At 43.1% G+C, this 1096175-nt stretch overlaps 2 protein-coding genes and 1 pseudogene across 4 annotated transcripts; 1 reads left to right on the top strand and 2 right to left on the bottom strand.

The window, feature by feature from the left end:
* Window positions 1-45742: 45742 nt before the first annotated feature.
* Window positions 45743-112404, bottom strand: LOC126101062 (interleukin-1 receptor-associated kinase 1-binding protein 1 homolog). Of its 3 annotated transcripts, XM_049911735.1 has the most exons (4): window positions 112055-112404; window positions 111700-111899; window positions 46582-46726; window positions 45743-46233 (listed from the first exon to the last, which is right to left on the bottom strand). In XM_049911735.1, exons 1-4 carry the CDS (start codon window positions 112325-112327, stop codon window positions 46114-46116), a joined length of 738 nt encoding a protein of 245 aa, XP_049767692.1. In that variant the 5' UTR covers window positions 112328-112404; the 3' UTR covers window positions 45743-46113. The 3 variants fall into 3 exon arrangements, with proteins under 3 accessions (XP_049767692.1, XP_049767691.1, XP_049767693.1); XM_049911734.1 differs by lacking the exons at window positions 45743-46233; window positions 46582-46726 and adding an exon at window positions 97836-98397; XM_049911736.1 differs by lacking the exons at window positions 45743-46233; window positions 46582-46726 and adding an exon at window positions 111375-111432.
* Window positions 112405-248343: 135939 nt separating this feature from the next.
* Window positions 248344-930585, top strand: LOC126101282 (uncharacterized). The gene is made up of 10 exons (XM_049911963.1): window positions 248344-248476; window positions 690942-691117; window positions 708875-709022; window positions 772353-772618; window positions 805250-805677; window positions 867579-867708; window positions 867763-867948; window positions 885678-885941; window positions 904901-905107; window positions 924196-930585. Exons 1-10 carry the CDS (start codon window positions 248359-248361, stop codon window positions 924610-924612), a joined length of 2340 nt encoding a protein of 779 aa, XP_049767920.1. The 5' UTR covers window positions 248344-248358; the 3' UTR covers window positions 924613-930585.
* Window positions 547346-547463, bottom strand: LOC126102180 (5S ribosomal RNA; annotated as a pseudogene).
* Window positions 930586-1096175: the final 165590 nt, after the last annotated feature.

Genomic DNA, 1096175 nt, shown 5'->3' with positions numbered 1-1096175 from the left:
GGTGTTGTGTGCTGTCCTTAGGTTAGTTAGGTTTAAGTAGTTCTAAGTTCTAGGGGACTCCAGAATGAGATTTTCACTCTGCAGCGGAGTGTGCGCTGATATGAAACTTCCTGGCAGATTTGGAAGGTAGGAGACGAGATACTCGCAGAAGTGAAGTTGTGAGACCGGGCGTGAGTCGTGCTTCGGTAGCTCAGATGGTAGAGCACTTGCCAGCGAAAGGCAAAGGTCCCGAGTTTGAGTCTCGGTCGGGCACACAGTTTTAATCTGCCAGGAAGTTTCTAGGGGACTGATGACCATAGACGTTAAGTCCCGTAGTGCTCAGAGCCATTTGAACCATTTTTTTGAACTGTATTTCGAAACACAAGCATCTTATTATATATATATATATATATATATATATATATATATATATATATATATATATATGGTGTTACGAAAAGGTACGGCAAAACTTTCAGGAAACATTCCTCGCACACAAAGAAAGAAAATATGTTATCTGGACATGTGTCCGGAAACGCTTACTTTCCATATTAGAGCTCATTTTATTACTTCTCTTCAAATCACATTAATCATGGAATGGAAACACACAGCAACAAAACGTACCAGCGTGACTTCAAACACTTTGTTACAGGAAATGTTCAAAATGTCCTCCATTAGTGAGGATACATGCATCGACCCTCTGTCGCATCGAATCCCGGATGCACTGATGCAGCCCTGGAGATTGGCGTATTGTATCACAGCCGTCCACAGTACCAGCACGAAGAGTCTCTACATTTGGTACCGGGGCTGCGTAGACAAGAGCTTTCAAATGCCCCCATAAATGAAAGTCAAGACGGTTGAGGTCAGGAGAGCGTGGAGGCCATGGAATTGGTCCGCCTCCACCAATCCATCGGTCACTGAATCTGTTGCTGAGAAGCGTATGGACACTTCAACTGAAATGTGCAGGAGCTCCATTGTGCATGAACCACATGTTGTGTCGTACTTGTAAAGGCACATGTTCTAGCAGCACAGGTAGAGTATCCCGTATGAAATCATGATAACGTGCTCCAGTGAGCGTAGGTGGAAGAACATGGGACCCAATCAAGACATCACCAACAATGCCTGCCCAAACGTTCACAGAAAATCTGTGTTGATGATGTGATTGCACCATTGCGTGCGGATTCTCGTCAGCCCACACATGTTGATTGTGAAAATTTACAATTCGATCACGTTTGAACGAAGCCTCATCCGTAAAGAGAACATTTGCACTGAAATGAGGATTTACACATTGCTGGATGAACCATTCGCAGAAGTGTACTGGTGGAGGCCAATCAGCTGGTGATAGTGCCTGCACATGCTGTACATGGTACGGAAACAACTGGTTCTCCCGTAGCACTCTCCATACAGTGACGTGGTCAACGTTACCTTGTACAGCAGCAACTTCTCTGACGCTGACATTAGGGTTATCATCAACTGCATGAAGAATTGCCTCATCCATTGCAGGTGTCCTCGTCATTCTAGGTCTTCCCCAGTCGTAAGTCATAGGCTGGAATGTCCCATGCTCCCTAAGACGCCGATCAGTTGCTTCGAACGTCTCCCTGTCTGGACACCTTCGTTCTGGAAATCTGACTCGATACGAATGTACCGTGCTACGGCTATTTCTCCGTGCTAATCCATACATCAAATGGGCATCTGCCAACTCCACATTTGCACTAACATTGCACTAACTACAAAACCACGTTCGTGATGAACACTAACCTGTTGATGCTACGTACTGATGTGCTTGAGGCTACCTGTTGATGCTAGGGAAACATTCCATGTGGGAAAAATATATCTAAAAACAAAGATTCTGGAACAATAACAAACACACACAAATTTCAAGCTTTCGCAACCCATGTTTGTTTCATCAGGAAAGAGGTAAGGAGAGGGAAAGATGAAAGGATGTGGGTTTTAAGGGAGAGGGTAAGGAGTCATTCCAATCCCGGGAGCGGAAAGACTAACCTTGGGTGGGAAGAGGGACAGGTATACACTCACTCACACACACACACACACACACACACACACACACACACACACACGGAAAGAGGGACAGGTATACACTCACACACACACACACACACACTCACACACACACACACACACACACATCCATCCCCACATAACAGACACAAGCAGACATATTTAAAGGCAAAGAGTTTGGGTAGAGATGTCAGTCAAGGTGGAAGTACAGAGGCAAAGATGTTGTTGAATGACAGGTGAGGTACGAGCTGCGGCAACTTGAAATTAGCGGAGGTTGAGGCCTGGTGGGTAACGGGAAGAGAGGATATATTGAAGGGCAAGTTCCCATCTCCGGAGTTCTGATAGGTTGGTGTCAGTGGGAAGTATCCGGATAACCTGGACGGTGTAACACTGTGCCAAGATGTGCTGGCCGTGCACCAAGGCATGTTTAGCCACAGGGTGATCCTCATTACCAACAAACACTGTCTGCCTATGTCCATTCATGCGAATGGACAGTTTGTTGCTGGTCATTCCCACATAGAAATCTTCACAGTGTAGGCAGGTCAGTTGGTAAATCACGTGGGTGCTGTCACACGTGGCTCTGCCTTTGATCGTGTACACCTTCCGGGTTACAGGACTGGAGTAGGTGGTGGTGGGAGTGTGCATGGGAGAGGTTTTACACCGGGGGCGGTTACAAGGGTAGGAGTCAGAGGGTAGGGAAGGTGGTTTGGGGATTTCTTAGGGATGAACCAAGAGGTTACGAGCACATCCAGGGCCTCGCTGCAATGGAGCACTTCCTTTCACGCCGATCACCTGCCACCCTACCAAAACCTCTTTCATCATTACCTCAGCCAGCTTCATCCTAACTCACAACTTCTTCACTTTCAAAGGTGAGACATACCAACAATTAAAGGGAACAGCCATGGGTACCAGGATGGCCCCCTCGTACGCCAACCTATTTATGGGTCACTTAGAGGAAGCCTTCTTGGTTACCCAGGCCAGCCAACCCAAAGTTTGGTACAGATTTATTGATGACATCTTCATGATCTGGACTCACAGTGAAGAAGAACTTCAGAATTTCCTCTCCAACCTCAACTCCTTTGGTTCCATCAGATTCACCTGGTCCTACTTCAAATCCCATGCCACTTTCCTAGACATTGACCTCCATCTGTCCAATGGCCAGCTTCACACGTCCGTCCACATCAAACCCACCAACAAGCAACAGTACCTCCATTATAACAGCTGCCACCCATTCCACATCAAACGGTCCCTTCCCTACAGCCTAGGTCTTCATGGCAAACGAATCTGCTCCAGTCCCGAATCCCTGAACCATTACACCAACAACCTGAAAACAGCTTTCGCAACCCGCAACTACCCTCCCGACCTGCTACAGAAGCAAATAACCAGAGCCACTTCCTCATCCCCTCAAACCCAGAACCTCCCACAGAAGAACCCCAAAAGTGCCCCACTTGTGACAGGATACTTTCCGGGACTGGATCAGACTCTGAATGTGGCTCTCCAGCAGGGATACGACTTCCTCAAATCCTGCCCTGAAATGAGATCCATCCTTCACGAAATCCTCCCCACTCAACCAAGAGTGTCTTTCCGCTGTCCACCTAACCTTCGTAACCTCTTGGTTCATCCCTATGAAATCCCCAAACCACCTTCCCTACCCTCTGGCTCCTACCCTTGTAACCGCCCCCGGTGTAAAATCTGTCCCATGCACCCTCCGACCACCACCTCCTCCAGTCCTGTAACCCGGAAGGTGTACACGATCAAAGGCAGAGCCACGTGTGAAAGCACCCACGTGATTTACCAACTGACCTGCCTACACTGTGAAGCTTTCTATGTGGGAATGACCAGCAAAAAACTGTCCATTCGCATGAACGGACAGAGGCAGACAGTGTTTGTTGGTAATGAGGATCACCCTGTGGCTAAACATGCCTTGGTGCACCTCCAGCACATCTTGGCACAGTGTTACACCGTCCGGATTATCTGGATACTTCCCACGGACACCAACCTATCAGAACTCCGGAGATAGGAACTTGCCCTTCAGTATATCCTCTCTTCTCGTTACTCGCCAGGCCTCAAACCCTGCTAATTTCAAGTTGCCGCCACTCGTACCTCACCTGTCATTCAACAACATCTTTGCCTCTGTACTCCCGCCTCGACTGACATCTCTGCCAAAAATCTTTGCCTTTACAAATGTCTGCTTGTGTCTGTGTATGTGCGGATGGATATGTGTGTGTGTGCGAGTGTATACCTGTCCTTTTTTCCCCCTAAGGTAAGTCTTTCCGCTCCCGGGATTGGAATGACTCCTTACCCTCTCCCTTAAAACCCACATCCTTTCGTCTTTCCCTCTCCTTCCCTCTTTCCTGATGAAGCAACCGTGGGTTGCGAAAGCTTGAAATTTGTGTGTGTGTTTGTTATTGTTTCTATCAACGTACCAACGCTTTCTTTTGGTAAGTTGCAGAATCTAAGGATATAGTGGTTGCTGGTGATTTTAATGTGGATGTATTAAAAAGCTCTGTCATTCAATTTTTTTCCTGCTGTGAACTTTGCAACTAGGATATGTAAATGCTCTGAGACTGCTATTGATAATATCTTTGTAGACAAATCTAGGGAAAAAAAAGTACAATCACAAAACCAATGGTAAATGGGCTATCTGATCATGACATGCACCATCTTGTGTAAAATATTAAAACTTCTCAGGATAAAAACTCTGTTAAATATGAGTACAGGAGGGTAATAAATTAGTCAAAAATTGAAGTTCAGGAAATTGCTCAAAGACATGAACGGGATAGATGTTTACAAAACTTCTGACTCAAATGGAAAATTCAAAGCATTCATTAACAAGGTTACTTTCCCCTTTGATAATTGTTTTCCCCTAAAAGTAATTCAAATCACACAGAAGTAAAAAAAGAAACTGTGGACTACACAACGAATAAAGATATCATGTGGGACAAAAAGGAGACTGTATCAAGTATCTAGGAACACCTCTGATGGTAAAATTGTAATGCATTACAAAGAATACAGCAAAATATTGAAGCAAGTAATCCAGAAATCGAAGCAGTCTTATTATGAGAAAAAGATAATTACATCAGGCAACAAAATAAAAACTGTATGGGATATAGTAAACACAGAGACAGGTGGGGCCAAAAAGGAAAAGGAACAGATAGCTCTAAAAATAAATTAGACTTTGGTAACAAATGCTTGTAGTGCTGCAAACATCTTAAATAAGTACTTCATTTCTGTTACTGACAGCTTGTTCTTATCTGGTTGAGTGAACAGTGCAATGGAGTATCTGAGATCAGTCTTTAAAAAAAAACTTCAGTAAAATGGAAAAAGACACTCACGTCTTCCCATCAAGTAGAATCCCTCATAAAATCCTTAAAATCTAAGTATTCCAGTGGGTATGATAAGATATCAACAAAGTTAATCAAAGAGCACTCATGCGAGTTGAGTTCTGCCTTAAGTTATTTGTGTAATCAGTCTCTTTTCAGTGGAACATTTCCAGACTGTCTAAAATATGCTGAAGTTAAGCCTCTTTACAAGAAGGGGGATAAAGAGATACCATCAAACTATTGACCAATTTCACTTTTGCCGGCTTACTCAAAAATTTTTGAAAAGGTTGTGTTCAAGTATCTCCTTAAGCATCTGACTGCAAATAACATATTGTCCAAGTCACACAGTTTGGATTTCTTAATGTTCCTGATATAGAGTAAGCTGGAAACCTGTTCAAGGAATTTTGTATTCTAACTACTGCTTTTTGGCATGTTTATTCATTAATGAAATTTGTTGCAAGTAATATATCTCTACTTCCAGTCCATAGTTCAATACATAGTATCAATCCTAGGAATAAAAACAATGTACATAAAGACCTAAAATCACATACAATGGTCTAAAAAGGGGTCCAATATTCAGGAACACAGATTTTCAATAAATTGCCAGTAACCATGAAAATTTTGGTTTCAGATAAAGCGTGGTTTAAACAGAGTTTGAAAGACTTTTTGATGGGCAACTCCTTCTACTCTATAGACGAATATCTTAACGGACTGTTAAGCTAGCTTAAGCAAAAATGCCTGTTAGATTTCAGTTTTGACAGAACTTGGTCACAACAGTAAAGATTAGGTATTTTATGTATGATAAATTTATTAATAGTGCATAATAGTGTTTCATTCTGACAGTGTGTTGATTCTGTAAATATTAGTTGTTCCAGTTTACCACATTGTGTAAGGTACAGTGAAGCGACTCTAACAGCCTCTCCTGTACAAATGTCAACCTCACCTACCCGAGTTGCAGCTAAGGATTGCTGCACGGTACACCCTGTTATTGCTAACGAGGCTCTGACGACCGAGTGTTTCCCGGGATAAGGAAACGCCCCCTATCAAGTGCCAACGGTCTCAAAGAGAGCGGATGAGCGGATAGAGGCAGGGCACTCTCTTGTCCTTGGAGTGAGAAATTGCTCCTAAAGGCGGAAGAACTTCACAGTCAACGGCATAGGATGGAGAAGGCAACGGGAAACCACTCCATTAAAGATCACTCAAGATATCCCAAGAATCAGTAGCGCACCATGCCAGAATCTTCTGTTAAACATAAATCCGGAGTAATAGTCCCCCAATCGGATCTCCGGGTGGGGACAATGGAAGGTCAGGCAAAGTTGAAGAATACACTAAAAATAGCAACATGGAATGTAAGAACACTCCTCCAATGCGGGAAATTAGAGAACCTCAAACTAGAGATGGACAGAATGGGAACGGACATAATAGGAATATCTGAGATGCGATGGCCTGAACCAGGAGACTTCAGATCAGGAAATTATCGTATCATTCATACAGGTACTAACCAAGGAACAACTGGAATCGGTGGAGTTGGAATAATTCTAAAAGGAAAACTCGGGAATCTAGTCACAGGATATGTGCAATTTAACTCTAGGATAATACTAGTCAAAATTGGAACCAAACCAAAGAACACGGTAATAGTACAAGTCTATATGCCGACATCGGCAGAAGAAGACGATGTAATAGAAACAGTGTATGAAGACATCAACAAAGTTATAAATTATGTTAAAGGTGAAGAGAACTTAATTATAATGGGAGATTGGAATGCTAGTGTTGGAGAAGAGAAAGTTGACGGAATTGTAGGGAAATATGGTCTAGGAGATAGAAACGAAAGAGGAAGCCGGCTAATTGAATTTTGTGCCAAAAACAAGTTGGTCATAGCGAACTCCCTTTTCAACCACCATAAAAGAAGAAGGTACACGTGGAAAGCCCCAGGAGATACTAGAAGACACCAAATCGACTATATATTAGTAAAATCGCGTTTTAAAAACCAAATCAAGGACTGCAGAAGCTACCCGTCTGCGGATATTAATAGTGATCACAACCTTGTAATGATGAAATGCTTACTCAAACTCAAGCGATTAGAGAGAAAAACGAACAAAGTATGGAACAGAGATAACCTAAAGTCTGAAGAACTAGTGATCCCTTATGCACGGAAAACTGATGAGATGGCATCAAACATTATTCCCGGGAGTACTAACGAGGAGTGGAAACAAATCAAAGAAGGCATACATAAAGCAGCAGAAGAATTTATTGGGAAAGCCAAACCTGTAAACAGGAAAGAGTGGATAACACCTGAAATAATTTGTCTAATGGAAGAAAGAAGACTATACAAAAATGCCTTTGACGAGCAAAGCGAAAACAAATATAGAAAGCTTAGAAACCAAATAAACAGAGAATCTAGGAAAGCAAAAGAAAATTACCTCAACAGCATTTGTAAAGAGGTGGAGGAAAACATGGTTAAAGGAAAAACTGACTTGGCCTACAGAACAATAAAACAAAACTTTGCTAAACGGAAAGTAAAATCTTCAGGAACTATAAAGAACAAAGAGGGCAAGGTACTATTTGGATATGACACGCTGAAGAGATGGCAAGAATACATTGAAGAGCTATATCAAGGAGACCCTCTAACAGATAATATGATAGAATTAAGCGAAGAAGTAGAGAAAGAAGAACTAGGGGACACAATTCTGAAAGATGAATTTGAAAAAGCACTAAAAGAACTACCAGATAAGAAAGCGGCAGGTGTTGATGATATACCTTCTGAACTAATTAAGAAATCAGGAGACAAAATGAAAGCTACATTACTGCAACTCATACAGAAAATATACAAAACAGGTGAAGTTCCTGAAGACTATCAGAAATGCATCATATTCCCCATACCTAAGAAAGCATCTACTATGGACTGTGAAAACCATCGAACACTCAGTCTTCTTTCACACGCATCAAAAATTCTAATAAGAATAATTTTGAAAAGAGTTGAAAACCAATTGAATAGCACTCTAAGTGAAGACCAATTCGGTTTTAGAAGCGGTGTAGGGACGAGGGAAGCAATCTTATCTTTAAGACTAATAATTGAGAAACAAATTTCCAAAAACAAACAAGTATTTATAGCCTTCGTAGACCTCGAAAAGGCATTTGACAATGTTGTATGGCCAGAAATGTTTAGAATTCTGAAGAAGGCTGGTCTGAAATATAATGATAGAAGGATAATCTTTAAAATATACCAAAATGAAACAGCCTTAGTTAAGAAGGAAAACAAAGAAGAAACAGCAAGAATAAGGAAAGGAGTGAGACAGGGATGCCCACTATCTCCAGTAATTTTCAACGCATATATCCAAGAAGCAATAGACAAAATAAGAGAGAATATTGAAGTAGGAATAAAACTTAACGGAATGAAAATAGATATGTTGCGATATGCAGATGATATCGCCATAATTACAGAAAGGAAAGAAGATTTAGAAGCCGCACTCAATGAAATGGAAAACACCTTAAAAGAACAGTATGGAATGAAAATAAATAAGAAAAAGACTAAAGTGATGGTGAGTGGCGCCCTGAACTACAATGAACCCATACGAATAACAATAAAGGGAGAGAAACTAGGGCAGGTTACAGAATTTAACTACTTAGGTAGCAAAATAACAGCAGATGGAAGGAGCAAAAGTGACATTAAAAACAGAATACAACTTGCCAAAATAGCATTCAATGGAAAAAGAAACTTACTGACGAGTAGAAATGTTAGTTTAGACGTAAGAAAGAGAGTCATGAAAACCTATGTGTGGAGTACAGCCCTTTACGGATGTGAAACTTGGACTTGTGGAAAAGAAGAAAAGAGAAGATTAGAGGCATTCGAAATGTGGTGCTACCGGAGAATGGAAAAAATCAGCTGGCGAGACAAGGCTACAAACGAAGATGTCCTCAGAAGAGTGAAAGAAAACAGATCTCTTTGGCGAAATATACAGAAAAGAAGAATAACCTTCATAGGTCACATTTTACGGCATAACAATTTCATTAAGAGAATATTAGAAGGAATCATTGAAGGAAGAACTCGCCGAGGACGACCTAGATTAAGCTACATTCAACAAGTAATAAATGACATCGGGTGCCAGACCTATGCAGATATGAAGAAGAAAGCTGACAAAAGAACGGAATGGCGTGCTGCTGCCAACCAACCTGTGGGTTGATAACCGAAGAAGAAGAAGATGAGGGTAAGTCAATTATTATCTGCAATTTAGGTATATTTTTGTTTATTTTAGTAGTGCTGTCATTTTATGTTGATGACACATGCTTTGTTTATTTGTCGTTATATCTTTGCAATTTTCAAGCTGCTAGGTTAGTTTTGTTATTGTTGCTGTACTGTTAATCATGGCTGATCCACTGTCTATTTGCACCAAAGAAGAGCAACATTTAGTGATCAGCTTTTTTGTGGTTGGAAGGTGTATCAGGGGCCGAAATTCATCGAAGACTTTCGGTACAGTACAGGAACACTGTTTTGCCACAACGGAGTGTCTACGAATGGATTGAAAAATTCTGAAATGGTCACACAAGTGTTATGTACAATGAAGGAGCTGGACGACCATTTACTGCCACAAGTGAAGAAACCATTCAGCGTTCACATGAAATGATTCTCTTAGACAGACGATTAACAATTGATGAAGTGGCATATCTTCTGCAAATTAGTCACAGTTCTGCCTACGAAATCATTCACAACAGACTTGGGTTTCATAAAGTTTGTGCAAGATGGGTCCCAAAACAACTTGCACAGTTGCATAAACAAACATGCTTGAACATCTGCAAAAAACATCTGGATTGCTATGGTAATCAAGGGGACAAATTCTTAGACAGGATCATTACTGGTGACGAAACATGGATCCATCATTACGAGCTGGAGAGTAAATGGCAGAGTATGGAATGGAAACATCCAAATTCACTGTGCAAGAAAAAGTTCAAGACCCAACCGTCTGCAGGAAAACTGAAGCTTACAGTTTTTTGGGACACATAAGGTCCAATACTGGAACATTATGGGGGCACAACAATATACAGTGCACGTTACAGTGAGTTGCTTACTGCCTGAAATTCAAAGCTAATGCCGAGGAGTGCTGTCAAAAGGTGTTGTGTTGTTGCACGACAATATCTGTCTGCATACTGCTGTCCATACTGCTGAAACGTTCCCGAAACTCAAATTTGAAGTACGGGATCATCCTCCATATAGTCCGGATCTTGGCCCTTTTGACTATCACTTGTTTGGTGCACTCAAATAGGCATTAAAAGGCTGTTGATTTTCCTCAGCTGAAGCAGTGAAAGAAGTGGTGCATTCCTGGCTCGCAGCTCAATCGAGAACCTTCCTTTATGAGGGCATCAGGAAGCTTTGACAATTATGGACCAAGTGAGTTGAAACACAAGGAGACTATGTCGAAAAATGATGTTCTTGTAAGTTTCCTATTTAATTACAATAAAATTTTAAAACTACTTTGCAGATAATAATTGATTTGCCCTCATATTCACCTATTTTGGCAATCTCCTGAAAAATGATCAAGGTAGTAAGTATTATATTCAAATGTTTTACATTTTTATGTTATTCTCTCTGACACATTCACACCCACAAGAATCATCTCATTTTTTGGGTCTATGGAATGAAAACTTAATGTAATCTGTTGCAGTTATCATAAGGTAATTGCTGTTGTACTATGTTCAACTTTAGCATGTTTTCATTTTATTACTGAAAAAAGTGAAAACTGTGGTTGGCAGGTACTCTTTTGCAGGGGGGGGGGGGGGGGGGAGGAGAGAAGAGAGAGAGAGAGAGAGAGAGAGAGAGAGAGAGAGAGAGAGAGAGAAAGAATGTTGTATTCCACAATCTCAAAAGATTTTTGGATGAATAAGTAAATAAGCTGAATATGTAATCAAAAAAGTGACCCATATAACATTTTTGAGACCAAACACTGTATAAATAGTGGATTATATGCAGGAAATAACCTCAGAGTATGATGTGGCACCTGTTAAACTACAAATTAGTTATTTAAAATGTCTACATCAGTGCATATAATCAGAATGTAAAATCGTAGAAGAGCGGTATATCTGCAGATGATCTTTACATGCCAGCTGCTGGTTAGTTTGCCACAGCAGACAGCATTTTCATCTTCAAAACAATCAGAATAGTGCAGTGGTTACAGTGGCGGATACATATGGGGGGCACACGGTGATTGTGTTTTGAAACAGCAGTATTCTGTCATAGTTTTGCACTGGGCATCATGTCATATCATGTCATGTCATGTCACGTCATGTCATGTCATGACATGTCATGTCACATCAAAACTTTCTACAGTGCCTTTCAAATTATGGCATCCATACTGGCTGTCCTGACACATCACATCAGGACACCATCAAGGTTTACTCAGAAGAAAGTTTTGACGGCTGATGTCATCTAACTACTGTTGATCAAGTGACCCTCCTCCCCCCAAACTCATTTTCTCTCAATACATGACCAAGCATATGTCTCTATATATCGTTACATCCTCGTTGATCTCAGTTGTTAATAATTTGCTATAAATTGTTTCATTTTGTTATTTATTTTGTTAAAATTCATAATTTTATAATAAATGACAAAAGATTAATTGAAGCACTGAAGCAGCACTCCGAATTGTATGACATGAGCATACTAAATTACTTGCCATCTACTACATTTCAAAACTGAATTTTTATACACATTGGCACCATACTTAAAATTTTATAATGAGATGGAATGTAATTATGGCTGCAACTTAATGTGAAGGGTGTACTGTGACTAGAATCAGATTGATTAGTAAGTGAAATTTATTTTTATGTTGTAGGCATTTGTAATATTTCATAAAGAAATGAACTGAAACCACTCAGACACTGCAACAGTGACAAAATGCTTTTTTGAGAAGTATACATCAAGTAATGTATGAGAGTTGTTTGTTTAAAGATTGTTTTGTGGCAGACTTATTTATTGTTAAGTCGCTCTCTGGATTGTGTGTGAAACAGTTTTGCAACAATGAGTGGTCAATATTTACGTGGTTTCACTTGCTAACACCAGTACAAATAAGGCTTTTCTACTATTAAAGCCAAATACAAGATGTAAAGAAAGCCTACAAATTTTGAACAGAAGGGTACTCAGGGAGATACGACTATTGAAAAAAAAAAAAAAATTACAATGGGCTGGCAGCTAAACTAACCTTAAACAAATCAGTTTTTCATGGGATGTGGTGGCAGCTCATAATACTGTGTTCCTTTTAGTAATTCTGGGTGCAATTTGACATAATAAATGAAAAAAGCTGGTGCTTTGGCTTTCTAAATCATTTATAAAATTCAGATTCCTCTTCCTCTAGCTTCTAGTATAGATGTGAAATTCCACTTCTCTAGTACGTAATGACATTTTTCAGACCAACATTCTTTTTTTAAATTGTTTTACATTCTGTCTTCCTCCTCTAATATACAAGCTATCCCTGCAAGCTACAAGCACTTTGGATCCAATAAGTGTCAGTTTCGTAGAAACATGGACTCCAGCATCCATGAATATATGCTACTATGTTGTGCATGTGCACTGAAAGTGCAAAAACCTGTTGAGGACAGTCATGCAAGTTGATATCACATGGCTTGAATTAACTTGATGTGCCATGATGTGATGGTCACTGTGAACACACACTGATGTGACAGTGCCATGTCATGATAGTGCCATGACATGATACTGCCGTGATGGTGAATGTGAACTAGTCTTTATCATGTAATCACTGCTATTGTCCTCCACTCGGGTATGATGACAGAGGTCCAGAAGCGCAGGTTGGTCTTGCAGTTCTGGACGATCTTGCTCACTAGGTCCTGGAAGGGCAGTTTGTGGATGAGCAGCTCCACGCTCTTTTGGTAACAGTGAATTTCTCACAGGGCAACAGTTTCCGGCCTGTAGCAGTGGGGCTTCTTGACACTGCTGGTGGTGGGTATGCTCTTCCTCGCCACCTTGGTGGTGCATTGTTTGTGCAGCACATTTTCGACAGTCAACTTACGAGCCATTTGCTTTGTGCAGACCATGAAGTCAGTGATAAAGCAGCAGTGAGACAGAGTGGCACGGAGGTGGGTGTGCTAATTATGTGAGCTGGGGATTCACTACAGAATACCACGGACAATGGCATCACTTTGGTTGCATGTGTGAACCCAGCTTTGTAGTATATGTACTCTGCATAATGTACAACCACAGTCTGAAGCTGTGAATCCACGACATGCGCAGCAGTCCATGGTACTGTTTGCAGCTAAGCATTGCACAGTCAATATGATGTTTGGTGCACAGCTGCCATGGTCGAACATGCCACACAGTGAGCTGAAGCAGAGCAGTCCTTTGTCCAGTGCGGAAGAACTTTCAGAGTGATCTATGCAGAACACAATAAGTGCCTTTAAGCCAGCTTTCCACAGGAAGGAATTTCTTACACCTGCAGCCCCCACCACCTCTCAGTGAGCCATATTACTTGTGGAAACACCGAACTTGCACTCTGTCATGCTAACTCACACATAAGTTGCAAAATTTAAAATGTGTTCTCCTTTTTTTGCATGATGTCACTTTCCCCACCCCCACCTACAAATTTCAGCAGCATCATTAGTTTATACACATGAAAAGTTAGCCTCATGGCAAAATAATGGGCTTAGTCTTCAACTACATATATAAACACTCTCTAAAATAGAAAAATGTTCTTAACAGCTACTCCATATAATCACTTACTTGTAATACAGTACCACACAATCGTTTGAAGTGACGAAATGGATTACAAAGGATTGTAATTGGGATTGCGAACTTGCTGAGGTTAATTTTACTGCAGAACAGTCAACATCATAAAGGTATTTTTTATTTCAGTAAAACCTTACTTTCCATGGTACCTTCAGTCTATTGCACATAACATAAAAATTTAGAAATTGTGCTGTTCAGAATGTGACACTTGTGTTGCAGTGACTCCAGCTGCCAAATATTTCAATAGTTCTCGTAATTTAATGCCAGCTGACACAGAATCTTGCAAGCATGTGTTAGACTTTTGTACAGAGCCAGAAATATGGTTCAAAAAGATTTCAAAATTAATTTTACTAATTTAAAAAGGATTTCTGAATGAAAAGTTGTCCTTGTCAGATAACTCTCTTATTAGGATATTGGGTGCTCCAGAAGAGTTTGTGCAACATTCCCATTTCCACATCCAGCATTCGTGGGTCCATTTCTTCTTCATAAATGTCACTGTTAGATCTCCGGCTAAAAGCAGCGCAGCTTCCGTATGAATAATTTCACTTGCCACCCTATTTAAAGTCATGTAAGCAGCATTTCCCACTGTGGCACATGGAAATGCTAATGTGCATGTAAGAGTAGTGGTGGTGGGGGGGATACACGTGTAAGAAGCCAGCCATATTTTTGAAAGGAATGCAGCTACTTCTTCTCATAATTACTTTGACTGAAGCACCTGGGAGATGCCATAACATATTTTGTCAAGCTCATATTTGGTGTGTTTTATATGAAAACTATATTATAAATTATGTCCTATGAATATATATTCTTTCAAAATACTAGCACATTGGGGATGTCTCAAAATGCAATTTGTTTCAATTGAATGTCAGGTAACATGTTATTAGTGTTTAAAGTTTTCAAGTGCTGTATGACATAGGACTTGTACCTGATCACTGTGGTGTAGTGAGTATAGAGCTGGAGTTATGAACTTGTAAACTCTAGTTCACACTGTAGGGAAGCAGCCTACTCACGCTGTAGTAAATTCACATCAGTTTCCATTGTGTGCCAGCCAGTCTGCTGTAACTAGCTCTGACGTCATAAATGTTGCGCAATACCTTAAAGTTCAAGCAAATGATCTGAAACTTTTCCAGCATGTAAGGAATAATACTAAATTAATGTATATTAAATATCAGTGCGATAACTTCAGCCATTTTTGTAATTTGGACGTTTTTCTAAAAAAATAATTGGCGCAACAGAAAGGAGCTAGAGACTTCAAAATTTATATTTAGACTCATCTTTCATAATGATTTAATAAAAACAGTACTTTGGATTTCACAGGTTAAGACTTTAGTGGAAATTCATGATTTTCTGGTTTTCATCTCAAAACTGAAGGAAGCAAGATAGATTAAGTAGGCTAATGAATAAGGTTAGGATGTTTAGATTTAAATAGGTTGGAGGTCCGCTATGACTATGAAGATGTGAAAAGTTTCTTTTGAATACCTATAAAATTATAGCGATAGCGGATCTCCAAAGGGCCAGTTCAGAGCTCATATGCTGCGTGCAGCGTAACTTAATTATTTCTCTCGCCCAAGATATCTAACTTAGCCACGTCATAATTTTATTATAAATACTTACCTGCGTGCTAAATGCACGATTAAATTAACAGCTTCATAAGCCATCAGCAAAAGAAGCTATAAATTATTATGTAACTTGAAGTGGTGCGTTACTAGCCCAGCGGCCAGTCGTGAGAGCCGAGTTAGAGCCGGCGTTCTCTTAGCCGTCCGCACCGAGGCTATATATATAAGAGCACTGCGCGAGTAAGGAAGGCCCCAGTTCTCTCCAGATGCTGAATAGCACGTCAGCTGTGTCGGGAGTCGCTTCGCTACGGTAGCGCTGCTACAAACTGCCTCGGGTGCCGTATTGAGTTACGATGTATACGCGTAACTGTGAAAACATTTCAAATGAAGGATTATTTTTGGAATGATTTTCATTAACTAGCTTCAGTTTGCGTGTTGTTGTATTTTCACGTGCCGTCGCGGGACAGACATTCTACCAATCATTTTAGCGTGGCGTTTGATGAGATTTTCTCATCAAATTTTGGCGAGCATTCTTTTGACTTTTAATTCGGACCTTTATAGTTGCATTAGCGCATTAGACTCTGAACTGCTCTGGTTGTTAGGTTGTTGGGATAATTGTGATGTTATCAGTGAATTTCAGAATATACTCAACTATTTTGGAAAATTGTTTTTGATTAGAAATCCCGAACAATCTCCTACTTCTTCAGAGCTATAAGCTGCAGCTATAATAATATTCTCAGGTTAAGTGGGCACTAGGAACTCTCATTACAGGCTCCACGTTTCGTTAAATCACTTTCTGGGTGCCAAAAAGCAAAGAGAGAGCCAGTGTTGAGAACGGCGAAAGACAGCATTATACAACATTCCAAAAGCCGGGAAGTGCAGTGTTTTTCCCACGTTTAAATAACAAACTTTATTTCACAAGCAATTTGCTTACTCACTCGCCGCCCCACATATGGTGCATCGGCCGGGAAATCAACTAAGTGAAAGTGATTTTTAACTATTCGGATTCGCGAGTGAAATGCGACACGCAACTGAGTAATGGAACAGTGAAAGTGTGACATGGGCAGGTGGGCAACGCAGTTGAATTAACAACGCATCTAGATTGACGGAGCTGGCACTGAGTCTAGCGGTGCTGCCGGCATCGCGAGAAGCCAGTTTCGCCGTACCGCAGTCGTCCGCCGTAGCAGCCATAGCCGCGCCTGCAATTGCGGGCCACGCAATTGCACCACAGCCGTCGGAGTGCCGTCTGCAGTTCAACGTGCCACGTCGCATCAGGAATCCTGGTACGCCGCGCCGGCAACAACAACGTCGTGCAGAAGGAACTAAGTTAAGTGAAAAACTGTTTAAAATTTTACTAACCTGCACTAAAAGACTGTCGGCGAAGGAACCGCCAAAAGAAACTGAGGTTAAACTTATATCAGAACCTATGTCTGAGGAGGGAACTGTAAATCCAGACAACGGTTCAAGTGTAAATATGCATAAAAGTGGTAATGTTAAAGTAAAATATGAAGTATTATCTCCTGACAGTAGTGTGGGAAGGGGTAATGATTCAATAATAGAGACCCCTGTAGTAAAGCAGAAAGTAGAAATTGTAAATTTATTGGATGATAGTTTCTCTGATGAATTAAAAATGAAACAGTCATCAGAGATGGTAGAGTTTAAGAAGGAGAAGTTAGATAGGACTAATCAATCAGAAGTTTCATTTAATTTTGATGATTCTGGTGTTGGAGCTAGTTTTTCGTCACCTGAGTGTGATAAAAAGCCAGCTAGTGAGCAACCCAAAAATGCTGGGGCTGTTGATCTAAATGTTATATTACAAGCAATCGCTGCCAGTAATGCACAAATGACAGCTGAATTAAAATCTGAAATAACTGAGGTCAAAAATAGTAATGCAAAAATAGCTGCCAGTAATGCTGAATTAAAGTATGAGATTATGGCCAGTCAAACAAATTTTAATAAAAGATTGGAGGTAATGGACGATACCTTCAAGGCTGGTTGCAATAAGTTGAAAGAGGATCTAGACAGTTTGAATTATAAAATTGATTACAACCATGAGGATATTAAGAAAAAGGTTGCTCAACAATTTTCTGAAATGTATAAAACAGTAAAATCTGAAGTTGCTGAGGTTCGCAAAGACTTCCAAATGGAAGATGCGAAACTGGAGCACAAGTTAACAGAAAAGATCGAGGCGGAATCTGAACTGTGCTCAGATAGATTTAAAGATGTTAATATTAAAGTAAACATATGTCAAGCAGACGTAGATGCAATTAAAACTGATACTACTCATATTGTACAAAGAGTAGATAATGTTGAATTGAGAGTAGAAAATATCAGTACTAACATTGCTAACATTGAGAGTAAAGTAGCTTCAGTAACTTCTGGTAATGGTAGTGTACAACAAGTTGTAGCTGCAAACGCCGCATTTATCGGGTGTCGGCAGTTCTTGCGGTTTGATCCAGATAAAAATATCCACCCGCTAGATTTCTGGAACGATTTTGAAGATGTAATTCCACCAAATTGGTCTGAACGAGAGAAAATCTCATTTATTAAAAGCCATTTAGCAGGTGACGCCTTGCGTTGGTCCGCTGATGTTATGTTGAAGTGTAAAACTTTAGCGGAGTTTAAAACAGCTTTCATTAATGAATATTGGTCTAGTAATAAGCAAAATGAAGTGTTAAGAGAATTTTGGAGTGGAAAACGCTTCAGTGCAGGCAAGGAATCAATTAAAGAATTTGCTAGGTCATGGATTTCACGTTTGTCACATTTGGCGGAAAAGCTAAAGCCAGAAATGATTATATTAGGTCTTGAAGCCAAACTGCCATGGTATTGGCAAACCAGAATTATATCGGCCCCTAGAGACAATCTTGATCGTTTCATTGAATATTTGGAACGTGTAGAACGTGTTGCTGCCAATGAGGAGCAGGCACGTAATAACAGAAATGCCACTAACAATAATAGTAATTTTAGGAATGAGCAAAATGGTAATGTAAACATCAGAACAGTAGGTATTCGCCATCCTAAGAGAGGTAGGAATTGGGGAAATAATTATCAGAACCAACAATGGCGTCCAAGAGATAATAATTTTGTTCCGAACAGAAATATGCATGTAAACAACAGTACGGAAAGCAATGCTGTGCCAGTCAATTATAATGAAACTAAAGAAAACAGCAATAGGCCGAGGCAGGAAAACTAGTTCCCGTCTATGAGGACACTGGCGCTCACCAGGCGGTTACTTTTCCTAAGCCAGTAGTTAAGGGAATTGGTAAAACAGATCAGAATACTCAAACTGAACATGTGGATGAAGAGTCGGTAGCATCTAAAGATACAACAGAAATATTAGATCACTCACAGTATTTGATAGATACCGTGTTAGAAACGCTTTCTAAGTGGGAAGAGAAAGAGAAGGCGCAGCAGTGTAACAATAGGGAAGAGCTACAAAATATTGAATTGACAGGTGAAGAAGCAGAAGAAATTCATGCTTATATTTACGATGAGGATGATGTGCTCTTATCTAAAGTGCCTGTGCAGGATGTTGATAATGTACTAATAGACTTAGGACAGGAGATAAGTGAGAATGTAGAGGGTAGGCTGTTGAGGGTCGATGAACCCAGTAGCTGTGACCAGTTGTCACTTGAGAAGGAAACTGACGATAATGGTAAAAGTGGTTTAGCTGTAACTAGTGTTATGCCCGGTCTGGAGACGCAGAATCGCTCAGACTACAGTAATTTGGGTTATGTTCAGCAAACTAAATGTAATGAAGTTGTGCAGTGTTTCGATTTAAAATTAATAGACCGACTGGAAAAGGCAGCTGAAAATGTAATTCAGGAAACCCCTACACACTGTGACCTAAATGTAATGAAGACAGATGTCAATCACTTTAGTTGGAGACAAATCCAAAAGGAACTACTAGATGAATTTGAGGAACCACCTGTACAACCTAGAATAAGCCACCCTATAATAATAGTAAATATGTTAGGTATCAATGTACGTTGTCTCTTAGACAGTGGAAGTGAGGTGAGTGCAATATCTCAGTCCTTCTTTGATGCATTACCTGGTAAAGACAAGCTTACAGTAATGAGGGTATCAGGACTAAGAATAATTGGTGCTACTGGTAAGGTTTCAAAAACGGTAAAGCAAGAAGCTTTACTACCCTTTAACATTAATGGTAATTTAATTGATCATCCATGTTTAATTGTAAACAATCTCAGCATTGAGGTTTTAATTGGCATAGATTTCTTGTCAAAATATCAGAGTGTTGTGGACTTTGAAAGCAGCCAGTTAAAAATGATCTTACCAATAACCGGAGTAATTACAGTCCCTTTTAGTGGTAAACATGTAGTAACTGATCATGAAACTTGGGAGCTGCCTATACGAGTTCTGAAAAATAGGAGATATAGCGACGAAGGTGTTAATTTTAGTAACAGTAAGCTGAACACAGAAGAAGAACAAGAAGAAGCAATTATGGTGGACAAAATAGAAGCTAAATTGCAGGAAATCGATAAGATTTCAGACGATCAAAAGGAAGAACTGAGACAGGTTCTAAAGAGGCATCATAAGGTATTTTCAGATCGAAGTGGCGTGGTCAAAGGCAGCCAATGAATGCTGTAGGGAGGAGGTTGTTCTGTAACCTCTACACAGTGTGGCAGCTGTGCAGTCCCAGCTGTGTGAGATCTTCTTTCCCTTTCAGGTCTCACTCATTCTTCATCTTTCCTATCCACAAAAATTTCGACTTCTTCTTTCATACTAAAAAGTTTCCGTTATGACTATCAAGTCAGCATTCAGCTAATGAATGCTGTAGGGAGGAGGTTGTTCTGTAACCTCTACACAGTGTGGCAGCTGTGCAGTCCCAGCTGTGTGAGATCTTCTTTCCATTTCAGGTCTCACTCATTCTTCATCTTTCCTATCCACCAAAATTTAGATATCTTCTTTCAGACATGAAATTTTTCTGTCATGACTATCAGGCCATGAGTTATGTTACCATTCTATCTACCGATCAGTGAAGAAAGATACCTAATGTGATAAACTGAATAGTGACAAACAATAGAGAAGTATGACGTAATTAAGATACAAATGTATTTGAGTAACAATTATGTGTAGTACCCTGTTAATATAGTAAGTACAAAGTGTTGTTTGGTTGAAAATGGTCCATCAACAGTAATTTAAAAAGATGTATGAATTCGTGTACAAGCAGAATCTGAAGTGGTAATGAAACCTAGTGGATACATTAGAGCTAACTAATAAATAATAAGAAAGAGATTGCTAAGTGTTATGAAAAATATGCAGATAAGTTGTAAGATTAAACTCACTTGGTGTAGCAAGGAAAGGCAGTGTAATAGAATTGAGCAGTGTTTGTGGTTGAGACGTGAAGGACACGTCCCTGAAGTATTTATAAGGTTGGAGCTGGCCATTATTTTAGTGTAGTGTGTGACAGGATACACCTACGCGTATTGAGGTTATGAGTTGGAAGCGTGAATGCGACCATAGGTACCCTTATGTTAGATGAGACAGAGCAGCTCATGGTGTCCTATAGGTTTAAGGAATTTAGCATTACGCTCGTCCATAATTATTTGATGCACTTTAGTGGTAGGTCCGAGAGAGACTACCTGAGGTTTCAGCATCCGATCGAGTGGAAATGGATTGCCACGTGAGCAAACTAATCAGCCGCAATACACTATGAATATGAAATAAATGTGCTATCCTATGCTTTAAATATTAATAGAGTGAGTGGTAAATAAGTACATACACTAGCAATATAAATAAGAAACATAATAGCAGACGTGAAACAGTAATTTTAGCTCAGCATAAATACACTTCAAAGTAAGTAAGACCCTAATTGCAGATGTGGAACTGACAACAGCAGAGGACCAATAAGTGGATTTTGTAGTCAACTAAAAGTAGTGTGTTTTGAACGCTCAGAACGGTACTATTACCAAAAGTTACTCACAGTTACACAGAAGCTGAGAAAACAACCACTAATCATACTCATACTATCTCTAAGAATAAGGTAATCAAAGATGAGTCAGTTAAGTGCCTAAAATACAAATGTGTCAGGAATGTACCGAGCATTGGTTCAGTGTTCCGGCCCAGAAATAATAAATTGACGTTGAATAGGATTCATGATTGTATGCCATGAGCATAGATTTTCTCTAGTACGTGACTAACGGCGTTTTGAGCCATTTGTTTACCGATTTTATGACATTTAAGTAACCGCGAGAGTAATGTTGAAAAAGTTCTGTTAACTTTGTTCCAGTAATATATTGGAAGTTAAAATGTATATATCCCCATTTCATAGTGACCCACCCTTAGATATTAAGTGAACAGAGTCTGAGGCACTCTTTTGTTTGTTCTACAGGACAAACCAGATAATGGCAGCCTGGTAGCTGCGTGAAAGCGTGGAGTGACTTGGACACAACTCACAGTGACCCTCCCCTTTCCCCCATGTAAGTTAGAGAGAACGTGAAGGACGCACACCATAGCAACTTCCCCTCCTCTACCCTTGTGAATGGAAGTGTAGGACGCCAGCCAAAGCGGCTACAACCACGTGTGTAAAAAATTATTTGTGAACTTTCTTTCAGGTTTAGAAAAGACTGCTAAGAGATAATCATCTGTTTATGTATCATGTTATTTTCTTTGAATTTGTGTATGTAAAAGTGTATTTAATGTATTTAATGGGTCTAAGATTTTCATAATTTTTCAATTATTATGTGTTTGTTGGTCTAAGGCAATATGTATGCCGAAATATTTCAGTGACTTCGCTTAAAATTTTGAGTACTGACATTGTTTAAAAGGCAGTGAACATGCCCACAATTTAAATAATTAATGTAGATAATCAGTGTTCTTTAATGTTTCTACATGTTTATATTTCAATTTTGATTTTTATAGGGAGTTAAATTGTACTCTTGCTTCCCTTTTTGTAATTAAATTTTTTTTCTCATTCATTAACATTCATAAACAAAAAAATTTAAGTAGAGGGTGATGTAGGGAAGCAGCCTACTCACGCTGTAGTAAATTCACATCAGTTTCCATTGTGTGCCAGCCAGTCTGCTGTAACTAGCTCTGACGTCATAAATGTTGCGCAATACCTTAAAGTTCAAGCAAATGATCTGAAACTTTTCCAGCATGTAAGGAATAATACTAAATTAATGTATATTAAATATCTGTGCGATAACTTCAGCCATTTTTGTAATTTGGACGTTTTTCTAAAAAAATAATTGGCGCAACAGAAAGGAGCTAGAGACTTCAAAATTTATATTTAGACTCATCTTTCATAATGATTTAATAAAAACAGTACTTTGGATTTCACAGGTTAAGACTTTAGTGGAAATTCATGATTTTCTGGTTTTCATCTCAAAACTGAAGGAAGCAAGATAGATTAAGTAGGCTAATGAATAAGGTTAGGATGTTTAGATTTAAATAGGTTGGAGGTCCGCTATGACTATGAAGATGTGAAAAGTTTCTTTTGAATACCTATAAAATTATAGCGATAGCGGATCTCCAAAGGGCCAGTTCAGAGCTCATATGCTGCGTGCAGCGTAACTTAATTATTTCTCTCGCCCAAGATATCTAACTTAGCCACGTCATAATTTTATTATAAATACTTACCTGCGTGCTAAATGCACGATTAAATTAACAGCTTCATAAGCCATCAGCAAAAGAAGCTATAAATTATTATGTAACTTGAAGTGGTGCGTTACTAGCCCAGCGGCCAGTCGTGAGAGCCGAGTTAGAGCCGGCGTTCTCTTAGCCGTCCGCACCGAGGCTATATATATAAGAGCACTGCGCGAGTAAGGAAGGCCCCAGTTCTCTCCAGATGCTGAATAGCACGTCAGCTGTGTCGGGAGTCGCTTCGCTACGGTAGCGCTGCTACAAACTGCCTCGGGTGCCGTATTGAGTTACGATGTATACGCGTAACTGTGAAAACATTTCAAATGAAGGATTATTTTTGGAATGATTTTCATTAACTAGCTTCAGTTTGCGTGTTGTTGTATTTTCACGTGCCGTCGCGGGACAGACATTCTACCAATCATTTTAGCGTGGCGTTTGATGAGATTTTCTCATCAAATTTTGGCGAGCATTCTTTTGACTTTTAATTCGGACCTTTATAGTTGCATTAGCGCATTAGACTCTGAACTGCTCTGGTTGTTAGGTTGTTGGGATAATTGTGATGTTATCAGTGAATTTCAGAATATACTCAACTATTTTGGAAAATTGTTTTTGATTAGAAATCCCGAACAATCTCCTACTTCTTCAGAGCTATAAGCTGCAGCTATAATAATATTCTCAGGTTAAGTGGGCACTAGGAACTCTCATTACAGGCTCCACGTTTCGTTAAATCACTTTCTGGGTGCCAAAAAGCAAAGAGAGAGCCAGTGTTGAGAACGGCGAAAGACAGCATTATACAACATTCCAAAAGCCGGGAAGTGCAGTGTTTTTCCCACGTTTAAATAACAAACTTTATTTCACAAGCAATTTGCTTACTCACTCGCCGCCCCACAACACGCTGCCATCAGTAAACATTTTATTATTCACCATAACATTTCTGGAAGATTCAAGTACTTTTCTTATTAACTTAATGCAAATATGTTCTACACATTAGACATTATGTACATACAAGAGCACTCTCTCAACAGTAAGCTGCCACGGTCAATAATTTACAAATTAAGGGGCTCCGGAACGCCCTATACTTGCAATGTTAAAATAACGCTTATAAATTACATCTTTCCTCACAAAGTATTTGAGGTAGGAAGTTGAACTTTTTACAGATTATTTATTGGAATATGGGCTACAACTTAACACAGGGATTTTACAAAATTTTAGTTCAGTTATTAAAGATGATTTTTTTTCAATTGTAATGAAAATTCACATTTTTTTGCAATTTTTTATTTATATATTCAAAAATATACAGTTTTTTGGAAAAAAGGCTGTGTTAAATTATGCAGAAGGTACTGTGTAACATTTACTGAAAGTTTGAAACAAATATGTTTGGAAGATCCTTAGAAAACATGTAATTAGTATGAGAAAATAAAAGTTTTGGGAATCGAGCAACAAAGATTGGATTAACTTTTTGGTGCATTCCAGGTCCATAGGATGGATTATCTTCATCCTCTGCAAACTCCACCTCCAGCTTCCTCTTGTTCCTCCTCCTGTTTACTCTTGCTTGTATTTCTTGACACTTTACAGCCCTGTCTGCAGCCCGAAGGCGTTCCTTGGCTAAAGCAAGCATCGCTCGTACCATGTTAGAACCTATCTTCATTGGCATATTTCTAAATACCTTGCACCTTACAATGTTGCCATCATTGAAAGTCGCAACAGCATCATACACACCAAAGTGAAGTGTTTCTATTCCAACAAATACAGTCTTGGGGACTCTCGACCATATAACACTATTTACTCTTTCATTGGGGTTTTGAGTTTTTCCGTGAATACACTTTTTCAACAGTTCAGGTGCTGCTAAGTCTCTGAAAATATACTTTATCTCACATCACTAAAATGTACCTGATGAACACGGACATTAATAATAACACCATTTGACAGCAGTTTAACAGTGCCACAGTGGGTCACGCCCATGTAGAACACATTTCAAAAAAAAAATTAAAAATAGTTGTAGTCTTCGGAATTGAATAAATTATATATCTATTAAAAGGTAATAGTCTGCAGATTCAGAAAACGCAAAAAAGTAAAAAATTGAACTTTTCATGATTTTGAGCCTTTCCGGAGCCCCTTAAGTGTAAAAGTTAAGTGAATATTCATAAAACATTGATTATCCGGTATAAACAAACTACCAATTAGAACAAAAAACACAGAAAAGGTTGATCCATGTGAAAAAGAATTAAAAGGTGACTTAGTCTCACTGTTAGCTACCAATAAATTATAAAAGAAAATTAACTAGAAAGTTATTTTAGCAGACTACTGTTCCAAACAGGGCTAGTTTCATTCTGTTTTGACAAGGGTACGTGTTTAGTTCCAAACAAGGAACAATGTGAATTCCTGAACAATAAAACTGAACTTCGTGCATTTTCCAAACATGTGAATGAAGCATATCGTATGTTGTTTTCCCTAAAAGGAACACAGTCTGAACTGTCAATGGTGACTTCAATGTATGCAGATAAAACACTCTCCATGATTGACAGTAATAAGACTAGTGGCTTTTTATCAGTCAATATTGATACTGGTCTGGTAAGTTTGTCTAAACATGTTGAAAACCTAAGTGTTTGTCATAAAAAACTTTACCATCAGAGCATTATACATTTGAGAGAATTCTTTTCACACAAAGGAGTGGAATTCATTGACAAGTTTGTCACTTGTGAAGAGTGTTTGGCAGGTAAACAACATTGCTTGCCTTTCCCCATCAGTTCATCAAGAGCTAATGCCCCACTTCACTTGGTTCATCCAGACGTCTGTGGACCTATGGAGGCGTATTAACTTGGAGGAGCAGCATATTTTTTGCTTCTGAAAGATGACTACAAAGGTTATTGCAAAGTATTCTTTATGAAACAGAAGGACAAAGTTAAAAGTTTGATAAGGAATTTTATTTCAAAAGCTGAGAGAGAAACTGGTCTGAGAAATAAATTTCTATGGAGAGTTAATGGACTGGAGTTGACGAATACTGACTTAGATACATTTTTGAGCGTAAATGGCATAACCCATCAAAGTAGCACTATATACATACCACAGTAAAATGGAGGAGCTGAACAAGAAATGCACATCCTGGTCGAAGCTGCTCATTCAACGATTTCAGTTATGCCCAAACATTTATGGGCTGAATCAGTTAACACAGTGGCTTATGTGCTAAATTAAACTGGTCTATGTTCTGTCTGCTGTTTCCGAAGCCTTTTATGGCAGGGAATTGCCCTTAGAAAATTTGAAAAATTGTGGTGCTCGTGTATCTGTTCTTGTACCCAAAGAAAAAAGATTGAAATTAGACCCCAAAGACAAGATATGTTTTTTTTTATGGGTTATGATAATGATGTGAAAGGCTATAAAATATTATCATCTTCCACAAAAAAATTGAGGTGCATCAAGGTGTAGTTTTCTTGTCACCAGCAGTATCTGAAATGGAGAAGAAATCTGATGTTCCTGTATCAGAATCAGATACTATTTGTTGTGAGGAAGAGAACATACACAAAATTTCATAGTCAGAGGGGCAGAAAGAAGAAATGAGGATTGAGGTTTTGGAAGAAAAGAGAAGTCAGCTTAGAGAAGAGCAAGGCATCAATGAAGACAGAAAAAAAGTGAAGTGTCTTTTGATGATGATGAGGAAAATGCAGATGATGATGATGATGATGATGATGACATAAAATTTGAGACCCAGGAGGATATTCAACATCCGAATTACTTAAAAAATTATGAGCTGGGCCTGTTGCTGACAACGAATGATGATGACCCTACACCTACACTGAAGTGATGTCTTGTAGTGATGCAGAAAGTTGGAAAGATGCCCTAGCAAGAGAACTGCAAGCCCTGGAAGAAAATTATACTTGGGATTATGTATGTAAGCCAAATAATTGTAATGTTATTGACACAAAGTGGGTTTTTAGGCAAAAAAGAGATGAGAAAGGTAATGTTATTTCTTATAAAGCTCGTCTTGTAGCTAAAGATTTCCAACGAAGATTGACTTATTCAAAAATATACAGTCCAGTAACAAATATGACTTCAGTGAGACTTTTCTGGGTGTTTGTAATGATAACAACTTTCCCATACAACAACTGGATGTTTGTAGTGCTCTCTTGTATGGAGAGAGAGTTGGAGATTATGTTAAGTTACCTACCGGATGTTGCAATAAAATGAATGGTAAAGTTTCTAAATTTAGAAAGGTTCTGTATGCTTCAAAGGACTCACTAATTGGAATGTTAAATTCCACACAACATTGACTATATATAAACACAGACACTAGTCATAAAACATACATACTTGTTTACAGTGATGGTATGCTGGCAGCTTCAACTCCACAGAGTGAAAATGACAATTTATAGCTGTTACTAAGTGTATTAAGAGAGAACTTTAAAATGAAGGATTTGGGTGTGATTGGGAACTATTTGGGAATGAATACATGTCAAAATTTAATTACCCTCCATAACACTATTTGTCAAAGTACCTATCCCGAAAATGTGTTGAGAGTTTTTGATGTGTTTGAATATAATCTATTTCATATCCTACAGCGGAAAATTTGGTCACAGTGTGTTGAAAAGAGAAAAAAATTTAAAATGAAGACATGGAGAAAAGATGTAGAAAATTAATAGGTTCATTGACGTATACCATGTTAGTTACCAGACCAGATATTTGTACAGCAAAAAGTATTACAAGCAGGTACCAGTCATGTGGAATCCTGAATTTACAGAATGCTTTAAGAAGTATATTGCATTATTTATTTATTTAGCAGCTTATGATGTACATCTATGGAGTAAGTCCAAGTACATATTTGCTTTGTCAGTTTTCCAAGAAAATACATTACTTTTACTGATTCTAATTATAGTTTTGCTAAGATAACTAATAAATTTTAGCCACAACATTTCTGGAAATTAAAATCATAGTTAAAAAATTTTAGATACTATAACTGAACAGATTTTATGGGGCATACAGAACCTATGTATCTAAATTACAGAACATTTAATTGCAATAATTTATGCTATGGGTCCATCATTTTACATATACAGTATAATACAGTCACATAGCACGTACATATTCTAGATTCCATTTTGTTTACATTTCTAAAAAAAAATTAACAACAATAATACTGTAGAAAAACAATATCTTTAGATAAAACAATGCTGTTAAGAAGTTACGCATTTCACTTTTTCTTTTTCTCTATACCCGTGTACCTTTTTAGGTGTACTATGTCTGTTTGTTTCAGCTATTTTAGTTTGAAAGAAATTCTCTGCCTGAATATAAAGGGGTTTCTAATAGCAGTTGTTTGAGTGGCTGTTTAAACTTATCCATCTATTTGGCATTAGTGATGTGTGGTGGTAAAGAGTTGTACAACTTTACTGCCATGTAACCACTGCTTCTCTCATATTGAGTTGTGTTATGCTGCGGAATTCTTAATTTCTTGTTGTGGTGTGGTGGTGGTGTACATCTTCATTTTTGTTGAATTTATCTTTATGATCCCAAGCAAGGAACAAAATTTTATATATATACAGGCTGTAGAAGGTTAGAATCTTATATTTTTTGAAAAAGAGGCTTGCAACTATCTCTTGTTCTTTTGTTTCCTGTTATTCTAATTGCTCTCTTTTGTAATTTAAATATTTTAATTGCCTCATGCAAGTGACCCCAGATTTCTATACCATAGCTCATTATAGCATTGAAGTATGAAAAATATAGCATGCGCACATCATCTTCGGTTATTAGTGGCTTAATTTGTCTCAGAGCAAAAACAGCACTGCTACGTTTATTGCTTATATTGGAAATATGATTTTTCCATCCTAAACAACTGTCCACGGTGATCCCTAGAAATTGAGCACTTTCAGCTACTCTTACATCATCAAGCTCTTGCAAATTTGTTAGTTCACTTGTTTTCCTTTTGTTGTTTCTAAATAAGATTGCATTAGTTTTTTCATAACTGAGAATTAACCTATTCACTTCAAGCCACTGGGTGATCATTTCAACTGTTTGATTACTTTTACTTATGGCCTCCTGTAAGCTCGGTCTCACAGTTATGCTTGTTGTGTTATCTGCGAAGAGTATCAATTCACTGTCTATGTCGCAAGGCAAATCATTTACTTATATAAGGTAAAGGAGGAGTCCCAGAATACTACCCTGTGGCACCCCATGTTTTATATCTTGTAGTTCTGATAGCTGTTTCCCTTGATTTTGTGACACTTCCACTGCTTGTTTTCTGTTCTGCAGAAAAGACTTTATGACATCAAGAGCAGTTCCTCTAATTCCATAGTGGTGTAGCTCCATTATCAATATGTGATGACCGACAAGATCAAAAGCTTCAAATAAGTCACAAAAAACACCAACTGGGATTTGGCCATGATCTAGGCCTGCAGAGATTATATTTATAAAGTTCAAATGCAGCTGACACTGTAGATTTTTCCTTCTGGAGCCCAAACTGTCTACCATTTATGATACAGTTTTTATCAAAAAATGCCATTAACCTAACAAATATTATTCTTTCTAGGATCTTTGCCAAAATGGGAAGGAGGCTAACTGGTCTGTAATTATCTGGGTGCATGTGATTAACTTTTTTGAATAGTGGTAGTACTCTGGCAATCTTCATTCTATCTGGGAAGATTCCTTTTTTGAGACATGAGTTGACTAAGTGACAGAGGGGTTTAGCAATTTCCCTAGTAGTTAGCTTCAAAATTTTATTTGACAGGCCATTTATGTCTGTGGATGCTTTATTTTTTTAGTTTCTCTATTATTTTTCTTATCTCTTGTTCAGCTGCTGGATACAGGTAACATGAGTTACTGGGCGACTTTTGTTTATTCTCAACTAGTTTTTGGGCTTGCAGAGAATCATTGTTGTTACCCTGTGTAAGTTATTGGCAGATGCTGGTAAAATATTAGTTGAAAGTGTTGCTAATGATTATTGGATCTTCTGTTACAACATTATTGATTTTTAGGCTTAAGCTTTTATTGTTATTTCCTGATGACTTTCCTGTTTCTCTGTTTATTATCTTCCAAGTGCTTCCGATTTTGTTGGGAGCTGTGCAATAACATTTCCATTATACAGTTTTTTTGCAGCTATTAAAGTTTTATTGTAAAACTTTTTATAGGCTCTATAATATTCAACAAAATGAATAGGCCTATCTGGAGCTTTCCAAATTGTATGAAGAAGTTTCAACTTTTTACAGGATACAAGTAGACCTTTTGTTAGCGATGGCAGATTTCCTTGCTTTTTCTTTATTGGTTCAGTTTTGGTTGGCAAACACCTTTCAATGATTTTTAAATAGATATATAAGATAAGTACATTTCTGGCCACTTTTCATTTTGTAGTTTTATCTTTAGGTCTGTTATGTTAGAACTTCTCATATCTCTGTAAGGGATAAAGCTGAGTGAATCTAATTTCCCTACTTCTTTTATTATTACTGTCTGTGAGTAGTGATCTGATAAATTCATGTCTTCTATAAGGCAATTATATCTGCCAGACTGAATATTTGTAATTATGTAATCAATGGCAGTTTGAGTGTTCATACCTATTCTCGTACAGTTTTGAATTGTGTTATGTAAACCATACATTGTAAGTGAGCTCTCTAGTTCCATTTTATATATTGATTTAGATAGGGTGTCAATATTCAAGTCTCCGCATAAAATTAACTTATTCTTCCAAAATTGTGATGGCAGCCTGTCAAAGTTTTTTATGAACACACTGAAATCATCACTGGGAGCTCTTTATAAAGACATTATTACATAGGTTACATTTTGCAATTCAATTCTTATACCACTACACTTAAAATGTTTTTCAGTTGCATACCTTTCCAATGGAATTGCAGTTACAGGGCAGGAGATGCAATCTCTAACAAATATGTAGCTACCACCATTTTTTAAATTCTTTCTGCAAAAGTATGATACTAATTTATAATTTATACAAGTTATTTTATTGTTTTTTTAGCCAATGTCCAGTTACACAAGGAACAGCAGGTCTTATACCACTGCTTTCTATAGCTGCTTCTAAGTTTAAGAGTTTGTTTCTGATTGATTGAATGTTTTGATGTGTAATTATTAATGTACTGACTGAGGTATTTACTCCTCCTGTACTTAACTGTCTTAAGCTCACAGTTACATTGCCTGTGTATAAAAAAGGTGAAAGAAGCCTCCCAAATAACTACAGACCCATTTCAATAGTGCCAATCATATCCAAGTTAGTAGAAAATTGTGTGCATAAGCAGATATACAGGTATTTTGAGACCAACAAAATTTTAAATGAACAACAGTTTGGCTTCAGGTCACACCTATCAACTGTAAAAGCAGTAGACGCTTTGGTGAGCAATGTTTATGAAAGGTATGAAAAAAGGGTATCAATGTCTGGAACACTTATTGACCTAAGTAAAGCATTTGACTCGGTGTCGCATGACATACTCATCAAAAAGTTAAAATACTATGGCATTGAAGATGGTACACTCCGTCTATTCAAATCTTATCTAAGCAATAGGTTGTTGTTGTTGTTGTTGTGGTCTTCAGTCCTGAGACTGGTTTGATGCAGCTCTCCATGTTACTCTATCCTGTGCAAGCTTCTTCATCTCCCAGTACCCACTGCAACCTACATCCTTCTGAATCTGCTTAGTGTATTCATCTCTTGGTCCCCCCTTTATGATTTTTACCCTCCACGCTGCCCTCCAATGCTAAATTTGTGATCCCTTGATGCCTCAAAACATGTCCTACCAACCGATCCCTTCTTCTAGTCAAGTTGTGCCACAAACTTCTCTTCTCCCCAATCCTATTCAATACCTCCTCATTAGTTACGTGATCTACCCACTTTATCTTCAGCATTCTTCTGTAGCACCACATTTCGAAAGCTTCTATTCTCTTCTTGTCCATACTAGTTATCGTCCATTTTTCACTTCCATACATGGCTACACTCCATACAAATACTTTCAGAAACGACTTCCTGACACTTAAATCTATACTCGATGTTAACAAATTTCTCTTCTTCAGAAACGATTTCCTTGCCATTGCCAGTCTACATTTTATATCCTCTCTACTTCGACCATCATCAGTTATTTTACTCCCTAAATAGCAAAACTCCTTTACTACTTTAAGTGTCTCATTTCCTAATCTAATTCCCTCAGCATCACCCGACTTAATTCGACTACATTCCATTATCCTTGTTTTACTTTTGTTGATGTTCATCTTATATCCTCCTTTCAAGACACTGTCCATTCCATTCAACTGTTCTTCCAAGTCCTTTGCTGTCTCTGACAGAATTACAATGTCATCGGCGAACCTCAAAGTTTTTACTTCTTCTCCATGAATTTTAATACCTACTCCGAATTTTTCTTTTGTTTCCTTTACTGCTTGCTCAATATACAGATTGAATAACATCGGGGATAGGCTACAACCCTGTCTCACTCCTTTCCCAACCACTGCTTCCCTTTCATGCCCCTCGACTCTTATAACTGCCATCTGGTTTCTGTACAAATTGTAAATAGCCTTTCGCTCCCTGTATTTTACCCTTGCCACCTTTAGAATGTGGAAGAGAGTATTCCAGTCAACAAGTTTCAGTACAATACTGAAACAGCAATAGGTTACAACTTGTATATGCAAATAAGCAGAGGTCAGAAATACTCCCTATAGAAAGAGGAATACCCAAGGCTCTGTTCTTGGATCTTTTCTGTTCATTGTCTATGTTAATGACTTCTTGAATTAGATACCATGTAAGAACATACTATATACTGACGATATGACATTAATAAGTACAGGAGAGAACTTACAGAGTGTACTGGACAAAAATAGAGAAATGATGCAAATGGCTAATTACTGGTGTCAGGCTAACCAGCTGTGCATAAATCAAACAAAAACAGAAGAAATAATATTTAATCTCAAAGTAACTAAAAATGAAAACAAAACAGTGAAATTACTTGGACAAATCATAGACCAAATGCTCTCATGGGATGGACACACCAATTATCTACGTAGAAAACTAGCACAAGTACTTTTCTTATTGTATAAATTAAGAAACAGTGTGAGCAAGCAATTGCTACTCCACTCATACTATGCTTTTTTTCACTCCCAACTGCAATATGGAATATTGCTTTGGGGTAACTCCCCAGGGGCTGAATGTATTTTCAGATGGCAGAAGAAAGCAATCAGGTGGATGGAAGGGTTAGCACCCAGAGAGTCCTGCAGAAATTATTTTAAGTCTCTTGGCGTTATGACAGTGCCAAGCATGTACATATATAACTGTTTAATATATGCCAGAGAAAATCTGAAAAAATGAACATGAGATGTGATGTGCATGCACACAGTACCAGAAACAGTCACCTGCTGGACTTGCCTTCCACAAGACATGCTGTAGTCCATAATAACTATAAGTACTTAAGCATAAAAATTTTCAATAAGTTACCATGCTCAGCTTGTACAGTACCACTAAATAAATATAAGAATACATTGCAAACCTGGCTAAAAAACAACAAATTCTATACAACTGAAGAATTCTTACAAACTAATCATCAAAATATATGTTTTACCTAAGTTATGAAGAAAATGTTTTGATATTATATAAGCTAGTTATTTACTGTGATTCTTTTCTTATATGTATATTTAATTATTGCATAAAACATTGTTTTACATAATGCTGAAGAAAAGGTCTTTAGTTTCTTTTCTCCCCTTTCTGTAACTATTTGAATATTGTACTGAAACTAAAACCCTCTGTAAACTTTGACGAAGCCAATTGTATGAAAAATACTGAAAGGCTAATAAAAATATTCTATTCTATTCTATCCTTTTTATGGCACCCATCAGAAAAAAATCACTTAAGTGAGCTGGAGTTACTGCATTCCTCTTCTGTAGCTGAACCATTGTTGTCTCTTTTGATGCTGAGCACTTCACTTCTGTTGAGGCTGTAATCTTCCCTCTCGGCACTGGATCCGCTGTCTTATTCCTCTTCTGTTGTTGCTCATCATTAGATGATGATTTTGCTGTCTTCTTTTTCTCCTGCAGAGGATTATTTGATGTTTTTGATGTCAGATTCACTTCTTCAATGGCATTGGATTGGTTTATATTTTTTGTATTGTTTTCCATTTCTTTTGTGTCCTCTACTGAAGGATGACTTTGTAGTTTTGATTTAAAGTCTGTTGAATTTTTCTGTGTACTTGAATTGAGAGGGTAATGCCAACAAAGAACACAGGATTTTTACTGCCTTTCTGACACAATATTGGCTATTTGTTTGGCTATCGCCTGTTTCCCCAAAAAGTTAAGATGTAGGCCATGCACAGTATGAAATCTTTGACCAATATTGCTAATATTGAGGGAGGGTGTTAGTGGTACAATGTGAGACTCACGACAAGAATCAGGATTAATTTAAGGTAAACACCTGGAAGGGCGTGCCAACTTCATGCATCATTTACCATTCCCAGACAAATATGTTCTGTTAATAACTATTCTATCATAAGCCAACTAAGAGTTTCAAATATTCTTGCCAAATTCATACAAATAGTTAAGGTTTTCAACTAAAGGCATTTTCATTATGTATAAAATTACAAATGGTACTACAAGAACAGTTAAACTGTGCAATCCAATGGTGGCCTGATTACAAACAGTTAATTAATTAAATAAACCTGCAGCAGCAGTCTGTCCATGTGACTAGCATCACAACTGCGGGTTAAACCCACAAGGACTTGAATATAAGTTCAACAAATGTTAAATGAAAGACATTAAAATGCATACATCTCCACTGCAATAGTAAACTCTAGGCCTACTCCAAGGCAAGAAATTAGACACAGGTACATATAATATTGGTATCCAAAGTCCATTAGCCATCTCACCACTAGAAGGCACACAATCACTGTAAATCATCTTTTTACTTTCTTTTTTTTAGATTAGATTAGATTTACTTTCATTCCAATTGATCCGTAGTGAGGAGGTCCTCCAGGATGTGGAACATGTCAGAAAAACAATACATGACAAATATTTACAACTAAAACAAATAAGCTAATGTACCATTCCACAGGTCCCAAGTGGAATGATCATCATTTTTCAATGAACACTAAGAGCCATTTTACAAATATTAATGCACTGAATTTAAAATAAAAAAGTTTTTGATTTATTTATAATGTAATAAACATGTAATACAACTACTGTAATACTTATTTACAATGAACACATTACTGCACTGAAATGGTGCAGAAGTTAGATTATACTTACACACACACACACACACACACACACACACACACACACACACACAAATTTTCAATGAAGACGTTACTGAACTGAAATTGTGCAGAAGTTATGTGGTACTTATATACAAATCAGTTGGTTTTACTAAGAAATTCATCAATGGAGTAGAAGGAGTTGGCCACCAATAAATCCTTTAGGCTTCTCTTAAACTGAATTTCATTGGTTGTTAAGCTTTTTATGGCTGCTGGCAAGTTATTGGAAATGTGTGTTCCTGAATAATGCACATCTTTTTGTACAAGACTAAGTGACTTTAAATCCCTGTGAAGATTATTCTTATTTCTAGTATTGATTCCATGAATTGAGCTTTTGGTTTGAAAAAGTGATATATTTTTAATGACAAATTTCATTAAGGAATAAATATATTGGGAAGCAGTAGTTGGTATCCCTATTTCCCTAAACAGGCAGGATGTTCTTGAGTTCACACCACATATAATTCTTACTGCACGTTTTTGTGCCCGGAAAACTTTAACTTGGCTTGATGAATTACCCCAAAAAATAATCCCATATGACATTATGGAATGAAAGTAAGCATAGTATGCCAGGTTTTTCATTTTTATATCCCCTATGTCTGACAAAATTCGCATTGCAAACAGAGATTTGTTAAGACGCTTCAGCAGTTCTGTGGTGTGCTCCTCCCAGTTGAATTTATTATCAAGCTGTAATCCCAAGAATTTAACACTGTCCACTTCTTCTATCTTCTTGTCATCGTATGTTAGACATATACTCTTGGGACACCCCTTACAAGTTCTGAACTGCATGTAGTGTGTTTTTTCAAAGTTTAGTGATAAAGAATTGGCTAGGAACCAGTGATTAATGTCCACAAATATTTTATTGGCTGATCTTTCTAAGACTACACTTGATTTGCTATTTATTGCAATGTTTGTATCATCGGCAAACAAAACAAACTTCGCATCTGGTAATGTTACTGATGAAAGGTCGTTGATATACACAAGAAAAAGTAAAGGCTCCAAAATGGAACCTTGTGGGACCCCACATGTAATTAGTTCCCAGTTGGATGATGCCTGATAGCTTGATACATGTCTCTTTCCTAATAACACCCTTTGTTTCCTGCCAGAGATATAAGATTTGAACCATTTTGCAGCATTTCCTGTTACACTATAATATTCTAGTTTACTTAAAAGGATATTGCGATTTACACAGTCAAATGCCTTTGACAGATCACAAAATATACCAGTTGCCTGCAATTTTTTGTCTAATGAATTAAGCACATTTTCACTGTAAGTGTAGATAGCCTTCTCAATATCAGAACCTTTTAGAAATCCAAACTGTGACTTTGACAGTATGTTATTTGAGATAAGATGGTTATAAAGACGACTGTACATTACTTTTTCTAAAATTTTTGAGAATGCTGGCAACAGTGAAACTGGACGGAAATTTGATGCTATTTCTTTATCTCCCTTCTTAAACAGTGGCTTAACTTCAGCATATTTCAGCCATTCAGGAAATATTCCACTGATAAACGACTGATTACACAGATAGCTTAATATGTTACTTAGCTCAGAATCACATTCTTTAATTAACTTTGTTGATATTTCATCATACCCACTAGATGTTTTTGATTTTAAAGATTTTATGATGGACATTATTTCTGTTGGGGTAGTGAGGGTCAAATTCATAATATGGGAGTTACTTGAAATGTCTGGTCGAACGTAATCCATAGCAGCATCTACCGAACCTGACAACCCCATCTTTTCAGTAACAGTTATAAAATGTCTGTTAAAAAGTTCTGCAACACTATACACATCTGTCAGCAATGTATCATTTACTCTTAATGCTATTCGTTCCTCTTCATGTCCGGTTCTACCGGTCTCCTCCTTCACTATATCCCATATTGTCTTTATTTTGTTATCTGATATGACTATCTTTTCCTTGTAATATATTTGCTTTGACATCCGTATTACAGTCTTTAATATTTTACAGTATTTCTTATAATGTGCTATAGCATCAACATCGGAAATGTTTCGGATTGACAGATACAGTTTTCTTTTTGTTTTACAAGATACCCCTATTCCTCGAGTAATCCATGGCTTCTTTGTAGACTTTGCTCTACCCTTGGTAAGTTTTGGGGGAAAACAGTGTTCGAATAAGGTAAGCACTTTATTAGCAAAAATGTTATATTTTTCATTCATGCCATGAGCACTGTAAACATCAGTCCAGTGAATGTCTCTGAGGAGTGTCCTAAAATAATCAAATTTTGGCTTACTGATTACCCTCTTGAGCTCAGATTTAACAGATTTTATATCCTGTTCAGTATTAACATTTAACAGAAGGAACTGCATGTCATGGTCTGAGAGGCCATTCACTATTGGTTTTGTAATATAATTTTGTTCATTGGACTTTTCTATAAAGATATTATCAATGGCTGTTTGTGAGCAAGTGGATATCCTAGTGGGGAACTTTACTGTGGGAATTAAGTTGAATGATAGTGTTACTAACTCAAATAAGTTCTTATTGGGAGAGTCTTTAAGGAAATCTACATGGAAATCACCAGCAACCACTATTTCTTTGTTTTTGGTTGTTAAATGGGCCAGTACAGCTTAAAGGTGGTTTACAAACAAATTAAAGTTACCTGCAGGTGCTCGATATACACTTAATATTATGAAGGATATTTTGTGAAAATCCAATTCTGTTGCACATGCTTCCATATGCTGTTCTAGGCAAAATTTATGAATGTCTATGTTCTTAAATTTATGACAGTTCCTGATGAATGTGGCAACTCCTCCTTTCTCCATTTCTGATCTACAAAAGTGAGATGCTAACCTAAACCCTGTAACACTTAAAAGTTCTATGCCAGTGGCCACACGATGTTCAGAGAGGCAGATTATGTCAGCTGGGTTTGAAGACTCTAATTCATTTATGCAGATAGTTAATTCATTAATTTTATTTCTCAGTCCTCGAATATTTTGATGCAATAAAGATAGCTGACATTTCACATTGACTGAGTTAAAATTGGGTGGAGTTAAAATATCTGCTGACAGTTGAAAATTCTTAACCAATGGCTGTTTATGCTGATGTAATAAGCTGGAATTATGTTCTTTGATTTCTTTCTCAAACTGAAGGTTTGTCTCAGTTCTAACCTCTCTTACAATTTGCTTTCTTTCTGTCCTCCCTATCCTACAAAAGGGTCTTTTCTGAATCCTATAACCACTGGTATTTTACCACTCATGACAGTGCCTCCCCCCTTTAACTTTCCTGCTATTTCCCCAGCCAATTTACCCTTCCCCTTCCTGTTGAGGCGAAGGCCATGCCTAGTATAATCCCACCTACTGAGAGAATCAACATGAACCACACCAATGTGTGACCCCGCACCCGACATGAGCAGCCGTTCCAGCTCCAAATTAACTCTCTTGACAGAAGAGTTCAAATGAGGTCGGTCATGGTGCCCAAGAACAGATACAAACTCAACACTAGTATGCTTCGATGCTGATGCAATCTTCGCCAGGTCACACTCTATACTGTACCCAGGATCTCTGTCAATACTGTTACCTGCCCCGCCCACTATAACCACGGTGTCTTCCTTAGTGAAATGTTTGCAAAGTGATCCTAAATCCTCTGTCACCTGCTCCAGACCAGCACTAGGTTTAAAAAAATTGGTGACCTGGTATTCTGATCCTAGTTCATCCTGCAAAAGTTGGCCAACACCTCTTCCATGGGAACTAACTAACAACACCACTTTCTTTCTCTTTACTGATTTCCCTACATTCTTACTTTTCAATTTGCTGCTGAAAGTTTGTTGTTCCCTGTCTATGCCTGCAACTGCTTGAGGCTCACCAGCTTCTAACTGAAGCAACAGGTCAAATCTATTTTCCACATTCACTGTAAAGCTGTCAGACAAAGTTCTAGGCCTGTTCCTCCTGTTGCCTGTTGCCACTTCCCACCTCTCTTTACCCTTCTCCCTCCTTAACCTGTCAAGATCTCCCCTGGCCTTGTCTAACGCAGCCTGAAGGGCGGCAATTTTCCCCTCCTGTTCTAGTATCTTCCTATCTCTACTACAAATCCTACAAATATTAGGGAGTGTAAGACAAATAAGAACAATTTGGTGTCATATGACAATGTTATTCTGCTCCCACATAGACAAGATATGGCCAAGCTGGCAAAACGCTACCCATGTGTAAAAACCAAAGCAAACAGTAACACTTCATTGATTAGCTACAAGGCTGTTACACATTAATCAAGTTAAGTATTAAACACTATTGAAGTTGTAATGAGAATTAAACCCACTTTTTTTTTTTAAGAAACCAAGAAACTCAGTGTTCAGTTTGCCCAAAGGCTTTTGTCACATGCACACAAGGACTTTACAATAATAGAAACACTGAGTTAATTACTTCCCCAAAATCACGAAAGAAAATTCCTAATCCAGTGACATTCCTGCAACAGCGTGATACCAAAATAATGATAATATACTAATGAACTTGAGGCTGGAATGGGAGATCAGCAAAAGTGCATGTGACCTTCCATCACCTAGGCCTCATGCAATGATGGGGAGGCCACCAAAACAGAAGGGAAACACGCCCCTGCCCTGGAACAGCAGAACAGCAATGCATCATCCACTGCTGATAAAAGTCTGTCAACATTGTACCAGACATCAACCATCAAACACATTTGATAGAAATTAACATACAAAACAATAATTAAATGTGCAATTAAAGATTATTTTCAAGGAAACCAACCATTAAAACCTCAGTATATGAGTGGACCCTCATAGTCATTGAAGTTAACCTTCCTAGCAATACCAAGAAACATTGTACATTGTCATTTAAAAGAATAGTCACATAATAATCAAACAAGATTAAATACGACAAGTTAAACCTTAACTGGGGCCTCTTAGGGACTAATAGACACTGTAATTTGGATACACACCAAATGGCAGATGGCCAGTTAAAATGTATGCCTATAATCTGAGGGGCTCAAACACATGACAGGCACATGCATACCTTTAGGCACAGTGCACACAACTTTAGGTGCAGGACAAATCCAATTACTCATCACAGGAAGGGTCATAAGGCCCACAACAAACAAATTGCAATTAGTAGTATTAAATACTCAATGGTAACAAACAATGATACCAGATTAACATTGCAAAATACTAGCTTGGCATTTACAGAAACCTCCAGATTGACACACACAATCCCAAAAGGGGTCACTGAAAGGCATAAAGGAAGCAGATTCCTGGCCAGTTCACACTGGGGCAGAATTAACAATCTTTAATTACAGTACTTACTGAACAGTCTTCTTACATAATTTCAAACAAATGCCGAGGAGACCAATGACTTCAGGTTCCAGATAGGTACTGGACAACACTGTCCTCCTGCTCATAACAGCTAATCAGTTGTTCAATACATCTCAGTATATTTAGCACACCTTAATTGACTGATGCACTACATATCCCATTTGTGCATGATGAGAACTGCTCCTTGCCCGCTAAACTGCCTGGTAGCAATTTTCAATGCTGCAGGAAAATGCAGACCCCCCCCACCACCACAGCCCAACAGTCAAGTGTTTCAAACTGCTGCAATCGCTAGTATGCTGAAGCATTATTGCTCACAAGGGCCTTGGGGGCGGGGGGGGGGGGGGGGGGGGGGGGGGGGGAGCAAACCATGAAAAGATGTTGGTTAGGTGATGGATGGTAATGGAGATTGTAAGCCCTCAGCTAGGGAGCAGCCAAACAAACTGAGAGAACACAATGAGAACAACCAAGATGCAATGGTTGCACATCTTAGTACAGGGAAGGGGTCCTATGAAATCAATGAAGAGTTTATCCATGGGATACTGTTCTCACTTGCACTGCAGGAACCCCGTGTGAGTCAGTGTTCAGTTTACATCTCTGACATGACTTGTTCTCATTAATCAAACTGTGAATATCCCTGTACGACGAAGGCCAGGTGAGGTGAGCACATACTTTCGCCAAGGTTTTGCAAAGGCTTAAATGACCACCCGCCAAAGAGTTATGGAAATAATAAAAAAATGGAATGAAATAACTCAATATGGAGACAAATTCTAGGCTCACCAAGTTCACTTACTTGTTTACACAAAATCCCATCCTTTAATGAATACTTCAGAACACACTCTCTGGACAACAATTGCCTCCAAATGGGTCGCCACAAAGGATCCTGATCCAGCTTGACCTTAAGATTGCCAACAATCATGTTACTTCGGCTAACACACCACACACAATATCATGAGGCCCCCAGCTTCACCTTTGACTCCTGGATCCTCCTACTCAAACTTACGACTAGGCATATCTGCTACCTGATTGTTGGATTCTTTAATATGGCTGATATGTGGACAGCCCATCCTCCAATCCTACCAGTTTTCCTGGGCCCAGCCAGAACCCAACTCACTGCCTGATTGACAGTTTCTAAATCAAATTTCTGTACTCAAGATAAAATTTGAACTTTTCACGGGCGAATATAACAGCTAAGGCTGCACACTCAAACATCAGATACCTACGTTCAGGACCCATCCATCTCTTTGAGGCAAAAGCTAAAGGATGTCTTTCATCCAGACCCTCCTGTAGAGGAACTGTGGCGACCTGAGCAGTCGAAGCATCAGTCTGTCAAAATCAGGCACAGCCAATACCGTAGGACTTTGATGGCTGTATTAACAGCCTCGAAAGCACGTGAAACTGGGAATGAATTTACGACAATAATTAGGCACTCCTATAAACCTGGACACCTCCTTTTTACTCATAGGTGGAGGAAATTTCTTCAGGTCCTTTGTTCATTCATGCTCAATCCTAATAATATCACCTGAAATGAGGTGACCCAAAAAATGAGATCTGGTGCCTGGTGAGGCCACAGCTTAACTTTTAACCCAGCAGAACAAGAACAAAGTTAGACAAGACCTGGCCAAGGTGAGAAAGGTGTTCCTCAAATGAATGGCTATAGACAACCACATTAAGCTAGTTATAAACACACAGAAACTTCAAATCCCCCAAGACACAATCCAATAAACCAGAAAGAACAGTGAACAAGTTGCGAACCCAAATGGCACTCTATTAATCTCGCACACATTCCAGTCTGAGCAAAAGGCAATGACATGCTTAGATCCTTTGGTCAAGGGAATCTGGTAATAGGCTTGATACAAGTTGAGCATGGTGAAGCAATTAGCCCCAGAAAGCGAAGATCAGGCAAGGGGCTTCCAAAATGGCCTTGTTCCCTGTAATCAACTACCAGCCTACAGTCCTGTCCCTGAGCTTTAGACCAACTGCTATTATAGTGTAAATGAATGCCTGGAATAGCTTCATACAAAACAATTATGTACTCTGTGCCAATAGTAATTTTTATCATACTGTTGCTATGATCTAAATAAATAACATGTACAAAAGTGTTAGAATTATTATATGTTATATCTAAATATCAACTGTGTATTCCATGTAAAAAGTCTTTCTAATACATTAATGTAATTAATCAAAGTTGTACATGCTATTTCAAAGCGGTCTGATGTTGTGTAGTCTATTATGCACATTTGTATTGTGTAGAGTATTGTTCACCCTTTATGTGTGTGTGTGTGTGTGTGTGTGTGTGTGTGTGTGTGTGTGTGTGTGTCTATATATGGTGCTTGATCGTCGGGAGTATGTGGCTGAGGGACTGCGTCAGCTTTCAGGCAACACAACATACAAAGTTTGCCAAGGTAATCCCATTCCTGATGTCCAGGCAGAGCTTCAAGGAATCATCAGAAGCTTAGGCCCCCTACAAAACCTTTCACCTGACTCCATCAACCTCCTGACCCCACCGACACCCCACACCCCTACCTTCTACCTTCTTCCTAAAATTCACAAACCCAATCATCCTGGCTGCCCCATTGTAGCTGGTTACCAAGCCCCCACAGAACGTGTCTCTGCCTACGTAGATCAACACCTTCAACCCATTACATGCAGTCTCTCATCCTTCATCAAAGACACCAACCACTTTCTCGAACGCCTGGAATCCTTACCCAATCTGTTACCCCCGGACCATCCTTGTAACCATTTATGCCACTTCCTTATACACAAATATTCCGCACGTCCAGGGCCTCGCTGCGATGGAGCACCTCCTTTCACGCCGATCACCTGCCACCCTACCTAAAACCTCTTTCCTCATTACCTTAGCCAGCTTCATCCTGACCCACAACTTCTTCACTTTCGAAGGCCGGACATATCAACAATTAAAGGGAACGGCCATGGGTACCAGGATGGCCCCCTCGTACGTCAACCTATTTATGGGTCGCTTAGAGGAAGCCTTCTTGGTCACCCAGGCCTGCCAACCTAAAGTTTGGTACAGATTTATTGATGACATCTTCATGATCTGGACTCACAGTGAAGAAGAACTCCAGAATTTCCTCTCCAACCTCAACTCCTTTGGTTCCATCAGATTCACCTGGTCCTACTCCAAATCCCATGCCACTTTCCTTGACGTTGACCTCCATCTGTCCAATGGCCAGCATCACACGTCCGTCCACATCAAACCCACCAACAAGCAACAGTATCTCCATTATGACAGCAGCCACCCACTCCACATCAAACGATCCCTTCCCTACAGCCTAGGTCTTCGTGGCAAACGAATCTGCTCCAGTCCCGAATCCCTGAACCAGTACACCAACAACCTGAAAACAGCTTTCGCATCCCGCAACTACCCTCCCGACCTGGTACAGAAGCAAATAACCAGAGCCACTTCCTCATCCCCTCAAACCCAGAACCTCCCACAGAAGAACCCCAAAAGTGCCCCACTTGTGACAGGATACTTTCCGGGACTGGATCAGACTCTGAATGTGGCTCTCCAGTAGGGATACGACTTCCTCAAGTCCTGCCCTGAAATGAGATCCATCCTTCACGAAATCCTCCCCACCCCACCAAGAGTGTCTTTCCGCCGTCCACGTAACCTTCGTAAACTCTTAGTTCATCCCTATGAAATCCCCAAACCACCTTCCCTACCCTCTGGCTCCTACCCTTGTAACCGCCCCCGGTGGTAAATCTGTCCCATGCGATCAAAGACAGAGCCACGTGTGAAAGCACCCACGTGATTTACCAACTGACCTGCCTACACTGCGAAGCTTTCTATGTGGGAATGACCAGCAACAAACTGTCCATTCGCATGAATGGACATAGGCAGACAGTGTTTGTTGGTAATGAGGATCACCCTGTGGCTAAACATGCCTTGGTGCACGGCCAGCACATCTTGGCACAGTGTTACACCGTCCGGGTTATCTGGATACTTCCCACTGACACCAACCTATCAGAACTCCGGAGATGGGAACTTGCCCTTCAGTATATCCTCTCTTCTCGTTACCCGCCAGGCCTCAAACTCCGCTAATTTCAAGTTGCTGCCGCTCGTACCTCACCTGTCATTCAACAACATCTTTGCCTCTGTACTTTCGCCTCGACTGACATCTCTGCCCAAACTCTTTGCCTTTACAAATGTCTGCTTGTGTATGTGTATGTGCGGATGGATATGTGTGTGTGTGTGTGTGTGCGAGTGTATACCTGTCCATTTTTCCCCCTAAGGTAAGTCTTTCCGCTACCGGGATTGGAATGACCCCTTACCCTCTCCCTTAAAACCCACATCCTTTCGTCTTTCCCTCTCCTTCCCTCTTTCCTGACAAAGCAACTTTGGGTTGCAAAAGCTTGAAATTTGTGTGTGTGTTTTTTATTGTTTTTATTGCCTCTATCAACATACCAACGCTTTCGTTTGGTAAGTTACAGCTTCTTTGTTTTTAGACATATATATATATATATATTTTTGACGAAATCCATGCAATGTACATTGTCTCTGGATGAATAAACTACTACTACTACTACTACTACTACTACTACTATGGTGAAGTGGAAGCCTAATTATCCCATCTTGCAATATAGCACTACTAGTATGGTGAAGTGGAAGCCTAATTATCCCATCTTGCAATATAGCACTGATACTCTGCCTCAAAATTTTCTTTTTAGACGGCAAAAGACGATACGGGTCCTGTCGAACTGGAACATCATCAACTAGACAAGTATTACACTGGTGTCCAAAATTAAAGCAACAAATGGAAATTTTGCAACATCGTGTTTATTTTGACACAGAACAGTATAAACAGTTGATAGTAAAATAGAAACAATATAAAGAATACAGAGCGTAAACAGCTGCAACACGAATAACAGTAGACAAAAATGTTGTGTGTTTGTTACAACTTAACAGATTTGCACACATATTCCAACAACTGGTTAATATGCTCAATATGGGGTGCGAACAACTCTGGCAGCAATACAGATCTAACAATGACAGGGCATGCTGTGAATAAAGTCTTCAATTGTATGTTCAGGCAATAACACCCATTCTTCCTGCAGAGCTGCTCACAAGTTTTGGAGAGTGATTGTTGGATCCTGATGTGATGCAACCTGTCTCCCTAGTGCATCCCATACATGCTCTGTGGGATTCAAATCAGGAGAGCAAGCAGGCCATGCCATGTGTATAACATTTTCAGTTTCCAAGAAAACATCAACCACTCATGCTCTATGAGGTCGAACATTATCATACATCAATTCGAAATCTGGGCCCGCAGCACGTCACAAGAACCGCACTGAGGTCCCAAGGTCTCATCAAGATACCTACAGCAGTTTAACCTTGCCGATTCACCCATTCAATTTCATAAAGAGGTGTTCGAGTGGTCAACATAATACCTGTTCACACTGTTAGGCATCCTCCTCGATATCAGTCTCTTTCCACAATGGTTGGGTCCCGAAATAGTGTCCCACGTGCCCTCCATATGTGAATCCATTGAGAACCTTTAGCCAGACCAAATCAGGACTCATCTGTGAAAAGAACAATGGCGCACTGTTTGACTGTCCAGTTGGCATATTGACGACTCCACTCTAGACGTTCCCTTCTAGGAACATGCATTAGAGGTACACATACAGCAAGTCTCTGACACTGAAGGCCATTCTTCCTCTCTCCCTCTTTTATTTTTTTAAATTTTTTTTAAGCAATGAAGAAACTCAATGCTCAGTTTGGCCAAAGGCTTTCATCATACGCCCACAACCACCTTACAATAATAGAAACACTGAGTAAATTACTTCACCAAAATCACTAAAGCCAAGTCCTAATCAGGCAACACCTCCACCACAGCATGATACCAAAGGAATGACAATAAACGACTCAACCTGAGGCTGGAATGGGAGATCAGCAGAAGCGCCTGTGACACGCCAGCACCTAGGCCTCATGAGATGATGAGAAAGTCGCCAAAGCAGAAGGGAAACTGCCCCAGACTGGCAGAACAGCAATGTGTCAACCACTGTCAATACAAGGCTGTCAACATGTACCAGACAATAAACACATTTGATAAAAATTAACGTACAAAGCAATACTTAAATTGGCAATTCAAGATTATTTTCAAGGAAACCAGCCTTTAAAACTTTAATATAGGAGTGGTCCACTCATAAACATTGTAAGTTAATCTTACTAGCAATAATAAGAAACAATGTATAATGTCATTTAAAAGAATAAGCACACAATAATCAAACAAGATTAAATTAGTCAGGGTATACATTTATTGAGGCCTCTTAAGGACTAATAGATACTGTAATTTGGATATAAACCAACTGGATTGCCGGTTATAATGTAGACCTATAACACGAAGGGCTTCTCATCACACACCAAAGAGAGGGTGCAAATACAAGAATGCACAAACACATGACTGACACTTGTGGATGTTTTGGCTGAGTGCACACAACTTTAGTTATGCATCAACAAATAACTCGCCACAGGAAGGGCCATAGCGTCTACTACAAACAGAAATTTCAATCAGTAGTATCAAATACTCAATGATAACAAACAACGATTCCAAGTACCAGATTAACTTTGCAAAATACTAACCTGGCACTTACAGAAACCTCCAGATTGACACACACAGCCCCAAAAGGGGTCACTGAAGGAAGCAGATTCCCAGCCAGCTCACACAGGGGTAGAATTAACAATTTTTTAAATACAGTACTTACTGAATGGTCTTCATACATAATTTCAAATAAATGCCAAGGAGGCCAATAGCTTCAGGACGCCAGGTAGGCACTGGATAACGCTGCCCTCCTGCTTGAATCTGCTAACAAGTTGTTCAGTACATCTCATTGTATTTAGCACATCACAACTGACTAATGCACCTTGTATCCGGGTTGCACCTGACAAGAGCCACTCCTTGCTCTCTAAACTTGCCAGTAGCAACAGTCAGGAAAAGCACTTGCAACCATATATAAATACGGTCTGAGAGGCAGTGGCACTACACTTCACTTCAAACTCAGTTATAATGCGATCCTTGTCAGTCGAACGATAGCAAACGTGCTGCCTCGGGTGATGTCAAAGCCAGACTGCAACTAAATGTGTCTTCAGTAAGAGTAGAAAGGGAATTCACAAGGACTGTACAACATCCTGTATCATTTAGATTTTTGAAAGGACATCTTTATTTCACAGAGAGCTATCACACGGTCCACGTCAGTCAAACACCAGCTTACGTGCTGCCTCGCCTCAAGGCCTACAAGAAAGAAAAGCTGTGGCGTGTACGTCATGAAGGGCCTGAGCTCACTCGCTCACTCAACTTGGAAGACAAACTGCGTTTCTACACCTGTTAACTCGTAAAAGTTTGGAAGGTAGGAGACGAGGTACTGGCAGAAGTAAAGCTGTGAGTACCGGACGTGAGTCGTGCTTCGGTAGCTCAGTTGGTAGAGCACTTGCCCGCGAAAGGCAAAGGTCCCGAGTTCGAGTCTCGGTTGGGCACACAGTTTTAATCTGCCAGGAAGTTTCATTATTATAATACTTACTACTACTATTATTATTATTATTATTATTATTATTAGAAGTACTACTATAGTAGTAGTATAAGGGTGTTTGTAGGACACTTTAGAAATTAAATTGATATGCGAATTATTTAAATTCATCAATTAATCACCTCCACTCCTGCCGAGTCCCGTCCCTGAACACAACCGCCGCCACCCCTGGATGATGTCACGTGTATTCTCAGCAGCACTTGTACCACAGCCCCCCCTCCCTCTCCCCCTCCCCACTCCCCACTCCCCCACCGACCCTCCACCCAACCAACCCCATTGTTAGGAATTTCAAATTTTGGTGGGAATTTCGAATGTTCGAGGGGAATGTCTTTGTCCCAAGGCTGTGCTTACGTCCCAACCCACCCCCCACCTGGGAACTGGCAGGAAATTAAAATTGGCGGCTCCCTTTCTGGGACTTCAGCCCAGGTCCTCCTGGGCGAAAAGTTCAAGTGTGCCCCCCTAACACAATTAAACCAGCAGAGGTGCTTGGAATTGATGGGAAATTAAAATAGGCGGTTCCCTTTCCGGGACTCAAACCCTGGTCCTCCTGAGCAGAAAGCCCAAGTGCACCCCTCTAACACAATTAAAACAGCAATGGCGCTTGGAATTGACAGAAAATTACAAATAGCTGTGGCGTTTCCGGGACTCGAACCCTGATTCTACTGGGCGAAAAGACCAAGTTACACCCCCTATCACATGGAAACTATCCAATGCGGGAGAGGAAGGTTAGGTTAGTGTACTATATTTATTTTTGGTTGGGAAACTGACAAAAAGATCGATCCTAATTACATAATTAATAACAAAGATCGGGCCTAATTACAGACTCATATGCATAGTGCTACACAAGAATGGCTTAAAATCGTAATACAACTCAAAAACTGATGATTCCATACAACTGGCGTTATCCTGCTGGCAAAATATTTTGCAATACCACTCGAAAATAGCTACAGACACACTCAAACTCTATCCTACACCTACAAGCTGGCAGGAAAAAGGCTGGGGTGTAAGGTATTATCTTTATTCTTTTTGGCGGGAAATACATTCAACTGATGAGATGCTGGTGTTGGACAGAGAGGAGTTTAAAAAGTGTACTACCTGTAAGCACACAGTATCTATCGTTGTTTGTTGTCAGAGTTCGCTACGGATGCCTGCTCAAAAACCATCCTGCAGCCCAGGTAACTGAAGCCAATACACGCTACCACAACTGATGGAAAAAATGTGTCGCAGTTCTAATTACAGTTCAAAATTGTCGTGAAAAAAAAAAAAAAAACAGCACTCGTAATGAACGGGTCATAACGGAGCACATGTACTGGGGAAAATCATTGTCCTAAAATACTGCAGAGGAGGCGGTAGTTGAATGCCCGTACTCCTCGATAGGCGTTCACAAACTGCCGAAAACCGAGGCCCCCTTCCTCCCTCCTTTCCTCCATTCACCTATGCGGGAGGGGACTCATGCTCCTTCAAACCGTCAGCTGCTCCGCCGACCACCTCACGGCCAGGGAGGCCACTTTCTGCCCTATGCTGCCACCCTATGCGGTCGTTCGCCGCACTCGGCTTTCCACCATCTGGTCCAGTCCTAGACAATACATCCAGAGAATGGTCCAGGTGGCTCGCAAAGCATGGCTTTCCACCATCTGGCTGTAGTCTTAAGGTGACGCTCCTATGCCAAGACAGTAGTGTCTATATATAGTGATAGAGCCTCCACATGCTCCCCCCCCCCCCCCCCTCCCCTCCCCTGGACAGAGTGTGGCGGTGTCCAGTGACCACCACCGCAGCATACGCGACGCCCCCGCCCCCTTGGCCTCAGCAGACTGTCGTTTGGTGAAGAAGAACAATTGTATTTGACGTCAATGCATCTATAATCAAGCATCTATTTTTAAAAAAGCAAAACAAATTTGCGACCATAATAAGTGTCCTCTTTCCACAAAAATAGGTAAAGTCCTCGCAAATGATCAGCAGAGACATGCACACCCTACGTAAAATCAGGAAAAAGAAAACTTCGACTATTTTGATGCGAGAACTACCGAACACCACCGAATGCCCTCATTGTTTCGAAACCGTCATCAGAGTAAAGAAAAAGTGAGAACTTAAACTCCAAAGAAAAAAGTCTATATTAAGCAATTTCTTCCAGCTTGTTGAAGAAATTACATAACCTGAGAGCGTCTCTCGCGTTCAGTGTCTGTAAATAAACTGTTATGCACGTGTGTATCACAAACATTTCAGACAATCTTTCATGCCATTGGGACACATGTCGGAAAAAAAAACACACTCATTTTACGTCTGACAACAAGAAGCTATAATTCAAGAGAATGTAGGTGTTTTGTACACTATGACAGGGTTCCTTTTACCAGCGAAATGCTATATCATATTGGCATTTACGAAAGAAATCGTGAGAGCCTGTCTCGCTTTATGTAGATGAGAGATTGAAATTTCGTTAAAAGACATCGGAGGGGGGAAAAAAGAAACGCTTGTCAAGAATCATTCCGCAGTGCCATAGCCACCTCTTCCACCCACCAGGCAGCAAGTCATTGATATCAGTTTGATAGGCTAATTAATTAAATTGATCATGAGAGACACTTTGCACATGGCGAATATTTTTTGTTTCAGCAGTTGGATTACACTCACCAGCAAGGACAACTGTGAATCTGTGGAGGGAACACAATGTTCCTTTTGAGGAATACTATTGAGAAATGACATCTGAAGCTGGGCACAGAGGGATTCTAAAGCCCACAACATACATCTTGCATGAGAACTGCACTATTAAAACACGATCATAATACCTATGTTATCATCACCCTGAATAGAATGCGGTCTTGATTCTACAGGCACACACAGTTGCTGATAGTGACGCTTTCAGGCAGAAATGCTGTCTGCAATTTGGAATCAAGTCAATCCATTCAACCACATATTTGCATTGGATCCTGTAGAGTCGTCTTTTAATGAATACAGCCACTGGTGAATCATATTCGTGCCACTCTTGTATGTCAGAACAAGTAACCCTTTTATTTTTGAACTTATTTGCTAAGGATCCCATACACCAAGAAGTGCAGCACTGCTTTCAGACAGTCCCTCTGCATCTTGTAACATCTCCTTAGTCTGTGCCCCACCCTCCCTGCAGCTTAGTCCATGCAATTGTCGCAATTTAAGTCTGAGCTGCACGGAAGTCGGAGAGCGCTAGATCTAAGACCTGCATCCTGTGGGGAAACAGGATGAGCTGAGTTAATGTGAAAGGAGAGCGTTTTGCCACTCGGTGGAAATGGGAACACATTGTCATAGCTCCACCAACCAAGTACAGTGCGTAAGGTCAGCGACAAACGATGCTTTGCCCTGCAACATGAGGTAGTAGGAGAGATATTACGAGCAGTTACAGTGGTGCTGGGAAAATTAGGAAACCATGTTCTGTGTATGACTTAGAGTACTGTCTACTTGTGATTGTTAACAGCGAATCTCTTGGTCATCAGAGGACTTCCAACCTGTCTCGACACATTCCTCTAGACGAATGAGATTTATGCGAGGCACTCCACCCCCCTGCCGCATCTTGGGCCATAAAATCGAGTCTTCAGTTTCATAACTACGGTGATTCTAAGTAAGCGACAGGTGTTTCTGAGGTACTACAATCCCCAAATTTACATCTGCTTGACAGATGTCCTGTTTACGGAGTTAGTGGCGGCATGACGTGTAATTTCACATGTCAGACACCGCTGCTATGTGTTTGTCTCTTTCCTTGTAAGGATCATTCTCCATTACTAAAGTTCACTTTATATATAACTGATGCGAGCATTATATAACTTCTGAACTGTCATCGGATGTGAATAATGTGTAGCTACACACCTCTGAAAAGCTATATTGTCCTTGTATCACAAGGAATCGATGTTATAAGGAAATAGTTTTTCATATTACAGTTTATCATAAAGAAAACTTCAAGGAGAATGTATTTCATGCACTGGGAATATTTTTCTTACATTGGGAAAGTAACAGTGTCGCATTCCACACAACTAATAGGTTGGAAACCGCAATGATCTAACATTATAGCATGTTTTAAGAGCAGAAAATTCGAAATTCCTGCCAAAATTCGAAATTCCCGCCAATAGGGTAGGATGTGGGGGGGGGGGGGGGGGGGCGAAGTGGGAAGGGCTAGGGGGGGGGGGCGAAGGGGGAAGAGCTAGGGTGAGGAGGGTGCTGGGGAACACGAGCAGCTGATAAAACACATGACATCATCGGGGGGGGCAGGGGTGATTAATTGATCAATTTAATTAATTTGCATATCAATTTGATATCAAAAGTGTCCAACAACCACCCTTATACTACTACTTACTATGTTGTGCATGTGAAAGTTTATCAAATATATCGATCGATTAGAACTCAAAAGTTTCATTTATAATTGTAGTTCCTGATCCTGTTGAGTAAATAGAGAGTAGAAGCATTGCTTTCACTGAACAAAAGAAGAATGTGGACTTGCAGACTGGAAACTACGGTCAGCATGTTCTCCATTGCCTTCTGGCTGACCACAAAAACAGTTTCCAGTCTCTCGTAAAAAGAGAGTGCTGCCGCCCCTTAGGGATCACTGAACCTTAGGAGGGCAAGACTTTGTCCATATCATGTTTTACACCATAAAAAGACACTTGTTTAGCTCCAACAATATCAGTCAATTAGAAATCCCATTAGCACATTAGAATCCGTGACACATGCAAGTAAAGTTGCAGGTTGTTGTTGTGGTCTTCAGTCCTGAGACTGTTTCGATGCAGCTCTCCATGCTACTCTATCCTGTGCAAGCTTCTTCATCTCCCAGTACCTACTGCATCCTACATCCTTCTGAATCTGCTTAGCGTATTCATCTCTTGGTCTCCCCCTACGATTTTTATCCTCCACGCTGCCCTCCAATACTAAATTGGTGCTCCCTTGATGCCTCAGAACATGTCCTACCAACCGATCCCTTCTTCTGGTCAAGTTGTGCCACAAACTTCTCTTCTCCCCAATCCTATTCAATACTTCCTCATTAGTTATGTGATCTACCCATCTAATCTTCAGCATTCTTCTGTAGGACCACATTTCGAAAGCTTCTATTCTCTTCTTGTCTACACTATTTACTGTCCATGTTTCACTTCCATACATGGCTACACTCCATACAAATACTTTCAGAAACGACTTCCTGACATTTAAATCTATACTCGATGTTAACAAATTTCTCTTCTTCAGAAACGCTTTCCTTGCCATTGCCAGTGTACATTTTATATCTTCTCTACTTTGACCATCATCAGTTATTTTGCTCCCCAAATAGCTAAACTCCTTTACTACTTTAAGTGTCTCATTTCCTAATCTAATTCCCTCAACATCACCCGACTTAATTCGACTACATTAAATTATCCTTGTTTTGCTTTTGTTGATGTTCATCTTATATCCTCCCTTCAAGACACCATCCATTCCGTTCAACTGCTCTTCCAAGTCCTTTGCTGTCTCTGACAGAATTACAATGTCATCGGCGAACCTCAAAGTTTTTATTTCTTCTCCATGGATTTTAATACCTACTCCGAACTTTTCTTTCGTTTCCTTTACTGCTTGCTCAGTATACAGACTGAATAGCATCGGGGAGAGGCTATAACCCTGTCTCACACCCTTCCCAACCACTGCTTCCCTTTCATGTCCCTCGACTCTTATAACTGCCATCTGGTTTCTGTACAAATTGTAAATAGCCCTTCGCTCCCTGTATTTTACCCCTGCCACCTTTAGAATTTGAAAGAGAGTATTCCAGTCAACATTGTCAAAAGCTTTCTCTAAGTCTACAAATGCTAGAAATGTAGGTTTGCCTTTCCTTAATCTTTCTTCTAAGATAAGTCGTAAGGTCAGTATTGCCTCACATGTTCTAGTATTTCTACGGAATCCAAACTGATCTTCCCTGAGGTCGGCTTCTACTAGTTTTTCCATTCGTCTGTAAAGAATTCATGTTAGTATTTTGCAGCTGTGGCTTATTAAACTGATTGTTCGGTAATTTTCACATCTGTCAACACCTGCTTTCTTTGGGATTGTAATTCTTATATTCTTCTTGAAGTCTGAGGGTATTTCACCTGTTTCATACATCTTGCTCACCAGATGGTAGAGTTTTGTCAGGACTGGCTCTCCCAAGGCCGTCAGTAGTTCCAATGGAATGTTGTCTACTCTGGGGGCCTTTTTTCGACTCAGGTCTTTCAGTGCTCTGTCAAACTCTTCACGCAGTATCGTATATCCCATTTCATCTTCATCTACATCCTCTTCCATTTCCATAATATTGTCCTCAAATGCATCACCCTTGTATAGACCCTCTATACACTCCTTCCACCTATCTGCTTTCCCTTCTTTGCTTAGAACTGGGTTTCCATCTGAGCTCTTGATATTCATGCAAGTGGTTCTCTTTTCTCCAAAGGTCTCTTTAATTTTCCTGTAGGCAGTATCTATCTTACCCCTAGTGAGATAAGCCTCTACATCCTTACATTTGTCTTCTAGCCATCCCTGCTTAGCCATTTTGCACTTCCTGTCGATCTCATTTTTGAGACGTTTGTATTCCTTTTTGCCTGCTTCATTTACTGCATTTTTATATTTTCTCCTTTCATCAATTAAATTCAATATTTCTTCTGTTACCCAAGGATTTCTACTAGCCCTCGTCTTTGTACCTACTTGATCCTCTGCTGCCTTCACTACTTCATCCCTCAAAGCTACCCATTCTTCTTCTACTGTATTTCTTTCCCCCATTCCTGTCAATTGTTCCCTTATGATCTCCCTGAAACTCTGTACAACCTCTGGTTCTTTCAGTTTATCCAGGTCCCATTTCCTTAAATTCCCGCCTTTTTGCAGTTTCTTCAGTTTTAATCTACAGGTCACAACCAATAGATTGTGGTCAGAGTCCACATCTGCCCCTGGAAATGTCTTACAATTTAAAACCTGGTTCCTAAATCTCTGTCTTACCATTATATAATCTATCTGATACCTTTTAGTATCTCCAGGGTTCTTCCATGTATACAACCTTCTATCATGATTCTTAAACCAAGTGTTAGCTATGATCAAGTTGTGCTCTGTGCAAAATTCTACGAGGCGGTTTCCTCTTTCATTTCTTAGCCACAATCCATATCACCTACTACGTTTCCTTCTCTCCCTTTTCCTACACTCGAATTCCAGTCATCCATGACTATTAAATTTTCGTCTCCCTTCACTATCTGAATAATTTCTTTTATTTCATCATACATTTCTTCAATTTCTTCGTCATCTGCAGAGCTAGTTGGCATATAAACTTGTACTACTGTAGTAGGTGTGGGCTTCGTATCTATGTTGGCCACAATAATGCGTTCACTATGCTGTTTGTAGTAGCTTACCCGCATTCCTATTTTCCTATTCATTATTAAACCTACTCCTGCATTACCCCTATTTGACTTTGTGTTTATAACCCTGTAGTCACCTGACCAGAAGTCTTGTTCCTCCTGCCACCGAACTTCACTAATTCCCACTATATCTAACTTTAACCTATCCATTTCCCTTTTTAAATTTTCTAACCTACCTGCCCGATTAAGGGATCTGACATTCCACGCTCCGATCTGTAGAACGCCAGTTTTCTTTCTCCTGATAACGGCATCCTCTTGAGTAGTCCCCGCCCGGAGATCCGAATGGGGGACTATTTTACCTCCGGAATATTTTACCCAAGAGGACGCCATCATTATTTAATCATACAGTAAAGCTGCATGCCCTCGGGAAAAATTACGGCCGTAGTTTCCCCTTGCTTTCAGCCGTTCGCAGTACCAGCACAGCAAGGCCGTTTTGGTTATTGTTACAAGGCCAGATCAGTTAATCATCCAGATTGTTGCCCTTGCAACTACTGAAAAGGCTGCTGCCCCTCTTCAGGAACCACATGTTTGTCTGGCCTCTCAACAGATACCCCTCCGTTGTGCTTGTACCTACGGTACGGCTATGTGTATCGCTGAGGCACGCAAGCCTCCCCACCAACAGCAAGGCCCATGGTTCATGGGGGGGTAAGCACTAATTAATCTAGGCACCTTAAAATAAAACTGTGTGATGTATGTAATAAGGTACTTGTGGATGACAAAACGAAGAAATCTAAAATTGTAGGTATTTATATATTATTAAATTAGGTAATTAATTGTATTATATAATAAAATATTACAAAATTATTACAGTATTCTTTGATTGTATTTAAGTTTGTGACACTTTGGCATTTGGTTGTAACTTTAGGTCATTAAGTTACTGTAATTTAATAAATAACAAAAATGACTTTAAAGTATTGTTTTTAGGTCTTATTGTCAACATATTTATAATTTCTTCAGAATCTGGTTGACTGCCAGGTCAGGATGAACACTCATTAGAGCAAGACCAGTAAGTCTGTCACCTCCCATTTTTTTCTGATGTAGGTTTTTAGCCTCTTTTAGAGTGGAGAAACATCTTTCTGGTGTTGCAGCAGACACTGGGGGCGTGGCTAAGATGATGAGAAGCTTTTTTTATCAAAGGAAAAACTATTCATTGCACTGATCAATAGCTTCTATTGCCGTGTCAGGCTTTCACTCTACAGTTTTCCGGTGATTGTGCCATATCTCATATTCACCCAGAAATACTGTGCCTGCATTTTCAGCCAGAAACATTTGTGCTATATTTTTAAGACTTTCTTTGTTCTGCAGTCATTACTGGTTTTCTTAATCGAAAGCATCTGAATCCCTTTGATCGTTTCTTCACGTGGTTTAAAACGAGCATCAGTTTCTGTAATCACAGGTTCAACAAAAGTGTAAAATATGTTTGATTGGTAATATACTTGGCAGTTTCTCCTGGTACATTGCTGCACTGGGTTTGCCTTCCAGTCGTTCCTGGAACAACTGTGTCATTTGGACTCATTTGTTTTGCCTTCTCGAAAAGAACTGAGAATTGACTTGCGTTCTGAATGTTTTGCACAGTAGTTTTTATTGTATTCGCATAGCTGAAAGTTTTGGTCAAATCCACATTGATCTTCTACATTGCTTTGTTTAGGTTCGCCGTATATGAAAAACTTTTCTTAGTTTATCTAGCAACACAATAAACTGGCTGTTTTCTAAGGGGATCTGCAGTTGGTATGCGGGAGTGGCGACATCCTTACTAGCAGCGTCTTGAAGTGTCTCAAGTGTTGTGGATACTACTGGAAGCATTTCTACAAATCTTTCGGCAGCCACATTCTTTTTGGTCCACCGCATCTCAGAAGAGGAGATAAGTGTCGAATGAGAAGAGTTAACTTGTTCTATAATTTTCATCAAAAGGTTGTCCCGAAGTGGAGATTGTCGAAAAAAATGTACTACACTTTTTATAGATCTAATAATGTTCCATATCATAGGTATCTCGCATGAATGCGTTGAAACTAATTAAGATAATGAGTAATGGAACAACCTTCGTATGGCTCCACTCTCCATTTTTGCAAAATTTATTCAAGATGGCGGATTCAAGATTTCAGAAATAGATATGGCAACGTCGCAATGACGTCATGGCGAGAAGTTCAAATTTTGGTGGGAAGATAGGTCAATTGGGCTACCTCCACTAACCTAACGACATCCCCTACCCTTCTCCTTCTCCTCTCCTCCCCTCCCCTCCCCTCCACCAGAAAATGGTGAGTAGTTCCCACTCCAGCAGGGCAGCACACCATGACTACCTCCACTAACCTAAGAAAATGGCGAGAGGAAGGGGCACTTTGCTACCTCCACTAACCTAAGTCATCCGACCACCACCTCTTCCTAGGAATTGGCGGGAATAGGGCTCGGTCTGTGCTGGATAGGATGGACATAAGTCTTTATTTTGCAGTCAGTCTTTATTTAAACAATTAGAGACAGTGCGTTCATCACAAGGTCCAGAGTCCAACTGACCTAGTACACAGTACTGCCACCACAGGGCACCGCCGTCCCTCCCTTGATGTAATCCAAGATGGTGGTCTGGAGGGGAAAAATGGCGGGAAAAGGATTCAGCCTGTTCTGGGCTGCTGGAGAGAGGAAGGAGTGTACTTTATTTATTTTGGAACAATTTATTTAGGGATGAATTTAACAAAGTATATTTATTACACTGATACAAAACACACACCCTGATGTGCTCGAGATTGCAGCAAATAGTCTACAGACCTGCAAACTACTTGTAAATAATGCAGTACACTGATGTGCAGAGACGCAAAAAACTCGTAAATTACTGAAATAATGCAGTACACAGCATACAGACATGCAAACTACTCCTAGATCACTTAAATAATGCATGTGTAACGTTATGCAAACTTGCTTACAATGCTTAAACAGTCAAAACTGATGCAGTGCACAAACACTCAGTGCACGTATAAAATGCTGTCAAACTATCATCAACCGCAACTATCAGAGGCTCCAACGCGTGCACACGTCAACGCTGCCGTGAGCCACCGCCGGATAGAGGAATATAGGGCACGAGATATTGCTCTCAGGCTGCTGCTGATGGGAGGTGAAAGTTGAATCTACAGTTAAGAGTTCTTCGAGTGTTATACTGACATCACATGTCTATGTAAATAAGAGGTAAGTCAACGTCTGGGCCGCGCACAAGTGTTTACCGTTGCTGACACAAAACCTCTCTACCTGTGGATACTGACATCGCAGGTCGCTCTATAGAAATCTGTTCCAATGATTCCTAGAATAACATCGACTGCTTTCTCCCTTGCGATCCTAATGGTACACCCTGTCCATTGGAATTGGTAAAGTGTCACAGAAATAGTTAACCGTCACTTTTGTTGTAGCTTTCGTGATGTCTCAGCTTGTCCGAATAGAAATTCTTGTCCTAACAGGACCTGTCAACGAAAATATCACAGAATAACACCGATTGCATTCTTCCTGATGGTCCTAACGAGGCATCACGTGTTACCCTTCCCAGAAATCGTAATATCCTGCTTTCAGCATACATCTCAGAAATGGTAAAATTCTTACCGCCTGCAGACTTCACATGTATCTGCACACTTGCGAAAACACAGTTAATCATTGAAGCATTCTTGTTACTTGGAGAGAGAGAGGGTGGGGGGAGAGGGGGGAGAGAGGGGCGAGATAGAGGGGGGGGAGAGGGGGGAGAGAGGGGAGGTAGGCAGGGGGAGGGTGGGGAGGGGGGAGAGAGGGGGAGGGAGAGAGAGGGGGGAGGGAGAGGGAGGGAGAGAGAGGGGGGAGGGAGAGGGAGGGAGAGAGGGGGAGGGGGAGGGAGAGGGAGAGGGAGAGGGAGGGAGAGAGAGAGAGAGAGAGAGAGAGAGAGACGATGGTCGCATCAAGCCCTTTGAGAAATAGTGACGTTCCATAAAAGCTTCTCATTGGCTGAACATTCAAATGAAGCTCTCTCATTGGTCGCCTCTGTCTATGTATAAACCCACAACCAACCTCCATTGTCCTCAGTCCAGTGCTGTCCATCTTGTTGTGCATTCCATCATCTCTGTGTGTGTACTTGTTCTTCTCTCTCCGCAAGGTGAAGAGAGGTAGCTGCAGCAGCGCTTCAGAGTGTAGTGGCAAGAGGTATAGAGTGCTGGAGACAGGATTACCAAGTGAGTAAATAATTTTTATTTTGAGTTTATACTTCCATGTGAGTATGTTAAATTCACCTTATTAATTCCATCTTCTTGTTACAGAACAACTCCAGGATTTTGTCTTCGAGTGTGAGGAGAAACAGGAGGGGGTTGGACCGTAGCAGACTCTCGAAGTACAGCCTCCTGTGTTGGGTTTACAGCCAGAATTGTCATGTGAGTATAATTTTCATTGTAAGTTGTTCTTGTATAGCAGTGATTCAAAATTTTATTATTTCATACTACTTTTTTTTTTGTTCCTCTAGCTCACTTGATGCAAATGCAAACTGAGCTGGAGGCAGACCTGGGGGACTTAAAACAACTATTTACTGCAGCAGCAGCAGCAATGCTACATGGAACAGCCTCCAGCTGTGGATAACCAACAACACTCATGTAAGTATAGGAAAAAAATCCACGAGTGATCTTTCTGTGTAACTCGAAATTCAAAATAAATAAAATTATGTCTCGGCCTGTTACAGGAACAGCTCTAGAGGAGTTCGATCTGTTTGACAGGCAGCTGGAGGCTGTTCATCAGCAGCTGCAGGAACAGCCTCCAGCAAATAATGAGATGCCCAAGCAGCATACTTGTAAATTTAAAAAAATATATATATACTATACAGGGCTATTACAAATGATTGAAGCGATTTCATAAATTCACTGTAGCTCCATTCATTGACATATGGTCACGACACACTACAGATACGTAGAAAAACTCATAAAGTTTTGTTCGGCTGAAGTCGCACTTCAGGTTTCTGCCGTCAGAGCGCTCGAGAGTGCAGTGAGACAAAATGGCCACAGGAGCCGAGAGAGCGTATGTCGTGCTAGAAATGCACTCACATCAGTCAGTCATAACAGTGCAACGACACTTCAGGACGAAGTTCAACAAAGATCCACCAACTGCTAACTCCATTCGGCGATGGTATGCTCAGTTTAAAGCTTCTGGATGCCTCTGTAAGGGGAAATCAACGGGTCGGCCTGCAGTGAGTGAAGAAACGGTTGAACGCGTGCGGGCAAGTTTCACGCGTAGCCCGCGGAAAATTGGCTCATGCCACAACTGGAGACCGACAGCGCTGACTTCATCTTTCAACAGGATGGTGCTCCACCGCACTTCCATCATGATGTTCGGCATTTCTTAAACAGGAGATTGGAAAACCGATGGATCGGTCATGGTGGAGATCATGATCAGCAATTCATGTCATGGCCTCCACGCTCTCCCGACTTAACCCTATGCGATTTCTTTCTGTGGGGTTATGTGAAAGATTCAGTGTTTAAACCTCCTCTACCAAAAAAAGTACCAGAACTGCGAGCTCGCATCAACGATGCTTTCAAATTCATTGATGGGGACATGCTGCGCCGAGTGTGGGAGGAACTTGATTATCGGCTTGATGTCTGCCGAATCACTAAAGGGGCACATATCGAACATTTGTGAATGCCTAAAAAAACTTTTTGAGTTTTTGTATGTGTGTGCAAAGCGTTTTGAAAATATCTCAAATAATAAAGTTATTGTAGAGCTGTGAAATCGCTTCAATCATTTGTAATAACCCTGTATTTGTACGTGCCTCTAGTAGTAGTGGTAGTGGTATAGGAAGTTTTCTTTTCTGTTCCAAATCGCTTTATATATCTTGTTTGTTGTTATTGTTGTAGGCGAGACAGACCAATTGCCAGATTCTGATGTGGAAAGACAAAGGCGCTCTGATGTGGCCCTAATAGATGACGATGACTTTTTTGAGGGTGCAATGGTGTCGCCTGATCAAGGGTTAATGCCTTGGAGCCAGAGCAAAGAAGGTAATGACTCACTCTGCTTATAACCATGTGATCGCCAGCAACGGCAAGCAACGTACTTAACTATTATTTATTTTATCTCTTCTTCTACAGCAGTCATGTCTCAGCAACCTCAACACAGTGTGGTGCACATACTGGTGGCGGCTAAACCGTCTTCCTCATCAAAGCAGTGCCCGGTAAGGTACGCCTCGCCTACAAGGGTGCCGCTACTCACTGCGCGGGAAGCCGCCACCGCTGCCGCCGCCCCAGCACCCCCACTCTGACGTCCGTGGGCCCAGTAACGAAACGAACCACCACCCCTCAAGTTACTGGGTTGGGTCTACAACAGCATAGGGACCCATCGCCGCAGCCTGACCCAGTAGCACCACAACATCCTCCGCCGTCGTCAAATAGTGACAGTTCTCTCTCCCGTCCTTTTAGTGAAGGACATCAGGTCAGTGATATCATACCACACTTAGAGGAGCGAATCTCATTCACGAGGACTGAGAACCCAGCAGGAGGGTACCGTGACCCTGTTGGTTTTCTAACGGCATGCCTTCCTGTCGTGGAAACGGAGTTCCTCAAGGTAGCCAATGTTCCACTATATCCTGCCATTAAATGCAGTGCGGTACTTTGCATCAAATTATCGGACCGCCCCCCCCCCCCCCCCCCCCCCCCGCCCCTCAAAGTTGAGCCTGGTGCTGAAAAGACAACTCTTTATTATCTTTGGGGGGGGGGGGGGGGATGGCGTGATAACGCAGAGCACATCAATCGCCGAGTGGTTTCGTAATTACACCTTGAGTGCTACATAGCACCAGTTTTCTGAGATGAAATGAGGGGGTCAGCTAAAGCACTCAGCTGAATACTACACCTGGACATCGATACACATGTCTACGATCTGGTAAATGGAGGGTCAAGCTATATCAAGATCCCTAAAGATGTAGTTAAAAGAGAGCATGCATTAATGCAGAAAATAGAAATGATCAGGCTTGTTTTGCATGGTCAATCCTAGCTTGTGAAAGAAAGTACAATCGAAGGGATAATCCTGAGTGTCTACATAGCACCAGTTTTCTGAGATGAAATGAGGGGGTCAGCTAAAGCACTCAGCTGAATACTACACCTGGACATCAATACACATGTCTACGATCTGGTAAATGGAGGGTCAAGCTATATCAAGATCCCTAAAGATGTAGTTAAAAGAGAGCATGCATTAATGCAGAAAATAGAAATGATCAGGCTTGTTTTGCATGGTCAATCCTAGCTTGTGAAAGAAAGTACAATCGAAGGGATAATCCTGAGTGTCTGAGTAGATACCATGTAGGTGGTAATATTCGTGGGTGTTATAACTTTGGTGGTATCGATTTCCCCATCAAGATCCAGGACATATCTAAATTTGAGGTGCAGAATACCGCCATATCATTTCATGTTTATGGCCTGGAAAAGAGAAGCAAGTCAGATGAGCAAGACAAGCATGTTATCATCAGCCCCCTTTATTTCCCAAAATTTGCTGGTGAGCATGAGCTGCCTGTAAACATGCTGTACTTCTCTGAAGCTAATAATTATCACTATGTTTGGATCAAAGACATGTCCCAACTCCTTTCCACCCAACTATCATCTGATCATCATGTAAAAAATGTTTGCATAAGGTGCCTCAATTATTTCTCCTCAGAAAAGTTATTAACAGCACATCTAGTAGACCGTGCTCCCAAGGACCCGGTATGTGTTATTATGCCCTCTGAGGAAAACAAATTCGTGAAGTTCAATAATGCACACCACCAGGAGCGATGCCCGTTTGTATTTTACGCCAACTTTGAATGCCTCCTCACTTCTGGGACCCACTGTGAAGGTGACCCTACAGCCTCACATACCACCTTTACACAAAAACACATACCATATGCGGCAGCATAACAAATTGTATCATCATATGGTTCCAGTCTCGGATAATCCTGCAGTTTGGCTGCCGACTGAGCTCAAAAAATTCCCATGGGATGTTGATAAGCTTTACAGCAACAATGTGCCCATGACCAAATCGAAGGAGAATGAAGGTTTGTATAATAATGCTGTTATAACCTTTAATCACCAATAATTGCATGGATATTCAAACACACTCACTTATAAACAATAGCTGGTTACATGATAACAACTCAGTATCTCTTATTCGACTGCCGTGCTGTGACATGCGGCCGGCGCCGTTCGTAGCTAGGTGGCACTCCCGCACTCAGCCGAGTTGCGGAGCGCCTCTATTGCCGTTTGCGCGTACTGTCGTGGCACTGTCACAACACTTTTCCCCTCTTGAAAAAAAAACACTCACTTCCTTGGAGACATGGACAGTGCGGAGACATCCATGGCCTCTTGTGAGGCCCCGAGAAGATCCCGCAGAGAGACACGAGAGTATGGTCGAAAATGTCCAGGACGGAAGCTCGTACGTGGAACGTGCCTCCTGGATGAGATGATGGGTGAAAACTCTGGAGCAGCATCCATAGGTGTCGTGGACCTGGGGGTGTGCTCCAGCAAGATGGGTCCCGGAGAAGGTGGCGTCGCGACTGGGGCCGGTTCTGGCGTACTCGGAAACGGTAGCGACGGTGGCTGCATCAACACGTACGGTAGATCAGCAGCAGCGACAGGACTGGCTTCTCGGGCTGGTGGAGGCGAAGGAAGGGGCGGTGGCACCGGCGTGGCCACCACTCATGGGTGCATCTGGTCATAATGGCGAACAACCATGCCGTCGTCCGTACATATTTCACAAAGCCGGCGGCCGCGAAGAGCCTTGACCACCCCTGGAATCCATTTAGGGCAAGATCCATACCCTCGTGCCCACACGTCGGCGCCCACCGACTATTTTCCCACACTAGGGGACACAGCACAAGGCCTGACAGGGTGAAGCAGGTGCAGTAGAGTGCGCGGTTGGCGGCCATGCAAGAGTTCAGCAGGGCTTCGATCACCCAGAGGCGTGAAGCGATAAGAACTCAGAAATTGCAGCAGAGCGTCATCTGTGGAAAAATCACTAAGGAATTTTTTCATCTGGCTTTTGAAAGTGTGGACAAGGCGCTCGGCCTCCCCATTCGTTTGGGGTGGAAGAGTGGTGCTGTAACATGATGAATCCCTTGTCCAGTACAAAAATCACGGAAGGCCTGCGAAGAGAACTGAGGGCCATTGTCCGTGACGATCGTGGATGGAAGACCTAGCGCAAAGATTTTGGTCAAAGCCAGCATCGTCGCCGCAGTGGTGGGCGACGGACATTGAACAACAAACGGAAACTTCGAGAAGGCGTCAATCACCAGTAGCCAATAAGTACCGAGGAAGGGGCCGGCAAAGTCAGCGTGCACCCGTTCCCATGGCTGCGCCAGATCAGGCCACGGAGAGGCATTATACGAGGTGCAGCCAGTTGTTGAGCACACTGACCACACGCAGCAACCATGTGGGCGATGTCCGAATCAATACCGGGCCAATAAACGTGCCTGCGGGCCAGGTACTTAGTCTGAGAAATACTCCAATGGCCTTCATGCAACAGTTTGAGAACATCTTTGCGAAGAGAGGCTGGCACCATGACCCGTGGAGATGCGCCATCCATGGCCAGAAGAACAACACCATCACGAACAGACAGATGAAGGCGCAAGGCATGGTAGTTGCGAAGGGGATCCAATGCCCGGCCCTGGGTCCTGTTCGGCCAACCCCGTTGAACAAAACCGATCACCTGACGCAGGACCGGGTCCCGCGCAGTAGCCGACGCGACCTGCGAACCTGTAAGTGGAAAACCCTCGACCGCACGACGTTCTTCCTCATCAATGTGGAAACAGAGTAGTTCATCACGATCGAAAACCGGGTCGGGGCCCATCGGCAATTGCGACAATGCGTCAGCGTTGGCGTGCTGGGCCGTGGGGCGATAGTGAATCTCATAGTGAAAACGAGACAAGTATAAAGCCCAAAGTTGCAGGCGGTGAGCTGCCTTATCCGGAAGCGACACCGATGGGCTGAACAGAGAGACCAGCGGCTTGTGGTCGGTGATGAGGTGAAACTTAGAACCATACAAAAAAACGCTGAACTTTTTTAGAGCTTAAATGATAGCGAGCACCTCCTTTTTGATTTGAGAGTAACGCCGTTGCGCATCGTTGAGGGTCTTGGAAGCATAGGTGATGGGTTGTTCCGACTCATCCTCATACCAATGGGCGAGAACAGCCCCTAGGCCATACTGTGACGTGTCAGTCGCCAGAACCAAGTGCTGACCCGGACGGAATGTGGCAAGACAAGGCGCCAACTGCAAATGAGCCTTCAGGCGGACAAAAGCCTGCTCGCACTCGTCGTACCAACAGAAAGGGACGTTTTTTTGTAACAGCTGATGCAGAGGATGAGCTACCACCGCCACGGATGGAATGAATTTGTGATAATAAGCAATCTTGCCTAGAAACGCCTGAAGTTCTTTGACCGTAGACGGCCGGAGTAGAGCGTTAATGGCCGCAACGTGCTGACGTAGAGGACGTATACCCTCACGGGACAAGTGGAAACCAAGATACACAATGGAGGGTTGGAAGAACTGTGACTTGTCCAGATTGTTGCACCTCAACCCAGCCGAATGCAAAACCTGAAACAGTGAACGCAAATTGCGAAGGTGCTCCTCAGTGGAGGCCCCATCCAGATAGTTGATGCAGCCGGGAACGGAAGCCGTGAGCTGTTCCAAAAACCGCTGAAAAATGGCCGGCACGCTGATACAACCCACAAGGAGTGTTGATGACGGGAAATTCCTTGGAAGAAGCATCCAACGGCAACTGATGGTACGCCTCTGATAAGTCAAGTTTGGAAAAGAACTGGCCCCCAGCAAGCTTGGTAAATACCTCCTCAGGACGGGGAAGAGGATAAGTGTCAATGAGGCTCTGAGCGTTGACAGTGGCTTTAAAATCACCACACAATCGCAGACTCCCGTTGTTTGAGAAAGCACACAGTTAACATCCATGTCCGATGCCTCGCCCTCGTCGACAGGAACTTCAGGGGACTGACACACAGAAGCAATGTGGCCTTTTTTCCTACATGAATTACACGTGGCCCAACATTTTGGACACGCGGCCCTGTCATGCTGTACGAAACAACGTGGACAAGAAGGAAGTGCGGAACGAACCTGCTTCTGTGGTTGCTGTTGTCACTGCGAGTGTTGCGACCCAACGTGATGTTGTTTACGCGAGTGAAGGGCCGCCACATCTTCGTTCTCCTGTGAAACAGGCAAATTGTCCGTGTCGAAAGTTGACTGTACAGCGCCTACACCACACCACACGTCTATTTGCGCGCCAGCACTGTGAGACACTTCAAAGGATTGAGCGATGTTTAGAACTTCCGACAACGACGGGTTTGGCAGTTGTAGGGCACGTTGCCGAACTTCTTTATCAGGAGCAAGCCGTAGAATAGCATCCCTAACCATTGAATCAGCATAAGAGTCATGATGAGTGTCCGTGACAAACTGACACTTCCTACTCAGACCATATAGTGCCGCTGCCCAAGCCCGGTAAGATTGATGGGGCTGTTTACGACACCGGTAGAATGCCACACGGGCGGCAATGACGTGGGTGTTTTTTCGGTAATAGTTAGACAATAAGTCACACATTTCTTGGAAGGACAGAGAGGCAGGTTCCCGCAGAGGGGCTAACTGAGATAGCAGCTGATAGATCCATGGGGAAATCCAAGATAGAAATAACGACTTACACATAGGAGCATCGACAACGCCGAAAGCCAAGAAGTGTTGCCGCAAACGCTTCTCATAATCCTCCCAGTCTTCAGTGGCCTCGTCGTAAGGAGGGAATGGAGGCGGAGAAGAGGAAGACAGACAACGAGTAAGCGACGTCGACAACGCCTGAATAGAAGCCGTCAACTGTGTGTGTTGTTCAATGACCGCTTGCATAAGCTGTTCCACGTCTGCCCCGTCACGAACACACAAATCCACAACGCAGTGAAAATATCTGACCTCGTCGCCAAAAAGTGTTATAACCTTTAATCACCAATAATTGTGTGGATATTCAAACACACTCACTTATAAACAATAGCTGGTTTCATGATAACAACTCAGTATCCCTTATTCGACTGCCGTGCCGTGACATGCGGCCGGCGCCGTTCGTAGCTAGGTGGCGCTCCCGCGCTCAGCCGAGTTGCGGAGCGCCTCTATCGCCGTTTGCGCGTACTGTCGTGGCGGCACTGTTAAATGTCGTGGTACTGTCACAACAAATGCAGTTGATTGTCACATCTGCAGACTGCCATTAGACAGAAAAGCAGAAACTTCTTGTAGGGACCAGTGTCGTCTTACGGGGAAGTTCCATGGTGCAGCTCACAACACATGCAATGTGAAGTACCAGCTACCAAGATACACATCCTTTTTCTTTTAGAATTTAAGTGGGTATGACACTCACTTTGTAGCTGAGGACTTGGGTGATTTCAGCTTGGAGAACAATCAAGTCAATGTCCTACCTGAGAGCGTTGATAAATACATTTCATTCTCCAAATGAATGACACCAAGAATTGCGCTCTGCTTCCTTGATATGCTACATCTTATTCAGGCGCTACTCCAGAAGCCTGTTGAAACTCTACCACAGGAGGATATGTATATCACTCGAGCTGCATTTCCTGATGAGGAAAAGTTACAACTTGTGACTAGGAAGGGGGTTTTCCCATATGAGTATGTGGATAGTACGGCAAAACTCAACAAAACCAGGCTATCCGACATAACTGCATTCTCCAGCAACCCTACAGGTGATGCTATAACGGATGCAGAGTACAAGCATGCCATGAATGTCTAGTGGGAATTCAATATTTCAACTTTAGGAGAGTACGCACAGCTTTACATGGACACAGACATGCACTTGCTTGTGGACGTTTTCGAGAAATTCCAGAGTCTATACATGGCCAAATATTCTCTGGATATTATATGGCAACTGGGTTGTTGTGGGATGCAATGCTCAAGAAAACAAAGTGCAGCATTGAACTACTGACCGATGCTGAATGCTTGTTATCTTTGAGCAAGGGATCCATGGGGGACTTTGCCAACGTGTCCATAGGCACGCATAGGCAAATAGCCCACAGATGGGCGACAGGTTCGAGTTACATAATGTACCTGGACGTAAATAACTTATACGGGCAAGCCATGCAGCAATCACTACCAATTGGTGAGTTTCGATGGGTGCCCAAAGACGAATGCAGGGGATTAGGTGGAAAAATCATGGAGGTTATGGCAGCTGATTCTGATGTAGGGTATGTGGTGGAGGCAGAACTGACATTTTAGTTTGCATGATGCACATGTCAATTTGCTGGTGTGACCAAAGCAACTAGTTCTGCGAGGAGGCTCCACACCAAAACTGATGACAACACTGGGGGTATAAGCGAAGATACATTATTCATTATCATAATCTCCAGCAGTGTCTCAGCTTGGGTATGGAGCTGGCTAGAATCACCCAGGCTATCTCCTTCAAGCAGTCTCCCCGGTTGAAGGAGTATATTGATTTGAATACGAGACAGAGAGCTTCTGCGAGTTGTGACTTTGAGAAAGATTTTTATAAATTAATGAATAATTCAATTTTTGGTAAAACAATAGAGAATTTGAGGGAACAACGTGAAATTTTTATTAGAATTGAATGGGATGGGCATTATGGCGTAAGAAAATGCATTGCAAGACCAAATGGAGCCATGTCGACTCCAGTACTGTGATCAGCTATGCTGAGTTTTTCAACTGAGGCTCCATGATGTGTACACCCTGATCCGTTTTTCAACTGAGGCTTCATGATGTGTACAGCCTGATCCAGGTGGCCTCACAAGGATACATACATACTTGTGTTGGTCTACTGTGCCTTTCAGAATGACGAAATCACCTGGGGAATAACACAAAACATTCCCCAGACCATATTGCTCCCTCCTCCAGCCTGGACCATTTTGAAGAGTGTTGCAGGCTGTTTTCTTTCAGATGTTTTATGCTGTAAATGGCAATGGCCATCTGGTCATCAGAGAATAAAACATGATTCATCTGAAAGGCTACCGGGTGCCACTCAGTGGACTCCTGTAGCAGTATTGGCATGCTGAATTCAGCCTTCTCAGCTGACGAACAGCAGTCAGTATGGGTGCATCAACTACACACCTGTTGCAGAGACCCATATGCAACGTTTGCTGCACTGTCTTTGAGGAGACAATGCTGGTGAAGTATCCTGAACTTTGACCACTTCTTCAAGAAACACATGAGCACTTTGTTCATCCACTGTATTTAAGAACACAATGAATTCAACGCGAATGGTCTTTGTTGACTGTCAAAAACAAGTAACCAATTTCCTAACTATTTTGGAACAGGGAGATAAGTTCACAACTAAACTCAAGTACCTGTAATACCAGTCTTGATTGAGGGACAACAAAAGGAAGGATTTTACAGTCAGAGTTTGGTCCCTATTATTTTACTTATTTATTTACATGTCAATTTCCGTAGGATCAAATTGCGGAGCAAATCTCGAAGGTTGTGAAACATGTCAGTACATGATACTGCAACATAAAAGTAATAACGGATAAAAATAAAATGTTTATGAACCCGAAAAAAGTCAATCCATAAGTTTAAGTAAGAGCAATCAACAACACAACAAGAATCAGCTTAATTTTTCAAGGAACTCCTCGACAGAATAGGAGTGGCCCATGAGGAAACTCTTCAGTTTTGATTTGAAAGCACATGGATTACTGCTAAGGTTTTTGAATTCGAGTGGTAGCTTATTGAAAATGGATGCTGCAGTATACTGCACACCTTTCTGCACAAGAGTTAAGGAAGTCCGATCCAAATGCAGGTTTGATTTCTGTCAAGTATTAACTGAGTGAAAGCTTGTTGGAAATGAATCCAGAGAACTCTTCTTAGCATCACTTGTATGAACAAATGCAATAGTAATCCAACCATTACCAGTTCCTTGTACAGACATTGACAAAGAAAATCTGGCTACAAATCCCATCCATCTGTGCGCTCCTTGAAATAAAGAAGCCTCGGCGGTTGAACTTGGTGAAATGACAGTAAGGAAAAAAAAAAAAAAAAAAAAAAAAAAAAATATATATATATATATATATATATATATATATATATATATATATATATATATATATATATATATATATATATATGTGCCAATGTCAAAATACCCAGACTCGTGTACAGGGGTCGACAAGAGGTTCGTGAACTTACACGACTTACTGCCCGAACCGCCCTTTTCTGAGCCAAAAATATCATTTTAGAATGGGAAAAGTTACCCCAAAATATAATACCATACGACAAAAGCGAATGAAAATAAGCAAAGTAGACTAATTTTTGTGTCGAACGATCACTCACTTCAGATATCATTCGAATAGTAAAAATGGTAGCATTAAATCTTTGAACAAGATCCTGAACGTGGGCTTTCCACGACAGTTAACTATCTATCTGAACGCCTAGAAATCTGAACTGTCCAGTTTCACTAATCATATGCCTATTCTGTGAAATTAAAACGTCAGGTTTTGTTGAATTGTGTGTTAGAAACTGTAAAAACTGAGTCTTACTGTGATTTAGTGTTAGTTTATTTTCTACAAGCCATGAACAACAAAGAGTTGTCTTTAAATATGTCTGCTTGTGTCTGTATATGTGTGGATGGATGGATGTGTGTGTGTGTGTGTGTGTGTGTGTGTGTGTGTGTGTGTGTGTGTGTGTGTGCGCGCGAGTGTATACCCGTCCTTTTTTTCCCCCTAAGGTAAGTCTTTCCGCTCCCGGGACTGGAATGACTCCTTACCCTCTCCCTTAAAACCCACATCCTTTCGTCTTTCCCTCTCCTTCCCTCTTTCCTGATGAGGCAACAGTTTGTTGCGAAAGCTTGAATTTTGTGTGTATGTTTGTGTGTCTGTCGACCTGCCAGCACTTTCATCTGGTAAGTCACATCATCTTTGTTTTTAGGTATATTTTTCCTTCGTGGAATATGAATATAATAGAGGGAAACATTCCACGTGGGAAAAATATATTTAAAAAGAAAGATGATGAGACTTACCAAATGAAAGCGCTGGCAGGTCGATAGACACACAAACAAACACAAACATACACACAAAATTCTAGCTTTCGCAACCAACGGTTGCCTCGTCAGGAAAGAGGGAAGGAGAAGGAAAGACAAAAGGATATGGGTTTTAAGGGAGAGGGTAAGGAGTCATTCCAATCCCGGGAGCGGAAAGACTTACCTTAGGGGGGAAAAAGGACAGGTATACACTCGCACACACACACATATCCATCCGCATATACACAGACACAAGCAGACATTGCTTGCTCTCTCTGACTTATCATTAACAGAAATATTTTTACTACGAACTGACTTTATATCGCCGATCTTATGCTGCTGGCCAGACACTTCCTTCACAACTTACCATATTGTTTTAATATTATCCTCTGAATTAGCTATTCTATTTGCATACCACATGCTCTTTGCCTTCCTAATAACATTTTTAAGCACCTTACAATACTGTTTGTAATGGGCTACTGTAGCTTGTTGTGACTACTTCTAACATTTTGATATAATTCCCGCTTTGTTCTACATGATATACTTATCCCACTAGTCAACTACCCAGGCTACCTATTACTGCTAGCACCCCGTTTAGAACATTCTAATGGAAAGCAACTCTCAAAGAGCATGAGAAATGTGTTAACGAAAGTATTATATTTATCATCTATGTATCTATGTTATTGACACTATAAACATCATGCCACTCTTGTTCCTTGACAAGGTTTAAAAAACTTTATATTGCTGTTGGATTAACTTTCCTGCATAGTTTGTAATTAAATGTGACATTTGTTTGAGTACAAAAGCCTTTCAGTATTAAAATTTGCGCATCATGGTCTGAAAGACCATTCACTCTTTTATTAACAGAATGTCCATCTAGTAATGAAGAATGAGTAAAAATATTGTCTATAGCTGTGCTACTGTTCCCCTGCACCCTACGTGGAAAAAACAGTCTGCATCAGATCATATGAATTTAGGAGGTCTACCAGCATCCTTTTCCTTGTACCATTGTATATAAAATTTATATTGAAGTCACCACATACAACTAATTTCTGGTACTTCCTACAAAGAGAATGGAAATGGAAATGCCGTGTGGCTAGGACCTGCCGTCGGGTATACCATTCGCCTGGTGCAAGTCTGTTGAGTTGAAGCCACTTCGGTAATTTGCGTGTCAATGGGGATGAAATGACGATGCTAAGGACCCCACAACACCCAGTCCCTGAGTTAAGATAATCTCCAACCCAACCGGGAATCGAATCTGGGCCGTTAGGCATGACATTCCGTTGCACTGACCACTCGGCTACCATGGATGGACTTACAAAGTGAATGAAGAACCCTCTCTAGCTTGAGCAGAAATGCTCTGAAGTCAGAGTTAGGTGACCTATTAACTACAACAATTAGAAGTTTAGTTTCACTAAATTCAACTGCCCCTGCACAACACTCAAATATCTGTTCAATGCAGTCCTGTGATATGTCTATGGACTCAAATGGAATACTGTGTTTTATGTACATAGCCACTCTCCCACCCCGCAAGGAACTCCTGGAAAAACTCTACTCTAGTAGTTTGAGTATCAAATGTTTAAGTCCTCACTCTCCTTGAGAGGAGCTCATTGGGACAAACTAACACTTAAGTTATGGTTTTTATGAGTTCACAGTTTTTACAGTCTTGCCAAGTGTATCAGACACAGTTTTTACAGTCTTGCCAAGTGTATCAGACAGGATACCAACAGGCCTGCAAGCAGGTTCCGAGGTCCCTTGGCAGTGAAGGTGGCATGCGGCTGGCGGCACTTGATCCAGAGCAGACTACTTCTCTTGGCCAGCTGTGGCATAACTGCCATGATCATTGCAGACATGGTCCTAAATACCCGCATGGTGGAAGTATACTTCCTACTGACTGGCGGCTTGTGACATTGACAGATGCAGCAAAAGGTTCGTGGCAGGAGCAACCTCTCTTGCTCATGTACACGACCTCTGTGTTTTGGTCTGGGTTAAGCGAAGGACATCTGTAGGTCGCTCTGCAAATGCCAGAGTTGGAATGTCATATAGTTGCAGGGACTGAGCTGGCAACCAATGCAATGGCGGTGTGTTGCCACGTGGTGTCGGCACCTGACGGCTTTTGCAACATGTCAGTTGGTAGCCTCTTTGTTCATCTGGGTGGTCAGTTGATCATCAGTTTCGTGTCTATTCCTCCATACAAGTCACCAGCCCTGTCATCTATAACCCATGGTGCACCATGTTGCCACGCATGGTATACTCTAACCATCGCAGCATACAAACAGTTTACAAACTTGGCCACTTCAGAAATGCTTCCATCACGCTCTCTTGGATATCAGATAAATTGCTGTTTCCACATTATGACAATGACTGCACTTATCCAACCCTCCACTCCCTCTTGACACACTTCATATATCCTCCACTGTTAGTGCCGCCAACCTGTAAGTGGTTATTGCAGGTTGACGTTGAACATAGGTGGCGTCACATTACTGTGACAGGACCATGTAGTATAGATGTAGCATGACACTGCTAAACATTACTTTGTGTCAGTAACTTATCTGGGGGTCTCAGCATTCAACACTATTTGTTATTATAAGTGTCATTATTCTCACTGTATATAACTCAGCAACATAAAACAACCTATGGTTTTAAAAATTATGCTTACCTCAGTTGTAAATGTGTTTATTGCAAATAAACTTTTTAATGTGTTATCTGATTGTCTTTCATTGGCAACCTCAACTGACATATTAAACATATGCTAAAACAATGCTCACTTATGTTAAAGTTCAATAATATCTATCTTCTGATGTGCTTACTACATGTCCCAGTTGCTGTGTTAATTTTCGTTGCTGTCACCGGTCATTCCACCAATCCCAAACATTTAATATGTTGCCAGAATGATTCTGAAATTGAAGACAATAAAGCTGTATTTTCAGTTTGTCCCACAATGATATCAACAGTAGCTTGAATCTCTACAATATCAACTCTGTTAACACAGAGTTCGTTTCTTATGACAAACGCAACTGTATATGTGCATTATCACACAATGAAGGAAACTGTAACAATTGTTGAACCAATAATATTTTATTGTTTATGAATGGTTTCGGTATAATATAATTCCACCTTATGGCACACAATAAGTGTGATAGAACAAAGGTTGCCTTTCACCCTATGTTATCTGTGAAACAAAAGTCTTGTGCCCCACTTTATTAAATATGGCACACAGGACCCTGACAGCAACTGCGGACTTGTTCATCTGAACCTACTAAAAGGAAACCTGTAAACAATTGCAGGGAGAGACCAGTGAGAGTGTGTGCCACACGTACTCCAAATAAAGCTAAATGTAAGAATGTTGTTGTACAGCTGAAGGCCATGGGCTGCCAGTGGATGTGGTACTACAGGCAGCGTCCATTGATGTATTGTGTGGGTACCCCGGAATGGTAATGCAATGGCACTTTGGTGTAGTCATGCAGAGGTGTGGTGTTGCAACACAGGCACTCAGCATAGTCACGTGGCAGTGTGGAGATGAGTTTTGAACACGTCGGCAAGATCCTGTGACAGCTTGAAAAATGTGATTGGGCACCTTGGCATGGTCTGCAAGTTGGTCTTACGTTGAGTGCATGTGGCCACCTTGTGATGACTGCAGCACGGACAGGCAGTGGCACAGCTGTTGCGCCTCTGTTAATCTGTTCCAAACACACACTGACATGTACCTTGCACTGTAATAGCTGTAGCACTATCTCGTGGGCAGTACAGATACACAGCAGCGCTGATGTTGCCCAATACGATATGCGAATGCATTGCTATTGTTGCTGCTGCTGCTTCTGTGCTGTGTATAGCTAAAAGCACCCACACTAAGTATCCATTGTTAATGCCATAAAACATATACTGGAATGCTGGATCCCAGAATACATTTAAATAAATGGATGAGCCAAACCAACTGCAAGGTCACTGGGCTATTTTTCAGTCGAAAAATAAGCAATATGCATTGATTGGACAAGAACACAACTTACAATAATTCTGGTTCAACTATATCTAAGGATCAGTAGTTTACTGCTGTATTTTAGCACATAAAAATTATGCACTGATGTGGTTTAGTGAAATAGTTATATATTTAATCATTTAAAACCTAATTAACAAATGAAATGATGTACCGTATGCCAGAGGTTAATGATGTAGTCTAATGCTCTGGTTTAAATTCATTTTGTAAATTTATTTCAAACAAAAGAATAAGTAACACCTACAAAGAGGTGGCCATACAATTCTAATGGATTTACTGCAAATATTTAAATAAATCAATCAACAGGGCACCCAGTATGTCAGGCCGAGATGCTGGAGTTGGAGGTCATGTGTGCGTGTGAATGATCTCTCTCTCTCTCTCTCTCTCCCCTTACTGGTGAAGGCTTTGGTCAAAAGCTTTATGTCAGTGTCTTAAATGTGCCTGTCTACAACTTGACATGTCTTATTTATGATAAGTAACAATCTGTTTTTCCTATATTGTTGATATTCCTACTTAAGAGTTTTCATCGTTTGACTTAGTAGTTCTACTCACTCGTATGTTACTATGATGCCCCAATGCAGTCACCTTGAGTCATGCCAGGCCTGTAACGCAACTATCCTGAATGAATTAAATGCTTGTGGCTTGGCGACAACTCAGTCTTACCAACCGAAATCATATGGAGAAAAGGCCATGAGACCCCTGTAATTCTTATTTTAGAGCCTGGTCACATGACCGAACAACCAAGTCAAGATTGCTACTGCCCCTGGGCAATCTTACCAAAACAATACACTTTACATTGATCCATATACATTGTACATACTTAATATAATATTCACAACTCTACACATACAGGGTTATTACAAATGATTGAAGCGATTTCACAGCTCTACAATAACTTTATTATTTGAGATATTTTCACAATGCTTTGCACACACATACAAAAACTCAAAAAGTTTTTTTAGGCATTCACAAATGTTCGATATGTGCCCCTTTAGTGATTCTGCAGACATCAAGCCGATAATCAAGTTCCTCCCACACTCGGCGCAGCATGTCCCCATCAATGAGTTCGAAAGCATTGTTGATGCGAGCTCGCAGTTCTGGTACGTTTCTTGGTAGAGGAGGTTTAAACACTGAATCTTTCACATAAACCCACAGAAAGAAATCGCATGGGGTTAAGTCGGGAGAGCGTGGAGGCCATGACATGAATTGCTGATCATGATCTCCACCACGACTGATCCATCGGTTTTCCAATCTCCTGTTTAAGAAATGCCGAACATCATGATGGAAGTGCGGTGGAGCACCATCCTGTTGAAAGATGAAGTCGGCGCTGTCGGTCTCCAGTTGTGGCATGAGCCAATTTTCCAGCATGTCCAGATACACGTGCCCTGTAACATTTTTTTTAGCAGAAGAAAAAGGGGCCGTAAACTTTAAACCGTGAGATTGCACAAAACACGTTAACTTTTGGTGAATTGTGAATTTGCTGCACGAATGCGTGAGGATTCTCTACCGCCCAGATTCGCACATTGTGTCTGTTCACTTCACTATTAACAAAAAATGTTGCTTCATCACTGAAAACAAGTTTCGCACAGAACGAATCCTCTTCCATGAGCTGTTGCAACTGCGCCGAAAATTCAAAGCGTTTGACTTTGTCATTGGGTGTCAGGGCTTGTAGCAATTGTAAACGGTAAGGCTTCCGCTTTAGCCTTTTCCGTAAGATTTTCCAAACCGTCGGCTGTGGTACGCTTAGCTCCCTGATTGCTTTATTCGTCGACTTCCGCGAGCTACGAGTGAAACTTGCCCGCACGCGTTCAACCGTTTCTTTGCTCACTGCAGGCCGACCCGTTGATTTCCCCTTACAGAGGCATCCAGAAGCTTTAAACTGCGCATACCATCGCCGAATGGAGTTAGCAGTTGGTGGATCTTTGTTGAACTTCGTTCTGAAGTGTCGTTGCACTGTTACGACTGACTGATGTGAGTGCATTTCAAGCACGACATACGCTTTCTTGGCTCCTGTCGCCATTTTGTCTCACTGCGCTCTCGAGCGCTCTGGCGGCAGAAACCTGAAGTACGGCTTCAGCCGAACAAAACTTTATGAGTTTTTCTACGTATCAGTAGTGTGTCGTGACCATATGTCAATGAATAGAGCTACAGTGAATTTTTGAAATCGCTTCAATCATTTGTAATAGCCCTGTATTTACATCTTGTCTCATATCTAAATATCTATGCTTCAGCCTTTCAGTTTATTATTTTTGCATTTGTACTGAGAGGAAGCACAAAACAGTCAAGTTCCTATTGGTATCTTACCTGCTGTTGCAGCACTATGTGACCCAAAATACATTTCTCAATTTATACAAACCCAAATTTTATTTGCATACATTATTACATTGCAGTCCCTAATGCATTATTAATGTGAATAAGATAACTGATAATGTGCCTTTGCAGAATTCTTTGTTTTATCACCACTGAATTAAATATCATAAATAATTTGTCTAACAGTTTAGTTTTGTACATATTGTACAAATAAGCTTGCTCATCATGCAGCATAAATTTGTCAGTGTGTCGTACATATTAACATGTCTACAAATGGTTATTACTTTGTTATCAACGTTTTAACTTTAATAACTTCTAACCAAGATGTCATACACATGTGGTGACAGTTTGATTTCTAGGGGTTCCATCGATTTCAAAGATTTCATATTCTCCTTAGCTCAGCTGTAGACATATTTGACTATTTTAATGAATATTCAATGCTTTCAATGTAAGACTGTCACCAGGTCATCTCAGCATTCCCCACCTACTTGCCAGGTTTGCTAGCCTTGGGCTTTTCCCACAGCCCATCTCTGCCTGTACATGTGTGAGCCCTTCGTTACTTCGCTCATGCAACAGAGCCTTCTGACACACCTTGCAAGGCCATGCACAGTAACAAACCAGCTCTCTGCTGCTCCTCTCTACACAGTGCTATGCAGACGAGGCAAGCTGTTAGTTCTGTCGTGAGGTAACTTCCTGTAGACACAAGAAGTTATTTGAACATCATAGTGTGAATACTACCAGCCATCAAACATTGACTTTCTATGCCTATTTCATTCACCAGTGTCTTATCATATAATATTCTAGTGCAAGTCTTAACAGGGGAAGAAAATTATTTCTCAGAACTGTGAAATAAGGACAGTTTTTCATGTCACTTCTAAGCCTCTTGTAAACAGCTCTTTAAATTGCTTGCCACACATTTTTTTTTCTCTGCCAATTTAACACACTTCAGAAGTAACACTACAGGAAGAATTATCTGCCCTATCTTTCACCCCCCCCCCCCCCCACCCCACCCCACCCTTGGTGGTAAACACTGCACACTGCCACCAAAACTGCAAGTATTTCTTAAAAGTGATACCATATACAGAGTGAACATGAACACCTTCAAAAACATTTAAGGTGGTGGTTGTTGTTGTTGTTTTGTTGTTGTTGTTGTTATGGTCTTCAGTCCAGAGACTGGTTTGATGCAGCTCTCCATGCAACTCTATCCTGTGCAAGCTTCTTAATCTCCCAGTACCTACTGCAACCTACATCCTTCTGAATCTGCTTAGTGTATTCATCCCTTGGTCTCCCCCTACGATTTTTATCCTCCACGCTGCCCTCCAATACTAAATTGGTGATCCCTTGTACCTCAGAATGTGTCCTACCAACCGATCCCTCCTTCTAGTCAAGTTGTGTCACAATTTCCTCTTCTCCCCAATTCTACTCAGTACCTCATCATTAGTTACGTGATCTATCCATCTAATCTTCAGTATTCTTTGGTAGCACCACATTTCGAAAGCTTCTATTCTCTTCTTGTCTAAACTATTTATTGTCCATGTTTTACTTCCCTACATGGCTATACTCATACAAATACTTTCAGAAAAGACTTCCTGACACTTAAATCTCTACTCAATGTTAACAAATTTCTCTTCTTCAGAAACACTTTCCTTGCTGTTGCCAGTCTACATTTTATATCCTCTCTACTTCGACCATCATCAGTTATTTTGCTCCCCAAATAGCAAAACACATCTACTACTTTAAGTGTCCCATTTCCTAATCTAATTCCCTCAGCATCACCTGATTTAATGTGACTACATTCCATTATCCTAATTTTGTTTTTGTTGATGTTCATCTTATATCCTCCTTTCAAGACACTGTCCATTCTGTTCAACTGCTCTTCCAGGTCCTTTGCTGTCTCTGACGCAATTCCAATGTAATCGGCAAACCTCAACGTTTTTATTTCATCTCCATGGATTTTAATTCCTACTCCAAAATTGTCTTTTGTTTCCATCACTGCTTACTCAATATACAGATTGAATAAATTGGGAATAGGTTACAACCCTGTCTCACTCCCTTCCCAACCACTGCTTCCCTTTCATGCCCCTCGACTTTTACAACTGCAACCTGGTTTCTGTACAAATTGTAAATAGCCTTTCAATCCCTGTATTTGATCCCTGTCACCTTCAGAATTTGAGAGTTGAGTATTCGAGTCAACATTGTCAAAAGCTATCTCTAAGTCTACAAATGCTACAAAAGTAGGTTTGCCTTTCCTTAATCTATCTTCTAAGATAAGTTGTAGGGTCAGTACTGCCTCGCGTGTTCCAACATTTCTACGGAATCCAAACTGATCTGCCCCGAGGTCAGTTTCTACCAGTTTTTCCATTTGTCTGTACATAATTCGTGCAGCCGTGACTTACTAAACTGATAGTTCGGTAATTTTCACACCTGTCAGCACCTGCTTTCTTTGGGATTGGGATTATTATATTCTTCTTTAAGTCTGAGGGTATTTCGCCTGTTCATACATCTTGCTAACCAGATGGTAGAGTTTTGGCATGGTTGGCTGTCCCAAGCCTATCAGTAGCTCTAATGGAATTTTGTCTACTCCCAGGGCCTTGTTTTGACTTAGATCTTTCAGTACTCTAGTCACATTCTTCACACAGTATCACATCTCCCATTTCATCTTCATCTACATCCTCTTCCATTTCCATAATATTACCCTCAAGTACATCAGCCTTGTATAGACCCTCTATATACTCCTTCCACCTTTCTGCTTTCCCTTCTCTGCTTAGAACTGGTTTTCCACATGAGCTCTTGATATTCATACAGGTAATTCTCTTTTCTCCAAAGGTCTCTCTAATTTTCTTGTAGGCTTATCCATCTATTTTACCCCCTAGTGATACATTCCTCTACATCCTTGCATTTGTCCTCTAGCCATACCTGCTTAGCCATTTTGCACTTCCTGTCGATCTCATCTTTGAGACATTTGTATTCCTTTTTGCCTGCTTCATTTTTATATTTTCTCCTTTTATCAGTTAAATTCAATATCTATTCTGTTACCCAAGGATTTCTACTAGCCCTCGTCTTTTTACCTACTTGACCTGCTGCTGTCTTCACTATTTCATCTCTCAAAACTACCCATTCTTCTTCTACTGAATTTCTTTACTCCATTCGTGTCAATTGTTCCCTAACGCTCTCTCTAAAATTCTCTACAACCTCTGGTTCCTTCAGTTTATCCATGTCCTATCTCCTTCAAATGACATCTTTTTGCAGTGTCTTCAGTTTTAATCTACAGTTCACAACCAGTAAACTGTGGTCCGAGTCCAATTCTGCCCCTGGAAATGTCTTACAATTTAAAACCTGGTTCCTGAATCTCTGTCTCACCATTATATAATCTATCTGAAATCTTCCTGTGTCTACAGGCCTCTTTCACCTATACAACCTTCTTTCATGATTCTTGAACCAAAGGTTACCTATGATTAAGTTATGCTATGTGCAAAATTCTTTCATTCCTTAACCGCAGACCATATTCTCCTACTACTTTCCCATCTCTTCCTTTCCCTACTATCTAATTCCAGTCTCCGTCTCCCTTCACTATCTGAATATTTCTTTTATTGCATCATAGATTTCTTCAATTTCTTCACCACCTGCAGAGCTAGTTGGCATATAAACATTTACTACTGTGGTAGGTGTGGGATTTGTATCTATCTTGGCTACAATAATGCGTTCACTATGCTGTTCATAGTAGCTTATCCACACTCCTGTTTTATTCATTATTAAACCTACTCCTGCATTACCCCTATTTGATTTTGTATTTGTAACCCTGTATTCACCTGACCAAAATTCTTGTTCCTCCTGCCACCGAACTTTCCCATTATATCTAACTTTAACCTATCCATTTCCCTTTTTAAATTTTCTAACCCACCTGCCCAATTAAGGGATCTGACGTTCCACACTCCGATCCACGTTCCGATCCGTATAACGCCACTTTTCTTTCTCCTGATAACAATGTCCTCCTGAGTAGTCCCCACCCGGAGATAAGAATGGGGGACTATTTTACCTCCGGAATATTTTACCCAAGAGGATGCCATCATCATTTAACCATACAGTGAAACTGCATGCTCTCGGGAAAAATTATGGCTGTAGTTTCCCCTTGCTTTCAGCTTTTCACAGTACCAGTACAGCAAGGCTGTTTTTGGTTAATGTTACAAGGCAAGATCAGTCAATTATCCACATTGTTGCCCCTGAAACTTCTGAAAAGGCTGCTGCCCCTCTTCAGGAACCACATGTTTGTCTGGCCTCTCAACAGGTACCCTCCATTGTGGTTGCACCTATAGTATGGCTATCTGTATTGCTGAGTCCCGCAAGCCTTCCCACCAACGGCAAGGTCCGTGGTTCATGGATTATGCAAGATATTTTCTGAGTATTTTCGTATATGGAACCTGTGGCCTCCATTGGCCCATTACAGGGTAACTGCATTTCAGTTCAATACTCAGTCCCAAATACCTTTGTAGCTGTATCTGCACGGTGGTGAAAACAATTTATTTAGTACTGTTCAGTTCTGTCTTAGGTTTGTTTTACTGACAGTTGTAGGTCCATACTTCAAAAGTAGAAATTTACCCAAGACAAGCAAATTTTTGTGCCTGGCCTTTAAGGCTCCACTATCACCCCACCAGTGCCAACTTTCCCTACTCATGTATGTCAACCAAACAAGACTAAAATTACTGACCATTTGAACTACAAAGGCTGACTTTACAGATTTTGACATAAAGAAAGATTAAATACTTATTCAAATTTCTCTCTTGGAAAGAACATTCAAAAGCATTTTGCTTTTACTCTGGCCTTCACCATCCCAAGAGACAGCCAAATCCCACCCAGTTATGGTTTTAATTGTAATAAAGACAAATCTATAACAAAACTCAATACAATAAGGAAAATCATTGCACTTTATTACAATACTGACCTGCTCCTATTCAGCATGAAAATACCGCAAATTAGAAAAAGCTTAGACATGCAACTGTACAGAACCATTTTCAGAGTAATGTAAACAAAATGTTTACAGCGTTTAAATTTTAAATGTAATGTGTAAATCCATCTAGGTTTCTTTGTCAAATAAGGGCATCAAGTCTTGCTATGTTTCTGCTTCTTTGAGAGAGAAAAAGCTTATAACACTTTTTTCCACAAATCAGAAGTTTTCTGCACCTTTTGTTTATCTTTAATTCTCTTGTTCCCTAACTTCATAGCACTCTCCAACATTGGTTGTGCCACACTAAGTCCCACCAAGTCCTTTTTTTATTGCTTCTTTTAAGTACTTGTTTGCATCATATAGTAATACGTCGACAGTCAATCTTATCTTCTTCCCAATTTATTGGTATCAGTGCCTATGCACTGTGTTTAATGTTTACTTTTTCCTTTTTAAACTTCTTCACACTTACTTGCAACGATTTTTTTTCTTTTCCGCAGCTACTCTTCACAGTGCTGCTTGCATGTGACATAGCTGTTGGTGGGTTGGTTTGTGGGATTAAAGGGACCAGACTACTATGGTCATCGGTCCCTTTTTCGAAAATTTCAAACACCCACAAAGAATAAAAACAAACAATGGAAAATATGACAGATGACACAGGACAAGAAAGACAGACAGAGACCAGACAAAAGGAATTAAAATCACACAGAGTGTGACAGTGGTTGGCCGACCATAGAGACAAAAAACGAAAAGCCAACCACTGAGAAACACACTAAAAACTCAGTCTAAATTCGTAGGCCAAAGGCCAGACTCATAACAAAAAAATGAAACACTCAGATTAAGTGATAAAAGCCCCCTTCCCAAAATGCGAAAACTTTGCGGCGTATGACTGCTCGCAAGTCAGTCTGCGGAAGGCCAATGTCCAGAGTTGGTTCATTGGTGGCCTGTTTGGCCAAGCGGTCAACTTGTTCATTGCCTGGTATCCCAACATGGCCTGGGGTCCACACAAAGACCACAGAGCGACCGCAACGGGCAAGAATATGGAGGGACTCTTGAATAGCCATCACCAGACGAGAGTGAGGGATACACTGGTCGATAGCTCGTAGACTGCTCAGGGAGTCGCTACATATAACGAAGGACTGACCTGAGCAGGAGCGGATATACTCTAGGGCACGAAAGATGGCAACCAGCTCAGCAGTGAAAACGCTGCAGCCAGCCGGCAATTAACGTTGTTCGTAATGGTCCCCTAGAGTGAGAGCATAACCGACACGACCAGCTACCATCGAACCGTCAGTGTAAACAACGCCAGAGCCCTGATACGTGGCAAGGATGGAAAGAAAGCGGCGGTGGAAGGCCTCCAGAGGGACTGAGTCCTTCGGGCCCTGTGCCAGTTCGAGCCAAAGGCAAGGGCGGGGCACACACCATGGCGGTGTACGCAGAGGGTCCCAGAAAGGAGTTGGAAGAGGGAAAACCCCAAGACCAGAGAGAAGCTATCTGACGCGAACCGCAATCGTACAACCCGACCAGGGTCGACGTTCTGGGAGATGGACGACCGACTGAGGGAACAGAAGACGATAATTAGGATGCCTGGGCGAGCTACAAACATGTGCAGCATAGGCGGCCAGTAAACGTTGGCACCGTAACCGCATTGGAGGGACACCTGCCTCCACAAGTATGCTGTCCACAGGACTGATCCGGAAAGCTTCAGAGGCAAGTCAGACCCCACTGTGAAGGATTGGGTCCAGCACCCGCAACGCAGAAGGGGATGCTGAACCATAAGCCAAGCTCCCATAATCCAGATGGGACTGGATTAATGCCCGGTAGAGCCGTAAGAGGGTAGATCAGTTGGAGCCCCAACTGGTGTGGCTCAAGCATCGTAGAGCATTAAGATGCCGCCAACACATCTGTTTAGGCTGCGGAATATGTGGGAGCCAAGTCAACCGGGCATCAAAAACCATATCCAGAAACCAATGTGTTTCCACCACAGCAAGAGGTTTGCTGTCAAGATAAAGCTGCGGCTCAGGGTGAACGATGCGTCACCGGCAGAAATGCATAACGCAGATCTTGGCAGCCGAAAACTGGAAGCCATGCGCTACAGCCCAAGACTGCGCCTTGTGGATAGCACCCTGCAGCTGACGTTCAGCAGCTGCAATGCCAATGGAGCTATAGTAGAGGCAGAAGTTGTCAGCATACAAGGAAGCTGAGACAGCCGTTCTCACCAATGCAGCAAGCCCGTTAATTGCTATTAAAAACAGGCAGACACTTAAGACAGACCCCTGCGGTATCCCGTTCTCCTGAACTCTGGGGGGAACTATGGGAGGCCGCGACTTGCACGCGGAAGGTACAATGCGACAGAAAATTTCGTATGAAAATCAGCAGCGGACCCCGAAGACCCCAACCATGAAGCATAGAGAGGATGTGATGGCGCCATGTTGTATCGTACGCCTTCCGCATATCAAAAGAGACAGCGACGAGGTGCTGACGGCGGGCAAAGGCCGTACAGATGGCTGACTCCAGGCTCACCAGATTGTCGGTAGCAGAGCGGCCTTTACGGAACCCACCCTGAGACGGAGCCAGAAGGCCCAGAGACTCCAGTACCCAACTCAACTGCTGGCTCATCATGCGTTCGAGCGCCTTGCAAAGAACATTGGTGAGGCTAATGGGGCGGTAGCTGTCCACATCCAATGCATTCTTGCCAGGTTCCAAAATGGGGATAACAATGCTTTCCCGCCATTGCGAAGGAAACTCACCCTCGACCCAGATACGGTTGTAAAGGTCCAGGAAGCGTCGCTGGCAGTCCATTGAGAGGTGTTTCAGCATCTGACAGTGGATGCGATCTGGACCGGGAGCCGTATCAGGGCAAGCGGCTAGGGAACTGTGGAATTCCCTCTCACTGAATGGAACATTGTAGGATTCAGGATGGCGGGTGTGAAATGAAAGGCTATGACGTTCCAACCGCTCTTTAATGGAGCGGAAGGCCAGTGGGTAATTCACAGAAGCGGAACCGAGAGCAAAATGGTCCGCTAAGCGGTTTGCAATTATGTCCGAGTCAGTACAAACTGTTCCATTCAGTGAGAGGGCAGGGACGCTGACAGGGGCCTGATAGCCATAAAGGCGCCTAATCTTGGCCCAATGGAGAGAAATGGAGGCCAATGGTGGAGACATACCGTTCCCAGCACTCCTGCTTGTGTTGGCGAATGATGCGGCAAGCCCGTGCACGTAGCCGTTTAAAGGCGATGAGGTTTTCTAATGAGGAATGCCGCTTGTGACACTGGAGTGCCCGCCTGCGATCTTTAATCACCTCGGCGATCGCAGGCAACCACCAAGGCACAGTCCTCCGCCGAGGGAACCCAGAAGAACGGGGAACGGCAGACTCTGTGGCAGTAACGATGCCAGTGGTGACCGAGTGAACCACCGCATCAATGGTGGCAGTGACATAGCTGTGTGGGCCAACTAAATAAGTTCCTCAATGATAATTACAAAGTGATCTATCCCCTCAAACACATTCACCACAGCACCCCTTTCAGTCAAATTCATATCCAATGCTCTTTCACAATTTTTTGCATGTCTCCTCCCAAAATGTTCCCCTATTCTCCATCTGCAATGCCATGCAAAAGTGCAAGACAGCCTTCACAGTTTTTTAGGATGCAAAGACAGAATATACCACAAGACAGATTTATCCAACAAAGACTTTTCCAAAATGTATGTACATGTGGCTTGTGTGGACATATACCATCTTTCTTGTGCATTTAACGTCTTAAGATATCCACTTTCTCTAGCGTCAAAATGGCAAGCAATACTTATCACAAAATGCATGCAAACAATGAAGCATCGCTAACGCAAAATTAATTGCTTAATGTTCTGAAGAGGTTTGTGAGCTCATGACAAATTAGATACACTTAAGCATCTCCTTTCAGAAAGAAAGCATTAAATCTTAAACATGTATGAGCATTTGCACAAGCAAATGTAATTTCTGCTTTGTTAGTTTTGTGTTACTAGTTTAACAATATTATTGTATTTAACAGAATTCATTAACTTGCTTTTTATGCTGGGGTTTGAACCGAAGAAAGTGCTTCTTCAACATCTGCTTCTAATGTGAGCCATCTAGAGAAAGAATCTTTCATAAACCAATGGCCAAGAGGGTTAAAATTTTATTGTATTTTTTTAAAATCATATATGTGATCTAAGGCTTTCCCGGCGAATGTGCTGTATCCAAGGTTTTCGGGTGTCCAGCCGGATCCGATCGTCGAAGTTCCACGATATTTCAGCAAATAACCGTTCCGCCATCATCAGGTGGTGTTTATGGAATGATCTGTCTGCGCTGTGTCCATGGTATTTATATCCGCTGGGTCCCGGGTCGTACCCCGGCCGGCAGGGCGCCGCGTGGCGGGAAGGGTGAGGGTAGCTGCAGCCATGCCAGGTGGTAGGCGCAGTTCATCTCCATCTGCCGTGGTGGAAGGATCTTGCGTCCGCTCGCACCGTTGCTCTTTGATGGTGTTTAATAATGGTTTCCAGGTCTTGCTAAGTTGAAACCCGGTGTCCCTGTTGATGAGGTTATCTGTTACGCGAATTTCTATGGCCTCCTTGTAGATTCTGTCCCAGTAGGCACTTGTGGCTGTCAGGATTTTTGCTTCTTCGAATTTTGCTGTGTGTCCGGTTTCAATGCAGTGTCCTGCTAGGGTCAAATGGTTGGGGTGGTGTAAGCGGGTGTGACATTCATGTTCCTTGCATCGGTCCTCGACCTTGCGAACTGTTTGGCCGATGTAGGATTTGCCACAGCCACACGGGATTTTGTATACGCCCGCTTTCTTAAGGCCTATGTCATCTTTTGCCATTCCTAGTAGGTCACGAATCTTTGCTGGTGGTCGGAAGACTGTGTCAATCTTGTGTTGCCTTAACAGTCCCCCTATTTTTGATGACACATTGCCAGCAAATGGCAGAAAGGCCAGAGCTTGCTTCTCTTCTTCGGGTTGTTGTTCAGCTTGGTTCTCGCTGCACTTCTGTTGTCGGAAGGCCCTTTGGATTTGGCGGTTGCCATACCCATTCTTGCGGAACATGGTCTCCAAGTGTTTGAGTTCCGTTGGCAAGTTCTGTTCATCAGAGATCGAGTGTGCTCTATGTACCAAGGTGTTGAGCATTCCATTAAGCTGCGCCGGATGGTGGCATGTAGGCATGTAGGTCAGTGTGTGTAGGCTTGCGGTACACACTGTGACCCAGTGAGCCATCAGACCTACGTTCCACTAGGACATCAAGAAAGGGTAGTTTTCCATCTTTCTCAGTCTCCATGGTGAACCAAATGTTACTGTGGACTGAATTTAGATGTTGTTGTTGTGGTCTTCAGTCCTGAGACTGGTTTGATGCAGCTCTCCATGCTACTCTATCCTGTGCAAGCTTCTTCATCTCCCAGTATCTACTGCAACCTACATCCTTCTGAATCTGCTTAGTGTATTCATCTCTTGGTCTCCCTCTACGATTTTTACCTTCCACACTGCCCTCCAATGCTAAATTTGTGATCCCTTGATGCCTCAAAACATGTCCTACCAACCGATCCCTTCTTCTAGTCAAGTTGTGCCACAAACTTCTCTTCTCCCCAATCCTATTCAATACCTCCTCATTAGTTACGTGATCTACCCACCTTATCTTCAGCATTCTTCTGTAGCACCACATTTCGAAAGCTTCTATTCTCTTCTTGTCCAAACTAGTTATCGTCCATGTTTCACTTCCATACATGGCTACACTCCATACAAATACTTTCAGAAACGACTTCCTGACACTTAAATCTATACTCGATGTTAACAAATTCCTCTTCTTGAGAAACGCTTTCCTTGCCATTGCCAGTCTACATTTTATATCCTCTCTACTTCGACCATCATCGGTTATTTTACTCCCTAAATAGCAAAACTCCTTTACTACTTTAAGTGTCTCATTTCCTAATCTAATTCCCTCAGCATCACCTGACTTAATTTGACTACATTCCATTATCCTCGTTTTGCTTTTGTTGATGTTCATCTTATATCCTCCTTTCAAGACACTGTCCATTCCGTTCAACTGCTCTTCCAAGTCCTTTGCTGTCTCTGACAGAATTACAATGTCATCGGCGAACCTCAAAGTTTTTACTTCTTCTCCATGAATTTTAATACCTACTCCGAATTTTTCTTTTGTTTCCTTTACTGCTTGCTCAATATACAGATTGAATAACATCGGGGAGAGGCTACAACCCTGTCTTACTCCTTTCCCAACCACTGCTTCCCTTTCATGCCCCTCGACTCTTATAACTGCCACCTGGTTTCTGTACAAACTGTAAATAGCCTTTCGCTCCCTGTATTTTACCCCTGCCACCTTCAGAATTTGAAAGAGAGTATTCCAGTTAACATTGTCAAAAGCTTTCTCTAAGTCTACAAATGCTAGAAACGTAGGTTTGCCTTTCCTTAATCTTTCTTCTAAGATAAGTCGTAAGGTCAGTATTGCCTCACGTGTTCCAACATTTCTACGGAATCCAAACTGATCTTCCCCGAGGTTGGCTTCTACCAGTTTTTCCATTCGTCTGTAAAGAATTCGCGTTAGTATTTTGCAGCTGTGACTTATTAAACTGATAGTTCGGTAATTTTCACATCTGTCAACACCTGCTTTCTTTGGGATTGGAATTATTATATTCTTCTTGAAGTCTGAGGGTATTTCGCCTGTCTCATACATCGTGCTCACTAGATGGTAGAGTTTTGTCATGACTGGCTCTCCCGAGGCCATCAGTAGTTCAAATGGAATGTTGTCTACTCCCGGGGCCTTGTTTCGACTCAGGTCTTTCAGTGCTCTGTCAAACTCTTCACGCAGTATCTTATCTCCCATTTCGTCTTCATCTACATCCTCTTCCATTTCCATAATATTGTCCTCAAGTACATCGCCCTTGTATAAACCCTCTATATACTCCTTCCACCTTTCTGCCTTCCCTTCTTTGCTTAGAATTGGGTTGCCATCTGAGCTCTTGATATTCATACAAGTGGTTCTCTTCTCTCCAAAGGTCTCTTTAATTTTCCTGTAGGCAGTATCTATCTTACCCCTAGTGAGACAAGCCTCTACATCCTTACATTTGTCCTCTAGCCATCCCTGCTTAGCCATTTTGCACTTCTTGTCGATATCATTTTTGAGACGTCTGTATTCCTTTTTGCCTGCTTCATTTCCTGCATTTTTGTATTTTCTCCTTTCATCAATTAAATTCAATATTTCTTCTGTTACCCAAGGATTTCTATTAGCCCTCGTCTTTTTACCTACTTGATCCTCTGCTGCCTTCACTACTTCATCCCTCAGAGCTACCCATTCTTCTTCTACTGTATTTCTTTCCCCCATTCCTGTCAATTGTTCCCTTATGCTCTCCCTGAAACTCTCTACAACCTCTGGTTCTTTCAGTTTATCCAGGTCCCATCTCCTTAAGTTCCCACCTTTTTGCAGTTTCTTCAGTTTCAATCTGCAGTTCATAACCAATAGATTGTGGTCAGAATCCACATCTGCCCCAGGAAATGTCTTACAATTTAATACCTGGTTCCTAAATCTCTGTCTTACCATTATATAATCTATCTGATACCTACTAGTATCTCCAGGATTCTTCCAGGTATACAACCTCCTTTTATGATTCTTGAACCAAGTGTTGGCTATGATTAAGTTATGCTCTGTGCAAAATTCTACAAGGCGGCTTCCTCTTTCATTCCTTCCCCCCAATCCATATTCACCTACTATGTTTCCTTCTCTCCCTTTTCCTACTGATGAATTCCAGTCACCCATGACTATTAAATTTTCGTCTCCTTTCACTACCTGAATAATTTCTTTTATCTCGTCATACATTTCATCTATTTCTTCATCATCTGCAGAGGTAGTTGGCATATAAACTTGTACTACTGTAGTAGGCATGGGCTTTGTGTCTATCTTGGCCACAATAATGCGTTCACTATGCTGTTTGTAGTAGCTAACCCGCACTCCTATTTTTTTATTCATTATTAAACCTACTCCTGCATTACCCCTATTTGATTTTGTATTTATAACCCTGTAATCACCTGACCAAAAGTCTTGTTCCTCCTGCCACCGAACTTCACTAATTCCCACTATATCTAACTTTAACCTATCCATTTCCCTTTTTAAATTTTCTAACCTATGAATTTAGATGTTGTAGAAAAATCTGTAGCTGTTCCTGTCCATGTGGCCTGATGACAAACATGTCGTCCACGTAGCGAAAGAAGCATACAGGTTTCAGTTCGGCGGCTTCCAGTGCTTCCTCTTCGAAACAATCAACGAACAGGGTGGCCACCACTGGGGAGAGAGGGCTCCCCATGGCTACTCCGTCGGTCTGCTCGTAGTATTGACCATTGAAGATGAAGTACGTAGATGTTAACACGTGCCTGAACAGTTGTGTCAGTTCAGGCTTGAATTTCTCACTGATTAAATGGAGAGAATCTGCCAGCGGGACACGTGTGAATAATGAGACGACATCGAAGCTGACCATCATGTCGAATTCTTGTACTGTCATCTCCTTCAGGCGGCCAATGAAGTCCGTCGAGTTCCGGATATGGTGCGCACATTTCCCCACATAAGGTCTTAGCACGCCCGCTAAGTGCTGTGCCGAAAGACACGTCGGTGCCCCTATGTTGCTGACTATGGGTCGCATCCCTTCTTTGTGCATTTTTGGGAGACCATATATCCTCGGAGCTATCGCCGACCGTTGGCGAAGTCTTTTGATGTCCTTGTCCTCGAGTGCGCCATTTTATCATCATCTTCCCAACAAGATGTCTGGCCAGTAAAAGATAGGAAGAATGAAAAAAAATAGAAACAAGACCACGTCTGAAGCATTTTCAACAGACTTGCAATCCTTTTTAAATGCATTATGGATAAAGAGTATATTACATGGGTGAATATCAACTGTTTTCTTTCCAACAGGAACAGAGAATCATTTCCAAGATGAATCACAGTTTTGTTAACAATGGATCCATCACACCTTATCCTCAATAGCTTCGAACGCGAAAGCTGGGCATTGTCCAATGACCCATTTAACTAGGAGTGGCTTTACTAATGAAGCAAGTCTGTAGGTGAGTCCATTGAAAAAGTGAACTCTGAAGGAAACTTCCAGGAAAACAAAACCTAAAAGGCATTTTCAAATGCCAGATTGATTATGTCTTTTAAGCAGATTATCGAGCATAATAAAACTGAATTGATGATGTAACTCTAGGAGATGAAATTATGTCATCACTGCTACATCCAGGATGATCTGAAGACAAATTTAGTTTTGAAGAACTCAGTTTCAGTTTACATAGTTCACTGTGCTTCAAAGTAGAAGTACTGAAACCCGAAGAACTAGAAAATTTCTAACTTATCTTGAGATTAGTCAAACGTCTACACTTTTTCCAGTAACTTCGCGTCACTTAGATGAGATTCCCAGTAGGGAGATCGAGAATCAATCTCTGGTACATGAGGATGAAAAAGTTCTCAATCACATTTTCTAATTTTTCCATTTCCCCTGCCACATAAGAGATTACTTTACCAGTCACAAACATTTTTTCACATGTCGATTGTTTAAGGAAAACTTTACAAAGAGTGAAAAATATGCACTAAAATCCACCAATCTAAAAACACTGAATATGATTGACTATTTTCCATCCTTCTTTACTTCGTCCTGTGTAACAGTGAGGCTAATTTCACTAGGTATCAGTATTTAATGTCCAGAACTGTAATCAATGGGCTTATGAGAATCCCATTACAGTCAAGAAAATGGTTACCAGGAAAGGTTTAAGTTGAATGTCTGGGCATAATTGACAGTAAGAACTCTACTGAGCCTCTCATTCCACCTCACCAATTAAATGCTCAATTATTTATAATTTTTGCAAGCATATTTGTCCATACTATTCCAAGACTAGTCTCCATGTATACCAAAGGATGACATTCAAACAATGGTATTTGCTGCATTTCACTCTAGGAGTTAGGTAAGATTTAAGTGTTTGGGTGCAGGTGGGGTTGGCATGGTGGTTCACCAACAGTGGCATTTCATATTGCCCGGTTTATCATCAAATGGACTATTGGGGGAGGTTTTATGAAAGACTGCATCTACCGATACCAATGACTACCTTTTAAGAACTGGTCACAAGAATTCTTGAGGGCGTGACAATATCAGTCATTCCTTAATCCATGTCAACTTTAAAGGGATGATGGAAGCAAGAAGTTTGAGTCTTTTGCTGTAATATATGTGAGCTGAGAAAGAAGGTGATTAGATTTTGATTATTTTCTTTTTCAACATTGTCCTAGTTCACAATTACTGATCTGTTGTACTATTAAGAATATAATTTCATTCACGTTCTATGCACATTATCAAAACTTGGAACTTGTAACCTCTTGAGTTCATTATTAATGGTTTTGCATCTTACAATATCACATTTGACTATCTTGCTACAGTGGTGTTCCTGTGGTACAGATTTCAGCATAGGCAATGCAATAATCAAAGCTTTACCCAGCAAATATAAAAAAAAATTGTGTGTCTAAAATAACCAGCCAAGGAAGGGACCTTCAAGTTTACCAATGTTTTATTGTTCAGCTGAAACTATTATTTGCAGCTAATTAAATTAGCAGCTGTGCTCTTTAGCAGAACAGGTATTAATTGAGGTATACATAATTTAAAAACTAGAGGTATCAGGTGGCGTGGGAGATGGGTGACAGGCCTGATGAAGGGCTTGGGGATGGATGGTCAATAGTTGGGAGGGACAGGCAGCAAGTGCATGTGATAGATATGTGGCCGCATGCAGGTGGGTTCGTGCAGCACACGGTGATGTGGAGGAGCGAATTGAGAGTGAAAGGTAAGACATAGGGAGAGAGATTGACAAGATGTTTGTGAGGGCAGGATCAGTGAAATTAAGGTCATGGTGCAGTAATGGAAGCAAGTGTGGGGCAAGAGCTAGTGGAAACTGAAGCTTCTCCTTCATCTACTTAATATGTAGCAAGAGAAAGGGTGGTGGGGAAGAGGAGTAGGGTGACTGCATTTTAACACAGAGACAATCTTTTTACAAGCAGAAGTTAGTCAGAAAGTCATGTAGGGAAATAATAAAAATAAATAAATAAAGGGATCACACTGATAGATAGCATATAACAGGCCAGTACCACTAACACAATACTGAATGAAACTTGAATGAAACTTCCTGGCAGATTAAAACTGTGTGCCGGACCGAGACTCGCACTCAGGACCTTTGCCTTTAGCGGCAAGTGTTCTACCACCTGAGCTACCCAAGCAAGACTCATGCCCTGTCCTCACAACTTTACTTCTGCCAGTATCTCGTCTCCTACCTTCCAAACTTTACAGAAGCTCTCCTGCGAACCTTGCAGAACTAGAACTCCTGAAAGAAAGGATATTGTGAAAACATGGCATAGCCACAGCCTGGGGGATGTTTCCAGAATGAGATTTTCACTCTGCAGTGGAGTGTGCGGCGCTCTAGGTGAGTTGTGGGCACGAGTTGTGCTTGGATAACTCAGTTGGTAGAGCTCTTGCCCGCAAAAGGCAAAGGTCCCAAGTTCGAGTCTCGGTCCAGCACACAGTTTTAATCTGCCAGGAAGTTTCATATGAGCGCACACTCCGCTGCAGAGTGAAAATCTCATTCTGGAGACAATACTGATTGATGGAAAGTCCAGGATGTAAAATAACAATATTATGAAAAGGATCTATTGCTACTCAACATTTATCCTTCGTTCCCCTGACTCAACCTCTGCAGTCGTCGTCCTCCAAATATCTATAGCCTTCCCTTCTCTCATTCCAGCACTACACAGCCTTCTATTCCACAAACACACCTGCATTTTTCCCCTTCTCTCCTCTCCCACTCCCTTTTCTGCTCCCTGTTCTGCCGGCACAGCCTCTTGATTCTGGCCCTAGCACCCCATCCTGTCCGCACCACATTCCTGCACACTCATAGGCAACATGACGTCTTTCCCCACCTCTATCCTACTATCTCACACAGCCCGTGTGTGTGTGTGTGTGTGTGTGTGTGTGTGTGTGTGTGTGTGTGTGTGTGTGTGTGTGTGTGTGTGTGTGTGTGTAAAACCCGTTCTATAGTTTCATCAGCAAGGATTTACTAAATTGACTACAAATACAAAAACTGCATGGCTAGATTGTAAAACACAGCATACACTTAATGCGAGGAAAAGGGGGAGGGGGGAATATAAATACATTTTCTGCTGTATGTCTGACAATTTCACATGGACTTACAATAATTACAAAGTATATTACATTTCTCAAAATTTACAGTTTTTCTTAAGGCAATAAATATTGCCATGCATTTAAGGCATCATGTTACATGACAAAGCTGAAATTACTGTTCTGGTGGGGGTCACTTGATTCTAGCTACTAGTGATGTCAACAGCCTGTACTTGGGACACTGCAACAGCATATTTTGCCAAGTTTTAACAATGCCATCTGATGAAATGACCACAAGGGTAAGTAACATTTAGTGTCTGACAAACGTAGTGATTCTGTAGTAAAAATTAAAGCTGTATGTTACGATGCCACACTTTCAACCTGATGTGAGGTGGGCTGATAAGTTAAACTAAGAGTGTGCTGATATCCATAAAAAGCATATGGCAAATGTAAATATGTACTCTTAAGTCACTACAACAAAAGAAAATGTGAAAATTTGTGTTTTTTGGGTTAATATATGCTGTGCAGTGATTTAAGTAACATGTCCACTTTATTGTCAAGCACTTTAGTTTATACACCTTTATGTTATCTGCATCTCAAATGGAAACAATGGAATATCAACACATTAAAAAATTATATGTTTTGGGTGATTTACAAGATGTCTGCTACATTTTCAACAACAGAGAAAAAGTTTACTCCAATATGGCTTTAAGATGATCAAAGTAAAGGATATCCCAAAATATCTACAACATAACTAAGAAAATATTTATTAAAAGAGAAAATTTGAGGTATAGGAATGCGGACTATTATATCAGGAGTGTGTTGTAGATGAACAATTAACAATGAAAAAGGGTTGTTTAAGATCAGTAGCTCAGTTTTATTCAACACTGGCCAAGAGCAAATTTGTAACAGCGTGTCAGCATCATTTCAACACATTTAAAAAGAATTCAAATTTGTGTACTGATTTTAGTTTGGGTGAAGCATAAGTTCATCACTTCGCACCAGAAATTAATGCAGTGTGTGGTACTTCGTGACCCCTTTCATTTTCCATTATTTTCTTTCACATCAGCAGATAGTTCAGATTGCTTTTATTGCAGTTGGTGAAGTAGTAACATGTTAACTTTACACAGTAATCCAAGCCCAACGTGTTGAAACTGAAGAGGCCTGGTTTTTTAAAGCCAAAAAACTTATCAGAAAAATTAACTGAAGATTAGAAGTATGAATTACTGGAAAATGGCCCTTTCCACCACATTTGCACACCCTCCAACCTTCATCTCTTTCTATATTCAAGGAATTTCAAGACTGGAAAACTGAGTATCAGGAAGAGGATATGACAGTAAGAAGCAGGTATTTTGCAGACTCAAAACTGCATTTTAAGGAAAAAAGGGCATACTCAAAAACATTGTCCTCTGTAGTTTGATGTGCTGTGTACAATGCTAAAAAAACACATTTTTGGCATAAACAACCAACACTGCTTACCAATACAGCCTGGAGATTCTATCAGTTATTGACATTTCACCAGCAAACAAGCACTGGCAGACAAATCATGTCCACAGCCGGTGGTGTAGCAGTTAGCATCGCTGTCCCTAGAACATGCTGTCCAGGTTTGATTCGGGCCAGACCAAAATTTTTCTTAGCTTGGGGACTGGATGTGTGTTGACCTAATCATTTCATCGACACAAGTCACTGAACTGGCAACAAATACAGATACTTACACCTGGTGATCAACACCTCAAAAAGTTGTCTATAGCAATAATGTCATACAGCAAACCATCAGAGTCCAAATGAGGGAATGAATTTGTGGGCCAAGCATGGCTTACTGTAGCTATTGTGCACATTGATCCTGCTCTCCAAAACCTTGCGATGAGCTGAGAATTTTCCTCCTTGAGATGTTATTGTCTACAAGATATTTATGATCAATCTTGGCCTGAATGAGGAGCGAAATGTCTGCCAATTTTTGTATTGATAAAACTGTGCGTTTGTACTAGATGCTTCAGTATGTTGTTAAAAGATTATACCCTGTCTATATTTACTCACGGGGAAGGAAGGAGCTTTAACTATCAATGTTATGTGTGTCGCTTCACAGTTTGCACTTTAAGCTTGTCTTGATTCGGCCACTATAGGCCACCCATCCTGCCAATACAACAGTAGTTGCATGCACAGCCTGCCAGCCGCACCCACTGTTAGAACTAATTACTTTACACGTCAAAGTGCAAGGCTCTGCTGGCCACGAGTGTATAATTCATTGCATTGTACCTTACCAACCACGTGTGTGGGCAGCTTGAGGAAGGAAAAAAGTGTTCTTGGGGTTAGAACAATAGAAATATTAGTCACAACAACAAGGGATTGAAAAAAAAAAAAAAAAATGCAAGATGCATGCAAGTCTGAAGGGAAGACTTGGGGAAGAAATTGTTTCTTTCCAAAGGAACCATTCAGGCATTCATCATGAGCAATTCAGAGAAACCATAGAAGACCCAAATCTTGTTTGCTGCATAGAGATTCGAACCCCACTCTTCCCAAACAGAAGTCTAATTTTTTCACCATTGCACCACCTCATTCATTGTACCTTAGTAGACGTTCATATGCTGTGTTCTGGGATGTGTTTACAAGACTGTTGATGGGATTGACATGATTCCTTGTTTGCAGTTAATGGTGTTTTGATGTTTTAATGGAAGTATTGAGAGAAGCATGATAACTGTGTTTTAAAGTTATAAGTAACATTAGTACAGTATTAGTTATACCTGTGGACATTTTGTCCACAAAACCTTTTGATACCGTTCTTGGATCTTATTTGGAATGTATTATCTTTATTGATTGTGAAACATGGGAACTGGCAGTTTGAAGAGAGGTGAGGGAATACATGACACTTTATGTAAGATAGCTTTTTTTTTAATTTACAAAAACTTCTGAAGGATTGCAGTGTATACATTAACTCTAATCAGTCTTTTAAACTTTAACGATAAAAATGAACATAATTATGTAAATACAATATCAGTTTTACAATTGGAGTGTAGCACAGGAAATAAAATACATGAAACAATATTAAATGATAACATATCAAGCAATAACAATAGTAAGTGAGTAAAATAAACATTTTTACTACAACCAAAACCCGATTCCTGGTGATTGTAAACTAACACAAAATTCAATTTTTTTGGCATGACTATTGCACTTTCTATACTGTATTGAAATCTACAAAAAAATGATTTCTAACTTTGTGGCTGAGACGGTTTCTCAGGTTTAAACTTCATAAGCTCAAACACAACCTTTACACGGCTAACCACAATACGACTAGAAGAATGCGTTCGCATTGATAAGGCCGATATGAAGTTGTCTTCCAGTTGGGGAGGTGGCTTCTCACTGCTTTCCAGTTCTAGTACAAATAGTGCAGGGCCAAGAGGCTTTTGTAATACGGATGCCAATTCCATTGCCTTACTCCGAGCACATGACATAGCCATACGTAACACTTTCATCCTTTAACAGAAATGTTCAAATGCTTACTAAATTTTGTATGCACTATTAAAGCTGAACCATGAAGTTTTGCATGTATCAAAGAAATTTTAGGCTACATCTATTGAACTGCTGCCAGTGACAACAGCAGTAACAATAATATCTCCACTTACTGACTCATATCCTCTGTCGTGTTTAGAGAGTGCTGCTGGTAAAATAAAAGAAAGACAACATTAGATGGAAGAGAGATTTATGTGGAAGTTCAGTGAAAGCAAAGACCAAAGAAAATCCAATTTCATTTAACTGCCTTTGTTCTAAGATTGTTACGTTTAGGCCACTATACCAGGATGTTTAGTGCCTTTTATTCAGAACTTGGAAATAAAAACAAAACACTTATGATTTTAACAAATAATTAGAATACAGTTATTTCTAACAGTCACGTCAGAGAGAGAGAGAGAGAGAGAGAGAGAGAGAGAGAGAGAGAGAAATAATTTTTGACAATATAATCTACACAAGCTTTCGGAGCCTGTGGTGGCTCCTTCCAGCAGAAGACTGAGGGGAAGGAAGAGGGCTGGAGAGGTCTAGCAAAAGGGGTACAGTTCAGGAAAGTCACCCAGAGCTTGGGGTCTGGCGAGACTTACTGGATAGGTTGAGAAGGGAAGACTGCTGTGGATTGCACTTAACAAGATTTGAAAACCTGAGAGATTAAAGGTGGAAGATAGGATAATATGCAAGACAGGGATTACTGCTAATACATAGTGTACCAGATCATAAGAATGTGAAGCAAAATGCATTGTATGTAACAGAGGGCTGGAGAGGTCTAGCAAAAGGGGTACAGTTCAGGAAAGTCACCCAGAGCTTGGGGTCTGGCGAGACTTACCGGATAGGTTGAGAAGGGAAGACTGCTGTGGATTGCACTTAACAAGATTTGAAAACCTGAGAGCTTAAAGGTGGAAGATAGGATAATATGCACGACAGGGATTACTGCTAATACATAGTGTACCAGATCATAAGAATGAAGCAAAATGCATTGTATGTAACAGAGGTGAGGAGAGGATGGTGAAAAAGAGAAGGGCACAAAATGAAAGATGTAAAAGAAAACTAAAGTGGAGTGAAGAAAGAATGAACATAAATTACGGTCAGTTGGGTTGCAAGAACCAAGGACATGTAGCACTGGTTCCACCTGTGGAGTTGTGAGAAACGTATCTGGGGGAAGAATCAAGATGGCTTGTATGGTGAAACAGGCACCGAGGTCACAACTGTCATGTCATAGAACATGTTTTGCAACAGGATATTGTGTGTTGCCAGTACACACCCTCTGCCCATGGTTATTTGTCCTGATGCAACTGGATGGTAGTCATGCTGATGTAAAAGGCCGAACAGTGATTAGATAACAGGACATGCTGGTATATGACATGTCATTCCATAGGTGGCTCTCCTTTTGATAGTATGTTTTGTTAGTTACAGGGCTGGTGTAGGTGGTGGTATGCGGGTGAATAGAGCAGGCCTTACAGTGGGATGGTCACAGGGGCAGGAGCCATAAGGTAGGGAGATTGCTGCAAGAGAAGCACAGCAGCTTGCAAGGATATTGCAGCAACGGGGATGGCGATGGAAAGATCCTGTATGGTTTTAAGAGATCATGGCCTTGTTGAAGTAGGTGGTCAACACATTCAAGACCAGGACAATACTGAGTGACTAGTGGTGTGCTCTGAAGTTTTTTTCTGGAGCAATTCCTTCTAATCTCACAATATCCTTTTGAGACCCTGTGTTCCTTTGCACCCATCTCCCTACCCTATGCCCCCTACCCCTGTGATCATCCTCACTACAGGACTTGCCCTATGTACCCTCCTACCACCACCTATACCAGCCCTGTAATTGGCAAAGCAGATACTATCAAACAGAGCCACCTGTGAAACACTTCATACACCAGCTGTCATTTAAACACTTTTCGGCCTTTTACATTGGCTGAGAACCACCCAGTCATCAGTTAGGATGAATGGGCATAGGCATAGAGCTCATAATGGCAATACACAATATCCTCTACAACAATTTTTTTTTTTTTTGTGGTTTTAGGGCGCACAACTTCAATGGTCATTAGCGCCCTGACTACTCTAAAAATGCACCGCAAGGCACAAGTTGACAACAACAACTAAAAGGGAAAACACAATAAAAGACAGACGGACAGGCATAGGATTAAAAAACAGCATCATCAAATGTCCTTAGCGAGGTTTGTCAAATTGATAAAACAAAGAACACGAGCAGCTGCTCGTTGGTCATCCGCTAAAATGGCATCGAAAGTATTAGGCAGGTTAAGATCGAGGCGCAGTGTGGTAAGATCTGGACAGGACATTAAAATGTGCCTAACCGTCAGCAAGTGCCCACATGGGCAGAACGGCGCCGGCGCAGCCGTCAGCAGATGGCGATGGCTGAACCGGCAGTGTCCAATTCTTAACCTTGCTAAAACGACCTCCTCCCGCCGAGAAGGGCGTGAGGAGGACGTCCAAGCCACGGGAAGAGGTTTTAAGGCCCGAAGCTTGTTGTCGGTAAGTGCAGCCCAATCGGCATGCCACAGCGACACGACGCGCCGACAAATGACCCTGCTAAAATCGGGCGAAGGGACACAACAAGAAGCTGTCCGAGGCGGGAGGACCGCAGCCTTGGCCGCGGCATCTGCAGCTTCGTTCCCAGGGATACCGACATGGCCAGGAACCCACATAAAGCTAACCGGCGTACCGACGTCCACCAGCTGCTGGAGAGAGCGTTGGATCCGGTGTACGAAAGGGTGAACCAGGTACGGATCACTGAGGCTCTGGATGGCGCTCAGGAAATCTGAGCATATGACATAAGCAGAATGTCGGTGGCGGCAGATGTAAAGAACAGCCTGGTAGAGGGCAAAGAGCTCAGCTGTGAAGACCGAACAATGGCCATGGAGCCGGTATTGGAAACTTTGTGCCCCGACAATAAAGGAACACCCGACCCCGTCATTGGTCTTAGAGCCATCTGTATAAATGAAAGTCATGTTGATGAACTTCGAACGAAGTTCCAGAAAACGGGAGTGGTAGACCGAACCGGGGGTGACCTCTTTTGGGAGCGAGCTGAGGTCGAGGTGAACGCGGACCTGAGCCTGGAGCCAAGGTGGCGTGCGGCTCTCGCCCACTCGAAAGGTTGCAGGGAGTGAAAAATTAAGGTGTTGAAGGAGGCGACGAAAGCGAACTCCAGGGGGTAGCAAGGCAGAGACATACAACCCGTATTGAAGGTCAAGAGAGTCGTCAAAAAAGGAACGATAAGACGGATGGTCGGGCATTGACAGTAGCCGACAGGCATACCGACAAAGCAGTATATCGCGCCGGTAGGTGAGTGGCAATTCGCCAGCGTCAGCATGAAGACTCTCTACGGGACTGGTATAAAATGCTCCGATCGCAAGTCGTAAACCCCGATGTTGTATGGAGTTGAGGCGGCGTAAGATGGATGGCCGTGCAGAGGAGTATACGAAGCTCCCATAATCCAGCTTGGAGCGGACGATCGACCGATATAGACGAAGTAGGACGGTTCGATCCGCTCCCCACGACATACCACTGAGAACACGGAGGACATTTAAAGAACGGGTACAACGGGCGGCCAAATATGACACATGTGGAGACCAGCTAAGTTTCCTGTCAAAGGTAAGGCCTAAAAATTTGGTTGTCTCCACGATTGGGAGAGCAACGGGACCGAGTCGTAAGGACGGTGGGAGAAACTCTTTGTAGCGCCAGAAGTTAATACAGACCGTCTTCTCGGCAGAAAAACGGAAGCCATTGGCGACACTCCAGGAGTAAAGACGGTCAAGAGAACGCTGAAGACAGCGCTCCAGGACACGTGTACACTGCGCGCTGCAATAGATGGTAAAATCGTCCACGAAAAGGGAGCCTGATACATCAGCTGGGAGGCAATCCATTATTGGATTGATCGCGATGGCGAAGAGAGCGACGCTCAAAACTGAGCCCTGTGGCACCCCATTCTCCTGACGAAAGGTGTCGGACAGGACAGAACCCACACGTACCCTGAACTGTCGATCCAATAAAAAGGAACAAATAAAAAGAGGGAGGCGACCGCGAAAGCCCCATGTATGCATGGTGCGGAGAATGCCCGCCCTCCAACAGGTGTCGTAAGCCTTCTCCAAATCAAAGAACACAGCCGCGGTCGGGCGCTTCCGCAAGAAGTTATTCATAATGAAGGTCGACAAGGCAACCAGATGGTCAACAGCAGAGCGGCGCCTTCGAAATCCACATTGTACATTGGTAAGTAGGCGTCGAGACTCGAGCAGCCAAACCAATCGAGAGTTAACCATTCGCTCCATCACTTTACAGACACAGCTGGTAAGCGAGATAGGTCGATAACTGGAAGGCAAGTGCTTGTCCTTGCCCGGCTTAGGAATCGGGACAACAATAGACTCGCGCCAGCATGCGGGAACATGTCCCTCAATCCAGATGCGATTGTATGTACGAAGAAGAAAACCTTTACCCGCAGGAGAAAGGTTCTTCAACATCTGAATATGAATAGAATCAGGCCCTGGAGCGGAGGACCGTGATCGGCCAAGTGCGGTTTCGAGTTCCCGCATGGTGAATGGTGCATTATAACTTTCACAATTCGAGGAGCGGAAGTCAGGTGGCCGAGCCTCCTCTGCCTGTTTGCGGGGGAGGAAGGCAGGGTGGTAATGAGCGGAGCTCGAAACCTCGGCAAAAAAGCGGCCGAAGGCATTGGAGACAGCCTCAGGGGCCACAAGGACTTCATTCGCGACCTTCAAGCCAGAAACTGGGGAGTGGACCTTAGTGCCAGATAGCCGGCGCAGGCTACCCCAGACAACAGCAGAAGGAGTAAAACTGTTGAAGGTGCTTGTGAAAGCAGCCCAGCTGGCTTTCTTGCTTTCTTTAATAATACGACGACACTGAGCACGTAATCGTTTATAATTAATACAATTCGCCACTGTAGGGTGGCGTTTAAAGGTGCGTAAAGCACGTCGACGAGCACGTAAAGCGTCTCTACATGCTGCGGTCCACCAGGGGACCGGTACGCGACGCGGAGAAGAAGTAGGTTGAGGGATGGAATATTCAGCAGCAGCGAGAATGACTTCCGTGAGGTGTGCGACCTGACGATCGCAGCTTGTGAAGGTTTGATCCTGAAAGGTCGCCCTGGAAGAGAAGAGCCCCCAGTCTGCCTTGGAGATGGTCCAACTAGAGGAGCACGGAGAGGGAGTATGCTGCAGGAGATGGATAACACACGGGAAGTGGTCGCTCGAATATGTATCAGCAAGTGCATACCACTCAAACCGGCGTGCAAGTTGGGGAGTACAGATAGAGAGGTCTAAATGGGAATAGGTATGAGATGTGTCCGAAAGAAAAGTAGGGGCGCCAGTATTGAGGCAGACAAGATTGAGCTGGTTGAAAAGGTCTGCTAACAAGGAGCCCCTCGGGCAGGATGCTGGAGAGCCCCAAAGGGGATGGTGGGCATTGAAGTCTCCAGTTAACAAAAATGGTGCAGGTAGCTGAGCAATAAGTTGCATCATGTCTGCCCTGGTAACGGCAGATGACGATGGAGTGTAAACGGTACAAAAGGAAAACGTAAAGGTGGGGAGAGTAATGCGGATGGCAACTGCCTGCAGGCCGGTGTGCAACGTGATGGGATCGTAGTAAATATCATCCCGGACCAGCAACATAACCCCTCCATGAGCTGGGATACCTACCACAGGGGGTAGGTCAAAACGCACAGAGGTGTAGTGTGCCAAGGCAATTTGATCGCATGGGCGTAGCTTCGTTTCCTGGAGGGCTACGACGAGCGGACGATGCAAGCGGAGCAGCAACTTCAAGTCCTCTCGGTTGGAGCGAATGCTGCGAATATTCCAGTTAATAAGTGCCATCGTAAGAAAAGGAAGATGAGAGAAGGGGTCACCTCGAAGGCCGCTTAGGGCCTGGCTTCTAGCGAGCACTGCCGCCGCTATCAGTAGGCGGACAGTCACCGTCCATGGGGTCTATAGGGTCATCGGCCATCTCGGGAGGATGGCCGGGAGGGGGAGCTTCCTCCGCTGGTGAACGGCCAGATGTTCGGCTACCAGCGGTGCGGCCAGGCGAAACGGATGACGGCCTGGGGCGGCAACCGCTGGGTGGCGCAGGAGAAGAAAGGCGCCGTGGCGGAGAAGGAGAACTGTGCTTCCTATGCGCCTTTTTAGAAGGACGTTTGGTGGAAGTACCGGTCGAAGGCTGGGAGGTCGAGGGACGGAGGAAGTCTGCACGGGATGGTTCCTTCTTAAAGGCCCGTGCATCTGACTTCGGGGTCTTCGACTTAGCAGAAGCTGAGGAAGTGGCTGGTGTCTGTGGAGTGATGGGAGGAAGAGGAGACGTCGACCGCGCGATCTTAGCGCTGGCCGAACGGACGACCGTGGTGCTGAAGGTCAGATCGCATGTCTGGGTTGCTACCTCCCTGGTAGTCCGAGGAGAGGCGAGGACAGTGCTGTATTTCCCCGCTGGGAGCAGCGTGGGCTTCCTACTAGCCAATAGCTTGCGAGCAGCCGAGGTGGACACTTTCTCTTTGACCCGGATTTCCTGGATACAGCGTTCTTCCTTATAGACAGGACAGTCGCGGGAGGAGGCGGCATGGTCACCCTGACAGTTCACACAACGAGGAGACGGAGGTGGACAGTCACCCTCATGGGCATCCCTGCCACAAGTGACACATTTAGCCGCATTGGAGCAAGACTGTCGAGTGTGATTGAAACGCTGACACTGGTAGCAGCGCGTAGGTGTCGGGACATAGGGGCGAACAGAAATAACCTCGTAGCCCGCCTTGATGCGCGATGGCAGCTTAACACTATCGAAGGTCAAGAAAAGTGTCCAGGTCGGTACAAGGTCATTGTTGACCTTTTCCATGACCCGATGGACAGCCGTCACGCCCTGCTCAGCGAGGAAAGATTGAAGCTCCTCGTCAGTCAATCTGTCGAGGGAGCTACTATAGACTACACCACGAGACGAATTCAAAGTTCGGTGGGCCTCCACCCGGACAGGGAACGTGTACAAGAGTGTGGCCCGAAGCAGTTTTTGTGCCTGAAAGGCACTCTCAGTTTCGAGTAATAAGGTACCGTTACGCAACCTGGTACAAGATTTGACAGATCCGGCTATGGCATCTACGCCCTTGTGAATAACGAAAGGGTTGACAGAGGAAAAATCCTTTCCGTCCTCAGATCGAGAAACTACGAGGAACTGTGGGGCAGGCGGTAGTACTTTTGTCACTGTTGGCTGGTCACGTTTCCTTTTTTGGGTCGAAGTCGAAAGCAATGGAGTAGAATCCATTGCGGAGGAATCCCCCATGATTGCCAGCGTCTCCGATGGCGCGCTCCTTCCTTGTGGGCACCCTCTCAGAGGGCACTCCCGCCTTAGGTGAATGTTTACACCTCAGGTCACACCTCCCGAGAAACAGACGGAGGGACCAATCGGCATGGTCAGAAGGTATCAGCTCAGGCAATCACCCCTCCCCGGGCCTGGCCTTTACCAGGGGGTACGCGCGTGCCTTACATGTCTACCCAGGGCGGGGACTTACGCGTTACCCCGTCACCGGCTACGCGTGCGAACGCGTGGGTCGGCCTTCAGACACGCACAGGGAGGAAGGAAGAAGAGGAAAAAGAAGAGAGAGGGAGAAAGAGGACAGACCGTCTCAAACGCCGAGGCGGAGACCAGAGAAGGCAAGGAGAAGAAGGCAATGAGAAGGCAAGGAGAAAAAGGCAATGAGAAGGCAAGGAGAAAAAGGCAATGAGAAGGCAAGGAGAAAAAGGCAATGAGAAGGCAAGGAGAAAAAGGCAATGAGAAGGCAAGGAGAAAAAGGCAATGAGAAGGCAAGGAGAAAAAGGCAATGAGAAGGCAAGGAGAAAAAGGCAATGAGAAGGCAAGGAGAAAAAGGCAATGAGAAGGCAAGGAGAAAAAGGCAATGAGAAGGCAAGGAGAAAAAGGCAATGAGAAGGCAAGGAGAAAAAGGCAATGAGAAGGCAAGGAGAAAAAGGCAATGAGAAGGCAAGGAGAAAAAGGCAATGAGAAGGCAAGGAGAAAAAGGCAATGAGAAGGCAAGGAGAAAAAGGCAATGAGAAGGCAAGGAGAAAAAGGCAATGAGAAGGCAAGGAGAAAAAGGCAATGAGAAGGCAAGGAGAAAAAGGCAATGAGAAGGCAAGGAGAAAAAGGCAATGAGAAGGCAAGGAGAAGTCAAGGGAAAGAGTAAGGAAGACAGTGAGGTGGAGAAGAGCAAAGAAAGGAACCAACAAAAGGAAGGAAGAAAGAAACGAGAAGTGAGAAACCAAAAAGACCAAGATTATAGGTCGTGAAACCGTCCGTCTCCGGATGCAGGCGCTAACTACCCCCGTGAGGGGGATGGACTTCTTTTAGTCGCCTCTTACGACAGGCAGGAATACCTCGGGCCTATTCTAATCCCCGGACCCGCAGGGGGGGGGGCTCTACAACAAGAGTGTCATGACCTCAGTGTGTTTCACCTTAATGTATGTTGATTCCTTCTGTCTCAGCATTTCTTCACAGTAACTACTACATTCTTAATTTCACTTTAGCTTTCCACATCTTATTTTCTGAACTGTCTATTTTTCAGCTTCCCTCTCCCACCTTCGTTACATACAATGCACTTAGCTTTTCACTTATGTCGTGCATGATGTTTTATTAGTAATCTGTCTTGCATATTACCCTGTCTTCCATCTTTAAGATCTCAGGTTTTCAAACCTAGACCAGTGCAGTCCCCCAACAATGACTGTGCGCTAAGTCTCCCCTGACCTGGAATTCTGGGTGACTTCCGAACTGCACCCTTTTTCCTACACCTCTAGTCCTTTTCCTTCATCCTTCTTCCTTTCCCTCCAACTTTTCTGCTTGAAGGAGCCACTGGATCTGAAAGCTTGTAAAAGTTAAACATTTTTGTATGCAGGTTCCCTGCTGTCACTTGGTAAGTTTATCTTTCCACTACATTACACTTCATATTATGTTAGCTTTATTATTGTCTAAAATACTGGAGAAGTATGTCGACCAGATGACAGTTATATTTTAATTGTGCTAAAGACAATAAGACAAAATAAGTGACTATGACTTGCAAGGAAATCAACCAGATACGAAGAACAAATTTATACATTCTGCTGATCCCAAAGATCTTTTGGAGTTTAAATAACTTGTCAACAGCAACAAAATGATCTTCTGTGCCATTCATTCTAAAAAAAGAATATGAACATTCACTGGAAGGAAACTTTAGGTAATTTTGTACATTTATTCTGTTTTGTACAGATTGCACTGTGCAAGTTCCACATTATTTCATTAAGATATTGCCTTGATATATCCAGGAGGATTATGAACACAACTACTGCCAGTGCCTGCAATGTGGGAGTCTTTAGGGCAATGTTGCATATATAATCAGTTGCTGACAATGATAGTAAGCCTGCTGCTATGGAAGATGTCTGTTCCTTTTTCTAGAGTTTGATTTGATCTTTCAACCAAAGTTCTATAAGCACTTCAGCAGAAAACCACCCAGATGTGGCTGAAGGGATCACTATCAGATACAGAGAACCATCTCAAAATGAGGGTGCTTGGGATAGGAAATACTGGTATTTGACCTACAGTCTATGGGAAACAAAGCCTTAATCCAAATAGTGAAGAAAAACATACTTCCAAAATATAAGACCAGTGTTTTACCACTGTGCCAATTCACCAGATGCCAAAAGCGAATTTACCATGAAATCTGTGAAGAAAGAAAATAATGCAATCCAGGAGCAACAGACTTTTAGAACACCCATCTAAAACCAGACTACATACACTTAAAATGATTCTGCAGATTCAGAACATTTTATGTCTCAATAGTTTGAAACGGTAAAAAGCAGAGGTACACTGAAGGTCTTAAAAGGTGTACAATATATGCCAATTTAGCTAAACTGGCCATAAATATTTGAAATGAAAATGGTGTTAGTTTGCCTCAGATTACTTTTCATCCTGAAACATATCAACTGTCCATATTTAAAGTGGTTGTGAAAGTTTTGCATATCTGTTTTCACAAACCACTGTTATGTATGAGTTGATTCAATGAAACTTTACCTACTTCATCCAACCACAGAACCCACCATATTTACTCTTTACTATCCACTTTGCCTTTATTTACAGTTACCTCTTCCCTCCAGCTTCATCCCCTGTCAACCCATGCATCATTCATTTTCACTATCTTAGGGTGGCTTTCACAAAATATTTAAAATATCTTATTTGTGGACGAGCTGAAGACAGTCCATACAGCTTACTGAGAGTGCCATGTCTGTCACACCATAAAAATAATTATATCATTAAAACCTGGCTAAGACAATTCCAATCACACTATCAAAACTGAGTTAATTGGTAACACACTCTTTGAGGTACTTCTATGACCATTTTATGATTCAAGGTGTATTTCCAAACTTTTACACAACAGTAACACCCATTTGTAACAGTGGAGACAAGCAAGTGACAGTTGTAGACCCATCTCCTTCCTTCCTGTGTACTCAAACATTTGTGAGAAGGTAGCTTGGTACATAGTTTCTGATGAGTTTGGTATCTATAAAGGTCTTTCTACTGAAAAGGCAGTATATACTGTCTAACTCAATTATAACAAAACAAGGAAACTCAATGTGTTAGCAATTTGCATGACTTTGTTAAGGTCTTTGAGTACATCCTAAAATCAAATTCTAGTGAAGCAAACAGTAGGATGTTACAGCCATTTCTCTAGTACTAATTTGAGAATGATCTTAACAGAAGACAGAGGATCACACTGAAATTATGTAGCAATAATAAAAATTTTGAGTGATAAAACATTACAAGTTGTGTTCCACAAGGTATGGTTTGTTTCATTTGTTCCCCTTTTTGACCTACATAAATTATTTACTTGGTGCATTTAAGAGTTCTTCAGAACTCTTGTTTCTGACAAATACAGTATCAGAAAAATGGCTCAAAAATGTCCATGCCAAACACAGAAGAATGGTGGAACAGTCTTACAACAGGCTCAAGGCAAACAATTTTGAGGTTGACTTTACCATATATTTTACTATGGAAAGGCAAACAAAATGATCTACGGGTACCAGACACACAAATCACTGGAGATAAATTTGACGAGGCTCGATGCTGAAGTTCCTTGGCACCCCGATGGATAATAAACTGAAGTGGTATCATATGTACTAGTTAACCAAAGAAGCTTAGTTCTGCCTGTTTTGCAGTTAGAAATTCTTCATTATGTTGACCTGCAATATGTAAGCAGTCCCTCCAGGAACCAAAGGTGTCTTACATTTATGAACCCATACACATAATACTTAATGATATGTTTCATTCTTAAGAGTGAGTTCAGGATGATATGAAGACTTCATAATCAGAAGACCAGAATTATAAATAATCTGCATATAGACTATTCATCTTCAGAATAGGTTTATTCTGGTGTAACTATCTTTAACAGCTTGCCTGTAGAAATCATGCAGGATATTTAATACTTACAGACTGTAAAATTAAGAAAGAATGCTTCATTCCCCACTCCTAAAATTTATCAGAATATTTCAACTAAAGGATGTAAATACCATTAATTGTATTAAACAGATCTTGACTGCATATAGACAGCTGACAGATCTGTGTAATGTAACTGCTTTGCATTAAATTGGAACAGCAGCCGAGTCGCATGGTGTGAGCAAAGTGAAAGTGGCCTCCATAAAATATTTGCAATATGAATAATGCAGGATTGACCTTTCTTAATGGACATATTGGTCTTTATTCGCTACAGCCTGTTCTGGGCCATTCTGTTACTAAGTTTCACATTGCAGACTTCACTGGAGGCTTTGCCAAAACATTTACAGTTGAACTCTTGCACCAACAGTTCTATACAAGTTTTCTATGAATTTTAATTAATGTAATCCTTGACGAAGAATATGCACCATTTTATTCAGAGTTCCATTTTCTGATCCTCTCTCTCTCTCTCTCTCTCTCTCTCTCTCTCTCTCTCAGGATTGAGCATGCAAGTGTGCAGATGCAGACATGTGACAGCAACCAATTAATACATGGAAACTATAGTATCCAGCATTTTCTATGATTAGCATTTCTGTTCACTAACAAAAAGTTACATTTGTAACCCCCTTGCAATTTTTAATTCAGCACAGACAAACATTACACATCACAACCATCAATTTATTACCACAACCAGGTTTTTCTGCATTCACATTTGTTGGGTTCGCTAATTAACAAGCAAACTGTTACCTTACAACGTAACTTAGACCTCAGGCTGTGTGACTGATCAGTGTCACCATAATCAAGATTTTGGAGAGGGGGCGGGGATGTTTAATATGCAGTTTCAGCCTACTCATGAACAAGGGTCCATTTCATGTCAAGTCTTACAAATATTTTCCTTGTCCATCTTACATCGTTCACCCTATACAAGACATGGGGCAGTGACTTCTTTAAAAGCAGCTACTTTTATCATAATATGTATAAGTTGTTCTAGAAGTCCCAAAATTATTGATGAGTAGATTAGTATTAGACAGAATTCTAACAAGGAGCCTGCGGTGGCTGTTTCTAGTTGTTAATGTATAATTTGACATAATTGCTGGAAGCTTCGTGACTATCAGTGTTTGGGAAGAATGAAAATAGTTCCAAATCCATATTATATTTATACTTCTTTGCAGTTAGTTTCAGGGTACGACCACATTATCAAAACACCCTTTGTTCAGATCAGTCAAGCTGCAATGTGGCATCACTATAAGCAGTAATAGGTTGCGGCTTGACTGATCTAAACATGAGTGAACTGGTTGAGAATGGAACTACAACACCAAAACTATTTAAAAAGCCAAACACAACTAGGCCTACTCCCTTTTGGGTACATTAAATACTTTTCTACACACGAAAGACGTGTCAAAATAAAAGACTGGTACACAAAACAGTTGACAGCATCCCCCCCCCCCCTCAAAAACAAATATGTCAACTATACAAATTCACCATGGTCGTTTACAATACTGTGTCAAGTTATTTTATAGCTGAAATAGTAGCAGCAGCAAGGCAGCTGAGGCTGAAATAGAGGACAAGTGATAAAAGTAACAACTACTGTGCAAAGTTCAACACAAAATAATTAAATAAGAGTATAAAATAACAGCACTTTACATTTCCCTGGCTGACAAAATGTTGAACATACTGCTACTTATCTAAAACATTGGCATAGTTTAATGCAAATTGTTCGGTCCAGTTAAAAATGTATCAACACAATACTGTGCACGACATTCGACAAGGTATTACAACATCAACTGATTTGATAACCATATCAAACAAGTTTACTAACCTCGCGTCCTGCAAACACCTGTGCGTATGATAATGTCTGGGTTCGCTGACGAAGACAGTTCCTCCCAATTTCTCTACAACTATGTTCCTGATTTCTTCATACTTCTGCAATGAGCCACATTTAACAAGTATTTCCGCTGACATAGTATACATGTCGTCCCTCTTATCCAGAAGTTCATGGACGGATATATTCTTTTCGCCCTGCGGATAAAGTGTTTATTATGACGCCAACCCACACAACTATACAATAATGTTCATTTTATTGATAATTTAAGCAATGCTCTAAGAACAGGGTCCATTAATAAGCTGGCTTCATACTTAAAAGTAATGCAAAGTTAAAACTAAACGACACTCACTTGAATCTTAGATTTCACAACCTGCAACAAATAATCAATACGCTTCGAAATACTAGTTTTAACTTCTTCCGCGCTATCCTTAATTGAGTCAGCTCTGAGAAAAAATTCTATAATATCTGGATCAACGAACATGGTCGCATAGCCTTCCGATCGCACCACGTTAGTATTCGCCATGTCGTAATCATCTTGTAAGAAGAACGGAGATTTACCCTGACCTTCAATATCAAGTTCCGCACCGGTCTCACCCATTTCCTTTCGGGGTTCGTTTAGCATGGTCAATAATTGCCCCTTTCAGTTTCTGCGTCTACTGCGACAGCTTTCAAATTTGGCTACGTTGTTTATATCCGATCAAAGAGTTTTAACGTAAAGACTACTCATGTCAGGCATCCAAGGCATGTTAGTCCTAAAGCCGGTTTCACACACGCAACTAATGTGGCGCCACGAATTGTGGCTTTCTGTAGAGGCATCGTGAGCTACCGTTCAATTAGGACGCCACAAATTCTTTGTAGTTGCACAGCTTTCAGAACGGCATCAATTGAAATCATTTGGCGCATGAATGTTATAGCGCAGGCTATGGCACTGGAACTTTGACAAAACTTAAATACAAGGGAGACGAAGCCCAAATGTAAGATCCGAAAATAGATTTCGCGCACGCCTAAATCAGGGACCAAAAAAAATTTAAAAGGAATAATATTCGTAAACGAAGATATTGTATGACCAGCTAAACAACAGGAGGCATGTAAATATCATTTACAGCCATGAATTTAGAGTATTATTACATTCGTTGACACAAGCGTTTCGAATGACTAATTTTTAGTTTAACAGACGCAACATTACACTCGGGAGCTATTGCCTGTAGCCTATACAATGCACAATGTAGACAATGCTTGGTCTCACAAATCACGAAGTTTATACAACTCGCTTCTTTGGCTATACATATTAAGTTTATTTATTTATTCATCCAAAAATTTTTTAAGATTGTGGTATACGACATTAGTTTGCAAATATCCAACCCAATCCATCTACACACACACACACACACACACACACACAGGCGCACGCGATCGCAGTGCTGCAGAATTTCAAACATAGGCTGCTGTTTTTGTAGTTACAGCAGCTGCCAAACTGCTCCTGCCGACCACAGTTTGCACGTTTATCACAAATAAAATGAAGAGACACTGAAATCGAATTGGGTACAGCAGCAAATACTCCACGACAACTGAGACAGCTATCACTGTGGTTCGAAATACTGCCGCCACGGAGTAGTGGTGGAAGGAAAATGCCGCAACAAGGTACAAGCTATTTGAGCTTTTTGTGGGGTGACAAAAATTGCTTCTCTTAAGTTGCGCCACGAAACACTGGGAATCACACATGCAACTGCAGTATGCCACTTATCTGTGGCACCCAACTTTATGAGCACACATAACAATCGCAACACACGTTCTCATTTTTGTTACCGACAGTGATAGCAGCGCCCCAAGCGGCCAATAAGCAGCACTTCTGCTTACGTTATCGGGTGAATGCGAATACCAACGTTCATATTTATTTGTAACATAGTTTTTAGAATATGGTGTGTATGTAGTGCCATAAAAATCGATAATAACGAAAAAATGACGCCACATTTGTCATCATTTAATTTCCTAATGACCCTGGGAGGTACGAAGTGGCATTGTATTTACGATTTTCTTGTAACTGACATTTACTGCAGAGATTTGCTGAATAATGTCGTTTTCATTTCATAACAAAAAAGTGCTAGTAAACATCAGAAGACCTGACCTTTTGCAGAAAGAACTCGTATATCTACCCAACAAAGCAGAGTTTTCAACACTTTCAGACAAATCAGTGAATGTGAAATGTGGGAAACCTGTATGGAATGTAATACCTACATTATTTAACGTACCAAGTAAGCCATCACAACTGTAGCTTAGGGGAAAACCACACAGATGTGATAACAAACAGTCAAAAGCAATAAAACTATTTCTCAACACAGAAGAAGCCAGTTCTATAATGATTGCTAAATGTGAGACACAGACAGCAGGAATCTTCAACACATTCGGTTCTGAAGCAAAAGTCATTGTTTTACAAAATTATTTAAGTATTAGGAAGTCGAGTCAAGTGTAAGACTGTGCGAATCATTAGAGTCCATAAAACATTTTACGTGTGAAGGAAGGACCCTGCGATAATAACAACAGACAACAACAGAAACTTACACTTTCATGCATGAAATAAGTGTTTATATTCCCTTGCTTTCAGCAGAATAAGTTGCAAATATACACATATTTGAAAGGTTTTTTTTTCAGGAATAAGTCGTAGCTAATGTCTTTGAACCACTTTGATTCGGCTTTTTTTTACATGTATTTCACGATAATTCATGACTCTTGGTAATTTACTAATGCATGGAATGCAGGAATATAACTATTCCATTAATTAAACTGAAAGTAATTACAAACTAACATTGTCCTTACGATGCATATGCCTGTCTGCTTTCTTAACACATTTTGCGTTAGAATCACTCCAGCTGGCAAATGGTAACAACTTTCTCACCATAGAGTGTCGTGACTGTATGGTTATGCCTACAACCTGGTCATAGGTGATACAGAGCTTCGTCTACCCTGCTCAGATTTGTTATAGACTGCGATAGTAGCATTCTAAGCGGAGAAAAAGCTACACTTCTAATATAGTATCGGAGGAGTTGGAATACAATCGTGTATGTCTATTTGTAATATAGTTTTTACGATAGGGAACGTATGTAGTGTCATCAAAATCGGCACTTACTAAAAATGGCAGCACATTTGCCTTTGTTTATTTCCCTACAGACCTGAGGACGTGTGAAACAGTACATTACAGGATAGTTTATTTATGACACTCTTGTAGACTGCAGATATTTAATGAAGAAAATCGTTTACTTCAATGAACAAAAAGATGATTAGTAAAAAGTAGGCCTCATCTTTTGCAGAAAGAAGCTGTATGTTGTATATATACTTAACAACATGGTGTTTTCTTCACTACACTTCCAATCAAAACAGTGAATGTATATCATAGGAAACTTGTAGAGAATGCAATAATTACATTGTTTAACGTACCAAATAAGCCAACACAACTATAGCTGAATGGAAAACCACACAGACATGGTGATAAAACATTAAAGCAATAAAACTGTTTATGAATACAGAGAAAACGAGTCCCACAATTCTGCTACATCTAAGCCAAAAATAGCAAGAATCTTCAGCACATTCACTTTTGAAGCAGAAGTATTTACATTTACAAAAATACTCATACTCACATTAGATAGTCGAGGGACGTGTAAGAATGTTCGAATCATTATGCTCTATACAAAATTGTTAACTGTCGAAGAAAGTGCCTATCATAATAAACAGAAGCAACAACAGAAATATATGTTTGTCTTGCAAGAAATATGCAATTATATTGTGCTGCTTTCAGCAGAGTAAGCTGCAGTTACACACATATTCCAGAGTATTTCTTCATGAATAAGTTGTAGCTCATGTAACCGAAACAGGGCCAGTTGTACTATCTTAGCATAAATGCAGGGTTAGCTAACTGAGGAATAACTGTACACTGCTGTTTTATTCTCCAGATAATTATTCCTGAAATAGTATTCATGACCATTTAAGTTGGGAACAAGTGAAGAGCACTCTGGGTATTTTCGCATATGTCACTGCATATTTACTAAGTCGTTGCCTGCAGAAACAGCATATCAAACATGAATGAAGAGCATTCCAGATTGAAAAGGTATACACTCTAGGATACTTTGAGGATGGAATGTACTGTGAGTTCAAAAATGTAATATCAGCCACGAAAACTGCTGGAGTCTCATTCAATGAAAATATTAGTGCAAAATATTTGACTAAATTGGTAGGGAACTTATATTTACAACAACATAAGGATCTATTTTCAAATTAGTTAAATGATCAGGTATTTGTTGTTTGACACATAAGAGATCTTTCTAGATTTCCGAATAATGTGTGAGAAAATTAATGCAAAAGTTTCCATTCAGAACCAACTTCTCATAGATGACAGAGCAGCTAGAACAGATGAATGTTTTTTTTTTTTGTTAAATAAGTAAGCGCATAAATATTATGCCCAGAAAAGGTAGCAGAGGCACAGACTGGTGGTGTCCCAAATGTGAGATGTAAGTTCCAAATTGTTTAGAATGAAATACATGATTAATTGATAAAGTTGTCAGCAGAATGGCGCCACAGTCATTTCGACTGAGATGAAAAATTTGTACACAAGATAGTATTCAATCAGATGGTAGACAGTGAATTGTAAGTAGGCACATAATACAGAAGCAAATGTGAGAAGTGGTCTGCTTTGTGAAATAATTGGTTTTTTTCAGTCTCTCCAACAAACTATGACAACACAGACATCATGAAGACTGATTTGACTGAAAATTATGAGAGTTGTTACTGGCTAGCTTGCTGTTGCATTTATGTCTTAGAATGGTTAATTTACTATGGCAGCATTGGGTGTTCTACAGAAAATACCCTTGCTGAATTATTGAACACTGTTTCTGCATCCACTTTTGCAGATCTTGGACATATGTAAACCATGTTTCTGTGAGGTGTAGATTATTAATTAAATTGAGCATGACTATGAAGAATAAGATGCCAACATTTACAATAAGCAACCATTTTTTTATAATAATGGGATAGAAAAGTACCTATGGCACATATCAAACTGGAGGCTGTTGTTATTGAATCTCACTATAATTGTTTGAGGAACACTAATTATTTCATACATAATCTGGGCTTGTGCAATCATCTCTAATGTGGGGGTTAATGTGAAGTAACTGAAGGAGATATGGATTCATTATGTTCTTCTTTTTCCTACAGTTATTTCATTTTAGAACTGTCTGTTTTGTTTTCAGAATAAAAATGCCTGTTTTCATATGTGGAAGAAAAGCAGAGATGCAGATGGTGCTGCTTCAAAAGTAGCTTGAAGGAACTGGAAAAGGGATGAAGAATATAAATTAAAACAACTGATTTCAGAATAAAAATTTATTAATCCATACACATTTGTTAATTTATTTTCTTTTAGTTAAATCAGAGAACTGAAATAAGTAAAAAAACCATGTCTTGGGCATGTTTTCCAGTCTCATACACAACCTTTTAATAATCCTGCAGACTGTCCCCTGCCAAACTTAACGAAGTCTCCAATGGACAGAAGGAAATCAGCAGAGGCAAAATATTTGAGTGTCTGTAGTAGCTGGATTACTGATGGAACAGAGATTTTTTTAGATTAGATTTACTTTCCTTCCAATTGATCCGTAGTGAGGAGGTCCTCCAGGATGTGGAACATGTCAGAAAAACAACAATACATGACAAATATTTACAACTAAAACAAATAAGCTAATGAACCATTCCACAGGTCCCAAGTGGAATGATCGTCATTTTTTAATGAACACTAAGAGTCATTTTACAAATACTAATGCACTGAATTTAAAATAAATTTTTTTTTATTTATTTATAAGGTAATAAACATGTAATACAACTACTGTAATACTTATTTACAATGAACACATTACTGCACTGAAATGGTGCAGAAGTTAGATTATTCTTACACACACACACACACGCACACACACACACACACACACACACACACACACACACACACACACAAATTTTCAGTGAACACGTTACTGAACTGAAATTGTGCAGAAGTTATGTGGTACTTATATACAAATCAGTTGGTTTTACTAAGAAATTCATCAATGGAGTAGAAGGAGTTGGCCACCAATAAATCCTTTAGGCTTCTCTTAAACTGAATTTCATTGGTTGTTAAGCTTTTTATGGCTGCTGGCAAGTTATTGAAAATGTGTGTTCCTGAATAATGCACACCTTTTTGTACAAGACTAAGTGACTTTAAATCCTTGTGAAGATTATTCTTATTTCTAGTATTGATTCCATGAATTGAGCTGTTGGTTTGAAAAAGTGATATATTTTTAATGACAAATTTCATTAAGGAATAAATATATTGGGAAGCTGTAGTTAGTATCCCTAGTTCCCTAAACAGGCTTCTGCAGGATGTTCTTGAGTTTACACCACATACAATTCTTACTGCACGTTTTTGTGCCCGGAAAACTTTAGCTTGGCTTGATGAATTACCCCAAAAAATAATCCCATATGACATTATGGAATGAAAGTAAGCATAGTATGCCAGGTTTTTCATTTTTATATCCCCTATGTCTGACAATATTCGCATTGCAAACAGAGATTTGTTAAGATGCTTCAGCAGTTCTGTGGTGTGCTCCTCCCAGTTGAATTTATTATCAAGCTGTAATCCCAAGAATTTAACACTGTCCACTTCTTCTATCTTCTTGTCATCATATGTTAGACATATACTCTTGGGACACCCCTTCCAAGTTCTGAACTGCATGTAGAGTGTTTTTTCAAAGTTTAGTGACAAAGAATTGGCTAGGAACCAGTGATTAATGTCCACAAATATTTTATTGGCTGATCTTTCTAAGACTACACTTGATTTGCTATTTATTTCAATGTTTGTATCATTGGCTAACAAAACAAACTTGGCATCTGGTAATGTTACTGATGAAAGGTCATTGATATACACAAGAAAAAGTAAGGGCCCCAAAATGGAACCTTGTGGGACCCCACATGTAATTAGTTCCCAGTTGGATGATGCCTGATAGCTTGATACATGTCTCTTTCCTAATAACACCCTTTGTTTCCTGCCAGAGATATAAGATTTGAACCATTTTGCAGCATTTCCTGTTACGCTATAATATTCTAGTTTACTTAAAAGGATATTGTGATTTACACAGTCAAATGCCTTTGACAGATCACAAAATATACCAGTTGCCTGCAATTTTTTGTCTAATGAATTAAGCACATTTTCACTGTAAGTGTAGATAGCCTTCTCAATATCAGAACCTTTTAGAAATCCAAACTGTGACTTTGACAGTATGTTATTTGAGATAAGATGGTTATAAAGACGACTGTACATTACTTTTTCTAAAATTTTTGAGAATGCTGGCAACAGTGAAATTGGACGGAAATTTGATGCTATTTCTTTATCTCCCTTCTTAAACAGTGGCTTAACTTCAGCATATTTCAGCCATTCAGGAAATATTCCACTGATAAACGACTGGTTACACAGATAGCTTAATATGTTACTTAGCTCAGACTCACATTCTTTAATTAACTTTGTTGATATTTCATCATACCCACTAGATGTTTTTGATTTTAAAGATTTTATGGTGGACATTATTTCTGTTGGGGTAGTGAAGGTCAAATTCATATTATGGAAGTTACTTGAAATGTCTGGTCTAGGGTAATCCATAGCAGCATCTACCGAACCTGACAACCCCATCTTTTCAGTAACAGTTATAAAATGTTTGTTAAAAAGTTCTGCAACACTATACACATCTGTCACCAATGTATCATTTACTCTTAATGCTATTTGTTCCTCTTTATGTCTGGTTCTACCGGTCTCCTCCTTCATTATATCCCATACTGTCTTTATTTTGTTATCTGATATGACTATCTTTTCCTTGTAATATATTTGCTTTGACATCCATATTACAGTCTTTAATATTTTACAGTATTTCTTATAATGTGCTATAGCATCAACATTGGAAATGTTTCGGATTGACAGATACAGTTTTCTTTTTGTTTTACAAGATACCCCTATTCCTCGAGTAATCCATGGCTTCTTTGTAGACTTTGCTCTAACCTTGGTAAGTTTTGGGAGAAAGCAGTGTTCGAATAAGATAAGCACTTTATTAGCAAAAATGTTATATTTTTCATTCATGCCATGAGCACTGTAAACATCAGTCCAGTGAATGTTTCTGAGGAGTGTCCTAAAATAATCAATTTTTGGCTTACTGATTACCCTCTTGAGCTCAGATTTAACAGATTTTATATCCTGTTCAGAATTAACATTTAACAGATGGAACTGCATGTCATGGTCTGAGAGGCCATTGACTATTGGTTTTGTAATATAATTTTGTTCATTGGACTTTTCTATAAAGATATTATCAATGGCTGTTTGTGAGCAAGTGGATATCCTAGTGGGGAACTTTACTGTGGGAATTAAGTTGAATGATAGTGTTACTAACTCAAATAAGTTCTTATTGGGAGAGTCTTTAAGGAAATCTACATTGAAATCACCAGCAACCACTATTTCTTTGTTTTTGGTTGTTAAATGGGCCAGTACAGCTTCAAGGTGGTTTACAAACAGATTAAAGTTAACAGCAGGTGCTCGATATACACTTAATATTATGAAGGATTTTTTGTGAAATTCTAATTCTGTTGCACTTGCTTCCATATGCTGTTCTAGGCAAAATTTATGAATGTCTATGTTCTTAAATTTATGACAGTTCCTGATGAATGTGGCAACTCCTCCTTTCTCCATTTCTGATCTACAAAAGTGAGATGCTAACCTAAACCCTGTAACACTTAAAAGTTCTATACCAGTGGTCACATGATGTTCAGAGAGGCAGATTATGTCAGCTGGGTTTGAAGACTCTAATTCATCTATGCAGATAGTTAATTCATTAATTTTATTTCTCAGTCCTCGAATATTTTGATGCAATAAAGATAGCTGACATTTCACATTGACTGAGTTAAAATTGGGTGGAGTTAAAATATCTGCTGACAGTTGAAAATTCTTAGACAATGGCTGTTTATGCTGATGTAATAAGCTGGAATTATGTTTTTTGATTTCTTTCTCAAACTGAAGGTTTGTATCAGTTCTAACCTCTCTTAAAATTTGCTTTCTTTCTGTCTTCCCTACCCTAAAAAAGGGTCTTTTCTGAATCCTATAACCACTGGTATTTTACCACTCGTGACAGTGCCTCCCCCCTTTAACTTTCCTGCTATTTCCCCAGCCAATTTACCCTTCCCCTTCCTGTTGAGGTGAAGGCCATGCCTAGTATAATCCCACCTACTGAGAGAATCAACATGAACCACACCAATGTGTGACCCCGCACCCAACATGAGCAGCCGTTCCAGCTCCAAATTAACTCTCTTGACAGAAGAGTTCAAATGAGGTCGGTCATGGCGCCCAAGAACAGATACAAACTCAACACTAGTATGCTTCGATGCTGATGCAATCTTTGCCAGGTCACACTCTATACTGTACCCATGATCTCTGTCAATACTGTTACCTGCCCCACCCACTATAACCACGGTGTCTTCCTTAGTGAAATGTTTGCAAAGTGATCCTAAATCCTCTGTCACCTTCTCCAGACCAGCACTAGGTTTAAAAAAATTGGTGACCTGGTATTCTGATCCTAGTTCATCCTGCAAAAGTTGGCCAACACCTCCTCCATGGGAACTACCTAACAACAACACTTTCTTTCTCTTTACTGATTTCCCTACATTCTTACTTTTCAATTTGCTGCTGAAAGTTTGTCGTGCCCTGTCTACACCTGCAACTGCTTGAGGCTCACTAGCTTCTAACTGAAGCAAGAGGTCAAATCTATTTTCCACATTCACCATAAAGCTGTCAGACAAAGTTCTAGGCCTGTTCCTCCTGTTGCCTGTTGCCACTTCCCACCTCTCTTTACCCTTCTCCCTCCTTAACCTGTCAAGATCTCCCCTGGCCTTGTCTAACTCAGCCTGAAGGGCGGTAATTTTCCCCTCCTGTTCCAGTATCTTCCTATCTCTACTACAAATCCTACAAAACCACTGATGAGTCTCATTTACTTCCCCTATTCCCACGCCACATGGAAAAAACTACAGCACCCATCACACCAAAGCCCCGACCTAACAATTCTACGGCAAGTCAAGCACTTTTCACTCATGATAAACGTAATAGTTTATTAAGAATAAGTCAGTTAAATTACAGATTAACATGAAAATATGGTTACACAAATTTGGCCTATTCGCAACTGTGTGTAAACAAAAACAAAAGTGCAAAGTTTCTGAAACAACAAGTTAAACTTTCCGGAAATGCTAGTTAAATAATGAAGAGGTACGCTAAGTTAAATTGCTAGAGAGAGCAAGGAACAACTAAACGAAATTCTATAGATTTGCTGCAGCAGAACGTAAACAGAAAATACGACTGTACGGTCTTTTCGCATTTTCTGCTATATTACGTAAAGAAAAATGAAACCTTTAATGGTACACTTAATAGGCACACTAATACACTTATTTACCACGTAATCAGTACTAATCTATATGTTTTATAATCTAAAATAACTTAACTTTACGAGAACACCAAAACTGGCGCTAGTCGCCTGGCTGCAGGGCTGAAAGAAAGAAAAGAATGATATGATACAGTTTTTTAAGGGAAATCTAAAAACATAACTTGCCAGCCACTTCTTCCACTGTTATAAGTATGTAGATTCAATAACTCAAGATTCTTGTTAGTTGAACAAGTATGTATGTCCTTTTAACACAAAGACAATAGGTACCTTATGATAAATATGAACGAGGTTATGTGGATAATGCTGATAACTGTGGAATACAACAGCTATCAGCCATGGAATTCTAAAAAACGCAGACTTTCCTGTTAATTCTACTGTGCTAAACTTAGTTTGAGTAAAAACAAATAATTCTGGTGTTTATGGGAATAATACTGGATCTCCATGGAATTTCATTGATGTGATGGTTAGTGAAGTTATGAGTAAACGTTTAATGAAGTATCCATTTCTGAACCTGAGGGCCCACACGGGACATCAATGAGAACTTGATAATGACTTGGTATTACAGTCTAGAAAGGCTCGTTCAGTGTGTACCCCATAATAATGCTATAGTGGCAGTGAAAGCAACAATGAAAGACTAAACAATTTTCTAAATGTAAACTTTATACTTTCGAGCATGCCTACACAATATGACTTATTTCATACATTATGTGTAAACAAAGATAACGAGAACACTAATTGGGATCTAAAAAAATAGCTAAAGGGTTTCCAAATATGTCGTTTCTTGAATGATAGTTTCTTGAAAGAGCTCATTACACTAAGCATGGCTTGCACATAAATTATGCAGGAAAGTGAAAGTACATTAACAATAGGAAGAATACATTAGCTATTTAAGTAACAGTAACAATTCACAAATTGTCCTAAAAATGGAAATACAATGGCAGCTAAAAACACTCCCTTCAGAAAGGAGAAAGATGATTTGCCAATTGGCCTACCAGTGGAAAAGCGAGCTCCAACTATAATGCCCTCCTATGAAGTAGTTGCGATCTTACCAATAAATATACCATCACCCAAAGAAGAAGCAACAAGAGAAGCTCCACCAAATGGTTATTTACTTAGGAACAGGAAGACAGCAGTTCCATCTCAGTTAAGTGACTTTCTGCTCAGGAGTCAGGGAAAACAAACAGAAAGACAAGTACAATGGGTATAAGAACCTCATCAGATGCAATTTTAATAACAGATCAGAACAAGCAATCCATAAAAAATAAACTTTAACTCACACCAACTGTTCTGAAGATAACAGAGCATGATATCAGATAAAATAAAATTAAGTGTGTAACTTTAGATAGCTGCAATTTAATGTCAGACTTCTCTAGAAAATTTTAATAATAGTAAGGGATAAATGAACTGCTCATTTACAGCAATTTTCGTGGATAAAATAATAAAAACGGTATGCAATGGTGCAATAATTGAGCTGCAAAACATAACTTATATTGTATAGAACATTAAGTACTGATTTTAATACATTCATACAGATCATGGAAGGGTGATATCATACTTCTGGAAGAATAAACTAATTTTATTTGGGGAGTTAAATATTAATGCCTCTTCATGTACATGATTCAAAGCAGAGATTGGCACTCTACTTACAATATACAGTGTTTCATATTTCATAATATTGTTCAGAGTTTTACCATACTGAGCAAGAACACTCAATCTGTCATTGATTTTATAATCACAAATGTTGAATCCAATAGGTATAAATGCCTAATAAATGAAATGCACCTATCAGATCACAATTCACAGACTATAGTTATAAAAGATGCTATGAAGGTAGAGACTCACTACTTTTGTCCTTACAGAGACATTAGTGTCTCTGACATAGAGCTTATAAAAAAATTGGAAAACGAAAATTAGCCAGAATTGTACCTTGATTGTATGAGGTAGGAAATGAGTACTGATGAAGCTGTGAATGTGGGTCGTGAGTCATACCCAGGTACGAGTTGGTAGAGCACTTGCCCACTAAAGGCAATGGCCCCAGGTTTGAGTCCCAGTATGGCATACAGTTTTAATCTACCACGAATTTCAAATCGGTGCACAATCTGCTGCAGAGAGAAAATTCTCTCTGGAGTGAACAGTGATACTCAGCAAAAGTTATTGGGACCCCTTGCCCATCCAGATATCATTTCTTGTGGATTATGTATCGCAACAAACACTATGGAACAGTTTATTTTTTAGGCAAAGAGTGAGAGTGATTACGCTTCCCTTCCTACCCGTGTGGTAGATCATGTGTATCGAAGTAATGTGAAAAAATGGACGTTATTGATTTTATTGCAGAGTGGAAACAAAATATGCCATTACAGACATTTGTACCTGGATTTGAATCGAATTTTGATGTTAAAGCGCTCTATTATGACCACACCATATATGAATCCAACCATGCTTCCCCACCAGTTCTTGAGCTGAAAAATCTCTTTCTTACTACATGTGGACCCTGACCATCTGGGTCACACATCAAGATTTCCGATCTATCTACAGTGCTTCATGCGATCAGTAGGGTTATGTACAATGTGAGACCATATAACAGACTATGTCTGAGTTGGACAGTGTACGATAAATGTCTGCATTGGGTTTGGCCAAATTAATAATACACATTCAATAACTTATTAATGATGAGATGCAATTATGCAGATGCGATTATTCAACAACATTTGTTTCCAGTTTTCTCATGTAACCACTCACAATCGTTCTGTATCAGTGACGTCTGTGAGGGGAGGTAGTAAAAGGGTAAGTCTTGGTAGATTATTTATACTTTATATTCCTGGATGCAGTAACAGTCAACTGTCCAGAGAACTTTTCAAGTATTCAAAATCCTAACATCTATGGATCAAGCATACAACCCTTCCAAGATTATTTGTGAGCAACATTTAAGTTGAACTCGTGAAATTATCATGATCTAGATTCAATGTCTCTTCTGTTGCTATGCTTTCCATAGATCACAAACTCTACAACTGATCAGTAAAGAGCTCATTGAGGTATAATAAAGGAGTTGCCAAAACATCACCGACTTGAAGCCAACGTCTGCCACGTCACTATGGCCAAACATTAGCTACTGGTGGAAGTATTTTGATAAAGAATGCCACCTTGCATCATTTACATACGTTCTACTCGTTCTGAAAGTAGTCTGAAGTGTGAAGGAACCACATTTCATTGGTAAGTGGTCTCATGCAAGCGACATTTTCTTTTACATACATGAATTTTAGTTGTTCTGGTTATTTTTACTGCAGTGGTTTTATTTCTGTAGTTTGATCTTAGGTTTGCTATAATACAAGTATGAGAGAGCTCTGGTTGAACGCTGTAGGAAGGAAATATTGCAAACCGTCCAGACATAGTAGAATATGCTCTCATCTCAGCGTTTTCAGGAGGAGGATATAGCCGGAATATCAGTTTCATCATTCTGTATTAAGGAAAATATCAAATTATGTAATCAGCTTTTTCAGATCACCTACTTCACAGCTTGATTATCCAAAACGTGTAATAAAAAGAAAGTTACATTAAAGGTCTCAAATGTTTTGTTCTACTGGACAAATATGCCTTTAACACCAGAAAAACATCTGAAAATGCCTTCCTGAGAATGTATTATTGTTGAAAGCACAGTAATTTTACTATTTAAAAGAACTATTGCATGGGCAGAAAAGAAACTAAGAACAAGGAGCAACTGTAAACAGTAGTCTGCTAATGTTTAGGGCCTATTAAGATGGTGGAAACGACTTCGATGCAGTGTACAGTGTAAGTCTATAGTGCGAAAATCCGTTATTATATCTCCATGAGAAACTATCACAGTAATGCCTCTTCTTTAATTTGATGTCAAATTATTTCAAGAAAACTTTATCTTGATTCTGATAATATTTTAGGCTACTCTAAAGTAATATTTCACTATAACTTTCTGTCAAAATATTCCCGCTTCACAAAGATTACTTTGTCTGAGAAAAATTTTCAATGTTTGCAACCATTACTTTTCTAAGATGTTATACTTCATGATATTATTTATCTTCGAAAGCACCACAACACAAGTTAATTCATTCTTTTGAGTTATTTACCAAGCAAACTATACTGCTGGCAAGGTCAATTCAATTACTGTGAAATAAGTTGGCAGTCCATAGTTCACAAATCACACTTATTTCTGTGTGCTTTCGTAATTAGTTGCACACTTGGCATAATACTGTTACTGAAGACCACTTATATCAAACATGCATGTTTATATGCAGTGTTTGTGACTGAATACCAGCAGAGACTGGCCAGTCCTCATACTGAAAAACCAGTTAACGAAATGTTCGAAAAATCAACGTATGGTGCCATTGAATTCCAGGAAGACTCGATAGCTACAGTATACTAGGAGAGAATGTTGAGCCTTGGAACACTTTTCCCTCTTCTACCAGTAGCTAGTACAATAATAGAATATATTTTCTTACTCTATTTCGATTTGATAGCATTAATTTTAAGTGTACTGGAGGTTTTTTTGAAATTAAAAAAAAATACCCTGGAAGAATTAGGTTTTTCGAAATGTGAAATGCTGTTCCAATGTACAACATGGTCATGTACCTAGGAACAAATCTGGAAGTGTTACAACCGAGAAAATCTTGTCAGTGCTTTATTTAACAGTCTGTGTCTTATGTTATTACTGATCTACACACCAATAATCAATATAAAATCAAATAAAGAAGAAGTGTTATCAAAAACCAGTTACAAGTTAAACAATTCTGGAATAGAAGCTATTGACAATCAACAGAAATTTTCATCTTCAAGACAGGGAAAACTGTCAAGATATTAACTCAGTTCATTTGTAAGTATCGCATGGCCTTCTTCCATTTCAGTGGACAAGATGGTGGACAACCAATCAAGTATGATTTAACCACCCACAGGTTATGTAACTAGTTTTAAAAATACACATAATTTTATGTATCATAAAATCCTGTAAGAGAAAAAGTAAATATATCTTCCAAATAGCTTTAACATTTTGTACAGCACTTACATATCTAGAACTGGTAATATCTACAAATTTGACACAAAACACAATCTCATATCCAATTACAAAAACAGTACAAAACAGTGGAAACTGCTTATGATGGTTTCTAGTGTGCATTCTTCCATACGATTCTAAAATCAGGCACCAGATTGAAACACCAACCAGGAACCATCATGTGTTCATGTACACATACCCAGGTACAACACTCTCCTCCACTTCTCACAGAATTCCACAAGCCATAAAAATAGTCACCTGAAACAGTGAAATACTAGACGTAAAAATGTTAACTTATTGAGACTATTGTTAGATCACAACTTTAATTTTAAAATGCTCTGCTTAGATTGAATGAAAGAACTTAATTCAGGGAATCTGTATTAGACAAATTACTACTAGAAGCGATTTAAAGATGAAGAAACTAATTCATACTGCATACTTCCATTCACATATGAGTTATGGAATGTTTTTTGTGAAACTCAACTTACAGGGGCAGTATGTATGTAGTAGAGAAGAGAGTTATAATAATTATTCCTGATGTTAATACTAGAATATTGTGCAGAGATCTATGAAACAGAACTTGGTATTTTGACAATATTTTCACAATATTATATGGTAAATCCATTAATGTCCTTTGACTTTAGCAAAATTTATCTTTTTTCAAAAATTAAAGAAAAGATAAATATGACAATAGAAGCACACACAACCTCCGCAAAGACTTCCCCAGAGGAGACATGTATATGGATACAAATGTACTCAACAACTTATCAGAGTGCATGACATGTCATATAGATAATGTGCTGGAGTTTAAGATTGTATTAATGAGTATTTGTCGGGCAACCCCTTCTACATCATTAAAGAGTACCCGCACAGGAACTATCAAACTTGATTTTTCAGGTTATTGTATATTTACCAATGTAATACAACAATCTTTGTAATATTAAGTCATTTCATTACAAGGAAATGCACATCTCTGAATTTTTTTCCACAACCCAGATATCTGGAATACAACTAGTGTACTGTAATGTATAAAGGAATGGATGCACACTGCACACTGCAGATCACTCACTCATTACTGATTCCAAGCTAGTGACATTACTCTCTTCCACAGGAAGCTATCTGCATTAGAACCAGCATGGTTTCTGAAAAAAGTTTACCTCACTAAATTATGCACATTCTTCTGAGATAATTCATCTATGAAATGATGTGTGTCTTGATTTTTGAAATTTTTTATTGCATAACACAATGTGTAATCTCCCCACTATATTTGATTCTGTATGAAATTTAGCTCAGCTTTACCTCCCAATCTATAAGATCTATGTGTTTAAAAAACTATGTATTCACAAACAAGCAGGCAGTGGCTAAACTAGATTTCTATTTGCAAACACATACTCAAACTGTTGCATGTGGCAATGCATAATTATAAACAGCAGGGCAGAGTGAGTAATTACTCTTATGAAATAATATGTTAAGACAACGATTTTATAATGAAGTATGTATTGAAAAAGACAGAATAAAACTTCACATGATTTTCACACATAACGTTGAATAATACTATGTGTAACAAAGTGAACAAAGACTTAACAAAGGTACCAAGTTAACAGACAATTTCTCTAAAAATCACACAGCTTAATCAGTTAATACGCAAATCCATGACTCAGTGACATGGGGTGGTCATTCTCTCAGCTTTGAATAAGTTAACTAGCTGACAGTAATCATTCCTAGCTGCACAATGCTGCAGTCTTACCACAAACTCCTTCTCTTCAAAAACAATCACATTATTCAAAATTTATATTCCACTCACCTTTCAATGTACCCATAAAACTCATACTTGTGCTCCTTTCTTCATCTAACAGATACAATCACAAGTTCACACAGCATTACTAAATACATCCATCATCTAACACACTTCAACTAAGAATGTATTAGATGTTCAGAGGCAAAGACTGGGCCACAACAAGACCAAAGACAGTTTAACAGTAACATAACTTGCTCTCTCTCTGACATGCAGATCGATGACATATAAAAATCAAAATGACATGACTGCCTTACATATCCTTCACCTTCCCCAGCAGGATTTTGTATGAGGGTCATTTCAAACAGGAATGGCATGAGGACAAGATCATAAAATTTAACAATGTGAGAGTCACTAATATGGAATTCACCACTGGAAGGTTACCAGTTTTTGAAGGTGTCTATGAGAACATTCTGCACTGTGTAATCCTTGACACAGAACTCGTTATAGTCTGAGCTATGATAAGTGAGCGGGATCCCCCTTATGAGAAAGAATTTTCGCATAGATATCGATTGCGTGTACCCGAATGGTGGCATATCAGACTTACATCCACTCTGTAACAACAATGATCTGTCAAGTAAGTATGAAATGCAATCACACGTCAGTATGGATCAAAAGCAAACCAGAAGATGCTACCAATATGACAACAATACGGTCGCTAGCCTAATTAGGCATTAACTGAGTTTCTTCCCTGTACAAGTTGGTATACATTCATGCAAAACAACAAGTTGTAACACTGCATAATATAGTAGAATTTTAGAACCAGAAAATCTATTGAACTGATAGTTTCACGTTCTATACTGATATGGAAAATCATGAATACATAACACTACAGTATAATGTTTACTACAAAACTTTATACTGTCTATTAATCTGGTTAAAATCGGGCATAGGTTACCCTAGAAATTGTACTTTCATGTCACACACAAAATGTTAATTTTGTTAAAGATAAAACACTGATAAATGTTGACCTTTATATTAACTTTAACTTTTGCTGGTCAAACCAATTTAGCACACTTCAGAATTCAAATGAATGAAGGGGGGATCCTGAAACTGTTATGATCGCTGTACTAAAAAAAATGATTACTGAATTTATTATTAATTAAAGATTTCCAGTATATAAGTTACAACTGTTTTCATCTTATTTATTGTTCATTTAAATGCCTTTAAATCTGTCTCGATATAATAAACTTCATTACTGTATCAGTACTAAAGTTATCTTTTGACTTCGTTAGACCTTCGCTATTCATTTACTGGTTCATTAACAAAACATTTCTTTTAACATCATTCTAATATAGCTAGTTCTACAAATAATTATTATTAACACAATTTTTAATTTTCATTTCAGGACACTCGGATTGCACAACATTTGGAAAGGACCCTGTCTAGGTTAGTTGTAAGGATAATTAAATGATGGAAAAGTTCTGGTAAAATTTAGATTATTATTGCACCAAGCAAACAGAGTTTACTCTCTGATCCATATGGATACAGTACTAAAAGTCTCAACCTGCTAGTATCGATGCGGCAGTTGGCAGGCGGCAGGATGGTGAGGCACAGAGCACACATACAACCACAGCTATGGCTCTTGACGTATCGGCACTTTAATTCTTCTTAGCGTCACAATACTTTTCCATTTAGTGCCTATGGAATTTTGCCATGTTGTGTGGGCATTGGAATGGCGTACCAGAGGCTCAGTGAAGCTATGTCTTCCAGGAGAGCCTCCTCACTCCAGAAAGTGTTGCTCAAACCAGTGCCAAACTCCAACTACTACTGTGCCTGTTGTGCCGTGCAGTGCCCGCGCGCATTTTCCCGCGGTCGCCTGCCATCCACCTTTAACCACTCCCTGACAGACCGGGTATTCACCCGAGGTTTTGCATTCTACATATCCTAACGCATTGCCTATGTGTGGACCAGATGCACAGTTACAATTTTAAACATCTTACAACAGTTTCAACATTTGTTACATTTCAACTTACAGTTTTCTTAACATAATGGGATGAAACAAAAAAGAAATGAAATCAGAACATCAATTACATAAGTATATCGTAAAATCAGATGAAAAGAATTACTTATATATACAATAGTACAGAGTTGTTGTTGTTACAACTGAGTTATTTTGAAAGTTTGTGTTACATTTTGTATTGAAGCAGTATTGGTGATCTATTCTGTTTTTGTAGCACACAGGAAGTAGGTTAGAGTGTCTACTCTATATCATACAAGGCCTACAGTTGAGAAGCACAGACACATGATAGAATTAATTTGCATGAAGTGCAGTTCAGAGAACTGGAACGAATTTGAATGAATATTGTGGTGTCACCGCCAGACACCACACTTGCTAGGTGGTAGCTTAAATCGGCCGCGGTCCATTAGTACATGTCGGACCCGCGTGTCGCCGCCATCAGTACTTGCAGACCTAGCGCCACCACATGGCAGGTCTAGAAAGACGGACTAGCACTCGCCCCAGTTGTACGGACGACATTGCTAGCGACTAGACGTACGAAGCCTTCCTCTCATTTGCCGAGAGACAGTTAGAATAGCCTTCAGCTAAGTCCATAGCTACGACCTAGCAAGGCGCAGTTAACCATATCTGGAGAGAGTCTTACTTGTATTCACCATAAACGATGTATACCAAAAGGATGGATTAAAGTTAAGTATTCCCAAAGCAACGTACTTTTCTTATTAGCACTCATTGAGCATCCTGTTTCAGACTTCACGATATTCTGGGTGAGCTGATAGCGTGCCTATTCGGCCCTTCTAAATAACACTGTGTCGGCACTTCTGTCGACACATAACATTGGCGACGAGGAAAAGTGACGCGCCCACGTTGCAGTCCTTTTGACAGTAACTTGCTCTGATTTGATTTGCTTGTGTCATGGCTTCGCCACATTCTCCAGATGTACTGTCCGAATTTTATCGCTTGCAGAATCAGCAGACGCAGGCGTTATTGGATGCCCTGGGACAGCTCGTCCAGGGTCAACGTGCGCTGCAAAACGATGCGGCCGCCGCCGCTTCGCCGCTCCCGCAGCCACAACATGCAGTTGCACCGCCGTTTCGCAACTTTGACGCGGCGCAGGAAACATGGCCGGAGTGGTCACGACAGTTTGGATTCCATCTCGCCGCCTACAGAATTCAAGGTAACGAGCGGCAGCCTCACTTATTGTCTTGTGTCGGCGTGCAAACGTACCGTGTGATACTGAAATTGTTTCCCCGACGCGACGTCGCTACACTGTCCTACGAAGAAATTGTGTCTGCTTTAGATGCTTATTTCAAAGAAACAGTCAATGTAGTTGCTAAAAGGTATACGTTCTTTCGTACCAAACGTACGGCCGGTCAAACTAATAGGGAGTGGGTTGCAACTTTGCAAGGCCTTACTAGGGACTGCGCATTTGAATGTGACTGTGGCCTTCCTTATTCAGATACAATGGTGCGTGATGCAATAGCACAGAACGTTTCTGATGTTCGCATAAGGGAACAGATTTTGAAACTAGTCAATCCCTCCCTTCCACAAGTGATAGACATATTGGATAGGCAAGACACACTTGACTTTGCTCAGGAAGCATTTGAAACTTCGCCAGCTGTGTGTCGCATTAACCGGCCCGCCGGGAGCGCTGCAAGGAACTGTAAACAGCCTTCGCGCACGCCAAGCGCACCATCACGTGCCCCGCGAAAACGAGCGAATGCAGTGCTGAAATCATGCCCGCGGTGTGCAACTAGACATTCGCGTGAACATTGCCCGTCACGCCAAGCTATTTGCTTTTTCTGTAATAAGAAAGGACATGTTCAAAGTGTTTGCCAGAAAAAGCTCCGATCAGACACTACCAACCATTCCAGGCCCTTTGCTTCGCGCCGGAATCGAACCAAGGACACTCAGGCTCGGGAACAATCGCCCATGGACATTCATGTCGTTAATGCCACTCCGCCCAGTGTTCCTCTCTCTAATAGTGACTGTGTTCGTCCCACAAAAAGTGTGCGTCGACGTCGACGGCAATCCCGTCACGTCGCAAGTGATTCTGTACCAGTGTCTGTTCAAGTTGCACAAAACAGTCGCTCTTGTCGTCAGCAAGACAATAAACTTTTTGTAGATTTGGACTTTGCCGGACAAGTGATACCATTCCAGCTCGATACCGGAGCTGCAGTTTCATTGCTCAATCACGCCACGTACAAACAACTGGGCGCACCGCCGTTGCGTGCCGCAAATGTTCAGCTCACTAGTTATTCAGGACAGCATATCCCTGTGTTAGGACAGTGCAGCTTTCTTGCAACATACAAGGGACAAACAAAACTTGTGTCATTTTACGTTCTTCGTTCTTCTGCTGCAGTGAACTTGTTTGGTTTAGATTTATTTCAATTGTTTAACTTGTCTATCGTAAATCAGGTCCTATCAGTGAACCAGACTGTGCCTTCAGCCAGTGTTTCTAGTCTATGTGAGGAATTTGCAGACATTTTTGCACCGGGCCTTGGTTGCGCTAAGAACTATGAAGCACATTTGGAACTCAAAGTCAACGCGCAACCGAAATTTTTCAGAGCGCGCAATGTTCCCCACGCATTGCGTGATGAGGTCGCAAGAACATTACACGATTTAGAATCACAAGGTGTAATTGAACGTGTGCAGGCTTCTCTCTGGGCCTCACCCTTAGTAATTTTGCAAAAACCTTCCGGAAAATTGAGACTTTGCGTGGACTTCAAGGCAACAGTGAATCCACAACTAGTGACTGCTACTTTTCCTTTGCCCCGCCCGGAAGATCTTTTTGACAAACTGTGCCCGGGAAAATATTTTTCGAAGTTGGACCTAGCGGATGCGTACTTGCAAATACCGGTGGACGAAGAATCCCAGCGCGTATTGGTGGTTAACACGCATCTTGGATTGTACCGATTCAAAAGACTGCCATTCGGGTGTGCATCCGCCCCTGCATTGTTTCAGCAATATTTACAAACTATTTGTGCGTCGGTCCCTACTGCAGCAAACTATCTGGACGATATAGTGATCTCCGGAAAGACAGAAGCGGAACATTTACAAAATCTCCGAACATTATTTCAGGTCTTGCGACAGAATGGTCTTCGCTTGAGGAAGGACAAATGTGTGTTTTTTGCTCGTGACTTGCCATATCTGGGACATGTAATCAATGCTCAAGGCATACATCCGAGTCCAGAGCACCTCCGTGCCATACAGGACTTGCCTTCGCCGCAGAATTTGAAGCAGCTACAGAGTGTGTTGGGAAAAATAAATTACTACCATAACTTTATTCCGCATGCCTCTTCCATTTCAGCTCCGCTTCATCGCTTACGCCGTAAGGGTGTTCCGTTCGTCTGGTCGACGGACTGCGAATGCGCCTTTCGCCAATTGAAATCGGCGTTGCTTTCAAATACTTGCCTTACGCCATTCGATCCCCAGAAACCCCTTTTGTTGATGGTAGATGCATCGGATTTCGGGATCGGTGCTGTGCTTGCGCACAAAGATGGTTCGCATGATCGCCCTATTGCCTTTGCGTCCAAATTGCTCTCGTCAGCGCAAAGAAATTATTCCCAGATAGAGAAAGAAGCTTTGGCTCTCGTGTTTGGTGTTACGAAGTTTCACGATTTCTTGTATGGTCGTCACTTTACCATCATTACAGACCACAAACCTTTGACATCGCTTTTTCATCCGAACAAGCCTGTACCTCCACGTACAGCGCAGAAATTCATTCGCTGGTCTCTTTTCCTCTCGCAGTACCGCTACGATATCTTGTACCGGTCCACTGCTAAGCACGGAAACGCAGATGCGTTGTCCCGTTTGCCTGTTGCCGAGGATAAAGCATTCGATTCTTCCGAACTTGCTTGCATGTTCATTGATGCGGACACTGATGACGTGGTCGAATCGTTTCCGATTGATTTTCGTCGTGTAGCTACAGCCACAGCTGCAGACCCTGTCCTTGCTACCGTTTTGCGTTTTGTTACTACGCAATGGCCCTTGTCGAAGTCACGGATCGAGGATCCGATGGTTCGCCGATTTTTTGCTCACAAGGAGAGACTTTTTGTACGACGTGGTGTTTTGTTGTTGCGTTCTGATAATGATCAGTCTAGGGTCGTGGTCCCACGTTCGTTACAGTCATCTGTCTTAAAGCTTCTCCACCAAGGACATTGGGGTATAGTGCGTACGAAACAACTTGCTCGTCAGCACTGTACTTGGTTCGGAATCGATGCTGCGATTACGAATATGTGCTCTTCTTGCATGGCGTGTGCCGAACAACAATCCGCACCGCCGCGGAAATTCTTTGCTTGGCCGAAAGCCGCTTCCCCTTGGCAACGCTTACACATAGATTTTGCTGGTCCATTCTGGAATGCTCGATGGTTGGTTGTTGTCGATTCCTTCAGTAATTTTCCTTTTGTTGTCCGGATGTCTTCCACGACGTCCTCTGCCACCATCCAAGCGTTGTCTGCTATCTTTTGCATTGAAGGTCTTCCGCAGACTATTGTTTCTGACAATGGTCCACAATTCATGTCCGCAGAATTTCAGTCATTCTGCAAGGCCAATGGTATTCAACATCTGACATCCGCGCCGTTTTCGCCTCAGTCAAACGGTGCCGCTGAACGTTTGGTCCGGACTTTCAAGTCACAGATGTTGAAGTTGAAAGAGTCGCATTCTCGGGAGGACGCGTTGTGGCTCTTTTTGTCTTCGTATCGCTCTCAGCCCCGCGATGGTCGCTCGCCGGCTGAGTTGCTTCACGGTCGTCCTCATCGAACCTTGATGTCTTTGCTGCATCCGCCGCATCAGGTTCCTGTGCAGCGGCAGACTCCTGCTTTTGCTCCTGGCGACGCTGTATTATATCGCAACTATCGCGGTTCAAGGCGTTGGCTCGCAGGGCGCATTCTTCGCTGCCTCGGCCGCGCGATGTATTTGGTTATGGGGGCCTCTGGTGAGGTGCGTCGGCATCTCAATCAGCTGCGCCTCTGTCGTCGCCTGGGTTCTGCCGCTCCCCGTCTGCTTTCAGCGACGGAGCCGTCCGGTCAGCGCCCTGGGGACCCATCTACTGGCTCGCCTCATCCCCAGGTGTTACCGACGATGCCTTCCATTCTGCCCCATGGCGTCGCGCCGCCGCAGCCGCCGCTGCAGCCGCCGCCGCTGCCGCCCGCAGAGGACGCTTCGCTGCAGCCGCCAACCGCCTCCCTGGGTCACGCGCCGCCGATCGCTTCCCGTGACCAGCTGTCGTCCGCCCTGGACCTCTGGCCCGCTCCGGACCACATGGCGTCATCGCGTGTCGGATACCCCGACGCAATGGAGGTCGACCCTGTCTCATTCCGGGCGCATACGCCGCATGTTGACGTGCACCCTGGAGTAGGTTTCCAGGCGTTTCCTAGCTCCCCTCGGACCGAATGGCCGGGTGCGGGTGGCACAGCCTCGCCTGTTGTTAGGCTCCCCACCTCATCGCATACGTCAACATGGGGCCCTCCCCACGGCGGGCGGAAGCCTTATAACACGACCGTTCGCCGATTTGCGGGGGAGGAGTGTGGTGTCACCGCCAGACACCACACTTGCTAGGTGGTAGCTTAAATCGGCCGCGGTCCATTAGTACATGTTGGACCCGCGTGTCGCCGCCATCAGTACTTGCAGACCTAGCGCCACCACATGGCAGGTCTAGAAAGACGGACTAGCACTCGCCCCAGTTGTACGGACGACATTGCTAGCGACTAGACGTACGAAGCCTTCCTCTCATTTGCCGAGAGACAGTTAGAATAGCCTTCAGCTAAGTCCATAGCTACGACCTAGCAAGGCGCAGTTAACCATATCTGGAGAGAGTCTTACTTGTATTCACCATAAACGATGTATACCAAAAGGATGGATTAAAGTTAAGTATTCCCAAAGCAACGTACTTTTCTTATTAGCACTCATTGAGCATCCTGTTTCAGACTTCACGATATTCTGGGTGAGCTGATAGCGTGCCTATTCGGCCCTTCTAAATAACACTGTGTCGGCACTTCTGTCGACACATAACAAATATAATGAGAAGTGCTGTGTAGCTAAGAGGGTTTACAGACAGAAGAAAAGAACACTAGAAAAAAATTGGAAGAAATTGAGCAGCTAGGGCATACATGAAATGTGCCAAAAGATCAAAGAAGGGGCTTTGATAGGGGAGAGTAATAAATTGCTTGACATATGAGCAGAAAACTTCCAAGAGTCACTGAACCCAGAAGTAGGTGGATTAGAACAGGAAGAAATGATGGAAGTAACTTATTATGGACCAGAGGTCTTAACACCAGAACCCACACCAGAGGAAGTGATACGAGCCATTAAGATCTTAAACAACAATAAGGCACCTGGAGAAGATCAGATCCAGACAGAGCTTCTCAAATATGGTGGGGAAAGACCATGGAAAGCAATACATAAAGTAATACTGAGCATCTGGTAGGTAAAATATATGGCCCACTATACATTCAAGAAGTTGGGCGCATCTGTACAAATGTGAAATTAAAACGACTTTTGTGAAGAACCTGTCATTGCCACTACCATTAAAATAAGATGGCTGTGGCGGTTAGGACATGTGGTCAGAATGGAGCAAGACAGAACATTTAAGCAGATTTTTTATGGCAAGGCTGGAGGCATACGATAGAAGGGAGGTCTCAGTAAGAGATGGGTGGACAGAATTGAAGAAGACTTGAAAAAGGTGGGTGTCCGAGGATGCAGGCAGAAAGCCATGGTTCAGATAGAATGGGGTGGTATCGTGATGCAGGCCAAGGCCCTTCAAGGGCTGTAGGGCCAAAGAGTAAGTTAAATAGTAAGTAATTTGCATGATGGAAGTAGGTAGAAGTGTGTCTTTGTCTCAAGCACACAAATTTTCTGTAGCCCATTGCAATAATGTCACTGTTGTGGCAAATTATATGGGGTAGACTCAGTGAGACTAAGCACAGTTCTCAGCTGACAACCCTTGAATGCACAAACAATAAAATGTCAGAGTATCTGCTTGAAGCAGACTGTAGCTCCCGTGATAGTTTCAAAGCCATTTTGTAGTATCAAAGAGTTCCTTATGAAAGTCAGTTGCAGCTTTTATCAGTGAAGTATGCCAACATTTGACACAATATTTCAGTATATAATTAGGAGACATATTTCTTCTGCCCTGGCAAGTTTCAATCATTTGTAGTGAATGTTGAATCAGTTACAATTTATTATCCTTACATTATACCATTACCTATATTAAGACAGGAATAATAAGATGTTACATAGTTGTATATATGGAATGCACATGTAGTGTAATGATAACAATAGATATCCATATCTGTATTAAAAAAACTAAGAAAAGAATAGCATCATGGTTTTACAATAATGAATAACAGGAACATCAGACAAGTGAATCATGCGAAACCATGTACAGTAATAGGAATGAGAAAATCTACAGAAAATTTTAAATTTAGTGGAATAAATATGTATGCATAAAATCCATAAAAATACACAGAAGTAAAGGGAGAACCATAGAGACAAGTAAGGATTGTGACCACAGGCGAGAAATAAACATGTAAAGATAGTAGTGACGCACACAGATAAGGAGAACACAAATATACATTTGGGAAAAACATGGTTAGGAAGTAACTAAGGTTCACATTGCATTCTTTATGCAGTCAGTCAGACATCATTCCATGATTATACCTAATATTGTCAGTAATTAGCACGCTATCTAGTTATATTTCATTTTTTAGTTTGTGCCCCTTTTGATCCTTTTACCTACAATTTCATGAAACTTTCAACAAATATAATTGTTTACTGTATTCTTTCCTTCTCTCTGTCTTATGTTACGTACAGTCCCATAAATTCATATTATTTAACTCCATTGCCCAACTAACGATTTGTCATCTTTGCCCTACCTAACCATTTCTCATCTTTGCCCTACCTAATGATTTCTCATAATTCATTTTTATAAACATTTCTTTACTCTTGTAATGTCCCCTTTGGAAAAGTATAAATGACTGTGCTGGTAAACCTCTATGTTATTTTATTTTCAAACAGCTGAGCAAAACTGAACATACGCAGACATTTCTCTCTTTACTTATTCTGATCAACACTATACTGACACAATATTTTTAGCGCAACACAATCCGACTTTCAATAATCCCTACAAAAGAATGGTCCTGACTAACAGTAACCTGTACCTTTCATGAGTCAGTACCTCACAAAAATCTTCGTTACTTGAACTACTGCAATACAGCGAGTGCCAATACTGCCAGCTAAATAAAAGATTCTAACTGCTGAAGGCACTAACTACTGACAGGCATATAGTTAGCAAATGAAAGTTTTTGGTAGAGAGCAAACAATGTATTTACCTTAATAGTGTTCAAAAGTCATAATATATATGTAAAATTTGTGACATCCAGTTTGGCAAATTTCCTTTTTCTGACAGACATACGTACAGCTCATCCAATCATATTAACATCTCAAAGCTCTGGCTTCTCTCTCCCCACATCCACCACTACTGGTGGCTCACCTCCAACTTCACAAAGCTACGCGCTGTTCACATCCCACTGACCAAGACTACAATAGCAAATATTCCAACAATGCCAACCAGCCACAGATTGCACACAGCACAGTCAGTGATTTTCATACAGAGCGCTACGTGGCGTTACCAACATAAAGACCTAAACAGCCTACTTACATAGCCCCCATGCTCCCCACAAAAAAATTTACAAATTATTTTGGGCAGTGCAAAATACAGATTTGAAAAAAAAAAATTCAGAATTACAATAACAAAGATATCAAATGCACACATTTATTGATACACTATTGGTCAAAAGCAAAAATTGTCCTCACAGACCATAAAGACACTCCTGAGCATTCATCACAATAGTAATTGCAGTTTTTTTTCAAAGTCTGAGTAGTAAAAGAAAATGCACATGAAAGTAGTGGATTTCCACGCAGTCTTGAAGAAGAAGTGTTGTCCTTCCAACAGAAAGACAGTGCTGTCTCTTGACATGCAGACAGGTAATGAGCCACAACAGAGCAAAGCACAGCAGAGTCAGCCGAAGTTTTAAAGAATATTGGTAGGTATGTCATCACAGAGATGACGCATGGTAGTCCTGGTAGAGATTATGGTATTGGTGGGCCACCAGAGGTGCAGACCCTAGTCAATACAATAACTTATACCTAAACATGATAAAGCTGAAGCAGAAAGAATATTACATTAAAGAGAGGAAATGTCTAATACCTATGTCAGAAACACTAGAGTGATGCGTCACCTTAACTTACTCTACGAAAAAGTTGCAAAATCGTTGAAAAATTATGTATGCAATACCTGTGACAGGAAATGTCCCATTGTGGCCCCTTTTTTTTTAAAGAAAGTAGATCATAAAATTATTATTTAATGGATCTGTAGGTAGAAAGCTTTTCTATGAGTTCATCTATCAAATTTTATTTTAACCAATGCTGCAGTGCAGCTAGAAACTAGATATAAAACAAAATGAGCAAATATATACATAAAGAAAGGCGTGAAACGTGATTCACTAGCCATATCGCATTTTATAAGGCAGTAAAAAATCTCTCAACTAGCATCATTTCATTAGGCATTTCAGTAAATATCAGAAATTACGAGCTCCAAAGTTTAATAATATGTTTTCAAGTATGAGCGTGTCGTATTTACAGTGCTTTCTACAAAGGAATGTCAATAGCAAGGTTAATGGCTTCTCCTCTTTTTTTGTTGTTCCTCTGAAAGGCACGCCTTTTTTTTTTTCAGGCGACTGTCATGTAGCTGGGCGCCTACAGAGCATTACGTCAAGGTCACTTAACTTCCTTACTGAAATATTTATGCCAGCAGTCTCCACTACAGTTACAGTCTCATATATATATATATATATATATATATATATATATATATATATATATATATATACAGGGTGAGTCACCTAACATTACCGCTGGATATATTTCGTAAACCACATCAAATACTGACGAATCGATTCCACAGACCGAACGTGAGGAGAGAGGCTAGTGTAATTGGTTAATACAAACCATAAAAAAATGCACGGAAGTATGTTTTTTAACACAAACCTACCTTTTTTTTAAAATGGAATCCCCTTAGTTTTGTTAGCACATCTGAACATATAAACAAATATGTAATCAGTGCCGTTTGTTGCATTGTAAAATGTTAATTACATCCGGAGATATTGTAACCTAAAGTTGACGCTTGAGTACCACTCCTCTGCTGTTCGATCGTGTGTATCGGAGAGCACCGAATTACGTAGGGATCCAATGGGAATGGTGATGGACCTTAGGTACAGAAGAGGCTGGAAAACCACATTACGTCCACATGCTAACACCTTTTCATTGGTCTTTTTCACTGACGTACATGTACATTACCATGAGGGGTGAGGTACACGTACACACGTGGTTTCCGTTTTCAATTACGGAGTGGAATAGAGTGTGTCCCAACATGTCAGGCCAATAGATGTTCAATGTGGTGGCCATCATTTGCTGCACATATTTGAAATCTCTGGCGTAATGAATGTCGTACACGCTGCAGTACATCTGGTGTAATGTCGCCGCAGGCTGCCACAATACGTTGTTTCATATCCTCTGGGGTTGTAGGCACATCACGGTACACATTCTCCTTTAACGTACCCCACAGAAAGAAGTGCAGAGGTGTAAGATCAGGAGAAAGGGTCTGGCCAATTTATGCGTCCTCCACGTCCTATGAAACGCCTGTCGAACATCCTGTCAAGGGTCAGCCTAGTGTTAATTTGCAGAATGTGCAGGTGCACCATCATGCTGATACCACATACGTCGACGCGTTTCCAGTGGGACATTTTCGAGCAACGTTGGCAGATCATTCTGTAGAAACGCGATGTATGTTGCAGCTGTTTGGGCCCCTGCAATGAAGTGAGTACCAATGAGGTGCTCGCCAATGATTCCGCACCATACATTTACAGTCCATGGTCGCTGTCGCTCTACCTGTCTGAGCCAGCGAGGATTGTCCACGGACCAGTAATGCATGTTCCGTAGATTCACTGCCCCGTGGTTTGTGAAACCCGCTTCATCGGTAAACAGGTAGAACTGCAACACATTCTCTGTTAATGCCCATTGACAGAATTGCACTCGATGATTAAAGTCATCACCATGTAATTGCTGATGTAGCAACACATGAAACGGGTGAAAGCGGTGACGATGCAGTATGCGCATGACACTACTTTTACTCAGTCCACCGGCTCTCGCAATGTCCCGTGTTTCATATCCATTGCAGGGGCCCAAACAGCTGCAACATACATCGCGTTTCTACAGAATGATCTGCCAACGTTGCTCGAAAATGTCCCACTGGAAACACGTCGACGTATTGTTCCACGAACAATACGAGACTGGAATAGAAGGGAGAACCGATAGAGGTACTCAAGGTACCCTCCGCCACACACCGTCAGGTGGCTTGCGGAGTATGGATGCAGATGTAGATGTACTCATGTGTGGGTTCATGGCAACAGCAGCTAACACACCAACTGCACCCTCTTCTCCTGTGACGGGCCTGTTACGGACCCGTTTGCGTGCTATGACCATACCTGTTGCATACAGTTGGCGGTAGATGTTTTGCAATGTGTGGCACGTTGGATGCTCTCTGTCTGGGTACCGTTCTGCATACACCCTGCAGGCTTCAGCTGCATTTCGTCGACACTCGCCATAGATGAGTATCATCTCCGTCATTTCAGAGTTCGAATACACCATGGTCACAGTTCCTACAACACTACACTATCACAGACATCTGGTAACACAGTGTACTACAGTTGGTCTGCGTGTGGAGACGAATGCAGAATAACAATAGCAGCAAGTGCTACATGCGGACACTGCGACAGCTAGACCAAACCACAACAATGCACTACAGCCACACCTGTAAACACGGTCGTCATCGTAAACATGTCTCTGCAGATGCTGCTCGCCGACTGTGGCCCATGTTTGTTACAACACGCAACTGAACCTCGGAGGTTTCAAGCGTCAACTTTGGGTTACAATATCTCCGGATGTAATTAACATCTTACAATGCAACAAACGGAACTGATTACGTATTTGTTTATATGTTCAGATATGCTAACAAAACTAACGTGGTTCCATTTAAAAAAAACATAGGTTTGTGTTAAAAAACATACTTCTGTGCATTTTTGTATGGTTTGTATTAACCAATTACACTAGCCCCTCTCCTCACGTTCGATCTGTGGAATCGATTCGTCAGTATTTGATGTGGTTTACGAAATATAACCAGCGGTAACGTTAGGTGACTCACCCTGTATATATATATATATATATATATATATATATATATACACAGTAGAAATGTGTAGAAACTAAATCTCATGAATAGCAGTGTTGTGATACTCACATTCATGCATGCACACATGTCATAGTTCTGAAAGTACGATTCTTGGTTTCCAGCACCCTTTTTCACAAACCAGAGTACCTAACTTCTATTCATTATTTATATACACTCCTGGAAATGGAAAAAAGAACACATTGACACCAGTGTGTCAGACCCACCATACTTGCTCCGGACACTGCGAGAGGGCTGTACAAGCAATGATCACACGCACGGCACAGCGGACACACCAGGAATCGCGGTGTTGGCCGTCGAATGGCGCTAGCTGCGCAGCATTTGTGCACCGCCGCCGTCAGTGTCAGCCAGTTTGCCGTTGCATACGGAGCTCCATCGCAGTCTTTAACACTGGTAGCATGCCGCGACAGTGTGGACGTGAACCGTATGTGCAGTTGACGGACTTTGAGCGAGGGCGTATAGTGGGCATGCGGGAGGCCGGGTGGACGTACCGCCGAATTGCTCAACACTTGGGGCGTGAGGTCTCCACAGTACATCGATGTTGTCGCCAGTGGTCGGCGGAAGGTGCACGTGCCCGTCGACCTGGGACCGGACCGCAGCGACGCACGGATGCACGCCAAGACCGTAGGATCCTACGCAGTGCCGTAGGGGACCGCACCGCCACTTCCCAGCAAATTAGGGACACTGTTGCTCCTGGGGTATCGGCGAGGACCATTCGCAACCATCTTCATGAAGCTGGGCTACGGTCCCGCACACCGTTAGGCCGTCTTCCGCTCACGCCCCAACATCGTGCAGCCCGCCTCCAGTGGTGTCGCGACAGGCGTGAATGGAGGGACGAATGGAGACGTGTCGTCTTCAGCGATGAGAGTCGCTTCTGCCTTGGTGCCAATGATGGTCGTATTCGTGTTTGGCGCCGTGCAGGTGAGCGCCACAATCAGGACTGCATACGACCGAGGCACACAGGGCCAACACCCGGCATCATGGTGTGGGGAGCGATCTCCTACACTGGCCGTACACCACTGGTGATCGTCGAGGGGACACTGAATAGTGCACGGTACATCCAAACCGTCATCGAACCCATCGTTCTACCATTCCTAGACCGGCAAGGGAACTTGCTGTTCCAACAGGACAATGCACGTCCGCATATATCCCGTGCCACCCAACGTGCTCTAGAAGGTGTAAGTCAACTACCCTGGCCAGCAAGATCTCCGGATCTGTCCCCCATTGAGCATGTTTGGGACTGGATGAAGCGTCGTCTCACGCGGTCTGCACGTCCAGCACGAACGCTGGTCCAACTGAGGCGCCAGGTGGAAATGGCATGGCAAGCCATTCCACAGGACTACATCCAGCATCTCTACGATCGTCTCCATGGGAGAATAGCAGCGTGCATTGCTGCGAAAGGTGGATATACACTGTACTAGTGCCGACATTGTGCATGCTCTGTTGCCTGTGTCTATGTGCCTGTGGTTCTGTCAGTGTGATCATGTGATGTATCTGACCCCAGCAATGTGTCAATAAAGTTTCCCCTTCCTGGGACAATGAATTCACGGTGTTCTTATTTCAATTTCCAGGAGTGTACATATAAACACGTAATCACATTCCTCATATAGCATCATAAACATACCTCAACAGCATAATACACATCGTCGTCGCAATAATAACATCATAACACCTCATTCAAATCTCAAAAACATCGTAGCTTTCTTCAATTATCTCACTACCTTTTAAAAAAAATGCTCTCTGTTCATTTCAGTAATGTCATCTACCTCAAATGTACTTCAAAGATCATGACCCCATACAAAATACATCATTAAAAGCTCTCATAGTATCACAATGGTTCCAAAACTATATGAACAGTTCACAAAGTACAAACAAAATACAATTTCATAAGTTTGAAGTTATCCAACTGTGTAATTGCGTAAACATATGTCACTGATGGAGTAAAAGAAATTTTTTGTCTCTCTCAGTTAAATGATCAGATAGCTGTGTAATTCTGTGTTAGAGAAATATGGTACCCATATGTAAAGTTGTATAAGCAAATACCATATTAGCTAGGGCTCCTAGCGCTTGCCACATGCTTAGCATGTGCAGGCGTGCAGGCGTGCAGGCGTGCAGGCGTGTAAAGTTGTATAAGCCAATACCATATTAGCTAGGGCTCCTAGCGCTTGCCACATGTTTAGCATGTGCAGGCGTGCAGGCGTGTACCCCCTGAGTATAAATGTAACTATACCCCCAGGTGTTACAAGTTACAGCAATGGTATGAATTGTATTACCGCAAACCTTCTTTGTAATTCAAAAACCTATAAAAAATAAATGTTTTATGTACAAAATTAATCACTCAAATATGTTTATTGTAGTGCTAAACTGTGCATCTTGTTGTAAGATAATCACTGTCATTACTTAAGGGTAAAAATGTGGCAAGTGTCGTAATTATCGTCGTCTGTAAGCAAAGTTCTGTCGTAGTCAATGTACTCACCTCGCGATAAACAAAAGTGAAATGCTATGCGTATAGATATCGTACTTATTACATACATTACCGTGATCAAGAAAGTACTATACTGTAACGTATTGTTGTGCTACGGAAAAGGCTGTCTCATTGTAACTATATCATAAAAGTTACTACTAAAACATGTTTTACTTTCCAGAAGAATTCAGAGATCCAGCACAAAATCAATAATCTAAATTGTGTCATTCATTAGTAGCGTTGTGATATAATCGTGTAGCTGTCAAGTAAACTAACCACTGTGTTATCTGGTATCTCTCAGAAAGTACTTTAAATTAAGAATGTATTTTCAAGTAAACTAAAGTGTTGCATTAAAATCTCATTAGCAGTACCGGTATATGTTTTAAGTATGTAGGCCTTACAGTCGTTATGTAATCGTGCAACGAACAAGGAAGAATGTACACACAATAACATTGTGTCGTCTGTTCACTATAAAAATGCATTCGTAATTACTGTCTAAATAAGTTCCCTAGGTTCTTGCCTGTATAGTTGACTTCAAAATATTGTTGCATGTTAACAGTTTCTAAGTGTGACAAAGCGTACTAGTAATGTGAAGTGAAAGATTTTATGGCAAAGACTAAGTTAAAAAGCAGATTATCTCTCAATAAACGGTTTTAAATATGAAATGTGGTGAAATCCTTTACTCCTCCTAGTATGCAGAGTTTCAACTTCAACGCAATTATCATGCGGTATGCGTCGGTAAAGAATACTGGAATTTTTCTCAAGGTTACCTTATGTTATTTTTCTCATGCCCAGCCGGCGCACGTGGCTGCCAGCAGTGCCAGTCATTGTCTGTTACCTTTGTTGTCGCGCATCGTTATTGGGATTAGGAGACCTAACTTCTACAAATTCACCTTGCCGAGAGGGCCCTGCCCTCTTTGAATCCCACCACTTCTGATGAAATTCAGGTCTGCTGTTAAGATTATATCGACTGTTGTCAAGTCGGTAGTTTCTGTATTTCTTTCTTGTCGGTCACTTGGTGAAGAATTTCTCCCTGAGTCGTAACTGCGTGGTGGACAGTTGCGTCTGAAGTTATTCTGTCTCCCTTGATGATAAAAGTTCTGCTTCCCACATTGTCTGTTTCTCTGATTGTCTCTGTTATATTCATTACTGCGGAGAGGTGATCTTTCCTTGTAATTATTACTACTCTGCCAACGGTTGTCATACGGGTGGTGTTTGTTTTGGTCACGATTTGCGTTGTAAGAATAGCCTTGTCGTGTCCAGTTATTATTTCTGTCATCGCAGAATCGTGACGGACGTTAACTGTAATGATTGTTTTCCTGTTTTTGCATCCTGCGACTGTGTGTGTCAATTTATAGTTCTTGTAAAAGCCCCTGAAAACCTTCGATGTCGTCTTTGCAACGTCCTGCCAAAATAATATGTCGTAAATGTTCAGGCAATTTGATTAAGCAAATGCGAATGAGTTCTGAGGGGCTGTATGGGTTTGACAGGTACTGATTCTTGTGCAACATGTCTTCAAAATATTTGACAAGACTGGAAAATTCAGATTGTTCAAGATTGAGACCAATATGCTGAGAGGAAGGCATGATAAAATTCTCCTTCACTGTGACAATCGTATATGACCGATCGCATTCTTACAGCTGGTTCATTCTCTAAATAGCCACACATAAATTCTAATCTGTGCTCTAATGACCAGTTGTAAGGCGAACAATGAGAGAATTGATGAAGCCACGCTTGTGGATGAATGTCGTTGCCAGAATTATTAAATGTTTCGAATTTATGTGTAGTAATGAACAGCCTATAGTCACAGTCATCGTGTCGGCGAGTCGCATATCGGTCATTGTTACGTCGTGTCGGCGGTTCCATCTCAAAATTCGGTGCACCTTGCCAATTTCTTTCATAATTTCCGAAATGCCCTGTGTTATTATTTTGTGGCTTTTCGGTATTTCTAAGTCCCTCTTCCCGTGTTGGAGCGCAAGTCTCCTCTGAAATATGTAATTCTTGTATTACTTGTGCCAACCGATCTTGTACTTACCAGATTTCTCTTTTATGTTGCGTATTAATTTGATTTTTGTTTAAATGTCTTAATTTGTTCATACTCTTCTGTGTCAGTGAAGGTTACGGGTCTTGTGTCATTCAGATTATCATCTATCTTCATAGATAAATTATTCAGCTGATCCGAAAGTTCTACTACTTTCTCTGATAATGAACTGATTTCCTCCATGTGTCTTTCTGAACCAATTTTCAGAGTATACTGTGTCCTTTAAGTTTTCCTGAGTTTTTGTAAGTAGCGTAACCGAATCGGTTGATGCAACTGAGTCAGTTTTAGCCTGCAAGGAGTCGTGATTTTCATGAACAATGGTTTGCAGTTCTTTTATGGCTGCTTCGTAATTCTGTAATGCATTTTTATGCCGTGAAAAAATAGGTTGAAAATCCACACAAATTTGTGTTTTTACATCATTACAGACTTTTTGACATTTCGATTCGATGTTATGTAACCGTTTGAAGTGTTTCTTTAATTTGTTTCTGATTTTGTTCCATTTGTTTTTGATTTTGTTTCATTTGTTGTATTAATTGCAATAATAATGTATTAGTGTCTGGAATTTGTTCCTCTATGGTTTTCGGCAGTGCATTTGCACAGGCAACATTCGCATTTTGAAAAGCAGAAAATGTGTCTTGACTTAACTGAGAAAAAGATGAGGACGCAAAACCTGAATCTACAGTATTTGCAAGATTACTACCCTGTTCACAAGCTGTTTCACTGTCTACACCATTATTTATTGCCTGGTCCATTCCTCTATGCACAATTACCAAATTACTATGCTGAACAATAGCTAATCCATTACACGGTGGCGCTAATACACTACTCTCGTCTTCCCTCTCATTTCTCAGTTTACTTTGGAGCCTAGTATTACATTTTTCACAAGCCATAATTGTAACAATATTTCACACGATAACACAGAAAAGCACAATTTGAAGAGTAAAATAAGAAAACATATTAAAATAGCACTGAAAATAATATCTAATTAATTATAAGCGCAGCTGTGAAATACTTGGTGCAAATCTACATGCATGCCACAATTGTTTTTCTTTACAACAATGTAAAACTGCAACTACAAAGGAAATTCTCTCAACAATTACATGCTAGCAATGAATAGTAGCTACACTAATTACACAAACTACAAAAAGAAAAAGAAAAAAGAAAATCAGAAGATTCCAGTGAGGTATCCTCAGCTAAGGGTCGACATATGTAACATCCCCTTTGGAAAATTATAAATTACTGTGCTGGTAAACCTCTACGTTATTTGATTTTCAAACAGCTGAGCAAAACTGAATGTACCCAGACTTTTCTCTCTTTACTTATTCTGATCAACACTAAACTGACACACAATATTTTTAGCGCAACACAATCTGACTTTCAATAATCCCTACAAAAGAATGGCCCTAACTAACAGTAAGCTATACCTTTCACGAATCACTTACCTCACAAAAATCTTCGTTATTCGAACTACTGCGATACAGCGAGCGCCAATACTGCCAGCTAAATAAAAGATTCTAACTGCTGAAGGCACTAACTACTGATAGGCATATAGTTAGCAAATGAAAGATTTTGATAGAGAGCAAGTAATTTATTTACCTTAAGAGTGTTCAAAAGTCATAATATATATGTAAAATTTGTGACATCCAGTTTGGCAAATTTCCTTTTTCTGACGGGCATACGTCCAGCTCGTCTGATCATATTAACATCTCAAAACTCTGGCTTCTCTCTCCCCACATCCACCACTGCTGGCGGTTCACCTCCAACTGCAACGCTACGCGCTGTTCACATCCAACTGCCCAACACTACAATAGCAAATATTCCAACAATGCCAACCAGCCACAGATTGTACACAGCACAGTCAGTGATTTTCATACAAAGCGCTACATGGTGTTAGGAACATAAAGACCTAAACAGCCTACTTACACTCTTTCTTACCTTTTTCTCTTCCTTTCCTTTTTACACAGCTTTCATGATTTCTTAAACATCTTTCGTGAGTCCCTTAGACTGTTCAAAGATGTCACTAAACCCACCCAAAGATGTAAATAACAATGCATGAGCAGCTCCTATTAGATGGAAGGGGTCCGACAGCCGAACGGTTCCACTCATTCCACCAGGAAGGAGGTACACAGCTGATGTTGTCTGTAGTTCAACCATGCCTAGACGGTCAATACCGCGGTTCGATCGCGTCCGAATTGTTACTTTGTGCTAGGAAGGGCTGTCAACAAGTGAAGTGTCCAGGTAGCTTGGAGTTAACCAAAGCAATGTTATTCGGACATAAAGGAGATACAGAGAGACAGGAACTGTCGATGACATGCAGCGCTCTGGCCGCCCAAGGGCTACTACTGCTGTGGATGACCGCTACCTACGGATTATGGCTCCGTGGAACCCTGACAGCAACGCCACCATGTTGAATAATGCTTTCTGTGTAGCCTCAGGTCGTCATTTTACGACTCAAACTGTGCCCAATAGGCTGCTTGATGCGCAACTTCACACTCAATGTTTATGACGAGGTCCGTCTTTGCAACCACGACACCACACAGTGTGGTGAAGATGGGCCCAACAACATGCCAAATGGACCGCTCAGGATTGGCATCATGTTCTCTTCACCGATGAGGGTCGCATATGGCTTCAATCAGTCAATCGTCAGAGACGTGTTTGGAGGCAATCTAGCGAGGCTAAACGCCATAGACAAGCTGTACAGCGAGTGTAGCAAGGTGGAGGTTCCCTGCCGTTTTCGGGTGGCATTATGTGGGGCCGACGTATGCCGCTGGTGATCATGGAAGGCGCCGTGATGGCTGTGCAATATGTGAATGCCATCTTCAGACCGATAGTGCAACCATTTCGGCAACATATTGGCGAGGCATTCGTCTTCATGGACGACAATTCGCGCCCTCATCGTACACATCTTGTGAATGACTTCCCTCAGGATAACGACGTCTAGAGTGGCCAGCATGTTCTCCAGACATGAAGCCTATCGAACATTGATTGGAAAGGGCTGTTTATGGGTGACGTCACCCATCAGCGACTCTGAGGGATCTACGTCGAATCGCCGTTGCGTAGTGGAGCAACCTGGGCCAACAGTGCCTTGATGAACTTGTGAACAGTATGCCACGGCAAATACAGGCATGCATCAATGCAACGGGACGTACTACTGGGTGTTACATGTTCCGGTGTGTACAGAAATCTGGACCACCACCTCTGAAGGTCTCGCTGTATGGTGGCACAACATGCAATGTGTGGTTTTCATGAGCAATAAAAAGAGCAGAAATGATGTTGGTGTTGATCTCTATTCCAGTTTTCTGTACAGGTTCCGGAACTCTCGAAACTGAGGTGATGCAAAACTGTTTTTGATGTGTGTATTTATAAATGAATCTTATCTTATACCATGGCAAAAAGAATAAAGCTGAAAAGCAAGAAAAACATCCTCATTAGTATTCCTCATACTTCCTGCATATTGTCTGTCCATGTCACACCTCGCTAGTGATGAATTTAATCTACACTTCTAAAATTTAAAATTTCCCAGTCACCTAAACTGATGGATAATATTATGATTCCATCGTTTCATATGCATGTAAAGTTTATCTGTTAGACAAAGAAAAGGTAGATTAGTTTTACAGAATTCAGTAGAAGATAAATTTTCGCTTGCATGTAGCTATATATAAATCAGAAAAGATGTCATTCATCAGTACAAACAAGAAAATAGACGCTACCACAAAGACAAATCTCAAAAAGTTCAGTAAGGTAGTGGTTGCTGAAAGAGTGTGCCACAGTACAAAGTAGCAGTCAATGCTGAGCCATATCTTAGCCAAACTTTTTTTGTGTACAAATGGGGACAAAAACGTACACTTTTCGAACTATTGTAATGTATATCTGCTGCATGTTGTGTTGCTCCAATGAAATAAAAGACAGTATACGCTTAGTAAAAATATTAAATAATTTGCACGAGATAATTATAAACTCCACAGCAAAGAAATAACTTACCTTCATACACTATTGTCATCCAGCCACATCTTTTCAAAAACTTACCATGTATACCTAGAAACACGAAATTCATCTGTATGGCAAAAAAATTGGCTATAACTGGAAACAGGGTTCCTGCACCACAACCATCACTCACTCACTATTTCTCTTCGTTAATCACCATAGTAATTGTCTCATTCTATTACAGTATGCATCATAAACCTCATAACTATCATCTCATGTATCTCACCAACATAAATCTCATTATCCTATATAACATTAATCATATTAGCCGTCTTCGTCTCAATATACACTTCAAATAATAACTCCCTATTCTGTTTTCGTCCATTTATTTCCACGTTAACAACACTTCATACCTATAATCGTAAATATTACAGCTCAGTAAACACAGCATCACTAACTCACAATAGAGCCTGAGAAACTTCTTATATAAAAATAGATATCATTCTTCATTCCAGGCAACACAGTTACCATTATAACAGCCTCATATCTCATCAAAAGTGGTAGAAAATGTTATATGTCTCTGTTATCATCACTGTGTATAGCTGAAATTACTTCTCAAGTAAGGAATACATTTCTGATAACCTGTGTATCCTCTCGGAACTGATTAAAAAAAACATTATCAATCTTAATTTTATTAGAAGTGATTTAGTCTTATACAGAGTCTAGATGAAATTTCGAAGATCGTAGCAGTTTGTTTAGAGTACACACCGTGGCAGCAAATCGCTCGAGATGTTGCGTAATAAATGAAGTTTGTTGCTTGATGACAGTCGCCTGACTCTTCTCCAAAGTTGCCTGCCGCGCATTGGGAGTCGCCCTAGCATGCGGAGTGTTAACAAGGTCTATTGCTGACAGCTGTTGTGTGCTGTAATGCATGAAAAATGTTGGAAACAGGTGACCTGTCCTATCATCTGGGTAAAACTTAAGCATGCAGTATTATTCTATATGATATTCTATATGATATGCGAAACATGATGAAGTCCCTTGCTCTTGTGTATCCGAATCTTTTCAACTTCCACAGCATTGTCATGTAGAATTCTACGAGTTCTGTAAGGTCCCTTACATACAAGACAGAATTTGTGGCTAAGATACTTGCTTTGTTACTAATATTCTTGCTTTCACAAGATAAAAGGTGAGATTTAACAGAAATTTTCTGTCCAACCTGTAGCTTTTTGATGTTTACTTGTCTTTGCTGGGATTTCTTTCTTCTTTCTGCAGCCTTTTTGATGTTATTTGGCACTGTATCTACTTCTTCCTTATGTCGTAATTTTTTAGAAGCTGGAAATATTATTAACTCCCTGATAAGATCTGTTGGTTGTTCATTTTTGAATACAGGAAACGGAGGTAACAATGTAGAATCGTGTGATAACTCATAGAGAATCTCTTGGAATGTGTGAATGTGTTTATCCCAATTCTGGTGTTGACGATGCCAACATATTCTACTGTGTCTGAAAATTATATTGGCATTCTGTCATTTTAATCTCTATCTGCGTTGGTTGACAAATTTGCCATTTGCATTGTGAGGTCATCAACTTTTTCTTTAACTGTGCTTAACTGTTGTTTTTGGTCTTTAGAATTTAGTGTCAAACTTTCCAGTTGTTCTCTAATTTCTTTTACTGTTGTGTTGAACTGTTTATTCTGTTCTTTTGTCTGTGTAACTACCACACTCGGAACTACGTTGTTCACTTTATCTAAAAATTTGTCCTTGTCGTTACGCTGATATGTATTCAAGGTTTCGTGTTCTGTTTCAAGGTCACCTAATCTAGTTGTAAAACTGCCGATTATTGGTTGAAGGGCATTTTTAATTTCTTTCAGTAGTGATTTACCGTTCTCCTCCTCAGTTTCTTTTCTTCCAGCGATTTGCTATTTTTATCTTGTGTTTCTTTAAGCATCTGGTGAACTGATTCTAGAATATTTGTTGTATTTGCACAGTGTGGCTCTATGTTATTCTTCACTAAAGGTGATGGGTGTTGTGTTCGTTCAAAAGACATTGACTTGAAACCTGATTCTGATGTGTCTGATACCAGTTGTTGCAAACTTTCGCCGACTGACTCTTCAAAATTTTCGTTCCCTTTAACCATTTTTTGTTCTGTTTCATAATTGTACACTAAATTGGTTAATAATCGTGGATCCACGCAATTTCCTGCAATCTCATGTTAATATTGGTATTTGCTAATTGCTCAAGGTGGTTTATCTCTTCCTGTACCCACTCGTTATTTTGAAACTTATGCCCTTTGTTGTCTTGTACTATGACGAATTTTCATTTTATTTTCTGTTGTACCAAACATGATGGAACACCATTTCTTGGGAAAACAAAACTGCTACAATGATCAAGCAAACAAAAACAAAACTTTACTATTGTGCATTCAAATACCCAAAAATGAAAGAAATCCTCACAGAACCTGTTCTTTTATGGCAACTGCTTGTGCAACAAAGTAATCGCTAATCATCACACGACAAAAAATTTTACAAATTAAAAACAGAATTTTAAATGAATTGCCTGATAAAGAAGAACAACGTTAGTAAAATTAGAGCAACGATATTTGTGCTTTTGATAAATCCAACACTATCTATGTATTACCAAAAGAAGCAACGAACTATCATGGCAGAAAGGCTGACATATGTAACTTCCCCATTATATTTGTTTCTGTATGAAATTTAGCCCAATGTTACCTCCCACTCCATAAAATTTACGTACTTTGAAAACTATGTATTCACAAACTGTCATTCAGCTTAACCTTGTATGCTAACTTTTGACTAAACAAAACCCAATCTGAACTGAGCAGTAACTGATCTGAATGCAGCTTGAATTTGTATTAAATGCGCAACGGAATTAAAACAATTACCTGGTCCTAATCCAAATTTCCACTTACCTCACGTCTTGACATAGCGCAATGGAAGAAAAACAATTATCTGGTGCTAATCCAAATTTCCACTTACCTCATATCTTGACAACCTTGTTGCAGATTTCTCGAAGCACAACAGCATATATCAAGCAGGCAGTGGCTAAGCTGGATTTCTATTTCAAAGTACATATTCAAATTGTTGTATGTGGTAATGCTTAGTGATAAACAATGGGATAGGGAGAGTAACTACTCTTATGAAATGATATTCCAAGACAACGATTTTAGAATGAAGTATATATTCAAAAAGACAGACTAAAACTTTGTGTGATCTTCACACTTGACATTGGTCTGAACAATACTATGCTTAACAATGTGAACAATGATTTAAAACAGATACCAAGCTAAAAGAGAATTTTTATAAAAATCACATAACTTAAACAATCCCTATGTATCCATGACTCAGGAAAGTGGGGGTGGCTTTCCCTCAGCTCTGAGAAAGTTAACTAGCTGACAATAATCATTCCTAGCTGTGCAATGCTGCGGCCTTATTTCAAAATTCTTCTCTTCAAAAATAATCTCATTATTCAAAATTTATATTCCTTTCATCTGTCAATGTACCCATCATACTCATCTTTGCTGTCCTTTCTTCATCTAATACAGTCACAAGTCCACACAGCACTACTAAATACGTCCATCATCTACCACACTTTGACACTTCAACCACAGTCTAATGTAACAGTCGCGACACTCACTGCTGTTAAAGTTGTTACAGTTTGGCAGCTGGAGCGACACTAGCGCTCGAACTGGCGAGAAAGGAGAACGTCTGATGCTTGATAATATAATGCTTGTTTTGCACCCCTTTGCTATGTTATTTGAGAAATATTTGAATTATTTTTTTGCCTTCAAGAATTTGTGTAATATCAGAAGGCAGAGATGTTTCTAAAATGTTTCTAAAATAAGTGCAATCATGAATCCAGTGGAAAGCTACAGTACCTTCGCGAAGAAACACTTCTGACATTGGATAGAACTGAAGCTTACCACATTGATATCAACTGAACATAATCATACAGATTCACACATACGAAGCACAGGGGATCTACGCCCCATTTGCCGTTCTGTAGGCCTACAGTGTTTTAGTCATTGTCGACTCTTGCCTCAAGTACGACCTTCATCACTGTATTATTCTAAGTGGGACAAGCAACTGCCAAATAGTGGAAGAAATATGCTGTTCGTGTAAACACAAAGTCCTGAAAGCCAATAACAATATATTGTCACTTATCCCTCATTTTATTTGTATGCCTTCAACATACCCCTGTAATGTAAACACTGATGAAAGCATAAAACATCCTGACAAAACCTGTACACCTGAGTGCTGTAATATGATAAATTTAGAGGAAACACCTTATGTATGTCTTTCCATCTTGCAGCAAGTTTCTCCTTCTGTGACATTCTAATCTGGCTTAACAACAAGTCAAAGGCATCTTTTTTTGAATATCAGGATCCTATAATCTTCCAAATTTGTCTGTCCTTCTTCACTTAATCCTTCTGATACAGTTTCTGTTGGCCGGCCGGAGTGGCCGAGCGGTTAAAGACGCTACAGTCTGGAACCGAACGACCGCTACGGTCGCAGGTTCGAATCCTGCCTCGGGCATGGATGTGTGTGATGTCCTTAGTTTAGTTAGGTTTAAGTAGTTCTAAGTTCTAGGGGACTTTTGACCACAGCAGTTGTGCTAGTGCTCAGAGCCATTTTGAACAGTTTCTGTTGTTATCTGTACTTCAAGTGATAGGCACTTTCCTTGTCCCATAATAGTTTTGCGTGAAGTCTAACGATCTGTACGTTCTGACACTTCACACGCTTTTGCAAGATACTAGAAACTGCACTTAATCTAACCACTTAATCGTCGTCTGTGTTTACGATTCAGATGAATCTGGCACAGATTGTTGAACTATCTGCTTCTGTGCCATAGGACTGTTTTACAGCTTTACACTGACTGTCGAAACTTTGTGGCGGTTTCCTCTTCATCGTCAGCTTATATGGCTTATTTGGGTTGTCAAACATTGTGGATTAATGCATTCCACACGAGTTTATTATTGTCTGCATTCATGAACTGGTTTTGTCTGAAGTGTAGCGAACAAAATTTAACATTATTATGAAGATCTTCTCGTCTACTACTCACTAGCAATTTCATGCTGCTAAAACGAAACATTAATCATTAATACACATGTAGTTTGGAAGCGAATCCTGACGATACAGTTTAGTAACATGATGGTATATACCTCTCAGGGTCCTGAGGAAACATAAAAAAAAGACAGATGAGGTGTCTACTTCTTGTTGTTGCTGCAATTTATTTCGCTACAGACACTCCCGTTTGTAAAAACCATTGAAAAAAAAAAACTACTATTCGCTTTCACGATCGCGCCGAATTCAACAGTTTTACTTACTGACCCACTTGGCGTTGCTGGCGCAGCAAAATCAAGGCGAAGTGTCGCGACAGCCGGCCGTGGTGGCCGAGCGGTTCTAGGCGCTTCAGTCCAGAACCGCGCGACTGTTACGGTAACAGGTTCGGATCCTACCTCGGGCATGGATGTGTGTGATATCCTTATGTTAGTTAGGTTTAAGTAGTTCTAAGTTCTAGGGGACTGATATCCTCAGATGATAAGTCCCATAGTGCTCAAAGCAATTTGAACCATTTTTTGTCGCGACCGTTATGTTAGACTGTGCTTCAACTAAGAATATATCAGACAGTGCAGAGGTAAAAACTGTGCCATTACAAGACCAAAGATTGTTTAACAGTAATGTAGCTTGCTCTGTCTCTGACATTGTCATCGATGATATAAAAAATCTAAAATGACATGATCACCTTGCAAATAAACACAAATTTGTGTGCAAAGACTGGCCAGTTTGTGACAGGGAGTAAAGTATAGCTTCTGAATAATATTCTAGAAAATAATTACACAATAACTTAATTTCTAAAACCAGGTGAACATTATTCCAAAGTCACAGAAAACGTTAGTCAAAAGACCAAATGTTACAGTAAAACTGACAGTATGGTAGCGACTGCTGGAACAAACAGCTGCAATGAAGGGGAACCATACCTGTTTCGAAAAACTGTTAATGAAGTAATAAGAAATGCAGTTCAGATGAAATTAATATTGTGTACTGTCCCATACAAATATGATATTCCAAGCAAAAACCACTCTATTTATACATTAAACAGCCAAATGATGAAAGTAACAGCTAAGCATGCTCATGTTACAGTAACTGACATAAGCACGTTCCTCTCCAGAAAGGATTATACAAGGTATGGCGCGCATATGGTGTCACAAGGAAAAACAGCCTTGTGTAACAGACTGAAAGCAAAGCTGGTAAGTGAGACAGAGGAAAATTCATCATAAAGAGCAAAAAACATATTTATAGAAGTGAAAACAGATACTGAACATTTATCTGACAACAATGAGGTCAACTGTGAGATCCCCATAGCAGAAATGAAGAAACCAGACCGGAATCCAAAATTTGCTGCAGATGAAGAAACATCACTGCAATTTAATCCGCTAGACAAATCCAATGAAGAGTAGCAACAGACAGACAGGCCTAATAAGACAGAGCTGAACGGTAATATATCCTCAACAGAAATAGAGACTGCAAGTAAAAACACAAAAAAGTATATGGTGCTGGAACAAAGCCCAAAAAACAAAACCAAAAAAAGGTGATGAGCAGCGACAAACAGCAGTTGCACAAAAGAAAAAAAAGAGAAGCCATCTGAAACTGTGTCTACGAGAACTTCAGTAAGAAAAAGGATGGCATCTCAATATTTGGCCAGAAATTTTTTGTGATAAAGTCAAGGAAAGAAAAAAAAATGGAAGTTAAATATTGGTGGCAAGAAATATGAACATGATAATCAAATAGAGGCCATGAACTTTATCTTTAAGGAAAAAGAAATAAAGCTCATAATTCTGTATCAAAATATACAGTACATGAGCAATAAAGAAATTAGAAGTATTTACAAGTGAAACATGACTAGACGTACTGTGGATAAGTGAACATGGGTGAACAGAGAATGAAATCCGCAGTTTTGCTACAAAAGATTATGTTCTTGCAAACTATTTCTGCAGACCATAATATAAGGATCCAGGAGTAGCAGTCTTTGTTAAAACAGGCGATAATTATGATAGCCATGTGAGTGATACATACCAAAAATTTATCCAGAAGTAAAGAAAAATATTTTGAAATTGCAGGTATTGTGCACAATGAGTTTAGAATAATCTGTGTGTACCGATCACCAAGTAGTAAAAAATGTCTAATGTACTACAAAAACAAAATGAAAGATTGTGTAATATGTGGAGATTTTAGTATTGATATAGTAAAAGAGACACAAAGAGAGCAAAAATTTGGGGAGATACTAACAAAGTACAACATGAGGGCAACTGTAATGGAACCTACAAGAGTAACTTGGGAAACCGAGTAAATTACTGATAATGTTACATATATCACTAATACAGATAGTGATAAATATACAACAAAGGTTCTACAAGCAGCTATGCGAAGTATATGGAAATCTAAACTCACAAACAGAAAAACAGACCACCTTGAATGATTAGAGGTAGGATGTTCATACTCACAGGACGTGTATATTAGTATGTTCTGCAGAAACAATTAGCGTTGAAACATGTCGGTCTGTGGGTTCAAGATCAACATCGATATCATGGCGCAACATCACTTACCAGTAAAATGTGTCTACAGCTCTCGTTTTCGATGTAAACCTAAGGACCTAAGGGAAAGGATCAGTGTAACTTGAGCTGATCTGCAAGATGCCTCACAGACATATGTATGAACCACACCATAAAATCAGAGAGTTTGAAAGAGGGTGCATTATTGGCGTGAGAGAATGTGAAACATCTATCCAGGAAATTGCTGCTTATGTGTGATGAAGTGTTTGGCAGTGTAAAAGGTATGTGCAGAATAGTTCATGGAAGATTGCAGAACACGACGAGATGCCTCAGGTTACACCTCCCAGACACCCCCCTTCCCCCCCCCCCCCCACCCCTAGGAAGATCGACATCTCATCTGAATGGCATTGCAGGACAGATCTGCGCCCTCCTCAGCTCTGGCGCAACAATGGAACAGAGTAATACATCTTACACTATCAGGGGTGAAAATCCGTCGCCATTCACTATGGTATGGGTTACGTCCGCGTGTTCCACTTCTCCGCCTACCTTTGACAAATGTGCAGAAACGTGAAAGACGGCAGTGGTGTATGAAACGACGTCACTGGGCATAGGAATGACATCAAATAGTGTTTTTGGACGAATCCAGGTTCTATTTGTTTGAAAATGATGGCCGCATTTTGGAACACCACAGGCAAGGTGAGTAGCTTCGCAATGGCTGCATGTGCACAAGACATACAGCGCCAGCTCAAGGTGTTATGGTGTGAGGTGGTATTGAGTACAATCACAACTCACAACTGGTGTGTGTCCAGGGCACTGTGATCAGTGTGATCTACGTGAATGACATCTTGGGACCCGAGGCCATACGCTTTCTGCACAATATCCAAGAAGCCATTTTTTAGAAAACAATGCATGACTATGTGCTGCTGTATGAACATGTGCCTTCTTGGTGTCACAGGACGGCGTTTCACTCTAGCTCACCAAATCACTAGATCTGTTGCCAGTCGAAAATGTGTAGGATGTAGTGAAACAATGAGTGCAGCACTGTGACCCAATGTCAACCACCACAGATGAACTTTAGAACCAGGATGCCATACGCACCTTATACGCATTGATGCCATCACACATAGAACAAGTTATCAGGGCTCATGATGGACCCCATACCTTCTAGGCTACAAGACACGAGCTGAACCGAGGCGACTAAAATGCTAATTATTTCTGCTGTACGTACTAATTTCCATGTCCTGTAAGCATGAGCGTCCTTTCTCTAGTCGTTCAAGGTGTTCTGTTTTTTTTCTGAACATGAGCGTTTCAACAAAACATCAACATATTTAAAGTTGTTGTTGTTGTTGTCTTCAGTCCTGAGACTGGTTTGATGCAGCTCTCCATGCTACTCTATCCTGTGCAAGCTTCTTCATCTCCCAGTACCTACTGCAACCTACATCCTTCTGAATCTGCTTAGTGTATTGATCTCTTGGTCTCCCTCTACGATTTTTACCCTCCACGCTGCCCTCCAATGCTAAATTTGTGATCCCTCGATGCCTCAGAACATGTCCTACCAACCGATCCCTTCTTCTAGTCAAGTTGTGCCACAAACTTCTCTTCTCCCCAATCCTATTCAATACCTCCTCATTAGTTACGTGATCTACCCACCTTATCTTCAGCATTCTTCTGTAGCACCACATTTCGAAAGCTTCTATTCTCTTCTTGTCCAAACTAGTTATCGTCCATGTCTCACTTCCATACATGGCTACACTCCATACAAATACTTTCAGAAACGACTTCCTGACACCTAAATCTATATTCGATGTTAACAAATTTCTCTTCTTGAGAAACGCTTTCCTTGCCATTGCCAGTCTACATTTTATATCCTCTCTACTACGACCATCATCGGTTATTTTACTCCCTAAATAGCAAAACTCCTTTACTACTTTAAGTGTCTCATTTCCTAATCTAATTCCCTCAGCATCACCCGACTTAATTTGACTACATTCCATTATCCTCGTTTTGCTTTTGTTGATGTTCATCTTATATCCTCCTTTCAAGACACTGTCGATTCCGTTCAACTGCTCTTCCAAGTCCTTTGCTGTCTCTGACAGAATTACAATGTCATCGGCGAACCTCAAAGTTTTTACTACTTCTCCATGAATTTTAATACCTACTCCGAATTTTTCTTTTGTTTCCTTTACTGCTTGCTCAATATACAGATTGAATAACATCGGGGAGAGGCTACAACCCTGTCTCACTCCTTTCCCAACCACTGCTTCCCTTTCATGCCCCTCGACTCTTATAACTGCCATCTGGTTTCTGTACAAATTGTAAATAGCCTTTCGCTCCCTGTATTTTACCCCTGCCACCTTCAGAATTTGAAAGAGAGTATTCCAGTCAACATTGTCAAAAGCTTTCTCTAAGTCTACAAATGCTAGAAAAGTAGGCTTGCCTTTTCTTAATCTTTCTTCCAAGATAAGTCGTAAGGTCAGTATTGCCTCACGTGTTCCAATATTTCTACGGAATCCAAACTGATCTTCCCCGAGGTCGGCTTCTACCAGTTTTTCCATTCGTCTGTAAAGAATTCGCGTTAGTATTTTGCAGCTGTGACTTATTAAACTGATAGTTCGGTAACTTTCACATCTGTCAACACCTGCTTTCTTTGGGATTGGAATTATTATATTCTTCTTAAAGTCTGAGGGTATTTCGCCTGTCTCATACATCGTGCTCACCAGATGGTAGAGTTTTGTCATTACTGGCTCTCCTGAGGCCATCAGTAGTTCTAATGGAATGTTGTCTACTCCCGGGGCCTTGTTTTGACTCAGGTCTTTCAGTGCTCTGTCAAACTCTTCACGCAGTATCTTATCTCCCATTTCATCTTCATCTACATCCTCTTCCATTTCCATAATATTGTCCTCAAGTACATCGCCCTTGTATAAACCCTCTATATACTCCTTCCACCTTTCTGCTTTCCCTTCTTTGCTTAGAACTGGGTTGCCATCTGAGCTCTTGATATTCATACAAGTGGTTCTCTTCTCTCCAAAGGTCTCTTTAATTTTCCTGTAGGCAGTATCTATCTTACCCCTAGTGAGACAAGCCTCTACATCCTTACATTTGTCCTCTAGCCATCCCTGCTTAGCCATTTTGCACTTCCTGTCGATTTCATTTTTGAGACGTTTGTATTCCTTTTTGCCTGCTTCATTTACTGCATTTTTATATTTTCTCCTTTCATCAATTAAATTCAATATTTCTTCTGTTACCCAAGGATTTCTATTAGCCCGCGTCTTTTTACCTACTTGATCGTCTGCTACCTTCACCACTTCATCCCTCAGAGCTACCCATTCTTCTTCTACTGTATTTCTTTCCCCCATTCCTGTCAATTGTTCCCTAATGCTCTCCCTGAAACTCTCTACAACCTCTGGTTCTTTCAGTTTATCCAGGTCCCATCTCCTTAAATTCCCACCTTTTTGCAGTTTCTTCAGTTTCAATCTGCAGTTCATAACCAATAGATTGTGGTCAGAATCTACATCTGCCCCAGGAAATGTCTTACAATTTAAAACCTGGTTCCTGAATCTCTGTCTCACCATTATATAATCTATCTGAAACCTGTCAGTATCTCCAGGCTTCTTCCATGTATACAGCCTCCTTTCATGATTCTTGAACCAAGTGTTAGCTATGATTAAGTTATGCTCTGTGCAAAATTCTACAAGGCGGCTTCCTCTTTCATTCCTTCCTCCCAATCCATATTCACCTACTATGTTTCCTTCTCTCCCTTTTCCTACTGACGAATTCCAGTCACCCATCACTATTAAATTTTCGTCTCCCTTCACTACCTGAATTTCTTTTATCTCGTCATACATTTCATCTATTTCTTCATCATCTGCAGAGCTAGTTGGCATATAAACTTGTAATACTGTAGTAGGCATGGGCTTTGTGTCTATCTTGGCCACAATAATGCGTTCACTATGTTGTTTGTAGTAGCTAACCCGCACTCCAATTTTTTTATTCATTATTAAACCTACTCCTGCATTACCCCTATTTGATTTTGTATTTATAACCCTGTAATCACCTGACCAAAAGTCTTGTTCCTCCTGCCACCGAACTTCACTAATTCCCACTATATCTAACTTTAACCTATCCATCTCCCTTTTTAAATTTTCTAACCTACCTGCCCGATTAAGTGATCTGACATTCCACGCTCCGATCCGTAGAACGCCAGTTTTCTTTCTCCTGATAACGACGTCCTCTTGAGTAGTCCCCGCCCGGAGATCCGAATGGGGGTAATGTTGTGAAAAGAACATTGGGCAGGCATTCTTCAAGTGCACGGAACAGATGAGAAATACAGCGCTTTTCCAGAAACCTTAACACATTACTTCAATGTAGCATTTTCAGAAACCAAGAAGAAAAGAAAAATCCTCCAAAACAAGCAGTGGATCGTGAAGGAAATAACAGAATAGAAGGCTACCTTAAGACTGATGAAACAGAAGGAAAGTACTGAAACCAACAAACAGCACCAGAAGAAGTACAGACAGTTGATAAGACAAGAAAAAGTCAAATCAAGTAATGAGATTATTTCAAAACCAACAAATAAGATGAAAAATGCCCAGGACATAATTAACTTTGAGAGGGCAGAAAAAGAAACCACATAAAGCAAATGAAATAGAAAGTATGAAAGTGAATAACAAAACCACTACAGTCAAAACAGAAACTGCCAACCTCTTGAATAATAACTATATAGATACAATTGAAAACTTAAAGTATGCACGCAATAACTAAGGAGCTCATCAGACCAAAGTGAAAGATGAACCAAGACACTCAATGTTCCCGAAATGGTATCTAAAGAGGAAGTGACAAAATTTATGAAAAGGCTTAAGGGGAAAGAAGGCAGCTGAACATGATCAGGTGCCAAACTATCTTATTAAGCAGGTGGCAGCAGAAATAATTATACCACTGTTGTATATTGTCAATTATTCATTCCAAAATGTAATGTTTCCTGATCAAATGGTTCAAATGGCTCTGAGCATTATGGTACTTAACATCTGAGGTCATCAGTCCCCTAGAACTTAAAATTACTTAAACCTAACTAACATAAGGACATCACACACACTCATGTCCGAGGCAGGATTTGAACCTGCGATTGTAGGGGTCGCGCGGTTCCAGACTGTAGCGCCTAGAACGGCTCGGCCACCCCGGCCGGCGTTTCCTGATCAACTTAGATTAATTAAAGTTGTACATGTATACAAAAATGGAAAAGATGATGATTATAATAATTACAAACAAGTCTCCTTAATATCAGACTTCTACAATATATTAGCAATGCTCATGCTCAACAGACTAATTGCTTACCTGGAAAGGTATAATATACTGACTCTTGCACAGCACCAGTACCGGCAATGGAAATCAACAAAAACAGCAATTGAATCATTAACAGAAGTTATTGTACAGGCCTTAGACAACCAGATGGAAGTGTCTGGTTTTTTTTTGGACTTATCCAAAGCCTTTGAAATAAGTAATCATGCAGTTCTAGTGAAGAAACTAGAGAATACTTGTATTTGTGGATAAGCAGCAGACTGGATAACATCATATTTCAGTAACATGAGGCAATATGTAACCCTTAACTGCTTAAACAAATAAGAAGTTAGAAGCATTAATTATGGAGTAACTTAAGGATCCCGGACCTTCACTCATCAATTTATTTTTAAATAATGTTCGACCTGTTGTGCTGCCATTCATGAACAGCACTCCATGGGATGTTTTCCAACAGGATGACTCTCGTTCACGCACCGCTATTGTAACACAACATGTTCTTCAGTGTGTCGACATGTTGCCTTGGCGTTCTCGATCACCAAATCTGTCTCTAATCGAGAACATAAGGAATATAATGGGACGACAGCTTTAGCATCATCGACGAAGAGCATTAATCATCACTCCATCCCACAAGCTGACATTCGGCACCAGTACAACGTAGTGCATCCACGTTTGCACGCTTTCATTCAACATTCTGGCGGTTACACAGATTATTAACGTACCAACATTTGAATTTGATGTCTTATGTCATGCTTACATTAATCTATGACCTTGCAGTGTTAATCATTTACATATGTTACCTAGAAAAATGTATTCCCGAAATTCCGTTACTCTACATTAATTATGTTTTGGTGTTACCTTTTTTCTGTCAGTTTATGTCAAGTCAAAGTGTGCACAGTGGGAAGTTCTCTACTCACAAACTATATACATAAATGTTTTTACACGAACATATTTTGTCATCTTAAGAGAAAGAAGCGTAACATGTTATTCTGAATGAACAACGTGTCATCCCACAGTACCTCATTTCACTGTCTTAGACTCATTGGAAGTCAAGCATCTGCTTTCAGATAGCAGATAGTGCACTCTTCCTCAGCAGAGTGACCAGAGAATGTCAAACTAAATCATCTGCATAAATAATTTCAGTCTCCTATAAACCACGTTTCTAAGTACAAATATGTGAAATGTGGATATGAAAACATCCGCTTAAAATATTACGAGGCGTACCTGTTTTATAACATGTTGTAAAATAATAAAGCCATTGTGGTATGGTCACAAAATATACACAAAATCGGCATAACATCGTCACACATATTTAGAAAGTAATTAGACTAGACCACAGTTCTGGCAGAGTCATACTGTCTCTATGGCTACTGGTCATAACAAACTGCAATACAGTGGCCACAGCGTATGTTTGTGACGTAAGCCTGCTAGATGTCACTACTGGAAAGCTACACATGTTCGTCAATTATAAAAATTGTACAGGATACAGCAAGTGCAGAGTGCAATAGGTAAAATCTACGATGGGCTTGCCAAATGTATAAGTTACTAGAGGGATAAAATGTAATAATTAAAAACACAAATAGAATTGAATTTAAAATTGTTTTCATTATTTTTCGTCGCTTCTTTCCGTAGTTATTCTATCATGTTTGTGTTATTTAATTAGCTCCATAAACCTGTTCTTGTGTATGTTATTATTATCTGAAATGACCACAAACGTGTGTCGAAATCGTGTATCACTTAGTCATTTCCTTTTAAGAATCGTGTTCTAGTTTACATCATATTTTAAATATGTTCGACGATTCTATGCTGATTGTGTGTATATTTTTTTAGGATGCCACTATGGCTTTATTATTTTACAACATGTTATAAAACAGGTACGCCTCGTCATATTTTAAGTACATGTTTTCGTATCCATGAAAGTAACAATTTTTCGTTATGGCATATTTTATTGTTCTAACAAGGAGAGGTCCTTAGTGGTGGGATCGACTTATTGAAACCATCTATACGCCGTGTGGGTTAAGATCCCAAGTAGCACACACTGCAGCCATTGACCCTTGTGGGCCCTCATTTACGAGTAACTGACGAAAAAAAAATTCGGATTTACGTGTGACACCCAATAGCGTTAAACAAGTTGCATTATATTTTATTTGGGTGGTACAGTTTAGAGGTTAATAGCTTCACATGCAGGGGATTGTATATTTAAATCTTGTCAGACACAGTAATTTTTCTTTTTTAATTTTTATATTTTTATCTATATGACCTTGATCCTGTTTCATTCCGTTAATCTATTTAAATGTAACTTTTTATTTCCATTCCTTTGTCACATAATTTTAATCATAAAATCAACTTCTTCATTTGCTCCCGTTTTTCTTCCTGTCATTCTTTCTCCACTTCAACTCTTTTTTCATGTGCTTTTAATTAATTTTATGCATTAATTTCTATATAATTTCTTTTGTTTGTCACCCTGTTTTTTCATTCACATTGTTGCGTTCATTATTATCTATTTCTCATTTTGCTCGAATTTCATTTTACTTATAAACCCTTCTTTCACTTAAATCGTCATCTGCATTGTCGTCTATAGTGCAGTACTTATTTAGGTTGTGTTAAATGTTGGTATGCAGATTACCATGCAAAACATTGGGCATCTGTTACAGAAAAATATATTTTGCACACCATAGCACAGTCCATATAAATAGACTATTCCATATTTAGTTTCTTAACTCATAGATCGGAATTTGCAAATGATTGAATATTTAACAAATAAATATAATTAAATTCATATTCTCAGAAATTCTGATCAAAAAAAGATCGGTGTGAAAAAAAGTACCATTCATACTGTGATTAAAACGATGTGACAACGGAAGATATAGAAAATTGCATTCAATCCAATTAATTGAATAAAAATAATTATCGAAATAATTTCGATAAAGATTTAAGAATTAAAAAAATTACTGCACTTGATGAGATTCAAACGCACAACCTGCAGCATATTTTGTCTATCTTATTTTGTTCGCTATTATTGGTTGCATTTGTACGAGGCGGTCGTCCTGTGACACCCCTTCAAGTTCATCGTTGATCCATTCACTCAGTTCTTTTTTTTATTCCAAAGAATAGCTAACCCTCTGACCGAACACGCTGAAGTACCATGATGGCCCCCATCCATTATACGACGCAACCAGATTATCTAATACAACTTTTTTTTAACACTGTTGAGTATTACATAGAACCCTGAATTTTTTTGTCAGTTACTCGCAAACGAGGGCGCACCAAGGTGAATGGCTGCAGAGCGTGATACCTGGGATCTTAACATACATCACCGTATGTTTGGTTTCAAAAAGTCGAGCCCACCACTGTAATACGTAATGTGTTCACTAGTAGTGCTTCATTTCCCATTTTTACTGAAGATCTGAAAATGGTCATTGGTAACCTAAAACGGTAGTCTAAGGACCAAAGGTTCTGTGATCTCTGGCGGAAATAAAAGAAATTCATTCTAAAATGTTTTTCAGGTTCAAGTTCAGAATAAAGAGTCTGGTGTAAATGCGACTTTAAGGGTAGCCGAATTACTTGCAAAATTTGGCAGACTATTACTGGCAAGGAACTAGTAAAACAACATGCTGTAATTATGGGTAAGGAGATGTGTCCAGATAAAAAAATTGAAGGTATTTGTGTATCTGCCAGAACGTGCTCCAAGCCTATTGAAGATTTGGCCAATAATTTTTTGGGAGGAACTTCAGGAAAAGGCGTAATTACTTGAATGATAACTAAATTGGGAGGCAGCAAATGCCTGTGCGCACAGAGACCATTGAATATTCAAATTAAAAGAACGGCGCAGTCAAACTAAAATATCTGTAATTTGTTAGTGTTCTAGATTTCGTCTATGCCAATGTAAAGGCTAGTATTATTTGGCACAAGTTTATGCTTTGACATTTTAGAGTCTCTATGACTCTTCTGGTAATGCACCGATGATGGCTATGATGCAGTCGAAATGTAGACACAAACAGAGTGGACAAAACAAGGGACTGATGGGTAGAATTAAAACTAAACTGACTGAGATAGGATACGATAACCCATTATTTTTCCGTTGTCTTGTCAACAAAGATGCTGTGAATTTCTTGCACAGAAAGAAGTAATGGACATAGTGATATCCAATATGTTGTTGTTTTCAGTCCTGAGACTGGTTTGATGCAGCTCTCCATGCTACTCTATCCTGTGCAAGCTTCTTCATCTCCCAGTACTTACTGCAACCTACATCCTTCTGAATCTGCTTAGTGTATTCATCTCTTGGTCTCCCCCTACGATTTTTACCCTCCACGCTGCCCTCCAATGCTAAATTTGTGATCCCTTGATGCCTCAGAACATGTCCTACCAACCAGTCCCTTCTTCTTGTCAAGTTGTGCCACAAACTCCTCTTCTCCCCAATTCTATTCAATACCTCCTCATTAGTTATGTGATCTACCCATATCCAATATAAACTTCATAAAAAAAAAACGGTGGCACATCGACAGTTTCGACAGTTTCCATCAGGTATTGATACAGATCACCGAGATGTCCTGTGTTGTTCTGAAGTGAGATGGTTAATTAGAGTTGTAATACTGAAAAGATTTTTTTGACATTGAGAAAGAAATCAACAGATTTATGACAGAAAATGGCAAATGTGTTCTATAACTTGCAGGTCCTCAATGGTTAATTGACCTTGGTTTTAGAAAGATTTAACTACTAAATTAAATAGGCTAAATATGACACTACAAGAAAAAAAACAAATTAATATTTGGTACGCCCACAGACGTAAATGTATTCAATATGACAAGTAGGTTCTTCATAAAGCATACTCACAAGAGAAAGCTGGACCATTTCAGAAACAGTAAAAAAGCCGTCTAGAAAGTTATAATAAATTTTCATTGGAAAATTATATAATGAAATGCACTTTAAAGCAGCTACAAACTCAGTTCAACGAGAGATTTTGTGACTTAGAGAACGTGTCTGGTGAACAGAATATGTTTGGAAATCACTTTTTATGTGAGTAATAAATTACCGAGTAATTTACAAATGACTGTGATAGACCATCAGTCTAATGAAAATCTATAAAATTATGAAGCTGGTGTCAGTACAGATACCATTGGTGATCTTGCAGCTCTAGAGGAATGAAATTATAATGAAATCTAGATCTTTAGCTGCTTACAGGTGTTGACAAATTTCAACAGGGACAGTTGAAAAATGTGTGCCTGGGTTCGAGTCCCGGTCAGGGCACACATTCTTCAACTGTCCCTGTTGATAGTTATCGACGCCTGTAAACAGTTAAAGGTCTAGATTTCACTACAATTTCATCTATAAAATTATTTCTATGGAGTCAATGATCTTGTTAAAGTTTATGACAGTTTTCTGTCTAATATTGAAGAATTAAGAAAAAGGTTTAGTGCCATTCTGCGAATTTATGCAATATAAATGAAAGTAAACATTCCACAAACAGCCAGTCAAACACAGCCTCAAAAATCAAATTAAATTTTGATTCTGCTCGCATGTGTAATCATTTAATTTGTTGGTTTTTCTCATTTCCTCATTTGATTGTTCCTTTTTATTAATAAAATGACTATGAAGAAACGTAAAAGTAAATATTTGTGTTTTTTGCATTTTTAATATCATCGACATAGTTATAGATAAAGGACGTTATTAAGAAATGGGGTGTGCCTTTATTTCATTTTACCACTGTATGGTCCATGCCTCCTAAAAGGTTTCCGATCACAGGTTTTTGAGAGTGGAAGCAGCACCTCTCTCTCTTATGCTTGGTACATAAAGAAGCTTAAGCCATAAGGACGGTTTCAATTACTGATAGGAAATCAAGGAGATTACCACTGCAGCTGTGATGTTACTTACTGGCATATTCAAGACTAGTTTAATAGCTGCAGTACTACAATGTGTAAGACAATGAGAAACCACAATATCAGTTTTCCCAGCAGTTCTTTGACAGAAATGTTGTGATGGCTTTCTTCAGTTAAAATAATTCAATGGCAACTCAGTTCCCCACTCAGATCTTCATGTGAGGACTGCTGGAGAGGAGCTATCAGACAAACAACACTATGTTACTGTGGCTGTATCAAACATTAGAACGCTAGGACAAGGATCATAAAATTTCCTACTTAACAATGATATGTAGAGTTTCATATCCTGTATCACCAGCTCAGTGGTCGATTTTGGTCAGGAGCCAATACTGACATTCTTGGGCCGTGTACGAGGGGGGGGGGGGTGTTGGGGAAAAATAAATGGAGATTTTGTTATTTGGTATTTTTATTGTACTCTGCATTCATAGTATTTTAGTTCCCTTCAAAGTATTGTCCCAATGCTTGTGCCACTGTTGGAAACGGTTCTGGAACTCTCGAGGCAGGATTCTGTTCAAGGCTGGTAGCATATTTTCTTTGGTGTCATTCATATCACTGAATCGCATTCCTTTCAGAGTTTGCTTTATTCCTCCCCTCTCCCCCCCCCCTAAAAAAAAGACGTCGGACGGAACCAGATCAGATGGGTAGGGTGGATGGGGCACTGGGGCACGAGCACCATGTTGTTTTTTGCCGTGAGCTGTCGGACCGTCAGAGCTTTGTGGGCTGGAGCATTGTCGTGGTGGAGCAACCAGTTTCCATTTCTCTACGGTTCTAACCATGCACACTCTCTCGTGATCTTCGTAAGAGATTAGATAAAAATGTTTGTTCATTGTTTGCCATGAAGGAACGAACACCTTGTGGAAAATCCCGAATCAACATTGTTTTCACTTTGGATCGCACTTGCAGCGCTTTCTTGGGCCGTGCTGACGTTTGAGTTTTCTCCTGGGACGACACTTGCCTTGACTCTGGATTGTACCTGTAGCGCCAAATCTCATCCGTAGTCAAAATCGTTTAAGAAAATTTGGATCGTTCTGCACTTCACTCTTCAAGTCGTACAAACATTAACGCGGTTTTCTCTTCGGTCATATGTGAGCAAGGGAATAACAAATTTTGTAGACACCCGTCTCACGTACAAATCTTAGGCTAAAAGTCGCTGGACCATGCTCCATGACACTTTTATTTTCTCAGAAATGTGATCAAAGGTGCTTCGACGATATTCATCAATTACAAGTTTGATTGTGGCAGTATTTTCGTCCGTTATTTCTTCCTGTCGAAGAACGACCGTGGCGTTGAACGTTTTCAGTTGACATGTTGCCAGATTTGAAACAAGAAAACCACTCGTAGACCTGTGATTTCCCCAAATCATCAACATTAAATGTTTGCCGAAGCACCCCGGTAGTTTCGGCTGCAGTTTTCCCTAACAAAAAACAAAATTTCACACAGACTCCTTGCTCCTTCCTGTCTTCCCTGTCATTAAGGGGAGGTTTACTAACTTTCGTGTCAATCGGTTCAGTAGATTTGAAGTTACCGTACCGCGCGATAAAAAAAATCGTCATCTCGAGAAAAACGCGTTTGAAGTTTTGATTACATATCAATGCAATATTATGGAACGTAGTTCAATATGCTATTCCGGGTCCATAAACTAATTCTTCCTCTTCCTCATAGAGGGCGTTCTGCTCGATCTGGGCCATCCTGCGCTGCTCCAGAGCCGCTCGGACGGTCGGTGACAAGCGGTTTTCGGCCGCTCGAACCCTGTGGTCGTCCGGAGGCGAACTGCGTCGAATAGAGTCCCAGAGTAACGTCCATCGTTGTCATGGTCTTCAGAATTGCTGAATACCCTTCGCTGAAGCTGCTCACTGCCAGGAAAGTCACCGTGTCCACAGTCTTCGCACCGGAATGGAAATGCTTGGGGGCTAACTTCAAAAGACACGCGTTCAAACTTTTATTTGAATTTTGTGTGTTTCCTCCCAAGCACCGGTACAATAACTCGTCCCCTGAAACAAAAAATCTGTGCGTGAAAAAAGCCAGTTTCAGGCAGGTGCATTTTTTTTGTTCCACCACAAATAACAATCATTCCCGTTCCGTATTCGGAAAAACCGTTTCGGGGGTGGTTTCTAAACACTTTTATGTATCCAAAAATGCAATGTAAAAAAAAAACCGATTTTTTGAACTAAAAGATAGTAAACCTCCCCTTAATAGAGACTTCCATACTAATACCAGTATTATTAACTGCGAAAACTGCTCTGTTTTTTACGCTTTCACGACTCTACCGCTGAATCGATTCCGATGAAATTTGGTATGGAGGTAGGAGGAAGCGCATGGGCAACTTTAGAAAGTTTATCTTTTAGGGTATTATTACCATTTTAAATAAGATATCCATCAGTGGGATGCAAGCGACACTGGCGAATCTTAGTGTTTGTAGATTGTTCTGTGGCACTGCTAATCCAGTGTTACTGACAAGGGAACCTCCCCATCGCAACCCCCTCAGATTTAGTTATAAGTTGGCACAGTGGATAGGTCTTGAAAAACTGAACACAGATCAATCGAGAAAACAGGAAGAAGTTGTGTGGAACTATGAAAAAACTAAGCAAAATATACAAACTGAGTAGTCCATGCGCGAGATAGACAGCATCAAGGAAAGAATGAGCTCAGGAGCTCCGTGGTCCTGTGGTTAGCGTGAGCAGCTGTGGAACGAGAGGTCCTTGGTTCAAGTCTTCCATTGAGTGAAAAGTTTACTTTCTTTATTTACTTCATTCTTCATTGACGTCTCTGTTCACTGTAATAAGTTTAGTGTCTGTGTTTTGCGACCGCGCCGCAAAACCGTGCGATTGACGTAATTAATGCACTCTCGTCCAAAGTAGCGAACAGTCAACTGCAAGCCAGGAAGCCTCGCTAGCTGGAATACTCTCTCTTCCGTGCGCTGTAGTCGACTGACGTCGTGTTTCGATATTTGTTTAGGTGTAGCGTCACCATACTATGGCCCAGTTACCTCGCTTCGGACGGACGGACGAAATGGTTCAAATGGCTCTGAGCACTATGGGACTTAACTTCTAAGGTCATCAGTCCCCTAGAACTTAGGACTACTTAAACCTAACTAACCGAAGGACATCACAAACATACATGCCCGAGGCAGGATTCGAACCTGCGACCGTAGCGGTCGCGCGGACGGACGGACGGACAGATAATAATTGTCTGAAAATAAAAAAAATTAACTTTTCACTCGAGGGAAGACTTGAGCCAAGGACTTCTCGTTCCGGAGCTGCTCACGCTAACACGGGACCACGGCGCTCCTGAGCTCACACTATCCTTGATCTTGCATATCTTGCGCATGTACTCAGTTTGTATATTTTGCTTATTTTTTTCATAGTTCCACACAACTTCTTCCTGTTTTCTCGATTGATCTGTGTTCAGTTTTTCAAGGCTCATCCACTGTGCCAACTTATAACTAAATCTGAGGGGGGTGCGATGGGGAGGTTCCCTTGTGAGTGTATTACCGAGTGAGTGAATTGAATTGCTACACCATCTGGCATTGCTGGAGAGTTCTGACGGCAAACCCAAGAACCGCAGTTAAAACTATTGTTATAAGCCTCACAAACGAAAGTCTGATTTAGCGCATAGTTCTAAGAGAGGTCAAGCTGCGAAAGTTGCTCGAATCCAACAAACCTCAGAGCAGTCTCATATCCGCCGGAACTTGGATGCAGAACATCCGGCAGCCTTAAGAGTTACAGAAACAGTCAGTCACAAGCCCGTCGCGTTTTAGACGCTGAGGGTCACACTCTTCTTGAAGACTTCAACGGAGACATAGCTTTACATGTGGAACGTTGGCGGCTCTTGGTAAGCCTGCATTTCAATGACATCTATTAACTAACCATATTAATTACAAATTAGACATCTTAGGGGGATGGATGAAAAATGTAGACGCTAAAATTTATTGAAATGGGAGGAAGAAGCGGTTGGTATGTGCTGCTCTGGTGGCAAACTCTCACATCTAGTACTTAGTGACCCAGAGGAACTCCTGCAAACTCTGCTCCTGCACGAATGTAATGAATCGAGGATTTTTTAACATATAATTAAAGAAATATAACACATGCTTCCAGATTCGACACACAGCAAAATAACAGAAACATGTTGCATGGGGGCTTTTTTTTAAATATATAATAAGAATGCAAATATTTTTGGTAGCTGTATGTCCGATTACGCAAGTCTCGTAAACGGCTGGCCCTGACTAGTTTTATTACGCAATCTGACTGCTTAGAATGACAACAAGAATGTAAGAAAATTTCTGTTAGCACAATTAATTAATTAAGTCCCCAGCAACTATAAAACCTACGAAACCAACAAGCACAAGTGTAGCTGTTCTGTATGTGGTAGTATGACTCAACGCACATCTGGCACGGTTCTTCTTCAACAAGACAAGAATTTTTAAATACCAATTATACTGACGTGATAAAAGAAAATTAGAAATACTATAATTGTGCAAGAAAACCAAAATTACACTCTAATACAAGAACACAAGCCAGATGCTTTGTTGACTGAACCTGTAATGATGCATTATTTAGGTCACTGAAATAATGAGAGAGAAAAATAAAAGTAGTTTGTTACCTTAATTTATATTGACGAAATGCACTCTGATCATTACAATGTCTCCATTAGAATAACATCTGCTATCTCTCCCATCAAATAGCTGCATAAAACATGGAACAAACACTCACTACTACCCCATCTCACTCCAACTTCAGCGACAAGCAATGTCCACCACAACTTCTCGGCAAGAACTGCCTGCCACTACTTTTCAATAATCACTGCCAGTGGAGGCGGCGGAACAATACTCTCTGGCGCGATCTTTGGCGCTGTGGCTCAGTGTAGCCACCTTTCATATGCCCTTCCTCCACGGGCTAGAATTTGATGGTATTTTTGCCAGCATTGGTGGTGAAAATACCACCAAATTCGTCAAAAAAAAAATACAGACAAAAATAAAAGATAATATTAATACGTAAGTATCATATAACTAGATAAAATTTTGGCTTTGCACTGACCTTACAATAGCCTAATATATAAAATACAGTAAGGAATACAAATTCTTTCATACATGTGACTTTACATAATAGTTTACACAAGTATTATGTGGTTAAACAGTTCAATCAATAGCGTCAGCAATGACGAATATGTACAGGTAAGAGTCTCATAACTTTTCACAAACAGTAATACACAAAAAATCAGTTTATACAAATATTCACATAAAATGTTTTCACAAGTCGTTGACAGTTCCAGCAGTAGCACCCAGCAATTTTGAGTAGGTGCAGACACCATCAGGTGACATCATTTCAGTAGAAGCAGTCCATCAGTGGCACCCAGCATTGTGGAACAGGTGCAGACTCCAACAGGTGACATCATTTCAGTAGAAGCAGTCCATCAGTGGCACCCAGCATTGTGGAACAGGTGCAGACTCCATCAGGTGACATCATTTCCGTAGAAGCAGTCCATCAGTGGCACCCAGCAATGTTGAGTAGGTGCAGACACCATCAGGTGACATCATTTCAGTAGAAGCAGTTCATCAGTGGCACCCAGCAATGTTGAGTAGGTGCAGACACCATCAGGTGACATCATTTCAATAGAAGCAGTCCATCAGTGGCACCCAGCAATGTTGAGTAGGTGCAGACACCATCAGGTGACATCATTTCAGTAGAAGCAGTTCATCAGTGGCACCCAGCAATGTTGAGTAGGTGCAGACACCATCAGGTGACATCATTTCAATAGAAGCAGTTCATCAGTGGCACCCAGCAATGTCGAGTAGGTGCAGACACCATCAGGTGACATCATTTCAGTAGAAGCAGTCCATCAGTGGCACCCAGCATTGTGGAGTAGGTGCAGATACCATCAGGTGACATCATTTCAGTAGAAGCAGTCCATCAGTGGCACCCAGCAATGTCGAGTAGGTGCAGACACCATCAGGTGACATCATTTCAGTAGAAGCAGTCCATCAGTGGCACCCAGCAATGTTGAGTAGGTGCAGACTCCAACAGGTGACATCATTTCAGTAGAAGCAGTCCATCAGTGGCACCCAGCAATGTTGAGTAGGTGCAGACAGCAGTCCATAATATTCACTATCACTGATCACACAGTTCATCAGCAGAAATTAAACATGTCCTAGTGGCACCAATCATGTAGAAAAAGTACAAGTAACAGTCCATAATATTCACTATCACTGATCACACTGTTCATCAGCAGAAATTAAACATGTCCTAGTGGCACCAATCATGTAGAAAAAGTACAAGTAACAGTCCATAATATTTACTATCACTGATCACACAGTTCATCAGCAGAAATTAAACATTTCTAAGTGTCACACATCATGTTGAAAAGTGCAGGTAACAGTTCATAATATTCACCATCACTACTCAGACAGTTCAAGCATGAACAATAGTTTGAATACACATACAAATGCTTTTACACTAAACATACAAATCATAACAAACACACAAATGATGTCAGATAATTGTCATATTAACTATTACAAGTACACAAACATCAGTAAACCTATAATATTTATGGGTGTCAGTGCAAGCCACTACAAACAAATAAAATAATATTTAGGAGATAGGTGGGGAGGATTAGGAAAGGAAAACACACAAAACACACTCACTCATCTTTCATCCACATTAAGTACTACTGTGTAATTGAATAGTGTTAACTGTGTACATGCACTTCTGTCAAAATTTGATGTTCATCATGTGTATCAAGTGGTAGTGGCAGCAATGTATAACAGTCAATAATAGTTAAGTCAACGTCATAGTCATCATGTCAAGACCAATGTTTGCCAAGCCAGATCAAAATGTACGGTTGCTGAACAACTGTCAGTGTGCCAAGATATGCAATGCTTCCTCTCTCCAAAAAAAGTACATACTGCTTAGTGATTTAACAAAGTGTGTGTAGACAATCTTCCTTCCATTTTAGTGTTCTAGTCTGCTATCTTCATCCTCCTTGTTCCATATAGACCAACAAAAAAAAAAAAAAAAAAATATGCACCTCACTTATTTTACCTCTTATACACCAAAACTCCAATCAACTTCATATAATCTCAATCCTCAATAATACCTCTTCAATACGTCCTCAATAATACCTCTTCAATACGTCGATACATATAAACCTTATTGCCAGTATCATTTCACTTCCATAACAACTCTTTCCTCTAGTCAGTCTCCTCGAACAAGTACAGATAAAATCCTAATGCAAACCTCATCATCCCATACAATCCGAAGACACACTGTCAACACACAACCTCTGTGTAATCCATCTGACCAAAATCTTCTACTCATTATGAATTATAAACAAAGAATGCATACATGACCTCTAACAGACTTAGTTCGAATAACTCTCAGTAATTAAGTACGATTACGGAGTGTGAATGATCCTAATTTTTTACAGTGTGGACACCACTTCAAGAATTATGGCAAACAGAAGCAAACATGTGGAGTATTTCTTGTGTCAAGTGTCACTTCCTATTTCAATTGCTCACGAAAAATGCAGTGTAATAACTGTGTTGGTATGTCATGTCGTTAGCTTCCTTCCTATTGGCGTACATTTATACAGCTTTCATAAAACCTCCAGCTCATGTGACTTCTATGAAGTTTCTTGTACTAATGTCGTTCGTCGAATTATAGCAGTTCATTTTCTTATCTTAAAATATAAAGCACTGAGCGTAAGCAAAACAAGCAATAGCGAGTAAATATACCAGTAGTGAACAGAATGTCAACAAGTGGATGCAGCACAATTCTTACAACGAGGCTCTGCCAAGCGAACAATCTGTAACTAATACCATAGTGTAACCTAAACTCTATGTTCATACACAGTACAACAGAATTTCTATATACCAAATTAAAGAGTAGTTGTGACAACAAACAGAAATGTATAAATATGCAATCCATACGCATAGCAGCAAACATATCTTACGTAATAAACAGGTCATCAGCATCGTATCACCGTAAGCAAATAAATGTTCATATGTAATCTTAATAAATAAACATGAAGGCGCAAGCAGATAAATCACAAAGTATAACTTACATACCTAACCACATCAGCACAATTAATCAGGTGACAATTATAATTTAAATAAATAGGCACAGCAGGCACATAATTAAAAAATATGACATCAGTGAAAAAGCATAGCAGCCAAGCGATGCATAATATACACAAGTTACAACTCAGTTCATTAATAATCATTGTCAAAATCAGTTAACGTACGCAAGCACGTCGCTTCACAAGTAAATTCATAGAACATGAAATTAGTACAAAGTATGAATCACGTAATCGCGAGCAGCAAATTATGTCTAAAGTACGTACCTAAGTGGAAATATGTTACCTGAAAAATAAACTCAATTAATAGTTACCTTTTTTTAGTTTATTAGTTTCTTATTGGAAATTACATTCTTCCTGAAAATTTCTCGATAGCAAGTCGTCTTAACGTCGGACACACACAGAATTTACCTGAAGTTCTTAAATATTTTATAGAACCGTATCCTGAAAAATACTGAATGTTAATAACATAATTCATCAAGTCACTATAGCTTTATACTGATTTTATTCGGAGAAAGACTGTGTATTTGTTTACGGCTGTCAGTGCATTCGCACTGAGCGCTCGATCAGCTGTAGGCGCGTGACGTAGGAAGTGATTGTTTGCTGTCAACGACTGCCCTGTGCGGCGCGCAGACTTGACTGTTGCTTTGAGTATGTGCCGCCGCCAAAACACAGCGCGGTATCCTTGTACTCTCTGCATGTTTACGTAAACTGTTGGTTTCTCGAAAGTATGTCATTCCACAAAAATTTTAACGTTTGATATATGATGTATTCCCTTAGAGCGTCGAGATTTAAGAGTTTCTACTTCGACAGTGAATAATTTTGCGAATTCTATATGGGCCGTTATAAAGCAGAAAAAATTTGCGACACAAGCCTTTTCCTTTGTGAGCCAATCGATGAGACTTAATTAACACTTTCTGACCAACTGACAAAAATTTTTAAACGACCAGGATGTTTAGCTGATTTCTCTCTTCTGGCAGCAGCAGATGCAATATTTTGCAAAGCCAGGTTCACAACTTCAGAATGCCGCAATTTCCGTGAAGGCGGAAAAGGAACGATTTCAGATATGCGATTTGTCGGTGCTTTGTTTTTTAATATCAGTATAGGTGGTAAAGAAGTTGAGTCATTAGGAAGTTCATTCAGAATGTTTTGAAAAATATGAAGATACTGATCCCACGTTCTGTGATTCTGATGACAATAAAGACGACACAATTTATTGATTTCCTTCATCCATCTCTCTGAAGCGTTAGATTGAGGGTGAAAAAGTGAAATGAAGATTGGTTTAATTTTACGACGCTGTAGAGTACGAAGCCAAATTTTAGAACGAAACTGTGATCCATTATCTGATATAACCTTATCAACATGACCCACTTCTTTAAGAAAATGTTTGATGAAAGCGTTAGATACTGAACGAGCTGTTGCTTTGCGTAACGGTGTAAAACACACATATTTTGATGTCAACTCCACTGCTACGAAAATGTATGCAAAACCATTAGTAGATCGAACCACTGGACCGAACAAATCGACTGCAGCCATGTCCTTTAATTTTGCTGGAATGATAGGAAACAACGGTGCTCTATGAGAAATTGTTGGCGGCTTAGCCTTTTGACATAATTTGCATTTGGCAAGAACAGATCGAATACGTTTTTCCATATTACTGAAGTAGCAATTTTCTCGCAATTTATGAAAGCATTTTCTGGGACCAAAGTGTGCATAACTGAAATGCGTATACCAAATCAGCTTATTAACCCACTCATCAGGAATACAAACTAACCAAACAGAGTTGTCGACCGATTTTCGTTTAAAAAGAACTTTCCAGATAGTTCGCAAAAACGAGGTGTGGCCAAATCGTCCAATCTAACAAGGCGTCTAAGAAAATTACAGACACCAAGGAAACTACGAACATCACGTTTTGTGGTAGGAACAGCATAATTACGAATAGCGTCTAGTTTTTCTGGATCAGGTAGGATACCTTCTGTAGAAATAATGTGACCGAGAAATTTCACCTGAGAACGACCAAATTCAGATTTTTCCACGTTTACTGTAATGCCAACTCTTGCAAAGATACGTAACAATGAATCCAAAATTTTGTTGTGCTCACTCCAAGAATGTTTAGCAATAAGAATATCGTCAACATATGAAGTAATATCGTCACGAAGATAAACAGGTAAAAATTTCATTTAAGCTACGAATGAATGCTGCTGAAGATACAGTAAGTCCAAACGGTAATTTCCGAAGTCACTTTTGGGTAAATAGTCATGTCCGGTTATTGTTTACTACTGTCTAGATAGATTGATAGTCGAAGAATTGTTTTGACAGATGCAAAGAATAGTGAAAGAGTAGGCAGCGGTGCAGAAAACTAAAAGAGAAATAGCAACACTACAGCTCGGGGCCCTATGCTCGCTACGGCACATATTCACTTAGAGTAGTGAATCCCCTGAGGACATTAATAGCTGCACATAAATTTCAGTTTGTGACTTAGTGGCAAATTTAGCGGAAGTACGTACGTAAATTGATCTAACCATGAACATGGATGTATCTCATTCTTAGAATTGCGGAAGATCTTAAATTTCCGAACAGACAAAAAGTGTTTATAGTCAAAGTTTTCGCCTCGTGGCGACAAAGACCTACCGCGTCTGTCCCTGTCCGACTGTCGATTATTGTAAAGTTCGCGCGCCTGGCGCTCTCTTGTTGCTTCTCGTAAATGAAATAAATTACTTTCTTCAAACCCTTCTGCTATCTGTGATTCTAAATTTCTTCTGCTATCTTTTCCCACGATTTCGCCTTCAATTTGTTTGACTTGCTTCTTTAATGCCTCAACTTCCCTTTTAACGCGTTCATTAAATTTTCCCTGTTTTTCAACATGCTTATTTATGTTCTGGTACTCTTCGGTTTCTGCAAATGGCAATGGTGCTGTATCATCCGAATCTCTGTCCCCATTTAAACTAAGATTTGTCAATTTATCTGAAATCTCCTCAACTCTTTCCGCTAAATCACCTATCTTTTCTTTCTGTTTATTTGCGTCTTCCGTAAGTGTCGCGACTCGGGTTTCAGTATTGACACATTTGGTAGTTAACTGTTCATATTGTTGTGTTAGATTATTTATTCTGTCATTTGGCACGGATTCCTCGATTCTCTCAAATATTTCTTTCTTATCGTGTGCACGTTGTAAATTTAACTCTGAAAATTTCTGTACTATCACGCAATCTCTTTCCTCCTGTTCTCTATCCTGTTCCCTTTGTCTAATCTCTACTGCAATTAATCTATTATTGTGAGAATTCAAAATCGGTTGTACTTCTTCTCTGATTTCTTTCTTTGATTCATCATTCATGTTTTTGAAACCTGTCCTTATTTGTGAGCTTAACCGTGTTACCATTGCTTCTATCCTGGTTTCTAACCGTGATCCCAAATTTAATATTGCACTCATCAACTGCTCCATTTCTTCTGTCGTTAACCACGTAATCTGTGAATTTTATGATTGAGAAAAATTTTGAACTGTTTCCGGACTATTTTCTTTACTTATTAAATTGTTTTCAACACCATTATTCATGATACTGTTGTCCTGTGTTGGCGAGTTCGCCATGTCAACAATTTCGTCATTCTGACTATCCATCATTATCGCCGTTTTCATCGACCGCGTAATCATTTGCAAAACATACAAAACTCGTCACAATACGAAAATTACACACAATGACTCATTATCTCCAACAATACCCTTTACATGAAAAGTTTCCCTCAAACACGATTAATCGAACAATTGAAATAATTGCACTAAATTGTCAAACCCGTAGACAAGACAACACACAAAAAAAATAAATTTTGAAAAATATCATTAGAAGAATGCCAATTACCAAATCTACACATGCAATATAGACTACAATTACTAAACTACAAATTACTACAACAATACTACTGTCTACTATTTTTGCAATCAGAAGAATTCCAAGGGACGATCCTGGCAGGGTCGCCACGTGCATGGGGGCTTTCTTTAAAATATATAATAAGAATGCAAATATTTTTGGTAGCTGTATGTCCGATTACGCAAGTCTCGTAAACGGCTGGCCCTGACTAGTTTTATTACGCAATCTGACTGCTTAGAATGACAACAAGAATGTAAGAAAATTTCTGTTAGCACAATTAATTAAGTAAGTCCCCAGCAACTATAAAACCTACGAAACCAACAAGCACAAGTGTAGCTGTTCTGTATGTGGTAGTATGACTCAACACACATATGGCACGGTTCTTCTTCAACAAGACAAGAATTTTTAAATACCAATTATACTGACGTGATAAAAGAAAATTAGAAATACTATAATTGTGCAAGAAAACCAAAATTACACTCTAATACAAGAACACAAGCCAGATGCTTTGTTGACTGAACCTGTAATGATGCATTATTTAGGTCACTGAAATAATGAGAGAGAAAAATAAAAGTAGTTTGTTACCTTAATTTATATTGACGAAATGCACTCTGATCATTACAATGTCTCCATTAGAATAACATCTGCTATCTCTCCCATCAAATAGCTGCATGAAACATGGAACAAACACTCACTACTACCCCATCTCACTCCAACTTCAGCGACAAGCAGTGTCCACCACAACTTCTCGGCAAGAACTGCCTGCCGCTACTTTTCAATAATCACTGCCAGTGGAGGCGGCGGAACAATACTCTCTGGCGCGATCTTTGGCGCTGTGGCTCAGTGTAGCCACCTTTCAATGTTTATTATGTACCTGCCTACCAGCACTGCATACATTTTCTATACATGCGTCTCAACACCAGTATATACACGGACATCTCGTGAAATTACTAGCTTGCTTACTCACCATCGCCCACCACAACAAAACTACCGATATGCGAGTGAAGCAGCGCGTGACAGCTAGTATTATTGTAAAATACGGTGAGAACCGCATGCCATGCGGATACTTGATTCGGGCAGCATACACGACCACTGCATTAGACAGGTACACAACCACATTTTTGGGCTGTGCTAGCCAACTATGAAACGTTTCTCTATTTGTCTTCTGACAGCAGATGCTAAGTATACTAATGGTAGCTAAATACACTCCTAGAAATGGAAAAAAGAACACATTGACACCGGTGTGTCAGACCCACCATACTTGCTCCGGACACTGCGAGAGGGCTGTACAAGCAATGATCACACGCACGGCACAGCGGACACACCAGGAACCGCGGTGTTGGCCGTCGAATGGCGCTAGCTGCGCAGCATTTGTGCACCGCCGCCGTCAGTGTCAGCCAGTTTGCCGTGGCATACGGAGCTCCATCGCAGTCTTTAACACTGGTAGCATGCCGCGACAGCGTGGACGTGAACCGTATGTGCAGTTGACGGACTTTGAGCGAGGGCGTATAGTGGGCATGCGGGAGGCCGGGTGGACGTACCGCCGAATTGCTCAACACGTGGGGCGTGAGGTCTCCACAGTACATCGATGTTGTCGCCAGTGGTCGGCGGAAGGTGCACGTGCCCGTCGACCTGGGACCGGACCGCAGCGACGCACGGATGCACGCCAAGACCGTAGGATCCTACGCAGTGCCGTAGGGGACCGCACCGCCACTTCCCAGCAAATTAGGGACACTGTTGCTCCTGGGGTATCGGCGAGGACCATTCGCAACCGTCTCCATGAAGCTGGGCTACGGTCCCGCACACCGTTAGGCCGTCTTCCGCTCACGCCCCAACATCGTGCAGCCCGCCTCCAGTGGTGTCGCGACAGGCGTGAATGGAGGGACGAATGGAGACGTGTCGTCTTCAGCGATGAGAGTCGCTTCTGCCTTGGTGCCAATGATGGTCGTATGCGTGTTTGGCGCCGTGCAGGTGAGCGCCACAATCAGGACTGCATACGACCGAGGCACACAGGGCCAACACCCGGCATCATGGTGTGGGGAGCGATCTCCTACACTGGCCGTACACCACTGGTGATCGTCGAGGGGACACTGAATAGTGCACGGTACATCCAAACCGTCATCGAACCCATCGTTCTACCATTCCTAGACCGGCAAGGGAACTTGCTGTTCCAACAGGACAATGCACGTCCGCATATATCCCGTGCCACCCAACGTGCTCTAGAAGGTGTAAGTCAACTACCCTGGCCAGCAAGATCTCCGGATCTGTCCCCCATTGAGCATGTTTGGGACTGGATGAAGCGTCGTCTCACGCGGTCTGCACGTCCAGCACGAACGCTGGTCCAACTGAGGCGCCAGGTGGAAATGGCATGGCAAGCCGTTCCACAGGACTACATCCAGCATCTCTACGTTCGTCTCCATGGGAGAATAGCAGCCTGCATTGCTGCGAAAGGTGGATATACACTGTACTAGTGCCGACATTGTGCATGCTCTGTTGCCTGTGTCTATGTGCCTGTGGTTCTGTCAGTGTGATCATGTGATGTATCTGACCCCAGGAATGTGTCAATAAAGTTTCCCCTTCCTGGGACAATGAATTCGCGGTGTTCTTATTTCAATTTCCAGGAGTGTATGTACAGTTTCTCTGCCACTGCACTGTTTTGTTATACCAGTGGTGGGGAATAGACATACATGGAGTCAAAAATTCATTCATAAAATATGTCACATTAGGCGTGAACATCTTCGGTACTGTTACTCAAGAGTAATCTGCCGTTTTAATATAGAGATGTAAAATAGAACTGAGGAATATTTCCTGCACAAGTGATAAATGTTGTGGGTATTGTAGGTATATTATGTAGTTCTGACTGAATGATATATTATTGTAGGTAATAGGGAATTTTCTACATACAATTCTGATGTTGAGTTACTTTTAAAGATTCTCAGGAAATACTATCTTTGACAGATTGCCTATCGGCTTTTGTCTCGGGTTCTTCGGCCGACGTTTGTTTGATGACTTTCTGACGTTCCGCCAGCAAGAGTGGCTGGTGTTGTCCAAGCTTCATCTTTCATTGCTGCTGGTGGTGGGCGAAGCTTTGACAACGCCAGCCAACAAATAACTCGTGCTGGCGAAACGTCAGAAAAATCATCAAACAAACGTTGGCCGAAGAACCCGAGAAAGACGTCAACAGGTCATTTGTTAACAAGTGGTCACGAAAGCCTTAACAGTTTTATAATACTATGTTTGTATCCCACATTAAAAGAGGGGTCTTATGATTTTACAGATAGTTCCATGTGTCGTATGCCAAGTCTTAATGATCACGTGGGCTGACTGCAGTATTATATCTTTTAAATTTTGATTCGCTCTCCTTATTTTGTTCATCTACATCTACATCATACTCCTCAATCCACCTAATGGTGTGTGGCGGAGAATACTGTCGGTAGCACTATCCCTCCAACCCTGTTCCACTCGCAAATAGTGCTAAGGAAGAATTATTGTCCTTAAGCCTCTGTATTGGCTCTATTTTCTCGAATTTTCCCCTCGTGGCCAATACACAAGATGTATGTGGGGGGAAGTAATATGTCGTTCGACTCCTGCTGAAAAGTGCTGTCCCGAAATTTCAATAGTAAATCTCTCTGTGATGCAAAACGCCTCTCTTGTAACGTCTGCCAGTGGAGTTTGTTTAACATCTCAAAAATGGTTCAAATGGCTCTAAGCATTATGGGACTTAACATCTGAGGTCATCTGTCCCCTAGACTTAGAATTGATTAAAGCTAACTAACTTAAGGACATCACACACATCCATGCCCGAGGCAGGATTCGAACCTGCGACCGTAGCAGCAGCGCGGTTCCAGACTGAAGCGCCTAGAACCGCTCGGCTACAATGGCCGGCGTTTAGCATCTCCGTAACGCTCTCTCACCAGTTAAACGATCCCGTTACGAAACCTGCCGTTCTTCGTTGGTTCTTCTCTATCTCCTCTATCAGTTCTCTCTGATAGGGATCCCAGATAGATGAACAATACTCAATAATCGGGCGAACAAGCGCCTTATAAGTCACTTCTTTCGTGGATGAGTTACATTTCCTTAAGATTCTTCCCATGAATCTGAGTCTGGTGTTTGTTTTACCCACTACCTGTTTTTTTTTCTTTCGAATAACCCATTTGGAGGGTACGATGAATCAACTTTGGCTACTCTTCATTATATTAGATTTCTTCAGTTTCCAAATTTCCTCCATCCTTTTAGAGTGTTGTTCCCTTTCTTCTTGAGTCCACTTTCGTCTAGTTATTTTCTTTCTCTCCTGAAATTCTGCCTTTTGAACTGCCTTTCTGAAATGTGTTCTGTTTTCTATTGTGTCTATTGTAACTCCAGCATTTTCAATGTCCTTTTCAGTCTCTATGAACCATGCTGGCTTGGATTTGTAGCTATTGAGTAAAGTGAATATCCGCTTGGTTAGTCTGTTGTTATCCATTCTGAATATATGTCCAAAAAACTGTAGTCTCCTCTTCCTCATTACATCAGTTAGTTTCTCCGTTTTCAGATATAGCTCTCTGTTTGGTCTTAACCTGTATTCAGCATTATCGTTTCTTTTAGCTCTCAGTATTTTCCTTAAAATTCTTCTTTCGACCTTCTCTAGTTTCTCAAGATCTCCATTTCTTGTTAGTTTAAGTGTTTCTGCCGCATAGAGAGCTTCAGGTCTGGCCACTGTTTGGTAGTGTCTTAATTTCGTGTTCCAGGACAAGGATTTTTTATTATAAACGTTTTTGGTCATATGAAACACTCTTTCCATTTTGTGCACTCTAGTTTCTATAGCTATCTTTTCTTTGGCATTGTATGTAATCCACTCTCCTAGGTATTAAAGGAATCTGTTTTGTGTATTGTGTTGTTGTCAACTGCAATATTTTGAGGAGCATCACAGATGTTTGTCATAAGCTTTGTTTTTTCATAGGATATTTGTAGTCCTACTTTGGCTGCTTGTTTTTGTAGTTCTCTTATTTGTTCTTGGGCATTGTCTAGTAAATCTGTAATCAATGCCATATCATCTGCTAAGGCTAAACAGTCGACAGTGATCTTGTTTGGATTTCTGCCTAGTTGAATTCCTTCAGTATTGATGGCCTTCCTCCATTCTCGAACTACCTTCTCCAAGACACAATTGAAAAGCAGAGGTGACAGACCATCTCCCTGTCGAACACCTGACTTTATTTCAAACGATTCTGAGAGATCTCCCCTAAATTTTACTTTCGATTTTGTATTTGTCAAAGTACCTTTAATTATTGCAGTTGTTTTAGCATCGAGTCCCAATTCTTTTAAGATATCAAGCAGTGTATTTCTGTCAATTGAATCATAGGCTTTTTTAAAATCCACAAAAGTAATTACATATTTTAAGTTCCTGATTTTCCTCATTTATATTATGTTCTTTAAATTTAGTATTTGTTCTGCACATGACCTTCCCTTCCTAAATCCAGCCTGATACTCTCCTAGCTGTTTGTCAAGTATCTCTTCTGCTCTTTTTAAAAGCGCCTTAGACAAGATCTTATAGGTCACTGGTAAGAGGGAGATTCCCCTATAATTGCTAGGATCTGTTTTCTTCCCTTTTTTATGTAGTGGATGTATTAATGCAGATCTGGTGGTAATCTGTGTGTTGTCCAGATTTCTTTTAGTATTTATGATAGACACTGTATCATGTTGTCACTAGAGTACTTCCATAGTTCAGCAACTATATTATCCTCTCCAGGGGCTTTATTATTTTTAAGCTCTTTTATGATTTCTTTTATTTCTTCTGTGGTTGGCGGCTTGGAGTCTGGTGGTGTTGGGTTTACAATATTGAAGTTAAATTTTTCTTTCGGTGGATAACAGTTATGTAGTTCTTCAAAATATTCAGCAAGTATTCTACAGTTCTCTATGCTATTGTATGCAGTTTTCTGCGTTTTTGGGTCCGTGAAAAATAGACTAGGAGGAGAGTATTTCTTTAAGTTACTTTTGAAAGTTTTGTAAAAGTCCCTAGCATTGTTCTGTTTGAAGTTGGAGTCTATTGATGCTAGTTGGTCTTTTATGTATTGAACTTGGATCTTTTTAAGGCCTTTTGAAGCTTGCTTCCGGGCTTCTTTTAGGGAGTTCCTATTTTTGTCATTTTTGTTGGCATTCCAACTGTTCCAAGTCCGTTGTCTTGTTAGGATTAGTTTTTCACATTCATCATTCCACCAGGCATGTTTCCATTTTTTGGTAAGGAGAATGGTTTCTTCTGCTGTCTGTACTATATGTTTTTGAAGTTGTTCCCATGTTTTAGGTGTTTTCTTTTCCAAAAGTGTCCTGAAATTGTGTTCCTTGGTTAATTTCTGAGTGTCAAACTTTTTAGGTTGATATTCGCTCTTTCTTATATATATTGGTCTAATTTTGAATTTAACGACAGATAGATAGTGATCTGAATCTAAACTTGCACTCTTAGCAACTTTTAAATTGAGTATCTCTGATGCAGACAGTCTGCTTATAGCAACATGGTCAAGTTGTTTCTCCCCACAGACTGGATTCGGGGATACCCATGTAGTTTGTTTTCTAGGGAGTTTTTTGAAATATGTAGACTTTAGAACTATGTCATGTTCTCTGCATAAACTAATAAGTCTTTCTCCATTTGCATTGGTTCTTTTATGTGCAGGGAATTTGCCTACTATGGATTGGTGATGACGTTCTTTGCCGATTTGAGCATTAAAGTCTCCCAACAATATTATTGTGTTTTTGGATGAAATCTGGTCTAAGGTGTTTGACAGTTCCTGCCAAAAAATTTCTGTTTGTTCTTTTTGTGTTCTGTTTTTCTCATTTGTTGGTGCATGTGAGTTTACAATGGTATACAGTTTGTTTACTGATTTGAAGGTTAATGTTGAAAGCCTTTCATTGACAGATTTAAATTCTACTATCGAGTTTAATAATTTTAGTTTACAATGAATCTGTTTTATATGATCAAACCCACTTAAGGTCGCCCTGGATAGTTACGCCTAGATACTTCACGACAGACGCTGTCTCCAGCTGTTTGTCATCAATAGTGTAGCTGTACAGCAGTGGACTTATTTTCTAGTGTATGCGTGATATGTTATATTTATTTACGTTCAGGGTCAACTGCCAGAGCCTGCACCATTCATCAATTCTCTGCAGGTCGTTCTGCAAATTCTTACTATCTTCTGGCGTTGCTTCTTTGGTATAGGCAACCGTGTCATCTGCGAATTGCCTTAAAGAGTATCCGACGCTTTCTACTAGATCATTTGTATACATTGTAAACAGCAAAGGTCCTATCACTCTTCCCTGTGATACTCCGGATATTAACTTTTCATTTGTCGATTAAGTTCCGTTAGGAGGGACGTGATGAGTTCTGTCTGCAAGAAAGTCTTGAAATTAATCGCAAGTCTGCTCCGATACTCCGTAAACTCGTATTTTTTTCATGAAACGGCAATGCGGGACGGTGTCAAATGCCGTACTGAAATCAAGGAACACGGCATCAACCTGAGCGCTGTTGTCCACTGCACTGTGAATCTCATGAAGGAACAGAGCGAGCTGAGTTTCGCAGGACCTCTGTTCGCGGGATCCATGTTGATTTCTGTAGAGGAGATGTTCATTTACCAAAAACGTCATAACTCTTGAGCATAAAACATGTTCTATAATTCTACAACAGATTGACGTCAACGATATAGATCTATAATTGTGTGCATCTGTCTTACGACCTTTCTTAAAAACGGGAATGACCTGCGTTTTTTCCAGTAATTAGGTACCTTTCGTTGCTCAAGCCAGTACTATTAATAACCGAACTACTGCCGCTGTTCAGCAATTTTTCGCCTCCCTGTAGTTTGAATTGTGTTAATAGTTCTACAACGAAAAGTAACGTCCCAGACTGATAATTCCATATAACGTTTTTTACTTCTTGTATTATATCCCGTAAAATGAACATGAAAGTTCACATGTGTTCCGACCGAGGCCCACCAGAAATACAGGCCGCGGCGCGTATGTCATGAAGGTAGTCCTGAACTCGCCCGCTCGCTCAGCTCAGCAGATAAAATGCGTTTCTAAACCTGTTAACTGGCAGCTGTGCGTGTAAGTACTAACGAGAATTGCATCTTCCACTGGAATCTGCTGTTATGAATTCTTACTGATTAACAGTACTACAACAAAATTTAATTTAAGATCAATACTCGATATAAATGGTATAACGGCTTGTTTATAGCATTTAGTCTCTTCTGCTTAACAGTACTCATTACATACAAGAAGTGATGCCTTATGCAACTGATAATAATTGTAGCATGACTTCGTTTTATTGAACGCCACTACAGCCTTAACACATTATAAGTAGGTCTATGAACATCCGATCATTATAGGATCAATAACAGTAAGATTTCATAATAGCGGATTCCAGTAGAAGTTTCACTTTGCGTTTGTACGGACGTGCCTAGTTACGAGTTAACAGGTTCTGAGATGTGGGGTTGATCTGTTATTCTGCACACCGGATTAATCTGAGGTGTACCCTTTTACCCTGTGGCTCCTGCAAGATGCAATTTCGACCCCCACACTACTACAGAAGTCAGACAGACGCTCCTAACGTTCTAAAGAGAAATTCCTGAAAAACTTTCAGCAATAAATATCTTCTGGAGTCTTCCGCTGTAAGGAAATGACACAAAAATTCACAAAATTTCTTACGTAACTAGTGGGATACTTGGATACTGGAGTAGTGCTAGTTAGTGTAAGAAAAACATGAAACTAACGAAAGTTATTATTTATTTTGCAAAAATTCTGAGAAATCACAATGGCACTTTTAGTTATGAATTATATCCTGGTTCTTTTCGGAATGTGAAGTTACCTCTCAAGGATAGGATTCGCTAATGAAATTTCTATACAAAGTTTAAGATGGTTGTTGACTTGGCAGAATGGCTGTGAGGCGCGCCTACTCAACTTGAATAATTATCCTTTAAAATGTTGCTAGGTACGATCGAGGCTGTCACGTGTGAAATGCAGTGAAGTGTACGGTTGTGGAGGAAATATGGGGCTCGCAATAGCTGTAGTGCACAATACGGTAAGCTGCGATGACTGCTGTCTGCGCTGCTCGCTGCTGACAAATAAGATAACTCTCGTTCTATCTGGATTGACCTTCGTCAGTCAAACTCTCCCTCTGCCTTGATGAAGTCAAGGATTCCTATTCGCCCCTAGTCTAACTATTGGCGTGGTACACCATTCAGATAACCAGTCCACTGTGATGCCACTCAAAATTCGCTCGCAGGCGTTTAACTATAACTCTGTCCGTTCACACCGCATAATAAGTGTGTCGGTCAACACAGTGAACAACGCTTAATCGCAAGGACTCAATATAGAGAGTCGCACTTCGATTCGCTCTCGACAGAGGTGGTCTCCCAGTGAAGTACTGAGGAGAGACTTGTTCCTCACTCAAAGAGCGACAACGGAAGGGCGCCTCTCCATGTCAGACGTGAAGGGGTATATCTTTCTGTCTCTTCTATTACTCCTTCAGCTCAAGGCGTCAGAAATATCATCTGCCAATCAGCATTGCTCTTCTAAAACGAGAGAATGACGTTTCTTTTAAGGCGACCAATCCGGAAACCTGTAGTATCGGCGTTTGGCGTTTGCTGTCTCCCTGTGAAAATCTCTGAAACTGCATGCTATGTGTACAAAATGCATAGGCTGACCGCTCCCACACAATGTAGTGGAATTTGAATTTAAGCCGAACACGGGGTCGTTCCCCCCTTTCACTCAGGCCCATGATGTCCGCTACACGGGCGGTCACTGGCCGACATAGGCTGGGTCATCCTCTGAAGGGACCGGCGTCCTGTTGTGCGGTTTCTCTCCCGAACTAAAAGCTTCTGTGACCGTCGTGTCTGGAATGTATGTGTGTACGCCAGCCTCGAGTATTTCAACCACGGTGTGCTTACTTGTTAATTGCATATCGTTTGCATGAATTCATACAACATTGACCTTATCTTATCGAGTTTTGGTTCGAATGAACCGTCTTGATGTGCGGAATATGATTGTGAGGGCGGAATATGTAAGCAATGAAGGTCAGGAGACCACGACGTCTTACAAGGTGTAGAAACGTAGTTTGTCTGCTAACGTGAGTGAGCGAACGAGTGCAGGCCTACCTTCGTGACGCACGCGCCGCGGCCTGTATTTCTCGTAGGCCTCAGTTCAGACGTAACCCTGGCATTCCAGGCGGGAACGGTAGAGCAGAGACGGCTGTGAGACAACGCCAGCCAATAGTAAGCTGACCGACTCCTGTCTAGGACGACATCGAGACAGCAGCGACCTCTAGGCGAAGAGAAAATTAGCGCTGTACACGCCTGGCTGCAGCCCAGTTGAAGACTAGCCGTTTTATGAGCTCTACAGCAGCGGCTTAGGAACTGTACTATTTCACAGTATCATGAACTGTATATACTGAAGAGACTTGCTATTTGTCTGTCACCCATTGATTGTGACACATCTGTTTTTCCCAAAGTTAAGTATTGTAATCATTTCATTTTGTAATAAACTTCATTAATACGATTTGCTTGAATTGTTGTCTAGCGATCCAAGAAAGCAGGTTTCCTAGGCACCCCATATTCGACGCGTAATCAGGACCCAGCAATAAGTATAGTAGAAATGGCTCAGAGTTAGACGAACTTTGACTTTTGTCCCAAACAGAACCCATATTTGAATCAAAATTAAACTTAAATTTACTGATATTTTATTTTTGTTTTTCGGCACCTAGTATTTATTTGAGTACTATCACAAAAATGAAACTGTCCACCCAAAGGCTGGTTAGTGTAGTGCTAATGATCGAACCTTTCTTTTTCATTTGCAGGGGGGTTTTGTAGTCCTGCTCTAACAGTGCCAGGAGAGGAGTGTTCCAAAATGGAGTGTGATAAGGATGCACGTATAAAACAGCGATGTGTGACTGAATTCCTCACTGCTGAAAAAATTGTGCCGACTGAAATCCATCCACGCTTCCTAAAGGTGTACGGAGATGATACAATAGACGTGAGCAATGTGAAGGGATGGGTACGGCGTTTTCGAGATGGTGAATGGAAATGAGCGTTTCTTGTCATTGGCTAAAAGGCCCCTTGCAGGGCAGGTCCTGCCGCCTTGATGCAGGTCTTATTACATTCGACGCCACACTGAGCGACCTGCGCTCCGGATGGGGATGAAATGATAATGAAGACAGCACAACATCCAGTCCCTGAGTGGAGAAAATCGCCGACCCAGCCAGGAATCGAACCCGGGCCCGTAGGACGGCAATTCGTCACACTGACCACTCAGCTATCGGGGCGGACTTCGAGATGGTGAAAAGAGTGTGTATGACAAGCCACGGTCTGGTCGACCCTGCACAGCAGTCATTCCTCACAATGAAGAGCGTCTTGGTCAACTCATCAGCGGATAACGGCAAGAGAATTGTGTGCAAAGCTGAATGTCGACTTTAATGCCTTGGAAACAATGTTGGAACGTGCAAAGCTGAATGTCGGCTTTAATGCCTTGGGAACAATGTTCGAACGTCTTGGTTACCGCAAAGTCTGTGCTAGATGGATGCCACGGGTGCTTACAGAAAAACAAAAAGCTCATCGAATTGGAGCTGCTGGACCAATATGAAGCTGAAGGTGACAATGTTCTGAATAGCACCGTCACTGGAGATGAGACGGGGTGTCACTGCTACAAGCTGGAATCCAAAATACAGTTCATGAATGGAAACATGCGAATTCTCCTCAAAGAAGAAATTCAAGATACAGTCGTTTGCAGGCAAGGCTGGATTGTCTTACCACATCCACCGTACAGTCCCGATTTAGCACCTAGAGACTTCCACCTCACCGCACCAAGTGGCTGCGCGGTTTGAGGCGCCATGTCAAGGACTGCGCGGCCCCTCCCGTCGGAGGTTCGAATCCTCCCTCGGGCATGGGTGTGTGTGTGTGTGTGTGTGTGTGTGTGTGTGTGTGTGTGTTGTTCTTAGCATAAGTTAGTTTAAGTAGTGTGTAAGTCTAGCCACCGATGATCTCAGCAGTTTGGTCCCATAGGAATTCACACGCATCTGAACATTTGAACTTCCACCTCTTTGGGCCTCTGAAAGATGGACTACGTTCCGAACATTTTCAAGACTCTGATGCTGTTGTCAAAACTGCAAGGAAGTGGTAAGCCTCAGATGGTTCCAGTTTTTACAAGTGCGGCATGCAAGGTCTGTTTCTTCACTGGCATAAGTGCATAACGAATGGTGGCGACTATTTGGAAAAATGACAGTCTGTAGCTGAAATACTGCTCTATTTAGCTGTGCTGTTGTGATTTATGTATCTCCCGTAGTTTCCATCAGTAAAAAGAGAAGACATTACTTTCGGAACGACCCTCGTAATTTAATTTTGTCACCGCAACTGCATTAGCAGTCAGCTGTGGGCAGAGTACATATTAATAGGTGTGTTATGTGTAAATACATAATTATTTTGTGTAATCCTTCTATCGGTGTGATTACAGCGGTGAAAAGGCGTGAAACTGTTGCACTGTGCACATCGTTTAAATTTATTACTTCTTTGCTTCTTACTCTATCCGCACCACAGTTTGCAGACGTATCCACATGTGCTGCTGAATGAATATGCGAAACTGTATCATTGTGTGACACATAGATCAGAAGACATTGCGTCATAAACACTGAGATACGTGAAAATCTGTCACAACATACATGACGTTTAAGTTTACTGCAACATATTTCACAGACAGTATCAACATATGCCACTGAATGTATCTACGCAAGTACACTGAAGCGCCAAAAAAATTGGTATTGGCATGCATTTTGAGAGTTGGCAATACTCTCTTAGGATTTAAAGGTTGGCTACAGCGCGCATACACAAACTCTGGAATCTGAGAGATTGTTGTCGCACTTCGCAGCGCATGGATTAACTAGTGGCAGTTAGGAGGCCAGTGTAGGAGCCCGCCTGCTGTGGTGCGCACGTGTGTTGGGCGAGGGGTCGTCGTCGAGCTGCCGTACTGCTCTGTGCGCCACTAATGATTACTGTTGCGTAAGCTTGCAGTTGGTAGTAGAAAGACGAAGCGTATCTAACTGCGACTCATCCAAAAAAAAAAAAAAAAAAAAACGTATCCTGGCAGGGTCGCCAGCTGAAAGTTGCGAGCTCTATATCTTCTTATCTCGTGTTTTCTTCTGAAAATCTCGTGCTTGTACTCTTGTTAACATTACTATTACAGAGATTGCCTAAAATTTATACATATTTTTTTAATTGGTCCTGTGTACAACAAATAACTTACTTAGTCTTTCTGCTGCCACTGCTTGATTTGCTGCATTCCATTATTTAACAAAAACATAAAAAACCTATTATTCATGCTGAGTGCAATGCATGTTCTGTATGGCAGCTCCTGCTGTTGCTGCTGCTGCTGCTTACTACAACTACATATAATTCAAGAGAAAGGGTTTGGTCAAATCTAAACTCTATAAATGATAACTCAAACACGTAATTCATTTTTTTTCAAAACTATATTCTGAAAGCGATTCTTTCTCATTTAATTAACAAAACGCTAGGAGCTCTTTGAATAATTGCTTCGTATGTAAATCTGCCTCCAGTGGCATTAAAGCAATATTACAAATTAATCAAACTCTTGAGACAGACTGAAATACTTCTCAATTAAATACATAGTGAAACAATTCCCTGACAATTACAAAAGAAATCAATGACAAAAATCAGTACTTAATCTAACGATGGTTTCCCTTAAGAATTCAACTCCTATCATTATCAAAATTACCATCTGCTGCTACACACATACACAAACCCTTTTCTTTAAATTAATAAGCGCGCTGTAAATTATAAAATAATATCAACTCACTACCAAATCCTGTGTCGCTGCTGGCGGACACAGCAGTATGGCAGCTCAGCGACGACCCCTCGCCCAACACACGTGCGCACCACAGCAGGCGGGCTCCTACACTGGCCTCCTAACTGCCACTAGTTAATCCATGCGCTGCGAAGCGCGACAACAATATCTTAGATTCCAGAGCTTGTGTATATGCACTGTAGCCAACCATTAAATCCTAAGAGAGTATTGCCAACTCTCAATATTCGAATGCAAATATATGTAAACAGGCAGAATACGCCGCTACGGTAGGCAATGCCTATATACACACATCAAAAAAAGTTTTGCATCAGCCCCGTTCCCAGAACTCCTGAAGATATACGTTGACTGTGGGTGCCGTATCACAACCACAGTCCCTTTGACTGTTCCCTAAACCCGCCCGAAGATGTAAACAACCATGCATGAGCAGCGCCTATTAGACAGAGGGGGCACGGACAGCCAATCAGTTCCAGTCATTCCACCAGGAAGGAGGTATAAGGCTCGTGTTGTCTGTAGTTCAACCATGCCTAAACGGTCAATATGCTGTTCGATCGCGTCCGCATTGTTACTTTGTGCCAGGAAGGGCTGCCAACAAGGGAAGTGTCCGGGCGCCTCGGAGTGCACCAAAGCGATGTTGATCGGACATGGAGGAGATACAGAGAGACAGGAACTGTCGATGACATGCCTCGCTGAGGCCTCCCAAGGGCTACTGCTGCAGTAGATGACCCCTATCTACGGATTATGGCTCGGAGGAACCCTGGAAGCAACGACACCATGTTGAATAATGATTTTCGTGCAGCAACAGGACGTCGTGTTACGACTCAAAGTGTGCGCAACTTCACTCCCGACGTCTATGGTGAGGTCCATATTTGCAACCACCGTGTTACAGATGGACCGAACAACATGTCAAATAGACCGCTCAGGATTGACATCACGTTCTCTTCACTCATGAGTGTAGCATATGCTTTCAACCAGACAATCGTCGGAGACGTGTCTGGAGTCAACCCGGTCAGGCTGAAAGCCTTAGACACACTGTCCAGCGAGTGCAGCAAGGTAGATGTTCCCTCTGGTTTTGGGGTGGCGTTACATGGGGCCGACGTATGCCGCTGGTGGTAATGGAAGGCGACGTAACGGCTGTACGATATGTGAATGCCATCCTCCGACCGATAGTGCAACCATATTGGCAGCATATTAGCGAGGCATTCGTCTTCATGGAAAACAATTAGCGCCTCCATCATGCACATCTTGTGAATGACATCCTTCAGGATAACGACATCGCTGGACTAGACAAGCCAACTTCTCCAGACTTGAACCTTATCGAACATGCCTGGGATAGACTGAAAAGGGCTGATTATGGACAACATGACCCACCAACCATTCTGAGGGCTCTACGCCGAATCACCATTGAGGAGTAGGACAATCTGGACGAACAGTGCCTTTATGAACTTGTGGATAGTATGCCACGACGAACAGTGGCCTGCATCAATGCAAGAGGACGTGCTACTGGGTATTAAGGGTACCGGTGTATACAGTAATCTGGACCAGCACCTTTGAAGGTCTCGCTGTATGGTGGTACAACATGCAATGTGTGGTTTTAATGAGCAGAAAAAGGGCGGGAATGATGTTTATGTCGATCTCTATTCCAATTTTCTGTAGAGGTTCCGGAAATCTCTGAACCGAGGTGATGAAAAACTTTTTTTTGATGTGTGTAAGACAATAAGCGACTGGCGCAGTTGTTAGGTCGATTACTACTGCTATAACGGCAGCAGATTTAAGTGAGCTTGAGTGTGGTGTTAAGTTGGCGCTCGAGCGATGGATTGGACACAACATCTCCGAGGTAGCGATGAAGTGGAGATTTTCCCGTGCCACCATTTCACGATTGTGCCATGAACATCACGAATCAGGTAAAACATCGTATCTCCGACGTCACTGCTGTCAGAAAATGATCCTGGCAGAACGAGACCAACGAGGACTGAAGAGAATCGTTCAGCGTGAAAGATGTGCTACCCTGCCTCAAATTGCAGCAGATTTCCGTGCTGGGCCATCAACAAGTGTCAGCGTGCGAACCACTCAACGAAATATCATCCATATGGACTTTCGGAGCCTAAGGCACACTAGTGTACCCTTAATGACCGCACGACGCAAAGCCTTACACCTCGTCTGGGCCCGTCAGTACCGACAATGAACTGTTGATGACTGGAAACATGACGTCTGGTCGGACGAGTCTCGTTTCAAATTGTATCGAGGGGATGGACACGTACGGGTATGGAGGCAACCCTACGAATCCATGGACTCTGCATGTCAGCAGGAGCCTGCTCAAACTGTTGGAAGCTCTGTAATGGTGTGGGGCGTGTGCAGTTGGAGTGATATGGGGGCCCTGATACGCCTATATACGACTCTGACAGGTGACACATACGCAAGCATCCTGTCTGATCACCTGCATCCATTCTTGTCCAATCTGAATTCCGACGGACTTGGGGAATTCCAGCAGGACAATGTGGCGCTCCACATTTCCAGAATTGCTACAGAGTGGCTCCAGGTACACTTTTCTGAGTTTAAACACTTCCGCTAGCCTCCAAACCCCCTTGACATGATCATTATCGAGCATAATTGGGATGACTTGGAACGTGCTGTTCGGAAGAGATCTCAGCCCCCTAGTATTGTTACCGATTTATGGGCAGCCTTGTAGGATTCATGCCGGCCGGTGTGGTTCGTGCGCTTCTAGGCGCTTCAGTCTGGAGCCGCGTAACCGCTACGGTCGCAGGTTCGAATCCTGCCTCGGGCATGGATGTGTATGATGTCCTTAGGTTAGTTAGGTTTAAGTAGTTCTAGGGGACTGATGATCTCAGATGTTAGGTCCCATAGTGCTTAGACCACAGATGTTAAGTCCCATAGTGCTCAGAGCCATTTTTTGTAGGATTCATGGTCAGTTGCCTCCTGCACTACTTCAGACCTTATGCCTCGTCGTGTTGCGGCACTTCTGCGTGCTCTCGGGGGCCCCACGCAATGTTACGCAGATGTACTAGTTTCTTTGGCTATTCAGTTTATATCGTTGTACGGCACACACTCAAGACATATGACTTTATGAACACTGAGATATGTGAAAAATGCAGCATTATGCACGAAACGTAAAACATATTTCCTTTACTTCTAAGACACTCCTACAGTCGAGTCAACTCAAGGAATCATTGACATCTGACAACCCTCTTGACAGCTTTGAACTGCGGAGCGCGAACGGGAACTGGCGAAACCAATAGCCGTTTTTAGGACTCACTTTACACAGAAAAAGCGCCACGCGGACGTCTGGTGGGGGCGTGGCGCTGTTTCACGCCACCTCCATGTTAACAAATGCAGCAGTTCACACAGGAATGGCGAAGCGGGAATGAGTCATCGGATGTGCCTAAAAAAAGTTGTTTTACGTAGATGAAGCAAGGCCACACGCGACTCTGGAGACAGATTCTCAGTAAATCGTTTGCTTCTCGCTTAAAAAATTAAAAACCACTGTTTTGGGATTTGCGCGTGTTCTCCGCTGTGCATTGTTTCTTATAAGATTTTGGAGAAACTGTTTAGTAAAAAAATTGATTTTTCGACGTCTTGTCTGACTGCACAGGTTGATTGTGAACTGGTTTTATTTTCGTTATTGCCCATAGTTATTGTGAAATGTAAACCGCCGGGTATGTATAGGAAACTTCGCACTGAAGAATGTAGTCGCTGGCCATTTTACGTTCGGTGGGTTTTACGTCACAGGTTACTGCATACAATATGTCGCTAACATATCGAAATTGTTTTTAACGGTACAAGGGGAGAGGTAACTATTTCCAGTCCTGAGTAAATAAGAGATATATTTTAACGTTAGGCCGCGACGGCACTCTACGCTATGGGCGCACGCTATGTGGATTTATGGTTCGTGCTTCTCTTCGTATGCGGTTTATGAAGTCAGTTACAACCACATTTCAAGTTTATATTGCATTAAGAGTTATTTTAAAACTATAGGTAAACAATCGCGAATCCAGTGGCAGTGTTAGCTAAATACTGTATACGTAAATTTTTCTTGTGTACACCAACAATTTTATTCACGAGACATTCAGTAACTATTTCCCTCCTCTTATTGTTGCACAAATGGTGTATTTTCCAGCTAGCAATGAACGAGAAACGGGATTTTGATGTTGAATAATTCTGTGTTCTGAATGTTTTATGATTACCTATTTTACACTTACATATTTGGGCTTTTTTGATGGAGGCAGCTTATATGAGGTAAAACTTTATTTTGCATTTTTTTTAACAATTAATACACAATTAGTTATGTTATCTTTGTAAAAACTGCACTACCTTTTTTTTTTATTTTCCTGGACGAACGACGTTGAATATGTGCCGTTACAACATTGTGCTGCTGAAACGCGCTGGTTTTTCTGTGTAACTTATTGCAGAAATAGAAACCGTATTTGAGAAAGTACAACACAGGTTAAAACACATAATGTTTACTGCAGTACAGATCTGCTCAAGAAGCACGGAAAACTTTAACACTATTCCTGTTGCAGTTGCACTAAATATGCAAAGTCAGCATTATATCCTCAATCAATACGTTTTGCCAGACTGACGCGCAAATCGGCTATTAACTCTGTACTTGCCCACAGAAATTCAGTTTATCAACTGGGATATACTGTCACAAGCGAAGTAAGGCTTTCTTCTTGGCACTTTTTACTGCCAGAATTTTATCACACAAGAAGGGAAAATCGTAATGTTATCTAGCGGCAGATCTCTTTTCCCAGCACCTCTCGGCTTCTTTGCGATGTTTTGACAAATTCACGGTTGCTGGACGTTATAACTATTCCTTCACCTTAGTGTAGTAGGATTGTCGGATTGAACTTGTAGCCAGACATACTCAGTTACTTTGAATGAGCCTCTATTCAGTCCTTGCTGTACTGTGCTCAGATTCCTGGAATCCTGTGATCCACCTCACGCAGAAGGAATTCGTTGTCCTTGGAGTCGGCAATGACTGGAATCCCGTTTTCTGGGTGAAAGGATATTTTGTTCCTCTCTGTAAGAGCAAAATCACATGGTAAGAAATCACATACCCTTTAACGATGAATTTCTGATCTATGGCAGTGAAATGCATGGCGACAATTATTAAACTATACGAAATAAAATCGCCGGAGCTTCTAAACGTTTGCGTTAGGACGTTTAAACTGCACGGGCATGGATGTGTATGATGTCCTTAGGTTAATTAGGTTTACGTAATTGTAAGTTCTATGGGACTGATGACCTCAGATGTTAAGTCCCATAATGCTCAGAGCCATTTGAAGCCAAAACTAGGACAAATCCGGGGAAACTCGGACATGTGGCAGCCCTACCCGGCCGTACCTGGAAGGTATCCAGGTGGGAAGCGGTATCAGTTTTCTTTATCATCTCTTTAACACGAAACTTGAAAACAGCTATTTCGTTTACTAGTTGAGCTGAATCAGTATTCTTATATACTTGGCACGGAAATCTGCTGCACACCTGTCTATGTGACAAAGTTTTCATTTATGGCATTTCCACTGGTCGGATATATGTAAAATTTGTTTCGGTTTCACATATTGTATCAAAAACGGCGAAGTACGCTTGCTCAAACAGTCTCGCCCTACGCCTCAGTCGCCAGAAATTGGAAGCCTTCGGTCTAATAACATGTTTACTTCAACATCAACTCGCTTAACTTTGAGATAGTACAACACCGTAGCAAGGCAACAGCAAAAACTTAGTTGTTGAACATGATCGAGCTGCGTAGATGGTAGCTGTGTGAACCAAATGCACTGTTGTCGCATAAACAATGCCGGCGATAGACGTCTGTTCTGTAATGGTCATTCCTTTATTAGGCTACCTGGATGAAATGACATTGTGGCAACAGCGTGTACTTACCGTAGCAGGCTGAAGGAAAGGCTGCTTACCGTAGGCAGAAGACGATTACACGAGGGGTAGCAGAACTGACACAAAAATGGTTCAAATGGCTCCAAGCACTATGGGACTTAACATCTGAGGCCATCAGTCCCCTAGACTTAGAACAACTTAAACCTAACTAACCTAAGGACATCACACAAATCCATGCCCGAGGCAGGATTCAAACCTGCGACCGTAGCAGCAGCGCGGTTCCGGAGTGAAGCGCCTAGAACCGCTCGGCCACAGCGGCCGGCAGAACTGACACACCTGTCCTTGTTAATTCTTAAATCGTCTTTTTTTCTCGTTTTTGTTTTCAGTCAGTTTTTGAGCCCTCTCTCCCCTCTTGTGCCTGCATCCTTGGCGACAGTTTATCTCGCCACCTTTCGTGTACGATCCTGAACCCGTATACACTGTCCAGTCGGATTAATATGACCGACTGTCAAAAGCCTAAATAACCGCCCTTTGCAGCGCTGATCGCTGCGAGACTTGCAGGAAGGGAGTCGTGAAGGTTCTAGAAGGATGTGGAGCCATACTTATTCCAGTGCTGTTGAGGATCCATGGCGCTAACAGTCCAATCTAGATGGTCCCACAGATTCTTAATTGGGTTTAAATCTGGTGTGTTTGCTGACCATGGGAATATGGTGAACTCATGTTGGTACTCTTCGAACAACGCACGTACACTGCGATCTGTGTAACACGTTGGTTGTCCTATTTGTAGATGCCATGGTGTCTAGGAAAACCAAAGCGCATGTAGGGATGGATGTGGTCCATAAGAATAGTGAAACCTGGTAGTCAAGGAAGGCAGGATTCGGTTTCGATTGTGGACGGGGCCGTGATCAGTTATTATTGGTTCCCTTTTGCAATTACACATATTTATTTTAACACAGTAATTCCAGGTTCAGCGCCGGTCGGTGTGGCCGTGCGGTTCTAGGCGCTTCAGTCTGGAACCGCGTGACCGCTACGGTCGCAGGCTCGAATCCTGCCTCGGGCATGGATGTGTGTGATGTCCTTAGGTTAGTTAGGTTTAAGTAGTTCTAATTTCTAGGAGACTGATGACCACAGATGTTAAGTTCCATAGTGCTCAGAGCCATTTGAACCATTTTTGAACCAGGTTCAGCAATAAATCAAAATATCATATGTTATTAATGAAGGAATAAACAACTGTGTAATTAATAGTGCTTTCAGTGCACTACAATTTACCAAATGAGCGTAAAACACAGACACATCAAATAATGTTTCAAAAACAAGCCAATGTGATCCCAATTAGAATTTTAAGGCAAGTAACCACAGTCACAGCTGAAGGCCTTTAACGCCAAGAACTGAAGTTATAAAAAAATTTAGCAATCATACTGTAAAACAGCAATGCAATAGCAAAAGTTAATTTAAAAAGACAGGCAACTGATCACCAAGTGGGTGAGACAAAATGATGATCAACTTGGTAGCACAAGAATTTAAACCTGCTGTAACGCCAAGAATGGCAATTACATGAAAATAAAATAAAAACATACAGTAAAACAGCAAATACAATAGTAAAGGTTAATTTAAAAGGACAAGCAACTGATCACCAAGCAGGTGATACAAAATGATGGTAAACTTGGTAGCACAATCATTTAAACCTGCTGTAACGCCAAGGATGGCAATTAAATAAAAAAATTTAGAAATATACAATAAAACAGTAAATACAATTTAGCAATCATACTGTAAAACAGCAGTGCAATAGCAAAAGTTAATTTAAAAAGACAGGCAATTGATCACCAAGCGCGTGAGACAAAATGATGATCAACTTGGTAGCACAAGAATTTAAACCTGCTGTAACGCCAAGAATGGCAATTACATGGAAATAAAATAAAAACATACAGTAAAACAGCAAATACAATAGTAAAGGTTAATTTAAAAGGACAAGCAACTGATCACCAAACAGGTGAGACAAAATGATGGTAAACTTGGTAGCACAATCATTTAAACCTGCTGTAACGCCACGGATGGCAATTAAATAAAAAAACTTAGAAACATACAATAAAACAGCAAATACAATAATAAAACACAAGGGCCAGTCACAGACGATGCACCAGGAATCAACTTCTGAGTAGGTCTGGCAAAAAAATAGTTTCGCGAGTGATGAGATACACAGCCAAGAGTTGCATTCACTTCACAAGATGGTAACTCAGACTAGCGGCAGTCTAACGAATGACTAATGATAATCTTGCTGAGGCTATGTGACGTCCAATAAACCAAATACAACGATGTAAAAATACGCCAAAGCCAGAACCGGCGGTCTGGACTGTGTCTGCAGAATACTGTGCTTAGAGCGCCCAGAACGAGAATGGAATCACTACCACCAGAGTAGAAGAATCGCCAACCAACCAACAATCAAGAAAGCTGTCATACCTACGCGCCTCACCGGACAGCAGCGGGAAGGCGAGGAAACGTACACTGTCATTACATACACTAACCCTCAGGGCAGGTAACTGGGGCGTTAGCGGCCACGAGGCAAGAAAAATACCGCTGGTTGAACTTAAAAAATAGTAAAAAACTGAACGCAATAAACAGTAATTAGAAGTCCAGGAAAGCTAATCAGATCCGCCTTCCCCAAGCACTCCACTCACTGCTCTTCGCCTGGGCAACACTACGAGCAGTAACACGAACCCAAGTCACTGGAGAATCGCAAGATCTCGTAATGGTGGAGGTTTCTCTACTTGAATCCAAATGCACTCGACTTAAAGCTTGCAGGATCCGGTTTACGACGAGGTCCTGTTCCCTCTTGACCACAGGCCTTCGATCCGGCAGTCCATGTGCGCCGCCAGAAGTCCCGGCGTGTTCTGGCACTGCGCGGACCTGGCTCCTCCTGAGTTCCCAACCGAACTGCACACCGACTCTACCTGGAAGAACAACGACGTCGCCTTAAAGATAGAGCCACAGTTACTACATATCGATAACCGCCGCTGCTGCCACTAGAGGACAGGCAACGCTTGCAAAACCAAGTGGCGTCAGTCGACACGAGAAGAAAACAAACATCCGCAACCACGTCAGCTAAACGATGCGGTCTGGCGTTCAACAGAGGATGGAAACCTACAAACAGCGCCAATGCGAGCCGCAGCACGGCTCAGATAGAGACATAGCTGTGTTGATCCATTGTGCCTTGCAGAATGACTAGATCACCCAGAGAATGCCACAAATGTTCATAAGACTCCTCGTCTGGCCTGGGCACTTCTGAAGATTGTTGCAGGGCCATACACCCAAACGGCCATCTGTCCGATGGTGTACAAAAAGTGATTCATCTGAAAACAAATCGCCATTCAGTGGCCGTCCGGTTGCGGTACTGTTGTGCAAATTTCATCCTTCACCGCCAAAGAACAGCAGTCATCAGAGGTGCATTAACCAGGCGCCCTCTGCAGAGGCACGTATGCAGCCACATTTGCTGAACGGTCGTTGAGGAGACACTGTTGGTAGCCCCTTAGGTCATCTGGGCGGTCAGTTGCCCAGCAGTTGCCCGTACACATCTCAGCAGCATTCGTTTACTCCTGTCATCTAGGCCTGTGGTGCACCACTAGTGGCCTCGGCGCCAGTTTTAATTAGCGCCTTTTTTGCCATGCACTGTATACTCTAACTACAGCGGCACGCGGACAACTTACAGAGTTAATCGTTTCGGAAATGCTTCCACCCTTGGCCTTGAAGCCAGTGATCATGTCCTTTTGGACGTCGGATAAATCGCTCCATGTTCGCATTACGAAGACGACTACACGATTTTTCCGCGTCCCCTCGACAGGCCTCATATAACCTTCATAGCCAGTGCTGCCACCTACTGCTGTGAGTGGTTATTGCATGTTGACGTCGAACACAGGCAGTGGTCACATTAATGTGACTGGAGCGTCTAGCTTCGGTGCCAGCGCGACTGAATTTCAAATAGACGTTTGTAAGATCTCAGTTGGGTGGACTTGTTTCCCCTCAGCCATATAACGGTTCTCAAAACTTCGACCGTAGGTTCCTTACTTGTCTTTCTGTTTGTCTACCCACCTCATAAAAAGGTAAACTCCGCCGGACGATCCAAGCCAAGGCACACTCCCGACTCCACCTCCTCAAGCTCCTTTGTGACCACACATGGGTTCTGGACCCCTCCACCATCCTCCACACCTATAAATTCCTCATTCACCCTATCCTCTGCTATGCTCATCCCGCCTGGATCTCCGCCCCTCCTACCTTCTACAAATCCCTTCAAATCCTGGAACGCCATGCGCTCCACCTTGCCTATCGCATCCACATCTCCTCCCCCACGTGGACCGTGTATGACCTAATTCTGTTCCCACACCTCCTCCTTTTTTTGAATTGATACGGATCCTGTACACTGCCTGCAAACTTGATCCCCCTCACCCGCTTGTCTCTCCCATCCTTTCCCACCCCCAGCTGCTGCCGTGCCTGTAACCCCACATCCCACCTGTTTTCTACACTCAATACCCTTGCCCAAGGTGGCTTCCACCCCCTCCCTGATGATGCCCTCATCCCCTCCATCTACCCCTGCTACCAACTTTGAGCCTCCCCTTCCTCCAACTGTGTTTTTCCCCCAGGGCACCCACTCTTCCTCCTCTCTTCCTCCCTCCCTCCTCTCGCCCCCAGGCTTCCACTAACTCCCCTACCTTCTCCCCTCCCCCTCCCTTCTCCTCTGCCACTGGCATCAACACCCTCCCCCTCTCCCTTCTACCCACACCTCTTCCCTTTGGCAGGTCCCCGGCTTTGTGCGTGAACAATGAATCTTCGTGCGCCGGAGATCGTCGCCAGAGGTTGTCTGTGTCTTCGCGTTTGTGCTTAAGTGTCTCTCCGTTTGTGCTCCACCGTTCACGTGAGTAATTTCTGTCTTCTCCGTTTGTGTACCAGTGATGAACGTTTTTTATTCGGCCAATGCGCCTGTGAACAGCTACATGTATTTTAATATGTCTGTCTACCGTTTTATCCACCATGTTTGTTTTGTTTTTATGTCTCTCTTTATACTGTCTGTGATATCTGTGGTCGAAGAGCGGCATAGATAGGCCACTGCCGGCCTACCTTTCATGTAAAGGTGTCAAAATACCAATAAAAAACCGAAAGGGCCATTAAGGCCCAACGGTACCGACCGGTCGCCGTGTCATCCTCAGCGCACAAGCAGCACTGGATATGGATACGGATATGGAGGGGAATATGGTCAATACACCGCTCTCCCAACGGAAAGGTCAGTTTAGGAGACCAGGGCCATTACTTCTCAGTCATGTAGCTCCTCAGTTTGCCTCACAAGGGCTGAGTGCACCTCGTTTGCCAACAGCTCTCGGTGCTAGCCCAGCCAAACAGCGCTGAACTTCAGTGGTCTGACGGGAACCGGTGTTATCACTGCGGTCTAATAAATCGATAACTTTTTGGTGATAGCCTGCCAAATTCAAAACCACTGTAATGTGCTCTTGTCAGTGCGTAAAGATGTTTCAGAGGGCAGAGTTTGTGTCGCCCCGAAACGCTCTAGGATGACATTAGTGACCACCTTGACGTAAGTGGCACGCAGACCGCTGGGACTACGGGAAATGTCCAATTATCTTCACCGCAGCGTTCAGCTGGAGGGGACACCAATCAGACAGTCGGCCAGTCAGCGCATGCGCAACACAGCTTCACGTCGCACCGTTGTAGCGAACAGCGTCTCCATTCTGAGGGTGACGACTGCGATGCGATGCCACGTTCAGTACACGTCTGTTTAGGATAATTTATTTACGTCCATCGATACTTAAATATTCCCTTATTTATTTTCATCTAGTCAGTAGTTATAAGCAGTGACGATAGCACAACGAATTCATACAGTGGTTCCCATTATTTCTGAGACCATAACCCATGAACTTATCGTGCAACATTAGGACACATTCTAACTTCAAACGTTACGAGGCATTTGAAACAGAATGACTTCCTTCATTTCATCCGGTACTAATTCCACAAACGTCGGTCAAGCGAAACCCAAGTAGCGCTTGCACGACATCCTGGAAGGCATGGATCAGGTAGACGTAGGGTTTATTAAACCCTAAAAAGCGTTTGACTCAAAATCAGATCAAAGCTTATTAACGACAGTACAAAGATATTGCGTATCGATAAAAATTTGTTATTGGATTGACGATTTCTTGGTGGAAAACGCAGCATGTTATCCTGGGTGCAGAGTCATCGACAGATTGTAACCTTCCACTTCCTAATCGGCCTACTGGACTGCGATATAACTGACCGTGATCGCATATGCCAAACGAAATTTTACACTGAATAAGGCTATCGTTACCGAAGGAAAATAGCTCCGGTTAGTTGGAAGAAAGTGTACAACAGACTTTCTCTCTATTCTAAATTTAAGCTAAATTTAGATGATAATTTTGAAATGGGTGGAAGATAGTGCAATCGCTCACGAACCAAACAGGCCGGAAAAAGGGTACCAAGTAATATTTACTACAAAAATCACTGCTAACACAAAGAAAACACTGATTAGCTAAACAAGGGATAATTAAACGGTTGCCAGCCCGCTAGGGCAACGAATCTCCAGAATCTTGAGAAAGATAATGGCACAGAAATTTAAGCAAGTAATCACTGGCGAGGAAACAGAAAGTAGTCACACTTTTCTACAGCATGACAGTTCACGAGAAAATAAATGAATCAGAAAGCACTGAGTTTGTAGTTACTTATTCTGAAATACTAAATTTTGAAAGTAACGTTAAATGAAATTACTGGTTGAATAAATGACGGGCTTAACTTGAAAAGCACGACTCACGCCCGGTCCTCACAGCTTTACTTCTGCCAGAACCTCGTCTCCTACCTTCCAAACTTTACAGAAGCTCTCCTGCGAACCTTGCAGAACTAGCACTCCTGAAAGAATGGCTGTGGCTAAGCCATGTCTCCGCAGTATCCTTTCTTTCAGAAGTGCTAGTTCTGCAAGGTTCGCAGGAGAGCTTCTGTGAAGTTTGGAAGGTAGGAGACGAGGTACTGGCAGAAGAAAAGCTGTGAGGAGCGGGCGTGAGTCGTGCTTCGGTAGCTCAGATGGTAGAGCACTTGTCCGCGAAAGGCAAAGGTCCCGAGTTCGAGTCTCGGTCGGGCACACAGTTTTAATCTGCCAGGAAGTTTCGTATCAGCGCACACTCCGCTGCAGAGTGAAAATCTCATTCTGGAAACATCCCCCAGGCTGTGGCTAAGCCATGTCTCCGCAGTATCTTTTCTTTCAGGAGTGCTAGTTCTGCATTGTTCGCAGGAGAGCTTCTGTAAAGTTTGGAAGGTAGGAGACGAGGTACTGGCAGAAGTAAAGCTGTGAGGACCGGGCGTGAGTCGTGCTTCGGTAGCTCAGATGGTGGAGCACTTGCCCGCGAAAGGCAAAGGTCCCGAGTTCGAGTCTCGGTCGGGCACACAGTTTTAATCTGCCAGGAAGTTTCATATCAGCGCACACTCCACTGCAGAGTGAAAATCTCATTCTGGAAACATCCCCCAGGCTGTGGCTAAGCCATGTCTCCGCAGTATCCTTTCTTTCAGGAGTGCTAGTTCTGCAGGGTTCGCAGGAGAGCTTCTGTAAAGTTTGGAAGGTAGGAGACGAGGTACTGGCAGATGTAAAGCTGTGAGGACCGGGCGTGAGTCGTGCTTCGGTAGCTCAGATGGTAGAGCACTTGCCCGCGAATGGCAAAGGTTGCGAGTTCGCGTCTCGGTCGGGCACACAGTTTTAATCTGCCAGGAAGTTTCATATCAGCGCACACTCCGCTGCAGAGTGAAAATCTCGTTCTGGAAACATCCCCCAGGCTGTGGCTAAGCCATGTCCCCGCAGTATCCTTTCTTTCAGGAGTGCTAGTTCTGCAAGGTTCGCAGGAGAGCTTCTGTAAAGTTTGGAAGGTAGGAGACGAGGTACTGGCAGAAGTAAAGCTGTGAGGACGGGGCGTGAGTCGTGCTTCGGTAGCTCAGATGGTAGAGCACTTGCCCGCGAAAGGCAAAGGTCCCGAGTTCGAGTCTCGGTCGGGCACACAGTTTTAATCTGCCAGGAATTTTTAAATGAGCAACTGATTTTAGTTTTAAAATAACAAGAATAAAATACATACGAAACCAGCAGAAGTCACTCGCTAAGCTAAATACAGAATAAATGAAGTTGCGCGCACTTACTTCGAGCTTTATCTTCAGTTATTAGTTTTGACAGTGAAATTTTACTTTACTTTAAGTAGCCTCTGTTATGCAATACTAGAATGAACAGTTACCGAGGCAGAAAATTTAGACTGAAACTAGTCAGTACCAAATACGACAAACTGGCAGTAAATATTTAATCAATTTTTATATTATTACGACACTCGATGATTACATGGAAAGGAAAGGGACGCTGCTTGGTAATAACGTCTGAGTACAATGACGACACAGGTGCCCTACAAGTTTTAACTATTGCAAGCTTTTATTCGAGTTATTCATACTCTGTGGAAGATATGCTGCTGGGCAAGCCTCTACATTATTATGTTTGTCAGTTAACAGTCTTACGAAGCTGTAGCTGTGCGGACGACGAAGAACGTAGCCGACGACAATGCTGAACTGCCGTTGCTGTTGTTGCCACTGCTGCTCGATGAGAAGGACCCCGAATCACCTCCAGAGCCACGGATAATTATGGGATAGGCAATAGTTGGACCTGCAGCTTCCTTCACCTGTCCACTCCTACCGTGTTCTCAATACTTCTAGGTTAACGAATCAGGCGCGTCTGCACTGGCGAGAGCATAGCTGTACCCCTCGTCTGCGGGAGCGCTCAGCAAACATTCTGTCGTAACTCAAGCTGCTCTGTTTCCTCTCTGCTCACAACGCGACAGAGACTCTCCACACGCGAAGCTAAACAACGGCACAGGTACTACCATTTCTTCGTTGCTATCGATACATTTAAGTAAAGTTCCTTGGCTATTAGCCGGCCGTGGTCGCCAAGCGGTTAAAGGCGCTACAGTGTGGAACCGCGCGGCCGCTACGGCCGCAGGTTCGAATCCTGCCTCGGGCATGGATGTGTGTGATGTCCTTAGGTTAGTTAGGTTTAAGTAGCTCTAAGTTCTAGGGGGCTGATGACCTTAGCAGTTACGTCCCATAGTGCTCAGAGCCATTTTTTTGAACCTTGGCTATTAACCAGCAATTTACATTATTTTCATTATAATTACCGTCAATTATACCGTCAATTATAAACACTTCGATCACGTGTTAAATATAGATTCTGTAATAGAGCTTGCAACTTCAGAATCAAAAGTACAGTGCAACTTATCAACGGATATCAAACGGCGAAAATTTTGGATGTTGCAGAAGGTATTTCATCTGCATTTTCGGTGTTAGAAGATGTGGAGATAAATTCGAGCATGGCCCAGGAAAGTGTGCTGGGTCCCTTGCTGTTCATGTACACTATGTGATCAACAGTATCCGGACACCCGGCTGAGAATGACTTATAAGTTCGTGGCGCCCTCCATCGGTAATGCTAGAATTCAGTATGGTGTTGACCCACCATTAGCCTTGATGACAGCTTCCACTCTCGCAGGCATACGTTCAAACAGGTGCTGGAAGATTTCTTGGGGAATGGCAGCCCATTCTTCACATAGTGCTGCACTGAGGAAAGGTATCGATGTTGGGCGGTGAGGCCTGGCACCAAGTCGGCGTTCCAAAACATCCCGAAGGTGTCCTATAGGATTCACGTCAGGACGTTGTGCAGGCCAGTCCATTACATGGCTGTTTTGTCGTGTAACCACTCCACCACAGGCCGTGCATTGTGAACAGATGCTCGATCGTGTTGAAAGATGCAATCGCCATCCCCGGATTGTTCTTCAACAGTAGGAAGCAAGAAGGTGCTTAAAACATCAACGTAGCCCTGTCCTGTGATACAGCCACGCGTAACAACATGGGGTGGAAGTCCCCTACACAAAAAACACGACCACAGCATAACAACACGGCCTCCGAGTTTTACTGTTGACACTACACACGGCCGGCCGGAGTGACTGATGACCTCAGATCTTGAGTCCCATAGTGCTCAGAGCTATTTGAACCATTTTTTGAGTCCATGTTTCACTGCCATACTTCATCTACTTTGTGACCATCAATTCTGATGTTAAGTTTCTTGCTATTATCATTTCTGCTACTTCTTATTACTTTGGTCTGTTTTTGATTAACCCTCAGTGCATATTCTTTACTCATTAGACTGTTCATTCCATTCAACATGTCCTGTAATTCTTCTTCACTTTCACTGAGGATAGCAATGTCATAACCTCTAGCGTCCGTAGGTATGATATGTGATACTTCTAGTCTAAAATGATTTTACTCCTTTTTCGACCGCTTTAGCGCATTCTGTTCGTCATTTGTTTAAACTTCTTCACGCCATTAACAGATGGCAGCAGCAGCTGGGAAGTGAGTGTTACGACGGCATGCACCATGTCGGGAATTAAAAAAGGTAAATATTCTTATCTTTTGCAGTTTCACACATTAGAAGCATATTTATATTCGCAAATGGTTCATTATTCCTGTAAATAAATATCTCTACCGAGAAACTACTCTTCATGAACAAAATATTCTACTTAATTGCATGTATCATCCCTTAGAAATAGCGGAACTTTTGGTAGTGGAAGATCCAAATATTTCTGAATTTTAGCTGTCTGAAGAAGAAGATCACCTTGATATAGCTGTCAGATCACAAACTCCAGCAGCTGTTGAGTCATCATCCGAATCAGATGACTATAGGGTACCTTTGAGTGAGATCCTACACAGAGGTGCAAAATGGAGACACACGACAGAGTAAGTAATTGCTAGATACAAATTTGTATGACATATTTAACATGTAGTTTGCTAAGATTTATGTTATTTTACTTTAATTTATAGGTTTAATCCTGAAGTACCAGAATTTGCAACACCTGAAATTCCAACTGTGAAGTCACCATTTGAATATTTCAAGGAATATATAGAGCAAACATTGTTTGGTTACATGTCTTGTTATATAAATTTACGTTATGTTACACTAAAAGGAAAGTCAATGGACTGGAGCAGAATTAAGAAAGTTTTTGGGTATTAGTATGCTGATTGCATTACCGAGGTTCGCTAGAATGAGAATGTGTTGGGAAAGGAGAACACGTTATCCACTGATTGCAGACACAGTTAGCAGGGTCAGGTTTTACAGGAAACCAAACGAAGTGACTGTTATTGGAAGATACGACCACTCCTTGACAGACTAAGAAATGCATTTATAGATCATCCCCGACCAACTAATGCATGTATAGATGAGCAGATGATACTGTATACAGGTCAAGTAATAAAAAGACAGTATGTTAGGGGTAAACGTCACATAGTTGGCTTGAAGAACTTTGTGCTAGCTACATCCAACGGTATACCACTTGACTTTTTGCTATACCAAGGAAAGGGTAAAGATATCACGGCTGGAAAAATTCCAGTACCTGACAACGTTGATATTGGAGGGCGTGTTGTTCTAAGACTTTCAGATTCCTTGCGACCTGGGTCACAAATATACTTTGATAGATACTTCACGTCTGTCCCCTTACTGTTGTTGTTGTTGTGGTCTTCAGCCCTGAGACTGGTTTGATGCAGCTCTCCATGCTACCCTATCCTGTGCAAGCTTCTTCATCTCCCAGTACTTACTGCAACCCACATCCTTCTGAATCTGCTTAGTGTATTCATCTCTTGGTCTCCCCCTACGATTTTTACCCTCCACGCTGCCCTCCAATACTAAGTTGGTGATCCCTTGATGCCTCAGAACATGTCCTACCAATCGATCTCTTCTTCTGGTCAAGTTGTGCCACACACTCCTCTTCTCCCCAGTTCTATTCAATACCTCCTCATTAGTTATGTGATCTACCCATCTAATCTTCAGCATTCTTCTGCAGCACCACATTTCGAAAGCTTCTATTCTCTTCTTGTCCAAACTATTTATCGTCCATGTTTCACTTCCATACATGGCTACACTCCATACAAATACTTTCAGAAACGACTTCCTGACACTTAAATCTATACTCAATGTTAACAAATTTCTCTTCTTCAGAAACACTTTCCTTGCCATTGCCAGCCTACATTTTATATCTTCTCTACTTCGACCATCGTCAGTTACTTTGCTCCCTAAATAGGAAAACTCCTTTACTGCTTTAAGTGCCTCATTTCCTAATCTAATTCCCTCAGCATCACCTGACTTAATTCGACTACATTCCATTATCCTCGTTTTGCTTTTGTTGATGTTCATCTTATACCCTTCTTTCAAGACACTGTCCATTCCGTTCAACTGCTCTTCCAAGTCCTTTGCTGCCTCTGATAGAATTACAATGTCATCGGTGAACCTCAAAGTTTTTATTTCTTCTCCATGGATTTTAATACCTACGAATTTTTCTTTTGTTTCCTTTACTGCTTGCTCAATATATAGATTGAATAACATTGGGGAGAGGCTACAACCTTGTCTCACTCCCTTCCCAACCACTGCTTCCCTTTCATGCCCCTCGACTGCCATCTGGTTTCTGTACAAATTGTAAATAGCCTTTCGCTCCCTGTATTTTACCCCTGCCACCTTCAGAATTTGAAAGAGGGTATTCCAATCAACATTGTCAAAAGCTTTCTCTAAGTCTACAAATGCTAGAAACGTAGGTTTGCCTTTCCTTAATCTTTCATCTTAGATAAGTTGTAAGGTCAGCATTGCCTCACGTGTTCCAACATTTCTACGGAATCCAAACTGATCCTCCCCGACAGTCCTCCTCCTAGATAGTCTCCTAACTCATGGGCGTCTTAGCCACTGGGACTATCATGGCTAATCGTCTTCCAAAAGCTGGAAATTTCAAGAGAGGTTTAGTATTGAAATGGGAGGGCAGAGGTTCTTTTGATAGGGTTGTAAGAAGTGATGAAAAAACAGCTCCAATGAAATGGTATGATAATAAACCTATTTACGTTGCATCGTCTGCTCTTGGTGTTCATCCCACTGTACAGATTCAACGTTGGTCAAAGAAAGATAAGGTTTATGTCCAAATTCCTTGGCCAAATGCAGTTACCAAATATAACAAATATATGGGTGGTGTGGATATCCTGGGTAGGGTAATGGGAAAATACCCAACGAGAAGCAGAACTAACAAATGGACAGTATGCGTGATCCACCACTTCATAGAGTTTGCTGTTGCAGCAGCTTGGCTAGAACACAGGCAAGCAACGCAAAGTAATAAATTTATGAGAAAACACATAATACAATATCAAGCTTTCAAGCTTGATGTTGCACAAAATCTTATTTTAAATGAGCAATGATGAGACTCGAGCAATGATGCTGATGAGGGTGACGATAAAGATCCACCAGCAAACCGGGCAAGAGCACCAAAAGCTTTACCATCTTTGCCATTCAGGGTATCAAATGCTAAGCACTTGCCTCAGATGATGAACAACATACAGAAAAATAGATCAAAATGCAGGTTAGAGGGTATTAGAGGTCTAAAGTTTGTACGATGTAGCACATGTCAAATGTTCCTGTGCTTTACATCTGGAAGAAATGGTTTTCCTCTTTTTCACAAGAAGTGAATTTGAACTTAGGTTACGTTTCTCACACAAAAACAGGATTATTTTATATGTTAAGAATAATTTCGTTGTAACACTCATACGTATTACTTTATATTAACTTAGACCGCAGGTATCACATGTGATACCATCTGAAAAGTATATGTAAAAATGAAAATAAAATTTTTCTCTGTATGTTTTTCTTATTTGTGTCCTTATCGATTATGAATATATTAGTTTCAATAAAATCAGACTTCGGACCAGTCTTCAGGATACTAGAGGATAAGCGAATCTCATTGTTATCCTTTCACTCTGAATTTTAATACCCCTCTTGAACCTTTCTTTTATTTCCATCATTGCTTGTCCCATGTATAGACTGAATAGTACGGGCGAAAGACTACAACTCTGTCTTACGGCTTTTACTTATTTTTCCTTCTCTTCCTTTTCCTACTATCGAATTCTAGTCCCCCATCACAAATAAATTTTCCTCTCCTTTAACTATCTGAATAATTTCTTATATCTCATCGTACATCTTCTCAGTGTCCTCCCCATCTGCGTAGCTAGTTGGCACATAAAGTTGTACTACTGTGGTTGGTGTGAGCATCGTGTCTATCTTGGCTACAATGATGCGTTCACTATGCTGTTGATAGTAGCTGATCTGCGTTCCTGTTTTATTCATGAATGAACCTACTCTTGTATTATCCCTGTTTGATTTTATACTTATAATCCTGTATTCACCTGAGCAGAAGTCCTGTTTCTCCTGCCACCGAACTTCACTAATTCCCACTATATCTAACTTCAACCTATCCATTTCCCTTTTTAAATTTTTTAATCTCCCTGCCAGATTAAGGGATCTGACATTCCACGTTCCGATCCGTAGAACACAAGTTTTGTTTCTCCTGATGACGACGTCCTTCTGAGTAGTTTTCGCCCGGGGACTGTTTTACCTCCGGAGTATTTTACCGAAGAGGATGCTATCATCACTTAACCACACAGTAGTGCTGCATGTCCTCGGGAAAAATTACGTCTGTAGATTTCCCTTGCTTTCACCTGTTCGCAGTATCAGCATAGCACGGCCGTTTTGGTTGATGTTACAAAATCATACCAGTCATCCATCCGGAACTGTTGCCCCTGCAACTATTGAAATGGCCGCTACTGCCGCTCTTAAGGAACCATGCGTTTGTCTTGCATCTCAACAGATATGATTTCGCCCCCTCCCCATCCACCCGTCACCGTTGTGATTGCACCAACGGTACGGATATCTGTATCGTTGCAAGCAGATAGATAATGCTGTCTCACACGGGTTCGCAGAACATCCATGTCCTTCACAGTGATCACCCAACAGCTGGAGCTGTTCACACCACTTACATTCGTCACCACGCTTGGTAACAAATCCAATATATGAACAACAGAAATGCACTCTGTTGGCCGTTGTACTCGTCGCAGCGAATTACAACTTTAATCATGTACATACACAAACCAGCCGATACCGTGTACGCGCACGAAGTTACGCTGACATCTGACCATGTCCTCTGTATGCTTCACTTATTTTATCATGCAGTATAATATTTAATTAATGTTAAAAGAAAAAAAAGACACAAATGATTTTGTTCGTGTTTTGTTAAACCACGACATCAGTTGATACTTATTTCTGACAATCTTTTTCATATTCCATTCGGCTTTGTCATTGTACTCCACTAAGTCATGCTGCAGGTGCGTTCGGCTCCTCGCTTTTCTTTTAATTGCTACCATCCACGAAAATCCAGTTTCACACCAGTAAGTTGTGGTGAATGGTATCAGTATTTTTAAGACTTTTTTCCTGTAATATTGGACGCTCGCCAGCAATCTTCCACCAAAGTGTGGCTAGTTCTTTTGTAATTTTTCTATCTTTTCTAAGTTTAATTTTTTTACTGAAACTACAGTAAAATGAACTGCTATTATTTATAACTCGCGTATCTGCGTCTGTGTTCTGAACAATGCAAGTGGTGTAATTACGAAAATTTTTTTACTGAAACTACAGTAAAATGAACTGCTATTATTTATAACTCGCGTATCTGCGCTGGTGTTCTGAACAATGCAAGTGGTGTAATTACGAAAAAGCTATCTGATGAAATGAGTCGCCAAGACGGTCTGAAGCTGTGTAACTGTATTTTTTATTAACTCTGCCAATGTGATTAGAATCCGTAACCGTATATTAAATAAGCTGTTCTTTGAAATTCTGGTGTGCAGACTGTGAAGTGCAACATTGCAGGACGGCACAATACGTGGCTTGCAGTACCAACACACGAAGTTAACACAATGAAAATGCTACAGAAGATTACTAATTAAATTTTGAAAGAATAAATCACCAAGATGTTTCTCTAAGAGTGCCCTGTGAACTTTCTTTTGCAGTCTGACTGACAAATTTCTAGACACTGAATAACACACACGCAAATGGAACACTCCACTGTGACAAAACGAAACTGTCTGCATATGAAATCTTAACTGAATTTTATGTAAACTGATGTGGTAACGGATTTTTCGAAAATAAAGCTAAGTGTAAATGATTTCACTGTGTTCTGTCTGTAACTTAAAAGCGGCCCTAACAAATTTTTGTATGGCGTACCTATGGCAACGGAAACTTGGCACTGCTTGAAGTGATGAACATGCTGTTAAATATGTTGCGCAGCAGCGAGTAGCCGGCCGGGGTGGCCAAGCGGTTACAGGCGCTTCAGTGTGGAACCGCGCGACCGCTACGGTCGCAGGTTCGAATCCTGCCTCGGGCATGGATGTGTGTGATGTCCTTAGGTTAGTTAGGTTTAAGTAGTTCTAAGTTCTAGGGGACTGATGACCTTAGAAGTTAAGTCCCATAGTGCTCAGAGCCATTTGAACCATTTTTGAGCAGCGAGTAAGCTAAATAAAGGAAAAGCCTTGCGTAAGCGCAGCGCAAGGATTTGCAACTCTCTTGTGTTCCACAGAGTGCAACACGGCCGCACACATTATCAGAAAATACGAAATTCTTTCGCGGAGGGGACGCCGGCGGAATTTGAACTTGCTAAATGGCTGAAAGTAAATGATCTTTAGATAACTTTATTGCAAAAATGAAACTCACTGAAAATTAAAATCATCATTGCAAAATTACGTTTTGTAAAATATATTTCTCTGCCATGAAATTTGTAACTAAAAATGGTAAAGGAGAGGTAAAATCTGTAACGTCTGAGTGCAAGCAACGTTTACAGAAACCTTTACTTATTCTCGTCTGAACAATGAAACCTACTAACTCAAACCATTTAACAGGAATTCCACTAAAACCTTCCGTTTTTCTCAAACACATCACAATTACGCGGAAGCAAGCAAGACAGCAACAACATTACCTCTTAATCTTCATTCACTCAATTATCATTACCAAGTCACGATTCACAGTTTATCTTTCTCTGTATCTTTATCTCAGTGTTCTGCAAGCTATTTTCGTTCACTCAGAAGCGTAGCCAACGTCCGACTGCCTCACTAGCTTAGCTTACTGTAACGACAACACTACTAGCAACCAGAGATGATAGTTGTGCTCAGTACCTCTGTGGTGTAACATATCGAGTATTGAAAACTACTATTTGAAAAATATCCAGCTTACACATGTGAAATGTGACACATCTAATGAAAATAGAGATTACACTACTTTTCTTGAGTACCAAAAATAAGCCAGAAACCTTACACTTTGGGTATGGTGGTTAAGCAGTGTTCAAGAAATTGTACTTTACTTGTCCGCAAATATCCCTTTCATTCACTGAAGAAGATTTTAAAACCAGTGCTTTTACCTGTCGATATGCCAAATGAGGAAAAGAATTCCTGTTAAAATTAATTACTGGTGCTTACTTCATCTGTGATTAAGCATTGCTTGTGTTGCGCATCGTTGTCAGTTCTGTGGGTATCGAAACGTCGTAAGCTTCAGCCGTGCAACGGTAAAGCTCCAATTTGCGACAAAAAAATCAGTTTTGTACTATTGAAATAATAACCGTATCTTCTTGCCTGTGTATCTGCTCAAGAGCATTCACCAAAGAAATAGACGGTACACCAGTTTGTAAATGAATACATTGTTTGTTATTTCGGCTCCGTCGGCGAATGAATAGCTGACTGGAGGGACATTTAAAGACAAACGAGACATTAACTCTGTCGAACCACTCAGCGAGCCGTGCGGAATGCCCCAGTGCTGAAGTCACCACCATTGTAGTCAATCTGAATACTGGAGAGCGAGTAGGTGAGCCTCCGCTCTGGCCACCCAGCTGCGTCACAACGTAAACTTACGGTGTCAAGGAGTTATAAGGGCCCTGCAACGAACTTGTGACTTCACACTAGCCAGCTTGTCCGCCACACTTCGCGAACTCTCGGCGCCGCGCAGGGCCCACGGGAAATCAATACTTTATTGAAAAGGCACCCAGTACAGGTCTTAACTTTGTTGTCTGGTCTCGAGAATTGGGAAGCAATTAATCGCGCAGTCAAGAATCATTAAACTGAAGCTCGTCTGAAACAGTTACTCGCTCGCCGCTGGAGACAGCTGCTGGCACTGGTAAGACCTGCAGTGTCACGTGCTGTGACGTAGGCGCCACGATCTGTCTTCCTCGTGGGCCTCGGTAAACTCACAGTCTGCTTCACAATCTATACCGACTTATCCGCAGTGTGCCTTTTGAATCGGTGGCGTCGCAGTGCGCCGGCACCCTCGGGGAGAGTTTATTTCCCAATAGATGCGTTAACACTACACGGAATACATAGTTTTCAACTAATACAGTTAGCGCAAGAAAAGGATGCGGGTACGCCAAAGTCCAGTTCCTGCTCAGTAAGTGTTGCTTGTTTTTCACTTCACACAGTATAACTGCGCTTACCTTCCGCGGCATCGCACTACGCGTTAATGGTCGTATTTGAAAATTGTAGGGATCTACGTACTAAATGGGGGAAATATGACAGAGCCCATAAAAGTAACAACTGGAGTCCGGCAGGGTTGCATTTTGTCACCAACACTTTTTCTACTCATTCTAGACTCTGTTATGAGAAGAGTCACAGCAGGCAGGAGACGAGGAATCCAGTGGGGGATCCACGAACGTCTGGAGGATTTGGATTTTGCAGACGACATAGTTTTATTAGCTCCAAGGCTGACTGATATGCAAGCTAAATTAAGCTTGCTGAAAGAAGAAGCAGAGACTGCTGGCCTCAAGATAAATACAGGCAAAACAAAGGAAATGAGAGTAAATTCAGGTAACATGGAGATGCCCCTGTTAATAGGTGAGCAGCGAGTGGAGACTGTCAACTCATTCCTGTATCTGGGTAGTATAGTGGCGGAAGATGGTGGAGCTGGAGATGACGTGAAAAACCGCATTAAAAAGGCAAATGCTGCCTTCATACAATTGTATCCAATATGGAAAAATAGAAATATCACATACAAAACAAAAATCCGTATTTTTAATACAAATGTGAAGGCTGTCCTTCTGTACGCCAGTGAAAGCTGGAAAATGGATAAAAAGATAACAACCCAGTTACAAAGCTTCATAAATAGATTCTTCGACGCATCATGAATATCTGGTGGCCAGAAAAAATATGTAATGAGGAGCTCTGGCGAATAACAAACCAGACACCTATAGAAGACCAGATACGAGAGAGAAAGTGGGGCTGGTTGGGGCACACCTTGAGAAAACCAGATGGAGCCATCGAGAAAAAAGCATTGGAATGGAATCCCCAGGGAACAAGGAAGAGAGGAAGACCAAGGGGCACATGGAAGAGGACAGTGGAAGGGGAAGCAAAAAGAGTTGGCAAGACCTGGGCAGAATTGAGGCAAATGGCCAAAGACAGAGACGGATGGCGAGTTCTCCTGGATGCCCTATGCCCCCATAGGGGCCAAAGGAATTAAGTCAAGTAAGTCACGTACTAAATAAATACACAGCCTGAAATAAAAATGAAGCACCTGGGAGACATGGGGGGATGTCAGTATAGCTTCCTACAGGTACACACTATCGCTAGAAATGTACGAGGGCTGCCGAGAAAGTAATCCACTGCATTTTTTTCTTCAACAATTCTTTATTCTACATAATGAGAATTACAGATACGAAAGAATGATGTTTTACCTACACATTCTATTTTTTCACATAATCTCCATCCCGTTCTATGGCCTTCCTCCAGCGCGAAACAAGGGCGTGTATGCCATGTCGGTATTAATCCTTGTCCTGGTGGCGGATCCAGTGCTTCACTGTATGAATCATCCCCTAATCGTCCTCAAAATGTCTTCCACCAATGGTATCCTTTAATGGCGAATGAAAACATCAGCTCGCGGCAGTATGTCAGGTGTGACGGTCGTGAGTGGTCTCCCCGACCGCTGCAAATCTTGGAGCTCAGCCGAACCTCCTTCTGACGACCTCATCCTCCGTGCCCCGCCACCAACTATACTTCTGTCGACAGCAGGTGCTCCGTAGGCTTTGCACAAGCGTTTGTGAATATTCACCACAGTTCCTTTTCCTGCAGTGAGAAATTCAATGACGGTACGTTGCTTCTGACCATGGAGGTAAGAATAGAGGGAGACGCTGTGACGTCACAGCTGTGAAGCTATGTGAAGCCGAGGGTAGCCATCTCAATCCGACCAAAACATTGCTGCTGTAAGCTTGTGTGCATAGGCTTGTCGCTCGCTTTTGGAAGGATTTTGCGCTATTATGGTGACTTGTGTGGTGTTCGGATGTACGAATCGTTCTGATTGTGATGCGAAATCGAAGGGAATAACATTTCATGTGTAAGTTGTCTCGTTAATTGTGATTTTACAACTTCATTGTGAATGAACGTGTGCTACATCGGTACTTGTACTATAGCGTGTTTTTCTCCTGTATGATTTTAGATTTCCTAAAAATGAAAGTCGGAAAGCTCTGTGGGAGAATGCCGTGAGGAGGAAGAATTGGCGTGCGTCTAAATGGAGCACTATATGTTCTCAGCATTTCCGAGAAGAGGACATAGACCGAACTTCCCTTTCAACAGTAAGGCTCCGAGAAATTGCTGTGCCATCAGTTTTCCCTACACACCCAAAACATTTGCAAAAGGTATGTTAATTCAAAGAATTAAATTCTTAGTTTTCAAGTTCACGTTTCAGTATAATACGCACGTATCGTCGATAATCAAAGTGTTGAGTAACTCACTTTGTCTTCATAATGTACCAAATTAAAAGCTAACACTACATTAACTGGCGTAAAGTATAGGCCTAAACAGGACACTGTGTAGATTTGCCATTCAATGTACCGTATTTCAGTAAATATTGGTGGTAATGAACAGTGTTTCCCAGTAGTGTAACGTAACTGAAATGTCCCAGTACGTATTACAAACAAGATGTATTTATGGTGCTTTGGAGGGAGGGTATAGCTAACATAGTTTTCAGTTTCTATTATTTAGTTTGTGATACACGTTTATTACTGAATTAACAAAATTGTATCGTTTACATTGAAGGCTAGCTATTCGTAATATTACATTAAAAACTATTTTTAATCAGAAGAAATGCGGAATTTCGCCTTTACGAGATTTTATTTTAAACAAAAACTTTGAAACAACCAATCTGATGACGTTACATGCGTATATGGTGCAATTAGCGACTGTAATACACACAGCGCTATAGCACACTGGCAATGTTTTGGTCAGAGTGTCATGGCAGCGAGCCACGCCCTCATGGCTTCAAAACGTAGTACGGCTGGGATACGTAGCGCCATCTCCTCTTATTCTTACCTCCATGCTTCTGACGTACATCACTTCGAGACGCCATTTTGAAACTTTCCTGTAGCTACGCTGTCTGTCGGAAGCGACAGAAACTTAGCGCGCTCTCTCAGGAGACTTCAAATAATACATACATAACGTTTCGCATTCGTAACATTTTTTGAAGGTATAGGAAGCTGACCAATGGGGAGCCGAGGCCCACGAGAAAATCAGACCGGGGCGCGTGCGTAACGAAGGTAGGGCTGAACTCGCTCTCTCGCTCAGCTCAGCAGACAAAACGCGTTTCTAGACCCTTTAACTCGCTGCTGGGCGTATACGTACTAACGAGAATTGCATCTTCTGCTGGAATCTGCTGTTACGTACTGATTAACAGTACTGCAACAAAGTTTAAGATCAATACTTGATATAAATGCTAGAACGGCTTGTTTATAGCATTTAGTCTCTCCTGCTTAACAGTCCTCATTTCATACAAGAAGTGGTGCCTTATGTAACCGATAATCATTTTGGCATGATTTTAATTTTATTGTACCCCAGTACAGCCGTAAAAAATTATAAGTAGACCTATGGACTTCAGATCATTGTAGGACTAACAACAGTAAGACTCCTTACAAGGGAACCTCCCCATCGCACCCCCCTCAGATTTAGTTATAAGTTGGCACAGTGGATAGGCCTGGAAAAACTGAACACAGATCAATCGAGAAAAAAATAAGCAAAATATACAAACTGAGTAGTCCATGCGCATCATAGGCAAATCAATGAGAGTCTGAGCTCAGGAGCGCCGTGGTCCCGTGGTTAGCGTGAGCAGCTGCGGATTGGGAGGTCCTTGGTTCAATTCTTCCCTTGAGTAAAAAGTTAAACTTTTTATTTTCAGACAATTATTATCCGTCCGTCCGTCCGTCTGATGCGATTACTTTTTTGGGAGTGATTATCACATCCACAAGAAAACCTAAATCTTTTCACCCATTCGCCAAGTGTACAAGTTAGGCGGGTCGACAACATATTCCCGTCATGTGACGCACATGCCGTCACCAGTGTCGTATAGAATATATCAGACGTGTTTTCCTGTGGAGGAATCGGTTGACCTATGACCTTGCGGTCAAATCTTTTCGGTTCCCATTGGAGAGGCACGTCCTTTCGTCCACTAATCGCACGGTTTTGCGGTGCGGTCGCAAAACACAGACACTAAACTTATCACAGTGAACAGAGACGTCAATGAACTAACGGACGATCATAACTTTGCGAAAATAAAAAATTAAATTTTTTACTCGGTGGAAGACTTGAACCAAGGACCTCCCATTCCGCAAGCTGCTCACGCTAACCACGGAACCACGGCACTTCTGCGCTCATACTCTCCATGATTTGCCTATGTTGCGCATGGACTACTCAGTTTGTATATTTTGCTTATTTTTTTCATAGTTCCACACAACTTCTCCCTGTTTTCTCGATTGATCTGTGTTCAGTTTTTCAAGGCCTATCCACTGTGCCAACTTATAACTAAATCTGAGGGGAGTGCGATGGGGAGGTTCCCTTGTTAGTAGCGGATTCCAGTAGAAGACGCAATTCTCGTTTGTACGTACTCACCGAGTTACGAGTTAACAGATGTAGAAAAGCTGTTTGTCTGCTGAATTGAGCGAGCGAACGAGCGACCGCAGGCCTGATTTTTCAGCATTTGTCGGAGCTGCATTATGGACGCTATGTTGTGAGTAGAGGTTACGTTGTGATGACCGCACTGATGCTACGAACTACGAAGATTACACTGAGATCCCTGCACGCTCGTGCAGCTTGGCGTAATATTTTGTTTGCAGCACTTTCAGGTCTATAGATGTACTTTCAGTCGGGTCCATAATTAGCTTCTGTTGTCCAAAGAGACATATCGTGTTTCATGCTTGCGGTACAGTATCGGTAGTTCAGCTGTCCAACTGTGAGGTTAAACGTTCTGATTTCGTTATATTCCGACTGATTTAACATTGCTCAAAATGTTCCAATGCGTATAGAATTTTATTTTATTCTGATTTCCATATATTCTGGATCTTTATACGAACTGGTTCATCATAGGACAAGTGTAAACTTATTGTTTTGCCATTGCTCATTGATTTGGTTATTAATAAGCAGGAACTTCACTAACGCATCTTTATTTACCTTCACCAGACATTTATAAAGGAAGTACGTGGTTTCAACTGCACACACGCCCTTTGTATATGTGTACTCGAGACTGTACCTGATCTGAATACGAACATTGTAATGAATTCTGCGTTCAGCGAAATTAGTAGTCAAAACGAAAACGACTGCAACCAGCAGAAGTTGTTTGAAATGATGCTGCTGCAGATTTTGTTCGATGGAACAATTATATTTCATGTTCTTTGTTGATAAACGTTAGGCTTTCAGTGTGTGGTTGCACCTGCTCTTAGCATCTAATCTGCCTATAAGGGAGGTGACATATTTCTCAACCATACTGGGAAAATACCCTGTAGAATTTTGATCTTAGATACATTCGAATATTCATTCACGCACTAGTTGACTTTCTTTTGTGAGTGAATGCATCTCCTAGTTTCGAATATATCAACTAAACTGTGGTCAGATAACGTAATTACTGATGTGTCAAAATTTTGTGTAAAACGAGGGACGTTTTCGGGGTAGTTTACTGTAGTCACATATTTCCTGTAATTAGTTCAGTCCAAAGAAAAGGCACTTTCAAGTTTATCCTTTCAAAATTTTAGTTCTGTCTTGGAATATTTCAGCTCTTCATTTGGCAAAGCGAAAAATATCTACAGGAAAAATTATTTAGCTAGTTATTTTCATTGTATATAGTCATTTTGTGACATAATGCTCAATTTCGCACATCGCCGGCTGTTATGCAACATAAATTGTGCACCTACCTCGATCCTGCTGCAGCTCTGCACACGTAACTCCTGACTGCGGCTACTTAAGAGATCTCAGAAAAGCAGTGTTGAAGAAACATAGATTTCATAACTACACGTCGGAGGCCGCAATAAGTACAAAAAGCTGAAAATAGTCTTGTGAACTCTAAAGAATAAATCGCAAATGGGTTGCTGTTCAAATTTATAAGTTCAAAGGTCCTTTTAAACTTGCATTAGAATTTTTTTTATGGCTATTAAGCAAGATCATCAGCCCACATATGTTCAAATAATTAAAGTTCCTGTTCACAGTCCTCGTCACACTCAAACAGTCAGAACTTTTCCTATCCAATTCCGGAATTATTTACGAGAGTAACACAGTCAATAAACTGCTATTTACTTTTGTACTCGGCATTTAGTGGTTGTCTTTAAATAAAGTTTTTGCTTGCCATAAATACTCACTAAAAAAAAAAACTTAGTACCGCCACGCTTTTAGTTCAAAGTTTACACAAGTGATTTTCTCCAGAACAAAATATCTCTCGACTCTTAAAATTTCACAGATAGTTAGTGGTAAACACCAGCTACCTTTATCACTGTACCGAAACGCTGCAGTCACAATATCACTTCATTTTACACATAATGCGTTCGGACACATCCAGCATGACCGGTTCCTTCGAAAGCTAGTCCACCACTGCCTTCTTCTCTCTGCCTTTACAAGCCCCTCTATATCATGCGTTAGGTGGCAAACCGTCTCACTTCTTATTGGCTGTATAGAACTACGGCCAATCAGAACTGACTTTCAGGGCGCGGCTCGCGCCAAAATCTAGCAAGACCCAACCACTGCTCTCAGCTCACTGACGTCATTAAAATAAGCAACTCAAAACTTTCTTGTTAAACAAATAAAATGAAATAAACTTTAAGCTATACTTTAAGTCTGGAATCCAACTATATAGTCACGAACGTCCTGGCTGTCTCTTACATATTCAAACATGCTTGGACATCCGTCATCCACTAGTAGGGGAACCACTGGTGGATTCGTTCCCACGATACAAAACTGGAACACTTGCAATTTCCTATAGAGAATTTCAAACTGAAAATTTAATATTGGTGAATGTCCCACATAGACTCACACAAGTACTCTCTTTCACACTCACCCTAACACAAAACATAAATATCTACTTGAAATTCTTAAAGTTATTACTACAGCAAAATTATGAAAGATTCTCTAAAATGAGAACTTTCCAAATTTGAATCTAAAAACTGAAGGTGTTATCATTTCTTTTCAAATAGTCACAGTTGGTGAACTATTCTTAAGTGTCGGATAATTACGTTTTTTACTGACTTTTTTTTGTAATTTCCAAATTATGACACTTATTGACTTCAGATTTTGACAGATTGTTCCTTTGCACAACAGAAGATTATGTACCTAATATGAAGTTACTCAGGCTATTTCTAGACCAGTTATTAATTTTTATAGTTCCAGCGAATGTAACTACTCTGTAAGCGCCTCTACGCTACTTTCACACTCTCCAGTCACGCCATATGGTCATGACGCACGTCTGCAGGACCCAGCTCGCCCGTTGCAGATCGTATAAGATTCTGACTGCTAACACTGGAGCCCACATACATTCATACAAGAAAGCTTTAATAGACAAATTGGTGATCGCGGCCTAGCTGCGACGCCTCAATTTGAACAACGTTACGTGATTTTTCCTTGTGTCATTTTTATTTTTCGAAAATCTAAGATGTTGCTTGTAAACAACATTGCCAATTTGAGGTACATGTTCTACCCACAAAGCCACAGGAATACAAAGTAGTATTCCAGTCCCCTTACTCATCGTAATACATAAATATTTCGTAATTTCTTCCGGAAAGCTTTAAATTAATTTCGCTTTGCAACAACTGAAAATACATTATATTTGTCGCATGTGACTGTAGAATACCTGATGGACAAAATCTGCACCGCCGTTTAGCTTCATTTTCAGGCCAGTAGTTTACACTGTCATATCTAATGATCTTGGCAGCTTAAGAATCTCCTGTTTTTTTCTTCTTCTCAACATTTTGACATGGCTCCTCTTATGGTCTACCAACCTTCGTTCTCCCTCTGCAATCAAGCAGTTTGTCTCCCTCAGTACTGTGTCCATAATTGCAGAGCCGAGAACTACTTCAAGGGCTAAATAACAGGAGAAGAATCTATTATTGTGTCTCAAGAAATGTTTCTTTTATTTCCTTGTACAGTATGGATGAAATTTCTTCCCCTGGTTCTTAGTTTTGTCGATATACTAGGAAAAGTATCCACCACCGGACGGTTAGTCTCTTCAGAACGAAAAATGTCGCTTTTTGATACTATATCGAATCCTTCTATTACCATGTATGATTTCGCAGAAGGGTACCCTATCTTTAGTTAGGATCATAACCACTGTCATCTGCTAGGATTACAGTCTCCTTCTGGATCACCAACTGACCGATTGGAAGCCTACTGCATACTGCCATTTCGTTATGCCATAAGAGGACTGTGCATCGATTTCTTCCTACAGAACTCACCTTAGATTGGCAATGGTGACCAAGGGCACCGTGCTTCTTATGAGCAATTTCATATACTCCAAACTGTACAGCCGTAAGGTATTCAGTATTATAATGCACCTTTAGAACTTCTGCTAATAAATAAACGAACAGATTGGTGCGTATCCGAAAATATACAGAGTAAAATTAAATATTTTTAATTAACATTTAATTGTGATTGTTCAGACATCCATACAAAGACTGTAACTCGGATGCTTGTCTCTGACCACTTTAATGCGTTTTTATTAGATCGCTTTCTTGCCTGTTTTCTATAAATTTTACAATTGATGTTTAGCTAATTGTCCGATGAGTTAGAGACGTGATAGTTTCAAAATAGCTTAGTACTGGATGACAATGCAATATCAATTCGATTTCGTGTCTAGTTTGTCGCGGAAGGTAATTTGTATTTCTGTCTGTCTGTACGGTACAAATTTTGCAATTGATTTCAAACTAACTTCCTAATCAGCTGAAGACTTGAAAATTTCAACATAGCACAGAACTGGATGACAATCTCATGTTAACTCGTTTTCTTGTCTGGTGTGTGGCGGAGGGTACGTTGTGTACCGCACCTATTTTCCCTTTTTCCTGTCGCAGTCGCGAGTATATCACATAAGAGCGATTACTGGTAAGCCTCCGTGTGCCCTCGAGTCTCTCTAACTTTTACTTTCACGGTCTTTTTGTGATACATTAGTAAGAGAAAGCAATATACTGGTTGACTCAAATGAAGAAAAACTGAAGTAAACCCGAAATATACCGTATGTCTCTGTTTTAATTTCATCAAAACGTTTGAAAACGGTAGAAAAATTTCAGACACAACACTAAAAAGCATAAAATTGTATTGAAATGAAAAACTTTTTAATATGACACGTTTTTAAAACGGACCGAAAATTATATCATACTTGCTCATAGCAGAATACACATTCTTAAGCCCATGCAGACAGTCCCGAAAATTTGTGGTTGTGAAATTTTAACAGCTATGACAAGTAAAATTTTACACGATTAACGTGGGATAGATAGTATTAAGGATTGTAGAAAGTAATTATCGCTGAGAAAAATCATACAGCGGTTCATATCATTTGCAGTGCACTAAATTATTAATGACTTAAATGAACTATTCATGTATCAATTATTTATTGTACCCGCCACGTCTTTCGTTTCAGATTTTAAAGGAATTGTCGTAACTATTAAAAATTCACAAGCACAGATTTAATGGACTATCTGTAGCGGGTAGGGAATATATTGTAACACCCCACCCGTCACTTAGCTGGTTTTGGCGTGTGTTCACCCCAACTAATTGACTAACAGATCAACAGAGAGTGCAAAACTGCCGCAATATCGGATAACGCAAAAAAAGTAATATGGCCCTGTGACTCCTGATTGAACTTCGGTGGCAGTGTTGACATTAATTTATTCAGAATTGATCACTTTTAATTAAAAACGGGTGCACATTGATGTTATATTCAGCTATTGAACACCAGATGCAAATGTTGAACATAAAATTAATTAAGAAAGTGACTTGGGATTTCAACTACTTGATTGAAAACAGATGCAGTCAATTAGCGCATATTTATTTTAGCTCCCGACCTTCAGTCATCACATTACAAGACTCTCCTATCAGGCAGAGGTAATAAATTGCGTTTGCGTGGAGTAAAGCGTGATAACTCAAAAGTAATTCCTACCAACTGGCCCAGGCGTAATGCGAAGTGTGAGAAGAATTCTACAATCCATGAAACCCTCATGGAAACTTTGCCGACGTGATCCAACAAATTAATCAGTGGCTGGAGTGGGCGCAATATCATCGAATACAGCGTGGCGGAGCGGCGTCGATGTGTGGACGTCGGCCGACCTCCAAGTGCTGCAAGGCTGTACTCGTCTATTCACTCCTAGCTATCTTGCTCAGTACATAGCTGAACCTATACTTCCTATCTCCAAGCTCAATTGTTCCCTTTGCAAGTCCTAAACTGCAGAGATGCTCACTCTTTCTCAGGCAAGCTGAGTCAAGAACGCCATGTCTGCACTCTAGGCAAGCTGGGAACGGAAGACCTCTATGGGGACTTCTCACAGTCTGCTCTTCGCCTCAGTTTCCCCTCCAGCAAAATCACTTACGCCAATTGCAGCGCAAGTCGCGTTAATTATGCGTCGCTTCCCAGTGCCGACCATTGCCTGCTCTGGGAAGTGAACAAGTTTCCACAAAATTTCCCTTCCTCTCAACTTCTGTTATTTAGCTCCTCCCATCAAGGTTAGTGTATGCACAACACCAAGTTTTCCGGAATTCTGACTCCCAGGAGAGTACTTGAAATTCCTTGGTCCTACGTTCCCATCGGAGGCCGGCGTATTTCATTCTATCACTTTTCACCTGATTTGCTGCAGACTATGCGGACAATGAATTCAGCGTGAAGTTGCTACAGTCACGAACACGCATATTTTGACCTCTGTTGACTGCTCCACCGTAGCTTTGCGCGGCTTTCTCGCATGTTTCACAGAAAACGGGACGACGGACGTTTATCAACAGGCGTACAAGTTCTCCGTCTGTTTCCTGGTACACCAGCATGGAGTCAGGGTCAACCACCCACTCACTGTCACTCATTTTAAGGCGGCTGTAGTCTGTGCCGCGTTACCGCTTTCTCAGAGCTTGAGCTGCCCTAAGCTGCCTTTTGTCACTTCCCTTCGCCGTTCCCCAGCCGGCCATGGTCACCTCTAAATACTTCCCTGGAGTAAACTAGCGTCCAGTAAATCGACTCGTTTCCACAAAGTTTTCATATCGTGTGAATTTTTTTAAAACCATCACCCGACATTAATTATTCCAATACGTCCATACTATACCCTCTACAAGATGCATTGTGCCTTGTCAGTCATTTTGTTCAGACCTACTGTTCGCTCAACGTGAGTTAGGTGATCTTTAATGACTTCACGCAAGGGGCATAGTTCTTGCCATCTTACATAGCCCCTCTCTTCAAATCAATTTTGGAGTACAGGTGATGACTCTTATGGTGTTACCACCTGTGGTACAAAATTAATATCTCCATAACTGGTGTTTTTAATCCGTTCACGTGAGTAGTTACGGGCGATTGATTACCACTGATGCACAATCCCACTCATTCCTAGGGTACCTGCTTTCAATGACTGGATTTACTGTTAAAGACGTGGCCATTATTTAGTCTAATTTTACTTTAATCTCTGCCGATTCCTGAGATTGGTCAGAGTACTCAAAAGAAAACTACAATTGTATTACAAGGACACACGTTGCAAAGGGCAAATACACATGTTCAAGCACCTCTGTGCTTGTCATTTGAATGGCAAGACCCGCAATTATAACTTAAGGTCCATTAACTCTCAGTTATCCATCCCTACTCGACTTAAATTACTAAAAACATACATGAACAATATTCGTGTATCATTTCGTGAAGCTGACAGTGGTTGCTCTCATTCAATTATATGTGAACGCCCGTTTGACATTTTCTAAATAAAGGTTTTTCTTTTTTTTTTGTCTCACTGTCTCTGGACGTTTATATTGTGCGTGTTGTATGTGTCATCTTTACACAATTCAACAAGGTCTGGCCCACTCCAGTGTCTGGATTGTGTACACATATGGACCTTTTTTCTATATATATATCTATAAAACACAAGCAAAATGACAAGAATCATTGCGTATTGATCAACCACTGTTGTGTATTTGTAACAAGGTATAAGTATGAAATCTTATTCTAACACAAACAGACGTGGCATGACAAATATATGACGTTTTAACAAATGGCATATTTATAAAATCATAACCTTCTTATAACATAATTCATAAACAGGACAAATGAGTCCGTTCGTTGAGGCGCATGTTATTCATTTGAATCCACACTGACACACTCACACACACGGCACAAGTTTCTTGCAGGAACGGAAGTGACATTAGTTCTGACTAGCAAGTTGAGGGATGGCTAACGGCTGAGAAGAGAGCAACCTCGATTGCGGAGATGGTGCCACAGGCGGCCGCATATTCTTGAGGCAGGATGACTCTCACCTAAGAGCTCGTTATTGACATCTTGTCCGACAGGCACAAGGCCACATTGGTGCATCTATGATCGGTGACCTCTCGCGGCTCAGCCACAGGTCATTGCTCCTTCTATAGACGTTTTAGGGCAAGGGAGGGACCGTGATAAGACAAGAGCCTATTTTTTGCTCAGGCCCTCAAAGTTGGTATCATTAGCCACAAAAGGTCAGCTGGGCTGTCGCTCCACCTGAGGTGGCGAGCAATAAATATAGAAACCTTCTTGGACCTCTTAATTGCTGCCCCCGATCCGCACTGTGTACAGAGACCAGGACCGACCTCTTTGTCGTACACAGAGGTGCTGGATCTCACCTCTCCTTGGCTGCTGAGTTGACCACCGGCCCGTCGATTCAGGGCGTGGTCTGAATGCCATCATCATCGTCAGCTGTGTGCTCCCCTCATTGCTGTCGTCCTCGTTCCTTGTCAGCTCGTGTGTGGTGTGCCAGGTGTCTTAGCATCAACTCCCTCTCGCTCAGTTACGCCACCTTAACAAACTGAGATAACTAATTTTAGTACATGGAAAATGCTGATGTTTAACCATCAGTACCATACATTTTTTTAAGACAATGACATTGTCTCATTACAAAAGGAATGATTTTCTTGTTTGTAAATCAACTTCAGGATCAATTAAAATTGAAATGTAACAGAACTTTTTTTTATACATAAACATAAAAAATGTACAAGACAACTTGCTTCACAGTCATTCACACACACACAATCAACGGATAGGGATTCAAGATTATCTGGACAGGATCCCATCACCATTTCTAACTACCAATTCCTACGACTAACACGGTGTTGGCCAACCCGACTACATATTTACTATTTACTACTTTTTATCTCTAATCTTGTTTTTTTCTTCTTCTGAGTTCCCTATGTGGCAGACGTCCCCCTTATTGTGCCTGAGAACATGTATAAAACACAACAAACTTAGACATGTGTCAGTCTCACCAAGATTTTTGTTGGAATTTTGGATAGCGTCCTTTATCGTGTTCTATTGCGACACTTCTTCTCTATTTTCTTCTCCTTTTGTCACGAATGGTTTTATAAGGCCTGTGAACATGTTCCGGATTAGCAATGTCATAATGGCACAACACAAATATAGCTCACTGCTCACATTCGCAGTTGTTACACTATCTTAACCATCCTAGAGGAATCGGATTCCGACCATGGCTAACGATAGGCCTGGCACGCCCACCACGGACGCATCCTTTGGCGGGACCAGCCCCCATTCTACGTCCAATACTTTCCAACCATACCTGCCCACGTTAGGCTAAATTTTTCTGCCTGACTCATGTAGTACTGTCACCGTCAGACGGTGGTACGGGACTACAAGTCCTACCGCCACACCTCCAAAGTGAATTGCAGTGACGCAGTCACTGCCCTGTGGATAAATTTACTGCCTTACCAACACAGTTAGACCGCAATAGACCAGTGACGCTGTATTGTAACATATCACAAAAAAAAATATTGGTGCTGTTCACTTTGTAGATGATTACATCCGGTTCATTTTAACATACACTGGGTGCGCTAATTCACACAACTGCGCATAGCTGTCCACGGCTTACGTATTCAGGCGCATACGAGATGCGTCGGTGCGTCCTCGTAACGATCTACGGGACTGGCCACCTTAAATATGTTCTCCAATGACGGAGATACAATTACGGGAACTTTTCTGTAATTTACAGAGTTCCTAAGCTATCTTTTTCTAGGGGTACGCCCAGAAATACTTGTATTCCATTCTTTAATCATGTGTTTTTACTAAATAATCTAGTGCTTCACTTTCACAACATCGAGAGGCGAGATATCATTATTAATAATAAAACACAAAATATAGACACATATAAACGAGACATTCTACCACTAAGATCAGTATATACACAAACAAACAAGACACTTTAACAAAATCCTTATTCTAAGCCTATATTTACTACGTCCGCGCTCTGGTCTAGTCATTCGTAATCCTGCCCGTTAAGGTGGGATGGACCAGGCTTCGGAGGGCGGACTTCGACCTCTTCCTGGTTGTTATTTTGGTAACCATTATTCCTGCTCCTTCCCGATTGCTGGTTACCGCCCCAAGTCCTTTGTAATTTATTATGTTTCACCGGAGAGTGTCGCTCTTCTTCCGTGTACCTTCTTTTCGAGTTTCCATTACTCTTATCTTGATTGTGGCCGTTGTAGTTCGGCACTGGCCTACAACCCCCTGAGGTCCATTATTGCGACGCTGTCGGCGTTTCTCTCGCGCCTGTTCCTCTTGAAATGCGAATTCCAGTTCGTGCAAAATGCCCTTAAATACCTCAGAATCGCTACCACAACGACCGGCAAGTAATTGTTGATAATAGATGTGAAGTTTCATGTATCATAATCTGATGATTTCCGCACCGCTACATGGGTTGTCTAGGTACTGGTTCCTTTTTGTCATATTTTCAAAAAATTTGACCGGACTCCGGTACCCTGCCCCTTCCATATCTCTGGACATCATAATTTCTTGTTTGATCCTTTCTTGGGTTTCTTTAGACCAATACTTGCCCAAGAAGGCATTTTTGAATTCTTAGAACGAGACGCTCGTCTTCGCTACATTTCTCATGTACTCAGCGATCGCGCCCTCCATATGGGAGCACACAAAATCCAGTGTGGGGGCAAAGATAACTCGAATTGTCCCATAAAAGTTTTTGGATGCAAGCTATTACCTTCGTCCTTGTAGTGATGGAACTTTCGGACTGATACAAAATGCTTGTAGTCAAACCGGTCATCATTCCAGTTATCATTTCGCCCGTTCTTACGACTCGTATGAACTTCGGGACGTGGACTAATTCGTTCCGACACGCTATCGTCATCTCTGCTCTTCTGTATGTTCGACAGTTGTTCGGTACATCTAATCAGCCGACAGCAATTGTGCTCACTGGACAGCTGCGCGCTGTCCGTATTCACCTCGGTCGTTGCCTCAGAGCTGTGAATCAAGGCGTGGCTCCCGTTGCTTATAGTGTCAACTTTGTCACACCGTGAAGCGGTTATCTGTGTTCCGGCAAGTGATAGTTCAGCCGACGCAGTAATTACACCACTCTTCTTTCCTAATGTCTCTGTAATGAGACGTTTTACGTCGTCCTCTAAATTTCTTAAAATATCGCCACCTCCTCTTTCAACATCTCGTTAGGCCCTACGTCCAGTTGCTCTTGTTGCTTTTCTTCGACACGTTTTATCCGGCTTTGTAGCCTTTCCTACTTTTGCCGTGCTTTGCGTGGAGTCCCGAGTTTCTCTCGCTATTTTCCTTGCACCTTTCGCAATTAATTTGGCTTCAATTGCCGTTCGTTTGATGATGGCAATCTCTTTCTCTATTTTGACGCCGAGATTCTTTACCTCCTCTTTTACTTCCCTATGAACTTCTGTGAGCCTATAGTTCAGCTCCGAATTCGCCTTTTTAATTTCGGCATTAAGGTTCTCTTTCAGCTCCGAATTCGTCTTTTTAATTTCTGCATTAAGGTTGGCCCTCTGCTCTAAGTTCACCGTTTGCATCTGTTGCAACAGGTCCGTAATGTTTTTGAGAGTAGCCGCATTTTGATTCTCGTCCTTTTGTGGTTGAAAATGCGACTCTTCTCCTCTGTTCTGAGGAACCCTTCGATATCTAGACAAGTACCGTCTCCGCGCCCCCGTCGGATCACTTGTGAATGAATCGTTTGTTAATGGTCGGACACCGTTTTGTTCCAACACACTCTGGCTTCTTAGGCTGGATCTTCCATACTTATGGATTAATCCTGTACTCCCCGCGTCCCCCGAACCCTCAGTATCACTGCCTGAATCAACGTCCTTGCTATTCAGCGGACTAAACCAGTCGTGCGACGCAGTTTCAGGAAGTTGCAACTCGCGTTCGTCATACTCATCGGTAGAGCTTTCCTTACTATCACCCATGTTCTCCCGAGTAACAGTCTGCTTATATTCTGCCGTTGTCTTGGCTTTTCCCCTCGTTATCATTTGCACTTTTATGTTACACGAAAACTCAAAACCCAGGTACCCCTTACACTCAATAATTAGATAACGCAAAACATATATCAGGACACAAATTGATACACTGGGTGTGAGCAGTGACCCGACAAATAGTTCATGAAGCATTCCCCCAAAGCGGCTAGTACCAATGATTGTGTCCTGTGTTCTCAGCATCGGCTGATTACGGCACTGCACATCATAAGTACTCCACCAAATCACAAATATAATGCATAGGCACCTATAAATGTCAATTTGAAAGGACAGCACGTGAAGAAGACAGTGTTACTTATTGTAAGTAATGCTACCCTTTTTTTTTAATTGAAAATGGGTAAGCAATGGATCACGTGGAAAAATTTCCTTTTTAAAGACTACTTCCTAGCAGATCCCGAAGTATCGTATCCTGGCATGGGTCAGCCACACGTAACACCCCAGCCGTTACTTAGCTGGTTTTGGCGTGTGTTCACCCCAACTAATTGACTAACAGATCAACATAGAGTGCAAAACTGCCGCAATATCGGATAACGCAAAAAAAGTAATATGGCCCTGTGACTCCTGATTGAACTGCGGTGGCAGTGTTGACATTAATTTATTCAGAATTGATCACTTTTAATTAAAAAGGGGTGCACGTTGATGTTATATTCAGCTATTGAACACCAGATGCAAATGTTGAACATAAAATTAATTAAGAAAGTGACTTGGGATTTCAACTACTTGATTCAAAACAGATGTAGTCGATTAGCACAAATTTATTTTAGCTCCCGGCCTTCAATCATCACATTACAAGACTCTCCTATCAGGCAGTGGTTTTGCATGGAGTAAAGCGCGATAACTCAAAAGTAATTCCTACCGACTGACCCAGGCGTAATGCGAAGTGCGAGAAGAATTCTTCAATACACGGCCCATGAAACCCTCGTGGAAACTTTGCTGACGTGATCCAACAAATTAATGCTGGAGCGGGCGCAATATCACCGAATACAGCGTGGCGGAGCGGCGTCGTTGTGTGGATGTCTACATCTACATTTATACTCCGCAAGCCACCCAACGCTGTGTGGTGGAGGGCACTTTACGTGCCACTGTCATTACCTCCCATTTCTGATCCAGTCGCGTATAGTTCGCGGGAAGAACGACTGTCTGAAAGCCTCCGTGCGCACTCGAATCTCTCTAATTTTACATTCGTGATCTCCTCTGGAGGTATAAGTAGGGGGAAGCAATATATTCGATACCTCATCCAGAAACGCACCCTCTCGAAACCTGGACAGCAAGCTACACCGCGATGCAGAGCGCCTCTCTTGCAGAGTCTGCCACTTGAGTTTGCTAAACATCTCCGTTACGCTATCACGGTTACCAGATAACCCTGTGACGAAACGCGCCGCTCTTCTTTGGATCTTCTCTATCTCCTCCGTCAACCCGATCTGGTACGGATCCCACACTAATGAGGAATACTCAAGTATAGGTCGAACGAGTGTTTTGTAAGCCACCTCCTTTGTTGATGGACTACATTTTCTAAGGACTCTCCCAATGAATCTCAACCTGGTACCCGCCTTACCAACAATTAATTTTATATGATCATTCCGCTTCAAATCGTTCCGCTCGCATACTCCCAGATATTTTACAGAAGTAACTGCTACCAGTGTTTGTTCCGCTATCATATAATCACACAATAAAGGATTCTTCTTTCTATGTATTCGCAATACATTACGTTAGTCTATGTTAAGGGTCAGTTGCCACTCCCTGCACCAAGTGCCTATCCACTGCAGATCTTCCTGCATTTCGCTACAATTTTCTAATGCTGCAACTTCTCTGTATACTACAGCATCATCCGCGAAAAGCCGCATGGAACTTCCGACACTATCTACTAGGTCATTTATATATATTGTGGAAAGCAATGGTCCTATAACACTCCCATGTGGCACGCCAGAGGTTACTTTAACGTCTGTAGACGTCTCTCCATTGATAACAACATGCTGTGTTCTGTTTGCTAAAAACTCTTCAATCCAGCCACACAGCTGGTCTGATATTCCGTAGGCTCTTACTTTGTTTATCAGGCGACAGTGCGGAACTGTATCGAACGCCTTTCGGAAGTCAAGGAAAATAGCATCTACCTGGGAGCCTGTATCTAATATTTTCTGGGTCTCATGAACAAATAAAGCGAGTTGGGTCTCACGCGATCGCTGTTTCCGGAATCCATGTTGATTCCTACAGAGTATATTCTGGCTTTCCAAAAACGACATTATACTCGAACAAAAAACATGTTCTAAAATTCTACAACAGATGGACGTCTGAGATATAGGTCTATAGTTTTGCGCATCTGTTCGACGACCCTTCTTGAAGACTGGGACTACCTGTGCTCTTTTCCAATCATTTGGAACCTTCCGTTCCCCTAGATATTTGCGGTACACGGCTGTTAGAAGGGGAGCAAATTATTTCGCGTACTCTGTGTAGAATCGAATTGGTATCCCGTCAGGTCCAGTGGACTTTCCTCTGTTGAGTGATTCCAGTTGCTTTTCTATTCCTTGGACACTTATTTCAATGTCGGCCGACCTCGTGGTGCTGCAAGGCTGCGCTCGTCTATGCACTCCTAGCTACACTCCTGGAAATGAAAAAAAGAACGCATTGACACAGGTGTGTCAGACCCACCATACTTGCTCCGGACACTGCGAGAGGGCTGTACAAGCAATGATCACACGCACGGCACAGCGGACACACCAGGAACCGCGGTGTTGGCCGTCGAATGGCGCTAGCTGCGCAGCATTTGTGCACCGCCGCCGTCAGTGTCAGCCAGTTTGCCGTGGCATACGGAGCTCCATCGCAGTCTTTAACACTGGTAGCATGCCGCGACAGCGTGGACGTGAACCGTATGTGCAGTTGACGGACTTTGAGCGAGGGCGTATAGTGGGCATGCGGGAGGCCGGGTGGACGTACCACCGAATTGCTCAACACGTGGGGCGTGAGGTCTCCACAGTACATCGATGTTGTCGCCAGTGGTTGGCGGAAGGTGCACGTGCCCGTCGACCTGGGACCGGACCGCAGCGACGCACGGATGCACGCCAAGACCGTAGGATCCTACGCAGTGCCGTAGGGGACCGCACCGCCACTTCCCAGCAAATTAGGGACACTGTTGCTCCTGGGGTATCGGCGAGGACCATTCACAACCGTCTCCATGAAGCTGGGCTACGGTCCCGCACACCGTTAGGCCGTCTTCCGCTCACGCCCCAACATCGTGCAGCCCGCCTCCAGTGGTGTCGCGACAGGCGTGAATGGAGGGACGAATGGAGACGTGTCGTCTTCAGCGATGAGAGTCGCTTCTGCCTTGGTGCCAATGATGGTCGTATGCGTGTTTGGCGCCGTGCAGGTGAGCGCCACAATCAGGACTGCATACGACCGAGGCACACAGGGCCAACACCCGGCATCATGGTATGGGGAGCTATCTCCTACACTGGCCGTACACTACTGGTGATCGTCGAGGGGACACTGAATAGTGCACGGTACATCCAAACCGTCATCGAACCCATCGTTCTACCATTCCTAGACCGGCAGGGGAACTTGCTGTTCCAACAGGACAATGCATGTCCACATGTATCCCGTGCCACCCAACGTGCTCTAGAAGGTGTAAGTCAACTACCCTGGCCAGCAAGATCTCCGGATCTGTCCCCCATTGAGCATGTTTGGGACTGGATGAAGCGTCGTCTCACGCGGTCTGCACGTCCAGCACGAATGCTGGTCCAACTGAGGCGCCAGGTGGAAATGGCATGGCAAGCCGTTCCACAGGACTACATCCAGCATCTCCACGATCGTCTCCATGGGAGAAAAGCAGCCTGCATTGCTGCGAAAGGTGGATATACACTGTACTAGTGCCGACATTGTGCATGCTCTGTTGCCTGTGTCTATGTGCCTGTGGTTCTGTCAGTGTGATCATGTGATGTATCTGACCCCAGGAATGTGTCAATAAAGTTTCCCCTTCCTGGGACAATGAATTCACGATGTTCTTATTTCAATTTCCAGGAGCGTATCTTGCTCAGTACATAGCTGAACCAAAACTTCCTATCTCCAAGCCTAATTGTTCCCTTTGCTAAGTCCTGATCTGCAGAGATGCTCACTCTTTCTCAGGGAAGCTGAGTCAAGAACGCCACGTCCACACTCTAGGCAAGCTGGGAATGGAAGACCTCTATGGAGACTTCTCATAGTCCGCTCTTCGCCTCGGTTTCCCCTCCAGCAAAATCACTTACGCCAATTGCAGCGCAAGTCGCATTAATTATGCGTCACTTCCCAGTGCTGACCAATGCCTGCTTTGGGAAGTGAACAAATTCCCACAAAATTTCCCTTCCTCTCAACTTCTGTTATTTAGCTCCTCCCAGGCCACCCATGAAGGTTAGCGTCTGCACAACACCAAGTTTTCCGGAATTCTGACTCCCAGGAGAGTACTTGAAATTCCTTGGTCCTACGTTCCCATCGGAGGCCAGCGTATTTCATTCTGTCGCTCTTCACCTGATTTGCTGCAGACTCTGCGGACCGTGAATTCAGTGTGAAGTTGCTATAGTCACGAACATGCATATTTTGACCTCTGTTGACCACTCCACCGTAGCTTTGCGCTGCTTTCTCGCATGTTTCACAGAAAACAGGACGATGGACATTTATCAACAGGCGTACGAGTTCTCTGTCTATTTCCTGGTACACCAGCATGGAGTCGGGGTCAACCACCCACTCACTGTCACTCATCTTAAGGCGGCTTGAGGCCGCGCCACGTTACTGCTTTCTCAGAGCTTGAGCTGCCCTAAGCTGCCTATTGTCGCTTCCCTTTGCCGTTCCCCAGCCGGCCATGGTCAACTCTAAATACTTCCCTGGGGTAAACTAGCCTCCAGTAAATCGACTCGTTTCCACAAAGTTTTCCTCTCATGTGAATTATTCTAAAACCATCACCCGACATTAATTATCCCAATATGTCCATACTATACCCTCTACAAGATGCATTGTGCCTTGTCAGTCATTTTGTTCAGCCCTACTGTTCGCTCAACGTGAGTTAGGTGATCTTTAATGACTTCATGTAAGGGGCATAGTTCTTGCCATCTTACAATATGTTGGGCAAGGAGAAATATATTTTATACTTTTTAGTCCGTTTTAAGAACGCGTTATATTAAAAATTGCTTTTTAGATTATTACTTCTTTCTATGAGTACTCTCTAGATCATACACAGCAAATATGGCTAGTATGTGTCAACGACAAAGAAAGGGTTGGAGAGTCTACTGATTTCTGTAAACTACACACGATTTCTATGCTGGATAAGAGCAACATTGCCAAGTAAAGGGGTAAACTGTTTTGAGTCAAAAGTAGGTTGCACTCTGTTCAAATGATTCAAATGGCTCTGAGCACTAACATCCTAAATCATCAGTCCCCTAGACGTAGAATTACTTAAACCTAACTAATCTAAGGACATCACACACATCCATGCCTGAGGCATGATTCAAACCTGCGATCGTAGCCGCAGCGCGGTTCCGGACTGAATCGCCTAGAACCGCTCGGCCACAACGGCCGGCTTGCATTCTGTGCACACCTGCGTGCTGAAGAACACTCCGTTACTAGTGTTTCCAAAAATCTCAAAATTTTACATGAAGTACCTAACTGCCGTTTGCTTAACATTTTAGAAGAGAAAGAAGTAATGAGATGCCTTACAACTATTCTCCATGGGCCGTGTCACCGAGCCACAATCGTTCACGATCGATTTGAAAAACATCCTGGACTATTGGAGCGAACCACATTAACCAGCATGAATCCAATCGAACATTTGTGGGACATAATCAAGAGGTCAGCCGGCGCACAACATCATACACTGGTGACAGTTCCGCGATTATAGAAGGTTACAGAGGCGGCATGGCTCAGTATTTCTCCAGGGGACTCACACAACTTGTTGAGTACATGCCGTGTCGAGCTGCTGCACTTACACCGGGAAAAGGGAGGTCCGACACGAAATACACTTTGTGATAAAAGGTATCCGGACAACCTCACACCATACGTTTTTCATATTAGGTGCATTGTGCTTCCACCTACTGCCAGGTACTCCATATCAGCGACCTCAGTAGTCACTAGACATCGTGAGAGAGCAGTATGGGGCACTCGGCGGATCTCACGGACTTCGAACGTGGTCAGGGAATTGTGTGTCACTTGTGTCATACGTCTGTACGCGAGGTTTCCACACTCCTAAACCTCCCTAGGTTTACTGTTTCCGATGTGACAGTGATGTGGAAACGTGAAGGGACACGCACAGCACAAAAGCTCACAGGCCGACCTCTTCTGCTGACTGACAGAGACCACCGACAGCTGAAGAGTGTCATAATGTGTAATAGGCAGACATCTATCCAGACCATTACACAGGAATTCCACACTGCATCAGGATCCACTGCAAGAATAATGAGAGTTAGGCGGGAGGTGGGAAAACTTGGATTTCATGGTCGAGCGGCTGCTCATAAGCCACACATCAAATGGTTCAAATGGCTCTGAGCGCTATGGGACTCAACTGCTGTGGTCATAAGTCTCCTAGAACTTAGAACTACTTAAACCTAACTAACCTAAAGACATCACACACAGCCATGCCCGAGGCATGATTCGAACCTGCGACCGTAGCGGTCGTGCGGTTCCAGACTGTAGCGCCTTTAACCGCTCGGCCACTCCGGCCGGCTAAGCCACACATCACGCCGGTAAATGTCAAACGACGCCTCGCACGGTGTAAGGGGCGTAAACATGGGATGATTGAACAGTGGAAAAACGTTGTATGGAGTGACGAATCACGGTACACAATGCGGCGATCCGATGGCAGTATGTGGGTACGGCGAATACCCGGTGAACGTCGTCTGCCAGCGCTTGTAGTGCCAACAGTAAAATTCGGAGGCGGTGATGTTGTGGTGTCGTCGTGTTTTCCATAGAGAGGGCTTGCACCCCTTGTTGTTTTGTGTGGCACTATCACAGCATAGACCTACACTGATGTTTTAAGCACCTTCTAGCTTCTCCCAGTCGAAGAGCAATTCGGGGATGGCGATTGCACCTTTCAACACGATCGAGCACCTGTTCATAATGCACGGCCTTTGGTGGAGCGGTTACACGACAATAACATCCCTGTAATGGACTGGCGTGCACAGTGTCCTGACTTGAATCCTATAGAACACATTTGGGGTGTTTTGGAACGCCGCCTTTGTGCCAGGCCTCACCGACCGACATCAAAACCTCTCCTCAGTGCAGCACTACGTGAAGAAAGGGCTGCCATTCCCGAAGAAACCTTCCAGCACCTGATTGAACGTATGCCTACGAGAGTGGAAGCTGTCATCAAGTTAAGGTTGGGCCAACAGCATACTGAATTCCATCATTACCGATGGAGGGCGCCACGAACTTGTAGGTCATTTTCAGCCAGGTGTCCCGATACTTTTGATCACGTGTATTAGGTATCCAAAGACTCCTGTCACCTCAGTGTATACTGAAAGTTCCGTGTACCTCACTTGCTAATTAATTTGGTAGTTCCTGTTTGAAGATAGTTCTAATTTTGTATCTTCTTTGGGATCAACATTTTGTTACCTGAAAATGTGACAATAATGTCATTGAACTAACGGTGATTAATAAATTAATCTGACGCGATTTTCATCATTAAAATGTATCATCACAGTTGTGGTTGCCCCTCATTCTGATCTGGTAGAGTAGAGTATTGTTCAGCTACCAGCTGACCATCGCCCCTCTGCAACGAGAGAATCAAAACAATATTAAAGAGAAGAGAGTCATAGGGGAATTTGTGGTACTGTCTCGGCATTTCGCTCATCGGCCAGCTTTACGAGGGAGTGACTTGTTAAGTAATGGAAGTAGCTCCCTGGTAAGTAATAGAACCCAGTACGTTGTCCCCGATGGTGAGTGTCCATCGGAAGTGAGGGTATCATCTGGAGTGCCCCAGGGAAGTGTGGTAGGTCCGCTGTTGTTTTCTATCTACATAAATGATTTTTTGGATAGGGTGGATAGCAATGTGCGGCTGTTTGCTGAAGATGCTGTGGTGTACGGGAAGGTGTCGTCGTTGAGTGACTGTAGGAGGATACAAGGTGACTTGGACAGGATTTGTGATTGGTGTGAAGAATGGCAGCTAACTCTAAATACAGATAAATGTAAATTAATGCAGATGAATAGGTAAAAGAATCCCGTAATGTTTGAATACTCCGTTAGTAGTGTAGCGCTTGACACAGTCACGTCGATTAAATGGGCGTAACATTGCAGAGCGATATGAAGTGGGACAAGCATGTAATGGCAGTTGTGGGGACGGCGGATAGTCGTCTTCGGTTCATTGGTAGAATTTTGGAAAGATGCGGTTCATCTGTAAAGGAGACCGCTTATAAAACACTAATACGACCTATTCTTGAGTACTGCTCGAGAGTTTGGGATCCTGATCAGGTCGGATTGATAGAGGATATAGAAGCAATTCAGAGGCGGGCTGCTAGATTTGTTACTGGTAGATTTGATCATCTCGCGAGTGTTACGGAAATGCTTCTTGAACTCGGGTGGGAGTCTCTAGAGCAGGGGCGGGCAGGAATCCTGCACGTGTGCGGTGCACTTGCAAGCGTGTAGTTAACAGGTGTTCTGCGTGCATCACAGGGGCAAGCTGGCCACCCGCTTATCATTCCACCATACCTTCTGTCCGCTCCTTCCTCTGTAATGCGTTTTGTTTCCTACCTTACTTTATTTAATGAAGGAATCAGGTTAGTAGGAGTGCTAGAAAGAAATCATGGTTTGAAACAGTACCTTTTACCTGCGATACGTTTTATTCGATTATCACAGGTGGAGTTTACAGCACATTTAATATCTGGAACAAAATTTCTGCACACAGAGAAACGCAAACACTTACGTAAATTTTCATGACTGATGTTTGCTCTTAACTGAGACTTATTAATTCAGCAAATGATTTTCCATCTCTCGCTATATTAAGCGCAATCTTATAACTCGCACGTACCGCTGGGCTATTATTGTTGTCGTCCTAAAAAATTGAAAACAGTGCTCCATAAAATGTTAAATCAGTTAGATGAGAGACATGATGAAAGAAAGTCGCAGATCTCTCGCGCAACAGTAACTACGACAGATCATCTAGTATCGTCAGATCGCTCTTCTTAAGCTCAGTCGATTTCCCCATCCACTCAGAATCCGACAATAAATTGTACTCGTCCTTGTGAAATTTATTATAATGGCCTTCAATATTAAACTTCCGCTGACCAGCGAGAATACTGCCACATATTAAACATTTCGAACTTTCACATTTTTGCACAAAGAAAAAATGATTCTCCCATTACTTTTTAAAAGATGGCAAATCTCCACTTCTCCGTTCCTTGTTTCACTCTGCATTTTCCTGTGCTTGAAATACGACGTTCACTACGTAGTGGTCGCTTCGCATCAACGTCCGCAGCTTAGCCTGACACTACACTGCTGCAACCTGCCGGCTGTCGCCACTGCCCCGGTCGACGATTGCACGCGAGCAGCACACGTGTAGTGCTGTCCGCTCATGAGCCGAGTGCAACGTGTGCCCGCCCCCGCTCTAGAGGAAAGGAGGCGTTCTTTTCGTGAATCGCTACTGAGGAAATTTAGAGAACCAGCATTTGAGGCTGATTGCAGTACAATTTTACTGCCGTCAACTTATATATATATATATATATATATATATAGGGTGTTTCAAAAATGACCGGTGTATTTGAAACGGCAATAAAAACTAAACGAGCAGCGATAGAAATACACCGTTTGTTGCAATATGCTTGGGACAACAGTACATTTTCAGGCGGACAAACTTTCGAAATTACAGTAGTTACAATTTTCAACAACAGATGGCGCTGCATGTGATGTGAAAGATATAGAAGACAACGCAGTCTGTGGGTGCGCCATTCTGTACGTCGTCTTTCTGCTGTAAGCGTGTGCTGTTCACAACGTGCAAGTGTGCTGTGGGCAACATGGTTTATTCCTTAGAACAGAGGATTTTTCTGGTGTTGGAATTCCACCGCCTAGAACACAGTGTTGTTGCAACAAGACGAAGTTTTCAACGGAGGTTTAATGTAACCAAAGGACCGAAAAGCGATACAATAAAGGATCTGTTTGAAAAATTTCAACGGACTGGGAACGTGACGGATGAACGTGCTGGAAAGGTAGGGCGACCGCGTATGGCAACCATAGAGGGCAACGCGCAGCTAGTGCAGCAGGTGATCCGACAGCGGCCTCGGGTTTCCGTTCGGCGTGTTGCAGCTGCGGTCCAAGTGACGCCAACGTCCACGTATCGTCTCATGCGCCAGAGTTTACACCTCTATCCATACAAAATTCAAACGCGGCAAACCCTCAGCGCCGCTACCATTGCTGCACGAGAGACATTCGCTAACGATATAGTGCACAGGATTGATGACGGCGATATGCATGTGGGCAGCATTTGGTTTACTGACGAAGCTTATTTTTACCTGGACGGCTTCGTCAATAAACAGAACTGGCGCATATGGGGAACCGAAAAGCCCCATGTTGCAGTCCCATCGTCCCTGCATCCTCAAAAAGTACTGGTCTGGGCCGCCATTTCTTCCAAAGGAATCATTGGCCCATTTTTCAGATCCGAAACGATTACTGCATCACGCTATCTGGACATTCTTCGTGAATTTGTGGCGGTACAAACTGCCTTAGACGACACTGCGAAAACCTCGTGGTTTATGCAAGATGGTGCCCGGCCACATCGCACGGCCGACGTCTTTAATTTCCTGAATGAATATTTCGATGATCGTGTGATTGCTTTGGGCTATCCAAAACATACAGGAGGCGGCGTGGATTGGCCTCCCTATTCGCCAGACATGAACCCCTGTGACTTCTTTCTGTGGGGACACTTGAAAGACCAGGTGTACCGCCAGAATCCAGAAACAATTGAACAGCTGAAGCAGTACATCTCATCTGCATGTGAAGCCATTCCGCCAGACACGTTGTCAAAGGTTTCGGGTAATTTCATTCCGAGACTACGCCATATTATTGCTACGCATGGTGGATATGTGGAAAATATCGTACTATAGAGTTTCCCAGACCGCAGCGCCATCTATTGTTGACAATTGTAACTACTGTAATTTCGAAAGTTTGTCTGCCTGAAAATGTACTGTTGTCCCAAGCATATTGCAACAAACGGTGTATTTGTATCGCTGCTCGTTTAGTTTGTATTGCCGTTTCAAATATACCGGTCATTTTTGAAACACCCTGTATATATATATATATATATATATATATATATATATATAAGACGACAAAGATAAGAGAGATTAGGGGTCGTACAGAGGCATATAGGCAGTCATTTTTCCCTCGTTCTGTTTGGGAGTGGAACAGGGAGAGAAGATGCTAGTTGTGGTACGAGGTACCCTCCGCCGCGCACCGCATGGTGGATTGCGCAGTATGTATGTAGATGTAGATGTAGAGGCCCAGGTGCGTCCAGCGGAGTGTGACCCCCGCGACGTCAGACGTGACCGGCGCGGCCCGGCAGAGGTCGCGGCGCGCAGCTGAGGTCGCGGGGCGCCACTGCCGGCTGGCGGCCGCTCGCGACCCGGACCGGACCAATGGCGCGGCGAGTGTGCGCGCCAGGCCGCAGCGCACGCCGCCAGCACCAGTGCGCCCCTGACCGTCCGGCCGCGACATGCTCTCCGCCGTGTGGCTGGTTGCCGCCCTGCTGGGCGCGCGCATCGAAGCCTCCCCCATGCAGCACGGCGCCTCGGACGCCGACGTCAGGCGCAGCGGCGGAGGATACGTCGCGGGTGAGTGCCTAATGCTACTAGCGCTCTGTGGCTTAGAGAATGGTGCGTCGGACTCTGCGCGCGGAGCAGAAAGGCGCTTCGGAAAAAAAAAAATAAATAAAAATAAAAAAAAAACATGGTTGTGAACAACGAACTGTGTGTGACATATTGTATTAAATACGTGATTTAGAACAAAGCTTTTCAAAATTTAGAGTGGAATTCGCTGTTTGAAGTTTATAAAGTGTGTCGCTACCGTGATCTTCACACGCTACTGTATCCTATTTTCAGATCCTCATCACTGCGTAATTACTGCAACCTACAACCATTTTAACTGGCTTTCTACAATTTTTACCTCTAAAAATTACCTTTGCTACGAAATTGGGAGCTTGTTGATGCCTCAGATTGTGTCCTGCCAACCGATCCCCTCTTTCATTCGAGTTCTGCCATAAATTTCTGATCTCCCTAATTCTGTTCAGTACCTTCACATTACTTACTCGATTTACCCACCTAATCTTCAGCTTTCTTCTATAGCATCAATCTGACGCGTCCTGCCAACCGATCCCCTCTTTTATTCTAGTTGTGCCATAAATTTTTGATCTTTCCAATTCTGTTCAGTACATCCACATTACTTACTCGATCTACCCACCTAGTCTTCAGCTTTCTCCTATAGCAAAACATTCTTTCGTTGTCTGAAATACTTACTGTCCACGTTTCATTCTTGTACAAGGCTACACTACAGACAAATACTTTCAGAAAAAACTTCCTAACATGTAGTATGTAAAATTGAATGTGAATATCTTTTCTTCAGAAATCCATTTCTTGTTATTGCAAGTCCGTATTGAGTACCTCTCCCCCCCCCCCCCCCCCTCTCCAACCGCCTGATTTAATTCCACTACATTCCATCAACCTCATTTTATTTTTGATGATATTGATATTACTACTTCTTCACAACACACTATCCATTCTGTTCAAATCGTCTTTCAAATCTTTTGCCGTCTCTGACGGAATTACATTGTCATCGGCAGACCTTAAAAATTTTATTTTAGGCCCCTGAACTTTAATTTCCTTTCCAAATATCTTCTCATTTTGTTTCACAGCTTGCTCAACGAATAGACTGAATAGCGTTGAGGTTAGGCTTTCTCACTCTGTTCTCAAACACTGCTTCACTTTCACGCCATTTCACTTTTATGGCCGCAATCTAGTTTCCGTACAAGTTGTGCATAACTTTTCGCTCCTTGTACTTTATATTTCCTTCCTTCAGAATTGCAAAGAGTGTATTACATTCGACACTATGAATACTTTCCCCTAAATCTACAAACGCTGTAAATGTAGGTTTGCGTTTCTTCAACGTATTTTATGGTTATTAAATTATCCGAGATAAGATACAGTGTGCGAAAGTTTATTAACAACTTGTACAGAAAACGCACAAGAAATCAGTAGGCAACAATCGATTTGAACAGAGAGTGAGGTAGATAATTACCTACGACTCGTATAGTCACTTGCCGTTATTTCAGAAGATTTCAAAAAAGGCGAACTCACATTTATAGCATTTGTAGATTTAACATTTGTAGTCTTAAGGACAGATTTTGAGAATGTTGCCTGGAATATACACCTTATATTTTTGAACTAAATAGGCATAAAAATAAAGAGAATGGACAGTTTTCCTCAAACTGCACAGAAACTAGACCGAAGTTACAAGAGTCGGAGGACGTGATGTGGAGGCAGTAGCTGAGAAGTGACTGGGACGGGGCTATAGCCTACCCGACGCGTATTAAATCTGTATGTTAAGCAAACAGTAAAAAAGAGATATCAAGTAGAAGTTGCGACAGAGATAAACGTTCGAGGAGACGATACGAAAATTTTAAGGCTTATCAATGATATTGTAATTCCGTTACAGACAGGATAGCACAATGTAGATCATTTAAACGGGACGGATAGTACGTTGAAAACAGGTTATAAGATGAATGTCAACCGGATAAAACAAGAATAACGAAGTGTAGTTGAATTTAGTCAGCAGATGCAAAAATGATTGCTTTAAGAAATGGGACATGGAACGTATAAGACAAGTTTTGCTACTGTGACAACACAATAACTGACGATGACAGAAATGAATAGGGTATACTTGTACAAGAAGGAAAGCTTTTCTGAAACAGAGAAATTTGTTACTATCGAATATAAATTTAAGTGTTAAGAATACTTTTATGGAAGCACATGTTTGATGTGTAGCCTTAAGTGGAAACGAAAAACGGTCGATCAACAATACAGTCGAGAATTGGATAGAAATTTAGGAACTATGATGCTCCAAATAATGCCGAAGATTTAATGTATAGATTGGACAACAGTTAAAGAGATTTGGAATTGAGCTGAGAAGAAAAGAGCTTTATTGCAACTTGACTTAATGAAGTGACAATAGGACACGCCCTGAGTCATCAAGGAAAATTAATTGGGATGTGAAGGGAAATATAGGGAGCCAAAATTTTTCAGGGGTAAAGACTTGGTTATAGCAAACGGGGTCATGTTAATTTAGGATACGATAATTTTGTAGGTATGAAAATACTTACACTGGGTTGGCTGTCGTGAAGAGCTGCATCAAACTAGTCTTCGGATTGGTAACTGCAACAACAACAACCAACTTGTTGCAGAGGAAGTAGTTAACCTCACACATTTCGTCTACGATCAAAGATATTCAGACAAGTGACAGGCAGCGGGGCGAATATTTTGTTGTATTAACGATGCTCGTAGCTTATATAATTATCTGAATATTGCAAGACACATCGTTAATTGAAATGATATCACACTCTTCCAGTAATGATTTCGATAAATGTAACGTGCGTAGCGTTATGACGATTCGTAAAGTTTGCAATGAGAATTTTTGCAAAAATAAGCATCTAAAATGTAACATTTTTAAATTCGGTGGTTAATAATGTTACTATGGTGCATATTTCGTATCTTTATTCGATGTATGTATCGAAAAGTAAGCGAAAGTATGTGTGTGTGTGTGAGTTTTGTCAGAGAGAGAGAGAGAGAGAGAGAGAGAGAGACTGAATGTTGGTTAAAAAGATGTTGCGCCAGTAGCTCGACACATAAAAAGTAGCACTCACTGGTCTTACAGGAAAATACTCAGTCTCTTGAGTACTGAAACTTTCGGAACACGTTGTTTCGATGATTAGAATCTTTTATGAAACATTGGTGTTATCCCAGTCAATATCATGGGTATCAGAAATGTCATAAACGTCTTTTTTCTGACAGCCCAATAAATGGTATCTTTCTGCGACCGGTAAAAATAAATGTAGCTCGAAAGTTGTTAGGAACTTCTCTTACCCTCATAACATTGTATTTCTTTTGTAGGTAGAAGGTAGCATCGAACTACAAATTTACAAGTCAGCAAGATTAAGCGTTCGGAGTCCAATTCAACAAAAATTATTCCGAATGCATGCACAGGTGTATTACGAGTCACATTATTCCAGACATTTACGTACTTATCTGATATGTTAACTCACAGAGATTGAGTCGCGAAGAGTGGATTAAAGACTCGTATTCTCGCCTTCTGCTTGCGAAGCTCTAGCCATGACAAGTTAGGTGCTGAAATCTGGCGCTTAACCTTGGGAGATAAAATACGTATATTAGGAGTTCTAAAAGACTGGGTAATTGATACTCTAACGTTAAAAATGTAAAGGTCGTAAACTTGATTGAAATCCATTATGTGCTGTTACGGTCACTGCACATACAACTGATACCTCAACCATTCCAAGGAACCAGAAGCATATGTGAAATAAATAACAGAAAAGAGAGGTTTATTCTTTTTATGACTGTATTGACTGGCATGTATAAATCTTTTTGAATATCTCATTCCCTTAAACTGGGGGAAGATTGGGCGCTTTTAAAGTTTAATTAACGATATATTGAAGAAACTGACGAGTTTCAGTAATATTTCAGCTGGCATTTCGTCTGCCATTTGACTGTTATATTAGAGAGTTCGAAAGGTATCAATAAATTGAAATTGTAAGGCGCACCAAGTAAAAAAGTTATTCAAGTGCACATAATTACATGACCGCGTGGAAAGAATGTTTTTCTAGTGGGGCCAATTTGCGAATTATTACTAAAGTGAGAAAAGTGTACCTGTCATTCATTCCTTCCTCTTGCTTTAACATTGCGCGCACGTTTCCAATTTTTTTTCAGCATATAACAATTACTGTTGACACAAAACTTGAGATAATGAACAACTCTGAGTATTGTGAAGTACTAAAACACCCGAAAATACTCCAATCAGAGGAAATTATATTTAGTAGAGATCACAGATGAAGTGTCCATAATCTTCATACCCGCGCGGGATTAGCCGAGCGGTCTGAGGCGCTGCAGTCTTGGACTGTGCGGCTGGCTCGGCGGAGGTTCGAGTCCTCCCTCGGGCATGGGTGTGTGTGTTTGTCCTTAGGATAATTTAGGTTAAGTAGTGTGTAAGCTTAGGGACTGATGACCTTAGCAGTTAAATCCCATAAGATTTCACACACATTTGAACTTTTTTGAACATTTTTTTGAACAATCTTCATAACACGGAAAGGATTTGTGCCACCACTCGTTTTGCTTTAGACGTTGAATCCAGTCGTCTGTTGGTGGATTACTGTGATTAACATTACAGGCTCGAGTGGGAAGCGTGTGTCGATATTCTGTCGACGTATTTGTATTTTTCCTTGCTTTATTCTTGTTTGCTCCATTAGAATCAAACCGTTCCCTCTATGGTTTCTTTTTTTCTTTCTTTCCCTCTTTCTTGTTAGTTTCGATTGCACTTGCTTTTCGAATGGGGTTCCAGATGCTCCTTCTGTATCTTCTCTCTGTTTTGGTGAACTTATGTTCTTGCCAAAGGAAACGTATCTTTTGGAGAAATGGAGGTAATTGGTTCTCGGTACAGTTCATCTGCGGACGTCTGTGAAATCTGTCTCTAGAGAGTTCCAGTTTAAACTGTGGCTGCATTATTAACCCTAGCAACATCAATGCGAGATGGTAGGGGGTGGGGTGGGGAGGGGGTGCTTTATGCTCACCTTTTGTAAATATTGTAGTCTAGTCGTGTCCTTTGCATCTTAATGTTTTGAAAAAAATATTTACTTTTAATGAGTTGCTCTACCAAATTCCATCATTGTTTTAATTTTTTATAAACTTAATCCAAAAAGATTAGTGATTCTGGTAACGTCACATTCATCAATTTCAGGTTCTGGACCCTACTACACATCGTTATCTGATAAAACTTTTTGCTAATGAAAGTCAACAATATTAACGAAATCTGTAATTTTTTGGTGGTGGTCATGAAGTACCGGCCGTTGGTAGTGTACAGTATTGAAAACGTGATGGTATTGCTAACACAGTGCTAAAATACTTTTCCAGATTCTGGGCTGTACTTACAAATCAGTCAATATCTATGAAGTATGTTGTCAATAAAAGTAAAAGGACAATTAACGAAATCTGTATTTATTTTAAATCTTTTCTGCCTATCGTAAAGTATATCCCCATTGAAAGTGCACGTTATTGAATACGGGTTGATGTCGTTAGCGTTAAAAATGTCACTCTGGTATAATAGTCGAAGATAGGAAATTTTCGATGAATATGCGACCATCTGTTGGATTGGCGTCACATATCTTGAACAGATTTGTTGCTCTAGTCATTGTGGCCGTACTTTTGCGAGCAGTTCCAAATAACACAGCAATAAATATTGGTCGGATTCTTGAGGATAAGAGTCTTTAAGTCTTGTAAAGGTAGCGATCCAGTGACTACGTTTTGTGGCTGCTGCCTGAAGGAATAATAAACACGTGAACGCTATGATCCTTGAAGCAGAGGTCAGCATTTAGACTTAGCTGTGACGAGTCACTCCAACTGCAAGGCGTACACTTGTCACATACTACGAGACTGAAATTATGTCTCTATAACTACGGAAACGCCGTGTAGAAATATTGATTTGTTAATATATCACAACAAATGGCACTAAGGCGTAGTACACGATGGTTATTGTTGTGGTTTTCATTCCTGAGACTGGTTTGATGCAGCTCTCCAGGCTACTCTATCCTGTGCAAGCCTCTTCATCTCCCAGCACCTACTTCAACCTACATCCTTCTGAATCTGCTTAGTGTATTCATCTCTTGGACTCCCTCTACGATTTTTACCCTCCACGCTTCCCTCCAATACTAAATTGGTGGTCCCTTGGTGTACACGATGGTATAAAGCTAAATACTTCTGACACTGTGAACGTGGATGCGTTCTGTAGTGTTATGAACACAGAATAAAGTTTCAACTGGGAAGATCGCTAAATTCATTTATTCGTATAGATAATCCAGAGGCAGGGTGGTAGATTTGTTACCAGTAGGTTCAATCATTATGCACGCATCGCGGAGATGTTTCGGGAATCCTTGGAGAGAACACGACGTTCTTTTCGAGGAAGACTTTCGAAAAAATTTAGACAACCGGCGTTTGAAGCTGACTGCAGAGCGATTCTACTGCTGTCAACGTACATTTGGCGTAAAGACCACAAAGACAAGAGAAGTTAGGGATCGTAGGGAGGAATATAGATAGTCTTTTTTCCGTCGCTCTGTTTGCGAGTGGAACAGGAAAGGAAAATGACTTGTAGTGGTATAGAGTATTCACCGAAACGCACCGTTCGATGGCTTACGGAGTATGTATGTAGTTGTAAACGTAGATATTGCTACGTCACGTCTTCAACAAATAATGTCTTTTCACTAAGTCATGCAGCTTTCTCTCCAACGTTAACAAAATATTAACAAACGAAAATTGTCTTTCATACTATATATTATACTATTTGTTTTGTATCTCGCCTGGAAGGCGGCGCGTTGGTTTGCTCCTTATAACGGATCTTTTACGTTGGGATAAATTTATTTTATTTTTTGTTTGATGTTTTCGTTAAATAGCTGAATAAATTGTAATTAGGAATAATTTAATTAACCAGAGAAGAGAAGATAAAAAAATGGCTCTGAGCACTATGAGACTTAACTGCTGCGGTCATCAGTCCCCTAGATTTTAGAACTACTTAAACCTAACTAACCTAAGGACATCACACACATCCATGCCCGAGGCAGGATTCGAACCTGCGACCGTAGCGGTCACGCGGTTCCAGACTGTAGCGCCTAGAACCGCTCGGCCACTTCGGCTGACGTACAGAAGATAAAGTCAAAGAGATGTTCATTGGGCGGACATTGTCGTAAGGTAACGTCATTGTGTTGTTCGGTTGTTAAAACAAGTCGTTTGTGTTCCGTCCTGCTGTTCGGTCGTGCACGTATCTGAAAGGAATTAATTCGGGGACTAGAATAAACTTTCCCATAATAGTTATGATTCGATGTTCCGACAAAAGGGATTAACGTCAGTGTTAATGTGAATTGTGGGCGATAGGATACACAGATACGTGAAAACGGACGTAACGAAAGTTGTTCGCATATCATCCTTGAACGTGACTTTTTATTTAATTAACGATAGCGGGCTCATTAAAAGCTATTATCTCATGATTAGGACCAATTCCTCTTTCCTCCTAGATAGTGATCATTCATTAACATTTACGTCATAAGAAAAAGGATTATTAATAAAAGTGATGTTAAATGACAATTACGTGTTATTCCGTTAGTGTGGAACCGACGTAATATCTCTGAAAAGACATTGATATATAATTTGTGTTAAATACTGAACTGAGATAGGAAGTAAATTGAAATTAGTGAACATTTTATACTGAGACTATAGAAGCAGAGGCGCTTAAGGTTTCTCTTCTCTAAAATGGCAAAATAGGTACGAACTTTAACTCAATAGTCGACATTATGTATTGCAAAGACATTAGCATTTCATACTTATTTTGACGACGCGCTGTTAAACAAAAGAACGTTGAGTCTCTGTACGAGTAACAAAATTAAATCTAAAAACATAATTAATAACGGCGAACTCCGCTTTAACAAACTGTATTGCGTGTCGTCATCGGGCAATGACTGCTCAACCCTGGAGACTTGTGTGGTGAAATTAGAAGTCGGGCATGTAAGACAAACTTAAAAATCCATTCAAGCTACAGTGGAGTCGGCACAATACGACGTGGGCAGTTATATCCTGAAAACTGAAGGGTAGGCCGAATGTAGGAAGCTAGAAGGAGCAGGTGAGGTAGAACTCTCGGCACTGCAGTGTGAACTAAAATCACCTTTACTTAACTTCGCGTACAGATGAGCGCCTAGGTGCGAAGCCGTACATCAAGTTTCTAAGTTACAAGTAGTGGTTAGTCCTCTGCGCAATAGAAACAATGTTGCTACGTCGTCTCTTCGGAATCAAATGGGAAGAATCTGCAGCGGCGCTCGTAGAGCTGAACAGCGCCGGCTAGAGGGTGCTGTCGTCGATGTCGGTGTCGTAGTGCCAACCTACGAACTTGCATCTACGCCGTGGCATCGTAGCTATCGATACCCCATTTTGTACATCATTTATATTTAAACAAAACAATGAAAAATATATCACTGAAAAATTAAAAGTACAATTTTGCAAATACATACAAATACTGGAATATTTCCACACACCACTAACAGGTAGCAGTAATATGCCCCGGAAAGTACACTACTGGCCATTAAAATTGCTACACCACGAAGATGACGTGCTACAGTCACGAAATTTAACCGACAGAGAGAAGATGCTGTGATATGCAAATGATTAGCTTTTCGGAGCATTCACACAAGGTTGTAGCCGGTGGCGACACCTACAACGTGCTGACATCACGAAAGTTTCCAACCGATTTCTCATACGCAAAAAGCAGTTGACCGGCGTTGCTTGGTGAAACGTTGTTGTGATGCCTCGTGTAAGGAGGAGTAATGCGTACCATTACGTTTCCGACTTTGATAAAGGTCGAATTGTAGTCTATCGCGATTGAGGTTTATCGTATCGCGACATTGCTGCTCGCGTTGGTTGAGATCCAATGACTGTTAGCAGAATATGGAATCGGTGCGTTCAGGAGGGCAATACGGAACGTCGAGCTGGATCCCAACGGCCTCGTATCACTAGCAGTCGAGAGGACAAGCATCTTACCCGCATGGCTGTAACGGATCGTGCAGCCACGTCTCGATCCCTGAGTCAACAGATGGGGACTTTTGCAAGACAACAACCATCTGCACGAACAGTTCGACGACGTTTGCAGCAGCGTGGACTATGAGCTCGGAGACCATGGCTGCGGTTACCCTTGACGCTGCATCACAGACAGGAACGCCTGGTACTCAACCACGAACCTGGGTGCACGACTGGCAAAACGTAATTTTTTCGGATGAATCCATGTTCTGTTTACAGCATCATGATGGTCACATCCGTGTTTGGCGACATCGCGGTGAACGCACACTCGAAGCGTGTATTCGTCATCGCCATACTGGCGTATCACCCGGCGTGATGGTATGGGGGGCCATTGGTTGCACGTCTCGGTCACCTCTTGTTCGCATTGACGGCACTTTGAACAGTGGACGTTACATTTCAGATGTGTTACGACCCGTGGCTCTACCCTTCATTCGATCCCTGCGAAACCCTACATTTGAGGAGGATAATTCACGACCGCATGTTGCAGGTCCTGTACGGGCCTTTCTGGATACGGAAAATGTTCGACTGCTGCCCTGGCCAGCAAATTCTCCAGATCTCTCACCAACTGAAAACGTCTGATCAATGGTGGCCGAACTACTGGCTCGTCGCAATACACCAGTCACTACTCTTGATGAACTGTGGTATCGTGTTGAAGCTGCATGGACAGCTGTAGCTGTACACGCCATACAAGCTCTGTTTGACTCAATGCCCAGGCTTATCAAGGCCGTTATTACGGCCAGAGGTGGTTGTTCTAGGTACTGATTTCTCAGGATCTATGCACCCAAATTGTGTGAAAATGTAATCATATGCCAGTTCTAGTATAATATATTTGTCCAATGAATACCCGTTTATCATCTGCATTTCTTCTTGGTGTAGCAATTTTAATGGCCAGTAGTGTAGTTTCTTACTATTACAAACAGTTTATGTTGTGTCATACATATGCATAGTGTTAGGTGTATAAGTACAGAGTTTTTGTTGGTGATTGAGGACAGTGTACTGAAAAAAGTTACATCAGTATTTACTTCATTTACAGACTAAATAATTGTGTATTTAGATTGCGCCATAATTAATGGCGTAAACACATTCAGGTGAAAGTACACGATACTAGAAGCAAGAACGTCTGAGTGAACATAGTGTTGAAAATGCAAACCTTAACAGCCACGAGCAATTTTTCGTCCTAGATACAGTGAAACAAATCTCTTCTACTGCAAATTCTTTGCTTTCCATATTTTGGCAAGCGGTAGTACTGACCAAAATAAGACGAAAATGTCCAGCAAACATGTGCTCTAAAACGCATACCTTAAAATTTACGAGCACTTGATCATCAGAAGAGTTGAGTTTCAAAGTAGCAAAGATGAACAAGCGCTCATAGCTCTTAAGGAATGCATTTTAGAGCACATGTTTACTGAACTATTTTTCTTGTGTTGGTCCATACTACCAGTTCCCAAAATATGTAAAGCAAAACACTTGCAGTAGAAGAGATTTGTTTCGCCGTATCGAAGATGAAAAATTGCTCATAGCTCTTAAGGTATTCATTTTCGCCCCTATGTTTAGTGAGACTTTTTTGGTTCTAGTATCGTGTACTTTCAACTGCATGCCGTTTACGCCATTAATTATGATACACCCTGTATGTTTCTAGGTTGGTTGCTACCTCAAGTATATGTGGCAAGACAACTCTTATTTTCACCTTGGCATGAGGTCAGGTATTGAAGTGTGAACGCAAAATGATCAGTGCATACTGAAGTTATAGTCCACTAAGCGTTGCAGTTACGGCTGTGCAGAAAATGGCAGGCAATAAATCGTGTAACGTGAAACTTTCTGGCACATTAAAACTGTGTGCCGGACCGCTACTCGAACTTGGGGCCTTTGCCTTTCGCGGGCAAGAGCTCTACCAACTGAGCTACCAAAGCACGACTCACACACAGTCCTCACAACTTTACTTCTGCCAGTATCTCGTCTCCTACCTTCCAAACTTCACAGAAGCTCTCCTGCGAACCTTGCAGAACTAGCACTCCTGAAAGAAAGGATATTGCGGAGACATGGCTTAGCCACAGCCTGGAGGATGCTTCCAGAATGAGATTTTCACTCTGTAGCGGAGTGTGCGCTGATATGAAACTTTTTGGCAGATTAAAACTGTGTGCCGGACCGAGACTCGAACTGTGGCTAAGCCATGTCTCCGCAATATCCTTTCTTTGAGGAGTGTTAGTTCTGAAAGGTTCGCAGGAGAGCTTCTGTAAAGTTTGGGCGGTAGGAGACGAGATACTGGCAGAAGTAAAGCTGTGAGGACGGGGCGTGAGTCGTGCTTGGGTAGCTCAGCTGGTATGGCACTTGCCCGCGAAAGGCAAAGGTCGCGAGTTCGGGTCTCGTTCCGGCACACAGTTTTACTCTGCCAGAAAGTTTCATATCAGCGCACACTGATGCAGGGTGAAAATCTCATTCTAGAATCATGTGACGTGTTTGCGGGAAGACTGTTTGACGCAGAGGAAACACAACTAAACACACTGAAGTGGGTACATGTTAAGCTACCAATGATCACAGTATCTACACTTACAGCCTGACACCCTATGTATACAGAGTAAGCATTGATAAAACCGACAAACTTAAGGGACGCATTCCTAGCTGGAAATGGAGGAAAAAAGGTCCTACGAACATGTGTCGGGAAATGGAAGGTGTGCGTGCAACGACAACCGGATAGCATCCACGTCACACAACAGATGTTGAAAGTCGTCTCCACGGGGCTTGAAATGTAGTGTGATGTGGTTGGTGTGTGTGAGGGTTCGTGTTTTGGTATAGCCGTGCTGCCTGTCAACCGTTTCCATCTACTTGGCCGTACACAAACACCATCTCTGTTGTGTCTAGACAAGACAGTCTAGACACAAGGCGAGGAAGCCGAAAGGGCACGCGCTTAATTCACGCAGGCTTGCTTAGGTCTGAAACAGGATACGTAATGAATGCTATAAAGAAAAGTACGTAGCTGCTGGAATACTTAACTTTAATCCATCATTTGTATACAGCATTCTTGATGATACAAGTGAGACTCTCTCTAGAAATGGTTAATGGCGCCTTGCTAGGTCGTAGCCATGGACTTAGCTGAAGGCTATTCTAACTATCTCTCGGCAAATGAGAGAAAGGCGCCGTCAGTGTAGTCGCTAGCAAAGTCGTCCGTACAACTGGGGCGAGTGCTAGTAAGTCTCTCAAGACCTGCCGTGTGGTGGCGCTCGGTCTGCAATTACTGACAGTGGCGACACGCGGGTCCGACATGTACTAATGGACCGCGGCCGATTTAAAGCTACCACCTAGCAAGTGTGGTGTCTGGCGGTGACACCACAATCTCGGCTTGTTCCCGACACGAATACCGGACCATTCTGCTGCTTACAGTACGTTGCGTCAATCACACAGCCTGCGGCACACAAGGAACACATGTCATGGAGGAACTGTCGTTCGTCAGCGCCACATACCTTGCCAACGATGCATTCCCGCACACATGTTGATAGAACCTTTTTCCTCCTTTTTCAATCGGGAATCCGTCCTTGCAGTATTTAGGCTTTATTAAGTTACTCCTGTATACGCCTATAAATTTTAATGTAACCGCGACTCTAAAAAGAGGCTTGCGAGGAAATCGGGACGAAAAACAATCATTTATTTACACCTAATACGACGAACGTAAATGGCAACAGCTGCCAGTCCACGCACTCTATGGCAAAGTCCCATCCATGAATCTAGTACTGTGCGCTGCGCTGTATTGACGTAGCTGAAAACATTGGAAGTAAATCAATTTTCTCGTCAGAAACACTGTTCTATTACTAGCTCAAGTGCTAGTAGTCACATAAGCTAAATTAACTCGAGACAGCTTGCACCTACCAAGTTAGCAGAAATCAATGCCATGACCTCTGAGAGAAGGAACTGCATCTCCGTTCTTGGCCGTAGTTTTGCAACTAAGAAATTGTGACTTGAAAATGCTGTGACGCGTGGTTCTGCTGGGACGGAATGCTGCTGTAGCACATCAAGCTTGCGAGAAGTTCATTTCTTCCAGCGTGATTGAATAGTGTCATAGCGCCGACATCTTCTTTGTGTGACGTCAGCAATGAAATTTGGCAGAGAAAAACATTACATTGTCGGCACTCTCCCGAGAACGAAATTTTAAGCACGGATAAATGTTGTCGGTAACATTTTGACACAACTTTGCGATGTATGTAACAATCTAGATGAATGACATAACTTACAGTTGAGTTAGTTTGCATGAATATCTGAAGATTTGAGCAAACGGTCTTGCGGCAGTGGTAACACCGGTTCCCCTCAGATCACGGAATTTAAGCACTGTCGGGCTTGGCTAACGCTCGAATAGTTGACCATCCGGTCTGCCAAGCGCTGTTGGCAAGTGGTGTGAATTCAGCCCTTGTGAGGTAAACTGAGGAGCTACTTGATTAGAAGTAGAGGCTCTGCTTAACAAAACTGACAACAGCCAGAAAAACCGTACGCCGACCTCACGTCCCTGCGTATCCGCATCCAGTGACGCCTGTAGGCGGGGATGACACGGCAGTCGGTACGTACCGTTAGGCTTCCGAGACCTGTTCGGCCGGCGTTTAGTTTTAGTATGTTAAGGTTTATCATATATTGCTTAAAAATTCAATGGCTAGTGTTTTGAGCAAAGGTTGAAAAATTGACATAATGGCCTCGGAGCAAATTCGTAGACAACGGCTGTAAAACAGATTTTTTACTGCCCGACCTAAGCTTTAATTTTCTGAGAAGAAAACTTTAGTTTCAGCATAAAAATCTTCACATTTGTAGATTAAAGAAGAATAAATAATCGACAAATACTCTATGAAATATAACGTTATCATTATATAGTACCATCAAACATCGAATGTACTGTAACGTACCTGATTAACCTGTCCTACTTATTAGCGAAATTTAAATTTACATGCTTCGTCATAGGGTAAAACACTGTTTTGACACACACACACACGCACACACACACACACACACACACACACACACATATATATATATATATATATATATATATATATATATATATATATAAAAAGAACACATTGACACCGGTGTGTCAGACCCACCATACTTGCTCCGGACACTGCGAGAGGGCGGTACAAGCAATGATCACACGCACGGCACAGCGGACACACCAGGAACCGCGGTGTTGGCCGTCGAATGGCGCTAGCTGCGCAGCATTTGTGCACCGCCGCCGTCAGTGTCAGCCAGTTTGCCGTGGCATACGGAGCTCCATCGCAGTCTTTAACACTGGTAGCATGCCGCGACAGCGTGGACGTGAACCGTATGTGCAGTTGACGGACTTTGAGCGAGGGCGTATAGTGGGCATGCGGGAGGCCGGGTGGACGTACCGCCGAATTGCTCAACACGTGGGGCGTGAGGTCTCCACAGTACATCGATGTTGTCGCCAGTGGTCGGCGGAAGGTGCACGTGCCCGTCGACCTGGGACCGGACCGCAGCGACGCACGGATGCTCGCCAAGACCGTAGGATCCTACGCAGTGCCTTAGGGGACCGCACCGCCACTTCCCAGCAAATTAAGCAAATTAGGGACACTGTTGCTCCTGGGGTATCGGCGAGGACCATTCGCAACCGTCTCCATGAAGCTGGGCTACGGTCCCGCACACCGTTAGGCCGTCTTCCGCTCACGCCCCAACATCGTGCAGCCCGCCTCCAGTGGTGTCGCGACAGGCGTGAATGGAGGGACGAATGGAGACGTGTCGTCTTCAGCGATGAGAGTCGCTTCTGCCTTGGTGCCAATGATGGTCGTATGCGTGTTTGGCGCCGTGCAGGTGAGCGCCACAATCAGGACTGCATACGACCGAGGCACACAGGGCCAACACCCGGCATCATGGTGTGGGGAGCGATCTCCTACACTGGCCGTACACCACTGGTGATCGTCGAGGGGGCACTGAATAGTGCACGGTACATCCATACCGTCATCGAACCCATCGTTCTACCATTCCTAGACCGGCAAGGGAACTTGCTGTTCCAACAGGACAGTGCACGTCCGCATGTATCCCGTGCCACCCAACGTGCTCTAGAAGGTGTAAGTCAACTACCCTGGCCAGCAAGATCTCCGGATCTGTCCCCCATTGAGCATGTTTGGGACTGGATGAAGCGTCGTCTCACGCGGTCTGCACGTCCAGCACGAACGCTGGTCCAACTGAGGCGCCAGGTGGAAATGGCATGGCAAGCCGTTCCACAGGACTACATCCAGCATCTCTACGATCGTCTCCATGGGAGAATAGCAGCCTGCATTGCTGCGAAAGGTGGATATACACTGTACTAGTGCCGACATTGTGCATGCTCTGTTGCCTGTGTCTATGTGCCTGTGGTTCTGTCAGTGTGATCATGTGATGTATCTGACCCCAGGAATGTGTCAATAAAGTTTCCCCTTCCTGGGACAATGAATTCACGGTGTTCTTATTTCAATTTCCAGGAATGTATATATATATATGTTGTTGTTGTGGTCTTTAGTCCTGAGACTGGTTTGATGCAACTCTCCATTCTACTCTATCCTGTGCAAGCTTCTTCATCTCCCAGTACCTACTGCAACCTACATCCTTCTCAATCTGCTTAGTGTATTCATCTCTTGGTCTCCCTCTACGATTTTTACCCTCCACGCTGCCCTCCAATACTAAACTGGTGATCCCTTGATGCCTCAGAACATGTCCTACCAACCGATCCCTTCTTCTGGTCAAGTTGTGCCACAAACTTCTCTTCTCCCCAAGCCTATTCAATACTTCCTCATTAGTTATGTGATCTACCCAACTAATCTTCAGCATTCTTCTGTAGCACCACATTTCGAAAGCTTCTATTCTCTTCTTGTCCAAACTATTTATCGTCCATGTTTCACTTCCATACATGGCTACAATCCATACAAATCCTTTCAGAAATGACTTCCTGACACTTAAATCTATACTCGATGTTAACAAATTTCTCTTCTTCAGAAACGCTTTCCTTGCCATTGCCAGTCTACGTTTTCTATCCTCTCTACTTGGACCATCATCAGTTATTTTGCTCCCCAAAATAGCAAAACTGCTTTACTACTTTAAGTGTCACATTTCCTAATCTAATTCCCTCAGCATCACCCGACTTAATTCGACTACATTCCATTATCCTCGTTTTGCTTTTGTTGATGTTCATCTTATATCCTCCTTTCAAGACACTATCCATTCCATTCAACTGCTCTTCCAAGTCCTTTGCTGTCTCTGACAGAATTACAATGTCATCGGCGAACCTCAAAGTTTTTATTTCTTCTCCATGGATTTTAATACCTACTCCGAACTTTTCTTTTGTTTCCTTTACTGCTTGCTCAATATACAGATTGAATAACATCGGGGAGAGGCTACAACCCTGTCTTACTCCCTTCCCAACCACTGCTTCCCTTTCATGTCCCTCAACTCTTATAACTGCCATCTGGTTTCTGTACAAGTTGTAAATAGCCTTTCGCTCCCTGTATTTTACCCCTGCCACCTTTAGAATTTGAAAGAGAGTATTCCAGTCAACATTGTCAAAAGCTTTCTCTAAGTCTACAAATGCTAGAAACGTAGGTTTGCCTTTCCTTAATCTTTCATCTAAGATAAGTCGTAAGGTCAGTATTGCCTCACGTGTTCCAGTGTTTCTACGGAATCCAAACTGATCTTGCCCGAGGTCGGCTTCTACTAGTTTTTCCATTCGTCTGTAAAGAATTCGTGTTAGTATTTTGCAGCTGTGGCTTATTAAACTGATTGTTCGGTAATTTTCACATCTGTCAACACCTGCTTTCTTTGGGATTGGAATTATTATATTCTTCTTGAAGTCTGAGGGTATTTCGCCTGTCTCATACATCTTGCTCACCAGATGGTAGAGTTTTGTTAGGACTGGCTCTCCCAAGGCCGTCAGTAGTTCCAATGGAATGTTGTCTACTCCGGGGGCCTTGTTCCGACTCAGGTCTTTCAGTGCTCTGTCAAACTTTTCACGCAGTATCATATCTCCCATTTCATATTCATCTACATCCTCTTCCATTTCCATAATATCGTCCTCAAGAACATCGCCCCTCTATAGACCCTCTATATACTCCTTCCACCTTTCTGCTTTCCCTTCTTTGCTTAGAACTGGGTTTCCATCTGAGCTCTTGATGTTCATACAAGTGGTTCTCTTATCTCCAAAGGTCTCTTTAATTTTCCTGTAGGCAGTATCTATCTTACCCCTAGTGAGTTAAGCCTCTACATCCTTACATTTTCCACTAGCCATCCTTGCTTAGCCATTTTGCACTTCCTATCGATCTCATTTTTGAGACGTTTGTATTGCTTTTTGCCTGCTTCATTTACTGCATTTTTATATTTTCTCCTTTCATCAATTAGATTCAATATTTCTTCTGTTACCCAAGAATTTCTACTAGCCCTTGTCTTTTTACCTACTTGATCCTCTGTAGTCATGTCCTAGTTCATGAACCACGGGCAACGTACGAGTGGCCAAGTAAGTGGTCCCGACAGTCGGGATACCAGTTACTTTGGAATAAGGCTGGGCATCTCGGACATATTCTGAGTCGTGGTCACCTTTGTGCTCATACGGCAAAGACTACCAAATCCACCGGTTAGTCCCTCAGCCGTTAGGGGTAAAACCCAATGGGACTCGGGGCAAGTAAGGCTAGCAACCTGCTTCCCTGGTACTTTAAATATGATGCTGGCAACAATCAGAGCAAAATGCCTCGGACCTTTGGAGGTGACGGAGTCCCACCTCTAACTGACAAACCAGGGACTCCTAAGATACGACTTGGCAAACAAACGGTAATGAGATGGGGAGCTATCAATATCAATGGGGGCTACTCTGGGAAGAAGGTAGAGCTGGCAGAGGCTGCAAGTAACATGGGGCTGGACGTTTTAACTGTTAGTGACATTCGGGTAAGGGGTGAGAAAGAAGAGGAAGTGGGGGAATACAAGGTCTACCTGTCAGGAGTCAAAGCAGGAATAGCTCAATGGGGTGTAGGGCTTTACATCAGGAAAGAAATGGAACCCAGCGTAGTTGCAATAAGGTATGTAAACGAACGACTGATGTGGATAGATTTGACAGTGTCTAGCAAGAAAATTAGGATTGTGTCAGTATATTCGCATTGTGAAGGGTCAGATCAAGATAAGATGGATAGTTTTTATGAGGCACTCAGTGATGTAGTTGTTAAAGGACAAGGACAGTGTTCTGCTCATTGGTGATTTTAACGCCAGGATTGGAAATCGAACAGAAGGGTATGAAAAGGTTATGGGTAAATTTGGAGAGGATATGGAGGCCAACAGGAACGGGAAACAACTCTTGGACTTCTGTGCCAGTATGGGCTTAGTAATCACAAACTCCTTTTTTAAACATAAGGAAATTCACCGGTATACTTGGGAAGGCAGGGGAACCAGATCTGTCATTGACTATATAATAACAGATCAGGAATTCAGGAAGGCTGTGAGGGACACACGTGTATTCAGGGGATTCGTTGATGACACTGATCATTATTTAATCTGCAGTGAAATTAGGATTGTGAGACCGAAAGTGCAGGAGGTCAGGTCCATATGTAGGAGGATAAGAGTGGAGAAACTTCAGGATAAGGAAATCAGGCACAAGTACATAACAGCGATCTCAGAAAGGTACCAGTTAGTTGAATGTAGTCAATTACAGTCATTGGAAAAGGAATAGACAAGGTACAGGGACACAGTACTAGAAGTGGCTAAAGAATGTCTTGGAACAGTAGTGTGTAAAAGTAGGATGAAGCAAACAGCTTGGTGGAATGACACAGTCAAGGCAGTCTGTAAAAGGAAAAAGAAGGCGTATCAAAAATGGCTACATACCAGAACCCAGGTAGACAGAGAAAGTTATGTTGAAGAAAGAAACAAAGCCAAACAGAAGAAGAAATCGTGGGAAGACTTTGGAAACAGGTTGGAGACTATGGGTCAAGCTGCTGGAAAACCATTCTGGAGTGTAATTAGCAGTCTTCGAAAGGGAGGTAAGAAAGAAATGACAAGTATTTTGGACAGGTCAGGAAAACTGCTGGTGAATCCTGTGGATGCCTTGGGCAGATGGAGGGAATATTTTGAAGAGTTGCTCAATGTAGGTGAAAATGCGATCAGTAATGTTTCAGATTTCGAGGTAGAATGGGATAGGAATGATGATGGAAATAGGATCACATTTGAGGAAGTGGAAAAAATGGTCAATAGATTGCAGTGCAATAAAGCGGCTGGGGTGGATAAAATTAAGTCGGAACTCATCAAATACAGTGGAATGTCAGGTCTTAAATGGCTACACAGGATAATTGAAATGGCCTGGGAGTCGGGACAGGTTCCATCAGACTGGACAAAAGCAATAATCACACCAATCTTTAAACATGGAAACAGAAAAGATTGTAACAACTACAGAGATATCTCTTTAATCAGCGTTGTGGATAAAATCTTCTCAGGTATTGTTGAAAGGAAAGTGCGAGTATTAGTTGAGGAACAATTGGATGAAAATCAGTGTGGGTTTAGGCCTCTTAGAGGTTGTCAGGACCAGATCTTTAGCTTACGGCAAATAATGGAGAAGTGTTATGAGTGGAACAGGGAATTGTATCTATGCTTTATAGATCTAGAAAAGACATATGACCGGGTTCCTAGGAGGAAGTTATTGTCTGTTCTACAAGATTATGGAATAGGAGGCAAACTTTTGCAAGCAATTACAGGTCTTTACATGGATAGTCAGGCAGCAGTTAGAGTTGACGGTAAATTGAGTTCATGGTTCAGAGTAGTTTCAGGGGTAAGACAAGGCTGCAACCTGTCTCCACTGTTGTTCATATTATTTATGGATCATATGTTGAAAACAATAGACTGGCTGGGTGAGATTAAGATATGTAAACACAAAATAAGCAGTCTTGCATATGCGGATGACTTAGTTGTGATGGCAGATTCGATTGAAAGTTTGCAAAGTAATATTTCAGAGCTAGATCAGAAATGTAAGGACTATGGTATGAAGATTAGCATCTCCAAAACGAAAGTAATGTCAGTGGGAAAGAAATATAAACGGATTGAGTGCCAAATAGGAGGAACAAAGTTAGAATAGGTGGACGGTTTTAAGTACTTAGGATGCATATTCTCACAGGATGGCAACATAGTGAAAGAACTGGAAGCGAGGTGTAGCAAAACTAATGCAGTGATCGCTCAGCTACGATCTACTCTCTTCTGCAAGAAGGAAGTCAGTGCCAAGACTAAGTTATCTGTGCACCGTTCAATCTTTCGACCAACTTTGTTGAATGGGAGCGAAAGCTGGGTGGATTGAGGTTACCTTATCAACAAGGTTGAGGTTACAGATATGAAAGTAGCTAGGATGATTGCAGGTACTAGTAGATGGGAACAATGGCAGGAGGATGTCCACAATGAGGAAATCAAAGAAAAACTGGGAATGAACTCTATAGATGTAGCAGTCAGGGCGAACAGGCTTAGATGGTGGGGTCATGTTACATGCATGGGAGAAGCAAGGTTACCCAAGAGACTCATGGATTCAGCAGTAGAGGGTAGGAGGAGTCGGGGCAGACCGAGGAGAAGGTACCTGGATTCGGTTAAGAATGGTTTTGAAGTAATAGGTTTAACATCAGAAGAGGCACCAATGTTAGCACTGAATAGGGGATCATGGAGGAACTATATAAGGGGGGCTATGCTCCAGACTGAACGCTGAAAGGCATAATCAGTCTTAAATGATGATGATGATGATGATGATAATAATGATGATCCTCTGCTGCCTTCACTACTTCATCCCATAAAGCTACCCATTCTTCTTCTACTGTATTTCTTTCCCCCATTCCTGTCAATTGTTCCGTTATGCTCTCCCTGAAACTCTGTACAACCTCTGGTTCTTTCAGTTTATCCAGGTCGCATCTCCTTAAATTCCCACCATTTTGCAGTTTCTTCAGTTTTAATCTACAGGTCATAACCAATACATTGTGGTCAGAGCCTACATCTGCCCCTGGAAATGTCTTACAATTTAAAACCTGGTTCCTAAATCTCTGACTTACCATTATATAATCTATCTGATACCTTTTAGTATCTCCAGGGTTCTTCCATGTATACAACCTTCTTTCATGATTCTTAAACCAAGTGTTAGCTATGATTATGTTGTGCTCTGTGCAAAATTCTACCAGGCGGCTTCCTCTTTCATTTCTTAGCCCCAATCCATATTCACCTACTACGTTTCCTTCTCTCCATTTTCCTACACTCGAATTCCAGTCACCCATGACTATTAAATTTTCGTCTCCCTTCACTATCTGAATAATTTCTTTTATTTCATCATACATTTCTTCAATTTCTTCGTTATCTGCAGGGCTAGTTGGCATATAAACTTGTACTACTGTAGTAGGTGTGGGCTTCGTATCTATCTTGGCCACAACAATGCGTTCGCTGTGCTGTTTGTAGTAGCTTAGCCGCATTCCTATTTTCCTATTCATTATTAAACCTACTCCTGCATTACCCCTATTTGATTTTGTGTTTATAAACCCCCCCCCCCCCCCTCCCGCCCATGAACCATGGATCTTGCCGTTGGTGGGGAGGCTTGCGTGCCTCAGCGATTCAGATAGCCGTACCGTAGGTACAACCACAACGGAGGGGTATCTGTTGAGAGGCCAGACAAACGTGTGGTTCCTGAAGAGGGGCGGCAGCCTTTTCAGTAGTTGCAGGTGCAACAGTCTGGATGATTGACTGATCTGGCCTTGTAACAATAACCAAAACGGCCTTGCTGTGCTGGTACTGCGAACGGCTGAAAGCAAGGGGAAACTACAGCCGTAATTTTTCCCGAGGGCATGCAGCTTTTCTGTATGATTAAATGATGATGGCGTCCTGTTGGGTAAAATATTCCGGAGGTAAAATAGTCCCCCATTCGGATCTCCGGGCGGGGACTACTCAAGAGGATGTCGTTATCAGGAGAAAGAAAACTGGCGTTCTACGGATCGGAGCGTGGAATGTCAGATCCCTTAATCGGGCAGGTAGGTTAGAAAATTTAAAAAGGGAAATGGATAGGTTAAAGTTAGATATAGTGGGAATTAGTGAAGTTCGGTGGCAGGAGGAACAAGACTTCTGGTCAGGTGACCACAGGGTTATATATATCCTGATGTTAGTTTAGGATACTTTGTTTGAGATTTTCTCATGAAAGATTAACAGGCGATGGGCTTCTTTTTGAAGTTCTACATGCCAGAAATGTGTATTTAGACAATACGTAAGTAAAAGGTTATTTCAGCTAGTATACAACACATTTCAATAAAAATATTGTTGTAGCGTAAGTCTGTGAAAATTTCTTGACAGAACGTGGTCACCTAAACTTACTGGCACACAGTGGTAGCAAAAAGATGGTCTGCGTCTCGTATATTGTAATCTAAATTATTCTTTAAATGATAAAAGCGCACCTGATTATTTATCACACTACTGCACTGAAGATGCACCTAAATCAGGTTATCTGTAATACACACATTATTTAATATCATTAATGATACACAAACATCAGTCGGTTCTGCTAAGAAATTCGACAAAGGAATAGGACTTCGCCAACAATAAATCCCTTAGGTTTTTCTTAAAATGGATCTTGTTAGTAGTTAAACTTTTTATGGCTGTTGACAAGTTATTGAAAATATGTGTAGCAGAATTCCAAACTTCTATCTAGTACACAATCAGTGATTTTAAATCTTTGTGAAGATTGTACTTATTTCTAGCATTGGTTCCATGAATAAACCTGATGGTTTGAAAATATATACGTTATTTAAGACGAATTTCATTAGGGAAGAAATATTTTGGGGAGCAGCAGTTAGTATCCTCAGTTCCCTGAATGGTTCTCTGAAGGAAGTTCTTGATTTTCCACCACAAATAATTAGTATTAAGGCGCTCTAGTATTACTTGAAAAACGTTTAACGGAATGGCGGGTAAAATTTGCAGGAGTAAAAGTCAGTAATTTCTTATACTAGGAAGAAACGGAATTTGCACACATATCTGCTGTTATTAATAAAAGCGGTCCATAGACTCAATCCGTAAAATACTCTGAAACTCACTTGGATAAATTCTATACCTTTAAAGAACACATAATGGAAACAATGAATAAATCATTGCGTTAGTTGTACTCTATTCGTTAATAAAGAGGAGATCATCACCAAACAGTGGAAAGTCTCTTACTTCACAGATCACTTGTAAAACCAGTACTAACGTTTATGCACATTAACATATTCCAGACTGTCAAAACTAGATACTGCAGGCCGCGTGGTTTATCGATCCATGTCAAGGATTGTGCGGCCCCTCCCGCCGGAAGTTCGAGACTTCCCTCGGGCAAGGGTGTGTGTATTGTTCTTAGCATAAGTTAGTTTAAGTAGTGTGTAAGACTAGGGACCGATGACCTCAGCAGTTTGGTCCCTTAGGAATTCACACACATCTTAACATCTGAACAGACACTGCAAATGATCTTAAATACTCCACAGCTTGTTAGAAATTCAACAGTCACAACCAGTAATGACCAACACATGCACAAACATCCAGAGCTGCTACTGTTGTCATGTCAGGAGAAACGAAGAAAAAAAAAAGCAAACGCGGGAAATTGTAGAAACAGGTTTTAATCACTTATTCATTTCTGTTGACAAATCGTACAACATTGTAAATAACAATGCGTTTCTTTTTTGTAATAATGAAGCATATTGTCCAATAATTAATTGCTTGAATTTTGGTAGATCCTAATGTTGTCAGCCTGTAGAGATAGATACGAATTAGTCAAATTAAAACACTGAATTGAATTTCGATTTATATAATCATCTGTCCTTTGTCGTAGGGCTTTTATTACCTATATGGTAAATATTTTACCCCTATTGTGTGTATTGAATCGGGGACATAAAAGCGACGGAGAGGCTTCGTCACTGTCGTAGCCCTCAGTGGTTCACAAGCCCACAAATAGCTGCAGCAGTCCACTCCCCCCCCTCTCCCCCCTCCACGCAGCCACGCTGTTAGCGAGAGCGGCGAGGTGCTGAGCTCTTGTTCTGCCGAGTGTTGCCTTAGCAATGCTGGAGAGTTGCTACTGACTGGACCGACTGAGTACGTCGTCGAAACACTTCAAATACACCGAATTCTTGAAGTCACACTGAGACTAAGTATTTCGTCTGGACCTTTCAAGTGATGTACGAGGGTCGTTCCCAAAGTAATGCCTACTTTTTTTACTAACTGAAATTACAGGAGATAGGTAAATGACAACAGAACAGTTAAATAGAGAAATATTTCAGCTACAGATTTTCATTTTTCCGCACAGTCACGACCATTCCTCACGCACTTTTTCCAACGAAGAGCTGGAGCCTGCATGCCGCGCTTGTAAAAGTCGGGACCAGCTGAGGCTAACCACTTCCTTGTAGCTTTGACACCAGCATCCGAGTCTTGAAAATGTTCGCCGAGTAGTCCATCTCTCAGAGGCCCAAAGAGATGGAAATCTCTAGACGCCAAATAGAGGCTGTGCGGTGGATGTGGTAAAACAGTGCAGCCGAATTTTGCAATGAATTGCGTGGTCGCAAAACTGTTGTGAGGCCTGGCGTTATCATGTTGCAGGTGAAAGCCGGTCTTCTTCTCTGGCCTTACTCTGGAAATTCGGGCTTTCAGCTCAGTCAGTGTCGTCTTGTAATGTGATGAATTGACAGTTTCTTCACGATCCAGGACATCCGAAAGAAACACGCCTTGGCTATCCCAGAAGACTGTGCAGTTCACTTTGCCTACAGATGGCTGTGTCTTGAATTTCATCTTTGACGGAGAATTGGGATGTCGCCATTCCATGAACTGTCTTACGGATTCCGGCTCGTATTGTTGACACCACGTTTCATCTCCGGTGACGATCTCACTCAAAAAATTGTTAAAAATTGGTCCATCAGGTCCAATTTATGCGTTTTTCTTTCTTCTGTAAGCATCCGCGGGACCCATCTCGCACAGACTTCTCGATAACCAAGATGTTGCAACATTATTTCCAAGGCATTAAAGCCGAAATTCAGCTTTGCACACAGTTCTCTGGTCGTTATGCGTCTATGAGATGATCAAGACGTTCTTCATTGCGAGGGATTGACAGCTGTGCAGGGTCGACCGGACCGTGCCTTGCCATACGCACTTTTTCCATCAACACGAAAACGCCGTACCCATCGCCTCACATTGCTCGTGTCTATTGTAACGTCTCCATATACCCTTAGCAAGCGTCGATGGATTTCAGTCGTCGCAAATTCTTCAGTAGTGAGGAACTCAGTCACACATCGCTGTTTTATACTCGCGTCCATATCAGACTCCATTTTGGAACACCTTGCAGCTCGCGCCAACTACGCAGAACAACGGAACCACCTGCAAATGAAAGAGGATGGTTGAAGCATTAGCACTACACCAACGGCATCTGGCGCGGACATCCAAAGTCACCAAACAAAAATAGAAGGCATTACTTCGGAACGACCCTCGTATACACAAAGTCTGGGAACACTTTCAATTATTTATTGCACGAGGACCAAACATTGTACAGATATCATACATACGTCATTTTGAAGAGAAACCCTGAAAGTTTTTTTTCATGTATACCGCCACAGCGTAGTTTGGTAATTGGCCGATAGTCAGCGCTAGTCGCAAACACGGCGAGTTCAGGTGCGGAGCCAGATGTTTGATGAAATGGCTTCCCTGATCACCAGATCTCACTCCGTGTGACTTTTGTCTGTGGAGACAGATGAAAGATCTGGTGTACGCACCGCCTCTACCACGTGATATAGCAGAGCTCCGGGAAGCGACTCCCACAGCCGACGATGCCATGCTGGGACGGGTATGGCAACAATTCAGTTACCGTACTGACGTCTGCCGGGTCGCTCATGGTTCGCATATCGAACATTTGTAAAAAAAACTTTCAGAGTTTCTCTTGAAAATGCAATATGTATGACATCTGTACAGTGTTTAGTTCTTGTGCAAGAAATAATTGAAAGTGTCCCCGGACTTTATGTACATCCTGTATTTCAAGTTCTTCCAAAGTGTTCAAACAACATTACTTAGGAGCCTTGTGTGGAATTTCAAGATGTGTTTCTATTGGCAGTACTGAGCGCTTAGTTACAGTTACATGATCTCCAAATGCTTTCTTACTATTTCACAGCGCAGTGAGTTTTTTAATTAGATAGTTTCATGTAATTTACATTTTCACTGTGCACGGCGCAAAATACAATGCTTTGTAATACATGTGTAGTGGTTAGGTATGTTAATAGCAAATATTGTTAGTGTATCTTCATCTACATGATTACTCTGCAGTTCACAATTATGTACCTGCCGCAGCGCTCATCGAATCACCTTCAAGCTATTTATCTTCCTTTCCACTCTCCAACAGCACGCAAGAAAACCGAACACTTAACTCTTTTCATTGGAGCTCGATAATTTCTCCCTATGTAGGTGGGCGCCAATAAAATATTTTCACCCACTGAGGAGAAAGTTGGTGATTGAAATTTTATAGGAAGGTCCTGCCGCAACGAAAAACAGATTGTTTTAATCATTGCCATCTCAGTTCGTGTATTATACCCGTGACACTTTCTCCCCTATTTTGCGATGATACAAAACGAGCTGACCTTCTTTGAACTTCTTGGGTATTCTTCTCCTGTCCTATCTAATGCGGAACCCACAATGCACAGCGGTACTGCAGAAGAGGACGTTGAACGCTGTGTAGACTCTCTCTCTCTCTCTCTCTCTCTAGCAGGCCTGCTGCATCTTCTAAGTGTTCTACGAGTATATCGCAGTCTTTGGTTTGCTTTCCTCCAACTTTGTCTATGTGGTTATTACAATTTAAGTTATTCGGAATGGTTGGTAGTATAGTTATTCGTAATGGGTGGTATGACGAATGACGTAAGTCATTGCTGAAACCGGTAGTTGAAGGGAGGGTAGAAGGAAAGAACAGAGGGTTCAGGCCTAGATACACTACTGGCCATTAAAATTGCTACACCAAGAAGAAATGCAGATGATAAATGGGTATTCATTGGACAAATATATTATACTAGAATTGACATGTGATTACATTTTCACGCAGTTTGGGTGCATAGATCCTGAGAAAGTACCCAGAACAACCACCTCTGGCCGTAATGATGTCCTTGATACGTCTGGGCATTGAGTCAAACAGAGCTTCGATGGCGTGTACAGGTACAACTGCCCATGTAGCTTCAAAACGATACCACAGTTCATCAGGAGTAGTGACTAGCGTATTGTGACGACCCAGTTGCTCGGCCACCGTTAACCAGACGTTTCAATTGGTGAGAGATCTGGAGAATGTACTGGCCAGGGCAGCAGTCGAACATTTTCTGTATCCAGAAAGGCCCGTACAGGACCAGCAACATGCGGTCGTGCATTATCCTGCTGAAATGTAGGGTTTCGCAGGGATCGAACGAAGGGTAGAGCTAGGGGTCGTAACACATCTGAAATGTAACGTCCACTGGTCAAAGTGCCGTCAATGCGAACAAGAGGTGACCGAAACGTGTAACCAATGGCACCCCAGATCATCACGCTGGGTGATACGACAGTATGGCGATGACGAATACACGCTTCCAATTATTTCACCGCGATGTCGCCAAACACGGATGTGGCCATCATGATGCTGTAAACAGAACCTGTATTCATTCGAAGAAATGACGTTTTGCCATTCGTGCACCCAGGTCCGTCGTTGAGTACACCATCGCAGGCGCTCCTGTCTGTGATGTAGCGTCAAGGGTAACCGCAGCCATGTTCTCCGAGCTGATAGTCCATGCTGCTGCAAACGTCGTCGAACTGTTCGTGTAGATGATTGTTGCCTTGCAAACGTCAACATCTATTGACTCAGGGATCGAGACGTGGCTGCACGATCCATTACAGCCATGCGGGTAAGATGCCTGTCATCTCGACTGCTTGGGATACGAGGCCGTTGGGATCGAACACGGCGTTCCGTGTTACCCTCCTGAACCAACCGATTCCATATTCTGCTAACAGTCATTGGATCTCGAGCAGCAATGTCGCGATACGATAAACCGCAATCGCGATAGGCTACAATCCGACCTTTATCAAAGTCGGAATTGTGATGGTACGCATTTCTCCTCCTTACACGAGGCATCACAACAACGTTTCACCAGGCAACGCCGGTCAACTGCTGTTTGTGTATGAGAAATCGGTTGGAAACTTTCCTCATGTCAGCATGTTGTAGGTGTCGCCACTGGAGCCAACCTTGTGTGAATGCTCTGAAAAGCTAATCATTTGCATATCACAGCATCTTCTTCTTGTCAGTTAAATTTCGCGTCTGTAGCACCTCATCTTCGTAGTGTAGCAATTTTAATGGCCAGTAGTGTATTTGAACGTATAAAGCAGGTAGTTCATGCTGTAGGCTGCAGCAGACACTCCGAGGAGAAGAGCGTAGCTGATGCACGATATCAAGGGAGGACTGTATCAACTCAATGTTAAGACAGACGTCCGAAACAGCAACAGCAGCAGCAACAACAACAACAGAAGCGAAACAGTTGGCTGTAGAGTACAGACTGACTATTACAGCATTGTTCCAGAATGTTAATGGCATCATCATACAGCAAAACTGCAGTCAGAAATGCTGTTGCTGTTTACATGTATATTACTGTAGGAATTAACCACCAGCAGGGGAAGGTTATTAATTTACTTCAGTAAAAGCTGATCCTCGAAGGTACAAAAGCAACACTGGCCTACTTCATTATTTAGCCAATTAACCACGTACCTCCCGGTCGTTGAATATCAGCTATCACACGCGAAGCTAATTAGTTTATTAATTACTTGCTGGTTCCAAGTATAGTGTTTACGTTCGCTCTCAATAACGTGAACTTCCGATTAACGAAAATCCTAAAATATTGTCTATGATAATATGGCTACTTTAGTAGCATGTAGGTAATTGGAATATATTTATACTTCAACGGTAATCTACACTGAAGCGCCAAAGAAACTGGTATAGGCATGCGTGTTCAAGTACGGAGATATTAAACATGCAGAATACTGCGATGCGGTCAGCAACCTCTACATAGGACAAGTGTCTGGCGTAGTTGTTAGATCGGTTAATGCTGCTACAATGGAAGGTTATCAAGATTTAAGTGAGTTTGAACGTGCTGTTATAGTCGGGGCACGAGCGATGGGACACAACATCTCTGAGGTAGCGATGAAGTGGGGATTTTCCCGTTCGATAATTTCATGACTGTACCATGAATATCAGGAATCCGGTAAAGCATCAAATCTCCGATATCACTGCGGCCGGAAAAAGATCCTGAGTTTAAACACTTCCGCTCGCTACCAAACTCCCCAGACATGAATATTATTGAGCATATCTGTGATGCCTTGCCAACGGCCTTGCCGCAGTGGTAACACAGGTTCCCGTCAGATCACCGAATTTAAGCGCTGTCGGGCTGGTCTAGCAGTTGGATGGGTGACCATCCGGTCTGTCGAGTACTATTGGCAAGTGGGGTACACTCAGCCCTTGTGAGGCAAACTGAGGAGCTACTTGATTGATCAACGACGACCGAAGAGAATCGTTGAATGTGACAGAAGTGCATTCCTTCCACAGATCGCTGCAGATTTCAATGCTGGGCAATCAACAAGCGTCAGCGTGCGAACCATCCAACGAAACACGATCGACATGGGCTTTCGGAACCGAAGGCCCACTCGTGTACCCTTGATGACTGCATGACACAAAGCTTTACGCCTCGCCTGGGCCCGTCAACACCGACATTGGACTGTTGATGACTGGAAACATGTTGCCTGGTCGGACTAGTCACGTTTCAGATTGTATCGAGCGGATCGACGTGTACGGGTATGGAGACAACCTCATGAATCCATGGACCCTGCGTTTCAGCGGGGGACTGTTCAAGCTGGTGGAGGCTCTGTAATGGTATGGGGCGTGTGCAGTTGGAGTGATACATCTAGAGACGACTCTGACAGGTGACACGTACGTAAGCATGCTGTCTGATCATCTGCGTCCATTCGGACTTAGGCAGCTCCAGCAGGACAACGGACACACCACACGTCCAGAATTGCTACACAGTGGCTCCAGGATCACTCTTATGAGTTTAAACACTTCCGCTGGCTACCAAACTCCCCAGGCATGCATATTATTGAGCATATCTTTGATGCCTTGCCAACGGCCTTGCCGTAGTGGTAACACCGCTTTCCGTCAGATCACCGAAGTTATGCGCTGTCGGGCTGGACTAGCACTTGGATGGGTGACCATCCGGTCTGGAGAGTACTGTTGGCAAGTGGGGTCCACTCAGCCCTTATGAGGCAAACTGAGGAGCTACTTGATTGAGAAGTAGCGGCTCCAGTCTCGGAAACTGACATACAGCCGGGAGAGCGGTGTTCTGACCACATGCCCCTCCATATCCGCATCCAGTGACGCCTGTGGGCTGAGGATGACACGGTACCGTTGGGTCTTCGTGGCCTGTCTGGGAGGAAAATCTGTGATGCCTTGGAACGTGCTGTTCAGAAGAGACCACCCATCGTACTCTTATGGACAGCCCTGCAGGATTCATGGTGTCAATTCCGTCCAGCAATACCTTAGACATTAGTCGAGTCCATGCCACATCGTACTGCGACACTTCTGGGTGCTCGCGGGTGCCCTATACGATATTAGGCAGGTGTACCAGTGTTTTAACTCTTCAGTTTATAATGACCGTTTAACGTACTCGTTATGGCGTGTCCTTATCACTTACCAAGCACGAATAGTTTCGACAAGTTTACAGTTCCTATGAACCCTGGCACTGCCACGTTAGGAGATTCCAGACACAGTGACGTCAAGACATCAGAATAACAGCTAAAGTATGTCAATGAGGAAGGGGTAACATCTACTTTATGTCAAACAAACGATCTGTGACTTGTACTGAATACTTGTATGGTGATACACTGTGGGCTCAAATTGCGTGTTTGACGATGAAGCCAAATACTATGTACTTAGGAAGATCCCATAAAAGTAATACAACAAAATCTTAATGAACGTAACTCCAAGAAAGGTAAACACATGAAAATGTACTATAACAATTCTTACACTAGCATAATCTCAAGAGGGAAACAAATACTAATGTAACTTTAAGCACATCGAAAACAACAATCTTTATGCCAAAAATATTACACTGACAGTGTTATAAAACCACGAAATTCACTGTGCACTGACTACTCTATTGTAGCTGGACAATGTTGTCTATCTGCAGAGTGGCTTCCTCGAATTTAGTCCCCAAGAACACACATGCAATATGTAGCTGACATGGACACGAGGGAATGAGAAAAACTACGCAGATCAACTCCAATCTAAATCAGATCTGAAGTGACTGTACTCTAGTGACTCCCACACTTAGTACCTGAGTAACACGGAACTTACCTTTGTGCAGACTGCGCTGATAAGGGCAGCTGTGGTTGGCTGTGCCTTGCGTCGGCGGCAACGCATCGACGCCTTGCGCACCTGTAGGCCTGACATTTCTGCTCTGGCCTTGTTGGATGTACAGTCGTAAACTGTCCTAAGTTTTCTCGAGGCAAAAAACTATATTTTTCCCTGGATAAATCAACTGGTTGTGTCCAGTCGCTAAGGTTGAGTGACATGTACGCCGTTGCCCCCTCAAATGTTCTGCAGAACTTAACTAACTCAGCTCGTAGCTCGTAATCTCCAATCTGGAGATATTGTAAGATTGTTAACCCAAATATGGGTGATATCAGAGCCTATTGAACACACACAGGTATTCACAACAAGACAGCCACGACAGAGCGGGATGCGCAGTGTCCAGCACACGGTCTTTCTAGGAAGAGCGTAACACGAATTACTCACTCCTAATTACCTAAACTGTTGCAGCCTTCCCCCACCGTACTGTGTCTCCCGCCACAACTAGTGTCGAGCAGTGACAGCTCTTTGACGCAATTTCGTCGTTTCTTTGCCCAGTGGGGTTTCAGAAACGAATTGGGGTGTATGCTAGTTTAACCCCATCCAACGAGCGTTCGCCATTCTTTCATTTAGTAATAAACTCAGCCCGAAGAGGAGATGACCACTTGGACTTCATGTGTTGTTCAGGCCATTGTCACGTGATATTTGCATCCTGGCGACTCATGCTGTTGCGCTCTTGTAAAGATTGAGGCGGTAGGCTGTTTGGGTGTGGATGGGTTCTTTGTCGGGGAATGTGGATAGCAGCAGAGGCGGATCCTGGTAAAAATATGACAACTCTTTATTACTTCTTTACTAAATCATACTGTTCAGACACTCTTCTGATTGTGCTCCATTCTATGGTGCGGTCCGGAGTTCCCTCGTAATATTCTGGAGTTGTAGCTGCAAGATGGTGAGGTATGGTGGGCGGCGTACTACCGTTTGAGACATGCGAGGCGAGCTGAGACGGTCAGGGGCCGCCACCAGGTCTTCTCTAACGTGGAAGGTCGCATCATTCCAGTGGCACAGCGATGGCGGTGCCCCGAGTCGAGGTCTGGACCGACGGTGAGGAGTAGCGGCGGGCGGATGGCGCGGTGTAGCCTGCCCGGGCTGGGCAGACAGCCAGAGGTCCATCCTTCGCGGTCCGGTGGCGGCAGAGTTCACAGCGAGGATTCCCGACTGGCACACAGCAGGCGCCGGCACTGAATTCGCAGAAGGGCTGCGTTTGTGGGCCACGGTGAACCATCTGGAACAGGGCAATGACCAGGGTCTGGAGTTATCGTCGACGACGCGGAAGTCAATGGAGCCGAAGTGGCTTCTCGAAGGCTGGCCCAGGGCATTGATTGGCACCCAGGTCGGTGTAACGGAAGTCTTGCTGACGGTCGCAAGAACGAAGGCCAACTGCGGCCTGTGTCTATGCCTTGTGGTCTGATTTCGGCGCTCGTGGTCCGACACCACGGAAGCCAGTTACGCAGTTCAAGGACCAGCATCTGCTGTCTGGCTTCAGCCTCGTTACAGTTCTGGGCTCTGACTTCTCCTATAACTTTTCTCCTGTTACACTCCTTTCTGCATCCCAAAAGTGGCCTCGCGCTGTATCCCTGAGTGCTTTCTTAACTTAAAAATCTTTCTCAGAGCAGTTGTGGGTCTCGCGCTCTACACCCGTGATTGTCAAGTGAATTTTGTTTACGCCTAGCTGATTTACATCAGTGCAGGTATGAGTCAGAACACTCTCCCAGCAGTGACTCTTTGTCTAGCGGTTATCTCTGCCGAAAATGCCAGGTGCAGACTGCATGTCATGTCCCTAATTGATCACTCGCGGCGACGATTCATTGTCGCTGTGTCCAGGTCAGCTTTCAAGCCCTGCTTACACTTCAGTCCACCGCTAACCAAATGCTACTTGTCATAGATGGCTTCTCCTACTGCCTTGTAGGCACCAGTCAGCCAATAGGAACAGGACTAAGGCCTAATACGTGAGTGGTGTTTACATTTCATAAGACGCACAGATGGTCTGAGAGCACAGTGTGAATACTGAGTACATCTTCTTCATTCCTTTTATCAGTCAATAAAACTGTGAACTGAGATGCCACACAAACACACACGCAGAGGTTCTATTAACTAATTTATTTATGGAAAGTGCAATACAAACAATAAATAGATGAGCAAATGCATCAAAATTAACAGTGAGATGCACTTTGTATTCGATTTGACGATGATGTATTAGTCCTAGCGGATTCTGAGAAGGACATGAACGTAACATAAAATATATTGCTTGATGCCTTGGATGACCACAACCTGAAAGTAACTAGAAACAAGACTAAAATAAAAGCGACAGATCAATGGAACATGCAAGTAATGGCAAACATTAAAATAGGAAATAAAATGGTAATGCAAGTAAATGAATTTTGCTACTTGGATAGTTCAATAACAGATGACAACAGAATATGATGGATATTAAAATAAAAATTGCAGTGCCTGACCAAGCATTCAGAACTAAGAGAAATTTATTAACAAAAAGAAAAGAAATAATTAGAATCAACAGACAAGTGGACATGGAGAAGAACCACAAAAACATCGGGATTAAAAGAAAATTTAATGAAGAAATGCTCAAAGGGGTTAAAGAGGATAGGATTTTGAGTAAAACGAAGCTACACTACAGGCCATTACAATTGCTACACCACGAAGATCACGTGCTACAGACGCGAAATTTAACCGACAGGAAGAAGATGCTGTGATATGCAAATTATTAGCTTTTCAGAGCACTCACACAAGGTTGGCGCCCGTGGCGACACCTACAACGTGCTGACATCAGGAAAGTTTCCACATTGGAAGTGTGTATTCGTCATCGCCATACTGGCGTATCACCCGGCGCGATGGTATGGCGAGCCATTGGTTACACGTCTCGGTCACCTCTTGCTCGCATTGACGGCACTTTGAACAGTGGACGTTACATTTCAGATGTGTTACGACCCGTGGCTCTACCCTTCATTCGATCCCTGCGAAACCCTACATTTCAGCTGGATAATGCACGACCGCATGTTGCAGGTCCTGTACGGGCCTTTCTGGATACAGAAAATGTTCGACTGCAGTCCTGGCCAGCACATTCTCCAGATCTGTCACCAATTGAAAACGTCTGGTCAATGGTGGCCGAGCAACTGGATCGTCACAATACGCCAGTCACTACTCTTGATGAACTGTGGTATCGTGTTGAAGCTGCATGGGCAGCTGTACGTGTACACGCCATCCAAGCTCTGTTTGACTCAATGCCCAGGAGTATCAAGGCCGTTATTACGGCTAGAGGTGGTTGTTCTGGCTACTGATTTTTCAGGATCCATGCACCCAAATTTCGTGAAAATGTAATCACATGTCAGTTCTAATATAATATATTTGTCCAATGAATACCCGTTTATCATCTGTATTTCTTCTTGGTGTAGCAATTTTAGTAGCCAGTAGTGTAAATTAACTAGACACCCATTTCTTTTTTTTTTTTTTTTTTTTTGAGTCATCAGTCTTCTGACTGGCTTGAAGAGGCCCACAACGAATTCCTCTCCTGTGCCAACCTCTTCATCTCAGAGTAGCACTTGCGACCTACGTCCCCAATCATTTGCTGCATGTATTCCAATCTCTGCCTTCCTTTACAGTTTTTGTCCTGTACAGCCCCCTCTAGTACCATGGAAGTCGTTCGCTGATGTCTTAACACATGTCCTAACACCCACACTTCCTTATCAATGTTTTCCATATTATCCTTTCCCCTCCGATTCTGCGCAGAACCTCCCCATTCCTAACCTTATCAGTTTACCAACTGCGACATAATCGCATGTACAAACAGTGATCAAATACTGTAAAATGCTTTTTAATTCCAGTCTATGATCAGAAATGAATTCTTTAGACGATGACCGGTTTCAGTCTGTAATGACCATCCTCAGATGTTTTTTACACCATGTCCTAAAGTGATACGGCGATAATGGCATCGTCAAAACATATAAATATAATCAGCATAGCATCGTCACACTATATTTTAAATCTATGTGACGATGCTATGCTTATTATATTTATATGTTTTGACGATGCCATTACGGCAGTATCACTTTAGCACATGGTGTAAAAAAGATCTGAGTATGGTCATTACAGACTGAAACCGATCATTGTCTAAAGAATTCATTTGTGATCATAGACTGGAATAAAAAAGCATCTTATCAGTTCACTTAATTTTCATCATTCGTCTGTAGCACCACATCTCAAATGCTCCGATTCTCCTCTGTTCCAGTTTTCCCGCAGTTCATGTTTCACTACCACACAATGCAGTGTTCCAAACGTATATTCTCAGAAATTTCCTCCTCAAATTAAAGCCTATGTTTGATAGTAATAAACTACTCTTGGCTAGGAATGCCCTCTTTGCCAGTGCTAGTCTACTTTTGTCCTCCTTGCTCCGTCCGTCATTTGTTATTTTACTGCCTAGGTAGCAGAATTCCTAAACTTCATCTACTTCGTGGCCATCAATCTTCATGTTAAGTTTCTCGCTCTTCTCATTTCTGCTAATTCTCATTACTTTCGTCTTTCTGCTGTTTACTCTCAATCCATGTTCTGTACTCATTGGACTGTGCACTCCATTGAGCAGATTATGTAATTCTTCTTCGATTTCACTCAGAATAACAATGTCATCAGCGAATCGTATCATTGATACCTTTTCACCTTCAATTTTAATTCCACTCCTGAACCTTTCTTTTATTTCCGTCATTGCTTATCCGATATATGGATTGAAAAGTAGGGGCAAAAGACTACATCCATGTCTTACAGCTTTTAATCCGACCATTTCGTTCCTGGCCGTGCAGTCTTATTATTCCCTCTTGGCTCCTGTACATATTCTATGTTACCCGTCTGTCCCTATAGCTTATCCATATTTTCCTCAGAATTTCGAACATATTTCACCATTTGACATTGTCGAACGCTTCTTTCAGGTTGACAAATCCATGAGCGAGTCTTGATTTTTCATTAGTCTTCCTTCCATTATCAACCGCAATGTCAGAATTGCGTCTCTAGTGCCGTCACCTTTTCTAAAGCCAAACTGATCGTCATCTAGCACATCCTCAATTTTCTTTTCCATTCTTCTGTATATTATTCTTGTCAGCAACTTGGATGTTTGAGCTGTCAAGCAGATCGTGCGATAATCCTCTCACTTGTCAGCTCTTGCAGTTTTCGGAATTGTGTGGATGACATTTCTCCGAACGTCAGATGGTATGTCACCAGACTCATACATTCTACACACCAACGTGAACAGTCGTTTTGTTGCCACCTCCCCCAACGATTTTGGAAATTCTGATGCAATGTTATCTACCCCCTTGTGCCTTATTTGATCTCAAGTCCCCCAAAGCTCTCTTAAATTGTAATTCTTGTACTGGATCCCCTATTGCTTTTAAATCGACTCCTGTTTCTTCTTCTGTCATATCAGACAAATCTTACCCTTCATAGAGGCCTTCAGTATACTCTTTCCACCTATCCGCTCTCTCTCCTCTGCATTTAACAGTGGAATTCCCGTCGCACTCTTGATGTTACCATCCTTGCTTTTAATTTCACCGAAGGTTATTTTGACTTTCCTATATGTTGAGTCTGTCTTTCCAACAATCATTTCTTTTTTAATTTCTTCACATTTTTCATGTAGCCATTTCGTCTTAGCTTCCCTGCACTTCCTATTTATTTCATTCGTCAGCGACTTTTTTTATTTCTGTATTCCTAAATTTCCTTGAACATTTTTGTACTTCCTTCTTTCCTGGACACCCGATCCGACATAAAAGTTCAATGAAAAAAACTTAGAAAGAAAAAGTCTTGGAAAATATGAGCAGGTAGGTCCATAACAGCCATATTACAAAGTATTATCAGTGGTACGAACTGCAGCAGCTACACCCAAATGATGGCGATGAACACAGGATTGCTACATCAGTTCCCGCCGGAGGTTCGAGTTCTCCCTCGAGCGTGTGTGTGTGTGTGTGTGTGTGTGTGTGTGTGTGTGTGTGTGTGTTGAAACGTCCCCTTAGAACAATTTATACACGACTGTGCTTAAACTGACACACAATATTTTTAGCGCAACGCAATCTGACTTTCAGAAATCCCTACAAAAGAATGGCCCTGACTAACATTAAACTATACCTTTCAGAAATCATTTACCTAACAAAAATCTTCATTACTCGAACTACTGCAATACAGCGAGCGCCACTACTGCCAGCTAAATAAAAGATTCAAACTACAGAAGGCACTAACTACTGATAGGGATAGTTAGCAAATGAAAGATATTAATAGAGAACAAACAATGTATTTACCTTAATAGTCATAATATATATAGCAGTTCATGACAAATTACAAAACTCCGCCATCTCTCTCCCCACATCCACCACTGCTGGCGGCTCACCTCTAACTGCCAACGCTACGCGCTGTTCACATCCAGCTGCCGTTGCCCAACACTACAATGGCAGACAACAATGCAAACTAGCCACAGACTGCACACAGCACAGCCAGTGATTTTCATACAGAGCGCTACGTAACGTTGCCAATATAAAAATCTAAACAGCCTACTTACATAGCCCCCATGCTCCCCACAAAAAATTTTACAAATTTTTTTGGGCAGTGGCCAATCATGATTTGATAAAATTTTTCATAAATACAATAACAAAGAAATCAAATGCACACACTTATTGATACAATGTTGATCAAAAGCTAAAATTTTCTCACAGTCCATAAAGACAGTCCTGATCATTCATCATAAGAGTAAACCTGCAGTTTGTTTTCTCAAAGTCTGAGCAGTAAAAGACAATGCACACGGAAGTAGTGGATTTCCATGCAGTCGTGAAGAAGTAGTGTTGTCCTTCCAACGGAAAGACTGTGCTGACTCTTGACATGCAGACAGGTAATGGGCCACAACAGAGCAAACCCACAGCAGAGTCATTCGACGTTTTGAAGAATATTGGTAGGTAGGTAGGTCATCACAGAGCAGACCCACTGTAGTCCTGGTAGAGATTACGGTATTGGTGGGCCACCAGAGGCGCAGACCCACTGCAGTCCTTGTAGAAATAGCCAGCAGCCATCTGTTGCGACTGTGCAGGGTCACGATCACCATCGAAGAGTCTTGCGGAGAATATAGCAAGTCCATAAACCACCACTCGTGCACTCACAAAGTTTTTTTTTTCTAATTGCCCTTAGAACCAGCAATGCTGTTAACCAGTCCCTTGCTGAATTATTAACACACGTGCAAATACTATCAGTCCCTACTTCTCACCTATTGTCCATATACTATGACAAACAGAAACGTGTGCAGTGAAATGTAACGTACAAGTTACTTAATTAGATGAACTGGTGTCAATTACAATTTTATAACATAAAAATACAATAACAAAGGTACAAAATACATCATTAAAGAACATAACAATACAGATAACATTTGTAGTACAGGCTTTACAAAAGAATCGAAATAACATATACATCAGTGTTACAGGAATTATGACATAAGTACATACATAAAAGATCAGAATAACTTTGGAAACATCAACTTCACATATGAGCAACAAAACAGAATAAATAATGTCTAAGCATCTTTACAAAGTAAATAACATATTATTAATGCAAATTATATTTGAGGATAACAGTATTCCTCATCATAGTTCATGTAGCTGAGTATTAGAAAAATTCTACAACATAAGTCTTATCAGATAAACATATAAATACAGGAAAAACACAAATACACAAGGGTACACAAACACATAGTGGGCTTTCAGAAATCACTTACCTCACAAAAATCTTCATTACTCGAACTACTGCAATACAGCGAGCGCCACTACTGCCAGCTAAATAAAAGATTCAAACTACAGAAGGCACTAACTACTGATAGGGATAGTTAGCAAATGAAAGATATTAATAGAGAACAAACAATGTATTTACCTTAATAGTCATAATATATATAGCAGTTCATGACAAATTACAGTGTGTGTGTGTGTGTGTTGTTCTCATCATAAGTTAGTTTAAGTAGTGTGTAAGTCTAGGGACCGATGACCTCTGCAGTTCGGTCCCTTAGGAATTCACACACATTTGAACATTTAAGCTACATCGGTTCACAAAAATGGTAAATACCAAGGAGGGAAGGGGAAAACGGAATGAAATTTCACGGCTTAATATCACATGATATTATTTCAGTGCTCACAAAATCGAGTCAAATTTACAAAGAACTCTTCAGTATGGGCCCACTAAAAAAAAAAAAAAAACAGCGTCTGATGATGTGGCTGCAACTCAAGAACCCGGTAACGCCTTAATAATGAAACTGGTTCAAGAAAACAGCTGTTTGCTGAGTTATTGATAAAAACTCTTTTGAGAGTTTCCGTGTTTTCTTATACTAAATTTTTGCAGTATTTTGTATTAAGGATACACTCTTTACATGGAATGATTAGGGAACGTGTTATTGTAGAGGTTTGCTCTTCAGACTACAAGCGCGAGCCTCTTTGTACTCCGGCGTCGCACTAGCCCTGTCTGAAGCTAACGCTGCAGCCTGTGGTTCGTACCGTCCGCTGGATGTCCGATAAATGAAGTGTCATTAAGAACGCTAGGCGAAGCGCCGTAACTGGCCGCACGACAGAGCTACGTCAAGCACCCTAGGGACTCACGGCCACTCGTCGCTTTTACAGCCACCGGATTCAAAGCCTCTCATGCGCAAAACTTTCAACGGGGGCCTTTCGTGATACAGTTCTAAATGCAGCTTGTTCGTAAATTTCTGTTGTAAATTTCTACTGCCTACAAAGGGGACTGTATACACCATATTCTGAATGTGTACCCCTATCCGAAAACCAGTCACTTCTGTTTTACAGCCAGCTTACGTTATGACTTAAAGTCGCGCAGAAGGCCTGTGACCATTGTATGAATACTGAGCACATTTCTTTTTTTGCCGCTAATGACAACAGCGCATTGTTGTCAAAACTTTATTTATTTACGAGTTTCGCGAATAGCCCGTGTTCAGAATTTCGGATAAAAGACTGAATACAGAGTACCGTGCAAAATGATTTCAATTTTAACGTTAGTAGTCAAGTGACACGACACTTTGTCATAAGCTTTTTGTCTGATATTCAGATGATGAGCTATACTCGAAACGCCTAAAAAAAAAAAAAATGCGACGACAAGTGCGCTGTTGCTATTAGCGGCCAGAAAGAAGAAGTACTCAGTTCTACAACCATTTCAAATCACTATTTTTAATTTTTATGTAGAAAAAGAAGATCAATCACAGACAATGTATTTACTCTGGAACAAGTAATAAAGGAAAGAGGAGAGTATAACCTACATACCGACATTACACTTATGCATTTGGTTAAAGTATATGACAATGTGAACAAAAGCAAAATATTTACTGTAAAGGAAAGCATTGGGTATCCCAGCAAATTAGTAAAAACCCTAAGCAACCTACAACGAGATAAAAAAATGTTCTAATAAATACAGACGAAGCAAGAACAGAAGAAAATTTTAAGAAATGAAACATGATAAGTTGCTCAGAATTAGTTATTCTTTTTAAATTTTGCACTAATGACACTTTCCTAAACTGCAGGCAAGACATAAAGAAAGATACTGAAAAATAAAAATGCACCATGTTAAGTGTGATGGCGATGTTGTCTTGATATTCCAAGAAAAAGAAGCCGACTTATAGCTTTGTAAACAATATGGTGTTGAGATACCTAAAACCGGGAGAAAGGTAATGACTTTCTGGGTCGAAGATCCGATTCGCTCCAAAATTGTTGTGATTTTAGAACGACATCCCTCACTTATCTGCGCTGTCAAATTGACCTAGATAGTAATAAAGGTCTAAATGCAAACTTTTTTTGATTTGGAGATATATGCTGCACCGTTCTTAACATACTTAAGAACAAGGCCAGACAAGGAAAATATATTATAAAACTATGCCTTTTTCAGCACTTTCTCATGGGTGTGAATGCTGAGTAATTGCAAAAAGATCATTAGGTAAAATACAAAGTGCAGAAATGAAATTTATGAGAACAAAAGGCTACACAGGAACAGAACACATGCGAATTGAAGCAGTTCGACAAGGACTAAAAATAGATTCAAATTAAAGCAGAATAACCAAATACTACAAGACCTGGTAATAATTCGTACAAAAAATAGACAGTAAACGACTTCCCAACTTAGTACTGTATTGTAAACCGGCACGGAGAAGATACACTATGTGGTGAAAAGTATCCGGGCATAAAGCTGAAAATGACTTACATCGATAATGCTGGAATTCAATATGGTGTTGGTCCACCCTTAGCCTTAATGACAGCTTCCACTCTCGCAGGCATACGTTCAATCAGGTGCTGGAAGGTTTCTTGGGGAATGGCAGCCCGTTCTTCAAAGAGTGCTGTACTGAGGATAGGTATCGATGTCGGTCGGTGGGGCCTGGCACCAAGTCGGCGTTCCAAAACATCCCAAAGGTGTCCTATAGAATTCAGGTCAGGACTCTGTGCAGGCCAGTCCATTACGGGGATGTTATTGTCCTGTAACCACTCAGCCAGAGGCTGTGCTATACGATCGTGGTGAAAGATGCAATCGACATCCCCGAATTGCTCTTCAACAGTGGGAAGGAAGAAGGTGCTTAAAACATCAATGTAGGCCTGTGTTGTGATAGTGCCACGCTAAACAACAAGGGGTGCAAGCCCCCTCCATGAAAAACACGAATACACCATAACATCACCGCCTCCGAATTTTACTGTTTGCACTACACAAGCTGGCAGATGACGTTCAGCGGTCATTCGCCATACCCACACCCTGCCATCGGATCGCCTCGATGTGTTCCGTGATTCGTCACTCCAAACAAGTTCTATGGCCGCACGCCAACGTTGTTGAAGAGCATGTTTTCCCTGCTGGTAAAAGCTCTTGTCTTGTAGACGTAGCCATATTTTTCACTGCATGACTGACACTCTCGTCATCTTCAAAGTGTGTTCCCCGTAGAGAATCTTTAAGTGGCCCGAAGAGATGGAAGTCCGAGGCTGCCAGGTCTGGACTGTAGAGTGGGTAAGCCATTGATTTTCAACCCAATTTGGCGATGAGCTCCCGAGTTCTTAGACTTGTGTATGGGCGTGCATTATCGTGTCGGAGTAAGATTTCTGTTGGATTCTTGTCCGATCGAACACATCGGGAACGGTTATTGAGTTTATTCAGAGTCTTCACATATGCCTCTGAATTGATGGTTGACTCTCTCGGCATCACATCCACGAGAATGACGCCGTCACAATCCCAGTAGACTGTCACCATGACTTTTCGGGCAGAAGGGTTAGTCTTTAATTTCTTCTTTTGTGGTGAATGAGGATGATGCCACTCCATGGACTGCCTTTTTGTTTGCGACGCAAAGTGGTGCACCCATATTTTGTCCGCCGTAACGACCCGTGACAGAAAGGCCTCTCCGTCGGTCTCAAAACGCTCCGACAATTCATATTAAATGGCCTTTCTTTGAATCTTGTGTACCACTTTGAGCATTCGTGGAACCGATCGTGAGCACCTCTTTGAACATCCGAGAGTCTCGATCATTGCAGACGCACTTCCAGTGCTGACCGACAACTGTAGAGCCAAATGTCAAGTTTTGATGCGCCGGTCGGCACGAATTAATGGCATCCGCACGATTCAGCATGTCTGGAGCAGTGGCTGTGACAGGACGTCACGATCGTGGCTGATCATGGAGCTCTGTTTCTGCATTTCCTGAGGCTGTAGCTTTCTTTACCCATTGCCCAACTGTACTTCTATCAACTGCAGCATCGGCATACACTGCACACAAACGCTTATGGATGTTCACCACGATATCTTTCTGCACACAAGAATTCAATAACAGCACACTGCTTGTAACGTGAATCGTATGTGGACGCCATTTTGACGCTGTACTACGACTCTGCCATCTGCCAGAACGGTTCGAAACTTCACCGGCGCAGAGTACAAACATCAAATGTGAAGCACCAACAAGATTTAAAAACCTGCCTTCGTAGCCGAGGCCACTAACGCACGCCTCTGCTACGGCCGGTTCGAAATGTGGTCGAAAATTTTCAATTCTAGTATTTGGCCGGGAAGGGAATGAGAGTTGGTCGCAAAAAGTTTCTGATCACCAATGTCCTGAATTAAATTCCAAATCTTTTCGGAGTATCTCATAAAGTTAGGGCATTTTTGACGGTGATCCGTCTACCGGAGGAGACGTTAAGCTCGGTTGCCCTTTCGGTGCTATTCGAGAGGAGTAGACTATGTATCGGCACCTTGTTTCACCCTCCCCTCCCCCCCCCCCCCTTTCATGTTCGACAACACAACCCCCCCCCCCCCCCAAAAAAAGTACAGATGTGTGTGAAATCTTTTGGGACTTAACTACTAAGGTCATCAATACCTAAGCTTACACACTACTTAACCTAAATTATCCTAAGGACAAACACACACACATGCCGGAGGGAGGACTCGAACCTCCGCCGGGGCCAGCCGCGCAGTCCATCGCTGCAGCGCCTTAGAGCGCTCGGCTAATCCCGCGCGGCACAAACCTAACACTACACTGTACACGCACTCATCTCAACATCTACACCATACAGAAATACACTTCACACTTCATACTTCACAACAGGTCGGAGATAGGCAACAGCAAACCATCCCCACTAGGACCCTGGCAAGAGCGGCGGTGTAGGATTTCTGCATTTGGTCCCCTGCACTGTTTCCGTGAGTATGGGACCACTTTGACTTTTTGAGGCGTAAGAAATTCGCTCGTTACAGCTTAACTAACTTCTTGTCTCGTCGGGGAGCCACTTTGTGTTTATCGAGACGCGGATGACGGCAACCGAAGTCAACAGCCTACAAGTGCGACTACATCTTTCAAGGCGGAGACGCCGATACCGAAGGATGCAATAAGATACGGATTTCCCCGTGACTATGAGCGACCTAGAACTGCGGATGTTAATAAGTGGTTGCTTCAGAAGATAGACTTCAACGACATGGAAGTCGTTGGATTACTTTTTGCGAACACAGTATATTTTAAACTAACTTCGGACTAAATTGGTTTAGGTATTACATCTGAATCCAACGGAGTAACAGATTTGACGATTTCATCAGGTGAAATTAGTAGTGTCTCTTACTCGTGCTTGTTGTTATGGTGATCTTCAGTACGAGGACTGTTCTAATGCAACTCTCCACGCTGATCTGTCCCACGCAATCCTCTTCATTTCTGCGTAACTATTACAACCTACCGATTTGCACCTGCTTATAAGTATTCAAGTCTTTGTCTCCTTTTACAATTTTCACCCTCCACGCGTCCTTCCATAATGAAACTGACGATTCCTTGCTGTCTCTGGCTGTGTCTTTGCAACCAAATACCTCTTGAATTAGGTTGTGCTATAAATTTATTCTAACCCCAATTCGTTTCAGTGCCTTCTCATTGTTTATTCGATCCATCCAGCTAACCTTCAGCATCCTTCTGTGCCACCACATCTGCGAAGCATCTATTATTTTATTGTCTTAACAGTTAATCATTCCGTACAGGGCTGCACTCTCGACAAATACCTTCAGGAAAAACTCTTTTTGATTTATGGTGCGTTTAGTGAGTTTTCTAGGTTGCAAGACAAATGGCAAAACAGCAGTCCCGCAAGAACAAAATAAACACACCTTTTCGTATATTTTGGTTACTGGAAATCGGCTGGAGTTGGTATATTTTTAAAAAAAGACAACTGCTCCAATCTACAGCATGCTAATCCAAAGATATTCAACACATGGTAATTAAATACCACTATGAGAAAAGGTATCGCCTGAGGATTCTAGGTACACCAACGACTCATCGTTACTTGCGTCAGCCAAATTGTTAGATGTGAAACCTCCCCTTAGAAAAATTTATGAATTACTGTGCTGGTAAACCCCTTACGTTATTTGATTTTCAAACAGCTGAGCAAAACTGAACGTACTCAGACATTTCTCTCTTTACCTATCCTGATCATCACTAAACTGACACACATAATTTTTAGCGCAACGCAATCTGATTTTCAAAAATCCCTACAAAAGAATGGCCGTGACTAACAATAACCTATACCTTTCATGAATCACTTACCTCACAAAAATCTTCGTTACTAGAACTACTACAATAAAGCGAGCGCCAATACTGCCAGCTAAATAAAAGATTCTAACTGCTGAAGGCACTAACTACTAATAGGCATACTTAGCAAATGAAAGATTTTGATAGAGAACAAACAATGTATTTACCTTAATATTGTTCAAAAGTCATCATATATATATATATATATATATATATATATATATATATATATATATATATATATATATATATGTACTCAACTATCCCTCTAGACCGCCGGCCGAAGTGGCCGTGCGGTTCTAGGCGCTGCAGTCTGGAACCGCGAGACCGCTACGGTCGCAGGTTCGAATCCTGCCTCGGGCATGGATGTGTGTGATGTCCTTAGGTTAGTTCGGTTTAACTAGTTCTAAGTTCTAGGGGACTAATGACCTCAGAAGTTGAGTCCCATAGCGCTCAGAGCCATTTGAACCATTTATCCCTCTAGACACTAAGGAAGAAGTACGAAATAACTGTTCTGAGATTTTTCGGATCGCTTTATAGAACCTCTAACTATGTCCGCTGTAAAAAAAAGACGTTATTGAAGAAAGAAAACCTCCACTTATACAACCAACCTAGATTCCGCAAATATAAATCTTGCGAAGCTCAGCTGACCTGTTCGTTCATGAGCGCCAGAGGGCCGTGGACAATGTATATATATCAGTCCATGATATCCAATATTACAAATTTATTCTTTCTGATGGAAACACGTCCATATCGTCCGCTCTCAAAATTCTGCCATCTCTCTCCCCACATCCACCACTGCTGGCGGCTCACCTCCAACTGCGCAGCGCTACGCGCTGTTCACATCCAACTGCCCAACACTACAATAGCGAATATTCCAACAATGCAAACCAGCCACAGACTGCACACAGCACAGTCAATGATTTTCATACAGAGCGCTACTTGACGTTACCAACATAAAAATCTAAACAGCCTACTTACAGATGTGACACATAATAGACAAAAAATCGATTTGGAACAGAGCCTTTATTGCGGTGAGTGTTACGTTACAGCTACAGCAGCACATCCAATCTCATCCTAAGAACCAATCCAAATTTGGCAGTGCACTAGAATGAAGATAGCATTCAAAAACAGAACGACACCCTACACCATCGACAGAACGCAAATTCTGCAAATGGATTGGAAATTGTTTCCGACAGCCATGCAAAATAGTTATGCAGCGCTTGCCAGTCATATTGATTATTGTATCCCACCAATAAACTATGTACTCAACTATCCCTATAGACAGACAATCCATCGAGGGAGCGTGTATAAACGACTCCACGCGAGGAATTTAAAGTGCGGTACGCTTCAACCCGGACAGGGAAGGTGTGGAGCAGTGAAATACGCAGCAATTTTTGTGCCTGGAGGGCACTGACTGTTTCTAACAACAAGGTGCCATTCCGTAATCTGGAACAAGACTTTACAGGACCTGCAATTGCGTCGACACCTTTTTGAATAATGAAACGGTTGACCGTGGAGAAGTCGTGACCTTCGTCAGACCGAGAAACAACAAGGAACTGTGGCAACGATGGAAGAACTGTCTGTGGCTGAGACTCAGTGAACTTACGCTTGTGAGCAGACATAGTGGAAGGTGAGGAAACCATTGCGGAAGAATCCCCCATGATTACCGGCGTCTCCGATGGCGCGCTCCTCCCTTGTGGCGGCCTTCTCTGAGGGCACTCCCGCCTTTGGTGATTGTTCACACCTCAGGTCACACCTCCCGACAAACGGACGGAGGGACCAATCGGCATTTTCGGAAGGTATCAGCTCGGGTAATCACCCCTCCATGGGCCTGGCCGTTACCAGGGGGTACGTACGTGTCCTACCTGTCTACCCGGGGCGAGGAATTATGCGTTACCCCGTCACCGGCTACGCACAAAGATGCGTGGGTCGGCCTTCAGACACGCACAGGGAGGAAGAAAGAGAAAGGGAAAGGAAAGAAGAGAGGTCTCAAACGCCGCAGCGGAGAAAAGGGTAAAGAGAAGAGGTAAGGAAAAGAGAAGGACAAAGGAAGGATAAAGACATACAAGCAGAGAAGGCGAAGAATGCGGTACATTTACGAGCGTCCGTCTCCGGACATAGGCACAAATCATACTCCCAGAGGGGGAGAAAGGGAAGGAAAGAGCCAGAGGCGAGGGGAGGAGAGGCGAAGATGGGGGAGAGGGAAGGATGCGGAAAAGGAAGGTATGCAGCCCGGAAAGGAAGGAGGGCCACATTAGCTCGGGGTCCCGTGCTCGCTACGCACGTATCCACAAAAGAGTTGTGGACCCCCTGGGGGGTCCCTCTAGACACTAAGGAAGAAGTACGAAATAACTGTTCTGAGATTTTTCGGATCGCTTTACAGACCCTCTAACTATGTCCGCTGTAAAAAAAGACGTTATTGAAGAAAGAAAACCTCCACTTATACAACCAACCTAGATTCCGCAAATATAAATCTTGCGAAGCTCAGCTGACCTGTTCGTCCATGAGCGCCAGAGGACCGTGGACAATGTCGCCCATGTTGGTGCCATATTGCTTGACTTCAGGAGAAGGCATTTGATAAAGTTTCGCACTATCTTATAGCGAACAAAATGCAAGCTTACCGAGTGTAGGATCAGATTTATGGTTGAATTCAGAATTTCCTTAAAGCTACAGCTCAACACGTCACTCTTAACGGCACAGCATGAGCAGATGTAAAGGTAATAGCATGAGTACGATTATCAAGTGTGATAGGGCCGTTACTGTTTACAGTAAGTCCGCAGCTCGTGGTCGTGCGGTAGTGTTCACGCTTCCCGCGCCCGGGTTCCCGGGTTCGATTCCAGGCGGGGTCAGGGATTTTCTCTGCCTCGTGATGACTTGGTGTTGTGTGCTGTCCTTAGGTTAGTTAGGTTTAAGTAGTTCTAAGTTCTATGGGACTGATGGCCATAGTGCTCAGAGCCACTGTTTACAGTAAACATGTAGGGATAACATAGTGGGCTCTGTTAGAGCATTCGCGTACAATTTGTTGTCTATAGGAATGTTAAAAACCCAGAAGACGGTAGCTAATGCAGAAAGACCTGTAGAGGACCAATGATTGGCAGATGATCATTAACGTATATAAATGTAACGTTTGTAGGTGAAGAGATCCATTACTGTTCGATGACATGGAAACGCGTCAGCCGGATTTTGGCCAGACTCGTTTCACAAGACGAGAAATATTGAACCTCCCATTTGTTTAAATAGAGTAAAATAAGAGTAATAAAGAGAGAAATAACTGTAGTTTGACAGCATATTTATCCCGCTCCGTTCTTGCTACTGACAGTAATTACAGTTATAATATAGCAACTTTCATAATCCTGCCGGTTAGCAAAGGGCATAAACTAGATATCTTTGGCTGTCTGAATAGACAGGAAGATCGCTGGCCAGAGAGGTCAAGTGATTTTAGTTACAGAAGTTGGTGTTGGATCACGTGGCTTGCTAGGACTCGCGTTTTGGCGGCTTGCGAATGTGGGGAACCATGAAAACAGACGGGCGCTCCCTTCTTGGGGCCGCTCGGAGCATGACCGCCCGGGTGCGTTTTCCTGCGGTTCTGCAAGTTATCTTTGGGTTCGGGGCTGTTCGAAAGCTGAGGCTAGTTAGGTGTAATTGATGATTTTCCAGTCTGTTCTGAGTTCAGTTTGTCTGAATAGTTGTTTATGTTATTCCAGCGATATTTCAATTCCTTAAATTAGCTTTTGCTTCTTTGTAATTCTGACCTCGTATGGCACTTGTTATATCTTACGGTTTCAAACGGGTCCTTACAGTGCTTCAATAACGTTTCTCCAGCATTTCCGACAATCTGCGAAAATAATTTTTACAATTAAGCCAACTTCTCTTTGTGACTGATTGCACGTTGTGCTAGACAGTGTTTCACATAGCTCATGGCGTTAAATATAGTAATTTCCCATAGTGTTTCTTTTTAGATACAAAACGTTTCAGTAGCATTTGTTCAACATTTTCCGAAAATTCGTGGATGTAATTTTCATAGCCGGCCGGAGTGGCCGAGCGGTTAAAGGCGCTACAGTCTGGAACCGCACGACCGCTACGGTCGCAGGTTCGAATCCTGCCTCGGGCATGGATGTGTGTGATGTCCTTAGGTTAGTTAGGTTTAAGTAGTTCTAAGTTCTAGGGGACTTATGACCACAGCAGTTGAGTCCCATAGTGCTCAGGGACATTTGAACCATTTTAATTTTCATAACCAAGCCAACTTTTCTTCGTGACTGATTGACGTGATCCCTGACAGTGCTTCGTGTAGCTCATGGTGTTACATAGATCACCAGAGTGTTTTCTTCTTGACTTAAATTGGTTAAATGCTGGTCTGACCTTACTCCCTCAATTTGCGTCTGATTTCTCAGTCTTTATCGAGTATTATGTATCGGTCGACAAACATGATATTAGTTAGAGCACGTGGTACTAGTTACATCTTAGAACGTCGCGTGGCATTTGTGTAGGGTCTCAGTGTGATCCTTTTGTTTCCAACTTTGTTTCAATGGTGCTTTAATGTCACTCTCGGTTTTTCGCATAAAACTGATGCGATTTAACTGGCGTTTCTTTGCGAACCCAGCGACGTGAGGGTAAACTTGCAGATTGTTAGCCAAATTGATTTTTTGATCCTTACGGCAAACCGTTGTTTCCATTATTGTCGTAGTAGAATAAAATCAGTCATTTCTCCGCAAATATGCGTCCTATTGACCCACATACGGATGTGACTAGTTTGCGTTATAGAAAAAAAAGTCGTTTTCTTGTGTTCAGTGAGTATCGGGCTTCAAAATCTCTGAACAAGACTAATGTGTGTGTTATTACAGTGAATAGGTATTGACTTCATTTCACCTCCATTCTTTTAGTTAGTTACAGATAACACAGATATTTTGAACGATTCTTTTAGCTAAATGATGTCACTTTACAGCATATGTATACATGATTAATATTAAAATTAACGAACATATTATTTTTTAGTCTTACTCATGCAACGACATTTAAAAACAAGATCTTTTTATTGAAAGCTTAACGATGACGTTCCCTAGATGAATGACAGGGGTAAAATGCCACAAGCCAAATGAAGGAAAGGGAATATGACCTCTAACAGGACCGTGCCTAGAAAAGTACTAAGTACCAGACCAAGACACGAACCTAGGACCTTTTCTTTTTCAGGCAAGTGCTCTACCGACTGAACTATCCAAGCATGACTCACTGCTTGCATTCATAGTTTATTTTCCAGACTTTGCAGTGCTCTACCGACTAAGCTATGCAATTATTACTCATGACTATGATCACAGTTCTATTTTCACCATTACTTCATCTGTCACCTTCCAAACTTTTTAATGCTTTATCGAATAAGCTAAGCAAATTGTTTCCTGCATATGGGGCAACACAAGGACATTTTGAAGTTTTCCACTTCCGCTGTTTTCACAAGTATTCAGTTTATTATATCTTGCACGATTCGTCGATTTCGCTCTTACGGGCATTTCCAAGTGCAGTATTTGTCGATGTGATGTACAATTATCCTATTAAATGAATGTCGTGTGACTAGGGCCTCCTGTCGGGTAGACCGTTCGCCGGGTGCAGGTCTTTCGATTTGACGGCACTTCGGCGACTTGCGCGTCGATGGGGATCAAATGATTATGATTAGGACAACACAACACCCAGTCCCTAAGCGGAGAAAATCTCCGACCCGGGCCCTTAGGTTGATTTTCTGTCACGCTGACCACTCAGCTACAGGGGGTGGACCATTATCCTAATAATAAACAGCAATATAACCGATACGAAAGCGAGAACATAACGTGAAAGCCACAGAACTAAAACCAGAAAGCTTACTGGTTGCAGTAATATTTATCTTCATAAATAAAGCCACACCAAGCTGACAATCCAACATCTACATCTACACTCCTGGAAATTGAAATAAGAACACCGTGAATTCATTGTCCCAGGAAGGGGAAACTTTATTGACACATTCCTGGGGTCAGATACATCACATGATCACACTGACAGAACCACAGGCACATAGACACAGGCAATAGAGCATTCACAATGTCGGCGCTAGTACAGTGTATATCCACGTTTCGCAGCAATGCAGGCTGCTATTCTCCCATGGAGACGATCGTAGAGATGCTGGATGTAGTCCTGTGGAACGGCTTGCCATGCCATTTCCACCTGGGGCCTCAGTTGGACCAGCGTTCGTGCTGGACGTGCAGACCGCGTGAGACGACGCTTCATCCAGTCCCAAACATGCTCAATGGGGGACAGATCCGGAGATCTTGCTGGCCAGGGTAGTTGACTTACACCTTCTAGAGCACGTTGGGTGGCACGGGATACATGCGGACGTGCATTGTCTTGTTGGAACAGCAAGTTCCCTTGCCGGTCTAGGAATGGTAGAACGATGGGTTCGATGACGGTTTGGATGTACCGTGCACTATTCAGTGTCCCCTCGACGATCACCAGTGGTGTACGGCCAGTGTAGGAGATCGCTCCCCACACCATGATGCCGGGTGTTGGCCCTGTGTGCCTCGGTCGTATGCAGTCCTGATTGTGGCGCTCACCTGCACGGCGCCAAACACGCATACGACCATCATTGGCACCAAGGCAGAAGCGACTCTCATCGCTGAAGACGACACGTCTCCATTCGTCCCTCCATTCACGCCTGTCGCGACACCACTGGAGGCGGGCTGCACGATGTTGGGGCGTGAGCGGAAGACGGCCTAACGGTGTGCGGGACCGTAGCCCAGCTTCATGGAGACGGTTGCGAATGGTCCTCGCCGATACCCCAGGAGCAACAGTGTCCCTAATTTGCTGGGAAGTGGCGGTGCGGTCCCCTACGGCACTGCGTAGGATCCTACGGTCTTGGCGTGCATCCGTGCGTCGCTGCGGTCCGGTCCCAGGTCGACGGGCACGTGCACCTTCCGCCGACCACTGGCGACAACATCGATGCACTGTGGAGACCTCACGCCCCACGTGTTGAGCAATTCGGCGGTACGTCCACCCGGCCTCCCGCATGCCCACTATACGCCCTCGCTCAAAGTCCGTCAACTGCACATACGGTTCACGTCCACGCTGTCGTGGCATGCTACCAGTGTTAAAGACTGCGATGGAGCTCCGTATGCCACGGCAAACTGGCTGACACTGACGGCGGCGGTGCACAAATGCTGCACAGCTAGCGCCATTCGACGGCCAACACCGCGGTTCCTGGTGTGTCCGCTGTGCCGTGCGTGTGATCATTGCTTGTACAGCCCTCTCGCAGTGTCCAGAGCAAGTATGGTGGGTCTGACACACCGGTGTCAATGTGTTCTTTATTCCATTTCCAGGAGTGTATATACATATTCCGCAAGCCACCGTAAGGTGTATGGCGGAAGGTACCGTGTAACACTACTGATCATTTCCGTTACGCTTCCACTTTCAGACTGAGAGAGCAAAAAAATCCTGTGTATATGGCTCCTTATTAGAGCGGCTTTCTTTTACGCCGAATGCCCATTGCTGCAGTAGAACCGCCCTGCACTCAGCTGGAAATGCCTGTTCTCTAAATTTTCTCAATAGTATTTCGCATAAAGAACGCCGTCATCCCTCCAAGGATTCCCATCTTTCATGCAGCACCTCCGTCACACTCGCTTGTTGATCGAACCTAACGGTAACAAATCTAGCAGCACTCCTCTGAGCTGGTGGGGATCTCAGACATTCGAGCAGTACGCAAGAATGGGCAGCACACGTGTGGATGAGCTACACTTTGCTAAAGCTCTCCCAATAAACCGAAGTCGGCCATTAAGTTTTCCTACTAGCTCGTCATAATGCATCCTTGTGTAGTCCTTCAACGATGATACCTTCCCGTATGGTGCCAGTACAATCCTAATGACCCACAAATCTACATATTCCACGGCAAGATCAAGAGGCCAAATGTAGACCCACAACGAGGCCCCTTTCAAACCTCGCCAGGTGCTGATACGGGGCGGACAGCGATCACTCAACATCTGAAGCTGTTCATGTTCCTTATGTACTCTACCGGTTTTGGTAACAACATTAAAAACAAATAACGCTAACGCACTCTGGCGGCCGTTCTACGTGTTACAGAGAATTGCAACTCTAACCGTTTACATACCTGTCGATGTTGCGTACGTGTGCGGAATAACACTGACGTCCGACCATGTCTTCTGGGTTCTCCACCCTTTAACTCAGCCTGTGTCTATCAACCCTGAGAGTAGTTCCATAGAGAGTATCAGCTGAGATAGAATTAGTGTCTTCATATATACACTCCTGGAAATGGAAAAAAGAACACATTGACGCCGGTGTGTCAGACCCACCATACTTGCTCCGGACACTGCGAGAGGGCTGTACAAGCAATGATCACACGCACGGCACAGCGGACACACCAGGAACCGCGGTGTTGGCCGTCGAATGGCGCTAGCTGCGCAGCATTCGTGCACCGCCGCCGTCAGTGTCAGCCAGTTTGCCGTGGCATACGGAGCTCCATCGCAGTCTTTAACACTGGTAGCATGCCGCGACAGCGTGGACGTGAACCGTATGTGCAGTTGACGGACTTTGAGCGAGGGCGTATAGTGGGCATGCGGGAGGCCGGGTGGACGTACCGCCGAATTGCTCAACACGTGGGGCGTGAGGTCTCCACAGTACATCGATGTTGTCGCCAGTGGTCGGCGGAAGGTGCACGTGCCCGTCGACCTGGGACCGGACCGCAGCGACGCACGGATGCACGCCAAGACCGTAGGATCCTACGCAGTGCCGTAGGGGACCGCACCGCCACTTCCCAGCAAATTAGGGACACTGTTGCTCCTGGGGTATCGGAGAGGACCATTCGCAACCGTCTCCATGAAGCTGGGCTACGGTCCCGCACACCGTTAGGCCGTCTTCCGCTCACGCCCCAACATCGTGCAGCCCGCCTCCAGTGGTGTCGCGACAGGCGTGAATGGAGGGACGAATGGAGACGTGTCGTCTTCAGCGATGAGAGTCGCTTCTGCCTTGGTGCCAATGATGGTCGTATGCGTGTTTGGCGCCACGCAGGTGAGCGCCACAATCAGGACTGCATACGACCGAGGCACACAGGGCCAACACCTGGCATAATGGTGCGGGGAGCGATCTCCTACACTGGCCGTACACCACTGGTGATCGTCGAGGGGACACTGAATAGTGCACGGTACATCCAAACCGTCATCGAACCCATCGTTCTACCATTCCTAGACCGGCAAGGGAACTTGCTGTTCCAACAGGACAATGCACGTCCGCATGTATCCCGTGCCACCCAACGTGCTCTAGAAGGTGTAAGTCAACTACCCTGGCCAGCAAGATCTCCGGATCTGTCACCCATTGAGCATGTTTGGGACTGGATGAAGCGTAGTCTCACGCGGTCTGCACGTCCAGCACGAACGCTGGTCCAACTGAGGCGCCAGGTGGAAATGGCATGGCAAGCCATTCCACAGGACTACATTCAGCATCTCTACGATCGTCTCCATGGGAGAATAGCAGCCTGCATTGCTGCGAAAGGTGGATATACACTGTACTAGTGCCGACATTGTGCATGCTCTGTTGCCTGTGTCTATGTGCCTGTGGTTCTGTCAGTGTGATCATGTGATGTATCTGACCCCAGGAATGTGTCAATAAAGTTTCCGCTTCCTGGGACAATGAATTCACGGTGTTCTTATTTCAATTTCCAGGAGTGTATATACAGGGTGATAGTGACTGGGTCAAATATCTCACGAAATAAGCGTCAAACGGAAAACTACAAAGAACGAAACTTGTCTAGCTTGAACGGGGAAACCAGATGGCGCTATGGTTGGCCAGCTAGATGGCGCTGCCGTAGGTCAAACGGATATAAACTGCGTTTTTAAAAATAAGAACCCCGATTTTTTATTACATATTTGTGTAGTACGCAAAGAAATATGAATGTTTTAGTTGGACCACTTTTTTCGCTTTGTGGTAGATGGCGCTCTAATAGTCACAAACATATGGCTCACAATTTTAGATGAACAGTTGGTAACAGGTAGGTTTTTTAAATTAAAGTACAGAACGTAGGTCCGTTTGAACATTTAATTTCGGTTTTCCCAATGTGATACATGTACCTTTGTGAAGTTATCGTTTCTGAGAACGCCTGCTGTTACAGCGTGATTATCTGTAAATACCACATTAATGCAATAAATGCTCAAAATGATGTCCATCAACCTCAACGCATTTGGCAATACGTGTAACGATATTCCTCTCAACAGCGAGTAGTTCGCCTTCCGTAATGCTCGCACATGCATTGACAATGCGCTGACGCATGTTGTCAGGCGTTGTCGGTGGATCACGATAGCAAATATCCTTCAAGTTTCCCCACAGAAAGAAATCAGGGGACGTCAGATCCGGTGAACGTGCGGGCCATGGTATGGTGCTTCGACGACCAATCCACCTGTCATGAAATATGCTATTCAATACCGCTTCAACCGTACGCGAGCTATGTGCCGGACATCCATCATGTTGGAAGTACAGCTCCATTCTGTCACGCAGTGAAACATCTTGTAGTAACATCGATAGAACATTACGTAGGAAATCAGCATACATTGCACCATTTAGATTGCCATCGATAAAATGGGGGCCAATTATCCTTCCTCCCATAATGCCACACCATACATTAACCCGCCAAGGTCACTCATGCCCCACTTGTCGCAGCCATCGTGGATTTTCCGTTGCCCACTAGTGCATATTATGCCGGTTTACGTTACCGCTGTCGGTGAATGACGCTTCCTCGCTAAATAGAACGCGTGCAAAAAATCCGTCATCCAACAACAAAAATTATATTTACATACCTGTTTTTTCGGCATTCGGTTGTGTCGGGTAGAAAGTTTTTCCAATACGTTGTTCAACAGCTGTCTTCAATTTCAGGCCGTACTTTCCCACAAATGAATGCCAATTTCGTGTATGACTCCAGTCAATTGCGAAATCAATTATAGCTTTTGCATCCAACTGTTGAACTCGTTGTCTAAACTCTTCTTCTGTAAATGGTCGTCCCCTTGCTTCCTTTAGCAAATTACCGTATCCTACGTCGTGCTTTTTAGCAATGGCATCTGCTCCACTGCGCGGTGCGTCTATATTTATAGGATTTCCCGGTCTTACGTAATCACTACCAGGTAAAGTATATCCTTTGTTCTGTACAGTCCGCCGCTCGTGGTCTCGCGGTAGCGTTCTCGCTTCCCGAGCACGGGGTCCCGGGGTCGATTCCCGGCGGGGTCAGGGATTTTCACCTTCCTCGAGATGACTGGGTGTTTGTGTTGTCCTCATCATTTCATCATCATCCAGGAAAGTGGCGAAATTGGACTGAGCAAAGGTTGGGAAATTGTACGGGCGCTGATAACCACGCAGTTGAGCGCCCCACAAACCAAACATCATCATCATCATGTTCTGTACACGTTCAACTAGTTTTTTAACGCCGTAAGCAGCACCTGCGGCGGCAGCAGTTGTCGCGCCAGCCGCTATCGCTATCTGCCCTGAACTTGTAACACCAGCTGTGCTAATTGCGGCCCCGTCCGTGACACTTTCAGATAACAAGGGCACTGTTTCGCTAGAGGTTGCTGTATCTGCACTCTGGTGACCTCGACCACGATTTCGTGGTCTATTTGGGCGGCGCCGTCGCACTCCAAGATTACTTTCTTCTGGCCTTGATTCTGGCACCCGTTCAAATTCAACTGTTTCGCCACTCGTATCCAAAGTCGTCGCCATGCAATTCCTGGTGCATAGAAATATGGCACGGGTGCAATCGATGCTGATGTAGCATTCTCAACACCGACGTTTTTGAGATTCCCGATTCTCGCGCAATTTGCCCGCTACTAATGTGCGGATTAGCCGCAGCAGCAGGTAAAACACATACTTGGGCATCATCATTTGTTGCAGGTCGTGGTTGACGTTTCACATGTGGCTGAACACTTCCGTTTCCTTAAATAACGTAACTATCCGGCGAACGGTCCGGACACTTGGATGATGTCGTCCAGGATACCGAGCAGCATACATAGCACACGCCCGTTGGGCATTTTGATCACAATAGCCATACATCAACACGATATCGACCTTTTCCGCAATTGGTAAACGGTCCATTGTAACACGGTTAATGTATCACGAAGCAAATACCGTCCGCACTGGCGGAATGTTACGTGATACCACGTACTTATACGTTTGGGACTATTACAGCGCCATCTATCATAAAGCGAAAAAAGTGGTACAACTAAAACATTCATATTTCTTTACGTACTACACGAAAATGTAATAAATAATGGCGATTCCTATTAGAAAAACACAGTTGATATCCGTTTGACCTACGGCAGCGCCATCTAGCGGGCTAACCATAGCGCCATCTGGTTTTTCCCTTCAAGCTAGATAAGTTTCGTTCTTTGTAGATTTTTTGTTTGACCCTTATTTCGTGAGATATTTGGCCCGGTCACGAGCAATGGACCACCCTGTATACGAGCATATTTTCAAAACATCACGAAATTATCCATTCAGCTTAAAATACACAGAGATAAGGTGCAATAAATGCAACATGAAGAAATTTAACGGACTGCGCAGATTTCAGCTAAGTGACATTTTCAAGTCGTATTATTATCTGACCAACGAAATGACGTTTTTTTGCTGATTCAGAGTTAAAAAATGTTACAGTGAACGGAAGTTATCAGCAGCGAAGCAAGGACAATGATATTAGCGCCATAGCCTCGATGCTGAATTTATGCCACGGTATGATGCGTAATACCGTGTTCGAGAAGGGGTCACGGGGGACACAGAACTCAATAAAGGCAGGAAAGTGATTATATTAAAGGTAGAGCGCAGTATGAGGTGCGCGTGTGTGCGTACGTGTTTGCAGAGGCACTACAACTGTTGAGAGACCGGCACAGCTGAAGTTGATTTGATTGATCCAGAGTCGTCTGCCGCGAGGGGGAGAGCAGTTTTTATTGCTTTTAATTGGCTTTCAAGTTGACTCAATCTGCCAGTCGATTCAGTCAATTCAGTGGCAGCCGGATAGTTTGCCCTGTGAAGGTCGAAGGTCTGCAGCTCTGAGCAAACTAAACTGACCCTTGTTCCGCACGCGAGGGAAAGAACTTCATTTTCTCCGGGACCTAACAGAGGCGCATTGTATGACAGTACTTTGATTCTAACTGCTGCCACAGCCCACAGAAAACCTCAGAATATGTTTGTTTCACAAATTGAGTTGCAAAATTAATTTTGCGGGTTGTTCATTGCGTACCCTCTGTAGGAATAAGTTCTCGACATATCTGTGCTACTGTCACTATTACTTTACAGATGCGAACAAGAATACGAGGGTCACTCCAAAAGAAATGCACACTATTTTTTAAAAAATCCATGTTTTATTCTACATGTTTGAAAGTTTTACAGAGTATAGAGACATCCTTTAGGAACAATATTTTCATTTGTCCACATAATTTCCATCCCTCTCAACTGCCTTACGCCATCTTGGCACCAGCGCCTGTATACCCGCACGGTAAAATTTTGGACCAACCTGTTGGAGCCACTGTTTGGCAGCGTGCACAAGGGAGTCATCATCTCCAAACCTTGTTACACGAAGAGATGATAGTCACATGGAGCAAGGTCAAGCCTGTAAGGCGGGTATTTCAGTGTTGTTCATCGGAGTTTGGTGATCGCTTCCATGGTTTTTTGACTGACTAATGGCCGTGCATTGTCGTGCAACAGTAAAACATTCTACGTTTGCCGATGTGGTCGAACACGACTCAGTCGAGCTTGAAGTTTCTTCAGTGTCACATATGCATCAGAATTTATGGTGGTTCCACTTGGCATGATGTCCACAAGCAAGAGTCCTTCGGAATCGAAAAACACCGTAGCCATAACTTTTCCAGCAGAAGGTGTGGTTTTGAATTATTTTTTTTTCTTGGGTGAATTTGCGTGATGCCACTCCATCGATAGCCTCTTCGTCTCTGGTGAAAAATGATGGAGCCATGTTTCATCACCTGTCACAAGTCTTCCAAGAAATTCATCTCCACCATTCTCGTACTGTTCCAAAAGTTCGCTGCATACCGTTTTTCATGTTTCTTTGTGAGTCACTGTCAACATCCTGGGAACCCACCTGGCACAAACGTTTTTAACGCCAACACTTTCAGTATTCTGCAAACATCTCCTTCCCCTATCCCATCGTAGCGTGACAATTCGTTCATTGTGATGCGTCTGTCAGCAGTCAACAATTCGTTAACTCTCTGCACATTGTCTGGAGTGTGTGCAGAACGAGGCCTGCCACTGCGAGGACAGTCCTCAATATTGCCGTGCCCGCTTTCATCACGTAACCTGCTTGCCCACCGACTAACTGTACTGCGATCGACAGCAGCATCTCCATACACCTTTTTCAACCTCTTGTGGATGTTTCCCACAGCACAGGAATTCTATGACAGCACGTTGCTTCTGACGAACGTCAAGTGTAACAGCCATCTTGAAGACATGCTGTGACGGCGCCACTCACGGGAACAGGTTGAACCAATTTTGAAAACAAGTGAGAAGGATGTATCTACACACTGTAAAACTTTCACACATGCTGCAATGAAAACTGTATTTTTACAAAAATAGTGTGCATTTCTTTTGGAGTGACCCTCGTACAAATATTCGTTTGAACTTCTGGCGGTATGTGGACGAAATGCAATGTCACGTCCACTCGCAGCGAAATGCTACCAACAATTTGGCTAAGTTTGAAACGTCCCCTTTGAAAAATTTATACAACTGTGCTTAAACTGACACACAATATTTTTAGCGCAACGCAATCTGACTTTCAAAAATCCCTACAAAAGAATGGCCCTGGCTAACATTAACCTATACCTTTCACAAATCACTTACCTCGCAGAAATCTTCATTACTCGAACTACAGCAATACAGCGAGCGCCACTACTGCCAGCTAAATAAAAGATTCAAACTACGGAAGGCACTGACTACTGATAGGCATAGTTAGCAAATGAAATATTTTGATAGAGAACAAACAATGTATTTACCTTAATAGTCATCAAAAGTCATAATATATACAGCAGCTCATGACATCCATTTTTACAAATTTCAAAACTCCGCCATTTCTCTCCCCACATCCACCATTGCTGGCGGCTCACCTCCAACTGTGCATCGCTACGCGCTGTTCACATCCAGCTGCCCAACACTACAATGGCAGACAACAATGCAAACTAGCCACAGACCGCACACAGCACAGCCAGTGATTTTCATACAGAGCGCTACGTAACGTTGCCAATAAGAAAACCTAAACAGCCTACTTACAAGTTACATGAATACGTGGTGCCTGTTCTTTCGGACCTGTTCTTTTAGACAATCCCGGAAGAATAAACACCACGCAACGGCGATGAATCGACAATCTTCAGCGCAGAACAGGCTTCTTCCGACCTCCAGCGGGAATCTAAAATTAGAGAGCATGGTGGACATGGAGGAAGACTGCTGATGGGTGGCACTAGGAGGGAATGTGAGCCGGTCGGGGAACGTGCTGAGACAGCCCGCGTGTTTCCGATCAACGCTGTCCGTATGCGGAGTGGTTAACAGAACTGCCTAGTAAGCAAGAGCCCCGGTTTCGAATCCAGCTGATCTCGTAGAAAGTCTTGATGAAGCTGATGTCACTAGTTCCTTCCATTTCCTTTCCTTTCTCCTCTCTCCAGCTTCAATTACAAAATTTGACTAAGGCCGCACAGACGTGGGTGTACCTGGCAAGCTGAAATAACATCTGCGGAGGGCGAAGAGGTTTTCTGACGACGAGTACGTTCACACAGTGTGACCAAGGTGCGGCTTCTTGTCACCGAGGAACTGAACGATTGGTGGGACGTTCCGACCGTTGTTTCCAGAGACTTTGTGGCTTGTTGAAAAATAGGGCGATGTATCTGTGTCACTTTGAAGTAGAGTGCAGCTTTCAGTGAGATTTACGTGAGCTGAAATAACAATATGTAACTTACTTTGTCAAATATTCTCGTATAATAAGACCTGCAGAGGGTCAACGGTCAGTGTAGGAACTGACAGCTGGCTGTCGACATAAGGAAATATTCATATAGAGGCACATAAGGCCAACAAATCACTGGGATAAGCAAAAATTATAAAATATATAGGGGGCGAAGTAAAGTGAAACGACCACATAAAACTACACTGATGGGCAAAATTTTACGACGAGACTAACTTTCCCATAATGTGTCACGGCCAAGTAACATAACCTTATTAAAGTTGAACCATACATAGAAAGAACTGTTACACTGTAGTACAGAATGCAACTGAAAGAAATACACAATGAGATGAACAGAAATGACACATTTATTCAAAGTCAGTAATTACACTGAAGTCACCGCAATTCCTGATGGTCTGCCGGACATTACAAACGATGAAACATCGAGGTGAATATTACACTACTGGCCATTAAAATTGCTACACCAAGAACAAATGCAGATGATAAACGAGTATTCATTGGACAAATATATTATACTAGAACTGACATGTGATTGCATTTTCACGTAATTTGGGTGCATAGATCCCGAGAAATCAGTACACAGAACAACCACCTCTGGCAGTAATAACGGCCTTGATACGCCTGGGCATTGAGTCAAACAGGGCTTGGATAGTATGCACAGGTACAGCTGACCACAGTTCATCAAGAGTAGTGACCGGCGTATTGTGACGAGCCAGTTGATCGGCCACCATTGACCAGTAGTTTTCAATTGATGAGAGATCTGGAGAATGTGCTGGCCAGGGAAGCAGTCGAACATTTTCTGTATCCAGAAAGGCTCATACAGGACCTGCAACATGCGATCGTGCATTATCCTGCTGAAATGTAGGGTTTCGCAGGGATCGAACGAAGGGTAGAGCCACGGGTCGCAACACATCTGAAATGTAACGTCCACTGTTCAAAGTGCCAAAGTGCCGTCAATGCGAACAAGAGGTGACCGAGATGTGTAACCAATGGCATCCCATACCACCATGCCGGGTGATACTCCAGTATCGCGATGACGAATACACGCTTCCAATGTGCGTTCAACGCGATGTCGCCAAACACGGATGTGACCATCATGGTGCTGTAAACAGAACCTAAATTCATCCGAAGAAATGACGTTTTGTCATTCGTGCACCCAGGTTCGTCGTTGAATACACCATCGCAGGCGCTCCTGTCTGTGATGAAGCGTCAAGGTTAACTGCAGCCGTGGTCTCCGAGCTGATAGTCCATGCTGCTGCGAACGTCGTCGAACTGTTCGTGCAGATGGTTGTTGTCTTGCAAACGTCCGCATCTGTTGACTCAGGGATCGAGACGTGGCTGCACGATCCGTTACAGCCATGCGGATAAGATGCCTGTCATCTCTACTGTTAGTGATACGAGGCCGTTGGGATTTAGCACGGCGTTCCGTATTACCCTCCTGAACCCACCAATTCCATATTCTGCTAACAGTCATTGGATCTCGACCAACGCGAGCAGCAATGTCACAATACGATAAACCGCAATCGCGAAAGTCGGAATCGTGATGGTACGCATTTCTCCTCCTTACAGGAGGCATCACAACAACGTTTCACCAGGCAACGCAGGTCAACTGCTGTTTGTGTATGAGAAATCGCTTGGAAACGTTCCTCATGTCAGCACGTTGTAGGTGTCGCCACCGGCGCCAACCTTGTGTGAATGCTCTGAAAAGCTAATCATTTGCATATCACAGCATCTTCTTCCTGTCGTTAAATTTCGCGTCTGTAGGACGTCATCTTCGTGGTGTAGCAATTTTAGTGGCCAGTAGTGTATTTAAACCGACAAACAACGGGAGGTTGTAGGGGACATCAAAACAAATATTTTTCCCCAGAGTCATTTTTTCCTATAATGATTATTTAAACCGGTGGAGGCCGTATTAGAGGGCGTATTACGCTCTCAGTTGTAGGCAACTGCTGTCCACCAGTGTAGTAGTGCATTGTCTCTGTTTACTAATGGAGCGATACACCTGGAGTGAGTACACTGATATGGTTGGTGCGTACTACGTAGCGCACCACAACGGACGAGTTATCCTAATCGCCGTATCCCACATCATACGACCTATGCTGCCGTGTACCAACGTCTGCGTGAGACGGGGTCATTTAACAGGTTACCTGGACAGGGAAGCCGTCGCACGGTAAGAACGCTGCAATTTGAGGAAGCTGTGTTGCAGCATGTGGAGCGGGATCCTTCAATCAGCACTCGTGCAATTGCACGTAACATGGGGACGAATCAGACGGATGTAAGAACAGTCCTTCGAGAGCAATTGTTACGTCCGTTTCACTTACAGCGTGTCCACAACCTGGAACCAGTTGATTATCCACCCAGAGAACAGTTTTCGCAGCGGTACCTGGAACAGTGTAAATGCATCCTACATTTCCATCCTCTGTGTTGTTTACCGATGAAGCAACGTTCGGACATGATGAAGTCTTCAACATGCACAATTCGCATGTTTGGAGTGAGGATAACCCACATGCCACAGTTACTAGCGCTCATCCAGTGCGGTTCTTCGTTAGGGTGTGGGTCGGTGTCGTTGGGGACTGTTTAATTGGGCCGCATCTGCTACCTAGGTCATTAAATGGCAGGCACTATTACAATTTTCTCACCAGAGCATTGCCAGAATTGCTGGAAGACGTTCCGCTCCCAACAAGACAACGCATGTGGTTCCAACATGACGGGGCGCTGTCACATTTCAATCGTCGTGTGCGTCGATTCCTGGACCGACAGTTCCCAGAAACGTGGATTGGCAGAGGTGGTCCTGTACCATGGGCTGCTCGATCCTCAGATATGTCCCCTCTTGACTTTTTTGTGTGGGGAGAGATGCGCAACCTTGTTTACTCAACTCCTGTTACACCAGAAGAGGATCTGGTTGCCCGAATAGTAGCAGCAGCAGGAACAATTCAGGATACTCCTGGAGCTTTTGCCCGTATCAGACAAAACATGATCCGACGGTGTATCCTTTGTTTACCTGTCAATGGAGGCATTTTTGAAAATCTACTGTAATTGAAATTGGGTTGTGTTAATGTATTGTCTTTTGATCGTAAAAAATGGAAAAGTGTTTGTTGGTTTAATTAATTTGCCGCCAGAGAAATCTTCCTCTGCCGGTTTAAATATTCCTCATAGGAAAAATGACACTACGGAAAAATATTTGTTTTGATGTCCCCTACAACCTCCCAGAGTTTGTTGGTTTAAATACTTTTCACCCTGGATGGGCAACAAATCACTGGGATAGGCAAAAATTATAAAATATATAGGGGGCAAAGTAAAGTGAAACGACCATATAAAACTACATTGGTGTGCATAACTTTACGACGAGACTAACTTTCGCATAATGTGTCACGGCCAAGTAACATAGCTCTATGAAAGGTGAACCATACATAGAAAGAACTGTTACACTATAGTACAGAATGTAACTGAAAGAAATACGCAATGAGGTGAACAGGAAAGACACATTTATTCAAAGTCAGTAATTACACTGAAGTCACCTTAACTCCTGACGGTCTGCCGGACGTTACAGACAGTGATACATGGTTCTCAACAGAGTGTGTGGTCACCATAGATGGCAATGCATGCTCTGTTATCTGCTACCGCGCTGGCCACAAGCTGCAAAGGAGTTGTGGTGTAGCGTTCCATTCTTGCACCAGTACGACTGAAAACTGCTGGATGGTCGTTGGTGAAAGTGGACGTGTTTCAATAGATGTTAAGTCTTCCAAAGCTGTTTTAAATTCTGCTTCTAATACTGGATCCCCTATTTCTTCGAAATCGACTCCTGTTTCTTTTCTACCAAGTCATCACACAAGTCTTCCACTCATAGGGTCCTCCAATATGCTCTTTCCACCTATCCGTTCTCTCCTCTTCATTTAACAGTGCAATTCCCGTTGCACTGTTAATCTTACCATCCTTACTTTTCATTTTACCGAATGTTGTCTTGACTTTTCTGTATGCTGTGCCACTCCTTCCGACAGTCACTTCTTTTTCGATTTCTACACATTTCTCATGCAACCACTTGGCTTTAGCTTCCCTGCACTTCCATCTTATTTCATTCCTAAGCGACTTACATTTCTGTATTACTGATTTTCCCTGAACATTTTTTACCTTTCTTCGCTCGTCGATTAACTGCAATATTTCTTCTGTTACCCACGATTTCATCACAGTTACCTTCTTTGTAGCTCTTTTCTTTCAAAACGTCTGTGATGTACATTTTCAGAGATGTACATTTCTCTTCTACAGAACCCCCTACTGAGCTAGTCCTTGCAGCAGTATCTATAGCCTTACAGAACTTCAACCGTATCTCTTCACGTCTTAGTAGTTTCATATTACACTTATTTGCGCTTTGATTCTTCCTGATTAGTCTCCTTAAGTTTCATCCTATTCTTCATTACCTCTGAATTGTGGGCTACTCCTGGGTACACCTATCAATCCAGTATCCTATTTCGGAATTCAGGCAAGACCACGATATAATCCGAACTTATCTCGTATTTGCCGGCCTTTTCCATGTATAGCTCCTCCTCTTGTGTTTCTTGAACAGAGTATTCACTATTACTAGGTGAAATTTATTGCAGTGCAGAATCCAATTAGGCTCTCTCCTCTCTCATTCCTAGTACCAAGCCCATATTCTTCCGAAATCCTTTCTTCTTTTCCTTCCCCTGCAACTACATTCTAATCCCCCATGGCTATTAGATGTTCATCTCCCTTTACCTACTGAATTAACCGTTCAATATCCTTATATACTTTCTTCATCTTTTTATCTTCTGTCTGCGACGTCGGTAGGTACACCTGTAATATTGTAGTCGGTATCCTTCCTGTCGATTTTGATGGGAACAACCCTATCATAAATCTTTTCACGATAACTCGCTCTCTGTCCTACCTTCCTATTGATAGTGAAACGTACTTCCGTTATATCATTTTCTGCTGCTGTTCATACTACTTTACACTCATCTGACCAGAAATACGTGTCTTCTTTTACTTCACTTTATTGAGCCTACTATATCTAGGTCGAGCCTTTGAATTTCCCTTTTCAGATTTTCTAGCTTCCCAACCACGTTCAAACTTCTGACATTCCAAACCCTGATTCGTAGACCATTATCCTTTCGTTGGTTATTTTATCTTTTTCTCATGGTCACCTCCCTCTTTCAGCCCCTTCCCGAATATCCGAATGGGCGACCGGAATATTTTGCCAATGGGCAAGTCATTATGACGCTTTTCCAATTACAGGCCACATGTCCTGTGGATACACGTTTTGTGTCTTTACTGCAGTGGTTTCCATTGCCTTCTGAATCCTCAAGCCGCTGATCATTGCTGGATCTTCCGCCTTAGGGGCAGTTTCCCACCCGCTGAATGAGGGTGACTTCTCATGCCGGAAATCTTCGGCCGCCAATGCTGACGATTTTTATTTAAAATTTAAGCTGTGTCGGGATTCAGTCAACCTATGGAAACCGTATGTGGCCAGAAAAAGTAGTCCTACGAGCATCTTGGGACAAGCAGACGTGCGGGGATACTTCGTGATTCATGTTGAAAGCCCACAGTAGGGAAGTTATGCTAAATTAGTTCGACGACGTGCCGAAAGCAGAGCGCTCAAGAATGCTGTGAAACAAACCGATATTTTCCGGAAATAAGCCGACATTTTGCTATGACACTAGGCGTAGTACGACGCAAGCGAAGAATAGTACTAGCTTTAGCTAGCCGCATATACACATTAAAGAATTAATTTGTAACTACAGGGTGGCCAGAAACAGTCTTAAGAGCTTGGCTCTGAGCACTATGGGACTCAACTGCTGTGGTCATAAGTCCCCTAGAACTTAGAACTACTTAAACCTAACTAACCTAAGGACAGCACACAACACCCAGCCATCACGAGGCAGAGAAAATCCCTGACCCCGCCGGGAATCGAACCCTGGAACCCGGGCGTGGGAAGCGAGAACGCTACCGCACGACCACGAGATGCGGGCCTTAAGAGCTTGTAAGGGTGTTGAGGGATTAGTTGTAACGAGAAACAAGTATTAAGAAAAAAATGCGATATGTTGCACCTTTCTCGAGTTAATTAGCATTGAAGTAAATCAATCAGGCCGTTACTCGTGCGTATTCAAGGGGCCCATCGGAGACGGTGTCGTAAAACGTGTTTTTCGTTTGGTTTCCTCAAACCGAGCAAGAGAGCAATACAAAAATTCGACATGGACGGTAGTAACGATCGAACCCGAGCCAAAGGCTGAACAGACCCGTGCGCCATCGTCTACGCTATTAGCCCAACTGACACTATTGCAGCTAGTGGGCCGCTTGAATTTGGAAACGGTGCAACGTACAGAATTTTTCTGAACTATTACTTTTCAGCAGAGCCTATCCTGTAACACCCTTACAAGCTTTCCACACTGTTTCTGATGCCAAAGGACCCGAGAAAATGCTCCTTGCGACTCTCAGGATAGACATTCGGTATGAATTACTTTGTCAAGACGTTCGCCATGATTTTTAGTTTGTCACATGTGTAGAGACGAACTAGGATGCCGCAGTGAGTGAAAAAATTTACGAGACGTCGAATTTTGTGCAGGAATCTGGAAAATATCAAGTTTATTTTTCTGTTGGTGATAACCTATCCGTGAGGAATGGCAGTATTCTAATTCTTTTCTTTTCCATTCTGTTCATAAATCTGGCACAGGGACTAATGAAATAAAATTCTTATAATGTTCATCCAACCACATAATATAACAAGGTAGAGTTGGGTTGCTTTATGGTGTTACGCTAGCTGACGAGGAGCTGTTTTTGAGGGGTTCGTTTGGGATGCCAAAGACATACAGCCACCGCCGAATGCAACATTGCGATGTGCTTAGTGACGAATTTCTTCAAGTAACTAGGTGATTAGTTGAATCAAATGACACATGGTCTATCTGCATGAAATATTACTTTACTACAGATAGTTTTCTGACCAAACAACGTTTCACCTATTCTGCTCAGTGAAACGAGCCGACATGCTATCACGAAGTTGCTCTGGTAAGTGAATAGCAACATAGCTGTGTCCTAACAGGAGTAGGTATGGATTGAGTCATGCTTTCTTCACGTGGATCCAGGGCTGAATTCTGGAGGGGGTCACAGTTTCTTAGTTTCTGCCTCACCAAAAATAATTTGCTGCACCCTCAACATATCATAGTTGGCTAGAATTTAAGAACAATAAAACATATAAAATGTCATTATACACTCCTGGAAATTGAAATAAGAACACCGTGAATTCATTGTCCCAGGAAGGGGAAACTTTATTGACACATTCCTGGGGTCAGATACATCACATGATCACACTGACAGAACCACAGGCACATAGACACAGGCAACAGAGCATGCACAATGTCGGCACTAGTACAGTGTATATCCACCTTTCGCAGCAATGCAGGCTGCTATTCTCCCATGGAGACGATCGTAGAGATGCTGAATGTAGTCCTGTGGAACGGCTTGCCATGCCATTTCCACCTGGCGCCTCAGTTGGACCAGCGTTCGTGCTGGACGTGCAGACCGCGTGAGACGACGCTTCATCCAGTCCCAAACATGCTCAATGGGGGACAGATCCGGAGATCTTGCTGGCCAGGGTAGTTGACTTACACCTTCTAGAGCACGTTGGGTGGCACGGGATACATGCGGACGTGCATTGTCCTGTTGGAACAGCAAGTTCCCTTGCCGGTCTAGGAATGGTAGAACGATGGGTTCGATGACGGTTTGGATGTACTGTGCACTATTCAGTGTCCCCTCGACGATCACCAGTGGTGTACGGCCAGTGTAGGAGATCACTCCCCACACCATGATGCCGGGTGTTGGCCCTGTGTGCCTCGGTCGTATGCAGTCCTGATTGTGGCGCTCACCTGCACGGCGCCAAACACGCATACGACCATCATTGGCACCAAGGCAGAAGCGACTCTCATTGCTGAAGACGACACGTCTCCATTCGTCCCTCCATTCACGCCTGTCGCGACACCACTGGAGGCGGGCTGCACGATGTTGGGGCGTGAGCGGAAGACGGCCTAACGGTGTGCGGGACCGTAGCCCAGCTTCATGGAGACGGTTGCGAATGGTCCTCGCCGATACCCCAGGAGCAACAGTGTCCCTAATTTGCTGGGAAGTGGCGGTGCGGTCCCCTACGGCACTGCGTAGGATCCTACGGTCTTGGCGTGCATCCGTGCGTCGCTGCGGTCTGGTCCCAGGTCGACGGGCACGTGCACCTTCCGCCGACCACTGGCGAGGCGACAACATCGATGTACTGTGGAGACCTCACGCCCCACGTGTTGAGCAATTCGGCGGTACGTCCACCCGGCCTCCCGCATGCCCACTATACGCCCTCGCTCAAAGTCCGTCAACTGCACATACGGTTCACGTCCACGCTGTCGCGGCGTGCTACCAGTGTTAAAGACTGCGATGGAGCTCCGTATGCCACGGCAAACTGGCTGACACTGACGGCGGCGGTGCACAAATGCTGCGCAGCTAGCGCCATTCGACGGCCAACACCGCGGTTCCTGGTGTGTCCGCTGTGCCGTGCGTGTGATCATTGCTTGTACAGCCCTCTCGCAGTGTCCAGAGCAAGTATGGTGGGTCTGACACACCGGTGTCAATGTGTTCTTTTTTCCATTTCCAGGAGTGTACAATGATAATGATTTTTTCACAATCTTAGTGCATAGCTTTTGCGATGGTTGTGGCGGTCCAGCGGGTAGAGCACTAGCTTCTGGCCCTTTAGATCCTGGGTTCAACCCTGGATAAGAGTGGGGATTTTTCCTCGTTCCAGTCCATCCAGGACAGCCCCAGATCCACTCAGCCTGCTCTCATGTGAGTGTTGGGATCTTCCCTGGGGAGGGAGGGGGGGAAATTGCGAAAATGGGAGGAAGCTGGTGGGCAAAGATGGGTGGCAGGGGGAAGGCGAAGGAGGGGTGTGGGGGAAGGTGGGAGAGGGGGAAGGGGGAAAGTTCAGGTAAAGGAAGAGATAGAGGAGGGAACAAGGTGGAGGGGGTAAGGGGGATACAGGGGCATGGGGGGTGGGAGGTGGGAGGTGGGGGGTGTGAAGGTGGCTAGAGCGACAGAGCCACACTCCTCCCGCCCCACCCCCCTCCTAATGTTTTGGCGGAGAAAGGCTGTACTCTACCTGCAGCCTGGCCATTAGTTTAGTCACAGGCTTGCGCCACAGACTTAACCTCGACATTGTTTCAATATAGCGTTAAAAATGATACTTCAATGGTATAAAATAATGTTTGCAACCACCACTATCAGTGTTTAAGTTTGCACTATGAACTCACGAACCGTGTCCAATTTGTTATTGACAGGAGGTATGGCAAGTCTATGAATGTGTGCCTTTACCATGCAGAATGGTAGCACCCCTCCTCTAACTACTATATTTATGGCGTTGGACTAACTATTGGAGAAGATTACCTGCTTCTAGTTCACACATGCTGCTAATCAATGTTCCTTATTGTGGACCTATCTGCAGCCAAGTGATCTGTCCACTAACTTAATAATTACCTGGAGCTAAGTGTAGTAATCGTAACACGAATTTTACGGATGCATGTGCTACCTAATATGTCCCAAATCGACACACTTAAAAAAGGAATCTTCTGGGTCTCATATCTAGGTTCCCGTCGGTGATAGAAACGAAGGATCCACTGCTTTGGATAGGCCGTGGACTAGGGACCGTGGTATACACAGCAGAAAGATCGTCTTACTGTAACCATCATGCGACAGCAAAGAGAACTTCACTGCAAATTTAAACGCACCCAAAACCTCTCAGACAAACAGAAGCTAAACGATGTCAAAGTTAGCGTAAGGAGGGCTATGCGTGAAGCGTTCAGTGAATTCGAAAGTAAAATTCTATGTACCGACTAGACAGAAAATCCTAGGAAGTTCTGGTCTTACGTTAAATCAGTAAGTGGATCGAAACAGCATATCCAGACACTCTGGGATGATAATGGCATTGAAACAGAAGATGACATGCGTAAAGCTGAAACACTAAACACCTTTTTCCAAAGTTGTTTCACAGAGGAAGAGCGCATTACAGTTCCTTCTTTAAATCCTCGCACGAACGACAAAATGGCTGACATCTAAATAAGTGTCCAAGGAATAGAAAAGCAAATAAAATCACTCAATAGAGGAAAGTCCACTGGACCTGACGGGATACCAGTTCGATTCTACACAGAGTACGCGAAAGAACTTGAAGAACTTGCCCCCCTTCTAACAGCCGTGTGCCGCAAGTCTCTAGGGGAACGGAAGGTTCCAAATGATTGGGAAAGAGCACAGGTAGCCCCAGTTTTCAAGAAGGGTCGTCGAGCAGATGCTCAAAACAATAGGCCTATATCTCTGACATCGATCTGTTGTAGAATTTTAGAACATGTTTTGTGCCCCTTGTATCAGGTCATTTCTGGAAACCCAGAATCTACTCTGTAGGAATCAACAAGGATTCCGGAAATAGCGATCGTGTGAGACCCAACTCGCTTTATTTGTTCATGAGACCCGGGAAATATTAGATACAGGCTCCCAGGTAGATGCCATTTTCCTTGACTTCCGGAAGGCGTTCGATACAGTTCCGCACTGTCGCCTGATAAACAAAGTAAGAGCCTACGGAATATCAGACCAGCTATGTGGCTGGATTGAAGAGTTTTTAGCAAACAGAACACAGCATGTTGTTCTCAATGGAGAGACGTCTACAGACGTTAAAGTAACCTCTGGCGTGCCACAGTGCAGTGTTATGGGACCATTGCTTTCCACAATATATATAAATGACCTTGTAGATAGTGTCGGAAGTTCCATGCGGCTTTTCGCGGATGATGCTGTAGTATACCGAGAAGTTACAGCATTAGAAAATTGCAGCCAAATGCAGGAAGATCTGCAGCGGATAGGCACTTGGTGCAGGGAGTGGCAACTGACACTTAACATACACAAATGTAATGTATTGCGAATTCATAGAAAGAAACATCCTTTATTGTATGAATGTATGATAGCGGAACAAATGCTGGTAGCAGTTACTTCTGTAAAATATCTGGGAGTATGCGTACGGACTTATTTGAAGTGGAATGATCATATAAAATTGATTGTTGGTAAGGCAGGTGCCAGGTTGAGATTCATTGGGAGAGACCTTAGAAAATGTAGTCCATCAACAAAGGAGGTGGCTTACAAAACACACGTTCGACCAATACATGAGTATTGCTCATCATTGTGGGATCCGTACCAGGTCGGGTTGACAGAGGAGATAGACAAGATGCAAAGAAGAGCGGCGCGTTTCGCCACAGGTTTATTTGGTAAGCGTGATAGCGTTACGGAGATGTTTAGCAAACTCAAGTGGCAGACTCAGCAAGAGAGGCGCTCTGCATCGCGGTGTAGCTTGCTCGCCAGGTTTCGAGAGGGTGCGTTTCTGGATGAGGTATCGAGTATATTGTTTCCCCCTACTTATACCTCCTGAGGAGATCACGAATGTAAAATTAGAGAGACTGAACGTGCACAGAGGCTTTCCGGCAGTCGTTCTTCCCGCGAGCCATACGCGACTGGAACAGGAAAGGGAGGTAATGACAGTGGCACGTAAAGTGCCCTCCGCCACATACCGTTGGGTGCCTTGAGGAGTATAAATGTGGATGTAGATGTAGATGTAGATACTGCATACGGTCAAAGTATGACTATTACACACTACCTACTGCTTAGGCAAATCGAGAAAATCGGTTGTTTGTTACTTAGTTTGTTGTGGTATACGACGCGCCTTAAGCGGCTTATGGAGGCACCATTAGTTTACGGGTGGTTTCTTAGAAAACCCCAAAAAGCGTCTTTATACCTGTTACGCGTGCCAAAACCGAGACACGGCAAACGATTGAAATTTTTGCGACAAGGTCCTAAGATCCAGATCTCGAACAAACTTAAAATTTTTCTTGATATCTTTATACTTTTCTGAGATACAGAGGTTCGAATTTACCCTCCTTGGAGTTGTCCAGAAAGTAAGTTCCGATCGGTCGCGAAACGGTAACGACTGGGAAAATCCGGTAAAGCTTTGCACAGGTGTGTTGGGCAGTGTCTCTAGTATGCCCGTCGATCGTGTCGCGTCGCTCGTTTCAGTTTTGAGTGAATAGTGGGCACGTAACGATGCGTAGGGAATAGCATCTCCCGCCAAGTACACTACTGGAAATTAAAAATTCTACACCAAGAACAAATACAGATGATAAACGGGTATTCATTGGAGAAATATATTATGCTAGAACTGACATGTGATTACATTTTCACGCAGTTTGGGTGCATAGATCCCGAGAAATCAGTACCCAGAACAATCAACTCTAGCCGTAATAACCGCCTTGATACGCCTGGGTATTGAGTCAGAGCTTGGATGGCGTGTACAGGTACAGCTGCCCATGCAGCTTCAACACAATACCACAGTTCATCAAGAGTAGTGACTAGCGTTTTGTGACGAGCCATTTGCTCGGCCACCATTGGCCAGACGATTTCAATTGGTGAGAGATCTGGAGAATGTGCTGGCCAACGCAGCAGTCGAACATTTTCTGTATCCAGAAAGGCCGGTACAGGGCCTGCAACAAGCGGTCATGCATTATATTGCTGAAATGTAGGGTTTCGCAGGGATCGAATGAAGGGTAGAGCCACGGGTCGTAACACATCTGAAATGTAACGTCCACTGTTCAAAGTGCCGTCAGTGCGAACAAGAGGTGACCGAGACGTGTAACCAGTGGCAACACATACCATCACGCTGGGTGATATCCCAGTATGGCGATGACGAATACACGCTTCCAATGTGCGTTCACCGCGATGGCACCAAACACGGATGCGACCATCATGATGCTGTAAACAGAACCTGGATTCATCCGAAAAAATGACGTTTTACCATTCGTGCACCCAGGCTCGTCGTTGAGTACACCATCGCAGGCGCTCCTGTCTGTGATGAAGCGTCAAGGATAACCGCAGCCATGGTCTCCGAGCTGATAGTCCATGCTGTTGCAAACGTCGTCGGACTGTTCGTGCAGATGGTTGTTGTCTTGCAAACGCCCCCATCTGTTGACTCAGGGATCGAGACGTGGCTGGAAGATCCGCTACAGCCATGCGGATAAGATGCCTGTCATCTCGACTGCTAGTGATACGAGGCCGTTGGGGATCCAGCACGGCGTTCCGTATTACCCTCCTGAAACCACCGATTTCATATTCTGTTAAGCAGCAATGTCGCGATACGATAAACCGCAATCGCGATAGGCTACAATCCGACCTTTAGAAAAGGCGGAAACGTGGTGGTACGCATTTCTCCTCGTTACACGAGGCATCACAACAACGTTTCACCAGGATACTCCGGTCAACTGCTGTTTGTGTGTGAGAAAACGGTTGGAAACTTTCATGTGAGCACGTCGTAGGTGTCACCACGGGCGCCAACCTTGTGAGAATGCTCTGAAAAGCTAATCATTTGCATATCAGAGCATCTTCTTCCTGTCGGTTAAATTTCGCGTCTGTAGCAATTTTAATGGCCAGTAGTGCATGAGGGGACCGCAGCTCGTGGTCTCGCGGTAGCGTTCTCGCTTCCCGAGCTCGGGGTCCCGGGTTCGATTCCCGGCCGGGTCAGGGATTTTTACTGCCTCGAGATGCCTGGGTGTTGTTGTGTCGTCCTCATCATCATCATTCATCCCCATTACGGTCGGAGGAAGGCAATGGCAAACACCTCCACTAGGACCTTGCCTAGTAAGGCGGCGTGGGTCTCCCGCGTCGCTCCCCTACGCTCTCTAAAGAAGTATGGGACTCATCATCATCAGTGTATGAGGGCCTGGTTAGAGATTTCGCCTGTGTCATGCAGCCCACATAACACAACTGTCGAGCAGTTCGTTCTTCACGCCAGTTCTCTGCCGCATACTGCAGGGGCAATGAAGACGCTCCTACAGCATATCCGATGAGAAATGTTTGATCACCCGCAATACAGTCCGTAATTGGCTCCCCCTGAGTCTCATCTCTGCTCATGAGAACCGCTGGCTATGAAGACACAATTTTTCCACAGACAGTGAGCTGCAGACCAGTGCAGATAACTGGCCGAAAGCACAGGCGCCTGCTTTCTATGACGAAGGTTTTGGAAAGTTGATACAACACTACGACAAAACTCGAAGTTGGTGCGGCGACTATGTAGAAAAGTAGATGGAAGGTGTACCTAGCTGTTGCAAACAAAACGTTTCTCGTTTTCACTGGGATTTCCATTTCGCGACCGATCGGAACTTACTTTCTGGACAACCCTCGAACGCACGTAAAATACGGTGCGATGCGAAAACGTAATTTATAAAGTGGCGCAGGACGGCTGCTGTACAGCGTCTCTGTTATCATGAGAAGGGTTCTGGCAACCTCACGCTGCAGTACCGAAGGAAATGCAAAATGCTTATGCACGTAAAATCCAGGCTCAGGTACGAAATTAATTTTGCGCTATTTCAATTTCACATAAGTAAACAGTCTCTATTTTACTGACGAACACATCTTTTCAGATGAATTAGATGCAGTTACATGCCCTGCTACAAAAGGGAAAAGAAGGGAACCGGTGGAAAAATGCTCCTATTGGAGCTAAAAAAAGGAGAGTACCCTCCTGTCTAAGAGACGGTCTCTGAAAAGTGAGGTATCAGCTGCTTCGTTCTACCTCCCTCAGCACCTTTAAAAAATTTCCCAAAAATTTTGGCATGCGAATATATTCGCGTTTTTTTTATGCTTCAAGAGAAGCAGACAGTGGCAGTGGAAAAGAGAGGGAAAATTAATAAATGGTGGACAATAGTAGACGGTGGTTATGGCATTGAAAGAGCGAAGGAGACAATGGCAGTGTGGGATGAAGTGAAGGACACAGTGACAGTGAAAAGTAGTTGACAGTGACAGAATAGTGCTAGGAAAAGTGTGAAGGAGACAGTGCCAGCGGGAATGGAATAAAGAGAAAGAGAGAGTGGAAGTGGGTGAGAGACAGTGATAATGAGAGACAGAGTCTATGACAATGACGAGGAGGAAGAGAGAGGTAGTGACAGTGAAAGAGACAACAGCAATGGGAAGGAATGCATGAGGTAGTAGTAGTAGTAAAAGAGAGCAATAGGGAGACAGCGACAGTGAGAAGAGATTGTAGTAGTGGGAGAGAACGAAGGACAATGTGGCTGTGAGACTGGAGACAGTTAGGCACAAAGAGATAATGACAATGAGTGGGGCTCAATGAATGAGTGAGAACGGGCAAGTGGGAGCGGATGGCTATGAGCGACTTACAGCGATGTGAGCGAGTTACAGTTAGGGGAGCTTGTGGAGTGAGAGGCGAGCTGCATGTTAAAAAGAGCGCGAGTGTAGTCGCATGCCAAAAGTTTTGGGAAAACTTTGAAATATGCTGAGGGATGTAGAATGAGGCAGCCGGTACTCCACTTTTCTGTGAGAAACTTTCAAACAGGAGAACATTCGCCTTTTTTGTGCAGCGATAGGAGTATTTTTCCGCTGGTCTTTTATGAATGAAAGGCATTTCTCACGAACATTACGTTTATATGCTCTAAACGCAGGTCTGCTGTCACCCATACTACGATGCTCTCGACGTCACGCACCTGGTAACTACTCACCTCATTTGCAACGTACTTGGATTAGTGAGAGAACGATAGATTAAACACTGTTGCCAACACGAAAATGCTGATAATTAACTTCACTTGCGAAATGGCTTCGCTACCGTCGCAGCACACGCTAATACACGTGCATGACACGACTCCCTCCAGACCCGGCTAAAAGCCTCTCCCGCTACCGGCCCATTATATTAGGCAACGTTAGCTACTCCTATTGGCTCCTGCCACTATACACACCGGACTCATAATAGCCCAGTCAACGAACATCTGCGACGGGGAAAAAAAATCGTGTACGCGCCAATATTTGTACAGCGGTACGAGGGAGTGCCACGAACAAAATACTAAAAATCCTGACTGTTGGGGTGTTAGCGTGGGTATGAATGTGGGGGTAGAGGGTTTAAAGATCAATGTTATTCTTGAAACTCGAAATCCATGGCTTCTAGCAAAAATGATTCCCATCACAAAATTAAATAAATTAAAATTTCCCAGCAAAAAGACTTTATTAATTTTTTTCTCCAGGACTAATAATTTCCGCGTTGCAAGGGTTGGAAAAATCGCAGATTATTACATTGGCGATTTAATGATATAAGATTAAAGTCTGTTGTCAAATGACATGGGTTAAGAAGAAATATTAATTCTGTATTCCACATCTAAGTGCAGTAGAACCATATCAGGGGATGAATTCTACTTTGGGGCTGTGACGAGTTGGAGGGAAGGAAAGTAGCGGGTGGAGGTAGACACTTGACAGAAGGCAGTCAGTCGGATTGTGGTCGTGCAGTTCCTTCCTTCGTTGCTCTGCCATACGAATGGCGAACAGACCATTCCTCACAGTCTCTACCCACTACGTCACAAGAAGCAACCACACGGTACTCCCCAAAGTAATACTGATTACTCATTCTTCCGTATCTCGCCTTATGAATCACTGGAGACACAGTGCATGAGGAGCGTTTATTTTCCACAAAGTGCGTTAATACTACTGAATATAGGCATGGGTTACTTGAAATACTAAAGCCTAGTTTACACGACGACATTGGGTTGCGCCAATCGTTGCGTGGAATGAGTTGCACGCAATTGGTTTCTTATTTGACTGTAGACCTGGCGTAACCAGTATACACTTCAGTTTCGTCGTTTTGTGGGTTCCTGAGGCGGGTCTGAAATGAAAGTTTTGGCAGCTGCACGTCGCACGAGTTGTGATGGAGTGAAAGCTTGTTGCTTGGAATCGCTGCATAATAAAACAATAAGAAACGTGTTTCGATTCGCGACTGGATGAAGAAAAGATATCAGCTCGGTTGGTCAGCATCCTTGCTGAAATAATTTGTAATGGAAGACTCAAGAAGTTCTTTTAATTATCTTAGAATGTCACCAGAATTGTTACCATTTCTTCTAAATAGAGTTAATTATGCGATAAGGAATAAAAATATTGTAATGCATGAAGCACTGTCGCCAGAACTGAAATTACACATCACATTGCATGCAATACAATCGAGAACACTAGGTATGCTATAAGATGCGGTTTTAGTTAGCGATGACGCTTTTTAATTATGACCAATAATTAATTATTAACAGTAATAATTATTAACATTAACAGCAGATATTATTCGAAACAGGCTGCATTAATAAGAGAATAGTTTGCGAACTACTCTCTGTACAGTGGCAATATTTCAAAATTCAAACATATGTGAATGGGGAGCACTACTGCGACGTTTTAAATAGATGAATATTGAATAAAAAATGAAGCTTCTTGATTTGTGTAGCCTTCCCTCCTGTCAACAATATTCCTTAAAAAAAAAAAAGAGTCGGTCAACTCGAATGATGGGATTTTAGTCTTGTAGACAAGAGCATTTCTACAGCTAGAATTACATTTGCTTGTATTTTTCTTAATTCAGTTGTATATGGCCGGCCGCGGTGGTCTCGCGGTTCTAGGCGCGCAGTCCGGAACCGCGAGACTGCTACGGTCGCAGGTTCGAATCCTGCCTCGGGCATGGATGTGTGTGATGTCCTTAGGTTGGTTAGGTTTAAGTAGTTCTAAGTTCTAGGGGACTGATGACCACAGATGTTAAGTCCCATAGTGCTCAGAGCCATTTGAACCATTTTCAACCATCAGTTGTATATGTGCTCCTAATTCAATAAATTTTGCCCTGCAGCTCAGATATTGTCGAACTACCTATGTTCTTATCGTACGTGACAGCCTCAGGAGCAGCAATATGTTGCTTATTTTCGTAATCAGCATCACTGAAATCCCACAAACACCTACGCAAAGCAAAGATATCCAAAAAGCAAACATTATTCTCCGTTCCCCATTTCATATTTCAGTTTTTCTACACTCTACGAACACACATAACCTCAAAACACAAGCAACTAGTGTTGCCAAAATTGGAACACACCGAAACTGTTTAGTTTCACCGACGAATTGCGCAAACGCGCGTCGTGTAAACTAGGCTTAACGCAAGAACCGCATATGGACTGAATCTATGGAAATCTCTCTCTACAGTGCTAGAGGGAAAACTGATTTTTAGTCGTCCTGTAGGCCTACAGTTTCTTCCGAGAAAGACGATTTCCCTCTCCGTGAAGGCTGCTCGCTCTTCAATTTACAGACAGACTATACCACCCCAGCATTTCATGTCCCGTTGTCTTATGCGAGTAAACAAAATACCTTCACTGAGCTCTGGTAGTTAATTAAGTCAGTGCTTATTTGCAGTTGTTACAAGAGCTTATTTAGTAAAGTACTATCCTATAAACAGTGGCTGGTAACTGTTTAATTTGCAAGTTTGATGCTGTCAGTGGCCTATGTAGTTCTGGTGGGAAAGGGGTTGGATTGGTAAATGTGGCACCTTGCTGCTGTCTGCCGTTGACAACGTATTGTAAAATCGTGTAACCGTGTTGCAGTGAGTAAGTGATCAATTAATGAGTAACCAGAAAGTTACTGCACTTCTCTCACCATTAATTGCGTTACTGGTAGATTCCATAAATCTCTTCCATTCAGAATTACCTGGCAGTTGTAGAGTGGCCTGTACTGAGTGGCCGGCCGTGGTGGCCGAGCGGTTCTAGGCGCAACAGTCTGGAACTGCGCAACCGCTATGGTCGCAGATTCGAATCCTGCCTCGGGCATGGATGTGTGTGATGTCCTAGATTAGTTAGGTTTAAGTAGTTATAAGTTCTAGGGGACTGATGACCTCAGAAGTTAAGTCCCAACGTGCTCAGAGCGATTTGAACCATTTTTTTTGTACTGAGTGGACCCACTTTCCACACATGCAAAGTATTTCTTATATTAGGAAGTAAATATGTTTGATGGAATGGGACTGATGATGTTCAAAGTCTGGAACAGTAATCTGCTGTAATGCATTGCTTGGTTTATGTTGAATATCTGAACTTCCATAACACCTAGGTGCCCTACTTCTGTTTCAGAGGGAGCCAGTTACTTAAGGAAACAGAAGGTGTTCAGCCACATGTGAAACGTCAACCACGACCTGCAATAAATGGTGATGCCCAAGTAGGTGTTTTAGCTGCTGTCGCGGCTAATCCGCACATCAGTAACAGACAAATTGCGCGAGAATCGTGAATCTCAAAAAAGTCGGTGTTGAGAATGCTACATCAACATCGATTGCAACCGTACCATATTTCTATGCACCAGGAATTGCATGGCGACGACTTTGAACGTCGTGTACAGTTCTGTCACTTTGCACCAGAGAAATTACGGGACGATGACAGATTTTTTGCACGCGTTCTACTTAGCGCCGAAGCGTCATTCACCAACTGCGGTAATGTAAACCGGAATAATATGCACACAGGCTGGCTGCGACAAGTGGAACATCAGCGACCTTGGCGGGTTAATGTATGGTGCGACATTATGGGAGGAAGGATAATTGGCCCCCATTTTATCGATGGCAATCTAAATGGTGCAATGTATGCTGATTTCCTTCGTAATGTTCCACCGATGTTACTACAAGATGTTTCACTGCATGACAGAATGGAGATGTACTACCAACATGATGGATGTCCGGCACATATCTCGCGAGCGGTTGAAGCGGTATTGAATACCATATTCCATGACAGGTGGATTGGTCATCGAAGCACCATACCATGGCCCGCACGTTCACCGGATCTGACGTCCCCTGATTTCTTTCTGTGGGGAAAGTTGGAGGATATTTGCTGTCGTGATCCACCGACAACGCCTGACAACATGCGTCAGCGCATTGTCAATGCAAGTGCGAACATTACGGAAGGCGAACTACTCGCTGTTGAGAGGAATGTCGTTACACGTATTGCCAAATGCATTGAGGTTGATGGACATCATTTTGAGCATTTATTGCATTAATGTGGTATTTACAGGTATCCAAGCAGTAACAGCATGCGATCTCAGAAATCATAAGTTCATAAAGGTACATGTATCACATTGGGAAAACCGAAATTAAATGTTCAAACGGACCTACGTTCTGTATTTTAATTTATAAAACCTACCTATTACCAGTTGTTCGTCTACAATTGTGAGCCATATGTTTGTGACTATTACAGCGCCATCTATCAAAAAGCGAAAAAATTGGTCCAACTAAAACTTTCATATTCCTTTACGTACTACACGAACATGTAATAAAAAATGGTGGTTCCTGTTTAAAAAAACGCAGTTGATATCCGTTTGACCCATGGCAGCGCCATCTAGCGGGCCAACCATAGCACCATCTGGTTTCTCCCTTCAAGCTAGACAAGTTTTGTTCTTTGTAGTTTTTTCGCTTGACGCATATTTCGTGAGATATTTGGCCCGGTCACGATCAATGGACCACCCTGTATATGTGGAAGTTAATATAATTACATTTTGTGAGAAATAACGTTTGATTTGTGTTGCAAATCTGAAATACCAGGGTGTATTGAAATTAATGAGTGATAGTAAAATTCGAGCAGCAGTCTCCAAGCGGAACGTCGTCTTTGTTGGAACAACGCTATAGCTGCCGTACAAAACGACTAAGAATTAACTTCCCCTCTAGCAGTGTAGAACAGTATGGAGCGGTTCACATAGATTCTGCCCATATGCGTTTCTTGCGTTAGTATTATTAGAATCTCATACGCGTATTCAGTGTATTGTTGACGCACTTTGTCGAAAATTAACGCCCTTCATGCATCACGACTACAGTGATTCATAAGGCGAGATGCCGAAGAGTCGATAAAACATTGTGAAACACCGTGCAGTTGCTTCTTCTGACGTAGTGGGGGAGAGTGTGGAGAATCACCTGCTCGTTCTTCATATTGCAGGCCAGTACTTTCTGGGTGTCTGCTTTAGAGGGGGAGGGGGGCAGTCCAGCATATGGCACTTTCCTCTAATAATGTACTCACTTTCAATAAAATGACATGCCCCACCCCCTCTGGAACCGCGCCGAACTCTCTCCACGGTGTACGGTGCTACGTTAACCCAACGTCTCTCTAAACCAGGCGTGTTCAGGAGGCGACTAGGAGAGCACGTGCGCTCACGCTGTGTACGGTGCTACGTTAACCCAACGTCTCTCTAAACCAGGCGTGTTCAGGAGGCGGCTAGGGGAGCACGTGCGCTCACGCTCGCTCCCCGCCTGGCTAGAGTGTGCTCGCGGTAAAATGTGGCTGTCGGACGTCATTATGTAGCGCAGGGGAAGTGCAAATCGTCCGCTCTTTTCAGATGACTGACAATATATCCAGTTCGTCGCCGTTTTAAAAGCAAGGATGTATACTTCACTGCGCAGTGCTTAAAGTGGAGAGCACCTCTTTGAAAATTGATGAAAAGCAGCATTATGGCCGGGGTAGGAACTTAAAAACAAAGGCCAGACACACTTGAATAATTTATAATACGTCAGTGGGGTATGTCTAGCTACAGTTAGGACTTATGGACATGCACTATGACAGGCAGTTGTGAGACAAGTTTCATAATAAAATAAGTCTTGTAGGCGTCGATGTTTTGACTTATATATTTGTGCGAACAATTTTTTTCCGAAATGAGGGGAACGAAATCCACCCACAGAAACACACTGTCAGACTTCAATTTAAAAGCTTATCTACGAATTGCAGTTTTCAGATAGTGATACCAGATGTTGATGTTTTACTGGAGGGCTTCACAACATACGTGCTCGCGGAGCAAGCTGTGAGCAGCAAGGCGCGAGCACGGAGCAGCGCGAGCACGCTACCCCACTACCGGACCAGAGCGGAGAGTGGGGAAAGTCACGTGGGGCACACAACAGTTGCCGCCAGTCAATGTAAATCCGCGGCCACCAGCAGGGATATCACTCACGAATTATTACTGCGACAAATGAAACAAATAAAGGAGAATGTACACATGCCACATAATTTTATTAGCTTAGTGTATGCTTCTACTTTCGCATTAATTTGAGAACTGTTACACTATAAAAGGTGTCACTGAAGTGTGGGATTCTCGGTTATCTTGTACTTCTTGCCCTTTACAATTGCGTCTATGTTCGGAGTAATTGTTCTTGGGCATTGTAGGCGCAGCGTGCAGTTTAAATTTCGATCAGACAATGCGTTTCTCAGGCGCGTCTTATTACATTTCATTGCAGAGAACAGTTGTTCACAAACATACGTGGAACCGAACATTGATATTATTGTAGCCGCCAGTTTGTGCAAACGAGGAAATCTATCCTGTAGAATTCGAAAATGTTTTCCTTGTTCTGAAATTTGTCTCTGTATTCTCTATCACACTGCAGGTCAATAATTTCTTGCTGCAGCTTAGGACGAATTCTTAAATATTCGCTGAATATGGAGAGAACAGATCAAAATCACTGTCTAGTACTGTCAGATCTTGAAAGCGCTGATCAACTAAACTATGTGAATAACGTTCACAGTCTTTGTCAACATCTTGCATGAATGATAATTTAGGAAAATGAGCTAGGTTTCCTGTTTCTAGCTGACTCACCCAAGGTGTCAATTTCATTTTAAAAGCTCGTATTCGATCTATGAAATGAGTAATTAGCAGATCTTAACCTTGTAGTAAAATGTTCAAAGCATTCAGATGGCTAGTTAAATCTGCTAAGAACGCGAGATCACATTCAAACGTGCGCGCGCATTTCCCCTCCCTCCCCTCCCTCCCTACTCCGCGACCTTGCACCTGCTCGCGAGCACGTGCCTGAGCAGACGCGAGTACTCGCGCTCAAAACCGGCCAGTTGTTAAGCCCTGTTTTACTGAGAAGCAAAATAAGTAGTACTGAGTGACATCCAGTGTTCCTATGTCTACTGTGTGTAAAATAGTCACGAAATACAAAAAAAAAAATGATTCAAATGTCTCTGAGCACTATGCGACTTAACGTCTGAGGTCATCAATTGCCTAGAGCTTAGAACTAATTAAACCTAACTAACCTGAGGACATCACACACATCCATGCGCAAGACAGCATTCGAACATGCGACCGTAGCGGTCGCTGGGTTCCAGATTGTAGCGCCCAGAATCGCACGGCCACTCCGGCCGGCCACGAAATACATGTTGATGTCAATTTGCACTTCGTCCGAAAACGACATTAATCATAAGGCTGCATCAATCGTAACAAACATAATGTTTCTTAAATAGCTGCCCCTTGTTCTTTGTCTCGTGAATTAAAAGAAATGTAAATTGCACTTCATTGTAATTTCTCATCAATGCTACAGTCTTAGGAAATAAATTTGCCATGAAAGGCAGTAATTAGTCACTGTGAAGTACTAGCAGCGCTAGAATAGGGGTGCGGCTATAGAAGTGTGGTCTAGGCAGCACTCCGTAATTAAAGAACTGAGTGATGTATTCAATGATGAACTTGATGGGGTCTCATGTGAGACCAAATACCGAGAACAATGACGAATAAAAGGGCTTAGCGTCTTTGACTATTAATCAAAATGTCCTCGGTCTCGGTTCGATCACTCACATGCTTAAATTTTGAATAAAAATCGTCAATAACGCCGGCCAAAGGCTACTGGCGTAAGAACTCACCCTCATTCAGCAAACGGCCTTGAAAACAGGACGAAGGAGTGGCCAGTGGTTCAGGGCATTCTCTTTCCCTTGGGGTGGGAAAGTGTTCCTAAAAGGCAGAAGAGTCACCAATGATCAACGGCATGAGGATGCAGAAGGTAATGAAAACCATTTCACTTGGAAAAGGCCGTGTAATAGGGGAAGTTTTCAGTTAGATTACATCATGGTCAGGCAGAAATGCCGCAGTCAGATACTGAATTGTAAGGCTAATCCCGGAGCGGGTATACAGGGTGGTCGGAAATTCCCGTTACAGACTTCTACGACTTGTAGAAGGGTGTGAGTACATCGTGTTTTGAATAGGAACCCATGTCCGGAAACGTCACCCAACGAGACTACAGAGCATCAAAGTTGATGATCTAGGATGATGGAGAACGATAAATGTATTAATTTGAAGTAAGGATCCCTGTACCGGAAACGAATGAGTCGAAAGTTGTAAACGAAAAGCGTTCTGATACCTCTGACAGTTGAATACATGTACCGGTTCTTGTGTTGTGAAGAGTTAGGGCTGGTAACTTTCAGTGGTTGTAGTTTGGACAAAAACGAGAAAAAATGTGCAATAAACGTGGGCTCTAAATTGCATACCTGAGGAGCTATGACCATTCATTCATCTTTGCTATAGTGAAATACATCTCCTCTCCTGAGCAAGTGTTCATAGCTGTATATGTACATTTACAGACACCCGTGCCTACAACTTTGACGCTCTGTAGTCTCGTTGGATGACGTTTCTGGACATGGGTTCCTATTCAAAATACGATGTACTCACTCCCCTCTACAAGTAGTAGAAGTCTGCAAACGGGAATTTCCGACCACCCTGTAGACTCAGTTTACAATCTAGTAATGATGAAGAGTAGGCTGAAGTTTAAAAGAGTAGTCAAAAACAATCAGTGTACAAAGAAGTGAGTCACAGAAATACTGAGGAATGAAGAGATACGCTTGAAGGTCTCTGAGGCTATAGATACAGCAATAAGAAATAGCTTAGTAGTCCAATTGGAGAGGACCAGACATCTGTAAAAAGAGCACTCACAGAAGTTGGAAAGAAAAACATAGGTACAAGGATGGAATTTGTGGCGATACCTTGGGTGACACAAGAAAGACTTCAGCTCATCGACAAAACGACGAAGTACAAAAATGAGCAGGGAAATTCAGGAATACGAACATAAAAGTCGCTTAGGAATGAAAGAAGTAGGGAGTGCAGAGAAGCTAAGGCGAAATAGGTGCATGAAAAAGTGCGTAAATGGAGTGAGAAATGGCTGTTAAAAAAAAGGACAATCAAAAGCAAAAGCGTTAATATTAAGAGTTCAATGGGTATTCCACGGTCAAATGCAGAGGAGACCAGATAGGTGGAAGGAGTACATTGAAGGCCTCTGTGAGGCGGAAGACTTGTTTGACGACGTCATAGCAGAGGAACCAGGAGTCATAGGTGATAAGAGATCCAGTATTACAATCAGAATGTAAAAGATATTTGGAAGACTTAAGATCAGATAAGGCAGAAAGGATCGATAACTTGCGATTGGAATTTCTAAAACCATTGGGGGCAATGGCAACAAAACGGCTATTCACTTGGTTCTGTAGAATAAATGAGACTGGCGAAATGGCAGACTTCCGGAGAAATATCATTCACACAATTTCGAAGATTGAAAGAGCCTACAAGTGCGAGAATTATCGCACAATCAGCTTAACAGTTCATGCATCCAAGTTGCCGACAAGAATAATGTACAGAAGAATGGAAAAGAAAATTGAGGATATGTTAGATGACGATCAATTTGGCTCTAGGAAAGGTAAAGGCACCAGAGAGGCAGTTTTGACTTTGCAGTCGATATTGGAAGCAATACTGAAGAAAAATTAAGACATTTACATAGAATCTGTCGACATGGAAAAAGCGTTCGACAATGTAAAATGGTGCGAAATGTTCGAAACACCGAGAAAAATATGGGTATGCTATAGGGAAAGACGGGTGATATAAATGTGTACAAGAGCCAAAAGGAAACAATAAGACTGGGTCATCAAGAAAGAAGTGCTCGGACTAAAAAAAAGGCGTAAAACAGGGATGTAGTCTTTCGACCGTACAGTGAAATCTATTAATCGAAGATGCAATGACGGAAATGAAAGAAAGGTTCAAGAGTGGGAATAAAATCCAATGTGAAATGGTATCAATAAGATTCACTGAGTACATTGCTATCTTCAGTGAAAGTGAAAAAGAATTACAACACGTGTTGAATGGAATGAACGGTCTGATGGGTATAGAGTATGGATTGAGAGTAAATCGAAGAAAGACGAAAGTAATGAGAAGTAGCAGAAATGAGAACAGCCGGAAACTTAACATCAGAAATGGGGATCACGAAGTTCTAGGCAGCAAAATAACCCATGACGGGCACAGCAAGGGGAAAATTAAAAGCAGACTTGCACTGGCAAAAAGGAAATTCCTGGCCAAGAGAAGCCTACTAGTATCAAACAAAGGTTGTAATTCGAGGAAGAAACGTCTGAGAACGTACGCCTGGAGCAAAGCATTGTATAGTAGTGAAATATGGATTATGGGAAAAATCGAACAGAAGAGAATGGAAGCATTTGAGACGTGATGCTACAGACGAATGTTGAAATTTAGTTGGACTGGTAAGGCAAGGAATCGGGGAGGAAGGGTTGTTGTTGTTGCTGTGGTCTTCGGTCCTGAGACTGGTTTGATGCAGCTCTCCGTGCTACCGTATCCTGTGCAAGCTTCTTCATCTCCCAGTACTTACTGCAACCTACATCCTTCTGAATCTGCTTAGTGTATTCATCTCTTGGTCTCCCTCTACGATTATTACCCTCCACGCTGCCCTCCAATGCTAAATTTGTGATCCCTTGATGACTCAGAACGTGTCCTACCAACCGGTCCCTTCTTCTTGTCAAGTTTGCCACAAACTCCTCTTCTCCCCTATTCTATTCAATATCTCCTCATTAGTTATATGATCCACCCATCTAATCTTCAGCATTCTTCTGTAGCACCACATTCTGAAAGCTTCTATTCTCTTCTTATCCAAACTATTTATCGTCAATGTTTCACTTCCATACATGGCTACACTCCATACAAATACTTTCAGAAACGACTTCCTGACACTTAAATCAATACTCGCTGTTAACAAATTTCTCTTCTTCAGAAACGATTTCCTTTCCATTGCCAGTCTATATTTTATATCTTCTCTACTTCGACCATCATCAATTATTTTGCTCCCCAAATAGCAAAACTCCTTTACTACTTTAAATGTCTCATTTCCTAATCTAATTCCCTCAGCATCACCCGACTTAATTCGACTACATTCCATTATCCTCGTTTTGCTTTTGTTGATGTTCATCTTATACCCTCCTTTCAAGACACTGTCCATTCCGTTCAATTGCTCTTTCGAGTCCTTTGCTGTCTCTGACAGAATTACAATGTCATCGGCGACCCTCAAAGTTTTTATTTCTTCTCCATGGATTTTAATACCTACTCCGAATTTTTCTTTTGTTTCCTTTACTGCTTGCTCAATATACAGATTGAACAACATCGGGGAGAGGCTACAACCCTGTCTCACTCCCTTCCCAACCACTGCTTCCCTTTCATGCCCCTCGAATCTTATAACTGCCATCTGGATTCTGTACAAACTGTAAATAGCCTTTCACTCCCTGTATTTTACCCCTGCCACCTTTAGAATTTGAAAGAGAGTATTCCAGTCAACATTGTCAAAAGCTTTCTCTAAGTCTACAAATGCTAGAAACGTAGGTTTGCCTTTCCTTAATCTTTCTTCTAAGATAATTCGTAAGGTCAGTATTACCTCACGTGTTCTAATATTTCTACCGAATCCAAACTGATCTTCCCCGAGGTCGGCTTCTACCAGTTTTTCCATTCGTCTGTAAAGAATCCGTGTTAATATTTGGCAGCTGTGATTTATTAAACTGATAGTTCGGTAATTTTCACATCTTTGGGATTGGAATTATTATATTCTTCTTGAAGTCTGAGGGTATTTCGCCTGCCTCATACATCTTTCTCACCAGATGGTAGAGTTTTGTCAGGACTGGCTCTCCCAAGGGCGTCAGTAGTTCTGATGGAATGTTGTCTACTTCCGGGGCCTTGTTTCGACTCAGGTCTTTCAGTGCTTTGTCAAACTCTTCACGCAGTATCGTATCTCCCATTTCATCTTCATCTGCATCCTCTTCCATTTCCATAATATTGTCCTCAAGAACATCGCCCTTGTATAGACCCTCTATATACTCCTTTCACCTTTCTGCTTTCCCTTCTTTGCTTAGAACTGGGTTTCCATCTGAGCTCTTGATATTCATACAAGCGGGTCTCTTTTCTCCAAAGGTCTCTTTAATTTTCCTGTAGGCAGTATCTATCTTACCCCTAGTGAGATAAGCCTCTACATCCTTACATTTGTCCTCTAGCCATCCCTGCTTAGCCATTTTGCACTTCTTGTCGATCTTATTTTTGAGACGTTTGTATTCCTTTTTTGCCTGCTTCATTTACTGCGTTTTTATATTTTCTCCTTTCATCAATTAAATTCAATATTTCTTCTGTTACCCAAGGATTTCTACTAGCCCTCGTCTTTTTACCTACTTGATTCTCTGCTGCCTTCACTACTTCATCCATCAGAGCTACCCATTCTTCTTCTACTGTACTTCTTTCCCCCATTCGTGTCAGTTATTCCCTTATGCTCTCCCTGAAACTCTGCACAACGTCTGGTTTAGTCAATTTATCCAGGTCCCATCTGTTTAAATTCCCACCTTTTTGCAGTTTCTTCAGTTTTAATCTACAGTTCATAAACAATAGATTGTGGTCAGAGTCCACATCTGCCCCTGGAAATGTCTTACAATTTAAAATCTGGTTCTTAAATTTGTGTCTTACCATTATATAATCTATCTGATACCTTCTAGTATCTCCAGGATTCTTCCATGTATACAAGGGGGGAGGAAGGGAATACACGGTAAACACTGACAAGGAGGGACAGTGTGATAGGTGGCTTTCGGATTCCCCACCTCTTTCGCTTCCTGACTCGTCATAACCCAGCTGGTTCCTCACTGCTAAAACGTGAGCGCGGGTCAGCTCACTGGAGCTGATAGGTGAAGAGGCCTGATCTAGACGCACCAGAAGGGCGCGTGTAGGCTCTGTCTCCACGGAGTGGAGGACAAGGTCGCGCGAGCGTCGCAGCCGGGCCCTTGTGCCGCCTCGCCCTGGTGGAGTGCTTGTTCTGAGGTCTCGGTTGGTCCCCGCGGGGCTGCGACTCTGCGGACAAAACACTGGCGCCGCCTCCGGAAGCACTCGTGCCGCTGTGACCGGGGCCCGCATCTCTTATTCACGAGGCTCGCCCCAGCATTGTGCGCCCGGACAGCGCCTCGCGCCACCTCTTGTCCAGGCGGGGAACTTCGCTCTCTGCGCCTCACGCCGCTCCCTGCAGACCAGCGAACACTCCGCCCCCAGCCAAGTGGACAGCGAGAGTGTTCTCCGATAATCTTGCGTCTGCCCCCCCTTCCCCTCCACTCCACAATCCACCCCTACTGCCATTACTTCAGTAGGTACATGAGGCAAGACAGAGAGCTTCGGCGCGCACCTTGACAGTATATATAAAATAAACACTATTCATTCACATTAACGTGACCAGCTGTCAGAAGCCTGAATAACTACCTTTTGCACCGCCGACCGCAGTGAGTAATGCAGGAAGAGAGTCAACGAGGTTCTGGAAGGTACAGACAGGGATGCGGAACTGTGACAATTCCAGTGCAGTGTCCACCTTGATATGTCTGCGTAAGCAAAAGAAACTAACGATCAATGTCCGAAAACAATTTATTTGGACTGTTCAATTAACCAAAACAGTGATCCGTCTTCGAATCACAACTACATACAAGAATAATATAGATAACAACTGAAATAATTTCCTACTAGTCTCCACCAGAGACTTCTCCGATATACCACGCCTAATCCAGAGATCAGCGAGAAGATCCAAGCTGGGCTGCCGGGGCGGCAGATATCCACGTCTGCTGGCGGTTGATGAACTGCCGATGTGCGGCCGAGCGCCGGCCATTATAGCGCTTCGGCGGATGAGTACCTCGGAACTATTTTCCATCACGTGTTTTGACGTGTGAAAATAGTTCCGGGAATTGCAGCGATCTCTTCGTTATGTTCATGTGGGCCGGTAGTGGCCCCTGGTGGACGCTGGTGTCTTTGCTGTGTTGTTGTTGTTGTTGTTGTGGCCTTTCATCAATATTGCCTGTCGGTTGTGTAGTGCTTCGGTGTGCCTGCGATGCGGGCAACCCGTGGCTGCAGGCTGTCAGTTTGGTTGCTGATACTCTAGGCGCCGTGATGTCTGGTGGAGAAGGCCACAGCACACCTGTCCAAGGTTTCTCGTTTGAGGATCCAGGGCGCGTACAGCTCGATCGAGGTGGTTCTCAACTGGGTTTAAATCCGGGGAGTTTATTGGTCAATGGAGTTCCGCAAACTCATTCTGGTCCACTTTGGACTGTGTGATATATTGCATGTTCTGCTGGTAGATGCGCTCGTGCTGAGGAAAGTCAAATTCCATGTAAGGGTGAACATGGCCCCCAGAGATAGATGCATTCTTCCGTTCACCCATAATGACGAGATCACTCAAGATGTGCTCTCTGGTCTTGACGCTTCGGACGACTGTAACAGGATGTTTGCTTTGAGACATTTCACACAGGACACGTTAACAGCCATCTGCCCGATGGAGCACAAAACGTGATTCACCTGAAAAGACCACCTGTCGCCACTCAGCAGGCGTCCAGTTACAGTATTGGCGTGTAAATTCTAGCCTTTACAGCCGATGAACAGCAGTCAGCATTGGTACATGTACTAGGCACTTCCTTCGGAGGCCCACACACAGCAACGTTCGCTGAACAGGTGTTGCTAGCTCTTTGGTTGCTGGGCGGTCAGTTACTCAACAGTTGCACGTACCCATTCGTACACACCTCCGCAGCCATCGCTCATCCCTGTCATCTACAGCCCTTGGTGCATCATAGTTGCCTCGGCACCTATATTGGATACCGCCATTTTGCAATGCATAGTGTACTTTAATCACCTCCGGTGGTGAGCAGTGTAGAGGCTTAGCCGTTTCGATAAACAGTGCTGCCATCTGCCGTCTGTGAGTGGTTATTGCACGTTGAAGTCGAACATAGGCGGTGGTCAGACTAACGTGACTGGACCGTGTACACGCTGGGCATTAAAACTACACCAAAAACGGTAGCAAATGGCAGACTTCATTTGGTACGCATGGAGTGTAGTAGAAAAAATGTACTCGGGTTGCATAAAAATATGAAAACGCCGCGAGAAGTGCATGCTTTTACATAAATACAGATGGTAACGAACCCTGCTGCTGGTGTCGTTGTATTTGACCACGAACGGTACCTGTGAAATGTCCTCAATACGTTGCACGTGTCAGTTGGGGTCAGAACAGGGCTGCCCGCATCTCGTGGTCGTGCGGTAGCGTTCTCGCTTCCCACGCCCGGGTTCCCGGGTTCGATTCCCGGCGGGGTCAGGGATTTTCTCTGCCTCGTGATGGCTGAGTGTTGTGTGCTGTCCTTAGGTTAGTTAGGTTTAAGTAGTTCTAAGTTCTAGGGGACTTATGACCACAGCAGTTGAGTCCCATAGTGCTCAGAGCCATTTTTTAGAACAGGGCTTTGTGTAACTGTAAGCGCATTATGTGGGAGGTATTTGGATACGAACGTGGGCACATTATTGGTGCTCGTGTGGTGAGTGCTTCCATAACCAAGGTAACCAATGTGTTTGGTGTTTCAAGAGGCGCCATTGCGAAGATTTATACTGGCTACAGGAAAAACGGAAAAATGTCATCAGCTAAGTCACAACGCGGCAGAAAATGTCTGTTGAGTAATGGTGACGGACATCATCGGAAAGGATTGTGACGGAAAAAAAGAAGACGACAGCTGCAAAACTGCAGAACGGAATGTCGCACTCGCAAACCCTGTCTGCACCAAAACGACACGAAAGGAACTCTAGAAACAGGAATTTGTTAGACGAGCTGAAATTCAGAAACCAATCATCGGTGACGCAAATGGCTGTAATAGTAAAACATGGTTCCGGAGCCATAAAACCTAGGCTGTGAAGCAATGGAAGAAAGTAATGTAGTCGAATGATTGCTTTTTCACAGTGTTACCAACTTCTGCCCAAGTTAGTCGCAGGAGTGAAATATAGCGAGAATTCTGTAGTGATTTGGGCAGCCATAGCGTGTATTCCACGTATCCCGTTACTGCCGAGGATTCTGTGAAGATTTTATCTGTTCAGATCCATCCCATGGGACAATGTTTGTTCCTCAGGGCCGATGCTGTGTGCCAATACGACAGGGCCCCTTTTCACACCGCTCGCACCGTCTTGGAAGCGTGAACACGTCAGAAATATAACCGCTGCAAAGCAAACGACCAGCTATGCGAAACAGATGTGATTGTGTTGGGTGCTGTACGGCAACCCATACCATCACACAAGGTGGTTGACCTGTGTGATAATAATGAATGCAATCTGGCGACGTTCATTCTCCTCGCATGTCTACAGACGGATGCATCATGATACCGTACATAGAACTGAGACTACTGTTGCCAAGTACAAGTAATGTAATTGGGCACTCCACCGCCGGCGCGCCGCTCTCTTGTCACATAAAGAGAAGCCACAACCATGATAGCCGTCCTGAGAGTCCGTTCTAGACGTCCCTCGCAGTTCACGTTATGGATACCTGGCACACAGCAACAAAGCCCATTTTATGACTCAAGGTACGTGACATGCCTGACCGAGCGAACAGTGCAGGGTGTTCGGAAATTCTCGATACAGACTTCTAGGATAGCGGTTACCAATCCTTCTGAGACCCTTATCCCTGAGTGCCCGTCCTCCCACAACGCTCCTCCATTATCAACATTAGCGTCTATCTAAATTATAGAATAAAAAAGGATCTTAAGACACTTTCATTTTTAAACTGACGAAAGGTAAGTCATATTTAGTGTTTGTGGGTGTTTTATGACATCAAGTACTAAAGAGTCAGTTGACACTGATTGTTTCTAACAACCTGTTTTTATAGAATGGCGAAGCATTTCTCAGTGCAATCTACCTACAACTCCTCCTGGAAGAAGAAAGCTAATATCCACAGTCAGGACAGACATTTGTTTCAAAACGTGCTCCCCCTCACAACTCCTCTCCCTAGCGACACTTGCTTCACCTGCATCCTGTGAATAACGAAGTAATTTACGATCTGTTGCTACAACTTGGAGAAGGAATTTTCGTTAGATATTTCAGCAAACGTGATGCATATGTCTCAACTTTACTCTCATAGAAACGTGGTACAAACTACGAACTATGTGTGTAGTGGATAGGGTAAACGAAAACCAATATTCATACATACGTTTCACAAGCTCTAACCTCCTGACATTGCGTCATGCGTTAACGTTAGTATTCGGAAAAAGTGTAATTATTCGCAGCTTAACTTTCAAAAATAAACTTAATATTGTGACCGAAACACAACTGAACACTTTCGTTTTCATCACTCGGAAAATTACTTATTACGCCTCAGGGGGTAGCTACCCCTAGGCTGGGAATCACTCTTCTAGGACTTGTAGAGGGAAGCCGGTACATTATATTTTGAGCAGGAACCCATGTCCAAAGACATACCGTTTCCGTGCTACGACGGTTTCAATTAAGCCACGGTAATGATGCATGATACCCATACTAAAAAATCCTACCTTGCATGAACTATCGCAGCTAGTAAGCCACTACTGCTACCCATCCCACTGTCGCAGAGGTTTTTTTTCCCACGGCACGAGCCTTGCACTTTTTTCCCTCTGCTCTTCAAATCGCTACCCTCACTCGCGTTTCGTCCACTATCTATCACCTGATGGACCGTGTTAATGCGTAGTCTTACCCAGACGCACGGATAACATAACAGCCCAGCATCCTGTGATGCACTTACTAGATAACTAACATGTTGACGGAAGAGACAGTAGAACTTTTGGTTTGGTCACCACGTTGGTGCAGGCTTGGAGGGGCCCCCATCTCTACTTAAAAAAAAAAAAAAAAAGAAAGAAAACACTTATGTGTAGCGTGTCCACGTCTGTTGAAGGAAAGACAGAAGCAGGATGGCGTGTACTATGTCAGAAGGTCACCTGATAATGTCTGCCTTGCTGCGAGACATACATAATACCTGTACGTCTCCGATACTGTAAACATGGCTCGATACATGTTTTCGGAATACACAGACATGCTTCTTGTGTACGGCGAAGCTCGAGGCTACGGAAGAGTTGGTAGTAGACTGAACCACGAACGTTTTCCCCAACGTAGCACGCCATCGCACAAACTTTTTGCCTAAGTTACGCAGCGGCTCCGAGAAACAGGTAACTTCACCGCGAGGAGGCGGGACTGTGGTGCTCCACGGCAGTGCCACACGCCCACATTTGAAGATGATGGCTTCCTCTTGAAGAGAACCCGTCAACTAGTACTCGAACAATTGTGCGTGGAGTAGGTGTTAGTCACAGTATCGTCTGGGACACTCTGCATGAGCAACACTTATATCCGTATCATTTATAAATGGTACACGCTATGGGACTTTCCCATTTTCCACAACGTGTTGCCCACTTAAACTAAACCCTTAAAATGATTCAGATGGCACTGAGCACTATGGGACTTAACTTCTGAGGTCATCAGTCCCCTAGAAATTAGAACTACTTAAACCTAACTAACCTAAGGACATCACACACACGCATGCCCGAGGCAGGATTCGACCCTGCGACCGTAGCGGTCGCACGGTTCCAGACCGTAGCGCGTAGAACCGCTCGGCCACCCCGGCCGGCACTAAACCCTTATATTACTATGGGAAAGAGAACGTTTCTCCATAACAATTATAGAGAAAGCAAAATATAAATATCTTTTATTATTTTGAACGTTTAATAATGGAAAGCCGTGCGGAGTGGCCGTGCGGTTTGAAGTGCCATGTCACGGATTGCGCGGCCTCTCCCGCCGGGGGTTCGATTCCTCTCTCGGGCATGGGTGTGTGTGTTGTTCTTCGCATAAGTTAGTTTAACGTAGTTTAAGTAGTGTGTAAGTCTAGGGACCGATGACCTCACCAGTTTGGTCCCTAAGGAACTCACACACATTTGAACATTTGAATAATGGAAATTGCTCTTCAAATAAATCTTTTACGTAAAGTGAAAATATCGCGATGTTAGGAATTATTATTCTGAGATCATAAATACACTATGTGATCAAAAGTATCCGGACACCTGGCTGAAAATGACTTACAAGTTCGTACCGCTCTCCATTGGTAATGCTGGAATTCAGTATGGTGTTGGTCTACCCTTAGCCTTGATGACAGCTTCCCCTCTCGCAGGCATACGTTCAATCAGGTGGCGGCAGATGACGTTCACCGGGCATTCGCCATACCCACACCCTGCCATCGGATCGCCACATTGTGTACCGTGGTTCGTAACTCCACACAACGTTTTTCACTGTTTAATCGACCAATGTTTACGCTCCTTACACCAAGCGAGGCGTCGTTTGGCATTTACCGGCGTGATGTGTGGCTTGTGAACAGCCGCTCGACCATGAAATCCACGTTTTCTCACCTCCCGCCTAACTGTCATAATACTTGCAGTGGGACCTGATGCAGTCTGGAATTCGTGTGTGATGGTCTGGATAGATGTCTACCTATTACACATTACGACGCTCTTCAACTGTCGGCGGTCTCCGTCAGTCAACAGACGAGGTCAGCCTGTACGCTTTTGTGCTGCACGTGTCCCTTCACGTTTCCACTTCACTATCACAACGGAAACAGTGGATCTAGGGATGTTTAGGAGTGTGGAAATCTCGCGTACATACGTATGACACAAGTGACACCCAATCACCTGACTACGTTCGTGCGTTCCGCCGAGCGTCCCATTCTGCTCTCTCAAGATGTCTAATGACTACTGGGGTCGCTGATATGGAGTACCTGGCAGTAGGTGGCAGCACAATGCACCAAATGTGGGTAACGTTTGTTTTTGGGGGTGTCCTGATACTTTTGATCACATAGTGTATATTTTACTGGTACGAAAATTTATCTCTGGTACAGATATTAAACATTTTTTTTTCTGATTCGAAATAAATTGAAAATTCTTTTAATTCTGTAATAGTACTTCGTCAGGTTCAAGCCCAAGTTAATGCAAGCATCTGTAAGAGTGGTTTTGCGTAAAGATAAATTTTCAGCAATCAGTGATAACCGTGCCGTGTTAGCTGAAAATCGGGCTTCGTAAATAACTTTAAAAATGCAGACTGTTCAGAATGTAGAGCTCGAAAAATGAAAGAAAACTAACTCTAAGCTACTTTTGGAACTAAATGAACATACCACACGAGTTTCGACGACCACAAAGCACTGGCCACATTGACGTAAATAGTAAGGAGAGGAAAAGGTTCACGTTTCACAGAAAGAACAAATTTTTTAAATTCAGCAATGATAATTATTACTTAACGGTAATTCAACTCACATGAACAGGCAGCAAGTCTCTAGCCATCGAATGGCATACGGAACCACGAACGCAAGACGAGAGCTAATCAACAAGACAAGAAAGATCGAAAGCGACAAGATGGAGCTAACATGGCGTCTTCCCTTTTCATAGTAATTTCTCTGAGAAATCTAAAATGTCAGTACACTACTTGTGATAAATATTCCTTGTTAGGCGAATATCATTGTAATTACTTTTACCACTAATTAGAGACGTCATATACTGCACGTCGTTCCTTCGCCGATGCACCGACACATCTCTCTTTCCACGTCGAGATGAATGTAAGTTTACTAGGGACTGTGTTCTGAATACGTGAAACAGCCGTGACTAGGCAGACGAAAACCCTCGCACCACGCTTGTTCAGGGATGTCATCATCGGTTATGCTCGTATATTAACGTGCGGGTGGGTATTCTCGACGATCATGGGACTGGGCCGACCTCCTTCCACTGAAGCTAACTGGTCCTGTATTCTTGATGTACCTACAAAACGTACTGGACACGTTCTTGGAAGCTGTGCCACTGAATTCCCGTCAGGAAATGTGGTTTCAGCATGACAGTGCATCACCTCACTTCTCATGTGCCGTTCGGAGACATCTCAACAGAAGATATGGTGAAAGATGGACAGACCGAAGTGGTCCAACCGCGTGGCCGCCGCGATCACCGGATTTAAATCCGATGAACTACTTCTTATGCTGTCGTATGCAAAGTTTAATTTACGAGACGCCTATAGAGGCAGAGGAAGATATGCTGGCACGATTTCTATCGGCTGCGCTAGAAATTGACAAGACACCAAGTACGATGGAAAGCGTGTACCAGAACATGCCTCGTAGGTACAATGTCCGTAACAACATTGGTGGTCGCCACGTCGAGCCGCTGTTGTAAATGTATCAGTACTGTTCTATACTTAACAGTATACTGAGTTCCTTTCTGTTCTGGAATAATGTAAACATGTAATGTCTAAGTGTCAATACAAACAAATGTGCTTAAGTGAAAATGGATGTTTCGTTATGTTTCTTTCGAACTGTCACCCAATAATTGTACTGCGTCACGTATAGTTCAATTCCTCGAGCAGAAGTGGATGAGTTAAACATTTGAACTGAAACCGTAGTAGAACGGAAACGGTACATTTCTGGGCGTGGGTTCCCCTATACGAGTCCTTGGAGTCTATAACGGAAATTTCTGAATACCCTGTATGTCTGACCTCATAGGTGCAAGTCGTGTCGGGCCTACAGGTCCTGCAAGGTGTTGGGTATGGTCCTCCTGAATTCATCGATTCCATATTCGCGTGAGAGTCGTAGGAGACGATCTACATGTGAAGCAATATCAGGGAACGATGAACTGTAGTATTGATAGGCAACGACGCTGCTGCTGCAGAATTGTGACATATATTGGCAGACATATGGCATGAACTTATTTCCGGCAATGCATGGTTTCCATGCTAGAGAAGGTTTATTCAGTCATCCATTGTTACAGAGACTATGCTGTATCATGCGGTCACAGTTGCAGTATGTATGGTTTCCCCCACAGGGTGGTAGCGTTCCTCATATGTCCTGCCATAGTAATTGGTATTATTGTGTTCGATTCACTTCTCTTGATGACTCACCTTGTTGTGGGTGTGATACAACGTTGTGCTTAATGATTCTGTATTCAAATCGGGAGCTTTCCGCCATGGTGTTCACTTACGCAAAGGCAAATGGCAACGGGCGGCGAGAACAACCACAGCATTGAATGTTTGCAACAGCGTTTCGCCCTTTGTCTGGGACAGGGTCGTTTCAGGAAGCAGGAAATCATGAATAATGTACCCGAATTGTTCGGACGCCAGACTTGACGAAAAGTCTGGAAGGTGACTGCCGTGTCAGTATCAGACAGTTGGCCCGCCAGTACAGGGTAAGCCAGGCAACCGTGTGGAAAATACTCCATGACAATTGTTACTACCCTTATAACATACAGCGTGTGCAGGGCGACAGACTTTCCACATCTGGAGCAGTTTTGTCACTGGTTTCTTCACCACGAAACCACTATTCCGGGATTTGTGTCATGCATCCTATTGGAAGATGAGGCCACCTTTACGCGAGAGTGCTACCTTCAACTTCCGTAACTGTCATCTGTGGGACAGTATGCAGAACCCCGATTTTGTGGTGACGGCGAAACATCAGCATCGGTGCAGTCGGAATGTTTGGGGTTATTGGCGACTGTATATTGGGACTAGTCTTCCTTTCACGTTGCCTAGCAGGCCGGAACTAACGGCGTTTCTCGCGGGGCGCTCCGCCTCGCCTGCTGGAAGAAGTCCCATTGATGATTCGAGGGGCTATGTGGCTGCTACATACTGGCCACTTGGCCGTTAACGCCCTCACACATCTCAATCGTGTCTTTCCTTGTTGATGGATCGGACGAGAGGGTCCAGTTGCATGACTTCCTCGTTCACCGGATCTCAACGCGTGCGATTTCTGGTTACGGAGCCATCTCGAAAGTATCGTGTATGGAATGACTATTCCAGATGTGGAGACACTGGAGAAACGTATTCATGCTGCCTTGGAGACTGTTCGGATGCAGCCCGGCCGATGTAAACATGTGAGGCAGGACACGCTACAACGCGTACACGCATGTGTTGAGGTACATGGAAACCATTTTCAGTACATACTGTAACTGTGGCTGCATGGTATAGTGCGTATTAGATCGCAGGATCTGTAACAATGTATGACTAAATAAATGGTCTTTAGCTTGGAAACCATGCATTTCGAGTCATAAGTTCATTAGATATTTCTTGTTCCGTATCCTCTCATCGTTCAATCCTTGGAGTTTTGAAACTTCCCCTTAGAAAAATTATGAACGTATGTGCTAGTAAACTTCTATGTTATTTGATACAAAGACAGCTGAACAAAACTGAACGTACTCAGACATTTCTCTCTTTACTTATTCTGATCATCACTAAACTGACACACAATATTTTTAGCGCAACGCAGTCTGACTTTCAATAATCCCTACAAAAAAATGGCCCTGACTAACAATAACCTATACCTTTCATGAATCACTTACCTCACAAAAGTCTTCGTTACTCGAACTACTGCAATACAGCGAGCACCAGTACTGCCAGCTAAATAAAATTTCTAACTACTGAAGGCACTAACTGACTGATAGGCATAGCTAGCCAATGTAAGATTTTGATAGAGAACAAACAATGTATTTACTTTAATAATGTTCAAAAGTCATCATATATATATATATATATATATATATATATATATATATATATATATATATATATATATATATATCAATTCATGACCTCCATCTTTACAAATTTCCTTTTTCTGGCGCATACACGTCCACATCGTCCGCTGATAGTAACCTCTCAAAACTCTGGCATCTCTCTCTCCACATCCACCACTGCTGGCGGCTCACTTCAACTGTACAACGCTATGCGCTGTTCCCATCCAACTGCCCAACACTACAATAGGGAATATTCCAACAATGCCAACCAGCCACAGACTGCACACAGCACAGTCAGTGATTTTCATACAGAGTGCTACGTGGCGTTACCAACATAAAAACCTAAACAGCCTACTTACAGTTTGTACACGGTGGAAAAAGTCACCCTGCATACAGACTGTAGAAGGCGTTAGACCTACCTATTTTCTGCAGCTGTAGTGAAATGCTGTCCATTGGATATGCTAATTTGATGTTCCTTGCTTTCTGGCTTCGTGGTGCTCCATTGTTAATAGGCAGTGTAAAATGGAATGTCTAAATTCTTTATCACAGGTCCACTTTGTAACTAACGTTGCAACGCCTGAAGACTGTAGCGAAATGCAGGAAGCGTGCTTTCCTACGTGTCGTCAGGCGCATTTTCTTAGGTGGTTTAGCAGATATTTGCAACTTAGTTTTTGCACTGTGTAGCTTATACTGCTCATCACGTCTATCGTGCGGCGCTAAGTGTCGACGAAAAGCGTCGGTTTGTTTCCCGTTACAAAGAGAATGATTTTTAAATGGGAATTTTGACTTGCCCATTCGGTAGAGCAGTCCCAGATTAGTCTAATGTGATATTTGTTTTTTCGGTATGACTTGACAGGGACAGTAGAAATCGAAGAATAACCAGTAGTCGAGCAGCGGCAGCACTGCCCTGGCCCTCGCTGACTGCTCCCGACAGCCGCAGTGATACGGAGTCGCTGCTGGACTGCTGTTTGTTTTTCGTGTTTTGCTTTCGCTACTAATAGGTGACGTTGAAACGAATATCGGAGTGCACTAACTTGGGAGCGCTCTGTTGAGAAGGCACGTGAAATTCCGATTTAAAAATAATTTTGTTTGTCATGGGCAACAACAGATGCTTTCCGTTAACAATGGGCGCCGCATGAAAGAGCTCTGTTTGTTTGGGCAAAAACGATATCGCAAATTTTTGTCGAAACACCAGAGAAAACGCGCTTGAAGACTCCTTAGCGTTCGTATATAACATTGCTGTGCCTCTTACACTACTCAGCTGCTATTTTTAGCTAATACTTCAAACAATACGTTGGCAGTCATTTGAACACCTCACCTAAACGAATATTCTGCCACCTGAACATCCATTTGAATGGAGCCAATTACACTACTGGCCATTAAAATTGCTACACCACGAAGACGACGTGTTACAGACGCGATATTTATCCGGCAGGAAGAAGATGATGTGATATGCAAATGATTAGCTTTTCAGAACATTCACACAAGATTGGTGCCGGTGGCCACACCTACAACGTGCTGACATGAGGAAAGTTTCCAACCGATTTCTCATACACAAACAGCAGTTGATCGGCGTTGCCTGGTGAAACGCTGTTGTGATGCCTCGTATAACGAGGAGAAATGCGTAACATCACGTTTCCGACTTTGATAAAGGTCGGATTGTAGCCTGTCGCAATTGCGGTTTATCGTATCGCGACATTGCTGCTCGCGTTGGTCGAGATCCAATGACTGTTAGCAGAATATGGAATCGGTGGGTTCAGGAGGGTAATACGGAACGCCGTGCTGGATCCCAACGGCCTCGTATCACCAGCAGTCGAGATGACAGGCATCTTATCCGCATGGCTGTAACGCATCGTGCAGCCACGTCTCGATCCCTAAGTCAACAAGTGGGGACGTTTGCAAGACAACAACCATCTGCACGAACAGTTCGACGACGTTTGCAGCAGCATGGACTATCAGCTCGGGGACCACGGCTGCGGTTACCCTTGACGCTGCATCACAGACAGGAGCGCCTGCGATGGTGTACTCAACGACGAACCTGGGTGCACGAATGGCAAAACGTCATTTTTTCGGATGAATCTAGGTCCTGTTTACAGCATCATGATGGTCGCATCCGTGTTTGGCACGCACATTGGAAGGGTGTGTTCGTCATCGCCATACTGGCGTATGACCCGGTGTGATGGTATGGGGTGCCATTGGTTACACGTCTCAGTCACCTCTTGTTCGCATTGACGGCCCTTTCAACAGTGGACGCTACATTTCAGATGTGTTACGGCCCATGGCTCTACCCTTCATTCGATCCCTGCGAAACCCTACATTTCAGCTGGATAATGCACGACCGCATGTTGCAGGTCCTGTACGAACCTTTCTGGATATACAAAATGTTCGACTGCTGTACTGACCAGCAAATTCTCCAGATCTCTCACCAATTGAAAACGTTTGGTCAATGGTGGCCGAGCAACTGGTTCGTCACAATACGCCAGTCACTACTCTTGATGAACTGTGGTATCGTGTTGAAGCTGCATGGGCAGCTGTACCTGTAGACGCCATCCAAGCTCTGTTTGACTCAATGCCCAGGCGTATCAAGGCCGTTATTACGGCCATAGGTGGTTGTTGTGGATACAGATTTCTCAGGATATATGCACCCAAATTACGTGAAAATGTAATCACATGTCGGTTCTAGTATAATATAGTTGTCCAATGAATACCCGTTTATCATCTGCATTTCTTCTTGGTGTAGCAATTTTAGTGGCCAGTGGTGTATGTACAGCACGTTGCATCCACCCCTAAAACTTTGAACGTTTCTAACTCCATAATAACGTCGACGGATATTGATTTAAACAAATTGTATAGAGTTGCTTTAAATATGTCACCTATTGACAAACAATACTAGCTGCTCATTCTCAGCAGTTCCTATGGTGGCTTTGATTACTATCACAGGTTCCATGGAAGCCCAGGTGAAGTTCCCCATAGGCATGTGAATGTCCCCATAGCATAATACTGCCACCGCTGGCCTGTTTCTGGGCGCAATGCATGTGTAGAGCACCTGGTCACCTTGATGAATGCTTGTCAGGACACGACCATCGACTTTGAGAGGACTCTGTCAGATCCCTTTCATAGATCTTGCTGCCTTTCTTGACAGTTAATTTGCTTTATCACCTGTTATAGCTCGCGCAGGATACTGTGGCCGAGGTGCAATGACCAGTTTTCGTCCAAAGCGCTGGGCGAGTTCATTCGTTTGTTCGGAAGGGGAGGCCGATAAGTGTTTTCCACATTTCAGCCGGTCAGCGATGGCAGAATCGTAGTGCGCACTCTGCTTTCTTTCTCAATCGATTTTACAGAAACAATTCATTAAAAAAATCATTTTTTCTTTACTTATAGCTATATTGTCAGGTTCTTATGATGTGCCCTTCATTTCGTTAGTTGTAATAGTTATTGAGATATTTCCGTGAAATTGAGACATTGCGCGAAATTAGGAAAAGTGTGCAATGAAAAATAGAGGTCGCTATGATTTTGCATTTGGTGCATATTACACAATATGTTGTTGCGTATGAAATTTAATTAACATATTGAAATTTACTTTAGACATGGATAGAGGTATCTATCTGTCACCAATCTCGAGAAAATTGATCTGATGCAGCACATTTCCGATTGTGCCACGCCAGCGATAAAGCCACAGTGAAATATCCACAACATTCCTGACGTTTCATGAAAAGGTTTCAGATATCGAAGTGAGATTTTGGCAAATCATAGCACGCAAAAAGGAGAGTATTATACCATATCGTTATTATGTAAAATTCATTATCTACCGTGTTATTCTAATAAGTACAGATTTTTTTCGGTGAAAGAATGTAATTTTTAAGGGCCATCGACAGCTCGTGAAACGAGAAATTCTGTAGGTTTTGGAAAGACATAAGTGAAGACATTAGACTTTTTTTGTACGGAGGATGTGCTTTTTCATAAACCACTGACTTTACTTTTCCTGAGTTCCCCACTTAATAAACCACTGTTTCAGAATTCTCTCGGAACTGTGTCTGCACAACAAGTAAGTGATGTGAGACAGTGTAAACTCCGCTGTGTCTAGAGAAGCAAATTTTGACATGGCAACCAGAGAAATGCGTAGGCTTTACTCAAAATTCGCCACTCATGACGCTTCTCTGGAAGTTACAAATAGTTAACAAACGAGGTGGATATAAATCACTGCATTTTCCGCGGAATTCTTTTTATAGGGGGCATTCAAAAAGAAATGAGCTGGAGACATAATTACAGAAACCACTACCTGTATGTTAGAAGTATTGACCCTGGCTGTTGAGACACTTGTCCCACTGTGACACAAGGCGGTGAATGGCTGTCTCATAAAATTCCCCGCGCTGCGATGTTAACCAGTTCCGCACGCACAGCTGGACGTCGTCGTCCGAGGTGAATCGTGTGCCCTTCATAGCCTTTTTAAGGGGACCAAAAATGGCGTAATCACAGGGAGAGAGGTCCGGACTGTATGGAGTGTGGCCGAGAACCTATCACTTGAGTTTCTGCAGGAGCGCCGCGACTGTGTTGGCCGTATGAGGCTTTGCATTGTTGTGGAGCAGAATGACCCCACGGGTGAGATTGCCTGGTCGTTTTCATTTGATCGCCTGGCAAAAGGTGGTCAAGGTTTGTCAGTAACGCTGGAAATTCGCTGTTGTCCCGTGGTGCAGGAAGTGAATCAGACGGGGGCGATGTTGGTCAGAGAAGAACGTCAGCATAACATTTCTGATTCACCTCAGACGATTACGTCCAGTTGTATGTGCGGAACTGGTTAACATTGTTAACCCCGGGAATTTTATGAAACAGCTATCCACCGCCTTGTGTAACAGTGGAACGAGTGTCTCAACAGCCAGGGTCAATACTTCTAACATATAGGTACTGTAATTATGCCTCGGGCTCGTTTCTTTTTGAGTGCCCCTTATAAATACTAACGAAAGCAGAGGTGGCAGTGGATTTCTTTGAACGGTCACCATGTAAGTGTGGACGTGGAGGGGAGTCACTTAATATTTACAAAAAATGTAAGCGTAGGCTTCAGTTTAGAATGGCACTTCCCCTCCAGTGCTCTGAGTGACCCCCCACCACTGCTGCTCCCCCACGCTTCCCCAGGCGGCTGTGCATCTAGCGGCCACTGCATTTTGCGCGCACTATACCTGTTTGCGAAGGTAGCGAAGCGTCTCGGAAGGAAATACGTCATTACGTCATTTAGGTTTTCATGATCGATAAATAATGCTGTGGGTCCACACGCCTTACTCTTTTACCAATCCAGTTAATATCGCAGTTCAGTCCGACAACGGATAACAAAGAGGCAAATTAATGGAGTGAAGGTAGGAAGATGCTGGAGTATGTCTCACTATTGCACTTTGAATAAGACATCCCCCTCCTTCGATGAAACGTCGTTTATGTTTAATTTGCGCCAGTTAATGCAATGCAAGCATAAGCAGATATCAGAGCAAAAGTAATTGGAATCAGACTAGAAGCCAGCGCATTTTACTACCACTTATGTATAGTTAGATGCTCCTCTTGGCATAGCAAGGGAGAAATATGTCACATTTTATTAAAATAATAGTATTTTCCACCTGGTGTAATGACCGCCTGATAGGATTCTCATTCGAGTCGCTGCTTTCTGAGAGACCAGCCTGTTGGTTACTCAGACAATCCAGACTCCTTCCGCGGCATTGTCACGCGGAGCGTGCCTAACCGGTCTTTCATGTGAAGGAGAGAGCCGAAACGCTAAATTTTGGTCTGGAATGCGCTGGAGAAGCCAGCTTTCGGATTAGAGTAAAGCCAACGGGCGACTCGGGGGCGACTACAGCGGTTGCCTGTGCACTGTGTAATCGCGCGTAGTGCGTTAGTCTTGCCAAGATATTTCAAAAATATTCAGAACGGAAGGGGAAGTCACAAGCGCTTCCTCTTGTCTCTTAGGCTAACTCTGATTGGCCGATAATATTATGGCGTGGATTTTTCTAAATGGTTGGTGCAAATGGCTCTGAGCACTATGGGACTCAACTGCTGTGGTCATAAGTCCCCTAGAACTTAGAACTACTTAAACCTAACTAACCTAAGGACATCACACACATCCATGCCTGAGGCAGGATTCGAACCTGCGACCGTAGTGGTCGTGCGGTTCCAGACTGTAGCGCCTTTAACCGCTCGGCCACTCTGGCCGGCGGATTTTTCTCGGAGACATATCAGTTGGGGATAGGAATGGAAAAATTCCTCTTCTCTCATGGGTCACCAAACAGCTACGAGGGTTGGTTGGCTGGCACTCGGTTTTGGCGGACTGTCTTTACGTGGGACGCCGATAAGCTATTCGGGGGTCCTGTTCTGTGGCAGAATAGATTTGGGTCCGTTGTGGTGCAATGAAGAGTGGTAAGTGTTCTTGATTTGTGTTTGAGTTAAACTGAAACTGCTATCGTGTTAATTTTAGGAACGTCACGTTAGGTTAAAGCCGTAGCCGTGATTCTTATTTTAGTTACTTCAATTATTTCGCGATGAGATAGTGGATTCTTATTATTGGGAATCTTGTGTTACCAGGTCTTGCTCGTTACCTTGCCAAGTGCACATATTAGTTACTGTGCATGTCTGAAAAGCGCGTCACTTGTACCATGGTTAAAGCAATTATATCTGCCACATCACTGAAAGTTGATTTTGTCACGATCTCTGGAGGTAACACATCTTTTATATTATATTTTCGAGTACCCTGGAGGCCAGTCATATACGCATTATCTGTTACTAAGGAAGTTTAATGCATTAAGTACATTTGGTCAGTTTTGAAGGTATGTTTTCTCCATGTGTGTAGATTCTTGTGAAATACACAGTAGTCGAACTCGTTTTGCTATTACTTCGGTAGCCAGTTGAGCTATGTCACTCTTTGTTTATGAATTAACTAGAGCCATGGTCATACTTTTATACACTACCGGAAAAAATATTAGAATAACTTTCAAATGTTCAAATATGTGTGAAATCTTATGGGAATTAGCTGCTAAGGTCATCAGTCCCTAAGCTTACACACTACTTAACCTAAATTATCCTAAGGACAAACACACACACCCATGCCCAAGAAAGGACTCGAATCTTCGCCGGGACCAGCCGCACAGTCCATGACTGCAGCACTTAAGACCGCTCGGCTAATCCCGCGCGGTTAGAATAACTCTGTAGAGGTTTTCAGTTCACTCAAGATTTATTGTTGCAACAGTGCACATGGAGTACATGAAATGGTTACATTTACAGATCAATAGCACAAGCGTTACTGAGATACCAGGTATCGACCCACGCCGAAACACCCATATTACTGTGCGGTGTATCTTCCACGGGCGACAATGCAGGCGCTGACTATGGCATCCAGTCGACCATACAGATGGCCAATACTGTCCTCGGATACGTTATGCCACGCTTCCTCGACCTGTTCACGTAGTTCTGTAAGAGTTGTTGGTTGACGAGTCGTACGTGTCACTTCTCACCCCATCATATCCGACGTGTGATCGATTGGAGACACGTTCGGAGATATCTCTGGCCATGGGAGTTTCTTCGTGGCTTGCAGAGCACGTTGAGTCTGACGGGCGAGTATAATCCTGTTGTAACAACACATCGCCTTTCTGTTGTAAGAACAGCAAAAGAACGGGTGTAACAAAATTACGCACGTACCGAGCGCTGGCTAGCGTCAAGTCCAGAAACACCTAAGGTGAACAAGAGTCGTAGCTTTGAAACGTCCCCTTAGAACAATTGTACAAGACTGTGCTTAAACTGACACACAATATTTTTAGCGCAACGCAATCTGACTTTCAAAAATCCCTGCAAAAGAATGGCCCTGACTAACATTAATCTATACCTTTCACAAATCACTTACCTCACCAAAAATCTCCGTTTCAAATTAAGTAACTTGTAAGTTACATTTCACTGCACACGTTTCTGTTGGTCATAGTATATGGACAATATGTGAGAAGTTGGGGCTCTTAGTGTTTACATGTTTGTTAATAATTCAGCAAGGGACTGGATAACAGCATTGCTGGTTCTAAGGACAATTCCAAAAACTTTGTTAGTGCACAAGTGGTGATTATGGACTTGCTATATTAACTGCAAGACTCTTCGATGGTGATTGTGCACCTGCACAGTCGCAACAGATGGCTGCTGGCCATCTCTACAAGGACTACAGTGGGTCTGCATCTCTGATGACCCACCAATACCATTATTTCTACAAGGACTACAGTGGGTCTGCACCTCTGGTGGCCCACCAATACCATACTCTCTACCAGGACTACAGTGGGTCTGCTCTGTGATGACCTACCTACCAATATTCTTCAAAACGTCGAATGACTCTGCTGTGGGTTTGCTCTGTTGTGGCCCATTACCTGTCAGCATGTCAAGAGTCAGCACTGTCTTTCCGTTGGAAGGACAACACTACTTCTTCAAGATGGCATGGAAATCCACTACTTCCGTGTGCATTTTCTTTTACTGCTCAGACTTTGAGAAAAACACTGCAATTTTACAGTGATGAACAATCTGGACTGTCTTTATGGACTGTGAGAAAATTTTAGCTTTTGACCAACATTGTATCAATAAGTGTGTGCATTTGATATCTTTGTTATTGTAATTATGAAAAATTTTATCAAATCATTATTGGCCACTGCCCAAAACAATTTGTAAAATTTTTTGTGGGGAGCATGGGGGCTATGTAAGTAGGCTGTTTATGTTTTCTTTATGTAAGTAGGCTGTTTATGTTTTCTTATTGGCAACGTTACATAGCGCTCTGTATGAAAATCACTGGCTGTGCTGTGTGCAGTCTGTGGCCAGTTTGCATTGTTGTCTGCCATTGTAGTGTTGGGCAGCGGCAGCTGGATGTGAACAGCGCGTAGCGTTGCGCAGTTGGAGGTGAGCCGCCAGAAGTGGTGGATGTGGGAAATGAGATGGCGGATTTTTGAGTACAGAATGGATATTATGAACTGCTATGTATATTATGCTTTTTCAACACTATTAAGGTAAATACATTATTTGTTCTCTATTAAAATCTTTCATTTGCTAACTATGCCTATCAGTAGTTAGTGCCTTCCGTAGTTTGAATCTTCTATTTAGCTGGCAGTAGTGGCGCTCGCTGTATTGCAGTAGTTCGAGTAACGGAGATTTTTGGTGAGGTAAGTGATTTGTGAAAGGTATAGATTAATGTCAGATTGCGTTGCGCTAAAAATATTGTGTGTCAGTTTAAGCACAGTCGTGTACAATTGTTCTATGGGGACGTTTCAGCTTATCGCACCCCAGAGTAGAGCGCGTGTCTTGGAGACGTGCACTCTACGAGTCAGCGCTCACCAGGTCTACGCCGTACGCGCAAACGACCACCACTTGCGTGCAGGCAGAATCTGCTTTCATCACTGAAGACCACGGCGCTGCATTCCATCTTCCACGTGATCCTCTGACGGCACCAGTCAAGCCGTGCACACCAGAATTATTTGGCGTAAACTGATAGGTAATTTAGTCAGACATATGCGGATTAATTCCGACGGACTTTACGTGTTAGTTAAATATCTGTTCATGCGCATCATGTTTTCAAAGTACTACACAGGAATTCAAAAATTCGATTGTTCATAATTTTGCATCATGACAATCTTGAATTGTTTTGGACCAGTAAGCGGACAAGAATGTGTGGTAAAAGATCACTGTGCTCACGTGCAGTCGATCTCACTCTTGTCGCATGATATCCTTCGAGATAACTGCAAATGAACTCCAGTTTGTAGCCAATTGGCCTTGTTCGGGATAAGGGATAGACAGATGTTGTAACCACTGCCTTCAGCGAATATCATTGCTAGCAGCCGGCCGCGGTGGTCTAGCGGTTCTGGCGTTGCAGTCCGGAATCGCGGGACTGCTACGGTCGCAGGTTCGAATCCTGCCTCGGGCATGGGTGTGTGTGATGTCCTTAGGTTAGTTAGGTTTAAGTAGTTCTAAGTTCTAGGGGACTTATGACCTAAGATGTTGAGTCCCATAGTGCTCAGAGCCATTGAACCATTGCTAGCATTGCGAAAAAATTTTAATTTCCTTATTGTGAGAAAATGTTTATAATCAAAACCATTGTTTTCTTGAACGGATGAGTTTTCTCTCATGCAGTAAGTCGCATTCCAGCCATTGTGTCCTGGAAACATACCATGTTCACGAAGGTAGTGATCAGCATTTCCAAAATTAGTGCGTTCATAGTGATTTCCAACGTCAGAATGATTGAACCTACTGGAATCGTTATCGCAACCCATATTTTCTTCGATACTGGCCATCTGTTCCTGTTTCTTTCTCACGTTACGTTTATTTTGCTGATTAATCGTCATCTGCCCTTCCTTAGAACGTTGCAGAGACTGAAATTCTTCGGTATCAGTGAACGAAACCGACTGAGTATCGTCTGAACTTTTATCTGAATCATTGTTCATTGGCGTCACTCTCTCTGATAATTCTTCGAATCCTTTAGCAACAGTCATCACTTGATTTTTTGTCATTGAAACTTCGGTGTTAGTCTGTAACTGTAATGACTCGGACTTTTGTGCTAATTCCTGTATTTTCAATTTCCGTTGTGACGTCTATTGTCTCATCTCAAAAATATCGACAGGCTGTAAATGTTCAAGTCTGGACTCAAGATTATTAATATCTGACTTGAGTTTCTCACGTACCTGAATTTTCAACCGTTCTGACATTTCCTCGAATTTACGATTTAAATTGTCATTAATGTCCTCCAGAAACAATTTGAAGCTCTCTTCCTGTTTGCTACTACATTCGTTGATCTTCTCATTTATCTCGTCACTACTTTTTTTAATCTCACCAAGTTGAGCTAGTGTAAATTATATAACATTGATAGGGAAAGAGGGGAAGGCAAAATTGTTTTGCTTTATAAAAGTAGAAGCAATACCTGAATCTGTCATAACAAAATCGGACTGTGTTACGATATTTTGATTGCCTGAATTGCGTGTAGTTCCCTACTGTTCATCACGCATGATCGGCAAATAATAGTCTATTCTATGATTATTCACAGTATTATTTAAAAGTTCCTTGACTTCATTATCTGAGAAGAATTTTCTACACCATGTCTCAAATTTTCCTAAACTTCATTTGAAGCTACTTCTATTATCACTGACCTCCATTTGCAGTAGGATTTTTGGAGCATATACTGTACTCGAACAATATGAATCATGTTGAAGAAAATGACTTATTGATACATAACCAATACGGATTCAGAAAATATCGTTCTTGTGCAACGCAGCTGGCTCTTTATTCCCATGAAGTAATGAGTGCTGTCGACGAGGCATCTCAGATCGATTCCATATTCCTAGATTTCCAGAAGGCTTTTGATATCGTTCCTCACAAGCGACTATTAATCAAATTGCGTGCAGAATACACTCCTGGAAATTGAAATAAGAACACCGTGAATTCATTGTCCCAGGAAGGGGAAACTTTATTGACACATTCCTGGGGTCAGATACATCACATGATCACACTGACAGAACCAAAGGCACATAGACACAGGCAACAGAGCATGCACAATGTCGGCACTAGTACAGTGTATATCCACCTTTCGCAGCAATGCAGGCTGCTATTCTCCCATGGAGACGATCGTAGAGATGCTGGATGTAGTCCTGTGGAACAGCTTGCCATGCCATTTCCACCTGGCGCCTCAGTTGGACCAGCGTTCGTGCTGGACGTGCAGACCGCGTGAGACGACGCTTCATCCAGTCCCAAACATGCTCAATGGGGGACAGATCCGGAGATCTTGCTGGCCAGGGTAGTTGACTTACACCTTCTAGAGCACGTTGGGTGGCACGGGATACATGCGGACGTGCATTGTCCTGTTGGAACAGCAAGTTCCCTTGCCGGTCTAGGAATGGTAGAACGATGGGTTCGATGACGGTTTGGATGTACCGTGCACTATTCAGTGTCCCCTCGACGATCACCAGTGGTGTACGGCCAGTGTAGGAGATCGCTCCCCACACCATGATGCCGGGTGTTGGCCCTGTGTGCCTCGGTCGTATGCAGTCCTGATTGTGGCGCTCACCTGCACGGCGCCAAACACGCATACGACCATCATTGGCACCAAGGCAGAAGCGACTCTCATCGCTGAAGACGACTCGTCTCCATTCGTCCCTCCATTCACGCCTGTCGCGACACCACTGGAGGCGGGCTGCACGATGTTGGGGCGTGAGCGGAAGACGGCCTAACGGTGTGCGGGACCGTAGCCCAGCTTCATGGAGACGGTTGCGAATGGTCCTCGCCGATACCCCAGGAGCAACAGTGTCCCTAATTTGCTGGGAAGTGGCGGTGCGGTCCCCTACGGCACTGCGTAGGATCCTACGGTCTTGGCGTGCATCCGTGCGTCGCTGCGGTCCGGTCCCAGGTCGACGGGCACGTGCACCTTCCGCCGATCACTGGCGACAACATCGATGTACTGTGGAGACCTCACGCCCCACGTGTTGAGCAATTCGGCGGTACGTCCACCCGGCCTCCCGCATGCCCACTATACGCCCTCGCTCAAAGTCCGTCAACTGCACATACGGTTCACGTCCACGCTGTCGCGGCATGCTACCAGTGTTAAAGACTGCGATGGAGCTCCGTATGCCACGGCAAACTGGCTGACACTGACGGCGGCGGTGCACAAATGCTGCGCAGCTAGCGCCATTCGACGGCCAACACCGCGGTTCCTGGTGTGTCCGCTGTGCCGTGCGTGTGATCATTGCTTGTACAGCCCTCTCGCAGTGTCCGGAGCAAGTATGGTGGGTCTGACACACCGGTGTCAATGTGTTCTTTTTTCCATTTCCAGGAGTGTAGTATCGTCTCAGATGTGTGACTGGATTCGTGATTTCCTCTCAGAGAGTTCACAGTTCGTAATGATAGACGGTAAATCATCGAGTAGAACAGAAGTGATATCTGGGGTTCCGCAAGGTAGTCTCATAGCCCTCTACTGTTTCAGATTTACATAAATGATCTAGGTGATAATCTGAGCAGCCCCCTTAGATTGTTTGTAGATGACGCTGTAATTTACCGTCTAGAAAAATCATCAGACGATCAGGTATAATTACAAAATGTTCTAGAGAGAATTTCCGTATGGTGCGAAAAGTGGGAATTGGCACTAAACAAAGAAAAGTGCGAGGTCATCCACATGGGTACTAAAAGAAATCCGATAAGTTTTGTGTATACGATAAATTGCACCAATCTAAGGGCTGTCAGATCGACTAAATACATAGGGATTACAATTACGAGCAACTTAAAATGGAAAGACCACATAGATAACATTGTGGGGAGGGCGAAACAAAGACTGCGCTTTGTTGGCAGAACACTTAGAAGATGTGACAAACCCACTGAAGAGACACCCTACATTACACTTGTCCGTCCTCTGATGGAATATTGTTGCGCTGTGTGGGATCCCTCCCAGGTAGGATTGACGTAGGACATCGAAAAAGTGCAAAGAAGGGCAGCTCGTTTCGTGCTATCGCGCAATAGGGGTGCGAGTGTTACCGATATGATGTGCGAATTGGGGTGGTAGTCACTGAAACAAAGGTGGTTTTCTTTGCAACGACGTCTATTTACGAAATTTCAATCCCCAACTTTCTCTTCCGAATGCGGAAATATTTTGTTGACACGCACCTACGTAGGGAGAAATGATTATCATAATAAAATAAGGGAAATCGGAGCTCGAACGGAAAGATTTAGGTGCTCCTTTTTCCCACGCGCCATTCGAGAGTGGAATGGTAGAGAAGTTGTATGAAAATGGTTCGATGAACCTTCTACCAGGCACTTAAGTGTGAATTGCAGAGTAACCATGTAGACGTAGATGTAGATCTTGTCCATTCCTTGTGCTCTACTTTTCATTGTCGTTGTAGAAATATCGAAAATAGCACAACAATGCAAAACAATTATCTTAACACGAAACTCATAACTTCACTCTAAGGAAATAAATACTGAAATAGAAAATCGCTGAAATAAAAGTTCTGAACTAACGCAAAGCAATGTGCAAGCAACAAAAAATGCTATGTAACAACTAATGACTAAGTACTATTGCATAAAATTTTGCAAGTGCAAAAGTGAAATCGTCCAACGAAACTAAATCCTGGCCGGCAGGTCGACAGGTGGAACGAGATTGTAATTATTTTGAAAGACGTACGGGAATGTATGAGGTTCCGTCTCTGACAATAATGGAGTCTTGATTGAAAACAAAAGGAAACACAAATTGAAACAGAAAAACTGGGTAAATTATTTTAAGAGATGTACGGAAATGTGTGTGTGTGTGACTTTCCGTCTGTGACAATGTTAGTATTCTGATGGAGGAAAAATGAAAACAGGAATTGAAAGAGAAAAATTAATTACTTCTCCCACAAATTATAAAGAAATCAATTCGTTACCATCTGACAGAGTTTTAAAATATCCTCCAACGTCTCCTAATAACTGTTCTCAATGCTTCTGTACGCTACGGACAACTTACCTCGTCTTGCCGCTGCAACTGCGTGATCAGAAACATGCTAAAATATTTCAAAAAGCAATACTGCGATCCATGCAGAGTACAATGCACGGACTAATTGCAACAATTGCTGTCATACTTTTATACAAAGAAATTGAATGATCGGGAATCGTTTAGTCAACTAACCTTAAACGTTGTAAAGAAAAATGAAAGAAACAAAAAAAAAACTTTTAATTTACTCTATTCAGAAAGTTGATGATTTAAATTCTGACAAACTTTGCACAGAGTTTTAATTATTCCACAAGGTTTATACTCACTAAACGTGTTCCTGCCCACAACAAAGATACGAATATTACTCTGAGAGTATCCATACACAAATCTGACAAAATCCCTGCAGTGCGCAAGCAACCAACAGCTACGTGCAGCGAAAATGAAAATTACCAAAAAATCCTCAATCAATACCAAAGTCCCCTCCGGCGCTACTAGTACGATCACTGCAGGCTGTGACCTCTCATGTCGAACGGCTTCTCTCCACGGCACCCTGCGTCCGAACACTTCTGACACCTCTCGACAACTGCTCGCTCGCTACTACTAGCGTTAATAATATCTCAGACTCAGAGTTTGTGTATGCACACCACAGAACCAAAGGCGTCCAACTTTCACACTCACTGAACGAGGTCATCGGGCGACACTGGCTTCTTTCTCTGGCTGCCTGCATCATGAGCGCATATACATGTTGCTTGAAAGTTCGTGCACCGCCTCCGCACTTTTTCGTTACGCATGACTGTTACGTTATGTGGGCTGCATGAAATCAACTGGAACGCTTGAGCACGAAGATATCGAATGATAGCACGCACTCCACCCACGGCGGTAGACTATATCGTCCTAGATACCTTTACGTGCTCACTGTGTTCTCAGAAGTGCAAAGTGCGACGTGAGCGAGCGACGGGCATACTAGCGACACTGATCGACATCTGCGGAAGCTTCATTGGATTTTCACTGTGGTTTTAATTTCTCGACCGATGGGACTTGTGATTTCCTTTACCACTTCACATACAGGGTATCCAGAAAAGGACTCCCTCATTTCAAAATTAAATATCTCGAAAACAAAGATCGATAGAGGAATGCAGCAAACGGTATGTTTATTGTGAAAGCTGTAAGAAGTTTATACAGCAGTTTGAAATAATAGTTACAAAAGCTGCTAACAGATGGCGCTGTAATCGCCATATTTTTTTTTCTTTATTGTAATTTTAATCGCCTCATACAGGCGGGCTGTCAGCAGCATAGTACGCCGCTCTTCAGCCTTAAGTGGTACAATAATATGACATATAGGTGACACAAACGATACAATAAAAACGGCGGGCAAACAATGTAGATACAAAAAACAATAAACATGAAGCCGTTCACGCTGGACGAAAAAAAAACACTAACACTTGTTGACACGGCGCACATAACACGGACGACTGCGACGGCACACGTGAACAGTGGAGGCGTGACGGCGAAAGAACACTAAACACAGATGAAGGCACACACACGAGACACTGATGGCTATGATCTCCAGCGCGCGATTGTTCACTGAGCGTGTGCCAGTCTGGGGACCTGCCAAGAGAGGAGTAGGAGGAAGGGGAGTGGGAGAGGGAGAGGGGAGAGCAGAGATGCCATGGGCAGGGGTGAGTGGGGGAGGGAGGAAGGGGGAGGGGAAGCCCAGGGGAAGAGGGGCGGAGGAAGGGGGACGGGGGAAAAAGGAAAGAGAAGGAAGGGATGGTGCCTAAAGGAAAGGACACAGGAAGTGGGGGGGGGGGAGGATCAAAGTTGATAGGAGGGGTAGATAATGCCTAGTATAAATAGTGATCCGAAGCCCAGAGCGATCAGTTCCACTATTGAAACGTGAAAGGAGGTTAGCATATCGAAGGAAGAGATTAAAACTATGTACTCCATTGAACAACGGGTTTTTCTGGTGCTAGAGTACCACAGGTTAGAAGAGAGTCCTACGGCAACAAGGCGAAGTTTTCAAGCATGATTTAATGTTCCAAAAGGACCCGATGCGAAAACCATTCCTACGCTCTTCGCAAAATTTCAACGAACAGGCAGCGTAACTGATGATCTAGTGGGGCATGTTGGCCGCAAGCAAACCGCAGTTACGCCTGAAAATATCGCCACAATTTCTCGAATTATTCACCGAAATCCAATGTCTTCCGTCCGTAGAATTGCATCTGAGACTGGTTTGAAGCGTTCCAGCACGCAGAAAATACTGAGAAAGAGCCTACATATGTTTCCATTCAAAATTCTAACGCAACAGGCCATACCCGTACGAGCTGTGCAACAAAGAGTTGCCTTTGCTAATCAGATGCTCACAATGATTGATAGTTAAGGATTTGATGTTGGCTGCATCTGGTTTACAGATGAAGCACAGTTCCACCTGAATGGATACGTGAATAAGCAGAACTGGCGATTTTGGGGTTCCGAAAAGCCATATTGGTGTGAAGCGAAACCCCTGTATTCTAAAGTTACTGTGTGGGCTGCAGTATGCAGCAGAGGCATTATTGGCCCTTTTTTCATTCGAGAAACGGTCACTGGTGCACGTTACTTTGCAATTTTGGAACAATTTGTCGCCACACAGCAAGCGTTAGAGGATCGACCAGGTACTGAATGGTTTATGCAAGATGGAGCCCGACCACATCGGACCGAACAAGTGTTTCGCTTTCTTGAGGAATACTTCGGGAATCGAGTCATTGCTTTAGAATATCCCAAATTTACTGGTGCAGGCATGGATTGGCCTTCATATTCGCCGGATTTGACTCCCTGTGACTTTTTTTTTGTGGGGCACAGTGAAAGACATGGTGTACCCGAAGCGTCCCGCCACGCTGGACGAGCTTGAATCGGCGATCTCTGTGGCATGTGAATCCATTTCGGTTGAGACACTACGAAATGTGATTGCGAATTTCATTCTTCGTTTGCGCCACCTCTGTAGTGCCAATTTGTGAACATTTTGAAAACATTGTGATGTGATTGTTTGCAAAGATTGTTTTCATACGATTATTACACTTATGTACAGTGTGTTAACTGTAAGACGGCAGAGTTGCGAAGGGAGTGCGGGGAGAGGAGGAAGCTAGCATAGGCTGGCGAGGGGTGCGGAGCCGTTGGGGGGGGGGGGGGGGACAAGGCACGCCTACCAGTTGCAGTGCTGGCACTACAAATTGCGCGTCATGCTTACACGAAAGCAGACGAAAGGCTTGGAAGTAAAACTCGCTTTAAATGTTGTTCGTAAACGAAACTGAAATCGTCATGTACATTAAAATCTTTATATATAAAAATGAATGTATGTATGTTTGTCTACTATGCGCTCCCCCATGTAGTGACACCAACGACACTCTCTTCACGTAAGTCACCTTTCCTCTGCCAAAATTTATTAAACGTTATTATCGATCCACGATTCATCGAGATAAAATATTTCTCTGCCTGCTTCCCTGAAGTTCTTCATGTCAACAATGAAACCAGATCGACAGTGCACAATGTCTGGACGTTCTAACAACACATTCCTCTTGTTTTCCACCTTACGCCATAGACAAAAGTACTTTTCTCAACCAGTCAATACTCTACTTCCAGCCTATTTTGTCGTGCAAAACTGGAAGCAGTGCTCGCAGGCTCGGCACAATCTTCCGCACTGAATAAAATTCCGCTATCGTGTCGCGAATGACACGCTGGTTGAAATCATCGATCATTACTTCGATTTCTCCACTTCTTTTCCCAAGTCAAAAGAGAGAGAAAGATTTATAAGAAAATGCCTTCTGCACTGCATGTATTTTTTTGAATTTGGAAATGTACTGTAATATGAATGTGTTTTGAAATAATACAGTAACCAGTGGTTACTGTATTATATATTATAAGGTAATTCGGACGAAATAGGGGGCTCCTTCAAAGTGGTCGCGAACAAAATATCTGAAATGGAAACTCACCTTTTCTTGCCAGGCGTTTGTGGTGATACGCCAGGATGATTCTTGGAAAACTGTTTGAATCTTCCAATGCTACGCATGCTTTGTCCTGTGTATGTAGCATCTCTCACTGAAGATTTGTAAATGGGGTGAAGCAATTTTTTCTGCTCCCTTTCCCTTTCGCAGCATTCAATCACACGCAATATAATTTTGCGAGCATGGCTACGTAATACTGGTTTCCTTCTAACCGTAGGCCTACCGGTAGGGGTTCATGGCGACTCCCGAGATGGGCCAGCAACTGCCTCTTCACTCATTTTGATAATGTTTAGCACAACTGCACAATAAAAACACGCAAAACAGTACAGCGCAAAACAATAACGAAGCAGACGACAATTGCTACCTTGTACAACACTGTCAGCTACTTAATGTTGGCAGCAGTCGAAACTGCGTGCCTACCGAAGCCTCCCGACGTTTACCGACTTCTACCGATTCAGGACTAGGGAGGGGTCTGCCATCTAAAAGTTTACACACTGTATGCTGATATGAGCTGTACAGCGTACAGCGCCATCTGTTAGCAGCTTTTGTAACTATTATTTCAAACTGCTGTATAAACTTCTTACAGCTTTCACAATAAACATACCGTTTACTGCATTCCTCTATCGATCTTTATTTTCGAGATATTTAATTTTGAAATCAGGGAGCCCTTTTCTGGACACCCTGTACCTGCAACATCTATTCGGTATCCATCGCGATGGACAGAGGTAATTATGTTTTTGTTCATCAGTGATGTAATGAATCACGACTGCCGCATGGAAAGGCTGCGAAGGGATCTTCCGAGTGGACGAAGCTGTTGCTAGTGCATAAGTAGCATGGAGCTATATGTATTTATTTGTTAAAATTACTGACATTTTAGCAGCAAGAAGAAAAGCATTGTTATACAAACTGAATAGTTTTCTCATAGCTTTCCCAATGAAGGTGAATGTAACACTGTTTTCCTGGTTTTCAATCATGAACTGTGTCCGCCCCCGGTAGCTGAGTGGTCAGCGCGATAGAATGACGATCCTAAGGGCCCAGATTCGATTCCCGGCTGGATCGGAGAATTTCTCCGCTAAGGGACTGGGTGTTGTGTTGTCCTAATCATCATCATTTCATCCCCATCGACGCGCAAGTCACCGAAGTGGCGTCAAATTGAAAGACTTGCAGCCGGAGAACGGTCTACCCGACGGGAGGCCCTAGTAACACGACATTTATTTTTATCATAAACTGTACAATATCATTTAAATTTCAGCGTATCATTTAATTTTCCCTTTAGTTCGCATATTTAAGTGGTGAGTCAACGATATGTTAATCTATAGTTACTAGTCGTATGTGTGTCGCGAGATTCAAAGAACATATTTGAATGAACCTTCCGCCATTTGACTGTAATAATTTTTATCTTATTGTTGTTGGCCTTAGGCCATTTTCAAGTACAAAAACTTATATGTCAAAAGACATCAGGCTGGAATGAAATACGTACAAGTCCTTGTCGAAAAAGTTTATCTGGTTATAAAGGCCAGATCTCTCAGAAGTAATAGTGAGAACTTCTTTTAAAATGCCTAAATATATTGCAGCCTTTCATTTCTGAACCCCCAGCACAGCTGTTATGTGAAACTGACAACCAATAAACAAGTATGCTTCACACTATTGTATCTGAGTTTTTCCTTGTCGGAAAAGTTTATCTGGTTATAAAGGCCAGATCTCTCAGAAGTAATAGTGAGAACTTCTTTTAAAATGCCTAAATATATTGCAGCCTTTCATTTCTGAACCCCCAGCACAGCTGTTATGTGAAACTGACAACCAATAAACAAGTATGCTTTACACTATTGTATCTGAGTTTTTGTACAGACACCTAGTTTGGTGCATACCTGTTTATTGGTTGGCAGCTTCATATAACAGCTGTTCTACAGCGTCAGGTAATGAAAGTCTTTAGGCGTTTTAGAGATGTTTTCACTTTTACTAATGAAGGATCTGGCCTATACGACCAGATGTACTTTTCCGACGGTCTTGTACGTATTTCATACCAGCCTGAAGCCTTTTGACATATAAATAAGTTTTTGTACTTGAAAATGGCCTGGCCGAAATCTGGTTCGTATAGTAACAAAATAAAAATGATTACAGTCAAATGGCGGCAGCATCATTCAAAAAATTTCCTTTGACTGTGGCTCCAACCAAAACAAAAATTATCAAAATTAAGAATATTAACGTCATTAACATGTAGTCTTCTTACCGTGTTCCTCAATGCACAGACAGTGGTATTCACTTTGGACACACGGAGTTATGCAGATATAGCTCACTGATAAGACGATTGGTTGTATTTATACGAACACTGTAATTTGAACTGAAATATTGTTGTGCCCTATATTATTTAATATATAAATCAAGTTGAAAGGTGGAAAGTGTTTCAACTTTGTATTACTTTACGAAAGTTAACCAAAATGACTGCCAGACGTAATATGAATGACGGCTCGTTAATGTTGGAAGTTTGTGGTAGTCTCTCTCTCTCACCACAGCGAAATAATTACTTAATAACACCGACAGTTTTTTCCGATTTATTTTCTCTTTTGTACATTGTTGTGCCAAGGGTAGTATTTTGTTTTTGCTATACGACAGAATTAGCAATTCAGGACATTTCGAGAACACAAGAATCTAGAAAAGCGATTGAGGTATCAAAAAGATTACGTTTCCTGAACAACAATTAAAAAAAGTTAAAACTGGTAAATGTTTATATGAAGATGGTATCTGTTATTTCGGTCATGTCCGAAAGAGCAGATACACTCGGTGACCATGCAGCTCTCATAGAATGAAATGATAATTAAATAAAGATACTAAGCTGCCGACAGGCGTTGATATACATCAACGGGGACAGTTGAAAATGTGTGCCCCGACCGGGACTCGAGCCCAGGATCTCCTGCTTACATGGCAGACGCTCTATCCATCTGAGCCACCGATGGTATCCGTTCTTTTGGACACGTCCGAAAGAACAGATACCATCTTCATATAGTTAAGGCTAACCGGCCGTTGACCTTCTTCTTCTGTGCTGGATGCACACGAATTGCCCGAACTCTTACGGGACTCGGTAAGATTGTCTGCCGTGAGTAATGAGTGTAATGGGCAGGGGCACTACGAATCTAGTGTGTGGACAGTAAGTTGCACGGGGAGCGTGCAAGGGATAAATCTCTGCAGTCGCACTATCCTTTCTGCCCTCGGTGGCTTAGATGGATAGAGCATCTGCCATGCAAGCAGGAGATCCCGGGTTCGAGTCCCGATCGGGGCACACATTTTCAACTGTCCCCGTTGATGTGTATCAACGCCTGTCGACAGCTTAGGGTCTTGATTTAATTATCATTTCACGATAAATATTTAGTGAAATGATGAGTCGAAAATTAAGAAAAAGTAGGTTAGAGAAACATTTAACGCGTCTCTGAGTGATGCTCGAAATCATGTACAGCAAACCAAATAGGTGTAAAGAAAGGTGCCAAATATATTTCAGTAAAGAATCTTTCCAATTGTAGGAACAATAAATCGCATTTTCAATCGGCACCTCATTTGCTGTACATGAGTTCGAGGATCATTCAAAGGCACGCCAAATGTTTCCCCAATTTATGTCATGTCTTATATTTAGACAAACCATTTCACAAAACGTTTTTGCTTCTTTCAATTTTTTATGTTTTTACTATTTCTTGCCCGTGGAGAGGAACTGTTATGCTTATTAACAGTCTGGTATGTTCAATCACGGAACATATTAATTGCTTAATGTGTACAACGGGTATTACACGGGGCGTTCAATAAGTAATGCAACAATTTTTTTCTGAAAGCAGGATGGTTTTAGTCAGGATTCCTACACAGCATTGTATTCCCCACTCTTTTGGCTGCAAAATACTGTTTTTAAACCTAATTTCCGTTCAATGCGACCTCCTTATGGGATGTTACGGAGAGGGCCTGTATGCATGCATTGTACCACTACTGGTCGACGTCGGAGCCAACGACTTACTGCATCAATAACCTCCCCAACAGCCACGTGATGCTACTGCAGAGCGCATCCTTTATTGGGCCGAACAGATAGAAGTCGGAAGGTTTGAGATCCGGTCTGTAAGGTGGATGAGAAAGTAGAATTCAATGAAGTTTTGTGAGCTCCTCTCGGTTCCCCAGACATGGGTGAGGGAGAAGGAGAAGTTCGCGCTTTTGAGACAACGATCACTCTGAAGTCGTTTGTTCAGTTTTCTGAGGGTAGCACGTCATACTTCAGAGGTGATCGTTGCGTCATGAGGAAAACAGAATAACTCCTTCAGAGTCCCAGGAGACCGTCGCCACAACTTTTACAGCCGAGAGTGCGGCTTTGAACTTTCTCTTCGGAGGAGAGGTCGTGTGGTCCCACTCCATGGATTGTCGTTTTATTTCCGGTTCGAAGTCATGGACACGTGTTTTATTGCCTGTGACGACGTCCGACAAAAATTTTCACGATCAGCCTCGTAACGAGCAACCAATTCCGCAGAGGTGGTCCTTCATTTCTCTTTACGGTCTTCTTTTAGGCGGCGAGGAACGCAGCAGGCTCATACCTTTGAGTACACACAACAACAGGTGCACGAATGTGTCAGCGCTACCGACAGAGGCGTCCAGTTTTTGTTGTGTGTTTGTGAACCGTCGGTCACCTCGAATGAGAGTGTCCGCACGTTCCAGCACTGTAAGAGTCACAGCTGTGTGCGTCCGGACAACATGGGGGGAGATCTGATAACTTTGCACGACCTTGTTACGATGACAGACGCGTCGCCCAACGACTCGCCGATCTTCTGTTCACTGTTACATTTTCGCAGACATTTTGCAAGCTCCTATGAATATCTGTGATGCTCTGGTTTTCCGCAAAAAGAAACTGAGAGCTCTCTGCTTGGAACGCATCTCAGTTATAGACGCCATTTTGAAGGCTACGTACGGCGTCGCTATCTATCGAAAGTACAGTAAACTATAGGGGCTGAAGCGGGATTGTTCCAAGATGTTCCAACTACTAATCCCGCATTTTACCAACCGAAATTGGCCGAAAAAAGTCTTATTACTTATTGAACGCCGCGCGGTATTAGCCTAGCGGTCTGGGCGCTGCAGTTATGAACTGTGCGGCTGGTCCCGGCGGAGGTTTGAGTCTTCCCTCGGCCATGGGTGTGTGTGTTTGTCCTAAGGATAATTTAGGTTAAATACTGTGTAAGCTTAGGGACTGATGACCTTAGCAGTTAAGTCCCGTAAGATTTCACACGCATTTGAACATTTTTTTCTTTAATTGAACACCTCTCGCAATAGCTACTTGGGATACCGTTCATCTGTATTTCTGCCACCGTGTTCTTTTCGCAATGGTTTAATAGGCTCCTAATTTTATGTTTTCTCCTGTTCCTCGGTTACTTCTATATTCATGGAAATGTATTCCGTCTTGCAACTAAACGAAATCCGTTTATTTTGTGCAATACATATTTCGTTTCTGTTACTTGTGAAACATCTTCAGTGGCCTGTAATAAATGTTTGTATTATATATATGGCAACTAAGATGTTACTACATTACAGTTTTGCTTGTTATTATCTTCTTTATTAAATGAGAAACAACTTTTTCAGCCCAAGTTTCGTGAAGATAAATAACCATTTGGCATTACTTACGATATCTGTTATTAATCCATGTGTGTCGTCTTGGAGTCATTTTTAGTTGTTCTACGTACTCCAAATGTCTTACAAAAAGAGAGGGACGGACACAGAACACTCACACGCATAAGAACACGCAGAGACGTAGCAAACAAACGAATATGAAACTACATATAGACACCACAACACAATCAAAACACAAATGATATACAGACATCGATAGTTGTCAACACTACGCACTTTAAACATGCCAAGTCAACACTGTGAAAACTGTAAGTAAGTTGTTTAAATAAATGTGTCCGAGAAAACCACTGAAAATCTACCATTTGGAGTATGCAGATCAAGTCAGTACGATTCCAGGACGCCACAAATGGACTAGTAACATCAGAACTCGTAAGTATCACCAAACGACAACTTAATATCACGAAACTTGTGGTGCAAAAGTGGCTTCTCGCCTGTGCAACAAGATAATAACAAGAAAAAGTGTAATTTAGTAACGTCTTTGTAATTACTATACATCGCAGTTATCATGTATATATAAAACAAACATGCGTTACAGGCCACTGAATATGCTTCACAAATAAAAGAAGCGAAACGCATGTGGTTCCAAACAAACTGCCTGTCATTTTGTATCTACTGTCCTTTAATCTATGTTGTTTACGCGGCACTTTGGTATCCGTCTGTCTTTGCTGGAGGGAACACGGCTCGTCTGACAAGGCTAAACTCGCCCATTAGTAAAGTGTGGTCTCGATACGACCGAGCAAACCACGTCGTTTCCTTTGACACACAGGCGTTGGGAAGGGAGCAGACACTATCGAGCTGCAGCAAGGTCCACTGAGCAGCTGTGACGGAGTGCCGTTTGGTTTGTTTGGAATGTGAGCCGTCCCTCACTCAATCTGTCGGTCGACCCTCACACGCCGTTGTAATTATCGTCCGCGTCTGACGTCAAGCGTGCAACGTACCTGCTTCACGTGTCGGCGAATGCAACGTAATTCTGTCACACATCGTCTAGTGCTGATGAGGATTAACCGTCCATGTGTTTATTGCCTAACGTGCAGGATAGGGCTGGCACCGTACTGTCACAGAGCACAGGCGTCCAGAATTACGTATGTTAGAGAGAAATCCATAATGCCGTTGTACGCTGAATTTTAGACTAATTGAAATATAAATGGTCGTCAGTCCACTAGGGTACACGCTGTTTATACAGTTTTATTATGAGCGTATAGATTTGTTTTCACTGCGCTTTTTTTGAATCATCAATATTCTGACTGGTTTTATGCGGCCCACCATGAATTCCTTTCCTCTTAATCTCCGAGTAGTAATCTGCATCCTATATTATTTGCTGGATGTATTCCAATCTATGCCTTCCTCTAGAGTTTTTACCCTCGACCGGAACCTCTAGTACCATGGGAGTGCCGGCCGGAGTGACCGTGCGGTTCTAGGCGCTACAGTCTGGAACCGCGTGACCGCTGCGGTCGCAGGTTCGAATCCTGCCTCGGGCATGGATGTGTGTGATGTCCTTAGGTTAGTTAGGTTTAAGTAGTTCTAAGTTCTAGGGGACTGATGACCACAGCAGTTAAGTCCCATAGTGCTCAGAGCCATTTGAACCTTTTTTTTTTTTTTTTTTTTTTACCATGGGTGTTATTACCTGATGTCTTAACAGATGTCCTATCATCCTGTTCCTATTTCTTATCAGTGATTTCTAGATATTCCTTTCCTCTCCGATTCTGCGCAGAACCTTCTCATTCCTTACCTTATCAATTCACTTGATTTTCAACATTCGTTTGTAGCACCACGTCTCAAATGCTTCGATTCTCTTCTGTTCCGGTTTTCCCGCAGTCCATGTTTCACTACGACACAATGTTGTACTCTAAACTTACATTCTCAGACATTTCTTCCTCGAATGTTTGATACTAGTAGGCTTCTCTTGGCTAGGAACGCAAGAGCAAGTCTGCTTTTTATTTCCTCCTTGCTCTGTCCCTCATGGGTTATTTTGTTGCCTAGGTAGCAGAATTCTTTAATTTTTACTACTCCGTGATCCACAATTCTGATGTTAAGTTTCTCGCTGTTCTCATTTCTGCTACTTCTAATTACTTTCGTCTTTCTTCGATTTACTCTCAATCCATATTCTGCACTCATTACATTGTTTATTCCATTCGACACATCGTGTACTTCTTCTTCACTTTTACTGAGGATAGCAATGTCATCAGCGAATTGTATCATCGATATCCCTTCACCACGCATTTTAATTCTACTCACGAACCTTTCGTTTATTTTCGTCATTGCTTCTTTGATGTATAGTTTCAAAAGTACCTGCGAAAGACTACATCCCTTTCTTACATCTTTTTTTAATGCGAGAACTTCCTTCTTCAAGATTCAATCTTATTGTTTCTTCTTTGCTCTTGTACACATCGTATATTACCCGTCTTTTCCTATAGCTTACCCCTATTTTTCTCAGGAGTGCTCATAGCTCTTAAGGTATGCATTTTAGACCACATATTTATTGGACATTTTTTCTTTTTTTAATCCATACTACCACTTCCAAAAATACGGACAGCAAAGGGCCTGCAGTAGAAGAGATTTTTTTCACAATATCGACGATCAAGAATTGTTCACAGCTCTTAAAGTATGCGTTTACAGCCCATGCTTACTTGACTTTTTTGTTTCGAATGATCATTCCTGTCACATCCCTGAATATTCACCATAACTTCTGAAACACCCTGTATAATACGATTGAACGTAAAGAATACAAACTTATACAGTACTCAACGTGTTTAATCCATAGTTCTACACTGGAATCAGTCACAAGCCTGTCACATTTTAGCCGCTGAGCATCACGTTTCTCTTATATCTTCTGAGCGGCCTGAAGACTCAAAACAACTGCGAACTTTAAATAATGTATGACAAACAGAGAGATGTTCCTTTCCGAATAGAATGTGAGAGGCTTTTAGTTAGGCTGGTTTTGACTACGATATGCGAGCGCAGCTTCGGATAACTGACACAAACATGAGGGCAGCTCACATTAATAGAATTTGCGCTACACGTGACTACAAATTGTTATCTTTCGTCAGATCAACAGTATTTAATAACTTAAGGAAGTCCACATTTTATTTTAGTGCCGTCGCCATCACTTTTGGTTAGCGTATCTGACCCTTGATCACGGAGTCCTGGGTTCGATTTATCCGTTCGGTATGGGTATATGCATTGTCCTTATTTTATCATTATCAACGCACAAGTCATATAACAAGACTTGCGCCAAGCTGCCCAACACCATCAGCGAGGTCTCCTGGCCAATAAAACCATACGCACATTTCGTTTAATTTTTGATATGCAATCGCAGGCACGGGTAACAACTAGTACATATGTGTAAACAGAAATCATCACATCCTACATGAAAACATGATACAATATTGATTAAAATCTATTGATACGCCAAAAAACGCTTAAAAAGTTAATAAGGCTAATAGCAATAGTCAGTCTATTAAAAAGTGCCATCTGGCTTGTGCATAATCGAACTATTGGGTTTTATGTACGTTGCCAATGTGTCTAGTAGAGAAGCCAAACAAAGATCAAGCAGTGCAGGACGCCAACGGTAACCAAGGAGACAGAAGGCGACTTGTACTGCCATTCTAAGCCTTATATCCCCCTTGCGTGGCACTGCAGTAACATGTCCCACCACATACTCAGCGTAACGCAGTGGCTAATTACTATCTGTATACTTGCGTACGGTGACACGAGTGTCAGATATTGTTTCATATTTCTGCCAGTACTGTGCGGTTATTTTATTGAGAGCGCTGGTCATGTTTGCTTGGGAGGAAAGATATGCATTTTTATTGCTGGGAGGTTGCGCATCCGGTGTGGTCTCTACCTGCTGTTTGTCAGCGGTAGGCAGTCAGTGAGTATCATTGGGAGGGGCAAGCATCCCCACAGAGGCGAGCAGTGATGCAAAAGAGGTGCTGCGGCATGTTGTGTGCTGTAGTTGGTTAGAGTCAGCGTATGTTCCCTGGTGGCAGAGATCTCTGACCCTTCCCATACTGTAACTGAGCGTGACACTTCCGTCTTTTCTGAGTGGAAATTAAAGGATGGAATGCCATGGCACTGCTCGAACAGCGTCAAAACACTGTTGTTTTCGCTCTAAAATTCTTGCGTACCCGATCAAATGAGTCGCCCCCGCCACTGTGCTTGATGTGAAGAGGCTGCCCAATTGGAAAGACAGATGCCAGTACCAACTTTCTGTTTGTTAAGGTGCATTTTGCAGGCCTTGAGTGGGAATTTTCTGCTGTGTTCGCCTGTTTTTACACATTGACATATTCGCAACAGCCCTGAGTTATTCCCTCCGAGTGGGAGTTTTTGAACTAAGTTTCTGGGCTATTAGACTCCTGGGTGCCATCCTACCTGATTTTTGGGGAAACGTGTTGCATTATTCCGAGCAGCTCGTAACTTATTTGTTCTGCCGTACGACTTGTGTCACCTATTTGATCGTACGAGGGCTGTTCGGAAAGTAAGGAACGATAGGTCGCGAAATGGAAACCACAGTGAAAATAAAAACTGTTTTATTTGCAACAGTTAGCTACAACTTTCAACTGCTTATCCCCATAGTAGCCGATCCGACTCAGACGTTTGTTGTAGCGTTGTACCAACTTTACAATACCCTCATTACAGAAGGCAGTCGCCAGCGCTTTCCGCCAATTCTCTACGCTGGCCTACAGCTCGTTGTTTGTGCCAAAATGTTGTCCTCATAGCCAGCGGTTCATGTGAGCATAGATGAAACTCAGAGGGAGACAATTACGGGCTGTATTGTGGGTAATCAAACATTTCCAATTGAAAACGATGCAGGAGCATTTTCATTGCCCCTGCAGAATGCGGCTGAGTATTGTCTTGAAGAAGAAAACGCACGACAGTTATGTAATGTTGGCTGCATAGCTTCAAGCGAAATTTCTCCCCAGGCCCTCGTACTTGGCGGCAGACACTATTGTTCTAGGTATCTTTATGTGCTCCCTGTGTGCTCAGAACTAAGAAGAACGACGTAACGCGATCGACAGGCGTACTAGAGACACTGCCCAACACACCTGTGCGAAACTTCATGGATTTTCATTGTGGTTTCCATTTAATGACCGATCATTCCTTACTTTCCTAATAACCCTCATAAATTTTGGTCACTTTTGTGTCATTAACTTTGAATTCGTGAGCTGCCCATATGATGAAATTTTGCTGCATTTTCTCCATAGTCTACCACATAATTTCGTACACCCCACAGTTTAATATCATTCTGTGTGATTTCTATTGAGATTTTAGAGACTTTTGGTCTATGTAAATTTTATCGGAATTGTGTGCATCATAAAGAGATCTGTTGTCTATAAATTTTAGTAAATTAGTATCTCATTACACAGCCACACTATTATGTCCTCGCACTTGACATTATGGGATTGGTTAAGCCATGGTGCTTTAAGTACGTCATACTTCACATTACAAAAAAATGTTCAAAATGTAAAAACAGAAGAGCGATATGTCAAAACTACAACAGTTCAGCGAATAAGTGAAGCCTAACTGCTCATTTGGTACATTTGGAGTGGAACACTTGTTTCTATTTCTTCTTATTCATCTGATGATAACATTTTTAGAGCATTATAAAATATTTTAAACCGTAATTTATGGTCGCTATTGAGTGTTCACTACTTAAATGTGCTCTCCAGATATGGATTTGGTACCTGCAACTCAAGTGGAATACTCTTCGAAACTAATAAACAAACTGTGGGCATCTATCCTACGTACTGTTTATCGATGTCGTAACATTTAATATTGTAAATACCCGACTGATGAACCTCATTCTGGTGGTTGGCTTAAGTGTGGTTAAGTTTAGTGTGTAAAATATTATTGGTGACACACCTTATGTTGATGTTTTAATGTGTTACTTACGAATTTGGGTGTTCTATACTTCGCAAATTTTACCGGTCTCCATTTTACTTTATTTGGTTGGGTCTAATTCTTCAGTGCTGTAGTCATTGGCTCTCGCAGTTTGTTTCAAAATTATGATTTTCATTTGCAGCAGGTTCCAAAAGTAACTTAAACTTCATACGAACCATAGACGTAAAGGATGCCTTTTTATATTTATAGGGATGGCATGATTTTGCATTAATAACTGGAGCTGTAGTTTTAAACTTCTCTAAGAATGCCGAACTGAAGTCTACTGTTTATAGCTGTCAAGTGCAGGAAATTAATTAACTTGTCTTCGTGTTGCTAGGATGAATAGCGCTTAATATTTGTGCAAAGTTAACGATTTTATGTTAAGTGCTCCTTCAATATGCCATCGCATCATCAAGGTATCTTTTATAGTAACTAGTTTTGGTTATTATTTCCGAGTTTTATTTAATAAAAATTACATTCATTGTAGTCGACGAATATATACGCTCCTCACCCGGTGAGCCAGTCCATCTTTTTAACAATGCGCGTTGTTATTAAAGGAAAAACACTGCAAATTTAACACACCTCAAGAAATGCTAATTCATCGTTATTCATCTTTGTATGTTTCCTTAAAAATATTAGTAATTCTTTTGAGAGGAACGGCAGCATAATGGTTTTTAAGTCTAATGACGTTTGCATCATCTGGAATGGTAATGTTATAGATTACACTGGTCAGTTCGTATAAATAAATAATATATTGCGCTCTGGACTGCTCTTTATTATTAAAAAACTCAAAGTTTTCATTCCTTTTGCAAATTTAACCTTTGTTTCCTTCACGGTTTGCTCAGTGTACGGATTGAATAACAAAGGGAATAGGCTACAACCCTGTCTCACTCCCTTCTCAATTCCTGCTTCCCTTTCATGTCCTGCGCCTCTCATAACTACAGTCACCACTTATTTCCGTATTTTATCCCTGTTATGTACAGATTTTCAAAGAGAATGTTCGAGCCACCATTGTCGAAAGCTTTCTCTAAACGTACGGATTCTACAAACGTAGGTTCGCCTTTCTTCGACTTATTTTCTAAGATTATTCTTAGGATCAGTATTGCCTAGCATGTTTTTGCATTTCTCCTAAACCAAACTGATCTTTCTCTGAAAAGCTAATGTTATTATCGCCACTCTGCATCTGTATTCTCCTCACTATGATTGTTTTGTATTACGACCAGATAGCAGTTGGAATAATTTCCGCTCAAGGCGACGAAAAGCGCATAACGAAGGAGTGTGGTAGGGTTGCGACGTTGCTAGCGTAAGGTAACCTGGGGGAACAGCAGTCGGAGAATCCACAGGAGCCCCAGCTCGGCCCGGCTTGTTGTTGTCCAGGGCTGGAGCTGGAATTAATTAGTGTCGCGCTGGTTTAATCACAAAGCTGCGCTGTAGCGCTCGCGCACCACTAATTGATTTCCGGGGACGAGGGGGAGAGGGCAGAAAGACAGGGCGGCAAATTTAGGCCGCGGCCCCCTTCCGCTCGCCCCCGCACGGCTATTTCTAGACGGCGAAAGGTCGCCCGCTGTGTGTAAGGTCCTCTCCTCATCCGTGTGTTCTCTACATCGACCGCTCTGTCCTCGCAGTCAAGATTTCTCCACTCTCTACCCAACCCATCAATCAGAGCTTACCTTTTTGTGATGAAATAACCAATACGTATATTTCTTTCCAGTTTTCTGTACTAGTGCTGGACTCCTTTAGACTACAGCATTAGATGTTTCACAGTTAGTGAATGCTATAATACAATCCCTTACTTAATCGTTCACATATTACGGAGAACACAAATGTCTATTCTTACGTTGTACGGACTGTCTCATAGTTTAGACAACGTTAAAAGAAGCTTGTAAGAGAAGTTGCATTTTGTTTGCAGATAAATAGTACTTATCTTGCAAAATTGGTCTAAATGTCAGGGTTGCTTCGTTTGTTGCTGTATAACCTACTGAAAAGGGCCTGTCCAGGGTTCATTTAAATGACAATTCACGGGAACATTTTGTTTCTGTTAACCATCTTTTTCTTTTATTTGGACGTTCTTGAACTACATTTTATAATCACGTATTTACACTTTTTCAAATGTACATTGTGCAACTTGCTTGAGACACACAAAGAACATAACCAAGTACTACAGATACTAGTCTCACACTGACGCGCTTGGCACATATATATGTTACAAAACCATCTTCCAGTAACTTCTAAAACGGGAAGTAGTCCAAATTAGTGTTAACTTGACTACCTTAATTGAAACTGTTTTCTAGATTTAATTTATATATTGTTTCTGAGTATAATTATTTAAATGAAGGTTTATAGTTCCATTGGTGAATAACTGAGGTTTCAGATTTTTGACGATATGAAAAACAGAAGCTTCCTTTTGTTTATTAAATAGATTTCATTATCGATAGTAAAATTAGATAAATGAAAACAGAAGTGATGTTCACATGAATATTAAAGCATAACAGTATTACGTTTGATGTAGATTTGTTTTTAGATCATTTAAGATGACAATCGTAATTAATAATTTTAATGGTACAAGATCGATATAATAAAATATATCGATATATATAATAAAAATATATCGACAGAAAATTTTTTTTTGGCGATCGAACATGTTCAGTAATATCTACAGATGAGAAAGGTAGAATTTAAGTAAGAACATTTACTCAAGTCTTGCCAAAATTTATACAGAATTGAACATTTCAGTTGAAACAGCGAAAGTTTCGAGAATGTTAGATTCATTACAGTGCACACATGACTTTTTTTTACTGATTTCATCATTTCTTTTGCACTGTAGAAGGCGAGGCACTTAACTGCCAAATTTATTTTGATCGTTTAAAGATATCCATGTACCGTCTTCACCAAGACAGACGGTCTGAAAGGGTTTATAAAATAATACGCAACAAGTTTTTGTAGCCTCAATAATCACCCCAAACAGAGTTACAAAATCTGTATTGCCCTCGAATCGGCAGTTCTCGCTCATACAGATTCAGTGATGTAATTATTATGCAGCTGCGGCAAGAAATTATACAGTAAAATATATTAAAAATTTGTTCTTGAAGGGTGTGACTGAGGCATCACTAGGAAATATTCAGTGTAAACAACTAATCCTATCACAGAAAATACAATTAACAAATGTAAGGCAAGTCTGACATGATCAGTTGCTCTACACATATACTTTTCCAGCATTGTGTCAATTTAGCAGGCGTAGTTATAAAAATTTTCTCAGCTAAAAAACGCAAAGTTACATAAAATTTTGTGTTATATGTCTGCAGTCCTGGTACACACACACACACACAAGACACACACACACACACACACACACACACACACACACACTCACCCACACACGCATATACACACACACACACACATACACGCCCACCCACCCACCAACCCACACACACACACACACACACACACACACACACACACACACACACACACATATTCCATATTTTGGGAACGGGTAGATGTAACAAGACAAGAAAAGAAAGTCCAGTAAACTTGGGCTGTAAAGTGAATATCTGAAGACCTGTGAGCACTTGTTTATCTTTGCTGCTGTGAGATACGTATCTTCGACTGAACAAGAGCTCACAGCTTTTAAAGTGTACATCATAGAGCCCATGTTTACTGTACAATCTTTCCTATTTTTGTCCCTCTACCTCCTCCCAAAATATGGAAAGCAAAGAGCTTGCAGTAGAAGAGATTTGTTTCACACTATTGAAGATGAACAAGTGCTCATAGCTCTTAAGGTATGCATTTTAGAGCCCATGTTTACTCTTTAGAGCCCATGACTGTGTGTGTGTGTGTATTTTTCACAGCTTCGAAAACGAAGAAGTGTTCATGGCTCTTGAGCAATCCATTTTATGGCCCATGTTTACTGACATATTTTGCTTCGTATGATCGTTCCCCTCATACCCCTGAATACTGCCTATTTCTCCTGGAGCACCATATTCATATCGACGTATGCTTGGGCGCAGACGCCCGCCATATGTGATGTACTATTCGTAGGTTTCTTAGCACATGACAAAGATACTGTTAACGTAGCAGATTATTCAGGGTACTTATTACTTGCAGCGAAGTGAGGGAACTTGCAGTGAGTCTTACCATGTAGCTGAGATAGAAAGATAGATAGATAGGTAGAGAGAGAGAGAAAGAGAGAGTAGATGTTTTGTACTCACTTCAGTGTTACTGATGCTGAGCACTGGGGCAGTGAACCGGCTTGGTGTGCGATTGATACGTTTTGCACACACTATGAATCTGAAGAAATAGCATTAAAATTTTATTCGATTATTTTCGTACTCCATATATAGACTTGTACTAACATTGCAATAAGCAATTGATATCTGAGTTCATTCTCTTCAGTACTTTCGGAAACGTGAAATGTTACCTAAAACCTATAATAACTTCTCTGGTGCTAAAAATATAGAGCTGGGGAGTGTAATGTATTCACTTATAATCTCTTCTGAAACTGTAATTAACAGATCAGTTCATATAAATCGTTTTTCTACATTTTTCGTTGCTTCCGTAATGACCCGAAAATAATCATTCCAAAAGTAATTATTATTTATGATTTGTCGTATGAGTGTTGTGGAAAGAGTGACAGATTGGATGGAGGACATACGTATAGTGTGGATATTTTATTTCATCGAAAACTATGTAAATGTATGCATGTAAAAAATCTTGTGCAATTATGAGTCACGTGAGCAGTTGAGAGCACGAGCTAAGCGGCTGTCCAAATCATCAGCCAATACAAATCAAACACTTCCCGTGCTTACAACGGAAACTCCCCATCGACCCCCTCAGATTTAGTGGTTAGATGGTCCGTTGGCTAGTCCGTCAAAGACTGAACACAGGTCAAGCATGAAAAGGTGTACTGAACTGTGGAGAAAAAAAGCAAAATAGAAACAGTGAACGGCCCAAGTTCAAGATATGGGCCAGAGTTTCCCTTGTTAGTGTAGCGCTTTGTCTGCAGTGTAGTGTCTCGAGCAGTCGCTCGTGAAGTGTCTTACTGTACAGAACATATGGAACCGCGCCACACAAATTTCGGCTACGGCAAAAAGGAAATCATTCATTCTACTGGTTCTTTCATCGTCACTGTAAAGCGACCATAGTTTTACACGCTGCAACGAAAGCGAATTTGTCTGGATGTCATTTATGTGTGAACTTTCTTGTCGTACAATAACTCTACGTAACTGTTTCAAGAATATTCTCGGAATATTATGGCGAGCGCTCCTTTTTAAGAAGACCACTATACCACTTGATGTACTAACTCGCGAATAGCTGTGGGTCTGTAAGTGTTTAGAATGTGGAATTTGTTCTGGTTGGACTCGTAGACGTCTGGCTGCTTTCGTGTGAAGACTTGTACTAATACGGTAGTGAACTTGTTTTCGTACTAAATGCGGACTTGATAGCCATATTAAACATGTTGCAGAGGTAATAAAGCAAAGTTTATTGATATTTGAAACTTCTGCGCAAGTTATTAGAATCCTGAATGCCTGATATTCTCTCACGAGCTTAACAAATGTTACCACCAAGCGTGGCATTTGTTTGGTAGGTATTTATTCGGTGTTCCTTCAACACCGCCTTTCGTAAGCTGAACCAATTAAAAAAAATGTTCAAATGTGTGTGAAATCTTGTGGGACTTAACTGCTAAGGTCATCAGTCCCTAAGCTTACACACAGTCCATGACTGCAGCGCCTTAGACCGCTCGGCGCTCGGCTAATCCCGCGCGGCGAACCAATACCTATCAACACACAGTGAAGGAGGTGGACTTCAAGAAACCTAGCGAACTAGGCAAACTGAAATTCTGCGCGAAAACCCAAATACAGACTTTTAGGTCGAATTGTGATGTGATGTAAGTGTACAAGCGTGACAGAGGTTAGAAGCGCCCTTCACCTAAAGCACTTGCTAATAACAATCACAAAATTATTTCATTATATGACAGTTTTAATCAGTAAATTAATTTTATTTCTCGTTTAACAGCTACTTACGAAGTAAGACACAATGTCATTGTTAAACAATACCCAATATTAATTTGTTGATTTAAACTGTCATATACACTGACGGAAAGAAAATCTGAACACCAAAAAATAATTAATGTACAGTGATGAAATTTCTGGAATGCATTTGTCTAGGTAACATATTTAAGTGATTAACGTAGTAAGATCACAGGTTAATGTAAGTGCGAGACAAGCCATTGCAAAAGTGGAATGCTCGTATATTAATAACCGATGTAACAACCAGAATGTTGAATGTAAGGGTGCAAAAGTGCATGAATTGTGTTGTATAGGTGCCGGTTGTCCGGCTGTGGGATGGAGTTCCATGTCATTTGCATTTCATCAGGCAGTACAGGGACGGGAAATGCTGTTTGTGAACGATGCTGGAGTTGCCGTCCAATGATGTCCCAAGTGTGCTCGACTAGAGATAGGTCTGGTGATCAAGCAGGCCAAGGCAATATGTCAAGACTTTGTGTAGAGTATGCTGGGTTACAATAGCTAACGTTGTTCTGTTGGAAAACACCCCCTGGAATACTGTTGGCAGCACAACAGGTCGAAGCACCAGACTGACGTACAAATTTGCAGTCAGGGTGCGTGGGATAACCATGGCAGTGCTCCTTTTGTCATTCGAAATCGCACCTCACACTATATAGGCAGGTGCAGGTCCAGTGTATTTAGCACGCAGTCAGGTTGGTTGATGGCCTTCAACTGGCCTCTTCCTAACCAACTCTCAGCCATTACTGGTACCGAGGCCGAACCAGCTATCACCAGGAAACACGGCTCACATCCACCCTGCACTTCAATGAGCTCTCGCTTGACACCGCCAAGTCGCGAACAGTGGTGGTGTGGGGTCAATGGAATGCGCCCTATAGGGCGTCTGGCTCGGAGCTGTCCTTGAAGTAACTGATTCGTAACAGTTCTTTGTGTGACTTCAGTGCAAACTGCTTCTAAAATGCCGCTGCAGATGCAGTACAATGCACCAGAGCCATACGCCGACCACGATGATGTTCCCTCTCGTTAATGCCATGTGGCCATTCGGAGTTCGGTGTTCTTCCGACCGTACATTATCGTGACCACTGCTGCCAGCAATCATGTACAGTGGCTACACTCTTGCCAAGTCTATCTGCAATATAACAGCAGGAGCGTTCAGCTTCTCGTGCCCCTATTTCATGACATCGTTCGAAATCAGTGAGGTGTTGATAGTGTCGCCTTCAAGACGTTCTTGACTAACATCAACTCACCACGTCTAATTTCAAAGATACCTAACGCTCACGAACATTGCAATTTGTATTTTAATCAAACCTGATTTGCACCCTCATAGTGGCACTACTAGCGCCACTTCTAATACGACAGGTGCAAAATTTGAATACACGTCACCTTTCAGCTATAGAAACACGCCTACCAATTTTAGTTTATGTCGCACAACTCCTTCTCGTGTTGAAATTTTTTTCTGTCTGTGTAATTAAATAATTCTATGCCTGTTACTGGCAAATGTGTTTGACTTATTCTAAAAAGAAAACAAAGTATAAGATGCTACATATAATGGACATGTGCACCCGGTATTAGTAAAGCAAATAAAAGAAATCTCAATTGGGTACTTTACGTCAGTGGATAGGGTGAACCAAAATTATTGCTCTCGTATGCCACAGCCTGATCCTTGCATACTGTTGTTGTGGTCTTCAGTCCAGAGACTGGTTTGATGCAGCTCTCCATGTTACTATATCCTGTGCAAACCTCTTCGTCTCCGAGTAACTACTGCAACCTACTTCCTTCTGAATCTGCTAAGTGTATCATCCTTTGGTCTCCCTCTACGATTTTTACCCTCCATGCTTCCCTGCAGTACTAAACTGGTGATTCCTTGATGCCTCAGAACGTGTCCTACCAACCGATTCCTTCTTCTAGTCAAGTTGTTCCACAAATTTCTCTTCTCTCCAATTCTATTCATTACCTCCTCATTAGTTACGTGATCAAGCCATCTAATCCTCAGCATTCTTCTGTAATACCACATTTCGAAATCTTCCATTCTCTTCTTGTCTAAACTATTTATCGTCCACGTCTCACTTCCGTACATGGCCACACTCCATACAAATACGTTCAGGAAGGACTTCCTGACAATTAAATCTATACTAGATTTTAATAAATTTCTCTTCTTTAGAAACGCTTTCCTTGCCGTAGCTAGTCCATATTTTATATCCTCTCTACTTCGACCATCATCAGCTATTTTGCTTCCCAGATAGCAAAACCCATCTACTACTTTAAGTGTCTCATTTCCTAATCTAATCCCCTCAGTATCACCTGACATAATTCGACTACATTCCATTGTCCTCGTTTTGCTTTGTTGATGTTCGTCTTATATTCTCCTTTCAAGACACTGTCCACTGAGCTCAACTGCTCTCCCAGGTTCTTTGCGTCTCTGACAGAGTTACAATATCGTCGGCAAACCTTGAAGTTTTCATTTCTTCTCCATGGATTTTAATTCCAACTCCAAATTTTTCTTTTGTTTCCTTTTGTGCTAGCTCAATGTATGGATTGAATAACATCGGGGATAGGCTACAATTCTGTCTCACTCCCATCTCAATCACTGCTTCCCTTTCGTGCCCCTCAACCCTTTTAACTGCCATTTGGTTTCTGTGAATTTGGAAATAGCGTACCGCTCCATGTATTTTACCCCTAACACCAACGGAATTTGAAAGAGAGTATTCCAGTCAACATTGTCAAAAGTTTTCTCTAAGTCTACAAATGCTAGAAATGCAGGTATGCATTTCCTTAACCTATCTTCGAAGATAAGTCGTGGGATCAGTACTGCCACGCGCGTTCCAACATTTCTACGGAATCCAAACTGATCCTCCCCGAGGTCGGCTTCTACCAGTTTTTCCATTCGTCTGTAAAGAATTCGTGTTAGTATTTTGCAACCGCGACTTATTAAACTGATAGTTCGGTAATTTTCGCACCTGTGTACACCTGCTTCCTTTGGGATTGGATTTATTATATTCTTCTTGAAGTCTGAGGGTGTTTCGCGTGTATCACATATCTTGCTCACCAACTGGAAGAGTTAAGAGCTTTGTCGTGGCTGCCTCATCCAAGGCTATCGGTAGTTCAAATGGACCTTGTTTCGAATTAAGTCTTTCAGTGCTTTGTCAAATTTTTCGCACAATATCATGTCTTGCTTCTCATCTGCATCTACGTCCTCTTTCATTTCCATAATATTGCCCTCGAGTACATCTTCCTTGTATAGACCGTCTATATACTCCTTCCGCCTTTCTGTTTACCCTTCTTTGCTTGGGACTGGTTTTCCATCTGTGCTCTTAATATTCATACAGGTGGTCCTCCTTTCTCCAAGGGTATCTTTAATTTTCCTGTAGGTGGTATTTATCTTATCCTTAGTGATATATGCTTCTACGTCCTTACATTTGTCCTCTAGCCATCCCTACTTAGCCATTTTCTGCTTCCTGTCGATCCCATTTTTTAGGCGTTTCTATTCCCTTTCGCCTGCTTCGTTTACTGAATTTTTATATTTTCTTCTTTCATCAATTAAATTCAATCTCTCTTCTCTGGCACAAGGATTTCCATTTTTACCTTCTTGAACCTCTGCTGCCTTCATTATTTTGTCTCTCAAAGGTACCAATTCTTCTTCTATTGTATTACTTTCCCGTGTTCTTGTCAATCGTTCCCTAATGCTCCCTCTGAAACTCTCTAAGACTTCTGGTTCTTTGAGTTTATCCACGTTCCATCTTCTTAAATTCCTACCTTTTTGCAGTTTCTTCAGTTGTAATCTAGAGTTCATAACCAATAAATTGTGGTCAGAGCCCACGTCTGCCTCTGAAAAGTCTTACAATTTAAAAGCTGTTTCCTAAATCTCTGTCTTACCATTATATAATCTATCTGAAACCTACGAGTATCTCCAGTCCTCTTCCACGTATACAATCGTCTTTCGTGATTCTTAAACCAAGTGTCAGCTATGATTAAATTGTGCTCTGTGCAAAATTCTTCCAGGCTGCTTCCTCTTTCAGTCCTTTCCCACAGTCCACATTCAACTACTACTTTCCCTTCTCTTCCTTACATACTAACAGTGCAAAAATCTCTCTAATAAAATTTCGTCCCATGCATACTTTCTATAGAAAACGGACGTCAACGTAAGGCTATTATGGCAACACTGTAACCACATGTACGACGAATACCTTGAGTCAATACTGTGTAGCTTTACTACCCAGTTAGTGCAGTGGGTAGACTTTCATAACGGAGTTCGCCATTTCGATAATGGCTTTGGGTCTGACACCTGCATGAGCTAGATTGCCTAACCATCATAGCTGCAAGTATTAACTTTTATCTTACTGCTGTTGGCTGCGTGAAGGACTTTATATCAAGGTGACAAAAGTCATGGGATAGCGATCTGCACATATACAGATTACAGTAACATCAAGTAATAGGGTATAGCCGTGCGGAGTGGCCCGCGGTTAGAGGCGCCATGTCACGAATCGTGCGACCCTTCCCGCTGGAGGTTCGAGTCCTTCCTCAGGCATGGGTGTGAATGTTGTCCTTAGCATTAAGTTAGTTTAAGTAATGTGTAAGTCTAGGGACCGATGATCTCAGCAGTTTGGTCCCTTAGGAATTCTCATATTTGAACATTTAATAGGGTATAAACAGGCAGTGCGTTTGTGGAGCCGCCATTTGTACTTAGGTGATTAACGTAAAAACGTTTCCGACGTGATTATGGCAGCACGACGGGAACTAACAGACTTCGAACGCGAAATGATAGTTGGAGCTAGACGCACGGAACATTACCTTTCGGAAATCGCCAGGGAATTCAATTTCCTGAGATCGGCAGTGTCAAGAATGTGCATAGGAACGTTAGTTGGAGCTCGACCCATGGAACATTGCCTTTCGGAAATCGTCAGGAAATTCACTACTCTGAGACCCACAGTGTCAAGAGTGTGCCGAGGATACCAAATCTGAGACATTACCACTCACAACGGATAACGCAGTGATCGACGGCTTCACTTAACGACCGAGAGCAGCAACGTTTCCGTAGAGGTGTCCGTACTAACAAACAAGTAAGACTGCGTAAAATAGGCTCAGAAATCAACGTGAGACGAGCGACGAACGTATCCATTAGGACAATGCGGCGAAATTTCGCGTTAATGGGCTGTGGCACAAGACGACCGACGCGAGTGCCTTTGCTAACAGCGCGACGTCACATTCAGCGACTGTCTTGGGTTCGTGACCATATCGGTTGCACGCCGATTTGGCCGAGCTGTTCTAGGCACTGCAGGTCAGTTACGTTTAAGTAGTTCTAAGTGCTAGGCGACTGATGACCTCAGAATTTAAGTCCCATAGTGCTCAGAACCATTTGAACCATTTTCGGAAAACTGTGGCCTGTTCAGATGAGTCCAAATTTTAATTAGTAAGAGCTGATAGTAGGGTTCGAGTGTGGTGCAGATCCCATGAAGCCACGGACCCAAGGCATATGCAACCTGATGGTGTCTCCACAAAGCTGTGGGCTGCGTTTACATGGATTGAATGGGTTCTCTGATCCAACTGAACCGATCATTAACTGTAAATGGTTATGCTCGACTACTTGGAGACTATTTGCAGCCATTCCTGGGCTCCATGTTCCCAAACAACGATGTCATGTCAGCGTGCCACAATCGTTGGTGTTTGGTTTGAAGAACATTCTGGACAATTAGAGCGAATAATTTGGAGGGAAGCGTGGAGGGTACAAATCGTAGATGGAGACCAAGAGATGAATACACTAAACAGATTCAGAAGGATGTAGGTTGCAGTAGGTACTGGGAGATGAAGAAGCTCGCACAGGATAGAGTAGCATGGAGAGCTGCATAAAACCAGTCTCAGGACTGAAGACCACAACTACAACAATTTGGCCATCCAGATCGCCCGATATGAATCCTTCCGAACATTTATGGGGCATAATCGAGAATAAAGTTCGAGCAGAAAATCCTGCACCGGCAAGAGTTTCGCAGTTATGGACGGCTAAAGAGGCAGCGGTTCAGCATTTCCGCAAGGCATTTCCAGCGACTTATTTACGCCATGCCGGGCAGAGCAGGTCCGACAGGATATTAGGAGGTATCCGATGTCTTTTGTCACCTTAGTGTACCTTGGTTGTAAGGATGGAGTTTCTGACATTTACACGTTTCGACTCCCGTAGCTCTCGTTGTAGCATTGTTTCTTGATTTGACGGGGAGATCTGATAATGTGCAGGAATGAGAGATGATATAAAACTGTTTTCAGAAGTTCCTGTACGAAAATGAGAAAGGTTGAGTTGAATCGTTCATTCTGAAATCATGCTCTAAATTTAAAAGGCCGCGTAATAAACTACAGTTTTATCAAATGGTTCAAATGGCTCTGAGCACTATGGGACTTAACATCTATGGTCATCAGTCCCCTAGAACTTAGAACTACTTAAACCTAACTAACCTAAGGACAGCACACAACACCCAGCCATCACGAGGCAGAGAAAATCCCTGACCCCGCCGGGAATCGAACCCGGGAACCCGGGCGTGGGAAGCGAGAACGCTACCGCACGACCACGAGATGCGGGCACAGTTTTATCACACAACAGTTTCCGGGTATCTATAAACATCCAAATTCTAGTTATGTAAATAGGACTTCGATCGAAAATACTGAAAGTAGTGACCATTTAAACATAAAATAATTTTACAGGTCATATAAGTTTGCATGCATTCACAGGTTGCAGGACACTTGTGCACCAAAGCAACGTATAGTACGTAATTTATCGTCGCGGGGTAAGCACGTACTCTCGTGAAACATGGCAAGCAGTAGGAATTCACAGAAACTATTAAGGACAAGAAAACTACTTTGGTAGAAGAAGAAACCAATGAAAATGGTTTATTACTTGTCTGAAGGTCAACATCTATATATTCTGCTTCGTATAAATTAATAAATTATTAAGTTCCCACTGCAAAGCTAAATGCACCAGTTCATGTAATTTTCGGCGGACTTGTATCGCAGCTTCGGCGTGAACCAACGTGCACCGTAATAGTCGACGGCGACCTCTGTAATCAATACACAGCGGCTCGCCGCTGTTGACTCTGACGGCTGTGGCGATTATTTTTAATCGACGCACTCCTGGCAGAGCTCTTCATAAGGTACTTCGTGGAAAGGCCAGGACCTGAACGACCATGAAGATGGAGCCTACCATTTGCCGTGCATCCACGACCTGTCTGCGATGTAATACACTTATATCGAGCGTCTCGCACATCTAGTGCTCGACAGCTGTCGCACTGGCAGCGCGATCAAGTTCTGACGTCATTCCATCCACATGACTCGCCGAACTGTTTCATTCACTGTGGGGACAGGACTGAACTGTCTTTGATACAGTAGGTACTTCTAATTCACGACAGAAGAAAGGACTGATTTGTCTTCGACACAGTAGGTACCTCTGATTCACGAAAGAACGCAGCAGGTTTGCTGACACTACGAGAGACAGCTGTTTCAGCGTGGACACCAAATTTTTCTTATGTTAACAAGAGTCGAGGACAAAGTAGGTCACTTGTAGAAAAGCTAGTTGAACCAAGGCAGCGAATAGAAGGGAAACGACCAAATAAAGCCGGCCGGAGTGGCCGAGCGGTTAAAGGCGCTACAGTCTGGAACCGCACGACCGCTACGGTCGCAGGTTCGAATCCTGCCTCGGGCATGGATGTGTGTGATGTCCTTAGGTTAGTTAGGTTTAAGTAGTTCTAAGTTCTAGGGGACTTATGACCACAGCAGTTGAGTCCCATAGTGCTCAGAGCCATTTGAACCATTTTTGAACCAAATAAAATAGATTTCTTCTTTGTGGAAGAAAATAAAGTGCAGTACCCGCATACAAGAAAGCAGCAAGTGTGCTGGGAATAGTTGCAATTTAAATGGACGCTAGACTCTACAGGAAATCTAAGTAGAGTATCCAGATGGCGAAGACACGTACTGCAGAAACAATGTAGCAAATGGCAAATCCCACACAACTGTGATGGCACTGACATGCGCTCGCATGTTGTGACAGCAAGCTAAAGGCAAATACACTCCTGGAAATTGAAATAAGAACACCATGAATTCATTGTCCCAGGAAGGGGAAACTTTATTGACACATTCCTGGGGTCAGATACATCACATGATCACACTGACAGAACCAAAGGCACATAGACACAGGCAACAGAGCATGCACAATGTCGGCACTAGTACAGTGTATATCCACCTTTCGCAGCAATGCAGGCTGCTATTCTCCCATGGAGACGATCGTAGAGATGCTGGATGTAGTCCTGTGGAACGGCTTGCCATGCCATTTCCACCTGGCGCCTCAGTTGGACCAGCGTTCGTGCTGGACGTGCAGACCGCGTGAGACGACGCTTCATCCAGTCCCAAACATGCTCAATGGGGGACAGATCCGGAGATCTTGCTGGCCAGGGTAGTTGACTTACACCTTCTTGAGCACGTTGGGTGGCACGGGATACATGCGGACGTGCATTGTCCTGTTGGAACAGCAAGTTCCCTTGCCGGTCTAGGAATGGTAGAACGATGGGTTCGATGACGGTTTGGATGTACCGTGCACTATTCAGTGTCCCCTCGACGATCACCAGTGGTGTACGGCCAGTGTAGGAGATCGCTCCCCACACCATGATGCCGGGTGTTGGCCCTGTGTGCCTCGGTCGTATGCAGTCCTCATTGTGGCGCTCACCTGCACGGCGCCAAACACGCATACGACCATCATTGGCACCAAGGCAGAAGCGACTCTGATCGCTGAAGACGACACGTCTCCATTCGTCCCTCCATTCACGCCTGTCGCGACACCACTGGAGGCGGGCTGCACGATGTTGGGGCGTGAGCGGAAGACGGCCTAACGGTGTGCGGGACCGTAGCCCAGCTTCATGGAGACGGTTGCGAATGGTCCTCGCCGATACCCCAGGAGCAACAGTGTCCCTAATTTGCTGGGAAGTGGCGATGCGGTCCCCTACGGCACTGCGTAGGATCCTACGGTCTTGGCGTGCATCCGTACGTCGCTGCGGTCCGGTCCCAGGTCGACGGGCACGTGCACCTTCCGCCGACCACTGGCGACAACATCGATGTACTGTGGAGACCTCACGCCCCACGTGTTGAGCAATTCGGCGGTACGTCCACCCGGCCTCCCGCATGCCCACTATACGCCCTCGCTCAAAGTCCGTCAACTGCACATACGGTTCACGTCCACGCTGTCGCGGCATGCTACCAGTGTTAAAGACTGCGATGGAGCTCCGTATGCCACGGCAAACTGGCTGACACTGACGGCGGCGGTGCACAAATGCTGCGCAGCTAGCGCCATTCGACGGCCAACACCGCGGTTCCTGGTGTGTCCGCTGTGCCGTGCGTGTGATCATTGCTTGTACAGCCCTCTCGCAGTGTCCGGAGCAAGTATGGTGGGTCTGACACACCGGTGTCAATGTGTTCTTTTTTCCATTTCCAGGAGTGTACTTGTGCTAGCTGAGTTTATAAAGTGACTGTCAGAGGGGAGCTGGGGTCTGTGTGTACAGAACTCTTGCTGCTATCCCGTACATGGAAGAGACAATCTCGTTCTGTTCGCTGGGAGCCCGCCTCTCTGCCCCTACGTTCGCTATGAGTATTGTTGAGCCGTGCACGGATCGTGTTCATTTATTGTTTGTCATCTTCTATTACGGTACTGCCGCCTCGATTTCTTATTCCATTTACTGGCGTCACTAACTTCCTACCTTACCTGCCCATGAGTGGCAACAGCAGCGCGTATCGATAGTGCACTGTCGTACCATCTCTGGAGCGACCGATAGTATTTCCAGGTTGTGGTGTCACCGCCAGACACCACACTTGCTAGGTGGTAGCCTTTAAATCGGCCGCGGTCCGTTAGTATACGTCGGACCCGCGTGACGCCACTATCAATGATTGCAGACCGAGCGCCGCCACACGGCAGGTCTAGTCTAGAGAGACTCCCTAGCACTCTTACCAGTTGTATAGCCGATTTTGCTAGCGATGGTTCACTGGCTACATACGTTCTTATTTGCAGAGATGACAGTTTAGCATAGCCTTCAGCTACGTCATTTGCTACGACCTAGCAAGGCGCTATATTCAGTTACTATTGATATTGATATTGTGAATCATGTACCTTCAAGAGCGACTTTCATCATTAATGGATTGAAGTTAAGTATCAAACTGATTACGTCCGCTTTCTGAATTCTAATTCCTTGTCATGTTCCAGACCTCACGTCAGTATAGTTCTTCCCTCCTCACGCCAGCCTGCGTGAGCCAAAACGCGTGCATTTCGGCCTCCTCTAGTAACACGGTGTTGGATCTTCTGCCTACACAAAACAGGTCGTCGTGTGTCTGGAGTTGAGTCGGGATGCAGCAGCAGTGAAGTCGGCGACGGAGTGCCGGTGAAGCGCGGACAGCCAGCGCTCGCCGACTGCTGGCGACACACTTGAACTGTCCGAAGGAAGGAGACTGGAGTGGGAACGACTGTTGGTTGGTCGTTCGGTCGATCGTCTCATCGGCCAACGTGTATTTGGTCCTTTGACCATTTCCGGGCCTAGGCAGTCGGTCGGTTGGGGCAGAGCAGCGAGCCCGCATCTCGTGGTCGTGGGGTAGCGTTCTCGCTTCCCACGCCCGGGTTCCCGGGTTCGATTCCCGGCGGGGTCAGGGGTTTTCTCTGCCTCGTGATGGCTGGGTGTTGTGTGCTGTCCTTAGGTTAGTTAGGTTTAAGTAGTTCTAAGTTCTAGGGGACTGATGACCATAGATGTTAAGTCCCATAGTGCTCAGAGCCATTTTGCAGAGCAGCGAGGAAGTCTCAGTGGCGCGTGGTCAGGATGGAGCCGATGGTGGGGTGTGCGCGCGGTTGGAGTTGTGAGGCGCTTCTTGCGAGGGTTACGAAGTTCTTCGCCCACCGATCCTGGAAACTAGAGTTGAGTGCTCACTTCACCTACTATCAAACCTCAGCTGCTATCACTTATCTTCTTTTAATCCTGGTTGCTGCATTCTGCGAGATTCCCACAAGCAACGTGTGTGCATTGAAGTCGGCTAGAATTGCAGCCGTTTTTTTATGGGGTTTAACTTCATTTAATTCACTTTTTCATTAATGAAGTGCACCAGCGGTATCTTCTGCCTTGTGGCCGTTAACGTTCCGGTTACCCGCCATGGGCGTTGACATAGTTTTTGGCAGTGTATTTTGCTCTTCGTGTTGTTGCTGTGCAGCATGGCGTGTAGTCCGACAACTGAGGTGTGTTGGTAGTTTTGGGCGTTTGTTCTGACTTGGCTGGATTGGACACCAGTATCCAGAATGTTGTGCTATTGACGTCTTGTTGTCGTTTTGCTCGTCGGTTGGAGCAGAGCTGATTTGGTTGGTTGGTGTGTTGGTTGGCCATCGGTTGGGTTGCCTTCCAATTAAGAGGTTGTCGGTCTAGATGCCTGTCTCACCTAAACGTGCGTTAGTGTTTCTTCCTGGGCCGACCCTTGGAACCTTCTGAGCACCGCTCCTTGTGTTTTACATAGTGATTTCCTTTTAGTCTTAAGTACTCTGTGTGGCCTTCAGCTGAGTTTTAGCTTATTAAAATTGTAAGCTTTTTCTCTTTAGGCCTTCAGCCGTAAAATTGTTTTCTCCATGGTGTGTGGCCTTCAGCCGAGTTTTAAACACTCTTAGACTGAAAATTCAAAATCTTGGTCTTGCTCTTAAGTCATAACATTGTTATATTTTTGGGTATGAGGCCTTCAGCCGAGTTTGCATGACATGTTTTAAGCTAAGGCCCTTAGCCTTTTCAAATTGAAAGCCCTTCTTCGTAGGCTTTAAGCCATTAAATTTGTAAGTAGGCTGTTTATGTTTTCTTATTGGCAACGTTACGTAGCGCTCTATATGAAAATCACTGGCTGTGCTGTGTGCAGTCTGTGTCCAGTTTGCATTGTTGTCTGCCATTGTAGTGTTGGGCAGCGGCAGCTGGATGTGAACAGCGTAGCGTTGCGCAGTTGGAGGTGAGCCGCCAGCAGTGGTGGATGTGGGGAGAGAAATGGCGGAGTTTTGAAATTTGTAATGTCATGAACTGCTACATATATTGTGATTATTAAGGTAAATACATTGTTTGTTCTCTATTAAAATCTTTCATTTGCTAACTATGCCTATCAGTAGTTAGTGCCTTCAGTAGTTTGAATCTTTTATTTAGCTGGCAGTAGTGGCGCTCGCTGTATTGCAGTAGCTTGAGTAACGAAGATTTTTGTGAGGTAAGTGATTTGTGAAAGGTACAGGTTAATGTTAGTCAGGGCCATTCCTTTGTAGGGATTTCTGAAAGTCAGATTGCGTTGCGCTAAAAAAATATTGTATGTCAGTTTAAGCACAGTCATGTATAAATTGTTCTAAGGGGACGTTTCAAATTGTTTGGTTGATGTGCGACCTTCAAGCGGGTTTCAGCCTATTTAGAATTAACACTGAAAATCTTTGTTTTTGCCTTAAACCGTAACACTGTTCCTGCTTAATGTGTGGTCTTCAGCCTATTTTTATTCAAGGAAAAAAAGATTTTTTTGAAAGAAGTGAAACTTCCAGAAGAACTTCTGTACCTCAATTCCTTGCTTAGGCCTTGGGCCTTGGATTTTCATATGTGGCTTTCAGCCGATTTAAATCAAATCAAAGGAACTCTTTCGCTAAAACCTTGAGAGTTTTTAATTCTCGTTTATGTTATTATGTGTTTTAACTAATAAAATTTATATGTTGAGTGTAAGTGACAGTAACTTATTTTGTTATTGTTATCTCTCTATTAGTACTTGCGCAAAATAACGTAGCACCGGCACAGAAACGCAATTTAGTCGTGAGCACCGGGCGATTCCACCCCGTTGTTACCAATGGTCAGTAGGCTATCGCTTGCCGACCAGCAAATATCGAGCTTTCTTGTTAATATCTCTTTATCACATGGCATGGCACCGCAGTCTGATCGGATCGTAGCTGCAGAAAAAGAGGCTAAAACCTATTTCCAGAAGGCTTTTGATACCATTCCTCACAAACTGCATGCTTATGCAATGTCGTCTCAGTTGTGCGACTGGATTCGTGATTTCTTGACAGCTGACAGTTCGCAGCAATTGACAGAAAGCCATCGAGTAAATCAGAAGCAATATTAGACATTTCCGCAGGAATTGTTATAGGCCCTCTGCTCTCTTTGATCTATATAAACGATTTAGGAGACGATTTGAGAAGCCATGTTAGCTTTTTCGCAAATGATGCTGTCATTTATCGTCTAGTAAAAGATTACAACCAATTGCAAGTCATCAGAACACTACAAACAATTGCAAAAAGATTTACACAAGACAGATATAGTGCAAAAATTGGCAGTTGACCCTAAATAATGAAAGGTATGAGGTCACCCACATGAGCACTAAAAGGAACCCTTTAAATTTCGGTTCACGATAAATCACACAAGTCCAAAGGCTGTCAGTTTAGCTAAATACCTAGGGATTACAATTACGAACAAAAATCGGAACGTTCACATACACAATTTTGTGGGGAAGACGTTTCATTGTCAGAACACTCATGTGGTGCAACAAATTCGCTAAAGAGCTTGCCTACACTACGCTTGCCGATCCTCTACTGTAGTACTACTGTGTGATCCGGCATCTTTACCAGACAGGTTTGACAGAACACAGAGAAAAAATTTAGAAGAGGGGCAATTGGTTTTGGTTTATCGTGAAATAAAGCAGAGAATATCACGGATATCATACGCGAGTTGGGGTGGTAATCATTCAAACAAAGGCATTTTTCGTAGCGGCGACATCTTTTTACGGAAATGGACTCACCAAATTTCGCCTCCGATTGCGAAAATATTTTGTTGACGCTCGCATACGCAGCGAGAAATGATCATCGTAATAATAAATGAGAAATATTTAACTGTCTGATTTTCCCGCGCGGTGTTCGAGAGTTGAACGATAGAGAAACAGTGTGAAATTCGTTCGAAGAACCCACTGCCAGGCACCTAAATGTGGATGGCAGAGTAGTGCTGTTGCTACAGACTTCCGCTACTTTGGAAAGATGCGGAAGAAGGAGAAGAAAATTTTATTTTTAGGTAACATCACCGAACAGGTTATCAGGAACGTGCACATCACTTCCATGTAACACATAGTTTTTATTTTACCTTGTCAGTATCGTCCATTTTTAGCCCTTTTTTGTTTTATGAGCTTTCCTTCTCCGCATATATGGTGAAGCTTATTTCGCTTTGATCAGTGATTTGTTTATGTAAACATTCCTTTTTCGGTTCTGTAATAAGAAATAAGAGCTGAGTGGTTGCGTGACTGACTGCCATACGTCAGACGCGGGTTCGATTCCTGATATTGCCCGTTGATTTTTGCTTTGGTACGGGGTGCACTTAGCCTCGTGATGCCAACTGAGTACCCACTCGACCGATTAGTAGCGTATCCAACACGAAGAAACCGGACAATGACTGGGAGAGTGGTGGTCTGACCACATGCCCATGCATAGTACGTCTGATGACGTCTATGGCATAGGAGGACACGACGGTCGGTCGGATCCGATTGGCTCACGTAGGGCCAGACTGCGGAACTTTACTTTTACTTCTGTCCAGTAAGAAGCTATCTACTTTAGATTCCGCCATTTGTCAAAATGTTAGTTGTTTGCTTATAACCTCTTAATATTACTGTTTGCAAATTCTGTGAATGTAGCTTACAAGCTGTGACAAATGCTAGTTTGTGCATAGGCATCAGCTGTTGAGCTGACCTCCCTTACTGCCCGGTGGTCGTTCACAATGGAGCCCCCCCCCCCCCCCCCCCCGCTACCCTACTGTTGACCCTTCCCCGATTGCACGGTTTGCACAGCTGCAACCCGAGTTACTTCCTGTAAACTCTGCACAGCATAGCAGCACAATTTCATTCGCAGTTTGTGTGGGGAGAGCTCTTCAATCACAGTAGATGGTGTGAAACATAATTCGTTAAGTTTATACAAAAGAAGGCAAATGAGGGACGTCAGTACCTCTCCTACCGAACAGTGAAGATAACAGTGCAACCCCCACCACTATTGTTGCTGTCTCCCCTGCTCAGCCGTCTGCGCAGCCGAATTATGATAATCTCTATCAACTGATAAGGAAGTAATAGCAGCACATGGCACAGTCGATTTTTGGGGCTATCTTTGCTTCGTATTTCGTAGAGAATACGCAGTCTAAGACAGAAAAGAGTGAAATGTGGAGCATAAATAATTCAGACACTGGAAACATTTCAAATGTAGCGTCACATAAGATTCCCTAAGTCACTTGGGCCTGGAAGACCCCGAGGGACTGTTTACATCACCTATTAGGAAAGACTTTGATTCTCTGCACACATCATCACACTCTTTCACTAAGTGTTCGTGTTGTGTCTTACTCTACCTATAGACACATTAAAAAAAGTTTTGCAACACCTCGGTTCCGAGAGTTCCGGAACCTGTACAGAAAATTGGAACAGAGATGATCATAAACATCATTTGAGCCCTTTTCATTGCTCATGAAAACCACACATTGCATTTTGGACCACCATACAGTGAGACCTTCAGAGGTGGTGGTGGACATGCATTGCTGTGCACACCAGTGCCTCTAATGCTCTGTAGCACGTCCTCTTGCACTGATGCATGCCTGTATTCGTCGTGGCATACTATCCAAAAGTTCATCAAAGCAAGGTTGGTCTAGATTGTCCCACTCCTCAACGGCGATTCGGCGTAGATCCCTGAGAGTGGTTGGTGGGTCACGTCGTCCATAAACAGCTCTTTCCAATCTATCCCAGGCATGTCGATAGGGTTCTTGTCTTGAGAACATGCTGGCCACTATAGTCGAGCGATGTCGTTATCCTAAAGGAAATCATTCACAAGATGTGCACGATAGGGGCGCGAATTGTCGTCCATGAAGACGAATGCCTCGCCAATATGCTGTCGATATGGTTGCACTTTCGGTCGGAGGATGGCATTCACGTATCATACAGCCGTTACGGCGCCTTCCCTTAGCACCAGCAGCGTACGTCAGCCCCACATAATGCCACCCCAAAACAGCAGGGAACATCAACCTTGCTGCACTCGCTGGACAGTGTGTCTAAGGCGTTCAGTCTGACCGGGTTGCCTCCAAACACGTTTCCGACGATTGTCTGGCTGAAGACTTATGCGACACTCATCGGTGAATAAAACGTGATGCCAGTCCTGAGCGGTCCATTCGGCATGTTGTTGGGCCCATCTGTACCGCTCTGCATGATGTCTTGGTTCCAAAGATGGACCTCGCAATGGACGTCGAGAGTGAAGTTGCGCATCATGCAGCGTGTTGCGCGCAGTTTGAGTCGTAACACGACGTCCTGTCTGTGGCTGCACTAAAAGCATTATTCAGCACGGTGGCGTTGATGTAGGGGTTCCTCCGAGCCATAATCCGTAGGTACCGGTCATCCAGTAGTACGCCTTGGGCGGTCTGAGCGAGGCATGTCATCGACAGTTCTTGTCTCTCTGTATCTCCTCCATGTCCGAACAACATTGCTTTGGTTTATTCCGAGACGCCTGGACACTTTCCTTGTTGAGAGCCCTTCCTGGCACAATGTAACAATGAGAACGCGATCAAACCGAGGTATTGACCGTCTAGACATGGTTGAACTACAGACAACACGAGCCGTATACCTCATTCCTGGTGGAATAACTGGAACTGATCGGCTGTCGGAACCCCTCCGCCTAATAGGCGGTGCTCATGCATGGTTGTTTACATCTTTTGGCGGGTTTAGTGACATTTCTGAACAGTCAAAGGGACTGTGTCTGTGATACAATATCCACAGTCAACGTCTCTCTTCAGGAGCTCTGGGAACCGGGGTGATGCAAAACTTTTTTTGATGTGTGTAGTTTTAGTGCTTGCACTAATTCAGTCCCCTACTTTTCTTCTCATCACAGAAGATAGAGTCACGGGGTCGCGTTACAGGCTGGTGAAGCGCAAATAGCAGTGCTGTTCCGCGTGACGGCTCGTTTTGGTTACGGTAAACACTTATTATGAATTTTTAATGTCTGGGCCCACAGCCTCGACGTAATTTTTGATTGATGAAACAAAAATCACCTTAGACTGTCAAATTCTATTACGCAAGTTGATATTTATTATACAGTGCATATATGAGGGGCATTTGAAAAGTCCGTGCAAAAGTAGAAGCTACTAACGTGTTTGGGGTAAACCTTTTTTATTTTTCAACATAGTCTCCTTTTAGACTTATACAATTCGTCCATTGTTGATCCATTCCGAATAATAGGAATTGTCCAAGTCTGCAAAATAGCTATTAGTTGCTACAATAACATCCTTGTTTGAATAAAATCTTTGTCCCGTCAGCCATTTCTTCAAATTGAGGAACAAATAGTAGTCCGAGGGAGCCAAGTCTGGAGAACAGGAGGGATGTGAAACGAATTGGAATCCTATTTCCATTAATTTTGCCACCACAACTGTTGAGGTGCGTGCTGGTGCTTTGTCGTGATGGAAAAGGACTTTTTTGCGGTCCAATCGCCGGCGTTTTCCTTGCAGCTCGGTTTTCAAACGGTCCAGTAACGATGAATAATATGCACCAGTAATAGTTTTACCCTTTTCCAGATAGTCGATGAGGATTATCCCTTGCGAATCCCAAGACAATCACCATAACCTTTCCGGCCGAAGGAATGGTCTTCGCCTTTTTTTGATGCATATTCTCCCTTGGTAACCCATTGTTTGGATTGTTCTTTGGTCTCGGGAGTATAGTAATGTATCCATGTTTCATCCACAGTGACGGAACGACGCTTCAACTCCTGCGGATTCTTCCTTAACAGCTGCAAACCATCCTTGCAACACTTCACACGATTCCGTTTTTGGTCAAGCGTGAGCAATCGCGGAATCCATCTTGCAGATACCTTTCTCATGTCCAAATGTTTATGCAAAATATTATGTACCCGTTCATTCGAAATGCCCACAGCACTAGCAATCTCATGCACCATAACTCTTCTGTCATCCATCACCATATCATGGACTTCATCAATGATTTATGGAGTCGTAAACCCCACAGGGCGTCCAGAACGTTCAGCATCACTTGTGCCCATATGGCCACTCCGAAAATTTTGAAACGACTTATGCACTGTTCTAATCGAAGATGCAGAGTCACTGTAACGTTTATCAAGCCCCCCTTTAGTCTCCTGAGGCGTGTTGCCTTTACGCTGGCCGTTGTGGCCGAGCGGTTCTAGGCGCTTCAGTCTGGAATCACGCGACCGCTACGGTCGCAGGTTCGAATCCTGACTCGGGCATGGATGTGTGTGATCTCCTTAGGTTAGTTAGGTTTAAGGGGTTCTAAGTTATAGGGGACTGATGACCACAGCAGTTAAGTCCCATAGTGCTCAAAGCGATTTGAACCATTTTTTTGAAGTGGTAGTATGGACCAAAATAAGAAAAAATGTCCAGTAAACATGTTCACTAAAATACATACCTTAAAATTATTCAACACTTGTTCTTTAAACGAGTTGTGCTTCAAGGTAGCGATGATGAATAAGTGCTCATAGCTCTTAAGGTATGGATTTTAGAGCACATATTTACTTGATGTTTTTTCTTGTTTTGGTCCATACTACCACTTCCCAAAATACGGAAAGCAAAGAGCCTGCAGTATCGAATATCAAGAATTGCTCACAGGTCTTAAGGTATGTGTTTTGGAGCACATGTTTACTTGACTTATTTGTTTCGAATGATCATTCCTGTCACATCCCTGAATATTGACCATCACTTCTGAAACGCTCTGTTTATCACGATTGAACGTAATGAATACAAAACTTATACAGTACTCAACGCGTTTAATCCACAGTTGTACATTGCAATCAGTCACGGGCCTGTCACATTTTAGCCTCCTAGCATCACGTGTTCTTATTCCTTCTGAGCTTCCTGAAGTCTCAAAACAACGATAAATTTTAAATAGCGATAACAGGCAGAGAGTTGTCGTCACTTTCCGTATAGAATGTCGAAAGTCTTTTAGTTAGGCTGTTTTTGACTACGATATGCGAGCGCAGCTTCGGATAACTGGCAGAAACACGAGAGCAGCTGACATTAATGCACGTACAAATGTCATAAACTTTGCGCTGCACGTAACTACCAATTATTATCTGATGATCTCAGATGTTAGGTCCCGCAGTGCTCAGAGCCATTTTCGTTTTGCCTTTCATAAAGTAATGTTTAATCACCCCACGAAATTCTTTTTCGTCCATTTTTTGACAATCACTCGACTTCCTTGATTTACACGAATGCCAAACACAAAGAAATAGACCAATATGGCTGAAACTTGCTGCGCGTTCTTTCCAAAGATGCTAGTAACTAAACATGACCTCGATACGCGCCTGTGGTGCCATCTCTCGGACTTTGCACGGACTTTTCAAACGCCTTCGTATACTGGATATCCCAGAACTGTTGTGATAAACTTCGACGGGTTGGAGGAACTCGTGATCGGAAGGGCCATCCAACGACTCTACAGGCGTCAGCGCCTGCCACCCCTTCGGCAACAAACATGGCTCGGTACGTTGACGATCCGTCGGCGGAACGCCTCCTAATATTCTTTGTTATTCAGGGATCACGACTGATTGCGACTATCACTAGTAGAGAACATGCAGCTAGCCGCTGCGTAGACAGGTCTTGTCTCCTATGAATGCGATGCTCTACTGCCCTGGTGGATCACGGTTTCTGACACAGGTTTCCGTCCACAGTTTATTGTTCCTGATCTGTATTAACGACATAGGAGAGAATCTGAGTAGCCGTCTTAGATTGTTTGCAGATGATGTTGTCATTTACCGTCTTGTAAAGTCATCAGATGATCAAAACGACTTGCAAAATGATTTAGATAATATATCACTATGGTGCGAAAAGTGACAATTGACCCTGAATAAGGAAAAGTGTGAAGTTATTCGCATGAGTACCAAAAGAAATCAGCTAAATTTCGTTTATGCGATAAGTCGCACAAATCTGAAGGTTGTAAGAACTAAATACTTAGGGATTACAATTACAAATAACCTAAATTGGAACGATCACATAGATAATATTAGGGGTAGAGCAAACTAAAGACTGCGATTCATTGGCAGAACACTTAGAAGGTGCAACACGTCTGCTAAAGAGACTGCCTACACCATGCTTGTCCGCCCTATTCTGGAGTATTGCTGTGCGGTGTGGGATCCGTATCGAGTGGGACTGTCGGATGATAGTGAAAAAGTTCAATGAAGGGCATCTCGTTTTGTATTATCGCGAAATAGGGGAGACAGTGCCACAGACGTGATGCGTGAATTGGAGTGGCAATCATTAAAACAAAGGCGTTTTTCGTTGCGACGGGATGTTCTCATGAAATTTCAATCACCAGTTTTCTCCTTCGATTGCGAAAACATTCTGTTGGCACCCACCTACATAGGGAGAAATGATTTTTCCCCGCGTGCCGTTCGAGAATGGCACGGTAGAGAGACAGCTTGAATGAAGGTGGTCCATTGAACCCTCTGCCAGACACTTTATTGTGAATAGCAGAGTAATCACGTAGATGTAGATGTTCTCCTGGAAATCCTTAAAATCTCCAATGTTGTTCAGTACACAGGAGGAAAAAAAAAACTTCAGATGGAAAACAGCGTCTGAAACCGTCATCCACGAAAAGAAATTCGTCGCTTAGTACGAATTTCTGTTCATGTAGCCAGACTTCAGCATCAAGAATGACGTTTTGATTTATTGCTTCTTTACTACTTACTCTATTTCGAAACACACTTTGCAGGCAATATCCACATATGCGACTGAATGTATCTCCAAAATTATATCATTGTATGACACATAGGCCTAGTTGAGGAGATGTGACGACATACGGATTTGGATGAGTGAGAAACTAGCTTTTCATTAAATAGCGCGCAGTAAAACTTCTGCTAACTCTATTCGCAACGCATCTTGCATTCAGTATTTACGTGAATGACTTAATGTACATGCAAAATTATATCATTGTACAACACATAGTTCAGAAGATGTGATCACATAAATATTGAGATTCATCAAAAACCAGCTTTTTCTTAAAATGGAGCGCAAATTACGCATTTTCTAGTCATCCAGCGCTTCATAATAAGAGCGCTTAGCGATTTCCAACAAACATTAAGAAAAATTGAACCCTTTTCCAAACTTTTTCTTCCTTACGTGCTTAAAGCCAAATATTAAACACGTTAATTACAGGGTGATCAAAAGGTCAGTATAAATTTGAAAACTTAATAAACCACGGAATAATGTAGATAGAGAGGTAAAAATTGACACACATGCTTGGAATGACATGGGGTTTTATTATAACAAGATAAAAAAAAACAAAGTTCATAAAATGTCCGACAGATGGCGCGTGAAAGATCTCTTGCGCGCGTCGTTTGGTGATGATCGTGTGCTCAGCCGCCACTTTCGTCATGTTTGGCCTCCCAGGTCCCCAGACTTCAGTCCGTGCGATTATTGGCTTTGGGGTCACCTGAAGTCGCAAGTGTATCGTGATCGACCGACATCTCTAGGGATGCTGAAAGACAACATCCGACGCCAATGCCTCGCCATAACTCCGGACATGCTTTACAGTGCTGTTCACAACATTATTCCTCGACTACAGGTATTGTTGAGGAATGATGGTGGACATTTCCTGTAAAGAACATCATCTTTGCTTTGTCTTACTTTGTTATGCTAATTATTGCTATTCTGATCAGATGAAGCGCCATCTGTCGGACATTTTTTGATCTTTTGTATTTTTTTGGTTCTAATAAAACCCCATGTCATTCCAAACACGTGTGTCAATTTGTACCTCTCTATCTGCATTATTCCGTGATTTATTCAGTTTTCAAATTTATACTGACTTTTTGATCACCCGGTAATTTACAATCAGAAGTTTGAAGCTGTTTTGTGCAAAGAATTGTGGGTTTACTTGCAACGACGTGAACGGGGTAGGCGGTGACGTTCGTTGGATTAGAGACGAGTGTCGCGCCGGTTTGGTTTGGTTTCCGCGGCGGCGCGTCGTGTCCGGCCACCGGTTGCGGCGCCTCCCCCTCCCCTCCCTCGCCGGGTGCCTCACCCCTCCCCCCACCTCCCCCAGACACGCCCATCCGCCGCCCGGCGCCTGGCGCCGCGGCCGTATCGACCGGCCCTCGTGGACCAGCGAGCGTTACGCGATCCCACCTGCCGACACGGCTCTCGCTCGTGGCCGGAGCGCTGCTGTCTCGCCAGCCACACGCAGAAACATTCGAAAGGACAAGGCGTCTACGAAATCACTTTGACAGACGACGTCTTGTTGGCGCTAAGTGGAAAATGATACGAGCTCATCGATCGAAATTCAGTGGTGTGCAAAACTTAAAGAAAAAAAGAAATTTTGTACGATGTGCGACTGTCAAGGAACGTAGCTCGACGAAACTTGGACCATACAGAGAAACAGGCGAAATACCCTCAGACTTCAAGAAGAATATAATAATTCCAATCCCAAAGAAAGCAGCTGTTGACAGATGTGAAAATTACCGAACTACCAGTTTAATAAGTCACAGCTGCAAAATACTAACGCGAATTCTTTACAGAAGAATGGAAAAACTAGTAGAAGCTGACCTCGGGGAAGATCCGTAGGAATGTTGGGACACGTGAGGCAATACTGACCCTACGACTCATCTTAGAAGCTAGATTAAGGATGGGCAAACCTACGTTTCTAGCACTTGTAGACTTAGAGAAAGCTTTCGACAATGTTGATTGGAATACTCTCTTTCAAATTCTGAAGGTGGCAGGGGTAAAATACAGGGAGCGAACGCTATTTATAATTTGTACAGAAACCAGATGACAGTTATAAGAATCGAGGGGCATGAAAGGGAAGCAGTGGTTGGGGAGGGAGTGAGACAGGGCTGTAGCCTATCCCCGATGTTATTCAATCTGTACATTGAGCAAACAATAAAGGAAACAAAAGAAAAGTTCGGAGTAGGTATTAAAATCCATGGGGAAGAAATAAAAACTTTGAGGTTCGCCGATGACATTGTAATTCTGTCAGAGACAGGAAAGGACTTGGAAGAGCAGTTGAATGGAATGGACAGTGTCTTGAAAGGAGGGTATAAGATGAACATCAACAAAAGCGAAACGAGGATAATGGAATGTAGTCGAATTAAGTCGGGTGACGCTGAGGGAATTAGATTAGGAAATGAGACACTTTAAGTAGTGAAGGAGTTTTGCTATTTGGGTAGCAAAATAACTGATGATGGTCGAAGTAGAGAGGATATAAAATGTAGACTGGCAATGGCAATGTAAGCGTTTCTGAAGAAGAGAAATTTGTTAACATCGAGTATAGATTTAAGTGTCAGGAAGTCGTTTCTGAAAGTATTTGTATGGAGTGTAGCCATGTATGGAAGTGAAACATGGACGATAAATAGTTTGGACAAGAAGAGAATAGAAGCTTTCGAAATGTGGTGCTACAGACGAATGCTGAAGATTAGATGGGTAGATCACATAACTAATGAGGAAGTATTGAATAGGATTGGGGAGAAGAGAAGTTTGTAGCACAAGTTCACTAGAAGAAGGGATCGGTTAGTAGGACATGTTCTGAGGCATCAAGGGATCACCAATTTAGTATTGGAGGGCAGCGTGGAGGGTAAAAATCGTAGAGGGAGACCAAGAGATGAATACACGAAGCAGATTCAGAAGGATGTAAGTGGCGGTAGGTACTGGGAGATGAAGAGGCTTGCGCAGGATACAGTAGCATGGAGAGGTGCATCAAACCAGTCCCAGGACTGAAGACCACAACAACAACAACAGAGAAAGAACTGTTACAGTATAGTACCAAAAGTAACTGAAAAAACTGAAAAGTAACTGAAAGAAGGGTTAGACAACGTAAAATGGTGCAAGACGTTCGAGCTCCTGAGAAAAATAGTGTATGCTATGGGGAAAGACGGGTAATATACAATGTGTACAAGAGCCAAGAGGACACAAGAAGATTAGATCACCAGGAAAGAATTCTCGAATTAAAAAAAGGTGTAATACAGGGGTGTAGACTTCCGCCCTTACTATTGAGTCTATCCATCGGATAAGCAATGGCGGAAATAAAAGTTCAAGAAAGGGATTAGAGCTCAAGGTGAAAGGATATCAGTAAGATTCGCTGATGACATTGCTGTGGTCAGTAAAAGTGAAGAAGAATTACAGGATGTGCTGAACGGTATGAATAGTGTAATGATACGAATTGAGAGTATGTCGAAGAAAGACGAAAGTAATGAGAACTAGCAGAAATGAGAAGAGCGAGAAACTTAACATCATAACTGGGGATGTCGAAGTAGTGGCCGTGTGGTTCTAGGTACTTCAGTCCGGACTGCTACTGTAGCACGTTCGAATCCTGCCTCGGACATGGATGTGTGTGATGTCCTTAGGTTCGTTACGTTTAAATAGTTCTAAGTTCTAGGGGACTGATGACCTCAGATGTTGAGTCCCATAGTGCTCAGAGCCATTTTTGATGTCGAAGTAGAGGAAGAACTTCTGCTACGTATCGAGCAAAGTAAATCGTGACGAACAGAACGAGGAGGACATAAAACAGCAGATTAGCACTAGCTAAGAAAAAAATGGTTCAAATGGCTCTGAGCACTATGGGACTTATCATCTGAGGTCATCAGTCCCCTAGAACTTAGAACTACTTAAACCTAACTAACCTAAGGACACTACACACATCCTTGCCTGAGGCAGGATTCGAACCTGCGACCGTATCGGTCGCCCGGTGCCAGCAGACTGAAACGCCTAGAACCGCACGGCCACTCCGGCCGGTCACTAGCTAAGAGCAGTCTACTAGTATCAAACATAGGCCTTAATTTGAGAAAGAAATTTCTGAGACTGTACGTTTGGAGCAAAGCATGGTAGTGAAACATGGGCTTGGGAAAACCGGAAAAGGTGAATCGACGCTGTTGAGATCTGGTGCTACAGACGAATGTTGAAAATTAGGTGGACTGATAACGTAAGGTTCAAAATGGTTCAAATGGCTCTGAGCACTATGGGACTTAACATCTGTGGTTATCTGTCCCCTAGAACTTAGAACTACTTAAACCTAACTAACCAAAGGACAGCACACAACACCCAGTCATCACGAGGCAGAGAGAACACCTGACCCCGCCGGGAATCGAAACCGGGAACCCAGGCGTGGGAAGCGAGAACGCTACCGCACGACCACGGGCTGCGGACGATAACGTAAGGAATGAGGAAGTTCTCCGGGGAATCGGCGAGGAAAGGAATATGTGAAAAACACTGACAAGCAGAAGGATGTTAAGACATCATGGTACTAGAGGGAGCTGTGTAGGACAAAAACTGTAGAAGAAGAGAGTGGTTGGAATACATCCAGCAAATAACTGACGATGTAGGTTACAAGTACTACTGTGAGATGAAGAGGTTGGCACAGGAGAGGAATTCGTGGTGGACCGCATCAAACCAGTCAGAAGACTGATGACTCAGAAATATGTGAGGCATAAGTAAGATGAGCCATGGCGCTACATTTATCTATCAAACTTGGGGGGAGTAATTGATCTTTGCTCTTTTTCGATAGATGGCACGTTATGTTGATTTCTCCAGGGGCAGGCGGAAGTTGCGTTGATGCAGAGGCCTGCATACGAGGGTAGAGTTTACTGGCGACAGTGCGGTGTGAACGGTAATAAGTAGTAGTTTTTAATCTGCGAGCAGTGTGAGTGCAGCGATCTCGGAAATTCCTGCCAGCCGTGTTTCCGGGTTTGGCATAGTACAGGAGAGGACAATGCAGCGTGGAGTGCAGTTGATAGCCGGCAGCAGGCGACTGGGCTCAGTCACCCGCCAAGAGGCGTGAATTCTTCGAGAGGGTTTGGTAGCCAGAGGCACAGCGGACGGATTTACTACAGTTGTGTGCCTTATGAGGAGCTGGTGCGAGAACGGCAGGGCAGTTGGGCCGGATATTCGAACTTGCACTCGGTATCAAATGGCTCTGAGCACTATTCGACTTAACTTCTGAGGTCATCAGTCACCTAGAACTTAGAACTACTTAAACCTAACTAACCTAACACACATCCACGCCCGAGGCAGGATTCGAACCTGCGACCGTAGCGGTCGCTCGGCTCCAGACTGTAGCGCCTAGAACCGCTCGGCCACAGCGGCCAGCATAAAGGCAACACGCTGCACTCGGTGTCGCTGTGTTTCCTACTATGGTATTCCAACAGCTTACTTCGAGTGGACTGCGTCTGTCTCAGAATAGTGAGCATGTGCCTTTACTAAGTTCTTTCAAAACGCTTTACTCTTCGTTCTAGGGAGACTACCAGTTTATATCATCTTGGTTTCCAGTCTGTCGCATTGCGGCTTATTAAGAGATCACCAAGAGTGCAGCGCAATCTGAACCGTATTTAGAATGAAGTGTAACACCAAGTAATATGTGTTACGGCCCTCCCGGTTAGCCGATCGATCTAACGCACGGCTTTCCGGAGTGGGAAGGCGCGCTTGGTCCCTGGCACGAATCCGCCCGGCGGACTTGTGTCGAGGTCCGGTGAGCCGGCCAGTCTGTGGATGGTTTTCAGGCGGTTTTCCATCTGCCTCGGCGAAAGCTGACTGGTTCCCCTTATTCCGCCTGAGCTACACTATGTCGGCGATTGCTGCGCAAACAAGTTCTCCACGTACGCGTACACCACCATTACTCTAACACGCAAACATAGGGGTTACACTCGTCTGGTGTGAGACGTTCCTTGGGGGAGGAGGGGGAGGGGCACTGGGGCCCGATCCCACAATAACCCTGGGTTCGGTGTGGGGAGACGGAGGGGTGAAGTGGACTGCGGTAGTCGTAGTGGAATTGTGGACCACTGTGGCTGCGCCGGGGAAGGAGCCTCTCCATCCTTTCTACGTCCCCGGTTAACATGCAGTACTTACAATATGTGCTACGCTGCCTTGCACGTAAGAAATGTTGCCATTTATCAGAAGCTGTTAGGTAATTCTGACCCGATTGACGGACGAGTGTTGTTGCGACTAAGCTATTGTGCGGTTAGTCAGTACTTCTTTGTTTCTAACCTGTGAAATTTCCAAAGCCGCTACAAAATTATTTCAAGAAAAATTCTTTAACTTGGTGGCTCCATCAGCTGTGGCCGTTGCGTATCAATTCAAGGATTGTCTTCAAGTTTCAAATACTTTCCGCTTTTGAAATTAGGACGGATTATTTTATTGTATGTTTTTGTCAACTGTGACAGTGATTATATACACTGGTCTCCAAAATTAAAGCAATAAACGGGAATTTTGCAAAGTTGTGTTTATTTTGACACAAAACATTATAAACAGTTGATAGTAAAGTAGAAACAATGTAAAGAACAGAACGTAAACAGGTGCAATATGCATAGCAGAGAACAAAAAGGACGTTCGTTTTTTGCAAATAAACGGATTTGCACACAAAAATGGTTCAAATGGCTCTGAGCACTGTGGGACTTAACATCAGAGATCACCAGTCCCCTAGAACTTAGAAATACTTAAACCTAACTAACCTAAGGACATCAAACACATCCATGCCCGAGGAAGGATTCGAACCTGCGACATTAACGGTCGCGCGGTTCCAGACTGAAGCGCCTAGAACCGCTCGGACACAGCGGCCGGCATTTGAACACATATTCAGAGAACTGGTTACTGTCCTCAATACCGGACGTGACCACCTCTGGCAGCAATACAGGTGTGACGATGACGGGACGCCGGCCGGTGTGGCCGAGCTGTTCTAGGTGCTACAGTCTGGAACCGCGCGACCGCTACGGTCGCAGGTTCGAATCCTGCCTCGGGCATGGATGTATGTGATGTCCTTAGGTTAGTCGGGTTTAAGTAGTTCTAAGTTCTAGGGGGACTGATGACCTCAGAAGTTAAGTCCCATAGTGCTCAGAGCCATTTGAACCATTTGATGACGGGACATGCTGTTATTAATGTCAACAATCTCACATTGAGGCAATAACCTCCATTCTTCCTGTAGAGCTACTCGCAAGTCTTGGAGGGTGATTGTTGGATCCTGACGTGACGCAATCTGCGTTGCTAGTGCGTCCCAGGTACGCTCTATGAGATTCCAATCGGGAGAGCGAGCAGGTCGCGCCATGCGTGTGATATCCTCGGTTTCCAAGAAAACATGAACCACCCGTGCTCTATGGGATGGAGCATTATCTTCCATCGATTCGAAATATGGGCCGACATAACCTCGCAACAACCGTACATGAGGTTCCGAGAACACGTCGCGATACCTAATAGCAGTTTAACTTTGCCGATTCACCCGTACAGTTTCATAAACGAGTGTTAGAGTGGTCAACATAATCCCTCCCCACACTATTTGGGATCCTCCTCAGTATCAGTCTCTTTCCACAATGTTTGGGTCCCGAAATCTTTTTCCACATTCCTCCAGATGCGAATCCGTCGAGAATCAGGTTCCAGATCGGGACTAATCTGTGAAAAGAACATTGAACCACTATTCGACCGTCCAGGTGGCATGTTGACCAATCTAGACGTTCCATTCTGTGAAGACGCACGAGAGGTACACAGACAACAGGTCTCAGACAATAAAGGCCACTTTTCCGAAATCTTCCGTAGACCGTTTCCTTCGATACAGCACATCCAGTGAATGCCACGAGGTCGGACGCCAGTTGCCGTGCAGTATTAGGCGGCACCGTCGTGCACTTACGGCCAAATAACGATCCTCTCTTTCTGATGCCACAAGTGTCCGGAGCTGCTCTGGTCTTTGGGATACAGTTACGCTCCCTATAACCTGTCGCCAGATCCGAGAAACAACAGAACACTCACACTAAGCCATCGAGCCACATCACTTTACGACTGTCCTGCTTCCATTCTTCCTATGGCACTCCACAGAAGAGAGTCTGTAAGCATCTTCTCTGTGCCATACTGCACCCTCTGTGACTATGTACACAGTGATTGAGAATGTGGGACTACTCGGCAAGCAGTTCCCTGTTCGATAGGTGCCCTGACGTCATTGTTGGTGTGGTTGTCCGCTGACCGGAATGCCGTCTACCGTGCAGAACACATTCGTATGGACATCTGTTGCAGTTTGTATTATTATATCGTGAATTAGACACAGGACGGGGAAATAGCGATTTTTTGCTTTAATTTTGTAAACCAGTGTTTGTACACTACTGGCCATTAAAATTGCTACACCAAGAAGAAATTCAGATGATAAACGGGTATTCACTGGACAAAGATATTATACTAGAACTGACATCTGACTACATTTTCACGCAATTTGGGTGCATAGATCCTGAGCAATCACTACCCAGGACAACCACCTCTGGCCGTAATAACGGCCTTGATACGCCTCGGCATTGAGTCAAACAGAGCTTGGATGGCGTGTACAGGTACAGCTGCCCAAACAGCATCAACACGATACCACAGTTCATAAAGAGTAGTGACTGGCGTATTGTGACGAGCCAGTTGCTCGGCCACCATTGACCAGACGTTTTCAATTGGTGAGAGATCTGGAGAATGTTCTGGCCAGGGCAGCACTCGAACATTTTCTGTACCCAGAAGGCCCGTACAGGACCTGCAACATGCGGTCGTGCATTATCAATCTGAAATGTAGGGTTCCGCAGGGATCGAATGAAGGGTAGAGCCACGGGTCGTAACACACCTGAAATGTAACGTCCACAGTACAAAGTGCCGTCAATGTGAACAAGAGGTGACCGAGACGTGTAACCAATGGCACCCCATACCATCACGCTTCCAATCTGCGTTCACCGCCATGTCGCCAAACTCGGATGCGACCATCATGATGCTGTAAACAGAGGCTTGATTCATGCCAAAAAGTTAAGTTTAGCCATTCGTGCACAGAGGTTCGTCGTTGAGTACACCATCGCAGGCGCTCCTGTCTATGATGCAGCGTCAAGGGTAATCGCAGCCATGGTCTCCGAGCTGATAGTCCATGCTGCTGCAAACGTCGTCGAACTGTTCGTGCAGATGTTTCTTGTCTTGCAAACGTCAACTTCTGTTGACTCAGGGATCGAGACGTGGCTGCACGATCCGTTACAGCCATGCGGATAAGATGCCTGTCATCTCGACTACTAGTGATACGAGGTCGTTGGGATCCAGCACGGCGTTCCGTATACATTTCATGTGTTACGGGTAGTTTCCCCCCATGAACCATGGACCTTGCCGTTGGTGGGGAGGCTTGCGTGCCTCAGCGATACAGATGGCCGTACCGTAGGTACAACCACAACGGAGGGGTATCTGTTGAGAGGCCAGACAAACGTGTGGTTCCTGAAGAGGGGCAGCAGCCTTTTCAGTAGTTACAAGGGCAACAGTCTGGATGATTGACTGATCTGGCCTTGTAACAATAACCAAAACGGCATTGCTGTGCTGGTACTGCGAACGGCTGAAAGCAAGGGGAAACTACGGCCGTAATTTTTCCCGAGGGCATGCAGCTTTACTGTATGATTAAATGATGATGGCGTCCTCTTGGGTAAAATATTCCGGAGGTAAAATAGTCCCCCATTCGGATCTCCGGGCGGGGACTACTCAAGAGGATGTCGTTATCAGCAGAAAGAAAACTGGCGTTCTACGGATCGGAGCGTGGAATGTCAGATCCCTTAATCGGGCAGGTAGGTTAGAAAATTTAAAAAGGGAAATGGATAGGTTAAAGTTAGATATAGTGGGAATTAGTGAAGTTCGGTGGCAGGAGGAACAAGACTTCTGGTCAGGTGAATACAGGGTTATAAACACAAAGTCAAATAGGGGTAATGCAGGAGTAGGTTTAATAATGAATAGGAAAATAGGAATGCGGGTAAGCTACTACAAACAGCATAGTGAACGCATTATTGTGGCCAAGATAGATACGAAGCCCACACCTACTACAGTAGTACAAGTTTATATGCCAACTAGCTCTGCAGATGACGAAGAAATTGAAGAAATGTATGATGAAATAAAAGAAATTATTCAGATAGTGAAGGGAGACGAAAATTTAATAGTCATGGGTGACTGGAATTCGAGTGTAGGAAAAGGGAGAGAAGGAAACGTAGTAGGTGAATATGGATTGGGGCTAAGAAATGAAAGAGGAAGCCGCCTGGTAGAATTTTGCACAGAGCACAACTTAATCATAGCTAACACTTGGTTTAAGAATCACGATAGAAGGTTATATACATGGAAGAACCCTGGAGACACTAAAAGGTATCAGATACATTATATAATGGTAAGACAGAGATTTAGGAACCAGGTTTTAAATTGTAAGACATTTCCAGGGGCAGATGTGGACTCTGACCACAATCTATTGGTTATGACCTGTAGATTAAAACTGAAGAAACTGCAAAAAGGTGGGAATTTAAGGAGATGGGACCTGGATAAACTGAAAGAACCAGAGGTTGTACAGAGTTTCAGGGAGAGCATAAGGGAACAATTGACAGGAATGGGGGAAAGAAATACAGTAGAAGGAGAATGGGTAGCTTTGAGGGATGAAGTAGTGAAGGCAGCAGAGGATCAAGTAGGTAAAAAGACGAGGGCTAGTAGAAATCCTTGGGTAACAGAAGAAATATTGAATTTAATTGATGAAAGGAGAAAATATAAAAATGCAGTAAATGAAGCAGGCAAAAAGGAATACAAACGTCTCAAAAATGAGATCGACAGGAAGTGCAAAATGGCTAAGCGGGGATGGCTAGAGGACAAATGTAAGGATGTAGAGGCGTATCTCACTAGGGGTAAGATAGATACTGCCTACAGGAAAATTAAAGAGACTTTTGGAGATAAGAGAATCACTTGTATGAACATCAAGAGCTCAGATGGAAACCCAGTTCTAAGCAAAGAAGGAAAAGCAGAAAGGTGGAAGGAGTATATAGAGGGTCTATACAAGGGCGATGCACTTGAGGACAATATTATGGAAATGGAAGAGGATGTAGATGAAGATGAAATGGGAGATACGATACTGCGTGAAGAGTTTGACAGAGCACTGAAAGACCTGAGTCGAAACAAGGCCCCCGGAGTAGAAAACATTCCATTGGAACTACTGACGGCCTTGGGAGAGCCAGTCCTGACAAAACTCTACCATCTGGTGAGCAAGATGTATGAAACAGGCGAAATACCCTCAGACTTCAAGAAGAATATAAGAATTACAATCCCAAAGAAAGCAGGTGTTGACAGATGTGAAAATTACCGAACAATCAGTTTAATAAGCCACAGCTGCAAAATACTAACACGAATTCTTTACAGACGAATGGAAAAACTAGTAGAAGCCGACCTCGGGGAAGATCAGTTTGGATTCCGTAGAAATGTTGGAACACGTGAGGCAATACTGACCTTACGACTTATCTTAGAAGCTAGATTAAGGAAAGGCAAACCTACGTTTCTAGCATTTGTAGACTTAGAGAAAGCTTTTGACAATGTTGACTGGAATACTCTCTTTCAAATTCTAAAGGTGGCAGGGGTAAAATACAGGGAGCGAAAGGCTATTTACAATTTGTACAGAAACCAGATGGCAGTTATAAGTGTCGAGGGACAGGAAAGGGAAGCAGTGGTTGGGAAGGGAGTGAGACAGGGTTGTAGCCTCTCCCCGATGTTATTCAATCTGTATATTGAGCAAGCAGTAAAGGAAACAAAAGAAAAATTCGGGGTAGGTATTAAGATCCATGGAGAAGAAATAAAAACTTTGAGGTTCGCCGATGACATTGTAATTCTTTCAGAGACAGCAAAGGACTTGGAAGAGCAGTTGAACGGAATGGATGGTGTCTTGAAGGGAGGATATAAGATGAACATCAACAAAAACAAAACGAGAATAATGGAATGTAGTCGAATTAAGTCGGGTGATGTTGAGGGTATTAGATTAGGAAATGAGACACTTAAAGTAGTAAAGGAGTTTTGCTATTTGGGGAGCAAAATAACTGACGATGGTCGAAGTAGAGAGGATATAAAATGTAGACTGGCAATGGCAAGGAAAGCGTAGACTGGCAATGGCAAGGAAAGCGTTTCTGAAGAAGAGAAATTTGTTAACATCGAGTATAGATTTAAGTGTCAGGAAGTCATTACTGAAAGTATTTGTATGGAGTGTAGCCATGTATGGAAGTGAAACATGGACGATAACTAGTTTGGACAAGAAGAGAATAGAAGCTTTCGAAATGTGGTGCTACAGAAGAATGCTGAAGATTAGATGGGTAGATCACATAACTAATGAGGAAGTATTGAATAGGATTGGGGAGAAGAGAAGTTTGTGGCACAACTTGACCAGAAGAAGGGATCGGTTGGTAGGACATGTTCTGAGGCATCAAGGGATCACCAATTTAGTACTGGAGGGCAGCGTGGAGGGTAAAGAGCTGCATCAAACCAGTCTCAGGACTGAAGACCACAACAACAACACGGGTAGTTTATTGCACTGTAACAACCTTGAAATTATAAGCGATTATGTGGTGATCCTTGGGTAACAGAAGAAATATTGAATTTAATTGATGAAAGGAGAAAATATAAAAATGCAGTAAATGAAGCAGGCAAAAAGGAATACAAATGTCTCAAAAATGAGACTGACAGGAGGTGCAAAATGGCTAAGCAGGGATGGCTAGAAGACAAATGTAAGGATGTAGAGACATAACTCACCAGTGTTAAGATAGATACTGCCTACAGGAAAATTAAAGAGACCTTTGGAGAAAAGAGAACCACTTGTATGAATATCAAGAGCTCAGATGGAAACTCAGTTGTAAGCAAAGAAGGGAATGCAGAAAGGTGGAAGGAGTATATAGAGGGTCTATACAAGGGCGATGTACTCGAGGGCAATATTATGGAAAGGGAAGAGGTTGTAGATGAAGATGAAATGGGAGATATAATACTGCGTGAAGAGTTTGACAGAGCATTCCATTAGAACTACTGACAGCCTTGGGAGAATTAGTCCTGACAAAACTCTACCATCTGATGAGGAAGATGTATGAGACAGGCGAAATACCCTCAAACTTGAAGAAGAATATAATAATTCCAATCCCAAAGAAAGCATATGTTGACAGATGTGAATATTACCGAACTATCAGTTTAATAAGTCACAGCTGCAAATAGTAACGTGAATTCTTTACAGACGAATGGAAAAACTAGTAGTAGCCTACCTTGGGGAAGATCAGTTTGGATTCCGTAGAATTATTGGAACACGTGAGGCAATACTGACCCTACGGCTTATCTTAGAAGCTAGATTAAGGAAAGGCAAACCTATGTTTCTAGCATTTGTAGACTTAGAGAAAGCTTTTGACAACGTTGATTGGAATCCTCTCTTTCAAATTCTGAAGGTGGAAGGGGTAAAATACAGGGAGCGAAAAGCTATTTACAATTTGTACAGAAAGCAGATGGCAGTTATAAGAGTCGAAGAGTATGAAAAGGAAGCAGTGGTTAGGAAGGGAGCCTATCCCCGATGTTATTCAATCTGTATATCGAGCAAGCAATAAAGAAACAAAAGAAAAGTTCGGAGTAGGTATTGAAATCCATGGAGAAGAAATAAAAACTTTGAGGTTCGCCGATGACATTGCAATTCTGTCAGAGACAGCAAAGGACTTGGAAGAGCAGTTGAACGGAATGGACAGTGTCTTGAAAGGAGGGTATAAGATGAACATCAACAAAAGAAAAACGTGATTAATGGAACGTAGTCGAATTAAGTCAGGTGACGCTGAGGGAAATAGATTAGGAAATGAGACACTTAAAGTAGTAAACGAGTTTTGCTATTTGGGTAGCAAAATAACTGATGATAGTAGAAGTAGAGAGGATATAAAATGTAGACTGGCAATGGCAAGGAAAGCGTTTCTGAAGAAGAAAAATTTGTTAACATCGAGTAAAGATTTAAATGTCAGGAAGTCGTTTCTGAAAGTATTGTTATGGAGTGCAGCCATGTATGGAAGTGAAACGTGGACGATTAATAGTTTGGACAAGAAGAGAATAGAAGTTTTCGAAATGTGGTGCTACAGAAGAATGCTGAAGATTAGATGGGTAGATCACATAACTAATGAGGAGATATTGAATAGAATTTGGGAGAAGATGAGCTTGTGGGACAGCTTGACTAGATGAAGGGATCGGTTGGTAGGACATGTTCTGAGACATCGAGGGATCACCAGTTTAGTATTGGAGGGCAGCGTGGATGGTAAAAATCGTAGAGGGAGACCAAGAGATGAATACACTAAGCAGATTCAGAAGGATGTAGGTTGAAGTAGTTACTGGGAGATGAAGAAGCTTGCACAGGATAGAGTAACATGGAGGGCTGCATCAAACCAGTCTTCGGACTGAAGACCACAACAACAACAATGTGGTGATCGTGAGGTATACCCTGTTAAAGAGAGGTGGTTCTTTGCGACCCTAAATCGCTTCAGGAAAATGCCGGTAAGGCTCCTTTGAAAGGGACGGCCGATTTCGTTTCCCATCCTTCCCTAATCTGTACTTGGCCTCCTTGTCTAGTGACCTCGTTGTCGACAGCACGTTAAAACACTAATCTGCTGCAACGGGGGCCTTCAGTTTGGTACAGCAGAATTTTCATGGGCGCGACTTCTAGAAATTACTGTTGTAAAATTTGTGTGTATGTTTTTTTGAAGAGCGTCTTTTAAACATTAAAAGCTTATTGTCGTAAAGTTCGTGGATCATCACTGAGTTCTTGTGTCTGAAGGATTTATGTAAATACCTTAAGGTTTTTAAGAGTGAGTTTAATAATATCTTTTGATTGGAATTGTTTTTAATTAAATTCATTTTGATAAGAATCATTATTTCCTATCGTACATGGTGCTCGTATTGTAGTGTAAAAGAAAAAGTGAAATCTGTTTCAACACCGGCTTTTTGTATATTTAAATAAATTTGTTTACAGTATTATTGTTTTTATTAGAGCCCAGCACCTTAAAACTCCACCACCGGGCTTACTACCAATTCATAAATGTTACATTCTTCGATTAACGTTTATTCTGTGAACCTCCAAGTCTATTCTATGTGCCAATACATGTCATAATCCGAATGTCACTATTTTCATAACAGTTACAAGTTAGTGTCAAAAGTTGTTCCAACGTTAACAGTTGAAATAGAAGAGTTACATCTATTCATATGGCGATCTCCTTTGCTGCCAAATAGATCACGTCTATTCGGACAGGCAGTTGACGGCTAGTAGCTATGGTAAACCCTGAAAAATCGCACGGTGGAGAGTTTTCTTAAACTTTTCAATTTGAACAAGAGAAACCATGAACATGTGAATCCAATGCGTTCGTGAAAGCAGAGAACAACGAATGATGCGTTCTGTCGTGACGAGAGGTTTAAGATTATGGCTACAGGCAGGCGCTGGCTGTGACTAATCGATTACCGTTTCGCATATGATTACGAAAAAACAAGCGCAAAATAACACTTGACATATATTGAAAACTTCACATCCACTTGTTACGAATAACAGTAAGGGTTAAAAATCGTATAACACATCGTGGGCAGGTATAAATTTTCTACATAATTTAAGACAAATCTTTTCTCCTTAGTATTAGAAAAGTATTTGATCACCGGATGATGGACAGACTTTTCGATGTGTTTACTGCCAACGGAAGAGCTACTGTTTTCTAGATAAACCACTGTACTGGTGTTTCGTTCCGATGAAAACAAAATGGAAGATCAGTCAGTGGTCGTACGGGCAAATCCTCCTTTCATCGCTACCCCGGAGATGCTGTGTCCCATCGTTCGAGCACCGGCTAAGAAGATTATCAGTATCGGTATTAAGCGCACATGAAAAACTTTTCAAGAACGAAATTACAGGAAACACACCATATCTCGCACAGTGGTTATAAGGTGCTTGGCCATCTCTGCTACAGTCGTGCATTGCATGTCGCGGAGCGCCACCTCGAGACCTCGCATAATGGCTACCACGACTTTGACCTCATAAAAGTCACACAGCTACTCCGCTTTGAGTCCGTGCCTGACCTCGTTCGCTTCCTGTCCCATCAAAGATGCCGTCAGAAGCAGGAAAATGAATGATGGTGATATCTGTTGTCACCAGCGAACCCATTGCTTTTGTATGAGACGGCAGAGAACCGAAACGACAAAGAACACGAATCTGCACCTAGAATTAGAACATAACTATTTTGATGTGCAGAATTCGCTGACAAAAAGAGAACTACTGTCGAACACTGCTCTTTATTACCTACTTTTCCTATTAAAGATTGAAATTTCCTGTACCTGTGCCTGCTAGACTAAGAAAAACAGTTTGAGAATGTATGCTTGTGTCCAAGTGTCAAGATTAATGGAAGGGCTTATTTCAATAGTGGTACAAGTCCATTACCTCCAATTTTCTGCCTATAATGCTTCTGAAATTAATGATCCAAACAAACATAAAGAAAGGTTCATCTCTAGCGAGAAGCCATGTGCTTGAATATTTCTGGTATATCAACTGCAGATTTTTCAGCGCTCATTTAACTTTAGGACTCTGTATCTCAAAATGAACGAAAATGGACTCGTACCACTATTGAAATAAGCCTTTCAATTCGACACAGAGGAAAATGCAGAAGTGAAAGGCGGGAATAGCAATAAATAGCCATCAAAATCTCCAAATGCAGAATTATGCTCTCTCAGTAGAAAAAGAATAGTAAGGGAGAGTTATCTCGATCTAAGGTAAGTGGTCAGTGTATTTATTCTGGAGAAAGATTGTGACTTATGTATTTTTAATGAAATTTTGTTGCCGCGCGGGATTAGCCGAGCGGTCTCGGGCGCTGCAGTCATGGACTGTCCGGCTGGTCCCGGCGGAGCTTCGAGTCCTCATTCCCTCGGGCATGGGTGTGTGTGTTAGGCTAATTTAGGTTAAGTAGTGTGTAAGCTTAGGGACTGATGACCTTAGCAGTTAAGTCCCATAAGATTTCACACACATTTAAACATTTGAAATTTTGTTGGATTCATAATACTACTTCAGTTACTCGAATTTCGGTCGTGCTGTTAGAGAGTGTACAGCTTTTGTGGAAAGGCGTCAATGCGGGCAAAGTGGCCATCTCGGCGATGGCTTCTAGTTACTTTGTGTAGGGCAAAAAATAACAGTAGCAGCCGAAAGGAGGGGTCCGTGGCGTTAATACTTACAGAAATTCCTTATAACAATATCCCAGAAGCGGAAAGTAAAGGAAGAGAAGGAAAAACAGGAAAAACGAAAATCAATCGAAGAGAAGAAAGCCAGTAAAAAGAAGATGAAGCTAAGATACTTCGAATAATTCATGAGTGCTTTGCTTATTCTATCGAGTTACTACCAGACTACAGGCTAAAATAAAAACTGAACCCGCTCCCGTTTAAACAGAGCACTTAAGCTAATGGTTGTCCTTACGGTTCTGTCATTCTATTTAACGCAAAATTTGTTCATGAATTACTGTACTCTGACTTTCGTTCTTCTAATCAAAGCTCATACAGCAAATTTTAAAATTTCTGCTGAATAAAGTATGGTAATCACCAAATAAATGGTCTATCAGTAGTTGTAACGAAGGAGATTGTTAGAAGAATTTATAGTAACCATTAAGAGGGATGTGCCGTCTGCAGTTGTATAGGAATTCTTATGTAGTGGCCAAATTAATACAAATTTCCAGTCAACTGAACTACTTTAGGTTGTCAGATCTCTGTTTAAGAGTTTATTGGTTCCCTCTTTTTTTGCCATCCACATCCTGACGTTAATCCCTTTTCATCTCGCAGGCTCTATTATATTGTTATGTGCTCGGATGATATCAACTGTTTCCTGTGTTCTTGTTATTCTTGAGCTAAAGTTCGGCATGGGTTTTTGGAAAGTAGTTAGCTGGGAATAGTTAACATCAGTGATTATTTTTAATATTTCTTTTTCCCAGTATCATATAATTGGTGCATAGTATTGGGTTATTTCTCACGACGGTTCTTGTAAATGGTCTTGGTGCTGTTTTCAGCAAATCCTGTTCTACTCCTATATGAATGTCAGCATCATAAACTCGTTTTGTCCTGTGAATTACTTAGGAAAGTAAATTTCAACGCCTGTGGTGTAGGACTCCTATTTTTGAGTCATTCGGGGTCCATAATACTGCTACGACGTTCTCTTTCGATCATTCACAGCACCACTCTTTCCCATGTAACTTAATTGGCTGATGCACACACTAAGTGTAGTAGCTCTTGATTCGAAGGTAGGTGGTTCGAATCCTAGAGTGGAAGCAACGTTCAGTGCCAAATACTTCGCCAGCAATGAGAAGAAACGAGAGTTGATGCCATATAATTCAAAATTCCCAGTCTCTGCCCCAAGATCCAGGGCCATCCCATCCTCTCCCCAGTGCCACATGGAGTGAGAGCACGTGACACTGTTGATGGTGACCCATACGTCAGGTTTGGACGTAAAACTTGGCGGCGACCTTGGTGCTTACGAGGAGAATCGGCCAACATACAGGCCACATTTCACCCTCAACCCTTACCACATCCATGACAAAGCAAATGCAACACTGCACTCAACAAAATCCAGTTGAAGACATGCAGATATCCATCTGACTCTTTATAACAGATTGGATGAAGGTGACCGTGTGTCACCTTGTAATGTAGACTTAGAAGCTGTCGAACACTACAACCAGTTTATGCAGACTGAAACGACGAATGAAAATTTGTACGAAGGTGGGGATTCGAACCCATGTCTTCTGCTCACGAGGCAGATGCACTACATTACGATGGCACAGTGGCTTTGCACAACTGCATGGACTACCCTAGCACGCCTCCCTTCTAAACTCAAGCCGGCCGTTGTGGCCGTGCGGTTCTAGGCGCTTCAGTCTGGAACCGCGTGACCGCTACGGTCGCAGGTTCGAATCCTGCCTCGGGCATGGATGTGTGTGATGTCCTTAGGTTAGTTAGGTTTAAGTAGTTCTAAGTTCTAGGGGACTGATGACCACAGATGTTAAGTCCCATAGTGCTCAGAGCCATTTGAACAATTTTCTAAATTCAAATTCGCATTCAACCATTAGCCCACTTGGTATTCCTCCTAAACATGAAGAGCGTAGCAGAGGCTCTCCAACTATATTGGAATAGCACTTTAGCATCGAACGAAATGGCGGATCTTTCCTGAAACCCAGGCATAGGTGCTTTAATCGATCGAAACTATATGATTCTAGACACCGTTTCAAGTCTGAAACATCTATCATGTGCATATGCAGACCGAAGGAACGAATGAAAATTTATACCACAGCTGGGATTCGAACCGATGTCTTCTGCTCACTAGGCAGTTGCATTAACAAATACGCCACACAGGCACAGTGGGTTTGCACACGTACTCTAGCTAGTGGAGTCCGTGCACTGATGCAAAGCGACTGTTCCAAGATGGTGTAGTGTTTAGTGCAGCTGCCTAATGAGCAGGAGACCCAAGTTCGAATCCCAGCCTTGGTACAAAATTTCATTCGCTGCTTCGGTCTGCATATGTACATGATAGATGTTTCAGACTTGAAAACGCCTTGGAACCATATAGTTTCGATCGATTAAAAGCGATTTTCATTTTCAAGTCAGGTAAAATTGTATGACACATAAAGAAACTCATTTCATTTGCAAGTGCCCATGTTCCATACTAAAAGACCTTCTGTTTCATGGTAGAAGATGGTGCACGATCGACGTAGTGTGGCGTGACTGCTTTGGCAGCACAGTCTTCGATAGTGTCTCCATTGCTATCGTTCAGAGAAGGCATTGATTGTGTTTTGCCGCTAGCATACTTTACATACGACCAGAATCTCTTTGGATTTACTGCCAGGTTTCGAGACAAAGTTTGGTTGCGGAAAGTACTATAAGCATCTCACAATGAAGGCCACGCTAAATTTCGAGCTTCTGTAAAAGATCGCCAATCTTGGAGATTTTGCATCTGTTCAAATTTGGCATGTTTGTTTCGTTGTTTCTACAACCTTAAATACATATTGCACAGCACGTAAATGAGTAGAACGAAAAATATATACAGTTGCTACAAAAGATGGGACTTACCTCTAACAACAACAAAAACTGTAGGAAATGACGGAAACTGCTCATGCTATATTGATCCACGTGATTCCAAAGTCGGTCACCGCTGTAAAGTACACTACCCTATACACTATCTTGGCTACTGTACGAGCTACTTTTGACTATAGCTTCAATCGTGATTTTACGTGTGTTACGAATGTGGGCGAGAGATATCAAAGAGACATTTATGGTACCTCAGTACAGAGGTATTGTTGATAATTCACACGTTAGTAATTTTCGTCAATTTTGCGTCTTTCGTTGTAACGGAGCCTTTGGTGCCAAGTCTTCGTACATAAACACACCAGTGAGACGCCATATCAGCAATTCTGGCTGTTATAAGAAGTCCGTGTCTGGCAACCTAACGTATTTCAGCTTGTAAGCCTATTGTCATATCGCTAGCTTGGTTGCGAAGTATCTTTGCGAGCGGCCGCGTTTTGCCGAGTCGAGCACGGGACGCGGAACTGTTTTGTTGTGATGTTGGTAGCTCTACATGTATTACTCTCGCAAAGATAGTTGACACTCCGCGCTGTGGGTGATGGGAGCGACTGTAAATGGGAAATGCCTTTACGGTCGCTCCCAACAGCCACCGTGCTAAGTGTCTGTTTGCGCGTGTAATAAAAGGCATTATTACCCCAGTACCAGGGTTGCTACAAGTGCTATTACAGTGAAGCGATGAAATACAGAAGTGAATTAATAGAAAAGCGCGTAATGAAGTAATTAAATATGAGCAGTGCCGCCGTTAACGTATTTTGTGTATCCGCTCGTTGTGTGTCGCTCCATACAATATTAATCATCTGCGCTGTGTTCGGCTTCCCAGAATGTCAGTCAGCCATATAGCTTATCACAGAAGAGAGGATTCAAGTGCCGGTGTCTTGTAGCGAGCGTGAGAACGTGCATTCGGTCATCACGTTTCCGCATAGTCAACAATCAGCCGCGCCGCGACGGTTACGCGCACGCTCGTACAAGTAAGAACTGAGAATTTAATTTTTATGAACAGTGTTATGTTATTACTAGGACAAGGAGGACTGGTGGCAGATATCTGTGTATGTGTGACGAGCGTAAGAACTCACGTTCGATCATTCGGCTTCCGTATCATCATCAATCACCCGCGTCGCGCCGGTTACGCGTACGCTCGTCCAAGTGATATTGTGGACAGATAATCATCAATATGTTAATTGGCATGAACACATGATTTAGAGTGTAAACAGTGCAACCTGCGATTTTCTTATCGTCTCAGAATATAGTTGTTCATACCAGACGTAGGACAGTGTTGTATTTAATGTCGAGTGGCTCCCCTAAATCCGCTTGCGTATTTAGATACGTAATTTCAGGCAAGCCAGCAACAGTGTGGGGCAGGACAGTACGACCGCCGCGGGATTATCAGGTACGTGGTGTGGACAGGGCACTCGGCCAAGAAACGAGATTCTGGCGTAAGGGACCCTCACTATTAGTGCCCCCGGGCGTGTTACAAGCTGCCTGCTCAAAACTGTGCATATGAGCACAGTTTGGCTATGAAACGTACAGCCATCTGCGCAGTCGGCTGTTTACTTTGAAATCTGAGGTTTTGAATAACCAGCCGGCCGGTGTGGCCGTGCGGTTCTAGGCGCGTCAGTCTGGAACCGTGAGACCGCTACGGTCGCAGGTTCGAATCCTGCCTCGGGCATGGTTGTGTGTGATGTCCTTAGGTTAGTTAGGTTTAAGTCGTTCTAAGTTCTAGGGGACTGATGACCTCAGCTGTTAAGTCCCATAGTGCTCAGAGCCATTTGAACCTTTTTTTTTTTTTTGAATAACCACCACAGCAAGCGCTCTGACTTACTGGGAACAGAATTTATCTTTAGTGAAGAAATACAGTCTCAAACCCACAAGGTCCTAGCGTTTCAGCCAGTTTAATTGTGTGTAACAGGCACTAGAAGGTCGATAAAGACTGCCATTTAGTGGGAGGAGCAGTTAATGATGTGGTTGCTCGCTAGTTGCGGCAATGAGGTCAACCGAAGCTACGATGGTAACTCGTAATTACCATGTCAACGAGACCACCAGAGCCTCTATGCCACGGCTAGTGTAATCAACCATCTCACTCGCCCTCAATTACATGTTTTGTTTCGTAATTTTGTACCCTCCTCTGATTACTTACAGAGGTTGGACGAAAACATGAAAACATAGTAAGATAACCACATTTAAAATAAAGGTAAATCCTACCCAAGCCTGCATTGCGCTGTTGTGTTTGATCACGAATAGCACCTGTGTAATGTCCTCAATATACTGCAAATATCTGTCGTAGCCAGAACAGTGTTCTCTGTAGTTGTGAATGCATTATGTCGGAGATAAGTGAACTCGAACGTGGGCAAATTGTTGATGCTCGTATGGCGAGTGCTTCCGTAACAGTGTTCGGTGTTTGAAGAGGAACAGTACCAAAGGTTTATAACGCATAACCGCATAGACGGAAAGTGGAAAAAAACATCATCCACTAACAAGGGGAGGCCACGACGTTTGGAACGCGGATTTACTGCAAACTTCGTACACTCGTAGTACTCCATGAGGACAACAAAATGTGTAAGCAGTAGCGCGTACTACTCAAGCGGTATTGAGAAATACACAAGACAATTTCGGTCGTGAAATATATACCTATGTGTGGCCATTTTTGCACTGAAGTTCCAGCCGAGTGGTTAGCGTTCAAGCACTGTAATCGCTGTATCGCTGGGTCGAGTCCCGATCGTCAGCTTTTTTTTTTATTTTCAACACAGCCATTTTCTTTACTATTTATATTACAATTGATATAACGGGAAAAATACGTGTAATCGGATGAACTTTTATTAAATTTACAATGTTATTTGGCTGTCTACAAATTTTTACTATCACAAATAATATAACATTCATAACTATTGAGTAGTAGCATAAAGTGATACGGAAAATGTATGTTTGTCCGTGATTTGAGAAATCCGTTATATCTGGAAGGAGCCCGAAACTACCTGTTACCTGCAAGTATTGACCGGCACACACGGCTTTCGAAAGATGTACAATTAATCACCGCTTTTGCCATTACAAGTTGCAGGATGGTATTTTTCGTCAAAACATGGAAAACATAAAGTTATGAGTATTATATTATTTGTGATAATAAAAATCTGTAGACTGCCAAATAACATTGTAAATTTAATAAAAGTTCATCGGATTACACGTATTTTTCCCCATTATATCAATTGTAATATAAATAGTAAAGAAAATGAGCGTGTTGAAAATAAAAAAAAAAGTTGACGATCGGAACTCGACCCAGCAATACAGCGATTACGGTGCTTGGATGCTATTTGTTCGTTTTCGTTCGTTGCATCTGCTCGGAGCGGATGTCACAAGACATCCGTTTCAGTTCGTCGTTGATCCATTAACTCAGTTTTTTTTATTACAGAGGGCAGCTAACCGTCTGACCGTACACGCTGAGTTACCGTGCCGGCATTTTGTTCTATTCTGTTCGTTGTGTATGTTCGGGGCGGACGTCTCATGACACCCGTTCAAGTTGTTCGTTGATCCGTTCACTCAGTTTTTTTACTACAGAGAGTAGCTAACCCTCCGAACATGCTGAGCTACCGTGCCGGCAACCACTCGGCTGCCGCAGCTTCAGTGCAAAAATGGCCACTGTGATAAACCTTTTGCATTTTCTTTATGTTTTCGTCTTCCTTAAAGGCAAAGAGACAAGATGAAGCGGTAGCCCATCATAGAGCCTATGCCTACCGTCATGTATTTTTTGACTTTCAGTTGTTAATAAACAGAGGATTTTTTCTGATACCGGTAGGAGCAAGGAGGGATTCGCGCTCGGCTAGTGAAAGAGTGAGAAGCACGTCAATATTTTAGCGAGTAATTGTAGACCGCCATTTTGGGGTCGCTATGAATAAGTGAGGAGTGTGGATTTTATATGTGCACCGTTCAGAAAAATACAGTATTGTTTTATTAACAGAAAGGTCGTGTGAGTTGTTATTTCAAATAGTGCAATAATTACAACCACTGAAGCCCACCTGTGTACTTTGGAAAATTACGAAGATCCGATAAGCTTAATAGGAACACGGTCAAGACTTCAAAGGTGAACGCGGCGACCAAACATAGTATTATAAAGAATGGTAAGCACAAATCTACAGCGGAGAAAGAAACTACTCCGCCCTGCAAAATAATATGAACTAATACGGACTTATTTCCAGGCACAGCTCAGCTTATTGTGCTTGTCATTCACGCCGAAAAATTAATCTCATTAATTCAATACATTTTAAGAAGCCACGCATATTATTATCATCTATTTCATTATTTTATTATACTATACCACGCGCAGGTATATGTTTGACGACTGAAATTATCTTGCAATTTTCTCAATAACGCTTGAGAAGTACGCGCTACTGCTTACACATTTTGTTGTCGTCATGGAGTATTACAAATGTACGAAGTTTGCAATAAATCCGCGTTCCAAACGTCGTGGCCTTCCCTCGTAACTCACAACGCGGACGATGGTGTGTGTCGAATGATCATGACGGACGTTCATTGAAGAGGATTGTGACGAAAACTAAGAGGACAACAACTGCAAACTCACTGCAGAACTGAATGTCGCAACGGAAACTCTGTCAGCGCTAAAACAACAGGAAAGGAACTTCGTAATCAGGGCTAGCGGGAATTCCAGAACCATTCAGCAGTGAGGCAAATGACCGTAACAGGAATTCATAGTGCCGAAGCTGTAAAATCTGGACTGCGGAGCAGTGGAAGTAAGCCCTTTGGTCGGATGAGTCTTGTTTCACACTGTTTCGAACTCGTGGCCGAGTTTACTTCTGTCGTACTTCGTCCCAAGCCTACGATGCAGACTGCTTGCTTCCAAGAGGGAAACATGGCGTGGATTCGGTGATAATTTAGGAAGCCATAACATGGTATACCATAAGCCCCATGGTTACTCTGCAAGGCCGCATTGCTGCCAAGGTTTATGTGACCACTTCGCCTGATCAAGTCTGTCCCACAATACAATGTTAGTTCTTCAGTGGTGAAACTGTGTTTCAAGACAGCATGGGCCCTGCCCGCACATCTCACATCGCCCAGGACTGATTTTGGGAGCACGTTCACGAATTATTACATCTGCGCTGGCGACTGCAGTCACCAAATCTCAAGGTTATTGAGCCTTTATGTGCTACCTTGGAGAGAAGAGTGAGTGATCGTTAACGACCTCTCTCATCGCTACCTGAATTTGTCATATTTTACAGGAAGAATGGCATAAGATTTCATAGAAAACCATACAGAATTTGTATTTATCCATTCCGAGGTGACGGGAAGCTGTTTTAAATGCCAAGGAGTTGTCTACACCTTATTAGGCTTTCTAATGTGTTTCCATATTTTTGTCAAACCCCTGTATCTCGTGTACAGAAACTTCTCCCACTTGTTTCAGATTCTTCTTGCCTTGTTCAATTGTGTAATCTTTACTAACAACGTATTTGTGGGTCTTTTACAAATATATGCATCTTTGATTGAGTCTGTAGTCGACGCTTATGTAAGTGTAATTGTGCTACCCTCTTCCAATGTTAATTTATCATCACATCAGCTCCATTTCCCTGTGACTGTGAATCCAATGTCGAATCACGCCTGTAGTAGCAAATAAATTTCAGGTGCTGGACGCTGTCAGGGCAGGCAGTAGAGTAGTGGGTGCTCAGTTGAAGACATAAAGTCTGTAAATGAGTCCTCGATCATGCTATGTACTCTATTAATAAAGGTCCGTCTTGATGACATATGTTGCACAATTCGCAATGACCGGTTTTGGCTTACTCCCATCATCAGATCATTAAAAGTACTTTGCATCAGAATGAGTCATTGTGATTTCTATAGTATATGCCATCAAGATGAACATTTATGAATATAGTGAGTGCTTGTTTCCCATTAACACGGCTGAGAAGGCATTTTCATCTTTTCGTAATATTTTTAAGTGTTCCAGTTCTTTCTTTTTGTAGAAAACTCTTTTGACTAGTGTAATTCACATCAGTACATATTTACTGGGTAAGTTTCGTTATGCGTTCTACTCCCAAAATTTCAAAATTTATCCACCTCTTTGACAGAGACTTGTCTAAATTTACACATTCAGCAAATTCATCTCCTGTGTGCTCTATTGTCTTAGTTTATTTCTTATACATTATCGAGTTAGAGCTTCCAATTACCGCAAGTTCATCTCATTAATCACCCGAAACGGTTACTGTTCACTTTTGGCGGCAACAGTTGTGTCATTAGTGGACGGTAGCATGCTGATTTTCCGTCTGTGACAAACAACTCCCACATCGTTCCTTACTTCCCTCGTTGCATCTTCAGTGTACAAAATACGACAGTCATTCTAAGAGTAACGCACGTTTGTCTTCACATCCGTCCTTGGTCACAATTATGAAAGAAAACTTATTTTACAACATATTTTGATATCTTCCATATACGCTTCGCCCAAATTTAAACGTTTGTGGTAGAGGTCCACAAGCTTTTCTAAGCCTATCGCATATTCAGTTTATGCCAAGATGTTGAACCAGACAGTAACGTCATCTTTCAGTTCGTCCACACACACACATTTCGATAGTGCATTCTGTCCACAAAATATTTCGATTTGGGAAAAAAATATGGTAATTACTCGGAACCATTTCCGAGCCAGCGGGAGAATATTCAAAAACTTCCCTCAGTCGAAGCAAACCGGCCGTCAACACAACACAATGCGAGTGAGCACTATCACGAGCAGGCACAATGCCGCTTGTAACGTATTCCACTCGTAGAATACACATCAGTGCCATTTTGTAACTGTGACTACTCGGTCGGCAATTTAATTTACTTGTAGTTTTCTAGTAGCATGTATGAAGTTGCGGTAAAGAAATTATGGGGCAATCCTGTTCCCTCAGAAAACTATTTCAGTTTTCAATGAGTCAATGTATAAGTTACACAAATAATAGAACCACTTAAAAAATCATTGTTACTATTTGAATTTGAGGGTAATTTAAGTTATAACTATGGCACCTTGGGAAATGATATTTTATAGTATTTTAATAAGTATTTCCTACGATCTGCGTTTAAATATATATTATTGTTTGTCGAGCTTTCAGCTCGTAACTACTTCACTACAAGACTTTTTTTCTGATTGCTTGAATATAAAAATGTAATACAACTCATTGTAAAAACAAGAACGATAATTGTTATGTGCAGATGTCAAAGAAGGTAACTGTAAGATCTTGTAGACAAAAATGCTACACAAAAAAAAAGAAAAAATTACTTGGCGTTCGGGTTATAGGACTACGAGTCCTATCCGGTAATTAAACTCTATTTTGATGTAGTAGTGAGGACTTCAGAACAAATTTTACAATAATCCGTAGAAGCTAAGTGTGCCTATAGCTGTGATAGTGGGAAATAAACATTGATTTTTGCCCGCCTGATATTGCTGTTCAAAATGAACGTTGTAATTTATAATCCACCCGAATATGAAATCTGTTCTGCGATATGAGTTTCAGTGGCACAAACTCTCAAAGCTATTATCATTCATAGCAAAATTTACGCTTTTCACGAAACGAATGTGATGTTGTTGTTGTGTGGTCTTCAGTCCTGAGACTGGTTTGATGCAGCTGTCCATGCTACTCTATGCTGTGCAAGCTTCTTCATCTCCCAGTAACTACTGCAGCCTACATCCTTCTGACTCTGCTTAGTGTATTCATCTCTTGCTCTCCCTCTACGATTTTTACCCTCCACGCTGCCCTCCAATACTAAATTGGTGATCCCTCGATGTCTCAGAACATGTCCTACCAACCGATCCCTTCATCTAGTCAAGTTGTCCCACAAGCTCATCTTCTCCCCAATTCTATTCAATACCTCCTCATTAGTCATGTGATCTACCCATCTCATCTTCAGCATTCTTCTGTAGCACCACATTTCAAACGCTTCTATTCTCTTTTTGTCTAAACTATTTATCGTACACGTTTCAATTCCATACATGGCTACACTCCATACAAATACTTTCAGAAACGATTTCCTGACATTTAAATCTATACTCGATGTTAACAAATTTTTCTTCTTCAGAAACGCTTTCCTTGCCATTGCCAGTCTACATTTTATATCCTCTCTACTTCGACCATCGTCAGTTATTTTGCTCCCAAAATAGCAAAACTCCTTTACTACTTTAAGTGTCTCATTTCCTAATCTAATTCCCTCAGCATCACCAGACTTAATTCGACTACATTCCATTATCCTCGTTTTGCTTTTGTTGATGTTCATCTTATACCCTTCTTTCAAGACACTGTCCATTCCGTTCAACTGCTCTTCCAAGTCCTTTCCTGTCTCCGACAGAATTCACAATGTCATCGTCGAACCTCAAAGTTTTTATTTCTTCTCCATGGATTTTAATACCTACTCCGAACTTTTCTTTTGTTTCTTTATTGCTTGCTCAATATACAGATTGCATAACATCGGGGATAGGCTACAACCCCGTCTCACTCCCATCCCAACCACTGCTTCCCTTTCATACCCCTCGACTCTTATAACTGCCATCTGCTTTCTGTACAAATTGTAAATAGCCTTTCGCCCCTGTATTTTACCGCTGCCACCTTCAGAATTTGAAAGAGGGTATTCCAATCAACATTGTCAAAAGCTTTCTCTAAGCCTACAAATTCTAGAAACGTAGGTTTGCCTCTCCTTAATCTTTCTTCTAAGATAAGTCGTAGGGTCAGCATTGCCTCACGTGTTCCAACATTTCTACGGAATCCAAACTGATCTTCCCCGAGGTCGGCTTCTATCAGTTTTTCCATTCGTCTGTAAAGAATTCGCTTTAGTATTTTGCAGCTGTGACTTATTAAACTGATAGTTCGGTAATTTTCACATCTGTCAACACCTGCTTTCTTTGTGATTGGAATTATTATATTCTTCTTGAAGTCTGAGGGTATTGCGCCTGTCTCATAAATCTTGCTCACCAGATGGTATAGTTTTGTCAGGACTGGCTCTCCCAAGGCTGTCAGTAGTTCTAATGGAATGTTGTCTACTCCGGGGGCCTTGTTTCGACTCAGGTCCTTCAGTGCTCTGTCAAACTCTTCACGCAGTATCATATTTCATCTTCAGCTACATCCTCTTCCATTTCCATAATGTTGTCCTCAAGTACATCCCCCTTGTATAGACCCTCTATATACTCTTTCCACCTTTCTGCTATCCCTTCTTTGCTTAGAACAGGGTTTCCATCTGAGCTCTTGATATTCGTACAAGTGGCTCTCTTTTCTCCAAAGGTCTCTTTAATTTTCCTGTAGGCAGTATCTATCTTACGCCTAGTGAGACAAGCCTCTACATCCTTACATTTGTCCTCTAGCCATCCCTGCTTAGCCATTTTGCACTTCCTGTCGATCTCATTTTTGAGACGTTTGTATTCCTTTTTGCCTGCTTAGCTATGATTAAATTATGGTCTGTGCAAAATTCTACCAGACGGCTCCCTCTTTCATTTCTCTCCCCCAATCCATATTCACCCACTACGTTTCCTTCTCTCCCTTTTCCTACTCTCGCATTCCAGTGACCCATGAGTATTAAATTTTCGTATGCCTTCACTATCTGAATATTTTCTTTTATTTCATCATACATTTCATCAATTTCTTCGTCATCTGCAGTGCTAGTTGGCATCTAAACTTGTACTACTGTAGTAGGCGTGGGCTTCGTGTCTATCTTGGCCACAATAATGCGTTCACTATGCTGTTTGTTGTAGCTTACCCGTACTCCTATTTTTTTATTCATTATTAAACCTGCTCCTGCATTACCCTTATTTGATTTTGTATTTATAACCCTGTATTCACCTGACCAAAAGTCTTGTTTCTCCTGCCACCGAACTTCACTAATTACCACTATATCTAACTTTAACCTATCCATTTCCCTTTTTAAATTTTCTAATCTACCTGCCCGATTAAGGGATCTGACATTCCACGCTCCCATCCGTAGAACGCCAGTTTTCTTTCTCTTGATAACGACGTCCTCTTGAGTAGTCCCCGCCCGGAGATCCGAATGGGGGACTATTTTACCTCCGAAATATTTTACCCAAGAGGACGCCATCATCATTTAATCGTACAGTAAAGCTGCATGCCCTCGGGAAAAATTACGGGTGTAGTTTTCAGCCGTTCGCAGTACCAGAACAGCAAGGCCATTTTGGTTAGTGTTACAAGGCCAGATCAGTCAATCATCCAGACTGTTGCCCCTGCAACTACTGGAAAGGCTGCTGCCCCTCTTCAGGAACCACACGTTTGTCTGGCTTCTCAACAGATACCCCTCCGTTGTGGTTGCACCTACGGTAGGGCTATCTGTATCGTTGAGCCACGCAAGCCTCCCCACCAACGGCAAGGTCCACGGTTCATGGGGGGGACGAATGTGATAAGTGAATGTTTTCTGCGTCAGTGGTATAGCCTATAGGTTAAGTATAGGTTGGACGCATCTTCGTGATGACGAAAGTCCGACAGTTTGTGCTTGTAACTATTGCGTCAGATCAAACGGGACACTTTTGAACATCCACAGGGTACACTTGACTCCAAGTAATTCATACATACGAAAAAATGCCTTGGCACCCGATGAAGAACTTCAAGGCGCAGTCACAGACTGGTTACAATCTCAGGCGGCAGAATATTGAGCAGAGCGTATTTTTTAACTCGTTGAGAGGTATGAAAATTGTTTAGATGTGAATAATGGCAATATAGAGAAGTTATACGTAGAATAGCATTTAAGTCTTTTCTAGCAAATTCACCTCTGTAACAGCAGACAGAACAAATACAGACCAAATTTGGTCAGTTTTGACTTGATCTCTTTGTTCACTAAAGTCCCTGTGGAAGATACATCAAAGTTATTAGTAGACGACTCCTTTCCCGAGACAATTAAACTCTTTTCATCATACTTTCACGACCATTTACTTTTTGTATAGAGATAAATTGTAAGAAATCACTGGCAAAGTAGCCTCTCCATTATCTCCGTAAGTGACTGATTTCTATATGGAGCATTTCTAAGAAAAAGCGTTGTATTCAGCATATCTTCGCCCATTTTCCTTCTTTATGACCTGGCTACATGAAATCTAAACTTTCCACTTGTTCATTGATATGAAAATTATGGACCCTGATATCAAGTTCACTGCTGAGATGGAGAGGGATGGGAAAATTACCACTTTTAGATGTACTATTTGAACGACTAGTGCGCCCCGTTTATCGGAAGCTAATACATACTGACATATCTCAGTGCGCAAATCTTTCATCATTCAGCCCACAAGGAAGCAGTTTTAAATACGCTGCTACATAGAGCTAACACTGTGACAAAGAACACCTGGATTCCGCGGTCAGATATCTAAGAAACATATTCCGGAAGAACGGATGCAACGATCAAGAGATCAAGTTTACCATCCCTAAGAAACAAAAACAGATAATCATTAGAAGGTGATCAGCCCATAGCATTCTTTTCTTTCTTGGTTCTACAACAAATAAAACAGGCAGAGCCCTGGGTAGACATAGTTTTCAATCAATTTTCCGACCACTCAGGAAAATTAAAGAGATGCAGCGTCTAGGAAAAGACAGCCTTGGTCTCGGTGTTTCTAGAATTTGTAAAATAATATGTGAAGGTTGTAGCAGTCACGGAATATTTTACGGAGCACAGGACCCACTTGAATGAATGTCGTGTGACTAGGGCCTCCCGTCGGGTAGGCCGTTCGCCGGGTGCAAGTCTTTCGATTTGACGCCACTTCGGCGACTTGCGCGTCGATGGGGATGAGATTCTGATGTTTAGGACAGCACAACATCCAGTCCCTGAGCGGAGAAAATCTCCGACCCAGCCGGGAATCGAACCCGGGCTCTTAGGACTAACATTCTGTCGCGCTGACCACTCAGCTATCGGGGGCGGACAGGTCCCACATTAAATATCGCCATTTCGACCAATCTGCTATTGCTGAATATTAACATCATGTGAATGCTACATGTTATCTGTACTGTTAGATTTTTGCCTCTCTTATCATACAGTTGGGTCGCCATTAAAAGCTGATCGTCGCCATGTGCAAGGTTACTTGCATAACAGACGGATCAAAAGGTTAAATATTTCAGCAATACATGATTGTAATTTAGTACACGGAGGATAAGCGTCTCTCATTAAACGGAAGTGTGCATTCTGTTCTCGAGAAGAAAACCCGTCTCTTCATAGACAAATTTCTTTAAAAAAAACTGAAATTTTACTTAATAAGGAATTAAATAAATAGACCTTCAAGAATTTCGCAATGAAGAAACACCTTGGGATGTATCCTATGAAACAGAGATTGGGATGTTTTGGATAAAAACATTAACAGTGAAATTTAATTTACATTGGATTGAACATTTCTTTTACGTATTCAGGTTAAAAGGAAACATAGCACACTTGCATCAAACATAAAAGCTGCTGGTACCTAGCTTGGACAGTTAAGTAATCACGTAAATTAATTAAGCTTCTCGCCCGATGGCTTTGCAAATCATTGAATATGCGCAGGGAACAAGAATAGCGTATTAAAGGAAACACACACTCACTCTCCCTATCCACAATAACACGACCAGAAAGAAATAAATTAGAAGAATGTAACATTTCCTACAACACGCATAGAGGCGGCAGAAGTTTGTGTGACTGCCTAACGCCACCCTGAACCTGTGGAGTTAAATAAAAGCTACAGTCCGAACTGTAATTCGGGTCGACAACAGAGACTCATTTACTGTACAGGAACACGGATCAAAACGACACTGATCAGGATAGAACCACGTGGCCCAAGCCACACAAAGCCAGACCAAGAAATGTACAAAATTTCGGAATGTCGATTAATTCACGAAAGGAGCTTCATTCGCAAGAACATTATTGTTAAACCATTGGAAGCTGAAGCTGATACAGAGAGCTGAAGGCTCTCGAAACAGTTACTGAACACATGGAACGGAATGAACAAAGGCACACAAAGCTGACGGAAAATACTGAACACAGATAAAAATTCACGAGCGACAGTATAAAAAAAAAAAAAGAAACGCAAAAACACACACATTCACACTGAACTTCTCGAATACTAACTGTAATCCGGCATAGTTCTAACAGCATGCTCCCATACTTCTAGGTTGTGAGTGAATAAAAGCACTATTGATGCAATTGAATTATTACAAAAACTGATGTTCCCTGTGCGGTATAAAATACTCTGCATGATTATTAATGCTTCAGGCTGTGAAAGAAAACGTATAATACTTCATCTAGATCAGGGGCGGGCAAACGTTGCACGCGGCCCATGAGCGCACAGCGCTGCACGTGTGCTGCTCGCGTGCAGGCGTCGACTGGGGCAGTGGCGACAGCCGGCAGGTTGCGGCAGTGTAGTACCAGGCTAAGCTGCGGGCGTCGATGCATAGCGACCACTACGTAGTCAACGTTGTATTTCAAGAACCGGAAAATGCAGAGTGAAACAAGAAAACGGAGAAGTGAAGATTTGCTATCTTTTAAAAAGTAATGGGAGAATCATTTTTTCTTTGTGCAAAAACGTGAAAATTCAAAATGTTTAATATGTGGTAGTATTCTCGCTGGTCAGCGGAATTTTAGTATTGAAGGCCATTATAACAAATTTCACAAGGACGAGTACAATTTATTGTCGGATTCTGAGCGGATGCGGAAATTGACTGAGCTTAAGAAGAGCGATCTGACGATACTAGATGAATCTGTCATAGTTGCTGTGGTCACGAGAGATCTGCGACTTCCTTTCGTCGTGTCTCTCATGTAACTGATTTAACATTTTATGGAGCACCGTTTTCAATTTTTCAGGACGACAACAATAATAGCCCAGCGGTACGAGCTTAATATAGCGAGAGCTGGAAAACCATTTGCTGAATTAGTAAGTGTCGGTTAAGAGCAAACATCAGTGACGAAAATTTAAGTAACTGCTTGCGTTTGTCTCTATGTAGAAATTTTGTTTCACTCCACCTGTGATAATTAAATAAAACGTATCGTAGGTAATAATGGCTCTGAGCACTATGGGACTCAACTGCTGAGGTCATTAGTCCCCTAGAACTTAGAACTAGTTAAACCTAACTAACCTAAGGACATCACACACGTCCATGCCCGAGGCAGGATTCGAACCTGCGACCGTAGCGGTCTCGCGGTTCCAGACTGCAGCGCCAGAACCGCGCGGCCACTTCGGGCGGCTCGTAGGTAATAGGTACTCTTTCAAAACACGACATCTTTCAAGCACTCCTACTAATCTTATTCTTTCATTCAATAAAGCAAGCTAGGAAACAAAACGCATTGCAGAGGAAGGAGCGGACAGAAGGTATGGTGGGGAGGGGAGATAAGCGAGTGACCAGCTTGCCCCTGTGTGCACGCAGAACACCTGTTAACTGCACGCGTGCAAGTGCACCGCACACGTGCAGGATTCCTGCCCGCCCCTGATCTAGATCGAAACTTATACAAATTTAGCTAGCATATTCAGCTACTACAAACCAGCTCCTACGAACAACCTGACTCATCATATTCTCAGAACCGAGTGACCAACGTTCTGACCCAATCGGGGTCCACAAACGGGGAGAGGAAGTTGGTGGAGGATACCCTTATTACACCTTACCAACTTAAGCAAAATAGCGTTTCGATCATACAGGGCGACAATTATTAAACTGTATGAAATACGATCATCATAACTTCTGAGCGGTTTACGTTAGGACTTTCAAACTGCACGGTTGACTGCGGAGCATGATGGGGATTAGTATGCGCTGTATGGTTTAGTTTAGCGACGAAGACCACTTCATTCTAATGGGTTCGTCAATAAGCAAAACTGGCGTATCTGGGTTACTGAGGATCTGCATTTTGCTATCGAGAAGTCTCTTCACCCCCAAAGGGCGACAGCGTGGTGTGCGATGTCCAATCACGGAATAATCGGTGCGATATTCTTGACAGCACGGTGACTACTAGACGGTACGTGAAGGTTTTGAACGATGATTTCATCTCTGTTATCCAAAGTGACTCCGATTTCGAGAAGATGTGGTTCATGCAAGACGGAGCTCTATCCCATCGAAGGACGAGAGTGTTTGATGACTTGGAGGAGCATTTTGGAGACCGCATTCTGGTTCTGGAGTACCCAGAGGTCACTGGCATTGGCCTCGATAGCCCGCCACATCCTCCGTCCGGATATGAGCACATGCGACTCGTTTTTGTGGGGCTATATTAAAGACAAGGTGTACAGCAATAGCCCCAAAAACCATTACTGTGCTGGAAGCAGCCATTCAGGAGGTCATCGACAGCATCTATGTTATCGCACTTCAGTGGGTCATGCAGAATTTCGCTGTTCGTCTGCGCCACATCATCGCCAATGATGGCAGGCATATCGAACATGTCATAACCTAAATATCTGTAGTGACTTTTACATGTTGAATAAAGTGTGAGTCGTATGCGTTCAGATCGGGAGAATATGACGACTAATCGAGGCCCATGCCAGTGGTCCCTCGGTACCCCAGACCCAGAATGCGGTCTCCAAAATGCTCCTCTAAGACATCAAACACTCTCCTCCTTCGATGGGATCGAGCTCCGTCTTGCATGAACCACAAATTGCCGAAATCAGGGTCACTTTGGATAATGAGGATTACATCATCTTCCAAAACCTTGACGTCCGTTCGCTAGTCACCGTGGCACCAACGAATAACGCACCGATATTTCCGTGACTGGAAACTGCACACCACGGGTACCCGTGGAGGATGAACAGACTTCTCGATTGCGAAATGCGGATTCTCAGTCCCCCAAATGCTCCAGTCTTGCTTATTGACGAACCCATCCAACTGAAAGTGGGCTTCGTCGCCAAACCAAACCAATCATGCACATACTAATTCCCGTCATGCCCCGTGGCCAGTCGTGCAGTTTGATCGTCCCAACGCAAACCGTTCAGGAGTTATGACGATTTTATTTCATATAGTTCAGTAACTGTCACCTTGTAAATGAAGTAGCTAAAGGGCTACTGAACTCTCCTGACGAAATTGACAGAAGAAGTAGTCGGAAACTCGAGGCTGAATACATATCTGACGTGGCAAGAACTCTGTGAAGCATTTATTCAAAGTTCATCCCAACATTGAGGAAGCTGTGAAGAAAATGAAGGAGAAATTTGGAAAGAGACTTGAAGTTCGGGGAGAAGAAATTAAAAATTTGATGTTTACCTAATGACTGTAATTCTATAACAGATGCAAAGCAGATGATCAGTTGACGAGAAAGGATGATGTCGTGAAAAAAGGTTATAAGAAGAATATGATAACAAGTAGGCGTGGAAAAGGGGTGGTGGGCTCGGGTGGAAATTGTACACTACTGGCCATTAAAATTGCTACACCACGAAGATGACGTGCTACAGACGCGAAATTTAACCGACAGGAAGAAGATGCTGTGATGTGCAAATGATTAGCTTTTCAGATCATTCACACAACGTTGGCGCCGGTGGCGACACCTACAACATACTGACATGAGGAAAGTTTCCAACCGATTTCTCATACACAAACAGCAGTTTACCGGCGTTGCCAGGTGAAACGTTGTTGTGATGCCTCGTGTAAGGAGGAGAAATGCGTACCATCACGTTTCCGACTTTGATAAAGGTCGGATTGTAGCCTATCGCGATTGCTGTTTATCGTATCGCGACATTGCTGCTCGCGTTGGTCGAGGTCCAGTGACTGTTAGCAGAATATGGAATCGGTGGGTTCAGGAGGGTAATACGGAACGCCGTGCTGGATCCCAACGGCCTCGTATCACTAGCAGTCGAGATGACAGGCATCTTATCCGCATGGTTGTAACGGATCGTGCAGACACGTCTCGATCCCTGAGTCAACACGTGGGGACGTTTGTAAGATAACAACCATCTGCACGAACAATTCGACAACGTTTGCAGCAGCATGGACTATCAGCTCGGAGACCATGGCTGCGGTTACCCTTGACGCTGCATCACAGGCAGGAGCGCCTGCGATGGTGTACTCAACGACGAACCTGGGTGAACGAATGGCAAAACGTCATTTTTTCGGATGAATCCAGGTTCTGTTTACAGCATCATGATGGTCGCATCCGTGTTTGGCGACATCGCGGTGAACGCACATTGGAAGCGTGTATTCGTTATCTTCATACTGGCGTATCACCCGGCGTGATGGTGTGGGGTAGCATTTGTTACACGTATCGGTCACCTTTTGTTCGCATTAACGGCACTTTGAACAGTGGACGTTACATTTCAGATGTGTTACGACCCGTGGCTCTACCCTTCATTCGATCCCTGCGAATTCCTTCATTTCAGCAGGATAATGCTCGATTGCATGTTGCACGTCCTGTACGGTCCTTTCTGGATACAGCAAATGTTCGAGTGCTGCCCTGGCCAGCACATTCTCCAGATCTCCCACCAATTGAAAACGTCTGGTCAATGGTGGTCGAGCAACTGGCTCGTCACAATACGCCAGTCACTACTCTTGATGAACTGTGGTATTGTGTTGAAGCTGCATGGGCAGCTGTACCTGTACACGCCATCCTAGCTCTGTTTGACTCAATGCGCAGGCGTATCAAGGGCGTTATTACGGCCAGAGGTGGTTTTTCTGGTACTGATTTCTCAGGATCTATGCACCCAAATTGCGTGAAAATGTAATCACATGTAGTTATAGTATAATATATTTGTCCAATGAATACCCGTTTATCATCTGCATTTCTTCTTGGTGTAGCAATTTTAGTGGCCAGTAGTGTAGAAGGAGACGAAGGCTACGTTACAGTAAGCAGTTTGAAATGGATGTGGGATAGAATAGTTAAGCAGAAATGAAGAAGTTATTTCAGGATAGTCCAGGATGGAGAACTGGACCATAGCAGCTTTGGGACTGAAGACCACATAACCAGCAAATGCTTTGCTTTAAATATTTCATTATTTTATTTGTAGCCAAATGGGGATTAGTTTCTGGAAAACTCTAGTATTTGTAAATGTAGTGATTCGATTTCATAGCTACGATAACGACATGTATCGCTCCCAGAAGTATTTCCATTATTCATCGTCGCCTCGGCAACGGGAAACCCCGACTCTGGCAGGCGACTGGTGAGGCTTCCTCAGCCCCCACCCCAGCGCGCAGCCTCTGCATTTTTCCCACCGCTCTCCACTCTCCGGCGTGGGCTCTCCAGAGCTCTCGCACTCGCCGCCCGCGCCCGCCGCTGGAACCTCTCCTCTCACCTGCTCTGGGCTGACGTGCGTATCGATTCTCTCGCCGCCGAGCGCGCCTCCCGTACTGCCAAACCCGGCGTGGGCGACGAACCGCCCACGCACGGTCTGACTACAGGTAGCTGACAGCCGCGCACAGGCTACACACTGCACAATGAGCTACCACGCGTTTATTTTGGTGTGATTCTTATTCACGGATAGACTCTTAGGGGCGATCAGGTGTATTTCACTACTATACTGCCACTAAATAATCTAATGAGCTGTTTTATTGATGGTATTTGTAGTATTCACGAAAAAAACCCTGTTGCCTAACATCCAAGGTTGCTGGAAGCGAAGCTCCTATTTCAGAATAATTGTGGCTGTACAAGGTAGCCACAGATGTGCTCATGCGGCGTGATACCTATCTATCTATATCCGGATCCCGCTCCAGCTACTGCCGGGTCTCGGTGCTGACGAGTCCCCTCCATTTGGCTCGGTCCTCCCACCGCTTTTCTTCCTCCACTTGCTGCCAGGTCACACCTCTCCTTTCCACAGATATTCTCACTCCCATTTTCCACCGTGTACTTGGGCGCCCTATAGGCCCATCCATCTTTGGTTCTTCCATAATTTTGAGAAGTCTCTGCCCATGCACCCTCTTAACATGCCCATACCATCTTAATCTCCTTTCTTCAATTTCTTCTCTCATGCTTCCTTGTTTAAGGTCTTTTCTAATCTCTAAATTCCTTACTCTGTCCATACTTGTTTTTCCCTTAACTGCTCTGAGAAATTTCATTTCCCCTGCTTGTAGTCTGCTCCAGTCCCTTTCTGTCATTGTCCATGTTTCTCGACCGTAGGTGACAGTAGGGAAGTAATAATTCTTATACATAAGGAGTTTTGTTTCTCTGAAACTTCCTTATTCCAAATCAGGTGTTTTTTTTGTTTGGTAGAAATTGCCTCTCTTCTGTAACCTTCTATTAATTTCGTTAGTTATTCTTCCATCCCTAAATAAGTGAAACTTTCTACCACTTTGAGGGGTTCTCCATTCAAGGTAATATTTCCGTTGACCCCTTTCTCTCTTCCAAATACCACTGCTTCACTCTTATCATTATTTATTTATTTATTATTTTTAATTAATTTATTTTTAATTTTGATTGTGGCACCATACACAATCATTAACCCGGCTCCAGGGAGGTAGGGTGCCCTTCCCTATTCCTCCACTGGGGTAATTCCTGTCTGGCGCGTCCACGTCGCGGGTGTGGGCATCTTTATGCCGGAGCGCTAGGATGGCTGAGTTCAGGCAGGGACCCAATCCCGTGGGGTATAACACGGAACCCATGCCCAGCGTTACGGCTGAAGACCTTAATGGCAGCGACGGCGGAGAAGGAAGACTTCGGAATGGCGTAGCTGGCAGGTGAGGCAACCCTCCTTTCTGGGGATTAAATGAGAACGGAACCACTGCCTTGTGGTGGAGGAGAAATTCCAAAGGCTAAGGGAGACAACCCCAACGGAAAATCCTTACTTGCGTTAGTCCTAGCAAGCCACTAGGGATGTCTTCATATATTGCTTTCAAAACACAGACGTGATTCCTGAAACAACTAATATACACTGGTATCCGAAATTAAAGTAACAGAGGGAAATTTTGCAAGGCTGAGTTTAATTTGCCACAAAAAAATGACAATAGGTGATAATAAACTAGAAACAAGGTAAAGAACACTGAACGTAAACAACTGCAACATGCATAACAGTAGACAAAAATGTTCTTCGTTTTTTCCAACTTAACGGATTTGTACACACATATTAACAACTGGTTAATGTGCTCAGCATGGGGTGTAACCACGTCTTGCTGCAATACAGGCCTGACAACGAAGGGGCATGATGTCGTCAGTCTCACGTTGAGGCAATAACGCCCACTCTTCCTGCAGAGCTGCTCACAAGTCTTGCAGAGTGGTTGGTGGATGCTGACGTGATGTTACCCGTCTCCCTAGCATATCCCAGACATGCTCTATGGCATTTAAATCGCGAGTGCGAGCAGGCCATGCCATATATGCAGTATCTTCCGTTTGCAAGAAAACATAAACCACCCGTCAATTATGAGGTCGACAACAACCGCACATGAGGACCCGAGATCTCGTCACGATACCTGACAGCAGGTGAACCTTGTCGATTCACCCATTCAGTTTCGTGGAGAGCTCTTCCTGTGGTTAACATAATCCCTGCCCATATCATTAAGGATCCTCCTCGATATCGGTCTCTTTCCACAATGTTTGGATTCCGAAATCGTGTTCTACGTTCCCTCCAGATGCAAATCAGTTAAGAATCACTCTCCAGACCAAATCGGGGCTCATCTCTTCGACCATCCAGGTGGCATGTTGGCGACTTAACTCTAGACGTTCCCTTCTGTGAAGGCGCATTAGAGGTACACATGCAGAAGGTCTCCAATAAAGGCTACTCTACCGAACCCTTCTGTACACCTTGTATCACGATACAACACGTTCAGTGGATGCTGCGAGGTCAGATGCGAGTTGCCCTGCTTTACTAAGGCCGTACGTCGTCCCCTTAAGGCCATATAATGGTCCTTTCTTTTGATATCTCACTTGGTCGGCCCTGCCTCTGTATCAATCTCTATAAATTTCCACCACATTCGAGAAACAACAGAACAATTCACATTAAGCCTTTGTGCCACATCGGCTTGCGGTTGTCCTGCTTCCATTCTTCTTATGGCCCTCCATCGCAGAGAGTCTGGTAGGCGTCTTCTTTGTGCCTTATTACAACGTCTGTGACTGTTTATACAGCGACTGAGGATGTGGGACTATCCGGCAAACACTAACCCTTTTGACAGGTGCCATGAAGTCACCATTGACGTGGTTGTCCATTGACCGGAATGCCACCTTTCGTCCATAAAACGATTTAGGGGCATCTGTTGACATTTTGTATGATTGTACCGTGAATTAGACACAACACGGGAAAATAGCGGTTTGATGCTTTAATTTTGGGCATCAGTGTAGTCAGCAAAGAAAGAAACTATCAATAAAAATTTATTAAAAACATGCATACAGAATCAGTTACTCAAATGTAAACGAGGTACGTTTCTTGTCCTCCCTTCATGATTTTGTACAGGGGCGTGCTAAAAAGCAAAGCCTTCGATCATTTGTATGAAAACTTTAAAAATTTTTGAAACGAAACAAACGTTGTTAACATTCTACATCTTTGTTCTTCGTGTCTACATATTTGTTTCTCAACATAGTCACCCAGGTGACATACACAAGTCTCCCAAAGAGAAACCAGTTTGTTGATATCGTTACTGCAGATTGTTTAACTTTGTTGACGAAGCCACAACCTCACCTTTGGCTGCACCGCTTGATCGCTAGCAACCTGAAGTCCTCGAAGGTGTTCTTTAAGTTTTGGAAACAGATGAAAATCGGATGGGGCGAAGTCGGGATTGTATGGAGATTGATCGATGACAATGACCACAAGGCGTTTGATTGTTGCAGATGTCTCAGCGCTCGTGTGTGATCTGGCATGCTGAAGGAGAGAGTGCTCTTCAAATTCGAAAATCGATCACAGCACGTTATTTCTCAGCCACCGGCACAGTTACGTTACACACCGACATGTTACACGTTACAATTCGGAGACCGAGCTTTTTAGGGCCACAGGGCTGCAAAGATGAGGACATGAAGAATAAACAAGCAGAATGTTAATAACGTTCGTTTTATTTAAAACTCCTTAAGAGTTCTGACATAAAAAATTAGGAGGCATTACTTTCCAGCACGGCCTCTTATAAAGGGTGGAGAAAAACTGCATCACGAAATTTTAATCCTGGATAGCTGATGCCAGTAGGAGCCAAAATTACTAATGTAATTAGTAATCTCCGATTGGTGGAGACAAACAGCAAGATCTATTCGACACGTGTGCGTATCACGTTGGGGCAGTGACGGGGAGAGAGGCGCTTGTATGTGTGAACGACAACCATAGCGCTGCCCGTCAACCGACCAACGGCAGCAGGGCAATCCCACGGCCAATGGAGCGCGTGGCGCCAAGTTTCTGTATTTTAAAAATGGTGCGTTGTCGACCTACACAACATTAGTAATTTTGGTTCGTACTGGCATCAGCTATTCAGGGTTAAAATTTCGTGACACAGATTTTCTCCCCCCAATATGTTTAATGCCCGATTATGGCATGATCTTCTTGCTATTTCTCTCTCCTTTGTTCTGTATTTGCTGATTTCAAACATATGCTAGTACTTGGGAGAAGACTACTAGAGGACGCGTTGCTTTGTTTCATTCTGTACGTGAAAGCAGTAGTGTCTTCCCTGTAGCCATTTTCTGATTCTTCCTTCTTTGCCTGTCTGAGGTGAAAAAATAGACAGTGATGCTCTGCAAGTCCGGTAGAGGCCAGAGAACTTTCTTTTGCCCTAAACTAGCAGCTCCTCCCTTAAAACTCATGCATTTTTGTGTTAGTCTGAGCTCCAAAGATGCTTGGTAAAAACAAGCAGTAGTGAGTAACGGGCTTTCGCGGTTCTTTCTGCCAGTCCAGAAAGAATGGATGCAAGGAATCGTACGCTTACACGGTTTTTCTATTCCTCCCGATACCGCCCCGTTTAGTGGGGGAGCCGCGCAGCAGACCTCGAAGGGCGAGTAGGCTTGGCTGCCTGGTTCAAATGGCTCTGAGCACTATGGGACTTAGCTTCTAAGGTCATCAGTCCCCTAGAACTTAGAACTACTTAAACCTAACCAACCTAAGGACATCACACACATCCATGCCCTAGGCAGGATTCGAACCTGCGACCGTAGCGGTCGCGCGGTTTCAGACTGTAGCGCCTAGAACCGCTCGGCCACCCCGGCCGGCGGCTGCCTGGGAACTCGATGTTACAACGCGTCTCTTGAGCTAGATTTGTTATCAACACGAAAGTATCAGCACTCTGTCTCTGACAATCCGATGGCTGTATCTGGTTTGGTGAATGCCCGGGGAACTTTATCTGCCATCATGTGTAGTCCCAACAATAAAGTACGAAGGTGCTGTAGGATATGAATACTTTTTGCGGCATTGTGTACTGCATACAGTAGAGGAACAGTTCGAAGTCAATTGTTGTTTACACTATGTCGTAAAGCGGGATCTGTGAGGTAGTGATTGGCGGACTGTAACAGTCCTGAAATGCGCTGACCCGCCCACAGTCCTGACCTGAATCCAGTGGAACACTAAAGATGTGACATAAAGTCACGCAGGAGGCTAGCAACCATTCTAGTAAATATGCGTAGATCTGTAGTTAAGATGGCTAGGTCGTATAAAAATCATAGAGCAGGAGAAGAATGACTTTATTGATTGCAAAGTACGCAGGACGCGTTTCTGAATTATTTACATCTTCAGGAATCCAAGTACAAAGATAGCAGGACAGTCATCTTCTTTTATGTGCTCAACTGGTAACGCTCATGTCTTCGTGTTATCTTCGCAGCTGAATGTCTGTTAATGGAAATCATTCCAAGATGTGTCACGCGTACTTTGTGTTCAGTTCGTCATTCTTCACCTGCTGGTATGTCTTTTTATACGAAGTAGACAGCTTAACTACAGATCTACGCATATACCCAATGGAACACCTCTGGCATGATTTTGGAAGTTGACTTCGCTCCTGATCACAGCGTACAACATCACCACCTTCTCTGATTCAGGTACTTAAGGACGAAAGGGCTGTCATTGCTCCACAGACAGCCAGACATCTCATTGAAAGTGCCTCCAGCAGAATTCAAGCCGTCGTGAAGGCGGAAGGTGGACACACCGCCTATTAATGTCCACTAATGCGTGTCCAGATATTATTTATCAAATAGAGTACGTATTAGAAGTTACAGTTTGCTGGAAGAAGATTGATGCAATAATTCGTGTTGCCCCAACCGCCCACCAACTCCAGGTTTCACATCAGGCAGAGACTTTCGATGTAACGGATGCAGCACTTCAGCACTCCAACGTCGATTGTTTTTCCATTTTGTGTACCCAGTTCACTGCAGCCCACCTTATCAAAACAAAACAATCATTTCAGGAACATCTCCATCACGCCGCTGAGCATGTGGTGATTGGAACCTCCCTCCCTGCTAGTCAGTCCCGTGCAAATCTGGAAGCAGTGCTTGTGTCATATGTGAAACACTCTCCATAAGGTGGAGGTAAGAGATTTGTTGCACACATTTCCTCAGAAAGTCGTTCTGTAAATTAACCCAGCAGGTTTCCGTGAGAACAATGTCGGCTTTTTTCCGAAGATTCCAATTTAAGCTCAATTTCGTATAGACTGCACTGATGGGTCACGAACCTGCCAACGTTGGGGCAGCAAACTGCAACCACTATGTACAGAACCTAGCTTCAGTTCCCAGTGATGCTAGCGATTTTTCCTTGGCGGGATGGGGTGCATTCAGCCTCCTGATACCAACTGAGAAGCTTACTTGTCTGAGAAGTAGCGGTTCCAAGACCTTGGAAAATGATCACACCTGGGAGAACGGTGTGGTAACTCCATGTCCCTCTATACCACATCCGGGTGAAACAAGGATGACACAGCAGCTGGTCGGTACTAAAAGGTTCGTCAGGGCCTGTTCACAGATATGACACTCGTAATGGAACCGTTCAGTGACTTATCTTTCACTGCATATGTTTGGTCCTGTCATATTAGTGCGACCACCGCCTCTGTTCGACGTCAACGAGCAGTAACCGCTCACAGACGGTAGGTAGCAGCACTAGCAGTGGAGGGTATATAAGGGTGTTGAGGAGACGTAGAAAACAGTACAGTCGTTGTTGTAAAGTGGAAATGGGGTGATTTATCTGACGTCCAAAAGGGCACAAACGTTCACTTTCGGGCCAAAGGTGGAAGCATTTATGAAGTGAGTTAGTTTGTAAACTGTTTGTATGCCACCTTGGTTAAAGTATACCATTCATCGCAAAATGGGACTATCCAAAGCTGTTGTATGGATGAACAGACGTGCAACTGTTTAGCAACAGACTGACCAGATGGAAATGTCGTGTGACTGGGGCCTCCCGTCGGGTAGACCGTTCGCTGGGTGCAAGTCTTCCGATTTGACGCCACTTCGGCGACTTGCGCGTCGATGGGGGATGAAATGATGATGATTAGGACAACACAACACCCAGTCCCTGAGCGGAGAAAGTCTCCGATCCAGCCCGGAATCGATCCCGGGCCCTTAGGATTGACGTTCTGCCTCGCTGACCACTCAGCTACCGGGGGCGGACTGGCCAGATGAACGAAGGGGTTACCAGCAGTGTCTCTGCAACGAATGTTCAACCGATGTGCTGCATATGGGCTTCCGCTGCCGACACCTGGTTCATGCATCCACAGTGACTGCTGTTATCAGTGATGAAAGCTGAAACCATATTTTATGTTCCATCAGGCAAATGGATGTTAGGGTGTATGGTGTGTAATGACTGAAAACAACTATATGTTACACAAATTATATGAATGCATGGAGTCAGTACTTTCGGACATTCCTGAAAGAACAGGCACCTCCACGATGGGCAATGAATCCACAACCTTCAGCGTGGATGCATATCAACTTTCGACCTCCTTTGAGAACACAAAATTTGCGAGCATGGGGAAAATTGATGGGGACTGTTGATAAGTGGCACTAGGTGCGAATGTGATTCAGCTGGTGAGTGTGCGAGGATAGTTCATGCATTTGCGATAAATACTACGTCCAGATGGCATAGTGGTTAATGCAATTGCATAGTAAGCAGGAGATCCTGGGTCAAGTCCCAGCCCGGCGCACATTTTCACTCATTACTCTTGATTCCGCATGAAGTTCCAATGCCGCAGATATCGTTAGTTCCTTCTCTTTCCTTTCCTTCCTGCCCCATCCACCTTAAAATTACATGAACGCCCTGAAATAATCGTTGGAGGAGACCAGGCCACACAAGGGAACGTTATGGTCAGGGGAATGTTTTTGTGGCATTTCTAGGTTATCTAATCATGATAGGTGGCATGCCACTCTCCCACTTTAATGCCACTGTCAGATCAATATTCATTTTTAGGTCACGATCTTCGTGTTCCCCATTACGACATTTGGTATATGCGGTTTATGAATTTCTACATGAGGAAATTGTGAGCAGAATGTTCATATAACTGCATGCGTATCGTGTAGAATATATTTACCTGAGGGGCTGTAGTAGAGGCGATGAAGAAAAGGGAGAATCAGGGATTGCGGGCCATAAATGCTGTATCCAGCGACCTGGCTGTGCGGGTGATTCTGGGAAGCCCCACTCCGTGGATTGCGCCTGCAGGGGGACGTAGGGCCAGCGTACCTTCCTCTTCCCACTTAGGGTCGGAGCAGGAGGGCGCCAGCTCTCAAAACATTTTGCATGGGCCAGACAACAGGCCATCGCAAAGGTGGTTAGTTGTCAGAAAGTGGGTGGTCGAAGCCATTAAAAAGAGACTGCTGCAATCTGAGGTTTTCTGCAAATGTTGGGACGGTCATTAAGCTGCAAGCATTCTCATATAGACCCTGGGACGAAACGGACAGAGCAGCTGGTGCATGTGATTAGTGGAGGCAAGACTGTAACTCTCCTGACGCCAGGAAAGTGCCATGTTCTTTAGTGAGTGGCAGAAACATATATTTCATGGGCACGACTGTCTGGGAAGCTTAACAGCCTTCTTTCAGAAATTGGAAATGGTCGGCCTGGAAAGATCTCTCTGTGGATGAGGAACTGCCGAAACATGGCCATGCTTACCGTAAGGACGACGCCTCCATAGTCCAAATTCTTCTTTTTTCAGACAAGAGAGATTTTGAGTCTCCGGTTGGCTCCTCTTAGGATATACAAAATAGAGGCTTGCTCCCCCAGCGTGGGAAACTCGGTCTGTATTGGCTACCAGGCCAACAGAAGAGTCAAGAAAGGGGATTCAATGAGCAGAGGATAATTCGATTAGATTACACAACGTGAACGAGTTCTTTTTTTTTGGTAATTCGGTTCCTGTACTGAGGCTTGGTGGAAAGTGATTGCGATTCTCTTATCTTCTTCGCCTTCTGGTCCTCCCCTGGTGGAGGGCTTCAGGTCATTGCCTAGTGGGTGAGACTTGTGGTCTACAACTTGCCGTGGACTAAGAGCCAGTGGCAGTTTCTCAGACATATCGTGGGTCACAAGGGTGATGTTTGACGATTCCAGCACGCACCCTCGTCCCTCTGGTTCCAACTGATTTGGCCAGACCAGCGTAAGGCTGCATCTCACACTGAAATCTGCCGGGATTTCAGGGCTCTGATAGGGAATTTTCTCGCCTTTTAATAATCAGAACGCAAGTCCACGTAGTTTGCAAATTTTCGTGGATGCCACAGAACCATTACAGCTGCCGCCGCGTGCCGCTCCTTGCCCACAGCGAGCCGTTTTCTGCTGCCGCCTGAATCAAGAACGAAGGCTGCACCATTGTAGGGTTGTTAAATGATATTCGCAGCTCCCTGTTCTCCGGTGAACCATAGTTTCTGGTGTACTTGGTCGTAGTTGATTCCATTTGAATAGAATTGGGCCTCACAGTGGATTCATGTAAAAAATATCAGGTTGTGTTGTGAAAGGTATTAATTCAGGGGAGAATTTGCATAGCTTCCTCCCCAATGAATACTTTGCTAACCAAGCATAATCCCTTTTATGATTTTTATTTGTCATTTTTTTGTAAGATATATCTGTTCATTCTAGTTATAAAAAGATGAATAAAAAATTGTCATGATCTTTATAAGCTTAAATGTCTCACTGTTCTCATTCATATTCTTTCAACTATTCACCGTTTTTATTTTCTTTTTTGTAGTAATGAATGGGTACACCAGCAATTCAAGGTTCACTCTTATTAAATTACTTAATTTGATTATTAATTTGAGTTCTGAAAGCGTTCGCAGACCTAGGTAACAAAAGAACCATGAGTAAATTCACTAATTTCATAAATAAAGAAAATTAAGGGTGGATCTCACGATTTGAAGGTTGTTGAGAACATAACACTTTTGTTTATGTAAAGACAATAAAATTTAGCAACACTCAGGGAGATGTTTAGATTAAAGCAAGTGACGGCTTGCATCTATCCATGGAGACCATGTCCACCTCTACCTTTACTTTGTTTTTCCTCGGCACAATGGCACTATCACCAGCACAATGCAAAGTATCACACAGCTTGTAGTGCATGTGCATGGTTCGAAGAGCACCAAGATGAATTTACTATACTCCCCTGGCCATCAAACTCCCTGGATTCGAGCCCAATCGAGAATCTGTGGGACCACCTCGACAAGGCTGTTTGTGTCATGGATCTTCAACCGAGAAACCTGACACAGCTGGACAATCGCACTGTAGTCGGTATGGCTCAGCGTCCCTGTCGGTGCCTTCCAGAACCTCACCGAGTCTCGTCCTGCATACCTCGCGTTGCAAAAGCTGATTATTCGGGCTTTTCACGGATGGTGACATACGACTGGACAGTGTAACACCTGTCAGTGCAGTTAAGGTAGAGATTAGCCCATAACTTTATAAATTTGTCAAACAATACAAAAAAATTCAAAATTATTATTTAACGTTTCGTATAGTTTTATAATATGATGAACACGAGTTTTATTATTTTTCAATTACGTTGATTATTTTTCATATACATGATTTATTTAGAAATTTCATTATACACTAAAGCGCCAAAGAAACTCTTACAGGCATGCGTGTTCAAATACAGAGATATGTAAACAGGCAGAATAAGGCGCTGCGGTCGACAACGCCTATATAAAACAACAAGTGCCTGGCGCAGTTGTTAGATCGGTTACTGCTGCTACACTAGAAGCTTATCAAGATTTAAGTGAGTCTGAGCTTGGTGTTACAGTCGGCGATCTCCGAGGTAGGGATGAAGTGGGGATTTTCACATACGGCCGTTTCATGACTGTACCGTGAATATCAGGAATCCGGTAAAATATCAAATCTCCGACATTACTGCGGCCGAAAAAGATCCTGCAAGAACGGGACCAACGACGACTGATGATAATTGTTCTTTGTGACAGAAGCGCAGCCCTTCCCTTCAGATTTCAATGCTGGGCCAGCAGCAAGGCTCAGCGTGCAAACCATTCAACGAAACATCGTCGATATGGGCTTTCGAGCCGAAGGGCCACTCGTGTACTCTTGATGCCTGCACGACAGAAAGCTTAATGTCTCGCATGGGCTCGTAACAGCGGCCTTTGACAGTTGATGCCGGGAAATACGTTGCCTCGTCGGACGAGTCTCTTTTCAATTTGTATCGAGGGGATAGGCGTGGATGGGTATGTAGACAACCTCATGAATCCATGGATCCTGTATGTCAGCAGAGTACTGTTCAAGCTGGTAGGGGCTCTCTAATGGTGTGGGGCGTATGCATTTGGAGTGATATGGGTCCCAGGATAACGTCTAGATACGTCTCTGACTAGGGAAACGTACGTAACAATCCTGTCTGATCACCTGCATCCATTCGTGTCCATTGTTCATTCCGGCGGACTTGGGCAGTTCCCGCAGGATAATGCAGCACAGCAGACGTTCAGAATCGCCACAGATTGCCTCCATGAACACTCTTCTGAGTTTAAACACGTTTGCTGTTCACCAGACTTCCCAGACATGAACATTATTGACCATATCTGGGATGCCTTGCAACGTGCTCTTACGCATTTATGGACAGCCCTGCAGGATTCATGGTTTCAGTTCCCTCCAGCACTGCTTCTGACATTAATTGTCACGTCGTGTTGCGGCACTTCTCCGTGCTCACGGGGCCCTACACGATATTAGGCAGGTGTACCAGTTTCTTTGGCTCTTCAGTGTATAATGTTATTTCAATTGGAAGTCACTGAGGAAGGCACTTCACTTGGCTTACACGCTTTCTGTCGTTACGGAGAGAAAGGTTTTGTTGTGGTTTTCGAGCTTGAGAGGTATTCTGTTAAAATTAAAGCTAAACCCCCACAGTTGATTACAGAGCGTTAGGATATCTACGAATGTTCGTATTCTCAGAGTTTGCACCGCGCTGTTTCCAAAGTTTTCTTCGAACAAGCTCGACACTGTCTTTAGAATACCCAAATAATGTTGCAGAATATAACCTGCCCATAGTAACAGACAACATACCTTACCTACTGCACAACATTTCAAACTTCACAAAAAATAACACCAACAGCCCAAAGAAAGTGGTATATAGTGTATTCTGTACTAATGAGCGAATAATGGATCGGATATAAAAATTGATATCTCGGGACTGAAGCACAGCTAAAGTATACTCGACTTTCTTCTGTCACTCCAACGTCCGTTCCATAATTTCGTCATTGACTATAGGTGGATGGTTTCCAGTTTTTGTTTTCTTATAAAAGGGGATAAAAGGCTTCTACGCAATAAACATCGCAATATTTTAAGTTCACTCAACCACTTCTTATACTTCACATCACTATTGATACGAAATATCCCCATTAATGACAACCTCACTGTTACATCGTGGTTATACAAAATAGTAGGCACATCTCTCTTGGCTCCTTGAAATACGTATGCCTTCTGGCACCTACCTTTACAATCTCTGTTCGATTCGTTTGCTTGCAATGTGTTAACACATACGTCAAGCAACATACTTTATACAAAAGTGTATCTACACAAGTATTCCCGATTTAGGCAAAGCATCACAAAAAATTGTTAATTTACTTAGAAACACCAATATTAAAATATGATCCTCCACAAACAACAAATCTGGACACCACGTATCTCACATAGTAATCACAAATACCCCACTAACAGAACGTAGTGTACAGAAATTACAATGTAACAGCTGCCACGCACTTTACACAGACAAACCAGAAAAACTCTCTACGCGCGTTACAAAAAACACACTGATGCTTTTAGGCTTAACCGCTTTGAGAACTCCACAATAGCCAACCACTTGTACCTTAACAGACACAGACTAAGTGACTTTCACGACAGTCAAACTGTACTCCCCACAGGAAACCAGTGTAGAAAAAACTTGATCTGATAGAACAATTATAAATAATGTTAGCCAAAGAAAAATCTTCTGAAAACGTGTTGAATAAACAAACAGAGATTAGGACTCATTTTTTAAGTACTTTTAACAGCTTATTATTGTCTACAGAAACAATCATTTGATAACGTACTTCCACATTTGACATGTTCATAAATATTTTTTTTGTAAATTTATATCCTGTATAACTAACAAGGTAATAGCTTTTAATCTTCTTTGAAATAGTGACACCCGTGTATTTAGAGAAATACAGCATCTTTACATTTGAAATTATTTGACTTGTGTTTACCAATGTGCTGTACAATGGGAAGTGTACGTATGTACATAAACATTTTTACTGATGCTCTGCTTCAAAACCATGTATCCACTGCTGGAAACAGTGTATTATTTTTCGATTTTTCGTAGTTTTGTAAGCTTTGTAATACACCATTGTAACATTACTAGTACCAGAAGTAACCTAAATCTGCAAAGAATCGATTTAGACTGTTAAAGCAACTGAAGATGAACCCCAGTGCAGTGTGCACTGATATAAAGTCACGATTGCGACTGAAGGCGGTTGTTCTTTATTTTACGAAAAAATGTTGTATTACATATAATGATATTCTTTATGTCATTGTATATTACGTGGTAATGTAACGCCGGAAATGCATATCCTCCTATTTCCATCTATTGTACTATAGATTTTTCCTTATTTTATTACCTGAAGATATAACATTCTTGTGTCTTTGTATGTTGTAATTGTTTTACTATTTGTATATATGTGCATTTATGTCGATTTATAATTGGTTTGTTTTGTGAATATTATTTGTATTTATACGCTGGGTCTGGCCTAGGGAAAACTATGCTATCGAACGAATACATCGATAGGTCGTGTGGAGAACCAGAGTGTTTAGGATCTTTGGTAGTGTTAACTCTTTCGCGTGGAGCGCGGGCAGAGCAGGGAGAGTCTGGCTGGGGTGGTGCAGTGGAGCAGGTGTGTTGTGTGAAGCTCCCGCGAGTTGCCGCGCTTTCGGGGTTGGGCAGCATGTAATTGCGCTCGACTTGCGATGATAGTTTCTGACATGGTGTCGCGGACGGGAAGCATTAGCTGGCAGACATCAAGAGCCCGTTTCGTCTGGTGACCGTGTCGAGAAGAAGGCGCGCCAACATCCAGCTGCAACAGCGATGGCCGACAACGAGTGACTGTCGCCACCTCCTCGATGGACGGCTTCAAACCTTCAATCAACCAACAAGGAAGACTGGAAGCATGTAAAGTTTTAGAACTGTATGGCAGACCTCAGCTTTTCAAACTTTTAAAATTGTTGCATCACAAAATTACAGCAACTTAGCATGAACGTTTGTTGCTCATTGTCCCAATTGCATTACCAAGCAGGGCCCCTTCCTTTTCCGGAATGAACCTGAGTGTCGTTGAAATTCAAATGCCAGCATCATTCGATTTCACTGATTTAATTTCAAAGTTCAGTTAAGGTATTCATAGCTGGTTACAATATTTAGATTACACAAGCACAAATTAAGAGTGCGAGTTTTGTTACTGTATTTTAGATTACCTGTGACTGTAGCTCAGCTTGGTACGTACTAAATTTTACTACTGTTAATTGTTCAGAATCATTTAATTCAAGTTCAAAGTTAAATCTCTTATTTCTAAATTGCGTAGATTCAAGTAGCTTTTGAAATGATTGTTGATGTAGTCCAAGACTAACCGTATTTTACTGAATTTCGATGTGCTTCAGAAAGAAAGCTCACTATTAACTTCAGTCACTAAATTAACTTTCGTTTTTCCGGTTTTATTAATTCTTTTGCTCAATTAAGTCAGAGTGTAGCGAAATTTATTACTTCTGACAAACTTTCAGTTTTCGCACTACACGTGTCAACCTTCAGTTGCCACGCTTCTAGTGCTAATTTTATGTGTAATAACCTTTCTTTTTCAGTTACTATAGTAATTGTCCTTAGGCCTGGCGACCGTAATTTCCCCCAAATCTCAAATATCTAATTACTGCTAGTTAATTGTTAACGTAATGGCCGCACATTTACTTTCTTTATTAACTTTACCCCTTTTACCACCAGTTTCATTAGCATTTTTCCTTTCATTTAGATGTTACCCTTTCCTCCCTCTTTACCGACAAATAAACTTCGGTGACGATTGCTTTTCCCAAATTTCCATAAGGAACATGCGGTTTAATTTTTCACTGTCATTAAGGTCGATAAGTGAGGGGGAGGTTACAGTAATACTGATGACTAAAAGAGTAATTTTTTTATATGGATTCCTTATTAAAGCTATTAAATTACCTATTTTGATTAACGCTATGTTTGCTAGCTTGGTCGTATTTGAGGATGTATAGCCAACTTTCAAAAAAAGGCCCCGTCTAACCACATTTCATAAACTTCGTAATGAAATAATTTTGGTTCAAGCAAATGATATTTTTGCAATCCAAAATACACTCCTGGAAATGGAAAAAAGAACACATTGACACCGGTGTGTCAGACCCACCATACTTGCTCCGGACACTGCGAGAGGGCTGTACAAGCAATGATCACACGCACGGCACAGCGGACACACCAGGAACCGCGGTGTTGGCCGTCGAATGGCGCTAGCTGCGCAGCATTTGTGCACCGCCGCCGTCAGGGTCAGCCAGTTTGCCGTGGCATACGGAGCTCCATCGCAGTCTTTAACACTGGTAGCATGCCGCGACAGCGTGGACGTGAACCGTATGTGCAGTTGACGGACTTTGAGCGAGGGCGTATAGTGGGCATGCGGGAGGCCGAGTGGACGTACCGCCGAATTGCTCAACACGTGGGGCGTGAGGTCTCCACAGTACATCGATGTTGTCGCCAGTGGTCGGCGGAAGGTGCACGTGCCCGTCGACCTGGGACCGGACCGCAGCGACGCACGGATGCACGCCAAGACCGTAGGATCCTACGCAGTGCCGTAGGGGACCGCACCGCCACTTCCCAGCAAATTAGGGACACTGTTGCTCCTGGGGTATCGGCGAGGACCATTCGCAACCGTCTCCATGAAGCTGGGCTACGGTCCCGCACACCGTTAGGCCGTCTTCCGCTCACGCCCCAACATCGTGCAGCCCGCCTCCAGTGGTGTCGCGACAGGCGTGAATGGAGGGACGAATGGAGACGTGTCGTCTTCAGCGATGAGAGTCGCTTCTGCCTTGGTGCCAATGATGGTCGTATGCGTGTTTGGCGCCGTGCAGGTGAGCGCCACAATCAGGACTGCATACGACCGAGGCACACAGGGCCAACACCCGGCTTCATGGTGTGGGGAGCGATCTCCTACACTGGCCGTACACCACTGGTGATCGTCGAGGGGACACTGAATAGTGCACGGTACATCCAAACCGTCATCGAACCCATCGTTCTACCATTCCTGGACCGGCAAGGGAACTTGCTGTTCCAACAGGACAATGCACGTCCGCATGTATCCCGTGCCACCCAACGTGCTCTAGAAGGTGTAAGTCAACTACCCTGGCCAGCAAGATCTCCGGATCTGTCCCCCATTGAGCATGTTTGGGACTGGATGAAGCGTCATCTCACGCTGTCTGCACGTTCAGCACGAACGCTGGTCCAACTGAGGCGCCAGGTGGAAATGGCATGGCAAGCCGTTCCACAGGACTACATCCAGCATCTCTACGATCGTCTCCATGGGAGAATAGCAGCCTGCATTGCTGCGAAAGGTGGATATACACTGTACTAGTGCCGACATTGTGCATGCTCTGTTGCCTGTGTCTATGTGCCTGTGGTTCTGTCAGTGTGATCATGTGATGTATCTGACCCCAGGAATGTGTCAATAAAGTTTCGCCTTCCTGGGACAATGAATTCACGGTGTTCTTATTTCAATTTCCAGGAGTGTATGTCTGTATTGCGTTACAAGTCAAATTAAAAAAAAAATCAACTTCCGCACATCACAGTTTAACATTCAATGCCCATGAGACTGCTTTCGTTATATTGATAACCCCCAATGATTTTGATAAATAGTGCCTAGCTGAACTTATTATATCTTTATCAATATGATTCTGAAGCAAATATCCATATATATATTAAGTACTGTAAGCCTTACTTAATTAATCAAGATCTCAATTTTACATTTTAAATTTTGCAACTTCAATATAGAAATCTAAACCTTTCCCAAGGTTTATGTGAAACAGGGAAACCCACATAATTCGGCATAACAGATTTTGAATAATTCATCCCGTTTTAAACTGAACTTTAAAAATTGAATTAAACATACAAAGAATGCCCCTAAGTTGACAGATTTTCCAATTACCTGTTAACGCACACAATTTATGGAACTCTAGCCATGGTTTCGCGTGGCCCCGGTTTAGAAAAAGAAAGAGTTAATGCAGATGCCCACATCATATTACAGGCATGATTCTATGGTGCGCTTCTTCGAAATGGTCACAGTTTGAAAGTAATCGTGACGGCAGAGCAGGCTTTAGATGGAGTGTTGAAGAAGCTACAGAGCTACTGTGCTGTTCACCAGGCAGACGTACCTGTTATCCTGTGAGGCTCCGTGTGCAAATAAAACTTCCGACACTGGGCGGTGGGCTACCTGCGTGAACTTCACCAGCTTCTATTACATAGTTCCCATTCAACTTTCTGGTGTACCGGAAACATATTTTCCGTGTGAGTTTAATACGTTTTTGAGGACGAAAGTTTGACAATAAGTGTGGCCTTGGACTGGTTATTACGATTAGATAAATAACTTTCTGCTGTGTAGACCGGATGGTGAATAGTATTAAATTAAACAGGGTATGTCTCTTTGCAAGTTCACAATTATTGTTTTGCTTCAATACACAAACATTTTTCACCACAGGTGTGGCATGCTCAGTGGGATTTTCCCTTTTATTTATCTGAAATACGTACATGCAGATTAATGCTTATAGGCTACTTCCTTGTAAAGACTGTCGACGCCATTCTTAGTAGATCCTATGAAATCTCTCATTTTTGTTACTACTTTAGTATAGCGGGTTGATTATCTCTATACGCAAAATGTTTCCCACGTTGTGGCCTTGCATATATGGCAAGAGTGCTATTTGTTGCACTTCTTCATTATTGTTGCCACTGAACTCTTTCCGTTTTATCTTAACTGTCCCGATCACAGTGGATCTTTGCTTTTGTAGTTCGTTTCTCAGATTGTCGGAATAGCTGGTTCGATGTACTGCCCATTACACTGTCAACGACGTTTTTCTTACAATGAATGTGAAAGGTGTTCCTTCCTAACTTTTGGTTGGTATATTCTAAAATGAAATCGGATTTGGGTATCACGTAAGTTCTTTTCAGCACAATGATCATTACCTATCGAAATCCTTGAGCACTGCATTTTGGTTATTGTTTTATGGAATAAGTAAAATATTCTGCAGATTTAATTGTTGAAAAGTAGTCAAGTATTACCATATGTGACACTCATTTCTGAAATTTACTTCCAGAGAACGATATCAAGATTGTTGGCCATGATTTCAGTGTAAACGAGTGGAGCTTGTTTATAGATTTCAGCAAAAGTTGGATTGAAAGCAATACTTCTTTGCAAAACGGACAAATTTTCTTTACATTCGATTGCTCATGCAGTTATCTGAAGGAGGCAAAGGACAACTTTAAACTGCTACTCCCATTTATCTAGTGTGAGAAATACAAATGGTATTTATATGCAGATCTCAAGGTAACTGCAATTCATCTCGGCACGCAGCCCTGTTACACAAAGCAGTGTTGCTTTTTGTGTGACTTGGGCGGCACAAATAGAAAAGACCATTATTACGGAAAAACATGGCCTGCTGGGAATGAAATATTCCCCCCATAGAAGAGTGCGGTGAATATAACTCTTGTTGACACAAAAAATAGGTAATTACCTCAACTACACATTAAATTGTTTCCAGTCCAAATTTTTGTGAAAGTCATGAACAAAATTTAACGTTGTTTCATGTACTTGTGAGAAAAGTTCCGGATCAGTGATGCAAAAATAAAAAAAAAGGAATATTTGAAGGACCGCAGATTAAGGACTTAATATATGACGGATAATGATGTGATTTTCTTTCCCAGTTTCCTACAAGAGCGTTTTAGGGAACAGTAAGGCAAAGAATCATCGCGATATTACTGTACAATAATTAATGAGATCGTCCCATCTTACGGAATGTATCGCTTCGCTTTAAGTAAACTTCTTGCAATGTCATTTTGACTGCTTCCCATGTAACCCTGGCACCGTTAGTGGCGAACATGGAGAACGGCTCCATCAGGAGATTTCCGACATGGAAAACCGCTATCAAGGCAAATGGTGAACTACAAAGCACTCCGACTACTACCGATGCATACGCAGCGGCGTTCCTGACAAAAATCGCAGAAAAACTGGAAGGAATCATTTTTAGGTGTGGTCCTTTACTTTTCTTTATTCTTACGTTACTCATTTCCTTGATTGTTTTGTGTACTGACAGAGTTTTTGTTGTTTGCATTTGGAAGTCTGGATGAAACAGCGTGTGACATTGGCAGATATACACTGAGGTGGCAAAAGTCATGGTCCAAGATGCTACTCCAGGCGCGTGTAAAATGAATGTGCGCAACGGAGAATAATAAACGGTAAAATGAAGATTTGGCCCTGTTTGACTACCCCCTGAAGCATATCTTAGCATCTCTTAATTCTATAAATTACAATCTAAACATAAATGAATGATGAAGACAACTAATCCTACTAAATGATAAACGTTGTTCCTGGTTATATATTTATTGTAGATAAAAAACCCTTTATATTACAAAGTTTACATTTCCTAAGTAAAATTACAAATCAATTGCCCAACTCTGCCCCTTATTATGACTGCGCGGTCTAACATCAATAACGTGAAATGATTGATATCGTCTAAGTACCAAACACTAGAAGACACTATTTTCAAAGATGATCTACGGTGGTGTGGAGCCCCAGTGGAAATAAACTAACGTTATCACAGCTGTTTAGCTTTTATAGCCCTAATAAGCCGAAGCAATTTGCGATGTCACCTTATGTACTGCGTCCGGTGCGTCGAAGTGACGGTTCTCGTACTCGTCTGCGACGATGGAAGAACTCCAGCCGCAAATAAACTCTTTCAAAGATTAGGGCGTCAGGAGGCGGTCCTCTGACTAATATACTCTAATACTGTCTTCTCCTCTATGTGTTCTACAGACCAAAAACGCGAACTTCCGTCCATAAGGACGGAGTTCAGATAACGTCTCAACGTAAGTATAGACAGAGGAAGTGCTCTCAATTACTGAATGCTGCGTACTCAACGACGACTTCCAACCCGGAGGTGAAGTCCAGAATCGTATAGGTTCTCCCACGTCCGGCCATCCTGATTTAGGTTTTCCGTGATTTCCCTAAATCGCTCCAGGCAAATGCTTGGATGGTTCCTTTGCAAGGGCACGGCCGACATCCTTCCGCGTCCTTCCCTAATCCGATGAGACCGATGACCTCGCTGTCTGGTCTCCTCCCCCAAACAACCCAACCCAACTCGTATAGGTTCGCAACAGTACAGGGCCTAACTGTTCTAACTATAAACTCTCCTGAGAGCAAAGACAGCAAGTCCGTCTGTAGCAACAAAGATGATATCGAGCGGCCGTCACACATGGGCGCTGACAACGGAAGACCTCGTCTCTCCACTGCTGGCTTCCCAGCAAGGCTCAGCTCCCCACCATCGTAATTCCGAAAACGAATCATATTCCCGAAATCACGGAATATTCTCCCTCTCTACATATTTTTCCGAACGCCGACCAACCCTATTTTAGTCTTTTGTCGTCCAGCGCGCAAGGAAAACCCTTTACTTGTACAATGGTACGCTTCTGAGTAAAAATCTTTGGAAATAACCCAGCCTGGGTGGTTTCCGAGGTACCGCTTCTTCGTTCCTCTCACCTGCACCCAAGATTTGCAGAGTTCGGAAGTATTATCAGGTTATCCTTCCGGCCCTATTACAATAGCGACCGGTCGCCTCTGTATTGTGTCTTCGCACTCAGGTGTCCAGACTGTCCATCTCGGCACTTCCTGTGTGGAGCTGAACCATCACACCTGTGTGGGCCTTCCACCCAGGGCTTGAGTTCCGCCTACCGTTTCATTTCCACTGTCGTTCCAACCTCTACTAATATAGGCAATCATTCATTACGCCGTTCTGATAATAAAGACACTCCATCACCTTTCATGCAATAAGCGTTAACAATAATTTACAAGGCGTATATGAAATGTCAGTCTCCTTTATATATTAATATATACGATGTACAAACTATAACACGATACCTAATTGTGTTTGTAGATCACGGCAAAGTGTGTGGATGGGTTCTTGTAAGGTGCGAAATTATGCTTCCTAATATCGTGTCGGACCCCCTTCTGCCCTGCGTAGTGCAGCAACTCAATGTGGCATGAACTCAACAAGTCGCTGGAAGTCAACCACAGAAATATTGAGCCTTGCTGCCTCTATAGTCATCCACAATTGCGAAATTGTTGCCGGTGCAAGGATTTTGTGTATGAAGTGACCTCTGAATTATGTTTCATAAGTTTCCGATGGGTGGCCAAATAATTTGCTCGAACTGTCCAGAATGTTCTTCAAACCAATCACGAACAATTGTTGCCCAATCACCTGGCTCATTATCATCCATAAAAAATCCATCGTTGTTTGGGAACATGACGTCCATGAATGACCGCAAGCGGTTTCCAAGTACCCGAAACTAACCATTTTCAGTCAATGATCGGTTCAGCCTGACCAGAGGACCCATCCATTCCGTGTAAACACCGCCCACATCAGTATGGAGCCACCATCAGCTTGCACAGTGTCTTGTTGACAACTTGAGTCCATGGCTTCACGGGATCTGCGCCACACGCGAACCCTACCACTAGCTCTTACCATCTGAAATCTGGACCCATCTGACCAGGCCACGGTTTCCCAGTCGACGGGGTCCAACCGATATGGTCACCGGCTCAGGAGAAGCACTGCAGCCGATGTCGTGCTGTTAGCAATGGCAGTCGTGTCGGTCGTCTGCAGCCACAGCCCATTAACACCAAATTTCGCCGCACTGTCTTACTTTCGTCGTACGCCCCACATTGATCTCTGCGGTTATTTTACGCAATGTTGCTTGTTTGTTAACAATGACAGCTATATGCTAAAGTCGCTGCTTTTTGTCGTTAAGTGAAGGCCGTCGGCCACTGCGTTGTCCGTGGGGAGAGGTAATGCTTGAAGTCTCGGCACATTTTTGAGACTCTAGATCTTGGAATACCGAATTCCGAAGCGGAATGTCCCATGCGTCTAGCCGAGATTACCATTCCACGTTCAAGGTCTGTTAACTCCCATCGTGCGGCCATAATGACGTCGGAAAACTTTTTACATGAATGACAGTTCCTCCAACGCACTGCCCTGTGTACTTGATGCTACCGCTATCTGTATATGGGCATATCACTGTCGCATGACTTTTGTCACCTCAATGTATGTAAAATATAGGCTACCGTAAGCATTTACAACTGCCACTATTGCAGAAAGCTGAGGCTGGTACAGAAATTCTAAAATTGTATTGGATCCAAGAGCGGTTTATCTTCTAGAAACAGAGTATATTATTATTGTACTGAAATCGTAAAATGCTTCTGGGTGTAACACGGTGGGACAAGAGATTCAGGGATCTGTTAGTTTTTCTGAATTCTCCTTGCTCATGCTTGATGTAAAGTGCCCTGAGGTTTTCTACAGCTACACGTTGTACTGTATTCCCTACGATTCGTGACAGGAATTCGGTGTCAGTTGCGCATCTGCGAAGTGAGATAGGTCGTTTTCTCCATGTTATCAAATGGCGAATTCATTGCTAGCACACACGAACAAGCACTATTCTTTGCCCTTATGCCGCGCGAGATTAGCCGAGCTGTCTAGGGCGCTGCAGTCATGGACTGTGCGGCTGGTCCCGGCGGAGGTTCGAATCCTCCCTCGGGCATGGGTGTGTGTGTTTGTCCTTAGGATAATTTAGGTTAAGTAGTGTGTAAGCTTAAGGACTGTTGACCTTAGCAGTTAAGTCCCATAAGATTTCACACACATTTGAACATTTCGCCCTTATGTACCATAAACGTGTTTGGTCTTTCGAGGGGACAGTGCATGATGCTGCGGTAGAGTGTCTCACGTATAGGATAATACTGGACTAGGAATGTCTTCTTCGATAATATGTAGATGTTTTTTCGATCCTATATATTGCTTGAAGCCATCGATTCTATATCGATATAATGAAAAATAAATCGAAGATTAGAATACATCGATGGTTTTACGTAACAGAGTATTGATGTTGTTTCGATATGCTTGAAACTGAAAGAAAAACAGGTAAATTCATACTGTTCAAAACCTTTTAAGAGAAATGAGAAAGATAATTTTAATAAAAATATGGTTTTTCAAGAAATTCCAGTATTTATTTTCTAGGCTTAGAAAAACATTTTGCTCAACTCTTTTCCCTTCAGTCAAATTCGTGGTTCATTCAAAACTTTCTGACAAGACAGATGTGCTGACCATTGTCAAACACTTAAACGCGATTCTTAAAAATTCTGAAAATTGTATTTTACCCTATGTTCTTTCCAAATCTCCAACAGGCTTTCGTTTAGCTCTTTACGTGAGTTTTTACGTAAGCTGAAAGTTCATAGAACACTATCGTCAGGTTAAATACCCTCCCAATATTGATGTTCTATTTTTAGACGATCAGTCCATAACGAAAGGGTATCTTAATTTTCATATGTCTTCTCAGAGTCGCGTTCACTATCTCTGTTTTGTCACAAATCAGACTTCATGAATTTACCGTACGACCGGAGGACTGGCTGTATGGAATAGGTTCAACTGTCACAATATATCATTAGAACACTTTTTCCTGCACACACATCTCACATACGTGAATCATACGTGAATTATACTGTGTTCGCGACAGTCCTTTTTTCTGTAACTTCTCGATACGAGAATGTCCTTTCGCTTGGTTGCGTGGAAAACATATTGGCTAAACTTTACCGTGAATTACTTCCGTTTTACAAATTATACTGACGGCATTTGCAGAACTATTATTTGTATATCGTTTATGATTTTTACGAATCGCGCATAAATTTTATATAGCGTGTTGCGGTCGCAATCGCTCATGACTGTACACGATGGGGCGCGTTAATTTAAACTTTGGAGTTGCGCGAAACGTAGCACAAAATCACGTAATAGATAGGGAAGGATACGTAGCGTAATGTTCACATCCATATTAAGCTTGCGTTGAAGAGGATGTACCTCATCAACTTCCCAAATCGAATTACTTTGAACTGAACAACAAACTACAAAGTGACCACTCAGCCATTGCAGCACAGTTCATACTTATGAGTGAATATAACGGAATCAGAAGCGAGAGAAAGCAGTACAAAAAATCGCTAGGAATGTATTCTTCTCAATTCTGTGTTATGCTTTTTTTAGGCTTGACACATGAAGATTTAGCCACTGTTTTGATTCAGTTGAAGTGGTTATCACGAGAGTGTGTGTGCTGCGGTGTCTGAGGTGAAAAACTCGAATTAAGACCACAAAAGAAATAAGACAGTAGGTTCGCTCTGTCGATGCATTGAATACTAAAAATAAAATTGTGAATGTAATATATCGGAACGTTAACAATACATCGTATCGGTTCTATCCATAGATACCATACATAGAGTCATCCATCCGTAATCCGAGCTCGACTGCCGAAATTTAAGAAGCTGTCCAGGAATTTGTTCTGAGTATTTTCGTATAAGGTACCTGTGGTCTCCGGTGGCTTGTTACGGGGTAATAATGCACGAGGGACATTCAATAAATAATGCAACTTTTTTTCTCGGCCAGTTTCGGTTTGGAAAATGCGGAATTTATTGTAGAACATTGCTTCGGCCCATATACTTTCAAATTTCCAATAGGTGGCGGCGCTGTATGTAGCCTTAAAAACGTCTTCTGCAACGGAGACGTGTTCCAAGCAGAGAGTTGTCATTGAGTTTCTTTTGAGAGGATCGAGGATATTCATAGACGATTGCAGAAGAGTAGGGAGACCTGGCAATGAACAAAAGCACGGTGAGTCGTTGGGCGAGGCGTCTGTCTTCATCGCAACATGGTAGCGCGGATCTCCCGCGTGCCGACCCGCTGCATACAGCTTTGATTCCTGCAGTGTTGGAACGTGCGGACACTCTCACTCGAGGTGACCGGCAGGATCACACTCTAACACCTCGCTGCTCGACTGGACATCTCTCGTGGTAGTGCTGTCAAACTCGCCCACCAGCTTAACAAAATCATCTGTGCAGAATTGCTTGCACCTCACGAGACTGATCATGACAATTTTTCTGTCGACCACCTTCACAGGCGATGAAACATTATCTTATCACTTCGAAAAGGAAACAAAACGGCAGTCCATGGAATGGCGCCATAGCACCCGCACCCTCAGCTTGTATAGTCATGACGACTGTCTTCTGGGCTCTGAAAGGGTTGTTCTGTTTGATGCCCTCCCTCGTGGTGCAAAACGACTTTAGCATGTTCGTCGTCACGAAAGTGCAAACGAACTTCTCCTTCTCTATGACAACTCAAGGCCTCAACAAGTCTGCGCGCCCGAGAGGAGCTCACAAAACTTCATTGGACTCTTCTCCCTCATCAACCTTACAGTCTGGCTCTCGCAACTTCCGACTTCCATCAGTTTGGTCCAATGAAGAATGCACCCATGGGGAACAGTACGTGGATGATGGGGACATAATTGATGCAGCAAGACCTAGTCTCCGTCCTTGACCAGTAGAGTGGTACCATGCGAGCGCACAGGCCCTGCCAGTAAGGTGGCGTAACACCACCGCATAGACCAAAGATTATGTTGAAAAATAGGATTTTGTAGCCAGAAGAGTATGGAATAATATGTTGTTGTTGTGGTCTTCAGTCCTGAGACTGGTTTGATGCAGCTCTCCATGCTACCGTATCCTGTGCAAGCTTCTTCATCTCCCAGTACCTACTGCAACCTACATCCTTCTGAATCTGCTTAGTGTATTCATCTCTTGGTCTCCCTCTACGATTTTTACCCTCCACGCTGCCCTCCAATGCTAAATTCGTGATCCCTTGATGCCTCAGAACATGTCCTACCAACCCAGCCCTTCTTCTAGTCAAGTTGTGCCACAAACTTCTCCCCAATCCTATTCAATACCTCCTCATTAGTTACGTGATCTACCCACCTTATCTTCAGCATTCTTCTGTAGCACCACATTTCTAAAGCTTCTATTCTCTTCTTGTCCAAACTAGTTATCGTCCATATTTCACTTCCATATATGGCTACACTCCATACAAATACTTTCAGAAATACTTCCTGACATTGAAATCTATACTCGATGTTAACAAATTTCTCTTCTTCAGAAACGCTTTCCTTGCCATTGCCAGTCTACATTTTATATCCTCTCTACTTCGACCATCATCAGTTATTTTACTCCCCAAGTAGCAAAACTCCTTTACTACTTTAAGTGTCTCATTTCCTAATCTAATTCCCTCAGCATCACCCGATTTAATTTGACTACATTCCATTATCCTCGTTTTGCTTTTGTTGATTTTCATCTTATATCCTCCTTTCAAGACACTGTCCATTCCGTTCAACTGCTCTTCCAAGTCCTTTGCTGTCTCTGATAGAATTACAATGTCATCGGCGAACCTCAAAGTTTTTATTTCTTCTCCATGGATTTTAATACCTACTCCGAACTTCTCTTTTGTTTCCTTCACTGCTTGCTCAATATACAGATTGAATAACATCGGGGAGAGGCTACAACCCTGTCTCACTCCTTTCCCAACCACTGCTTCCCTTTCATGCCCCTCGACTCTTATAACTGCCATCTGGTTTCTGTACAAATTGTAAATAGCCTTTCGCTCCCTGTATTTTACCCCTGCCACCTTCAGAATTTGAAAGAGAGTATTCCAGTCAACATTGTCAAAAGCTTTCTCTAAGTCTACAAATGCTAGAAACGTAGGTTTGCCTTTTCTTAATCTTTCTTCTAAGATAAGTCGTAAGGTTAGCATTGCCTCACGTGTTCCAACATTTCTACGGAATCCAAACTGATCTTCCCCGAGGTCCGCTTCTACCTGTTTTTCCATTCGTCTGTAAAGAAATCGCGTTAGTATTTTTCAGCTGTGACTTATTAAACTGATAGTTCGGTAATTTTCACATCTGTCAACACCTGCTTTCTTTGGGATTGGAATTATTATATTCTTCTTGAAGTCTGAGGGTATTTCGCCTGTCTCATACATATTGCTCACCAAATGGTAGAGTTTTGTCAGGACTGGCTCTCCCAAGGCCATCAGTAGTTCTAATGGAATGTTGTCTACTCCCGGGGCCTTGTTTCGACTCAGGTCTTTCAGTGCTCTGTCAAACTCTTCACGCAGTATCTTATCTCCCATTTCGTCTTCTTCTACATCCTCTTCCATTTCCATAATATTGTCCTCAAGTACATCGACCTTGTATAAACCCTCTATATACTCCTACCACCTTTCTGCCTTCCATTCATTGCTTAGAACTGGGTTGCCATCTGAGCTCTTGATATTCATACAAGTGGTTCTCTTCTCTCCAAAGGTCTCTTTAATTTTCCTGTAGGCAGTATCTATCTTACCCTTAGTGAGACAATCCTCTACATCCTTACACTTGTCCTATAGCCATCCCTGCTTAGCCGTAGCCGGCCTAAGTGGCCGTGCGGTTCTAGGCGCTGCAGTCTGGAACCACGAGTCCGCTACGGTCGCAGGTTCGAATCCTGCCTCGGGCATGGATGTGTGTGATGTCCTTAGGTTAGTTAGGTTTAACTAGTTCTAAGTTCTAGGGGACTAATGACCTCAGCAGTTGAGTCCCATAGTGCTCAGAGCCATTTGAACCATTTTGCTTAGCCATTTTGCACTTCCTGTCGATCTCATTTTTGAGACGTTTGTATTCCTTTTTGCCTGCTTCATTTACTGCATTTTTATATTTTCTCCTTTCATCAATTAAATTCAATATTTCTTCTGTTACCCAAGGATTTCTATTAGCCCTCGTCTTTTTACCTACTTGATCGTCTGCTGCCTTCACTACTTCATCCCTCAGAACTACCCATTCTTCTTCTACTGTATTTCTTTCCCCCATTCCTGTCAATTGTTCCCTTATGCTCTCCCTGAAACTCTCTACAACCTCTCGTTCTTTCAGTTTATCCAGGTCTCATCTCCTTAAATTCCCCCCTTTTTGCAGTTTCTTCAGTTTCCATCTGCAGCTCATAACCAATAGATTGTGGTCAGAATCCACATCTGCCCCTGGAAATGTCTTACAATTTAAAACCTGGTTCCTAAATCTCTACCGAGCGAGGTGGCGCAGTGGTTAGCACACTGGACTCGCATTCGGGAGGACGACGGTTCAATCCCGTCTCCGGCCATCCTGATTTAGGTTTTCCGTGATTTCCCTAAATCGCTTCAGGCAAATGCCGGGATGGTTCCTTTGAAAGGGCACGGGCGATTTCCTTCCCCATCCTTCCCTCACCCGAGCTTGCGCTCCGTCTCTAATGACCTCGTTGTCGACGGGACGTTAAACACTAATCTCCTCCTCCTCCTCCTCCTCCTCCTAAATCTCTGTCTTACCATTATATAATTTATCTGATACCTTTTAGTATCTCCAGGATTCTTCCAGGTATACAACCTTCTTTTATGATTCTTGAACCAAGTGTTAGCTATGATTAAGTTATGCTCTGTGCAAAATTCTACAAGGCGGCTTCCTCTTTCATTTCTTCCCCCCCAATCCATATTCACCTACTATGTTTCCTTCTCTTCCTTTTCCTACTGACGAATTCCAGTCACCCATGACTATTAAATTTTCGTCTCCATTCACTACCTGAATAATTTCTTTTATCTCGTCATACATTTCATCAATTTCACCATCATCTGCAGAGCTAGTTGGCATATGGAATAATATAGTGTACTGCAATCCTGAATAAAACGAACCTGCTTTCGGAAGAGAAATATGTTGCAGCCCTTATTGATCGCCATTCGTAATTATGATTTATTCAGATTCTTACCGTAATGACCTTTTTTCCTAGACAATAACTTCATAATAGTGAAAAAAAACTTGTAATATACAAACACTCTAACATGGAAAAAGCCGATTTGTGGAAGACTCCTACCTACAGATGTAAAAGTGCTGTGATGTGGTTGGCGTCGCTGCAGGAACAACTCGGCATAGCTACGTTGTGTCGCTCTTGCAATGATTCAGTTAACCCATGCACGAGGTGCATATCGGCCACCTTTTCATCAATGCACCTATCCATTTTGCTCTGAAGCGCTGTTAACGTGCATCTAACACTACTGGAAAAATAAAGCTGAGACAGAGAAATATGTTGCATTACTTATTGAACTGAGTGCAAGCTTCAGAACAAAGCGTGAAGTGGACCTTACGGTTGTCGACAGCAAATACCGAGAATAGAATAAGTTTGTGTCAACACATGTCACAAAGCGATTACCATTCACATTTACGACAGTGTGCAGTTATTTTCAGTGCCAAACAGATACAAGAATAAAAAGGTTAAGAAATCAAAGGACACAGATATGGTGAAAATCATTGGTATATATGCCTCGACTGGATGTACCGAAATCACGGGTGCCGTATGCCAAAATACTCTGGAAATGCACATTAGCAAAGTCAGAAATTTTATCTGTGGAATTCAGGTCCTCCCAATAAAATGAACGATTATTTTCAGATGAAAATTCCTCTTAATTTTTTTAATCAACGGTTTAGTGAAGAATTAGAGATTTCATTTATAGAAAACCATTAAACCTCTGATTCTTTAATGAAGCGAACTTCCGTATATGAAAACGCTTTAAACGTCTTATTACAATCGAGTTACTGTTTTAAATATTTGCCTGGAAGCATGTAAGCCAGAAAAAGTACAGGAAAGATTTAAGATTATGCTTGAAGTGGTCTCATTATGAACCACTGGATAATTTGCGATAATGGAAGTCGGAAGTTGCGGTATATTTTAAGCAAAATTTAGTTTTTGACTCATCTTAATTTTTATGACGTCGTATCAGCTGAAATGTCTTGTCCAACAGTGTAATTATGCACATACACTTAGTGATATATTTAGTTACTGTCTGGAAAGGCTGTTACGAATAGAATTAGCAGTATAGAAGTAATAAATTACAACGTCAGGCATGATGTTGAAGTCTGACTGCAACAACTGAGTAAATGTAGTAAGCGATAAACTTTTTTCCTTTTATCATTTCGTAAGGATTTGAAATACGTATAAAGCTTGTTAGAAGTCGCGAAGTGCTGTCATTCTCAAATACTGTATGAATGAAGTTTGGGTTTTTGCGCGTCATCAGTTACATTAAGACAGACAAACAGTTTTTATTTGTAGTACTTGTCTTATAGTGTTAAACTTTTAACATAATATTGTTATGAAATGTCCATTACGGGTTTGTTACTCAGATGGTGTTCATAGACTAGTGGACGTTTGAAGTGAGTGAGCTCTCCTGACCGACCTATTACTGCTTCTGTACAAAGTAGTGACAACACAACACTGCCTGCCTCCTTGTGTACTGGCAGATCCATCTCTCGTGACTGTATTTTCGTCATCAGTCTTCTGACTTTTTTAATGCGACCCGCCACGAATTTCTCTCCTGCACTAACCTTCTCATCACAGAGCAGCAGTTGAAACCAACATCCTCCACTATTTGCTGGATATATCCCAATGTCTGTCTTCCTCTGCAGTTTTTACTCTCTACAGCTCCGTCTAATACCAAGGAAGTTATTCGCTGATGACTGAACAGATGTCCTAACATCATGTCACTTCTTCTTGTCAGTGTTTTCCGTATATTCATTTCCTCGTCGATTCTCCGGGGAATATACTCATTCCTTACCTTATCATTCCAACTAATTTTCAACATTCTTGTGTAGCACCACATCTCAAAGGCTTGACTCTGTTCCGGTTACCGCAAAGTCCATATTTCATTACCGTATAATGCTGTGCCGCAAACATACATTCAAAGCAATTTCTTCCTCAAACTAAGGGCTATGTTTGATACTAGCAGCTTGTCTTGCCCAGGAATACCGTTATTGCCAGTGCCAATCTGCTTTATAGGTCCTCCTTGCTTCCTACTCGAGGCGTTATTTTGCTCCCTAGGTACTGCTACTTCGTGATCCCCAATTATGATGTTAAGTTCGTCACTGTTCTCATTTCTGCTACTCTTCGATTTGCTCTCAGTCCATATACTGTACTCATTAGACTGTTCATTTCATACAACTCGTCCTGTAATTCTGCTTCACTTTCACTGAAGATAGCAATGTCATCACTGATATCTAGCGGTTAATTCCGAATAACGTAGGGATATCCAGATACATTTTGTCAGATAATGTATGCAACTGCATGATTCCTGCAACCGTTTTTCCGCAAAAAATAATACTCCGTGAATATTTTCTTAGGAAATGTCGTGAAACACACGAGGCTTTGTAGTGTGTCTTTCTTGCTCTACTGTGGTGTGTGGCTGCTGTCTGTCCCGTATCCTTATGTTATGGGGATTTAATTTTTCCCTTAAATCGAACGTAGCCTCATCACTGTACACTAAACGTAAACAGAAAGTATTGTCATCTATCTTCGCGCCCAGAATGAATTCACAAAACGGTCATCAGCACCCTTACAAAGTCCCAATTTTTACGGAGTCCAACTTTTTTTACACAGTCCATTCTAGCCACTGTCACGAATGATGATGATGATGATGAAATGATGAGGACAACACAAACGCCCAGTTCCCGGGCAGAGAAAATCCCCAACACGATCGGGAATCGAACACGGGACCCCGTGATTCAGAGGCAGCAACGCTAGCCACTAGACCTACGTGTTGTTGTTTACCATGATCATGAAAGACTTGGAACAAAATTCGATATGATCTGAAACACGTGCGTTGCCGGAAAAATCATTGAAAAACATATGAGGACTCCAGAATGAAATTTTCACTCTGCAGCGCAGTGTGTGTTGATACGAAACTGTGTGCCGGACCGAGACTCGAACTCGGGACCTTTGCCTTTCGAGGGTAAGTGCTCTACCAAGTGAGCTACCCAAGCACGACTTACGCCCCGTCCTCACGGCTTTACAATTGATAGAGCACTTGCCCGCGAAACGCAGAGATCCCGAGTTCGAGTCTCGGTCCGGCACACAGTTATAATCTGCCAGAAAGTTTCATATGAGGACTCGCTAAGTAACATCCGGCAGGATGAGCAGACGTCTGTAGACTATGTTACAGCTCTGTTGAATGCGCTGTACGTCTTGAACGAGTCGGGGGGCGACCTGTGGATTTCGTCTTGAAACTGCTGGTGCCTCTGTCTAGTGCCTTAAGTTGTAGGAGGTGGAGTGCCGTACTCTCGACGAAAATCACGCCGCACGGTTCCAGACGAATTGCACCTGTTGAAACAGTGTGTGCAAAGCGCATCTTGTTCTGTTATTGCCCACTCGTCCCTACGCACATTGGGTAATAAACAAGCGAGCTAGCTGCGTCAGAGGGACCCCAAACCAGGGCCTGTATACACTTGTTACTAAACATCTGGCATCAACGTGAACTTTGGATTTCGGTGAGTTGTAACATATAATTTCCAGGCGGCGCCTGTATGTTCGTCCTGTGGCCATTAGGGATGCCGTAGAATGTTTCTGGTATCTGCGGATGTAGACAATGAACCGATCTTTCCATAATCCTCATAAATGGGTTGTGGATGAGACGTAAGAGGCTGCCTCAAGGGTAAGCGATTTTCCCAATGCGGCAGGTCTTTCTCCTGAAGGTCCTGACAGGAAGCAGAAAAAATTCATTGACGGGAGCAGGGAACTGCCAATAGAAATGCCTGAAGGAATGTGTGGGGCTGGTTGCCTGAAGAGGCGCTTCAGGCCGGAACCGCACGACTGCTACGGTCGCAGGTTCGATTCCTGCCTCGGGCATGGATGTGTGTGATGTACTTAGTTAGGCTTAAGCAGTTCTAAGTCTAGGGACTAATGACCTCAGATGTTAAGTCCCATAGTGCTCAGAGCCATTTTGAGTAGACGGCGGGCGGCCACGAGCCAGGTGGCAGCCTGGGCTAGGCAGGAGAGCCTCGAAGCCTCGCCAGGTGATGGTACTGCCAGCTGGAGAGCGGCGGAGGTCACCATGTTGTTGGGCTGTCCAGAACTCGTGGCTCTGTCTGGACCATGGAGAATGTGGCAGATGCTGGCGACCCCGGGAACGGAGTCAGTTTACGGTCTCTGCTTCAAGACCCGGAGACAACAGACGCTGCTGCGTCATAAGTACGGCGATGACTGACACGGGCTGTGTGTCATAGTAGGACCCAGGTGGGCCGGTCACGATTGGCTGGAATTGGGAGTTTAAATACTGCGCTCTAGCGCTAAGTTTCTACATCTACATCTACATCTACATCCATACTCCGCAAGCCACCAGACGGTGTGTGGCGGAGGGTACCTTCAGTACCTTTATCGGTTCTCCCTTCTATTCCAGTCTCGTATTGTTCGTGGAAAGAAGGATTGTCGGTATGCCTCTGTGTGGGCTCTAATCTCTCTGATTTTATCCTCATGGTCTCTTCGCGAGATATACGTAGGAGGGAGCAATATACTGCTTGACTCTTCGGTGAAGGTATGTTCTCGAAACTTTGACAAAAGCCCGTACCGAGCTACTGAGCGTCTCTCCTGCAGAGTCTTCCACTGGAGTTTATCTATCATCTCCGTAACGCTTTCGCGATTACTAAATGATCCTGTAACGAAGCGCGCTGCTCTCCGTTGGATCTTCTCTATATCTTCTATCAACCCTATCTGGTACGGATCCCACACTGCTGAGCAGTATTCAAGCAGTGGGCGAACAAGCGTACTGTAACCTATTTCCTTTGTTTTCGGATTGCATTTCCTTAGGATTCTTCCAATGAATCTCAGTCTGGCATCTGCTTTACCGACAATCAACATTATATGATCATTCCATTTTAAATCACTCCTAATGCGTACTCCCAGATAATTTATGGTATTAACTGCTTCCAGTTGCTGACCTGCTATTTTGTAGCTAAATGATAAAGGATCTATCTTTCTGTGTATCCGCAGCACATTACACTTGTCTACATTGAGATTCAGTTGCCATTCCCTGCACCATGCGTCAATTCGCTGCAGATCCTCCTGCATTTCAGTACAATTTTCCATTGATACAACCTCTCGATACACCACAGCATCATCTGCAAAAAGCCTCAGTGAACTTCCGATGTCATCCACCAGGTCATTTATGTATATTGTGAACAGCAACGGTCCTATGACACTTCCCTGCGGCACACCTGAAATTACTCTTACTTCGGAAGACTTCTCTCCATTGAGAATAACATGCTGCGTCCTGTTATCTAGGAACTCCTCAATCCAATCACACAATTGGTCTGATAGTCCATATGCTCTTACTTTGTTCAATAAACGACTGTGGGGAACTGTATCGAACGCCTTGCGGAAGTCAAGAAACACGGCATCTACCTGTGAACCCGTGTCTATGGCCCTCTGACCCTTGTTTCTGCATCGCCTGGACACTTCTGAAATGGAGACCAAATTGTGGCGTTTGTCATGCGGCAGTCGGTGACACCGCAGAAGCTTCCTGACGGCCATGGGTGTTGGGACCAGGAAAGAGTCCAGCGCGGAAGCGGACGACTTCTGCTGACTTGCGGGGACAGACCGTTGCTGCGACACAATTCAGGTTCTGTGCTGCTTCGCATGTCACTAGAGCTTTAGGCCGCTATAAAATGAAAAATAGTTTTGTGGAAGTTTCTAAGAGTCAGTCGACATCCCTTGCTGATGTAGGGCACTCGTACCTTCTCTGGGGCGGCGATTATAATGTGTATTTCTAAAGCAGAGAGTCAGTGATTCTTAGTGGTCAAGTATATTATATGTCAATGTGGAAATCCTGGAAGAATCCAAAGTGTTTTCCCATATGTGAGCGTGAATTCGGATTCAGAAAGTTTCATTTTAGTGGGCGGCTGTTTTAGGGATGGGAAAACCGATCGGTTAAAACCGATACCTGTGCTTTAGTTCTGAATAACCGGTATTTTTAGGCAGTTGTTTGGTCTCCGTTATAACAATTTTTTTCATCTTTTGCTAATAACCGAGTAAAAACCCGAAATAGTAGCAGTGTTAAAATTTTTCGTTCTCAAATAAATCTTTTTTTAAAAAAGGTATAATTTTTATTCGTAAAATTAGCATTGATTTGAAATATTGCATTATTACAGAAAATAGGGATAAGCGATGAGTGCTATTTTAATAACAGTTCCGATGGAAAGGAGCAAAAAACACATGGCATAAGAATTGGTACACAATTACTGAGATAATAATGTCTCTCTTGCCGTGTGTCGTGGTTTAAGGTATGTGTGTACGTGTAGTGCGCAAGACTCGCTCCCAACTGGTCTATGCAGTAATTTCCGCTGTAGTCGCCCGAAATTCATTGTATTGCAAAATGGCACCGACCCAAGTCTGGAAATATTTTTATGGAGCGACGTAGCGATGAAGTACAATGCTTGATTTGCTTTAAAAGGTTAAACGTTTTTCTGGAATTCTGTAAAATAATAAGAGAGGAACGAAATTACGATAACAATTATAAATTAAAAACTTAACAGCAATTCATTCATAGTATAAAATAAAAACGTAAAGTACTTGGTCTGCTGCCTGCGTTTACATTAAATGTCTTCACGTGCTAGTAACACTTGAAGACAGATAAATTAACTCCAAAAACCTCAGTTTTCATTCTTTAGCACTGACTGTTCGCAGTGCCCAAACAGTGCTATGATCATCGATTGTAAAATGAGCTTCTAGCAGGGTTTCATAAATTACAATCAGTAGCAGAATACTGGTAACTTTTTGTAGTGTTCAACCAGTTATCATTTTTCGATAAAAGCAACACAGGACAGACTAAGTTTTCTTTTATTTTCCTGTTGAATTTAATATTTTGATTCTATGTATCTTGCAACAGGCAGAGTCAGAATTTTTCAATTTTTGTTCAATTTCTACGTTTATTAAAGGAAATAATAGGAATAAAAAAGCGAAAGTCGGTGATTTCAGAAATCGGTTATTTTGAGCGATTTTTAATAGTCAGCTTAAACTGGCGTGAAAAGAAAAACGATATAACTGAAAACCGATTGTTTCAGCGATAGCCGCCATGCCTACCTAGATTGTTCCCTTTTAGTGAGAGTGGACGATAGGAAGAGGGATCGTATATCAGATGTTGGAGCAACTGGCGGGAAATAGGATTTACTGAACGTACCGTACTTGGTAGGTTTTCCTCAAGCAAATAAATTTACTTGCTTTCCTGGAAAAACTGTGTGTACTATTGTTGTGTGTCTTTTGATTATTTCTATAATAATGAGTGAGATCACCCACGAGTTTTATTTTTTTACAGTTGTCAACACTTTTGACCCACATTGACACAGATTCAGGTTCATTTATTTTACGATGATTCTTGGTCTTCAGAACCAAGGGCATTGAAGACAGGTAATATGATTTACCCATGTCTCTATTGTAGACCTATTGTATTGAAATGTCCGATAACAAATGACGTCACAGATGTTAAAACTTTCTAGCCCTGCAACTTTATCGACTTCAGGTCCTCGTACTAGAGCTACGTTGATCCAGCCATTACCGTGCTGACTGGTATAGTTTGGCAGTGCAGAATAATCCAGTTCCGCCAGCAAACGTTTCCGATTAAATCTGGGGAGCAGTAAGGTGCATAATTAGTCTTCAATGCCACAAGTTGCCAAGAGCGCTTGGGTTATGTTTACTTCAAGTTCCCATCTTAATTCATGCGGAAGATATACCCTTCCGAAACCGGATATTTCTTTTTGAAACATCTGGTACTTCTCGATGCGATGCAGGAAAGCAGCTTGTCCAGGAGTGCCACATTCATGTGCAGGCCGTTGTAACACGGCTCTCCAGTAATGTTTATTCAATGATTTGTCCACTGAACGGATTTTCGTCATTGTTCTGAAGGAAGTGTCGTTCAATGACCTTACTAAAATATAACTATTTACTTAGCTGATAGTCCTGAAGTTGGTGTCGTTGTCTTCTTGTCAAGAATATGACTACGGCCACAGGTCTTTATTGTGCAAAGAACATGCACTGATTACAGTGTAGTGAGTAATGGCAGCGATCACTAACTTCGAAATGAAATGTCTTCAGTTTTATCTTTTGTATTTTTAATCTCTTTAAATATAACATTGACAACGTTTAAGATCCAGTCGCTCCCTAGAGCCACTAATTCCAGCTAAACACGTCATCACAGTAAGTGCCTCAGCTCCATTACACCTTATTTCTTACACAAATCAAATAGGAAGGACAAAGACTGTATTTGAGGGAAAGAGGTTTAAATGATCTGAATCGTTGTCGAAGACATTGTTTCGGTTAACTGATACATAATTTTGGAAAATTTAGTACACATGAAATATACAGATTTTTATAATAAAGCTTCAAAATGATCACAGTTACTATAAAATATGAACAAGTATGCATGAAATAATGAATTACTAGTTAAATACAACTTTATACAAACTTTTCTTCTTATAAATGAAACTGCCATTGATATTTGTGTCTTCAGAATGTGTATCAGGCTTGTCTGTTTCACAGCATGTAGGCTGCAGCCTAGAAGCCCATACTACAAAAATTTTAAAATAAAAACGTATGTTTCCCTACTTCGATTCTGACGCCATATTATCGTGAAACGCGCAGAGGTAATTATTTTGTGTGTGATTAATTGGCTGAAATTTTCAATGTACAGCTCTAATAGCCTAAATTATCTTAGCGTTCGAACTTTTAAACGCCCCGCTCCCTGCCATTAAATGCTCGGTGGTGCCTGTTCAGACCCTTGACACTTCTGCTGGGAGATTCGCTAAGGCTGTTGAATGAACAGTTAATGGAGTTCCTGCAGTTTGAAGTGACTTAGACTTTGTGGAAAGCCAGTTTTATTTCATCCAAAGGCAGTACTAATAAAACTGATTACTTTGTGTCCCATGTCGCGGATGCTTGAGCTCCTGAAACTGAGGAATGCCGTTTGCAGAAAAATTCATTCATTAACGAGATAATAAAGGGAAACATGATGTCTTAAGATACATAGATTTCTTAGCAGCTCATGGTGTCATACCAAGGTCACGTGACTACCATGAGGGACTTAAATTGTGATTAGGAAATAAAATAAAGAAATGTGTCAATTACGATATGTCATTTTTAAAATTGAAATAGTGACTTTGCATCGATAGGAGTATAAGATTTTTGTTCTTTTTTAAGAGTATATAGCTGCTCATAGTGATTTTAATAAATTGTATTAAATACCCCAAGAGTATCTGTGCTCTTCATTTTTGAATCTCATCCATTAAATCACATTAATCCATTCTCTACAGAATTAAATAATAAACTATAAATACTGTGTTATAAGTTTTCAATGGGAAAATTCTCTAAAGCGGATTACTTATAGAAAAGGGCCTATTAGAGTCTTGCACCGAAGGTTCAGCCGAGGGGTCAGTAGATAATATATATGAGCCTGCGCGGGAGGACAGCACAGCAGGTTGTGCCCCGTTTGACGGCCCCTTTTGACTGCGCCTGAGGCTGGCCTGATTCTCGCCCACAGGCCCAGTGCCAGCGCTGTGTGTGACCGAGCCAGACGCTATCTACGCTACAGCCCGCTCTTGCGGTGCTACAGAGGCCACGCCAGGGCACGCCGGGTCGCATTGACAGAGCACGTGGCGCACTGCCCCCCCCCACCCCCTCCGCTCCCGCCCGCCTCCCGCCGTCCTGTCTCCCCCCCCCCCCCTTCCAACATGGCCGCCCGGCTGTCCGACACCACGTGTCCACACTTGGCAAACACTGCAGGTGGCGCCTTTTGTTCACACTGCAGAGCGCGATACACACGCACGCTGGCTCTTGACACAGAGCTGTCCACCGAACGCTTTTCCATCTTTCATGAAACAGAACAGGTTCATATAACAGTAGCATGATTCATCCTATATATTTATAGAAAACATTGTATGTATGTCGTACATTGTCCACCCAGAAACTTCCGAGACTTGATTTTACTCTTGGCTCATTAACGATGCCAGTGCAATAACTATGGTAACAGCCTGAACTACATCTATATCTACATCTACTTCTACATACATACTCTGTAAGCCACTGTAGTCATTTCTTTTCCTGTTTCACTCGCAAATAGAGCTAGGGAAATACGACTGTCTACATGCCTCAATTTCTCTTATCTTGTCTTCGCGGTCCTTACCCGAAACATAGGTTGGCGACGTTAGAATCCTTACACAGTCGACTTGAACGCTTGTTCTCTAAATGTTCTCACCACTGTTTCGCAAAAAGAACACCGTCTTTCTTCCATGGATTCCCGTTTGAGTTAACGAAATTTCTCTGTATACTCACATGCTGACCGAACCTACTGGTAACAAAAGTAGAAGCCCGCCCTTGAGCTGCTTTAACCCAACCTGGTGGGTACCTAAAACACTCGAGCAGTATTCAGGCGAACCGCACTTCGCTATAAATTCTTCCAATTGACCGAAGTCGATCTTTCTTCTTCCTCTAATACTATCCTTACATGCTCTTTCCATTGCACATCGCTTTGCAAAGCTACGGCTAGATATCTGATAATCCTGACTGTGTCAGTCAGCTCACTACCAACAACTGTAAGATACAGTTCGACCAGTCAATTGTAAGCAGGCAGTGTTAAGCAGCGGATGTCTGGTCGAAATGTGTTAACGTTGTTCTGCCACAAATTACAGTAGAGCAACACCTCGAAGTCAAATGTTTAGAACATTCTGGAGAACATTTTGAAGAAGAGAAGCTCGTTCGGCATACAGTGACTATAGAACAAAAGCAGCGATGTGTAGACCCCTGCGGGGAATTCACTGAAATGCATCTATGGGGGGGGGGGGGGGGGATGTTTGTGGTAATAAGACACAGATAGCATCCCAGTGTGTACAGTGGGGTTAAAAGGATGACATAAAAATGTAATTCAGGAATACCTGGAGTTTGAACCAAACTTGCTATACGCAGTTATTTGTATAAAACCCTGTGAGAGTAAGGTATCCCTTTTACCCCTAAAGGTGGTATTAATGATGGGGAGAGGTGAGATGTAAAAAAATGATGGAAAAGGAAATGTTACTACGTGGCTTATTTCGATTACTTTAAAAATATGAAGTGCAATCTGTCTCTTAGTCATGTTGTTGAATGCGTCAACAAGGTCGGAAAAATGAGCAATGCAGAGAAACAATATTTTTGTCGGGTGGTTTGGGGCCAAGGATCATGTCACATGGCTGAATCACACGCATACGTTTATCGTCCTCTCTGGAGTTCAACGTGTAAATCAGCATCAAGGAATCAGCGACATAGGGAGGTCATGAACAGCGTGAAAAGCTCGTAAGCGTGTTGCAGCGTCGGTTGTGCTGAGAAATAATTGTTAAGAAAATAATTCAACATTTTGCCCCACTTTCAGTGTAAATTAGCACTGAAATTAGCCAGTCAGGTCGTTGCATGCGCAAATTCAAGCGGTCCACCAGATGCAATTAGTGTAAATTGTTCTCGTAGCGTAGGCGATAGCACACGAGACAGCTATTGTCCCATAGCCACTGTTTGTGTCATTATCTTATTGGGTGTTAGGAAACCAAAGTTAGAACTTGTTAGGCGACACCGACTTTGGCAGGTCATTACAATTTGTGCGTGCAACGGCCTTATTGGTATATTTCGATGCTAATTAACTCGGATATGGCACAATATATGTGGTGTTATCGGTATAAGTGCATATACCTCTATTGATGACTTGGTGAGTGAACAACATTACAGCAGTATTTACTTCATATGCAGACTAATAATTATAGCCATTACATACATTTACAGGCGCCACCACCTCTTACTTTGACACTCTGTAGTGTCGTTGGATGACGCTTCCGGATATGGGTTCCTACGAACACTTGATCTACTAAGTACCCTCTACAACCTCTAGAAGTGTGAAACATCCTGCGTATACAGCTCTCAGTACAGCGCAGGCCGGCCCGTATGCAGTGACGTGCGTGATCCTAACGCCGTGCACGACCAAAACCAATCACTTCCTATCTCTTTATGTTAGACCACGTCACACACTCCCCAGATTGCGGCCTTACTCTTCTTTGATGGTCATCCAGGGTAGTGCAGAACCACAATTCACCGGTGAGCATGATGCGACACCTTTCGTCCAGTCATTACTTCTCAACCACATCACCACTCCATACGCAGCTGCTTTTTTGTGGTGCTAACGTCTGCCTATACAAGGGACGGTAGATTCTGCTACTAGTCTCTGATAAATGGTGCGTGGTAGTGTTGCATGGAGTCCATTACTTGTTATCTGATGCAGATGTGAAGGTATTACGACATGCTTGGTACGTTATAAGGCGATCCTAGCTGCTAGTAGTCAGATATCATCGACCGGAGCTCTGACGGCTAGTATGCCTGCCCACACGTTTCCATGCAGTCGAACATCGAGTCGCTGTCACATCCGAATGCCACAAACGTGGGAAAAAATCAGTGTATCCTTCAACCAGATGGTCCAACAGGGACACTTAATGAGACTCCTTGGAAAAACTGTCAGGTGCTGACGACGGTATCGCACAAGAGTAAGTGGCATCAGTGATCATGCAACATATGACGTTGTTCATGTTCCTTATCTACCCTAAAAGGCCTTGTAAAACACGAACAACACGACTGTACTCTGATGGCTGTTATACCTGTCACAGAGAATTGCAACTCTAGTCATTTACATACTCGCCAATATCTTGTACATGCATAAAACTACATTGACATCAGACCATATTTTTGAGCACATCGCTCGTATTTTGTCAGTCTGTGTAGTATGGGGTTCTGACAACGGTTTATGGGAGGTTTCCCTTTATTATCTAAATCTACATCTACATCTACATACATACTCCGCAATCCACCGTATGGCGCGTAGAGAATGGTAATCTATATCACTGCTACACATTTCCTTTCCTGTTCCACTCGCAAATAGTGCGAGGGAGAAATGACTATTCATGCGAGCCCTAATTTCTCGTACCTTATCTTCGTGGTCCTTACGTGAAACGTTCGTTGATGGAAATAGAATTGTTCTGCAATCAATCTCAAATGCCGGTTCTCTAAATTTTATCAGTAGTGCACCTAGAAAAGAATGTCACCTTCCCTCCAATGAGTCTCTTTCGAGTTCCCGAAGCATCGCTACAATACAGGGCTACACAGAACAACGAGAATGTTTGAGATGAATAGTGGCAGCCATGGGTAGGTGGCAACACTGCGGGTTAGTGACGGTTATCGAGTAAACAGTCCACAACTTCAGTAATCATGGGTCAGTGCAACCGACAACAGCGTGCGTTAACCATAAAAATGTTTTATAAAAACAATGACAGTTTGGTAGCGGCGCAGAGGGAGTTTCGACATTTTTATAATTTTCTACGTCATGATATCGTTCAGTCGAAACTACGTCATGATATCGTTCAGTCGAAACACGCGATAAAATGTTGGATTAATAACGTTGAAGAGACTGGAACTGCCCTCAAGAAGAAACCAACAGGGCCACCAAGAAGTGTGCGTTCTCCAGCGAACATTGATGTTGTACGCGATTCTGTCTTACGGAGCCCAGGCGTTCGATTCGTAAGCAAGCAGCAGTGGTTGGAATGTCCCGGGAGAGTGTTCTCAGAATTTTTCATCTTAATTTAAAATTTCATCCGCACAAACCACAGATGGTGCAATAAGTGAAAGACAACGATTACCGGTTACGTTCAGGATTCTGTCAACAAATGATAACAAAAACGAACTATGACGTTGAATTTCTAAACAAGTTATGGATGTCACATGAGGCACATTTTCATCTCACAGGTCACGTGAATAAACAGAACTTTCGTTATTGGGCAAACACAAATCCTAATGACGTTCATGAGCACCCTTTACACGCTACCAAAGTGACAGTATGATGTGGTGTTTCACCACATAGGATTATCGGATCATATTTTTTCGCGAATGAACAGGGAAACACTATAACTGTCAATGCCGATCGTTACGTGGAGATGTTACGAACTTTCGTTACACCTACATTGAACAACTTTTCAAACGTTCAAGAAACCTGGTCTCAATAGAACGGAGCCACATCGCACACTGCACGGCTATCAATTGCATATGTGCGAGAATTGTTTGGCAATAGTGTGATCTCACGATTCGATAACATTCCCTGGCCCCCTAGATTGCCATATTTATCCGTTTGTGATTTTTTCTTGTGTTGCTACCTCATGAGCAAAGTCTACACGACTCGACCAAGAACCCGGGATGAGTTAAAACAGAGAATTCGGGATGCAGTTCACAGTATCCCAGCTGAGAAGTTGCAGCGGTCAATGAGGAATCTCAACAGCAGATTTCGAATGTATTCGTATAGGAGGACGTCATGTAAAGGACGTTATTTTTAAAAAAAAATGATATGTGCCATCAATGTTTTGTAAATGGCAAAGTTGTAAGGTTTCAACTACTATGAATGCAATTTATTTCCTTCATCACTTCTGGTTTTATTAGATTGTGGAAATGTTCCCGTTTTTCTGTGTTGCCTTGTACTTACGCGTTGTTCGAACATATCACCAACAAATCTAGCAGCCCGCTTCTAAATTACTTCGATGTCTTCCTTTAATCCGACCTGGAGCGGATCCAAAACGCTCGAACAGTACTCAACAATGGATCGCACTAGCGTCCTATACAGGGTGTTACAAAAAGGTACGGCCAAACTTTCAGGAAACATTCCTCACACACAAAGAAAGAAAATATGTTATGTGGACATGTGTCAGGAAACGCTTACTTTCCATGTTAGAGCTCATTTTATTACTTCTCTTCAAATCACATTAATCATGGAATGGAAACACACAGCAACAGAACGTACCAGCGTGACTTCAAACACTTTGTTACAGGAAATGTTCAAAATGTCCTCCGTTAGCGAGGATACATGCATCCACCCTCCGTCGCATGGAATCCCTGATGCGCTGATGCAGCCCTGGAGAATGGCGTATTGCATCACAGCCGTCCACAATACGAGTACGAAGAGTCTCTACATTTGGTACTGGGGTTGCTTAGACAAGAGCTTTCAAATGCCCCCGTAAATGAAAGTCAAGAGGGTTGAGGTCAGGAGAGCGTGGAGGCCATGGAATTGGTCCGCTTCTACCAATCCATCCGTCACAGAATCTGTTGCTGAGAAGCGTACGAACACTTCGACTGAAATGTGCAGGATCTCCATCGTGCATGAACCACATGTTGTGTCGTACTTGTAAAGGCACATGTTCTAGCAACATTACCTTCCTTCAAATGGGCCAACTGGCGGTGAATCGAGGAAACAGTACATACTGATGAAACTAAAATGAGCTCTAGCATGGAAATAAAGCGTTTCCGGACACATGTCCACATAACATCTTTTGTTTATTTGTGTGTGAGGAACGTTCCCTGAAAGTTTGGCCGTACCTTTTTGAACACCCTGTATACAGTCAGTTTTACAGATAAACTACACTTTCCTAACATTGTCTCAAGAAACCGAAGTCGATCATTCGCCTTCTTCACCATAATCCTTAGATGCTCATCTCATTTCATATTGCTTTGTAACGTTATGGCTAGATATTAAATCGACGTGACCGTGTCAAGTAACACAAGGCATTATAAGGCAATTACAGCGGAAAAATGTAAATCGGGACAGCCGGATGGAAACTAGAGCCTCAGTTCTCTTGAGTACGAGGACACACTTTAAAACATCACAACGTCGTTTGGTTTCACCTTAGTTTTGAAAAGAAGTTATTTAATAATGTAAAAGCCAGCTACTGGCTTTACCAGCCATATGGTAAGAAAATACTGGCAACACGACAAGAAGAAAGTAGCATTCAGTTTACTGTAGTTAACGAAGCAAGCAACGACCCTTAACATTTCCTGCGATGTTTGCTTCGTTTGCTAATGCGTTTGCCGAGTTGCGGTTTCCCGGGTCCGGTGCGGGAGCGCGGCTGCGATTTTCCTGGCAGTAAAGGCGCCGGCTTTTTTTCCGCTCCCACTGCGGAGCTGTGGGCGGCCGTGGCAACGCCCACCCACGCGCGGGCTGGCGCGTGGCGTCACCCGGGCGGAGGCTGGCGGCGTTACCATGGCAACGGCCGCCGCCGCCGCCGCTGCCGGTGCATCGATCCAGCCCGGCGTGCGTCGCAGGTTGGCCTAGCTGCGCTACGGCAGGGGCAATGGGAGTGAGACGAGCTGACGGCGCTGGTGTAGGCACACGTGCACACACACACACACACACACACACACACACACCTACACGCACATATATTCTTTCAAGAAAGATGAAAAGTAGTCTTCAGCTCCATAAAAAGTTTATTAGACTCACTTTACTGGTTTCATCATGTTCAACTGTCATCCCGAGAAGTTTGAAATAGGCCCAGATAATAAGTAAGCTAAAGTCAAATAAGGATCGGGCGATAGTTTCCTACAGAGAATCATCTATGTGGGAGAGAGAGAGAATGTTGTCAAATAATTAAGCACGAGAACCACAACGTGTTACCGGATCAATAAGGAGAGTCAAATGACAAAGGAATACATAATATACGCGATGAAAAGCGATCAACAGACCCTCAGATTTAAAAATCATACAGAACGCTACATAGGCGACAAAAGTCAACCAACATGCTGACGACATGAAGAGAAATTATTACGCCTTCATGTAAAGTGGGACCGCTATAGTTTATAGAACCTCAATAAAAGTATGCAGAGTGAGAGCAGTAGTAGCCACTGCACATTATGAAACCATAGATAATGTTTAACATAAGCCTATAAACAGACAGTTAAGCTGCTGTTCAAGTATAAAAATATCATTACATGAAAAGGGAGCCATACGAAGTAGGTAAAAGGTTCTATTTTATTATCAGACGATGGCAGCGCCAACGTCAAATGGGGAACTGGCAATTGGTTGAACTTTTCAATGTCTTGGTAAAGAGGCCGGCCGCCAGATGTATGGTTTTATGATGTTCAATGGATACTACCGCTCCCTCTGAGCAGACTTCTATTAATGTTGTCTGAACACCAGCACCCTCACTTCATGTAAAGGCGTGACAAACGCTCTTGAAGTCATTAGTATATCAGCTGGCATTCGTCACATATAGGCTTATATATGTTTGGCGATTTGACAGTCTGTCGCTTGCTACACACCGCATATTTTATCTATTCTTTTGTGATGTGACTCTGTTTATTGATTCTGTAACAAACGTACGCTGTGGTTCTCATGCTTAACTACTTTACATTTGTGTTAAGAAACCTCTTAAACTTTTCTGTAGTTCAGTCTGTGTACATTTGTTTTGTTACATAGTCTTTTAATCTATGTATTTTTTTGCCGTTTCTTTGCGAGAAACTATCATGCGATCCTTATTTGACTTCGGCTTATTTTTTATTTGAGCCTATCTCAAACTTCTGATGATAATCTGACTGCTAAAAGCGGTAAAGTGAGCCTAGTAAAATTTTTGTGCAACTGACAATATCGAAGGTGAAGATGTACTTACAGCTCTTAAAGTATGTATTTTAGCGCCCACGTTTACTAGGTGGTTTTGCTTCGAATGATCGTTCCTGTCATATCCCGGGATATTGAGCGTTTCTCCTCCTGGGACACTATATTTATGCACTGAAGAGCCAAAGAAACTGGTACACCTGCCTAATATCGTGTGGGGCCCCCGCGAGCATGCAGAAGTGCCGCAACACGACGCGGCATGGACTCGACTAATTTCTGAAATAGTGCTGGAGGTAATTCTCGCCATGAATGCTGCAGGGCTGTCCATAAATCTGTAAGATTATGAGGGGGTGGAGACCTCTTCTGAACAGCTCGTTACAAGGCATCCGAGATATGCTCAATAATGTTCATGCCTGGGGAGGTTGGTGGCCTGCGGAAGTGCTTATACACAGAAGAGGTTTCCTGGAGCCACTCTGTAGCAGTTCTGGACTTGTAAGGTATTGCATTGTCCTGCTGGAATTGTCCAAGTTCGTCTGAATGCACAATAGAAATGAATGGAAGCAGGTGATCAGACAGGATGTTTACGTATGTGTCATCTATCAGAGTCGTATCTACACGTATCACGGGTCCCATATCACTCCAACTGCACACGCCCGACACCGTTACAGAACAGTTCCCTGCTGACATGCAGGGTCCATGGATTCGTGAGGTTGTCTCCATAGCACTACACGTCCGTCCACTACATACAATTCGAAACGAGACTCGCCCGACCAGGCAACATGTTTTCAGTCGTCAACAGTCCAATGTCGGTGTTGAGGGGCCCAGGTGAGGCGTAAAGGTTTGCGTCGTGCAGTCATCAAGGGTACACGAGAAGGCCTTCGGCTCCGAAAGCCCATATCGATGATGTTTTGTTGAATAGTTCGCATGCTGACACTTGTTGATGGCCCAACAATGGAATCTGCAGCAATTTTCGGAAAGGCTGCACTTCTATACACTCTGAACGATTCTCTCGTCGTTGGTCCCGTTCTTGCAGGATCTTTTTCGAGCTGCAGTGATGTAGGAGATTTGATGTTTTACCGGATTGCTGATATTCATGGTGCAGTGGTGAAATGCTGTGCCCAAACGATCGTCTGCCGACTATAACGCTACGCTCAAACGCACTTAAATCTTGATAACGTGCCATTGTAGCAGCAGTAATCGATTTAGCAACTGTGCCAGACACTTGTCGTCTTATGTAGGCGTTGCCGACAGTAGCGCCGTATTCTGCCTGTTTACATATCTCTGTATTTGTGTATCCATACCTATATCAGGTTTGGCACGAACTTTAATAGTGCCAACTATTTATTTACAGCTCGTAAAAAATAGATACGTGTTACAAAGTTTTACTGAGCTTCAAAGTAGTCACCAGCATTGTGTATAATCCGTTGCCAGGAATGTGGGAGTCGTAGGATACTCTTAGCAGTGCCAGTTATGTTGACAGTTCGAGCGGCGCGGTCTATTACCCGACGAATTTGTAGCAGTTCTGAAACGAATGCCGTGAAGTGTTTCCTTCAGTTGTAAATCGATCTGAAGTCACGAGGGCTTAAGTCGGGGGTGCGCAGTAGGTGGTATGGCACTCAGCAGCCCCATCAGTCAGACAAATCAGTAACAGCTTGCACTGTTCGTGCTTGAGCATCGTCCTGCAAAATGATGGTCAGGTCTTGCAGAAAGTGTCATCACCTCTGTTTCTAATCTGGTCGTAAGTTGTGTTCCAAAAATGAACAGCATAGAAGTGATGACTTAGTAGTTCCTATGAAACGGAACTCAGTGAGTCATTGTTAACGGAGAGAAAAACATCTAATGTATAAGTAACTTCGGGTGTACCCGAAGGCAGAGATATAGGACCATTTATTTTCATAATATGTGTAGATGTCCTGGTGCACAAAGCCGGTAACGCAATGAGGGGTTTCACGGATATACAGAGAAGATGCAACGCATCAGATTGTAGTGAAAAGCAGGAACGTTTGCAGAGGATCGGCAATTCGTGCAGGGACTGGCAGTTGACCCTCAATACAAACAAATGCAACGTATTACGAATACATAGACAGAAAGATCCGTTATTGTATGATTACACGGTTGCAGAACATTCACTGGCAGCAGTTTACATCAGTAAAATATTTAGCAGCATGTGTACGGAGCGATTTAAAGTGGAACGACCACATAAAACCAATCGCACGTAACTCAGATGCTCGACTGAGATTGATTGGAAGACTCCTCAGGAAATGTTTTCCACCCACAAACGGGGTAGCTTACAAAACACTCGTTCTACCGAAACTTGAATTTTGCTCGTAAATCTGCGACCTGTACCAGAAAGGGTTGATAGAGGAAATAGAGAAGAAAGAATGAAGTGCGTGATTTGCGTTACACGTTCATTTAGAAAGCGCGAATGCAATGCAGAAATACACTGTCGACTTTAGTGGCAGACATTATAAGTAAGTCGTTCTGCATCAGGGAGTGGTCTACTAGACGAATTACAGAGCGTACTTATCTAGACGAGTCAATCAGTTTACTAATTCCTCCTAAGTGTATCTCTCGAAAAGACCACGAAGGTAAAACTAGAGAGATTCAAGCTTACACAAAGGCAATCGTTTCTTCAGCGCCCCGTTCGGGACTGGAACAGGAAAGGAGAAGTGAGAATGGTACAGAAAGTACGTTCCACCAGACACTGTAACGTGATTTGCAGTCTAAGTGTGACGGTTAGCCTTCTTTTATTTCTTCGTTGATTGTCCTCGGTGTCGACGTACTGGCGTTGTGATACTGGCTGAAAAATGGGGTGTGGAAGTACAACACTGATCACTTTAAATAATGTAGCTGACAAGTGCACAGTTGCGTTTCACAGTAGTTTACTTTCACTGTTCACAACTACCCAATTATACACAGTTATATTTGGCCAGTGCACTATGGTTTTAACTTTCCATAAGCCTCATTAATAGTTTGCAGGCAGACCTTCACATACTGCTACAATAGTTTACAACTGAACATCTGCAAGCAGTAAAAACCTAACCACAAACTCCACATTTCTTGAAGAATAGAAAGGTATGTATGGAGCAGACACTGTCATTGTTTTAAGACACGTCATAATTGTGTAACACTTATTTCACAGTTAAGTTGAAGGATTGTTGTTGTTCTGATCAACACAGCTTTCTCGTCTGAAACTCAGCTGTGGACTGACTGTCTCAGGACCAAAAATCGGGCCCTTATACATCCTCTCAATAATAGGTGCTGAAACTACATATTGTTCGAAGTTTAATTTAATTACAATTAAACCTTAACTCATTCGATTAATTAAATACATCGAACAATTGGTTCTTATTAACAGTTTCTTCTACTACAAGGGTTAAGCCGAATTATTTGTTTAGATCTTGAAATTAACATATATCGTTACGGAAAGAACACTTTTGACAAAACTGGGAATTACTTTGGAATTAATGAAGAGCTGGCTTTGCTAACATGTTTTTGAATAGAGCCAAAGAGATACTTTAAGATGACTAGTATTTTGTCTTACAAATGTTTATAATTAGTACACAATTTATATTTGTTTACAGGTCAACAACAGAATTTAAATTACGAAACAATTACTGATGTCACCCTGTAGCAAAAGATACCAACTAGGGGTAGTCAAAATAAATTAGAAAATCAATTACATACATAAAACTAAGCACGAAATTAGTTCTGGTGTTATATTCTTTAAAACGTAGGGCCAACCTTTCTCTTTTATAAAAATGCAGATTATATTCACTTAAGTTAATGGTAATTAGTCTGACATGAAAACATGAATTTTAAGGAAGCAGATGTCAAAACAAGAGGGGACGTAAAAATACGCCAGCTTGCTTCGTCACATAGGGACGTACATGTAGGTGTAGATCAAGTGCTTTAAAATGAATCCGGGTTTCGTTTTACTGCGTATTTAGTTTTGTTATTGGTTTGACGTTGCCCAGCTATCAAAACGGGGCATTGTATAGGTACCTAGGAAAGCGTAACATGGTTGCAAGTAGTATTTACGGCAAGTTACTAGAAAAAATGGTTCAAATGGCCCTGAGTACTATGGGACTTAACATCTAAGGTCATCAGTCCCCTAGAACTTAGAACTACTTAAACCTAACTAACCCAAGGACATCACACACATCCATGACGGAGGCAGGATTCGAAACTGCGACCGCAGCGCCTAGAACCGCTCGGCCACTCCGGCCGGCGCAAGTTACTAGAATCGTCCCCCTGAGGGGAAATTTTAAAATAACCCGTAAAAATAGCTCTTCAGAGCAATGTTTTCGAATTAAAATTCTATAACGTAACCTTTATTACGCATTTGTGTAAAATTTTACTCTGCAATTTACAAATTAATAAATTGATGAGATTTAACAAGGGAAAAGAATTTAAGTCATGAAAGTACACAACACGACATGTTAAAAGCTCAACAAAAAATTGTATTGTAAAAGATGGGACAAAAATTGAAATTCGAGTTTATGTAAAAATGAGCATTTAAATTTTAAAAATAACATTTTGTAACTATAGATAGATAATTGGTAAGGGAGTGCCAAATAACAAAAGAAATGTAGCAAAAAAGCATATTTTAAAATACATTTAATTCAAATAGCGATCATGCTCAATATCTTAATAAAAACCGTTCCACATCGCAATAAATTTTTGTGATTAATTCTGGGTACCGGTTTCAGTCCATGAGACCATCCTCGGATCACGTCATTATCACACACTAAACTAAGAGAATTAAAATACTCAACTCACGGTTTCTATTTAGAGGGGTGTCATCGTAACTAAAAAGAACAATGCATATTCTATGTACTAAAACATTACAAGAATAAACGATCTATTCACAAATAGTCAGCACGAACTCAGAAAATATCGTCCTTGTGCAGTCCAACTGTTTCTTTATTTCCACAAAGCAATGAGTGCTGTCGACAGGGGAACGCAAGTTGATTCCATAGTTCTCGATTTACAGAAAGCTTGTGATACCGTTTCACACAAGCGGATTATAATCAAATTGTGTACCTATCGAATATTACCATCTTAGTTGGGGGACTCGATTCGTGATTTAATGTCAGAAATGTCATTGTTCGTACTAATTGATGGCAAGTCATCTACTGGAACCGTAGTTACACCTGAAGTTCTCCAAGGAAGTGCTATAGGCCTTGTGCTGTATTTGATTTATACGAACGGTTTAGGAGACCATCTGAGCATGCCTCTCAGATTATCTGTAGATGATACTGTCATATAAGGTCTTGTAAAGCCACCAGAAGATCAAAACGAATTGCAAAATGATTTAGACAAGATATCTGCATGCTTCGAAAAATGGCAACTGACCCTAAACGATAAAGGCTGAGAGATTTCCACACGATTAATAAAGAATCCTTTAGATTTCGGTTGCACGATTAGTCCGACAAATTTAAAGGTTGTTGATACAACCAAATACTTAGAGATTGCAATTACAAACCACTAAAATTGGAGTCATAATACAGAAAATGTTATGGAGAAGACGAACCGAAGAGTGTGTTATATTGGTGGGGCAAATAGAAGATGCAACAAATCCATTAAGACAGTGGGTGCATTACGCTTGTCCGTTCTGTTGTGAAGCCTTGCTGGGCGGTATGGGATCATTGCCACATAGGATTCACGGATGACTCCGAAAAGTTCACAGAAAAGCAGCTCTTTTTGTATTACCACGAAATAGTGGAGATAGTATCGCAGGTATGGTAAGCGAGTTCCTTAGAAACGAAAATCCAGTCACCAACTTTCTCATCTGAAAATCATCATATTTTGTACACTCGTACCTGCATAGGGAGAAATGACCATCGTCATAAAATTAAAAAAAAAGTAAATAAAGAACCAGAGCTCGCACATAAAAATTTAGGTATTCATTTTTCCCACATACCAGTCTAGAGTAGAATGGTTGGGTAATAGTTTGAAAGAGGATCTACACTACTGGCCATTAAAATTGCTACACCAAGAAGAAATGCAGATGATAAACGGGTATTCATTGGACAAATATATTATGCTAGAACTGACATGTGATTACATTTTCACGCAATATGGTTGCATAGATCCTGAGAAATCAGTACCAGAACAACCACCTCTGGCCGTAATAACGGCCTTGATACGAACGGGAATTGAGTCAAACAGAGCTTGGATGGGTTGTACAGGTACAGCTGCCCATGCAGCTTCAACACGATACCACAGTTTATCAAGAGTAGTGACTGGCGTATTGTGACGAGCCAGTTGCTCCGCCAACATTGAACAGACGTTTTCAATTGGTGAGGGATCTGGAGAATGTGCTGGCCAGGGCAGCAGTCGAACATTTTCTGTATCCAGAAAAGCAACATGCGGTCGTGCATTATCCTGCTGAAATGTAGGGTTTCGCAGGGATCGAGTGAAGGGTAGAGCCACGTGTCGTAACACATCTGAAATGTAACGTCCACTGCTCAAAGTGCTGTCAATGAAAACAAGAGGTGACCGAGACGTGTAACCAATGGCACCATCACGCCGGATGATACGCCAGTATGGCGATGACGGATACACGCTTCCAATGTGCGTTCACCGTCGCCAAACACGGATGCGACCATCATGATGCTGTAAACAGAACATGGATTCATCCGAAAAAATGACGTTTTGCCATTCGTGCACCCAGGTTCGTCGTTGAGTACACCATCGCAAGCACTCCTGTCTGTGAAGCAGCGTCAAGGGTAACCGCAGCCAAGGTCTCCGAGCTGGTAGTCCATGCTGCTGCAAACGTCGTCGAACTGTTCGTACAGATGGTTGTTGTCTTGCAAACGTCCCCATCTGTTGACTCAGGGATCGAGACGTGGCTGCTCGATCCGTTACAGCCATGCGGATAAGATGCCTGTCATCTCGACTGCTAGAGATACGAGGCCGTTGGGATCCAGCACGGCGTTCCGTATTACCCTCCTGAACCCACCGATTCCATATTCTGCTAACAGTCATTGGATCTCGACCAACACGAGCAGCAATATGGTAAACCGCAATCGCGATAGGCTACAATCCGACTTTGATAAAAGTGATGGTACGCATTTCTCCTCCTTACACGATGCATCACAACAACGTTTCACCAGGCAACTGGTGTTTGTGTATGAGAAATCGGTTGGAAACTTTCCTCATGTCAGCACGTTGTAGGTGTCGCCACTGGCGCCAACCTTGTGTGAATGCTCTGAAAATCTAATCATTTGCATATCACAGCATCTTCTTCCTGTCGGTTAAATTTCGTGTCTGTAGCACGTCATCTTCGTGGTGTAGCAATTTTAATGGCCAATAGTGTATGAATCATCGGGAAAACACTTTAAGTGTGCATTGCAGAGTAATTATGCAGATGTAGAGTAAGTATCCATAACTATTATAAAAATGGATATACGTATACAGGATGGTTAGGAATGGTCTGAAAAGCTTGTAAAGGTATTTCAGGGTACATTGTGCTGATAAATAATCATTAAGAAAAAAACTCGATACTTCGTTCCAAAGTTCATTAGCTTTGAATTTTGCCAGTCAGGACATTGCGCATGCAAATTCAAGGGCCCGCGAGATACAACCAGTGTCAATTGTTCCCATGGTGTTGACGATAGCGCATGGGAGAGCCGAGCCTTCGTCTCTGGTTCGATAGTTACTACCAAAAATGGTTCAGATGGCTCTGAGCACTATGGCACTTAACTTCTAAGGTCATCAGTCCCCTAGAACGTAGAACTACTTAAACCTAACTAACCTAAGGACATCACACACATCCATGCCCGAGGCAGGATTCGAACCTGCGACCGTAGCGGTCGCGCGGTTCCAGACTGTAGCGCCTAGAACCGCTCGGCCACCCCGGCTGGCATAGTTACTACCGATTCATGTCCAATTGTTGTTCGGTTTCAGTAAACCAAACGAAGAACACGTTCGGCGACATCGTCTCTGGCGGGCCGTTAGAATTTGCTCGCACAACGGCCTGACTGGCTAGCTTCAATGATAATTAACTCTGAAAAGGCGCAACGCATCGAATTTTTTTCTTAAGAGTTTCTTACACGTTTATCAGACTGTTTCAGACCATCCCATATACATACGAGTATCTCTGTATATTCATCTCTGAAACTACAGGACCGATTTTAGTCAGACTTGTTAAGCATATCATTTATTGCCTGGAAAGAATCGCCGAGGGGGTAAGTACCACCTACGTGATAAAGGGGTATGGAGTGGGGGTGAACAAGCAATGTACGTAGCCCACGACCCGCGAATTCCCATACTTATCGGTATTTGAGAATGAGAGCACTTAGTAACTTGGACAAACTTTGTGCATAATTTCATAGCTTCACGAAACGTTTCTCTTTGACGATCCCCAGAGAAAAAAGTTTATGGCTTACTAGGTTTTCGCTATTCATGCAGTAAAACTGCCGCACGAAGCACGACCTTGTAATTTATTACCTCTTCACTACTAATTCTACTCGCAACACAGTTTGCAGACTGCATTCACATATGCCCCTGAATAATCAACATAAGTACTCGTATTTCACTGTACGACACATAGTTCTGGAGATATCATAAACACAGAGATGCTTAAAAATTGCCACATTATGCATGACATTTCAATTTTCACTTTAATTATTTCCTGATATCTTTGTTTACATTTCACAGAAAGAATTCCTACAGAATTTATCATTTTACATCTCATAGTTAAGGAGATACGACATCATAAACATTGACCTGCGTGAAACTGAAGCTGCAAGGCGAAATTCGCTAAATGAAATATGTGTACAAATATATGTGAAATGTGTTAAATACATGTGAAATATATTTGACATGTGCGTTCGCGGGCAAAGTCACGGGTAAAAAGATCGTCGTAAGCCCCTGGCACAATTTCAACAAAATTTTCTCCAAATATTAGTCACGATACGGAAAGAAATACTGCTGAGTAAGAACCAGCAGCCTCTGTTTGGGATGACCGTGATAACGTGGAGAGAGAAGGGGGAAGAAGGAGATGGACAGAGGGCTGGTGAAGAGGAAATGAAGAGAGAGAGGAGAGAGGAAGATATGGCCAGAGAAAGGAAAGAGTAGATAAACAGTGAAAGGAGAGAAAGAGGTTGACAGAGAGAGGTGTACGAAGAATTGCACAAAGAAAGTGGGAAGAGAGAGATGGACGGTGAGAGCGAGGAGGTGAAGATAGGCTAATACAAGACTGGAATAAATACATACATAGCAAACGCCGGGTACTCAACTAGTTGAAAATAAAGAAACAGGTCTGTGCGGCAGCGGTTGCATTTACTGCTAGGTGACAAAAGTCATGGGGTACTTCCTAATATAGCGTCGGACCTCCTTTTACCCAGTCTAGTACAGAGACTCCATGTGCCATGGGCTCAACACGTCTTCGGAAGTCCCCCGCTGAAATATTGAGCCATGCTGCCTCTACAGCCGTTCACAACTGCGAAAGTGTTACGAATGTAGGATTTTGTGCTTGTGTACGAATTGACCTCTCGATTATGTTTTATAAATGTTCAATGGGGTCATGTCAGGCGAAATGGATCGCCAAATCATTTGCTCCAATTATCCGGACTGTTCTTAAACAGCCGCGCGGAATTGCAGGGCGGTTTGAGGCGCCATGTCACGGACTGCACAGCCCCTCCAGCCGGAGGTTCGAGTCCCCCATCAGGCATCGGTGTGTCTGTGTTGTTCTTAGCATAAGGTAGTTTAAGTAGTGCGTAACACTAGGAACCGATGACCTCAGCAGTTTGGTCCCTTAGAAATTCACACACATTTTGTTCTTAAACCAAACGCGAATAATTGTGGCCCAGTGACACGTCGCTTTGTCATCGATGAAGATTCCATCGCTGCTGGGGAGCGTGAAGTCCATGAATGGCAACAAATGGTCTCCAGGTAGCAGAAAATAACCGATTTTAATCAGTGATAGGTTCAGCTCGACCAGAGGATCCAGCCCATTCCATTATGGAGCCACCACTGGTTTGCACAGTGCCTTTTGACAGCTTGGGTCCATGGCAACACTCGAACCCTACCAAAATCTCTTATCTATTGAAATTGGGACTCATCTGATCAGACCACAGTACTCGAATTGTCTAGGATCCAACTGAAATGGTCACGAGCCCAGGAGTGGTGCTGCAGGCTATGTTGCGCTGTTAGTAAATGTTCTAGAGTTGTTCGTCTGCTACCATAGCCCATTATCACCAAATATCGCCGCATTGTGAAAACAACCTTCCACGTGAAGGCTGACGACGGTACGTCCACAGAGCGGCAGATACATGCAGGTGTGCCGCAGGGGTCTGTCCTCGGTCCCTCGCTGTACTCCCTGTACACCGCCGACGCCCCGAAAGTGGCAGGAGTTGAACTTCCGCTGTACGCGGATGATACGGCCCTGTTCAATCGCAGCGTGAACGCCCAAGTGCTGAGAAACCGCCTCCAAAGCGGGTGCGATGCCTTGGGCTCATGGGCAACAAAATGGCGGCTGAAATTCAACGCCACGATGAGCCAGGCAGTTGTCTTCACCCGAAGACTTCTGCCGCCAGGGCTTACACCAGTCGAAATCCTGGGAGAACCTATCCCATGGAGTGGGACGGCGAAATACCTAGGGGTTACCCTAGACCGCAGGCTCACCTGGAAGCATCACATTCGTGATGTGAAAGGGAGCTAAACCCGCAGTCATCATTGCCACCGCAACACGGCATCACGCTATACCTAACACTGGTCCGCCCACTGTTAGATTATGCGGCCGTGGTCTGGGGGGGGGAAGCCGCAGATCTTCACATTGTGACTCTGCAGCGGATACAGAACCGCGCCCTGAAGACTGCTGTGCATCTTCCGAAGCGCTTTTCGACGCGCCAACTCCACGAGGACACCCAGATCCTGCCACTCCGAGACAGGTTTGGTGCCATCGCCAGGAAGTTCTACGAAAAAGCGGGACGTTTCCGCAACCGGCTCATCCGTAAACTGGGCCAACAACCTCATCACAGGCCAACCACGCGTTGGCATGACCTGCTGAGGGATTAAGTTTTTACTAATCCCCCATCAGAGTGTGTCTTTTCTCTTTTTCAGGTTACACCAGCAAGGACAAGCCAACAAGAGTGGTAAGATATTTTCTCTCTCCCACACGAACCGCAGGAATGACAAATTTTGTCCAAACTGCACCATCTCGAGCCAAGGATGGGCTCGTCTTTTCCAGGGTCAGCGTCAGCCGCATCATCCTAACAGATACTTTCGTCGTACGTCGCACATTGATTTTCGCAGTTATTTCACGCAGTGTCCCTTGTCTCTTAGCTCTGACTACTGTGTGTAAATACCGCTGCTCTTGGTCGTTAAGTGAAGACCATTGGCTATTGCATTGTCTTTGTTAGGAGGTAGTGCCTGTAATTTGGTATTCTCGGCACACTCTTGACACGGTGGATCTCTGAATATTGAATTTCCTGATGGTTTATGAAATGAAATGTCCCATGCATCTAGCTCCAACCACAATTCGGCGTTCAAAGTCTGTTAATGCCCGTCGTGCGGCCATAATCACATCGGAAACGTTTTCACTTGAATCAAGTGAATATAAAGGACATCTTCCCAATAAATTATCCTTTTATAGCTTGTGTACGCGACACTAGCGCTATCTACACTCCTGGAAATGGAAAAAAGAACACATTGACACCGGTGTGTCAGACCCACCATACTTGCTCCGGACACTGCGAGAGGGCTGTACAAGCAATGATCACACGCACGGCACAGCGGACACACCAGGAACCGCGGTGTTGGCCGTCGAATGGCGCTAGCTGCGCAGCATTTGTGCACCGCCGCCGTCAGTGTCAGCCAGTTTGCCGTGGCATACGGAGCTCCATCGCAGTCTTTAACACTGGTAGCATGCCGCGACAGCGTGAACGTGAACCGTATGTGCAATTGACGGACTTTGATCGAGGGCGTATAGTGGGCATGCGGGAGGCCGGGTGGACGTACCGCCGAATTGCTCAACACGTGGGGCGTGAGGTCTCCACAGTACATCGATGTTGTCGCCAGTGGTCGGCGGAAGGTGCACGTGCCCGTCGACCTGGGACCGGACCGCAGCGACGCACGGATGCACGCCAAGACCGTAGGATCCTACGCAGTGCCGTAGGGGACCGCACCGCCACTTCCCAGCAAATTAGGGACACTGTTGCTCCTGGGGTATCGGCGAGGACCATTCGCAACCGTCTCCATGAAGCTGGGCTACGGTCCCGCACACCGTTAGGCCGTCTTCCGCTCACGCCGCAACATCGTGCAGCCCGCCTCCAGTGGTGTCGCGACAGGCGTGAATGGAGGGACGAATGGAGACGCGTCGTCTTCAGCGATGAGAGTCGCTTCTGCCTTGGTGCCAATGATGGTCGTATGCGTGTTTGGCGCCGTGCAGGTGAGCGCCACAATCAGGACTGCATACGACCGAGGCACACAGGGCCAACACCCGGCATCATGGTGTGGGGAGCGATCTCCTACACTGGCCGTACACCACTGGTGATCGTCGAGGGGACACTGAATAGTGCACGGTACATCCAAACCGTCATCGAACCCATCGTTCTACCATTCCTAGACCGGCAAGGGAACTTGCTGTTCCAACAGGACAATGCACGTCCGCATGTATCCCGTGCCACCCAACGTGCTCTAGAAGGTGTAAGTCAACTACCCTGGCCAGCAAGATCTCCGGATCTGTCCCCCATTGAGCATGTTTGGGACTGGATGAAGCGTCGTCTCACGCGGTCTGCACGTCCAGCACGAACGCTGGTCCAACTGAGGCGCCAGGTGGAAATGGCATGGCAAGCCGTTCCACAGGACTACATCCAGCATCTCTACGATCGTCTCCATGGGAGAATAGCAGCCTGCATTGCTGCGAAAGGTGGATATACACTGTACTAGTGCCGACATTGTGCATGCTCTGTTGCCTGTGTCTATGTGCCTGTGTTTCTGTCAGTGTGATCATGTGATGTATCTGACCCCAGGAATGTGTCAATAAAGTTTCCCCTTCCTGGGACAATGAATTCACGGTGTTCTTATTTCAATTTCCAGGAGTGTATATGTGTGCATATCGCTACCCCATGATTTCTGTCAACTCAGCGTAAGATGCAACAGGCACCCGTTTACAAGCAGGAGGCCGAAACGGTTGGCGTGGTTTTTAAGGGATCGCCTCCGTAGCTTGCCCCGCGGTGGTACCGCGGCGCGCTCAGACCTTAATGAACGAGTCAGGTGCGCAGAGTTATTTTCTTGTGCGCCGACGGCGACAAGTCTGGGCCCGGCCCAGCGATCCATTTTCCAGTGGAATGGCGATGAGCGCGCTCAGCCGGGCAGTTAATAGGCGCGGGTTTACGGTCCACCGGCGGCGCTCGTAAAGGAGCAGAGGAGCAGGCGGCTTTCTGGTCGCAGCTCCGGCGCCGACGCCAAACCACGTCAGGTACGAGGGCGTACACAGCACAGCCGCAAGCTCCCCTCTCTGTGTTCCGACGTCAAACGTCAGGCGCGAAGGGCGAGCGCCTCCATGGTAGCGTGAATTCCGAAAATATCGGCCGTGCTAAATTCAATACGCGTTTTTCCTCACACGACGTCCTGAAAGCCATGGATCCAGGCATTCAGGTGGAGGCGCAGGTCACACCCACGACCCAGAGAAAAAGCTTTCTACACACATCAAAAACAGGTTTGCATCACCCCAGTTCCCAGGATTCCTGAAGACAGACGTTCACTGTGGATATTGTATCGCAGACACAGTCGCTTTGACTGTTCAGAGATGTCACTAAACCCGCCCAAAGATGTAAAGAACCATGCATGAGCAGCGCCTTTTAGAAGGAGGGGGTCCGACAGTCGATCAGTTCCAGTCATTCCACCAGGAAGGAGGTACACGGCTCGTGTTGTCTGTAGTTCAACCATGCCTAGACGGTCAATACCGCGGTTCGGTCGCGTCCTCATTGTTACCTTGTGACAGGTAGGGCTCTCGACAAGGGAAGTGTTCAGGCGTGTCGGAGTGAACCAAAGCGATGTTGTTCGCACATGGAGGAGATACAAAGAGACAGGAACTGTCCATGACATGCTTCGCTCAGGCTACTACTACAGTGGATGACCGTTGCTTACGGATTATGGCTCGGAGGAACCCTGATAGCAACACCACCATGTTGAATAATGATTTTCGTGCAGCCACAGGACGTCGTATTACGAACAAAACTGTGCGCAATAGGCTGCATGAAGCGCAACTTCACTCCCGACGTCCATGGCGAGGTCCATCATTTCCACCACGACACTACGCAGCGCGGTAAAGATGGGTCCAACAACATGCCCAGTGGACCGCTCAGGATTGGCATCACGTTCTCTTCACCGAAGAGTGTCCCATATGCCTTTAACCAGACAATCGTTGGAGATGTGTTTGGAGGCAACCCAGTCAGGCTGAACGCCTTAGACACACTGTCCAGCGAGTGCACCAAGATGGACGGTTCCTGCTGTTTTGGGGTGGCATTATACGGGACCGACGCACGCCGCTGGTGGTCATGAAAGGCGCCGTAAGGACTGTACGATATGTGGATGCCATCCTCCGACTGACAGTGCAACCATATCGGCAGCATATTGGCGAGGCATTCGTCTTCGCGGACGACAATTGGCGCTCCCATTGTACACATCTTGTGAATGACTTCCTTTAGGATTACGACATCGCTCGAGTAGAATAGCCAGCACGTTCTCCAGACATGAACCCTATCGAACATGCCTGGGATAGTTTGAAAGGGGCTGTTTATGGACGACGTGACCCACAAATTACTCTGAAGGATCTGCGCCGAATGGCCGTTGAGAAGTGTGACAATCTGGACCAACAGTACCTTGATGGGATAGTATGCCACAACGAATGCAGGCATACTTCAATGCAAGAGGACGTGCCACTGGATATTAGAGGCACCGGTGTGCACAGCAATCTGCACCACCACCTCTGTAGGTCTCGCTGTATGGTGGTACAACATGCAATGTGTGGTTTTCATGAGCAATAAAAATGGCGGAAATGATTTTTATGTTGATCTCTATTCCAGTTTTCTGTACAGGTTCCGGAACTCTCGGAAACGAGGTGATGCAAAACCTTTTTTTGATCTGTGTATAATGTAAACTGACTCTCATTCGGTTCTTGGTAGAACAACAACCACTGAGGTGACATAAGTCATTGGATAGCGATATGAACATATACTGAAGACGGCAGTGTCGCGTGCACAAGGTATAAAAGGGCAGTGCATTGGCGGAGCTGCCATTTGCACTCAGGTGATTCACGAGAAAAATTTCCCGATGTGATTATAGCCGCACGACGGGCATTGACAGAGTATGAGAGCCGAATGATAGTTGGCGCTAGAGCCATGAGACAGTCCATTCCGGAAAAGTGTCTGGGAATTCAATATTCCGAGATCCACAGTGTCAAAAATCTGCCGAGAACACGAAATTTCATGCAATACCTCCAACCAAGGGCAACACAGTTGCCGAGGTCCTTCTCTAAACTACCGAGAGCAGCGGCGTTTGCATACAGTTGTTAGTGCTAAGAGACAAGCAACACTGATTTAAATAACCACAGAAATCAGTGTCGGAAGTACTACGAACGTACCCATTAGGACAATGGGCGTTGAGATGATGATGTTTGGTTTGTGGGGCGCTCAACTGCGTGGTTATCAGCGCCCGTACAATTATCCAATCTTTGCTCAGTCCAATTTCGCCACTTTCCTGGATGATGATGAAATGATGAGGACAACACAAACACCCAGTCATCTCGAGGCAGGTGAAAATCCCTGACCCCACCGGGAATCGAACCCGGGACCCCGTGCTCGGGAAGCGAGAACGCTACCGCGAGACCACGAGCGGCGGACACAATGGGCGTTAATGGGCAAGGACTTCCGACGTCCAGCGAGAGTGTACTTGCAAACAGCACGACATCACCTGCGGCGCCTCTTCTGGGCTCATGATCATATAGGTTGGACCCTAGACGACTGCTAAACCTTGGCTCGGTCAGATGAATTTGTAAGAGGTGGTGGTAGAGTTTCAGTGTGGTGCAGACCTCAAGAAGCCTCACTGAGCAACCTGGTGGTGGTTCCATAAAGGTGTGGGATGCTTTAATGTGGAATGGACTGAGTTCTCTGCCCCATCTGAACCGATCATTGACTAGAAATGGTTGTGTTCTGCTACCTGGAGAGCATTTGGAACCATTCACGGACTTCACGTTCCCAAAAAACTATGGAATTTTTATGGATGACATTGCGCCGTGACACTGACTGGTTTGAAGAATTTTCTGGACGTTCCGAGTGAATGATTTGGACCCAGATCGTCCAAAATGAATCCCATGAGACATTATCGAGAGGTCAGTTCGTGCGCAAAATTCTGCACTGACAACACTTTCGCAACTATGATTGGCTACAGAAGCAGCACGGCTCGGTATTTCTGCAGGTGACGTCTAACGACTTGTTGAGTCCATCATGCCACGTCGAGTTGCTGTACCACACTGGGAGGTCCGGCACGATGTTGGGAGGTGTCCTACGACTTTTGTTATCTCAGTGTGTTCCAGTTTACGTTAAATAAACGTAAGGATACATCAAGAGGTATTACACATGAACAGTGGTATAGAAACCAGTGAAAAGAAAGAATTAACAATTGTAACTATGGAATATATAGGGTACATAGGCCATCATAATGAAATAAAAAGAAATCAATAAATACAGGAAAATACAGGAACAGACTGGGAAGTAATGGAAGACCGAGAGGACTATGTCAGGTCGAGAAGAGGGGAAGTATTAAGGTGTGTTAGGTCATTTAAGATTAAATCAGGACAGCGGGCTAGATGTCTACTCAATTCCAGGGCTTCCAGCAGCTTTAGTTTTTGGCCTTGCTAAGTGAAGTACATGGGATTGTGGCGGGTAGCCGTGGCCCTCACTCAGATATGCTTAGCAAACATGGAGTCAGAATTCTGCAACCTCCATCTGTGCTCACGTTCAACCAGTCTAGTTGCTACGTCTGTGTCCGATTGATCGATATAAAACTTATCACGCCTTTAAGGCGACAACGACGCCATTGCCAACATCTGACCCTGAGTTTGAACGAGGTTGTGTAGTACGGTTACGAGAAGCTGGATATTCCTTCTGCAATGTTGCAGAAAGGCTTGGCAAGAATGTTGCCACTGTAGTGACTGCTGGCGAAAGGAAACCGGCCTCTGGACGGCCCCGTGGCACTAGAGAGAGGGGAAGACCATCGTGTTCGGCGTTGGCTCTGGCGCATCGTATTGTGTCTGCAGCAGCAATTTGAGCTGCAGCTGGCATTACAGTAACACAACGAACAGTTACAAATTGGTTTCTTCTCTGCAGCGTGCATTCCAATGACCCCGAACCACCACGATTTTCGATTTCAGTGGTGTCAAGCGAGAGCTCACATGAGGGCAGGATAGAGGTCTTTTAGTGTTTTATGTTGAAAAATAGTTCTGCCTCGGTGCCAGTGATGGCCGCGCGCTGGTTAGAAGGAGGTCAGTTGAGGGTCTACAGCCAACCTGTCTGCGTGCTACACGCTGGACGTACACACCTTTAATTATAGTCTGGGGTGAGATTTCGTGGGATAGCAAGACCACTCTCATGGTTATTCCACGCAACCTGACTGCAAATTTGTACGCCAGTGTGGTGGCTCCACCTGTTGAGCCATTCATGAGCAGCACTCCAGGGCGCGTTTTCCAACAGGATAACGCTCGCGCACATACCGCTGTTGCAACCCAGCATACTCTACGGAGTGTTGACTTGTTGCCCTGGCCTGCTCGAGCTCCAGATCTGCCTCCAAGTTGGCACATATGGGACATCATCGAACGACAACTGCAGCTTCATCCATAACCAACAATAACCGTCCCTGTATTGTCCGACCAAGTGTAACAGGCATGGAACTCCATCCCTCAAACTGACATCCGGCACCAGTACAACACAACGTATGTGCGTTTCCATAATTGCGTCAAATACTATGGCGGTTACACAGCTTATTAATGTACCACCATCGCACATTTGCAATGGCTGATATCGTGCTTATATTAACCTGTGTTCTTGCAGCGTTACCTTGACAAATAGGTTCCGGAAGTTTCTTTACATTAATTATTTTTTAGTGTTACGATTTTTTCCCGTCAATGTATGTTGTAAAAATTAAAAAGCATAAGATGCGATGAAGACAGTATAACTCTGTCGAAACCGTCATCCAAGAAAATGCTTTTCCAGCAATCTTGGCTTCTGACATTTTCTTATCTTTTTTGTTTGTTTCCTATGCAAGTTGTCATCAATTAGGTCAGGCCTGTATCCGTTGGTTGAGGCGATAAATTTTGTTGTATCTGGCACTGCTTTGAAATTTTCTTTGGAGACAATGAAAAATTGAATGGGAGGATATACATTTGTGCGTTACAGGGTGCTGTGAGCAAGAAGGTATTACCGTACCTGTAATTGTAGTTTTTGAATAAATTTTGAAACAATGTGTCTGAATATTGATGTCCTGTGAACACCACCAGTATAGTGTTTTTCGTTTACATTCCTGTGATATTGATGTCTAATTGTTGTGGAATTCGAGAACACATTCTGAGCTCGAAGATAATTTGCTATATCGAACAGAAAGAATTTCACAATGCTTACATGAAGAAGCTTGCACAGGATAGAGTAGCATGGAGAGCTGCATCAAACCAGTCTCAGGACTGAAGACCACCACAACAACAACAACAACAGCAACAATACATTTCGAAAACATCGATCAAACTGGGGCTCTTCTCGTGTGTGCCGGCCGGATTAGCCGAGCGGTTCTAGGCGCTTCAGTCTGGAACCACGCGACCGCTACGGTCGCAGGTTCGAATCCTGCCTCGGGAATGGATGTGTGTGATGTCCTTAGGTTAGTTAGGTTTAAGTAGTTTTAAGTTCTAGGGGACTGATGACCTCAGATGTTAAGTACCATAGTGCTCAGAGCCATTTGAACCATTCGTCTCGTGTGTAATCCTGAATGATATACATTAAAGTGCTGAGGAGGATACGATATTTCTTTGCTTCCGAAAGCCATTTGACCTGTTCCTACTTGAACGTTTATTAACGAAAATACCTTCATAGCAAACAAAATTTTTCGTGGGATGGACGTAGCATACTATTACGAATTCACAGACGTTGAGAGATGTTCCCGAGGAAAGTGTGTTGGAAACGTTGCTGTTCACGTTGCATGTTAGTCACCTGGTAGACAATGCTAACAGTAAACTATGACTGTCTGCAGAGGCAGACGGATGTTAAGTGGTGAACAGAAATATAAAAATGTGCATTTCTGAAAAGGCAGAAAAGTAATATCCTATGACTACAGTAGCAATGAGTCACTCACACAAACGGCTTGGTACAGAAGAGCTCTTTTTTTTTTTTTTTGGTCATCAGTCTTCTGTCTGGTTTCCTGCGGCCTGCCAATAATTCCTCTGCTGCGCCAACCTCTTCATTTGAGAGTAGCATATGAACCTTCGTCCATATTTATTTGTCGGATGTATTTCTTCTACATACTTATGTAGCACCGTCCCTCAAACGATTCGTTTCTCTTCTTTTCAGGTTTTTCCACTGTACATGATTCATTAGATTACAATATTGTGTGCCAAACGTACATTCTCAGTAATTTCTACCTCGCATTAGTTTGTATGGATATGAAATGTAGGCTCTGTCGCAGGTGACGCGGGTGATAGACTTTGGTTTATCGGCAGGATGCTGAAAAAAAAAAAGGTTCACATATGTGTGAACAGCTAAGGCACCAAACTGTAGAGATCATCGGACCCTAGACTTACACACTACTTAAACTAACCTATGCTAAGAACAACACACACAGCCATGCCCGAGAGAGGACTCAAACCTCCGGCGGGAGGGGCCGCGCGATCCGTGACATGGCGCCTCTAACCGCGCAGTCACTCCACGCAACAGGCAGAATGCTGAGAAAATGCAGTCAATCTACATTTATGCGACACATCTGCATCCACATCTACACTCCACAAGCCACCGGTGTGTGGCGGAGAGTGCTTCTGGTACCACCAGCTCCTCCTTTCTCTGTTACATGACGCGTGGGAAGATTGATTGTCGGTTGAACTGTTCCGTCCATCCGGTTTCTTTGAAGCAATAAAAGTTTCCAGAGAGTCAACTGAACTGAGTTAATGAAATCAAGTGATATGTATGAAACAAATGAAAAACAACAAGAAGACAATACATCATTTGACGGTGTAATCGATTCTGTTACCGTACGGGGTCGTGCTTCAGAAAGAAAGTGCTGTGTTCAATACAGAACGCAGAATGTGATTATTAGAATTTTTCTCGTACCACCAACTTTAACAGCGGAGCCTGTGTCTGGTGCTGCAGACGGACAACCTCATTGCTTGAACGCCAATGACTTAATCATTCTCAGCGTAGCTTGCATGAAAAATTACTACAAGACACATTAAATGACCGTCGATGTTTCTCACGGCCGCTTTGTGTTCTGTTCAATGGGAAATTAATGAGTGAACACGGTACGTGTTCGGTCATTCCGTCTCCCATCAATTCCTAGGTGACTACGCTGTTTCAGCTTTTGAATATTCTGAAAAATAGTGAATAAATACATATATACATATCCAGGATCGAGGGAAGCAAATTATTCTTTAAATGATAACAATAAAGTAAATAGCATACTGAACTTTAAACGTAATTAACGCTACGGAAAGTTACATACGCGACAGACACTTACGTAATACGTCTGTTCTGCAGTGCAGATCGAAAACCAGACAGAAGTAATCGACCGCTCGAGAAACAGTGGAGTATTAGCTTTCTTTCTGTTTTTGGCATCGAATACTTGTAACGCATATCGCTGGTATCTTTGACAGAATATCTGCGTTTTTACAATATCGATTTGAATGAACTTTACGATTACTTAATTAAAGAAAGGAGGTGTATATATGCACCAGAGGTAGTCTCTAAGCTTGACATCAATAAGAAAAAAATGTATTTTATAAAGAAACATCTAACAGTAAACCTCCGTATTAGCTCTGATTTTTCGGATTTTCTCGTTGTGATCATTTTGCGAGTTCTTGTACACGATTTTTCCTGGAACGTACAATCTCGGAAATTAAATAGTAAACCTCTCGGTGGCGCACAACGTCTCTTTTGTAGCGTCTGCTAGTGGAGTTCGTTGTTCATCTCCGTAATGCACTATTGCCGACTTAACATGCAACGCGCTCATCTTTTTGGTTTTGTCTACCTCTTCTATTAGTGCAACCTGATAAGAGTCGCAGACTCATAAGTAGTACTCAATAATTGGCAGTACAAGTAGTTTGTAAGCCACCTGTTTCGTGAATGAATCACATTTCCTTAAGATCCTTTGACTCTCAACCTGGAATCTGCTGTTCTCACGGTTTTTGTAGTTATTTAATTTTAGGCCGCTGCGGGCAGTTGCTCCCAAGTATCTTACGAGAGTCACTGTTTGCAATGATTTGTCACCAATAATTGTACTTTAATATATCTGTGTATAAATATTTGTAAACTCATTTGAAGAGCCAGCAGGTCAATTAGCGGATGGTTTGATGCAGCTCTCCATGCTACTCTATCCTGTGCAAGCTTCTTCATCTCCCAGTACCTACTGCAACCTACATCCTTCTGAATCTGCTTAGTGTATTGATCTCTTGGTCTCCCTCTACGATTTTTACCCTCCACGCTGCCCTCCAATGCTAAATTTGTGATCCCTCGATGCCTCAGAACATGTCCTACCAACCGATCCCTTCTTCTAGTCAAGTTGTGCCACAAACTTCTCTTCTCCCCAATCCTATTCAATACTTCCTCATTAGTTACGTGATCTACCCACCTTATCTTCAGCATTCTTCTGTAGCACCACATTTCGAAAGCTTCTATTCTCTTCTTGTCCAAACTAGTTATCGTCCATGTCTCACTTCCATACATGGCTACACTCCATACAAATACTTTCAGAAACGAGTTCCTGACACCTAAATCTATATTCGATGTTAACAAATTTCTCTTCTTGAGAAACGCTTTCCTTGCCATTGCCAGTCTACATTTTATATCCTCTCTACTTCGACCATCATCGGTTATTTTACTCCCTAAATAGCAAAACTCCTTTACTACTTTAAGTGTCTCATTTCCTAATCTAATTCCCTCAGCATCACCCGACTTAATTTGACTACATTCCATTACCCTGGTTTTGCTTTCGTTGATGTTCATCTTATATCCTCCTTTCAAGACACTGTCCATTCCGTTCAACTGCTCTTGCAAGTCCTTTGCTGTCTCTGACAGAATTACAATGTCATCGGCGAACCTCAAAGTTTTTACTTCTTCTCCATGAATTTTAATACCTACTCCGAATTTTTCTTTTGTTTCCTTTACTGCTTGCTCAATGTACAGATTGAATAACATCGGGGAGAGGCTACAACCCTGTCTCACTCCTTTCCCAACCACTGCTTCCCTTTCATGCCCCTCGACTCTTATAACTGCCATCTGGTTTCTGTACAAATTGTAAATAGCCTTTCGCTCCCTGTATTTTACCCCTGCCACCTTCAGAATTTGAAAGAGAGTATTCCAGTCAACATTGTCAAAAGCTTTCTCTAAGTCTACAAATGCTAGAAACGTAGGTTTGCCTTTTCTTAATCTTTCTTCCAAGATAAGTCGTAAGGTCAGTATTGCCTCACGTGTTCCAACATTTCTACGGAATCCAAACTGATCTTCCCCGAGGTCGGCTTCTACCAGTTTTTCCATTCGTCTGTAAAGAATTCGCGTTAGTATTTTGCAACTGTGACTTATTAAACTGATAGTTCGGTAACTTTCACATCTGTCAACACCTGCTTTCTTTGGGATTGGAATTATTATATTCTTCTTAAAGTCTGAGGGTATTTCGCCTGTCTCATACATCGTGCTCACCAGATGGTAGAGTTTTGTCATGACTGGCTCTCCTGAGGTACTGGGAGATGAAGAAGCTTGCACAGGATAGAGTAGCATGGAGAGCTGCATCAAACCAGTCTCAGGACTGAAGACCACAACAACAACAACAACAGTTATTTATTTAATTGATTATTATCCGCGATAGAAAATATCAAAGAGCTAATTAAATTATTTAGGGTTACGATTACGATGCCTTCCCCCGGAAAGAAAGTTGGCTGGCATTAATTATTATAGTCGGTAAGATTATCTCAGAGTTTTGCAACTGACTGGACATCTTACTTAAATTATTATTTTGAATTTTTGTGGAAACAAGTCTTTGCTAATTCTGCTTTACGCTCACAAAAAAATGAAGAGTATGGTTGCAGATGCGACGGCAGTCTCCATGGGTCTCGCGGCTCTGTCCTCTGCAGCTCACGAAATTCACGGTCGCCTGTAAGAAAACTGAGAGAAACAGAGGATCCTGTAGGTAGAGCTACGACAGTTCCGCAAAATATCACTACTATGATCTAGTTGTTAACGTTGATTAGATGCAGATCATCGGTGGAATTCGGCGTCCAGTGACCTAATCGTGTAAGCATGTTTCGTACAGAAATGACTTCAGCAATAAATTATACCATCATATCTACGTAAGCTAACGCATGGAAAAGGAAATAAGGTCCATACGTACATTTAAATAACTCGAAATGTATTCAGAAAATAAAACAGCTGTTTTCTTGAAACGCTTCTTACAATACAGTCTCTTTATATTTAATTAAAATGCTTGAAACTATCATTAATGGCACTAATAATGTCTCTCCCCCTCATATTCCTAAAACATCCGCACTAGTCAAGGTCTCGGTCAGTATGGGCTCTGGTCCATCGCACACGGTAATACAATAGTCAAAGATTTTTTCTTTTTTTGGCTGAATATAATTAACAGTTCATGTAAACATTTGTTCATACAGTAATTTTCCTTTTTCCTTCATGCGCAATAGGTCATGTTTATTCACGTTCAGGACCAACTGCCAGTCCCTTCACCAATCATTAATCATCTGCAGGTCTTCCTGGAGTTCGATAACATTTTCTGGCGTTGCTACCTTCTTAAAGACAACCACATCAACTGCGAGCAGCCTCGTGGTGCTTCCGGCGCCATCCAATAGATCGTTTATACATATTTTAAACAGTGATGGACCTATTACACTTCCTTGAAATTAATTTACACCTGTTGATATCGTTCCATAAGAGCGACGAGTTGACTTCTGTCTGCAGCGAAGCCTTGTATCCATTAATAAATGCAGTGCGATGCACGGTAAGCTCGTATTTAGTCCACTAAACGACAATGCGGAGCTGCATCGAGTGCCTGCGTGAATCCAGCAACACCGAATCAACCTGGGCACCGACGCCCCATTAACGCAATCACCACGCAGTGTGTGTAGGGTGTACTTTAGGCCTCAGGTGATTCTATCACGTTTTGGGGGTGTTTCGCTTACCACAACTTGGACCCACACTCATGCCCATTACCGTAAACATGACTCAGTGTGTTAATTTAAACGTTCTCAGTGACAGGTTGTTTGCCTTTATTCTACATCTTCATGATGGGTATGCTACGAACACGCTCATCTCCAAAATGTCAACATGTGTGGTGTGTTCATTGGGCTACACATGTACGTTTCTGATATTACAGGAACTTCGAAACCCAATTGAAAGTCGACTGAGTCGCTGAATAACTCGATATTAGAGTTGTGAAACTGCCGTAGGCTACCGTACACTGATTAAAGTAAGCGTAGAGTGCGGTAGTTTGAGTAGTAGCTTTGGTCAGTTAAGATCGTACCCGTGTTACCGGTACGTTAGATGTGTTTCATACCTATCGGACGTTGCTTTATAACGATCTCTTTCTTTACGTATGTGAGCAGTGTCTTACTAGATTCCCCTAAAAACCGGAAGTGGTGAACCGTCTAAAAATTGTGTGAGAATGTGTAAAGGTCTGGCTAACCTACGTAACGGTTTTCTTCTACATACTTTCCTCCTGTATAGTACTTAAGAATAAACAGTATTTATAGCAAAACTGAAATTTTGAATGTTTGATTCAGGATTACTCGAAAATTGTTGATTTGTAACGTGAAAGAGACGGATGTTGTTGTAAAAATAAAGAAAATAACATGGTTTTATCATACAGCGCTTGAAAATATAATTTCCACAACAAAAAGTAAAGAAAAAATTAAAAATAAAGGAAAACACGAAACAAAAAGAGGTCAAACATCATTTAAATACAAATGAAGGCTTTCACGACCGGATGTTTCAGCTGCCGAGAATTCTTCTGGGTTGTATGGCCGTGGTCCATGGAACTCTTCTATCCCTGATGTTTCGTCCAAAGCTACGTTGGACATTTTCGGAGGTGCTCCTGGTTGTGCCGAGTCTTGCCGACTGAATCATTTCAATATGTCGCTGAACTTAAATGCAACATGTTTTGTTTTTCATAAACGACTTTCGCATTTATCAATAATAAAAGGAAACTCTTCCCTTTGATTACCCGACCGCTGAAAGCAATGCCTCCGTATTTTTTACGTGAAAACTCTTAAGGCTTTTTAAATAAAACAAACTTTGAAACTTCCTGGCAGATGAAAACTGTGTGCCGGACCGAGACTCGAACTCGGGATCTTTACCTTTCACGGGTAAGTACTCTAACGCCTTTTTTTAATAGTGACTAATAGTTGTATTTGGTCGTTTCGGACGTCACATGACATCCGTTGAAGTTAGTTATTGATGATTTCACTCAGTTTTTTTTTATTACAGAGGCCAACCAGCTCTCTGGCCGAACGCGCTGAGTTACCGTACCGGCAACGCCTGAGCTATCCAAGCACGACCCACGACCCGTGCTCACAGCTTTACTTCCACCAGTACCTCGTCTCCTACCTTCCAAACTTCCAGAAGCTCTCCTGCGAAGGTTCGCAGGAGAGCACTTGCCCGCGAAAGGCTAAGGTTCCGAGTTCGAGTCTCGGTCCGGCATATAGTTTTAATCTGCCAGGAAGTTTCATATCAGCTCACACTCCGCTGCAGAGTGAAATTCCCATTGTGAAAACAAACATTATTAAAATTCTACATCTTTATTCTTGATGTTTACACATTTATTTGTGAATGTACTACGGCTGACGGTCAAAACATTTCTCCCAACGGGAGACCAGTTTAGAATTACATTAATACCTTCAGCTGCTAACGGGCGTTGATATATATCATCGGGGACAAGTGAAAATGTGTGTCCCGACCGGGACTCGAAGCCGGGATCTCGTACTTACATGGTAGACGCTCTATCCATCTGAGCCACTGAAGGCATAGATGACAGAGAGACTGCAGGGACTATCTCGCCCACGCCTCCCGCGAAATCCACATTCTCACCTTGTCTGTCCACGCACTACATTTGTAGTGTCCCACCCCAACACACTCATTACTCGTGGAAGACATTCTTTCCAAGTCCCGTAAAAGTTCGGGGAATATGTGTGTGCATCCAAACAGAAGAAGAAGGTCATGACCAGTGTTGCCAGAACTATATACTTATGTGAACATGGTGGACATGTCCATATCCATGTAAGTATAGAGACCAGTTTGTTGATACCGTCGCTGTAGAATATTTGACTTTGTTTACGCAGTCACAACATCACTTTTGCTTGCATCGCTGCATCGGTATTAGAGCGAAATCCTCGAAGGAGTTCTTTAAGTATTGAAAACAAATGAGAAACGGATGAGGCCAAGTCTGGACTGTGTGGAGGCTGATCGATGACAGTGAACACAAGGTGTCACATTGTTGCAGATGTCGCAGCGCCCGTGTGTGGTCTCGCATTGTCATGCTGAAGGAGAAGGTGCTCCATGTGTGGACGAATTCTTCGAATTCGAAACCCTATTATAGCACGCTGTTTTCACGAACCGACGTAGTTGCGTTACACACCGCCATGCTACGTGCTACAATTCGGAGCCCACTAGCGGCAGAGGACTGCAAATATGTACGATGTGGAGAATAAAGACGTCGAATATTAGTAACGTTTATTTTATTTAAAAAACCTTAAGGATCTTCAAGTAAAAACTTCGGAGGCACTACTTTTCACTACGCTCTCGTATATCAATTCGCTCGGAACTTTATCCGTAGTTCCTTAGCGCATGTTGGAGTTTGTCAACGTCGCTAATCTAGTGAGTTCTGGCTATCAGCTTGCGCAGGGCAGTGTTCTACTGAGCTGGACGGTGGTACAACTCCGTATGCAAATATGTGTTGGTGTGTACCTGTTTCTTGTACATTTCATGATGTAGTTTGTCGCTAGATGTTCTGTACTCTTGTACGCCCAGAAAAGGGATAGCTCCATTATTTTTTACTTATAACGTGAACTATATGTTTTAATTTTTGGTATCTTAGATCCGCCAGTTACGCAAAACACCGTTTTTCTCAGTACCCAAACATGTTTCGGCACCATTGTGCCATCATCAGAGGGGTTTCGTTTTTATTTATTCTTTACATTTGGTGAGCATGAATTTTCTGGACCACTTTTGTGTTAATTATTACAGGTAGATTGTCATGTTTCCGCGTGGCAAGCACTTCCATTCTCTGCATCATGCTGAGATGCTGTGATGCATACGTAGCTATAACAACTATTTTCCGCAAATAACGTAGTAAAACGCTTTTCACTACACCAGAAGACAGCATGATGCAGAGAATGGAAGTGGTTGTCACACGAAAACATGACAATCTACCTGTAATAATTAACACAAAAGTGGTCCAGATAATTCATGCTCACCAAATGTAAACAATAAATAAAAACCTAAACCCTCTGATGATGGCGCAGTGGTGCCGAAACATGTTTGGGTAGTGAGAAAAACGGTGTTTTGTGTAACTGGCGGACCTCAAATCCCAAAAATTTTAACTGCAAACACGGCCAATACAAGAAGCTGCATATCAAAAGATGGATGTATGTTTTAATGTAAGCCTTCGAGATGCTCGTGTAATCTGAGAAATTCTACTTCCCCAGACGCCTGTATGACGAACGTGTTATCCACGTACCTCAGCCAACACTGTGGTCGCAGCGATGCGGAACTGGGCTCCGTCTGTTTGAATGCGTCCATGAATAGGATGAATACAGATGAACGGGAGGTGCCCACTGCTCCTCTGTATGTTTGTTCATAGAATTTGCTCTTCCAGCTAAAACATGTTAATGACAAGCACAATTACGCCAAATTACAGATGTATGGCGATATTTGCTTCCCTGGGATGTTAACGGTTCCAGCTATAGGCACTTTGTAAACAGATTTTATGTCAAAGACTACCATTAGATTCGTAGCAGTGAAAGGGGGCTATATAATTATTTGCAGACCTTTTTTACGCAAGAAATGATCTCATATATTAAATGCTACGGAAAAATAGAGGGAATTCTGTTTACGTTACCACACAGAACAAAGTCTCGCTTGCTGTGGCTCGCCTCGTTAGCAACAGAATCGTCCGCTGCACGTGCCAGAGTCTCACTGAAACCTGAATGGTTAAAGTAAAACTTTTACGCTTTACACTTTTCTAACTGAAATGACTAATAAATAAGTAAACGAATGCTAGGAGAACGCTAAGATCCAGTATGACCATGCAGTGGCGAATTTAATCTCTCTCTATCATTGCGCAATCTCTTTGGTATTGTACAGACACCGTAAGGATACTCGCTGAAGGGATGGGAAATAAAGTAAGCCTCCATGGCGATTAACATGCGTTCATAAGCCTTATCATTATAGAAACTAAGCATTAGATACAACATGACCAGGACACTGATTATCTTATGCTACTTCAGTCCTTTAAACAGGGTGGTCCATTGATAGTGACCGGGCCAAATATCTCACGAAATAAGCATCAAACGAAAAAACTACAAAGAACGGAACGTGTCTAGCTTGAAGGGAGAAAACAGATGGCGCTGTGGTTGGCCCGCTAGATGGCGCTGCCATAGGTAAAACGGATAACAACTGCGTTTTTTTAAATAGGAACCCCGATTTTTTATTACATATTCGTGTAGTAGCTAAAGAAATATGAATGTTTTAGTTGGACCACTTTTTCGCTTTGTGATAGATGGCGCTGTAATAGTCACAAACGTATAAGTACGTGGTATCACGTAACATTCCGCCAATGCGGACGGTATTTGATTCGTGATGCATTACCCGTGTTAAAATGGAACGTTTACCAAATCCGGAAAAGGTAGATATCGTGTTGATGTATCGCTATTGTGATCAAAATGCCCAACAGGCGTGTGGTATGTATGCTGCTCGGTATCCTGGACGACATCATCCAAGTGCCCGGACCGTTCGCCGGATAGTTACGTTACTTAAGGAAACAGAAGGTGTTCAGCCACATGTGAAACGTCAACCACGATCTGCAATAAATGGTGATGCCCATGTAGGTGTTTTAGCTGCTGTCGCGGCTAATCCGCACATCAGTAACAGACAAATTGCGCGAGAATCGTGAAACTCAAAAAAGTCGGTGTTGAGAATGCTACATCAACATCGATTGCAACCGTACCATATTTCTATGCACCAGGAATTGCATGGTGACGACTTTGAACGTCGTGTACAGTTCTGTCACTTTGCACCAGAGAAATTACGGGACGATGACAGATTTTTTGCACGCGTTCTACTTAGCGCCGAAGCTTCATTCACCAACTGCGGTAATGTGAACCGGAATAATATGCACACAGGTTGGCTGCGACAAGTGGAACATCAGCGACCTTGGCGGGTTAATGTATGGTGCGACATTATGGGAAGAAGGATAATTGGCCCCCATTTTATCGATGGCAATCTAAATGGTGCAATGTATGCTGATTTCCTTCGTAATGTTCTACCGATGTTACTACAAGATGTTTCACTGCATGACAGAATGGCGATGTACTACCAACATGATGAATGTCCGGCACATAGCTCGCGTGCGGTTGAAGCGGTATTGAATAGCATATTTCATGACAGGTGGATTGGTCGTTGAAGCACCATACCATGGCCCACACGTTCACCAGATCTGACGTCACCGGATTTCTTTCTGTGGGGAAAGTTGAAAGATATTTGCTATCGTGATCCACTGACAACGCCTGACAACATGCGTCAGCGCATTGTCAATGCATGTTCGAACATTACGGAAGGCGAACTACTCGCTATTGAGAGGAATATCGTTACACGTATTGCCAAATGCACTGAGGTTGACGGACATCATTTTGAGCGTTTATTGCATTAATGTGGTATTTACAAGTAATCACGCTGTAACAGCATGCCTTCTCAGAAATGATATGTTCACAAAGGTACATGTATCACATTGGAACAACCGAAATAAAATGTTCAAATGTACCTATGTTCTGTATTTTAATTTAAAAAAACCTACCTATTACCAACTGTTCGTCTAAAATTGTGAGCCATATGACTATTACAGCGCCATCTATCACAAAGCGAAAAAAGTGGTTGAACTAAACCATTCATATTTCTTTACGTACTACACGAATGCAATATGTAATAAAAAATGGGGGTTCCTATCTAAAGAAACGCAGTTGATATCCGTTTGACCTATGGCAGCGATATCTAGCGGGCCAACAATAGAGCCATTTGGTTTCCCCCTTCAAGCTAGACAAGTTCTGTTCTTTGTAGTTTTTTCGTTAGACGCTTATTTCGTGAGATATTTGGCCCGGTCACGATCAATGTACCACCCCGTATATCAACAGGAGGAATAAACTCTGTGTGAATCCAGAATTAAAAGCTTCCTATTACACACTGGATAATCATCTCATTCGTGACAGGGTTGTCGACATACACAAACAAATAATAAACACATATAGGGCTATTACAAATGATTGAAGCGATTTCATAAATTCACTGTAGCTCCATTCATTGACATATGGTCACGACACACTACAGATACGTAGAAAAACTCATAAAGTTTTGTTTGGCTGAAGCCGCACTTGAGGTTTCTGCCGCCAGAGCGCTCGAGAGCGCAGTGAGACAAAATGGCGACAGGAGCCGAGAAAGTGTATGTTGTCCTTCAAATGCACTCACATCAGTCAGTCATAACAGTGCAACGACACTTCAGGACGAAGTTCAACAAAGATCCACCAACTGCTAACTCCATTCGGCGATGGTATGCGCAGTTTAAAGCTTCTGGATGCCTCTGTAAGGGGAAATCAACGGGTCGGCCTGCAGTGAGCGAAGAAACGGTTGAACGCTTGCGGGCAAGCTTCACGCGTAGCCCGCGGAAGTCGACGAATAAATTGGCTCATGCCACAACTGGAGACAGACAGCGCCGACTTCATCTTTCAAAAGGATGGTGTTCCACCGCACTTCCATCATGATGTTCGGCATTTCTTAATCAGGAGATTGGAAAACCGATGTATCGGTCGTGGTGGAGATCATGATCAGCAATTCATGTCATGGCCTCCACGCTCTAACGACTTAACCCCATGCGATTTCTTTCTGTGGGGTTATGTGAAAGATTCAGTGTTTAAACCTCCTCTACCAAGATACGTGCCAGAACTGCGAGCTCGCATCAACGATGCTTTCGAACTCATTGATGGTGACATGCTGCGTCGAGTGTGGGAGGAACTTGATTGTCGACTTGATGTCTGTAGAATCACTAAAGGGGCACATATCGAACATTTTTGAATGCCTAAAAAAACTTTTTGAGTTTTTGTATGTGTGTGCAAAGCATTGTGAAAATATCTCAAATAATAAAGTTATTGTAGAGCGGTGAAATCGCTTCAATCATTTGTAATAACCCTGTACACTCAGAAATTTGAAAGAGGTAAGGTAAGACACGTCAAGTTCGATATTCTGGCCCTAGAACGGCCAGTCGGCACCCACCGACCGCGGTGCCATGCTCTGCCAACGGTGGTATTGGATACTGTACGGAGGGGTATGTTGTCGTGACACCGCTCTCCTGGCCGCTGTCGGATTTCTTGACCTTGGAGCCGCTACTAACTGGTCGAGTAACTCCTCAGTTGGCCTCACGAGGCTGAGTGCACCCGTGTCCCATACCAGTCCTCCCAGTAAGGAAAAATCCTTGGTAGTACCGAGAATCGAACCGCGGTCCTGAGTAAGGCAGTTAGCTGCGCTGATCACTCAGCTACGGAAGTGGACTAAATAAGGAAAAGGAGTAACCGAAATTCCGCGCCTATGGATTTTAGTGAAGTCGCGAGTTACACATTTATTGCTGTAAGAGAAGGCATTCCTTAAATTCCCGAGTGTGAGGTCGGTCTTAAACTAAACGTGCTACTAATGAAATGGCAGCGGTCTGAGAACACACGACGTCTGATACCACGCTAAAATCAGTCACTGATTCTAATCATCAGTTCTTTCAGGATGTTATTGTTGTTGTGGTCTTCAGTCCAGAGACTGGTTTGATGCAGCTCTCCATGCTACTCTATCCCGTGCAAGCATCTTCATCTCCCAGTACCTACTGCAACCTACATCCTTCTGAATCTGTTTGGCGTAATCATCTCTTGGTCTCCCTCTACGATTTTTACCCTCCACGCTGCCCTCCAATGCTAAATTGGTGATCCCTTGATGCCTCAGAATATGTCCTACCAACAGATTCCTTCTTCTAGCCAAGCTGTGCAACAAATTTCTCTTCTCTCCAATTCTATTCAATACCTCCTCATTAGTTACGTGATCTACCCCTCTAATCTTCAGCATTCCTCTGTAGCACCACATTTCGAAAGCTTCTATTCTCTTCTTGTCCAAACCATTTATCGTCCATGTTTCATTTCAAAAATGGTTCAAATTGCTCTGAGCACTATGGGACTTAACATCTTAGGTCATCAGTCCCCTAGAACTTAGAACTACTTAAACCTAACTACCCTAAGGACATCACACACATCCATGCCCGAGGCAGGATTCGAACCTGCGACCGTAGCAGTCCCGCGGTTCCAGACTGAAGCGCCTAGAACCGCACGGCCACCGTGGCCGGCTGTTTCACTTCCATACGTGGCTACACTCCATACAAATACTTTCAGAAACGACTTCCTGACACTAAAATCTATACGCGATGTTAACAAGATATTGGCAATTAATGTATCGCATTGCTAGCTATGCCTGATACCCTAAAGGAAAGAGTCGGGTCAAGACTCGCCACTGACTCCATAGACCTATCACATGGATGGCTTCAAACTAACGCAATGCCCCAAGTGCAAGATCTTAAACTCCACACGAAAATAGTTAAACAGCACACGCAGTAGTAAAAAACAAATAAAGTAAATCACTCCTTACTCCCAGTGGCGCTTGTACCGTCAGGCTTAAAGGCTAACTATCTTACAAATTTCAGCTCAAGTTAACATTTAAAACCGCGTTCTAGGAGAAGCAAAACTCACATACCTCCTCCGCACGCTTCGTTCAAAGCGAGTTCCTTATGGAAGTGTGGCCTCCGACCAATAGGTTACGCACACTAAAATGCGTGATGCGCTAAGCTATCCAGATAGATATGGTCGTCGGCCGCAGTTCTTTCAGAACTGAGAAAAATTCCGTAAGTACCAGAAGGTTCTACAATAAAAAGACGAGATTTTAAAAATGAGGGGAAGGTGCGCTTCAGCCGTTGAGGCTGACACCTGTCAGCTAGGTTAAAAAAGTCAGCGAATTTTCCCTCCGTTCCAGAGAAAGAAAGGAAGGAACTACTTCTACGTCGCCATGTCCCCATTTCATGCAGGTGGCTGCACAAGAACCTGGAATATGAAAGGGAATGAGGCTGTTGGTCGTAATAATGATAAATAAAATAAAATAAAATGTACAACGGAATTCCTTCCCCACGTGCAAGTGTATTTTAGAAAAAATACATATTTAACAGCCATGTTAAATAAGCTCGTCCTAAATTTAGGGAAAATGAAATTTTGTGGAGGATACAAAATCAACATACCCGCTTTCAGTTTGTACTTGCTGCCCGTATTTTCTGGATGAAATGTGTACAATACTCAATGTAAGCAACCGTGTGGCCATCTAGGAGGCGTAATCGGATATTTCACCAGATGTGTGGCCAAGTTGACAGAACTGACGAGTGCTCTTAAAGGGCGGTCTTCCTTATGAACTTTTTCGACGCCATTTGTTCTCGGAAAAGAAAAATGAGGAGCTGTTGGATGATCATCAGCTTGGATTTAGGAAAGCTAAAGACACCAGAAACGTAGTTCTGACATTGCGGTTTGAACCGTGAATTTACTTTCAAAACTTTTTCTTACGAATTTACTTTATTTACTAGCGAGTCATCAAGAACATTAACACATTTAATCACACTATGTGAGCGTGGAAGTAGTTGCCCGTGGGTAATTGATGAAAACAAATCAAATTTCTTTCAACAAATGGAAATTTTATTCCTAAAAGCCTTTTTCTTTTTTTCTTCTTTTTTTTTCAAGGAACAGGTATAAAACTGCAATCAGAAAGCACCCTCTAAATATCAAGTTAAAATTTATTCAGAGGCAGAAAGAACAATTTTTTGACTGTATGAGCTTTCAGGCTGAGAACCTGGCCGCTGCCTTTTGACACGGCCGTAGTCACGACCGCTCACAACAACCTCTGAAAGACTACACTGGAGCAAATCTGCAACACACCAGATTACTTTAAACTAAAAATTTTATCAACTCACACAAGCACATAAACTATGCACCCCGTAGGAGGGATGGAAATGGTACAAAACACTAACATTAAAAGATTAACTTTCCACCGAAGGTGCAATTTGATTAAAAAAAAAACCCTCATACGGTGGAAGGGTGGCAACTTTATATACTAAAATGACCATTTAAATAAAAACCCATGAAATGCAGTCTTACATAAAATGTACAAGGTTGGCCAAAAATGCTCTGCATTACAGATTTACCGCCTCTCAAGAGGATGGGCAAGATAAAAACAAAAAAAAAAAAAAAAAGATTCAAATAGCTCTGAGCACTATGGGACTTAACTGCTAAGGTCATCAGTCCCCTAGAACTTAGAACTACTTAAACCTAACTAACCTAAGGACATCACACACGTCCATGCACGAGGCAGGATTCGAACCTGCGACCGTAGTGGTCGCGCAGTTCCATACTGTAGCGCCTTGAACCACTCGGCCACTCCGGCCGACCAAGATAAAAACATATTTCAGGAATTCGGCCGTTACCCTTCAAGCCATAAATTCGTTAACACCAAATCCGACAAACATGACAGAGGCAGTTATTAACGTATGGCAGATTGACAGGGAGATTACCGAACAACCTGAACTGCAGGTTGCTCTAACCCGCCCCTAGTCCACAAGGGAAAAACGGACCACCCAATTCATAAATAATCACCTTCCCGCTGGTGGGCAAATGGAGAAGAATGGTGGGACCACCCCAAAACAAAGCGGCTGGTGACTCACCAAGAAAACAAGTAGAATTTAACAAGTAAATGAAACAACATATCTCCAATCACTTAACTTCTAATAAACTGCGATTTTTGGCGAAGACCTGGCGCAGCACGCCCAACGTTCTCCCGAACCGTCCGCTGCCAGACACTTCAACGGACGCAGGAAGGCGCGCCGATCTCCCGTCTCACGGCGTCGCAGCTCGCACCGGCCAGACCGATGTTGTGGGTTGGTTGACTCCCGTTGCTCTCGTGTCGGTCGCGAAGCCACTACCCCTCGCTATACGGCGCGGCCCACTGGACTCACGCGGCTACCTCACATGCGCCGACGCTCAAGGCGGACAAGTCATCTTGTGTCACAGTGCTCGACCGTCCAACCGATCGATCCAGCCGTCAATGACCGTTGCCCGAGCAACTCGAGCAGACTGGCGGCAGAACGCGCAGACTCAGATGCAGGAACTCAGCACGGACCGGGCGACCACTAGCTTAGTTCTGTTACTGGCGGAGTGGCAAGACTCTCATTTTGCCGGCTTTAAAGTTTGATCCAAACGACAGACGTACTAGCACTCCGAACGACAGACAGACACTAACTGCCGCACAAATGCGAATGAGAGACAGACCAGCAACTGGTGACGAGTGACTGACCCAGACTCACTCCGACTGAACAACTGCCCCACTGACGAGCTTATAGCGCCCCTTAAATGCAAGTGAACAGGCAACCTTTCCCCTTTTCCACCAGAGGGAGACACCAAAGCTGCGGTTGTCACAGCGGCGCCACCGCCAGAAACGGAGGGCGACTGCTTCACACAACGCGCTGCGGCGCGCTCTTCAAAACAGCAATTTCTTCCACGGCTCACGGTTGGTAATGGAAGAAAGACTGAACAAAAATCAAGACACAACATAGGAAGGAAAAAGCATTCGACACAGTAAAATGGTGCAAGGTATTCTAAATTCTGACATGTAAGCCGTAGGGAAAGACGGGTAATATACAATATATACAAGAACGAAGAGGGAACGGTAAGACTAGAGGACCAAGATCGATGCGCACGGATTAAAAAGGGTGTAAGACGGAGATCGAGCAGCTCGCTCTATAGTTCAGTCTATATACTGGAAAAGGTTTGACGAAGAAAAAAGAAAGGCTCAAAAGTGGGATTAAAATACAAGGTGAAAGGATATCTATGGAAAGATTCGAAGATGATATTGCTATCCTCAGTGAAACCGAAGAAGAAATACAGAATCTGTTGATAGGAATGAACATTCTAACGAGTACAGAATATGGACTGAGAGAGAATCGAAGAAAAACGCAAGTAATGAGAAGCAGGGGAAACGAGAACAGCGAGAAACTTAACACCGGGTTTAGTGATCAAGTAATAGACGATTTTAAGGAATTCTGCTAGCTAGGCAGCAAAATAACCCATGACGGACGCAGCAAAGTGGACATAATAAGCAGCCTAGTACAGGTAAAAAGGGCATTTCTGTCCAAGAGAAGTCTACTAGTATCAAACATAGGCTTTAATTTGAGGAAGAAATTGATGAGAATGTTCGTTTGAAGCGCAGCATTGTGTGGTAGTGAGACATGGACTACGGGAAGACCAGGGCAGAAGAGAATCGAAGTAACTGAGATGTGGTGCTACAGAAGAACGTAGAAAATTAGGTGGACTGATAGCGTAAGGAATAAGGAGATTCTCAGCAGAATCGGCGAGGAAAGTAAGGTATGGAAAACACTGACAAGAAGAGAGGACAGGGTGGTACGACGTCGATTAAGACACGAGGATGTAACTTCCATGAAACTAGAAGGTGCTGTAGACGGTGAAAACTATAGAGGAAGGCCGAGATGCCAATACATCCAGCAAATAACTGAGGACACGGTTGCATGTGTCAGATGAATAGTTTGTCAGGCCGCATCCATCCAGTCAGAACTGATGACTCAGGAGAGAGAGAAAAAATGTTCTTGGTGGGACTGGAATTTTCAACCTGAAATCCTCGCAGTTTTGTAGCTAATCAAGATCTACACTACTGGCCAATAAAATTGCTACACCACGAAGATGTCGTGCTACAGACGCGAAATTTAACCGACAGGAAGAAGATGCTGTGATATGCAAATGATTAACTTTTCAGAGCATTCACACAAGGTTGGCGCCGGTGGCGATACCTACAACGTGCTGACACGAGGAAAGTTTCCAACCGATTTCTCATACACAAACAGCAGTTGCCGGCGATGCCTGGTGAAACGTTGTTGTGATGCCTCGTGTAAGGAGAAGAAATGCGTACCATCACGTTTCCGACTTTGATGAAGGTCGGATTGTAGCCTATCGCGATTGTGGTTTATCGTATCGCGACATTGCTGCTCGCGTTAATAGAGATCCATTGACTGTTAGCAGCATATGGAATCGGTGGGTTCAGGAGGGTAATACGGAACGCCGTGCTGGATCCCAACGGCCTCGTATCACTAGCAGTCGAGCTGACAGGCATCTTATCCGCATGCCTGTAACGGATCGTGCAACCACGTCTCGATCCCTGAGTCAACAGATGGGGACGTTGCAAGACAACAACCATCTGCCCGAACAATTCGACAACGTTTGCAGCAGCGTGGACTATCAGCTCGGAGACCATGGCTGCGGTTACCCTTGACGCTGTATCACAGACAGGAGCGCTTGCGATGGTGTACTCAACGACGAACCTCTGTGCACAAATGGCTAAACGTCATTTTTTAGCATGAATCCAGCCTCTGTTTACAGCATCATGATGGTCGCATCCGAGTTTGGCGACATGGCGGTGAACGCACATTGAAAGCATGATGGTATGGGGTGCCATTGGTTACACGTCTCGGTCACCTCTTGTTCGCATTGACGGCACTTTGAACAGTGGACGCTACATTTCAGGTGTGTTACGACCCGTGGCTCTACCCTTCAAACGATCCCTGCGAAACCCTACATTTCAGCAGGATAATGTACGACCGCATGTTGCAGGTCCTGTACGGGCCTTTGTGGATACAGAAAATGTTCGACTGCTGCCCTGGCCAGCACATTCTCCAGATCTCTCACCAATTGTAAAAGTCTGGTCAATGGTGGCCGAGCAACTGGCTCGTCACAACACGCCAGTCACTACTCTTGATGAACTGTAGTATCGTGTTGAAGCTGCATGGGCAGCTGTACCTGTACACGCCATCCTAGCTCTGTTTGACTCAATGCCCAGGCGTATTAAGGCCGTTATTACGGCGAGAGGTGGTTGTTCTGGGTACTGATTTCTCAGTATCTATGCACCCAAACTGCGTGAAAATGTAATCACATGACAGTTCCAGTATAATATATTGGTGCAATGGATACCCGTTTATCATCTGCATTTCTTCTTGGTGTAGCAATTTTAATGGCCAGTAGTGTATTTTTGCTATGTACGCTTCCCATCGACCCTCTCCGTCCAAGCTGTGGATTGCCTACTTCCGCAGTCGCCGGTGACAAGTGAGACAAGGACGCGCTGAGGGAGCAGGACTCCCTGGTCCAAGTTGGAGAGCTGTCTCCGTCAAGTGGACCTGCGTGAAGCGGGAACAAGGCAAGTTGCCGCCCGTCCGACGACCCCTTTTACTCCGCGCCCCCTCGTAACTCAGCGGCTCGTAAAATTTTTATGCGGTGGCGCCTCCAACCCCCGCGACACGCCGGCGTCGGCTGACAGCGACGAACCCTTGGGGGTGGCGACCTCCACCACCCCCACCGCGGCCGAGCCACCCCTCCGCGCTTTCGAGGAGCATCCCTTTGCGCGCCTACCCTTCCCATCCCGGAGGACGACACAATTTGCTTTTACGCGGCGGCTCGACACCCTGTGAGAGTAGGAGGGCGGCCTTTATAATAGGTGTAGCCAAGAGCAGGTGTATTGCGGGACCCGAGGTGCACCCCTGCGGTACTCGTGATCACGCCTAATGGCTCCTGTCAGCGCTTACTTCATCTCGCCGCCCCCGCCTGCCGCTTGGGTTGCCGACGGTTCCTGCGTTACTCCGAAAACGAATTTCTAACTCCGTAGGTATCTACGTAGCTGTATCAGGACGTTGAATACGTGAGTGCGTTTGTTTCCTCTCTCTCTGTAGTATCGCACAAAATAGCTGTTGGAAACGGCTATAACTACTTAACGCACAGCGATACATCAATAAGAAAGCCAGAGAACTTCAAATAATGTTTAAAATTTCGATCTTTGCACAAGAGCAGCGAGTCATGCACCAGGGCTTGCGAGATGAAGTGAAAAAAATCCATATCATAATTGAAATTGGCGAATCGCATAAAGAAGGCATTCTTTTTTTCTGCGTTCCTAGTCTTCTGACTTGTTTGATGCACCCAGCGAAGGGTTCCTCCCTTGTGATAGCTCTTCATGACAGAGTAGCATTTTCACCCTAGATTCCCAATTCCTTTTTGGATGTATTCCCACCTCTATCTTCCCCTACGACTTTTATCCTCTATATCTCTCCCTACTACCAAGGAAGTTACTCCCTGACGTCTTAACACATGTCCTATCATCCTGTCCCTTCTTCTTGTCAGTGTTTTCCATATATTCCTTTACTCTCTGATTCTGCGGAGAACCTCTTCATTCTTATCTTATAAACCCACCTAATTTTCAAGTTTCTACTGCAGCACCAAGTGCCAAACGCTTCGATTCTCTTCTTTCTAGGTGTCTCACAGTCCATAATTCACCGTCATAGAACGATATCTCCAAAAGTACTTTTTCGCACGTTTATCCATAAGTTAAGGCCGATATTTTATACTGATAGGCTTTCTTTTCCCACGTGTTAGAGTCAATAACTGTCCTTCTGTGATCAAAGTGACACAATCACACCTGCAAATTCCAATTAAATTCACAGATGCCATCGGCAACCTGAAGAAACAGAATATTCTGCCCGAGCCTTGAAAGAAAGGTGCGTGTTATAAATTGAATGAATTTCTAAAATATTGGACTGAGATATAAAGACTGTTAAATAATAACTTCGCACTGTGAGTTCCGTGTCAAGATACACACTACAACAGCAACAGAAACAAAAAGGAAACCACAGAAAAAAAATTATCGTCGCGTTTAAGTCAAGCCCATTGTTACCCAATTGTCAGAAATAAGGAATGATACTCCTTGCGTCAACCAACATTGATTTCTTTATTATTATTTCATTTCTCGAAAGGGGGGCGGGCTGGCAGTAGCGGAGTAACTGCTCTTCAGGCTTACAGTTTCTTTTTTTATGCAGTGGACTTACAATCAAGACATTAAATCTTGGAAAACATGTAGATGATGTTTCTAAACATATGATGAATATTTTTGTAGGTGAGCGTTCTGAGGCTGAAGTAGGCTGGATCTTATTGCTTCTGCAGACCAGCTATGGGGTAACCAGAGGCGTGGTGATGCTCTGCAAGTAGGACTGAAAGACATCTACTTTACCTAATTCGTTAACTATTTCCTTTGAGGCAAAGGTGGTGGTTATAAGGTCCCTTCTTAGTTGATGTTTAAGAAAGTTACAAATATGAAGACTCATATGCAGCAATTTTTGTAACACATTGCAACGGCACAAGTGTATATCGAAAAAAAAAGTTATTTGCAGTTGGCATCAGTGACTAGGCGTCATCTTGCGTTGATAACCACAATGAAAGTAAAAATTGGTCCACAGCTCTGTTTCTCACATGAATAATGTATTATTTGTTGAATTTTACATACCCAGTTTTTGTTTCCACTTCTTATGATTCAATAGACATAAAGTCTCTAACATTTGCACACCAGGTGCAATCACAGTATATCGCGACGCTGTTTATAACACAGAGTCTCTAGAACTGAAAATCAGCACGGTTGAAATACACTCCTGGAAATTGAAATAAGAACACCGTGAATTCATTGTCCCAGGAAGGGGAAACTTTATTGACACATTCCTGGGGTCAGATACATCACATGATCACACTGACAGAACCACAGGCACATAGACACAGGCAACAGAGCATACACAATGTCGGCACTAGTACAGTGCATATCCACCTTTCGCAGCAATGCAGGCTGCTATTCTCCCATGGAGACGATCGTAGAGATGCTGGATGTAGTCCTGTGGAACGGCTTGCCATGCCATTTCCACCTGGCGCCTCAGTTGGACCAGCGTTCGTGCTGGACGTGCAGACGGCGTGAGACGACGCTTCATCCAGTCCCAAACATGCTCAATGGGGGACAGATCCGGAGATCTTGCTGGCCAGGGTAGTTGGCTTACACCTTCTAGAGCACGTTGGGTGGCACGGGATACACGCGGACGTGCATTGTCCTGTTGGAACAGCAAGTTCCCTTGCCGGTCTAGGAATGGTAGAACGATGGGTTCGATGACGGTTTGGATGTACCGGCACTATTCAGTGTCCCCTCGACGATCACCAGTGGTGTACGGCCAGTGTAGGAGATCGCTCCCCACACCATGATGCCGGGTGTTGGCCCTGTGTGCCTCGGTCGTATGCAGTCCTGATTGTGGCGCTCACCTGCACGGCGCCAAACACGCATACGACCATCATTGGCACCAAGGCAGAAGCGACTCTCATCGTTGAAGACGACCCGTCTCCATTCGTCCCTCCATTCACGCCTGTCGCGACACCACTGGAGGCGGGCTGCACGATGTTGGGGCGTGAGCGGAAGACGGCCTAACGGTGTGCGGGACCGTAGCCCAGCTTCATGGAGACGGTTGCGAATGGTCCTCGCCGATACCCCAGGAGCAACAGTGTCCCTAATTTGCTGGGAAGTGGCGGTGCGGTCCCCTACGGCACTGCGTAGGATCCTACGGTCTTGGCGTGCATCCGTGCGTCGCTGCGGTCCGGTCCCAGGTCGACGGGCACGTGCACCTTCCGCCGACCACTGGCGACAACATCGATGTACTGTGGAGACCTCACGCCCCACGTGTTGAGCAATTCGGCGGTACGTCCACCCGGCCTCCCGCATGCCCACTATACGCCCTCGCTCAAAGTCCGTCAACTGCACATACGGTTCACGTCCACGCTGTCGCGGCATGCTACCAGTGTTAAAGACTGCGATGGAGCTCCGTATGCCACGGCAAAGTGGCTGACACTGACGGCGGCGGTGCACAAATGCTGCGCAGCTAGCGCCATTCGACGGCCAACACCGCGGTTCCTGGTGTGTCCGCTGTGCCGCGCGTGTGATCATTGCTTGTACAGCCCTCTCGCAGTGTCCGGAGCAAGTATGGTGGGTCTGACACACCGGTGTCAATGTGTTCTTTTTTCCATTTCCAGGAGTGTAGTATGTATCAATCAAATGATGCTCCAGAAGAATCCAGAACATTCGGTGAATCAGACTGGTGCTGTATAAACTCCCACTTTTAATCTTTAACACAAATAAAAATTAGTCGGTGTTTTTCACATATGAAATTACCAGTAAATATTATGTAAAACAAAAGATATTAAAGAGCGTGACAAAATTAACTAAATGTGTTCCAGATGCTTTCAGATGTCATGCTTCGCCATAAATTCAACATAATACTGCATAGATTAGAAAAACTAAACAAATATAAGTGGCGTGTCCAATATGTGATGTTATACTGATTTCATAAAAGAGAACTGAGAATAAGGTTATATTTTTTATTTTGTTGTTATATCCGTAAGAAGGCTAATTTTAGTAGGTTAACCGAGTAGCATATAAAATTATCGATGTATACCCGACTAACCTTAAACAATCAAGAACTTGATCAGACTGCAAAACATTGTGTAAATGTCCTGAGACATGAATGTGACATTGTATATCCGAAAACAGTTACAACCATGGCTAACAATAAGGTGGTATAGTAAGTTTCCGCAATTTGACGAAAGTTAGATAAGATCTTGGCTTTTTATAGGGCTTTCGAGCTAGGTCTCGGCCCGAACATACATGAACAGCCAAAAAAACTGGTAAACCTGCCTAATATCATGTAGGGCCCCCGCGAGCACTCAGGAGTGTCTCAACACGACGTGGCATGGACTCGACTAATGTCTGAAGTCATGCTGGAGGGAATTGACACCATGAATTCTGCAAGACTGTCCAAGTTGCAAGGCATCCCAGATATGCTAAATAATGTTCATGTCTGGGGAGTTTGGCGGCCAGCAGAAGAGTTTAAACTCAGAAGAGTGTTCCTGGAGCCACTTTGTAGCAATTGTGGACGTGTGGGGTGTTGCAGGGTCCTGCTGAAACTGGCCAAGTCCGTCGGAATGCACAATGGACATAAATGGAAGCAGATCATCAGACAGGATGCTTACGTACGTGCCACCCGGCGGAGTTGTATCTACACGTATCAGGGTCCCCATATCACTCCAACTGCACGCGCCCCGCACTGTTACAGAGCTCCGCCAGCTTGAGCAGTCCCCTGCTGACATGCATGATCCAAGGCTTCATGAGGTTGTCTCCATACCGGTACACGTCCATCCGCTCGATACAATTTGAAACGAGTCTCGTCCGACCAGGCAACACGTTTCCAGGTATCAACAGTCCCATGTCGGTGTTGATGGGCCCAGGAGAGGTGTAAAGCTTTGTGTCGTGCAGTCATCAAGGGTACACGAGTACGTTGTTTCGTTGAATGATTCGTACACTTGTTGATGGCCCAGCATTGAAATCTGCAGTAATTTGCGGAAGGGTTGCACTTCTGCCACACTGGACGATTCTCTTCAGTTGTCGTTGGTCCCGTTCTTGCAGGATCTTTTCACGGCTGCAGTGATGTCGGAGAGTCAATGTTTTACCGGATTCGTGATATTCACGGCTCCCCACTTCATCGCTACCACGGAGATGCTGTGTCCCATCGCTGTTGCACCGAGCCGGCCGGAGTGGCCGAGCGGTTCTAGGCGCTTCAGTCTGGAACCGCGCGACTGCTACGGTCGCAGGTTCGAATCCTGCATCGGGCATGGCTGTGTGTGATGTCCTTAGGTTAGTTAGATTTAAGTAGTTCTAAGCTCTAGGGGACTGATGGCCACAGCAGTTAAGTCCCATAGTGCTCAGAGCCATTTGAACCATTTGTTGCGCCGACTAGAACACTAAGTTCAACCACTCAAATCTTGATAACCTGTCGTTGTAGCAGCCGTAACGGATCTAAGAACTGCGTCAGACACCTTCTGTCTTATACAGGGTGTTACAAAAAGGTGCGGCCAACCTTTCAGGAAACATTCCTCACACACAAATAAAGAAAAGATGTTATGTGGACATGTGTCCGGAAACGCTTAATTTCCATGTTAGAGCTCATTTTAGTTTCGTACGTATGTACTGTACTTCCTCGATTCACCGCCAGTTGGCCCAATTGAAGGAAGGTAATGTTGACTTCGGTGCTTGTGTTGACATGCGATTCCTCTCTCTACAGTACTAGCATCAAGCACATCAGTACGTAGCATCAACAGGTTAGTGTTCATCACGAACGTGGTTTTGCAGTCAGTGCAATGTTTACAAATGCGGAGTTGGCAGATGCCCATTTGATGTATGGATTAGCACGGGGCAATAGCCGTGGCGCGGTATGTTTGTATCGAGACAGATTTCCAGAACGAAGGTGTCCCGACAGGAAGACGTTCGAAGCAATTGATCGGTGTCTTAGGGAGCACGGAGCATTCCAGCCTATGACTCGCGACTGGGGAAGACCTAGAACGACGAGGACACCTGCAATGGACGAGGCAATTCTTCGTGCAGTTGACCATAACCCTAATGTCAGCGTCAGAGAAGTTGCTGCTGTACAAGGTAACGTTGACCACGTCACTGTATGGAGAGTGCTACGGGAGAACCAGTTGTTTCCGTACCATGTACAACGTGTGCAGGCACTATCAGCAGCTGATTGGCCTCCACGGGTACACTTCTGCGAATGGTTCATCCAACATTGTGTCAGTCCTCATTTCAGTGTAAATGTTCTCTTTACGGATGAGGCTTCATTCCAACGTGATCAAATTGTAAATTTTCAAAATCAACATGTGTGGGCTGACGAGAATCCGTACGCAGTTGTGCAATCACGTCATAAACACAGATTTTCTGTGAACGTTTGAGCAGGCATTGTTGGTGATGTCTTGATTGGGCCCCATGTTCTTCCACCTACGCTCAATGGAGCACGTTATCATGATTTCATACGGGATACTCTACCTGTGCTGCTAGAACATGTGCCTTTACAAGTACGACACAACATGTGGTTCATGTACGATGGAGCTCCTGCACATTTCAGTCGAAGTGTTCGTTCGCTTCTCAAAAACAGATCCGGTGACCGATGGATTGGTAGAGGCGGACCAATTCCATGGCCTCCACGCTCTCCTGACCTCAACCCTCTTGACTTTCATTTACGGGGGCATTTGAAAGCTCTTGTCTACGCAACCCCGGTACCAAATGTAGAGACTCTTCGTGCTCGTATTGTGGACGGCTGTGATACAATACGCCATTCTCCAGGGCTGCATCAGCGCATCAGGGATTCCGTACGACGGAGGGTGGATGCATGTATCCTTGCTAACGGAGGACATTTTGAACATTTCCTGTAACAAAGTGTTTGAAGTCACGCTGGTACGTTTTGTTGCTGTGTGTTTCCATTCCATGATTAATGTGATTTGAAGAGAAGTAATAAAATGAGCTCTGACATGGAAAGTAAGCGTTTCCGGACACATGTCCACATAACGTATTTTCTTTCTTTGTGTGTGAGGATTTTTTCCTGAAAGTCTGGCCGTACCTTTTTGTAATACCCTGTATAGACGTTGCCGACCGCAGCGCCGTATTCTGCTTCTTCACGTATCTCTGTATTTGAATATGCATGCCTGTACCAGTTACTTTGGCGCTTCAGTGTATAATTGTGTAGTTACATTGCTCTGAATATGTCAGTTAGAGCTGACGGGAAGTTGTGTAAAGAGCATTTTATAATGGGCATAGGGGCAGTAGTTTTGTTTCATGATTAATCCTGTTAACTATTGTATCAAACGAGATATAAAGCAAAGTCGTTTTATAGAATAGAACGATATAAATGATTTAAGATAGATAGACGAGGTTTCTGGCGCTTTATCGCGTGCACAGAAAGGCGCAGTTTTGTTTGATGCACAGAAATCTCACCGGTTGTCTCCATGTAAATCCCTCTTTAACCAGTGCGGCAGCTAATTACGAGCTGAGTGGTGTGGACAGTTGTTGGTGAACGTCACTCCACTGTCGTCGCTCCGAGTTGGCAGTTGTGCGATGGCTGACCTGAAAGAGCAGCGTGTTTATCTAAAGTTTTGTATCAAACTTGGGAAAACTATTGTGAAATTGCAATAAATGTTGAAACAAGATTTTGGAGACGACGATTTGGTTGTGACACAATCTTTTACCACTATTATGAGCATTTAAAAAACTGGCTTTCACAGACTGATGATGATGATGAACATTCCGTCGGCCTTCAACGGGCATCACACCAGAAAATCTTCCGAAATTGGGGGACGTAATTCTGCAAGATCGTAGACGAGCCATTCATGACTTCTGCAAGGCTCTGGGAAAAACATTGTGATTATTTATGCTTCGTTTCAGCATCGTTGCCCTAAGTCCAACTTCGCCACCAGTAACAACCTTTGAAAAAATGTGTCTTTAGTCCTGGAGCAGTTGTTTAAGTTCTCGTGATGTTGCTTTGATTGTCTTGAAGCAGTCACGGTATGAACTACGGCACAACCCTTCTCATGTTTATTCTTTGGATAGATTGCGTTCACGTGTACCCTGACTTATTCCCAAATCGTTGCAGAGGTCATTGATGGTTTGCCTACGAGCTTACAGAATCAGGTCCCTCACTTTCGGAATATTTTCTTGGGTGATGCCAGTTGACTGCCAGTCGGAATGGTTATCAACACTCGATGTACGCCAATTTTTTAAATGGTTATATCAGTCGCAAAAGTCTGACGTGATATTTCACAAGGAGATCGTCGATCCCGATGAGACGATCAGTACTTTTATTTCTATCGGAATGTCCTAAGGTGGACATGAGGTGAAGACGTCTGGAGGAGTGGGTACTCCGCCATGACGATGCAAGACCGCATAGTGTCTAAATTAGTCAGGAATTTTTTGACTAAAAACAAGATGACAGTTGTTTCTCACCCGCCAGATTTACCAGACTTCGCTCCTTATGATATTCCCCAAATCATGTTTAAGAGTCCTTTAGCGGACAATGTTCTTACTGACTGAGCTATTTAGGCTCGACATACCACTTCCATCACAGCTTCGTTTGAGAAAAGGGCTAAATACTACAACGACGATAAGAGAAATGCCAACGAAAGGCACAAAGATGTTATATCTATCTGAAGCCTATATGTCGTACTAGGCTGATGAAATTTGAGAACATTTTTTTTTTCTTTCGCACACACTCGCCATATTTGTTGATACATTTTGGAAGCTTGTGTTCCAGTTTTTCCTCTGCCAACGTCGTGGCAATAACATGCTGCTCCCTCATCAGCTGTATCAATCTATTTGTAATCATTTCATTGCAAATATTGCTTGAAATTCGAGGTTTTTTTCTCTTCTGTCAGTGCCGGACATTTCTTTAATCTTGTATTCAGTGCCAACTGCCACGGCATGCTCTCCTCTAGTGGGATTTGGAATCTCCAGAACCTTTGTACAACATTTTTCGAGTATTTTTTTTAAATCAACAAGTTTCTGACTGGTCTGATGTGGTCCGCCACGAATTTCTCTGCCGTAGCATCCTCTCCATCTCAAAATCACACTTCCAACTTACGTCGTCTGTTATTTGCTATATACACTCCTGGAAATTGAAATAAGAACACCGTGAATTCATTGTCCCAGGAAGGGGAAACTTAATTGACACATTCCTGGGGTCAGATACATCACATGATCACACTGACAGAACCACAGGCACATAGACACAGGCAACAGAGCATGCACAATGTCGGCACTAGTACAGTGTATATCCACCTTTCGCAGCAATGCAGGCTGCTATTCTCCCATGGAGACGATCGTAGAGATGCTGGATGTAGTCCTGTGGAACGGCTTGCCATGCCATTTCCACCTGGCGCCTCAGTTGGACCAGCGTTCGTGCTGGACGTGCAGACCGCGTGAGACGACGCTTCATCCAGTCCCAAACATGCTCAATGGGGGACAGATCCGGAGATCTTGCTGGCCAGGGTAGTTGACTTACACCTTCTAGAGCACGTTGGGTGGCACGGGATACATGCGGACGTGCATTGTCCTGTTGGAACAGCAAGTTCCCTTGCCGGTCTAGGAATGGTAGAACGATGGGTTCGATGACGGTTTGGATGTACCATGTACTATTCAGTGTCCCCTCGACGATCACCAGTGGTGTACGGCCAGTGTAGGAGATCGCTCCCCACACCATGATGCCGGGTGTTGGCCCTGTGTGCCTCGGTCGTATGCAGTCCTGATTGTGGCGCTCACCTGCACGGCGCCAAACACGCATAGGACCATCATTGGCACCAAGGCAGAAGCGACTCTCATCGCTGAAGACGACACGTCTCCATTCGTCCCTCCATTCACGCCTGTCGCGACACCACTGGAGGCGGGCTGCACGATGTTGGGGCGTGAGCGGAAGACGGCCTAACGGTGTGCGGGACCGTAGCCCAGCTTCATGGAGACGGTTGCGAATGGTCCTCGCCGATACCCCAGGAGCAACAGTGTCCCTAATTTGCTGGGAAGTGGCGGTGCGGTCCCCTACGGCACTGCGTAGGATCCTACGGTCTTGGCGTGCATCCGTGCGTCGCTGCGGTCCGGTCCCAGGTCGACGGGCACGTGCACCTTCCGCCGACCACTGGCGACATCATCGATGTGCTGTGGAGACCTCACGCCCCACGTGTTGAGCAATTCGGTGGTACGTCCACCCGGCCTCCCGCATGCCCACTATACGCCCTCGCTCAAAGTCCGTCAACTGCACATACGGTTCACGTCCACGCTGTCGCGGCATGCTACCAGTGTTAAAGACTGCGATGGAGCTCCGTATGCCACGGCAAACTGGCTGACACTGGCGGCGGCGGTGCACAAATGCTGCGCAGCTAGCGCCATTCGACGGCCAACACCGCGGTTCCTGGTGTGTCCGCTGTGCCGTGCGTGTGATCATTGCTTGTACAGCCCTCTCGCAGTGTCCGGAGCAAGTATGGTGGGTCTGACACACCGGTGTCAATGTGTTCTTTTTTCCATTTCCAGGAGTGTATAATATACATTCCAATCTCTGTCTTCCTTAACAGTTTTCACGCTCTAGTTTTACCACGAAATTTATTCCCTGGTGTCTTAATACATGTTCTGTCATCTTCTCCCTTCTTCTTGTCAGTGTTTTCCGTATGTTCCTCTCTTCGACAATTCTGCAGACAACCTCTCCATTTTGTACGTTATCAATCAACTTAATTCTCAACATTCTTCTATAGCACCACATCTCAAATATGCTTCGATTGTTTCCACCACTGTTAATTGTTCATTACCATACACTATTGTGCTCCAAAGTACATTCCCAGAATTTTATTCCTCAAATTAAGGCCTATGTTTGATACTAGCACACTTCTATTCACCAGGAATGGCCTTTGCGCCTGTGCTGGTCTGCTTTTCACGCCCTCCTCCTTCGCCTATCATGGGTTATTTTGCTTGCAAGTTACAAGAATTCCTTAACTTCGCCTTTTTCGTGATCACCGATTTGTATTTTAAGTTTCTCGCTATCCTCACTTCTGCTACTTCTCATTACTTTCGTCTTTCTTCTGTTTACTCTCCAATCATATTCTTTAGTCGTTTGACTGTTTATTCCATTCAACAGATAATGTAATTCTTCAATGTCACCGAGAATAGCAATGTCATCATGGAATCTTATCATTCATATCTCTTCAGCCTGAATTTTAAACCAATTCTTGGACCTTTCTTTTATTTCCCTCGATGCTTCTTCGCTGTGTAGACTGAAAAGTAGGGCTAAAAGACTACGTTCCGTACTCCCATTTTAATTCAAGCACTTTGCTCTTGGTATTGCAGTCATATTACTCCCTCTTTGTTCTTGAAGATATTGTGTACTACCCGTCTTTCCCTGTAGCTCACTCCTATTTCTCTCAGAATTTCGAAAATCTTGCACCATTTGTCGAACACTATTTCCATGTCGACAAATCCTATGAATGTGGTTTGTTTTTCGTCGTTCTTGTTTCTGTCATCAAGCACAATGTTACGATTGCCTCTCTCATATATATACCTTTCCTAAAGCCAAAGTGATCGTCCTCTAACAGATCGTCAGTTTTCTTTTCTATTATTCTGTGTATGGGACTCAATAAACATAAGATAGGTAATCAGAATATTACTAACATCACTCCGTTAGGCTGTTTCGCAACACGACGGCGTATGGTCCAGCGGCATCGTATGTAAGGGTGCCTTGCAATATAAATGTCTCTCGGGCAAAGTTGGCGGAAATGTCAGAAGAAGCCAGGTAGCCGCTACCGTATAACATTTTATGGGCTCTTGGTTAGCTTGCTTTGCTGCCTAGAGACTTCCAAGAGCTAGTTTAATTCTTTCGAGGACCTCCATTAGAATGCTACCCACTGCGAGGCAAGGGTGGATGTTCCAGTGGAGCCTCGCAGTTGCTTCGTCCGCGAACGAAAGCGGGGAGAGAATCAGAATCGCTTGAAACGCAATTAACAGAGATGGAAGCGCGCGACCAGGAAAAAGGTACGAGCGCCCACACGGACTGTGTTATGCGAATACAGCGCGGCACTCTCTGGGATTGCGGAAGAGTGAGCAAGGCGCCACAAATTTTGTTGGAGGCATAAATAAACAGCAGGCGGAAGAAGCACATCTTTATCTACTTGCAGATTGCTTTCAGACGAAAATCTCTCTGATGAAATACTACCGCGGCTTCGCCCCGTTTTCATTTCTTATGAAGGTTGTGGCGAACAAGACCAGAAAAGAATGAAAGGGAGTGTGCAACTTTTATGACGGTGAATACTAACCGAACACTGCAGGATGCGAAATAATTCTATTGAACTCGCCGCTCTTTTCACAATTCCGAAATCAATTGCGACAGTTCGACCTGTTACAGAGTGATTGCTTCAGATGGAAACTGCTTTGTAAGCTGTAGCCTAAAATTCTACGTAATGTGTTTTTTTTATGTAGTTCACTACGGAAATTATCCATCCCCTTGTATATAGTTCTTTTTAGTTGATTTACTTCATCAGCTTCCTTCATGTGGCATAATTTTTCAATACTTGGTTTCTCTTTTCGAAATTACCCTCAACTTTACTGACATGTACTGGAAGTCGGAACCGCCTGTTATTCGCAGTGGCGTAAAGGGTTGAACTAATATTGCAAAGCCTGACATGAGAGAAACAGTCTTCGTAATTTTGGCATTTTTTTTTTTTTTAGAAAAGTCTTTTGAAGCAATTGATGTATTTCAGTCAAAGCACGAGTTCAAAATACCTCGATTCTGATAATTAGTTCTTCTTAAAAGACGTTTTTTAAATTGAGGTGTTCTATCAACAACGACTTAACTGAAATATAAATCCAGTTTCAGTTTCGTAATCCTCTGATCAAACAGAATTGTATGACATACTGCTGTCAGCCCAAAACAATTTAGAGACAGGATTAATACAAAGAAGAGAACGCTGCATGTGTTCCAGATATTCCACCCCAGTTTGAGTACAACGCACGGAACGCTCACAGAACTATGTGAAACTGACACAAAAGTCCTTCTTTGGGATGCTATTCGACTCGCGTGTCACGCTGGCTTGAATGTCGTTTATATCGCCGAAGCGGTGTGTGTGTATGTGAGTGTGTGTGTGTGTGTGTGTGTGTGTGTGCTTGGAGCTTACGGGCGTTTGACATCGAGGTCATCAGCGGTCTTACACAAACTAAATGAAACGGATCTGGAGAAAATTACTAAAATTGTTGTCGCACAGTGAAGGCGAAGCGTGTAAAATGACAAGGATTCACTCTCTCCCACCTCACTCGCATGCACTCGCACAGTCACTCATGTTACACGCATTAAGACAACGAAGAAAGAGTGAAAGGTGCGACACATGGGATTAAAGCAGAAGTAAAACCACGAAAAAGCTAAAAACAGGCATAGGGCATTGCGACTAGCGGACCACTTACGAAAAAATTACGTGAGTCAGTCACCCTGTTAACAAATTAAGAAAAAGAATCCCTAAAATGTTAGGAAATAAGTTGATCAGATCACAGAACCTTAAAACTCTCACCACATTCGTTTGAACGTCACTTAAAATAGAGGGCAGATCTATTGGCAAATCTGTCACCGCCCTCAGGTCGGATAATAAAATATGGCGTACAGCACCCTACCATCTGAGCTATCGAGGCACGAGTCACGACCCGCCGCCACAGCTTCAATTCTGCCAGTACCTCGTCTCCTTCCTTCCAATCTTCACAGAAGCTCTCCTTTCTCCCATGAGTGCTAGTCCTGCAAGGCTCGCAGGAGAGCTTCTGTGAAGTTTGGAAGGTACTGGCAGAAATGAAGCTGTGGGGGCGGGTCGTGAGTCGTGCTTGGGTAGCTCAGTTGGTAGAGCACTTGCCCGCGGGAGGCGTAGGTCCCGAGTTCGAGTCTCGTTCCGTCACACAGGTTTAGGCTGCCAGGAAGTTTCATATCAGCGCACACTCCGCTGCAGAGTGAAAATCTCATTATGGCTTACAGTAATCTGCACGGCACAAGTACCACACATTGGAGAGACGTCTAGCCGGAGCAAGAGGTCATGTGTCATAAGGCTATGGCCTATGTGAAGACGATTAAGGATTACCTCGTCGACGTAGCCGGAAGGAGATGTTCGACGGTTGCGTTGTAACCTATAGTAGACGAAACTTATTGCCTGTCAATTCCAATCACTCATCCTCCCATCGGCGCAAGAGCCTACAGCATGCGGTGGGATGGCACACTGAAATAACTGTGGATCACGACACCCCTCCTCGGCTGCCAGATCCGCCCTTTCGTTCCACGTAGTACCCATTTGCCCTGGTATCCAGCAGGAAGACACCTCCTTCCGCAGCCGTTGTAGTTGGAGGAGGGCGTCCTGGATATTCCGGAATAGTTTATCTGCTGGGTACAAGCATAGTAGAGAGTGAAGGGCACTCAGAGAACCGGAACGGACAAGAAATTCAGCATGGGAAGAACGTCTCACCTGCTCCACTGCCCCGCAAGATCCCGTATAATTTTGGGTCGTAGCTAGTAAAATCTCGAGGCAGTCGGACTTTAAGGACACGATAAGGGAAAACAACAGAGTAACCAGCAGAGTCCCCCTGCTTTGTCGACCCACCCGTAAAGACAGCTCAAAATGGTTCAAATGGCTCTGAGCACTATGGGACTTAACTTGTAAGGTCATCAGTCCCCTAGAACTTAGAACTACTTAAACCTAACTAACCTAAGGACATCACACACATCCATGCCCAAGGCAGGATTCGAACCTGCGACCGTAGCGGTCGCGCGGTTCCAAACTGTAGCGCCTAGAACCGCTCGGCCACTCTGGCGTAAAGACAGCAATGGAGTTGTGGTACGCATTTAAAATGTTATAAAATAACGCATTAAAACAGAGGAAGGAGTGCAAGCTCTCCTGTACCAATTAAAATTAAGACCTCCGCAGTAACCAGGGAGGCAGACGGTCAAACCCCTGATTTGGTGTTGTGCTTGTTCCACCCTGAGTGACTGTAGCACATGCTGCACGCGGATCCCAAATGGCCTTGTTGCTCGTGGAAGATTGGAGAATCGTTCACCCTTTTTGTGAACTGATGTCCTCTGTAGTTTTTTGGTAGGTTCGTATTAATAACACCAAGTCTCTTCACCCGTGATGATTTTTTTCCTGAAAAGAACTGTCCGCGTTTTGCCGCGGTAGGCGTCCACGAGACGTTTTTGTTCAGGAGTCTAGGTGTGTGGGACGAAGTCTACACACAGTTTTCTCTGCTTCAGGAAATTCTGGAGAATGCCTTGAGTGTTGCTCTACTGCGATTTATGACAGAACAACGTTGACACACTACAGTCGCACGTCCACTACTGAGCACTCCCTGGTCGAAATTGGCAGACCGAAAGCACAATTATTGTTTGCGGTTGTTACATTAAGCTGCATACGGCAGGAATAAAATCAGTCTCGGAACTTTTTGGACGGATGGTATGCATTACGATAACATTTATTTTGATATTAATTTTGACATTATGCTATTGACTTAAGGTTTTAAATATTTTTAGTCCTTCCTTTCAGCTGAGTCAGTCAGTACAGTATAAACACTATTTGCATGCCAACAGAACCACAGAAATGTGAGGGACTGCCAATGTAATTTGGATGCACTAAATTATTTCTTTAGTTGGTCATCGGCATACCTTAAAATTATATGAAACAAGACAGATCGGAATTTTCAAGTAGAGTTTGTTTGACACAAAGCGAATGACGTCACAAGGCACCAAAATAAAAATAGCAGTTGGGTGGCAGAAGCGGCTGTGTGAGAGGCTTGCCATACTGTTGATGGGTGTAGCAACTAGACGCTTTGACGGCTACAGATGTGCATGTTTATAAGATGACTGTTGTTTTTCCCTAGTGTAGGACGGTAAAACAGATGCAACGCGGTTTAGCACTTGCACTGAACAACAACAAAAATATTCGAAATCTTTTTGTGGTTTGTAAAGCCATGATCATCTCTGGCATAAAATGGGTTCTGGACATGCAAACTCTTAACAACAGACAACAAGAAGATAAGTCTATCCATGGGAGTTCTGGGTTTGGCATTCTATGTTATTAGTGGGGACTCGCATTATTGCCATTTATAGGTACCCTGGGGTAGCAAGAGCAGGTAAAAGCGAGAACCATCGCACAATCAGCTTAACGTTTCATGCATCCAAGCTGCTAACACGGATAATATAGAGAAGAATTGAAAATAAAATTGAGGATCTGTTAAATGACGATTAGTTTGCGTAAGAGTGCAGAGTCTCGCGGCGGTAACATTAAATATTTCGTCGTGACAACTTTGCACTACTACGGGAAAGAATAGACAACAGCAGGCAAGAGCTGGATACAAATGGAGTTACTATTGTGGCCTTGTGTTGTGTACATAGTTCCGCGTAGTCAGCGCGTACACAACTTTGCCACCAGAGCGCGCCCCGCTAAGCACAACAGCGCAGGCGCCGCGCTCGTCCGTCTCCGCTCTACGAGATGTCGCTGCCATAAAGACGGACCAAATTCTGCTTCCGCCGATCCGCGTATTAATATGTAACGCAGCCAATGAGATTGCTGCTGACGTAGAATCTTTTCTCCTCGCGGATCACACTCGCGCAGTGATACCTGAACGCTCGAGTTATTATAACGAGTGTACAGACCTCCGATTAGTCAGTCTGCATTAGTCTGCATTAGTCTGTAGTCAAGTTTCAGTCTGCGCCTAATAAGATTATCATATTCCTGTACATAGGCATGAAGAGAAATGTATAGACACTTTGTCAAGTATCAGAGATATGTGAGAATAAGATTAACGTACCAAGACCAAAGGAACTTCAGATTGTCAATTGTAAATAGCATCCAGAATCAAGTTAAGTAATTTTATGTTGTTATTATTTTAATAAATGTGTGTGAAAATTAATCAAGTTCTGTTTAAAGTTGGTCACCGTCAATCTGCTACTCTAAGCGTGCAAGTGGCATTTCTATCGTCAGACCTAACGGCAGAAGATAAACACGCCACGATAAGACCACGAGACATATTGCTGACACTTGCCTACTTCGTTAGAGCGACAAGTCAAATAATCTGATGGTGTGTGTACCGGAGGTCTTACAATACGCACACCACACCTTGCATCTGCAAATATCGAAGAAGCAAACACCTTTGGACGGGGATTAAGTCGATGCAGCTACGGTTTTCCAACAAAGGTCATCACAGAAACGAACTACAGAGAAGCAGAAAGGAAAGTTAGGCCGCCTATCGCAACAACACAGTGTGCACCACAAATCCTAAGAACTCAACGTCATCAACTTTATGGCGAGAGATAGAGGCACGGATGCAATATCGGTACTTAAGAAATGACTTAATTTCGCACCTTCGTCGTGAGACATTCCTTTGTGTGAGGCACTAAGCCGCATCCAACAGCCAGTCCGCCAGCTCCCTAATGAAACTGCCGATGAAATATGGCTGAAACGAGTCGTATTCTCACGAAAGCAAAGTTACCAGCACACATCGTGACTAGGGCTGAGCGCAATGGCCCGCGAGCACTACACAATGATGAAAGCATTGTGGTCCTACCTGCTGACAAGGGACTATGATACGAAGATATGCTCGCTACCTGACGAAGATACTTAACGGAAACTCCCACGCGACCGAACATAGCGAATAATACAAAGTAAGGAAGCATATGAACTTCTCGTGCGCTGCTCGGTGGAAGACAATGCGGTCAAGAATTTTCTGCCACAGGCACCTAGACCATCTACTGCTTATGCTTTGCCGAATTCCACAAAGACGAGAAGCCATTCCGAATCATCATATCCACCATTGATTCACTTACTACAACTAACTAAACTAAACTCCTCCCGAACAGGCCATGAAGGCCCAAAGGCACCGACCGACCGCCGTGTCATCCTAGGACAACAGGCGTCAATGGATGCGGATATGGAGGGGCATGTGGTCAGCACACCGCTCTCCCGGCCGTATGTCAGTTTCCGAGGCCGCAGCCGCTACTTCTCAATCAAGTAGCTCCTCAGTTTGCCTCACAAGGGCTGAGTGCACCCCGCTTGCCAACAGCGCTCGGTAGACAGGATGGTCGCCCATCCAAATGCTAGCCCAGCCCGACAGCGCTTAACTTCGGTGATCTGACGGGAACCGGTGTTACCACTGCGGCAACGCCGTTGGCTCACTAAGATACAAGCTGGAGGATTACCTGGCCAACCTGCTCGCTCCACATGTGTGATACTGCGAACATCGTATTAAGAACTCAGCATATCAGTCGAATTAACCGTCTTCGACTTAGTGAGGATGACATTATGGTGAGTTTTGATGTGGTAGTGCTGTTTAGGAATTTGTCCATCAAAGACTCTTTGGACCTAGCATCCCAGTTCTTTGTAAGTGACATGGTCGATGTGTTTAGACACGCTCATATTTTCCATAGAACGACAAAGATTACGATCACACGGACGGCGTTACAATGTATAGCCCGTTATCTACAGCTTTTGCAAACCTCTCCGTGAGGAAATTTGAGGACATTGCGTTAGACACGGTGACATTAAAGGCTAGTTTTTTCTTTCGACGCTTTGATGACAGATTCGTCATTTGGCCCCACGGACGAGAGAAACACCGCAACAGAATTAACAGTAACATCCAGTTCACTGTGGAGATAGAAAAAAGCAATGCATTGACCATCCTCGAGGTCCTGGTTCACCGCAAAAGAAATGGATGCCTTGGCCCTAACATATATAGAAAATCCACCCACACCGATCTGTACTTGGACGCTTTCAGCCATCGTAACCCGGCTCAGAAGCGCACTGTTTTACAGACATTGGTGCATCGTGCAAGAATAATCTCAGATGGTTATAACCTGCCCCATGAGCTGAGAAACCTACGCAAGGTCTTCAGGAACTACGGCTATAATGTTCATCAAATAAATGAAGTGATTTCCAGCAAGAATCACATTAAGACCACAGGCGAGGAGCAGGAAAAGGAACTTTCTCTCTTGCCGTTCTGTGGCTCCGTGTCGGACAAGATCGAGATACAAAATCAGATCGATCTTTAAGCCTCAGACAAAATCCGTCAATTATTGAAACTAGTTAAAGACGGAGCAGGTCTCAGAACACCTGGGTTCTACACGGTACCTAGCGAGTGTGGCCTGTCTTACGTCGGACAAACAGTACGCACTGTGTAACAACGCAGGAAGAAACACTAGAGGTTTTATCGCGTACGCTATCCCGAGAAGTCTGCTTTAGCTGAGCATATTTTAGAAAACGGACACAGGATAAAATTTGACGAAATGTCAATCGTGGCTCGCACTACAGGCTTCTGGGATTGCTTAATTAAAGAAGCCACTGAAATAATAATCACAGATAACACCCTAAATAGAGACGCCTGCATCTCAGCACGACGTGGGATCAGCGATCGCGCGGTTGAAGCGAACATATCGAACGACGGGTCAACTTATACCCTTATATGGCGATGCTGCGAACACCCGCTGAGTCACAGCGGGCAGAGAGAGTATATGAGCGGCCAGCAACCGATTGGCAGTCATACCACTTGACAATGGCCAAGAAGTGCTTGGTCGAAACCTCGTGTAATTTTAATCACTTGACGAGGATGGAAACCTGAGAACTTTTTATTCGGCGATTAGATAAGAGCATCAGAGGGGCAGATCTGAAGTTGCTTAAGAACAATTAACACTCTTTCATGTGATTTGTTAACAGAAAATACGATACACATGGTGTTGGAAATTCTGAGAAAAACGGGAGTAAGCTATAGACGAAGATGGATAATATACAATGTGTACAAGAACCAAGAGGCGATAAAATGGACTGAAGGCCAAGAGAAAAGTTCCCCGATTAAAAAGATACGAGACAAGAATGTAGCGTTCCGCTCTAACTGTTTAATCTAGACATCTGAGAAGCAGTATCGTCAATAAATCAAAGTATCTAGGGTGGGATTAAAATCAGGGTGAAAAGATATCGATAAAATTCGTTAGTGACATAGCTACGGTCAGTGAATGTGAAGAAGAATCACATGGCGTGTTGAATGGAATGGTCTGTTGAGTAGGGAATGTAGACTGAGACTAAACCGTAGGAAGGCGAAAGTAACGAAGAGCAGCAGAAATGATATCATCGGTAAATTTAACGTCAAAATTTGGAACCACGAGGAAAACGAAGTTAATGAATTCTGATAGTTTGGGAAAAAAAGATGGGCGTGGAAAATGAGATACGAAAAGCAGTACATTCAAAGAAGACATTCCTTGCCAAGAGAGGACTGTTTGTGCCAAACATCGCACTTAATCTGAGGAAGAAATTTCTGAGAAACACGTCTGGAGTGCAGAATTTGATGGTGGTAGATCATAGAGATGTTCGAAGAGAATGAGACGTGATGGACAGTAGATTGTTGGAAATTTGGTGGACTGATGTAAGAAATGAGGACGTTCTCGCAGAATTGGTGAGGAAAGGAACTTACTGACAACACTGGCAAGAAGAAGGGACAGGATGATGTACCATGTGTTAAGACTTCAGGGAACAACTTTCATGGTACTAGAGGAAGCTGTAGAGGGTACAAACTGCAGGGAAAGGCATCCAACAAATAACTGAGGATGTAAGGTGCAAGCTCTATGGCTAAAAAGATGAGGGTAGATCTCAAGTTCAGTCACTATAGTAGTAGTAGTAGTAGTAGTAGTCGTAGCAGCACATAATCGCAAGTAGAATTGTAAGCTGTATTTACACACGAATTATTGACAGTTTTCAGGAAGATATAAATACTGTCATATTTTATGTGTGATGAAAATTTGTATTTGGTCTTTTAGAATGGAGTGAAATATACAAGGGGCGTCACCACCACGTGATAGAAGGAAAAGAAAACAATTAAAAATTGGTGAAGCAAGCGGATATATTGTGCTGCTTACATAGTTGGCATGTCAAGCACATTATCGCCATATGTATAGTTGCAATTTAAAAGAGAGAGAGAGAGAGAGAGAGGGAGAGACTCATTGAGGACAGTAATACTGTTGGAGGAAAAGTTTCTGAATGAGTGTTTCATCCAGAAACCGTCTCTGACAACTCAGGATGTCTCTTAAGTGTCGGTACATAAAGAAGATAGGCATTATCTATGTCATCTGGTCTCATTACACCTGCTGCATCATCTGTCATAAGACTGAACGTAGTAGATTTTTAAATCGAATATGTCTTGTCTAGTGTTTCAGTACTAAATTTTTAAGTAATAACTTTAATTTAAGTAATTTAAGTAATTTCTGATTTGTCACATATATAATTAAGACTTTCTTAAGCATCCTAATCCTGTTTTACTATTTATTTCAGAGTGTTACTTACGACTTTCTTCCCTCAGATACACACTGCAATATTTGAGTCAAAATATCTCTAGCTATCGATACTGTTGGAATTATTTCAGTATTAGTAATCTGCCATTAAAATATTTGAGATCAACCATCATCGGCAAGTTACCGGTGAAGTTCTTGCTCTATTAGACGGGGATGGAGAAGGTAAATAGCCGTGATTTATCAAAGGAACAATTCGTCACTTCATCTGAAAGTGTTTAGTGAAATTACAACGAACCCAAAGTACGGCGACACAAGAAAACTCCACTAATCCAATATACGAGTCAAGGGGTCGCCCCAGCAGCGCTTCTTTGCTCGAAGACACTAATTATAGTAGTCCTTGGAAAATATTACATTTTTACTGGGGCTGCTGAACTTGATCTGAACAGGCGACTTGATCTATCTACCCGTGGTGAAAGTCTGCCATGCGGCACTCACCACCACTGCATATCCACACATGGTGATAACGCATATGAACAAGTTATGAGAGAACATAGTCTGTCTACTGTGACTGCTACAATTGTTCTGAACAGATGTTGGGAGGTCATGATATGCCTTCAGTGACGATCAATGTGCTTGTGACAATGACTACCACTGCTCCATCACACTTAGTGACAATGAATGTGAGCAAGTCATGGTGCAACAAGGCCATCTGCAATTGCTGCAATCGTCCATAACACCTGTTACAGCATGCGGTTGTGGTCTCCCTTTGGTGATGATAACTTTGTGACATTCGTCACTACTGTGCCGGCGACTGAGGCCGAGCAGTTCTAGGCGCTTCAGTCTGGAACCGCACTGCTCCTGCGGTCACAGGTTCGAATCCTACCTCGGGCATGCATGCGTGTGATGTCCTTAGGTTAGTTAGGTTTAAGTAGTTCTAAGTCTAGGGGACTGATGACGTCAGATGTTAAGTCCCGTAGTGCTCAGAGCCATCTGAACCATCACTACTGTGTAAACAGAACTGGATGAAGTGTGACTGATACACTTGTTCTGAACATATACTGGGTTAGCCATGACATGCTCCGGTGATGATCAGAGAGCTTATGACAGCTACTACGTTGTCGTAGTTGAAGACTCTGAATAGGAACAGGTGTTGTTGTTACACAACCGTTCAGCTAACATTGCTACATCTGTCGCGAACAGCTGTTGTGGTGGCTGTGACCTGTCTTTGAGAGACACTCGTCACCAGTAAGCCACACCTCGTAACACTTAATACTTAATATGAACACGTGGAAACACGACCTGCCCACCGTGTTCTGCTACAGTTGACCCGAACAGACGTTGAGGGACCGCGTCCTGCTTGGTGGCCATTAGACTGTGACATTCATCACTACGACGCCTCCACACTGGGTAGGAACAGCTACCGAGACGATATGACCTGTCGGCTGTGATTGTTACTGTGGTGTCACCGCCAGACACCACACTTGCTAGGTGGTAGCTTTAAATCGGCCGCGGTCCATTAGTACATGTCGGACCCGCGTGTCGCCACTGTCAGTAATTGTAGAGCGAGCGCCACCACACGGCAGGTGTAGAGAGACGTACTAGGAGTCGTCCCCAGTTGTATGACGACTTTGCTAGCGACTACACTGACGAAGCCTTTCTCTCAATTGCCGAGAGATAGTTAGAATAGCCTTCAGCTAAGTCCAAGGCTACGACCTAGCAAGGCGCCATTAACCATTTCTAGAGAGAGTCTCACTTGTATCATCAAGAATGCTGTATACAAATGATGGATTAAAGTTAAGTATTCCAGCAGCTACGTACTTTTCTTATAGCATTCATTACGTATCCTGTTTCAGACATAACGCCAGCCGGCGTGTGTAAACGCGTGCCTTTCGGTTACCCGTCACTGTGGACTGGCTGTCTTGTCAGTCCACAACAGTTACATCTGAACAGATGTTGTGGCTGCTGTGGATAGCCTTCGCTGAAATTCACTGCCTGTGACATTCATCATCACTGTGTCACCAATAGACAGGAATCGTTGTTGAGGCGACCTGACCCGCCTACTGTGACTGCTACACTCGTCCTGGACAGACGCTGGGCTCCCATGACCTGCCCCTCGCGACGGGCCGTGTAGCCATGTCGCCGCTCGCGTCTCCTGACCTCGGCTCATTAGCCGTCGCGGCAGCCATTGTGGTTCCTCTCCAGAGACTCCAGCGTCCGGCAGCGCCCTGCTGTGTCCCGGCCTCGAAATAGACGCCGGTCGATGCCGGCCCACGCGGACGCTGTCAAGGACGCCTTACGTGGCAGATGCGCACAGACCTCACGTTCGTTTTTACTTGCTATCCCACTAACGACCACATCATCATTATCATTATCTTCCTCATGTCCTCCTCCAACATCTCGTTAGAGTTTCCACTAGTACAAAGTACTCGGCAACAGGTATTCTCTCTGACTACGAGCTCTTTTCTTGATGGAATCGGAGAATCAATCAACGGCGGTTTACAGTCGCACAGGCCCCTATTCAGTTCTCAAATGCTAAAGACAGTATCCTTAACGACCAACTCCATTTAAGAAATAGAAAATTTTTTGAAGGTTTCGCGCCTTTACTTTGTTCTTCATACTTGTTAATTTGATGATCTGGGGATTTTCACATGCGTGCGCTGATTGGCGAGCGCAGTTGGTCAAGCTGTTCATCTTCTTTCTTTTTATCCTCATTTTCCTTTTACGACGAAGGTGATTTTAGCCCGTTGAACACCTCACGTTTTATCCCTATATATTTATCACCACGACGTCTTTAGATTACGTCCCCTCAGCCCCCACCCTCCCCCCCCTCCAGACTAACTGCTGGCTTTAGGTATAGTTTTTAAGAGTTCCTCCTGTTGTCATAGGTAGCTTCATATATAAGTTCCTTTACTAGCATAAGCAACCGTGTGCGGTTATTTTTAGGTTTCATCTCCTATTTAGCTCGTCTCTTGTTCAATCCATTCCATTTTTTGATACACGTTGATCCACGGTTGTGAATATATGGGCTATTTAGCCCCGACCCATGTATAAACTTTCTCGTATTCGTATGCACATGCGCATTCAAGTAACTTCCCTTGTCTTGCGTATGTGCATAGGTGGCGCGTCAGGCATGTAAGTGAGCGACCATTTGTAGCTGCAGTTTATGGCGGGTCATGGCCCATCGAACATAGGCCGGTGTGAGTTGGAACGTACACCATTAAGTAGTGGTTAAAATGGCTCTGAGCACTATGCGACTTAACTTCTGAGGTCATCAGTCGCCTAGAACTTAGAACTAATTAAACCTAACTAACATAAGGACATCACAACATCACACACATCCATGCCCGAGGCAGGATTCGAACCTGCTACCGTAGTGGTCTCTCGGCTCCAGACTCTAGCGCCTAGAACCGCTCGGCCACTACGGCCGGCGTTAAGTAGTGGCTTTGACTGTACTGTTTGTGTTTGTGTTTGTGTTTTCATTTTCTTTTTCGTTTATAAATATATAGCTATGGTGTTCTTTTAATCATTGACAAAGGTCTTCTTAGGCACTTGTGGGTTTATTGTTGTTCTGAAGAAGGTGTAGTTATCTACGCCGAAACCTTTTTTCGCAATCGAGGCGAGTTTTTAGTTTTTTAATATATTAACCAACGACTGCTGACGCGCTGCGATGTTGAAGGTTCTTAAATTTTTATATTTATATTGTTTTAGTTCTGTGGGACGTTTGAAGACGATATCTAATAAAAGACTAGGACACATACACATACATAAATATTTTGCTCTCCGCTGATGACCAAGTAATTATTCAGAAGATAGAAAGTAAGCTGCTGTTTGCAAAACTTCGCCTAAGTTAAATGTATAAGAAATACCATCTAAGAATTTCAGTAAAAAAACGAAATAATAGCCTTCAAATCGAAACTCCCAGTTCACTCCAAAATAGTGCTGGTCAAACAATCAATAGAACAATGGTCACAATTTCAGCTGTGGGCTTACGATATTAGCTGCGAACACGAACATTATGTCACTAATAAATTACATCTGTATCTACATCTACATGATTACTCTATAGTTCACAATTAAGTGCGTACCAGGGTTCATCGAAACACCTTCAAACGATCTCTGCGGTTCCAGTCTCGAACAGCATGAGGGAAAAACGAACATATAAATCTTTCTATGCGAGTTCTGATTTCTCTTATATTATTAAAATGATCATTCCTCCCTATGTAGGTGGGCGCCAACAAAGTTTTTCACACTCTGGGGAGGAAGTTGCTGATTGAATTTTCATCAGATGATCCTGTCGCAACGAAACACGCCTGCTCTCTCTCGTATTTCGCGATGGTACAAAACGAGCTTTTTCGATGTCCTCCATCAATCTTATTTCTTGCGGATCCCACATCGCACAGCAGTATCCCGAAGAGGACGTACAAGCATAGTGTAAGCAGTCTCTTTAGTAGATCTGCTTCACTTTCTCTGTTTTCTGCCTATAAATCTTAGTCTTTGCTTTGCTTTACCCAAAATATTATCTATGCGATCGATCCAAATTAAGTTGCTCGTAATTGTAATCCCTAAGTATTTAGCTGAATTTACAGCCTTTAGATTCGTATGACCTACCGTGTAACCAAAACTTAGCGGGTTCCTTTTGGAAGACAAAAAAGAAAGGAAGATTGGTGAAATGATATTTCGTTGGTGGCGGCAGAAATTCATTGCAGGGCCTAGCCCCAGGTGCAGCATCACTTGTGGTTCACAAAATCTACATTTATTTCCTGCAAACGTTTAACATTGTCCTTTACAATGGAAAAAAGCAGCTAACAACAACCAATAATCACAGAGCGGCAAAAGTGCTCAAAAATTTATTTCAGATTTATCTCTTAAAAACTATTACAACTAAATGAACATCAAAAGCTCATTTAAAAAATTTACAACAGGATCAAAACCAATAATCACCAAGAGCCATAAGGTTTAGAAACTGTCTCGAAATTTGTAAGTATTACAGCACGGTTAAGATCAAAACAGAGCCTCAGTAAGTTTAGAAACATTTCCTTAAACAAGTTAGAAAAAACAGAAATAAATTAAGATTTTTACAATTCTTCCAAAACAGTTTAAGAGAGTAAATGCCTACATCAAAACAACTAGGCCACGGTGGTGGCTACCAGGAATACAACAAATATATACACCGAAGAGCCAAAGAAACTGGTGCTCGTGTCTAATATCGTGTAGGGACGCACGAGCAGACAAAAGTGCCGCAACACGACGTGGCACAGACTCGACTAATGTCTGAAGTACTGCAGGGCTGTCCATAAATCCCTAAGAATACTAGGGGGTGGAGATCTTTTCTGAACAGCACGTTGCAAGGCAGCCCAGATATGCTCAATAATGTTCATGGCTGGGGAGTTTGATGTCCAGCGGAAGTGTTTAATTTCAGAAGAGCGTTCTTGGATCACCCTGCAGCAATTTTGGACATGTGGGGGGTCGCATTGTCCTTCTGGAATTGCTCAAGTCCGTCGGAATGCACGATGGATATGAATGGATGCAGATGATCAGACAGGATGCTTACGTACGTATCACCTATTAGAGTCGTATCTAGACGTATCGGGGGTCTCACACCATTCCAGCTGTACACGCCCTACACATTTACAGAGCCTTCCCCAGCTTGAAAAGTCCCCTACTGACATGCACGGTTCATGGATTCATGAGGTTGTCTCCAAACCCGTACACCTCCATGCGCTCAATACAATTTGGTACGAGACTCGTCTGACCAGGCAACATGTTTCCAGGCATCAACAGTCCAGTCTACGGGCTTAGGCGAGGCATAAAGCTTTGTGTCGTGCAGTCATCAAGGGTACACGAGTGAGCCTTCGGCTCCGAAAGCCCATATCGTTGATGTTTCGTTGAATGGCTCGCACGCTGATACTAGCTGATAGCCCAGCACTGAAATCTGCAGGAATTTGTGGAAGTGTTGCACTTCTGTCACGTTGAACGATTCTCTTCAGTCGTCGTTGATGCCGTTCTTGGAGGATGTTTCTCCAGTTGTAGCGATGTCGGAAATTTGATGTTTCACCAGATTCCTGATATTCACGGTACGCTCGTGAAATGGTCGTACAGGAAAATCCCGACTTCTTCGCTACCTGGAAGATGTTGTGCCCCATCGCTCGTGCGCCGACAATAATACCAAGTTCAAACTGACTTAAATCTTGATAACCTGCCATTGTACCAGCAGTAACTGATCTAACAGTTGTCTTGTTGTCTTATACGGGCGTTTCCGACCGCAGCGCTGTATTTACCTGCTTATATGCCTCTTATTTGAATAAGCATGCCTATAGCAGTTTCTTTGTCTCTTCAGTGTGTTTGCTATCAATGGTGTTATGGCAACAACAAAAAGAAATAAAAAGATTACAGAGGGGAAAGGCTTTATTAGCACCTCGACTTAAATTATTAAATTAAGTTCAAATTAAAAAATTGTAAACAATTTTAGAAACTGGTAGAAGAATTAATTAAAAACAATATTTTTTTTCCAAATTTAAAAGTATAAAATATGTTCACCAAAACGTGACTATAATATGTCTCCCTCCCCATCCGCTTGAAAGCTCGACATGGCCTACAACGCCTACTTAACGTAAGTTCCTGTGTTGTTTTCTTCATTCTTATACTGTTTTGAGTCATTTCTCTAATCGAAATTCCGTTGTACATTCAAACAGTAATAGAAATCGCGTATGAAATTAACTGGGTCAGTTACAGTGTGGAGGGAGCAGACGGCGAGGCGGTGTTGGGAGCGGCGGCGGAGGGGAAGCATGAATCGGAAAACAGTTCAGCGATCTAGTAGAGGCAAGAGGGTTATGATTGTCTAGCTCATTTATCAAGTGTATTGCAAAAATATAATTCTGCACTGCTATACGAAATGACGCTAAGTTTTGAAAGGCAACTGGGTGTATGGAAACAGCATCACCGGTTTTTGCGCCCAGAGCAACCCATTCCACCGTCGACATACGCAGAGCTGGCGGCAACTAGCATGATTTCAGCCATGCTCTGCACCCGAACGATCCAAGCGCGCGAATTCCATCCGTAAAAGGGTTCCCTATTATCGAAGTTTGAACCACCTTCATAGAACTTGGCTGGGGATTGACCAGAACAACTTTGCCTTGTGCTAGGGCGAGGGAACGGAGCGTCCCAAGCTCGCACACTTAGCGCAGAACCGGCTAAGGGGTCAGTAGTCATCGCTAGTAGTAAGATATGGGACAGAATCGTTGCATAGTATAATGGATTGTTAGCTCCATTCTAAAGTTGGGGCGGGGTCGGACGTTGGGGGGGGGGGGGGAGGCACTAACGATTGTTGTAATTAATCGTTTATTCAGCCTAATTAAGCTTGATTTGTAGTCGGGAGTGTCATATTCTTGAAGTGATGAACGCCAGTCCATTTGACCGGTGCATTAAATCAACTCAAAGCATGTGCTCGGCTTCCAGTTCTTTGGCGAATGGCGAATGCTGCCTTCTCACTGATTATGCCCAAAGCATCTGCAACTCATGGTCTACTGGTTAGGGTATACGTCTCTAGAACACATGGTCCCAGGTTCGATTCCAGCAGGGTCAGAGATTTTTCTTCGTTTGGGTCCTGATCATTTCATTTCATCTGCATCGACAAGCAAGCCACTGGCATGGCGTCAAAAAAAAAAAAAAAGACTTGCGGCTTGCGGCCGAATATCTCAGATAGGATCTCCCAGCCAATAAAGCGACACCATTATTTTTCCTTCATGATTTTACGTACAGTCTCGTATCGACCCGCTACTACTGCCAAGTGTTAATGGAAATTGGAAATTTGTGGTAAGGTCTTATGGGACCAAACTGCAGAAGTCATCGGTCCCTAAGCCTACACTCTACTTAATCTAACTTAAACTAACTTACACTATGGACAACACATACACACACCCATACCCCAGGAAGGACTCGAACCTCCAACGGGCGGAGCCGCACGGACCGTGACAACACGCTTCCGACCGCGCGGCTACCCCGCGCGACAAGTGTTAATATCTTCAGTTTTCAGGGACTTTTTTTTCGGCTAGTCCGTAGTGTCATAGAGCTCAAAACGAAGTGATGCAGTCTACGGGGAAGTACGTAAGGCGGAATATCTGGTGCAACATTACGTAGAAATCTTCATAGTCGTGCAAAATATTCTACAAAGCATTAAAGATGTGGAGCCACACCGCCATTGTGTTGTGCAGACACTATTGTCTCAGAGGTGTAACTCTGCTCATCGTACGCCCCGGGTCAGAGGAATTAACATTTAACCGTGGAATGATGGGAAAGGTCGTCAAACTGAAGAATCGCAGTACACATTCGTACAAGGCAGTTGAAAGCCAAGACTATATCGAAATCAACACGAGGTGTCGAATGCCTTTTACCATAGTATCGTTCAGACTGATGATGGAGGTATTTTGGGGTGCAGGAAGTTTACGTGGGATGAAATAGCGCTCGTGATACATCTACCGTCATCTCCCAGCAAGTACATCCGTTTGTCCGCGTACAGCTGCGCGTAGACTATCAGTACGTTCACCATCACAATGCAGCTTTCCATAACTTCAGAACTTGGTCAGAATGGTATCAGCAGAACTCAGCGAGCAAGAGTGTGGTGCCAAGTCAGCCTACCTCGCTCGCTCAAAGTACTTCAGTGACACCCATCGATCGACACGTGCGCGCCTCAGACCAATCTGCGTGAGTGGTAGGCAGAGGCTGAGGCGCCGTGAATCCAGATGCCTCGCTATCGGTTTCAGTATCTCGAGATGTTCTTGCCATGACTTAGGTATATGACTCTCATTCCGTTAGGGAAAAGTCTGGAAGTATTTGGAGAGCAGATTGTATCGGACAAGAGCTTTTCTAAATTCTAGCGCTAGTGACAGCGGCTGTCGCTTCATTGGAGTGTGAAGTAACGCGGAACAAGAACACACACACAAGATTTTGTTTCAAAACAACACTGGGTTTTGGAGTGGCAAAATCTGTTACTAGTGAGATTTTCGGTGTACAAACTTAACCCGGAATTGTTGTGTTTTTTCTTGCATGTGAGTAATGTTACATTACATACACGAAATTATTCACAGTAGCGAATACGGTCAACCATCAGCTGTATAACGGAATGACGACAGTAAAAATTTGTACCGGACCGGGACTTGGAACTCGGATATCCCGCTTTAGACGAGCGAATGACTTAACCGCTTTGGCTATCCGTGCACTACTCAGGAGCAGGCCCAAACTTCCACGACGTCGTTCCACTTGAACTCTTACACATTACTTAATTCCCGACTTTACACATTACGTAGTTCCTGTACGGGGGTAGGATATTTTAATTCAAAGTCGCTGTGTGGTATCGTCGAATAATTTGCAGTGCCTCTGTCGTTAAGAAATGCGATGAAGTGATCCATGCATGCATGCATGTCCGAAGCAACATTGCAGCCTACTTCTTTACAACACATGCACTGCAGTATCATAGTATTACATTATTATTGTACCTTTCGATCCAACTGATATTGTTGTCTTTCCCCCAAAATAAAAATAAGTCGTCAGCTGGGCTAAAATTTTATGAATTCACTTTATCGGTTTCAAAAGACAGAAGTTTCATACAGGGTTAAATCACAGGTAATCGATGTCAAAACAGGATCGGACGCAATAGACGTCCTACAAAGAATAAGTAAAATATAAAAGTGCAGTGGTTGATCATTAGAAAAGTGTAGCGAACTTGTTAAAAATAAATGTACAACAGTTGAACGTCAGAAGAAAATTTTCACATTGTAAGAAAATACGTAATACGAGTATATGCGATGAATAGCAACAAACAGATTGTCACATCGTAAATAGTACATAATATAAATGATTTATGCTACGAATAGTAAGCACAGATGATACCATGGACTGACCACACCTGTATATAACGGGTAGTCGAATGGAAACCGAACACGTGCCATTATGGTACCATCAGACGCGTCAAGATATTTATCCCACTGGGAAACGAGACGGTCAATTCCTGTTTCGTAGAAAGCGGTCGGTCTCTAATGGACACACAAGCGCACTCACATTTGCGCTTCCTCGTTCAACCGAAACCGACGTACACGCATGTCTTTCTTGAGGTCTCCAAAGAAGTGAAAATCACACGGTAAAAGATCCGGGCTGCACGGAGGATATTGCAGTGTTTCCCAACCAAATCGCTAATGCGTAGCCTTCGTCCGTTTGGCACAGTAGGGGCAGGAATTATCGTACAACAGCATGATTCCGTTAAATGTCGCTGCGATGGTCACCTATTAGTCCAAAAACTCCGAAAAGTATGGGTCCGTCATTAATATAGTTCGTTTTCGATTATTTTTACACGTTACATCGTTCACATCCCATCTTCACTTACGCTAATACCATATTTCACTTTACGGTAAGTTATTTGTGTACCGAGTTAGATTAAAAATGCTGAGGTCCAGCCTCTAATTCATACAGAACTGTCTAATGAATCTGAATCTTAATACACACATCAAAAAAAGTTTTGCTTCACCTCGGTTCCGAAATTTCCCGGACCTGTACAGAAAACTGGAACAGAGATCAACATAAACATCATTTCCGCCCTTTTTATGGCTCATGAAAACCACAAATTGCATGTTGTACCACCATACAGCGAGACCTTCAGAGGTGGTGCTGCAGATTGCTGTACACACTGGTACCTCTAACACCCAGTAGCACGTACTCTTGTATTGATGTATGCCTGTATTCGTCGTGGCATACTATCCACAAGTTCATCAAGGCACTGTTGGTTCAGACTGTCCCGCTCCTCAACGGCTATTCGCCGTAGATCCCTCAAAGTTATTCGTGGGTCACGTCGTCCATAAACAGCACTTTTCAATCCATTCCAGGCGTGTTCGATAGGGTCTATGTCTAGAGAACATGCTGGCCACTCTAGTCGAGCGATGTAGTTATCCTGAAGGAAGTCATTCACAAGATGTGCACGATGGGTGCGCGAATTGTCGTCCATTAAGACGAATGTCTAGCTAACATACTGCCGATATGATTGCACTATCGGTCGGAGGACGGTATTCACGTACCTTACAGCCGTTACGTCGGCCCCACATAATGATACCCCAAAACAGCAGGGAACCTCCACCTCGCTGCATTCACTGGACAGTGTGTCTAAGGCGTTCAGACTGACCGAGTTGCCTTCAAACACGTCTCCGACCATTGTCTGGTTGAAGGCATATGCGACACTCATCGGTGAAGAGAACGTGATGCCGATCCTGAGCGGTCCATTCGGCATGCTGTTGGGCCCAACAGTACTGCGCTGCATGGTGTCGTGGTTGCAAGGGTGGACCTCGCCAGGGACGTCGTGAGTGAAGTTGCGCATCATGCAGCCCATTGCGCACAGTTTGAGTTGTGGCTGCACTAAAAGCATTATTCAACATGATGGCGTTAGTGTCAGGGTTGCTCCGAGCCGTAAACCGTAGGTAGCGGTCTGAGTGAGGCATGTCATCGACAGTTCCTGTCTTTCTGTATCTCCTCCATGTCCGAACAACATCGCTTTGAATCACTCCGAGATGTCTGGACACTTCCGTTGCTGAAAGTCCTTCCTGACACAAAATAACAATGTGGACGCCATCGAACCGCGGTATTGGCCGTCTAGGCATGGTTGAACTACAGACAACACGAGCCGTGTACCTCCTTCCTGGTGGAATGACTGGAACTGATCGACTGTCAGACCCCTCCATCTAATAGACGCTGCACAAGCGTGGTTGTTTACATCTTTGGGCGGGTTTAGTGACATCTCTGAACAGGCAAAGGGACTGTGACTGTGATACAATATCCACAGTCAACCTCTATCTTCAGGAGTTCTGGGAACCGGGATGACACAAAACTTTTTTTAATTTGTGTATTGTGATGAAGGGGGATGTAAACCATCTGGTGACAAAAATTCAATTATTGGAAATATATCGTAATTCATCCAGAAGGACTTTGAAGAACAGAGGAATGTAATGGATAGAACGTCTGGAAGTAAAATACGGACGATAAGCAAATCAGGCAAAAACAGAATTGAAATGTGGTACTACAGAAGAATGCAGCAGATTAGATGGGTAGAACGAGTAGCTCATGAGGAGGTACTGAATCGAATTAGGGCAAAAAGGAATTTATGGCAGGACTTAGCTAAAAGAGGGGATCTGTTGACACGACACACCCTGAGGCATCAAGGAATTCATTTAATTCCAAATTTTAAAGTAAAAAACTTTTCATATCTGGACTGCATTTTTCCAATCACAATCAAAGTACGATACCTAGTTTTAGTTGCTATCTGAAACCATCTTCAGATCGTTTAAAATGTGAAAAAAGCGGTGCGTATGCATTGTAAAGCATCATTAGTTGTAATCATGCAATAACATGCTTTCGTAAATACCAAGACAATAACAGTTGGTAGCTTAAAAACATCACCGTGAACAAGTTAGGTTGTGGACCATAATCTCTCAGGGTGACAGTAATATAGAAAATTGCACAGTTGCCTGGGTAAAAGTTGCATCAAAAGCTCATTATTTGCAATAGTATAGCAGGCACTATCGTGAGAATAGCATATGCAACAATTCCAAAAATTGTCAGCTGTTCCGTAGTCTCGCTCTCAAAAGAATGATCCTGCATGGCGTATGAAATAATCATCTTGATACTTTTCTTTGGCCTGTGCACGTTTTATAAAGATGACTGTTTCATATGCCAGGTGAGATCATTCAACTGTAAGCCACGCTACGGAACAGCTGACAGTTTTTGGAACCGTTGCGTATACTGTTCTCACTGTAATAAGTGCTATACTATAGCAAATAATGAGCTTCTGACGTAACTTTTACCAATGCAACTGGACAGTTTTCTATATTACCGTCATCCTCCGAGGTTACGGTCCACAACCTGGCTTACTCAAAAAAAAAAAAAAAGGTTCAAATGGCTCTGAGCTCTATGGGACTTAACATGTATGGTCATCAGTCCTCTAGAACTTAGAACTACTTAAACCTATCTAACCTAAGGACAACACACAACACCCAGTCATCACGAGGCAGAGAAAATCCCTGACCCCGCCGGGAATCGAACCCGGGAACCCGGGCGTGGGATGCGAGAACGCTACCGCACGACCACGAGCTGCGGCCATACGCGCTTCCTCACGGTGATGTTTTTAAACTACGTACTGTCATTGCACGTTATTCCATGACTACAGCTAATGTTGCATTTCAGCGCATATGCACCGATTTTTCACATTTCGAACGATCTGAAGATGGTTGCAGATAGCAACCGAAACTAGTTAGCGTGCTTCAATAGTGATAGAAAAATTATGGCCTGGGCATAAAAAGATTTTTACTTTAAATCTTTTATTTAATAAACCACATTAATGTCAGGTTTCATTAGCACCAAGGAATTGTCAAGTGGCTAATAAACGAAAGTGAGAGGGGTAGAAATTGTAGAGGGAGACCAAAGGATGAATACAGTAGGCAGGTTCAAATGGCTGCAGTTTTCAGTAGTTATTTGGAGATGAAGATACTTGCACAGAATGGAGGAATAGAACAGCATGGAGAACCGCGTGTAACCTACTTTATTTGTAGATATTACTGGTATTTATAATGACAAACTTGCTTTACTCTTCGGCATTCGTGTTGTGTTTTATTATATCTTAAAAGCTCTTCCATGTCTTTTGAGAAATATGATTTTACTACCCTCGAATAACGGAAGCAGTACCTCCAGAAGCTGACCTGTAACGTGTATCTATACAAGGAAGGTTTCTTTAAAAGGGACTGTACCGCCATTTTCTGTGCACACATGCATAGAACCATACCACTAATTGTAAATATATGTGTAAAACGTCCGAATTGTATCTTTTAAACCGTAGTCAGAGAAATTTAGAAGAAACTGATACAGTGTCGGTTACCTCCCCATCACCAGCCCCTCCTTAGGAAAAAAAAAACAAAAAAAAAAACAGAAGGATAAATTGTCGGTCTGAGGACAACTGGAAACCGTAAAACATCTAGGAGTCACAGTCTGGAGAAATCTGAAAGTGACCAGTTTTTATACAAGCAAATACGAGGCTGAGATTCATTGGAAGGCTCTTAAGGAACTGTAGTTCATACACGAAAGACATGGCTTCCAAAATAGTGTTTCCGACTCTTCAGCACTGCTTATCGGTCTGGGACCTTTTCCAGCTAAGATTAATAAAAGTCAAATAGAGGATCCAACGAAGAACCTACTCGCTTCATAGCCGCTCTGAGTGGCCGCTCGGTTTTATGCGCCACGTCACGGACTGCGTGGCCCTTCTCGCCGAGGTTCGAGTCCTCCCCCGGGCATGGGTGTGCGTGTTGACCTTAGCATAAGTTAGTTTAAGGAGTGTGTAAGTCTAGGGACCGAAGACCTCGGCAGTTTGGTCCCTTAAGAATTCACAGACATATGAACATTTGACTCGCTTAGTCAATGATGCAATGGTGGCGCTTCGCATCACGGCGACGTTTAACGTTAAAATCCTAAGAGCGTGCGTTCCCAGAAGAGTCAAGCAAAAAAATTACCGCCGCGTGGGATTAGCCGAGCGGTCTCAGGTGCTGCAGTCATGGACTGTGCGGCTGGTCCCGGCGGAGGTTCGAGTCCTCCCTCGGGCATGGGTGTGTGTGTTTGTCCTTAGGATAGTTTAGGTTAAGTAGTGTGTAAGCTTAGGGACTGATGGCCTTAGTAGTTAAGTCACATAAGATTTCACACACATTTGAACATTTTTTTGAAAAAAATTTCCTCCAATTTATATATCGCGAAAATGAGAAACCAGAGGAACTGGAACTTACAAATAGTGTCAGCAAGAGTTGTTCTTTCCACACATCATAATCGATTGGGAGAGCAAAGGAAGAACATGATTGACGTACTCCAGGTACCATTTGGCTTGAAATGCAGCTGTAGATGAAGTTCTATAAAGACAGTGTATTTCGTGACAATGTGAGAAGGCTAAAAAAAAAATGGTTCAATTGGCTCTGAGCACTATGGGACTTAACTTCTGATGTCATCAGTCTCCTAGAACTTAGAACTACTTAAACCTAACTAACCTAAGGACATCACATACACATCCATGCCCGAGGCAGGATTCGAACCTGCGACCGTAGCGGTCGCGCGGTTCCAGACTGAAGCGCCTAGAACCGCTCGGCCACTCTGGCTGGCGAGCAGGCTCAGATTAGTCTAGTGAGATATTCGTTCTATCAAGTTGTATCAACAGGAAAGTAAAACACGAAGAATGGTCAATACTCCAGTGGTGATAGCGCCGCCCCAGCCCGTGCTGACTGCTAACGCCATGCAGCAGCGCTGCTCAATCGCTGCTGGAGTACTGGTCGTTCTTAGTATTTTACTGGCGCTACTGATTCATTTCGATAAAACAAATATCTCACTAGACGAATTTGGATCCGCTCTATTGGATGGACACATAACATTCCGCTTTAGAAATCACGTTGTTTGTAATGGCAAACAGATGGGCGCTATCCGTCGACACTGTGCATTGCATGAAAGATATTTTGGCTGACTGCAGATACACATTGAAAAAGTGAAATTGTGAATATCTGCCGAAACACGAGAGAAATTCTTCTTGACGACGCCCAGTATATTCGCTAGTGAAATGTCACAAATAATCCCTCACGATTTGGGAAATATTATGCTGTTCATACCCATGATACCAGAAGGAAAGATGACCTTTGTTACTCATTATAAAAGTGGTCTATAAGTTATGTTATGTTAACCGGGGACCTAGAAACGACGGAGAGGCTCCGTCCCCGCTGCAGCCGCAGTGGTCCACAACCCCACGACGACTACCTCAGTCCACTTCACTCCTCCTCCGTCCCACACCGAACCCAGGGTTATTGTGCGGTTCGGCCCCCGGTGGACCCCTCAGGGAACGTCTCACACCAGACGAGTGCAACCCCTATGTTTGTGTGGTAGAGTAATGGGGGTGTACGTGTACGTGGAGAACTTGTTTGCGCAGCAATCGCCGACATAGTGTAGCTGAGGCGGAATAAAAGTAACCAGTCCGCATTTGCCGAAGCAGACGGAAAACCGCCTAAAAACCATCCACCGGCTGGCCGGTTCGCCGGACCTCGACACAAATCCGCCGGACGGATTGGTGCCGGGGACCGGCGCTCCTTCCCGCCCGGAAAGCCGTGCGTTAGGCCGCACGGCCAACCAGGCGGGCCAGGTCTATAAGTTAGATACGACTTCAATATGCAGTAACAAAAATGTTTGATCCTTTTCCCAACATAAAATGTGTGACAGGTGGAAATGATGACGATGAAGATCCATACTCCTTCACAGAGCTTAGGGGAACGATGCGGGAGACCCTCACCGCCGTACTAGGCAACGTCCTAGCGGAGGTGGTTCACTATTGCCTTCCTCCGACCGTGACGGGGATGAATAATGATGATGATGACGACGATGACACAACAACACTCAGTCATCTCGAAGGAGGTGAAAGTCCCTGATCCCGCCGGGAATCGAACTCGGGACCCCGTGCTCTGGAAGCGAGAACGCTACCGCTAGACCACGAGCTGCCGATGACAGGGAGAAAAGCAAATTTTCAATCTAACCTAAAATTATTTCTTCTGGACGTCACCTATTCCATAGAGCAATTTTTTTTAAAGTTTTTAAAATGTAGCTGCAGGAGTAGGACAGCAAAATATTGAGTTCATTAATGTTAAAACTATCATATACACACATCCTGTAAACTGACTCTTTTCATCACATCGACAAAAATCGTTCAAATGAGTTGTGGAACGTGAACTAACTAAATGAAGGAGACTAGTTTGTCAATATGTCTGCCGGCTGAGATAGTAGTCTCACTTCGTTAATTCAACATCATGCATTGAAATGACTCGTCACCAAAATATTCTACCAGACTAGAGTTGTAAATCCCAAACCGCTGCAGTGGCTTTCACGACGGTAAAAAAGATTGGCACACAGGAAGCTTCATTGCATCAGATCATCAGGAAAATGTTCACTACAGAATATACTCGACGTCCGTTATTACGCATCAGGCGTTCAACACAATTCCCATTTATGTAATGGTCGTCGAAGCGTTTCGTGAGTTCCGCTGTGAGAGGAAAAGCCGCGATAATAAGTACCTGCTAGGAAACAGTCAGCCATGACTACGCACTGGCCTTATCGCGAATTAATCTTAACGATTACTGTTCGCGGACGGCGGAGAGGCATTTCCGTAGCTGAGTCAACAGTGAGCAATACGTTACACGCAACGCGAAGCGTAAGAGCCAGATCTATTTTCAGGAACTGATCATATTAGATAAGGACAAGGCAAAATTGACTGTATGTTCTGTTAATAGTGACCACGCAGCGCTTGTTTCGCTGCTCCTACTACAGGGCGGGGCAGTTAAAATGGCCCGGAGAACAGAGTTCCAGGGTACAACGAAACACAGCAGAGGAAAGGAAATGCAGTACTAACCTGACTATAGCACATGCTGAAAGTGATCACTATGTATACTATTGGCCATTAAAATTGCTACACCACGAAGATGACGTGCTACAGACGCGAAATTAAACAGTCAGGAAGAAGATGCTGTGATATGCAAGTGATTAGCTTTTCAGAGCATTCACACAAGGTTGGCGCCGGTGGCGACACCTACAACGCGCTGACATGAGGAAAGTTTCCAACCGATTTCTCATACCGTTGACAGGCGTTGCCTAGTGGAACGTTGTTGTGGTGCCTCGTGTAAGGAGGAGAAATGCGGACCATCACATTTACGACTTTGATAAAGGTCGCACTTTAGCAAAAAAATGGTTCAAATGGCTCTGAGCACTATGGGACTCAACATCTCTGGTCGTAAGTCCCCTAGAACTTAGAACTACTTAAACCTAACTAACCTAAGGACATCACACACATCCATGCCCGAGGCAGGATTCGAACCTGCGACCGTAGCGGTCACGCGGTTCCAGACTGTAGCGCCTAGAACCGCACGGCCACACCGGCCGGCCGCACTTTAGCCTATCGTGATTGCGGTTTATCGTATCGCGACATTGCTGCTCGCGTTGGTCGAGATCCAATGACTGTTAGCAGAATACCGAATCTGTGGGTTCAAGAGGGTAATACGGAACGCCGTGCTGGATCCCAACGGCTTCGTATCACTAGCAGTCGAGATGAAAGGCATGCCTGTAACGGATCGTGCAGCCACGTCTCGATTCCTGAGTCAACAGATGGGGACGTTTGCAAGACAACCATCTGCACGAACAGTTCGACGACGTTTGCAGCAGCATGGACTATCAGCTCGGAGACCATAGCTGCGGTTACCCTTGACGCTGCATCACAGACAGGAGCGCCTGCGATGGTGTACTCAACGACGAACCTGGGTGCACGAATGGCAAAACGTCATTTTTTCGGATGAATCCATGTTTTGTTTACAGCATTATAATGGTCGCGTCCGTGTTTGGCGACATCGCGGTGAACGCACTCTGGAAGCGTGTATTCATCATCGCCATACTGGCGTATCACCCGGCGTGATGGTATGGGGTGCCACTGGTTACACGTCTCGGTCACCTCTCGTTCGCATTGACGGCACTTTGAAGAGTGGACATTACATTTCAGATGTGTTGCGACCCGTGGCTCTACCCTTCATTCGATCCCTGCGAAACCCTACATTTCTTGAGGATAATTGACGACCGCATGTTGCAGGTCCTGTACGAGCCTTTCTGGATACAGAAAATGTTCGACTGCTGTCCTGGCCAGCACATTCTCCAGATCTCTCACCAATTGAAAACGTCTGGTCAATGGTGGCCGAACAACTGGCTCGTCACAACACGCCAATCACTACTGTTGATGAACTGTGGTATCGTGTTGAAGCTGCATGGGCAGCTGTACCTGTACATGCCATCCAAGCTCTGTTTGACTCAATGCGGAGGCGTATCAAGGCTGTTATTACGGCGAGAGGTGGTTGTTCTGGGTACTGATTTCTCAGGATCTATGCACCCAAACTGCGTGAAAATGTAATCATGTCAGTTCTAGTATACTATATTTGTCTCATGAATACCCGTTTATCATCTGCATTTCTTCTTTGGGTAACAATTTTAATGGCGAGTAGTGTATATTTAAGTATGAATGGTGAATATTGTGGGAGGTGGTGGTATTAATTTGGAGGTAAAAAATCAGTCTACACAACAAGTGTTCAACTTTTATTGGTTACTGGGATACAACTATATCATGACACTTTTGGACCCTGGTCAGCAACTTGCTGAAGCCGGATCGAAGCTGGACTGCTGGAATGCTGCAGTTTCATCCGAAATGTTCTGCTGCAGTTCTTGAAAACTATGAGGGTTGTTGCGATACACCTTAGACATGAGGGCGTTTCACGCAAAGTAATCGCACTCTCACAGATAAGGTGACCTGGGTGGCCAGCTAGGGCCGCTACCAGACTAACCTGTGCTAACAACTCTGTCAAGCGTGAAGATAGTGTAAATGTGCTCTAAGGTTCGGCTGGCTGTGTGGGCAGTTGCTCCATCCTGTTGCGCGTCAAAGGGTGTGGTTATATGCATTCATTCACGGCGAATCGTATCCACTCGTCCGGGCCACTTTTATGTTCCCCACCCTGTACATGGAATGTTTCAGGAAGAATGGTGAATATTCTGGGAGGTGGTGGTGTGGAGTGATTTGGAGAAAAAAAACAGTCCATACAACAAGGGTCCAGTTTTTACTGGTTACTAGGATACAACTGTTAGAATGTAACCTAAACAAATATAGAAAGTGATAAGCCAGGGACCACCTCCAACTTCAGTGCTCTTTCGAATAGTCTTAGCTACACAGCGTGTAACTCTTCTCAGATCGTATTGGCGTTCTTTTGTAACGATCTTGTTTTTTCTCTGGAAACTTCGCCTTGTTAGCATCCTAAGACGATGGATAAGGTAAGCTTTTCTCTCGATCCATCCCCGGACATTATCCCTTAAGGGTTATGCCTCTGGAATTCTGCTGCGGTTCTTGTAACAGTCTCACAGCGTGAGAACGAAACGGTGTGGCAACTGGAAACTAACCCCAAAGTTGAAGCACGCAGGGCAGTACGATTCTTGTGAGCAACATGTCGAAACGTCACTCAGATTTATGAGAAATTCTGGACAAAATGTAACGTCGCGTTAAACCGTAGTGCAATGGTGCCAGTCATTTGACCCGGGTGGCACAGACGTGAGTGATCATGATCGGTAAGGAAGTCAGTCGACATCAACCACATACAACAAGTCAGTCAATCATGCAAGAACATCTGGGGCAAGGACATTTCCCAATGACGTGGACGTTCACCCAGCAGTCTCGAATGACTGCGTGGTCAAAGAACGGATTTTTACTGTCGAGAAATTTAACAAATTCAATAAATTGACATATCACAATAATGTGTAACTTATGTTTTTGATTTTACCTCGTACTAGACAGCGGACAGGGGAAAGTGAAAATGGTTCAAATGGCTCTGAGCACTATGGGACTTAACATTTGAGGTCATCAGTCCCCTAGAACTTAGAACTACTTAAACCTAACTAACCTAAGGACATCACACACACCCATGCCCGAGGCAGGATTCGAACCTGCGACCATAGAATCGCGTGGTTCCGAACTGAAGCGCCTAGAACCGCTCGGCCACCGCGGCCGGCTGCGGAAAGTGACTGAGCCCACATTTCAACAACGAGTTTAACAAACACGGCGTCGCATCTATCATGTAAATATTCATAGTTCAATTGCCTGACGTATCCTAGTTTCACACACACACACACACACACACACACACACACACACACACACACGCCATCCGTAGTGGAGCAGCAGAATTCCTTCAAGTAGATGGAAAGAGCTTCCTGCTGATGCAATATTTTCAAGTCAGTGAATTTGGTAGCGTGCGAACACTCGCTGGCGACTTGCTGAAACGTTTTGTGACACTGAGCTGAGCCGTGTCTTTATCTCAACAATCATGCCACATGGCGTGTCCAAACCTCTTATTCCCTCTAATGCTCTCTGGGGATTATACCCACCGTATATCTGACAAAAGTGAGTCGAATAGTTGCGCCAATTTTAGAATTTTTATAGCACTGGAATCACGCAGTGAGTATCTCTGCCATTTTCTCCAATTTTAAGTGTTATTATTCCAAGGAAATTTGATTCCTCATTTCCGGCAGATTTTCTCAGAATGCTGGACATGTTATTAATTTTATTCGCGTATTTGTTTTCCCTAACAGTATTAGGGTCTTCCCGTAAATCTGACCAAACAATTGCTCGTAAGTACTCTTTATGAATTACATTGCACTGAAAGTAGGAAGTCAAGTACTAATTCTCCTTCATTCGTCGCTGGTTACTTTGAAACGTCGTCTTTCCCTTCCGGTCGGTGGCTGTCATTATCTACATATTTCTCATCGACCCTATCTCTTTAGGGTCCTCGTCGGTGTTTCCTTTCCTGCTTATTACCGGAGAGCGCAATCGTCTCCTGTTGTGTTACTGCTCCCCTGCATACGTCTGAAGGCATCTCTCTCACGGCATTCTATTTCAGGTCTACGTCAGATGATTTTTGTGTTTCTCATTCATCTACATTGCTATCTTGAGAGACTCAATCCACAGAACTCGTTTTATTTTCAATATTATTCAATCAGTTTTAAAATCTCTTACACGGCCCAGGCCCTTTCTTGGAATTCATCGTTCAAACGCTCTCCATTCTGGTTAATTTGTCTGTCTTCAGAATGGTTTGTTTTCACCTGAAAAAAGAACTGCTTTTCGTGTAGTTACTTAGTTCATCCGTCCGCGGATGATTTATATGATATTTGGTCTGTCAGATTAATACGAAAAGATAAATATTGGCAAAATTTCGACTTTTTCGCAACTGATCTCTTGCGTAGTGCATGTGCGAGATTAAACTAATCTCTGTCATATTATTACTTTTTAATTAATAATACTTGTAATAACAATTAATAATTCCGTGTAACTCAAGAGCCTGCTGCGAAGTTTCAATTAGATGCCTTTTCGGTGACTTGCAGGTCACTAACTTATCCCAGGAATCCTATTGGCTAAAGGGAACCTACAGTTTAACGAGGAGTATGAAACTTGTCTAGTTACTGTGTGATATTCACACATTCAGAGGTGAAGTTAAAATGCCGGCCGCGGTGGTCTAGCGGTTCTGGCGCTGCACTCCGGAACCGCGGGACTGCCACGGTCGCAGGTTCGAATCCTGCCCCGGGCATGGGTGTGTGTGATGTCCTTAGGTTAGTTAGGTTTAAGTAGTTCTAAGTTCTAGGGGACTTATGACCTAAGATGTTGAGTCCCATAGTGCTCAGAGCCATTTGAACCATTTGATTTGAAGTTAAAATCCCACTTAAAATACCGTAGTCTCTCTAGGACTCGATCCCACTAGGATTTGGTTTTCAGGCGCCCGCTTTACTACTAGACCATCAGTTTGTAACGCCGGAAATGCATATCCTCCTATTTCCATCTATTGTACTATACATTTTTTTCCTTATTTTGTTACCTGAAGATATGACGTGTAACTGGTTTGTTTTGTAAATACTATTTGTATTTTTACGCTGGGTCTTGCCTAGGGAAAACTATGCTATCGAACGAATACATCGATGGGTCGTGTGGAGAACCAAAGTGTTTAGGATCTTTGGGAGTGTTAACTCTGTCGCGTGGAGCGCGGGCAGAAGGGAGTCTGGCTGGGGCATGGCGGTGGAGCAGGTGTGTTGTGTGACGCTCCCGCGAGTTGCCGCGCTTTCGGGGTTTGGCAGCATGTAATTGCGCTCGACTTGCTATGATGGTTTCTGACACGGTGTCGCAGACGGGAAGCATTAGCTGGCGCACATCAAGACCCCGTTTCGCCTGGTGACCGTGTCGAGAAGAAGGCGCGCCAACATCCAGCTTCTGCAACAGCGACGGCCGACAATGAGTGACTGTCGCCACCTCCTCGATCGACGGCTTCAAACCTTCAATCAACCAACAAGGAAGACTGGAAGCACGTAAAGTTTTAGAACTGTATGGCAGACCTCAGCTTTTCAAACTGTCCAAATTACAAAATTACAGCAACGTAGCATGAACCGTTGTTGCTCATTGTCCCAATTGCATTACCAAGCAGGGTCCCTTCCTTTTCCGGAACGAACCCGAGTGTCGTTGAAATTCAGACGCCAGCATTAAAGTAATATCATTCCATTTCACTGCTTTAATTTCAAAGTTCAGTTAAGGTATTCATAGCTGGCTACAATATTTAGATTACACAAGCACAAATTAAGAGTGCGAGTTTTGATAGCATATTTTAGCTTACCTGTGACTGCAGCTCAGCTTGGTACGTACTAAATTTTACTATTGTTAATTGTTCAGAATCATTTAATTCAAGTTCAAAGTTAGATCTCTTGTTTCTAAATTGCGTAGATTCAAGTAGCTTTTAAAATGATTGTTGAGGTAGCCCAAGACTAACCTTATTTTACTGAATTTCGTAGTGCTACAGAAACAAATCTCACTATTAATTTCAGTCACTAAATTAACTTTCAATTTTCTGGTTTTATTAATTCTTTTGCTAAATTGGTGGTGGTGGTTAGTGTTTAACGTCCCGTCGACAACGAGGTCATTAGAGACGCAGCGCAAGCTCGGGTTAGGGAAGGATTGGGAAGGAAATCGGCCGTGCCCTTTCCAAGGAACCATCCCGGAATTTGCCTGAAACGATTTAGGGACATCACGGAAAACCTAAATCAGGATGGCTGGAGACGGGATTGAACCGTCGTCCTCCCGAATGCGAGTCCAGTGTGATAACCACTGCGCCACCTCGCTCTGTTTTTGTAAATTAAGTCAGAGTGTAGCGAAATTTATTACTTCTGACAAACTTTCAGTTTTCATACAACACGTGTCAACCTTCAGTTGCCACGCTTTTAGTGCTAATTATATGTGCAATAACCTTTCGTTTTCAGTTATTATAGTAGTTGTCCATAGGACTGGCGACCGTAATTTCCCCCAAATCTCAAATATCTAACTAACGCCAGTTAATTGTTAACGTGACGACCGCACATTTACTTTCTTTATTAATTTTACCCTTTTCTCAAAATTAATTTCCACCAATTTCATTTGCATTTTTCCTTTCATTTAGATGTAACCCTTTCCTCCCTCTTTACCGACAGATTAACTGCGGTGACGATTTCTTTTCCCAAATTCCCATTAGGTACACGCAGTTTAATTTTTCACTCTCATTAAGGTCGATAAGTGAGGGGGAGGTTACAAGTTCCAACAATTCAATAATTATAATAATAAATAGATTACTGAAGTTCGCTCTGATATAGTCAGAAATTATTTCTCATGACACAGCATTGACGTGAAATAAACGTAATGAGCTACAATGATATCCATAAAATAGTAAATGAACAATGAATAAATTGAGAGCAAAGAGAGGCATAGGATGGGGTAGAGAGGTTGAAGGAGGGAGAAAAACGAGAGAGAGAGGGAGAGAGAGATGGATAGAGAGAGGGAGAGAGAGAAGGTAGAGCAATTTAAAAGTTGACTGAAGAAACAAAAATTAAGGTGAGAGAACTGCTGACGGTGTGACTGACCCATCGGTACTCCACATCTAGCATACCGGATCCTTCCACTTTATCAATAACCAAACGTAATCCACGTTAGCATTGCGGGTAACAGTTGATACATTTCCATAATGAATCTTTCAATTTGCTGCAGAATGTGCATCAGGAGATTTCCTAGATAGTTTTATTTGAATGCTTGTGTTTCGTTGTCTACAAATCTCTTAATTCTTGTAGCTTCAAGTTATAAATCATTGTAGGAGGTAATGATAATGTAATGAGCTGTTCCTTACGGATGAACAAATTGGAATGTTTGACAAGTGTTGCTGTAAGTTTAACAATTCTGGGACAGGTCCCAAGTTTAGTGAATAATCTAACACGTCACTGACATCGATAATAGAAATTCAGACTACACCTTAATCAAACGGGAACCTTACCAGGTGTAAATAAACGATCTTGATGAAGCTTGTGGGGTGTGTAGAGGTGTCAAAATAATTCAATAATGCAATAAAAAGCCGGCCGTGGTGGACGAGCGGTTCTAGGCGCTACAGTCTGGAACCGCGCGACCGCTACGGTCGCAGGTTCGAATCCTGCCTCGGGCATGGATGTTTGTGATGTCATTAGGTTAGTTAGGTTTAAGTAGTTCTAGCTTCTAGGGGACTGATGACCTTTGAAGTTAAGTCCCATAGTGCTCAGAGCCATTTTTTTGCAATAAAAATTTAATTACATCCGACTTTATACGAAATACATTTTTTATAGAGGGTGTTACAAAAAGGTACGGCCAAACTTTCAGGAAACATTCCTCTCACACAAAGAAAGAAAATATGTTATGTGGACATGTGTCCGGAAACGCTTACTTTCCATGTTAGAGCTCATTTTATTACTTCTCTTCAAATCACATTAATCATGGAATGGAAACACACAGCAACAGAACGTACCAGCGTGACTTCAAACACTTTGTTACAGGAAATGTTCAAAATGTCCTCTGTTAGCGAGGATACATGCATCCACCCTCCGTCGCATGGAATCCCTGCACTTTGTTACAGGAAATGTTCAAAATGTCCTCCGTTAGCTAGGATACATGCATCCACCCTCCGTCGCATGGAATCCCTGATACGCTGATGCAGCCCTGGAGAATGGAGTATTGTATCGCAGCCGTCCACAATACGAGCACGAAGAGTCTCTACATTTGGTACCGGGGTTGCGTAGACAAGAGCTTTCGAATGCCCTCGTAAATGAAAGTCAAGAGGGTTGAGGTCAGGAGAGCGTGGAGGCCATGGAATTGGTCCGCCTCTACCAATCCACCCGTCACCGAATCTGTTGCTGAGAAGCGTACGAACAGTTCGACTCAAATGTGCAGGAGCTCCATCGTGCATGAACCACATGTTGTGTCGTACTTGTAAAGGCACATGTTCTAGCAGCACAGGTAGAGTATCCCGTATGAAATCATGATAACGTGCTCCATTGAGCGTAGGTGGAAGAACATGGGGCCCAATCAAGACATCATCGACAATGCCTGCCCGAACGTTCACAGAAAATCTGTGTTGACGACGTGATTGCACAATTGCGTGCCGATTCTCGTCAGCCCACACATGTTGATTGTGAAAATTTACAATTTGATCACGTTGGAATGAACATTTACACTGAAATGAGGACTGACACATTGTTGGATGAACCATTCGCAGAAGTGTACCCGTGAAGGCCAATCAGCTGCTGATAGTGCCTGCACACGTTGTACATGGTACGGAAACAACTGGTTCTCCCGTAGCACTCTCCATACAGTGACGTGGTCAACGCTACCTTGTACAGCAGCAACTTCTCTGACGCTGACATGAGGGTTATCGTCAACTGCACGAAGAATTGCCTCGTCCATTGCAGGTGTCCTCGTCGTTCTAGGTCTTCCCCAGTCGCGAGTCATAGGCTGGAATGTTCCGTGCTCCCTAAGACGCCGATCAATTGCTTCGAACGTTTTCCTGTCGGGACACCTTCGTTCTGGAAATCTGTCTCGATACAAACGTACCACGTCACGGCTATTGCCCCGTGCTAATCGAAACATCAAATGGGCATCTGCCAACTCCGCATTTGTAAACATTGCAGTGATTGCAAAACTACGTTTGTCATGAACACTAACATGTTGATGCTACGTACTGATGTGCTTGATGCTAGTACTGTAGAGCAATGTCAACACAAGCACCGAAGTCAACATTACCTTCCTTCAATTGGGCCAACTGGCGGTGAATCGAGGAAGTACAGCACATTCTGACGAAACTAAAATGAGCTCTGACATGGAAATTAAGCGTTTCGGGACACATTTCCACATAACATCTTTTCTTTATTTGTGTTTGAGGAATGTTTCCTGAAAGTTTGGCCGTACCTTTTTGTAACACCCTGTATATCATGATTTTTAAGACGCTCCCGCTGAATCTCATATGCTATTTTACTTTTTGGGAAGCGTTTTACGCCATAAAAGTGAACTTGGGTAGAAACGAAAAAATATTTATTGAATTGCTTTGACCCCGCTACATACCCACCAAGTTTAATCAAGATCGTTTGTTTATAGCTGGAAATGTTTTCTGTCAGAGGCGAAAACCTTTTTGTTAGCATGAAATGCAATGAAGTGCCAAAGAAACTGGTGTAGGCAGGAGTATTCAAATACAGGGACGTGTAAAGAGGCAGAGTAGGCAGCTGCGGTCGGCAACGCCTGTATATGACAACAAGTGCCTGGCCCAGTTGTTAGATCTCTTACTGCTGCTACAATGGCAGGTTATCAAGATGTGAGTTTGAACGTGGTGTTTCAGTCAGCTACATTTATAGTGTGCACGATTAGTAGCACATGTCATTGAAAAATGAAGACATTAGTTTGATCTGTATATTTCCATACATTAATCAGCCGTGGAATCGTGTCTTTGGGTACTCAACTTATTTTGAGAAAATAAAAGCACATCACGAGGATTTTGTGTGGTGTTAGTTCTTGCATATCTTGTAGAGCTTCTGCAAACTGAAACTGTTTCGCGGTTCATTATTGTCCTTCATTGTTAGCAATATTTTTTAAAAAAAGAAAGTACAATGCATGAATATAATAGCAGGAGCACAAACAATCTCTATAAAGACTTCAAGGGTTTAAGATTAGTGCTAGAAGCAGTGAGGTACATGGGTATTAACTGGCACAAAGCCTTACGCCTCGCCTGGGTCCGTCAACTTCGACATTGGACTGTTGATGATGGAAACATGTTGCCTGGCCAGACGAGTCTCGTTTCAAATTGGATCGAGCAGATGGACGAGTACGGGTATGGAGACAACCTCATGAATCCATGGACTCTGCATGTCAGCAGGGGACTGTTCAAGCTGGTGGAGGCTCTGTAAAGGTGTGGTGCGTGTGCAGCTGGAGTGGTATGGGACCCGTGATATGTCTAGAAACGACTCTGACAGGTAATACGTACGTAAGCATCCTGTCTGATCACCTGCATCCATTTATGTCCATTGTGCATTCCGAGGGACTTGGGCAATTCCAGCAGGACAATTCGACACCCCACACGCCCAGAATTGCTAGAGAGTGACTCCAGAAACATTCTTCTAAGTTTAAATACTTCTGCTGGCCCCCAATTTCCCTTGACATGAAAGCTATTGAGCAATCTGGGGTACCTTACAACGTGCTGTTCAGAAGAGATTTCCACCCCTCATACTCTCATGGATTTATGGACAGCCTTGCATAATCATGGTGTCAGTTCCCTCCAGTACTACTTCAGACATGGGTTGAGTCCATGCCATTCGTGTTGTGGCACTTCTGCGTGCTCGCTGGGACCCTACACGGTATCAAGCAGGCATACCAGTTTATCTGGCTCTTGAATATAAAAATGTAGGGAAAAAGTGCATAAAAATGTAGAGAAAATGTGTATAAAGATGTAGGGAAAGGCTAGCTAGTAGGGCTCCAAATGGGTTTAACAAAAATGATTCATTCCTACTGTGTAACAACACAACTTTTAATGCATCAGTATTTCGGACTGTAATTGATCATCAGCAGCACAATACGTTCTCAAATCTCTGTCTCTTGAAGCTCTCCCTGCTGTGGCTTTATGAGGTGCACTCAAGGCCACCAATTTGTTTTCTCCGGACTGGAAAGAGATAGAAACGTGCATTGTTTTAAAATGAGGCCGTGTTCATTGTCAATACGTCCCAGAGATGGCAGCACCGTACGGCAGATGGAATTTTACCGCCAGTGGCGAGAATGAGCACTCTTTTAAATACTTAAAATGGCGACGTTTTCCTTACTTGAACAGCATGCAATGATTCGTTTTCTGAATTTGCGTGGCGTGAAACCAATTGAAATTCATCGACAGTTGAAGGAGACATGTGGTGATGGAGTTATAGATGTGTCGAAAGTGCGTTCATGGGTGTGACAGTTTAATGAAGGCAGAACATCGTGTGATAACAAACCGAAACAACCTCGGGCTCGCACAAGCTGGTCTGACGACATGATCGAGAAAGTGGAGAGAATTGTTTTGGGGGATCGCCGAATGACTGTTGAACAGATCGCCTCCAGAGTTGGCATTTCTGTGGGTTCTGTGCACACAATCTTGCATGACGACCTGAAAACACGAAAAGTGTCATCCAGGTGGGTGCCACGAATGCTAACGGAATACCACATGGCTGCTCGTGTGGCATGTTGCCAAGCAACGTTGACGCGCAACGACAGCATGAATGGGACTTTCTTTTCGTCGGTTGTGACAATGGATGAGACGTGGATGCCATTGTTCAATCCAGAAACAAAGCGCCAGTCAGCTCAATGGAAGCACACAGATTCACCGCCACCAAAAAAATTTCGGGTAACCGCCAGTGCTAAAAAAATGATGGTGTCCATGTTCTGGGACAGCGAGGGCGTAATCCTTACCCATTGCGTTCCAAAGGGCACTACGGTAACAGGTGCATCCTACGAAAATGTTTTGAAGAACAAATTCCTTCCTACACTGCAACAAAAACGGTCGGGAAGGGCTGCGCGTGTGCTGTTTCACCAAGACAATGCACCCGCACATCGAGCTAACGTTATGTAACAGTTTCTTCGTGATAACAACTTTGAAGTGATTCCTCATGCTCCCTACTCACCTGACCTGGCTCCTAGTGACTTTTGGCTTTTTCCAACAATGAAAGACACTCTCTGTGGCCGCACATTCACCAGCCATGCTGCTATTGCCTCAGCGATTTTCCAGTGGTCAAAACAGACTCCTAAAGAATCCTTCGCCGCTGCCATGGAATCATGGCGTCAGCGTTGTGAGAAATGTGCACGTCTGCAGAGCGATTACGTCGAGAAGTAACGCCAGTTTCATCGATTTCGGGTGAGTAGTTAATTAGAAAAAAAATCGGAGGCCTTAGAACTTGAATGCACCTCGTAATTCAGACACCGACCCAACATGAAGATGGCTGTAGAATTATCAAGCAACATATGGAAAGTGACTTGCCCTCATGCACGCTGGAAAGATGATGGACCACCTTTCTTAATTATATACTTGTGGTTTCTGTTCTTTTGGGCATATCCTAAAGAACAGACACAATTTTGATACAGCAGCCACTGTGAATTAAGTTACAAAGGAATTATAGACTTTGTGAAGGAGATAAGTCAAGTAATACTTATTCTTTAAGCAAAAAAATCGTGTTTACTCGTATAAAGAAGTAGAAACGGTTTTGTTCTAGATGTTAGTGTGCCAAATAATACAAAACAAAATGAACTATAATTTCGTCAAATATGTAACAAACAATGGTATTTTGGATGCAGTTTACGGTAAAATTAATAATATTTATCTTCCGCCACTGATTGAATATTTTCGTTGTTGACAAGTTTATACATTTACATCGCCTACTTTTTAAAGCGTGAATACAGATGCAAAGATTTTTACAGAGGTACACCGTAAGGGTTTAGAGGCAGAAGAGCGATAAGCATCGTAAATTCCTTTGCAAAGCTGTTTTCCGTTAAATTGCGTCTCAGACCGGGCTGTCACAAAACTAACAGCTGTCACTAATTTTCCTTTTGTGGTAGGTGGGGTAGTGAAGCAGATGTAAACTGAACGCCCGAGCTCTACACTGACGGAAAAAACCGCAACGCCAAGAAGGACTTGCGCGACGTAATTTGAAGTTGGTAGCCGTGTTTTTACATCTGAAAGATGACATCTATTAAAATTTCGTGCCAGTCGCATAAGAGTGGCGCTAGTTGCGCCACTATGAGGACGCTAATCAGGTTTGCTTTAAATGCAAGTTGTAATGGTCGTGAGCGTTAGTTGCCTCTGAGACTGGACGTGTTGAATTGATGTTAATCAAACATGCTTTAAGGTGACAAAGATACCATTATCAGCACCTCCCCACGTTTGAACGAGGCCTCGTAATAGGGCTGCGGGAACCTGTATGTTCCTTCCGCGATGCTGTAAAAATGATTCAAATGGCTCTGAGCACTATGGGACTTAACATCTAAGGTCATCAGTCCCCTAGAACTTAGAACTGCTTAAACCTAACCAACCTAAGGACATCACACACATCCATGCCCGAGGCAGGATTCGAACCTGCGACCGTAGCAGTCGCGCGGTTCCAGACTGTAGCGCCTAGAACCGCTCAACCACATCGGCCGGCTGCGATGCTGTAGAAAGTCTTGGCAGGAATTTAGCCACTATACATGATTCTGGCAGCGGTGGTCACGAGAATATACGGGCGCAAGAAGATCGGGCTCCGAATGACCACGTGGTGCTATCGAGAGGGAAGACTATCGTGTTCGGTCTACGGCTCTGTTGTATCGTACTGCTTATGAAGCAGAAATCTGATAGCAGCTGGCACCATAGTGACACCACCAACTGTTGCAAATCAGTTACTTCGAGGACAGCTGCGAGCCACTGACACTAAACCACTGCCATTTGCGATTTCAATGGTGTCAAGCGAGAGTTCACTGGATTGCATAGTGGAGGTCAATTGTGTTATCTGATGAAAGCTGGTTATGACCCGATACCAGAGGTAGCCGTATGATAAAAGGAGGTCAGTCGAGAGTCTGCAACCTGAAACTTCTTAATATGATTTTACTTCAACTGCTGAATACTTACTCAATGTTCTCAAACTGCTGACTGAAACTGAACGTACTGTCTCTTTGCTTGTCTTTATCATTTCATTTCTGACCTACAGAATTCTCCCTGACAAATACAGCTCAAATTCATTGTATTCATTTATAACCCACAATATACAACGATGCGCAATCTGACTCTACAAATAATAAACACAAAAGAATGGCCCTGAATTAGGTGAAATCCTAACAATGACCATTACATTTCATAATTCACTTACCCCATAGAAAATCTTCATTATACGAACTACAGCGGTACAGAAATCACCAATACCGCCAGCTAAATAAAAGATTCTAACTACTGTAGGCTCTAACTACTAATAGGCATGTGGTTAGCAAAGGAAAGATTTTGTTGCAGAGCAAACAATGTATTTAGCAAATTTTACATTAATACTGTGACATCCAGTTCAAAAAATTATATAACCGTCCGTGACATCCAGTTCCAAAAATTATATAATCGTCAACAATATTACATCTGCATGACGGACATACGACCAGACCGTCGGCTCGCGCTAACACTTCAGACCTCTAAACTCCATCACTGCTAACTATTAGCATCCAACCTCCGTCACTACTGGCTATTCACCTCCCATTGCGAATCCGGCCTGCCACAGAGTGTCTTACAAAGGGCGCACAGCGCTATCAGTGTTATTAATGCATTCTATCGCTTTGCCAACATACACACTTACCTGCATGCTGTCTGCATGCTAGACACATCTTTGGTGCGTTTTCGTAATAGCAGTAGCACTCTCGTGGCTATCCCACGCACCTTGAATGCAAATTTGTATGTCAATCTGGTGATTTGATCGGTTCTGCTGTCATTCATGAACAGCATACCAGGGCGTGTGGAATAACGCTCGCCCACATTCTGCTGTTGTAACCGAACATGCTCTACAGAATGTCAACATATTGCCTTGGTCTGCTCGATCACCAGATCTGTCTCCAACCGGGCACATATGGGACATCATCGGACGTCAACTCCTGCATCATCCACAAACAGCATTAACCGTCCCTATATTGACAGACCAAGTGAAACAGGCATCCCACAAACTGACATCCGGGACCTATACAATACAAAGCATGCACGTTTGTACGCTTGCATTATATATCCTGGCTGTTACACTGGTTATAATGTACCAGCATCTCGCATTTGTAATGACTTATCTCCTGCTCACTTTAACCTCCGATCTTGCAATGTTAATAATTACCTAGATGATTTGTATTCCCAAAATTTTATTACCCTATATTAATTATCTTTTGATGTTACGATTTTTTCCGTCATGGTATTTCTTGAAAATAAAGATTAAACCTCCGATATGCGTTGGACATACCAGAAATCATAAACTTACAGGTCCGCAGCTCGTGGTCGTGCGGTAGCGTTCTCGCTTCCCGCGCCCGGGTTCCCGGGTTCGATTCCCGGTGGGGTCAGGGATTTTTCTCTGCCTCGTGATGACTGGGTGTTGTGTGATGTCCTTAGGTTAGTTAGGTTTAAGTAGTTCTAAGTTCTAGGGGACTGATGACCATAGATGTTAAGTCCCATAGTGCTCAGAGCCATAAAGTTACAGTGACTGTAGTTTATTATCTCTAAGCACCGTAACGACTGGCCCACAAAAGAAAATGTCGATTAACAATGCAAGTTTGTTTTTATCCTATTTGAACATTGGCCTCCAGTATAATCTTAAGTCTCTGAATACTCAGATACACCATCACAAACTTACAACATTCTATAACATTGACTATAAAGCTATTAGTGCGTTACAGGTTCCATGGGTTGGCAAAACTAGAATTACTTGCGCTGTTAATTCGATCATTTCCAACTACTGTGAAATGAACAATTAATAATCCTTAAGTCGAGTTAATTAAGCTTCGTATGCACGAGGGTGTGCTGAAAAGTAATTCCTCCTATTTTTTATTTCGAAACTATAAAAATTTGAAATAAAACAAATGATATTAACAGTCTAATTCTGTGTTTTTATGTCTACATATTTCTCAACATAGTAACTCTGGCGACGAACCCATTCCTCCCAGTGAGAGACCAGTTTGTTGATACCTAACTATAGAATCTTTGACTTTGTTAACGGAGCCACAACTTCACTTCTGCTTGCTCCGCTTTATCACGATCAATTTCTAAGTTTTAGAAGTTTTTTTTAAATTTTGGAAACAGATGAATATAGGACTGGGCTATGTCGATGATAGTGAACCCAAGGCGTCGGACTGCTGCCGATGTTGCTACGCTCGTGGCTCTGAGCACTATGCGACTTAACTTCTGAGGTCATCAGTCGCCTAGAACACAGAACTAATTAAACCTAACTAACCTAAGGACATCACACACATCCATGTCCGAGGCAGGATTCGAACCTGCGACCGGAGCGGTCGCTCGGTTCCAGACGCAACGCTCGTGTATGGCCTGGCATTAACGGCCGGTGAACCTCAGCACTGACATCCATTGACATCGTAGTAAGAAAAGGATCCAGCCGTCTATGCCCGATGATGGAGTTCTCGTTAGCATTTGGAGACACTTGAAGGCAATGGTAAGTCCACACTAGTGTAATAACATAATACTCAAAGAAATATTGTAGCTTCAACGTTTTTAGCTTTTATTGGTTTGTGCGAATTAAATTTACATAATTTACTCACATATGGCCCAGAATTGCGTTAACTGAGGACTTATAATCGACTCATACTTAAAGCGACTTTAATTCATTTATGTGAATAAGCAGTGCTAAGTGACATGAGAATTAAGATTAATGAGATCTGCCCCCCCTCTTTTCTACCTGTAACTAAAGATCTACAGTCATAAATATTCCGTTGTAGAAAGAAATCTGAATGACCGCTAATCCTTTTATTTCGATGTTAATCCTTGCATCGATCAAGACTCATCCGGGAACGCCTCGGTCATTAAATGCTGAATTCCAGGAATAGCAACAAATCTTTAATGCTACCAAAAATGCACCTCACTTCGCAGAATAGCTGTAGTCTGTTTAATACACTGAAACATCTATGTTGCATTTCTCTTTGCTTGTAGAGACAATGAAGCTGACATCTTCGAAAATCTTCGCAGTTCACATACACTAAAATGTGACGTATTCGGCGAGGCAAATATAAACCATGTATAAGTCTTTAGTGCTGTGCCTACGCACAAGCAATTTCGGAAGCTAACAGATTAACAACTCATGTTGATTCACGGCTTCGCTGTTCGTCATCCCTAGAGGCAAATGCGACGTGTTTCCTTGCTCTGCTGGCGTCGACTAAGCTCACACGGTTTTAAACATGAGTCGTTAATGAGGCAGGCACGCACTGCTGTCATTAGCAACCAGAGTGTAATTGCCGCATTAATTAATCCTGTGTGTATTTGCATGTCCCCTCTCCCTCTTTGTGTGTGTGTGTGTGTGTGTGTGTGTGTAATTAAGGGTTATTTGGAAAGAAGCAGAGATGTAGAGATAGACAGGCAGAGAGCAAGAGAGAGACACAGTGAGAGAGGAACGGGTGGGAGAGAATGAGCAAATTTTGCTGACGGTTTGGGTACTACGAAGTTTATAACCGATGTGAATGGAAAAAACTACCAATAAGATTATTTACAGTTAAGTCCAGTACGATAATATCCCCCGATATGCTGCTATTATAAGCAATTGAGGTGTTAAGTAACTTTACACTCCAATATTATCTGATCCTGCATGGTATACAAAATAAATCACGACACTGTTGCGGAAGCATCGGAAAAACCACGCCAAGTTTCGCGATGTTTTACTGAAGTTCGAAACTTAGTGCGGACTTCAGTGTGAGATGATTTCAATAGTTTCCGCAAAGAATGTCTCGAAATCTAGCAGAAAATCCAGATAGCTTCTAGTCGTACGTAAAGTACGTAAAGTACACAGTCTTCACAGCGTGGCAGCAGTGGTAATGATACTGATTACAGTGACACTAAAGCAGAGTTACTAAGCACGCTTTTCTGAAATTCCTTCACCAAAGATGACGAAGCAAATATTTCAGATTCGAAGCAAGAGTTACTTGGAAGTGGATATTCGCGGTGTAACGAAGTACCTTAAATCACTTAATAAAGGCAACGACTGTACACCAGTTAAGCTCCTTTCAAAGTATGCTGATACAATAGTTCCATACTGAGCAATCATATACAACCACTCGCTCTTCGACAGATCCGTACCTCCAATCTGCAAAAGAGGAAATATGAGTAATCCACTGAATTACAGACCCATATTACTAACGTCGATTTGCGGCAGGATTTTGGAGCACATGCTGTGTTAGAACAGTATGAGTTACCTTAAAGAAAACGATTTATTGATAAAGAGCCAATACGGATTCAGAAATTATAGTTCTTCTGAAACACAACTAGCTCTTTATTCTTATGAAATAAAGAGTGCTGTCGTCAGTGAATTTCAAATTGATTTCATGTTTTCAGATTTCCAGAAGGCTGTTGATACCGTCCCTCAGAAGTCTCAGTGGTACGACTGGATTCGTGATTTCCTGCCCAAATTGTCACAGTTTGCAGTAACTGATGGAAAGTCATAGAGCAAAATAGAAGCGATATCTAGCGTTGCCCAACGAAGTTCATAGGCAATCTGCTGTTCCTGATCTACACAAACGATTTAGGAGACAATTTGAGTAGACCTCTTAGACTCTTTGGAGATGATGTCATTTCCCACCTTGTAAAGTCATCAGATGATCAAAACCAACTGAAAAATGATTTACACAAGATGTCTGTATGGCGAGAAAAATGGTAGTTGACTCTAAATAATGAAAAAGTGTGAAGTCATCCACATGAGTTTGTAAAATCGCACCGGTTAGTGAGTAGTTAAAAAATGGTTTAAATACCTGTGAACATCTTGCCTTCGGTGTCCCTCGACGACTGCAAACATGAGCTAAAATATCCTTGTTAAATAAATACGGGATACCATAATGATGTAGGCCACAACTGAAGTAAAGTAAGTACGTAGATTCATTCACTTTAAAACCTGTTTCTTATGAGCTCATGATCAATCTTCGGTGTAATAAGCCTCGTTGTTACTACTTCAGCTAGCCGATGGTAGCACATACTACAGTGGCGATATTAAATAGTCCAGATGCAGTAATTTGATAGAAATGCGTGTGTGAGGTCCATTGCATTGTTCAACACTAATACTCAACAAAGTACCAATATAAAGTCACATATCATTCTGCCTTTTGCGATATTAAATCAAACTGTTTAACACTCTAAAATAATACATCACTGTGCTATTCTAACATGCTGTTTTAGACAATGTCCAACACACGATTTGCTCTATTGTAAATCCGAACCCGAATTATGCACCAAGAACTTATCTCAACTGTACGCACAGATCTGTCCTCTAGTGGTTCCAACACTCATCTGCCCTAACAATAGTCGGGGCCGAGTATTTATACTCTTCCTACAATGTACTACTGGTTATAATAATGCAAAACATAATTTATAATAAGAAACAGTTTAACATCATTATCAGACACTCTGTAATATTCCCTACTTTGCTAGAACCAGTTTAAGACATTTTCTAAACACATAAAAATCACATCAACACTGAAATTGTAGAAATAAGAATTCTATGCTAAAGGATCAGTTAGATATATTTTGTTAATTAGGCTCGAGATTTAATTTCTACCATTTAAAGATGATGAGAACGAAATATATTATTCTTTTATCTAAACATTTTCCATATATTAATTTCCCGAATCTGAGTTTGATTGTTTATAGTACAAAGGTTATCGTAACTTCTATTCCTTGGTATTGCTATTATCCTTCTAAAAGCCTTTCTCCTATTACCGAAAAGTAATTGAATTTAATTACAGCTGGAGATATAAGAGTATTGATCTAGTAATATATAATGTAGGGGTGGTAACCATAAGCCTGGAATGTTACAAGTTCTAAAAGGAATCCACTAAATTTCATAGGTTTGTTTATAAATAAATAATCCGCTACCAGTCACGATTTTTTCTTTATTTTATTATTCGCACGACGCGTTTCGAGAAATAATTCTCATTTTCAAGTGCGTTTTTTATGTGTGTTAATCCATTTCTTTTGATGTTGTCAGTGTGTGTGAGTCTGCTTCATTTTGTTGGCTTTTACTGTAATACATAAGAAACGCGATTTTTAGTTGGGTATCAATTCTTTCTGTGAGGTTAGTGGCTAAAGAAAGTGGTTAAAGAAAGAATTGATACCCAACTAAAAATCGCGTTTCTTATGTATTACAGTAAAAGTCAACAAAATGAAGCAGACTCACACACACTGACAACATCAAAAGAAATGGATTAACACACATAAAAAACGCACTTGAAAATGAGAATTATTTCTCGAAACGCGTCGTGCGAATAATAAAATAAAGAAAAAATCGTGACTGGTAGCGGATTATTTTTTTATAAACAAACCTATTATATCTACAGTCGCAGGCTTTCAAAAACCATTTATAATGGATCTAATCAGATCACTAAATTTCAGTTGCATGATATCAGACAAATCTAAAGGTAGTCAATTCAACTAAATAGATGAGGATAAACCTATTGAAACTGGAACGATCACATAGATAATCAAGTGGGGAAGGCAAACAAAAGATTGCGTGTTATTGGCAGAACAGAAGATGCAACAGGTCTACTATAGTGACTGTCTACACTATGCTTGTCCGTCTTCTTTTGGAGGACTGGGATCCTTACCAGATAGGACTGACGGAGTACGCCGAGAAGTTCTTTTTAAAAAAAGGCAGCTCATTTTGTGTTATCGTAAAGCAGCGGAGAGTGCGCATGTATATGATACGCCAGTTGTGGCGGCAGTCATTAAAACAGAGGCGTTTGTAGTTGCTGCAAGAACTTCTCATAAAATTTCAAACACCATCTTTCATCTCCAACATGAAAATATTGTGTTGGAACCCCCCTAAATAGGGGAAATTATCATTGTAATCAAATAAGAGAAATCAGAGCTCGCACGGAAAGACTATGTTCGTTTTTCCCGTGCGCTGATCAATAGTGGAACGGTAAAAAATAGTTTGGAGGTGGTTCGATTAACCCTCTACTGGAACTTGATTGTGAACTGTAGAGTAGTCATGTTGATGTAGACGTATTACATTGACGGAAACAGGAAGTATCAAAACATGAATTCCTTACCCGAAAGCTACCAAATGAGTATCCTGTACTTCCATGCCTGTGGGATACGTTGATTGAAACTTCAGCCGATGAGGGCTTACGTTTCGAATATTCAGTACAGAAAAGAGCTATTTCTACAAAAGAGGGAGAATGGTGTACGCACAAGTTTCGTGTTAGCGGTGTTTCACGTCACTGGAACTTTTCAAGTGAGGATCGTAACGCAGCAGGCGCGGAATTGCACGTTCGGCTTGTCACCTTATTTATGACTTGGAGAAAATACCAATCAGTAGCATAAGGGACGAGGGATCTTCATACCGATAAATTTTACAGGCAGCTGGCTGTAATTCTCTGACTGCAGAACGAGTGGTGGACTCAGGAGAACCGTGGAGCTCTGCGTCGTTTAGCACCTGCATGGTGTGCATTGTAACGGGGATACGTGCAGATAGTTCTATTGGTGACAGAGGACGGTATACTGAACAACAGTACATCAGTACTTTTTTCAGACTAATAATTATAGGTATTAGATGTAATATGTTTGTTGGTTAGTTAATACCTCCATAAACCTACATTTTTTTTTAGTGCGAGACTTTTGCGAGGTATCATATTGTGTAAAGTTTCCACACCGACACTTATTTGTGCCACTCAACCTGCGTAATTGCTAGGTAGGATGTGGTTAACTTTGCTCACAATGTGCTCGTGCGTTCCTTGAGTGCATTGCGAGTTGCTCGTCAGTTAGTGCGTGACAGTCCAAACAGTAGGTCGTCAGTGGACGGTGGACTTTATCAATGCAAAATGATCTACATACTCAGAGTGTACGGAGAATCTCGGAGGAATTCAGTGCATTCTTGTGGGTTCTATGTGGCAAGATATCTCGTACGCGTCAGCCATCTCGGTGCTTATTTATGATCTTCAACCACTTACATGAAAGTAGTAGTGTAAAACCTAGACAACGTAACAGAAGGAAACAAGTGACGACAGAAAAGGGGGAAATTAATGTTCTTGATGCTGTTGCAGTTGTTTCGCACGTCAGGTCCCGCGCAATCGCACGACGAAATGGCATGAGTCAGGCAAGTGGACTTCACATTCTCCGTCGACGTAGGTTCCATCCGTATCAAACCTCTCTCCATCAAGAGCTGCATGGAAACGTTTATGAGAATCGTGTTAACTTGTGTAAATGGGCGTTATGATAGGATACTCCGGATGTATCATGTATCTTGTTTTGTGATAAAGCCACATTTACCAGTCGTGACCAGGTAAATTGCCGAATCACGCGCTATTGGTCTGTTGACAATCCCCTCTGGCTTCCACAGATGGAACGTCAGTGTCCATGGAATGTCAGTGTGTGGTGTGGGATAAAGGACCATCAGCTCATAGGCCTGTTTTTCGTAGACAGAACACAGAACGCGCACAAGTATCACAGCTTCCTGACCGACCATCTTTCACGGATGCTAGAAGACGTTCCTTTGCAGACTAGGAGGAACCTGTGGTACCAACATAATGGCTGTCCAGCCAGTAGTGCACGAATTGCACACTACAGCACGTCTTCACGCACTGTTTCCAAATCGTTGGCCGACCCATTCCCCGGATTTGGCACCTGTAGACTTTTTTCTGTGGGGAAAGCTGAAAGACGCTGCCTACAAGGACATACCATCTACACACGATGGTATGTAACGACGTATTACTGCAGTCTGCTCGGACATCTCCTCTGAAATGGTAGCACGCGCGCAGCAGTCATTTCATATCAGGTTGGATGCTTGTATTGCCGCTGCCGGTGGTAATTTTGAACACAACCTGTGATGGTCAGTTGTCTCGTTATTGTTCAGAATCCATATAACTAATGTATGCACTTGTGGTGTTCCTTAGTACGTACTACCATAGGCATTGTACAAGTGTCGGTGTGGGAACTTTTCAAAATACAATATCTCGTAAATGACTCGCATTAGAATTCCGCAACAAATACCACTGACATTCTGATGTACTCTACTTTTAGTATGTTAATGTCAGTAGGCATTGTTCCATTCAAAAAAGTGTGTCCAGAATGAGATTTTCACTCTGCAGCGGATTGTGCGCTGATATGAAACTTCCTGGCAGATTAAAACTGTGTGCCCGACCGAGACTCGTACTCGGGACCTTCCCTTTAGCGGGCAAGTGGTAGAGCACTTGCCCGCGAAAGGCAAAGGTCCCGAGTTCGAGCCTCGGTCCGGCACACAGTTTTAATCTGCCAGGAAGTTTCAAAAACGTGTGTGTTTGCACGAAAATACGCTTCCTAAATGTTACTTCAATCTGTTTATTGGCTCTGTCTACCAGACCATTCTGTGAAAACCGCACTTTCCATTTCCACAATATTTGCGGTGCAAGTTTTAGGTGATTCAGCCTGTACACTACTCAAGTTTGCTTACTTTAGTGTGTCAAAGGAACCTACCTTAAAATACTAGCTGGATAACAATCACGTGTTAGAAGTGATAAAGTTTTGCGTAGTTATTGCCAAATTTATCTATTGGTGTTCGACAGGTTTTCAAACAGGCCATCTCAGTTATATCAAAATAGGCAGTTCTGGTATTTCGACCCCTCTTGAAAACATTTCTGCAAACACCTATGCCAATACCTCTCCAGCATCGACGATCATGGTGTGGGCAGCTACTGGATATGGTAACATGATTAATTCGGTAATTTTCGAAGGACGACTGATTGCTTCCTGTAAGCAGCAAAAATGGTAAAGCCAATTGTGACACCGTTCATAACCAGGGTATTGACTTTCATATTCCAGCAGGATAATGGAAGACTCCACGCTGCTGTTCACGCCATAAAGCCTTGAGAAATGGACGTACCTTGACAGGCCTACCCAGTCCCCGGACTTGTGACCAATAGAATACGTCTGGGAAGCGATGGGGAAGACTTTACAGTTACACCAGCCCTTAGCCAGTTATCTTTAACAATAGAGACGGTATGTATTTCAGGCAGAGCAAGAACTTCCGCAAGGTCAAGTGTGATAGCTGTTTGCTCCACTCCATCGCGAATACATACGGTTATACGTGCCAGTGGGTGGGCGGAGCGGGGTGAATAGGGGGGAGGGGGGACGGAGAGGTCACAGCTCTTACTAACGTTGATGATGGATATCAGCTGTGAGGAGAATGAAATTTTAGTTTTAATACCTGTTATGCGATGTACATCACCACATAGTTTGTTAAATATCGGAGTGGAACTCCATCGTATTAATATTCCTTCCGTCTATTGCCTTGATATTTCTGCCTTACAGTTCTCAAGACAATTTTCGAGCGAGCTATTTGTTCAGGCATAGAACAGGAAAAACACATCATCGTTGAGAACTGTGAATGTTTTGCACTTAAGCCAAATTCAGGCGGAATTTTTGTTAGCGATGTATTTACTATTTAATGTAATCTAATACGTAATTACATTAGTAATTTTGTGTGCTTTTCATATAAGAATAAAAACAAACATTGTCGTAGAAAAAGGATAGTATGAATTTAAGCAGCAACCTTAAGTCTTATGAAAATACGGGACTGAATAAAACCATGCTGGCAAGAGAATGGGTGGCAGCTGTCTAGTGTTAAGCTATAAAGCATGATGAATGTCGGCTATGTACATTAAACGTAAGGGCGTCTGTACAGAACATCATAATAAACCACGTTATTCTACTTTCATATATTAGCCACAGGTTTAACTGACAGGAAAAACGACGCCCCTGTATCGTCCAATGAATCCTAATAGTACTGCCCGGGAGTGAAACTAAACTCGCTGCCATAAAAATCATTTATTTTTATTCCGCACGAAGGCTGAATGGCCGTGAGAGATTCTGCAGTCATACCACAGAGCCATCTAGTGACACTGATGCGCACTAAAGTCGGTATGATATTTCGTGCATGCGGTAATTCTGCTCCTGGGATGAGGCAAGCTGTGAAGTGCAAATTTACTGCTCTTTAACCACGGAGTGGGATTTCCGGTAGCAAAGTATTTATAATTTAACTAGGAACTTAATTATAGACACCATACGTATTGTGTGGTCACAGCTTGTAACATTCCGCAACTCGTGGTCTTTCGGTAGCGTTCTCGCTTCTCGCGCACGGGGTCCCGGCTTCGATTCCCGGCGGGTTAAGGGACCTTATCTGCCTCGAGATGACTGGGTGTTGTGTGTCTTTCATCATCATTGACTAGCATGTCGCCGAAGTGGCCTCAGCTAAAAAGAACTTCCAATTTCGGCTGCCAGACACCCCGCATGGGGTCTCCCGGACAACAATGCCGTACGATGATTTCATTTTTGAGCTTGTAGTAAGTAAACAGCTTGTTTCACTGCGTGGTTGTTTGTAACATCGACGTGCTCAGACACAAGCAGCGATTGTGCACAACTCTGGCCTATCTCCTCCACTCTTTTTTTTTTTTTATGAGCCCAACCTACAGGATCTTCCTCATGCAATCCACATCGTCCTCCGCCCGTAGTGTCTCATCCATGCAATGCCTTTCCCGCATTAACCTCTACTCGCTTGCAGCATCACATCGAACATATATTTGGATATTTTTGGTAAGGTCTTATAGGACCAAACTGCTGAGGCCATAGGTCCCTAAGCCTACACACAATCTGACCTAAACTAACTTACGCTATGGACAACACACACACCCAAGCCCGAGGGAGGGCTCGAACCTCCGACGGGAAGAGCCGCACGGACCGTGACAAGGCGCCCCAGACCGCGTGGCTACCCCGAGCGGCTCACATCGAACAGAAGCGTTATGTACCTATCTCTGACTCCATTAGCAAGTTTTTGTTTCAGCAGTTTCACCACTCTTCCCTGTCCCATCAACAAAAATAACGCCTCGTATATGAACCACCAATGCCGACCGCAGTCTCATCCTGTAATTCGTCAGTTCCGTAAATTTCAGGTTAATCGGGGCAAAGGGGAAAATCGAATGAGAAAATGTGAGATATCGCGGCAGGTGACTGTCGAGACTTCATTCTCAAACTGGAACTGTACTATAACGGAAGCTAGTGTGATGACCCACAAAGTGTCAGTTCAGGCTCTCGGATATAGTTTCAAACCACAAAAAATGTCCGTTGTAGGCCAGTGTGAGGACAACCACAAGTAAAAACTCCAGAACAGCACCAATAACCGATCTTCACTGCATTTGTGACGTCTGCAATACGATAATCTACAGAGCTTGACAGACAAAGCAGAAGCTGCTGTTTCTTGGCAAAGTACACATATCAAAAAAAGTTTTGCATCACCTCGGTTACGAGAGTTCCGGAACTGTACAGAAAATTGGAATAGGGATCAACGTACACATCATTTCCGCCCTTTTTATTGCTCATGAAAACCATACATTGCATGTTGTACTATCATACAGTGAGACCTTCAGAAGTGGTGGTCCAGATTGCTGTGCACACCGGTACCTCTAATAGCCAGTAGCACGTCCTCTTGCATTGATGCATGTCTGCATTCGTCGTGGCATACTATCCACAACTTCATCAAGGCATTGTTGGTCCAGATTGTTCCACTCCTCAACGGCGATTAGGCGTGGATCCCTCAAAGTGGTTCGTGGGTCACGTCGTCCAAAAAGAGCCCTTTTCAATCTATCCCAGCCATGTTCGATAGGGCCCATGTCTGGAGAACATGCTGTCGACTTTAGTCGAGCGATGTCATTAGTTTGAGGGAAGTCATTCACAAGATGCGCACGATAGGAGCGCGAATTATCATCCATGAAGACGAATGCCTCGCCAATATACTGCCGATATGGTTGCAATATCGGTCGGATGATGGCATTCACGTATCGTGCAGCCGTTACAACGCCTTCCAAGACCACCAGCGGCGTACGTCGGTCATACATAATACCACCCCAAAACAGCAGGGAAACTCCACATTGCTGCACTCGCTGGACAGTGTGTCTAAGGCGTTCATCCTGACCGGGTTGCTTCCAGACACGTCTCATCGGTGAAGAGAACGTGGTGCCAATCCAGAACTGTCCATTCGGCATGTTGTTGCGCCCATCTGTACCGCGCTGCATGCTGTCGTGTTTGCAAAGATGGACCTCGCCATGGACGTCGGGAGTGAAGTTGCGCATCATGCAGCCTACTGCGCACAGTTTTGGTCGTAACACGACGTCCTGTGGCTGCACGACAAGCATTATTCAAGATGGTGGCGTTGCTGTCAGGTTTCCTCCGAGCCATAATTCGTAGGTAGCGGTCATCCATTGCAGTAATAGCCCTTGGGTTGCCTGAGCGAGGCACGTCATCGACAGTTCCTGTCTCTCTGTATCTCCTGCATGTCCGAACGTCGCTTTGGTTCACTCCGAGACGCCTGGACACTTCCCTCGAGAGCCCTTCCTGGCACCAAGTTACAATGCGGACTGGATCGAACGGCGGTATTGACCGTCTAGGCATGGTTGAACTATAGACAACACGAGGCGTGTACCTCCTTCCTGGCGGAATGACTGGAACTGATCGACTGTCGGACCCCTTCCGTCTAATAGGCGCTGCTCATGCATTGTTAATTACGTCTTTGGGCGGGCTTAGTGAGATATCCGAACAATCAAAGGGACTGTGTGTGATACAATTTCCAAAGTCAACGTCTGTCTTCAGGAGTTCTGGGAACCGGGATGATACAGACCTTCTTTTGATGTATATATGTATGTGGGCCTGAGAGCGATTGGTACGAATGCCAGACGGCAAATAAAGAATGCGCCGTGTAAGGTCGGGCTACTTATTGTAGAGACAGTAATGTAGAGATTGGTCCATGCAGTTCTCATTGGTACGGGGGTGTAACGTGCTGGATGACAGTAAGGGTTCTACATCTTCATCGGTTGTCGGAGATATACTAAAAGACATAGAGGTACAGGATTCTGCTCCATTGACGACATTGCCCATTTGCATCGAACTACTCGGCTGCTTGCATGTGAAGATACCCGCACCATGAACTGTTTAGTAAAGTCTTCGAATCTAAATCTATTACAGTGGGTGGGACATCGTATCGGTCTGCCATCCGCATTTTCAAAACCAGTCTAGGTTGTGGGGCACACACTCTGCCAAATTAGTATTTTAAAAACATTGAATAAGGAATAACTTACATTATTGGAAACTATCATAAAATGAAATATGTATATTGTTTTCTAACGTCATTTATTAAATGTTTTCTGAACGGATAATGATCGGAGACCACAGATATAATTGACAAAAATAGAATTAGACAATAACATTAGGAGTTCTTTAAGAAATAAAAGTTTCATGAAGACAGCTGATTTACGAAAGCAATCTATTAAAAGCCTGTAGCATGTTAAGATAGAATACTGAGACATGTGGAAGTTATAAATAAGGAATCAGCACGTCAAACTGTCTTGATAGGAACTTAAATTGCAAAACTGTAGGAGTGTAGGTAGTTAGCCAGGAATGGTGTAATAAATGAAAGAACAACCGTGATAGCTTCGCCACTAAGTAATATAATCGCCACTAAGTAATCTGCGCCAGGATGCAGCTTTACTCCGTAATTGCGAGATGCGTGAAACAGCGACTCGATGAATTTATGTCATCGAGATCTGAACAGCGGAAAAGCAAACTTCAGTTTACAGTTTTTTTTTTACTATCTAGCAGCTAATAAGATTATGAAAGCACATTCGTCAATATTTTATTAGCTCCTTTTGACTCGTCGTTTGGATGAATACAGATTTTTGCAATGTGTGACTCAAAAACTATTTGAAATAAAGAAGTTAGATGCCTCACGGTGTTACAAAGTGATTAACGTTATTAGGATTAAAACAGCGCAATGAGTCTCCCCATTTTAGTTGCAGACAGACATCTCTTGACGGCTGTTGTATTGCTCATAATGTTGTAGTAAACAGAATACACTGAAGCGCCAAAGAAACTGGTATAGACATGCGTATTGAAATACAGAGACAAGTAAAGAGGCAGAATACGGCGCTGCGGTTGGCAACGCCTATATATGACAGCAAGTGTCTAGCGCAGTTGTTAGATTATTTACTGCTGCTACAATGGCAGGTTATGAAGATGTAAGTGAGTTTGAACGTGGTGTTACAGTTAGCTGCATTTATAGTGCACACGATTAGTGGCACATGTCACTGAAAAATGAAGACATTAGTATGATCTGTGTATTTCCATACATTAAGCAGCCATGGAATCGGTGTCTTTGGGTACTCAGCTTATTTTGAGAAAATAAAAGCACATCACCGAAATTGTGTGTGGTGTTAGTTCTTGCGTATCTTGCAGAGCTTCTGCGAACCGAAAACTGTTTCGCAGTTCATTAATGTCCTTCGTTGTTAGCAATATTTTTTTTTAAAAAGAAAGTACACTGCATGAATATAATAACAGGAGCACATAAAAACCTCTATAAAGACTTCAGGGGTTTGAGATTAGTGCGAGAACGAGTCAGATACATGGGTATTACCTGGCAGGATAAATTAATTTTCTTGCGGGTAATGTAGCGGATATTTAAAGTGAGTTAAAGAAAATCTTCTGCACAAATTCTACTCCAATGCAGAGAAGCTTCTCAGGAAAACTTAAAATTAATGTCGTGAGGTATAATATATGATGAGTTATTATTAAGTTTTATCAGCCGAAAAACAAAAAAAAATCTAGTTACAAACAATGTTGGTGATAGTGTTGGTCCTCTTTTACATATTGACCCTTCAATGCGGGGCATTTTCCCAACAGTATTGTAGTGGTGGAAATTTTAAAGACCATTACAGCATTTATAAAACTGAACTAGAGTGCGACATTTGCGTATTAAATAAAAATGAAGCGTCATATCTTAAATTGCACTTGAGTGCTGCATTTGCATTCTAAACAAAAATGATTAGTTCGAATAGGAGGAATTAAAGGAACTTAGTCACCAAAGTATCTGTAGAGGCAGTACGCCTTTGGATCAAGGTTGTTCAAATAAATTTACAATTTGCGATTATTATTCTTAAGAAAAGAATATAATAATATGACCAATATCAATTACAAAATTCTCAGGTTCACTAGTAGGGTGTTTAGATAATGGCTGCTATCAGAAAAACTGAAGTAGCAGGTGGAGTTAGATGAGCGCTGTAGCGCACTTTTACCGGGTGCAGATGCGGCTGTTATCGGAGTGGAGGGAAATGCGCTGCAGACGACTGGCGGCGCTTCGGTAGCGCCGTGTGGTCGGAGACTGTGACGAGTTCTTGCAGCAGCCACTGCTGCTTGTCCCGCATTGGTGTCTCGTCGGAGGGCGCTCACCAACCAAACATCATCTCTCGCTCCTCGGCAAGAGGTCTCCCCTCCTTCTTTCCCGACTCTATCACAAGGGTCCCTCCAAGGCTATTTCTTGGCGTCCTCCAGAGCATTGTCCCTGGGCGTCGCCATACATACAATTGGCTAGCATATATTCTCCTTCTGAACTATCGTACGTCATTGTTAAACATTTCTGTATTGTCCACAATTTCCAAATCCTCACAGTAATGAGGGAGGACCACGCGCAGGCCTTACTGCGGCTAGAGTTCCTTCACTGGGCAATCTCTATGTCGCCAGATAACAATAGACATCCTGTGTTCCGTCTGTATGTTACCTCCTCCTCCTCCTCTGCAAAATTCTCCTAACACACCTCTCAGCGAGAGAGTACGTGCAGACGCTGAAAGGAATTCTTTATAAGCATTCTGTCCGCCGCTCGTGGTCTCGCGGTAGCGTTCTCGCTTCCCGAGCACGGGGTCCCGGGTTCGATTCCCGGCGGGGTCAGGGATTTTCACCTGCCTCGAGATGACTGGGTGTTTGTGTTGTTCTCATCATTTCATCATCATCCAGGAAAGTGGCGCAATTGGACTGAGTAAAGATTGGGTAATTGTACGGGCGCTGATAACCACGCTGTTGAGCGCCCCACAAACCAAACATCATCATCATCATCTATAAGCATTCTTTCCCTAAGCAAACTGCATGTCGTCATTTCTCACGTCGGCTAGAGGAATCCTGTTGTCCCCTCATCTGGCACACTCCAAACGTCTTATCTCCAGAACGAAATTTTCACTCTGCAGCGGAGTGCGCGCTGTCATGAAACTTCCTGGCAGATTCAAACTGTGTGCTCGACCGAGACTCGAACTCGGGACCTTTGCCTTTCGCGGGCAAGTGCTCTACCAACTTAGCTACCTAAGCACGACTCACGACCCGTCCTTGCAGCTTTACTTCTGGTCCTGCGTTCGAGTCTCGGTCCGACACACAGTTTTAATCTGTCAGGAAGTTTCGTCTTATGTACAGGTTTTAAGGTGTTCTACACTGCGTCCCATTCACTCTTCTAAAGAGTGCAGAAAAACAATCTGGAAGATGATAGCCTGGATGTTCCTGCAGTGGGGAGGGGGGCGGGTCTCTTTTTGGTCCGTCGGCTGCCTGCCTGCCTCCCACACAGTCGGGTATGTGGGTGGCTAGGCTGGTAGCGTCGGATCCATTACAACGTATTATTTGGTAGAGATCTTGGTTATAGAAGTCTACATTATGTCTCTTCAGGAAAAATTCGACCTCGAAAATCACCACGTCGTCACACAAGCAAAGAGGGAGAAGTCATTAGGTGTCGTGTGAGGAGATTACGGGAGTTGAGGCAAAATTTGACCGTCCTAAAATGCAGCACGTGTTATTGTGTGCTATGTAGAAGGTACTGGGACATTCGCGCGGAAAAAATACCACTCCTGTGGACAGCTTTCCGCTTCATCTTGACAGCTCCCATATACTCATCAGGATCTTTCTGTAAGATGCTCTTACCGTATGACTGTTTCCTCCTTACGAGCATAACAAGTTAGTACTATACCACGGCACTTCCAGATATGCTCAACTTCTCCCTGTCCGATGATGGCTGCGCCTTCGGCGCTGGTATCCACTGCTTGCATTGCTCATTGGTATCGGTGACATATCCAGCACTTGTCCGTGGTGATGAGGCGACTAAGAAACTCACTGGGTAGGCATGCCACAGCTGCTGCTTTTCCGCTGCTGCCTCGGACCGGCTGGTTTCTTGAACGGCGGAGAGCACTCGCGGAACCCAGCGAGCGGCGACCTTTTTCATCTTCAAAATTCCGTACAAAACGTTGAATACTAATCTATTTTTACTTTTCCCACAATTACCTCGATTATGATAAGCCGGCATTAGAGCACTAGAGCCTCCCTTGCGGTGCCCGTTTCTTCACAAAGAGGTTGCGTGTCTCTTCGTTTTTCGTCACTCAGTTAACGAATTATCGTACGATGCTCCACTTTATCAAAATGTGGTGTGCCATTTTGTTGTGGCCCCTCTAGAGGCATCCAAATGTAGTGCGACGTGGGGATTTCAATGCTTACCAGCATGCTTGACATGTAACTGCAAACAAAAAAATTAATTACGTAACTTTAAGTTTTCGAGGTGATAAAACCTTATGACATCCTCCCGCAATTAACATTAGCCCTTTGATGCTGCAATCTTCCATAAAGTTTAGTCATTTCTCTGTATTTAGCTTAGGTAAAATGTACACTCTTGACTCCTATCCAAGTCACAGAGCTCTCTCTTCACGTGATGTACGGAATGTTTCATGTAATGTAATGAAATGTGAGGTGATGATGACGTAGCAACTCTCCTAGGACACCTAGAGTAAAGCATCGGTCTCTATTAATGAGAGGGTTAGATCCTTCGAAACATAAAACCACTAGCGCTCTATGCAGCAGAATGTATTGGTAAAAAAAAAAAAAAAAAAAAAAAAAACTGGCCATATGCGAATGTCTCGACGTTTTTGCCTGTTATCTGTGTCGACACTTATCAGACGGACCGACAGACAGGCAGGGCAGAGAATAAATGATAAAAAGAGATTTTTACGGGTGTTGTGATTACTGATTAATAATTTTTGGAATTCGTTGCCTTACTTGTATTGAGAAACCTTGCTTCTAGCAAAATTTCATGGTTCTAGGTCAACGGGAAGTAACATATAGGTTTTGAAGAGTGAGTTTGCGAGTATCAAAATATGTGGCATAAACGGTCGTACTTTATGACAGCATTCCTTTAGATGCTTGACTGTTTTTTTTTACACTGAAAAGGGGTGGCAGACCTCAGTATGTGACATAAAATTCAAGTTGATATCTCTATCCGTTTCCGAGAAAGAGTGGACTTAACAGTCGGACGGACAGACAGATAGATCTGTTTTCCATTCCTTCGTGCACAATGGCAGTTTTCCTTCGCGAAGTGTGACAGTTGTGTGTTTAAGTGTGTCTGGCAAGTGCAGATGTCTGTAATGGGTGTCTGTGTAGCGTAGTGCATGTTCATGTTGGATGATGAGGAGACAAGGTGCCGGCACTTATTCTATCTACTCTTCTAGAATAGAAGGTAGGAGGTCTCTTTGGTTAACGTTCTCAGCCAACCGGGGGGACCAATAATAACACTACCGTCAGGTATCGTGGAGTTTGGAATTTAATTCAGGACAATGGTGACCAGCGACCTTACGTCACTGCTCATCCTCCCTTTGACCGCAATGACAAAGGAAAAAGCGCCGCCCGCGGTGGCTGTGCGGTTCTGGCGCTGCAGTCCGGAACCGCGGGAGTGCTACGGTCGCCTCAGGCATGGGTGTGTGTTATGTCCTTAGGTTAGTTAGGTTTAAGTAGTTCTAAGTTCTAGGGGACTTATGACCTAAGATGTTGAGTCCCATAGTGCTCAGAGCCATTTGAACCATTTTTTGAAAGGAAAAAGCAGCCAACGGCACGCGGCCGCCACAGGCAGTTATCCACACAAGTAGAGGCCACGCCCGACGTTGCTTAACTTCGGTGATTTAACGAGAACAGGTATATACATGAGACAAACCCGTTGGCAAACACTTAGAAAAAGTGAACGTAGCTGAAAAAGACATTGAAAACCGAGGAATATTCAGAGCCAAAATAAAAAAAATCTTCAAGGGATTTCATGAAAAAGAGAAGAAACGTGGAAAAATTTTCATCCAGGAACAAAAACTACAGCAACGCGAGAGAATGAAAAAGTGCTGGAAAGATAAGAGAAGAACAGCATTCGAAGGAACAACACTTCCGAGACGTCTACACTGACGAGGAGAACGCAACGAGTGCCAAAACCCGATCTCCCAAAACTTCGTTCTGTGGAAGAGAGGACAAAATAAGAGAATACGTCTCAACTTATCCGTAGATATTCGACCGTTTTTGAACAAACGACGGTGAAAATTTACTAGGTATTTTCGACGCATTTTATGTGCATGTAACGCGCCATTGAGATAGACGAAAAGATGGCTGAGTGCTTAGCGTAGCAGCTCCTTAATTTTGGATCCAGTGTTCAAAACCTGATTATTACTTTTATGTGCGTTTTTCATTTATATACTGCATTCTGTAGACCATTACTAAACAAATGTTTTCCAGTGAACGTCGTTATAACTGTCTTTATTCGTCTACTTCTTGTGTGTGAGATAAATGAATTAAAAAAATGCGAGAATTATTTACAATTGTTTCGAGCAAATTCCTTTGGCGTATCTTAATTGATAATCAGTTACAAGCCACAGTTTTTGATAAAATGGTTCGTTATGCTTGGTTTGCCGCGAAATTGTTGCCAAAGCGTGCAATCTTCAGCAGTGATAACGACATTTCTTTCTCGAGTGAGATTCATACGAAGAAATGTAATTGGGTGAAACCTGCCTTCGCGCTATGCTCATGGTGTTCGAAAGTTCTTTGTTTGGAATGTTTCTACGATCGGTATCATCCAACGGAATATACCGAACCTTATCGAAGAATAAACATATGAATAAGATAAAAGAATTAATACAAGAATTGATATGAGAATGAAACATTGGGATATTAAAATTTAAAAAGATTGTAACCCCTCAGCATACCAACACACACACACACACACACACACACACACACACACACACACACACATTATATTGTAACACTTTTTATGAAATCCAGCTGCAATTTTACAGTAAATATAAGACCCTTGTAACCCTAATTTAGTGCGTCCGGCTAGCCGCACGGACTAATGCGCTGCTTCCCGAGCGGGAAGGCGTGCCGGTCCCCAGCACGAATCCGCCCGGCGGATTCGTGTAGAGGTCCGGTGTGCTGGCCAGCCAGTGGATGGTTTTTAAGGAGGCTTCCCATCTACCTCGGCGAATGCGTGCTGGTTCCCCTTAGTCCGTCTCAGATACACCGTGTCGACGACTGCTGCACAAACACCGTTTCCACGTACGCGTACACCATAATTAATGTAGCACACAAACATTTGGGGTTACACTCGTCTGGTATAGGACGTTACCGGGGAGGGGGGGGGGGAGGGGGGGGTTCCACTGGGGTCCGAACCGAATAATAACCCTGAGTTCGGTGTGGACGCCGGCCGGTGTGGCCGAGTGGTTCAGTCTGGAACCGCGAGACCGCTACGGTCGCAGGTTCGAATCCTGCCTCGGGCATGGATGTGTGTGATGTCCTTATGTTAGTTAGGTTTAAGTAGTTCTAAGTTCTAGGGGACTGATGACCTCAGATGTTAAGTCCCATAGTGCTCAGAGCCCTTTGAACCATTTTGTTTTTGTGGACGGCGGTGGGGTGGGTGGACTGCTGTTGCCTGTTGTGGGGTTGTGAACCACTGACGAAGCCTCTCCTTCATTTCTACGTCTCCGGTTTAATACATACATAGATACATACATCCCCTGATTTGATAAGAAACATTAACGTAGAAACCTTCTGCGGACAAGGATAGATAAATGAAAACAACGTATATAAAATAAACAATAATCGGGTTTCAAACATGGACTGCAAAATTAACAAGCCACTATGACAACCACTCAGCCACCATTTCGTCTGAGGATATGATACGGTAAAAAAAAACATAAATTACTCCGAAAAATACCTCGAAAACTTTGACTGTTGTTTTTTCAAATACGGTCATCTACGGATAAGCCTAGACACGTGTTCCCTTGCCGGCCGAACTGGCCGAGCGGTTCTAGGCACTACAGTCTGGAACCGCGCGACCGCTACGGTCGCAGGTTCGAGTCCTACCTCGGACGTGGATGTGTGTGATGTCCTTAGGTTAGTTAGGTTTAAGTAGCTCTAAGTTCTAGGGGACTGATGACCTCAGAAGTTAAGTCCCATAGTGCTCAGAGCCATTTGAACGTGTTCGCTTATTTTACACCTCTTCCACTTCGCGAATTTCCAGGGAAATCAGCTGATGGCACTGGCCGTGTCCTCCTCGTGACACTCTACGAAGCCATCGGCTGGCCCCGTAGCAGCAGCGAGCTGAGGCGGCGTCTGTTGCCGGCGCTGCATTATTAAGCAGCTGGCTGTCTAATCGGCTTAATGGACAGGCGGAAGGGCGGCCAGCGTCTAGCGGCTACCGGCGCCGCCGCGACAACACGCCCCCTCCTTCCGGCTAATGCACACGCCGTGACATAACTGGCGCACCGCAAAGTGGGCGCGCCGCATGTAAACATGCAATTTTACTCAGGCGCCGAACAGCGCGCCAAGGGGGCGGTGCAAATGTTACAGGGCGAGCCGAAATGCGGTCCACTTGCACACGGATAGCTTGCGCCTTTGTGCTTACTTCCGAGAAACAGAGCGGGACGGATAGAGAACAGATATGACGGCTACGAGAGAGAATGTTCCAACAGTGGAATACAGTATCTTTTACAGTAGATACTAAATTCTGGTATTTTTAGGTGTGCATCGTTCTGGGTCAAATAACTTCGTCACATATTCTCTCTCTCTCTTCTTCTGTCTCTCTCTCTCTCTCTCTCTCTCTCTCTCTCTCTCTCTCTCACACACACACACACACACACACACAGACAGACACACACACAAACAAACACACACATTTTTAAGTTTTTTTTCAATGGACAACATTGTTCCACAAGAAAATTAAAAATATTTCAAATTTCCTTTGTTACTTCTACTACTTATTTGTATGTGCAATCTATCTTCTGTCTACACATAGTAATGGGACACCCTCCTCTAACATTATCTTTTTCTACAGAAATAATCGATACCATGTATACTATCGATTCTTGTATAGGTCAACATTATATCAGCTATTTAACTGAATTAACTTCATATGATTTTGTATACGATGTATTATATTTCAGGCTAAAATGTAAAAAAAGAAATTAAATTGTTAGTACTCCGTACGTACAGTTAAAATTACTCTTCTTTTAAAAATATTTGAAATTACGAAATATCTGGCGTATTTAAAATTCATATTATCAATTGCACAATCTAACACTAATTATTAAATTTATTTCTGGATTCATTTATTAGAGTGTGTGTTTTAACGTCCCGTCGAAAAACGAGGTCATTAGAGACGGAGCGCAAGCTCTGATTAGGGAAGGATGGGGAAGGAAATCGGCCGTGCCCTTTCAAAGGAACCATACCGGCATTTGCCTGAAACGATTTAGGGAAATCACGGAAAACCTATATCAGGATGGCTGAAGACGGGATTGAACCGTCGTCCTTCCGAATGCGAGTCCAGTGTGCTAACCAATGCGCTACCTCGCTCGGTGATTCATTTATTAAATAATGTTATAACTTGGTGATGTTCCTTTTTTGTTAAGAAAGATTGTAAACATTTTGGAATACTGTGAGTACCGCAGAATGTTAGAGGTAGTGGGTATGCCTCTGATGAAGACAGACGTATTTTTTTCATGATCCCCACTAACAATGTAATTTGGAATATTACGTGGAAATTGTAAAGGCGGTGTGATATCTAAAAATGTGACAAAGAATAAAATTTAAAAATGTACAGGAAAATCATCAGTTACTTAATGATCAGGAACCCCCAACGTTAAATCAAAACTTCAGCTGCAAGAACTGGAGCCAACAACAAGAGAAAACGAAGATAAGTAAAAAGTTTTTCATTTGTGTATCTTACGCCTCACGAAGTTTTCAAAACTTGTGCAGAGATAGAGAATTGTAATAATGATATGTGGGAGGGTAAGATTTCAACATGTATAAATTAAAATCGCCTGCCGCAGTTTCGGGATAATGTCAGAAACTTCTATAGGGACCTTTGTACAGTTTTCACTGTATGGATTGAAGGAAAACTGGGAGAGAATCGAAGCATTTGGGATATGATGCTACGGCCGAATGCTGAAAATTAGGTGGACTCATAAGGTAAGGAATCAGCATGTTTTGCGCAGAATCGGAGAGGAATGGAGTATGTCGGAAACACTGGAAACGAGAAGGGACAGGATGATAGGGCCTCTGTTAAGACATTAGGGAATGACTTCTATGGTACTAACGGGAGCTGTGAACCGTGGAGGGAGACAGAGACTGGAATACATCCAGCAAATAATTGAGGGCGTAGGTTGGAAGTACTACTCTGAGATGAAGAGCTTGCCACAGGAGAGGAATTTGTGGCGGGCCGCATCAAATCAGCCAGAAGAGTGATCACTCAAAAGAAAGAAAAAGGGTGATTCGACTTTCAATAAGATCCATTTTTCCCTACCCGCACTATGTCTATACCAGGGACGGTAACCAGGCAGACGACAGCCACGTAATCGATATAAATTGGCTGTCACACCCTCGGATGACTCGTAAGCAAATAGAATCTTAATGTGGAAACTACAAGTGAGGACTGGCCACGAGTTACACGGTATTTTTGGACCAAGGTATTCCTTACTTCTGCCATAATTAACAAGTGTCTCCGATCATTCTTTTGTAGTTAGCGGTGTAGTCACACATGTTTAGGATGTCATTCTGCTTACAGTACTTAATATTTCGTAAATGGTTCAGAGACATTGCCTTATAAAATGTGATTCGCCAGTGGAAGCAACTAAAATAACTGGAGATACCAAAATGGGAAGCCTTGCCGAGGTCGTTTTATGCAACGCCACATGAGAGAATAATGTTGTTGCCCAGTTAGCTCTGGAGATGCGAAGCACTTTGTCAAAATGTCGCACAATAACTGGTAAAGTATACGAAGAAATCTTAGACCTACTGTACAAATTCTACTTATGAAACTACTTTTGCACATTAATGTAGCGAATCACATATTAATCTTTTCACTGGATTACCTGTGTATAAAGAAAGCTATTACTTCCACATTTCCCATTCTGACATCTTCTGTCAATTTAGTAGTTTCTGATAATGAAACTTACTTCACAGGACAACGTTTATGAACCATTTACGAAAGATAAACTACTGTAAACAGAGACATCATAAACCTGTATCAATACACCGCTAATTACACAAAGAAATACTGCAGATATTTAGATATGTATGGCATAAGTAACATATACCTTGGTCCAAAACTACCGAGTGACCCATGGCCAGTCACTTGCACGTTTTGCAGTATGATTCCGTTCGCTAAGTCGCCCAAAGCTCTGAGAGCGAACTTGTGTCAATTACGTGATTGTAGTCGGTATAAATTCCGATCGTCATACTGACATTGTTCCAGTTGCATGAAACGGATCAGTAGGGGCTGCTGAATTACTCTTATATACACTACTCAAAACAGTTAGGGTATCAGGTGAGATATCACACACAATAGACATATGATAACGTATTTTATTCAGATATTAAAATTGGAATCTGTGTGATACAGTATGATATTTTTCTGTCTCAATTCTTTACTTGATGTTTACATGGCGTTTACATAGACCGAGGCACCATGGGGCTACCATCATAATGAGACAGTCATTCTCGTTGCCTTCTAATATGGTGTGTGATCACCTCGGACGGCCAGTACAGTTGCACACCTGCGTGACATGGACAGTATGAGGTTATCAATCAGCTCTTGAAGGATATTTGGCCATTCTTCCATGAGTGCAATATCCAGCTCTGCAACCGTTGTGGGAGGTGCTGGTCTGGCTGCAATGGGTCTGCCAAGTGCAGCCCAGACATGCTCAATCGGGTTTAAGTCCGGTGAACAAGCTGGCCACTCCATTCGTTCAGTTTCATCAGGTTCGAGCATGTTGTCCACCAGTGCAGCTCTGTAGGGACGAGCGTTATCGTCCACCAGAAGGAACCCATCTCTATGGCACCAACGTGAGGCACAAAAAAAGGTCGAAGGATCTCGTCTGTATACCTCCGAGCAGTCAAAGCGCCATTCTGAACGTCATAGAGGTCCGTACGTCCGCCAATACTGATTCTGACACCATGATATTGTGACGTTTCCTGTACATAAGCAGAACTGTTCCGAGTTCCACGTTGTCTCCAGATGAGGGAACGACGATTGTCCGGCTGAAAATAAAATCTTGACTCATCTGTGAACAGCAACCGGCGGCATTCGTTACAACTCCAGTCCTGATGTTCCTCCGCCCAGTTTTTGCGGTCTAAACGGTGTCGTTGTTTCAATGAAACACACACCATAGGCCTCCGTGCGTAGAGGCCACATTCCCGAAGGCGATTTCGGACTGTTTGTGTTGATATTGCGCGTCCTTTTGCTGCCTGGAGGATGCGCTGCAGCTGAGTAGCATTCAACCTCCTGCCTCGAAGGACTGTTAACCGGAGATAGCCGGCCGGTGTGGCCGAGCGGTTCTAGGCGCTTCAGTCTGGAACCGCGCGACCGCTACGGTCGCAGATTCGAATCCTGCCGCGGGCATGGATGTGTGTGATGTCCTTAGGTTAGTTAGGTTTAAGTAGTTCTAAGTTCTAGGGGACTGATGATCACAGATGTTAAGTCCCATAGTTCTCAGAGCCATTTGAACCATTTTTTGAACCGGAGATAACGGTCATCTCTTGCTGATGTTACCCGTGGAAGACCTTGACCATGCCTTCTTTTAACGGTTTCTGTTCTCTGAAATTGCGTCCAGGTCATGGAAATTACACTTTGGGACACTCCAATAGCTGCAGCCACCTCCCTCTATGGCTGTCCCGCTTCCAACCGTTCTATGACTCTCCTTGCCTTAACTTCTGATATGTCACGTTGTTGTTGCATTGCACTACATGCTCACTACATTATCTGAACCCAACTGCCTGCGTAATTAATTTGGTAAGTAAACACAAATTAACACCAACCCTCTCTGAAACAAATTGCCGGTATTAACACTGTTTCGGTGACCGTAATGTTTTTGTCTCCACTCCGTAGAACCCTCAGAACCATTTTAGTTCATGCTGCCGATGACAATACTTCAGAACCTGGATATCTCAACTGATCCCCTAACTGTTTTGTCCAGTGTATATTTTGTGCAAACTGGCTTAGCCGTGGTGAATTAGGGGCCCCACGCGACTGTGAAAACTGTGCCGTTGTCATCTATAAGAAAAAGTCAAACGAAGAAGAGACAGCCTCGCGGAGTGGCCGCGCGGTTTGAGGCGCCATGTCGCGGATTGCGCGGCCCCTCCCGCCGGAGGTTCGAGTCCTCCCTCGGGCGTGGATGTGTGTGTTGTCCTTAGCATAAGTTAGCTTAAGTGGTGTGTAAGTCTAGGGACAGATGGCCTTAGCAGTTTGGTCCCTTAGGAATTCATACACATTTGAACATTTTGAAGAAGAGACAGACGGAAAAAAGCACACGAACTGTTCAGTTCAAAAGCAACTGACATAACTGTTAATACATTAACCCCACTGTGAGACAACACAGTCCAATGCCTTCTTGGAAAAATGTTTGCGTAAGGAATCCTAATTGTACCTGGGCGTGCACCTCTTCGTCCGAAGCAAACTGACGGCCACGAATGTTTTTACTCAGGGCACCAAAAATATGGAAATTGCATTCACGGGGAGAGATCGGGACTGCGTGAAGGATATGTGAGGGGTTTCCAGCGAAACTTCTACAGCGTAGTTGAAACAGCATCATTCTGTTACCGGATAGTGACCATCCACATGTACCAAGGTTGTGTGCAGAAAGTATATGTGCAGAAGTTTCGTTGGGAGGCCCTTACACGTCCTCCATGTAGTTCCGATCTCTTCCTACGCGATTTACATCTTTTTGCCGCCCTGAAGAAAGAAGCTGGTAGCAGTTGATTTGCTTCGGACAAAGAGGAGCACGGCTGGTTAAAATTATAGTACCGTGGGCATCGCAGACATTTTTCCATGAAGGCATTGAGTGTCTCGTAGTGGGATAAATGTGTTAACAGTTACGTCCCTGTAAACGCGAGTTAAATATAGAACTGGTAACATTCGTATGACCTGAGAGCTTTCCTTGCATGTGCCGCATAAATCGTTTAAGTGATGGTGTCTTGTTACGTAACATTCTTCTCTGAATTTTAATCATAGCTCTACGCAGAGGCCCCTAAACACAGTTACCTCTGCACCACACAAGTAGTCTGGCATAGATAATTAGCGCTACCCATCAGCAGGAGCGAGTCGCTACTTTAATTATAAGTATCATATTGCAGTCCCTTGAGGTTTGGGATCACATTTTGACTGTCGAATAAAACTCCCAAATTGTACACTTTCTTCAGCTTTTTATTTCCAGTTACATTTTTGGTATTTCCTTATCGCTAATCCACATGGTCTACATATACATTTACACTATATGGTTAAAAGTATCCGGACACCCCCCAAAACATACGTTTTTCATATTAGGTACATTGTGCTGCCATCTACTTGCAGGTGCTCCATATCAGCGACCTCAGTAGTCATTAAGTCATTAGACATCATGAGAGAGCAGAATGGGACGCTCCGCGGAACCCACGGACTTCGAACGTGGTCAGATGATTGGGTGTGACTTGTGTCATACGTCTGTAAACGAGATTTCCGCACTCCTAAACATCCCTAGGTCCACTGTTTGCGATGTGACAGTAAAGTGGAAACGTGAAGGGACACGTAAAGCACAAAAGCGTACAGGCCGACCTCGTCTGTTGACTGACAGAGACCGACGACAGTTGAAGAGGGTCGTAATGTCTAATAGGCAGATATATATCCACACCATCACACAGGAATTCCAAACTGCATTAGGATCCACTCCAAGTACTATGACAGTTAGGCGGGAGGTGAGAAAACTTGGATGTCATGGTTGAGCGGCTGCTCATAAGCCACACATCACGTCGGTAAATGCCAAACGACGCCTCGCTTGGTGTAAGGAGCGTAAACATTTGCACTGGCCTGCAGAGAGTCCTTACCTGTATCCTATAGAACAGCTTTGGGATGTTTTGGAACCGACCGACGTAGATACCTCTCCTCAGTGCAGCACTCGGTGAAGAATGGGCTGCCATTCTCCAAGAAACCTTCCAGCACCTGCTTGAACGTATGCGCGCGAGAGTGGAAGCTGTCATCAAGGCTAAGGGTGGGCCAACACCGTACTGAATTCCAGCATTACCGATGGAGGGCGCCACAAACTTGTAACTCATTTTCAGCCAAGTGTCCGGATACTTTTGATCACATAGTGTATAATCCGCAATCCACATTAGAATGTGTGGTGGAGAGTCCTTCTGGTACCAGTATACTTTCCACCTTCCACATTCCATTCACGAATTGTGTGTGGGAAAGAAATTGATGGTAAAGCGCCGTACGACATCTGAATCCTTTAATTCCTTCGTCGTGATCGTTTGGCGAGAAGTATGGTGGAGAAAGTAATACACTACCGGAAAGAATGCAACACCAACACGAACAAGGTCATTTCGTTGACCAGTGACGTGCGATGCAGTTCATCACTGTAGGAGATTACACGGATTTCAGACCAAATGAAACACACATGTGACTGTGAAGGGTGCCAGAGCAATCGAATCATACATCGTATACATCTCTCTGGCGCCAACGCAGATGCTTATTCTCGCGTGCAAATGATCATCCAGGTGCCGCATGCCATCATGCGATAGAATGTTGCAATTCGGCAATGCCTCTCGCAGTCCCTAGAGAATAAGTAAGTTTCCACTTCATCATGTACCGTACGTCTTCAATTGGCGAGAGATATGGTGACCGTGTTGACCAGGTCAAATTCAGTACATCACAACGAGGACATTGCGTTGCGTGTGGACGTGCAGTGCACTGCTGGAAAAATATAATATTGTAATCCATTAAATATCGGACATGCAGCCTCGCAAATATTACTTCTTCAACTGATATTTCGGGTGCGTAACGTGTAGCCATCCTCAGAGTGAGGCGTTTTATTAGCTCCACCGCGGCGGTACTGCGCATGAGGGTCACAGATGGTTGGTTGGTTGTTTGGGGAAGGAGACCAGACAGCGTGGTCATCGGTCTCATCGGATTAGGGAAGGAAGTCGGCCGTGCCCTTTCAGAGGAACCATCCCGGTATTTGCCTGGAATGATTTAGGGAAATCACGGAAAACCTAAATCAGAATGGCCGGGCGCGGGATTGAACCGTCGTCCTCCCGAATGCGAGTCCAGTGTCTAACCACTGCGCCACCTCGCTCGGTCACAGATGCTGGTCGGCAACAAAGAGGTACACTTATACACGCCCACTTTTGGTGAAAGCGTTCAGACTTTCGATTCACTTAACGATGTATATTCGTCGGCGGTAACGTCTTTACGACTTCTCTGCAATGTAATTACACCAGGAGCGGATTACAGTCCTTATCAAAATTATAACCACTATTAGTGAGGTGTGACATGTGTGAGAAACCACCTAAGGCTGGTAAACCCACCTCTGAGGGAGGCCCCCAGATGGACAGAGCGCACCATGGTGGCAGTGAGCCAATCACCCTCCCGGTCTACGTCTCGTAAACGGACTGAGGATAACGATTCAGAGACTCTCCCAGCTGCACGTTGGTTACTTGTGGTCTCACATACTGAAGAATGTCAGCACTGTGATACAGTTACTCCGTTTATTATTCAGAAAGGTACTGCTACAATTGCAGGCCCTGTGAAATCCTGTTCTCGCTTATGTAATGGGATTTCGCTTCTGGAGACCAATTGTAATTTTCAAGCCGAACAGCCGCTTACAGCTTCGCTCCTCCACGAATCCTGTTCATTTCGAGGCCCATTGAATGCTGAATTTTTCCCGTGGTGTTACCTACACTCAGCTGCTTGATGCTCTGACCGAGGGAGAAAACCAAACTTATTTCTCTGATCAGGGTGTCACTGCAGTCCATCGGATAATCAAAAAGGTTCACACAACCTTAGTGCCTACGTGTACTCTTTTTTCTCACATTTGATCGAGTAGTGCTTCCATTAAAGGTCAGAGCAGGCTATGAAGTCATCATGGTCCGACGGTACATTCCAAACTCAATTTATTACTACTAATGTCAGCTTTGCAACCGCACTCACATGTCCTGTTATTATTGATAGGGATGTTCATGAGGGCGATTACCCGCCTCCTTCTTCCCACTTTATCAATTGTAACGGTACCCATACTGCCTCATTCTGTGACTGTCCTGTGTATCTCAATCAGTGGGCCATCCAGGAGATCCGCAGCGAGGAGTGGACGTGTGGTTTGAGGCGCAATGTTACGGACTGCGCGGCCCCTCCTGCCGGAGGTTCGAGTCCTCCCTCGGGCATGGGTGTGTGTGTTGTTCTTAGCATAAGCAAGTTTAAATAGTGCGTAAGTCTAGGTAGGGACCGATGACCTCAGCAGTTTGGTCCCTTAGGGATTCACACACACACAGGAGATCTAGGTTAAGGAAAAAGACGCTTGCAAGTTGTTGCCTTTTCAAAAGCCCTCCATTTTACCACCTGGCACATTTAGTACCGTTATAGCTATGCTTCGCTCCAAGAAGGACATGGCCACGCAGACTTGTCATCACCAATTCAGCACTGCAGTTGTAAAATCGCCTATTATGATGGTAGCATCCCCATCTTCTTCTCCTACAGCTGCGTAACAAGCCACACAATCTTCGCCTTCGGCAGCAAAATCATCTCCTACACAACTGGTAGGTCAGAAAGGATAAAGGGAATACTTGCGAAAAGACTTTATACGTCCCTCCAGCCAACAACCTTCGGAGTCCTCGTCTCGCAAACGTAAAGGCTCTAAGAAATCGAATGAAGGCAAATGGTGTTCTTCGTCCCAAAATCAAAGATCCGCTTCAATGGTGTCACTGCGTGACTCTCTCACCTGGCTGACCTCCATTTCGCTGGGGAGCACTGCCTACCATTTTTCTGCCCTGGAATCCACTGGCAAATCTAGGGATGGTGCCGACTGCAAGCTGTAGCAGTTTGCGTTTCCTTCTAAACTTCACCTTTTCTCTGTGTAACGTCTGCATGCCTCCGTTATTTGCTGTCACTAGTGCAGACTTCCTCCAGCTTGTTGGTCAACACCCTCATCCCTTTATCCCGCTCAGTGACTTTCACGTGCACCATCCCCTTTGTGGGACTTCAAGAACCTGCTCGAGCGGTGCATTCTTGGCTGACCTTCTCAATCAACTCAGCCTTATCTAACAATGGACCAGCCACGTTTCCTTCAGACTTCACTTACACCTATTCCAATTTGGACCTCTAGTGCAGTGCCCAGCTTGCCCATCATCTCGAGTGGTCCATTCTTTCTGATACCTACTCAAGCAACCATTTCCCTTGTGCTATCCGTTTGCTGACTCCTACCTCACCTATGTGCAAACCTAATTGGCAGCTTTCTGAGCCTGACTGGAGACTTTACTCCTACCTGTGGCCAACTTCGACGAACAACATTTCCAAAGTTGTGATGACCAGGTAGACTACCTTACGATCATTTCCTCACAGCTGCAGAACGTTCCATACCTCGCACTGAATCTTAACCACGCCGTGTCCTGGTCTCCTGATGGATTCAGTCATACCGCTAAGTGATTTGCGCGCGATGTGTTCTGCGCGTTTTTAACCATCATCCCACAATGGCGAACTATATTTGTTACAAACAGTTGTGTGCACAGAGTCTTTCCATTCTTTGGGATAGCAAAAAGGCTAGTTGGATTTCATTACCTCCTTCTTCCACTATGTGGGCCAACATCCGTCAGTTCTCTGGGATCAAGGCCCATCCCCCAATTTCTAACCTGACCATAACAGATGATGTGGCTGTGGACCTTATTGCTATCTCCGACACCGTAGGCCGCTATTCTGCGGAGATTTCGAGCTCCACCGATTAGCATCCTGCCTTGCTCCCTCAGAAACGTGTGGAGGAGGTTCAGGCGACACTCTTCTCCTCTCAGAATCCTGAACGCTACAGTGCAACGTAGTGCCTCAAGACTCTATCCTGGCAGGCGTCCTCATTAATTCTATTTGGCCTGTCTCCTGCTAGGCAACTCTGGCTCCATTTTCGTCGACGACTTTGTGATGTACTACGGTTCTACGTGGACTTTTCTCCTTGACGGGCGTCTTCAGCGATGTCTTGATCGTCTTTACTCGTGGGGCATGGACAATGGTATTCGCTTTTCCATTGACAAAACTTTTTGTGTGAGTTTCTGTCGGCGCAACGAGTTTCTTCCATTGTCTTCATGTCTTGGACCTGTTGCTCTTCCCTTCACTGAAAGTACGTAATTTCTGGGGATCATGCTTGATAGAGAACTTCCTTGGTCCTCCCACGTGTCTTACCTGACCACACGCTGTGCCTGGTCCCTTAATGTCCTACGTGTCCTAAGGGGTACTTCCTGGGCAGCGGATCGGATCACACTCCTCCGTTTGTGCTGTTCCCTTGTCCGTTCTAAGCTAGAGTATGAGTGTTTTGTGTATTTACCTGCACGTTCGTCCATCTTATGTCGTCTTAATACACTGCACTTTCATGGAATACGTTTGGCCACTGGTGCCTTTTACACTTGCCTGGTTGAGAGTCGCTTTGCAGAAGCTGCTGAACAACCACTCTGATACCAGTGTGATGTTATTCTCAATGGTTCCACATGCCGTTTGTCTGCCATGCCCAGCCACTCATCCTTCGCCTTCTTTTTTCAAGACTTCCTTGACCACCAGGATGGAGTGCGCCCTTCTTCTCTGTTACCTCCCGGAGTTCATTTTCGACTACTTAACTTCATGCTACCTGCCATGTACCAAATGGGTGTGAATCCTTCACTGCCTTGGATATGTGCGGCGGCCCCTGTTCATCTTGGACTTCATTCGCTTCTCAAGGAAGCTACTCTGGATTCAATCGATCAGTGCAAGTTTCTCGACCTTTGCACGCAACTTAAAGATAGCACCTCTGTGTACACTATGGCTTATGTTGGGTATTCCTTCGTCATTTGCTCTGACCATTTTCTGTATTGGTTTCCAGAACACTGCTCAACATTTGCAGCAAAACTCTTCGCCCTAAATCAGGCCACCCAATACATCTAGTGAGACACGATTTTTAATTATATCATATGCTCCAATTCTCTCAGTGCCCTTCAGAACCTCTGTGTGCTGCGCATAGGCCATCCCTTAGTGCAGTGGGTCCAAGAAAGCTTCCAATTCTTTGCTGTTGAGGCACTGTCACGTTCGTTTCCCGGTCACGTCGGTCTGATGGGAAGCGATACTGCTGATGCTGCTGCCAAGGCTGCAGTCCCCCTACCTCGGCGTGATAGCTCTTCCATTCCTTTGGATGATCTCCATATTACCGTCTGTTGGCAAGTGTTGTCACTTTGGCATCGCCACTCGTCTTCTCTTCACGGCGACAAGCTCCAGGGAGTTAAACCTCTTTCAGCATCTTGACCTACCTCCTCTCAACCCTCTCGCTGAGGGTAGATCATTTTAGCTAGGCTGTGTACTGGGTATTGTCTTTCTAGCTGTCGCCATTTTTTAAGTGGTGATACCCACTACTTTGTGCTCATCGTCCTCAAACGCACGATTCTCCATTTCCTTACGTTCTACTGTATGCCCCCTGCCGTTTGAGTTATGGGCATTTTAACGAACGATGCGTGGGCTGTCGACCGCATTTTATTTCTTATCCGATGCAGCAATATGGCGAAGGACATTTAATCTTTGGTTTGGAACCTCCACTCTCTCTACAGCGTATTTCGTGGACATTTCTCACAGTGGAATTCGTTGTTTTTCAGCTCTCTTTACTTCCGTCGATTGGGCTTAAGTGCAGTTGCTTTAAACTTATTTCTTACTATTAGTGTACTAAGGTTATGACATGGGCACTTCTGACCTCAGTTGTTTTTGCGATCTAAAACAAAACAAAAAAATATCGTTACCTGAACTTGCCACTATTTTGCAGGATGAATGGTGTAATACTCTCTTGAAAACTGCACATTTCCAGCAGGTATCCATTAAGAGACGAAAGAAAGCTGTTTTGAATGCCAGCCCGCTTTCTACACCGTAATAGGCATGGTTGTGTGTCGTGAATTTGGTGTTTTCGTATTTTTGCCTCACCTCTGTATATTCGTCTGAAAACCACACAATGACTCCTCTATAAAAACAGATCAAAATGTCTGTACAGCATACCCGTAAAACGTCGTAAAACTTGACGGAGAAAAAGTAGAAGACGAGAAAAAGGAGTAGGAAGAAGGAGAAAGAGTGGAATTCGTGCCAAATACACAGAGCTGTTTTATAGATGAAGTGTAAGCTTTGCCCCAGCTGGTATTTCGCCAGTGGCCTTGCTTCGCAGCTATGTCATTCAGCTGGTTGATGGAATCTCTCTCTCTCTCCCCACCCTTTCTCTCTCTCCCTTCCTCCCTCTCTGTCTTTGTCTGTCTGTCTGTTTCTCTGTCTCTCTGCGTCTATCTCTCTCTTTCGGCGGCAGCCTTCGGCAAAATAACCTCTCCCGTAACATCACCGCCGCGGGCAGATGCGGCCCTGCTTCTGGGATCGACCAGCGCCTCGTTATCGGAGATCGATACCGGCCGCGGTCGACGCCACCGAGCCTTCCGACCGGAAGCCGGCGCGCATTTCCGCCGTCTTCCCTCTTCCTCGCGGCTAAGCCATGGAGTGGGAAATGCGTGTTTGGCTTGGCCACGGTGTTCGATAGCGCAGGCGGGATAATCGCGGTGCGCGACAAGCCGCTATCGACTGTCGCTGGTCGCCTCCGCGAGCTGATGAGGTCGCGCGCCGAGAGAGCCGGAACGACAAATTAAAATCTCACGTTCCCCATTTCGTCATTAATACCAAGGTCTGGCGTTGGTTACAGCACCGTGACACAAAATTAAGCCTGGCGAACAAGGCTATGTGCACTATAAGAAGTAATCCAGAACTTTATGAAATATGGTATGGATCACATTCATATAACCTACAAATTCTCTCTCTCTCTCTCTCTCTCTCTCTCTCTCTCTCTCTATATATATATATATATATATATATATATATATATATGATGCGAAATTTATCTACAGTATACGAAAAATGTAGTGCAATAATTATCAAGAGAACGATACAAAAAAGATAAATTAGACGAATATCAACGCAGAGAAACCTATTTTGCCTTACATGACAGAAACATGCATGTGTATAAGGCCTACTATGATGCACTATAAGATAAAGAAAGAAATAAATAAACTGTAGACAAGTCCAGGCATTCCGTACAGTTTTGGCTTACGGATGCCAGGGATGATGTCCCATGACGTCTGCAAGAGAATCAGCAATCTATAGTAACTTTTTTCACAGCTGTTTTTATATTGCAGTTTTCAGTTACATATGATGGGATTTAAGATCTATGAGAGTTTATGTTACACTACAAAACGCCATTATTAAACTGCTCTGTCACCCTATGAAATTTGAACTCTGCAGATCTGGAGATGGGTATATATTGTCGTAACTGACATTTGTAACCATAATGTTATTTGCAATTGCAGACTGTTAAAAGTGGCTTTAAAAATTAAAAAAATATTAAAATTAAATAAATTTCAGTGAAAGAATCGGTAGTTGCACGCTGGATATATTAATTCATTTTGATCTTATTTTTCGGGAAAGGTATTATTGAAATCATGATTGTATGCAGCAAATAACAGAAATGGCAAACAACGTTTTACTGGCTCTTAAAGGAGATGAATTATAAATGCGATAAAGAGTATGGTATAATAAGAAGTTTGTTTTGATATGCTAAGTATGTTGTTGCGATTCTGATTTGAAAGGAAAGGATTTGTAAAAACGTTTAATAAGTCTGCTTTCCAAGCAGATAAATTCAGTGTCTGATGGGTTACCAAAAGAATATCCGGAATTAATTTAAGTAATAGTTTCGGTCATATACTTAATTTATTCTAACTATTTTCTGGGAACTGTGCTACAAAGTTTCAATGTATTTAAAGAACACCACCAGGACCTGCTGTCACATATATTTGTCAAGCTATCATCAAGTCATGGATTGACCTGATGTAGTGCTCTAGTCTATGGTTTGAAGATGCTCGTTTGAGCGACACTGGTTTTTTAAGCGCCACTGGTTTTTTATGAAAAAACAGGAATTACAGCAGCATTTCGTTGTAACATTATGTCTTCCTACAATTCGATGGCACGAAAAAAATTGTAATTCTCACAATAATTTCATGCGCAAATTAATTTTTTAAATTTATCCTTAACATGGTACTAACTTTAAAGGTAATTTAACACTATAAAAATTGCTCTGCAGTTAAATTTTCACGCCATCGCTGTTGCTGAAGCTTTTCCAGGAACAATTATCAACTTTACGAGGAGAGGCGGAAACGGTCTTTAGAAACGAAGCAATTCTCATCAACACATTTATTATCTTGGACGGATTCCAAGATACAACATACTCCGTATACGATGTTTATTACTCTTCCACCCTGGTGTCCAAAACTTTAGGACGAGAGTAATTTCCTAGTAACATATCGATGAAACATGGTCCATACACAGAAAGAAATGCTGCAGTGTAGTGCAGAAAGGTAACTGAAAGAAATACGTACTGAGACGAAAAGAAATAGCACTTGTAACGTTGTTGGTTTAATTTGCTATGAAAGCGGTACTGATAGACAATAAAAGCTTGATAAAAGCTGTGAGCTGTCTGGGGAAGTTATCCTTGCATTACTGCACAACTGTTTCACCAGGTATCCAGTCTAGCTTACCAAATTCCCAACCAGACTAACATTAACTATAATCTTTTAATAGTCATACGACAACCGGTGATATATATACAAAAAAGAGAATTTAAATAAAAAGAAATAAATCAGTTTATATTTGGAAATTTATTTTAACATTGATCATTGAAATTTCAGCATATTAAACTTGATTCATAACTAAACTGGTGCCTTATTTAGGATTGTGAAACTGTGAGATTGTAATCTTACGGAACACATCAAATATGGAGCCAAGATTGGGAGACTGCATACAACACTGCATTCATAAAATAACACACGAAGAACGTTGAAACATATGCAAGAGGAAATTAACCACAAACAACCGATTCAACTTTCACCCAAAAAAGTTACGTTCGTAGCACAATCCTGTCCGTCATGTAATTACCACACACTGGTATACTAAATTCATACTAACTCCCTGTGAAATCTTCCCGAAAAGAGTATCTGAGGGCTACTTTGATGATTACACCACATGCTTCACGTGGTCAACTTGGTTTACACAAAGATTGTAACTCCACAATAATTTTGATAATTAAAATAAATTAGATCGAAAAGCAATTTACAAAAGAGAAACCTCAAACTGGTTACTATCGTCTTACTATTAACCTGATGGGTCAAACCATTGTATGAGCACGTGGTACTGGTCTCACAAAGTACACCCCACGTGGGTTGAACATAAAGAAAAGTTGCTGTATTGAAAAATATTGTCAAGACGAGACGTTATAATCTCACGCACATTTGCATTGAAGATTGATGATGCTAGTTAGAGTTACTGATCAACACGTGGTTCCACTTTACTCATAAAGTAGTGACAAAGCAACTACCGGAATATATTCTGAACTTACACGCGAATTACACTGCGTTGCAATTTAAGATAACATTAGATATTTTAGAGCTAAACCTTAAATAAAGGTGATTAAATTTTCAGTTAGGCTGAACTTAAGAAATCCATTGTCCTACGGACTTAGCAGACACGCGCTTAGCCGGAGATCTTACCACTTCAGACGCTCGCTGCGGACAGACTGCCGTGGTCCCTTCCTGAGGGTGGCTCACAAATACAAACAGAAGTGGGCAGAGGGGCAGCTTCCTACACCAACATGACAAGGGACGGACAGGACCATACTAAGAATAGAAACCTCTCTGCTTTTAGAAAGCGTAGCTACCTGTTCCGACGTTGGTTCTACTGTTCTCTAGCAGACAGGCTTGTCTGCTACCATCCAGCATGCAACTAGAAATACATTTGCTCATTCATCCTCTCACACAGAAGGGAAGGGGGATGACAGTATCTTATCATATACAGTATATAAAAGAAAGCGGATGTAGGTTCTGTATGAGACTGTGTGACATGAATTACATATAAACCGTCTTTTAAAGTGTAGTAGTGTGACAGATCGTTCTTGTTTATGTGTAAAACTAACACGTTTCACTGATCAGTCTCCTCCCAGATAGTCAGAAACACCACAGTAAATTTAGAAGAGGAATTTATGCCGTAAATGACAACATATTTAAGAAATTAACATGAAAGGAATCCAACAGAGACCTTTCACACTTTAACTCAAAATTACAATAAAGAAACTGCGATTTATGACATTAAAAAAAAGCGGGATGTGGTTCATAATAGACGGCAATGCATGCTCTGCAAAGTTCTCTGATATTGGCCGCATGAGTGGTAACGGGTTTTTGGCGTAAGTCGTCCCATTCCTACACAAGCGCGGTTCACAACTGCTGGATGCTCGATGGTGCGTGTGGACGTGTTGCTATACGTCTTGTTAGCGCATCTCACACCTGCCTTACTATATATATATATATATATATATATATATATATATATATATATATATATATATATACACCTGTAGGTAGGGGCAGCTGAATTGCCCTGTGTATAGTCTATATATATATATATATACCTACAGGTTTTAAGCAGTCCACAGCGCTCAGCGCTTTCAAATATCATACGCAAGATTTTTATATTCACTGGCTCACTACGCTTCAACTATTAGTCCTACGGGAAATGAGTAGGATCTTTTTGTAGAAAATGTAATGTAGTTATATTTTGTGCTGGGATATGTTTTTGCCAGAGGCCGAAGTTTTCGAATTATTCAAGAAAAACGCACAAAAGCGATCTTCAAAAGAGTTTTTCTTGAATAATTCGAAAACCATGACGCTCAGCGAAAACGTGTCCCAGTACAAAATTTAGCTACATTAACTTTCCTGCAAAAAGGTCGTATTCATTTTTACTGTACAGCCTAGTAGATCGCGCATAGCAAAAGAACATGAAAGCCTCATGCGTAGCTTTTGAAGGTGTTGTGGGTTGCATAAAACCCACAGATATTGGCAGCTAAATCACCCTCTATACATACACATATATGCACATACTGCCATATATGTATATACATAGTTACATATAAACAGGGATATGTATGTATAAACACAACAATATTCACTGACAACCAACCGGTCAGAGTATTGGTAACTAATAATAATCATGCCCTACAGTTGTGTACATTGTGGCTATGCTGGGCATCCTCTGTTATACTTCCGAGCTCGCGGTCTTGCTCTCCTGTCTACACTGATGCAGTCCTCTTGTAGCCAACAACAGACTCAAGCGACCAGATTTGAATGAAATGGGCAGCGGAGGAGACACTGGGTGTAGATGACAGCGAATTTGTGGGGCCCAGTACAAAGACAGACAATGGCGCTTACGTCACAGCACGTGACACTACAGGTATTATGAGATGCAGCGACCATATCCAGCAGGAAGCGCGTTACTATCTGAGACAACTTTAAAACTATGTAGATGCGTGTGTAAATTCAATCAAGTTCTCGATAACAAATGACGAAGTTAAGGACTTGGTTGGTGCCTTGTCAATGACGTAGTGATTTCTCGTCTGGCGCCTGACGTAGCCGAACGTTCGGGTAGCGTTTCGGACGAGGCGACTAGTGTGACGTCACAAGTCACAAGTTCCCGTGGGTCCCGCAAATACGGAGAACGACTTTATAGGGCTCGTTGGTGAGTTTAAAGCGGATAAACAGACAGTAAAAGGACCTCAATTCTGGTCTCTAGTGTCTATCCACTCTCCACCCCTCTACGGACTAGCTGATTACAGATGTGGATGTAAACAGTTGCATATGTCTGACTCAGATACGAAATGTATGTTCGGTATACTTGGCTGGGAGAACCCTTTCGTAGAGTTCGGCGCTTGGTGTAAGTCTTTTTATTTGACGTCTCTCGGCGACTTTTGTGTCGATGACGAATGATGACAACAGTACAACATAAATCCCTGTTTTGTAAATAAAACCGCCTTTTCCTGCTGCCACTTTATTTGTTTTTCCCAGGCATCATCAGTGGGATCTATAACGATGCAGTTTTGGTATTTTCAGATTACCAAACAGTTCACGTCGCGATAGGTTATATATCAGTACGAATATTTTCGCTCCTTCAGTTTTTTTCACTCACACGGGAGAGACTTTCAAGTATTTAAAAGAATAAGTTTTTATACACACATTCAGTCATTAGTATCTGTTAATGGAGTTTGTAGGGGATGGTAGAAAGTAGCGTGGAAATAATAAAAGAAAATACACCGCACAGAACTATGTTTACTACAAAAAGTAACGGCGGTTGCGATGTGACGGCTATAGAGAGGAACATACGAGGGCGTGATAACCCCCCGAAGAAAGTAGAGAATGCAGAGAAAAAGTACTGGAATTGAAGTGACTGGCGTATGAGAGACGGAACGTACGTCTACCATAGATTTACCCTCGACAGAACGGGGAAAATGGGCTGTGGTGTGGGAAGATTTTCGAGGATCTAATATTACGAGAGCAGAGCACGTTCCTTGCATGCTAATGGAACAAAATCGGTTGTCTTTCCAGGCACGTAACACCTCTCGACATGTGCGAATATTACCTCCGCCCTTTCAAGAGAAAATTCGCTAGAAAATAGAAAGAGCAAGGTAATCCGGAACGTTGCGAGCATAACGAGGTAGTAAACGAGGAGGGCGACGTTGTTTTAAGCGCTAATTGCTATAAAAGGAACTGAAAGTGCCATCACACTGCGGCAGATCCTGTTTCACGGCTAAAAGGATAAGCTACGGGAGATAGATGGCGTGAGTGGAAACAGCCGAAGAGTTATGCCAGCGCGGGTGATGCAGGCGCTGCCACTGCAACACTTAGGGGGCACGTGAAAACGATACGGTGTGACGGAGTCATTGTATCGCTCAATTGTGCGCAGAAAGCCCTAGAGTACTTGGTGGCACGTGGAAAAGTAAACTGCAGTCAAACAGCATCTCCACTAGCCGGTAAATTTATTCACACGAATCGTTTTGACTAATCAGAAAACCATCCCGAAAGGAGTGGGAAGCTGCCTACAGAAAAGGCTAGAAAAAAGCCGACACTTGTCGTGACGGAATATTATCAAACTGGGTGTCTGGGTCAGTACCTTTACCCTCACTTAAGGTGGAAAAGAACTTGATAATCTCAGATCAGGGTATTAAACGTTTAGCAAATAAGCAGAGGTCAAAAACGCAGCGTTACAGAACTATGGTCATAAAATGAGAGTCAATCAGTGACGAGATCACGTATGCTTGCCCGGTTGTAACTAACAATGCGGTATTGTCCGACAAAGCTACAGCAATTGTTTTGCGCTGTGGTTGTTGTGTAACGATGTTGGGAGAAAGAATTTCGAGCTTTTGCTCTGCTCCAGGAACAAAAGTTTAAATTTTAAATTGCGTTGTACCTTTCACGATTGTCTTAGCTGACACCTATTGCACTCGGTATAGTAAAAATTCATTCGTGTAGTCTTTGCATTAGTAAAAAATAAACAACGTTACTTTGATAATTTAGTATGTCCAAGACTGTTTAAAAATTACAGTATACAGATCTTCATAAGTGATTAATTCGTTACCAACTTAGTCAAGATAAAAAACAATTAGAGTAAAGAATTCTGAACATCATGACGATATGATATATAACCCATTGATATATTTTATAAGACTTGGTGATGTTCAGAATGCTTAACTGGAACTGTTACATACCTTGATTAACCTTTTATCAGATTAATGGTTCAAATGGCTCTGAGCAGTATGGGACTTAACATCTGAGGTCATCAGTCCCCTACAATACCACATGTTAACTGTCTTACTGCAGTGCTATATGGGTACTACACATTATTGGCTTTACAAATAAATGACCATACAATAGTTCATTTAGTATTAAAGATGTACTTAGCAAACACAGCATAAGGATCGCATTTAAGGTAACCAGCCATAGATAGCAGTTTCAAGTTTTCCCAGCTTTCAATACTCAGCTGAAACTATTATCTTCAGTAAATTAGCATAACAGATATTAGCTCCAGACACGTTTTCGCTGGTTATCGGGGCTCAGTTCGAAGCGGTTCTCAGGCTGAAGACATTTCTACTTCAGCCAATGAGATTGCAGGTCGAAGATGTTCCCGGAGACGCACCGGTCAGTGGTGAGATACCAATCTGACTGTCACCAGCCATACGTCCTGACAGTCTGGGGTGCCATTTCTTTTCATATCAGGATTTCTATGGCTGTCGGCCGCGACACCCTCACAGCATACGATACTCTACACCCCGTTTCGTTGCCATTCATGTCAAGTCATCCTGGGCTTACATCTCAGCAAGATAATGGCCACCCACTCAAGGAGAGAGTCTCCACTGCTTGCCCTTGTGCTCACCAAGCCCTACTTTAGTCAGTAAGGTTGCCGGATCTCTCCCCAATTGAGGACGTGTGGATCATTGTTGGTAGGCGCCTTCAACTAGCTAGGGATTATGACGATCTAGCGCACCAATTGGACAGAATTTGACACGATATTCCTCGGGAGTACATCCAACAACTACATCAACCAATTCCAAGCCGAATAGCTGTTTGCGCAAGGGCCAGAGGTGTAACAACGCGTTATTGACCTTCTCAGATGTGTGAGACCTTTCTCTTCAATAAATAATCCAATTTTTATGAAAATGTAATTATTTGTTGATGTGTACATGTGCATCACATCTACCGACTTCCGTCCCACTCGGATAATTCCTTTCTGGTGCGTCCTCGCTTTCTTTTTTGCCTTTGAGTGTATGCAAAATTTTGTTATATTCCACGTCTCCCTGAGCTTACTAACACGTCGTTTCTCTCCACTCAGATCAATTTACGTATGTTTATTTCTGCTGTTGGTTTCTAAATGAATATGTGTCGGGCCGTTTGGATCCTAACTTTCGTTATTCATTCAGTTTTTATAATTTCTATCGTTTCTTCAGGTCTGGTTCCAGTCGGTATTTGTATGGCCTCTTTTACTAGGATGGGTATTATCTGTAAAGTACAGAGTCGGCTGAATGCAACAGTTTGTTTGCCATTACAAACAAAGTTATTTTTAAGGGTGAATATTACGTTTATAATCGACTGAATGGTGCAAAATTAGTCTACTCATATAGTCGTTTTATCGATATGTACTAACAAAGACAGAATAATTGGTACTCTAGCGCAGGCGAGAGTGGCCGAGCGGTTCTAGGCGCTACAGTCTGGAACCGCGAGACCGCTACGGTCGCAGGTTCGAATCCTGCCTCGGGCATGGATGTGTGGGATGTCCTTAGGTTAGTTAGGTTTAAGTAGTTCTAAGTTCTAGGGGACTGATGACTTCAGAAGTTAAGTCCCATAGTGCTCAGAGCCATTTGAACCATTTGGTACTCCAGCCGAGACTGAGCAGTGCTGCTACATGGCAGTAGCGGCAAGCACGGACGGGGGCGGGAATATGGCTCCTCTGCAGTACTAGTTACTGTCTGTCATTTAGTGTCCACGCTAGTGCATATCATATTTGAAATTCCCTGCTATACTCACAGGAGAGGACAGGTAGTTTAATACGTAGAAAGAGGCCAAAATGAGTGGCTGTCAGTTGCACTCGAACATACTACTTTATTCATTTGACGAAGATTACCAGAGTAAAGAAAACATTAAAAACAGAGCAAGCCAAACATTAATTTTAGAACTTAATTCCCGGCTATGTGCACCATTTAGTCTCACGCCTCAAGGGAAAAACAACTTAATTTAAAACCTGCTGAAGGCGAATCACTTAAGACCCCTACCCCCCCGCCCAACCCCCCCCCCCCCAAAAAAAAAGAATTTGAATATTAAAAGGCAGAAGGCCTCATCTTAAAACATTTCTCTAAATTAGGCTGAAGGCGCAAACAATCTCATGCCTTAAGGGCAAAACAGGTTTAATTTAAAATCGGCTAAAAGCAATACACAAACAAACAAAAAGGGCAAATAAGAAAAGGCAGCACATCAAACGGCGCTCAGAAGTTTCCAAGGGTCGGCCTGGAATTCAAACACTAACGTTCTCTTAGGTGAGACAGGCAGTCGGCCCAACAATTCTCAATCCGACGCCAATCAAACCGACAGACGGACAACGGACCAAGCGACAGGATAACTACCGCTCCACCCGACGAGCACACAACAGGGAGTTCAATGGAACAACGCAGAAGGTATCGGCGCCCACAACGAATTACACATTCAGCTATCAAACTACATGGCGTGCAGGACAGCCACAACACGACGAGGAAAATACACTGCCTGAATTTACGTCAACGGCCAGAGCAGGTAACCGGGACGATAACGGCCACAAGGCAGAAGATTCCGCTGGTGCACTTCAATCCAAAGATAATCGACTTAAGTTAAACTCCGCAGGAGGGCGGCTAGAGTTTCGTGAACTTGAAAAAATGGTTCAAATGGCTCTGAGCACTATGGGACTTGACTTCTGAGGTCATCAGTCCCCTAGAACTTAGAACTACTTAAACCTAACTAACCTAAGGACATCACACACATCCACGCCCGAGGCAGGATTCGAACCTGCGACCGTAGCGGCCACGCGGTTCCAGACTGCAGCGCCTTTAACCGCTTGGCCACCACGGCCGGCAACGAAATTCAAACCACACAATGTGAACAGTTGGGGCTGGCTGGTAGATTAAGTAAAGACTCAACTTTCGTGTCCGGGATCGGTGAGTCACGGACCTCCTAGCAATAGGAACAGCCCCTCACACACCGACCGCGCACGGACGCCGCCAATGGGCCCAGCCAGATACGCATCATGGACACTTCCTCGCTGCTCCATGCCAACCGACCAACTGCCCGCACACGGCACAGCTGGAAACAATAAGCGCGAGGCCAAAGATAGTACAAGGGTGCGAATACCGATGCACCCTGCTGCTGCGACTCACGGAGAGAGAGGATTACAGCATAATCGCTATAACAGCGGGAGACTAAACACAGAATAGCAACCAAGGTTTAAAGCAAAGCGTAACACGAGCCAGCCATGGCTCAATTTTACTATCGTTGTTAATTCACACTAGCATCGCCCCAACTAACCTGGGAGCAGTCTATCGAATGGGTATGTTTATTAAAAAAGAAAGGTTCTGGTACTGTAGCCTTCTGAGAACGAGGGGGGCTGTTACTGGTAAAAACAAAATTAAAATGTCATTGACCACATCTCAAAATCTGCGGTACCAATTTTTTTTCGTCAGAGATATTGGTATGGGGTACCAGTGCGTACCGCAGCAAATCAAGCACCATATACGAGGGTTGGAACTTTAATAGTGGCAACTATTTATTTACAGCTCATACAAAATAGATACGTGTTTCAAGGTTTTACTGACCTTCGAAGTAGTCACCAGCGTTGTGTATAACCCGTGCCAGCGATGTGGAAGTCGTAGGATACTCTTAACAGTGCCAGTTGTGTAGACAGTTCTAGCGGCGCGATCTATTGCCCGACAAATTTGTAGCACTTCTGAAGCGAATGCCGTGAAGTGGTTCCTTCAGTTTAGAAATCGAGTTGAACTCACGAGGGCTTAAGTCAGGGGAGTGCAGTAGGTGGTATAGCACTTAGCAGCCCGACCAGTCAATCAAATCAGTAACAGTTTGCACTGCACATGCTTGAGCATTGTCCTGCAAGATGACGGTCAGGTCCTACAGAAAGTGTCATAACGTCTGTCTCTAAGCTGGTCGTAGGTTGTGCTCCAAAAATGAACAGTATAGAGGCAGAAGTGATGACACTTTCTGCAGGACCTAACCATCATTTTGCAGAACAATGCTCAAGCACGTGCAGTGCAAGCTGTTACTGATTTGTTTGACTGATGGGGCTGCTAAGTGCTATACCACCTACTGCACTCCCCTGACCTAAGCCCTCTTGAGTTCAGCTCTATTTATAAAATGAAGGAAACATTTAACAGCATTCGCTTCAGAACTGCTACAAATTCGTCAAGCAATAGACCGCGCCGCTCGAACTGTCTACACAACTGGCATTGCTAAGAGTATCCTACGACTTCCACATCGCTGGTAACGGGTTATACACAATGCTGATGACTACTTTGAGGGTCAGAAACACGTATCTATTTTGTACGGGCTGTATATAAATGTTTGCCACTATTAAAGTTCCAACCCGCGTATATTGTGATCAGAAACACTCTGAAAAACTTATAAAGGTGTTGCAACGTAGATTGTGGTGAGAGATAAGTGTTAAGAAAAAATTTCGACACGTCGCGCCATTTACGAGTGAATTAACACTGAAGTTCGCTAATCAGGCCGTTGCATCCACAAATTCAAGCGGCCGGAATGAGACAGTGTCGCTACACGTGTTATTCGTTTGGTTTCCTGAGACCGTGGAAGAGAGCCATACAAATATTGACATGGGACGGTATTGGGGATCGAACATGAGCCAATGGCTGAGCACTCACATGCGAAATCATCTATGCTATGGGAGCACTAATTGTATCTGGTGGGATGCTTGAATTTGCGCGCTCAATGACTTGATTGGCTAACTTCAATGCTAATTAACTCGGCAATGGCTCAACGCATCGAATTTTGTTCTTAACAGTTACGTATTTCTCAGTACAATCTATCGTGCAAAACCCTTAGAAGTACAATCTATCGTGCAAAACCCTTAGAAGGTTTTCAGCTTCGTGACCACTGAGAAAACGGGTATAAATCTCGATATTTTTATTATTGCTACGTTAGTATGTTTTGGTTGTTTTTTCTCTGCGTCGAACAGTCTTCCCATAGACACGTCACAAACTTTACGACGTGATATTTTCTGCATGGTCGTAGCTGCACCACTAAGTGGAACTCCAGACGGTATAGAGTAACTATTTTATGTCCACGTATTCAGACTTCTATATCTGACCTGCTGTCCAGGGGAAAATAAGCATTAATGACGTGTTCTTCCTACATGTACTTGGAGATACTAACCAACCTAAAAATATACGACTTGTAATAGCTATAACGATGTAACTGATGGTGTAATGTTGCTCAATACAGCTTCTCAGTCACCTGTAGAAATGTCTGCTCTTATAACCCATTACACACTGTGTGTGTGTGTGTGTGTGTGTGTGTGTGTGTGTGTGTGGGTGAGAGGGATGGTGGGGGGGTGCGACTTTTTCGTTTACTGTTCTGTAGAAGTCAGAACAGAGTAACTCCGTTAGCGTTAGAAAATGTTCAGAAAAATAGTGCGATGCTCAGAGCTACCCATCGATATGATCACTATTTTTTACTGTTCTAAAATGTCTGTCACCTCTTGAAATGCTATTTCTGAAGAACGTTGTTCATGTTTGACGTGATGCGGCGGGTGCTTAATTACGCTGCAAATCGACCGTGTTTTACGACGACTCTGCTGGAAATTAATGCAGAACGGCAGTAAAGTGAGATAGCATCAAGCTATCCTTCGTAAGTAGATTTCATTCTGTATGTACTGTCATAAATGAGAAAAGGCCAATAACAGTGATCACAAGAGGTAGCAACTGCTTCAAGTTGTTTCTTATGTTGATCAGAGTCCATTTCCACGATATTTACATAGCAATGGACGTAAAACTGCAAAGTACTGTCAATTCTGCGACCTCTCATTGAACACGTTTGCCAGCTTTCTACGAATGTCAGTATTTATTTTCACTTTCATTCCGTAACAACTCTACGTGAGTCATACATGACATATCTGAGATTCACATTTTTTCATAAACATATTACTATTGCAATTCTCTTCTTAAGTTTTGTTTTATCAGTGGTTACTAACAGCCGGCCGCGGTGGTCTAGCGGTTCTAGGCGCTCAGTCCGGAACCGCGCGACTGCTACGGTCGCAGGTTCGAATCCTGCCTCGGGCATGGATGTGCGTGATGTCCTTAGGTTAGTTAGGTTTAAGTAGTTCTAAGTTCTAGGGGACTGATGACCACAGATATTTAGTCCCAAAGTGCTCAGATCCATCTGAACCATTTTTGGTTACTAACAACTTTTTTTTTACGTCGACTGCCTATTAGCCTACCTGTGGTGTGATAACGGAAACATGACGTGTGTTGGTGCCTCCTATATTCGGTGTTGACTAACATACATTTCCCACCTTTCCTGTCTTTCAAATTACCTGTGTAGCACAAACATATTATGTGTTTCACCAATATGTGTTGTTTATTGATTGTGCTAATACACACCAGAGAATTTCAATTTTTGCAGACGCCAAATGTTTATAAGTATCTGAAATTACGATTTGTAAATAAAAAGTCATTGATACGGGCAGAGCTGTAAGTAACTGGTCCTATGCTTGTGGTAGAGCTGTGAAATCTGCTTTACGCGCTCTATCGTGAAACTAACCTTCTGCAATTTTTTCTACGAAATGTTAGCAAATTTTATAATCTTGTAAGTAGGTTTAATAAATCAAAACACAGCGAAACCAATTGCGGAGTGTGATTTGATAAAAGATCTACATAGATTAAACGTTTAGCACAGTGATTAAGAAATGAACTTAAGAATCTCGATGCCTTAGCATGTGCTAGAATAACTGCGATATTCCTGACACAAAAGTAAGGTTACTTGAGAGGTACTCAGACGTCAGCCACAATCGGTCATTGAAATAAATGCAGTGGCTACAAGTGAAAATTTGTGCCGGACGAGGACTTGAATGCGGAATTCCCGCTTTACACAGACAGTCGCCTTAACCACTTTGGCTGTCTAAACGCGCTTCCTATCCAAAACAAATCCCAAGTTGTTGCACACAATACATGTAGCGTCTTCTGTCCATTATCCTGACTGTGCTCGCAACTTCACCTAATTCCTAAAAGAGTGCCAACATAGCCTGCCTTGAAGGTATCGTTATTCGCTGACAGGTGCATATATACACTCCTGGAAATGGAAAAAAGAACACATTGACACCGGTGTGTCAGACCCACCATACTTGCTCCGGACACTGCGAGAGGGCTGTACAAGCAATGATCACACGCACGGCACAGCGGACACACCAGGAACCGCGGTGTTGGCCGTCGAATGGCGCTAGCTCCGCAGCATTTGTGCACCGCCGCCGTCAGTGTCAGCCAGTTTGCCGTGTCATACGGAGCTCCATCGCAGTCTTTAACACTGGTAGCATGCCGCGACAGTGGACTTCGAGCGAGGGCGTATAGTGGGCATGCGGGAGGCCGGGTGGACGTACCGCCGAATTGCTCCACACGTGGGGCATGAGGTCTCCACAGTACATCGATGTTGTCGCCAGTGGTCGGCGGAAGGTGCACGTGCCCGTCGACCTGGGACCGGACCGCAGCGACGCACAGATGGACGCCAAGACCGCAGGATCCTACGCAGTGCCGTAGGGGACCGCACCGCCACTTCCCAGCAAATTAGGGACACTGTTGCTCCTGGGGTATCGGCGAGGACCATTCGCAACCGTCTCCATGAAGCTGGGCTACGGTCCCGCACACCGTTAGGCCGTCTTCCGCTCACACCCCAACATCTTGCAGCCCGCCTTCAGTGGTGTCGCGACAGGCGTGAATGGAGGGACGAATGGAGACGTGTCGTCTTCAGCGATGAGAGTCGCTTCTGCCTTGGTGCCAATGATGGTCGTATGCGTGTTTGGCGCCGTGCAGGTGAGCGCCACAATCAGGACTGCATACGACCGAGGCACACAGGGCCAACACCCGGCATCATGGTGTGGGGAGCGATCTCCTACACTGGCCGTACACCACTGGTGATCGTCGAGGGGTCACTGAATAGTGCACGGTACGTCCAAACTGTCATCGAACCCATCGTTCTACCATTCCTAGACCGGCAAGGGAACTTGCTGTTCCAACAGGACAATGCACGTCCGCATGTATCCCGTGCCACCCAACGTGCTCTAGAAGGTGTAAGTCAACTACCCTGGCCAGCAAGATCTCCGGATCTGTCCCCCATTGAGCATGTTTGGGACTGGATGAAGCGTCGTCTCACGCGGTCTGCACGTCCAGCACGAACGCTGGTCCAACTGAGGCGCCAGGTGGAAATGGCATGGCAAGCCGTTCCACAGGACTACATCCAGCATCTCTACGATCGTCTCCATGGGAGAATAGCAGCCTGCATTGCTGCGAAAGGTGGATATACACTGTACTAGTGCCGACATTGTGCATGCTCTGTTGCCTGTGTTTATGTGCCTGTGGTTCTGTCAGCGTGATCATGTGATGTATCTGACCCCAGGAATGTGTCAATAAAGTTTCCCCTTCCTGGGACAATGAATTCACGGTGTTCTTATTTCAATTTCCAGGAGTGTATTATTGTATGTGTGGTATATAATAATATAATTGCGGTCATATCCGAAAGAACAGATACCACACATATAATACTACAAAGTGTGTAACCCCCCCCCCCCCCCCAAAAAAAAAAAAAACCGACAAACTTTAGGGACAGTTTCCTTATACAGAAATAAGAACAAAATATCTAGTAAACATGGGCTCTAAAATGCATATCTTCGATACTACGGAACAGATCTTTTGTGCTGCAAAGTCTTTGCTTTCCATGTCTCATAACGAGGACATATTGACCAAAAAAAGAAAAAAAAGTCTTGTAAACATGGTGGCCTAATGCCTACTTTAAGAGTTGTGAAGACTTGTTCATCTGTTAGTGTGAAACATATCTCTTCTACTGAATAAGTGCTCACAACTCTTGAGACCCACCGATGAACCATGGACCTTGCCGTTTGTGGGGAGGCTTGCGTGCCTCAGCGATACAGATAGCCGTACCGTAGGTGCAACCACAACGAAGGGGTATCTGTTGAGAGGCCAGACAAACGCGTGGTTCCTGAAGAGGGGCAGCAGCCTTTTCAGTAGTTGCAGGGGCAACAGTCTGGATGATTGACTGATCTGGCCTTGTAACACTAACCAAAACGGCCTTGCTGTGCTGCAACTGCGAACGGTTGAAAGCAAGGGGAAACTACAGCCGTAATTTTTCCCGAGGGCATGCAGCTTTGCTGTATGGTTAATGATGATGGCGTCCTCTCGGGTAAAATATTCCGGAGGTAAAATAGTCCCCCATTCGGATCTCCGGACGGGGACTACTCAAGAGGATGTCGTTATCAGGAGAAAGAAAACTGGCGTTCTACGGATCGGAGCGTGGAATGTCAGATCCCTTAATCAGGCAGGTAGGTTAGAAAATTTAAAAAGGGAAATGGATGGGTTAAAGTTAGATATAGTGGGAATTAGTGAAGTTCGGTGGCAGGATGAACAAGACTTTTGGTCAGGCGAATACAGGGTTATAAATACAAAATCAAACAGGGGTAATGCAGGAGTAGGTTTAATAATGAATAAAAAATAGGAATGCGGGTTAGCTACTGCAAACAGCATAGTGAACGCATTATTGTGGCCAAGATAGACACGAAGCGCACGCCTACTACAGTAGTACAAGTTTATATGCCAACTAGCTATGCAGATGACGAAGAAATGGAAGAAATGTATGATGAAATAAAAGAAATTATTCAGATAGTGAAGGGAGACGAAAATTTAATAGTCATGAGTGACTGGAATTCGGTAGTAGGAGAAGGGAGAGAAGGAAACGTAGTAGGTGAATATGGATGGGGCTAAGAAATGAAAGAGGAAGCCGCCTGGTAGAATTTTGCACAGAGCACAACTTAATGATAGCTAACACTTGGTTCAAGAATCATAAAAGAAGGTTGTATACATGGAAGAAGCCTGGAGATACTGACAGATTTCAGATAGATTATATAATGGTAAGACAGAGATTTAGGAACCAGATTTTAAATTGTAAGACATTTCCAGGGGCAGATGTGGACTCTGACCACAATCTATTGGTTATGAACTGTAGATTAAAACTGAAGAAACTGCAAAAAGGTGCGAATTTAAGGAGATAGGACCTGGATATACTGACTAAACCAGAGGTTATACAGAGTTTCAGGGAGAGCGTAAGGGAACAAATGGCAGGAATGGGGGAAAGAAATACAGTAGAAGAAGAATGGGTAGCTTTGAGGGATGAAGTAGTGAAGGCAGCAGAGGATCAACTAGGTAAAAAGACGAGGGCTAGTAGAAATCCTTGGGTAACAGAAGAAATATTGAATTTAATTGATGAAAGGAGAAAATATAAAAATGTAGTAAATGAAGCAGGCAAAAAGGAATATAAACGTCTCAAAAATGAGATCGACAAGAAGTACAAAATGGCTAAACAGGGATGGCTAAAATGTAAGGATGTAGAGGCTTATCTCACTAGGGGTAAGATAGATACAGCCGACAGGAAAATAAAAGAGACCTTTGGAGAAAAGAGAACCACTTGTATGAACATCAAGAGCTCAGATGGAAACCCAGTTCTAAGCAAAGAAGGGAAAGCAGAAAGGTGGAAGGAGTATACAGAGGGTCTATACAAGGGCGATGTACTTGAGGACAATATTATGGAAATGGAAGAGGATGTAGATGAATATGAAGATGAAATGGGAGATGTGATACTGCGTGAAGAGTTTGACAGAGCACTGAAAGACCTGAGTCGAAACAAGGTCCCCGGAGTAGACAACATTCCATTGGAACTACTGACGGCCTTGGGAGAGCCAGTCCTGACAAAACTCTACCATCTGGTGAGCAAGATGTACGAGACAGGCGAAATACCCTCAGACTTCAAGAAGAATATAATAATTCCAATCCCAAAGAAAGCAGGTGTTGACAGATGTGAAAATTACCGAACTATCAGTTTAATAAGTCACAGCTGCAAAATACTAACGCGAATTCTTTACAGACTAATGGAAAACCTAGTAGAGGCCGATCTTGGGGAAGATCAGTTTGGATTCCGTAGAAATATTGGAACACGTGTGGCAATACTGACCCTACGGCTTATCTTAGAAGCTAGCTTAAGGAAAGGCCAACCTACGTTTCTAGCATTTGTAGACTTAGAGAAAGCTTTTGACAATGTTGACTGGAATACTCTCAAATTCTGAAGGTGGCAGGGGTAAAATATAGGGAGCGAAAGGCTATTTACAATTTGTACAGAAAGTAGATGGCAGTCATAAGAGTCGAGGGGCACGAAAGGGAAGCAGTGGTTGGGAAGGGAGTGAGACAGGGTTGTAGCCTATCCCCGATGTTATTCAATCTGTATATTGAGCAAGCAGTAAAGGAACAAAAGAAAAATTTGGAGTAGGTATTAAAATCCATGGAGAAGAAATAAAAACTTTGAGGTTCGCCGATGACATTGTAATTCTGTCAGAGACAGCAAAGGACTTGGAAGAGCAGTGAACGGAATGGATAGTGTCTTGAAAGGAGGATATAGAATGAACATGAACAAAAGCAAAACGAGGATAATGGAATGTAGTAGAATTAAGTCGGGTGATGCTGAGGGAATTAGATTAGGAAATGAGACACTTAAAGTAGTAAAGGAGTTTTGCTATTTGGGGAGCAAAATAACTGATGATGGTCGAAGTAGAGAGGATATAAAATTTAGACTGGCAATGGCAAGGAAAGCGTTTCTGAAGAAGAGGAATTTGTTAACATCGAGTATAGATTTAAGTATCAGGAAGTCGTTTCTGAAAGTATTTGTATGGAGTGTAGCCATGTATGGAAGTGAAACATGTACGATAAATAGCTTAGACAAGAAGAGAATAGAAGCTTTCGAAATGTGGCGCTACAGAGGAATGCTGTAGATGGGTAGATCACATAACTAATGAGGAGGTGTTGAATAGGATTGGGGAGAAGAGAAGTTTGTGGCACAACTTGACCAGAAGAAGGGATCGGTTGGTAGGACATGTTCTGAGACATCGAGGGACCGCCAATTTAGTATTGGAGGGCAGCGTGGAGGGTAAAAATCGTAGAGGGAGACAAAGAGATGAATACACCAAGCAGGTTGAGAAGGATGTAGGTTGCAGTAGGTACTGGGAGATGAAGAAGCTTGTGCATCGAACCAGTCTCAGGACTGAAGACCACAACAACAACAACTCTTAAGATTTGCATTTTAAAGCCCATGGTTGCCAGATGTTTCTTTCTGGTTTTGGTCTATACTATTAGCTCCCAAAACATGAAAAGCAAAGAGCTTGCAGTGGAAGAGATGTGTTTCATAGCATCGAAGATGAACAATTGTTCATATCTCTTGAGGCATGCTCTATAGAGTCCTTCTTTACTAGACTTTTTTCTTGTTTTGGTGTGAGGAAGTCCCTGAACTCTGCCGGTATTTCTTTTTTGAACGACCTGTGTGTGCATTTGACGGCGCATAAGGTCTTCAGTGCAGTTGAAAGCTAAGTCTGCTCTCTTGTGGAAATCAGGCAAAGTGGGAGCGGTGAGGATAATAGGCTGTGGACGGTACATGTGTAGTGTGAGACCAGCTTAGCATCTGGGTTGGAGGCGCGCTCGGATAGCCGACGCCGTTAGGACGATCACTTGCGTAAAGGGGGAAACACGGTTTGAGGCCCGATCTCGCACAGATTTTCGCTTGTCGTAGTTGGATTAATTTCTATGTCCAGTTGGGGCTGAGACCTGAATTTCTCTTACGTCATGTATACATATGGTGACTGAATCACATAAAACACTTGAGCATTGTAGATCGTTACCAATGGTAGAGCATACGTTTGCTTAGTGAGGGTTCAGTTCATTGTTAGTTGCATGTTCCACAGATACTTTGAACGATTCTTTTATCGAAATGATGTGAACGAGATGGGTTACAGGATTCAGTGTTAACATTAATGAACAAATTATTTTTTATTCCTGTTCATGCAAATACGCTTACAGAGTATAGGTGTCTACAGGCTGTAACCAAAAGGTATAGCCAAAGTTACAGGAAACATTTCCCACATGCAGAGGAAGAAAAATGTTATGTGGACATTGGTCCGGAAAAGCGTTATGTACAGGCTAGAGCTCAGTTTCTACAACTACTCAACACTGTAAAAAACAACATATCAGCACAGTATGAAACACTTTCCTAAATGAAATGTTCATAATGACCCCCGCTCCCCTTTAACAAAGATACATTTCGCCGTCATATTGAATCCCTGATGCGCTGATTTATCCCTGGAGAATTTCGTACTGTTTCACTGGCTTCCACAATGCCGGCATGAAGACTAGGTCCACCTTGTACCAGGGTTCCGCACACAAGAGCTATCAGATTCCCTCACAAATAGGCCTAATAGCCGATTTAGGTTTGGAGAGAGTGGAGGCCAAGGAATTGGTCCACCTCTACCTATCTGTCTCTCACGGAATCTATTATTTTGAAGACCGTAGGCTTTTGAAGATGAAATAGGAAGTGCTCCTTCGTGCATGGAGCACGTGTTTTATTGCGCTTGTGAAGGCACATTTAGCAGAACGGATAGAATATTTCCTAAGAAAGCATGGTAAGTTTCTCCGTAAATACTAAATAGCAGTGCCTTTGTTATTAAGAAGTATGATGGAATGAGATTTTCACTCTGCAGCGGAGTGTGCGCTGATATGAAACTTCCTGGCAGATTAAAACTGTATTTTAATCTGCCAGGAAGTTTCATATCAGTGCACACTCCGCTGCAGAGTGAAAATCCCATTCTTGAAACATCCCCCAGGCTGTGGCTAAGCCATGTCTCCGCAATATCCTTTCATTCAGGAGTGCTAGTTCTGCAAGTTTCGCAGGAGAGCTTCTGTTAAGTTTGGAAGGTAGGAGACGAGGTACTGGCAGAAGTAAAGCTGTGAAGACGGGGCGTGGTTAGCTCAGTTCGTAGAGCTCTTGCCCGCGAAAGACAAAGGTCCCGAGTTCGAGTCTCGGTCCGGCACACAGTTTTAATCTGCCAGGAAGTTTCAGTATGATGCAATGTCCTTGCGTCGTACTTCTTAATAACACAGGCACTGCTAGTTAGTATTTATTCGCCAATACTAGTCCTTAGACTCTCAATAAGTATTTCCTTCCTGGACGGGAATATACGTAATGCGAGTTCAGATTGTGACATATGGATGATGACATATGGGCGTTTGGGTCCGGCCATAAGTCGTGCACGGATAACCGAAGCGTAAAGCAAGAAATCTGCTTTCGAGCGCTTGTCCGGTAAAAATTTTCATTGCCGTCATTCTAATACACAGCCAAAGATGGCTCTTATTCAAAACTGCGAATAAATTCCCTGTTTTTCTCTGTTGAACCTGTGTGGAAGTACATGAGACCCTAACAAACAGTCATTAGCACTGCACGCCTGAACGTTGACAGGAAAGCTTTATTGACGTAAACTGTACGATTTGATTTCATGTAATGCTGATACGTTCTGTTTCTCTGGATTTCCCATATTTGTGTGATTATGAAGAGAAATAGAAAATAAGCACCAACATGGAAACAAAGTGCGTGCGGACTCATTGCACATTTTCTTCAATATCCACTTGTTGACCCCTGAGATACAACGATACTGTTTCGAAGGGTTGTGAACTAGTGGCACAAGTGCACTGTTGAACACGGGTGAGCTGTGGAGGCGGCAACTGTCTGGAAAAAGTGCACCCTATGGGGAGAGAGGGAGAGTTTTAGTTTTAGCGAATCAAAATTTACGAAGTAAATAAGGAATTTTTATTAATCCGTAACCATTTTCCATGCAACAGTGAGAACATGGATTTTCTTGAATTACAGCGCCAACTACCAAGAGTAAAAACAAATGTCTAAGACAAAATGTATGTAGTTTTTTATGTAGAATCTGATTCTGCAATAAACAAATTGGCGTTTCCATTTGAAATTTTAAAGTAGCCTCCCACCCCACCCCCAGGGGGTTGGGGTGGCGGGCTTATTTAAGCACCAGCAGATGTACCTCTCGAAAATAATCAACTTTGGATTCTACACATTTTTTCGTGTGAAGCTTATTTTTCCAGTTATTCTGGTTTGTCAACTTAAAATGTATACCCTGTGTAACACTGATTGTATCTGCAAAATTATCTCATTGTACGACGCATAATTCAGGAGCTATGACGTCATGAAAACTGATATACGTGAGAAACTAGGTTTGCTTAAAACTAGGAGCAAATCACGCGGACTATACGCATCCCGTGTTTCTGACTTTTTTTCATTAGACTACGTGTGAATGATCCGAAACTAATAAAACCAACAAATTTAGGGCTTTGAGTCTTCTACAGTAAAGGTTTTATATTCTTCACGTTACATATTTAAAACATTAGCTGATTTGTAAAGTAATCAGATGTTTTCAGCTGTTATACACATATGAGTTTAATTCTTCAAAGAATCGGTGACGGGGGAGACGATTACTATTATGGCTCTATTTCGCGGTTCGCTTTGCGACACACGGAATGTACTACACCTCCACGAATCTGGCGATGCGACTAGCGTCTGTCTGCTCCACAGGTCTCTGCAAAATTTTAAAGGACTGAACCAGCCTGCGACGGACGTTCAACTGAGTATAACAAGCGCGTGGGAGGGACGAGGAAATTCCCTCGAGTTGGCTAATACTATTTCCCGTCTGGACAGAAGCGCCTGCCGGTTTCGCTCGCTCTCCATTCTCTCACCTGCTCCTTCCCTTCCCTTTAATTCTTTCTTTTGTTTGCTCTAAGCCCTCTCGCTGCCCATTCTATCTCGTCCCTTTATTCCGGCAGACAATTCATCCTTCTGGCTCTGAGAGTAATTTACTCTGTCTTTGCTGCCCCATCCCACCACTCATCACATTATCACCTTCCCATTATTACCTGAGAAATTCTACCTAACTGTAGCAGGCACGTACGGACCCCGCTCACGAACAAATACGTACCCATCCGGCCTGTCATCACCAGTTGTTTTTTGATGGTCATTTCTTTTCCGACGAGGCAGAAGAATTGGCAGTAGTCATAAAAACATATTAAGTTAGAAAAACAGGTATAATAGACAGCCAATCACTTGCCATAAATGGTCATTTTCAAATAATCTTTACCATGATGTCGACGGATAAAAATCTGTCTTCATCAGAAGGACAAACAAACTTCACATTAGCAATCAATCAGCAAAGCCGTCTCCACATGAAGTGTATCAGCAACGATCTGCATGTCCATATATAAAAATTAAGGCCCCTAGAATCAAGGGCTTGTCACATGGGTAAAACCAATTAGTAGCTACATGGCGACATGTAGCTACTAACACGGTCTGTTGTTTTAAGAAATTGGTTTTACTGACAAGCCCTTGATTGTAGAGGCTTAATTTTTACATATGACATACAGACGGTTGCCGATAAATGTCATGTGGAGATAGCTTTACTGACTGATTGCTAATGTGAAGTTTATATCTGTCGAAAACATTAGAAAATTAACAAAAGAGTTAAAGTAAGGGATTAAATATAAAAATTCCTCGATGTTCACTGTCGGACATTGAAATTGTAACCTCAGAAGAATAGCAAATAGCAACATTTATTATTGCGCATATAATTCCTACAGTAATGATATACAGAAGAATGGAAAAGAAAAATTGAGGATGTTTTAGATGATCAGTTTGGCTCTGGGAAAGGTAAAAGCATCATAGACACAGTTCAGACATTGCAGTTGATAATGGTAGCAAGACTGAAGAAAAATCGCGGTGCATTCATAGTATTCGTTGACCTAGAAAAAGAGTTCTATAATGTAAAACGGTGCAAGATGTTTGGAATTCTGAGAAAAATAGCGGTAAGCTAAAGGGAAAGACGGGTGATATACAATATTTGCAAGACCCAAAAGGGAATAATACGAGTAGAAGACCGAGAACGAAGTGCTCAGTTTAAAAATGATGCAAACACGGATGGAGTCTTCCGTCCCTACTGTTCCACCTTTATATCGGAAAAACAGTGACGAAAATGAAAGAAATGTTCAAGAGTGGGATTAAAATTCAAGGTAAAAGCATATCAGTGATAAGATTCGCTGATGACATTGCAACCCTCAGTGAAAGTGAAGAATTACAGGATCTATTGAATGAAATGAACAGTCTGATGAGTACAAAATATGGATTAAGAGTAAATGAAAGGAATGAGAAAAGACGAGAGCAATGGGAAGTTTCAGAAATGAGAACGTCAAAATTGGTTATTACGGAGTTAATTAAGTCAAGGAATTCTGCTACCTAGGCAGCAAAACAACCCATGGCGGCCAGAACAAGGATGACATATAAAAGCAGACTATCACGGACAAAAATGACGATCCTGCCCAAGAGAAGTGTACTACTACCAAGCATAAGCCTTAATTTGAAGAAGAAATTTCTGAGAATGTACGTTTGGAGAACAGTAGTGGAACGTGGACTCTGGGAAAACCGGAACAGAAGAAACTAGAAGCGTTTCAAATGCGGCGCTACAGAAGAATTTTGAAAATTAGATGTTTTGTGTCGTCTCGTTGTCACTGTGGGCTTTTACCAAGGGAAGCAAGGAGAGGATGTTGTTTGGGGCCGGTATCCTCTTTCTACACAGAAACTGCACACATGTATCAAGAGGGTTCTTTATTCATAAGAACAAAAAGGTACTTATCTTAAAGCAAGTTGCTGTGATAGAAGCTCTTCCGTAACAGTCCACGTTAGCCTCACTGCTGGTGAAGTACAAGTCCCACTGTTCACACTGCCCTGGTCGCTATGTGCTGCCTGAGAATGAGACTTTTGTTGCGACCCTGACTCGATGACTCGCTGGATGACTGACTGGAACTGACTGCACCCTCCGGTCTGCGGTGGCGATCTAAATACTGGCGGTCAAGAGGGCGTTGGCGGCGCGTTTCTTGCGAGTTTGTGTTTGGCCTGAGGACAGCTTAAGCCAGCACATGATGGACTGGTAAAGTAAAAAATGAGGAGATTCTCCATAAAATCGGCGAGGAAAGGAATATATCTGGAACACGCTGGCAACACGAAGGGACAGGGTGATAGGGTATCTATTAAGACATCAGGGAATAAATTCCATGGTACTAGAGGAATATGTAAAAGCACTCCATCTTCAGGCCACGAGTGGCCTACCGGGACCATCCGACCGCCGTGTCATCCTCAGAGGAGGATGCGGATAGGAGGGGGCGTGGGGTCAGCACACCACTCTCCCGGTCGTTATGATGGTATTCTTGACCGAAGCCGCTATTATTCGGTCGAGTAGCTCTTCAACTGGCATAACGAGGCTGAGTGCATCCCAAAAATGGCAACAATGCATGCCGGCTGGATGGTTACCCATCCAAGTGCCAGCCACGGGCAACAGAGCTTAACTTTGGTGATCTCACGGGAACCGGTGTATCCACTACGGCAAGGCTGTTGCTGTAGAGGGATATGTAGAGGGTAAAAACTATATAGGCAAACAGACTGAAATGCATCCATAAATAATTGAGGATGTAGTTTGTAAGTGCTACTATGAGCTGAAGAGTTTGCCACTGGAGAGTAATCAATCGCACTCCATATGAAGTTCAGCTCTATGCCAGAGTTGCAGCGATTGGCGAGTGCTGGTGTACCAGTCTCTCTGTTGCACATTACCAGATATTTTCAGCTGTGAATAGACCTGGAGAACGATCTGGACATGGCAACTTTGGGATGTCCTCTGAATCATGGCAGGTCAGGACACCGCTGTCTAGTGTTATCTACATGAAAAGTAATGTCGTGGAGAACTCAAGGATACGGCAGAGCCATCGGCCTTAGTCAGTCAGAAGTGTTATGGCAGCTGTCTAAACTACATGCTGTGTGAAGCATGTGTGGTCATGTTAAGTGCTGAAAGGGAGACGATACCAGAACTGCAGGTTCTGAGTCTGTATCACGATAAGGAATGCAATCTAGTGATGTTAATTCTACATGAAGTCTCTGCACTAGCATATATCCATCATGGTGTTGGGTATAGAACAAGCTAGCTGGTTTCATTGATAAAATTCTAAACTGTACATGTGATAATGGTCAAATGTAAACGTACCTAAGAGAATACGAAATTTATTATAAATTATAGCATTTTGGGAACTATCTGACACATATCCATGACAAAATACACTCCTGGAAATTGAAATAAGAACACCGTGAATTCATTGTCCCAGGAAGGGGAAACTTTATTGACACATTCCTGGGGTCAGATACATCACATGATCACGCTGACAGAACCACAGGCACATAAACACAGGCAACAGAGCATGCACAATGTCGGCACTAGTACAGTGTATATCCACCTTTCGCAGCAATGCAGGCTGCTATTCTCCCATGGAGACGATCGTAGAGATGCTGGATGTAGTCCTGTGGAACGGCTTGCCATGCCATTTCCACCTGGCGCCTCAGTTGGACCAGCGTTCGTGCTGGACGTGCAGACCGCGTGAGACGACGCTTCATCCAGTCCCAAACATGCTCAATGGGGGACAGATCCGGAGATCTTGCTGGCCAGGGTAGTTGACTTACACCTTCTAGAGCACGTTGGGTGGCACGGGATACATGCGGACGTGCATTGTCCTGTTGGAACAGCAAGTTCCCTTGCCGGTCTAGGAATGGTAGAACGATGGGTTCGATGACGGTTTGGATGTACCGTGCACTATTCAGTGTCCCCTCGACGATCACCAGTGGTGTACGGCCAGTGTAGGAGATCGCTCCCCACACCATGATGCCGGGTGTTGGCCCTGTGTGCCTCGGTCGTATGCAGTCCTGATTGTGGCGCTCACCTGCACGGCGCCAAACACGCATACGACCATCATTGGCACCAAGGCAGAAGCTGCACGATGTTGGGGCGTGAGCGGAAGACGGCCTAACGGTGTGCGGGACCGTAGCCCAGCTTCATGGAGACGGTTGCGAATGGTCCTCGCCGATACCCCAGGAGCAACAGTGTCCCTAATTTGCTGGGAAGTGGCGGTGCGGTCCCCTACGGCACTGCGTAGGATCCTACGGTCTTGGCGTGCATCCGTGCGTCGCTGCGGTCCGGTCCCAGGTCGACGAGCACGTGCACCTTCCGCCGACCACTGGCGGCAACATCGATGTACTGTGGAGACCTCACGCCCCACGTGTTGAGCAATTCGGCGGTACGTCCACCCGGCCTCCCGCATGCCCACTATACGCCCTCGCTCAAAGTCCGTCAACTGCACATAAGGTTCACGTCCACGCTGTCGCGGCATGCTACCAGTGTTAAAGACTGCGATGGAGCTCCGTATGCCACGGCAAACTGGCTGACACTGACGGCGGCGGTGCACAAATGCTGCGCAGCTAGCGCCATTCGACGGCCAACACCGCGGTTCCTGGTGTGTCCGCTGTGCCGTGCGTGTGATCATTGCTTGTACAGCCCTCTCGCAGTGTCCGGAGCAAGTATGGTGGGTCTGACACACCGGTGTCAATGTGTTCTTTTTTCCATTTCCAGGAGTGTATTTACTGATTTCAGTCAGTATGTAAGTACTGAAAACGATTTTCTGTCCGATACTTGAGGTACGTTATGAATACTGGTATGTCGCTGGCCTGCATAGACTTGCAGTCACAGAGGATGTTGCACGCTGACGCTACGAGATCGCGGGCTGTGTTACTTTGGGAAGGAGTGCACGTACCTTGAGAAAACCGCTCTATTCACGAGCGGTCTATAGTGGGTGTCGATAAGTCTTCAGCTGAACGCTGTACGCAGTTCGCTGTGGGATCCGTAACTAACAGAAGTTTGCGGGACATAAAAAAAGCCAAGGCGAATCGTCAATAGTGTGATCTGTGCATTATGCACATTACAGATCGCTCTCAACATGAAACCACACGAACGCACTGTTATGCCGTATGCCCTTTAGGCTTTACTGGAAATGACTTGCAAATTACATGCATCACACACGCTTGGCAGTTCCGCGCACGTTATATGCGTGTAGTGTCGCACGCACAGTGTAGTACGAATGCAGATGTGCTTCTGGTTAGTAACTGTGACAATAATATAGCATTTCTTGTCGAATTTATCCCATACCGTACGTCTTTCGTGAGGCGTCGTAACCAGTCTGTGTGTAACAAAGAGGAGGACATGTAGATAGTTATTCCAGTTAGTTTTCAGCGGTTTGAAAGTATATGGCTTGGTGGCTATGGGGCAAGAAATTTAAAATTCTATCGTTCAGTTTTCAATCGGCCATATGATTTTTCTGTCACTTATTGCTACTTTCACATACGGAAAAAAAGTTGTATGGTTATTCGGAGTAGTGTCTTACAATTACAACACACAGCTGGAATCAGCCTTCTCACAGAAATACTTGTGTGTAAACATTTGTGGAGATGTGAGTCATACAGACTTATACATAGGTGAAGGATGTGACAGACTTCGGGTCGATTGTAGGATACTAGGAAAACGCAATTAGTTTGCATAAGAGAGTGCTTACAAAACACGCGTGCAAGTCATCCTAGAGCCGTGCGGGATTAGCCGAGCGGTCTTAGGCACTGCAGTCATGGACTGTGCGGCTGGTCCCGGCGGAGGTTCGAGTCCTCCCTCGGGCATGGGTGTGTGTGTTTGTCCTTAGGATAATTTAGGTTAAGTAGTATGTAAGCTTAGGGACTGATGACCTTAGCAGTTAAGTCCCATAAGATTTCACACACATTTGCACATTTGTCATCCTAGAATATTAATCAGGTGGGTGGAATCCGTACCAAACAGGGCAAAGAGGGCATCGTTACAGGGGAGGGCAGCAGGGGTACATGTTTGTTTATATATGCGGAGGACAACACGGATATGCTGAGAAACCTGAATCCACAGATGATTGAACGTAGACGCAAAGTATTCCATAAAAGCCTACTGACATAGTTTCAAGGACCAGTATTATGTGCGGAATCTAGGAATGTACTCCAGTTTCCTACGTATTGCTCTCGTAGGGACGGCGACGACTGTATTAGACTAATTGAATCGGTAGTATGAAGAAGGAAATGGATGGAAAACCTCCTTCTGTGGGGAAATACAAAAAACTTCGTTCTGTTCTTATTTTTAATTTTATCTTAACCATACTTATATATGAGATTCTGTACATTATCTCCTACCTGAGTGCCTTGGGAAGATGAACTGGATTGTCCTGAATGAAACATTACAAAATTAAAAATCGAGGACTTGTTCCGTTCTTCAAACTGATTATGAGTTAGGCATTACTAAATCTTATTACATCAGAAATAGTTATCTTTCCACAAAACGTTCAGAGTAGAACCTATACAGGAATGTCTATACTGAACACAGGTTTTGAAAGCTTTATCTACGAAATTTACTCTGAAAATCATTACCGCTCGTCATTTTTATCGTCCTCTGTAGTAGCTGTTGTTGGTGTAATCAACAGCTCCACATTTAATGGTGCGTACACATATGGAATGTATGTAACTATCTTGCGTACATCCTTAATCTTCGTGTCCTATAGAATGCATGTAACTATCTTGCGAACATCCTTAATCTTCGTGTCCTGTACTGGAATTTTTCGGCTGTACGCCGTTTCTGTTGGAATGTGTGGCACTATCGTTCTTTTGCAGCAAGAAAGTGTTATTCACCAAACTGTCAATGACTTCAGATGCAGTTAAATCACCTTTAGGTAAGAGGTATTCTAGTTGTTGCCAAACTAACACGCCTTTAAACCATCTAGAATAGTTACTAAGTAACTGTTACTATTTACCGTTAATGAAGAGTATCTAAGCTCAGATGTCAGATATTAGACACAGAAGAATACTCTGATGCAGTGCAAACACGAGGTTTTAAGCAACGGAACAGAAGATACGAACACCAGCTGTTACAGAAACCACAACGTTGAAGATGGACGAACTCTAAACTCGGATATGTTCCCTTCTTCAAATTGACAAATATTTCCATGAAGCCGGCAGGTGAGTGGTTTTCGTTCCATCTTTATAGCTCAATGTGTATTTATGTACTGACACACGTTGGATGACAAAAATCAGAAATCGATTTCTCAATGCTTGCTCCCTTCTTCAAACTACCGATTCAATTACAGTGCGCGCAGTGGCGTTTAAGCAAACGTTCTTTCCGTGCTCCATGCGTGAATGGGACGGGAAGAAGCCCTAATGACTGGTACCATCCAAACTATCCTCTGTTACGCAATGATTCGGAGAGTAGAATACTTCCTGCTATGGACTTCACAGTAGCTCCGAGTATAGTGATGTAGTTGTAGATGAAGATGCCTCATGAGCGAAGTTATTGTTGCTAGGGAAACGAGCGGTTTGGGACAACGAGGGCGATGGCCGTGGCCGCTGTACCCACCAGTCTTTGTTCCATATTGCCAAGTGTCATGGGACCGAGCAGAACACAGTCCTACCCAGTCTCTGTAGGCAGAGGAGAAATGCGGACAAATTAGGGTAAATTCTCCGCTCCTGTTTGAATTTTCTATTGTTTATACACCGAATGGCTCAAATGTGCTCACAGAGTGGCAGTCACGAATTTTGTAACTCTCATCTGCTTCAGTGTTCCCCAGTTTATGCAGCCTTTACTTGTCACCACAGTTTTTTCTCGAAATAAAGTGGTCGTGTTTAGGCGTTTTCCGAAGCGTTTTCATTACAACTGTGTTGGGATACATTTCCAGTTGGCAGTCTGTTGTTAACAGGCTCGTACAATAATGTTTGCTAAACGTTTCAATAATGTACATAACTTATGCACCATCTGTGGTGAAAGTGAAATTTGCTTCGAAGGAGTGTTAATTACGCTTTCTAAAACTAAACCAAACTCCGCTCAAACAGGCCATGAGTGGCCAACAGTACCCACCGGCCGCCGTGTCATTCTCAGATTACAGGCGTCACTGGATGCGGATATGGAGGGGCATGTGGTCAGCACACCGCTCTCCCGGCTGTATGTCAGTTTAAGAGGCTCCGGAACGCCCTATACTTGCAATGTTAAAATAACGCTTATAAATTACATCTTTCCTCACAAAGTATTTGAGGTAGGATGTTGAACTTTTTACAGATTATTTATTGGAATATGGGCTACAACTTAACACAGGGATTTTACAAAATTTTAGTTCAGTTATTAAAGATGATTTTTTTCAATTGTAATGAAAATTCACAACATTTTTTTGCAATTTTTTATTTATATATTCAAAAATATACAGTTTTTTGGAAAAAGGCTGTGTTAAATTATGCAGAAGGTACTGTGTAACATTTACTGAAAGTTTGAAACAAATATGTTTGGAAGATCCTTAGAAAACATGTAATTAGTATGAGAAAATAAAAGTTTTGGGAATCGAGCGACAAAGATTGGATTAACTTTTTAGTGCATTCCAGGTCCATAGGATGGATTATCTTCATCCTCTGCAAACTCCTCCTCCAGCTTCCTCTTGTTCCTCCTCCTGTTTACTCTTGCTTGTATTTCTAGACTCTTTACAGCCCTGTCTGCAGCCCGAAGGCGTTCCTTGTCTAAAGCAAGCATCGCTCGTACCAGGTTAGAACCTATCTTCATTCCATATTTCTAAATACCTTGCACCTTACAATGTTGCCATCATTGAAAGTCGCAACAGCAACTTTACTTTTACTCATTATTATACTGCAACAAAACAGAGCCTCAAGAAACAGAATTAATTACGAATATTTTCGAGATAACGACAGAGTAAATAAACATGAAACAATCGACAATCACACCAGCGATATATATTGAACCATCACAGGTTAGCCACAACACATACTTTATCTCACATCACTAAAATGTATCTGATGAACACGGATGTTAATAATAACACCATTTGACAGCAGTTTAACAGCGCCACAGTGGGTCACGCCCATGTAGAACACATTTAAAAAAAATTTAAAAATAGTTGTAGTCTTCGGAATTGAATAAATTATATATCTATTAAAAGGTAATAGTCTGCAGATTCAGAAAACGCGAAAAAGTAAAAATTGAACTTTTCATGATTTTGAGCCTTTCCGGAGCCCCTTAAGAGACCGGAGCCGCTACTTCTGAAGCAAGTAACTCCTCATTTGCTCCACAAGGGCTGCGTGCTTTCCGCAACAGCGCTGGGCAGACAAGATGATCACCCATCCAATTCCAAGCACAGCCCGACAGCGCTTAAATACGGTGATCTGACGGGAACCGATGTTACCACTGCGGCAAGGCCATTGTATTACGACAGTGGACACCACACCTATTCTGTATAATATGTTCAACCCTAACGCCCAGATGAATGGAAAAGAACATCGTATGTCTCTCTGACTGCCGATGATTTTATGGGAGTTCACCAACCAGAACAGTAATTGTTATTCCTATAAAGTTTCCTTATAAACAGAGGAGCCATCACGAAGGAAAAAAATCGGAGTTATTTACCTGTATACTGCTAAACGGATAAAACGGACCTAATTCACCCAGTATCTCTCGTAGACTGCCTAAATGGTTCGCAGAGGCAACAAAAAAATTTGATTTTGAATGTTTCATATAACTCCACAAGCTGCTACGTGGTCTTGAATTAAAACAGTGATCCAGGAAATATAGAATGAATTTCTTTTATTTCCGCCAAAGTTCACAGAACTTTTGGTTCTTAGACTACCAGTTTCGGTCAGCAATGACCATCTTAAGACCTACAAGTATTTTATAAATGTCCTAATAAAGTTACAGTGGCATCGTCACAAAATGTACACATAATCAGCTTAGCATCGTTGTACACATTTAAAATATGATGTAAACTAGCCATAGTCATGGCAGAGTCATACTGTCTCTGCCGCTACTGTTCATCACAGGGCATGTCACAGCTGACCTAAACCGGCAATCTAAGGACCAAAAATTTTGTGCTCATTGGCGATAATAATCCATTCCGCGTAATTATTGGCAGAATTCAAAAATTAAAAATGCTGTCATAATTTATTCATTAATAGGTTTAATCTAATGTTAAAAGTTTAACACAATGAGTCAAGTATTACAGTTAAAAACTGCGTATATGTCTTGAGGTTACGTAACTCATGGTGAACAAAACTCGTGGTGAACAAATTACCCAGTATTTGAGAATGAGAGGACTTACCAAGTTCCAACGAGATTTGCACTTAATTTCAAATCCGTTAGAATATTTTTCTCGCTGGCGCTTCCTACAAAATAATGAAAAGAGAAAAGTTTATTACTAAGTACATTTCGCTGTCCAAACAAGAACTTCAGCATCAAGCATGAGGTTTTCATTTATTTCTTCCTTACTACTAACTCTCTTCACAGCACATACATCACACATACCGTTGAATGTACCTGCAAAATTGTAGGATTCTATGAAACATAGTTCGGGAGATATGACGTCATTAACGTTGAGACGCGTGAAAAACTAGCTTTTATTCACGAGAGTTTGATTTTTCAAACAGTCGGGAGCGGCGGTTTACTGGGATATCCTAGTATACGCTCTGAAACTCACCCTGTACCTCACGACACAGAACTTCCTTTTCCTGAACCGCCAGTGAAAGTTTCTGTGAACTTTAATAAATCTTTCATTGAAACATTGAGTAGCCGACCAGTGTGGCCGAGCGGTTCTAGGCGCTTCATTCTGGAACCGCGTGACCGCTACGGTCGCAGGTTCGAATCCTGCCTCGGGCATGGATGTGTGTGATGCCTTAGGTTAGTTAGGTTTAAGTAGTTCTAAGTTCTAGGGGACTGATGATCTCAGATATTAAGTCCCATAGTGCTCAGAGCCATTTGAACCAAAAACATTCAGTATGGGAGATTCAGACGTTACCATGATGCGCACGTATGAACAGCTGCACCGTAAAATGTCACTAAATATGTCCTTTTTGCAATTACAGCTCACTTTCTTTCCTCCAAATTGTGGCGATGTGAGGGATGTACTCCCACGGTGAGCGTTATTAAAGGGGTGTTTTACTTATGCAGCAAGGCACAAAGAAGAAATGGGGCGCAGATGTTTTTTGTGGTTATTGGTGAATACTGAAAAGTGGCACTGCAATACAGGGCTAGTGGCAATCCAAAAATACTCTTAAGGTATTTTATATTTCTTCGTTTTCTCTTGTAAGGTAAACACGCTCGCCCGGTTAGCCGTGCGGTCTAACGCACTGCTTTCCGGGCGGGAAGGCGTGTCGGTCCCCGGCACGAATCCGCCCGGCGGATTAGTGTCGAGGTCCGGTGCGCTTAACGGTATGCGGATGGTTTTTAAGGAGGTTTTCCATCTGCCTCGGCGAATGCGGGCTGGTTCCCCTTATTCCACCTCAGTTTGGGCTCAACACCGTAGTAAGTGGCTCCAAATATGAAGGGCTTATTTCAATGGTGGTACAAGTCGTTACGTCCACTTTTCTGTCTATAATGCTTCTGACATTAATGGTCCAAACAGACAGAAATAAAGGTTCACCTCTGGCAAGAAGCCATATGCTTGAATATTTCTGGTATCTCAACTGCAGATTTTTCAGCGCTCATTTAACTTTAGGACTCTGTATCTCAAAATGAACAAAAATGTGCTTGTAACACTATTGAAATAAGCCCTTCATATAATGACTCATCAACTTTATTTAGCGTGCAGCGGAACGCAGCAAAGACGAGATTTTTGACATTTAGAAATGGGGGTTAGACCGTTGATTGTGTATGGCGAAAACCATTCAAGACTCACAAAACTGCCTCTCTGATACTGAAGAAGGTTTTTGGATGATTCAGTAATTGTGTGTCTCGTGTACCAGTTCTTGAGAACGAACTGTTAACGATTTACTTTGTCAAGATAGGTGGTGTCCATTGTCCTGTTGAGGAGAATTACGACCACGAGTGGAAGCGAAAATAAATTCGAAGTGACAGAACGGAAATTGAATCTCACCCGTCCCGGATAAATGAAGAACGACTTCGCGGCAGCTGCAAGGTAGGCTATCAGAATCAGGTAATCGATGAAGCAACAAAAAGTGGGGGCAACAAGCAAGATAGAGCTGTTGAGGGGAATATTGATGGGGCCTCTCAAAGCCCGAACGAGTTACATCACTGGATTCTTTAGTTCTCTTTGTCAACCTTTCTCGTATGAATATACCTATTACACATCGATATACTTCAAAAACATTGTAGCTGTCGGCTACACAGAGTATGCGAAGAAACTTGCCCCCCTTGTTTCAGCGGTGTACCGTAGGTCTCTAGAAGAGCGTAGCGTTCCAAAAGGATTGGAAAAAGGCACAGGTCATCCCCGTTTTCAAGAAGGGACGTCGAACAGATGTGCAGAACTATAGACCTATATCTCTAACGTCGATCAGTTGTAGAATTTTGGAACACGTATTATGCTCGAGTATAATGACTTTTCTGGAGACTAGAAATCTACTCTGTAGGAATCAGCATGGGCTTCGAAAAAGACGATCGTTTGAAACGCAGCTCGCGCTATTCGTCCACGAGACTCAGAGGGCCATAGACACGGACTCCCGGGTAGATGCGGTGTTTCTTGACTTCCGCAAGGCGTTCCATACAGTTCCCCACAGTCGTCTAATGAACAAACTAAGAGCATGTGGACTGTCAGACCAATTGTGTGATTGGATTGAAGAGTTCCTAGATAACAGAACGCTGCATGTCATTCTCAATGGAGAAAAGTCTTCCGAAGTTAGAGTGATTTCAGGTGTGCCGCAGGAGAGTGTTGTAAGACCGTTGCTATTCACAATATACATAAATGACCTTGTGGATAACATCGGAAGTTCACTGAGGCTTTTTGCGGGTGATGCTGTAGTATATCGAGAGGTTGTAACAATGGAAAATTGTACTGAAATGCAGGAGGATCTGCAACGAATTGACGCATGGTGCAGGGAATGACAATTGAATCTCAATACAGACAAGTGTAATGTGCTGCGAATACATAGAAAGAAAGATCCTTCATCATTTAGCTACAATATAGCAGGTCAGCAACTGGAAGCAGTTAATTCCATAAATTATCTGGGAGTAGGCTTTAGGAGTGATTTAAAATGGAATGATCGTATAAAGTTGATCGTCGGTAAAGCAGATGCCAGACTGAGATTCATTGGAAGAATCCTAAGGAAATACAATCCGAAAACAAAGGAAGTAGGTTACAGTACGCTTGTTCGCCCACTGTTTGAATACTGCTCAGCAGTGTGGGATCCGTACCAGATAGGGTTGATAAAAGAAATAGAGAAGATCCAACGGAGAGCAGCGCGCTTCGTTAAAGAATCATTTAGTAATTGCGAAAGCGTTACGGAGATGATAGATAAACTCCAGTGGAAGACTCTGCAGGAGAGACGCTCAGTAGCTCGGTATGGGCTTTTGTTGAAGTTTCGAGAACATACCTTCACCGAGGAGTCAAGCAGTATATTGCTCCCTCCTACGTATATCTCGCGAAGAGACCGTGAGGATAAAATCAGAGAGATTAGAGCCCACACAGAGGCATACTGGCAATCTTTCTTTCCACGAACAATACGAGACTGGAATAGAAGGGAGAACTGATAGAGGTACTCAAAGTACCCTCCGCCACACACCGTCAGGTGGCTTGCGGAGTATGGATGTAGATGTAGATGTAGGTCTGAAGGTCGTTTGATGTTTTCGTTTGAGGTACTAGTGTCAAGTTTTGCAATTTGCTGTTCGAAGAGTAGTTTAAAGCAACTCCTCACACCAGTGGGTTCTGTGGAACTCTTTCCGTTTCTGCAGAGCTACTTCAACCTACATCCATTTGAACCTGCTTACCATAGCCAAGCTCTGTTCTTCCCCTATTATTGCTGTATTTTTCTCTCCCCAACCTACCCGCCTCCACCGATTACCAAATAATTATTCCTTGCTGCACCAAAGCGTGTCACATCAACATACCACCTCTCCTAGTTAAGTTCTATTGCAAAGTACATCTCTCCATGATGCTATTAAGTATCTCGTGATTAGTCTCTCGATCTACCCATGTAATTCTCAATATGTTTTTTGCAGCACCATATTTCATAAACCTCTATTATCTTCTTGTCGATACTGCTCATTTTCGACGTTTGCGGTGCTGCTACTTGATTTAATTAGTCAGAAAAGAAGTTCCTGGTAGGTGACCTCTCCAGCCACAAAACCCATAAGAAACTTTCTGGCAGATTAATATCGTGTGCCGGACCGGGACCCGAACTCGGGACCTTTGCGTTTCGCAGGCAAGTGCTCTACCAACTGAGCTACCCAAGCACGACTGACAACGCGTCCTCACAGCTTCAGTTCTGACCAGTACCTCGTCTCCTACCTTTCAAAGGTCCCGAGTTCGGGTCTCGGTCCGGCACACAGTTTTAATCTGCCAGGAAGTTTCATATCAGCGCACACTCCGCTGTAGAGCGAAAATATCATTCCACAAAACCCCAGTTTAGATATACGAAAACTTATGATAGAACTTACAATGAGAACAATTTTTTTACAAAATACAGTTCTGAAATTCAGGTTCTGAAAACACAATTTCTTGTAATCGAAATAATAAAATCACAGGATTTCATGTAAGTAACAAGTGCTACCGGTTGTCCCTGTAGCAGTGCCACTTTCCTCCCTAGTTCTGCTGGATACATACCGGCACAAGTTGGTCATCTTCGTGAATATGACGTCATGTTTTCAACCGCTGCCCCCTGCAACTTTCAAACAGTTACATTGTGGCTGCTAGGTGAAGCGGTACCTTTGGATGTACAATTGTATTCCTAGGGTTTAGGAAAGCTCACCCTGAATTTTCTGAAAACTTAAATTTTCTAACTGAATTATTTCACTAACCAATACGTTATTTCTTACATATACTTCTCTCACGCCCCTACTCCTCCCATTACGCTGGTCCCCCATTGTCACTGTCACTGGTGCCGGCACAGCGGTAAATTATAGTTACGTTACGATTTAATACGCTTGAATTACTTTAAATCTCTGGTGACAACTTGGCTCAGTGAGTCAAAAGAAGAAATCGCTGGGAGGTGCGGCAACGCCGTTCCCGCGCGTTCCTGCCAAAATTACGGATGCGTGCAATGCAATGCCTCGGTGAGTTGGTACACTAATAAGTACTTGGAGACTGGTTACTGCATCATGTTTATCTTCATTTCATCCTGTAATACCTATAATTTTTCTGTGCTGAATATTCAATGAGTACAAAAAATGGTTCAAGTGGCTCTGAGCACTATGGGACTTAACTTCTGAGGTCATCAGTCCCCTAGAACTTAGAACTACTTAAAACTAACTAACCTAAGGACATCACACACATCCATACCCGAGGCAGGATCCGAACCTGCGACCGTAGCGGTCGCGCGGTTCCAGACTGTGTACATGGTTACTTTTATATGGATGACTTTGGATTACTTTTGCGACGGTGGTATCTTGGTTTTGTAATGAGTAATGAGGTTAGAATTATCGCCACAATATTATAAGTTGTGTACATGTTCGCGGGCGGCGGTGGTCTAGCGGTTCTAGGCGCTCAGTCCGGAGCCGCGAGACTGCTACGGTCGCAGGTTCGAATCCTGCCTCGGGCATGGATGTGTGTGATGTCCTTAGGTTAGTTAGATTTAAGTAGTTCTAAGTGCTAGGGGACTGATGACCATCGATGTTAAGTCCCATAGTGCTCAGAGCCATTTGAACCATTTTGTACATGTTCTTAACCGTGAATATATCGGTTGTTACGATTTGTCGCGATCTCACTTGTCAGAAATGTAATTCCTTTTCTTCATGCTTCGTTTAAAAGTGCTTCTAGTTGGTCGCAGCAATCTTGTTTTTGTGGTTTCATACAAAGTAACTGTTGAAGCAGAAGTCACTCCTTGATTAAATTTAAAGCCTGTGTGCCATTGTTGGAGCTTGAAAATAATATCAGGAATTATCTCTTTGCAAACTAGGTAGTTTTCGGAAATTGAATAAGGCAAGACAACGTGTGTTGCTGAATAGCCGGGTAGTGCTGTGATGCTTGTCACTTAACTGCTATTATTCTTACATACGAGAACTATTTGGAGCTCTGTTAGATGATTTTTGCGATAGTTGACGAATTTCTACACTCTGAATTGACGGCTACTCTCATGGTAAACTGCTCCACAATACAGCTAACACAGTGTGTGACAGCCTGTTGCTTTCACAAAGGTATTCACTTATGTAGTAAATATTATTTTACGGTATGTAGAAGCTTATCTTACCTGTTGCGTTATATTATACTGAAAATGTGTGCTGCGTGATTCTTTATTGATGTTTTCGAGTCAGCGTTAGCAACTCATTTCATGGTTAATACATTTTATTCAGTTTTTCGCTATCAGGGCATGCTCATCACTACCTACGACAGTAGTTGAAGCTATTTCAAATACACACCAAGTCTTAAGGGTCTTACACTTATAAAAATTTCTTTTATGATTCATTAACCAAGTCTACCAAATTCTAAGGAGTTGTTCGTCTTTTCATTCCTTTCTCGCCAATCAACGATCTTTCAGATTGTATTTCTTTCTCTAGCTTTTCGCTCTTCGGAATTCCAGTCCTCCATTACTACTAGATTTTCACCTCTCTTATGGTACTGGATAACATCATTTACCTCATCTGGAATTTTCAATTTCCTCATCATCCTTGGAGATAGTAGGCACGTATACTTTTACCACTGTTGTGGGTCTTAGTCTGCTTTCTACCTTAGTTATTATAATATCTTCACACGGTAGTTTCTGTTTTATTCTTCGATGAGGATAGTTCTGCATTACCTGTCCTAGAGTTTCTGTCGATAACGCAGAAATCTTCGCAACAGAATGTCTGTTTTTCCAGCCATCGTAGTTCACTAATTCCCACTGCTACTTCAGCCTATCAAATTCTGTAACCTACCTAGCCTGCTTCCGTATACCACACGCTGACCCATAAAAAAATCATATTTGTTTTCCATGATGAATACAGCCTCCTGAGTAGTCCCAGAGCGGAGGTCCGATAGGGAACTATGTTACTTCTGGAATATTTTGCTCGAGAGGATAGCACCATTTTTAAGCCATACAGTGGAGCTACATGCCCTCGGGAAAACTAATGTCTGTAGCTTCCCTTTGCTTCTAGCTGTTCGCAGAACCATTAAAGGAATTTTGAGTAATGTTACAAGGCTACAGCGCTCATCGAGCTGTTGCCTCTGCCACTGGTGGATAAGCTCTTGCCGCTTAGTCCACCTATCCTCACATATAATTCCTATGCGGTTGTACCTGGTTTTTGTAATTAAAGCGTAGCTACTCACGGAGATCGAGCGTGGGCTGAAATTGTCGTATGACAGCGAAACTTCGTAGATATGCTAATGCGTTAATGGAGAACCGATTTACGCTGGAAAAACAGTTAGTTCCAACTGTGGAAAACAGATGCAAATCCGGCGCTGTACGCTGTTTGTGTGGCGGTATGACATTCACGCTGTCATTTGACAACCACACCGTGAGTTGGTAGTACGGTTGTCGTGAAGAGAGACCGTGCGCTCTTGGTGAAACTGTTTTGCGTGAACAGCAGCTATTACAGTGGATCATTGAGAGACTATCGTTGACTGAAAGGTCTGAGGAGAGGCACCATGTCATTAAATGGTCTAAAAAGACAGCAATGAAATTGGAGAACACGGGTCGGCTTGGTGGGGCTCCTGGACGATGAAGGCGTTCTTTTCCGGTGGAAGTCATTGACGAGGTTGCTGTCGTTGTAACAGACTGTGCAGCCCATGTCCCTGACGCAATGTCAGGAGAATTGTCCAACAGCACGGAAAGTATTGCGGCCGATTTTTCACTGTTCTATATCTACATCTACATGGATACTCTGTAAATAAAACTTTAGTGGATGGCAGAGGATTCATGGAACAATCTTCGCAGTAATTCTCTATTATTCCAATCTCGAACAGCTCGCGAAAAAAAAAAAAAAAAACAACTATATGTTTCCGTGCGAGCTCTGATTTCCGTTAATTTATTTAGATGATAATTTCTCCCTGTGTAGGTCTATGTCAACGAAATATTTTCGCATTAGGAGGAGAAAATTGGTGATTGGAAATGAGCGAAAAGATCCCGCCACCACGAAAAACGCCTTGGCTTAATGATGTCCACCACAAATCCTGTAATATGTCAGCGACACTCTCTCCCCGTCTCTCGATAGTACAAAACGTTTTCCTCTTCCTTGAAATTTTCTCGACATATTCCTTTAATCCTATCTGGTAAGGATCCTACACAGCGCATTAGTACTCCAAAAAAGCATGGGCAAACGTGATGTAAGCAGTCTCTTTAGCAGACATGTTGCATCTTCTAAGTGTTCTGACAATAAAACGCAATCTGTGGTTCGCCTTCCCCACAACATTTTCTATTTATTCTTTCCGATTGAAGTTTTTCTTAATTATAATTCCTAATATGTAGCTGAATTAGATTTGATTGATTTATCGCGTTCCTGAATTTTAGCGGATTCCTTTTAGTACTCATGTAGATGACTTCACACTTTTCATTAATTAGGGTCAATTGCCCATTTCGCACCATACAGATATCTTTTCTAAATCGTTTCGAAATTTGTTTTGATCTTCTGATGACATTTGACGATAAACGACAGCATCTCCTGCAAACAACATAAGACGGCTGCTCAGATTGTCTCCTAAATCTTTTACATAAATAAGAAACAGCAGGGAGCCAATGACACTATCTTGAGGAAAACGAGTATTTATTTCTGTAGTAGTCGATGAGTTTCTGACAGTTACTACGAACTGTTAGCCTTCTGACTGGAAATAACGAATCCAATCGCATAACTGAACGCTATTCTATAAGCACGCAATTTGACTATAAGCCGTTTGTGAGATGCAGTGTCAAAAGCCTTCTGGAAATCTAGAAGCGCAGAATCAATTTGAAATCCCTTGTCAATAGCACTCAGCACTCACAAAATCCCTGTTTTCTAAATCTCTGTTGACTGTGTGTCAATAGACCGTTCTCTTTGATGTGATTCATGATGTTCAAACACACTATATGATCCAAAATCCTGCTGCATATCGAAGTTTACGATATGGGCCTGTAATTTAGTGGGTTACTCCTACTGCTTTTCTTAAATATAGATGTGACCTGTGCAACTTTCCAGTCTTTGGGTACGGATCTTTCGATCGATTGTATATGATAAGTATGGAGCTATTCCATCAGCATACTTTGAAAAGAACCGAATTGGTATATAGTCGGGGCCGGAAGACTTGCTTTTATTACGTGATTTACATTGCGTCACTACTCCGAGGACATCTTCACTACTGGCCATTAAAATTGCTACACCAAGAAGAAATGCAGATGATAAACGGGTATTCATTGGACAAATATATTATACTAGAACTGACATGTGATTACATTTTCACGCAATTTGGGTGCATAGATCCTGAGAAATCAGTACCCAGAACAACCACTTATGGCCGCAATAACGGCCTTGATATACCTGGGCATTGAGTCAAACAGAGTTTGGATGGCGTGTACAGGTACAGCTGCCCATGCAGCTTCAACACGATACCACAGTTCATCAAGAGTAGTGACTGGCGTGTTGTGACGACCCAGTTGCTCGGCCACCATTGACCAGACGTTTTCAATTGGTGAGAGATATGGAGAATGTGCTGGCCAGGGCAGCAGTCGAACATTTTCTGTATCCACAAAGGCCCGTACAGGACCTGCAACATGCGGTCGTGCATTATCCTGTTGAAATGTAGGGTTTCGCGGGGAGCGAATGAAGGGTAGAGCCACGGGTCGTAACATATCTGAAATGTAACGTAAACTGTTCAAAGTGCCGTCAATGCGAACAAGAGGTGACCGAGACGTGTAACCAATGGCACCCCATTCCATCACGCCAGGTGATACGCCAGTATGGCGATGACGAATACACGCTTCCAATGTGCTTTCACCATGATGTCGCCAAACACGGATGCGACCATCATGATGCTGTAAACAGAACCTGGATTCATCCGAAAAAATGTTTTCTCATTCGTGCACCGAGGTTCGTCGTAGAGTACACCATCGCAGGCGCTCCTGTTTGTGATGCAGAGTCAAGGGTAACCGCAGCCATGGTCTCCGAGCTGATAGTCCATGCTGCTGCAAACGTCGTCGAACTGTTCGTGCAGATGGTTGCTGTCTTGCAAACGTCCCCACCTGCTGAGTCATGGATCGAGACATGGCTGCACGATCCGTTACAGCGATGCGGATATGATGCCTGTCATCTCGACTGCTAGTGATACGAGGCCGTTGGGATCCAGCACGGCGTTCCGCATTACCCTCCTTAACCCACCGATTCCATATTCTGCTAACAGGCACTGGACCTCGACCAACGCGAGCAGCAATGTCGCAATAAGATAAACCGCAACAGCGATAGGCCACAATTCGACCTTTATCAAAGTCGGAAACGTGATGGTACGCATTTCTCCTCGTTACACGAGACATCACAACAACGTTTCACCAGGCAACGCCGGTCAACTGCTGTTTGTGTATAAGAAATCGATTGGAAACTTTCCTCATGTCAGCACGTTGTTGGTGTCGCCACCGGCGCCAGCCTTGTGTGAATGCTCTGAAAAGCTAATCATTTGCATATCACAGCAACTTCTTCCTGTCGGTTAAATTTCACGTCTTTAGCACGTCATCTTCGTGGTGTAGCAGTTTTAATGGCCAGCAGTGTACTTCTGAGTTACTCATGTTGGCAGCTAGTCTTGATTCTATTCTGGAATATTTACTTCGTCTTCTTAGGTGAAGGAATTTCGGAAGGCTGTGTTTAACAACTCTGTTTTAGCAGCACTATCATCAATACTATTTCCACTCCTATCGCGCAGAGAAGGCATGAATTGTGTCTTGCCGCCAGCATGCTCGTACTTTACATACCGCCAGATTCTCTTTGAATTTTCTGCCAGGTTTCGGGACAAAGATTCGTTGTGGAAACTGTTAGAAGCATCTCACATTCAAGTGGGCGCTAAATTTCGAGCTTCTGTAAAGGATCGACGACCTTGGAGATTCTGTGTTCGTTTAAATTAGATATGCCTTTTTAGCTGCATTCGCAACAGTGTTCTGAGCTAGTCTGTGTACGATGGGGGATCAGCTCTGTCGTTTCTTAATTTATTTCGTAGAAATCTCTCAACTGTTGTCGATACTATTTCTTTGAATTCTAGCTGTATCCAGTCTACACTTACATTGGTAATTTGGAAGAAGTGGAGACTGTGTCTCAGGATGGCGTCAAGTGAATTTTATCTGCTTTTTTGAATATGTACCATACATGTTTATTTTTGGAGGATTTGGGGGTTACAATATTCAGTCTCGTTAAGACAGCCCTATCTTTTCTAATCCCTGTATCCGTTTTAATGCTCGTTATTAGCTTAGGATTATTTGTTGCAAACAGGTCAAGTGTGTTTCCACAACCGTTTACTATTCGAGTGGGCTCATGAACTAACTGCTCGAAATAATTTTCAGAGAATACGTTTATCATCATCAACAAAAGCAAAACGAGGATAATGGAATGTAGTCGAATTAAGTCGGGTGATGTTGAGGGTATTAGATTAGGAAATGAGACACTTAAAGTAGTAAAGGAGTTTTGCTATTTGGGGAGCAAAATAACTGATGATGGTCGAAGTAGAGAGGATATAAAATTTAGACTGGCAATGGCAAGAAAAGCGTTTCTGAAGAAGAGAAATTTGTTAACATCGAGTACAGATTTAAGTGTCAGGAAGTCATTTCTGAAAGTATTTGTATGGAGTGTAGCCATGTATGGAAGTGAAACATGGACGGTAAATAGTTTGGACAAGAAGAGAATAGAAGCTTTCGAAATGTGGTGCTACAGAAGAATGCTGAAGATTAGATGGGTAGATCACATAACTAATGAGGAAGTATTGAATAGGATTGGGGAGAAGAGAAGTTTGTGGCACTACTTGACCAGAAGAAGGGATCGGTTGGTTGGACATGTTCTGAGGCATCAAGGGATCACCAATTTAGTATTGGAGGGCAGCGTGGAGGGTAAAAATCGTAGGGGGAGACCAAGAGATGAATACACTAAGCAGATTCAGAAGGATGTAGGTTGCAGTAGGTAGTGGGAGATGAAGATGCTTGCACAGGATAGAGTAGCATGGAGAGCTGCATCAAACCAGTCTCAGCACTGAAGACCACAACAACAACAACAACGTTTATCATAATTTTTGGATGTTTTATAAAGAACATCTGGATTTAAACATGTATTTTCGCGACCATATCGAGAGTAATTACCAACCATAATTGTATGAGTCTGGTACGTGTTTGAAATTAGACTCATGTTTTCTTTTGAACCTTTCAGCCATTGTATCATCTGAGTTGGGAGGTCGGTAAAAGGATCCAAACATTATTTTATTCCGGTTGTGAAGAATGACTTGTACCTATACTAACTCACAGGTACTATCTACTTCAATTCCGCAACAAGATAAACTACTTATAAGAGCAACAAACATGTCTCCGCCAGCCGTGTTTAGCCTGTCTTTTCGGAACACCGTTATGTCCTTCGCAAAAATTTCGACTGGACTTATTTCCGGCTTTAGACAGCTTGGAGTGCCTATAACGATTTAAGCATCAGTGCTCTTTATTAGCGCTTGGAGTTCTGGTACTTTCCGAACACAGCTATGACAATTTACAGATGTTATACCGAAGGGTCCTGGATCTACATTCCTCTTGTGTTTGACCTGTATCCTCTGAAAGTGAATCCGTTTTTGTTTTTCTCCTAGACCCTCTGAGCTAAAACAGCCGCACAAGATCCAGACGATGCAGCAACTAAACTTAATGATCCGCAGCAACTTTCTGAATTTGCTCTTCGGTTTCTGACACAGATCAAAGCTGATGGCATGTGGCCGGGCAATAGCCTCTGGAGTCAAGAGGCACATTTTACACTACAGATTGCAGTGAATACACATAACTGCCGATTTTGCGGTATTATTAAGTCGCATATTGTGCACAAAGAGACCCTCCAGTCACCATATGTGACTTGTGGTGTGGATTCACTAGCACATTTAATCCGAGTCCGTTCTTCTTTGAAGAGAAGTCACCCAGAGGGCTTGTCAAGTTTATGGTGACGTCTGCACGTTATCGAAACCGCCTCGTGCAACAAATGATTCCTGCCCTGGAAGAGCGCAACTGTGTGGAAACCACTGTTTTCATGCAAGATGCAGCAGGACATCATGTTGCTCGGCCAGTGAAAGATCTGGTTCATGTAACCTTCCGCGAATGTGCTATCTCCAAAGGTTTTACAGATACAAGGCTTGCAAGATAACCTATCTGAATCCATGTGATTTTTGACAATGGGGATATCTAAAAGAACACTTTCTAGGGACACGTTCGGTCGTTACTTGATCTGAACGTCAATATACGGCAACACGTTGCTTCAGTATACAGAAACAAGTTGCTCAGATTCCACCGGAACTGCTGCGAGCAAATAGTGATCACGTCATTTTACGGATGCAGCATGTCGTCGACTCTTCGGTGCTCGTACTGAACAAATTGTGTAAGAGATGGTAAATAATAAAAATCAACATTATGATTTTCTTACTTGTTTGATATTTTCTGCCCTCGTCCCGTTCCTAATCCATTATACGAGGTGTGTTGAAAAAGAAACCGAATTTTTGAAATAGCGCGCTAACCAGCAGAGAGAGCGCGCTGCGGCTAGTGAGCGCACCTAGCGGCAAGTTTATGCAACAAACTGCCGTTTGTCTCGTGTCGCTCGGACAATTAGCAAGCGAACCGCAGCCGCTGAAGTAAGCACGTATACAGCCTGCTCGTTGGATTAGTGCAGTGAAAGAGCTTGAAGAACAACGTGTGTGTGTGAAATTCTGCTACCAACTTGGCAAAACTTTCCCAGAGCCAAGCATACGGGGAGGACTGTATGAGTCTCACGCATATTTCAGCAGGGGAGAATGTCGGCCTTTGACGATTCCAAATTTGGACACCCTTCCGCATCACCAGATGATGGCCATATGGATAGCGTTCGTGCTGTGATTCGCGGAAATCGTCGCTTAACTGTTCGGGAAGTGGCTAAGAAGGTGAGTATCAGCGTAGGCTCACGCCAACAAATTTTGAGTGAAAGCTTGAGATGCGTCATGTCAGTGCAAAATTCGTACCGTGTTTGTTGACTGAAGATGAGAAACAGACACGTGTTGAAATGTGCGAGGAACTGTTTGCCACTGTTAATGACAATGAAAACTTTCTTAAGAATATCGTAACAGTCGATGAGACGCGCCAGATCACGTGTCACTCCTTGTCTGCAGCTACTAGTAAAACACTACAATCCTGTTGTGTCCATCCACCGTGTTCTCCGGACCTACCCCCAGCAGACTTTTTCCTGTTTCCCAAACTGAAAAACACGTTGAAAGGACGTCGTTTCCAAACCATAGAGGAGATACAGGACAATGCGACGAGAAACCTTCGCGGCATCTCACAAAATGTGTTCCAAGAGGCGTTCCAAAACTGGAAGAAACGATGGGAACGGTGTATTGCCAGGAGAGGGAAATCTTTTGAGGGGGGCAGTGCTTAAAATGTTGCACATCAAGCAACAAAGCTGATACAGCAAAAGTTCGGTATCTTTTTGAAAGCACTTCGTATATGGAAACATTCCTATACTTCTTTCTTGCATTCAAAGCGGCAGATTTGCACCTGGTGCCCGAAACTGGAACTTTTTTTTTCCAGCATAAAGCGATTCCGCATTAACGTATCAGAATATCTACCAATTGTCGCTGCCGCAGGATAATAACAGCCCAGCCTAGACCTCTGAATAGCTGCACTTTAATTATGCCCACTCGGTATCTACTGTTTGAGTATCATTGAGGCACACTAGACTTCCCATCTCGGTAAGGTCTACAGTTCGTTGGAAGAAATAATCAATCATTTTACACAGCCGGCTAGTGTGGCCGAGTGGTTCTAGGCGCTTCAGTCTGGAACCGCGCGACCGCTACGGTCGCAGGTTAGAATCCTGCCTCGGGCATGGATGTGCGTGATGTCCTTAGGTTAGTTAGGTTTAAGTAGTTCTAAGTTCTAGGGGACTGATGACCTCAGATGTTAAGTCCCATAGTGCTCAGAGCCATTTGAACCAATCATTTTACAATTGTAGTATTGTGACAGGGCGATATGATGTTACGCCTACGGCACTCGCCAATCCTGTAGCACGCTCCATTGTCTAAGTGACCTACGATGGACGTTGTTAGGAGAGGGATAGTTCTTCCACTTATTCGATACTGAAGGAAAAGATAACCAAGTTCGTTGTGTCAGTATTATTCGACTAAGCGAATCATAGACCTGGCCAGAGCGGTCACCAACTTGATTACGTGACTAGATTAAGCAACGTTCAAATCCGAAGCAGAGCGTGTTGTTACTTTACTGCACGGAAAGCGATTGCGGAAAATGTATTCGCCGGCAGCAACGTGCTCTTGCTCTGAGCGTCACCAAATTTATCCGCGATGAGAAATTACAGCAGGAGGTCCTTCAAGAAAGAAGCAGCGAAGTGTGCACAACCTACATCTCAGTACTGTGGGTAACTTAGTTATGTGGCAGCATTTTCTGTTATGTTATGGAAACAATAAAACGATGTACCTACTTTACGAAAATTCATGTCGCACAGAACTGGAACTGAAATCCAGGAAGGAAACTCCGAGACGAATTGTTCTATCTATGGGATTCGGCTTCAAAAGGATCTAGAACAATCGTATGCTACCTAGACAACATAAGTTCAAAAATCCACAGTATGTTTCATCTGAAAAAGTGAAGTATCTGAATAAAAGTGGCCATTGGTCTATAATGAAAAAAAGTGGATTGACGTAAATCTGTCGTTGAATAAATTTTGTCAAATTGGTAGTGTGTGAAGAGTTTGTCAAGCAGAAGTGTCAGTCAGTGTTTGATTGTTGAGCTGGACAGGACACTGGCGCTTAGACGTTTAGCGGGGGACAGTACTAACTTGTCTATGAGTTAATTATTTCGGACATTGTCAGACAAGGAGAAAGCGATAGAATATAGATTTCTTAAAATAAAAAAAATTAATTTTTGTAGTTATCTAGATTACGTGCATTAAAATATAATGACTATTTTCAGTTGATTAACTCAACCAGTTTGTGATCGAGAACAAGCGAAGAACAGAAAATTGCCTGAAGTTTACGAACTAGACCTCGAACTTATAACAATTGGAAAGTGACGAAGTAAATAAAAGTAATAACATACCTATGATGGTTAAATATATGGCATAAAATAGCGTGTTGAAAACACTGCGTCGTCTATGGAGCTGATGTGTATTTAAGAGACCAGAAATGACCGTTAGATTTATTTATTTATTTATTTAATCGTATAGCTAGGGCCCCCCGTCGGGGAGACCGTTCGCCGGGTGCCGGTCTTTCAATTTGACGCCGCTTCGGCGACCTGCAGTCGATGAGGATGATGGGATGATGATGAGGACAACACAACACTCAGTCCCTGGCCGGAGAAAATTCCCTAACCCAGCCGGAAATCGAACCCGGGCCCAGAGGATTGACAATCCGTCACGCTGACCATTCTGCTACCGGGGGCGGGCACCGTCAGATAAGTGTGGGCTATAAATAAATTAAGAAAATTACGTCCACAAGGTAATGTGTAAAACATACCATGTCCGTATGAGTAACACATTCAATAAAAACTACTCAATAAACCCACAAGGTAAGTTCAGAAACAATGTTAATAAGATTGCACTCAGTTATAAAATGAATATACTGAACACATAAACATTTCTCAGTTTCGATAAGTTACTCGATGTAACGATGTTGTATATAGCCTACATTTTGTAATCGACTGCAGTCTAATTAATAGTCGTTTGGATTTAGCTGGTTTTACCTTGCTCGTTTATTCCGTTTTTTTTATTGAAAGTGTTACCTATATGGACATCGTATGTTTGACACATAATCTCTTTGATCTAATTTTCTTAATTTATATATATTCCACTGTTATCTGACGGTCATTTCCGTTCTTTTAAATAGTCCCCAGATTTATAGACGAGCCGTCAGCTCGTGGTCTCGCGGTAGCGTTCTTACTTCCCGAGCACGGGGTCCCGGGTTCGATTCCCGGCGGGGTCAGGGATTTTCACCTGCATCGAGATGACTCGGTGCTGTTGTGTCGTCTTCATCATCATCATTCATCCCCATTACGGTCGAAGGCAATGACAAACCATCTCCACTAGGACCTTCCCTAGTACGGCGGTGCGGGTCTTCCGCAACGTTCCCCTACGCTCTGGGAATTCATCATCCTTATAGACGACACAGGGTTTGAGTACGCAATGTGCTGACATATACTGGTTGTTTCTGTAAGAGGGTGCAGAAATGTAACAGGACATAGATAATGCACCACTGAATATTTTGAGGTAGGGATCCTAGGGTCGATGCCGGCCGGTGTGGCGGAGCGGTTCTAGGCGCTTTAGTCTGGAACCGCGCAACCGCTACGGTCGCATGTTCGAATCCTGCCTCGGGCATGGATGTGTGTGCTGTTCATAGGTTAGTAAGGTTTAAGTAGTTCTAAGTTCTAGGGGACTGATGACCTCAGATGTTAAGTCCCATAATGCTCAGAGCCATTTGAACCTGGGGTCGGAGAAGCCAGCTTAAGAGGATATGCAAGGAAACTTGTCTGCCACTTTGTCTAGCATTACTGTTTCAAGCTTATTTACAACTAACATGCGTACATGCTTACAAGCACTGCGCTGTTTATTTAAATCTACATTCTTTGTTCCTGCAAGAAAACAAGGAAACGAGCTTGGGCTGGCATTGTTGGCGACCATCTCATTGGGCCTTATCTTCTGCCTGGCCATCTGATTGGTTACCTGTACCTGAGATTCGTGCAGAGAGTTTACCTGAGTTGTTGGAGAACGTACCTTCGCTGTTCGTGAGAGGATGTGGATACAACATGACGGTGCACCGTCTTACTTCAGTGTTGATGCCCGCAACCATCTCAATGCTTTATTTCTTGTTAACTGCATTGGAATGTCCTGTTCCATCACCTCCGAGTGCACCTGACGTGAATCCTCTTGATTATTTCTTATGGTGATATCTAAAGTCACTTGCGTATGAGACCCCAGTGGATACGGAGATGGATTTAGTTGCTAAATTGTAGCATAACGTGATGTGATTCGAAACATACCTTGGATATTTGCTATGGGGCGTCAGAATCTTGTTCGCCGATGTCATGCTTGAATTGAGGTTCATGGCTGACAGTTTCAGCACATTTTGTGAGATACAGTACAAATGGTACGTTCATTGTGTCAATGATGGTGTTTGCAGTTAACTGTAACTAATTTAAATAAAAAAGTACACAGTAATGTGATTTTATTCCTATTATCTCCTTAAGCTGGTCTCTCCGATCCCAGATTCCCTACCTCAAATTGTTCAGTGGAGCATCCTCTATGCCTGTTAAATTTTTTGACTCTCTTACGGAAACGCCCTGTATTTTACCACCAGTATACGTTATTACTTTTATCTTCTCCTTCTATAAGTTAGATACATAGTTAGTAAAGGCAATTTTATGTTCTTTGATTGTCCTCAGATCTGTAGATGGTTGCTTAGTTAACTGAACTAGTCGTCACACTTTATATTTTATAACGTTCTCTATCTTCATAATTATAGTATATTAAACTGAAATATACGCTATTAGTACGTCAATTACCAGTTTCTCGAGAGTAAACTTGACTCTGCTGCCACTCCGGATATTTCAGATCGCTTTGTCAAGTAATAACACCGCTACTTTCATTGATGGCGTCTTTGCAGCGAATAATAACAGAGACTTTGAGACTCACAGCATATCTCACAGTATAGGAGACATAGCAACTGTGCTGAGCCCACACTCGCTTGCGACGGGCGAAACGCGCGCCGTGAAACCGGACCAATGACATGAATGGCATTCGTTCTCGCTGCTCTCAATGGCCAGGTGACAGACACCGCTTTTGCCGTTGCCCGTGGTTTCTGTGTCGTCAGCCTCGCCTGACTCGCTTTGGTTGCGCCGTCTGACGGGCTTCTAAACTCCGGCTTCAGCGACTCAACTTCGAAAATTACTCGTGCGGTTACCGCGGGATCGGACTGTTGCGACTGTGCTTTCAACTTTGACCGCTTTGTCCACGCCAGAGAATGTGTCGTGCCTTGCATACAAAGCTGCAACATGCTACCTCCGCCGTCGCCCGCTGTATGAACTTCCAACTATGAACAATGTCACAAGTTGTTATTTGATACGCCACGTGTTACGCGTCAAGCAGCCACGTCCAACACTAGGTGCACGGCTAAGTTGTACGGGGTGTTCAAAAAGTCTCTCCGCAGTGCCGTATGATAGCCGCGCGTGCCGTGTGATTGTTCGCCTGACTGGGTTACTTCCATTCAAGTGGATATTCTGTACCCTTTCATAGGAGAAATTGTGTTAAGTGAAAAACTGAACTGTTATTTTCAATAAGATGGTGCAACCGGGCATACAGCTCGCGTTTCAATGTCACTGCTTGCTGATGTTTTTGGTGATTACATAATTTCACAGGGACTTTGACCTCCACAATCGCCAGACCTAACACCACCTGACTTTTTCTTCTGGGGTGCAGCGAAAGCAACTGTCTATGAAAGCCGTCCAAAATCCGTCGATGAACTGAAAACTGCAATGTTCACTTTCACTGCTTCTGTTACAGAAGAAATGTTACAGCTTGTGTTTGGAAACATGATTAGACGAACTGAATTGTGTATTCAACAACAGGGGAGATACTTTCAACATTTAATGTGAACATTTGTAAGTAAAAATGAATATTCAATAAATTAATAACTTGTATTTCACTGAGTTGCATTTCAGTTGTCACTGCGGCATACGGCACACGCGGCTAACAATCATAAGGCACTGCGGAGAGACTTTTTGAACACCCCTTTTGAACACCGCGTATTAAAAAAAAAAAGGGAAGGGGGATGAGTAGATGCGGGTAGAGCATAAAGGATATAAGTACAGATACATTTTTATTAGTGACTGAGGATAAGGTACTGAACGACAACACATCAATATATTTACTTCATTTGCAGACTAATAATTATAGGTATTAGCAGCAGTATGTTTTAGGTTGGTTAGTACATCCAAGTATATGTGGCAAGAACAATCCATCAATGCAGATTTTCCCCTGGGCAGCAGATCAGCTGCTGAGGTGTGGACGCTTGGATGCAAAACAGTTAGACTATACTGACATGTAATCCACTTAGTGGTGCAGTTACGATCATGCAGAAAACATCAGGTCATAATTTTTGTGACTTGTTCATGAGAAGACTATTTGATACAGAGAAAAAAAGCAGCACTCTAATGTATGTTAATATTAAGGTAACACATATAAAAATATGTGCACTTACACCCGTTACATCCTGTATAGACAGTTCACCTAAAAATTTTCTTGACTGGGTTTGGGAGTTCCAAAGTAAGTAGCATAAATGGTCGTGTCTCTCGATTGTGTTGATACAGAAGCGTAAAGTTTCTTACATCGCCAGGACTGTAGACCTTAGTATTTGGTATTAATTTCAACTTGAGACATCTATCCATTCTCGAGGAAAAGGGATTTTAACAGGCGGCCAGAAAGGACAATAAACGGCAAAAAATATTTTTTATATGATATAATTACACATTAACGAATTTCCTATTTTTTCCTTTACTTGCAATGTGAAACCTTGCTTCTTGCCTAATTTCGTGGTTCTAAGTTAAAGGGAAGTAACCTGCAGATTTTGATGAGTGAGTTTGTATCAGAAAAAAATAGCAGAAATGGCCGTGTCTTTTGACTGAAAAGCTTCAATATGGAGAGTCAGATAGGCGGGCACAAAGTGATCCTATAAGGGTTCCGTTTTTACCGACTGAGGCACGGAAGGCTGACAAGCAATTTATTACGTACCATGTAAGAAGACGGTTGCTGTGCGTCACGAAGAGTCTATAAAAATTTGAGTGGCAACATTAGATATGTTTCAAAAACCATTGCTCCCTCTGATATAGAGGGTGGCCAGAATACAATTGTTGCCGGCCGCGGTGGTCTAGCGGTTCTAGGCGCGCAGTCCGGAACCGCGTGACTGCTACGGTCGCAGGTTCGAATCCTGCCTCGGGCATGGATGTGTGTGATGTCCTTAGGTTAGTTAGGTTTAAGTAGTTCCAAGTTCTAGGGGACTGATGACCACTGATGTTAAGTCCCATAGTCCTCAGTGCCATTTGAACCATTTCAATACAATTGTCTTGGAAAATATTTCATGCGCCTCAAGACAGGCAACCCAACTTACACCATGCGCCCAGGTACTGAACAAAATTACATCAGTGGGTTGGGTTGTTTGGGGGAGGAGACCAAACAGCGAGGTCATCGGATTGGGGAAGGACGGGGAAAGAAGTCGGCTGCGCCCTTTCAAAGGAACCATCCCTGCATTTGCCAGGAGCGATTTAGGGAAATCACGGAAAACATAATCAGGATCGCCGGACGCGGGATTGAACCGTCGCCCTCCCGAATGCGAGTCCAGTGTGCTAACCACTGCACCGCCTCGCTCGATCCACATCAGTTTTTACTTCATTTCCAGACTAATAATTATAGCTATTGGCACCAGTATGTTTTTAGGTTCGTTAGTACATCTAGGTATACGTGACAAGAACAATCCATTAATGCTCATTTTCCCCTGGTCAGCAGGTCAGGTGCTGAAGTGTGTACGCTTGGTTGCAAAACAGTTAGACGATACTGACATGTAATCCACTTAGTAGTGCAATTACAACCATGCAGGAAACATCAGGTCATAATTTTAGTGACTTGTTCATGAGAAATTGGGTTGCCTATCTTAAGGCACGTGGAATATTTTACAGCGCAGTTTCATCAGGAGCAGTAAAATGAAAAGAAGACGGACGGAAAACAGTAAATAAACTGTTTATTATATCAAAAGTAATGGTTATAACTGTTGATATATTTATCCCACGGTGAGACAAAATGGTCAGTGCCATCATGAAAAAATGTTCGTGGTTGCCTACGGAACCATGATTTTACACATGTGTGAACCATTCGTCCGAAAGAAAATCGACGACTACGAATGTCTTTCTTCAGCGCTACAGCTTCCCAGCCAATCTTCAGCAGCGTAATGGAAACAATCTTGGCAACATACGGGCCCATGTACATGGAGCCCTGAAGAGAGATATTCGCGACCAACGATATGCTTCGGACGAAGCGGTGCTCGCCTGGATACAATCATTGTTCTGCAGGCAACCGCAAACATTTTTCCATCAAGGCATTAATTGTCTTGTCGCATAGTGGGATAAATTTGTTAACAGTTGTGGTGATTCCTTTGAAACAATAATCAGTTTATTTACATTTTTTCCACCTGTCTCATGTCCATTGGACTGCCCCTTATAGAATTTTGTACCCCTTTGACTGGATGTAGGGCGGCAAGATACGCTTATATGCCTCTGCGAGAACTGATATTCTCCAACTTTTATCTGTACCTTCTCCACATGCTCATTTACTGTGATTGGTTGCCGTCTCTGCGGGAAGAGCTCAGCATTACGTCGTTGTATCACCATTTCACTACAATCAGCGTATGTACAGACGATGAGGATATCGGTTACACAGCCAGAACAACAAATCCGAGACAGAACCGAACAGTACTGAATGGAAGTCTGAAGGTGTTATTGTTATCAGCAGCAAGTACAGTGAATTAGTGGAACAAGTTTGTTTCCGAACAAGAAGCACAGCACGTAGAGTCCGCATTCGCTCCGTTGTGCAGATATTTTCAGCAGAATAGAGATACAAAGAAAGGTGGAGATAAGGAATTAAATAAACTGCAATTACTCTGTAATGAGTCACCGGAGACCACCTCTGTCTTGTACAAAAATTTTCAGAAAATATTCCTGTACAACCTCCGACATTTTGTCTTGGGATTTAGAGTACGCAGGCCGCTGTGGCCGAGCGGTTCTAGGCGCTACGGTCGCAGGTTCGAATCCTGCCTCGGACATGGATGTGTGTGATGTCCTTAGGTTAATTAGGTTTAAGTAGTTCTAAGTTCTAGGGGACTGATGAACTCAGATGTTAAGTCTCATAGTGCTCAGAGCCATCTGAACCATGTAGAGTACACTCTTTCCTGTAATTATTGGGTCAGTTCATAGAACAGTGACGTTCTTAATTCGGTTGGTACCACTCTGCCGTGAAGCTAGTTTTTTTGTTATTTAACTATTTTTCTTCACTCTGGAGTTTGGCTGTTGCGAACAGGAGCTTGTATGTTGTTCAAAGCTAATTTTGGCCTTTTCAAGGCTAATCAGTACGGAGTGTCAGGTAGAGAAAGGTGAACACATCCAACAAATTTTACTCTCAGAGTTTAATGGGGAATCTAGAGCTGCAGAAGACACGAGAAGAATTTGCGGTTTTTATGGGAAGGAAGCATTTGCTAAGAGAACGGCACGAAATTGGTTTCCTCGTTCGCGAGAAGGAAAATTCGACATGTGTGGTGAGTGACTGGAAGACCTTTCCTTTTTAGTGAAAACCGTGTAAATCCCCGCTTCCGGCCATTCTGATTTAGGTTTTCCGTGTTTTCTCTAAATCGCTCCAGTCCAATGCCGGGATGGTTCCTCTGAAAGAGCAGGACTGGCTTCCTTCCCCATCCTTCCCTAATACGATAAGACCGAGGGCCTCGCTGTCTGGTCTCCTCCCCCAAACAACTCAACCCAACCCCGTGTAAGTCATTTACAAAATGATTCCTCGCAAAAAACGCGAGAATTGACACAGATTAGGGAATGCGATCACACAATCATTGTGCGCTATTTGCATTCATTTGGTAAGGTGTTATCATTGGGTAAGGGATGCAAAATGTGTTAAGCGACACCATAAAAAGCCGGCCGTTGTGGTCAAGCGGTTCTAGGCGCTTCAGTCCGGACCCGCGCGACTGATACGGTCGCAGGTTCGAATCCTGCCTCGGGCATGGATGTGTGTGATGTCCTTAGGTTAGTTAGGTTTAAGTAGTTCAAAGTTCTAGGGGACTGATGACCTCAGATGTTAAGTCCCATAGTGCTCAGAGCCATTTGACACCATCAAAAATCAGCGAATAACCATATATTATTCATTGCTGTACCGTTACTACACTCATGCTCATAAATTAAGGATAATGCTGATACATGGTGAAACAACGCTCTGGCGGATTTAAATCAACTCGGGGTATGACCATGCGGTGCATTTGACCTGCGGTCGTCGCACGGTGGCGCTGGCAGCAGTACACATACGAGAGGTGTATTGGTGCATGTCAGAGTACGGTGCAGCGAGTAAGTGTGCAGACGTTTTCACACTTGCTAATGGTGACTGTGTGTTGAAAATGGCTCAAAGAACATATATTGATGACGTTATGAGCGGTAGAATACTAGGGCGACTGGATGCTGGTCAAACACAGCAGGTCGTAGCACGGGCCCTCCGTGTGCCCACAAAGTATGATCTCAAGATAATGGCAACGATTCGAGCAGACAGGAGACGAGTCCAGGCGCTACAGTACGGGACGTCCACAGTGTACAACACCACAAGGAGACCGATATCTCACCATCAGTGCCCGCAGGCGGCCACAGAGTACTGTAGGTAGCCTTGCTCGGGACCCTACTGCAGTCACTGGAACAATTGTCTCCAGACACGCAGTCTACAGACGACTGAACAGGCATGATTTATTCGCCCGGAGACCTGCAAGGTGCATTCCACTGACCCCTGGTCAAAGGAGAGGCCGTAAGGCCTGGTGCCAAGAACACAGTACATGGTCATTGGAACAGTGGTCGCAGGTTATGTTCATAGACGAGTCCAGGTATAGTCTGAACAGTGATTCCTGCTGGGTTTTCATCTGGCGTGAACCAGGAACCAGATACCAACTCCTTAATGTCCTTGAAAGGGACCTGTATGGAGGTCGTGGTTTGATGGTGTGGATTATGATTGGTGCACGCACACCCCTGCATGTCTTTGAAAGAGGAACTGTAACAGGTCAGGTGTATCGGGACGTCATTTTGCACCAGTATGTCCGCACTTTCAGGGGTGCAATGGGTCCCACCTTCCCCCAGATGGGTGATAATGCACGGCCCACCGAGCTGCCATCGTAGAGGAGTACCTTGAAACAGAAGATATCAGGCGAAAGGAGTGGCCTGCCTGTTCTCCAGACCAAATCCCATCGAGCACGTCTGGGATGCTCTCGGTCGACGTATCGCTGCACATCTTCGAACCCCTACACTTCAGGAGCTCCGACTGGCACTGGTGCAAGATTGGGAGGCTATACCCCAGCAGCTGCTCGACCACCTGATCCAGAGTATGCCAACCCGTTGGGCGGCCTCTGTACGTGTGCATGGTGATCATATCCCACACTGATGTCGAGGTACATGCGCAGGAAACAGTGGCGTTTTGTAGCACATGTGTTTCGGGACGGTTTTCTCAACTTATCACCAATACCGTGGACTTACAGATCTTTGTCGTGTGTCTTCCCTATGTGCCTATGCTATTAGCGCCAGTTTTCTGTAGTGCCACGTTGTGTGGCACCACATTCTCCAATTATTCTTAATTTACGAGCATGAGTGTATTTGGCTCTTCGTAGGCACAAACCATTCCTTGGGAACATTCTTACTGGTGAAGAGAAATGCTGTCTGGATGTGAACATAGAGAACAGGAAAGAATGACTCAGCTCACCGATGGAAGCAAGGATGATGCACAACCTCAAAATACTATATTGTGGGTTTGGAACAACCAGACTGACAGTCTTCATCAGTAATTGCTTCGTGGAAATGAAACGATAAAAGCTAAAACGTCTTGCTATTGCTATGGCAAACAAAAGGCCTGACAAATCTATGTTGTTACCCTACGATAAAGCACGCCCGCATAGGATCAGAACCACTATAAATGCCATTGCTGATCTCGGCTGGGAATCATTTCCGCACCATCCATATTCACCAGACGAAACTTCTTCTGATCATCATTTTTTCCGGTGTCTCTCCAGCAACGTTGGGGTACAAAAATTTCATGATGAAGCTGTTCATAGCCACAGTCTAGATTCCAACAAATCTAAATCACAACAGTTCTACAGGAGAGGCATAGAATTCGTACCAGAACGCTGACAGACGGTCATTGACGAAGATAGCGGCTACACCACTGAGCGAGTCCGTGCACTGTAACATAACATACCGTATTTTGCACTAATAAAATAAAGTCATGGCACTGGAAAAACGGCACGAACTTATGCACCGACCCAGTATACGGGAAAACGGCGGATTTGTCTCTTCAATGGAGCCATGCTTTTGCCACTGTCGTCTTGATGAAATAGTGCTCAGACTGCAATAACCTCAGTGTCGCCGAGCTCGGCTGACAAATTAAAACTTCCTTTCGGCGCTGCGTCATCCCATAAAATGCAGTCGGGGCTTCTAAGTGAGTTGTTCTCGGCAGGGAGCACGTGATTTCGCAACTAGTGGTTGCCGGCGCCTGTTGAGTGGCACTAATAGAAGTCGGCCCAGGGGGCAGACAATGGCGCCTTTGTCGCTCCCGCTGCGACGTCGCAATTTACTTTGAGACTTGGCGGTACACAGGCCTTCTCGCCTTCGCTTCTCGTTACCGGGCAGCGGGAGAAGAGGACGCTGTTACTGTAGCCTTAACAAAGCGTTTGCCCATTCCCAGTTCCCCATTTCCCCTGTCTCTTCTCGGAAGTCTTCAAAGGTCACGGGGCAATTATCGTCTTTTACAGGTTTCTGTTTGGACTCCTAAGGACAAGTTTGTTGTACAAGCTGCAAGTGTCAGAAGTCGACTGCATTCGAAAAATATTGTTAGAATCTCCCACTGCCATCGCTAGCATTTGGTCACAAGGCCTTGACGAGTTATTCGCCCATTTTCGAGAGGAATCAATTTCATGTTAATTATCCACAGCATAGTCATCATAAGCAGTTTCCCATCCAGTGCTAGATGAAGAAGTGTTCTAGATTTTGTACGCTATTGAGTTGGTGATTTTCAAATTATTCGACAGGAAGAGCATAGGGCCGCTCTTGCACTCTATTTTCGTAAATGATCTGACGGATAGGGCGAGCAGCAACCTGCAAGTCTTTGTAGTGTACGGGAAATGCCGTCGGTGAGTGACTAGGATTTCACAGGACAACTTAGAACGTCTATTTGGCGTGATGCATGACTGCTCTAAACGTAGTAAAATCAAGTTAATGCTGACGAGTAGGAAAAAATCCTGTAATATTGCAATGCAGTATTAACGTTATTCCGCTTGACACAGTTCATTTCGATTAAATATCTTGGTGTAACGTAGCAAAACGGAATGGAATGGAACGAGCACGTAAGATCGTTAGCAAGGAAGGTGAATGGTCGGTATCGTTTTATTGTGAGAATTTTAGGAAAGTATAGCTCTTATATAAAGGAGACCGCGTATAGACCACTAGGGCGGCCCATTCTAGACTACTGCACGAGTGTTTTGGGATCCCCACTGTATTGGGTAAAAGGAAGATATCGAAGGAATTAAGAGCTGTTTCGCTGGATATATTGCAGGTGAGTTCGATAAACAAGCGGATATTGCGGAGATACTTCGTGAACTCAAATGGGTATCCCTGGAAAGAAGACGAAAGGACGACGGTCTTTTCGAGAAACACTATCGAGAAAATTTGGAAAACCGGCATTTGCAGCTTACTGCAGAACGATTCTACTGCTACCAACATACATTTCGCATAAGGACCGTGAACACAAGATGAGAGAAATCAGGATTCGTGCGGGGCGTGATGTCAGTCTTTTTTCCCTTGCTCCATTTGCGAATGGAACAGGAAAGGAAACGATTAGTACAATTACGAGATACCCTCCGCCATGCACCGGATGATGGCTTGCGGAGTGTGTACACTAAAGCGCCAAAGTAACTGGTATAGCCAAGCGCATTCAAATATAGAGATATGTAAACAGGTACAATACGGCGCTCCGGTCGACAACGCCTATCTAAGACAAGTGTCTGGCGCAATTGTTAGATCGGTCACTGCTGCTAAAATGACAAGTTATCAAGATTTAAATGAGTTAGAACGTGATGTTACAATCGGCGGACGAGCGATGGGACGTAGCATCTCCGAGGTAACGGTGATGTGGGGATTTTCCCAAACGACCATTTCACGAGTGTACCGTGTATCAGGAATCCGGTAAAATATCAAATCGCCGACATCGCCGCGGCGGAAATAGATCCTGCAAGAACGGGAGCAACGACGACTGAAGAGAATCGTTCAACGTGACAGAAGTGCAACCCTTCCACAAACTGCTGCAGATTTCAATGCCGGGCCATCAGCAAGTGTCAGCGTGCGAACCATCAACGAAACGTCATCGATATGGGCTTTGCCGGCCGGGGTGGCCGAGCGGTTCTAGGCGATTCAGTCTGGAACCGCCCGACCGCTACGGTCGCAGGTTCGAATCCTGCCTAGGGCATGGATGTGTGTGATGTCCTTAGGTTAGTTAGGTTTAAGTAGTTCTAAGTTCTAGGGGACTGATGACCTCAGATGTTAAGTCCCATAGTGCTCAGAGTCACGTTTTTCGATATGGGTTTTCGGAGCCGAAGGCCCACTCGTGTACGCTTGATGACTGCACTACACAAACTTTACGCCTCGCCTGCGCCCGTCAATACCGACAATGGACTGTTGACGATTGGAATCTTGTTGCCTTTTCGGACGAGTCTCGTTTCAAATTGTATCGAGCAGGTGAAAGTGTACGGATATGGAGACAACCGCATGAATCCATGGACCTTGCATGTCAGCAGGGGACGGTTTAAGCTGGTGGAGACTCTGTAATGGTGTGGAGCGTGTGGAGTTTGAGTGATATGTGACTCCTGTAACGTCTAGAGACAAGTCTGATAGGTGACACGTACGTAAGCATCCTGTCTGATCACCTGCATCCATTCACGTTCATTGACTTCGGCAATTCCATCAGGACAATGCGATACTCCACACATCCAGAATCGCTACAGAGTGGCTCCAGAAACACTCTTGTGAGTTTAAACACTTCCGCTGGCCACCAAACTCATCAGAATTAATATTATTGAGCGTATCTGTGATGCCTTGCAACGTGCTGTTCAGAAGAGATCTCCATCCTCTCGTACTCTTACGGATTTATGGACAGCCTTGCAGGATTCGTGGTGTCAGTTCCTTCCAGTACTACTTGAGACATAAATCGAGTCCATGCCACGTCGTGTTCCGGCACTTCTGCGTGCTCGCGGGGACCCTATACGATATTAGGAAGGCATGCCAGTTTCTTTGGCTCTTCAGTATAGAGTTGCAGGAAAAAAGTGTAGAAAGATGTAGGAAGTAGAGTGTATAAAGAAGTAAGAAAAGGCTAGCTAGTAGGGCTCCATACGGGCTTAACAAAACTGATTCACTCCTCCTCTGTAACAACACAATTTTTAATGCTCCAATCTTTCGGACTGTAACTGATCGTTTGCAGCACAATATGTTCGCAATTCTCCCTGCGGTGGCTTTACTTCAGACACCGACCCACCATGAAGATGGCTATAGAATTATCAAGCATAATATGAAAAGAAGAAGTATTTCTTGCCTTTATGCACGCCGGAAAGATGATGGACCACCTTTCTTAATTATATACTTGTAGTGTCGGTTCTTTTGGACATATCCTGAAGAACAGATACAAGTTTGATACAGCAGCCACTATGAATTAAGATACAAAGGAATTATAGACGTTGTCTGCGAGCAGGCATTGATTTAAATCAATGGAGAAGGTTAAAAATTTGTGCCGGACCAGGATTCGAGCCCAAGTCGTCTCCTTACTAGGCAGAAGGGCTGACCACTGTGTCATCCAGACACAATGGTCACCGTTACTACACGGACTATCTTAGCACGCCTCCCGTCAGACCAAATTCTCGGCCTGTCCACACAACACGAATGTAGTGCCTGTTCCTCATTGCCTTCGTTACTCGCAGCATTTCGCCGACCCCTGTAAGAGTTCGAGCTTGTCTGCATTCGCACTGTAGAGATCGTTGGCCGTCTTCACATTAATTATACACTAGGGTTGGAACTTTAAAATAGTGGCAACTATTTATTTACAGCTCGTACAAAATAGATACGTGTTTCGAAGTCTTACTGACCTTCAAAGTAGTCACCAGTATTGTGTATAACCCGTTGCCAGCGATTTCTTAGTCGTAGAATACTCTTAGCAGTGCCAGTTGTGTAGACAGTTCGAGCGGCGCAGTCTGTTGCCCGACGAATTTGTAGCACTTCTGAAGCGAATGCCGTAAAGTGTTTCCTTCAGTTTAGAAATCGAGTTGAACTCACGAGGGCTTAAGCCAGGGGAGTGCAGTAGGTGGTAGACTCATCAGTCACACAAATCAGTAACATGCTTGAGCATTGTCCTGTAAAATGATGCTCAGGTCCTGTAGAAAGTCATCACTTCGGTCACTATGCCGTTCATTTTTGTAACACAACCTACGACCAGCTTAGAGACAGAAGTGATGACACTTTGTGCAGTACCTGACCATCATTTTGCAGGACAATGCTCAAGCATGTGCAGTGCAAGCTGTTATTGATCTGTTTGACTGATGGGGCTGCTAAGTGCTGTACTACCTACTGCTGACTTAAGCCCTCCAATAGACCGCGCCGCTCGAACTGTCAACAACTGGCACTGCTAAAAGTATCCTACGACTTCCACATCGCTGGCAACTGGTTATACACAATGCTGGTGACTACTTTGAAGCTCAACTTTTAAACACGTATCTATTTTGTACGAACTGTAAATAAATAGTTGCCACTATGAAAGTTCCAACCCTCATATAAGTGATGTCTGTTCTTTCGATAATCGGCGAAATGCCGAGAGTAATGAGGATCAAGGGCAAGAGTCACTACATTCGTAGTATGTGGATAGGTTGAGGTTTTGGGTCTTCCTTCCATAGTGCTTTAGTCTCTCTGCTTAGACAGCAACACATTTTCGAGGGAAAGATAAAATAAATCGAGTGTCGATACACTTCAAGCAGAACCTTACCCAAACTTGCGGTGGCATGTTACAGTATGTATGCACAATAATGCAGGCGAATTCAAATTTCTGTATTAACTTATCTTTTATTGTCGTCTTCCACATTTTCTTACAGAATATTGACAGATTATTTTGTATTCGCGCAATGGCGCCTGCCGTTCTATGTATGACACTGACAGATGCCGCTGACATACGTACAGTGATCACTTTCAGATTTCCTCTCTTTTGTCCTTTGACGATATAGAATCAGGTGGCAGCAGCGTTATATTTACTCAAGTGAGTTACTGCGGAACGAGCCAAAGTGAATACGTAAACGCTACTGCGAATCGCTAAAAATAAACGCGTTAGTTTGGGATACCGCCGGCGTAGGTACTAGGTGGTATACTAAAGCTTCAGAAGTTTGAATTTTGCGAGTACATGGCTACGAGAAAGTGAAATACCGCTAGGCGCCTCAAATTGTCGTTCTCGTATCACTGTGACAAATTCCTGCGACGTGAATAGTTTGGTTAGTAGCTGATGGGCATATTACCATCGTCGTTTTCCCGGGTGTTTGCGGTTTTCCAATGACTGATCTTAAAACTCGGGCAAATCGCTGCAGAAACGCACCAAACGCTGCAGCAAGCTGTTTACGTCAAACACAGACTTAGACTGATGTAAGAGTTTCAAAAAAAGGGAACACTGACTGATGACGAGGACCGTTCCGGAAGGCCGTCGACGAGCGTCACGCTAGAAAATGTTCGGGAAGGGAGAGATCCGATTCTGCAGGACCATAGACAGACCATTCAAGATCTTTACATCATTTTGGGAATACGTTGTGGTGGGAGGAACTGAATACTAGAAGGATTATGGAGAAGTTTGTGCCACTACTGCTTCAAAACGATCAGAAGCAACATCACGTGGAAGTCTGCAAGTAATTTAAACAAGTGCTTTTCTTGACCGGGTTGTTGATAAAGAGTTCCTCCATTCTCGTCAGGCATGCATATACAGTTTTGTCACTATGTTGGAGACCTCTTTCAGGGAGGAGATGAGGAGAAACTTCCACAGAAGTGGCGTGGGAACGACGAAGTACTCCACCAGCGCTACGCACGGTTGCTTACGGCCTGTTATTCGGGAATCTTTGACCAAAAACGAGCTGATATTGGTAAGCTCTTAGGTGTCTATGGCGTGTCAGTTTAAATAAAATCTTTCTGGGTGTTAGTCTGCGTCGTTTTTTTTTTTTTTGGTCATCAGTCTACTGACTGGTTTGATGCGGCCCGCCACGAATTCCTTTCCTGTGCTAACCTCTTCACCTCAGAGTAGCACTTGCAACCTACGTCCTCAATTATTTGCTTGACGTTTTCCAATCTCTGTCTTCCTCTACAGTTTTTGCCCTCTACAGCTCCCTCTAGTACCATGGAAGTCATTCCCTCATGTCTTAGCAGATGTCCTATCATATTGTCCCTTCTCCTTATCAGTGTTTTCCACATATTCCTTTCGTCTCCGATTCTGCGTAGAACCTCCTCATTCCTTACCTTATCAGTCCACCTAATTTTCAACATTCGTCTATAGCACCACATCTAAAATGCCTCGATTGTCTTCTGTTCCGGTTTTCCCACAGCCCATGTTTCACTACCATACATTGCTGTACTCCAGACGTACATCCTCAGAAGTTTCTTCCTCAAATTAAGGCCGGTATTTGATATTAGTAGACTTCTCTTGGTCAGAAATGCCTTTTTTGCCATAGCGAGTCTGCTTTTGATGTCCTCCATGCTCCGTCCGTCATTGGTTATTTTACTGCCTAGGTAGAAGAATTCCGTAACTTCATTGACTTCGTGACCATCAATCCTGATGTTAAGTTTCTCGCTGTTCTCATTTCTACTACTTCTCATTACCTTCGTCTTTCTCCGATTTACTCTCAAACCATACTGTGTACTCATTAGACTGTTCATTCCGTTCAGCAGATCATTTAATTCTTCTTCACTATCGCTCAGGATAGCAATGTCATCAGCGAATCGTATCATTGACATCCTTTCACCTTATATTTTAATTCCACTCATGAACCTTTCTTTTATTTTCATCATTGCTTCCTCGATGTACAGATTGAAGAGTAGGGGCGAAAGGCTACAGCCTTGTCTTACACCCTTCTTAATACGAGCACTTCGTTCTTGATCATCCACTCTTATTATTCCCTCTTGGTTGTTGTACATATTGTATATGACCTGTCTCTCCCTATAGCTTACCCCTACTTTTTCAGAATCTCGAACAGCTTGCACCATTTTATACTGTCGAACGCTTTTTCCAGGTCGACAAATCCTATGAAAGTGTCTTGATTTTTCTTTAGCCTTGCTTCCATTATCAGCCGTAACGTCAGAATTGCCTCTCTCGTCCCTTTACTTTTCCTAAAGCCAAACTGATCGTCACCTAGCGCATTCTCAATTTTCTTTTCCATTCTTCTGTATTCTTCTGCGTCGTTATGAAACACTAAAACAACTGTAAAGCTGACATTCCAGAAGTTTAGCGTTCCTGGAGATGACCGCTACAGAGACGTTTGAAACATCGGTTTTGTACTTGCTTTACTCCTTCATAACGAGGCGATTTGTGCAAAAAAGTTTTTCTTTGAAAATGATGGTCGTTCGTCAGCTACCATACTTAAAAGATATAGTTTCATGTGAACCTTCCTCTCCCCCAAGACGAAAATAAAGTTCGAGAGGCGAAGGGGTGCTGGAAGGTTTCTTGGGGAATAGCAGCCCATTTTTCACGGAGTGTGCTGCACTGAGGAGAGGTATCGATGTCGGTCGGTGAGGCCTGGTACGAATTCGGCGTTCGAAAACATACCAAACGTGTTCTATAGGATTCAGGTCAGACTATGTGCAGTCCAGTCCCTTACAGGGATGTTATTGTTGTGTAACCACTCTGTCAGAGGGCGTGCATTATAAACAGGTGCTCGTTGGTTTGGAAGATGCAGTCGCCATCCCCGGATTGCTCTTCAACAGTGGGAAGCAAGAAGGTGCTTCAAACATCAGTGCAGACCTGTGCTGTGATAGTGCCACTCAAAACAACAAGGGTTGGAAGCCCCCTCCATGAAAAACACGACCACACCGTAACACCACCGACTCCGAATTTTACTGTTGGCACTACTTACGTTGGCAGATGATGTTCACGGGGCTTTCACCATACCCACACCCTGCAATCGGATCTCCACATTGTGTACCGTGATTCGCCACTTCACACTACGTTTTCCCAATGTTCAATCGTCCAAAGTTTACGCTCCTTACACCAAGCGAGGCGTCGTTTGGCATTTACCGGCGTGATGTGTGGCTTATGAGTAGCCGCTCGACCATGAAATCCAAGTTTTCTCACCTCCCGCCTAACTGCCATAGTACTTACAGTGGATCCTGCCTGATGCAGTGTGGAATTCCTGTGTGATGCTCTGGATAGATGTCTGCCTGTTACATATTACGACCCTCTTCAACTGTCAGCGGTCTCTGTCAGTCAACAGACGAGGTCGGCGTGTACGCTTTAGTGCTGTACGTGACTCTTAACGTTTCCACTTCAGTATCACGTGGGAAACAGTGGACTTAGGGATGTCTGGAAGTGTGGAAATCTCGCGTACAGACGTATGACACAAGTGACACCCAATCATCTGACCACGTTCGGAGTCCATGAGTTCCGCGAAGCGACCTATTCGGCTCCGTGACGATGTCTAATGTCTACTGAGGTCGCTGATTTGGAGCAACTCACAGTAGGTGGCAGCACAATGTACCTAATATGAAAAACGTATGTTCTCGGGTTTTTCCGGTTACTTTTGATCACATAGTGTATATATGGCACGGGTCGTATCAACAAGCAGAAGAACGAAAAGAAATTTTAAAAAATCCTGTCTCCGCGAATCAGATTTTTCGTGAAAACGTCGGATAAAATCATTACCGATGTTTTGTACTAGTACTTAATTTAATTGGCTCTGAGCACTATGCGACTTAACTTCTGAGGTCATCAGTCGCCTAGAACTTAGAACTAATTAAACCTAACTTACCTGAGGATATCACACACATCCATGCCCGAGGCAGGATTCGAACCTGCGACCGGAGCGGTGGCTCGGCTCCAGACTGGAGCGCCTAGAACCACACGGCCGCTCTGGGCCGGCACTTAATTTAATTATCAGTTTCTTTAATACAATGGTTACGCGGAGGAGCATAATGGTTACATAAGACGTGAATCACAAGTTCGGTCTGTCGCTGACTCCTGTACGTCCGATGCGTCAGGTACTGTTCGTAACCGATTTTCACCCTTTTCTTCATTTCCCTTTCGACTTTATCGTAGCTCTCGCATTCATTCGGTACTGCAATTTTTAGGGTTTTTGGATTCATTTCGACACGAGCTTTCCTCTGACTTGCGTTTCCTATAAAACCGAACATATTTACGAGCCGTGTGAGACGATATTTTTCATTATTTTATCATTTTCAATTTAATATTGCTATTCACTTATTTTGCGACGAATATTATATTTTGTGCCATTGTGGTTCGTAATAGTACTCTGCAAGCTCTCCATAATGACGCTCTCGCTAAACGCTTTTCGATACTGTACTAGTTTATAGCACGGCACAAGTCTGATGTTCAGATGTGTGTGAAATGTTATGGGACTTAACTGCTAAGGTCATCAGTCCCTAAGCTTACACACTACTTAACCTAAATTATCCTAAGGACAAAAACACACACACACACACACACACATGCCCGGGGGAGGACTTGAACCTCCACCTGGACCAGCTGCACAGTCCATGACTGCAGCGCCTTGCAGCGCCTAAGACCGCTCGGCTAATCCCGCGCGGCTTGCACAAGTCTAATTCGTAACAGTGACGCTCATATGATGGTATCACAGGTAAAACAAATATTGCGCGACAGACACGTACAGACATAATCCATCCGTTGTAGGCTCAAGCACTGTTTATACATTACTAAATCTGAAGGTATTGTGTCACATAAAGAAGTTAGAGCAACGAGCGAATAGACTTTTTTTCTTCAAAACCTTCAGAGTCAGACGAGGCTTGCTTTTCCAAGTTTGTTAGTTACATGTTGCATAGATCATTTGAACGATTCTTTTATCGAAATGCTGATGCTTAGTCAGCTAACAGGGTATGTAAAAATGGTTCAAATGGCTCTGAGCACTATGGGACTTAACATCTGTGGTCATCAGTCCCCTAGAACTCAGAACTACTTAAACCTAACTAACCTAAGGACATCATACACGTCCATGCCCGAGGCAGGATTCGAACCTGTGACCGTAGCGGTCACGCGGTTCCAGACTGAAGCGCCTAGAACCGCACGGCCACACCGACCGGCCACGGTCTGTATACACGATTAATGTTGACATAAATGAGCACATTATTATTTTCAGTCTTACTCATGCAGGTATACGTTTTTTAATGGCTACCAATTTTTAAGTAGAAATTCGTCGATGGAATTGAGGGAGTTGTCCAGGACAGACGATTTTAAAATAACTGTAAAACTTGCTTGGATGCCTGTCAGATATTTTATGTCGTTGGGAAAATGATCAAAAAATGTTGTTGCTGCTTATTGAACTTATTTCACAGCCACTGAAAGCTTTAACAATGGACAATAAAGGTCATTTTCCCCTGAAATGTTGCATTTTTGGACATCACTGTTTACCTCAAATTGTAACCGATTATTTTTCACGAATTTCGCTAACGGATATCTATATTGTGACATCACAGTTAAAATATCTACCTTCCTGAAGAAGTACCTACATGACGTCTGTGGGCGAACACCACATATTATTCTTACTGCTCACTTTTATGCAATCAATACTTTCCTTTTAAGTGATGAGATACCCCAGATAATTATTCCATACGATATTACTGAGTAGAAATATGCAAAATGTTTTTTTCCAAGATTAAGCATTGCATGAAGAACAAAAGTAGCTGAACTTAACCGTTTGAGAAGCTTAGCCACATGCTTCTTGTAGATCAAGTTTTCATCAACATGTACACCCAAAAATTTGGAACATTCTATTGAAATTATTGTCAGCTGCTCATGTGCTAAATCGATTCTTGGTATGACAGTATTTGTTTTACAGCAGTGAATGTAGTATGTTTCCTTTCAAAATCTATGGAAAATCGATTTTCAGAGAACAACTTAATAATGGTTTGGAATATATCAGTTACCAATTCTTTTGTTGCTTTCCCTGTAGTTGGATTTGTTATAATACTGGTATCGTCTGCAAAAAGTACCAGTTCCATTTGCTGAATGTTTAGTGGAAGGTCATTCACATATAGAAGGCATAGGAGTGGACCAAAACTTGAGCCCTGTGGGACTCCCTTTGTGACTAACATTTTATTTCTACTCTTCCGACACTGTTTGAGTAATTCAGCATAACCTTTTGCATTCCGTTTGTGAAGTACGAATCAAACCAGTTGTGTGTAAAGCTATCAGTTCCATAAACCTTGAGTTTTTCTAAGAGAGTAACATGATCTACACAATCAAACGCCTTGGGAAGATTACAAAAAAGACCATCTGTCGATATTTTATTATTTGAAGCCTGTATTATTTGATGAGTGGAGGCAAAAATAGCATTCTCAGTAGAGCAACTCTTTTGGAACCCAAAGTGTGGTATGCTGCGTAAATTGTTTCTACGTAAGTATGCGACTACTCTTTTCGAATATTTTTGAAAATGTATCAGCAGAGAAGTTGAACGATAACTGTTTAAGGCTGTCTTGTCATCTTTCTTATGAAATGGTTTAACAACTGCATACTTTAACCGGTCTGTAAAAATTCCCTGTGCCAGTGATGCATTGTATGTATCAATTCGGAACAACTTCCCAAATTCTGGTTGAAATGTCGTCAAGCTCACATGAGATTCTGTTTTGTAACACTTTCGTAGTTGTATTAATGCCAGAAAAGGATAACAGTGCTGGTTGTAGTTGCATGAAGTTTTGTGGAAGACATTTTTAATATATTCTCTTGCTTCGTCAGCTGAACGATAACTCCCATATTTGCTGCTACCTTTAGAAACTGATTGTTAGCAATAGTTGCAACTAGTGAATTACCGGTCATAACATTGTCTTGTAGTTTAACTGTTATGGTATTTTGTACACTGCCTGACTGTCCTGTGACTTTATGAGCATGTCCCATACAGTTTTAATCTTATCATCTGCAGATTAGATTAGATTAGTACTTGTTCCATAGATCATGATTACGACACTTCTTAATGATGTGGAACGTGTGAGGTTAATAAAAAGGTGCCCACACAAGATATTACATTACACAAAATATTACATGACACTTAATATTTACATGACACTAAACAATATTTTTTGTAGGGGGTGGGGAAATCTCCCACTTACTGTATTCAAAAATTCATCTAATGAGTAGAAGGAGTTGCCATTCATAAATTCTTTTAATTTCCTTTTAAATGCTATATGGCTACCTGTCAGACTTTTGAAGCTATTACGTAAGTGACCAAAGACTTTCGTGGTGGCATAATTTACCCCCTTCTGAGCCAAAGTTAGATTTAACCTTGAGTAGTGAAGATCATCCTTTCTCCTAGTGTCGTAGCCATGTACACTGCTATTACTTTTGAATTCGTTCGGATTGTTAATAACAAATTTCATAAGTGGATATATATATATATATATATATATATATATATATATATATATATATATATATTGTGAGGCTACAGTGAAGATCCCTAGCTCTTTAAATAAGTGTCTGCAGGATGATCTTGGATGAGCTCCAGCAATTATTCTGATTAGACGCTTTTGTGCAGTGAACACTCTTTTACTCAGTGATGAGTTACCCCAGAATACGATGCCATACGAAAGCAAAGAATGAAAATAGGCGTGGTAAGTTAATTTACTGAGATGTATATCGCCAAAATTTGCAATAACCCTAATAGCATAAGTAGCTGAACTCAAACGTTTCAGCAGATCCTCAGTGTGTTTTTTCCAGTTCAACCCCTCATCAATGCATACACGTAGCAATTTTGAATATTCTACCTTAGCTACCGATTTCTGATCGAAGTCTATATTTATTAATGGTGTCATTCGATTTACAGTGTGGAACTGTATATACTGTGTTTTGTCAAAGTTTAATGGGAGCCCATTTGCAGAGAACCACTTAATGATTTTCTGAAAAACATCGTTTAAAATTTCATCAGTTAATTCTTGTCTGTTGGGTGTGATAGCTATGCTTTGTAGCGAGACTGAATTTCGCCGCGCTACAGTCGTTCCCTCAGATATAAATTATACCGTCGCAGCTGTACGAGCGCTCGACGGCAGAGAAAATATATAAGAAAATGAAGGTAGTAAAATTGTAACTCTTTTTGTTTTTCTGCCCGCTTTTGTCTTTGAGAGCGAAAGTTTAACTTACTTATTAGCTAGTCGTGGTCGGATTAATACGAAAAACTCATTGATATGGAAACGTATTGTGGAAATTGATATGAAATTCGGAGGATGGAAGTAGCAACGTAAAATAAATTGCATTCATTGCCAAGATGGTTTTGATTTGTATAAATTAGTGATTCCTGGACGATTGCAAAATTTCGGAGCAGCTACGACTCTTCACGCAGGAATGAAACAGGAAATTTTGGAGAACAAGACCTGGACGCGCACGAGAGAAGACATGTTAACATAGTAAAGGATGAATTCTTATCTACGCCATTTCCCCCTGTTAATCACATTTTAATATTCTCTGTTTTCTTTCAAATAATTTTTGTAGTGGAAATTGGTTTGATTTTTGCTCAGAAATGCCACAAGGACCACCTCAACAATAGCTTTTCCGAATCACGAAGTCCGATAACTTTTCTGTAATACGAAGTCCGACTTGCATTTCATTCTTTCCCTTTTTCACGGTCATTAGCGGTTTTTACAAACCCCTTTTTATTCACGATTTCTTCCCACATTTTCAACCTTTTCTTTTCTTCTCTTTTTCTTATTTTAACCACTACAGCTTGTATCATCGGCAAAAAGTACCAGACTTGCATCTTCGTGAATATAGAATGGCAGGACATGCATACTACTGGATATTTAACGACTTTCCTTAAAATACTACTAGGTTGATGTACCTACGCTCTCGTCCGTCAGAGTTTGTACCACGGAGTAGATGTCGCCAGATCTCAAAAACGCGTTGTCATACTCGTCGCTGGGAAGCGACCGTGCTGCAGCTGTGTGCTGAGAGCCCTCCCGGTGTCGCGTGTTGCAGAGTGGGTGTGGGAGCAGTGGGCGCTGCCGCCGACCACGTTCAACGCGACCGAGTCGGCCGCCTACCGCGGCCCGGGCCCTCGCGTCGGCGCCTCGCTGTGGCGGGACCGCGCCGGCCGCTCCTGGTGGCTGTTCGGCGGGCGGCAGCGGGCGGCGCACGCCGGGGACGTCCTCAAGGTAAGCACGCCGGCGGCGGACAGGCTCTCACTGTGCCGCAACCATTGTAGCGAACTCAACAGCTCGCGACAGAAGCCTAAGAGTGCGCGTGTACTGAGGCACAGTGCTTAAAGTAGGTTGAAACGTCCCCTTTTGAAGAATTGTATACGACTGTGCTTAACCTGACCCACAATATTTTTAGCGCAACGCAATCTGACTTTCAAAAATCCATACAAAAGAATGGCCCTGACTAACATCAACCTATACGTTTCACAAATCACTTACCTCACAAAAATCTTGGTTACTCGAGCTACTGCAATACAGCGAGCGCCACTACTGCCAGCTAAATAAAAGATTCAAACTACAGAAGGTACTAACTACTGATAGGCATAGTTAGCAATTGAAAGATGTTAATAGAGAACAAACAATGTATTTACTTTAACAGTCATAATATATATAGTAGTTCATGACATCCAGTGTTACAAATTTCAAAACTCCGCCATCTCTCTCCCCACATCCACCACTGCTGGCGGCTCACCTCCAACTGCGCAATGCTACGCGCTGTTCACATCCAGCTGCCGCTGACCAACACTACAATGGCAGACAACAATGCAAACTAGCCACAGACTGCACACCGCACAGCCAGTGATTTTCATACAGAGCGCTATGTAACGTTGCCAATAAGAAAACATAAACAGCCTACTTACATAGCCCCCATGCTCCCCACAAAATTTTACAAATTGTTTTGGGCAGTGGCCAATAATGATTTGATAAAATTTTTCATAATTACAATAACAAAGATATCAAATGCACTCACTTATTGATACAATGTTGGTCATAAGCTAAAATTTTCTCACAGTCCATAAAGACAGTCCTGATCATTCATCACAGTAAAATTGCAGAGTTTTTCTCAAAGTCTGAGCAGTAGAAGAAAATGCACACGGAAGTAGTGGATTTCCCTGCAGTCTTGAAGATGTAGTGTTGGCCTGCCAACGAAAAGTGCGGACTCTTGACATGCAGACAGGTAATGGGCCACAACAGAGCAAACCCACCGCAGAGTCAGTCAAAGTTTTGAAGAATATTGGTACGTAGGTCATCACAGAGTAGACCCACTGTAGTCCTGGTAGAGATTACGATATTGGTGGGCCATCAAAGATGCAGACCCACTATAGTCCTTGTAGAGATAATGGTATTGGTGGGCCATCAAACGTGCAGACCCACTGTAGTCCTTGTAGAAATAATGGTACTGGTGGGCCATCAAAAATGCAGACCCACTGTAGTCCTTGTAGAGATGGCCAGCAGCCATCTGTTGCGACTGTGCAGGTGCACAATCACCATCGAAGAGTCTTGCGGAGAATATAGCAAGTCCATAAACCACCACTTGTCCACTCACAAAAAATTTGTTTGAAATGTCCTTAGAACCAGCAATGCTGTTATCCAGTCCCTTGCTGAATTATTAACACACGTGCAAACACTATCAGTCCCTACTTCTCACATATTGTCCATATACTACGACCAACAGAAATGTGTGTAGTGAAATGTAACTGTGTTACAAATTTCAAAACTCCGCCATCTCTCTCCCCACATCCACCACTGCTGGCGGCTCACCTCCAACTGCGCAATGCTACGCGCTGTTCACATCCAGCTGCCGCTGCCCAACACTACAATGGCAGACAACAATGCAAACTAGCCACAGACTGCACACAGCACAGCCAGTGATTTTCATACAGAGCGCTATGTAACGTTGCCAATAAGAAAACATAAATAGCCTACTTACATACCCCCATGCTCCCCACAAAAAATTTTACAAATTGTTTTGGGCAGTGGCCAATAATGATTTGATAAAATTTTTCATAATTACAATAACAAAGATATCAAATGCACTCACTTATTGATACAATGTTGGTCATAAGCTAAAATTTTCTCACAGTCCATAAAGACAGTCCTGATCATTCATCACAGTAAAATTGCAGAGTTTTTCTCAAAGTCTGAGCAGTAGAAGAAAATGCACACGGAAGTAGTGGATTTCCCTGCAGTCTTGAAGATGTAGTGTTGGCCTGCCAACGAAAACTGCTGACTCTTGACATGCAGACAGGTAATGGGCCACAACAGAGCAAACCCACCGCAGAGTCAGTCAAAGTTTTGAAGAATATTGGTACGTAGGTCATCACAGAGTAGACCCACTGTAGTCCTGGTAGAGATTACGATATTGGTGGGCCATCAAAGATGCAGACCCACTATAGTCCTTGTAGAGATAATGGTATTGGTGGGCCATCAAACGTGCAGACCCACTGTAGTCCTTGTAGAAATAATGGTACTGGTGGGCCATCAAAAATGCAGACCCACTGTAGTCCTTGTAGAGATGGCCAGCAGCCATCTGTTGCGACTGTGCAGGTGCACAATCACCATCGAAGAGTCTTGCGGAGAATATAGCAAGTCCATAAACCACCACTTGTCCACTCACAAAAAATTTGTTTGAAATGTCCTTAGAACCAGCAATGCTGTTATCCAGTCCCTTGCTGAATTATTAACACACGTGCAAACACTATCAGTCCCTACTTCTCACATATTGTCCATATACTACGACCAACAGAAATGTGTGTAGTGAAATGTAACTGTGTTACAAATTTCAAAACTCCGCCATCTCTCTCCCCACATCCACCACTGCTGGCGGCTCACCTCCAACTGCGCAATGCTACGCGCTGTTCACATCCAGCTGCCGCTGCCCAACACTACAATGGCAGACAACAATGCAAACTAGCCACAGACTGCACACAGCACAGCCAGTGATTTTCATACAGAGCGCTATGTAACGTTGCCAATAAGAAAACATAAATAGCCTACTTACATACCCCCATGCTCCCCACAAAAAATTTTACAAATTGTTTTGGGCAGTGGCCAATAATGATTTGATAAAATTTTTCATAATTACAATAACAAAGATATCAAATGCACTCACTTATTGATACAATGTTGGTCATAAGCTAAAATTTTCTCACAGTCCATAAAGACAGTCCTGATCATTCATCACAGTAAAATTGCAGAGTTTTTCTCAAAGTCTGAGCAGTAGAAGAAAATGCACACGGAAGTAGTGGATTTCCCTGCAGTCTTGAAGATGTAGTGTTGGCCTGCCAACGAAAAGTGCGGACTCTTGACATGCAGACAGGTAATGGGCCACAACAGAGCAAACCCACCGCAGAGTCAGTCAAAGTTTTGAAGAATATTGGTACGTAGGTCATCACAGAGTAGACCCACTGTAGTCCTGGTAGAGATTACGATATTGGTGGGCCATCAAAGATGCAGACCCACTATAGTCCTTGTAGAGATAATGGTATTGGTGGGCCATCAAACGTGCAGACCCACTGTAGTCCTTGTAGAAATAATGGTACTGGTGGGCCATCAAAAATGCAGACCCACTGTAGTCCTTGTAGAGATGGCCAGCAGCCATCTGTTGCGACTGTGCAGGTGCACAATCACCATCGAAGAGTCTTGCGGAGAATATAGCAAGTCCATAAACCACCACTTGTCCACTCACAAAAAATTTGTTTGAAATGTCCTTAGAACCAGCAATGCTGTTATCCAGTCCCTTGCTGAATTATTAACACACGTGCAAACACTATCAGTCCCTACTTCTCACATATTGTCCATATACTACGACCAACAGAAATGTGTGTAGTGAAATGTAACTGTGTTACAAATTTCAAAACTCCGCCATCTCTCTCCCCACATCCACCACTGCTGGCGGCTCACCTCCAACTGCGCAATGCTACGCGCTGTTCACATCCAGCTGCCGCTGCCCAACACTACAATGGCAGACAACAATGCAAACTAGCCACAGACTGCACACAGCACAGCCAGTGATTTTCATACAGAGCGCTATGTAACGTTGCCAATAAGAAAACATAAATAGCCTACTTACATACCCCCATGCTCCCCACAAAAAATTTTACAAATTGTTTTGGGCAGTGGCCAATAATGATTTGATAAAATTTTTCATAATTACAATAACAAAGATATCAAATGCACTCACTTATTGATACAATGTTGGTCATAAGCTAAAATTTTCTCACAGTCCATAAAGACAGTCCTGATCATTCATCACAGTAAAATTGCAGAGTTTTTCTCAAAGTCTGAGCAGTAGAAGAAAATGCACACGGAAGTAGTGGATTTCCCTGCAGTCTTGAAGATGTAGTGTTGGCCTGCCAACGAAAAGTGCGGACTCTTGACATGCAGACAGGTAATGGGCCACAACAGAGCAAACCCACCGCAGAGTCAGTCAAAGTTTTGAAGAATATTGGTACGTAGGTCATCACAGAGTAGACCCACTGTAGTCCTGGTAGAGATTACGATATTGGTGGGCCATCAAAGATGCAGACCCACTATAGTCCTTGTAGAGATAATGGTATTGGTGGGCCATCAAACGTGCAGACCCACTGTAGTCCTTGTAGAAATAATGGTACTGGTGGGCCATCAAAAATGCAGACCCACTGTAGTCCTTGTAGAGATGGCCAGCAGCCATCTGTTGCGACTGTGCAGGTGCACAATCACCATCGAAGAGTCTTGCGGAGAATATAGCAAGTCCATAAACCACCACTTGTCCACTCACAAAAAATTTGTTTGAAATGTCCTTAGAACCAGCAATGCTGTTATCCAGTCCCTTGCTGAATTATTAACACACGTGCAAACACTATCAGTCCCTACTTCTCACATATTGTCCATATACTACGACCAACAGAAATGTGTGTAGTGAAATGTAACTGTGTTACAAATTTCAAAACTCCGCCATCTCTCTCCCCACATCCACCACTGCTGGCGGCTCACCTCCAACTGCGCAATGCTACGCGCTGTTCACATCCAGCTGCCGCTGCCCAACACTACAATGGCAGACAACAATGCAAACTAGCCACAGACTGCACACAGCACAGCCAGTGATTTTCATACAGAGCGCTATGTAACGTTGCCAATAAGAAAACATAAATAGCCTACTTACATACCCCCATGCTCCCCACAAAAAATTTTACAAATTGTTTTGGGCAGTGGCCAATAATGATTTGATAAAATTTTTCATAATTACAATAACAAAGATATCAAATGCACTCACTTATTGATACAATGTTGGTCATAAGCTAAAATTTTCTCACAGTCCATAAAGACAGTCCTGATCATTCATCACAGTAAAATTGCAGAGTTTTTCTCAAAGTCTGAGCAGTAGAAGAAAATGCACACGGAAGTAGTGGATTTCCCTGCAGTCTTGAAGATGTAGTGTTGGCCTTCCAACGAAAACTGCTGACTCTTGACATGCAGACAGGTAATGGGCCACAACAGAGCAAACCCACCGCAGAGTCAGTCAAAGTTTTGAAGAATATTGGTACGTAGGTCATCACAGAGTAGACCCACTGTAGTCCTGGTAGAGATTACGATATTGGTGGGCCATCAAAGATGCAGACCCACTATAGTCCTTGTAGAGATAATGGTATTGGTGGGCCATCAAACGTGCAGACCCACTGTAGTCCTTGTAGAAATAATGGTACTGGTGGGCCATCAAAAATGCAGACCCACTGTAGTCCTTGTAGAGATGGCCAGCAGCCATCTGTTGCGACTGTGCAGGTGCACAATCACCATCGAAGAGTCTTGCGGAGAATATAGCAAGTCCATAAACCACCACTTGTCCACTCACAAAAAATTTGTTTGAAATGTCCTTAGAACCAGCAATGCTGTTATCCAGTCCCTTGCTGAATTATTAACACACGTGCAAACACTATCAGTCCCTACTTCTCACATATTGTCCATATACTACGACCAACAGAAATGTGTGTAGTGAAATGTAACTGTGTTACAAATTTCAAAACTCCGCCATCTCTCTCCCCACATCCACCACTGCTGGCGGCTCACCTCCAACTGCGCAATGCTACGCGCTGTTCACATCCAGCTGCCGCTGCCCAACACTACAATGGCAGACAACAATGCAAACTCGGCGGTACGTCCACCCGGCCTCCCGCATGCCCACTATACGCCCTCGCTCAAAGTCCGTCAACTGCACATACGGTTCACGTCCACGCTGTCGCGATGTGTTAAAGACTGCGATGGAGCTCCGTATGCCACGGCAAACTGGCTGACACTGACGGCGGCGGTGCACAAATGCTGCGCAGCTAGCGCCATTCGACGGCCAACACCGCGGTTCCTGGTGTGTCCGCTGTGCCGTGCGTGTGATCATTGCTTGTACAGCCTTCTCGCAGTGTCCGGAGCAAGTATGGTGGGTCTGACACACCGGTGTCAATGTGTTCTTTTTTCCATTTCCAGGAGTGTATGTGGTCTTTCCAACTTAAGTTGTTCCTAATTTTAACACCCAGGTACTTAGTTGAATTGACAGCCTTGAGAATTGAACTATTTATGGAGTAATCGAATTCCAACGGATTTCTTTTGGAACTCATGTGGATCACCTCACACTTTTCGTTATGTAGCGTCAACTGCCACCTGCCACAACATACAGAAATCTTTTCTAAATCGCTTTTCAACTGATACTGGTCTTCGGATGACCTTACTAGACGCTAAATTACAGCATCATCTGCGAACAACCTAAGAGAACCGCTCAGATTGTCACCCAGGTCATTTATATAGATCAGGAACAGCAGAGGTCCCAGGACGCTTCCCTGGGGAACACCCGATTACACTTCAATTTTACTCGATGATTTGCAAAAATTTAATGGGACTTAGAGAATGTTCCACTGAATGATTTGAGATAGGGTAACTGCTTTCGGAGCCCGCCCGGTTGGCCGTGCGGTCTAACGAAGAGCTTTCCGGGCGGGAAGGGGAGCCCGGTCCCCGGCACGAATCCGCCTGGCGGATTTGTGTCGAGGTCCGGTGAACCGACCAGTCTGTGGATGGTTTTTAGGCGGTTTTCCATCTGCCTCGGCGAATGCGGGCTGGTTCCCCTTATTCCGCCTCAGTTGCACTATGTCGGCGATTGGTGCGCAAACAAGTTCTCCACGTACACGTACACCACCATTACTCTACCACGCAAACATAGGGGTTACACTCGTCTGATGTGAGACGTTCCCTTGGGAGTGGGGGGATCCACCGGGGGCCGAACCGCACAATAAGCCTGGGTTCGGTGTGGGGTGGCGGAGCGGTGAAGTGGACTGCGGTAGTCGTCGTGGGGTTGTGGACCACTGCGGCTGCGGCGGGGACGGAGCCTCTCCTTCGTTTCTAGATCCCCGGTTAACATACAATACAATACAATACAACTGGTTTCGCAGAAGTCCGCTTATGGAGATAATAGGAATAAAATTATATTACTGTGTACTTTTTTTATTTACATTAGTTACAGTTACCATCAATGAGACAATGAACGCACAAATTGTACTGTATCTTACAAAATATGCTAAAACTGACGGCCATCGACTTCAATGCAAGCAAGAAATAGCCCGACAACATTCTGATGTACCCCGACAAATATCCATGGTGTGCTTCACATCACAGGCAGCTACAATTCTGGCAACTAATTCCAGCCAGCCGCTGTGGACGAGCGGTTCTAGGCGCTTCAGTTCGGGACCGCGCTGCTGCTACGGTCGCAGGTTCGAATCCTGCCTCAGGCATGGATGTGTGTGATGTCCTTAGGTTAGTTAGGTTTTAGTGGTTCCAAGTCTAGGGGACTGATGACCTCAGATGTTAAGTCCGATAGCGCTTAGGGTCATTTGAACCATTTGATGTAATTCCATTCTCTTATCCACTGAGGCCTCAGCCTCATACAAAAGTAACTTTAGATATCCTAATAGGAAATAATCAAGGGGATGCAGATCAGGTGACCTCGCAGGCTATGGAATAAGACCTCCCATTCCAATCCAGCGACCAGGAAATACAGCATTGAGATGGTTGCGGACATCCACACTGAAGTGAGGCGGTGGACCGTCCTGTTGTAGCCACATCCTCTCATGAACAGCAGAGGGTACGTTCTCCAACAACTGAGTTAGAGCTCTTTGCACAGGTGGCCATTCAGACTGAATGATTTGAGATAGGGTAACTGGTTTCGGAGCCCGCCCGGTTGGCCGTGCGGTCTAACGAACGGCTTTACGGGCGGGAAGGGGCGGATTTGCGTCGAGGTCCGGTGAACCGACCAGTCTGTGGATGGTTTTTAGGCGGTTTTCCATCTGCCTCGGCGAATGCTGGCTGGTTCCCCTTATTCCGCCTCAGTTACACTGTGTCGGCGATTGGTGCGCAAACAAGTTCTCCACGTACGCGTACACCACCATTACTCTACCACTCAAACATAGGGGTTACACTCGTCTGATGTGAGACGTTCCCTTGGGAGTGAGGGCATCCACCGGGGGCCGAACCGCACCGGGTAGAAGATATGGTCCAATAAGATTGTCGCCGGCCCAGATATGCACAGCAAAACGTACTTGATGATATGACTCTATTATAGCGTGAAGGTTTCCTCATCTCACACATGGCTATTCCTGCTGTTCGAAATACTATCACGATCATATGAGACCCCATCAGTAAACAGCATGATCTGGAGGACATTCATTGTTGGAGCAACCACTGACACTATGCGACCCTTGGTGCAAAGTCAGTTACACGCATTGCATCGGCTCGTTGTGTGTGATATGTATGTAATTGTTGTTCGTGGAGTACTTGCCACATGATAGTATGTGAAGTGCCCTTTCCACGTGCTATACGACGAGTACTTGTAATGGGGTCCGCTACAACACGTTCCACCACCTCCTCGTCAAAATAGGGTGTGCGAGTTGTCCGCATGTTGCCAGGTCCCTCGTTCCTTCTTAGCAATGAACCAGTCACACGCATTCGTCGATCGACAGAAATAAACATTCATCGTGACGGATGATGACTTTCAGCAGCGAGAGTATTGCAATGTACTTCCCCCTACGCAAGGTGCATGTCAATGAGTTCTGCGAAACTGTACCGGTACTGCTCCAGCGTATTGTGCTGTACAATCCTGAATAGCACTGACAAGGGGAAGACCTGAGACACGGCCAACCGATTCAGCTCAAATTTGGCAGGTCGGTTGTGTAAAACCTAAAACGAAGGAATCTAAGCTATTTTGGGTCAAAACCCCCGCAATTTTGAAAGGTTATGACGAGTAATCGACTCAAAATTGGCGGGATCGATAGATAATTGTAAATAGCGCATTTTTCATCATCAGGTATAGGGTCCGAAAATGCATACTTTTCCAGATATTGAGGTGAGAAACTTTTACAACTGCCGCTTCTGTACCCACATGGTAAACGCTTTTCGTCGACAGCACCGATAGCGCAACGGCCAAGGTAACTCGCTGGAACTCGGAGAACCCGGGTTCGAATTTCGAAGAAACCTAGCGGATGTTGTTCTTCTCGTTTGTATTTTTCCATATCTCAATTAATAGGGATAGGAGGGTTAAGAAGGTAAGTATTATTAACATTACTTATTGATTTACTTACCTTATTAACCCTCCTATCCCTATCAACTGAGATATGGAAAAACGCAAACGAAAAGAATAACATCAGCTACTTTTCTTCGAGATTCGAACCCGGTTTTTTCCGATTCCCAGCCAATTACCTTGGCCATTGCGCCATCGGCGCTATCGTCGAAAGGCGTTTACCATGTGGGTACAGAAGCGGCAGTTGTAAAAGTTTCTTTCCTCGATTTCTGCAAAAATTTTGCATTTGCGGACCCCATACCTGATGATGAAAAATGCTCTATTTACAATTATCTATCGATCCCTCCAATTTTGAGTCGATTGCTCGTCATAACCTTGAGGGGTGATTTTCTCAAAATTGCGGGGGTGTCGACCCAAAATATCTTAGAGACCTTCGTTTTAGGTTGTACACAAGCGACCTGCCAAATTTGAGCAGAATCGGTTGGCCGTGTCTGAGGCCTTCCACTTGTGAGTAGTGAATGGGTCTGTCGTTGATTGAAAGCACGTTCCGTCATGGGGCAATGTAAATACCATACAACAGAGCTATCTTATGGACACGTAAAGAAAAGTAAACAAAACCTGCATCATGACTTCCTAGTAATCAGGCTCGTCCTTCTTGTTTCTTTGTAGGAAATAAAGAATTTACATGCAAATGAACAGCGTAGTACGTGTAAACTTGTACAGATGTTAGTTGTAAATAAGCTGCAAAACAGTAATGCTAGACAAAGCGGTAGACAAATTTACTTCCATATCTCTTTAAGCTGGCCTCTCCGACCCGTTTTCCTACCTCAAATTGTTCAGTGGAGCATTCTCTACGTCACCTTACATTTTTGCACGCTCTTACGGAAACACTCTGTATATTTGCACAGGTAGTTTTGGTGCAGCCTATTTATTGTAACGGTGGGAGCATCAGAACGTACACACCGAACTTAAAGGAGAATAAGCAGGAATTGAGAGTTGGAGAATGTAGATGTCAGTCAGGATACAGAGCTCAATTCCACCAGGGAGAAGTTGTCGTCTGTTTTTGAGCAGCTTCAAATAAATCCGTAGGTGCCCGCAATGCAAATAGTGTAAAAATTTACTAAACACTCATTCGTGAACGTGGAGTATGTTAGGAAATGTTTGTAAATTTGACCAGCAGATTCCTCACTCCACTTAGTGGCTGAAAAATGTACTAGGGACTTGAGAAAATTCAGCAGTAAATGGAATTTAGGGCAAAAATTGATTGAAATGGGGAAAATATGGCTCAGTGGATATTAAAATCCACATTCTGGTGGTATGCACCGTAGTGCGAAGAAAGCTTAGTATGAAAGAGAAGCTTCATCTCTGAGACATGTACTTTTTAGATTTCATAATACGAAAAACGAACTTCTTGTTTGCTAAAATGCGTTTGGGGAGTTAAGAATCAAGTATTTTGGCCACTTAGAATGAATTCAGAGAACCCACAATATACATCCTAGAAAAAGTTATTAAAATTGGTATAAGTGGGGTCATACGAGTATTTGGTTCGAATATACTAAGGTTACAGAAACTACACTTCCTGAACATTACTTTAGTTGTCGTTCCAGAATAATAGGCACCTTAAGTATATTAAGTGCAAAGGATTTCGACTTTCAGAGATGGTTCTGATTACCACAGAAAACACGTATTAGAGGTGACCTGATGATTGTTCTAATTGAGAATAGCCAGTACTAGTCGAAAGAGGGTAACGTTGCAGAGAAAACCATTCACATCGAAATAAATAAATAATCACGAAATACGCCGAAAATGAAAAAAGGACAAATAAAATCCACCATTTTATGGCTTACAATGACCCAAAATGAACATATATTTCACTGAGCGTCGCTTTGTGGCATTCGGGTAAAAAAAGACTTTTCAGCAGCCTCCGAACCCTAGTCTTAACACTACAATGAAAGCGTACGGTAAAAAGTGATACGTAGCATTGCACAGCGGAAAGACGGGAAGGCAAGCAAGATTCCCTTAGCCTGCTTGTGTCTTGCATAACTTGTTTTGGAAGGGAGTAAAGCAGTCTTCCGGTTGTGTTGATAACGAGCGGCAAGCATGGGAAAGTTAAAGGCGGAATGCGTACACCTCTGAGAAAGACAGCCCGCTACATCCAGGTACACATAGATCTAAAGCCACCGTCAGATGGATCGTGCATTCGAACGTCAAGACATCTCGGAAACGGTCGAGTATCTACCGATAAGCCCAGGCAGTGCAACTGATCTCAACTAACGAATTTACAGACTGCCGAGGGAGGTCGGTGGATATCAAATTAGTTGGTATGCTTTACAGACGAATGGAAAAACTGGTCGAAGCCGATCTCGGGGAAGATCAGTTTGGATTCCGTAGAAATATTGGAACACGTGAGGCAATACTGACCTTACGACTGACCTTAGATTCAGGAAAGACAAACCTACATTTCTAGAATTTGTAGACACAGAGAAAGCTTTTGACAATGTTGACTGGAATACTCTCTTTCAAATTCTGAAGGTGGCAAGGGTAAAATACAGGGAGCGAAAGGCTCGACCGCCATTCCCACATGCAAAACACTGTAGCTATCACAAGAAAGAAGGAGTTTATCGGACCCAGAGGATGACAAATATAATAAAACGGATATATTTCGGAACCAATGGTCTGAAATCGGTACTTACTGGAAACCACAAGTTCAGAACAAAAATTTAAGAATAATTTATTGAATGTTACCTTACATTACATTATGCATTTCAGCCTCATGTCTATACGTCGTATCGCACCTGCAACAGAGGGAAAAACAATAGTCTTAGATCATAATCTCAGAAAATTGTCTTCAAAGGGAAAGGGAGCATATGTCCATTTTAATGCTTAAAATTTTTGTATTGGATCATTTTTCGTTGTGGTACGCGGGCAATAGCAGTATGCGAATTATTTTTCAGAGCTTTAAATGTTCAGAGTATGTTATTCTAAAATTTAAGTTTGTCTTTCAAACGTATTCTAAATGACAATTATTGAAGGTTGATTGACATACGTCTGTTTTGCGGAATTTAACTTCCTTTGGTTGAGGTTTCGCGACTTGAATTTTTATAAAGTGTGTATTGTTAGCCCTGCTTCCAACTTCTTCGTAGGATGGATGGTTTTTTAATCAGAGGTTTCTTTCCTTAGCTTTGAGAAACGAGCCCCACATACTACAAGACATCATCGGTTACAGTTAGTATATCCTCATCTGCGAATTGCAGCAATACTACACGTATGATTCGGTAATGCAGTCAACAGGAATCTTATCAACGATTTATGTACATTACTGATAGCCATGTTAATTCATTGCACATTATGACCCAGGTAAAAGGCTCTTTTGTATGTGTCGTCTCTTTCCTCCCTCAACCTAATTCACCGTACTGCCGGAAATTATCTCTCTCTCCTGTTTCACCGTTTTCTAATCTTGCCTGCATACTGTATAGCCCCACGAGAAAGTTGGTCAAGTACTTTCAGTCCCTCGTTACTTCTGTCGCCGCAGTTAAAGGCCAATGTACAATGTCAGGATGCAATATCCAGTTTTATAGTAACAGAAGAAGGATTACGTACTTCACGTGCTTAAACTGCAGTACACAAAGGATTACTGAACACTTAAAGACATAAAGAGCAGTACCTTCATTCCGAAAAGGTGAACAACAAAGTTACGACGTTGCTAGTGGAGGTCATGCGAGAACACAAGGAATTAAATACTACAAAGATCTTCATTTCACGTATTTCACGTGGAGAAAATCCAAGATTAATAAAAATGAATGCTAAAACATTCTTAACAACAATATTTAATTGACACTCTACAACCTTGTCAGCAAACACATAATTCACATACAATAAAATAATAATGTTTCGCTGACCGAAGTGGCCGTGCGGTTCTAGGCGCTGCAGTCTGGAACCGCGAGACCGCTACGGTCGCAGATTCGAATCCGGCCTCGGGCATGGATGTGTGTGATGTCCTTAGGTTGGTTAGGTTTAACTAGTTCTAAGTTCTAGGGGACTAATGACCTCAGAAGTTGAGTCCCATAGTGCTCAGACCCATTTGAACCAATAATGTTTCATTGATCTGTGTAGCTTCTTTGTGAAGAAAATATGAAATTTTGATCTGCGATAATTTAGAATGTATAGAGATAATGAAGTGAAATGGGATGAAAATAGGAATTTCTGGTAAGACGAGATGGAATAACATTGAGAGCAGCAGAAAGTGGTTCAACGGCTGTAGGATTGCTCATGGAAGGAAACGTAGGGCAGAGGGTGAGTTACTGTGATCTGTTCAGTGATAGAGTTATTCTCATTAGAATATACAGGAAACCAGAGACAACAAAAACATTTTATTTTTACATACCGACGCCATAAACAGAAGATGAAAAGACTTCGAAACTATGTGAGCCGTTTTCGTGCTTCACTGTTGCAATACAGTAGTTGATGGAAATGAGCGTTTTGGCGTCAATGGCCGGGAGGCCCCTGACGGGGCAGGTCCGGCCGCCTTGGTGCAGGTCTTATTACATTCGACGCCACATTGGGCGACCTGCTCGCCGGATGGAGATGAAATGATGATGAAGACAACACAACGCCCAGTCCCTGAGCGGAGAAAATCCCCGACCCAGCCGCGAATCGAACCGGGGCCCGTAGGACGGCAATCCGTCACGCTGACCACTCAGCTATCGGGGCGGACAGTTGTTGATGTTCTGATACCATAAGACGGCAAGATCCGACAGCAATCAGCTCGTACTGGAAACGAAAACGGTATCTACAGACAGCGGACGATTCGTTACATGGAATACTAGCTCACATCTTGGGACCTGTATCCCATACAGTATGAATTGGTTACTCGAAGAAATCGTGTAGGCACCTAAGTGATTGCAGTCCCGAGACCCTTGCCGTGTTCAGCAAGTTGATATCCATCGTGTTGGAACTAACACATAGCAGTCATAGACACCATTTCCTGTCACTGCAGAGGGTGACATTTGATGTATTTGGAAACGTCGCCACAAGAAAGGAAATTTGCTGACGAAAATAGCTATTCCAAATCAGACACTGATTTTCTAGTTAAAGGAAATATGTTTGACTGTGGGAGGAACAAATAGTTGTGCACAGATGTCGAAACAGACGTCCGGACTGGAGACTGCATGGTTCATAATGATAGTACAGGGTGAAAAGCTGATGTATGCCATACTCACTCGACAATATTCGTGAAGTACCTCTATCAGCCAGCCCGTCCGGTTAGCCGAGCGGTCTGACGCACGTCTTTACGGAGTGGGAAGGAGCGCCTGGTCCTCGACTTGTGTCGAGGTCCGGTGAGCCGGCCAGTCTGTGGATGGTTTGTAGCAGGTTTTCCACCTGCCTCAGCGAATGCGGGCTGGTTCCCCTTATTCCGCCTCAGCTACACTATGTCGGCGATTGCTGCACAGCCAAGTTCTCCACGTACGCGTACACCACCATTACTGTACCACGCAAACATAGGGGTTACACTCGTCTGGTGTGAGACGTTCCCTGGGGGGTCCACCGGGGGCCGAACTTCACAGTAACACTGGATTCGGTGTGGGGCAGCGGAGGCGTGAAGTGGACTGCGGTAGTCGTCGTGGGGTTGTGGACAACTGTGGCTCCGGAGGGGACGGAGCCCCTCCGTCGTTTCTAGGTCCCCGGTTAACATACAATACCTCTATCTGCCAAGCCTGCAAGACGTACCAAGTTAAGACCTTCTTTGGCTTGGTCACTACTGATAGTTTTTATAACTTTGCGAACTTCATGTTTCGTTGAGACGAAGCAGCTCCATTAAATCTTGATTACGTTACGTTCTACCTATGAAGTAGTTGGTTTAAAGTTGTTATAACATCTCATTTGTGAGGTACTGAAAAGCTTCATAAATATTTCTTTGCGAGAAAAAATGGTACATAGCTTTTCTATTCCTTCCACGAGTGTCTTTATGTTGATTAATATTCCATATGCATCGGAAAGTGATCTGTATACGTGATATTGCTCACTTATTACTTCAGTTGTCCTATACCATACACACCAATCTCTTTGTGTACATTTAAAACAAGTTTTAAGATCTGTTAATGTAGTCTTTCCCGGCGTATAGTACTGATACAAATCTCTCGGATTTCCAGCTTCACCTCCACCCCCTCCCGCAAGCCTTCGCCCCCTCCCCCTATTCACCTGGACTTCCAAGTAATCTATTATAGGAATGGAAGGAACCATGACATCTGTAAAATACATGGACAATAATGTGGATCATCTGCATCCACCGATGCTTGATGTCTACTATGACAGCGATAACATCTTGCAGCAGGTAACTGTCCTGCACAAGACCAGAATCATACTACAGTGGTTTGTTAAGCATGAGTGTAAAGTCACTTTGATACTGCGGCGGGGCGGGTTTGAAATTTTCGTTCGTTCGTCGTACTGTGCACTGTTCAACTGCAAAAATCCACACGTTGCAAAGTCCGCGTAAACTCTAGTAGTCTGCTGTCCTGTAATTATCTCATAGTACATATCCGCTGGTAATGTTGGTGCTTCTGTCATTAGAAATTGTTCAATATTCGAAAGCAAGTCTTTTTTTTATTTCCTCAAGCACACATTTAAACCGGCCACCAAGTCCACACTTACTTAAGTAATGAATCTACAGCTCTCAGTTCTCAGTTCATACAACAATTTCACAGGCAAAGCAGCCAGAAATACAAATAAGTCCGACAAGATTGACTACACGACATCACAGTCACAGTTCCACTACTAATAGTGAGTTTCACATTCGGTCCTTTTCAGTGGTTTTCTTTAAGATAAACTGCTCTCCAAAATACTCCACATATGAATGCGGAACATGCCACGCGGAATTTTTACAAGGGCCCAAAGTTCACGCGCTTGTAAGTTTCCAACAAAGCAGTTGCAAAACTTTCAACTTTTATCAAACTATTCATGGTTGCAAGAGCTTTCCTTGCAACTAGTTTTAAACGCGAGGAACACAATATTTCTTCCTCTTACACATAATGAGAAACAGCACATTTAACATGTCCTTCCAATACCGAAGCTGACGAGCGATTCCTGTTCAGACTGCCTCTTTCCCAGTGTACCTAACTAGCTGTGCGCGTGAAGTACTTAATTCTGGTTGGCTGATCAGTCTGACGGACCAATCAAAATGATCCTTCGAGATCATTCTCGCAGCAAAACTCGCTAAAGCCAATCACTATTCAGAAAAGCATTTGCGTCTTCCAAAATGTTTAATAAAACCAAACGAAATCAGAATTAATCTTGAAAATAATTTAGAAAGTGATTACTCAGCAAACAGCTATTCTGGCTGCCTTCTTATAAAAGCAATCACACCTAGACATACGTCATCAGCAATGTTGGTGAAACACAACTTTCCCACGTTCTGCTTACATAATGTTGTACATTATATAATATTGAATTTTAACGTATGTCACACATACACACTCTCACTGATTCTCATTTATTCACTCAACCTAATGAACAGATAATAATTATTTCTGAATTTTATACTACGAAATTGCAAAATAATTAAGGTTTCGAAAATAAAAATCTCAGTTAAATCATTCTACACCTTGAGAATTCTAGTAATGATTTCAGATGATACTAAAAGACAAACTGTTATTATTCCCAATTGAGTTTTGTAGTCTAAGAGTCGGTTTGGGGTGTTTTAGGTAATTTTCTGAATCTCCGAAACTATAATATGTAAGACTTTGAAATTTTGTGGATACCTTCTTCTGAATAAAGAAAGCTAGTACTTAAAATTAGAAAATAATCTGTCCATATTTAATGTGTTTTATTTAGACCTGTAGGAGGTTTCAATATACAGTCGCTGGAAGTGTCACAGGAGCCGTTCTCACGCTACCTAGCAGCGACAGCTGTGGTTATGAGTCACCTCTGAAATGGTGTCTGGCACCAGTTGCGTGCCCACAGACCAGAAGCCCGTAATTTACGAGGATTTCTTGATCTGTGCGCAGGTATCTTGTGCCACATCTACCAACGTCTTGTGGAACACACGACACTTAGAATCTCTGTTGTATTGCATTCAGGCGCAGACCAACACGCTATCAAGCAAGTGTCATAAGCCGGCCGGAGTGGCCGTGCGGTTCTAGGCGCTACAGTCTGGAGCCGAGCGACCGCTACGGTCGCAGGTTCGAATCCTGCCTCGGGCATGGATGTGTGTGATGTCCTTAGGTTAGTTAGGTTTAATTAGTTCTGAGTTCTATGCGACTGATGACTCAGAAGTTAAGTCCCATAGTGCTCAGAGCCATTTGAACCAAGTGTGATAATGTTTTGGTTCATGGCTTTGGGCCACTGCCATTTCTGTGCTTTAACCCTGGCTCACGGAGACCACTAAATGGCGTCCCGCGCGGTTGCAGGTCTACTCCGACCTGTGGCGGTACGACGTTGCGGAGACTCGCCGCTGGTCGCGGGTCTTCCCCAGCGACGACGGCCGAGCGAAGGCCAGCGGCATCGTGCTGCTGCGCGCCTGGCTGCAGTCCGCATCCGCCGCCGGCAACAGATCAGGTAAGTTTGCTCACATCTATTGCGCCACTTCTGCCTAACACGGGATGATGTGGGGTCGTTGTAACAGCCAGCCATTTCACGAGCCCTTTGCAGGGTGGTCATTTAGGTTTCAGCACACGCACCTAAAGTACTTTCTGCTAATCTTGCATCTCATACATATCAGCCCCTTACGCAGAAGACATCGCACAGTCGTTTGTCCGTTGATGGCACTCACTATCACTGCAATGAGGATCACTGTAAATGATTAGCCTAATAGGCCGCTTGGCTACTGGCAGTGACTTCGAACTTTTTTGGCGACACCAAGATTCATTTTACTTTTCATGAATACTGTTGTTGTTGTTGTTGTTGTTGTGGTCTTCAGTCCTGAGACTGTTTTGATGCATCTCCCCATGCTACTCTATCCTTTGCAAGCTTCTTCATCCCCCAGTACCTGCTGCATCCTACATCCTTTTGAATCTGCTTAGTGTATTCATCTCTTGGTCTCCCACTACGATTTTTACCCTCCACGCTGCCCTCCAATACTAAATCGGTGATCCCTTCATGCCTCAGAACATGTCCTTTCAATCGATCCCTTCTTCTAGTCAAGTTGTGCCACAAATTCCTCTTCTCCCCAATCCTATTCAATACCTCCTCATTAGTTATGTGCTCTACCCATATAATCTTCAGCATTCTTCTGTAGCACCACATTTCGAAAGGTTCTAGTCTCTTCTTGTCCAAACTACTTATCGTCCACGTTTCACTTCCATACATGGCTACACTCCATACAAATACTTTCAGAAACGACTTCCTGACGCTTAAATCTATACTCGATGTTAACAAATTGCTCTTCTTCAGAAACGCTTTCCTTGCCATTGCCAGTATAAATTTTATATCCTCTCTACTTCGACCATCATCAGTAATTTTGCTCCCCAAATAGCAAAACTCATTTACTACTTTAAGTGTCTCATTTCTTAATGTAATTCCCTCAGCATCGTCCGACTTAATTCGACTACATTCCATTATCCTCGTTTTGCTTTTGTTGATGTTTATCTTATATCCTCCTTTCAAGAAACTGTCCATTCCGTTCAACTGCTCTTCCAAGTCCTTTGCTGTCTCTGTCAGAATTACAATGTCATCGGTGAACCTCAAAGTTTTTATTTCTTCACCATGGATTTTAGTACCTACTCCGAATTTTTCTTTTGTTTCCTTTACTGCTTGCTCAATATACAGATTGAATAACATCGGGGAGAGTCTACAACCCTGTCTCACTCCCTTCCCAACCACTGCTTCCCTTTCATGCCCCTCGACTCTTATAACTGCAATCTGGTTTCTGTACATACTGTAAATAGCCTTTCGCTCCCTGCGTTTTATCCCTACCACCTTTAGAATTTGAAAGAGAGTATTCCAGTCAACATTGTCAAAAGCTTTCTCTAAGTCTGCAAATGCTATGAACGTAGATTTGCCTTTCCTTAATCTTTCTTCTAAGGTGAGTCGTAAGGTCAGTACTGCCTCACGTGTTCCAATATTTCTACGAAATCCAAACTGATCTTCCCCGAGGTCCGCTTCTACCAGTTTCTCCATACGTCTGTAAAGAATTCGCGTTAGTATTTTGCAGCTGTGCCTTACTAAACTGATAGTTCGATAATTTTCACATTTGTCAACACCTGCTTTCTTTGGGATTGGAATTATTATATTCTTCTTGAAGTCTGAGGGTATTTCACCTGTCTCATATGTCTTGCTCACCAGATGGTAGAGTTTTGTCAGGTCTGGCCACTCCCAAATGTGTCAGTAGTACTAATGGAATGTTGTCTAATCACAGGGCCTTGTTTCGACTTAGGTCTTTCAGTGCTCTGTCATACTCTTCATGCAGTATCGTATCTCCCATTTCATCTTCATCTACATCTTCTTCCATTTCCATAAAAATGTGAAATATGTATCTCTCGTATTCACAGTCACGTTGAATAATAATTGAACCAAAACATAATTAAAATCTGTACTTTAAAACACATGATCCCAATATGTACGCCTATATAGGGTGTACCAGAAACGCTGCGACAAACTTGTAGAAGGTGTCTTGAGGAAAAATCGAGTGCAGGAATCCGTGTCCAGAAACGTCATCGAACGACGGTACACAGGAGTTGTAGGCACCAGCGCCTGGAATTAGACTACCCCTCAGCAGAAAACTCGACTCTGCACGCTGACGGACCGTGTGCAAAACGTCTCGCATTGTTGTTTGTTACTCGACTATCGTGAATGTTGCCACGATCGCCAGTGGAAGAGCTGGAACTAGCTGCTACGTAGAAAGGCCTTGTATCTTACGAATGTGTTGCTCCGTTTCTTCAGTGGGTGACGATTTCCGACACGGCTTTCAAAAATGGTTCAAATGGCTTTAAGCTCTATGGGACTTAACATCTGAGGTCATCAGTCCCCTAGAACTTAGAACTACTTACACCTAACTATCCTAAGGACATCACACACATCCATGCCTGAGGCAGGACTCGAACCTGCGACCGTAGCAGCAGCGCGGTTCCGGACTGAAGCGCCTATAACCGCTCGGCTACAGTGGCCGGCACATGTATTTTCATTTGCAGTTTAGTTTTCTTCTGGAAACGTCTAAAATCCTCAATGTTGTATGCAGGAGAAAAATAAACTGCACAGGAAAACACGTGTCCGAAACTATCGTCAACCAAGATGACACAGCATCCGCCTTCTCCATCGGCAATCATGGCGCTCTGTCTCGATCACTGAATAATAAACAATATTGCGAGACGTTCCACACAGTCCATCTGTGTACTAAGTCAGTTTTGCTGCCAAAGGGGTGGCCTAGTAGTTGGTACCAGCACCTATAAAATCGACTCCCTTGTAGCGTATTTGGATGACGTTTGGACACGGACTCCGATCCTCAGTTAACTCCTCAGGATACCCTACAACTTCTCGAAGTTTGTCGCAACAATTCTGGGACATTTTGTAGATGTTCACTACTTCATGTCAGGCCGTTCTGGAGTCTGTTCTCGAATGAAAGCCAATTGGAAGCCAGAAAAGCGAATACATCCATATAAGGAAATATTCCGGACAGCCAATGGGGGACGAGAAGCCTATTTCACAGTTATTTCATTTTTTTGACCACGCACCGAGTGTGTGATCACGACCCAGATAAATTCATTCAATATTATACAAAATTATCTGACTGACATGATTGTCTGCCAAGAAACCTGCGTCATGTTTCAGATTTGGCAGGTAACGGTAGGGGCTAAACAGCCAGAAATATTACAAGGTGTAGCCAAGCTCGTCAGTACATAACGATACTGGACGCCACAGACCCAAGAGACTGACTTCTACTACAAACTCTGTCCAAGGTGCAGGTTTCATTCCCTGTCACTCAAGGAAAATTGTGATGTTAGAGTTATGGTCCATTTTAGATCAGAGCATTTTAGTCAAGCAGTTGTAGGGACAGTTTAGGTGAGAGAGAGTCTCAGTTGACAATATTTGGGAGGGAATATCCAGTTGCAGCATTTGCCTTAAAACCAAAGGAAACCTCCAGAAAACCTCTGTCGGACGTAAAGGGATGGCAACTTTTTTTAATTTAATTGTGGGACCTTATGTCCCAGAGAAAAATATGAAAACCACATCTCTGTGTAAGTCTAATGGTTTAGGTGTAAAGTAAAGTCGTGACTTGTTCGAAATACACAGTGTACCTGCGTTGCTGTGAGTCACAGGCAATACGAGCGACCACTGCTGCTGCAACAAGTCTAAACGAGTGAAAAATTTTAAATACCTGTAGCTATATGCTGTATTTGATTTGGTGAGTAATGGTCGTAACGAATACAGAATACTCGATGAGCGGAGTCTGGTAAAAGATTTCTGAAACCTGCGACATTTAATCTGGACACCTGACAAACATCTTCACATGCATCATCCAAGAAATTCTGCGAATCATATGGTTTTCTTTTTCTCTAGATTTTTCCGGTTTTGAAGACGCAGGGGCATCTTTTCCGTCATCTTACTGTCACAAATTTCACAGAGCTCGTATTTACATGCAATGGAACCAAGAAAAACTATCAAAAATTTGAAAAATTGTCATATAAGAGAAGCCCTTATACTTACGGCCGACTAGGACTATAGCGCCTTTGTACGCATCGTTAGAGGTGACGCATTGTTAACTCTCTGGATTAGTAACGAGTTGTTTTCAAATCGATGCCTGCCCATCCGAATTTAAGCATTCGCGATTTCGTAAATGTCGTAAGAGAAATGTTTGCATTGTTCTTGACTGCCATATCCGTGTGTAATTGGGCTAACGTTACGTCTCTAGCAACTTCCGTCGGAACAGATTTGAATTCCAGATTCATAGTCGTTTATTTTTTTCCCTTTTAGCCAGCGAAGCTTTTTTTGCCAGTAATTGCTACGTTTCAGTGGTCTTACGGCACCTAAGAAACTGTAAAACATACTTCATGTGATCTTTTACGCGACTGATGTCTTCTAATCCCCAGCTCAGATCCTCTGTAACACTATTAAGACCTTACTTCGAGGTTAAAAGTAAGATCATATGGCATTACTGACTGGTAGTTCCCTATGGATACGTTCTACCCCCTAACTGTAAAGATTTCTCTTCTTGATACCTTTTGTTTGTGAAGTGCAGGAGTTTTATCTTAAGTACTTCTTGTGTGTGTAGGAAATCATGGTCATATGGAGTTTTAGTGTTGTGTTCTTGTTCTTAATCACGGCGAGAGAGAGAAGAGAAAGGAGGAAATTCGGTGCCGACACACGATTTGGATAGGTAGTTATGCAGTTTTTACTGTCTTCTCGAAAAAAAGTTACGTAATTGATTTTTCTGTTTGTTTGTACGTACATGTCCAGTATTGGTACACATCGCTACACAACTAAATCCCGGCTCATACTATTGTAACATGCCGCTAAGGGAGATAAAGTTCATTGTGAAAGTGTATTATCCTGCGGCTGTATGTTTTCGGATGCTGGAAAACTGCTGTAGCTGTGCGATGCCTATATGGACGATTAAAAAACTTATTTGCATTGGCCTGACGCATCTGTAACATTTCACCGCTGCCGAAAATTAATTGCTGAACGGTATTCCATTTTATCAATGGGCTGCGCCATTTTTTGTCTCCTCTAGTAGTGTGCTATGGTATTTTGCGAGAGGGCTGGGGAATTTCAGTGCATACCAGGACTGCAGACATATACCTGAAACCAGAAGAAAAGAATAATTATCTAATTTCATTTTTTGGAGGTGCTGCCTCTCGTACAGCAAAAGCTAATGTAACTTTTACTGTTTGAGAGATAATTGAAACAAATTTTGTGCTTGTTGCCATTATGTTATTTCAATGTTCTTTGTTAAATGATTTATATTACATGACAAACATTTTCTCATTGGTTACTGTACTTACCACTTTCGAACTCTGGTAGGTTATTCATAGCAATTAGATAAATATATCTGTGTACAAGTTCTTAATGTCAGTCTAAGAACTCTCGCACCATTTTTTTTTAAACATACAGTATATGCATGGGACGCAGCAATTGTTATTTTAAAAATTGAGTAAATTTAATAGTATTGTACTTTAATAAACTATCACAGGAAGTTGTGTTATTGTATGTACAAAGTCCGTAGCAAATTTCACATTTTTATCTCGAGTGATCCAGCATAAACTGTTCCTTATACATTGAGAAATTGTTCGTTTTGGTCTCATTAGCTCTTTTCTTCTAGTCCGATCCATCTGGCGTCCCGTTCCGGCAATATCCTTCACTGATTAGCAATACGCACATCTTCAGTCTTATTCAGCTGGTTTTCAGTGAAGCAGCCTTCATCAAAACCTCGTCTTGTAAGGGTCAGGGTCCAGAATCTTCCAGTGTTGCCATCGTTGAACACTAGAAGTTAAAGACTAGATAATCTTAACAATAGTATATGAGCAAAATAGCGTCTTTGGGCACCTCCTCTAAATAGTGTTATTAGTCTTCTCTGACGGCAGGAAATAATAAAAATCGCAAAGGACAGATTCATGTAGAAAAGGGTGTGGCGCTGAACATTGATTGAGACAAGATGGCTTTTGAATCCACACGAATTAAAATCTGAAAACTGGAGAAAATATTTATAACATATTACAGAACTATTTGGTGACAAAATATTTTAACATTTTATACCAGTTTTACATACATCCACCATTAAAACCATGATCCGACAAAAGGATCACCAGAGACTTTGCGAGACACTTATTAGAGGATTGTAACTCTTCCCACGACACTGGCGCAAAGTCTGGCGATCGGAGACCTTACACAAGCACACCTGTTCCCCATACGAAGCAAGTACGAGTATCGACCATGAAAATATCTTACAGTGACAGAAGTAAAACCCGGAATTCAAATACCAGTGCACGAGCTGTTGGCATAGCAGTGAAATGAACGATGGAAAGGGATGGCATCCATTGTTACGGTGGAGTACTGGGCGAAGAACGAAGCGCACCTTGCTCCGTCAATATGGTGCACGAATGATGTGTGTGCGTAGTGTTCGCTTAGGTAAGGCATGTTTTTTCCTTACCTTTGGATCCCTAATTGGAATGAAGAGGCAATTTATATACTGCTGCCCGCTTTGGACAGTGACGCAGTTAACATGGCGACAGACAACGTAAATAACATGGAGTTTATGGCGCCATTCGATTGGCAAAATTCTTTTGAAAACGTAAATAACACAGTTTTGACTAAGAGCATTTACTACATGGAGAGAAAAATAGTTCAGGTCACCCACATATTAATAAACGAAACATACACTGAAGCGCCAAAGAAACTGGTGTAGCCATGTGTATTCAAATACAGAGATATGTAAACAGACAGAATACGGCACTGCGGTCGACACCGCCTATACAGGGCTATTACAAATGATTGAAGCGATTTCATAAATTCACTGTAGCTCCATTCATTGACATATGGTCACAACACACTACAGATACGTAGAAAAACTCATAAAGTTTTGTTCGGCTGAAGCCGCACTTCAGGTTTCTGCCGCCAGAGTGCACGAGAGCGCAGTGAGACAAAATGGCGACAGGAGCCGAGAAAGCGTATGTCGTGCTTGAAATGCACTCACATCAGTCAGTCATAACAGTGCAACGACATTTCAGGACAAAGTTCAACAAAGATCCACCAACTGCTAACTCCATTCGGCGATGGTATGCGCAGTTTAAAGCTTCTGGATGCCTCTGTAAGGGGAAATCAACGGGTCGGCCTGCAGTGAGCGAAGAAACGGTTGAACGCGTGCGGCAGGTTTCACGCGTAGCCCGCGGAAGTCGACGAATAAAGCAACCAGGGAGCTAAACGTACCACAGCCGACGGTCAAGAGGATGGTGCTCCACCGCACTTCCATCATGATGTTCAGTATTTCTTAAACAGGAGATTGGAAAACCGATGGATCGGTCGTGGTGGAGATCATGATCAGCAATTCATGTCATGGCCTCCACGCTCTCCCGACTTAACCCCATGCGATTTCTTTCTGTGGTGTTATGTGAAAGGTTCAGTGTTTAAACCTCCTCTACCAAGAAACGTGCCAGAACTGCGAGCTCGCATCAACGATGCTTTCGAACTCATTCATGGGGACATGCTGCGCCGAGTGTGGGAGAAACTTGATTATAGGCTTGATGTCTGCCGAATCACTAAAGGGGCACATATCGAACATTTGTGAATGCCTAAAAAAACTTTTTGAGTTTTTGTATGTGTGTGCAAAGCATTGTGAAATTATCTCAAATAATAAAGTTATTGTAGAGCTGTGAAATCGCTTCAATCATTTGTAATAACCCTGTATAAGACAACAAGTGTTGGCGCAGTTGTTAGATCAGTTATTGATGCTACAATGGCAGGTTATCAACATTTAAGTGAATTTGAAAGTCGTGTTATAGTCGGCGCGCGAACTATGGGGCACAGCATCTCCGAGGTAGCGGTGAAGTGTGGATTTTCCCCTACGACCATTTCACGAGTGTACCGTGAATATCGAGAATCCGGTAAAACATCAGAATCCGACATCGCTGCTGCCGGTAAAAGATCCTGAAAGAACGGTACCAACAACGACTGAAGAGAATCTTTCAACGTGACAGAAGTGTGACCTTTCCGTAAATTGCTGCAGATTTCAGTGCTGGGCCATCAACAAGTGTCAGCGTGCGAACCACTCAACGGTGCATCATCGATATGGCCTTTCGGAGCCGAAGACCCATTCGTGTACCCTTGATGACTGCACGACAAAAAGCTTTACGCCACAGCTGGGCCTGTCAACACCGAAATTCGCTGTTTTGATGATTGGACACATGTTGCCTGGTCGGACGGGCCTCGTTTCAAATTGCATCGAGCTGGTGGACATGTACGAGTATGATGACAACCTCATGAATCCATGGACCTGCATGTGAGCAAGGGACTGTTCAAGCAGGTGGAGGCTCTGTAATGGTGTGGGGCGTGTGCAGTTGGAGTCGTATGGGACCCCTGATACGTCTTAATACGACTGTGACAGGTGACACGTACGGAAGCATCGTGTCTGATCACCTTCATCCATTCACGTCCACTGTGCATTCCGACGGGCTTGGACAATTCCAGCAGGACAATGCGACACCTCACACGTCCAGAATTGCTACAGGTGACTCCAGGAACACTCTTCTGAGTTTAAACACTTCCGCTGGCCACAAAATTCCCCAGACATGAACATTATCGAGCATATCTTCTGGGATGCATTGCAAAACGCTGTTTGGAAATATCCCCCCTCCCCCCCTCGCCCCTCGTACTATTACGGATTTATGGACAGTCCTACAGGATTCACGGTGTCAATTCCCTCCCTCCAGCACTACTTCAGACATTAGTCGAGTCGATGCCACGTTGAGTTGCGGCATTTCTGCGTGCTCGCGGGGTCCTAAACGTTATTAGACAGATGTACTGTTTTCTTTGGCTTTTCAGTGTATCTTGCAAAGGAATCTAGTCGAGTATCGAAAAAAAGAGTTCTACATCTGTAATGGAGATCACAAAACGTAGTACTGACTATAGAAAAATATTTATTGTAAGTGAAGAGAAGCCAGTATCGGAAAGTACACTTCAGTTACGAGAGTTTTCTCAGTAAATGAGTCGCAAAAGCCAGAATACGGCGTATCGTTTTAAATTCCGCGCCTCTAAGTATCTAACAAGTGGCATCACACGTCGCGTGGAGGGTCGCTTTTACACATCGCTCCGTGGCGAATGTTTGATGATATGCAGCTAGACGAAGATGGTAGGTGTACTAAGAGTGTGTACCCGACAAGAACAACGTGATCTTTGTGAGCGGAGGACCTGTCCGTAGAACACGTCAATAGAGGAATCCGGCCAGTATATCGTTAGAACTGCATTTCCTGGAAATTGATGTTCAACTGGGTGCTGCAATTCAGCAAAGGAGAAGGAAACATCGCAAACAAGGAGCGTCCTGGCCGCCCAGGTTATCCAGTGATGGCACATTGTTTTCACGTCCAGAGGTATTTCGCTATCACCAAGAGACATCGGTCTTGTGGGTTGCAGCAGTTTTAGAAACCAAATAGATTTTTATCCCTAGAGGTCGCTCGTTAGTTGCGAATGCTGTCACACGAATTCTATACTACAGACTTTTAACGCCTTATCGAACGATGGGATGCTTGTCTAATTTTATAAGGGAAGTATGTTGAAAATAAATTTCAGGCCGGCACACGCGGCTCCGATTGTCTCTATCAAAGTTTGCGACTCAATGACTCACCCTCGAAAATAGGTCAAGTGGAGACCGCGATACGCAGTGGGAATATGCGTATGAATCAGGAGTAAATCGAAATGGTTATGGCAAAAACAACTCAGCAGCAGTAGAAACTAAAAAGAAAGAAAAACTAATATAAGGAAACGAATCTGCTCATAGTATCTAAAAATATACAGGGTGATTATAATTAAAGTTAAACTTTCAAACCGCTGCCGCGCGGGATTAGCCGAGCGGTCTAAGGCACTGCAGTGATGGACTGTGCGGCCGGTCCCGGCGGAGGATCGAGTCCTCCCTCAAGGATGGTTGTGTGTGTGTTTGTCCTTAGGATAATTTAGGTTAAGTAGTGTGTAAGCTTAGGGACTGATGACATTAGCAGTTAAGTCCCATAAGATTTCACACCCATTTCAAACCGCTGTGGAAATAACACCACTGATCAGAATGACATCAAATTGCAACGGAATAGTATCGGAGAAGGGGGAAATTGTATGACAGAAGAATAATAAATAGTTACAAAATGTATCAATAGATGGCACTGTAAGAATCTTCTGTCTGGAGTATGGGACTACGGCTGGTCAATATCCAATAAAACAATACCAATCTCCGTTATTTAGGTTTTATTTTTAGGCTACTAGTTTCTAAGATACGCTACGTCATCTTCAGGCCTGCTTCAGTTGAGTAACCTTCGTATTACAAAATACAGCTGGTCTCGTAACGATTATTATGGGCACGCGTGCTGCGAGTTGTCCAAGGAGCACGCATGCCCATTATAATCGTTACGAGACCAGTTAAAAGTGCTGCTGTATTTTGTAACACGAAGGTTACTAGATTGAAGCAGGCCTGAAGATGACGTACTGTATCGCCGAAACTGGTAGCCTAAAAATTAAACCTAAATATCGGCGATTGGTACTGTTTTCTTGGATAACTTAATAGAGGTTGACTACAAATGACAAATGAATCATATAACAATGCCTAAGGTGTACGTTTGACGTTACACAAACTGTACTACTCAGTGTGCATAGGTGTACGGGTATGATACTGTTAGTTACGTAAGCCCATCCACCACGGCGAGGTAATATCAGATCGGATGGGAAAAGTCGGTTTTTAATTGTTCTAAGGCCAAAAACCGCATAAAAAGCATATCTTACATCGGGTTTTAATTGTCATGAGGGCAAAAATCGTATAAAAAGCATCACTCACTTCGGCTTTAATTGTCCTGAGGCCAAAAGCCGCCTAAAAAGCATCAATTGAAAACAAACCGGATTATTAATTTCCGTATCAGTGACCCAAAACATGATCTAACTACCGTCCACCGTTTTCTGCAACAAGTTGATATCGAGAAACAGCATGTTTCACAACTGGTCGAAGTGTTTCCGGAGTCATGTTCAGAATGTGTTGCGCAATGCGTGCCTTCAATGCAGCTAAGTTTGCAATCGGAACACTGAACACAACGTCTTTCAGATAGCCCCACAGCCAGAAATCACACGGATTAACATCAGGTGATCGGGACGGCCAGGCTGTAGGGAAATGACAGCTCTAGCATTTCCGAAATGGCGCTCCAGCAGCTGTTTAACTGAATTTGCAATGTGGTGAAGTGCACCATCTTGTATAAAAGTGATTCCATCCAAACATACACACTGTTGGAGAGCTGGAATGACGTGGTTGCGCGAAAGACACTCGTAGCACTTACCAGTGACGGTACAGGTAACAGGACCGGAAGCAGCTGTCCCTTCGAAAAAAATGGCCCTATGATAAACGATGCCGTAAACCCACATCACACAGTGACCTTTCCAAGGTGAAGTGGTACTGGTTGATTTCCGTGTGGATTTTCAGTTGCCCATATTCGACAATTTTATGGTTCAAATGGCTCTGAGCACTATGAGTCTTAACATCTGTGGTCATCAGTCCCCTAGAACTTAGAACTACTTAAACCTAACTAACCTAAGGACATCACACACATGCCCGAGGCAGGATTCGAACCTGCGACCGTAGCGGTCACGCGGTTCCAGACTGTAGCGCCTAGAACCGCACGGCCACACCGGCCGGCCAATTTTATGTATTGACGTATGTTGTCAGATGGGAGTGGGCTTCGTCTGTCCACAAAATCTTCCACGGGCAATCATTGTCCACTTCCTGTTCTTTTCGTCACCTCTTTTTTCTCTACGGACTATTTTCGAAGTGGTCTTCGGTGTCCTGTGTGGTCTTCTGTGTCCTGTTGGATTCTTACAATTTTTTGGATGTTCTGTGACTGTTATATTTTTTCCAGGCTTTTATTCTGTCTCCTATGGCTCTGTCGCGAGTCATGTTTCATCAAATGTGTCCCATTTTTCGAATACTGCCTCGGGCATGGATGTGTGTGATGTCCTTAGGTTAGTTAGGTTTAAGTAGTTCTAAGTTCTAGGGGACTGATGACCTCAGATGATAAGTCCCATAATGCTCAGAGCCTTTTGAACCATTTTTGTTCCATTTTACTCGGTGGTTGCCCCAATTTTATCCATCCCTTCATTTTGCAGGCGGTTCTGTCCAGTTGTTACCGTCGATTTTCTATTTTTTGTTACTTCTTTCTTGTTTCGTTGTATGTACTCCGTGTCTGTTTTGGATGTTCTGTTGGTTCTCCTGATTTGTCTGTTGGATACAAATTTCACTTTGATTTGGAGTAGGTGATGATCAGATTCGAAAAATCCTTTCCTTGTGCTCACATTCGTAACGTTTTTGGCGTTTTTCCTTGATATCACTATTTGGTCTATCTGAAATTCTCCTATGGCTGTGTTGGGAGAGTTACAAGTTCGTAGTTTCCGGAATTGCGTTGATGTTATTTTAAGGTTGCAATTCCTGTAAAAGTTTATCAGGTTCTCCACATTTGTTTGTCCTCTTGTGGGCCGTGCATTTTTCTGTTGCGTTTTTGAATTTTCTTTCCCTGCCTAATTGGGTACCAAAATCTCCTGGCAAAACTTTTGCGTGCTTCATGGAGATTTTGTTGGTGATTTCTTCCAGATCTTCCCAGAGATCTTGTATCGTCTTTGGGTTTTTCTTGTAGTAGTATGTGTGGGGGCATTCCCAGTGTATATCATTGTTGATAGATATTATAATAAATGTGATATGCATTGTTTCGTCCATAAAGCTGATAATTAAATTTTGTTGTTATCTGTCATTGTCAAATACGGAGACGAGAGACCTGTTCTATCAAAATGTATGGAGTCAAGATCCTAGATCAAGATAGCAAAAATATCTATACTGATAACTAGTTTCAGCTCATTTACGAACTTTCTATAGACCTAAAATACGGAAAATTGTATGTAAGAGGTGAATGATAACAACATGCATTTAATAATCCAACTTCTATTGTACGATAGATACCACTATGACATTATTATTTGTTCAGTATGTATCAGCCACCAGGCATTACACATCGTCATAATTTGTAGAGCTGAATCGCTCTTATTAAACTGAAGTATCCCCTGGGCATGCAAGCTGGAAAATATATTAGATCGTCAGAAAAATGACATACAAAAGTATATTTGGTAACTGATATCAAACTATTATCTTAACTAAAGTAAAAGATTGCTATTGGTTACATACAATTTTTACATCATTGGCCATTTTATCACATATAGATGGTTGATGGCTGATACACACTGAACAAAATAATTATTTCGTAGTGGTATCTGTTGTATAGTGAACATTCGATTATTAAATGCGTCTTGTTGTTGTTCACTTCTTATATGCAATTTTCTGTGCTGTAGATCTGAAGATGGTGGGTCAATGAACTGAAACTAGTTATCAAATGAATATTTTTTGCGATTTTTACGTAGGAGTTTTAATCCACACATGATAAATATCACAGTTTTTTTTGCCTTAGTCACTTTTTTATTTCAGTACTGTATGGAGAACCCCTTCTGGGTTTTATTCATTGCAGAATTCTCTAAAATTTCTACAAATTTCTAACAATTAAACTATCTTCGACGCTACGAAAGTGCAGATTAACACTGCCTGACGTGACAATAATGTTGATGACTTTTAATATATTCACAGTGCTAAACCAAGTGGTTAGACAAGGATCGTCATATCAGTTGTATTGTTCGTTTTATACAATGTCATTATCATTCGAGCATGGGAAGAAGCAGTGAAATATACTGAATACGTTTTTAATCGTCGACGAAGACTGAATACTGTGATGTTAAGAAGACGACCTGGACAAATTGTTCAAAGTATACAAAATTTCCGAAAGACTTAATTGTAAACTCCAGCTGAGCTATAGTGAAGTTCATAGTTTTCCGAATGTAAGACTTCCACCGATCGAAGATGAACGTCGACGATATAATATTGGAACAGCATAATATTGAACCATGGCTTTGGTATAATCTTCGAATATTAGCAAAACGCTGCAGATAATTTGGACAAGCGACATACTGTCTTGGAGGTTAACTGATTGAGTGATAATTTTCTCTCATTTTTAATATTTTATACGACAGAGTGACAGGGGCATTTGCCGAAAGTGTAAAAGATTTAGACTATCCAGTCGTTTTCTTGAGACTGTCAATAAATCCAAAGAACAAATAAAACTAATTACGTAATCCATAAAACTTACTTTCCAGGTAACTATCTACGTCGCGGGTGGATGACCGGTGGTCCGCAGGCCAATTTCGGCCCGCGATTGGTTTCAATCAGACCTGCGGAAAATAAACTGGATGACCATAAAAGAAATGTGTTTTAAAGCATAAATTGTTGACGTGACGTATCAGAAAAGGCCTACCATTAATATCAGTGCATTACGCCGTAAACATAGCGATTAGTACTCGCTATGCTAAAAACATACCACGGACACTATAGTTTTCACTTTACGCGCTAGAGTGCTTCTGTCGCATCACGTGACGAGGTATCCCGCGAGCTAAATAGGATCCAACCACGCTGTTATTGCACTTGGTCGTTATCGGAAACACACGCTGCCACTACAGTAAACAGATACAGTGGTGACTAAGGAAAGTGTCTCTAGGTCAGTTGTGCTTCCCATTACGCGCTGATTCACAATAAGCAGACTGAATCACCATCATTCCTAGTTGCAATAATGTTGTGGTCGATTAGTAACTATGTGAATCAGGCCCGCGGGTCACGAAAGGGTACCCATGTCTTATCTACGTAATATCGAAAAAGAATTAAATCGTACCTAAAACCACTCTGCAAGCTGTTTCCGTTGCATTGACAACAATGCTGAAGAAAATAGCACGTAGAACTCGAGGTCGATTCTGTGTTATGTTACAGGTCTGTTTTCGTTAAAGGAATATCTGTTTAAACAGATTTTAACAGCTACAATCATTAGAGTACTATGAGATGATTTTTCAAACGATGTTTAAAAAGTTGCTGTATTTAAGGGTGTTACAGTCCAAAGGAAGCTGATTGCAGTATGTGCCTTCATGTATCATGATCTTTTTTATGTTATATAGATATTTACTAGGCAGATTTTACACATATATTTTTATTTCCACTTTTTACCTGCTCACAGTCTGAAGATAATCACTGACTGGTTGAAACCCTTTATGGCATAGAAGAATACTCGCATGCTTGTGAAAAATAAAAAAAAAATGAAAGGTCAGTGAAGATACAATTGTGACTTTCCCTGTAATGTGCGGTACAATACGCAGAATAGCATACAGATAACACGAAATTTCCTAAAGAATGGACGTTCCAGCTCTATGGAAGTGAGATACGGAACTGAAAAATATATTGAACCGCAGATCGAAGAAGCAGAAATGAGTTTGGCAGAAATCCGTAAATTTATTCTATTAAATAAAAGACAAATGAATGAAATTTATATTTGTAATGAAGGAAAATGGTGCATCGAAAGATATAGGTGAAACTCCTTAGCGATAAATATATTGCTGAAGAGGAGCCAAGTACATGGCCAAATCCATGTAACTATTGATATTGAAAATGATTGTAATGAAATGATAGTAAAATTCAGAACTATTTGTCACTGTCACCTTCTAATGTGCCACTGAAACTATATACCAGTTTTTCGCACTTAATATTGCATTTTGCCTTAAACGTTACAAGCTTTGGCGACATTTTTTGCGGCATTGCGGACGTTCTGCCAGTAAGTTACGAAGAATCGATTCGCTATCACCGGCTATCTAGCCTGTGACGGCATGACGAATGGGCACGTCCGGTCGTTCGGCAAATGTTATCAGGGTGACAGCTGGAGACACATGGAATTCGGCACGGATCGGCGATCCCAGATATGAAAAGTAAGATCCAATGTCGGATTGCAGACATTTGTCAGGCGAGAAACCAAAGGAAATGAAATATCTCCAGCCGCCAGGAAAAACACGGCCCGGATACGAGGGCCCGCGATCAATGGTTTCAGAGACAACGAAAAAAGGTTTACCTAAAATTAGATTAGCGATTGGATTCGTAAAGAGAAAGAAAATGATTTTTCAGATATCTGACGTTTATGCTATAGCCTCACTGGATGGAAGTCCCTGATTTGCACAGCACCTAGTTAGAATTTAACAGTATCGCAAAGCATGAAGCAAAATGATAATATAACGATATGAAGAGACAAAAGAGTATCAGAATCTGACGAGAATAGAAGTAACGAAGGGAAAATTAGAAGTTAACAAAAATAGTACGTTTCTGGTACTTACTGTAGAGAGTACCTTCAGACCTACTCATGGTTACTATACGAATATTGTTACTATCAAGGGAACCTCCCCATCGCACCCCATTCAGATTTAGTTATAAGTTGGCACAGTGGATAGGCCTTGAAAAACTGAACACAGATCAATCCAGAAAACAGGAAGAAGTTGTGTGGAACTATGAAAAAAATAAGCAAAATATACAAACTGAGAAGTCCATGTGCAAGATAGGCAACATCATGGATTGGTTAAGCTCAGGTGCGCCGTGGTCCCGTGGTTAGCGTGAGCAGCTGCGGACCGAGAGGTCCTTGGTTCAAGTCTTCCCTCGAGTGAAAAGTGTAATTTTTTATTTTCAGACACTTATTATCTGTCCGTCCGATGCGATCACTTTTTTGGGAGTGATTATCACATCCACAAGAAAACCTAAATCGGGCAAGGCAGAAGAATCGTTTTACCCATTCGCCAAGTGTACAAGTTAGGTGGGTCGACAACAAATTCCTGTCATGTGACGCACATGATGTCACCAGTGTCGTGTAGAATATATCAGACGTGTTTGTCTGTGGAGGAATCGGTTGATCTATGACCTTGCGATCAAATGTTTTCGGTTTCAATTGGAGAGGCACGTCCTTTCGTCTACTAATCGCACGGTTTTGCAGTGCGGTCGCAAAACACAGACGCTAATCTTATTACAGTGAACAGAGACGTCAATGAACGAAAGGGCAGATCATAACTTTGCGAAAATAAAGAAAGTAAACTTTCCACTCGAGAGAAGACTTGAACCAGGGACCTCTCGTTCCACAGCTGCTCACGCTAACCATTTTTTTTTTCAATTTATTAGTCATAACACTCCACAGTAACACATAATTTTCAACTGACATTTAAAAGTAATAAAACAAACTAAAATTAATTACAGGTTCCTTGGCATTTTACAAAAAATTCAAGTTTAAAACAGATAGTGATATTCGTCACTTGATCGTATTTGTTTTTCAAAGATCAAATTGTCTCTCGTTTCTTCATGTTCTGAATCGCTTCACATGATTGTTCTTCTGAGGGAGTTGGCGTATGTATTATAATAATTATTCATGCGTAGTAGCTTGTGATGTTGGTCGGAAATGTACGTCCAAAAATCTCCTTCGCTCCTTTCATTCCTGGACAGCAGGTAAAATACCACGTGTCCCTTCAACCAGTTGACGACGGCATTTTTGTTCCCGGTGGGGTATAGCTCTTCTTCCGGGTATAAAAGGCACGCTGGCGTTATCAAATACGGCGGTTTTCTCTGCATAGTTGCTATTTTTTTCTGATTGACAACCATATATTATTCGCATTTCCACAGAGAAATTGATGTTCATCTGTATCAATCAGGTTGCAAGTGGTACACAAAGGGGACTCAGCCAGGTGAATGGAATGTAGTCTGGAGTTCCTATTCACAAAATAGTACCACAATGACCGCACTTTTGTTGATAAATACGGGTGGTGTATGTACCTCCAGATATCATGCCAAGAGTGACCGACGTATTTTTGTTCTATGATGTTCTTGGTCTGAAAGTTCATTAAGTTTTGGTATATTTTCTTGACTTTGATGACATCTTTCTCGGGTGTTCCCAGTCCAATGTTTTAGGTGGTAAAGTTCATTTGGGATGTGGTGAACGTCTATAGGGGCGTCCTGGCTGGCCGGCGCTATTTCATTTAACAAGAATGCGGCGACACTGTTGACTGACCGCTTCCACAGTTTATAAGTTTTACAGACGTACAATGCTTGTGCTTTATTGTACACGTCTGTGAGATTCAATCCACCGTTCCCAGTCGGTAGAGTCAACGTTTGGTACTTGACTTTGAAGATGTGGCCGCGGCTGACGAAGTGGCCAAAAGCAGCCAAAATCCTGTTCGCCACTTCCCTCGGCATTGGCAGGGCTTGCGCCACGTAATTTAATTTAGAGGACAAATAGATGTTGACGAGAGCCACTCTTTGTGTATCTCATCAAGAGTACGGATATTGTGCTGACGTATACAGGCACGGAGGGCGTTGAGGATTCTTCTGTAATTAACTGCGATGGTCTCCCGAATATTCCTTGTATACTCCACCCCAAGACATGTCATGGTGACAATTTACATTATTGGCCCATGAATGGGAACTGCTAATCCACCATGGGACCACGAAGCTCTTGAGCTCAACCTATCCTTGATGTTGCCTATCTTGCACATGGACTACTCAGTTTGTATATTTTGCTTATTTTTTTCATAATTCCACACAACTTCTTCCTGTTTTCTCGAGTGATCTGTGTTCAGTTTTTCAAGGCCTATCCACTGTGCCAACTTATAACTAAATCTGAGGGGGGTGCGATGGGGAGGTTCCCTTGTAAGAATGAGGTACTCATACCTGGTTACCCTTTCGGCGTTCCGTCCCCCACTCTAATATGACATTTTCGTCACAGGAAAATTCAGTATACAACCTTGTTATTGAGTAGGAACTATTTATATCTCTGATGAAACTACAAGAAAATAATACTGAATTAACATAAAGAAATCCAGCACAGAACGTAATCGCTGCTCAGAAACCAATCCCTACAATGTTAGTTAAGCCTTTCACATAAATTATTCAAAGGGACCAGCTTACCAGAAGTGCTCAATTTTTGTAAACGAATTTATAACCGCAGCACCACGTGCGTCGTAAATATTTATTGCGGAATCCATATGCTTCGAGGGCAACTGCAGTGTCCGTGATACATATTTAAATAAAACGTGCTTAAAAAGACGCACAAATCAAATTCCCATGATATATATCCAGAACAAGCTGTACTCGTTTGCGAGCTTCAACAAGATAGAAGACAAGGAGAAAAATACTACGTGTGACCTCTGTTCTTAGGTCTCAGGACATTTTAAAAGAAACAGAAGTTTGATGACATTAGTATCGATCAGTATACGTAGAACGAATGAAAATGTTAAACTGGGATGCAGTTACTATCAATGCTACTTTCACGTTTGCTTGGATCTCTAGAAATCAATACTGATGTTAAGTTTCTCGCTGATCTCATTTCTGCTGCATCTCATTACTTTCGTCTTACTTTGATTTACTCTCAGTCCATGTTCCGTACTCATTAGATTGTTCATTCCGTTCAGCAGATCATGTAATTCTTCACTTTCTCTCAGGATAGCAATGTCATCGGCGAATCGTATCATTAATATCCTTTCACTTTGAATTTTAATTCCACTCCTGAACCTTTCTTTTATTTCAATAATTCCTTTTTCAATGTTCATATTGAACTACATGCCTGACTTACACCTTTTTCAATCCGAGCACTTCGGTCTTGGTCGTCCACTCTTATTATTCCCTCTTGGTTGTTGTACATATTGCATATTACCCGTCTCTCCCTATAGCTTACCCCTATTTTTCTCAGAATTTCGAACTTCTTGCACCATTTTATATTGTCGAATGCTTTCTCCAGGTCGAAAAATCCTATAAACGTGCCTTTACGTTTTCTAAACCCAAACTGATCGTCATCTACCACATCGTCAATTTTCTTTTCCATTCTTCTGTATATTATTCTTCTCAGCAAATTGGATGCATGAGCTGTTAAGCTGATTGTGCGATAATTCTCGCACTTGTCAGCTCTTGCAGTCTTCGGAATTGCGTGGATATTTTTCCGAAAGTCACATGGTATGTCGCCAGACTCATACATTCTACACACCAACGTGAATAGTCATTTTGTTGCCACTTCCCCCAATGATTTTAGAAATTCTGATGGAATGTTATCTATTCCTTCTGCCTTATTTGACCGTAAGTCCTCCAAAGCTCTTTTAAATTCTGATTCTAATACTGGGTCGCCTATCTCTTCTAAATCGACTCCTGTTTGGTCTTCTATCACATCATACAAATCTTCCCCCTAACAGAGGATTTCAGTGTATTCTTTCCACCTATCCGCTCTCTCCTCAGCATTTAGCAGTGGACTTCCCATTGCACTCTTAATGTTACTACACTTGCTTTTGACGTCACCGAAGGTTGTTTTGACTTTCCTGTATGTTGAGGCTGTCCTTCCGACAGTCATTTCTTTTTCGACTTGTTCACATTTTTCATGCAGCCATTTCATCTTAGCTTCCCTGCATTTCCTATTTATTTCATTCCTCAGCGACTTGTATTTCTGTATTCCTGAGTTTTACGGAACATTTTTGTACGTCCTCCTTTCATCGATCAAATGACGTATTTCTTCTGTTACCCATGGTTTCATCGCAGTTACCTTCTTTGTCTCCATGTCTTTTTCCCAACTTCTGTTATCGCCCTTTTTAGGGAAGTCCATTCCTCTTCAACTGTACTGGCAACTGAGATATTCCTTATTGCTGTATCTATAGCCGTAGAGAACTTCAAGCGTATCTCGTTACTACTTAGTACTTCCGTATCCTACTTTTTTGCGTATTGATTCTTCCTGACTGATGACTTAAACTTCAGCCTACTCTTCATCACTACAATGTTGTGATCAGTCTATACCTGCTCCTGGGTACGCCTTACAACCCAGTATCTGATTTCAGAATATCTGTCTGGGAATGTTGTAATCTAACTGAAATCTTCCCGTATCACCCGGCCTTTTCCAAGTATACCTCCTCCTCTTGTGATTCTTGAACAGAGTATTCGTTATTACTAGCTGAAACTTGTTACAAAACTCAATTAGTCTTTCTACTTTCTCATTCCTTGTCCCAAGCCCGTATTCTCCTGTAGCTTTTTTTTCTACTCTTTTCTCTACAAATTCATTCCAGTCTCCCATGACTATTAGATTTTCGTCTCCCTTTTCGTACTGTATTATCCTTTCAATATCTTCATGTACATTTTTATCTCCTCGTCTTCAGCATGCGACGTAGGCATATATACCTGAACTTCCGTTGGCATTGTTGGTTTGCTGTCGATTCTGGTAAGAGCAACCCTATCACTGAACTGTTCACAGTACCACACTCTCTGCCCTACCTTCCTATTCATAACTAATCCTACTCGAGCTACACCATTTTTTGATGCTGTTGATATTATCCTCTACTCATCTGACCATAAATCCTTGTCTTCTTTCCATTTCCCTTCACTGACCCCTACTATATCTGCATTGAACCTTTACATTTCCCTTTTCAGATTTTATAGTTTCCCTACCACGTTCAAGCTTCTGACATTCCCCGCTCCGATTCGTAGAACATTATCCTTTAGTTGATTATTCAATCTTTTTCTTCTGGTTAGCTCCCCCTTGGCAGTTGCCTCCCGGAAATCCGAATGGGCCACTATTCCGGAATCTTTTGCCAATGGAGAGATCATCATGACACTTTTAAATTACAGGCCACATGTCCTGTGGATACACCTTACGTGTCTTTAATGCAGTGGTTTCTCTTGCCTTCTGCATCCTCATGCTGATTCACTGCTGATTCTTCAGCCCTTATGGGCTGTTTCCCACACTTAGGACAAGAGAGTGCCCTGAACCTCTTTCCACTCCTCCGCCCTTTTTGATAAGGCCATTGGCAGAACGAGGGTGATTTAAGACGCTACCCCTAGATCACAGGTGTATGAAGTCACTGGCTCGATTACAATATTATAAAAAGACGGGCATATATGCCTCACCCCTTCCTGGTAACGAGTGTTAATTCCGATATGACGCACTCTGAACACTGAAAATATTTTACACTTGCAAGGAAAGTGATATGTAAAGGCACTACATAGACATAATTCATTTTCTGACAGTGCTGCTTTTGTAGATGGTCAGATATTCATAGCAAATGACGCTTATGATACAGACTTCGCTCATTTTGGATACTCACTGGCCGGAGGTATCATGTTAATAGTAACATAGGTAACGACGACATGACAAAGAAAACAGATGCAAATAAAGCTAAGGAGTGAAGATTGTGGTAAAGCCAAAATAAAATCCAAAAGAATATAACTAGTCTATTTCCAAACTCATTTGCGGCTAAAGCACACAAACGGATAAAGAAAAAATTGTACAAAATGTATTAAGTGTTTGGTAAAGTTGCGTAAGCTTTCATGGACCTTAGACAACAAATTACACCAGTAGACACAGCAGAAGGTCGCTGAAACTTTGGTAGAAGGTCCGATGTATTTCGTGTAGTGACACTTATTTAACAATCTGAAGCAGCACCATACGCAAAAAACTTCGACTTTAAAAGTACCGGGTGATCAAAAAGTCAATATAAATTTGAAAACTTAATAAACAACGGAATAATGTAGATAGAGAGGTAAAAATTGACACACATGCTTGGATGACATGGAGTCTTTTTAGAACAAAAAAAAAACAAAGTTCACAAAATGTCCGACAGATGGCGCTGGACAGCAAAACGTCAGTGACCGCGCATGACAATCGTGTATAAAAGGAGCTGTAATGAGAGAGAGAATCAGATGCGCCAGTAGTCGCAGCATGTTGACGTTACCTCAAAAGGCGCTTTTAGTGAAGCTGTATTATCAGAATGGGGAATGCGCTAGTTTAGCGTTACGATCCTATCGCCATAGGAAGGGGATTCGAACGGGTAAAGGTCCGTTGACAAATGCAGCTGTGGCGAGAATTATTTCGAAGTTCGAAGCCACGGGTTGTTTAGACGATAGACCCCGTAGTGGCTGACCGAGCACAAGGCGTAATGCTGCTGAGACAGTTCAAGAAGAAATGGAGACTGTAGCGGGTTCATCTATGCACGGGGAAGTCAGCGCTCGTGCAGTCGCACGTCGCACCGGCATTCCATACACTACTGTTTGGTTGGCACTTAGGCGTACCCTCCGATGCTATCCGTACAAAATCCATCGGCAACATGAACTGTTACCTGGCGATTTAGTGAAGCGGAGGGCATTTGCGGTGTGGGCGTTTCAAAATATGGCGGAAGATGACGATTGGTTGAGTAACGTGTTGTGGACCGACGAAGCTCATTTCAACCTCCGAGAGTCTGTCAACGCCCACAACTGCAGAATTTGGGCTACCGAAAATCCTAGAACTGTCGTGGAAACTCCATTGTACGACGAGAAAGTCACGGTATAGGTTAGATTTTCCACATCTATCGTTATCGGCCCTTGTTTCTTCGAGAAAATACGTGATTATGGTTTTGTAGCTGCTACCGTGACGGTGACAGAATCGCATCATACCCAGCCTGGCTGATAAACACCTGCTGGAACGTACAATGTTTATGCAGGATGGCACTCCACCCCATATTGCTAGACGCGTGAAAGATCTCTTGCGAGCGTAGTTTGGTGATGATCGTGTGCTCAGCCGCCACTTTCGTCATGCTTGGCCTCCCATGTCCCCAGACCTCAGTCCGTGCGACTATTGGCTTTGGGGTTACCTGAAGTCGCAAGTGTATCGTGATCGACCGACATCTCTAGGGATGCTGAATGACAACATCCGACACCAATGCCTCACCATAACTCCGGACATGCTTTACAGTGCTGTTCACAACATTATTCCTCAACTATAGTTATTGTTGAGGAATGATGGTGGACATATTGAGCATTTCCTGTAAAGAACATCATCTTTGCTTTGTCTTACTTTGTCATACTAATTATTGCTATTCTGATCAGATGAAGCGCCATCTGTCGGACATTTTTTGAATATTTGTATTTTTTTGGTTCTAATAATACTCCATGTCATTCCAAGCATGTGTGTCAATTTGTACCTCTCTATCTACATTATTCCGTGATTTCAAAAAATGGCTCTGAGCACTATGGGACTCAACTGCTGAGGTCATTAGTCCCCTAGAACTTAGAACTAGTTAAACCTAACTAACGTAAGGACATCACAAATATCCATGCCCGAGGCAGGATTCGAACCTGCGACCGTAGCGGTCTTGCGGTTCCAGACTGCAGCGCCTTTAACCGCACGGCCACTTCGGCCGGCATTCCGTGATTTATTCAGTTTTCAAATTTATACTGACTTTTTGATCACCCTGTATTTTACTAGTTCTGTCGTAAATATTGAAAGCAGCTATCAGAAACAGGAAAAAATAAATTATGAAAACAGTTTTTTTTTACCGAATAGCGGGATCTTACGGTTGCAGAGGGTTATTACAAAGGAAAAAAATATGAAGAATTAACATTGCTCGGAAAATTCATTTCCGAGGTCTGAAACATCGGGAATTGAGAGGCCTTGTAATGTCACATAGGCCAAAAGTTGGAGAACTACGAATGTTCCTTTCGTAACGCTGAATACCTGTCGACAGTCTGTTGAGGTGTGTGCCTGAGGTACGACTGAGGTCCAGCACATTTGACTACGCGTACACTAACGACCACGCCTCATTTCCCTGGTCAGTGAATGAGCGGTGGTAGTGAAAGTACCTATGTCTATTCGACCATCACACGCGAATTATGATACACCGCTTCTTACGTCAGGCGTGGAAGCACTTGACAGAGCACACACTATACCAGGAGTATTCAAGTGTGTTCTTAATTTGGAATATTATTACAAGGGAGACAGGGCAACCAAGAGTACATCAAAGCGAATGGAAACTTGATAAAGAACAAGCCGGAAGTCGAAAACATTTTGAATAATCATTTTTTAAATGTTGTAGAGAAAATAGGATCTAAACATTCATTAGAAGAAGCAAGGCAGTTAATGGAAGAGGCCTTACCCACACCATTTGATACGACTGAAATTCCACCCACCTCTCCTGCTGAAATTAGGAAGATAATAAACTCTCTCAAGAGTAAAAGCTCACATGGGATTGATGGCATTTCCAGCAGGATAATAGAAGCTTGTTCCCAAGAAATAAGTGGGATTCTTAGCCACATATGTAATAGCTCTCTGAAGCAGGGTATGTTCCCAGATAGACTGAAGTATGCCATTGTTAAACCACTGCATAAAAAAGAGGATACGTCTGATGTAAACAACTACAGCCCAATCTCTCTTCGGGCTGCTTTATTCAAAATTTTTGAAAAAGTAATGTACTGTAGAGTAGCTTCATACCTTTGTAAAAATAAAGTTTTAACAAAATGTCAGTTTGGTTTCCAAAAGGGTTTCTCAACGTAAAATGCTATATATAATTTCACTGATGAAATATTAAATGCTCTGAGTAACCGGAAGTCAGCCGTTGGAATTTTTTGTAATCTATCAAAGGCTTTTGGTTGTGTAAATCATGGAATACTTCTAGATAAGCTCAAGTACTGTGGTATGATTGGGACAGTGCTCCAATGGTTTAAATCATACCTTACTGGAAGAGTGCACAAAGTTGAAACAAGCAGTTCACATAATATGCAAAAAACTTGTGATTTCTCAAACTGGGGAACAATCAAGAATGGGGTGCTGCAAGGTTCGGTCTTGGTCCTCTGCTGTTCTTATATATTAATCACTTGCCATTCTATATTCACGAAGATGCAAAGCTGGTACTTTTTGCCGATGAATTGACTACAGCTAGCACACCCAACAGACAAGAATTAACTAGTGACATTGTAAACGATGTTTTTCAGAAAATCATTAAGTGGTTCTCTGCAAATGGGCTCTCATTAAACTTTGAAAAAACACAGTATATACAGTTCCACACAGTAAATGGAATGACACCATTGATAAATATAGACTTCGATCAGAAATCGGTAACTAAGGTAGAATATTCAAAATTTCTAGGTGCATGTATTGATGAGGGGTTGAACTGGAAAAAAACACACTGAGGATCTGCTGAAACGTTTCAGTTCAGCTACTTTTGCTTTTACGGTCATTGCAAAATTTGGTAATATACATCTGAGTAAATTAGCTTACCATGCCTATTTCCATTCTCTGCTTTCAAATGGTTCAAATGGCTCTGAGCACTATGGGACTCAACTGCTGTGGTCATCAGTCCCCTAGAACTAAGAACTACTTAAACCTAACTAACCTAAGGACATCACACACACCCATGCCCGAGGCAGGATTCGAACCTGCGACCGTAGTAGCAGCGCGGCTCCGAACCGGAGAGCCTAGAACCGCACGGCCACCATGGCCGGCTCATTCTCTGCTTTCCTATGGCATCATATTCTGGGGTAACTCATCATTGAGTAAAAGAGTGTTCATTGCACAAAAGCGTGTAATCAGAATAATTGCTGCAGCTCATCCAAGATCATCCTGCAGACACTTATTTAAAGAGCTAGGGATCTTCACTGTAGCCTCACAATATATATATTCACTTATGAAATTTGTTATTAACAATCCGAACGAATTCAAAAGTAATAGCAGTGTACATGGCTACAACACTAGGAGAAAGGATGATCTTCACTACTCAAGGATCAGAAGGGGGTAAATTATGCTGCCACGAAAGTCTTTGGTCACTTACGTAATAGCATCAAAAGTCTGACAGATAGCCATATAGCATTTAAAAGGAAATTAAAAGAATTTTTAATGGCAACTCCTTCTACTCATTGGATGAATTTTTGGATATAATAAGTGGGTAATTTCCCCAACGCCCACAAAAAAAATTAAGTGTCATGTAATATTTTGTGTAATGTAATATCTTGTATAGATACCTTTTATTAACCTGACACGTTCCACATCATTACGAAGCGTCGTATTCATGATCTATGGAACAAGTACTAACCTAATCTAATCTCTAATCTAATTTATTTACTCAGGTCGTTAGGGATGGCTGTATAAGAAACAGAAGGTGGGAATTTCAACAATTTATGTGAAGTATTGTGAAACATTGCAAAAGGTGGCTGCTCCAACTGACATGGTATGCATGTGTGTTTCATAACTCAGAAACTAAGCATTTGCGGGGTCATGTCTACACGAACTTTTCTACTTTGTTATGCATGAGACTAAGGTCACTAACTAGTGCCCACTAGTTTCGATGGATCCTTTGTGATCTGCTCACGTAAGCTGGTTCTCTTACCATAGAACATTTTGATGAGGAAGTAACGTTTTAAAGGGAAAAGAGAAGGATCATCAGCAGAATGTGGGATTTCATTGATGAATGACAAGAAAAAAAGAAGAATGTGACTAGAAAAATGGAGAGACGAGAAGACAAGAGCAGAGGATGTGAGAAGCAGCCTAGATAGCTGTATACATTCGCTTATTAATAGGTAGACTGATGGACACAATCGAAGATGAACGCCAGAACTCAAGAAAATATCTTTCTTAACGACAGACAAATAAGTTCTGCTGCAATAGATGTGTTAGTGCGAGCTGTATTCAAACTTCCCATCGAGTCTTGCGCAGTTAAAAAGTCGTTAATGAAGCCGCTGCTGGGAGTTGGTTCATTTCCTTGGCGCAGCAGTTCTGGAAGGAAACTTTGCTCATTACAGATGGTGATGCGGGAGTCGCCTTATGGTCTTGTAATCAACCTTCATCTTTGTCAGGGATATTTTGCCTTTTGTTTTCGCCACGGACCTGCATCTGCTTTCGTGCATTTGTCATTTCATTACGACAGCCACAGTGTAAGACGACATTGTCATGCTTCTGTTTTCTATGAAATAACTGCAATAATGTAGACTCCTGGAATTTCTCATCTCAAGCTTTCCGCGCAACAGAAACGTACCCAAGAATTATGCAGGTCATATAAAATTAGAATAAGTATAATGACGGATTCGTGCTTTGGTGGTGTGCTAAGGTTGGCGCAAAAAGAGAAACGTGTCTGACACCACCCTATGCTGACCCTGACCCAAGCGTGAGATTTCATTTCATAATGCCAGGATGAAAAGAATCCCATAGTTTCTGCTTAATCCAATTGGCACGATGAATACACTACTGGCCATTAAAATTGCTACACCACGAAGATGACGTACTACAGACGCGAAATTTAACCGGCAGGAAGAAGATGCTGTGATATGCAAATTATTAGCTTTTCAGAGCATTCACACAAGGTTGGGCCGGTGGCGACACCTACAACGTGCTGACACGAGGAAAGTTTCCAACCGATTTCTCGTACACAAACACCAGTTGACCGGAGTTGCTTGGTGAAACGTTGTTGTGATGCCTCGTTTAAGGAGGAGAAATACGTACCATCACGTTTCCGACTTTGATAAAGGTCAGATTGTAGGCTATCGCTATTGCGGTTTATCGTATGGTGACATTGCTGCTAAAGTTGGTCGAGATCCAATGACTGTTAGCAGAACACGGAATCGGTGGGTTCAGGAGGGTAATACGGAACGCCGTGCTGGATCCCAACGGCCTCGTATCATTAGCAGTCGAGATGACAGGCATCTTATCCGCATGGCTGTAACGGGTCGTGCAGCCACGTCTCGATCCCTGAGTCAACAGATGGGGACGTTTGCAAGACAACAACCATCTGCACGAACAGTTCGACGACGTTTGCAGCAGCATGGACTATCAGCTCGGTTGCCCTTGACGCAGCATCACAGACAGGAGCGCCTGCGATAGTGTGCTCAACGACGAACCTGGGTGCACGAATGGCAAAACGTCATTTTCTCGGATGAATCCAGGTTCTGTTTACAGCATCATGATTGTCGCATCCATGTTCGGCGAAATCGCCGTGAACGGACACTGGAAGCGTGTATTCGTCATCGCCATACTGGCGTATCATCCGGCGTGATGGTATGGGGTGCCATTAGTTACACGTCTCGGTCACCTCTTGTTCGCATTGACGGCGCTTTGAACAGTGGACGCTACATTTCAGATTTGTTACGACCCGTGTCTCTACCCTTCATTCGATCCTTGCGAAACCCTACATTTCAGCAGGATGATGCACAACCACATGTTGCAGGTCCTGCACGGGCCTTCTGGATACAGAAAATGTTCGACTGCTGCCCTGGCCAGCACATTCTTCAGATTTCTCACCAATTGAAAACGTCTGGTCAATGGTGGCCGAGCAACTGGCTCGTCACAATACGCCAGTCACTACTCTTGATGAACTGTGGTATCGTGTTGAAGCTGCATGGGCAGCTGTATCTGTAGACGCCATCCAAGCTCTGTTTGACTCAATGCCCAGGCTTATCAAGGCTGGCCAGAGGTGGTAGTTCTGGGTACTGATTCCTCAGGATCTATGCACCTAAACTGCGTGAAAATGTAATCACATGTCAGTTCTAGTATAATATATTTGTGCAATGAATACCCGTTTATCATCTGCATTTGTTGTTGGTGTAGTAATTTTAATGGCCAGTAGTATAGGAAGAGCTTACAACGCTGCCCAAATATGATTAGTACTCAAATCCAAATGAAACATATACTCGGTCCAGTCACATTAATATGACCACCACCTATGTTCGACGTCAACATGCATCAACCACTCACAGCTGTCAGGTGGCAGCACTAGCAGTGAAGGGTATAAAAAAAACTGCCAGGAGAATACGGACTAGAGTAAGGTGGTTGTCGTAATGCGGAAACGGAACGATTTATCTGACGTCCAAAAGGTCACAATCATTGGCTTTCCGGCCAAAGATGGAAGAACTTCCGAAACGGCTGAATTTGTAAACTGGTCAAGGGCCGCCGTGGTTAAAGTACACAGCGCATGGCAAAATGGTGCTACCCAAAACCGGCGCCGAGGCAACTGCGGTGTACCACGCGCTATAGATGACAGGGATGAACGACGGCAATGGAGATGTGCAGCGGCAAATAGACGTGCAACTGTTGAACAGCTGACTGCCCTGATAAACCAAGGAACTAACAACAGTATCTTCTCAAGTGCCATTCAGTGAACGCTGTTCATTGACGACGAAGGCTGGAATTTGCACGCCAGTACCGTGCTGAGTGGCGGCAGGTGGCCTTTTCAGATGACTCACATTTTATACACATTCAGACAGATGGCCGTTCACGTGAACAGCGCGAAACATCTGAAAGCACACACCCTACAACACTCGTCGGAGAATTGTTCCTTGCTACAGCTCGCCATGTGTAGGTTTCTGACAGACTGTATCGTTTAGTTGGCATGGTTCCGTTGTTTGTCTTCTTCTCGTGTTCACTGACGCCACTCGGTTTCGTAAGCGTTGCCTGTCCGCTAGTGGCAGCAGCGGTGATTATCGATATGTAGTTCTGCTGCTCTATCTTTGGGGCGACGTCATGCTTCTTCCGTGTGGTGTGAGTGTGGAGTTTGGTTGGGGACGCAGGAGCAGCGAGGTCCTGGCACAGCGACAACACTCTGTGACGGCTGGCAGCGTGTATGGACTGCCGGATCGAAGGGCAGTGGTCACGAGGGTGCACGACCTCGTCGTAACCGGATTACGCATGTTTAAGTTGAGTGCATGGCAATTCGCGCAGAGAAACCTCCACCATTGTGAAATCTCGTGATTCTCCAGTGACTTGGGTCCATGTTGCTGCTCGTAGTGTTGCCGAGGCGAAAAGCAGCGAGTGGAATACCTGGGGAAGGCGGATCTGATTAGCCTTTCTGAGCTACTAATTACTATTTACTATTTTCAGCTTCTTACATTGTGAAGTTCAACCAGTGGTATTTTTCTGTCTTGTGGCCGCAAACGCCCCAGTTACTTGCCCTGGGGGTTACTGTATGTAACGTCAGTGTACATGTCCTCGCCTTTCCGTGGTTGTCTGGTGAGACGTGTAGGTTTGATAGTTTCTTGATTGTAGGTTGGGTGGTGTTCTTCTGTCTTAGTGGTAGTCCTTCCGTCTTATTCAGGGCGCTCTAAGCACAGTATTCTGCGGGCGGAGCCCAGACCGCCGGTTCCGGCTTTGGCGTAATTTTACATCTTGGATTTGTTTTGTTGGATGTCAGGTAGCCTCACAAAGATTATCATTAGTCGCTCGTTAGACTACCACTAGTCCGAGTGGTCTTGTGATCTGAATGCAACACCTGGCTGCCTTTCTCTTCGCTAGCGAAAATGTTTTTGGTGTGACCTACTCAGAGGTCGATTCCAGGAGCACCGTCTGTCACTGGCCCTTGTGTTTTATTTTATTATTGTATTATTAAGTTACTATCATTCGTCTCACCTGTTTGGTGATCTGTTTTTTTTAATTAAATTTTGCTATGCCATTCGCCGTTTGACAGTATATTTGTTTATTTTTTTTATAATTGCCATTCTGGCGTTAAAGGCCTTCAGCCGTGATTGTGGTTAGTTGCCTTAAAATTCTGAATGCGACCACATTGAGTTGTTTTCAAAAATTATTTGCTATCTGTATTTTATGTATCTTCGCAAAATTTTTTAATAATTGCCATTTTGGGCGTAATTGTGGTTACTTTCCTAAAAATTCTGATTGCGACCACATTGGCTTGTTTTCGAAATTATTGGCTGTCTGTATTTTATGTATTTGTTAAATTTTAAATAATTACCATTTTTTGCTTTAAAGACCTTCAGCCGTGATTGTGGTTACGTGCCTTAAAAGTCTAACTGCGACCTCATTGCCTTGTTTTCAAAAATTATTTAAAATAAATGAGTGAATTCGGAAAGCAGGCTAATAGCAATTGATTCGGGCCCCTCCACAATCGTAACCCAATCCTGGCTTCCTCAATAATCAGGCTTCAAGGATATACCTGAGTGATATCGATGTTCTGGAAGGCACACTGGATGAACACAAGTATGTATCTATCCTTGGGGAGCATGTCCACGCCAATATGCACTTTGTTGTTCCTCGGGCTGATGGCTTCTACCAGCAGGACTCATAATGTGCCACACAGCCTGCAGGTTACGCGAGTGGTTTCGAGAGCACAGGTGAGAGTTTATCGTACTCTCCTGGCCACCATATTCCCCGGATTTAAGACCAATCAAGAATCTGTGGGAACACCTCGATCGGATTGTTCGCATGGATTCTCAATCGGGAAACCAGGCGCAGCTGCCCACGGCGCTGGAGTCGGCATGGCTCCATATCTCTGTCGGTACCTTCCAGAACCTCTGACTCTCTTCCTGCACGTCTCGCAGCGGTCCGCGGTGCAAAAGGTAACAATTCAGGCTTTTGTCAGGTGGACACGTTATTGTAACTGGGCAGTGAATATTATGGTCCTTAGAGCAAGTACAAATAAAGCATAGCGACTGATCAGTTTTAAGGCATTGAAATGAGTTACAGAGAGAGACTACTTACTGAACTGGAATACAAGAAAAAATCCAGCACACGCAAGTTATTCGATAATGAGAATCATAGGTAAATAAAAGCTTTAGATAATGAAGCGAACGATAGAAATATGTAAAGATGTCGTCAATTAATGATAGAACATCAATAGAACATTTGGTGTTGTCGGAGGGACAGCAAGGATTCTACATCTACATCTACATTTATACTCCGCAAGCCACCCAACGGTGTGTGGCGGAGGGCACTTTACGTGCCACTGTCATTACCTCCCTTTCCTGTTCCAGTCGCGTATGGTTCGCGGGAAGAACGACTGTCTGAAAGCCTCCGTGCGCGCACTAATCTCTCTAATTTTACATTCGTGATCTCCTCGGGAGATATAAGTAGGGGGAAGCAATATATTCGATACCTCATCCAGAAACGCACCCTCTCGAAACCTGGCGAGCAAACTACAAGCGATGCAGAGCGCCTCTCTTGCAGAGTCTGCCAGTTGAGTTTCTTAAACATCTCCGTAACGCTATCACGGTTACCAAATAACCCTGTGACGAAACGCGCCGCTCTTCTTTGGATCTTCTCTATCTCCTCCGTCAACCCGATCTGGTACGGATCCCACACTGATGAGCAATACTCAAGTATAGGCCGAACGAGTGTTTTGTAAGCCACCTCCTTTGTTGATGAACTACATTTTCTAAGGACTCTCCCAATGAATCTCAACCTGGTACCTGCCTTACCAACAATTAATTTTATATGATCATTCCACTTCAAATCGTTTCGCACACATACTCCCAGATATTTTACAGAAGTAACTGCTACCAGTGTTTGTTCCGCTATCATATAATCATACAATAAAGGATCCTTCTTTCTATGTATTCGCAATACATTACATTTGTCTATGTTAAGGGTCAGTTGCCACTCCCTGCACCAAGTGCCTATCTGCTGCAGATCTTCCTGCATTTCGCTACAATTTTCTAATGCTGCAACTTCTCTGTATACTACAGCATCATCCGCGAAAAGCCGCATGGAACTTCCGACACTATCTACTAGGTCATTTATATATATTGTGAAAAGCAATGGTCCCATAACACTCCCCTGTGGCACGCCAGAGGTTACTTTAACGTCTGTACACGTCTCTGCATTGATAACAACATGCTGTGTTCTGTTTGCTAAAAACTCTTCAATCCACCCACACAGCTGGTCTGATATTCCGTAGGCTATTACTTTGTTTATCAGGCGACAGTGCGGAACTGTATCGAACGCCTTCCGGAAGTCAAGAAAAATAGCATCTACCTGGGAGCCTGTATCTAATATTTTCTGGGTCTCATGAACAAATAAAGCGAGTTGGGTCTCACACGATCGCTGTTTCCGGAATCCATGTTGATTCCTACATAGTAGATTCTGGGTTTCCAAAAACGACATGATACTCGAGCAAAAAACATGTTCTAAAATTCTACAACAGATCGACGTCAGAGATATAGGTTTATAGTTTTGCGCATCTGCTCGACGACCCTTCTTGAAGACTGGGATTCTTCCGTGGTTGAGTGACGATCGTGCATTTTTGCTACTATCATTAAAGAAAATCGACGTGGTTTTGTGACGCAACAAGTAAATGTTACGATTGATGGTTCAAACGGCTCTGAGCACTATGGGACTTAATTTCTGAGGTCATCAGTCCCCTATAACTTGGAACTACTTAAGCCTGGCTAACGTAAGTACATCACACACATCCATGCCTGATGCAGGATTCGAACCTGCGTCCGTAGCGGTCGCACCGTTCCAGACTGTAGCGCCTAGAACCGCTCGGCCACTTCGGCCGGTTATTACGATTGAAACGACAGCCCTTTGCGAGCGTAGCCTTCCTTAAACTAAAGTGGCCTCCATCATCCAGGCAGACCTCTACCGACGTGCCGCATAAACTGTTGGTCTACGCTTATAAGCAAAATAATTATCACCGCGCACTGCGAGAGTGAGTGCCAACCTGTGGCGTTGCAGGCATACGTTACGGAAAGTATATAAGCGAGCCCCTCGCTAGGACGTGAAGGACCACACTGTTTCATGCAGAGTGTGTCCGACCTACCAAGACATACACTAAAGAGCCATAGGAACTGGCACACCTGCCTAATATCGTGTAGGGCCCCGACGAGGACGCAGAAGTGCCGGAACACGACGTAGCATGGACTCGACTAATATCTGGAGTAGTGCTGGAGGGAACTGACACCATGAATCCTGCAGGACTGTCCATAAATCCGTAAGAGTACGACGGGGTGGAGATCTCTTCTGAAAAGCACTTTGAAAAGCATCCCAGATATGCTCAGGTTCATGTCTGAGGACTTTGGTCGTCAGCGGAAGTGTTTCAACTCAGAAGAGTGTTCTTGGAGCCACTCTGTAGCATTTCTGGACGTGTGGAGTGTCGCACTGTCCTGCCGGAATTGCTCAAGTCCGTCGGAATGCACAATGGACATGAATGGACGCAGGTGATCAGACAGGATGGTAACGTACGTGTCACCTGTCCGAGTCGTATCAAGACGTATCTGGCGTATCTGGGGTTCCATATCACTCTAACTACACACGCCCCACACCATTACCGAGCCTCCACCATCTTGAATAGTTACCTGCTCACATCCAGGGTCAATGGGTTTGTGAGGTTGTCTCCATATTCGTACACCTCCATCCGCTCGATACAATTTGAAACGAGACTCGTCCGACCAGGCAACATACTTCCAGTCACCAACAGTCCAATGTCGGTGTTGACGGACAAAGGTGAGGCGTAAAGCTTTGTGTCGTGCAGTCATCAAGGGTACACGAGTGTGCCTTTGGCTCCTAAAATCACTGTCGATGATGTTTCGTTGAATGGTTCGCACACTGACACTTGTTGATGGCCCAGAACTGAAATCTGCAGCAATTTGCGGAAGGGTTGCACTTCTGTCACGTTGAACGATTCTCTGTAGTCGTCGTTGGTCCCGTTCTTGCAGGATCTTTTTCCGCCCTCAGCGATGTCGGAGATTTGATGGTTTACAGGATTGCTGATATTCACGGTACACTCGTGAAATGGTCGTACGGAAAAATTCCCACTTCATCGCTACATCGGAGATGCTGTGACCCAGCGCTCGTGCGCCGACTATAACACCACGTTCAAACCCACTTAAATCGTGATAACCTACCAGTGTAACAGCAGTAATCGATCTAACAACTGCGCCAACACTTGTTGTCTTGTATAGGCGTTGCCGATCGGAGCGCCGTATTCTACCTGTTTGCATACCTCTGTATTTGAATACGCATGCCTATACCAGTTTTTTGTAGCGCTTCAGTGTACTTCATGCCAACCGAAGACGAGCTGTTGGCAGACCACGCCCTCCTCTGTGGACAGCTGTCATCAAGCCGCTGTCTACCAGTTTTCCGGTGTCCGTTCAAGGTTACTCCGTTCAACACAGCAGCCTCTTGACGGCAGTTGTGCACAGAGGAGAGCGTGGTCTGCCAACATCTCGTCTTTGGTAGGCACGTAGTACACAGGAGCGCTAAAAAAATGGTATAGGCATCCGTATTCAAGTACAGAGATATGCAAACGGGTAGAATACAGTTTTGTTAAGCCGTAACTGGGTCTTTTGGCTGGGGTACCAGTCACCTTCCCCTTCTTTAATAATTATATATACTTTGTAATGTCAATGTTTTGTTAATTCTGATTTGCGAATCCAGAGGTGTAATGGACCCACTGAGTGATCAGTCTCCCCTGAACGTGCTATAATAAAGAGAAAATTAAGTTTAGTTTTCGCACTAGAATCATAGACAGCATATGGCGGTAAGACTTCAGTCACATAAAAAAAAAAAAAAAATCCGCCCTGAACGCCTAAGGAAAGTCTGCTGGCCGCAGTGTCATCCTGTGGCGTCATGCGGACGCAATATGGAAGGCATGTGCTCAGCACACCGCTCTCCTAGACGTTTTGCAGACTTTCTCGAACGTGGAGCCGCCACTACTCGGTCAGGTAGCTCCATTTGGCATCACGAGGCTGTGCACTCTGCACCACTCCTCCCATTGAGGAAAAATCCTTGGCAGTACCGGAAATCGAACGCGGGTACCCTGCATGGTAGTCATGTACGCTGCTCACTAAGCTACGGCGGTGGAGAGTATATGCACGTACCATATAATAATGTTGGATCATTCTAGCGACGATACATTCCACACATGGAGCGTCCTTAACGGCCTGGCGCCTAGAAGTGAACATTTTGGAAATGACGAGGCTGGTCGACTGCTCGCGTGCTACTGTCGTGAATATCTATGGAAAGTGGTTGAAGTATAGTGAAACCACAAGTAGGTGACAAGGTGCTGGGCGTCCACGCCTCGTTACAGGACGCGGAGATCGGTTGTTTGTCCAGGCTGTAAAACAGGATAGGTGGCGATCTGTGGCAGATCTGACGACAGAATACAATACTGATGCAGGCACAAGCGTTTCGAATACAACGTTCAGAGCACACTGCCCAACACAGCACTACGGACGAAGACCTACATATTACCGTGTTGACCCAATGTCAGTGTCAATTAAGACTGCACTGGGAGTGGGATGATCGGGATTGGACCGAGGTTCAGTGGAAACGTGTCTCCTGGTCGAATGAATCACGGTTCTTGTTACACTTGGTCGCTGATCGTGTCCGGATACTCCGTCATCCAGGCGAACGGGTCGCCACGCGCACAGAGTAGCTGCTGTACAGCGGTCCGAAGGTAGACCAACAAGCTATGAAGCACGTGGTCATAATGTTTATGCTCTTAAATGTATGAACCGTCTGCTGAGTGACTATACCTATCACAGTAGCGTCCTGGAAAAACTGCCGTGGTGTGTTAGGTTTCCAGGCTCTGGCGAATACTTTACACACTGTTTCACCTTCCTGGTGTATCCCTGTATGTGAGCGTCGGTTCTTACCTACAGAAACTGCCGTCCTCGTCATAATTTGTATTTTATTATTGCTATTAATTATTTGGACATAAAAATGTGGAAAAGTAACTCTATGCTTCAGGAACATTCTGTTATAATCATCTTATTTCCAGAACACACATAAAATTAATATTCTGTTTTTGATTATTAATTGTGCAGTGCCACAGTGGATTTTGCGCGCCCGCAGAGATTATTGTAAAGTAATTCGCTGTGTTCATGCCACTAGAGGCAGGACGAAGTGAGCTATTAGTGGATGCGACCACTGCCAAGTCTAAGGCATGGAGTGGCATGGACTTGGAGTGGGAAATCGCTTGGGCCTGTTGTAAAGAGCAACATCTCCCAGAAGGAACCACCATATCCACGGTCAGTACCTGTGGCGCTTCGTCAGCAGTCAGCACACTGAGAGGAGGGCTGTGACTGCAGGTGACGCTGGCAACTTGGGCTGTGCTTTGAGATGGCTAGAGTCAGTTGGAGCCTTTGGAATACGGGACCTCTTCCGGATGCAAAGTCTGCCTCGCCTGTGGCGTGTCGTTGCAGCCAGCACAAGGTTTAAGGTGCTGTGGTAGCAGCCAAGGCTGGCGGCTTGGGCTATGAATGGAGGTGGAGGGAGTCATCAGGAACCATGGATTGAGAGACATCTCCTAGAAGCAAATGCTGAGGCCATCTCGGGCCTGCTGTACACTGTCAATAGTCAGCACAAGATGTTGGGGGCTGTGGGTGTGGCCGAAGCTGGTCGCTTGGGCTGCGCTTGGGTGGAGATATGTCGAGCCATTGGAATGAGGAACATTTCTCAGCTGCAATAGCTGAGGTATATGTAGGTATCTGTGGCTCGTCGTTGGCAATCAGCGCGAGGTGTGGACCGAGCCTAGTGGCTTGAGCTGTGATTAGAGATGGCTGGCGTAGGCAGTTAGTGGAGTGACGTCGAAGAAAACCTGAATGGAGCCTAGCCTGTCGGCCTCAAGGAGCTGATTAGTGGGGTGGTTACCACATGAGGCACTGGTCAACATGGGTGGAACAGTTGCTGTCTTTCATGGATGGGCACAGTATTACAGTGGAGGCGAGAGGACAACTTTGGGAGGCCACAAAGAGCGCAACCTGAACGCTTTTGCCATTAATGGTGCCCTCATGGTGGTCTTGAGTTCGAGACGGTACACCTTATTACGTTCGAACGTGCATTTAGTGTAGCCACTTGTAAATATCTTTCTGAGCAGAAGACTTTGAACTCTGAGCAATGGATAGCGTATATTTATGTTACGCGAGCCGTGGAGTAGTGTGTGTTTTTCGACAGAATGTCCACTTTCAGCAAGACAGTAAACCAGACCTTCATTCCAGAAAAGTCAGGGAACACACCACTGATAGCTGGCTGCTGGTAGCCCCGTTAGGCCTCCTGACTTTAGTTGTATTGAGCGAATTTGAGATGCCATCGTGGGAAATTGCGAGGGCTGGGCTCAACTCCGACCAATCACCGTAAGCAGTGTGCGGCGTATGGGTAATCATGGGTCAGGATGACCACACAACACTTCAGTTGTTTCGTAGAGTCTATGGCGAGATATATCGTCACTCAACAGAGCGAAAGGAGCTGCTGCCAGATTGTGTATCGCTAATTCAGTTGTTGTTGTTGTTGCTGCTGCTGCTGTTGTTGTCGTGGTCTTCAGCCTGGAACTAGTTTTCTTAAGCTCTCCACAACTGTCCACGCTGTGGAAGTCTTCACATCTCTTTATATCTATTGCAACCTACATCCATTAGTACTTGCTCACTGTAGATTTTTGCAGTAGCCCTATTGTTTCTTACATTATGATGCGGTGCTACACTAAGAAAACTTTTATTTCCACTGACCCAGGCGCAGAAGCTTACGCAATTATATTGCCCACTGTAGTCGAATGTTGGTTTCGCTCTACAAATTTTAAACACCACACTTCTGCCTATTACCAAATAGACGATCCTCAGGAGTTGTCTTTTCAGCCGGTCCTGATCCCTACTTTCAAGTTGTGCCATAGAGCTCTACTCATCCATATTCAACGGCCTCTTCATTATTTCCTTGTCATTCGTGTCTAATATCCAACGTTCTTCTGTACAAGCGCGTTTCAAACGCTTCTGTTCTCTTTTTGTCAACACCGTTTGTCGTCCACTTTTTACAACCAAGAGGACGCCTCATCATTAAGCCTTGCAGTGGAGATGCATGTCCTCGAGAAATTGAATCGCTGCAGTTCGCCCTTGCTTTCAACCGTTCACAGTACCAAAACAATCACATATGTAATCCAAATAAGGAAAGCTTCTTGTTTTCATAGACAGAGCGATGTTCATGGGAGTTAGCTTGTTAGCAAACTCCAGCTCTTCCAAAGAACATTTTACTAAAAGTATTTACATTTTTACGTATATCGGGTTACAAGTCACTCAGATAATTTTCAGAAAATAAGGTAGCGTGAAAACAGTCTAAAAATGGCAAGGAATTGCAGATAATTACTAGTGAACTGACATGCTGCAGAGAATATTCCAACCGGGAGAAATGCTTGGCAGACTGGCCGCTCCTACTGCCACTAAGAAGTCGCACAAGGTTCGTGAGTCCACAGGTCGAACCAGAAAACTACAGGAAATTGAGAAAGGGAAAGTCTTCCCACCAAGGAAATAAATTACACAAACAACGACTGACTTGTAGGCTGAAAAGATTGAAAGGAACAGCATTCCTCTTATTTACGTGCTCGCGTATCGATAATCCGGTGACATGTGTTCACGTTAATAATTATAACATAAGATGATGTACTAAGCTTTAACCTAAACAAATTATTATTATATTTAAATATTTAATCCAAGCCAGCTATGGAACGTTCAGATTGGGAGTGACAGCACTTAAGATTAATGCCTCTGAATTTTCACTCTGCCGCCACCGAGCCACCTCCATACCACTTTCAACACAAAAATTTAATGAGGAGATTAATTTACTTAAAACCATAGCAGTAAATAATGAATATATGCCTAACATAGTGGACGATATCCTAAAAAAGAAAAATGCAAGAACTACCACGCTCAACAGATTGGGAGTGACAGCACTTAAGATTAATGCCTCCGAATTTTCACTCTGCCACCACCGAGCCACCTCCATACCACTTTCAACAGAAAAATTTAATGAGGAGATTAATTTACTTAAAACCATAGCAGTAAATAATGAATATACGCCTAACATAGTGGACGATATCCTAAAAAAGAAAAATGCAAGAACTACCACGCTCAACAGATTGGGAGTGACAGCACTTAAGATTAATGCCTCCGAATTTTCACTCTGCCGTCCACCGAGCCACCTCCATACCACTTTCAACAGAAAAATTTAATGAGGAGATTAATTTACTTAAAACCATAGCAGTAAATAATGAATATACGCCTAACATAGTGGACGATATCCTAAAAAAGAAAAATGCAAGAACTACCACGCTCAACAGATTGGGAGTGACAGCACTTAAGATTAATGCCTCCGAATTTTCACTCTGCCGCCACCGAGCCACCTCCATACCACTTTCAACAGAAAAATTTAATGAGGAGATTAATTTACTTAAAACCATAGCAGTAAATAATGAATATACGCCTAACATAGTGGACGATATCCTAAAAAAGAAAAATGCAAGAACTACCACGCTCAACAGATTGGGAGTGACAGCACTTAAGATTAATGCCTCCGAATTTTCATTCTGCCATCCACCGAGCCACCTCCATACCACTTTCAACAGAAAAATTTAATGAGGAGCTTAATTTACTTAAAACCATAGCAGTAAATAATGAATATACGCCTAACATAGTGGACGACATCCTAAAAAAGAAAAATGCAAGAACTATCACGCTCAACACCTCATGCACTGAAATTAAACAAAAAAAAAACGTTTTTCTATTCCTTTCATAGTACCCATTTCCTATCAGATTCAGCGCATGCTTCGCAACAAATACAACTGCAATGTTGCCTTCTCTACTAATAATAATCTAACGACAAACTTCATTCGTAATTTGAAATCCATTCGCTCCCCTACAGAAAGTTCTGGCGTTTATAAGATCATCTGCGATACCTGCTCATTCTATTATATAGGGCAAACTGGACTCCATACCACTTTCAACAGAAAAATTTAATGAGGAGCTTAATTTACTTAAAACCATAGCAGTAAATAATGAATATACGCCTAACATAGTGGACGACATCCTAAAAAAGAAAAATGCAAGAACTATCACGCTCAACACCTCATGCACTGAAATTAAACAAAAAAAAACGTTTTTCTATTCCTTTCATAGTACCCATTTCCTATCAGATTCAGCGCATGCTTCGCAACAAATACAACTGCAATGTTGCCTTCTCTACTAATAATAATCTAAAGACAAACTTCATTCATAATTTGAAACCCATTCTCTCCCATACAGAAAGTTCTAGCGTTTATAAGATCATCTGCGATACCTGCTCATTCTATTATATAGGGCAAACTGGACGTGTTTTCACCATCAGATATAAAGGACATCTTTTGCGAAAGAACGGCACCAGTCCCCTAAATTCATCCTTTGCCGATCATCTCTTAATTACTGGACACGTGCCTAAAGGCATAGGCGATAACAATATTCTGCATACCGAAAAGAAGGGGCGTAGGTTAGATGTTTTAGAGGAATTGGAGATTTTCAAACATCTCTCTCGTCATGATGGCCTCATTCTCAACGAACAGCTGCAGCTGTGAAATAAAAACTTTTTCGACTGTATAAAGCCATTGCTTGATCTTTGATTCAGATTTCCTCATGCAGTTTACCGAAATGTTGTTTTCCTGTTACATCTTTGCTGTTTTCTTGTATGTCATAACTAACAGTTATTTACGCTACAAAATGTATCTTTGTTTAAAGCAGATAAATATGTAACTTCATCCTATTATCATTAGTGCTTACGTTATGCCTGAATCAGGTGCATCACAATTTCATGTGTCTAATTTTGAATGTACAGTAGCCTACTTGTTTCCGCGGCTACTAGATGGCGCTCGTAGCAACACCATGTTTACTTGCCCACACTTTCTAACGTGGGCACCTTAGTCTTGTTGCAACTCTTGTTCACTAAAGTACGAGCAGCCCTTAGCGGCTCGCCATCTTACTTACAACTATTCATGAAGTCGCCTTTCCGGCTTATATCTTTTTTAATATGTGACTTGTAAGTACTGCATCTTTTTCCAGTCAGTACAAACTTCAATTTTATTAATGTATTATATACCTAATGTGTTAGAACAGATAGTCTAATTCTGAAGACGACGCTCATAGTAGCGTCGAAACCTGGTCAATTTTGACTTAATATTTGTGACCGAGGGCTTATTTGTTCTAATATAATTCTGACACCATCACTGAACCTTAGCAGCTATGTTCAAAGTTTTATGTTCTTTAAGTTTTGAAAACAAATAAAAATCCTATGGGACCATGTCGGGACTATGGTGGATGACCTATGACAGTCAACACAAGGCATCCGATTGTTGCAGATGTCGTAGTGCTCGTGTTTGGCCTGGGATTGTCGTGCTGAAGGAGAGGTTGCCCCATGTTTGGACGAAGTCTTCGAATTCGAAACTCAGTTATAGCCCGCTGTTTCTCACGCACCAACGTAGTTACGTTACACACTACAATTCTGAGCACTATAGCGACAGAGGGCTTCAGATCTGTAGACATGAAGAAAAAAGATGTAGAATATTAAAAACGTTTTTTTATTGAAAAAGCTTTAAGAATTTTCACATAAAAATTTCGGAGGCATTACTTTCCATCACACCCTCGTATCTGGGGGTGGACAGGAGGGTGAAGATGCTATGTAACCCCCTACAGAACTTTTTAATCCTGGATTCGTGCTTGTTGGAGGGGGAAGGAGAGGGGACGGGGTATTTCCCTATGGAGATGCTGATGTTAGTGCCAGTCATTCTATAGTTGTTTTGTTCTCTCTGTGTACTGTGCATGCACCCCTAAGCTAGCATGCTTTACATTATCGCGGGGGACAGATCTGATATCTCTCCGTGAACCTCGGCTCGTAGAAAACAGTGCGAGATTAGCTGCGGGGTGCAAAATCCGTAATCTGCGGGCAGACCGCGCCTCAGGTGGGCAAAGGTCGGAGGTGAGAGCCGTCGGAGGGGTGGCGGGAGGGGCTGAATTATTTATGCTGCCGCAATTGTCCGGCGCGCCATAGCGTGACGGCGGCGCGTTTTCTCGGAATACAGGCAGGCTGCAACCTCTCATCTGTTGCACTATTTAACGCCGACCTCCCTCCGCTCGGAGCAGGCTGAATATAGCAGCCAGGTGGACGCGGGCGAAAACAGTGCTGGCCTTGGGCAATGTTAAAGGGGACGTAGGCCAGTAGTGTAAAACCATAAAATCAGGTGAATCGGAAATAACTGCTACAAAAGGTTTTATTGTTTTAATGGTTTCATTCTTTGTTCAATATGGCTATCCTAGGTCCACCCCTTCCCCAGCACAAACGTGCTTAAGTGATTGGGGATAAAAATGTACTCCCAAACCGGATATTTTTATGATTTTACGGATATATCTCGTAAAGAACCCACAACATTGAAAAACACGATTACATTAAAAGCGTAGGCCATTGAATTCAGCGTTGAATGAGACCACCTGTTCCCATACTAGTGGTTACGAAATATGGACAAATTTTACATATTATGAAAAATTTTCGTTTTGCTGTTTGATTTCTGGCAACGTTATCTAAACTAATCCATTTATCAATAAAATAGTTCAGACTGTACAGAGATCAAAAGTGAGTTTTTTGGGTCACCCATTTACGTACAGCTCCACCTCGAATTTGGAGTATTTGTCATCATCAAAGGAGACTATTTAAGCTTCAGTTCTTCCATAAGTGTTACTTACACTATACTAAACATAGTAGTGTAGCGCTCCATTGTACTACTCTTATGCTTAATAAATATAGTAATACATTGAAATATTAAAGTTGTAGAATATGTAGGATAACGAATATATGTAGCAGGGTGTCGTGGCAGTGAGTTAGCACAGGAAGGACGCAGAACGTGCTGCTCTTGGGAATTGTTTTATTGATCTGTTGGAAGATATTAGTACAAAATGAATATTATCATTACGCACTGAATGAGATGGACTTACTAAGACAGATACTATTTTGAGAAGATTGGGACTTACGTAAGATGCGACTATACTGACGTCAAACCGGTAGTTGCCAATAAAGCATCTGCATACAGCTATGTGGCTTTTCGAAACATTTCATTATTCTGGAGTTTTTAATTGTTGTAATTTTTATGACAATTTGAACGGTAACAGAGTGTTGAGTGTTGTTATTGTTATTCATAATGCCTCTGAGCTGCGGTTACCCTCCCCAGAAAGTTGTTTGTATTTATAAAAAGATAATATTACAAGAGACTTTATATAGAACATGATGGGGTCCGTTCAGCTGATATGAAAATGGAGACAGAATAAGAAACACATGTCTTGAAATAAATTAGTGATGATTATAGTTTGTAATAACGAACATTATAGTTTAAGGTATGAAGATGAAAGTGGGAAAAATATCACAAACGTCGACGTTTGATTGTCGTTGGGTCACGTAGCTCCTCAGATTCTGCAGTTTTAACTTTGGAGTCCGTCGCCGCATCGCTCTGTTCCTCAAAGTGTGTGATTTTCGTCGACGCATATATGCAGTCCAGGTCTTTGTCAACATCTGATTCGTCAGTTTCATCTGCTTCGAGGAAATTAGTGCAGTTGGCACAAATCAATGAGCACTTAATCTCAGTCTTCCAACACCCACAACCATCTGCACACCACTTGTTGCATCTGCAGAAAATTGTGGAGAAAAGAGATTGTGGAGCTGGTTCCTTGAAGGTAGAAAAGGGGTCAAGATCAAACTTCGAAGCATCCCATCTCCAGAGGATGGATTCATCTGGTGTCCTAACCACACTTACACTTGTAGATAAGTTCTCAAGCAGTGGGGTACATCGGATGCTGATGGCAGGAGTGGTAGGTTGAATTTGGATTTCACGAGGGCCTTCTAAAATGGATCGAATCGAAATTTATCTAGAGTATCTCCTGCCCGACCTCCGCAGTAGGTTGTTAGAAGTCGTAGGGTAGCTTCGGCAGTAGCTTCAGCTTGAGTGTCATGTTACAAGAAAAGAATGGTTTCTTTTAGGAGACATTTATTTTCGACTGATAGTTTGACCACCTTCTTCTTGTCCTGCTTGAAGGGTGTTGAAGCTGAGTCACGTCCACTTATGTTGTGGAGAAATATGAGTGGCCTTTGATCTTGTCTGCCAGCTTGAAGCGGGTTGAGACCAAATACTTTTGATGGGGTCCTCCCTCTTCCAGATCTTGAGAAATGTGTCTTTGCTGATGGTGTGGCTAGGGCATTGAGCATGATGAGAAGATCCATATCCTCGCCAATTACTACAGCCTTATCATGCTCCTGTGATACTTCAGTGGCCGTGGCAACAATCACGTGGTCTACATTTTCGCTAACTTGTTTTACTGAGAAGTCTTCAACTTCGTGATTCTCAGTAAGCGAGCTAGTAAGACGCGATTTATTTTTGTAGTTGGAAAGGAATTCCTCCTGAGTCATGGTCAGCACCATTAACTCTGTAAGGATGACCTGATAAGTAGTGTGTCTATTGTTTCGGCGGAGGCGCTCAGCTTATTTGATGCTCTTGGTATGCAGGTCTTCTAGGTAGCCAAAAAACGTGTCGACGTATTTGGTTAGGATTAACTGGTATGTTTCATCACACTTCCACACAACCTGGTGAAGAAGAAATCCACCATCGATGACAAAATGTACTCCTTTCAGGTTAACTTCATGCCGTAGTGTGAAGAAATTGTAGAACACTGACTTGGAAGTCTGCATCATTCTAGCTACATCGAGAAGAGAGAGACAGGGGATAAGGTGCCATCGCACAATGGAAGAATTCTTTAAGCTGTTCTTTGGGTCTCTTGAAGAGTGCTATCCAGTGTAATATGGTTTCAGGGATCACTGGTATATCTTCCCCATCAGTGGTTACCTTAGATTTGAATCCTTGTACACTCATTACTCTATTTTCGGATAAACTTGATGTTATCAAAGATTTGACAAATCAGGATGAGGATTGAGGAATTACCAATTTCAAAGACTCTGTGACACTCTGAATCATCCCAGACGATTCCTGTGATGATAGCCATAATAAAATAAGTAGTAAGAAAAGGATAATGGGACTGAAACCATTCAATAAACTTCTGAATGTCTTCAGTATCACGCCACACTCTAGAATCTCTCAACATGTTCGTTCGAGATAGTGAGTGGTAGCCTACAAAAATCTTCAACCTGCTGGGTCACTGTAGTAACATCTGGCATGGTCAGAATCCATCTACTCAGAGTATTGTCTGGAACGCTACGACCATGACTAAGCCTTTCGGTACTTTCCAATGAGCACATTAGGGTGTACTCGATCGTCATGTTAGCCCATAGCCCACTCCAAAATTTATCACGCCTTCTGAGAACAAACCACCCATCGAGTTCAAACCAAGTAGAGCCTTCTTGGGATAGTTACTTTTCAAGGCTCAGCATGGTTCAAATGGCTCCAAGAACTATAGGACTTAACATCTGAGGTCATCAGTCCCCTAGACTTAAACCTAAATAACCTAAGGGCATCACACACATCCATGCCCGAGGCAGGATTCGAACCTATGACCGTAGCAGGCGCGCGGTTCCGGACTGAAGCGCCTAGAACCGCTCGGCAACAGCGGCCGGCGCCCCACCATGTAAATAGAACTGGAGAGCTTTTGCATACGGAAAATGGCTACAGGCATGAAAATAGGGCAGCATTTTCTTAACAGTGGTGAAGTGCAGTTCCCAGTCGCCACTGTTCTCAGCCTAGACGAATAGCTTCATCAGAGAGGTCATGCGGAAGTAGGGAATCGATAACTTGAGAGAGGTGCCATTTAGCTCCAGCTCTTCAAGTTTCTGAGCGAACATCTGTTTTAAAACTCCCTGGCAGATTAAAACTGTCTGCACACGGTTTTAATCTGCCAGGAAGTTTCATGACAGCGCACACTCTGCTGCAGAGTGAAAATTTCACTCTGGAGACAACCCCCAGGCTGTGGCTAAACCATGTCTCCGCATTATCCTTTATTCCAGGAGTGCTAGTTCTGCGTCTGCAGGAGAGCTTCTGTGAAGTTTGGAAGGTAGGAAACGAGGTGCGGGCGGAATTAAAGCTGTGAGGACGGATCGTGCTTGGGTAGCTCAGATGGTAGAGCACTTGCCCGCGAGAGGCAAGGGTCCCGAGTACGAGTCTAGGTCCGGCACACAGTTATAATCTGCCAGACTGTTATTGCACAGAATTCTCCAACTGTGCTGGCTTTTGGAACAGTACGTCTTCCAGCAATTACTATACCACACGAACAGACAGAATTGTCGGCGTTTCACATTATAATAATTTCAATACTATGAGTGATATCGAGTCATCAGCTGTGTCAATACCGACATCTTCTTCATTGTCAAGCACTGATTGAGAAGAAGAATTTGGATGGTTAGAGCTCTGAGGGTGGTTCATACAAGACACCTCGCACATTATGACCTCATCGGAGGAACGGCAGAAATCACGTTCACTTGCTATTTGTATTAGCTCCCTTGAACCATATTTCCCTGACAGGACGGATCCAACCCTAACTTGGAGAGATGAGAGAAAAGATGAGGGTCTGATGGGAGATATTACTGCATGAACAGAAGAAATTTCTTTGGTTCTGTCTTTTTGCCATTGGCCTCGTTTGCCTCTCTTTATGACTGAATCAAGCAACGCCTGTAGCGCTTGTGGAATACTCTCTTCACAGTTTTCTAGAAAGCGTTGGGGTCTGGGTAACTGTCAAGGCGATACACTTTTGAACAGATATCTTCCCGGATTATGTCAGCCCCTGCTCTTACAACTCGGACGCGTTGTTCCTCCCCATTCACATGTTTGCAATTATGCCATTGCTGGGACAAGATGTTTTAACCATTAATGCGGAATCGGAGCACTGCCTCTTGGTGTTGACCAACTGACATGATGATGTGACGTGCATAATGGTCGTGCTACTTTTATTTCAAAGATTTCTTACTTACTTTTAGGTCAGGCAAATCATTCAAGGCCTCTTTCAAAGAAAACTGGTTCTCACCTTCCATGACCTCAATGTAGTTGCAAACATATTGTACAGGAGTACTGAAGTCTTCATCCTAGGGTCTAACTTTGATATTTGTTGAACGTACAGGTAAGAAAAAATTTTTCAAGCAATGATGCATGGTGATGTCTCCCCTCATCGATAATCACTTCATTCCCCAATCAGTAAGTAGAAAAAGGATGCCGACTGACTTGAAGGGGTTATAGAGGCTGACTTACCGAACAACTACGGCGTAGAAACGTGTGTCAAACATAATTTGACGGTGCTACAGAGCGTCGAAATGTTGTTATTGTCAACGTCCAGGGCAAGAAAAAAATAGAAGCATAAAAACCACAGCACATTATATACCTAATACGGTGTAGGAAATTGATTGTCATTAAAAACAGTTTCCAGTCATATCGGAATGAATTAATACATATCCTGTATGGTTTTCAATGAAATCTTGTACCATTATTCCTGCAAAATAGTGGCATCTTCACGTAGCGATGCTGGAGGTGGAGAGTGATCACTCACGTCATCCGCAGCGGTAATGTGAACATGGAGCCCATGGAATATCGCAGTATGACGACCCGAATCATCAACGAGTAGTAACCGCGTTTCACTCGCGGAACGTAAACTCCGCCAGAAGTTGGGAACAGTGTGACACAAGACGGATCCGAACAAATGACTTTCTTCCGTTGGTCCATAGTCCAGGCTTTATGGCTTCGGCACCAGATTTTCTTGTTACTAGCATTTGCATCGATGGTTTTGGATCTTCAGCTTGTCTACCAGTTCCCACCTTGTGGAGCTCTTCTTGTGCTGTTTCGGTGCTGACAGGGTTCGCGAGTGCGACATTCAGTTCTGCAGTGACACATTTTTGTTCGCGCTGTGATTTAGTGAATGATGTTCCTCCGCATCGATACGGTGCTTCTTGAAACAGCAAACACTTCGGTTACCGTGATTACGGAACACGCACGATATGAGCTCCATCATTTTGCCCACGTTCGTTTCCACTTAGCTCCTACAAGGTAATGCACCCACAACCACAAAGAACGTTATTGTGACCACGACTGACACTCGAGCCGTACTGAGGACATCGCACAGTTGACATTCGTAGTGAAATAAAACAGCGGAATCGAAGGCTTGCTTAGCATCTTTATTTATAAGCAAGGATGCATTTCTCGTAGTTTCCACGTTTTAGTCGAACTCCTGTACACTTCTTAGAAAAAAAAGAAAAAAATAATAAGATTCATCCAGAACAAGAGTTGGAAACGAAATGAAACTTTACGGCTTGAAAGGGAATGTGTCGTTGTTGCAGTTATTACAAAATCTAGACAAATAACAAAGAACTTAGCACTATGAGCCAAATTGTCTGTATGGCATTGCGCACCCTGTGGCGAGGATGCATAATGGTCTTTGCTATTCCTGATACTAGCAGCGAGTCGGAGTCGGTCCAAGCTGATGCCGCACATGTTCTGTCGGGGACTGATCTAGGAGTCTTGCTGGCCAGTGGGAGTACCTGAACACCACACAGTTTCATAGAGGCACGTATCACGTGTAGATGGGCATTGTCCTCTTGAAAAATGGCATCAAAAATCTGTTGCATGAAAGGTAACACATGAATTGCAGATTCCCGTAAAGTACCTTTTTGCCGTCAGAGTTCTCTCAGCTTCTACCAGCCGCGGTCTGAAGACTTACCCGAAGGCTGCCCACACCATTAATAGAGAAGTAACGGCGCTCTGCCTCTCCGAAAGATTGGGAGTATGGAACTCATTCCCAGGTCACCAGCAGGTTCGCCATGCACTGTCCGGGATATTACATAACTCCAATTCGTCTCTGAACATAACACGACATAATTCATGAGCAGTCCATACTAGCCTGGGCTCAGTACTATTTCAGACGCATCTGTTTGTGTTGTGGTGTTAACGGTGGCCTACTGATGGGTGTGTGGTTCACAAGTCCAGCAGTTGCTAGTCTGCGACCAATGATGAAGGATGACACAGAAAGGGTCAGGGAGACCATATTTGCTCTACCATGGCAGACGCAGGTGTAACAAGTTGTAGGTTTTTCTGTTTTGTGCACAATACGGCGATCCTCTGGTATGATGGTCAAACGTGGTTGAATGGGTGCTTGAATTTTTTGGTCATGAAATGTATATCTACGAAATGTGATTAAAATTTGTGACTAAAAGATTCAAATAGACCGCTTCATCTAGAGTGACAATCTCAATTTTCCTGTAGCTTTACCTATGGATAGGATGTCTCATCCTCTTTCGGGTGTGCATCCGGGAAAAGCATGAAATCTTCCGATATTTCGGGTGTTACCGTACAGCTACTGAGAATTTTTCCGGATTGTATGGCCGTCGTCAGGGATTGAAGAGTTCCATGGACGACGGCCATACAACCCGGAAAAATTCTCAGCAGCTGAAACATCCGGTCATGAAAGCCTTCATTGTATGTTACCGTACAGCCACGTTCAAGGCGAGACGGTAAACGAATTAACACCCGTTGACACAAATACTGAAAAGTATTTTCTCAGAACACCAATGAAGCTAGTTGTGGTCGGTAACCAGTCAATTAGGAAAATAATGGAAACGTTAGTGATATTACGTTTGGCAGGCTACAGCTGCCACAAAGGATTATTGGTAATGCAAACCTGACGCTGATTACAGGGACAATAAGGCGTACTCGTCAAAGGACAGATTTGATCTCAGAAGATGTGTGTATAATTTGCATCTAAAGATAACAGCTATTCCCCGTCCTATTTCCTAGCTGTGGTCTAATGGCATGACTTGTGGAACATCAACATCAAAACTCCACCTCAAGAGAAGTAGCAAAATTTAATCAAATGGCTCTGAGCGCTATGGGACTTAACAGCTGTGGTCATCAGTCCCCTAGAACTTAGAACTACTTAAACCTAACTAACCTAAGGACATCACACACATCCATGCCCGAGGCAGGATTCGAACCTGCGACCGTAGCAGTCGCGCGGTTCCGGACTGTGCGCCTAGAACCACGAGACCACCGCGGCCGGCAAAATTTAATCACCTGGCACCTCTGGTATAAGGAGAAACGTCTCTTAAATGGTCGGTTTTTAATTTAAAGAATAAGAGTCTGAACAACGGACGATGTCGATTCTAAGAAAAGATTTCAAATATACTCCTACATCGAAGATTTAGCCATAACAAATTTTATAGGAGGAATTGAAGAAGGCGCCAGAACACTATCGGTGACACTGCTGAGGATATTCTCCATAGTATATCATTGTGTGAAGCGATTTTATTTCAGCCACCGAGTGGCCGTGAAGATACGGTTAATAGCCAATATGACGGAAGAAGAAATATTGCTATCAGGAAGTCAAGCTCGAACGAAGATCAAATTTCTACTATCGTGATTGTTGCAGTCGATAGAGAGGACGTAGTGCAGAAGTTCAATATTAGTCAACAACTGGTAAGCAAGCATACCTCCCACAACAACCTAATGGGTGTGGGGCACAGAAACCTTGGACCCGTCACGTGTGCCTCTTCTCACCACAGGCCATAAAGTCTACGGATTAATATCGACGTAAGAACGCTTTCGTTAGCTGCTCGAACAATTGAAAAGCGTCGCCTGGAATGAAAAGTAACTTGCCAATGACAAGCTAGAAATACTTTGAAATCCGCAACGGACGATTCATTTCGGCTGGCAGCAGTGTGTTCTTCAGACCGGCGAAAAAGGTATCGTCATATGGGAATCTTTCCGCGGAATGAAATGGGCCCCTGACACGCCCACCGTCCTTACCAGACAAAGTTAAGGAAGCTACTGTCTGACCAGCTGCACTCTCTTACAACAACATCCCAACGACATGTACCTTTAGAACGACAATGCTCCACATCAGCTTCATGAGAAGGCTTTTGTGCCCCCCCCTCCTCGCCGTCTCAAGTGACCTCAATCCTATCGAGCACATGTGGATACCACGAGCGATACAAACCGACGACTAAACAGTATTACAGTCTTGGTCCAACAACGGAACGCGTTACAGCGGCGATTGTAACCTCCCCCTCACTTATCGACCTTAATGACAGTGAAAAATGAAACCGCGTGTACCTAAAGGGAATTTTGGAAAAGCAATCGTCACCGAAGTTAACCTGTCGGTAAAGAGGGAGGAAAGGGTTACATCTAAATGAAAGGAAAAGTGCTAATGAAACTGGTGGAAATTAATTTTGAAAAGGAGTAAAGTTAATAAAGAAAGTAAATGTGCAGCCGTTACGTTAACAATTAACTAGCGGTAATTAGGTATTTGAGATTTGGGGGAAATCACGGTCGCCAGTCCTATGGACAATTACTATAGTAACTGAAAAACAAAGGTTATTACACATATAATTAGCACTAGAAGCGTGGCAACTGAAGGTTGACACGTGTAGTGTGAAAACTGAAAGTTTGTCAGAAGTAATAAATTTCGCTACACCCTGACTTAATTTAGCAAAAGAATTAATAAAACCGGAAAATCGAAAGTTAATTTAGTGACTGAAGTTAATAGTGAGCTTTCTTTCTGAAGCACATCGAAATTCAGTAAAATACGGTTAGTCTTGGACTACCTCAACAATCATTTCAAAAGCTACTTGAATCTACGCAATTTAGAAATAAGAGATTTAACTTTGAACTTGAATTAAATGATTCTGAACAATTAACAATAGTAAAATTTAGTACGTACCAAGCTGAGCTGCAGTCACAGGTAAGCTAAAATATGGTACAAAACTCGCGCTCTCAATTTGTGCTTGTGTAATCTGAATATTGTACCCAGCTATGAATACTTTAACTGAACTTTGAAATTAAAGCAGTGAAATAGAATTAGCTATATTACTTTAATGCTGGCGTTTGAATTTCAACGACACTCGGGTTCATTTCGGAAAAGGAAGGAACCCTGCTTGGTAATGCAACTGGGACAATGAGCAACAAAGGTTCATGCTACGTTGCTGTAATTTTGTGATTTGAACAGTTTTAAATGCTGAGGTCTGCCATACAGTCCTAAAACTTTACGTGCGTCCAGTCTTCCTTGTTGGTTGATTGAAGGTTTGAAGCCGTCGATCGAGGAGATTGCGACAGTCACTCATTGTCGGCCGTCGCTGTTGCAGAAGCTGGATGTTGGCGCGCCTTCTTCTCGACACGGTCACCAGACGAAACGGGCTCTTGATGTGCGCCAGCTAATGCTTCCCGTCCGCGACACCATGTCAGAAACTATCATCGCAAGTCGAGCGCAATTACACGCTGCCAAACCCTGAAAGCGCGGCAACTCGCGGGAGCTTCACACAACACACCTGCTCCACTCGCTACTCCCGCCAGACTCTCTCTGCTCGCGCTCCACGCGCCAGAGTTAACACTACCAAAGATCCTACACACTTTGATTCTTCACACGACCTATCGATGTAATCGTTCGATAGCAGTTTTCCCTAGGCAAGACCCAGCGTAAAAATACAAATAATATTTACGAAACAAACCAATTATACATCGACATAAATGCATATATATATATATATATATATATATATATATATATATATATATATATATATATATATATATATACAAATAGTAAAACAATTACAATATGTGAAGACACAGAAATGTCATATATTCAGGTAACAAAAATAAGGAAAACAAATTTATAGTACAATAGATGGAAATAGGAGGATATGCATTTACGGCGTTACACGATTCTGCATGACATGGGTTCGACAAGTCATTGGTACGTTTCTAGAGATATGAGGCAGTAGATGTCTACGCACTGATCACACAATTCCCGTGTATTACGAGCTGGTGAGTTGTGGGAGAGGAGATTGCGCCTGATAGAATCCCAGATGTGTTCTTTGGGTTCAGATCAGCCAAATTTGATGACCTAGACATCAACGTGAGTTCACTATCACGCTCCTCCAGCACTGTAGCACGATTCTCGCCTTGTGACACGGACAGTTAACCTGTTTGAAAACGTCATCACCGCCAGGGAAGATACGAAGCATGAAGAGATGGGGGTGGTCTGCAGTAATCTTCAAGTAATCTACAGCTGTCATCTTGCCAATACCACCACGGGTCCTATCGAAGCCACGGTGAACATTCCCCAATCAATAATACTACACTCAGTAGCCTGTATCCATAGTGTTTCATGTTTCGAGAACCCGTCCGCGCGTCCGATTACGACCGTGGACCATGTGTAACAAGAAAATGTGATTCATCTGGTCAGGCGACAGATTTTACTGATCGGTCGAAGCTCGATGCCCTCGATGGACACTGCAGTCGTACCTGATAATGTCGTCAGGTCAGTATGGGAATATGCGTAGATTGTCTGCTGCGGAGCGCCACTTTCAACAGTGTGCGCTGAATTCTGTGCTCCGAAACATTCGTGCATGCCCCACCATTGTGCTCTGTTGTTGGATCTTCCAGAGGACACTTTAAAGGGCGAATGAGCCTGCGATCTCCAAGTTCTGCGATGAGGCGCACTTGTCTAACACCTTGTCACGTACTCTTGGTTTTAGCATCCTTCAAACTATTCCCATAAATGCTCACGATGGTAACCGACCAGCTTCACCATTTTCGGATCATCGTTCCCAAGAGACAGAACATAGAAGTCTTCCCTTTGTGAAAATCGCTTAGGTCTGTGGATTTCCTCATTTGTGACCCATATCGCTGCTAGAATAGTTCTCCATTCCTCTCTGCTCCTCTTACACACATTCTTTACCGTAACTCGTGGTCACAACGCCACCAGGTGGCATTTAACATCGGGATGGGGCGTGGTCATTATGTTTCGGCTCACAAACGTATTTTCATTACAGTCCAGCAGAATGTTAATCTGATTTCCATTTCTTTTTTGCATTACGAGTGCATTTGTGTAGAACACCGCAGTGATGTCACTGTTGTTGATATTTGCCCAAGAGCGACTGTTCAGGTTGTAATGGATATACACAATGTGATGAAAAGTATCCGGACACCTGGCTGAAAATGACTTACAAGTTCGCGGCGCCCTCCATCGGTAATGCTGGAATGCAGTATGGTGTTGGCCCACCCTTAGCCTTGATGACAGCTTCCAATCTCGCAGGCACACGTTCAATCAGGTGCTGGAAGGTTTCTTGGCGAATGGCAGCCCATTCTTCACGGAGTGCTGCACTGAAGAGAGGTATCGAATTCGGTCGGTGAGGCCTGGCACGAAGTCGGCGTTCCAAAACATCCCAAAGGTGTTCTCCAGGATTCAGGTCAGGACTCTGTGCAGGCCAGTCCATTACAGGTATGTTATTGTCGTGTAACCACTCCGCCACAGGCCGTGCATTATGAACAGGTGCTCCATCGTGTTGAAAGATGCAGTCACCATCTTGGAATTGCTCTTCAACAGTGGGAAGCAAGATGGTGCTTAAAACATCAATGTAAGCATGTGCTGCGATAGTGACACGCAAAACAACAAGGGTGCAAGCCCCCTCCATGGAAAACACGACCACACCATAACACCACCGCCTCCAAATTTTACTGTTGACACCACACACGCTGGTTAGCACACTGGACTCTTATTCGGGAGGACGACGGTTCACTCCCGGCCATCCCGATTTAGGTTTTCCGTGATTTCCCTAAATTTCTCCAGGAAAATGCCGGGATGGTTCCTTTGAAAGGGCACGGCCGACTTCCTTCCCCGTCCTTCCCTAATCGATGTTAAGTCCCATAGTGCTCAGAGCCATTTGAACCTTCCCTAATCCGATGAGACCGATTACCTCGCTGTTTGGCCTCTTCCCTTAAACAACCCAACCCAACCCCAACCACACACCCTGGCAGATGACGTTCACCGGGCATTCGCCATACCCACACCCTGCCTATTTGATCGCCACTTTGTGTACCGTGATTCGTCACTCCACTCAAGGTTTCTCCACTGTTCAATCGTCAATTGTTGACGCTCCTTACACCAGGCAAGGCGTCGTTTGGCATTTACCCGTGTGATGTGTGGCTTATGAGCAACCGCTCGACCATGAAATCCAAGTTTTCTCACCTCCTGCCTGTCACAGTACTGGCAGTAGATCCTGTACAGTTTGGAATTCTTGCGTGATGGTCTGGATAGATGTCTGCTTATTACACATTACGACCCTCTTCAACAGTCGGCGGTCTGTCAGTCAACAGACGAGGTCGGCCTGTACACTTTTGTGCTGTACGTCCCCCTTCACGTTCCTACTTCACTATCTCATCGGAAACAGTGGACCTTGGGATGTTTAGGAGTGTGAAAATCTCAAAATGTCGCCTACAGACATATGACACAAGTGACACCCAATCACCTGACCACGTTCGATGTCCGTGAGTTCCGCGGAGATCCTCATTCTGCTCTCTGACGACGTCTAATGACTACTGAGGTCGCTGACATCGAGTACCCGGCAGTAGGTGGCAGCACAATGCACATAATATGAAGAATGTATGTTTTTGGGGGGTGTTCGGATACTTTTGATCAAATAGTGTAAGTGAAGATATTTTTAAATGTAGTGCCTTAATATGCACCCACATCCGTAAGTTGGTTGTTTTTTCTCTGCGTCGAACAGTCTTCCCACCAACATGCCACGAACTTTACGACCTGACGTTTTCTGAATGGTAATAACTGCAGCAATAAGTGAACTACTGCTGTTAGTATAGACTAGCCGCTATGTGCCTACGCGTCCACACTTCATCTCCTGATCTAATGCTCATGGTCAAATAAGCATTGATAGTTTGGTCTTGCCGCACATACCTGGATGTACTAACCAACCTAAAAGCGTACACCTTGAAATACCTGTAATTATTGGTCTGGTAATGACTTTAGTACTGATGTAACGTTGTTCAGTACACCGACCTCACTCACCAATACAAAAACCTGTATTTATACTAGTTTCACCCTATATTACACTGTTGATATGGAGAATGAAACTACCGGCACATAGAAAACATTTTATATATTTGTGGACGTTTTGATGCAATAAAATTTTGACAGACTGCAGGGAGCGAGCTGCCTCAGTGGGAGACCACTAACAAGTGTTCTGCACATTTGTCACCGGCACGTCGACAGCGCTATAAACGGCGCTCTCCAGCAGGGACCCGTAAAGGCGGACATTATCTACCGTGAGCCACAGCGCCTCCCTGTGTCGTTCATTTTACTGCCACTTTCGCCGGTTCTCTGTCGTTAGCTTGACAGGAAGCAGCAATTACAACTCCAATAAACCAATACAGGTGCCATTACAAGCTACGTACCTAATAGTTACTTATGTAATGGGTTCTAAACATTGATATTTACCAGTGTTAAATCAACCCTTGTTTCGGTTTCTTTGGGAGACTGAAATGACGTCTACAATTTTAAAAGTGTGTATCGAAAGCTAGGATCGATTCAGTTGAAAATGTCTTTGACCAGCCGGTCGATGGGGCCGAGCGGTTCTAGGCGCTTCAATCTGGAACCGCGCCACCTCAACGGTCATAGGTTCGAATCCTGACTCGGGTATTGATATCTGTGATGTTCTTAGGTTAGTTAGGTTTAAGTAGTTCTAAGTCTAGGGGACTGATGACCTCAGATGTTAAGTCCCATAGTGCTCAGAGCCATTTTTCTTGTCTTTGACCACAGCAGTCAGTCCGCGTTTGTTAATAGCATATACGATGTAAATGGTAATTGTTTACAACGTACCTCAATGGTGGAGGGAAAGGACACTTGTGATCTATCAAGCCGAAAGAACACCCTCAAGTTGGCCTACAAAAGCCACCTAAGCTGCAGTGCATTGGCGCCGCGCATGATTTTCAATGCCCCTCGCTCTCTTATGCCACCGGATTAATCGGCTTTTTCTTTACTACTATTACTTAAAAATTTCCTGTGGGGTAATGAAAGAAAAATAAATTTTGTAAGAATTATGCAAAACTAATTATGTTTACAGTTCAACCAACACTTAACCGTCACAAGGACAGTAGATCATAGTAAGACCAGCAAAACAAGGCAATTTAATTCTCAGTTTTATACTTTTTCCTGTTTTTCTTTGGGGGGAGGGGGAGGGAGGTCTTCAGTTTAGTATGCCCCATCAAGAACTGCGCTCCCGCACCAACTTGTTCATCTCAGCGTAGCATTTTCACCCGATGTTCTCAACTACTTGCAGGCTCTCTGTCTTCCCCGACAGTTTTACTCTCTACAGCTCGTCCTTACGATGGAAGTTATTTCCTTACATATTAACACAAGTTCTATGATCTTATCGCTTTTCTTGTCACTGTTTTCGGTATGTCCACGTCTCAATCGCTTCGCTCACAGTCTATGATTATGCACCATGAAATGATGTGCTTCGAATGTCCATTCCCAGAAATTTTTTCCTTGGATTAAAGTCAATAGTTGATACTAGCAGACTTCTCCTGCCAGGAATTCCCTCTTTGCCTGTGCTAGTCTGCTGTTCAGGCCATCCTTACTTCGACCCACGTATTGCTTCCATGGTAGTAGAATTCCTTCAGGTTATCTGCTTCGTGATCCACAATTTTGATGTTAAGGTTATAGCTAATCTCACTTCAGTCATTCCTTATTATTTTCATTTTTCTGTAGTTTACTCTCAGTCAATATTCTGTACTCATTAACCTGTTCATTCCACGCGATAGATCCTGTAAATGTTTGTTACATTCACTTAGGATGCCAATGACATCAGCGAATCTTATCATTGACAGCCTTTCATCTTGAATTTTAATCCCCCTCTTGAAGCTTTCTTTTATTTTTGTCATTGCTCATTCGATGTACAGATCGAACAGTAGGGGCGAAATACTGCATCCCTCTTTTACTCGTACACCCTTTCTAATCCGTGCACTTCCTTCTTGTTATTCCCCTCTTATTGTTTCCTTTTGGTTCCTGTACGTATTAACTGATGTGAAGCCACCGTACAACTGTTATTTATGCAATACTGAAGATATTCAGCACATTTGTCTATCTTGTGATTATTGCCACAACGTACTTCGGGACAACGTTATCCCATTTTCAAGTGCTAAAAGCATCAGATAAAACATTCCTCCTTATATAGACAGACATATAAGGATTAGAGACGTCCTTACCTCAAAAAAATTTATGCCATTCAACCTCGTCACAACTACAAAACAAGCAGCACACACGAATCGTCCAATCAGGCCATAAAATATAAAACATCACAAGCATCCACCGTTCCCGAGGTACAGTTGCAAACTGAAAGCCGCTGCCATGACCTACCAATTTACTTAAAGCCTAATGCTCAGCACCAACCATACTACTGGCTGTCATGAAATCTTTGAGAAATACCTGTCTGATCTTAGCCCACTGTAACTTAAAAGTACCTCTTCACTGCATTGTGATCGGAAATAGCATGCGAAAATCCTACGTCACTGGGCAAAATACTTTGGTGACTGCTTCTGAAGTAGGATATCGCTAAAGCGTGTCCATAAATGCCCTTTAGACACTTCATCCTCTCATTTAAGACGTCGACTCTTTCAAGGCACAATAGATCTATAGCTCCTCTAAATTTGATAGCAACCATCATTTTTCTTCAACTTTCTACACCTTCATGCTTCCCGTTATATCCTTCAACGAATACTGCTCATTCTTAAGATGCTTTGTATCAGCTGACCTCTCGTTCTCTCTATTATTATACTCTTTAAATCTACATTTAAAATTCTCCCTATAGCTTACCACCACTTCTCTCAGAATTTAGAACACCATGGACCATTTTACACTGTCGAACGCTTTCTCCAGATCGACATATGCTATGAACGTATCTTGATTTTTCTTCAGTCTTAGTTCCATTATAAGTCGCACTTGAGAACTGTCTGTCTTGTGCCTTACCTTTCCAAAAGCCAAACTAATTCCAGTTTAACGGCTCGTCAATTTTCTTTTCCATTCTTCTGTACATTATTCTTGTCAGCTGCTTGTTTGCATGAGCTGTTAAGTGACTGTGCGATGGTTCTAACACTTTGTTGCCCTCTCTTTTTTCCGGAATTGCTTGGATGATGCAGATATTTTTACGAAGGGCTGATAGTATGACTCCAGACTTATACATTATGTCCAAAAATAGTCGCTTGGTTGATACTTCCCCCAATGATTTCAAAAATTCCTAAGAATGTTATTCATCCCTTCTGACTTACTGGATCGCACGTCTTCCAACGCGCTATTAAATTCTGACTCTAATACTGGAACCGTACGTCTTCGATATCGACTTGCATTTCTTCCTGAGTCATGTCATCAGACAGGTCCTCCCCTCACAGAGGTCTTCTTTGTACTTTTTCAACCTATCCGCTCTCTCTTCTGCAGTTAACTGTGGAATTCGCATTTCCCTCCTAATGTTGTCGCCCCTGCTTTTAATTTCACCGAAGGTTATTTTGACTTCTCTATTCGCTGAACCAGTCCTTTCGACGACCATTGTTTCTTAGCTTTCTTCACATCTTTCCTCTAGTCATTTCGTGTTTGCTACCCTGTAATTGCTACTTATTTCACTCCCAAGTGACTTATTTTTCTGTATTCCTGCATTTTTATGAACATTTTTGTACTTCCTTCTTTGGTGTATCGATTGAAGTACTTCTTCCGTTACCCACGATTTATTCACAGTTAAATCTCTTGCACTTTCTGTGGTTGCCCTTTTTAGAGCTGTCCGTTCCTCTTGAACTGAACTGCCTACCGATCTCTCATTATCGCAGTATCTATAGCCTCAGGAAACTTCAAGTGTGTCTCTTCATTCCTTAATACTTCCATATCCCAATTATTTGCCTTAGTATTTTCATTTTCAGATTTTCTAGCTTCTCCGTGAAATCTTCCCTTCTCCTCTATTTCTCTTTTGTTACGCAACCTTCCCTTCTACAATAACCTATGAAACCTTCCCTTAGGATTTCTATCTCTTGCTTAATAATAACAAATTAACTCTTCCCTTTGAAATTTATTTTCTTTCTCAATCTTCGCATACAAATTTAATTGCTGTTTATTAAAAGTGATTTTCTGATTATTTCGACGAAAGATAGAATGTGTCGCCGTCGTGGGCCTCAGTCGTTACCTGAAATAACCCAGAACTGTTCCTTACCTTTTTTACTGTCACTGGATCGCCATCTGACTGCTACATCGGACTGCGACATGAATATACTTACTCTGTTTTACTATACTTTATTAGCTGCTGCTGGGCTGTCATAATAAGTGGCTGTATTTATTACCAAAGCTGACGTTATACTTTAATAGCAAAGCTGACGTTATTATTTAATTAATTTGACTGACGTTACATAATTCATAGTTAAACTTTTTCTGTCTCTGTACATATCGTTTATAACCTCTTGTAAATCATAGCTGGTGGCTGGCAGGCACACCGCTCCTCTCAACCTCTCGCTTCAGACCTGCTACCGACTCGCTTCACTTCTCGCTTACTACTGACTTCCTACGAACGCTGAAGTGCGGTCTCTCCCTCCAACAATGCTTTCTGGTGCAGACAATCCCTGCTACCATTGCAAAATGAATCAATACGCGGTATTTCCCGCTCTTTTCTTAAAATGTATCCATACGCGGTCTCTTCCGCCCTTTTTGAAGGTATATCAATGTGCGGTCTCTCCTGCCAACAATACTTTGGTGCAGACATTCCCTGCTACCACAATTATTTCCAACATGACAAATATTAATTATTCCTAGTTAATCCTATTAATAAAATATAAACATGTTTCATAAATTGTGGTTTGACAATAGACAATAGAAATATAAACGTCTTACATCCGCCAACTTCAGATTCCTGACATTTGACACCCCGACTCGTAGAACATTACTCTTTTGTTCGTTATTCAATCTTTTTCTCATCGTTACCCCTTCGTTGGCTGCGATGTCCAAGCGATCCGAGTGGTGGATTAATGTGCAATCTTTTGCCAATGGTGAGTTCAGCATGACGCTTTTTCAATTACAGGCCACATTTCCTGCGGATAAACGTTATTTGTCTTTAATGAAGCGGTTTACACTGTCTTCTGCATCCTCAGTTGGTGATTTTTCCATCTTTTAGAGGCAATTTCCCACCCCAAAGGCAACAGAGTGCTCTGAACCTCTACCTACTCCCCCTCACTCTTTGACATGGCCATTGGCACAACGAGGGTGACTTCTCATGCCGAAAATCTTCGGCCAGGTTTGTTGATGGGGTTTATAAAAAAACTTAAGCGGTGGCTGAGTTCGAACCTGGGAGCCAGGAAGATTTTACCACTAGTCAAAGATGCTACCGCTATACCAGAGATTTTACTCGGAAGTAAAATTTACACAAACGGCAATTTTACATTTTGACTTACAAGATTAGAAATTTTTAATATTCAGGGATGATTTGCCCCAAAATCTAGCGCGGCTCGCATGAGCTGTCGTTTGGATGGCTTTTTTAGGCCAATTTGAGGCTGCTTCCCGGCTTGATAGAAGTGCTCTCTATCAATTTTTTGGTCTCGATTTCACCTACACCACAGTGGCGCATTGTAGTTCAAATGGTTCAAATGTCTCTGAGCACTGTGGGACTTAACATCTGAGGTCATCAGTTCCCAAGAACTTAGAACTACTTAAACCTAACTAACCTAAGGACATCACACACATCCATGCCCGAGGCAGGATTCGAACCTGCGACCGTAGCGGTCGCGGGGTTCCAGACTGAAGCGCCTCGAACCGCTCGGCCATAACGGCCGGCATTCTTCGAGTAGTATGTAGCTGGTGGGGAACAGGCACACCTCTCTGTGTCTACACACAACTTCACTGCACAAAGGTTGACACAAGAGTGTCCTATCGACAATACTACGCGCTTCTCGCAGCGTTCCCTATGTACCAATGCGCGGGCTCTCCCGCCAACTAAGAGCTTGGTGCGGATACTTCACTGTCACCATCGATATGCAAAGAACTTAAGTAAATTTCACAAAACATGTTTCTTAAAATTTTTCTTTCACACTTTAATTGTTATTTACATATTTCTTAGCTTATAAATATTTTTCAAGGCCTACTTGATTTTCTATTGACGTATTTCATACTTCATAGACTTTATAATGGTCCTGTGTATCAAGGTGGCACCGCAGTGTAGCAGAGCTGACTGCGTACCTGCGGCACGACGCTTGCCGCGGCTGACACTGGTGTGTGTGTGTGTGTGGGTGCAGGCATCGTGCTGTGCGGCAGAAGCGAGGCGCGCCGTCCGGAGGACCGCTCGCTGGCGGTGTACGGGGCGCGCAGCGGGCGCAGCGACACCGTCTGGCAGATGGAGCTGAAGGACGGCCTGTGGACGGCCTACGTCTGCTGCTGCGACTCCACCGACCGCAGCGACGAGGGCCACCCGCGCCGCCACCGCGGCCAGGACCCCAGGGAGTTCCCGCGCGCCGCCGTGCCCGACGACGACGACGACGACGACGACGACCACAACACGCAGGTACGGCCGCACGTGTAATTAACCGGCCTGTCTTCTTATTTCATCTCGTGGTACTGCCTCTCGTAACTTAAAACAATTTACAATAACTGATAAAAGATCAGCAGCAAACAACTGGAATAGAGGGCAGACATTTGTGTATGTGTGAATTCAGGATACTTATTCCGAGGCTGTGTGCACTGACGGCCGTGCCACGTGTAGGCTATCTGTGCATGGCATGTGAATTTTTATCATGTACTTACGCAGATGATGTTTCCACGTCGATTCGTGGACTTGACCGGTGCAGATCCAAGGGCGAGCGGGGAAAAGGGAGGGAGGGGGGAGAGGGCATGTGAGGTCCTCAATATCACCCGAGGAAACAGTAGAACTCTTTGTACAAGATATAACTAAATTCCCTTTAGAGACCTAGTAGATAGTGTCGGAAGTTCCATGCGGCTTTTCGCGGATGATGCTGTAGTATACAGAGAAGTTGCAGCATTAGAAAATTGTAGCGAAATGCAGGAAGATCTGCAGCGGATAGGCACTTGGTGCAGGGAGTGGCAACTGACTCTTAACATAGACAAATGTAATGTATTGCGAATACATAGAAAGAAGGATCCATTATTGTATGATTATATGATAGCAGTTTGTGTGCGGAACGATTTGAAGTGGAATGATCATATAAAATTAATTGTTGGTAAGGCGGGTACCAGGTTGAGATTCATTGGGAGAGTCCTTAGAAAATGTAGTCCATCAACAAAGGAGGTGGCTTACAAAACACTCGTTCGACCTATACTTGAGTATTGCTCATCAGTGTGGGATCCGCACCAGATCGGGTTGACGGAAGAGATAGAGAAGATCCAAAGAAGAGCGGCGCGTTTCGTCACAGGGTTATTTGGTAACCGTGATAGCGTTACGGAGATGTTTAACAAACTCAAGTGGCAGACTCTGCAAGGGAGGCGCTCTGCATCGCGGTGTAGCTTGCTCGCCAGGTTTCGAGAGGGTGCGTTTCTGGATGAGGTATCGAATATATTGCTTCCCCCTACTTATACCTCCCGAGGAGATCACGAATGTAAAATTAGAGAGATTAGAGCGCGCACAGAGGCTTTCAGACAGTCGTTCTTCCCGCGAACCATACGCGACTGGAACAGGAAAGGGAGGTAATGACAGTGGCACGTAAAGTGCCCTCCGCCACACACCGTTGGGTGGCTTGCGGAGTATAAATGTAGATGTATATGTAGATGTAGATGTAGACTTTCAGGACTTGTATTGAGGTTCAAGACAGTTAACTTTAACACAGCGTGAGCGACGTGGGTGCTATTGTCATTCTGCACAACGGATTAAACTGAGATGTACCCTTTACCCTGTGGCTCCTGCAAGATGCAATTTCCACCCCCACACTACTACAGAAGTCAGACACGCTCCAAACGTTCTAAAGAGAAAAACTTTCAGTAATAATTATCTTCTGGAGTCGTCCGCTGTAAGGAAACGACACAAAAATTCACAAAATTTCTTATGTAACTAGTGGGATACTTCAGTACTGGAGTAGTGCTAGTTAGTGTAACAAAAACATGAAACTAACGAAAATTATTATTTACTTTGCAAACATTCTGAGAAATCACAATGGCACTTTTAGTTATGAATTGAACAAGTTATTTCCGGGTTCTTTTCAGAATGTGAAGTTACCTCTTAAGGATAGGATTCGCTAATGAACTTTCTATACAAAGTTTAAGATTCATTCCATGTAGGCTTTCACGGCCGGCGTCTTCATCAGTAAACACTTCCGGGCTAAGTTGCCGTGGTCGATCTGTAGAACTTCTTCTCCCTGACGTTTCGTTCTGAGTCGTTGACTCACCTCGGAAGATGTTCTCCGTAGTTGAGAACGAAACGTCAGGGAGAAGAAGTTCTACAGATCGACCACGCTAACTTAGCCCGGAAGTGTTTACTGATAAAGTTTAAGATTGTTATTGACTTGGCAGAATGGCTGAGAGCCGCGCATACTCAACTTGAATAATTATCCGTTAGAATGTTGTTAGCTACAGTCGAGGTTGTAGCGTGTGAAATGCAGTGAAGTGGGGCTCGCAATAGCTGTAGCGCACAATACCGTAAGCTGCGATGACTGCTGTCTACGCCACATGCAGCTGACAAATAAGATAACTCTCGTTCTATCTGGACTGACCTTTGCCAATCAAACTCTCCCTACGCCTTGATGAAGTCAAGGACTCCTATTCGTCCCTAGTCTGACTTTTGGCGTGGTACACCGGTCAGATAACCAGTCCACTGCAATGCCACTCAAAAATTCGCTCACAGGCGTTTAACTATAACTCTGTCCGTTCACACCACACAATAAGTGTGGTGGCCAACACAGTGAACAGCGCTTAATCGCAAGGACTCATCATAGAGTCGCACTCCGATTCGCTCTCGACAGAGGTGCTCTCGCAGTGAAGTACTGAGGAGAGACTTTGTTCCTCGCTCTTTGAGTATACGTATGAGGGCACACACTCTCGTTACGTATTCTCGCTCCAAGAGCGACAACGGAACGGCCCCTCTCCACGCCAGACGTGAAGGGGTATATATTTTGGTCTCTTCCATTACTCCTTCAGCTCAAGGCGTCAGGAATATCGTCTGCCAATCAGCATTGCTCTTCTAAAACGGGAGAACGAAGTTTCGTTTAAGGCGACCAATCCGGAAATTTGTAGCATCGGCGTCTGGTGTCTCCCTGTGAAAACCTCTGAAACTGTGTGCTATGTTTGTAAAGAATGCGTAGGCTGGGCGCTCCCACACAATGTAGCGGAATTTTCTTTTAAGCCGAACATGGGGTCGTTCTCCCTTTCACTCGGGCAAACGCTGTCTGCTCTACGGGCAGTCGCCGGCCGACGTAAATAGGTTGACTCGTCCTCTGAAGGGACCAGCCCCCTGCCGTGCGGTTTGCCTCTCCAGAACTAAAATGTGTGTGTGTGTACGCCAGCTTCGAGTATTTCAATCGCGGTGCGCACTTGCGATTTACTAGTTATTTGCATATCGTTTACATGAATTCATACAACACTGACTTTATGTTATCGAGTTTTGGTTCCAATGAAGCGTCTTATTGTGCGGAATATGATTGTGAGGGCGGAATATGTAAGCAATGGACGTCAGGAGACCACAATGTCTTAAAACAGGAACTAACGTCTCAAAATATACCGCTTTTCTGTTGCACGTAGAATACCACAACACACATCGCTCTCTAACAGCTGCTGCTTGTCGTCTGGTTCTGGTTCCAGTGAAGACCACTGGAGACAACACAGATATGGTACCAATTTACCATGTTACAGCATGCATGATCAGCAATCTCTGGTCCTGCAGCATCCACTACAGACGTAATCCGCGCCAGTGTGTCGACCTACGGTGCCACAGGGGTACCGTATCATAGATAAAAGATTTCATCTGGTCCCACAGGTAGCACAGTAGTGGGTTCAAGTTGGGAGAGCATGCAGGCCAAACAATCAGGCCACCACGACCAAATCGTTGGTCCAGGTGATCTCAGAGCACACATGAAAAATAAGGTGGTGCGTCATCATGCTGAAACTACCTGTTTTTACGCACATGCAACTTAACACCTTCCAGGCGCCCATGCAGCAGGTCGTCAAGGAATCGCAAGTACGTGAGATGTGGAAGAAGAAGGTATGGCCACATCACATGTCCATCCACGAACCCTGCCCAAATGTTCCTCAAATGCGCTGGGGCGTGCAGCGTACGGTTTTTTGTCAAACCACACATGAATGTTGTGGGAACTGAGAACACATTGTCGGGTGAACTTCCCTTCATCCGTGAATAGTATCTGCCGTGAGAAGTCGGGTTCGTCCACGCAACGGTGCAAAAATCATCTGCGGAAGTGGACTCGTGATGTAAAATCTTGTGGCTACATTGGCTGTACCTTCTGGGGGTAGTACTAGCGTAGCCGCTGCTCATGCAGAACACGCCGGTCAGTTAAGTAATGCACATTCAGTCTACGTGCTATGTATCTGGTACTGGTCGCCACGTTCTCATCCACTGTATGGCGTACAGCCTCTTCAAAATCTGGTGTGCAGCGCCGTCGTGGAGCACCACAGTCGGCCCTGCTGCTGGTGAATGTACCCTTCTCCGAACGTAGCAAAGAGGGAGTGCGGAGGTCTCTGACGAACTCGAAAACGGTCCGCATACAGCTGGCGAGCAGCTCCCCCACTACGTCGAGCTTCGCCGTACAGTAACATCACGTCGGCGTATTCCGCAAACATGATGAACAGTAACCCAATAAAAGCGAAATGTACGTACAGTTTGCACTGATATGTACTGTAGTGAGTAATTACTACTGTACAGTAGTACAGTATGAACAAAGACCACAAACAACGACAGGTATAAACGACAGGTATAAACCTCTCTGGGAAGATCACAAACTGAAATAAATGTCATGCAAACAGATCTGTAGTCTACATGGGGCATCAGGTGTGATCGATGAATGACGTGCGTAGTACCCTAGTCAATGGCGACTATAAATGCGGGAGATTTGAACTTTCTTTTTTTGCGCGTAACGGGGAAACGGTACTCTTCCAGTCATGAGTTCTTAAGCTAAACTTATCAGCCTTGGTCTCCACTACAAGTCCTCAACATTTGTAAAATGAATGTAGTTACTCTCTGTATTTAAGCACATATGAATTTCTATACTCCTCAGCTAAGTTTCATACAATAAAATAGCGTGAAAACTAACAGTCTGAAGAATGGTGAGGTAACCAAGAATTAGAAGCTATGTTTAAAACAAAATACTTTTCAGTTGCTCACTTGAATGAGGGACTTCTCAGGCTGATGGCCCTTTAACTTTAATGGCAGCATTTTAGGCTGAGAAGTGCACATTCAGAGGATGCTCCTACCTGCCGTTAACAACAAATCAAGCACGGTTACTTAAGTCCACAGGTGGAGTCGGGAAACTACAGGAAATTGATTAACGTAAGACAGAAAGGAAAATAGCCTTCACCATAATAAAGCATAATCGTATCCGGTTTTGCTTTAGGCGTCCTTGCCAGTCCAAATTTTTAGAAGTTACAGTTCCCGCGTTACAGGATACCGAAGACAGGACACGAAGATAGTGTGATCGCCACCTTGAGGTATCACAGTACATCAGCATTTCTTTTGGAGTTTTCTCCATTAGAAGGTTGCTATGTCTATGGATCAGTTCCTCCAGCTTTTGCTAGGTGTTCTTCTTACTTTTTCCATCAAGATTGTCCCCCTAGGATGGTCGGTTTCTGTACGCCTAAGAGCATCACCTCCTACCCTAAATTGTCAACTGTTCTGAGTCTGCTCCTGCCCAAAAGAACCGTCTGGATACGATGGCGATGCCAGGAGGTTAAGCTCCCACTACGGTAAGACTCAGGGCCATAGCAGAATGCACAACCTCCTCGGTATGGTAAGGGGCCAATCCAAGAGGATGAAAATGAATTAATAACAGCCCGATTTACCTACCGTATACGGAAATACCTAAAATAAACAGGATTCCCCACATTTACACGCTCGCATAGCCATACCTGAAGCTTTTCTTAATTGTAGAAACATATGACATAATCAACCACAAAAGTGTTTAGCAAAGCATGTTCAACAATGACCATAATAAGAAGACTTAGACGTTGAATTTGTCTAGTTTGAAGGGGGAAACCAGATGGCGCTATGGTTGGTCTGCTAGATGGTGCTGCCATAGGTGAAACGGATATCAACTGCGTTCTTTTAAATAGGAACCTCCATCTTTTATAACATATTGGTGTAGTACGTAAAGAAATATGAATGTTTTAGTTGGACCACTTTTTTCGCTTTGTGATAGATGGCGCTGTAATAGTCACAAACATATGGTTCACAATTTTAGACGAACAGTTGGTAACAGGTAGGTTTTTTAAATTAAAATAAAGAACGTAGGTACGTTCGGACATTTTATTTCTGTTGTTCCAATGCGATACATGTACCTTTGTGAACTTATCATTTCTGAGAACGCATGCTATTACAGCATGATTCCCTGTAAATACCACATTAATGCAATAAATCGTCAAAACGATGTTTGTCAACCTCAATGCATTTGGCAATACGTGTAACGACATTCCTCTCAACAGCGAGTAGTTCGCCTTTCCTAATGTTCACACGTGCAGTGACAGTGCACTGACGCATGTTGCCAGGCATTGTCGGTGGATCACGACAGCAAATATCCTTAAACTCTCCCCACAGAAAGGAATCCGGGGACGTCAGATCCGGTGAAAGTGCGGGCCATGGTATGGTGCTTCGACGATCAATCCACCTGTCGTGAAATATGCTATTCAGTACCGCTTCAACCGCACGCGACCTATGTGTCGGACATCCATCATGTTGGAAGTACATCGCCATTCTGTCATGCAGTGAAACATCTTGTGGTAACATCGGTAGAACATTACGTAGGAAATCAGCATACATTGCACCAAGTAGATTGCCATCGATAAAATGGGGGCCAATTATCCCTCCTCCCATAATGCCGCACCATACATTAACCCGCCAAGATCGCTGATATTCCACTTGTCGCAGCCATCGTGGATTTTCCGTTGCCCAATAGTGCATATTACCACTGTCGGTGAATGACGCTTCGTCGCTAAATAGAACGCGTGCAAAAAATCTGTCATCGTCCCGTAATTTCTCTTGTGCCCAGTAGCAGAACTGTACACGACGTTCAAAGTCGTCGCCATGCATTTCCTGGTGCATAGAAATATGGTGCGGGTGCAATCGATCTTGATGTAGCATTCTCAACACGGACGTTTTTGAGATTCCCGATTCTCGCGCAATTTGTCTGCTACTGATGTGCGGGTTAACCGCGACAGCAGCTAAAACACCTACTTGGGCATCACCGTTTGTTGCAGGTCGTGGTTGACGTTTGACATGTGGCTGAACACTTCCTGTTTCCTTAAATAACGTAACTATCCGGCGAACGGTCCGGACACTTGGATGACGTCGTCCAGGATACCGAGCAGCATACATAGCACACGGCAGGTGGGCATTTTGATCACAATAGCCATACATCAACACGATATCGAGCTGTTCCGCAATTGGTAAACGGTTCATTTTAACACGGGTAATGTATCACGAAGCAAATACCGTCCGCACTGGCGGAATGTTACGTTATGCCACGTACTTACACCTTTGTGACTATTACAGCGCCATCTATCACAAAGCGAAGAAAGTGGTCTAACTAAAACATTGATTTTTTTGAATGCATTACGGGAACAGCAGTGATCAATGTCTTATAAATAATTACTATTAAAACAGTCTTGATCACGATTTATTTAACAAGGTGACCGGTTTCGACCACTACTGTGGTCATCTTCAGACCTACAAGTTGTATACAAAGTTCTAATTAGAGGGATACATACATTAAAGAAAATACATAAAGTTATAAAGCTATAAAACGTTGAATTACAACTTGTAGTCTGAAGATGACCACAGTAGTGGTCGAAACCGGTCACCTTGTTAAATAAGTCGTGATCAAGACTGTTTTTAATAGTAATTAAAACATTGATATTTCTTTACGTACTATACGAATATGTAATAAAAATGGGGGTTCCTATTTTAGAAAACGCAGTTGATGTCCGTTTGACCTATGGCGGCGCCATCTAGCGGGCCAACCATAGCGCCGTCTGGTTCCCCCCTTCAAGCTATACTAGTTTCGTTCTTTGTAGGTTTTTCGTTTGATGCTTATTTCGTGAGATATTTGGCCCGGTTACTATCAATGGAGCACCCTGTATAGAAGTTCCTGACCATGGCCAATTTTACGATACAATACAATAAATAGATTATCATCAAAAATAGCTAATGACGACCGGAGAGGTACCTCTATTACAAAAAAAAGGACAAGAAAACGACACACCTTAAATAAATTTTCCGAATGGGACCGAAATCTCAATTTGTGAGATATCTGGCGTAGACGTACCGCTATGCGTCATGGGTGTCTCTGATGACAACCAAAGGGGTTCTAATATGAAAAGGAATGGCACCCAGACTATCACCTCTCGTCGTCAGGATTTACAGTGGACGACACTCAGGTTGGTATCTCACCGCTGTTCAGGGCGCCTCCAGACACAGCTTCACTGGTCGTCGGTGCTGAGTGCGCAGCGGGGCTCGTCACCGAAGACAATTCTATTCCAGTCAATGAGTTTTCAGGCCGCAGACATCTGCAGACGCCCCGGACGGTGGTGGGATACCAGCCTGACTGTCGCCTGCCGTACGATCCGACGACCAAGACTGGTGGTCTTTGGCGCAGTCGACGATATTCTACGCCACGTTTCCACACAAAGCAGTCTGAGAGGGAGTGGGGTGTCCAAAACAACGTGGACTCGGAAAGATGAACATTAAAGAGCTCAAATTAGATCGTATGACAGGCATTAGGTTAGGAAAATGTACTGATCTTCCTGGATTTGAGTAGAGTTAGTAAAAATTTACAACTGAGGACCTGTCGTGGGCAGAGGTATCGACACGGACAAAATACAAGTGACGACTTAACAGAACTTGAGCCAATACAACCGCATCCTTGTGATATTCGAGCGTGAATCTCGTTAAAATTCTTCAGCTTCACAGATTAATCACTAGAATTCACACAGCCAATAACTGAGTTCAGTTTTGAAACGATGTTTTTGTTTAATTCGTTCGGCTACCAGTTCACTTTTCAAATTTCTCCGCGCTGCGGATGGGCGACACTTGGAAGCGTAGTTGCGACGCTGTCACTTCTCGGTAGAAACGTTAATTCTTTATTAGTAGAAGACCGATGAGAATTACCCAGTGGCGGTATTGTGAAATCCTCGCTGCTCACGTGGGACATCACAGCGACAGGACGTCTAGTTCACTAGGTAGTTTGGGTAACGCCTAGTCAGGCTTTCACGTCGTAATATTTCGGAACCTCTTTATTTAGGGCTGTAAATATTTACATTTCCCAGAACCCGCTCGTGGCATCACCGGAATTCAGTAAGGACGGTACCCCGAGACCAGGGTTGTTACGTGTTTGGCGATTTTTGACATACCTTATAGCAAAAACGTGCTCAAAGGAAAGAATTTCACACGCTCGACTGGGAATTTGTCGACATTTTGTTCGTCTAACGTAAATTATTTCTCCGTACATCGACATTATTATCCGAATTAATATTTATGTACAACATACTTTTTATTACATAGCTCATTCTCTGTAAAAGTTCCTGAAGTGTTGACTGTCGATGACGTTTATACAGCAGTTGGTTCATTATTCACTAAAGTATTATGTTATTCAAAATATAAAAGGATGCTATTCGAGTATAAGGACTGCGTTTGTGAAATTAAGTGAATGAATGACAAGTCAAGAAATTAAGTGAGATTATACCAAGAACTGAACGTGATAGACCTCTAAATCACGTTCAAGCATAATCTCTCTTAATTTCTTGACTTGCCATTCATTCACTTAATTTCACAAACGCATTCCTTGAGATGGTCATGGGCTGCGACGGATAGATATGCTCAGCGGTGCCTCACACAGAGCATCCCAGGTGCCCCTGAGAGCTGCAACAAGACTCGCCCCTCGGTTTTTGGCAAGATCAACGTGAAGTTTTGTCAAGGTCATTGACTTTATTTATGACAATACAGAGTTAAAGCACCAACAACATTCACATTCCCACACACACCGTCACCTTTACACCTACATAAATCGCCACTGACTTATCAACCTTACGATGATTGTAAGTCGAAGCAACAAGAGACATACTAGAACTAAAGTAAGTTATACCAATATCACTATTAGACACCTCACTAATCGCAAGAATACGATAGCTAATAACGTCACGTGCATTGAAACTCTCCAGACTACCGATGCTTACGATAGAACCACAACGAACAATAGCCAAGGTAATCCAACTGCAGCCATGTGAAACAGCTTCATTATTCGCAAAAGTAAAGTTCACTCCTACTCCTACAAAAATAGAAGGGCCATCGAAAACATTTTGGGCCCCTGCGGCTTAACAATTGTTTTTTTTTTATAATGTCTACTCCTTCATCAACAGTAGCGCGTGAGTATCCACCCGTCCTTTAACGCCACATGTCTTGAGTCGTTCAGTACAGTTGCCTGTGCAGTAGCCCGATCCCCTTGAAACTGCGTGACGTAATGCAAGTCTAGCGGTTCTGGCGCTGCAGTCCTGAACCGCGGGACTGCTACGGTCGCAGGTTCGAATCCTGCCTCGGGCATGGGTGTGTGTGATGTCCTTAGGTTAGTTAGGTTTGAGTAGTTCTAAGTTCTAGGGGACTTATGACCTAAGATGTTGAGTCCCATAGTGCTCAGGGCCATTTGAACCATTTTTCGTAATGCAAGTAACCCTCTTGAATTAAATAGGCACGAAATTTCCTTCCTCACTATAATCTCACTGTCGATCTGAACCGTACTACTAACCAACTTAATAAACATATCACCCCTAATAGCTATAGTTATTAGTCTGCAGAAGAATCAAATACTGATATAAAGTTGTTCAGTGCACTGCACTTAGGTATAAATAGAAATATCTGTACTTACACCATTCACCCCCTGTACAATGTACACATTTCCAAGCTTTGTTCAATAAAATCCCGCTCATTGTGTGACCACGGGCTGCGTCCTAGGACTACCATCAATTCGGCTGCTCTCGCAGGCGGTCTCCATCGAGATAACTGCTAGTGACTGCAGATACATAAAGCTACAAAAGCTTTAAAAGTAGGTTTCTCCTTCTTCCCCTACCAGTCCTCCTGTACTTTAGCAGATAACTGGTGTTAGTATTTCGCAACCATTACTCAATATTTCACAGCCACTATTAAACAAGGAGATTTATAGCTTCAAGACTTTCGTATCTGCTGCAGTTTCGGCGAATAGCGCCTCGTGGTGGCCCCTCAACCTCCCTGGTAATTTGGGTTTATGGAGCACCTGCAGATCGCGTGCTATGCGGTCGGAATCCGCCACGTGAGCGCCGTATATCATCGGGCCGGGCGGATCCTCGCGTGCCGCAGGAATTGCCTCGTCGCTATCCCGGCTCTCACTCCCCGCACCTCAAGTTCTTGCCGAGGCTATCGACAGCACTTGTGATGCTTCTCTCGCAGTTCAGTTTCCAGCTGCGTGTACCGTATTAACTAGATAGCCGTAATACGGTGGCCAGTTCGTAATTATCTCTTCCCAGCATGGATATAACAGGTTAGTGATATTTCCCACACTCCGTGTGGTATGCACGGCGCGTCTACTCAACATACGCTGTTTAACCAGAACATTATGGCCAGCGATCTACTGTCGATAGGCGACAGCAGCACCACCTGGCGAGGAATAACTGCTAGTGAGACACACGCATATACAGGGTGTTACAAAAAGGTACGGCCGAACTTTCAGGAAACATTCCTCACACACAAAGAAAGAAAATATGTTATGTGGACATGTGTCCGGAAACGCTTACTTTCCATGTTAGAACTAATTTTATTACTTCTCTTCAAATCACATTAATCGTGGAATGGAAACACACAGCAACAGAACGTACCAGCGTGACTTCAAACATTTTGTTACAGGAAATGTTCAAAATGTCCTCCGTTAGCGAGGATACATGCATCCACCCTCCGTCGCATGGAATCCCTGATTCGCTGATGCAGCCCTGGAGAATGGCGTATTGTATCACAGCCGTCCACAATACGAGCACGAAGAGTATCTACATTTGGTACCGGGGTTGCGTAGACAAGAGCTTTCAAATGCCCCCATGAATGAAAGTCAAGAGGGTTGTGGTCAGGAGAGCGTGGAGGCCACGGAATTGGTCCGCCTCTACCAATCCATCGGTCACCGAATCTGTTGTTGAGAAGCGTACGAACACTTCGACTGAAATGTGCAGGAGCTCCATCGTGCATGAACCAGATGTTGTGTCGTACTTGTAAAGGCACATGTTCTAGCAGCACAGGTAGAGTATCCCGTATGAAATCATGATAACGTGCTCCATTGAGCGTAGGTGGAAGAACATGGGGCCCAATCAAGACATCACCGACAATGCCTGCCCAAACGTTCACAGAAAATCTGTGTTGATGACGTGATTGCACAATTGCTTGCGGATTCTCGTCAGCCCACACATGTTGATTGTGAAAATTTACAATCTGATCACGTTGGAATGAAGCCTCATCCGGAAAGAGAACATTTGCACTTAAATGAAGATTGACACATTGTTGGATGAACCATTCGCAGAAGTGTACCCGTGGAGGCCAATCAGCTGCTGATAGTGCCTGCGCACGCTGTACATGGTACGGAAACAACTGGTTCTCCCGTAGCACTCTCCATACAGTGATGTCGTCAACGTTGCCTTGTACAGTAGCAACTTTTCTGACGATGACATTAGGGTTATAGTCAACTGCACGAATAATTGCCTCGTCCATTGCAGGTGTCCTCGTCTTTCTAGGTTTTCCCCAGTCGCGAGTCATAGGCAGGAATGTTCCGTGCTCACTAACACGCCGATCAATTGCTTCGAACGTCTTCCTGTCGGGACACCTTCGTTCTGGAAAACTGTCTCGATACAAACGTACCGCGCCACGGCTATTGCCCCGTGCTAATCCATACATCAAATGGGAATCTGCCAACTCCGCATTTGTGAACATTGCACTGACTGGAAAACGACGTTCGTGATGAACACTAACCTGTTGATGCTACGTACTGATGTGCTTGATGCTAGTACTGTAGAGAAATGAGTCGCATGTCAACACAAGCACCGAAGTCAACATTACCGTCCTTCAATTGTGCCAACTAGCGGTGAATCGAGGAAGTACAGTACATACTGACGAAACTAAAATGAGCTCTAACATGGAAATTAAGCGTTTCCGGACACATGTCCACATAACATCTTTTCTTTATTTGTGTGTGAGGAATGTTTCCTGAAAGTTTGGCCGTACCTTTTTGTAACACCCTGTATTGTTTGTGCTATCAGTGAGCGTGTTGTCAATGTGCAGAATGGGGAAGGCGCGCGATCTGTCCGGATTCGACGGAGGGCAGATCGTAATGACTCGGAAGCTCGGCACGTTCATTTTGGAAACTGCATGACTTGTCGGGTGTTGGAGGAGTGCTGTGGTGTGTGTCTTCAACACGTGGTGAAACTAAAGTGAAACCCCGTTCAGACGTCGTGAGGATGGGCAGCCACCCCTCATGACATGTGACCCACGTTGTTGGCTCGCCAGACTGGTAAAGCAGGAGAGGCAGTGAACTGTGGTGGAACCAACAACAGCCATTAATACTGGGCAGAGTTGAAATATGTCTGAACCCTCAGTGCACCGAACATTCCTAACGATGGGCCTCCGCAGCCGACGACTCATGCAGGTGCTAATGTTAACATCATTACATCGGCAACTACGACTCAAATGGGCACGTGACATCAGCCATGTAGGTTGGCGCAGTATCAGAGAGTTGTCTGATAAATTCATCATGGCAATGGGAGGGCGCTAATCCGGCGTGATCCGGGGAAGAGCTCATTGACGTCCCTACAGCGGCACCGGGACAACTTAGCGGCGGTTCCATTGTGCTGTGGGGGACATTTACGTGGATGTCCATGGGCCCAGTGGAGCTCGTCCAAGCACCATGACGGCGAAGGAGTATTGTACATAAGTTGCAGATCACGTAATCCCTTCGTTACGTTCATGTTTCCCGACGACGCTGGCGTTTTTCAACAAGATAATGCACCACGTCACAAGACCAAGTGTGCGATCGAATGGTTCGAGGAACACAGTGGCGAGTTGCAACTGATGTGCTGGCCCCTTAATTCGCCAGATGTGAACGCTATCGAACACACCTGAGGTGTGATCAAATGTGACATCAGAGCTCGTAGGACACCTCCCCGTAATTTACGGGGATTAGGTGACTTGTGTGTGTGCAGACGTGGTGACAACTCCCTCCAGCCATCTACCAAGGCCCCATTGCCTCCATGCCACGAAGCGTAGCCGGTGCTATCAGTGCCAGAGGTGGACATACCAGCTATTAGGTAGGAGGTCATCATGTTCTGGATGATCAGTGTATCTGATCCGTACTTCAAGTGACTAATACTCCATTCCACAGTCGTTAATAATCTCGCTAGGTACAGCGCTGTCTCTGAATACTCTTTTTCCATGAAGGATGCGTGCAAATGAAGTGAATTTTCTGTGAATTCTACGGGAGCTACTAAAGTTATAGGTTGAGTTCGCTGTTTCGGAGTTGTAGGGGTCACTAGAAACAGAACACGGGCTATAATTACTTTATCGTCAGACGCTTATGTTAGAGTCATAATCCTCAGCAACGTGTTTAGGGAGTCAAGCTCCCATCGTCTGGCTGTCCGTGTTAAACCTACATAAACATGCACTGAAAATACCGCACAAAGTCAAAGAATAAAATCAATATTATTTGGACATGAAGTCTTCGTCTTGCTTTTAAACCAGTAACACCTGATTCTCTGTTCCGCTTATCCATTTTAGCTGCTCATCCAGCAAAGCGTTCCATTCCTACAGCGGTAAACACAACAGCTGAAACTCCGATCAGCTGCCTCTCCGAACACAGGTTACGTCATTAAACACGTATACGGCTCCAGCAGACTCCACTGAGCCATCAGCTGTTCCATAGCGTTACAAATATATGACAAGTGTATGATGAGATAACATACCAATGGTTATCTATCGAAAACTGCTCACATATACTGTCGTAGCGTTTCACTTAAAAAAGATCCAAAAAATCATAGAGAGAAAGCTTTATCACTCTTGTCCGTTTGCAAATTAAGTAAATTTTCGAAACAACCTCAGAGAATTCTTGTCTGAAGCTGTTCTAGTGCGTCGAGCTTTCTCCCTTTCTTCTCCATCTGCATCATCTCTAATACCTCTTCTATGCCATTTAGGGGGGCGACCAGTCAAACAGTGCAGTCACATTAATGGAATCACCTCTATGTTCGAAGTCAAGCTGCAATGACCATTCACTGTGGAGGGTAATAAAGCGTGCCGGAGGAGGCGGGGGCTATGCGGAAAACGGTGGAGTCGTCGTCGTAATCCGAAAACGGAGCGATTTAAGAGCATGGTCATTTGATTTTGAGCAAAGGAGGAGACCTTTCCGAAACGGCTTAGTTTGTAAACTGTACAGCTCTGGTTAAAGTATACCGTGAATGGCGAAATGGCGCTATCCAAAAACGGCGTCGGGGAACTGTGTTGCACCACTGGCCGTAGGTGACGGTGGTAAACGAGGGCTGTGGAGACGTGTATAGGCAAACAGACGTGCAAATGGTTCAAGTGGTTCAAGTGGCTCTGAGCACTATGCGACTTAACTTCTTAGGTCATCAGTCGCCTAGAACTTAGAACTAATTAAATCTAACTAACCTAAGGACATCACACACATCCATGCCCGAGGCAGGATTCGAACCTGCGACCGTAGCGGTCGCTCGGCTCCAGACTGTAGCGCCTAGAACCGCACGGCCACTCCGGCCGGCTGACGTGCAAATGTTGAGAAACTGACAGCCCAGATGAAAACAGTAGCTACCAATGGAGTCTCTTCAACGACTGTTCAGTGAACGTTGCTGCGTGTGTGCCTCCGCAACAGACATCTGTTTCGTGTAATCATGTTGACTGCTGGTCATCGGCAGCGAAAGCTGGAATTTGCATGGCACTGAATGGCGACGGATGGCAATTTCAGATGAATCACTTCTTACCCTCCATCGGCGTGTAGCGTCTTAAAGCAAAACACTATTGAACAATCAGCGGAAGGGTCTAGGGCAGAACATGGTACGTTACGGGGGGGGGGGGGGAGGGGGGGATGTTTTCGTGGCATTCCCTGGGTGATCTCGTCATTATGGAAGGCACAATGCGTCAACACATGTATGCGTCTGTCATTCGGGACCACTTCCGCCTCTACATGCAGTTTGGTTTTTCCCGACACGATAACATCCACCAGCGGGAAATACAATGTGTCACAGTCTGCAGTACACGTGCACGGTTCTCAGAGCACCAGGATAAGTTTGCCGTACTCCCCTGGCCACGAATCACATCGAAACGCAATCGAGAATTTATGGGACCACCCCGATGGGCTGTTCGCGTCATGGATCCGCAAGCGAGAAACCTGGGGCAGCTGGCCACGGTATTGGTGTTGGTATGGCTCCGCATCCCTGTCGGCACCTTCCAGAACTTCACTGACTCCCTTCCTGCACTGCAAAAGGCGGTTATTCTGGCTTTTGACAGGCAATCACATTAATGTGACTGGACAGTGTAATTGTTTTGAAACACTGATCTATCATAATTTCCCAGTCTAAAAGCAGATGTATTCGCCCTACCCTGAAAATTAAAACGAGAAGTTCACATCAGAATATCTTTGTTTTTATTTTGTGACTTTGTTAACTTGTATATTTAGGGATGGCACAGACATGCTAACATTAGTGGTTTTACGCTAAAGTAATTGTAACGATTACCGTCACAACGTTACCTACGGTCCTTGGGATGGACAACATCAGAACGGAACGCTGGGTTCAAAAGGGGGAACAAATTTGCCATTTTCTTTCGGAAGGAAGCAGGATTAATGTTTAACGTTGCATCGACGTCGAGATTATTGAAGACGGAAGACAACCTAGAAATGAAGGATTTGGGTGACAGAAGGGTGGGGAAGGAAATTGCCCTTTCAAACGAACTAAGCCATTAACCAATTTAGAGAACCAATGGATGGCGCAATGACGAATTTAACTATCGACTGGTCCAGTTTGCTAGGAACTGAACCACATTGTTTGGTGTCGTAGAAGGAACTGTGCTAAGATTCACATGAACTGACCTGCGGAAACCACGAGAAACAAAATCATTATGACTGGGCCCGAATTTTGGCGCCTTTCCACACATATACCAGTCTTTTGGTCACATAAGTTAGTCAATTAGTTCAATAATCACAGCAGTATCCCTGAAGCAAAGTATACAAAGAAGTACAAAGAAGATATCTAACTTCACAACCGTTTTGAATTAATAGTCACATCAAATTATTCGGCACGACTGAAATTTCTCCCACACTTTCAAAAAATATATGCGACTTATTTCTGTGTTACTGTTTTTGAGCCAGTACAACCTCTCGCCCGCCATCCCCAGCACTGGGCGCAGTAGGAGCAGTCCATTATGTGTACAAGCTGTAATTAACCTTTCTGCTCCCGTGTTTTTTCCTTGATACCTTCCGAAGTTAAAGGGTGAATACCAGTCAACATAGTCGTACATTGTGGAATGCCACAAATATAGGTTTCTCTTTTATCAACCTAGGAAAAATCGTAGGTGAGTATCTGTATTGTTACCGGAACAGGCGTATGTAGGGGTCGCACGTAATTATAATTACATTCCGTTATGCAGTGATGTCCTTTTATGTAGGTGTGAAACTACCGTAAAATAATCTCCCACTGGATCTTAATGATTAAATATACGTAAAATATCTTAACTTACTGATTTCTATATCCTCTAAGTTAGAAGTAATTCTTATGATAAAATTAGAATAAGTTAAATGTCTAATCATATCTACTGAATTTTTTTCTCATCTGATCAGATCTACTCAATGTTTTATTTTTATGTTGTAATCTTCATCAATTTTTATATGAAGGACTCAACAGCGACTATCCTAATTAAACTTTGTTGTCGTTAGACTAAACGGTGAAACTGTTTTCCGGAAGCTGTATCGTACAATCACTTACGCAGAATACGCTCAAAATCCAACAGAACACTTGAACACAAATGTGCGGTGGCTGCGGCAGTGCTGTTTGCTCATAAAACTTGTCATGGGGGAATCCTCGTCAGAGAGGTCCACCGCATGAGCGTCTAGGGAAGTGATTCCAGTGGTGCTTTCCCGTTGCCTTCCACTGATGATGATGAAATGATAATGAGGACAACACAACACCCAGTCCCTGAGCGGTGAAAATCGCCGACCCAGCCGGGAATCGAACCCGGGCCCCTTGGCGTGACAGACAGTCACGCTGACCACTCAGCTGTCAGGGCGAACTTGATCGTAGAGATTGGTAGTAATTAATCCCCGCCCACTACTTGTCCCATATCCCCCACACACTCTGAAAAGTAACGGTAGGGGAGCAGGAACGCAAGTGCACAGTGCAGTGGAATGTACCTTGTCAGTCCTCTGACATTGTAACGGTGCAGGAATTACCCCTCGCGTGGTTTACCTCACTTCGTCAACTGTAACGCCTACTCGTGGCGTAGATTGCTACCATGATACTGCTACATGTAATAAAGAAAGTACCGACCACGCTTAGCATTTTCTGACACTTAACTTTTAATTTATTTATGTCTCTCCCGTCTATTCGCGATACTAAAAGATAACGTGAACCACCGACGTTACCGGTCTGTATGCTGGCAGTGCAAACCGTGGGTGGGAAGAGAGGAGGAGTAAAGCTGTCGATTGTTGCAAAACAGCCAGTACACATTCCTTCTATCGACAACCAAAATTTCCAGTATCCTGCACTATTGTTTCCCAAACAACATTATTGAAAGTGGGCTATATCTTATCTAAGGATTAATAATCAGTTTCGTTTCTACATGCACATTTCGCAAGAAGGTACTTGTATTAATTTGTGTTGTTGTAAAAGATGGAATCCCAGCATGACATAGTCTAGCTTACCCTAGTGTTGTAAGATTTGCTTAATTCGAAACACGTATTATTCACATTTACGAGCTGAATTAACAAACTGCATTAAGTCAATCGATTTCATGACAGAAATTTTATATGTAGAAAGTTATTAGTAGCTTTTAAAGAGCCGCTTCGTTAGCTAGTACTATACGAGCTGCCGTGACACAGTGAATGGGCGGTTGGAACGCAGAGGAGAACCTAAATGCCTACATTCATTAAGTTATGATAGCCACCTCGGATCGAGCACACTGCTATCATTTGTTGGAATTGATTATCGACAGTGATTTGGAATTCTTTAACGAACACTTTTAGCGCAGGTGTTTGAAAAAATAGTTAATTAATGAAATAACCAATTTAAGAACTAATGGAGTATTTTCGGTACATTGGCACCACATCCACTGAACTTGCCGATGTTTATAAGGCGTCATTATAGCATTCCGCATACATGAGAAAATTACTGTGGTCTCTCAACAAGATAATGAATACGGCTTTTAACTAAGTCGGCATACTCATTAACAGAAAGTACTCTGAAAGAACCGGCCGCAGTGGCGGAGCGGTTCTAGGAGCTACAGTTTGGAACCGTGCGACCGCTACGGTCGCAGGTTCGAATCCTGCCTCGGGCATGAATGTGTGTGATGTCCTTAGGTTAGGTAGGTTTAAGTAGTTCTAAGCTCTAGGGGACTGATGACCTGAGATGTTAAGTCCCATAGTGCTCAGAGCCACTCTGAAATAATCAACATATCTTGACCATGCTTTAATAACAACACAATCAAAAACCATTTTTCTTAATTAAGTATGTATAAAACACATAACTCGAAATTAGTTTAGATAAGGAAGCATTACATGACGAAACCAAGTAAGAGTCTGTCCGTAGCGGACTCATTTGGTCAAATGAGTATGTGTACACCACACATCAATATGTGGTATTACTTCGTAGAGCATACCGGAAAGTGAAAGCCGAAAAAGTCTTGCGAGACATTCGTCACTGCCTGATGTTAACCTCTTTACTTTAGGTACGATGAGGCGGAGAATGTAATCGCTGTGACGGCTGAGATGAGGAAACATTCACGCAAAATACTGCAGCTGCGTGAGGCGATTGTGTGCAATAGAAGGAGCGAGAGGGTCCAGGAAGAGTGGCGCATCGAAAAAGAACATGTTGGCTGGCCATAAAAGATTACCATTTGGATCAGTGGATAACTTACCGAGGGCCCATGAGAACAATTTAGTTTATTGCAAACTGTTAGAGAAGAATCTTGTGGCTTTTATATCTGCGGGTTCCGAAAGTGTTAGCCAGGTGCACGAAATTTTTGGTGAAGTGCGGCAGGCACTGCTCAACAGATGCGCTTGGTGTCTGAATCCTGACAGTCGACTGGTGAGCCAGTACTGCTATGACACATCTGCTTGTTGCATAAAGGATATTTGCCTGTTCACTGTGATTTGAAATGTGACATTATATTTATAAACGTTCTCTTATTTATGTATATAATACACGCATCAAAAATAGTTTTGCATCACATCGGTTCCAAGAGTTCCGGAAACTATACAGAAAATTGGAATAGAAATCCTCATAAACATCATTTCTGCCCTCTTCATTGCTCATGAAATCCACACATTCTATGTTGCACCCCATACAGCGAGAACCTCAGAGGAGGTGGTCCACATTGCTGTACACGCCGGTACCTCTAATACTCAGTAGCACGCCCTCTTACATTGGTACATGCCTGGCATATTATCAACAAGTTCATCAAGACGCTGTTGGTCCAGATTGTCCCACTCCTCAACGCCGATTCGGCATAGATCCCTCAGAGTGGTTGGTGGGTCACGTCGTCCACAAACAGCCCTTTTCAATCGATCCCAGGCATGTTCGGTAGCCTTCATGTCTCGAGAACATGCTGGCCACACTTGTGGAGCCATGTCGTTGTCCTGAAGGAAGGCATTCACAAGATGTGCACGATGGGGGCGCGAACTGTCGTCCATGAAGACGAATGCGTCGCTAATATGTTGCCGATATTGTTGCACTATCGGTCGGAGGACAGCATTCACGTATCGTAAAGCCGTTATGGCGCCTTCCATGACCATCAGCGGCGTTCGTCGGTCCCACGTAATGCCACCCCAAAACAGCAGAGAACCTCCACCTTGCTGAGCTCGCTGGACAGTGTGTCTAAGGCGTTCAGCCTGACAGGGTTGCCTCAAGAAACGTCTCCGACGATTGTCTGGTTGAAGGCATATGCGACATTCATCGGTGAAGAGAACGTGATGCCAATCCTGAGTGCTGCATTCGGCTTGTTGTTGGGCCAATCTCTACCGCGCTGCATGGTGAAATTGCGCATCATGCAGCCTATTGCCTACAGTTTGAGTTGTAACACGACGGACTGTGGCTGGACGAAAAGCATTATTCAACATGTTGGCGTTACTCTCAGGGTTCCTGCGAGCCATAATCCATACGTAGCGGTCATCCACTGCAGTAGTAGCCCTTGGGCGGCCTGAGCGAGGCATGTCATCGACAGTTCCTGTTTTTCTGTATCTCCTCCATCGCTTTGGCTCGCTCCGAGACGCCTGCACACTTTCCTTGTTGAGGGCCCTTCCTGGCACAAAGTAACAATGCAGACGCGATCGAACCGCTGTATTGAACCGTCTAGGCATGGTTGTGATACAGACAACACGAGCCGTGTACCTCCTTCCTGGTGGAATGACTGGAACTGATCGGCTGTCGGATCCCCTCTGTCTAATAGGCGCTGCTCATGCATGGTTGGGCAGGTTTACTTACACCTCTGAACAGTCAAAGGGACTGTGTCTGTGATACAATATCCACAGCCAACGTCTACGTTCAGGAGTTCTGAGAACCGGAGAGAAGCTAATCTTTTTTTGATGTGTGTATTTCATTCACCATGCTGTTTCTTACATCTAACAACACTTTCTTTGTTAGTATTAATGTACACCGCCTGAAAAAAATACAGATACCCAGAATACACGGTCAATGTAAGTTCGTACATGTACCCACCGTCGGCGGATACATAAATTATTAGAGTTGCAATTTCTTGGGAGAAGTGGTACAGCAACCAGAGTGCATTAACGTTGTTCGTGTTTTGCGTTGTTACCAGGCGTGGTAGCGTGTATAGGAGAGGATGAACAGCCTCAGACGTTGACTGATCTCTGTGAAGGATACGGGGATGCTGACCACTCGTGTGAGACTGCGTTATCAGCACCTGGCAGAGTTTGAAAGGGGCCTCATTGCGAGTCTTCATTGGGTCGGTTGGCCGAATCGTGCAATATCCAGATTTGTGATGCATTCGCATGTGGCAGTGGCCCGATGTTGAACTTTACGGGTTGTAAGGACAAGCAAACTCATTGTCAAGGTTCCATTCCACCACCTCTGACTACGGCATGGGCGAATCACTGTATTGGGCATCACATCGCAACCCCTCCACTTCTGAGCCTGCCATTAAGAATAGTTAATAGACTCTCTGCTACCTTCTGTGTCATCCAAAGCGTTTGGTTGGAGAACAGTAGCAGCCAGACTATGGAATTACGGTCGCATGCATACGCTGTCGTTAGCATCACAACACAAACGGCTGCGTTTGGAGTGATGCCGGGAGTGGCAAGCATGTACTGACACTGAGTGGCTTTGCTTTATGTTCAGCGATGAAACGCGGTTCAACGCTACCCCAGATGACTGTCATTAGAGACTATGACGGCAATGTGGGAAGAAGTGCCGTTCTTACAATGTTTTCGAGAGGCACAGTGGGGTTGCTCCTGGTTCCTTGTTGTATGGAGCTATCAGGTGTGACTTCAGGTCATGCTGGTAGTGAAGATGGGAACTCTGACGCCACAATGCTACAATCACGGTCACCCTTCACTGCCAAGTGTGTGACAGTGTCCTCTGGCCAGCAAGATCCCCAGATATATCGCCGTTAGACAAGTTCGAATGTCAGCTCCGTTACAGCGCCGGTATCCGGGATATGAAAGAACAGTTACAACAGTAGTGAGCTATCTCATTTTAGTGGAGGATAAAACAGCTTTATGACATCCTTAGCAATCGGTTCAGTGCATGCATCCTGGCAAGAGGAAGTGCAACGACGTACTGATAAGAGGGCTCAGGCTACCAAGTTCTTAGTACATTTGGCAGATCACATATCCTCTCAACATGTGAAGTTTCATTTCGGTTCCTCCTCCCCATCTGGGGATTCACATCTTTCATCAGGCAGTGTATATAGTACATTAAAATTTTTGAAAATTTAAGGTAAGTTCCTATGGGACAAAACTGCAGAGGTCATCGGTCCCTAGGCTTACAAACTACTTAATCTAACTCAAACTAACTTACGCTAAGGACAACACACACACCCATGCCCGCGGGAGGACACGAACCTCCGATGGGGGTATAGTACATGAGCTTGACATAATAACAACTACAGTTACAATAATAATAATAATAATAGTAATAGATGCAGTCGTGACTATACAGGGTGAGTCACCTAACGTTACCGCTGGATATATTTCGTAAACCACATCAAACACTGACGAACCGATTCCACAGACCGAACGTGAGGAGAGGGGCTAGTGTAATTGTTTAATACAAACCATACAAAAATGCACTGAAGTATATTTTTTAACACAAACCTACGTTTTTTTTAAATGGAACCCCGTTAGTTTTGTTAGCACATCTGAACATATAAACAAATACGTAATCAGTGCCGTTTGTTGCATTGTAAAATGTTAATTACATCCGGAGATATTGTAAGCTAAAGTTGACGCTTGAAACCTCCAACGTTCAGTTGCGTGTTGTAACAAACACGGGCCACGGTCGGCGAGAAGCATCTGCAGGGACATGTTTACGATGACGACCGTGTTTACGAGTGTGGCTGTAGTGCACTGTTGTGGTTTGGTCTAGCTGTCGCAGTGTCCGCATGTAGCGCTTGCTGCTATTGTTATTCTGCATTCGTCTCCGCACGCAGACCAACTGTAGTACACCGTGTTACCAGATGTCTGTGATAGTGTAGTGTTGTAGGAACTGTGACCATGGAGTATTCGGACTCTGAAAAGGCGGAGATGATACTCATCTATGGCGAGTGTCGACGAAATGCAGCTAAAGCCTGCAGGGTGTATGCAGAACGGTACCCGGACAGAGAGCATCCAACGTGCCGCACATTGCAAAACATCTACCGCCAACTGTATGCAACAGGTATGGTCGTAGCACGCAAACGGGTCCGTAACAGGCCCGTCGCAGGAGAAGCGGGTGCAGTTGGTGTGTTAGCTGCTATTGCCATGGACCCACACATGAGTACACGGGACATTGCGAGAGCCTGTGGACTGAGTCAAAGTAGTGTCATGCGCATACTGCATCGTCACTGCTTTCACCCGTTTCATGTGTCGCTACATCAGCAATTACATGGTGATGACTTTAATCATCGAGTGCAATTCTGTCAATGGGCATTAACAGAGAATGCGTTGCAGTTCTACCTGTTTACCGATGAAGCGGGTTTCACAAACCACGGGGCAGTGAATCTACGGAACATGCATTACTGGTCCGTGGACAACCCTCGCTGGCTCAGACAGGTAGAGCGACAGTGACCGTGGACTGTAAATGTATGGTACGGAATCATTGGCGACCACCTCATTGGTCCTCACTTCATTGCAGGGACCCAAACAGCTGCAACATACATCGCGTTTCTACAGAATGATCTGCCAACGTTGCTCGAAAATGTCCCACTGGAAACGCGTCGACGTATGTGGTATCAGCATGATGGTGCACTTGCACATTCCGCAATTAACACTAGGCTGACCTTTGACAGGATGTTCGACGGGCGTTTCATAGGACGTGGAGGACGCATAAATTGGCCAGCCCGTTCTCCTGATCTTACACCTCTGGACTTCTTTCTGTGGGGTACCTTAAAGGAGAATGTGTACCGTGATGTGCCTACAACCCCAGAGGGTATGAAACAACGTATTGTGGCAGCCTACGGCGACATTACACCAGATGTACTGCGGCGTGTACGACATTCATTACGCCAAAGATTGCAATTGTGTGCAGCAAATGATGGCCACCACATTGAACATCTATTGGCCTGACATGTCGGGACACACTCTATTCCACTCAGTAATTGAAAACGGAAACCACGTGTGTACGTGTATCTCACCCCTCATGGTAATGTACATGTGCGTCAGTGAAAAAGACCAATAAAAAGGTGTTAGCATGTGGACGTAATGTGCTGTTCCAGTCTCTTCTGTACCTAAGGTCCATCACCCTTTGGATCCCTACGTAATTCGGTGCTCTCCGATACACACGATCGAACAGCGGAGGAGTGGTACTCAAGCGTCAACTTTAGGTTACAATAACTCCGTATGTAATTAACATTTTACAATGCAACAAACGGCACTGATTACGTATTTGTTTATATGTTCAGATGTGCTAACAAAACTAACGAGGTTCCATTTAAAAAACGTAGGTTTGTGTTAAAAAATATACTTCCGTGCATTTTTGTATGGTTTGTATTAACCAATTACACTAGCCCCTCTCCTCACGTTCGGTCTGTGGAATCGATTCGTCAGTATTTTATGTGGTTTACGAAATATATCCAGCGGTAATGTTAGGTGACTCACCCTGTATATTTTTGTAGTGCTGTCAATTTTATTAACATTCTATTCTCATTAAATTTATTTCTAATGGGAACACTGACATGCTAAGAAAATGGCAGCAGCACTTAAGGAAACAAATCTAGAGAATTTAAATGTCCGGGGGTAAAGTTAACAAATGGGATGAAAAGAAAAAAAAAACTGGAAGTGATAGGGAAAGCTGGAATATCATTGGAAGTATCGCAGAAAGATTGGTTCATTATTGGGCAGAAGGAAGACAGATGTCAAGAGGGAAGACAAGATGGTGATAACAGGTGAAGATTTAATCTACTCTGTAATGTAGCGGGGCTCTGGGTTAGTCGCTGGTTACTGTGTTTTCTTCTTACGGCTGAAATAGAGCGTGGTACGGAGAAAGATTTAGTGTTACTTCTAGGTACAGCCAAGATGCTAGACATGTTAAATCTTGCAATCTATGTGTAACCTAACGGAAGTTACTACCCTGGTAGCCTTTCTACCAAGTCATTACCAACGCTAAACGGCGCTGTAAGTGAACTTTTGAATTTTAGAACTGACGCCTACTTAAGTAACGAGTGACACTGGATCGGTCATTAGCTGACGTTGTGAAACACAGTGTAGGCTTTTACTTCCGCACAGAGCATCGATCGTTACGACCGCTTGTCTGTTGAGCTATTCAATAATGATCTCTTTGATGATTGTCCAGTGCTGAACACACTTTGTTACGTAAAATACCTTTAACTGAAAATGGTGGCATCTCTATGAAAATAATATAATGTCAATGTCCGTAACGACTACATAGAGCTAGCGGTTGGTAAGTACCATGTGTTTGAATAACGGAATAATTGTGAAGTACGTTGAAACAGCGAACACGGGACATGCGATGTGCTCTGTCTCTTGACTGGTGTTCGGAGCTTGGATTGACGCTCATGTCGTTTCCCTGCGCGATTTGTCTGATGAGGGCAAACCTTTAAGCAAAGTGATATTATCTCCTACACCTATTATGCATCCATAGATTTGGCTTGTATCGAATGTCTATAAATTGTGGGATATAAGTTTTCAGACATTTATGTTCGCTTTCGCCGGAGTTCCTTTTTCTTCGATTATTGTTTCGACATGTTTTGTTTACCACTCTGACGTGATATGACGATAAGAGGACTTCGACTGCGATTTTTGTTATGAGGTTTACGTAAAGCATTAGATGTTTTGTGATAGATCGGTCACCAGTTCATAGTTCCCGGTGTTTTCCTAGACGATTTGAATATTCTGATGAAGCCTATATTTGAAGTTTTCAGTATTCAGAAAAAAGAGTGGCCGCCGGTGTACCTTGATTTTCAATATGTGCGTCGTTGTGGTCCCTATCCGTTTTTGCAATAGAAGTTGAGGATCTGTAGCGCTGTGTTCTTGCTTGAAAGAAACAGAAATATCGGACATGGACAGTGATCATGACGACCGTATACCATTGATGGCCGTGAGCCCCGCACGTGGGGAAGTTGGGCCGTCGAGATCCAAGTCTCTTCAGTTGACACCTCATTGGGTAACTAGCGTGTCATTTCTGATGTTGGACGACGAAGACAACACAACACCCGGTCCCGCAAGCGGAGAAAATCTTCGAGCCGGCTGGGAATCGATCCTGGGCCCTCTGAATGGCAGTCAGACGCACTGATCACTCAGCTAAGGGGGCATACAATGTCATGTGACACCACAACCTTGTGTAAGATTTTCATGTGGATGCCATTTGGGCAACTTGCATGTCCTCCAGCCGACGACACCCGGTTTTTCGTAGAAGGTCACTCATCCAAGTACTAACCGGGCCTAAGGTTGACGACTTCGGTGATCGGGCGGGAACCGGTGTTACCAACGGTGCGAGGTCGTTGGCCAGGACATGGACAGTGATCCTGTCTTTTGAATTGAATAACATATCGTATCCTCGTTGTTTTCGTTCCTGTTGGACTACTTCGATTGAGAACTTTTAACATTGCAGGGCGTCAGCAATAGTGAATAATTTAATGATTATAAAGAATCCGCCTCTATTGCAAATAGAAACCGGATGTTGACCTAGGTTTCGGCGCGGATAACCACGCCTTCTTCGGAATACACTAAAACTACAAACTGCCTAAAGAGCCATCGTCCAACATTAATACAGAACGCCCAAAAGGGCAAAAGACTCGCATAAAATGTAAAATAAACGGTACCTGTGTACCGTGTCAATAGCTGTACTTAGCTCAAACGTCAGAAGCGTGCTCCCTCACCCCAGCCAACGTTCGGTGGTCCGCAGGCTCTCAGGGAAACTGAGGTGGCGCCGGCAGCTAGGCTGTGAGAATGTCTTTTGCCCTTTTGGGTGTTCTGTATTAATGTTGGACCATGCCACTTTAGGCAGTTTTTAGTTTTAGTGTGTTCAGAAGAAGGTGTGGATATCCGCGCCGCAACCTAGGTCAACATCTGGTTTCTATTTGCAATCTAGGCGGATTCTTTATAATCATTACTTCGATTTTCTTTGTGTCTGCATGCGTTTGATAACAGGTTTTAAATCTACGTATGCATGACAATGTATTTGAATATCAATACAAGTGTATGTCATAGGGAAATGTTTGTTGTGCTATACCTTAAGGTTTCTTTTGGTTCCACTGAGACATAGAGTACTACTAAACTAATCCTGTCTTCATTATCTCTGCGTAAGTGGCCTAGTAATGTGCTACTAAGTGTTTCTATGACACAGGGAGTAACGGGAAAGCAATAATGAGATGCGATAAGTTTTGTATGCCACAGAAAAAGTTTTTATAGTTAAAAGAAGTTCTTATTAGCAGAATTTCACTTTGAGTTCTGGCGATTACACTGCGACTATCGTGCTTCAATCTGCATGCACCATGGCTGGGCGGTGCGCATCACCACGCTAGCTGGATTATGTCATCGATCAGTTAACGGCGAGCAAGTCTGACCTTTCTGACAGCTGATAACCGACTGTTCACGCTGTTATCGACTATTCTCCACGCGTATTCTGACCTTAACAAATAACTTACGGTACCCAATGCATTATTCTTTCTCGTATAGCTGTTACCGATGATTTGCTTAAAAAGATTTTATGCAGGTGACAGTAATTACAAATTTTGTGACTTAGTTTCTTATGTGCAAGGATTTGGTTAAGTTGTACAGTACACATGAGCTCCGCTGTGTTAGCGCCAGGAACCCTTCACACAACTATTTTACTAACGGATGCTAAGGTGAAACTTTCTCTTGCACCGTTAGAAAGTAATTTAAGAAAAGCAAAGCACGGCGTCAAAGTCTCCCTTGTAGTAATTACAGTCATTAGATTCGTTGTTTCACACGCGTGTGGTATGTTCTTTCTTTAGGTAAGTTTAATGTTTTTATTTTCCGCCTACTGTAAAGTCAAGGTTTCTTTCAGCAAAATAGGAGTTGGTAGACGGGCAGAGGCAGTACCAGTTTCAAGTATTTGGGAGTGACTTTTCCGTCCCAGCATTTGCATTGCGTCCAACAGAAGCCTCCCGAAAACTTTAGTCAAAAATGCCGTGTGGGACTTATTCTTTATTCTGGGAGGGTGTGTAACAGACAAAAACTTGAAACCCTAGTGTTTGTGAATCTGTTTTAGTTTGTTTATCGGTATCGTGTTCGGCAAGGGCAGCGTATGAGGAATTGTTTTAATTGTCACCTTGGGAAAAAATGGTAGGTAACACTTTGTTCATTTACAGTCTTTGTTCACGCAGTGGTTCACAGTGAACTCACATTCGTGAGGATGACGGTTCAAATCGTGTCCAACCATTTCAAATTAGGTATTTACTGGTTTCCCTAAATCGCACCAGAGAAATGCCGAGACGGTTCTTTCTAAAGGGTATTGATGTCGACCCTAATCTTCCTTCCATCAAATGGAGTATGGTGCACTTTTCTGCGTTTGGTGGGGAACAGCGCAGCAACAATCTACGTTGATTTATTGGAAGTGTATGGCGATAATTCAGCTCCATGTATTACAGTGCTTAAGAGTGCGGTCAGACAAGTACTACTGATAGAAAACGAAGTGGCAGACTGTCTCTTTGCGAAGAACCGGGAGTCGTAAGAGAAGTGGAGACAATTGTGTTCAGACAGTGGCGTAGCACAATCGAGGCGAAAGTAGAATAAGTGACGAGTTACGGATCAGTCATCAACGTTAATAAAATGTAAACACAGACTATTTCTTCTACATAAAAGTAGTTCGGTAATATCACAGTTGTCCAGTTACATCATAAATGTGACAAAGATACGACGACCATTCTCTATGGACATTGTCATCCAAGATAATGCAATAAATCTTATTTTTAACACATTTTGATATATATGCATTTACTAAGCAGCCGCTGTTGAAATTTAAACATCTACTGTAGCCTCCACAAACTCACATATGTCTCGCGTGTACTCAGCTGCTGCAAAGTTGTTGAACCAGTCACTAACGTCCTTGTTCAGTTTGTTTTCATCTCCTTAGTGCTTTCCGCTAAAAAAAAGATTTGGGAAAGAGAAGGAAATCGCTTTGGGGTAAAAGGCGTATATTGAAAAATTTCCCACTTAAACAGCCGAAGCAAGTCCTTTCTCAGCGTAGTCGAGTGTGGACGTTTTTTATCGTGAAGAGACACATCAGCCCTTCACAACAACCCACGGCGTTTATTTTCAACGGGGTGGCGTGGTCAGTGATGGTCTGATAGTAGACAGCTGAATTTAAAGCCCTCCTGTAGCGATAATGGCGGTGACGCCCTTTTGTATTCAAAACACAGTCACCAAACATTTTAGTGCTCGTAATTTGTCTGATTTTTTTCAGATTTGTTGGGGATCGTGAGTGATGCCATTCCATTGACTGGTGCTTTTTTTCTGGGCTTTCTTGTGAAACCAAGATTCATCACCAGTAACAATATAGTTTAATAACTCCACACCATCCTTATGAAATCGAGTGAAAGAAATCAGTACAGCTCCCATTCGTTGTTTTCGTTTTCATCCATCAGAAGTGGAGTAATCCTCCTGGCCACAAACTTTTCGGTAGCTCACATCACAACTAAAATTTTGATAGAGAACTCATCGTGAGTTTTCAGCAAGGTACAAGATCTGTCCATCAGTAGTGAAACGTATATCCAGCTGAAGGTTTTCCTCAGTTCTAGACCTGAGTTCATCACTCACAACTAAAGGTCGGCCTGATCATTCTTCATCATGAATATTCGTCCACCATTAAGCATGATGCACCATTTTCTAACTGAAGCTTCATGCATCACCTTTCCATAAACGTCGATTATCTATCTGTAAATTTCGACAGAGAAGAGGCGGGGGAGGGGGATGGGGGTGGGAGAATTGTTAGACTTGTCAAATAGAAACGATCTTTACTTTAAAAATTAACTTCGTAAATAGTGTCAAAGATCAAAAATAACGTTAAATACCCCGTAAATGCAAGTAAGTAGTACCCACACAATCTACATATTTGGTTCTCAATTCTTCCCGGGTCTTTCTGGTGTTATTTTGATGTCCTACGTTCACCTACTCCTTGATTTTCCTCTACGTCTGTGCTTTCGAGCATTGTAGCTTTTTCTAGCGGCTTTTGCTCTCGTTATATACCGTAAGTTCCTTCACAGTATTTTGGCCTTCGAAGATTCTGTGATGAAGTTACAGACTTTCAGGGATCCATCAATTTGAGATAAGGGACACTGGTCTGGAAACGACGAGTCGAAAGTTATAAGCGAAAATCATTATGATACCTCTGACAGCGAAATACATGTACCAATACTGTAGTTGATAAGATTGTAGGGCAAACAACATTCAGGGGTGGTACTATGGACCAAAATAAGAAAAAAATGTCTAGCAAGAAAGGGCTCTAAAGTGCATACCTTAACAGCTATGAGCACTTGTTCATCTCTTCTACTGAACAAGTTCCCACAGCTCTTAAGGTATGGTTTTTAGAACCCATGTTTAGCGGGCTTTTTCTCTTGTTTTGGCCCTTGGCTCTGAAAGCTGCCTGTCCTACAGTCTTAACAACAACGTATCGGTACATCTATTTGACTGTCAGAAATTTCAGAACAATTTCCGCTTATAACTTTCGACTCGGTCGTTTCCAGACCAGGGTCGCTTACCTCTATTACAGCTATCCTTCTTTAGCTTCCCTAAGGATTTGTAAGGTCATCACGGGATCACCTTTTGAATTTAGTTTTATTTTTCAGAGACTGTTCTATTTTTTACTTTTCTAGTCCACGAAAGGCTCAGAGTCCTTCTCCAAACACACATTTCAGGACAATGGTGTTTCTTGGGATTCACTTTCTTCTGTCCACGACTTGCATCCTTACTATGGGAAAGATCAGAGTTTCATCAATTTTTGTTTTAAGAATGAGATTTTCACTCTGCAGCGGAGCGTGCGCTGATATGAAACTTCCTGGCAGATTAAAACTGTGTTCCGGACCGAGACTCTTCAAACGGTTCAAATGGCTCTGAGCACTATGGGACTCAACTGCTATGGTCATTAGTCCCCTAGAACTTAGAACTTCTTAAACCTAACTAACCTAAGGACAGCACACAACACCCAGTCATCACGAGGCAGAGAAAATCCCTGACCCCGCCGGGAATCGAACCCGGGAACCCAGGCGTGGGAAGCGAGAACGCTACCGCACGACCACGAGATGCGGGCGGACCGAGACTCTAACTCGGGACCTTTGTATTTCGCGGACAAGTGCTCTACCATCTGAGCTATCCAAGTACGAGTTCGAGTCTCGGTCCGGCGCACAGTTTTAATCTGTCAGGAAGTTTCATATCAGCGTACACTCGGCTGCAGAGTGAAAATCTCATCCTGGAAACATCCCCCAGGCTGTGGCTAAGCCATGTCTTCGCTTTATTCTTTCATCCAGGAGTGCTAGTTCTGCAATGTTCGCAGGAGAGCTTCTGTGAAGTTTGGAAGGCAGCAGACGAGATACTGGCAGAAATGAAGCTGCGAGGACGGGTCATCAGCCATGCTTGGGTAGCTCAGATGGTAGAGCACTTGCCCACGAAAGGCAAAGGTCCCGATTTCGAGTCTCGGTCCGGCACACAGTTTTAATCTGCCAGGAAGTTTCATTTCTGTTTTGGTTAGTAGTGACTTTTTCCTTTCCTCTGACAACGTCCTTAATTTAATTGTAGAGTTTTTTACATGTTCTCACCTTATTTTTTGCTATTGCATCCTAAATATCTATGTTTGCCGACTTCCTCAACTATTTCTCAGTTTGTCCTCTCGTCAGTTTTCACTGCTGTAGTAAAAACTATTGCTTCTTTAAATTTAGCCTAAGGCCAAATTTTTCACTTTCCTTTCGTATTTTTCCATCATACTTCTATTGCTTTCTCGACTGTCTGCTGTAAGTGATTTGTAACCGGTAAGCCCTGTTAAAAGCCCCCTCCTTTAATTACAGTCTCCATATCTGTTAAACCTGAGACAGGATTTCGATTTAGTAGTGGTATTTGGTGTGTTGTTGTGACAGGACAATGCACTGCCCGGAACTAGAGGCACCAACGCTTCTAATGTGGAGGAACACACGGGCCCTTGGATAGAGCAGCAGAGGCCGTCGCTGGCCCCGAGGAACCGCGAGGAGCGGCCACCAGTCGAGGACTCTGCCGGCACGGAGGAGGGGGCGGAGGCGGCAGCGGAGGACAAGGAGGCCGCGGAGTGGCGGGCGCGCCCCGGAAAGCGGCCCCCGGGCAGCGTGCAGCCCGCACCGCTGCTGCCGCCCTCGGACCGCAGCCGCTCGCCGCCCCCGCCGCCCCCACCCAAGAAGAAGCAGGCCACGACGCCGACCCCGCCGCACACCGTCGCCGACTCCAGGGAGGCGGCTGAGGCCGGCCACAGCGCCTCCACCACGACAGCGGCCAGCGCCGCCACCGGCGCCAGGACGACGCCGCCGCCTACCACGTGAGTTGACCAGCATTAGCACAACATCGTGCAGTGGCACCTTGAGATGGAGTGTCTACAAGTAACTTGGTCCGTAGCTATGAAGACGGCGTGGTATGCAACGGACAGCCGTAGGGGCGGGTGTTCCGTTGCATGCGGTAGTAGCGGAGGTGAGATAATACACTACTGGCCATTAAAATTGCTGCACCACGAAGATGACGTGCTGCAGACGCTATGATATGCAAATGATTAGCTTTTCAGAGCATTCACACAAGGTTGGCGCCGGTGGCGACACCTACAACTTGCTGACACGAGGAAAGTTTCCAACAGATTTGTCATACACAAACAGCAGTTGACCGACGTTGCCTGGTGAAACGTTGTTGTGATGCCTCGTGTAAGGAGGAGAAATGCGTACCACCACCTTTCCGACTTTGATAAAGGTCGGATTGTAGCCTATCGCGATTGCGGTTTATCGTATCGCGACATTCCTGCTCGCGTTGGTCGAGATCCAATGACTGTTAGCAGAATATGGAATCGGTGGGTTCAGGAGGGTAATATGGCACGCCGTGCTGGATCCAAACGGCCTCGTATCACTAGCAGTCGAGATGATAGGCAACTTATCCGCACGGCTGTAACGGATCGTGCAGCCACGTCTCGATCCCTGAATCAGCAGATGGGGACGTTTGCAAGATGACAACCATCTGCACGAACAGTTCGACGACGTTTACAGCAGCATGGACTATCAGCTCCGAGACAATGGCTGCGGTTACTCTCCACAGACAGGAGCGCCTGCGATGGTGTACTCAACAACGAACCTGGGTGCATGAATGGCAAAACGTCATTTCTTCGGATGAATCCAGGTTCTGTTTACAGCATCATGATGGTCGCATCCGTGTTTGGCGACATCGCGGTGAACGCACATTGGAAGCGGGTATTCGTCATCGATACTGGCGTATCACCAGGTGTGATGGTATGGGGTACCATTGGTTATACGTCTCGGTCACCTCTTGTTCGCATTGACGGCACTTTGAACAGTGGACGTTACATTTCTGAGGTGTTCAATTCCGAAGACGGCAAGAGCAGACAAGTGCGAGAATTATCAAACAATCAGCTTAACAGCTCATGCATCGAAGCTGCTTACAAGAATAATATAGAGAAGAATGCAAAAGAAAATTGAGAATGCGCTAGGTGACGATCAGTTTGCCTTTAGGAAAAGTAAAGGGACGACAGAGGCAATTCTGACGTTACGGATAATAATGGAAGCAAGGCTAAAGAAAAATCAAGACACTTTCATAGGATTTGTCGACCTGGAAAAAGCGTTCGACAATATAAAATGGTGCAAGCTGTTCGAGATTCTGAAAAAAGTAGGGGTAAGCTATAGGGAGAGACGGGTCATATACAATATGTACAACAACCAAGAGGGAATAATAAGAGTGGACGATCAAGAACGAAGTGCTCGTATTAAGAAGGGTGTAAGAAAAGGCTGTAGCTTTCGCCCCAACTCTTCAATCTGTACATCGAGGAAGCAATGATGGAAATAAAAGAAAGGTTCAGGAGTGGAATTAAAATACAAGGTGAAAGGATATCAATGATACGATTCGCTGATGACATTGCTATCCTGAGTGAAAGTGAAGAAGAATTAAATGATCTGCTGAACGGAATGAACAGTCTAATGAGTACACAGTATGGTTTGAGAGTAAATCGGAGAAAGACGAAGGTAACGAGAAGTAGTAGAAATGAGAACAGCGAGAAACTTAACATCAGGATTGATGGTCACGAAGTCAATGAAGTTAAGGAATTCTGCTACCTAGGCAGTAAAATAACCAATGACGGACGGAGCAAGGAGACTCGCTATGGCAAAAAAGGCATTTCTGGCCAAGAGAAGTCTACTAATATAAATATCAAATACTGGCCTTAATTTGAGGAATAAATTTCTGAGGATGTACGTTTGGAGTACAGCATTGTATGGTAGTGAAACATGGACTGTGGGAAAACCGGAACAGAAGAGAATCGAAACATTTGAGATGTGGTGCTATAGACGAATGTTGAAAATTAGGTGGACTGTTAAGGTAAGGAATGAGGAGGTTCTACGCAGAATCGGAGAGGAAAGGAATATGTGTAAAACACTGATAAGGAGAAGAGATAGGATGATAGGACGTCTGCTAAGACATGAGGGAATGGCTTCCATGGTACTAGAGGGAGCTGTAGAGGGCAAAAACTGTAGAGGAAGACAGAGATTGGAATACGTCAAGCAAATAATTGAGGACGTAGGTTGAAAGTGCTACTCTGAGATGAAAAGGTCAGCACAGGAAAGGAATTCGTGGCGGGCCGCATCAAACCAGTCAGTAGACTGATGAAAAAAAGAAAAAAAAAACGTGGCACTACCCTTCATTCGATCCCTGCGAAACCCTGCATTTCATCAGGGTAATGCACGACCGCATGTTTCAGGTCCTGTACGGGCCTTTCTGGATACAGAAAATGTTCTACTGCTGCCCTGGCCAACACATTCTCCAGATCTCTCACCAATTGAAAACGTCTGGTGGCCGAGAAACTGCCTCGTCACAATACGCCAGTCACTACTCTGGATGAACTGTGGTATCGTGTTGAAGTTGTTTGGGCAGCTGTCCCTGTACACGCCATCCAAGCTTTGTTTGACTCAATGCCCAGGCGTATCAAGGCCGTTATTACGGCCAGAGGTGGTGGTTCTGGGTACTGATTTATGAGGATCTATGCACCCAAACTGCGTGAAAATGTAATCACATGTCAGTTCTAGTATGATATATTTGTCCAATGAATACCCGTTTATCATCTGCATTTCTTCTTGGTGCAGCAATTTTAATGGCCAATAGTTTATGTCTCAGAATAGCAAAGTGATTCATAGCAAGTTGTTCATTAAAGAGCTCCGACAGCAACAGCCAACAAGAGAAAAGGATTGCGAAGGAAAATAACGGCCGCTGACATTCACTACTTGATGAAATGTATCCGAACATCCCTGAGTAACAGGAAATCGGCCACTAGAAGTCACAACAGCAGACCCGCAGATATAAAAGGAGGCGTTGGGTATTGTGTCGTCAGTTCGCTACGGGCACAAACCCGTCATTAGGCCCACTTCCCGTCCAAACTATCGAAGAGGATTTTCCCCATGGCACTTTTTTTCCTCAGCCCTTAAAACCGCTACCGTTCAATCATTTTCTGTCAACTATCTTCCGGTGGGACCGTATTGGTGAGTGATGGTGCTCGCACGTACAGACAACACTGCAGACCTGCATCCTGTGACTCCTGCATTTGAATACTAATCACACTGTAGAGATAACGGTAGAACTTTATGAGATGGACATAATGCTAGTGTGGGCATGGAAGGGTCTACTACCGGCCAGAGTGGCCGAGCGGTTCTAGGCGCTACATCCTGCCTCGGGCATGGATGTGTGTGATGTCCTTAGGTTAGTTAGGTTTAAGTAGTTCTAGGTCTAGGGGACTGATGACTTCAGATGTTAAGACCCATAGTGCTTAGAGCCATTTGAACCATTTTTGAGCATCTGCGAGACAATAGTATGTGGACAACATTCCCGAAATAGAATGGCCTGCTCCAAGTCCCGACGGAACAACTTTGGAAAGTATCAGAACGTTGATACCGCTCCATCTCTGCGTTCAACATCACTACTTACTCTTGTTTCCGCTATTGAGGAAAATGCGCTGCTATTCCTCCACAGACATTCAGCGACCTCTCTGATAGTATCCCTTAAGAATTACAGCCGTCATTAAGGTCGAGTGTGGACACTTCCCAAATTAATATCCACTAATATGTGCCCAGATACTTTTGATCAAATAGTGTAACTGTTGTGATCCGTTTTAGTCAAGTGTTTTGTTTCATTGTGCTGAATTTTTAATAATATGTAAAAAGAAATCTGCAGTTAACAGCGAAACTGTGCACCAAAGTCAAAAGGCTATTACAGTATTACAAGGTGTACTCAGTATTCGCAATTCAGTTCTACATTGCGTAGCCATTTATGCCATGGCGATATAGGGCATGCAGGTAAAAGTTAACCGATAACATCGCCCGTTCCCGTGTCTAACTGTCCATCATCCATCACTTTGTTATTCTGATGCAGGCATACTCGTAGATAGTACTAAGCTACAGCTGGCAATCCTGCGAACGATCTTGTTAACAGGTTATTGCAGTACAACCAATAATCTGATAAGCCAGTAGCCTTTGACTAGACTACTGATTAAGAACACCAAGTGAGATGGACGGCGCGGCGCAGCAGGCGACGCCAAACTACGGTGGCCTCTCGTTTGGAATGCAGGGGTTGACTCGCCCAGCGCTAGGAAAGACATTGCGTTTCTGCACAGAGGCCAAGTTACACTGAGCAAACTTTAGAATTCACAAAGGACGCCACAAATTCTATCTAATGGCACAGTATTCAGTATAGCATGAAATGCATGATTATTTAGTTAGGCCCCATTCTAGGCCTCACTGAAGTAAGTGATTCATGGATCTCGTTAAGTTTTTAAGTATGTCCCCATGATACTCACCACTGAAGTGTAATAGTTCATTTACTCCCACATCCTGCAGCAAAATCTTCCTTCTCCAGACCACAAGATCGATTCATTCATCTGTTTCGCCATTTGGCTTCCAAATAATATGATTTTTTGGATTTCCCTTGCGATTGATGAAGATCATTTTTAGTGCGTTCAGAGGGTGGTTCTATGTTTGGTCATTGTGAAATTGCCAGCGGCTGATTGTTCTTGCTCTGTGTCTAGTGCAATTTGGCGGTGGTTCCCGTTACATTTGTGCGACTTACAACCAGCGCTATGGCACTTCCAACCACCGGTTCTGGTGTGGGTGGAAAGCAGCTGCAAGAAAATAATTCTCTGCTGTTACAAACTAGCGGCTTGACTTGCCAGGCGCGTGCGCTCTTCGGGGAAGGCCTGCAGTTTTGACTACCGCAACGAAATGCAGGAGCGAGAGTTATCGCTGGCGGAGCTTCTGCCCACTGTGATAAGCTTGTTGTTGATCCGACTCACACAGCCGGTCTGAGCATCTACGTCCACATCTACAGCAACATCTTCGTCACTACTCTGCAGGTCACACTTAAGAGACTGGCAGAGGCTTCTTCGGATCACCTTCAGACTATTTCTCTACCCTTCCAGTCTCTAACAGCGCGTAGAAAAAAATGAGCACTTAAATGTTTCTGTACGACTTCTGGTTTCCCTTATTTTATAACGATGATAATTTGTCCCTATGTACGCTTGCGGTAATAAAATATTTTCCCATTCGGAGGAGAAAATTGTTAATTGAAATGTCACGAAAAAATATATCACAAACGGAAAATACGTTTATTTTAATGATTGCCACACCAACTCGCGTATCATATCCGCGACATTTTCTCCCATAATTCGCGATAATACAAAACGGGTCACACTCCTTTGAACTTTTCTGCTTTCCTCCGTCAATCCTATCTGCTAAGGATCCCATACCGCACAGCCGTCCAAGCGTAGCCTAGACAGCCCATTTAGTAGATCTGTTGCACCTTGTAAGTGTTCTGCCAATAACAATCAATTTTTGGTTCGCCTTATATGTGTGATCGTTCCAATTTAAGTTGTTCGTAATTGTAGTTCTTAGGTATATACTTGAACAGACAGGCTTTAAGTTTGTGTGATTTTTCGTTTAACCGAACTTTAACGGATTTCTTCTCGTACTCCCGTGGATGACCTCACACTTTTCCTTACTGGAAGACAAGCACTTTTCGCACCATACCGTGTCTAAATATTTTTGCAATTGATTTTAATCTTATGATGTCTTTACTAGACGTAAGATGACAGGATCATCTGCAAAAAAGTTAAGAGATGTGCTCAGATGGTCTCCTAAACCTTTTAAGGGGCTCCGGAACGCCCTATACTTGCAATGTTAAAATAACGCTTATAAATTACATCTTTCCTCACAAAGTATTTGCGGTAGGAAGTTGAACTTTTTACAGATTATTTATTGGAATATGGGCTACAACTTAACACAGGGATTTTACAAAATTTAATTCAGTTATTAAAGATGATTTTTTTTCAATTGTAATGAAAATTCACAACATTTTTTTGCACTTTTTTATTTATATATTCAAAAATATACAGTTTTTTGGAAAAAGGCTGTGTTAAATTATGCAGAAGGTACTGTGTAACATTTACTGAAAGTTTGTAACAAATATGTTTGGAAGATCCTTAGAAAACATGTAATTAGTATGAGAAAATAAAAGTTTTGGGAATCGAGTGACAAAGATTGGATTAACTTTTTAGTGCATTCCAGGTCCATAGGATGGATTATCTTCATCCTCTGCAAACTCCTCCTCCAGCTTCCTCTTGTTCCTCCTCCTGTTTACTCTTGCTTGTATTTCTAGACTCTTTACAGCCCTGTCTGCAGCCCGAAGGCGTTCCTTGTCTAAAGCAAGCATCGCTCGTACCATGTTAGAACCTATCGTCTTTATTGTTTACAGTAATAACACATACCTTTGGCTTTCCAACATTTCTCCTTTTCTTGAAAGCCTTCAGAGGATTTCTAATAACTTTACTTTTACTCATTATTATACTTCAACAAAACAGAGACTCAAGAAACAGAATTAATTACGAATATTTTCGAGATAACGACAGAGTAAATAAACATGAAACAATCGACAATCACACCAGCGATATATATTGAACCATCATGGGTTAGCCACAACACATACTTTATCTCACATCACTAAAATGTACCTGATGAACACGGATGTTAATAATAACACCATTTGACAGCAGTTTAACAGCGCCACAGTGGGTCACGCCCATGTAGAACACATTTCAAAAAATATATAAAAATAGTTGTAGTCTTCAGAATTGAATAAATTATATATCTATTAAAAGGTAATAGTCTGCAGATTCAGAAAACGCAAAAAAGTAAAAATTGAACTTTTCGTGATTTTGAGCCTTTCTGGGGCCCCTTAAATAGATTAGCAACGGCAGAGGCCCTGTAACATTCCCCTGGGAAATGCCACATATCACGAAACGCCGCATATCACTTTTATTTTACTAGATGATTTTCCGTCGGTTACTACGTAATGTGACCTTTACAACAGGAAATCAAAGATCCAGGCGCAGAACTGAAACGATACCCCATAGGCAGGCAATTTAAGTAGAAGTCTCTTGTGAGGAACGGTGCCAGGAGCTTTCTGGTAACCTAGAAATATGGAACCAATTTCAGATCCGCTGTTGATAGCACTGATTACTACGTCCGAATAATGAGCTAGTTGTGTTTCACAAGGACGATATATTCTGAATCCGTGCTGGCTGTGTGTCAACAGACCGTTATCTTCGAGGTAATCCATAATTGAATTATTCATATTGTGAATCCAGACAGTCAGTGCCTGACAAAAGTGAAACACACAGAAGGGCAGGAAGTGGGGCAGTGAGACACTCTGCGGAGCATCTGACCATTTGAAGAAGCATGTATCCTCCCTGTAGGTGGATGGAGGGAGGTGGGAGGGAGAGGCGTGAGGGGAGGTGAGAGGGCTTCAGCTTTCAGCAGTTTGTGATTGTACACCGAGGAGAGCGCACGTTCAACTACCGCCTCCTCTGCAGTCTTTCAGGACGACGATTTTCCCCATTACATGTGTTGCATTATGACCCATTCATTACGAATGCTGGTTTTCTTTCTTTTTTTCACGACGTTTCCGAAGTGTAATTAGAACTGTGAGACTCTTTCCCATCAGTTGTGATAGCGTGTATTGTCTTCGATTACTGGGCTGTGGGGTGGCTTTTGAGTAGGTGGCTGTTGCGAACTCTGACGCCAAAGAACGATAGATACTGTATTCTTACACGTAGACTTTTTAAACTCCTTTCTGTTCAACACCAGCATGTCGTCAGTGGAACATATTTCCCAGCAAAAGGAATAAGGATAGTATCTTACACCACTACCTTTTTCCCGTCAGCTTATAGGTGTAGGGTAAAGTTTGAGTGTATCTGTCGTGTGGTACTGCGGAGTTTTTTCCCAGCATGATAACACCAGTTTTATGGCATCGTCAGTTTTTGAGTTGTATTGCGATTTTGTGCAGTCCTTGTCTAGCGCTATGCATATGGTTGTGTAATCAGGCCCGATCTTCATGATTAAGTACGTAACCAGGACAGATCTTTGCATCTGTTTCCCGACCAAAATAAATAAAGTACACTAACCTAACCTTCCCCTCCTGCATCTGGACAGTTTACATGTGTTGGGGGGTGCACTTGGGTTTTCTGTCCAGGAGGACCAGTGTTCGAGTCCCAAAAGGACACCACCATTTTTAATTTCCTGTCAGTTCCAAGCGCCTCTGGTGGTATAATTGTTTTAGGGGGTTGCAATTAGGCTTTCCATCCAGGAGGACCAGGGTTCGAGTCCCTTCAAGGGTACCATCAATTCTAATTTCCTGCCAATTGCCAGGTGTGGGGTGGAGTGGGACAGCAGCACAGTCCTGGGACAGAAAAATTACCAAGAAAATTCAAAATTCCCGGGAAAATTCGAAATTTCCACCAATAGGGTATGTTGGGGAGGGGGAGGGGGGAGGGGGGAAAGGGGTGGGGGAAGGGGGATAGGGGGTAGGGGGTAGGGGGAGGGGCTGGGGCCCACGTGCAGGCTGAGAGAAACATCATCTGGGGGTGGGGGTGGGCATGGTCGGGGTGTGGGTGATTAATTGATCAATTCAATTAATCTGCATATCAATTTGATATCAAAATTGCACCGAGGACCCCACTACTCTATTACTCACGCATTGTCAAGACCTCCTAGGACAGTGTGTGATTACTGCTTTGGAAGAATGCAGAGGTGTGGAAACCACCGTTCTTGTGAAAGATGGTTGGTGAATAATAAAATCATTGTCATTTGTTTGACTTTTCTGCTTACGTCCTTTCCTAATCCATTACATATGGAAATATGTTTATACATCTTTCTTGCACTAACAGCACCAGATCTGCACTTGGTGGTTAAAATTGGAACTAATTTTTTCCATTGTAAATCGGTTCTGTATTAACGCATTAGAATATCTAGGAAATTGGTGCTGACAGAAATAAGTCTGTGCAGCTCGCTCATGAGTTGCAGCCTGTAAGACCATCGACCACAAAAGACGATGTTCTGGGTTCGAGTAGCAGTTGCAGCGCTTTTCTCTAATCTGCCGGTATGTTGCAAAATACTGCACACCTGGCTGAAGAGTTAAATATTCATTCTGGGAACTACCCTCTAGTCTGTGACAGAACCGCTTCTTCGAAATATTTTTTCCCCAAGAAGTGCTAGTCCCACAACACTTGTATGGGACCTTGAAACTAATGCTTTTACTTTAAGTAGTTGGAAACGTGTGTGTGCCACGCTATCAATGTGAAAGCAAGTACTTTTAATTCCGATTACCATGTGTGATCTAAAATCGCCTCTGCTACCCTAGTTTTAAATACGAACATAATTTCGCAAACTATTTTTTATGTATGTGATACCAATTAATCTAAACTTCATCTGATCGCTTGGAAATGAGTGAAAAGAATGACTGTGGATAATACTCAGAATCACTTACTTGTGTAACAATCAAACACAATAGCCAAATGTTGCGTGACAAAAACTGTGCCTTGTTTTGAAACGCAGCCACTGAATTTACATGAAATTTTTTAAGTGAAAATGTTTCTAATATTCTCTCAAAGGTTCGTTTAGGTCCTATAGTTTTTTTCCTTAGCAAATGGATAACTCGGCTGTGCTGTGTCAGCACTGCAAATATGGTCAGCTGAATGATGAGCTGTGTTATTAGCTTATCAATTAAGCTATTGTAGCAAGTGGCTCTTTCGTCCTGTTTCAAAAATACTACTCACTGTTCACGCAATGGTGCAAGACGTGACGGTGCAACTTTTTGCCAAACACGCTTTTCATTCAAACAGAGAGCATGAGCTTCAGTGAAAATGTTTCGTAATTAATTAAGAGGGTATTTTTCAGTTTAACGACAAAAAAAGTCGAACTGACATAACCTATTACTCTTTCTCAACATTATCTTTCTCAGCATTGTCATATACCTTACTGAATATCATTAACAGACACTTTTTTAAAATTCGAAAAATTCATTCTTTTGAATTACTAATGAAATATTTTTAAGTTAATACTAATATTAGAATACTACACATGACTAATAATGCTCTCTGGATACCAACACGTAGATATTGTTTAACGCAATGAAATCATTACACTACAATGATTAATAAAGTAGCAAAATAAACTCAGTGCAAATTAGCTTTTTTTCAAATGATCTGTCTGTCTATACAGTCATGTCAAATCATCCTCTATCCTCAGTTACACATCATGCAACAGCTCAAATAAAAATCACTCTGTAACATCCACCATCGAAGCTCCTCACTCTGCCATGGTATAACACCATTTTTCTTCCTCTCTGGCCCGAGCTCAACTCAATAATACTTAATACTCATATTATAATTTATGGTAGCCAAAGAATACATATCACTCATATGTTCGGCGTGCAAAGATGGTCAAAGTGATAAATATTCCGAATAAACTGTCAAATATACCAAGCAGACTGACATTTCAGCTAATATGTACACCTTTCAAATTGTGAAGTTTGGAAAGTAAAAGAGGTATTTGAACGGGAAAAGCTGCGGGGGCCTGTGAGGCGTACTTAGATACGTCGGTAAGAGTGTCTCGGTAAGAGTGTCGTCCACATGCGTAGCCGGCCGTTGTGGCCGAGCGGTTCTAGGCGCTTCAGTCTGGAACCGCGCGACCGCTACGGTCGCAGGTTCGAATCCTGCCTCGGGCATGGATGTGTGTGTTATCCTTTAGGTTCGTTAGGTTTAAGTAGTTCTAAGTTCTAGGGGACTGATGACCTCAGATGTTGGGTCCCATGGTGCTCAGAGCCTTTTTCCACATGCGTGTATGCAGCTATGGATATTCATTTCATGGTAATTTAATTTACATAGTTGCCAGTAAGAAAGCACGCATTTTTCATGAAAACACCGATTACATGTATTAATTAGCATATGTTTGATGTATTTTATATTTGAATGACGTAGATAATCCAACGGAAAAGAATAAATGACTCTCTACATTTTGAGTCGGAACTAGTGGTTCCGCTTTATCACTGTGTCACACAGTAATCTGTGACAGTGTTTTTATATGGCGCATTTTTGTAAGTGTTGTATGGTACAGTGAGCCTCTAGAAAAGGGATGGGCTACACTGTATTCATTTATTTAATTACACTACTGGCCATTAAAATTGCTACACCAAGAAGAAATGCAGATGATAAACGGGTATTCATTTTACAAACATATTATACTAGAACTGACAAGTGATTACATTTTCACGCAATTTGGGTGCATACATCGTGAGAAGTCAGTACCCAGAACAACCACCTCTAGCCGTAGTAACGGCCTTGATACGCCTTGAGTCAAACAGAGCTTGGATGACGTGTACAGGTATAGCTGCCCATGCAGCTTCAACACGGTACCACAATTCATCAAGAGTAGTGACTGGCGTACTGTGACGAGCCAGTTGCTCGGTCACCATTGACTAGACGTTTTCAGTTGTTGAGAGATCTGGAGAATGTGCTAGCCAGGGCAGCAGTCGAACATTTTCTGTATCCAGAAAGGCCCGTACAGGACCTGAAACATGTGGTCGTGCATTGTCCTGCTGAAATGTAGGGTTTCGCATGGATCGAATGAAGGGTAGAGCCACGGGTCGTAACACATCTGAAATGCAGCGTCCACTGTTCAAAGTGCCATCAATGCGAACAAGAGGTGACCGAGACGTGTAACCAATGGCACCCCATACCATCACGCCGGGTGATACGCCAGTATGGCGACGACGAATACACGCTTCGAATATGCGTTCACCGCGATGTCGCCAAACACGGATGCGACCATCATGATGCTGTAAACAGAACCTGGATTCATCCGAAAAAATTACGTTTTGCCATTCGTGCATCCAGGTTCGTCTTTGAGTACACCATCGCAAGCGCTCCTGTCTGTGATGCAGCGTCAAGGGTAACCGCAGCCATGGTCTCCGAGCTGATAGTCCATGCTGCTACAAACGTCGTCGAACTGTTCGTGCAGACAGTTGTTGTCTTGCAAGCTTCTCCATCTGTTGACTCAGGGATCGAGACGTAGTTGCACTATCCGTTACAGGCATGCGGATATGATGCCTGTCATCTCGACTACTAGTGATACGAGGCCGTTGTAATCCACCACGGCGTTCCCTATTACTCTCCTGAACCCACCGATTCCATATTCTGCCAACAGTCATTGGATGTCGACCAACGCGAGCAACCATGTCGCGATACGATAAACCGCAATCGTGATAGGCTACAATCCAACGTTTATCAAACTCGGAAACGTGATGATACGCATTTCTCCTCCTTACAGGAGGCATCACAACAACGTTTCACCAGGCAACGCCGGTCAACTGCTGTTTGTGTATGAGAAATCGGTTCGAAACTTTCTTCATGTGAGCACGTTGTAGGTGTCGCCATCGGCGTCAACCTTGTGTGAATGCTCTGAAAAGCTAATCGTTTGCATATCACAGCATTTTTTCCTGTCGGTTAAATTTCGCGTCTGTAGCACGTCATCTTCGTGGTGTAGCAATTTTAATGGTCAGTAGTGTATTTCATTATATACATCCTTTCCCTTATCCTCATTATGTTGGTCTAAATTATAAAATGTGTGTTTGTTTTGAGTGTGGGTTCATCTACAGAACAGCTGCAGGTCAGAGATGCTTGCTTTACTTAGGTTTTGTTGCCAATCTTACTCTTGTACAGAAGTGATAAAAACGCACTTGCAGCGGTAGAGTCTTCGAGGGTTGGTAGAGTTCCCCTCCCACTGCCACTTAAGGAAGAGCAGACCATTCGGTTTCTGGACTGACTAGAGGGTGAACGAAAGCTGGGATGGGCTCCGTGATGCAGTCTGCAAAAGTTGAAGAGGTTGTTAAGATTACTAATCCGTTGTTTATCAGCAAAATTATAGTCACTGTTATTTAGCGACCAAGTTTTATAGTAATTTCACAAATAAATTCAGTGGTTCGAAGTTTGGTAGTTTCTCGAGAGCGTGGAGCACGACAGAATCCAGTAACGCAAAGTCAATCTTGAGGTGCCTTCTCCACGTTTGATTTAATTTGGATTCAGTCGTCTATTATCTTGCCTTTAGTACACTCCGTCTTAAGGCCACGAGTGGCCTACCGGGACCATCCGACCGCCGTGTCATCCTCAGTGGAGGATGCGGATAGGAGGGTCAGCACACCGCTCTCCCGGTCGTTATGATGGTAAACTTGGCCGAAGCCGCTACTATTCGGTCGAGTAGCTCCTCAATTGGCATCACGAGGCTGAGTGCACCCTGAAAAATGGCAACAGAGCATGGTGGCCTGGATGGTCACCCATCCAAGTGCCGACCATGCCCGACAGCGCTTAACTTCGATCTCACGGGAACCGGTGTATCCACTGCGGCAAGGCCGTTGCCATCTTGCCTTTAGTGACTAACGTAAACAAGTTTGCCAAATGTTAATCAAAATTTTCTTTGTAACACGGGCGTCACGCAGCGTGGACGCTACAACTATGTGGTCTGTACTGTACAACAGAAGACAGTGGAGATTATAGTACGATTTCTGTTAAGTTATTTTGCATATGAATTGTGTGACATATTTAAGTAAAGTGGCGTGTGAAATTCTTTGATTTTTTTAAATTTCTGGTCTGCTGCCCATTGTCTCCACACTGACACGTGAACAAATCTGCAAAGAGACATGACCATCTGCGTCCTAAATGAGGTTCAGATAAGAAATGCTTGTGAAGTTTAATTTCCTAATAACACCGAGAACGATCCAAAGGGGTGAGTTCATCAGCGCGAAAAAAAGAATAAATAAAGTTATGCTTTTAAATGATTCATGGCTTGCGTGCCACAATAAATTGATTATTCAGTTGAGAATCTTTGGTTTCGTATTCTAATAATTTCAGCGTCAGAAGACACTCCTGATAGGAATCCTGATTAGTTATACCGATTGATGAACTATAATCAGTCAGAAAGATAGACCGTGTCGGACTGTATGGCAAATATCCCCTAACTTCCTTGGTTGCTTGAGCCCTCTCAAGCGTTATCCATTCCACATGTTAACAGTTGTATTTCACTTAACAATCAAATAATTATTTTGGGCTGACACCCTTTTTACGAAATTACAAGCATTAAGAGAAGGAAGGCAGGAAAAGTAAAAGTCCTCACTGGAAAGTAAGTACAGTCTAGCAATGATCTCCCTTTGAGTTTGACGCGAAGAAATAAAGTTCAGTCGGACGTAACTGAATGCAAAGAAACAAATTAGAAAGGAAATCGTTCATTTTCTTCTTTTATGCTGCAGCCGTCAAATCTCCTGTTTTCAAGAAATGCATTCATACAGACCAGTTTGAGAAATATATCCATCTCGTACTTCGAAAAAGTTTCTGTATTTCTTTTCTTTTCCATTTCGCCAAACATAAACGGATTGGCTGCGAGGTATAAACACCCTTCTCCTTGTTGATGAAAGTGAGAGGATTAGAAATGACGATACTCACCAGCGATTGTCTAGGAAACTTATGTTTATAGGAGTCCATTTGCAAATTCATTTCTCTGTTAACATCATTGCATCTCCAGGACACCTTCCATTGCAATACACAGAGTCAAATGCGGTCAAATGCACTGTTGGCTGACGATGGTTTGCTGAGCGGCGTTTAATGCTGGCGTACGTGATTTACTTCCATCGTGACCATGGAACTGTGATTATCTTGCTTCTTGACGAGGTTGGCACACTCGGCCAGTAATGTAGGAAATATGATATCATAAATATTGAGATGCATGAAAAACTAGCTTTTCGTAAAACGGAAGGTAAATTATCCAGACTGTACTAATTCAGTGTTTGAACTTGTTCATACGTGGGAGAGCTATTTTTTTAAACAATCAGGAATGGGGAGTGGGATTACCAATAATTCATAAAGTACTAACTGACGTGCGTATTTCTAGTGAACGACATTTTTCAAAATCGAAATTGTGATTTGTTCCTTAAACCTCATTCTGAATTTTCTGACAAGCAAATTATCGGGCAATCGCTTATTTTCAGCTGGTCCGCAGAGTCGCATTGCTTCTTATTGACGGAACCAATTTACATGTCAGTCACTTGTCTAGAACCGCATTACTGCACGTGACGTGGTATTTAATTTGTTTCTGAATGGGTGCTGTCAGCCAGCGGGCACGACGTTCTGAGAAAAAGCATTACTGCAGTTGGGGACCTACCCTGTTCGTGTGGGCACAGAAACTAGTTCCGTGTTTTCAGGTTGAATGTTGTTTGAGAAGTACAGCTGTGGGCTAGAGTATCCCCTCCCTACTTCGTCCAAACCGAAAATTTATTCTGTTCAGCCGTTAGGTGATTTGGTATTAATTATATACCAAAGTTCCGCAAACCACTCAATTGCTCTTGGAGGAAAGGTAACGGTTTGTAGTCGTTCCTGTTCCACTCAGAGGAATTTTGAGTGGAGAATGGCTGAGATTTCCTTTTCTTTTGCTTTCTATATTAATTTTTGCGGTTTGAATCAGTACCTTTGTTAAAGGTAATTGTTTATTTCACCCATATCTGTATAGCCCTCATTCAACAAGGTGCTAAAATTCCAACTTCATTTAATGTGGTATACCTCCGTAGTCTAATGAACTACATAAAATGCTTTCTGATTTATGAGTCTCTCTCTTTCTAACTTCATATCTACACTGAAAAAAAAATCGCAACATGGGAAGGAGTTGAGTGGCATAAACGAAAGTTGATAGGGGTGTTTCTGCATCCGAAAGATGACGTATATTCAGATTTCTCACCATTCATATAAGAGTGGCGCTAGTAGCGCCACTATGAGGACGAAAATGAGGTTTGCTTTAAATACACGCCGTAACAGTCATGAGAGTCATGAGCGTTAGCTACCTTTGAGATAGGCCGTGATGAGTTGATGTTAGCCAAGAATACCTTCAAAGGTGACAAAAATGCCATTACGAACACCTCACTGAGTTTGAAAGAGATGGTGCAATAGAACTACGAGGAACTGGATGCCTTCTGCGAGATTGCAGAAAGACTTGGCAGGAATTTAGTCACTGCGCATGATTGCTGGCAGCAGCAGTCTCTATAATGTACACGGCGTTCCAAAAGAATGACCTGACTTCAAATCTCTATACATATTGATAAAAAAGTACTAAAACATGGGATGAATTCCAAAACACTGAAAAAATCTTAAAGTTTTAGCCATGCTGTCACAAATGCTCTTTATGTCCACCAGAAGTAGCACAGAAACCATCTTCTTCTTCATGTGCCGTCTCCTCTAAGAAGGTTGGCTGTCATCATGGCAATTTCTGATCTTGATTTGGCTGATCTAAGGAGTTCTGACGTTGAGCAGTTGTACCAATTTTTTAAATTGTCAATCCAGGATGTCCGTCTTCTACCCCTCGTTCTCTTTCCACAAATTTTCCCTTCTAGTATTATTTGCAATATTTTGTAATTTACTCCCCTAATAACATGGCCTAAATATTGTAGCTTCCTTACTTTAATAGTTTTAATTAATTCTTTTTCCTTTCCCATTCTTCTTAGGACATCTTGATTAGTAATCCTCGACACCCAACTAATTCTAAGTATTCTTCTATATGCCCACATTTCAAAAGCTTCTAAACTGTTCATGTCCTTCTTTTTCAATGTCCACGCTTCCATTCCGTATAGTAATTTTGAGAATACATAGCATCTTAGCAACCTCATTTTTGTGTTTAAACAAATGTCTCTCGAACAGAATGCATTTTTCATCTTATTAAAGATACTTCTGGCCTGTACTATTCTCGATTTAATTTCTTCTGAGCTTTCAATCTCCTCATTTACAATTGTTCCGAGATATTTAAATTTACGTACTTGATCGACTCTTTCCCTATTGATTGTAAGATTTTCTTGTTGGTGTGTTTTAGATATCACCATGAACTTAGTCTTGCTTACGTTAAGAGTCAAGCCAAATTGTTCACTTTTTTCTGCGACTTTGTCAAGAAGTAATTGTAGATCTTTGAGGTTTCCAGCTACTAGAGTCAATTTCCAGTGACAACATTTCATGTCAGCGGTAACGTGCCCATATGGGTACTCCAGAGCCTTCATGAGATTATTGAGCACCAAAGAGTCTCACCTAAAGTGAACATTTTTTGTGCCATTTCTCGTGAAAAGCTGTGGTGTCTTCTTTTTTTGAGGAAAACACTGTGACTGTCTTCAAACGCTACGGAATTGGCTTTACCTACAGTTTTAGGAGGCCTGCGATGACTTTCCATCAGGATGGAGCTCCACCACAATGGCACAACAACGTACGCCAGTTTCTCAATGGGACTCTGCCTCAACGCTGGACAGGGCTCACGGGACGACGACACACTGCCCTGCATTCTTGGCCTCCAAGGTCGCCAGAGGTGACCTCATGAAAACATTCATGTGAGGACATCTGAGGAAAGAGCGGTCAGCTGCCCTTCATCTCCCGACATAGAAGGGAATAACAGCCGCCATACTTCTCGTAAAAGCGAATATGACGAATTTAGCTATCTTCTAGATGTTGTTCGTGCTGTTCCTGGTGGGCACACAGAACATTTTGTATTTTGCAATTGTTCCTATGTTTGAACTACATTTTTATCAACAAATACGGAGTTTTTAAATCAAGTAATCCGTTTTTAAACACCTTGTACAGTCGCAAGAAGACCAGGCTCCGGATGGTCACTTAGCACTACCGAGAGGAGCACCATCATGTTGGACGATGCCTCAGGCGCATCATACTGCATCTGCAATTTCAGCAGTAGTTGGCACCACTGCCACAACAAACTGTTACTAACCGGCTACTTAAAGGACAGTTCTGAGCCAGACTGCCCATAGCCTGCATTTCACCGACCCCAAACCACCACAATTTGTGACTTCAAACGAAAGCCCATTAGAGGGCAAGGTGGAGGTGTGTTGTGTTTACTGACGAAAACTAATTCCACCTCGGTGCCAGCGATGGACGCGTGCTCGTTAGAAGGAGGCCAGTTCCTCAACTGGCCAGAACCCAACCTGTTTCTTCCGTGCTAGACACACTGGACCCGCACTTGGAGTTATGGCCTGGAGTGCCTATTCGTATGACAACAAGAGCCTCTCGTAGTTATCCCACTCACCCTGACTGCAAAATTATACGTCAGTCTGGTGATTCGATCTGCCGTGCTGCCATTCATGAACAGCTTTCCAGGAGGTGTTTTCCAACAGGATAACGCTCGTCCACATACCGCTGTACTAACCCAACATGCTCTACAGAGTGTCGACACGTTGCTTTGGCCCGCTCCGTCACCGGATCTGTCTCCAATCGAGCACATATGACACAGCATCGGGCGACCTCTCCAGCAACATCCACAAACAGCACTAACCGAATGTATTTCCAAAATTTCATTAGTCCTCTGTTTTGACCGACGAAGTGCAACAGCCATGGAGCTCCATCCCACAAACTGACATGCGGCGCCTGTACAACACAATGCATGCATGTTTGCATGCTTGCATTCAACAGTCTGGCGGTTATACCGGTTATTGATGTACCAGCATTTCACATTTGCAAAGGCTTACATTAACCTGTGATCTTGCAATGTTAGTCACTTAGATATGTTACCCAGACAAATGTATCCCCGAAATTTCATAAGTCTACATTAATTATTTATTGGTGTTGCGATTTTTTTGTCAGCGTATTTCCACTGAACAATCGCTGTTTACTTGTTTTTTCTTTAGTACTGATACTCCCCATTATAATCATTTTGTTGGCTTTGTTGTCAATTAACAGTGACCATAACGCTTCGCAAATATCTTGCATCTGATGTGAATGTGAACTCGTTACTGCATGGATTGGGATGACTATCGTGGAATATTTTTTGTAAATTTATAACAATCTTTGTCTGAATGTTCTTCAATAACGTTAACATTCCAGAATAAAATTTTAACTCTGCAGCGGAGTGTGCGCTGATATGATACTTCCTGGTAGACTAAACTGTGTGCCGGACCGAGAATCGAACTCAGGGCCCTTGCCTTTCGCGGGCGAGTGCTCCACCAACTGAGTTACCTAAGCACGACTCGCGGCCCCTCCTCATAACTTTACTTCTGCCAGTACCTTGTCTCCTACCTTCCAACGTCAAAGAAGCTCTCCTCCGGACCTTGCAGAAATAGCTCTCCTGAAGAAAGGATATTGAGAAGACACGGTTTAGTCACAGCCTGGCGGATGTTTTCAGAATGAAATTTTCACCCTGCAGCGGAGAGTGCGCTGATACGAAACATCCTGGCAGATTAAAACTGTGTGCCGAACCGAGACTCGAACTCGGAACCTGTACCTTTTGCGGGCAAGCAAAACAACTTAATTGTAGCTATATTTGATTTTCAAGCTTTTTGCAGCACTTTATGATAACTGCAGTATATGCTATGTGATCTTGCATAACTCATTCATTTCCACTAATATATTTTCGTTTCCCAAGCTCCAAATTTTAGCACGTTTAATCAAACTATCCGAAGCCAGATGAGAGTGAAGAAGCTGCTGGGCCCGCCCTGTGGCCACAATCTGGCTTCTCCGAACATTCTCTGACCCAGTATACAATAGCGACACAAAAAAAAAAAAAAAAAAAAAATGTCTCTGAGCACCATGGGACTTAACTGCTGAGGTCATCAGTGCCCTAGAACTTAGACCTACTTAAACGTAACTAACCTAAGGACATCACACACATCCATGCCCGAGGCAGGATTCGAACCTGCGACCGTAGCGGTCGCGCGGTTCCAGACTGTAGCGCCTAGAACCGCTCGGCCACTGCGGCCGGCAGCACCCTAGTGCTTGAGTGCGGTAACATGGTATAAGATAACAAAAGGTGCATTAATATATTTCTCAACACGAACCACTGTTAACAAAAAAGCAGCTGATGACTCTTTATGACGAATTACTACTGGAGCATTGTCCTAAAACATTAGTTTATGTCAAAAGATAATCATACAATCATATGGCACAATCAAGTAACTACTAGTGCCTATCTTCTACGCCCAATATGGGCTGAAAACCTAGAAGGAAGCTGGAACTTTTCAAATAACACTGATCATTCAGTAAATTCCTATTGTCAAACTTTTTGTGCTTGTATATCTGCACCTCCTCCAATAAATCTAATTTAATACTCTTTGCATCTTTACGCAATAGTTCGGTGTCGTTAACAGGTTGGAACGTACGTCATTCTTCGATAATGTGTTCAGTAAACGTTGACCCATTCTTATTCATACCCATCCTCGACGGCATATGTTCTTTATATCTTATGGCTATAGACCTATATGTCTGCCCTATGTAATACGCCGGGCAATCATTACATTTCAATTTATAAACTCATGATTGCAATAGATTATTATAATTGTTATTGCTGAAACAAACAAAATTCCGTTTTACTCTATTGTTGGTGGAAAATGCTACATTACATTCTCGTTCATGGAGCACACGTTGCATTTTACACTCCTGGAAATGGAAAAAAGAACACATTGACACCGGTGTGCCAGACCCACCATACTTGCTCCGGACACTGCGAGAGGGCTGTACAAGCAATGATCACACGCACGGCACAGTGGACACACCAGGAACCGCGGTGTTGGCCGTCGAATGGCGCTAGCTGCGCAGCATTTGTGCACCGCCGTCGTCAGTGTCAGCCAGTTTGCCGTCGCATACGGAGCTCCATCGCAGTCTTTAACACTGGTAGCATGCCGCGACAGCGTGGACGTGAACCGTATGTGCAGTTGACGGACATTGAGCGAGGGCGTATAGTGGGCATGCGGGAGGCCGGGTGGACGTACCGCCGAATTGCTCAACACGTGGGGCGTGAGGTCTCCACAGTACATCGATGTTGTCGCCAGTGGTCGGCGGAAGGTGCACGTGCCCGTCGACCTGGGACCGGACCGCAGCGACGCACGGATGCACGCCAAGACCGTAGGATCCTACGCAGTGCCGTAGCGGACCGCACCGCCACTTCCCAGCAAATTAGGGACACTGTTGCTCCTGGGGTATCGGCGAGGACCATTCGCAACCGTCTCCATGAAGCTGGGCTACGGTCCCGCACACCGTTAGGCCGTCTTCCGCTCACGCCCCAACATCGTGCAGTCCGCCTCCAGTGGTTTCGCGACAGGCGTGAGTGGAGGGACGAGTGGAGACGTGTCGTCTTCAGCGATGAGAGTCGCTTCTGCCTTGGTGCCAATGATGGTCGTTTGCGTGTTTGGCGCCGTGCAGGTGAGCGCCACAATCAGGACTGCATACGACCGAGGCACACAGGGCCAACACCCGGCATCATGGTGTGGGGAGCGATCTCCTACACTGGCCGTACACCACTGGTGATCGTCGAGGGGACACTGAATAGTGCACGGTACATCCAAACCGTCATCGAACCCATCGTTCTACCATTCCTAGACCGGCAAGGGAACTTGCTGTTCCAACAGGACAATGCACGTCCGCATGTATCCCGTGCCACCCAACGTGCTCTAGAAGGTGTAAGTCAACTACCCTGGCCAGCAAGATCTCCGGATCTGTCCCCCATTGAACATGTTTGGGACTGGATGAAGCGTCGTCTCACGCGGTCTGCACGTCCAGCACGAACGCTGGTCCAACTGAGGCGCCAGGTGGAAATGGCATGGCAAGCCGTTCCACAGGACTACATCCAGCATCTCTACGATCGTCTCCATGGGAGAATAGCAGCCTGCATTGCTGCGAAAGGTGGATATACACTGTTCTAGTGCCGACATTGTGCATGCTCTGTTGCCTGTGTCTATGTGCCTGTGGTTCTGTCAGTGTGATCATGTGATGTATCTGACCCCAGGAATGTGTCAATAAAGTTTCCCCTTCCTGGGACAATGAATTCACGGTGTTCTTATTTCAATTTCCAGGAGTGTATAAGATATGTTTCCCAGAAACGGAATAGCTATAAATCTCTTACGTTCATCCCTGTTTTTCACGGACCTCATCGACGTTGAAACTGTCTTTTTTTCGTTTTGTCCTTGCCATGATGAAAATAATGATAGGAAAGGGCTTCAGGGGGGAGTACATCGCCGGTCGGAGTGGCCGTGCGGCTCTAGGCGCTACAGTCTGGAGCCGCGCGACCGCTTCGGTCGCAGGTTTAATCCTGCCTCGGGCATGGATGTGTGTGATGTCCTTGGGTTAGGTTTAAGTAGTTCTAGGGGACTGATGACCTCAGAAGTTAAGTCCCATAGTGCTCCGAGCCATTTGGACCATTTTTTGGAGCTGTGATTCCCACACATTTTGCGGTCGAAAACGACAGTTCGCAGTGCAATGCGCAACTGTGCGACGATACTGACAACCGTCGACACTGCTGACAACCCCTGGACGATCCGCTCCTTCTCTTTGCTCTGGTGTACGAGGTATTAGGGATCCTTAAAAGTCATTCGACGAAATTTGAACGTGAAGCGAAACAGCGAATGGTATTTAAACTTTTTCAGCCCTCCTGCGACACTGCTACACGAGTGAATGAAATGGTATTTGGTCTCTAAGACCCTCCCATCCAATTTGGAACACGCTCGGCGCCGCCATTACATCTTTGCTGGGCACTTTAAAAAGGACCATGCGCAGAGACAGCCATTCACTGATTCACAGGTGCCGGCGTAACAGGCACCCTTTTCGACAGCCGTTAGATTTCGCATGTGGCCGTGAGGTGCTATTTGAACGACACAGCACCGCTCATCTGTGGCGTGGAAATGGATGCCCGTCACATCGATGCTTGGGAAACAGTGAATGGAGCGAATGGCTGTCTCTGTATAGAGACAGTGCCCAACAAAGTTGTGCAGGTGACACCGAGGGTGTTGCCGAACCGTTTGCTGTTTTGTTCACACACGTATTAGCTCGATGAATAAGTTCAAACCGTTTTTGTTTATCACGTTGGTATTCTGATTGCTCTGGGTTTATTTATCGATGGTCATTTTTTATTTACAGTTCACTGTTGCTTTTTGAGTTTACATATTGTTATTTTATCATTTAGAGATAGTGAGTGGAGATGTGGACGCTAGAAAATGGAGTGCCAAATCGAGAAATCGAAACATTTCTGACGTATTCTTCTGTTATGAGTGCGGCAGGGGGTGGCATTATCGGAGGCAGCCATAAACATTTGCACCGTGGACAGGGATTATAACATTGGATAGGGCGGGTGAGAAAATGGTTTCCTCGTTTTAAGGAGGATGGTTTTGATATTAGTGTCTTTCCAGGTTCAAGAAGATCTTTGGGGATTTATAAGGATCGTTTAAACGCTTTAATCCACAATGATCCACGTCAGTATACAAGAGAATTGGCAACTTTGATGAACTGTGATCATTACAACATCGAGCGACATTTTTATGCAATGAGGAAGGTTCAAAAATCGGGTGAGTGGGTACCGCATGCTTTAACCCAAAATCACAAAAACCAGCCGCTTGGCATATGTGCATCTCTGCTTGCTCTCATGAATTGGCTCCTGAACAACACCGAACATTCCTATCCTGTATCGCTACTGTTGACGAGAAATGGTCTCTTTAACGTGAGGAAAAGAAAGCAGTGGATGACCAGAAACAAAGCAGAAACTTCCCGTTAAAAGACCTGCGCGCACCCGCAAAAGGTAACGTCATGCATATGGTGGAACAAAGACGGTGTAGTGCACTTCGAACTGCTTCTCAGAGGTGTAACCGTGACTGCTGACATTTATTGTCAACAGCTGAGAAATCTTGCAGATGCAATCCACCACCAACGACCAGGAAGACTTTGTGAAGTGATGCTAGCCAACGATAAAGCCCGCATGCATTCTGCTAAGTTGACAAAAAACACTACACAGGAGTTGAATTGGGAAGTCATTCCGGATCCCCATTATTCACCTGATCTTGCGCCATCGGATTTTCACCTTTTACTGTCTATCGCACAACCTTTAAGGAACTTCCTTTTCGGATGAAAATGGGCTCCGAATATGGGTCGACGAGTTCTTCGCCTCAGAACCACGAGACTTACACAGTCGTGGAATCGAAAAGTTACCCCAGCAATGACAGACTGTTGTAAATGGCGAAGGAGAATATAGACACATCAAAAAAATGTTTTGCATCACCCTGGTTCCCAGAACTCCTGAAGATAGACGTTGGCTGTAGATATTGTATCACAGACACAATCCCTTTCAATATTCTGAGATGTCACTAAACCCACCCAAACACGTAAACAACCATGCATGAGCAGCGCCTATTAGATGGAGGGGGTCCAACAGCCGAACAGTCCAGTCATTCCACCAGGAAGGAGATACACGGCTCTTGTTGTCTGTAGTTCAACCATGCCTAGAGAGTTAATCTCGCGGTTCCATCATGTCCCCATTGTTACTTAGTACCAGCAAGGGCTCTCGACAAGGGAAGTGTCCAGGCGTCTCGGAGTGAACCAAAACGATGTTGTTCGGACATGGAGGAGATAAAGAGAGACAGGGACTGTTGATGCTATGCCTCGTTTTGGCCGCAGAATGGCTGCTACTGCAGTGGATAACAGCTACCTATGGCTTATGGCTCTGAGGAACCCAGACAGCAACGCTACAATGTTGAACAATGCTTTTCGTGCAGCCACACGACGTCGTGTTACGACTCAAACTTTGCGCAATAGGCAGCATGATGCGCAACTTCACTCCCGTGCCGGCCAGTGCGGCCGAGCGGTTCTAGGCGCTTCAGTCTGGAACCGCGCGACCACTACGGTCTTAGGTTCGAATCCTGCCTCGGGCATGGATGTGTGTGATGTCCTTAGGTTAGTTAGGTTTAAGTAGTTCTAAGTTCTAGGGACTGATGACTTCAGATGTTAAGTCCCATAGCGCTCAGAGCCATTTAAATCATTTTTTCACTCCCGACGTCCATGGCGGAGTCTAGTTTTGCAACCACGATACCATTCAGCGCCGTACAGACGGGCTCAACAACATGCCGAACGGACCGCTCCGGATTGGCATCACGTTCTCTCCACCGGTGAATGTCGCATATGCCGTCGGAGACGTGTTTGGAGGCAACCTTGTCAGGCTGAACGCCTTAGACACACTGTCCAGCGAGTGCAGCAAGGTGGAGGTTTCCTGCTGGTTTTGGGTGGCATTATGTGGGGCCGACGTACGCCGCTGGTGGTCATGGAAAGCGCTGTAACGGCTGTACAATACGTGAATGCCATCCTCCGACCGATAGTGCAACCATATCGGCAGCATACTGGCGAGGCATTTGTCTTCATGGACGACAATTCGCACCCCCATCGTGTACATCTTCTGAATGACTTCTTTCACGATAACGACATCACTCGCCTAGAGTGGCCAGCATGTTCTCCAGACATGAACCATATCTACCATACCTGGGATGGACTGAAAAGGGCTGTTTAGGGACGACGTGACCCACCAATCCCTCTGAGAGATCTACGCCGAATCGCCGTTGAGGAGTGGCACAATCTGGACAAACAGTGCCTTGATAAACTTGTGGCTAGTATGTCACAATGAATACAGGCATGCATCAATGCAAGAGGACGTGCTACTATTAGAGGTACCGGGGTGTACAGCAGTCTGGACCACCACCTCTGAAGGTCTCGCTGTGTGATGGTACAATATGCAATGTGTGGTTTTCGTGAGAAATAAAAAGGTCAGAAATGATGTTTATGTTGATCTCTGTTCCAATTTTTCTACAGGTTCCAGAACTACCGGAACTGAGGTGATGCAAAACTTGCATTGATATGTGCATTATTGATGACTAATGTCTCCGTTGTGTGTACCTGTGGCGTTTATTAAACTTGTGGAAAGACGCTACGAACTTACGAACCAAACCAATATAAATGTCGCGCCCTGTATCATCTCGCCACAGGAGTGTGGGAAACAAGAGGACAAAAAAAAAAGCACGAACTCTCTTTGCTGCTTCTGTTCACGTTGAAGTTAAGTCCAGTGGTTTTGAATGGCCCTAGTGGTTCCAACCTGAGCACTAGAGCAAACTTTACGGTCACATTTCAAACGGGTGCGATCTCGTTCATTGGTGTTGCAGGTATAGTCATTAGAGAAGGACTGAATCGTCCGGGGTATCTCAGCAATGTCAGAGGTTGTCGAGAACGGTCTTGCTCCTCATCGCACTGCGAACAGTAGTTTTCGAACGGGAAAAGTGTGGCAATCTACGGCCCAAATGGAGGGGTGGTTTTATTGACTTCACTTATGCTACGCCGTGAGGTTTTATTCTGTTGATTTTGGAAAGTGGTATGTCTGAAACGATTTCCTCGGGCACCTTTAAGAGAACTCCTTACACACGGCCATTTGTGCTAGCCGGACTGTTGGTAGCAGTTTGGAACTCAAGTCTTTTACAAACACTGTCCGCAATGATCGACGATGCACATGAGTTCTGCCTGGACTTAGTTTAATTGTGGCTGTTCCTTCGCAATAGCACTTGACAGTCACATCACCAACAGCTGTCTAGCTCATCATTAGAAGGGTTTAAACGTTCTGGAAAGATTTTGTCACTCAGGTGACATCTAGTGGTTAGCCAGCGTTCGAAGTCACTGAGCACTCCTGACCGCGCCCATTCTGCTGTTACCGTCTCCACACTGGCAACACTATACTCCGTACGTCCGTATATACTGGTGGTCGTCTCTCGTGATATATGTTAGTCACTTCCGTATTGCATAGTGTGGCTGGGTGCTGTTTTGTGCTCTTGTGAATTGTTGTTATTTATTAGGTTGAGAACGGAAGTAGCGACTCGCAAGTTTTCATTTTGGTGGCTGCTTACAGCGTTTCCATCACCAGATGCACGGATGGTCGACCACTGGGCAGCGTTGGATGCCAGCCGAGGTAATTTCTCGTGTTGCTCGGCGCTAAGCGAGATCAATGGCCGTGTGCGTGCCATTGGGATTTGGGGAGGGCTTTATAAGGCTTCGGAGCAGCTTCGGTAGCCTAGCAAGTGATAAAAGCGTGCCCACCCGCCGGGGACCACCTGCCGCTCTGATGGCCACGAGGGCAAATGGGTCGAGCCACCTACAATGCTATGCGTCCCTGGAGAGGGTAGTCGCGGAAGTTTAGCTGAACTGTTCGTTCCCTCGCGGAATACGTTCCAGGACAACGGGCTCCCTTACGTGTCGTCTAAAGGAGCTGTTTGTAGGGATGCGTCACCCATTACCTACGTTTATGAGCAACACAACTTCGGGAAGACGAAAATCGAATTTCGGAAACAGATTTTGGCTGTTGCATTTATATTTTAGGCTCGAAACGATTTTGCAGGTCAGACAAAAATTTGGTTTTCTTTTGGTGAGGCAATTTTATCTTAAGGATTATTAATTAATAGTTTTCTGTCATCAGTCACGATTTTTTAAAATTTTTTAATTATTTTCCAGAGCGTTTCAGTGCTACAACTTCCATTTTCAAGGACTGCATGGATATAACGGGTGTTACATTTGCTTCAGTTTTTCGCCTAGCATTAATAGAGCGACACGGTTGTTAGATTTAACGAAATGAACAATACGACAGATGGAACCAACGACAGAATGCTAGAGACATGAGAGAAATAAAGTTTAATTACGTTTTACCCTATTTAGCGGCATAACAATCGTGTTCGGCGTTGGTGAAAAACTTCCCCTTTTGCACTTACATTTTGAAATTATTTAACATACTTATAACCGTACTGCTCTACTCAAGTGCTACATACACTCCTGGAAATTGAAATAAGAACACCGTGAATTCATTGTCCCAGGAAGGGGAAACTTTATTGACACATTCCTGGGGTCAGATACATCACATGATCACACTGACAGAACCACAGGCACATAGACACAGGCAACAGAGCATGCACAATGTCGGCACTAGTACAGTGTATATCCACCTTTCGCAGCAATGCAGGCTGCTATTCTCCCATGGAGACGATCGTAGAGATGCTGGGTGTAGTCCTGTGGAACGGCTTGCCATGCCATTTCCACCTGGCGCCTCAGTTGGACCAGCGTTCGTGCTGGACGTGCAGACCGCGTGAGACGACGCTTCATCCAGTCCCAAACATGCTCAATGGGGGACAGATCCGGAGATCTTGCTGGCCAGGGTAGTTGACTTACACCTTCTAGAGCACGTTGGGTGGCACGGGATACATGCGGACGTGCATTGTCCTGTTGGAACAGCAAGTTCCCTTGCCGGTCTAGGAATGGTAGAACGATGGGTTCGATGACGGTTTGGATGTACCGTGCACTATTCAGTGTCCCCTCGACGATCACCAGTGGTGTACGGCCAGTGTAGGAGATCGCTCCCCACACCATGATGCCGGGTGTTGGCCCTGTGTGCCTCGGTCGTATGCAGTCCTGATTGTGGCGCTCACCTGCTCGGCACCAAACACGCATACGACCATCATTGGCACCAAGGCAGAAGCGACTCTCATCGCTGAAGACGACGCGTCTCCATTCGTCCCTCCATTCACGCATGTCGCGACACCACTGGAGGCGGGCTGCACGATGTTGGGGCGTGAGTGGAAGACGGCCTAACGGTGTGCGGGACCGTAGCCCAGCTTCATGGAGACGGTTGCGAATGGTCCTCGCCGATACCCCAGGAGCAACAGTGTCCCTAATTTGCTAGGAAGTGGCGGTGCGGTCCCCTACGGCACTGCGTAGGATCCTACGGTCTTGGCGTGCATCCGTGCGTCGCTGCGGTCCGGTCCCAGATCGACGGGCACGTGCACCTTCCGCCGACCACTGGCGACAACATCGATGTACTGTGGAGACCTCACGCCCCACGTGTTGAGCAATTCGGCGGTACGTCCACCCGGCCTCCCGCATGCCCACTATACGCCCTCGTTCAAAGTTCGTCAACTCCATATACGGCTCACGTCCACGCTGTCGCGGCATGCTACCAGTGTTAAAGACTGCGATGGAGCTCCGTATGCCACGGCAAACTGGCTGACACTGACGGCGGCGGTGCACAAATGCTGCGCAGCTAGCGCCATTCGACGGCCAACACCGCGGTTCCTGGTGTGTCCGCTGGGCCGTGCGTGTGATCATTGCTTGTACAGCCCTCTCGCAGTGTCCGGAGCAAGTATGGTGGGTCTGACACACCGGTGTCAATGTGTTCTTTTTTCCATTTCCAGGAGTGTATTTAACCCGTGTTACAGTGTGATGTGTTGGAGTATTGAATTTACACAAATAAAAATTTTAGCTTTACATTCTTATATATTCAGCATGATACTAGTCATCCTTACTCACATAAAGAGTAACTTAAAACTTAGTGTTTCTATTGCTATGTATGAAATTTATATTTCTTGATATAAATGAAGTTGCGTACAGATTGACATATAGTTCGTCGCGGAGGTCGTGTAAGAGGGAGGGGAGAGGAGAGAGGAAGAGTTAGTGTTTGCGTGCGTGTGTGTGTGTGTGTGTGTGTGTGTGTGTGTGTGTGTGTGTGTGTGTGTGCGTGTGTGTGTGTGTGTATGTGTGAAGGAGAGAGAGAGAGAGAGAGAGAGAGAGAGAGAGAGAGAGAGAGAGAGAGAGAGAGAAGAGAGAGAGAGAGAGAGTACGACAGGGATAGCTGGAATGAGATGATTCGTACTTATTAGTGTGACAGGCATTAAGAAATTTAATTAATTGTCTTCTTTGAGACTATTATGTCAAGAAACATGTTGAAGACGAATGTTACGCGGTAAAATGCAGGAGACATATCACTAGTTTTGATTTACATCATTTCTGTAGCACTCTCTCATTAATCCCATCTGAGGTTTGGTTCATTTCGTTAAATCTAACAACTTTGTCGTTCTCTCAGTGTAGGGGAAAAACTGAAGCAGACGTAACACCAATTGTAGCCGTACAGTCCTTGAAAATGGAGTTGTAGCTCAGAAGGATGTGTTAGATAATAATTACAAAATAAAAGAATTGTGACTAATGATGGAAAATTATTAAATAAAAATCCATAACCTAGAAGTTACACTCACAGCCAGCCCACGACTTAATGTCTGTAAATAACATAAGATGTTTTACTGTAAGCTACTGTAATACTTAATCTTTTTTGATCCATTATGGACTGTGGGACAACGGCTGGCATGTATTTCTTGATGCAATGATTTACCAACAGCCGTATGTATTGTAGAAACTTATACATACGTTCATCTGTTATGCTATATGTTGTGTCTAGACAAGACAGTCTAGACACAGGGTGAGGTTACCGAAAGGCACGCGTACACACACGCCGACTGGCGTGAAGTCTGGAACAGGATAAGTTATGAATGCTAATAAGAAAAGTATGCAGCTAAGTTAATACTCATCTTTAATCCATCATTGTGGTACATCGCTCTTGACTATACAAATTAGACTCTCTCCAGATATGGTTAATGGCGCCTTGCTAGGTCGTAGTCATGGACTTAGCTGAAGGCTATTCTAACTGTCTCTCGGCAAATGAGAGAAAGGCTTCGTCAGTGTAGTCGCTAGCTAAGTCGTCGTACAACTGGGGCGAGTGCTAGTCCGTCTTTCTAGACCTGCCATGTGGTGGCGCTAGGTCTGCTATGACTGACAGTGGCGACACGCGGGTCCGACATGTACTAATGGACCGCGGCCGATTTAAAGCTACCACCTAGCAAGTGTGGTGTCTGGCGGTGACACCACACTATATTCGAGTAAAACATGAAAACTATTATCAACAGCATTACGTAGGCAGAAGCATATTGGCCCTAATGTTACATATAGTTTTAATGATATACAATATGTCCTTTTGAGCCACTTACGTAGTTAACATGATACCTGTCAGTTGTTAACGTATGTTCTGTATTTTTTATAATAGTACATTTGTTCTACTCATTGTTCAGGGACCTGAAGATGGCATCAATGTAATTCGAAACTGGTAGCACATAAGAAGTTCATAAAATAAATTTCTACAATACATACGGCTGTTGGTAAATTATTGCATCAAGAAATACTGTAATACTGTCCGCAGCCCGTGGTCTTGCGGTAGCGTCTCGCTTCCCGTGCACAGGGTCCCGCATTCAATTCCCGTTGGGGTCAGGGATTTTCCCTGCCTAGAAATGACTGAGTGTTGTTGTGTTGTCTTCATCATCATCATTCATCCCTGTTGTGTCACCGTCAGACACCACACTTGCTAGGTAGCCTTTAAATCGGCCACGTTCCGTTAGTATACGTCGGACCCGCGTGTCGTCACTATCAGTGATTGCTGACCGAGCGCCGCCACACGGCAGGTCTAGTCTAGAGACTCGCTCCAGTTGTACAGCCGACTTTGCTAGCGATGGTTCACTGTCTAGATACGCTCTCATTTGCCAAGACGACAGTTTAGCATAGCCTGCAGCTACGTCATTTGCTACGACCTAGCCGGGCGCCATATTCAGTTACTGTAAGTATTCTGAACAGATAATATTGTGAATCATGTACTGTCAAGAGCGACGTTCATCATTAATGGATTAAAGTTAAGTATCAAACTAATTACGTCCGCTTTCTGAATTCTAATTCCTTGACATGTTCCAGACCTCACGTCAGTATAGTTCTTCCCTCCTCACGCCAGCCTACGTAAGATAAAACGCGTTTATTTCGGCCTCCACTAGTTCATCACGGTGTTGGCTCTTCTGCCAACACAACAATCCCCATTACGGCCGGAGGAAGGCAATGGCAAACCACCTCCGCTACGACCTTGCCTAGTCGGCGGTGCGGGTCTCCCGCATCGTTCCCTACGCTCCTCGAAGTATGGGACCTCATCATCATCATCATCATCATCATCACTGTTATACCTGATCCAGTCACACTAATGTGACCGCCGCCTAAGTTCGTCGAAAACTTGCAACAACCACTCACAGACGGGAGGTAGCAGCAATAGTGGTGGAAGGTAGATAAAGCGTGTGAGAGCGACGCGGTAAAACAGTGCAGACGATGTCGTGACGCGTCCAAAATGGAACGATGATTGGCTTTCGTTTCAAGGGTGGAAGCATTTACGAAACGACTAAGTTTTTAAACTGTTCGCGTGCCGTCGTGGTTAAAGTGTAGCGCAAAATGGCGCTATCTGAAACTGACGCGGAGGCAACTGTGGTGCAGCACTGGCTATGGACGACTGGGGTGAACGATGGCTGCGGATGTGTGTGCGGACGAATAGACGTGCAACTGCTGAGCAGCTGACCGGCCAGATGAACCGGCGGACAACCAAAAGTCTCTCCTCAGCAACCGCTCATCGAACATTGCTGAGTATGGGCGTTCGCAACAGGTACCTGGATCATGCACCCATGCTGACTGCTGTTCATCGGCGACGAAGGGTGGACCCTACTCGCCAGTAACGTATGGTTCAAATGGCTCTGAGCACTATGGGACTTAACAGCTATGGTCATCAGTCCCCTAGAACTTAGAACTGCTTAAACCTAACTAACCTGAGGACATCACACAACACCCAGTCATCACGAGGCAGAGAAAATCCCTGACCCCGCCGGGAATCGAACTCGCCAGTAACGTAACTGGACGATCGCTGAGCGGCAATAGGTGGCCTTTTCAGACGAATCACGTTTTGTGCCCCATTGGACAGATGGGCGTTGGCTTGTATGGCCTACATTCTACAACGTCTGAAACGAAACACCCTGCAACAGTCGTTGGAAGGCAGGAGGAGAGAGCGTTATGGTCTGTGGAACGTTTTCGTGGTGTTCCCTGGATTATCTCGTCATTCTGGAAGGCGCAGTGGATCAACACAAGTGTACATATATCCTTGGGGACCATGTGTCCTCTACATGCTGTTTGTTTCTCCTGGGCGCGATGGTATCTACCAGCAGGACAATGCAACGTGTAAGGTAGCACGCAGTCTGTGTGTGTAGTTCGAAGAACACGATGATGAGTTTTCCGTACTTCCTGACCACTAAACTCTGCGGATTTAAACCCAATCGAAAATCTGTCGGACTATATCCATCGGGCTGTTTCATGGATTCTGAAACGTGAAACCCAGCGCAGCTGGCCACGCCACAAGAGTCGGCATGGCGCTGCCTCCTTGTCGGTGCCTTCCAGAACTTCAGCGATTCTCTTCCTGCACGTCTCACACTGCAAAAGGTGATTATTCAGGCTTCTGTCACATAGCCACGTTAACGTGACTTGATAGTGTATGAAGGGGCTTCTAACATGTGTTACAGGACTGCAAAATTACAACCAAGACATTCAATAATTCTGGCACAGCCTGTAAGTATAGCTGCGTCTTCTCGTGTGGAGAAAAAACCTGTAGTGAAGATATAAACTGCACCTTTCATTACCCACCACGAAAGAAGCGTGAATCACAAAAGGAACGACACATGTCTCCAGTTCTCTGCAGATCAAACCTAAATTATACTGGCTGGAATTTGCATGAAAATAAGGAGAATACTCTATCTGCCGAAAACAATTTATCACTCTATTAATTTCGAGAGAGGCAGATTGTTTTTTGTGAGTTGTGCTCATATCAGCCACGAACATGGGCGAATATGTGGATATGTGGACTGAGCATGAAAGTCTTCAAGTTTAGAAATGATTACGGAACGAAAATAATAAACGATGGACTTTAGAGTAATTCTCATTATTATTAAATAAGGAAGCATGGAAGTTCATAGACACGTATGTGTTCCAGCATTGGAAAAACAATACCACATATTCTCAAAAACAGCAAAGAACACTATATATTACATATTCTCATATCCTCATAATACTATCAAGTGATTGGGGAAGTAACGTGAAGTACGACCTATATCTACAGATGAATCAATGAAAGACCGATATTAATCCTTGTACGAGGGCGTGCTGAAAAATAATGCCTCGGAATTGTTTATGTGAAAATTCTTAAAGATTTTTAAGTAAAACAAAACATTCTACGTCCTCATTCTTCATGTCTACATACTTGCAGCTCGCTGTCCGCTGTAGTGCTCAGAATTGTAGATTGTAACATGGTGGTGTGTAAGATAATTACGTCGATGCGTGAGAAGCAGCTTGCTGTAATCGAGTTTCGAATTCTAAGAGTTCGTCCACACATGGAACACTCTCTCCTTCAGCATGGCAATGCCACACCATAGACGAGCTCTGCAACATTTTCAACAACTTTCATCGATCATCCACCATACTTTCCCGACTGAACCCAACCGGGTTGACATTTTCTTCCAAAACTTAAACATGTTCGACGATTTCACTTTCACAGCGATTAAGCGGTGCAAGCAGAGGTGTGTTCGTGGCCTCCGTCAACAAAGTCATACATACTGCAGTGACGGTGTCAACAAACTGGTCTGTTATTGGGACAAATGTTTTCGTCGCCAGGGTGACTATGTTGAGAAATAAATATGTAGACATGACGAATAACGATGTAAATTTAATAAAGTTAGTTTTATTTAAATAACTTTAAGAATTTTCACTTAAAAAGTTCAGAGTCAACACTTTTCAGCACCCCTCTTATAGCCTACAAAGCCACTATCGGAACAAAGATATCAAGCACCGCGTACGGTGGGAACACATCTGCGAAACTGAAAAATCGTGTAATATAGAATTACACCATTGCAGTGCTAGCAAGCAAGCTCTCGCCACGAATCCTGTATACTGCAGCTTAGAAACACCCAGCTCTGTAATAATAAAGACGCTGGCTAACGTCTGAACATAGCTCGCAGAAAGTTAGCTTCTGCAGGAGCCGACCACGTGAAGAACCAGGGCAATTGCGAACGTTAAAGAGTCCAGCTTCAGAGTAAGAGTGCTTTGTTCTGCATCCATATGGGCGATTTCAAAACCTAACCGCCAAACGCCTGATTCGTCGACTGGGCTCTACCTTCAAAGTACAGCGCGGAGACACACTTCACTGTGGGACCAAACATGCAAGTTCCCTCCTAGTTGAAACCACAGAAAGGCCATTTTGGGCACACTAGTTACTTGAAACTCATTTAGGGATAAATAATATGAAATACTTTTCTAACAGATGGCTTTCAACCTTCGTTAATATTTTGATAAACAGAGAGTAAAATTTTTGTACACATTTTAGTGAACTCAGGTGAAGCGGAAGACTGCTCAAGAAGACATAATTAAACTCCTTTCCACATCATTGAACGACAACGTAATTTTTATTGCATTCTCCTAGATGATGTACAGTCGTGCACAAACGAGCCAGACCCCTCACCTTTTCGTTTTGCTGATCCGCACAGCTTTAAAGTCTGCTACACAGCATAACAGGCAAGGCGACGAAGTGCTACTAACATATTATCGCAGGCATGACATTGAGAAACTATCCGAACTTTGTCAGACTGATTCAGTCATGTATAAGACTATATTAATCCTGATTAGTATGTTAAACACAACACGTAAATATAAGATGTAAATAAAAGAAGACGCTAATTAGTATGAACTGTACTAATAAAAATGAATTTCACCTTATCGAGATAACTATTTTAGTAAGACAAAGTATCCCAGATCATTACGAATTAGCAAAATATTATGCGCATTCGGCCGCGAAATGGTCTGTGTCAACGTTCAAACCAGTTATGGTACTGTATTACCGTTGCTGACCTACCATGAAAGTCTGCAAATTTAGTAATGCGTGAAGATTCATAAAGAATCTCAGTTAAAAATCATTCAGTGCCGCACTTGACTCAATTCAGTTATTGACAGAAGAGGAAAAAGTAGGCACTAACAAGTATGAAATCCTACAAGAGTTTCATATTGACGTCCACAGGTTGCCAGTACAGAATAAAGGTAGCAATAAAACGTATTGGGGGCCCGAGAATTTCTTAAAATTGCGGTACTGATAGTCTATCTGCCTCCGTCGAGATTAGAACCGAAAACAAACCAGACCTCCCTTGCGGTAGCAAACACCTGTCACTACGCTAACAGACAACACAGGCAAACAGCCATGTATTATTACCCCAGACATGCATAAGCCGGCAATTTCGCAATGAAAATGGCAAAATGATCTGCAGTTTCTGTTGCATAAAGCTTTCTGGACTAAAAAACGTGAATTTTATACCTTTATGTCACCGCTTATGTGACAATCATTCGGGATGTTTATCGAAATAACGAAGTACTGCTATTAGCGAGTATATTTGGTAGAATAATTCTGCACCGCCCCTGGAAATAAACGGCGACATAGCTGCCAAACGTTTTGAATTCTCCGTTAGACTCGCCACAGCCAGGAAACGTTCATTAGCCGAGGTGTTTCTTATGCTAGCTAGCAATGTGAATGCTCGCACTTCTAAAACGCGGTGGCATTAATACTGGGATCTGAATTACCACGTGTATAGGCAAATGGATTTTATTTGCATTCCTGGAAACGTGATTTGGATCGAAATCGTAGCTACGGTTAATATGCTGATGTATGGACTGCAACTACAACATTTCGAATAAAGAATAGGGGGAATTATTTATGCGGCCCTCATCTTCAGTAACTGTGGTAGCTATTTTCGTTGTTAGGATTTCGTCACCTTTAATCGGAGAAAATGGAACCCTACTAGTCTCACTTTCTTGACCATCTGTCTACCCAACCCTTAAAACCCGTTTACCTCGAAAACGGGTAGATATAATAAGCGGAAATGCATCGCACTTCCTGCGTTATACGGTCCGTTGGTGGTGTAAAAAAGTGAGTTTCTGTGTCAACGCAATCTAAAGATAAGGCCTTTTATGTAAAGAAAATTTAGGCGAAAGGTGAAAAAAATGGCTCTAAGAACTATGCCATCAAACTGCTTACGTCATCAGTGCCCTAAACCTAGAACTACTCAAACCTACCTAACCAAAGGTCATCACACACATCCATGCCCGGGGAAGGATTCGAACTGACGGCACAAGCAGCCGCGCTGTCCGCGATATGACGCCATTGAACGCACGGCTGACCCACGCCGGCAATCTGTTAATATCATCTGATGTTGCTAAAAAGTTATTCACTTCTGGTGAATGATTTTCTGCGCTGTTCATTTAAGATAGAATAACTAAAATATATTTGATGTTACGGAAGAGGAAGGGCGCGTAATTCATTTCCCCTTGGCTTTATTTACGATGTTAGATTCGCATTCTGAGCGTGCGTAGTATCCATAACCACACTTTAGCGCCAAGTCGTAGTCACATATATGCGAATACAACACATTGGCTTATACTTGAGGTATTTCGTTTCCCACGAAGTGGTAGAAGACGATGCTGTAGCATCTTCGAAGCGCGAACTTCGCCAGTACTAGCTATCTCAGCACATCAGCTGAGCGAACGTTTTCTTCCTGCTGCTAGTCTAAAGGGCAATGGCAACACCGTAGAATACGTTTGACAACTATTTGACCATCGATTTACTATCTTGAGTGTTTCATAATTATGTTAGTAAATTCACTCGATGTTTTTATGTTCTTTAAATTACATTTGATACATGATTCGCTCTGAAGACGTAGGAAATGTATGTTATTTTTTTCCAAGAAGCACGTTCCAACAGAAACTGCTGCTTACATTGACATTTATGTTGCGAATTAGTCGTCTTATCCATCACATGGTCAACGAGGATGCTCTGTTTTGCTACAGTTGTTTCATAGCTTACTAGTGTTGTGTGTTAGTGGCGTTGCCAGTTTACATACTGCGTATGTAACACACAATAGAGATACCTACAGTGATCAGTCTACTTGAAAAACGTTTGTTGTCATCGTAATTTATGTAACTTGCTTTTTGAATTCCAATTTGACAGTTTGTCGAAAAATAGGCGAGTGATTTTGTTGGAACATGATCTGATCATCGCCAAATCTTGCTGTCACAGAAGGCAACATCACGTTCTCCAGAACTGATATGTAATTGCGCGCATCGAATCTTCCTCCCACTTCCCACAGGAGCCCACACCCTTCTACCAGTATCCATGCCCATACCGTTACCGACTCCCTGCGACTCCTTCGGCAACTGTAAATATATTTTGGATTATACCTAGCACCTTTTGGCCGGTAAACATGTACTTTTCCTGTTGATGCCGCAGAGAAAACTTTTTCGTCCATGAAACTCACTCGCCTCCAAAACTGGAGAGGTTTGTCGACATTGTCAGCCGGGCTCCTCTGTGGGAAAAAGTCAATGTCTTTTTTGCAGCAGCGCTTCTTGCTCTCAGTCCACCTTCCCTTAGACGACGAGTGACGGTCTTACTGCTAACATTGAGACCGAAAGTTTGCTGAATTTGTCGTGCGTTGCCAAATGGGTGGTTCTCACTGAAACGGCGTATCTGCCGATCCTGAGCTGCTATTGTTTTGCGGCGACGGCCATGAGGCCTTCCATTCAGGTTACCACCCGATTTCTTTCGTCTGATCCACCTGGCTACCGTCGACTTGTGAAGACCCATAGTTTTTGCTATATAGTCATTTGAAAATCCCTCTGCATGGAGTGCTATTAGAGCGCCCTTGCCTGCCTGAGCCAGATGGGCTATTTAGCGTTGACGGAAAGATTAGTCGCGGTTAATATCTGCTACGAAAACAGCGCTAGTAGGAAACAGACTGCCTCCTCCACGACTGCAGCCACAACGCAGTGGCCAAGTATGTGTAACACGGAAATCGATGGCATAAACGAGAGAACGCAAGCCCGTACCCGTGTCATTACATAGTGGAGCAACTTAGAATCTGTATTTTTTTTCTCAGAAGGGGCAGGTCTGCTCTTGTCACGTTTTATCCTGATGAATATTACATGAAATGAGGTTTACGTTTTGCGTATACGGTAGATCTAACGCAAGAAACATTTCTGAAATATCTGAGGCAACCTGAAGAACACTCCGTGAATCTTAGCTGTAGAAGTTTGCCTTGTTGTTGTTGTGGTCTTCAGTCCTGAGACTGGTTTGATGCAGCTCTCCATGCTACTCTACCCTGTGCAAGCTTCTTCATCTCCCAGTACCTACTGTAACCTACATCCTTCTGAATCTGCTTAGTGTATTCATCTCTTGGTCTCCCTCTACGATTTTTACCCTCCACGCTGCCCTCCAGTGCTAAATTTGTGATCCCTTGATGCCTCAGAACATGTCCTACCAACCGGTCCCTTCTTCTTGTCAAGTTGTGCCACAAACTCCTCTTCTCCCCAATCCTATTCAATACCTCCTCATTAGTTATGTGATCTACCCATCTAATCTTCAGCATTCTTCTGTAGCACCACATTTCGAAAGCTTCTATTCTCTTCTTGTCCAAACTATTTATCGTCGATGTTTCACTTCCATACATGGCTACACTCCATACAAATACTTTCAGAAATGACTTCCTGACACTTAAATCTATACTCGATGTTAACAAATTTCTCTTCTTCAGAAACGCTTTCCTTGCCATTGCCAGTCTACATTTTATATCCTCTATACTTCGACCATCATCAGTTATTTTACTCCCCAAATAGCAAAACTCCTTTACTACTTTAAGTGTCTCATTTCCTAATCTAATTTCCTCAGCATCACCCGACTTAATCCGGCTACATTCCATTATCCTCGTTTTGCTTTTGTTGGTGTTCATCTTATATCCTCCTTTCAAGACACTGTCCATTCCGTTCAACTGCTCTTCCAAGTCCTTTGCTGTCTCTGACAGAATTACAATGTCATCGGCGAACCTCAAAGTTTTTATTTCTTCTCCGTGGATTTTAATACCTACTCCGAATTTTTCTTTTGTTTCCTTCACTGCTTGCTCAATATACAGATTGAATAACATCGGGGAGAGGCTAAAACCCTGTCTCACTCCCTTCCCAACCACAGATTCTCTTTCATGCCCCTCGACTCTTATAACTGCCATCTGGTTTCTGTACAATGTTTGCCTTACAAGAAGGAAAACGTGTTTATCCTCGCTCGCCGTGTTTCCAAGTGGCGCAGTTTACTCTGATGAATATATAGTTCTCGCCGTGCGTAAGAAGCGACTCGACTAACGAGGGGAACTCGCCAGGTGCCATACGCTGATTGTCCGGAAACTTTGCTCTGTGAAGGAGAGGACAAAATAAGCGAACATGTGTTTCGGCTTATCTGCAGACACTCGACCGTTTCCGAGAAAACGACGGTCAAAGTTATCAACGCGCTGTTGCTATAGTGTAGATATGTTTTGCGCAGGAGAACGCAACTGAAGCGGTGGCTCAGTGACTACCGTCATTCCTTCTTAACTTTGATTCCCGAGTTCGAGACCATATTAGTTTTTTATTATTATTTTTTTTCCTCCCTCTCTATCAGAATTATCTACGATAATTTTTTAAAATTTGTGTTGAAATAATGTTGTCGTTGTTCGTCGATTAACTTTCTGCGTAATTAATGAATTACAAAAAATAATAAACGAATGAGTAAATAATTTGATATTTTTTGAACCTCCTTACGACATGTAAGGTTGTAAGGACATTCACAAATGTTTCACATCATTTTCTCAGTCGTTTATTTTTTTAACTTCTTTTATTACACAGTAAATTAATTGACGAATATCGACAACATTGTTTCAACATACATTGGAATAAACATTCGTAGATAATTCAGAGTGTGAGGGAAAAAAAAGGAACAACCGGGTTTCGAAGTCGCAGCGCGAAGTTCTGAAGTCGCGACTATAGCCGCTGAGCCACTACTTCAATTGAATTATCCTTACACGCTAAAAGGTATCTAGACTATAGCAACAGCGCATTGAAAACTTTTACCGTTGTTTTCTCAGAAGCGGTCGAGTGTATGCAGATAAGCCGAGACACGTGTTCGCTTATTTTGTCCCCTCTTTCACTGAGCGAAATTTCAGCAAAATCGAGCTATGACATTTTGTGGGTCCCCTCGTAAGTGGCGTGCGATGCGATTCAGTAGGCAGAATGCGTCCACTTTCCTCGACTACTCATTGACGTGTTTGAAAACTTTCGTTCTTGTAGTGGCAGTTTGCATTATGAGGGCTGGTTTTCCTCATAATGATCTACTAATGGACTTTGCTCCTAATTTACGTTACTGTGTAGTAGAACTACTGCAACGACTTGAACCGGAAATGTTTGTTTATTCGGATAGCCCGCTTCTTAGTTGCCATACTTCGCTATAATATTTTCGTTTGTTACAAAACGGCAAGTTTAGATGACCACTGCAACTTTGTAACATCAGTAACAATTTAATACTTTGAAACCGTTACGTGTGGTGTATGAGGAGTGTACTCTGTTGGATGAGGAATACATTAAACAAGAAAGCTGCGTCCAGCAACAATAATTAGCTTTCGGTTTCATGCCAAAACACAAGTCGAAATACTGTCAGTTCATCTCAGTACCCAGTGAAACTTAAACTGGAACGATCGCAAACATACTTTTGTGGGGAGGGCAAACGAAAGACTGCGTTTTATTGGCCGCACACTAAGAATACGCAGCAGGTCTACTGAAAACACTGCCTACACTACGTTTGTCCGTCCACTGCTATAGTATTCCTGTGCGGTATGGGATCCTTGACAGACGTGATTGACGGTGGACGCCAGAAACGTCCAAGGAACGATAGCACGATTTGTAATGTCACGAAATAGGGGAGAGAGAGAGTCCCAGACGTGATAGGCGAGTTGGGATGACATTCATGAAAACAAAAGCGTTTATCTTTGCCCCGAGATCTTTTCACGAAATTTCAATCACCAACATCTGTTCTGAATGCCAACATGTAACTTCCTTGGGAACTTACACAGGAGGAAATGACCATAGTAATAATGTAAGTCAAAGTTGGTAAGAAAAGATTTAAGTGGTCCCGTTTCCCGCACGCTGTTAAAGAGTGGGACGGTAGAGAAAAAGTCCGAAGGTGGTTGGATGAACCCTCTGACAGGCACGCAAGTATGGATTGCAAAGAAATCCTATAGATGTAGTCATGTAGATGCAACAACGAAATTATATTGTAATTGAGCCATGAAAGTTACATTTGACTTGAACATCGAAGTTGTTTGCTGTTTATTTATTTTTTGTTCATTATTTTCAACCATACACAAACACGTAGGTGCGTTAAATTGATACCGAAATAAAGTGTCATACATGGACCAATAACAATGGTTATGGTACTTCAGTATCTGGCAGCGTCTTCAGAAGTGGGTATCGCATACGACGTTCCTAGGGTGTTTATAAGTGGATATTGCAGACGACTTCGAACAAAATTTGAATGTAGCTTCGTAAAAGTTCCGTGATCAAACGATGTGAGTTGCTGGCGAATACAGTTTATCCTCACTAGACAGTATATATTATCATTATACATGAGGTGAAAAGGGTTTCCCCGAGCTCGGTGGCCGAACGGTTCTAGGCGCTTCAGTCACGAAACGCGGGGCTGCTTCAGTCGCAGGTATTAATGCCACCGCGTTTTAGAAGTGCGAGCATTCACATTGCTAGCTAGCTTAAGAAACACCTCGGCTAATGAACGTTTTCTGTCTGTGGCGACTCTAACGGAGAATTCAAAACGTTTGGCAGCTATGTCGCCGTTTATTTCCAGGGGCGGTGCAGAATTCTACCAAATATACTCGCTAATAACAGTACTTCGTTATTTCGATAAACATCCCGAATGATTGTCACATAAGCGGTGACATAAAGGTATAAAATTCACATTTTTGAGTTCATAAAGCTTTATGCAACAGAAACTGCAGATCATTTTGCCACTTTCATTGCGAAATTGCGAGCCTATGCATGTCTGGGGTAATAATAGAGGGCTGTTTGCCTGGGTTGTCTGTTAGCGTAGTAACAGGTGTTTGCTACTGCAAGGGAGGTCTGGTTTGTTTTCGGTTCTAATCTCGACGGAGGCAGATAGACTATCAGTAACGCAATTTTAAGAAATTCTCGGGCCCCCAATACGTTTTATTGCTACCTTTATTCTGTACCAGCGTTCTGTGGATGTCAATATGAAACTCTTGTGAAACCCAGCTCGCGCTATTCGTCCACGAGACTCAGAGGGCTATAGACACGGGTTCCCAGGTAAATGCAGTGTTTCTTGACTTCCGCAAGGCGTTCGATACAGCATAACGAAAAGGCGAGGGGTCTCGCTCATTTTGTCCAAGACTGTACATTTTGTAAAAGTCTTCTGAGTCATTACTAATGGAACATTTTCAGATTCAGTAGCTAGGAAGTTCAAATGTAGAGAGACATATCCGTCTTCCTTTACGGAGAATTTCATTGTTTCGTCATTAGCTATTCATTGTGTAAAAGGGGCGTTTACAAATTAGAGTATAGTTACCTACAAGTTCTATTCCGAAAACTCAGAAAATATGTCTGCATTTAATGCTGTAAAATGGGGTGAAAAGAAACAGTTTTCAACTCTTAAGGAACAAAATTGGCAATTTTAAAAAGAAATATGAAAATCAAAGTTGTTGGGGATTATATATCTTGTGCCTCAATTTAAACTTATAATTAGTTTTGGGACCTAGCCCATTCTTTTCTAACATAAAAAAATGAAAACATCGCGTCCTTATTCACCCTACAGAGAGGGATGGTTAGAAATAGCACTTATAATCTTATTATTTTTGCTGTTTATTAGTCTTTGGGATAAACAGACATGTCAAAATCTGTTTTGGGTCTATGAGAACAAGGCACAAAATTTATCTAGCTCAAAAAGGTTGAAATCAGTACCAAAACGTTTTCTTGTGTAAGCAAGAGGAAACCGGTAATTTTTGTCGGAATGTTCAAAAAAATGTTGCTGAGTTGACTCATAAATTTAAAAAAAATGTAATTGTTACCTGCACGAAACAAGGGAAGTTCACAAAAGCGCTGCGTGAAGAGTTTTTAAAATCTATTCTTCCGTAGGTGTGAGAAGAAAATTTCCTTTATGTTATTGATTCACGGTGAAGGCAGACTGAGTAGACACTTTGCGATCAGGCCACTGTCGATGAAAGAGAAACATGCTTCGTAAAAGGTATCTCACCCAAATGTACTCCACTTTGCCAACCCTGGGATGTTCATTTTTACAGGCAGTTTAAAATATTAAAAAACAATAATCAAAATTCTTTCGACTTGCTGAAAATAGAGGAATCACTTCGAGGGAACATTCCATAAAAGTATACTCCTTAATTGTGGATCAATTTAGCGCATCTGCTTTGACCGGAATGATCAATACCCGTGGTTCGCCTAGAAGTTGACCGAAGGAAGAACAATTTTTGGAATGTAAACGGACTGTGTTTTCTGGTATCGTTTCTATGTCTTCTGAAACATCCGTGTGCCTCCAACGCAGTTGCTTCTGTGACAAATGCCGTCCGGAATTCCGTTCTAGCACAACAATGGATACAAGCGACAGCGAAGAAGACGATCCTGTAATCTATTCTGCCAAAAACGGAGACACATTTGACGAACGTTTGCTGTATGACTGACTTATTAATGAAATTGCTAAGGCAAAAATTGCTATTTTTGAAGAATTTTGTTTGGCATATGCTCTTTAATAATACTCTGTACCCCGAAATTAAAAAGTGCCGGGGCAGGGTTTGAGCCCGTACCGGCAGCGTAGTAGCCATGAACCTTATTACTTCCTGCACTTCGCTCGCTCGGACGAGACATAGTCGAACGTCACGGATATAGGAGGTACGCATAAATCATTAACATCGATTTTCTCGGAAATTAGGGACCGCCGCGTGGGAAGCCACTGGCCATGTAGAGTTTCCCTCTACAACTCACCTAATACTCCTCAAAATCCGTGGTTAAAAGGTATGATGGTCTCCTTGCCAGTTCGGCACTCAGTTTCAACCTACCTGAAAGTTTCAAACTGGCACACACTTTGCTGGCGTGAAAAACTCATTCTGGATATGTCAGTTACAGTACCTAAAGTAATGAATTCCCGATGCGAGTTGAGACTTCTCCGCCCTAGTTAAATGTCTTTGTTGTGCTGCGTTAACGTTGAATACGAACGTTGGCGGAGAAAGCGCTCGAAACAAATCTCTCTCTGCTTGCGCAGTGGTGGCGTTCGTGAGGCCCAGAGAGGAGAATAATAGTTGTGATAATATGTATAACGGGCAGGGAAGAAGCCGAGGGTGAATTTTCTGCGGCCAGTGGTAACGCCGAATTGTGCCGGAACAGAGTGGTGGAAATGAGACGCCGCGGCTGCATTTCCCAGGAGCGCTGCTGCGGTCCTTTCAGAGGAAAATTACAGGCCGCCAGGGACGCAGGCACGCGTTCCAGGCAATCCATTCAGAAAGAAGTCCGCTAATTTCAGGCGCCGTCGCAGGTGGTGGTAATCAGCCGCTCCGAGCTCACAGCAGCGACGGTCACAGTGGCATTCATGAGCACTGTCGGGAAGGGATCTACGTTTCTTTCTGAAATCCTCTAACTGAGGAAGGCACCAGACGGTCGCCGGATGGTCATTACTTGCTGCTCTCAAACTACGCTCCTACGTGTTTGGAATTTTAACGTTTGATCTGTTGCAAGACTACTGAAGTACACTGCTTTTCATGGTGTAGCATTCGATAAGCTCCATGATCTGCATTAACACAGAATTCTTAAGGGGCTCCGGAACGCCCTCTACTTGCAATGTTAAAATAACGCTTATAAATTACATCTTTCCTCACAAAGTATTTGAGGTAGGAAGTTGAACTTTTTACAGATTATTTATTGGAATATGGGCTACAACTTATCACAGGGATTTTACAAAATTTTAGTTCAGTTATTAAAGATGATTTTTTTTCAATTGTAATGAAAATTCACAACTTTTTTTGCAATTTTCTATTTATATATTCAAAAATATACAGTTTTTTGGGAAAAGGCTGTGTTAAATTATGCAGAAGGTACTGTGTAACATTTACTGAAAGTTTGAAACAAACATGTTTGGAAGATCCTTAGAAAACATGTAATTAGTATGAGAAAATAAAAGTTTTGGGAATCGAGCGACAAAGATTGGATTAACTTTTTAGTGCATTCCAGGTCCATAGGATGGATTATCTTCATCCTCTGCAAACTCCTCCTACAGCTTCGTCTTGTTCCTCCTCCTGTTTACTCTTGCTTGTATTTCTAGACTCTTTACAGCCCTGTCTGCAGCCCGAAGGCGTTCCTTGTCTAAAGCAAGCATCGCTCGTACCATGTTAGAATGTTATTATTTACAGTAATAACACGTACCTTTGGCTTTCCAACATTTCTCCTTTTCTTAAAAGCGTTCAGAGGATTTCTAATAACTTTACTTTTACTCATTATTATACTTCAACAAAACAGAGACTCAAGAAACAGAATTAATTACGAACATTTTCGAGATAACGACAGAGTAAATAAACATGAAACAATCGACAATCACACCAGCGATATATATTGAACCATCACAGGTTAGCCACAACACATACTTTATCTCACATCACTAAAATGCACCTGATGAACACGGACGTTAATAATAACACCATTTGACAGCAGTTTAACAGCGCCACAGTGGGTCACGCCCATGTAGAACACATTTCAAAAAAAATTTAAAAATAGTTGTAGTCTTCGGAATTGAATAAATTATATATCTATTAAAAGGTAATAGTCTGCAGATTCAGAAAACGCAAAAAAGTAAAAATTGAACTTTTCATGATTTTGAGCCTTTCCGGAGCCCCTTAAGTACATGTTTTACAGTAATCAGCAATTTCTGTCTGATATTTTTCTGCACACGCAGAAAAATCTGTTTCCCTGGAATTACATTCGGAGATAGATGGCTACTTTAAACATAACATGAAACTCGACCTTTCGTTATGTAAAGTTTCCATAATTGACAAAAATGAATGTATTGGCAGCTGTGTCTACAGTGTAATTCGATGATGATGCGGGGATGTTTGAGAACGATAAATGTATCAATATGGTGGAACGGACCCTGGTCTGGAAACGAAAGTGTAAAAAGTTGTAAGCGACAAGCGTCGTGATACCTCTTCTTCTGCAAGCTACTTTGTTTCTGAAGGAGATAGTGTGGACCAAAACAAGAAAAAAATGTCCAGTAAGAATAGACTATAAAGTGCATACCTCAAGAACTATGAGCGCTCGTTCATCTTCGCTACTGTGAAAGACAGTAGCTGTTAAAGCATGCTCTTCAGAGTCCATGCTTACCCGACATTTTTCTTGTTTTGGTCCACACACCTCAAAATATGGAAAGCAAAGAGCTTGCGGCATAAGAGATTTGTGTCACTGTATTGAAGATGAAGAAGTGGTCATAGCTCTTAAGATATGCCTTTTACAGTCCATTTTTACTAGACCTTTTCGTTTCGAATGAGCGTTCCTGTCAGAACTCTGTGTGACGTGTTTATGAATTACAAAGAAGGAAAAAAAGCACATACAGGCTAACAGCTGTTGAAATACATGGAAAAATCGCAAATTACAGTGCTATTACAAATGATTGAAGCGATTTCATAAATTCACTGTAGCTCCATTCATTGACATATGGTCACGACACACTACAGATACGTAGAAAAACTCATAAAGTTTTGTTCGACTGAAGCCGCACCTCAGGTTTCTGCCGCCAGAGCGCTCGAGAGCGCAGTGAGACAAAATGGCGACAGGAGCCGAGAAAGCGTATGTCGTGCTTGAAATGCACTCACATCAGTCAGTCATAACAGTGCAACGACACTTCAGGACGAAGTTCCACAAAGATCCACCAACTGCTAACTCCATTCGGCGATGGTATGCGCAGTTTAAAGCTTCTGGATGCCTCTGTAAGGGGAAATCAACATGTCGGCCTGCGGTGAGCGAAGAAACGGTTGAACGCGTGCGGGCAAGTTTCACGCGTAGCCCGCGGAAGTCGACGAAGAAAGCAAGCAGGGAGCTAAACGTACCACAGCCGACAGTTTGGAAAATCTTTGGGAAAAGACTAAAGCAGAAGCCTTACCGTTTACAATTGCTACAAGCCCTGACACCCGATGACAAAGTCAAACGCTTTGAATTTTCGGCGCGGTTGCAACAGCTCATGGAAGAGGATGCGTTCAGTGCGAAACTTGTTTTCAGTGATGAAGCAACATTTTTTCTTAATGGTGAAGTGAACAGACACAATGTGCGAATCTGGGCGGTAGAGAATCCTCACGCATTCGTGCAGCAAATTCGCAATTCACCAAAGTTAACGTGTTTTGTGCAATCTCACTGTTTAAAGTTTACGGCCCCTTTTTCTTGTGTGAAAAAACGTTAGAGGACACGTGTATCTGGACATGCTGGAAAATTGGCTCATGCCACAACTGGAGACCGACAGCACCGACTTCATCTTTCAACAGGATGGTGCTCCACCGCACTACCATCATGATGTTCGGCATTTCTGAAACAGGAGATTGGAAAACCGATGGATCGGTCGTGGTGGCGATCATGATCAGCAATTCATGTCATGGCCTCCACGGTCTCCCGACTTAACCCCATGCGATTTCTTTCTGTGGGGTTATGTGAAAGATTCAGTGTTTAAACCTCCTCTACCAAGAAACGTGCCAGAACTGCGAGCTCGCATCAACGATGCTTTCGAACTCATTTATGGGGGCATGCTGCGCCAAGTGTGGGAGGAACTTGATTATCGGCTTGATGTCTGCCGAATCACTAAAGGGGCACATATCGAACATTCGTGAATGCCTAAGAAAACTTTTTGAGTTTTTGTATGTGTGTGCAAAGCATTGTGAAAATATCTCAAATAATAAAGTTTTTGTAGAGCTGTGAAATCGCTTCAATCATTTGTAATAACCCTGTAATTACAATCTACTCTGTGCGCACACTTGATTCAACATGTAAACACTACAGATATTCAGATTTAGGTTACGACATGTTCGATATGACTGCCATCTTCGGCGATGATGTGGCGCAGACGAATAACGAAATTCTGCATGAACCGATGAAGTGTCAGAACATCGACGCTGTCGATGACCTCCGAAATGGATGTTTTCAGTTCAGTAATTCTTTTGGCGTTATTTCTGCACACCTTGTCTTTAATATAGCCCCACAAAAATGAATCACATGTGTTCAGATCTGGAGAAAATGGCTGCCAATCAAGGCCCATGCCTGTGACCTCTGGATAGCCCAGAGCCAGAATGCGGCCCCCAAAGCGCTCCTCCAGGACATCAAGCACTCTCCTGCTTCGATGGGTCGAGCTCTGTCTTGTATGAGTCACATCTTGCCGAAATCAGGGTCACTTTGAACAGTGGGATTGAAATAATCTTCCAAAACCTTCACGCACCATTCGGTAGTCACCGTGTCACCAAGGAATATCACACCAATTATTCCGTAACTGGACACTGCTCACCACACAGTAACCCGTTGAAGGTGAAGATATGTCTCGATCGCGAAATGTGGATTCTCAGTCTCCCAAATGGGCCAACTTTGCTTATTGATGAACTCATTCAAATTAAAGAGAGCTTCGTCGCTAAACCAAACCATACTAAAACCCATCATGCCCTGCGGTCAACGTCCTAACGTAAACTGTTCAGAAGTTATTAGGATTCTTTTTGATACACTTCAGTAATTGTCAACCTGTATGTTCTAAGCGCTGTGCCATAGATTTAAACGTTCGAAGTAATGCAGATATCTTGTAATAAGCATACTTGATTAGAAATCTATTCGTAATAGGCCAAATCACGATCTAGACCTAACACTGAAATAGGTCGTTGTGCTGGCGTATGCTGGCGCCAGCACACCATGCGGTCACGAGAATATTGATAGAGGCCAATGACAAGACTCGCTAGAAATGCGCCGCCAACGCCCTCTCAGCCGCCAGTATTTAGGATCGCCGCCGTGGACTGGAGGTCTAGTTTAGCCAGATAGTTCGAGCCTGTGCGCTGTGGAGCTCCAGTGTGTCACCGCAACAGATCTGCAGACTTAGCCTTTAGCAGGCAGCACATATCAGCCTTATAGTGAACATAGCGGACTTCTACTTCAACAGCATTGAGGCTACGTGGACTATACAGAAGACAGCTAGTTCCACATCACATGCAAACTTAAATTTAGGTACCTCTTTGTTTATGAATCCAGTTATTAATTGCGTGCTTTTTCTTATGCCGAAGACTTCCGGCATAAGAAGTCAGCCTCATTCTGCCAACGGCCTTGTCAAAGAGGGCGGAGGAGCGGATAGAGGTTCAGGGCACTCTATTGTCCTAGGGGTGGGAAATTGTCCCTAAAGGCGGAAGAATCAGCAATGATCAACGACATGAGGATGCAGAAGGCAATGGAAACCATGCATTAAAGACATGTAACGTGTATCCAGAGGACATGTGGCCTGTATTTGAAGAAGTGTCATGATGATCTCTCCATTGGCAAAAGATTCTGGAATAGTCCCCCCTTCGGATCTCCGGGAGGGGACTGCCAAAGGGGAGGTTACCATGAGAAAAAGATTGAATAATCAACGAAAGGATAACGTTCTACGAGTCGGGGCGTGGAATGTCAGAAACTTGAACGTGGTAGGGAAACTAGAAAATCTGAAAAGGAAAATGCAAAGGCTCAATCTAGATATAGTAGGGGTCAGTGAAGTGAAGTGGAAGGAAGACAAGGATTTCTGGTCAGATGAGTATCGGGTAATATCAACAGCAGCAGAAAATGGTATAACAGGTGTAGGATTCGTTATGAATAGGAAGGTAGGGCAGAGGGTGTGTTACTGTGAACAGTTCAGTGACCGGGTTGTTCTAATCAGAATCGACAGCAGACCAACACCGGCAACGATAGTTCAGGTATACATGCCGACGTCGCAAGCTGAAGATGAACAGATAGAGAAAGTGTATGAGGATATTGAAAGGGTAATGCAGTATGTAAAGGAGGACAAAAATCTAATAGTCATGGGCGACTGGAATGCAGTTGTAGGAGAATATTGGCTTGGGACAAGGAATGAAAGAGGAGAAAGACTAATTGAGTTCTGTAACAAGTTTCAGCTAGTAATAGCGAATACCCTGTTCAAGAATCACAAGAGGAGGAGGTATACTTGGAAAAGGCCTGGAGATACGGGAAGATTTCAATTAGATTACATCATGGTCAGACAGAGATTCCGAAATCAGATACTGGATTGTAAGGCGTACCCAGGAGCAGATATAGACTCAGATCACTATATAGTAGTGATGAAGAGTAGGCTGAAGTTTAAGACATTAGTCAGGAAGAATCAATACGCAAAGAAGTGGGATACGGAAGTACTACGGAATGACGAGATACGTTTGAAGTTCTCTAACGCAATAGATACAGCAATAAGGAATAGCGCAGTAGGCAGTACAGTTGAAGAGGAATGGACATCTCTAAAAAGGGCCATCACAGAAGTTGGGAAGGAAAACATAGGTACAAAGAAGGTAGCTGTGAAGAAACCATGGGTAACAGAAGAAATACTTCAGTTGATTGATGAAAGGAGGAAGTACAAACATGTTCCGGGAAAATCAGGAATACAGAAATACAAGTCGCTGAGCAATGAAATAAATAGGAAGTGCAGGGAAGCTAAGACGAAATGGCTGCAGGAAAAATGTGAAGACATCGAAAAAGATATGATCGTCGGAAGGACATACTCAGCATACAGGAAAGTCAAAACAACCTTCGGTGACATTAAAAGCAACGGTGGTCACATTAAGAGTGCAACGGGAATTCCACTGTTAAATGCAGAGGAGAGAGCAGATAGGTGGAAAGAATACATTGAAAGCCTCTATGAGGGTGAAGATTTGTCTGATGTGACAGAAGAAGAAACAGGATTCCATTTAGAAGAGATAGGGGATCTAGTATTAGAATCGGAATTTAAAAGAGCTTTGGAGGACTTACGGTCAAATAAGGCAGAAGGGATAGATAACATTCCATTAGAATTTCTATAAATCATTGGGGGAAGTGGCAACAAAACGACTATTCACGTTGGTATGTAGAATATATGGGTCTGGCGATATAGCATCTGACTTTCGGAAAAGCATCATCCACACAATTCCGAAGACGGCAAGAGCTGACAAGTGCGAGAATTATCGCACAATCAGCTTAACAGCTCATGCATCGAAGCTGCTTACAAGAATAATATACAGAAGAATGGAAAAGAAAATTGAGAATGCGCTAGGTGACGATCAGTTTGGCTTTAGGAAAAGTAAAGGGACGAGAGAGGCAATTCTGACGTTACGGCTAATAATGGAAGCAAGGCTAAAGAGAAATCAAGACACTTTCATAGGATTTATCGACCTGGAAAAAGCGTTCGACAATATAAAATGGTGCAAGCTGTTCGAGATTCTGAAAAATGTAGGGGTAAGCTATAGGGAGAGACGGGTCATATACAATATGTACAACAACCAAGAGGGAATAATAAGAGTGGACGATCAAGAACGAAGTGCTCGTATTAAGAAGGGTGTAAGACAAGGCTGTAGCCTTTCACCCCTACTATTCAATCGGTACATCGAGGAAGCAATGATGGAAATAAAAGAAAGGTTCAGGAGTGGAATTAAATACAAGGTGAAAGGATATCAGTGATACGATTCGCTGATGACATTGCTATCCTGAGTGAAAGTGAAGAAGAATTAAATGATCTGCTGAACGGAATGAACAGTCTAATGAGTACACAGTATGGTTTGAGAGTAAATCGGAAAAAGACGAAGGTAATGAGAAGTAGTAGAAATGAGAACAGCGAGAAACTTAACATCAGGATTGATGGTCACGAAGTCAATGAAGTTACGGAATTCTGCTACCTAGGCAGTAAAATAACCAATGACGGACGGAGCAAAGAGGACATCAAAAGCAGACTCGCTATAGCAAAAAAGGCATTTCTGGCCAAGAGAAGTCTACTAATATCAAATACCGGCCTTAATTTGAGGAAGAAATTTCTGAGGATGTACGTTTGGAGTACAGCATTGTATGGTAGTGAAACATGGACTGTGGGAAAACCGGAAGAGAAGAGAATCGAAGCATTTGAGATGTGGTGCTACAGACGAATGTTGAAAAGTAGGTGGACTGATAAGGTAAGGAATGAGGAGGTTCTACGCAGAATCGGAGAGGAAAGGAATATGTGGAAAACACTGATAAGCAGAAGGGACAGGATGATAGGACATCTGCTAAGACATGAGGGAATGACTTCCATGGTACTAGAGGGAGCTGTAGAGGGCAAAATCTGTAGAGGAAGACAGAGATTGGAATACGCCAAGCAAATAATTGAGTACGTAGGTTACAAGTGCTACTCTGAGATGAAGAGGTTAGCACAGGAAAGGAATTCGTGGCGGGCCGCATCAAACCAGTCAGTAGACTGACGACAAAAAAAAAACAACATAAAAGCGGCTAAAGGGAATACGCCAGTCGATACAATAATCAGCATCTGAAGATCTGGTTACAGACTTCGAGACGTACTGTCCAGCTATTTTTCCAATTCTTTTCTTTGCTTGAGTGTCGTATTTATTTATCGCAGTAACATATTCTTGCAACTAGGTTGTAGTGCTTGAAAAATTCTGTTGCATTAACAGCGACAAATTAAAAATTCTGTGCCAGACTGGTATTGGTGTACGTGTGGCCAGTTTTCTGTCTGTTGCACTACCACCGCGTGCCTTGTAGACCGACTGAAAGTTTCAGCTTTCCATCTACACCTACATCTACATCTACATGGATACTGTGCAAATCACATTTAAGCGTCTGGCAGAGGGTTTATCGAACGACCTTCACAATTCTCTATTATTCCAATCTCGTACAGCATTCAGGGAGAACGAACACCTATATCTTTCCGTACGAGCTCTGCTTTCCCGTATTTTATCATGGTGATCATTTCTCCCTATGTAGGTCGTCCTCAACAAAATATTTTCGCATTAGGAGGAGAAAGCTGTTGATTAGAATTTCGTGAGAAGATTGCTTCGCAAGAAAAAACGCCTTCGTTTAAATGATGTCCATCCGAAATCCTGAATGATTTCAGTGACACTTTCTACCCTTCTTTGAACTTTTTCGTTGTATTCCGTCTATACTATGTGGTAACGATCCCACACAACGCAGCAGTATTCTAAAGGAGGACGGACAAGCGTAGTGTAGGCAGTCTACCTTGTACATCTGTTAAATTTTCTAAGTGCCCTGCCAATAAATCGCAGTCTTTGGTTAGCCTTCCTCCATAAGAGTTTTGTTTGTGTTCCTTCCAATTTAAGTTGTTCCTAATTGTAATTCCTAGGTATTTAGCAGGATTTACGGCCTTTAGATTTGACTGATTTATCGTGTAACCGAAGTTTAACCAATTCCTTTTAGCACTCATGTGGATGACCGTACACTTTTGGTTATATAGGGCCAATTGCCAATTTTCGCGCCATACAGATATCTTTTATAAATCGTTTTGCAATTTGTTTTGATCTTCTGATGACTTTTCTAGTCGATAAACGACAGAGTCATCTGCAAACACTCTAAGACGGCTGCTCAGATTATCTTCCAAATCGTTTATATATATAAGGAACAGCAAAGGGCCTGTAACGTTACTTTGGGGAACGCCAGAAATCACTTGTGTTTTACTCGATGACTTTCCGTCAGTTCTACGAACGGTGACCTCTCTGACAGGAAATCACGAATCCAACCATATAACTGAAGCGATATTCCATGAGCACGCAATTCCGCTATACAAGCCGCTTGTGTGGTGCAGTGTCAAAAGATTTCCGGAAATCCTTTGTCAATAGCACTCAACACTTCGTGCGAGTAAAGAGCTGGTTGTGTTTCACAAGAACGATATTTTCTAAATCCATGTTGACTGTGCGTCAATCGACCGTTTTCTTGGAGGTAATTCATAATGTTCGAACAAAATATATGTTCCAAAATCGTACTGCATATCGACGTTAATGATATGGGCCTGTAATTTAGTCGATTACTCATACTACGTTTCTTGAATATTGGTGTGACCTGTGCAACTTTCCAGTCTTTGGGTATGGATCTTTCGTAGAGAGAACGGATGTAAGTGATTATTAAGTACGGAGCAATTGCATCAGCGTACTCTGAAAGAAATCTAATTGGTATAGTCTGGACCAGAAGACTTGCTTTTAATAAGTAATTTAAGTTACTTCACTACTCCGAGGATATCTACTTCTACATTACTCATGTTGTCAGCTGTTCTTGATTTGAATTGTGGACTATTTACTTTGTTTTCTTTTGTGAAGGCCACTGGCTAATATAATTCAATACAGTGTATTTTCCACCAGAAATGGAAGAAGTCTTACGCAGCTGTGAATTCCACGTTGATGTAGTCGCTTAGTCGTATTGCGAGTACACTCCCTTCAGTCGATCGGCTTCGATGCTGGACACCATCAGCTGTTGGGAACCACCACCCGAGTCTGAACTCACCCGAATATAGGTCTCGAATGTGCCTCCCGCGCTCTTCCCCTAAAGGTAGCGGCATATGTATAGTTCAAAGGCTGCTTCTGCTTTCACTTGCGCGATAGTCCTAGTTACATCATGGAGATGGACTGAAATACAGATTCGACTGTAACAGAGTTCTTTTGCAGTTCACTTCCTACTGTCGAACACTAGTGCTGGCTTCAATCGCACACCGAAGAAAGAAATAGTGACTCCCAGGAGTCATCACGCTAATTCCGTGTAACACAGTCTCTAGCTTTGATGACGGCTAGAGAGGAAGTCCACAAGTTTCTCAAGTATGCCATATGCGTCAAAGCCAGTCTTGATGATTAGCTCTTGTAGACCTACCAGATTGTCGGAATGTTGATTGTTATATTTGTTCCACTGTTCCAAATACTCGCAAACATTTTTTATTATATTATCGTGGAGGAATGTAGCGCACCTATCCAAGGTGCGTTAGGGTGCTTCAGTAGAGAAAAACGCTGGCGTGCAGCCATGTGAACGAATATTGCCTAGACGGCTAGACGTGAGTGGTAATAATATATTTATTTTGAGACACAAGATGCCTTTGTATCACGGTTATTGCAATAAAATTGGAAAATTACTTCTATTCAGGAAGAATGCAATAATAATTTGACAGTTATGGATTACAAAGCTCTCAGGTTCGTTACAAGGATGTTTAAAGAGTTGTTGCTGTGAGACAAACGGAACTCTAAGGCGGAATTAGATAAGTGAGGAAGGGAGCTGTAGCTCATCTTGCCAACATGTGCCCATCAGGAAGATATTTTTACATTTTCGAGAGGTTCTTTCCCTGGACATGGCCATTCACTCGATTACTTGGCTCATATTCTTCTTGTGGGCAATCAAATTATTGTCCACCATTATTGTGAAATATTTTTGCACCGCCCACAATTATCAGATGTTCACAGTCAGAAAGGAAGTACTCACACAGACTTTATTGTAGGTGGAATTCCTTCACTGGGCAAACTACAGACCGCCTGTTAAGAATAAATATCCTGTGTACCACCTCCTCCTCTTCCACCTCGTCTGCTAACGTTCCAATATACCTTTCGGCAAGAGAGCACACGAAAACGCTAAGAAGCATTCACAGCAACTGGCAAACTGCATATCGTCTCAGTGGCGTCTCACATGTTCTAGGGACATCCAGTTGTCCCTTCCTCCCCTTTATCTGATAACATGTCCCTTCTATCGAAAGCGCAGAACAACATTGTGACATACATGTCCCAGAGACGGGGAGGTTTCACTTCGGTCAGTCGGTACCTACCTGCGTCCCTTAGAGGGAGCCTGTGACGGTGGATGGGGCGGCCAGACCTCTATCATCAAGTTCATTACAAGAAGTAGAATAAGGGGCTACACTTTGCCATCGAGAATGTTGAAACAAATACCCCGGTTTACGTCAACGGTACTCGGAATTAGTGCCCACCATTTCTGGCATTGAAAACACCCCACAAATATTACGCAACAGTCTCCGACATGAATTACACCCTCCACGCACTGTGTGTTGAACACCTCGTTGGCCGTGGGTGCACTCAACGATGGCTCAAATGGTTCAAATGGCTCTGAGCACTATGGGACTTAACTTCTGAGGTCATCAGTCCCCTAGAAATTAGAATTACTTAAACCTAACTAACCTAAGGACATCACACACATCCATGCCTGAGGCAGGATTCGAACCTGCGACCGTAGCGGTCACGCGGTTCCAGACTGAAGCGCCTAGAACCGCACGGCCACACAGGCCGGCTGCACTCAACGCCTTGCGTCATCTGAAAAGAGGATGATAGCAACTCGTCAGACCACATTACCCGCCTCGCCTCCACTCACATAATGAACAATTTCTGTAATTTTTGGCCGTTTGAATAATGCCCTTTTGCAAAGTAATCTACTACAAACGTCAACTGCACGTAATCCACTTCGCAATGTTCACAAAGCAGTCGAGATGGACCTGCGTTCACTGGCAGGAGAAAGCCTTGACTTGCATGAAATCTATTGTTTTGTACTGTATTCTTCCATTGAAACCAATTTATTTGCCAGGATCGCTGTTGTAGTGAATGGAGAAATTGTTTGTGTCATCGTGTAACATGAAAAGTACCAATGGGACCGCCTCACGCTGGAAGCCAAAAAATGTTGTAAATTGAAAGAATTGTTTGCGATATCACACAGCATGTAAATTACTGATGAGATCGCTCCACGTTGGGTGCCTAAAATGTTGTGAACTGAAAATTTCTAATGACTACCATCTTGTTTGATGAGCTAGGTGGGCCGCTGACAGCAGTATTCTCGACCTCTCTATTCTAATTCACCCTTCAAATAAGCGGCGTCGGTGATTTGCAGAACCTCTGGGGTGATGCGTAGACACCACTACCACAGTTGGCTCTGTCATACTTATATGATGGTTCATGATATCCTGCATATGTTGATTCTACATTAGGCTTCTGTAATGTTGCCATGTCATGAACGGGTGCCCTGTGCACACTTCAGCTAGCTCTCAGACAGGCGCACCTGGTGTAGGGCCGGACGGTGTGGCCGAGCGGTTCTAGGCGCTGCAATCTGGAACCGCGCGACCGCTACGGTCGCAGGTTCGAATACTGCCTTGGGCATGGATGTGTGTGATGTCCTTAGGTTATTTAGGTTTCAGTAGTTCTAAGTTATATGGGACTGATGACCTCAGTAGTTAAGTCCCATAGTGCTCACAAGGGAACCTCCCCATCGCACCCCCCTCAGATTTAGTTATAAGTTGGCACAGTGGATAGGCCTTGAAAAACTGAACAAAGATCAATCGAGAAAACAGGAAGAAGTTGTGTGGAACCATGAAAAAATAAGCAAAATATACCAACTGAGTAGTCCATGTGCAACATAGGCAACATCAAGGAGAACGTAGGCGCAGTAGCGCCGTAGACCCGTGGTTAGCGTGAGCATCTACGGAGTGAGAGGTCCTTGGTTCAAGTCTTCCCTCGAGTGAAAAATTTACTTTCTTTATTTTCGCAAAGTTATGATCTGCCCGTTCGTTCATTGACGTCAGTGTTCACTGTAATAAGTTTAGTGTCTGTGTTTTGCGACCGCACCGTAAAACCGTGCGATTAGTAGACGAAAGGACGTGCCTCTCCAATGGGAACCGACAACATTTGATCGCAAGGTCATAGGTCAACCGATTCCTCCACAGAAAAACACGTCTGATATATTCTATACGACACTGGTGACGGCATGTGCGTCACATGACAGGAATTTGTTGTCAACCCACCTACCTTGTACACTTGGCGAATGGGTAAAAAGATTATTCTAACTTGCCCGATTTAGGTTTTCATGTGGATGTGATAATCACCCCCAAAAAACTCATGAAAACATAATAGTTTGTCACATAAACTGAAAATAAAAAATTTAACTTTTCACTCGAGGGAAGACTTGAACCAAGGACCTCTCGTTCCGCAGCTGCTCACACTAACCACGGGACCAAGGCGCTCCTGTGCTTGTATTATGCTTGATGTTGCCTATCTTCCGCATGGACTACTCAGTTTATATATTTTGCTCATTTTTTCATAGTTCCACACAACTTCTTCCTGTTTTCTCGATTGATGTGTGTTCAGTTTTTCAAGGCCTATCCACTGTGCCAACTTATAACTAAATCTGAGGGGGGTGCGATGGGGAGGTTCCCTTGTCAGAGCCATTTGGACCTAGTGTAGGCTACCCGCCAAGCAGTGGTATTACATGTATTCTAGGCTAGCCACATGGCCACCAGTATATACTGCGCACGATGCGGCGGCCGATTCGCAGTGACCAGTTTTCGTCCAAATCGCTGGGTGGGTTCATTCGTTAGTTTGGAAGGGGAGGCCGATAAGTGTTTTCCCACCTTTCGACCGGTCACCGATGACAGAATCGAGGCGCGTACCCTGCAATCCTTCTTAAACGATGTTACAGAAACTATTCGGCAAAAAGTTTCATTTTTACTTTAATTATAGCATTATATGTCAGGCTGCTAATAATGTGCCCATCATTTCGTTAATGATCATAGTTACTGTGATATTTCCGTGAACGTAAGACACTGTGCGCATTTCGGAAAAGTGTGCAATGAAAAATAGAGGGCGCTATGATTTTGCGTTTGGTGCATATTACATAGCATATTGTTGCGTATGAAATTTAGCAAAAATATTGAATATTTCTTTAGACTTGAGTATCTGTCACCAATCTCGAGAAAACTGATCTGATGTAGCACAGTCATTAGCGACCGTGTCGCGCCTGCGGTAAAGCCAGAGTGAAATATCCACAACATTCTTCATATTTCATAACCGGTTTCAGATATCGAAATGACGTTTTGGCAATTGATAACACACAAAGAGCAGAGTATTTTACAATATTGTTATTATGTAAAACGTCATCATCTACCGTGTTATTCCAATAACTACGGAATTTTTCGGTGAAAGAATGTAATTTTTAAGGGCCAACGATAGCTGTCGAAACGAGAAATGCTATGGGTTTCGGAACAACATAAGTAAAAACATTACCCGTTTATTTTATACAGAGGATGTGTTTTTTCACAAACTAGTGACCTTACGTTTCCTCATTTCCTCACTTAATAAACTTAATAAACCATGGTTTCAGAATTCTCTAGCAACTGCGTCTGCACGATTTGTTAGTGAGATGGGAGAGTGTAAACTCCGTTGTGTTTTGGCAAAAGAAGCTAACTTGACTTGGCAACAACAGAAATGTGTAGGTTTTACTCAAAATTCGTCACTCATGACGCTTCTCTGATAGTTACAAATGGTTAACAAGTCAGGCGAAAATAAATCGCTGCATTTTTAGCGGAATTCTTTTTAGATGGTAACTAAAGCAGAGGTGGCAGAAGATCTTGTTGAATGGTCACCATACAAGTGTTGATGTGGAGGGGGCCCAATTAATATTTGCAGAAGAAATGTGAGGGCAGGCTACAGCCTAGAACGGTATTTTCCCCTCCAGCGCTCTGCAGTTCCCCTCCAGCGATCTGAGTGACCTCCCACCACTACCGCTGCTCCTGTACTTCCCCAGCCGACTGTGAATCCAGCGGCCACGGCGTTTTGCGCGCGCCATGCGGTTCAGTACGATCGTGTGGATTACAGACCAGCAGCCGTAAGCCGTCGGCACACGGACCGTGCATCCGAACGTTGAACGTTGAGCGTGCCGAGTCTCTGGCGTCATAGCGTGCAATAGCACGTTCGGGAGTCTCTCCGAACGTGCAGAGCAATATCTGGCATGTCAGATATTCTGAGCGTGCGTCTGAGCGTTGACCAATGAGATGGCACCTACGTCAGACTCACGCCGTCGTCTCCCTTCAGTGCAGAGTTGTGAGGCGCCATATTGGCATTCATTTCAAGCCTGTATGTATATATGCCGTTTCTGAGCACCAGCAAATTGAGAATCACTGGAAAACCCGTTGTTAACTGTGTGATTCGTACGAATAAAATAATGAGAAACATCATATTCGTGGCAAAAGAATTATTGTAACTTGCATTTATGAGAGTAGGCTATTTGAAGGCAGCGACACACTGAAGATCCCCCCAAAACGCATTGTTCTTGGTACAATCTCTTATAATTAAATTTCAATTAGTAACGTATCTACGATTAAGGTTTTCAGCAAGGGGTAATATAACATGATTAGATGCAAGCGCTGTGTTGTTGGTTTAGCTTTAGCCGGCACGGTAGCTCAGCATGCTCGGTCAGAGAGCAGGTTTCTTTTTAATAAAAAAAACTGAGTGAAGGGATCAACAACGAACTTCAACGGGAGTCATCTGACGTCAGCTATGACCAAACACAACGAACAATAAGGAAAAAACTGTAAAAAAAAATGTGGGGAATTGCATCACGGTCCCGCATTGAGTTGTTTGTTGAGGTGGTGGTTCGCGTCTTGACACTTTTTTCCTATCATTCGCGTTTTTATTAGTTTCTGATACTTTATTATTAGTTTAATATAAGTATACACTATAATATTTGATGTTATGTAAATATAAGTTCACCTTTTTTTTTTGAGGGGTGGCTGTTCGATTGGCTTAATCTACAGGACAGCTTGCGCAACTTATTTATTTTGCTCCTTTTTCTTTTACGCTTCATAATTCACATGTTGCAAAGATTCTGCTACTGGGTAGGAACAGTGATCAAGTAAGACTGACCTTGGGGTTTTACTAAAATGTGGGAAAGATGAAATAATGTTTATTTTATGAGGAGAAGTATTCCAAATTTTAACCGCACTGTTTGTAATGGAACTTTTATAAGCCTGTGTCCCTTTTGATTGGACATGGTACTTTCCTTTTCGTGGACGATGGAGGAAATGTGCGTTTTAATAGAGCTAACGTGGGAATTTTACGCTCGCCTGTTGAGTAAACAGTGTGATTTACGAACTACAAACATCCCTCAACTGCCGCTGGAGTGCGTTGCGATCGCGTATATCACGTTGGGGCCCCACGTACCGTATGCACAAGTCGCATCGTTCCTGAGCGTTCAGCTTCACGTTGAACTTGGCACGCTCAACGTTAACGTTCGGGCCGGCCGGAGTGGCCGAGCGGTTAAAGGCGCTACAGTCTGGAACCGCACGACCGCTACGGTCGCAGGTTCGAATCCTGCCTCGGGCATGGATGTGTGTGATGTCCTTAGGTTAGTTAGGTTTAAGTAGTTCTAAGTTCTAGGGGACTTATGACCACAGCAGTTGAGTCCCATAGTGCTCAGAGCCATTTGAACCATTTTTGTTAACGTTCGACAGCACGGTCCGTGTGCCGACGGCTTTACCGCCACGCATCAGCTGTCTGCCCACCCCTGCACGCCTTTGACAGTGGGCTTCTCGCTAATGGGCCGTCAAAATGAAAAAGCCTGCTTAAGATGCTTAGATGTTTCTCCGTACACACAGCTAGGTGTTGGCGTTGCAGGCCCAGCAGCGTATCCAGAGGCGCTACCACGGCGCCATCTTCCAGCGCGGCCACCCCTACGCGGCTGAGCACGGCTGCCACCACACCGGCAGACTGCGAGTTCTCTGACGAGGACGAGCCCCCGCCGTGCGCGCGCCGCCGGCGCCCCGAGGCGGCTCCCGCCCCCCTGCCGCGGCCCCCGCAGCCCCAGCAGCAGCAGCAGGCCTTCTGCCCGGACTTCGACAGCCAGGAGCGCTTGGGGGCGCCCGGCGCGCAGCCCATCGCGTGGTGCGACACCCGCCGCGAGCTGTTGGCAGCCCTGGACCTGCGCGGCACGCCGCTGCGCCTCTGGCAGTTCGACCTCAGGACTTCGCACTGGACGCAGCACCAGGTACAACCTGCCGCTCACTGACTCTCTGCTACGTCTACATTCCAGCTGAATGCTAATCTGTACAACCGATTGGGTTATACAGGGTGATTCAAAAAGAATACCACAACTTTAGGAATTTAAAACTCTGCAACGACAAAAGGCAGAGCTAAGCACTATCTGTCGGCGAATTAAGGGAGCTATAAAGTTTCGTTTAGTTGTACATTTGTTCGCTTGAGGCGCTGTTGACTAGGCGTCAGCGTCAGTTGATGCTAAGATGGCGACCACTCAACAGAAAGCTTTCGTTTCAAAGATTGTGTTTAGTGATGAAGCAACTTTCCACACTAACGGGAAAGTCAACCGTCATAATGTCTGTATATGGGGCACTGAGGATCCGCGGAAAACAACTCAGTATGAACGTGACTCGCCTAAGGTGAACTTTTTCTGTGTCATTTCAGCCAATAAAGTTTTTGGTCCCTTTTTCTTCGAAGGTGCTACTGTAACTGGACTACAGTATCTGGAGATGTTAGAGAATTGGCTGTTCCCTCAGCTCGAACAAGAAGCACAACAATTCATATTTCAGCAGGATGGAGCGCCACCACATTGGCACTTATCTGTCCGTAACTACCTGAACGTCAACTACCCGAGGCGATGGATCGGCCGCCAGGCAGCCCATGACAGAGCACTTCATCACTGGCCTCCAAGAAGCCCTGATCTTACCCCCTGCGATTTTTTCTTATGGGGGTATGTTAAAGATATGGTGTTTCGGCCACCTCTCCCAGCCACCATTGATGATTTGAAACGAGAAATAACAGCAGCTATCCAAACTGTCACGCCTGATATGCTACAGAGAGTGTGGAACGAGTTGTATCGGGTTGATATTGCTCGAGTGTCTGGAGGGGGCCATATTGAACATCTCTGAACTTGTTTTTGAGTGAAAAAAAACCTTTTTAAATACTCTTTGTAATGATGTATAACAGAAGGTTATATTATGTTTCTTTCATTAAATACACATTTTTAAAGTTGTGGTATTCTTTTTGAATCACCCTGTAATATACTACTGCCCATTAAAATTGATAAACCAAGAAGAAATGCAGATGATAAACAGGTATTCATTGGGCAAATATATTATACTAGAACTGACATGTGATAACATTTTCACGTAATTTGGGTGCATAGATCCTCATAAATCAGTGCCCAGAACAACCACCGCTGGCAGTAATAACGGCCTTGATACGCCTGGGCATTGAGTCAAACAGAGCTTGGATGTCGTGTACAGGCACAGCTGCCCATGCAGCTTCAACACGATGCCACAGTTCATCAAGAGTAGTGACTGGCGTACTGTGACGAGCCAGTTGCTCGGCCACCATTGGCCAGACGTTTTCAGTTGGAGTGAGATCTGGAGAATGTGCTGGCCAGGGCAGCAGTCGAACATTCTCTGTATCCAGAAAGGCCTGTACAGGACCTGCTGAAATGTAGGGTTTCGTAGGGATCGAATGAACGGAAGAGCCACGGGTCGTAACACATCTGAAATGTAACGTCCACTGTTCAAAGTGCCAAAGTGCCGTCCATGCGAACAAGAGGTGACCGAGACGAGTAACCGATGGCACCCCATACAATCACGCCGGGTGATACGCCAGTATGGTGATGGCGAATACACGCCTCCAGTGTGCGTTCACCGCAATGTCGCCAAACACGGATGCGACCATCATGATGCTGTAAACAGAACCTGGATTCATCCGAAAAAATGACGTTTTGCCATTCGTGAACCCAGGTTCGTCGTTGAGTACACCATCGCAGGCGCTCCTGCCAGTGATGCAGCGTCAAGGGTAACCGCAGCCATGGTCTCGGAGCTGATAGTCCATGTTGCTGCAAACGTCGTCGAACTGTTCGTGCAGATGGTTGTTGTCTTGCTAACGTCCCCTTCTGTTGAATCAGGGATCGAGACGTGGCTGCACGATCCGTTACAGCCATGCGGATAAGATACCTGTCATTTCGACTGCTAGTGATGCGAGGTCGTTGGGATCCAGCACGGCGTTCCGTATTACCCTCCTGAACCCACCGATTTATTATTCTACTAATAGTCATTGGATCTCCACCAACGCGAGCAGCAAAGTCGCGATACGATAAATCGCAATGCGATAGGCTACCATCCGTTTTTGATCAAAGTCGGAAACGTGATGGTACGTATTTCTCCTCCTTACACGAGGCATCACAGCAAAGTTTCACCAGGCAACGCCGGTCAACTGCTGTTTATGAGAAATAGGTTGGAAACTTCCGTCATGTCAGCACGTTGTAGGTGTCGCCAACGTCGCCAACCTTGTGTGAATGCTCTGAAAAGCTAATCATTTGCACATCACAGCATCTTCTGCCTGTTGGTTAAATTTCACGTCTGTAGCACGTCATCTTCGTGGTGTAGCAATTTTAATGGCCAGTAGTGTATTTAATCTCAGTGGCTAAGTGGGAAGGTGTTCTAGAGATCTCGGGTTTGATCTGTGGGCAGTCTTACGATTCTTTCTCTGACACTTATCACACCTTTCAGGGCTGGTAATGTTCCTTAATGTGAAGAATGTCCGAGTTGCTCTGTCTTTCGAAGAGCATATTAAACTGTAGGTCCCTCTATAGCTGATTGGGTAAGTCAGTTCAAAGGTGGCATATCATCTCCTAGCGTTCCCTGTGTAGCGTAATGCGGTCGTGTTCAAACTAACCCTAGAGTTAATGAGAGGTTTATTTACTTATTCGTTTTGTTCCATAGATACAAAATGAGCAGCTCCTCAAGGATGGACAGCATATCATACAACAGGAATAAATAACACTAAATTATTTTTAAATGTGATTGAAAGTCGTTGTACAGGCGTGCTACCATTTTCAGTAAAATTATTGAAGAAATTGAAAACAGCTGGTAGGTAGCGAAATAATTGTCAGTTGATGTTACTGGAGCCGGAATAAAAAGATTCCAATAATGTCAAGTGACTTTTATTCCGCGACCTACTACCTGTTTTAAATTCACCTAATAACGTAATAAAATTTATGGGAAAATGTAGAAATGGAACTATGTTACTGTTCTTTCCACCACCCATAAGTGGAACGATACTTGTGGAAGAGGAATAAATTTAAAAAATCTTACACATATTTTCATTTAAGAGGTAATAGCAAATTCGTCACAAAACATATAAATGTACAGTACATCAAACAGAAAACCTGTTTGCCACATTTTATACGTCCATCACACTAAGCCACTGAAGATGTGGAAAGGTCAGATTTTACACTATACTCGCATTGTTTGCTATTGTTAATAATATGTACATCAAGTGGCTCTACTAAGAAATTCGTCAGTGGAGTAGAACGTTGCACGTAACGTCTACAAAATCAGTAGGTACCCTTGTATGGGTGCTGGAAAGGTGTTGAAAGTTGTATTGATAATTAATGGACACATTTTTGGTCTTAAGTCTGTTATCTTTATGAAGATAAACACTAGAGTGTGCTGAAAAGTAACACTTCCGAATTTTTTATGTGAAAATTATTGAAGCTTTTAAAATAAAACAGTCGTTAACAATATTCTAAATTTTTATTCTTTACGTCCACATGCTTATTTCTGAACATAGTCACCCTGGCGACCTTCTGCAACGAGAGGCCAGTTTGTTGATACTGTCACTGTAGAATGTCTGACTTGGTTGACGGGGCCACAACCTCACCTCTCTTTGCAGCGCTTTAGCAAAGTGAAGTCCTCGAAGGCGTTTTTAAGTTTTGGAAACAGACAGAAAGAGGATGTTGCCAAGTGGCAACTATATGGAGGATCATCGACCACAGCGAGCTCAGTGCTTCGGAATGTTGCAGATGTGGAAGAGCTCGTGTTTGGACTGACATTGTCATGATGATGGAGAGGGTGCTCCATGTGTGGATGGACTGTTCGAATTCGAAACGTGATTACAGCACTCTGTTTCTTACGCACAGACATAGTTACGTTATACCGAGCTATGTTACGCACTACAATTAGGAGCCCATTAGCGGCAGAGGGCTGCAGGTATGCAGATACGAAGCGTAAGGATTTAGAATGTTAATAACGTTCGTTTCATTTTAAAAACTTTAAGAATTTTCACTTAAAGTTCCGAGGCGTTACATTTCACCACGCCCTCGTACTATTTCTTGTACTGATTCCACGAACTGAATTATTCCTTTGAAAATGAGATGTATTGTTTATGACAAATTTCGTTAAGGAATAAAGATATTTGGACGCAGTGTTTAGTATCTCTAGTTTCTCGGACAGATATCTGTACGACGTTCATGAGTTCACACCAAAATTATCCGCAAATTCTAGCATACCGTTTCTCAGCCTGCAGGGAATTGACTTTGGTAGTAATAGTTAGTTAACTGATCCGAATTATAATTCAAAGAATAATTTTAGATGCGTTAAATATGGAGCGTAGAATGGCCAGGTCACTGATGTTATTTGTTGACAATTAGCTGATTTCCCAGCGTTACCAGGTTAGTTACATGTCCCTGCCTCCCTTCCTAATCCCACGCCCACTAGGAGTGAAATGTCATTGGAACAGTCATCAGTTAACATGCCGACGCTAAAAATTGTAGATTTGTCACTGATGTCAGTTCTTTTCGATTATTTTTAGATGGCCCTTACTTTAGTCGATTTGACATTTTTATAGGTAGTTTTCAATTAGTTACCGCTGTTTCCCATCGCAGCAGCCACTCCAGGTGCTGATAGGAGTCCCTCCTCTTCACATTGTATCTCCTTACAAATTAAGTCATACACGTACCAAAAGTTGGTTGAAATCTTTTTTAGAAGTTCCAGAGCTACAGTCACATGCCACGCACTTCCTTCCCTTAGCGACAGCCCCATTCTTAGGAATTCTAGAGGCGTCCTAGACCAAAAGTAATTTCTTGTATGGATAGTACTTTCTATGTGATACCAGTTTGGTCGAAATAGCTCTAAGCGTACCAGAGCTATGCTTGCCTGTAGTGGATCTGAATAAATTTTGCAAAAAGTCTACAGCCGTGGCGAAACGGTGATTTTATCCCTCTACTTTCTCTACGTATTAATAGCTTGGAAAATAAAACAGAGACCGAAATCAACAAATATGAGGCTTATGAACTTGTGCAGCGAGTACAGATAAATAGAGGGAAAATGAAGTCACGAGCCGAGGATCGTAGTTGGAAGAAATTTGTAAAAAGGGTGTATCTCACACTAAAATATTTGTTTTAAATAGGCAAGGAACATGGGGGTTTAAAATTGAATACTGCATAATAGACTGCCAGAAAGGTATAAAACAAAGTTTAGAACAAGCCAATAGAGATGAATACTTGGTAAGAGATTTGTATATTTCGGAAAGCTTTGAATAAAACCAAAATCTATACTAAAAGCTTTTGAGAAGCAAGGGACTGCCTATAGATGTATTAGTAAACTGAAGAATATTTGCAATAATGCAATAGCTTTCATTAGATTTCATAATGATAGTATTTCAGAATTGAAATTTCATATGACCAAAACTCTGCTAGGCAGGCCTATAAGAAGTTTCCAGGTTCTTAAACCGGGAAAAGAAGCAGGAATATGTGTTTATGGAAACTCCTTTCAACTACCGCCTTCTTCTAGCTGATGGCACTGAACCGTTTGTTTCCTGTGCCAACAAACTTCAACAAACAATGGAAGAAAATGCAGTTTTGAAAGGTGGCTTGAAAACCAGTTAAAGGCATATTAAAACAATAAATAAACAATATTAAATAGGAAACACTTACTGATATTATGAAATATAACATTTGTTTCATCTCTAAGCCGAAAGCTAGTTCGTGACAAAGTAAATATAGTATTGCAAACCGTCAAAAAGCGTTCCCTATGTAATGTTGTAATAATGTCCCGACAAGCACCGACAGAAAATTCAATTAAATAAGATTTCTAAACAAGTTCACAGTCACTACACCGGTGATCGCAAATAGTCTGGAAGCTTGTAAGGGCGTTGCAGGCTGGGTTTTTCTCATAAATAATTATTAAGAAAATAAATTGATACGTTACGCCGTTTCCAAGTTAATTAGCACTGAAGTAAGCTAATCAGCCGTTGCGTGGGCAACCGCCAGATACAATTAGTGGCAGCTGCTCTTACAGCGAAGGTGATGGCGTACGAGACAGCTCAGCCTCTGGCTTGGGTTCGATCCTTACTACCACGCCATGTCCAATTTTTGTCATCGCTTTCTTGTTCGGTTTTAGCAAGCCAGACAAAGAACACGTTTGGCGACACCGTCTCCGACGAGCCGCTTGAATTTGCGCGAGCAACCGCCTAATTGGTTGATTTCAACGCTAATTAGCTCGGAAATGGAGCAGCGTATTGCATTTTTTCCTTGACAATTGTTTCTCAGTACAACCTACACTGCAACACCCTTACAAGCTTTACAGACTGTTTCTGACGACCCTGACATGACCCTGACCTGACTTTTGGCTTAAAAGCAATATATTTTCAATCTGAAAACGAATCAAAACGTACGTGTTACTTAACGCGCAATGGTTAAATGGGTGTTGGAGTCTATTAGCAAAGGCAGGGAAACAAAACAGTGGATCAGGAAACACGGTGAAGGGGAACATGTAATTATGCGTGTACTGAAGATGCAAGGAGGTGGGAATGATATGCAGTCAGGAGGATGGATGCGAAAGGGCCAAAGAAAGTCGATTGATGAAATACAAGAGATGAAGAAAAGCATCGCTATAAGAGGAGGTCAGTAGATCTCACCAAAAGACATGAAGGACAAGCGTGGGTGTATACTAATAAAGGCCGATGATGTCCACAATGAACATCAAATGGTTGCTGATGACCATTTATCGTTGTGGTCTTCAGCACAGATGCTTGTTTGATGCAGTTCTGCACGCTAATGTATCCTGCACAACCGATATCCACTTTGATCTGCTTACTGTAGTTTTGTTCACCTTGTACTTATCTCCATTACAAAACTGACGACTCCTTGGTGGCTCAGGACGTGTACTGTCAACCAATCCCATGTTTTAGCCAAGTTGTGCCACGTTTTTCCTCCAGCTGGATAAGTACCTGTGCATTAGTTACTTGACCTTCCCAGTTAATCGTCAGCATTCATCTGTAGCACCACACTTCGAAGGCTTCTATCCTACTATTGTTTGTAGTACTTACGATGCACATTTCAGTTGCATGTAAAGCTACAAGGTACAAGCTTCAGAAATTACTCCGAAGTACTTAAATATTTGGCTTAAGGTACCAAATTTTTGTTATGAGATAGGCTTTTCTTAGTATTACCAGTATGCATTGTATATCTTTACTTCGACATTCGTTGGATATTTTCTGTCCTAATATGGAAACTTAACTACTGCTTTTAGTGACTTAAGTCCTAAACTAATTCCCTAATTACATAAACTCCATTATCCACGTTTTATCTTGCAGGACTTTCATCTTATAATCTCTTGTCAAGACATTATACATTCTGAAAGTGTTTAGCAATGCAGGGAGTAGTAAGGTACTGGACCCCAGAAAATAAAGTTTTTGCAAAAAAGAAAAAAAGAGGATTTATCAGGTAGCCATAACGACAATTTGACGCAACTTAAAAGGCAAGTTTCAAGTAAATTTTAACACCAGTTTTAAAAAAAATTGCAAGCAAATTTGAATTAAAAGTGTCACAGTTAAATGTATTGAGACAAGGAATCTTCAGTCAGCTTGTAACAGTTACAAATCAGATAAAATACAACCTCACTGATTAAAAATAAAGACAGAATTGTGATCTTCTTCTCTGTAGTAACGCCGCTGATTCGAAAAATTGATCAGTGTCGGTTTCTTACAGATGAGCGTGTTGTTTACTCATTACAAAGACCTCTCGAGCTCATTGACCACTTTACTACAAAATAAAGAAAACAAATTTATACATGTACCATATATGTCAATACATAAAGGAATACACTCCTGGAAATTGAAATAAGAACACCGTGAATTCATTGTCCCAGGAAGGGGAAACTATATTGACACATTCCTGGGGTCAGATACATCACATGATCACACTGACAGAACCACAGGCACATAGACACAGGCAACAGAGCATGCACAATGTCGGCACTAGTACAGTGTATATCCACCTTTCGCAGCAATGCAGGCTGCTATTCTCCCATGGAGGCGATCGTAGAGATGCTGGACGTAGTCCTGTGGAACGGCTTGCCATGCCACTTCCACCTGGCGCCTCAGTTGGACCAGCGTTCATGCTGGACGTGCAGACCGCGTGAGACGACGCTTCATCCAGACCCAAACATGCTCAATGGGGGACAGATTCGGAGATCTTGCTGGCCAGGGTAGTTGACTTACACCTTCTAGAGCACGTTGGGTGGCACGGGATACATGCGGACGTGCATTGTCCTGTTGGAACAGCAAGTTCCCTTGCTGGTCTAGGAATGGTAGAACGATGGGTTCGATGACGGTTTGGATGTACCGTGCACTATTCAGTGTCCCCTCGACGATCACCAGTGGTGTACGGCCAGTGTAGGAGATCGCTCCCCACACCATGATGCCGGGTGTTGGCCCTGTGTGCCTCGGTCGTATGCAGTCCTGATTGTGGCGCTCACCTGCACGGCGCCAAACACGCATACAACCATCATTGGCACCAAGGCAGAAGCGACTCTCATCGCTGAAGACGACACGTCTCCATTCGTCCCTCCATTCACGCCTGTCGCGACACCACTGGAGGCGGGCTGCACGATGTTGGGGCGTGAGCGCAAGACGGCCTAACGGTGTGCGGGACCGTAGCCCAGCTTCATGGAGACGGTTGCGAATGGTCCTCGCCGATACCCCAGGAGCAACAGTGTCCCTAATTTGCTGGGAAGTGGCGGTGCGGTCCCCTACGGCACTGCGTAGGATCCTACGGTCTTGGCGTGCATCCGTGCGTCGCTGCGGTCCGGTCCCAGGTCGACGGGCACGTGCACCTTCCGCCGACCACTGGCGACAACATCGATGTACTGTGGAGACCTCACGCCCCACGTGTTGAGCAATTCGGCGGTACGTCCACCCGGCCTCCCGCATGCCCACTATACGCCCTCGCTCAAAGTCCGTCAACTGCACATACGGTTCACGTCCACGCTGTCGCGGCATGCTACCAGTGTTAAAGACTGCGATGGAGCTCCGTATGCCACGGAAAACTGGCTGAAACTGACGGCGGCGGTGCACAAATGCTGCGCAGCTAGCGCGATTCGACGGCCAACACCGCGGTTCCTTGTGTGTCCGCTGTGCCGTGCGTGTGATCATTGCTTGTACAGCCCTCTCGCAGTGTCCGGAGCAAGTATGGTGGGTCTGACACACCGGTGTCAATGTGTTCTTTTTTCCATTTCCAGGAGTGTATATTCAGAGTATGGACCATGGAACATGAGATCCGTGACGAGAGCAATTACTAGATAAGCAATACTCTGCCCGTGAAACCCGTAGTACACGTAGTTCAGTACCAATTCCCATACACAAAAAAAATCAAGTAACATCACGGACAAGATCTGGTGCGTGGCTTTGAATGTAAAGAGTTTCTGGAGAATTAACCAAATGCAACTTGGCCCCACCAAATGAAAAACCCCTTATAAAACATGTCGATACAATACATTAAAATAGAATGGGTCACCAACGAATCAAAACCATTGGTACAGCTTTAAAGAATTAAAGTTCGCCAGATTATTCAGCGTAATCCAGTTGCTCAGATGGAGGCCTAGTACTTCATCAGTGAAATTTGCCTCAATAACCTACAGCGAAGAGTTTAAGGGCAGTCCGATAACAGGATAACTAAAAAACATTTAAAATACAATAGACTTGATGTGCTTCTGTCAAATTTATTTCTTTGGGCACGACTTATTCTCAAACTCGCTTAATCAGTTATACCTTCCGTCTATTGTATCGCAGCACATCAGGGACGAACACTGCCGAATGCCATACTTCTTCACGGCCTGTCACACTCCGTTACAACACTGGGTACGATCCGTCCGTAGCGTAGCAGACTGCTTCAGCACTCTCGCGCTCTCAACACCAGACCGCGTATCGAGCAAGACAAAATCACGCAAGCGCCTCCTGAGCTGAATTTTCTAAGCCGGCTCTTAGGGTACCCCCTGTCGGGACGTCGCAAGAAGGGTCACCTAGCGACCAAGTGGCGAGCTCTCTTGCCGCACTCGAAACTCATCGATATGAACCGGTCCATGGCTCACACTCCGCTCAACTAGTCTTCCAAGTCTTTCGCTCTTTTTGTGAGAGTTAGCGTCATCGACAAGCCTTACATCTTTTATTTTTTTCTCCATGAGCTTTAATTCCCTATACAAGTTTTTCCTCTGTTTCCTTTACTGCTTGCTTGACCAATCTACAGATTGAATAACGTGAGGTGTATGCTTCAATCCCGTCTCATTAACTTCACAACTGCTGCGTCAGTTTCATGAACTTCTACTCCTATAACTGCAGTCTGGTTTTTATACAAATCTAGACAGTTTTCGCTCCTTATAGGTTATCACTGATTACTTCCATGCAAGTGGCGTCTTAGAACAACGTTTTATGTGTTCAATAGTTGTTGCTGTATTTTACTGTGAATTTTAATTAATTATTAAACAATAGGCCTACACGCCGTCAAAAGTAACCTTGAGAGTGTACTGGGGATCCTATGGTGAAATATCACCATGGGAGTCGGCAGAAACTTATCTAAGAATGGAGCAAGATTCCGAAATTTTCATTTTTGGTACAACTGATTAATTGAGTCTGAGAACATGTCGTGGCTCAAGAAATAAATCTGACAGGAATACATCAAGTCTATTGTATCTTAAACGTTTTATGGTTGTCGATTCAAAAGTTTTTAAGGTGAGTACCTTAAAGGAAGTACTTTTCATTCGTGTGTGCGAAGTACATCCTTTCATATTATTAACACGAATACGAATGTAGAAACCTTCGGAAACAGCCATCAAATCGGTCGTAAGAACCAGCTATTAACAACCTACGACTCACCCAAAATGGTATTCGTTTTCTTGTTTTGGTACGGTGTTGTGTAGAGAAGGCCACTGTACCACAGAACTCGTTACTCTAACGCTGAATGTCGCGTAGTGTTGCATACCACATGAAATGAGGTGACAAAAGTCGTGGATACTTCCAAATATCGGGTCAGACTTTACTTTTCCCGACGCAGTACAGGTACTTGACGTGATATGGACTCAACAAGTCGTTGGAAGTCTCCTATGCAACTATTGAACCATGATGCCTCTACAGCCATCAATAACTGCGAAAATGTTGCCGGAGCAGGATTTTGTGCACAAACTGACCTCTTGATTATGCCCTTAAACGTTCAATGGAATTCATCCCGGGATTTTTGGGTGGGCAAATCGTTCGCTCGATTTGTCCAGAATGTTTTTCAAATCTATCGTGAACAGTTGTTGCCCCATAAAAATTCCATCGTTGTCGGGAACATGAAATCTGTGAATGGCTGTAAATGGTCTCCAAGTAGCCGAAGATAACCATTTCCAGTCAACGATCAGTTCAGTTGGACCAGACGACCCAGTCCATTCCATGTAAATACAGCCCACACCATTACTGAGCCACCACCAGCTTTCACAGTGCCTTCTTGACAGTGGAAGCGAAGGGTCTGTAGTTGTGGGATCTACGGACAAGCGTTGGGCAAGTGTAATGAAGCCATTTTTATACTCTGTTTTTTATTGGAAGTATCATTTGTGCGACCTCGACTGGAATACGGATGTCAAGCTTATGGCTCTGCAAGACCTTCCTACCTCAAAATGTTGGATGTGGTTCACCATGAGAGTATTAGGCTTTCAACGGGGGCTTATCGCACGAGTCCCGTTGCTTGTGTGTCGAGGCGGGAGAGCCTCCGCTGTCCATTCGGCGTCTTCTCCTCGTGGTACGGCACGCGTACAGGGCCAAGTCCACTCCTCTTTCATTGGCGTCCAACACTTTTTCCCAGCCGGCACTGGCACGTCTCTTCCGCCATCGACCGGCGGCAACAAAGCCGTTTGGCATCCGTGCAAAGGAGAGTCTCGTGTCAGTACACCTGGAGGGCATTAAGGTACTCCACCAGGGATGGAGTAGGGGATCTCCCTGGCGACTACAAAGGCCAAGATTACTTCTTGATCTGGCTGCTTACAGGAAGTATTGTACCCCGGACCACCTTTTTAAAATTAAACTTACTGAGATTTTAGAACACCATTCAGATTTTATTACTGTTTACACGGATGGGTCTAAACAGGGGGATTTTATGGGCTGCTCTGCTGTGTTTCCCGATACTGTCCATCGGATAGGGCTCCCAAAGCAGTTCTCAGTTTACTATGCAGAACTGTTTGCCATTCTGCAAGCATTAAAGCATATGCGCCGACATCGTGACACGAAATTCATCATTTGCTCCGATTCCCAAAGTGCTCTACACGCTCTTGAACAGATGTACCCAGCAGATCGGATGGTGCAAGAGGTGCAGGACGCACTCCTGCTCTTGCAACAGCAGGGTAAGGATGTAATCTTCTGCTGGGTTCCAGGGCACATAGGGATTCCTGGAAATGAACTTGCAGATGCGGCTGCCAAGGAGGCTTGCTCCATCCCACCTCCTGCTCGCTGTTCCGTCCCCCTGCAGGCCATTACGTCTTTCGTGACTCGGAAGGTCATACGTTGGTGGGAGGCTCAGTGGCTGGACGTGAGGGATAAGTTGCGAGCGGTGAAGGATTCTGTCCGACCGTGGCTCACGTCCTTCCGACAACGACGCGCTGAGGAAGTAGCCCTTACACGGCTTAGAATAGGACATTGTCCTTTGACACATGGTTTTCTGTTACGTCGTGAGGAGCCACCAACGTGTCAGACATGTGGGACACAGCTGTCGATACGACATATTTTAACTGAGTGTGTTTTATATGTAGGTTTGAGGGAAGATTTAAATTTACCACCAGACCTGCCCTCTATTTTAACTAATAATGAAGCAAGTGTCGCTAGAGTTTTACGTTTTTGTGTGATGTCTGGCCTTCTTCCCAAAATATTGGGATTGAAGTCTTAATGTGCTGTCCCGTGGTTTGGTCACCCATTATTTGTAAGTGGTCACTCAGCCACCGTTAATTATTTATACCTGTTTGTACTGCTATTTTATTTTTAGTTTTATCTCCCTGTTTTGATGTGCTGTGTCCAATCTTGCAATTTAAAAAATACCAATTCTCTCACAATTCGGCTCTGAATTGAACTTTTGGGAACGGGCGCTGATAACCTCGCTGTTGTGCGCCCTAAAACACTAATAATCATCATCATCATCTGTAGCTCGCTTATGGCTCTACAAAGAAGCGACAGAGAAACTATTTGGTTATTCTATTTCGAAATGTTCTGTAAAGATTCACATCCCTCAAGACAGCAAAACAATGTCAAACCAAAGCTCCCCCGAGAAAATGGTGTAATTTCCCGTGGACAACGTGACATCCAAACAGTGTGGTTGCAATACGACGTTTATCATATCGCAGCGCCTTTGTTGCCAATAAGTACGATGCAGTGTTCCTTGGGCTATGCATGCGTGTCCGAAGGAACAGGCGCTGTGACAACGCCCGTTATGAAATACATGAAATATATTCGCAGCTGCGAATATGGACAATCATCAGCTGTGTAATGGTATGTCAACAATGAAAATCTGTGCCATACCGGAACTGGGCGGTGGCTTTACCGTTAAACTATTCAGCCCGCCCCACGACCAGACCAAACTTCCATACGTTGTCAGCCTGCACTAGTACATCCGTTATTTATATTCCTGTACATACGAGTAATTTTATCTGAAAATCGCTAAACCGGTGTCGGTCAATAAATACGGTATTGCATTGCCTGTGTTGTGCAGAAGTTCTTTCGTACATGCTTGCATATAGTTTTTATTCGCTGACAATGGGCAAGCGACTTTCAATTAAAATCTCTCTCCTGAACAGGAATGTACATAGCGGATGCACGAGTGGACATTGTAGACACATATTTGACGCCGGCCGCGGTGGTCTAGCGGTTCTAGGCGCTCAGTCCGCAGCCGCGCGACTGCTACGGTCGCAGGTTCGAATCCTGCCTCGAGCATGGATGTGTGTGATGTCCTTAGGTTAGTTAGGTTTAAGCAGTTCTAAGTTCTAGGGGACTGATGACCATAGATGTTAAGTCCCGTAGTGCTCAGAGCCATTTGAACCATTTTTGAACATATTTGACGACATATGGTAATTTGGGTTCGGCCAGGGGCGTTCTCGGATAGCCTAATGATAAGGCGACTGCTTGCGATAACAGGGAATTCAGGGTTCGGGACCCGGTTCAGCACAAATTTTATTTGTCGTCATTCCCTTATACACCTGATGGTTGTCCATATTCTCAGGCTGGTTGGCTGGTTGATTTGGGCGACCAAAACACCGAGGTCATCGGATTAGGGAAGGATGGGGGAGGAAGTCGACCGTGCCCTATCGAAGGAACCATCCCGGCATTGGACTGAAGCGATTTAGGGAAATCACGTAAAACGCAGATCAGAATGACCGGACGCGGGTTTGAACGAACACATTTCACGTACAAACAATGTATTTACCAAAGCCACTATGTTACGGTTAAATGCAGCTGAGTACAATAAGAGAGACAGTCACTTCTAGAAATACATGTGAAACATGTACGCTTGAAAATGTGATTGAAATTACGTAACTGGCAGTAGCCTGCAGCACAACTTTTAGAATGGGAATGGCATGCGAACGTGCAGTTTACCTCTTCACTTATGCGCTTTGTCCTGTACTGAACGTTTCTAACTGCGAGAATGTAAACTGTCAATAACTTTAAACCTAACCAAAGCTGCATGAATTTACGTAACACAAAAACTAAATCTGATGGAACAGATTTGAAATTGGTCCTGGTAATAAAACAAAACTTGATCTATTTAAAAATAATGGCCTCTGTGGTTAATGAATGCTATCTATGAAATAATAGAATTTCTTACCGTTACCTGTTAAATGGTAACACTTTTCGCACTGCTCTGTGTTAGTACTTTGAATTGTATAGTTAGCAAACAGCTATTGTGCAAGGCTGTTGATTAGCGTACATTTTAATTAAATCGAATATGACTGAGACAATAACTTCTTGAGAAAACTAGTTAATGAAACACGATTTGGATCTGGGAACTGGTGTGGATTTGTGGTAAGTAACAATATGGTAATAACTTTAAAACTTGTATTTTGACTATTTGAAAATGAATAATGCTCACAATTAACACACAATAAATTGATTATACATTTTTCAAAATTTTAAACATGGCTGAAGCAGCAACTGTAGAAAATCTTCACTGTGAATGATAACAGCCAAACAGTTGCAGGATAAAGATTTATTGAAATCCTTGACCACGGTTTCGGTATATCTAAATATACCTTCATGAGAAGCAAAAATACACTAAATCACATCCTGCAGTGGAGATGCATAAAACGCCAGTGTCAATCATGTATGTTATACAGATAGAGGTGATATTTTAATTTTAAGTACTGACGACGCGCTTTGGCACTGTCCTTTTATGTATCTCCACTTAGAATGTGATTTTAGTGTATTTTTGCTTTTGATGAAGGTATATTTAGCTATACCGAAACCGTGGTCAAGAATTTCAATAAATCTTTATCCTGCAGCTGTTTGGCTGTTATCATTCACCATGATGATTATACATTAACAATTATCTTTAACAATATAAAATCATTGAATGCGAGTGCTATACATTGCCTCAATCATCACTTATAAATACACACATTGCATCGGTAACAAAACAACTTTCTTTATCTTAATTATTTCAAGTATGGTATCCTGCAAGTAAAACTCACTGCCCGTAGCGAGTAAGTATATATCCAGCACGCATCAGGTACAACATATCGAAACGTCCCCTTTGGAAATTATTAAATGACTGTGCTGATAAACCTCTTACGTTATTCGATTTTCAAACAGCTCAGCAAAACTGAACGTGCTCAGACATTTCTCTCTTTACTTATTCTGATCATCAATAAACTGACACACAATACTTTTAGTGCAACGCAATCTGACTTTCAATAATCCCCACAAAAGAATGACTAACAATAACCTATACATTTCATGAATCACTTACCTCAAAAAAATCTTCGTTACTCGAACTACTTCAATACAGCGAGCGCCAATACTGCCAGCTAAATAGAAGATTCTAACTATGGAAGGCACTAACTACTGATAGGCATAGTCAGCAAATGAAATATTTTGATAGAGAACAAACAATGTATTTACCTTAATATTGTTCAAAAGTCATAATATATACTATATCAGTTCATGACATCCAGTCTTACAATTTTCCTTTTTCTGGCGGACACACGTCCAAATCGTCCGCTCTCAAAATTTTGTCGTGTCTCTCCCCACATCTACCACTGCTGGCGGCTCACCTCCAACTACGCAACGCTACGCACTGTTCACATCCAACTGCCCAAGACTACAATAGCAAATATTCCAACAATACAAACCAGTCACAGACTGCACACAGCACAGTCAGTGATTTTCATACAGAGCGCTACGTGGCGTTACCAACAGAAAAACCTAAACAGCCTACTTACAATGTCTTTACAATTGAGAGGCTTCCATACAACTTGCCATCTAAAGTTACACTAACACATTGTCCATAAGACTTTGAACCAGCGATCGCTGTCGAACAGTGATACTACCACACAATCGATACTACATTTGACCGTCTCTCGTTCAATACAAAATTTTCTTACAAAATTTTAGCCTGTGTGTATACCTTTCACGTGAGAATTTTGAAATTAATAAAACGTTTAGCACAGATTCCAAGAGGGAGCAAGGGTCAACACCCCACCTCTCTGTGGTGTGCATACTGTAAGACCTTCAGTACAGACACCATCAGATTATTTGACCTGTCGCTCTAACGAAGTAGGCGAGTGTCAGCAATATGTCTCGTGGTCTTATTGTGGCGTGTTTATGTTCTGCCATTAGGTGAGACGATAGAAATCCCACTTGCACGCTTAGAGTAGCAGATTGACAGTGACCAACTGTAGCAGAACTTGATTAATTTTCACACACATTTATTAAAATAATAACAAGCATAAAAATTACTTAACTTGGTTCTGGATGCTACTTACAATTGACAATCTGAAGTTGCTTTGGTATTGGTACGTTAATCTTATTCTCACATATATGTCTGATACTTGACAAAAGAGTCTATACATTTATCTTCATGGCCATGTACAGGAATGTGGTAATCTGATTAGGTGCAGACTGAAACTTGACTATAGACTGCTACAGACAAATGTAGAACTCGTACAGACTGGTACAGACTGGTGCAGACAAATGCAGACTGACTAATCGGAGGTCTGTACATTCGTTACAATACCTCGTGCGTTCACGTATCACTGCGCGAGTGTGATCTGTGAGGAGAAAAGGTTCTACATGAGCAGCAATCTCATTGGATGCGTTACATATTAATACGTGGATCGGCGGAAGCAGAATTTGGTCCGTCTCTATGGCAGCGCCATCTCGTAGTGCGGAGAAGGACGAGTGCTGCGCCTGCGCTGTTGTGCTTAGCGGGATGCGCTCTAGTGGGAAAGTTGTGTATGCGCTGACTATGTACACAAAACTCTCCACCTATCATTCCGGACGCCTAAGTTATCAATTTAAAAAACCATCATCACCCCAAAGTTTTCGAAACATCCGTCAGTGTGCTGTGTTTGCGACTGGGGATTCCCCAGGTGGGGACCCTGGGCTGGGGACTTCCCCCAGGGCGGTAGTGCAGGTTGGCGGGCCGTGTTGCAGGTGCTGGTGGAGAACGGCTCGCTGTGGCCGGGCTGCGCGGACGGCAGCGCGCGGCACGCGTCCAGCGGGGACGCGGTGTACGTGGTGTGCGCGCCGTACGGCTCGTCCTTCCCGACGTCGACGCGCCTCGTCTACCAGCTGTGGGGGGCGACGGGCGCGGGGCCCGGCGCCGTACGCGCCCTGGGGCAGCTGCAGCTGGACGCCGCCTTCGAGGAGCCGGCCGGCGCCGAAATCTGGATGGACGAGACGCGCACCGTGCTACAGGTCACTACAGTACTCACGTATGCCCGTGTCTGTCACACTCCTACCAGAAATGGGCGAAATTTAATGTTGTTGTTGTTGTTGTGGTCTTCAGTCCTGAGACTGATTTGATACAGCTCTCCATGATACTCTATCCTGTGCAAGCTTCTTCATCTCCCAGTACCTACTGCAACCTACATCCTTCTTAATCTGCTTAGTGTATTCATCTCTTGGTTTCCCTCAACGATTTTTACCCTCCACGCTCCCCTCCAATACTAAATTGGTGATCCCTTGATGCCTCAGAACATGTCCTACCAACCGATCCCTTCTTCTAGTCAAGTTGTGCCACAAACTCCTCTTCTCCCCAATTCTATTCAATACCTCCGCATTAGTTATGTGATCTACCCATTTAATCTTCAGCTTTCTTCTGTAGCACCACATTTCGAAAGCTTCTATTCTGTCCTTGTCTAAACTATTTATCGTCCACGTTTCACTTCCATACATGGCTACACTCCATACAAATACTTTCAGAAACGACTACCAGACACTTAAATCTATACTCGATGTTAACAAATTTCTCTTCTTCACAAACGCTTTCCTTGCCGTTGCCAGTCTACATTTTATATTCTCTCTACTTCGACCATCATCAGTTATTTTACTCCCCAAATAGCAAACCTCCTTTACTACTTTAAGTGTCTTATTTCCTAATCTAATTCCCTCAGCATCACCCAACTTAATTCGACTACGTTCCATTATCATCGTTTTACTTTTGTTGATGTTCATCTTATATCCTCCTTTCAAGACACTGTCCATTCCGTTCAACTGCTCTTCCAAGTCCTTTGCTATCTCTGACAGAATTTCAATGTCATCGGCGAACCTCAAAGTTTTTATTTCTTCTCCATGGATTTTTATACCTACTCCGAACTTTTCTTTTGTTTCCTTTATTGCTTGCTCAATATACAGATTGAATAACATCGGGGATAGGCTACAACCCTTTCTCACTCCCTTCCCAACCACTGCTTCCCTTTCATACCCCTCGACTCTAATAACTGCCATCTGGTTTCTGTACAAATTGTAAATAGCCTTTCGCTCCCTGTATTTTACCCCTGCCACCTTCAGAATTTAAAAGAGAGTATTCCAGTCAACATTGTCAAAAGCTTTCTCTAAGTGTACAAATGCTAGAATCGTAAGTTTGCCTTTCCTTAATCTTTCTTCTAAGATAAGTCGTAAGGTCAGTATTGCTTCACGTGTTCCAATATTTCTACGGAATCCAAACTGCTCTTCCCCGACGTCGGCTTCTACCAGTTTTCCATTCGTCTGTAAAGAATTCACGTTAGTATTTTGCAGCTGTGACCTATTAAACTGATAGTTCGGTAATTTTCACATCTGTCAACACCTGCTATCTTTGGATGTAGCTGTTCAAATAATACTGTTACTGAGGCGTACTTAGTGAGCAGAGAGCGGAGCGGAAATGTCAAATGTTCTACGCCTCAGTTGTCCCCAAAACTCGTTTTCAGTGTTGTTTTGTTCTCGGTACTCTGTCATATGACCATAGACTTGTATCAAGTGCAAAACTGTGGAGACAATGTTTCAGACATACGTAACTACAAGGGTGATAAATATTTTTATACCTAGAATCTCGCTTTAGTGTAACAGTTGGAAGTAACATTTTCAAGTCTGCACTGATTTCACAGTAATGGTGATTCACACAGAGGTGACAAAACTCATGGTATAGCACTATACACATATGTAGGTGGCGATAGTATCGCGTACACAAGGTATAAAAAGGCAATGAATTGGCAGAGGTGTCATCTGTACTCAGGTGATGCATGTGAAAAGGTTTCCGATGTGATTATGACCGTTCGATGGGAATCAACAGACTCTGAACGCGGAATGTTAGTTGGAGCTAGACGCTTGGGAAATTCCGTTTCGGAAATCGTTAGGAATTCAATATTCCGAGGTTCACAGTGTCAAGCGTCTGCCAAGAATGGAAAATTTCAGGCATTACCTTTCACCACAGACACCACAGTGGCCGACGGTTTTCATTTAACGACCGAGATCGGCTGCGTATGCGTAGAGTTGCCAGTGCTAACAGACAAGTAACACTGCGTGAAATAACCGCATAAATTAATGTAGGACGTTCGACGAACGTATCCGTTAAGACTGTACGGCACAATTGGCGTTAATAGGCTACTGGAACAGACGATCGACGCGAGTGCCTTCGCTAAAACGGCACAACATTGCCTGCAGTGCCTCTCCTGGGCCCATGACCATATCTGTTGGACCCTAGACTACTGGAAAACTGTGGCCTGCTCAGAAGAGTCCCAATTTCAGTTGGTAAGAGATGATAGTAGGTTTCGAGTGTGGCACAGATCCCACGAAGCCATTGACCCAAGTTGTCAACAAGGCACTGTGCAAGCTGTTGGCGGCTCCGTAATGGTGTGGCCTGTGGTCCAACTAACATGGACGTTGACTAGAAATGGTTATGTTCTACTAGTTAAAGACCACTTGCAGCCATTCATGTACTTTATGTTCCCAAACAAAGATGGAATTTTTATGGAAGACAATGCCTCATGTCACCAGGCCACAACTGTACTCAAATGGTTTGAAGAACTTTTTGGCCAGTTGGAGCGAATGATTTGGCCACGCAGATCACCGGACATGAATCCCATCGGTTTGGGGCATAGTCGAAAGGTCAGTCAAATTCTGCGCTGGCAACACTTCCGCAAATATGGACAGCTCTTGAGAGAGCATGGTTCAGTGTTTCTCCAGGGGGCTTCCCTCTCCTCATTCCAGAACTACAGAGCCCTCATTCCACCATTGCACCGAGTCTTTTTACTTCTCTCCTCATGTGCTACCCAATCCCTTCCACCTCTTCCCTGCCCTGTGTCTAGCCTCTCGATTGCACATAGTTGTCCTACGCTCCCTCCACTCCTTCTCTGCATGCTCCCCAGGAGCACTTCACTGTCCCCCACCCCTATCCTACTATCCCTCCCCCTCCCTGCCACAGCTTCCTCCTTACCTGCACCCACTCCTGCTGCCCACAGAGTAGCTTCAGTTGCAAGAGACTGCAGTCATATGTGTACGAGCTGTGTTTGCATGAGTGTGTGAGTGTGTGTGTGTGTGTGTGTGTGTGTGTGTGTGTGTGTGTGTGAGGGAGGAGGAGGAGATTAGTGTTTAACGTCCCGTCGACAACGAGGTCATTAGAGACGGAGCGCAAGCTCGGGTTAGGTAAGGACAGGGAAGGAAATCGGCCGTACCCTTTCAAAGGAACCATCCCGGCATTTGCCTGAAAGGATTTAGGGAAATTACGGAAAACCTAAATCAGGATGGCCGGAGACGGGATTGAACCGTCGTCCTCCCGAATGCGAGTCCAGTGTGCTAACCACTGCGCCACCTCGCTCGGTGTGTGTGTGTGTGTGCGTGCCTGTCGTCTATTTTTGATGAAGACTTTGCTGCCTGAAAGCTTATTTGTGACAGTCTTTTTGTTGTGTCTATCTGCGACTCAGCGTCTCAGCTACATGGCGAGTGGCAAATTTCCATTTCTTAATATTATTACATTCCATCCTGGATTTTCAATTTTTGTTTAATTGCTTATTTGATATTTAAGGCGAAGTATCGCAAAATTTGCCAGAGTAAATCTTCAAAAAACAAGTTAGTGTAGTTAAATCTATCTTTTTGATTATACTCTGCATACATGGAAGCATGGGCTCCCGTGAAACTGGATTTAGCTACTTAGATTATTAATTAGATATCTGAGGCAGATGCTATAAAACAGAAGACTGGATATGTGGCTCAGTTTCTGCAAGAAACAAAGGTCTCGTCTTTTGGAAACATTTGGTTTATTTCTTTGCTCGTAATATGAGAGCACTAAAGCCTGATTTCACGAGATACGTATTTTACATTTTGATGTAAGTCAGGCATTTTTTTATGTTGCAATAGGGTTTTATACCCACCACTATCGAATATATGTTTGCTTTCCTCATCATATCCGATTTGTAACATCTCCTCTTGGTATGTTGTAGCAGAGTCTTCAGTATTTTGGGTTAAAAGAATTTTCATTCCCTCATACAGTTTCAAAACACCTTCAAATAGTTTTTCCATGAACGGTTTAAGTTCGTTGAAGCGGCCACGCAGCTGTCACCATCATATGGTGTTACATATTGATAATCACGCTGTACTTGTAATATCTATTTGAATCGTATTTCCTCTCGTTAAGTATGCAATCAAAATAATGCATACATACCAACAACAAAGTGTTTTCCTCTGCAGTGCTATCTTGTCCAGTTGTATGAAAATGGAACAGTTCTGAAGAAGACATACAAGGTTTTTTTTTTAGTATTAATCGCGATTTCTTAAATTTGTCACTTTACTGTGCTCTCTTTTATGGTCAACGTTTTCCAAATTTCAGGTATATCATGATGCATTAGTGTCGAGATAAATTCTTTTATATACGATATTACACAAAAAAGATGCGCCATGAAGAATTACCCGAATGGGCTGAAAACTGGTAGATACGATGTGCAGACATACAAATGTGTAGACTTTCAAAAATATTTTATGATTTTTAAGGGAAAAAAACTTCACAAACTGAACAGGTCAATAATGTGTTGTTCGACCTCTGGCCGCTATGAAAGCACTTACTCGGCTCGAGTAGATTTCTAGAGTAGTTGGATGTTCTCCTGGGGGATATCGTGACAAATTCTGTCCTACTGGCGCCTTAGATCAACAATATCCGAATGTGGTTGGAGGGACCTGCCCATAATGCTAAACTTCACAATTTGGAGGAGATTCATTCGACGACGTTGCTGGCTAAGGCAGGATTTGGCAGGCACAAAGATAAGCAGTAGAAACTCTCGCCATATGCGGACGGGTATTATCTTGCTGAAATGCTAATCCAGGATGGCTTGCTTTCCATAAAAAGCAACAAAATGGTGTGTAGAATACCGTCGATCTACCGCTTTGCTCTAAGGTGCCACGGATGACAAATATGAGTCCTGCTATAAAGTGAAATGGTGCACCAGACTACCATTCCTGGTTGTTGGTCCGTATAGCGGCGGCAGTCAGGTTGGTATCCCACCACTGTCCAGGGCCTCCACAGACACGTCTCCGCAGGTCTTCGTGACTCAGTCCGAAGTGGACCTCTTCTGCTCCAGTAAATGAGATTCCAAGTCGAAGAAGCGTCTGGAGACAAAAATACGCATTTTGTTGTAGTTGTAAAGACGGATTTAAAATACCTTCAGTAATTACAAAGCAACTACGGGCAATATGGTCGCACGAATGAATACTTTAATAACAATAAAAGATATAAATTATTTCAAGGTAACAATAATAATAACAAGTACTTAATACATCGTGTTAACATAAAGTCCAAGAAATTTGACTAGTCCGAAAATTTGAGGACAACTTACATCATGTGTCCAGTTTAAGTACAATAAAAGCAACATCATAATTTACACAACGTAAAGTCAGAGTATTGCACTCAACTTTATCAGAATTGCACTTAGTAGTACTAGTGAGAACATATGTCTGCAGATATGTGACTGAGTAAATGTGGGGAATGCTGTATGTTTCAGTCGTTTTATTCCACTTTCAGGAAGTAAGACTTCGTGGCATTTTTTTTCTCTCCCTTACTCAGTTTCCTGTGACTTGTTGGTTTTACCTTGGATTAACAAACCATGTCGCGTTTGTTGTTGATAGCTGGCACTGTGAGACTGGGAATGTCCACCTTTACCGGCGTTGAAAGGTCCGAAGCGCATCCACGTGATCTAGTCTTCACATATGTAACTGAAAATTGTTGTGTGGTAAATGAACAATTCATAAAAGAATGACACTTTTGGGCAATTTTCGTGCGTATTCCAAACTTGGTTTTAAATTTTCAGGTTTGTATTGTTTCCGAAGTTATGGAGAATTTAATGTTATGATTCATGCTTTAGTGATATTAATTCATATTTGGGTTACAGTTGTACGATTAAAAAACAAGATCGTTTGTCCTCTAGCATCATTGGAATAAAAATTAATTTTCGAAACAGTCGTTTAATTGAATTTTTATGATGCACAACAGGTTCTGTTAGTAATAATACAGTTTTGGAAATTGCCAAATGAGTGGGTCCTGAAGGAAAGCTATAATTTAAAAAAAATTAATAAAAGTCTTTAGTCTCTAAATTCATCGTAGCAGAATATGGAATGAGGAATGAAACTGGTTTCAACATTGGAAATACGAATTTCTTACGGGAATCGTAAAATACTCGTACAACATCAAAAGGATTGTATGGTTCATGTAGAATCAGCAAGCAGTAAGAAATGTCGAGCTATTGTTACAAAAACTTCTTATGTGTGAGAAAAAAATGGAATTCATTTGACATAAATTTAGATTAGGGACAAAGAGTTTACTGTTAGGTGTTTCGATCAGCTTAGTTTCGATAACAATTAATTGATTATGAATTTTTATCTCAGACTGACTCGTCCCGTATTCCATTGTTTGAAGAGCCAATTTTTTCCGATTAACGATTGTATATTCACACTGAGGTGATGATAAGTTAGATAAAGGTAGATAAAGTTTGGGGGAAGATGAAACCAACATTAAAGACAACTGGCGTAACGTGAGACCATCAATTGCGACCACTGACACGAAGCGTTACTTACTGGTCGTGATGGATTCTATAACAGATGAGATGCAAATCGTAAGATTGTTGGAGGCCTACTAAACAATGGTCATGCGGAAAGCTTGCAGTGTCGGGAAAGTGTGTGCGCACTTGGTAGCTAATGCCCGACTTGAGAGAGAGTGACATAAGTGAAGTGATGCAATTGCAGTTGTCGACAACAGCTTTTCCGGTTTATTGACGGAAGACGAAACATAGGTGTACAGGGTAGGCCTCAGGCCCTTGCAATTGTCACTAATTGTTTTCCAAAAACTGTAGACGTAAAAATTTTGGTTTCTGAAAAATGAAAGAATAAATCACGAGGTTTTCGTTACGATGTCAATAAGATTCAACATGTGCGTCGTTTGTTTCTCGAAAAATGTCTAATCGATATTCCATTTCATGCCATACGTTTACCAACTTTCCTTCTGTAATGCCAGCAACAGCATCTGTTATCCTTCTTCTTAATGTACTTGTCCTTTACGAAGCCCAGGAATCTAAAGGCGCCATGTCTGGTAATCTTGTTCGCCAGACAGAGGGACCATCATGCCCAATACACCTGTAAGGATGTTTTAAACTAATAAAATTTATAATATGCGATCCTCAGTGCAGTGGTGTACCATATCAACCATCTTGACGGAAAATCTCATCAGGGTGCAACTCTCTTAGTTCAGGTTTTTTGACAAAAAAGGAAGAGCCAATGACTGTGCTCTGCATTAAACCGCACAACACGTTCATTTCAGGGGAATTCCTAACTTGATCTGAGGCAACACGTGGATTTTCCGAACCTCATAGCCTCGAACTGTGGTTAGGATTTCCTGATATGTGGAAAATAACCTCATCTGAAAAACTAATTCGTTGAAGGCATTCATTGCTGGTGTCAATTCGTGCTAATATCTCAGTCAGAAAAGCTGCCCGACAAGTTCTGTCATCGGGTTATTACGCGTGTCTTACCTGGACTTACATACATGCAGGTGCAATCTGTTGTGTAGAATTCATCGCACTGTGGGTCCTAGGAAAGCGCAGTTCACGAGATGCGAGTCGTGTTGATTTGGGAGGGCTTGTAAGAACACCAGTTGCACTGCTCCGACATTATGTTCGTTGACTGAAGGCTGCTCTGCTCACGAAAGATCAAACATGCTACCGGTTTGTTTAAACTTAATATATCACACAACAATACTCATTGTACCAGGTGCTTCGCTTCCATATTGTCTTCGAAAATTTCGCTGTACATTAATTCGAGTTTTTGTCCCGTGATACCAAAGAAAACACTGCTCGTTCTCCTTGCGTGACACCATTTTACAACAACAGCGATTGTAATGCTCTCTTCTCTGTTTCTACCTGCAACAAAGATATGCAAACAAACTTGGTTTGTTGTTTCATTTGTCACTAAACACAAATTTGTATGTTCTATAGTTTTTGTAAAGTAAGTATTGATAATTGTACGAAAGCTTAGGCCAACCCTGTAAATTTTACTGTGAATGTAGTTAGTGAATGCTACTATTAATTCAACCCAAGGATCCCTGGTAGCAGAAAAATGTTTTCCTGCTATGGGTCCTTAGCGATTGCTGATTTGCATTCTTACAAATAAACACCTGTTTAAAATTTTAATTTTCCTTCGGTATCCGTCACAGTTTCGATAATAGTTATTTCTTTGTGGTGAATAGTTTTGGATAATTGCGTCCACTTGAAAACCATGACCTAAAAAGGATTTTATGGGTTTAACAAATAAAAGATTACAATTTACCTCCATGAGCGTGTGTACAAGTCGAACGTTACATACAGTATTACAAACTTGTATTAACGTTTTACATCTATTCAGTACCAGTGTTTACATAGCTTAGACGTTACTAATTCTTACCAATGGAATGTAGCAAACTGAAGCGCTGTGATATCCTAGTCACACTTCAGTTTGATGCATTCGACTGGAAAGAATTCATATTGTATGCATGAATGAGGTAATCATGTTGTATCCAATGGTTAATGGAGAGGAATAATACATGTTTGGTTACTCACATGTACATTGGTGGGAGCTGTATGATTACACCTACCTTTAAAGTATGTAAAAACCAATATAGCACAGGTGTAAAAGAAATAAGGGTTTGTAGTACTTTATTTAACGTTCGACTTGTATGTACACTCATGGAGATAATTTCTAATTTTGCCTTGTTTACCCCATAAAATCTTTTGTAGGCTATGGTCTCAAACTAGATACAATTTTCAGAAAATAGTCACCAAAAAGAAATGAATATTATTGCCACTGTGACGGAAACTGAAATATTTTAATAACCCAGGTTGCTGGTCCTATCGTTTATCTATAAGTGAGAACTCCGTACACATGTTTGGTAGTGCGGCACTATAACAGAAACGTGGCAAAACAATAAGAAATAACAAATAACATTAGTTACGAGTTTGTTAAAAATGGTAGTTAACTTTGGTACAACTGGATGTATGTCCTAAACCTAACACAATGAAATCTAATAACTCTGCTGTATTTTGGTAGTCTAGTATATTGTCAATATGACTGAATGTAATATTTGGTCAACAGCGTACTGTACTCAGTGAGATGCAACCAGTGACCTAGACTCAGTGAACTAAAATGTATAACTGCTGGTTCCGAACCGTCTGAGTGTCCACAGCATGTGGTGTTTTGGTGGCTCTTGGTTGAAGAATTCGCGTGTCCGACGATACAAGGCGGAAGAAATATAGTCTACGGTTGGCAGCTTTCGATATTGGCTGCGAATGGACCTGAGACACGCCATGCAAGTGGCTGTCTCTGTGTGGTGGTGGCCTTCAACGGTGTTTTTTATGTACCTCTTGCATGGTAAACAACATAAACTACGGGAAAAAAATTCACTCAAGATTTATTGTTGTAGCAGTGTATATGGAGTACATGAAATGATTACATTTACAGGTCAATAGCACAAGCGGTTCTGAGGTACCAGGTAAAGACCCATGCTGAAACACCCATATTGTACGTGGTCTAGCCTCCACAGGCGCCAATTGCAGGTGCTGACTCTGGCAGCCAGTCAATCGTACAGATGACGGATACTGTCTTCTGATACGTTATGCCACATCTGTCCGACCTGTTCACGTAGTTATGTAAGAGTTGTTGGTTGACATGTCGCACGTGTCGCTTTTCGTCTCACCATATTCCAAACGTGCTTCATTGGAGCCAAGTGCGGAGACAGTGCTGGCCATGGAAGCTGACGGACGTCTTGCAGAGCACATTGAGTTTCACGAGCAATGCGTGGGTCAGCATATCAGTTGGAACAACACATAAACTTGCTGTTGCAAGAATGGCGAGTCTAACAATATTCTGCAAGTACCGAGTGCTAGTTAGCGTACCCTCCATAAACACCGTAAGGCCAAGGAAGAGGCCAGTGTGTCTTGGACGAATACAATGTGCGAGGCAGTGCTCATCAGGTCTACGTCGTACGAGCAAACAACCACCCCCGGCTTGCAAGCAGAATTTGCTTTCGTCGCTGAAGACTACGGCGCGTGAGTCCATCTTCCAAGTAATAGTCTGACAGCACCAGTAGAGCACTGCATGTTAATGCTGTGGCTTGCGTGGCAGATAGGCTAGAGTTGTGCGTGCCCGTAGTCCCACTTCTAATACACGGTTCGAAACAGTTCGGTTGACAAGTCTGGGCTCAACTGTCCTCTTATCTGTGCTGTGATATCCCCCACTTACAATATACTCGTAGCATTCCTGGCGGGCGTCTGTGTTGCGCGGACGTCCAGAACCTCGTGTACGAGTGTGAGAATGTTCACGTGATCACTGACACTAGCATTGTTGCACAACGGACGCAGCACATCCAATTTGTGTGGAAATCCTCCGAAAGGACCATTCCGCCACTCGGAAGGTCACAGTGTGTCCCCTTTCAAGCTTATTCACTTGGTTGTAGGGAGCAGGAGTGCATCTCCGTGGCATGGTCGGCTGCTTGATTCAGACGCCTGCAGCAGACTGAGCCTTCTGGCTGTGAGCGTTCCTTACTGAAGAGTATACTCAGGTGGCGGTCTGGTCGCTATACCACCACTAGCCTGTCTGTTGGTGGACGACATTGAAACCCTTATCAGTACTTCTACTATCTCCCCGGTGGCATATGTTGGCATCGGATCAAAACCGACGTCGTCTTTTCAAGTATACTGTCTTTCCGAGGGCTAAGTAATTTAAGAGACAGCGAACACAACGGAAAATCGTAGGCACTCTAGAAGAATAGAAAGGAGAGATTACTCAAAAATCTGAATGTTGCTCTCATTCATAGTGACAGTTTGTAACCAAACAACGGTTTTGCACAAATCATGTGATCGCCAAACTGGCTCCATGATTCCACAGCCATCGTTCCGCTGTCAGCCCTTATTTTAGCTGTACTGTCCTACTCTCCTCCTAGTATAGTTCATTGAACATAATACTGGTCACCATCATTCGTATGGTACACACACAAACACACACACACACACACACACACACACACACACACACACACACACTACTTTCGTAATATGTGATGAATGTCAGTGCATAAAACAAAAATAAATCGATTAAATATTAACATCTAGGTTTCTAATGCATTCCACCGCTCTGGCACTGGCATTCATAAAATCATTCCACATGCCTTACAGCATCGTAGATCTCACTCGTCTCTTGTATGTCTCACAAATTGTTTCAGCGTGCCACATTCTCAACTCGGAGGTTCCACAATACCCAATTTATAGAGTGAGTCAACACCGACTGCATCCAGTGTGGATTCAGTTTAATTTGGTCCACAGTTTCGTGTCAAGTTCGACATCCACGGTATTGATTCATACCCATGCTTGGTAATTCCTAATGTGTCGGCAGTCGGCACTCTTTGGTGTTACTTGTAGCTAGGTGTGCAGCGTAAAGCAGAGGCGGGTGACTCCAAGGAAGCCTATTTCTTCGTAAGACGGGTACATGGTGATGAAAGGATAGTTCGTCACTTTTTGTGCGTTGTGGTAGTTTCTAATCAGAGTCTCAGCTGTGCGAATCTGCGGTAGGTAGCGGGGGAAGTCGGTTGACATGAGTTGGTCTGATTGTATCAGTAATCATGCACATCATGTTGCTGAGCGGTGTATCAATGAGGCAGGTATGACAGCTATTATACCACGAAGCAGCACAATACTCTGAGGCCGAATAGACCAGCGGAGGAGGCAATGACGCAAAATCTCCATTGAAGCCACCATAGGTTGTCACACACAGCCTCTGAATGATGCTGTTGCGAGTTTTTTTTATCTTAATTGTTGTGTTTCAAGGATCTATTTTGATAAGACGGACTGCGATCGAATGTGATGCCAAGATACTTTGGATACTTGTAGTGACGGAGAATATAGCCATGAAATTGCACCTTCAGCACTGTGTTAGTTTGTTTGTCGCCTGGGTGAACAACAGAAACCTCGCTCTTACTTGTACTGGGTTTCCCCCCAGTCCCTAATTTCTGAAATATGAGTTAAGGGCCGCTAAGTCCCCTGTTTGTGCTCCCTCTGACTGACCAAGCTCTTTGATTGACAAGCCAGAGCCATACCGTGTACATAGCAGAATTTGCTTGAAGATGTTTTTTGGATGGCTGAACAGGAGAGGAGCGGCCATTGTGCCCTTTGGCAGGCCATTATTGAGTTTCCTTTGAGTAGGATACTGATAGGCTCAAAGTGACTGTGAATAAGATAACACCTGAGTTTTTCCTCAGAGAGGATTCGGGACGTGGGTTAAGCGATGGTGCAAATACATAATTTGATGAAGACTGTGGTGAGTGCCAACACTGTCTAGAAGAAATAACTCCAACCACTTGCTTTGCTTGCACTGTATTGGTGAGTAAACGAATTTAAGTAGGAACCGGGAAAAACCGTTTCATTTTTTGGCCAACTTCGCGTATTTTTTTCTATAATCGTTATTATTTTTACCAATTTAGGAGATACTTTTTGCCAATTTACATGTTATTTTTCAAGCATTTTCTTTAGGCTTGTCATATTTCATAGTTTTTAAACGTTGGATCGCAAACTGAAGTATATCAATCGATTCGTTGTAGTTGTTGACATCAAACATCCGAGTACTTATAATTATTGACATCAAATATCCGAGTACTTACAATTATTGAAAAAGAAACCTATTACTTAAGCCTATTAAACATAATGAGTTAAAGAACAAATAATTTTGCAACCAACACTGAAGTTTTTGAAAAGAAAACACTGTCGTAACCTGCAAGTCCTCTTCTGAGAGACTGTGCACCCAAAGCTCTACACTTCACAATAATACGAAAACTGCTGCTCCGATTCTACAGGGTGTCCATAATTAAAGTTCAAATTTCAAAACGCCGTAGAAATAGAACCACTGCTCAGACTGACGTCAAATTTGAACACCATATTACTGAGGATGGGGAAAAATTAAAAATTAACGAAGATTTTGTTAACAGATGGCGCCGTCAGCGTCTTAATTATGGGTCAGCTATAAATGACAGATGAATTGCAAAGCAACTGCTGTGGCTTGAGTTGCACATTACACCATCCGTACAGTTCAATGTGGATGGATGTACAAGTTCGGCAGTCAAAAGTTGTAGCATTGTGATTTACGCAAGCTCATCCACCACTGCAAGGTCGTACCACATCGGATGGGAAAAATCGGATTTTAGTGGTCCTGAGGTCAAAAACCACATAAAAAGCAAAATGACAGCTGTTTCTAACTATCGTGAAACTGGCGCGAGACATGTTGAATATGATGTCCACCGTTCTGTCACAAGTTGAAATCGAGAAATAGCAGGTTGCGCAACAGATCGTAGTGTCTCTAGGGTTACGTTGAGAAGGCGTTGTACAATGCGTGCCTTCAATCCAGCAACATTTGTAATTGCAACACTGAACACGTCATCTTTCAAATAATCCTACAGCGAAAAGCCGGATTAAGATCAGGTGATCTGGACGGCCAACCTGTAGCGAAATAATGGCTGAAAATTCTAACGTTTCCGAAATGCCTCTGCAGCAGTCGCCACACTGGCTGCCGAGCGATGTGCTGAGGAAGACCATCTTGCACAAAAATGATCTTAACTACACGTCCGTACTGTTGAAAGGTTAGAATGATGTTAGTGCGCGAAACACTGCCAGAGAGTTTACCAATTACGGTATAGGTAACAGAACGCACAATGACTACTCTCCCTCAAAAAATACGGCCCTACGATAAACGATTCCTTCAACCCGCACCACACAGCCACCTTCGACGAATGAAGTGGTCCTGCCCATATTCTGCAATTCTGCGTATTGACGTGTCCTTGGAGATGGAAATGAGTTTCGTCTGTTCGCAGTATGTTCCGTAGCCATTCATTGTCCATTTCCATGTGAGCAAAAAATTTCAGAGCGGAAGTTTGTCTTGCTGGAAGGTCAACAGGAAGTAATACCTGAACAAGACTGATTTTGTGTGGATAACCATGCGGGATGTTTCGTAGGATTTTATGCACCATGCTATCAGCCGTGCCCAGCGTTCGGATAATTCCCTGTGCACTGCTTGTTTGCACAGCCCCGCTCGACCCCTCCTACGTTGCTTTAGCCAGATCGTTGTCAGACGTCGGATCAGCTTCTCTCCTCTCTCTGTCACGCTACCCTTCAAAAGAACCTGTCTTTTCCTATTTTATAATCATTTTCGCCAGACCCTTAGCAGACATCGGAGAAATGCCTTTTTTCAAACCCTTGAGTCTTGCCGGCCAGTGTGGCCACGCGGTTAAAGGCGCTTCAGTCTGGAACCGCGCGACCGCTACGGTCGCAGGTTCGAATCCTGCCTCGGGCATGGATATGTGTGATGTCCTTAGGTTTAAGTAGTTCTAAGTTCTAGGGGACTCATGACCTCAGATGTTGAGTCCCATAGTGCTCAGAGCCATTTGAACCATTTGAAACCCTTGAGTCTCCGGAACTTCTGCAGGGCTATCAGCGCCTGGTCACCATTCTTGTAAAAGAGCGCCACTAGCAGCGCACGATCGTCATGCTGTGCGAGTGGGACGCAGAATGAGAAACAGCCGTGTGAGGTGCGTCTGTTGAAGCACATGTTATGACGCTTACAGTGCCACCTACTGTTCTAATTTTTATTGCTTTTTTTGTTCCAATGCGTTTCTGCCTTCGTCCATCATACGATGTTCAAATTTGACTTCATTTTGAACAGTGGTTCTCTTTCTACAGACTTCGAAGCTGAAACGTTAATTATGGATATTCTGTACATTTGAACGTAAAAGCCAAACTGCGTTCAGCATGACATCAAATACCTTACAATGTTCATATTGTCTGCTCGCATAGCTAAAATGGTTCAAATGGCTCTGAGCACTATGGGACTCAACTGCTGAGGTCATTAGTCCCCTAGAACTTAGAACTAGTTAAACCTAACTAACCTAAGCACATCACAAACATCCATGCCCGAGGCAGGATTCGAACCTGCGACCGTAGCGGTCTTGCGGTTCCAGACTGCAGCGCCTTTAACCGCACGGCCACTTCGGCCGGCTGCTCGCATGGGTAGTTTCTTTTTTCACTAAGTTCTGAACTATCTTGTATAGGTCCAGAATACCTACACTGCAGAGACTTGCCATTGCAGGTATACCTATCAGGCTATCTACCTGCTTCACTAACTTATATCAGTCAATGACATTCAGAATATGTGACGTCGCACAGGCGTGTCTGGAGGCACAACAGAACGCTGAGGATGTTTATTCCAATATTTACTCAATAGTATTTGGTGAGATGAAGTCTATCTTGACAACCCGATGTACGAGCGTAGCCTGGGGTCTGAATGGTTGACAGTAGTAAACTGATCATATACCATGATGGTTTACGTATTTACAAAGCAAAAAAGTTGTATTTATGTTGATGTGCAACGAAAATATGAAGCGTAATTTACGCACCACATTTAAGATCTCACCGAAATGCGTCGTCTTTGTTACGATTTTTTGTACAGAAGTGTCGGGGGATTTGACGTCAGCGGGTAAAACCATTACCGCCTAAGGCCACATTGAAGCATCAGTTCATTACACGTGAAATGAGCAGACATTCGAGGATTATATGGCTAACTCACTTGATAAAAGAAAAGATCCAATTTCAGTATTGTATAACAATTAGTGTCCAATAATAGTAAACTGTTATCCTTTCGCCGGCCGGAGAGGCCGAGCGCTTCTAGGCGCTACAGTGTGGAACCGCGCGACCGCTGCGGTCGCAGGTTCGAATCCTGCCTCGGGCACGGATGTGTGTGATGTGCTTAGGTTAATTAGGTTTAAGTAGTTCTAAATTCTAGGGGACTGATGACCACAGCAGTTAAGTCCCGTAGTGCTCAGAGCCATTTGAACCATTTGTTATCCTTTCAAAACATTTTTACACAGGAATGGGGAACATGACAGTTCCAACATTAGTAAACTGTTTCCTTCATATTCGCAGTTTTAGCTGGAAAAAGAAAAAAGGCCAATATTCATGACACGCTGACGGAAAAAAAATCGCAACACTAAGAAGGAGTTGTGCAATATAAACGAAAGTCGGTAGGCATGTTTCTGCATCTGAAAGATGATATCTGTCCAGATTTCGTGCCAGTCGGATTAGACCGGCGGCAGTAGTGCTGCTATACGGATGCAAATCACGTTTGCTTTAAGTACACGTTGCAATGACCGTGAGTGTTAGTTACCTTGGAGAGTGGACGTGGTGAGTTGATTTTACTCAAGAATGCTTTTAAGGCGCCAAAGACGCCATTATCAACACCTCACTGAATTCGAACAATGTCGTGAAATAGGGCTATGACAATTTGAATCTTCCATCTCCTACACTGCAGAAAGACTTGGCAAGAATGTGGCCCCTGTACATGATTACCGTCAACTGTGGCCGCAGGAATGTACGGTCGCAAGAAGACCGTGCTCCGGACGGCCACGTGGCGCTACCGAGAGGGAAGACCATCGTGTTCACCGTATGGTTCTGGCGCATCATACTGAATGTACAGCAAAAATCTGATTAGCAGTAGGCACCACAGTGACAGAACGAATTGTTACAAATCGGTTACCTGAAGGACAGCTCCCAGACAGGCGCCCTGTAGCGTGCATTCCACTGACCTCAAACCACCACCATTTGCGACTTCAGTGCTATCAGGCGAGAGCTAATTGGAGGGCAGTGGAGCTCTGTTGTGCTTTCTGATGGAAGCTGGTTCTGCCTCGGTGCCGATTATGGCCGTGTGGCCAGCTGAGGGCACCGAGCGAGGTGGCGCAGTGGTAGCACACTGGACTCGCATTCGCGAGGACGACGGTTCAATCCCGTCTCCAGCCATCCTGATTTAGGTTTTCCGTGATTTCCCTAAATCGTTTCAGGCAAATGCCGGGATGGCTCCTTTGAAAGGGCACGGCCCATTTCCTTCCCTAACCCCGAGCTTGCGCTCCGTCTCTAATGACCTCGTTGTCGACGGGACGTTAAACACTAACCTAACCTAACCAGCTGAGGGCCTGCAGACAATCTGTGTGCTAGACGCACTGGACCTACTCGTGGAGTTTACGATCTGGGTTACAATTTCGTATGACAGCAGGAGCACTACCGTTGCTATCCCACGCACACTGACTGCAAATTTCTACGTGAATCTGGCGATTCACTGTATTGTGCTGTCATTTAAGAACAGCTTTCCACGGGTGTTTTCCAGAGGGGATAACGCACGCCCACATACCACTGTTGTAACTAACATGCTCTGCAGAAAGTCGACATACCGCCTTGGCCTGCTCGATCATCAGATCTGTCTCCAATCGAGCACATACGGGACATCATTGAACGACAATTCCAGCTTCATTCACAAACAGCATTAAACGTTCCCGTAGTGACCGACCAAGTGCAACAGACGTGAAATTCAAAATGGTTCAAATGGCTCTGAGCACTATGGGACTTAACTTCTGAGGTCATCAGTCCCCTAGAACTTAGAGCTACTTAAACCTAACTAACCCAAGGACATCACACACATCCATGCCCGAGGCAGGATTCGAACCTGCGACCACAGCAGTCGCGCGGTTCCGGACTGAAGCGCCTAGAACAGCTCTGCCACCACGGCCGGCTACACATTATAATTTACCTTTATTCGTGTAAGGATGTCAGGAATATGCACGCATAAAGTTGTTCAGAACGCGACTTAGGTATAATGTGACGAGAGATTAAAACCTGTATGCTGGGCTTACCTGTCTAGGCACTATGGTGTTAGGTATTTAAGCGCTAAAAAAGAACATATTCACTTGCTAAGTCTCTCACCATCTATACATTCGTTATGAGCAAGGTACGAATCAACTACGAAAATCTGCATAGGCACATGGAATTAAGGAATGCCAGGTCAGAATCAAACCGAAGGGCACAAGAACAGAGGGAAAATGACATGCGGACCAAGATGCACAGTGACTCATCGTACGCTCCCATCGGCATGGCACTCGTTTCGTCCATGGGCCTCACCGAATGGGGAATAATGACAAACTATATTACTATGATACCAAAACCTGAACACCTGTGGTTTTGGCACCTTCAGAGTGCTGAAACCGGTCATCTAATAAACTATTGAAGCGATAGTGGCTTTTCAATTAATTTAAATTTCGCATTATTTTTGTAAAAACCGCCGATTTCGGGTTGTTTGTCGTGTTAGTGTTTACACGAAATTTGCAGATCCCCACTTACGACTAATTTGCATTTGTTGCAGCACAGGCCTCGAAGCATCAAGCACGTTGGTGTGGTTTGTCTCTGCGCTGCAGCAGGAATCTCAAAACTGGACTATAACTCTAGTACCTCCCGCCGCGGAAGTCGAACACGCGCCAGAAGAAATGGACGTGGCCAGCCCATAGAGGGCTCAGCGTCCGCGGTGGCTCTTCCGCGCAGCCGCTCTCGCGCAGCGAGGGCGCCACCGCTACACCAAGTGCAGACAGCGGCCAATAGCCGCTCCCTCCGGTTTCGTATACAGGGACCCGCTCTGCCCTAGTCCAGTCAGTCTAGTACTCGATCTGGATTGCGTCTCTATCTCGGAGGTACTGCGTTCTGGTAGTTACTCGTTGTTGACATTTGCCTGGCTCTGGTTCCGAGTGGATTTACTGTTGGTGTTTGGTGTTGTGGTTTCTACAAGCCTCCATTGTTTATCTCTTCCTTGTTTTGTCGGTCATAGTCGGTCATTGTCGGCAGTTGTCGGTTGTCGTTGGTCAGTCGTCCGACTCGTCCTTGTGTTTACCCGGTGGTGCGTGCTCCACTGCCGGCGGCTTCCCCGCCTGGCGGCTCCGATCCCGCAGCCCAAGGCGTTCCCGTGGTTGGTTTTGGCCACTACAATAACGTTCCCTCAACGTCTGCTCCCGTGCTGATGGCGGGTGGGGTGTGTTGCAGGCCGGGGAGATCGGCGGCTCGCGGACGCTGCTGCTGGTGGCGTACAAGGACACTGTGCACCTCTGGCTGAGGGAGCGCACCGGCGGCTTCTGGCCCGTCGAGCTCAAGTGGCAGGGCGCCGCCTACAAGTGGTTCCGTTCCTTCAGCTCACCGCTCTACCACTTCAGCATCATGGGACACCCCTGGGTGATGCCCAACCCCAGGGATGTGAGTACACTAGCCGCCATGTGGCGCGAATCTGCTCTTTTTTTTTCTTCGCTTATTGTTATTTTTACACCTGATACAGGTAGGCCAGCAGTGGCATACTACGCCGCTCTTCGGCCACAGATAATACTAATGATACAAAAGAAGACAATGGCAGAACAGACACGGTGGATATACAAACGTAGACATACAAAATTAAAACACACGAAGCTGTTCACGGGCGCAGTGTCCAAAATAAAAACGTTCAGAAACGAGGACACGCACAGAGATGACAGAGATGAAACACGCGAACGTTGGAACACAAACGATGAAACACAGGAACACTGGAACACGAACACGACGGCACACACAAACACTAGGCGATGATCTCCGGCGCGCGAAAGTTCACTAGACGTGTACGAGTCTGGGGCATGCCAAAAAGGGGGGGGGGGAAGGTGGGGGAGGAGGGAGAGAGAAGGGTGTAGATGCCAGTGGCATGAGAGATGGGAGGGGGAGGAAAGAAGGTAGGGGGGTAGGGGAAGCCTGGGGGGAGGATTGAGGGAGGGTAGGAGGAGGGAGAAAAGGGAGAGAGGGTGCTCTCGGGATAAAACACAGGATGCAGTAGAGGAGGATCAAAGTTAGTAGGAGGGGTAGATGGAGGGGATGAGCGCATCATCAAGGAGGGGGAAGTCGCCGTGGGTGAGGGTACGCAGAGTGAAGAGATGGAGAGCAGGTGGGATGTGGGATTGTAGGCGCAGCAGCGGGTGGGGATGGGAGAGGATGGGAGGGACAAGCGGGTGAGGGGGATCAAGTTTGCGGGAGGTGTAGAGGTGCTGTATACATTCGAGGAAAAGGAGGAAGTGCGGGAATAGGATGAGGTCATATAGGATCCGTGTGGGGGATGGGAGGTGGATGCGAAAGGCGAGGTGGAGCGCATGGCTTTCTAGCATTTGAAGGGATTTGTAAAAGGTAAAAGGGGCAGAGATACAGGTGGGATGAGCGTAGCAGAGGATAGGGCGGATAAGGGATTTATAGGTGTGTAGGGGTGTGTAGGGGTGGAGGGGTCCAGACCTCATGTGCGGCCAGAAAGGAGCTTGAGGAGACGGAGTCGGGAGTGTGCCTTGGCTTGGATAGTCCGGAGACGGGGGGGGGGGGGGGGAGGATGTCCAGGAGAGGCGACAGTCAAGGGTGACGCCAATGTACTTAAGGGTGGGGGTGAGGGCGATAGGATGGCCATAAATGGTGAGATAGAAGTCGAGGAGACAGAAGGAAGGGGTGGTTTTGCCTACAATGATCGTCTGGATCTTGGGAATCTAGTCCACTGGCCTGTCATGTGTTCCTCGGAGACCCTGAGGAACTCTCAGGAACATGATGGTCTGAACTGGGTTCACACACGCAACGAAAGTGTCGCCACAGCTAGTCGCACACAGCAACTGCAATGAAGTTGCTCGTGTGAACGCCTAGTGGCGTAACCTAGGATACACAACTTCTGTCATGCCACAAAAAGCTGAAGTTGGTTGTACTTTGTTATGCCACTTTCCTTCCAGCACTGCTCCCTGGTGGCTGTTGTTGTGGAGTAATTTCTGCAGTACTCCATTCAGCTTCAGTTTGTTTTCATGTTAGCACTGAAAAACATCAAAACTATGGTCGGCAGGTACACTATCGCAGCTTAGGGAACTTTTTTAAAAAAAAAAAAAAAAACATGACAAACCTATGTTTAATTTTCTGTCGCACTTCGTGCGCGTGTGTCTATGGGTGGGAGTGGGGAGTGTGTATGTGGGTGTGCGCACAGTATTTGCAAACTAATAATGCAGGTCTATCCCAAAATCATGAAAGATTTTTGGATGAATAAATAAATAAAACTTAGAGAAAGCTTTTGACAACGTTGACTGGAATACTCTCTCTCAAATTCTGAAGGTGGCAGGGGTAAAATACAGGGAACAAAAGGCTATTTACAATTTGTACAGAAACCAAATGCCAGTTATAAGAGTCGAGGGACATGAAAGGGAAGCAGTGGTTGGGAAGGGAGTGAGACAGGGTTGTAGCCTATCTCCCATGTTGTTCAATCTGTATATTGAGCAAGCAGTAAAGGAAACAAAAGAAAAATTTGGAGTAGCAATTAAAATCCGTGGAGAAGAAATAAAAACTTTGAGCTTCGCCGATGACATTGTAATTCTGTCAGAGACAGCAAAGTTCTTGGAAGAGCAGTTGAACGGAATGGACAGTGTCTTGAAAGGAGGATATAAGATGAACATCAACAAAAGCAAAACGAGGTTAATGGAATGTAATCGAACTAAATCGGGTCGTACTGCTGGAATTAGATTAGGAAATGAGACGCTTAAAGTGGTAAACGAGTTTTGGTATTTGGGGACCAAAATAACTGATGATGGTCGAAGTAGAGAGGATATAAAATGTAGACTGGCAATGGCAAGCAAAGCGTTTCTGAAGAAGAGAAATTTGTTAACATCGAGTATAGATTTAATTGTGAGGAAGTCGTTCTGGAAGTATTTGTATGGAGAGTAGCCTTGTATGGAAGTGAAACGTGGACGATAAATAGTTTACACAAGAAGAGAATAGAAGCTTTCGAAATGTGGTGTTACAGAAGAATGCTGAAGATTAGATGGGTAGATCACAAAACGAATGAAGAGATATTGAATATAATTGGAGAGGAATTTGAGGCACAACTTGACTGGAAGAAGGGATCGGTTGGTAGGGCATATTCGGGGACATCAAGGGATCACCAGTTTAGTATTAGAGGGAAACTTGGATGGTAAAAATCGTAGAGGGAGACCAAGAGATGAATACACTAACCAGGTTGGCTCTGGTTCAAATGGCTCTGAGCACTATGCTACTTAACTTCTGAGGTCATCAGTCGCCTAGAACTTGGAACTAATTAAACTTAACTAACCTAAGGACATCACACACATCTATGCCCGGGGCAGGATTCGAACCTGCGACCGTAGCGGTCGCTCGGCTCCAGACTGTAGCGCCTAGAACCGCACGGCCACTCTGGCCGGCACTAAGCAGATTCAGAAGGATGTAGGTTGCAGCAGGTATTGGGAGATGAAGAAGCTTGCACAGGATAGAGTAGCATGGAGAACTGCATCAAACCAGTCTCTGGACTGAAGACCACAACAACAAAAATGTAACCAAAAAGCGAAGACTATTAATTTCGTGTCCGAGTGCGGTAGCGCAGTGCTTAGCACACTGGACTCTCATTCTGGAGGGCGACTGTTCAAACCCGCCTTCAGCCACCCTGATTTAGGTTTTCTGTGATACAACTAAATCGCTTGAGGCAAATACTGGGATGCTTCCTTTGAAACGGCACGGTCGACTTCCTCCCCCGTTCTTCCATAATCTCGTGGGACAGACGACCTCGCTGCTCCGTCCCCTCCCCCCAAATATACCAACAGGCATTCTGCAAGTGCCTATGAATATCTACGATGCTCTCGTTTTCCACCGGAAGAAACTCAACGGCAGCTTTCTGCTTGGAACGCACCACCGTTACAAACGCCGTCTTCAGGGCTACGTGTAGCGCTGGACCTATCGGAACTTCATAAAACTACAGGTGCTGAAACGGGAATACTCCTCGGTGTCCCACAAAAAACTCCGAATTATTTCAAGCGATACTGGCCGAGGGCAAAAGTGTTGCATTAGTTATTTAACGCTTCTCTTACATACCCGCCGGCGGTGTGTGCGCGTACGAAATTAACCTTAATATCCGACCGTGTCTTCTATGTGATTCACATTTTTGGTGATGCAGGTACATTGGATAGGCCGTTCTGGATGCCCCTCCTTGTATATTTTCCGATAACATTAGATAATCAGAACGTATCACTGATTCAAATGGTCGAAATGGCTCTGGGCACTATGGGACTTAACATCTGAGGTCATCAGTCGCCTAGAACTTAGAACTACTTAAACCTAACTAACCTAAGGACATCACATACATCCATGCCCGAGGCAGGATTCGAACCTGCGACCGTAGCGGTCGCTCGCTTCCAGACTGTAGCGCCTAGAACAGCTCGGCCACTCCGCCCCGCATCACTGATTCATTAATTTGCAAACCATCCAATATATGAGTTCCTGAAGAGTCGGAATCCTTTTCCCTTTCGATAAAGCGGCTTCCGTTTGTTTCGATTTATTTTCTGCCACGCCTTCATCTGCGCTATTATCTACGGGCTATAGTTAAGGATACAGATGTCATCTTACATATCAGCACTAGAAGTCCATTATCTTGCGCTTCAAATTTTCGAATATGATTTTGAAAAGCTTTTATCAGAGTTTTTGATTACAGCAAAAAAAGCGACATCCGTGGCAGATTTTCTTGTAGGAGATATCATGTATTCGTTCATGCGAGATGCCTACCATTTCAAAAACATCTCGTTATTTTAAGGCGACGATTTACTGTAACAATAGCACGAGTTGCTTAGATTATTTGTCCAGAGGACTCACCATGTGGTGTTCGGAATGCGCCAGATACGGTCACCCGGCTGCGGTCACTTCTATGTATCTGTTGACACGAGTAAACAGTCTTTTAGAGCAGAATGGGCGCACTTTTTCACAGTAGTATCTAGGCCGTAATGCCAATTTTTAAACAAAATGATTTACAATTGTCCGATCAGCGACAGCAATCAACGATTACAAATAGTATGTATAGCGTAGATATTTGAACTTGGTCCAACGAAAAACCGCAGGATAAATCGTTGCAAGATTGACGCTTATCAACAGTTAGGCCGCTTAACAAAATTTCCCCCTATTTCATAGAAACATATCAGACTTATGAGACTACCGTCATACATCTCGAACACTTTGTCCACCATTTGCGTACATCTCACTCAGTTGATCACCGCCACTAATAAGGAAATTGGTTTCCTACCAAAGTAAATCCGCTGTCGACTGTTCGCCCTGAGAGTGTGGCTGTTGCAGTTGCGGAGGGTACCTGCCGGCGATGTTTCTGACCTGAATACCAGGACCAACCGCAAATAACCTTCTGAGTTACGTAACTGCTGCCGTGATTGCAACATGGGAATTTTGCGGCACGCGAGAAAGCTTTTCTGAGATACGTCGCGGGGTGGAACACTCAAGAACCAATCGAGCGTGAGAGATTTTTATCCCGAGATAAGGAATCAAGTAACATGTACGTACCTTTCTTATGTAATTAAGTTTGTCCTTTTGTTTACTGAATCGCAATTTTCATTAGGAGGAATGATGCATCTATTATTCGTTCTTTACCTTAAAAACGTCAAGCGGATATGAGAGGTCAAGTATATAATGACTTTTCGATGTAAGAAAAACTGAAAAATTATAGTACTGGCCATTAAAATTGCTACACCAAGAAGAAATGCAGATGATAAACGGGTATTCATTGGACAAATATAGTATGCTAGAACTGACTTGAGATTACATTTTCACGCATTTTGGGTGCATAGATCCTGAGAAATCAGTACCCAGAACAACCACCGCTGGCCTTGATACGCCTGGGCAAACAGAGCTTGGATGGCGTGTACAGGTACAGCTGCCCATGCAGCTGCAACACCATACCACAGCTCATCAAGAATAGTGACTGGAGTATTGTGACGAGCCAGTTGCTCGGCCACCATTGACCAGACGTTTTCAGTTGGTGAGAGATCTGAAGAATGTGCTGGCCTGGGCAGCAGTCGAACATTTTCTCTATCCAGAAAGGCCCGTACAGGACCTGCAACATGCGGTCGTGCATTATCCTGCTGAAAAGTAGGGTTTCGCATGGATCGAATGAATGGTAGAGCCACGGGTCGTAACACATCTGAAATGTAACGTCCACTGTTCAAAGTGCCGTCAATGCGAACAAGGGGTGACCGAGACGTGTAAGCAAGGGCATCCCATACCATCACGCCGGATGATACGCCGGTATAGCGATGACGAATACACGCTTCCAATGTGCGTTCACCGCGATGTCACCAAACACGGATGCGACCATCATGATGCTCTAAACAGAAAGTGGATTCATCCGAAAAAATGACCTTTTGCCATTCTTGCACCCAGCTTCGTCGTTGAGTACACCATCGCAGGCGCTCCTGTCTATGATGCAGCGTCAAGGGTAACCGCAGCCACCGTCTCCGAGCTGACAGTGCATGCTGCTGCAAACGTCGTCGAACTGTTCGTGCAGATGGTTGTTGTCTTGCAAACGTCCCCATCTGTTGACTCAGGGATCGAGACGTGGCTGCACGATCCGTTACAGCCATGCGGATAAGATGCCTGTCATCTCGACTAAAGTGATACGAGGCCGTTGGGATCCAGCACGGCGTTCCGTATTACCCTCCTGAACCCACCGATTCCATATTCTGCTAACAGTCGTTGGATCTCGACCAATGCTAGCAGTAATGTCGCGATACGATAAACCGCAATCGCCATAGGCTATAATCCGACCTTTATCAAAGTGGGAAACGTGATGGTACGCATTTCTCCTGCTTACACGAGGCATCACAGCAACGTTTCACCAGACAACGCCGGTCAACTGCTGTTTGTGTATGGGAAATCGGTTGGAAACTTTGTTCATGTCAGCACGTTGTAGGTGTCGCCACCGGCACCAATCTTGTGTGAATGCTTTGAAAAGCTAATCATTTGCATACCACAGCATCTTCTTCCTGTCGGTTAAATTTCGCGTCTGTAGGACATTTTCGTGGTGTAACAATTTTAGTGGCCAGTAGTGTACTTTCGTAATGGAAAACGTTGTGTGGCTCGATATCTCACTGGTAAACTGCCAGACTCTGAATATGGAGGAGTCGGGTACGATCTCCCTCAGTTCTAAATTTTCATCTTTCACTTTTCCCTTATATCACTTCGAGTAGTAATGTGGCACTGATGGCCGGGAGGCCCAACCGGGTAAGCTCGACCGCAGAGTTGCAAGTCTTATTTCAGGTGACACCACCTTCGATGACTTGTGTGTCGCTGATGAAAAGAGGATGACGAGGACAACTCCACACCCAAACCGACCGGGAATCAAACCCGAGGCCGCTGCGTGGTAGGCAAACAAGTTTCAACTCAGCCAAGCAGGCGGACACGTCGGGCACTGTTGATTAAGTGAAAACTTTCGCCGGCCAGTGTGGCCGTGCGATTCTAGGCGCTTCAATCTGGTACCGCGTGACCGCTACGGTCGCAGGTTCGAATCCTGCCTCGGGCATGGATGTGTGTGATGTCCTTAGGTTAGTTAGGTTTAATTAGTTCTAAGTTCTAGGGGAGTGATGACCGTAGATGTTAAGTCCCATAGTGCTCAGAGCCATTTTGAAAACTTTTGTGTTGCTTAGTGGTTCGGGAGGCCCCATCCGGGGAAGTTCGGCCACCGAGTGCGAGCCTTATTGCAGTCGACGCCACATTGGGCGACTCGCGTGCCGTTGATGAGGATGAAATGATGAAGAGGACAGCACAACACTCAGTCCACGATCGGAGAAAGTCTCCAACCCGGTCGGGAATCGAACTCGGGCCTGCGGAATCCATATTGAACTGTAGGTCCCTCATATACTAGCTGGCTAATTCAGCTCAGAACTTGGGGGAAGGCAACGACATACCAAATTTAATAGGACCATGCATAGTAACGCGCTGTGGTGTTCAAGCCAACTTTTACGCTGCTAGTTCTACGACTTTTTTTTCCATGGAAACGATACAGAGTTGGACAAAATATGAAAACATCTCGAGAAATGCAAGCTTGAACGTAAATGCAGATGCCCTCCAAGTGTGCAGTTTGCCGTGCTGTCTTTGACTACGAACGGCACTTGTGCGTTGTCCTCAATGCGTTGCTTCGATTGTGATCGGAATAATGTTCTGAGTGCATTATGTCGGAGCTCAGGGCATTCTAAAGTGCGGCAAATCGCTGGTACTCGTGTTGTGGGTGATTCCAAAACCACGGTAGCCGAAATGTCTGGTATTTCAAGAGGCACCGTATCGAAGATCTATACCGTATACAGGGAAAGCGGAAAAGCGTCACAACGCGGACAAAAGTGTATGCCGAGTGGTCGTGACGGACCGTCATTGAAGAGGGTTGTGACGAGGAATAAGCAGACGACAGCTGCAAAAACTGAATGTCGCCATTGCCCACCCTGTCACCGTCAAAAGAACACGTAGGGACCTCCACAACCAGGGATGTGCAACGCCAGCTGGAATTCCGTAACCATTGATCAGTGGTGCAAAACATGATTTCGAAGCCAAAAAAACGGGCCATGGAGCAGTAGAGGAATATCATTTGTGAGATGAGTCTTGTTGCACGCTGATTCCAACATCGTGCCTAGTTTACTTTCCAAGAGTGAAACGTGAAGCGGGTTCGGTGATGATGTGACCATTTACGGGTGATGAGGTCCATCATATGACACAATGTTTGTACCCCAATGATGATGCTGTCTTCGTAGACGATAGGACCCCTCTTCACACAGCTCCCTCGCCCAGGACTGCTTTTGTGAATACCAGGATGAATTGTCGCATTTTCCCTGCCACCACAGTCACCAGAAAGCAATCTTACTGAGCCTTCGGAGAGAAGGGAGCGGGATCGCTGAGCACCTTAATCATCGATACCTCAACTGGCCAACATATTGCTGGAACAATGGTGTTAGATTCCAATAAAACACCTGTACTTGTAAATTATGAGACGACTGGGAGCTGATCTGAATATCAACAGTTTTCCTGCACCATATTATGCATGGCGATGAGCTGTGTTTTTTGTGGTACCATATTTTTGTCCACCGCCTGTACTAATCAACCTTTCCTAACAAAAAACGCATTGAACACATTCATTTTGTGTGGGTCCCCCTAGTCCTATTTTTTAAATTAGGAAACATTTCATATAAGCACAATGTTTTAATCTGTAACCACATTAATGGTTCCAACCACTGTGGGAAATATTCAGATCTACACTATGTGATCAAAAGTATCCGGACACCCACAAAAGCATACGTTTTTCATATTAGGTGCACTGTGCAGCCACCTACTGAAAGGTACTCCATATCAGTGACATCAGTGGTCATTAGACATCGTGAGAAAGCAGAATGGGGCGCTCCGCGGAACTCAAGAACTTTGAACGTGGTCAGGTGAATGGATGTCACTTGTGTCATACGTCTGTACACCAGATTTCCACTCTCCTAAACATCTCTAGGTCCACTGTTTCCGGTGTGATAGTGGAGTGGAAGCGTGAAGGAACACGTAGAGCACAAAAGCGTACAGGCCGACCTCGTATGTTGACTGACAGAGACCGTCGACTGTTGAAGAGGGTCGGCAATGTGTAATAGGCAGACATCTATCCAGACCATCACATAGGAATTCCAAATTTCATCAGGATCCACTGCAGGTACTGTGACAGTTAGGCGGGAGGTGAGAAAACTTGGATTTAATGGTCAGGCGGCTGCTCATAAGCTACACATCACGCCGGTAAATGCCAAACGACGCCTAAGCTGCGTAAACAATGGACGATTGAACAGTGGAAAAACGTTGTGTGGAGTGATGCATGCATCACGGTACACAATGTGGCGATCTGATGGCAGGGTGGGAGTGTGACGAATGCCCGCTGAACGACATCTGACAGCGTGCGTAGTGCCAGCAGTAAAATTCTGGGGCGGTGGTGTTATGGTGTCGTCGTGTTTTTCATGGATGGGGCTCGCATCCCTTGTTGTTTTGCGTGGCACTATCACAGCACGGGCCTGTACTGATGCTTTAAGCATATTCTTGTTTCCCACTGTTGTAGAGCAATTGAGGAATGGCGATTGGATCTTTCAACACGATCAAGGACCTGTTCATGGTGCACGGCCTGTAGCGGAGTGGTTACACGACAATAACATCCCTGTAATGGAGTGGCCTGCACAGAGTCCTGATCTGAAACCCATAGAACACCTTTGGGATGTTTTGAACGCCGAATTCGTGACTAGGGCCTCACTGGCCGACATCGATACCTATCCTCAGTGCAGCACTCCGTGAAGAATGGGCTGTCATTCCACAAGAAACCTTCCAGCACCTGATTAAGCGTATGCCTGTGAGAGTGGGAGCTGTCATCAAGGTTAAGGGTGGGCCAACACCATACTGAATTCCAGCATTACCGGTGGAGGGCGCCACGAATTAGTAAGTCATTTTCAACCAGGTGTCCGGATACCTTTGATCACATAGTGTGTGAAAAATAAGTAAATGCAACAGCAGAAAATAGAGTTGGTGAAACGTCATCTAAATCAAAGTACAAAGAAGTTCTCCTTGCTGACACTTTTTCAGACTACTTATGATACTCTCATGAATATGCTACCATTTACATGAACTTTCTCTGCATTCGCTTAATGCTCTCGCTTGGTATCCACCAGATGAGAATGTAATATACCTCTGTTCGAACTATGGTGTCATAAAAAATATATATTTTGTTAAAGGTGTCTAGTTTCTCGGGATCTTACAATGGTCCGGCTCTGCCGCTTCCTTCACTCTCAAGGACACGTGTGAGCGTTTAATTTCATACCCACGTCCACTGATAGTTCCAAGTATTTATGAGATACGGATGATTGCAGTCAATCCTGCTGATAATGAATGGAGTACAATACATTGCAGTTTATTAATTTTAGAAAAGCTGACTCTGCTTGGTTTAGAACAAATTATTTTCAAAATTCTACTGCAGTATGCTTCGTTGTATATTACGGAGTCGTCCACAAAAAGTTCGAGTTTGCGATTTAAATAGCCACCAATTCTTGCAAAACAATTAAATTAATACAGGGTGTAGAGATCACTGAAGCGAAGAAAAACTAAACTCCTCCCGAACAGGCCATGAAGGCCCAACGGCACCGACCGGACACCGTGTCATTCTCAACCCATAGGCGGCTGCAGATATATAGGTTCATGTGGTCAGCACACCGCTCTCTCGGCCCTAAGTCAGTTTCCGAGACCGGAGCCGCTACTTCTTAATCAAGTAGCTCATCAGTTTGCCTCACAAGTGCTGAGTGCACCCCGATTGCCAACAGCGCTCGGCAGACCAGATGGTCACCCATCCAAGTGCTAGCCCAGCCCGACAGGGCTTAACTTCGGTTCATGCATTACCATGCATAATGCGCTATAGCAAAACCGTTGGCATTCAAAACAGCATACAGTCTTCTCGGAAGGATAAATACAGGTCCAATATGATTTCCAAAGGACTCTTATACTCCTCCTCCTGCAAAATATTGACAAGTTATAGTAGCGGTGATGGATGTGGAGAGCGATCACACATCCTCCTCTCCAAACTAGACCACAAAGGCCAATAATATTGAGATCTAGAGGCTACAGTGGCTGGCAGAGATGCTAAAATTCATCCTCATTCTCACAAAACCAGTCCTGAACGATGCTAGCTCTGTGAACTGGGGTTCTGTCGTCTTCAAACATAGCGTCACCATTGCGGAACAACCAGCGTACCACGGAATGGACCTAATCAGCCTAAATGGTGACATAATTGTTGGCAGTAATGCGACTGGCAGAGTAACCATGGGGCCCATGGAATATCATCATAAGGCTGCTGAAATTACCACAAAATCGCCACCATGGTCCAGTCTTAGGACGTAACTCTGCCAAAAGTTGCAAAAAGTTGGAAACAGTGTGCAACAAGACTCATGCGACGGAACGATATTCCTGCATTGTCCAGGTTTTATGGTTTCGGCACCACGTTTTACAGTTGCGGATCTTTACACCACTGATGAGTGGTTTTGGGAATCCAGCTCGAAACTTCGTGTTTCGAGCCATAATATGTTGTTGTTGTTGTTGTCTTCAGTCCTGAGACTGGTTTGATGCAGCTCTCCATGCTACTCTACTCTGTGCAAGCTTCTTTATCTCTCAGTACTTACTGCAACCTGCATCCTTCTGAATCTGCTTAGTGTATTCATCTCTTGGTCTCCCTCTACGATTTTTATCCTCCACGCTGCCCTCCAATGCTAAATTGGTGATCCCTTGATGCCTCAGAACATGTCCTACCAACCAGTCCCTTCTTCTTGTCAAGTTGTGCCACAAACTCCTCTTATCCCCAATTCTGTTCAAACCTCCTCATTAAATATGTGATCTACCCATCTAATCTTCAGCATTCTTCTGTAGCACCACATTTCGAAAGCTTCTATTCTCTTCTTGTCCAAACTATTTATCGTCCATGTTTCACTTCCATACATAGCTACACTCCATACATATACTTTCAGAAACGACTACCTGACACTTAAATCTATACTCGATGTTAACAAATTTCTCTTCTTCGGAATCACTTTCCTTGCCATTGCCAGTCTACATTTTATATCCTCTCTACTTCGATCATCATCAGTTATTTTGCTCCCCAAATAGCAAAACTCCTTTACTGCTTTAAATGTCTCATTGCCTAATCCAATTCCCTCAGCATCACCCGACTTAATTCGACTACATTCCATTATCCTCGTTTTGCTTTTGTTGATGTTCATCTTATATCCTCCTTTCAAGACACTGTCCATTCCGTGCCGGTGGCATGATTCTGAGAAGAAATCGCCCGTTTTACCTCCTAAACGAACATCATGAGCAGTTCGCCTGAAAGATTTAGACTTCAACAACACTACACAGCAAATAACGTATAAAAACAATATAGACATACTATATAGTATATCTACGAAAATTTAAAAAAATTTCTCTCAATAGAGACTCCATTCCACATTATTATGAAAACATCATTAAAAGAATAGGGCACTACCAACTCCGCTACCTCAACAAGGCGATCAGTTTGTTCTATAAATGCTTTATTCATCAGATATCAGCCCTATTTGGAACGTCTATGTTTATCAGTATAAAATTTGCGTAATGTTATTTCATCATAATCATTTCTCTACCTAATATTAAAGAGAATAGACGTAGCTGATGCTAGAAGTATTCATGTCAGAAGCGGTCTGTCTTTGACACTAATGGATTTACACATAATAGTACCTAGATTGGAAATTTTTGGTCCAACTATAAACAACTATAAAGAGTATTTCTTCCATCTCCATAGCTGCAATGCTCGTAAAATTTCGATATTGTTGCGGATTTTCCATCACAAGCTCTACAATGAGATTCCCACAGGCTCCAAAATCATCCTGCCGCCTAATCCGCACTCTTCTCCTGCATGAACTCTATCGTTTATGTTTATTCTTTGCCACTAAAGGTATTAAGAGTGCAGCTCCAGCTATTCTTTCACAACCTTTTGCCTCCAGCACAGAACTACGACAGAAAAATCTCACGGGAGTGATTTCTCAGCTCTCAAAGACTCTGTCACTCTTGTGTGTACCCGCTTCCGACGTCTGTTCTCGTAAAACTCCCAGTTACAGGAAGTACTAGCAAGGAACTATTAGATAGTACCTATCAGTGCAAATTCCCCACTAATGTAGGCAACTCTGCGGTTTCTCTCTGAGAATACGAAACCGTCTGGGAGCAAAAAACTCTCACGTATACTCCAGCCTTAACACGTTGGCTTGCGAGTCCCTGCCCGTACACCAAGCCTAAAATAAATATGCCTGCATTATATTTACTTGCACAAAAAAAATGGTTCAAATGGCTCTGAGCACTATGGGACTTAACATCTAAGGTCATCAGTCTCCTAGAACTTAGAACTACTTAAACCTAACTAACCTAAGGACATCACAGACATCCATGGCCGAGGCAGAATTCGAACCTGCGACCGCAGCGGTCGTGCGGTTCCAGACTTAAGTGCCTAAAACCGCTCGGCCACACCGGCCGGCCCTGCACAACATCCGTCCCAAATTCGCGCGAGGACGACCCCTCTTCCTGCTGCTTAACTTAATCACAACAGTGGTTTATCATTTGTTTGTGGTCAAAGAAGACCCGCCGCGGCCTGCTGAAACCGCATTCACTGTGGAAGATCCTGAACACTAGTACTGCTACACCGCAGGTGTGTTCATCTGCACTCAAATGCATGAATCAAATAGAAAAAATACCATTCTCTGCGCTGTTATAGAGAGAAAAGTAGTGAAAAACACATGGTCGAGAAGATGTCCACTTCAAGAACTAGGATATTTTGAAAATTCGTGAGGTGCAACAAAACACAATATGCAGTCATAGAATTATCAATTCAGCAAGATATCTGGCATGTCTGCACGACAGTTTATCAAACAGGAGAAACGGGTGGGGGTGGCGTTGGAGAAGGCTCATCCTGCTTCAGTCCCAGGCTGTGAACCGTCGGTTGTTCCATGCTGTTTGAGATTTCTCACTTTAAGATCGTCGACTCTTTCCCCTGGTTATACCTCACCCGCAAAACATAAAACTTTCAAAACACGTTTTATTAAACTCTAAGTACAGCAATTAATTTTAATAAATAAGAAGCATGAAATAATGCAACAAATCCATTAACGTGATTAACTGCAAAGTTTTATAAGCAAACTGTTTCATAGAAGGCTAAGTAGAATAAGCGTTTTACGCTCAGTGTGTCATTTTAATGACTATTTCTTTTAATATTCAGCAGCATTCTCTCAATTTTTCTGATACAAAAAATGACAATTTTAAAATATTGTCCCATTTTGCATAAAATTCTACATACGCCATTGGATCTCCATGTGGTCCAGTCCAAGTTGCGTCCAGATGGTATGCATAAGGGACACTCAAACGAAAAAGAGACAGATAGAAAAAATTAAGTAAACTGTTTATTATTTCAAAATTAATCTGTAATATTACAGTTATCGTACTGCGAGACAAGACGGTTAATGCCTTAACGAAATATGCTTGTGATTGCCTACGGAAACACGTTTCTACTCAGGGGTATGTCTTCGGGGTGCGGCTCTTCATTCAGAGGAGATCGACGGCTCCGGATGTCTTTGTTCAAGGCTCCAAAAGCATGGAAATTGCATGGGGAGAGATCAGGACTGTATGCAGCATATGGAAGGACTTCCCTGCAAAACTTCTGCAGCATATTCGAAAAGCCTTATCATCGTTTGGGCGGGCCCACAGTGGGATAAATGCATTAACAGTTATGGTGATTACCTTTGAAAAAGTAAACAGTTTGATCACCTTTTTTTTCATGCGTCTCGTTTTAGTTTGACTGCCCCTTATATGTACTACTGGCCATTAAAATTGCTACACGAAGAAATGCAGATGATAAATGGGTATTCATTGGACAAATATATTATACTAGAACTGACATGTGATTACAAAAAAAATGGTTCAAATGGCTCTGAGCACTATGGGACTCAACTACTGTGGTCATAAGCCCCATGTGATTACATTTTCACACAATTCGGGTGCATAGATCCTGAGAAATCAGTACCCAGAACAACCACCTCTGGCCATAATAACGGCTTCGGCGTTGAGTCAAACAGAGCTTGGATGGCGTATACAGGTACAGCTGCCTATGCAGCTTCAACACGATACCACAGTTCATCAAGAGTAGTGACTGGCGTATTGTGACGAGCCAGTTGATCGGCCACCATTCACCAGACTTTTTCAATTGGTGAGAGATCTGGAGAATGTGCTAGCCAGGGCAGCAGTCGAACATTTTTTCTATCCAGAAAGGCCTGTACAGGACCTGCAACATGCGGTCGTGCATTATCCTGCTGAAATGTATGGTTTCGCAGGGATCGAATGAAGGGTAAAGCTACGGGTCGTAACACATCCAAAATGTAACGTCCACTGTTCAAAGCGTCGTCAATGCGAACAAGAAGTGACAGAGACGTGTAACCAATGGCACCCCATTCCATCACGCTGGGTGATACGCCAGTATGGCGATGACTAATACACGCTTCCAATGTGCGTTCACCGCGATGTCGCAAACACGGATGCGACCAGCATGATGCTGTAAACAGAACCTGGATTCATCCGAAAAAATGACGTTTTACCATTCGTGCACCCAGGTTCGTCGTTTAGTATACCATCGCAGGCGCTCCCGTCTGTGATGCAGCGTCAAGAGTAACCGCAGCCACGGTCTCCGAGCTGATGGTCCATGCTGCTGCAAACGTCGTTGAACTGTTCGTGCAGATAGTTGTTGTCTTGCAAACGTCCCCATCTGTTGACTCATGGACCGAGGCGTGGCTGCACGATCCGTTACAGCCATGCGGATAAGATGCCTGTCATCTCGACTGCTAGTGATACGACGCCGTTGGGATCCAGCACGGCGTTCCGTATTACCCTCCTGAACCCACCGATTCCATATTCTGCTAACAGTCATTGGATCTCCACCATCGCGAGCAGTAATGTCGCGATACGATAAACCGCAACCATGATAGGCTACAGTCCGACCTTTATCAAAGTCGGAATCGTGATGGTACGCATTTCTCCTCCTTACACGAGGCATCACAACGTTTCACCAGGCAACGCCGGTCAACTGCTGTTTGTGTATGAGAAATCGGTTGGAAACTTTCTTCATGTCAGCACGTTGTAGGTGTCGCCACCAGCGCCAGCCTTGTGTGAATGCTCTGAAAAGCTAATCATTTGCACATCACAGCGTCTTCTTCCTGTCGGTTAAATTTCGCTTCTATAGCACGTCATCTTCGTGGTGTAGCAATTTTAATGACTAGTAGCGTATATTGCACAGCTCCTTCGAAACCCCGGTATTCTCTCCCATGACACGCAAAAGTTTGAAATTTGGCCAAAGGTGCCTCCAACTTTCGTCTGTAATGGTGCAAAAGCGTGGCACCCTGCGCTGTCCTCTTCTGGCTCGACAATGCTTCAGACAGAAAGCTGTCGTCACCTGCGAAGAAAAGCCACAACTCTTAAGTTCACCTGAGGTGTAAGGTGGCTTAGTGATGTCACATTGGCACCAAATTTCATCACAATTCTGTCCAATGCCGCTGTGGTCATGTCACACCCTCACTTACCTACCTTTCACTCATGTCTCTGCGATGGAGGTCAGAACCACGACACTCAGGTTGAAATGACGCGACCTTCCTATGGGTGTCTGACGAAAACATTTCTGACACGTCTGTACAGAGCCAACCACTGATGGATTTGCCGGCCGCGGTGGTCTAGCGGTTCTGGCGCTGCAGTCTGGAACCGCGGAACTTCTATGGTCGCAGGTTCGAATCCTGCCTCGGGCATGGGTGTGTGTGATGTCCTTAGGTTAGTTAGGTTTAAGTAGTTCTAAGTTCTAGGGGACTTATGAGCTAAGATGTTGAGTCCAATAGCGCTCAGAGCCATTTTTTTGAACTGATGGATTTCTAGGTGGCTGCAGTCAGGCAACCCCTGCAAAGCGATATCCATGGCACATTTTGCTTCTTGTAGTAGACATTATGTATTACATTCACGTGAGATGCTTACCATTTTAAAAATATCACGAATTGTAATGCTACTGTTTACTGTAACGATACCACCCTTCAGCTCAGTGGCACTACACTGCTGCTCTAGGGCCTACTTGAAGGCATGTGGAATCTGAGGAGTGTCAGAGTGGTTGCCTGCCTGCAGGCGCCTGGGACTTCGTCGCAGCTTGTCCGTGTGCAGGTATGTTTTTACCATGCTCAACACTGGTGCGAGGGTACACGAAACGTGTTGCCGTTTTATTACGCATGTGACGATGTCCCCCCCCCCCTCCCCCCAAGTGATCTCGTCACCTCGTCACGGGGGCGATACAGGACGTCACACAAGCACCTTTTGTTGCTTCAGATCACATTCAGATTTCGACAAATGGATTTTAGAAGTCCCTACGGTTTCCACCCTCTACATCAGAGTAAAAGATGTAGTCGCTCTACACTCCAAAGGTGTGCGATTACATTCAGTGGAGTTGCGGGCCCACGGTGTCAATAGAGAAAATTTGAATCGTCCATATGGTGGGGAGGGGGGGGGGGGCAGCACGTATCAGCAATGTCAAAGATTACCAATAACATCTTCTGTTGCTCACTGCAATGTAAACTGTTGTTTTCGAAAGCGAAATGCGTATTTTATAATAAAAGAGTCTTGGTTGCTAAAATGTTATTGTAATGACGCGTTTCTCCTTTGTAGGGCATCATCACACTATCATGGATCGACAGGCATTAATACAACTAATGTTGTTGTTGTGGTCTTCAGTCCTGAGACTGGTTTCATGCAGCTCTCAGTAAAGCTGCATGCCCTCGGGAAAAATTACGACTGTAGTTTCCCCTTGCTTTCAGCCGTTTGCAGTACCAGCACAGCAAGGCCGTTTTGGCTAGTGTTACAAGGCCAGATCAGTCAATCATCCAGACTGTTGCCCCTGCAACTACTGAAAGAAGGTGCTGCCCCTCTTCAGGAACCACACGTTTGTCTGGCCTCTCAACAGATACCCCTCCGTTGTGGTTGGACCTACGGTACGGCTATGTGTATCACTGAGGCACGCAAGCCTGCCCATACAACTATTACGATAATGGAATTAGCATACGTCCAGATCGAGATCATCAGGGTATGTGCGTGCTATACTACTGCACCTCTGCACCTGGCATCATGAAGCGCATGCCTCATTTACCTTGATCTAGACTTATTCTTATTCCACAGCATAATGGTTCTACGAATGTCTCTCAGTTCATGATGATCTGGTGACTCTCTACATTGGCGAAATGCATCACTGACCAGCATTTTCGCAACCAATATTATTATACCTTCGGCCAAGTGGACTGCGAGATGTACTGTACGAAATGAGTGGTAGTCAGTCAGGAGTGGTTTCATTGACGCCTTTTATATCTCTATCTGGGGCCTTTTTCTGACGATTCTGAGCGGCATTGTGACATAAATGTTTTCCTTGGCCACCCATAAGAAAACCGCATGATTTCAACGACTGGCGTCACGGTTCTGACCTCCGCCGCAGTGACCTCAAAGGAAGGCGTGAAATGTGTGTAAGAGGGAGTGTGATGACCTTACTATCGTTTGACACATTCACGGTGGCGTTGGGCAGAAATTTGGTGAAATCTGGTGCCAATGTAACATCATTTAACCATCTTAAACGAGACATGAACTTCTGAGCCGTGGCCTATTTTTGGTAGGTCTCGACACACTGCCGTTCGAAGCGGCGGCGAACCCGAGAGTGACGTCTACATCTACTACATGTACATCTACATACATACTCCGCAATCCACCATACGGTGCGTGTCCAAGACACCTTTAAGCCAAATTTCAGATTTTCGTGTGGCTTTGGAGACAATTACTTGGTTTCGAAAAAGTTATCCTTAATTTACGCTGCGCGGTGTAGATGCAGGTGTGGTTGACGCACTTCTCTGCAGTTGCAGGCGCAGGACTATTGGCCAGTGGAGCGGGGCCGCTTCGTGGTGCGCATCGTGGACCCTAGCGACGCCAACGCGTCTCCGCACGGCGAGGGCGAGGTGCACGTGGCGCCTCCCCCCGCACTGCCGCCGCCGCCGTCGCTGCACGTGTCGCCCCCCCTGGCGCAGCCGCCGGCGCAGCCCTCCAACGGCGTTAAGGCCATCGTCTTCTTCGGCCTCTCGCTGTCCATCTTCTCGGTCTTCGGCGCCGCCGTCTTCGTGCGCCGCTGCGTCACGTGTCCGCCGGCGCGCCGCGACGCCGACTCGAAAGGCGTGGGCGGGCTGGCCGGCGTCGGATTGGGCGGCGGCTCCTCCAATCAGGCGCCAGTCGTGCGCTACAGCGCCATCCCTGACGACCTCGGCTACCCTGCCGCCTAGCGGCCGCTGCCCGAACTCTGTGCGCCCCCCACGAAGCTGCGCGTGTGACGGGGCTGGCGTCTGGCGCTGCCTGTCTGTCAGGATGCTAACTACTTGCTTGAGCCGTGACTGTTCCACGAACAAATTTCTCTGCGGCCGAGTAAGAACAATGAATTTACTTCGGACTTTTGTCTTCTAAAAACTTCACGTATTGGTTTTTGTTGCTACTCAAAATATACTAATTGGTGTACTAAATATTTCTTCCTGTGATAACAGAAAAAGCGCTCTTTGTTTTCTCAGTCCTGTTCCGAAGTTGGAACGAAACATGTAATTGCATAAAATTCTATACTGTGTGTTCACTTTTTCTTGAGCGCTAATATCAATCTATGGGTCTCGGAAAAACTAAGTTTCGCTCTCCAGAACGACTCCCATGGGAAGAGGAGGCAATTATTGTTCACTGCCCTTTACACATTTCTGCCACTGCGTCCCTATTTTGTAATCCTTACTGAGCACACCCACGAAAGAAACGAACATAACCTTTCCTTTCCGAGAAGGGCTGAATACTTGTGCCCATAGTGAACCAGCAACCTCTCCGTCATAGGGTTCACAGTAAACAACAGAGCACAGCATTCAAATGACTCCAACAATGTTATTTCAGTGAATAATGTTTTATAGCTAAACTTAACAAGGACTGAGATGAAACATTAGCAGCCCAACGTCTTCCGAACTAAGCCGATAAAAAAAAAATACCTGAGTGAAATATCTACCGATTCCGAATAACGGCCTGAGCGCACAAGTAAAAATGAACTGAATGTAGATATGTCCATGTGAAACTACTAATGCCATATCTATCGACACATTTAAATGCCGTGATTTGCGATACTTAGCAACACTGTTTAAGTCTACAGTATTTTTCGTTGTAGTCTTCCCATCTTAAACACGAAAAGGACAAAGGAGAATGCTTGTTTACCATGTCCAATAAAGATATGTTTATTGTTGTTTATATTACTAAACTGTTTAGAGACTAACTCAAAAAGATTAACTGCTTCAGTGTTTTTACCTATTTCTTGCAGTTAAATATTCAAACAAACCGAATCAAATATGAAGTTGTAATTCATGGACATAGATTTCATATCATAATCTTGTCACCTAATGTAAAACTAATATATATGTGCGGTAGGAAGTGGTATGGTTTATTATCCATACATATCATAACCTGCGAATTACGATCATGGATCATTTATAAACCAAAAGTTTGGTAATTTTATCTCTAATTATTTGTGTTTACGCAAGTGGTAACACAATTCAATCTTCAGAACCCATATTCCACCAGAAGAAATGTAATACTTGGCGAGTTTTGGTAGATGTTAACTGTCATCCTTTTGTGTGTGTGTGTGTGTGTGTGTGGTACAATAACTGCATCCTTAATGCAATGATTCTCAAATCGATCTTAAATTGTTTATTGACTTCATAGTAATTTTAAACTCCAGTTGTGGCCTCTTAAGGCATGAAACACTTAAAAGACATATGTTTTAAGATGTTCGTCGCTAATATACACTGGAAATAAGAAAATACTGAAAGATTCTGCTGCAAATTTACATAAGCAAACAACTGTATGTTTTCTGGAATAGAGTAATGCAAATAGAGCATTTCAGTGGATAAGATCTGACAAGATTATGAGTTCTTCGATTTTACAGTTTCTGTGTTGTTCACTAATATAATACGATGTCCCTTCATGCATGTCCAAAGGAACAGGCACTGCAGTAACTGTAGCTGTTATGAAATACTTGAAATGTATTTGCAGTTGCGAATATTGACAACTTTCAGCTGTATAATGGAATGACAAAAGTGAAAATTTGAGCCATACGAAGACAAGAATCCGGATTTCCCACTTATTGCTAAGTGGGAAATAATGATGCATGTCTCAGTCTGGCACAAAGTTTCGTCATTGTCATTCTCTTCTTCAGCAGACCGTTGTCAATGTTCACAACTGCAAATGTATTTCATGTATCATGAGTGGAAATGAATTATTAAGATTGTGTACTCTAACTACATACTGCAAAACAAATTAAATACTGATGTGCAAAAATGCATAAATGTAGCTCTGTTAATTCTTCTCCATGGTGTTCCTCTCCCATCCACTTCAAATCCCCATCATTATCTGAACAAGTATAGTACATTTTACTTTTCCTACTGCAAGCCAGGTGATACTTTCCATTGTAATAAATGTTAAATAAGCTTAAAAGCAAATGAAGGAAGATTGCAAGCTATGATAAATATTATTTAATTTTTATGATCCCTGCCCAGAAAATCTACTATAAATAATTGGTCAAAACAATTATTTGTTATTTCCTAAATGTTCCCTACAATCTTTCAGACATCAACATTAAGGTCTATGTGATATATATGTATGCTGGTAGCAACTGAAAATGTTGTAAGAGGAGTACATCATTTGTATGTGCAGGGCAATATTTCACTTTCAGCACTTGATTCCATTAATTGCAAAATGCTGACACAGAAAAATTTGAAGACAGCGCTATGTAACTGGATCTTTATCAATCAATGAAAAGAATGTCAGTACTGACATCCCACAGCTATAACATAACTCAAGTTTAGTTTAAAAAGGGACAAAATGTCGATGTACAAGCAGACAAATGTAGTTTCAAAGCATCAGAAAGTACACAGTATATTTCAGTATATTTTTAATTTGTCTATGATGGTTAAAGTTTGGTTCTAAAAGGTACAGTTTCATGTTGTTGTGAGAGGCAGGAGACCACTCCAAAATTTCAGTAGCTTCTACACAACAAAGTTGTACTCAGGCAGCAGTAAATACAAGCTGCAATATCTTGTACTGCTTCAGTACCATAAATATAGAAAACATGATGATGGCAGTAATACTACAAATGTACATGAAGCTACCTAATTAAAATGCTGTAAATGCATCTTAAATGACTTCCTGTTAAATAATGATACAGTTTGCCATTATGAATGTAAGCATGGCAACAGACTTTGGCCCAATTATCAGAAGTTTCACCTAGCAGTTGTTCCAGTTCCCAAACATGAACTTGCAACTGCAGTGTTGACAGCCAAAAGCAAAGACACTAATACTATTCAGAAATTTCTGTGTATGCATGTATTGTGACAACACAAAGAAATGTAAATTGTAAAAATTTTCTTATATCCTGCTGGGGTATGAGGCTATTTTTTAAAGAAAAGAGACACTTGCTATAAAACTATGTATTTACTGTTATGTGTACAGTTACTATGTTTTGTTTTTCAGGAAGTTACAGTGTTAAATATTCATATTCTGCACACACATTTAGTGACATTTAGATGTGACTAGTTAATATTCTGGAAATATAGTGGACAGTATGGACTCAGTCCATACACTACAAATACTACAATTATTTGTTAGAATATTTTACAAAGTGCAGACTGTTTTGGTAATGATGTAACACTGGTATGGCAATAGATACTCCATTTCTTCCCTCTTCATTAATGTAAGAGTATGATTACATTTATGTATTTCATGTTGTATACACAAAACACTTGTTTTGGCATGTGGCAGATTCAGTCCCATTTGACTGCTTCCAAGTATATAGTTAAGTGTAAGAGATTTACATCTAAAGCTGCATTTAGAACCTGAAATTTTGCACTAAGGCCATTATTTTAACAATGTTTGTAATAAAAGTCTGAAACCAAGATAAAAGTATTATTTAACAGCATTTAGATGAAAGCGAATCAACAGAGACCAGAAATCTGGAGACAAAGGACTTTATTCAAATTACTGGAAGAGTGTGGGTAAAGAGTTTCAGCTGGCTTTTGTGTGATGTTTTAGTGTAATTAGTTGATAACAATCTAAATCTGTGATTATGTGGGAGAGACCTCATTAACAGTAAAAAATACTGCTAGAATAAAGAACTGACATTTATTTAATCTTATGAAATACAGTAAGTAGTTCTAACTAAAACATATTGCCTTAAACAGTGGCATACTTTTGAATTCACTGTAGCTGGCGAAAGCATGCCTTAGATTAATGAGTTTCTTCTCTCTCTCCTTCCAGAGAAGCTCAGGAAGTAATTCATTGCATATATTACAAAATGAAATATTTTATGTGAAATATTTCTCAAGCCTTTGCAGAATGCAACTTTCAGGGTAATAACTAGTCTCACTGAAGTGTAAGAATTGATATTTGGCATCTTTCCTTGCCACATATGCTGTTTCTTAAAATTTTGACAATGGATATGTTTAAAACTTATATTTACATTTGAGACATTGGGCCAGTGTTCAATGGAGTTCAATATTTACCTGTTAAATGCGTTAATAATCTTATGAAAGATGTACACTTCTGCTGAAGAGCTGTTGCTTTACCAAAGAAATCAGTCCATAAGTAGATGTGTGTTAGTCATAGTTTCCTGTCTTTCAAGTAAGAACTGCTCTTATAGATATTTTGCTTTCATAACTGTGTCATTTTTCTCATTTTATAGTCTAGATTTATATTGTCCCAGAGCACAAGGATTGTCAAAGGTGTTGTTCGAATCAGTTTTATTTTTCAGTCCATCAGAACTAATGCTGATATATGGATGTATCTTATTACATGTGTGACACTAAGTCTTTCTTGTTATGAACAACCTATTGTATTAATTGATCTTTATCTGCTGTTATTCTCACAATGCATGAGCAGTGGTGTAACACAAAGTCCTTAATGTAGCTAATGAAGAAAATTTTAATGTCATACATAATATCCTCATGAATATATATATTTTCTTTACCACAAAAGCAAGATCACTAACTCAAGTATCACACATATGATTTCAACATTATTTTGAGAAACAAAAGTGCAAGACAAAAATTTGCTGTAAAAAATTGAGACACTTAGATTATGGTCATCTAGATCACTTTCATTCTTTTAATAGAGTACTGCATAAGTTTATGAATGGACAGTTTTTTTACCATAGAGAATGTGTAATTCACTATATTGTATAGATAATACATGTTTGGCTTCCCCTTGTAAATGAATGTGATATGTGTTGTGTTTGTCCCTCCAGTGAGCACCAACTAATGTATAAGTTGTGTTTATATGTTTATGGGAATACACAGTACAGGGTTGTAGCTTTAATTATTCAAATGGCAAAATGTCATGCACAAATGAGTCATATGTTTTGTTTTTCATAGATGTTGTAGATAAAGTTAAAGAAAAACTGTAATCCTCTTTTGTAGATGATTAATACTGGCTCAGCTCTATGTTTATTCATGAATCTCACATTCTATCATACTTGGCAGTTTCTGAGAAGACACTGTGTGAGAAATATGCAACAATTGAATTTCGTTGGTTACTTAATATTCTGTGCCATAATTATTAATAAAAAACCAGTGAACTTGAATGCTTATGGTACTGGATACAGACATAAGTAATAGGAATTTGTTTCTTGACCTTCTAAATTTGACAATCAGGTATCCAAATTACAAAGTGTATGCAAGTGAATATAAACTTTCTTTGCAAGTCACATTACTGGTATTGTTTACTTTAAAAAAGAAATTAAAATAAACTAAGTGTAATAACAATTTGGACAGAGATATGTATTTTCAGAGTAATATATTGCCAAGTGCAAAACATACTTCCCCAAACTTCTGTGTCTGAAAATAATATAAATTTCATTAAAATAAGAATTTCTTTCTTACAATGACAACCCTGTTCTGCAGAAAATGTCTGTATCGCCATTAGAGTGTATCAGCATGAGCTTGTTGAAGCTAAATGGCAAACCAGTTCCTTATTAAAATTTGAAGAGAAAATTGTGTATTTTTTCAAATAAGAGCATGAAATTCTTTGAAAAGCTTTGATTTCAGATCATACTACAGTTTACTACTATGCCAGAAAAAATGTACTCTTCTAATTTAAAAGAAAGATAAAGGAGATGTGTTCACTTACCTGTAACATACATTTTGTATGTGTATTGATGTGAGTTATACACAATAAAAGCTATTGAAGTATGATATTTTTCCTTTTCACTCTGATTTTGATTTATTTAATAATTTTCTGAGAGCTTGAAGAATTTGCTGATTTATAATCTTGCTTTTCGAAGTCTAGAAAGATGTCCTTTAATTAGAGACTGTAGAAATAAAGATAAGTTGGGTTATGACCTATATAACTTCAGCCAAAACAATAACTAATAAAGAGAGACCTAAACTTACTTTATAACACTGGTACATGAACTTTTACTTTTCTTTGCAGGCAGAACTAAAAAAAGAAAAAAATCTTCTCAGGTTCACAGCCAAGTCAATGTGTTGTTCTCCAGCAATGTTTAAGTAAGTTTCTTACTTACCATCTTCAGGCGAAATGTCAGGTTTCACGTCTTGTCCGGATCTTTATAGCTGCTGGACAGGGGGCTTCTCTGTATCCTCGGCGGCAGTCTGGCCAATCAGGAGCGAGCAGAATCGGCGCAGCGGCGCGTGGGAGGGGGAGGGGGGGTGGATCCAGGGCGCTGTGTCCTGGCGTCTCGTCTCGGTGCAGCCTGTTTATTCCATCCGCCGCTACTGACCCGCCTCCATCGGCGCGCTGTCGTCTCATTCTTAATAATGTTGTGTTCCATGCACTGCTGAGTTGGAAGCCACTAACCCGATTGACCAGGTTATCGCTGACCCATATCTCCACTGCCTCTTTGATAATAGAGTCCCAGAAACCTTTTGCTCTACACAGTCTCTTGGTTTCTTCAAATTGAAATGTGTGTCCTTAACTGAGGCTATGCTCCGCTACTGTGGATGTTTCTTTTTGTCTGAGGTGGATACTTCTCACATGTTCAGAGATGCATTGTGTTATGCAGCTCTGTGTCTCTCCAATAAATTGTTTCCCACATTCACAAGAAATACTGTAGACACCCGGTGTTCTTAGACCCAAGTTGTCCTTCATTGAGTTCTGTGTGAAAGACAACACACACAGACCTGTACTTCTGTGCCAACAGTTGCCATCACCCAGCACAACGGAAATCCATGCTCACTACTCTTGTCCTCAGAGCTCATGACATATGCAACAAGGAAAGTTTATCTACTGAGATTTAGCACTGGAAGAAAACCTTCTAGAAGAATGGATACACCGAAACACAGATTAGACATACTCTCAAGATTTACAAGAAGAAGAAGGAGAAGGTCCTTCAGGAAGAAGAGAACAACAAGTGTCTGGCGTTTCTCCCATACGCAGAGCCGCCCAAGGCCAAGATTGCTGGATACTGGAGAAAAACAAGATAAGAACCATCTTCCATCCTCCAGTAAAAATCAGGAATATGCTGTGCTCAATGAAGGACAATTTGTGTCTATAAACACCAGGTGTCTACAGGGTTTCCTGTGAATGTGGGAAACAATATATCAGACATCGGACAGACACAGCACTGCATAACAATGCATCTCTGAACATGTGAGAAGCATCCACATTAGACAAAAAGAAAAATCTGCAGTAGCAGAGCACAGCCTTGGTGAAGAACACATGTTTCAATTTGAAGAAACCAAGAGACTGTGTAGAGCGAAAGGTTTCTGGGACTCTATTATTAAAGAGGCAGTGGAGATACGGGTTAGTGATAACCTGGTCAATCGGGATGTGGCTTACAACTCAGCAGCGTGTGGAACACAACATTATCAAGAATGAAACGAGAGCACATCGATGGAGGCAGGTCGGTGGCAGTGGATGGAGTAAACAGGCATCACCGGGACGAGAGCAGGATCTGACGCCCGCGGATTCCTCCCACCACGCACCGCTGCGCCGATTCCACACACGCCTGATTGGCCCGACCAACGCCGAGGATGCAGAGAAGTCCGTGGTCCAGCTACTATAAAGATCCGGACGAGACGTGAACCTGATACTTCGCCTTAAGATGGCAAGTAAGAAACTTGCTGAAATGGTGCTGGAGAACAACACATTGACTCGGCTGTCAACCCAAGAAGATTTTTTTATTGAGATTTGCCGAGAAAGCCTGCATTCTCATAGAATCCTGCCATTTACACGGATGTTGTAGAAGCATTATGGAATCTCATTCTGGCTCAGAAAACATTTCACTACAAATTTAGTTTATGTTTCATGTATTTAACATATGCTATAAAGGCATTTGTATGTTCTTTATGATATCTGACATTACTATTATCTGGCTTTCAAATGCAATGAAGTTTCCACCTTTTTTTAAATTTCTGTTAATCCCACCCTGTCATTAATATATACATATTGTTTAAAGTTGGTGTTAACTACTAGAAACAATTACTAACAAAGCTAAGCTCTTTATATCATACTTACGAACAAACCCATTTTAGTAATTATAATGTATATCTCACGTTTCCTTAGGAATAAATGTATAAATAAAAGACAGAATTAAGTTAATTCTAATAAATAATCTAAGCAATAAATAAGCTAATAAAGAGAGACCTACACCTACTTTATAACACAGGTACATAAACTTTTACTTTTCTTTGCAGACAGAATTAAATAAATCCTTAAATATCAGCTTACATTTGTAAGGTAATATAGCCTACACAAAATAAAGGTAAAATTTTTATTCTCTTTTCTAATTAAGGTAACTAAGTTATAAGTGAGTAAAATAAAATTCGACACAAAATTTATGCAGTAGTTTAGAAGCCAATTAATCTGGCATCTGACAGTCTGGCACATTCAATAATCTGGTGTCACTTCACGGATACTGAATATTTCAGAAGTGTTTGCGGAAATTTGGTCGTACTCACCAGTGGTCAAAAATTTAGAATCGTGTAATGTGAACAAGTGTTTCAGTGCCTGTGAGCTGTCATGTACTAACTTTCTACAGCTATTAAAATGTGGTATTTTAAAGTGTAATCACAATTAGTGCTGTACTGTAACACAGTTACAGTAGTGCTGTGTAGTGTTGTGGGAATTTTTCTCAACCAAGCATCTCTCAATACAGAGTGGAACTGATACATAAACATGTTACACTTATGATACAACAAAAGCTTGATATCATTATTTGGATTGACAAAGGTAAGAATAGAAAGAAGATTATGGAAGAATGTGAAGTTGCATCTTCATCAACCGATGAAATTAAAAAAAAAATAAAGGTCAACTTCAAAATCTTGTCTCACAGACAGTTGCAGTAAGAGACATTGAATCCCAAAAAGCTTTGAAAAAGCCCAAACTAGATTAGTTGATGAAATTTGGTGCAAGTGGTTCTCTGCCAAATGGTCTGAGGGAAAACATGTAACTGTACATATTAATATGGAAAAAGGTAAACAGTGCATGATTTGGGTTATCAGAAACTGAATTAATGTTTTCTTATAGTTGGCTATCTGATTGAAAACTCATCATAGAATTCGGAACCCTGACGCATGTGGGAAGTTTTCATCACCAGATCAAGATGCATCTGAAGAAAATAAAGAAACTTTTTGCAGTTTCCTTTAACACTGTAACTTAACTGCGAATCAAATCTAGACTGTCAATAAAGCGATCATACTTTAGCCAGGTAAAGATGGAAAGTGTGCTGAAGTGCTTTCTTTCTTTTTTAAACAATGATGGGTTGATGTTTTACTGCGTTCAAATTTTTCAGGCGACCACATGTTGACTCCTTATATTATCAGCAAGTACAACAAGGCAGGAGCTTATAAAGACGTTTTAAATGTTCGTGTGATTTATGAAGCTTATTCCACTGCATGGATGACTTCAGAATTGTTTAAGAACTGGTTTTCTATAATTTCGTATTTCCTGTGTGAGACAATTTAAATAAAATGGTTTGCCTGGAGCAGGGTTGTAACGGTCCTAGACAACTGTACAACATACCCTTCAGCATGTAAACTGATCTTAGGGAACATATTCAGAACTTAACTTTCAGCAAACATTACTTTTCTGATTCAGCCAAAGTATCAGGGATTAGGTAAAAAAGTGCAAGTATTTTTATAGATCTTTCCTTCAAGAACTTATCAGCTCAGCCTCTTCAGTGATGGAAATAAAAAAAATTAAAATTAAAGATGCTATTTTTGGAACCACTTTGGCATGGATTGAAGTTAAGGCTGCCACTGTTTGTAAATCTTGGGTAAACTCTCGCCAAAAGCCTGCAAAGAAGAAACAGACTTCACTACCCCAGTAGAAAATGGTATTGTTCTGAAGTTGTTAGATTTTATTCCAAATGAAATAAGAAATTTTCCATGAGATGAAGTTTTAGACTGGATAGACATTGGAATTAAGAAATTTGTAGTTGAATAAGTATCAGATGTACTTACAGTAGAAAGTGTGATAGGGCCACAACAAGAACTTCAACCACCAGGTTTCGAATCAAATGAAGAAGAAGAGGCTGCCATAACAAACTGAACATGTCCACCTACATGGAATACAGTAGCTGCCGCTGTTGATAGATTTATAATATTTGCTGAAACCAGCAAATCGTACAACTCTAAAGAAAGTGGACATTTGGATACTAAAGGTAACAGTTTTATTAAGAATAAATTGGACACAAGAAAGGACATCAGGTCTCATTTCAAGTGAATGAAATTTATAAATGCTGTATATAATTTAGCATGAAATATAGTGAGTAGTGCATTACAGTAAAATACTATACTGTCCTGAACTTAAACCTAAAATTTTAAAATTATTTTACAGGATTCATGTAATAAAAATATTTTGTTTGTTCTGTAAAATGTGCTTTTACACAGTATTATACACTTTTGTCACTTTAACAGAAGTAGAGAACTTACAATAAACAAAGTCGGGTCACCCACTGTTTGTTTGCATATCACACTACATACACTGCAATTACGGGATGACGCTCAATAAATTCGGCATTTTCGGAAGTCCAGCATCATCAACACCCCAAAGGTACTGGATTAGTGGGTTTATACTGTAGACAGGCATATCCACAAATCATTTCTTGAAATAATGATCCACATAGCACATTACAATTACAAGAAGCTATGTGTAATTAGGGCTTTCCATGGGAATTACCAACATTTTAAAGAATACTATTTTTGATGGCATATGTAAGCTAATAACGGTTGAAAAAGTAATGTACAATCAGAGGTAAAAATTAATATTGTTTCAGGTTATACACTAATATTAAAAAAATATGAAACAGCTGAAGCTAGTTGTGATAGAAGATATAACTATGGTTCTCATAATACAATAAGTAATGACCAATACAAAAATATCAAATATGTCATTATCTGACACAGCCAGTAGCAACAGATGAAACTCTGAGATTATCATTCTCTTACAGGAATGTATTAATAAAGCTTCTGAATTTTGAGATACGACAGACATTCCAGAATTCTGAAATGACCTAGAATCAAAATTTCAAGGGAAGCTACATAAAATTATGTATGAAACACCACTACTCATAAATAAAACTGTGTAATGTAGGTCTCTCAAAATTATATTGATTCAGTCTTTGAAGTTGTACAACAAGATATGCATCAAATTAGATGAAAATGAATGTGACCTATGCAATCCTTATTAAATGAAACCTCTAAATTCTTGTTTCACATAGCTTTTTTAAGAAAAACCTCATTTATAAAAATTTAAAGCACAAAAATATATATAATACTGACATTGGTACATAAATTTCTTTGGCTATCTTTCCACATACTAATTTTCCTTTACATTACACTATAAAGTTTATAAGGTGTAAGTAGGCTGTTTATGTTTTCTTATTGGCAATGTTACGTAGCGCTCTGTATGAAAATCACTGGCTGTGCTGTGTGCAGTCTGTGGCTAGTTTGCATTGTTGTCTGCCATTGTAGTGTTGGGCAGCTGGATGTGAACAATACGTAGCGTTGCGCAGTTGGAGGTGAGCCGCCAGCAGTGGTGGATGTGGGGAGAGAAATGGCGGAGTTTTGAAATTTGTAAGACTGGATATCATGAACTGCAATGTATATTATGATTTTTCAACACTATTAAGGTAAATACATTGTTTGTTCTCTATTAAAATCTTTCATTTGCTAACTATGCCTATCAGCAGTTAGTGCCTTCCGTAGTTTGAATCTATTATTTAGCTGGCAGTAGTGGCGCTTGCTGTATTGCAGTAGTTCGAGTAACGAAGATTTTTGTGAGGTAAGTGATTTGTGAAAGGTATAGGTTAATGTTAGTCAGGGCCATTCTTTTGTAGGGATTATTGAAAGTCAGATTGCGTTGCGCTAAAAATATTGTGTGTCAGTTTAAGGACAGTCTTGTATAATTATTTTAAGGGGATGTTTCAAAGGTATACATTTATATCAATTTAAGAAGTAGTTCAATGAATCAAATGGTAGTCTTAGCTTGCCCCTACTAATATTCAAATGTTATAGCATTATAAATTATAATGCAAAGGAACCTGAATATAAGAACAGAGTTGAACTATTCTTAGAATTTCCTTTAAGTATGATTGCATATGTACCTATTAAACACAAAGAGATTTTGTATCAATGGAAAGTGGTATAAAAATACAGTGTTATATGAAATATGCTGTTCACTACTGCAATTTCACAGCATCACTGTAAACTTAACAAATAGGCCTTGCAGTGATTTCATTGCTCTTTTCAAAAAATCTAAATGGGACTCCAGATAGAAAATGTGCAATGAATATACCTTTGTGATATTTAGTACTACAATAAGAAGACTATTTCTGTAAACTAACTAAACAGGAAATTCACTATAATCACAAATTTGAGGAATGAATCTGCCTTTTTTACTGACTTTTTTGCCAGACCTAATATCAGAGCAAGTTTAAAAACTAATAAGATTTTGTAGGAAGTGTTGGATATCCATTAATGACAAAATTTCTATGACCATATTTCTTATACCATGTATTGCAGCTACCATAGTACAGAAGACAAACAAAAAGAAATAGAAACCCACTGAATAATAGCTTGATACAACATAACCCAAATGTCATATCTTACATCCTACAATGAAGAGCTTATTCATTTGGTATCATCAAAATCAGTTGCAAAATATACTTAATCTAGACATATCAGAAAAATAGGATACATTTTGAAATTAAAAAATGTCTAGAAAAGGCAACATGACATTTCATAAGGAAATGTTTTTGTCTCACAGAAGTTACAGAAAGGGCAACAGCCTCAACGGGTGCGGGGCAAAGTCAGAACATGCGGGGACCAAGCAGCAATCGGTATTGTAATTGTAAACTGTCGAAGCTGGGTTGGTAAAGTACCGGAACTTCAAGCGCTGATAGAAAGCACTGAAGCTGAAATCGTTATAGGTACAGAAAGCTGGCTGAAGCCAGAGATAAATTCTGCCGAAATTTTTACAAAGGTACAGACGGTGTTTAGAAAGGATATATTGCATGCAACTGGTGGTGGAGTGTTCGTCGCTGTTAGTAGTAGTTTATCCTGTAGTGAAGTAGAAGTGGATAGTTCCTGTGAATTATTATGGGTGGAGGTTACACTCAACAACCGAGCTAGGTTAATAATTGGCTCCTTTTACCGACCCCCCGACTCAGCAGCATTAGTGGCAGAACAATTGAGAGAAAATTTGGAATACATTTCACATAAATTTTCTCAGTATGTTATAGTCTTAGGTGGGGATTTCAATTTACCAGATATAGATTGGGACACTCAGATGTTTAGGACAGGTGGTAGGGACAGAGCATCGAGTGACATTATACTGAGTGCACTATCCGAAAATTACCTCGAGCAATTAAACAGAGAACCGACTCGTGGAGATAACATCTTGGACCTACTGGTAACAAACAGACCCGAACTTTTCGACTCTGTAAGTGCAGAACAGGGAATCAGTGATCATAAAGCCGTTGCAGCATCCCTGAATATGGAAGTTAATAGGAATATAAAAAAAGGGCGGAAGGTTTATCTGTTTAGCAAGAGTAATAGAAGGCAGATTTCAGATCAAAACGAAAATTTCTGTTCTGACACTGACAATGTTGAATGTTTATGGAAAAAGTTCAAGGCAATCGTAAAATGCGTTTTAGACAGGTACGTGCCGAGTAAAACTGTGAGGGACGGGAAAAACCCACCGTGGTACAACAACAAAGTTAGGAAACTACTGCGAAAACAAAGAGAGCTTCACTGCAAGTTTAAACGCAGCCAAAACCTCTCAGACAAACAGAAGCTAAACGATGTCAAAGTTAGCGTAAGGAGGGCTATGCGTGAAGCGTTCAGTGAATTCGAAAGTAAAATTCTATGTACCGACTTGACAGAAAATCCCAGTAAGTTCTGGTCTTACGTTAAATCAGTAAGTGGCTCGAAACAGCATATCCAGACACTCCGGGATGATGATGGCATTGAAACAGAGGATGACAAGCGTAAAGCTGAAATACTAAACACCTTTTTCCAAAGCTGTTTCACAGAGGAAGACCGCACTGCAGTTCCTTCTCTAAATCCTCGCACAAACGAAAAATGGCTGACATCGAAATAAGTGTCCAAGGAATAGAAAAGCAACTGGAATCACTCAACAGAGGAAAGTCCACTGGACCTGACGGGATACCAATCCGATTCTACACAGAGTACGCGAAAGAACTTGCCCCCCTTCTAACAGCCGTGTACCGCAAGTCTCCAGAGGAACGGAAGGTTCCAAATGATTGGAAAAGAGCACAGGTAGTCCCAGTCTTCAAGAAGGGTCGTCGAGCAGATGCGCAAAACTATAGACCTATATCTCTGACGTCGATCTGTTGTAGAATTTTAGAACATGTTTTTTGGTCGAATATCATGTCGTTTTTGGAAACTCAGAATCTACTATGTAGGAATCAACATGGATTCCGGAAACAGCGATCGTGTGAGACCCAACTCGCTTTATTTGTTCATGAGACCCAGAAAATATTAGATAGAGGCTCCCAGGTAGATGCTATTTTTCTTGACTTCCGGAAGGCGTTCGATACAGTTCCGCACTGTCGCCTGATAAACAAAGTAAGAGCCTACGGAATATCAGACCAGCTGTGTGGCTGGTTGAAGAGTTTTCAGCAAACAGAACACAGCATGTTGTTATCAACGGAGAGACGTCTACAGACGTTAAAGTAACCTCTGGTGTGCTACAGGGGAGTGTTATGGGACCATTGCTTTTCACAATATATATAAATGACCTAGTAGATAGTGTCGGAAGTTCCATGCGGCTTTTCGCGGATGATGCTGTAGTATACAGAGAAGTTGCAGCATTAGAAAATTGTAGCGAAATGCAGGAAGATCTGCAGCGGATAGGCACTTGGTGCAGGGAGTGGCAACTGACCCTTAACATAGACAAATGTAATGTATTGCGAATACATAGAAAGAAGGATCCTTTATTGTATGATTATATGATAGCGGAACAAACACTGGTAGCAGTTACTTCTGTAAAATATCTGGGAGTATGCGTGCGGAACGATTTGAAGTGGAATGATCATATAAAATTAATTGTTGGTAAGGCGGGTACCAGGTTGAGATTCATTGGGAGAGTCCTTAGAAAATGTAGTCCATCAACAAAGGAGGTGGCTTACAAAACACTCGTTCGACCTATACTTGAGTATTGCTCATCAGTGTGGGATCCGTACCAGGAGATAGAGGAGATTCAAAGAAGAGCGGCGCGTTTCGTCACAGGGTTATTTGGTAACCGTGATAGCGTTACGGAGATGTTTAACAAACTCAAGTGGCAGACTCTGCAAGAGAGGCGCTCTGCATCGCGGTGTAGCTTGCTCGCCAGGTTTCGAGAGGGTGCGTTTCTGGATGAGGTATCGAATATATTGCTTCCCCCTACTTATACCTCCCGAGGAGATCACGAATGTAAAATTAGAGAGATTAGAGCGCGCACAGAGGCCTTCAGACAGTCGTTCTTCCCGCGAACCATACGCGACTGGAACAGGAAAGGGAGGTAATGACAGTGGCACGTAAAGTGCCCTCCGCCACACACCGTTGGATGGCTTGCGGAGTATAAATGTAGATGTAGATGTATTGAAAGTTGCAGTACACTGATGCTAATTGAATTCCATGTCAACTTAAGCTTGTTTTGTGTTTGATACAACTAAGTTCGTAAATTAGTGTTTAAATGTATCTACATCTTATGTTTTGCTGTAACAATAGTGTGAGTTGCAAAAAGGTAATAAAATAGTGTAAAAGCTTTGATATTCAAGTCAGCATTCCTTGGTTTGAATAGCTTAAGCACATTTTATCATTCTTTCAATATGCACCTAAATTGTATGTCAATGCTACAGACTGAAAGCAGAATGGAGAGTGGAAATGATGTGTCATGTGAATTTGTTTTTCTATGGAATGTTTTAACTTAATTTGTTAGTGGACAGTTCTTATCAGGATTAAAATACAAAATAAAACTAATCTGATTCTTTTGCCAGACATTAATGTGAGGAAAAACAATGAGTGTGTTACTGTCACATCAAAAAACCATAATACAAAATACTGAGAGCCTGCTGTGTTAATGTCACAATGAACTACCTTTCTTTTGTCATCAGTCTTCTGACTGGTTTAATGTAGCCTACCACGAATTCCTCTGCCATGCTAACCTCTTCATCTCAGAGTAGCATTTGCAACCTACGTCTTCAATTATTTCCTGGGTGTATTCCAATGTCTTTCTTCCTCTACAGATCCCTCTAGTACCATGGAAGTCATTCCCTCATGTCTTAACAGATGTCCTATCATCCTATCCCTTCTCCTTATCAGTGTTTTACGCATATTCCTTTCCTCTCCGATTCTGCAGAGAACCTCCTCATTCCTTATCTTATCAGTCCTCGTAATTTTCAACATTTGTCTGTAGCAGCACCACATCTCAAATGCTTCGATTTTCTACTGTTCCAATTTCCGTAGAGTCCATGTTTCAATACCATACAATGCTGTGATCCAAATGTACATTATCAGAAATTTCTTTCTCAAATAAAGACCTATGGTTGATACTACTAGACTTCTTTTGGCCAGGAATTCCCTTTTTCCCAGTACTAGTGAACATCTGATGTCCTCCTTGCTCCATCTGTCATTCATCATTTTGCTGCGTGGGTAGTAGAATATGTTAACTTCATTTACTTTGTGACCGTCAATCCTGATGTTAAGTTTCTCTCTGTTCACGTTTCTACTACTTCTCATTACCTTCATCTTTCTTCTATTTATTATCAATCCATACTATGTAGTCATTAGACTGTTCATTCCATTCAGCAGATCATGTAATTCTTCTTCATTTTCACTCAGGATAGCAATCTCATCAGCGAATGGTGTCATTGATGTCCTTTCACCTTGAATTTTAATTCCACTCCTGAACCTTTCTTTTATTTCCATCGTTGCTTCCTCGATGTACATATTCAGCACTTTGTTCTTTGTCTTCCAGTCTTATTATTCCCTCTTGGCTGTTGTACATATTGTATATGACCCATATCTACCTATAGCTTACCCCTACTTTTATCAGAATTTCGAACATCTTGCACCATTTTACATTCACGAATGCTTTTTCCAGGTCGAGAAATCCTATGAGTGTGTCTTGACTTTTCTTTAGTATTGCTTCCATTATTAACCGCAACGTCAGAATTGCTTCTCTCTTGCCTTTACCTTTCCTAAAGGCAAACTGATCGTCATCTACCACATCCTCAATTTTCATTTCTGTTCTTCTCCATATTATTATTGTAAGCAACTTGGAAGCATGAGCTGTTAAGCTGATTGTGCGATAATTCTCGCACTTGTCAGCTCTTGCCATCTTCAGAATTGCGTGGATGATGCTTTCAGGTAAGTCAGATGGTATGTCGGCAGACTCATACAATCTACACACCAATTTCCAACGTGATTAGTCGTTTTGTTGCCACTTCTCCAAAATATTTTTAGAAATTCTGATGGAGTGTTATCTATCCCTTCTGCCTTATTTGTTCTTAAGTCCTCCAAAGTTCTTTTAAATTCTAATTCTAATACTGGATCTCCTATCTCTTCTAAATAGATTCCTGTTTCTATCACATCAGACAAATCTTCCCCCTCATAGAGGCTTTCAATGTATTCTTTCCACCTATCCGCTCTCTCCTTTGCATTTAACGGAGGAATTCCCGTTGCACTCTTAATGTTATTACCCTTGCTTTTAATGTCACCGAAGATAGCATTTCTTTTTCGATGTCGTCACATTTTTCCTGTAGCCAATTCGTCTTAGCTTCCCTGCACTTTCTATTTATTTCACTCCTCAGCGACTTGTATTTCTGTATTCCTGAGTTTCTCAGAACATTTTTGTACTTCCTCCTCTCATCCATCAACTGAAGTATTTCTTGTGTTACCCATGGTTTCTGTGCAGTTACCTTCTTTGTACCAACATTTTCCTTCCCAACTTCTGCGATAACCTTTTTTTATAGATGTCCATTCCTCTTCAGCTATACTGCCTACTGAGCTACTACTATTGCTGTATTTACAGCCTTAGAGAACTTCAACCATATCTAGCCATTCCTTAGTACTTCCGTATCTCACTTCTGTGTGTATTGAATCTTCCTGACTAATGTCTTATACTTCAGACTACTCTTCATCACTACCACATTGTGATCTCAGTCTGCCTGCTCGTATGTACGTCTTACAATCCTGTATCTGATTTCGGAATCTCTGTGTGATCATGATGTAATCTAACTGAAATCTTCCCATATCACCTGGCCTTTACCAAGTATACCTCCTCCTCTTGTGATTCTTGAACAGAGTATTCGCATTACTAGCTGAAACTTGTTACAGAACTCAATTACTCTTTCTCCTCTCTCATTCCTTGTCCCAAACCCATATTCTCCGTAACCTTTTCTTCTACTCCTTCCCCTACAACTGCATTCCAGTCCCACATGACTATTATGTTTTCATCCCCCTTTACATACTCTATTACCCTTTCAATATCCTCATACACTTTCTCTATTTCTTCATCTTCAGCTTGCGATGTCGGCATGTATACCTGAACTATCATTGTCGGTGTTGGTTTGCTGTCGATTCTGAAAAGAACAATCCTGTCACTGAACTATTTACAGTAACACACTCTCAGACTTACCTTCCTATTCATAACGAATCCTACTCCAGTTATACCATTTTCTGCTGATGTTGATATTACCCTGCACTCATCTGACAATAAATCTGTCTTCTTTCCACTTCTGTTCATTGACCCCTATTATATCTAGATTGAGCCTTTTCATTTCTCTTTTCAGATTTTCTAGTTTCCCTACCACGTTCAAGTTTCTGACATTCCACGCCCCGACTCGTAGAACATTATCCTTTCTTTGATTATTTAATGTTTTTCTCATGGTAACCTCCCCCTGGCAGTCCCCTCCCGGAGATCTGAATCGGGGACTATTCCAGAATCTTTTGCCAATGGAGAGATCATCATGACACTTCTTCAATTACAGGCCACATGCCTTGTGGATACATGTTACGTGTCTTTAATTCAGTGGTTTCCATTGCCTGCTGAATCCTCATGGCGTTGATCATTACTGATTCTTCCACCTAATACATAATTACTAAGATCTATTGTCACTATTTATATGAGGAAATTGTACTATCTTGTAAGTCAGTGAGATTCATGAAACCTTAATTTCTTTCAACAATCATCGTGTTGTTCATAATACAAACTCACTATTACTTACTGTCTGATTTTATCATCTGTTATCGAGTCTGGGTTTGATTCATACCTATGGTTGCCTGTCTTCTTTGTTAATAGTCTTGATGGTTATAGCCCGAAGCTACCTCCTACTGCTTACAATGGCCAGTGACAACAGGGTATACCTTTCCAATTATGGTGCACTAATTAAATGAACAATTCTAATTAATATTCATCACACAGATTAACTAATATAATGCAAAGTGGTTAATGCTCCCTGATATACCATCAGTCAGCACAATCAGTATTGGGGAGGGGGTTTAGGGATTTACTTTTGCCCAGAAACTATTTTGATAATTTATCATTCTGAACTTAATTTTCTTAGTTATATAATTATCCACCTGATTCAAATATAGTTTGTTACTGGAATTTACTTTGACTGGGAATGACTGAATGTTTCCTTCACTGAGAGCAACATACTATATGAAGATGTTATCTGTTCCTTTGGACATGTCCAAAAGAATGGATGCCATCTTCATATAGACAAGGATCTTCTTCAGTGTGGATGCACTCAGATTGCCCAAACTCTTATGGGACTCAGTAGATTGACTGCTGTGAGTAATGAGTATAGTGGGTAGTGTGTGTGAACGTTAAGTTGGAAGTGTGGGTCTCATCGAGAGTGTCCCAGAGATAAGTCGCTTCAGTCGCACTATGATATGTGTCCTCGGTGGCTCAATCAAATAGAGCATCTGCCATGTAAGCAGAAGGTTCCAGGTTCGAGTCTCGGTCGGGACACCCATTTTCAACTGTCCCCATTGATATTTATCAATGCCTGTAAGCAGATAAATGTCTGGGTTTCACATAAAACTGTATCTTTTTATCCGCTGTATCTTTACAAAGTTATGTAAACCTGGGCTTGAATAGGAGAGAGATCACACCTGTGGTAGAACTAATGACTGACCTTGGGAACTTTCAGAAATACCTACACACGGTAGGTATAGAGGAAGAAGCTTCTAAGTGCAGACCATATGATGAGGGGAATGAAACCTAATCATCTTATGTGAGGTGTTGAAGTCAAAAGAGACAGAAAATTCAATCCTGAAGGAATCGTGTCTAACAAGAAACTTTTAAAGGATCTCCAACTACCCTGTAATTGTATGATTGGATTTAGAATCGTAGGAAGCAGAACCACACAATAAACTCAATTTTGGTGCGGGGAACTAAGACCACTGTTGTTGTTGTCTCCCTGCGCAAATCAGATCAATACTGTGGTGACGATTCGTGAAGAGGTTGCATTTTGAATAGAAAATTTTAAGCTGCCAGCACAGAAGAAATGAGTAATGAATGTGCAATCTGAATTCCAGGTATACAGTGTGGCTGTTCTTATGTACCCCTACTTGGAGACAGACAACGAAGATATTTCACGATTGACTTACGTTGATATTTAAAAAAAAATGCGTTTTCTGGAAATTCATAAAAGTCAGTGCCCAGCAAATGTGGCTGTTATTTCGTATTATAAGTACACCAGGTAAAAAACTAGTCACTCCCAGGAGGCATCACGATAAAGCCAAGCAACCCCCACTCAATCCTTGACAGTGGCCACAGTTCGGCGAGAATGAGTGTCCGTGAGTTTCTTCAGGTCTACCATTCCAGTTTAAAAGCCACTCTTTAATGATCAGAGCTACTAAAATGCATGGCTGTTGATTTCTACGTTTCACTTGCTTTTGCAAATAGTCTAGAATTCTTTGGGATTAAGATCGGGTGATTTGGCAGGGCAGTCGAGTCTTCGATAGGATGCGTGAGTTAAAGATACAGTCGCGAAGCGTTATCCGCCCTCTTAACGATTGATTTCCAAACGAAAAGGTACCACGTTGAGAGTCATCATCACACTCTAATGTAATTACCCCGCTACAATCATCTACATTGTCAAAAACACGTAAATTACCACGTCTTCAAGCATTTCCCTGTCTATGCCTACTTTAACAAATATGTTCTGTGCGTGGTCGAAGATAATGTAGCATATTCTGAACTAGTTTTCTTGTCATACCAGTACAGCAGACGTGGAGACGCCCACACACGGGGCTCTCTAGCTATACAGGGCTCAAAAATGGCGCACCTTGGGGCCAATGTTTTCCAGTTTAAACTACTAGTGGTGCGGGGCATAAGTATTTCATTGGTTCAGCAGCCTGACGCCTTCAAAGTAAAGATACATTGTGAAACCCTCTGCAACCTCTTTGCTCAATCATGTTCACAGATCTCTCTTCACGGAACTACCATACTCCATTCATCTCTGGTTAGTACTATCTGTTCTACTACCCAAACATCTACACTTTAATTCATTCTTTTTCATGAGAAGATAAAGGGAGAGTGCAGGAAATGTGACTAGTAAAACATAACACAGCTGAAATGCGTTTTCAGATCCAAGTGGCGTTTGTGTGAGCAAATTATTTTGTGTAGCTTCTCCCTGTGCTACCAAAAACTCCGATCATCTATATAACGATCCTTTGTATTAGCAACCTGAAGGGCTTAATTGGAGAGTATGAATAGCACCATTTCAATAATTAAATGTAACTAGGATTGGTTGTTGCCTGGACTATCGCTAATTACTGTGCATCACATCACAGTAACATGTACTAAACAGAAAATCCAAAATATTTACGCAACACTTTCACTATTGCTCTTTTGTAGAGAATATGAGACAAAATATTGATGGGTAAACACCTGTAATTGCAACAAAGTTTCATAGTAAATATAATTAATATTGTAGTTTTCATACAGCAAAGTAAGGTTTCGTTACATGAAATGCAGCAATCAACCTGAAAGAAATACTATTGTATTTATTTTAAAATCACACAAGCCAAACTACATGGTACAGCACTCAGTGGGTACAATGTCAACTATGTAACAGTGATATTGTAGTAGAATAGAATCTGTAATTTCGGATATGAGCTGGCAGATGCAAGGGACATTGAGAGAGATAAATAAACAATCCAAGTCAGAGACAACAGTCATGTGGAAAATCTTTAACAACTACGTCTTTATTTGAACTCTTCTAATATAGTGGCAATAATGGCTTATGCATACTATTATTATGGCAGAGAATATACTCAAGGCAAGGACAAAATAATTTATTCTGAGCTACAAAATTATTTTCACTGAAAGAAATGATATTCTGAAGCCATAAGTGTTTGAAGGTACTAAGTGATCAACATACAACATAATAAAGCTGCAGTACTCCATCACATGTTATCATCGTGGCTGTGATGAAACTGCTGCTAACACGTTTTATTGCATGCAGAAACAAACATATGCTTGCTGTTGGTGCATTATTATGCTGATGTTTGTAGCTTCTCCCCACTATCAACACATCTGATTATGTTCACCATACAATAGAATCAGCATTTGATAGCACATCCGCTAGTTCTAATGTCAAACATTCGTTTGTCTTTGCTCATAAGTCTTTGCCTCATTTGGAGACAATCGTAAATTTCAGACTATACAACTACACTAGCCAATTTACTGACTGTTCACGAAACTTTCATACAGAAACTTCATGTTTGCCTCCACATTTTCATGACACACAATTTGAATACTTCTAACTATCAAATAAAAAGATATTTTGGCAACATATTGGATATGCAACGCTTTTTATTTTATAAGTAATATGAAGCTAACAGTCTGTTACCTTTTATTGTTAAAAAAGTAGGATAATCATTATGACTGAAATATTTATAGTTTACATATTTTATATAGTTATCAAAGCAACCAGAAATGGGACACTGACTAGCCTAGGACCACTTATGCATAGCAATATCGACTTTATATAATGCTGAGTTGACAAATGAGAAGACCCAAAGATGAACAATGTTTGACATATTTGGTGAGTTTTACTTCTCCTTACCTTCACCATGAAATTTCATCTCAATGAGACTCCTTATCATCACAGAAAATAAGAAAAAAATACAAGGGGTTGATCCATTGGAGGAGCTGCAAAGCGTGTTTCTGGCAAAAAACCTACCTAATATCCAACAATGTGTGACGAGCAATACTGTCATAGTGGAGGAACCAAACCTTTCCTCTCATTTTTCCTCACTGGTCTATGCAATTGTTTTCGCATTTGGACTATTTCCACGGAGTAAAAAACGTATTTCAAAGTTCGTTCAAATCTGATTTGCTTTCCTCTGTTGTAACAATAATTTACTTTCTCACTGGCCTAATTATTGTTTGGGTTTGGATCATATGCACATCATGTCTCATCATCTCTAACGATTTATGGCAACAACGTGATGTTAGAAGTAGCATAGCTAGTAGCTACTCTAAGGTGGAGCTCCTCCTCCCCTGCCAAAAAGTAAATTAACATATATTTTCAATAATGTGTCACAGAATTTAAATGACTGGAATCGTGTCGAATATTTTTCACATGGGTTCAACTAACGACAATGAACTTTTTTAATCATGCAGTAACTAATCTAAGTGGTTCACCTGGAAATGATGGGTGGTCAACGAGGGAGAGATATGGAACATGGTTTCTATGGACTATAGCACTTCTGGGCTCATAGAATATTCAACTAACTGAGCCTGAGGGAGCCATGCCACACTCCACATGGTCTTCATGTTCTGTAGTTTACAATGATGGGGAACAACAAGATGGCAACCTTCACTATCGAATCCCCGTCTGCAAATCTCTCTGTTATTCTGTGATGCATCATTATTTGATGTTTGTCTCGACAATGCTGAAGGTCCTTTTTTGTTTCTCACGTTTTCAGTTCTATCCACAATAGTAAAAACCTGCTGAGCTTGTAAATGTCTTCACAAGACGCACAAGAATTCGGTAGAGTTGCTAATGAGTTCGTTAATTGCTAATGGTGTCTGCTTCATAAACTGGGTTATTTGCAGGTTTCTTTTCGTTACTTAGGTGTGTTTTTACGTTTTTTTGCAATGTGCATATACAATGAGAAAAAAATTAGTACACCGGGAAAGACGATGTCGATTTTGACCCATGAAAGCACACGCCACCAGGGGGAAAGTAAATGTATTGATAGTGATTCGTCCGCCAACAGAAAGCGCAGTGTCATAGCTAATAGAGAGCCGTCTATTTCTATCCTTTAATAGGGAATACTCACAGTCAGCAGACTTAGTGTGGTGCAAACGTGTGAAGTAAACAGGCAACCATGCCACAAAGACGCACTCGTAATTTCTACAGCCAACTTACTTACTTTACTTTTCCGTGTCCAGATCAAATTTTATTTTTCCAATAGTTAGCCACCGCTACGGCTTTGTCGTTGGCTTGTAGCAGGTCACTAAAACTGCAGGGCTCCGGCAGTAGTCGGCACATGAGCAGATGTGCCTCGTCTTGCACCTCTCCGCATCCGCAAAGAACGTCGTCATCGTTAGTCAGCAGTCCCCACTTGCACAGATTAGTTTTCCATCTGGGTACACCAGCCCTCAGCCTATTTAGTGTTCTCCACACTGTATGAGGAAGTTTGTTTCCAGGTGCCATTTGCTCTTTTGGTATTATCTGGAGTGCGGTTTGTCCATTCTCCCATTTACAGACTCTATTATCTTCCTGTGAACCGTCAAGGATCTTGGTTCTTGCAATAAAGCTATTTCTAGACTTAAGCCTCCGAGCCTGAGTGACTTGCCCATTCAGTGGGTGTCGAGAATCTGTTTCTTTTCTTTGTTCTCTCAGCGTCTGCTGCCACCTGCCTTCTGATCTTGGATGGAGCAATTCCAGCAAGTAGGTACAAATTACCCATTGGTGTGGGTCTGAGACAGCCTGTAACAATTCGCATTGTCTCATTTACACTTACATCAACCTGTTTAGCATGTGCAGATGCTTCCCATACTGGCGCTGGATAGTCTGCTGCAGAAACACACAGAGCAAGTGCTGATGTTCTCAGTTCTGATGGTTGAGCTCCCCATTCATAGTTTGTCAGCCTGCGGATAATGTTATTCCTGGAGCAGACTTTAGCCTTGGTGTTTTGGCAATGCTACTTGAAGGAAAGGCTTCTGTCAAGTACAATCCCAAGGTATTTAGGTGTTGGACAGTGCTTTAGCTTCTTATCTTGCCATGTAACGTCGAGCTCAACTCCAGCAACTCTATTGCGCAGATGGAAAGCACATACTTGGGTTTTGTCAGGGTTTGGCTTGAGGTGATTGGCGTCGTAGTATTGAGCCAGTTCTTCAAGCGCTCTAGAGAGATATCCAGATGTTGCATCAAAATTGGACCCCTGGACAACCACAGCTGTATCATCAGCATATACGAACAGTCTTGCATCTTGAGGTATAGGTTGGTCATTAGTGTACACATTATAAAGGATGGGAGAAAGTACACTTCCTTGTGGTAAGCCATTCTTCTGCAGTCGCCATCTACTGTTCTTACCATTTAGGGAGACATAAAATCTTCGATTCTGCAGAAGATTACCAATAACCATCATCAACCTACAGTCCCCTGTGAGGTGATATAATTTGCGCAATAGCTTTCTGTGGTTTACCGTGTCGTATGCAGCAGTAAGATCTATGAAAGCTGCTCCAGTTATTAATTACAGCCAACTGAGCGAGTTTGAAAGGAATCACATTGTGACCTTCCCAGTGGGGCGATGGTTTTTCGGAGAACTGCCACGTAAGATGGACATGCTGCATCAATTGTGCAGCGATACTTGTATCAGTGGTCACCTGAACATTTTCACACCCGTAGACAAGGTTCTGGACATCCATGCAGCACAGACTCCCGCCAGGATCGTCCTACTGTAAGAGCAGCTGTGGCAGGTCGTACAGCTACCACAGCACAGACAAGAGGACCTGTGAGCCCAGACGTGTCAACACGAAGTATTACAAACCAGTTATTAGCAGAGGGACTAAGGCACATACACACCTCTAGCCCATCTTCCAGTCACGCCACAGAATCGACGTGCATGGTTCAGCTGCTGCTGTCAGAGGGTCACTTGGAAGATGCAGTGACTCGCCGTTGTCTGCAGCTATGGAAGTCGGTTGCCCCTGCACACGTAAGTGATGTTTATTTCCATACACGATGTAGACTTGGTGAGTGTTTCCTTGTTGAGAGCATTCATCCAAGATACATTGCGTCCATCCAAGGCCTTATGGTCTGGGGTGTGATAAGCTATGGCTCTAGTTTCCGTTCGATGCTTCTTGAGGGGAAGCTAACCAGCGTTTTATAATTGTAGACTGTTGTTACACTCATTCTTTTACCACTCTTTCAACAGGAAGGTGATGTGTTGTTTCAACAGGGTACGATCGCTCACGCACTGCTTGTGAAACTCAACATGCTCTGCAAGACGTGCAAGAACTTCCCTTGCCAGCACGATCTCTGGAAGCATCTCCAATTGAGAACGTGTTGGATATTATGGGACATGAAGTAACTTGTGTGACTGGTCAACCAACAATTTTTCCAGAAGTACAAGAACAGCCCAAGCAGGTGTGGTATGACGTATCCGAGGGCAGTATTCGCCATCTGTGCGGTCAACTGGACGCCAGAGTCAGCGCATGCATTGCCGCAAATGGAGGCTACACCCTGTGCTAGTATGGGTGTTCCAGCATGGGTCGATACCTTATACCTCAGAGCAGCTTGTGCTATTGATCCGTAAATGTAATCATTCCATATACTCCATATGCACTGTTGCAACAATAAATGTTGCGTGAATTGGAAAACTCTAAAAACATGTACTAATATTTTTCCAGCAGTGTAAGGCAGTACATACGGAAATGCTGTTATACCACCGCCTTTCCAAGCCAACTACACAACCTGCAGTCAGGTGAGCCAGCAGACTGCCTTCCAGATGATGCTGGTAGTCCCAGAAACATGCCGAGTCAGCATAGTGGAATCCTCTGCCCCAGCACTAAGCTAAATATGTTTGGTTACCACACGCCAGACCCTGATGGTTTCTGCCTGAGCTCCATACATCACTGCTAGTGCTGCCTTTTCATAATGACGCTGTGTGGAGCCACTAAAGCCACTCCAGCCATGTATATTGTCTGACCATTGTCAAGGAACAACTGCCACTTTCTTATACATAGCTGTCAATTGCTATGGAACAACTGGCAATTGCTACAGAACAGCCAGCCAACAATAATAACAGGGTATGTAGAGGGGGGGGGACGTGTTAACTACAGCGAAGCCTGTGCATGTAAGTTCAAACAGTATGGCCTCTGCTGTTGCTGTGGAATCCATTAGTGCAATGTTCTGTATGGTATGGCAACATGTCTGCAAGACAGCATTTGAGTGCTTACAGCCTTGGATGAGCAGTTTCATGGCTTGAAGCTGGTCAAAACAGCATTACCGTGGTCACAGTAATTGATGTGCCCAAAAGTGTCATCTCGCGATTAGAAAAGGTCGCTAAAGATGAAATGCAGGGCAAAAGCATGCCAATGGTCTTAGACTAACCACTACACCGCAAGGGGATGTATACGTAGCCCCGCAAAATGGAAGAGACATCTCACTCTTGGGCATATAACTGCTGACCTTGCGACTGCTACTGATATACAATTTGTGGCGATTAAATTAAACTGGTTCGTATCTCGGAAGCCTGTTAAGATGGATGCCACTTTAACCAAGCTGTCGTCGAGAAAGAGTTCGTTGGTGTAAGGAGCATTTTGGTTGGAGTTAACAACATTGAGGAGATGTTCTGCGATGAATCCCGTTTCACGGTGACAAGTGATTCTGGCCACCAGTCAGTGTGCAGAGATAGGGGAACACGTTACACATCACAGAACGTTCATGAACATCATTGGTATGGCCTACGCATTATGGTATGGGCAGACACTGTGCACAATAGCCGAACACCACTGCATATCTTTGTGTAGTGTACTGTTACAGCACAATGGTATTGCAAGAAGGTTATTCTGGATCACGTCCATTTGTTTAGGGGTGCGGTAAGTCACACTGGAAAATCAAGATATTGAAGTTATGGAATAACATGCATACTTTCTGACCTACAGCTGGACTAAGCCACAACAACATGTTGCCAGCAACAGCTCGTTTATTTATAAAAGTTGTACTATAAATAGGTGTGTATTAGTAAGCGTGAAAAACTTCAATAAATGTCATCAAATGGACAATACAATTTTAAAATTAGTAATTGAAAAATTTAACTTTGGATAGCCAACATAGAGTAAACAATCACATATGAACTAAAACAGAGAGAAAACATTTTATTAGCAAAAATGTCACACCAATAAAATAACATGAATGGACATTGGGTTATCAGCTCAGAAAAGACAATGATCCATTGTTAAAAATACACAGTAAAACAGATGGGCAACAATAAAATTTAAAACAAAATCCTCAGCTGACCTCAACGACAAGTGATATATTTAACACTGTGTGACCAAGTCAATGTAAATAATACTACTAAATTACAAGCTGCGCTGGCACCCAATAAACAGGAATAAGTGTGACATGAACAGAAAGAGAAGATTAGAAACGTACATGGCTTGTTTTCAAATTCCACCAAAGGGTGTGTTAATATAATTTGATCCAAAATGTCCACACAGCTTCGACTAAGACAGAAAAATTCAAGTTGCTTTTATGCTGAGTAAGCATTATATGAAACACTCGTAATATTCGTAAATTATCAAGAGAGCACAAAGGCAATGAAAGAAATAAGCTTGAAGTAAAGGCAAGTCTATCAGTACAACTACAGGTAAATGCTTCTTAACAATACTAGAGTAGAACGAAGGTTAAAACACGCAATATTCTGTCCGTGCAAACTAAGTTGACACTCGCTGCAGTGGCTGATTTGAGTGATGGTAAAGGCATTTCACATGTACAGTTGCTCACATCAGTCACCGCACCGAGTGTCAACATAGCTTGTGCAGACAGTAAGAACTGCTCAGTGCAGTAGATAGTTTCAAATAGCTTCACACAGATTCTGTACATTAAGCCGCTCACCAAACATGTCCATATGGCTGACAGTCCCCCCTGCCTGTAATTTATGCAGATACGACACAGCAAAGGAAGTGGCAACGCCTTCTTCCAGGAGATTCGAGTGTCGTATTTCTCAGGCATGTAACTGACATAGTAGACCTTTGCTCAAAGTGCAACTTAATTCCGGCTGCTGCTTGTAGCGTCCATGTTCCACATAACAACCAGAAGCCGGCGTTCAGTGCCATGCTCCTGTTATCAGTGAGCAACAACGGAGGTCGAACTGATCCGAAGCAGCGTTGCGCCGACACGGGAAACCGCATCTGCGCCCCCTGCTGGGACGCTAAGCAGGCGGTTCTTAACCTGCAGCGAAAGAGGCTGAACCACGCTTTCGATTACATATCGAAAGCGCACACGGCTCAGTGAATGAATCAAAGTCACAGACGGCTGCTACTCAGGAAATCTTTACACAGTCCAGCCACTTTCATGTGACCGCTTCCTACGTTCGACGTCAACACGCAATAACCACCTACAGACGACAGGTGGCAGCACTAGAATTCGACAGTATTGGCCTACAAAGCGTGTAGGCGGATGTGGGAAAGAGTGCAGTCCTTGTCGTAACGCAGAAATGAAGCGATTTGTCTGACGTCAATAATGACCAAGGGTGGAAGCATTTCCAAACGGCTAAGTTGGTAAACTGTTCGCGTACTGCCATCGTTAAAGTATACCGTGCATGGAAAATAGCGCTATCCAAAACCGGCTCCGAGACAACTGTGGTGCACAGGGGTGAACGATTGCTGCTAAGACATGTATGGGTGAATAGACGTGCAATTGTTGAGCAACTGACCACACAGAAGAACCAAGAGACTAACAGTGTTCTCTAACGACTGTTCTGCGATCGTTGCTGCTTAGAGACCTCCACAGCAGGCGCCTGCTTCCTGCATACATACTGACTGCTGTTCATTCGGGACGAAGGCTAGAATTTGAATGCCAATACAGCAGTTGAATTCAACTGATTGCTGATAGGTGGCCTTTTCAGACGAATCACGATTTATGCTCCATTGGACAGATGGCGGTTAGTGTGTACGGCCCTTCAACAATAGTCAGAAGGTTCCAGGTTGGAGTAGGGACCGTTATGGTCTGGGGAATGTTTTTGTGAAATTTTCTGAATGATTTAGTCATTCAGAAAGATACAGTGGATCAACAAAAGTATGCACGTATCCGTGTGGACCACGTCCGCCTGTACATGCAATTCATTTTCTTCCTCAGCATCTTCTAACAGGGCAATAAGAAATGTCACACAGCTCGGGGTGTACGTGCGTGGTTCGAAGAGCATCAGGGTGGGTTTACCGTACTCCTCTGGCTGCCAAACTCCACAGTTTAAGCCCAATCGAGAATCTATAGGACCACCTCGATCGAGCTATTCGCGCCTGAATCCTCAACCTAGAAACCTATTGCAACTGGCTTTGACACTGTAGTTGGCATGCCTCCACATCCCCTTCGGTACCTTTGAGAACATTACTGACTTACTTCCCACACGTCTGCGCTGCATAAGGCTTCTGACAAATAGTTACATGTTTGTGATGGAACCTGAGTTACATCAGATAGCTTAAATGAGAGCAGATACTACAGACGGACGTAGGCAGTTAGGTGCATTGAAAATCAGAGCCTCGTCTAGTACTTGGATGCTACAAACGATAGCCTACGTGATAGTTTGTCAGGCATGGCAGGAGAGGATGTATTAGCTGAAAGTTACACAGCTGTATTATTAGACAGAATGAACGATTGTTGCAAATGGCCAATCTGCGTTTAACAGGGATTGTAAACACGGTGTTTCAAAAAGGAAGAACAGGTTTCATTTTTTTATCGCAGGCCAAATACGAAAGATGGGAACACATTGCACATGTCACTGGACAGAAAATGGTTCAAATAGCTCTGAGCACTATGGGACTCAACATCTGAGGTCATAAGTCCCCTAGAACTTAGAACTACTTAAACCTAAGTAACTTAAGGACATCACACACATCCATGCCTGAGGCAGGATTCGAACCTTCGACAGTAGCTGTCGCGTGGTTCCGGACTGAAGCGCCTAGAACCGCTCGGCCACCGCGGCCGACCATTGGATAGAAGAAGGTTTAAAGTTTTATGTTCGCGCAGAGACTATACGATGCACTCAACATGAACACCACGCGTTCCTAGAGAAACAACAAAACGTTAGTCCATTTCATTGCATACACGAATCAGCAAGGCCCCGTTTACTGAATCGAGAGCTTCAACAGTTCGATTTCTCAAATATTGAAGAGCAGCTGCCATAAGTGGGACAAAAACTCTGTCTCTTATGTACCCCCACAGAAAAAAACGCAATCTGTGAGGACTAGTGACGTGGGAGGCCAAAAGCTATGAACAAGATCTTGTTGTCCCCCTCCTCGAATCAAACGTTGTGAGATGGTGTTGTTAAGATATCACAACATCTCAAGGTGAAAGTGAGACGGGGCGCCGTCGTGCATTAAAATGAAATCGTTGGAATCTCTGTGAAACATAGGAAACAATCAGTTTTGCAGCATGTGTGGGTATGAGATTCCTATCACAGTTTCCTCCGCAAAAGTGAAAGGTCCATAAAATTTGTGAACAGAAACGGCACAAAACTGATTCAGTTTCGGTGACTCTCCTTCATGTTCAACAACGTCGCCAGGATTTTGTGACCAACAAGCTCTGACACGATGGTGGTTTACTTCACACGATAGATGAAGCGTCAATTCATCCGAAAAGATGAGTCGTTCGGATAAAGTGTCCTCTGCCACATCCTGGAGAATTGAAATGCAGAATTCTTACCTTCTGTTATGGCCGCCGGGACGCAGTTGGTCCTACATCTTATAAGGCTCCATATGCAGGCCTCATTTCAGAAGACGCCTCACCCTTGTTTGAGGAGATTGCAGTTCGTGGCCGGCCTGTCTTGTGGACTTGCGAAGACTCCGTGTGTACGCATCTCGGATACGCTCGACATTTTCATCAGACGTGCGCTGCCTACCAGTCCCCTTCCCTTTGAATATGCGACCAACTTCCAATAATTTTGTATGTCAGTCATAAAGCTGCTTGTGCAGAGGCTGCTTCTTGCTGAACGAAGGCGGAATGCACTTTGCACTTGAGAACCATGGACTGACTTAGCGCAAGTTCCAACAAAAAATTATTTTTCTTGCGGTACAGTCGCCATGTTGCTACAAATAAGTAGTAGCGCAGCTGTATCAAAACTTAAGACATCCCTGTATTCAGTGACATGCGCAATGTGTTTCTATTTTTTATAGAATGTCTGTAATTAAAGAACTGAAGTCTGTTCTTTCTTTTTGAATCACCTGGTACGTATGTAATGGCCAGATACGTGCTGTGTTCAGATGTTTGGTACAACGGTGTTGAACAAGGAATAGCCATAAGCACTATCGCAAGCAATTAAATGGTGTGTCACTGAAGGGCAAATACATCGAAAAATCCATGCCGTAATTTTACCCTCCCACACATAACCATTAAATTCCTCTTAGTCTTTTCAGTATTTTCAAAAGCTTCGAGAGGCTTAAAATATATAAAAGAAAAACTTTTTACTTATCCTCATTATGTCGTTGTTGTTGGCTCCAAGTCTTGCGCCTAGGGTACGTTCTTGAGGCTGAATTTTTATAACGTTGCGGGTTCTTGTTGAACTGAATAACTGATGAAGATGTGCCTGTTGCTATGAATTTCTTTTATTTCATCCCAATTTTTTATATCACACCGACTTCACATTTCCACTTCAGAACATGAATCCACATTGTTGTTGAGAAGATTCGAAATTCGTTTACTTCCATCGGAGACATGTCACCTACTACTTACATTCTGCGGTACCCGCAATAGTCCAAAGAGTTTACTAAGCAAAAGAATTTACAAACTGTCTTGACCAAAGAAGAATCTTCGCTAAAATATATCATTATTTTGTTCAAAAAATGGTTCAAATTGCTCTCAGCACTATGGGACTTAACATTATTTTGTAAAAAATTAAGAAATAAATTTAATCATTAGCGTTAATAATATGAATTTTAAATGTGCCAGAAATTTCGTAATTTCAAATATTTTTGGAAGAAGAGTAATTTTAACTGTATGCACATAATACAAACAAGTCAATTCCTTTTTACATATTTATTCCGAAACATAACTCATCGTATAGAAAGTCATATGAAGTTCATTCAGTTAGACAGCTGATATAATGTTCACCTATACAAGATTCGATAGTATACATGGTACCGCTTATTTCTTTAAAAAAAGGTAATGTTAGAGGAGGGTGACACATTACAGTGCGTAGGATAAGGAAACTCAGTTTTAATATTTTGAAGAAAGCGAATTTGTGCCATCAGCAGTACATTTAAGTTCGTTCTCTACCGGTTTGAAATATTACAACCATCTTCACAGGAGAGAAACAGTGTACATAAATAGATCAAAAACATATTTTCGTCCAATGCGACCAACCATATGTAGAACACACTGTACTGTCATAAGAGTGTGTCTGAACACATTAAATAGAAACATGCTGTACCTTGGCACAGTTCAGTGACATATAAAGATTAATCGACAGTGCGCAGAGATACTCCTATGACACATAAGTATACTCTACATATAGTTGGTTATAATTGACGAAAATAAATTTTTGATCCATTTATGAACCCTGTTTTCCTCCTGTGAAGATGTTTGTAATAACTGAAACCCGTAGAGAATAAACATACAATTGAACAGCTGATGGCACAAATATCCTTTTTTCAAAATATTTAACATCCTACGAAAAGTTTTATCGGGCTCAGGAACTATGAGATAATAGTCAATGACAATACGAATAGGGTCCTTCTGCAGGAAGCAGAGCAGAGGAAGTTGGACGCATTTTTACCGCGATTGAAACCCAGTGTGTCGAGGACAGCACGAGTGGAGTTTCCAAGGGACTTAGCTGGAACCAGAGGCACAGCAATGGCTTTATAAGAAATACATGCGACTATTCGAGTCTGCGATAGGAGGAGTGTTTCTATTCCAGTGACATTAAGTGCTTACCACTGTGGGTCGTCGGCATGATTATCGTCAGTCACAGAGTACGAAATGTGGGAAAGATGGACATCGTGTACAGGACTGTAGACAAACTAAAGGTAAGAGTAGCGGGGGAAGGCGTGATGGAAATAACCAATTGTTAAACAAGCCACAGGTCCACCAGACAGTGCTCGTACTAAATTTTAATGCTACGGGCACGCATACCGATGTTGAATTTTTCTTGATTGCTGTAGTGGACGGTAGTGAGCACAAGTTTTTTGTTGGAGACAGGTGTACACGTGTCTGCGGTATTTTTGTACCTCGTGGAAATGAAGCACTTAAACGTTCCATGGTATAGCTTATGTGGAGTAGGGGCGAGGTCCACGAGAAACACAGGCCGCGGCGCGTACGTCGCGAAGGAAGGCCGGAACTCGCTCGCTCGCTAAGCTAAGCGGACAAAATGCGTTTCTGAACCTGTTAACTCGCAGCTGGTCGTGTACGTACTAACGAGAATTGCATCTTCTACTGGAACCTGCTATTATGGAGTCTTACTGATTAACAATACTACAACAAAATTTAATTTAAGATCAATACTCGGTGTAAATGGTATAACAGCTTGTATATAGCATTTAGTCTCTTCTGCTTAACAGTCCTCATTTCACACAAGAAGTGCTGCCATATACTATATGAAACGTCCCCTTAGAACAATTTATACACGACTGTGCTTAACCTGACACACAATATTATTTAGCGCAACGCAATCTGACTATCAAAGATCCCTGCAAAAGAATGGCCCTGACTAACATTAACCTATACCTTTCACAAATCACTTACCTCACAAAAATCTTCGTTGCTGGAACTACTGCAATAAAGCAAGCGCCACTACTGCCAGCTAAATAAAAGATTCAAACTATGGAAGTCACTAACTACTGATAGGGATAATTAGCAAATGAAAGATTTTAATAGAGAACAAACACTGTATTTACCTTGATAATCATAATATATATAGCAGTTCAATTTCAAAATTTCCGCCATCTCTCTCCCCACATCCACCACTGCTGGCGGCTCACCTCCAACTGTGCAACGCTACGCGCTGTTCACATCCAGCTGCCGCTGCCCAACGCTACAATGGCAGACAACAATGCAAAACTAGCCACAGACTGCACAAAGCACAGCCAGTGATTTTCATACAGAGCGCTATGTAACGTTGCCAATAAGAAAACATAAACAGCCTACTTACAGCTACTGATAATCATTTTGGCATAATTTCAGTTTTATTGTGCTCCAGTACAGCCGTGACAAACTAGAAGTTGGCTTACGGACTTCCGATCATTGTAGGACTAAAACCAGAAAGTCCGCCCGGCTAACCGAGCAGTCTAACGCGCTGCTTCCCGAGCAGGAAGGCGTGCCGGTCCCCGGCATGAATCCGCCCTGCATAGTAGTGTCGAGGTCCGATGTGCCGCCAGCCTGTGGATGCTTTTTAAGGCGGTTTTCTATCTACCTCTGCAAATGCTGGCTGGTTCCCCTTATTCCGCCTCGGAGATTGCTGCGCAAAAACCCTTTCCACATATGCGTACACCATAATTACTCTACCACGCAAACATTTGGGACTACACTCGTCTAGTATGAGACGTTCGCTTGGGGGGGGGGGGGGGAGGTCCACTGGCTACGTGGGGTTTCCTAACGTGGGGTTTCCTACAAGGGTGCAGCAGGTAGCGAAGCTGTCCCGAGCAACCGGTTCCCTAACGAGGTGTTTGCGAACTGAGCCTCCCCCACTGCTTGTCTACCCCAGTCGCTCAGCCTCAGTGCAGGTGTTGTCGCCGTTTCTCAGACAGTGTCATCGTCGATAGCTTTCGTTGCGTGCGTTTTCCTACACGACTTCAGTTCTACGCAGTGTACACGATGGAAGTGATAACAACAACGAAAAGGAGGCCGTATCTTATCAAGGATGGTCATCGATACCGTATTTATAGGAAAAATGAAGAATATACGAACTGGATGTGCGTCAATTATGAACGGAGTAGGAGCAAAGGCCGTTTAAAAATTGCAAATGGCGAAAACGTTGCTCAACAGCAACATTCTTGTCCACCTGACAAAACAGATGAGGAGATAAAGAAAAGACTACATAATTGCAGAAAAAGAGTTCGTGAAGAAAAGACAGTGCCTGTAGCTCAAATTTTTAAGCAGGAATTTCAAGATTTGAAAGGTAAAGGATTAGAATTCGTGGCATATATTCCTAATTATGACAGCTCCAAGACTCAATTGTATAAGGCGAGAGGAGGAGCTATTCAGACAACCCAGAACCCTGTCTCTAGTTCGGAAATTCAGCTTAGCGAAGACCTTTTGAAATTAACGGAAGATAATAGTGTTTTGAAGATTGATGATGGCTCTGTTCCACGCAAGAGACTTCTAGTATTTGCTTGTGAAGAAGCAGAGAAAATCCTTTGTGACATTCGAACTGTGCTTATGGACGGGACATTTGACAGATGTTCGAAACAGTTCAAACAATTGTACGCAATCCATGTCGACATCGGAAGTACAGAAGAGGTAACTAAGATATTTCCTGTTTTATTTGCTTTGCTGCCAGACAAAAGTCAAAATTCATATGAAAGACTCCTTTCTGGATTGAAATCTAAGATGCCTGGGTGGTCACTAAAAACTGCAGTGCTAGATTTTGAAATGGCTACAATTAAAGCAATGAATTCAGTGTTCACTGAAACACAACTTTCCGGTTGTAATTTTCACTTTAACCAGTGTCTGTGGAAGAAGATACAGGAACTGGGATTAACAGAAGACTACAGGCATAGGGAGAAAGTCCGATTGTTTTGTCGCATCTGTGCTGCAGTGGCACATCTTCCACTTAACACTGTCGATGAAGCGTGGATTTTAATAATGGAACAAATGCCAAGTGGAGAGAAGATCACAGCATTTGCAGACATATGGTTGATCAGTGGATGGAAAATCCTAATATACCTATTGAAATGTGGAATGTTTTTAACCAACGACACAGAACGACTAATGCTGTCGAAGGTTGGCATAAAAAACTGAACTCCTCAATAAATCAGAAACATCCAAATGTGTGCTTTCTGATTCGAAAGCTAAAGGAGGAATAAGTGAATGCTATTTTAGAAATCAAAAAAGATTCCATTGGCCAACCCCCTACAAAAATAAAGAAAAGGTACATAGATCTTGACAAAAGATTAAAAGACATTATGAAAACATATGAAGATTCTGGAGATTTAAAAAAGTATTTAAAATCTCTAGCCTTTTTACAAAAATTGGATAAGAAATTACGATTGATAAGAAAAAAAGGTTATCAATTTGCTACTGTAATGTCGAACAACAACAATATCAACAAAAATAAACAACAACAAAGACAACAAAAAATAAATAAAATGAAAAATGAAAAAAAAAACATTTAAACATACCTATGTACAACATGTATAGCCAGTCCTAAGCCTGGATAAAATGTGGAGGGATGTTCTTATTTTCATGTCAGTCGGAAAGTTCACAGTTACGATATTTATCTGTAGTCGGAAAAACGAGCGTCACCACCGAAGGGGTCTAGAGATTCGAAAAGTTGGGTGATAAAAAATTTACCGTGATGTTCTGTGTGAAAAATTCTGGGATATGCCCCTACTATCTGTTCAACCATTACGTTCTTATCGTCTCAAGTGTTTACCTTGAACATGTAAATTATACGTTGAATACAATTGTAAATAGAATGGTATTCCGTTTCCTAATTAATTACGAAGTATGCCTTAGGCGATATGGTGAATAAAAATACACAAAACGTGCAAAGTCAGTATTCTTGCTATGCTTTAACGACTAACTATTGGAAATGTGGTATTTACTATATAATATAGATTACCAGGAATGATCTGACTCAATAGTACGTTCCACGTGTTTTATTTCAGATGGTTTGCAAGTATCGCCGACAAACGTCTAGGCAAGATTGGTCATTGGAATCAATGGAAGGCGCTGTAAAAGCTGTTATAGAAAATCATATGGGTTCTTTCAGGGCTGCTAGACAGTTCAACGTGACACAGACAATGATTGAACGACATGTGGCAAAGAAACGTGCTAATCCTGGCTATACAGTTGTGAAAAGGTTAGGACCAATCACTAGTGTGTTTACCCCAGAACAAGAGGTAGAACTTAAAGACTACTTAACACAGATAGAAAGACAGTATTTTGGCCTAACACTTAAAGAACTTTGTGAACTCGCTTTTCAGATAGCTGAACGAAACAACATCAAACATCCATTTAATACTGCAGCCAAATCTGCTGGAAGAGATTGGTTAAATGAGTTTCTTGCACGAAATCCTACCTTAACAATACGAAAACCAGAGGTCACATCAATCGCACGAGCAATGGGGTTTAATCGAGTTGCTGGAGATCGGTTTTTCATCTGTTAGAAAGTCAATTAGACACAGTCAAGTTTACGGGAGACAGAATTTTCAATTGCGGTGAGACTGGTTTAACAGTCATTCCAAAAGGTCACACAAAGGTGGCTGCTTTGAAAGGGCGCAGACAGGTGGGAGCAGTTACTTCAGCAGAAAGAGGTCAGACTGTGACTGCAGAAATCTGTGTTTCACCGTCGGGGTGCTACGTACCACCTATGTTAATCTATCCTCGAAAACGAATGCAACAAGCGTTTGAGACTGGCCTGCCCCCTAGTGCCTGGGCAGAAGTCCAAGAAACTGGTTCGACGACGAAAGAACTATTTTTGACTTGGTTTAAGAAGTTTATTGCATTTACTGGAGCGTCAAGGGAAAGACCAATACTTCTCATATTGGACGGCCACAAAACGCACACCAACAATTTAGAACTGATAGATGTGGCCCGCGAAAATGGGGTTGTCTTGCTGTGTTTGCCACCACACTGCTCACACTGTCTTCAACCATTGGACGTGGCATTTATGAAACCTCTCAGTAAATTTTACGAAGATGAAGTAAGATCGTGGCTTCGCACCCATCCTGGAAAAGTTGTTACGCTGCATCAGATTGCAAGTTATTCGGCAAAGCCTTCATTCATTCAGCTACAATGTCCACAGCAGTGAACGAGTTTCGGAAAACAGGCATTTGGCCTGTAAACAGAAATGTGTTTCAAGAAAGTGATTACCTTCCCTGTCGAACTATAGACATTCATCAAGCTCACACATCTGAAGTTACAGAAACGGAAGACCAAATACCAGAGATGTTGTCAAGACGTAAAACACCTGAACAACAACTGACGATCAAGCCTCTGTTTCGTCTAACTTTCAGGTTACCAGCCCTGAAATGGTGTTAGCTATTCCAAAGGTGGACAAACAAAAACAAAAGGAAACCATCTAACAGGCGTGGAAAACCCGTTGTTTTAAACGAATCTCCTTATAGGAGTGAACTATCTGAAGAAATTAAATCAAAAGGAGTCCACAAACGTGCTACATGTAAACGAAAACTCTTGTCAAAGACGTTTAATAAACCTGGGATACCACCAAAAGGACATAATGACAACGAAAACGTGACGAACGTTACTGACGTCTTAACCACCCCTTCATGGTCAAGGGATAATGAACTGAGGTCGAATGACATCGAGGAAGAGAGTGAGGAATGTTTGTACTGCTATGACTTCTCTGAAGGAGGCTGGATATGGTGTATTAGCTGCGGACGCTGGGCCCACGACACTTGTGCAGGGATAGAAAGTGATGATGACGAGGCTGTCCACACTTGTGTACTATGTGAACGTAAGATGCCTAAATAAAACGTAATACCTGATTCTACAATTCGCAGAACCATGTTTCGATACATTATCGCCACATGACTTCGTTATTCCGGTCCTTATTTAAGCTTTAGAGATGAATTCATGCTAGTTCCCCATCTTACCCCGCATACGGGGCAAGACGTGGAATTGGTAGTTTATGTTTCAAATCGAGATATTTCTAACTAAATGTAACAAGTTTGCAGGTTTCTTTGCATGCTATTGTAATTCAGTGGTTAACTAAACAAATGATAATCAAACCAACTTGAATTTGTTTATTTTTGTCCCTTTTGTAAGGGTTTAAAGTTAGCTTCTCCATCTTGCTCCGCCTTCCCCTACCTAGTTACTAGTTAACAGGAGTAGAAACGTAGTTTGTCTGCTCAGTTGAGCTAGCGAGCTCAGGCCTGCCTTCCTGACTTACGCGCCGCGGCCCGTTTTTCTCGTAGGCCTCGAGCAGGGAGTAATGACGTACAGGTTGGTGAATATACACTCCTGGAAATTGAAATAAGAACACCGTGAATTCATTGTCCCAGGAAGGGGAAACTTTATTGACACATTCCTGGGGTCAGATACATCACATGATCACACTGACAGAACCACAGGTACATAGACACAGGCAACAGAGCATGCACAATGTCGGCACTAGTACAGTGTATATCCACCTTTCGCAGCAATGCAGGCTGCTATTCTCCCATGGAGACGATCGTAGAGATGCTGGATGTAGTCCTGTGGAACGGCTTGCCATGCCATTTCCACCTGGCGCCTCAGTTGGACCAGCGTTCGTGCTGGACGTGCAGACCGCGTGAGACGACGCTTCATCCAGTCCCAAACATGCTCAATGGGGGACAGATCCGGAGATCTTGCTGGCCAGGGTAGTTGACTTACACCTTCTAGAGCACGTTGGGTGGCACGGGATACATGCGGACGTGCATTGTCCTGTTGGAACAGCAAGTTCCCTTGCCAGTCTAGGAATGGTAGAACGATGGGTTCGATGACGGTTTGGATGTACCGTGCACTATTCAGTGTCCCCTCGACGATCACCAGTGGTGTACGGCCAGTGTAGGAGATCGCTCCCCACACCATGATGCCGGGTGTTGGCCCTGTGTGCCTCGGTCGTATGCAGTCCTGATTGTGGCGCTCACCTGCACGGCGCCAAACACGCATACGACCATCATTGGCACCAAGGCAGAAGCGACTCTCATCGCTGAAGACGACACGTCTCCATTCGTCCCTCCATTCACGCCTGTCACGACACCACTGGAGGCGGGCTGCACGATGTTGGGGCGTGAGCGGAAGACGGCCTAATGGTGTGCGGGACCGTAGCCCAGCTTCATGGAGACGGTTGCGAATGGTCCTCGCCGATACCCCAGGAGCAACAGTGTCCCTAATTTGCTGGGAAGTGGCGGTGCGGTCCCCTACGGCACTGCGTAGGATCCTACGGTCTTGGCGTGCATCCGTGCGTCGCTGCGGTCCGGTCCCAGGTCGACGGGCACGTGCACCTTCGGCCGACCACTGGCGACAACATCGATGTACTGTGGAGACCTCACGCCCCACGTGTTGAGCAATTCGGCGGTACGTCCACCCGGCCTCCCGCATGCCCACTATACGCCCTCGCTCAAAGTCCGTCAACTGCACATACGGTTCACGTCCACGCTGTCGTGGCATGCTACCAGTGTTAAAGACTGCGATGGAGCTCCGTATGCCACGGCAAACTGGCTGACACTGACGGCGGCGGTGCACAAATGCTGCGCAGCTAGCGCCATTCGACGGCCAACACCGCGGTTCCTGGTGTGTCCGCTGTGCCGTGCGTGTGATCATTGCTTGTACAGCCCTCTCGCAGTGTCCGGAGCAAGTATGGTGGGTCTGACACACCGGTGTCAATGTGTTCTGTTTTCCATTTCCAGGAGTGTACTTATATGAAATACAGGATGGGGGAAGAAAGGAAAAGGATGGGTAGGAAACTGGTGACTTTCAGCCACACAAGGCACTGTGGTAATGCAAAGGCCAAAGTTCAAAGTTTATGCTGGACCGGGATGCGAACTCCGATTCTGTATGACGGCTGCCTTAACCGCCTCGGCCACCCGGACACCCTGCCCGTCCGATCAAATTTCCAACATACCCCACACTGCAGTGCAGCGACCCTCGTCCATTAATCCCCTATTCGCAAATTATTGATTCCCGTAAGATTTCCGACGACATTAGTGCGTCCGCACTGAAACGAACATGAAGGTGTCGTCGCGCTCTTGCAGCAAGTATACAGCGCGAACCACCTACAATTTGTACCACAAATATTGTGGAAATGGGAAGTGCTATTCATATACGGTTTCCAGAGGATGGATTGATAGTTAGGGGCTAGTATTGTTAGCCAATAAAAAGACTTTAATAATAATTAGAAAGTGTATTTTTGTGCAAACATACACTTTTCTTAAATGGAACAATATCTGTTGCCATTAACAGACTAAAAGTAGCGTAAATTACAATGTCAGTGCTGCTTGTTGTAGGATTCTACAGTGAGTCGTTTACGAAATATAGTATTCTGAAAAGTTCCCACACCACTTGCACAGTACTTGTGGTAGCACACACTAATAGAACAACACAAGTGCAGACACACTTGGTAAGTGGATTCTGACCAGTAACGAGACAATTGACCATCACAAAATGACCGCCGGCAGCGGCAATACACGCTTCCATTGTGGTACGAAACGATTGCTGCATACGTGCTAGCATTTCAGCAGATATGTCCGATCAGGTTGCAGTAATACGTCGTTACACGCCATCGGGTGTAGTTAGGACCATGGCGCTCTGTGCGAGGGGACGCTTTCGTTCGGCTAGTAGATCTGTGCGTGAATTTCGAGAGGTCGAGTAGAGAAACTAGCCGCAAGAGGTCGCGTTTGCGGCGCGAAGGGGAGACGCCTGCGGTCGGCGGTCGCGAGGAGTTGGGACGAGTGCGGCGGGCCCGTAGTCTGCCGGCTGCTGCTGCCTCGGTTGGCTTCGACTGTCTTTCACTGAGGCGGTTCGTGGAGCTGTGAAGTGTCTACTGACTCCACTGCGTACGCTGCCTGAAGGGACCAGTTCCGGCGACTCAAAACGGTGAGCCTTGCTGCGCTTCGGACAAATCTGAGTGTAACGAATGTTTGTGAAGTGTTGAGTTGGACCACAAACTGGTTCTGAGTGCTTGTTTCGAATCGAGCTTAATGCTTGGAACTGTGTACGATGGTTAAAGGTGGCACAGTTTTAGTAGCCTCTAGCATACGCTTGCCTGAGTCTCTGTAGTATAGCTTGGTCAGCTGAATTACATGGGCTAATCTGTTAAGATTCACGACTGTAAACACTCCCTTGCTGTGTCTTGCTTGCTATAATTGCATACATTGAAACTTATTAGTGCAGACTGAGTTAACTTGGTGCATTTGAAACATCCCCTTAGAAAAATTTATACATGACTGTGCTTAAACTGACACACAATATTATTTTTTAGCGCAACGCAATCTGACTTTCAATAATCCCTACAAAGGAATGGCCCTGACTAACATTAACCTATACCATTCACAAATCACTTACCTCACAAAAATCTTCGTTACTCGAACTACTGCAATACAGCGAGCGCCACTACTGCCAGCTAAATAAAAGATTCAAGCTACGGAAGGCACTAACTACTGATAGGCATAGTTAGCAAATGGAAGATTTTAATAGAGAACAAACAATGTATTTACCTCAATTGTCATAATATATATAGCAGTTCATGACATCCATTTTTACAAATTTCAAAACTCCGCCATTTCTCTCCCCACATCCACCAATGCTGGCGGCTCACCTCCAACTGCGCAACGCTATGCGCTGTTCACATCCAGCTGCCCAACACAACAATGGCAGACAACAATGCAAACTAGCCACAGACTGCACACAGCACAGCCAGTGATTTTCATACAGAGCGCTACGTAACGCTGCCAATAAGAAAACATAAACAGCTCCCCACAAAAAATTTTACAAATTGTTTTGGGCAGTGGCCAATAATGATTTGATAAAATCTTTCATAATATCAATAACAAAGATATTAAATGCACACACTTATTGATACAATGTTGGTTAAAAGCTAAAATTTTCTCACAGTCCCATAAAGACAGACCTGATCATTCATCACAGTATTAATTACCATTTTATGCACAAAGTCTGAGCAGTAAATGAAAATGCACACGGAAGTACTGGATTTCCATGCAGTCTTGTAGAAGTAGTGTTGTCCTTCCAAAAGAAAGATAATGCTGACTCTTGGCATGCAGATAGATAATGGTCCACAATAGAGCAAACCCACAGCAGAGTCAGAAGAATACTGAAGAATATTGGTAGGTAGGTCATCACAGAACAGACCCACTGTAGTCCTGGTAGAGATTACGGTATTGGTGGGCCACCAATGGTGCAGACCCACTGCAGTCCTTGTAAAAGTAATGGTACTGGTGGGTCAGCAAAGGTGTAGACCCACTGTAGTCCTTGTAGAAATAATGGTATTGGTGGGTCATCAAAGATGCAGACCCACTGTAGTCCTTGTAGAGATGGCCAGCAGCCATCTGTTGTGACTGTGCAGGTGCACAATCACCATTGAAGAGTCTTGCGGATAATATAGCAAGTCCATAACCACTACTTGTGCACTCACAAACTTTTTGGAATTGTGCTTAGAATCAGCAATGCTGTTATCCAGTCCCTTGCTGAATTATCAACAGACGTGCAAACACTAACAGTCCCTCCTTCCCACATATTGTCCATATACTATGACCAACAGAAACGTGTGCAGTGAAATGTAACTTACAAGTTACTTAATTCGATGAACTGGTGTCAATTACAATTTTATAACATAAGAATACAATAACAAAGGTACAAAGTACATCATTAAAAATATAATAATACAGATAACATTTGTAGTACAGGCTTTACAAAAGAATCGAACTAACATATACATCAGTGTTACAGGAATTATGACATAAGTAAATACATACAAGATCAGAATAACTTTTGAAACATCGACTTTACACATGAGCATTAAGACAAAACAGAATAAATAATGTCTAAACATATTATTAATGCAAATTATATTTGAGGCTAACAGTATTCCTCATCATAGTGAATGTAGCTGAGTATTAGAAAAATTCTACAACATAAGTCTTAGCAGATAAACATATAAATACAGGAAGAACATAAATACACAAGGGTACACAAACATATAGCGGAAGAATACAAGGAAAGGACAGGGTTTGTTTTACTGCAGTATTTTGCCAACAAAACTTTCTTTACTTCTCGGAGATCTCCCTTCGTTCTTCATTATTTCCAAAAGTTCTATCTATACCTGCTTTCTGTACTTTTCTCGTATAGCCTCTCAGTGCAATTCTTCAAATTCATCGCAACTCATTCTCTTATAGGCTACCCCCTCTTAAGCTAACTTAAATCTATTGAGCTCAGATGCTAAACTAAGGGACGAGACAATGCAGCATCACAAAACAATTAACACAAACAGCAATGAAAAAAATGCAGATTTGCGAAGCAAGCAGCATTATAGAAATTAGCAAAGCAATTGCAATATTACAACTAATATAAGGCAATGTACAGCAAACAAGAAAAATAAATCAGTAGTAAACTGGCTTAGAAGAGTAACACAATGTCAAATTCAGTAACACTATGCCTGGCAAACAGCAGCAGCAAATGAAATAACTTATATCTAAACATGACATAGCTCAAGCAAAAAAAAAAAAAAAAAAAAAAAAATTACACTAAAGACAATAATGCAGACAAGGGAAATGTATATTCACATCTTAATGTCTATATAATTAAAGTGGTGCATTACAAAAACTAATTCTACAAAAAATTACCAAGTACTTGAAAAGAAAATTATATATGCAGTTATTGTTATCAGTCCCTTCTTATTGTTCTTTCCATTCCAAGAGCTCCTTTTTCGAAGAATGTGGATCATAAAATAATTATTTAATAGATCTGTTGACAGAAAGTGTTCACATTAGCAAATGCATCTAAGTTTATTTTATAAAACTAATGCTGCAACACAGCTGGAAACCAGATATTAAACAAAATGAGCAATCTCTCAACTACAAAGACAATAGATGTAAAATGTTTCTCATCATTTCATTAGGCATTTTAGTAAATATCATAAATTACGAGCTCCACAGTATGCTTTCAACAAGGAAATGTCAACAGCGAGGATAGTGGCCTCCCCTTTTTTTTTCTACCTGTGCCTCTGAAAAGGCACACACTAATGGCTTTTTCTCCAGGCGTCTGACACAGCTGGATACCCACGACGCATTACGTGCAGGTGGTCACTTAACTTTCTTACGGAAATATTTACGACAGCAGTTTCCGCTACAGTGACAGTCTCATATAAAAATATTTCACAGGTCAAGAATTTGCGTTACAAATCTGTAGAAACAAAATCCTATTGATATAACAGTGTCCAAAAATTTTCGTCCGCATTGTGATACATTCACGCATTTACATACATTTCATAACTCTTAAAGTACGATTCTTAGTTTCCAACAACCTTTTTCACAAACCAGAGTCCCTAACCACTACTCATTATTCCTTACCTTATTCGTCAACACTTCAATATTTCATCATAACAGATAATTAGCATAATCAAATAACTCATATAGCATCAGCTTATTAATCATAAACATACCTCAGCAGCATAATACACATCGTCGTCGTAATAATAACATCACAACACCTCAGTCAAATCTCAAAAACGTCATAGCTTTCTGCAATAATGTCAAAACCTAAAAAAAATTCTCTGCTCATTTCAATAGTGTCATCTACCTCAAATGTACTTTAAAATCATTCTCCCTTACCAAATACATCATTCAAAGCTCTCATAGTATCACAATGGTTCTGAAAAATATGAAGGGTTCACACAGTACAGACAAAATACAATTTCATAAGTGTGAAGTTATCCAGCTGTGTAATTGCGTATACATCTGTCACTGGTGTGGTAAAAAAATTTGTCTCTCTCAATTAAATGATCAGATAGCTGTGTAATTATGTGTTAGAGAAATATGGTACCGATGTGTAAAGTTGTATAAGCAAATAGCATATTGGCTAGAGCTCCTTGTGCTTGCCAGACACATGGTACACAAAGTAAGCGTGTACCCCCCTGAGGATTAATGTAATTATACCCTCAGGTGTTACAGATTACAGCAATGGAATGAAATGTTTCACAGAAAACCTTTGTATCATTGTACTTCAAATATCTTTAAAAATAAATGATTTAAGTACAAAATTAATCACTCAAATAAGTGTCCTGTAGCGCTAAATGTGCGTCTTGCTGTAAGATGATCTCTGTGGAAGTGTCGCAGTTATCGTCCTCCGAAAGCTAAGTTCTGCATAAGCCAATGTACTTACCTCATGATAAACAAAAGTGAAATGCTTTGCGTATAGATATCTTAGATATTACGCTTATTGTTGTGATGAAGAAAGTACTGTGCTGTAACGTATTGTTGTGCTATGAAAGAGGCTGTCTCATTGTAGCTATACCACAAAAGTTACTACTAACACATGTTTTACTATCCAGAATAATACAGAAAAACTGTGCAGATATAAAACAAAAACACTGAAAAACCAACATTGTAAATTGTCACTCATTAGTAGCGTCATGATAAAATCGTGTAGCTGTCACATAAACTAACCACTGTGTCATCTGATATCTCACAGAAAGTACTTTAAATCCAGAATGTATTTTCAAGTAAACCAAAATGCTGCATTAAAATCTCATTAGCAGTACTGGTAAATGTTCTAAGTATTGAGCCTTATAGTCGTTACGTGATCGTGCAACTAACAAGCAAGAATGTACAAATAACAACACTGTGTCATCTGTTCACTATAACAATGCATTCGTAATTTCTATTTAAATAAGTTCTCTTGGTTCTTGACTGGATATTTAACTTCAAACATTGTTGCATGTTAACAGATTCTAAGTCTGACAAAGCATACTGGTAATGTAAAGTGAAAAGTTATATGGCAAAGACAAAGTTAAAAAGCAGATTATCTTTCAATAAACGGTTTTACATGTGAAATATGGTGTAAACCTTTACTCTTCCTAGTGCGCAGAGTTTCAACTTCAAAGTAATTATCATGTTGCAGATGTCGGTAAGGAATACTGGAATTTTTCTCAATGTTAGCGGTACGAGTCATTGTCTGCTATCTTTTTGTTGGCGTGCGTCGTTATTGGGATTAGGAGACCTAACTCCTACAAATTCACCTTGATGAGAAGGCCCTGCCCTGTTTGAAGCTCGCCAGTTCTGATGCAATTCAGGTCTGTCGTTACGATTATATCGTCTGTCATGATGTCGGTAGATTCCATAGTTTCTTTCTTGCTGGTCACGTGGTGGGGAATTTCTTCCTGAATTGTAACTGCGCACTGAACTGTTGCGTCTGATGTTATTCTGTCTCCCTTGATAAAAATTGTTTTTGTTCCCATATTGTTTGTTTCTATGGTAATCTCTGTCATATTCATTACTACGGAAATGCGATCTTTCTCTGTAACTATTATTACTCTGCCAGTGGTTGTCATATGGGTGGTGTCTGTTTTGGTCACGATTTGCGTTGTAAGAAAAGACTTGTCGTGTCCTGTTATTGTTTCTGTCGTCACGGAATTGTGACGGATGTGCCCTGTAGTGATTGTTTTCCCGTATTCGCATCCAGCGACTGTCTGTGTCAATTTCTAATTCTTGTAAGAGTTCCTGAAAAGCTTCAATGTCGTCTTTGCAACGTCCTGCCAAAATAATGTGTCGTAAATGTTCAGGCAATTTGATTAAGCAAATGCGGATGAGTTCTGAGGAGCTGTATGGATCTAACAGGTACTGATTCTTGCGCAACATGTCTTCAAAATATTTCACAAGACTGGAAAATTCAGATTGTTCGAAATGTTTCATCATTATGATACTATGTTTTACTCGGTCTTGTGTAGCTTGAGACCAATATGCTGAGAGGAAGGCATGATAAAATTCTCCTTCACTGTGGCAATCGTGAATGACCGATCGCATTCTTACAGTTGGTTCATTCTCTAAGTAGCCACACATAAATTCTAATCCGTGCTGCAATGACCAGTTGGGAGGAAAACAATGAGAGAATTGATGGAGCCATGCTTGTGGATGAATGTCGTTGCCAGAATTCTTAAATGTTTTGAATTTACGTGTAGTAATGAACAGCTTATAGTCAAAATCATCATGTCGGCGAGTCGCATGTCGGTCATTGTTACGTCGTTTCGGCGGTTCCATCTCAAAATTCGGTGTACCTTGCCAATGTCTTTCATAATTTCCGAATTGCCCTGAGTTATTATTTTGTAGCTGTTTCGTATTTCTATGTCCCTCTTCCCGTATTGGAGCGCGAGTGTCCTCTGAAATACGTAATTCTTGTATTACCTGTGTCAGCTGATCATGTACTTCCCGGATTTCTCTTTGGTGTAGCGTATTAATTTGATTCTGATTTTGTTTGAATTTCCTAATTTGTTCGCAGTCTTCTGTGTCATTAAAGACTACTGGTTTTGTGTCATTCAGATTATCATCTACCTTCGTAGATAAATTATTTAGCTGATCCGAAAGTTCAACTACTTTCTCTGATAATGAACTGATTTCCTCCATGTGTCTTTCTACTGTGTCCTTTAAGTTTTCCTGAGTTTTTGCAAGTTGCGTAACCGAATCGGTAGATGCAACTGAGTCCATTTTAGCTTGCAAGGTCTCATGATTTTCATGAACAATAGTTTGCAGTTCTTTTATGGCTGCTTCGTGATTCTGTAATGCATTTTCATGACGCGAAAAAATAGGTTGGAAATGCTCACAAATTTGTGTTTTTACGTCATTACAGACTTTTTGACATTTTGATTCTATTTTATGTAACTCAGTAGTTAAATCTTCACGTGTTTGTTCAAGTGTGGTGTGAAGATTTTGTTCCATTGCGTCTAACTGTTGCTGTGTTTGTCTCTGGTGTTGTTCCATTGTGTCTAACGTTTGAAGCTTTTGCTGTGTTTGTCTCTGATTTTGTTCCATTGTGTCTAACTTTTGAAGCTGTTGTCCCATTTGTTGCATTAATTGTAATAACAATGCACTGGTGTCTGAAACATGTTCCTCAGTGCTTTTTGGCAGTGAATTTGCACCGGCAACATTCACACTTTGACAAGCGGAAAATGTGTCTTGACTCATTTGAGAAAACGGTGGGAACCCAAAACCTGAGTCTACAGTATTTGCAATATTGTCTTCTGTCATTCCCGATTCCTGAGGCGAGCTGTTGCCGACCGATCGATCGATAATGCTTCCCTGTTCACTACCAGTTTCACTGTCTACACCATTATTTGACGCCCGCTCCATTTCCCTATGCACAGTTACCAAATTACTACTTTGAATATTAGTTAATTCATTACATGGTGGCGCTAACACACTGCTTTCGTCTTCACTGACATTTCTCAGTTTACTTTGGAGTCTAGTATTACGTTTTTCGCACGCCATTATTGTCACAATATTTCACACGATAACACAGAAAAACACAATTTGAAGAGCAAAAATAAGAGAACACATTAACTTAGCACTGAAAATAATATCTCGTTAATTGCAAGCGCAGCTGCGAAATACTTGCTGCAAATCTACATGCATGCCACAACTGTTTTACTGTACAAGAATAAAAAACTGCAACTACAAAGGAGATTCTCTCTACAGTTACGCGCTAGCAATAAACAATAGCTACACTAATTACACAAACTACAAGAAAAAAATCAGAAGGTTCCAGTGAGGTATCCTCGGCTAAGGGTCGACTTATGAAACATCCCCTTTGAAAAATTATATAGGACTGTGCTTAAACTGACACACAATATTTTTTTTAGCGCAACGCAATCTGACTTTCAATAATCCCTACAAAAGAAAGGCCCTGACTAACATTAACCTATACCATTCACAAATCACTTACCTCACAAAAATCTTCGTTACTCGAACTACTGCAATACAGCGAGCGCCACTACTGCCAGCTAAATAAAAGATTCAAACTACGGAAGGCACTAACTACTGATAGGCATAGTTAGCAAATGAAATATTTTAATAGAGAACAAACAATGTATTTACCTCAATAGTCACAATATATATAGCAGTTCATGACATCCATTTTTACAAATTCCAAAACTCCGCCACCTCTCTCCGGACATCCACCACTGCTGGCGGCTCACCTCCAACTGCGCAACGCTACGCGCTGTTCACATCCAGCTGCCCAACACTACAATGGCAGACAGCAATGCAAACTAGCCACAGACTGCACACAGCACAGCCAGTGATTTTCATACAGAGCGCTACGTAACGTTGCCTATAAGAAAACATAAACAGCCTACTTACACATTCAGCTTTCATTCTTGTCAGGTAAAGTCAGTTCTCATATGCGACGTGTCCTTTTAAGGAATATAAGCTTGCGGTGTGACCAAATATTGCTACTTAGTAATGTTATCAACTTAGTTTGTTTTAGCGCACTACTCCTCGGCTCCTGTAATTGGTCGCCTTTCCCTCCACTTTGTTGTCCAAGCAATTCATGTTGCTTATGGTGGTTCAAATGACCTGGGTCGATTAGTTGGTGGAGGAAGGTTCAAAATGGCTCTGAGCACTATGGGACGTAACATCGGAGGTCATCAGTCACCTAGAACTTAAAACTACTTAAACGTAACTAACCTAAGGACATCACATACATCCATGCCTGGGGCAGGATTCGAACCTGCGACCGTAGCGGTCGCGCGGTTCCAGACTGTAGCGCCTAGAAACACTCGGCCACTCCGGCCGGCGATGGAGGAAGGAAACTGCCAAATTCAGTAACCATATTTGTAATATTGCGGTGCCAAAGAAGTTCGTTGGCGCCTTCACCTTGCCTTGGATTATGGATTAAGTTATGTAGATAAGAGCTGTGTTAAAGTTTTTGATGTTTAAAGGTTTCGGTTAAAGTGCCTCGCTTAATTTGCTTGCCACTTGGCAACTGAGCTGTATTTAAGTGTGTCGCTAGCATTATTTTCTTACATTCTGTGCAAATGCACGAAATTCATTTAATTAAGTTTTAATCTGTGTAAATTATTACTAGCCAGTTACTGATTGCTGGCTTTACGATTTTAGCCTGTTGCTTGCCTTGGGTAATTTTTCTTTCTGAAGCGCAGTGACTAACGGTCTTATTTGTGATGGTATTCTTCGTTATAAATGTAATCAGTCATTTTCTTAACGTCAATATTCGTTAGCCTTGAGGTTTGGCTCGAATTTAGGGAGTTGCTAGTAGTTCAAGATGTCGATTGCCTTAATAATTCCTTAATATGTAAAGAAAACATCTTACTTAATATACAATCTTCTTTTTATGATATTATTATTTTAAGTATATCTGACACTGTTGAAGCTGAGTGAGATCTGAAAAAAAATCCACTTAAGATTTCATTACCATAAATACACACAGTTACTTAAGGTTGCTATACCGCACTGAACTTGCCAATTGTTAAATAAATGTTCTGTTGCCATTTCTAAATATGAATTGTGTTGCTGCTGTGTTTCCCTTGGGTTCTCCTTCACACCTTAGTTCTTGTGCTGGGCTTTACCTTTCCTCTAGTAAAACCCTTTCATGGCGTGTTTCAGCTGTCCTCTCTTCCCTCCCCCCCCCCCCACCCTCACACACACAAACATGCAAAAAAAAAAAAAAAATACAGAAGTCAAATCCGGGTATCCTCCGCGCCAAATCCAACGATAGGAAAACAAATTCAAATGGCTCTGAGCACTATGGGACTTAACATCTGAGGTCATCAGTCCCCTAGAACTTAGAACTACTTAAACCTAACTAACCTAAGGACATCTCACACATCCATCCCCGAGGCAGCCTTCGAACCTGCGACCGTAGCCGTCGCGCGGATCCAGACTGAAGCGCCTAGAACCGCTCGGCCACAACGGCCGGCGATAGGGAAACAATTAGCGAAGAGATACTGTTGTAGTTTGTGCACTATGTGATGGACAGCCATCATGTTGAAACGCCACCTTTGGAAAATTTATGAATTACTGTGCTGGTAAACCCTTTACATTATTTAATTTTCAAACAGCTGAGCAAAACTGATCGTACTCAGAGATGTCTCTCTCTTTACTTATTCTGTTCATCACTAAACTGACACACAATATTTCTTTTTTAGCGCAACTCAATCTGACTTTCAATAACCCCTACAAAAGAATGGCCGTGACTAACAGTAACCTATACCTTTCATGAATCACGTACCTCACAAAAATCTTCGTTACTCGAAGTACTGCAATACAGCCAGCGCCAATACTGACAGATAAATAAAGGATTCTAACTACTTAAGGGACTAACTACTGATAGGCATAGTTAGCAAATGAAAGATTTTGAAAGAGAACAGACAATGTATTTACCTTAATAGTGCTCAAAAGTCATAATATATACAGGGTGTTACAAAAAGGTACGGCCAAACTTTCAGGAAACATTCCTCACAAACAAAGAAAGAAAATATGTTATGTGGACATGTGTCCGGAAACGCTTACTTTCCATGTTAGAGCTCATTTTATTACTTCTCTTCAAATCACATTAATCATGGAATGGAAACACACAGCAACAGAACGTGCCAGTGTGACTTCAAAACACTTTGTTACAGGAAATGTTCAAAATGTCCTCCGTTAGCGAGGATACATGCATCCACCCTCCGTCGCATGGAATCCCTGATGCGCTGATGCAGCCCTGGAGAATGGCGTATTGTATCACAGCCGTCCACAATACGAGCACGAAGAGTCTTTACATTTGGTACCGGGCTTGCGTAGACAAGAGCTTTCAAATGCCCCCATAAATGAAAGTCAAGAGGGATGAGGCCAGGAGAGCGTGGAGGCCATGGAATTGGTCCGCCTCTACCAATCCATCGGTCACCGAATCTGTTGTTGAGAAGCGTATGAACACTTCGACTGAAATGTGCATGAACCACATGTTGTGTCGTACTTGTAAAGGCACATGTTCTAGCAGCACAGGTAGAGTATCCCGTATGAAATCATAATAACGTGCTCCATTGAGCGTAGGTGGAAGAAACTAAAATGAGCTCTAACATGGAAATTAAGCATTTCCGGACGTATGTCCACATAACATCTTTTCTTTATTTGTGTGTGAGGAATGTTTCCTGAAAGTTTGGCCGTACCTTTTTTTAACATCATATATATATCAGTTCATGACATCCAGTCTTACAAAGTTACTCTTTCTGATGGACACACGTCCAGATCATCCGCTGTCAAAACTGCGCCATCTCTCTCCCCACATTCACCACTGCTGGCGGCTCACCTCCAACTGCGCAACGCTACGCGCTGTTCACATCCAACTGCCCAACACTACAATAGAAAATAGTCCAACAATGCAAACCAGCCACAGACTTCACACAGCACAGTCAGTGATTTTCATATAGAGCGCTACGTGGCGTTACCAACATAGAAACCTAAACAGCCTACTTACAACATGTGAACAATTTCCAAACTTTGCCATTTCGCCTCTCAGGGCGCTCACCAATATTTGGTGATCATATAATTAGCTGCCACGAGGCCCCAGCCTTTGCAACGCTACGTCCCTTTCCGTGCTGTATGTCTATTCTCCTGCTATTCTTTTCCACTCCGTTGGGGACCGAGTCGTATGCGTTATTTGGGAAACCGAAGTTCTTGGTAAAACTGTGTATGGATTCGTCCTGTCTACCCATTTTTCCTTCCTTTTCTTACACTTCCTCTACTTTGGAATTAGAGGTATCCCTTTCTCCTTTTCTTCTTCTTCCCCCTGTGTGCTCCCGAAGGCTAGTCCACGAGTTTGACGCGTAAGAGGTACCTGGGTAACGCGTAATTCCCAGCCCTGCGTCAACAAGAAGGCTCGTATGTGCCACCTGGTAAAGGCCAGGCCCACGGAGAAGTGATTGCCTCAGCTGGTACCTTTTTCTATGCTGATTGGTCGCTCTGTCTAGAGTCAGGGAAGTGTGCTCTGAGATGATGTTGCCTCCACCGAGGTGGGCCCCCAGCAGGAAGGAGCGCACCACCACAGCCACTGCAACGAGGTCCTCGTCTCAAAAACGTAAATGGGTTGACATGAAAGAGTTAACGCCTCTGCTGGCTGCACCACTATACTTCGTGGCGTCAGGCACAGGAGGAGGTCACAGTTTCTCAACAATTAATCCTTTTGTTATTCAGAAGGGTTTGGTGCCATTGCCAGTCCTGCAAAGTCCTGCTCTCGGTTGGGTAATGGGACCTTGCTTTTAAAGACGAACAGTGCTTTTAAAGCACAGAAAATACTGAAGAATTCTCTACATCTATCCTGTTAAAGTAGGGGATCACTGCACTCTGAATTCCTAATATGGTGTCATATACACGCGGATTCTTGATGACCTGATCGATGCTGAAATAATCATCTCACTGACAAGAGAGTGACTGCAGTTCACTGTGTCACGAAAAGGGTTATTAATGCCAACACGCACCCTGTTCCTCACATTTGACCGTGTGATGCTTCCATGAAAAATTTAAGCTGGCTTCAAAGCTATTACTGTCAGGCCATATATCCCGAATCCCACGCGTTGCTACAAATGTGAGCACTACATACGCACCAATGAATCTTGTGAAAATGCAGCCCTTCCCCTTCTTGTATCAACTGCAATGGGGATCATGCTGCTTCCTCCTGTGATTGTCCAATCTCATTGAGAGAGCTGTTCAGGAGATCCGGGTGAAGGAAAAGGTTCCCACTCACATTGCCCAGAAAATGTTGGCTTGCTGCAAACCTTGTACACCATCCTCTGGATCTTACAGTACAGTTCTCGCTATAACCCAACTATGAAGGATATGGCTCCGCAAACTTGTGATTTACAGTTTACGGCCACGCTTGTAAAATCGTCCAGGTCAAAGGTCACACCATTATCTTCACCTGCTACAGGTGCACTCCATACCAACGAACTTTCCCCTGCGCCAGCGAAATCGCACGCCTAACACACAGAAGCACGGGAATCAAAGAAGGGGTACTCCCATGATGACTTTCTGCACACGTCTAGCCAGCCAACGTGTGGGTCTGCACCTGAGACGCCAGGGCTTTAAGCAGTCAAACAAAGCCAAACGATCTTCCCCTTCTCGGCCTCGGTGTTGTTCTTCAACAGTGATACCCTCATCCGGCCGACCTCTGTTTCTGTGTGATGCACTGCTAACAACAAATTCGTTGGTCAACTGAAGGCAATACTGACATGTCTGTTGAATTATTGGACAAGAATCCTCCAGCCTTTCAACTTGGTCCTTGTGCACATTCGAATATCTGGCACTTGGAGCCAGTGCAGTGCATCATATCCAATGGGGTTGAATTACAGCTCCTCTTGCAATCAAACTGTCCAGTTGATTTCTGCCTCTAGGAAACGAAGTTACGTCCTCATATTGCCCTCACCTCCAACACTTCACTTCAGCCCGTTTTGATTTACCCCGTGAGGTGGGGATTCCGGCTCACGAGGGAGTCATATTGCTCATTCGAGACGAAGTCTATAGTCACATCATTTTCTTGCACACCCATCTTCAAGTGGCTGCTGTCTGTCTTTCCCTTCCTGGTTTCACTTCTCTCTTTGCAGCGTCTGTTCGCCCTCGTCTTCTGCTGTCACCAGAGCAGACATATTGCAACTTATTGCTCAGCTTCCACTTTCCTTTTTGGTGCTCGGTGACATCAATGTCCTCCATTAAATTTGTGGCTCTCCACGCCCCTATTGGAAAGGCCCTCTCCTGGCAGATCAACCAGCTCAGTCTTATCTGTTTGAACACAGGTAACTCGCATATCTTTCCGATTGCATGCAATCCTTTGCCCACTTAGACCTTTCGATCTGTTCTGATCAGCTTGCTCGTCGTCTTGAGTGATACGTTCTCTCAGACACACACACTCGAGTGACCATTTTCTCTGCGTCATTCGTTTGCTTAAGCCTATCCCATTTGTGCTTCCAACCATCCGCAGCTGAGTCGCAGCTCTACTCCTCAACAGGCACTTTCGATGAACAGCATTTCCCCTACATTTCTGACCAGTTACAATATCTTACAAACACTATCCTTACTGCCACGGAATGTTCCATACCTCGCACCTCTCCCTCGCCACGACGTGCCCCGTCCCATGGTGGACTGAGGCGTGCCGTGACGCAAACCGTGCGCGGGGACGAGCTCTCCACTGTTTTAAACGCTATCCCACGATGGTGAACTGTACCCGTGATGAACAGCTACGTGCGCAGTGTCACCGAACTTTCAAGAATAGTAAAGAAAAGGTAGTTCGCTTTCTTTTCAAAGTTCTTTTAACAGTTTTACTCCTTCTGTTGTGTGGGGTAAGCTCTGTTGGCTTTCAGGAACTGCGGTTCATTCCACAGTTCCTGGTCTGGTAGTAGCGAACAATGTCATTGTAGACTCTCCTGATATCTAAGACATCTTGGACCGATATTTTGGAGACATTTCGAGTTGCGCCCACTACCAACCTGTTGTCCTCACTCTGAAATCGGCGGCGGAGGCAAGGACGATAGCTTTCTCCTCACAGCTCTATGAATGTTATATGCTTTTAGTATGAGAGAGATTAAACATGCACTCTCTTCGTCCTGGACATCCACAGCTGATGTTGCAACACTTATCTCCTGAGGACCTAGCTTTCTCTTCCATACATATAACCACATTAGGACAGCTGGCACATTTTCCTGACGCTGGTGAAAGGCCAGTGTCATTCCCATACCTAAGCCTGGTAAGGACAAACATCTTCCTTCCCGGCTGCCGCCTTTTCCCTCACCAATAGCGGCAGCAAGGTGATCGAACGTATGGTTAATGGCTGGCTGGTGATGTGGCTCGAGCCTCAGAATCTCCTCACTAACGCTAAATGTGGATTCCGTAGGCAATGCTGTGCAGTTGATATCTCGTTAACTTTTCAACTCATATTATGAACAATTTTTTGCGGAAGTGCGAAACTGTGGCCGTGTTTCTTGGTTAAGAGAAGGCGTATGACACCTGCTGGATGACGGGTATCCTCCGAATTATATACGAATGGGGCTTCGAGGGTCACGTACCCCTTTTTATCCAGTAATTTTTTAAGACAGTGTGTTTAAGGTAGGTGTCGGCTCGGCTCCGTCGGGCAGTTTTGTTCAAGAGAACGGGGTGCCTCAGGCTTCTGTGTCAGCGTCGTCTTATTTGGCATAGCCGTTAACCGTATTGCGGATTGTTTCCCGACAAGCTCTCATTTGCTTGGTGATTTTGCGATCTGTTGCAGCTGTCTACGAACCTGTCTACTTGAGCGGCGTCTTCAGCGGTGTCTCGATCATCTTTACTTGTGGAATATGAACAATGGCTTCCGCTTTTCCACTGACAAGACTGTCTGTATGAACTTCTGGCGGTGCCGGGAGTTTCTTTCCCTGTCCCTACGTCTCGTCCCCTTCGCTCTTCCGTTCACTGACACAACGAAATTCTTGGGACTTATGTTTGACGGGAAACTCTCTTGGTCTTCCCATGTGTTTTACCTGGAAGCTCATTGTACTCGCTCCCTCATTGTTCTATGTTTCTTATGAGGTACCTCGTGGGGTAGCGGATCGGAGCATCCTCCTTCGTTGGAATCTGGATTATGAATGTATCGTATATTCATCTGCACGTCCATCTATCTTACGTCGTCTTAATACCATTCACCATTGTGGGATACGTTTAGCCACTGGTGCCTTTTGTACTAGTCCTCTTGAGGGACTTCATGCTGAGGCTGCTGATATAACATTGTCCCACCGGCGACATGTTCTCCGCATTACGCGAGCCGTCTATGCACGCTACCAATCCTAAGTTCCCTTTTTGAGGATTCCCTTGACCGCCAGCATAGGCTGAACACATCTTCTCCATTGCCTCCCGGAGATCGCTTTCGTTTGCTGCTTCGACAGCTTTACTTTACGCTCCCTGCCACGTCCCGCATAGGTGTGAGCTCTTCAGCACTCTGGCTTTATGTTGAGGTTCTTGTTCATTTCGGAATTCATTGATTTCCTAAGGACACTATTCCTGGCCTGGAGTATTGCAGCGAGTTCTGGCACTTAAAACGCGTCTTGGGGACAGTGTCTTCGTCTACACCGACGGTTCCGAGACCAACGATGGTTGGGTATGCCTTAGCATTTGGCGATGGTCCTTTTCGGTATCGGCTTCTTGACCAGTGCTCGAGTTTCTACCGCAGAGCTCAATGACCCTTATCAGGCCATCCAGAAAATTGGCTGTCAGCGGCTCACACTCTCTCGGTGGTCTTCAGAGTGTTCGCGCGCTGTACTCAGTCCAAGAATGCCTCCACTCGCTTACTGTGTCGGGAGCCCACGTGGTGCTTCTGTGGGTTCCTGGTCACATCGGCGTGCCAGGAAACGAGGCTGCGGATGCTGCTTCAAGGGCTGTAGCTCTCCTCCCTCTGCCTGCCAGTCCTTCTCGGATGATCTTCATGTCTCTGTCTGTCGGCATGTAGTATCTCTTTGGAGTGCAAAACGGATTCTCTTCAGGAGAACACTCAGGGACATTAAACCTCTCCTAATAGCATAGTTGACTTCCTCTCGGCCCTCACGTCGCAAGGTCATTTTAGCCCAGCTGCGTATAGGACGCTGTCGTTTCCGCCACCAACACTTAAGTCGCGACCCTTCCCCACTCTGTGCCTACTGCTCTCAACCCGTGACGGTGTGCCACTTTCTGTCCCGGTACCCGTTTATTAACTCTTTACTTTTACGTCTGTGTTTGCCGCCTACTTTGTCACATGTTTTAGCGGATGACACGCGTTCTGTCGACCACGTCTTACTCTTTATTCGCTATAGCGGTGTGATGAAGCAAATTTGATCCCCTCGAAGGCACCTCCGCCATCTCAACAATGTTTTAGGATATTTGCCATAGGGATGTCCTTCTCTTCCTTTAAAGTTGCTTGACTGGGTTTTTGCCTTTTCATCTCAGGTTTTTTAGTACTTGCACCCTAAAACATCAACTAAAAACAAAAAAACTTACCCAATCTGGAAATGCTTACGCTCTTGATCCAAAAACCAATAATAATGCTCTTTTGGACATTATATAAATCACTCCGTTCTCGCATTACACTGAGTGCATTATCTTCCATGTCCGGCCTGGACATGTGACTGGACCGTGTATAAGTGCGGGAGTGGGGGCTCGTTATTAGAGTGAGAGGGGCTGTACCCATACTCCTCTCACCATCCTCCAGCTAACCTGAAGTTCCACGGGCATTTAACAATAACCACCGAGCCCCCTAGGCTAGAGACTTTAAGTCCTCCCTTGCCTCAAGCGTCCATCCCCCCTCCTACCTCCAACCTATCGTTCTTTTCCGACAGTCGACGTTTCTAATTTTCATGAGCAGATGAGAGGGAACGCAAATGTCAACCAGAACTTGACTTTACTTTACTTACATAGAAAAGAGACATGAATTAATTTATAATGTACAAATAACACATATCAAAATAAAACTGTGTCATTATAGATCCCACTGAAGATGCCTTAAAGGCGAAACGCGTTTGGGAGATATAAAATACAGTGCAGCAAGAAAAGGCGGTTTTCATTTACAAAACATATATCCATACATTTCTTTTTCACGCTTCAAAGTTAAGATTTCACATTGCAAAAATTTCATCAATAATTAAATTACTTAAATCAACAACATTGCACTTAAATGTTATATTCTGTTTACAGCTATCTTTCTGCTGGGGAAAGAAAAACTAAATTAGTGCCCTGGAAGGAATAAGCTCGATTTAGTCGCTTTTCACGTGGAAAGGCAACACGATACCCGTTTTCATCTCAGAATAACAACGAAACGAATTAGAGATGCGGTTTGTCCACAGAAAGAAAAAAAAAAGTATTTGTCTGTGAAACAGTGAATATAAACATTAAATTGGAAAGTTAAGCCGTCGGCGCACGGACCGTGTGTTGAGCGCTGAGCGTGCCGAGTTTCTGACGTCATAGCGTGGAAAAAGAACGTCAGGGAGCCTTTCCGATTGTGCAGAGCAATATCTAGCATGACGTCAAAAAATTCTGAACGTGCGTTTGAACGTAGACCACTGAAATGGAAGAAAGCCACCTACGTCATATGACTCCATCTCTCTTCAGTACAGTCACGAGACTCCATATTGGCTTTCAATTGAACCCAATGTGTATATATACTGTTTGTAAACGTCAGCAAATTGAGTAGCTCTCGAAAACACAATGTTAATAAAATAAGGGGAAACTTTATACTGTTCTTTAAGGAATTGCTAATAACCCATCTATGATGAAAGCTTTCAGCATTTGGCAAGATGAAAAGTATGAGCATTAATTATTTAGCCCGCATCTCGTGGTCGTGCGGTAGCGTTCTCGCTTCCCACGCCCGGGTTCCCGGGTTCGATTCCCGGCGGGGTCAGGGATTTTCTCTGCCTCGTGATGGCTGGGTGTTGTGTGATGTCCTTAGGTTAGTTAGGTTTAAGTAGTTCTAAGTTCTAGGGGACTGATGACCATAGATGTTAAGTTCCGTAGTGCTCAGAGCCATTTGAACCATTTTTGAATTATTTAGGACTGGTGTAGCGTCCTGAGTACAGACGTGAAATTGTAAGGTATCAGCTAATATGTTGCTGGTTCGAGTCTCAGTGGCTCCAAACTTTAATTTTTTAATTTTTCTTATTAACTGTCGAATTTTTTAATCGGTTCTGATACTTTCTTTTTAATTTCATTGAAGTATACTTATGATATTCGATGTTGTATTATTAGAAATGGTTCAAATGGCTCTGAGCACTATGGGACTTAACATCTATGGTCATCAGTCCCCCAAAACTTTTAACTACTTAAACCTAACTAACCTGAGGACATCACACAACACCCAATCACCTATTGTTAGAAGTAAGCTCTTTCTGATGAGTGAGGTTTTTCGATTGGTTTTATCTATAACACATTGATACTACTTGCAGTGAGACATTTTGCACTTTCTTGTTTCAAGTTTTGTATTTCACTTATTGTAGAGATTATGGTACCGAATGCGACCATTGACCCTCAAGAATAACGTTAGAGTTCATTGAAAAGCGAGAAAGATAAAATGAGTTTTACCTTATGTGGAGAACTATTGTAAATTTGTATCGCACTGTTCCTAATGGAACTTCTATAAGTCGATGTCGTTATTGACTGGCCATGATACTTTCCTTTTTACCTTATTACCATGTTTACGGATATTGAAGTTTTTATTTGTATATTCTGCAGACAGAAGAAAATGACTATTATATGGAAAAGGGAGGAACTGTGCGTTGTAATAGAGCTAACGCATACGCCGGTCCACTTCGTAGTGTTCTGTTTGCGAGCCAAATATAGCGGGCGACTGCCGCTGCAGCACTCTGCGATAGCATATACCACGTTGAAGCATACGTGCCACATGCACAATTCGCATCGTTTCTGAGCGTTCAGCAGCAGCATGTTGAACTCGGCACTCTAAACGTTGACGTTCGAAAGCACAGTCCTTATGGCGATGCATTGTCCCCTACGAGTAGCTGAATGGTCAGCGTGACAGATTGTCAATCCTCTAGGCCCGGGTTCGATTCCCGGCTGGGTCAGGGAATTTTCTCCGCCCAGGGATTGGGTGTTGTGCTGTCATCATCATCCTATCATCCTCATCGACTGCAGGTCGCAGAAGTGGCGTCAAATTGAAAGACTGGCACCCGGCGAACGGTCTGCCCGACGGGGGGGGGGGGGGGGAGGGGGCTATCCATAAGATTAAATTAAAAAGATGCCGATGCCTTAGCATTGCACCTATAGGCCATTCGCTGAATCGAGGCAGTGCGGGTGAACAACGCCACCCGCTGAACTGCCCAGCAGAAGCGTAGCGCATGGCCTGATCACGTGTTCACTGAGGGTGAACAAATGAAAGGCGAGGTATCTCGACTGCAAGGCGCTTAGCAGGCAACACTTCGGAAATCAGGAACAAAAACGAGAGTAAAATCTGTCATTATGCACACTACTATGTACCCATTATTTCCTGCTCCCTGTGATACAAGCGCTGTAAATGTATTTGGAGAAAAAAAGGTCGCAAATAAATAAAGCTACTCACCAATAATTTTATGGAGGGTGCTTTTTATTTTTTTTACCAGCTCTGGCAGAGCAACTACCCGTCCGATGATCAGATGAGCTGCTGCTGCTGCTGCTACTACTACTACTACTACTATTGACGCTAATAACCAAACTCTGTTCGTTAACGTCCACCGTGTTACCCATGTCTCATATTGATTTTTCATTTTTTTGATCCTGCTGAACACGCTTCTGTTACACATCCGGCGTTACTTCAGCGGCTGATTCGACCAGAAGTACTTTTTCATCCAGTCTGGAGGTTTTGTCCCTTGCTGCGACAAGTTCAATGGCGTTCAGTTCACAGTGGTATGGTAGCGTTCCTAAAACTGTTTTCTTTAATGAAATTGCCATAGCTACTGTTGTCTAGACAAGACAGCCTAGACACAATGAGAGGGAGCCGAAAGGCACGCGCTTAAACACACGCAGGCTGGCGTGAGGTCTGAAACAGGATACGTAATGAATGCTATAAAGAAAAGTACGTAGCTTCTGGAATACTTAACTTTAATCCACATTGGTAGAACATCGCTCTTGATGATACATTAATAGAATCTCAATATCTATACTGGTAATGGCGCCTTGCTAGGTCGTTGCCCGGAGCGGGCAAGGGTTCCATGTCGGAGGACAACTGGTCACGGGAAGCTATCGGCGGCGCGTGACCCAGGGAGGCGCCCGGCGATTGCAGCGACGCGTCCACTGCGGGCGTCGCCGGCGGGAGAACAGGCAGCGGCGGCGGTGGCGGCGTGTCGCCATGGGGCAAAATTGAAGGCAGCGTCGGTAACACCTGGGGATGAGGCGAGCCAGTAGATGGGTCCCCAGGGCGCTGACCGGACGGCACCGTCGCTGAAAGCAGACGGGGAGCGGCAGAACCTGTGCGACGACAGAGGCGCAGCTGATTGAGATGCCGACGCACCTCACCAGAGGCCCCCAAAACCAGATACATCGCGCGGCCGAGGCAGCGAAGAATGCGCCCTGCGAGCCAACGCCGTGAACCGCGATAGTTGCGATAGTATACAACGTCGCCAGGAGCAAAAGCAGGTGTCTGCCGCTGCACAGGAACCTGATGCGGCGGATGTAGCAAGGACATCAAGGTTCGATGAGGACGACCATGGAGCAACTCAGCCGGCGAGCGACCATCTCGGGGCTGAGAGCGATACGAGGACAAAAAGAGCAATAACGCGTCCTCCCGAGAATGCGAGTCTTTCAACTTCAACATCTGTGACTTGAAAGTCCGGACCAATCGTTCAGCGGCACCGTTTGACTGAGGCGAAAACGGCACTGACGTCAGATGTTGAATACCATTGGCCTTGCAGAATGACTGAAATTCTGCGGACATGAATTGTGGGCCATTGTCGGAAACAATAGTCTGCGGAAGACCTTCAATGCAAAAGATAGCGGACAACGCTTGGATGGTGGCAGAAGACGTCGTGGAAGACATCCTGACAACAAAAGGGAAATGACTGAAGGAATCGACCACAACCAACCCAGAATGGACCAGCAAAATCGATGTGTAAGCGTCGCCTTAAAGTCCACACAGTCTCAATTTTCCGGAAGGTTTTTGCAAAATTACTAAGGGTGAAGCCCAGAGAGATGCCTGCACACGTTGAATTACACCTTGTGATTCCAAATCGTGTAATGTTCTTGCGACCTCATCACGCAATGCGTGAGGAACATTGCGCGCTCTGAAAAATTTCGGTTGCGCGCGTACTTTCAGTTCCAAATGTGCTTTATAGTTATTAGCGCAACCAAGGCCCGGTGCAAAAATGTCTGCAAATTCTTCACATAGACGAGAAACACTGGCTGAAGGCACAGTCTGGTTCACTGATAGGACCTGATTGACTATAGACAAGTTAAACAACTGAAATAAATCTAAACCAAACAAGTTCACTTCAGAAGAAGAACGAAGGACGTAAAAAGACACAAGTTTTGCTTGTCCCTTGTACGTTGCAAGAAGGCTGCACTGTCCTAACACAGGGAGATACTGTCCTGAATAACTAGTTAGCTTAACATTTGCGACACGCAACGGAGGTTTGCCCAGTTGTTTGTACGTGTCTTTATTGAGCAATGAAACTGCAGCTCCGGTATCGAGCTGGAATGGTATCATGTTGCCATTAATTTCCAAGTCTACAAAAAGTTTATTGTCCTGCTGACAAGAGCGACTGTCTCGTGCAACATGAACTGACACTGGTACAGAATCACTTGCGACGTGACGGGATTTCCGTCGACGCCGACGCACTCTTTGTGTGGGACGAACACAGTCACTGTTAGAGAAGCACTGGACGGAGTGGAATTTACTACAGGAATTTCCATGGGCGAAGGTTCACGAGCCCGAGTATTCGTGGTTCGATTCCGGCGCGAAGCAAAGGGCCTGGAATGGGTGTGAGTGTCCGTTTTAAGCTTTTCCTGGCAAACACTTTGAACATGTCCTTTTTTATAACAGAAAAAGCAAATAGCTTGGTGTGACGGGCAATTCTCACGCGAATGTCTAGTAGCACACCGCGGGCATGATTACACTGCAGTTGCGTGCTTGCGCGGCACATGTGGCTGCGCGGACGTGCGCGAGGGCTGTTTACAGTTCCGTGCAGCTCGCCCGGCGGGCCGGTTAACGTGACACACGGCTGGCGAAGTTTCAAATGATTCCTGAGCAAAGTCAAGTGGGTCTTGCCGATCCAATATGTCCATCACTTGTTGAAAGGAGGGATTGACAAGTTTCAAAATCTGTTCCCGTATACGAACATCAGAAACGTTCTGTGCAATTGCATCACGTACCATAGTATCTGACTAAGGGAGTCCACATTCACACTCAAAAGCACAATCCCTTGTAAGGCCCTGCAATGTTGCAACCCACTCCCTATTAGTCTGACCGGCCGTACGTTTTGTACGAAAGAACGTATACCTTTTTGCAACTACATTAACTGATTCCTTGAAATAGGCATCTAAAGCAGACAAAATTTCTTCGTAGGACAGATTTGCTACGTCGCGTCGGGGAAACAATTTCACTATCACACAGTAGGTGGACACACCTACACAAGAAAGGAGATGAGGCTGCCGCTCGTTACCTTGAATTCCGTAGGCGGCGAGATGAAATCCAAATTGGCGTGACCACTCCGTCCAGGTTTCTATTGCTGCCTCAAAAGGCCGAAATGGTGGTGCAACTGCGTGTTGTGGCTGCTGTAGCGGTGGAGCGGCGGCGGCCGCATCGTGTTGCATTGCTCGTTGACCCTGGACGAGCGGTCCAAGGGCATCCAATAAGGCCTGCGTCTGCTGATTCTGCAAGCGATAAAATCCGTACCGCATATCCCATCCTCGTCGCCAAATATGTTGTGTCTAGACAAGACAGCCTAGACACAATGAGAGGGAGCCGAAAGGCACGCGCTTAAACTCATGCAGGCTGGCGTGAGGTGTGAAACAGGATACGTAATGAATGCTATAAATAAAAGTACGTAGCTTCTGGAATACTTAACTTTAATCCACATTGGTAGAACATCGCTCTTGATGATACATTAATAGAATCTCAATATCTATACTGGTAATGGCGCCTTGCTAGGTCGTAGCAAATGTAGTTGAAGGCTATGCTACTATCGTCTCGGCAAATGAGAGCGTAATTCTCAGTGAACCATGGCTAGCAACGTCGGCTGTACAACTGGGGCGAGTGCTAGTACGTCTCTCTAGACCTGCCGTGTGGAGGCGCTCAGTCTGCAATTACTGACAGTGGCGACACGCGGGTGCGTCGTATACTAGCGGACCGCGGTCGATTTAAAAGCTACCACCTAGCAAGTGTGGTGTCTGGCGGTGACACCACAGCTACAACATATACCTTATAAGCTGGTTTATTTTCCTCGACGATAGCCAGTAGGCATCGCTTTTACACACCATTTTTTGAACGAAAGCCAGTTAGTGATCTATTAACTAGAGACTGTGTTAGGAATTTTCCAGTTTGCGGAATGGTACGATCCCTTATCACAAAGGTACAGTAACACAATGATCTCAAGATGAGGATGAACTTCTGAAAACCAAGGTTCCAAAGACTTGGCCTTCTCTTCTTCGAGATAGTCGCAGGTCGTTTTCGATTCGAAAGTCGACTCGTCCACAAAACCTGTTTCTCTCCCAATACGCGTTATTACTAGTTTTACTTCCCCAGATGGCGCTTTGTTTCCTGTAGACAATCCAGACGGTAAAGCTTTCTTAACTGGTGATACTGAACCATCTATTCAGATTTTCTTCCGCGTGTGGCCTGTATTAAAAAAAATGGCTCTGAGCACTATGGGACTTTTGAGGCCATCAGTCCCCTAGAACTTAGAACTACTTAAACCTAACTAACCTAAGGACACCACACACATCCATGCCCGAGGCAGGATTCGATCCTGCGACCGTTGTGGTCCTGCGGTTCCAGACTGTATGGCCTAGAACCGCATGGCCACCCCGGCCGGCGCCTGTATTTAACAAGGTCTCTTCCAAGTAATAAATTTTCCTACTTTCCTTCCGTGCTGACTTTATTATCTTTAAATAACACCTTCTCCATAGAATGATCTTTTCGTTGTCGACCTGCGCGCTTTTACATCCACACCTAAAATTTATCTTATTCAATAGAGAGTGAAATGTTGTTCCACTGAAGTCCTGCAGAGCAGGACTTTATCAATGGTAGGCAGCACTTAGCGAAAAAAAATCTGGTGCACTTTCCATATTATGGCCTTTTTGTCGAAGTGTAAACATTTTTTTCTTTTTTTTTGCGATGCCTGTCTTTCTTTGGTGATTTCAGTGTGAGAGAAGTTTTACGTTCACGAGCACTCGATGTGTGGACAACCGACTGGCCCCACTGCAATACGCAGTTTAAGCAACAATTTCTGATGTTATTGCACACATTCACGAGGGTCCACGAATCAGCATGCTTTTAGAAAGCATCGGTCGTGCGAAACTCAGCTTGCCCTTTTCTCACATGATATACTGCGAACTACGGATGAAGGCCAACAGGCAGTACCCATATTTCTAGATTTCCGGAAAGCATTTGACACGGTTTCCCATTGCAGGCTGTTGACGAAGGTACGAGCATGTACAATAAGCTGACAGACCTGTGAATGGCTCGAAGACGGCTTAAATAATAGAAACCAGTATGTTGTCCTCGACGGCGATTGTTCATCAGAGGCATGGGTATCGTCAGATGTGACCCGGGGAAGAGTGATAGGAGCGCTGTTGTTCTCTGCATACGAAAATGATTTGGCGGACAGAGTGGGCAGCAATCTGCGGTTGTTTGCTGATGGTGCCGTGGTGTACGGCAAGGTGTCGAGGCTGAGCGACTGTAGGTAGATACAGTTCGACTTGGACATAATTTTCAGTTGGTATGACGAATGGCATCTAGCTCTAAATTTGGAAAAATGTAAGCTACTGCGGATGAGTAGCAAGAACAAACATGCAACGTTCGGTTACAGTATTACTAGTGTTCTGTTTGACACAATCGTTTATGTATCTGGGCATAACGTTGCAAAGCGATATGAAATGGAACAAGCATGTGAGAGCTGTGGTAGGGAAGGCGAATGGCCGACTTCGGTTTATTGGGAGAATTTGGGGAAGACAGGTCAGCTGTCAAAGAGACCGCATATAGGACGCTGATTACTTCTCGAGTGTTTGGAACCATACCGGATCAGACATACGGAAGATATCCAAGCAATTCAGAGGCGGGCTGCTAGATTTGTTACCGGTAGGTTCACACGTAAGTGCTACGGAAATGTTACGGGAACTCGTATGGAATTCCTCGAAGGAAGGCAACGTTTTTTTTCTTTTCTTTTTTCGAGAAACACCATTGAGAAAGAGAATGAGATTTTCACTCTCAAGCGGAGTGTGCGCTGATATGAAACTTCCTGGCAGATTAAAACTGTGTGCCCGACCGAGACTCGAACTCGGGACCTTTGCCTTTCGCGGGCAAGTGCTCTACCATCTGAGCTACCGAAGCACGACTCACGCCCGGTCCTCACAGCAGTGTGAAAATCTCATTCTGGAAACATCCTCCAGGCTGTGGCTAAGCCATGTCTCCGCAGTATCCTTTCTTTCAGGAGTGCTAGTTCTACAAGGTTCGCAGGAGAGCTTCTGTAAAGTTTGGAAGGTAGGAGACGAGATACTGGCAGAAGTAAAGCTGTGAGGACCGGACGTGAGTCGTGCTTCGGTAGCTCAGATGGTAGAGCACTTGCCCGCGAAAGGCAAAGGTCCCGAGTTCGAGTCTCGGTCGGGCACACAGTTTTGATCTGCCAGGAAGTTTCACCATTGAGAAAATTTAGAGAATCGTCATTTGAAGCTAACTGCCGAACGATTCTACTGCCGCCACCATTCATTTCGCATAATGACCACGAAGGTAAGATTCGATAGCTTACGGCCCATAAAGAGGCATATAGATAGTCGTTTTTCTGTCGCTCTATTTGCGAGTGGAACAGGAATGAAAATGACTAGTGGTACAGGGTATCCTCCTCCACACACCGTACGGTGGCTTGCGTAGTATCTATGTAGATTTTCTTCTCCGAAATGCTTAATGCTGATCATTTCACTTGTTTCTCAGTTGGAGTGAGGATGCCATCATATACAATTTCGCCCACACACAGTAGAGTGAAAGACGACAATAGCCTGTGCTGAAAGAATCGCTCACTTGTGTCTGCTCTGACAACAGCTGCTAATGCGATGTTAGTATCACGTGATTCACATTGTTTACTCCGCTATCTTGTCTCCGTGAATGAACAATAGGAATCTTTTGGAGCTTTTCAAATATTAGCGCAAGCTAGCACTCCACTTCCAGGATTCTGGGAGACGTGCCACCCGAGATCGGATCCATCTGGTGGATTAACGTGGGCCGGCGACCTTTCTACTGAACAATTAGATGCCGCCATTCACATGTGCATTCTCAGGGCAGCTATAATGTTCGAAAATTATCTGCCTAGGTTCTTTTAGGAACAACAAAAGCCTCATTGGATTTAGTCTTCGTGCATAGAACCTCCCAAATACAACCCTCCGTGGATACATTGACTTTTTTTCTGCATTTCCTAATCGCCTCCGTATACATTTGAAGGTCTTCAGGTTGTTGTCCAATTTCATCCTCATCGAACTTTATGAGAATAGACATTATGCACTGTCAAGCCAAATCTTTTCGCATGAACGGCAGATTTCCTTATTCGTTCAGTACCTTGTCTGTTTTTTCTACCACTTAGTTTCTTCACCTTGCTCATCCTGACTGACCAATTACTTTTTAAAACGTAATAAAGCTGACACACGCAATGAGGGCAAACGTCAACAAAGGCTATATCAAAAAGCACATAGGTCTATCCGAAACACCGCTATACAGCAACTGTGACCAGTGACTTTAACAATCGCCCTCCAACTGAGATCGACAGTGAACCAAAAGGGACGCTAACAGTGCCGATGCTTTGCCTTTCACGTTATTAAATGATATGCAATTCTTTATTTTTGTTTTGGCCAACTACACTGACAATACAAGTTCCGATTATTTTTTTCTTTTTGGGAGGGGGGGGGGGGGTGCTCAACTGCGCGGTCATCAGCGCCCGTACAAAGTACAAATTTTTACACAGTCCAATTTTTTCACAATCCAGTCCAGCCACCGACACGACTGATGATGATGATGAAATGATGAGGACAACACAAACACAAAGTCTCTGGGCAGAGAAAATCTATAACCCGGCCGGGAATCGAACCCGAGACCCACAAGTTCCGATGGGACTCTCGATGCACTGGGCTGCCTTCCCTGTACATAATTTCAGCCCTTGTATACAGATACACATATCTTTACCTGTGAAGGATTTCCAGACCCATCTATGATTATTTTAACATAGCCAAAGTCAATACATAACTAATTTGTTACTAATTTTCCGCTATTCCATGGAACAAATTGCCCCAACCAATTGTCATCAGGTAGTTGCCGTAACTAAGCTATGGTTATTTTCGACATGTCCTACAGTAAGCAACAAGTCGCGAGGTGACGCAGTTCTCAACAATAGGGGATCCTTCCTGCAGCAGTTTATACCGTTGCTTAGCATTAGTTTCAGACGAGACGATTGATGAACAAGTGAATGTGTCCATTCCCAGTGAACGAATACTGAAGAAAACCGCCAAGTACAAGAAGAGCACGAACCAGCGATACCAGTCAGAAGGTAAGTCTTCAACAAACACCTGGAATGTGTCAATTTGTGACAAATAGTTTACAGCCTTCTGCCGACGCGCAACATAAATTCCAACGGGAATAAATGTGTAATCCAGTTACGCAAACTGCTTACCGTTGATTGGAGAAGCCTGATTTTTATGAAGCATGTAATTACAGGAAAACTGGAACATTACAAATTATATGTTCTCGTATGAAGTTTCCGTGCCAAGTGTATTTCTGCATTCGCTAGAAAAGATAATGTTTTCGATGTCGGGTGCATCATTACGGTGTCTTGAGACTGTCATTTTACATCCAAATCTTATAAAAAATGATACAAATGGTTAAAATGGCTCTGAAGACTATGGGACTTAACATCTGAGGTCATCAGTCCCCTAGAACTTAGAACTACTTAAACCTAACTAACCTAAGGACATCACATACATCCATGCCCGAGGCAGGATTCGAACCTGCGACCGCAGCGGTCGCTCGCTTCCAGACTGTAGCGCCTAGAACCACACGGCCACTCCGGCCGGCCCATTTTCATTGTTTCTACGTTTTCTCCTTTCTTTCTTTCGGGTACCCAGGCCCAAGCGAAGGGTATGTATCGGTAAAGCACCTGGTTGGGGATCGGTGTTCGTGATGAAAGTATCCATAAAATGAACTATCTATTAAGATGGAACATAGGATGAGGGTACCTGGATATACATGAAAGGAAAATCTTTGATGTTCACATGCACTAAGTTGCCGAATCTGTACATTTATGAATAAATATTAAATAAGCAACTTGGTCATATTTATCTGTTGCACAACGGATAGCAGTAGGGCTTAAAAATGGAAGTTTCCGAGGGAATACGTAATCATGTGCTCTGGTAAAAATGTCACGTTTATTAAAGAACAACTGAACAAACTAATAAGCTAAAAAACTGATAAATGGTTGATGGTTGCTCTTCTTTATAACACTCCCTGCTGAGGTACAAAATTTCATTTACAACTGCGTTTTGGAGACCACAGCACGATGTATCATTAATTATGAAAGCGTCAAAGGAATCTTTAATGGCAACATTCACTCACATATTATAGATATTTATGACAAATATAAGAATAATGAAAAACTTCACCAGTACGCACGTGGTTGGCAAACGGTCGTTCCCTTGGCTTGAGTGCACGAAGCAAGCGAGCAAGAATTCATCGATAAGAGTAAGCTGTTAATAGTAGCAGCATAGAAGAACTTATGCAACAAATTTTGAAGTGTTACCCCGAGAGCTCACCTGCTTCGCTCGGTGGAACCGTGCTTGCCTCCGATGTAGGCGGTCCCGGCTTCGATTCCCGGCCAGGTTGGAGATTTTCTCCGCTCGTGTACTGGGTGTTGTTACCCTCATCATCATTTCATCCTCATCACCGGCGCGCAAGTAGCCCAATGTGGTGTCAAATGAAATAAGACTTGCAATTGGCGCTCGAACTTTCCCGGATGGGGCCTCCCGAACCACTATGCAACACAAGTTTTCAAAATGGCCATACACTCATTTCCATTATTATTACTCTTTTCTTTCTTTCTTTTCTCAGACGTTATGTCTGGTCAAAAATGGAAAGTGACGCGGACCTTGATCAAGCGTGACTTCCTTTTAACTGTACGGTATATGTTATATTGCATTTAGGTTTTTTATGTGGTGTGGTTTTATGTTATAATGGTTCTGTTCCAGTATAATTTGTATTCATCATTCTACAGTAAATTTTGTGGTGCATACTTGTATGTGGGAACGTGTTGTTTTATTAGTTTATGTTGTAAGGCAAGCTATTGATGTATTATTTTTGATACATTGTCATGTCTTCTGGAGTATTCTGTATTTTCTAGTATTGTACATCCGCTTGTGATGTGATCTACTGTTTCTATTTGTTGTTTGCAAAGTCTGCATTTATCTGTTGTGGTATTGGGATCTTTAATAATATGCTTGCTGTAATATCTGGTGTTTATTGTTTGATCCTGTATTGCAATCATTAATCCTTCTGTCTCACTGTATATATTGCCGTTTCTTAGCCATGTGCGTCTTGATCGATGTGTGGCTGTGTTAGATGATACGGGTGCTTGCCATGTAGTGTTTTCTTTTTCCAATTTACTTTCTTCGTATCTGTTGATGTTATGTGATCTAGAGGGTTGTAGAAGTGGAAATGAAATTGCAGTGGTGTAGCCAATGTATAAATATGAGTGACTGCTTTGTGTATTTTGCTAGTTTCCGCTCGTTCTAGAAAGAATTTTCTTAAATTGTCTACCTGTCCATAATGTAGGTTTTTTATGTCGATAAATCCCATTCCTTCTTCCTTCCTGCTTAATGTGAATCTTTCTGTTGCTGAATGTATGTGATGTATTCTATATTTGTGGCATTGTGATTGGGTAAGTGTATTGAGTGCTTCTAGGTCCGTGTTACTCCATTTCACTTCTCCAAATGAGTAGGTCAATATTGGTATAGCATAAGTATTTATAGCTTTTGTCTTGTTTCTTGCTGTCAATTCTGTTTTCAGTATTTTTGTTAGTCTTTGTCTATATTTTTCTTTTAGTTCTTCTTTAATATTTGTATTATCTATTCCTATTTTTTGTCTGTATCCTAGATATTTATAGGGATCTGTTTTTTCCATCGCTTCTATGCAGTCGCTGTGGTTATCCAATATGTAATCTTCTTGTTTAGTGTGTTTTCCCTTGACTATGTTATTTTTCTTACATTTGTCTGTTCCAAAAGCCATATTTATATCATTGCTGAATACTTCTGTTATCTTTAGTAATTGGTTGAGTTGTTGATTTGTTGCTGCCAGTAGTTTTAGATCATCCATGTATAGCAAATGTGTGATTTTGTGTTGGTATGTTCTAGTAATATTGTATCCATAATTTGTATTATTTAGCATGTTGGGTAGTGGGTTCAGAGCAAGGCAGACCCGGAAAGGACTTAATGAGTCTCCTTGGTATATTCCACGCTTAATCTGTATTGGCTGTGATGTGATATTATTTGAATTTGTTTGGATATTAAGTGTGGTTTTCCAATTTTTCACTACTATGTTTAGGAACTGTATCAATTTAGGACCTACTTTGTATATTTCCAATATTTGTAGTAACCATGAGTGGGGTACGCTATCAAAGGCTTTTTGGTAATCAATGTATGCGTAGTGTAGCGACCTTTGTTTAGTTTTAGCTTGATATGCCACCTCTGCATCTATTATCAGTTGCTCTTTACATCCTCGTGCTCCTTTGCAACAGCCTTTTTGTTCTTCATTTATAATTTTGTTCTGTGTTGTATGTGTTATTAATTTCTGTGTAATGACTGAAGTTAATATTTTGTATATTGTTGGTAGGCATGTTATGGGGCGATATTTAGCTGGGTTTGCTGTGTCTGCTTGATCTTTAGGTTTCAGATAAGTTATTCCATGTGTAAGTGTATCAGGGAATGAGTATGGGTCTGCAATGTAACTGTTAAATAATTTAGTTAGATGTGAATGTGTTGAGGTGAACTTCTTTAGCCAGAAATTTGGTATTTTATCTTTTCCAGGGGCTTTCCAATTGTGAGTAGAGTAAATTGCTTGGGTGACTTCATGTTGCAAAATTATCACTTCAGGCATCTGCGGTATCATCTTGTATGTGTCTGTTTCTGCTTGTATCCACCGTGCATGCCTGTTGTGTTGTACTGGGTTTGACCATATGTTGCTCCAGAAGTGTTCCATATCTGTTATGCTTGGTGGATTGTCTACTTTAATGTGTGTGTTATCTATTGTCTGGTAAAATTTCTTTTGGTTTGTGTTGAATGTTTGGTTTTGTTTCCTTCTATTTTCACTTTTTTTGTATCTTCTAAGTCGTTTGGCAAATGCTTGTAATTTCTGCTTCTCTTCAACTAATTGCTCTATCGCTTCTTGTTGTGAGATTTTACCTAACCTTCTTCGTTTTTTTCTGACATTTCATTTCTTATAAATTGTGTTAGCTGTCCGATGTCTTCTCTCAGTTTTTCTATTCTGATCTGTAGCCTGTATTGCCATGCTGGTTTTGTGGTTCTGTGTGTTGGTTGGTTCTGATCTCTGCCTAGTGTGTATATTTAGTATAGTGAGTGCTCCTATATAAACCAGAAGTTGTAACTCTTCCATAGTTGTGTTTTCATTTATTTTGTTGTGTATGATTGTGTTGATAGTTGTTATTGTTGTTTCGACTTGTGGGTTATTTGGCGGTCTATGCAAGAATGGTCTAATGTCTGTATTTGTGTCTTTGTATTCTATATATGTCAGCTGAAATTTCTCTTCTATATCTAACATGTGTGTCACTTCGTGTTCTATTTGTGCTTGTTCTGGTGGCTGTCTTAAGATTTCGTTTTCCTCTGATTGTTTAATTGATGCGTGTTGGTCTTTATTTGTTCACTCTGGGATGTTTCAGTCCATTACAGTATTTTCTTCTTCTGATTGCATATTATTTTGTTCCAGTATTTGTTGTACTTGTTGTTTGGTGTTTTCTAATTCTGACTGAGGTATCCTGTTATTTTTGATTATTACACGGATCTGATCAGATAGTCGTTGTTTTGTTAAAAATTTTAATTCTGGGTATCTGATAATAAATGTTGTGTGTACTTGTGATCGGTATCCAGTTGTGTTGGTTCCTAGGTTTGTTGCTTGGTAATAACAGAACATGAGGTGTCGATTAACTTCATCTGAGCATCTCATTCTCTGTCTTTGTTTTCCTTCTAGGGTGGTTGCAGGAAGGATATCCTGCAAAACACCTCTATTTGGATTTAAATAATTTTCCACTTGGCTAGCAGTGTCGTTACCATTGTGGGCGGGCATAGGGTTCAAGCGTCGTCCCCGACCATGACGGCTCTTGTCCTGAACCAAGTAATCACACTAAAAGGGGGGGTTAGCCCTATTAGTGGTTTGTTCTTTTCGTCGCCTTTTACGACTGGCAGAACATAACGGAGGCCTATTCTTTTCCCGGGCCTCCATGGGGTTTATTATTATTATTATTATTATTATTATTATTATTATTATTTTACTCAGAGAGTCAGTAACTGTGATATTATTATTTTACTCAGAGAGTCAGTAACTGTGACATGTAACGATTCTCACCATCCTCAAACACCTGGTCGTCACAAACAAAAATTCTGCATAAAATGAGTGGTAAAATTCAGAATAGCTGATCGAATTGAACAGGATACATCATTGTGAATCACGATCTGCGAACTTAAGGCTCTCAGATCAGTACTTAACAGGTGATGAGACAATAAAGATATGTGGAAAGTAGACTCCGAACTGAAATCGATATTAGCGACGTTTCAGAAATCTATTCAATTGTACTATACTCTTGATATCACCAACGAACTAAATCAAACTGAATTGAGAGGCTACGTTACTAGTCCATATGTTTGAACAGAGGTAGAGCAGAACAATGACTTGGTTGTGTGGACCAGTGCAACTGGTTATAATGTTCCGAAATTACCCAGAAAAATTCCGTATATCGCTCAACGAGCAATGAGCGATGAGAGCAAGACTGGAGCTGACATCTACAAAAATAAGATAATGAATTAACTTGGTGTCGTTCGTGTCGGGTCTCCCGAACGACAGCCGAGCAAATTGTTTTTGGAACCCACGCGTCCTATTCCTCCGAAAGTGCCCGGAGAGCTCCCCATTGTATGGTGCCAACCTGTACAAGAGCTTCGTCGAAGGCGAACAGAAACCTCTTTGCTACCTGGTACGTGCTTTATAGCGTTGGCTGTTCTGCCACAGTAGCAGACTATTTTTACTGCTGCAGATCTAGATAGTGAAATTTATCTTGTACCCTCTCATTCATGCTTTTCATACAGGAGGGGAGAGGAGGAAAGGTTGTATACACTGACATATCGCACATAGAGATATTTAATATGCGTACAGAGCTCCGATAATTGCCAAAAATCTTAGTAAAATATGAAGTGGGAAACTAACTCTTTAATTATTTTTTAAATTAAACACTGACCTTCAGAATTTTCTCTGACAAAGACAACTCAGCCTATTTATTTATCACCCACGATATACAAGCCCAAAGCAATCTGACTGCTATACATTGACAAGACTTCCAATAATTAACACAGAGTGGCCCTGAATTGCAAGAAATCCTAACTACAAATACAAAGAATATGGTATTAAAGAAATATGAAACTACCTCTAACTCTATTAATTGCTTAAACTCATTTCAGTCACGAATCCCGATAGTGCAAACCCCATTCTTTTTCATAAGTCACTTACGTCACAGAAAATCTTCATAACACGAATTACAGCAAGTAGCAACAACGGCCAGTTAAGTAAAAAAGATGGCACCTACTATAGACTCTAACTACTAGGAGGCATGTGGTTAGCAAAAAGAAAGATTTTGTTGAAAAGCAGACAATGCATTTAGAAATTATTCATGTGGCATCCAGTTCCAAAAATTATATAGTTGTCAGTAATGCCACTGCCCAAAGACTATCATTCATACATCCATCCTCATACATTTCCTTGCGTATTTTCTTATAAACACCTCATTTCATCTCACTTTACAATGCATGTACTACCAACACAGAGTCTCCACTATGAATATCATGTCCATAGAATTCCTATCCACTCGCTAACTTGCTAGTCCGTCCAACCATAGAATCTCTTGCCGAAGGCGCAGAGCTCTGTCAACGATATTAACACAGTCTATAGCGCTACCAACATACAAACAGGCTAATTACAAGTGAAATAAAAATAATACACATTGTAGCCACTGAAGACACATTCAGCTTCTCAGTCTTTTTTGTGTATTTTACAGTTTGCGCCGAGAATTGAGGTGGCAGAGGTGGGTAGATTAAGTTAAATGGTAAACAAAATGAGGAAGAGGCTCATGTGGAGACCCTTCACCAGTCTAGTTACGGTGCTACTTCCAAGACGCGAGAGAGGTCGTATTTCGATACTGGCCACATGTATTTGCGCGCAATATAATGAAGCGCTTAACTGGTGTCCTCACTAGACAAAGTGGATTGACCCGTGCTTCCGGAGACTCACACCTGGACTGGCATTCAGGGAGACTGACGAGCAGGACACGGCAAATGCCATAATCCGATTTTCCAGAGACTTCACTCAATGAAGAGGGATCAAAATAAGCTCACACCGGTCTCCGCTTACCTGCAGATACTCGGTAGTTTCTGAGAAAACTACTGTCAAAATTTACGAAGCATTTAATGTGCCTTTAGCCTGTTAATAGCTGCGCTGAATCGCCGATCCTGTCGCAGCAACTCAACAAAGATGTCTGCAGCAGGGGAAAGAAAGGCAATCTGCAAACCTGCAGATCTGCAGGCTTCACAACAGCCTAACCGTGTACCCAATATCGACGGTCCGCCGCAGATCAAATTATAACTTCTTTTCCCAGTTACTTGAAAAATCCATAATGAAAAACATTAAGCTGTAGCAGATTCAACCTAGAAGATAAGTATAGACGCAGCTAAATTAACCTGTCCCTGTTGCAGAAAAGTTTTATCGTAAAAAATTTTTTGACAGTTCAACAAAGTCAGTTTCTATATGTTCGTTGTACGATCTGACACTCCTTGATATCCTTGCCAGAATAAATTGAAATTCTCCTAATTTTTCCTTAAATAATTAATTAATGTCACTAAAGAATCACATTTAACGAAATATTCCACATTAAAACAGACCTTCTTGACCACAATCGCCGATAAAGTTTTAAAACAGAATTTTAATACACTTCACAGTATCGATAATTTTCAAAATCTCAATACGTGCCGACTTCTCATTAATAAAACTTTAAACTAGTTAATTATTGAAGATCGTCCGCACTCCTGATAAAATTCTCCCAGAATCTCTTCAAGAACTCTGGATTTTAATAAAATTTGCAAATTTCACACATAAGTGATATTTACGGTGTATGTCGTAACAAAAGTCAACTGACTGTTTTAACTTCCAACTCGAAGTTTATTTAACAGTTCATAACCAATTGACATCCAATTACAAACTTTATCATTCCACATTCAACACTGAAGTCCTTTTCATTTTATAAAAAAAAAAACATAAAACATGGTCAGCATGACGTTCCAACGGTTCTTCCAACCGCCGGCCGTCGACTACGATGCAATAGTGGTTAGCTCTCGTCGTCCGCCGCGTCTGGAATCCCCACTGGATCATCTTGCTGCCACGCTCGATATGAAGGAAAAGAAACAAAATCTTTTTAAATAACATGTCTCCACTTAACATACTACAAATAAATAAATATATATATTAACATTTCTCACCTGTCCTCGCTCAAGCGGTAAAGAAACGCGATGTTTCCTGATTAGACTTTTGAAACACCACGTAGCTCCGTCGAAGTGACGGCACAGCAGCTAGTATCGCATCTCTCCACTTTTGTTCCCCGTGTTTGAATCACGATTCTTTAATTTTTTTTCATTTATGTACACATATCCATAGAAGATTGCTACACGAATGTATGGATCAATAAATGAGTAAGAAAAATTTTATATTGTTTTCAGTGAAATTCCTGTTGTGAGTCTTGTCAGTACTGTTGATGGTGTTGTGTACTCGTTCGCGAGAATTTGGTTTCAGCTGGGCAGAACATATATCGGTTTATTCCTGCACCCTACAAAGAGGGTCTTGTCGTCAGTCTATTCTGACCTGTCCGGTTAGATTTGTCCACTAGACGGAATCAGTAGGCGAAACACGTCATTCCCGAAACAGTTCTCAAAGTGAAGAGAGAGCAATGGACTGTACACACACACACACACACACACACACAGACACACACACACACACACACACACACACACACAGTATATAATAAATGTATTACACTTATTATGATCCCACGTCCGGCCATCCTGATTTAGGTTTCCGTGATTTCCCTAAATCGCTCCAGGCAAATGCCGGGATGGTTCCTTTGAAAGGGCACGGCCGACTTCCTTCCCCGTCCTTATCTAATCCGATGAGACCGATGACCTCGCTGTCTGGTCTCCTTCCCCAAACAACCCAACCAACCCAACTTATTGTGAAACACAGTTGTAGCTTAACAATTAATATAAAGTACTTGTATCCATAGCCTAATAAGAAACACTAGTTGTAATAAAATTTTGCGGATATGGGCGGATAAATTAAAAAGAAAATAAAAACAATAATCGAGTTTCGAACATGGTGCGCAAAACTGTGAAGCTCCGACGCAACCTAATGTGTCAGCGCTTCAGTTGAAATTTTCGCGCGATAAAAAGAATCTAAACTGCTTCGAAAGCATTGTTCATAGTTTTCTGAGACGCGGTCAAGTATCTAGCCGCTAGCGGATAGGCCGAGACAAGTGTTCGTCAATTTTTTCTCTCTTCTACCAAGCAAAGTTTCTGGGAAATCTCGTTATGGCATTTTCCGTCTTCTCCTGGTAAGATAAAAACCGCGTTGGTCGTTCTGATTTAAGTTTTCTGCTGCCTCTTTAAATTATTGGAAGAAAACGCAGAGATGAATCGTTAAACTCGGCGCAATCACTGCTTACTCTCGCCGTTGTCCAACCTAAACGGCTAATGTGGTTGATTGTGCACATTCACAGTTGCTGATCGCCTATCTAATGGCTATCAGGGGCAACAAAGATTTGAGTTACAGTATTTCATATAATTATTTATCTAACTGCAAAATTAAAATCGCGTCATAATGTACTCATTAAGAGATATAAGCTTACATTTAAGGTATAACACGATAACTCAAGTATTGAACAGAGAAACAAGGCAGTGTACCTCACGTCACGCAGAATTATCCAGACTATATTCCTCCAGTATTTGAGAATGAGAGGACTTGGCGACTTCCAACAAACTTCATCCTACACATAATTTCACACATTTTCGAACTATTTACTCGCTGATATCAATAAAAAAAACTACGAAAAGTCAACAGTTTTTCGCTTCCTATGTTTTCGCTGTTCATGCAGTAATACTTCAGTACCACGAATGAAGTTTCAATTTATTACTGCTTTACTGCTAACTCTTTCCGCGACGCATTTTTTGTATGGTATTCACATGTCCCATTGGCTGTACTTGCGAAATTGTATCACTGTACGACGTACACCTGAGGAGATATGACATCATAACCACTGAGAGGTGTGAATAAACTAGCTTTTCTTAAAACAGAGCAGCTGTTTTATCCATGGGAGTTCGTTTCTTCGAAGAAAAAGGATGGGGGATTACTGGTACAACAACGGTACGGGCGTTGACTATAGGTTAAAATACAGTATCTATCCTTTCCTTCCACTTACTTCCTTTTTTGTTTTTGAGTCATCAGTCTTATGACTGGTTTGATGAAGGCCGCCACGAATTCCTCTCCTGTGCCAACCTGTTCATCTCAGACTTGCAACCTACGTCCTCAATTATTTGCTGGATGTATTCCAATTTCTGTCTTTCTCTACAGTTTGAGCCCTCTAAAACTCCCTCCAGTATTATGGAACTCATTCCCTGATAATTGGCTCCTTTTACCGACCTCCCGACTCAGCAGCATTAGTGGCAGAACAACTGAGAGAAAATTGGGAATACATTTCACATAAATTTTCTCAGCATGTTATAGTCTTAGGTGGAGATTTCAATTTACCAGATATAGAATGGGACACTCAGATGTTTAGGACGGGTGGAAGGGACAGAGCATCGAGTGACATTATACTGAGTGCACTATCCGAAAATTACCTCGAGCAATTAAACAAAGAACCGACTCGTGGAGATAACATCTTGGACCTACTGATAACAAACAGACCCGAACTTTTCGACTCTGTATGTGCAGAACAGGGAATCAGTGATCATAAGGCCGTTGCAGCATCCCTGAATATGGAAGTTAACAGGAATATAAAAAAAGGGAGGAAGGTTTATCTGTTTAGCAAGAGTAATAGAAGGCAGATTTCAGACTACCTAACAGATAAAAACGAAAATTTCTGTTCCGACACTGACAATGTTGAGTGTTTATGGAAAAAATAAAAGGCAATCGTAAAATGCGTTTTAGACAAGTACGTGCCGAGTAAAACTGTGAGGGACGCGCAAAACCCACCGTGGTACAATAACAAAGTTAGAAAACTACTGCGAAAGCAAAGAGAGCTTCACTGCAAGTTTAAACGCAGCCAAAACCTCTCAGACAAACAAAGCTAAACGATGTCAAAGTTAGCGTAAGGAGGGCTATGCGTGAAGCGTTCAGTGAATTCGAAAGTAAAATTCTATGTACCGACTTGACAGAAAATCCTAGGAAGTTCTGGTCTTACGTTAAATCAGTAAGTGGCTCTGTAACGTTCCCTGGCAAACTCACGCTGTTAATAAACTAAAATTTATTTGTACCATATACGCCGCTCTGAGCAATTTGAATATACTGTAATTATTTAACAAAAAATATTATTGAATTTTGTGTAAAAGACATTTGTTATTATTGTAATATTTTTTGTAGTAATATTCTTTCTGTATTTAGGATGATAATATTTCTATATTCATTATGTAATTGCGAAATGCGTCAATATCTGCGATAACAGAGATGTGAAATTTAGCCAGAGGAAAATAATGTTATGAGATTACAAAGAAATGTTAATAGTCAGCAGTAGTATAAAAGCACCACGTACTGTGTATTCTTTGGTCATCTCCGTGTAGAGCTGAAAGCGAGAGGAAGCTGTGACGAAGCGTTTTATGAATGGGTAGACTTCTTTTGTCTGTATCTAGATTTAGCCGCCATTAGAGGAGAAATTACAAACTAATGTGAGTTGAATTATTGTTGGGTCTAAATATATCATAATTTATCAAAAGTGTGTATTATTAATGTAAATTAGCTTGCCCATGTCATCTATAATATTTATTTAAAGAATTTTCAGCATTTTTAGCGGTGTTGCTGGGCTGTGCCGCGACCGATCGATTTGCAGCGGCGGCACATTTAAAAAAATTGTTCCGCCAAAGGAAAACTAACCAAACCCGTAAATCGGGAACAGATAAAAATTAGCAGTGAATTAAGAAAATGTTCTTCTTTTACAGTGATCCTGAGACATGAATTTTAACTAGTTACACATTTGTGCATTCGTAGGCGGATAGTTAATGTTGAAATTTAACAATTTTGGTTCTCTCAAATAACTTAAATGTAATAGCGAAGTGTGTTTTATCAGTGATAATTAAATGTCGGCTTGGCAATATTTAACCATTTTCTGCTAATAGAGACAGTCTTATGTTCCATAGCTAACGCCGGGAAAGAATTCAGTAAATATTTAAAAAAAAACCCACTGCATTTAGAAAATGTGTGCCAAGGCCGAATTATGTAAAGGATTTAATTCTCAACTAAATATCCTTAATCAGTTAATATGAGTTCACGTAATTTTTAAATGTACGTAATTCTTTTGAAAATGAATTTTTATTACCACACGTAAATAAGAGAAAGGTTCTACAACAAAGTTCGTACTTACAAAAGAAAGTTAAAGAAAGGCAAATTAATTAACTAAAAGTAAAAATTTTAAAAAAAGGTAACTTACTATTATAATAATTTAATGAAAAATTTCATGCTATTTCATTAAATTGGCGCCCAACGTGGGGCTCTAATATGCAGTGGCCACTAAATACCCATGAGATAACTAGGGAATTATTATAGTCGAACTTTGTTGGAGAACAATTAATAATTTTTTTTTCATTTATTGTATGTATTGCCTAACCAATATTGTCTGGTAATACCTGTATATGATTTTTTGCATGAGAACACTATACACCCAGAGGCAAGCTGAAGAAGAGAGCTCTTTATATCGAAAAATTAATTACCTACCACAATATCAGGGGGCAGCTGCACCCAAGATAGATCACCAAAAGGTAAAGCTACAGTGTAGTTGTCCTGTGGGTATTAAAGTAGCCTCAGTGCAGTGTTCTCGGATCATTAGTGGTGTGCTTGTTGTTAGTGCTTTTTTTTAAAATAACAGGACATTTGAGTAGTTAGTCACTGTAGTATATAATATGTGTGTTTCAACAAATGACCATTTCTTGTGTGATTATGTCAGTGAAACCTGAGTGTTAGGATATTTAGTTCAGATTTTGTTTCTTTTGTTGACTATGGTTAGATTGCGTAGTCAGAAAGATATCAACATGGATAATGAACAACAGTTAGTAAGTAGTGATACCGAGTTAGAAAGTGGGACACAAAGTAATGTTAGTGGCGTAGTTCAGGAAGTACAATGTGAGAATCTGGGGGCAGAAGGGCAAGAAATGTTGCCACTGCCAGCCAGTGATTCAGCTGATAGCGGAAATACTGTGCCACCCGCAAGCACTGGACACGGACCAGAGAGTGGTGAGGTGTCAGAAGTGCAATCATTAAGAGTTATGTTCGAGCGCATGCTCAATTTCCAAGCTGAATTTGTACGTATGCAAGCAGAACGCGATAGAGAACGTGATGCTAAACAAGCAGAGCGTGATAGGGAACGTGATGCTAAACAAGCAGAGCGTGATCGACGCCTGCATGAGAGAGACTTGCAGTTAATGCAATCCTTGGAAACTATGCAAAATGAGATTGTTAGTTTGAGACAAAACTATGAAACCATACCCAAAACGGTGCAAGAACTGAGCGAAAGAGTAGATAGTATCCAAGTGGCTAACGCCAGTATCGTAGATGAAATCAGTGTACTGACTAACAGGGTGGAACAATTAGAAATTGACACAAATCAAGTAATTGAGCACAAAATGTCCGAACAAGTGCACGAAATTGAAAACGAATTTATAAAAAAAATAGACGAGAAAGTGCACGCCGCGATTGAAGCCAAGGATGTGGGCTCAAATGCGGAAATGCAGGACCTAAAAAAAGGTGGTACACACTGACATTCCGCTGTGGCAGTGGAATGTCAACCGTCGTCTTGCCGAGCTAGAAATCAGCTTGCGGCACGACGACCCACAGGCGTATGTCACGCCAGCCAGGTCCAACAATGATAGGCGTATAAATACAGCAGTAAAAAATTGCGACTGCGAGACAGAACAGGCAACCAATGTTACCGAAACAAATAAATGTCACTCCAAAATAATGATTGAAGAAAGCCTGATTAGAAACCGACAGTTTCAGATCTTTACAACGGAGAAGAAATCTGTTCACCCTGTAGTGTTTATCAAGGGATTTAGAAACATTTTGCCTAGCGTTTGGAGTCATACACAGAAAATACAGTTATGTCTTACATACAAGGAGATGCTGCATTATGGGCAACCGAAGCAGCTGACAGTTGCGACACATATGAGCAATTTGAAAAGGCATTCTTAGCCAAATATTGGTCAACATGTATTCAGGAGAGATTACGGAAAGAGGTATATAATCTAGAGCCGTATTCTAAAGCAAATATTGTCGCTCCTTGAAAAGAGCAAAATTGTCGTGCATCCATCCTTCCCTATCCAAATAAACAAATACTCCCGAACCAGCAAAGATGTCCGATCTTTCCTGTGCTTCCCCACCACTCACCCGCAGCAAAGCTGCAGCACAAGAGGCGGTAATGCCGGCTACTCCCGCCATCATTTCCGTCCCACTGTCCACCTTCCAGGAGCAGGTTGCCCTGAAGGACAAGCAGATCGCGGAACAGCTGGAGCTGATCGCAGAGCTGATGGGCAGTGAAAACACACGAACAGAAACACCCACACCACACACACAGGCACCTGCTGAACAACAGAAGGACATGCCCCCTATTTCACCTCTGGCGGCCCAGGCACCGACGGAACCGGATCCAGAGCCGACAGAGGACACAACAAACACAGATGACGACGGGCCGTGGCAGCAGGTCGGCCCAAGGCGCAAACAGCAGCCAACTACGCAAACAAGTGAGCCCACAAACTCACGAGGCAACGGCCGAGCGCTGCTGCCAACACCATCTACGTCGCGAACAAACAACAATAACAACACAGGGACCAACACAAACAACCCTGCGACTGCAGCAACCACAAACATACACGCAGCTACGCAGAACACAAACAACACCGCGACTGGCTTCCCACCGGTCATCATTCATAACTATGGAGACCTAAGTCTCCTAAACAAGGAATTTAACAATAAGCACAGCCCCACAACATACTACTCTAAGCTCACCGGGGAACACGCCGCACTGTACGTGGCAAACAAGGCAGACTACACGAATCTACTGGACTTTCTCAAAGAAAGGAAGGTAGAACACTTCACGTACAGGACAGTCTTGGAAAAAGCACAACAGTACGTGATCAAGGGGATAGACTCACGAACCCCGACCGACACGGTACACAGTGAACTCTCTGCTCTCGGGTGGGAGTGCATTCGGGTAAACCGAATGTCAGAGTTCGGCACAGCGAGACCGTCACATAACTACATGGCGGAGTTGGCCGACACGGCCAAATCCCGCGACCTGCTGAAGTTAAAGCTATTTCTTCACATGGTCGTTAATGTAGAGGTGTACAACACGCCGCGCACCCCCCAACAATGCCACAACTGCCAGCGCTATGCGCACGCGGGTATCAGATGCGGTCTCGCACCCCGCTGCCGCATTTGCGCTGGCGGTCACACAACCCAACGCTGCAAACTCCCCCATACAGCACCTCGCAAGTGCGCCAACTGTGGTGCTGCCCTTCCGGCAAACTACAGAGGGTGCATTGCATACAAGGCAGCTCTGAGGCGCAAAATCGCGAAACATGCGAAACCTACCGCCATCACAGTTTCAAAACCGCCCCCGCGCCCAGTAAGAAGTGGAATATCCTTCGCTGGAGCGGTCGCTGGCAGCCCCAGCAGCGCGGGACGGTCTGAGGAGCCCCAGAGCTCAGAACACGCTCAGCAAACACCCCCAGCAACAGACACACAACAGACAAGCACAACAAATGACACCACACCCGCACCGGGCACACCACATGAAACAAGCAACAACACCACCCTACCCCCTGAGATCGCGAACTGCAGCCCACCACAGGCTACAGAAAACGCACCTGCACAGGGACAACCACAGCGCCAGAGGAGGAGGAGAAGGAGAAACAGCCGCAGCACGAGGAACACGACCACACCACAACAAGTACACAGGCAACAGAACACCAACACCCACGAACACATCCCGGACACCAACTCAACAACCCACATAACACACCCACTCACCACAGAGAATACACAGGCGCCCACAACTGCCACACGAACAACCGACTCGCAGGCCAGCCCTCACCGAACGCCAACACTGGAACAAGCGGCCGCTAACACGACCAATAACTCACAGGCCGACATGACCAACATTACAACAACATTCCAGAGAATAATGGAAACATTATTCCCCGGACGCACGACCACCGAAATAGTCACGAAGATTATGGGGTGTGTCTCACAACTTTTCATGCAGTTCATGTCGGGTACGCTCAACTGGACTAGCTTCCAAGCCACTATCACACCGCTTTTTACACTACTACATGGATAATACACCACACCAGCCCCGAAACGCAGACTTAAACACAATCACACAGATCCTGTTTTGGAATGCCAACGGGATCGCAAGCAAAAAAGCCGAGATGGCTGCGTTCATGGAGCGAAAGGGTATCCGATTCGCTCTTGTGAACGAAACACTGCTTACGCCTCGCAAACAACTAAACTTCCCAGCTTATTGCGTCTATCGTACCGACCGAGCGGATGGCAGGAGGGGAGGCGGCACGGCAATCATCATACACAGAGACATAGACCACACGAACATCGAGCTCCCAGCACTTGAAAGACTAGAGGCTACGGCCGTCAGGGTCAAGTTCAACGGAGCCAACACCACACTGGTATCGCTATACAATCCTCCTAAAAACATAGTAACACGCGATATCAGCACAGTACTCAACATAGCACCGCGGGTAATAGCCGCTGGAGACCTCAACGCAAAACACCCTGATTGGAACTCACGAATACGAACCTCCAACGGCAAGAAACTGTACGAACACGCACTAGGCCGAAACTACATTATACTTGGGCCGGACGTTCCCACGTTCGTGCCTACACAGGCCCGACATAGGCCAGACGTGTTAGACATAGCCCTCATAAAGGGCATCACATGCACACTCAACCTGACGGTTGAAAACGATCTGGACTCAGACCACATGCCTGTATTACTGCACATGGAAGAGACACTGCAGGACATCGAACCACGCAGGACGCTTAACTACAAGCGTGCGAACTGGACACTGTTCAAGGAAACACTTGATAATCGCATTCCTGACACCCACGAAATTAAAAACACACAGCAAATCGATGAGGCTGTGGAGGCTCTCACAACTGCCGTCCAAGACACAATGACTGACGCCATTCCATTTACAACACCAAGACAACACTCGACGGCCCTGCCCCAGGAAATCCTGGGCCTTATCTCAATGAGGAACCGCCTCAGGAGATACTGGCAGCGTACCAGGCGCCCGTTCTATAAACTGCACGTCAACAGACTCCAGGGCATAATACGGAATAAAATTCAAACATTCAGAAACGAACAATGGGGACAGAAACTGGCTCGGCTGGATACCACACGTCCTGGCGTGTGGCAGCTGGCCAGACACTTCACCAGGGAGAAACATTACATTCCCACGTTACAAGGACCAGACGGCCCAGCCTACTCCGCGACGGAGAAGGCAGAGCTTATGGCCACAACACTTGCAGCGTCTTTCATGCCGAATCTGGTTCCTTCAGACCCAGCATTCACACTTGAAACGGACCAGGAGGTTACACGACTTGTAGCCCAGCCCTCGCGCGATGAAATAAGACGTACTAGCACAAATGAAGTCACATGGGCTATCAAGCATACCAACGCTAGAAAAGCCCCTGGGCCTGATGGCATTGAAAACCGCGTCCTCCAGGAGTTCACGGATAAAGCCGTAGAATACCTCACACACCTAACGAATGCCATCCTGACACACCAACACTTCCCTGACTTTTGGAAGGCGGCCAAGGTCCTGATGTTCAGGAAGCCAGGGAAAGACCACTCCCTCCCACAAAATTACCGACCCATCAGTCTGCTGTGCTCGCTCAGCAAGATTGTTGAGAAGGTAATACTAAAACGTATCACTAGGCATTGCATCGCCAACGACACCCTAAGACCGGAGCAATTCGGCTTTAGGAATCACCACTCGACAACACAACAACTCCTCCGCGTAGTCGAACATATAACACACGGCTACAACATGAACAAAGCCACAGGGGCCGTGTTCCTAGACATCGAAAAGGCTTTCGATCGTCTCTGGCACAACGGACTCATACGCAAACTAAGCGAAGCTGGTTTTCCGGACGGACTCGTACGTCTCATACACTCATATCTCACGAACAGATGTTTCAACACTAACGTGCAGGATAAACAATCAACACAATACGGTATCCAAGCTGGAGTACCCCAAGGAAGCATCCTAGGGCCCACCTTGTTTAACCTGTACATTAATGACTTCCCAGCGACACGAAACACGACGTTAGTCGTCTACGCGGATGACACAGCCATCCTCGCGCAAGACTGGAAACCGTCGAACATCAACTCACGAATACAGACAGCACTCAGAACAGCTGAGCCTTGGCTGGAGCGATGGCGTATTAAAGTAAACGTCGACAAGTGCGAAGCAGTTCTGTTCACACGCAGACCGAAACTACTGCGCAAACACCAACACTGTAAACCGATAACACTACATACACGCCCAATACGTTTCCGAGAGAAAGTCAGATACCTTGGTGTCTGGCTGGACCGGAAACTTACATGGGGGGACCACATCGAATACGTTGCCAATCGAGCGCACGCGAGGCTCAAACAGCTCTACCCAATGCTCAACAGGGAAAGCACACTGAATAGGAGGGTGTCGAGGTCCTTATACATGACACTGATTAGACCTCTGATGACGTACGCAGCTCCCGTCTGGGGATATGCAGCTCCCACACGACTGCGCCGCCTGCAGATCATACAGAACAAAGTGCTACGAATCATTAGCAATGCTCCACGCTACACACGCACCGTGGATCTTCACCATGAATACCGCCTTGATACCCTCAAGGAAGTATTCAAGAAACACGCCACACGACTATACAGGAACTCGAGACACTCGAACAATCCTTTCATCCTCACTCTGGGAAACTACGATCACAACCACAGGTGGAAACACAAGCGACCAAGGACACTGCTAGCTAGGGCATAACCACCTATGGTAAACTAACATACGCAAACAGCGACAAACGTCGGTAAGCCCCTGCATATCAGCAACACTGACTGGCAACTACCAGCTGCTATTAGAGCCGACCAACAGGCCACAGCAGGGACACCGACGAGCTCGCCCACAGACACACGAACAATCTCCCAACACTCCCTCACACTGTGCCTCCGGTATATGACCTATCGGACACAAGACCGATAACAAACCTAACTGTTGCAGGTTGCAGGACGCTGAACGAGGGCTCTGTACCAGCACCCAACGCCAGCCGCCGAGCAGCACAAACGCACAACGTCAAGGTATCGACATGCATGATACCCACTAGTGACAAAGCCTATCCTTGCACAACCTATCGCAGGCAGCAAGACAACCGCTACTGCTCTTGCCGCCCGACCTAACTTTCGCAGAGGTTTTTTTCCCTTGGCTCTTGCTTTGGCACTTTTTTTCCTCTGCCCTTCAAACCGCTACCCTTCGTCAGATTTCGACCAATCTATCTCCAGATGAGCGCGTATTAATGGTTAATCCTAACCAGACGTACGCAAACATCGCAGTACCCACATCCTGCGATCCCTCACTTTAGTGAATACTAACCCTTATGCAGAGATGGCAGTAGACCTTTTGTGTTGGCCATCATGCCGGTGTGGGCGTGGAGGGGCTCCACCTCTATTAAAAAAATCTCCACGATTAGGCAATTTGCGAAAATATTTTGAGAAGTACATTAATAAGACCCATTATTGGGACGAGCAGATTTCATCCCGGGATTTGATCAGACTTTTGAAATCACACTTGCCGATACACGTAAAGGAAAAACTTGTACACGTGCCGGAGAATGACATGGAACATTTCTTGTCTGTTCTGGACTCAATTGACCTGATTCAGGAGGATGTTAAGGCAGCCTCTGAACAGGCTAGAAGTAACGGAAACGGTTACAGAAATGGTCGAAATAACACGCCTCCACCAAATAATGGAAACGGCGGAGGTAACAATAGGAGACAAGATTATGTACAAAATGGGAATAGAGGTACCGGAACGGCAATAGTCCGCCGGTGAATAATGACCGGAAAAGGAGGTCTGATGACCGATATGAAACAGGCCCACCAAGCAATAGTAGATGGAAAAATGCCAGGGGGCCGTGGAACACTAATACCTATAATGATGCAAACCGAACTTGGCCACAGAACCAGAGTCCGGACCGGCAAAACAGTGAAAGATATGACAATAACCGACCGCCACCACAAAATGCGCCAATTGCGCAACCGTGGCGGCCGACGCAACACAACTTACACATAGTGGAGGTCAGCGACACAGAGCAGCCACACCCATCCACCTGTAATAATTCAACAAACTAGATTCAGCCGAGATACGCTCTCCATCGTCGGCTGAGGTTTGGAGTGAGAGCAGCCCGACACAGAACAAAACATCGGGATTCTGTATCCTCAGGTATAATGACGGGGTACAGATGGGACATGAATTGATAACTGAACCATCCACGTGCATAAAGGAGCACAAAGACAAAGTAGAAGCGATAATAGAGATCAAAATTAACAATATTGATGTGCAAGCGATCTTAGATACAGGTGCTACTGTCAGTGTCATGAGTATGGACTTATTCAGAGTACGGGGGAAAGAAAAGCGTATGCTGACTTTTCCTGTGAACAATTGCAAAGTCACTGGAGCCATAAGTGCACAGCGACAAATAATTAAACTCCAAGTGCGGGTAGAGATGTATATAGGGGAAGAAGCCATAGCGTGCTCATTCCTGGTAGTAAAGGGTTTAAGGGTAGCCTGCATTTTGGGGGTAGATTTTTTGAGAGAAAGGGACGCAGTAATCGACCTTTCTCGGGGAAAATTAAGTTTGATGAACGCGGGTAGGAAGATAGAATTGTCCATGCTCAGATCTGAAGAGGTACCTGTGCCTAATTGTAATGCTATTAACATAAAATGTGGGAATCAGTGGATACTACATTTAGACAATCATTGTCAAGGACAAAATCTCTATTATCCAGACGTACAAGGTGATCAATTAAAAGCAAATGTGGACGCACTTGTGAACAAAGTATCACAGTCCGAAAATTTGAACTCAATGCAACAGCAGGATTTGGTACAGTTATTATCTAACTATGCAGATGTATTTTCAGAACGACCAGGAATTGTTAAGGGATATCAGTACAATATCGAGGTGAAGCCTCACAAAACCTACTGTCGAGCCTCATACTCCATTCCTTGGTCCAAGAAGGAAATAGTAGCTAAAGAAATAAGAAAACTGATCGAGTGGGGAATAATAGAACCGTCTTTGTCCCCTTATAGTCGTCCTTTGGTGGCGGTAGCAAAAGCAGACGGTCAGGTACGGTTAGTATTAGATGCGAGAGACATAAACGAAATTATTGTACCTGTCAGGACTCATCCGGAAAACTTAGATGAGCAAATTCAAAAATTCCATGGAGTGCAATATTTGACATCTGTTGATATGAAAAGTTCATTCTGGCAAATCCTGCTCACACCCGAATCGAGGAAATATACTGCATTTATATTTGGGGGAAGGAGCTGCCAATTTAGGGTACTACCTTTCAGCTTAAATGTAAGTGCAGGAGTTTTCATAACAGCCCTCGACGCGGTTTTAGGTCAGGATTTGCTGCAAAGGGTAAAAATGTATGTAGACGATCTGGTGATTGCTACTGCCACCTGGGAGGAGCACGTAGAACTACGGGATAGAGTCTTAGAAAGGTTTAAGCAAGCGGGAGTAACAGCGAATCTTGAGAAATCCAAATTTGGACGTAATCAGATTAAATTTCTAGGTCACATAATAACACCACAAGGCATCAAACCTGACAGCAAAAAACTTGACGCAATTCGTGGGTTTCCTAGCCCGAGAACTAAGAGACAGCTCAAAGCGTTTATAGGTCTTGCATCTTTTTTTTTAGACGGTTTGTTCCAAACCAATTAATGAATAACGAATCTTTATTGAGCCTGTTGCGTAAAAATGCGCACTGGGTGTGGACAGAAGAATGTCAACGCGCATTTGACGCTATCAAAAACGCCTTGGTGAATGCAAACATACTGCGACACCCAGACATGACAAAAGATTTTTGCATAGCGACAGATTCGTGTTCATACGGTCTGGGCGCTTGTTTATTTCAGTGGGACAGGAGAAACGACCCCACAACAATCAATGTTATCGGATTTGCCAGCCGCACACTAAATAGCTGTGAGAGAGCATATTCCGCTACCGAATTAGAGGCTCTTGCAGTGGTTTGGGCGGTAAAGAAATTCAATTATTACATCTATAGCAAAGAAGTCAAAGTATTCAGTGACCACCAGGCTCTGAGCTATTTAATGTCTTGCAAATTATACCATACCCGCTTGCTAAGATGGAGGTTAGCATTGCAGGAATATAAAATTAAGATTATGTACCTAAAAGGACAAGATAATGTTGTAGCTGACGCCTTGTCGAGGCTCCCACTAGGGCAATCCTCAGTGTCGAAGATTTTGGAACAATCGAAGGAATATCGAATACTCTTAGTACAAGATAAGGTACATAGGAGGGACTTTTTACATATGTGTAAGAATATGTCTATATTGCAGGAAATTGATCCGATTTGGCGAGATATCATTAGCAAAATTAAAGAAGGAACCAATCTTAAAAGTGTTCAGAATTTCATAATAGTAGATAATATTCTGTATTATAAGACAGGTGTGTCAAATGACCATGGAGTCGTGTGTATACCGCAACAGGCTATCCCAGCTGTAGTGTGGCACACGCATTTAGCATGGGGTCACGCTGGGATAGGCAAAACAATAAGGATTTTATCCAGATTCTGTTACTTTAAGGGAATAAGCCAGCAGACTCGCACCATTATCAGGACTTGTCCTCTGTGCCAAAAGGCTAAGTTTCAAAATAAGTCCACAAGGTTTGAACTGCATCCTATAGTGGCTCATCGGCCACTTCAATTAGTATCTATAGACATAGCAGGACCCTACCCTCGAGCCAAGGGTGGATTAAAGTACATTTTAGCGGTATATGACCTTTTCTCTAAATACTTAAAAATATACTGCCTTAAATCAGCCACTGCTCGTGGAATAGTTAAATGGTTAGGGAAAGAATATTTTACACAGGTGGGTAAGCCTGAAGCGATAATATCGGATAATGCTTCTTATTTTACAGGCCATACCTGGAAAAACTATTTACATGAACAAGATATAAAGCACATACTAATATCCCGTTTTCACCCACAAGCAAGTTTAGTAGAGAGAACATTTGGAGAGTTAAATAAATTTTTCAGGTTATACATTGCATGTAAGCACACAAGATGGCCAGATCTGATACCTAAGTTTTTGGAAATTCACAACGCAACCCCGCATGCTTCTACGGGGTATCCACCAAACGAGATTATAATGAATAGTAACAGAGTTCTGAATGAGTGGCTGGCACCTTTGCCTAAGGTCCCAGTCATTCCTGAGCCTAAGGAAGAGAAGATAAGAAAAGCAGGGTGCAACCTTACCAGGTGCGCCCAGAAAAGGAAAGAAAAATATAGTCGACATGTGACGAATAACCAAAAATTTAGTGTTGGGGACTTGGTGCTCTTACGCAATCATCATAAGTCCTCGGCATCCTTGAAACAGAATAGCAAGTGGCAATTGGTGTACAATGGACCTTTTAGAATAGTGTGCCACATGAGTGTAGCTATCTCTTAGCAGATCCCCACTCAGGGAGAGTACGGGGACTGTATCCGCGTAAGGAGTCAAAATATTCCTACAGTAAATGACTAATAGTCCTATGTGGACACCATTCTTTTGAAAATGAATGAACATTAATGATGTGTGATCTGTAGAGATAATGAACTAGCGTAGAAGTATTTAGTTATAAGAATATGATTGACTTTCTCTTTTGTTTATGAATATTTGTGTTATGTCTTCTTTTAATTAGTGTTAGCTTAAACATGCTCTAGATGTCTGCACAGATAACCTGATTAGTGCAATTATTTATAGTGTTAAATTGTGACAGAGATCAGTCAGGAGGAACATTTTAGTAGTGATTAGTTTGTGTACTGCATAATATTCTATATGTGTGTCAAACTTGAAATATTTCTTGGTACAATCTTTTTTATTATATATGTATATATGTGTAGCTGTCAGATTGACAGATTCGAACCCAGAATAATATCAATAATATGAGGCCCTGAGAACTTTATTATCAAACCAGTGTTATCAAAGAGAATAATGACCCGAGGGCACCATGGGAGGCAAACTTATTGCAAATTTAAGTAGCGCAAAGTTACGCACAAAGAAGCTTCAATTGAAGCATGTGCAGATTCAGTCAGTAAAAAAGGAGCTAGCCTGATACAGTCCAAGTCAATTTTAGCCTACAGAGACTACACTGTAGTTACGTAGGACCTTGCAAGTAAAGTGAGACATAATTTCAAAGGAGTTATTGAACAATATGCCTGAATCCGGCTGGAATGCACAAATAAAATCTACTCGAACATGAATATAGATGATTTTTTGGGCAAACTAATACGAAATTTTAATATTTGTTACCATGTATGCAAATATCACACACCTTGGTAAAGAGCGAACAAGAAGTTACGAATGTGCTGTTAAAAAAAATTGCACAACGGACATTGTAAATAAAAAAAACTTAAACAAAAGTGCAGTATAGTGTGGCAGAGACAGTGACTTAAACCTGCAGCAATACGTCACGAAGTTGTTTTGTACAAGCGATAAGAAACTGTATCATCGCCGTGTGTGCAAGTGGACAAGGAACTAGCACGACACGAACAGTGAGCCGATAACGGACGGTGGACCAAATTAGTGTCAAACTTTAACTCTTGTGTGTCAAGGGACGCTAGGAAAGCGCATTGACTACAGAGATACATTTTGTCCTAAGGTGAAAACTTGCGTGTGTCGAATGACAAGTCATGACATGGTGAAAAAATATTGTGTGCCCATAAAACGTGTTACTGTGACAACGAAACATTGTGCAAACCAGACTAGTGAAGGCCTACTGAATAATAACTGCCAATAACTGTGTGCGTTTTTTCCCACAGCAGGAAAAATGCCCATAAGGATAGTACACTGTTTGTGAACTTGTTGCATGTTTGCTGGAGCACTGCAAGAAGATGTCACACGAGCGAGCTGATATACAACGCGCATCCGGCTACCTTAGCCATGCAGCGGCCGCAGCAGCCCGTAGCAGACCAGACAGCCACACGCCTCTCCGCGCCGTAGCTGTCAACACCGGGGGCGGTGACCTACACGGAGCCAACGCGCCGCGCCGAGCGCCGCTCAACAATCACTCCGCACCGCTCACCAACTACAGCATTATTGACATTTTCCAAAATATTTACACAAACTGCATAAAATGTCAATGACTCCATTTTTGATAAACATTGAACATTTATTATGTATATCCGTAAACTGATAAGAGAAAATGAACACTAACAAGTGTAGGAGATGGATTTGTAACACGTAGGTAGTGGAAACATTATGAAAAGTGATGCTGTGCTAAGTGATTAAAAAAAAACTAAGTGATATATCCTAGGACAAGTGACCTTGCAGTATATCGCAAAATTAATAATAACGAGTTGTTAATCACACACAAAAAACTTTCGTTGAACTGTATGTGACTGTGATATTATGTAACCGTTGATGACAAACTGCTAAATTAATTCAAAAGAATGACTGTTAAAGAGACAAGATTAATCATGAACCAACTGGGATGGCTGGGCTCCGGCACAGTTTTGCCCAGGTTTCCTGTCTGCCTTCGCCCAAATGGGGAGCCATGAACATATATAACCCTGGGACTAATTAAAAGAGCCATTCCATAAAAAATACAGAATTGTAAAGAACGTTACTGGCACCATTGTGTCAAAGTATAGAAACTCTTTGCCAAATGCTGCCAGGGGGCAATGTAACGTTCCCTGGCAAACTCACGCTGTTAATAAACTAAAATTTATTTGTACCATATACGCCGCTCTGAGCAATTTGAATATACTGTAATTATTTAACAAAAAATATTATTGAATTTTGTGTAAAAGACATTTGTTATTATTGTAATATTTTTTGTAGTAATATTCTTTCTGTATTTAGGATGGTAATATTTCTATATTCATTATGTAATTGCGAAATGCGTCAATATCTGCGATAACAGAGATGTGAAATTTAGCCAGAGGAAAATAATGTTATGAGATTACAAAGAAATGTTAATAGTCAGCAGTAGTATAAAAGCACCACGTACTGTGCAAACCGTGTAGAGCTGAAAGCGAGAGGAAGCTGTGACGAAGCGTTTTATGAATGGGTAGACTTCTTTTGTCTGTATCTAGATTTAGCCGCCATTAGAGGAGAAATTACAAACTAATGTGAGTTGAATTATTGTTGGGTCTAAATATATCATAATTTATCAAAAATGTGTATTATTAATGTAAATTAGCTTGCCCATGTCATCTATAATATTTATTTAAAGAATTTTCAGCATTTTTAGTGGTGTTGCTGGGCTGTGCCGCGACCGATCGATTTGCAGCGGCGGCACATTTAAAAAAATTGTTCCGCCAAAGGAAAACTAACCAAACCCGTAAATCGGGAACAGATAAAAATTAGCAGTGAATTAAGAAAATGTTCTTCTTTTACAGTGATCCTGAGACATGAATTTTAACTAGTTACACATTTGTGCATTCGTAGGCGGATAGTTAATGTTGAAATTTAACAATTTTGGTTCTCTCAAATAACTTAAATGTAATAGCGAAGTGTGTTTTATCAGTGATAATTAAATGTCGGCTTGGCAATATTTAACCATTTTCTGCTAATAGAGACAGTCTTATGTTCCATAGCTAACACTGGGAAAGAATTCAGTAAATATTTTAAAAAAACCCACTGCATTTAGAAAATGTGTGCCAAGGCCGAATTATGTAAAGGATTTAATTCTCAACTAAATATTCTTAATCAGTTAATATGAGTTCACGTAATTTTTAAATGTACGTAATTCTTTTGAAAATGAATTTTTATTACCACACGTAAATAAGAGAAAGGTTCTACAACAAAGTTCGTACTTACAAAAGAAAGTTAAAGAAAGGCAAATTAATTAACTAAAAAACCAAATTAATTATTTATTATTCTTTAATAAAAAAAATTTGATGCAATTCATTAAAGCACGAAACAGCATATCCAGACACTCCGGGATGATGAAGGCATTGAAACATAGGATGACAAGCGTAAAGCTGAAATACTAAACACCTTTTTCCAAAGCTGTTTCACAGAGGAGGACCGCACTGCAATTCCTTCTCTAAATCCTCGCACAAACGAAAAAATGGCTGACATGGAAATAAGTGTCCAAGGAATAGAAAAGCAACTGGAATCACTCAACAGAGGAAAGTCCACTGGACCTGACGGGATACCAATTCGATTCTACACAGAGTACGCGAAAGAACTTGCCCCCCTTCTAACAGCCGTGTACCGCAAGTCTCTAGAGGAACGGAAGGTTCCAAATGATTGGAAAAGAGCACAGGTAGTCCCAGTCTTCAAGAAGGGTCGTCGAGCAGATGCGCAAAACTATAGACCTATATCTCTGACGTCGATCTGTTGTAGAATTTTAGAACATGTTTTTTGCTCGAGTATCATGTCGTTTTTGGAAACCCAGAATCTACTATGTAGGAATCAACATGGATTCCGGAAACAGCGATCGTGTGAGACCCAACTCGCTTTATTTGTTCATGAGACCCAGAAAATATTAGATACAGGCTCCCAGGTAGATGCTATTTTTCTTGACTTCCGGAAGGCGTTCGATACAGTTCCGCACTGTCGCCTGATAAACAAAGTAAGAGCCTACGGAATATCAGACCAGCTGTGTGGCTGGATTGAAGAGTTTTTAGCAAACAGAACACAGCATGTTGTTATCAACGGAGAGGCCTCTACAGACAAAGTAACCTCTGGCGTGCCACAGGGGAGTGTTATGGGACCATTGCTTTTCACAATATATATAAATGACCTAGTAGATAGTGTCAGAAGTTCCATGCGGCTTTTCGCGGATGATGCTGCAGTATACAGAGAAGTTGCAGCATTAGAAAATTGTAGCGAAATGCAGGAAGATCTGCAGCGGATAGGCACTTGGTGCAGGGAGTGGCAACTGACCCTTAACATAGACAAATGTAATGTATTGCGAATACATATAAAGAAGGATCCTTTATTGTATGATTATATGATAGCGGAACAAACACTGGTAGCAGTTACTTCTGTAAAATATCTGGGTGTATGCGTGCGGAACGATTTGAAGTGGAATGATCATATAAAATTAATTGTTGGTAAGGCGGGTACCAGGTTGAGATTCATTGGAAGAGTCCTTAGAAAATGTAGTCCATCAACAAAGGAGGTGGCTTACAAAACACTCGTTCGCCCTATACTTGAGTATTGCTCATCAGTGTGGGATCCGTACCAGATCGGGTTGACGGAGGAGATAGAGAAGATCCAAAGAAAAGCGGCGCGTTTAGTCACAGGGTTATTTGGTAACCGTGATAGCGTTACGGAGATGTTTAACAAACTCAAGTGGCAGACTCTGCAAAAGAGGCGCTCTGCATCGCGGTGTAGCTTGCTCGCCAGGTTTCGAGAGGGTGCGTTTCTGGATGAGGTATCGAATATATTGCTTTCCCTACTTATACCTCCCGAGGAGATCATGAATGTAAAATTAGAGAGATTAGAGCGCGCACGGAGGCTTTCAGACAGTCATTTTTCCCGCGAACCATACGCGTCTGGAACAGGAAAGGGAGGTAATGACAGTGGCAAGTAAAGTGCCCTCCGCCACACACCGTTGGGTGGCTTGCGGAGTATAAATGTAGATGTAGTAGATGTAGATGTCTTAACAGATGTCCTATCATTCGGTTCCTTCTCCGTATCAGTGCTTTCCACAGATTCCTTTCTTCTCCGATTCTGCGCAGAACCTCCTCATTCCTCACTTTATCGGTCCACCTAATTTTCATCATTCGTCTGTAGCAGCACCACATCATAAATGCTTCGATTCTCTTCTGTTCCAGTTTTCCTACAGTCCATACTTCATTACCATACAATGCTGTATTCCAGACGTACATTCTCAGTAATTTGTTTCTCAAATAAAGGCCTATGTTTCATACTAGTAGACTTCTCTTGGCCAGGAATTCCCTTTTTGCCAGGGCTAGTCTGCTTTTGATGTCCTCCTTGCTCCTTCCGTCATTCGCCATTTTGCTGCCTGGATAGTAGAATATCTTATCCTAATTTACTTTTTGACCATCAATCCTTATAAGTTTCTCCCTGTTCTCATTTCTACTGCTTCTCATACTTTAGCCGGTCGGTGTGGCCTAGCGGTTCTAGGCGCTTCAGTCCGGAACAGCGCGACTGCTACGGTCGCAGGTTCGAATCCTGTGTCGGGCATTGATGTGTGTGATGTTCTTAGGTTAGTTAGGTTTAAGTAGTTCTAAGTTCTAGGGGACTGGCGACATCATATGTTAAGTCCTATAGTGCTCAGAGCCATTTCAACCATTTTCTCATTACTTTCGTCTTTCTTCGAATTACTCTAAATCCGTATTCTGTACTCATTAGACTGTTCTCTCTATGCATCAGATCCTGTAATTATTCTTAACTTTCACTCAGGATAACAATGTCATCAGCGAATCGTATCATTGATATCCTTTCACCTTGAATTTTAATTCTACTGCTGAACCTTTCTTCTATTTCCATCATGCTTCTTCGATTGTTTCCTTACGTCTTGCATATCTGTTGTTAAAGACATATTATAAGTCTATTGATTCAGGATTTACCTATGTAGCACATACTGCTAATGGTAAGGCTTTCCTTACGCATAATGTTGTCTGAGCTATCCCGATATGTACAATACGGGTTTCTAATAACTGAAATATGGTTTGTGAACCTACTGTTATGGCTTCATTGCTTTATGTTCGGTGTCATGTTTCTCCTCTTGCTCCGTTACACATAGTCAGCAGGTATCGAGATCATTGTTGTTGAAAATAGGAAGGATAATATAGCCGTTTACCCGTTTCCCAGTATAAAATTTGATTATCCGGAACCAAATTCCTGTACGCGTGCGATCATTCTAAGGTCAGAAAAGTGGGTGCAACTTTCATGTTGCCACGTCGTAACACAGTGAAGCGCCAAAGAAACTGCTATATAGGCATGCGTATTCAAATACAGGGATATGTAAACAGGCAGAATACGGCGCCGCGGTCGGCAATGCCTACTTAAGACAGAAAGTGTTCGGCGCAGTTGTTAGATCGATTACTGCTGCTACAATGGCAAGTTATCAAGATTTAAGTGAGTTTGAAAGTGGTACTATAATCGAAGCACGAGCGATGGGACACAGCATCTCCGAGGTGGCGATGAAGTGGGGATTTTCCCGTACGACCATTTCACGAGTGTACCGTGAGTATCAGGAATCCGGTAAAACATTAAATCTCCGATATCGCTGCGGCCGGAAAAAGATAGTGCAAGAATGGGACAAACTACGACTGAAGAGCATCATTCAATGTGACCCGAAGTGCAATCCTTCCGAAAATTGCTGCAGAGTCATCAACAAGTGTCAGCGTGCAAACATTCAACGAAACATCATCGATATGGGTTTTCGGAGACGAATGCCCAGTCGTGTACCCTTGATGACTACACGACACGAAGCTTTACGCCTCGTCAGATCCCATCAACACCGACATTGCATGTTGATGACTGGAAACATGTTGCCTGGTCGGACGAGTCTCATTTCAAATTGTATCGTGAGGATGGACATGTACGGGTATGGAAACAACCTCATGAATCCATGGACCCTGCATGTCAGGATGCGAAATGCGGATTTTCAGTCCCCCGAATGCTCCAGTTTTGTTTATTGACGACCCATCCACATGGAAGAGGCCGACAACACCAAGGCGCATGCGCATGCGCATACTAGTGCCCTGTGAATATCTGCTATGAATTTCAGATTGGAGCTTCTTGCAGAATGTTGTTTGATAAATAACTCAAAAACCAAAATTGTTTGTGCCTTTATTAATCCGACTATTCTGCTTCAGTTTGCTCTGAACATTTCACCCCAAGTTTCTAAAATGGTTTTCCAGACGTTCTGCATGGAGGAGATGAGCAGGTTATCTATATTTCGTTCATGTCACCTGAATTACATCATTTCTCAGTTAGATGCCTGTAAAGGTAATAAATTTACGTGAAGGACTCCACATTTTACTTTAATTGCCACTCATCATCCTTCTCTCGCCAGGAATTTCACAGCAGTCGCCAGTGACAGGAGAAACGGAAAACGTCACACAGTGTCCACAGGCACCGTCTACAGCTACAGTGTTGGCAGCTACAGTTAATAAATACGTAATTCATGCCTGAGCTAGTTAATAGGCGCAGGTAATAAACATTGCAGTGAAGGGAAATCAACTTCTACTTATCAGGCACAAGCCTTGACTCTGTGGAGGAAAATGGTGAAGCAAGTACGGAGTGCGTCTGTCATGTAACCTAAAACACAACAACGATTGAAGATCAATGACTACATGAAGAGACACTGTGAGCACAGTGAATACACCAGACAAAGGGAAATAAAAGTGGTGGCGTGATTCTAACCGGTGAACAGCCCCAGAGAAACCCACGGATTTGTGCATTGTTTATTGAACTGGGGTCCTAGAAACGTCCCACCGTAGTCGTCAGTAGTTCACAACCCCACAACAGGCCACAGCAGTCCACCCACCCCACCGCCGCCCCACAACTAACCCAGGGTTATTGTGCGCATCGGCCCCCAGTGTACTCCCCACGGGAACGTCTCATACCAGACGAGTGTATTCCAAATGATTGCGTGGTAGAATAGTTATGGTGTACGCGTACTTGGAGACAGTGTTTGCGCAGCAATCGCCGACTGAGTGTAACTGAGGGGAATAAGGGGAACCAGCCAGCATTCGCCGAGGAAGATGGAAATCCGACTTAAAAACCACCCACAGGCTAGCATGCGCACCGGACCTGGACACTAATGCGCCGGGCAGCACGTCTTCTTACTCAAGAAGCAGCACGTTAGACCACGTGGCTAGCCAGGCGGGCTAACCCACGAATCGATGATAATTTTGCTGAAAAAAGTCGGAAGATCCTAAGCCAACGTCTTTCAGATTCAAACAGACAAATGCATGATTACTATCTGACTCAACACAGGAGTTTCAGACGAAAATAGATTTGGTTTATGATCAAATCCTAACAAAACTCACTAACAGGTATTTTATTTTCTAACGGGAGAAGCTCTAAAAAAAGGAGCCATTTGATGTTCTTCTTAAACATGCTGCAGATTTTGGGGTTAAATATTCACATGATGTAGATACAGTTGAGCTGTCACAAGAATTGGAAATTTTTCGAATGCAAGCTAAAGAACTCATTAACGATGTTGAAAAAGCAACATCACTTGACATTCATAAAAAGATTCAAGAGCTTTCTTTAGAAGATATATATCGGAATATCTAAATAGCTCTTAGAATTTACTTAACACTTCCTGTTACTGTGGCCTCTTGTGAGCGAAGCTTCAGTAAAATAAAGCTCATCAAGAATTATTTAAGATCATCCACGGGACAGGAACGTTTGTCAAATTTAGCCATTTTTATCGATTGAACATGAAGAGGTAGCGAAACTTAACTTAGAGGAATAATTGATAATTTTGCGGAAATCAAAGCCAGGAAAATTGCATATAAATAGATTAACTGAGCTTAATAACAGCGTCAAGCTAAATTTGATGTAGGTATTCCTAGCAGCTCAATGTATTTTGAAATACACATTGTAAAATATAACGAGTTTTTGTATTTAAATGTATGTTTCAAATGTGTTTCTGTTTCTTAATCCTTCATAACACCTTTGATTCTGGGCTGTAAATTAGTTTCGTTCTGTCTTAAATTTCTGTAAATTAACGATACTGCATATAAATATATTCCAAGCAACGTCTTCACATTTTCTTGAGACAAGGGAAAAATCAATCTCTTTGTATTGATAAGGGGGTGCATTCTTTGCTTCCTGGGGGGTTCTTTAGAGGGCGCCATTTTAAATTCTTGTCAGGGGCGCCACTTACTTAAGGTACACCACTGCCCACGGATGGTTCATACGGAGTAAAATATGCGTAACACAAAAGCCAATAATATGCACATATCTGCGACTGCAACTGACTGTTACCGAGAAAAAAACCACCACAGTCAGTTCTATGATTCTGGCCAATGCCTTCAGAAACTTCCATTTAGATGCGGGTGAAATGTCGGAAAGGAAATCTCCTGCTCGTACTGCTACAAATTTAGGTAAAAAATAAAGTGTTCAAAGGAAAAAATAAAGCTGTGGATGAACACCTCTGCATTCTAGGCCCAGGTAGGTAGTATAGGGCGCATCCAGAAGGACAATTGATTGCAGAGTCCCTCCGCTTATCGTGGACATTCTTTTTTCTAAAGTAGCGGACTCCGATACCTGTTAAACCGCTACTGACCCCTCCTCCACCTCTTCTCCTCTCGCCCTCTGCCGGTCCCACACCATGTTCGCAACGATATAAAGGCGCTAAATGTGCTTCATTCCGCTCAGAACACCGCGATAAGATTCATCAACAGCATTTGCAGAAAATATGATATGCTCGTCCTTAATACCACTGGCGTCAGAGAAGCACATTCTCTCGAATTTGCTCTTGGGTTTCTCGCTCGTAACTCATCGGGACGGGTAACAACACGTATCCGAATCTTGCAAACAGTAACTCTACTGTACAGAAGTCTTCTTCCTCTTCTTAGCATTTGGTATGCAGGTACATCCACTTCGTTTGTCAATAACACCATAACTTCCATAGCACTTGAAGTTAACGAGCCTAGGAAAATTGTGGATAAGATGACACTAGTTATAGCCATGATTTTTCTTTGAACAGGCGCTATTTAACGTCGAACCGTACAACTAAAACTTTTGCATCTGTCTGTGTGTTGTGGAACATAACAAAAATCGAACAGTGATGCGCAACACGATGGAGGTGTACTGGTTGTTGGCGGACGGGCGTTATGGCTGGTCTATGGACATACACAATTCTAATGAAAGTTATTTAGCGGTTCTAACAACAACACACACGGACCTTATGTCTCTCCTTTCGTTGATGCTATTGGGATCTTTTGTTGTTATGAAGGACAGAACTCATTCGCGAAGAGCTCTGTCCGTGAGCAACTTGATACAATGCATAGACGCCGACCAAACGCTATGGGCGTTTTCTACTCTTGGCACATAACCCAGAGAATGAGCTTATCGTTAACTTGGAATACCCATTGCAGCTAGGCCAGTGGCTGGTCAAAAATGGAACTGAATGCCTCACACAGAGGTGTAAAGCAGTTTTGGCTATTCTGCTGATTCATCATCAGAAACTAACGTCAGCGCCTTGATGAGGTAGCCGCTCTTCTCTGCCTATCCCCATCATTGGCATTTGGTTGCATTTTTTACAGTTGATTCCAGTGATAACGCTTCACAAAACAGATCTGTGGGTGCACCTCTTAGATTTATTTCCAGTATTATTACTTCCGACATTTATTTTTAAGAAGCTCTTATGTCGAAATACGAGGTGCACTCAAGTTCTAAGGCCTCCGATTTTTTTTCTAATTAACTACTCACCCGAAATCGATGAAACTGGCGTTACTTCTCGCCCTGCAGACGTACACATTTTTCACAACGCTGACGCCATGATTCCATGGCAGTGGCGAAGGCTTCTTTAGGAGTCTGTTTTGACCACTGGAAAATCGCTGAGGCAATAGCAGCACGGCTGGTGAATGTGCGGCCACGGAGAGTGTCTTTCAATGTTGGAAAAAGCCAAAAGTCACTAGGAGCCAGGTCAGGTGAGTAGGGAGCATGAGGAATCACTTCAAAGTTATCATGAAGAAACTGTTGCGTAACGTTAGCTCGATGTGCGGGTGCGTTGTCTTGGTGAAACAGCACACGCACAGCCCTTCCCGGACGTTTTTGTTGCAGTGCAGGAAGGAATTTGTTCTTCAAAACATTTTCGTAGGATGCCCCTGTTACTGTAGTGCCATTTGGAACGCAATGGGTAAGGATTACGCCCTCGCTGTCCCAGAACATGGACACCATCATTTTTTCAGCACTGGCGGTTACCCGAAATTTTTTTGGTGTCGGTGAATCTGTGCGCTTCCATTGAGCTGACTGGCGCTTTGTTTCTGGATTGAAAAGTGGCATCCACGTCTTATCCATTGTCACAACCGACGAAAAGAAAGTCCCATTCATGCTGTCGTTGCGCATCAACATTGCTTGGCAACATGCCACACGGGCAGCCATGTGGTCGTCCGTCAGCATTCGTGGCACCCACCTGGATGACACTTTTCGCATTTTTAGGTCGTCATGCAGGATTGTGTGCACAGAACCCACAGAAATGCCAACTCTGGAGGCGATCTGTTCAACAGTCATTCGGCGATCCCCCAAAACAAATCTCTCCACTTTCTCGATCATGTCGTCAGACCGGCTTGTGCGAGTCCGAGGTTGTTTCGGTTTGTTGTCACATGATGTCGCACTTTCGACACATCCATAACTCCATTACGACATGTCTCCTTCAACTGTCGATGAATTTCAATTGGTTTCACACCATGCAAATTCAGAAAACGAATGATTGCCCGCTGTTCAAGTAAGGAAAACGTCGCCATTTTAAGTATTTAAAACAGTTCTCATTCTCGCCGCTAGCGGTAAAATTCCATCTGCTGTACGGTGCTGCCATCTGTGGGACATATTGACAATGAACGCGGCATCATTTTAAAATAATGCGCATGTTTCTATCTCTTTTCAGTCCGGAGAAAAAAAATCGGAGGCCTTAGAACTTGAATGCACCTCGTAGGTATCTAATTAATTTACTTTTTCTTCTTTGTAACGCTTTACTCATTACCATTTTTTATTTTTATTTCGTCTAGTATTTGCTCACTGGATTTTATTTCAGTCCACGAAGGCATCCGACACCGCCCCGCACTGACGGTTAGTGCAACCAAAAAAAAAAGTGCTTGTCGAGTATCGGACCAGATTTGCGAATGGATTCAATACATCCTTGCGGATACAACTCAACACGTCGCTCATAACGGAACAAAATCACCAGACGTAAAGTTAATTTCCTGAGTACCCCAAGGAAGTGTGGTACAATCGCTACCGTCAAGAATGTGTATAAATAATCTAGTAGAAAGCGCCGTGAGCTCTTTAAGACTGTTAATGATGCGGTTGTCTGCAGCAACTCTAGAAGGTAGTAGCGATTTGCAGAAAGGCCTGCACTGCAGATGATTGATGAATGGTGCAGATTCTGGCAGATGACCCTGAACGTAAGTAAATGTAAAATATTGCACATTCATAGGAAATACAATCCACTGTTGTACAACTACACTATTGATGACAAACTGCTGGAAACAGTATCTACAGTAAAATATCTTGGCGTAACTATCCAGAGCGACCTTAAGTGGAAAGATCACATGAAACGGATAGTGAGAAAACAGATGTCAGACTGAGACTCGTAGGATGAATTTTAAGAAAATGTAGCTCATCCACGAAGGAAGTGACTAATAAGACGCTTCTTCGATCGATTCTTGAGTACTGTTCAATACAGGATAGGAGACGTAGAGAAGATTCAACGTAGAGCGGCACGTTTCGTCACGGTATTGTTTCGTCGGAGCTAGAATGTTACCGACATGCTCAACAGACTTTAGTGGTAGACATTACAAGCGATATGTTGTGTATCGCAGAGAAGTTGACTATTGAATTTTCGAGAGAACACTTTCTGGGAACAGTCGGGCAACAAATTACTTCCTCCCACGTACATCTCGCGAAATGACGACGACGAGAAAATTCAATTGTTCGAGTTAATACAGAGGCTTACCGACGATCATTCTTCCCACGCGCCATTCACGAGAGGAACAGAAAGGGTGGATCTTCAGTAGTACCAGAAGTATGCTCTACCACACACTAGTATATATAGGGCGCCGAGAGGAACAGCACAGCATTCGTCAGGAACCACCTGAAGATGGCAGCGTGTACGTCTGCCGAAATGTTGTGCAGAAATTACGACGCTACCCGGTCGGGTACCCGAGAACTGTCCAAATTGGAAATACGCCGGGAAAACTTCAGATCGCATATCAAATCTACGACATCGCTGCGGTTAGAAAAAAGAACCTGCAAGAACGGCACCAACGACGACTGAAGAGAAGCAGCCAACATGACAGAAGTGCAACCCGTCCGCAAATTGCTGCAGATTAAAATGCTTGGCCATCAAAAAGTGTGCGAACTATTAAACGAAGCATCATCAATAGGCGCACTCGTGTACCCTTGATGACTGCGCGACACAAAGCTTTACATCTCGCCTGGACCCATCAACACCGAAATTGGACTGTTGATGACTAGAAACATGCTGATTGGTCGGACGAATCCCGTTTCAAATTGTGTAGAGCAGATGGACGTGTCCGGGTATGAAGACAGCCTCATTAATCCATGGATCCTGCTTGTCAGCGGGGGACTAATCAAGCTCGTGGAAGCTCTGCAATGGTGTGGGACGTGTTGTAGTTGGAGTGATACGGGATTCCTGATACATCTAGATAAAACTCAGACAGATGCATCTTGTCCGATCACCAGCATTGATTCATGTCCAGTATGCATTCCGACGGACTTGAGCAATTCCAGCAGGATAATGCGATATCCCACAACTCCAGAATTGCTGCAGAGTGGCTCCATGAAGACTCTTCTGAGTTTAAAGACTTCCGCTGGCCACCAAACTCCCCAGACATCAACATTATTGAGCATATTTGGGATGCCTTGCAACGTGTTGTTCAGTAAAGCTCCCCACCACGTCGTACTCTTACAGATTTATGGACAGCTCTGCAGGATTCATGGTGTCTGTTCCATCCAGGACACTAGTCGAGTCCATTCCACGTTGTATTGCGGCACTTTTGTGTGCTTGCGGGGTCCCCACATGATATTAAGCAGGTGTACCAGTTTCTTTGGCTCTTCAGTGTATATGAACTGAAGCCGCCTATGATCCGTCGTCAGATCAAAAGAGGCCCTCGTGTGGACATACATACGTATTCCACCATTTGGTACATATAGTGTGTTCGAACGTTGTGGGTTACCTCGAAGAAACCATTTATTAATAAACAGTGAACACCAATTCAGAAAATGTCAGTTTTGTAAAACTCAACTAGTTTTTTACTCTCGCGAAGTAGTGAGTGTTATCGACAGGGGATGTTGAATTGATTCCCTATTTTTAGATTTCCAGAAGGCTTTTGACACCGTTCCTCATAAACGACTTCTAATCAAATTGCATGCCTATGGAGTATCATTTGTGAGACTGGATTCGTGATTTCCTGTCAGAAATATCAGTTTGTAGTAAATGACAGAAAGTCGTCGAGTAAAACGGAAGTAATATCTGTCGTTCGCCAAGGTAGTGTTATAGGCCATCTGCTGCTCTTAATGTACATAAACGATTTAGGAATTTAGGAGGCCATCTGAGCAGTCCTCTTAGGTTGTTTGCCGACCATACTATCATTTACCGTCTTATAAAGTCATCAGATGATCAAAACAAATTGCAAAATGATTTAGACGAATTATCTGTATTTTGTGAAAAGTAGCAGTAGACGCTAAATAATGAAAAGCGTGAAATCATCCACTCGAGTACTTAAGGAAAACTGCTAAATTTCGGTTTCAGGATAAACCACAAATCTAAATGCTATAAATTCAACTTAATGCTTAGGAATTACAATTACGAATAACTATAAACTGGAACAACCTTATAGGTAATGTTGTGGTGAAAGTAAACCAAAGATTACGATTTGTTGGCAGAACACTTAGAGAAAATGCAACAGGTCGACTAAAGAGACTGCGTACACCACGCTTGTCACCCTCTTCTGGGGTAACGCTGTGCGATATGAGATCCGTATCAGACAGGAATGACGGAGGAGATCGAAAAAGTTTAAAATGACAGCTCGTTTCGTGTTATCACGAAATAGCGGAGAGTGCCACGGATATGATACGTGAAATGGGCCGCAATCATTAAATGAAAGGAGAGTTTCTTTGCGACAGAATCTCCTCATGAAATTTCAGTCAGAGAGTGAATAATCATCATAAGAAAATAAGAAAAATCAGAGCTCGCACGGAAAGATTTAGGTGTTTGTTTTTCTCGCGCACCGCTAGAGAGTGGAATGGTAGAGAAATACACACATCAAAAAAGGTTTTGCATCACCCCGGTTCCCAGAACTCCTGAAGATAAACGTTGACTGTGGATATTGTATCATAGACACAGTCCCTTTGACTGTTCAGAGATGTCACTAAACCCGCTCAAAGATGTAAACAACCATGCATGACCAGTGCCTATTAGACGGTGGGGGTCCGACAGCTGATCATTTCCAGTCATTACACCAGGAAGGAGGTACAGAGCTCGTGTTGTCTGTAGGTGAACCACACCTAGACGGTCAGTACCATGATTCGATCGCGTCCGCGTTGTTACTTTGTGCCAGGAAGGGCTCTCAACGAGGGAAGGGTCCAGGCGTCTCGGAGTGAACCAAAGCGGTGTTGTTCGGACATGGAGGAGATACAGAGAGACAGGAACTGTCGATGACATGCCTCGCTCAGGTCGCCCAAGGGATACTACTGCAGTGCATGACCGCTACCTACGGATTACGGCCCGGAGGAACCCTGACAGCTACGCCACAATGTTGAATAACGCTTTTCGTGCAGACATAGGACGTCGTGTTAAGACTCAAACTGTGAGAAATAGGCTGAATGATGCCCAACTTCACTCCTGACGACCCTGGCGAGGTCCATCTTTGCAACCACACAGCGGAGTACAGATGGACCCAACAACATGCCGGATGGACCGCTCAGGACCGGCATCATGTTCTCTTCACCGATGAGTGTCGCACATGGCCTTCAGCCAAACAATTGTCGGAGACGTGTTTGGAAGCATCCTAGTCAGGCTGAACGCCGTAGACACACTGCTGTTATGGGATGGCACTATGTGGGGCCGACGTACGGGGCTGGGGGTCATGGAAGGCATATTGGCGAGGCATTCGTCTTCTTGGACTATAATTCATGCCTCCATCGTGCACATCTTGTGAATGACTTCCTTCAGGATAACTACATCGCTTGACCAGAGTGTCATGCATGTTCTCCAGACATGAGCCCTATCGAACTTTCCTGGGATAGATTGAGAAGGGCTGTTTATGGACGACGTGACCCACCAACCACTCTGAGGAACCCACGTCGAATCGCAGTTGAGGAGTGGGACAATCTGGACCAACAGTGCCTTGGTGAACTTGTGGATAGTATGCCACGACGAATACAGGCATGCATCAATGCAAGAGGACGTGCTACTGGGTATCAGAGGTACCGGTGCGTACAGCAATCTGGACCACCACCTCTGTAGGTCTCGCTGTATGGTGGTACAACATGCAATGTGTGGTTGTCATGAGCAATAAAAAGGGCGGAAATGATGTTTATGTTGACCTCCATTCCAATTTTCTGTCCAGGTTCCGGAACTTTCGGAACCGAGTTGATGCAAATCTTTTTTGATGTGTGTAGCTTGAAGGTGGTTCGATGAGTCCTCTGCCAGACACGTAATTGTGAATTGCAGATCGCAGATCGTGGCTGGCCGGAGTGGCCGTGCGGTTCTGGGCGCTACATCCTCCCTCGGGCATGGATGTGTGTGATGTCCTTAGGTTAGTTAGGTTTAAGTAGTTCTAAGTTCTAGGGGACTGATGACCACAGCAGTTAAGTCCCATAGTGCTCAGAGCCATTTGAACCATTTTGAACCGGAGATCGTGTTCTGGAGAGTTAGGTGCCTAGTAAGTCTATTAAGGACGGAAATGACCCACCGTGGTTTAATAAAGAGATTCGGAAAATGGTGACGAAGTGGAGGCTGAGGCACTCTCGGTTGAAAGGAAAACGCGCAAATGACAACAACCAAAGGTTTTTAGAGATTCGTACGTCTGTGAAAAGATCTGTGGGGGAAGCATACAACTACTACCACTATTACACTTCAGCAAAAGATCTCGCAGAGAACCCGAGAAAATTCTGGTCCTATGTAAAACAGCTAAGCGAATCTAAAACTTCCATCCACTCACTTGTTGACCAGTCTGATGTGGCAGTTAAAGATAGTAAAATTAAATCCGAAGTTTTTAATTTCATGTTCAAGGAATTGTTCACTCAGAAGGAATGTACAAACACCTTCTGACGATCGAACATACTTCTGTATGGGCGACAAAGTCATAAGCATCCCTGACGTAGAGAAACATTTGAAGGAATCGAAAACAAATAAGGCATCAGGTCCGATTGGAATTCAAATTCGATTTTTCAAAGCGTACTCTAAGGAACTGGCCCCTTACTTAGCTTGCATTTATCGTGAATCTCAAGTTCAGCGCAAAGACCCAAGGGACTAGAGAAAAGCGCAGGTGACTTCCGTGTATCAGAAGGGCAAAAGAATGGCCATCCAAAATTACAGACCAATATCCCTAGCATCGATTTGCTGCAGAATCCTTGAACGTATTCTTAGTTCGAATATAATAACTTTTCTTGAGACAGAGAAGCTTATGTCCACCAATCAACAAGGTTTTAGAATGCATCGCTCGTGCAAAACTCAATTTCCCCTTTCTCACATGATATGCTGCGCGCTAAGAATGAAGGGCAACATGCATATTCCAGATTTCCATAAAGCGTTTCACACGGCTCCCCATTATAGCCTGTTAACGAAGTACGAATGTATGGAGTAAGTTCACAGGTAAGTGAGTGTCTTGAAGACTTCATAAGCTACAGAATCCAGTTTGTTGTCCTTGGCGGGGAGTGTTTATCAGAGACAAGGGCCCCGTCAAGAGTGCCTGAGGGAAGCGTTATAGAACTGCTGTTCTCTATGTACATAAATGATTTAGTGGGTGAGAAGCAATCTCTGGTTGTTTGCGGGAGATGTTGCGGTTTATGGTACGATGTCGAAGGGTATTAAGATGACTTAGACAAAATTTCTAGTTGATGTGATGAACAGTAGGAAGCTTCAAATGTGAAAAATCTAAGTTAACGCGGCTGAGTGGGAAAAACAAGCTCGTAACGTTCGGATATAGCATTACTAGTGTCCTGCTTGACGCAGTCACGTCATTCAAATATCTGTACGTAACGTTGCAAAGTAACATGAATTGGAACGAGCATGTGAAGATTGTGGTAGCAAAGGCGAATGGTCGACTTTGGTTTATTTGGAGAATTCTAAGACATTGCGGTACTTTTGTAAAGGAGATCGCATATAGGCCACTAGTGAGACCTATTCTTGAGTACTGCTCGTGTGTTTGGGATTCGTACCTGGTTAGATTAAACGAAGACGTCGAAGCAATTCGGAGACTGGTGCTAGATTTGTTATCGGTAGATTCGAACAACACGCAAGTCTTACGGATATGCTTCGGAAAGTCAAATGGACATCCCTGAAGGGAAGACCATTTTCTCGAGGAACACAATTCGGAAAATTTAGAGAACTGGCATTTGAAAATGACTGCAGAACGTTTCTATTGCCCCTAACGTACACTGCACGGTAGTACCACGAAGATAAAGTACGATAGATTACGGCTCATACGGAGGTATACAGGGTGTTACAAAAAGGTACGGCCAAACTTCCAGGAAACATTCCTCACACACAAAGAAAGAAAATGTTATGTGGACATGTGTCCGGAAACGCTTACTTTCCATGTTAGAGGTCATTTTATTACTTCTCTTCAAATCACATTAATCATGGAATGGAAACGCACAGCAACAGAACGTACCAGCGTGACGTCAAACACTTTGTTACAGGAAATGTTCAACATGTCCTCCGTTAGCGAGGATACATGTATCCACACTCCGTCGCATGGAATCCCTGATGCGCTGATGCAGCCATGGAGAATGGCGTATTGTATCACAGCCGTCCACAATACGAGCACGAATAGTCTCTACATTTGGTACCGGAGTTGCGTAGACAAGAGCTTTCAAATGCCCCCATAAATGAAAGTCAAGAGGGTTAAGGTCAGGAGAGCGTGGAGGCCGTGGAATTGGTCCGCCTCCACCAATCCATCAGTCACCGAATCTGTTGTTGAGAAGCGTACGAACACTTCGACTGAAATGTGCAGGAGCTCCATCGTGCATGAACCAGATGTTGTGTCGTACTTGTAAAGGCACATGTTCTAGCAGCACAGGTAGAATATCCCGTATGAAATCATGGCGGTGAATCGAGGAAGTAGAGTACATACTGACGAAACTAAAATGAGCTCTAACATGGAAATTAAGCGTTTCCGGACACATGTCCACATAACATCTTTTCTTTATTTGTGTGTGAGAAATGTTTCCTGAAAGTTTGGCCGTACCTTTTTGTAACACCCTGTATAGACAGTCATTTTTCCCTCGTTCTATAAGCGATTGGAAGAGGAAAGGAAAGGAATAGTAGCGCTACGGGGTACCCGCCGCTAAGCGCCATAAGGTGAGTTGCGGAGTATGGTGTACACGCAGATATAATCACGGAGATACAGATATAGATCTGCGTACTGCTTTTACAACACTGAAGAGGTTGGCACAAGTTATGTTCCTCCATTAGATCCAAATCGCTGTAGACAACGGCGCTCTGTTCGATGTCATGTTCCTTGAGTTCAGGAAGGCATTTGACACCGTCCCACATTGCCGTCTAGTTAAAAAAAAAAAGATTTTTCTGAGTATCGGACCAGATTTGTGAGTGTATTCGAGACTTCCTTGCAGATACAGCTCAACGTGTCACAGTTAATAGAATAAAATCGACATATTTTAGGGTGACTTCCCGACTACTGCAAGGAAGTGAGACAGGACCTTCACAGTTTACAAAGTATATAAATGATCTAGTAGAAAGCGTCGTAAGCGCTCTAAGGCTGTTCGTAGAAGATTAGGTTGTCTCTAAGAAAGCAGCAACGCCAGAAGGCAGTATCAATTTGTAGAATGACCCGCAGAGGATTCATGAATAGCGCATTTCTGGCAGTACGCCGTGAACGTAAATAAATGTAACACGTTGCGCGTAACAGAAAATGAAATCTACTAATATCCAACTACACTGTTGATGACAAACCGCTGGAAACAGTACACGGTAAAATATCTAAGAGTAACTGTCCATAATTGTCTTAAATGGGATGACCACAGGAAACACATAGCATAAAAAGCAGAACCATACTGAAATTCCTAGAAAGAATCGTAAGGAAATGTAACTCATCCACGAAGGAAGTGGCTTATAAAGCGCTTGTTCGTCCGATTCTTGAGTATTGTTTGTCAGTCTGGAGTCCTTACGAAGTATGACTGATAGAAGTTACAATGAAGAGCGGCACGTTTCGCCTAGGCTCGTTTAGTCTCGCACCACGAAGAAGACGAGAAAACTCGAGAAATTAAAGCTAATACAGAGGCTTGCCGACAGTCATTCTTACCACGAGCCATTCGCGACTGGAACAGGAAAGAGGGGGGGATCAGTTGTGAATTATGATGTAGATGTAATTGTATATACTCCTTGAGTATCCCTCGTAAGACTGTTTGTAGAATTTGCAGAGTAATGTTGGAAACTTTGTGCTTTTCGTCATTGTTGATAAACTGAGAACTGGTACATGACAACCGAAACCGATTGCTGGATTACATAAAATTTTGTCGTGCAAGTGAAATTGAGTACAACCTCGGTGAAATGTCTATCAACTCGTTTCATTCAGCTTTTTACAGCACCCGAAGAAATAAAAACTAAGCACGGATAAGAGAACAGGTGAGAACTCTTTCCGTGCCCGCAAAAGTGCAGAAAGCAAGAATTCGGAGATAGTGCACCATGATCTTTATTTAGGATTTGTGGGGGGATGGGGATGGGGGTGGTCAGTCTGACCATTTCGAGTCACGGAAAGAGAATTTACTGGCTGCCAAATGGCGAGCGCGCCGGCCGAGGGGGTGGAGATATGCAAAGTAACGTGAGACGGGTCACCTGTTTATCGCGGCCTTTCCCAGCCGAGTCAACGGCCGCGACTCTGGCTGTAATTCCTGTAATTTGCGAGCCGCTGGCGATCGTAATTTACGTCGGTCCTGTTGTGCCCCCCGCGCAGAGAGCGAAACACTGGAAATAATCCCGGGCCGCCACAGCCGTGATTTACTATCGCTCCGGTGGCTTCCGTTCGGTGCCATATGCTACCCCGTGTGTACGCCTGCATTAAAAATACCTCCTACATTCGTTGGTAACAGCACTGATAACACTTGACAGACCTTTTTTTTGCTTCTGCTGCTTCCCTGCTCTATGACTAGACCCAGGGATTTCAGGTGTCAAAGTGGCACTGAACAGATGCAAAAAAAAGACACTTTTAGGCGAAAACTGTCAGTTTCTGCCGCTATAATTTGTTGCCAACAGCACTTTATGAATATAGACGTGGTCAACAAAAATTTAGCTACCTCGAAAATTTTGGATTAATTAACAGAGAAGGTATAGCGTTGGTGGATTTTACACGGTACAATCAGAACGTAGGTTGAAAACGAATAAATATAGCTCAGCAGATAAATGTCGCATTCTCTCTCTATTCGTATCAAGCGACCATATTGCTCTCTACAAACCGGTACTTGAGACTGCATCCAACGCACGATAACTACCTGCACATGTTGTAAAATGAAGGAATTTTTTTGCGACGTACACAGATGATGGAGGGAACTACACGTGTGAACATCAAAGAATACGCGAACATTGTGCCTCACACATCTATTACAGTAGTGTACAAGACAATATTTGTTTCTTAATGCGACATTATTACAGCGCAGCATACATACAGTTGACAAGACGAAAGTAGCTCTAAAGGCCATCAAAGTAGTCCTCTGCAAGGTTCACCTTACTCTGGCAACGATGTCGGAGGCTCTGAATACTGTCACGATTTGCCGTACCGTGTCAGAATCAGGTCGTCTGTTGTCGCACAGAATTGGTAATGTTCCCCCGTGTCGTAAATAGCCCACCACGTATTGGTTCCTCTACCTTTCGCATGAGATCAAAGCCACAGAGCGAAAGCTCAGGCGACTACGGCGGATGCTCCAATTTCTCCTACGCTCAGCGGTGCAGTTGCCGCCGTACATATGCAGCTTTATGCGGTTTTGCGTTGTCGTGTTGTTTGATGCACTGTCCATTGTCAGCACTTCCCACTTAGAGCGTGTGGTGAACCTTGCGGGGGACTACTTTGATGTCATTTAGAGGCATTTTTGTCATGTCAACTCCATGTATGCTGTGATTTAATCATTGTACACAATGAAACCAGTATTTTCCTGTACACTACTGTAATAAACGTGTGAGAAAGAATGTTTGCGTGTTCTTCAGTGCCCACATATGTAGTTCCCATCTCATCCTTTCATCTGTGTATCGTATTTTTCAACCGGACTCGTATTTGCAAGGAAAGAAAAAAGTTGCAATGACTTTTGCCAGAACTCCCCCTCAGTAGTTCTCTTTGCTCTTGAACTCTGTCGCCTTTTAACCGTTCATTTTCACTCAAAAAAGTGGCTCATTCCACAACATGTGGTACTCAGTTATGATGAGCTGGAGCTCAAGTACCGGTTCTAACGAGCAATCTGGTCGCTTGATACGAATAGAGATTGTGACATTTCTCAGCTGAGCTTTATTTTATTCGTTTTCAACCTCCGTTGTGATTGACCATCGCAGTATCCGCCGACGTGATCCCTTCTGTATTTATTCTTCGATGCGAGTTAATTAATCCAAAATGTTCGAGGTCGTATTTTCCAACTGGGTTGGTTTTGCAGGGATAAAAAAAAAAAAGATTGCAGTGACTTTTGCCCCGACCCTTGTATTTCCAAAAAGGACGCGTTAGAACGAGTTGCTAGCAACACTGTGGTTTTCAACAGGAGTAAATGAAGTCAGTGAGACTGTATTTCTCACCAGCACTGAGAACTGTGTTTCTCTCTATGGTGCAGCGCACCTATTCACGTTTTCCTTTATTTGTCGACGCCGCTTTTCCTGTTTCTCGCCGCGGGGCAGCGGTCGTATTCAAAAACGGCGAACACAGCTATTTCAATATATTGACCTTTCGTGTTGAAAATGGCATAAATCTGTTCTTTTAAAACAGCGATAGATCACGTCAAATACCTTTACGCTAAACGAATCACAAATTATGAGCTATCTCTTTTATTCAGAAAGCTCTCTCGTTGAAGGGTCTCATAAAATTTTATTCAGAGATGAAACTGGCAGATTAAAACTGTGTGCCGGACCGAGACTCGAACTCGGGACCTTTGCCTTTCGCGGGTGCTCTACCATCTGAGCTACCCAAGCACGACTCACGCCCCGTCCTCACAGCTTTACTTCTGCCAGTACGTTGTCTCCTACCTTCCAAACCTTACAGAAGCTCTCCTGCGAACCTTATTCAGGGTTGTTCGTTGCGCTTGGCTGATAGGTAATGTATCATACGGCATTGTGTTGCAGGTAGCGTAATTGGTAGCGTCGAGAGGGAACGACCAGTGGTATACGGTGTGTGAACGTGTTAAAATGCATTTTGTATAAATCTTGCGTGCATTTGCTGCAGTTTGTATATGTAATTTTAACCATTTTTGTTGCGTTTGTGAACATTGTGTATGGCCAAATTTTTAAGCTGTGAATAGTATCTGTAACAACGAACCTGGCTTACCGAGGTAGAGGGCGGGGAGAGGGGGACAGTGAATCAGTGCAGACTGGCCAGAATAGAAACTCCACGTCCACACACAGGCTCCCTACAAAACTGGAGCCAATGAGACACAGACGTAGTCGTCCAACCTCACCTATCTGCAGCGTAGAACACTGTGAAGTGTGGAAAGAAGAGTGGAAAACGTATTTCCATAACGGCATCGTACTCATGAAACCACGTATACGTTTTAAAGGCTGATATTTTGAGAAAAAAATGAAATAAAATTCTTCAAAAAAGTCTGTCTTTCACAGTTTTGGGAAAACCTGAAAGGCGGATCTACTAGCATGCGCTGGTTTTAGCCATTGCTCTACCTAATTGCTAAAGCAAACGATAAAATTTTGAGTATTTGTGAATATGCAATGCATATGTCGTAGCATAGAATGGGTGTCCAATGTTTGAACAATATACACTCTAAGACAAAAGAAACAACGCACCATGAACGAATTTTCCGAATGGGACGGAAGTAGGTAGATGTGATGTACATGATTAGATAAGCAAATGATTACAATAACAGAAAAAGATACGATTTATTCAAGAGAATGATCATCACAAATTAAGCAAATAAACGACGCGTTGGTCCATCTCTGGTTCTTATGCAAGCAGTTATTCGACTTGGTACTGATTTATACATTTGTTGGATGTCCTCGAGAGGGATTTTATGTAAAATTTTGCCCAATTGGCCCTGACGATTATGCTCCAAACATTCTCATTCTAGGAGAGATCCAGCGGTCTAACTGGGCAAGGTGCGGTTTGGCAAACATGAAAAGCAACAAAGCAGGGCGTACAATATCGTCGACAGAATATCAAATGGTTCAAATGGCTCTGAGCACTATGGGACTCAACTGCTGTGGTCATAAGTCCCCTAGAACTTAGAACTACATAGATGTTAAGTCCCATAGTGCTCAGGGCCATTTGAACCATTTTCTAGGGGACTGATGACCTCAGGTGTTAAGTCCCATAGTGCTCAGAGCCATTTTTTCCCTGTAGATCGACCGCTTCCTTCTTGACGCTGTGTTCGGCTATAGCTCACCCATTCCTGCCAACTGTAACACTCCCGATATCGAACCCCTAATGAAAGCCGTTTGGTAGCAAAAGAAATAGCAAAATTAGTTATCCTGACATCGACGGGAGCTACTTACAACAAAATTAACACTATTGCAAGTTTGACTAACAGGAATGCTATGTAACTAATACCGTTTACTATAAAGAAAGGACCGAGCGGGATGGCGCGGTGGTTAGACACTGGACTCGCATTCGGGAGGACGACGGTTCAATCCCGCGTCCGGCCATCCTGATTTAGGTTTTCCGTTATTTCCCTAAATCACTCCAGGCAAATGCCGGGATGGTTCCTCTGAAAGGGCACGGCCGACTTCCTTCCCAATCCTTCCCTAATCCGATGAGACCGATGACCACGCTGTCTGGTCTCCTTCCCCAAACCAACCAACAACCTATAAAGATAGGACTAAATGAAAGACTATCAGATGATACGAAGCATGAACCTTTAAATAAATAAATCAAAATATAATATTTACGAACGTTACAGCCCAGACCATAAATAGATCAGATACAACATTTATCCAAGAAGAGAGTTGTAGCCGCATCGAGTTGTAAGTTCGCTGCGACTACAATGTTACACCGCAATGGAGATGTTAATTGAGTCTCCCTTGTAGACGTCGCAAATAGTAGTAAGCCTATTGAAAGCTACTAGATTGTTTCGAACCGATCGGAAGTTTTAAAGGTTTTCCAGTATCGACTTGACGTACAAGTCAGTATTTCGAACTGAAGTAAAATGACATTTACGATTTAGGCAGACAACAAGGCAGTTATTATACGCGAAAGAAAAGTAAATCGTGTGATACCTGATTAATGCCGGGACTTAGCCTTCGTGATCTGTGATTGTCACGAACATCAAAGGACACAGCAATACACCAACCGCCGACATAAACTCTATTATTAGCCTTGAGTAGGAAACAGCTACACGCGAACACAAAGAACTTAGAGTTACGCCCTGTTGTTGGAAGCTGTAGTCAATGTCAGAATCGCTGATGCAAATAGATTCAAGACCCTCAATGACAGATCGGTGTGTTTTCAGTGCAGGTTTAAGTAGTTACGAAGTTCAACAAACTCCAATATAATTTAATGCTTCGTGTCGGCTACGTTATTTAATCGAAATTTACTGTGTAATTGTGAAATAAACTATTTCTTCAGAGAACGCAGAAGTTAAAGGTGATATAGTGATTTTATTAACAGTGAACAGAAAGTTTACACCGAAATACAACGCCTTCTGTACGTTGTCCGAAGAGTATTTTATCTCTGGAATTAGGTCGTATTAGTTGTCGAATTAAAACCCTAGCGACGCCTTAACGACACTATATTAATTAATAAATCAACATCTCGCAAAACTATGATGTGGCATCGGCTTCAGTGATGGACTTCATAATTCAAGATATCCTATTATCTGCGTTTGAACGCTCATTTGCAAACCGGGCATAAGAACTACAGTTATCAAGTTCGCGTAAGCTTATCAGCCTGTCGCGAACACGCGAAGCATATTTGGTTAATTGTTTCAGACCAAGGGAGTTGTCGCGGTACCGAGTGGTGCAGTCGCTGTGGGTTCGAAGTAAAGAAGACCGACAGACTTCGAACACCAGTGCTTCAATTTTAAACAAGGGCTGCTTACACAGTCCGGCGTGCTGCTACATCGATACGCTGATATCAGTCTAAGGGAGATAGTGCTTGAAACTAATCAACCAAGCGAGGAGTTTGTTTTTAACAGTTGGAGATCGGAGTCGTCACGATCGACGGACACTGTTCCATGTCAACCAGACTGGGACAACCATCACCGTTGAGCCGACACAAAGAAAACGCTACACAACATCGTCAATTAGTGATATCGTTCCTAATCATACATCGAACGATTCGCCAATTACTCCAACCGGCTTCTTTGAGTCTTTCTGAAATCCGCAAATATTGTTCACACGCCTGTCTGCGAGGCATAGTTATTGTCCAACTACGACATGGAATGAAATTAGCAAAAACTATGTCCCCTGCTATCGATATCTCCCCTGTTTGCTATCATTGACAGCGGCGTGGTGAAACTGTGCTGCAGCGTCATACATTCATCCACCTGTTGCCAACGTTTAAAATTCTGAATTTTCTGTTGATACCTGTATGAATGTAAATTTGTGACCTATTTCCAAAATTCCTTTGTGGTGCGTCCTTTATCTTCAAGGGTCTTTACGTACAACTACTAGTCATTCATCAAATTTTCCTGTAATATGTTACACATAGGTACAGAAAAGTTATTAAATGCATCTGATGAGAGGAACTGCATTACCTCAGTGGCACAATGAGCTTGTTACCAAATGCATCTGCTGAGACGAACTACATTACATCAGTGGCACAATGAGATTGTTATTAAATGCATCTGCTGAGAGAAATTGCATTATCTCAGTGGCACATTGAGCTACATAACAATTTGCAGTAAATGGACATTGTAGTAATTGACGAAAGTCATCGAGTAAAACAGAAGTGATTTCTGGCGTTCCCCAAGGTAGTGTTATAGGCCCTTTGCTGTTCCTTATCTACATAAACGATTTGGGAGACAATCTGAACAGCCGTCTTAGGTTGTTTGCAGATGATGCTGTCGTTTATCGACTAATAGTCATCAGAAGATCAAAACAAACTGCAAAACGATTTAGAAAAGATATCTGAATTGTGCGAAAATTGGCAGCTGACCCTAAATAACGAAAAATGTGAGGTCCTCCACAGGATGGAATTCGTTAAACTTCGGTTACACGATAAATCAGTCTAATCTAAAAGCCGTAAATACTCCTAAATACCTAGGTTTTATAATTACGAACAACTTAAATTAGAAGGAACACACAGAAAATGTTTTCGGGAAGGCTAACCAAAGACTGCGTTTTATTGGCAGGACACTTAGAAAATGTAAGAGATGTGCTAAGGAGACGGCCTACACTACGCTTGTCAGTCCTCTTTTAGAATCCTGCTGCGCGGTATGGGATCCTTACCAGATAGGGCTGACGGAGTACATCGAAAAAGTTCAAAGAAAGGCAGCACGTTTTGTATTATCGTGAAATATGGGAGAGTGTGTCACAAAAATAATGCAGCATTTGGACTGGACATCATTAAAAGAAAGGCGTTTTTCGTTGCGACGAAATCTTCTCACGAAAATTCAATCACTAACGTTCTCCTCAGGATGCGAAAATAATTTGTTGACACCGACCTACGTAGGGAGGAACGACCACCACGATAAAATAAGGGAAATCAGAGCTCTTACGGAAAGATATAGGCGTCCATTCTTTCCGCGCGCTATACGAGATTGGAATAATAGAGAATTGTGAAGGTGGTTCGATGAACCCTCTGCCAGGCACTTAAATGTGATTTGCAGGGTATCCATGTAGAAGTGGAAGTAGAAGAAATGCCGTGTGGCTAGGTCTCCCGTCGGGTAGACCGTTCACTTGGGGCAAGTCTTTCTAGTTGATGCCACTTCGGCGAACTGCGTGTCGATGGGGATGAAATGATGATGACAAGGACAACACAACACCCAGTCCCTGAGCGGAGAAAATCTCCGACCCAGCCGGGAATCGAACCCGGGCCGTTAGGTAGGACATTCCGCCACTCAAACCACTCAGCTGCCAGACACAATTTGCACTAGTCGGCAACAAGGCGATTCTTTTGAGAGCGGAAATTAGTTATTTATGTGTTTTGCGGTTTCATTCCAACAGTTTGCAAGAAAATCACTGATGCATTGTAAAATCTCTTCAGCTGCCCCGACAGCTGCGCGTATTAGGTTGCCACTTCGGGTATGGTGGTGGCGTGCCTAGCGGATAAACTACGAAGACCGGTGTGATGGCAAACCCGGATCTGGTCTTAACAGCAGTTTCTCACAACTGACTAGGCGAATACCACGCTGGTACCCACATCCAGTCTCAGTTACACGGTTCGTAAACGTTTCGAAAACATTCTCACGCTTTAACGTGGGATATCACTAGATGGAGGGAAATTGGGTACACTCATTTCATGCTGGGGAGGAAGGGGTGGCGACAGAAGGGCATCTATTCGCTGTCCACCACTAATTATGCCAAATCCAGATCAACGTGACAAGTACCTGGCAAGGCTCGATAAGAAGAGAAAATAAGTATAACATCTTTAAATACATTACAGATTACATTATCTTCAGACGATAATCTAGAAACAGTCGAAACAAATGACATTCAACAATCGAAGTGGTCCTTTAAAAAATATAAGTGGAACGATCTTTGCAGTTGATCAGCCAACACTTCCATACAGAGAAGAAACAAAGTATTTGGTTAAGCTATTATTTCGCTACTGAAAATCAGTTCACTTTTAATACAACGAAAAACCAGTCCAAACGTGCAAATTTCATATTTTTATTCAGTCGATGACTAGTTTTGGGCTGGGGCCTATTTTCAAATCATCTAATATACTCAAAAATGGCATTTCCGGAAACGCAAAACCCATGTCAAAAATGTGCAAACGATCAGTTACAGTGCATGCAGATGAATTATCTATATGCGCTGTAACAGTTCGTTTGCACGTTTTTGGTGAGTTATCTGTAAGCGCCGTAACTGTTCGTTTGCACATTTTTGACATGGTTTTTGCATTTTCGGAAATACCTTTTTTGACTATGTTATGATGATTTGGAAATGGGTGCCGGCTCGAAACTTGTCATCTAATTAATGAAAAAATGAAATTTTGCGACTTTGGACAGGTTTTTGGTTGTACTGGTTAACAGAAGCTGCAGGCCCACCGCTATTTGAACATGCTGGAAGTTCGTAATACTGAATTCCTTACTGGGCTATCTGACAAAAAACAGCAAGCAGTTAGTTGTCTGTGGCGACTTCAGCGTAGGTTTTCTAAATGTGTCTGATAGAAAAAGATTTGGAATTCTTATCTGGATCCTGCAATTTGCTCACAGTAATGAACTTTCCAAACGAGTGGATAAAAACAGTAAGACCCTAGCTGATAATATTTTCTTTGGTGAAGCTCGAAGCAAGAAACTAACTGTTTACTCAGTAACAAATGCTGTCTCTGAACATGATGCACAGTTATTTTGGATGAATAACAGTGCTTCTTAGATACTTCTCAGTGGAAATCAGCTAGAATAATAAATGACCCCAGGACAAATGTTTTTAAGAATAGTTTACATTAGAAGACTTGGGGAGTAATTTGTAATGAAATATATGCTAACGTAAAATTTAATCTATTCCAAAATGAATTCGTATTATTTTTTGAAAAGAGCTTTCCGGATAAACTAATCAGACAGGGCATTAAACATCCATGCAAAAAGCCACGAATCACTAGAGGGTTTGAAGTACCTTGTGAAAGGAAAAGGACAATGTATGAGTTGACAAGAACAAGTAGAGATCCTGCGGCAATGCACACTACAAAAAATACTCAAAATTACTAAAAAAATGTTATTAAAAACCTGAGGAACTCACGTCAGAAATTAGGCTATATTGAATGTAGTGAAACGAGAGACAGGACAGTGAGTCACAAAACACGGTAACACCGCTGCTCAGCTGATAGGACTATACATGATGAGTCACAGATATCATACATTTAATAATCATTTCTTAAATATAGTAAAAAGTACAGGGACAAACAATTCAAGAGAAAAACCACAGCAGTATGCTGCATAAGTAACTCTCATAAAATTCAGTCGCATGAATGTATCACAAACTTCTCCATCTGAAATTAAGAAAATTTTACATTCTCTCAAAAGTAAAAGCTCATCTGGGTCTGATGGTGTTTTCTCATGAAATTTTCCATAGAGACTTAAATATACCGTTCTTAAGCCCTCTTTAAGGAAGGTGATGAGAAAGATGTCTAAGACTAACGACCTATTTCACTGCTAATATTCTTTTCCAAAATTTCTTAGAAGGTGATGTACCCTAGTATAATCTCTCACCTTAGCAACAATAATACCCTCAGCAAGTCAGTTTATTTTGGAGAGTTGCTCTACTGGGAATGTCATTTACATGTTCACTCACCAACTTTAACATGCATTAAATAATAAAACAGTGTCCGTTGGTACTTTCTGTGACCTTTCTAAGGCATTTAACTGTATGAATCGCAGTATTCTCCCAGACAAATTGAAGTTCTGTGGGAAAGACGGTATAGCCAACCAATGAATAATATCATATCTAACCAGTTATTTAGCAGCTGTGTTGTCTGGGGATGTAATCGTGACTGTGGAGAAATTTTTATGGGGTTCCCCAAGAGTCAATCTTAGGTCAACTCTTGTTCCTCATATATGTAAATGTTCTTCCGTATAATATACAAAAAGCGGAATTAGTTCTGTTTGCAGATGAGCCTGGTATTGTAAACAGTCCAGGCATACATACAGCAATAGAAGAAATGGTAAACATTGTTCTTAAAAGTGTAATCGACTGGTTTTTAGCAAGTGGTTCATCTTCAATTGTAAAAAGACACAACGTATCCAGTTCTGCACATCTAGGGGTACTACACCAATGATACATGTAGTACATGGTGAGGAAATAATAGAGTGGAAACTTCAAAATTCTTATTTGTCAATACTGATGAGAATTTAAACCATAAAAAGCACATTTTGTAAATCCTGAACAATTTAGTACACCCACATTTGCACTTAGAACCATTGCAAATCTTAGGGAGAGACAAATCGGTAAGTTGACATTATCATTCGGTAATGTCATATGGCATAATGTTCTGGGGTACGTCATCATTAAGAAAAAAAGTCTTTGTGTGTGTGTGTGTGTGTTGTAACAACAATATATGGTGCTCACCCACGATTATCTTGTACACATATATACCAATACAAATATATTCATACTGTGATACTTGGTGAATTACCGTTTTTGGTTGACTGTATAAAATAAGGTTTTTAATACAAATCATAATAAAAATCTTACGTCAGAGACATTATATAAAGAGGTCAGACGGAAAGGAACTTTGTATATCTTTTGCTGTAAAACAAATGAAACTTCACTTCAATTATTCTCGTTATTCTGTGGCGTCTTTTTTCGTCTTGTGTAACAGAGTAGGATCACATGTAGCTATTACCGTAACTTCAGGAAAAATGTAAGATATATGTTTTTTTAATTGTGAAAGTGGAATTTAGTTGCAGTATCAGACCTGATCACGTCCCTTGACAGTAACCACATCTTTGTATGAATATGTGCACTTTTTTGTCAGACGCATTAAAATGTATGATGACGAATTGTTCGAGGGTAGAACGGTTCGCTAAGTGAAGGCCATCGACCACTGCGTTGTCCGTAGAGAGAGGTAATGCCTGGAATTTCGTATTCTCGGCACACTCTTGGCCTTAGACTACTGAATCCCCTAACGTTTTCCGAAACGAAATTTCGCACGCGTCTAGCTAAAACTACCATTCCGTGTAAAAAGTCTGTTAATTACTGTCCAGTGGCCATAATCACGTCTGAAACATTTTCACATGAATCAATTCAATGCAAATGAGAGCTCCGCCAATGTATTGCCCTTTCATATTTTTTTTACCCGATATTACCGCGCCGGCCGAAGTGGCCGTGCGGTTAAAGGCGCTGCAGTCTGGAACCGCAAGACCGCTACGGTCGCAGGTTCGAATCCTGTCTCGGGCATGGATGTTTGTGATGTCCTTAGGTTAGTTAGGTTTAACTAGTTCTAAGTTCTAGGCGACTAATGACCTCAGCAGTTGAGTCCCATAGTGCTCAGAGCCATTTGAACCATTTGATATTACCGCCATCTGTATATGAGCATATCGCTATCCCACGATTTTTGTCGCCTGAGAGTAATTACGTGAATACGATCTATTTAATTTCATTTATGTATTTCTCTTACTCAGGTTTGCCGTTTTTGAACGTTTCTCGCGATTATCCCGGGACTGCTTAGTAATCACTATTTTTATCTGCTGTGACGTTCTGCGAACAGTTTTCATAATAATAGTACCTCAGGTCTTTCTCTTGTTCTGTGAATTACTCCCTCATGATGTTTCTTATAAATAATCTACGTTCAAAACGGGCAATAAAGTACGTGACAATACCAGAAGTAAAAATGGCATTCATTATTCCATGTTAAGATTGTCTTTAGCAGAGGAAGAGGTCCACAATGCTGCAACAAAATTGTTTGATCATTTACTCATTGGTATAAAAAGACTGGTAAACAACAAAGTAAAATTTTGAACAAAATGAAAAAAGAGTTTTTCTTGACAGCTCCTTCTGTTCCGTAGAAAAATGTAACCATATTTACTAATTAATTCGCGATGTGTGTGTACAATTAGACGTTCCACATCATTAAGATTTATCGTTAAAAATCAGCCATGGAACATGAAACTAACTAATTAAGTACTGTTCTCCAATGCCTCCTAGCATTCATACAACTGCACCAAACGGACCAGTCAATTTCTTTCCCTGAACAGCCCTCCCAAGAATTTATCGTGGCTGTTATCGCGAAAAAGTGTTTGTATTCCGTATAAAGTTTTTCTTACTGTCCCTATTTCACTTACTTAGTCTGCCACCATCTCCAAGACTGTAAGTAGATTGCAAAAATACCTAAACAACCGCATACAGCCTGAAAATTGTTGCTGGCAAACGTCACCGCTTTTAATTTGGGTACAAATTTTATTTCTCACTCCGGCAAGTAGTAAAGAGTATTTATTTAATTCCGACTTGTTTACACATTCCGATGCAAACTCAAGATTTTCTTAACGTACGATACTAACTGGTATATTTGTGTGTTCATCTTTAATGTTTCAAAAATTCCATGGGAGACATATGTAAAAGTAGTCGCAAATTGCGGTACAGACTTCAAGTTGCAGAATGGCTAGAACAGGTACGAAGATAAACCTGTAAGTGGTATCCATAAACAATCATAATTTATTCCATCTGGTTTCTAAACAACATATGATATAATGAATCTTTGTGTAATGTTGCTCTTGTCTGTTTTTTCTGTAGGAATGCAATATTACAGTAGTGTATGTTTTACTTTTTGGTTTCAGAAGTTGCATTAGAATAGTCAATATATATCTGTTGTGCGCTGTTGTCGATCGTCGGTAAGTTACACCAGCAGTCGACCACCGCAGAGATGCTTGATGTCCATGAGGCGTTGCCGGGGGGCGAAATTCCGGATAAGGTCTGTACCACGCCTCCCAGTAATTGCGAGGTGGCGCAGCCGCGCAGCGGTTATAAAATACCGCCGCATGGGACAAAGGTAAAATTCTGTCCGAAGTTCAGATAGAGTTGACTTCTGCTTCTGGTGGACACAGTCATAGAGTCGTCGCTTTTTCGAGCGTATGTCGACATGTGTATTCAGATTTAGTTCTCTCTAACGGACGGAGTTTGTAGTAGCTGCACCTAGAAAATTTAGTGTGAGATGTAAAGACTTGCATATCACACAGCACAGTGTCTTCGGCTGCTTCTTTGTTAACTGTGGGAATCACGAACTATATTTGTGTAAATAATTCCACGCGTCCTTCCGTCATCCACAGCTGTGGAGAGCTTCAAATGGAGTGTCATTAAGTACTAAATAATGAGTTCTTTTACTTGACTGTTCTATTTTTTTTCCACTTCCGTATAAAAAAGGAGGGTAAAACATGTTATCTGTCAGTTATTTCATCTAGGATCAAAAATTCTGGATTATTGATTACTATTCTTTTTGTAGACAACATTTTCTATTCATGTTAGAGCTGGAGTACTGGTTTTTTTAAGGGGACGTTGTGTGTCTTATGCCGACAACGTTAAATTATCTAATTTTGTGACCCATTATTTGGGAAACATTTTAAGACACCAACATACAATTTTCCATAATTACTGAATGCACCTTTCTAGATACACTGAACTAGAATTATTCCTAAAATTCTATTGTGGGGCATGTTATCTTTTTTTTTTTTTCAAACATCAATTTTTGACAGAATTTTGTAAACAAATGAACATAAAACAAAAGGATATTTTAATTATTCTAGTTCCATATGTGTTGACTCTCACACTTGGCATGCTGTGAAAATTTCATGTCTATACCATCAGTACTTTTTTTTAGAAAACGGGTCATTTATTACAAAAATGTAGTTAAGAGATATTGAGGTTTCAGACCTTTTTATTACAAATTCTTATACAGACTTACATTTCTGCATCTTTTATGCACTAGAATTGCCCTGGAACATAGCCTGTGTCTTCTTCAGTATCACAACAGCCTCTTCATTTTCTTTCTTGCTTCTTTCGTCATTTGCTGAGCAGTTGCTAACTCTGCTTCACGTACACGAAACTCATCCAGTTCCCGCAGTCCTTTAGCTGTGTTCTGTCCAATTCTCAACCCTAAATTCTCCAGAACCTTAAGTCTCTCATAGTTTCCATCATTAAAAGTTATTACAGCATCAGACACTGCTAACTTTAGAAAATACATTTTTAGGCACACGGCACCACACAACATTATTGAAAGTCTCATTCACGTTCTGGGTCTTCCCATGTAAACACTTCTTTAGTAACTCAGGATATGCCAAATCTCTGCAAATAGATTTTATTGCCTCCATTACTGCCAAAGGAAGAGAATGTTTGTGTAAATTCATGCAGAGTGCAAGAAATTTCAGCTTGCCTCTATTTACACAAATGTTTGGTGGAGGTGAACACAAAGCATGACCTGGCTTTTCATCGGTGTTTTCAAGTACTTCAGAAGAAAATTCAGTTCTCACATATCTGTTACCCTCAAATTTGCATTTCTTGAAGTTATTTTTACTTAAAATCCGTCTTGATTGCAAATTTTTGTTTATTATTTATATGACCGGTTTCGGTTCATTCAGAACCATCTTCAGATCTGATATTTCAGTTACAGGAGTAACCCGTCCAAATCCAGCAACTTTCACATGCTACGTCACATGAGGTGACGTAGCATGTGAAAGTTGCTGGATTTGGACGGGTTACTCCTGTAACTGAAATATCAGATCTGAAGAGGGTTCTGAATGAACCGAAACCGGTCATATGAATAATAAACAAAAATTTGCAATCAAGACGGATTTTAAGTAAAATTATAAAATCACTGATTGCTGTTATCCCATAAGACATTATGTCTGTTTTTGCAAAATTCTCGAAGTTACTTATACGCTTAGTCATTTTATTTACGTTTAAAAAGCAATAGAAGTTAGCCCACTCCAAAAATAGCCGATGATCACACTACTTTCAACGAAAACTAGTATCAGAAACAAAGGACTGATTTATTTATTCGTAATGCCAACTTCTGAGACGCAGCATTGGGCACAAAACAAAGCAATTCAGTCATCTAGGCGGTGTAGTTCCGAAGGTATGAGTGCTCAACTGTGGCAGTATATGTGTAGCAGCGACATTTGACAGTCACACGTCAACATTCAAAATATTATTTGAAGGTCTCACAATTGTCTGATTTTCATGTATTATATACCAAAATGTTCAGGAAACCCAAAGTACATTGTAGAGTAGAAAACAGGAAATGTCAAATTTCAACGAATTTCACGTACAATGTCCCCTTAAGGGACTCGCGTTAGGAACACCTATCCTCGTATACTTTTCCATAGACAATTTCATAAGGGACTCTTGCAGCTTTGAAATTTCGACAGTATCTAACAATTACTGCTGAGTCTAGTTACTCTTCAAAACAGCATCTCATGTGAGCAAACCAGTTGCGTCTTTAGCAGTGGTTACTCGTACTTCTGGCACTTGGGCTGTGCACGGCTCTGTTCAAAGAGAATAGATCGATGTAGTCATAGGAGCGAGCCGTACACACCTGATCTCATGCCTCACAGCTAATTCGCTGCAAAAAATAACCTGTAGCTGTGATCCTGCAGTCAAATAGTATATTCATTGGCTAGAATTGCGAGTTAATAAAATACAATGAAACATAAAATAAAAGTTAAATGAACAATTTTATGACAAGCGTGCTATTCTAATGTCTGTAGTTAATGTAAACGACAGAGAATTATTTTGAATAATGTTTATTCAATAAAGGACATGTCAAATAAAAGGAAAATGGTCTTGCGCTATTCTCTTAAAATACCTAATCTAATCCAACCTAACTCCGTTCGAACACGTCTCGGAAGTGCCTAACGGTACTGACCGACCGCCGTGTAATTCTCAGCCTTATGCGTCACTGGATACAGATTGCTCTCCCAGCCATTGTCAGTTTTCGTGACCAGAGCGGCTACTTCTCAGTCAAGTAGCCCTTTGGCCTCACAAGGGTTGAGTGCACCGCACTTGCCAACGGCACTCGGCAGACCAGACGGTCATCCACCCATGTGCTATCAAAGCCCAACAGCGCTTAAATTCAGTTAAAATACAGACAGAAAATATCCTTATCAAACACAGTAAAGTTACATTGAGAGCATTACGAGAATTGTAAAAATATCATCCATCAAAAACACGTGAAATCGAAATATATTTCATACTGACAGTACATGAAGTATTCACCAGTTCAAAAACAATTCAGAGTTCAACATTATGATTTACAAATTATTGCACATGATACAAAGAGTAGTAACAGATACTCAGAGTATTCTCAACCCTACACAGGAGCACACTGAACCGTCTCGAAATATAAAGTCCCCTCAGACGTTGAAGTGTTGTAGTGGCCATTCATCGGCCAGAATCAATCACCTGTATGATCAAACGAAGAGAACTCGACATCCAGTGACCAGGATCCCCCAATTCAGCTCTTCACTCGAAAAATCCTAGTCTCTACAAACTCCCATAGTGTTCTGTTACTGTCTGCTTTTCCACTGGCTGAAGGATATCTCCACCAAAAATACATCGTCCTTAAACTGCACTGGCGTGATCTGACTCAACATGACTACTTCCCAGACGAAAATAATATAACAAAATTTAAATAAAGAAATGTCATAAACATTCGGTTACACGGATTACGATAAGTAGGAGTAATAGATGGCTCACAACTAAGTAATCGAGCGTTATTCCACAACTGTCCGCACGATAAATGACATATTTTCCTTAAATAGTGATTAAACAATTATTTATGCCTTCTGGAGAGAAGTGTCTTTTGATTCTCTTTCCAACTGTTGTGTTCGCTAACACATACGAATGACCACATTTAAATTTTTGTAGTTTTTTTATAATATTTGCAGTCAACGTTTAAATAAAGTTGCTGGCAAAATACTAAACTGTTCATTAAATAAAAACACAAGCATGACAAAATACGAGGTATTGAAGCTGTGTTCATTTGCTGTTTAAATATAGAGAACACGACGTCTGACAAGCATTTGCGTGATAAAAAAAAGATACGAAGGACGGAATAAATCAAGAAATGAAATAGATATCGATATGCAGCTTTCAGAGATGATAGTGTAATGCTATCATCTGAGACATCATACGTTGAAATCAATCGGAGGTTCATGGTGAAAGTGTTTATTCGTTGTAAAATATTAATTTTTTAGGTTTAAAGATATTGAAATATTGTTGTGTCATTGGATGGATTTCATTTTTCTGAGATTGCAGATGTATTCATGTTTGCGTTAATATTTTACTGTACATTATTATAAATTTCTCAAAGAGATGTAAGATGCCATCTTTCAGCTTGTCTGACGCTCTGCCGTTTCTTGCAGCATAGTCTATCCTCTTAAGTGTCAAAATGCCCCCTTACTAGGATTTTCCACGTTCTCGGCCAAATCTGCGTGCCCCCAACGGTCGCTGCCTCAACACCGGCTGCGGCGCTTTGACGCCCCTGGAGCTGTCTGCCAGCGCTCAGCCGTACAAACCTCGTACCAGTACTGGGCGGCCGATTAACTCGTCTAAATAGGCGCAACGCTACACATCTTCTCTTAATGTGGCACATTAGCTCGCTAACTTGGCACATTAAGTTTCATCAAATTTTACATACTTACGAGGTAAATAAATACACGCACAACAGAATAAATAGAATATCCTACTGGAGTATCGGAACAGTGGTGTAATTATTTTCGTGGTGGCGAGTTAAAGAGCGTGTGCCTTCTAGGATATGTCATATTGTATTACCAGCAAATCCTTTCTAAATCTAACACAAATTATAGAAATTACGTAATATTAAATAAAGGCCTGAATAAACACAACTTCTATGTAACTTTGGAGTCAACAATTTGAAAAGTCTTTAGCACTATTGCGTTCATTGCTTTGACCACATTGCAGCTCACCAACACAACACACGATCGGTGTTCTGGCGTCGAAGTTTAGATGGTTCACAGAACAGCTGCCTCTGGAGAATTTGATGACCCCCTTGGTCACAAACTGCGCCGAATATTCGTCAATCAGCAGTCACTGCCAGTGCTGAAGAGCGATACCTGTCAAAATACGACTGCGTTGTAACTACCGCCGATAGTGTGATTTCTAGAATCGCCTTTGATCAGCCACTGAACGCCCTCCGCAGTCGAATCGATACATGTACAAACAGGATAGCAAGCAGAAACTGATTTATAACGTAGTCTTAACACCTGATTCAAATCGGCATTTCAAACACTATGTTTCCAGTGGAAAACACGTCTATGAAATTTTGTTTCACATCATAAGCCAAATAACATTTTATCTTTTCTCTACAAGTTTATCTCGTCTAATTAGAAACTTTAAAACTAAGACTATCCTGTACAGAAATCGCCCATTTAACTTTCATTTTTAACTCAGAGAATAGCTGGATCATAAATTCAGTAAATGTTAACTCTAAAATACTATTTATTCCCAGATTTCATTCTCATAAACATATTACGAACTTATCGCCATAATTTTACTCACATAAATCAATTAAAAACCCTTCCAAGATAACGTGTTACAGAATTAATCCATCGAAATATAGCCGGCCAGTGTGGCCGAGCGGTTCTAGGCACTTCAGTTTGGAACCGCGCGACCGCTACGGTCGCAGGTTCGAATCCTGCCTCGGGCATGGATGTGTGTGATGTCCTTAGGTTAGTTAGGTTTAAGTAGTTCTAAGTTCAAGGGACTGATGACCTCAGATGTTAAGTCCCATAGTGCTCAGAGCCATTTGAACCATTTTCTAGGGGACTGATGACCTCAGATGTTAAGTCCCATAGTGCTTAGAGCCAATTGAACCAATTGAAGCAATTGAACCATCGAAATACAGGGTGTTTCAAAATGAACATACCGGTTTAAGGCATTGTAGCATTTATTACATTCAAATTACAATTGTAAATAATACACCAAATGAAAGAGCAGCTCAAACAGTTTTGTTTGTATACCTGTGCACAAAGAGTGACTGAAAAACGTGTTTAATGAGTGCAAGTCTTTCACGCTTAGCCCCAAGAAATATCCGCGCAGAAAGTTCATGGGCCTTTCTCTTTCGGTGAATCAACTGTAACTGATGTTTCTTATCTTTATGCACTACAGCCATGGCCCATGCCTCAATGGGAAGAAACTTAACAACACATCTTTATTTGGGAGCAAGAAGGTGCGCCACCTCACTGGCATAACTCAGTATGCGACTGGTTAAATGACATTGTATCCGACTGGTGGAGTGGGTGCAAGAGACTGGTTCACACAGCATTTTTTTATGCATGACCTCTACATTCACACATGATCTGACATGATCATGTGTATGTGCCTCCGATACCAGCTGAACTATCTGACTTTAGAAACAGTGTTATTGCAACAGTTACTCCTGAAACATTGATCAAGGTTTCGGGACAACTCACCTATCAACTATGTGTGAATGGCGTTCACACTGAATAATTGCAAGAAAAACTGTTTGTGTTTCTCTTTCATTTGGTGTATTATTTATAATTGTAAGGTGAATGTAATATGATCTACAAAGCCTTAAAAATTGTACATTCATTCTGAAACACCCTGTATATCCCCAAAACGTAGCTTACATTTTGCATGTAAGTACATGTTTGACTCCCACAAACAGTAACAATTGTAATGAGATCTGATGAACTCCATGCACCAGATTTTCTGCATACAATAATTACAACCAATCTACATCTAGTTCACGAGTAGCCCATCCAAAATACAAGTAACACAAATAAATAATCCCTTGAAATATCCCCCCCAAACCTTCAGTAAAAGAATTCATATTCCTCTCTTACCACTAAATGATGGAATTAATTATGTTTTCCTGATGTTCGCGCTTGAAGAATTGTGCAGCCAATGTCAACACTCTTGTTGAACTAAGTTGCTCCTCCATACATTTTACATACATCTTAAATTCACAAAGTTTATCGTTTTCACTGAACACAAATGGCCTCCATAATTTCTTCCATACTACACACGAAATAACACTTACATGTATATATAGACACGGTGCAACTCTGCCACCACTGCTTCTTATCCCTTTGAGAGTCCACCTCAGCCGACTGACATAGAGGCTTCAACTAAATTCCCTTTCTCTCACCCCTACTTAGTGTTGCCATATGCCAGAATTTTTGTAAATAGGACGAGATTTGTTTCGTTGTCATAAGAAAGTTTCTGGTGCTTACTTCAGTTATTGCGGCTGCTATTGAATTTACTAAAGCAAAAATTTATTATGCGTGAATAAGGTGTTTTAATAGGTTTTTAGGCGTGAAAATTTTGCAGATATAATGTGTAATATGTTAAAATATGAAACAAATTATATATTTAGCACAATATGCGTTATAATTTGTGTCTTCGTATGGAGCCATTGTTCTTGACCACACGTGTCCAAACAAAAGCTAAATTTTTCTTCCTGTGCCCGAGCGGTTCTAGGCGCTACAGTCTGGAACCGCGCGACCGCTCCGGTGGTAGGTTCGAGTCCTGCCTCGGGCATGGATGTGTGTGATGTCCTTAGGTTAGTTAGGTTTAAGTAGTTCTAAGTTCAAGCGACTGATGACTTCTGATGTTAAGTCCCATAGTGCTCAGAGCCATATGAATCATTTTGAACCATTTTTTCCCAAGAACACAATGTCTAAAAAAACACCGTCTAATAAAGAAATATTGGAAATTTTGAATGAAGTTACGCTTGAACCCGAATTAGAAAGTGATGCATGTTACCTTGATGGCAATCCTGATCCTGTTCTGCAAGTTATTGCTCAAGAAATAGACATGGAGGTGCTACCACTCACAATTTCTGGAGGCCAAATAATTTCTGAGAGTGAAAGTGATTATGATGACAGTTTTAGCAGCGATGATATTATGTCTTTATCTTATTTTTTCACTAATACGTGGAGTAAAATTTATTGTGCTAGTATAAAGTGACCTGACTTCAATGAGTATGTTCGTGTACAGGGCAAAATTGAGAGATGAAGGTAACAGCATGGCACCACATGATCTCTTTTCAGTAATTTTCTGTGATGATTTGATTGAACATTTAGTGTTACACACTGACGTACATGCCACTCAAAAATCCAATCAATTTAAAATTCTAACCAAAGACAAAATGTTGGTTTTTCTAGCGATATATGTTCTCATGGAATGAAACGACCTCGTAATTACCATGACTGTTAGTCTTGTCATGAATAGTTGAAAGACAATTGTATAAGTTCTTTCATTTTCCTAAATAGATTTGGATAGCTACTATCACATATTTATTGAATGATAACAACCTGATGCCAAGAAGGAATCCTCCAAATAACGACAAGTTTTATAAGACTAACCCTATGCTTAACATTCTGGGTAAAACTCTCAAAGAGAAATATATTCCCACCAAAAATCAAGCAGTTGAATAATGAAAGGTGAAATTCAAGGGTAGGACTGGTTATAAACAATACATGCAAGAGAAAACCGTCAGAACAGGATATAAGATAGGACTTCGAGCCGATAAATAAAATTTGTTTGTGATTTTCAAGTGAAGACTGGGAAAAAAGATACAGCTGAGGTTAATTTATGACAAAGAGTTGTGCTTGAATTTTGTAGGAAGGGAAAGATTACAATGTATTTTTTTTACAATTACTTCACAAGTTTGTCGTTAATATAAAAGCTAAAACTACGTGGAATGCTGAGTTGTGTTAGTGTCAGGTGTGATTGCAGAGGTTTACCACAATGGAAGCATGATAAAGAACTCAGTAGAAGGGAATATGATTTGTCAGTAATGAAAGATGGAACAGCCCACATAAAAAGGAAGGAAAATGCACTGTATTGTTTTCTATCTACTATCTATTCTCTACATGACGTTTCTGTTGTAAACAGAAGGCAGGTTGATGGTAGCAAAAAGCATATTGGTTGTCTTAACATTGCTAAGGCATTTCATGCGAATGTGCAATGCGTTGAGAAAGCTGACATGTTAAGATTGTTCTATACAATTAATAGAAAAGCGAAATGGTCCTGGCTAGGTTAATTTCGGTATTTTGTTGATGAATCACTTGTAAATTCATTTACTTTCTACACTCTGTGTAACACTGAATAGGAGTTTGTTTCAAAGAATTTAGAAGGAATGTTGCAATTGGTTTAGAAGGTGCTGGAAATGTGACACATTTACCATGTCCATCACGTAGTACACCACTTTCTAAGAGATTCAAACCACAGATACCTACAGAAACTCGGAAGCAAAACACATGCCGCAGCATGGGACTCTAAAACGTTGTGTGTACTGTAGTACGAAAAAAACCCTCGTAGATACAGATGGAGTTGCAAAAACATGTGACGTAGGCTTATACTTGTCATCTGACGGGAATTGTTTCATTCCTTCCCATAGTCAGTTATTTTGAGTCTACTCAGGATATGCTGTGTTTCCTTACGTATTGTGTATGTCGCTAAGATTTGCCACAGTGACTTCAAATGAAACCATCCCCTAACTTGTATGCAAATGCAAGAAACATTTAATAAATTATCATTTTCTTTTACTTAATGTGTATTTGATTCAATTTAATCAGTTCCCACCTGAAATTCAGCAATTGTCTGTTCTGTGCCTCAAAGGGTTGTAAGGGTTAATGCATTTTTCTCGCAAGTTTGAGTACCTTTTAAATTTCATCCATTTGCGTGTTTTGAACTGCTCAGTTTCGAACCTTGTTTCCTTGTTCACCAACGGATTCCTAATTTACCGACTAAATTTGTCACTACCGCTAGGACACCATTTTTAATTTCGAGAGACGCACACTTACTTTTTTCATCAACTTTGATCACTTCACTTACAGGCCGCACATTTTTAATTTCACATCCCTAAGCACTGTTCCCTCAAAGGATCGTATTCATTATCCTTTCTTTTCTCTGCCATATCTGTTGTACACACTGCAACGACAGACCAACCCTCCCCCCCCAGGGGGTCCACAACTCTTTTGTGGATACGTGCGTAGCGAGCACGGGACCCCGAGCTAATGTGGCCTTCCTTCCTTTCCGGGCTGCATACCTTCCCATTCCGCATCCTTCCCCATCCCTATCTTCGCCCCTCCTCCCCTCACCTCTGGCTCTTTCCTTCTCTTTCTCCCCATCTGGGAGTATGGTTTGTGCCTACGTCCGGAGACGGACGCTCGTAAATGTACTGCATTTCTTGCCTTCCTTGCTTTTATGTCTTCTTCCTTCCTTTGTCCTTCTCTGTCTTTTTCCTTCCTTTGTCCTTCTCTTTTCCTTACCTCTTCTCTTTCTCTTTTCTCCGCTGCGGCGTTTGAGACTTCTCTTCCTTCCCTTCCCTTTCTTTTTCTTCCTCCCTGTGCGTGTCTGAAGGCCGAGCCACGCCCTTCGTGCGTAGCCGGTGACGGGGTAACGCGTAATTCCCCGCCCCGGGTAGACAGGTAGGACACGTACGTACCCCCTGGTAACGGCCAGGCCCAGGGAGGGGTGATTACCCGAGCTGATACCTTCCGAAAATGCCGATTGGTCCCTCCGTCCGTTTGTCGGGAGGTGTGACCTGAGGTGTGAACAATCACCTAAGGCGGGAGTGCCCTCAGAGAGGGCCCCCACAAGGGAGGAGCGCGCCATCGGAGACGCCGGTAATCATGGGGGATTCTTCCGCAATGGTTTCCTCACCTTCCACTAAGTCTAGTCACAAACGTAAGCATACTGAGTCTCAGCCACAGACGATTCTTCCATCGTTGCCACAGTTCCTTGTTGTTTCTCGGTCTGATGAAGGTCACGACTTCTCCACGGTCAACCCTTTCATTATTCAGAAAGGAGTCGACGCAATAGCAGGCCCTGTAAAGTCTTGTTCCAGATTACGGAATGGCACCCTGTTGTTAGAAACACACAGTGCCCTCCAGTCACAAAAATTGCTGCGTACTTCTCTGCTCCACACCTTCCCTGTCCGGGTGGAACCGCACCGTACCTTGAATTCCTCGCGTGGAGTCGTTTATACACGCTCCCTCGATGGATTGTCTGACGAAGAAATTCAGCACTATCTGTCTGACCAGGGCGTAACGGCAGTTCATAGAGTAATGAAACGGGTTGACACGAACATCATTCCAACCCGTACTGTCTTCTTGACATTTGACACAGTTCAACTCCCATCGAAAATCAAAGCAGGCTATGAGATAATTTCCGTTCGCCCTTACGTCCCAAACCCTACGCGTTGCTATCGATGTCAGCGGTTCAATCACACCAGCCAGTCCTGTTCCAATCCAGCCAAATGTGTTACGTGTGGCACGGATGCCCATGAGGGTGCTTGTCCACCTCCATCCCCTCGCTGCATCAACTGTATGGGTGACCACGCTGCTTCCTCTCGAGATTGCCCCGTTTTTAAGGATGAGAAGCTCATCCAGGAAATAAGGGTGAAGGAAAAGGTGTCGACCTTTGCTGCTCGACAATTATTCGCCAGTCGCAAGCCCACCGTGCCTCAGACAGGAAAATACAGCACTGTCCTTGCTTCTCCTCGGCCAACAAAGGAGGCGGCCACGCAGACTTGCGACCTCACCTTTAGTACCACGGTCGTCAGATCGGCCAGCGCAAAGATCGCTCGTTCAACCTCACCACTTTCGCCTGCCCACTCTATGGCTCACCCTTCGTCGGGTTCTGCTACATCTCGAGCCCAAAAGTCGGACGCCAAGTCTTCGAAAAAAGAGCATACTCGTGAAGAGTTTTTACGGACCGCAGCTTCACAACCATCGGTTCCTCCTTCCTCTAAACAACATTCTTCCAAGAAGGCTACAAAGAAACCCAGTTCCTCTCCTTCTCCGCCAAGGCGTGCCCCCTCTACAGCACCACCTGGCGGAAATCGCCCTCGGCCATCTTCTGTGTCGCCGAGGCGCACTGCTGGTGGCCGGTCAACCGGCCGATCGCTGGTGGCAGGGACTGCTCCTGACCAACTTATGGATCAGGATCTTCTGCCTTCGGCTGAATGCCATTCCATGCTGTCGGTTGCTAGCTCCGAGCAGTCTTTGAGTTGACAGCAACTTTGGTCACATTCCTCCATTCTCTTTTCACCCCATGTCCATTATCCACTGGAATATCCGCGGCATTCGAGCCAATCGGGATGAATTGTCGGTCCTCTTACGCTCCTACTCGCCGGTCATCTTCTGTCTTCAGGAAACAAAGCTGCGTCCCCATGACCGCTTTGTTCTCCCTCATTTTCAGTCTGTCCGATATGATCTCCCCTCTGTTGAAGGCTCTCCAGCCCATGGAGGACTCATGATTCTTCTCCGTGATACTCTCCATTATCACCGAATCCCCTTAAACACTTCCTTCCAAGCTGTCGCCGTCCGTCTTTCACTTTCCGGATACACGTTCTCTCTTTGTACTGTATACATTCCATCGTCCACACCAATGGCACGAGCTGATCTCCTTCATCTTCTTGGTCAGCTTCCACCCCCCTATTTGCTGGTTGGGGACTTCAATGCCCACCACCCGCTTTGGGGATCTCCACACCCTTGTCCACGTGGCTCCGTATTGCTAGACGTCTTCCACCAAGCGGATCTAGTTTGCCTCAACACTGGGGTCCCCACATTTTTGTCTGCCTCCACGACAACCTTATCTCATTTGGACCTTGCGGTCGGTACTGTTCCGCTAGCTCGGCGCTTCGAATGGTTCGCCCTTGATGATACACACTCGAGTGACCACTTTCCATGTGTCCTCAGACTGCAGCCTCAACTGCCATATATGCGCCCGCGACGCTGGAAGTTTGCCCAAGCCGATTGGACACTTTTTTCGTCTCTCGCGACATTCGATGACCGTCGCTTTCCCAGCGTCGACGATGAGGTCACACACATTACCGACGTTATCCTTACAGCTGCGGAACGTTCAATACCACGCACCTCCGAATTGCCCCGGCGCCCCCCAGTTCCGTGGTGGAACGAGGCATGCCGTGACGCAATACGTGAGCGGCGACGTGCTCTTCGCATTTTCCGTCACCATCCTACTTTGGCCAACTGTATCCGCTATAAGCAGCTCCGTGCGCGATGCCGTCGCGTCATCCGCGATAGCAAGAAGGCAAGCTGGAAATTCTTTATTAGCTCATTTAACACCTTCACTCCCTCCTCGGAAGTTTGGAGTCGGCTTCGACGGTTCTCAGGCGCGCCTAGTTTCTCCCCGGTTTCTGGGCTCACTGTCGCGCATGATACCTTAGTGGACCCCGTCGCAATTTCTAACTCGTTGGGTCAGCACTTTGCTGAGATTTCGAGCTCTTCAAATTACCCGCCAGCGTTTCTCCCGAAGAAACGTGCAGCGGAAGTGCGACCTCTTGCTTTCTCCTCCCAAAATCACGAAAGCTACAATACTGTTTTCTCCATGCGGGAACTCCAACATGCCCTCTCATCTTCTCGCTCCTCCGCCCCAGGACCGGATGGTATCCATGTCCAAATGTTGCTGCATTTATCCACCCATAGTCTGCGTTACCTCCTTCGCCTTTATAATCGAATTTGGACCGGCAGCACCTTTCCCAGACGGTGGCGGGAAGCTATTGTCGTTCCCGTTCCGAAACCTGGAAAGGACAAACATCTCCCCTCTAGCTATCGCCCCATTTCTCTCACGAGTAGTGTCTGTAAGGTTTTGGAGCGTATGGTGAATTACCGTTTAGCTTGGTGGCTGGAATCCCGCAGCCTTTTAACACCAGCCCAATGCGGATTTCGGAAGCATCGTTCTGCAGTTGACCATCTTGTCGCTCTCTCCACTTATATCATGAACAATTTTCTCCGGCAACGCCAAACGGTAGCAATATTTTTTGATCTGGAGAGAGCATACGATACCTGTTGGAGGACAGGCATCCTCCGCACACTGTTCTCTTGGGGCTTTCGAGGCCGGCTGCCCCTTTTTCTTCGCGAATTTATGGCAGAGCGCACTTTTCGGGTGCGGGTGAACACTACTCTCTCCCGTACTTTCTCCCAAGAAAACGGGGTACCCCATGGATCCGTGCTGAGTGTTGTACTGTTTGCCATCGCCATAAATCCAATTATGGATTGTCTCCCTCCTGATGTCTCGGGCTCCCTCTTTGTGGACGATTTTGCGATCTACTACAGCTCTCAACGGACCAGCCTTCTTGAACGACGTCTTCAAGGATGTCTCGATCGCCTCCACTCGTGGAGCATCGAAACTGGCTTCCGTTTTTCACCCAGTAAGACCGTTTGTGTCAATTTTTGGCGACGTAAGGAGTTTCTTCCGCCCTCCTTACATCTAGGTCCTGTCACCCTTCCGTTTTCAGACGTCGCTAAATTCTTGGGTCTGATGTTTGACAGAAAACTATGCTGGTCCTCCCACGTTTCCTATCTTTCGGCTCGCTGTCTGCGATCACTTAACACCCTCCGTGTCCTGAATGGTACCTCCTGGGGAGCGGACCGAGTGGTCCTTCTCCGCCTCTATCGCGCCTTAGTGCGCTCGAAATTGGATTATGGAAGCATAGTCTACTCCTCTGCTCGGCCGTCTATTCTTCGGCGTCTCGACTCTATCCACCACCGTGGATTACGTTTAGTGTCTGGAGCTTTCTACACTAGCCCTGTGGAAAGCCTTTATGCTGAGACTGCTGAACCTCCGCTGTCCAATCGGCGAGCAGTCCTCCTGAGTCGTTATGCTAGCCGTCTGTCTTCCATGCCTGCTAATCCAGCCCACGACCTTTTTTTCGACGCCTCCTTTGATGTAGGGTATGCATGCCGCCCCTCCTCCCTACTACCCCCGGGAGTCCGCTTCCGTCAACTGCTCCATTCTCTTTCCTTCCGCTTTCCTAAAACCTTCTTGACAACTTGGGGTACAGCTCCGCCTTGGCTCCGTCCCCGGATCTGCCTGCTCCGTGACCTTTGTCAATTTCCCAAGGATGGTACCCCTACACTTGTTTATCGTCGGGAATTTGCTGCTCTATGTGCAGAAATGACGGACGCCACATTTATTTACACCGACGGCTCGAAAACATCGTTAGGTGTAGGGAGTGCCTATATTGTTGGCGACACCCCAAATCGCTTTCGGCTTCCCGACCAGTGTTCGGTTTATACTGCGGAGCTTTACGCTGTTCTCCAGGCTGTCCACTACATCCGCCGCCATCAGCGGATACAGTACGTTATCTGCTCAGATTCTCTCAGCTCTCTCCTCAGTCTCCAAGCTCTTTACCCTGTGCACCCTCTGGTCCACCGGATTCAGGACTGTCTGCGCTTGCTTCACCTGAGGGGCGTCTCGGTGGCGTTCCTCTGGCTCCCGGGACACGCTGGTATCTGTGGGAATGAGGCGGCCGATATAGCGGCCAAGGCCGCAGTCTCTCTTCCTCGGCCAGCTATTCAGTCGCTTCCCTTCACCGATCTTCGGAACGATTTATGTCGCCATGTTGCTCAAATATGGCATGCCCATTGGTCGGCACTTCCCTGTAATAAATTGCGGGAAGTGAAAGCCCTTCCTTGCGCTTGGACCTCTTCCTCCCGAACGCGTCGTCGGGAGGAGGTAATTTTAGCTAGACTCCGGATAGGGCATTGTCGTTTTAGCCATCGACATCTTTTAAGCGGCGATCCTCCCCCACTCTGTCCCCACTGCTCTCAGCTGTGGACGGTAAGACACCTTTTAATTGAATGCCCCTATTTTAATCCGTTACGCTCCCGTATACAGCTATCGCCTGATCTATCGTCGATTTTAGCAGATGACACGCGCTCCGCCGACCGCGTTCTACAGTTTATTAGTGACAGTGCAATGACGTCAGTCATTTGAAGCTTTTTTTGGGGACAATCACCCCCTTTCTGTAGTGGATTTTTAAGCAGTCTTCTATTTTTAGTTTCTCCAATTTTCTGACTTTGTTCCCATTGCTGCTGGTTTTAAATTTCGGTTTTTTACTGTCTTAAGTCACGGGCTGGGCGCTAATGACCATAGAAGTTTTGCGCCCTAAAACCACAAAAAAAAAAAAAAAAAAAAAAAAAAAGACCAACCCTCCATTTCGTTATCTGTGCCTAGATTCTCCTGATCTAACTCCGACTCATCTGTAGGATTTAAGTCATTCTCAAAACCTGTCACTTGATCATCTTCATAAACATCAAATATACCGTTCGCCTCCTTCGAAGTAACGGCATTAGAAGCTGCAACATTCTTCCAACTAACCACACAGCTTAAGACTTTGTCTCTCTTAAGCAAATCCTCACTTATATTCTCCGAATCACTACAAACTTTATCACAATTAACCCCATTAACATCCACCGATAACTCATACGATTCATTACGTAAAACACCTGTTACATCCATCAATACATTATAAAAATCATCATCGATACACCACATAATTGCCGATAGTACATCACTCTACATTAGAACTCACAGTACACCTAAATTCCTCCAGACTCGGATCTAACTCTTTCTCTTTCACATTCCCCCCCCCCCCCTCCCCCAAATCAGATGCGCCCGCTACTTCGTATTCTGATCTACTACATAACACATTACTTTCGTATTCATCCCTCGGCATTCACTCATAATTCATTCTTTCTTCAAGATCACCGGTTCACTTCCATAGAAATAAATGCACAAATTCCTTCTTCCGAAATATATAAATGAGCAGCTTCAGCCTTCGCAACTTCAGCACATGAAACATTATCTTTACTTCCGTTACACAATAAATCGCCCACTTCCACCGATACTTAATAAAATTCATCACCAGCTGACAAAAATATTTTCACAAGTATCGTTACATACTCCCTTAGATACACCACAAAATTCTTCTCCAACTGACGAGACTGCAGCTTCGCCGCCTTCACATATATCCTCACATATTTCCGTCTATACAAAATCGTCTAAATTCCTCTCAGCTACATTATTATAATTGCTACTGAGTAGTGCCTCATTAGAATTCGGCATACATTTCATCTCTACCAAATTCAGATCCACCTCAACCTCTCTTCTGATCACGGAATTTTCCCTGATGAATACGTTAATTCCATCATTCACTTCACTTCCAAAAATTAAATTTCTCAGCCCCATATCATATAACTTACATGTCCAACATTTGTGGTTTCTTTCTCTAATTTCCCATTGCCACAGAATTTTCAAAATAACTTCTCTTTTCGACGCTGGTTTATTTCACCACCTTCAGACCTCAAATGAAGCGATCTCCAATTTCACGACTTCTTATTCTTTCGTTGCATTTCATGATGCTCCTGCCACTCAGATCTTCGTTCTCAGTTTTGACTTCGATTGTGAGAATTCAAATTTCCATTTCCCCTTTGAAAATTACTGTTACCAAGGCGGTGATAATTATTTTCATGTTTGTTGTAATTCCTTTTCTAGCACCCACTTTTCTGTCTACTGTTCCCATAATGAGGCTTGAATCCAGTGCCTGTTCAAGTTTCTCAAAATCTAATAACTCATCAATGGGCTTCGTCGGGTTGTGGACAAGGTACCATGACAAAAATTTCGGTAGTCGTATCTTGAGGGACATAATCTCTCTCAATACCCCCACCAGACGATTCATATGCGTCAACTTAGTCAATTCATGAACACAAATATTACACTTTGACGCATCTCCGTGTATGAAATTTGGTCCGTTTAGAAACTCATTCTGAAGTCGCCTTTGTTTCGCTTCACTCCAGAATTTGTTCAGGAAACAGCTCTCAGACAGTTCATTGGTAGTAAATGAAGCACTCGTTAAATTTGCCATGATCCTGTATTGCCCTCAAGATGTCTTTTAGCGAACCTAATTTTTTCCTGTTGTGATATTCCTCTTATAAAACCACCTCTACATGCAGCAAGATGGTATTTTCCATCATCTGCAAACAAGAATTTAATTCAGCCCTCACGTCTTTAAATTGCTGTTCACGCTGCACATCTTCTTTATTTAGTCTTGATTCAAAATATTCTCTATGTTTAAGCACGTCCTATCACATTCTATTACTCCACCTGACTAATTGTTAACAGATTTAGTGGTTTCTTCCTCAGTGCATTTTGCCTCAACACATTATTCTTAACATAGTCACCCAGCTCGTCCTGTATCTTTTCCAATTTTTCCCTGAAATATTTTTCTACTATATCGACTGCTAACCTCAGCAGAAAACTTTGTTATGTCTGCGCTTCTAATTTATAATTTTGTATCAATAACTCCTTCAGTATCTGATTTCCTTTTTTCCACCTCAGCTTTTACACTTTCAGCATTTGAATTATGGCCAGTATTTGAATGATGGTCAGTATTTGAATGATGGTCAGTATTTGAATGATGGTCAGTATTTGAATGACGGTCAGTATTTGAATGACGGTCAGTATTTGAATGACGGTCAGTATTTGAATGACGGTCAGTATTTGAATGACGGTCAGTATTTGAATGACGGTCAGTATTTGAATGACGGTCAGTATTTGAATGACGGTCAGTATTTGAATGATGGTCAGTATTTGAATGATGGTCAGTATTTGAATGATGGTCAGTATTTGAATGATGGTCAGTATTTGAATGATGGTCAGTATTTGAATGATGGTCAGTATTTGAATGATGGTCAGTATTTGAATGATGGTCAGTATTTGAATGATGGTCAGTATTTGAATGATGGTCAGTATTTGAATGATGGTCAGTATTTGAATGATGGTCAGTATTTGAATGATGGTCAGTATTTGAATGATGGTCAGTATTTGAATGATGGTCAGTATTTGAATGATGGTCAGTATTTGAATGATGGTCAGTATTTGAATGATGGTCAGTATTTGAATGATGGTCAGTATTTGAATGATGGTCAGTATTTGAATGATGGTCAGTATTTGAATGATGGTCAGTATTTGAATGATGGTCAGTATTTGAATGATGGTCAGTATTTGAATGATGGTCAGTATTTGAATGATGGTCAGTATTTGAATGATGGTCAGTATTTGAATGATGGTCAGTATTTGAATGATGGTCAGTATTTGAATGATGGTCAGTATTTGAATGATGGTCAGTATTTGAATTATGGTCAGTATTTGAATTATGGTCAGTATTTGAATGATGGTCAGTATTTGAATGATGGTCAGTATTTGAATGATGGTCAGTATTTGAATGATGGTCAGTATTTGAATGATGGTCAGTATTTGAATTATGGTCAGTATTTGAATTATGGTCAGTATTTGAATTATGGTCAGTATTTGAATTATGGTCAGTATTTGAATTATGGTCAGTATTTGAATTATGGTCAGTATTTGAATTATGGTCAGTATTTGAATTATGGTCAGTATTTGAATTATGGTCAGTATTTGAATTATGCTAAGAATATTCTATTCCATCATTGTATCCGATGCCAGTGTACTAGACTGCATTGTGTTGAAAGCTTACTTCCTTACTCTGATTATGGACTATCTGACCCACTAATATCGTCCCTATGAACATCAGCACATTCAGTGTTTGGAATAACTGGCCCATTAACATTATCTGAGGTACACATGCTGGGTGATTAAGCTTTGGAAGCTCCATCACTGCCAGTAACTCTGTGGGTGGATACGTATTAACCCTATCGGCGCAGGTACTTAACTTGTCGCTCATGCTGGCTGCTTCTGTTGTACTGCTACTGCCGACTGTGAAGATGCTGCCAACACAGCTCTGCGTTGCCTTCTTCTTCTTTCTTGAAGTTCCGTATCCAACTTCCCCACACATAACATTTGTTACCAATACTCACGCAACCAACTGCTGCAAAATATTATGCATGCAGCCCCCATACGAACTGCCTATCATGCTTTAGATTTGAGATCTGGATCATAGAATATTCTGAAGTGTTGTAATTACAGATGTAGTTGTAACGGGACGAAATTCATATCCCAGCTGAGTCTCCAATTGTGACAGCACGTAACAGTTGCTGCTGAGTGTAGTTGCTCTCCCAAACAGCATCTCAGACGAGCAAACGAGTTGCATCTTTACCACTCGTTACTTGTACGTGAGGTACCTGGGCAAACTGAGCAGTGATTTCCTGTGATGCTCTTGGCAGGACAGTTTCTCTGTCGAAGTTGCACGCTTTGTGGTGTCCTGGTTGATTAGCGCCCTCTATTTACGACGGTCGCAGCTCACTAGGGGAGACACAGTCGGTAGTGACACAGGGAAGACAGCGCACGGAGCGTCTCAAGCCGTCAGTCGGCGCTTGGTGTACTGTGAGGACGCGCGGTGTTGACATCCCGGCGCCTGGGTCTGGTGGCGAGCGCAAGTGGAGTGCGGAAGCACTCACCGGTCAACAAAGGCTCTGTTCAACAGTCGTGTCTGTCTCGAAGCCTGAGGAGAGCGCGAGAGTTTACCCTGGCGTGCATGTTAACGGCGAGCTCCTGGACTAACTTTAAATGGTGAGCCATTTTGTGTCGTTGCTCCGTGTAGCCACCTTGATTTTCGCTAGTCATTCCTTGAACCACTTGGACTTGGGTCCGGGATACTTGGAATTACAAGTCCATGTAAAACATCCCCTTAGAAAAATTATAAATGACTGTGCTGATAAACCTCTTACGTTATTTGATTTTCAAACAGCTGAGCAGAAATGAATGTAGTCAGACATTTCTCTCTTTACTTATTCTGATCAACACTAAACTGACACACAATATTTTTAGCGCAACGCAATATGACTTTCAATAATCCCTACAAAAGAATGGCCGTGACTGACAATAACCTATACATTTCATGAATCACTTACCTCACAAAAATCTTCGTTACTCGAACTACTGCAATACAGCGGGCGCCACTACTGCCAGCTAAATAAAAGATTCCAACCACTGAAGGCACTAACTACTGATAGGTATAGTTAGCAAATGAAAGATTTTGATAGAGAACAAACAATGTATTTACCTTCATAATGTTCAAAAGACATCATATATTTCATGATATACGGTATTACAAATTTACTCTTTCTGATGGACGCACGTCCAGATCGTCCGCTCTCAAAATTCTGTCATCTCTCTCCCCACATCCACCACTGCTGGCGGCTCACCTCCAACTGCCGTAACGCTACGCGCTGCTCACATCCAGCTGCCCAACACTACAACAGCAAATATTCCAACAATGCAAACCAGCCACAGACTGCGCACAGCACAGTCAGTGATTTTCATACAGAGCGCTACGTGACGTTACCAACATAAAAACCTAAACAGCCTACTTACACATGTAACTACGCTGTGCCCTAGTTCTGTTGCATTACAAGTGTGGCCGATGTTCGGCGATTCCTTTTTTATTGTTATTGTTAATATTTTAAGTGAGTTTATTTTCGGTACAAATCTTCAGCCGCCACTTTAAATTGGAATCGCCAATTTTCTTACTGTTGGCAACTATAATGGTAACCGTCGAAGGGTGGTTCGGTATTTAAGGTTGTGAGCTGGTCATTATCACCGTGAACAAGTTGTGGTTTATAAGTTTATCAAGTGAAATTTCACGTCGTTGGAGATTGTTTAATAAACTATTGCTTTTATAGTAACTGCGGTTGTCACACTATAACGTCTCTTCCTACATTCAGCGCTACCCAGTGCTTGGCTGTTGGTTTTGGTATTTTAGTGAACTGTGTATCAATAGTGGGTTTGTGTGTTCTAAAAGCCGTTATTGGTGTGAGCAGGCCCTCCTGCCTGTTGTCACTTGAACTTGGAATTCAGATGCATGGCCGATGTGAACGCCAACGTCGGGAATGTGGTGATTGCTGTGTAGATCTTTCAGGCTATCATATCATATTGCCGAATGTTTTCCATAATAGTTAATTCACTTATTTATGAGACCTTGCTATTTCAGTATTTTTAAAACCTAATAGCTTTTACAAATTATTTTTAATTTTCACAAGGCCTAACAACTGACTAGTGAGCTCAGATGTGCAGCTGTGTAAACGTTATAATTTGTGTAAAGCAATTCCTTATTAATTTTAAGTAGGGGCCATAAGACTGGTTTTCCTTAATTTTTTTTAAATTACTCTCATTGCTTTTATGCAATTGAATAGTCGGTCTAGTCACGGCAATTTTCAAATACTATTCAATCGTTGTTGTTACCGGTGCTCTGTTTTAATTAACGTGGTGAAAATAAATTTTTGTATCCTCAAATGGGTTCAGCACTCCAGCAGCCCTTGTCCTCTTCTTACCAATCCTAGACCTTACCACTAACCATGGCTTGTTTAAATCGAATAGCTCGACGTAGTAACAGCGTCGAGCCATGCACATCTGCTGTCATGTCCCACATCTTAACTCGCTGCAAATAATAACCTGTAGCTGTGGTCCTGCAGTCGAACATTCTTTGCATTGGTTAGAATTGCAAGTTAATAAAATACACAGAAATATAAAACAAAAATTAAATGAATAATTTCATAACCAGGGTTATATTCTAACATCTGCTGTTGACATAGACGACAGGCAATTACGTTGAATAATGTTCACTCAAGAAAGTACGGGAAGTGGTCCTACGATATTCAGTTAAAGTACAGGCAGAAAATACCATTATCAAATGCAATAAAGTTACGTTGGCAGCATTACGAGAATGATAGCAAAGTTCCCAGACTAAATAGTCATCAAAGATACACGGAAAATAAGTCCATTTCATAATCATAGTACACGAAATACTAACTAGCTCAATACAGTTCAGAGTTCAACAAGATGATTTATAAATTATCACACATGGTACAAAGAACAGTAATTTATACTCTGTCTATCCTCAGTCCTATGCAGGAACACATTCAGACCTTTTGAAATATAAAATCCCTTCAGAAGTTGAAGTATGGTAGCGGCCGTTCACCGCCCAGAATCAATCACCTAAACAACCAAATGATCCTTGTTGCTGGAGGGAGATCTGTCTTCTTCAAAAACTTGACATAAAGTGCCCCGATATTGCTCACTTCAGCTCTTCACTCGGACAGTCTGTCTCCACTAGACTTCTGTAGTGTTCTGCTGCTGTCTGTTCCTCCATTGGCTGAAGGCTGTCTGCATCAAAAATACATCGTTCTTAAGCTCTACTGACATGATTTCACTCAACTTGACCACTTACCAGACTAAACTAATATATTATATATACACCTCCATAAGAAAAGGTCATAAACATTCGGTTACACTCTCATCATTTGCAAAAAAATACAAGAAATAGTTGGTTCAAAGATAAACATGGCGTCATTCTTGCTCACGTGTGCTCACAATAAATGACAAAATACTTTGTTAAATAGTGCTTAAACAATTATTTATGCCTTCTTGACAAAAGCGTCTTCCCTTCTTAATTGTAGTGTCCGCTAACACATATGAATGACTACTTTTTAATTTACACTTTTTTATAGTATTTGCAAATCAGCATTGTTTTAAATAGTTACTGGTAAAATAGCAAACTATTCATTAAAGAAAAACCCGAATATGACAAAATATGAGGTATTGATATTGCTGCGCCACGAATAAGTACAGGTGTGCGTTTTGTTAATTCTTGTAAATCTCACGCAGCTATGGCTAGAAGGTAGTAGTTAAGGGACCAACTGCCACACTGGATGGCAGGCGCGGGTGACGTTAATATTTTGCAAACGATTCTGCGAGGCAGGTTTACGACACTGTTCGCAGGCTACAAGGCACGGCCTGGCAGACACGATATACAAAAGTGAAGCACTCAGGGCAGCACAGGGCACCAACATGCTGTGAAGAATTCGTACGTTGCGGTTACAACAGCATCTAGCGACCTGTGTGTAGGGGTCGAAGCAGGCTGAGGAAAGCTGACGTTGCAATTATCAAAGAGCGCTCCACTTGCCTCCCCCAGAGGAACTACGTCATAGGTGTAGGGAAACGGCGTACAAATAAGGGAGCCGGAGGATCAAAGCATGGAGTCGTGTAGCCATTTTATCCGCGTCAAGAACCGGAGAGAATGACGATTGTTCAAATCCGCCTCCCCCCCCCCCCCCTCCTGAAGCAAACTCCATCCTCCGCTGCATTGCTGTGGTTGAGCGCTCGCATCTTGGAGCTGTACCAACACGAGGAGCGAGAGAGCTGGCCACAGCTCTCTGGGTGACATCGTAATCGTACGGTGAGCTGCAAGGGCCGGACCTCGGATTCGAACACACTGCCTCCCGGGTGCAGAGCTGTCTGCGGGCTCTGAACGAGCTGCCATGGACGGACGGCCGGAGCTGCTAAGACTCACTACAACGACGGCGGTCGGCAGTTTTCCTTCGGTGCTCTACATGGGGTCATGAGTCGCGCTTGAGGCAGCAGTCATCCTTGTTCCCGGCTATCGGGTGCAGTTAACTTACGCGGCGGCAACTTAGATGTGGCGTGAATAGGAGCACTACATGCGTAAGGCTGAGAGACGGGGCGTGAGTCATCCCTCTCTCCTAGACCATACCTCTCGGTCGTTCTGACGTACTACAACCCCCTGAGGTCGGGGGGTTGTGACAATTTGGTGTCAGGAACTGGTCGTTTCGCTTTCCAACACAATATGTTGCCAGAAAGCGTCCGTCCACGTCCAGCATTACGTTTTGGTGAGGCAGTTGGTTTTGGTGAGTGAGTGAGGCAGTAGCATTTGACCTAGGTACCGGTTCAGCGCATTGTGGTGCGGTGAGTCTAAATTCTATTTATATTTGTTACGTTTGCTCTTGTTGTCAGAGTTAGTTGTGTGAACAAGATGTTTCGAGAAAGTTTAGTGAAACCGCAGGATCCCGTGGACTTATCTTTGTTGAGGCATAATATTGGACATGATAATTTAGCGCCAGCGAGGTTTCCATTTTGCAATTTGTCAGGGCACGAGTAGAACTGTAGCAGCTGTTTGTTCTGTATGCATGCTTGCTGGTCATCTGTCTAGTAGTTGTACTGAGTGTAAACTGGCGATGATTCACTGAAGGAATTAATTTGGGTATCCATTTTTTTGTGCAGAGTTGAATGGGAATTTGTGTTTTCTCTTGTTTTTCTTCTTTTTAAAAATAATCTATTGAATTAAGATGGAAGTAGAGTATGCAAAAAGGTGAAAATAAGTAGTACTACCGCAGATGCAGTTGATGCTTTAACTCGGCAAGTGCAAGCATTAAGCCGGCCCCTGTGGCCGAGCGGTTCTAGGCGCTTCAGTTCGGAACCGAGCTGCTGCTACGGTCACAGGTTCGAATCCTGCCTCGGGCACGCATGTGTGTGATGTCCTTAGGTTAGTTAGGTTTAATTAGTTCTCGGTTCTGGGCGACTGATGACTTCAGAAGTTAAGTCGCGTAGTGCTCAGAGCCATTTGAACCATTTTTGCAAGCATTAACAGAGCTGTTTGAGAGCATGGACGAGAAAAAATTTCGAACCTTATCGTGAGTTAGTCTCGTAACGGGTGTCACGAATAGTTGTAATCAACGTCACGGGAAAGTAAGTCTGGATTGAGAGTGCCTTCTGTTTCAATTGACCCGACTGTGGTCGCTCTGATTAATCCCCTCTCGGACAAGACAGTGGAAGACGTGACAATTTTCGTTACGGATGTTAAGTACGCTGCGGATGAAGTAACGCTGTATGTTGCTAATGTGCGTTTGGCGGGGGATGCCAAAGCATAAGTTCTCTTCCACGAGACACTGCGTAACGCACATACGTACCAGAAGAAGGCCGAGGGATTGTGCTAGAGTTACCAAAAGCAGAACAGTGTGGGAGAAATTAAGTACCTTGTCGATGCAGCGCTACGAGTCTGGAAGCGTTCTCGGATAGAATCAGTAAGCTAAACGCAAAGACATACGTGCAGATCAAGAACGCAGAAGCTCATATGGTACTGTTAGAGGAGGAAGAAAATAGAGCGGTGGGTGTTTTTTTTGCTTGTATACCCACTGAAATGTCACGGAGGGTACCGATGAAGAACTGAGAGGACTTGGTCAGCCTTTAGGATCTCAACACTTACAGACGAGGTGTGTATGACCATAAAGCAGGGAGTGGGAGTAGTGTTACAGAAGTGGTCGGGAGGGGCATGCAAGGAAGCAGTGCAAGCACCCATAGTGCTATGCGTGTGGCATTGTGGGTCACTGGGTACTTGAGCATAGAGTTAGGAAGGATGGAAAGCACCAGCGAGGGAAGTAGCCGTTAAACACAAACGGGATTGCTTCAACCGTCGGAAGGTAGTCCCCATACGCTGTGCCACGACACAAATTAATGTCCAAACGGAATGTAGCTTACTGGGGTGAGTTGGTGGCAGGAAACAGATTTTTAGTAGGCACAGGTGCGAATGTGTCTGTTATTAAAAAAATGGTTCAAATGGCTGAGCACTATGGGACTTAACTGCTGAGGTCATCAGTCCCCTAGAACTTAGAACTACTTAAACCTAACTAACCTATGACATCACACACATCCATGCCCGAGGCAGGATTCGAACCTGCGACCGTAGCGGTCGCGCGGTAACAGACTGTAGCGCCTGGAACCGCTCGGCCACCCGGCCGGCTGTCTATTATCACTCTGGATCTCCTGGGAAGGAGGAGACTGGGACCACCACGGTGTAGGTTACGTAGGGTTGACGGTCATAGGATGGAAATTATTGGAAACGGCAGTACTGGAGTTTTCAGTAGGGAAAACTAAGTTTAGCGAACGCATGGAGGTGTTGCTATGCGTGGCCGAAGGCTATTCAGTGATTCTCGGACTACATTTTCTCGACAGACATCACGCTAAAACTGATCTTTTGCTACGCACTATGAAACTCACGGGGACTTAGTTTCAACAGGGTGAAACAGTTGCAACTGAGACACCGGAACAAGGTTCACCAATCACGGAAGTCAGACCAATTGACTGCATACATTTTCAGTAAAAGTCGATTAGCAGGATAAAATAATAGGAGGCACGAAAAAGATAGTGTGGGTTTCAGTGGACACCGATTTGCCGAGGAAAACATTATATGACTGAACAACTCTTAAGCAATAAAGAGTTAGATAGAGCGCATTGTTTTACCCGCAGGAGTTTAGCGCATGTGAGTGACATCAATGGGAAACAGATGATTCCGATTAGTGTGGACAACTTTGGCGGAGGAAAGGTAACTCTGTCAAAGGGTGCAATAATAGCAACTATGGAAGTCTTCGAAGATGAGGACTTCGATAGGTCAAGCCTAGAGGGAAGCCACAGGCAAACCGTCGACAAGGAAGTGATATGAGGGAAAGTGGATCATTCTAAGGGCAGTCTATTGAATATCTATGGAGAACTTGTTGTTGAGGTTTAGCGATTTACTTTGTGCGAACGGAAGGTTACCAGCAACCCCACTGATGCAACATCACACACCGACAGGACACCAATTTATAGGCATCCCTACCATATGGCAAAGCAGTTGCCACCATTGGTAGAAAAATTTATTGAACAACTACGAGATGAGGTCATAGAACCGAGTCATAGTCCCTAGAGTACCAATATGGGTGTGACTATAGACAACTAAACGCATGAACCATTTGGAATGCTTATGCAGTTCCAAACATCACGTAAACTTTGGATAATGTGGGTGAGTGTCGGTTCTGTACAACTAAGGACCTCAGGAGCGGATAACATCAATTGGAGGTGGCGCCTGCAGATAGACTGAAAACAGCGTTAACCGTCCCAGTAGGAGATTTTCATTACAGACGCATGCCATTTGGACTAAAGAACGCACCGGAAACTTTCCAGCGGTTCTTAGGTGGGGTATTGAGGGGATTAAAGCTAAAATAATATCTAGTGTATCTCGATGGCGTAATTATCTATTGAAAGGGTTTACCGGCGCACGTGAGACGTTTAGCGGATGAGTTCAGTAGACTACGATCGGTATATTTGACGTTAAGTGAGGACAAGTGCCATTTTGCGCAAACTCAAGTAAACTAACTGGGGCACGTGACTAGTGAGCGTGGTGTACAGACCGACCCTCGCCTTACAGACGCAGTTCAGAATTGTCCAATACCACAAACAACTAAGCAGGTACAGTCGTTCATTGGCCCCTGTAATTATTATAGTTGGTTCGTAAAAAGACTTTGCGAAAATAGCCGGATGATTAAACAAGCTACTGGAGAAGGGGACGAAATTCCAATGGCCGCATGAATGTCAGGAAGCATTTGAAAAATTGAAAAAAATATTAGTTTCAGATCCTGTATTGGTTTATGCTTTCTTGTGATGCTTCAAATGAGGCAGTCACTTGTGTTTTGGGACAGATGGTAGATGGTCAGGAACATCTGGTAGCTTACGCTTCAAGGCAGTTAAACAAGATGGAGCGTAACTCACTCAACAACGGCGAAAAGGATGTTGGCGGTCGTATGTGGCGTTATATATTTTTGGCGTTATCTGTATGGAAGAAAGTTTAAGGTCATGAGAAATCATGCCTCATTTAAACGGTTGCCAGGTTTGAAAGATCTAGTAGATTAACTCGGTGATCACTTAAGCTTAGTGAATTTGAGTACGAGGCAATCCATAAATCAGTGATATCACACGCAAATGCAGATTCGTTAAGCCGCGGGGTAGCAATATAGAACGAAGAGGTGTGGACCACGTGGGGTGGTTCCAGAGGGTTTGCTGACGTCAGTTTTGCAGCAAGCTTACGACCATATGTGGACGGGTCACGGTCCGAAGTGCGACAGATGGACCTGTGGCAGAGCAGTTTTGGTGGAGGAACAGGAAGCTTGACGTGGAGCAGTAGGTTAAGGACTGTGTGCCACGCGCGCAGAGGGCCGACATTACGCTTCAGAAAACGCAGTTGCAAAGGTTACCAGAGGCGTCCAGTCCATTTTCAGTGTTGGGGTTCGATGTACTCGGCGCTAAGAATTGAAACAGCTGCAGGAAATAGGCATGTTCTCATGTTTTCTCGATTTTTGGTAACTGTGCCGATGCCACACTAACAGGTTAGTAATGTAGCACAGGCGTTAGTAAACAACTGGATATTAAAGTTTGAAATGCCTGAGAGCATAATTACAGACCAAGGTACGAATTTTGTCTCCGATTTAATGAAGCAGCCATGCGGCGTATTGCGTATAACGAAGTTACGGACTAGCCCATTTCATTCGCAGATCAATGGGAGATTGGAACGCGTGCACAAGACAATTTCAAAAATGTTGAGCTATTACGTAGGTCCCAGACACGACGATTCGGACACCTGTTTACCATATGTACTGTGTGCATATAATCGAAGGTTCATACTGCAATGGGCTTGCCGATATTTGAGGTGGTGTACTGTAGAAAAATGCCGTTTTGAATCCTAAATAAGGACCAGATGATGAGTCAGTGATGAAGTTTGCCATAAGAATTGGGGAAGTTGGGAGGAAGGTGCAAAAGGCAAACACGGAGGAGCTAGAACGCCAGGAACAACCGAATAGACGCATGGGCAAATTGCTGCAATACCACATGGAACAATGAGTAGTGGTCACTGCTCCCTGTACGTCAAAAGGGAAAACGAAGAAGTTTAAAAAAATATCAGGGACCATACCAGGTCGTGGAAATAACCTCACCGGTCAGCCATGCGACAGTTGTCGGCAGCTAATCAGGAGGTGAAAGATACAAAGGATACAGAGAAGGAACCTGGAAATGGTGAGCAATGCAAGATGCATGACGTGTCGTGTACACTAACGTCGCGTAAGTAAGTTGTATAACTGTAATTTGTGGGTTTTTAATCTTTGGTTTGGTACATCAGGGAGTATGTACTTTTTTGCCGTAAGAATAATTTTTTTTTATTTTTGGAGTTGTCAGTTCTTCATGTCGTTATTATGGATATTGTTTTTTGTGGATTGTGCGTTCTCGTAAAGAGGGAGGGGGTGATAGAATAATTTGTGATCGATCCGGGTGGCAAAGTACGGACTGATATGCAGACATGTGAAGTGAGTTTGTTTCTGGGGAAGTAAATGGGACGAGCTGTGGGAAGGAGCTCCGGCCTCCCCGAACGTACTTCCAGAGGGAGGATACTCATTGTATATGCTCCGAATTCACTCAGGAATTGCTACTAAGGAGGCAGACTGACAAGGTTGGAAACCTCGAGCTTTGGGAAAACGGAATGACCATGAATGGCACCACTTCTGAGGTAGATGTGACGGAATTTCGTCTTCTGGCTACGGCCATAGGCTCAACTGTTAAGACATTGTCGCAGAATATGTTCCAGTGGCTAGGATCTCTGAAGGTATTACGCGTTGAAAATTTGACGTATTTAAATGTCACACTCCATCCAGTGCTTTTGAAGTCCTTGGCCAGATGTATAGAGTCCCGGCAAGGGGGAATTTCGATAGAACACATGTGACAATGTACAGTATTTCCCGGAAGAACGGTAGCACCCAGTATTAGTGGTGAGCGTATCGGCCACCGCTTGTGGCGCGTTTCTAGCAGGTATTTTGTAGTGTATTTCTGGCTAAGGCACAAGAGGGCACAGGCTGTGGATGTACCAACACACCAATTACCAGTAGAATGGTTGATCGGCATTGGTCGTGGAAGCAATTAGTTTCAAGATCTTAATTAGTGTTTAAGGAAATGATACGGGATACATGGTGTGGCCGAGCGGTTCTAGGCCCTTCAGTCCTGCTACGGTCGCAGGTTCGAATCCTGCCTCGGGCATGGATGTGTGTGATGTTCTTAGGTTAGTTAGGTTTAAGTAGTTCGAAGTCTAGGGGACTGATCACCTGAGATGTTAAGTCCCATAGTGCTTAGAGCCAATTGAACCAATTGAACCATCGAAATATATCCCCGAAACTTAGCTTATATTTCGCATGTAAGTACATGTTTGACTCCCACAAACAATAATAATTTTATTTTTAAAAAAATGAGCTGAAGCCCTTTATGGTGAATTCGGGGGATTGTCCTCAATGTGTAAATTATTAGAATTAAGGTAGTTAAGTGGTTCTACGATGTTAAAGTTTCGCGACGAATCTTCTTCAGTGATAGGACGTATCCTGCGCCACGTATAATACAGGCGTGGATTTGGGGAATTATTGTAAATCTCGTGCAGGCGATAGTTAAGGGACCCATCGTGACATCGGATGGGAGGCGCGGGTGATGTTGATATTATGCAAACGATTCTGCGAGGCAGATCTACGACACTGCTCGCAGGCTAGAAGGCACGGCCTGGCAGACACTGTATGCAAATGTGATGTAATCACGGGAGCATAGGGTACCGACGTACTGTGAAGAACCCATACGTTGCAGATACAACAGCGCCTAGTGACCTGTGGGTAGGGGCCAAAGCGGTCTGAGGAAAGCTGACGTAATTATGAAAGAGGACTCCTCCTGTCCCCTCCAGAGGAACTACGTCACAGGCGTAAGGAAAAGACGTATAAATAAGTGAGCCGGGAGGCTCAAAGCGGGCAGTCGCGTCGCCACTTTGTCCACGTCTAGAAACGGAGAGAATGATTCTTTAAGCTGCAAGCCAACTGGCCCACTGAAGCTGTCTCCAACCTCCGCTGCACTGCTGCAGTGGGGAGCGTCGCGTCTTGGAGTTGCACCAACGTGAGGAGCGACAGGGCTGCTATCTGGTGAAAACGTCCGGCAGTCTGTAAGTTTTACAGAAGTTCGAAATATGGCGCGTACTTCAATGCGAGATGCTTTTAATAATTTCCACAACGAAATTCTGTTTCGGAATCTGGCAGAAAACCCAAAGAGATTCTGATCGTACATAAAGCACACCAGTGGTAAGACGCAATCAATACCTTCACTGCGCGATAACAACGGTGAAGTCACTGATGGCAGTGCCACTAAAGCAGAGTTATTAAACACGGTTTTCCGAAACTCATTCACTATTCCTGAATTCCAATTAAGAACTGCCAAGATGAGAAGCATAGAAGTAGATATCCTCGGAGTAGCGAAGCAGAAAATCTGAGTAGCCGTCTTAGATTGTTTGCAGATGATGCTGTCATTTACCGTCTTGTAAAATCATCAGATGATCACAACGAATGTTTTAGATATCTGTATGGTGCGAAAAGTGGCAATTGATCGTGAATAAGGAAAAGTGTGAAGTTATTCACACGAGTACTAAAAGAAATCAGCTAAATTTCGATTACGCGATAAGTCACACAAATCTGAAGGCTGTAAATACTTAGGGATTAGAATTACAAATAACCTAAATTGGAGCTATCACATAGTGTTGTGGGTAGAGCAAACCAAAAAATGTTATTCATTGCCAGAACACTTAGAAGGCGCAATAGGTGTACTAAAGAGACTGCTTACACCACGCTTGTCCGCCCTATTCTGGAGTATTGCTGTGCGGTGTGGGATCTGCATCAGGTGGGACTGACGGATGACATCGAAAAAGTACAAAGAAGGGGAGCTCGTTTTGTATTATCACGAAATAGGGGAGATAGTGTGACAGACATGATACGTGAAATGAAGTGGCAATCATTAAAACAAAGGTGTTTTTCGTTGCGAGAGGATCTTCTCATGAAATTTCAAACACCAGTTTTCTCCTCCGATTGCGAAAACATTCTGTTGGCACCCATCCACATAGGGCGAAATGGTCATCACGATAAAATAAGAGAAATCAGGGCTCGAACAGAAAAATGGAAGTGCTCTTTTCTCCCGCGCGCCGTTCGAGAGTGGAACGGTAGACAGATACCTTGAAGGTGGTTCATTGAACCCTCTGCCAGGCACTTTATTGTGAGTAGTGGCGGTGCCGGGGAGCAAACTCGTGGCTGCCGGGTGCAGACCTGTCGGCGGGAATTGAACGAGCTGCCCTGGGCGGACGGCCGAAGCTGCTAAGGCTAACTACAATGACGGCGGTCGTCTGTTTCCGTTCGGCGCTCCACATGGGGTCCACGAGTCGCGCTTGAGAGAGCAGTCAGCCGTGTTTATAGTTATCGGGCGCAGGTAACGCACGCGGGGGCCACTTAGTCCTGGCGTGAATAGGAGCGCTATGTCCTCTAGGCTGGGGTCCGGGTGCCGATGCTCCAGATTCCGGTATTCGCGACTGGCGCTGACACACGCACGCTGCGCGGCGCAATCGCCGAGTTCAGCAGAAGGCCCGCTAGTGTACCTTCGATGTAATAAAGTCAGTGACACACACGCCTGTATTTCCCTGCACGCTTCGGAATAAGTCATCCCTCTCTCCTAAAGCAGACTTCTCGGTCGTTTTGATATATTACAAGCCCTGAGCTCGGGGAGTTGTAATAATGCTTTGTTCGTGTGTTGTGTCAATCCGGAGAGTACGATGTTCTGACAAACATTTGCGTAATAAAAAAGACACAAAGGACGAAATAAAATATAGATATGGAGTTTTCAGAGATGATAGCTATGAGCAGTGCAGTCAACTGAAATATCGTATATTGAAGTCACCTGAAGCATTTAAAAGTTATTAAATCGGAGGTTCATTGTGAAAATGTTTGTTCGGTGTGAAATACTAATTTCTGTAATTTTAAAGATGTTGAAATGTTGTTGTCACAAGATGCACCTCATTTTTCTAAGATTGGAGATGCATTCATATTTGCATTAATATTTGGCTGTACATTATTATGAATTCTCAGAGGGCTTTAGGAACCCATCTTTCAGCTTTGTCTGACACTCCGTCGTTTCTTGGAGCATTCTCTGATCTCTTAAGCGTGAAAATCCACCATGCTGGGATTCTCCAAGTTTCCGGTCAATCCTTTGTAGTCATACCTGGGCTTGTCAGCAACGGTCGCTGTCTCTGGACCCGCCGCGGCTCTTTGACGGCGCTGGGGCTGACTGCCAGGGCGCAGCCGTACAACAAATTCATCTTATGTCGTACCAGTACTGGGCGGCTGAATAGCTCGCCTAAACACGCGTAGCGAAACAAAACGTTATCCTCACTGTGTCGTAAATACAATAATTTTCACTTCTTTAACTTATCTCTCTGTGGTCTCATCTCAGTTTTCCCACGGATTATATTCTTATTCTTGATCTGAGCTCCGGTTTCTTCATGTTACTGTAAACGATGTGTGTTTTTAATAAACTGCATTTGAGAAATCACTATATTACGAAACATTGTCACTCAGTGAAACTTTTCTACAACGTGACACATTTTTCGTGGTTGAGCCGTGTGGCTCGATCAGCGATATTCCCTCCGCCAGTGTGGGTCATCTTTCCGGTGGTGTGCGCCGAGCGCGCGGTAGCGCCACCTAATGGGCCGATCGGGGAGCGAGTGGTAAGCTCTAGCAAGTAGAGTGGAATTTTGCTTTGGGACGCCTAGCAGTAACGTCGTTTGGGAAGTCTGGCGGACAGTACAGGTGCCGTGTGAGGCAGCAGGATGAACACATCTAAAAGGGGCTGTTTACCCGGGTGACGACGCCGTAGCAAATATCGCCTGTGTGGAAGCAGTCACATTACTGGGAAGTCGTTGGTGTATTTCTCTCCCTGCATGTCTCTGGTACCCGGATCTGCGACGGCTGGCGTCACCGAACAAGCTAGAGGATGACGGCCTTGCTTGTGCTGTAAATTGTGGCCGGAATCAACTACTGGGTTCTGAGCTGTTGACTTCATTTTCTTGGCCGGCCGTTGCTACTCCTACTGAGTCCGTCCTCAAATGTGTTAATTTAAACTTGCTTAGTACGCAAGGTTCTAATGACAGCTGTATCTGATGTATTGATTAACATTTACTAGAGCCGGCCGGTGTGGCCGTGCGGTCTAGGCGCTTCAGTCTGGAACCGCTTGACCGCTCCGGTCGCAGGTTCGAATCCTGCCTCGGGCATGGATGTGTGTGATGTCCTTAGGTTAGTTAGGTTTAAGTATTTCTAAGTTCTAGGGGACTAATGACCACAGATGTTAAGTCCCATAGTGCTCAGAGCCATTTGAACCATTTTGAACATTTACTAGGGCCTGGAGTGCTGATACATTCTATTTGTAAGTTGCTACTATCAGTGTTTAACCATCATTGAAAACAGTTTGGCTTGTCCTTGTCTAAGTGCCGCCTAGTTATTGTATTTATATCACACGACAGAGTTAAGCTGGCCAATTGATATAGATATACATCGATAAAATTTTCCCTGTATATATTTTGCTGTGAATTGCAACAACATTACTGTTACGTTTCTATCTGAAGTAATAGTGTCTGAGAGACATGTCTAATTCTAAATGAGGAGTTTCATAAATTCTTACGACTTACTGAGACGTCGGTTGTTATTGCGTGTTTAAATAGTTTGATTCTATTAATGAAAGTATAAGAATTCCTTCAATGACAATATGTGGATATTGTAATTCTGATTTAATCACAAGTGTGGCTATTTGCTGTAAATCGCTTTGTGTTTGGCGTCGTTGGAGTGGGGGAAGGAGGGGGGAGGGAGGAACTCGATATACCGTTAGCCTGCACGCTAGTTACTTGCATTTCATTTTGATTTCGTTTTATCGAGACTTCTGCTGTTTGTCTTGGTAGCGGGTGCGAGGTCCTGGGTTGTGTCCTGCTTGTCCTGTTGTGTATTTTCCGCCCCATTTGCCCGCGCGTGACGGCTGGCCGTGTATCTAGTTCGCTCACGCACATAAGAGAATAGATTTGTAATGCTTAGCTGGTGTTCATTAATAGGTTGATTAATTCTACAGATGATGTGCTGTAATGATTGTGTTTCAGCCGGCCGGAGTGGCCGTGCGGTTCTAGGCGCTACAGTCTGGAGCCGAGCGACCGCTCCGGTCGCAGGTTCGAATCCTGCTTCGGGCATGGATGTGTGTGCTGTCCTTAGGTTAGTTAGGTTTAATTAGTTCTAAGTTCTAGGCGACTGATGGCCTCAGAAGTTAAGTCGCATAGTGCTCAGAACCATTTGAACCATTTGATTGTGTTTCTAGTTAATTAAGGCAGATGTCAGTCTGTTGTAGATACCCACTAGTTGTGCGATTTTTGGTGCCTACTCGTGACCGTTGCTGCTCCCGTTTGTGGGTCCATGCCGAGCCAATAATGGAAACAGCCGAGTGAGCGGGCGTCTGCTTCTGGCCGTAGTTTGTTGAATCCCACGACGTTATTTGGTCACATGAAATTTTATATTTTATATCCTACATTGTAGGGTGCCTGCCATTTAAGTAACGTGGTTTTGTGCCATGGTATCTGATTTGTTGTTGTCTTTACTCTGAATTACTTTGGTAATACCAATCACTGCAGTAACGGAAGACTACATTTTATCGTTAAATTTTACTAAATTGTTCTTGAGGTTGATCATAGTTTTTGAGTAAATAATTTTAACTCATTTCACTAAATGTATAATAGGCCATAAGTGCCGTGTTTTATGAATGTTTAAATTGTGAAGTAACTTGCTCTCATATAAATGGTAAATTTAAAGATGTGTGGTAATTTTAAAAATGGTTTTATTTTTATTTGTTTTGTTTAAATGTGCCAAATAAATGTTTAGTGCAACTGTCGATGGTGATTGCCTCATGTGTCAGTCGGCCCAGTCCTGCCACCCTACAGGCTACTGTGCTGAGCTTGTGTCGTTGTGTAAAAGGTTGAACTCCATGCTGTCCCGACACATAAGCGGTACAACGAAAAAACCTGTCCAAAGTTGCAAATTTCACTTTGTATTAATTCGATGAATAGCTCGGGCCGGGACCCATTTTCAAATCATCGTAACGTAATCAAAAATAGGATTTTCGAACATGCAAAAACCATGCCAATAATGTGCAAACCAACAGTTACAGTGAATACAAATAAGAAAAGTGAAATCTACGATTTTGCACTGGTGTTTTCGTTGTACTGATTAATAGAGTTGCTGACAAACAGCTATTCCAGCATGCTTGAAGTTCTCAAATATTTTTTCTTGTATTTACTTAGTTTTTAGCAAACTGAATGGAGACGTCAGTGAAAAATAGAATAAAATCATTAAAGATCTTTTAAGTCCTACTCACCATTGTTTGTGAGGTGTTATCCTCCCAGTTGGCCCCTTTGAATCGACAGCAAATACAACAGATCTGGCCGCCATAGTGGCTTTGATGTACGCCTTGTTTCGTTCCGCTGTATTCAGTTCTGTATATTCGTACAAAAGTTGGCCAGTCTGTCACACGTGATGTTCTCCCCGTCACGTACTGTATCTTTCTCTTCTGCTGACACCATCAAAATGAGCGTAACGTACGAAAAACATTCGCACTGTACCTACTGACTCTTGACATTCACTAAATCTAGTTCATCATTTTGCTAATGTCCAGATGATGTCAGTTAATTTTTGTCATACTGTTACTCCCTCCCTCCCACCCACCCCCAATAACCATGGACCATGCCCTTGATGGGGAGGCTTGCGTGCCTCAGCGGTACAGATAGTCATACCGTGGGTTCAACAACAATGGAGGGGTATCTGTTGAGAGGCCAGACAAACATGTGGTTACTGAAGAGGGGCAGCAGTCTTTTCAGTAGTTGCAGGGGCAACAGTCTGGATGATGGACTGATATGTCCTTGCAACAGTAACCAAAATGGCCTTGCTGTGCTGGTACTGCGAACGGTCGAAAGCAAGGGGAAACTACAGCCGTAGTTTTTCCCGAGGGCATGCTTCTTTACTGTATGATTAAATGACGATGGCGTCCTCTTGGGTAAAATGTTCCAGAGGTAAAATAGTCCCCCATTCGGATCTCCGGGCAGGGAATACTCAGGGAGACGTCGTTATCAGGAGAAAGAAAACTGGCAATCTACGGATCGGAGCATGGGATGTCCGATCCCTTAATCAGACAGGTAGGTTAGAAAATTTAGAAAGGGAAATGGATAGGTTAAAGTTGGATATAGTGGGAATTAGTGAAGTTCGGTGGCAGGAGGAACAAGACTTATGGTCAGGTGAATACAGGGTTATAAATACAACATCAAATAGCGGTAATGCAGGAGTAGGCTTAATAATGAATAAAAAAAATAGGAATGCGGGTAGGCTACTACAAACAGCATAGTGAACGCATTATTGTGGCCAAAATAGATATGAAGCCCACGCCTACCACAGTAGTAAAAGTTTATATGCCAACTAGCTCCGCAGATAACGAAGAGATTGATGAAATGTATGATGAGATAAAAGAACTTATTCAGATAGTGAAGGGAGACGAAAATTTAATAGTCATGGGTGACTGGAATTCGATACTAGGAAAAGGAAGAGAAGGAAACGTAGGTGAATATGGAATGGGGGTAAGGAATGAAAGGTAAGGAATGAAAGAGGAAGCCACTTGGTAGAATTTTGCACAGAGCATAACTTAATCATAGCTAACACTTCGTTCGAAAATCATGAAAGAAGGTTGTATACATGGAAGAGGCCTGGATACACTCGAAGATTTCAGACATTATATAATGGTAAGACAGAGATTTAGGAACCAGGTTTTAAATTGTAAGACATTTACAGGGCAGATGAGGACTCTGACCACAATCTGCTGGTCATGAACTGCAGATTAAAACTTAAGAAACTGCAAAAAGGTGGGAATTTAAGGAGATAGTAATTGGATCAACTGACAGAAACAGACGCTGTAAAGGGTTTCAGAGAGAGCATTAGAGAACGATTGACAAGAATGGGGGCAAGAAATACAGCAGAGTAAGAATGGGTAGCTTTGAGAGATGAAACAGTGAAGGCAGCAGAGGACCAAGTAGGTAAAAAGACGAGGGCTAGTAGAAATCCTTGGGTAACAGAAGATATACTGAATTTAATTGATGAAAGTAGAAAATATAAAAATGCAGTAAATGAAGCAGACAAAAAGGAATACAAACGTCTGAAAAATCTGATCGACAGGAAGTGCACAATAGCTAAGCAGGGATGGCTAGAGGACAAATGTAAGGATATAGAGGCATATATCAGTAAGGGTACGATAGATACTTCCTACACGAAAAATTAAAGAGACCTTTGGAGAAAAGAGAACCACTTGTATGAATATCAAGAGCTCAGATGGATACCCAGTTCTAAGCAAAGAAGGGAAAGCAGAAAGGTGGAAGGAATATATAGAGGGTCTACACAGGGGCGATGTACTTGAGGGCAATATTATGGAAATGGAAGAGGATGTAGATGAAGATGAAATGGGAGATATGATATTGTGTGAAGAGTTTGACAGAGCACTGAAAGACCTGAGTCGAAACAAGGCCCAGGGGGTAGACAACATTCCATTAGAACTACAGATAGCCTAGGGAGAGCCAGCCCTGACAAAACTCTACCATCTGGTGAGCAAGATGTATGAGACAGGCGAAATACCCTTAGTCTTCAAGAAGAATATAATTCCAATTCCAAAGAAAGCAGGGGTTGACAGGTGTGAAAATAACCGAACTATCAGTTTAATAAGTCACGGCTGCAAAATACTAACACGAATTCTTTACAGACTAATGGAAAATCTGATAGAAGCCGACCTCGGGGAAGATCAGTTCGGATTCTGTAGAAATACTGGAACACGTGAGGCAATACTGACCCTACGACTTATCTGAGAAGCTAGATTAAGGAAAGCCAAACCTACGTTTCTAGCAGTTGTAGACTTAGAGAAAGCTTTTGACAATGTCGACTGGAATACTATCCCTTTTAATTTCTGAAGGTGGCAGGGATAAAATACAGGGAGCGAAAGATTATTTACAATTTGTACAGAAACCAGATGCCAGTTATAAGAGTCGTGGGGCATGGTAGGGAAGCAATGGTTGGGAAGGGAGGGACACAGGGTTGTAGCCTATCCCCCATGTTATTCAATCTGTATATTGAGCAAGCAGTAAAGGAAACAAAAGAAAAAATTGGAGTAGGAATTAAAATCCATGGAGAGGAAATAAAAACTTTAAGTTCGCAAATGTCACTGTAATTCTGTCAGACCGCAAAGGACCTGGAAGAGCAGTTGAATGGAACGGACAGTGTCTTGAAAGGAGGATAGAAGATGAACATCAACAAAAGCAAAACGAGGACAATGGAATGTAGTCGAATTAAGTCGCGTGATACTGAGGGAATTAAATGGTTCAAATGGCTCTAAGCACTATGGGACTCAACATCTGAGGTCATCAGTCCCCTAGAACTTAGAACTACTTAAACCTAACTAACCTAAGGACATCACATACATCCACGCCCGAAGCAGGATTCGAACCTGCGACCGTAGCGGTCGCGCGGTTCCAGACTGAAGCGCCTAGAACCGCTCGGCACTGAGGAATTACATCAGGAAATGAGACACTTAAAGTAGTGAAGGAGTTTTGCTATTTGGGGAACAAAATAACTGATGATGGTCGAAGTAGAGGATATAAAATGTAGATTGGCAATGGCAAGGAAAGCGTTTCTGAAGAAGAGAAATTTGTTAACATCGAGTATAGATTTAAGTGTCACGAAGTCAATTCTGAAAGTATTTGTATGGAGTGTATGGAAGTGAAACATGGACGATAAATACACTCCTGGAAATGGAAAAAAGAACACATTGACACCGGTGTGTCAGACCCACCATACTTGCTCCGGACACTGCGAGAGGGCTGTACAAGCAATGATCACACGCACGGCACAGCGGACACACCGGGAACCGCGGTGTTGGCCGTCGAATGGCGCTAGCTGCGCAGCATTTGTGCACCGCCGCCGTCAGTGTCAGCCAGTTTGCCGTGGCATACGGAGCTCCATCGCAGTCTTCAACACTGGTAGCATGCCGCGACAGCGTGGACGTGAACCGTATGTGCAGTTGACGGACTTTGAGCGAGGGCGTATAGTGGGCATGCGGGAGGCCGGGTGGACGTACCGCCGAATTGCTCAACACGTGGGGCGTGAGGTCTCCACAGTACATCGATGTTGTCGCCAGTGGTCGGCGGAAGGTGCACGTGCCCGTCGACCTGGGACGGGACCGCAGCGACGCACGGATGCACGCCAAGACCGTAGGATCCTACGCAGTGCCGTAGGGGACCGCACCGCCACTTCCCAGCAAATTAGGGACACTGTTGCTCCTGGGGTATCGGCGAGGACCATTCGCAACCGTCTCCATGAAGCTGGGCTACGGTCCCGCACACCGTTAGGCCGTCTTCCGCTCACGCCCCAACATCGTGCAGCCCACCTCCAGTGGTGTCGCGACAGGCGTGAATGGAGGGACGAATGGAGACGTGTCGTCTTCAGCGATGAGAGTCGCTTCTGCCTTGGTGCCAATGATGGTCGTATGCGTGTTTGGCGCCGTGCAGGTGAGCGCCACAATCAGGACTGCATACGACCGAGGCACACAGGGCCAACACCCGGCATCATGGTGTGGAGAGCGATCTCCTACACTGGCCGTACACCACTGGTGATCGTCGAGGGGACACTGAATAGTGCACGGTACATCCAAACCGTCATCGAACCCATCGTTCTACCATTCCTAGACCGGCAAGGGAACTTGCTGTTCCAACAGGACAATGCACGTCCGCATGTATCCCGTGCCACCCAACGTGCTCTAGAAGGTGTAAGTCAACTACCATGGCCAGCAAGATCTCCGGATCTGTCCCCATTGAGCATGTTTGGGACTGGATGAAGCGTCGTCTCACGCGGTCTGCACGTCCAGCACGAACGCTGGTCCAACTGAGGCGCCAGGTGGAAATGGCATGGCAAGCCGTTCCACAGGACTACATCCAGCATCTATACGATCGTCTCCATGGGAGAATAGCAGCCTGCATTGCTGCGAAAGGTGGATATACACTGTACTAGTGCCGACATTGTGCATGCTCTGTTGCCTGTGTCTATGTGCCTGTGGTTCTGTCAGTGTGATCATGTGATGTATCTGACCCCAGGAATGTGTCAAAGTTTCCCCTTCCTGGGACAATGAATTCACGGTGTTCTTATTTCAATTTCCAGGAGTGTAGTTTGAACAAGAAGAGAATAGAAGTTTTCGAAATGTGGTGCTACAGAAGAATGCTGAAGATTAGATGGGTAGATCACATTACTAATGAAGAGGTATTGAATAGAATTGGGGAGAAGAGAAATTTGTGGCACAACTTGACTATAAGAAGGAATCGGTTGGTAGGACATGTTCTGAGGCATCAAGGGATCACCAATTTGGTATTGGGGGGGCAGCGTGGAGGGTAAAAATCGTAGAGGGAGACCAAGAGATGAATACACTAAGCAGATTCAGAAGGATGTAGGCTGCGGTAGGTACTGGGAGATGAAGAGGCTTGCACAGGATAGAGTAGCATGGAGAGCTGCATCAAACCAGTCTCGACTGAAGACCACAACAAAAACAATGTGTGAAGTTATCCAACTGAGTAATTTTGTAAACATACATCACTGATGTAGTAAAAAATAATCAGATATCTGTGTAATTCTGTGTTGGAGAAATATGTTACTGATATGTAAAACTGAATAAGCAAATACCATATAAGCTAGGGATCCTTGCGTTTGCCACATGCTTAGTACACAAAGTAAACGTTCCCCCCCCCCCCCCTCCTGAAGGTTAATGTAATTATACCCTCAGGTGTTACAGATTACAGCAATGGAATGATATGTCACCGAAAAACTTCTTTGTATCTTTGTAATTCAAGAATCTTTAAAAAAAATGTTGTAAGTATAAAAATTAATCACACAAATGCGTGGCCTGTAGCGCTAAACAGTGCGTCTTGCTGTAAGATAATTTCTGTCTACTTAACGGTAAAAATGTCACAAGCGTTGTAGTTGTCGTCGTCCATAAGCAAAG

The sequence above is a fragment of the Schistocerca cancellata genome, chromosome 9 (assembly GCF_023864275.1).
Source record: "Schistocerca cancellata isolate TAMUIC-IGC-003103 chromosome 9, iqSchCanc2.1, whole genome shotgun sequence".
In the NCBI taxonomy this organism is placed as follows: domain Eukaryota; kingdom Metazoa; phylum Arthropoda; class Insecta; order Orthoptera; family Acrididae; genus Schistocerca; species Schistocerca cancellata.
Note: the sequence above shows the minus strand (reverse complement) of the source record. Positions and strands in the feature narration are given on the sequence as shown.

Bases quoted from the DNA above. Each gene is read 5' to 3' on its own strand.
- LOC126101062 (XM_049911735.1), bottom strand. From the start codon at position 112,327: ATGCTAAACGAACCCCGAAAGGAAATGGGTGAGACCGGTGCGGAACTT. The intron at 46,727-111,699 runs GTTAGTAAACTT...ACATGTTGACAG, and splicing joins AGGTGTTTGCAGGACGCGAG to CCTTGTATTGACAGTGGTTG. The intron at 46,234-46,581 runs GTTGAGTCGTTT...TTCTTTTCACAG, and splicing joins ATCTCCCATTCCAGCCTCAG to ATGAGTCCTGATTTGGTCTG.
- LOC126101282 (XM_049911963.1), top strand. From the start codon at position 248,359: ATGCTCTCCGCCGTGTGGCTGGTTGCCGCCCTGCTGGGCGCGCGCATC. The intron at 772,619-805,249 runs GTACGGCCGCAC...TTGTTGTGACAG, and splicing joins ACGACGACCACAACACGCAG to GACAATGCACTGCCCGGAAC. The intron at 885,942-904,900 runs GTCACTACAGTA...GGTGTGTTGCAG, and splicing joins AGACGCGCACCGTGCTACAG to GCCGGGGAGATCGGCGGCTC.